Raw genomic sequence first — 1,153,433 nt, forward strand, 5'->3', positions numbered from 1 at the left:
GTCTGTCACATTCTTGTTTTATCTGTATTTAAACAAGGAGACAAATGGTACGTGTGCATAGTTTTGACATTAGTGAGTTACATTACATACTTTAAATTATATTATGTGTTACACTCACTTGGTGTGCAGATGAAGTGATCTATTCATATTCAAAGTGAACAAAATGGAAACTTCACACAATGCGCAGGCCTGTGGGTTCTACAGGACTCCACCTTGTAATACTCACCCACTTCCCCTTAACCGCCTGAAGGCAGGAAGAGCGGAGAGACAGAAGAGGAAGAGAGTCAAAGGGGGATGGGCTTACAGCTTTCATTTTAGGTAAAAAAAAATATGCAGAAGTGAGAGGTTCAGCAGACACCCTCAAAAGGAGAGAGTGAAAAAATAGGAGGAGAACCAGAGAGACGAGAGTCAAAATAAAAACTCATTTGAGGGACTACCTGCAATCATGGGTCCTTGGACAAGGACCACTACAGAGCGGTATGGTATAGGTAAGACAAACACGCCAACTTGTGTGTGTGTGTACCTTGTGTCTGTGGCTGTGTGTGTGTGCATATACTTGTTGTTATAGTGTCTCTATTATAAGGCATAACTGTAAGCTCTATATTCTGTGAATAAAAGTGATTAAAAAAATAGATGCCCAACACTTCCTGCTTGACAGGATGTAGGTAGATGCTAATGGCCTTAGAAGTTTAGGATGTACATATCAGATGTAATCTCCCAGATAACTTCAAATTATATTCGTCATTTACATTTTGTGCACTAAAAGACATAAGAGCTGCAGTGGATTGTATGAGGGATTAAGATCAAAACCAAAATGAACCATTGATCCTAAGCAGATTGAAAAATGAGTGACAGTTCGTATCTCCACCCATGACACATTATGCAGCACATGATTCATAAACTAGAAGATGAATTATCCCAAAAAATGAGAGTGGATAGTGTGGATTCATTGTGTGACAACCAATTTCAGTGCCAGGAACAAATCCTAGATGGTGCAAGCACAACCTGTCAGCACCCTTTGTAGATTTTCTGGTATGTGGCTTGAATATGGCCGAGGCGATCGGCATGGGCCTGCGTCGGATATGCAGCAACATAAACAAAAAATTTGTGAGCACAAAGATTTCTGACTTCTATTACAAATTGGCTTGTTGGCTTGTAGCTGATGATGCACTGATTGATCGGATATTTGCACAAAGTTTGACCACTAGTTACGGTTCATATTGTTCACACTGAAATGTTTCATCCTAACACCCCTCAGAGCACTTTAACGATAACATTTTAATGATCCATTCATCATGAATTGTTAACATAACTACTCAGTGAAGTGTTGTTTATCTATTGTATCTAAGCGTAATATCTTCCTGGTCTGTGTAAGAGTTCAACACAGGAAGTGGAGGAAGAAGGAAGTTTGTATGAACCTGCTGTAGCCTACAGCTGAATACACTAAAAAATGTCACATAATCACATAATGCTATGAAGTTTACATGAAGGGTTTTCATTCTGAAAACTGGATGCTTGCAGTACTGGTGTAAAATGTCTGCCCAGTTTTTTATGCACAAGACGGAACATTTAGTCACTGAGTAGGTGTGACTTCTTTAGTGCTCAAAACGACAACCTGCCAGCTGCTGTGGCGCGACAGCAGCAGTTTCACAGTTTTCTACCACCAACTTATGCACCGTTTGAGTGAGGCAGTGTACATACTGTACAGTAGCTGCTGCTTCAAAAACCTGTTGCTGGTACTCAGTAAAGATAAGGCAACAACTGACAATGATACCTATTATTAATTAATATATTGATTTAATTTTCAGAAGCAATTAATCATTGGTCTATGAAATGTTATACAATAGAGTAAATGGGCATCCCAATTTTCCCTATGTGATATTTACAAAAAGTGTAAATGCAATTTAAATAAGAAGGTAAAAAGACAAGAATTATGAGCTGTGTAACAACCAGAATCCCTTTTTATGCTGACCTGAGAGGTCTGGTGGATGTAAACTGTGCCACATCGACAAGTATTTCTGCAGTGCATCAGGTGCATGGTCATAAACACAACAAACAAAATGGCAGAAACGCAACATTAAACAAGAGGAGTATTTATATGTTTGTGTTGGCATTGTGTTTATTCTAATTAGAGGGATAATTGATTCAATCCTAAAGTTAACAGGGAGCCAGTGTACTGAGACCATCACCAGGGTGTGACCAGGCTTTGCAGTCATGCAGCTGAGTTTTGGAGCGAGTGTATTACAGCATCTCGGCTTAAACAGAAATACAGAGCTTTAATAGTCCATAATAGCATAAAAAATTTATCTAAACCCTAAATTACATTTTTTCTTCTTCTTGGTATCCTGAAGACAACCATATACACAATAAATAACCTGTGGTTCGTTATTATATTGCATTTGAAATCTATTTTACTTACCTCCTTCTATATTTAGATGTTCATATGCAAATGAATGCACAAATATTCTATAAAATGTAATTGGTTGTACATTAATTGATCAACGTGGGCTGGGAAAAATGAGAGAGGAGGTGTTACCAATAGAAAATTCGTGGCTCCGCTCAGTGTTTCGCTAAACAATCTGATAATTGTCAAATGTATCCTTCATCAGACTGTGACAATCTTGTGTTTTTCTTTTTGTTTTGTAGTAAAATGGAATTTTGTTGGCAAAGGAGAGAGGCAGCTTTCCCTGGAGGTGGGTGATACTGTCCACATCCAGGAGGCCTGTGATGGTAAGAATTCTTCAAAACACAAGAGACATCACTCCTTTTGAAGTCCTGAATAACCTATTTATGTTTTTCTAAACATGTTTATCAGTTGTAAAAAAAAAAAAAAAAAAAAAAAAGTTGTAAAAGAGCATGCTGTATTTTAATAGTTTCTATACATGTTATAGATGTTAATTAAAGATACAGTATTGTCAATGTTGAAAAATCTGTAACATAAATTAAATTAAGAATTGCTCTGACATACAGAAAGTACTGTCATTTTGATAAACAACGCCATATATATCAAACTATTTTTTTTGCTTTTGCCAGCATGAGCATACTGTACCAGCTGTACCAGTTTACTCACCAGTCTTGACATGAGCTTCAGCCATCTTTACATTTACAATCTCAGAGCTCATGATTCACCCTCTACTTGAAGTTGTGTCAAGTTTAATGCTGAACTCACAATGTTTCTTCTGGACAAAGAAAACCACATTGTCATACATATTATGTTTGGTAATAAAATGATGAAATATCCTGTTTTCAGGATGGTACAGAGGATACTTGGTGCGGAACAAAGCCCAACAGGTAAGCGCACTGGTTTTACATCAGACTGTGCACTGATACTAGCTCATAATGATAGTCAACCAGATTTATTCATCACAGAGATCTTTCTAACTTATCTCTACACGTCTTTCTCTGTAGGGCGTGTTCCCAGCCAGTTTTGTCCATCTCAGGGAAGTCATTGTTGAAAAACGAGGGTGAGTGGAAAATTAAAAGTATGCCCTATGTCTCCAAGTTAATTTTGATGGATTTATGATGTGTGTGTGTGTTTTTAAATGTATTTTCGCACAACTACAGAGATGAGGAGGTGGTGATCTCTCCGGATATGCCCTTGGTGAAAGAGGTGACCACCACACTGAGGGAGTGGGGCAGCATATGGAAGCAGCTCTTTGTGGTAAAACAAACAGTATTAACAAACCAACAAAAACACTCTTTGTGTCTGCGACTTGGTGTGTATGTGTGTGAGTGTAACACTGTGCGTTTACCTGACCAGGCTAATAAACATGCGCGGGTGAAGCAGGTCCAGAGGCTGATGTGGGAGCTGATGGAGTGGCGCTCACAGCTCCTGTCTGGGACTCTGCCCAGTGATGAGTTCAAGGAACTGAAGCAGAAAGTCACCTCCAAGATTGACTATGGCAACAAGTACGTCAAATCCTATGTTTACACTTTAATATGATTCCTGTATAATGCCAGACTTTCTTATATTTTATTTTTCTCTGCTTCCTCCTCACCCCTCTGTGCACATGCCTCCTTATTGTCTTCACCCTGTGTCTTTTATTCACCTCCATCTGTCTCCTCCTGACTCCAGGATCCTGGAGCTGGACCAAGTTGTCCGCGATGATGATGGGAGCATCTTAGAGCCAGAGCGGGCCAGTGTCATCAGTCTGTTTAGGGCCCACGAGGAGGCTACGGCAAAGATCAATGAACGCATCAAAGAGGAGCAGGTACAGACAAAGTGGGAGGGAGCAGAAAGAGGGAGAGGGTCAGCAGGGTTGTCCTGGCACAGAAAGAGGATCTCAAGAATGGATGTGATGACGTTGTGCAATTACAATGTGATTTATATGGAAACCTATTTGTCATTGCTGTGGTTTGTGGTTTGTCTGCACTGGATCAAGGGTTTTTTCCTGAGAAACTGTCATGGGTTGTGAGCATGAAATATAAAAGCTATACTGCAAGATGGTAGAGCTGAAATCATAATATTGTTATTTAATTTAGTTTCTTTTTCTTTCTGACAAGAAATTAGTAAAGTGAAACTTTATGAAAATGATATGGATATTAAGTTTCACTTGCCAGTCATGTCTGCCAGCTAGGCTTATAAGAAAGAATTAATTTCCTTTTTCCTTAAATTGGCTTCACTTCAGCTCCATGCAGCCTATTTTACATTTCAATACTGATTCATTAGGAAGAATTTGCTCCGTTAAGATTTTCCTTCTCAGAGAATTTCCTCTCTTACAAACCTGCAATCTGTGGGCTGCAGCTGGTACACCCTGGCATTAAGCAACCAGCTATTGTACCAGTCAACCACATTTGCCAGGACCTTGTAATGGAGGTTTTTTTTTGTTGATCCTTTCAAACCTTTGTCCCAAGCTAATCTCCAAAAAATGATGTCCTCCCCTGCAGTCCAACATTCAGACTGACCACAGCGGGATCTCGGCACGGATCCAGTCGTCACCCACCCACAGCCTCTACGTCTTTGTCAGGAACTTTGTCTGTCGCATCGGAGAGGACTCTGACCTCTTCATGTCTCTCTATGACCCCATCAAACAGACCATCATCAGGTATCGCCTGTCCTTCTCTCTTAGCATAAGCCCCCAGCCTCATACAGTGAGCTTCCAAAGGCTTTTTAGGCGATGATACGGTACATGCTGATGTGTTGGACGTGTGTTTTTTCTGGTTTAATTAAAGTTCCACATTAATTTGAAAGTTTAAAAAAGACTGTTAACACTTTGAAGGAGTCACTGGGTCACATCAAGATCAAAAACATGGTCCATAATTATAGACAGATATAGATTTCATTTAAACAGCTTATACCGGCATGACTCTGCCTATGAGCTTGAATTTCACTGGGATGGAGACTATAAATCTTAAAGTAAGTAAACTCTATTAAATGAAATAAAGACAAAAGTGAAAATAAAGATGAAGTGGCTTCAGTCTCCTCCATATTCCTCTAAGTGGCCATTCTCTGTCTGGAATGAATAAAAATACCTTTGAATTAAAGTTTCTACCTCACCTCCATTCCTCAGCTGTCTAAAACACACAGATACAGAACGTGCACGCTCCAGCCCTCACATACACACACCCTGTTTCTATCCTCTCCCCTTGCTTGTGTCTATAAACCTCTCCCTCTCTTGTTTTCTTATTTGTCCTCTTTCCCCCATTGTTGAAGCTCGCTAAATTAGAACAATGGCCTGCCAAAAATAAGAATACCGAAAACGCAAATTGTAGTGCAGCAGATACTGACTGGCAGCGCTGTGTGGTGCCTGACAGTGCCAATGCTAAGCCCTGTCACTCACTGTCATACTGGGTATATCTATGTCGCTGCTGCGGCAGCTGGGAGTATTAAGATAGAGTGGGATCGATCACCTTTTGCTATTTGCCCTGATGTCTGATTCCCTTCCATCTCACCTGTGCTGCTTATATTTGTTTGTTAAGTTATTTATGTTCATCATTTATGTTCATGTTTTTTATGACAATTCTCCCTGCACTGTAGCCACAGCTGCTTATTGTATGTCTGTCTTTCTATTCTCTTGTGTGCTACATGCTTATATGTAAGGTATGTCATGGTTTGCATGGAAAATACTGTTGCCAATGGAAGAGATGTACTTGTAGCACTTGAATTTAGATGGCTATGCAGTGGCACTGGGTGACATTAATGGAGCCTGTCAGAGGACGACTCAAACATTAAAACTTCAGTCTCCCAGAAATCATGCAATGCCATATCAGTAAACTGCACGCAGCACACTCGTATACACCAGCCCAGCTGCTGTTTCATTCTCTCCTAAAGAGTACCAGAAAGATGATGGAGGTAAACAGTCCGGCTTTATCTGGACCAGACACTCGCTCACTCCTGGACTGGACAGAGATAACGTTTCTATCCCCTTGATTCATCACTTCTTGTAGGTGGAAATATTTACAAGTCCCCACAAAAAAACAGAGTTTATTTAGGAGAGTAGAGGGAATCTGTGGAATTTCAAGTGAGGAGAATGACATTATCTTTACTGCAGCTGCAATTTCTGATAGTACGTGTGGTTGTGTATTGAATTTATTGTGTTGTATAACTAAACAGTGATGTAACAGATACGATGCATGTGTTTTAACCTTTTACTACCTCTTGTACAGTGAGAACTACTTGGTGCGTTGGGGCAGTAAAGGGTTCCCTAAGGAGATCGACATGCTCAACAACCTGAAGGTCGTCTTTACAGTAAGTGACCACAGGAGGGCACTGTCACACTGTTTCTCAGCAGGGCATACTCACACACACACACATACACGGCACGCTGCACTGTAAAGGGATGTCTTATTCTTATTTCTTATTTCCTTCAAGAAGATTGCATTGTTCCTTTGTTTTCTCTCACACTGTCCTTCACACAAACTGTTCTCTTTTATTCCCCCTCCCTTTGCTTCCTCTGCTCTCTTCTGTCTCTCTTCTCCTTCTTTGTACTTTTGTCTAACAGGACTTGGGGAACAAGGACCTGAGCAGAGAGAAGATTTATCTAATCTGTCAGATAGTGAGAGTGGGCAGGATGGACCTGAAGGAGATGAACCACAAGAAGTGCACTGGGGGTCTGAGGCGGCCGTTTGGGGTGGCAGGTACTTGAGCAGGAGCCAGTATATCTGCCCATTCTAGTGGTCAATGCTGTGTTGAGAGTTTACTGTAGCTATTAGACTTACCAAATTGCCTCTCTTTGAAAGCTGCAGTACAAATGACAATTGACAGAGGCTGGTTTTTCTCATTCAGTTTCTATATTTCACCAGTTTGACATTTACCTTTAGATTGCTCTTTAAGTAATTTTTCTTACTGTTGTTTCCTAAATGTCAGAGTAATTTAGTCTGATTGGTCAGCTGTTTCCTCTGCAGCTGTAGGTGCTGTCACTCATATTCACACATGGTAGTCGCCTGGTACAACCACAGTCATCTTTTGCACAGATAAAACTAACACGTTGCTGGTGACCATCCGCTACAGTTTCTCTGCTTAGTGCTGCTCCAACTGGCTTAAATATTAATAATAAAAAAAGTTGCCTTTATCTTCATGAAACCGCACAGCCTCTCACTGCTGACTGATGGGAATCCACATAAGAAATTACTGTATTTCATTTTCTTTGATTTTTGTCATAACAGACACATTTGTTTTCTCTTCTCGACAGTGATGGACATAAGTGATATCATCAAAGGGAAGATTGAATGTGATGAAGAGAAGCAGTATTTCATTCCCTTCTTCCCGTATGTCCTATTTTTCTCTTGTATTGCTTTACCCCCCCATCCCCATCCCCACCCCCACCCCCTCCCTCCTTGTCTTATCTAAGAAACTTAAATCTGTCTTCACAGACCCTCCTTGTAATTAAAATAGCAATAATGCAATTTTGCGTGCGTGACGGTTTCAGCATCTGCACAATTTATAGGATTAAACGCTTTCTGTGTGTTTTTAAATGTGTTTGTGTGTGTGTTTGTTTGGCTCAAGGGTGGTTGCTGAGAACGACTTTCTCCACACCTTGCTGAACAAAGTGACAGCGTTACGAGGAGACAGTGGTGGCCAAGGTACCGTTCCGCATTTACAGGCTTTGCTCTCTGTTTCCATGTGTGTAAGCCACGCGCTCTCTGAGCCAGGTTCAGTGGACCTGTATGCGCTGAAGGTTCCCGCTGGACTGCACATGCTGCAGTCATTTGTGGTCACATAAAACGGCCATTCCTCATCGTATCCCTGCCTCTTCTTTCTGCTCCGTGGGTGAGAATGAAGGACATTATCCTGATGGATAGCATGTGCCCTTGAGCCGATGTTTTCATATTACTTACCCTTTAGTTCTCCCCTGCCCACTACCTCACGTTTATAGCCGACTCTGACAGCCCCTATGGGTGACACTGTCTTGTTCCACATAGAGTAACCCCAAATGTAAGACTGCACTGTCATATTGCACAGCTTTTATCTTTCTTCTTGCTCTTGGAGGCCCAGGGCATAACCTAGATATGAACGGAGCACCCGGATAGGCAGATATGGGAGGAGCACCTGAGGCCACCAGATGGCTGTTCTTAACATTACTCACCCTTAATCTCTCCTTCCTCTCACTTTGAGATGCTTTTGCCACCCACATACACAGTTTCCCCTGTAGGTATATGGTTAGCCTTGAAAATGTGGGTTTGTGACATAGTCTAGATTTCACAATTTCCTAAAATAGCTCACCTCTTTCCTTTATTTTTTTTTTTTTTTTGTGTTGCTTTCTTGTATAATTTCTGGGAAAGCTGTGAAAGCCCATACTCCTCAGGAGAGAATTACTGTTCATTTTAATAATACACTCATCTTTGTCACCTTGTCTTACAACCTTTTCACAGCCAGTCTAGTCTGCAACAATTGTGGCTATTTTCACATCCTTATAGTTCACATTGGAGCACTTTGACGTTATGTCTCCCATAGATAAACACAAAGTGGTTTCTCACTTCAGGTTGTATGTTTCAGGGTTTTTGTGGGTCCTTAAAACACCTTCAAATGTTTTAAATTCAATTTAAATAGGACCAGTCCTTGAAATTCCTTATCTATCCACTTGGCTTTAATTTGAATTTACTTACTAGCAGAGAGAAATAAAAACTCCTTTCTGGATCCCTTGTTTTAAACAGCCAGGAGTGGCACCTATTTTTCCAAGTAAATGTTCTTAAATTGAATATTGAATATTTATTCCTGTGAAGCTCTCAAGTATTACATTTAACTTGCTCATATTTACACACATCCTGTGTTTACAGGAGAAGTTGTATTTGTTTATTTGTATCAACTTTGGTCACTAGTGGATGAAACTGTCATATTTCTTTCTCTCAACCCTGTTACATTTGACAGTAATCTACGCAAAATCCCAGGAATGAGTGAGGAATAAATGAGGAAGTAATTTTGTGTATAAACCAGTGTTGAGATTTATCAATATGAGAAAGGTCCAGTGATGAAATCTAACTGATTTTCTTTTACTAATTTAATGCATCTATCCATTTTTGGCTAATAACTAGTAAAATATTCAACTGTTGAGGTTCACAAGTCCCATCATGATGCAAATAACCTTAATCACACTGCAGTTGTTATTTTGATGATGAGCCAACATCAACCTCTCTCTAACTCGACCTCCATCCAGGTCTGTGGGTGACCATGAAGGCTCTGGTCGGGGACATAGTTCAGATCCGGAAGGAGTACCCACACCTGGTGGACCGCAGCACCGTGGTGGCCCGCAAGCTGGGCTTCCCGGAGATCATCATGCCGGGAGATGTTCGCAATGACATCTACCTCACCTTACAGGGCGGAGACTTCGACAAGTACAACAAGACAACGCAGAAAAACGTGGAAGTCATTATGTGGGTCTGTGACGAGGAGGGCAAGGTCATACAGGTGAGCAGCTTGAGGAGGACGGGGCATGTAGGTGTATTTGAACAGGACAGGGATTTGTGTAAAGAGGGATTGGTTTGTTGGTGTGGTGTTTGAGTTGGAGTGTGTGTGTGTGTGCTGTTTAAGAGATTGAGGTGACATGGGCCAGTGAGCAAGCACTGCACTGATCAAGAGCTCACTCACCCTCTCATACACAGGGGCACATAGACGTGGCTTTATCCCAGGATGGAAATCCTTTCTAGGAATAAACTGATGCGCACGCACATACACACACACACACAAACATAAAACCCTTCAGCTCAATATGAAATGTATATTTCTTTGACTTGCTCTTTCCTAGAACTCTATCTGTCTGGGAGCGGGGGATAAGGCGGTCAGTGAGTACAGATCTGTCATCTACTACCAAGTGAAACAGCCCCGCTGGATGGAGACATTCAAGGTGTGTGTTGGGATTTCATGCATTCAGAAAGTGTCCAGACTTTACTATTTTAGAATGTTAAGTTGCAGCTTTATGCTAAAATGGTTTAAATTCCTTTATTCCCTTGTCAAACCACACTCAGTATCCAAAATATAACTTTTTTTTATTCATAAATTATGAACTTATTACAAAATGACACTTACATACATTTTTAGAGCCTCTGCTATGACACTTGACATTTAGTTCATGTCCCTCATTTCTTTTGATCATCTCTGAGATGTCTGTGCATCTTGACTGCAGTGCAGTGTGGTAAATGCAGCCGAATGGACAAGATCTGAAAAGACACACGCCTGTCTCTGTTAATCTCATCAGTTATGATGTGTAATAGAGCAAAAACCAAGTTATTAGGAGAAAGCACCTGCCTGCAGAGCTCAGAGACAGGATTGTGTCAAGGCACAGATCAGATCTGAGGAAGCGGACAAAAACAGATATCTGCACCATTGAACAACCAGAACCTTACAGCTGGCTGCTGACCAAACTGAGCAATCTGGGGAGATCCTGATGGGGAGAGACTTCCAGAAGAACTGCCATCACTGCAGCACCGCTGATCTGGGCTTAATGCCAGAGTGACATACAGTAAAAGCTGGATGGAGTTTGCAGAAATGCACCTGGAAAGGAGGTGATGGTCTAATGAAACCAAGGTTGAACTTTGCCTCGGTTCTAAGCGTCTCGTCAAGAGTGCACCACGTCTCGCTCTTCACGTGCTGCAATACCAACATTAACAGTGATGCATGGTGGTGGTAGTATTATGCCATGCGGCTGTTTTTCAGCAGCAGGGACAGAGGGACTGGTCAGGGTTAAGAGAAAGTGAAACAGAGCCAAGTGCAGAGATATGCGTAAGAAAGCCTGCTCCACAGCACTGACACTAAGTTCACAGCCAGGTCTGCAGTTGCTTGGGGCGACTCAGTGGACCGGTCCAGCCAGAGCCCTGATTGAACCCAATCTAACATCTCTGGAGTGACCTGAAAATGGCTGTCCGCTGACGGTCCAGTTCAACCTGACAGAGCTTGAGAGGATCTGGCAGAAAAATCTCCAAATCCAGGTGTGGAAGGCTCGTCACGTCAGAAGACTCCAGGCCGTAATCGCTGCCAAAGTGCTTCAATAAGCACTGAGTAAAGGCTCTGAATACTTATGTCAATGTGATATTCAACTTTTTCCTTTTTACCAAGTTTGCAAAATTTTCTAAAACTCCATATTTGCTGTGTTATTATGGGATACTGAGTGTATATAATGAAGGAAATAATAATTTGAAGCAGTTTTAGCATCAGGCTGCAGCATAACAACGTGTGAAAAACACTTTCTGAATACAGAGCATGTGTTGAATTTAACTTTCTTCTATACAAGTCACTTCATACAGTTCCATTGAAAATGTGTGCTTGTTTTATGACTTATATCTTTTGTATTTCTCATTTCAACCATAACTAACCCCAGAGTGTGATTTGGTGTACCTTCTAGATATGCATTGTTTTATGTTCTATAATAACGTGAAATGTCCTCCAGGTGGCAGTCCCTCTGGAGGAAATGCACAGAATACATTTGCGCTTCATGTTCAGACACCGCTCTTCACAGGAGTGTGAGTATCAGCTTCTTTCTCTTTCAGTGCGGTATATCCACACTCTTAACCCTTCCTCTGCTCTGATCCCCTGAGCACAATGTCAATGATTAGAAGCAATTTAGAAATGACCCAAGGCATCATTACACACACTTGACTATACAAATCAGTAGTCTTCTCTCCTCCCTTTTCATTCCCCTGGTATCTGTCTCCATCGACTCTTCCTCCCTCTGTTAACACATCTCTCTCCTTTTTTGTCATCAGCCAAAGACAAGAGTGAGAAGAACTTTGCCATGGCCTTTGTGCGTCTGATGAAAGACGATGGGACAGTTTTACAGGATGGACTGCATGACCTTGTTGTCTTCAAGGTCAGAAACAATTTGTTGCAGAAACAAAACAGATGAACCCATAAACTGATATAGTAATGATATAGTAAAATAAAAATCCATCAAAGATGTAACAAGTTAATGAGATGAAATGAACAAAAAAAGGTTAATCTAAAAGTGGTTGAGTCAACCACATCTTGTCTTTCTTGAGTTTTTCAGAATAAAATAATTACTGTAAGCAACTGAAAAGCAGGTCAACACACAAAATTTTCACTTTTACAGATACAAACCTCCTCTCCTCTGAGAGCAATAAATGACAGTGATTGAAGGTCACAGTTCATTACTTTTGTTGCACCAGCCAGTTTTGGACTGAACAGCCCAACCACAATAAACCTGAACTACTGTACTTTAAAATACCAGGTCTAACTGGGAACTCATCAGCGGCCTCTTCATTACACAACCAGTTTTCGGGATTCTTTCCATTCATTATTCATGGTCAGACATGAATAGATGGGAACATTTGTTCCAAGTGTACCAAAGCTCAATGCCGTCCCCCAGGTATTTTTGTGTGTTTTTAATATATCTACATATTAGTGGGAAATGAGGAGTGAGTTTACAAATCACTGAATCATGCTGGATACTTTGTATCACACATGATAGAAACAAAGCAGATCGACACTTGTCTGGAGAAAGTTAATCCCAGTTTTGAGACATCTGTTCAGCTGTAACTATCATCAAAGCAGACTTAAACATATAGTGAGTTTGGATCGGCGATTATGGCCACCGCGACAGGTTGAGCGAAGCCAAATAGATTTCCTGCCAAATGAGCCAGAGCTAAGATTGAATCCCCTTATTGATTAAATGCCAAACCCAATGAAGATTAATTACTCGTGATTCACTCAAAGACCAAATGGATGGCCCCCATGTGCCCTTTCTCGATTATCTCTCGTTATCCCTGCACTCCTCTCGATCTCTGTGCCACTCACGGCTTCAATCTCTCAGTCGCTGCTTTTCCACCCACTCACTCATTATTACTGTTATGGCATTAAAGAGGATAGAGTTGATGTTTCAGGCCCTGGTGAAACTATCACCTGAAGATGGTAGATGTATGAAAGAATGTAAACAAAATATAAAATATATATGCCTAGAGAAGATATCATGTCTTTTTCTCATATCTCTTTGCCCTCTTTCCTATTTGCGGACTCTATTCTGTGTGGTGCCTTTCAGTCAAAGGGAAATGCTCTATCAACAGTTGGTGTTGTTTTTGTTTGTTCTTTTTTTCTAAAAGGCCTTCCTGCCCCCCCACTGTTTTCAAAGTTATGAATTTACAACCCAAAGTTGGGTTAGGCAGAAGGAGATAAGGTTACAGAGGGGTATTGCTGTGGAAATGGTGACTTCAATCATTGTTTGTCATTTTTTTCTCTTCAGGGCTGGTCTGATAAATCACTGCAAGTGTAGCAAATCCCAGTCTTTCTCTCTGCCTCCTGCTCCCACATTTGCATCATAATATTTGGAATAAACACAGGAAATATAAATGTTGTCCCACTGCACCTGTGTCTCTCTCTCACACATGCACACACCCCCACACAGCAAACATCTGTGCCATCAGTAAGATAGTAGCATTACTGCAGTGACAACATTCTTGGGTTAAAAATGCTATTTTTTTCTCAGGGTGACAGCAAACGCATGGAAGATGTGAATTCCTACTTATCGTTGCAATCGACCCGCTACCACCACGGCGACCCCAACAAAGGGACGACGCTGAGCCGCAGCTCCAGCAGTGTGTCAGGCGGCGGAGGCCTGTCGGTCAGTTCCAGAGACAGCTTCACCATCTCCACCCTGGTGTGCTCCACCAAACTCACCCAGAACGGTATGTGATGTGTGTGCAGGTCAATGTTGAAAAACCCCCTTTTTACGACATTTAGCTGACATTAAGCTCCTCTAGAGACTTGGCAGGACAAAGACACACACATACAGTGTACACACACACACACACACACACACACACACACACACACACACACACACACACACACACACACACACACACACACACACACACACACACACACACACACACACACACACACACACACACACACACACACACACACACACACACACACACACACACACACTCATATAAAAGTTGAGCAAAGGTTAGGGCAAAAATTATGAGGAGGTCCTGACGCATAAAAAAACATTAATTAACAACTTTTTTCCAGCAATGTAATAAAGCCAGGTCAAGACAGTGAATCGTTGGTTAGCTGTGAAAGTGGCAGAGGACAAACACAGTGCTTTGTAGTGTGCACATCGCCTCGTCACGTCATGGTTGGGAAATTTAGATTTCACCTCAGAAATTTGGTGGAGAAATACTGTTATAATAGCTGTTATTTTTGGATTTAGTGTTAAATGTTGAGTGAGGATGACAGGAGCTGAAGAGTGAGGTGAGTGAGGTTAGGGTAGCAGAGACATCTGACCAGTTAATGATGTGTTAATTAGGTTAATGTTGCCTGGAGTCTGTGAGTTTGTGTGCGTGTTACGGTCATGGGATAGTAAGCAAAGGATTGGGGGCAACTGTCTCTATACATGGGTTTTATTAGTGTGGAGTGTCGTCATTTTGTCCTACACACTCTGGCAGGCAGCGAGCTACACACACACATAAACACACACTAAAGTACACATCCACATCTACAAAGGCATAAACGCACGTACACTCCAGACAGTAAGGTGCATCAGACGCAGGTGCAGTGCAACAGCTGTTACCGAGGAAGCCAGTCCATCACTATAATGAACATTATCCTGCAGCATTAATCACCTGTACCACACACACACACACTCTCTTTCTCTCTCACACATACACACACACATACAGAAAAGGTTCTCGGGCATGCACTCACACAGAGTTGTTTAGAGCTACCCACCAGATGTGCGGCTTGGCTTGGTGAGTCAGAAATGATTGGACAGGGATGGCAGTCAGTTTAAAGCGGGCAACCCTACAGGGACTTGGAAATCTGCCCCATGTCAAACTGTAGCAGAATTAATGATAGAAACTGGAGATTTGGGTGTTCAGTTGAAAGTCTCACTAACCAGAGGAGCAGGGACTGTCCACATGACAAATCATCACCTGACAAATTGCCACTTGGTTGTTTCTTTGCGGTCAGAGAGGAACTTAGATGGCACTGAACTGAATATAGAAATGCAATCAGGGCTCTAGCTTATAGACATTTTCATTATTGATTAATCTATCAACCGATTTGTTTGTTTTCTTTGGCTAGAAAGCTGTATTCAGCTGTTGAGTAACTGATTTATTGTCTGTAGGTAAATTTAGTGGAACTGTTTGTGTTATGTACAACACAGAAGGCGACACACATTGTTCAGTGTTCAAGGATAGAGTGTGAATATATAATATAGAGTTTAAGAAATGACTTTGCACGTTGTGTGTGTACTGTCGGCGCAGTTGAAAAGAAAATGTTCTCTGTTTGTGTGTTTCCTCTCCAGTGGGACTGCTGGGTCTCCTCAAGTGGAGGACAAGACCTGAGCTCCTCAGAGACAACCTGGAGAAACTCAGACTTATTGATGGGGAGGAGGTGGTCAAGGTCAGTCTGTCTGTTTGTCTTTAAACAAGTGTGTAGACGGACGTGTGTGTCTGTGTGCACTCCCTTGACCTCTCCTTTACCTGGTTGTACGTGTGTAGTTTCTGCAGGACACTCTGGATGCCTTGTTCAACATCATGATGGAGCACTCTCAGACTGACGATTACGATATCCTTGTCTTTGATGCCTTGGTGAGTGTTTTGTTGTGTGTCTGTGTGCGTGCTTTGTCAACAGATGCGGCTGATTTTATTTGACAGCGTGTCTCTGTGTGAATCATGTCTGACATCTTCTGTATCTACCTGTCCATCTCCCTCCAAATAAACACGAGTGACAGATGATAGCACCTAACTCCTTGTCCTACCTGTAAATGTCTACTGCTATATAAACAACTCTGTCTCTGTTTCTCTCTTGTGTCTGACAGATTTACATCATTGGTCTGATCGCCGACAGGAAGTTCCAGCACTTCAACACAGTGCTGGAGGCCTACATCAAGCAGCATTTCAGTGCTACACTGGCCTACAAGTAGGTTATATCCTGGACTCTCATTCTGTTTTTCCACCTTATATTGATTTAAACTGATATTTTAAGCTGTCTAAACCCAGACAGGTTACAGACAACTATGTGTGATAACAAAATATGATCAGAGTCACACTGAAGAAAAAAAACAAAACAATTGTGAGAGTTTGATCTTCATAAGTGCCCAGAAAACTAGAAAACTTAAGTTGAAAATCAGTATGCTCTTGCAGCAATGCTGTCGCTGCCCTGAGTGAGCAAGGACAGGTCCATATTGAATTTGCCACAGGATACTTTATTATCAATTAAATTGACTGAGCGAGTCTGGTTACTTAGGGTTTAAACTGTGGCCTCCATAAAATGCCAGCTGAGGCATTAAATAAGGTCTGACTTTAGGAAAGTTTCACGACAGTGAAAAAACATATTAAACACATCACACAATTGCATAATTTTTCCATGTGGAGACACGCCCCGGGGTATTGGCCATGTCAGTCTATCACAAGTTTTACACTGTTCTTGTTTGTTACAAATGGTGGATTACATGATTTCCCTGAGGCATATTCTCTCATCTCTGAGGAATTATGAAATCCTTTAAATCCATCAGATAATCTCAGTAATGCTTTGTCATTAAGACAAAAAACACACACACACACACACACACACACACACACACACACACACACACACACACACACACACACACACACACACACACACACACACACACACACACACAAAAAAAAAAGACTGTTATGTTATTCCCAGAAAGTTTGACAGGGCATCTCAAAGTAGATGATCAGTAATCCATGCATAAATAGCTGTCGTATCGGCGGGGGAGTTGTCCCAGCTGGAACCAAACATATAATCCTATCAGGTTTGCCATATAGTCAGTGCTAAAGGAATACAAGTGTTAAACCTGTGGCCATTTCAAGATGTAATGTAAAGTGACTGAATGCCACCACTGGAGGTCAGTGTGTGTGTCGCATTTGGAGCTCTTGACTGAAAAGGATTAGAGTGTGCGTCTTTCCTGAACTCCCAGCTAGCTGCTGGAGCTTTAACCCTGCCTCTCTGTGGAGTAGCAGCTAAAGCACTCAGGCATACACCTCAAACATTTCTGGCTGCTTCTTCCTCTCTGTTAATACACTTCGCTTGATTCAGTGGGCACAGGAGACAACATTTGTTTGTGTTGCCAAAGCTTTAGTTAGGAAATTAAAAACATCTCAGACTCCTCCTGCCCCTCCCCCCTGAATCTGGTCCTGCTCACCCCCCAACTGCCTCTGCTCCTCCTCTTTGCTTCCCAATTATCCCTGCCAGTCTCCTCCTCTTCCTCCTCCTCCTCCTCCTCCTCCTCCTTCTCTTTTAACTGCCTTTCTCTCCTCCTGCCTGTCTTCACTTCATCTATTCATCTGTTTCTCCATCATCACTCCATCCTTCCCCTGCCAGCGTGTTGGTGTTCACCCTCTTTAAGAGGGTCACTGCAGCTTAACGCCTGTCAGCCCTGAGGCTGTTATGTAAAACTCTCTAACTCCCTCTCTCTACATTTTAAACTCCCTATCTCTTCCTCTTTTAAAAAAAAAAAAGGAAAAAAAAAGAATAAATCCTGTGCTTGTCTTTAAGCCATGCACCAAAACAAAACCAGGGAAATACTGAATGGTAATAACGTTGGTAATATTTTCAAAGCCACCCTGATGGCAGTGGGACCAGATTAGAGTTCATTTTTTAAGGGAACTTTTATTGTTTAAGAGGATTGGGCAGTTTTAAACCAGTTAGTGGGTGATCCCCTGTTGCCATTTCATGGAAACAGAGCTGTCTCCAAGCCAATAGTCTTAACCCTCTGCAAGCCTACCGCATTGTTTTATGTGTTACGAATATTCTTATATTGCACAGCTTATATCCAGGGAGAGGAACACTGGTAGGTTATAAACTCGAACTGAACTCTGTGCTGCTCACACACTGTGACACACTGCAATACTTATGGGTGTGTCTAAAGGGACCTGTGGGCTGTTCTTGTGTTTGAGAATGACTCTTTCACCAGGAATCTGAGGGCAAATAAAAATGAATGTGAGCTGTGTGAAAGGTACATCTGTTGAGGTGTGAAATACTATTTTGCCATTTTCCACCTCCACCTCCCTGCCAGTCTTCCTCTCTCTCTCATTCTGTCACTCTCACTCTGTTGCACTTTCTCTCTCTGCTCTATGGAAGTGAAAAATGGAGTTGGCGTTCAACTTTCCGCACCTGTGGATCATCGGAAAAAAGGAATGACAATTCTGACTGAATGATTTTAAGTCGTTTTATTTTATTTTCTCTTTCTTTTTCTCCCCCAATTTTCTCTCCATCCTCCCCTCCTCCTGTTTCTCCACCTATCATCCTAATCCAGAAAGCTGATGTCTGTGTTGAAGAGGTACCTGGATGTGTCCAGCCGAGGGGAACAGTGCGAGCCCATCCTCCGGACCCTCAAAGCGCTCGAGTACATCTTCAAGTTCATCGTCCGCTCTCGCATGCTCTACTCCCAGTGAGTGTTTGTGTAGCTTTTTGTGAACCGATCATTATGATAATGACCTCTAATTTCTCTCTGATGATGCAATAGAGATTCTTCAGGGCACACACGCACGCACGCGCATGCACGCCGGCCAGTGACACTGCATTGCCAGAGTAATCCTTTCTGACAGCTCTGTGAGAATGGGCTGCTGATTGCAGCACTAACGCTGCTAATAAGCATTGATGATGAAGTGCAGCGTCCAAATGAGAGCTAATGACAGGGCAGAGCTGCTGAACAAGCAGCCGGCGATACGCCACACAGACAAAGTTCCTGCAGGAGAGACTTATGACTCCCTCTGTGCTGAGGCGAGAGCTGCGCCATGTGATAAGTGTAAACACCATTTATTACTGCAGTGCAAAAGCTGACGCTGACAGATCAGAAACATGATCTGCAATTGTGTTAGGTGTCTCGCCTGTGGGAGATTCTCAACACCTATTGTGTGTAAAGTGTGTGTGTGAGGTGCAGCCCTGTCTGGAATCAAGTGTTTACAGGTGAAGAGATGTTTGCCTTTAACGTGCATGATGTTGTGGGGTGTGTGCATGTCTTCGATGCGAGCAATGTATTAGTGTTTGTGAGCTGGGAGGGGATTTCTGCCTGTGTGTTGTGTTGTGTTGTTGTGTATGTGTTTGTCATTCAAAGTCCACTGGTCAATGAGGGTGTGTTTTTTTAATCTGCTAGAGGGCATGACAGGCTTTGTCTGTTCAAATTGGAGTGTTTCTTTATTTATTCATAGTGTCTGTGTGTGTGAGTGTGTGTGTGTGTGTGTGTGTGTGTGTGTGGTCTGCCAAGAGAATGAGTATGTGTAATGATGTGAATTTTTGTGTACGCAAGGCAAGCCCACACACAATATATATATATATATATACCGTATATATATATATATAGCATACTTCTAAGTATACAGTATGTCTTTGTGTGTGTGCATCTTATTATCGCTTCACTGCTTCTGGATTGACTGAGCTCCAGTCGCCAGCCTCCCCCGGGGATCTGGGAACCGATAAATCCCCTCTCTTCCTCTGTGTGTGTGTCTCTCCCCCTCAGTATGTCACTCCCCCAGCCAACCTGCAGCTGACAATTTCAGTCTCCTCTGCTTCTAAAGTTGTCATGTCATACTTCTCCTCTTAAAAGGTCTTGTCAGTCTTAAAGACAATCAGGTATTCAAGGGAGCCACCGGTGCTATAGGTGAATCTGTAAGGCTCCATCATCACCATCACCATCAGGACTAGCAGTGATTAATATTTAAAGACGGTTGAGCACTGAAGATTTATGAGCTTGTCAAACTTGCTTCATGTTCTTGCAAAGTCTATTAGGAATGTGAAATGTTTACTTCAAATATATGTAAGACGTGCTGTACCACATTTTGCTGTTTCCTCTACCTTCTCTCTGTCCTTCACGCCCCGTAGCTTTCATTACACCCTCGTCCTGTGCATCAGTTGTATCTGTGTCTTTTTCCTTCCCTTGAGCACTTGCTGTGTGCTATATTTCCACTTTGTGCCCCCTTTCTCATTTTTCCCCCCTCTTGTCATGTTAAATCTCACCTTCTTTCTTACCTTCGCTTACCCTCTTAATTTTTGTCACACCATCTCCGTGAGTCTTTTCTCATTAATGTGATTAGGATCTTGTTATTAATAGATCACTTATATTTCCTATGAGATATTATATTATGATTCCATAATCTTTTCAAGTTATCACAATCTTGATAGGCGAAGATATTGTGCATTTTATTCCCATAAGGCATGAGCGTTTCAGCATATAAACTACATACCCCTAGTTCTGTTTCATGTGGAGGCCGGTTGTATCAGACCTTTGGTGACCCCATTTTCCTATTATAACCATGTACGTGTTTACCAGAATTGGATAAATATTCTTATATGCTGTTATGTCCATGTAATAATTTAGTTTAGAGCCCCAGTTTTGCAGGTATTTTCAATGTGTTAAGGTGGCTATACAGTAGTTTATTAATTAACTTCCGCTGTTTGTTCTATATAATAATTGGCACTTAAGCAAACATTTCAATCAGAAGATAGCGTGCTGCTTTGGTCTGGACCGCACACAGTTAGAGGTTAGATTCTCTGCCCAAACCTCAGACCAGAGCCAGGTCAGGCCAACCCCCCCTACCTGGTTTTGAGATTAGATAAAAGTTGGATGCTGACTGTGGAGTAAGTAATTGTGTGTTAATCAGAAATGTTATGCATTAAGGACGTAACCTCCAAACACAGCCTGTAATGGATGCATTTTAAGTTTACAAACAAAGTTACAGTATTATAAAATTGCAATACTGTTCTCACAGTGTGTGGCTCGTCGTTGCTCGCAGTTCACATCTGAAATGCCTCCATGTCTTAAAATAACCCTCCTGCTTTATAGACACACTAGAGGAAGTTTCATACAGTAGCTTATCTGTTGCACTATATTTAGGATTTCTAATTTTGTTATTGTATCATATAATTACAGCTCACATTATTTTGAGATCATTTCTTGTGATATGACGACAGTATCTATCCACTCCACTAATAATAATCATGAAGCTCATCTTAGAATAATGAGAAACAGTTCATATTAATATATTCTTTATCACATGCAGAGCTCAGGCCACAGTGACACTTACTTAATTTACTCTATTCCATCCAATAGTGACATGATCCCCAGCTTTACAGACCAATTAATGTTTAATGCATTCCAGCTTTTACAGTCATACTGATTGACCCAACAGGAGTGATAATATGAAAAACAGGGTGACATTTGTGACTGATTTGCTTAGACAGGGATCCAATCATTCATGGGTCACGTGTTCAGTGTTGCCTTGTTGATCCTATTCTTTCCTCTCACCCACAACTACATATGGCTGAGCATTACCCTCCCTCCCACTCTCCCCTCTTTTCCTGAGACTTGTCGCTCTCTCCTACCACCCCCGCCCCCTGCTGATCATCTCCCCTTCATCCCCTCTCTCTCTCCTCTCCATCTGTCTCCAGTATTAGTTTGATGAGCCGCTGTGGTGTATTTGAATTCATCTATGTTCATTTTTAGTTCCACATCCATCGTTTGAGTTGGATTAAAGTGAGTCATTTACTGTACTAAGATGGGATGCAACTAAGTAACATGAAAGCACAACCTGGTGTTATCACCTAACAGTGACCCTGACACATCTCTATTGTACATCATCTCTGCCCACACACACACACACACACATATACATATATGCACAGACAGGGCTGGTGGATTAAACAGGACAATGCGTCTCTAATCATAACTGTACTCTGCAAAGAGCCCAGTGATAATACCTCTGTGTGTTACTGCCTAATCCCTCCCCCCACATGCTAAATTCACTGTGTGCCACATGCTAATCCTTCCCTCTAGCACTCATAACTTCTATTGTAATTAACAACTGCGTAGCTCCGCTGAATCACCCGGTGATGGCGAGGAGATCGAGGAGAGAAGAGGGTGGGGAGATGAATGACAAAAAAAGTTTGCTAGCCTTTGGAAGTAGGACTGAAAGGATGGTAGAGGGATATGTGGGTGTTTTATATATAATGAAAAAAAGCAACAACAAACATAACCCAGTTTTATGTGTTAAGTTAGAGAAGGATTACTGTAATCACCGCAGTCAGTGTCACTGTTTATCCAAGCTAGTTCTACCTTTTTTGTTGTCCTCAAAATGCTACGTTGGTTTGCTGCTTTACTGACTGAATATACATAATTACATTACAACTCCATTATATAACGTTGGTAGCATGACATGTTGCGTGTCATGATTTTGTAGGATCATATACAATTGAATAAAGGATGAAGTTGAATGTAGCACTGTGCACATTTGTGCCGGCTGTGTTTTTAACCATATTGTTGACTAAAGACGTGAGGAGATTCAGCCATTTCAGTTAACGCCACATGTTCACACAAACACATGAATTTAGGTGTTTATTCACTCGTTGCTAGAGTATTTTGAGTTAGTGCAGATGGAGACAGAGCTGGCTCCGTGAAGATAACTTCAAAAACATTATCATTACAAACCTGGAATCAATTCAGACTGTGGTGACGAACAACTGCTGCTGGAGAACATGCAGCTCAGAAGAGATTCTGTTTGTTTTGAGAAAAAAAAAAAAAAAAAACTTAAGAAGCAGGGAAATGAAATCTGGCAAAGAGATAAAAAAGGATATTTTTTTGGACATGTTTTGTTTGTTCGTTATAGAGTCGCAATGAAAAAGTTATGTTTCCGTGGAGGGATGTCTTATTGTTATACTGTACATCAAATTATAATATTGCATCATGTATTATCCCACAAAGTCTTCTCAGAAAACAGTCTATATCACAACAGTTTAAGAATAACAGGGATGAGAAGTATATGGATATGAGGCTTTACATATTTCTGTTATATTCAACTTAAGTTTGTTGCCACCTAGCCTTGTTTGACTCTCTGATTCTCCATTTCCCAGTCTCAATATTTACCCCGTCACACTCCTTTTTTGTTGTGTCTTGTCTTTTAATTGCTTCCTCTATCTGTACATCCCTCCATCCCTCTCCATTGTTAATAATGTCATGTCATGATTTTTGATGTGCATCTCGTACTTCCTCTCCTCTGATCTTCCTTGTGCAATCATACTAATTTCCCTCTGCCCCCTCTAGGTTATATGAGGGCAAAGAGCAGGCGGAGTTTGAGGAGTCTCTGAGGAGGCTTTTTGAGTCCATCAACAACCTGATGAAAACCGACTACACCACCACTCTGCTGAACAGGGTAATCATGAACACTCGCTGAACACCCCTACTAAAGCATGCGCTGCTCCTCTTTATAGTTTTCTCACCTTTATCACCACCCCCTGCCTGCTCCTTCCTCTGCTACATCTCATCTTCCATCTCCCCCCCCCGATTTCTCTGATGTGATCTCTCAACCTGAGTCTGACTGCATCAGTATTCTGCTGCGTAATGCTTTCCTCTTATCCTTACTTCCCTCAACAAAGCAGGGACATGGAAAAAAACGGTAGTTGCTAAAAGTTCGACAGAGAGACGAGCAGTCCTGTGAAAAATAAAGCAGGTCCTTTTTCTCAGTTGTCATGAGAGCCTATTTGATGACAATGTCACCTTAGACAGTAATGTAATGGTGTTTACTGGTGTGTGTGTGCATGTATGTGTCAACAGGTTGCCGCTCTGAAGTACTTGCCGACGGTCCTGCATGATGTTGAGAAAGTGTTTGATGCCAAGCTCCTCAGGTAAGGCTTCCTCTCCCTCCCCCCCTCTCTCTCCCTCTCACTCACTCTCACACACACACACACACACACACACACACATACACTATCAGCTTATCTCTGGTCTCATTCAGTGAAACTGACAGAGAGGATATATGGAGCTCAGCTCAAGTTTTCCTCTTGGCTCTGTTCAGTGACCCCCATCCTTCTGTCCCCTTCTGCCCCCACACTCTCCATCTTGGTCGACAACCTCACTTTCTTTATCAGGCGATAAAAATCTAATCAAACAGACATATGCACAAGGACACACACTCAAACACACTGCAGTTTATCTACTTGCCCCCGAGTGAACTGACAATTTCAGCGAAACTATCAAACAAAACCCATTTAAACAGCAAAACGGCTTGAAATGACTTGTTTAACCTCTCCTTGACCCGCAATCAAACTTACAATATACTGCTTAGCCCGGGAAATGACCTCAGTGCACGAATGTCTGCAGTTGGCAGAGTTTTTTCTTTCTTTTTCAAACTAGAAATTTCAGGCACTTTGTTTGTCCTCTAACAATCCCACAACCAAACATAGACCCATTGTCTTGGGCTGACCTTATTACTTCATAGAAAGAAGATGTTAATTGACATTTTCCAGACATGCCACACTCAATTTCAAACACCCTCATCCACATAATTTCTGTTTTCACCTTTCTGTGACCTGTGTGTGAGTTTGTGTGTGTGTGTGGGTTATCCACATCTGCTTGTTCAGTCATTCAAGTGGCTCCGTGTCAACACAGTGTCATGAAGGCGCTACCTGTAACACCTGCCGCACAGACGAACTCAAATACAAACACACACATGCTCCGGCAGAAAGCTAATGAGAGCTGGAGTTGGCAATCAGCACACATACTCTCGCTTCCTGTCATTCATTTTCTCTCTCATTCACACACTTTTTCACTCGGCGTCACTGTCTGTCTCCAGTGCTTCTGTACACACAACTGCGTGCACAGCCGAGTCATTTGAACTTGGAAGTGAGGTCCCCATTGCATTCCTGATCAGAATTGCCATGGGCAGAGTTTCTAATAGCAAGCTGTGTGAATTACAATCACAATGCATGAGGTTGGACATCATACAGTATTCTTAGTCTTATCTCCTGTATGGTCACAGTCCTACACCTTGTAAACTCACCTGTGCTGTGATCCACCGTGCGCTACAAGCCCAAACTTCGTCAGCTATGGAAGTGTATTGTTTGCTCTCTGTGTCCTCTGTATACCACAGGGTATAGGATGACATTTTGGGTTTTAATTAGATTCAACTCGGATGATTAGCGAGGCTGATAAGTCTGCACTGAGCCTCTGTTCCCCAGCCTGTCCTCGTGCCAGCTTACGCGCATCAAAAAGTCCATACAAACTTCTTTTCTTTAATTTCAAGTGTTTGGGTTTTGGAGCAGAGGTGGTGCCTTTCATTCTTTCATACCATTATTGAGATTGCTACTGCAGCATATGTGGCGTAATTTAAGGAGACAAGGACAAAGTGAGAGTCGGACAAAAAAAAAAGAAAAATCGAGACAGAGGGTTCGCCATGTTGGGAGCATTCAATCTTTCTAAGTGGCATTAGGCTTGCACCAGCCTGTTTAATTATTCTAAAATTTAATTTGGGGCAGGGGATGCGTCAAACCTGTGTCTTCATTAAACCATGTTTGTTCTTTGGCTCATTTATTTTCATGCAGCATATATCACTCTGCTCATGTCTATGGTGCACTCTGATACAACCACTGCTTTTAGTGTTTGTATATTTTATGAACTTGATGTTTAAAGCTTGACTTACAACGGTAAACTCTGAACCAGCAACATGGCGGTGGGAGTGATCCGAGCAGGAGATTTACTTTCGTTTGTAAAAATTCAAAAGACATGGGATAATTTGTTGAAAATTCCCCTTGAATATTTATTGTGCTTATTTTCACATCTGTTGCTCTGCCCATAATGATCTTGCTGATTATTTATTCCACCTCCCTTTTCCTCTCTCTCTCTCTCCCTCCAGTCAGTTGCTGCATGACTTTTATTCCTGCATCCCCCCCGAGAAACTCCAGAAACAGAAGATATCCTCCATGACGGAAATTGTCAGCAGCCAGCTCTTCCAGAGACAAGGTACCAGGGACATTTTTTCCTCCAGATTAAGGCCGCAGCATTGAGCTTACCAAAACTGAACTTTGTGTGATGGTTGTGTGAAAAACCAATTGCAAATGTACCCATTCTGTGTGAAATCCTACAGAGCATTAGTTGCGTCTGACTTAAAAGGTCTATTATATAGTGGATAATTCCAGCCCAGCAGTATAGGACTGGTCAGACAGCTGCTCCCCACTGTACTTTATGACTAGTAAAGGGTGTTTCTTGCTCTAAAGGTTTTATCTTGATAGAGCACAGTGGATAAAGTGAGCTGCTAATACTGGAAGTGTAATGTACCATTCCCTCTGGGGCAATCCAGTAAAGTACTCTGGATAAAAGCATCATTCAAATGGTTAGAGGACACAGGCCTTCTGATGTTTTTTATTTGGTTTACTGAAATGGACCCGCACATTCAAGAACTGATTGACCTATCAAGTTAAATGGCAGTCTTTTGAGTTTCTAATAATAACCCATATTGCTATATATTTTTTGTTTGTTATTAGGTTAAAAGGGGAAAGATAAGCCCACCTTAAAATGATCTGAGCGTTCAAATAAAGAATACATCGGTATTTGTGCCCAACAATCTTCCATTCTCAGGGGCTATTTTCAGTTGAGATAAAGCAAACAATTGGTATATTTAAAGGTGTTGCTGAAATATACAATTACTGTGCTGCTATGTTCACCTCCACTGACATTACAATCAGTGCGATGGACCCCAGTCAGATACCTTCTTATTACAATCAGCACGAGTAGCACCTATTAATGTGCACCTCCACTGATGGAAAAGGTCACTTCAAGTCACTTCTGTTGAGATAAACAGTCTTGAGGCTAAAATAACATCGACCCAAACTGATATTTGTTAGTCATCTGATGGTTTTCATTTGTCCTTGCGGTGTTGACATTGCCTCTCCACCCACACTGAAAATGTCCATGAACCTTATAGCAAACACTGCTCACGCCCTGCTAGGTAATGGTGTTGAATATAGAATAGGATACGTTTTTATCCATATTAATGTCACAGGTGATTCCCGTGTGCCCATCTACCAAAAGAGAAGTTAGAGAAGATGGATCATCACCTTAAGTTTGTGGCAGATGAGACAAGAAGTGTTTTCAGAATGCTGCACTTTCACTCTCATTAATGTGTCACATTTCGCAGTGCGTCTGCACTTCGTTTAGATTATTTTCACTAGATTTGGCATAATTGCCAGGGACACATGACTTTTTGTCCATGTGGTACCTTTAAAGTGGGCCACACATCAATGATCACACGCTCTTCACCAATTGGAGTCCACCCCCTACCGCTGCTCAGACCTATTACATCTGTCTAATTTGCTTGCAGTGGGCTGATAAGTGGTGGTTTCCCCTGCAGAGGAGCGCACAGTGATGGATAGACTGGGCTAATGTTGTGCTGCTGTATAATGCAGACTCGATGAGGAGGCCCATAAATGGGTGTGTGCAGCGCAAACTGAGGAATTTGAAGCAGACTGTGTGTGAGTGATTGTGGTGGACCAGATTTAGGTTGAGACAGAAATCGGTCTTAGTGGCTCTGGGACGACTGTGCTGCTGCTGCTGCTGTGCAGATTCAGTCCATGTCATCGATGTTGGTCCATGTGTGCATGAATGCATTCCCACACACAACCTGCAAACACATTCACATGTATCTGTTTCAGAGTGACTGATGATGCTGTATCTGGGTGTGAGTGTATTTGTGCATTTTGGTGTCTGTGCAGTGGTGCATGCTTAATAGGTGTGTGCACTGGCTGGAATATTGTTTTTGCCCAGTGTAGCAATGGGCCCGTTCATCAGTCAGTCGCTGCCAGCCAGGTCGGTAGCCGACCCAGGATACGGTCCTTTGGTATTGATCTCGGCTCCAATGATTGATTCCCCAGGGTCTGAAACGACAGGCTCGGCCCTCTGGCTGGCTGTCAACACGCTTCGAGTCGCACTCTGTCACCAGGGAAGGAGGGAGAGAGCAAAGAAAGCAATGAAAGTAAGAGCGGGACAGGGGGGAATGGGAACGGCAGGTTGAAAAAGGGAGACTAGGATAGAGAGAAAAAGAACCAAAGAAATGCAGGACATCATGTCAAAAAGCTACATATCAACACAGACAGATTTGTCAGTGTGTGATAAACAGATGACTGCCCCACAAACATTTTTGAAAGCGTTGGAAATTACTTTTACATCTAGTTGTGGCCTGTAAAGTGTTTTGAATTTATTCAGGTCATTTTGAGTGTTTGCCATTTTTGGAATGTGAATTTCTCCTTTTTAAACACTTCAAATGCAAAGTGACAGAGACGGAGCAAGCTAGAGGAAGCAGACAGTCCATGGAGATAAGAATAAACAGAGGACAGGACGAGAAAAAGAAAATCACAGAAAACGATTTGCAAAAGAGTGAGACAGAAAGAGGAGAAGGGAAGATTACTTGAAAAAGAACATTGGCAGAGACTGGTTAAAAAGAGAAACAAAGAAAAGGGATGACATGGTGATTGGTAAATGGAGGGACAGGGGCAGCGGGATAGGTAAATGGATGGGAGAGATCGATGGTGGAGGAATGCAAAGACAAAGGCTGGTTGAAAAAAGAGGGAACAAGGGATTTGAGAATGATAAAGAGAAGAAAACAAGTGGATGGATTTGCAGAGTGAAAACAAAGTAGCCTGGGGAGAGTGAAGAGGTAAGTTTGTGGGAGACGGGCAGGGACTGGACTTGTTTTGCTATTAAACAGTCAAAAAGTGATTAAAGTTTAAGACCTGCTTGCACTGAATGTATTAGCAAACCTGCGCTCCGTTGGTCAGTGACACCTGGCCCCTTCAACCCTCCCTCATCCTCCAGCACAGCGCTTATTTATTTATTCGTTCAGTTATACATTGGTCCATTCCATCTCCAGCTCTGCCTCGCCAAATAAGGGCTGACTGACACTCAGTCTAATTGAGATGCATTTTTGCATTGGGATGCTAATCAGAGGGCTTGTATGCAACTGTGGCATTCGTCCAGGAGGCTGAAATATGCAGCAGTGCTAAATTATATATTTATAATGGCTAATGGCCCCCGGTGTCCTATCACTGCATCGCAATACATATTTAATAACCCTACCTGTCTGTCCGTCTGACTGTCTGTCTGAGGAGGCCTGCCAAGCTTCTCTCACGAGGAAACATGTCAAGACACTGACAGTGTAGAGGAGAGATGATGGAAAGGGATGGTTTTGTGTGTGTGTTTGTGTGTCAGTGTGAGACAGGTGATCACTGGCATGCTCATGTTTGACAGAGTCAGAATAATCATCATTTTTCTTTTACTTCTATACTTAAAAAAATATCAAATTGGCCTCTGTTTGGAGAAGCTGAATTAAGAGTCACTAATACTGAATTGGATTATGAAAATGCAAATTGTAATGCAGTCAGTCTTTATTGTTGCCATTCCTTATTTTTAATTTGGTTTGTTATGTTCCTGTAAGTGTGTAGGCTACTGTATGTGTGTGTGTAGCCAGAAGATTTCCTGGGCTCCCCTCGTTGCAACAATGTTTGTTACTTTATATTGAGCTTGTCTTTCAGCAGAACATAAAAGTTTTATGGTTTATGTATGGACATAAAATCCAAATGAAAATGGGTTTTAATGAATCCTCCTTCTTGGAAAAAATATATTTTGGTGACAGTCGGTCAAAGGCAAGGATAAGTCCTTAACTACTACAGTATACAGTATCCGAGAGTGAGATTGTTACATTCTTGCATTAAGGTCTATTTTGTCTACTTTTCTCCAACCCTGGTTTGAAGTGAATGCGTGTGCATTTCTGAGCATGTGTGCCCACCATGCTGATTGTGTCTGACCATGTGCATAGCTTTCTCATGTTGCATCCATGAGCAGAGATTGAAGGGATTTGATTTTTTTTTCTCATGCAAAAATACTCCTCTCTATTTATTCAGCATACGCTCCTGGGATTAGGGGTCTTGGCAAGCACATGTATACACACACAATGCACATATACACACATGCTGACACACATGCACAGATACACATGTGATTCCTGTCTTATGGGTTAATCTGGTTTTGAGACAAAATTAAATTTACGAGGCGCATTATAGCTCAATTTAGGCAAATTATAATACCATCAGGCAATCACTGTGACAGATTGAGAGCATCAAGCACTGATAAAGGCGGAGGGGAAAAAAAGGAGAGATCAGGGAGAGCAAAGAGCAGAGGGACAGAGAGATGAGTCTGTCATTTTGTTTGCCCACTCATTTCCCAAAGCTGGTCAAAGTCCCTGATTCAATCCACTAACCCTTTCTATCTTCTCTGCCATGCTGCTATCTCCCCTCCTCCATCTGTACAGCTGGAGGAAAGACTGCAGTCATGTCACCTACCTTGTAGTACATATTGAGATTAAAGGAATCCCCATGTGCTTTAGTGTAATGTTCTTGTAAGATTAATTATTACAGCTACAGATATGTCAAGAACATGGCGTAGAAAATTCCTCAATGCAGAAAATCTGGAAAAGCTGTGTAAATGTGTAAATTTTCTTTTAAATAAGCTTATCCATCTATATAAACAGCAGAAGGCTCATTAATTAAATTGCATGCATTTTATTTACTGCAACGCATTATAGCCTACAGTATTGTTCACATTACTCACACCCATGTCTATATTTCCCCCTGCTGTGATTACTTAACAGATGCATGTCAGTGCTTGATCATTATAGATGAGTGATGTACTGTACAGTTATTATCGTCAGGATTTAATCAGTGCTGAGTGATCTCGGTTGTCCGTGCATTCTCTACCAATCAGCATTAGTGACAGGTCAGTTTAGGCTCTAGTTATAATAGCAGTGGATGTGGTTTTTCTACATCTGAAATCAAAGGGAGCTTCAGAGAAATGTGTGACTATGAAATGAAACCAAAAGTCAAAGGTAGTCTAAAGTGTAAGATCAGGCTGAGTTGATGGCTTACTTCAAGTTGATTTCTTTCTTTAAAAGCAGCTGTAAAAAGCCAGTATTTTCCATAGAGCGAACATGGGATGTGATTTATGTGTGAAGGTTACCCTGCGGGTAAGCAAGTGTTTGCATGCGCCACAGGAAACCGGTGTTTGTCATGTATTCCTTCCAGCCATTCCCAAAGCAGCTGCTTGAGCTGCTATACTATCAAAGCTGTCGGCTTTACTGCAACTCAGGGTGTGTGTGTGTGTGCCCATGTGCTCATATGCTATATCCTTAGTTATAAAGACATATTAAGAGACAGGCATGTGAATCATAAAAAGCATAATAGTTGTACGGCTGCCATGTCCCCTCAGGTTTTGTTCTGTTCTGCTCCACTCTGCTACTTGTGACGAAAAATATGATTATTTACTACAGTACACTATGAACCTCTTCTCTTCTCTTCTCTTCTCTTCTCTTCTCTTCTCTTCTCTTCTCTTCTCTTCTCTTCTCTTCTCTTCTCTTCTCTTCTCTTCTCTTCTCCCCTCCCCTCCCCTCCCCTCCCCTCCCCTCCCCTCCAATATATTGCATTAGCGTGTGTTGCCTCACATTAAGGCTTATGTCAGATCTCATTGTAAATACAGTTAGATCCTGAACACCCAGAAAAAGCTTGCTCTACCTGTCAGAGAATTATGAGTGTAAACTGGGTCCAAGAGGTGGTGAATGTGAGCGTGTGTGTGGTCGGTTTTGGGTGTTTGGCAGCAGAGGAACCATCTGCCACCAATAATTTTTAACTGTTGTTGTACAGTCTGACCCAAAATAGCTGTGCTGACTGTCTAGCTGTGTGTTGTCAGCTCCAGAGGGTCAATAGGAGGCACAGAGGTTGTTAGAGTAGTTGCTCTCCTTCAGAGATGCAGTTTGGGAGGTTGTAGATAAAACGGTGGAAGAAAAGAGGGATAGATGAGACTAATGGGGCAAAGTGAATGGAGTTTAATCATTTTGGGAAATGCCTCTGTCTCACTCGCTCCCTGCATCGCATTTATATTCTGATCCAGGCTTGTGTCTGTGGGGTGAGCTCATTAGAAAATGAATATAGACAAGGACAGTGGAGGGACATAATGGTTAGTGTATCAACACACTTGGCCATTAATTTGTTTTGTACAGATGCTATAATGTTAACTAGAGACTGGCGAAACCAGACACAACAGCTTGGTGCTGTCAATAGCTGGTAGCTGGTTACAGCAAATTAACATTTCTGGGACATTTTAAATCTTAATGATCCCCTTTGGGACTGTGGGTCATTATACAACAGCAGCAATAACAGGTGAAGTGGATGTCATTGAAAATATTGTGACAAATTATGGCAACAGCGGAGTAAATTGGAGATTATATTGTGATATACTAAGAATAAAGAGTTGCAGCGCATTAAATCTGAATAAATACTAAAAGAATTAGAAAGCTGAGATCAGATACAGGCTTAACCAGCAACAGCAGCTTTGTGATGCATTACTCTCCTGTTAGAGAACACTAGGGATAAGTCTGCCCATCAGTCAAAGCAGTGAAATGGTTCAACCATGAGGCATTCATCTACCATTGATCTGCTGTGGTCAGATTGATCAAAATGCTGTAGCAACCAACTAGTACCACCAACAGACTAATTGGTCAATCAATTTAATATTCATGTGGAAGACAGAGCGGAGGAGGAAAGCTGAGATGAGGGCTGGCAATTAGCGGGTGACTCATAGAGAGAGACTGAGACAGGTGGAAAAAGGGAAAAGAGACAATTTACACACCATTTGAAATGTGGTGAAATAAATAGAGAATATTTCAGCAAACAAACAGGGCATTACAGTATCAGAGCAGGATCAGTGGTATCTACTACTTGTTATCTTTGCGTCAAATATTTGTTTTAGTGGTAAACATGACAGACGCCCAGTTCTGTCCTCAATTTCTTGTTAAAGCAACTTTCAGCCTCTTTTTCTGTGTGTGAGAGTGTGTGTGTAAACGGTAGTACGCTTGAAGAGAAAGGGAAACATGAAGAAAGCAATTATGGTCAAGACAGCACCCTTTACTGTGATTGTGTTTACTTTGGTTTTGCTGACAGGATTTGTTCTGTGCCAGGTTTTATTAGCGTCATAGCAAAACACGCAGTGAAAAATGCACTTCCAGACATCATTGCCACTGTTTATCACCATCAGTCACTAGTGCACTCTATCATCTGTAACTTATTGGCCAATATGCTACAGAGAGGACTCATTCACATGAGCAAAATAGTTTGTGTTAAAAAAAAAAATCTCCCACTAAACCATTTTGAGACAGCTTTGAGACTTTGCTTCTACACATCAAATATGTTTTGCCATCACTCCAGATAACACCTGTGGGGAAAAGTGTGTACATACACGTGTACACAGCCCAAATACAAACAGAAAATGTAGGGCTTTATATGGGGAGGGAGAAGTGAGCAACAAGGGAGGAAGACAAATGAAAGATAGAGGGAGAGTGGATGAGAGGAGACACCCACAGTGACATGGAGAAATGAAAAACCTGCTGAGAAAGACATTTAGTCATCAGCAAGCAGGGAGACAGTTGGCTCAGTCCCAACACCCCCCTCCCCTCTTTCTCACTCTCTCGGCACAGTAGATTTACTTGTCATTGAGCCTCCAAACCTCATTATCATCTTTTCTATCACTCTGTCTTCCCCCAAAAGCAAGGGAGGACAACCAAAGAGAGGGTAGTGGAGAGTGGATGGAGAGAAATGAGGAAGACACCACAGATTTACATGCCTCTTAGAAACTGAGATTGCATCTCATTATCGTGTGCTATAGTTTATTGTGCTTGGCTGTCAAATGAAAAAAATGGAACAGAGAAGGGATGAGCTGGCTGCTGAGCCATCAAAGCTGCTGTCTGTGTGTCGGCTTGCCAGCACTGGCGGCAGTCTACTCTCACAGACTTGGTTACCCAAACACACCCGCACACAGGACAAGACATTCTAGCTCTTATACACGAAATAGTGATGAAGCACCAAATCAGACACAAAAAGGACATTTCACACTTGGGCACATAGACACACGTCAGTATTAATAATCAAAGGCTGAGATTATGCCAAGAATAAATAGACATTTTGAATTGAATATAGATGAGTACTTGAAGCCGTGTTGGTACGGGTTTTGAATATGTTGTGTGCAGTGTGTGTTAGCACCTGTGTGTATTTCTGTTCCTTTGGACAAGTGTGCACGTCTGCACACAGTGAAAAGCTAGATGAGAAAAGTTAAAATGCATCCTGATGTTTTGCCCCCAAGACCTTGATTTCCATTTGTGTGTGAATGCCTGTTGGTGAAGCTTTCTTCCACAGCATGGCTGAATTGATTTACTGCACTGTTGCCCCACAGGCTATAACACACAACATGCAACTGAATCACACAGGCAGGTGAAACATAGAAATACAAGTGTGTATAGAAGTGTGTTTCTGTGTTTCTATGCCAAACTTTGAATTGCCCAACAGCTTGTACATTATTTATTTGTTTATTGTAGACGTCATATGAAGAACTTGAAAGTGCAGAATCGGTTAAAATTCCCCCTTTCCCCAGACACACATCCCAAACCTTCGTTGAGCCTCTCTCCAGCAGACTCTCCTCTTAGGCTGCTTTGTTACAAAGCTCCACCAAACAGACCTCTGCAGAAATGGTTTAAGGTTATAGGATTAGGGCCATGACTGGGGTTAGACTCTGCCAATCCTGGTGAAGGATGCAGGATTTATACACAGCCCAAAAGAAAGTTCAGTCTGAGATGCTCAAGCCAGAGTCGATCTAGAGCACATAGTGGTGCTCCATGTTCACTGAAGAGAAGAGATATGTATGCTGTATGCAGCTTATGATACGGCGACTGTTGATTGGATGGATCAGCAAGATATTGATACATCAAAAAGTGAAAGTTTCTATGGGAGTAAATGATGATAGACAGAATAGCACTGTCAGTTGATGTGACAGAAAGACAAGAAATGGGAATAAAGAGGAAAGAAGTGGACAGAAATGCAGCAGGTCAATAAATGCTAAACAGAATACAAGATGGAAAACTCTAGGCAAAAGATTGAGATGGAGAAAAGGAAGATTGCATTATATGAAAATAGAAATAAATGACACAACAGTGATACAAACTCAAGAGGGAAAAATGGCCACGCAGCATTTGTGCCAAAGTATCTTTTCTATTTTGTCAGGAAGCTACAGGTTTTCACTGTGAAAAAAATAAGGGCAAATTTGTACAGATAGATAAACTACTCGGCTAGAACGATGGTTCTCCAAGGGATATTTAGATTCAGTAAAGAAATCCTACTAAAATTATCTTGGTTGGCTCCGCTCAAAATGTGCAAGAGCTCATTTGAGGACGATATCAGTTTTGATTTTTTAAAGCGAAAAGAAGAAATGCAGGAGGCATCCATCATTTTTAATTGGACCACTGATGTGATCCACAGTTAGGAGGTATTGGTTAGGAGAACTTAATCTTTTTTTTCCCTTTAACACACACATTACATGACAGGGTTTTTAGTGTACGGTCGGCCACAGCGCAGTCCCTACCAGAACACTAATTCCTTGAAGTAGCTATGATTTCAAACCCCTTCTTAAAGAATGACCTGGACCTGGGAGCTGTACAGCATTGTAGCTGCTGTTCTGAAAGCCCTCAGGACGATGGTACAGTTCAAAGGCATCTCGGAGAAAGCTACCATTCAAGCTGAAGCAGTAGATATTAACATTCCTGATGTTATTCTAGGCTGTTCAAGGAGCTGAGAAATACCTGCAAAGTTAAAGGTGCTGTTCCACATCAGTGACTGAAGACTACAGTATGAGTCTGAGGGAGCATTACCAGGGCAGCCTGTGCTTCATCATTTTTATGCTCATATTCAGGAGCTCTGGAGGCCATTTGAGGGGAAGACAAAACCCAAGTAAAATCAAAACAGATGATACACACCCTGACAGATCCTGATAAGTAGACAGATGCCAGAGATGAGCAAGCTATTAGGATGCTCATGGTTTCTTATGTATTCTGAATTTTAAGATGAGAAATAGTTGCTGACTATATTAAATGTGTTTCACTCTGCATACAAAAGTGCCCAGAAGAGCACAGGTTAGTGTCTTTGTTTTTCTATCTGTATTCAAATTTGTGAATATACAGTCTACCAGTGCCGACAGCCTAGAAAGTGCGACCGGAGCCAAATAGATTGTCACTGTGGCCAATGAATTTGTAGCTGTCTGTAGTGTATTACATACTGTAACATCTGAGACTGACGCTAAAAGTACTCTTTATTGGGGCGGCGTTTAGCTCACTTGGTAGAGCTGCCGCCCCACGTTGAGGCTATAGTCCTCACTGCACGTGGCCCCAGTTCGAATCCTGCATTGGACGACCCTTTACTGCATGTCATTCCCCCTCTCTACCTCCCCATTTCCTGTCTGTCTCTTGACTGTGCTATCAATTAAAGGCATTAAAAAGCCCCAAAAATATACTTTAAAAAAAAAAAGTACTCTTACGGAAAATAACGGAAAATTCATAAAAATATCAGTTTTTTCTTTGGCACTTTAGCACTTTGTTTTGGCTGGGAGGATGAATAGACAAAATGAAATCATTCATGTACAATAGAAATATAATTTATACTCTGCAGAGTAACTGCAAGCCTTTGATGAGTAACTGCAAGCCTTTGATGCTCATTAATGTAGATTTTTCTCAGTGTGCAGTAAATGTAGCTTCAGTAAAAGTATTGCTCCATCTTCCTGCATATTCACATACAGTAGGGTCAGGTCCGGTACAGACCTTGAAACTTGCTGTGGTGGTCATGTTTTCATTATGCCCAGCGCCTGACACAGTCAAAACAAAAAGCACACAATGTATCTCAGAACAGGATACCTTTTCAACCCCTCTGCCTTCTCTCTATTTTTACTTGTCTCCCTTTGTACAAGTTCCACCAGGAAATATCACATTGGCTTTGGATCAATAGAACCATATAAAAAGCTGGTGGCCATGGAGTCATTTCACCAGGACATGGAGCCCTCCGCAGGTTTAATGGTACATTCAGCCTCCGGAAGGCAGATGGATTAATTCTGAAGCTTGCACACACAACAATACCGCTATAAAACACAACCCATTGTTTTCTCTATCTGAAAGGACAAAAGATGATGAGTTTCTGCTTTGATGGATTAAACAGGTTTAGCAGAGTTTCCACTAAAATACAAAGCCGGCAGCATCTAAAACATCATTTTCTACCTCGCGAAAAGGGCAGAGAGCGGGAGGCCTTCCTGTTTGGGGTTTTACAATAAAGAATTGAGTTAAATAGATTCTGAGACAACTTAATTTTGCTCTACCTGCTTGGGCCCCTCCTCCGTCCCCTCCTCCGTCCCCTCCTCCATCCCCTCCTCCTTCTCCTCCTCCATCTCCTCCTCCCATTTTTTTTGAGTCATTGAGGGCATTTCATGACTCATGTCCCCCCCCCCCCCCTTTTTTCTCTTCTTTTATCCCCCCCTGTCCTCTCTGCATGTTTGTGTGATGGAGTGAGTGTTGTGTTGAGAGCCCACTCAGCAGGCATGTAGGCTTGACTCGGTTAATAAAGGAACTAACGAGCATCAGCCCAAATGAGCTTTTAATGGGCTCTGTCTACCTGCGGCTACAGGAGAGGGATGGGGTGAGAGAGGGGCAGAAAGTTGGAGAAGGATGAAGAAAGGAGAGGTCAAGGTAGAAGAAGTGAAAAATAAGAACAATCAGTTAATGTTGAAGTTTTCTGATATTGTGTATATTTGTGTGTTACAACATTTGTATTGTCAGGTGAACATCTGTACTTGACCTTGAGTATGATCTATAATCCAAACATATCGTGTAAATGGGACCTTTGACAATAAACTTGTTAATGTCCATTCCCTCTGTATTAACATTACTTTTCTATGGAAACGGGTCTAATATAGTAGTTGATATTTGTAGGCAAGCTTGCTGTTCATAAAGAATTTAAAGTGGTGTGGAGATGCAGTAAATATACAGTAGTGTTTACAGTGCTCAGTGTCAGATTTAAATATAATCTCCGGTGTTGAATCAATTCAATTCAACCTTGAACTGTAACTAAGCCTGGTGTCCTGGCCACAGTTTTGCTGAGTCCCAAATAATAGCAGATGATAACTGTAAAACATTGCATACTTTCAAAATCATAGCTGTTGGCAATCTCTCAATCAAGTCAATCAAGTTAAAAGCTTAGATTTTTTTTCGATTATTTATTTTTTAGCTCTGCCTTCCTTCAGCCCTACAGGAAGCCTCAGCCCTCCTTCTGGTTTTGAATGAAAATAAATTTAGAAAAACCTGCTACATTTGAAGTTTAATTAGGCTAACTGCTGAGAGCAATGACTGTTCTTAAAAGTCTCCCTCGTCGGTCCATTTAGAATATTGTGGGATGGTAAATGAACACAATCATCAAATCATGTGCAAGTTTATGGCGTACTTTGGAAAACACCCAAGAGGAACTATTTCTAAGAGCTTAGTCAATCTGTTGAGCTGCTGAGTCACATCTCGCTTTTCTTCCTTTACTTCACACTTGTTGAAATTACATCAATTTGTTTTCATGCAGGAACTCCCACCCAAACTTTGCCATGAAATGATAATATTATAATCACTATAATGAGTCAAAATGTGTGGGAAGCATATTTTTTCCATCATATGCTTTCTGAATGTCAATCTTCCGATGTTAACCTGATTACTGCACAGCAAATAACATTTGAGAATATCAATAGCACGTTTAAAAAGCTATATGAAATATGAAGATGGTTGTATTTCACAGGTTTCTCCCATAATCCCTCCCTTTACACAGGTCTGCTTGTACAGTACTTTCCACTACAACACTGTTGCTGCTTTAGTCCTTCAGTGGTTTCCTGTAATTCACAGAATGATTTTGAACAGCCCTCAGAGAGAAGCTGTGAACCTTTAACCTCCATGAAGGAAATATAAGAGTTGAGCACAAGGTGTAAATGGTGTAAAATACAAAAGATGGCTTCATACAGGAGGGGTCCAAAAGTCTAGGACTAAAGTTTATCATTAACATGAATAGGGAACAGGTCTTTTGGACCTTTTTCTCACCTCAGTGTACTTCAATGTGACCTAATCTTTTATTAATGTAATTACTGATGATGATGATTTACATGTGTGGCCAAAATACCAGCTGCATTAAAGATGAATTAAAGGCTGGTATTAATCAGGGGTGGGAAAGCGTTCCACTGTGGTGATTGATGTGTTGACTGTCGGGTTGACAGACAGCTGCAGACTTGCATGGAAGTATAAATAGACACTTGATTGATATCACTCCATTGTGCAGTCTGGGGGTAGGGATGGATTTCTTCATCAGGGTGCAGTGGCATCATTACTCACAGGCGTGTGGGTGCAGCTGTCTCCACAGGTGCTCCAGTGGTTGACGTGAAGGTCCGGGGGTTTAGCTTCTGAAAGGTTTCTCTTGAGAGGAATCACAGTACAGTAAATCGTGATGTTTTGCCTTTTGATGTTTGTTTTTAAATTTCTTATATCTAAGGGCTTCCTCCTAAAAGAAGTGAATAAAACATCACTCTTGCATGCGCTGTCTCACACTATCCAATTTATTATACAGACTTGAAAGTTTTCTCGCATCACAAAAAAAGAGGCTGCTTCATTATGGCGCTGCTTATATTCACTCAGTCATCTTTGACCTTGTGTGCTTTTGTTTCTCCAGCATGCCGTGATGTGCTATTACCCATGATGCTGCAGGAGTTGAGCGTGGCACTGGCCAGCATGGCCGATGGGCCTCATGATGAGAGGAGAAATAGCCTGGAGCTGCTCAACAACATTCTGGAGGTGCTCAGCAGGGACAATGTGGTGAGGAACACACACACACACCTCTGTTTAGTACAACACACACAGTCTGCACACACACCTGCCACTGCATTCTGCCGCATTGTTTCAACATGCACAGCTGTGAAGTACACATTGAGATATGCATTGGGGAACATAATGACATCTGACTGCTGATGCTTCATATTAGGGATGTTCATTCATAAAGTGCAATGTGATTCCACCTAAGGCAAGATGCCAACTTCTTTCTCACTACTACTTCTTCTTCCATTTAGAGTTCTTCTGTTTAGTTTTAGTTGTTATGCAAATAGCAGTCCCACTACTTTGTTAGTTTCCAACATTCATTCTGTCTGTGTTAATGGCAGACGCAGTCTCCCACAGACATGATCAAATGTCAGTGGGAAACAAAATCAGATCCTATAAGTGGTCACTTGTGGCGTAACTCCAGTGACTCATCCTGCAGCAGCAGCAGCAGCAGTGACAGTTTGGGGGAGTTTATCTGAACACAGTCTGCAAATGCAAAAATGAACAGGTCTGATGAGAATGAAAATAATAATGCACACTCTGTGGTTACGGCTCAGGCAAAGCACTGAATAGAAGCTAGTGAGTGACTGAACTATCAAGCATCTTTTGAACTGAAACAACACAACACCTCCTTCTTTCGAAGCATTTAGATTGGGAAAATGTGAGGGGAAAAACTTTCCAGCCCACATATTAGAAGGCATCTCCTTTATCTTTCAAGCATCACAGAATGAATTTGAACTACCCTTGAGCTCTGTGCCACCACAGTGGATCTTGTCTCCTAAAGAGTATAGTGAATAGCCTTAAGCAGTTTTGTCTTCAGTCACACAGTCATGCAATGAAGCAGGCCGATACCAATTAGAACTGAATTGATTTTTGCTTCACGCATGTTGCTGCATGTTTAGACTGTAGAAACAAAATCCAGTTAGCTCCTGCACTAAACGTCTTTAATAAGGACACACGCACACATGCACGCACAACAAATACAACACCAGTATCCAGCCGAGGGCTTTTTAATTGCTACTGCAAGTTGTTGACAGCCTGCTGAGTCTTTGAAGTGAAGGTATGGCTTTTCTCAGCTCTATTTATTTGGATAGCACTAATGAAGCGTGAGCAAAGCGAGGAGAGACAGTGAGAAAGAGGAGTAATGAATGGAGAGAAGTGAATACACTGAGATGAGTTTGCGTCATCGTAAACACAAAAACAGGCAGCGGCACACTGCCACAAGGACGTGACTGCTATTACACAGTCTTGTACAGGCTATAAAGCCAGTGATGTGCAACCACATCCAAGTTTCATATTAGTTTTAATTTTGCTGTTGTTGAGTTCAGTCTAATTAATTCATTTAGCATTTTAATGTATTATGCAATTTACACTGTAGATACACAGAAAACGACAATACAAATCAAATGGCATACAGAGAGAGGCAGAAATACCAGTGGGCTTATTTAAAGCTTTTACCTACTGTAAGTATGTTTTAAAAAAAATTACAAAATTATAAAAACATACAAGACAATAATATGACATGAGGAGCTAATAGATTCAAATGAAATGTACTACAATAATAATAATAATAATAGTAATATCAAAATAAGAGCATAAAATACAACAATGTGATGTGTGTACAAAATGTGTATATAGCAATACATAAAATAATAGTAGTGAAATGGTCTTTCAAGCATTGTTTGTAACATTTTACAGAGGAACGGTTCTTTGCCAGATGGAGGAAGTAATTCCATAGTGTCACAACCCTACATCTCATTAAAAATTGATATATGCAAGTAAGAATTGTAGTAGGATGAAGATGAGAGGATTGATGAGTTGAATGAATGATGAGTTGTACCTGCGAGTTTGCTTTCAAGTGAGTTTTGAACTTCCAGAGAATATTCCCTTCTATTGAATATAATCTTGTGAATAAAAACACATTTTTGAAAAATATATATTGATATTGATGTAGTTTGTATTAATAATAGGCCCCTCATTTCTGAATCTGAATGTGCTCACTCAAGTGCAGCTAAATAAAAAAAGATTACTCTGTATCTATAGTGTGTTTGTGTTGCAAGACTACATAGAGTAGTAGAGCCTTGACTTGAATACACCACCACTACACCGCTCCTGTTCCTCATGCTGCAGAGTTTTCTAAAAACCCAGATACTCTTGTTTGCCAATGAAAAGACACACACACACACACACACACACACACACACACACACACACACACACACACACACACACACACACACACACACACACACACACGCAGTTATCTAAAAGTGAACTACCCGTGACTAGTTTTTAAACCATCAGAGCAAAAATAAACAGTAGCAGAAAAGGCCAGACAGATTAATCTGCTCATGGCCATGCAGGCAGATGGGGAAAAAAGTGAATGGGAAAGCAGGACAGAGAGTTTGAGGCTAAACAGACAGAGGAGGAAATGTTTATTTCATAAACAAAACGGGGAGGGATTTTACAACAAAAAAGAATGAATACAGGGAGCTAGAAGAGTTGCCAGTGTGAAATAAGGATGAGGCAGGAATAGGTGGAAGAAAGGTCACAGGAGATGAACTTACCTCTTTACCTGTTCTCCTCTTTTCCATTGTTTTTTCATCCATCGCTCTGCCACTCTCTGGGTGGTGCCTGATTAAGATGCTGCCTCACAGATTCAGAGAGAAAAACAGCGATGGCAGAGAAGATGACGCGATAGACAGACGCCCATGTCTGTTGTGGGAGAGTTTTGTGTTGAATTCATAAGTCACTCTTCTGTCTTTGTGTGTGTGATAAAGGAAGGATATAACTGAGAAAAACAGAGAGACATGGCTCACCAGAGCTTTCTTGCTTTCTTCTTTCCCTTAGCCCCCAAACAATGTTTTCTGTTTTTCTTTTTTGTTTCATGACGCCAGAAGAGATAATAAAGCAGACCAACTACAGTTCAGAGTAAACGTCCAGGGTATCGACCTCCATGTGTGTCTGTTCTGCAAGAGAGAGAGTGAGAGTGCGAGACAGAGAGAGACAGAGAGCATTTGGTCTCATCTCGTCTTCCTGTTCTCAGACAGCTGTCTGAGAAACTCTCCAGGAGACAGAAAGATTTAGGCTTACTCAAAATCAACAGCTGCGCCTCGACCTAACAAGCTCAGTGCATGCGAGTGTGTCTGAATTTGAGGCATAAAAGACACACACACAGACACACACACACACACTTTCAGAGTTGTTTATCTTTCCAGTGTCGTGTGTCCGTGAGTCAGTTCATCTAATGTGGCTTAATCATACTGTACCTGATTCTTATCAAGCCCTTTAAATAATCTGCCATCAGGCCAGGACACACACACACACACTACACACCACATACTCACTCACAGACACACGGAGAGAGTGGTCTGTTTAAAACTTTGAACTTGAGTCCTTATTACCTACTTCTCCTATTTTTGGACCTCCCCTCTTCCTTTTTATGCTTTGCTGATCAGCTAATGCAAGGACATGCACACATGTACACACACGCATTTGGGTCAGATTATGCTAACAAGATGGCACACAACACAAATATGTCCAGCAGCATGAATGCTAAGGTGTGTTTGGATACTGTTGTGGCACTGACCCTGAGGCAAGACTGAGTCAGCTTCCGATGAGTGGCTTCTTTCTAACATTGTGTGCGTGTCCTGTGTACATGGAGCTATGTCTCTATAAAGGTGCATACTTTTCTAACTATATTTATGAGTGTCATTATCCACAGCCCATTTCTCTTAACTCGCAGACTTCACAGGTCATCAAACATAAGAACAACATCTCAAATAGTTTTGCCATTAAAAGTTAATTTACAACATTCATTCAAAACCCTTAAATGTTACTCTTTACTTGAGGCACTTTTTCTATCTCATTTGCTGCGTGATGAATGTTGCATTAACGCGATAGACTGATCAAATAGTTTAAATGCAGCTTGGATGAAAATTAGAATAATATTGATATTATAATAAGATCCAACATCAACTAATATTTGGTTATCATTATACTGATAAGTGTTGTCTTTTCCAGGGCTTTAAGACTGCATTTCAATAATAAAATGAAAGCATTTTCTGATTATATGAGGTCATGTTATTTAAGGTCATCATATTTGAGATTTATATTAATACACCAATAGTCATCCTCTCGTAATATTATCATATATTGATATTGAGGAATTTGATTTGCAATGGCACAATATCTGAGTGTCAGGTAATGCCACTGCTAAAATGTGGCCATGCTCTTTCTCACTACAAGAGAGTCTCCTTGTTTATGTGGATTGACCATTGCAAATGTTGCAAATATCACCCACAGTGTGTAATTTCATTTCCCTTTCAATGGATGAAACAACCAAAATGGCAGAGAAATTGAGAAAAACACTTTTCACGCTTCCTGTGTGAAGGGTCCCGAAGCATACCAAGCAGGTCCAGCTTTAGTTAAGGTGCCAGCTGTGATGTCTAACAACACTCGGCCATGCAGACGACAACTAAGCAGTGGTTTGATTCAGGAAAAGTCTGAGCACAAAGACGGACGGACGAATGGACAGACAGACAGTTAAATACATCGTGTCCCCTTTGTTTTCCTCTGGGCAGAAGGAGGAAGAGAAACATGACAGAGAAGTGGCTTCAAAGGGAAAGGGGACGACAGGAATATGAAAGAAGGTTTGCACAGAGAAATCCACATTCAAGCCCTTTGTGGTTCAGATGTCCACTCTGAAGATGATTAACTGAACATTCTGGTCAGGCTCATTTCCCGAAAAATGAACGGTCTTTAAATTTCGGGTTCAGAAAACTTTTTCTCTTTCTTGTTTCATTTGATCAGGCATCCTTTCAGAACCCAAGTGGAGCCTTTGGACTGTGTCTTCACAGTGAGGAGAGTTAATGTGAGGTGTGGGGGTTACAAACAAAACCTTATAAGTTTTCAAAGTTCTTTATAGAGGAAGTTCAGAGACAACCCTCAACATTGTGCCTGAATTGACGCTGCCACACTAGGACGGGAGCTGCTCTGCCTCTGTGTGTGTTTTTGTGTGCGTTTACACTTGAGGGAATCTAACGAGCTTTTGTTTATTCCTCTCTGCCATTCTCTTTTTCCCCTGCTCCCTGTCCCTGTGTTTCTCAGGGGGACACATTTCAACATATCCAGGACATCGTCGTGTCTCTGCTGAGGATCATCAACCGGACTGTCATCACAATGGGTCGTGAGCACGCGCTGATTGTAAGTACATGACGCAACTTTGCACCATCTGCAGTGCGCTTGACGTTCTTTTAAACAGATGGGTGAGCGTTGCAGAATCGTGCTGCGTGTCTCGCTGTCTGCTGTTCAACTTAGATTAGTAAAGAACAGCCAACTCTCCATCTACACTCATCTGCTGTGCCATTTCATTCTGAAACAGAAAAAAGTATGTGGACAACAGTGTGATCTGTTTAAAATACACACTTTTATTGTACATACAAGAGGAAGTTCAGGAAGAGGACGGCATCGTTGGAGCTCACACACTGTTATGGGGACGGCTTACAAAAAAAAAGCAGGGACAGGGTGTTTTGGATATAGATTTGTTGATTAGTCAGTGTGGTGTCATCCAGAATACTAATTGGTAACAACTTGTCCCCACAAGCAGCCTCATGAGATTAGTGGTTAGACTCTGAACTGCTGTGACATTAGCATTGGTGTGTGTCTGTGGCTGCAAAGAAATGCTGCAGGTGTGTGTTTGTAACAAAGATAGACCTGTGCAGGAGTTTACAGATTTATTTTCAGCTCTATTTCTGGTAACAGTCGTGTCTGCCAATATATAGTTGGTTATAAATACCAATTTTCCACGACTGATTGAGTTAAAATCTTGCAAGGACATTGGTATTGATTAGAGTTTTGCCTTTAAATGGGATAACATACCTTGACTTGATGAAGTATACAGATTCTTTTGCTTTTGATAAGAAGTGTAGACTTGCAGTGTCAGTAATCCTATTGATTTTTGTTTTTGCTCTGTTGTAGCTTAATGAGCTACATAGCTAGCAGTGGAGGTTTATACTGTAGCTCTGGAAATGACTTATATTAAATGAGAACAAGGGTGGGATTGTTTGTAACTGGAGACAGAGAAAAAGTTTGGATAAGTTTTTGGTTTTTCTGCTTTATTCTCTCAGAAAACGTTCTGTATGTACTCTGTTACGGTGCAAACAATCACAGATGGTTGGTGATAAATTACATAAAAGCTGATGAGTTTTGGGCTCTTGACATTGTAACAAGTCAATGAAGCATTCATCTGCACAATTTGTGCAATGTTGAATTGGAAAAACTCCAGACTCCTTGTTTGACTGGAAATCAAACAGATTTACCTGGTGCCTTATTGGCTCTGATTTAGTAAATATTGATACATTTATACAGCATGACTATACGCCAATCATTAGCAGTGAACTGATAGCTGGTCTACCCCTAGTTTGCACTGGTTCACATATGTACTGACTGGGCACTGTATGTGCATGTGTGTGTGATTACCTGCATGAGTTTATGTGTGATTCAGTGCCTGTGAGTGTGTGAGTCTGTGCATGTATTTGTTGTATGCACGTGTCGATGTAAAAATCCTTGAAACAAGATTGAGATTACAGCAAAACACTTCCATTTTGGATGGTAATAAAGGAGAGAATCAATCACTCTGTCAGTCACTGCTGACAGAATTTTTAATTACCTGACACAGCCTGTCAGTCTTTGATCAGCTGCCTATCACATTGTCTCTTAATATATTCTTTATACAATCTCCAGTGTGCTCTCTAAACCCTGATATCCATCCAGCGTGCTGTCTCAGCTTGCAGCTTGTTTTCTGCTTCTATCCTCTTTGCGCTTCAATTGTTACCATATTCAAATTTTTGCTGTCGAGCCAATCCGAAGACGCAGTATTCCAAATTGTTCCAGTTCCCCTCCTTATTGCTGTAATCGAGCCAAAGTTGTTGCGAAGATTCATTCCCGGCTGTAGACGCGAATCCATCTTGGCATAAATCCGATCATACATCATCTATCCATCTGTCTAGACAGCCACTCAGACAAGTTACAAACAGTACGCCTGCCTGTCACCCAAAATGTCAACACTTCTTCTTCAACACAGCGCCATGGGAAATAGTATCGCCGTTGTTAATCACAAATTAGCTGCTAAAGTCTGGCACCCGCAGAGGGAAGATCGGGATGATCTTTTCCCTGAATCTCCCTCTCACACAGATCTGAGAGGAAAGTTCAACAGCTCCTTTGGCTCTCCTTTCCTTCCGTAGTGCGTTCACTCTTTTTCTAACTGATCCCTGGTGGATTTTGTCAGCGTTGAGGATGGATTGCTGTGAAGTGCCATTTACAGGGATGCTGCTGAGAAAAAATGCCCCCTCCTGATTTTAATGACACTTAAAACACACTACACAGGGAGAGATGTTTTACTTTTCAAGGGTCCTGAAACAGGACCCACACCTGCAATGCGCCTGCTTCCCAGAAAAAGGCTGTTCAGATTTTTTTCCCAAAACTCAGAGCCACCAGAAACACTTCTTGCGGAGCTTCTTCACACGGGCCTTGGTGCCGGGTCGGCCGGTGGAGGAAGGGGCTGGCACGGGCTTGGTCATGGTGGGTGCAGGCACATCATACTCCCCCTCCAGGGACTCCATAACTCCCTGGAAGCGTCCCTCCTGTTGTCGGAAATCATGCTCCACGCTGGGGGAGTGAAAAAGAGAGGAGTTAACAGGGAAGGAGACAGAGGATGAGGGAAGGAGAGGTAACTGGAGCACAATTTGGAGGTTGGGATGATGTCAAAATCAAGTCAAATTCATTTGTACAGCTCATTTTTCACAAAAGGAGATTAGATGTGGGGGTGGGGAGAGAGAAGAGGAGCAGAGGGATGCAAGGACAAGTGGAGGTCTACTAAGCACAAAGAGATTAGAAAGAAAGGGACTGGGAGAAAGGTGAGTGAGGGAGTTTTAGTGACATTAAAATTTCATCCCAAAATGCTTACAGCACCTTAAAGACAGGTTGCACTTATGCTTAGATGGGTAATTGTGTTGTGTTCCTAAGTCAGAGTAATGCACCGTCAGCCTGCACACAAACACACATACACGCACACACACACACCCTTACTTTTAACACAGGCCTCAACTCAGCACTCATTTCACATCCGTAGTATTTTTGTGCGCTTTATGCACCAATAGATCACAGGCTGGTGAGATGAGAGCTAGGGAGGAGAATGGAAAAGAGAGCAGGAGAGGAGAGGAAAAGGAAAGCCGAGGAGAAGAGCATTTGCAAAATGGTGGAGCTAAAGGAAAGGAGTGAGGGAGGAACTGTTCAAAGCAGACCTCTTGGCTTTCTTTTTCTATGCTTTTCTCGTTCGCCCTCCTCCCTCCTCTCGTCTCTCTCGCACTCTTTCTATCACCATCTCTCTGAAGTGTCCACCGCTGCGGGTCATAGTGTGGTACACTTTGAGTTTCTCTCTTCTTTTTTAGTGATGTGTGTGTGTGTGCATGTGTGTTGAGTTGGATTATAGGGGCGGAGCTGCATAGGGCCTGTCTGGCATCTGGAGCTAATGAGCCACATGATGAGGCACAGAGAGCAAAGACAACAATCCTCCTCCTCCTCATCCTCCTCCAGTCTCCTTGCATCCCAATATTCAAACACATACACACTCATACTCCCCTGATGGCCGACGCGTGCATCTTCCACCGCGTGCTCACAGCTAAGTGAGGGGGAAAAGGTAGCATACAGGGACTTATGGGAGGAGAAAGGGAAGACACTGAACCTCTTCTGGGAGATGGAGGGATGGATGAAAAGGCAAGCTTTAATGAAGCAGGTCAGAGAGGTCACTGCAGGGAAAAGGGATGGAAAACAAAACAGGTAGAATGAGGTAAAGGAGGAGAAGATGTGTGCCACCAGAGATGTGGAGGGAGGATGGCAGAGATCTCAGCTCTCAGAGACAGAGCACAGACATGGAGGAAACCAATGAATTTAGGAGGAAGTAAAAGCTCTGGCGGGCACAAAGGAAGGGAGATGGCTGCCATGAATAAAAGATAAAGGAGATGTACTATGACTACACAAACACACATATTGTTCGTGTACAAAAAACACAAAAAAAAACTCTAAAATGTTAAGTGGTGGACCTGTCCCACATTCACTCAATCTTCAGTCTCTCCTGTTTTAGAATGAGGACTTTTCTAAGTCAATGTGTCTTTGCCAACACACCTCCCTAGGTTTCAACGCCCCCCCCTCCCCTCCAGCTCTTTCAATCCCCCTGTCTCTGCCTCTCTACCTCTCTCTACCCATATCTACCTCTCTCACCATTGTTCATGGGATTACAGCACAGCGGGGAAGAGCAGCCGCTCTTAATTCGTTCCACAAGCTGTCATCTTCGCATCTTTGCAACTGTGTGCATGACAGTGTGCTCTGAAAAACTTTTAATCTGAACTTTTTTGTTGTTGTTGTTGTTTAGTTGAAGCAAGGGTAAAGTTTCATCACGCAGTGGACAGAGGTGAGGTTTCGGATCACATGTGCGGATGCGTGATAGGATTAACAAATGCATTAGGTCTATTTCTTATCTCTGCTTAGGTGTATGTGTGAGTGGAAGAAGTGAGAGAATATCTTTAGGTGTTAGGTGTGCATACATGCCTGCACTCCCACCTTTTCTCTCTCTCCCTACAGTTTAATTAAGGCTGAAACGTAAGGTAACATATTTTCAGGCAGCCACACCAAATCAACTTTTTGACACTTTTTTCACCACAAATCATTAGGATGAACATTTTGCAGCCCCACGCGTAATTCACCCTCGGCTTATCTCCCGTGCTCTTTACCCAGAATCCTCCCTGTTTGGTTTGATAAAGCCAAATACAGATCTTGCACTTTCTTGACTTTTGTACGCTTTTGTCACAATGGACTGCTGAAAATGTGATTTTTCTGCATATGTAATGTATGTTAAGAAACTTGTACTGATATTTGAGAGGAAATTTGATTAGGAAGCAGATTCTGCATATCTGTCCAAGTCATTATAGTCTCTCTCGCGAAGTGTGAAATATATTCATTTCTTTGTTTGTCAGTATGCATGAGTGTGCGTGTGAGTAAGCATATGAAATGTGTGCATACAGTAGATGTGTCTAATACAAGCTGATTTCCCTTTTTGTTGGATTAATTACCATGTATGTATACATGATTATATTTGCATATGTGCAAGAAAAACAATGAGAAAGTAGAGCAGGAAAACAAAAAGGGATTATAATGATGTGAGAAGTAACATCCTGAGATCAGAGTAGCCTCAAGCCTGAAAAATATGTGAAACTCATTCATTTCAATATATCTAGATGTATTCTAGCATTAGGATCAATTATTGTAGTGTGTTTTTTCTATAATAACTGGTGTCTTTGTACTGCATGATCAGTCTTACATCAGTGTAAATCTACAATGTCTTTATTTATTGTTTTCTCCCATCAAATTCGATGAAATTGTGTTTCACATCTGAAATGCAGCTGAAATGTCATCGGAAATGTTGATCAACTAATGATTTGTTGACCAATTTCATTTCTAGCTGTAATTCTGTATTGCATTGAATATTGTGTTTGTGAACACGTGAGTTCAGTTTGTGGCTTCTTGTCATTATTTTTTGTATTTATCTTTCTGTGTGTGCGTGTGTGTTTGTGTGGCCCATACATGTGACTGTTGAAAGTGAGAGAATGTTTGTGTTCATCTACATGTGTTTATACTGTGTATATGGACCATGTATGAATAGGTGTATGAGTATGCTAGCATGTGGCGGTCCTTTCCCCTTGGTGTTCATTAAAATTTACTGGGTTAAGGAGCCAGTTGTGTTAATTAAGATCAAGGGAAAAGAGGAAGGGATGAGGGAGACTGGGGTGTTGGAGTTGGATGCAATGTATCAGAAATGTAGTAGAGAGGAAATATAGAGATCCCAGAGGGCGAAGAAAGTAAAAATACAGGAGGGATGCAGATGCAGGGCTGCTGGGAGGCAAGTGTGTTTGGGGAACTGGAATAGAGGCTGTGTAAAATGTATCTTTATCCTATTTATCCCTGAACAAGGAGCTTTAGCTTCAAGCTTTGGTTTGGTCCTATATGCGCACAAAAAGTTTTTGACTAAATAGGTTTTTATACAAGAGTATTCCAGTTATAGAAAGTAAATATTTTTCTTGTATTCACAAAGCTAAGGTTTTTTGTGAAAATCCACATTTCCAGTTTGTGTGAGCAAAGCAGAGCGACGGAGGGAGCAGTCTTGGAGGTTTGGTGGCGGCTCATGGGGCACATATCATTAAAGCTTTGGCGATTGACAGACAGAATGAGGCACAGCTGTACCAGTGGAAGTCGGTTTGATGGAAAGTAGGAGATGACAATGAGGGAGAGGCTTAGCAGGCTTGGGGAGTAAAGGTGGAGTGATTTACATAAAGATAAGATGAGAATGAGAGAAGGATGGAGTGGTGGTGAAGGGAGGTCTACTGCTACGATATGTGGTATGAGATTATGGGGGTGCAGCTCTGGATCTAAGAATGTAATCACTTATTTAGGTCACACAAACAAGAGACAACTGGAACAGGAAAGACACGTTGTTTAGATGCAGAATTATTTTGCATGTTTGCACAGAAGATTCTTTTATATGTAAATAGCTTTCCCGGAGAGAGCATCTGTAGTATACATCCAATATGTTTATTCCAGTATAGATGAAGGGTATTTCTCTTTGTCTGGTAGGCCTGTCTTATTTTTTAACATATATTAGAGATTTATTCTGTGGTACTGCAGGCAATTATCAGAGGAGGAGAAAAGGGCAGAGATAACAGGATAAAACAAAAAAGCAAGGTGCACTAAATAAGTGATGAAACGCAAAAAAAAGCAGAGAAATACAACATGGAATATTTTCAAAGCTACACAAGACTTGTTTTTTTTTCCCAGAGAAGTTTCATGTCTGTGTTTATAATGCTCCAGGCAAAAATGCATTGTCACTGCTGTGTTATGTAATGCAATAAGCTCATTATCTTGATCAGGTTACCTGTAGATGATGCAGGCTGTCTTTTGGCAGGTGGGGCAGTCGTTTATGTCCTGACCAGTTCTGTATGAGCTGCGACTGTAGAAAGAACAGATGTAAAACATTCACACACACTGATGAAAGTTGCTTAATTGAACAGCTGTGCACGGAGATGGTAACTAACTGCATGCAGGATTTGTTTTTGCCTGTGTAAAGATGAAATATCCACTCTTAGTATTATTTGAACAACTGTTGCTGTATTTGGGGTTTTTTGGTATCAGCCGCCCTAAAGCAAAGTCTTTGTAAATTCAACATTGTGCACTGATGTAGCAGTAGAAGAAGTGGTAGAAATGCCAGCTGTGCGGAAACAACGGGCTGAGCGTTTCTCAACTGGAAAGAGCCATGCTGTCTTGACTGTTGATGTCACAACAGTTACTGCTCTCTCCACCTACGCATATTCAATGCAGCAGCAGTAACAGCAGCAGCAGGTGTGTTCTCGGGGGGTTCTCAAAGGACACAAAATAGCTTGTGATGTTTAGTGCATGTGATGTACCCCAACAGGACTATCCAGGCCATCACTTGAATAGTCCCAGTGGGTAAAAACCAGCCTGTTTAACATTCAAGGCAGGTGAAAACAGTTGCAAAGAATTGTTTGCAGCGACTGTCTAGGTCGGTCTACATGGAGCCAAAATGACATGGTATACAATTTCTTGTTTATATATATGCCAAGGATTCACTGGAAGTAGAAAAAGAAAAGGTGCATCACAAAAAAAGTATGATTGCACATGCAAACTGTGTTATCAGGGTTGAACAAGACTACGGAGCCCAAGACTGTGCAGAGGAAATCAAATTGGAGAACAGAAAAAGTCTGATGAGCTCACGCTGACTGCCATGTAATTGAAATACTTTATTTTGCCAAGATATTTTGGCTGCCCCTGCACTGAACTGTGTAGATGAGAGCGGCTGATTTATGTTGATAAAATGGACATTTTAATTACATGGAGAGAGATTGCGTGACTGGCACTAGTATTTCTCCCCCTACCAGTCTTTATCAAAGACAACAACAGCGAGAGAAGATGAGTATTTGCTTCAGGAGAGACGAGAAAACGAGGAGCTGAGCACAGCAACAAACCCCTTCAGCTCAGCCGAGACTTATCAGAGCGGCCCACTTAGAGTTCTTCATTTCTGTCACAACATCAGATACAGATACTCTTACTTTTACTTTTCTTTTTCTTCTTTTTCTCTTTATGTCTTTCTCCCCTCTCTGTCTCACCACATTGAGCTCTCTTTCTATCTCTCCCTCTCCCTCCAGTCTGCCTTTTTAGCCCTTTTACCCCATTTCTGACACATTAGCGTCTTCACAGCAAGCGCACGCACACACACTAAGGGATATGGATACATAATCTTTTACAGTCTCACACACAGGGCAGGGCCACGTGTACGCTGAGTTTAGGAGCCTTATTGTGCAGCCTAAACATTAATTGCATTCCTCAAAGGTAATCTGAAGGGGATTAGTCTGGAGCTAGAGACATCTGTTAACCCTGAATAAAGAGACGGAGGAAGGAGCAGGATGGAGGGAGTAAAAATATGCAGAGGGGGCTTAGATGGAGATGTAGAAACATTATTGTTTTGGAATCGGCGAGGTTAAGAGGTTAGGGGATGGATTTTAGTTTGCTGAGAGGAGAAAGGGAAGTGTGTGAAGGGATGAGGCTGACATTCAGGGTGGGGGGAAGAGATGTGGTATAAACAAACAGGAGAAGAGCTACTGACAGTGTAGGTGACATTGTGAAGAGGAAAGGTGATGAGGAGGTGAAGACAGGGGAGTGATAGTAGCAGGGGAAACGAATTGAAAGGAGTGACAGCCAACATATGACAGCAGAGAAGATAAATGAACATGTAGCCAGGGCAGAAAAGGAGTTGGTAGAAAAAAAATGTTGAGAGGGCAATTGGTGAACGGGGGAAAAGGTGATTCTTGGTATATTCGCGGAGGTGAAAGATGAGAGGAGCGAGAGATAAGGGGTATTAATTAAGACCGGAGGAAAGAGAGGTGCGAGTGTAGAGGTGGAGGAAGGGATGGATAGCCTGAAGCGGGTTAAGGAGCCTCAGATCAAGGGGAGGGTGTTGATTGAAATAGTGTGTGAGTATGGAAAGCCAACTGGGATGTACAGTATGTAGGCAAGAGAAGGAGAGCGTGTGTGGTAGGGGAGGAGGATTTCAGAATGAAAGTATTCGCAGGAGAGAAATAACTGAGGAATTCGCTCTGTGGACATCTCTTACAACCACATACCCTATAGGTATATAAGGTAAAAGGACAGGAGATATAGGGATCAGCAAACATTGAGAACAGGCTGGCAGGTATCACATCCCTACAGAATTAGATCACACTCACGCACACACACTACAGCGATTCTCCACAGGCCTGACATTTAAAATCTATTACGCAGACTTGAAAGCCTGTCAGTGTATATATACTTCCATAAAACCTCAAATATACTCTCTTCTCAATCCTGTGCACTCCCATGACACCCTCTCTCTCTTCTTTTCTCTGTACCACTCCACCTCACTCTCTCCTTAAGTACTTTGCTCTTAAAGTGAATACTCCTTTTTGCTCTCTGTCTTTAATCTTTTTATACCCATCTCCCATTACTCCCCCTCTCTCACCCTTCACTGAGGGCCTTGCTCTTCTCCAGGTCTTGAATCACGTTGAGAAGCACCTTGATCTTCTCCTGATTGGACAGCAGGTTTTCCTCCACGCTCTGCAGCTGCCTCTCCAGCCCGCGTGGAGCGTTCCCCGCGTTTCCGCCCAGCAATCCTCCCGGAGCGCCATTACATTGTGCTTTCATATGAGTCTTACAAGGCAGTGTGTGGTCGTCGAATGATTTGCTCTTCTGTTTTGTGTAGTCCTTGAGATTGATCCTCTCTGAAGAAGATGCTTGTTTGGGAAGATCTGCGGCCTCCTGGGTGTTTTTGGTTTGCGCTACAGGTGTGGTTGGTTTGGAACGAGTGGTTTTAGGGGAGATTTTCGGAGGAAGAGGTGGAGTGTGGGTGGATTTTGATTCACTATTTACTGAAGAAGAAGCTGGAGGTTTGGAAGTGATTTGGACCACTGTGTATTGGTGCGTGTGTTCGTCGGCCTGCTGGGTATCAGCTGCGTCGGGCTTGTGTTTGTCAGCAGAATGTGGTTCTGTCACCTCTGCAGATGTTGTGTGTGCTTGTTGTGTGGTTGCTGTGGTCCTGTCTGTGTTGATCTGTGTGAGCGTGTCTGTTGTTTGTGTCGCTGAGTCCTTGTAAAGAGTAAAGTCTGCAGAATGTGGTCTTGCCTGCTGTTTCGAATCCCTCCTTTTGTTGTGGCTTTGTGTCGCATGGTTGGAATGTGAACTGTGTGTTTTTGGTATGGTGTGCGACAGATGCGGTATTTGAGATGGTTTCACTGATGTGTGCGTGGAGGTGTTTGCGGTGTCTGTGTTTTTGGTGGGACACTGAGAGTCCAGAACAGCAGAGGCCTTTCTTGACTGGCTGGGGGCCACAGATGGTTTCCTTGGCGGATTAGGTAAAGTCTGGCTGGCTGTTATTTGATTGACAACCTTCCTGCGACACGCGCCTGTGCACGGCGTAATCTGTGATCTCCTCCGCCCACAAGTCCCGCAGAGGCGAGTTGGGGAAGTCGTCGTCGTCATCATCCGACAGGGCCGAGGTGGGGTGGTGTGCACGGCCGTACAAATGCTCCCTGTCTTTAAGACCGAGCGATGGGCCTCCCCTCGCAGGGACTGTACCCTCCTCCTCTCACGGACCGGCTCCTTGCCCTCTGTGGCCTCTGAGCAAACCCCTCCCACCACATCAGATGCTACCACGCTGCCATTTGTATACCGAGCTGTCCTCCTTGTGTCTTTGGGGTTGGTCTGAATACTTTTGATCTGGCAGTAAACTCCGCTGCCCGACCCCTGTGATCCCATGTCGTCCTGTGTCAGGCTGTTGATCTCGTTCTGAGACGTCTCCTTCGACACCAGCAGACTGTTGCCGTCACTACTGATGACTCCCCCTGTCTCCGCTGTCGTCGTTTTGCCTGTTGCCACGGAGAGTGGGCGATGTGTGTTTGTTGGCTGGCTGCTGTGTCGTTTGATGGAGGGGAGTATCCGCAGTCCCGGAGATGTCTGCACCCCGACGCTGCACAGAGGGCCCCATCGCCCCCCTGCCAGGGGAACCCCCAGTGCAGGCACTGGATTGGTTGGGTCAGCCACCCTTCTGCCCATACTCCTCTGCAGCTTGGCTCAGCCCCCTGAGGAGCTGAACGGGATGGAGGCAAGCGGTGACATCAGCCAGCGTCAGCAGGATTATATCCAGTAGAAATCAGGAATTTTTCCAGGTTTTGCTTACCCAAATAAATATGTGTTTGTGCAGCAGTGTGAGAGAGTTGGTATGTTCAAAGTAGAGACAGGAATTCAATATCCAATAAGGCTATACGATCCCAATGTCCCTCCATTAATGACCTCCACACTAGTTTGGCTGCTTCCAAAGCATCAGTCAGAGACCAATTGCCTGTGGATGACGAGTTGGATGGATTCTCCGGGCACTGCTGGTTTTCTCTGAGGAGAGAGAGAGAGGGAAGGGAAAAAGAGAGAGGCAATGAACGTTAGAGATGACAAGAGAAAGGAGGGAGAAAGGGAATAGATGGTCGCATTGGCAAGAAGACGCAGACATTAGGCACGTAAAGCACCATAGAAAAGCTTCGACCTCGACCGAATGCACACGCTGACCAGATCGATAGAACTCTATCAACCTCTTATTAGATCAGCAGGTGGGTGGGAGTTACAGAGGCTAAAACTCTCATTCTCATCAGGTTGTTTGTCTTGGAGGAACAGAAAATACCTTGGACCAGAAATATCTTAAGGGCAAAGGCATGCGTCTCTATATAGTAGTTGCAAGTTGCACGCCCTCCCCTGAGCTTTTGTCAGTACGTCTTATAAACTTAGGACAACAGATGTCATCGCAGGCTGTCATTACGTGATCACGCAGTGCGACACATTTCAGACGAGGTTATGTTTGCCTCCCACAGCAGTATGTAAACCAGTGATGTATCATGTCTTAACATCTCTCATGGAAATGGTTTGGAAATCTGTTGAAAAAGTCTGGCATCATGTTAAGCTCTGCGCCATTGATCCTGCCTGTCTTTCTGGGTTTTTTTTCAGTGAGGTAGACAGGCATGCTGCCTAAAGTCAGTTAGCTCTTACTTTACATTCTGCAGCAGCAAACTTAGTTTTAATGCATAGCTAGCTAGGTTATGTCAAAGCCTTATCTGGTATAATATGCTTAGTCACAATGTTTTGAATTGTTTGGGACGGAAGCAAAATTAATGATATGAGTTTAATCATTTCAGATCACTGAGAATTGAGTACTTCAGTGTTGCACTTTGACATTGTGATTAGCTGTTGAAATTGGGGCAAGATAATATTATATCCATTTTTTTTTTTACTATGAGGGAACTGGGCCATTGCAGCCACAAATATTGGCAGGGTACATCAAAGAAAAAAAAAGACTCAGATAAGAGAGTAAATAGAGGTTATTTACATATGAAATTTATACAGCATTTAGGAGGATGAAAAAAAGTAGCTAGGGCCACATTTGTCAGGTTAAAAGTTTAAACTAATGAAATCATTTTGTCATACAGATTCAGCTCCTGAGGGCACCTGACCGTGCCCTGGTTTATAATTTGGTATGTGACTTCAAAGGTATCTCTGCAACAAAATACAAGCATCAGTTCGTTTTAGACATGCTGGAGATTCAGGTCAGCATAGTCCTTTTTCTCCACCTTCATTAAAAACAGACCACCTGCGATCTCACTTGGCCTTTCAGGATGCTAGTATGACGCAAATTCCTGAATATTAATACTTTCTATCAAATGTCTGTAGGCAGACGACAAAAGGTCTGGTCGCAAAAGATAATTTGCGCATTAAATTATGCTTGTTCAAGGTGTCCAACTGAAGTCCTCTTTTATGTCTTCATCATTATTTAGTTTTTTTATTCCTCCTATCTTCATAAAAGAGTTGCATTTTCATTGCGGTCATTGTGTGATGGTAAACCAGCTGGCAGACACTCACACTTACACACAGAGAGAAACAAAAAGAGCTTATTTCACGCCAGCTGGTCCAACATCACAGCACAGATGCTTGCTGTATACATAGGGTCAAGGCTGGGACAGTGCAATATTTTTCTGAATAAATGAAATATGGTTCAACTATTAGTGGTACAGTGGTTTTCATTTGGAGGCTGGTTTCAGCAGGCCAAGACAAACATCAGATTTAAGGCTTCCAGGAGATTTTGAAAGGTGCTTCTCAGCCATCAACCTATAGCTAGAAGTAAAAAAAAAAAAAAAAAAAAAAGCTCTCATCCCTGGCTGCTGCTGTAATAGTTCATATGTATTCAGGTCAGGATAAGGTACATGCACACGTTCAGTCATACAAATGCTCTGTGTGACCTATATCAACTCACTCTGAAGCCTGTTGTCAGCAGAATAAAAATGGACATTTAGGCCTTTTATTCTCTTTTCCCTGACACCAAGTGTAATTAATATTGTGGGACTCTTTGGAAATTCAGTTTTCATTTAAGATCATGAAATATTAAGACGGAATGAATACACTTTATTATGCTGGTGGGCTCTGCCCAAACGCCGCAGCATTGGGAACAGTTTAAATTTAGATTGTCTGCATCCCTCTTTGATACAGTGGTGGAAAGTAACTAATTACAATACTGTACTTTCTACTCCACTGCATTTATTTGACAGCTTTTGTTACTGCTTGCTTTTGAGATAAACCTCTTACACAATGCATAATACAACCCACATTCAAATATTGTTAAGGATTAACAGCTTCTAACCTTAGTGGTATCTTATTTAAAAGTCAGTGTGTAGTCAGCAGGATCACATTTCAGATGTTAACGGTTCCACCAAACAGTGACTTCTCACAAGGTTTCATCTTGATAAATGTTCAACAGATCCAATATCTATCCAAAAAATCAAAGATTAGAAGAGAACGTCTATGAAGTGAAAACAGATTTGTGTATGAGAAATATGTTTCCTCTCCTATTAATCTCATGACTCCTTATCTGACACCCCTCTGTATAAAACTGCATTCAGTATAAAGTAGTTCAATCGAACGCCACCTGCAGCAACTGCAAAAGCAACATACTGCTTAGTACACACTGATGCTTCAGTATCAATCATCTGAAGTTATAGATGGTTTGGTGTAATAATAGAGCTGGACATTTACTTTAATACTTTACATTTTGCCTGTAAGTAAGATTTTCCCTTTTAATTTAGTGTTTTTGTTGCTGTATTAATACTGAAGTGCAGTAGGCTAAATGATGTGAATTATTCTTCTCCTGCTTTTTACATGTTAGCTAAGACAACAGTCGGTGTCACTCAGCTCTGTGCGGTTAACACACCTGACAAAGTTGTTACCAAATACAATGGCTCCAGAGCATCGCTGACAGACGGTGGAGCTTTGAAATACAGGGTTTTTACGTAAGGCAGTACAGATCAAAGACTTTCTACTTTAGTGACATATTGCTTCATTATTTATATAAATATCTTGACAGTGAGTTTGGCTCAAGGACTGCTGCATTGCCTGGAGGCTAGCAGGCTGTCACACCTAATTGACAGCACAGACTGTTTATGATCAGATACCATGGTAACTGTGGTAAGCATTGCCTTGCCCTCAAGTGGACCACAGAGGTCTCACCCTTGAGCTGGCGTTCACTCACTCTCATAGGTTTGCTGTCTCTTTTTTTAAGTGTGTGAATGTGGTATCTTCTTTGCATGCGTGTGTGTTTACTCAATGGCCTGAGAATGAAAAGCGGAAGATTTGTCATTTGCAAAAAAGAAATTGCAGGTGATGATGATATTTCTTTCTGCGAGGAACGAAACGAGAAAGAGAGAAGGGGAAAGTGAAAACAAGACAGCGAGCCGATGTCTCTGTGTGTGTGTGTGCTACAGAAAGTAAGGACAGCAGATCTATGTGTGTGTGTGTGTGTGTTTTCGTGTGTATGTGCTGTCAAGCAGTTTGCCTTAGGATTCAGACTAAGTCAATTGAAGGTAATTTCACTGCAGCTCATTTCCAAGCATTTGTCTTTCTACCAGAAGCCGTAGCCGAGTCGACACCAGAGCACCTGCTGCAGCAAACTTTCTCTCTGTCTCTCTGCTGTCACTACCCATTTATGTGTCAGTAAATGTGCCTGTGTGTGAGTGTGTGTGTGTGTGTGTGCGCGCAAGCATGCGTGTGAGCGTGTGTGTGTGTCTACCATTTCAAGTCTCACTCTTCACCCCTGACCTCCAAGCTGTCAGGAAGAAAGTGACACCATATCCTCAGACATCAGTTCCTGTGATTCACACACCTGTCTTTCTTCTCTCTCTCTCTCTAATTCTTGTTGGATACCACTCTCCTCCCATCGCTCTTGTCTTTCATCATTACCTGTGTTTGTTGTCGCACTTTTTCCCTCTCACCACCCCGGTTTCTATCTCTGTCACGCTGGCTTTGATTTGCTGTGTGTCCCCCCCACCCCCACCCCACATCCCTCACTCTCTATATTTAATCTTAGTCTGTCGCCCCCACATCACACCTCTGGCTGTGCAAAATGAATGGGGAGGAGAAGGGGGAGGCAACACTGTTGGCTGGGAGGATGAAGGTGGAAGTGACGGAAGAGGAGTGATGGTATAGCGCAGGGAGGTGGTGAAGGGATAAGAGGGAGAGAACAGATGAAGGAGGGGGATCACGGACAAGATGAAAGTGATGCGCGTTTGTGTGTGTCAGAAGGAGGAGTATAAAGGCCCATTTTCCTAAGTTGAAATCTCCAAAAGTGTTTGATAAAGTTTTGTTGAAGAATACAGAGGGACAAGACCAGAAGATCTGGAAGGCTACACACACTGCTTGTCAGTAATCAGTACGCAGTACTGCAAGTACGCGTGAGCATCTGTCTCTGCACGCTATCTTTAAACACTACAGGGAGTGTCTTGACAGGGTGCAGCTTTTTATGAAAGCTGTTTATACATGCAATGAGTTTAATTTACCAGTTGGAGGGGTTTGGGCTGTTGAAAAATTGTCTACACACATACACAGGCAGCTTCATCAAGGACTTGTGTGGCTGTGTGTGTGTATGTATATGTATGTGTTTGAATGAGTGTGCACCCTCGCCTTTGCAGTGGTTACAAAGCGCTGGATGCTCCAGCGAATCGAGTCCCCTGTCGTTTCAAGGTGAGTCTCATTTTTCAATCGCCGATTGACGGGCCCTGTGTGTGTGTGTGCGCGCGTGCGTGCGTGCGTGAGTGTTGGTGTGTTTTAGGGAGGCTGAGACTCACTTTACTGCTCTGTAATCACAGCGGCTCTCTCACTCACTTTCTCTCACCCACTCACCCACAGAACACAACAAACACAGCACTTTATTGGCCCTTTGAGACAGGGCACACACTGCACTTTGTGGTAGTGTGGGCTTTTTTTTCTCTCTCTCTCTTTGCTCTCGCGGCGTAAGGCAAAAACAAAAATATGATTTATACAAACTGGCAAACTGCATGCTTTATTACCATTATTTTTGTCATTATTCAAGCCTTTGACGCTGTCGGTTACAATCCAACGCTTATTTTCATTGGAGACGCTTATGTCAAACAATTTAGGGGCCATTTATTACAATAACTCTGCTTGGCAGGAAAATGCTCTGCTCTTGAAGCTGCTGTCCAGATCAGTCTGAATGAGAAGAGTTCTTGTAATGTTTCACTGTGAATATAAATATGTTATATTTCCTGGAATGTGAATCATGAAAATCAGAAACAGTTGCAGGAAAAAGTTGGAATGACGTCTGGACAGGCAGTTCAGTGTAAGAGCTGTTAGATTATAAAAACCTCCCCTCTTAGTTTTTTAGTGATTGATGATGAAGGGAGACTAATATGATCAGCAGATGAGCTGTAACACGGGTCACTTCTCATGATCGGCTCATCGCAGCTACGACTTTACTGCTTTACCTGAATGAACACGAAAATGAAAGGCAGCTTGTGTTTTTAAGATGTGTGTGTCTGTGTGGTGAGCACAGTGAAAACAACAGAGCTGGGGATCTAGATTTGTGCCAGAATTTGTAGCAGTATAGTAAAGATTGCTATTTGGTTCATTTCTGCCTGTAAATGAATATTGTATGTCTGCAGATGTCCGTTATTTCCAGGCGCATAGCATTTTGACAGTCTGTGTCTTCTGTGTTCTTCTTTCACTTCTGTAATTGGTCACCGGTTACATTTCACGTGTCATGGTGTTGGATTTATTTCTGCATCTTCCTGAAACACGAGGTCCAGTAATGAACATGGAAACAACCAGGAGACCTGCTCAGGTGGTTGTGCAGCCTGTTTTTGTTTTTGCTCTTTTGTGCATTTTAATTGGACACAACTGTATTTTTCTGGGACAGTGCGCTTTAATCAGTGTTTCAACCGAGAAGCCACAGGCCACAGAGGCTAATGTTGATATGACAAAAGCCAAGCATCTCAGCAAAGCCAGCGTAATTCAAGTTAGCTTCTCACTGAAGCATTGTTTGGGGCAGATTGTGTGTGGCTTACTGATAGTAAGTAACTCAAGTGTCTCTTCAAAGCAACTTGTGGCAAACAGTGAACTAGTTATTGTCCAAGAAACTTATTGTAGCATTCCCACACACACTGATGTGTCAAAACAATATAATAAAAAATGACTGCGCCATAACGCATATTTAATACCACTGTGCAGTGATGATAAATTTACATTCCAATCTGGCTCCCATCTTTGTTTTGCTATGACAATTTGCTCCAAACACGAGGCCCCATGTGTTGATTTCCTGGAGCTCACAGCGAGGTGGCCCATGAGGAGTTACATTCCCGGTTTAAGCTCAGAATCATAGTGTTTGAGCCAACATTGTCAGTCCTTGCCCCTGGATGCACCCCTCTGAGTCTACGTACTTTGTTGTGCGTGTGTGTTTAGAATCACTGATGCATAAATTGGACTAAAGCAAAATGAATGAAAAATGAATTTAGCCTGTTTCTCAATTTTTCATTAGAGGTGCAAAGTGGGAGCGAGCCTGAACTCGTCAGCCTTTCTTCTGAGGAACCTTCACAAAATTGTATTAATTTCAAGTAAATCTAAAAGTCTTGACTCTTCTCAGTTCTGCTCTGCACAAATCAGCATTATCAACAGACATTAAATCATTCCTGCAAGTTTATCTTTCAGATTGCGTTCAGTGACTATTTCAGAGGACTGTCATGCTCATTTGCACTTCCACACATAAATTAAATTAATAGTAATATAATGGCATAAGCATTTTTTGCCACTTCCTGCTTGTTTTTGAGGGTATAAATGGGACATTACTCAAAGTGCTGCCCCATCCCAGTCAGAAGGCCTTCAGAAGAAAAACAAAGAAAAGTCTGTTATAGCATAAGCTTATTTATAACTTTTAACAAGGAAAGGAGTGAAATATAGACAGCGCTCGTACTATTGACTCTTCCATCCGCCGGTTTAATTCATTTGTTTTGTTGTTTGAGAGAGGGATGTGTTTGTTGAGCACTGGAGCACAGAAACCAATGTAAAGCTGAATATTTATGAGTTATTTGCCACCAAATATTTGATAACCAGAGATAAACATGAAGGTGATTAAGTCAGAAACTGGTCTGTAAGCCAACAGAGGAAAACAAAGTGTTTAAGTTAACAGGGCGCCACTGGTGCAGTGTAGGTAATAGAGTGTGATATGGTTTTGTTTGGTTTTGTTTTTTAGCATCTTTGCTCTGTAGCTGCACACTCTCCCCCCTCCGTCCTTTAGTCTTTTCTTCCCGTAACCTCGTCTTTTTATTCCCTCTTTTCACCTGTCCCTGTCCTCTGATTGCTCCCTCCTCTCTCTCTGTCCCCTCTCATCTTTTTCTCCTCTGCCATATCACTCATCCTGTCCACACATCCCATCCAATCTCAATCATTAACCCACAATCTATCTCTCCTCCTCTTGTCTCTCCATCCTGTTGCCCCCACTGGCCCCTCTCTCCCTCCCTCCCTCATCCATCTTCCTGCCCTTCTGTCTTTCAGGTCCTTTTCTCTTTCGCCGCATCTCATCTCATCCTCATCACTTGTTCAAAGTCTGTCTGGTTAGCAGAGCGGCTAAAGTGTCATTGACACACACACAAATTTCTGAGAAGTTACACACACATCTCTTTTGATTCTGCCTCCTGTCCTCCCGTCAATCTGTTTATTCCTCTTTCTCTTCAGTAAGCATGAATGCATCAATTTATTGATTAAGTTTCTATAATTTGGGTTATACCCCCACAAATAATTTCCTTCCATGCCACAATTATTTCCACTCATTGCACTGTGATTTATTTTGGTTTTGGTTGAAACACGCAACTCCTCGGCATGTTGAAAAGGTATTTTTAAAAGATTAAAATGAATGAAGTGCATTCATGAGAAAAATTAAGGAATCAAATTGCTGCAAACATATGCTGAGTATGCATCATTGTTTTATCCAAAGGATGAAAACAGAAAAATGCACTTAGCAGAATCCTTGTGCATCACTAATAACCACATTAACCACAATAAGCTCCTTATACACGCAAGCATTATGACATTTTTTATCATTCATTCAACTAATGTGCTTCCATTGTTCCCTCTGCGTCATTCAAACTATCATTTATAAAGTCTTTGAATTAAAAAGCTGTAGTGATGCTTCAAACACAAGTGGACACTGAAATGTGACAAATGAAGGATTGTGATTGGTTCTTCATTCAGTTTTTAACTTGTTAATGTGTCTGTGCCTAGATGAGTGTCTGACACACACACGCACACACACACATACACGCTGTCATTTTAAATTATGCTCTTGTTCTGTCTGATGAGGTTATGTAATTGTTAAGTGCACAGGTCACATATCCACACTGTGTCAGTTGTTGATCTCTGCACACACTTTTTTGTGTTCATACACACACACACAAACCCATACGCAGATGCACAGGGGCAGCATTAGTGTATAAGAGAAGGGTTATTGCAATATAATCCCATATTAAAGCTTCACTAGCTGTTCTGATGATTGGTTCAGAGGCTTTTAATAGTAATCGGGCAACAGACACCCACACAGTCTCTCTCTCTCTCTCTCTCTCTCTCTCTCTCTCTCTGTCTGTCTGTCTCTCTCCCTTTCTTTCTCTCTCTCTCTTTCTCTCATACACACTCACACACACACCCTTACAGACGCACACACAGCAGGCACACATGAATAAACGGAGACATTTGGAATTCACACTAAAGGCAAAAGTTGTAATTGAGCTTGTGTGATCAAAGACACAAACTAGGCACTGCAGACATACGCACACTGTACATAAACATAAGCATATTCATCTGCATCAAATCCAACTGTGAAGGACAGGATCACTCACCTGCCGCACACACCCACATATACCTAGAATATACATATATACATATATTATATTTGTTTGTTTGTGTTTGTTTGTGTGGTCCAGAGATTTAAACTACAGATTGTGTCCATTAGTCCAGTCAGCTGTCCAGTGCCTGTTTCCATCCAGTCACTATTATCTCTGTAGAAAATCCTGACCGGTGTCTTAAATTTTGAATGAGCTGCTTTGAAAAATAAAGTACCAGCCGCAGGCTATCAGGCTGGAAACAATCCTCAGAGGGTCAGAACAGAGCATCTTCACCAGGAAGAAAACATTGCAGGTTTTTATGCCGTCACTTGCACGCGCACACACACACACACACACACACACACACACACACACACACACACACACACAAACACACACTCAGTAATATTTTAATCTTAATCAACTGTCTTTCATTGCTGTTTCAGTCACTTACCTTTCTTCAGCTCCTCTTTGGTCCGCATTCTTCTCCCCTCTCTTCTTTCTTGTTCTTGGTGTCTCTTTCTCTCATCTCTGATAGTCCTTTAGTCCCCATGCGTTCTCCTCCGACTCTTTACCGCTCTCTATCTCTCCCTCCGTCTCATTCTGTTGCTGCTGATCCTCGGCTGCTCGCGGAGCCCTGTGATCCTCCCTCCCTCCTTTCTCTCTCTCTCTCTCCGTCTGTCTCCCTCTCTCTCCCTCTTTCTCCCTCTGTATCCCTCTCCCCTTCTCTCTCTCTCTCTGTCTCACCGTCTTTCCCCCCAGTCTATCTCTATTTCTCTATTTCTGACCTACTGCAATTTCCACTCTCTTTTGCACTCACCTATATCTCAAACACAATCACTCTGTTATTAATCCCTCCACCATCTCCCTCTTTCGCTCTCCGTCTGTTTCCCCGTTCCTGTCTCTCTTTTGGTGGCTAATCCGGTGCCATGCCCTGGTTTCTCTGAGTGTGTGTGTTTCTGTGTGTGCGCGCCTGCATTGACCCTGGCATGGCGGTAGACCCAGTGAAACTTTGGCAGCACAGAAGTGGCTGCTCCCGGGAGTTGAGCCAAGACACACAACAAAACACACACACTCATACACACACAAATACACAACCTTGCTTCTATCAGTCACTTTATTTATATCTTTGCTTTTCTGTGTGAACACGGTTAATATGCCTCTCTCTCTTTCTCTCCCTCTCTCTTTCTCTTGTTCCGTCGCTTTATCTCCCCTGTGGCTTCACCTCACTCTGCCCTTTGAGCTGCGTTGCCGTTGTCCTCCCTCTTCTTTTGCCCCACTTTTAGCCTCCTCGCTCCGTTCCACTCCTCTTCTTTTCTCTTCATCTTTCAGACTTACCTCATCCTCTCTGTCCCGCCACCCACCTTCCTTATTTTCTCATTCTCTCTCACTCTCTCTCTGCTCTCATTCACATCACCTCAGGATGACGCTGCCTTCTATCTCGAGGCAGCCAAGACAAAAAGGAGGTAAATTGAAAAGAAAGTGAGATTAAACTCCACATGATATCAGGTTGTAATTATGTTTAATTACGAGTGTTTTGTCTTTTGTGTACAGCGGGAATTGTGCCTTTGCAAATTACTTTCCTCATTCGTCATGTACCAGGAAAGATGAGAATGTTTTGCTCATGTGTTTTGAATGTGAATGTGTGAACGCTGAGATAAAGGTTAAAATTAAAATCAGTTTGACGTAAATATGAACAGGGTCGCACAACTGGAGTAATACAGTTGTGTCTCTGTTGTGTACACATCCTTATGTAACAGTGTTGTGAGTTATGACTGTCAGTGGAGTGTGTTCATGGACAATAAATTACTGTGTGTGTGTGTGTGTTCGCTTGATGCAGTGTCCATGTGAGTGTCCTTCCTGACCCCGCTCCATCTTAAAATAACTGGTGATGTATGCGCCACTGCAAAGTGGTTGACTCACCTTGTGTTGTGTTTCAATTGACCTCTTATGAGACCAGCAAAAAGTGGTGGGTGTATGTGTGTGACAGTGTCAATGTGTTTGTGCGTGTTACATAAGCAGCCAGTGTACAGTGCAACACATGGAGGTGGGGGGTGTGGGGGGGCTCCCAAATGACAATAGTGAGCACACAAAGGTGTGAACAAGGTTGACAAAGCAGTAGATAGTTGTGCTGAACAGCAAAGGTCTTGGTGATTAGATTTTGGATTTGAAGAAGAGGACAGAACAAAGTCATTGTTCAGGAATGGTACAGTAGGAGGAGAAATAGTATGACATCTGAGAATAGATGCCGTACTGTACTAGAGTAGATGAGTTTCTCTCCTCTCCTCTCTTCTCTCTCCTCCCTCTGTTTGTCGTCCTTATTTGAATTAACTGGTGTGTCTTTGAACTTGACTGGGAAATGGGTGTTTGAGGACACATTGATCCGCTTTCTCAACAGTGAACAGCCTTGCACGTTCACGCACACACACGCATGCACGCAGATAAACACCCGTGCTATTTCTCTTTTTGCTTTTGCTGCCTCAGACAAAACACACAACCACATCAACCCTATTCACACAACAAGTCCAATTACACCTCTGCTCAATCCATCTCTTTCTCTCTCTTTCATCCCCCCTCTGCTTCCCACCTCAGCCCCCAGGTGTTGAAAAAATGTATGTGTAATGAGGTGGGGGGTCAGAGATGAGCACATGTCTGTGACGGTACAGTGAGGAGCGCTGCAGGCTTCCACAGAGTGAGACTGTGTTTTCTTGATGTTCTATTTTAAAAACTGATGAAAAATCACAGTTGAGAGCAGCATAATGACTTTCCACCTGGGGGTGGGGGGGGCGCACAAAAGAAATGTGCCGGGAAAGCGAGAAGAAAAGAGGAAACGGTGTTGAGGAAAGAGCGCAAAGTGCAGACAGGTCCTAAATGAAGTACTGTTACCAGCATCAGAGGATGTGATGTGAAATTATTTGAATGGATGTTTGTTATCCTCTCCCCTGTGAGCTTTAAATTGAAATACATTTATTCATGTATTTGGGCCTGTTTCCCCATGTGGATGGTTTTCCTGTCTGTTTTTCTGCTAGTTCTCAAAGTAGGCTAAATGTTTTGGGTATTGGCAATTTAACAGGTAAGAACAGACAGGAAGACAGCGCCGTTATCCATGTGTACAGTAGCTCCACTGCTTCATACTGTACTACTAAGTATGTAGTAAGTACTAAGTGACAATTGTGACTTATATGTCAGAATTTTTTTTTTTTATGTTCCTTTAATAGATGGAATCATATTGCTTTAATTATTTGCATTAGCACTGTCAAAGCTAATGCTTTGATGTTCTGTTTTGTTTTTAAATTAATGATTGTATTTAATTGCATCCATTGTGCCTGTGAATATTCTCATTTGCATCCACTGTGTTTCAGTGTTTATCCCATTGGGGGTCTCTCGAGGATAATGAACTGTTAACATAGGTTTGATGAAGGAGAAAAGACAAAATGGAAAATTTATACACTACAAAATGTACTTTTTGCTGTATTCAGTACAGTCAGGGGAATTTGCTGCCACAGACTTTGACCAGTGGCCCGTCATGGCAAATGTTAGCACACTTGGAATCGGTGCGCTACAATGACTGAGAAGGCTCCCTGCTTGTTACTGTAGAGATATCCAGGTTGCAGGTGGAAGTAAACAAGACACAGCTGCAGTGGCAGGGGGCAGAAAATGCATCCTGAAACCCTTCCAGTAAGACTGCATCTGAAAGGATTTGACTTTTTAACAGCTTTTTCCTACAAATGTGTCCAAGAATTCCTGTAGAGCGAGTTGAAAATGTGGTCAGTGAAATGCCTTCGGAAAAAAAATAAATCTTGAACAGTTTTCATTAAAGTTTAGTCCAGTTTTAAAAGACAGCCAGAGCTCTTGCAAAACACCAAAACAACCCTGACTGGCAAAATCCACAAGCTTTGTGAAATTAATGAAATTGAATCCTACCATTTGCGTGTACAGCAGCATGCTGACAACACACAGTGTGTGCCACTGCTTTCTCACAAGCTGGCCCAAGGTACTTGCTCTCCTGGCTGAAATCCCATTTGTGCAATTTCATGTTTCATATTTTTCTGAAATGTACTGGATGTGTTTCATCTCATTACATTACAAGAAGTCAGAAGTCTAATCACAAGCTGGTAGGTCATGCCAGACAGGTTTAATTACTATGCCTATCTTCCACATCCAGATCATCGAGACCGGACAAAACCATGTTGTGATTCCCAAATGAAACGCCTCCTCTTTTCCATGTGCTAATTAAATCTGTTGGAGGAAGCAATGGCTGACTGTGATCACCCCAAATATCAGTTTGTTTGATTGCCAGTGAGAGCGTTCAGTTGTCGCTGCCATCGCAGTAATGGCAGCATCACACAACACACCAATCAGCCATCGAATGCTCTGCAGAGAATGTTATCTGTATTGAAACTGCTGCTGCCGGAGGCTTGAACAGTTTGAATTACTTTGATTTTAATGACCCTGTGATGTTCTTCTGACCGCCACTTTCAGGACAAACTGTATATTTTACTCCCTCTACTAATGAGGATATACAAACAGCTGAACAATCAGTATTTGGTTTGCTTAGTTTGAAACTTTTGTACTGGAGTGTAATAAACCTCTCAGTGTCTGCAGGTTCCTAGCAGGACATAGATTAGGTCCACATTCAGGTAACTTCAATTTTGATGCAAGTCTTATTTTACAGCTGTTAATACATTATTGATGAGAATAGCCAGAGCGATAAAATGGATAGATAAATGGAGAGTGAAGAAGAGAGGAGGAGGAGGAGCAGGAGGAGGAAGCTGAAGGGAGAGAAATCCCAGACCTCTCCAGCATCTGTGTCCTGTTTTGTCAGTAATCTCCTCACTGTTGCGTAAGGACTTCGGCTCAATAAGCCCTGAGCACTCTCTTTCGGCCCGTCACATACACACTGTAGTAGTTTTATTAATAAACACAAGCCAAATGTGCCTCACACATTTCTTTGCTTGTCATAACATAGGGATGAAAAGTGTTGATGAAACACATTCATGTGTGAGGAACGCCAGCAGTCGATGGCCAGATATTTGGCCTTTTGAGTATTTTTGTTTTAGATGGTGTTAAAGGAGATTTGGGGGTGTAAATCCTGAGAGAAGACCAATTACACTCAAGTAGGGCAATGAGACACGTGACTAACCCTAACACACACACATACACCAGTGCTCCAGACTAACTTTTTTCACTACGAGCGCAGTGGCCCCTAACTTAAAACTTTAGGAGCACAAGCAGAAAATTTAGTGGCACACACTGTAAATCGTCTTGCAAGGAAATATTCACATTTCACTTTTCATTCATGATCCTCACACACATTCGCGTTAAAAAAAAAACCAAACAAATGTACTGGTTGCACATGCGCAAGTAAATGAAAAATCTACTTGCACAGTCTCAAATTTTAGGAGAAAAGTGCCCTCATGTAAGGGCAGTTCGGAGCCCTGTATACACACACATGCACATAGGTTCACACGCACCCAGTGAACATGAAACCAGAACTTACCGAACCCCAGAGTAGTTTTAGTGTGTGTTTGAGAGAGAGGAGAGAGAAAGTGTGTGTGTGTTCTTAATCCTATTACTGATCATCAGTTTCACAGTAAGGAGGTGAAGAAGGAGGAGAGAAGGAGAAAAAGCGGAAAGATTTGGAGTCTGTGTTAATTTTTAGGTGTCTGTAAATTGTGATGTAATTACATGATTTACACTTGCTGCCATGTCACTTAACCTTTTTCAGATGTCAATAACATGTACACTCATGTAAATGCACGTTATTTAAAGCTTGTTTTATTTTAGTGCGTGCTCTCTTTACTTTGATGCCACACATTTAGCTTCTCACACTTTTAAGGGTGAAAAATGTGATGGGAACATGAGGGGGGGAAAGGAGAAGTGGGAAAGACAGGAACAGATTAAAGAAGAGAGTGTGCTGTCAGGATCTTTGGTGTCACTGCACTGCAAGAGGTTGGGTGTAGGACGGGGGCGGTTATATACACACACACACACACACACACACACACCAAGAACATACAGTACTCACCGCAAGTTAGACATTTATGTAATGTTTTAAGCCCAACTGAAAACACTTGCTTCCTTGTATCAGTGTGCTTGTCTGTACATGTTTGACTGAAAAGTGCGTTGTCTCATTAGAATGCACATGAACACAAATGCATCTCACCCATTTTAATCAGATGAGCGCTGTCACCGCAGTAGATGCCAATCATCTTTCATCTTCAATTAGCCATCGCTCATATTTCATCTCTGTCTCACGTCTCCCTTCCCTGCCACTGAGTGCTTGAGGATCATTTCATCCAAAGCCTGGTCGTCAAGATGAAGGAGAAAAACCTGCACATCTGTCATGTGTCCGTGAACTTCATTCCAGCAGTGTTGTGCAGCAGAGGGAAAGATCAGAAAAAAACATTAATACTGAAGTAGAACTAAACAAATTGGGATTGAATTTAAAGCAGAAGTAAGTGATATATTTGTGTTAATATAAGTCTTAAATAGTTATATCTTCCGACAGCAATCACTTACATAGAGCGTTTGGACCGAAACACGGGTCTCTCAGTCCCTCTGCTCTGCTCTGAGCCGAGGAGAAAACATTTATCGTATCCTACAGTTTTTATCCAATGAGGAGAGAGAACGGCATGCAGGGCTGTGTGTGCAGCCAAGGGACGCCGTGAATGTGGCGACGTAGGGACGAGGACTGTTATGGTGCGTTCAAGGAAACTCGTATTTTTCCGACCGTGAAGTCGTACCAGTTCGATCTGGTACGAGTTCACCGGTCGGAAGTTACGAGTGGCCGTTATAGTGACTTTCACCGGTAAAACAGGTCGGAGAAACACGAGTGGGTTGCCTGGAACGCTACAAAGTCGTAAGTTGTGACTTGAAGCTGTAATATACGATTTCAAAAGCCTGCCTGGAACGCAGCATTAGCGAAAACGACCGGACCGCTTACTTCTGCTTTAAGTTAAGTAAAGAAAGCGAAGACCCCCTCCTCCTCCTCCTCCTCCTGGTGCCCTGTTCCCTTTGAGACTCATACTGGTGATTTGTATGGGTGCACGGCTCCATGCATCCTGGTTTATGGATGACTCAAAAACACACAAATATAGTTGGCAGAAATGGGAAGCTGAAATATTTAATAATTTAAGCTAATTTAAGTTATGATGGGAGCACAATAGCTACTTTTAAAAAGGATTGGATTGGAGCAGTGCTTGGCGCAGTGGTTAAGGCGGCCGTCCCATGTAGAGGCTACAGTCCTCAACGCAGGCATCCCCGGTTCAAATCCCGCGTCGGGCAGACCTTTCCTGCATGTCATTCCCCCTCTCTCTGCCTCCCCCTTCCCTGTCTATCTCTACTATGGCTGTCAAAGCCAAAAAATATACTTTAAAAAAAGAAAGGATTGGATTCTTTGGAGAAAGAATTTATTGCAATAGTAACATCATACAATCAGGTGGAGGGCATGGACAGGAATCCTCCCCCTCTTAGACACTGCACATATACTGTAGAGGGTTGTCTGTGATTTTTTCAGCTTTTATCCATCTTTTTTTCTCTATTGCCTATCCTCATCTTTCATGTGCGTCTTACTTTCACAGATGCTTGCTCCGTCTGCCTCTCCTTGTGTCTCTGGCTCTCCACTTTGATCTTCTATCTCTAATTCAGGCTTTTACTCCGCATATGTTTTTGTGTTCTCACCTTGGGCCATATTTAGAGTTAAGTGCACATAAAGAGGAGTTAATACCTCATTAAAAACTCCAACACTGAAGACCTGCAGCAAGTTTAGCACCAAAATAAAAGTAGAAAAAAAACTCAGTGGTTGTTGTTCTTAGCTGTGATCCAGAGAGATATGAAATCAGGGGCTTTATAGTTTTGCTTTCAGATGATTTTATATGATGTTTTTACTATGCCATATTAAATTGAATACCATTTATTGACACTAAAATCACAGAAGTGGATGGATGGATTAGTGTTTGTTAGAATGGCCAGTTTTTTTCCATCACAATACTGCATACATCATTTCCATATGTAGGTCATGAGCTCGATCAAAAGAAAACAAACAAAAAACTGAAGGATGAAATAAAGAAGGAAGTAAACAAAACTGATGGAATAAATACATTTGTATGAGTTAAGTTGTTTGTTTTTTTTCATTAATATATATTTTCCTTGACCATATCATTCTATCATTCAGTTGCTGTGTACAGGCAACTGAATCTGAAGTCTTATGTGCCCCTCCTCTGTCCTCAGATCTAGGGGCAAGTGGTGCATCAGATTAATCTTGTAAAAATGTCTCTATACCAATGAGTTACACCAGGCTATTGAGTAATCTAATTAAATGACACGGGGTACTTTTCTATAGCCTAAAAAGAAGTTTATTCAACAGTCTAGACTTTACTTACATGATTCTTTTTTAGGTGGCAGCCATGACAGGATCTGGCTCAGATCTTTACAAATCTTTTTATTATCGTGCTAATGTCTTTAGGGCTGCGTGACCAGAACTTAGATATTCCTGTGACAACTCCAAATGCAATATATTAATTGTCTCAGGTGCCAATTTGCATTGGTGATTTACCAAGATCTTGTTCATAACAAGAGGTGTCCTATGTTGGCTGTGAAATATTCCATACGGTATATCTTTGAATCTATTACAGAGGAGCAGAGAGTGTGGGTGGCCCTGAATACATTGGGCCAAAGCATCTTCATCATAAACACCCTGAACATCTTCTTTTCATCTTTCACAAGCCTTTCAATATTTTTCCCTACACAACGGTGCAAGATATTATAGAAAATATGAGATAGAACTTTTGAATGTGAAATGAATTATAAACTCCTCGATTGTTCCCAGCAGGGTTGTTTCCTGTGTTAGCTAGACATTTCTGCTGATAAAGAAGCAGACTTGTAGATAAGGGGAAAAACTTCTTTCTTTCTTTCTATTTTTGGAAGTTCAAAAGTGTTTTGAACTTGTGTGAAATAAAACATCATCACATCAAGTCTCCTATCACTTTAAGTCCTTCTCCACAAGAGCAGCCTTTGCAGTACCAGGTGGAAAACCCCTTCCCTTTCATTCAAGAGTGTCATAGATTTATTTATATTTCACTAGATCTTAACAGAATTGGCTTGTCGCTTGAATTGGGGTGTGATTTCATTTTGTTAGTAATCTCCTCCAGTCATCCAGAAGGAACATAATTCAAGCAGGTCCTCTCCTCCTGTTGGCAGTTGGTTTTCTGGGATTTATTCCCACACCAAATTAAGTTTGAGAAGTCTTTAAATCTCTTTGGCAGTCTTGTTGGAGGTATAACATCTGCAGAGCATAGAGCAGCCAGGGTAACAATCACAATTAATTACCTTAATGAAGTTCATAACACTCTCCTAATGTCCAACTCTTTTCCATGATGATAAATAAGAAAGGCCACTCCATGTGACTGAAGGGGATAAGACCATGGGTCTGTTTAGTGTTTTGCTGCTGGATATGAGAAAATTGTTTTTGTTTTTGTGAGATTTTATTTTTGAGAGAATCTGTCTGATGTGCCCTCATAGTTTAGCATATTCTGCTTTCTCTATTTATTAAGCTAATGGGATGATAGGAGCAGAGTCAGGGGACCTGTCTTCGAGAATCAATAATTTAACTGTACAAGGAACAGTGAACCATTCTCTACTGAATATAGGTACATATTATGTAAATAAATCCTGGAGGATTTTTATAAAACTCCATATATCCATATCCATCTGCTCTAGGAGCATTTCCATTATGTATTTGTTACGTTTACGGTCTCCTCACTGCTTATTGGCCTTCATGAAAGTCTTATCTACCTCTAAAAATGATGGAGCGTTCAGCTTTGCCAAAAAAGAAGAACCCTGTATACTACAGTACAGGGGGCAGGGTAGTCTGAGGTATAGAGGTTTTTTCATTATCTCTGCTGACATTTTGGTCTTATGATGGTTTTTTTTTGCCACCCTCATAGGCTACTTTAATGAGGAGATAGCCTTGGACTCACGTCTACCAGCTGTCAAGCGTGCAAGCCATTGCCCTGGTCCCCCCCCCCCCCCCCCCCCCCCCCCCCCCTTCAGACAGTCTGTGCTCAGCATGAAAGACATTTGCCACTGCTTTTTGCATCAGGAGTTGGTTAAGAGCTGATTCAATGGCCTCTGCCTTGAGCAGAGTTGCTAAGGGATTATTCTCTACTTGTCAGGATCGACTAATTGCCTCCTTTTTCCTGGCTGTGCCACTGGTACTGATGTCACCCTTTAACTAAGCCTTGAATGTATCCCAAACGGTGGATGATTTTAGTCTTCATTTTGATTGATTGACAATATTACCAACGTTTTTAATTCCCTTGCCTTGGTATTGCTGGAATTTATCATTTATGTAAAGTTCACCAGTTGCTGTCACAAGAATCTCTGAAAGCTGTAATCCCCCTGTTTTTGTCTGTGTTATACAGAAAAGTAGATTTTCTACAAAGAAACCTGCAATACATTGTAGAAATTTCCAAGGCAGCCAGTCTTAATAACAATGGTTTGTCTGTAGTAATTGAATAGGGTTATCCCTGCTCATTTGTTCAAGGTTACATAGGTTAGGATGAGTTTATTATAATGGGAAAATTAGCAAGTGACAGATCTGGTCTGAGGTATTCTTTAAAATTCTCTTGAAGAAGCCTTACACCTTTTGCAACACCAAATCACCTGAAGAATTGTATATATATTTGGCTGTAGATATATAACACTCAGTTTAAGAGCTGCTGCACAGTGCCTGAAAAGTAATTGTGTTTCTCTTGCTCTGTTTCTCTTCTCTGCACCTCTGTAGTCCAGGGTGGTCGCCTGCATGACAGCTATCCTCAGTCAGATGGACGATCGTCACTATGCTAAATACATAGAAACCTTCACTGGAACAACTGAACTAGTGGTAAGTGAACACATACACTGAAATTGAGCCATATATGTTATACACATGGATGGTAAGATATAAAATTACAAACACAATACAAAGTAAAAATCACTTTACTACAATACAAAGTAAAAACAAATATTACCACACTATACAGATTGCAGTGTGGTAATTTAGTATGTTAACATTACCCTCTCTTATTTCTCGGCAGGATTTTCTGATGGAGTCATTCCTGCTTTTTAAAGACCTGATTGGAGTGCATGTGTATCCCTCTGACTGGATGGCTATGATCATGGTACAGAACAGGTAACACACTGCAAGAGCTCACACACTGGCCACGGATCTGGATCATCAACCTGCTAGTCTCACTTCTGCCTCTGTAACCCAAATAGCCCGTAGCTGCCCCAGTGCATTTTAAAGGACTGTTTACATCTGCAGTGACTTGTGTATCCACACAACCTCACGCAGGGATAAGTCAGAGATAGCAAAACTGGGATCAAGGTTGAAATGATAAAAACAGCTGATGTGACAAATGGGTGTGTATGTGTGTAAGCTGATGGAGTGAAGCTGTTGGTGTATTTTTTCTGATGTGAGCCAGATGGAAGGCTAAAGCTGTATCGGAGGAAGAGAAAAGGTAAACAGGTAAAAGAGAGAACGAGGCAGAAAAGACAAGATGATAAGGAGTGTGCAGACCGGGCTTAGGGAAGTGATGTGGCGATACAGAGCGAAAGCGAGAGTCCCACTTAAAAAGAGAGAATGGCAGTTGGTTTTGGAAAAACGATGATAGATAGATAGTGTTGGAGCAGATTTGCTACTCAACTGCACAAATGCAAACAGTTACAACTCAGTGATACACCTGTGCACACTGTGTTAAGTTGCTATCATGATCTGTCATTGTGACAGGAGGTTGGAATCTAAAGCAATATTACCGTCTTGTCACACAGCAGTAAAAACTTATGTGCCAGAGAAAAAGCTGAAATAGTTTTATTAAAAAACAAATAGGGTGCATTACGATCAGTGACAGTTTCTGAGCTTTTTATTCCTAGACAACAACCTCTGAGATTGCTTTTTTTTTTATCCATCCATTAATCATCAACAATCCAACTACAATATGAGGAGGTTATATTTGCAGTATTATTTTCCATTTCATTGGAGCCAATACGACATTGACTAATTTTATGAGTGTGTGTATTTCTGTCCAATAGAGTGTTCCTAAGAGCCATCAATACCTACGCCGACACCATGAACCAAAAGTTCCTCAACAACGATGACTTTGAAGTACAGGTGAGTGTGAGCGTGTACAGGTCTATGTGAACACACGCTAGCAGCTTTATCCCATCTGTGCAATGGTCTGTGCTCCATTTAACATGAATCTCTATTGTCTTTTTCCATATTCACGTCAAGTTATGGAATAACTACTTCCACTTGGCGGTAGCATTTATTACCCAGGAGTCTCTGCAGCTTCAGCATTTCTCTCCAACCAAGAGGAACAAGATCCTTGCCAAGTGAGAGAAGGCCATATCATTTCCTTGTTACCATACCACACCCACTCCCCCTGCTCTAATGAAACACTCAGTGATTTGTGATCTATTTTGGAGTCTGCATTTACTGTTTACACTCCTCCTATTAAAACCATGTGTTGCCCGTGGAGAGACATTCAATTTAGCTCATGCTGGGGGAAGAGTAGCGTAGCATTGTCTGTCCCATTCGACAGTTGAGTCTAACATTGATCAAGGCTAGGCTGATGCCTTTGTCTGTCCTGACTTTCTGTGCATTAGCTCTGTCTCTGTTTGTTTCAGATATGGAGATATGAGAAGACTCATTGGCTTTGCTATTCGTGACATATGGTACAAACTAGGTAAGAAAATCTAGAGTGGGTGTTTTGCTTCTTCTTAAAATGCAAATATGTGATTCCCTCATATACGTGCAAGATATACTGCACCTACACTATATGTGCGTGCATGTGTGTAGGAGTCACAAGTGTCGCTTCACTTTCACTTCATTTCACAACACAACTGACATTCAGAGGAATTTGTTTCCCCCACAGCATGATGACAAGGGTTCACAGTGTCAGAGTCATTTCACCTAGGTAGCTATCAATATGATATAAAGCCACTATGATCCACAGTCTTCCTTGGTAGTTGGAGAAAGCTGCTGAGAAATGCTGGGATATATTCTGGGGATAGGAGGCTGAGTTCAAAGGCCTTATTGCAAGAGGAAAAAATCTTATTGAATGAGCATGTTTTGGTAGAAGGAGACCTGGGGAGCTTCACCTGTGGGCGAGAAATGGAACAGGGGGTGAGCATGGGGAGAGGGATCAGATGTGACTTTATCTATCCTGTTGTAAAGTTATGATATATAACTTCTCCACTTTGAAATGTCCAAAAACAACTAGACATATTATATTTTTTAAGTTGTTTTCTGACTGTATTCCAAATGTGTCCAGCCATTCTCAAACCTAGAGAAATAACACTGTTACTGTCACACACCCTATGTGCACGGGTTGGCGTTGTGCCACCCAGAAGCGCAAAATTGGCTTTTTTCTGGTTTTAAGCCTGTGGTTTTCAACTATATGATTTAACTAGATGAGGGATTTTAATCATCAGACATTTGGATTTTAAGTATTTGGATTTAAAAAACTGGCAAATCTTAGGCTTAAGATGTCCCATATCCTCCGAAGAGCATTTGTTTATCATTCGTTCAACTGCCGTATTTGTTGTTGTTACCGGTTTTAATCCCATGGTCCACTTTTTTTGGAGACGAGGAGGATAATTCAAGGGTAATTTGACTCTCGGTAACAACCCCTTGAATAACTAACACTGAAGGAGTCCAAACCAAGGGAAGGTCACAGCAATGATGATGAAGAGAACAGCTCCCATGATGGCATGTTATGTCACGTCACGCAAAGCTTTTCTTTTGTTGATTGGATTGAAAGGCCCATAGCGGCAAAAGTAACACAAGAAAGGAAAGAAGTAGGAGTGTCTGATCGCTGCAGCCCCTCCACAGGTGGAGGTCGGTGCTCTCAGGAAGGACTAGCAACTTGAAGAAAGAAAAGAAGAGCCTGGAGCACACAAGTCACTGGTGATGCGACACTGTAATTTAATTAGTGCAAAACAAGGACCAACGTTTCGACATGCAACGGCATTTAAATATCCTCCCATTTTTGAGGCCTGACCGTGATTGGTTGAGGAGGATAGGGGTATCCGCACCTATCATATGTCCGCATTACTAGCTCTCGAACCAATCAAAAGTGCTCATTCGTTGCAAGATAAAAAATATACAAACATCAATATTTACAATATAATAAATCGACACGGGCAAGTGGCACATAGTAAAACAAAATGAAAACAAAAAGCAACACACAGTGTGTTTGATATCTATAATATTTGTGTGTGTGTGTGTGTGTGTGTGTGTGTGTCCTTCTCAGGCAGCCACAAGATCTGTTTCATACCTGGCATGGTGGGTCCCATCCTGGAGATGACTTTGATTCCAGAGGAGGAGCTGAGAAGGGCCACCATTCCCATCTTCTTTGACATGATCACCTGTGAACATGCACACTATGGAAACTTCAATAAGGTAATGACACACACACACATACACATACACACATATATCCACACACAGGAACTTCCAGACCAACTTAGCCAGGCAGAGACATCTGTGGAGACATGCATAAGTGCAAAAAATCACTTATGCAAACACCCCCTCCTCCACACTTGCGCAGAGACACCGACACACACATTGTGCTCCTCCATCGATTTCCTGTGATGCTCCACATAAAAGTAAAAGAGACACCTTAATTATGCTTGCATAATTGATTCCCTCTTCTGTTCCTCCTCTCATGTGCTTTCTCCTCTCCCTTTTGTCTCCTCTTTGCCTTCTCTCCCTCTATTTTTCCTCTGCAGTTCGAGAATGAGATCATTCTCAAGTTGGACCATGAGGTGGAAGGTGGAGGAGGCGATGAACGATACATGCAACTGCTGGAGACCATGTAGGCCTGCAGTATTAAAACTTAAAACCATAATTACAGCAATCAGTAATTCCTGCATATATAAACAAGCTTTGCTATTCTCCCAATATCCTATTACATTTTCTGCTACCCACTTCAGAGGTTGACTTTTAACACAAGTCGCTGCCCTCTCGGTAATACAGTCGTAAAACCTGCAGCACTTCAGCGCTGATTATCAAAGCAAAATCCTCTCAGACATTCTCTGATGATTAACTTGTGGGTGCTTGTCTGCCAGCCTCCTGGACTGTGCTGCCGAGAAACCCACGCTGAAGTCACAGGTGCAGCACTTTGTCCCCTTGGTGAAGGGACTCCTCATTCGTCTCCTTGACTACCGCACCGTGATGAACGATGACAGCCGCAACAACCGCATGAGCTGCACCGTCAATCTCCTAGTAAGTCCCGCCTTCTTTGAAATGCACAGGTTAGACAGCTGAGTCGTCTCCGCCTTGATCAGCTTTTTCGACTCTTTCCTCCACAACAAAGACATTTGAGCGTGTTTCCCTACGGGGCCAGTAGCCAATATGGATACATGATGAAGTAAAAAACAGAAGAAAAAAAAGTTGGGTCTTAGATTTTCACCATGTTTGGCGTGAGCATTTTCTAAGAGTTTCATCATTTTTTGTTTTCTTCATGTTTCATCTGTTTCAATCTGACATGCTTCTCCATGGATTTGCATTTATAGACACAAATCCTATGTTAAACTGTAGTTGTCGAAGTGAAGCCCACAGCAAAGAAGTGCAGTGCTGATCTCAGAAACACACATATACATAAAAAGATCGACATGCACATCAATAAACTAATTGAAACACTAATGTCTTAAGAGGCTGGTAAGTGACTTTGTCCTATTCAGTAGCAAAACAGCCTCACTGATTGACGAGCTCATTATGAAACACAGATTTTATGCCTCGCCTTTTATGCCAACGTCTTTTTTTCACTTGTTTAATTTGTGTGCTGATTGATCTAAAGGTAAAGATTCGACTCTGTGTCTGGTCTGGCCAGTTTGCAAAGGGTTGCATCAGCTCCTGTCTGTACTACATCCTTTTTCTTATGTGATCTCCTAATCAGATTCTCCCTCATGGTATTCTCCGGTTTCGAAACGGACCCCGTCTAACCACATACAATTGTCTCCACAGCAGATTAAATCATATAATTCCTCCCCTAGACTCTGTCATTTTTTACATCTACAATTTCATTTCATTTCCTAGAATTATGATTTTTTAAATTACTTTCTGAGATACAAATAGTTAAGACGATCATTTAATGACTAAATGGATGGGTCGTTTGTGTCTTGTAATGTGTTTTTGTTTTATTTCCTGCTGACACATGGCAGACATGTTTAGCTTGTAGCCTGTGGCAGCTGCCTGTTAGCCTTTCTCTTTCATTTGTTCAGCCAACTACAAAAATCTCAGCCGCAGGTTTGCAGGCACTATTGCACTCTCCTATCCATGCCCCCCTTCAGGCTGACTTCACTTAAGGAGCATACACACACATGCACAACCAATCATGTAGGTATTTACTGCGCTCCCTCAGGCAGATGCACTCTCAATAAAACACAAATACATTTGAACAGATTCACAAACACACATGCTCTGCCAGGGCTATAGTAACCATTGCAGACCTGGAGCTAAGGGATTTCCTTAACAAAGTTTGTCTTTCCAGGTACACGTTCAGCTTCACACAAAAGCAAGCTGGTGTTGCAGATAATACTTTCTCCATGTGTGATGTACAGTACTGTATATTTATATGTACTTTTAAACAGCTGCCATTTGGTGTGTGGCGGTGCTATGGTTTTACTGTAGGTTGTGTTGTTGCATGTTTTAAAGACATCTCAAAGGTGACTGCTGTGAGTAAAAGCATCTGACCTTCATGTAGATAGGAAGCCTCCAGCAGGAAATTGGCTTACTGAAGTTAAAATGCATCGGCGCAAACAATGATGTATCTGACCTTTACAAATTGGAGCACATTTTTATAAATATGCATACAGTATGCTTAAGCTTCACAGCGAATCTCACAGTAATTTAGCTTGATAATTTAGCTCTTTTCTTCCATACTTGTGATAGTGTTTGTGTGTGTTATTATGACTACTGGCTCGTGGTGGTGATGGGAGGTGGGGTTACATCAGTTCGTTCCAAACCACTGTTCTCTGTAGATGCCATTAAACTTCATTAAACTGGGAGTTTGTGCTGTGTAACTAACAAAGTGCATACACACACTCCCACACGTAATCACACACAGGCAATCACAGGTTTACACTGTACTACAAGGAACCATTGCCACACACTGTAAGATTTGCTGTAGACAATTATACAGTAAGTTGAAAATCTCTCCCTAAAACACACACATGCACGCACACACACAAATATAAACTGACACTAACCCCACTTCTGTTTTTGATTTTTGCAGAACTTTTACAAGGACATCAACCGTGAAGGGATGTACATCAGGTATTTAAGTTGACATAATATACATCGAAATATTGCTTGCCTGTGTTGGATGTGTATGTGTGTGTGTGTGTGTATGTGTGTGTCTGAATGTTGCGTACATGTGTGTGGCTGCATAATCTGACAAGGGATTATATGAGTCCCACTGAATTAATGTCAAAATCCACAGGATCAGCTCTTGGTCTGACTGGAGGGAGAGCAGAGAGAAAGAGAGTCATGATGGGCATGAGGAAGGGAGAGACAGAGGAAGACAGGATGGTGGCGAGAGAGAGAGAGAGAGAGAGAGAGAGAGAGAGAGGGAAGGAGGGAGGGAGAGGGGGAATATAGATCCCGTCAGCTCCCACGGTGCATTTCTGGCAATGGCTTATGGACATAATTAGTTATCTGTATGTGTGAGTGTGAGCTCAGCACTGTGGCTGATCATCCTGTGGAGAATACAGTAACACAGAGGCAGCTAACAAGTTAATGTTTGCAGACATACATTTAATCATAGTTAATGTTTTATAAAATATGTCAGAACGCTGTACAGGAATAGACTAATATAACTTAGTGGATAATAAATATAAATTTTACAGCTTAATTGCTGTCGTTTACAATGACAGTGATACTGGCGACAGAGAGAATATTATTTTCAAGGCACTTTGATTTAGATTTGCCCTTGTACTGCCATCTTCAATACAGTACAACAACAATTAACTGATGATGTAAGTTGATTCGACAGTGTTTAGAATCATCCATTCAGAACTCCTGACCCCATGTTTGATAACAACAAAAGAAAACTGTCAGTACAGTAAGTCCCTGCACTGAACTTGCTCACTTCTGTTCGGTTTGTAATCCTGGCTTTTCCACAAATATTCTATGAAAACAGGAATATAGAAAAGCATTTGTTGTGTCCTAAATCATACATAATACTTCATACTAATCATGTGCTGTTCTCATCTGGTTTTTGCACTTGGTGTGCAAGAAGTCAACATTACTTCAATGACTTTAGGTTTCCACTGCAAGTTTAACTAAAAAGCAAAAGCAAATGGTTTTTGAGATATTTACTATTTCATTTGTTTTGTTTTGTGAGATGGTTCTGCAGCCGACCAACCATTATCATACTCTGAACAGCTGAGTACCATCTCTGTTCTACTTGTTATAGGACAATAGTTTGCTTCTCATGTGTACTTTCCTCAAGTAAGATTACAGTGATTTTCCCCACTTTTTCTTTAATGAACATACCACATCCTCAAAACATCTTGTTTGAATTTTGGTCACATTTTATGTTTCACTCACTGACAGTAAAAGGCTGTAATTATAAACTGGACACTAGCAATGAAACTATTGAAATTTATTTTCATTTGGTCCAGTCAGTAATGATATAACCTTCATCTTAATTTTTATCATAGGGAACATTTAATTTATTTCTTAATCAGAAGCAAAACAGTTTAGAGGAATAAGTCAGTTTATTGCTGACTTTGGTTTGGCAGAGATAAAGGTGGAAGTGAGAGAAGGATAAAGTTCCATTAAGGATGGTGTAAGTGTACATTTTAGTACATCCTCAGCTGTCAGGCTTTAGCATCAAACCTTAGATGAAAAGGCATAAGGTCTCAGGAAAACCTCTGTCAGACGTTACACTAAGCGACCTCAGAAAAAAAAGTCATTGGACCAAAGGGCATCAGAAAAAAAGGCGACCAGACTGAGCGGCCTCAGAAAAAAAAACGTCAGACTAAACGGCCTCAGTAAAAGTATTTGCAATCTTCATCAAATACATAATTGGAGCTTGTGTGCAATGTTGGACCTGCATTTACAAAGTGCTTTTATTTTGTAAACTTCATGCATGCATGCATGCATTTGTGTTTTGAGACACCCCTGATGTGACTGCGATTCACAAATGCATTTTCTAAGAGGGATATTGTCACTCCTTGACAGCCAATCACGTGAGTTTTTTTCTCTCCAATAAATCTTTATTGACAATAATAATGTCAGTACAAAGGCAGTTATTAATGTTCATACTGTACAAACAAGTGAACACTTGTACGGTCTGTCTCCAGCCAGACTCAGTCTCGCTGATCTTCGTGGCCCTGGTGCGCCACAGGTCAGAGAGACAGAGACGCCCAGTCAGTCGGTCCTCTGCCCTTCCTGATCGGCCCCAAGCTGAAAGTACAGTGGCTGGTTTATGCTCCAGCCCAGTCTCTCCACTCCTCTCCCACCCACACCTGATCATCCATCCTGGGCTGCACAAGTGTCGGCTCAGCTAGCTTCGCTGTCTTGTTTTTGTTTTTGAGGGAATAAAGTAATGTAACTTGCAATGTAGGTTACTAAATAGGTTGTAAATGGAGTAGTCAGAACAGCAACTTGATTAGGCTACTTTTAAAAGGAGTAATCAGTCATTTTAAAAATACTTTTCCAGAATAATTTGTCCAATGCTGCTTCTTGTTTGTGGCATTCCAACTGGAAACTGAACAGCACAAGCGACTCAAATAATAAGAAAGCTATCAAAATATATCATTTGTGCTTTTCATTTACTGTATTTATTTGAATAGCTGGCTGTTGTTCACTTGTTTGTATGTAGGCTACGTTAATAGCTGCCTTTGTACTGAAATAAGTATTGTCAATAAAAACTCACGTGATTGGCTGTCAAGGAGTGACACATCTGATTGGCTACAGACGATCCCCTCTTAGAAAAAATGCATTTGTGAATCAGAGTCACGTCAGGAGGAGTATCAAACCACAGATGAAGTGAAGTTTACAAATTAAAAGCACTTTGTAAATACAGTTCCAACAGTGCATATATCTAAGTAACAAGCTCCAAATATGTATTTGATGAAGACTGCAAATACTTTTACTGAGGCCGTTTAGTCTGAGCCTTTTGGTCTGACATCTTTTTCTCTGATGCCTTTTTTTCTGAGGCCGTTTAGTCTGATGCTTTTTTTTCTGATGCTTTATTTTCTGTATACATCTCAGTCTGAGCATTTTGGTCCGATTACTTTTTTTCTGAGGCCGTTTGGTCTTACTGTATGTCTGACAGAGGTTTTCCTGAGACCTTATTCCTTTTCATCTAAGGTCTGACGCTGAAGCCCGACACTTGAGGATGTCCTGAAATGTCAGTGGAAGACAGAAAGAGAGAGACAAATAGAAAACGGTGAAGGGCTTGACAAATGATTGGATAAAGAAAATAAGAGATAAATGGTTGTTTTGTGTTAATTCAGACTGTCAGCAGCATGCAGCTCAGTTGTCATATTCAGCAGAAAAAGCAAACAGCACAGTCTAGTCAGTAAAATGCTGGTTAAAGGTGAGAGACAGAGATGTAATGGGAAGATATAGAGGTGAAAAAGAGAAAGTGAGACCAGTAATGGGCAGACGGAATGAACAATTGATCCCTGAGTGCATCTACACTGTCTGAGCCCACAGGGAGGTGTTCATTTAAAAGGGACCAGGAGCCACTGGCTTTCTTGCTTTGTCATCAGTACCTTAACAAGAAAATCCTGCCTCTCACCGAGTGGCAACATTTCCCAGATTTACCAGACAGAGATGTATACACAAAAAGATGTAAACTAAAAACAGACGCAATAAAAAGTTGGTTCACTTTTTGAGCCATTTTCTCCTTGGTATAGGCCTATAAACATTATATGGCTACAAACATCTGTCAGGCCATTAAATAGACATATGGTAATTGTGCCTTAGTGTCTAAGTATGCGTGTACGCTCTTGAATGACCTTTGTTGTGTATATATTAGAGGGTATATGTGTGTGGGGGGTGGGGATGAGGGGGTTGAGCTTGTGGCACAGTTAATTGTCTTCATGTTGCCCAACAGTGGCATCTAGTGGAGTAATGTCTACATTGCATATTAAACAAATTTCTATGTGTGTGTGTGTGCGTGTGTGTGTGTGTGTGTGTGTGTGTGCGCGTGCTTGTGCGTGTGTGTGCTCAGGTACCTCTACAAGTTGCGAGACCTTCACCTGGAGGGTGAAAACTACACTGAGGCTGCGTACACACTGCTGCTCCACTCTCGCCTGCTCAAGGTCAGACACACACACACGCACACCTATAACGTGATATTTTGTTGTTTAATGCTGGATTCAGTGTCTTGCTCTGCCTAATCACTTGTCTGTCTGCCACAAGTGAGACAGTTTTTTTATTAGCTGATAAATGGTTGCTACGTGTCTGGCCTCCAAATGATTAAGCTCCGAGGTTAGTTTATGGCATGGCATGGGCCTCCGCTGCTCCGTCACTATGGTGATTGATGCAGTGGCCGTGTGTGTGTGTGTGTGTGTGTGCACGTTTGTGTCTGAGAGTCTACGCATGCATGTGTCTTCTTGGTGTGTTTGACCTCTTTTGTCTCTTCATCGCTTTTATGGGGCACTTAAAGGATCACGGAGAGGGACAGAGCAAAAGGGTCATCTCTCTCTCTCCTCCTCCTCTCCGTGTGTAGTATTGTTACATCACATCAGCTGAACTCTGTTAGGTTTTTTGTAATCTCCATTCATCCCCAGTGTCAACCCTGTCATTCCAATTTCACATGATTGGAGAGAGTGGTCTGTAACAGACAGCATGCTCTACAGTAATCTTCTCCCTCACCATTCAAAGCAGATGGGACAGTTCTGGAGCTCCTTATACACTTTCTTTGTTTTGTTTCTAAATTAATTTCTACTTAATAGAAGATGAATAATTGTCTCATTTATATAATGAATGAGCATTGTGTTGCTGTTTTTGTGCTAGCTCCGCTTAGAACTAATATTGATTTATTACAACAAAGAAACTCCAGCCTCTAAGTCCTTCTCCTCTCTTGTTTCACAATAATGATAAATGGGACAGCACATGCAGAATTGGTCTGGACTGCAAATTCTTTTCTCTATTGTTAGAGCTTAAAGACAAAGATACCCTAAGTATTGTATCTTACTTTTTGCCTTTGTCCTTCCCTTCACGTCTCTATTCTCTTTTGTAGTGGTCAGATGACATGTGTAGCCCCCAGTTTGAGTTCCAGGGCTCCCAGACCCAGCGGCAGCTCAAAGAAACACTCTACGACACCATCATCGACTACTTTGACAAGGGCAAGGTCAGCATCATTTTAGACTGTGTCAAACTTCTCTTCTGAATATGTGATCAGAATCAATGATGGTAAGAGATTTCTCTCTGGGGAAAATACCGTTTTTGGTAAGTTTTGCTTTTGGTAATTAACATGATCCTCTGAATTCCTTTTACAAAAGATCACAGAAATTAAGGCATTTTATTTTATTTATTCTACACACAGGGATTAGGACAAGCCATACAATTATAAAAGCATTTGCTGTGTAGACTTTTATTTTGGAAAATATCCCTTTCTTGTACCATTCATTCATTCATTCATTCATTCATTCATTCATTCATTCATTCATTCATTCATTCATTCATCGATTGCCCTGTAAGGATGAAACAGTGTTGTAATCACGCAGTCATAGTCTCTGTGTGGTGCGTTGGTCACTTTCATTTTGTATTCTACATGAGTGCCTTGTGTTCTCTGAAGCATTGATAGAGTCATTTCCCGCCTCTCTTCATAGCCTGGAAACAGAGATTTTCACTAGATGAATTCCCACCATGACAGCCGCTGCCGATTTATTAGCAGATGGTGTAATGAAGGACACTTTTGTCTCTTTCCTCATGTGTGTATGTGTATGTGTGTAGATGTGGGAAGAGGCCATCACTCTGTGTAAGGAACTGGCTGAACAGTACGAAAATGAGATCTTCGAGTACGAGTTACTCAGCAGGAGACTGGTGAGATAGAACCATCTCAAACCTTCATATCTTCTGCACAGTTATCATGATCTTACTTTTTTTCTGTATTTCCTTCACTCTCTCTTTTGCCCTGAATTCTCTTTATAGATGTTCTTGAGTTTAGGAGGGCGTCTGAGGAGAAAGCAGGAGAATTCAAACAATTTATTCAGGCTTTTGAAAGCAGCAGTACCATCAGTAGCTCGGTGCAGCTGTTGCATACTGAGCCCTGGTTAAATTCAAAAATAAAAATAAAATGAAATATTTACACTAGTGAAATAGTTTGATGTGGTCTTTGGATGCAATAAAACAAAAATGTAGGCAAATTGTCCAACATCCAGTGCTCCAGTCTTGTGTTTCCTTAACCTCAAAACATGTTGTTCCCAATCAGCAGTTTCCACAATGAATTAGTTATCTGCACTTTCTAACAGTATTAACAATTCAGCACCATGTTTAAAAATGAATACCTACTTGACACTTCACTTGTTTCCTCTAAAGAACACTGGTGTGTGCTTCCACAATCACCCTTTTCCAAAGTGTTTCCTCATTATCAGTCATGGGTAACTTCAAACCCCTAATAACCCCTTTCACTGTCCTCACTGTCCTTCTATGTGTTTCATCTGCTACTTTTGCACCACAGAAGAAATTATTCACTCCAAACCCAAAAGTCAAACTTGTGGCTGAGCATCACCTTCTCCTCTGTGTCCTCTGTGTCACTCAGCTCTCTCTCTCTCTCTCTCTCTCTCTCTCTCTCTCTCTCTCTCTCTCTCTCTCTCTCTCTCTCTCTCTCTTTTTCCCTCCCCACAGAGAATTACACTTCCCTCTAAGAAAGAGTAAAAATCTCTCTCTCTTTATATGACTGCAGCAATGGCTCTCTCAGCTAATGCTGAATTTATGTGGTTATATAAATGACAGACATTGCCCTTGGATGGCATGCACTTAATTTTTTTTTCTACATCTATCACCCTCAAAGCCCCAACATTGTGCTGAAGGTAGCTTTGTCTTTGGCACAAGTTGATAAAACCCCTTCCCTGAACACATGCCCTGCCTCTCTCCTTCTCTCTCTCTGCAGGAGAAACAAGCCAAGTTCTACGAGAACATTATGAAGATCTTGAGGCCTAAGCCAGACTACTTTGCAGTTGGCTACTATGGACAAGGCTACCCTCCATTCCTCAGGGTGTGTGTCACAGTGCAGTGAGAATAAAAACCAAACTGTATTACAAAGAATGTTCTCACTTTTCATCGGCTAAAAACCACACAGATTCACACTGTACAAAGAAACTTTTTCCCTCTTTTATCATCAGAGACTAAAGCTAAACTATTTTAAAGTTGCAGCAGTTTCTAAACACACCAGCAGACAGGCAATAGAATGGGACATTAAAAATACCTTAGGGGAACATTTGTAGATCTGTGGATTTCAGCAAACTGAAGTAATAATGAATTTAATATTCCACTGTTTATAGCTTATACCTGTATTCAGTACATGTGTTAAACTGCTGTCAGGTATACGACAAAGTTAATGACTCACTTTGGTAGCAGTGCAGTGAAAGGACACCAGACATAGGTTCACAGATATACATGCAAGTCTCCCTGCTCTAGATCAACTGTCCCACTGAAATCATTACAAGTTTTAAAATATAAATACTGTATGTCAATGAAGATAATGGGATGAATTGAAGCTAAATATTTTCAACACCTGTGAATTTTCCTTCAGAACAAGGTGTTTATCCATCGAGGTAAGGAGTATGAGCGCAGAGAGGACTTCCAGAACCACCTCATGAGCCAGTTCCCCAGCGCCGTGCGCCTCAACACCACCACTATGCCAGGGGACGACGTCAGGAACTCTCCACTGCAGTGTATCCTTCATGGCAGCATAACACACTAAACACTCACATTTAGGCTACATTATTATGTACACAGGTAGAGAAGAAACTCTAAATGTTGTAGTATAGAGATGTAACATCCTAAATACAGACATATCTGAATGTAAATAAGACAGGAGGAGACATCAGGGGACCTTTTACAATAAAGCTTGCCAAGTCATCAGATCCATGTGTATCGGATCTGTTCAGCCAGACACTACTGGTCTGGATCTAAACTTCATTTTGGTTTACTGTTGTTTTGCTACCTTTGTATATAAAAACCCTATCTGATGGTGGCCAGACACCTCCCTCAGCTATCGCCTCGCACACTCGGGAATGTGGTGCTACTCTCCATCATGTTGTGTTGTTTTATTCCTGAGTGAGCTGAACCAGACATCCAGTGTTTCACAGTGCAGCCAGTCCTTGAGATCCCCCCTCGCCTGAAGAACAAACCTGTTCCTGACCAGATTATCAAGTCAGTGCTGTTTTACTCGCCATGTTATCACAAAGTAAAATGTGAATGTCTGTGAAATGATAACAGAAGGATTGACACCTCTGATAATGGCACATTTACCTCTTTTGGAAGTGATTTTTATTCTCTTGCTTTGACTTGAACCACTGTCTCGCTCCTCCACCCCCCCACACACACCATGCAGCTTCTACAAGTCCAACTACGTGCAGCGTTTTCACTACTCCAGACCTGTGAGGAAAGGACCTGTGGACCCAAACAATGAGTTTGCTGTGGGTAACTTTTTCAAATTGAAAAGATATACCACCACAGGGACTGTGAAAGTAGTTCAGAAACCACTGTGTGCTTTCATTGTTATCAGGGTGAAAATACTGATAACAAAATAAAAGTTTCTGCTCCGTGGAATAATATGATTTTATTGAATAGTAAAGTGCAGTATAATTATATGATAAGACATCAGGCTATGTTCTAAGGTTTCAGGTGAGCACAGAAGATACAACATCACATTCAGGTATTATCGTAATGTAAGATTAGGGATCAGATTGTGCAGCAAGTACCTGGTGACAGTTCAGAATTCAATAGTATCATGTTTGGAGTTTTCCCAAAGGGCCAGAGATTCATCTGACTGTAGTTTTTTTTTCTCTTTGCCATCTTGTTTTAAGTCAATGTGGATTGAGCGTACAACCTTCACCACTGTGTATAAGCTGCCAGGGATCCTGCGCTGGTTTGAGGCTACTGACTTGAAACATGTAAGTCTTTGACAGCTTGTTATTTAGTCCATGTTTGTTTGCTGTGAGCTTTTCCATCAATGTTTCCATTGTGCTTCCTTCCCCAGACGACCTTGTCTCCACTGGAGAACGCCATAGAAACAATGGAGTCCACCAATGAGAAGATCCTGACCATGATTAACCAATATCAGGCTGACTGGAGCCTTCCCATCAACCCCCTCTCCATGTTGCTCAATGGCATCGTGGACCCAGCTGTTATGGGCGGCTTCGCCAAGTATGAAAAGGTAAACTGGAATCTGAGATCAAACCCAGCTCAGCTTCTAATCATTCACACCAGGTTCTCCTCAGTAAATTAATGACACATGTACTATGGAAAAAGACCTTAATGAGAGTTAAATGGAGATTAATGATTGTAGGTTAAACCATCGATAACAGATCAATTTTTTCTAAAATCCCATTAGAGGTTATTGCTAATGCAGCGTCTTGAAATCTGACCTTTTTTGTTTGTTTTTTAATTATACATACATAATGTTTTTTGCACATAAACTGATTGTGATTTGTTTTTCCTTAGTTGTCTTAACTTTTGCAAAAGAAAGACGGATTCTTTTGAACTGTGTGTATAGATTTTTTTTTAAGGCACGGTGATGAAAGATTCAGTATTTCATTTTTATTATTTTTTCAATTTGATGCTATTAACGAGTTGTCTGAGCTGGAGAGTATTTCACGGCACGATTCATCTCTCGTGATAAATGGACTTGAATTCAATTTGGATCAAAAATCAGTATCACCTCCTGAGGCTTTGAATATGAAAGGAGTCTAATTCTGCAGTCCAAATGATATTAAATGCTATAAACCTAGAGCTTGAAACACCATTAGCTCTCATCCTCAAACACCGTTCAATGTTATAATGCTTTACAGAGGAGAAGGGCTTTATGCTTAGAAAAGTGCACATGTGGGTGGAAAAGCCAGCTATTACTATACAAACTGGTGGAGGTGAAACGCGTTGCCATTGTTCCTTAAATTCGTTTTTAATGTTTCCTCTGTATCAGGCGTTCTTTACCGATGAGTACAATCAGCAGCACCCGGAGGACAGGGACAAACTGCTGCGTCTCAAAGACCTCATCGCGTGGCAGGTATATTCTTCAATAACACAAACAACATTTACTCATGATTCTTTATTAGGATGCTCTGTTGACACCTTAACATTTGTATTTATAGATCCCACTGCTGGGTGGAGGGATCTCCCTCCATGGGAAGAGGGTGACCGATGACTTGCGTCCATTCCACGAGCGCATGGAGGAGTGTTTCAAACAGCTAAAGAAGAAAGTAGAGAAGGAGTACGGAGTGAGAGAGCTGGTGAGAAGTGGGGAGAAAAAAAACATGAGAGAGTTGTTACTAAAACATGATGTTTCTCTGGAATCCAAAAATGTTCTACAAGACTGAACACAGCGCACGCGTGGTAAAGCTGCGCTAATTAAGCTGTAAATGAGCCGACCCAGGTGAATTTTAAAGATTAAAGTATTCACAAAAGCCTCTGAGTAGAGTGTTGATATGGGATTTGTACCTTTAAATTTCTTTACAAGCACACCAGGGCCCAAATGGACTGACTGAGGCTAAATATGGTCATTAATGTAAATTGGCTCTGCCCTCCAGGACAGATTAAACTAATGATGAGCAGGAGCGATGATATGCTGTTTCTAAGATGTTTTTAAGTATGTTGTCTTTTTATTTTTATATAATATAGCTTATTTCTTCTCTTTACAGCCGGACATGGATGAGAGAAAGTCCACTCGTCCTCGCTCCATGCTGCGCTCCATTCGGCAGTCCATCATCTCCATCTCCTCGCTGCAGGGATCTGAATGTGGGACTCCGACCAAGACCCATCCAGACAGGTAGCATGCACAGATACTGTATGCGTTGACAGATGAACTTATCATTATCAGCATTTGACCCTTTAAATATCTTTTCAATTTGCTTTCTGCCTCCTACCAGGGACCTCCCACCTGAATCCCCCATCTCCTGGAACGCCACCCTGCCTCGCTCCAGCGGCAGTGTGAGTGCAAGCACAGTGGAGGAGGGCGTGGTGACGGTGGGTGATGCAGAGGTCAAACTGAGGAAGAGCAAGAAGAAGAAGAAGAGGAGCAGCATGATCTTCATCTCAGAGGAGAGAGAGAGGACGAACACGCTGGACTGCAAACGGGTTAGAATGAGCGTTATCAGGCCGAGAGAGGAGGAAATGAGTGGAGAGAGGCGGCGTGTGAAGGGACCATTCGGTATCAATGATTATCTGTGCAGATGTTGTTGCTGAGCTCTGTGTGATCTCTGTCTCCCTCTAGCTGTCAAAGAAACAGGAGTTCCGCAGTGACACCAACTTGGCAGAGCCAAATGAAGGAAATGTGACGCTGACCAGTGCCAACTCCAGATCCCTGCCTGCCATCACAGGTGAGACACATACACACACCCGTTGCTGTGTAGTATAATGCAAATGTGTTGCTGACTGTATAGCTATAGCCTAAGGATCCATGAAGTTAAAATTCAAAGAGGAACTGCTGTGTTTTTCCGGTGATTGCAAAGACACACACACAAGGTCATGACAGGAAAATTACTTTGTAGTTGAAAGTGTGTTCAAAGCAATTTGTCAAGCTGGAGAATGTGGCACTAATAGCCTGACCTAACACAACCTCTGATGTAAGGTCGCAAATTAATTGTAGTTTTTTAGAACTGGGCAGCAGTTTATATATCATCATAGCAGTTACATAACCCCACGCCTCAAAACAATGCTTTAGACTACAGTACACCGATGTTTCACTGGCATTCGGCCATGTTGGACCACACCATCTGAGCCGGTACTGACTGTGGTGTTAATACACTACCTCTGATTAGCACAGCTGACTAGAAGCTTCACTGCCTCACTGAACAAACACACTGTGCCACCAGTGTTGCCAGAACACACAGTTCATCAGTAGAACAGCTGCAAGAGCAAAATTAGTCTGGAAAAAAAAAACAATCATCTGGCTGCTGAGGTTTTGTTGTCACATTGGTTATCAGTTATAGTCAGATTAAGGCAATAATTCGGTTTTTTCAAGTGTCATGTAAACGTACTGACTGAGAAACACAAACAGTAAATCCACAGCTGTTTCTGTCCGTAGGTTTGTCCTTGGCAGTGGTGGGGGGCGCTGAGGAGGTGGACAGCGCCAGAGCCAGGAGGGACAGCAAGAGCATGTCTGTCTGCGGGACCTCTGACCGAACAGCAGACAGACGCTCAAAGGGCGTCATTAACCTCCTATTCAAATCCAAGGTAGAGGAAGAGACCAACCTGTTCAATGCACTTACAGTACATTCAAAGATCAGTTCTACACTAAAATGAATAGTTCACCATTTTGCCAAATTTGGCTGGAGTTAGTTTTGTGTGCATGAAGCTGAGATGAGATGAGATGAGATGAGATGAGAAAGGATGTGATAAGACAAGATATTAATCAGTCCCACAATGGAGAAATTTCTAGTATTGCAGCAATCAGTAGAGCTCAAATAAAATATTTTTTGTAAAATAATAATAATAATAATAATAATACAGTAGCTTTTCTGTTATGTAAAAAAAAAAACAAGTGGTGGCGTTATATACAGAGAAATGATAAATTATGCACAGTTATAAATTGGTGTTGTAATGTACATTGACATAGCTTATCATACAGTAAAGACAGGAAAGAGGTAAAGGGCAAAATACACTTACCAAGCTCACTGCTTAATATATCCAATTCAATCTAAACTGATGGATTATTTACCTGTAGACAGAGCAGAGCTAGCATTTCCCCATGTTTCCTGTCTACAAGCTAAGTTAAACATGCTGTAGGAGATGCTAACTTATTGTACCAACATGGTATCAATATCATTCTTTTGCTCTAAGCCTATTAAATGCTTGAACTATTCAGGGGTACATGTAGGTCTGCAGATTTATCACAAACTTACCAGACAAGATTTAACTATTATTCCAAGCATCCATTAAAATGCAAAAGATTACAATCTACCATACTATATGGACATTTTATACTATCAGAGCAACAAACTCCCAGATGACCACATGGATGTTTCTGTCTTTGTCAGAGTAAACCTTTTTTACATTGTGTATGTATGTTTGTTTCCACAGAGTTCCAAATCAGAGGATGTCAAGCCCAGTGATCCATCCAAAAACAGTGACAGTCATTTCTGAAATCCAGTATTATAATGTCCTATTTTTTTTACTTTTATTTTTTACATGCATTTGTTTTACAAACACATTCACATGAACCTGAAACGAGAACCAAAATTCTGCTAGCCAGTCTGCCTGTCAGTCTCTGTATTGCTATTGCCTTAATAGAATTGATTTTACCTATAAATAAAGGCTATTTTTTGTGGAGTGACCTTTTCCCTAATAATTGAAATGATTCCCACTGCAGCTAAATGCCATCTTACAGCTTTTCAATCAATTCTGCTTCTACAAGAACGAGCAAACACAAACCACCCTGCCTACACGCTTGATTAAAAAGCTTCTTATTATACGGTTTTCAGCATTGTTGTGACTGACTGAAGTTAATGGGAAAATAATAATTTGATATAGCACAAAGGTTACCTTGTCCTCCCTAAGGACTTCAAACAAAAACATGCTGCCAGAAAGCTTTGGCTCTGGTACAATAAATATGAAAGTCTCATAAATCCAAACATAATAGATGTAAACAATGTGTGGAGCCCTTGCACAAAATGCTACAACACCAACTGTTTATGTGCACACAGAGTTTATCCTGCAATTATTAGTGCATATGATTGTTGTGAAATGTCACACGGAGTGATGCACCCTTTTGAGGGAGATCCTCGCTGTCATATTAGAGACTCTCTAAACTGGCAGCACTCTGTTGTTTTTATCCACATCTGGCCTTGATGGCACAATGTGCCCAATCCAAAAGTGAGTAGGCTGATTCCTTGTAAGTGTTAGCATGACAAGCCTGCTTTAGTCATCACAGGAGATTGTGCAGATTCACTTCAAAAACAATAACAAAACAAAGACATGAAGCATAAAGAAATAATGTGACATAACCTAACCTTTTTCTGCAAAATAATGCCATGTCTGTGTGATGAATGGCATTCACTTAGTTTAGCATAGAGCATAAAGCCTGGGAGTGGAAGCTTCTTAAAGCAACACTATGTTGTTTTTTGTCCTTAAAATAATGTTTCTAAACCCATTTAAGCAGTAGAAAAATGGTGTTCAGGATGAATCGTACTGTCGCTGCAGCCTTTAGCGGGGTCGTGCAGTCTGCAACTATGCTGTAACTTTCCTGACTGGGTAGGAACGCAGCACCACCGTGGTCCTGTTACAGTACACCGCAGCTCTGCTAAGGTCCAGAGACCAAGCTCAAGCCCAGTCCCCCTGCTCCTCTTACCCACACACAAGCTCCCTGTGCTGGGCCGTCCATCCTTCAGAGCTCTGCCAAGCTCTGGATGATGGCGACGGCACCGTCAGTCCCGGCAAAGGTGACAACACCGGTACCGCCGACGGCAACGGCAAGAAATTCACGTGAGTTACTGTGCTTCTCCGGTAATGACACATGTAGCAGACAAATGCCCTTCTCAACCAAAAGTACCAGCAGGTAATCTACATAGTGTTGCTGTAAGGAGAGTTCTTTGCCAAATTTTAAAGTTGTTCTGTCACTGCTGCTTGTCTAATTCAAAGTAATCACCTCCTAAATATTTGCAAAAAAAAAAAAAACAACTGAAGAAAAACAGAGGCAAACATAGACTATATGTGTTAACTGCTGTATTTGCAGTCAATTTGAGATGTAATTCCACATCATTTAGATAAAAAGTTATATACCATTATACAAAATGTATTGTCTTATGTGATCACAAAATTTACAGATACATTTTGTGTTGTAGTGCAGTGTAATTTATAGTATCCTTTAATTAGAGGAGTATTTACCTCTCTGCCGAAATGCAAGCAAGAGTAAAACCTCTTGACTCAGAAATGTTGTTTAGCTTATTCCCTTTGATGTAGTCTTTAATTAAGTTTTTCCCCTCAGGATGCATGTAAGAGTCATCCTGAGTGATTTATTCTTATTTCATGATGCCATTCTCAAGATGCTCCATCTTTTCAAAAATCAGTACAAGAAGCTTATGTACACAAGTTTAAGAGTTGCAGGCTATGCAGTGAGATAGTTCCCAGAGTTATAGAATATGTGATTTACAATCTGTGTTGCTGTTGCTAGATGCCAGTCCAGTTGCTCCCCTAAAGCATCTGTTCTCTGATCACTGAGTGAGAGGAAGTCTGAATAATGGAAGAACAGCCCCAAACAGACCAGTGTGCACAGACTATACGCTCCCTAGGTCTGAAGAACTCTCCTGGACCAGAGGAAAAACAAACTCCTGAGGTGGTGCACACATTTCAATTCATCTTTTCCCTTGCAGCAGAAGGCAGATTTGGAGGAGGAGAAACATTGTTGCCTTTAGGTCTGTTGTAGAGTTGTTTCATTATTTGTGTTGCCCTCATTCAGTTTGTTGTGATTTCCCCAGATGCAGTCTGTCATCCTGCGAGTCCACCCTAGGAGTCCATACAACTCAACCCTTCAAAGTCCTGATAGATAGTGAGGAAGTCAGTGGGCAGGATATTGGCTTAACTCTTACTCTCCTCATTGACTTTACTGACATTTTAATAAAGATTAATAGTTAAAGATGATGGCAGACTGCTGCATATGATGAATATAAATTAGTAGTCCGTGCAATCATTAAGAGAGTGAACGTATCGCTTACATTGGTAAAAGGTCAAAATGTTTCAAAATATAATTTTAAATTTGTGCTTTAATCATTCATAGATGTGATGAATATCTCAGATTTGACCAGTGGTGGTTTTATTTCCTTGTGGCTCTTTCTCAGCTCTGTGCTGTGAGAGAGCAGACAGTCAGAAGGTGATTAAGAACAATAGAAGCCTTTCTTTTTTCCTTTATTAACGCTGTCCTTATCTGGTGACACATTGACCCAACAGGTTTCTCCACAGTCAATTTAAAGTTGCAGGCTAGCCTTTGAAAACTCATGCAAACTAAGTCCTGTAGTAATACTTCAGCCTGGTGTGTGAATCTTCTGATTAAACCATTGCTCCGTGACCACTGAGAGCGTTCAGTCCATAGACATCTATCTCACTTCTGCACAAAAAAAGGACAGGTTGAGTTATCAGCCAAGTCAAATTATATTCTCACTGGGTGCTGCTTTGCCTGACTGATCAACAGATTCATTTCTGTCTAAAATACCAAGTCTCTGCAGCATGAAAACTTAGCAAAATAATGATTAAAAAAAAATCTCTGATGTGTGAAGAGAGAAACGTGGAGAGTGCCGCATCTTAAATATAGTATCTTAAGAAGCATGCTCATCAAGCTATCAAAGAGTTATTTGAAAACTTGTTCAAGAAAACATGACTCATTATGAATGGCTTGCTGCTGTAGTCATCATATTCATATTCTCATCAAAGTTGATGATCCTGCTCTGTGGTTTCTTTAGTTTCCAGACGGAAAACCCATCAAAAACTTGACAACCCGTCAAAAACACACAACTCCTGCAGTTTTTATAATTGTAACTTTAGGCTTCTGAAGGCATGTCATATTCTTGCCATTGAGTGTTAAACATTTATTGGAAATGTCGCTATGTTTGGAGCTTTTACTATACATGTCATAGTAATTGCTCAAACTTGCTGGCATCTCGCTGGTTGTATTGTTAAGAACTGTCATGGAGCTGCCGTGGTATTTTCTTTTTCTGTCATACATTAACCATAAGATTTTTTTTTTAATATCGACAACATTAATGTTTAAAGTCACATCATCAAGTGTTCAGACAAGCTTTTGCATTTAGAGTGGTGCAGGTCCAATAGCCTGTGTAAGAACAGATGTATCCTGGTATTCTTATCTAAAAATGCTTCTGTATCCTCAACCCTAGAAGGTATAATCAAATCAGTAACATCTTTTTTTTTCAGCACAACCCAGGCTATCACAATAATTATGTATGATGCAGTGATGTCAGATGAATGTATAAAAGGTTAGATGTCCACATACAAAAGAAAAAACAAAATCAGAAATGTCATCACAAATAATTTATTCAAAACACACAACAAATATATTGGAAGTTTGATTTACACCTTTGTAAATGTTCTAATAAAGTATTTTCTGTGAGAGGGGAACAAAAAAAAACACATCAAAGTCAAAATCATTTACAACTATTTAGCCACAAGGTGTCAGTAGGCTATTGCTTTGTGTAGCCTATCACATACAAGTCCTCCTACGAGGCTGGCGTAAGTCAGCATGCGTAAAAGCAGTGATGAATCCCATTGTATACCACTTACGTATGACTAAGGCATTTTATTGGTCAACAGACCCCAAACACAAGATGGCGGGCGGGAGGAAATTGTTACCGGAGAAATTGACAAATTATCTCAAAATACACCAACATACCATTGGAATGCCTTTATTGAGTTATTGTTCAACATCCCCGAAAGTACCCCCAACTTCACAGTGGATTATAAAACGTCTGGAAGTGCTAGAAACGAGTGGAGCACGGCTTCGGAACGGCCGAGGGGTTTCCTTTCAGGAGCTTTTCAAAGTAAGAGCCTAACATATGAAAATATGATTGAATAAGTAATGTGCTCTGTTGCATCGTCGACGATGCAGCCGACCTCTAAGGTAAAAGACATTTAAGTAATTTATGCTATTTATAAAGAATAAATGAAAGTTGAAGAGCGATAATAAGAAATAAACAAAAAAATAGAATAAGACATAGCCTAGGCCTAATGACGAGGAGACTAAAAACTAAATAGTCCCAATAATAATTAGATTCAATAAAAAGCAGTAACACAGAGAAAAGTCGCACTGATTTGAACAAAATAAGAGTTAGACCAAACCTCAAGTTTGTGTGAGACTGTGGGGAAATGTGGTGCCTAACAACTGTTCACTAACCTTTCACATTTAGCTTTGACTCTGGGGATAGAAAACAGACTTGTTTCAGATAATCTGAGAGGTCTGGAAGGTTCATAGGAGCAGTTATTTTATATGAAAAGTTAAAGTTGTTCAGCAGAAAGTTTCAGGCACATCTGTGTTTCGTGAGTTTCCTGTCAACAATAAGAAGAAAAATACCGACAATATGAGCCAGTCCAATGCACTTGGACTGGTGCGTTTTAATTTTTGCATTGATCAATTTGTAAAATAAACTATGCCTTTTCTGGAAATTTGATTTATTGTAAATCATGGAACAGCTCATGTATAAATAACAATAATAATAATTTTGACATAGACAGGGCTAATAATTCATGATGCAAAGTGAAGAATAACACAAAATGGATGGATATTATTGTGTGGCTGTCCATTCAAGAAAGAAAAAAGTGTACAGTTCTGTCCATTCATAAAGAAAACTAGCTGTTTTTAGCTCATCTCTGCAAAACTGAAACTCCCATGATATAATTAAAGCACAGCTGAGCATGAACAAGCTCTTTAATTTATTTAGAACCCAGTAAAATGTTCTGTAAATTATAAATGCACTCACTGTGGGCTTTTCAGTATCCAAACAGACCACAGCTGCACATAGTGACTGTGCTGCACCACTTGAGTGAGTCTGACTGGAAGATGACAGACATGGCTGAGCATAGAGAGCAGCTGGTGGCAAACTAATGCAGGTGGTATAATGAACACAGTGATGCTAATATCAGTGGAAGCAGGCTCATTTACAGCACTAAACACCAGAAAATTATAAATAAGAACAGGAGATTTCCTCATAGACATCACTGTTGAAACTAAATAGGATATGTCAGGAGGCCTCTATGAAAGGTAATGACTACAAAGTGTAGTCATTACCTTTGTCCACCAGGGGGCAGTATAAGATTGATGTAAGGCTCAGAGGATGAGCGATGTGTGTATCAGATACAGTACCACTGATCTGCATGTTGTGAAAAAGTAGTATTTTGTTTTGTAGAGGCATTGCAACACTTTAAAAAAAAATATATATATAAACTCTCCTTTTAGCCTATTTAAGAAAATTTGGACTGGATGTCCTTTTTTTTTTTTTTTTTTGCTATATGAGTATAGGAAAGGTGTTGACTTCTGTCTGACAGTTTGAGTGTTTTCCCACATTAGAGGGGCAAAATGCCCCCCGGGGGACCAGAGGCGTCAGAGAATCTCTGGCTCTCACTGGTGATTTTAGCCACAGGAAAGTGTCAGCTACAACATCACACCACAGCTGTGGGGACTTTCCACTTCTTTCCCACTCACAGCTAGAATCCCCCTCATCCAGGAGACAGACAGAGCACAGTCACGAAAGGTAACTGTGGAAATCTTTATGTGATGTCTATACTGTTCACAGGCTTCTTCTTTACTCACTGTCACCATGAGGTGCACTGCACACTGAAGCCTCAAACATGTTACAGTATGTGTAGGCCTACAGTAGGAGAAATGCCAATATAAAAGTCTGACATTTGGAAGTTTATATGCACCTCTCGCTTTACATACGGTCTACAACCACTGTTAAATTTATGCACAAGAACAGTTTTCCAATTTCAGCTGTTTGCTGTTGGTCAGCAATTGCGTACCCTTTTTCCAGCCAAGGCCTTTAAATTTAATGCAGTTCTCTTAAATGTGTGTTTGTGCAACTGAAGGGGAGTTGGGGTTAATGAATACTTGTCACTTCAGTAAGGGTGTCCTTGGTGTCTGGTAATACTGTGGGGGGAAAAGAAACTCAGCAGTTGTAGAGCAAAACATTGTCCTGATAGTAAAGTGAAGTGATACAATATCTACCCTGTCTCCTCATCTATTCTTACTTTATGTATTGTTATTACTAGCGACCTGCTGAATGTTTTTGTATGGTTTTGGTAATGAATTATTAAGTACAGTTTGTCTAAATCCAATTATCTTTTCCCCTCTTATTATTTTATTGTTTTGTTTTTTGTAGATATTGTACTCTATTTCATTTGTTGACTCATTCTCAGGATCCCCTAGTATTAATCTGTGTTCATAATTTGATTTTCAAGCCAATTTATTATTATTTTTTAACTCTTGTGAATTGCTGACTCTAGCCTGTAGAGTGCAGTGTTGATATGTGCCAACTCTGAGCTCATCTGTTGTGTGCCAGTAACACAAGCTGCTGAAATGCTGCACAGCTTTGTAAATCATCTGTTATATTGTGCTAGTTATCTGCTGTCCCTGTCCTCCTCCCAACTTCTACTCTTCTCTACTGTCAGTTCACTTTTCTCTCTCAGCCACCTTGTGACTATCTAGTTCTCACTGCTCCAGCTCTTCATCCCCTCTTGCCTCACTTCTTTCCTTCCAACCGATTTCTCCACTTCTCTGATACCCTTGATGCTCTCTCCGTCTCCCTGACAGGTTTTGCAAACAGCTGATGGGGTAGCAAGAAAGTGGAACAGTGCAGCTGTAAATTTTAATGGGGCTTCTTGATAATCCTTAATCTGACAGCTCATCAAAGCAGGCCGTGCCTCTCGCCTTCCCTTTCGCTCACCAGGACGCATGTTAGTGTAATAGCTACCACATGTATTCTGTGCCTGCAGGCTCAGGGGTACTATGCACTGTATACATGCATAATATAGCACATTTACTGTATAATACACTACAGTACATGGTTCGAGCTAAAATTGCAAAATTACAAATGACAGGGCACTGCAGTGTGTCACTGGATAATGGACAGGAACAAGATGAGAGGCATTACTGTGTTTGCAGACCTGATGACAGATTCCAATGCACAGTTTAATTTCAGAATTACTGTAGTGACACTTCACACTGTTTTTGTATGTATGTATACTTTTATTTTCTGAAGGGAGAGCAAGACTTGTAATCGGTGGATCAGGCAAATAAAGGCCAGTCTCACTTCATACATAAGAAGAGCAGCTCAAATGACACATACTGTATTGGCTTTTTGGAGTAGAACTCTGCTTCATATGACACTGGCGAAATTGAACATTTTTGCCAGCAAAACTGAGAGAAGTGAAAAAACCGTAACCGTAAAATTCAGATGTCGCTCAGAGTCGAATGAGAATTGTGCAGAGCCTGTGCCCGTGGAGCACTGACTGCATGACCCAGCTAATACTGCAGATGATTATTATGGGACAGCTTTTAATCTATTGACCAGGCATCAGCTGCCTTACTTCACCAGAAAATCCAAGGAATGTAGTAAAAAAGTTACAAACCCATTTTAATGAAAAGTTAACAAAGGTAACAAAATGGGTCAGAGAGGGGTATTTGATATCTGGAACCTTTATCCTTGCGTGCATCCCGGCATTCATTCAGGATTCATTCAACATTTATGCAAATTGTAATCACTATGATTCAGCACCCTTTGTAAAGGCACAGCCCATTCATTTGTGAGTAATCAGGATTGCAGCAATACACATCATGTCTTGATTCATGGCAAATGATCTTGCATCTTGCTCTGATTCATGCAATGAAAGCTTAAAGGAATTACATCATATTTATGTGTCAGATGCTTTTGTGTTTTACAATAAATGTTTTTACACCTTTTAGGAGGTTAGAGTTTTGGTATTAGTATTAGCAAAGGTTATTGAGATGTTATCTGAGAGGCTGGTGCTTTAGCCTGTGGTTGAAGGGTTCAACATTCACAGAAATGCACCTAACTTTTTGCAAAGATTTGAGCAAAAGAAAGACGGAAGCAGCCACTTTTCAATAATTCATTGGATAATGTTTTATTAGATGATGATATAATATATGAAAACAAATATTGTATATTATCTCAAAAGTAACCAGTAACTGAAGTGGAGTACATGTATATTTTACAGTTTATGATTTTGTAGGACTTATGTATGGGACTACCTTTTGGCATGGTGCTGTGCTTTCTTTGAGTTTCCACTGGGCCTGACACTAATAATCAATGACATTAATTAGTGACTTTAATTAGTGAATAGACTTAAATGGTGGTGGTAGTGGTGATGATTATTCTCCTCCAGACATAGACAGACCAACAGTTTCCAAATTCTTCCAGAGTTTATGCTTATAGCTAAGGTAGTGTTGGCTTCAGCTTTGTATTTGCAGACATGAGTGACTGGTATCAGTCAACACCATTTACTGATTCATTAGCTGTACCATGTGTCCCTTTGGGGTGGATGGGTGCTGTGGTCCTAGAAGCCCGATTCAAGTATGTTCCAAAATAATTATAAGCCGCTCAGCCAGTTTGTGCTGCCAGTGAATATAGCATGTTGCAAAATTCATGGAAAAGTATATGCTTTTCCTCCAGGTGGCACATCCCTCTGCCTGTCACCCCAGCCAAGTCCAGGTCAGTACTTCTCCCTTTGCCACAGAATATTCAGCCTACTATTTAAAGGAAAAATATAGCTGTAAATACAGACGCTGCAACCACAACGACATGAATGAATCCATTAAATATTAATCCTAAGCTTATGTGAAATACTGAAGAGGGGTAGATAATGGAATTCTTTTTTGCTGGGTAAAAAGTAATGATATAAAACCTCTTGTGAGAATATAAGGCAATGCATGGCTGTATTAAGGCATATATCCATGACTAAGACCATAGAAATTGAAAAGGATCTCATGGCTCAACTTGGAAGAACTGCAACACTGCAGCTGCCAGTCAGACATTTCATTTCTACCAGACAGGATAAGTGAGGGCAGCAGCTCCTCCTCCGTTTGATTGGACGGATCACCGATAGCTGAATAATTAAAGTTTGGTAAGCAGGATCCGTGTCATCCTGCAGCACGTTTTCTAAAAGCCAGACTAACAAGCATGACATTCACAGGTGAGCAGCAGGGCATCCAGCAGCAGACCGCGATGAGTGAGTCTGACCACTCAAATCAGCCACCTAATTGATGACGGCCATACTGTATGTGAGCTCAGCGGAAGCAATGTCCTGTATGTGTGTGTGTGTGTGTGTGTGTGTGTGTGGCTATCAGATATCTCCTTGGCCTAATGACAGTGTGTGCCAGAGACACAATGGCCGTATAGAGGAGGAAATGGAGAAAGAGGCAGATGGAATGAGACTGAAGGGAGAGGATGCTATCTGTTGTAGAAGAGAGAAATAGCCAGTGTGGTGCTTTGTGTTGAGAAGTATACTGAGATCACATTTTGAATTAAAAAGCAATGCAAGAAAATAAATGTACACTTTGGACAGGATGTTTAGATGTTGTCCACATACAAAAAAGCTTGTTTGCTTTTTTCCCCATCATCTCTTCTTTCCCTGATATACATCTTTTGCTGTATGCACACAATATACACTCGAATATAAAATTGCATTTGAATTCCAATGATGGATGGTGCATGACGCAGCATTAGCTTTATCATTGGTGACCCCAGTATTAGGACCTAGTGTTTGCTTATCTGGCAAATTACCTGCCACTCAAGGCTGTGACCTTTGGCCTAACCCCTGTCAGGGGGGATTTCACAGCTTGTCCTTAAGACCTAGGTGGGGGTAGTTATGACAAAGACCTTAATTTACCAAAGAAAAAGGGCCAACTCAAGCATCTTCAAGGTGCTGAAGCTGACAGCGCTTGGTGCCAGTTAAAGTCTTTACCATCACACCTGTGGAAAACCTGCCATATTCAGATTTTTTCACGCTTCACATCAAATACTAAATGCTAAATAAGCTTAAGTGCTTTCCTTCATGCGCCTGCACTTTCAGTTAACTGGAATCCTTCCATGTTTACTCCCCAGAGGAGGCAAACATCCTGGTTTCCACTAATCAAAGTCCTCTATTGAGTCTTATGCTCAGGAGATGACACTGTGATTTCTAACGGACTGTTCACTGGGAGTTGTGGTGTTGGCAAGGTACTGTTCACAGAAAACATGGGTGTCATTTTGTAAAATAAACAGGAGTATAAAAAAAGGCATGTCGGTTTGATGTCACTCATGTCCAGTTTTCCTGCTGCTGTAATAGTGTATCCAAGTAAAAAAAAAAAAAAGAAAGAAAGATGAATAATATATACACACAAATTTAAGTATAAAAAAGTAGTAATAAGGTATAAAGAATAACTAATAGTTTTGTATCATACATCTCAGCAGCTGATAATAGGCTTTTTGATTCAACCCTACTAGCAACTCCAAACCTAAAATAGATTTTTCCAAGCTATATGTAACTCTTTGATATGAAAGTCAGAATAAGAAATCTTATTACTGTAAAGTCCCAAAAGAAACTCAGACAAGATCATGTACAGTTAGACTGCTTTGTATAGCATACCTGTAGTGATTTTCATACAATTCTGACATCTATCTAACACAGCACTCACAGTGGATTTATGTTGGATTTAAGCTTCTGTTAAATAAAAAACAAAGCAGCCAGTGATATCTCTCAGAGGGATTGTGGGAAAAGTCACATTTGATCATTAATGTAAAATAGCCCCGGTGATGCACAGGGGAAATGAGCATACACCTCTAGGGAATCACCCTCTGACTGTCCGCCCACTGATTAGGCAGTTGTCACCAGAGGCCTGGTTGCCAAGGTAACTGCCCTCTGTCACCCCTCCTTTCTCATTCACTTCCTGCTGTTCTCCACTCTCTGCTGCGCTCTCTCTCTCTCTCTCTCTCTCTCTCTCTCTCTCTCTCTCTCTCTCTCTCTCTCTCTCCTGTACACTTCTTGTCTCTTTCTTTTCAAAGGGCAAGAGCTTGGAAACTTTTTGTGCATGGATCTGTGTGTTATCTCCATGTTCACGGCTGTCTGTGCTTGTGTACTGTATGATTGTGTGTGTGTGTGTGTGTGTGTGTGAGAGAGAGAGAGAGAGAGAGAGAGAGAGAGAGAGATGTGCATGTGTGTGTGCCTTTGTTATCAGTCACGCAGAGTGGCCGCTCTCTCCCCTGGTGATGGGCTGTGATGCCAATCTGTTGCAGCAGCTCACAACAAGTCTGTCAGTACTGAGCTGGAAAGACAGAGAGAGAAAGACTTGTTCTTAATTCACCCCTTCAATTCTCCACCTCCCTTTTCTACCTTTCTTCTGTTGCCCATCCCTCATTTCCTCTGTCCTCTTTCCCCCTTCCAACTGTGCGTTTTATTCCATTTCCAATCCATTTTTTTTGCCCTTCTCTCCAGATCCCTAACCCCTCGCGTAACTGCTTCATCCATGCCTTTTCTACCATCCTCCTTCCTCTTTAATGTAGTCCTCTTTTTGCTCCCTTGCTTCTCCAGCACACTCCTCTGAGCTTTACCATTAACCTTTTCATATTATCATGTTAATGTCCCATCATTTCCCATCCTTTCATCGCCTGTCTTTTGATTCATGGCCATACATTTCTCCTATCATCCTTAATATTTTCTACCTTTCCTTACATCCTTCCCTCATCTCCTTACCCTCCTTTTTTACTTTATTCTGTACCCTTTACATATGTGTCTGCTTTTCCTTTACCCCTCTCTTCTTCCATATGTTCTTGTCTGGCAGACTAGAAGGGGAGAAATGGGGAGAAATTGCTGTAGGGAGCTGCAGAGTAATGGAAGGAATTAGGAAGTAACCATGTTGAAATTGAGATCACACAGACTTGGAATGTGGCTCCAGTCAAATCTAAAATTGAGGTAGAAATGGGTTTATAAAGACAAATATTAGCATTTTAGCTTAATAGCTTCCAGGTCAAGTCATCAGTTGACTCAAAGTTCATCAGTGTTGGATCATGTTACTACACTGGCTGCATGAGATACACCTCTTGTTTTTACATTTATTAATTTTTATCTAAATTATGCCAATCGGAGTATGGTCCTCAGGTGCTCATGGGATTATAGGAAATGATGCTTGAAGCTTCTTTCAATAAGATAAAACTCCATTGTAGTTGTGAGATAGAGGTTCTGTGCACTGTACAAGCTGTGCCACATAAGTTGAAACGACCCCAGTTTAGTGGTCCACTCCACATAAGTCCCTTAAATACAGATACGAACAGTGCCTCAGACACAATAAGATTTTTGTGGACCTTGGCAGAGACAGACAAATGACCTCCATAAATGGAAGTGAGATTGTTTTTGAGGTAGTTAGACATGCTGCTGGGAGCAAGAGTGACCTGGAGAGTGACAGAATAGAGAGAGAGGGGGGGGGGGGGGGGGGGGGGGGGCTGTGTCACGGTGTGAATTCCAAGTCACACCTTTTCAAATAGTTTTAGGACATCCAGATCCAGGAGTGACGGTCCCTGAGCTTCGGCGACACCCCCCCTGCCATCTGTGTGCACTTGGCTGCCAGATGGAAGCTGAGCTCTGCCATAGCCTGAATCAGAGCAATACAGCACTAAACTCGCAGCTAACCACCTGGAACTGTGTGCACTGCAGAGTGCAGGGGTTTCCAGAGGTCCCGCTGGTTGCTGCTCTCTTTTATTTCATGTTTGTTCAGCTTATCATTTTATTAAAAAGATATTTGTAATACTTGAAATAAAATATGCCTAGGAGGGAAAAAAAAGTTATAGTCACAGCAAAATGAATTTGCAAACATAATTAGGGGTGAAACTGTTGGAAAAGTCGTTATAAAGTTGAATTGCCATGTTCTCTGCCAACTTAACTATTGGGACACCAATGCCCGCTATTCTCTCTGCCTTTCATACTTTTCATTTTTCTCTTGTTCTCTCTCTCATTTACATGTTCTTCTTGGTAATTGGTGTAAGAGTTTATGAAGGACTGGTGAGTCCCGTAGGACAGCCAGTCCTCTGTATGAGTCTAATTAAACACAGCTTTCTCATTGGTGCCCCTCCTTCTTTCATTCCTCTTTTTTCCTGTCCTCTCCTCTCACGTCCCTGTGATGCACAGTGGGCTCATTAATTACTCTGGAGTTTACAGATCAGCATGCTCCCTCTCAATGTCACCCAGTGTATGAACATACAAGCACACATGTAGCTGTACATGTGTATACAGTAGCCATGATGCTTTGTTTGCATTGCAATTAATCAAAGGCTGCTGATTGGGCTATTGTACATATTTTTCCCCTCTAGCCAGATGGTTCTCAATTGCATTTTCCCATGTGTGTGTGTGTGTGTCTGTGTGAGTGTCACTTTGATGTGAAGTGCGTGCCACAAAGGTGCAGTCACCATTCCCTGGTCTCTTAGATCAAGAGACAAGTGCAGCCCTCTCTCATCTCCCAGACTGATATTGGACCACCAGAAAGATAAAAGGGTGAAAATGCAGAACAAAGAGAAAACAAAGACACAAACCAAAAATAGAAATTTGATCAAAAACATGAGTGGAAAACACTGAGTCATGGTCTCAGATGTCGCAAAGAAATACACGGCAAGAAAGAATATTAAGAAGAATATTAATTTATTTATTTGTTTGTTTGTTTATTTCGGGCATGTCAATTAAATCATCATCATCATCACACTTCATCTTAGTCAAATAATACAATACAATACAATATTAAAGCCCTAGTAACAACAGTGACTTTCCTATAATGATTTAATGTAATAAAGCTACAAAGAGACACTTTTCCCTTTAAAAGTACTTTCAAAAATGTGGATTGAAGCCTGTTAATTTGAGAAGAGTTTCAGAATTACAAATTAAAGGTTCAAAATGTCTCTATAATGTCATTCAGACTAATAACAACATGGGTCAAACCAGTGTTTTTGTTCCCTAAGGTGGTTTGCAGTCAAGGAATCTCACCGGTTGTAAATTGTGCATGTAAGTGTGATGTAGCATCACACCATGAATAATGGGATGATGAGCCAAAAGGATAATCTTCATTGATTTCTTATTTCAGATGAAATAGATTTTCATAAAAAAAAAAAAGTGCTTGTTTTCCCCCCAAAATGCATTTTTTGCTTACAGTGCTCAGTGGATTTTGTATGCATTGTGTGAAAGGTATATCTTAAGGAAATTAAACTCCCAGCTGTGGGATCTGCTTACATTGTTAACACAGTCTCACAGTCTAACAACAGAAGAAAAAAGCATTACTGAAGAGAAACGATCCTGTGAAAACTGATATCAATGCTTCGAAAGTAAACGTTTGGTTATAACGAGAGTAAGGTGCAATGGAAGACTCACGGCTGACGAAACACTAAACCTCAAAAGAGCTATGGATCAGCAGGAGACTTCACACGAGACCTTATCTGATTTTGTGACGTTTCTTTCAGAGGTGAAGTTGTGTTGCTCTGCAGTGGAGCATCTGAAAAGTCCTGCGGAGTGGAAGTGGTAAAATATCAGAGCGCAGGATGGTTTTCATTCTACTGGGACAGAGAGAAATTGGATGAATATGATGGATTGTTTAAGCAAAACATTTACATACTTACATTTTCTACATTACATTTACAGTGAATGGAGATGTTTCAAAGTCCTGCTACTGTATGTGCATGGTAGCTCACTGGAATGTCCTACTGAGAAGTGTAATGTAACATAAATGTCATTAGTTACAGTTGTGCATTTCTCCTATGAGTTCTGTGTGGAAAGAGTGTATTACGTAAAGCTCCAGCAAATAATTTTCTTCTCTGGCTTCTTGGGATTGAGGGGACTGGATTAAGGGGATAAAGAAAAAAAGTCTCAAGTATGTGTCAAAGTCAGCAGTTTGAAAATGTGGGAGGGAACTGAAGAGAGGAGGCAGAATGGAAATGTATGTTTAAGTGCCTAGAGAGGAAGTGGGATCAAAGAATAATACGGAGGTGAAGAAAAATCTTAAAATACAGGTGAGAGATGACAGAGAGGCTGTGAGCAAAAAGATGGAGTGTTTGGAGAAAAATGGGTGTCCCGGCTGAAATGATTGAGTGACAGTGAACCCGGCAGAGAAAGAGAGATGGCATATGTGTGTGGCAAGGAGGAGAGGAAAAGTGTAGGACGACATAGGATTTTATGAAAGCAATTATCCCTGGAGCAGGTGTTGTCAGATGGGTGACAAGATTTGCCGGCCCTTGCCAGCATATTTCAAAAACAGGGGGATCAAATCTCTGATCTGGCAAAGCATTTCAATTTCAGGCCTCAATAAATAAAATAATACAGAGACCACAAATAAATGAATAAGAGCACTATCAGAGGCAATGGGCGCAGGTGGTAGAGTGGCCTGTGGTCATCTGGAAGGAAAGCAGGTGAGCGGAGAGCTTTCTAGACAGTTGTCAGGGCAGAAAGAAAGATTGAAAACCCCTCAGAGAGCAGCAGACAACTATATGGCATTGGCACTGGGGTGGGTGTTTTGTCATCTTTGAATTTTATAACCTGTCTAGGTTGATCACAAGAGGAGTTTTACCCTGATGGGCTGGCGAGTTAGCTCCCACGCTATCAGGTAGGCCACACTTGAGCTAACAGGTGAGTGAGTGAGCTGTCACACACACACACACCTGAAGAAAATGAGGTCTAATCAACACGTGTTTTTCCTCTACAGTGGAGAAAAGTGGAAAGCGTCTTCTCATATCGCAGAAATGGAGGGGAATCGTCAAGAAAAACCCAAGTGTCCTGTTACAGCCTGTCAGGGTAAGTGTAAAACACATTATTGCTAACGTTAGTAGACGGACAGAGGCTGTTTAGCATGAAACAGACAAGCAGTTAAAGCAGAAGTGAGTGATCCGGTCGTTTTCGCTAATGCTGCGTTCCAGGCAGGCTTTTGAAATCGTAAATTACAGCTTCAAGTCACAACTTACGACTTTGTAGCGTTCCAGGCAACCCACTCGTGTTTTTCCGACCTGTTTTACCGGTGAAAGTCACTATAACGGCCACTCGTAACTTCCGACCGGTGAACTCGTACCAGATCGAACTGGTACCACTTCACGGTCGGAAAAATACGAGTTTCCTTGAACGCACCATAACAGTCCTCGTCGCTACGTCACCACATTCACGGCGTTCCTTGGCTGCACACCATAGACTGTAAAAAGAATGGACGTAGCGTCCGTGACGTCACCCATTGGTTTTGGGGAGTCGTTTTTGTGACTCAAATATGGCGGCCTGGACAGCGCCATGTTGGATTGGCCGGCTGAGAACCGCCGAGAACCCGCCCACTGGCCTCGAAGCAGCTGTCCACAGAGCTGCTCGGGCCTGTCACTCAACATTTCCGCGCCCTAATTGGCCAGAGTTTTAACCTAATAACAGTAAAACGGTAGAGTTAAAAAAAAATTCACCCCCCTCAGAGTGTGTGCGGGGGTAGAAACTATCGATTGAGAAAAAAAAACGTTCTGACACCAGGCTTTTAACATGCTTATTGAGGATGTAAAATCGGCGATTTTAACATGGGGGTCTATGGGGAATGCTCCCTTCTGACACCAGCCCCCAGAGGAATCCGGGGGGATTGCAGTTTTTTGAACGCGGAAGTGAGCTTCACTTCTCAGATCCACAACTGCCCCCTTGCTGCACACACAGCCCTGCATGCCGTTCTCTCTCCTCATTGGATAAAAACTGTAGGATACGATAAATGTTTTCTCTTCGGCTCAGAGCAGAGCAGAGGGACTGAGAGACCCGTGTTTCAGTCCAAACACTCTATGTAAGTGATTGCTGTCGGAAGATATAACTATTTAAGACTTATATTAACACAAATATATCACTCACTTCTGCTTTAATGAGAGGGTGAATATAGGAGATGATTTACATATTTCCATAATGTTATGCAGCTTACCATGATTTATCAATAATGGTGCATGTCTGAAAGGTTTTTAAAACGCAAAAAGACTATGCCTAAGTATGCTATTGGCTAATAGGCTAATTAACTAGAATAAAAAATGTAGCATGTCTGTAATAAACGTTAGGCCTACATGCTGTGTTAGTGTCTTGTTGAATAATTCAACAGAAAAGTGGGAGTTTTTGAAATTTAAAGCAGATATCAGCTTCACGGCCGTTTTGGCTAATGCTGCGTTCAAGGCAGGCTTTTGAAACCGTAAGTTACAGCTTCAAGTCACAACTACGACTTGGTAGCGTTCCAGGTAACCCGTAGCTCGTGTTTTTACCATCCTGTTGTCTGTGAAAGTTCCCTATAACGGCCACTCGTAACTTCCGACCCGTGAACTCGTACCAGATCGAACTGGTATGACTTCACAGGAAGGAAAAACACAAAGTACGAGTTTCTTTGAACGCACCATGAGTTAGCAGCCCCCGCCCTTGTCAGGCATCAATTGGTCCTCGTGCTACGTCACCACATTCACGCGCATCCCTTGGCTGCACACACAGCCCTTCATGCCGTTCTCTCTCCTCATTGGATAACACTTGTATCCCACAAGGAAAATTTTCTCCTCGGGTTACAGCAGAGCGACAGCAGAGAGACTCGTGTTTAGGCTGAAATACTTCATGTAAGTGATTGCTGACGGAAAATAGGACTATTTAGGACTTATATTAACAAAAACATTCCACTGATATCTGCTTTAAGTCCAGCTATTGTAAGTGCACAAATCAAAGCAAGATTTGGGGGGACAGCTCTCCATTCCGACACACCTCCACTTCGACACCCCGCTGTTCCGACCCCCCCCCCCCTCCCCCCCCGCAGCTGTCCAAGGTGCTGAACCGCGTGACGTTGTTTACACTCTGTGTTGTGGCTTGTCTGTGAAACGTGCGCTGCTCAGGGACTGGGCAGATCTGTCACACTTGCTTTCTCCCCGACTCCGTTGTTGGAGATCTCCACACAGTAATAGAAATACACTTTTTTTTTTCTCCCCCCCCCCCCCAGCTGACTGAGGGAGATGCTTTGGTTGGGCTTAGGCAATGAAGAAAGGAGTTGGTTACGTTTAATAAAAAGACCAGGTAGAGGCTAGACAGGCTTGAACATTATGTCATTAATATGAAGTATTTGCTTGTTTTGCAGTTACAGTAATTATGCACATGATCCGTTTCGACCCCAAAAAGGAAAAAAGGATCAATGCGCACTGCGCACTGGGGTTTTCCCCCAATAGCCTTTTCGGAATAGCGGGGTCTTTAGAAAAAAGAGAAAACCCCGCTATTACGATGAATGGAAGTCAATTGTCGGAAAGGCGGGGTGTAGCCTAACCAAGATTTGGATGCTAAAGTGCAGATAATAATAGGCCTAGGGGTAACTCTTCAGAGTGCAGTTCTGAGAAAAATGAGTTTAAAGTATTTTTGTTGTCGAGTAAACTCTATTGAACTTTGATTCTGAAAATTGGTCAAATCCTTGCTTTTGCAAGTAGTAGTCTAGCTGTAGGCTATAAAAAATATTTAACTCAAACTTAACATTTTACCCTTATTTCAGAGTTACTTCTGTCTGTGCATTGAGGAGAAATATAAGCTGGCCATACAACGCAAGAAAAGGGTAACTCCCATTGGTTCGTAAAATGGTAGTAGCCTGTTGTAGGGCGTGTTGTGCATTCTATACACAGAGAGAAAAAGGTAACTCATGTTACGGTGTTCCCTCGTTGTTTCCCCACAGCTTTGGGGAGTTACTGTGAAAACCACCCACAAATATATCCCAAATAAGATAACATTGAGTCAAGATATTTATCCACATGACGTAGCAGACCTTTAAAGACCCCCTCCCATGAAAATCGTGTTTTTCGTGCTTTTCACATGTTCCTGTGGCATTTTTCTTGTGTTAGAGCACATATCAGCAGAAAAGGAAGTGCAAAATTGCATTTCTGAGTTTTTCTGCCTTCAAATTGCTGTGAACCAATGGCAGACGCAAACTGGCAGTTTCAGGGAGACTGGAGCTGACGTGTCACAGCTCCAGGGGAGGGCACTAGTGCTACACGCTCCCGCCCCGCTCTGCATCTGGCTCAGAGGTGAAAGGCTGCTCTGTGTAGTTGTCAAGGTGTAACAGGTATAGCTCACCTGGTAGAGCAGCTTGCACCGTGAGTAAGGACTATGTTCCAGTCTGGGATCAAATCCCAGTGTGCAGTTTTACCCTAAACGCGCTGAATCTGTAATTGTACAATGTCCAGCTGTCAGCAAGCGGGGGGTGGGGTGCGAGGAGGTGGCTGGGCGGATGCAGAGCAGCGCAGTCTCCGCCCACCCTCCAGAGGTGCATTGCTAATGAGCTGGTTTTAAAATGACTAAAAAGGGTCGCGGGAGGGGGACTTTAATGTCCAAAAATGGCAAAATCTCATTTTTGACAAAAAATGAGTTACCTCCTTACGTTGTAGGGCAGAATAGGCTACTGCTAATGTGATTTCACTTAAATTTTAGCTTATTGTGTGTTATGAGATGCACCACAAAACCATGTGCTCTTTTTGAGAAGGAGAGGATCAATAGTTGAAAAGTGGCTGAATCTATCAGTATAATATGGTCAATAATTGTGTGGGAATGCTCATCCATTGGATGCAAATTGTGTTTCACGAAGGTAACCATAGGGTAAATAAGTGGGAAAACCATTTAATGGATTTTGATTAGATGTAAATGCACCTGAGGACATACAATTGGCTCTAAATTACTCAATCAATATGCTACTTTTTATTCAAGTAAAAAATAAATAACCAAAAACCAAAACAATTGACTGTCAAATCCCTGAACCCATGAGGGAGTTTTATTGACCACCATAACAATGAACATCACCAACCCTATCGTCTTTCATCATAGAAATCCTGGGGACATACTGTAAGTGAGGGAATAGCATCAGCATCTGTAGATGAGGTCTTGCATCCTCTGCGGATCATAGATACCATCCATGTTGTACAGTACATCAGTAGAGCTTGCGTTTTTATCCACTGGTGCATCAGAACTGCTGTGACAGTGGGAGGAGATGGAGACAGATTGCATCATTCCCTCTCCCAGTTCCTTATCACAACAGTCACACTTATCTACTCCCAGCAGTCTGATGTTATTAGAAGCCCAAGTGAACAGTAGGAAGAGAGACAAATGATTGGAGTTGTAGTGGGAAACTATGAATGCTGGATAGATAAAAGTTGAGAGCTGAAGTTGTGAATCACGAAGCACTGATAGTAGGAGAATATGATAAATGAGTGTTAAACTAAAATTGCAGATGCTGGTTATTATTACTGGAAAACTCAACGGGAAAAATCATTTTTAGAGGTGTCATGACCCTTGTCCGTCTGTTTTTGTCTTCCTCTATAGTCAATTTGTCTTTGTGGGAGGAAGTTGCATCTAGCGGCGTTCAGGACAGCTTTGAACAAGTGTTACACAAACATTTTAAACAGACCCAAGGACATCATTGTTGTCACAGTTTGAGGAGCAGTGGAGCTCCCCTCACAGGTAACCTCAAGAGTCATCTCACTAAAATAGACAGTATGTTGCTTCATAGTTATCAGCTTACTAAAAGCATCAGAAACAATCATGATGTGACTGCTCTCTTCTAGATATTTGACTTCTTACAGTAGCTATCAACTTCATATACAGTACCTGTTTTCAACTGAACCTCATCAGGCTAAAGCTAGCCTGTTACTGTCGAGCAGCACAGAACACCATGCCATTAAAGGGATAGTTTAACATTTTGGCAAATTGGCCCATTGCCATAATCGCTATAGTCATAGCAGTAGGTCTGTTACCTTTATTTGTCAGTACAAGCTATTTTTAGAACGGTGGAGCGGAGTGGAAGGCTGCTCCGAGCTATGCTACAGAGGCTAAAGGAATTTCTTGGTTCTTGGTTTTTCAGCAAGCAGTCTCTGCATTTACCTCGAAAACGGCTCCGTTTCGTAACGTTCCATTATTATCTCATAGCGTGGTGAATGTGCAGGACACAACTTGTTCACGACAGCGTTTTGGAGTTTTTGGATTGTGTATTTGATGAGTTTGATGAGGGAAACCAAGAAATTCCTTTAGCCTCCGTAGCGTAGCTCTGAGCAGCTCGCCGCTCCGCTCCGCCGTTCTAAAAATAGCTTACACCGACAATTAAAGGTAACAAACCTACTGCTGTGACTACAGGGATTATGGCAATGGGCCAATTTGCCAAAATGTTGAACTATCCCTTTAAGAATGACACTGATACACTGAAGTGCATCTGGATGACAAGGCAATCACTTGGGTTAGAAAAGAGGGGTTTCTGCACAGGGACGCTGTGGCTCAGCAGGAAGAGCATGCAGACTATTAATCACAGGGACGACCTTTCGATACATGACTCCTCCCGTCCAGATGTTGAAGTGTCCTTGGACAAGACACTGAGCCCAAAATTGTTCCTGATGGGGAGGCCAGTGCCTGTCATGGCTCCACCAACCATCTGTGTCTGAATGGGTGATTATTTTAAATCACACTCAAGAGACAATGATTGAAAGTAGCACAATTCTTTTTCTTTTTATTCATGAAAATGATTTTTTTCATGCGTCTCTAGTAATACTATCTTTGAAAAATGCATCGCTGGCTGTGTTTCAATCCAGTCTCCATGTTTATAATAGCAGAAGGTTTTTTATTTGACCAATTTCTGAAAGGCATGCTGCATCACTGTGGTGCTGAGGAAATGCAGATGATGAGGTCTTGTGCAGAGTTCTCACCCTCTGACGAGCAGCTATTCCTGTGGGCAGGGATGTGAGTGTAGCCCAAGTCCACTGGTTTTCTATGTTTCTTTTCCCTCTGATATACTGTAAGCTGTCAGGGAAATTGATTTTGTTTCTCAGAGCTATATTGCTTTGAAAGCTGCAGTGAAAGTTGCAATTCTCTTTAATTTTGCTGCTGACTGCTACTGACTGTCAGTCTAGCTGAGGCTTGTTCTCTGGTGTGACAAATATTTAGGGATTTCCATAACTGCATTTTAACTGCAGTGGGAGTCACGTGTGAGCTCTGTATTTTGAATGATTTTCCTCCCTCAGAGGAGCTCTAAATAAGCAACATTGGAAAAGCTCCAATGTGCCTCGTTTGTGTATATTTTACTGAGAGTGCATGTAAGAATGTGAACACAACACCTTTGCTGTAGATGCAAATTTAATTCAACCTGTTTTCACCGCGTGATATTTATTTTTTTTAAAATTAAATAACGGTTGAACTGTACAACAGCTGCAAAATTGGAAGCTTATGTGTTTTTGTTAAAAATGTGTGCACCTGCGGACTGTGTATGCCTTGGATTGTTTCAGTCCTGCTGATGCCACACGCCTGTCGGTCATGAGCCAAGAGGTACACAGCAGAGGAGTAGGAGTGTTCATTTTTCATCCTGTCGGGTTCTTAACAAATTGGGGAGCGATTTAACAATGGAGGTTTCATCATTCCAACAAAGACATCACCCACAGTCTCTCATTTATCCTCACTAAAAGTGGTCATGTAAGGACACAGTTGAGTGTGTCCCGAGGGGATGTTTGAATTTTTATCCCTGTGAAGGTCATGAAGGACAGGAAAGTAGAGAAACTATTTTGCCGGTGTACACAATTTCATAGAGGTTTTGTGCAGTTAACATTCAGATTAGAACTAGATATAATATCTCTGCATCTCCTTCCTCTGTGAAGTAATTAACGTCACTCTGCATTGTCACAATAGCAGGCGCTGACATTAGATGCTAACAGACGCACTCAGACAGACTCACTCACCATTTGACTGAATGATTGCAGGGTACTTGCCACATTTCATAAACAATATCTGTAACATTTCCTGACATGAGTATTTAGACGACATCACATGGTATTATGAAGTTCATAACTGAAACTCAGACATCTGGGTTTGCAAGAGGGCTCAGTGTGGCTGTTTAAGGTGTTTTCTCATTTCATTTGCAATGGTTTTTGGTTGTGAACTTTATGACTTGTCCAAGATAAACTGCGTCTACAGTATGATAATCTATCGTTCCAACGATTGATTAAAAGGCTTCATTGAAAACAAATGCACACGACTGGGAGGAGGGTGAGCGAAACAGCGGAGACAGCTACTGGCTGGTATGATATAAACAGGAAGTCATTGTCGAACCCGTCAACATTTCTTAAATCAATTACAATAGGCCTTAATTGGGCCCCGTGAATGTGTTATTTTTGAAAAAAATATATCTTTTAATAAGCTTTCTCCATATTCAACCTTTAAATGTACCCATAGATATTCCTCCACTCTGATACTGAATCATAGGCATTAATTTTGACATTTCATTTGGAACCAGTGTCACACAGCCTCAGCTATGCCAAAGATTGTCAAAAACAATCCCACAATCAAATTTCATGTGCACTATGTTGAAATTATAAAATTAAAATAAGCATTTTTGTCAGTTGCTCTGAAACCCCAAATCACTAAACTGTCATTTGTGCAGGAAAAACCTTGAATTTACAGAATTATTTCCTTAAATCTCAAATTGAAAAGAGGCATGCAGACTTTACTTACTTTTCGACAGTAATATACTGTAGTGTCCCGAGTGCATGTTCATCTGGTATTGCTATGAGAAGGAGGGAGTGTGTGTGTGTTCTCTACCTGACAGTGATAATGGCTGTCATAAATTACCAGTAGGTCTTCATAGGGCCTGATAGCTGGTTAATCAGCTGTTATATTCCTCTCCAGGGGATTTATGAGCATTTGCAAATTATTGTTACAGTTCAGAGTGCGTGCTCCCACTTGTGGTTGTATGCAACGACTAAAATCTGTTTCTATGTACTGTAAGTATACGCACATTACAGTACCTGTTAACTTGTATATCCCTCATACTGTGGCTTGTACAATGTCTCAGGTCCTAATGGTTGCCACATTGCAACAATAGATTCCTGTTTACATTTTCTTAGATTTTGCTGTTTTTCATTCTTTTTTGTGATCAGTGAGTGATGATGAGGTTATCAACCCCATCACCCTCACATGCTGTTATGTCATTTATTCATGACTAGCCATCTGCAACATGTACAGTAAATATAGTATAACACATTACTCAAGACTTCAATACTTGAAGCCCCCCCCCCCCCCCCCCCACACACACACACACACACACACACACCCCTATTGTGCGGACTCTGTATTCACATACCTGTTAATATAATGATGTCTAGCCCTCCGTCTTTTCATACAGTAGCTATGTGGATTCCCCTCTTTGCCTTGCCTAGTAACGGCATGTCTGTAGGTCTGATGTACAAATATTATGGATGCTTGTTTGACATGTCTTTGTTTTGGGTGAATTTGTGAATACTTGCTGTTTTTTTTTTTTTTGTTTGTTTTTTGGGGGGGGGGTTGGTTCAAAAATAATTATACAAACACATTCCAAACAACAGAATGCTAATCAAGACAACCCACTGTTATGCACAAGCTACTCTAGTGGGAGTGAGTAGCAACATACTTGTAGAAGACTAGGACATGAATAACAACATAAAACAATATGTCGGGGCAAAAGCAAAATAAACAGCAAGATACAAAGTCATATACTAATGTTATTAAACGATCTGCGATAATTTCAGACATTTCAGATATTTACATATTACTCAATATGCACACTGAGTTGAAATGTTGAGGCTTTATCTGACTGCAATAAAAAATAATGAGCAGTCTACTTAGCAGCAGCAACAGCAGCAGCAACAGCAACCTAACTACAGAGCGTAGCTGATATTTAGTTGTTTGTGTTGTTTAATCATTTGATGGCTTACCAACACTTTACTTTCATATTTCTACCTTGGGTATAACAAATCATGATGGTAGCTTATGAAGGGGCTGTGCAGCTTGTAGTTCACAATGAATACTGCTTTGTCATACACAGCAGCTGTACAAACTGTCAATTATCAGATATTTAGCTCCAGAGAAATCTAGGCCTATTGATTGTGCCGTTAAATATGCACAAAATTATATAAACATGTAAAGACACTGATAAATAGGAGCACAGTCAATTTTGTCTGTATAAAGATATGTATAAGAATGACCACTTTAAATAGAAAAATTAACAGTGTGTGCCTTCATGCACATGTTAACACACAAACACTCACTCACTCACTCACTCGCGCGCGCGCACACACACACACACACACACACACACACACACACACACACACACACACACACACACACACACACACACACACACACACACACACACACACACACACACACACACACACAGAGATTCATCTTCATTAGTGCTGTGATTAGGAAATGAGACCTGGGGGTGTTATTGGTAAAACTGATGCTGTTCTCTGATGCCTTTCACTCTGTCTCTTTCAAATCTGGAGATTTTCCCCTGTTCATCTTCTTTACTAAGCTATATCAGTTTCTCGGGTCTCACGTTGAAGTAATATTACTGTAAAATCACTTTAAATGCAGCTGAAATCAGACCAGACAGACCACAGCATGGGCTTGGCAGGGGGAACTGTGTAAAGTGTATTCATTTTAGGGTCCCATTATTTTTTTTATGTTGCTTTTTGATGTATTGTAGCAAATGTGTTGGTCGTCAGGGAGATCAGGAGAAATGCATAGTACTGCTGCTGTGCCATTATGTTGGCATCAGTTTTACTATGGGCTAGCTGAGTGTCATTTCTGTGTGCTCAGAATAGAGCAGGAGAAAACAGTTAGCCCAGCTCTGTCTGAAGGTAGAAACCAATCTACCTGACTCTTTGCTAATTAGCATGCTCTATCTCTGGTACAAAAACTACTAGGGGTCTTATGTGCAGTAGTCTCCTCTGCTTGGCTGTCAAAATCACAGTCATCACAAGATATCAGGAAGTTGTGCCTCCAGGCCAAGAAATAGTCCAGCCCCTGTAAAGCCACAGCACAGGTTAGAGTAAAGAAATGTGACATGCTACTGTAATGTAAGATGTATGAGTTAACTTGAGGGTGTATTTTCCAAAATGTGACTTCATATTTTACAGGGTGAAATTGCTCCTCTTTCCTAATATTTCCTTAGATATAATGAGAAATGCATAAACATAAGCCTCAGGCTTGATAGTCAGTCTGTTAGCATTGTGTTGTCTTGTTGGCAGGTCATGCAACTTTGTCCTTGTTTGCCAGTTTGGTAAGCCTCTCTAGGCAACTGGTTGTATGGGCTGTCATTGAGTAATCCCCTGGACTGCAAACACACCAGCCCTGTAGATAGACCCAGAGTCCCTGTCCAGAGTTTTTCTAAAAATGCCCCTGAAGGCAAATTTATAATTTTGGGCTGTGTACAATTTTTCATTTGAGTTGTAACACAGACCTCTGTATTTTTCATTAAAATGAGAAAAGTTGGAAAAAGAAATTTGCCCATACTGCTTAACTCTTGGTTATCATGGTTTGTTTCTGTGGATGAAGGATCTCTAGGAAATGTGTGTTAGGCTCACAGGGTATCCATGGCGATTTGGGCAGCAGATTTAATTAGATGCGTGCAGATGTGTGTTTTAATGGTCTAGCAAGCACACTCTGTCTGTTATCGTTGTCTGTTCGGAGAATGCCACACTAGAAACACATGCACACATAAACACACACGTAAAGAGTTATGGCCACTGGTTTTAGTGATGTCCCTTCTTGTTAATCTGTCTTTCTCTCCCTCCCTCCTGGCTACCTTGCCATCTATAAACATATTTTTAATTTGATCGCACTCTTGCTTTGTTTGTACAACCCTGTTCAATTTCCCATGCTTACAATATGAGGGTAGTTGTGGCTGCCAGCTTGGCTCCAGTTCAACATCACTGCTGCCTGCAGTAAACATGCTCTAACAATCAATATGTGATATAAGAGCTCTATTCACAGTATTAATTAATGCATCCATAAATCCTCCAGCACCAAAACCTTTATAATATAGCACACAGGCATCCATGAATGCCAAGGAGACAATATTAATGGTTTATTGTACCCACATGTGTGTATGCTTCCGATGTTACAGTAACTTAACGCTGTTACACACTTTCTGTCGTTATTGGATTGAAACAGAACAGAGATAATGAGATGGTTAATATACGTTTTATCTCTGCACAATGATTTGCCATCCATTTTGTCACATTAAGCTCCAACTCATACTAAAGGTGTATGTGCTTTTCAAAGTAGTTGCTCCACATCCCCTTCCCAGATCTGTAATCATTTGCAATACCACAAGAGTATACATCATTATTCTTCCCTAAAATTAGCTTATGGACTTAATTCCCCCATTTTCATGGTGAGCTACATTCAGCCATTTACCTACAATCTATTTCATTGATTATGTGAAAAATGTTTATAAATTGATAATATGGTTTTATACGTATGTCTTGTTGCAAAAGTTGTTGTCTTTGAGTTGAAATAAAGGTGAAACTGATTAACATAATATACTGTTACCTTTTAATGTGTTTACCAAAAGCCCTGAACACGGTGGTCCTGGTACACTGCAGCTCCGCTGAGCTCCAGAGACCGAGCTCAAGCCCGGTCTCCCTGCTCCTCTCACCCACATACAAGCGCCCTATGCTGGGCCACACGGTCGGCCACTGGAGCTCTGGAGGAGTTCACTTGGCGACAGCAACTGCACCGGTACTGGCAACAAATTCACGTATAGGCTACTGTGGGAACGAGGTAGACGGTTGCTCTTCTCAACCAGGGTACCAGTACCATGAATCCTATACATAGTGGGGCTTTAACAGTATTAATCATCTTCTTAAAAGGTACTGTACATCATGTGATAGCCAAGCAGCAGAAAATAATTACAAAAAATAGATGTAAGAAACGTAGTATAACAAATTAAATAAATATATTTAAAATGCAAACGAATACAAGTTACAAAGTAAATAAATGCACAGGTTTCATGTTACAGGACACTGGTTGTCGAAGAGGAATACATATTCCACAATTTGTCAATGAGGATTTCCATTCCGTTGATCCTTTTTGGTTTCTTGGGGAATTGTGTCATTTATCACTGGACGGCTGTGATTGGGTTCTTTTGTTCTCATGCGTTTCCTGTCTTACTTGTTCAGATGGTTTTCCAACTACTTCCCCCTTAGAGTGATGATGCTATTATGTAGACTAGCCACTTGTCTCTTGTCCATTCTCACTTGATACGTTCTTGAGTGTGCAGACTCCCACACAAACTATAAACTGAGGCATCTCTTTGTAAAGAGACTGTTTGTTTTTATTCCCTTGTGGCTTTGTACTGTTTTACTTTAATTAAATGTGGCTGCAGAAGTTAAGAAGGAGTGTGTGTGTGTGTGTGTGTGTGTGTGTGTGTGTGTGTGTGTGTGTGTGTGTGTGTGTGTGTGTGTGTGTGTGTGTGTGTGTGTGTGTGTGTGTGTGTGTGTGTGTGTGTGTGTGTGTGTGTGTGTGTGTGTGTGTGTGTGTGTGTGTGTGTGTGTGTGTGTGTGTTTTGATGAGTGAATCTAAGTGGAAAAGAGGAACAGACAGGTTGTGAGTGGCTGTGAATCATAAGTCTGTGATGAGCGGTAATGAAAATAATTCTGGAAATAAGATCGGACAGAAGACAAGACAAGCAGCTGTCTTACCCTTTACTCCTTTTTGTCATTCCTCCTTCGTTCTCCTCTTTTCTTTCCACCTCTTTTTCTCTCTCTGACTTTCTCTCATAAAGTCCTTCCTCTTCTCTCTCATTTTTTTTTAATTTGAAGGCCAGAACCAGATAAGAGGGAAAGTAGAGGCAAGCAAGAATTGAGGGATTCCTAATACCCTTGAATGTGTTATTATATTTATCAGGTCTGGAGACCAAGCTTGACAAATTTAATTAGCTGTGAGGAAAGACCCTTTCATTATTCAGCATCAGTGCAGTATAATTTTACTCTGTTTGCACAGAGGAGCTGCACTCTACTTCCTCCTTTGATGTAGTTTAATTTTTCCATTGGTTTCTCAATGGAACATCAATATTGTTGCATAAGGGATGAGTGATAACTTGGTATGTAGAAGTATTATATGTTAATGACTCCTATTGTGGGTGCAAGAATGGAGTGTGTGCATGGGAAGTTACAGGACAATGACTTTACTATCTCCACATATTAAGACTAAACATTGGCAATATTCAAGAGAAGCCTCTCTCAAAGGTCTTACATAAGATGGACAGACTTACAGTATGATTACTTATTATTCCATTTGCATGCATTGCATGAATCATTCCTGACAGGATTGATTTTCTTGTCAGTGTTGTAAGTGAATAGACAAATTATTGACGTGCCTTAGCTGCATTTGGTGTATTTCTTAAGTTGCTCCCACAGTGACGTGCTTTGACTGGATGCTGGAGTGCTTTACCTAATGTTTGTACTTGTTCCCCACAGATGCAGAAGAGAACAATATCCCAAGGGATGGATCTGGAAGTCAGTGAAGTCTGCATCACAGGCCAACCTTCATGATGGAGCAGTGAGTGAGTGGCTATGAGAATGAATAAATTATTAAACAATTTTAGTAGATGGACAAGAATTAATGTATATTACCTTAACTACCCATAACATTTCATTCAAAACTTTAATTTAAATGTTTAAGTCAGATCAACATGCAATTCATTATTTATAATGTACTCTTGGGTGTCTTCCACACAGAACAAGAAGTGAAGTGTAACTCTCACTAGCAACTTCTAGCTTTACTCATGCAAATTTAATTTTATTAGTGTTTGATTTGCCTCAGGGCCTATAACTTAAAATGTGGTAAATTGATTTCTTCATGTGTTGTGCAGAGGCACAAGATGCAGAAAATGATCTGTGGTACTCTCTGTCTGCCAATGTTGGAAAAAGCTGAAACACTGAGGAATATAATGTGGTGTCTGTTGACCAACATATGAAAAATGAGGAAAAGAAAAGAAAGTTTAATTTTGCAGCTCAATGGGGCCAGTCTGAGTTAATTATACTTTGCATCTTGTTTAATACTGTTTAAATAATATATTAAGGCTATTAGAGAGGGAGAGAGAGAGAGAGAGAGAGAGAGAGAGAGAGAGAGAGAGAGAGAGAGAGAGAGAGAGAGAGAGAGAGAGAGAGAGAGAGAGAGAGAGAGAGAGAGAGAGAGAGAGAGAGAGAGAGAAGCAAGGGAGGAGGACAGGAGGAGACCCATTTGATTTTATCATCATCCTGTGAGTCTTTTTTTTCACTGCCTAGAATCAAGAGTAAAGTCTATAAATCTTAGATGAAAGTCGATGATCCTTTGAACTCACAGACCACATCTAAAACAGCTTTAGGGTGGTTGTCATTTTTTGTTTTTTGCTGGTTGGCAGATAAAATTTGTTGTATTTCTCATGCACAGATACTGCTGACTGCAAAATGACCTGTTCTGATTCTGAAAGAAGGCTGACACGCTCAGCTACTCTTAAAATAAGTATTTCACATTTTCACTGTGCCAAATTCAGTTAATAAGTTAATAATAATAACTTAGAAAACGTAAACTCATAACATATGTTGTGTCTACAACATTCTGGTGACAAAGTCTAGTATACATCTTCAAAAACTACAAAGGTTTGTGTTTATATGTGATGTTGGCTGGTTTGTTTTGGTGTGTTGGGGGCAGGAACAAAAAACTGCTGTTTCGAGAATTAAATGATCCCTCTACTCTAAGAGAAAAGACAGCCCACATGTTTGAATGTGTGTGTTTTTGTTCACACTTTGCTCCAGAGAACTAAGCTTTTCTCTCTTAAAATGTCAGAAGTCTGACGTCCTAGTGTCAGCGTCTAGAGTTATTATTGCTTGGCTACTGCTTTCCCCAGCAATCAATATACCTTTGAACATATCACTGTGTGTATGTTTTGTGTGTGTGTAAGTTTCATAACTCACACACCCATTACTTTCCTCACCCCCTTCAATGTAATTGAAGGTTAGTTTAATAATGTAAAAGTGCAAAATGATGTAACATCTTCATGCATTTAGAGAACTGGTTCTTTGTTTTGGTATTGTCCTTGTGTTTAAAAATAACTGCACTCTTTTAATTGATCAGTCTTGCAGTGGTCTTCATTATAATTTGTGTGATTCATTATGTGTGTATGTACTGCATAAATGCATGTGTCAGTCTGTATGATAATGTCACTTTGAATGGCAGTAGTGTTTTCTGAAAATTTGCATGACTCCCTTATGACGTTGAATAACATGATGAAAATAATTAGTTCATGTAATAACTATTGGGAGCTGCACAAACCAAATACTCACCAATTATACCACCCTGTATTCCATCCTCTGTTGTTCAGTTTACAAATGAAGTGAGGTGTCACTGAAAGACTGTGATAAGAGACGGGAGGATGCATTAAGTAGAGGACGGAGACGGAGATATGGAGAGACACAGACAAACAGGAGAGGGACAATGCGGCACTGAAAAGCCGTAGATAAGATGGGCAATTCTCAGGCAGCTCCTCATCTCTCATGCTTGATTGTGGGGACAGAATTCTGTTTCAGAAGCACCCCACCCACCCGCCCCCATTTTTGGCCTCCAATTTAGACTTGAATACTGAGTCTTTGGATGCATTGGATAGGTCTCTGCTCTTTAATGCTATTCCCAATCAGCTTTTCCTCTTGTTCACTGTCAATGTGTTAAACCAAATAATTACTAGTGTGTGAGGGGATCTTATTTCCATTAGGTAATGTGATTGAGAGAGCTAGGTGGTGGTTGTGGAGGAGTGACTGAGAGAGAAAACAGAAAAAGAAAGTGTAGACGAGTTTTTCTTTTTCATTGCAGAGTCATTTTCTATCATAAGTGGGTTATTGAAAGTTGGCACAGTTTGCTCCTGTTGTCGTAGAGGAAAGTACAATTGAGTGGAGGGAGCAGATGTGGAAATAAAACCTCTCTTCCATTGGCAAACATTAAAATGTATAGATGTGTAGAAACTATACTTTAGGAGATTATAGTCACTTTGAGTCTTTTGTCAGAGCTCACATATTTCAAACTTTCATAGTGCAATCTCATCCATATTTGATATACCACCCTGCCTTTGTCCACTGCTGTCTTTTGCTCTCTCCAAACTCTCTGCTTTCAGTCAGGAGAAAGAAAGATGACCAGAAAGGAGATACTGTGTGAATGTGAATGTCACAGACAGAGAAGGCTTAGTACTTTGGAAGGTGGAGGAAGAGGGGCATACATTTGGAGGAGGCAGAAGGCTGGTTAGTAAACCTGTTAAAGGGATACTTCACCCAAAATCGATAATTCACCAATTTTCTACTAACCGTCATGCCAATGAAGGTTTTGGAGAACTTTTGGAGTCATCAAAACGCTTTTGGGGTTGATACAAGGTTTTATATCTGACAGCAGCAGTTTGGTAGTTGGTGTCAGCCCCTGTCTTTTGCTCCACACTATGCGCGCACACACACACACACACACACACACACACACACACACACACACACACACACACACACACACACACACACACACACACACACTGTCCTGTTTAACGAGCAGGAACCTCGACCAAGCAGCAAAGTTGACAGCCAAAACGATGCTGGTGTTTTATGGGGGGATGTTTACTTTGGTATAACATATTGAACACATTGTGCACACACTGTGCTCTCCCTGCCTCAGACAGAGTCTTCAACTCTCACACTGTGCTCATGAAATAAGACAAGCGCACACAGCACAAGCTTCTGTTCCCCTCTTGCTCCTTGTCTTCTCCTGTCACTCATACCGTAGATAACGTTCAAATCCATGGCAGTACGACATCCCAGCTGCCCTCAGTCCTAAAACCTTAACTTCATCCAGTCAGAGGGATACAGCTCTTTCTGAACGATACATGACTGATGGATGTTTGTCCAATGTGAATCAAAGTTTTTGATTATAATTAAGTTTTAATTATAAAAGTTTAGCCTCATAGCATAATTGCCTAAGTCATTTTTTGGCCAAATTGACATATCTGCCTAACTTTCCTCTCCTACCACTGCTGCACGGGGGAGTCCGCGCAGCAGTATTTGTCCATATAATGGTTGTGAATGGTGCTCACTTTTCTTCTTTTTCACCAAAAAACATCCAAATACCTCCATATTGCTTGTCTGTAATGTCCCTCTTGTATTGAAGCCCCGACATGAGAAATTGTTCCACCGGCCACACAGGAAGAGCAGTGAACTGAGACACTGGGAGCTTCCGCTACAAACAAGCTTAAAATATAGACTTATTTCATTTTTTCCGGAACAATTTCTCATGTCGGGGCTTCAATACAAGAGGGACATTACAGACGAGCAGTATGGAGGTATTTGGATGTTTTTTGGTGTGTCTTTTTGGACGAAGAAAAGTGAGCACCATTCACAACCATTATATGGACCCCCCCGTAACTGCGAGAAGGCACGGAGGACTCTGAAAATTCTCCCAGCCCTTCGTCGACATGAGGGTGAGTGAGTGAAATTTGAATTTTGGGTGAACTATCCCTTTTAAGTCTTTTTCATTATAAGAATGTGGCTGCATTATTTGATTTAATCATCAATCATCCTATTTGCATTTTCATTCTCATGATCTGCAAAATAGTGCACATAATTCAAAATGCCTTGTCAATGCTCTTAATCAGTCAAATGATGCAGATGCATTCTTAAAATGAAAAAGCATTTCTGCAAATGCATTTTAATTTAAATATTGGGACCACCAGTACTATGATGACCTCCCTCATCATTAGACAGCTGAAAAGGAGTTCACACAGCATCTAATTAAAACTTTGGTTAGGTTACTGTAGGTAAGGTTAAAACAACTGAGGTTAGGTTAAAACAACTTTGATATTGTTAAAACAACTGAGGTTAGGTTAAAACAACTTAGTTAAGGTTAAAACAACTTAGGTGAGGGAAAAACAACTTAGTTAAGGTTAAAACAACTTAGTTAAGATTAAAACAACTTAGGTGAGGGTAAAACAACTTAGGCAAGGTTAAAACAACTTAGGTAAGGGTAAAACAACTTAGGTAAGGTTAAAGCAACATTGCAGAGTGTATCGGCCTTAAAATAATGTTTCCAGACTCATTGCAATGGTAGAAAAATGGTTAATAGGATGAATGGTGCTGCCGCTGCAGCCTGAGCCGGGTTGCGTCGGTTGAAACTGCACTATGTAACTTCCCTGCACGGGTACGAATCACCGCCCCCCACTTAAAAAAACTTAGATAAGGTTAGACTTGGTTATGTTATCATTATATACATATGTACTGTAAGTGAAAAAATGCCTAAGTCATGACATATTCTGCCTAAGTCACTTTTCTTTGTTATGGAGTTGATGTTGTGTCTTATTTTTTTTTTCAAACTTGTTCACAGGTCTGGTTGAACTTTCTGTTACATTATCAAAAAAAAATATCAATGCGCTTGCTAGAAATTGTGTTTTTTCTTTTTTTCCGAAAATGTTCAAATATGACTTAGGCGATTATGCTATGAGGCTAACGAAACATGAAAATAACCCAAAACTTAAGTTGCAGTGTCTTAATGATACTGAAGCTACAGTGCTGTCCTCTATATATGGAGCACTGCAATGAGACAGAGCAATGAAGTCCTGCTTGCATCAGCTGATTGGCATCAGCTGCCTCATTCATCAGTGATTCACAGATACATCAGCTTTGAATAATCAGGCTCTGAGAGCAGCAGCCATTCCTGCCTCACTTAACTGTGAAATCATTTGCTATAAATTGTCAGCTCCTTAGCATAAATGTCCCTGAGGTGAGATAACTAGACATATACCGTAAAATTGCCGAAAAATATTTTATTTTAAACAGATCATTTTACCATCAAACTGTGACATCTGTACATGTTCAGTCATATTTGGCCTAATTTCATGTTTCTATATCATACAGTGTATCAATCCATATAGCACAGCATAAGCTAGACAAATGCAGAAATGGCAAAAACAAAAATATTGAAGTCTGACTGGATGATGGAGGCACTTGCATGATTCACATCCGAAACATTAGAAGAATTAAAGGTCCCATATTTAAAAAAAAAAAAGTGAAATTTCCATATCTTTTCATTTGTCACTGCTACTGTGATCAATCCACAGAGGGATGCGTGCAGTTCTCGATCTGTTCAGCTTTTAATCTTTTTAATGCTTCTACTGCTTCTTGGATTTCTTTTATCTTGCCGTTTTCTGTTTTATCAATTATGTTTTTTTACGAGTCACACTGTCTGAAAAACATTTGCTTGCTCACAGCTGAGGGATGATATCCACCACCTCAGTCAGACAGGCTGTCTGTAGCTGCTGTTCAGTCAAAGCATGTTTTCACCATAATTTCCCCATGCTGCTTTTACGCTGTCGCCACCAGTAAAAAGTTCCTTACATGTACTTGCCTTCATGTTGCTGCCAGTCTCTCATCTGAAGTCCCAATCAATCCCATTCAAAACTCTGCACATTATGGTGGTGACGGAAGGATGGACGGCTTCTCCTACCCCTGGTAATCCACTCACCATATTTCAGTTTTGCTGCCCTAGCTGTCCAAACACCTACTTTCCCTAATGTACATGATGCTCTCAGATTTTGCAGCCACTCATGCCTTTTAAAATTAACATCAATGTATGTTGCGTGTTCTTAGCATCCTGAAAGCAGTTGCTGGTGTGATCTGATGCCTGCAAGATGACAAAGCAGGGATGCAATGCAATCAGCTCTGATGTGGAGAGCATTAACTTTGTGTTGGTTATTTTAGAAAGGGGGCTTAGGGGTGATAATTGCTTTGCCTAAGGAAACATCGATGGCAGTTGTAGGGGAGATGGATGCCTTTTCTGTTGTTCTCCTCACATTCCTGTGTACAGTGATTATTTAAAATGGTGTCTACAGTATTTAAGAAATAGTTCTTGCTCACCTTAGCAAGGCACAGCGGGTTAAAGCTAAACCTGTGGCAGATAAACATTTTGTAATTTGATGTAATGTGTGCTCTGCGGTCTCGGTGTTTGCATGTGCTACTTAATCATAAAGTGTAGCTATTCACACACCCCGACATGATCATTAGTTGACACTGACAACTAATTTAAATACCTGGAAAAAGGTATACATCTCATTTGAATTTCATTTCATCAGCTTCTGCAAGTTAGTTTCTCACCCTGGCAGGTAGGCAGCAGCAGACCACTGGTCTGTGTATCTGAGGCCATTATTAAAAGCTTGACATCAATATGGGGGACTTCTACTGAGAATATTGTCCCTGCAGAGTTTGGTCACAGCATTGATATATTTAACTTTGTGTGGCTGTGAGCAATATTGAATCAAATGCTGTTTGCAAATTTGAATCTTAGATTTAATTTTAATTTGAAATTTGACTCTTAACTCATTGGCTGCCATTGACGTCTATAGACGTCAATCTAATTACAACCGTTCACTGCCATTGACGTCGATAGACGTCAATTGCGTTTTTCAACGGGAAGGGCTGGAGGAAGGTCTGGCGGAGCTTGTCCATCAATATCAGGCTTGTAAACTAGTGTAAAGATGTGTAGCGGCCTGTAGGGGGCAGCAGTGCCCTCTTTGGATGAGAGATCAGCATGTATTACGGTATGAGAAGAAGAAGCGAGATGACAAGAGATATGCTAAAGAAACTTATGCACGGAGCCTATGTGTTCCGCACGTCGGCACATTATGTACCGTGTGTGTCGCGGTAGTTCGGAGAGGAAGAGGGTCGCGATCGTGAGAAAATGACGGAGATCATTGAAAAAGACACCGACGCTGGACACCGGCGATCCAGGCGGGCCGAGCGGCCGGTGAGAGCAGCAGCTGACGGCGTCACCACAGACCAGAGCCCAGCTCAACTGACGGCTCGGTGGACGTGACCCGAGCGATTCCGTCCGGATCAACCAGGAGCAGCAGAGACTCGTCCCCACGCTCCAGAAAGACATGAAGGTAATAATATAATACATCAATGGTAAAAATAATAAAATAAACTAACTTGCTAGCGAGCTAACTTTTACTGCTTAGAGAAGGGCGGATCGCTTTGATCGGAAAGGTTAAAAAAAAAAAAAAACTCCACATCACACTTGACTACATCTATAAGAGATGTATTTTTATGGTAATTCTATATATTTCTATAATTTACAGGTGGTGGATCGAGCAGTGGTCGACCATGGGGCAGAGGTCATGTGACAGCTACAAACGTACAAAAAAGTTAATGCATTTTTACTGATATTTGTAAATAAATTATTATTTTGCCATCAAAAGTCCTTTCTCAGTGTTGTTTTTGTTGTTTTATAGAAGGAGAACACTGTTCAGATGTGTGAGGTGTCACTAAAGCAAAAAATATCAACGTCAAAGTCACTGTTCTGCTTGACATGTTTCTTTCCACAAAAAGCTCGTTTTCTCAGTGTTTTGGTCAAAAACTGCTGTTTTTGGCGAAACCAGCCTATGTTCTACTGCTGTTTACAAAAGAACGGAAAAAGGTAGAAACAAACTTTTTTTTTCCTATTGAACAAAGAGAGTCTACTTTTCTCTTGGTAGTTTCGGTGTTTATATAGTCATAGAACACAATATTCTGTGGGTCTTATAAGATCGTTCAAAATGCTCTAAAATGGCTGGCAGTATGGGGCTCTCTGCTCTGAAAATGGCTGGCAGCCAATGAGTTAAAGATTAAATGATTTGGGTTGATTTCAGCAAGAATAATTGAGAATGATAAGATGGAGACCTGCTTTACAGTGGTAATGAAACAGTTTTAAGTTTCAGCACAGATGAAACATGCTAAAATAAACACTCAGATACTTGAGCTTCAGCATAAATGATACTAGTCAGTGTATCTAAATAGTAAACTATGCAACGTTTTTTTTTGTAAACAATGCACAATAATGAAATGAAGAGATGGTCATAAAATCAGCATTTTCATTAGAGAAGAAACTCATCTCATTTCACTGAATGATAACTTTTTATACGGGAGTCAATGTGCTGTGCAGCCCTTACAGAGGTCGTCAAGAATACAGTAAATATCAACAAGCAAAGGGCAGTCAGAGTTGAGACTGTGTTTCTTTACCTCAGGGCAAGTTTGACCTTTTCATTTATTGTGAGAACTATCTAGAAACCTATGTTTCCTAGTGTGAGCTGTTGGCAGTTGAGTTGTTAAAATGCATGCCCCTCTATCTCCTTGAAATTGTTTATATACAGGTCATTTGAAATAGCAAAAATGTTAAAATGATGGGGCAGTGTTTAGCTCAGTTGGTAGAGCACCCGCCCCATGTGTTGAGGCTACAGTCCTCACTGCAGACGGCCCCTGGTTCGAATCCCGCAATGATCATCCCTATCCTGCGTGTCATTCCCCCCCTCTCTGCCTCCCATTTCCTGTCTCTCTCAGCTCTCCTGTCCATTAAAGGCGAAAAAGCCCCCCAAAATATACTTTACTAAAAAGGTTAGAATGATATCTAATACTGGTCAGATTACATTTTCCATTAGTATAAAGAAGAATTATTATTGATTAACATAGTTTGCAAGTCAAATTTGAATGTATCAGTTAAGTAGACAATGTATTTCTGTTCCTCTTGGCCTCATGTTTAGGCACTGGCAGCCCTTGAATGAGCTTTTTGAAAGACATGTGGCTTGGCTTAGTGCAAAAAATATGTAAATGAAAAATGTCATCTTAAAGCAGATATCAGCTTCACGGCCGTTTCGGCTAATGCTGCGTTCAAGGCAGGCTTTTGAAACCGTAAGTTACAGCTTCAAGTCACAACTACGACTTGGTAGCGTTCCAGGTAACCCGTAGCTCGTGTTTTTACCATCCTGTTGTCTGTGAAAGTTCCCTATAACGGCCACTCGTAACTTCCGACCCGTGAACTCGTACCAGATCGAACTGGTATGACTTCACAGGAAGGAAAAACACAAAGTACGAGTTTCTTTGAACGCACCATGAGTTAGCAGCCCCCGCCCTTGTCAGGCATCAATTGGTCCTCGTGCTACGTCACCACATTCACGCGCATCCCTTGGCTGCACACACAGCCCTTAATGCCGTTCTCTCTCCTCATTGGATAACACTTGTATCCCACAAGGAAAATTTTCTCCTCGGGTTACAGCAGAGCAGAGTGACGGAGAGACTCGTGTTTAGGCTGAAATACTTCATGTAAGTGATTGCTGACGGAAAATAGGACTATTTAGGACTTATATTAACAAAAACATTCCACTGATATCTGCTTTAACCAAAGTGCTTTCCTACAGTCTGGACTTCTACAGTTGGTATACCAGCATCCACCCTGACCACATCCCTGTGATGAATACAAATGACAAAAAATGTAAGCTTTGGCTGTTATTTAAGCAGCAATTACATTTGACACCACACAAATTGAAAAATCCATTTAGAAATATATAAACATAATTTTCTAGGAGATAGGGCCGGTTCTTGTCCGTGGCATCTGCATTGATTTTATGTAATTTAGTTGAAATCTTTCTAAAACCTTACTGGAACAATTCCCTCCCTAAGATGTTACTGTGCTATACAGAATGCATGTTTGTCTGTAAAAGGATAATGTTGTCATTATTTTGTCCATGAGGAATATCACAACAAATCCCTTGTAGAGCCATGAACAAACAATGAATGCATCCAACAAACCAAATGTTGTCTCTGTAATCATCGCCTGATGTAGCTTTTGCCTCATGTCTTAGAACTCCATTACTGTCCAAAATCCATATGAAACACAAAATCAGTCTGTTTGACTTGGATTGTGTGTTCCTTAATGAAAATGAACATGGGATATTTTTTCTGCAACAACTGTGCAGCTGCATATTGAATATCTGAGAGCAGCCCTCTGTCTGACAGTCTGCTCTGTGTGTGCACAGTAGAATAAATTCAAAACAAACATTACAGTTAGACATTGATTGTTTCTCTGTTGTTTTATATTTGTTTTTCACATTTTTTAGTTACCAGTTAAATACATTAAGTGGAGAGGTGTCTATAGCGAGCTAGCTGTCAGGAAAAAAAGAGCTCTCACTCTTGAGAACCACAACCTTGTGTCACTTTCACTTCTTTGTTCAGCAGTGTGAAAAAAAAAGGAATTCAGCCAGCCACTTCATTCTCTAAGGACCTTTTTCAATTTACAGCATGGATTTCCCATGGCTGTGAAGGCAGGGTGAGACTGAGATGAAGGGTTTTGGCAAGAAAACCTGAGGTGCAACAAGCCACTGCTAAGGTTTCTGTGGGTTCACCACAAGGCTACGGCTGATGTACTCTGGAGTTATTTACTGTAGAGTTGAGAGAGACGCCCTGTAAAGCAGAATGGGAGATTGGTGTAATCTGCTGAAGTACAATCTCACCCAAATTTGTCTTTTTAACATCATTCATTCATGTGTTTGAAATTTGGCAATTAACAGGTTTTTGAGGTGACAGATGTCCACAGTACAAATGCATTTATGTTTAAATGTCCAGACTCTGGTAGATGTACAGAGGGGACATTGTGTTTGAATGAATGGCTCTGTCTAATTGTATGCTGTCTCATGAGATCACAATCAAGTGTGCTTTTAAAGTTCATTCAAGAATGGAAGAGAGGGTTTAACAGACTTTTACTGGCTCTGTGCGTGCGTGCGTGCGTGCGTGCGTGCGTGCGTGCGTGCATGTGTGAAAAGTGTGTGTTTTATTGTCAAGGGCACCCCATGGGATTTGAAGGCCATTACCTGAGCCATTTATTCTTGCACTCTCCATTAGCAGTCAAAGGGAATAGGTAGACCCTACCACATTTCTCCCAGAAATTGCATTCATAATTACACTTTACAACCATATATTGATGAAAACATAATACCACCTAATGAAAATATTGGCATGCTCTTGAGTTTTCCATTTGTTTTCTGTAAATCAGCCACGTCATATCAAAAGGATAATTAAAGGATTCATGAGGCTGCAAAAAACACATACTGTTGATATACAATACTTTGCCAATTTGATCAGAAGCATCATGGTCTTTGTTAATACTTAGGAAGTCAGTGCTTTCTGGGAATGGTGCACACAGTTTTTGAGTGTTCCTTGGTGTGCAATTAGTGATTTGTAAATGACATTCTCAAGTAGACATCAGCACACGTTTAAGGTTAAACCAGTTGTTTTTGGAGGGCTCTCTCTCAACAACTCCAGACCTTTTCCCACTCACATACACTGGGGATGTCAAGTTGTTTAGCTTCAGGAGATGCCTTAGTGCCACAGACAGTGTTGATCCTCCCAGCATAAGCCACTGGTGAGGATAATTGATGGTAGGTATTACTCCAGTGATCCATTCTGCATGGGGGATTGAAACTGCATTTGCCACTTCACATGGAATACTATTTGGAGTTTGTTGAAACTCTTACCCCTGGAGTGAAAACATTTCAGTTGATAGCAAGTAATACATCAATGCTAATTAGGAAAGAAAACACTTGTTTTGAACTCATCACATCATCATTAAAACTAATTCTCATTGGCTTTGGGAGGATGATTGAGAATCTTAAATCAAGCGGACCTTGACAAGGAAATGCAGCTTCACTTATCCACAAATTGTCTCCCTGCAAATCTTCTCACAATTAGTCACAGATGCATTTTGGAACCTCTAATACTGTATGTGTAGAAAGGCTTTTCTAAATTTAATAACGTATACTGAGTGCCTCGCAGAGCACCACTCAGCATATTTTCATTTGCTTAGGCTGATCAAAGGACCGATAATAGCTGTCATTTTGTATTTTGGCCCTGTAGGGGCAGTATTTAGTGGGCTGAATTAAAACATAATTTCAGCCAATCACCGGCCAGTTTGATTATAATTATAAGAAGAAGTAGTGTAGTAGTAGTTGTACTTGCTGAATTAGCCTCCTAAAAATATGTAAACGTGCATGGCATAGCATATTACAGAACCAAAAACACTTTCCATCATTTTCCATAATGAGTTAGAGTCATGTGTCAAGGTAGTAATGTATTGAATGCACTGAGGCAAGGAGGGAGCAGGAAGGATGTCATTTTTTATATATATACGACTGTAAGTAATGTGTATGTATGGCAGATGTGTTTGCTGCATTCTGATATTGCATTATGTGTAAATAATAAATGGGCATGACTGTGCACTACATTGGGGGATTTGAAGAAATAAAACCATTCAAAATATTTTGGTGCATCACAAGTGACTATATTTAATAGCAGAAGAAAAAGACAGGGCTAAAGAAATTTTCTCAGAGCATTTATTTGCATGAATTTGCATATGTGTGCATGCACATTTATGTGAACTTAATAATAGCACATGTGTGACTGTGAGTCTGGTTCAAACACCTAAGCTTAACCACTCACACACAAAGTGCTTGATATATTTGATAAAGGCCAGTTAGTAGAATACTTAATTCAATTCTCTGTCACAAGTCATTCATCAAACCCTGACAAGCAGACATAATAAAAGTTTTAAACACTTCAATGCTTCTCCCACTGCTCTGTACCAATAAAATATGCATGAAGTATATATTGACTCCAATATCTGCTTGTTATTACCATTTCAGCTGTAAGAGATCCCAGTGGTTGAATCGGAGAGAGAGATTGAAGTAAATATTCAGAGTAAACTAAGGAACAAATCAATAAAGAAACATCACCGTCATCTCCTGCACTCAGGGGACAGTTGTATGCATTGATGACATGACATGTCATTGATCAAGTGACCAATGAAATTATCATGAGGTCAATGGATTGTGTGAGTGATTGTTTTGTGCCCCTCCTCATTTGACACATTAACACTGATTGGCCTGTAAAGTAGATAGGACTAGAAGCCAGGTTGTTGCTTACATGTGAGGGACAGTATCATTGTTGCTCTCTTAGCTGCATTGGTTAGGGCTAATAGTATTGCTTTACAGTTTTTCCTCCTTTTTACTCCATATAAACCATTTCCCACAAGAAATGTGCCCACCGCCGTAAGACTTGATTAAGACACTAAGTTACTGAAGTAAAAATGATGGACCAGTTCACTAAGTGGGTATGTCCTTTGTGTGTCTCACAAATTTGAAGAAAAAAAAAAGTTATCCAGCTTCCCAAGAGTCTCCATAACAGTGTTGAACAAAAGCACACAAAATAAGGGAACAACTCACAGTTTTTGTAATCTGCTGCTTTGGTGTGACAATTGTGAGTTTGAGTTTGTGTTTGATTGCCTTTCATTGATGCTTGTGGTATATGCATTGGGATTTAGACATTTCTTATTGTCTTTCATAAGGGCTTGGACAGTATTTGCATGTTTGGTCTTTACTTTGCAATAGCCAGTTTCTCTTTTCCTTATCTACCAATTTCTACTTAAAACCAATAGTTTTGCTATCTAAAAATGTGACTTGGGTAATTCAGTTTTAAAGCAGCTTCTAGATAAATGACATGGATGGCTGCCAAAATGAGTAAGGGACTTTGGGGCATTTCTGTGGCCAGAATCATTGGTGGAGACCTGCTGTCCTCGACATGCCTGATGGGGAGGAAGGTAATGAGGACTCTGAATCTGGCAGGACGGCAGTGTTGAAGCGTTCCCCTCCTGTGCCAGCATCCTAAACAGCTTAAGGCTACATGGACTGTCAGCTCTTTCTGGTGGACCTTTTGTCTGGATGCCATAGATTTTCAGAGGCAAACATCTGTAAAAATGCGGCATCTTTATGGTTATTCTTTTTTCCTTGGGTCTAAGTGATAGCTGGGGTCACTGAACAGGCCCATCTACTGCTTGTCCAACATAATGGGTTGAATTAGCAGCTAGATGGGTTCATGAGTTGTTGGTTTTTCTAGAAGATGTTCTGGGCAGGAGATGACACAGTTGGGGGGGAGGACACTGGCAGCTGAGAAGAGGAAGGGACTGTGCTGTCACACCATGTGTCCAGTGTATGGTAATTTGTCAAGTGCAGGTGAATATTCGGTTTGGCCTCTTGTCAGGTCTGTAGAGACAAACTAAAGCAAATCAGAAATGGTCCTTGAAAAGTCCTAGTACAATATGTGTTCCTATGTCAAGTATGACATGTCTGAATTATGGTGGTGTCATAAGAGCTACATTTTGACATACCATGAGAGAAGAGTGTTTTAATGTTTGGGCTGCTGCTAGCTGGGATTTGAGTGTGTTTAATGTGATTTGGCTTGGTCTTTGTTCTGTTCCAAGATGTAATTTGATCAAACATTTAGATCTCTGTCTGCCTGCCTTTCATCTCTATCCGCCTCCATCCCTCTTCTTTAAACATACCAAGAATAAAGTATCTTAACTAGAGCTGAACAATATGCAAAATATATTGAGATTGCAAAACAGATTTCAGTTAAATTGGTCATTTTTGCGTCTCAATTTTATTGAAATTGATATACAGTATAAATGGTGATGAAGGTGTGATTTTTGTTGGGGCTTGTGCCAAACAAAATTTATCTTTATCATCTCACTCTGTGTGGAAAATATAATTTGCAGGCCATATTTGTAGCAGCACAGTTCTTTATTTATGGTCTGTTAATGCATTTTAGCCTTGACCATACAGTATTACAATTTTGATAACATTTTAATAATTGCCTAGCCCTGTCTTAAATAATTTACAAGGGTGTATCTATGTTACAAACCCCTCCATATTAGCAGGTTGTTTAGTTTCACACTGATGAGGAAAAAAATCACATGTGTGAGTGACATTAAACTGTCACAGGAATTCTCTTAACTAGCGTGCGGTCTCCTTTTTTTCCTTACCTGTGTCTTTCTTGGCGGTCCAGCACCTAGTCTTCAATTGTTTGGGATGTGCGTGTAGCTACCTGTTTTCCTTAGTTTCACACTGAACCATGTGACACAGAAAACTGCTGCTGAGGGTTTTGTAAACATCCCCCAATCAGTGACTTCACAGCAGGAGTTTTTCCTGTGACAGGTAAAAGACACCTCAATTTCATCCTTCAGAGAAACTCTCCTTTACCCACAAGTCGCCCTTTTTGAAAAGCCTAACAAATAATTCAGTTGTATTTAATGAACATTCACAATGGATTTTTGTGTTTTTGTGTGATGCAGTAAGATTAGTAGTCGGCCTTTAACAAGTAGTACAGGAGTACTAAGTTCACCAAGACACAGACTCCCTTATGCATCTTACAATAACATTTTTAATACAGTAGAAGCTTGTCTGGAGAAAGCATCTTTAACATAGGCTAGTGATACAGCTTTCTGTCAGATCAATATGATACACACACGCACACACAGCCACTCAGTACCTCTTGACATTCAATCAGGACTCTGTGTAGTGGTATACAATTTCTACCAGTTCCTACTAATCTCTGTATTATGGGGACGGACCTCAGATGGATTAAGGAAGACCTTTAGCAAAGGTAATGCATTACCAGTTAGATGTTCTTCCATTCAAGGTCACCATGTGTAGAGCATATAGATTACTTGGTAAGGAAGCCCTAGTCAGTATGTACTGTGCCAAATGGGAACTGAAAATCATGAGGAGCCTTTTGTATGAGCAGCTTGTACCAGCTCTTCAGTGTCATTGAAATATTCTTTTTCAAATTTGTAATTAATCCTGCAGGGCTACTTTTATTAGTTTTTCATTTGAATCCTATCACTCTGATGTGAGGGAGATGTGAAAAATCTAATGTACAAAATATTTTATGGTTCTCTTACTCTCATTATTTCCTAGAAGAGCAATTATGCTATCCTTTTTATTTCATAAAGCATTCCCTGGGAATTACTTTGCCATTTAGTTGAGCAATTCAAGCCATTGCAGTGATCTAAGTATTGAAAGCTACTGTAGCACATGGAAGCATAGTTCAACATACGAAAGCATACTGTTCAACAGCTGAACAAAGTTTATCTTCCCATGTGTATAGATAAGCAATTCAACTGAGAATATATTTTATTTATAAATGTTAGCAACTGATAACTGGTGATAATAAAAACTGTTGTTCAGCGCTATTGGATTTTTTTTTTATAACAAAGTCTCAGTTTTTCGGTACTGTTTTCTACCAAAAATATTCCCTCCAGTGAAAACAGTATGTCATAGTCATATGTTGATGTTGATGTTGATAATTTGTTTGTGTGTGTGTGTGTTGGATGCGTAAATACAAGGGCAGATCAAAGAGATGGGTTAGGGCTGGTTATTGTCTTGTATGGGGGTGCAGGAAGTCTCCTTCTTGACTAATGTGCTTCTGCCTCTAATTACAGGACCAAACACACACACAATGATCCACACAGAGTGGCAGTCAAACATGGGATATCGTTTTTCTTCATGTCTAAAGAAGGTGTCCTTCAAAGGTCTTTTTTTGTCCAGGTGTGTGGGGGAACATACCAAAGAATGAGCAAAGACTCCATGTACACTGTGTCCTCAGATTAACGCACCACTGAGATTAGATGTCAGAGACTGTAAGTATTAAATGTTTGTTCTCTGAAGCAATAACAAGATTATGTCAGTACCGGTAATTGGCCAACAACAGGTGGACATGTTAACCCCTTCACTTCTCAACCTAACCTCCAGCCAGCCCCATTATTATGATTCCCTCTCCTTAGCTTTCTGCCTTGTTGGTTTATTGTTTTATTATTCATGCTTGTGTTTCTTCTCAAACGAATTTAAAAGTCAGTTATTTTGTAGTACTTATCTTGCACATAGATTAACATCTTTAAATAGCGCTCTATCAACTGTTGAAAGAGCACATGGGTATTTTCAAATACTCTGCAACATCAGACGAACAGTTCAGTTTAACAGTTTTGCTGCATATTAATGTAAATGCATACAGTCACTACCGTTGGACCAATGCACAGTGTGAGTAAGTTGAGCTGTTTTGTGATGTTGCCACTTGCACGTGTTCTTCCATTTTGTAAAGGGCTGACACCCTGCGCGCGCACTCTGGTGCTCTCTAATTAGCGCGAGCGCCCGTGTAAAGGTGGAGGCTTGGCTCTTCGTTACTGCGCTGCTCAGAGGAAACTTGTGCAGCCGAAACTTTGACAAACATCTTTGTCTGTCAGCTGAAATAATTTGAAGTGTATGTTGCTGTCGAACTCTCACAATGTCTGACGAGGCAGAAGAAAGCGACAGCGGCGAAAGAGCGCATCTCTCCGACTCTCCCTCTCCACCTCTGCCTGTCTGCCTTCCCCGAGGATCTCCCTCCTCTCAGCGGCCCCTAGACTTCTTCTCCTCCGCTTCTCCGCTGCTGGGGGACACAGACCCGCCTTACCTCGCCTCACCGGAGTGTCTGCACCCCTCTCCAGAGGACCGGGAGCCCGGGGACTCCCCACACTTTTCGCCGCACCGCAAGTTCCTCCAGCAGCGCAGCGGGGATACCACCGGCTCTCCGCTTCTCTCCGGCCAGGATGTGCGGATAGATGCAGCGTACGACCGACACGATGAACCGTTTCCCAAGTGGAGAGGACGCGGCGCGGCGAACACTGAGCGCCTTCAGCACCGCGGACAGAGACTCCACCGGGCTCCAGAGCTCTCGGACCATGGGAACCACTACTCCGTGGAGCACTTAGACCCCGAGTTCAACTCCGAGACCCGGCAAACGTGAGACACCTTTTATTACTATCTCACAACTTCAACTTACCTATCCAGAGAAATGAGAGATGTCTAGTTGCAGGGCCTTGGGTAGAGTCCATGTGCTTATTTGTAAGATCTGCAATTCGCAATTATGCAAAGAGGACACTGGGTAAATGCCAGAACTCTTCAATGTGTAGAAAGTCAAGAGGCAACTTATCTACTTGGCTGTCAACGAGTAGAGGTCACTTTTGGAGAGAGTAGAGTAAAGCAGCAGGATTTCACAAAGCCACCTGCACACACCTGTCTACAACTATGTGCCAATGGCTGCCACTCAGCTGTGCTTTATAGGGGCCTGGACTGTGATATACAAAAGATGTTAGTGACAGATCTTCATATTCATTTGTTGTGCATCTGCAATCAAATTGCATTTATAATTTAAAACTGGTGCCTTCAGAAGGAGCTTCTTTAAGTCTTCACTGAATCATACTTTAACTTTTGTTGACTTTATTTTTGGTCATTTTGCTTAAATGCAACAGTGCAGCCTAACATATGGAGTGGAAGATCTGAAGCTTAATTCCCTTCTCCTCCTGACATAATTATATTTAGGCATGTAAGTTTGAATGAACTACTGCCTTTTGGTTGTTTTCCACTACAGCCCCTGTTGTATTGAGACACAGTACCTTGATTACTTTCAGTGCATGAATGCATTTGCAGAGGTCAACAGGGACTGCGTCTCTGTGTGTATTAGCCTGAGAAAAAGAGAGTCATCTGGGCCAAACCATTTGACACTGAGTTGGGGCAGACCACAGCAATCCGTTTACACAGTGCAGGCCTACAATGTCACACTCATCATCACACACCAAACACTCACAGACACACTCTTGATTGGGAACCCCTCTATCATTTTGCAAGTGTAATGTCGATATAATTCATTTCAGCTGTCTTATAGCTGTCCTATAACTGCTTCAATGATAGATAAGTGCTCACAAAAACATTTGGTGGATGCAATCCATTGCATCCATGAAGGAAACATCCACAGAGACAAAATGGAACATAAATTATGACACTTAATGGATATTCATGTAGCAGTGCCAGCTTAGCTATGAGTATCAGATATTGAGCATGGCAGGCCTCAGTGTTGGGTCTTTGATCTTCCCTGGTCTGCCCCTTTGATACACCAGTGTTCAGCTCGCATGGAAAAGCATGTATGCTCTCACTGATGCTTCACCAGGCTAAATGTTGGGTGTCTGTGAAAGAGAGGGTGTAAGCGCCTGTTTCTCATTACCAATGAAATATGGTGAGCAACTCACCTTTGATCTTAAAAATTGCCAATTTACTGCTTCACAGAGTGTCAATGTGAGTGTGTGTATTTGATAAAGAAAGAGAGTGAGAAGGGGGGAGGGGGCTCGGAGTGTAACTCTTTTCAAGTATTCTGCTCATGCCTGCACTGATAAAGTACTAACTCATTAGTCAGCCCTGTAAATATTCCTGCTGAGTCAAAACTTCTCTTTCACACCTGATTCCTCTTCTTCACATGGGCTCTTTGTTTCATGTTCACCAGTAAATGATGTAATCTGGTTGATTGCTTGAACTGATTAGAGATAACCCAGTCCCACAACATTCAGCTGTGAGAAAAAGAACATGTTCATCAAATTAAAAGTTAATATACAGAGTTTATGAGGATTTCAGTATATTCCAAAGCTGTTCTCAAAGTAGGTTGTTTACACTTACATTTTCATCACATTTTTCAGTGCTCATGGCTTAATCCTTACATTTCTCTGTGTTTTTTTAATCAAATTAACAGAAAAAAACACCATATCAGAGGTGTTGCATTTATGAGCCAACTTAAGGTGACATTTGCATTACTATCATTCCAAGTATGCCAGTTTTCAGATTGATTAGTCTGTTTTTTTTTACAGTAAATATTACCCACTTCCTTTGATATGCCAAATACACAACCAATTATAAAACCACTTGCACACTGTGAAAATTTGAAAACACCCCAACAGACCAGGAATGTAGCTTAAATTGAACTAGCTTAGTGATTTGCTTAGATGAGCTACATAATATTATCAACAAGAGACACTTTCCTGGCACCATACTTGCAAGTATAATCCAGTATGTGAAATAACTATGCCTTTAGATCATGGAAGCTATCTGCAGGGCTGTGCTGGAGTTTAAATGATAGTTGGAATCACCAGTAGCCGTCATGTGAGATCGTGTCTCCAGTTTCTGACAGTTTGGTTTTTAATAGGAGAGAGAGCAGCTTGCTTGGACAGGCTCCCTCAGTGATCTGCAGCAGCCTCTGACTTGGATGCAGCATCAAAACGAGAGCTGGGTAGACACAGCAACAGCTGCATTGTTGCAGTGAGGTTTAGGAATTGAATAATCATAGGTTCAAATGTTTTTTACCAACACTAAATCAAATGAAATGTCAAGTCAAACAACAAGTCACATATTGTTGTTATAAATACATGACAGAAATATGTGACTTGTTGTTTGACGGGCCTCTATACCCAAGTGGGTCAATACTGGACTTTTAAAAATGAAGGCAGAAGAAGGGACTTGCAAGTAGGATGAGATGAAATGTGATGCTTTTTTTTTTAAGAAATGGATGTCTTCCTTTAGCATGATATAATTCTGCTACATTCATATGGAAAATAAAGCCTAATGTAACAATGGCAATATACTGTAATAAGTTATTGAGTCTTAACTCAAGTCTTATACTACAATAGTATATGATGGCATATTGGGTTAGGGTTACTTGCACTTTCCATGAGCAGACTTAAAGATACACAATTCCTCCTTTACACACTTGTTTTTCTTTTCCTTCTTCTGTGTCTCTCTCTGCTCCCCACACACATAGTATCTATCCATCTCCATTGTGTCTCCCTCCTCCTGTCTGTGTGACTCTAATTCCACACAGAAATGATGCAGGTAAATTCTATTTCACATCAGAATCACAAACAGTCAGAGATTGATGGAGAGGAAGATCGAGAGAGATGGAAAATAGCAATTCATTACCTGTCTATAAGGTTATCTAAATGGGTTGGCAGCCAGACTGTCCCCTCATTTATGAGGAATCCTTCCAATACTTACAAATACGTCCATGAAAGAGATGGTGTCTGTGGCGGTGGAGGATTGGTATAGATGTTAGATACACCTTGCAAGATAATGGATTGTAGCAAATCCACAGCACAAAGTATAATCCTGTATAACACCTCTTTGACACAGTCAAAAAAAATCTACTGTTCTTATCTACAGTATGTAAAGGTTGTATTGAGGCCACCCAATTGCTTTGCATCACATTTTACAGTTTATAGATTTGGGGTCCACATTTAACACGCTTAATTAAGGGGCTGATGTTCTTCTGGTTGCCTGTTATGTCCACATATGTATGCTTGTGTGTGTTCATGTGTGAGATACATTATCCTTGTGCATGCCGCAGCCTCTGTATGCGTGTGAAAGAAAGAGAGGGGCATCTACCATTGATTGGCAGCCTTAGGCACAGCAGATTGTGTAAATCGAAAATCAAGAGCCGCAGATCTTTTATACACTTTAATCGCACACTGATAACCACAGTCTCTCTTGCACATAGTCTGTGTGTGCACAAACACACACACAGAAAGTCACACTCGTGGTGATGTGACTTGGTGAGCTCTCTTCATCTTTGCGGTTCCACCTCCTTCAATGCCCCCAGGAAATATTCCCACCAGTTCCACCTTTTTCTTGGATGTCCAATGTCTCTGTGCATACATATAGACACACAATCCACACACGCACATGCAATCTATGTGGAATGGCGAATGACCTGAATAACAAACACTCTTACCTGGTTTTTATGCTGGTGACAGAACTTATTGTGAAACCAATTCAGATTATGCTGACATGCAAAGATAAATTGGAAATTCATTTTAAATCACTCAGTAACATTTGGTCAAGTTGTGCTTTGAGACATGATATCATATTAGCATTTTATACATGTATACATTAAATCCCAAATCTGAATTAGTTATAACATGGTGGAAAATCAAACTGTTGTGGGTTATAATTTTTCACCAGCGCTGCTCCTGATTTCCAGTTCTTGCTTGTCATTTCATAGCTTATCCAGTATTGTCCAGTATATTTCGCTCTGCTCCCTCATTGTCACTCAGGCTTTTCCTCTCTCAATTTTCCAGCTTTGTGGAACATCAAGGCTTTCTCCACTATGTGGGTCAGAGTGTCAGACCACACAGCAGGTACACACAGTGTGACAGATCTTTGTGTTTCTAAAATACAATCGGAGGAATACAAAAGAGGCAATGAAATGTGTTTTGCAGCAACAGTGGTTATTACCAAGGGTTCTGGTGAAGGTGCAGCCAGTTCTTGTTATTATTCTCTTATTTGACAAGTCCCAATTGGTGATGGTTGTTTACCTACTCAGGCCTGCTGGGATTGTGATGATGTTTGGAAACCTTGCCTTATTTATGAGGTAAAATAAAAAATAATAATAATAAAAAGACACATTTCTTAGAATAGGAAGTGCATGCACATTCCTCTGATAGGTTAAGATGGTTTCACTGCTGGATAAAGAGACATTTTGGATGACCACTGACTCACAGAGTGTGAGTTTGTCATTCCAGTGCCAATTAAAGTGACAGCTTTATCTCTCCCTTGCCAAGCAGGGCTATTGACCTGAAATGCCCTCGTGTCAGCTTTGACCCACGTAGCCTATTGGTTCATTGATCTGGCCAGAGACAGATATATAACAGATGTCATGAATGAGCTTTCTCTGAGGTCAGTGAAGAAGTCTGCGTTAAGCACTGCCGGCTGTGTGACAGGAATGATGCTGTTTGCCTTGTTAAACCACAGTCAGTATTGCTACTATCATTTACTCTCACCTCTATCATTTGCTCGCCTTTCCATCACTGTTTTCTGAATCTTTAATGGTTTCTTTTTCTCCAGCGTCTCCTATCAAATCAGTCCTTGTCATTTTGCAGTGTCTAACAGATTCCTCCCCCTCTGTCCTGTCTACAGGGTGGAGGCCATGCATCGCCGGCACACTACTCTGAGGGAGAAGGGGCGTCGCCAAGCAGTAAGGGGCCCGGCCTACATGTTCAATGAACGTGGCTCACCACTCACTGCAGAGGAGGAGCGTTTTATGGATGCTGCCGAATACGGGAACATTCCCGTGGTTCGCAAAATGTTGGAAGAATCCAAAACCCTTAACTTCAATTGTGTTGACTACATGGGTCAGAATGCTTTACAGTTGGCAGTGGGCAACGAGCACCTGGAAGTGACTGAGCTGCTGCTGAAGAAGGATGGTTTGGCGAGGATCGGAGATGGCCTGCTTTTGGCTATCTCCAAAGGTTACGTCCGAATCGTTGAAGCCATTCTTGGCCACCCTGCCTTTGGTGGGGGCCTGCGACTGGCTCTAAGCCCCCTGGAGCAGGAGATGCGTGATGACGACTTTTACGCTTACGACGAAGATGGAACACGTTTTTCGCATGACGTCACGCCAATCATCCTGGCTGCTCACTGCCAGGAGTATGAGATTGTCCACATCCTTCTAACAAAGGGCGCACGTATAGAAAGGCCTCACGACTACTTCTGTAAGTGTTCAGAATGTTTGGATAAACAGAAGAAGGACTCATTCAGTCACTCACGCTCCAGGATGAACGCTTACAAGGGCCTGGCCAGTGCAGCTTACCTGTCGCTCAGCAGTGAAGACCCAGTGCTGACTGCTCTGGAGCTCAGCAACGAACTGGCAAGACTGGCCAACATCGAGACAGAGTTTAAGGTGAGGTGGTTTCTGCATACTTATTTTTTATTTTTGCCTATTATGGAGTGACAGAACAGTGTTACAAATTATATATAATCTCCTTAGATGTGACTGTAGCCCTCGCATCTTCATCGCTGGGTTGTTTTTTATGATTTTTTGCAGAGTTTAGGCAGAAATTGAATCTCAAGCTGTATGAAAATGTTAATAAGACCCATCTCTGGCAATGTGTCAACCCACTCCTGCCAACAACTCAACATATAGTAGTCACTAGACTCTCATCTTGAATGGATTTCCCAGTGCGGCAACAGCTGTTTATTGCTCTTCTGAACTTATTACCAATGCAATCTTTCCTCAGAATGTGGTGAAATAAGTATTGCACAGTGGAACAATATATGGGGAAATGTGAGCAATTTTTGGACATTTACTCTGAAAAATGACTGCATAGCAAATCCTTGTTTATTTCATAAAGCTTGTGGTGGAAAGACGTCAAGAGGAGTGCATGTGTGTGCATGTTTGCCTGTGTTGTAGAAAGTTATGTTGCTCATGTGGGTAATAGTTTATGATATTGTTTGAAGCAGCTGGATCTAAGCTCTTTCTATCTTTGACACATATTTGTCCCCACACATGAACACAAACACCACGGTATCTTTGTAGCTGAGGTTGTAAAGGTAACTGTAAACTGTCTCATTAACAGGAATCCAACCTACCTGGGTGTGCTAGCATCTGCCCTGAAGCAGGTTGATTGGCTCAGGCAGGGGGCACAACACACTCACTCACTTGCATTGCATGTCAGGTTTGGACAAGCTTCAAGTATCAGTATGAGGTACAGAGGACGATGATTTCCCCCTATGGTGCCAGCTCCTGAATCTGTCCCAGTTCCGTTGGCTTGGGATATTGAGGTTACAACTCGAACTGGCAATGTGGCAAATGAGAAAAATTCTTGGATAACAACTCAACTGACTCAAAAAATGTATACAAATTAATCTTTGATAGATCACATACAGTATGATACAGCCATAATTCAGTGAACAATTAAATAGCGTCTGTGTTTAATTCAACTATTGCACATTGCACTTCTCTGGCCTCCATCTCCATCATTGTTTTAGAAAGACAAACATCACCACTACAGTATGTCTGCAGCTGTCCACACTGTTTTCTGGTTTTAGCATGGCAATAATTGCAAGAAATCTAAACAAGAGCAAGAGTCTAAACCATAGTGTCGCCCTTTGTCTCTCTGCAGGGAGACTTATTAAAAGCGACTTTGCTGGAACTGTGGCTTGATATCTTTTGACAGTTTTATTTTGCACAGTTTATAAGAAAAGAGCCCTTTTTTCTGTATCAGCTCTTATTCCCAAAGCCAGCAGAAAGTTTTGATTGTGTTTGTGTCACTCTAAAATGACAGACACTGCATAGATCATCATCCCATTGATCATGTACTGAATTACTTTATCGTCAAGAACATTAATGCAGAAAGTCTGATCATATCATTGAACAAATCAGATAACATGACTTTGATAACATCACAATTTCCGCCTTTCATTCTCTCATTTGCCTCTTTTTGTCCGCCCATGTGTTGCTACTTTTGTCACTCATGGTCTTTTCATTTCTGTCTGTCCTTTCCTCCCTCCTCCTGCCCACCTTTGTTTGTCACTCGGCCTCTCTGCTTGTCATTCCATTCCCCATCTCCAGACAAGTTAATGAGAAGGGCTCACCTGAGGGACCAGAGTTGTGTTGTAGCTCATCTGTCTCATTAGCATCTCATTATCACCCTACTGTCACCCTGTCCCTCTTCACACCATCCTCTTATTACACTGAAATATCAAATAATGTTAAAACTGTATTCAAATAATCTTAGAGAGTCCTGAGGAAGTCAATTGCAACTAAAACTTAGGGCAACACAAGGTGTATGTCACTGAGAATGAATATGGCATTTTTAATGATGCCTTCTTAACTTATTATTTCCAAACATACGTGCTTGCCTGAAAAAGTAATCCATAGCAAAAACTTCACAAATCAATATAATCAGTGTACATGTACAGTACACACTGCAAAGTGCAAACAAACACAGTTTTCTCACCCACAGGCACAAATATTGGATGATTATGAAGAGACTGCTAAAAGCACATCAGGACCCCCTAACAGCCACACATTTATCTTCAAACATCACTTCTCAAGACAGACCATCAATCTCTTATGAGCCTCTGGACACACATAGACACTCACTTTCCACATACCCTTAGGAAAGACAGAAAGAGAGAAAATAAGGAGGAGGAGGAGGAGGAGGAGAAGGGGGTTGTCATTTAATTTTTTAAATCACATTTCAGTCTGGTCTTGTATCCTGCCAGTTTGAGTTAGCTTCTGTAGTTTAATTTGGCTTCTTTTCATATTGTTGGAAATTGAGACAAATGCAAGTCGAGGCGGACAGCAAGTGAGAAAGTGACAGTGGTGGATGTCCACTCTCTCTTCTTCTCATTTCTCTATCTGCCATCGCTCTCGCTCTCTTTCTCTCCATGTTTAAGGCTTGGCTCATATCCCCCTCAGTCCACTCATCTGTAACCATTTTCACTCTGCTTCACAGTGCTCTGTCTCCAATTTCAATCTCACAGCATCACTCTCTTTCCTTTATCTCAACGCCCAAGGCAAAAATCACATACCTGGAGAGTTCTGATTGGATTGTCACATGGACCGTATGTGTGTGGTGTCTGTGTGTTTGTGTTCTTGATGTGTGTATCACGATGCAAATGACATTAATTAAGAAAGCGTTCTTGTTCCAGTACTTCCCCGAAGCTCTGCCCTCACAGGTAAACAGACATGAGATTGTAATTGATTTCTTTCACTCAGCAGCCTAAAGCTAACATACACCAAATGCTGTGCTTTGCTTCATGCCCCCAGAAGGGCAATGGATGCAAGCTGCTATTGGTCGATTCCCAGAGTTTAATTCTTAATTTGCTTCTGGCTCATTTGACCAACCATGCTAAGTAGTTTTAATGTATGATAAATCCAAGCTGGGTACTCTGGATTTAAACAAAATATTACTTGCATATGCATTTATTGCAGCTGTTACTGTATGTTAACTATTTATAGCACAAAACACACTGCATCTTTGCAAAACTGATTAGAGGATTTTATATTTCAGATAGACTGTCCAAGTCATAATATTAATTTAATGCTGGTTTAATGCTGGAAGAATGGATCCAGTACCAGTATATAGTACTGTACAATCCCTACATGGGTAATATGTCATATGCATGCAGGGCTACAACAAAGAGAGAGAACAGGTAATTTCCAGAGGTGTTAAATGATGATGACTCTGCTGGGGAGAAATATGTGAAAGTTTTGATCCAAGTGTCCATCATCAACACTGGTAATGGTAGGCTATGCTTGAGCACAACACCAACATGGTGGTGAATGCATAATGAGAATAATTCCTCAGGGACTTTAAACCTGCCAGAAGCCCCGGTGTGCTTCCCCACTCAAAACCAGCTGCTGAGGGAAAGACTCAGGCAGGGGAGAGGGGAGAGGGGAGAGGTGGCGTACAAAAGAAAAAGAGTGGTTAATGAATGGTGGGGGGTCAAAAGTTTGGGAGGCAGAAGGTTAAAACTGGACTACTTAGGGGAGGAACAAAAGGAAAGAGAGGGTTGAAGAACCTGAGAGGGATTAGTTACAGAAGAAATATATTAGGTCCCAGGTTTCTGATAGTAAAAGCTCAATTCAGTTTTTACATTTGACAATAGTGAGTAGCTCGTTAAGCCTCCAGGGACCTGAGCTACAATATTTTCTATCTTGTGCCCACACATTATTATGGTGTCGTAGGCACAAGGAAAACTTTCAGGACTTTGGGTTTGAGGTGCCATCACTTACTTTATTTGCTGTTCTCAAACTCACATTTTCTCCATTATGGACAAAGTACAGTGACAGACTTTGGCTTTACTTCACCAAAGATGCCCACAACAAGGTTTGAATAAACCTGAGACAGTGAATACCCATTCAAGTGGCACACTGGTACAAAATTAAATAATTTAAACTCATAACTGAAATGCATTTGTTTCAACTTCTAACCATCAATGTTTTGTCATTATAGACTGAAAAATGTGTCTTTCTTGTGTTATTGACATTATGGACCTATGTTATGCTTTTGATTGACCTCAAGATGACTGGCCGGATCTCTGACACCTGTGACACCTCTAAATTACAGGTGAATGTTACTATAGTTGAAGGTGAATGAAATGATGATGAGTTTTGGGCTGGGGTTTCTCTTACGTATACAGCTTTTGTGAGTGTTGTTTCTGCTGATGTGTGCACTGTGCCACTGAAGTATGACTCAAGTTATTTTCCAATTTTAGTGTTAGTGTTTTACTGTTAGAATGACAAAGGGTATACAAACACAAACGTACACACCACTGTGGGTTGGTAATTACAGTATGAGGAAATAAAAGTGCGTCATTAGAAACACCACGGTGCCATTCCTTCTACTTTATTTTTGAACTCAAGCAATATTATATTGAAATTGCAAATGGGAATAAATATGTTTATTTTTCTCAAGTCATTAAGAAACAAAAGGCTTAACGTCACTCACACACAAGAGGTTCTACACCACCGATGATCCACAGGCACATAGGACAGGAGAAGCAGTTGACAATGATAAAAAAAATTATTTAAAAATGCAGAATGTCCCTGGCTGTTCCTTACAAAGGCAAACACGGGTGTCAGGTGAGTCGACAACTGATCATCAGCTACTGTGACTGTTGTGGACAGATGGGGACACACAGGATTTGTTTATGTGAGCCCATGCAAAGAGTCGGAAAAACATGTTTAAAGCCAAAGAATGTAGTTAAAAGCTTCAAAACAGACAGCAGCTGAAGGCACAATGATGATTTGATGGTTGATCATCATGGTTGTTGCACTGTGGTGAACAGTCGGTAACCAGCTGCCGATATGAGTGGTGCATAGTTGATGTTTACATTAGGTTTTAACTCAAGCGTCTCTTCCCTTTACCCCTCAAACTGTCCATGCAGAATGACTACCGTAAGCTGTCCATGCAGTGCAAAGACTTTGTGGTGGGTGTGTTGGACCTTTGTCGGAATACAGAGGAAGTGGAAGCCATACTGAATGGTGACGTGGACCAGTGCCCCCCAAGCGCCTACAACCGTCCCTGCCTCAGCCGTGTCAAACTGGCCATCAAGTATGAAGTCAAGAAGGTAAGATGGCTAACATGTTGCTGATGATTCAACTGTCTACTGCCACAATTAAAGTTGATAACATGTCTTTTGAGAAATTCAGCTCTGACATATTGTAACAGGTCCCCGCTATGATACAGTATAAGCTTTTTTTTCATAAGCTTGGTATTATGTCTTGAAAAATTGGCAATAATTTAAGGAAAAATCTCCCATCATCCCATTCATGGAAAGTTATTTTGAAAAATCCAATTCACATGCCTGGATCAACACCCACCAAAATGTGATGGTTTCTTCTATGGTCCATTCCCCATCCCTTGTTCAGGCTCATGAGAGTAATTATTTCTCAGAGGACCATGAATATAATGGTTAAATCTAATGTCGGTCCATGCACTAGCTGTCAAGATGGAGACAAACCAAATGACAACTGTGGCTAAAATCATCGCAGATCCCCATGCAAGGGGATAGATCAAAAGATTCTTTGTAATGCATCGATAACTGATTTGATACAAGAACTTGTTAGAAGAACCACATTTCAATCCACTTAAGAGTCCTTGATGCAAACCAGCTACTGTGGCAGACATTCATGTGAAGAAAGACAGATTTAAAAATTGCAATGAAATCAATGAAAGAATCACACCACGTTACAAAGTTGCATAAAGATTATTTTATTTAGGTTTGTTGGTTTTAAATGTTACTGTCAAATGTCAAGGTTCATTATGTGTAATAATTGAATATGTTTTAAATGGGAGAATACCAACAGTGTTTTACTGTGCTGTTTTACATGTAACTTCACTTGCACATTTCTGTGTGTGCAAGCCAGTTAGTGTCTATGAGTAATTTTGCACATGTACATACAGTACAGTATGTCTGCCTGTATTTTTGAGTCTGTGACCTCAGACGGTCCAGTGTAAACAACAAACCGGCCTCTATGTCAGACAGACAAATCCCTGCTGAGCAGAGGTGTTCTTACTAAATGTCAAACCAAATCCCTTTTCCCCATTTCACCCTGCTGTACTCTCTCACACACACAGGTTTCTGTTTGACCTTCATGTGCAGCATGTTTTCTAAAATCAAGCAAATCCCATGTGTGTGTGTGTGTGTGTGTGTGTGTGTGTGTGTGTGTGTGTGTGTGTGTGTGCACATGTTAACGTGGTAGTGTATGTGCGTGTGTTTGTGTGCTTATTTGAGCTGTGTTTTTATCCTGTACAAGAGAGCGTGACGAGTACTCTTGGAGCTAATTACACTGGGGGGAGGGGAGGGAGGGGGAGACAGATTGCTATGGAAACCAGGTGGAGCATGTGCAATGCATGTTGGTGGACAGTAGGGTTCATGTCATAGGTCAGCGGGTCAATAGACTGGTCAGTGGACAGTGGAAAGACTACGTTAAGAAGGATGTGGGGTGTTGTGTGTATGTTATGGTTGTGTGTTGTTCCTTTCTGGGTGCACATAAAAAATATCCGTGTGTGTGATTGATGAAAATCATAGGAAGCAGGTTTGACCAGGCGTCACGTGTTTCCCAGCTCATGGATGTGAATGATAAACAAAAAACAGACCGAGTTTGATTGTTACACTGGTTGACTGCCTACTGAGCATTGATTGCTCTGTTGTTCCACATCCTTCCTTCAGCTGGAACAAAAACATCCATCCTAGTCTACAGCCTCACCACACCAGTGGTAGCTTCCATTTGTCAAATCCTGGAGTTATATTGTCAGCAGACACTGAAATACCTGACCAAGCCTTATCTAATAAAACAAACGTGCATCAGTAATGAATGTGAACACTCAGTGCTTCTTATTTGTAGCCTGCTTTCTTATGCATACTGTATCTTAAATTGATTTGTCAACCTGCTAGTTGGTATTTTTCTTTCTAAATGATGCAAAGGGGCAGCTGTGAATAATATATTTTGACGATAATGAATACACAGTGGATGTTCTCTAAATAGAAAGGCAGCTTGCACACTCAGCTACTAAGGAATACCTTGAATATTAACATAAAGAGGGCACCAGAAGCCCTCTTCATGAATATGGTATAATTTTGAATGTCATTCATTTTATACTGGCATAGCCATGTCATTTTAAGGCACTTAAAAGTGCCAAGTACAGCACACATACTTTAATAATAAAGATGCCATTGGTGTCGTACTTTATACTGCATAAAAATGCTTCTTGTAGCATGAATAAATTAACAGGATGTTGGACATAATGAATGGAAAGATGGAGAGTGGACTGTAAAACAAACAAAACAAATAGCTTCCTCTATTACAGAAAACTCTTCACCGGTTGTTATTTTTGAAAGGACATCACAACACAAGCATGAATGAGCACTATTTTTCTGCATATTCAACCCCAACATAACCAAGCATCTGTTGTCTCCATGTAAAGCCAGCTCCCTCCTTGATGTAACCACTGAGCCATTTCAGTGTAGGAACAGGTTGTTTGTGCAGCAAATCACTATTGCTTCTCTGAAAATATCTCTATTGATGCTTACTAATTGATCTTCTCTTCCCCTCTTCTCTCTTTTCCTGTACTCTCTCACTGCCTCAATATTCTCCCCTTTTCTTCTCCATTGATCTGAATTTCTTATATCTCTGTCCAGTTTGTTGCCCATCCCAACTGCCAGCAGCAGCTGTTGACTATATGGTATGAGAACCTGCCTGGTCTGAGGCAACAGTCCGTCGGGGTGAAGTGCTGGACAGTGCTGGGAGTCGCTGTAGGTTTGCCCTTCCTAGCCATCGCCTACTGGATAATGCCATGTAGCAAGGTATGAACATTTACAGTGTGTTGCTCTAAAATTCTTTGCCTATACCCACTGATCCACCAAGTCTCACACCTCTGCTCAGAACACACACACAAAAAAACCTAATTTCGCAATAGAAAGTTACAAAAAAATTGTTGGATCTACACCAAAAGGAGATGGCTTCTTCCCTCACCAATGCCTCATCTCTCTTTTAGGCTCATTGAAGTCATTCGATTTATTTCTCAGAGGACCATTAATATGTGGTCAAATTGAATGCCAATACATGCACCAGCTATCAAGATACAGACAGACCACATGATAAGTGTGTCTAAAAACATTAAGGGTTTCTGATTTAAAGAGCACAGTATGGTGACCGTATGATTATGGAGCCCGGAAGCCCTTCACATCACATTTTGGTAATACTCCATCAAGCAAATTATAATCTGTAAAGTGACACAATATGACAGGGCTGAGCAAGTGGTTACGCAGATCTGCTCTTCGACCTGGATAATCCCCTACCTCTTCATCAGGTAGTGTGTTTCAGGTCTTGTTTTGGTATATTTGTGGGGTACAAAAACTGTGAGCCACTGTAATTTTGGTGCTTTATATTTTTATTGGGATCAAAATGCTGGAGGCCACAAGGTGTAAATGGTGGTTTACGGGGTCAAAACTTTGTTTTTCGGTTAGGGTAAGGGTTTGGTTTGTGATGGTTGGATGAAAGTCTGAGAATGCATTAGCAATTGGTCTCCATGAATGCAGTAAAATGAGAGGTGTGAGTTTGTGTGCACAGATTCAGAAACAGGACTGACAACCTTTGAGTGTTACTATGACTAATGAATTAGTCATTTTGTAGACTAAGAGAGAGAGAGAGCTGGTGTCAAGTGTGTATGAGAGGATGGAGAGCAGGAACATCCTCGTCTCCACCAGGGAGATGGCGGGGATTTAATCACGAGACACTGAAAGCTTCATATCTAGCTGTGTCACAAAAACACCTGTTAATGTTAATCTGTGTGTGTTTGTGTCTCAGTGTGTGTTTGTATGTGCGTGCATGTGCATTTGTGTATTATGTATGATATTTATGTATGATTACATTTGAATCAACATGAATCAACTAAGTGATGAGCCTGCATGTCACAGTCTGCCATTTCAGCAGAGTGTGTGAAGAAATTATTATTATTATTATAATGCTATTGTTGCATGATTATAAAAGCTGAAAATAGACATTTGAGATGTAGGGATGATAGACCAACAGAGGGGAAGAAAAATAAAAACAATTCAATCAGGCTAATAAATGAGACAAAGTGGGTGTTTATGCACTCTTGATAACAATATGACAACAACTCACCAGAGACCAAAAGGTGTATTAAATGAATTTTGTAATGAACTACATAGAGATAAAGTGAATGAGAAAAATACATGAAGACAGACAGTGGTTGCAGAGAGAAAGCTTTGATGTGTTTTGGTTGATTGTGTGTAGTGTGCCCTCCCACACCTGGCGCTAATCATGCAATTTTGTTTTGCTCATCTCATCAACTGCTCATCTCTTACAGCTCATAATATTCTCCTTTTTTTTCTTTTTTTTTTACAGCACCAGTACACACCATTATCAGAACGCCAGAGCATATTAGAATTTAAATCAGCTGAGAGAGCTGTAGAAGATATTGATGTTATTGATGCATGTTACGTATTGTTATACGTTATACGTACGTTATTGTTACGTAACAATGCACAAGATGAGTTGTAAGTTATCAAAGGCAAACAGTAAAAAAAACAAAAAAAAAACAAGGATGCATTACATTACATGGATATCTACTCTCCTGTAAGAGAAAAATATGAGATATGCTCTTTTTTAAATGGATGAAAAACAGACACACAACCTGTATTGATATAGAATATAGTTTTAGATTGAGTGAAAATTTGGAGGTGTTGGGAGTTGATTGGATAGAGGGTGATTGGATACCTATTAAAGGTGCATGCACATGACTCTGCAGACTTCTTTGAGTGACAGGAAAGAGATGAAACATGGAATAAGAGGGGGGAAAGCAAAGCTATGTGTTAAAAAAGAAAGAAAGCCTGTCAGGTTCCCAGGTTTCCTTCTTCCTGGAAATAATACCATTTCTTTTTTTTTCTCAAGGAAAAACTTGTGTTTTATAATTGATGAACCAATTCTGCATTGATTAGTGAGTGTGTCAGTATTTATTTATTTATGATTAATATTTAGCACAAGTCCTCTTAGAAATTAAATCATTGTGTCACAACTGTACAAAATAATATATTACTGTACACCTAGCACAACGTAAGGCCAGTGTCCAGTCATGTTATTGGTGGGATTGCTGTGCAAGAACTTTCACTATATGTCCTTCTAAGGCCTAAAATGGTTTGTTCTATCTTTTCAACTCTTTTTTTCATTCAGACTATTTCATCTACTCTTTTATATGAATCAATACAGATTAGTTTGCAACATTTCCTGCAATCAAGCTCAGCTTCAGTCTTTTTTTACCCAGCTACAGTAGCAGCACATTCAAGCATATTCTTTTCCACAAGTGAGCAATCATACTGCTGCCTCTTCAAAATTACTTTTTTTCAATTTTTTAAATATAACACTACCTCGGTATACATTACAATGATGTATACTGTTAAGTGTGTTGAAAGATTAATAGATACAAGTGTGTGCTAAATGCATCATGTGGAAAGTATGATAGCTGTGTCTAATTTTCAGACACTCAAGCAGTACCACTGGCAATATTGTAGAGGCAATTTATTTATGGTAATTCTATCAGTTATCCCAATCAGTTTGACAATGATAGGCTGACATTTATAAATCCTACATATCACTCCCCTACTCCCATATTAGCTAATGATTTTTTTCTTTAATTACTTTCTTGCAGTCTGTCATGCATTTAATTTTAATTTGCTCTAAGGCCTCTTTGCATTCAAGCTCTGACCCTGCTGTTTCGATTATTTTGTTCACACTCAAGATTTCCTTCTACTCCTCCCCTGCATCTCTGTCCTTTGTCCTTTCCTTTCATGCATTTGCAGATTCAAACCCAGGTCACTAAGTGATATAAAGTGAAATTGATTGGATTCCAATCCATTTATCAGCAATGGAATGACTGGACATTATTGAATAGTCCTGCAGCACCTTAACCTTTGTCAGGATGCATAAATGTTACCAGCTATAAGATATAAGACATAACGAAAAACAAGGGGTGTGTTGATGCAAATGCATAAAGTCAAATATGTAGTGATTAAGGTTAATGGGATTATGTGTGTGTGAGGTAAGGAGAAGGAAGCAATATTTGAAGGAGTCCTACGGAATATGTTTTTTAAACATTCAGTGAACATACAATACATCTACACAATGGCACCTGGTCTTACCTACTGTAGATACTTAATTATTAAAAGTCTGTCCACTCCAGGTGTATGCCAGGTTGAATTCTCTCTGGTGAAAAAGATGTTTGTGAATAACAGAGGACACAGCAGCTCCATTTGGTCCTTCTGAGATTTCCATTTCACACCAGACCCTTTTATTTAGTCTGCCTGCCCCTGCTACCAGCAGAGCCACCATTTCATTGGACGAGAGAGGATCAGCGCCTGTCACCATCAAATTGATAAAAAAAAAAAAGGAAACCCACAGAGTTTGCAGTCCTCAAGTAGTGGTAGGCTTGATCTAGGAAGACCATCTCATTTAAGCCGAGGGGTGAAATGGATCAGCTTTATCAGCACAAGAGCTGGGAGAAATGTGAAGCGGTCCCAATGGCAGGAGGAGGGTTAGAGAAGGTTTTGCAGGGTTAAGATATACCAGACAGCCTTTTCCAGCATGCTTTAGTAGTGTGTGTGGCATGGGAACAGCTATTGAATCTAATGTGTTACTGTGCATGCAGTGAGTAGAGATATCCTGTGGGTAGTTAATATTGAACACAGCAGGTTTACAGAGTAGCAAATGTTGGGATCTCAGTTGTCTGTATGGGGTTGGGAAGTGTGTGTGTGTGAATGTGTGTGTAACTCGGTCTGTGTGTTTGTGTGTGCCTGTACATGGATGTGTATTTGTCGGTCTTGGCATATTTTTGTGCAATTATAAAAAGGTCCCTCTGTGTGGTGGCATGTTTAACGCTCCTTACGTTCCCCCCATATGGTGCATTCCCACAGACACTTGATTGTTTGGCATCCAGTTATCCTGGCATTATGTTGCTGTGAAAGTGATTGCTGCTTAAACACATCCATGAATCACAACAGATGCTGTTTGCCTGCTAAGATGGTTGTGTAGTGGTGCTTTCCAAAATTTGATCTCTGAGGACCAAAATCTCAGAGACTGTGCGAAAGCCCAAATTATTGATTCAGTAAATAAATGTTTTGTTTTCCTGTAATTATTTATCTATTTTTAAACAAATAACTACAACTCAAACATGTTTGTTCAGCATGACTCCATGAGATTTAGCAGGCTTCTGTGTTGGCAAACACAAGTGAACTGAAAGTGAAAGTACGATGAGTAAAAAATGGTGGCTAATGGTGTAATGCGTTCTACTACAATGCAGTGACAAGATGGCTTTGACATCACCTTAACTGTGCTTTTCTCTGTATTATTCTTTCAGAAATGCATGAAATATAATATGAAAGGCAACACACCAACAGAAAATTATCAAGCAGATGTTTTGATTAACAGTCAGGGCCCTATTTTAGTGGCGCAACTCAGGGTGGCGCAGCGAAGCGAGCCCTGACGCGGCTGGCGAAGTGGTATTTTCCTCCAGTTCAACAAGGTGCGCAGTGGATTCGGTAAATTGGCAGACTGCTGTGCGCCGAGATGGGAGTGGTCGCGCAGCAGGGGGAGGTGTCGACAGATTCGCCGTGGCGCAGTGACAATTTGTTACAGATAGACCGCGCGGAGAGTGCGCCGAAAGCTCGCCAGCTCCAACCTGGTCTAGTCTCAGCGCAAGGCGAAGCGCAGCCAGCGGACTGGTATTTTGACTGCCCAGCGCGCAGTGCGCCCACGTCACCAAGACCTCACAGGCAGATTTCCACACTTCCAGGCACATTTAAATGCAATTAACAACAATAATAATAATAATCATCATCACAATAACCCCTATTTATTGTATCTGAATCAGCACATACACCTATATCTATATAGATTGTCCCGTCACACTGATGGCAGATCAAAGGCATGCGTAATGGAAACTCAGCCTGACTGAATTAACACAGATGAAACCAGGGAGGGACTGAGACAGCCGTGGATGTCCCAAGAGCAGGTGTTGACACTACACACTGTGCCGTTGCAGATGATCAGCTATTTATTTATTTATTTACTTATTGATTTATTAGGGGCCAGCGCCGCATCGTCACGCGACCATAACAAATAAAACTGAAATGCCTCCGTTACGCACAGCGCTGTTTGTTTATGCTGTGATCTGTGCACACGTGTTTAAATATAGGTTAGATAGATAGATAGACCTGCTCCCTCCTCCTCCCTCCTCCCTCCCAGACTACTTTTGCATCATCAGCCCGTGAGGTCTGTTCGCGCGACCGGACACTGCCAGCTTGGACCGGACCAGAACATCAGTTTCCTCCCGTCTCACTTGCTCTGACAGATTGAGAGCTGTTGCCCAGTAAAAAAAACAAAAAAAAACACACACACACCCCTTTTCCATTAATAAAGACACTCATATTTAGTAACCTATATTTAAACAGGTGTGCACAGATCACAACAAACAGCTGTGCGTAACGGAGATCACGGAGCGTCTCTCTTTTTCTTTTTTCTTTAGAATTTACCTGAGATGGAGTTGTGAATATCTGCTCACTATGATGCCAGGCTGCTTGTGGTTTATTTGTTTTCAGTTTTATTTGTTATGGTCGCGTGACGATGCGGCTCAATAAATCAATAAGTAAATACATAAATATAGCAGATAATCGTGTAGTGTCAACACAGCAGTAATCCATCCTCATCTTTCATCTGTGCAGCCTTTGATGTGTCATAAGTGTGACGGGACAATCGATAATAGATGTACTGTCTATGCTGTAATCTGTAGGTGCTGATTCAAATCTTCTCTTCCACGGTGAAATCAAACGTCCGCCTTGCGCGCGCGGCGGATTTAAAGGCGAGGAGAGGAGCTCATTTGATTGGTGAAGATCTGACTCGGCTGTGTCAAACCCACTCCACGCCTTCTCTCCTCCCTCTATGCCATTTGCGCCGGTGGGAGGGAAGTAGGCGGGATGCGCTCCGCTGCGTCTCGAAGCAAAATCGCAATCTGCTCCTGGCCACTCCCCGTTGGCGAAGCGAAGGCGAGGCGCAGGGCAGATGCGCCTCGCCTGCACCTAGTCTACCAAAGTAGAGCCCTCAGTGTCATCAAACATGATTCCAAATGCAGCAGGCAGTTATTTCCCTGAGAAAAGCTCTAAAGCCCACAGTGTGCTACCTGCCAAGCACCAAGCAGCAGGCAGACACAGTGAGCAAGAAGCTGGTGAACAAAGTGCATTAAGCATTTAGCAGCTAAAAAGCCTAATATTCAGCTGAGGATTTAGGGGTAAATATCGACCTTGTGAACCAGAGCCACATTTGAATGACTCTGTTGCTCTGTTGCTGCTGTCAAGTTAAATCTGATTTTATTTATAAAGCCCAGTATCTATTTCTGTGTTTTGAAAGATGACGTGATTATAAGGAAATTTGGTATCTGTGTAAAATTCTGCTTACGATGTGTAAAAAACAATAACAAGGAACTGGTATAAAACTGAGTACCGAAGCCTCAATCAATGGATGTAAAGTAAAAGAGTTAAAAGGAGAGAGAAAAGAGTTAAAGAAATCTATTCAGTGGAATGGATGACTTTCTGTCTGAGATCCAGAGGAGCGACCTTTCCCAAAAAATGTGAGAAACGAGCAGCCCATAACACAGGAATAGAGGACGCTACCAACTAAACAGGACAATTAAAGACACTGGACATGATATATCACAAGAGAGAAAAACAACAGAAGCACCCCATAATTTGTATTTGTGTATTTGTCTTCCTTGGCAGTTTGTTGCCTTTTTGTTTCATCTTAAGCTGAAAAATACTTAATAAAACATATAAAAAAAGCCTAGTAGCACACAGCACAAATTTGACCCAAGTGGCTTAACAGGCTGTAGAGCATATAACACCGTCTGTCATAAACCCTCGATGTACCTTTTTCATCAACACATTCACCAAATCAACTTTATGAGGTAATAACATATCAGCGTGTGCATCAGAAAATCTTATTATTCCCTGAATCTCCTCTCTTCCAGCTGGGCCAGATCCTGCGAAGCCCCTTCATGAAATTCGTAGCTCACGCCGTCTCCTTCACCATCTTCTTGGGTCTGCTGGTTATTAACGCCTCCGACCGCTTTGAGGGGGTCAAGAACCTCCCCAATGAAACCATCACAGACCACCCACGACAGGTGTTCAGGGTCAAGACCACCCAGTTCTCCTGGACAGAGATGTTGATCATGAAGTGGGTGTTGGGTGAGTCACCTTCTCACTTACACACAGGGTCGTACGTGCTGGCTCTGTTTGAAATTCTGCACAGTCGCATCCAATTAAAATGCAAATAGATGTAAGGTAGTCACCGTCAAGGCGTCGTGGTGAGAAATGAAGGTGACATGTAAGAGAGGGAAAGCCAGATGTTTCCTGATTTTTTTTTCAATCAATATCGAGGTACTTAATCAAGATATCATGCAAGCAGACAAAAAGCCGAGATTGTAGCAACAACTCATTCTCTCTTATCTCCCAAGATCAAATAAAAGTTCCCTGGTTGGATGCAGCACAGGCAAGATTTGCTGAAGCAGTTAGCTATGCTGAGTCCTAACAACAACCTGGAGGGAAAGTTGGAGACTGAGCTGAGAAGTGCTGCTCAGGAAATATTAGTTGGAAGGACAGAAAGAAAGAGAGAATATTAGAAAGCAAGACAGTAAAACAGGGAGGTAGAAGGGGATGATGGAAAGACAAACTCAACAGATAAATAGTCCATGTCAATATCTGTCAGACCTCAGCTGTTGCTACCCATCTGCTGATGTTCTTCTTTCCATCAACACTCACACAGACATAATAGCATTATCTGTGTGCTTTGTGTAAGTTGGTGCACATAATGGTTCTATTTTTTATTTGGTTACATGTTATGGCGCTATTCTTTTTCCAACTGTGGTCCTCTTTATCAGCAGGTGCTTGGGTGTGTGTGATTCTCTGTGTTTGCCCTCTTGCGTGCTTGCCAGTATGTGTGTGTGTGTGTGTGTGTGTGTGTGTCTGTGCAGTGGTGGCTTACATAGACAAGGGTGATTGTAATTCTAGCAGCATGCTTCGGAGGCCCAGTAATTGTTATAGAGATGATACAGATCTGGGCACCCTTTTTCAGTAATTTTCTCCTTGTTTTGGCTCCAAATAGAGAATGACAGAGTGGCTGCATAGAAGGAATTAGGTTTTCCTGTGTGTGTGCGCATCTGAGGTAGAATTGGAGGTGACTGGATGATTGAGTATAAATTATACACTTGGTTGTCAACATCTGTGTATTTGCAGAGAGTCTTTATGCATGTATTAATTTGTTCGTCTTTGTGTATATGTATTTGTTATATATTGTATTTTCCATCTTTACTCAGTGTATCCATATGTTAATGTGTGTATGTGTATCTTCTCCCTCAGGAATGATTTGGTCAGAGTGTAAGGAGATCTGGAGCGACGGGCCCAGGGAGTACGTGATGCACCTTTGGAACGTTCTGGATTTCGGTATGCTGTCTATCTTCACGGCATCCTACACAGCGCGCTTCATGGCGTTCCTCAAGGCGTCAAAAGCTCAGCAGTATGTGGACATGCATGTACCAGATGAAGACCTCAGTAACGCCTCACTGCCTGACGAAGTGGCGTACTTCACATTTGGTGAGCAGTTACTAAATATATTTGTATGATGAATGAGACTTTTGTGTTTAATGTTAGCAACTCAGTCTGAGTTCCTGCACGTAGCAAACAAGCCATTGTGACTGTTTCCATTCATTTTTCAACTATGCTTGTGCAATATTAATTCTGCTTTTGTCTTTGGAACAGCACATTAAAATGTATCACTTTTTATCTACCAGGCAATTTTTTCTACGAAATGCTAAAATGTAAATGATTCCATGAGCTGCTTGAATCATCGTGCTCCACCAGTCGCTGATAAGGAAAAGATAATTAGATGACTGTTTGTGTAAAAATGTCACGAATAACTATAAACCTGTGTTGGGGCACTAGAAGATAAGAGTGTTTGTCATTTAGATAAAGATGTCATTGCATACTTAACCCAAGATGTTCACACATATTTAATGCAATATACTCAAGATAACAAGTCAGTGCAGATATACACAGCTTATAATATGTCAATTATTTTATAAACCCATCATTAATGTCTAAACTCCCTTCTTTTTCTGCCTCTCAGAATATGAAATAAAATAGGAAAACTTTATGACAATAGAAATGTAAACATTGTTCACACTTCCAGATGCCAGATTTCTCTTCACCATAGAAAAACTGTTAGAGGCCATGGGTTACTGGGCTGTACCTACTCAAGGAACCTTCATCAGTGCTGTCATCTGGTGGTCTGACTCTGTCATGACACATCAGCATTTCCATGAATGTGTAGGCCTATTGGATATCACTGCACTGCTTATTATCTCCTTAACCCACTCTCCATGTCTCCACATCTGTACTGTAACGTAAACACATTGTGTTGTGACCTGTGCTCACTCTTTGTCCCAGACAATCACAGTTTACTAACAGATCAGTGAAACTGACACTTGCCTTCTGTTACTCACCCCTTGTTTTACTGATCTTGCATCTCATTTTCTAAATCTATATCAGCTTGACTCACCTTCTACAGTACATGTCTTACTGTGCCTCTTTTCCTGCCATTCCCTCTGTGTCCTTACTTCTCCTCACACACATTATCCCTTTATCCCTTCGCAGCCCCAATCTCATGCTCTTTACTTTTCCTCCCCCTCTCCATCTTCTTTCCAACTCCACTCTCCCCATCCTCACTTAATCCATCTTCTTGCCATGCGTTCTCCTCTGTCAAAGCATATGTGCTCAAAAGTCAAGATTATGCTCTTTTGAAACATCTCTTGCAAACTTTACTCAGTGTACACTGTAACTGTTTGCTCAACACTGTAGGTTAACCAGCTATAACTTGAAGAAGTAGCGATGTGCAGGTGATGGCTGAGTTCCACTTTGAGCTGTAGTACAGCGTTAAAGAAAACACTTTACTTTACTAACCTCTTGTATCTAGCATTATATACACACTATATAAACATCTAACCAACAGCTTGTCATACATTGTAATATTGTAAGCAATTATTAATGCATCGTATGGGGAATTAAGTGACGATTTACCACAGACATTAAACTAGCCATTGTTTCAGAGAGATATTCCATGAAAGCTGCTATTAGTTACTCCACATTGCCTACGTGGCTTACCAAATTTGAGAACAAGTTTGCCTCAAATCAAATGAATACACAAAAATGGCTGGTTTGACTCACATAACCATACACGCTTCACCTATAAAACTACTGGTCTCTGTCTTTCTCCTCCTCCAGCCAGGAACAAGTGGCGTCCATCTGATCCCCAAATCATCTCAGAGGGCCTGTACGCCATCGCTGTGGTGCTGAGCTTTTCACGCATCGCCTACATCCTGCCAGCCAATGAAAGCTTCGGCCCACTGCAGATCTCTCTGGGGCGGACGGTCAAAGACATCTTCAAGTTCATGGTCATCTTCATCATGGTGTTTGTGGCCTTCATGATCGGCATGTTCAACCTGTACTCGTACTACCTGGGGGCCAAGTACAATCCTGCCTTCACCACGTGAGTTATGCCTGGCTGTATACAGTACAGAGTGAATGTGCGTAACCGTGTGAGCAGACAGTGGTTATGCATATAAACATGTAAATGTTTGTGTCATCCTCACTCATACAAACATACGTAAACGCCCTCACTAAGGCAGACACAGCGCAGCTACATGATGATAATTATTTTAAATCTGATAGGTATGTTCAACCTGCTCTTATGCTACCTGGGAGTCCCATGTTACTACTGTTGGTATACCAGGCCATAGAAGAAGAAAAAACAAGACAATCATTGTCCCGTGTCCCCAGACACAAGACTGTTTACTGGGTTCATTAAATGCATGGTGCTTTATCAGTGGCAGAGATCGAACTTTAATCTCCCCTCAGGCCTCGTGCTGGCAATCAGGCTGTTTGTTAAATTTAATAAGGAGAATGGTGAATGGGATGCTTCATTTTTAAATCTATAACAAACACTGGTCAATAGTTGATGTATCTCACAGCTTTAAAAGATTTGTGGGTAGAAAACAATGGAAAAAAAGAGAAGCGAGCACTCAGAAAAAAGGATTTAAACTTTAGGAGGTGCACGGTTACAGCTAAAACAAAAAAGGAGGAAAGCCAGCACACTCACAATCCCTTCAAAGAGTTTTAATAATAATAATAATAATAATATAGTAATAGTAATAGTTATACGCCACAGGCTATTATTGTATTTGATAACTGAAAATCATTCATCAACACTCGGTACCATAAAAGAGTTTCCGCTGCTGAAGAGTTCCATGTAACCTGGTTATAAGGTCTTATTTGATAGGGTGAAGTGCACATTTTAAACTTAGTCAATTTGTAGGCCTACTTCAAGGCTGCAATGCATAAAACCCAATACAACATAACATTTGTTTAAAATGTTATCCTCGTCAGCAACAAAGTCTGTTGATTTTACTGCAGCATTGGCACATTGAGAATGTTGTGTTATATATCAACATGCTTGTAAAGCAATCAACCTGTCCAACATCAATCTGAACAACAATGCCTCTGCCGTCCTCCGTCATTTTAGTTTATCCGTTTCTCTGCCTGCCTATCCCTCAACATCAGCTGCAGCCAGACTGATGCTGGATCTTTCACCGTCATTGTCTGATATTTGTAGGAAAGTTATCCATCTTTGGCCCCTGACAGAGTATTTCAGTCTGATATCATTCATCTCAAAAATGAAAACTCTCTCTGAGGTCTCTCTCTGTCACATGTAATTCTTCATTTTCTCAGAGGAAGCCATTCCACAGATGTTGACACTGCACCATTTCTGCTCAATCCAGCAGAGTACAACATGCTTCACATGTTGGTTTGTAATTATGTCGCCACATGCTATTCTACTCTTCTATTTGCATTTTTCTTATAGTTGATTTAGATTCATTCTTCATACGCTGCAAGAGCCCTAGTCCTAAACAGTTTAGAGCAAAAGACAAGTTCAAAGGAAAACTACACACTGTAGAGTATGAGAGTATCCAGTAGTAGAGTATCTTATTTATGCTCCTTAGCTCAATTCACTTTCAAGATTTTCTGTATTAAAACACATAAAGAAAAATGGGCATGAACACAAAAGGTTGTTACAGCAGCCTTCCCATCCGTGACAAACTGCTGCCAGATGTTAGCATCTGTCCTCCTCATAAACATAAACCCTGTTTTGTGGACTTATTTGCAGTTACTGGTTTATGGTACTCCCAGTAAATCAAACACCACAGTTTACAGTGGAGTTATTGCCTTGCACCCAAGTTTTATCTCCCAAATACAACCAAAGTTGGATGATTAAACATGATCAACTAACAATGACCTCAGAGCATTGCCCCCATGTTGTTGTCTCTGGTTGTTTTGGCAAGCTGTGCAATGATTGTGCTTTTTGCTGTGCCAGACTGCTCGTCTGTGGATCTGTCTGTCCGCCTGTTCTTTTTATCTATTTCTGACCTGTCTGTCTATCTTCTGTGCTCTTGGGTCTTTGTGTTCACTTGATCCAAAAGGATTTCTCTTAAGTATGTATGTAGCCTGCACTCTGTGTCCATTTACTGTACACACCTTTTCTAAGCATCATCAGGGCAGAAAGTTATGAAACTGCAGCATTTTCAGTCTACAACACAGATATAGTTGATAAACTAGATACAGTAGGGTTGAATGCCACGTGTGATAACAGTATTTACCGGTCTATGTATTAGTAGCAGCCTCAGTTAAATGCACCAGATGTTTTCACACCTTTATCTTCACATATAACAGCACATAACAGCTGTAACATATGAGTGGCCTGGGAACAATTTCCAAATTTATGACCTGCTGAGCATTCAACATAGATAGCATCACTAATGATTGTGTGTGTGTGTGTGTGTGTGTGTGTGTGTGTGTGTGTGTGTGTGTGTGTGTGTGTGTGTGTGTGTGTGTGTGTGTGTGTGTGTGTGTGTGTGTGTGTGTGTGTGGGTGTGTGTGGGTGTGTGTGTGTGTGTGGGTGTGTGTGTGGGTGTGTGTGTGTGTGTGGGTGTGTGTGTGTGTGTGTGTGTGTGTGTGTGTGTGTGTGTGTGTGTGTGTGGGTGTGGGTGTGGGTGTGGGTGTGGGTGTGTGGGTGGGTGGGTGGGTGGTTTACCATACTGACTTTCCCTGCACCTTTGTGCTGTGCATTTTCAATAGCTCCACACAGGGCACAGGGGTCTTATATAGACTGTGAGTTCTGCTTGGCTGCCCAAACGGCACCAAAGATCCAGACAACGTGATGAGCGGACAGACAGAGCAGCAGCATCAGAGGGGGTTAACTGACAGACCGGCAGATAGACAGGTAGAAACAGACTCTAATGGAGTTTATATAGACTGTCAAGACAGAACATTCACAAACCAACAGTTAATGAAGACCTTTCAGAAAGCAAAGGACAAGTTCAGAAAGGACCTTGGACCCTGTAGATTCAAGTGCCTTATCACCATAACACAGTCATTCATATCATGAGTGCAAAATCCAGCTTTGTACATCGCCTCCTTATCACTTCCCTCCGCTTTAGAGATCTATATCGAGGCTGATTTCAAAAATCTGAGTTAACAGTTTTTGTTTTTTTTTATATATATATATTTATTTATACCACTTTGGTGAGTTAACAGTTGTGTTAAAAATGGAAACCACTTCTGCCTGTCTGAACAGCTACTGACTGCAATTCATCTTAGTCGTATATATATCTTAAACTGTACATCTAATATTCCTCTGACTGATTGGCTTGCCGATTTTCAGTCCCTGGGAGCTACAGAGAGGTTTTTAACCTAAATGAACCCCCTTTAATGATGTTGTTGTTGCCACTCTTACCACCAGGGGTCAGTCTGGCTTTAAATCTCAGCCTGTGTGTAAAGTTGTTGATGGTGCAAATGCCTTTATTTTTGTACTGTTTCTAATTACTTGTTTTGCAAAATCTAATCAACCTTTTTGTTCAGTATTTTCCTATAATTATCTCATAGAATGTGTCCTCTGTGCACAGTGAGGCATTCTCAAATGTCTCTTTTGTGTCTGTGAATTAATTCAATTATTAGGTGTGACCATTTCATATGACTGTTAATAATAGGGTGCCCGATGCTGAGCACAAATTGTGAATTCTCCAAAGAACTATCTTTTTTTCTCCCTGTCAACATATAGTATAATGCTTGTGTGGATGTGGGTGTACATGTGTTTGAAACCAGTTCTGTGTGTGGGGGGGAGAAGAAAGAACTGGTCTGATAGCACTGATACAGGAAGATGAGGCGGGGAACCAGGTGGAGGTAGTAATGATACACCAGAAGGGGTGAGGAGATGGAGGGTGGATGGGTGGAGGCTCAGGTTGTCACACTCTCTCAAACCTATAGACACATTCACACAAGTTAAAACTCACATGCATATAGGGCTTGATAAAGACCTAGCAGTAATAGCTACATATACCTAATCCCCAGTGGTGTGTAGCTATAGACGGGAATCTGACTCACTGACACATTTTTTTTTTTTTAAACACACACGCACATACACCACATACTGTTTGGTGAGTGCCCACGCAGTAACGTGAGAAATGTGCAAATACACTTAAGCAGGGACACACGCACATTCACAGGTCCACTCTCTCTTTTGCATATGCTATAACAGGTGCTTAGGTGGGCAAACAAACACTTTTGCACACATCAGTTCACACAGACACACACGCTTATCAGGATTTTGATTTGGACAGTGCTGGTGGAGCAGTGGACCTGCCTCTATGTTCTAGTCAGCCATGCATGACAACACTGCACACAGAGAGTAACAGACAGTGAGAGGACAGGGGAAGTAAAGGCAGAAAAAGGGAAATGTGGATGAAATAGGAAAGCATTTTGGAATAAACAGTTGAAAGCCAGGCAGATTTAGAGCACAGAGTTGAGGGGGGAAAAGGAAGAAAGGTGGTTGAGTCTTTGAAAAAAATCACTATAATAATTTAATTGATGATGAAGTAGGCACGGTGCAGCACAACCATAGGGACAGGAAACAACAGTGGAGCAAAGTACATAGATGTAGTCAATTCATGGGAAGAGCAGGAAGACAGATGAGGGATGAGGAGAAAACCACAGAGACAGAGGAGGGCGTTTTTGGCTCAGCTGTCTGTTCAGGCAAATGTTGGCGACCAGCCAGGATGGATAGACAAAAGGGTAAAAAGAGGAAAGAGAGAATGAGAGAAGGTCAAGCAGTCAGCAGTGTAGGCTTAGCACAGATTTAGTCTGCACACATTTTATCTGTAACCATTTAAACAGGTGGGAAGGGAATAGTAATCAGAAAATAACTTGTTGGTATGTACAGTATAGAGATTTCATCAGTTTTCATTTCTCTAGCTCCAGTTATGTAACGCAGTGATTAATATCTGCTCACTTAATTGCCGTTTACATGCCACAATGTGCCACTTATATATCAATGTTATATCAGCAAGGCACATTAGGTTGCTCTGGCAATATGGACTTCTTTTCATATCAGTGAAACATATTTATATTTGAATTGAATTCAAAGACACAATGTCTGCTGAGATGGCATGGGTAAGTCAGGAGAAATATCAGATTAAAGCCAAGGACAAAGGCATATAATGCGATGTAAATAAAGAGAGACAGAGAGAGGGCAGGGGTGCAGATAGAGAGAAAGAGATGAGGGGATAAAAGAGCGCACATACAAACACAGCGATGAAGATGCAGGCAGGAATGTGAATCTGAAGCTGGGCTGAGGAGTGAGAGAGTGTCAGAAGGGAGGAGAAAAAACAAAGGGAGCGTGAACAAGAGTCTAGAGTGACAGAGTTGAAACATGGTGGTGAGACAAGGATCCTTAGCGAGAGAGAGAGACAGGGTCTGAAAGAAGGATAAGAGGTGGGTGAAAGCAAAAGGGATGGTCATGTCGGGGTGAGCAAAAGAGAATTTATTAGCTCCGAAGGCGAGGCTGAGGTGTCATGTTCAGCCTTTACCAGTCAAGCACATCTGAATGTCAAAATGAGGAGAAGAGGCACAATTACAATTAAGCGAGACAGACAAAGAAGGGAGACACAAAAATAACCAAAAATAATAATAACCATGCTTTCATGCAGTGTGACCACTACTGCCTTTAAGATATCAACGTCACTCAAAGCAGTGGCTTTTGTGCCATTATCATGACAAATGATGCCAAGCGTTCAATTTCCCTCTTGGTGAGACGTGATCCTACTGAATTGGTACTGAAACTTCATCTTTGTACTAAAATGAATTCCTTTTTTTTGTTTTAGAGCTAAGAAACATCAACAGGAGCCTTTTTACGTCAATGACCATGACACTTGACAGCTGACTTCATCAGCCGTAGTTAGCTATGACTGTCATAATTGTATTGATATTTGAGATTTGCAATTTATTCTCACGTACCCCTGTTTATTGTGCTCAACATACATTCAGTAATATAACAATATGATTCAGTTTCATGTTCCAGGAGAAAAGGCCTTGGGGGGATGTTGTCAGAGCACTTTGTCTGGAAAAAATAACACTGTGATGATAACGTAGATAATGAGTTTGGCTGGTGTTTCAGGGGCATAAAATTCTCTAAATCCGATAAGGGACAGGACAGAGCCACTAATGTTACTTACACTGTGATACAGCAGCCTTCCCGTCCTGCTCCCACACAGTGAAGGTGTTAATTTTTTCTTTTTTCTTTTTACCTTACAAAACCCAAAGCCCCCAAAAATAATCTCTAAGAATTCTTTGTCTTTGTGCTTTTGGTTTTATCACTGCACATTGCTTCAATATGTGGTGAAATCCAAAGTTTGCCTGGTTATCTTTGTTAACCTCGGACTGGACAGTAGCTTTAGTGAATGCTTGACAGTTTAAGTTCTTATAACTGAAAAGTGCAAAGGAAAAAGTCATTTTCCAGCTATTTTCCTGGTGGAGTCTTCAATGTAATGAACGTGAAATCGCATATTATAGCAGCCACAATCAATCTCAACACACTGGTTTGTGTTGCATTTAATGAAAAGATGAAGACAACACAGGCGAACAGAGAAACTGAAAGACAGACAGCGAGGGAACTGGCAAATTAAAAAAAAAAAAGAAAAGTTCAAAACACCCTTAATTACAATTGCTCGTCTTGTGGTGTCAGATTCCCCACCCAATAAATTTTCTCTCACAACTTGCCTGAAGACACACAAAAACAGTCTCATTCTGCATTGCTCTCTGTCTGCCTCAATTTGTATCTCTCTGTATACACGCATATATAAACAGATAGCTCCAGAGATGCACACATCAGTTTAGCATCACTCTTAAACACCTTCACAGACAGGAAAGTAGGATTTATACAGGAGCACTATACATTTATTCATACTGAAATTTATATTAAAAAGCCAAGTAGGCAAGACCCCACCCCTACTGTCTAAACTCAGTGTTATGTTTAAGATGTTTTCTGTATGCACCTGCTTGTTGAAAGACTACAGACTGTAGGAGAGGAGAGCAGAGGAGAGGAGAAAGGAAAACTGAAAGAGAGGTGATGGAGAAGAAATTTAATATCGTGCTAATGACTGAAGGGCAGATGCAGGAAGGCAGAGCAGACGGCTTGGTGCATCAGTTCACGTCTACTTTTACATTTGCATTTCTGGCCAGTGTCAGAATATTTCTATAGATTAAACAAAGAGGAAAAATATACAAGAGGAAAAAAAATAATGGGGAAAAAAGGATAAATCAAACAAACAGATTGAGTGACAGAAATTGCTAAAAGCGGCTGGGATGAAAGATGTAGAGAGCATGAGAGCGGGAGGCAGGGTGATGCAGAGAAAGATATAAAAGCAATGGCAATAGGAAAATAATGAGAAAATGGGTGTGTGGAGAAACGAATGGGAGGCTGAGATGATAGCGAGAGAGCGAAAGAAACGAAGACAACGACAGACAAATATGAAGCATGAAGCAAGAGAGACTGAGAGCATGTCTCTGGGGTGGGAGAGGTTGATTTGGGCCTGTCAGTGATTGGGTTTGGACTGCTCCTGCGGGGCCAAAGTGACTCACCAGTCTCCCCCACACAGACACACACCATGCTGTACGTGAAGTGTGTGTATGTGGATGGTAGAGAGAGAGAGAGAATAACAGAGTCAGTTCTTTACTGTCCGTGTCCTGCATGGGTAAGAGTTTGTGTGTGTACTGTAGCCATCATGCTGCGTGAAGCCTATTTGGAGCTGCCACTCTTAATAACAGATAATCATACACTGTCCATCTCTGTCTCCAGATGCCCACTATCCCTGCTGATTCACGGCCTGTTGTGCAATGGCACAATGCTGTTATAAAACACACACACACACAAAATTAAATAATCTCATTCTTTGGTTGTTAGAAAACTCTTCCATTATCTCGAGCATCGAGTGTCTCATCCATCTCAGCAACAGGGTATTGCATAATACACACATGACCAGTACCTCGGCTAACATTAGCAGAAGACAAATTCAGATTTATCAATGTTGTGATCTCCAGGGATACATTTTAGATTTTCCATAATTGCACTTCCCTCCCTGAGAGATACAGGATCTCACGCAGATTCTGGTGAATTAATTTAGCAGAAAACAAGGTGAGCAGAACAAATAATGATGCACAGGAGCCCAGGCTGCCCAGAAATCAACGGCATCCGCAATGGAAGAATAAGGATATGTAGCCATGTACAGCAATACTTTGTTGACTGTTGGATGGTTCAATTCAGAACTGACGAACAATATATAAATAATCTGCCATGTGGTGAGTGAGTAATTTTAGTTGTGTGCGTGTTTTTCCCTGTGGTCTAATGACACATTTATGTTGCCTGGAACAAAGCACTTCATCATTAATCTACACTCCCATTTGTGGAACATGGAAATCTAAATCGAGAGAGCATTTCACACGGGTGGGATGGAGAGTTGGAGGATTTGATTTAGAAAAGCTAAGTGGGGTATAACATAATCAAGACCAGATAATTGTCCTCCTTTTTAAATTTTTGTGTCATATTTTAGAGCCACAGGAAAGCATTTTTTTTTATCTTGTAAGCGAGTCTCCAGAGAAGTGACGAGACATTATTTAAAGAGAGAAGGCTCAAAATAACAGGTTTTCAAGGCAAGTCCACCAAATCACCTTCCCCAGCTCTCCTGATTGCACAATAGGCTTGTGGACGTGTGATGTGAATAGAGAGTGAGACGGTGGTGTTGAAAGCAGCCCTCAGTTGGTGTTAGTCGTGCAGCAATGGCCGGTTTGATGTCCAGACCAGCTATTACCACAACACAAAGAAGAAAGCCACTCGAGGTCTACTATGAACACGCGTGAATGTGTTTCTGCTCACACATGCATTTAGTGCCTGGTGTGCTTGCCTCTGCCTCTCAGTGTCAGCAAGTTCAAATGTCAATGTGGTTCAGGAAAAAAAAAGTTTCTGTGTTGGTTAGGTGCTGATTAGTGTTGGTTGGTTTCAGGATAAAAAAGGATTGTGTAAAACCACTGTTCAGTTACATATTATACTGTAGGTAAATCTCTCTGCCCAACTCTTGTGAATGTGATAGTTCAGTAAGGCCTTGAGTGAATGTATTCAAATCTGGACTCAAAGACAAACTGTTTTTTGTTGGTCAAAGGTCAGACCCACTGCAACCACACAAATCATATAGGATGAATGACAACATCCTTATGTTGAACAAAAAACATTATTCAAAGTCATAAATCTCAGATTTAGTTTGATACTCAACTGATTACGCTAATCTTTAGAACTGTGAAGACTGTGTAGATCATTTGTGCTACTGGGTTGAAAATGGGTCAGATTGATGTAACAAGCCAACGTTGCATTGTGCGCATTGTGTTTTGATGAAAAGACCAAGACCAGGATTTCATTGGACATCATTTCCGTTTGCTCTCTGACAAAAGTGGTAAACAGCAGAATCATCCAAACTCAGTCAGCTGTGATCAAGTTAGTAAGCCCCTAGACATGTTAATTAACACAATAGCTTAGCTTCCATTGTTATTTTATGCTTGTAATTCAACTTGTGAACATAATTTTAAAGACACGCTGAAGCATGGAAACTTCTCTGTTGCTCCCTCAAGGGGCACAACAGAGGATACAGACACGGAGTCAATCAGGCTTTGGACTCAGGTTTAACTTTTAACTAAGTTTTTGTGTAATTAGAGAACCACAGAATTCTACTTTATAACTGTTACACAAGCATGTATGTGAACTGCACCTGGACTGGTTGGCAGAGAAAGACAACTGTATGGAGGTAGGTTTTGACAGCAACTGATAATGCATTATTTATGTGTTCAGTCCTTGCTTAGGGAAACTGCCTTATGTCTTGAGCCTGTCAGAGACAGTAGGGGTCAGGGATCAGGGTTCAGCTGTCGATAGGATTTAAGAGCAGTTCATCTGTATGAAAACATGGGAACACCTGGGAATTTTAGCGAGCATGGTTTAAAGATTGTTTCCATGACTAGTACAGCAGCCTGGACAGGCTCTGCATGACTTTCTGAGAGCTGGACACGTTTCCTTCCAAAACAGATGAACAAATGAATATTTTGGTCTTGGCTCAGGAAATCTTAGAAACTGTGATTCCATGCCAATTTCTTTAAAGCACTTCTAAACGTGAATTGATTTGTCCAACCAACGCCATCCTGCTGCCACTGCTGTTTCTGTTACCATGTTAAACTAGTGTCTCTCTTCATAATTAGTTAGACACATCTAAGTCACAAAACTGTTGAGGCAAGCTGTAGATTTTGTGAACCTGTTGGCTCTGTCATCTGTTCTTTCAGCTTTGTGTCACATGATCAAGTTTGGCTACTTAAAGGGGAACTATTATGCTCATTTCAGGGGCTTTTGATGTGATATTGGACCCCAGTGGAGCACTATTGAAAGTTTTTATTGATTAAAAAAACTCCATACTTACCACATACTGTGTACTCCTCTGGCTCTTTCCTGCTTCGCTCTGAAATGCTTGGATTCAGCGCTCCCCCGCCCCCTTCCCCACCTACTGTACGACACCGACTCTGCTGAGATTGGTCAACATATCGAGGGGCTGCTGCATAGTGACACGCCCCCTCTCACATTACCACTGGGCACTGAGGCCAGAGCCAGGCAAGTTGCCATATAGGGGCTTCCGCTGAAGTTGTGACGTGACAAAAAGAGACTATCCAAATTTGAGTGTTTGCATCGGTTCCGAGCTGCCTGTTACTGCCCCTGGGGATTACTTCATGGCGCACCTACCTCATGATATGGCACTTCCAGGTCCTCTAAAGCAAGTATCCAACATTTGAAACATATTCATAAGTCTGAAAAGCTGGAAAACAGTAGGTCCGGTTTAAGCTATTTTAATGAGCTTAATTGGAATAACCCTGAGATTGCAGACCCTTGCACACTTTTAAATTAAATAGAATAATAATAGACGTACCTGCTTGTTGTCCTGCCATCATGCAAGCAAATGCTCTTGGCGTCAGTGTTAGGTTTAAGATTAGGTGTGGGGTTAACACAATCTTCAGCAATCAGTATAAAGCTGTGTGTATAACCTCATACTGTACATCCAAACCATATACTATATATATCATTTATACTGGCCATTAAACATGGGTTTCAGCATAGGTGCAGAGATGTAATCCAGAAACGTTCATTTGAAATTATGTATGAACAGATGGCAATGGGGGTCTTCAAATGGTTTCACCCTAGTTTGATTCGTATCTGGTGGGAACAGTCAATGTGTTGGTAAATGTTTCCTGGAAAGCTCTGTCGTATTGAAGAAAATCTGTTCGACAAAGACAGAGCATTTTAGATGTTTTGCAGCTTAGCAGGGGAGAGAAAACAAACAGACCGACTCTCTCACGGATGTAGTCTTGAAGGTTAAAGAGTGTTTTGCTTTTCGAATCTGAAAGGTTAAAGCTGAAGCACCTAGAGGAGTCTCTGTTTTCCTGTTTGTGAGAGAGAGGAGAGAAGAGTATGTGCCTGTGTGTGTTTGGATCTGGCTCAGTCTTTTTATGCATGTGAGAGTGTGTTCTTTTTCCTCCCTGTGCCAATGAAACCGTGTCTCTTTGAAAGAAGTTAATTTGGAAGATGCCCTCAGCTCCTGACCATGAGCCTATAGATCTTCTCTCCCCACAGCCTCCCTCCGACTCCATCCCCTCCAGCAATCCGAGCAGGCGGCTTCTTCCTCCCTACTGAACCCCCCTCTGTCATCTCAAGCCCATGCTTGCCACTCAGCCATGGAATATTTAACAGCAGACATGTACCTGAATGTCAATGCTCACACAGGTCTTGCAGCTTTGTGCTGATTTACCTCATCTCTTCTTCTGTCTCCACCCTCAGAGAATGATCCCTCAGGATGAATCATGATTTGACTCTAAACCTCAGACTACATTTTCAAATGAAACATCAGTGGTGCTTTATTTATAATACAGCATCTACATGTCAGAGGCAGTCAGTTGGACAGGAGTGGCTCAAGATCTGTACGCAATTCAAACACAGCCACAGTCAGGTGTCTCCGCAGTGAACAGTCTTAGAAATTAAATTCACACTGACCTTCGAATTAAGCACACGTGGAAGACAATTTGACCACATGAATCTCGAAAATGTTGGGTCTAATTAACTGTGGGTTGAAAAGGTTTCCTTGTGTATCTCTTTTGAATACACTATGCAGTATGCAGTGAGAAATGTACCTTTACCACAGCAGCGTTCTGCTTTTCTGTTTTGTTCAAAGGTTGCGACAGGACAAGGCTACAGACGTATTGGTACGAGTTGATTCATTTCGTGCTTTTATTGTTTTGCAGAAGTCAAATAGATTTTTATGAATGTGTGCGTGGTCGGTGTGTAATAGGTGCTTATGTTTTTGTGTGTGAGTGAGAGAGAGAGAGAAATGGGATGATGTTTTAAAATCTGACATGACTCATCAGATATTTCAACACCGCCATCTCATAAGCCCCACAACATTAAAAGGTTTTTCCTGCATTCACATGTGTGTGAATGTGTGAGAGCAACCACTAATAGCTTTTATGTGTGTATTCACTATAATGCTTTCTCACTGTCAGGTTTCCTCTCTCTCTTCCTTCTCTTGCAGTGTGGAGGAGAGCTTTAAGACTCTCTTCTGGTCAATCTTCGGGCTCTCTGAGGTGATCTCAGTGGTGCTGAAGTACGACCACAAGTTCATCGAGAACATCGGCTACGTGCTGTACGGCGTCTATAATGTCACCATGGTGGTAGTCCTTCTCAACATGCTCATCGCCATGATCAACAGCTCATACCAGGAGATAGAGGTACTTAAATAAGATGGTCAGACAACACAGAGAGGGTAGAATATTGTCAACAAGTCAATAAGGATCACTGTTTGATCGCCTCTGTGCCTACAGGGGAATCAGAGACTTCATTTAAAATACCACGAGCTGTGAGAGATCAATACAGTGGCGACAAACAAAAACACAGAATACTGAAAACTGAGGGAGAAACAATACCGGTGGAATCTTCCAAAATAAAAAAAATAAACTGAAACTTTTTGCAAGAATTATGAACTTTATGGGGAAAATCCAAATAAAATGGGAGTTATACATTGCTGAGAGTCAGTGGAAAAGCTACACTTGGAACTGATGTATTGTTCAGTTCTACCTGAATGATCTGATGTAAAAGATTCTTTTAATCCACCATAGTTTCTCTCATAATGACACATAATTATCATTAAATATTTGCCTAAATCTGCTCAAACATAATTGTAATAATCATTATTCTTTAGAACTATTCACAGTGTAACGTGAATGGTACTGTAATGTTCCAATTTACCTTTGTATTTTCTTGATCTAGTAAACCTTTGAATCAAACTGACAATTTTTCCCCCAATACTTCAACGTAAGAAAGCAACATTTTTTCTCTCAAAGATCTCTGTAGTTTGGTATTTTAGTCCAACCTCCAAGTGTCACCAGCACCTATTATTTCAAACGCACTGTGTGTATCTGTGTGTGTCATTACAGGAGGATGCTGATGTGGAGTGGAAGTTTGCGCGAGCCAAGTTGTGGCTCTCCTACTTCGACGAGGGCCGCACCCTGCCCGCTCCCTACAACCTGGTCCCCAGCCCAAAGTCCTTCTACTACCTGGTCCTCCGCATCAAGTCCTGCCTGATTCACCTCTGCAAGGCTAAAGGCCATCGCCATAATGAGCTGGAGATGGGCATGGTCAATTCACAGGCAAAGGTTAGTGTCAGGAGCATTTTAATCCCTATAGTAATGTGGGGAATTACAGACTGTGCAACAGGAAACAGCTGAGGGCCACTGGGCAGGAGTTATTTTTATATCACAACGAATAGTTTAAGTTTTCTCATTACTTTTGTTTGAATTCTTCCCACATTTTTCACACCTTGTTGGGAGCCAAAAATAACCATGCTAATTTCTGACATAAGTTTTTCTTACCTTCCATACAGCTCATTATTCACAGACAATAGAAAGTATTGTGAAGGCAAGAAAAAGCTACGCTAACAGATTGGTTCAGTTCCTCTCACATTCAAGCTTTGTCGTGCAGTTTCTCTTGATATTTTAGGATGTTCTCTTCTGCAGTGTTTGACATACTAATTGCTTGTTTACTGCTACTTGTGTGCTTTAATTCCAGTGCTTCCTGTTTTGCAGGCTATTGTATTTGTTTACATGTGGCTTTAGTTAACGAATTGTTGAAATTTGAAAAAGGGGCAAACGACAAGCTCAAACACATCTGCAATGGACTTGCTTCTATGAGTCAGTCTGACTGTTTATAGCGTAAATTGTCAATTACTGCATCTTCAGCATATGTAGTCCAGAAATGTGGAGTGTGAAGGCCTTGTGCTTAACCTTATGGGAATGTATGACATTCCCACTGAAAGTCTGAGATGCACACACACTCCTCCCTCTCAACTACTGTCCATCTAAATAAAATCACGATAATGAAAAGAAAGTCTTGCATGAAGAAAACAGCATAGGTCATTTAACGCTGAATCAATCTCAGCGCTGGCCTTGTCCGCAGGCATTTCCTTTGTCTGATTCCTCAGCTCAGATGGCTCACCTCGTTGCCTCGGCTAAGCTATTAGCCAGGCCATCGGATCCGCCTGCATCTGCTCAAATGGCTGAGCAGGTTGTGGATGGGGACAAGATGGGTTACACCCCACTGCTTCTCTGAGCCCCTAAAGTTCTCTGCAGTTCTGACACTTTAACTGCAGAGGTAAGCGGGTGCAGCAAGTGATCGATACATAAGCTCACACTCGACCACAGTGCAGCATCGAGAATGTCAAGTGAGATCCAGAAAAGACAGGATGCTCTTTCTGAGCCAGTCCCCCCTTTTTCCCCCCTTGCAGTCTTTTGATCCGTGTTTCTCATGTGGTAAAATTGAAGCTATTTATTTCTGTTTAAAAGCAGCATAACATTCAGAAAGACAACTACATCAGTGATTGATGAATTACTCATTTAAATGACTGGACGGTGTATATTTTAAAAGAAACTGACTGAACCTCTGATTTGTTAATTATTTTAATGAACATTTGTGTGTGGATGTGATTAAAAAGTCAACAGTTGACATTCAACAGGTATTTGTACTTTATGCTCAGGCCCTTTGGTGAACGTGTCTTTCATTTATTCGCAGTTGTTAGGCACAGTTTCATTTATTGCCAAATATACCTGTACAATATCAGCTAAATGGAGGCAGCAGAGCAGTTGATTGATGAGGACTAGATCACAGACTTCACAACAAAGGGGTGGCCTTTAAAAAAAAAAACTGTGCATAAAAGATGTGATCCTCACACTCACCTCAAGCTGAAGCCGTGGTTGCCATCTGGTTGTGGGGTCAGGTTGGGAACCACTGCTCTAGTCTACACAGTCTTAAAAAAGAAAAACATATTACTTGTGATTTCAACACACAATGAGTTTCGGCTGCAAAATGAAAAACTCATTCAGACCAACAAATTGATGTAGCCCTCAGCGTAGACCTCATTGCTAACTAAAATCATTTACAACAATCTTGATATTCTCTGTATTCATCTCTATGTGAGGACTGGTAGAGAAAATTGTATGATAAATTGCAGTAATGTTTCTGGTTATGAAGTAGAGCATTTTAGAATATATCTGTTTTCTGGTTAATCTAGTGTAAATGTACTTGTAAAATACTAATTGTAATCATCTGTTTACCACAATGATTCTCAAAATTCAGGCTGAACTGAAAACCAGAATGATTTGGCTCTGTCATGGTTCGTGGCTTGGTGTTGTTTATAGTTCATTACTACATTTTGTTATTACTCAACTATGTTGCTCTATCTCCAGGCCTCTGCGGCTTTAGTGCATATGAAGTAGCATCTAGTTGCATGTGTCCACACTTTAGTGAAAACTGTTTTTGACACTACAATGCTGAAGTGACACACAAGCTGCAGAGCAAGGCCATGAGCATGGCGGGCATGTAGGAGACAGTTAATAAAGATTCCCTCTGTGTAAATGATGCTGTTGCTTGCTCTGTAAATACCATGTTGTGCACTTGATACAAACTCTGAGCTACAGTATGCCTTTCATTGTTGAGTTGTTTTTTTCAATGCATTCTCTCCACTAACACCCTTTTCAAATGCTGCGTGACATTAACACTGGACTGTTGTCTGTACCTTACTGTTTGTACAGGATGAGCGCTTCAGGTCTTATCCACGACCGGGAGAAGAGTTCATGCCCAGAAAATCTAGAAAACACCCGACCAGGTATCAGGTAAGACAAAGCAAAGAAAGACTGGGGTGAAGATGAGGCAAAGTGGAACTGAAGAATCTCAGAGAGGAGCAAGTGGAGGAAGGTAAAATGAAGAAAGAAATGAGAGTAATGTACAGGCTGAGAATATAAAACAAAAGGAATCAGAAGGAAGGCAGAGCTGAACTAGTGATTGTGAGGGAAAGAGAGAGCGCAGGACTGGCAGAAATAGAAAGAAAGCAGCAGTGTAAGACTGAAAAGGCCTCTAATGAGCTGTTTGACGGAGATTGAAATCAGGCATTTGATAAATGAGCTCAAAGTACTGCACTGTGGAGAAGGATGCTCTCCTCCTTAGTCTGCTCAAGACCTTTGCCCTGAGGGAAATCTTACTTCCTTCACTTGTCTGTTGTGCTTTTGTCTCCACCCTCCCTGTTTGTATGTGTGTACGTGCACGTGTGTTTGTTTTACTTTATCCAGTGTTCAAACACACACAGACACTACACCACGCATTGAGACATCACTTGATTAGACACTTATACGTGTGGTGACGGGTATCGACCCATTTTCAGAGAGGCTACATGCAGAGATTGACTGCTTGTGCCTTGGAAGTGGCTGTAGGACATCCCTGTTGGCTGCAGATCAATACTCAACATCTCACACAACGTCTCAGACGCACAGTGCTGTTCTCTACCACTGCGTGCTTTTGTGTGCACAAAAGAGCACATGGTTTGAAAAATTAGAGAAGTTCATCAACTGGATCCTTAGAGTGTGCGTTGCCCCGTTACTTTTGACCTTTCGTCGATTTAACCTTCTGCTTTGCTCTCCTCCTTGTAGAACATCATGAAACGCCTGATTAAACGGTATGTCCTTAAGGCTCAAGTGGACAGAGAGAACGATGAAGTCAATGAAGGTAAAGATTCCCTCTTCATTAAAGCCCACGTTCTTTGTGTCATGACAGAGTGCATGTGTGTCAGTACTGCGTATGTGAGGTATAAGAGGTGTCTGTACCTGCATGTGTGAGATAAAGGCCATGAAACGAGGTCTTCCAGAGGTAAATGTGTTGTATACAGGTACATGAACTCACACGTATCACATACAGCACAGTCTTCTGACATTATAGACTTGTCTTCACTTGCTCGTGCTCACATGTTCTGATTGTTGTGTCCGTGTGTGACTGTTATAGGTGAGCTGAAGGAGATCAAGCAAGACATTTCCAGCCTCCGTTATGAGCTCCTGGAGGAGAAGTCCCAGGCCGCTGGGGAGTTGGCTCTGCTCATCCAACAACTCGGTGACAAGTTTGGCAAGAACACCATGAGACACTGACAGGACTCACAAGAGGGAGAGGGAGAGAGAGAGAGAAGGAGGAAGAGACATGTGAAAGAGGGTGAAATCAGGAGGAGGGCAGAGAGCAGGGTCAGAGCAGGAGGGGGGAAGAAAAGGGAGAAACGGGGAAGAAAGTGGAAGAGTGGCTGGAGAGAGAGAAACTGGGCACAGAGTAAAACTCGCTAACATAAGGCAAAAGGAAATGTTTTGCATATGCAATGACCAATTAGGGAGGAATTTAGAAAAAAAGTTGGCTTCAACTGCAAGTGAGCATGAGGTCAAAGGGTCAGAGGAGGAGTCGGGGGGCGGGGGTTGTGTTGACATTTGAATTCTAATTAAAGACAGCGTCTTCAGGGGGTTACAGAGGAGAGGAAGACAGACGCTCACAGTGCGGATGGGAGATAGAGGGAGACGAAGGTGGAGAACACAATCATAGGGCAGGAGGCTGAGGCAGAGCAGCAGTGGGGGCCTCCAAATCCATTGCCAACTTGGAGGAGAGAGAGAGAGGGAGGGATGAGACAGAGGCTGGGCTGCAGGGGAGCAGGGATAAAAAAGATGTTTAAAAGATATCTGAGGGGAAAAAAGAAACTGCCACTGTTATTCACACCAGAAAGGCCAGCTTTGCTTCTGTGTCTTCACTTTTGTCAGGACTAACGGTGATGCCTGTCGAGATACTGAACACCGCTTTACACACAAGGCTATCTAATTAATGCATTTCCATTCACAATGCACAACCTGTGATCAGGGGTCCGAGAATTCAGGAAAAAGCGAGAAACACTGTAGGATTTATGCACTCAGCTGAACGTCATTAAAGAAATAGCTCACAGACAAACTCACAGTCCTTGTTAAGTCAGAGAAACTTCTATGTCCACATGTTACTCACAGTGTGTTGTATATATAGAGAGAATTGCAGCTCCATGGGAGCTGTTTCTAAGATATTTTATGTTAGTAAGAATTAACTTTGTAGAGTTACAAAAAAAGTAATAGTGGCAATAACATTACCCTAGACAGAATCTTTTTTTTATTACTTCAAAGAATATCACAATACCTCTGTTACTTTGTTTAAACTTTAGGTCTCATGCACATTGAAATAGCTTCAAGCCAATAAAAGTGTTGAAATATGACCTAGATAAGTGATGTGGATATCCGCCTCTTCATGGCGCCTTAGCAGCACAAAGTGTCTCTCCGCCACTCGTTTTCTAGCATGGCAACCAAAAGCGACATGTCCTGGAGGAGCTGTGTTTACAGCTGTAAATGCAGTGGGTCAGTACTCATGAGAAGCTCACAAAGACACCAAAACTCCTCAGTCTGATTGCTTTAGGGAAACCAGACATTTATGAGATGAGAAAATCATGGAAATAGTCCACAGAGATATGTGATACTTGTCTCTTAGAACAGCAGTGATATTTGTCTGGAAAACACTGGGATTCTGATTCAGAAGTAATCTTATGGTCTTGCGTTTCTTTTGGAGCCTTGTTTGACATATCACTGCACTAGCCAACTTGTTGTGTTAGACACCATTGATGTGACTGGCAAGTGGACTAATAGGTAATAGATTAACTACTTAAACCAAAAATTGAAAAAATGTGTCTCCAGTTCAAATTTGCAATTTGATAAATTGCTAAAAATGGGATACCGTATTTTATTATTGTACAAAGGGAAACACTTTCTGCAGCAAACAACATACACACATACTGTATATATACAAATAGGTAGCTGAAGAAAGTGTTGGTCTGGGGGTCAGTCACAGTATCTGTCTTTTATGTAATAGCAGCCAAGGTTGGGGTTTTGACAACAAAAATAAGCCATTAACCCAGTCAGTGTAGATGCAGACAAATCCCCCGGTCCAGACCAGTCAGGATTTGTACGAGATGTGTTCAGAATATGTTTGTGTTTCTTGTTACAAAGCTTCAGCAACCCCTAAAGTTATAATTTCTCACTTTAAGGCTTCCCATTTTTGTTCCCTATTGTGTCTCGAAAAACAGCAACCTGCAGTGTTAACACAACACCGGTACTCGCATATTCCCATGTTGAAATTTCATAAACAAAACTGTTGTTTTTTTATTGAATACAATCTTTTTATTCATTCAGATGGATTGCACAGGTTCCTCCCAGGATTGTGCTGTGGGTTCAGATAATTAGAATACACCAGACAATCCCAAAGTCCCCTTCAAAGTCAATTGGATAAAAATAAATAAAAGATTATCAAGCTAAAAAACCTCCCAATGTTATTATTCTGTTGTTGTGTAGATGCTATCAAATGTCATTAGTCACAGGGAAGGATCAGCAGAAGCCGACTTTTCTTAATAACATTTAGAGGCTATTGTATTGTATCATTAGTTTTGGGGGCATAAACATATCAAATTGTGTCCATCTTAACATCATTACTCAAACCTCTGCTTGCAAGAGAGAAGATACTGCAATGACAAATGTATCACTAACGTACTGTATGTGAACCCTTACAGGTAGTTTTGATGCTTCCTTGGTTAAAAGCATAAAGTCACTGGTAGGTACAATATATTAGGCCCAAACATGCTTCTTTGTACCATTCAAGTTGAGTGCTAGTTTTTAAGTCAGAGGTTTTCATCATGTAACTGCAGAGTTTTTGTTCCATATACACAAATGTTGTTTAGTGTCAAGTTTCATTTAAGTAAGTAGTTGGACTGAAACTTGTGTCTTAGTTTATTTGTACTGTGTGTGTGTGTGTGTGTGTGTGTGTGTGTGTGTGTGTGTGTGTGTGTGTGTGTGTGTGTGTGTGTGTGTGTGTGTGTGTGTGTGTGTGTGTGTGTGTGTGTGTGTGTGTGTGTGTGTGTGTGTGTGTGTGTGTGTGTGTCAGAGATGTGAGAGAGCAGCTAACTATTTTCTGTGCGCAGGACCAGGCTACTAATGAAAAGAGGTGGTTTTTGACAATTCCCACTGCCAGAAAGACAAATTATCTGAAATACTGTATTTTTAACTTGTACGCAAGACATGTTGATTAAAGCAAAATCTTGTACTGTATATTGTCATATTTTTGATCCTTGAATTAAAGAGAGTAAGCTGTAAAGCGGCTGTTTAATCGTTGGAGTGTTTTGTTTGTTTGTACTGATGGTTGGAGTTGAATGAATTTCAATGAGGCTAAATAAATGAGACTATAATGTTTGTCCCCATCAGTAGCCTGCAGTTGATGAGTGGCGCTGGAGCAAAACCAAATATCTTGAGTCGGTTTAATGCAGTTTTTTATAATTGGTTATTGCACCTTAGCACAACTGTTATGAATAGTCACAACCAAAATATACTAAAGCGAACAAAACACTTGTATTTCCCCAGTAATAACACTGTCACTCATTGTCCAGAGCTCTACTCGCTCTGCTGTGAAAGTGTTATATACAGATAATCCAGACTATACAGCTTGCTGAAAGAAAGAGTCTTAAAAGCCACAAACCCCCTCTGTGACTGGGCGAAAGACTTTCCACTTAATGTGTGTCTATGTGCAGCTGAGTCATGCACCTGTGTGTGTTGTGTCGACCTCAGCGACACACTTGCGTGTCTTCGACATCCTTACAGCTGCCCTCTAAAGCAGCACGGTAAACATTCTGTTCCACCGTATGTCCAGATGTTTATCAGAGCTCACTAACTCCATACCGTTCATTCACCGCTGTCACTGAGCTCTCTGCATTGTTTCAAGCTGTCACTGGCAGACTTCCTTTTATTGTCTAGTCTGCCATTACACGAGGGCCAACAAACTCTGTAAAGCTGTCACTGAAACTTACCTTACATGGTCACCATATTTTAGACTAGACATGATGAGGGTCAACAGATTTGGAGTCTTTGTTTTCAGTGGAACTTATTCTAAAATAAAGCTGTAATGATCCCTGCAGGGAAATTGTTTGGTCCAGACGACACTGATTGTGCCAGAAATACTCAAATTACCTTTTCAGTTTTTGTTGCCTTATTAGTTTTAAATCCACAGTTGGCAAGTTCCCACAGTGATGGACTGTCATGCTGCTAGCTGCACGTAGATTTGCTTGTTAGTTTTATGGACTTTAATATTCACAAAATAATGTAATCATCTAATCCAAACCTGTAAAGTGTACAAACTCTAATCTGTTTCTTTTCTGTGGGAGTGCTAACAAAATCTGTATCTAAATTTCCAAACATAATCGTTTCACGAGGACAAAGTCTACAAATTACCGCCAACATAATTAACAGGTGTGAGGTGATAAACCAATCCACTGCAGTCTCACTTAATGATGTGTATGTTTCCAGATGAAATGTTGCCAGGCACACCTTTTGAAAAAAAACTCTGTGACGATCACAATTACAGGCTGGGGTACACTCCGAGGAGCATCCGTCCTCATCATGTTGTGGAGTCTGGTTTATAACCTTTTGTCACATGTCTCTGTCTCCTCCATTTTTCCTCTCTCTCTCCCTCTATTTTTCACTGCTGCACTACATATGCAGACCAATAAAACAGAAATGCCATAACATTGTCTAAAAAAAAAAATACTTAGTTGAACCCAAGAAATGTTGTACAGCTCACGATACACATAAACAGCAGTTGAGACCCTCACTGGCCAATCACCATAGCAACAAAATCAGTCTGAGGGATATTTGCTTTTGGAAGTTAACAGGAAATTCTATTATCTGATTTCCTTCAGTGCTCTCCCTCAGACTTTTGATATGAGTTTTGGCCTTTGGGGTGTTACTCAATAATACACTGTCAGTGTGTGTGTGTGTGTGTGTGTGTGTGTGTGTGTGTGTGTGTGTGTGTGTGTGTGTGTGTGTGTGTGTGTGTGTGTGTGTGTGTGTGTGTGTGTGTGTGTCTTTGTCTTTGTGCATCAGTGTGTGCTGTACATGTGTTTGCATTTTGTCTGTTTTAATCACAAGATACATAATGTATGTATGTGTCTTTTCATGCATGAAGTGAGTAGACTGGCCTGTTTGCTTGCATAGGAGACATTGATGACTTGTGTGTGTGTGTGAGAGAGAGAGAGAGAGAGAGAGAGAGCGCTGTAGAGCTACACAGTATAACTGACATCGCCTCTCTGGTGTAATTTGTCCCAGAGGCCCAAGGCGAGGAAGTGTTTCCAGCCCTCCCTCTCCTCTCCCCTCCTCTTCTCCTCTTCATCCTCCCTCTCCTTCCATCCCTCTCGCCTCCTCCATCTGTCTTCTTCTGTTTCTGTCTCTCCTGGCAGAGCAGTGAGCGATATGACCTCCTGCCTCTGAAAGACAGGGATTCCAGGGATTTGGAGGAGAGATTAGACTCTCCAACGCACCTCCCGCCTACTGCCTGGAAGCCCCTCAGGAGACAAACTTAGCAACATGCATGCACACATAAAAAAATATGCTTACCTCCATGTTTAAATGTATACATACATACATAGCAGATTACCCGTCCGTGTATATTATTAGAGGCTTGAACACTCACGTAGGTGGGCTCAGTCACACACAGATATCCACACACACTTCCAGCACTCAGGCGTGAACACTGACATATGCATGCGCACTCACACACCAGACTGTCTCACCGGCACTTGCACTGACAAACTGAACACTAACTTGTTTGTACACAAAAGCTTACACTCTCATATCAATGGCTGCATTAACACCAAAGAAGGCTTAAGCCCAAAAGTCTCTTGGTGACTCTTACTCTCGCGGTATGCCGTCTCACAGACTGACTATGTGTCAGTCATCCTTTCTGCACAAGCTCACACACAGATACAAACCCTATCCAAGGCATCAATCACCCCCTTAAGCCAACTCAGTCTCTCACTGCAGCATCTCATTAGGAGAAAGCCCTCTGGAGAGGAGCTCGTCGGGACAAAAAAAAAAGCCAAAGGACAATTGTAAAGCAGAAAGCTGTCATAATCTTAGCAATTTATCACCAAAGACACAGCCTTTATTATACAGTTATAGGAATATCATAACCTGCTCTGACTGGTTTCTGACTTTACTCACATGTCAGCCTGCGGAAAAAATCATGAAACTGTAGTTCTTAGTCCCCCATCATTGGTGAAACGCCAATATCTCATTTCTGGAGCAGTCAGGGGGTTGATGGAGTGGCGGAGGAAGGGGACATCAGAGGGGCTATCAGAAGGAAATACTCGTTGAGTGTTTACCAATTCTTCAAAGCCACAGCGCTCTGATTCAAGATGGATGGAGGGATTGATATGACAACTCCCTGACAGGCCCTCCAGGTGGCTCAACCGGCCCTCGAAGCGTGTGAGCCGCCGCACTGAAGAATGAGAGTACCATACGCAGCTGAAACCGCACTCAGTCCGACTAGAGCACAATGGGAGACATTTTGTCAGCATGACTGTCAAAGCATTGCTGTTTTCTGTATTGAAACGAATCTCATAGAATTTGGAGCTTGAGCACTAAATTCTATCCATTACAGGGCAAATTATACAGCCTGATTATTAGGAAGCTAGATGTACAAGCTGGCCTCATCAAGCTGCAGTCTATGACCTGCTGTTTAACCTAATCTGAGGACTGATTAAAGTGAATTCTTTTGGGAATTAAGATGCCTGATTTGGGCAAAACTCAGCCCAGCTCCTGCCCTGACCAAGTGAGGAAACGTCTCTCCATTAACCCCCAGTATCACGATTCCTTACTGGGATTTAATGGGATGTAATCATATAGTTAATAAGTCTGGCCTCAACAGTCAGTATGGTGGTTCGGTGGTTAGCCCTGGTGTCTCTCAGCAAGATGGTTGTGGGTTTGATTCCTGGGCTTTGGGCCTTTTAGGTTTGCATGTTCTCCCTGTGGCAGTGTGTTCTCTCCAGGTTCATGCACATTAGGTCGATTAGCATTTTCAAAAATTGCCCGTGTGCGTGTTCTTGTTCTGTGAGAGCCTGCATGGCAACCTGCCCTACCCCCCACCCCCCACCCCCCACAGCCCTGCACATAAAAAGCCGATGGATGGATGGATTATCTTGATTTATTACATCATTACACTGTAACTTGTAATAAATATTCAACACTAATCCAGGAACACATGCTCCATTACCAATAAAAGTACAAAAGGACAAAATGTTAAGTCACACCATAAACCAGAATATTTCTTATGAAAGAATCCTCTGAGAATAGAGTCAATAATAACCACCATCACCATCTAATTTTATCAACACGGAAGTCCAAAATAGGCACCAGCATCTATGTCATTTGTACCAATGCAGAGAGAGACACAACACTTTTTCAGAACATGACTCAGTATATCATCATCACCATCATCAGTTTGGTAGCATTTGCTACAGTACCAACGCTGTTTTCCTCCTTTTGAATCGTATTTATCTCATTATCACTGACAGCAGTGAGTAATAGATTTGAAATGCTGTACAGAAACTTCCTGGACGGCAAAACACTCTCCCATTCACTTTCTGTAAGAGTTGTGTGTGAGTATAAGAGGAGAATGGGTGAGACATAGAGAGGAAGTTATGTTTATAGCAGCCCCAGTGCCGCTGCTCGTAATATACAGCAACATTTCCCCTCAGTATATTTATGTACCTACAACATAGTTTCCCTTTTATGGGCTAGCCATAGCTGCTGCGCCACCATCCATCTTCTGACTCACTTCGCCTTTCTCTTTCTTTGTTCTGCTCTGGCTTGGCTTCTTGTTTTGTTTTGTTACGTATTTTATCCTCACCTTCCCTCCCTCACTCACTCACTTACCCTCCTACTTCCTTTTGGTCTCTTCTTTTTTTTCTTCTTTTTTTTAAACCTGCTGTTTGTTTTGGTCCGCCTTGGCATCTCTTTTATTCTCTGTCACTTTGTGTTTGTCTCCGTTTCCCTCTCTTTTCTTTTTATGTTTTGTGTGTCTGCTTGGCTCTTCCTCTCCCTGTCACTGTTTATTTTGTCTGAATCACTGCCGACTGTGACCCTAGTGACACAAGAACCGGGACATGTGTTGAGTAGTTAGCTGTCTCTGTCTGTGTTTTCTCCTTCTCACCATCCTCTCTTCATCCTTCCATCCTTAGCCTACAAACAGCAAAACTTTGAACTACACACACACACACACACACACACACACACACACACACGGTGGGATCAGTGACTATGTCTCATAGAACACTGGGTCTTTTATTCCTTCTTGATCTATTTAGTTTTCCTCCTCTTCCTCACCCTTCCCATTTCCCTTCTCCTACACTACCTCCTCCACTCCTGCTGCTTCCTTTTCTTTATGTTTTGAGTAACCACAGCTTTGCAGGTGAGTCTCCACTCTACAACATAGCTACTGGAGTAGGGGCGCTCCTAGGGGCACCCCCTACCCCTCTTGACACCTTTTTCACTGATCCTAAATGCAACCTCCTCTAAACTCTTTGCATTTTTAAATGCAGATGGAAAAAGAAGGGAACGCATGAAGCGAGGCGAGCCTCAGCATCTCTGCTCCTCTGCTTGTTGTTTATTTACTGTTCTCAAGATCACTCTGAAACACCCCCGTGGCCTTACACTCACTTAGTCTGCTCTGTTTGTCATAGAGCTGAGAGGCCACTTGACCTGCACTGAGATGTGGGCCTAGACTGTATATACAGTAGAATATAATGTGTTTTTAAACCTGTACTGCAATAAATATAATACCAACAAAAATTGTCAAAAAAGCAAAACATAAACAGTAAAATCTATGTTAATTCTAAAGCAGTTTCACTGTGTGCATTCTCCTATGGTGCCTATACTGTATTTGCTGGTTCACATATTTTGAATCCACAAAACATACATATTTACATCTGTGAACAATTTCAATTTCAGTGGTGGCCCTGTGTTTTTTGTGTTTCTAGAGGTTATATATATTTTGAGTATCCATCATTTTCCCCCTGCAGGAAAGTAAATGTCTCCCTTTTTATTCCTCCCTGAGATGAGAGGCAGCATTTGGTGTTCTGGCGAGATAATCAAGTGACTAATTGTAGAGCGTCTGATTTCTGCCAATGGGGGCGTTTGATGCACTGACAGGGAGAAATCCTATTTTACCAGCTGATTTTTCTCACGGAGGTTAAGCAGGAGATGGTTCAAAGAAAATGAACACAATTACAGAAAATAAGAGAGGAGAGGCATTTGCATGTCACTTTTCTTTTTTGTTTGTTTAAGATTTTAGTTGGAAATCACTCAGACAGAAAATGGAACTGTATTGACATCAGAGATAAAGGAGTCCTGGCTGCTTGTTTGGCCATTAGTGATCATATTGTGTGTGTGCTGCTGTGTGACTGCATGTTTTCTCTCCCTGTCTGCCTCTCTGTGTTTATGTAAGTGCGCACTTACATATATAAAGGCTACTGTATACATATGTATATATGTATATGTGTGTGTATATATATATATGTGTGTGTGTGTGTGTGTGTGTGTGTGTGTGGCTGCTTTCATAATCTGTCCCGCTGTGTGTGTGTGTGTGTGTGTGTATGTGTGTGTGTGCGTGCGTGCGTGCGTGCGTGCGTACGTGCGTACGTGCGTGTGCGTGTCTGTGAAGCACAGAAAAACGCAGTGGTTATATTGGTAAAAATGATTGATTATCATTGATTTTGGAGCTTTGGCAGCATTGTTTTTAGGAGGCAGTGATGGGCAGAAAGAATGAAAAGCAGAAATAGATAGACTCTATATTTGGGGGTGGGGGGGCTGTTAGATTTCTGCCTGTGTGGCAAACAACAGCACTGCACTGAGGAGCTCATGCTGAGGAAAGCAACAAAACAATATTACTCTTTCATGAAGCGAAAATAAACAAAACTCACCAGACTCGAGCAATTTGGCCATAAAGGAATTAGTATTACCAGCTGGGGAAAGCACTGCTGCGAGTACCAGTGCTTTTTGTCTGCGCTTTTTACTTCACCCTTGCTTGACATGGCATAATTTGCGGTGTCTGAAGCTTAATGATGTAAAACAGAGGCAGACGGCTTTGAGGGAAGATTTCCTAAATGCTGATCTTTTCTCCTCTCCTTGCAAATAATGAAAATTAAGAATAATAAAAAAAATAACAGCCCCTGAGCAAACCCAATTCTCCAGTTAGCTGACAGTGCAGAGGAGGTGCACCACTGTGTGTTCTATCACTGTGTGTGTAAGAGAAGAGAAAGCTGCGTGGCTGCATAATCCCTGTTGATTTACATAGCCTGCCATTTGCTCTGGTTATGTCACATCAGCAGAAACATTAAGATTCTTTTTAAGCATTTCTCGCTATCGTTTCTTTATCATCTTGTAAAAACGACATTATTACTCAGAGAAGGAAATCCCCTAAACTTGTAGTTTGCTTGTTTATCTCCATCCAGAGCTCTTAGTGCTTCATGGATGAGTGTGTCCCCCACAACTCCATTTTTTAATGGATTAACAGGATTAAGAAACAGAAGGAGTTGGAGAGAGGGGTGTAGAGAGAGAGAGGAGGAGAGAAACAGACCACACAACACAGAAATGGAAAAGAGGCACGAGGGGGAATTAGAAAGCTAACGAAGACTCCAAAGAGTAGGACGTGAAAGGTGAAAGAGTAAACAGCCAGAGATGCATTGAGCCTCTGTTAGTGTGTGCATGGATGAAACAGAAGAACAAACACACTGAAAGAGAGAGGCCTTTGTGTTGTGTCAAGGAGGTTGAGTAGGGGGGCTCAGATTGCCTAAGACCCTTAATGTACCTATAGTGGTGACTTACAATTCACTACTGCTAATCAAAATTCCACTGCCATGGCCTACAGCTAATGAGCAACGGCTGATATCTCTTCAGAATTAGTCACAGAGAAAGACATCAATCACCCTATACATCATGGTATATCACAACCCTCCTCTCTGCCATTCTGCTCCTACTTTTCACTAAACCACAATGCCTCATTGCACTAGGGGGTGGGGTTAGGTCTTTTCCCAACTTTACAATGGTGTTTCGCAAATCTACCACTGCCACCACTTGAGGGCACTCGCACAAGATTTTGGCAAAATGGGTCAGATTGCCTTTGTGTCTGTCTCGCTTATGTGCGATGGGGATAGCAGCAGGCCTGTAGCGAAGTGAGAGTAATAATCAACAGTAATCTCCTTAGCTGTCACTATCACTGCTGTCCCTCCACGTACAATATGTAAACAAGGCTCTCGGCTGAATTTAGATTCCCCATGTCACAAGCACATTCCACCAAACTCTGGCCCACTGTAATCCGTCTTCATTCCTGAATGCAGAGTCGACACCAGGACAGTGTCAGGTATTTGTTGGTCATTTATAGACAAACTTTTTAGTGTCTGTATGTGTGTGTATGCATTGTTTTCAATCTAGAGGTGTGTTACAGTATTTTTGCTGTGGTGTGTGTGTGTATATAGTATATCATGTGTATCTCTCTCTGCCTTTCTCTCTCTTTCTCACTGTGTGTGTCTGTGTGTCCGTCCCCTTGTCCTTGCTCTCTCTGCCTGCCAGCCATTCTGTTGTGACAGAACAGGTGTGGATGAATATGAAACAGATCAGCAGAGCTCTTAGGGTGATCAGCAGACCCTTTGTGTGCATGCTCATGTAAGAGCAAACTGGCTCCAGGTCTTCATCTTTAGGAGCTTCTTTTATCCCTCATGTCTAGCACCAACGCTAAATTTCACAGAAAGCAAACACATGTATGTTCCACAGACATACAGATCATAAAAGGAGATTCAAAGGGCCGTTTGGTTACCTAACTGACATAACTGGACAGGGAGTAGTTCTCTTCATACAAGGGGGCTTCAGATGAGTCCAAATGAGACAATAGCTTACCTGATAGACCTTTTCTGAAAGTGAATCACCCTTATGAGTTCTTACACGCACTCACCAATCTCACACCCTTTCCTGTTCTCTCATCACCCCAGTGTGAGACATTCCCCACACTGGTCCAGAAATTTGACTCAACTTTCTCCCATCACTTTGAAACAATATGAGGGTGATTAGATAGATAGATAGATAGATAGATAGATAGATAGATAGATAGATAGATAGATAGATAGATAGATAGATAGATAGATAGATAGATAGATAGATAGATGCCTCATGTGACTCTCCCTACCCGTGACGTCCCTGCTCCCCACTCCAGATCTGCAATTCTCTCTCTCTCTCTCTCTCTCTCTCTCTCTCTCTCTCTCTCTCTCTCTCTCTCTCTCTCTCTCTCTCGATCCCTCGGTCATGCACACGCAATCCAGGGCGAAGATGGGAGGCTGTTCACGACCCTGTGTACTGTTGTGCTTAATCCCTTCATTTCGTCTGATTTTAGTCACTCTGGGTCGATGATCCCTCAGGGGCAGAGCATCGGTTGCATATCTATCCGGCACCTATCGACCCCTTTCTGGATATAAAACAAGCAGAGAGTCGGGATTGGAAAACAAAAACAACGGGGTGGACATTCAGGCGATCCGGTGTGCCCTTTCTCTGCGCTCTGTACGCACAAGCAAAAGGAGATCTCGTTGTTCTGCGCACCAAGACGCACAAGAGGAGCTGTGTGCGCACCAGCGATGCAGTTGAACTTCACCTCGTCTGTCAGACCCTAGAGTCATTTGGGTGTCGCCACAGTAGCCTCCCGTATCACGCAGTTTGTGCTTTTTTAGCCTCACGCACAGCAGGACGATTTGGATCTAAAAAGCCAACAAGTGGAGACGTGGCGATGACGGCTGTTGCTTTACTTTGGACCATGATCTGCGCTCACACGTGGATTTGATCAGTTCTGTTTTCAACGTGACAGGGGGAACTCTGTGTCCGTATCTCTCTACCTGTAACATATGGTCTGTGGGCTCAGACTTGAAGCCATCGACCCACCGCCTCTCCACAGCGCGTCCTCGGCGGGGCTGGAGCGGACAGAGACGGGGACACTGAGGAATGCTGAGCCGGGATTTTATCTTTTCCAGCTCACCTGCGGAAGTCTTCGCAGCGCACAACAAAGTAAGTGATTCTCCCCGACTAAGATACGCGCTTTAGTTCCTTTAAGGAGATGCCACAAAGGGTAAAATAACAAAGTCGCCTGTTTATCTACAGTTTGGTCTAACACAGCTGATTTTAAGGTGTTTCATAGAGGATCTGGATACCTGGATCGTTTATCAGTGACCTTGTCAGACAGATAACCTATTTTACTTTCTGTTGCTGCATGAATATTCCCAACCTTTCTCTAAATTTGCAACACAGCATCTTTCTGTGTTGCTGTATCGGGTATGAAACTCAGACTGAACCAGCACGGGGTCAGTGGGCCATATAACCTTCTCCGTGTCTTTCCGTCCTGCAGCCGACCAACGCCACCGGTGAGCTCGTAGGGCGCCATGCTGAGGCAGATCCTCCTCAACTCCACCGACACCCCGGACTTCGACCTGGTGCTCATGGCCCAGTCCTCCACGCACGCCCCCTCCTCCTTGAACGCCTCCCACGGGGGTTCGGTGAGCGTGGCGGCCCTTCTGAGACCCACCACGGGGCGAGGTGGAGGCGGGCTGCGGGAGGGCGAGCTGCACAAACCGGATCTGATCACCTACATAGTCATGTGCCTACTACTCTTCTTGTTGGTGCTGCTCATTGTGTTCTTCATCAACTGCCAGCTCCGGAACTCTTTCTTCGCCTCCATGCCATATGACAGGTCCCTGAGGGAGGCCCGGTCTTCCTACAAGTAGAGAGGTTGGAGACAAACCTCTGGGACTCTGTGGAGAGACTTCTGTGGAGGTTTGAGGACTGGCTGGTCACCACTGAACTGCTTCTGCACGTACAACTGGACACATGTCGTAGGTGCCTTCATGAGATGTCTTGGACACAGTGTGGATGATGTAACTAACCTGGTCACACTATTATAAAACATAATTCGTCGCTGGCTCAAATGTTGTCTACATTTCTCAACTCAAGGCCCAGAGCTCAGCCCCCCATTAACGAGATAAGAGGTGGAAAGATAACAAATGAACCCCTGATTAAAATGAGTGACTGTTTGATTTTCTGGTAATTAATGAATTGATTGTGAAACAATCCATCATCCACTGCAACTCCCTCGTGGTCCCCGCAAAGCACTTTGAAAAAAAAAGTTTATTCCCGACAGAGTGTAATCCGCTTGTATTCATTCATCTATTGCTTACAAATTTGTCCAGTAACACTGGCCCTGATAACATATGATTTTTCCCAATGAGAAGTGGCTGATGTCAGCATAGAAAGTGTCAGCAGTTTGTATACAGTATACTGATATATTTTGTATGACTATAACTTGTCTTGTCTTGTGAAATGATGCAATCAACATTCAATTCCCACTGTATAATGGTAATTAAATGACAAAATACGCTATTTGAATGCACTGATGATTGATGATTGTCACAGGGCCGCCAGCTTTATCATGCACTTTCTTTTTTTAATTAACCTCTCCCCCACTATTTATAGTGCCAATGTCCTGGAGAATGAAAACTGTGGGGGGGTGAGTGGCGCTGTATATGACGAGACCTGAGCGATAAACCAAACTATTGTCGTTTTCAATGCCACCGGTGATGCGCAAATCCTCTCCAGTCTTGTTGCTGGAAAACATCTCTCACATTCCAAGGCAGATAGATGAGCCTATCTCTGTAATCCTGTGCCTCTGTGCGTGCGTGTGAGTGTGTCTGCCTGTGTGTGCGTGCAATGTGTGCCCACAGGTTTGTGTTAGACAAACACTGCATCTTGGTCTGTAATGACTTACAATGTGTGACCAACTATTTTGAGGACATTCTGCTAAGAAGTAGGTCAATTATTCAGCACATTCACGCACCTTCTTAATTCACTCATTTACAGCAGATGCCTTGTAGACTACATTTAAACATTCTTCTCCATGCCATCCAGTGTCAGTCACATTTGTGAAATCATTTTAGAAAAAACAAGAGGAAGTAGCCTAAACCACAATATTGGCTCATCATTTTATACCTTTGATATGCTGTGAACTCTGGTGACACTGCAGCGCGTGTCGTTTGGATTTTAACCACTTGGTGGCGCCCCTACTCTGACTATTTGTTCACATAGTGCTTACAGTACACCACCACCACACTGTCCAAACCACATAGATTACACACCACCTTTACCAAATAGCCTACTCCTGCACCTGAACAAAATATGGACATATATGAAGCACTGGTATCATCAATATGGAAGATATTGTTGAATTATATTTTTATGAATTAGCCTATATTTTATCACTAAAATGATTAAGATGTTATGTTGGTCCATTTGCCAAATTGTCTTTTCACACAGGCCTATGTGATAAGGATTAGAGGTTGCCTGGTCAGGTCTAAGGACACCCATCCACAGAGCCTTTTTCTAACATGGTTATAGGCTATTAGACCACTGAATTGTAATCACTCATTCTGAAAATAGCAGAGATAACACTACATTAGTTACAGACTCTCTCATGTAGCACATTTGATACATAAATTAGGAAAAAATAATAGCTCAAATTGCACCCAGACATCTTTATCCCTTGAACGGATTCAAAAGGCTATCTAATGTTGAACTGTGAAGCTACTTTGCTCATTAAAAATGTAGACATCTGGTTAAAGTTCAGTGTAGGCTACCCCATGTTGCACTCAGACATCTGTGACAGAAGTCGTGTGTTAGCCATAACTTCACATCTCCTTCATAGTGGCCTAGGCTACTGAGACATCAAGCCAGACTGGTCTGTGCTGCCTACTGGTGGTGAGATATTCTACTGCACTGTTCAATTTACATTTTATTGAAAGTCTGTGAAAAATCCTACACCAATCTCCTCTCCTGCATTTTACTGTAGGCTATATTTTATAGCTACATTGTGACACAATTATGTTGGCCCACATCAGTGTTGTGTGAAGCACAAGCCTTGAATAGCGACGCCAGGAAAACATTAGGCTAGTCTCTCCTAGTCTAAACTGTCTGACTTTTGCGTGATCTCTGTAGCATCAATCAACAGTTGTGTGTCATTTTTTTTCTCCAAAGCTTTATTTCAAGTTGTAACAACAACAACAACAACATTTCAGCCTTTCCAGCCCACATTCGCTACAACAACAGCAACAATAAATTTACAATTATGACAGCATAACAAAGGTTAAGTGAAATAAATTAAAATAAAAACCAAAAAAATAAAAAACAGTCAAATTAACAATAAAGGAAAACAATGACAGACCTTGTATCCCATGCAAACCACAATTATGGCCATTGTGACAAGATCATTCACCAAACATCTCTGAATGTATGGTCGTTATTGCTATACATTTCCGGTTTGTAACTAAATTAAGAGACACAGTTGTGTGTCATATAGCTGTGATCCCTAGTGGGCCTGAGGTCACGGAGCAGTGTGTTAAATCCTCTCAGGTGTAGCTGCAGCACAGCCCAGGCTGCATGGGGCTGAGGCTGAGGCTCCTCCCCCGGACCAGCTCTGACCGGACTGTCAATAGAACAGGAAGACTCCTCTCATGCTAAAGACGCAGTCACTTCCCCGCTGTCAGTCAGGGGTTAAAAAGTTTACTAAACTTGGAGCAGTCATGGAAACTAATTTGGGAGACACTGCCGAGCCGCGTTATCCGTAAAAGGGACTTGTCGCTTTGTGATTTAATCACCGAAACAAACTCGTGGGAAGAGCGGAGCTTTTCTTTTTTTCTTTCTCTCTCTCTCGCTCACCGAGACTTTACCTAGCCTGGCTGCGGCTAACGTTAGCTCATTTAGTGCAACATACTTTTTTTGGGGGAGTTCAACTTTCGGGTTGTGTTACGTGTGGGTATTTGGTAGAGTAACATCCTCGGTTGTGTTTTATTGAAGCAACAGGTTGTTTTCGTACTTTTCATCACCACGGAGCTCCGGGGCTGTGCTTTGAATTTCCCTCCTTCAGTGATACAGACAGGCGGCTGAGCTCGGTGTCTAGTTGGCTCTCTACCAAATCATTAGCAGCTCTGTGCTAATTGTGGGCTAGTTAGCCAGGGAAAGTAGCACAGGCCCAGGGGAACAGTTAGCATTTTTTTTGTTTTCGCACGTTAACTCAACAACGTTAAAGGAAACGTGTTTTTTTGTTGTTAGTTGTTATTTTGTTGTTGCTTAGTGCGGGGGATTACCGCCAAACGGGCTATTTGACTCTCAATTCAAGGAAACGGATTAACTTACAATATGGACCCACACACGGGCAACGGTGCCTCAGCTGCTGGTCCCAAGAAGGACAAAAAATCAAAGAAGAACTACGAGGATGGAGATGGAAAAAAGAAATTTGTGAGTATCCCCCACGTTTTTAAACTTCCTGCACCTTTTTTTATGGTCTGTTCATGTACGTGGGGGCTCAGAAGTTTTCCCCCTAACACGACAGATGGTTTTCTCATGTTTCAAGTGAGGTTACGAAGCAACAAACTACCTCCATACCTGTAATTTACTCTCACCCACCCCCTGAAGCTGTGCACCAGCTGTCAGCAGAGCTTGAGATGCCCCTCGTAGGATTCACGTTTTAGGTCAAAGTAAGTGGGTGTCAGACAGTGTGTGTGTGTGTGTGTGTGAGGAGTATGAGGAAGTAGCTGGCCCTCAAACTTTTGAAGGCTTGCACTGTGCAATACACCTCATGCTGTTCAGCCCTGACACATTGTAACAAGTCAACACATGACTCGGTGCTTGTGTTGTTTTTCACAGCGTATGAAAAAGAGGAAGGCTTGCTCTAAGTTGTTGTTGTATTTCTTTATTCCGGAGGGACCGTAGCCTATATGAAGACGTTTTTTGTTTTGTTTAGCAAGTTAAATAATTTTAATACAATAACGTCAAATGAATGAACACACTTTTCTGTGGCAAGGTGTGGCATTGGTACCTTGAGTTTTCACACGATGACTTAATCGCAGTGACGTAACGTGGTGTCTACCTGGCTGTGTCAGCATGTGTGATTCACAGTGTGGTGTCTTCGGTGGGAGCAGAGCATGACAGGGCAGAGGGAGGCACTTGGGTATTGATGTCTGTCGTCAACCATAGCAAACAGTTGCGTAACTCAACCCCATGGCCACGTCTAGCAACAGGTGAAAACTGATATTGTACACACACCAGACAAACGGTAACCATAGAGGATGCTCGGAGTCAGAAAACACATCTGCTCACCGAATAAACTGCCACAGTAAAAAAATGTGTGCACTTGCGCCCATTCAGACATCCATGCAGAGAGTTTTCAGGCTCTTTATTAGTCACAAGCCGCTTTATATCCTGTTGACAGAAATGGAAACAAACTGACATCAACCACAGTTACTTCAGTCCTATTATGTAAATTGTACCACATTGGAATAAGCCCAATAGCACCAAGCAGGGGGAATAGGAGATAGTAGGAAATATGATTTTGATAACAAATGTACAACATGGAAATACAAATAAAATGTGTATTGTATAGCGAGCAAGAAGTCAATAGCATAGTGCATTATGTTTTTGTTTTCAGCATTTGACAAATGTCTAGCTGAAGGGCCAGGCACAAAAATAGATGAAAGCATAATGTACTGTGGGGATTGGTATCATATTATAGTAGTTTTGAAGGTTTATAAGTAAACATGAGTCATAATAATCAGCGATCAGTTGTGCAATGTCCTGAGATAGCACTGCATTCATGAGTCTGTGTTTGTGAGAGTGCCTGAAAGCATGAGTGTGTGTCTGTGTGTGACTGCCCATCTTAAAGTGCGGTCTGTCCTTGACTTAAGTACGCCACTTACTTAGCTACTGAACCTATTCAGGCAGAATTTTTTTATTACACTTCAGTTCAGACAACAGCAAAGGAGGCGCAGGATTATGTGTGTTGTACTTGAGCTGCAGTGAGATTTCATCTGTCAGCTATCTATGACTTCATGACTCCCTTCCCTTCTCAGACATACCAGTGATAATAACATGATGTGATATGTATGACTTAGTGACGTGTCTGTGTGTGTTCTCCACTCAGCTTGGTATTTGGTCGTCCGAGCCAAAATGATCTGTGTGTGAATGTATCTCCATTGTGTCGTCTGGGACTGAATGAAGCAGTGTGGGTGTGTTATCCAGCTTTACTCATCATCTCTTTTCCTAGATATGGTCACAGTTTCTGGATTAATCTAAAACTAGAAGGACGTTTTTTTTGTTTGTTTAATACATTATGTTGTCAGTTGCATTAAGACAGATACCAGTGGTTTCCGCAGCATGCAGAACTAATGAGAGCATGATTTTTATCTTTTAACTTTCATTTCACCAAAATACAATGGGTGTATTTATATTCTGCCACATCACCTTACTTCCTCTGCCTGTTACTATTTCAAAACCACTTGTCATTGCTATACAACCATGTGCAATGAACACCGAGTCAAAAGGTTGATGATGTTTTTGTTTCATTATTTGTTGTAAATGAGTGCGATACAATGATGATGATGATCGTAGGGCTCTTATTGGTGTGTGTGTGTTTAAGGTATGTTCTTTTTTCATAGAGGTTGCACAAGTACATTTCGTTGTGCTGTTTTAAACTTCATAATGATAATAAAATGATTTGATTTGATTAATGTTCAACAATTAGTTGTCCTTATGGTTGGGCTGCAGCCTCTCGACACAAACACATTCACCAGTGACTGGCGCTGACAACAACTATGGTGATAGCTCTATAAATTAAATGAAAGCCCTAAAAGCGTCCTTGCTGGCTGTGTGAGGCTAAATGTTGCCTAACCCCAACATAAACCCTGGTTTACTACTCTCCCTCACAAAAGCAACCTGCAGGGATGTAATTTTACCCTGCTGTGTGCTCTCTTTGAGTGTGCCTTTTTTAAGCGTATATAACCTGTACTTAGGTTCAACAGGAATGCTTTACATGATTCACTGTGCTCACAGGTATATCAGTAGCAGAGCATGACCCAGGTATTCTGTTTAGCAGGCTGTTGTAGCTGTGCTCCCTGAAGCTCTGTTTGTGTTCCTCAGGCCCAGAGACACAGAGAGGCTCTGCATCCATGAATGATGTTGACATAAACAGGCTGGCGGAGCTCAGCAGGCAGACGCAGTGTGGATTAGCCAGGGATCACTGCCCTGGACAGTTGTTTGGGATACAAGGTGAATTTCTAGATCGCAGATTCTGGCTCAGGGACATCTTGCATGCATTTGGCCCGTTATCTGTTTTTTTTTTTTTTTTTTTTGTAGGTGAAAGTTCTCTCTAGTAGAGAACAGATAGAGCGTGTTTTAGCAACTGATAGTAAATGATGGTTATCGAGGAAACCTCTAACCACTGTTTTCAGTGAGTTGTGCCTTTGGTCATTTTTGTTGGGTTTCTTGGACATTTTTCTCAGATTTATTGGTTAACCCATCAATGACTTTAAACTCTCATTTTGATCAATGTGATAAGACTGTGGGTTAGATTCTGGGCCAGAATTTTTCTTACAGAGATTTGACGCTCGACTTAGGAATTGTTTACATCACATAAATTGCACTTGGGAGGGTTGTTGTTAATTCTGATCATTGTAAATATTATATAATTATCTTATAACTTACAGTATTTCAGGTAACATGAAGATGCACACCTGCTCAAGTAAATGGTGAACCCTCAAGCGGCACATATTTCCTTTTCTTGTTGAATATTCACAGAGTTGGAAACTATGCTGACTTGCTCATGCATGCAACCTCAGCCCACCAGCTATATCGCCGCTGTCATGTTAATAAATGTGAATTCTTTTCACTTTTTACATCAAGAATGATAAAAGGTGTAGCAGTAACAAAATGGATGTAAAGAAAACTTTAAAGCAGAAGTAAGTGGTCCGGTCGTTTTCGCTAATGCTGCGTTCCAGGCAGGCTTTTGAAATCGTAAATTACAGCTTCAAGTCACAACTTACGACTTTGTAGCGTTCCAGGCAACCCACTCGTGTTTTTCCGACCGGTTTTACCAGTGAAAGTCACTATAACGGCCACTCGTAACTTCCGACCGGTGAACTCGTACCAGATCGAACTGGTACGACTTCACGGTCGGAAAAATACGAGTTTCCTTGAACGCACCATAACAGTCCTCGTCCCTACGTCGCCACATTCACGGCGTCCCTTGGCTGCACACACAGCCCTGCATGCCGTTCTCTCTCCTCATTGGATAAAAACTGTAGGATACGATAAATGTTTTCTCCTCGGCTCAGAGCAGAGCAGAGGGACTGAGAGACCCGTGTTTCAGTCCAAACACTCTATGTAAGTGATTGCTGTCGGAAGATATAACTATTTAAGACTTATATTAACACAAATATATCACTTACTTCTGCTTTAATGCCTCAAGAATAAATTTGTAACGGATAGGTAGATCCGCAGAGATTGACAGCTTCAGAATCTTCACAGAACATATTGATGTTTCATCACCATTCACATTATTTGCCCTACAGCTTTATTTAAATACTGCATTTGTGTTGTAGTTAGTAGCATATGTCATTTGTGGTGTTGTAATTGGGATTGGTCCCCACTTTGCCCCCAGGCACAGGTTTAATTCCTGAACGCATGTTGGTGTTGATGCATTAAGGCCTGATTAATGGCAAATACAAGTGCAGCTTCCTTCAAGCATGAGAACTTGAGCCTGCGTATTTCTTTGTGCAGCGGTGCACCTACTTCCTGGGGGAACCACCTCAGCAAATGCTTAATCTAAGATAATGCTGTGAATTAAGCCAGTCGCCACTCTTCAGTCACAGTCTGACACAAGCAGTCTGAGTCAAGTAAAATAGTCAGGAGTTAGAGTCGGGGCACAGCAGGTCACTTTTCTTTTTCTTTGATAAATATGTACGTAGACGTGTTTGTTGTGTTTCCCCCAACACTCGCAAACTCACACGCAACACTGAGAAACACACAGACAGACACCGTTTCCTGCTCTCTAGATTTCAGGGGAAGAAGAGCATACTGTGAAGTGAAGAATAGGATGAGTGAGTGCCAGCATGAAACTAGAGTGGTTAATGGACTGCTAGTGGCAGGGGCCTCTTGGCTCGGAGTCAGCAGGAGTATTTTAGAGAGCAAGGCGGAGCAAGGGGAACCAACTAAGCCATCACTGACTGGAGAGTGGAGGAGGCGGAGAGAAGGATCACATAAGAAATGCAGAAGGTGAAGCAGTAAATATATAAGTGGTGATGCAGCCAGTGATAACAACAAGTTACTCATGGTGCAATGGATATAGAGAGGTTACATTTTAACACCACAGTTAGTTGTGACTCACCCTCATGTTAAATTAATATCCTGTTCAGTAATTAGACGGACTGAAAACGCTTGTCAGAAGAATCTTCATGGATGAGAATGATGGTTGAAGAGCACAGTGGCCTCTGTTTACTCTGTCTTTACTGTACTTCACAGATAAGAGGAGCGACTGTTGGCTCAGCTGAGGGCCGTGTTTGGTTTGCTCTGCTTTGCCTGTTCTCTCTGGATGTGAAAGCTAAACTGTAGGAAAATAAAGTGCCAGTGACCACTTGGTTGAGGCAGGCACACAGAAGAATGCAGAGTCATGACACAGCTGAAATATAATACCTGGCACGTTCTTTCACCTTCACCTGGGTGGCTGTAGATGTAGATCTGTTTCTGACTTGTCACAGTTGACTTATTGAGTCTGTGTCTTCCGATTACAATCCTTAAGTACCCTCACCCGACCCTCCACAAGTTTCGCCTGTTCAAGGTCAGAATAAATTTATATTTTTGACTTTTTTTGTAACATAATAATCTATGTTTGACATCAAGACAATTGAATAAGTGAATGATTCATCAGGAAAATGACCATAAGTTGCCAGGAGACCTGATCCGTAATGCCCACCTTTTTTGTCAGTTTTCAGTTTGTAAAACATGTTTCTTGTCAGTATTGTACCCACAGAGTCTTATTAGTGAAATCTCCTATGATCCCATTCTGCATCCTTAAAGCGGAAAATCATTTAAGATTTTACAACAGCTTCTGGCATGGTGACACTTAATAAGACAACTGATCAGATACCTGTTCAGCCTGCCATGCAGAGCAGACAGTGGCAGGATCAGTATTAGACAACGTATACTTTGACGTAGTGTCACTGCTCCCTCTTGTCCTCGTCAGACGGTATAGCCGACTGTTCTTCTGGGTGTGTGTCTGTGATCTAAATGATGACTTATGGACTTGATGATTAGAGGTGTGAATCCTGTCACTCTTGCATCGTGTGATATTGTGTGAGTGGCTGTGGAGGAAACAGCATTCTGTGTCTGTGCATGTTATTGTCTCAAGCACATTTCCTCTTACTCAGAAGAGCTGTCAATAAGTGTCTGTGTGTACATGTTCCCTGGAGCTGATTCCTCAGTCAGTTTCACCTGCATAAATGTTTGCTGAAAGCCTTCATTAGGTGTGAGGTCTTTTTCTGTGAAAACTTCAGTAAATATACAGAGTATTGCAGACAGTGTTTCACTTACTTTGTTCACCCGTGTCTTTTACTTAAACAGCCCTCTTTGTCTGGTAGAGAGAGATGGCCTCTTTTACAGGAAATATGAAGCAACATATGAATTTTGTCTTTAACTACCCTGATCGCCGGGGTGTTATTGTTCACACACTCGTTTTGTCAACTGTTAAATCTAACTTCTCCTTCTTGCATCTTCTAATTGTTAATGCACACACACACATACTGTGATATTATTTCTCAAATTCTGTGGGCTGTGACAGGAAGTTGTGCAAAAATAGCGAACAGGATGCTTCCTTATTCATCCCCATTATTGCATAGCCTTATCTCACTCATTCCCTCCTTTCCAGCCATTGTGCAAGGAGGTACCAGTGGGCTAGTTAATGGTTATGTACATACACACAGCCCTCCCTCAGGATTTTAGAGGCCTGGATTATGTTAAAACATAGAGCAGAGTTTATATCATCGGAGCCTAAACGGGACAGAGTTGAAACATTCCAGAGAGTGAAACTGGATAACGCTGAGTGACTTTACTACCCCGAGTAATCAGAGCATTGTCTCAGCTGTTGGTGAGACAACAGTACAGTACCAGCCCAAACATTTAAAATTCACATCAAAAAGGTCACAAATACTATTAAATTCAATCTTCAGAATTTCAAACAAATTAGACCTTTTTTAACAACCGGTGCTGCTAAGGCGTACCTACAGTACATTGTATGATATTTTCCCACATCAACTACTGTTTCACAAACTGGTCTTTCACAGGAGCCACGACTCTTATGGTGCAGACACACCAACTCTGGCGGCGACGGATCCCGACGCAACGAATCACCGAACGCACCAGCGAGTGGGCGGGTCTGTGTGACGTATTGCGGAGCTTGAGTTTCGCTCTGCCGTTTCCAACATGGTGGCTGGGTCACAAACGATCTCATTTTACAGTTAAACAACACACTAAAGTATGTTTCTGAAAACATTTGAGGCGGGAAATGTGTAGTGCAGTAACAGAATCTTGATTCCTATTTGATCAACACTGCCTAGTTTGATAGTTTGAACGGAGTTTCGGGAGCTGGCTGCATCCGTCAGACGGACCCAATTTGCATAAAGTGGAAGTGGAGTCGTGATTATGGAAATTCACATACGGCGACTGGTCCGTCAACTGGACGTGTAGGATCCATGATGCACCGCGCGGCCGGATCTCTTGCTCTGCATAGACAATGAATGGGATCTGTCGACTTGACGTGCGTCGCCGGAGTTGGTGTGTCTGCACCTTTAGACCAATTGAACAACTTAACGAAAGAGCCCTTAAGGTACTTGTCATTCGTATCATCACTGCAACATCCTGGTAAAATATAATTTTGTATATTTTATAACTCAACGAATCATGTCCAATCCTCCTGCAATCATGTAAATCTACTTATTTTGTTATCTATCGGCCCTCTGTTTTTATGGACTTTTTATGTCAATTGTTGTCTTGTTTGGGGAGTACGGATGAAATTTAGCAGCAGTGCCAAGTCCAGTGTATTTACAGTGAGTACTCATGTACTCAGTGTCCATTAATATGCACTGTCCCATCTACAGTAAATAAACAAATTAAATAAATAAAAATAAGTAGGGGAGAGCCGCCTCAATTGTAACGGTTTTCACTTTTCACTCTACTACACAGAGATCGTTTTATCTACATACAGTGTTGGTGCCATATGCTGAGATAGTCGGGTTTGTGTTTGTGTTTGGCCTCAGCTGTCAGTTTTGCACCTTTCATGCACGTCACGGGGGGGTGTGGTCAAGGAACAGTGATTGAGTGATTGAATGAATGGGCATATATTCACCTGTTTACCGCGGCGGCTGCATGGAGAGGGGGTGAGTAGGGAGAGCGTATTTTTTGTTGACCGCTTAATCTAACTACAAACTGAGTACCTGAACATCTTGCCGTGCCTTGCCTTGTTTGTCTGTTTGTTTGACGTTGGAAATAAATACGCACTCAGTCGGAAAACACGGAAATGGCTCTGTTGTTTATGTAGCGAGTCAGCAGTGCAATGCTCCCTCACTTAGCCTCTCAGTGACTCCGTTATCTGTTTTGAGTCACTATATACAGTATGTCATATTTTCAGGCAAAGTACCAATACATGTCTGCTTTTAAAAACGACTTTAAGTTTTTCAATTAATAAAAGAGGTCTTGAGTAATATAACTGAAAGCGGACTGTGTCCGATGTTACAACTGAAGCGCTGGTGCGTCTTGATTTTAACAGCGGGTTTGATAATTGCAACACTGCTAAAAAGTAGCATTAAACTCATCGTTTTCAGTTCAAATCAATTATATTTCATTCAGTGAACTGCTTAACGTTTCTTTAACACTAAGAATGTCCTATAAAAATTAGGGATGCACGATAACATTTTTTTGAAACCGATACCGATAACCGATAACTTTTTGCTTCCAAAGGCCGATACCGATAACCGATAACATACTTGGAGATTAAAAAAAAGACTAGTGAGGACCTAACATATATCATGACATCAATACTATAAACAAACCAAAAACAGTTTTGACTCTTTAAATTAATATATTCTATTAACAAGCCTTTCAAACATTTGCTAAAAGATATCAGACAAAACTATTTGATATCTCAAATGAACATCTATTTAAATAAGCTGCATTACTTATTTATATAAAAATAAAAGACTCTAGAACTGATGCAAATACTTTGCATTATTTTATTTATTTGTTTTACTCATTTAAAAATAAATACAAAGTGGGAAAAGTGCATCCCACAAGTTAAAAAAGCTTGGCTGGTTCCATACAAATGAATAACTTTTCAGAGAGAGAGAGAGAGAGACACACACAGGCAGACAGACAGACAGACAGACAGACAGACAGACAGGGTGTCTGTGTGAGAGGGGGTGGGGGGGTGCAGGGGTGTGTGTGTGTGGTTGAGGGGGAGAGAGTGTCTGTGTGTTTGTGTCCCGGTGGCTTCTTACAGTTAGCTTTATGTTGCTAGCGTCGTTAGCATCGTCCTCGTAGCTTTAAAAACTCCGTCGGAGCGACGCTCATGTTTCAGGTGACTGACCAGGTTTGCTCGCGCTATTTTCCCTCCTCATGGAGCTTCTTTGGAACATTTATTACAGATATCCAGCGAGCTGTCTTCTTTATTACCGTCCCACATTAGCGCCGTCATGTTCTGTGTTTACAAACCCAGTACTCACGTTGTGCTGCGTTCACGTGTTGACGGAAGTTCCCTGTTCCCGTTTTGCAAGCCGTTCTTCAGACCTTTTTATGTTCATATTTCTATGGTTTATGTGTAATAAGGGTAATTGGGATAAGTCAAGACAAGTCAGCAACTACCAAAATTATGACCGAGTTGACGAGTTGTTTTCCGAAATTACGGACTATTCTGATTTCAGTCAGAAAGTTGTTTTTGGGATTATAGGGAGGTCACTTGAGCATTCACTGCAGGCCGCAGGTCTCCTGTAGGAGTAGAGCAGAGCGCTCTGAGTGAGAGCGCTTGGTAAAAAAAAAAAAAAACGACCCATACAGCAGTGCTGACAAAAAATATATAATAAATCTTATCGGGCCGATAAGTTATGATATCGGATTTATCGAAATGACGTCATAATTTCCTGATATCGGGCCGATAATTATCGGACCGATAACTATCGTGCATCCCTAATAAAAATATTGTTAAAACTTACTGAAAGTACCAGTTGGAGCGTTTGTGTGAATTCCTTGATAGGAGAATGCATGCGAACACTTATGCTGCGTTCGATTGCACTCTGAATTTTTTTTTTTTCCAGAAGCAGCGTTGCTCTTTCTCTCTCCCTCGCTCTCTCCCTCTCCTTCAAATAGCTAATATCCTTCCCTAGCAGTACTTTTTGATGTTCGAAAGACATCCAAACAAATATCACCACTGTGGCCGGCCATGTTTTCCGAGGTTGTGCAATGAAACGCATTTACCTCGGAAGTCGTCATTTCCAACGAGTGCAATCGAACGCAGCATTAAGAGTCCCATTCATAGCCTATACCTGCACTGACCCCTGTTGCAAAAAACAAACAAAGAGCAAAATTATTCGAGCTGTGTTTGCAAATGTCTGCCGTTGTTATAATTGTAACATGCGTTAATGCGCCACTCGGAGCACCGTCCATTTGGTGTTGTTTACAGAACACACCTACCAATAATTATGTGTTAAAACGATGCAAACTACTGACTAACATATACATAAAGACACCCAAGCGGATTTTAGCTCTGTAACATTAAAGAAAAAATCTGTAGTCAAAAACTAATGTGGGAGTGAATTTTTATTACTTTGCGAAAAACCAGCTTCCCCGACGATATCTCACCGCAGCATGGAGGAAAACACTTGCACTTTCCCGGGCATGTGTATTACGGTCCTTGTCACATTCTTACGTAATGACGTCAATCAAGAGAAAACGTGAACGTTACAACCGTGACGCGTTACTATTGAAGCGGCTCTCCCTTACTAATAATGTTTCCATTTTTCCTTATGCTAACATGCTACTGTATTAGCTATGAGTTACGATCAGTTGGTCTTGACATAGAGCTTCCGCTTTAAAGATACAAGTTGAGTTTTAATTACCTGATTATTCGGCTAGGGTGGTGGGTAGAAACACTTAAGACAGTGTGCTGAAGTTGTAGTGTTCCCACAGCATGCACAACCATCATCAACCAATCCGCAGACCACTTGCACGCCAACCCGTGGAGATTTCTGAGCATTTGTTTAGTTGCTGTGACCTCATCATCTTGTCATTTTGTGAATTATGTTATCTGTTTATAGAATGAAGAATGTAGTATTTTAAACCACATGTTTTGCCTTATTGGTATATCCTCCGAAGTTTTGTCAGTTTCTTTTTGCTGATGTTGTGGTTTTATAAACCTTGTTAATATTTTCACATGGTCCACTGCTTATAAGCTTCTTGCATTTCTGGCTCAACTTTTTATGATAAGTAGACCAGTCAGCAATTTACCTTTTTTGTACGTGTGTGTGTCTGCATTTTGTGTTAATGCAGTGGGATGAGACTGACTCAGCTGGCTAGATATTTTGCTTCTGAAGGTGTCAGTATGCTTCTTCGGAAGTGCTTGTCGGGTGGTCAGGTAGCTCGGTCAGATGGCTGTGAAAACCCCTTCCTGTTCACCTTCCTGTTCACCTTGTTTGATTAAGGGATGCGTTACCCTTGTTTGATCTTACTGCAGATCTACATCTATAAAGATGTGTCCCTAAAAAAAAAAAAAAAAAACCCTCAGTGGACACTTTGTTTTTAATAAATGCTTTGGTTGTGTATGACATACAGTAGACCAGCCCAATAGTATTTCAGTTACTTAAATAGTGTTTAGTCACGATGTATTTTTCTTATTCCAGTGACTGGTTTTAACAAACTGACACCTATTTTTCAGAAGTAAATGTTAAGTTCTCCATACAACATATTACCACATGTGTATTTTGGCCTTTACGTCATAAATGGATTACCTCATAGAGGTCGGTGGCCTTGTTCTCCTTCTCAATACCAGCCTGCAAAAGAAAGCAGTGACATGAGGCATGTTTCCCTTTAACAGAGTTATTCTGCTTTTTTAGCAACCAGCAGTTGGACCAGCAGTTGGATTGACAAGACGGTAGGGCTGCCCCGGAACAAAGATTTTCTATAGTCGACATTAAGGGTCATTAGTCGACTAATCGACACAGAGACAGTGTTTACCATTGATTAATGAGGCTAAAAAATCGCTAATTGATCCATGGGCGGATGGTCCGGCTGGACACCATCCTGCCATAGTCTCACACATCACACAGCTGATGAACTTGAGTAATAACTGTCTCACAAGTGCAATATCGCAGGGACCTGCCATGTAAAAGAATCTGTATTTGGCCCTTCAAATTAAAAGCACTCTAGTCTTTCATGCACAGTTCATTCATATAGATTTTGACTTAATTTTGACAAGACACAGCTCCAAATGTTTTTTGTTTTTTTTCTGCGACCAGTCGACTAATGACTTCTTGGTCGACTAATCAGAATCAGAATTCAGAATTTATTTATTTGTCATTGCACAACAGCACAACAAGATTAAAAGCTAAACCTTAAAGTGCAACCACACATAGAAACAAGACAGACAATAAACATTAACACAATCAGTGCCGACATTCAGTTATTCAACAATCAACAATTATGATCCTAATGCTTGGTCGACTATTTGGGTGCAGCCCTAACAGATGGGTAGACTGATCCTCACAGATATGAATGCTCTTGGCAGTGTGTTTACCTGTGTTGTGTGTGTGTGTGTGGGGGTCTTTGGTAGGATTACAGTCAGTCCTACTCTCTGACTCTACCTAGTCTCCCCCTGACAGATTACAGTTAATCTCAGACTGCTCTCAACACAATGATTGTGAAAAGCATGGGCCCACATGTCGCTCTCACAACGGAATATGTGGAGGAAAACAGTTCATGCCTATTACAGGGAATGACACGGAAATTCGAGGCTCTGGAAAGCAATTTAGCAGCTGGACGCCCTGCAGTGTCTGTGATGAGCACAGAAAACAAAGTGGAACTTAAAATCTGTCATTACTCCTCTTTGTAATCACCATGTGTGCAGCTGACTAACAGCGGGGGCTTTAGCACTCATGGTCAGCTAATGAGTAAATGGAAGTGTGTCAGACAGCAGGCAATAGCATCTGTTGATGTTGAATACACATAAACCCCAATTTAGGTTCAGCAGCATTTCAGTTTCACTTTTTAACAGAACTAATCTGTATGTGTTCTTTCATTGACCTGGCTCATTAAACTACGACTTCGAGTGCACTATTAACAGTTAATTATTTCGTTATTACCCCCTAGCTATATTTTTTAAAACACAGATTGTATTTGTTTGGTTCACACTTATTGCAATTTGGGTGTCACTTTGTGTTCATCCAGTTTGATATACACTGATCCAGTGCCTCAAGCCTGACAGTTGACATTGTTGTGAGTGACTTTGACATGACACACAACAGCACACACAGGGGCATACTTATGTCCATGAAGAATTTTTCTTCCACTTCCTCCCAAGTAGAGTTTTCTTTTTAGGCAGTTCCCTTTAGTTACTATATAAACCTTACGCTCTTAGGTCATAGGTATGTAATGAGGTAGTTCTCGGATCTCTAGGAACAAATCCTGCCTCTGTCTCTGATGATTCAAAGCTGCAGTTGATGATGCACATTAGTCACATCTCTGTGTGCTGGTGGTACAGTAGACCACAGTGTGTGAGGTTACGAGGGAGGGAGAGAGAATGTCGTCTGTGGGTGACACTTTACAGTTGTTCTTGTTGTAAGATGGAGGTATGGATGAGGTTGGAGATTTATTCACAGTACTGTATATTCGTGTGTGTGTAAGATGTTAATGTAAACTGTGCTAACAAATGCTCCACTGCTTGTGAGGAGTTGATGTGTGTAGGTGGGAGAGTTGAAATGTGCAGTCCGTGCAGTAGTCTCATCACTTTTACAACTGTGCTTCAGGATACAACAGTTTATTTAAATGACTCTGAACACCACAACACAGCCAGAGTTTCTGTATTGAAATGAGTGTTAGAAGTGTAAAGTAAGTGGAGGTCCATGAAGCACACAGCCAAGAAACAAAATCAGTTTGCAATGTTAAAGCTTGTTTGGAGGCATCAGGCAAGGTCACAGCAGTAGAGTAGAGTTAACCCGTGGAAAGCTTTACTACAGCTCAAACAGGAATTGTGGAAATGAATGATAGTTTCATCATTTTGAATTCTGTAGACACATCTCTGGGGTCTTGTATAAAGTTATTATTTACACTGGCTTGGTGCTGCTGTTTTGTTACCGGAATGAATGATAGGGATAAACAACAACCTTTTATGTTTTGGTGATATGGGAGGTCTCTTATTTAGGGCTGCAATGATTAGTCGACGTAATAGATTACGGTTACTGATCCAGAGGAGCAGCGCTACAGCAGAAGCAGAAGGGGTGCGTTTGATTTCATCTCCGGGCTGCAAGGTGACATGAAAATAATATTGGTGAGAAATGAACGAGGAGGAGGGGGAAAAAAGACGTGTAAACGATTATTGATTTTTCTAAATGGTCATGATTTGTTATCCATGTACACGTATACACGTTTAGATGTTGACACCCCTAGTGCTTTCACACATCGGTGTGCAACAGATGTGAAAATGATCCATTGTTTCATTTTTCAACTCATATGGTTCGTGTTCACACAAGTGTGTTTTCACTCTGGTCCAAACAGTAGATGAGTGTCACATTTCCATGACGACTGACCAAAAAAAGACGAGTGATAGGTCATGTTTACCTGACTCCAGATTAAAAAAAATCTCTGAGAAGTAACGCTAAACTTTCACAAGACACCAATGCAGTTGTTTTTAGTGCAAACTCTATTTTAATAGTATTTTTCTTTGTGGTTGGTTGAAACAGCATTTCAAAAGCAAATTTCTACCGTGGGTCAAATTTTCTACCGTCTACCGCATAAACCGCGTATACCACGCAGCCCTAGTTGCAGCCCTACTCTTATTAATGAACTGCATTGTGATATTGTAGTAGGGAGATGTAGATGGTGTTCCCAGGTTTTGTCCTGGCTTATATAAAGACATAGACGTTGCCTTATGACTTCAGAGGGCGTAATTGAATTCTATGCTATTAGTGTCTGATGTACCTCCTTTAAATATCTCTATGGAGTATTTGTGAAACCCAATTGTAAAATCCTGCTCATCTCCAAATTAGTGGTTTAGCTGTAGCCTTGTGCTGCTTAACCCCACCCCCCCCCCCCCCCCCAATCCCCATTGTTTCCTATACTCAGCTTTCTGTGGTTGTTGGCGTGTGACATTTGATCTTTGTTGTTGTTGTCTGTTCATGCATGTGTGTTGGCTGTTTCCTTAGTTTTGCTTTCCCACAAGCACACACTTCAAGGGCAAGTGATAGTACCTGTAACTCATTTATGTTTTTTTAGACATAAATAGACAATATAATGTGAATATATTTCTCATCAGTCAAACATACAGTGAATAGTGATACAGTGTTAAGTGTTAAACACACTGCACAGACAACCGTATCTGTGAAAGTATAACTATGTGCAGGCTAATTCACTTGAAGAAAGATGGGAATAAAAGTCAGTATAACAGACAAGATTTTTTGTTCAAGCTTCTAACACTATTCTAAATTTAGTCAACAGGCTTGACCAATAAGCTCTCCAGCTCTCCAGTAGGCCTAGTTTAGAAAGAATATTTTCCATGAATATGAATATGAGTAGGTTAAAGCCAGAGATTACACTTTTTATAACCCTGGGGAGTGTGAACGGTCATTAGATACCTAATCACTGCACAAGTTTTACAATACTGTTTTATAGGACTTTTTATTGCTGCGGAATGTTATCAAAAATGTTCTGTCAGTCTCTCTTTAGGTTTTTCAATGCTGCAGTCAAATTGTTGGAAATATTTACATGAAATTCTCATTAGGATGCCGGGGTGGGGGAATATAAAATTGATCTTTTGTCCTCGGATTGTTTTTCAGAACAATGGCTTTACCCCTCAGTGACACAGATTGATTCATCAGAGTTCACTGTTGACCTTTACAAGATCTGCTAACCCAGATAGCATTGCTAGGCCAGGAAAAGCTTCCCTTTCATAACATGGTCTGTGGACAGTGAGGTTAAAGAGAGGCCTTTTGATTCTGGCCAATTAGCCCTGTTACCTGACAGGTGAGAGAATGTGTATATGATAATAAATGGCACATACAGCAAGTGCTCAAACTGAAATAGGGACGGTGTAGCACGAGCTTGTGGATAGATTGATTAGGTTGTATCCTTGGCTCCAACTGAATGTCCATAGCCAGAGGTTTTAGGCTCAGAGTGAAGAGACCTGGGGAAATTTCATCCTTGTGCCTGGTGGTCCCCTTATCTAGCTCAAACCATGGTGAATTCAGATTAGTAGTTACCGCTATGGCTATAGGATAGGTACACAGGAATTATATCCAGGTGTTGAATTAACTCTAAAACCAAATGACTCCAGAGAAACAGAAAAGAGCCACACACAACCCTGTTGAACGCATCTCCATTCAAAGAAAGCAAAGCAGCCGGTGGGTATTAGCCTAATCGTTACACATTAATTAGGCGTTTGATACTGTTAGTATAGATATGTTTGTGATCAAGGTGGATTAGGGTAGTTATAACTTTATTGAGCCTGTTGGATAGAAGCTTTGACAACACCTGTTCATCATAATCAGGCATTGACATGGGCCTGTAGCTTTTACAATCTGTTGGGTTTTTATTGCCTTTCAATATTACAGTGACAACTACATCCATCAAGGAGGAAGGCGGGAAGGAAGCCAGTTTCACATGTCCCTGTGTACCTATCCAAAAGTACAAGAGCCAGCTCTACTTTTAAAACTGTGCTGTGAAGCTGTCCAGGGCTTTATCAGACCTCTACAGTCTCCTCCACAGAGATGGCTGCATCTGATGAATCATTTTGTTCTTCAGTTGGGGTACGGAGGTTCAGGCTGCTAAGGAAGGCATGATATGATTGTATATCCAGAAATAAATTCACATTGAGTGCTTACCAGGCAGGTCATCATTGCTTGCGCGTGTTTATGCCCAGGTGTGTGTTGGTGTGTGAAAGTAAGCCTACTCTTCCCATTGACAGAGCAGGCTGACAATGTGTTTGTATGGAGCTTAACATCCCATAGTCTTCATCAATTTGCTTTGTGGCATCACATCATCAAACAGGTCTAATCATTAATAACTGAATATTGTTAATTTTATGATTTGAACATTAACAAACTTTAGTCGGTTTGAGGAGACAGACAGACATGAAGAGTCGCAAAAAGAAGGACATGGCAACAGTGGCCTCCCTTGTTTTAAGTGAAGGTGGGTGGGGGCGGTTGGGTTTTATGTCTGTATTAACAAAAGTAGACTAAGGACGAGGAGCAGTCATGCAGCAAACATGCCCCACTTGGAGTGACATACAATCATAATGTCTCTCACACACAGACAGTCCGTGCACTCAAGTAGTCAGTAGGTCAGTGAGGCGTGCAGGAGCATTAAAAAGTGCAGCTTGGAGAAAATCGGATGTGAAAGAATTGGAAGATGTCCAGTTCAGCGTGGTGTAATGAGACGCTGACCTCTTGGGGTCAGAACCTTACAGCAGTATTGGCTTTGTTGCTGTGGGACTCCCCTAATTATACCTCGCTGTTTATTTAGCTCTCTGTCATTGTTTGTGTTTTCCTGTTGCATGTTGCTTGGAAGTTGTAACTAGGGACTGGTAATCAAGGATGGGTTTTAGTTGTACAGTCTAGGCCTGGACGATATAGAAAAAAAGCTTATCAATTAAAAAAAGAATCATATTGATCGATACCGATAATTATCAAAAAAATTTAAAGAATATTTTAAGTGCGGCCCCGGCCATTTTATGCTATTGCTTATGACCTACTTTTAATAAAGAACACACAAACACTGAATACAAATTGAACTCTTTATTCAACCACATTTTACCATAACTGTAAGCAGTAAAAAAAAAGGCATACATAAGCAAGCCAGTGTTATATGCTCAACAAATGTCCCCACTGGCTTGACGAAAATATGTCTTCAGTGTGGAGTGGTTAAAATAATAATAATATTAATAATGAAAATAATAATCTTTATTTATAGAGCACCTTTTCATTCACAAATGCAGCCCAAAGTGCTTGAACAAAGCAACATCAGAAACAAAACAACAACAGTTAAAAACAACACATACATTTAAACAGCATCAACAAAACAAAACAATAACAGTGATAAAAAAATAAAATCTAAAAAAATAAAATCAACATGTATTAAAGGTGTACAGAAAAGAAAATTGAATTTGAGCCCACTTTGGGTCATAAAATTAATGTGATAACTCATCTTTCAGACGTTGTAGGCCAAACTTTGTGCAAAATTCTATTTTTGAGTAAATCCAGGATGAAAGTGTGTATTTTTTTTTTCGCATTGGATAATGCAGGCGCATGGATTATACGTCAGCCTGTACACGATTCACCAGCCACTGATATTGGATCCGTCATCTGTCATTCAAACGTCTGAGACACGCACACACACACGGAGCTCGGGCTCGCCCCAAGCTTTGAATATCCCGCCCGCTTGATAACGACCAATCAAATTAGTTTTCCTCACTCGGGTAAACTCGTGTTGCAGCTCGTGACAACTCGGCGCGACAAACAGACAAACGGCCATTTCTGTACAACACCTTTAAAAATTAAAAAGATAGGTTTTCAATTTCTTTTAAAAAATAGCTAAGGAATCTGCTATTCTCTCTCTCTCTCTCTCTCTCTCTCTCTCTCTCTCTCTCTCTCTCTCTCTCTCTCTCTCTCTCTCTATATATATATATATATATATATATATATATATATATATATATATATATATATTCATGATAAAACATGTATCATTGCTAACCAAGTAGCTTGGTGTGTGTGCAATGTGTCAGTTGTCTGCAATTTCCTGTTTCAGCCGTATGTGTAGGAAAGTGTTGAGCTGTAACTGGGCGTGCCTCCTAAGTAGTACTTCTCCTTGTACGATAGCATATAGTCATAGCAACCCTGTAAAAAACATTAGCTCAGAGGTTAACAAGATGACACATACATGCACACACACTGTACTGTCTCCACAATCATTTCAGCTTAATGTTTGGTGGTCACAGGTTTTCAGAATTTACTGATATTATTCACACACTTTGTTTAGTAGGAGCATGTGCATTCCTCCACACCTCAGTTACCATCCGTTTCCACCTCTCTACTGCTGTTCTCCATCAATGCAGCTTCTTCCCATGTCCTCTCCACACATCTCCCCGCCCCCTCCATTATTGTACAATCCAGCTGCTATAGGCCTGATTTCATAGGCAAATGTGAATGCTCCCAGCTGTACCTCAGATTTTAAGCAGATCTGTTTGATTTTAATAAATGTATAATAAATGCATAAATATAGGTATTGGCCCCATTTGTAGTATACATGGGGAAACAGCGGGAGATTTGATCTATAAGAAAAAAAACACATTAATATTTTGTTCTCAGGAATGATGAATAAAACAGAACTTAAACTCAGTTACAGATCATTTACTATGAATTAGTGATGGGAATTCCGGCTCTTTTTGGAGAGCCAGTTCTTTCGGCTCGGCTCACTAAAAAGAGCCGGCTCTTTCGGCTCCCAAGTGGCTCTTCAGATTTTATGTTGCTTATCACCAAAATAATGCAAAACTATGTGTAAAATTAATTACTAGTGTAAAAAAACAAACATTATATCAAATATTTTCATTTATGCCTTTATTTACTGAACACACTCAACCTTGAATAGAGTGTTACAAAAATAAATGATAAAGTAGGCCTATAAAAAACAAAGTCCAGGGCTCCAGACTAACTTTTCTTTTGCACTTATGGATGAAAATCAAAATCAAAATAATCAATCAAAATTGTCAATGCTGTACATCCTGCATGTATGTGCCTGTGCATGTGTTTGTGGAGCCTGCTCCATATGAGATTTTCACCTTGCACAATCTACACTCTGCCTTTGAACTGCTTACTGCTTATTTAAATGCCCAAATGCCCCCCCTCCTCCGTCGGACGGTCAGACTGTCAGATGGGGGGAGGATAGCAATTTGAATGCATTAGCGCGATTTAGCGCATTTGTTTATTACTGTCACTACCCTACCTGTCCATGTGCCTGCGTGAGTGCCCGCACCAGCTAGAGAGAGAGAGAGGGGGGGAGAGAGAGAGAGAGAGAGAGAGAGAGAGGTGCTGCCACAGGCTCGTGCTGGATGCGCTGGTTGATTAGTTTCGTTTTTACCCCCTTCCCCCGTCGATCTGTGGCTTTCACTACAACAAGCAGAGGAGAAAAAAAACTAAAACGGCTCCCAATGAGGAGCCGGCTCCCGTCGTTCACTTCAAAGAGCCGGCTCTTAGAGCCGGATCGTTCGCGACCGACACATCACTACTATGAATTTGATTTGGTTTCTTCTCAGAAGTCTGTTGTGTTGTTTGCCAATGGCATAGGCGTAGTTCTGTGCTCTCCCAGTGCCCTTCTAGTTTGCAACTAAAGGCGTGTACAAGTTATGTCACGTTCCTATCACATCAATATCTGCCTGACAAATTGTACTTCTTACATATTTAACTGCCCAACTATTAACCCAGTAAGCCTCAACTTGGAAAGATCACCTGACACCTGTGGCTGCTTCACACATTCGACTGCTTTCTGCCAGTCTGCATTCACCCAGTTTATAATCTTGCTCTGATTTACATAATATCTCTCTTGTGCTACTGTCAAACCCTGCTAGTTAAATATGTATGCAGAGATAGGCGTAGGTTTGGAACACACACAGAAATATCAGCCAGTAGGTGTGTGACTGGCTCATTATATCGTTAGCACAGTGTTTCTGCTGACTTGTGCTCTCTTGAGCTGGCTGCTGGTACAGACAGACAGACAGACAGACCCAGCCTCCTTATTTGTACTGCTGCTTTTATGGCAGTGTAATTATGTTCACTTTGGAGCACATTACTGTGTATGTACTGGATTTGTGTGTGGGAGGGAGCGTGTAGATGTTTTTGAAAAGGGCTTTGCAACTCTGTAGCCTGTCACATGCACCACTTCGTCTAATCAGCCCATTGTAGCTGATTAGATGAATCAACTGATTTTGCTGGTGGCCTTACGAAGCTCTCTGTATTATAATCAAGGATTTTTGTGGCTTTGGTGTTTGGCCAGAAGAACCGAAGAAAACCTTCACATCCTTTGTAAAGGAAGCTCACTTTTCAAGTGAATCTAATTGGATCATATGAACTACAAAATGTTGCAAAACAGTGAAACAAGGCTCATCACATTTTTCCCAGATCCCAACTATGTCTGGCTGTTTGTTGTCTCCAACAAACAGCCCAGCCTTGTCCAGCATTGTCCAGATAGATATTCTACTTGATGGACAATAACCAATAGAAGCCATTCGACAGATTTGAGAGCCTGGAACTGTTGTGTAGTTCATCATCAAAATAGTTGTTAATAGGGGTGTAACGGTGTATGTATTCGTCCCGTGCAGTCCTCACTCCAATCCAGGTGGCGGTAATGAGCCCCAAAGCTGCCAGCAACCGTCATAACAGACGAAGAAGAGAAGTGATGAGAGTGTGAAGTTAGGGGAGCTGCTGCTTCATTTGTCACCGTGGCTTCTCTGAAACACAACGGCGGCGGCGGCGGCGGCGGCGGCTCGCGACCATTATAGACTGTGTAAAGCAGCTCGCGACTGGTCCACCGGACAAAGTCCGTCGGCGCTATCACGGATGCGCGCTGCGTCGCTAGAAACGCATCAAACACGTAGCGCATGTTCAACCCAATATGTCAATCATGGTGCAAGGAAAATACCAGTTGTGTGTAACAACTTAGCCCGCTGCATTTAATTCTCTTGACATGAACACAGACAGGTGAGGAAAAAAGGAGACCGCACACTGTTGTCTGATGAAGGGCTGACGCCCCAAACGTCACATGTGTGAGTGACATTAAACTGTCACGGGAGCTTTTAACTAGTGTGTGTGGTCTTTTTTCCTTACCTGTGTCTTTCTTGGTGGTCCAGCACCTAGTCTTAAGTTTTTTTGGGATATGCGTGTAGCTGCCTCTGTTTTATGAACACAGATAGGACCAGAAATATCAACAAAGCAACTGGCATCTAGTCTATATTAACTGTAAACCAACATTGATGTTAGTTTCTAATTTTTTTTTTTTTTTTTAATAATAGTTGCCAGTTGTCAAGTGCAAGTTTTTTTCCTCTAGAATGAATGAATGGCATTATAACACTCCTAATGCACTTGTTTTATTTTATATTCTTTTTTTTTCTTCTTTTTTTAAAATTTTATAACACAAGACAGATTTTAGTTTTACATTCAATTAGTGTCTGTTGTACCGAAACCGTACCGAACCGTGACCCCTGAACCGAGGTACGTACCGAACCGTGACTTTTGTTGTTAATGATTTTTTTTTTGATTTACTGTTTCATCAATTGACATATGATTTTACCACTGTGTGATTTGGTACTTTACGATGTCGTGTCGCTTCCGTTTCAAAACATTCTAACATCCTCGCAGGAATATGCTCTTTTGTTTACTTTGTGGAGGTCGAGCCTTTTGCATCACAGGTTGTTGTGTGGATCATTTTAGTGTTATGACACACATCCATTCAGTATTTTTAGTGGCATGAATATCAAGGTTCAGGGAGTCACTCAGTATTGCTGTATGGATGGATTATTATATGATCATGTAGCCTAATCATTTTTCAAAACTTTTATTGTAATCACTCTCAGGAGTGTAATTAAAAACCAATATTAAGGTTGTGAGGCTTTGGTTTTATTTGATGTGAATGGTTGAAGACAGTTATTTGGTAAATTGTATCCATTGCAATATTGTGGTATACTGTCTATCAGAAAAAAATTATTATTAATATTGTGGTATTAAATTAAGCTGTATCACCCAGCTGTATGAATAATTAATTAGTACCTTCATCATAGCTGGAATTGGCTCGTCTATTAAATGGAGGCCGAGGTACTCAGAACAGTTCTGAAGTGGTTAATTGTTGCCTTCATGGTTCCCCTCATAGAGGCAGTACTTTGTCTCAGTGACAGTCAGTGTGTCTTATATTCTTAACTGTACTTGTGGTTAGAAAAGCGGAAATTTACAGTTTGTTAAGTTCAAGAAAGTTTTTGTCTCTTCCTCCCCCTTGTATCTCTTTAGCTTTCTTCCTGACACACTTGCATTCAGTTTCCCGTGTCATTACCCAGAATCCACTCTACCTACTGTCAGCTGAAGTTTCCGCTCTGTGGGCTGAATAGCACCACAGCACCACAGCATTTGCTTGTGTGTGTCTGCTACCTGTGTGTGTACACACATGTGCGTGCTCGTGCACAGATTGCTGGTTGGTTTGGTCTGATTGGTCTGTTATTTAATGGCAGCTGTTTAAGCCCAAACATCCTTCTGTTGACTGCTGTCCCCCCATAATCAGTGCACCTTCTTTCTGTCTCCCTCTTTCTTTGTCTCTCCTCTTTACCTCTCGCCCTCCTGCTACAGAAGAATATTCAATTAACTTGTCCAGCCGTGGCAGGTGCAGTAGAGGGACAGCCCACCTTATTGTAGGTGTACAGACATCTGCTGACAAGGGCACAGAAAGTCGTAATAACTACACAAAGGTTGTTGTAATATCTTTTATTTTTTTCTCATATTTTCTTTGCCAGCAATTTTAATCTATGTAGCTAGAGTTTTGTAGGGTCATCTGTTTAAATTGTACACCTGGAGACACCCTCAGTGTAATAAAATAACATCAGATTTGCTATCATTTACCCCTGACGGACCTGCTTATAATATAAAAACAGAAAGAGAAAAGAAAGTAAATGGAACAAAAGTCTGCAAATGTGGATCTTGGTGCAACCTCTATTAATTAAATCTTTTATCTTTGTTCATTTTATTTATTTGGATGGGATGTTCAGCGGGCTAACACGTGCACACATGCTACTTTTCCAAAACTGTGGAATGAGTATCAGGTCCTGAATTATTGCTCTTTATACAACACTCAAAGTTAAAGTCAGTCGAGCATATACTGTATTTATGAGATATGCATTAAAAGTGTGAGCATCAGTTGTATTGAACATTTGAGCAAAATGTGTCATAATTATATAGTCAAACATTCAGATGTTACAGTATGTGCTCTCCTCGGTGTATGTGTGAGGATGTTTTAACTGTTGAAGCATCTCTCCTGATGGTAGATTTCCTAGGGGTATGTCACTGGGTGGTGTAGCCTGATAGGTGATTTCACACCAACACAGTCAACAAGAGACAAAACAAATAAATCAATGCATTGTGTTTGTCCCACTGCTATTTTGTTCTTCAGCATTCAAAGGAACATGATGCTAAATCACATAAGACTAATTTCAAGAGCTAACAGACGTATTAATAGCTGAGAGACATCTGGAGGTTAAAGAGAAATTAAGCCAGAAATAACAGAGCAGTAATATGAGTAATATGAGCAATACGAGCCTGAAGGGAGACTATTCTCAGCAAAAGGCCTTATGTCTAAAAAGTGAGCAACCACTTTTCTTTGACAAGTCTGTGCTGTGAGTCGAATTGCACATCTAGAAGATAACACTGACGGCTTCTACGTGGTGCCTCCAGAGAATTGTAGAAGCACCTTGACAACCCTGCTTTCACACCTACATCATTGTGGACCCCAGGAAGATTAGTGGCTGCTGTGCAGCCGCTAATGGGGATCCAATTAAAATAAACAAATTAAGGCTTTTTTATGAGGATGAATTTGGTGGAATTTTCTTGATGGGGTCTCATTAGAGTTAAATGTCTTTACTTATTAAATTAGCACTGTTTACAATTTCCATCTGATTCTTTCTCTAGCCAGACATGACCATTTCTTTGTCTTCACATTATATTCGGAAATTAAAATCAAATGGCACTGTACTGTAGTCTGCCAGTTTATCTTTGCAGCTGTGCATAGCCGATAGATATGGAGAAGCAGCACGGCTGGAAAAACCTGTTATGACCTTTGCACGTGTTCTTTTTTTGTACTTACAAAAAATTTAAAGGTAGCCTAATGGAGTCCATTTGCTCTAGGTGTTGTTTTGAGCAACAGCTGATTTATGCGCATGCTATCCCTTCTTTCACCCTGTACTGCAATTTCTAAAGCTCTGGTATTAACCAATATTTTGAAGTAGAGACGTGGAAAATATTGAAGGCATGTATTTTTTGTTTACACACTGAACCAAAAAGAGGTCTGTGTATTTTAGGCTTCAGCTAACAACAGGTGAAAGGAAAACATCTATATATAGCCCTGTGTACTCTCTCTGTGTGTGTATCATTACAGGACTTACAGATGACCATGCTCTTTGTTTGAACTTGTGGCCACTTCATTGTCAGACCTTTGCAGCTCAAATTGCCCCCCAGGGGTTACACACTAGTTTGTTGAAAGATCAAGCAGTGTTTTGTCCAGACCACTCTCTTTGGAGGCTGTTGTCACAGTGTAGCACTTGTAAGATCATTGTGTCTTTTGGAGTCAAAATACATAGAAAATGGCTTTTCTTTAGATTTGAATATTAGGCAAATTTGTTATCAAGAGCTACATTTATATGTCCACCTAAAACAGTTCTTTTTTTGTTTTGTTATTAATGCTTTGTTTGCCTCTTGGGGTGCTAATGTTAGTTCTGCTTATTCAAGGAGATATTTTTGTGCTGTGCCCTCTAAACAGACCTTCTCAAGGCATGTTTACCTGGTCTGAAATTGATGGTGCTGTTTGGACTGGGCTTCCTGGGATTATTATTGGGTGTAGCCTGACATCTAGTGGCTAAGACATGCTAGTGTGTTATTTATTTATTTATTTTTTATTATTGAACACACAGTGATGGCAATTTCTCTACTCTGTAAGATTTTTGTTGACACTCGTCTGACCCACCTTTAACCCTTGATGACTGTTCACTGCCAATCACCTTTAATTACTCCCTTGTCTAATTAATTCAACCTAGGGCGTCTTCTTCACTCTGTTAGATTTAATTGTCCTGTAGAAATGTGTGTGAATAACTGGATAGTTCCCACTGTGTTCTAGTTGCAGGGCTTCCCTCTGTGCTGTGGATCACTCATGAAACATGTCATGGAACTGACAGTTTCCTGGATCTGCCTCTTGTCATAATTGACTTCTATCTAATTGATTCTTTCTTTTTTTTTCTCTCTCTCCATCTGGCCTTTCTTGTCACTACTTTTCTATCCATTTAATATTTCCTACCCTTCCGTGGCATCTCCCTTTCACTTGTTCATCCTCTGCAGAAACTCAAACGGCTGATTCCGGATGAGGTAGGTTTATTACGGCTTACCACCATCACCTGTGTGCTTGATTCGTCCATCTGTCACTGTGCTCTTCGATAAACACACTCACCATTATCCATTTAATGCCCTGTCACCGTCTGTCTCAAACCTAATCCACCATAACATGTGATGTGTTATTAAGTATCTGTGTTTTGTTGTGTGCTGTACTCACACTGAATGTGCATGCTTTTGAGATGCACAATGACCGCATGAAATACTTGGCCCATAGAACAATTATTCGAATTGAAAGATGACTTTCTATGGATGGTCATTTTGTCAATGTCACATGCACCTCAATGTTTTTGTTTTTCATTTTGCAATGGATGATGCCCAGATCATCAGACCATGTATTGGAAGAGTACCACAGAAAGTCATTATAACCAGAGTGGAGGAAATTCCCCATTACTGTCAACTGCATGATGACGTTGTGTGGTAACATTTGTCGGCAAAAACCTTTGTTGTTGCTAATCATTATCTCACATTGTTGAAATGTTTCTACTGTTGCAAAAAATGCAACTATTACAGTAGTAATAAGACAGCAGGACTCATTTCAAAATGTGAGGTAATGAGGAATTGCTGTCTCATTTTTCTGGCCCTGCAGTGATGGATTGCACTTTGCAGTTTTTCCTCTCACCCCTGTCCTCTAACCTGTGTCATGTTGTTTGCTAATCCAGTTGGAGCGTTTCACCAGCATGAGGATGAAAAAGGACAAGGAGAAGCCCGGCCACATGCCAGGCCAGCGTCACTCTACAGCTGCCATCTATGAGGCCAACCCTCAGAGCCCCATGCTGCATGATCATTCGGATGAATACATCCTGGAGCTCTTCGAACAGATGCTGGTGAGAGAGGCCACAAGAGTGTATGTGTTTGCGTTTGTGCATGTGTGTGTGTTTCTACGCGTCACAGTAATAGGACAACAGTGACAAGTAAATCCCAAATGATACATTCATGGCCCTTATTGCAAAACAATGTTCTATCACCAGCAGTTTTGTGAATATTTGAATGTGTTACCAGGAGCAGTTAAAGAGATTAGTTATTCTGTGTGTGTGCGTGCGTTTGTGCAAGATTCAGTTTTTAGGGGGCCACCTATTCTTTATCATCTGGACAGCCATGGAAACTTATGCTTGGTACATTACACGTGCAAATACTTAATCACTCACTGAGTAATGACCCTTCATGCTGAATTACCCCCTGATACAATGTGTGTAGAAACTCTGTGAGAGAGTTAGTTCTTTTTGTGTGATTGTTCCAAATAGGTAGACTTTCATGAAAATGTGAATTACTACCTTACAGCACAAAAGATAAATCTCTTCAGCCATGGAAAGTCATTTAGTATTATTTAATGATTCTTCTCAAGATCTAAGCACAGTTAAATCACCTCTGTTCAAAGAATTTCAATTGAGCATCGTTAGTACCACTACCAGCCTTTATCTAATTTAGGAAACCAAACACTAATTCTTCAAATGTGTCCTGGGCCAAATTATTGGGTATATTTTCCATTTCCTGAATAAGTCTATATATTTTTTATCACGTTATGTATCATTGTCTTACTATGCTTTATTTATCCCTCCATCCTACTGTTTTCTCTTTCTTCTTCTCTTCCTTTTTTTTTGTCTCCCTCCAGGTGGACATGAACCTGAACGGGGAGAAGCAGCAACCTCTAAGAGAGAAGGACATCATGATCAAGCGAGAGATGGTCTCTCAGTACCTCCACACATCTAAAGCTGTGAGTATCAAAATAAGTTGCATCACATCATGACTTTTACATGCCAGACAGGCCTAAGCTAATACACGGTGCTACATAAGGGCCTGTGTTGTCATGCTCACTGAAAAAAATATTACAATGAAGCGAGACAAAAGTGTTTTTAGATCATGTGTAATGTGCAGACAAAGGCCATCCCTTGGCTGTTTACATTCAAGGACTGGAGTATTGCTTTATTTTTACTGAATATATTGTATTACAAATTTTTGGAAATTAAAAAAAAAGTATTCACTGGTGAAATGTACAATCAATTAAACAGCACATCATTGGCAGGAGCAGCTTCCCCTCTTGTGCTGTAGCTGGCTAAATATTCTTTCAGAAACAGCAGGTGAAATGATTAAATATGCTGATAGAAACTAGCTCAAGGGACCTACAGTACACAACCAAGCACTGATGGCTGCTACTACTGTTCGCTTAACTGTGAAATAAACCTATTAAGAGAAAATTCCTACACACAGTACCCTTTAATTCTGCCAATCAACATTTCAAATTAAGCTTAACTGTTGCCCTCTCTGCCATCCCATTGTGCTTTCTTGTGGAAATAAAATCAATAAAAACCTAGAGAACAACAAATGCGGAAAACAAAGTGATTTTTGTGATTGTTTACCTGCTGTGTGTTTGATTTTCTTCATTAGGGCCAAAACCAGAAGGAGAGCTCCAAATCAGCCTTGGCATACATCCAGGAGTTGAAGGCGGACAGCCGAGACTACCCGCTGCTGAGCTGTCTGGAGTCTCTAAGAGTCTCACTCAATAACAACCCTGTCAGGTACTACACATATACCGGTACTTAAAAACACTAACGCATATAAATGCAGAAATCGCTTTAGAACAACTGCCAATCTCCTGGTTCTGCCAAGTCGGAGTTCAGACCACAATTCAGTTGAGACACGGAGCAAGACATTGCTCATCTTTCATGATCAATGTATAACTTTACTGACCTTGAGCCTTTTGGCAAATAAAAATCATTAAAATTGCAGTGTCTAGACACTCAAAGTTCATACAGATGCATTCACTTAAAGCAGAAGTGAGTGATCCGGTCGTTTTCGCTAATGCTGCGTTCCAGGCAGGATTTTGAAATCGTAAATTACAGCTTCAAGTCACAACTTACGACTTTGTAGCGTTCCAGGCAACCCACTCGTGTTTTTCCGACCTGTTTTACCGGTGAAAGTCACTATAACGGCCACTCGTAACTTCCGACCGGTGAACTCGTACCAGATCGAACTGGTACCACTTCACGGTCGGAAAAATACGAGTTTCCTTGAACGCACCATAACAGTCCTCGTCGCTACGTCACCACATTCACGGCGTTCCTTGGCTGCACACACAGCCCTGCATGCCGTTCTCTCTCCTCATTGGATAAAAACTGTAGGATACGATAAATGTTTTCTCTTCGGCTCAGAGCAGAGCAGAGGGACTGAGAGACCCGTGTTTCAGTCCAAACACTCTATGTAAGTGATTGCTGTCGGAAGATATAACTATTTAAGACTTATATTAACACAAATATATCACTCACTTCTGCTTTAAGCTTTAGTCGCTTGTAAAGAAACTATTAGTAACTACTTTAACGAATGGGGCAAATACGGTGAGGGGGGGGGGTGCGGTGGCGGCCACCGTAACATCTGACCGGGGGTGGGGGCGGCGCGATCGTAGCGGAAATAATGAAAGTAATGGCAAACAAACACTGCATATCTCCAAAATCAGGCAGGTTTCCAGGATGCCAAGTCGCCTACTAATTTTAATGTAACAATTGCTGATGAGAACCGGTGTCAAAAAGGAAGAAAAAAAAAACAATCGATCACGGACTTAAAGATCGATTACCATGGCAATGAACGAAGCTTTGAAGCTTCGATTTTTTTGGGGTCAGCCCTAAATGAGTCCACTTTGAACATTTGATTTGCTTTTGACCTTTATAGGTCTAATTCAACTTTTGTAATTTAAAACATATGCCTATTAGTCCAAGAAGTTTTGAGAGTTAGTCCAGAAATAAGTAAAACCTGATAAAATCCAATAAACCCTTAGCTAAGCCCCGCCCCCCTTGTTGCTATGTCTGTCTTACACTCCTGGCTCTGCTGTGTAGCATGAGAAATAGTGCGTTTTCAGCAATACTAGCATCAGTTCCAATGGAAAAATCAGCAAAAAAAAGTCTGGAGGTATCAGAGAGAAGCAGTCAGAAAGGTCTTAAATTAATAGTTTTCAGTTAGGCGACCCCCGCAGAGGCCTGGAGGACAAAACATCTGTTCAAGGACACGACCAAACCCAGACTCTGTACAGAGCAGCAACAACAGGACTGTTGATTTCCCCCATCTATCAACCCACAAATACTAAGGTCATCCCAATGATCATGACATAAGATACATTGGCAAACTGCAAATTTGGGCGATAGTGATCTGTATACACTCTCCCTGCTGTTTCTAATTTTTGTCCGCCACTGTATTTCAGCCATTGCCTGGAGGATCCCTCGCCCTAAAAGCCAAGATAAAAGCTTTAACAGTACAGCTGTCATTTGGGAGGTGAAGGCAGGTCTTTCCCTCTTTATTATAACACCTGGCCAAGTCCAATGAATGGGCAATATGAAAAAGTAACTCTGCTGGTATCATCCAAGCAACATCTCTGCCACAACAACAACCTTCGACAACGTTCTCTCGGCATGAGTCAATTACCTCAAAGCAAACGTAATGACTCACTGTTAACTGGTTAGTTAGTCAGTTAGTTGGCTTCTATGACCTGCGTTCTGCTTTTGGACAATAAATAAAAAATAGAAATAAGCCGCCACACCACCTAAGTCCATGGATGTATTATAGCAGAGTCTGATTATAGCCCTACAACCATATACAGTATCTATGGCCCTACAACAACCAGGAGACGTTGTTAAAGCAATCAGCTAGCGCCAGCGAAGGAGGGATTGGTGCGGCTTGGTCGCTGCATTAAGGAACGTCTAATGGCACAAATCTTCAGGTCTTGGGCTTAGGGAAGGAGAAAGATTCACCACCACCCTCTAAACTTTTAGGCATCTAGAGGACATACATTTAAAACAGACATAGCCAAATTAAATTTAGAACAAAATATATCCTATGGTAAAGGGAAATGCCAAGGGAAAAAAAGGTATGTGAGGAAATTGAAATTAAATTAAATGAATGAATAAAAATGTGTATTTAATGTGGTCTTATCACTTCCAGTTGGGTGCAGAACTTTGGACCTGAGGGCCTGGCCTTGCTGCTAAATCTTCTTAGGAGATTTCAGGAAGAGAGACACACATCAGATGGAGTGAAATGCCAACATGAGATAATTCGGTGTCTAAAAGCCTTTATGAACAACAAGGTAAGACATTTTATTTGTTCAAATGTGTAATAGGAACATAATTCTATGTCCTTGGAGTAGTATAGTTGTAGTATAGCAAATCTTCCACTAGAGGGCATAACTTGTCTGCACATTACTGTGGATGCAGACACTACCAATATTTGACAATGCCCTGAGCTTGGCAAACTCCAGGTAATCATTATGAATCACTTCAGAATCTATCATATTTAATGATTATATATCAGTACATATCACTCACTTAATCCCTAAGAGAGCCATGCCTATGTTTTTATATCTTACAGTAACACAAGTCTGATAAACTAATATCAGGGTCAGAACATCTAAAAACACAAACATGGGTTAAAAATAGTTTATTTATTTATTTTTTAAATCAAATTTGGAGAATAAAAAGGCAGTCATACTTTTATTAATGAAGATTAGTCATAGCCTTAGTTGATGTGTTGTTTATCCCAACTTATACCGGTCATGCTTACTATAGATGGTAATCGGTGCCATCCGTTTTGCGTGAGCTCTTGTCAGATTGTTACATCAAGGATAAATAAATAAATACATAATAACATAAAAATGCAAGTCATGTTAAAAATTATAGTCATAGTAAGTTTTGTCAACCAGGAGACTCCTTCTTCTGATGTAAACACTGGAACTTGAACCATGAAAGCTCTGCCTTTCTCCTGCCTGCAGGACCAAAACACTAACAGACTTCACCCCTTCCTCTCTCTCTCCCCTCTAGTATGGTCTAAAATCCATGCTGGAGTCAGATGAGGGAATTCCTCTGCTGGTCAGAGCCATCAACCCTGCAGTGCCTCATATGATGGTGGATGCTGTCAAGCTTGTCTCGGCCATCTGCATTTTACAACATTCCGATAACCTGTAAGTATTAGTGAGGTGTTGACATAATTGCATATAAAGATGAACACACAGAGATTATGGTCAGCTCTTCCCCACAATTAAATTGGAGAGTGCTTTGTTACACTAAGTTGTAGTCTGAAAGTGCTATAATGACTAGCAATCAAATAAAGCAACATAATGCACATGAACTTTATGTATATTTTTACTGGCAGATGTTTAACTTAAATTTAGCTACATGCAGTAACAATTTATCATACACAATGATTTAAATTTTTTTTTTTTTTTTACAGCCATGAACGTGTCTTGGAGGCCATCACAGAGGAGGCTGAGAGACGGGAAATTGAGCGATTCCAGCCCCTCCTTTCTGGCATGAACAAGCCCAACATTGCCCTTAAGGTATAAACCATTCACATACTCACACTGATGCATGAATGATTATAAACCCACCTCAGTGTTTATGTTTGACAACTAGCACTACTTTTGCACTACCTACATATGAATATTGACAGACATCATGTTAACTGCAGCTTTACTTGTTGGAGGAGGTACAGTATGCAATCCTCAAGGTGGTAATTCTGTTATCGTGTGTTTTTGCAGGGTGGCTGCATGCAGCTAATCAACGCCTTGATCAGCCAAGGAGAAGAGTTGGACTTCAGGATCCATATTCGCTCTGAACTGCTAAGATTGGGACTCAGAGACCTGCTGACGGTACAGAAAACACACTCTTCTGATCTCTCTCTCTCTCTGAGTGACTCTCCAATAACACACATTTGTACAGCCTCACTCTTTATCTATCTCTCCCTCCTGATACCTCTGTCTTGCTGACTGTCTGACGAACACTCATGCTGTAAAAACTTTCTCTCAACTGTTCAAACTCCACGTTTGATTGTCACACTCTTCTTGCCGTTCCCCCTCTTGCCTTTTCATCCCTCTGCCTGCATCCTATCCCTCTCTCTGCAGGAGGTGCGGACGATAGAAAATGAAGAGCTGAGGGTGCAACTTAGCGTGTTTGATGAGCAGGCTGAGGATGACTCTGAGGACCTCAAAGCACGTCTTGATGACATCCGCATTGAGATGGAATATCCTTTCACTTAAAAAAATTGTCCCTCTGCAGATATTCAAGGTCTACCTCTTGACTTTGAAATGAAAATATCGGCTTGACAAAATCTATAACCTAGTTACAATATGATTTTGCATAGTTATATGTTTTATAATTTGGCAAGTGAGAGAAATAATCTTAACTTTGGTTTGTCATAATGAATAGTTTGTATATAGAATTATCTGCGTCTTTCATTATAAAAATAGTTATTTACACAAAGGTTTGTTCATTTTCTTCTGCCTGACCACGTTCTTCCAAGACACAGTTTGCATTAATAGTTCTATATTAGATAAGCATAGATTTGCTGACCAAAAGAGGCAGTGTAACCTTCTGTACCTTTTCTTTCAAATCCATCTTTGCCAAATAGCTTTGTATCATTAAAAATATACATTAGAGTAATTCCAATTAGGTACACAAGAACTATAGGAACTACTTGTTTATGTCTATAAGGTTTTATATGAGCTTGAAAGACCATGTTTCTGCACTTTGATGCCATTGTGAATACATGCATAACTTAGCACTTTGGGTACACAGTGGGGTAACTAAACCTGCAATTGGTGCCTTAATACCCTCCTGGTTTGCAGTTATGGAATATCCCAATGGAACAATATATTCCATAATTTAGAATGATATTTTGGTGTCACAAAGATTGAAAAAGAAAGATGCCTGAGATCATTTCATGTATTGTTTTCAGCTATTTCACTTGATGTGACATCCTGATTAAGAAAGGTTGTCATTAAAGTATAATTCAAAAATATAATACTATATTTAATATAATTCAAAAATGCTTAAAAACGAATTTAAGCAGCTGTTGTAATACTTTCTGCTGCTTCTAACATGTAGTTATAATTTTCAACACAAGGTGTCTCCCAGGGTTATAGTCTGTGTGGTTGAGTGGCTGTACACTGCAGTGCATGCAGAAGGTCTTCAGACCCCTGAAAAAATAAACATACGTGTCTAATAGAGCTCATTAATGATAAATTATATCACGTTGTGGCTACACAACATAGATAATCAGGTGGACAAGTGTCTCTTCAGTTTATATGCTATTGAAATTAGGCAGTATACAATGTTGTGATCAGTTGTGTTGCTCCTGACCTTATATCATGTGTACAGGGGTTGTTCGTGCTGTATTGTAGATATTTTGTTAGGTGTATTTTATATTTGTCTGATCCTCTTCATCTTCTGCTAATTGAGCCTTAACTTATTTTGCTTCAATGATGTGAGGGAAGTGTTTGAGATTCTTGTCAACACTGTGAAGGACTCCAAAGCTGAAAGCAACTTCCTGTCCTTGATGCAGCACCTGCTGCTGATCCGTAATGACTATTTGGCCAGGTAACTCATGCACACATACAGTACACAGTACATACACATTTCCTTGTCTCACATACCAATATTCAAGCAGCCAATGTGGTGATATATATTGTTTTGTGATAAGAGACGAGAAACTGTATCATTTGGGATTTACTCAACCCTGTTGTCCCATTATTGTGATGCAGTTGTCATTTACAGGTAATCAAGTCAGGTTAAATGTAACAATATTTTCAATGACTGGCTGTTTGTGACATACAGTAATACATATCACACATATGGTCACAATAATTTGGAGTGGAGAGAGAAAAGATGTTTGTCTCACAATGCAAATTTGCTATATAGTATGTATGCAGTCATAAAAATGCCAAAATAATGACAGACGGAGAATGTTTATGTTACCTACTCGTCATTCAGCTCTCCCTCCTCTTAGCCCCTCTCTTTATACGCTGTTTGTTTTTTTTAAGTGCGCCGCCCCTAAGCTGTGAAATTAATACATGCAAAAAAGTCCAATTCAATTTTAATAGAGATGAGCACCGTGACCTCTTATCACTAGAAATATGCTAATGTCTCCCCCTGTGCCTTCCAAAGCCCTCAGGGGTTTAACTGTGGAAATAGAGGAGAAAGGAAAAGAGAATGATTGAATGACAAGATGGGTGTAGGTGCTGTGTCCACATTTACACACATATACTATGTCCACTTCACATTTATTTGTTTTAATGAAATGTCACAGAAAAGGGCAAAAAGCACCAAAACATGTGTAGGCATGCAGATATTATGGTGGAGTTAGCTGTGGTGTCCAGTGTTGTCCTGATAGTATTGGACAGGCAGGATGTTGTTGTGTATTTTTAGCACAGTTTGGGGAATATATTGTGAGGCTGGAAATAGGTAGGCTGGTCCAAACATCTGGTCCCAGTTGAAGTCTCCTTACATCCCCCTCCAGCTCATCCGTCCTTCTTTTCCTTCCTGCGTTTTCCATCCAGGTGATCCTGTGGAACACAATGGAGGTGGTCTGTAATGGACTCTATGGAGAGACAGGAAGAGAGGGTGGGAGGGAGAGCTGTAGAGTGGCAGAAAATACAGCTTGGTAATTACAGAGATGAAAAGAAAAGGGAGGTGGAGGGCGAGGCAATAATGAGGAAGAAATTGAGAGTTGAGATAAATTGCTAGGTAGATGCTGAGAGAATGAGGGAAGCACATATAGGAAATTAAAGGGTTAGCATTTGTGTGGGAATGAATGAAAGACTACTTGCTGCTTCGCTCCATTTTCATTCTTTGTCGTGCTGTATTTCAAACTCCAGTCGAGATGGAGTCCAGAGAATTGGCACAATTGCACTTATGTAAATGGCCATATTTATAGACTTGAATATTTACACATACCATGCATGACCAAAAACTGTTGAGGGCTTCAGAGAAAGAGAAAAGCCTGTTCACATCTGTATATTTAGATTTGCTATAATGTATTATGCCTGCCAAGAACCTTTTTCCTAATATATCGAATGTATTATATGAATTCGTTAGGGATTTAATCTGTTCTTTCACGATGTCAAATTCAGGATATAGTCAAATAGTCAAACTCAGTTTTCCAAAATGACACTAGATGGCTCTCTCGCTCCATGAATAAATCTAAGCTGTAGGAGAGGAGGAAAAAAAGAAAAAGAAAAAAAAACTTGAAACAGTGAATGATTGGAATAAGTGTTAGACAAAGGCCGGGTGACTAAGAGAGACGGAAAAGGGAGGGAGAGAGACAGAATAAATAAGGTGTTGAGTTTGTGACTCTGGCAGCATCTAATGGGGTCAGGGAATAAGACACCTCCAAAATTGAGAGTCTGTCTGAAGCTGGCTTGATCAGACAGGGCGCTGGACATACACCAACACACCCTCGCGAACACAGTTGCACACAATCAATCTTTGTGACAAGAAACTCAAACTGTCATGCTCACACAGACAGCCAATCTCAGTTGCAGACAGAGTGACAAAGCATGTGTGTTCACAAATTTATCTGAACAAATGAACCCTCTTGCTATCTGTCAGTCGCACCCTCAATTCACATAATGTGCCAGATGTGTTGCCTATGTAGAATAAGCTGGTATTGTAAAATATACTCATGCAATATTTGTCATCGTGGACACAGCAGGGGGCACATCATCTCTTTCCCAGCGCCACATAGAAGCGCTCCTTCTCTACTGTCACCCTCCTTCCATCCTTCGCATCTTATCGTCCTCCTGTCTCTCTCCATTTCTCTCTGTCTGTCTCCTAATCCATCTCTCTGTGAATCCATCACTCCCTTCTTCCTGCAGGCCCCATTACTACAAGTTGATAGACGAATGCATCGCCCAGATTGTGCTTCACAGGAATGGAGCAGACCCTGACTTCAAGTGCCGTAACCTTAGCCTCAATGTCGAAGGCTTGATAGGTGAGTTGTTTGACCAAACCACACACACATACACACACACACACACACACACACACAATCAAGCCTTTCCCTTCCTCTTGCCAAGTCTCCAAAGCACTGCCTTACCCATCACCCAACACAGTCAACATGTGGACCCTGCGATATGTATAGTCCATCCAAAGAATATACACATGGGCCAGGAAAAAAACAAACATTGTTGCGTACTACTGTGTGCATTGAAACTTTCAACGTCACAACCCTAACTCAAAGTCACCTTGTTACTGTTAATGACTATATACCTGCCCTATGTGATTAAATTGAAGTGAATTTGGCCGTGATGCACGTCACATTGGCTGTTTACAAAGTGGACAAATGTGCAGTGGCCCAGAAACACCACAAGGTGGAGCCAGAGAGGAAGTGAGTGTTCTCTTGGGCTAAGTTGAGCTACAGGTTTTACAGCCATATGTTGGCGGTGTAAAATAAATCTTATCAAGAAGATAAAAGCTGTGTCGATCTGAGCAATCCCAGAATGTGATTTCACACTGTAGTGGGTGACATTTCTTTGTCCTCTTCCATTATTTGATCCCTGACATGCAACACTAGATCGGTTAGATGATAACTCATAGCCAGTTAGCCACTGGCGGAGAATGTATTATTATGATAAAAGTCAGCCATACCCAGGTACATGTGTCTGCAAGCACCTCCTGTGCTTTAGCTCCTGTGAGCAAAGGACAAAATCCCTACAAGCTGGAGCAGTGACACAGACTTTTCTGTGCGGATCAAGAACGTATTACGGCGACCATTGATCCATGTCATCTCCTGTCACTCTCTATTGAATACGAACCTAAAATGCTGCATTTCCCACCGAAATACAAGCGTTTTGGTGAAAAGTGGTGCGCTCTGGTATATGTGTATATAGATTTTGTGAACCACCTGCTGACAATTGTAAGCTAAACCAGAGCAGGGTTGGAGGTGCAGACCATGTCTCAAGAGTTCAATACTCCTTTATGGCAGGTCTCCGTTGCTCACCGCAGGAGGCACTAATTGCACTGCTTCTAAATGCGTCCTGACACACACACACACACACACACATACACACACACACACAGACAGGCTGGCTGGCCTCCTTTAAGACTGCCAGAGTTATTATCGGTGGAAAGCAGCCCAATTCTGCCCTGCATGCATTATTTAGTGTTTTTCTTTGAACTCTGAAATTCAGCACAGTTTTTTTTCCCCCATATTCTGTCTCCCTTAGTGCTCTCTATTCGAAGTTTGTCCCATTTAGCCCAGCCACCATGACAGAACTAACCCCCCCCCCCCCCCCCTCCTCTATTACACATCCAATAACCATGTAAACTCGTACACAAATGCACTCTCTGAAATTGTATGCGGGTTGGCATATTATTGTGAGGTTCTTTCATCTGGCGAAAACCTTCTCTTTTGCAAAATAGATTTCTCACTTTGCTCTGCCTTGCTTACAAGCTTATCTAGACGTACAGCATATTGCATAGTTTCAACTGCTTCTTTCACTAGTTATATTTTCATCGCAGCCGAAGACTCACCATCTCACAATCTATGTGATTCAGTTTTCTATGAGTTTATGTAATTTCTCTATTAGCTCATTTTCTATTTTAGCTTTTCACAGCTCTTATATCTCAGTGATCTATCTGCTTGATCCCCCTCCTGGGCATCATGATTAGCTGCCTTTGATCCACTGACTTTGTGGCATTCATCTTCATGTTAATTAGCTCCTTTACTGCACATGCTCGCTAAGCCCTTTGGCACTGAACCACCTGTAGACCCTGCAATTATTTAGTAAAAGTACCCCGCTGGTCAGTCTGTGTCCTTCTAACCCTGTCCTCTGCAAAGCAGATTCTGTGATAATGGGTAACCCTCAGACTGATATAGGGCATTTTTTCACAGGAATGAGTAAATCTAATAATTGTATAAAGTGCCTGGAAATTAGGGCTGCAACTAACGATTATTTTCACAATTAATCGATTAGTTGTTTGGTAAATAAAATGTAAAAAAATGTTGAAAAATGTCAACCAGTGTTTCCCAGACCACAAGATGATGTCCTCAAATGTCTTGTTTTGTCCACAAACCAAAGAGATACTCAGTTTATTGTCATAAAGGAACAAATAAACCAGAAATATTCACAATTAAGAAGCTGAAATCAGAGAATTCTGTCTTTTTTTTTCTTAAAAAACTACACAAACCTATTATTCGATTATCAAAATAGTTGACAATTAATTTAATAATTGATTATTGTGCGATTAATTGTTACAGCTCTACTGGAAATATATTTTTCACATTGAGGAAGACTGGCAGGCACCCACCTTTCTCACACATACATAGTCAGACAAAGGTATTTATATATTTGAGGCTTTAAAGCTAAACATGCAACAAGTAGCATCCTATTGGAATGAGATGCCCCTGCAATGGTCTCACACTTGACTTGATTTATTATAAGAGAAAAACAGGGAGACAGATAGGATGCTTGCTTAGGGTATATGTGAGTGTGAATGTATGTGTACACATGGAATGTGTCAGACTGACGAATGCTGATGTCTTTATGGTTAGACATTAGCAGGTGCGTTGTCTCATGCCCTTATCTTATCCACCACCTTTTTCTCTCTCTTTTTTTCTTTTCTTCTGTCATTTTTTGTCCACAGACAACATGGTGGACCAGACCAAGGTGGAAACAAGTGAGGCCAAAGCCGCTGAGCTGGGGAAGAAGGTGAATCACAAATGCACACGCATACACAACATAGAATGCTGCGCACACACAGATATATTTACTTGTCAACCCAAAATCACACAAGCTATTACAATCATATAGACACAACTGCAAATCATACAGAAAATGGCTAACATTTCTTTCTGACACACACAGCCACGTTTGGGATCTTAATGAAATTTAATGTGACCAGTGTCTGGCTGACATGAGATGACAAATGAGAAAAAGGAAGAAACAGAGGGTGACTAAGAGAATGAGCATACACATGTATTTGACAACCAACCAGCAGACAAATATTCTTAGAGGCTAGCAATCGGAGTAAATGCCTTGAGTGCAGTTTGCTGCTACCCGATGATTCTGTCCGAGTGACAGGATAATTGCAAAGAGGGGAGGTGAGACTAGCCTTCATTCTGGCACACACAGCGACACACACTCTCACACGGGCTCATGGCCATTGAACACGCATATATCCACACAAATACACATTACATGTACACACTTGGATTCATTTTTGTTGACCACACACACCATAGTGCCAGTTGTGTGCGATGGGGTAATTGCAAGCAGTCTCTTTGGCAGGAATTAGGGATGAGGCTGTCAGGACGCTGACAGCAAGAGTAACGGGTCTGCTGTCTGCAAATTAAACAGTCATGTGTGTCTGTGTATTCATGTGTTCATCTGTTTAAATACTCTTATCCCATTTGTCAAGTGTCCTAGAAGAAAAATCCTCGAAAATTTATGAAAGTTTGGAAATTAGAACTGAGGGTAAAATGTTTCTTTAGCTCTTTTTTTTTCTTTATGGATGTGAAGTCGTTTAAAATGGAAGTGAGAAGTGAGCCCATACAAGTGCACTGAAGCATCCTAACTCAATAATTGACACTAATTTGCAGTTTAAATTATACAATGAAACCGAAAGCACTAGACTGCAGGAAATGGCTTCTACAGGTCTTTGAGATATGGAAACTTCTGCAGCTTCAAGAGGGAAGCTAAAAGCCTATGCATGCAAGCACACTGCTCCCATATCTCACTGGAGAACCCTGATGTTTCAGTGGTGTCAGTATTGCATCAGCTTACTATTTTACAAAATGTTTAGTTCTCCCTAATCATTCCATCAAAATTATTTTTTTTAGTTAAATGATTTATGATTTGTATGTACAGAGGCAGAGAAGACAAGATGGGTGGGTGGATGTCGTAGTACATCGTACTTAGCCATGTCTACAAGGACACACATGACATAATAATGATTATAGGTGATCTGACTATACATTGGTAAACTACAAAAAGCATTCTGAACCTACAGTAAATAACAAAATTAATGTACTTGTGGTACCAACCAGAGTGGCAGAGACTTCTGACTCCCTGATAGACAATTTCTGTGCAGGGTAAGAGTATGAAATACTGTAAGCTGTTCTGTGTAAGAATGTCACTGATCATGACTAAATCTTTCTAATAGCTTTTATATTTAAGGATTGAGACATGTATATATATTTTCATTGCATCTTTTAGAAAAGAGAGCTCCTGTTAAAGCGAATACAGCAAAGTTTCGATCTGTTGTCAGCGGATATTCGTGAACGGATATCCTGCAGTCTGTACGCAATAGGCTTTGGCTTTGTTTTCAGAATGTTTCCCAGGCCTATGATCTGTGCTTTCCCCTTGGATTGCTATCTCCCAAACCTCATCATTAACTGTCCAAATTGCGGATAGCTTCAACCTTCATGAAATTCATGGATACAAAACATTGATTGTACAACAACAAATATCTTGTCAGTCTCACTCCATTTCAACTTGGCCGATATAAAAATAACTGTGATCAATTAAACCACATTACCAGAGGGGCTAAAAAAAAAAAGAAAACATTGCTACAATGTTGAAGTATCAAAACACAAAAATGATATGACTGGGATTCATTTTATCCTCAACAAAAAGAATAAACACAAGCAGTTACCTAATGAATTTAAGGCTGATTGGGGTCTTATCACTGATCCACAATTAATTGGCAGCATAGCTTTTTCTCCATAGTTGGTCCAACTCTGGCCCGCGCTATTCCACACAGAAATGATAGACCTCTTTAATTCTCCAATCAATGAAAATATGTTTTACCAGGAGATCTTAATCAACCCAAAAGATATCTCTCCGGGTTATGACAACATTGACAGTAAACATCTATTCATGAGTAGGTAGAGTAATCTCTATCTCACCATCTGCCATGCTACCTGGAGAATGCCAGACTTCCAGGCCCTGGAGGCTTTTTAGGCAATTCTCTTGCACATTCATTTTATTATTCAGTATGAAATTATTAATTTTATGTTGTATTTTTCAGGTCTTTCAATTTTCATAGATATCAAAATTATATTACTAGATGCAAACTTTTTTGTTAGATTATATTTGCCCACTCAGTCTGTGTTGTCTATCCGGAGGTTGTCCAAATAATGGGGAAAGAGATTTGTTTGCCAGGTGGACGTGGCTGTCACTGGTGGTACTGCATAAGTAATAACTGCACACAATTAGTTGAATATTCATTCCACCAAAATACAAGGGACAACACTTTCACAACAGCGGCACAGTATCTGTGCAGTCAGGTTACTAATGGGATATTTTTTAGCACCTAAGTGAAATCTGCCAAAAAAAAAAAAAAAAAAACACACTGTTTACTGCCCTCAAGCTAATGCCTCTTGAAAATGGATTAAACTGGTGAATTAAAGTCACCACCAAAAACTGTTCCTAGCACTTTGTAGTATACTATGCCTCAAACTGACCCTCTCTGACACTTTCTATATGTAATAGCTGGATGCAGAGTTGACGGCACGCCACGAGCTGCAGGTGGAGCTGAAGAAACTGGAGGGTGACTATGAGCTGAAGCTTCGGGACCTGAGCCAAGAGAAAGAGCAGCTGGCCACTTCAAAGCAGGAGCGAGAAAAGGAAAACGAAGGACTACAACAACAGCTTAGCTCTCTGAATCAGCAGGTACACACACAATAAAATGATGAAATGTTTTACACTGAGACAATCAATAGACTTAGAGCCTTCAAACACAATTACGGTTGTGTGAAGATTGAGCCTTTTACAGACCAAAACGCACTCAAAGTAGCTCTAACAAGGTCAATACATACCATGGGTGGGGTGGAACTTAACTGAGGTTAAAGTAAATGGCCAAATTCACTGAATTAAAGTTGAACCCACCATTATAGCTCCAGAAATCGTTGTGACAGGTTGAACAGCTCAGGCTTTATTGCTATCGTTACTTCATGCAATTGTCAACATAAAGGAACAAAAAGATTAGACCACAAAGAAACCGAGTCAAATGATTGAAACAGTTTTTTTGCATTGTTCGAGAAATACACAAACACACACACACAACACATACTTCTGCTAAAGCTGTTAAGACGTAAAATATTTCGACTCCTACAGAAATACAATATTGCAGAAATCTAAGTACCAAAAGTTGTCTAACATCTATCCACACCCACACAAACACAGAGCCCCCCTGGCCTTAAATGATTTAGCCAACTTCTAGCATGGCATGAAAAGAAGAAGAAGAAAATCTAAAAGCATATTGTGAGAGGACGCCAAATCCTTTAGGAGATTAAGAAACTCAGTAAAAACATGGAAAGTGGGGGAATGGGAGTATAAAGAGTGACTGTATTGGAAGAGGAAGGGGGGATGGTAGGACAAACAGAATATTCTAAGGACAAATAGTATTTTTAAGGTGCAGGTACACACGCCTGGTGTTGTGCGTGTGTGTGCGTGTGTGTGTACACATTCACTAGGAAGGCAAAGATGAGGATTGTTTAGCTGTCAGCGTCCTGCTGCCACACCAGCTGGACTCTGCCTCACAGTGACACCCCAGCTCACAAACACACCAAGTGACCCAGAACCGTCTGCCTCTGCATGTGTGCTCATAATCACATGAAGATGTTCCTGTGTGTGTATGTGTTTTTCTGTCAGTAAGAGAACAACACAGCTTCCAAAATGAGCTTCATCCAAAGTGGCTAATGCCAGCAGAGTCATCTTCTCCACACGCAAAAGCTCAAACACACACACAAACACACGCGCTCTTATGGGCACACAGTTGTCCAAAACATCAACAGCATCACGAGCCAGGCATCAAACAAGCTTCTCATACTAAGATGGCTCACTTCCTCTGTGTTTGAGGCCCTGCCCATCGAAGATTTCTTCACATGTAGAGATCTCTCACTGTTCCCCTATGTGATGCCGTGCCCAACTCTTCATCTGCTGCCTCACTAAGAAAGCCTGCCTCGAAGGCCCTTTATGTCTGTTACTGTCTTCTTTTCAAAGTCGGAGGAAACGGCACAATTTGTCGCCCTGCATACAGACACCCTTTCGCACACATGCATCCACAATGTTTACACTTCACATACCTGAAAACATACTTCTCCTTGAGCATGCTCTTTAAATCACATACAGAAGATTCTCGCTCAAGTCGTTCTCCCACAGCTCAATATTAGCTGTCTGACTTTAATGACTTGAACAGTTTTGCCAAGAATTGTCGCCTTACTGATATAAATACTTAAATCAGTATTTCAGTGTTGAAATAAAAAAAACATTCACTCTCACTTTTAATATAAAATTCTGTCCTCCCCTTAAAACTTTTTCTTTGGAATTCCTCTGTGGATTTAATTCCCCCCTGCTATGTTTTTCTCTCTGTGCCTTGTTCTTCATTCTCTCCCCAAACTCAATCCTGCCCAGTCTTTAATCCTTCTCTGTGTTACTCTTTCCCCTTCTTTTGTACTTTTTTTCCCTCTCAAACCTAATCACTCTGTTGGCATGGCTGTTCCAACAGAAATGCGGGAAATTGCCAAATTTATACAAATTAATGTCAATTCAAACAATAAACAGCAAACAACATTCACGATATGCTGTATGATGCATCACTTTAGTGAATGCACTTTGAATATGTACAATGGTAGTAGGTCCAATGGTAGATGGTAATCAATATTCATAATGATGTACTGTGTCTTACTTCCCTGCAGATTGAAAAGCTGTCTAAGGATCTGGAAGAGGCCAAGACTAAAGTTGTCACAGTCACTGTTCCTGTGCCAACGCCTAATCTGCCCGCTCCACCACCTCCCCCTCCTCTCCCTGGCCAGAGTGCAGGTGTGCCCCCTCCCCCTCCCCCTCCACCTCCACCACCACCAGGCCACGCAGCCATACCTTTCGGCCAGGCCCCTCCCCCTCCTCCTCTTCCGGGTCATGCTTGTATTGGTATGCCAGGACCTCCGCCACCTCCGCCACCCCCACCACTTCCTGGTATGCCGGGACCCCCGCCACCTCCGCCGCCCCCACCTCTTCCTGGTATGCCAGGACCTCCGCCACCCCCGCCTCTTCCTGGTATGGCAGGACCACCACCACCTCCACCACTGCCTGGGGGTCCTGGTATCCCTCCTCCTCCCCCAGGCCCAGGTATGCCTCCACCTCCACCGTTCGGCATGGGGGGCTGGGGGGCTCCTGCACCACCTCAGCTGCCTTTCGGGCTCCAACCTAAGAAGGATTACAAGCCTGAGGTCCAGTTAAAGAGAGCCAACTGGCGCAAGGTCAGTTCTGAGACGCAACTCTTTATCATGTAATAAGGAAAAGGAAAAGAATCTTCCTGAATTGTTACTTGCTACATTTACATATTCATCCTAAAGTTCAACTGACCATCCTTTGGAAGAACAACTATGTAGGTGTACATACCTTTGCTTTTGTGGTGTGTACAGATGTTGTTTTTAATTGGCCCTCTCCAGAAATTTCTCAACTAGCTAATTCCTGTTTTTTCCCCCTCATGTATTATGAAGTTGTTTGCTTGTGATGGTGCAATTCAATTTTAATGCCAGAAATCACAACAGTGTTGAAAATGAGATGGTTCACACTGGATTTCAGCTCCTCATTATCACGTGAACACAATGCTCATGTAAAATCAGGTAGGGATTTTATTGTAAATAATTCAAACCATATTTAAATTTTGCATGCCAAGTTCTACAATTTACAATTTGAAATAGCTCAGGGTGGGCTTTGTGTGTGCAACAGTGTGAGATGGAGCTTTAAGAGTGAGAATCTGACCTAAAGTGACTTTCATGCATACGTGTATCTCATGACTGTGTGCTTCATGTTCTTCTCCTCCCTCTCATCTGTGATGGTTAAAACATCAAAACGGGCCTCTGTCTTTCTTTAGCCTAAAGCTACTGTTTAATGGCTGCAGCAGACTTCATCAGCATTTAGCTTCTCTCTCTCTCTCTCTCTCTCTCTCTCTCTCTCTCTCTCTCTCTCTCTCTCTCTCTCTCTCTCTCTCGCTCTCTCTCACTCTCTCTCCCTCTCTCTTTGTCTCTAGCTGGTGAGAGTGTTTGACGAGGATGTCACAGAAATTGCTTTTTAATAAGCCTTCTTCTTTTAACTGCACCACTGAAAGATAATTAAATTGCTGCTAGAAAGGACAGTATTCTTTTGTAATTTAAATTAACTTTTTTTTTCCTGGCTTGGTCTCATCCTCTTCTTTGCGTGCTCTCTTGCTTTCTTTCTTGGTCTTTCAGCTCATCCCAATATCACATTTCCTCTCTCTAACTCTGTCTTTTCTGTCCTACATCCCCATCCCCGAGGCTTTGTCCATAATGAAAGGCCTGATATCTGTAAATTTACTACCACTGCTTTCTCACTCGCTCTCTTGATTTCACTCTTTTTGTCTTTTCCCTTGATGAGAATACTCAGAAAGTGCGGGGAAAAAAACACACAAAGTTAATTGTGTCTTGTGACTAGAATAGAGAGAAAGCGCAACACCAAGACAAAGAAAGGGATACAGAGACGGCGCCCACGTAAGGGTGAAGACAGAAAGTGGGAACCCTTGTATTTCTTAGCAATTCATAGCAAAACTGTGTGTGAAGCTCTGAAGCTCAATACGCTTTGTGGTAGAGACGGTGTAAGAAGATGAGAGAAAATGACTACTTGTTTCCTCCTGTCCCTTTTTCTTTGTGTCTTCCTTCCTTCCTCCATTCTGGTCCCCTCCCTCTACTACCAAACCGCTGCCTCTTCCTTTTACAGTCCTGCCGTTTCTTTTGTTCTCCAAACATCTTTATCCGCTCATCTCATTGTTTGCCAGGTGCACAGATGACCGGTTTTTGGAAAATGGAGTCCATTTGGTGTTTGTGGTTAGCTAACAGATTCAATACATCTCTTTCTTTCCCATTATCTTTCTTTCTCTCTGCATTGCTCTCTTAGATCGGACCTGAAGACCTCTCTGAGAACAGTTTCTGGACCAAGGCGAAGGAGGACCAATTTGAAAACAATGAGCTCTTTGCCAAACTCACCTTGACCTTCTCCTCCCAGACAAAGAGTGAGTGTGTGTCTCATAGGTTTTTTGTTTTTTTCAACCACTGTGGTTATCATGGTTTCACAGTAATAATAAACAATGTTTTTCTCTGCTTCTCACCTCTCCCATGTCCCTTCCCTCTCTCCCCAACTCCATATCCATTTCAATCCTCCTGTTCTGCTTCCATCAGCCACTAAAGGTAAGAATACCATGCACACACTCCCATTTAGTTGTTTTCTCACACATCTTCAGCCTTTTCCACCCCTCTCTTTCTCCGCTTGGAGGACACACTGCACATTTACATTATTCAGCAACGCTGTGTCAAAACAGCAACTCACACGGGTTCATGAATAAACCACCCACACCTGTGTTTGCGCGTGTGTTCATCTCCTCAATGTGCCCATGACTTGTTGTGCAGACACCGAGTGCTCACATCCGGGTGAGATGAATTGGGATTTGGGGATGGAGGGAGAGATGGACAAAGCGAGGGGGATAGAGGGAGGGATAAGGAGAAGGTCACTGATGTCCTTTGACTAGCCACCTGCTGTCCTGGCACAAAGCGCTGACACATGGGCGTACGCTCACACACGCACACCTGCCCACTCCTATCACCTTGTCCCAGTGTCACTGAGCCTTCTGCTCTAACTCCTCCATATTCATATCATAACCAGGACACCAGGAACTCGCAGACAGAGAGTGTGTGTGGGTGTGTGTATATAATTCCATCTGACCTTCAGATTCAGTCTCTCGGTACACATACACACACAGACTCTTGCTCATGTCATATACATAAACAGAAGTGCCCATACACACATGGCCGATTCTTGCTGTTGATGTCAGTTAAATGTCAGTGTTGGCAGCTGTCCCATCTGCATTCACCTGTATGGCGAGTCCTAACGTCCGCCTGTCACTCCTTAATTTGACCCCCCCCTCCCACCCTCGTGGCCTGTGCACCCACGCCTCCCCTTTTTATTGGCTGAGACAGCCGCCCATTCCAGTTGATGTCTAATAACCTTTTCTGAGAGCTGACTATAAAGACACCGTGGCCTTTTCGGAGGCTTACACCTGTCTGCGCATCTGCCTGTGTGGATGAACTGTGTGTGAGAGACGGAGAGAGAGAAAAAGAGATGCCAGGTGTTTATTACCCCGTATGTGTTGTTTATTTCCTGTGCATGTTAAAGTCTGGTAGTTGAAGATCTCATTGAAGTTTCACTTTGATTTGTACAGCACTTTAAAAAGTAAACAGATGGCAATAGGGGTGATGTGGTCTCATTTATTAGTCCTTGTTAAAAACTCTGCAGGGGTATTTTGAATTCAGAAGGTTGCCTGGGAGATGCCCCAGTAGAGGGGGCTGGACCTGACAAGACAATGTACCTACGTGTTAAAACTTTGTCAAATATAACCTGTGGTCTGATGCAGGCAAAATAGTGACTGTGGTCCTGGGCAGTAACACTGGTTCGATGTTGGTGGGGTGGGTGTCGGGGGGAGAGTAGGTAGGTTTGGAATTGGTTATTCTGGAGCGTTTTTTACTAAATTGCTTGAAATCCTCTTCACACTCTGATTGCAACCAATTAATTAAATGCTTTTTCACGAAAATGATATGGACAATCCGGTAAAAACAGCATAAAATCTTCTTGAACGCCACGTTTAAGTCAATTGGATCGGGACGTGTCCATCAAGCTGCCGTCTCTGTCCCTCCCTCCTCTGCGTGTATCACTCTACCTCACTAATCGCGTGCGCGAGCAGAGCCTTCAACAAGTTACAATCATGGAAAAGACGACGCCAGTGATACAATGTACCACACACCGAGGTCTAGTGGGTGGTGATGTAGCTCTAAGCTGGATGCTGGGTGGTTCATTATGATGTCAGGTGTTTTATTTCACGTGAATGAGCTGGCGGACAGTTGCAGAAAGCTGCGTCGCTCACATCTCCAAGCCTACCTTTAAATGAAGATGAATTTTTAGTCAAGTGAAGCAGCCTTCAATATCTTGGGGCTAGTTTTGAAATCGAGTTAGATCGGCCTGATTTGGGGAATTGAGGGGGAGGCAGATCTGAGTATCATCTTTGTAGCAGTGAAAAGATGATCTGAGTTTGGATGATTATTCCCTTTGGGAGCTTGTAAATACTTGACCTGTTGTATTGGCATCTTATGTTACGTGTGTGCTTGTGAGTCCTCATGTGTGGTCTGACCCACTACTGTCTGTAGTGTGTGTACTGTATGTGTGTCTGTGGCTGCACATGTCCAATGAGCTACCAGCTCTGGTTATGTAGGTTGACCCTTCACCTCTCATCCCATCCTCCTCTTGCTTAAATACATGGCTCAAGGCCTAATGCATTCCTCATGACCGCCCTATCGTTCTACTCACCCCTCACCATGGGAGTCCAGCTTCACTCTTCCTCTTCCTCATCCTCCTCCTCCTCCTCCTCTTGTGCCTCCTGTTCCTTGTTACCCAGCAAGAGCAGACTGACACCACACTGAGCCAATGCTGACCCTTCCTTCTCCTCTCCATCAGCTGCCCACACACACACACACACACACACACACACACACACACACACACACACACACACACACACACACACACACACACACACACACACACACACACACACACACACACACACACACACACACACACACACACACACACACACACTTACACACACACACTTACACAAAACAGACATGCAGAGAGGGGGGTAGCGTGCCCAGGGCAGGGTCAGAGGTTTTGACCTCAGAGGCTCGATGGAAGAGCGGAGAGCTGATGGTGGGAGACACGCCCTCTGGCTGCACATGGCTCTCATGGACACAGTCCCACACTTTGACACACACTCACACACACACATGCTCATATTTTATATTTTGCTCTTTATCTATGTTATTAATTCTATTTTAAGTCTGTGTATCAGTGGTAATGGCCAGGCCAGTTTTGCTTCTTACTCTGCTACTGAGCTTGTTGGAATTTAAAAATGTAGCTTTACAAATAACTTAACAAAGAACCTAACAAATGCAGCTCAAGCCAATCAAATAATAAATAAAACCTTCCATTACTTGTATCAGTCAAAGTGGTATTACTTTTGTCATGTTAAGATGGATTTTGTCCTATCAGGAGTACAGCTTATCCTACAGCCCCAAAAGCCACTGAAGATGTCTTTCGGACATCAATCATCTGTAGTTTGTTTATGTCAACATTAGGAATTATTTTTCATCTATTGCAAATTTGATGATCATTTTAAGCGATATCTTTTTAGTTCAACACTCAAACAAACACACCAACTTTCTCCATCTGCCTGATAAAATTTCAGCATTGAGCCTACTTGGCTACATGTTTTCAGCTGTGGTTCAGAGGTCAGGCAAAGCAATAACATGAACAGCAACTGGAGAAATCTCTACCTTACTCGATTTATTCTAGTCCACTCCTCAAGACCTTTCACCCCTCTAACTGCTTGACTTGCCTTGCAAACAACTATTGCAGCCAGTGCAACAGTTAGTAGCACTGTGCTGCTCATCATTCTGTTAATACTAAGGTCTTAACATGGGAAATGAGAAGTACTCTTTTTATTGTCAGTCAAGGAATTGATTTAGGTTTTCACTGTTAAGGGTTTCCCAGGTGCGCAGCCTCTGGGAGCTGTTTGGGCATGTGCTTTTATATTCTTTTAGCTGGATGCCTACTATCTTTACCTCTGTGCTCCAGGGTGTCAATTTTTGTGGTGTTCAGTACAACCCATAATCAGATAAAAATGTACATTTTCAGTGGATGTCTTTATCTTACCAAAACACTGCCTTTTGGAAGAAAAAAGCATGATACCATATTCTTAATAGGACTGCATGCTGAGTTATGTCATGTAACTAAGCTTTTGAATGTGGTTGAACTGTTCCCCAATCTGAGATACAGTAATGGCAAGCTTCATTGTATATTTATACAGCTTGTGTGATGAAACATATCCAGGATAATCCTATCTTAATTTTCATCATGGGAATTTAATGGTATGTAATCAGCCAAATTCCACAGCAATACTTGTAGCGAAGGAAACCATGCTATTATATTGCCAACCTCTGCGAAAAAGACTATTATTTTTTGCCATCATTGCACTTTGTGAATGTAAGGGCTTACAATTACAGACCGGATGTGACTATTTGCAATTGTAAACACCCTAGTTGTTGACATGAGCAAGTGTGTGTGGCTGTAAGCAGAGAGTGTAGTGTATAGCGTTTCAACGGCAAGCTTATCCCCACATTCTTCTTTAAATTACTGGTTCTTAATCCCTCACTTTAAAGTGTTTGTGTATGCTTTCAACTTCGAGAATTTGTTTTCATCCCTTTTTCTTTTAATCTTAATAATTATAATAATAGTAATAACAACAGGTGAATGGAATCCAAACAGAGATTGTTTTAAAGGGACAACGAGGAGTTTTGGAAAAGCAAAGCGTTTTCACACTACATTTATGAGCCTCCGCGCGCACCGTAAAATTCTTTGACCGGCGCAAAACGGACTCATGTTTTCATTCATCAAGAATTAAAGTCAGAGGTTCGAAGACGATCACATACCGTCGTAGTTCCGAGTCCATAAACGGCGATTCGGCTGTGTTATTCTCATGACTCGCCGCTTAACCGAAAGTAAGGAAACGCTGGTCGGCTCGACCAGCATTTCCACCACCACTAATAATAACAAAATAATGATAGATACAAAACGATATATTTATCGAAAATGGGCCCATTAACAAGTGTGGGTAGCGGAGATTCATCCACATTAACGTGAGACTTTTTTATAACCAAATAGAAACTCCTCGTTGTCCCTTTAATGCAGAGTTCCCAAGTTATTTTGGAAAGTGCCAGAGGATAGTGACACTGCTAGAATTTGTAAACAGTTCATCTAATAAGGGTATATATAACCTAAACTGTCCTTTTCTCACTTTTTTAGACTCACTTTGTGTTTGATAGCAGGTGTCTTTTGAAGTCTGCACCTCAGATAGCCCAATTAGCGGAAGAATGAAAGTGAGGGATGGAGAGAGGAGGAGGTGGTTAAAAAAAAGAGAGAGAGAGGAGTGAGCGGATGGAAAGGCTGGGCTTGGGGGAGCCTTGGTGATTAATTTGATTCGGCAGAGAAAAGAAGAGAAAAGGGCCAGGAGCATATATGATTATTAATCCTCATAATGGGAAGATCATTTTCATATCCCAATTCTCCAGCCTTTACACCATTTCCTCCTCGGTGTTTCAGTCTCTGTCGCTTCATTTCTGTGGTCTGTTGTAGTAAGGCGACCTCATTTTTCTTTTCTGGTAGAGATCCCCCAGCCACCCATCCAAAGGTGGCATTATGTGACGCCAATCCACTGGGACATCGCTGTATAACACACCTACACATGAAACATCACCTATCCTTGTAACACAATAGCTTCCTATAATATTATGGACAAATTTATTGCAGATGAATACATGTTTGTCAGCGCAAGGGTGTCTGTGTGCGGCTGTATGTGTTGGAGAGCGTGGGTGGGTGAGCTCAGCCACATTTACAAACCAATTATAATAAGTCTTTTGATCTCCCTATGTTCTAAAGAAATCAATTTCCTTCTCTGTAGGTATTTGTCTGTGTGTGCGCCTGTGCGTGTAAGTGTGTGGATGTACGTGTATTTGTGTTGCAGTTCACTCTTAGGTCTGTTCCATTCACTTTTCACCTTAATGAGCCACCAATCAGCCTACTGTGTGTCTGTGTGTCTGTGTGTGTGTGTGCATGCGTTCTCATGCTTGCCTGGAGTCTCTCTTGAGTTGCAGACCAATCAGTTAAAGAGATGAGAGATGTAATATATTAACAATAAAAGACCAAGAGGCATGGGGGATCTGTGTCGCCGTGTTGTTGATTAGATCATTACATCTTCTGCTAAACAGAGTTCACCACAATTTGCTGACTTGTTTTTGTTACACTGCACTGACTGAAGGTCGTCGTCAGTCAAAGAACCTCCTCCATGCAAATGAAACTGCTTAATCACACTCCAGGGTTATTTACTGTGAACAGTCTGATGCAAAATGTCACCCGTGTGCTTGTGTGAAATATTGTCTCTCTATAGATTTACCCTTTGGTCAGTTTTGAGATAAATGACTTGCACATTTTTGTTTAAAGTGGCTACAGGTGAGGAAAGGGGGAAGGCTCTGCTTCTCACTTCAATGGTTAGATCGCTTCTCCCTGTCTCCTCCCCCCCTCCGTTGTGTTTGTTTTCCCACTGTTGTTTCCCCTTTAGGTCACATTCAAGACGCATTTGTGAGCTGCTCTGCGTGTGTGTGTATGTGTGTGTGCTCATATTTGTGTGTGCAATTGTGTATAATTAGGTAGAGTTTTAGATAAACGGGTTATGGGATGTGTAGACTCAAAGCTGCAGTCTCCTGAGACTGTTTAAAATATGTACTAATAAAGCACTTATATGACTAAACAAGAAACGGGCACACTTTATTAAGCCATAAGAGTGTTTGTGCGCGCTTGTGCTAAATTAGTATTGGCTTTGAAAAGCTTGTGTGTAATGTGTTATAAGTTGTCTGTGAATGTGTGTATATTCCTGTGTGTATGTTTGTGCTTGTGTAGCCCACACTAGCAGGGCCTTGTTAATAAATCATGCAGTATTCAGGCTTCGGCTGCAGAAGGAGAAGCAGGTTAATGCAAGGGTCACTAATGCTGTAGAAAGAGCTGGAAAAAAATATCACACTGTTCTTTCCTTCTATTCTCTCTTATTCGTTTCATTTTTGGATGCAGCCATTTCTCCACTTATATCTCTGATCCCCATTTTCTCTCCCCACCTTTTTACCATCAACAAATGGCCACCCGAATGGCAGCGGCCACGCTGTTTGCAGCGGTGTCTTTGATATATAAATCGAAATAGCACCTATAGCCCATATATAGACGAGCTCCTCAGCATGCAGCCATAACCTGTGAACAGAAGATTTGATGGTTATAGGCTGTGTGTTTTTATGCGCACATTTAAGTGTTTATGTGTACCAGTGCTTAAGTTTAAATACGAACTATACCTCTTAAGCCCTCCAACAGTAGCAGTGCATTAGGTTGGCTTTGCCTGCTCTCTAAGCCTCGGTGTGTATTCTCAGTGCGGCAATAGCATGCGTTCCCTCATTCACCATCTCTTTATGGTTGAGGAACAGCCGCAAAACGACGCTCATTCATCAGGCCTTATCAGGTTCAAACACATCTGTGTGTGCTCACATTGGCTCCCACTGCCAACTGCAATAGCTCACTCACATGCACAAACAGAAACATCCACTTTTGCATACACATTAAGCATGGTCTCTCACACACACACACACACACGTACACGCACACACTCGCGGACGCTTTTGTCCCACTCGCTCTCTTCATTCCATCCTTCCCTCCATCCCTCCCTCGTTACATCTCTCTCTCTCTCTCTCTCTCTCTCACTCCTCTGTTTTACATGCAAATGAGCTGTGTACTCATGCCGCAGCATTACCGCTGTGTGTGCCTAATCTCCTTGCTGCCTTTTCTCTTTCCTGGAGATTATCCTGTTTTTAAACGGAATAGGCCTTCTTCGCTTCACTTGGCTCCTCTCCCTACCAGCCAGCCAGTCGGTCAGCCAGCCAGCGCACCAATCTCTCATCCCAACACCATTACCATTTAAATGTTCCGAGTGATATGACAGCTGAGCAGGGGCTGAGAGAACCTCTGTGTGTGTACGTGTGTGTGTGTTTTTGTGCTTGTGAGTACATTTGTAATCTTTGTGAGTGTGTGTGTTTAATTGAGGGATTGGCTGATAAGCTCAAAAGCTTGTTACAGATGCTAAGTATCCCCAATGTTCGTGATTCTGTCTCTTTTCACCCAGGCCAAGAGGGAGAAAACATGAACAGAGATGGGGGATGAAGGGATATATCTATGCACACCTACACTCCTTCCACCCACTCTTCCTTTCTGTTTTACTCCTCTTGGTCACAGCGGCATACTCTTTTTCCTCCCCCTCTGTTTTTCTTATAAATGCATGTTTTGTGCGTGTGTGTGTACTTACATGTGTGCATGCAAGCATTACTGAAGTGTCAGTGTTCCTGAAGGTAAAGGTGCTTTAATTTTGGTATTGATGGGTTGTGGAGGAAGGGAACTTTTTTTTCTGAGACTGAATCTATGATCCGCATAGAAAGCATGTTTATCATGAGAAAAAGGATGAAGATAAAAAGAGCAGAGAAAAGAGTCAAAGTGTAGTGCAGCTAAAAGTGCAGATTGACTGTTCTGCCGTGCGGCAGCAACTCCCCCTCTGTTTATTTTTTGCAATATTAGCTACCTATCCCTGAGGGCAGTGACACACACATGCACACAGACACACACAGACACAGACGCACACACACACACGCACACACACAGGAGACTTAGCCCACTTTGATGTCACTGATATCATACATAAAAAAATGGAGCGGTAAAGAGAAACAACTTCAAAGATCGAGTTGACAAGATAGGAGCATTAACCCCCATCTCCCTTCCCTCTTCCCCTCTTCCTCTCTTCTCTCCTGATTTCCTCACCTCTCTTCTCTTATCTCTGCCTGATAAAGGGGCTCTTATGAAAAGAGACAATGAGCGAGGGATAGAACCAGAAAAATGATGGAAGAGTTGTGGAGGGGGTGGGGTGGGGTGGGAGGATAAAGCAAGCTGTGAAATGAGAAAGGGAAAAGATAGATGGCCGCAACAGAGGCATTTGAAAGTGTCCTTTTAATGTCCAAAGCCTCTATCTCATTCGAATTGTTTAACAGTAGCCCTAAGCTGGGACTGATGCGGTGTTGGCTAGCTAGTGAGTTATTAGGCTGCTATTAGACTATCTTCCCCATTATGCTGATGGCTTAGACCGTGTCTTCAGGGTTCTCACACAACCACACATATTAAAACTATCAATTTCACCGCAACTTTGTACACACTTGCACCAACTTTCTTAAGGTGCACGTTTTCATGTTTGTTTGCATATTTATGTGCGTGCACTCTGTACTGAGAGACCGCGAATAGAAATAACAACACAGATAAAGAGCAAAAGATAAAATATAAGAACCGTGTGTGTTGTAACCTGCGTATATTTTACTGTCACTAGTCGGTGTAGCAGGGCCCCAGGTCTCTAGCAGTGGAGCCTGTGTGTAATATGGATAACCCAGTGGCATTTACAGCAGACACCGATGGTATTTACGAGGCTTGGTGGACCAGGCCATGCTCCACTTTCTGACCTTAATCTGCTGCCACTAACCTAATGCTGACTAAAATGTATGTGTTTTTGTGTCATGGATGTGTGGGCACAGGAGCTTAGACTTGTATGCATAGCTTATGTGAGTACAATTATGATCTGTGTATATGCTGCTTGGTCAGTTAGACTTGATTTGCTCCTGTGAGTTTGTGCTCATAGTTGCCTGTTTGTGTGTCTGTGTGTATTTGCATGCTGGAGCCCTTGCTCCATTACTCAGTATCTGCATGTGTCGTGTTCTGTGAGACGTGGGTTCTGCTTCACCCTGCAGGCACCTTAATTTTTCACCATGCTGTGTGCTACACTACACTGCACTGCATGAAAGTGTACGTCTACACCCTCTCCTGCTCCCTCTTCTTCTCCCTCTCTATTCATCTACCTCCCCCGTCCTCGTTTTCCCCACCACACACCCACCCCTCACCACACATACACATACGCACATGCCTAATCAAAGCAAGGAGCTCTCTAGATTAGCACTTGAGAAAACTCCCCAAAGACATTCCTTCATTTTGACCATTTTCAGGTACTCTCTTCCCTTCTCCCCTCCACCTCCTCCCACCTAGCTTTGAATTTTTAACCTCCCCACTGAATAAGAGATGTGGCCGTCCTCGTGGGGAAAGGAGAGTTGGAGGGAGGGCAAGGAATGAAGGAAAGGAGAAGGCGGGGGAGGCGGAAAGGAAAAGGTTGTCCCTAAACACGCTTTCACATTTATCCCCTAAAAACTCCACTCTGTATGCTCAATAATGCATGGCCATCTCTCTCTCCCCCCCATCGCCTCCCCCCTCCTCTCATTCCCTTCTTCCTTCATCTCCTTCATCTTCCTCTTGTCGGTTCCCCAAGCGCTCATCACTCCACCCAGCAGATTAACTGCAGGGTGAAAGTGAGACTGGCAAAGCAGGGTGGTGGTAGCAGGGCATCAGGGACTGACAGTGAAAGAAAACGAGAGGGAAAGCAGATGAGTAATTTGTCATTGTGTGGACGAAGTTACTTTTTTTTTTAGTATCGATCTGCGTGAGTGGGCTTTGGAGTTGTACCATGTCAGAGATGGCGTGGAGCTTGACTGCGCCTGTCAACTCGAGTCAAGCTTCACCCAAAAACTCAAAGCCTGCAGAGTGACTTAATACCCTTTTGAATTCTCTTAATGTTTCTTAGCTTGTCTTCGACCACGCTCGGAGACAAAACCATCCCTGCCTATCCCCGGTTCCTCCTCCTCTTGTTTCACTGGGACAAGACTATGAAAGATCAGTGTAGATTGTACAGCCATGATGCACCACGGCAGCAGAAGGTAGTCAGATGGAGGACATGCAGCAATGCCAACTGCAACTTCAGCTGAGACTAAATTACATGTACAACAAGCTACACAGTGCGGAATCAAGTCACAGTGCAAATGCAAGTCACGTGTCTGGCATGTAAGCTGTCTCCTGGCTTTTGTTTTGTATGTGTTGTGCTTAGAAGTGCTTTGTCTGCCAGAGCCGTTACACTGTAGCTGTGCAGCGAGCAGAGTGAACCTTTCAGGACTTGTTGTGCATGCACATGGCATCGGCAGCAACTCCTGTCTGTTTGGGTGAATAGGTTGGTACGCTGGAGACATCTAAAGATCTCTCTAAGAATGTTTTTTTTTAAGTCAGTTCTGGAAAGTTTTTGAAGAACCCAGAGAGTTTGTGCTTTCAAAGTTTCATGTTGATTTTTTTTGCTCTGAAGTTTTCCCCTCTCACTCTTCCTAGCCTCAAAGAAGATTGTGGTTTAATACTGCAAGAGCAACAGACCATAACAGCATTTGAAATAATACTAATAATGATAAAATATTTAAAAAGTAAGTATGAAAAAAGTATTTGCAGATTGAAAATGAGTCTTAAGTCATTACAATGATGTATTCTGCCCATAAAGACAAGGTCTCTCTTCAACTGAATTTCATTTCAATAGAAATTTAAAATTAAAGTGTTATTGGCAGTCAAGCTTTAAGGATATTCAGGGCTGTAAGGCTTCTCGGTAGAACTACAAACGTTATTTCCGTTTCTTCCAGACTCTGAAAAATGCGGGTAACACTCGATGCAGCACTTCAGCTTGTTTTTTAAAGGAAAGTTTCTAAAAGCAGTTTTTTGTTGGCTCACAAGGTAGTTGGCTAACGTAAGAAAGATAAAAGCTTGCCGCCACTATGGGAAAGTGCAAATCTTTGAGAGCTGGATTGATGATAACAAGTATGCTGCTTGATTGAAGCCGGTTGAAAGAAACAGACATGAAGGCCGGTGTACTGTTTACCAGAGGAAAATAAAATACAGTCGCTAAGGAGAGTGCTGGGTTCAGATTTGCATTTTGAAGCTAGTAGGTCAGTAGTCAGTATTTATCAATAGTAAGGTTCAGTATGTATCAATAGTAAGATTCAGTATTTATGTTTCCATTTCTGTGTTGATCATGTTTATTTGTTAATTTTTGCTCCATCTATTCTAGTTATGATTGAAGTGACTTCTGAAACCTGAATAATACTATTTAGAGAAAAGGCACAGTGCTTTGTGTCAAAGGCACACATAGGTGGAGACTAATGCTGGTTGTGAAGATGGATGGCGTTATTGAGGGCCTAGTGAAGGAGAGAGGCACAGAATGGATGAGGCCTGGAGAAGGACGAATGGAGGGAGGGAGTGATCTGTGTACGACTGAAAGAAGCACTGAAGGAGGGAATGAAGGAATGACAAATGATGAAAATGCGAAGAGACAAAAAAAGGCAACTAGAGTGATAGGGATACAGGTGAGATAGAATTAGTAAACTGAGTCAGACAGCATGAAAGGAAGAAACGGTGAAATGAGGGTTGAGGTGTTCAGGTCCGTCATAGTGACACTCGTAAGAGAAGGTGACCTGGTCAACATGTGTCCTGTCCTGTATGCCCTATACACAGTCATTACACAGTATGAGAACAGACTAGATGAGATCTTCCACTGCCTCTTCATCGTGCGTTGCTGCTCTCCTTGTTTTTTCATCCATGCTTTCCCTCTCTCAGGGTTTGAACACCACAGCAAGCATTTTAATGCCTCACTCTTCTAACAGTGTCTGGCTGGCCACAGAATCTGCCCACTTCTCTTCCCTCTTCCTGTTTCCCAAATAGGTTGTTTAAAGCTGGGTACTTAACTGTACACAGTTAGCGGTCAGCCAGCACACACACACACACCTACAGGCACACACTATGCCATCGGGCCTCCTTAGAGATTGTCTACTTAATACTGCATAGCACTTAGAGGCATCAACAAGCCCCGTGGTGCTCCACTGAGGCGTAGAACGCAAGAAAGCATGCTAATTCCCCCCCCCCCCCCCCCCCAACTCACTCCATCTATCCCTTTGTAACCCCGCTCCATCAATCCATCCATCCAACTACACCTAAAATGGGTTATTGTATATTACAGCAAAGATGCTGGTACTCTTTTGTCAAGTGGAAGCTCATGGTACAACTGCAGTACACAAACAGCTACAGCTTATTCAGATATGAAACTTGTTAGTTATTTCAGGGGAAAACCATTTGCACAATATCTCTCCTCTGATGCTTCTGTAATTTCACTGGAGTAAGTTTTTCTTGTTGTGACAAAATTCACAAAAGGGAAGTGTGGGAAGAGAGGAGGAGTGGTGGTGTGTGAAAAGTCTTTGGCCAGACTCAAAATCCAGAATAATGGTGTGATAATAAGGAAATGTGTCTCAATATATTTAGCTTGAATACATCCTGCTTGAGTGTTAGTGCCCTACATTTTTACACCACGCTACAATTACTACCACATTCTCTTGGGTATCAAATAACCGTGTACATTTAACAGGATTTACTTATGTTATTAACCACGTTTGTTCTTGGTGGTATGTAGCTCAAGGCTTCCCTAAAAAGAAGTGAATAGGGGTGAACACAAATTGAAGCCATTTTGCTACATAACACGCTTGTCATCTTGTCTACAAAGTACTATGGGACATAAAATGAATTCATTTGGAGTCTGTAGAGTCCTCTGGTTTGATTTCAGACTGCAGGATACACCACATGGGACGGTTTGTGTGGCAGTGTTCAAACCAGGACAAGTGTGTGTATCAAGGGACGTGTGTCTGTTATGTGAGTAAGCACATATCCCCCGTGAGTCCTCACTTAAGATGTGTAAAGTAATGCTAAGAGTTCTTGCCACTCACCACAATAATTCATAAGTGTTTCAAGACCTGTAGTCTAGGGACTCCTTGCACAGTTGTGTGTGTTTGTATGTGTACAAGGAGAATTGTATGTGTGTAAGAGAACAGAAAGCGAACGTGTGTACGTGTGTTTGTGTCATAGGGGACCACAGACACTGTCGGCTTCATTTCCCAACATCATGTAACCGAGGACAGGCCCGGCCTTATGAGACCTTAAGCTGAAAAACAGCAAAGTGACATTACACACACACACACACACACAGTCAACGGGGCGAAGGGTGGAATCCTGGCCTTGTCATGCTCTGTGCTATAATCCAGTTTAGAAGGATTAATTAGGAATTAAGGAGTGTAATGTTATCGGTGCGTGATCCGTTCACATGCGTGCACACACACACACACGTATCTCATTCTGTTTGAGTGTGTATATAGGACACGGATTATTCAGAACTAAGAAAGAAAAGTAAAGTAATTTTTTATGATTTTTCCGACTTTATTACTTTCTCATTCAGTTTTTTCCTCTTTTTCATTTTCCCTCTGCCCTCTCTCCCTCTTTCTCTGGATGCCGTACTTTCTTACGATCCTTCTTGTTGCTTGTTAGCCTCTCCCACTCACTCTTCATCCATCCCCACACTCTTTCTTCCGCCTCAACTTGCCTCCTTTTGTATGGGGCAAGGGACATCCATAAAATTACTTTTTCAGTCTTCTCCTCGCCCCTTGTTTTCTGCAACTCCCTTCTGCTTTCTGTGGCACCATTATCCTGTCTTTTAAGGTCCTGTGTAGGGCTCCCATTCAGTGCTTTCATCATTCCAGCCCAGCTTTGTCAAAGACAGAAAGGGTGCAAGAGATTTCTATAGCTCCACTACTCTTTCAAGAAGGCTACGGCATTCAGGTGTGCCACTCTGGATGTCCATTTTGTGTCTGGCTTCCCATTTTTCATAGTTCTTTATTTCGGTGGCGAGGAGTGCAGCTGGGGAGCCGCTACTTACAATTGCCTGCTTCAAGTCTCAGCCTCTCTGCTGTTTGTAGCAGCTCTGCTTTCGGACAAGAGTTGAGTGGCTTACCTTTGTCCTTGAGATGATGTTTTCAGTCTCCCTGCTTTTTCACTCCTAGCATCTAGTTGCTCATTTGTGGAAGTGTGTGCACTTGTATACCCGCACTCTTGTTGTGCTATAGCTTACACAATGATTTTAAAGCTAGATAGACGGATGAATGGCAATAAAAGCAGGAGAATAAAGAGGGGGAAATGGAGATGGAGTAAAAACAGGAAAAATCCAATCATGTGTGAGGTTGTACACGTCTGTGTGCGTGTTTTGTGATGTGTGATTTTTTTTGTGTGTGTGCCTGCCTGCCAGATTCAGTGAGGTGTGTGTTGATACATCCTTAGGCAGACAGTAATGATATTGTTTTTATTAATGCCTGATTAAACTTTTAGCATGTGGTTGTTTTGTGCTTTTATAACACTGTGCCTTCAGTTGTCAGCCCACTTAACACAAAAATACAAAATGCCGCCTCTCCAACTCTCCTTCTGTCAGGGTTTCCCATAATGAGCAGCAAGCATTTGAATCAAAACAAGCAATTGTCATCCTCTGCCCACTGTGTTCATTTTTCATGCCTCTAGTTTTATGCTCTCTTCCTTTCTTTCTCCCCCTTCAACTGTGTCTTCCTTCTTCCTTTTCTTTCTTGCTGTCTGCTGCCCCCCCCCTCTCTCCTGTTCCCTCTGGCACTCTTGGCAGTGCTCTGTCTCTGTCAGGTGTGTGTGAGATGGCCTTCACACCATTGACTTGGAGGAGATTGGCTTTTGGATGCCTCAGACTCAGTTAAACTGTTTCCTTAACTCTTCCCTTACCTACTCATAAACAGAAAGTGACTTGCTATAATTGGTCTGTGATTGCAGCCTATTGGAGATCTCATAGATCATACTCTGGATGTATGTTGTGTTTATCCCACCACAAATCATACACCACTGACTATTTTTGGCAATTTTGTATCTGTATAGTAATGTTGGCGAGTGATAGTTTTAGAGTTGGCTGCTATACAATAATATATTCATAACATATCCGAGGCTTTGTCAGAAAATCAAACCTTGGAGACAACAACAGGATAAGCATAATGTAAAGATGATTTGAGTTACTGTGACTTAGAAAGCTTTTCTCCAGGTCATAAACGCATCACCCTTGCAGTTTCACTGATGACAATAATGTAACTTTTCCTCAGACGGGAAATAGGCAGACATAGTATTAGCTGTGATGGATTATATACCTCAAGCAAGTTTCAAGTCTTTGTAAGTTGACTTTTATCCTGTACTATATTAAAAAAGTTTCCGAAACTGTCTCAGAACACCGAACCTCAATATACTGTCAGCTTGTCAAATTCCTATGGCTAATGCAGAAAATAGAGATGTGGGAATTTCACTGGAGTCATATTGAAACGTGTTCATGATACACCTTTTATCCCAGGATCACTCCCTCTAAACTGGAACATATTGTCTTTTTAGTTTGTCAAACATTCACGACTTTCTTCAGTGACTCGTTTACTTATTCTCTAGTGCAAATACCGACCTTGTCTAAGTTGACAAGGTAGGACAATGTGGGTAGAATCTGAAGCTGAAGAATTGGATGTTTGTTTGAGACATAATGTAACGTTGCATGGATCAGATGATTTAATGTTAATGTCAAAGGTATAATAGAATGGAGAATGAGCTTTTAATGAGATAAAGAATGATAAGTATTGATTAGTACAGCAATTGTTGCATTGTATACCAAAAATGACTGACATTCATTATTTAACACCCTTGGATATTTATTGTACAAAATTGACATTTTTACTGTTGTAATGTGTTAACCATATCATCATGATGTGAGGTTCAATGTGCAAAATGCTGGGCTTGTTGCAGTGGTGGTAGCTTTGGATAAATTTGAGATTGTGTCTTGTCTGTTTGTGTGATGGAGAGGGAGGGAAAAGGAGAGAGAGAGAGAGAGTAACAAGGCCAGTTCTGCCTTCAGGCTGTTTGGCCCCAAACTCTCATCAGCCTGCTGGTGCTGAAACGGAGAACCTTCTGCCCCTTGCCACTGTACAAGCACGCTCACACACACATGCTCAACACAGCACTACAAGCGCACATGCACACATAAAGAAACCCACATACATTCATAATACACACAGTCAAAGTTTGTGACTAAATCATCTTCCCCATCGCTTGCTGTCATCCTTACTTGTTTTATCACTGCATCCCATCTTCTTTTATCCACCTCCCTAATCTGTCTGTGCCTCTATCAGACACTTTCTATTCCCATATCTTGCCTCTGAGATGAGTTCTCTTTTCTTACTCCTCCACTCCCTTCATCCTTATCTTGTTTCCTCGCACCCCCATACATTCACCAGCTTTGGATTACTTTGAGAATGTTTCTTGTCCCCTCTCTCCCTCCTTTTCCATTTCTCTCTCCATCTCCTTCCCTCTCTACCCCCCTCCTCATTTTTCTCCTCCGCCTCCCATGTCTCCCTCTCTTCTCAGCGGTGGTTTTAATGCATTATGAAAATGGACTGAGGCTATGAAAGCGAAACAGGACAAGTTTGGCTGTTTAATGTGACTCCTTTCACTCCTCATGTGCCTCATTGGCAGCCTGAATTTGTGAGAGCGCGTGCATGTGTGCATGTGGTGTGTGTGATTGTGTTTGTGTTAACGCCACCGCGTGAAGTTGTGCTTTTTTTGTGCGCATATTAATATACATGTGCACACACACGCACATTCCCGGGCTTCTTTTTCGCTCTTAACACTGAAAGCTCAATGCGACCAACACATCAGCTGGTCTTCAGACATGCAGTGACACGTTCCTGCTCTTTAACATGAGCCACGCACACATGCACACACACTTTGGGCATGCATTAAACTGCATGAATAATAGAATAGACAGGCAGACGGCATGGAACACATGTTTCGCCGAGTCGCGTGTTAATGGAAAAAAGTGTTAGGGCACGGATAGAGAGAGATGAAGGGAGCTGCGAAGGGGTGTTTATGAGACAGAGGATAAGTTCTACCCTACAGGGTGGTGTGACCTGGATGTAAGTCCCCCCCCCACCCCACATTTTCATCTCTCTTGCTCCCTCTCGCTCGCATTTATCTCAACCTCTCATTCACTCCCTCTGCTATTCCCACTTTGTTAATTTGTGTGAAGTTAAATCTCTTCATCTCTGGAGAGAGGGAGATCATCCTGTGGAGAGATGGAGCCAGATGAGCTGATTAGATGGATATAGATGAACTGATGGTACATGGAGAGTGGGAGGAATACTACTGATAAAAGAAAGGGAAGAATTAATGCGATGGGGTATTGAAAGTGAGGCCAACTGGTGACAGTACGGCAACTGTTGGTTAGCTGTTCTCTGGTGTTTGACTATTAGATTAAGGTGAAGAATGTGTGGGTGTGATTAGGTCACTGAGCCACCTAATACTTTAATGTCAACTTGCAGTATTTAAATAGAGTTGATGAAGCTGATTTTGTTTGAGCTAGAAGTTTAATGAACTTTTACTGTGCTACTTGAGAGAACAGTAGCATTGATTTAAAATAGCCTCAGTCTTTTCTTGTCATTTCTTTTTTTTTCCCCCTTCCCAGCCTCCCCCTTTCTGCCTCTCTGCCACCTCCTCTCTTACTTGCTCTTTCTCTCTGATGTTGCAGAGCGAGTGTGTATGTGTGGCTGGTGGTGGATATTCTGAGCGCGGGCGGTGTGTGTGTGTGTGTGTGTGTGTGTGTATCAGGGTTTAATTGCGGTGTGCATAGAAACGAGTGTAATTAGCCAGCGCTCGCTTCCCTGCCGCCCGGCTAACAACCAGCATCCCCTCTGTGCTTGCTCTTTCTCTCTCTGCCTTTCTTCTTTGTCTCCCTCCCTCTCTCTCTCTTGTCTCATGCCTGTTGCCACAACGACAAGCCCCACTCCGCCATTGTTCCCCGCTGTTCTCCAAGAACAAAGGAGGAGGCTATTAGCTCCCTGAGAGTGGAGTGGTGGAAATGGAGGAGAGGGATAGAGAAAGAGAGAAAGGATTGCTGTGAGGGTGGGATGATGAGAGTGTGAGAGAGAATTGGTGAACAAGTTAGGGAAGGAGAGACAGGCATGGAAGTGATGCGCAGGGAAACAAAGGGATGGAATAAGGGAACAAGAGTTTGGGAGAGTTATGCAGAGGAGCAAGAAGAAGGGAAGTAAAAGAGGGAGGAGAAACAGATTAGAGGATGAGAAAGGCTTGTAGGGCAGCAGAGAGAGTTCTTTTTTCTTTCTCCGGGAGTGAGATTGAACAAGTTATTTAATCTAATTCAGAGAGAAACGTGCTTAGCTTCTCGACAGAGTTTCTTTTCTGTCTACCTTTTTCTGTTTATAATCTCTCTCTCTTTCCTTTCTCGCTCCCTCCTATGCCCTTTCTCAGTCCATTACAACTGGAATTTGAGTCTTTGTGCGTCTGCGTGTGCACATGCACATATACGCGAACACACTTTGTACTTTTTCATACACTTATTGCTTGTGTGTCCTTGCTCTCCTTGCTTGCGAAGTGTGTGTATGTGTGCACTCTGCGTGAGGGTCATTAGTAGCGAGTGTAGGCGGGTAATGCGCTGTCTGCAATGCTGGCCATCTGAATGTTAACAGATTGTAACGCAGGACAGAAAGTGAATTTGGTTTCCTGAGGAAAATGGAGCAAATTACACTTTTATAGCTCTCTGCCACTATCCTTTGCTCCCGCCATTACTCACTGGGTGTAGCGAGGGAGAGATGAGGGGAGGGAAGGAGCGAGAGAACAAGTGATTGGGAAGATGTCCTTACTAGGGAAGACGGTTGAGGTGTGATGGTGAAACCGTGGTTTATGGGAAATGCAGGGACAGCTTTTTAAGTAGTTGATAACCTCCATCTTCTGTATTTGACCTTCCTGCAGCTCAGCGAAGACCATGTGTTATTATTCCAGTCAAAGTTGAGATAATTGTCAAGATTTCCATCACTAGCAGAAATCCATAATATCTTTACACATTTAATCCTTACTCCAAATGTCAGCATGTACTAAACAGGAATCATATATTGAATCAAGATATCCACGTGCCACTCATATTTACAAATCAACATTGAGTCAATAAAGTTAGAAGGGGAATGTAAGTGTTGCAGTTTTTCAGCCATTTCAGTTTCTGAGTCTATCACAAATCCGTATGAAATAAGGTTAAATAAAATCAGTTTTTGTATCTTTGTTCACTTTGTTTCCTACCTGATTCCATTTGTGCATACAATTGTGAGGGAAAAGCCCAAGTTAGTTTATTTTAGTATTTTTCACACTAAACCACGTTGTTTATTCGAAAGACAAAAGCGCTTGAAAATGTAATTAAAATTCAATTTGCACATTTCTTAATGAGCATCCTATGAACATTGCTTTCCACTGTAATTTGGAACAAATGTAGCATATCTGAACCTGTTTGCAGAAAATTGCTCTTTTCCACTAGCATGTGTTAATGTATCTCACCCTCAAATGTCACTTTGCTGATCCTGGTTTGAGCGTTAGTGGGAAATGATCAGTATTCAGTATATGAACTCACCTTCATAGTGAAAACATGATTACATTCAGTAGTTTATCAATTCTGAATATGGTAGTTGCTAATGATGAAGCTTCACAGCTCTGAATTAAAATATTGATTTACATGTAAAACCCCAAAAACTGTGGGGTTATCCAGCCACTTGTTTTGCACCTGACTACTACAGTAAGTGGCTGCTGTCTACCTGTCACTCTCTATGTCTTTCTGAACTGAAAATGACTACAATCTGTTGAAATATCAGAACAAATAGAGTGAAGTTTCTTCTCGTGTTGATCCAGCTTAAATAATGCAGTTTGCATTGACCAGGCAACAGCCAAGTGTTTGATTTGGTCTTTTAACAAGCTCATGAAATTAGTGTTAATAACCTGCAGTTGATACAATTAGTGTGTGACACTTGTCATTAAATGGAAAAATCGGCCGTGGCTGGTGAGAAATGAGAAGCATGAGCAAAAGCAAAGTTCAGTGCAGCACATTAATAACCAATGGATGGAACAAATGGATGTGTGACCATTCAGACTGAAGCCTGAAACGTTGTGCAGCATACGACTATGGTGGAATCTGTGATTTTCATTTCTGAATAACCCTGGCTGTGCCCCGTTGACCTTAGGTGATCTTAAAAGAACGCTTTAACTCATTAAAGTATGATTTGCTTTTAAGATTCACATTGTTCATTTTCACCCTGACACAATGCATATATTATCTAATTCGTGACTGACTTTTGCTTGGCTTCTTGACACAGTTGAGTATTTAAATTTTAAAGACTGTGACCAAAGTTCAGTCACTTAAATAGCAGAATTATGGAGTTGTAGATTAGAAATGGACATATTTCACTGCAGTTTTTTAAAATTCTCATCATTAACGATTGGTTACTCTACAGGTTTTTGGTTTAGGGAATGGGGTGAAGAATTGAAGACATTGGAGATAATAATTACATTCACAGATCTGCTTCCCCCTTATTTTCTTTGTGCTGTATGTATCCCTGGGAAAAAGACTGGAACTACAACTGAATAGCTAAAGAGAAAAGCTCGAGAGCATTGTGAGAGACTACTTGGCTTCTGTCTCATCAAGTCATGATGAAGTTATGTGGGAAGAGAGGAAGAGATGGCTTTTGATTTGGGAATTAAAGCAAGGCTTAGCCAGAGTGAAACAGCAGTCAAGGTTGGCTCAAGGGCAACATTTCTCATCCAGGCAGTGAATGTGTTTGTGTGTGTATAGGCACACGAATTTACACACCTCATATGAGGATTCACCCCCCTGACCCGGTGGCTCAGTTTCCCTCCAATGGGAGATGGGGAATATCTTTCCTGGCGAGGTGTTGCGTCTTAGCATCAGAAGATTGTATTCCTTCCTCCTGTAGGGAGCAGTGGTGGGGAAGTGTCTCCATCACTCCAACACCACCTGTCTCCTTCTGAATGTTTTTTTGTTGTTGTTCTTTTTCTCTCCTCCCTCTTCCCTTCTTTCTGTATCTCTTTTCTATCTCCCCTGTCTTTCTCTTTCTCCCCCCTCCATCTGCCACCCTCCCTGAGCTGACATTTGCTGTCAGCCAGCCTTATTATTTTGTTCTTCAGATTTCTGATTAGGATTCTCTCGCTTCCTCCTTCTCACCGTCGCGGTCCCTCTCTCCCTCTCTTTGTCTCTCTCCTCTGCTCTCCTTTCCTCACAAACAACTAAGTGCAGTAATGTTTCCTTTCCTGCACCTTCTCTCACTTTTTTGTCCTCACGTCCAATTCAGCATAATCTTATTCAGTCTATCTCCCACCATCCCATCTTCTATTACACCTCTCTCATCTCTCACTGTTTCTCGGTCTCTCTCTGTGTTTTTTAAAGGTCAGTTTTCTTTTTCTTTTTTTTCTTGTTTCTCTCTGCGTCTCCCTCCCCTTTTCTTCTCCCCATAAAGTTCTTGCTGCAGTCGTTCCCAAGGACTCTGTCTCTGCCTTTTAATTATACTCTGTGGGCCCTCTATCCTGTCCCTGTAGAAACATGCACACATGCAGATTTATGCACCTGCCCACATGCACGAAGTGGAGTGCACTCGCGCAGAATAAACAAAGTGGGCTCAACCATGATTGTCCAGCTGTTAATTTAAAAGGATGCACATTCTCCTGGTTGTTTCTCCAAATGCATGTGTAGTTTGAAACGACTTAGTAAAAGTAAGTTTGAACTTATTACAGCCCATTGTTTCAACACAGATTGATTATCAGGCAGCGATAGTGAATGGATATTTGATCTATGCTCAGGTCTGCTAAAGTAGCCGGAGTTCATCATGCAACTGGACAGCAAAGGAGACAGGAAAGGGTTGTCATGGTGATATGAATCCCTTGAGGGTATATTTCCCCCCTCATTTATTCTCTCCAGTTCACTTGCTGTATTTGTCTTTCTCTCTCTTGCCTTTCCGCTGCATCTTGTTGTCTTTGTCTGACTCTCTCTTTTCTTTCTCTGTCTGTCACACTCTGCACTCCGTTTGCTCCTTTGTCTTAGCGTCTCTCTCAGGCTTTTTCGTCTTTCTCTTTAATGCCTTCTTATGTCCCCGTCTTTCCTCTTGTTTCTCTTTCTTCTCTCCTTCCCTCCGTCCCTGTGGTCCTCACCTCTTGTCCAGCCGTCAAGGGAGGGAGAGGCAGAGAAAGGAAGGGAATGCTAATTTTGTCTAGCGACGGAGTAAAGAAGGAAAGACAGAAAAAGAGGAAGAGAGAGAGAAAATGTCACTTGTCTGAGGAAATGAGATGGCCATTGCGCCATGTATGTGTCTGCGTACGTCTCAATAGAAAAGATCAGGGTGACAGTCTGAGTGACATTTTGTGTATTTTCCGCTTTGCCTCGCTCCCCTGCAGAGTAAATGATATATATGCGTACATAGGTGTTTTTGTGTACATGGTGCAAATGCTAATGTAGCACGTGTGTCCATGCATTTGTGTTCCTCCTCTTTTTGTTTGTTGTATTTTTTTTTGTATCCTCAAGTGCAAGACCTGTTTTCCTCTCTTTGTTTTTTCAAGTCAGTCATCTGTCTCTCTCACTTTTTCTTCATTCCACTGCTCTCTCTCTTCACCCCTCACTCATGTCGGAAATGTAATCACGTTCGGGGGCTGTTGTAAGGAAAGAGGGGGAGCGTAGTTGGAGGAATAGGGGTTGGGGGGGTGGAGGGGGGAGTTTGGAGCGAACGTGGGGAAGAGGAAGAAAAAGGCATTTGTATGTGTACCCAATTACCACTCCAGCCAGCCCAAAGTCACCTTCGCAGAGAATGGACGCACGCGCTCTCAAAATAGCTACTTCCATCCCGCCTCCTGTGTGTGTGTGTGTGTGTGGTTACAGTGGTGATGAGGTAGACTGAATAATATCATGGCCTTCCTCTCGTCCGTCAGCTCAGGGCTTATTACGTGTGTGTTGTCCCTGTGTGTAATTGCAGCATCGTATGTGTGTGTGTGTGTCTGCGTCTGATTGCACTAGCTGATTGAGTCTTAGCCCCGCAGATTTTAAAACCCAGGTCCTCAGCCTCTGATTAGGTGTTGTGATGTGTGAAAGAAGAGGAAATTGTGTGTGCGTATGTGTGTGAGAGAGTGTGAGGCCGTGTGTCTGCAACTGGCTTGAACAGTGTCGAGTCCTCTGTTTCTTTGTGAGCATCGCCTGAGTTCTTGTGTGCACATCTCTGTGTCTGTGTGTGTGTGTGTGTCTGTGTGTGTCTGTTCTCATGTCTCCATCTCTGTGAGGTCCACATCGGTGTCAGAGGGTACAGGTAACAGGTTGGTCCGGCTCGTGTTGCTGATAGTTAACTTTAGTGCTGGGGCCTGTAGACAGCGCAGGTCCTTACAAGTAAGGCAAGGGAAATGTGCCTGTGTGTGTGTGTGTGTATGTGAGTGTGTGTCCTTGTTAACTGTGGCCTTGTTCCGCCTTGCTTCTTAATTAAGAGACCATAGGCCTCCCAGCTCTGCCTGCTATCCAACACTCCACTGGGGCAGAAAAGGGCACGAACAGAAAGAGAGAGACAGAGAGAGAGTGGTTTCTACTCGCACAGAAGACGGAGCAGGAGAGACAACAGGGGAAAAATGAAAAAGCTGTGTGTCAAAAAAAAATTGAACACAAAGAGTGATAGATTTAGAAAGCAGAGGGGAAAACTAAAAGGAGGATTGCCCGTGAAGGAGTGAGAAGCCAGAGCTGATGAGGGAGAAAGTAATAGAAAGTGTGGATTTCGAGAGAGGGGGATAGCGCAGACTGATAGGACATAAAGCCCATACACATTCTCCATTTCCCCACGCTGAATTGATGCCACTCATTTCCATGGCCGCCTATGCATCAGAGATGTGTGTGGTTTTCAAGCAGTGATCTGTCCCATCTTATTCTTTACTCTCCATCTGTATAGGATCTTTCGCTTCGTCGCTACCCATCTCTCGCTATCACGTCTGACTGACTCCCGGGGAAGAGATTGCGTCTCCGTGTGCGGTTGCATGTGTGTGCATATCTGCGGTTTGATACATGCTTGTATTTTCCTTGTATGCCTGCCTGGCTACCTCTGCCGTTCTCTCTCCCTCGCTTGTCAGTGTGCGGTGAGTGGTAAGATAGTGGGTTAAATTTTAATGGCGCTGCCATCTCTCAGTAGCTTCTGAAAGAGGACCAATGCAGACTGACACACTCACTGAGCCGTGAGAAGAGACAAGACAGTGAGAGGAGCGATAGCTCTGCAGACACACACACACATGCTAGGTCACAGGTCCAAAGTACAAACAACAGGTAGAATAAAGAAAAAGCTACACCTGCCTTGTAGTACAACATTTTTGGGAGCCTTCTGTTGATATATTGTCACAACTTACAAACTCTGTTATATATAATTGTGTGTTTTATTATTATAGTTTTGGGTAATACTGTATGTTTAAAGCATAACATTGCAGTCACTGCTGTCACTGTAAAGATTACAGACACTACTGCTCTATGGTTTAAATAATATAAGAAAAACAAATCACATCCAGGTCAGCACGGATGCTGAACATGGAAGTGGCTCTAAAGTGCAAAGAATCATCTTTACAATACATGTATTCATTTTGCAGACCCTTTCGTCCAATGACGTGTGTGCAGGATTTATGAGAATCCTAAAACGGTATTTTCCTGGATATGCCACTCTTACCATCAATCATAAGACAGGAGCAAGAAAATCTCACACAAAGTCCCTCTCGGAATGAATTGGGTGAACACAGTCTTGTCTCTGATTGGCGTATGTGTGTATATTTGTGCGTGTGTGTGCACAGTCACACACACATGCACACACACACCACACAAACACGTGCCAGTCTCTGAGCCATATTTTGTGTTGTTCCTTGATTGTTTTCATTCGCCCAGCCTCACATAGCTGTCTGATTGGCAACACGTCCCCTGTTGGCTCACTAAGCACATGGTGGGATTACGTGTGTACTTTTGTGTATGTGTGTTTTTGTTTGTGGCTTTGTGTGCCCGCATGTGTGTATTTTTGTCTAGCCCCAACTACAGCCAATTCCTGAGAGAGGCCAGCAGACAGATGTTCTAGGAGAGGATTTGTGTGCCTGTCTCTCTGTTTAAATATCTATTTCTCTTGTTTAGTTTATTTTGGGGGTTGGAGGGTTTTTTTTCTCTTGGTTGGGGGGAGTGGGGACTGATTTCACAAACTGGAAACCCTGCAGCACTCCAACAGATCTTTTGATGAGACAGACTTTTCCCCAGGTTCCCACGCAAAGGTAGAGGTTGCCAGATCATAGTTGTCATCCCCCTCCAGCTACCTAGTTTGACTATGATCCAGTGTTATTGATGTATTTCAAACACCTGCAGTCGTTTCCTAGTATTTGCAACACAGGATGGGTTCACATACACCACTGCAAAGAAATGTTTACTGTGCTCTCAGCAGTATGGATGGCAGCCGGATCACTCCACTGGCCGCTGCTCCAAAGATGCACATTTGTTCACAAAATCCACCAAATTCCAGTTCAAAGGGAGACATTTGGGTCTGTGTGTTTACAGAGATGTGTGTATGCCTGTCTAGTGTGTTAATCATCATATTTCAGGCAAAGTCTTATACTGGAAGTGTTCTTTCATTCCCTTTTTCTTTCTTCTTACCCTGTTCACCATCAACTTTATTGTCGTTGTACACATACAACGAAGCTTCGTCTCGCAACTCTCTAAAAAAACGATATCATCCTTTTTGTTCCACAATTTCTCCTCCATAATACTGCCTCTCCTCCCAATTGCTCTACTTTGTTACTTATCCTCATTATCCATCCTCCAGTATGTATCATCATTTCTTGTTCTCCTCTCCTCTCCTCTCCTCTCCTCTCCTCTCCTCTCCTCTCCTCTCCTCTCCTCTCCTCTCCTCTCCTCTCCTCTCGGTTATATTAGCATGTTGGCTGTAGAAAAAAAGAAAACAACCATAGTGACAAGCACCAGAAAACAGCCCAATCTTCTGCCTCCAGACAGATACACTTTCTCAAGTGTCTGTGTATGTGTGTTTCCTGCGAGCCATAGCTGACATTAGAAAAGGCAAAACTCCCTCCTCCTCTCTGGCCCCCTCGGTTTCCCTGGGTCTTGCCCAAGGGTTTATTAGACCTAGCAAAACTGGCTCTTGTCCTTCTCTTTGCAACAAATGTGTGTATGTAATGTACATGTGCATGTGTGTGCGTGTGTGTGAAGACATGCTCCCGCGTGTGTTTGTACATGTGTGCCAATCTTTCCACCATGCGGTCAAGTCACAATTGCTAATCAGGCCTGCGAGCCTCGCCTGAAGACACCAAGAGACAGGGGGTGTGTGGAGGGGGGTGGGCGGTGGCGGCCGCAAATGAGTGAGTGCTTTCCTTTGTACTCATCACTGAACCAGAGATAAAGACGAGCGAAGGGATGGATGGTTGGAGACGAGAGGACAGAAGCTCAGGGATTAACAGAGGATGAGTGTGCGCTCCAGCCCTGCGACTAGCTTTTAACTGTCCTCCATGGCATGACACCGTGTAGACCTCCATTTTTCTCAGTCCTCCTTTCATCTATTTTGCTTTGCATAAGTCAGAACTGCTTGTATTCATAAAGTGCCTCTCTATTTCTTACTCATGCTCCCTTTTTGCACTCTCTTTTTTTCTTGGTCCTTCTTGTACCCACTCGCTCCCTGCTATCTTTCTATAAGGTAATAATGAATATTGGAAGGCTGACAGAAGAGCTTCACCTAATCCGTTTTGCCCAGGGCAAAATTTGCCTCATGGGGTGCATGTGTGTTACAGTTCATCTAACTTTTTAATTGAGATAGAAACCCAATTTATAAGTTTTCATTTCTACCTCAGGGCTCATGTAAATGAGACTTTTTGCATGGTTGTGCACATGTCAGAGAAGGGGTCAGGGTGGACAGTAGACTTGACTTTCAGCGAAATGTCAGTGCATTTGGCAGGCAGCCGGCACTGTATAGAGCGAGACCAACAACACTCAGCTGCATGACCTGAGTCCAAGCATCTGACATGATGAAGTGTCCAAGATGTGCAAGACCTTGAATCAATACTAGCTCCAAAACCTGTATTTCATTTGGACTCCCATTGTTTATAAAATGTACGGTGAAAGTGAAAGGTGTATTTCCTTAAGGGGATCGGTTAAATATGAAGTTATTAGCGCATGTTAATTGCCACTCTCTTATAGGTTATATTCAATGAGAGACCTTGAGGTTGTCAGACCTTCACAAATCTGTAAGAACACTAATCTCATCAGTCAGTGTCATACACACACTTACATGAAGTATGTTAATTGGCTGCAAATGTCACCGCGTGCCTTTTTTACAGCAAAGGAACAAGGATCAGGGTTGATTGATACCACTCATAATAACAGCGAGCAAGCCTGCTTAATGATGTAATTCACTCTCCTCCCCGTAGAGGGAGCATTGTGCTGTGAAGGCCAGAGCAGCGTCAAGGACATTCACACTGTGAATAACAAACACCAAAGCGCCACACTGACTACCAGAGTACCACAGAAAAACTACTGACATACTCAGTGAGTCACTCAGTCAGTGACACACGCACACACATGATGACACACGCACACACAGCCGGTTTATGAGTTGAACACTGAACATTTGTGTTTTTGTGTTGTCTCCATGTACCTGATTCAAGGCTCAGGTGTCTCTGTCTCAAGGTCACATCCTCATCGTCTTTGTCCTTTAAACTAACTTCTCTCTATCTCTCTCCTTTTTATTTACTTTCTTGTGGCCTTAGTTTTTGCACCTTTATTTGTTCTTGTTCCTTTTGATTTGATTTTCTTCTCTTTTTCCCCCTTCCCTCTCCCTCTCCCTCTCCCTCTGTCTCTCCTCCTTGTAATTAGCCAGTGTAATTGCTGTAGTAAATCTTTACTGCTGTCCCAAGGAGACTGGCTGATATAGGACTGATTTAATAAGCACACCATAGCGGTTCACCTCTCTCTGAGTGTGTGTGTGAGTGAGTGCGAGTGTGTGTGTGGTGGGGAGGTCTGTCTGTGTCCTCTGTTATTTGCTATGGGGATTTATAGGCTGTTTGTGTGGTTTCAGCAAGTGCGAATTCGAGTTCAAGGTAGTGCTGTGTCGGTGTGTCGACTGTAGTGCACCTTATCAGCAATGCAGGCAGCATACTCCGTGTGTGTGTATGTGTGTCTCATCAGTGATGCCGGTACGTGCCGTGTGTGCGTCATCGCTGAAGACCTTCATGGCCAGAAGAGCAGAGGGAGGTCAGAATGGCCCTGAGAGAACAACACTCACACACACACACACACGGACACACTGCCTCCAAACCTCTGTCCCTTAATTCCCCTTCAAACACTTGTGTACACTCTTTGCAGGTGTGTTGTTCCCCCACCCTCCTTTTGTACCACCTAAACTGTCACATGAACACAGTCTCAAGCAGTTTATTCTTTATTTCTGCTTTTATTCCTCTCTCCGTCTCTCTCTCCCCTGATACACATCCATGCACACACCTTGAATGGTGAAGGAGACAGGCTGTGAAGGTAATAAACAGGGTATCCAGGTGTGGATTTGACTTCCACCATATAACAGCAGTACACCACTTTCACCAGTGGAGGGCACTGTGGCTCCATATATAAACGGTAACCTCACTGAAGCACCCACACTTTGTGCCTCCTGTAGCCAGTGTATCTAAATAAAAAACAATTTAATCTATAGGCTACACTTGTAGTATAGTGTGCTTGTGAATATTGTGTCTCAGCATGAAATACACAGAAGTTGTCTGTCATTCAAATATGACCAAAATAAAATAAATCAGAGCACCAGTTTGTAGTATCTCCTCACTGAGTAACTTTTAATATATGGACTAAGTAATACTTAGTAATACTTAATAAGTCAAATTTCTCAAAAAATACCTTTTATTTGATCATTAAATGCTTCTTTTGGGCCTTAATGAGACAACATGCTGTGTTGTCACAGACCCAGATTTATTTGATGTGCATTTTAGATTAAATCTCAGGTCCTTATATATCTAATTGTATCTCATATAAAACCAGTTCTTGTAAAAATGATGTTTTGACATCAGTACAACTGTTTTCCAACAGGCAAGAAATTAAAAAAAAAGTTTTTTGAAACTTCTAATGAGAAACAAAAACTGTGAAGTGCAGTGCCCTTTTTTCTATTTAATTAAAACAAAGTTTAATCATAGAGATTTTCTGAATAATTTAGGTTTAGATATTGAGTATTTTTTTGTGATTGTGTTTTTGTGCTTTTGAAGCAAATGTAGTGTTAAAATCTAATTTCTAATAACTAATCTGACCAGTTCAGATAATTTCAGCTGCAGTTGCGCTATTCATACACCAGGGGAGCGCAAGTGAGCAGGACTTAACCACGCCCATTATCCCTCCCCCTGCATCCTGGCCCTTCCCACATCCTGCCCCAGTCCCCCCTCCTCCCTGCCCCACCCTGCCATCTGGTCCTTTTCACACAATCACACATACACACACATGCATATGCACGCACACACACTCAGACACACACACAGTCAGGAATCTTTTCTCCCCGTTTCCTTTCATAGTGAAAAACAGGATGAAGGGGCTCTTTCAGACCCGAGGTTACCGTGGAAACCCCCTTATTCTTCTTCTGTCAAACACGCTTACATAGCAACACACATACACATTCGTATTTTAAGAGTGACAGCATGCTGGACATTTAAAGTTTAAAGGGACCAAAGCTACAGCTGTCCTTCTGTCTGCCACTGTTTTGGCCTTCTGTTTACTTTAGACAAAGAAATGTAGCCCCCCCCTCCCCTCCCATTCTTTCTCTCCTTTGTGTCTTAGTACCAATACTTCAGCTTTCTTAAAGTAAACTTTCTAAGGCCAAAAACATGTTCTCTTATTAAGTTTCCCTGAAATGTGTTTAGTCTTTGTTGATGTTAAAAGTTGGCACAAGATGTGTTTGTGTCTCTGTGTGGTTCTCTCTCTTGAGCAACCTCAGCAACTTTTTCCAGAGAACTGCTCACCCCACAGATATTGATGTTGAAACTATAAACCCTCCGCTCTGTTCCAGTTTAGACAATCTCCAGCCCTGGAATGCTGAATGGAAAAAAAGTTAGTCTGAAGTTATATAAAGTTAATATTGTGTTTTTCCCCTGTCCTGCCACCAGAGGGCCCATCAAAGCACTCTCGGTGCCACAGATACACAATGGAGTACATCATCTGAAAGCTTTTAGTGGGTTAAAAATAAACTGTAGCGTTCCACAAGCAGGGAGTGGTGATGACTGGATGAATAGACTGCATGAAAAGAGTGAAAAAGAAAGAGAAAAGAGAGGAGGCCGTGCCTCCTGAGAGAGGACTGAAACTATTATTTGAGTTGAGGCCATAGTTCAAAATGGTCAGGGATGAACATGTACCATACATTATTTCTTCTGTTTGTTTGTATCTCTCTTTGTGCTCCTAATTATATTTCTTTCTTTCTTTCTTTTGATCTGTCTTTCTTTGTCTTTTTCTTCTTCTTTCTCCAAGCCTGGCTTTCCATCACCTTCCCCTCCACACATTTTCTCCTTTTAAGGACAGATGGAACAAGAGAGGAAGAGAGTAGGATTGAGGGAGAGGGGGGTGAAGGACTCACTCAGGTCTGCTGACTGATAAACAGACTCCTCTTTGTGCAGGAAGACACACAAGGACGCACACACGCACACATACACGCACACGCTTAGTTACATATTGACAGAGACCTCTGCATGACTTGGCTCCTCATGATGCCCTGTACCCCTGCTCTGCCTCCTCTCCCCCTCCATCTCTCCTTTTTTCCCTTCTTTCACTTTCTTTTTTTTACCCTTTTCTTTTTAATTGAAACCAGAAGTCTGAAATGGAAGAATTTAGTTTTTCTTTCATGACACACACATATGTTTTTGTGCAGAAGTGCACTCACACACTCACACACACACACACACACACACACACACACACACACACACACACACACACACACACACACACAACCCCCCCTTTTTTATTTCTCAGTGCCAAGCAGCTGTTGGGGAGACGAGGGGGAGGTGTTCCAGGAAAAGAAGTGTGTGTGTGTGTTAAAATGGGTGGTAGTGATTTGTTCCCAGAAAAGGATACTTCTTTGTGTGGTGGTTTAACAAAAAAGCAGCTGGGACGATAAAACATGTGGATGTTAAGATGTCAGCACTCCACAAGTGTGTTGGAGTATTTTTACATATGTGTGTGTGTGTGTGTGTGTGTGCTTGCGTGTGTGTCTGTGTCTATTCACACATGTGGTCTGCCTCTGTCATCTCCTCTCCTCCCCCAACAATGACTAAGTTTAACATGGTGTAATGCTCCATAGCCGCCACTAGAGGTGCCATCAGCTCATAAATGAAATGATGTGTGCATGTGGAAACCACAGAGCAGCCATTTTACAATCTGAACACCAGACCCCATTTTATGAATCAGCCATGATGTCAACATAGCTAAGCTTGATCCCATTGGCTGGAGCGCAGCTGGCTCTACAGCACGGATGTACACACACAGACACACACACACACATGCTCCCTCACCAGTTCTCCATCTCTCTGAGCTGCACACACACGCACACACTGACCTAGTGACATGATGCTGTCACTAGGTCACTAAGTCCCAGACTGACTGGACTGTTGCTTCTTAGGAGAGATAAGATAAACAGCTTCACTCTAACATGTTTCTGTCATAGCACAAGTACACAGGGTGTGAAGATGTTAAGCCTTTCCTGATGTCATTATAATTACTTTTAGATATATAATTCTCTCACTAGGTCCCTCCTCGTTTTCTTTATGACTCCGTTTTGTTGACATGAATTATTTTGTCATGATCAGTCTCCCTGTTTGTGTCTCCATCCTCAGTGGAAGTGACTTGCATCCACAAATAAACATCTGAGTTTGTTTTTTTCCCCGTAATCTTTCAGCTGTGTTTATGTTGTTTCCTCTCAGATGTCCTGATAGTTTCCTACCCTGTGTGTGTGTGTAATGGTTGACTTCCTGTTGTGATTTCCTGCCCTCAGCAGGGTCTATGGCTGGAGTGCTGGACACACAATAGAATTATTGAAGCATGTTAGTGATAGACATGACAGATTAATCTGACACAACAGAAATGCAAACAGTAAAAGTTATGTTGTTCCCTTAAGTTTGGATCAAACTTTAGATACAAGTGATGGTTGATTGTGAGAGTGGAGTTTCATAAAGCTGAATCTGATCTAAGTGAAACAATGGGACTTATTGAGGCCACTGTCAGCTCGCTGGCTGTTTTGTGTGTATGTGTGTGTTCTGAATGAACGGCTTAATGGAGAGATGAGCAGCTCATTAAGAGGCCTGGGCCTCGAGAGGACACTGTCCGACTGATTGGCCTCTCGCATCGAGACAAAACACTGTTTGACGGGACATATGGAGCGATGGACGGATGGATGAATGAGTTGTTATGCTGCTGTGGCCGTCTCCGTGACTGGCTAGAGAATACTTAGTGTTGCTGCCTGAGTGAGACTACTTATCACTAATCTAACAAACTGCAGTCGAAGGTGGATGAATTGTGAGAAAAGATTGAGGAATGACTGACATATATGAAATAGGCCACAAATCCAAAGTAGAGAGCTGAGGGTGAACCTCATGGACAACAGATATTAGTAACTCTGGTAGATGCAATAAGTAAAAGTCAGCCTGTCTCCATAGCATGCTGTCATTATTTTTCAGATCATATTGCAACTTAATTGTAGCTTGTGATGTAATTTCATGAGGTCATTACCAGGCAGTGGAAACAGGTGGGTGGCTCCGTGCACAGGGACGTATTTTGATTCATATTGTTTGTGTGTTTCAGACAGCAAGTGACTAAGAGGCTCCGCATACTCAATACTTTATATGCTGTACCAGGCAGCGTTGTGTCTGGCTGCTTTCCAGACAGTAATTCTTGTTCCCTGTTCCTGTCTGGTTTATACAAAGATAACACAAGGACAAGGCCACAGAGAGACCAAGTAAAGATAAAAGTCATGCTCGGAGAAATAGAAAAAGAGGAACAGATGTATGTGAGAAAAATGAACAAGCTCCTGTGTTTATTGTACTTTTTGCCAAACGGATGCCGTACAAAGGGATGAGAAATGGCTGAGTCCTTTGTTTCCTGCAGGATTTATTTGTACTCAGTGCACGAGTAGAGCTGTTTTCAGACTGAGACATATTATTAAGACTATACCTGGTGCATTATTTACCCCATGCCTCTTAGGGCAGGTATGAGGCTCGGTCTGCCTCATACCTGGGGAAAAAAACATTGTATTTATGATATAAATGAAATAAAAGTTTTCACATTTCAGAAGTTGTAACCAGAAAATGTTTGGCATACACACTTTGTACATGACTAAATGGTTGTTTTTAGTTTTTGTTACCACTAATAATTTGAAGTCCGATCATGACAGATATCATATGTGCTTCGTTTTCGAATTTATGTTAAATTGAGCGAGAGTGGTTTGATGATATTGGCAAATAAACAACTGTGACATCCAGTGCTCCGCTGACCTTAGCTCTGGTGTGTCTGTGTACAGTGGGCTGTTATGTGGTCAAGCCCATGTGCTTGTTCATCTTTCACTCCTAATTCTCATCTAGAGAGCATTTCCCCCCACGTACTGACACATCCTTACAGTCACAATCCTGACCTTGTCAGAGCATGTTAATGTGAAGTGTTTTTGTCAAGTGTGTGTGTGTGTGTGTGTGTGTGTGTAAGAGAATGTACTGTATATCTATGCGTGTATGTGTGTAAGCTGACTGCAAACTTTAAATGCTTTCAGCTAACAAACGTCGGTCCATATTTACTAGACCTACACACACTAGGGACATCTTTCCTCTAGTATTACAGCCATTTCATTGTGGTTCAGCCTTACCTCAGGCTACTGATACAATAATCCTCACACCTCCATGACACCATACAGTTAGGGGAGAGTGAAAAAGTGAAGGCCATGCCAAGTCCGTCAGTTTTTATAGCCATCATTACAGGCCCTCTCTCCATCCCTCTAACCCACTTCTCATTGTTTTACAGAACCCACTGATTTCACCACTGTCCCTCTATGCAACAGTATTTCTATTCATATCCAGCAGTACCAATCATCATGCGTTTAGAAAGTTTCTAAGAATTGTGATCTCTAACAAAGTCTCCCCTTTCTTCTGTCTTTCTCTGTCTGTTCCCATCACCCTCCAAATGACTCTTATCAGCCAAAAAGGAGCAAGATGGCGGAGACGACAAGAAGCAGGGGCAGAAGAAGAAGGTGAAGGAGTTGAAGATCCTTGATGCCAAGACTTCACAGAACCTCTGTAAGTCCTCCAGCAAAAAATCACACCTTTGAAACCATGCAAGTAAATGTTAGCAATAAACTATATTCAACCGACTCCCAGTTGAACTGTACTGTTTATGTTTGTGTTGCTCATGCAGCCATTTTCCTGGGATCATTTCGTGTCCCCTATGAAAAGATCAGGGATGCCGTCCTGGAGGTCGATGAGAAAATCCTGACAGAATCCCTGGTTCAGGTACTGAACAACTACGATCTGCCTTGGTGTCTGTATACAAGGTCTCTTTTAAAGGAAAATCTATTTTTACCCATCTGTAACTATTTGTGGAATTATGAAAATGATGAGAACACTGTGCTTTAAGTGTCACACTAGGGCAGCCTACAATCAACAATTCGTTTTTCTCATTCTATTTTTTAATAACACAGTGTAGTTGATTCTACAAGTGTAATTCAGAGAAAAATAGTTGAGTAGTAGAGGTTAATGGACAGTGTATAATGCAGGTAGCTCATAATGTCATTGTGTTTGTACAGATTACAGGTTTGGATAATCTGGTGCTAATACAGTAGTAATGGGGATAGGGAAAAGACTACTGTTTAAAAGGAGTGGATGTCATTTCACTTCTACGGCCTTTGCATACATTCCGTTAAATTGGTAATTAATATTACAACATACAGTTGGTATGGTTATTGATATATTACGGTCGTTTGTTTGTGTTTGTTCCTAACACTCTACCACTCTGCAATGTATGTATACAGCATTCTTAAAGTTAAAAAGTAAATATCTCCTATCCACTTATTATCTCATGCTCTCTGACTGGAGGCTGTAGCAGCCAAATACTCCTACCAATGTACCAATTTACAGGGAGCTAAGTGCCCAGCAAGTATTCTCCAGCCTTTTCATGTGTCCTTCAGCAAGTCATTGAGTCTCTGCCCACTTCGAGGTTGCTGCTCAGTAACCAAGAGGCGTTTTCTTTCAAGGGTCAATCAGTCTGCCTTTGTATTTTGTATAGACCCATGTCTTTGTGAAGGATTAGTTTGTGACACATACGGTAAGTGGCACAAACATACGGTAAGTGTTTCCATGCCATCTCAGTCATGTATATTCTGTCTTTTTTTTTTGTTACCATGTAGAACCTGATCAAACAACTACCAGCATCAGAGCAGCTGAGTGTCCTGGGAGAGATGAAGGATGAATATGATGACCTGGCTGAGTCTGAACAGTTTGGAGTAGTGGTGAGGAGTGACACGCATAAAATAGCACTATTATTTGTCCTTTTTTAAAAAGAGAAATAGTTTAAACCCCTTGCTGACTTGAGCATGACTTACCCACATACCTAGCAAGGAAATCAGTGTGATAAATGGTAAATGAGGCATGGGAAATGATAAAGTGGTGACATAAAGTCATACCATTGTCAGTGTGTTAGACATAGAACATCCTCATGGGGTCAAACACAGAGTGCTTTGTTCAACTGTGGAAGATGTGAGTAATGGATGAAATCCCCTTCACTCACACACACACACACACACACACACACACACACACACACACACACACACACACACACACACACACACACACACACACACACACACACACACACACACACACACACACACACACACACACACACACACACACACACACACACACTCTAACTATAGTGGCAAAGACCAAACCCAGGAGTGGGTCTCAAATCCTTCACCCATTTTTTCTCTCTCCCCAGATGTCCAGTGTGAAGCGACTGACCCCACGGCTTCAGTCCATCCTGTTCAGGCTGCAGTTTGAGGAGCAGCTGAACAACATTAAGCCAGATGTGGTTTCAGTGACAGCAGCATGCGAGGAGCTCAGGCAAAGCGAGACGTTCGCCAAGCTAATGCAGATCATCCTTCTCGTTGGAAATTACATGAACGCTGGTTCACGCAATGGAAAAGCGTTCGGCTTCACCGTATCATACCTGTGCAAGGTGTGAGATGAGGCATAGACATACTACACTCACACACAGACACAGACACACAAACAGTACGCTTGGACTAGAACTGCATTTAGTGTTACATGTTGTTTACTTCTCAGGGTCAAGTTGTAGACATGCTGACATGTACTGTAGTAAATCCGAAACGGCCCCACAAGAGTAAAAGTTTCACATTTTCACTGAATTGTATCTGATTCTCCTTCTAAACAAACACAGAATCTGTTCTTATTACAGGTTATTCCATGTTATATAGTTGAATGAAGAGTTTATGTCTGCAGGAAAATGCCTACATAGACAAGAGTATGCAAGTTCTTCCCTTTTGCCTATTTAATAAAAGCTCTCATTGCTGTATTTAGTATTTATAACAGATATGTGCACAGGCTCACACATCCATTTCCACATTACTGTAAACAGGAAAGCGTGAAAAACACATTGAGGACATTGAAAAACTTTTGAATAATTGCCTCAGTCTATCCTCTTTTAATCAATCCTTCTTCCAATCAGCTGCGCGACACAAAATCAGCGGATCTGAAGCAGACACTGCTCCATTTCCTGGCTGATGTGTGCCAGGAGCAGTATCCCGAAGTCATGAGTTTTCCGGATGAGCTCATCCATGTGGAAAAGGCCAGCAGAGGTACACAGGACGTATAATTGACCTGTATACTGTACATCTCTTGACCAACCGAGCATTATCCATGGTGACCAGTCTTAATGCCCTTGTTGATACAACATGCAGAATCATCTGTTGATCTCGTATTCACAGTGGCATGCTTAGTCATATGAAAAAAACAACATATTCTATGTCCATTATAAGCTATGTGGATGCCAAGTATGAAGACACACTATGTCATCTATATTTTCCTTATTTTCCCTGCAGTTTCTGCAGAGACAATTCAGAAGAACATAGAGCTGATGGGACGTCAGATCAAGACCATGGAAAAGGATCTGGAAACCTTCCCTCCTCCGCAAAATGACAAGGACCACTTTGCAGAAAAGATGTCCATATCCTCTTATTCAAGAGCGTATTTCATTGAATTGCTCAGCAGTTCCTGGATACAGAAATTCAATTTATAGGTTTTCTCAACTTTTCAATTCGATGTCTTATTCTGATAGAGAAATTGTTTCTATGTTCCTTAACACCACGTCTCCACAGTTTTGTAGTCAGTGCCCATAAGGAGTATGAAAAGCTGGATATGATGCATAAGAATATGGAGAAGCAGTACGCTGACCTGGGAGAATATTTTGTCTTTGACCCAAGAAAAATCTCTGCAGAGGAATTCTTTGGTGACCTCAACACCTTCAAAAATATGTTCCAGGTGTGTGACTATTTTTGCATGTATGTGAACAAAGTCAACTCTTTTGTGGTGGCTTTTAGTCTTTCAGAAAACATTATTTCTCAGACAGACATAAAAGCTGGGAACAAAATGGTAGATGAAAGACAAATGTCAAACCAGGATGTGAAAAAAACGGCATGTACACCTGTTAGTATTGACATAATAATGACAGAGAGTGACTCCATTATATTATCAGTTTATACATGTATTTGTGAGGGTTCCTGCAGGATGTAACTTGTTCTTCCAGTTACTGTGGATAACCGCCATCCACTGGTTTCGAAGTTTTATTTACATACAAAAACACCCAGCAGATGCATCTTTTTTTGACTTTGTTTTCAAAGAATCACTTTCAACATAATATTAATTATCCACACTGATATGCTCAATCTATATTTGCCTGAACACCATCTGATGTTTCATCCATCTCTCTTACTCCCCTTACAGCAAGCAGTGAAGGAGAATCAGAAACGGAAGGAGGCTGAGGAGAAGATCAAGAGGGCTAAGCTGGCCAGGGAAAAAGCAGAGAAGGAGAAGGAGGAGAAACAAAAGAAGAACAAGCTCCTTGACATCAACGCAGGTCACAATTGCTGTTTCATATCACTTTACCTGCTGCATATGACTGAAAGAGAGAGCAGCACACTCCACATCTTGCACTTTGTATTTCCCTGAGACTCCAGTTGGGGGCAGTCAGAGTCCACACTTCTGTGGAATATGTGCCTGTGTGTGTGTTTGTCCATGTGTGTGTGTCAGAGAATATTTGTAGACCAGAGTTAATCTAATCTAGATGACCCGTGTTTTTAAGTAAGCAAGTAACAACAGAGCTTCACAGAAAGTGATGGCACTGAGGATGTACTGTGTGACCTCTTTTCACTCCTCTGCTGAAAAGGAGATTTGTTTCCATAAGAGAATTCAAAGGAAGCCTAAATCTCTTTATCACCACAAACATATTTCTTACCCTCTATGAGATGCTTTTTTACTTAGAAACAGAGCTGGCAGTGTATTGTTCTATGTAACGCACAGAAATTCTCACTCGTATCATTCGTGTATACACACAGTTAAAACCTAAATCCTGCCTTGCAGACACACACATTTATGCTCAGACACTTTTCCCCCCTTCTCTTAGACTGTGACCTAGTTTCTGTACATTCCTCCTCTCTTTGGCTCCACTCAGATTCTCTTGGGACTTTGCAGTCAAAAATTTACCACAACCCCGATGCACTGGGTCTTTGTGTATTTGTGTATGTGTGCGTGTGACAAAGTGACTGTGTCTTTTTCTAGTGAATGTGTCTGTTTTTCTTTGCCTATGTGTCGCAGAAACTTTGTGTTAGCCAAAGTGTGTCTGTGCTCTGCATGTGTGTATGTGTGTGTCTGTTTTGTGAACCTCTTTTGCAAAAACTCTTTTTGGCCTTTTTCCTAGTTTTCCATGTTCCAGCTGGCTTTTCCTCTTCTCTCCTTACTTTTGTTCCATCACTCCCTCCTCTTTCTTTCCCCTTTTCCCTCCCCCTATGTCTGTCGTTCATTTAAAGGGCACTTAAAGAAACAGCACTTCACTTGGAATATTGCATCTCGGTGTTAAAAGTATGGAGGAGACATTTTGTGGTAGAAAGCGTGGTAGTCGGGTTTCATGTTCACTCTCTAGAGGCATGCATGAATGGAACATAATAGTGCTTCAAAGATGTGTGTATGTGCGTTAGTGGGCTAGAGATAATTTACATACAGGTGGCGTATTTGACTATCCCTGGGCCTGGAGTCATTCAACACCCCCCTATTTAAATCCAACCACGCACAAATCTGGCATACACACACCTGGTCTTTGTTCCACATTTGTGTATAACCCTCATACTGGATGGTTGTTAAACAATGGTTGTTTTCAGCAACCAGTCTTTCGCACGCTGACAGTTTTCCTGGTTCCCTTTTTTCTTTCTATTACCCACTCTTCTACTCACATACCCATACTATCTCATGAACGGTTTGAATGTGTAAACATAATATCCCAGTTGTTGGTTAAAGCCTGGAAGGTCACTGTGTGTTTGCCATTTGTGGCCTTGTCATTCCTCTGTGAGCCAGACAGACAGACGCTCTTTCAGAGGAGCCTCACATGTGCTGAGCATGTGATTATGGCTTTTGTGAATAACACACTTCTGTTAGTCTTTGTAGATTTTTACTTAGTATCTTTTAGGAAATTAGATTATTACTTATCTTTTAGGAATTAATTTATTCACATTAGTAGAGTCCTGTGAAACATGAAAGGCCAGTATTCAGCATGCCAGACTGGCAGATGCCACAGCCAAAGGTCCATATTTACCATCAGTGGTTTAAGTAAGAACGTACTGTATATGTAATTTGATCTGATAGATGCTCTTTCCTACTGTAAGGAAAAATCCATCCCTGCTTGTCATACACACATTTCATTCCTGGATGTATGCCAAAGCTACATGGAAACTAACTATTCCGTATTTCTACAGCTAGGTGTCAGTACCGCCTGTAAAAGATTGTCTGAGGCTTGTTCCTTTGTAAGTGGGAAAGGGTGTGTGCATGTCTGGTTTACACACCCACACAGTTGCTGGTATGGGAACTGCCACTGGGAGTGCTCGTGCTCCACTCAGAGAGCAAGCAAGGGAGTAGAGTGGGGGAGGGTAGGAGGAGGAGGAGTGGAGCAGCAGATGCTCTCTTGAGGATTAGACTGTGTTGTCGTCTCTTGGAAAAATTAGGTTAGAGGAGCAGAGGAGAAAGGCACAGGGTGAGAGAGGGGATCAGATGGGATAAGCTCGGGTAGCCTGATGTCTTACCCCAGGCGGCTGTGAAGGAGAGGCACAATCATGACACATTAAGAAAATGGGAAAATCTGTTCTCAACTCAGCTGAACACTGTCTGTCCTTCTGTTACTTACTTTTTTCTGTCCCCCCCCATGCTGATTATTTCATCTCTGTAAAATTTTCCATTTGTGTCCTGTTATTGTGTGAACAACCATTAGGGATGCTGTTGCTCCACGCACAATGCTGTCCTCCCTCTCTTTGCCTGTGTGTGCGTGTGTGTATGTGTGTGTGTGCACCAGATAGCATGGTGTGTCTGCACATTCCAATGTGGATCGGATCCAAAGAGACATCTTCAAAAGCTCATGATCTAATGCTATTACACTAATTAATCCGTCTTATGTGCTTTGTTGCTTCAGGCAATACCTTGATGTTTGTGTGTTGTGCACTTGTGCTGCATTGTTATCCTGGGCCTGACTTGACCAGCAAAGCTTTTGAGGCCAGTTCAATATTGATTTTGTTCTGGCTGTCAATAAAGTATCTACTCCATAGAAAACTCATTAATTAACAAGAGCACATGCTACTTGTGTATTGTTATCAAATCTATGATTTATGATCTAATGATTCCCACATTATTAACACTGGTATCTTTGATAACAAACCAAATGTTGTAAGTTCACTGTGAAAGAAGACTTGTGTATGGCTTCATCAAACATGCCCTAGGTCACCCTGACATAAAAAGGGTTTGAGTGTTATGTACTGTATGATGTTATAGAGTGCACAGGCCTCAGGACTGTCTACTTTTAGTTGGAAGTTCAGTCGGTCAACAATAAGCCTGTTTTTATACACATTAGGTCATTGTGTGGTCCCGCTCCTGCCTCCAGTGTATTTTTCACAAATAGGTTTGTGTGTCTGTGTGCTTCCTTCCACCAGTGGTTTAAGCCAAGCATGTGATTAGTGTAAGTGGAAATGTGCCAGATGTGTTTCCCCGGAAGGAGAAGAACATGGCCTACATCAGATTGAACTGTCTGTGCAGTTCCAGGACATGAACATTGAGGGGTGTACGTGAGCTGTGCAAGGCTAGGGGAGTGTAGGACAGAGACTTTCTCTGAGGTGACAGGCGAGACCATTGGCCATCTGCTTCATGGCTTACCGCAGGATTAAATATTGTATGTGCGTGTGTGTGTGAGTGAGAAGACCTATATGTGTTTGTGTTGGGGGGTTGGGAGTTGACGACATAAACCTTTAACCCCCCTACAGCCCCACTCCCCCCTTATCCAGACCCCTCTGTCTCTTTTCAGGTTCAAATAGAAATAATTAATACCATCTGCCTGTGCGCTGAGCTGTGCCACTGAATGAATCCTGCCCAAAAAACAGTCATGACAACACTCACACACATGTACACACAGCAGCACTGCCATAGAGTATGACCCCCCTTTGCTTTGGTTCCCTCCTCTGTGATTGAAGGCCACCAGCCACTGAAACAGCAGAGAATGTGGATGTCAACAAACACAGAAACAATAAGGCCACCCAAACAAACTGTGCTCGTACACACACACACACACACACACACACACACACACACACACACACACACACACACACACACACACACACACACACACACACACACACACACACACACACACACACACAAACCCCCATATACCAGGGTCCTTTCCAGTCACTACCTCCTAACCAGAAACCATAATTACTCATTTTGCAATATTTTTATGTTTATGTGCAGATTTGATTACAGTGGGCGTGTCTTCCCAGTAAGGGTGTGTTTGTGTTGTAGAGGTTGTGTCCCTCAGAGTACAGTGTTTACCCCCTAGCACTGACAGTAGCTGAGCTAGGTCACTGCCTATCTGGGTTAATATAGCTAATTTGCTAAAGTGGCCATGTGGCTGGTAAATACCACTGCTGCACACATGTGTGCCGGCATGTCTGAGAGGAGCACCAATAGGAGGAGGGTTTAGCAAAACCACCAATTACAGTAATGTTATTGAGAAAGAAAATGCCTGTAAATCAGGTAAAGCTATTGATTTAAAATAACATGGTTGAGAAAAATGGGTCGCATGTGTGTGAGAGAAAGAGATATAAATAAAACTTTAGATTTAAATGCCTCCACATGTTCATTTGATTTAGATTTTGCAGATGCATTACTGATATGTTTTGATGTTGTGTTTGCAGAGGACGATGAAACTGGTATCATGGACGGCCTGTTGGAGGCACTGCAGTCTGGTGCTGCTTTCAGGAGGAAGAGAGGACCCCGGCAAGCAGGTACACATACACAAGCATACCTGTAAATCACAAAAAACATGTCGATGTTTCTAAATGTCATGTCAAAGTTGATTTACACTTTTCAGGTTCTTTCCAGGCACATTTGTGGTATGGATTCTGTACCACAACACATGTAGCATATGAGATCCATTCGTTCCGTCTTCCTCTTTTTCAGTGTCTCCATGTTTCTGTCAGCACACGACAACTGATTTGTTTGTCTCTACTGTCTCTGTTCCATATGTTGCTTGGCTCACAGACTGTGGGATGTGGTAGTCTTCTCTTGTCATAGTTACCAGGTCCCTAAGTCAATTTAACAACAACAAATGAAGAGGGAGGGTGCCAAGGGTGGGTGTGGGCAGTGAAATGCTTAAGAGAGAAGAAGTTGGTAAGGGTGTGGTTGTGGAATAGGAAAATAAAAAAGAGAAATATAAATGTAGAGCCAAGCAGGATAAACCAGAGCGTGGGTAGAAAGTTTCTGGAGGTGAGATCACTCAGTGAGAAGTAGATGAAACATGCATGAACTACTGACTAAAGTATGAGGAAAACAAGAATCATTAAACTGTGTTTTGTAACAGGTTGGGAGTTCAGTCATAGTCCATACAACTTACACAGGTGTGATGTCAAAAAATCAAAACCGACTGTACACATACACAATATGAATGGAAGAAGTAGAAACCTGGTTCGCATGGTTTTATAGTATTACAGTCATTTAAGACTGTTGAGCTCATTACTGGACCAGGCACAAGTCTATGTCCAGTGCGTGAGAACATCCTCCTGCGCACAGCTCCGGTCTATATTGATTTTCATTCAGGGGCTCTAGTTCTGTTTGTAAGCTCATAGAGAGGCCACTGATGTGTTTATCTACTTTGTCTGCTGTCTTCCCAGTTTGTCACATTTGCTCATTGAAGACTAGAGTATTCTCTCTCAATTTGTTTTTAAACTATATATAGAGCCTGATGCAAATTAATATTAGGTAATGTAAGTTGTTGGAATAGTGACCTTGTAACATGATTCCTGGTGTTGGGGAAACTCATGTACAACCATGTGAGTGGGAAAGGGTCCAGTGCCCATAAACTGAGAGAGAAAGAGTGAGAGAGGCCGTGTGTATGTATGTCTAGTCACATGCACGTGTGTGGGTTGAGTGTTCACACATAAGAGAGGTTGGGGAAGAGTGTGTGCAACCCAATCCCTCCCTCAATGGAAGCCAGATGTGAAGCAGTGATCCAGACTGGAATAGCTCAGAACCAGAGGGTAGACTTTTCTTTCTTTCTTTCTTTCTTTCTTTCTTTCTTTCTTTCTTTCTTTCTTTCTTTCTTTCTTTCTTTCTTTCTTCTGTTCTCTTGTCTTTTTCTCTTTCCCTCTTTTCTTTTTTCAGTCTCTGTCCTCCGTTCTGTTTTTAAATGAAACATACATTACACTAAACAGTGGTTGTTGTGACAGAAAGTCTCTGAGAGCAGTCGGCAGATCTCGGTAACAAACAGCTCAGGCTCATCACCTCTAAAGTGACTGAGGCAGCAGTGAGGGGAGGATAAGGAGGGAAAAGCAGGAATGGAGGAAGGAGCCCTGTTTGAGTAAGAATGGGGCCCACTTTAGGGCTCAGTCAGTCACCCATAATACTGTGTGGCCACCTCACACTCCTAACAGGAAATACCTGAACATGTGTGTGAGAGACAGAAAGGGAGAAGGAGCCTTCCTCCCTACACATACTTGTCTGTGGTAGGAAAGTATAAGTGGCTGTATGTATCACAGTCTTTGCTCAGTACCCCCTCCTGGTCTCCTCTCCTCCACAGTCTTGTCATTTTGTTTTTCTTTTGCCCAATTCAGGGTTTTCCATGGCTCATGTGGAGGTTGTGAAGCCATGCTTTTGTTTATATTTTCCTCACTGATGAAGAAAAGACTGCTCCCTCATCAGTAACCCACTTAGCTTCTTAGAGCCAGGAAGGGCCTAAAGTCTTTCACCCACACAATAGGAGGGTGTCTCTATGTTTGTGTGTGTACGTGCACATGTTTAAGTAGTTGCTTGAGTCAGACATCTTAATTTAGTGAAGCTGAAGTAGGAGGAGGCACATCCTGACTTTGGATCAACTGATACGTATCTGGAACCTCCGGAGCCTCAGGCAGGAGGCTAAAAACACTGCATGGAGAGTATTTTTAGTGTTTTAGCTCTACAATCCATAATACATCTACAAAATGTTCTTTATACAAGACAGAGAAATGGATAACAGCTGTGGTAAAAGGTTATTAATCGTCTTCAGTCCTTGAAATTCATGTGATGCACAGTTCTTTATAGGGGTGGATATATTTGAAGCTGTTAGATGTTTTAAAAAGTGGCATGATTTCAATTATGTGTTTTTCCATCTTTCCCTCCCTCACAGACTACGAAAGATAATATGCCACTGGCATATTATCCAGTTAAACCAGTTGCTCATCGTACATCATTCTAATTACTTTTCCATGCAGTCAAATATTATTAATTTAAACTCTTTTGATCAGTGTTATTCAGATCAGATGTCACATAATGAGTCTACAAATACAAATGAAACGTTCATCCTCTGTAGTGGTGTATTTAAAAACAAAGAAATAGAGCAGTGAGCTCCTCTTAGCAAGAGAAAAGAACCACAAGTCACAAAATTGATAGTTTGATTTTTTTTTTTGTCACCACAGTAACTAAGGACTTGCTTGCAACTTTATAGTTAAGACTTGAGACTTGCACATGCACGATTTACTACCATTTTTGGTAACTTCAGAAAGGTATTATTTACGGAGCCCCTTAGGGGACATGGGGGGGGGGATTGATGGGTGAAGAAAGGTAGTTTATCGAGATCCCGCAAACTTTTCTCGTGATCTCGCAAAAGTTTCTCAAGATCTCAAGACGCACTAAAACAGTCAGACAGAGTGAGGGATGTAGCTATTCATGTATCTGCTACATCACAGACGGATGTGTGTGTGCCCCCGATGCCACCCCTTCCCCACTTCTGCAGCCAGGTCTGATGCCTGATGCTCGGCTACAGCGGCTCACTTTCTCCCGTGATGTTGGCGGAGTTTGACCCTCCACAATATGTCAGTTTATCCAAATAACGCTTTTTTGTAAACTTGCTCCGACCAGAGCCAGAGAGTCAAACTCCACCATCATCACAGGGAGAAAGTGAGCCACTGTAGCCGAGCATCAGGCATCAGACCCGGCCAGCTGCCGGACCCACCAGAGCTAAGCTCCGTCTCACATCAAACTGTGGCTACTGTCACAATAAACAACATCGCGTATGAACTGTAAACGTCTCTAATGGCACTAAAAGCACAGTTAGAGTGAAAAATGTCCATAGATCTGTTATTTATTTATCTGCTATGATCACAGACAGACAGTCTGTGATGTAACAAAAGTTTCTCGGGATCTTGAGAAATGTTTGCAGGATCTCCCGAGAAACTTCATGCTTTTTTTTTTCACCCATCAATTTTTCCCCCCCCATGTCCCCTAAGGGGCTCCATAATTATTGGCTTGCCTGTACAGTTGAGAAAAGATAGTTGTGTAACAAATTGAAAAAGTTCTTAATTTGGTTTATTTACACAAACTAATATAAAAAACAAAAACGGAAAAACAAAAGACTCTTGAGGGCACATTTGCAATCTATTGGTTTATTTTTTGAATCCACTATTTGATAAGTAAAAAAAAGCATGCTGAAAACATCCATTATAATAATGCTTTAGTTTTGTTACATCAACTCAAAACACAACAACATAGTGTGATTATTATGAATCTGTTTTGCAGTAACTGGTATTATATTGGTATATCAAATGGATACCAACAATAACAACAATAAGCTCTGTCTCATCCAAATACATCTGAGTTGTTGCTTGCAGATGACCTTTCACACAATGCATAGACACAGTTATATTATATATGGGCCATAGAAATACAAAGATACTTAATTCTGAGCTATTTATACATTCCCAACCTGTTGCAGGTCCCATTTACATAATAGGATATAACTTGTTGCTTGCTCCTTCAAAAGTGAATCCTTTGTGGAGCTCTCATTGTTCAACTTCCAGCTAAAAAAGCTATTGAACCCTGTACACAACTTTTTTTTCAGTAATCAGAGCTATAACTGCAAACATCCCTCCTTGTTTGTAGGCAATGAATGTGTTGGAGTGCGGCTTACATTGTTGTCTGTGGGGCTAGTGACTGCCATTGTGCACGTCACGGTCTTGATTACATGAAGTGTGTCCCTCCTTTGCTCCTCTTTGTTTCCCCCCCTCACAGCTGTGCCGGCTGCAGACGTCACCAGCTCAGTGTTAAAGGACTACTGAGGGCCCATTGAGTGTGTTGTCATGTTCATTGTGTCACAGCAGTGCGACTGAATGGACAGCCACGAGGCTGCCGCGGCTCTCACCTTTGACCTGTACCTCAGTTCACTGTGTGTGTGTTTATGCTTGTTGTATAGGATGAATAGACTGCATGGGGGATCCTCAGCTGTCTACCCTCCGTCTGTCTACTGCCCGCTACCCCCCTTTAAACACATACAGACAAAGTGCACACAAACCAGATGTTCGCATGCCAACACAAAGACACACATAGATGTTTGCATACCAATACATACACCCCAACAGGCACATTACATTCCAGAGGACAGACAACCTCGCATACTTTATCAGACACTGTTATACCACGGCTCTGCAGCTTTAGATTGTCAGCTGAAGGTTGGTGTGTGTCTCTTTGTGTGAATATAGACTTGTTAGTTTGGCTACATTAGGCTAATTTGTGTGTTTGTGTTCTCAAAGCAATTTAAGTGGAGGAATGACGCAACCAAACACTCTCTATAGACCCATCTGCTGGGTCTTGACCTTTGCTTGAGCAACCAATCACAGTAGCAAGCAGCTGACAAAGCACCAATCACAACAGAGACACTGAGATAAAGGGGATAGCAACAATAGAGGCACACGCTGGCTCTGCAGACAGTCTGCTCTGACAAAAAAAGGGAAAAAAAAGATCCCCCATAAAGATATATCCTTTCACAGATGTTCACACACACACACACACACACACAGGACGGACAATTCAGACCAATAGTAGAGTGGTCATCAATCAGTCAACCCTTTACAGAAGCAGTGGTGATGTCACGCATACTAAACACCCACTGAGACACAACCCAGCAACCCACATACATGCACCAGTTGAGCATATTCAGTGTTATACAACGCATGTTCACCAATCAATACTAACCCAGAGACACTAGTGGTGCTGGATGACGTCACTCTTTCCCACAGTCCTCTAGTGCAGAGCAGCTGTGTGTTACCCGGAGCAGCCTGAGGAGGGCGACATGTGTCTCTAAGCTGGAGATGATGATGGAGGTCCAGCCTCATATCTGCAAATACACCACCATGTTAGTCGTGGCACCGTTACCATGTTGTCATGTGACTGTTGCTTCGCTGCAGCCGGTCTACAATAAACCGGGAGCATAAAGATGGCTGCTTCCTCGTCATATGCTAGTGTCGCACCATGCAGGTTTTCCATCTGTTAGGTAGAGGGGCTGGTATAAGCTGTGCTGCCATTGCAAACTGCACTGTACTTGTTTGTTTGCAAACTCTCCTCACTCTTCTCCTTGCCATTGTCTTTGCTCTCATAAGGGCATCACACATACACTGTAAAACAAAGTGTTCTTTCCCTCATCATCAGGCAGTCATTATTGAGTCTCCTGGTGTGTAATGTGTTACAGATGATCTTTTCACTACTTTCTTTGTGCCTCTGATCTCGCCCCTCAGTGTGCAAACACACTCATTCAATCTCGTGCCCACCAGTAAACAGACCTTTGTTGTGAGTCTCGACGTCTTGTTTCCTACTGCTGCAACCGCCAGGCTTCTGGCCAAGTGTGTGGATCATTTAGTTGACATCAGAGCTACTTTGTGGATAAAACATGCACGCTGAGAATTTCCTATGTTTGTGGTGCAACGTTTAAAAGGAGCACTCTAGTTTATACTGTACATCTACAGAGTTAGGAGGCTTGCAGGAGATGAAGATTAAAAATAATCGATGAGACCATAGAATGTCTTTCTCAGTCTCATCTGAAAGATGTAATGTTGTTCCAGCTAATTTCTTGTGGTAGATGAATTATTTTTCTTACTGTATCCATATCCACAACAATCCCAACAAATGCATTACTTAGTCCTGTTTAAGTAACACTTTAAAGAAAGGTGAGTGTTAAAGTGTTTTGGGAAACTTTTATAAATTTAAAGAAGTGAGATTATATATTTCATTGACCTATAGTACAATTGAATTGTACATATTGAGTAGAGGGTTTATGCTTGAGCACCATGGAGTTAGAAAGTTGGGAAATGAGACTAATGCATTAATATGACAATATAAAGTTGTAGAATATCACCATCCTTATCCCTAAAGCAGGTTTTAGTTTTTCTTTGACTCATGTTAAACAAGGTAATATAAAAAATGTATGTGCTGAGTTAGACTTGTTTATTTTCTGATGTATAATTTACATTTGAGGCAGCGTGAGGTTCCTGCATTTTAACTACATTTAAATATAGAGAGACATTTGCTCAGAATTTTCCTCACATTACTTTAATCTGCAGGTTTCTGTCTAAATCCATCCTGTTCCCATACTGCAGCCCTCTGATCCTGACTCTTATCCTCCTCCTCTCTGTCTTCACCCTCAAGAGGGAGTGGAGGAGGATGAGAGGAGAGGAGATGAGTTGACAGCCTTTTGAAGAGCTTTTCTCTGCGGGTTCCTTCTTCTTTTTTTTCTTTTTTTAAATTTATTTATTTTTTAATAGGACAATCTCAGCACAGTACACATACATGTAGAGCAACACCCACACTGACGCACACCCTTTCTCCCTGTTTTTGGGTCATTTGCATAATTTCTAATTAAGAAGTTTATGAGGCAGGGAGAGGAGGCTTGGGACGGGACAAAAATAGATAAGAGGGACATGTGTGAGAGGAGCTTCAGAAAGAGAGAAAGTGTTCCCATGTAGTGGTGTTTATGATGGAGGGAAGTCTGTGTCTCATAGTGTGTGAGGTGATAGTTTGACACCGCAGCTGTCTGTGCTGATCAGTCCAGCCGAGGCTTGACTCTAAATCTCTAAATCCTCATTTTCCTCTTTCTCCCCAGACTCAATTGTGTCTTTGTCACAGCTAGTTCTGGAGACCTGTTCGGTAACTCTGTCTGTGTTTGTGTGTTTTTTTTTTGTTTGGTTGTTCTTTTTGGCTCCATGTGAACCATGTGTTAAGTCTTGCTGTGTTTTTTTGTGTTACCATGGTTCATCTGCATGTGTGTTTCTATTGGTTTGCATCATGACGCTGATGGATTGATTTGCTTTTCTGTTACATCAGTTGCACAGGGACACGTTGCATCAATGTGTGTATTCATGATAACAAACGTGTCCTGTATCAACTCGTGTTGATATTTTATTCATAGACTCCTTTGCTCCAGGAGAGAAGAGCTCTTGAAATAAACCATAGAATAAGAGCAAACACACAAACACAATCTCCCACTGACCTATATAATTCAAAATGGCCGCTGCTGCAGCTGTCCTCCCACGCAGTGGTAAAGGATAGAGGGAGGGAGGGAAGGAGAGGTAAAGGCAAGCCTGATTGTGTGTGTGTGGAAATAACAGCGTAAGCAGGTAGGATAAAAATGACAGCATCCTTAGGGCACAATCTGTCACACTTGTTGTGTTTCTCTGTCCATCCCTGTGCATCTCTTATCTCTCCTCACTGCATCCACAATTTCCCTGTGATCTATTTCACCAGTAATCTCTGATATTCCTTTTGGCTCATTCCTTCTCTCACCCAGTCTCTCCATCCATGTTTGTCTCATTTTCATTCATCCCTGCCTCTTTAATCCTCCCACAGCATGAATCATCGAGCTCTTCTCACCCTCTGTCTTCCCCCCTCCTCTTCCCTCCTTGCTTTTTCACACTTACCATCTCCCTTCATTTTATTGCCCCCGCTTTCCTCCTCCTTTAAATATATAATTTTCCTCTTTTCATTATTCTTTTCCTCATTTTTTCCACCTTAAGATCACGTTTAGGTATAAGCTGACATTAAAAAGGGGTTGCTCCAGATGTCACTAATCCACACACAGCCACACTACTCAGTGGTTTGTGTGTGTCATGGTAACGCATCTGTATGTACATATGTTGGAGAGAAAGGGAGCATTTTGTATTTTATCAATCAATAAACACACGTTTATGATGATCTCAGATGCTCAAGCTTGTGAGTGTGTGAGGCCCAGTGGTTGACTAATCAAAGTTATTGTCTCTTTATATTTGCAGCTTTATATTTGTTGTATTGCTAACCAATATTGATATGTCACCTCATGGCTTGCAGTGACATATCTGCATGGACTTATGATAAAAGAACATGGCATGTAATTTATTATCATGCCTCCATTTGTTTATCTTACCCACTCTGTCTGTCTCTTTCTTAGCCAACCACCGACGAGCTGGTCATGCAGTGACCAACTTACTGGCCAAAGAGCTGATGCAGGAGGATGCGCCTTCGTCAAGTAAAGTGCCTGCGAAGAAGAAGAAGTCAGATGAGAAAGAGGAGCCTAAACTAGAGGGGGCAGAATCTTTGGAGGAATTACTGGAAGTAGCTCCCTCTCGGTCCAACTAGGCACTCGGAGTGAGTGATATCCACAGCTAAATTTCTTAGACATTCCAGGGGCCAATATCATATTTGACCAATATCTTAGTCAAAAAAAAAGGCCTACGTTTTTCTGACCTTTGTCTTAACAGGACCATCTTTTAGGGTAGCACTGACGGTTGTGTCTTCTATGAGGACTGAGAGAGGCAGAGGATGAGAGCGGTGCTCACACCTCGACTCTTGGATGACCCTCATCGACCAGTATAATAAAAATGTTAACTTTGCTTTGTTCAGCATGTGCACATATCTGTTAATGTATATTTGTCTGTTTCTGTTTCTCTATATTTCTGCATCACTGAATTCACTTGTCTTTCATCAGCGGGCATCTTGAGAAATTCCAAAGACTTACTCAGCAGGGATCCACCCTTTATTTTGTGGTTATTTCCGGTTTGAAATTTAGCCTTGGAACGTCTGGAATTTGGCATATCATATGACCTCCAGATGTTCCAGCCATGATCACTTTGCGCTTTTCACACTTTTTTTTAAAACCTCTGGAAGATATTGTGTTATAATTGTCTAATATACTGTATGTTACTGCCTAATATACTGTGTAAATGCTAATCATATTGCTGTATTATTGAAAAAAAAGTGCCAACCAATAGAAATCCAGTCTTGTCATTTCACTCCCAGGTTTTGTCCAGTCACAGTTTGCACTAGGGCAACATGTGGAGCAGTCATCACCTTGGTGTTTAATTGTTTTGTTTTTTAATGAGAAGGGATTTAGTTCACTTGTTTCCATGCACAAGTTACATATCACATAAAACATTAGGAGGTTTCCATAAACGTGTCTATTCTGTGTTGTTACAACATGCACATGAAAAAAAATAACCTTCTTTCATCCATGAACATGAACATCCTCATAAACCCCAGAGGAAAGTAGAGAGAGATGGGAGGAGGAAGTTCTTTTGCAGTCAGTTCAACCAAAAAAAGAAAGTTTGCATTTTAAAAGGGTGTTTCCATACAAAAGCTAGGCTGAGCAGTTTACATGCCTGTGTGTTCCTGTGTATGAGAATGTCGGCGTGTGTGCAGTAAGCCTCCTATATTTAGTTTGGTGTGCACGATTTGACTCCCTGCATTTGTGTGTCTGCCTGTGCTTGTGCATGTAGGTTTGAGTGTGCGTTTGTGTTGCCATCTGTAATTACTGTATGGTACCGACCATGCTGTCATAAATGTTAGGTTTCATAAACAGCTTTGTGGTCTTTCTGCTGAGGATGTAGCACACTGGAAAACTGCCCAAAAACTGCTGAGACAAGTATGTTTGTTTAGTTGTGTCTATGTGTGTGTGTGTGTGTGTGTGCTTGTTCACCCATTCCCCCTCCCACTGAACTGCAGCCGTAGTTGCTGAATGTCTGGCCTTGCCTCTGTTGGTATTCAGTAGCCATCAGCATACATGCTGCCATGATGTTGTGGTGTAATATCTGACAGGAATCCTGAGAGGTGATGTCAGCTGCTCCATGCAATATTTATTCCTATGCAAACACAATACTGTAATGTGCACTCTTGCCCTGATATCAAGCCAGTCTCAGGATCAAAACACCACGGGGTGAACTACAGTGGTCTTTATTAAATATAACTCAGCTCTAAAATGTTGAGGAAAATCCTTATTTTTAAAAGTTTAGCATCACAGTTAAAAAAAAGAAAGAAAATAAATTCTTCTCTCAACAACACCAGTGATGACATGTTCCATAAGAATCTGAGCGTCTTCAGACATGGAGGAACTGGCACTTAAACAACATAAATAGAAATGAGGTTCTGTAAGAACAGTAGAGGTAGAACGCTTTGCTCTGATCAAGTGTTGGAGCTTCAGTTTAATCCAGTAACACTGAGAATAATGAGGTGCAAAAGCCCATAAACTGCTGCACCCACGCTGAAGCACAAAGCATCTTGTAGCTGTATTTAAACCAGAGGCTCAACTCCTCTTTTCATCTCTGCGACAATCTGTCCATCTCTTCAGGTGGACAGAGCCAGGTGACTGAGTGCGCCACATACCAGCTGAGAATACCAGAACATCACTGGAATATTAGTTTGTTTTTTATTTGAGACATTCCATTTGCTCCTTTCCATTTTGTAAGAGAATGTTTTCTATGTGGATCTTTACAGTTGATTATTTTAATGTATTTGAATGGAGACTCTTTTTTCTCTCAGATTTCTCTATAAGTCCACAGAATAATGCACATGGTCATTCTGTTTGCTACACAAAACTATTAAAATGTCTTAATAAACCCATCTGATTGGCTTATTCTTTGATCACTGTGCACATCATCTGTTGATGTCTATGTGTGTGTGTTTTCCAACTCAGCTGTATTCCTGTGTTTTTGCCAAAGCAAATTCCTGAAGCTCTTTTCTCTATACCCCTCTCTTTCTCTCTCTCTTTCCCCCTCCCTTCCCCCTCTCTCTCTCTCTCTCTCTCTCTCTCTCTCTCTCTCTCTCTCTCTCTCTCTTTCTCTCATGTACACACGTTGTGCAGTAAAATACCAATACCAATGTCACTGCACTCTGCGAAACTATAATTTTATTGCCAAAAGACAGCAGTGGAATGAATAAACAGAGGAATCAGTTATTTTTACAGAGAAATTCCAGGCTTCCCCGAGACTCCAGCGTTTCCAGAGACATTTTCCAACATGGACTGCCAGTGTTCAACATGATCCCTGACGAGGGCCATTAAACCGTTTGTATATGTGAGCAAGAGATAGAGAGAGTATGCTTCTTTTTTTATCATGTGCCTCTTCTTTTGCTGTTCTTTCTCTTCTCCACATCCTGCTTTGCCTTAATGTCCATTATTGATCTCCAAACTGATAATTGCATTCTAGCAACAACATTAGATCTCAGCAGCCTGGCCTCACTTCACCATTTTATTTATTTTATAGCAAACACTCAGTTTGTCTCAGACTGAGGTTAACACTGTCTGATTAAGTCCGACCAGAGCAGACTGAGATTCATTATACTTTTGCCCCAGTAAGATGTGACTTTTAAAGAGTGCCATAACATTGTCAAGCTCACTTCATGCTGATCTCTCTGCAGCCACAAAACTTTTTCTTTTTTACATAAACACATTTGTGGAGGTTTCCTTTAACATTGCAGCCAGGAAACACACCTGTTTCCCACCTGACAGTCAGTAACACCACAAGCTCGGATCTCCCAGCTCCTCCTTTCTTGGACAGCAGCAGTGACTTAGAAAAGTTTCCCTAAACATGAAATATCATCATGACTTCCACTGATCCCTGTTCTCCTCCCTGTCGTGGTCAGCCTGGCCACACTGGCCTCTTCTGTCTGGGAATATCTCAAAAATGCCCTGCTGTGTCACACCAGCCACCGCAGATGCAGACCTGGCAGATTCACTGGAGAAGTTTAGTTGGCCTCCTTTCTTGAACATCCTTCCTTCCACATCGCTTAAATCTATCCAAGTTTTTGTCACGATGTTCTCTGGCTGCAACATGTTCAGACTGAAATCTGTGCATCTGCTTTTTATTTAAATAGGAAAAAGAAAGATTCACATTCATCTCCCTCCATGTACAGGTCAGTCTCACTTAGTAAGGACGATAAACATCAGTCAGGACAGCAAGACCGGCTTTCTGATGTTTATTGGCAATTGAAACTGGGAAAACTGTATGAACACTGAACTGGATCCTATACAGTACACAGTGTAAGATGATCCATTGTTTTTCTCTCATGGTGCAGCTGCTGAGTGTTACCTCATCTCAGATTTACCAGTCTCAGAAAAATAATGAGTTCTGTTTTTGGAAGTCATTACATGTGGAGCACCTGGAGAATAAGGGCTCCATTAAATTTCCCAGCAGCGCTCCTGTGCACAGTGAGCGGAGGCCTCTGCTCCTCAGTGAATCTGATCTGGTGCTGTCGGCCTTTCACCTCATTAACCGCCCCTGATAATTTAACCAGAAAACCACGACTTCCTTTCATCGTTTACGACCGTTCTTTGGGAAAAGGCGCACATGGCGGGCTCGAGGGCAGTAACGATCCTGGCTTCGCACTAAAGAAGATGGTAAATCAACAACAATTTGTGCTATTTTTTTCCTTTCTTTATATCCATCTGTGTGTCTGTCACTCTTCCTGTCTCTTTGAAGGCAGAGGCGGTCATTATCCAGCATCTGATTCTAATCACATGCAGTCAATTTGAACGAGGCCCGCAGCTCTTTGTTTTTCTCTATACTGTTTGTGTGCGTGTGTTCCGTGTGTGTGTGTGTGTGTGTGTGTGTGTGTGTGTGTGTGTGTGTGTGTGTGTGTGTTATCCACGTTGGGTTTCTGTAGTCATTTGTGTCTCGGCGGATTCTGCGCTGGGGAATGTCCCTGTCACCCATGTTTCAGTGTTTGACTAAGGCAAAATTATCAGTAGAGTGAGACTCTAAAAAACAAGTACCCTACACTAATCAGCCATGACGTTCAAACATGTGACTGTTTTTTATGTTGTGGATGATTGGTAGGCTACATGGTGGCCCAGAGAGCTCAACACTGCAATTTATTAAAACACATAAAAAGACACAAATAGCCAAAGCTATAAATTCATGAAACTTCTTAATAAACGTGACAACAATTGCTCTGCAAAAATGCAATGGGAATGTTTCCAGGGACAAAATGACTAAGGCTAAGCTGTAGCCACATATTAGCATAGGTTCATCTTACAATAAACCAAACAAACTCACATTACTTCTAAATTCCACTAACAGGTGGCTTTTTTCCAAAACTTATCGTATTGTAGGCTATCTGTCACTTATTTTATGTTCCCAGAAATAGTGATGTGAGTAGGCTATAGGCCTATTTCTGCAGCACATTTGGCAGCAGCACATTTGGCACAGATCAGTCATCTGACATAGCTTGGTGTATTTGTAAGATCTTAGTTCATTTATTTTCTGACCCTTCATCTCTTGATAGTTGTCTTACTCCTAGTTTTCTTTTCCTTTTTCACTCAAAGCTGACCTTAAAACCACCCAAATTAATATTTTGTTTGGGTGGTATTATTTAGTTCCAAAACAAAATGGTGAAGCTGTGGAGGATGAGGAGGCGGCTTTATAAAGTGGAGAGACAGATCCGCACACTAAAAAGAGACACTCACAAAGACAGTTCTGCCAAATTGTGAAGGGGAGAGCTTGAGTGATTAATAATCCGGTCTGCAGCAGAGTGTGAGGGCTGCTATTATAACAGTGGGGAGGTTTAAGAATGAATGAAGTAAAAGAACATATAGAAGAGAAGATGAGAGGAGGCTGAAACAGAGAGGGTAGATGGGAGGAAATGTTGGCCATGATGAAGTGATTAGCTGACAAACAGAAGCGGTGGTCTGTGGATTAAAAGGCCGAAGACTTTATTCACACCAACAACACCGTGGGAGCAGCAGAGAACAGACGACCTGCCTGTGTTTCACTGTGTGTGGGTCTATGTGTGTGTTTCTGCCTGGACTCATGCCCACTGTGTACACATCCTCTTTGTTTGGAACATTTGCATCCTTAAGTAGATGTAGACTGTAGGTGTGCTCTTACGTGGCTGTGTCTGGATTCATGTGTGCGTAGCCTTCATTATGCTTCACTCCTGCAGTTGGCCGAGTAAACACATCCTGGTGATGTTGGGTAGCAGGGGGAAGACAGAAAGCAAACTTTGTTTTGGAGTTCATGTCAGTATACAAATATCTGTGACGATAGATGGTGAAGCATGTTGTCATAGTCACTGACAGTTGTTTGATAGTGAGAGTCCAGCATGCCCCCCCGCCCCCACACACTTTCTTTGTTTATTCACCCATGTTGCTTCAATCATTCTGTTAACATGTTTCAACGGGCCCAATGTTTGTAAAAGTCACATGAGTGATACAAATCAGCTACTAGAAATGAACCAAGCTGTGTGTTCAGCCATCTTGCCAACATCAGGCTGGTAACTGAACATTTTTAAGCCAGCATTAACTTTTTACGACGTAGTTGAACATTTTGGTGACTGGTCTGCACGTGGCTGTGTGTGGACTCTCACAGTTGTAGCCTGTTGTAACTTTTTTAATGAGCAGGAAACAGAGAAAATATCTTTGTCCCACCATGATGGTGACATTTGACGTTTTTTATTGGGAATGTTTAAATGAAGTAGGCCTAGTGGCTTTAAATTTATAACCAAATTACAATAATGTCACCCACAGCTGCACAGATGCACTTATTCAGTGCTAATGAGCAAGCCAACATACTGAACTAAGATGGTGAGATTGTAAACATCAGCATGTTAGCGTTGCTATTTTGAGCAGCATCATGCTGGTGTTACAGCATGTAATAGACTCTCAGTGTGCTGTTTTTCTTCATTATTATGAAAATATATCATTATCATCATCATGATTGTTGTTTTACAGTGGATTCTTTTTCTTTTTTTTACCATAGGCAGACACGGTTAAGGTCTGGTAATTTAAATCTCTTCGAGTCAAAAACAGATTATGATGAATAATAAAAATGTCAACAATGATTACTATTGTGAAACAGGATGCAGCAGGCAACAGGTGCTGACAGCCCACAGCCCCACCCCCTACACCCTTACTTTTCATCTCACTAGCATGTTTGCTACAGTAAGTGGTGTTGTTGTACCAAAATGATGAAGATTATTTGTCAGGAGACAATCAGAGGAAGAATTATGTTAATGGTTACGAGTTTATACATATTTATTTATGATGTTAGTGATATTTTTTGTGAATTGTTGTGGGTCTGTTGAGGTTACACATATAGGATGGATTGTGGTGGGATCTATAGTGATGTCTCATTACTATGAGTTTCAGGTCCTCCTGATTCCCAGACTTCCTCAGTCTCTTGTTGTGACATTCTAGGGAGTCGGGGAGATTTGTATGTGTGTGTCTCTGTGTGTGTGTCTGTGCCCTTATATGCGTGAAGGGGGTCTGCTAGAGGAAAGAGGTCTGAACAAAGACAGGGGGCAGTATAATTGGCTTCAGCCCTGCCAGACGACACAATGACACGGCCATTGATAGTGGAATGAGTTCCCGGGAGCAGCGGACCAATAGCAGAGCAGGAGGCTGTTTTTCATGGCCTCTGATTGGCTAGCTGAGGGAGGCTGTCGGTCTCCAGGTAGCAAAGTGAACCTTGGAGCATATCTGCCACCCCTCTGCCTCCTGAAGGAGAGGAGGAGGGGGAAGAGGAGGAGGTGGTGGGAGTGTTAGATGTGGAGATGCGACTGGAAAAAAGAAAATGGATTCACACACAGAACAGAGTATCTTTTATTCTGTATGTTACCTCTTTCTCTCTATTTCCCTATTCCTTCTCTTTTCTCTTCTCTCTGACCCAGACATTGTGTGTATGTGTGTGTGCGTGCCATCCCCACTGCCAGAGCTCTGAAATAAATGTGTTTCATTTGTCTTAAACTTGGCTGTACACTCCACAGTTCCTCGCTCTTTCTCTCGCTCTCAGTTTCTGAGAACTGTGGATTAAAGCCTCACTTCATTTGTTTAGATTGGCCATTTCTCAACTTTCCTGCTGCTTCGAGAGAGAAATTCACTCTACTGTGGCATTTAAACTCCAGGCAAACAGGATTTGAGTGACTGCTGACGAAAGCAAAAAACAAAAAGGACTTCAAATGATCTTTTTCGAGTAATAGCACACTTATAACTGTGCCTATATTTTTGATAAAGCGCTGAGTTGTGTGTGTGCCTGTACATTATGTGCTTATTTGTACCAGTCGTATCAGGCCTCCTGGTGTGTGCTTGTGTCTCTTCCTTTCCCCGTCAGCCTCCGTGCATGGGTCATCATATCTTAATGATATCCCTTTGATCAAATTACTCGGCTGCTTGTACAACACTCTCCATGTGACACACAATTAGCACACAATTAGCATGGGCCAGTCAGTGTCAACCGATTGGCTGTGCCATCACACCCGTGAGTGACATCTCCATCATCGCGGCGCTGGCCATCGTCACCCTGAGGCACCGGGGTGCAGTGATCAAAACACTGACTGTCTGCCTGTGTCATGCGGACGTCTGATTCTACCTCTGTCTCCACGCGCTCTAGAGTCCCATGGATATACATCTGCGTTTCTCCTGCCTTATATGTTCATGCGTTCGTGGCTGCTCCTGAGCATTTTGTCTAACGCTGTTTTTCCATCTCACTTCCTTTGTATGCTCTCCTTCATGGCTTCCTCCATCCCTTTGTTTCGGATCGTCTCTTCATGCTATATCGCCCCTTGATCTGATTCTTCCCTTGATTGTCCTATGTTTGTGTCTTGTTTGCGTGTCTGCCCATGTGGAAGTGAAGCATGTCTCAAACAACATGATGTGTCTGTTGAAAACAAACACACAGCATGTAAGCATGATCTTATGTGACTGGCATCATTTTGCGAATCAGAATTGAATGTGTGTGTGTTGTTGTGTGTTAGAACATAAAGAGACAGCCTAAGCTCTCTGAAAGGTCAGATGGGGCTTTTCTAAAGAGATCTGAATATATGAACTTAATGTTGCAACCATTGTTCTCATTTTATCATGAACTCCCCCCTCTTTTTCCTTACATTTCTCCTTGTTTCCTTTCATCTTCATTTCTCTCCCTCTCCTCAGCCATTAGCTAATTTCTCTCATCATCATGGAGACAAACCTTCCTTTTCTCCTGCAGTACAGTGGCCGTGAAGAAACTGTAAGAAACATCAAACACAACATTTACTCCTGCAATGACATGTCTAAGTCGCCATTTTCCCCAGAAATTCCCCTCAATTTTCTCTCCCAAATTCGCCGTGAACCCCGCAAGCCCTAACACACATAAATGCACATAAATCCTGCCAACCCCCACAATTTTCATTTCTGAGCATTTTCTCTGCCTAATCCACAATGTTATGGCTCATCCCAGAGGACCTCTCTCTCTCTCTCATTTGGGATGATTTTCTCCCCCAGAATATGGGCGACTGAGAGAGAGGAGGGTCTGTCCTCTCATGCAGGCTGAGCTGAAGGCTGATGCAAACAGAATATCAATGAGCACCAGGGGTTGCACGACCACAGTGCTCACTCTCTGTCTCTGCTCCCCTCCCTTTCTCTCTCATTGGAATACCTACACATAGTCCTCATGGATAATATAGTAAATGAATAATAACGGCGATGGAGGGAGGCCCACGTGTACAGGCGACATCAGTGTGGACACAACAAACCTGACATTTAACAAAACACACAAGCTGACAAGCTGTACTTCCTGGTGCCACTGGTTCTTCCTGTTGTTGATGGTTCTGCAAATGTGTTGATGTGACCACAGGTGACTGATCAGCACACACTCTGTGCATTTACATGTGCAGGACTGAAACCCAGGACACATAGACACATTTATCAGTCTCCGTTAGTGTTTCCTCAGCTGTCCGTCAGTACTGTTTGAATGTCTAATTATTTTTTCAGGTTGTATTTAGCAATCAGTAAATGAGATGGGACTCGGGAGTAAAAAAACATGTCTTATCCCAACATACTGTAGGTGATCCTGTAGTGGTGTGTTCTGGATAGTTGCAACAACGGAGTTGTTTTGTGGTTGACACTGAATGTCTGTGGTAGTAGATAGTATTTTGCTCCTCAGGGTGTAGAAATCATAACGCTGCTCTGTTTGTGGGCTTCATCTGTGCTGCTGAAGGAGCTTTGCTGTGTTGGGATAAACCACATGTTCTTCTTTCAGGCCAGAGAAAACAGTGATTATTTCTTTTTAGATGGACAAATAGATGCTCTTTACTGATGAGACAAAAACTGTGACAAAACTCCAAGGTTCCCGTCTTAACCTGAGGTCACTGTGGATCTCAGCATGAGGAGGGCGGGGCCGGGTGATGCAGTGGTTGATGACTGATAACAGTGATGTGAAGAAGTGGAAGAGACACTAGTATCTTTGTGGAACCCCTGAGGCTGTTGTGGCTGTTTGGACTAGTCAGGCTCTAATCACAAGGGTCTGAGCCCCTAACCCCATTTGATGAGCTTAGCTTGTTTGTTTACTGTATGTTTACACATCCATGTGCACACACACAGACACACACACACACACACAGCTTTTATACACATTTGTTTTTGTTGTCATTGTTTACATGTTTACTGTGGCAGGAGAGAATAAAATAAGAGTCGTGCCCATATGTTTGTGTATGTGTGTGTGTGTGTGTGTGCGCACATGTGTGTATCCCACCCCTCCCTCCTGCCCCCTATATGTCCATACACATTGATGGAGGTAGGGGAGCTTTCAGTCAATTGACCTACATTAGCTTAGCCTGCAGCAGTCCCATTTCCTCTGGGTGCAGTAAATTTATGGGTGTGGCATATATGTGAGGTTGTGCATGCGTGTCTTACAACCACGTCTACATTTGTGTGTGTGTGTGTGTGTGTGTGCATGTGCCCTATATAGGGAACTGGGGGTGGGAGAGCAAGGGGTGAAGACAAGTAGCCCATATCACCAGTGACATTTAGAGGTTAAACGGAGCAGATTCTAACACGGACATGAATTCATACCTCTCAAAACATTTCTGTCCACAGTCCTACAGATGGAGACGCATCTTTAGATGAATCTTTGTGGTGATGTGTTCAAGTATCTTTGCTGTTGACACCTTAATTCTTCTCGATCATGTATAATGTACAGATATTTAAGTTAATACGTTTTCTTCAAATTGACCCTGTCATTTAGAGTCAGAGACACAGTCTTTTGCTGAAGGAAGTAATTGATTCATAGAAAATCAATCAATCATTTCAGTCATCTGTTGAACAAAAATGTCCTATACTTGGTTTTGCATCCTCTTTGTGTTTCTTTATGTCATACTATATATTGAATGTCGTCTGGATTGTTTGGCTTTTAAAATATCATAAAGCTTTTCATGATTTTTCTTTTCATTCTTTGTTGACTTGTCACTTGATTGGAAAAAATGGATAATGGAAATACAAATCGTATTGCAGCCCTGCCATTGCTGAGGGTCAGATGATCTGGCTTCTATGTCTCTAGCTGGGCAAAGAATGAGCAAAAAAGCTGCAAGGAAACAATTCAGAAAAGTGAATGAGGAGGGAAACTGCAAGGTAATGATGATGAAGTTTGCTCCCTGTGGAAGTGACTGGTGCAGAGCCAGTCCTCATGTCCGATTATCTGCAAAGGCTGGAAATGAAGAAAAAAAAATCCAGATACACAATGGCCTCTATTTTTCTCCTGAGGGTGAGGACAGACTCACACATCCAACCCCCCAAAAATATCCCATCATGCCAGGCAGCTATTAGAGGCAATGACATCACTCCTTTGCCTGGTAACCATGGTTACACTTACTTCCTGATGGCAAAAATCAGCACATACTTGACTTTCCTTGATTTTCCTTTTTTTTGCTCCCTCCCTGTCTGTCTCGTCTGCTTTCCTCATCTCTCTCTCTGCTCCAACTCCACTCGCTTTGTTTTCTCTCTCATGTCCCTTTCTCCTCTCTCATGTTTTTCCCTCCTAATTTCCTTGCTGTGTCAACCTCCTCTCCATGCATTCCTCTCTCTCTCTTTCATGTCCTCCTTGTCTATTCCCCACTGCTTGTTCTTCCTCCCAACATGCTGGGTTAAATGTATTTTTCCCTCAAGCTTTCAAGGTTTTCTCCTCCTTGGTTTTCTGATTAAAAGTGGAGCCTGGAATGGCATTATAGAGGAGAGAGCGAGAGGGAATGATGCAGAGATACAGATGACCCACATAGACAAAGGAAACACAGATGTGAATGTATAGCTGCAGCTGAAAAGGCAGTGCATTTTAAACAGACTGTAATAACCACTGTGGATGATGGTCAGTCAAGCATAAAACAATGACAGCAGCAGAGGCGATGAGGAGAAAAGATCAGGCCTGTAAACAATGACTGAACTGAGATTGGTGGACACTTAACAGTAGGGGTGTGCAAAAAAATCGATTCTCATAAGAATCGCGATTCTCATTTACTCCGATTCAGAATCGATTTAAAATGTCCCAAAATCGATTTTTTAAAAAATATATATAATAATAAAAATCCGCTGGCTGTCGACTTTTATTTTGAAACGACGCGGGAGTCGGGGCGTCATGACATCACCACGCAGCCTGTTCTGAACACATGCATGCGCGGAAACCACCAAAACAAGAAAACAAGAAAACTACACTAATGGAGGAGGAAAGAGAGATTCAACCGGCCCCGTCCTCGTTGAAGGCAAAGATTTGGACTCATTTTGGTTTTTACCGAATGCCTGGAAAGACCGAGCTTGACATGAGCTTCATAGTTTGCAGGATTTGCAAAAGTAAGATTAAACACTTCGGGAACACCACAAATGCGCGGGCTCACATCACCAGGCATCACCCAGAGTTAATGGACACGGCACAGAGTCAGCCACCAGCGGCAGACCAACGCACACTGCATTGCTTCACCAAACTCTCTGCCAACTCCGAGCGGGCAAAACAAATTTCCAGGTCTATCGCCTGCTTCATCGCCAAAGACTTACGACCTTACAGTGTGGTGGAGAACGAGGGGTTTATTTGCATGTTGCAGGCAGCGGAGCCCAGGTACGCTATACCATCACGCAAGTTTTTCACTGAGACAGCTGTGCCGCAGCTTTACCAAGAGACTAAAAGAAAGGTCGCCAGTGCCTTGACCAAAACCGCCAGAGTGGCACTAACATGTGATGCATGGACATCGAGAGCAACTCAGTCTTTTGTGACTTTCACCGCTCACTATATAACTGATACGTGGCTGCTCGAGTCCCGAGTTTTGCAAACTCGCGTAATGCACGAAAGCCACACTGCTGTAAATGTTAATGCCATGTTTCACTCCGTTGCTGAAGAATGGGGACTGACTGTCTCGGATCTCGTCATAGTGACTGATAATGCAGCCAATATGCTCGCCGCTACACAGATTGATAACTTGGCACACATAACATGTTTTGCCCATACTCTCAACCTGGCTGCTCAAAGAGCACTGAAGCTAACTGCTGTGTCAAGACTGCTTGGGAGGATCAGACGAATAACTGGTTTCTTTCACCGCAGCACCATCGCAAATCATGAACTGCAAGAGAAACAGAAACTTCTACAGTTGCCGGTGCATAAACTGAAAACCGATGTCCCTACACGATGGAACAGCGCACTGGACATGATCGAGCGATTCCTCGAACAGCAGCCTGCTATTTGTGCCGCGCTCCTATCCCCAAATGTGAGAAGATGTGGAAGCGACATCTGCACACTCAGCGAGACGGACGTCTCCACTGCCGAGGAAATAGCATCCGCGCTGAAACCAATGAAAGAAGCAACGCACATCATGTCGGAGGATTCTACACCTACGCTCTCTGTTATTGCTCCTCTGCATGCTCAGTTGCTGCATGACACAGGGCCAGCTGGCACTGTTGCTGACGCTCCAGTTATTCGTGAAATCAAACGTGCAATCCATGAAGATATGGCAAAAAGATACAGTAGTGCGCGGGATAAACGCATGCTTTACGCTGCTTCGCTTTTGGACCCGAGATTCAAAGCCTTGCCTTTCCTCACCCAGGAGGACCAGCTGGAAGTCCATGCAAATATAGTTGGAGATGCTGCAGCATTTGAGGTAATAACTGTTCTTAAACAATATATATTTTTGTAAACTGCATAACACATATGTATTAAATGTAGGTCAAAGTTAAATGATGCCATCTCATACACCCATCTTGCATGGTTGTATTGTATTCTTATTTTATTTTACCATAAAATGAGGGACTGGTGGTGTGATATAATATGTTATAGTTAATAATATATTGTACATAATGACTAATATGATTGTTGATTTTTCCTCTGTAGCGGCGTGTGAACTTGGAGGAGGCTGAGGTCATGCCTGGGACACCACAGCCAGACCCAGAAGAAGGCCCTGCTCCAAAAAGAAGGCCTTCTGCACTAGTTACTCTATTGGGCAAGACATTTGTTGCGGCCAGTGCTGTCCGTAAATCTGCCAGCACCAGAGCTGAAGAGGAGCTGAAGAAATACCTGGAAGCCCCTCCACTGTCTCTGTCAGAGGACCCCCTCAGCTGGTGGAGCACCAATGAGACAGGTTTCCCTCTCTTGGCTAGACAAGCTAAACGCTACTTGTGTGTGCCTGGCACTAGCGTTGCAGCTGAACGAGTATTCTCCACTGCTGGGGATATAGTGACAGCTCAGCGAAGTAGTCTTACACCAGCACATGTGGACCAGCTTCTTTTCCTACAAAAGAACCTGGATGTTGCACCTGCAAATGGACAGTAATCTTGGACACAGTTCATGTCAAGTTCTGTCTTATGTCCTGTCTTTCATGATTTGTTGACAATCATACAATTAGTTGCACTGTTGTGGACAGTTCTATTGTTGCAAGAGGCACTTTAATGAAAAATGCAGAGGCAGCTAACTTATGGCTACTATTTTTCACAAAAAAGCACTTTTATTTTCATAACTTGTTTTTCTTAAAGCTACTGAGAAATATTTATGTTTTTCATTTGTACAACAGTTGTGTTCCATGTAAAAAGAAATTATTATATATATTATACAGAGGCACTTTATTTTTGTCCCAACTTATTTTATAACTAGCTACTTATAGTAGCAGTTGTGCAGGTCCACACACTGTTTTTGGAAAAGGCACTTTCCTTCGAATTTAAAAAGGCAGCATCTTTAACTGCACTGTTTCTTTTTTTTTATAAAGAGGCATTTCTTATTTTTGTTACTTAACAGTTGTAATAAATCCATCTGAGCAGAGATACATGTTTAAAACGTAATAAATGTGAAACAGACAGTTCAATGTCTCCATTTGTCATTCTCTTGCAAAGCAGACTGGAGTAGATCATGAGGATCCTTTGCACACCTATAGATTGAAGCAGAAATCATTATGAATCAAATAGTTTAGAATCGAAAATCGATTTGAATCGAAAATCGATTTTAAATCGAATCGTAGCCCCAAAAATCGGAATCGAATCGAATCGTGAGATGGTAGAAGATTCCCACCCCTACTTAACAGTGAAGACAGTGCAGCCAGCATGAGTCACGGCTCCATACTGATAACATGAAGGACACATAGGTCAAGTGCTCCTATTAAAACCTATTCTAGAGACGTTCCTCTGCAGAGAAGAAAGGTGAAGTGCTGCAACATCCCGCTCAGGAAAGCTACATCCCAGAGGCATCCACTGTGAAGCAGTACACATGGACAGGGGGCAGCGTGCAGCATTACAAACCAGTTTGCAGTCAGACAGGCCGAGTGGGTGCATAAGGGGGGGTAAAGAGGAGTATTAGAAGCCATTGTGCAGCTGTATTAGAGTAAGCAGCTTATAGTCTCTCTGCTTCTTTATGGGGTGGGGGCGCAGATAAAGAACAAAGAGGAGGAAACCAGGAGGGAGACTGAGCTGGCATGGAGGGCAGGGGGACAGGGAGTTGTCTCCTGTTGACTTGTGTTTGGTCTTTTTTACAGTGTACAATCACCCGACCTCTGTCTCTTCCTCTTTTGACTTGATTCTCTCTACTCACCATTAATTAATTAATTGCAATTTCCCCCCCTCCTCTTTTCATTCTGTCTCTCCTCCTTGTGATCCACTCCCTGTGATGCTAACATGTCTTCCCCTTTGCTACATGCTGCCAGGGAGGTAATCACAGCCGCTGCCGTCCCTCTCTACCCACCAAACTGAGTCGAGAGAGAGGAGGGGTGGTGGAGGTTGCCATGGAAACTGCGAGACTGTTGCCGGCCGACATCATCAGTTGTTGCACGACGCAGAGCAGGCACATGAATATTTGAGCTTCATGGACATGGGCAGACGAAATGACACAAACTGCTCCCCCGGACCTCCACCACCGCCAACTCAGACGGAAACACAGAGAGGTCACGGAAAGGGGGAGAGGAGGGAAGACAGGGAAGGGATGGATAGATGGATGGATGGAGGAAAGGCGGGGTCACAAAGGAAGACTGACAGAGCTCCATTTTATCTAGGGCAGAATGTGTCTGGTTATCTGGGTTAGCAAAAAAGAGAGACAGGGAATGGATGTAGTGACAATAATAGAAAAGAATGTGGAAAAAAATGAAAGGATTTTCACCAAGTAAATGAATCCCGTGTTGGTAGAAATGCAGAGATGATGGGTGGGGGAGAACAAAGAGAAGGGGAGACGGAGGGAGGGAGGGTGGGTGACGTGCCATGAGAGCAGTAAATTAGGGCACTGGAGCTTGTTTTTCCTTCTTCTTCCTCCTTTTTCTCTCCATTTCTCTGAACATCCTGCAGTAGTTTCTAATTAATCCTCTCGGAGGGTTGTTTCCTCTGCCTGCTGTTGATACACATACACATTTACACACTCATATACAGTATATACTCATGCTATAGTCATGATTCGTGCAGATTTACAAATGAGACAGTGAAGTGACTTGGGAAGTTTTAATAGTGCACAGGCCGACTGCAGTGCGTCAAATAACAGCAGAAAATAGAACAAATATGGCTCATGTTCTCATCACTGGTTCACAGCTCCGTGTCATAAATCTTCTTTTGGAGCTTCTTGATTTTTTAAAACACACTTGGCACATAGAATAGATACTGGAAATGGTCGTATGCTGCAGGAATATATGCGTCTTTTCTCTTTACATCTTTATCTGTCAGACAACAGTCACTTTAAACCTCTGGTATGTCTTGTTTGGGTTGATTCCCCAGTTTCCCAGCATTGTGAGTGTCTCCAGCTGCTGATGTGTTTAACACTGGTCCCAGACGTCCTGGTCTGCAGCAGAGTCCCTCATATCCCATCAGTTCAAGCCACTGTCAGTATATGAGATATTAGCTCTTAAAATATTCCAGCAGTTGATTTCATGTGTTTAGGTCCAGTTTGTTATTCCCTGGTGGTTCTCAAATATGCAAGTTTCTCATATAGTTTCCAGTGTGTGTACAGTCTTGATACACTCCTGCTTTACTCTGCTTTATTCTTATTGTAAACTGTGGAGTTTCTCTGTTCTTCTCTTGGGTTTGAAGAGGGTGTGGCTCTGTTCGAAAAGAGAGAGTTTAACAAGATAAGAATATTCGGAGAGGCATCTGTTGTATGATTTGTTTTGCCAGGGAGATGATGCTGTTAGTCAGATGTGAAGAAACCAAGACAGACCTGTTGCAGCCGATTAGCTGAGCTTTTAACGTTTAACGCTAAAAGACACCAAAATAAGATAAATTTGACTCTAATCACCTTTTTTTTTTTTTAAACACTGATAATACTTAATTTCATAGTGAAATTACTCAACATATTTGGAAATATACTAACTGCCTTTCTTGCTGGGAGTTGCATGAGAAAATCAATACCACTCTCATGACTGTGCATTATGCATGATCTGCATCTGGGAACTGAAGTCAGGGGAGAGGGTTAGCCTAGTTCTATCAGAAAGTAAAAATAAACCCACCAGCACCTGTTAACACATGGGCCAGTAAGCCATTTGTGTAATTCTTTCACAACCAGAAATGTAAAAAAAAAAAAAAAGAAGAAGAAGAAGAAAAAAAAAGGACAAGCTGTTTCACCAGTTATGGCTACATGCTGCAACTATTTATTGGTGTGCGGTTACAAAGTGCTGTTGAAATCATCTTTCTGTCATTTTTAAATTTCTGTTTGTCTGAGCTTAAGGGCTAGGTGGGTCTCATGTTGAACAGAACAGTTTGCTCCTGCTTCAAGTGATTATGCTAAGCTATGCTAATCACCTCCTCATTCTCTCTCAAACAGACACTAAAGCAGAAGTAAGCGATCCGGTCGTTTGGGCTAATGCTGCGTTCCAGGCAGGCTTTTGAAACCGTAAATTACAGCTTCAAGTCACAACTTACGACTTTGTAGCGTTCCAGGCAACCCCCTCGTGTTTTTCCGACCTGTTGCCTGTGAAAGTCACTATAACGGCCACTCGTAACTTCCGACCCGTGAACTCGCACCAGATCGAACTGGTGCGACTTCACAGGTCGGAAAAACACGAATTACGGGCTGCCCTGAACGCACCATAACTTCTTGTCAGCCGACGGAGTTAGCAGCCCCCGCCCTCGTCATGGATCTATTGGTCCTCGTCCCTACGTCACCACATTCACGCGCATCCCTTGGCTGCACACACAGCCCTTCATGCCGTTCTCTCTCCTCATTGGATAAAAATTGTAGGATACAAGAAAAGTTTTCTCCTCGGCTCAGAGCAGAGCAGAGTGACTGAGAGACCCGTGTTTCGGTCCAAACACTCTATGTAAGTGATTGCTGTCAGAAGATATAACTTTTTAAGACTTATATTAACACAAAAATATCGCTTACTTCTGCTTTAATGTATCAAACTTTTCATCTAACTCTCACCAAGAAAGCAGAGAACACATTTCTCAAAAATGTTCAGCTGTTATTACCTATTTTATGGCTGTGATCAAGTGTTTTTTGGAAGTGGACTACTAAGGTTTTTGACAGCAGTTAGGCTACTTGTCAGGGTGGCTGAAGATTTTCCAAATGGTCAATTTTAATTTGAAGATTTTCATTAGCTCAGCCTCTGTATTTGGTTCTCTGATCAAACAGCCAGCTGAATATGTAATAACACAGAGCAAACACAGTTGTGTGTTCACGATGATCTCGCCTCTGAGTTTGCATTCCAGCCTCCGATATCAGGGGTGTGTTGGTTCAGGGAAGGGAGCAGCAACAGAGCAGTGGGGAGGGGAGGCAGAGAGGAGCCTGGGTAGTGAGCTGGCTGCACGCTTATTAGGCTGAAATATCCATGCAGCAGCTGCACCATTTCCGCGGCAACACCTGTCGCCATGGCGCTGAGTTGTCGACATGCCTCTGTGTCAGTGTCTGCAAGTCTGAGGGGCTGCACATTCACAGCGTGTCCGACCTCTGACAACACACACACACTTGCACACTGACACACTCACACACACACACCTCCCCAACCAATGACCTGGCATGTGCAACATCTCATACATGCAGCGTGATGAGAATTTCTCCGGCTTTGGGCTTCTGTGTTACATCCTTACATACAGTATTTTATTCCCTGCTTTCTACTCTCTGCTCCCTCCTGGCTCCATTCCCGCTCTTTGCACTCAGATGGGGAATTTTGCGTTTCCATGACAACCGCAGTGTTGGAGGAAATGGATTAGATACTCTGCACCGTCCTGGGGGTGTGTGGTAGCTGTATGTGTGTGTGCTAGCTATATACAGTAGAAGCGGGGGGAGGGGTGCTTATGGGGTATGGCTTGTAAGGAGGAAGGATTGGGGTTATGAAAGAGTGTTGTTTTTCAGAGTGTGTGTGTGTATGGAGAGAGTGTAGAGGCGGGGTGTGGGGGGAGACGATGCCCCCAAACCACACTGCGCCAGATGGAAGCGTTTGATCCCTTAAAAACACACTCACATTGTCCTGTCTTATCAAGTGAATGGAAGCTGATGTAACAGTGTAACATGTTTTTACTGCCTCTGTTTGTTTCACACACTTGACCTTTGACTCGTAACCTGTGAAGTGACACCTGATGCAGTCGTCTCACCCTCTCCCCCTCCATCCTCTCTGTAGCAAAACCATAACAAGGCAATTAACCCTCCCTTTGAATCAACCAGATTCAACCCTCACTGCCCCTCTTTCTCTCTCTTCTTCATTCCAGTCTCCCAATCTCCCCCCCTGTCTGATTTCCATCCTCCCAGCTGAGAAAACAGGCGCGAGAGCTCTTGGCAAAGGAGATGAGGCGAGAGAGACAGAGAGAGAGAGAGCTGCAGAAAGAACGAGTAGAGAGGGGGCTTTTCAGATGAAGAGAAAAGCAGTTTGCTGTCTTGAAAGGGGGCATTGTTTTCTTCTTCCACATTGCTACAGCTCCATCTCTGTGATTCAGCCGAGCCAGCAGCCAGCACATTACTGTGTCTCTTTAAATCAGGGTAGTGTTAGCCTTAGCAACGTTTAGGCTCCAGTGCTCCAGTGCTCCTGCTCAATGGCCGCCTCCTCTTCTGTCAGCCAAAGACCACTGAGCTCCCTGTTTCATGGGCACATTCCTTTTGGCTAAAACAATAAATGAAAACAGGCTTTTTGGATATGATGTAAGAAAACATGGTAAATACAGTGCGTTTAGCAAAACGTAGACTTGATGGTTGCAAATGTGACACAATGCCTGTATGAAATGTGTTTTCATACCAAACCAATCAGTGGATATCACCTGATATTTGTTGTCGTGCAGGACAGACAGAGTTTATTTTTGGGGCTGGCTGAGTGAGAGAGCCAAGAGGAAAAAAAGAGACTTCATTCCTTTCTCCCCCTGTTAATTTTTTATTAGGAACATCCATCCAAAAAACTGTGGAGCCTCTTTCTCTGCACCGTATGAGAAGAAATCGCATTAACTCGCTGCTGCCTGTCAGTGGGTCTCTGAAACTTTTCAAACGTAATCTCCATTAAGTGTGTCACTTGGATTTAGGCCTCCACTTAAATTGTGGTGTTGTTAATATATACGTTTCATCCCAGAGTCCAGATTAAGCTGGTCTTTATCCCTGCTGCGTTTCTACTGAGCATATCCACACAGCAGACCTCTGTCCTCCAACATGTGGTGACCCTCCACACTGCAGAGACAGCTGCAGGATGGGAGGGAGGGGGGTCAGAGAGGGGGGCAGGGAAGGAAGAAGAGAGGAAGTCAGTGAAGGAGGATGAGGGGGTGGTGGTGGTGTGGGAGGGGGGCTTCCCTTCACTGAACTACTGAGAAAGGGGGGAAAAAAAGGCGCGGAAACTCACTTCCTGTCCCGCCACAAGCGGCCTGTTGCGTCATGTCCTGCTCTTTTCCCGTATGGATCAGAGGTGATCCCCCGCAGCCTGAAACGAGATCCTTGTTTCCTCTCACTGGAGGTTCCTGACTGTTCACACACTGAGAGGGAAGAGAAGCAGCTCTACTCTGTCCCACTATACTCTTAGTCAAGTTAGGACAGTTTTGATTGTGAGGCCGTACAAGTGCGTGTTTTTTTTTATATCCAACTTCTCCACTGGATGACTGTGTGTGTGTGTGTCTGTGGGCTGCCACATGGCTGCCTGCATGTACACGTCTTACATTCAGGATGTGACGATGCCTGTTATTCTGTCTTGTGTCTGACTAATGGTATTATCACACACAGTCAGTCCATTGTCAGGTTACAGTCTGCTACAGCTTCCTCTTATTGGACAACCCTGCTATATATCACTGGTTGGAAGTCCTTCGCCTATGTATGACTGTGTCACTATTGTGTATATCTGTGTGTGTATAATCAACAGGAATGTGCTTAATTAAGCGAGGAGGGGGGAGTGGAGAGGCAATAAAAGAACAATCTCCCCATTCTGTTGGGTCTCCCCTGCGGGAAATGGGTGACACATGGAGACAGTGAGGACATCAGGAGCTTCTGTGAGTCACAGGATGACAAACATCAGATGACAAAAGTGGCGTACCTCTGAATGGTAATACACTATGCACAACATACACATATGAATAATATTTCAGCTTCCTTTCATTGTTACCCAGAGTTATGGCCCACCCTGTAAACCTCCAGTGAATCAAACTGGGACAAACCCATAGCACATTATTACCTCTGACTCATCCACTTGAATCTGTGTGTGGGATATGATCTGCTGGGCTCTGCCATGTTTCCTGCATATGTCTCTTCTCTGTGTTTCCAGGGTCGACGAGTGGCTGAATATGTTCGTCTTCCTGCAGGTCGTTCGGCTCAGCCAGGCCCCCCGAGCGGCGCCAGTAATGGCCACTGCACAGATCGGTGATGAAGATGTGCAGAACAAGAGAAAAGCATCCAGTGCTGGGGCTGACAGTTGCCGTAGCAACCACGTAAAACAACAAGAGAAGGGAGGGAGAAGAGTTGGCCATTTTGGGGTATGTGAATCTGCAGTGTTTGATGTGGGAACGCTGCTGAGTGAACAGCTGCATTGTGAAGTTAAAATTTGTTCCAAAAGATCTTAAAAGGAAAAATGCATTGAATGCAACTGCATTAAATAAATCATTATTATTATTATTTATTCTCTAATGTCGTAGTGTTTCATCCTCACACAGCCACCTTAGGTCAGATTCATGAGCAACACTGGTCTCCATCCCTCCAGCTCAGCAGACCAGCTCCTTCCATCCCCCAACATCTGCAGCAGTGAGTTAAAGCCTGCTCCTTTTGTTTTGCATAGTGACGTCTCCCACGGGCTATTTATAGGGACATATGTTATTGTGTAAGACCTTGTGAAAGGCACAAAGAGCCTAAACAGGCTGCCATGTTCCCCGTAGTCTCTGAGAGGACAAATAAGCTCTGGTGTGATGAGATAGAGGAGATGTTGGTGTCTTTAGATTGATTGAGTTGTATAAATAAGGACATTTTTAGTTTGACACTTTTATTTTCTCCTATTGCTTTGTTCTTTTATTTTATATATTTGGACAATGGTACATCGTACAGCGTGACATCAGTGTTGCGCAGTGAGCCATTGCTATTGCTACTGAAAAAGGTGATTCCTGTGTAAACAAATCAGGTGACTTGAAGCATCTGTATCTGCTGTGCTACCAGGTTATCATAGTACAGATGAAAGATTACAATATACAACTAAATTCTCTTTTCTCTTCCTTGCTTGTAAGTAATTTTTGCGGCAGTAGCAGTTAAATTCCTTTCAATTGAACTCAGTTGAACATAACTTGGCAGTGGATCATTCTGTCAAGTAGCATTGCTAAGAAGTGCATTACTCCCGTTCATTATATAACAAGGTAACAGTATTTAAAAGGGACCAGCTTTGACCCAACACTGACTCTCTTTATCTTCTTCACAGTCACAAAGAGCACCTGAAATGGACCAAAGCTGCAGCTCTGCTGAATTTGGGTCACACACACTAAAAAAAACTCAAGAGAAGACAGATTCATACTGCGCAGCACACTGACTCACTAGCAGTAGCCTTTATGTTAATTAAGTTAAAGTACACATTAGTAAAATAAATTATGCAGACAAAGATTTTTTTTTAATGATTTCAGAATCTTTTTATTTGAAATGTCAGTGTCCAAGAGAAAATAAAACAGCAATATAAATATTAGCATAAAAATAAGAGAGTAACACAGGGGTATAGCGTGGGGGGCTAAGCATTTGATAAGAAAGATAATACAGCAGGAGAGAGCAGTATTAATTCAGCAGCGGACGGACTTACACATATATAATATTTATAATCATTTGTTCATATGGACAGAAAGAGAGAATGAGGCATTCTTTCACAAATGCACAGGAAAAAATCACCGCAAAAGAACATTAAGAGGTTACAGAAGGATAGAAACATTTCCTTTTTTTTTCGTTTTCTTTACAGGGTGATAAAAGATAGTAGAGAGAAAATGAACACAAAAATATGCGCAACACATATCACAAGTTAACTAGTCTACGTGTGTCACTTTGTTTACTTATCTAAAGTTATCTTTAATTCGTTTATTTACACTGAAGAGTTAGTTGGCTTCCATGGTGCTTAGTTACTACATTGCAACACAAACTGTTGAAGAACATCTCAGGTTTTTATTCATTATTGATTTTTTTTTTTTTTTTTCAAAGTGTGGTTTTCTTATTTTTCTTGAAAAACAAAATGCAACACATTCCAGTAGTAAGCCACGCCTTGTGGAGAGGGACTTTTTATTTTGAAAATGCTGGACGTGGTCCCTACTATACAAACAACTGGCTCATACCATCGACAGGACTTGAGTTTATTTACAGTGGGAAAGCGCCTCACAGGACCAGGGAGTGGAGGGGAGAGGTGAGCTGATGGGTAGAGAGGTTGAGGTTTCCCAGTGATTTCAATGGAGGAGGATATTTCAAAGGGCTCTCGAGTGGTGTCTCCTCACTTACAGGGACAGCTGTGCTTGGCTCTGTTGACCTCTACCTGGGTCAGTGCATTAAAGAAAGTTTAGGGGGTGGGCGGGTCAACAGTGGTTCCTCTGTACATTCAGTGGGTAGAGCCAAGGGTGTTCCCCTCCCCCCTGGGTTGATGTAATGGTGCCACCTCAATCTGTTTACCCCTAACCACGACCCCCTCCACTCCCCCTGACCCAGCCTGCAAGCTGCCTTTTGTCATGCAGTTGTATCTGGCCAGGAACCTGACGGACAGATGGACGGCAAAGAAAAGACTTCATTTCTTATACAAACAGTTCCTCTATGCTATCGAATCATTATCTCCCAAATTAAAAGAGAAAAACGTTACTGTGTCACATCAATACGTTTCTTCAGCACTTCAGGATAGTGAGGGGAAATACTCCGCCCAGGCCCTAGAGGCCTGCAAAGTGTCTAGAAACTCCTAAGCACTTAAAGTTTACCACATCTATGCGTTTCCCTAAAGACCAAAGTGATTTACTACCCCTACATCATCTCCACTTCAGAATACGAACAGTGCATTTCTCTTTGTTTGGCTCTCAGTGTGGGGTAGTGAGTGAGGGGAGGACACGAGCTGGGTATGAAGAGGGGACGGAGGAGGGTGTAGGACATGTTTGTGCCCATCTGGAGCTGTTACACAAGAAGCCAGTCCCTGCTGCTATACCACCTGCATGGACAGCATGGCTCGTGACTCCACAACACAAGGCCGTGCCACTCCACCCTCTGCCAGCCCTTCCTCTGGGTGCATGCTCAGGTCATAAAAATAACAGGAGATTAAATCTTATCTTTTTTAAACTATGATTACAAAAGTAAATTTTTCATTTTGTGTCAAGTAAATGCTACATGTGCATTATATTGACCTGCGATTGAAGGGAGGATTATAGATTCAGGATGTCCTCCTCTTTGCTTTTGCAATGCATAGTTTGCAACTCTAAACTAGTATATGTGGTTTGAACCTTAAAGAGCATGCAGAAGAGTTTGTAATACCTGTCAAACAACAGCCTTATATCCACAGGACTTATGCTTTAAGACCCTGCGAGGCTGACCCTATATAGGAATCTAATGGATGGCATCTAGCGTACTTTACAATAGCTGACTTTCCACCTCAGGGAAAGAGGACAATAACTCCAACATGAAAGACATTAACATTTCATCTCTTAATACATCACTGCGTAAAGCCTTGTCATCCCAGCAAGGTTCGTTACACTGAATCTCTTAGTCCAAGTTCATTTGAGTTTGCCAAAAGAAAAAAAAGAAAAAATCACAATAACCCCCCATACCCTGCCAAAAATATCTACCAACGAAGATTAACATGAGCAATACCAGACCTTTAGCACAGCACAAGTTATCAACACCAGAAACAGCCTTGAACACATTCAGATTCTTCAAGACACTCTTTCAAAGAACCATCAACATCGTCCATGCGGCCAAAACTGATTTGCTGTCAATATTTAGACCGTGGCTAGCATGAGTGACAGCAGAGCAGTCAGATACCTAATGGGGGGATATGGGGGGTTGAATTTCTCATCAGATCAGGCCGGGTTTATCATTCCTCCACCTCTCTCCATCCAGAATCTACTTCTTCTCCTTCTTAGTGGACTTCTTCTTGGAGGCAGGGGTCTGGGCGGCCTTTGGGGGCTCGGGCTGGGCCGAGGCCTGGGGCGGAGGCAGCGCCTGCTGGGCGGCCTGCTGGGCCGTGGCCTGCTGCTGCTGCTGCTGCGGGTTGGAGGTGAGGGTGGCGGTGCTGCCTGGGATGTAGACGTTCTGGCGGTAGTCGGGCACGTGCTGCAGAGTGAACTGGGGGCTATAGCGTGTGCTAAGGCCCATGGTGCCGGGTCCCAGGGTGGCCGTAGCCTCGCTCACTTCTGGGGGGAAGAGAGACAGAGTGGGGGAATGAGGGGTGAGGAGGGAGGAGGAGAGAGGGATGAAACTTGTTAGACAACAGGAATTTGAAGATTTTTAGTATGACAGTGTGACTCAGAGGTGGTGAAAGAAAAGAGGTCATAAAAGGAGACACAGCTACTGTTAAAGCTTTTATAAGAATGAAGGTACTTGATTAAAGGGAGATTCAGTGTGAACATTTAATTCACTACATGAATTTACTAAAATTAGTAGAATAAATATACAAAAAAGAGGCAGAAGAGATGTCACAGCATGGCTCATAGTGTGCAGATGTATTTTTTTTTAATGTATGATGAAAAGGTGACCCTAGCACAACCGTCTGTGTTTCTGGTTTTCCGTCACACATGCCCCGAGCCTGCGTGCGATGACGTAGCTGCTAAGCTCATAACTCTCCCACAGCCCCTGCATTGCAGAGCCAGAGACACAAACGCTCCCTCCCCCATCCTGTAGCTCCCCTCAGCCTACATAAACACACGTATGTACAAGAAAAACTGACATGCTAGCTGCACTGGCTTTTATCTTGAAAACGATTTTTTTAAATCCTCTTCCTGCTTTGATTGATTGTGAGGTTGCTCCTTTATCGTTGTTATCAACACAGTGACATTAAGCATAGAGGAGATGTGACCTTCAGTATTTATCACAGACACCGTTTTGTGTCTTTCCTCCCTGACGCGGGCGCTGACTGTTCTGTCTAATTTTGTGCTGACATGTGGGTTAACCACTCAGTCCAACAAAGAGCGTTTTCTCCCTCTGTTCAGTCCGAGGAGAAATTCCACACAACGTCCGGTGCAGCGTCCAAGAGGAGGGCAGGGTGTGCATGCGCTGTGTCAGTGGTTAAAATAACAGTGGAAACAATGACTTGCCTCTAATTGGCAAGAAATCTTGTCGAATTCGTGTCTCCACCATTCCGCCGTTGTTTTGCGTTTGCCTGTCATTACGCTCTGTGCCTGCTTTTAAAGCAAAGTTTATGTGTATTTTTCCATGTGATTACCAAGGCTTCCATAGTAACAGCCCAAAGATGAGTCACTGTGAGTGTGTCCCCTCAGAGCTGGCAAGGCAGTCACTGCAGGAGCAGAGGAGGACATGTGTTGTGCAATATGGGAATCTTTGGTTCGTGTAGGAAGCTGAAGGTTGCTGCATGTGATCAGAGTGTTTGCGTGGAAACATCCGTCTCTGTCATGTTATTAAATTCAACATGTCAACTGTACTGTTTTTCTCAAAATGCAGGTAGCTACGTTCGCTGTCTGAATATCGTCCGGTTGTTTAAATGGACACATCCACAACATGGAAACATCAATGTGGACAGAGAGGGTTTTATCAATAACGTGCGTCTGGCTAGTTGACCTCCAAACAAACAGGAACCTAAATAAACCAGCACTGCCCACGCACACAACTGGCTTAGAAAAGGGAAGATGAATTGATGAGAGGAAAACAGTGATGAGGTGTTGGACTCACCGTTGGCTGCAGCCATCAGGGCCTGGAGCTGCTCAGCTTCAGTAGGGGGCTGGGGCCAGGGGCCGGTTCCCATGGCAACCTCGGGTCCTCCAGTCGCCCTGTGGTGGAAGAAGGAAGAGAGCAGATGTAAATATCTGGTGGTTTGTCCTGTAGTGTGTGTTCGTGTGTGTGCTCAGCTCATTGGTTTGACAGTTGGTGGTTTATGATGTAAAGGCAAAGCAGCTGACAGCAAAGGTACACAGCCTGAGGAGAACTCAGCAAGGATAACAAGGAGCATGTAAAGTTTACAAAACAGGGTGTGTCGCAAACAAACACACACACTCTCAAACACACTTCTTGTTAAGGAATGTACAGATGTGTCTGCACACAGACACACACAATAATAAGCGTGTTCGCGCTCACACACAGCAAAACACTGTACAAAATTCACACTCTCTCTGGTATGACCATGAATGCTGTGCCGTCTAGTAAATCTGATTGCATTTTTAATGATCCCACCTTTAAAGGAAATAGCTGTCTGCAGAGTCACACATGCAACGCTCGGTGAGCACTGAACATTTCCATCTGGGCAAACTTCACCTTCAAAGGCTTGTTTATTTAAAGTCTGCAATTTGCATGTGGGGGCAACAAAGGAGAAAGCAGACCTGCGATCTATTATGCTCACCTACTTCTTTCCATTCCCACTCTTGTGACACACCAACACAAGCTCCACTACTGACTACCAGGTCACAGCAGTTTAATCCTGGCCCTGCTCCTGTTCCCAAAGTGCTAGAGAAACTCTAACTTTGGATTGAGTTGGCAGTGCAGTAGAAATACGTTGCCTACGTACCAGTGCAACAACAGCATAAATGGTTTTACCTGCTCTCTCTCTCAACATGCTGAATTATGCGAGTAATAACATTGGATATTTGACTGTGGGTGTTAAAGTAGAGGATCATCAGTCCACAGGGAAATAGGTAAAAGCTCCTAGCTCCAAAGAGGACAGTCAATGACACATTAGGGATTGCAATGACACTGACCTCTTATGTCCTACTTCTAACAAAGTCTGTAGTGACACACAAGACTGGATATATATTGATCGTGTGTTAAACACATGGGACCAACTACACCAGGTTAAAAAAAAAAACCTTGGACAAATTGGTCTGTGCAAGGGAGTTAAGAAAAAGTAAAACACACAATGAGGAAGGAAAGAAAAAAAAAATTCTGACACAAAAACTGGGCTCTGTTCAACAGCAAGTTGCCAAATGACACTGCCAAAACTCTGAAGTGGTTTTCACTTTGGTGCCAGAGAGAGACTGAGGGAGAGAAACATGTACGTCCTGTGCCAGACAGCCAATGAGAAACAGGCTGCATAAGAGCACGGACAGTAAAGCCAGGGGCAGCCATTTTGTGCCTCTTCATATCAGCAAAGATTAAAGGGAATGCTTCATTTGCTCCAAATTAGCGTCTCTCTGTGTTTATCACATCCTGTGGTTGCGTTAAGCGCTTCCTGTGGTCAGGATTATCACTTCCTGTGGGCAAGATCCTGAACTGTTGTCCAGAGGGATGTCCTTGGTTGGCCAGACATTGTTATCAATTTTCCTCTACAACCTTACGCAACATGTTTTATCTCTAATGATGACTCTCCTCGTCCTTTAGCAGAGAACTTTCCAGACAGTTACCTCAACCTGAATTTATGCTGATATAACCACTGTCCCTTCTGCAATGTTGACCTCAAGAGCTGGTTTTTTTTTTTTTTGCCTTATAACAGGCGTTTAAAGCAGACAATCATCAAACAGCTGTTTTCACTCTTTCTATCTTTTGTCATTCTGGTGATAAATCGCATGAAGAAGCCACATGTGGTGATGTTGAGCTACAACCATCACAGACATACATCAAAGGCAACACTGCATGATAAAGCCAGTCCCCTAGAGGGAGAGGAAACAAGAGCTCTCAGACTACAATGGCTATATGTAATAAGCACACATACAAGGCATAGCAAATCTACAAAACACTGCACGCAAACTCAAAAGTGTCACAATCCTTTCTATGCCACAGCAAGCATTGTGGCCTATGCACATCGATCAACAAACCCCATCAAACTTTTAGGGAGACTAACAGAAGCTATGGGTTAGGTACATCTACACACAGCACAGCACTCAACTGCAGTGTACTACCTAGAGGATTTTAGCCTCCGTCTGCCCTTATCAGCTGATCAGGTCGCTCTTTCTCCCAACTCTGACCACATCAAAATGAACACTGATCAGCTACTAAGGACAGAAAGAGACCACACAATGTCTACTTCTAAATTTGTACCTTGTCCCACTCTTCGGCGTCCATCGTATGTGTGTACCGTATGGCATGTGGGGACTAAAAACACAACAAGTTATACAGTCTGAAAGAACCATGTTGTATTTGAAGGTTTGGGTTAGTGTAAAAAAAATGGGAAAATGTTGAGATATTGTGCTCTAGATTTCTGTGGAAAATATGTTGAGTCTGTAACATCCATTTAAAATACCAGAGATGGGAAGTTAGCTTTCTTTTTATTGACCACAAACATGAATAAGGTCCAATGTATCTATAATCCCAGTGGTCTCCTAAAACTGCAGTGGCTTGTGCATGTGTGTCTTACATTTTCCTTACTTGGCTCAACGTGGCTTTTTTGCCCCAGCTGATATGTTTCAGAGAGAAGCCTCGACTCGCTGAGGGTGTTGTGCAATCATTGTTGTGCAAACTGTTACTGCGGGCACTCCAATTTAGCCCATAAGACATGGACAAATAGCAACAAACGCACTCACTGAGAAACACGCAACTCAAATAGAGAAACCCAATTTGTCTGTGTCATTTGATGTGTAAGTCAGTGAGGTAAAAGAAAAAAATTAGATTTCAATCAGTACGGCCGCTCAGATGGAAGAGAGAGCAAGGAGGATAAACACACCATCCCATCCCCCCACTAGCTCTGGTCACCGTCCCTCATCAGTAGTACTGAGTGATGGCGCACAGGCTCGGAGAGTGCAGAGAGGAGAGGAACAGGAGGGGAGGGGGGGAGGGGCAGTGGAAGCTGCGGCAGCCATTTTATAGAGCAGCCTGGAAACAGGCAGAGATGCTCACTCAGGAGTGTAAATCAGGAATCTGAACTCAAGGAGCAGAGTCATGCAATAAAATGCAACTATAAATTCTGTTGATGATGAAGCACTATGTCAATGTCATGAGTGTTTTAGAATCAGCACCCTGCAGGCAGCAGGTTCTTATGGCTACAGCACTCACAACCATCTCCCTATCTTTTTTTTTTATCCCTTATCCTTTGTCACTCTCTTTGCCTTTACTATAAGCAGCTCTACTGCAGCAAAACATGTCCTTGACGCCACCATTTTCTGTGTGTGTGTGTGTGTGTCAGTTTACTCACCCGCTAGGTCCAGGTCTCTGTCCCTGTGTGAAGCGCCAGTCATTGTTGGGGGGCTTTTGCTGTGAACAGAAGATGCAACATTAAATGTAAGTTTGACAGCAACAGAAACTGCAGCGAGTTTTTGAGGTGCGCCAGTTGGTTCATGAGATGTGGCTTTGACACATCTGTGTGTGAAGGTGTTCAGAGCTGTGTGTATGTTTTATGTCTGTGGTTTGGAAAAGTTCATTTTTTTTCCATAAAGGCTAAACAAAGGGTTACAGATGGCAACAAATGTCTGTGTACTCAGGCATCCATGTCGTTCCAAGAGCTGTGGAGCATAAAATGCTGCAGAGCACGCACAGGCAGACAAATACACAAAGTAGGGCTCTGTTTATAAAATGGGGCTCAAAACTAAAAACAAAATGCAGATAGAATCAAAAAGAGAACTACACAATCACATAAGTGGGCAATCAGCTGTATATATCGATGCAAGGGCCAGAAACATACACCAGTGCAGCCAAAAGCTGAATCAGACATCCAGAGGACTTGAATCAAGAAGAGATTCACTCATTAGATGATGATACACAAAAATATCAGTCTAAAGTAGAGACTCTAACAGAGCATAGGTGGAGAAAATGCAGGCAAAACACTTTCCTATATATGTGACATTTTGAGAGACAGATTGATTACTTTCCCACACGGTTCAGTGAGTAACTACAGGGTTCCAATAAAAAGCTGTTTTTAAAAATGCAGAGGGCAGAGTCCTTGAAAGATAATACTGTTTGTTATTTTGATAGCAAAAGCGCGGAGAAACAAGGCTACGATAGTGGCGATAAAAGCCTCTTTCATCTCTGTATGTCTCTGCTGCTGTCTATTAATGTCCACAAGCCCACTGCACTCTTGTCCATCTCTACCTCACCGGCCATGTCACCATGTCTTTTCCATCTCTCTCGCTCTTTCCCTCTCTCTCAGGCTCTCTTGTTGTGCAGTGATGCGGTGAATAGACCCTTGGCTTGCCTCCAGATTCTGCCGCCTAATCGACACAAGAGCTCCCCGGAGAGAGAGGCCAGCAGGATGATGTGTTGCATTATTAAAAGAGCTGTTCTACCCGAGGGAATCATCGAAAGAAGCAAGAGAGCAGGAGAGAAAACAGAGAGAAAATGCCTAAAAACATACCGATGCAAATGGAGTATTGTTGGGGGGTGGCTATAATGACTGAAGTAAATAAGAGCAAATGCATGAATGAATGAGGGCTTATTGAATGCACATAAAGAATAAAAGGGGAAGTAGTGTTCAGCATCCACACAGACAGAAGAAGGGAAATTTAGAGAACTCAATAGCATATAATAAAAAACGGAGTGAAGGAAACTACAGTGGTCCGTTGAATGCCAGTGGATTAAATTTCAGTGTTTTCAAAAAAAAATCTCTTTCACCTTCATGAGTTAACACAATCAGTCAAGTCTTCAGCACTTTGGAAAAAGAGTCGGATAAAGAGAGGACAAGCCTGCCAGAACTCAAATGTTGTCAATATTACAACAACATAGTGGATGAGAAAGAGAAGAGGACATATTTGAACTCTTATTCTCCTTTGGAGCAGAGTCTAAAAATGGACTCAGATGAGCATGTATGCGTGGGCATGATAAGTCTGTCTGAGTTTCGGTAGGGAGAGAAAAAGATCGGCACTGAGTGGAAGCAAACATCCGCAGAGAGGCCCAGCGTTCCAGCTGTGTGACTCGTTCTCACCACACACGCAGTCAGAGACACAGACTTGACATTTCCAAGGTCAGATCCCACTCCAGGCATGTGGAGTAAAGGGTAACAGACTATGTGCTGGAATACTGGGGCCCACTGCTAGTTTAAGTTAAACAGCTTGGCTGCACTTACACATCAGACAGGTAATATAGGAATGCTGTTCTCTTCTGCTCAAGTAAACACTGGTGAATTTCTAAACACTAAACTGAACCACAAACAGTTAAAAAGCTGCTGAGCTCTTTGGTTAAGGTAATTTATACAACAGTTGCCAGAGAAAAGAAATCCTGCGCCAGGTTTAATGACATGCAGGGATCAAAATCTTAATGACTTTAGCTCCAATTATCTGAGCATCTTTAGCTGTGCTTGTTTCTTCATTATATTATCTCTGAAGGGAGTTGAACTCTGAAGAAATATGAGATTAAGGCATTCAAAATGAAAAGCTGTTTTGCTTTTTTTGTCACTGTAGAAGTTAGATTTAAACACAAGCGAGAGGGAGACAGAAAGTCACAGACTATGAGGCAGGCTCGGCCAGTGCAGAGAGATGAAGGGCTTACAATCCTGTGGGCCTCAATTCTTACCCAACAGAGAGACTTTCATACCAGCCTGGGAGATTTACACACTGTCAGTCTACTTCCCTTACATCTTGAAGTAGTACCAAAGAGCTTTGAGGGGTCTCCAGGTGAATTACAACTTAACTGAGCTCTTTAGCTCCTGCACCATACTGTGTGCCCCTGCAAGCACCATCATCTTTAAAGATGAAATGGAGATTCATTTTCTGAACACTGAATTCATTAGGGGTAATGTGCTGGACAGATCTGGACTCTATCCAGCATGTTTGTAAGGATGGGAATGTCAACTTTGTTAAACAAAAAAGAAAAGAAAATCATCTGGCTTACTAGTTAACCACTCCTGTATCGTGGTACACAAATATTTATCCTGGTGTACGAAGGAAAATCAATATACCACCTAGTGCTCTGTGTAGACATTGTTGTTAAAGGAACCATGGCTGGACTGCACCTGGTGCTCTGTCTGAAAAGAGGAAATCATTGCTATTCTGTTGCTCTGATAATCTTTAGTACACACACACACAGACACCAGCACACCACACTATATAACCTTCAGCAGACATTCACTCCCTCATACTGCTCCCCAGAAATATCACATTTTTGCCAAAGATAAAATGTGCTGGGGAATGATCAGAACCTCTGGCTCCATTACAAAATGAATTCACTATAAGGGAAAACTGATAAGCTCAATGCGTAGTGCATGACTTTAATATTCTTCTCTCTTACACAAACATCATGACTACATGGAGAAAACCCTTGAGGACAGTTTTACTGAACCGCATGAGCCAGTTTCTCACGTGTGCAGCTTTATTGTCACTAAAAAAAGTATATTTTCAAAATATTTCCACACATGCGCCAAACCCTTGTACACTTCCACCAGCTCAAAGACCCAAAAAGATAACTCATGGTCATGGGAATGTTCAGATAATGAGAAAAGTGATAGACTGGAAATATAAAGGTGCCAAATGATAACACGCAACTGAGTGAGTCATCAGAACTACACGTCATGTTCCTGAGCCAATAATCTCCATTGATCCTGTAACTATTTTAAGACAAAGATCTACATGTTACAGAGTAATTTCCTTTTCATTTATTTGCCAGTGCTTCAGGGAAGAAAAATATTCAGTATGAGTTTTCCAAAATTTTCTCCATTAGCACACAGTTATAGAGAGTGTGCCAAAACAGCACAGTGCAAATGAACAGAGGATACAAAGGAGGACAGAGGAAAGGCCCCAGGGTCCTGCTAAAATTACACACTACCAGGGGGCTCCTCGTGCCCGATGCTTTTTACACACAATCTCACGCACAAGCACATAAACACCCATAGTGATAGCTGTTGCTCTAAAGCCATTACAGCCTGCGCCGTCTGTCGCTGCGACACATGTGCGTAAAGCCATCCTTCCTCTCCCTTTATCTGTCCCTCTACCTCTTTTCCTCTGTTGTCCTCATTGCACACGTGTCACCAGAGCAGCGAGACAGATGGTATCCCGCTGACCTCAGGGACAGCCTAATTCAGCGTGGAGAGAGAGCCTGTGTGACACAGACTCATGACAAACAGGAGAATTAAATGATATTGAAGGGGAGAACATCCTGTTGTGTTGAGAAGAACCAATTACCACCAAAACACCACAGCTACATGTCAGTAACTGTGCAATAAACACGATAGAACTGATGTTGGATGGATTAAGGATGAAAAAACACTTTTTTCACTAAATTCCCTGAAAGTGACTCATCCTAGTGAGAGCACTGTCAGCCATTTTCTACCCCAGGCTGCGCTGCCTTGGCATTAAACCACTAAATTGGTTGTGTGTGCATGTGATTATTGGTTAGCCTCCCTAACCTTCTTGACACCCAACTCTGAATACATAGAAAGAAGGTACTAAACATCAAAATTAGAAAAAGACTGCACAGTGAGAACAGTCTCAGTCATGTGATCCTGAGTCCTGGAATCAATCACCAAAAGTTCAGAGGACAACAGGAAGTCAGGGTTCAGGCCACTGACCCCACGAATTCCTGTTTTTCAGCTACTGCTTTATTCTTTGGCTCTTTCCCCCACCACTCTAACCATTTTATTTTCGTGGCCCTTTTCCTCTCCCTCACCCCCCTCAATCTCTCCCCCTGTCATCCTGTTCCCCTCTGTCTTCCAGCCATTTCGCTGAGCCAACACTGCAGGACCTATTTTCATCTGTTTGTCTCCTCCTCTCCATCTGTTAGAAGCACTTATGCCCCCCCCCCCCTTTCCCCCTTTCTTTGCCATTTCTTCAGCTATCTTCAGCAACCTTTTTTCAACCTCCCCCTCTCTATCTCCTTTTTTATCCATAAAGAACTGTTCTTTTGAGCCACTGAAGTTACTGAAAGTCATAGATAGTGACCACATTTCTGAGCATTGGGTCAGATTAAATATTAAGCACCCTCTTAACTCTACCCAAACCTCTAGTAACTCTAAGAGCTTTTTCACCATGTAAGAACGGGGCCACTCCTACCTAAATAAATGTGGGTTCAAATAAAATACTGCAGTGCCACATGACTGAGGAAATCTAGGTTATTATACTACTGTTACGAATCAAGGCATCAAAACTAGCATACTCAGATGTACCATAATAACATCAAAACTGCTCATAGATACGTATGCATCTCCAAAACCCAAACATCCACACTGAGACACCTGTATTGGTCACATCCCACCACATATTCCACCAATGCTATCCAAGCTCTCTCACTTGAGGCCTCACCTCACTGGCTGAGTTCATAAGGTGCTTCCTGCTGAGTGTCATGTTGAGTGTGTTGTTGTGACTCAGCATGGGTGTCTTCATAAATACAAAGTCACTTCGGCTGGATAAAGTGGAATAGCAGGGCCTGTAGGTGCGTGTGTGTGGCTCCTGGGGGCCGCCCACAACCTCCATGTAACGTATGGGCCCATCAGTGTTGAGCTGCAGGTGCAGGTCCTTGCTGGGCCTCTGATGATAGCGGCTGGTCCTGTGGCGACCGTAGCAGCAACAGTCAGAGCCTCCCAGGCCTGAGTCACGGTGCCTTAGGCAGCGTATCATGAGGATGGCAAAGGTGATAAAGGAAACAGCTGATACGCAGGCTAGAGAGATGATGAGGTACAGGGTGATGTCCGACATCCCGGTGCGGTGGTAGAAAGGTGTGTGGCGAGGGCTCGCAGGAGGATCGTTTGCTGTGCGCTTCTCATCCACAGTCACTGTAATGTTCACAGAACTGGACTTTGGTGGGTCACCATTGTCCTGAATGATGACCACAATGTTATAAAATGAGCCCCCTTCCTCCTCAGCCAGCTTGCGGGTTGTGCGCAGCTCCCCACTGTGGGCTCCAATACGGAACATCCCAGCATTTGGTCCAGGGGCGATGGAGTAAAACAGCCATGCATTGTGCCCACTGTCCGCATCCACCCCTACAATTTTAACTATGAAGTGTCCTGGGCCAGCCAAGGGCGGCACAGTGAGCTGTAATCCTTGGTCCTTTGGGAAAGAGGGGTGAACAATCACTGGTGCATTGTCATTCACATCCACCACAAATACGTGCACAGTGACGTTGGCTGTCCTTGGGGGCACCCCAGCATCCCGGGCCTGCACCTCAACACGGAAAGCGTTAAGTTGTTCATGATCCAGAGAGCGCATGCTGTAGATGTGGCCACTCTCTGGATTAATATAGACATAGGAAGAAATAGGTGAGCCCTGGACCATGCTGGGAAAGATGGAGTAGGAGATGCGAGCATTGTCGCCAAGGTCTGGGTCAGTGGCTGAAACAACAGCAATGGGGGCACTGGGAGCATTGTTCTCTGGGATGTCAACAGAGTATGAGGGCTGAGAGAAGGTGGGAGCATTGTCATTTACATCAGAGAGCTTTACTACAAATGTAGTTTGCGAAGAAAGGCGCGGGGAACCAGCATCAGTGGCCGTGATAACCACTGTGTACTCTGGGACAGTCTCACGGTCCAGTTTACCAGCAGTGATGAGGCTGTAATGCATCCCAAAAGCTGAATTCAGTTTGAATGGTAAACCTGGCTGGACAGTTAATGTAACCTCTCCATTTTCACCAGCGTCCAGGTCCTTTGCACTGATGAGCGCAATCACTGTCTCCGGTGCCGAGTCCTCTCTGATAGGGCTCGTCAGTGATGTCAGCGTCACTTCTGGTGCGTTGTCATTCACATCGATGATGTCCACGATGACGTTACAGGAGCCCTCCATTGCAGGAGAGCCACCATCTCTGGCCTGCACTGTGATGTGATATGCAGTGGCTTTTTCATAGTCGACATCACCTTTCACACGGATCTCCCCACTTTTAGAATCCACACTGAAAAGTCTGAGAACTCGTTCCGGTGTATATTTACTAAACAGGAAAGATATTTCTCCATTGCTGCCAGAATCTGCGTCAGTCGCGTTCAGTTTCGTTACTAAAGTGCCCTGTGCAACATTTTCTAATAGCATAACTTTCGTTACCGGTTCATCAAAGACCGGAGCATTGTCATTTACATCCAAGATTTTAATGAGCAAAAGTGTTGAGCCAGATTTCATAGGCTGACCTCCATCTACAGCAGTGAGCAACAGGCGAAATCTAGCCTGCGTTTCCCTGTCCAATGATTTGTGCACCATTAGCTCTGGAAACTTGCTGCCGTCACTTTTACTTTCCACATTCAAAGTAAAGAAGTCATTTTCTGCAAGACGATACGTGCGTAACGAGTTGGTGCCCACGTCTGGATCGTGTGCGCTCTCCAGGCGGAACCGTGTCCCAGGCGCGGCCGCCTCTGATATTTCCAATGAAATGTTACTGGTTGAAAACTGCGGTGCATTGTCATTCACATCCATAATGTCCACCACGACGCGATGAATTTCTAAAGGATCCTCCAGAAGTATCTGAAGGTGTAGCGAACATGTTGAACTTAGTTCGCATAGTTGCTCTCTGTCAATACTTTGTTTAATAACCAAATCGCCGGTCGCCAGCTTTACCTCAAAGTACTGCGTTGTGGACTCCGAGACCACCCGCAACCTCCTCTGATCAATCCGCTGAGCAGTGAGACCCAAAGCTTTAGCGATATTCCCAACAACAGAGCCCGGGCTCAGTTCCTCCGATACGGAATAGCTGAGCTGAGCGGACGCACAGGAGAGACAAGCTAAATAGAAGCAAATCCTCCACAGCCTCCCTCCTCTGGAGCGCTTCCTCTGCCTCGAGTCCATTGTGCTGTGCTCCGAGGAACGGGGAATAGGAAAGTTTCTAACTTCTTCTTTCACCGTAACGTATCCATGGTGGTGTTAAAACGAGGCTGCCAGACTCGACGGTAGACATTTCCGTTTCAAAAACAGAGCGATGGGTAGTTTTGATGTGATCATGACGGCCGACTTTAGTAAGAAAAACAAGGACGAAAATCAAAGTATTTTCCGTCTGCACTGAAACTCTCCGCTCTGTCTCCACCGCCTCACTCCCCTCGTGGGCGGGGAGAGGCCACTGAGGCCTCCCCTCTCATTGGAAGGCAGGAGTGGACCAGCGCTGTCACACAGCTCTTTCACAGACACAGGCACACACACACACTAAAAACTTTTCATTCACTCCACTTCCACTGATAAACTATCGACTACATTTTCATTGCAAAAGTTTAAGAGGACAATTTCAAAAGGAAAAGATAAGGTAAATATGTTATGACTGTGGAATTGGTTTCACACAATGCAAGACAATGGGGAGTGAATGCTGTCTTATTATTTGTTACACATGGAAAATAACTCTCACACCCTCACTGAGAGCTCCTCGTGTCAAGACAAAGCGGTGTGTCGAACAGCTGTTATTTATAGCGATGCTATTGGTATCCGCAGGGGGGCACAGTTTTCAAAGTGTTTTTCTTCAGCTGAAGTCCATATTAAAGGAAAGTTTAAATAGAGCATGTAGCATTACAACGATTAACCTTTCAACAAAATATTTTAAAGTATATAAAAAATATAAAATGCCAACCAGCAAACAATTAGAAGGAAGTATAGTAAATGTATAGTTGGACAGTTCTTCTTCTTTTTTTCTTTTTTTTTTAGGTTGGACTATAGTAATTAAATGAGAGAAAGCTGGAAAGAAAATAATAACAAAATCTTAATTTTGTTTGACCTGAACAGTTAAACTGATCTCTCTCTCTCTCTTTTGTTTTTTTTCATTTCTCAAGGTTAGGAGCGGGGCTCTAACCCTGAGAAATGAAAAATATATAACTTAAAAAAACAAAAACATATCACATTATTTATTTATTTTTTATAGACTAGCTATTGTCATAACCAAGATTTTGCTCTGACTTAAGTTATTTGTGACAATGGTATAGGCTATTGTTATTAGAAAGGCAAGCTTGATAACTACCAATGGGCCTACAGGAGGACTCGGAGTATTATGTGTACTGTCTAAAAAAGAATACGTACTCTGCCACACATATGAGCAACTATGGCGAATACTGGTGCTAGCCATAAATACTTTCGCAGATAATTTGTAAGTGGTTATGGCTATACGAAGCATCAACCAACACACTCTATATAGCCAAGCAGAGAAGTGCAAAAACCAAATCGCTGAAGATAAAAAGAAAGGAAGAAAGAAACGAAGACCAGCAAAAAAAATGTGCTTAAAAAACAAAAACCGAGTAAGAGGATTTTTTTTTGCTTGGCCAAATTTAAATAAACATGAAATGTCCCTATTTCATCTCACCTGCTGGCTCTCAAAGGTCCAGGTGCTGTCGGGTAAAGACGCATCCAGGACACTGATCACCTCCTTAAAGTCAGTGGTGCTGCTGGGTTTAATCAGAGTGAAGTCACTGTACTCTGACATTGGAGACATACAGGACCTGAAGGACTGACTCTGAGACAACATGTCTCCTCCCAGGACCTCCACGTACTTTATAGGTCCATCAGTGTTGAGCTGAATCTGCAGGTTTCTGTTGGGGTTCTTGTAATCATCACAGTCGCTCCGTCTCATGCAGCAACTACCGCTGCTTCTGCTGCTCCTCATGCATTTCACCGCTAAGATGAGGAAAGTGAGCAGAGACAGCACGGACACCGAGGCCAGAGACAGAATCAGATAAAGGGTGATTCTCCCAGTTTTCTTGCTGGGCTCGGCCGCTTTGTGTCGGAGGTCTAAGATGGGCTCATGGAGAGCGTCCTCCAGCAGGATGGACACCGTGACGGTGGAGGACTGGACCGGTTCCCCGTCGTCCTTGATCTCTATGAGCAGCCTCTGAGAGGAGTCGTCCTGCTCGGACACAGCGCGTTTAGTCCTCACCTCCCCTGTGTACAGATTGACGGTGAACAGAGAGGCGTCTGTGGCCTCTGCCAGTTTGTAGGAGACCCAGGCGTTATGGCCCGAGTCGGCGTCCACGGCCGTCACCTTAGTGACCAGGTGACCCGCTTTAGCGGAGCGGGGCATCCTCTGATGAGAGAGGGAGCCCAGGGCAGCGGAGGAGGGGTAAATAACAGCGGGGGCGTTGTCGTTCTGGTCCAGGATAAAAACATGGACAGTGGCGTTGCTGCTGAGAGACGGAGAGCCCTGATCCTTTGCCTGAACCTGAATCTGAAACACCTTCAGTTTCTCATAGTCAAACGAGTGCATGCTGTAGATGCTGCCGTTATCTGAGTTAATGTAAACATACGACGACACAGAAACGTCCTGCACTTTAGAGTCCAGTATAGAGTAAGAGATTTTAGCGTTTTCACCAAAGTCCAGGTCAGAGGCTGATACTGAGTACAGTATAGATCCTGGTACCCCGTTCTCCTTTAAATAGACATTATAGGAGGGCTGAGTGAATACAGGAGGGTTGTCATTCACATCACTGATGCTGACTGGTATAGTTTTCTTACTGGACAGAGGAGGAGAGCCTGAATCAGTGGCTGTTATCTCAATGTTATAGTGTGGGGAGCTCTCTCTGTCTAAAGAACCACTAGTAACCAGTGCGTAATTGTTAGAAAATGAAGGTTTCAGGTTGAATGGTGAGCCTTTGGCTAACTTTAATGTTACTTTGCCGTTATCAGCAGAGTCAAGGTCTCGGGCACTGATTAAAGCCACGACTGTGCCACTTGGTGCATCTTCGCGTACTGGCTTTGGCTGAGACGTGAGAACTATTTCAGGAGCATTATCATTGAAATCAGCAATGTCAACCTGTACGCTACAGTGTCCCTCCATTTCAGGGCTACCTTTATCTTTCGCAGTTACATCGATGTCATATGACTTGACAGTTTCATAGTCCAACTCCCCTTTCAGACTGATTTCACCTGTTAATGGGTTAATATCGAAGACTGACAACACAACATCTGGTGTCCGAGAACCAAATGAAAACTCAATTTCACCATTTAAACCTTCATCTGCATCAGTTGCTTTGGGCTTGATAACAGTAGCCCCCTTTCTACTTTTTTCACCAAGGGTTACCTTATAAACGTTTTTTTCAAATACTGGAAAATTATCATTTATGTCAAGCACACTTATGGTTATTTGTGACGTTCCTGATCTTGCTGGATTGCCACCGTCCAATGCTGTCAGCAATATTTTGTGAACTGCTTTTTTCTCTCGATCTAAAGGCTTTTCTAAAACAAGTTCTGGGACGGTCTTCCCACCCTCTATTTCTTTGATTTTAAGGGAGCAACACTCATTTTTACTAAGTGTATATGATTTAATTGAATTGCTTCCAACGTCAGGGTCCGTTGCGCTCTCCAAGGGAAAACGGGTACCAACTAATGCCAATTCGGCTATTTTTAAAGATAATTCATTCGAAAGAAAACTTGGAGAGTTGTCATTAATATCTCGTATTTCAACCTCAATCCGGTGTAACTGTAACGGGTCCTCGATGACGACCTGCAGAGGTAGAACACAGCTGGCGCTTTGTCCACATAAAGCCTCTCTGTCTATCCTGTCATTCACCACCAGCTCGCCCTTCCCCGCGTCCACACTGAAATACTGCTCACCAGCCTCAGAGGCGACTCGCAGTTTACGATCAAATATTTCAGATAATCCCAAACCCAGATCTTTGGCTAGATTTCCTACAACAGAACCTCGTTTTAGTTCCTCTGGGATGCTGTAACGCGTCTGTCCGTCTATTGTAGTCCACAAGAGAAAGAACTGATGGCACCAGAACGCCTGCCATCTCCAGTCTCGGTATCCCATTCTCTTTGTCATCTCTGATTCAGTAAAATACACCGCTTCTACTCCACAGTAACAAAGGACGTAAAGGCAAGATCCATATTCCAAGCGCGCGACATATTCCGTTAAAAAGATGCCTGTTCATGGTCAAAAACAAAAATAAAATATAATCTCATTCTTCGTGTAGAACAGGGACCATTTACCTACTCTTTCCCCATCCAGAGCACAGTGGTTTTGGTGCTGAAGCTGAATGCATGGGGGAGGGAGTAGATCTCTTTGTACAGTTCTGAATGCTATTGGTGCACAGCATCACTCTCTCACATCCAATGAGAACAGGAATGTCGAATAACGTTAAACACACACACACACCCTCTCTCTCTCACACACGCATACACGCATCCCCGCCATGAAAGAGCAAGTGAAAAACAACGGGGAGAAGCGGTTTCACACGTTCATGTTAAATAAATACAAATATAAAATGAATAAACGCATTACGTTTTTTTTATTATTATTATCGTAAGATATACTGTTGATATTCGCTTCCCACAGACACATACGATGTTGTCTTGTTTTTATTTTCAGTGCATTAACGGCATCACCATCGTTTTTGTAGCTGACACAATATTTTTTAGATTATTAAATTAATAATAGAACTACTGTTGTGTGATAGTTAAGAGTTTATGCATCTGCAATGTTACCCTGAAGGAAATGTCATCAATAGAAAACTATTGGTGTGTCATTAGCCTCAGGGGCCAGGGTCGCTGTCCATGGTGCTGAAAGGCTCAGCTGGTAAACCTATTGCAACCTATTGCACGTCAGCTTTGCTACAAAAACTAGATACATTCCAATTATCAAGATTAAATATTTTCATCAGGGATACAAAAACAAAGAAAGGAACAAATAATATACTACTGAAAAAATACCTTCTGAAATGTAATGTTATTTCTCACAGCGAATGTAAAAGTTTTGATTCCTTGGTGGACTCTGTAGCTTAAGCATAGTGTTGAATTTGTAGCCTGTTTGTCATTTTGTGTATTACTCTATGCTCACCTGCTGGCTCTCAAAGGTCCAGGTGCTGTCGGGTAAAGACGCATCCAGGACACTGATCACCTCCTTAAAGTCAGTGGTGCTGCTGGGTTTAATCAGAGTGAAGTCACTGTACTCTGACATTGGAGACATACAGGACCTGAAGGACTGACTCTGAGACAACATGTCTCCTCCCAGGACCTCCACGTACTTTATAGGTCCATCAGTGTTGAGCTGAATCTGCAGGTTTCTGTTGGGGTTCTTGTAATCATCACAGTCGCTCCGTCTCATGCAGCAACTACCGCTGCTTCTGCTGCTCCTCATGCATTTCACCGCTAAGATGAGGAAAGTGAGCAGAGACAGCACGGACACCGAGGCCAGAGACAGAATCAGATAAAGGGTGATTCTCCCAGTTTTCTTGCTGGGCTCGGCCGCTTTGTGTCGGAGGTCTAAGATGGGCTCATGGAGAGCGTCCTCCAGCAGGATGGACACCGTGACGGTGGAGGACTGGACCGGTTCCCCGTCGTCCTTGATCTCTATGAGCAGCCTCTGAGAGGAGTCGTCCTGCTCGGACACAGCGCGTTTAGTCCTCACCTCCCCTGTGTACAGATTGACGGTGAACAGAGAGGCGTCTGTGGCCTCTGCCAGTTTGTAGGAGACCCAGGCGTTATGGCCCGAGTCGGCGTCCACGGCCGTCACCTTAGTGACCAGGTGACCCGCTTTAGCGGAGCGGGGCATCCTCTGATGAGAGAGGGAGCCCAGGGCAGCGGAGGAGGGGTAAATAACAGCGGGGGCGTTGTCGTTCTGGTCCAGGATAAAAACATGGACAGTGGCGTTGCTGCTGAGAGACGGAGAGCCCTGATCCTTTGCCTGAACCTGAATCTGAAACACCTTCAGTTTCTCATAGTCAAACGAGTGCATGCTGTAGATGCTGCCGTTATCTGAGTTAATGTAAACATACGACGAGACAGAAACGTCCTGCACTTTAGAGTCCAGTATAGAGTAAGAGATTTTAGCGTTTTCACCAAAGTCCAGGTCAGAGGCTGATACTGAGTACAGTATAGATCCTGGTACCCCGTTCTCCTTTAAATAGACATTATAGGAGGGCTGAGAGAATACAGGAGGGTTGTCATTCACATCAGTGATGATGACTGGTATAGTTTTCTTACTGGATAGAGGAGGAGAGCCTGAATCAGTGGCTGTTATCTCAATGTTATACTCTGAGAACCTCTCTCTGTCTAAAACGCCGCTTGTGACGAGTGCGTAATTATTGGAAAATGATGGTTTCAAACTGAATGGAGATCCTTTTGGAAGTTTTAAGGTCACTTTAGCATTATTCCCGGAGTCAAGATCTTGTGCACTGATTAAAGCGACTACTGTGCCTCTCGGTGAGTCTTCCCGTACCGGATTTGGTTTTGAAGTGAGAACTATTTCAGGAGCATTGTCATTAATGTCTATTACAACTACTTGTACACGACAATGCCCTTCCATATTAGGAACTCCTTTATCTTTAGCAGTAATATCGATTTCATTTATTGCGTTACTTTCATAATCTATCGGCCCTACTATGGATATCTCACCTGTATCCGCATCTAAATGAAAAATAGACAACAATGACTGTGGTGTGTGCTCAGCAAAAACATATTCAATTTCACCATTAACACCCTCGTCTGCGTCTGTCGCTTCCACTTTTACCAGTACAGAACCAGGGACAGTATTTTCAAGCAGAGTTACATTATACAATGGCCTTTTGAAAACAGGGACATTGTCATTGATGTCCTTTACAGTAACTACAATTTTTGTGGTCCCAGTTTTGACAGGATTGCCTCCGTCTAACGCTGTCAGCAGCAACTGATGAACGCTTTGTTTCTCTCTGTCAAGTGATTTTTCTAGTACCAGTTCCGGGACCTTTCGATTACCTGGCAGCTCTTTGATCCTCAAACTAAAACACTCATCTTTACTCAAAGTATAAGATTTTATAGAATTACTTCCAACGTCCAGATCCTGTGCTGTTTCTAAAGGAAAGCGGATGCCCGTGGCAGTGGATTCTGCTATCTTTAAAGATCGCTCCTCTGTTGAAAAAATCGGATAATTGTCATTTATGTCTCTAATTTCTACTTCTATTCGATGTAGCTGTAGTGGGTTCTCTGTTACAACCTGTAAAGGCAACACACAGCTGGCGCTTTGTGCACATAAAGCCTCTCTGTCTAGTCTGTCATTCACCACCAGCTCGCCCTTCCCCGCATCCACACTGAAATACTGCTTAACTGCCTCGGAGGCAACTCGCAGTTTGCGATCAAAGATGTCAGATAATCCCAGACCCAGATCTTTGGCCAGATTTCCTACCACAGAACCCTGTTTTAGTTCCTCTGTGATGCTGTAACGAGTTTGCCCGTCTATTGTAGTCCACAAGAGAAAGAAATGATGCCACCAAAGCGCCTGCCATCTCCAGGCTCGGTATCCCATTGTCTTTGTCATCCCCGGTCCGTTAGAGTATGTTATTTCCCATCGTGGTTTTCATCAACATAAACCAGGATACAAAGCCATCGCCAAAATGGACATCCCAATACGGATAAATCCTCAAATAATTGTCAATAACATATAGTATTCCGCACTCCTTCGAAAAAGGCGCATCTCCTCTCCAGCTCTGAGACTGTGAGGGTTACCGTGGTGAGAGTGAAAGGGGGATGGAGTAGATCTCTTTGTACAGTTCTGTATGCTATTGGTTCACAGCATCCATCTGCACTGTCCAATCACAGAGAGCTAACTCTGCCCACAAAGCTGCTGCACCTCCCCTCTCCTCGAGGCTGCAGTACATTTAGACAAATGTAACAGCACCTCATGGTTTGACGCTTTTATCTCGGTAGAAAATGAAATAGGCATGCAGCCTATGAAAGATGTAATGATTTGAATTTCTAACATCCAAATATATTGGACATCTTTTCAAATTATTGACACGAATAAAATATATACAAATCACAACATTAAGAGTTGAACCTTGAAAATGTATTTTTACAAAATTGACATTTTAAGTTTTAAAATAATACTATGTAATGTAGACGCAACAATAATATTATGCAATCAATGGGCGATATTAGAACCTGTAGTTGAACTTAAGGTAAAACTGTCTCAAAATGAATTTCTCAATACAATTCTTTCTTTCTTTCTTTCTTTCTTTCTTTCTTTCTTTCTTTCTTTCTTTCTTTCTTTCTTTCTTTCTTTCTGTGTTTAATATAGGAGCAGATAAAAAATAGAAATAATCATACACATCAAAAATGCCCAGGAGGCTTCATTTCATTAAAGGGACAACGAGGAGTTTTGGAAAAGCGAAGCGTTTTCACACTACATTTATGAGCCTCCGCGCGCACCGTACATTTCTTTGACCGGGCGCAAGACGGACTCATGTTTTCATTCATCAATAATTAAAGTCAGAGGTTCAAAGAGGTTCACATACCACCGTAGTTCCGACCATAAACGGCGATGCGGCTGCGTTATTCTCATGATTCGCAACGAAGGAAACGCTGGTCGGCTCGACCAGCACTTCCGCCACCACTAATAATAACAAAATAACGATAGAGACAGAACGATATATTTATCGAAAATGGGCCCATTAACAAGTGTGGGTAGCGGAGATTCATCCACATTAACGTGAGACTTTTTTTATAACCGAATAGAAACTCCTCGTTGTCCCTTTAAAGTTGACTGCCAACAATTTGAGAATATACTTCATAGTAGTTCAGATTATTATGATTATTTTTAACACTGTATAAAAGAAATATATTTGTGATTAAAAAAGTGTGCATCAGCTAGGTCTATTGTTTTCATCTCACCTGCTGGCTCTCAAAGGTCCAGGTGCTGTCGGGTAAAGACGCATCCAGGACACTGATCACCTCCTTAAAGTCAGTGGTGCTGCTGGGTTTAATCAGAGTGAAGTCACTGTACTCTGACATTGGAGACATACAGGACCTGAAGGACTGACTCTGAGACAACATGTCTCCTCCCAGGACCTCCACGTACTTTATAGGTCCATCAGTGTTGAGCTGAATCTGCAGGTTTCTGTTGGGGTTCTTGTAATCATCACAGTCGCTCCGTCTCATGCAGCAACTACCGCTGCTTCTGCTGCTCCTCATGCATTTCACCGCTAAGATGAGGAAAGTGAGCAGAGACAGCACGGACACCGAGGCCAGAGACAGAATCAGATAAAGGGTGATTCTCCCAGTTTTCTTGCTGGGCTCGGCCGCTTTGTGTCGGAGGTCTAAGATGGGCTCATGGAGAGCGTCCTCCAGCAGGATGGACACCGTGACGGTGGAGGACTGGACCGGTTCCCCGTCATCCTTGATCTCTATGAGCAGCCTCTGAGAGGAGTCGTCCTGCTCGGACACAGCGCGTTTAGTCCTCACCTCCCCTGTGTACAGATTGACGGTGAACAGAGAGGCGTCTGTGGCCTCTGCCAGTTTGTAGGAGACCCAGGCGTTATGGCCCGAGTCGGCGTCCACGGCCGTCACCTTAGTGACCAGGTGACCCGCTTTAGCGGAGCGGGGCATCCTCTGATGAGAGAGGGAGCCCAGGGCAGCGGAGGAGGGGTAAATAACAGCGGGGGCGTTGTCGTTCTGGTCCAGGATAAAAACATGGACAGTGGCGTTGCTGCTGAGAGACGGAGAGCCCTGATCCTTTGCCTGAACCTGAATCTGAAACACCTTCAGTTTCTCATAGTCAAACGAGTGCATGCTGTAGATGCTGCCGTTATCTGAGTTAATGTAAACATACGACGAGACAGAAACGTCCTGCACTTTAGAGTCCAGTATAGAGTAAGAGATTTTAGCGTTTTCACCAAAGTCCAGGTCAGAAGCTGATACTGAGTACAGTATAGATCCTGGTACCCCGTTCTCCTTTAAATAGACATTATAGGAGGGCTGAGAGAATACAGGAGGGTTGTCATTCACATCAGTGATGATGACATTAACAGTTTTCTTACTGGACAGAGGAGGAGAGCCTGAATCAGTGGCTGTTATCTCGATGGTATACTCTGAGAACCTCTCTCTGTCTAAAACGCCACTGGTAACCAGTGCGTAATTATCAGAAAAAGATGGTTTCAGGTTAAAAGGGGACCGCTTGGGGAGTTGTAATGACACCTTACCATTCTCACCAGAATCAAGGTCTCGCGCACTGATTAAGGCTACAACAGTACCACTTGGTGAGTCCTCAGGCACAGAGTTTGGTTGAGAAGTAAGAAATATATTTGGAGCATTGTCGTTAACGTCTATTACTTCGACATGAAGAGTACAATGTCCCTCCATCCTCGGAGTTCCTTTGTCTCTTGCGCAAACGTCAATTTCATAATTTGCATTTGTTTCGAAATCTAATTTCCCTGTAAGTCGTATTTCTCCGGTTAATGAATCAATATCAAACACAGACAGGACAATATCTGGTGTGTGAGTTCCAAATGAATATTCCACTTCTCCATTTGCACTTTCATCAACATCTTTTGCTGTAAGATTTATAATAGACGCACCTTGTAGACTGTTTTCGCTTATGGAGACTTTGTAAACATTTTTCTCAAACACAGGAAAATTATCATTAATATCAAGTACATTTATGGTTATAAGAGAGGTCCCAGATTTGACTGGGTTTCCTCCGTCTATAGCTGTTAGTTGAAGCTGGTGTATAGCCGTTTTTTCTCTGTCAAGAGATTTAGACAAGACTAGCTCCGGGACTTTCCTCCCACCAGACACGTCTTTAATCTTCAAACTAAAAAAGTCATCTTTGCTGAGAGTATATGACCTCACGGAATTAACGCCAACATCCAGATCTTGTGCTATCTCTACCGGAAAACGTGCCCCTGTCGCTGTCGACTCTGCTATTTGTAATATTATTTCTTGCGAAGGGAATTTTGGAGAATTATCATTAATGTCCTGTATTTCCACCTCAACGCGGTACAATTGTAACGGTTTATCAATGACCACTTGCAGAGGTAGAACACAGCTGGCGCTTTGTGCACACAAAGCCTCTCTGTCTATTCTGTCATTCACCACCAGCTCGCCCTTCCCCGCATCCACACTGAAATACTGCTCACCAGCCTGGGACGCCACTCGCAGTTTACGGTCAAAAATTTCAGATAGTCCCAAACCCAGATCTTTGGCTAGATTTCCTACCACAGAACCCTGTTTTAGTTCCTCTGGGATGCTGTAACGAGTCTGTCCGTGTATTGTAGTCCACAAAAGAAAAAAATGATGCCACCAAAGCGCCTGCCATCTCCAGTCTCGGTATCCTATTCTCTTTGTCATCCCCGGTTCGTTAGAATTACTTCCCAACGAGGTAATAGAGAATAAAAAAATAATCATCCATTGTCACGGAGAACTAATCCAACACAAAGATCCAAAGTCGTTTCATGTCGTAAAGCGAATTAACATTTCTCGCTTTAATTCCGAAAAGGGCATCGCTCTCTCTCATCCACCTCGTTGCAATGTAAGTGTTTGTGGTACTGAGGCTGCATGGGGGAGGGAGTAGATCTCTTTGTATAGCTCTACATTTAACTGGTGCACGATATCCTTATCTGCTATCCAATAAGAGCGGAGGGGAGCACTGCTTTTAAAGACACAGCCGCCCATCAAAGACTCTCCCTCAATACACTGAGAGCGTGTACAGAAATAATAGGATGACAGCTTAATTGGTCGCCAGCAACGTTACTTAACACAAAATGAAAATAAAAAACACTATATATCCACTGTTTAATCGACAGTTTGATTAAATGCATTATTTGTCCTGCTTTGACTCAGTTAAAAAGTGACAGTTGCTGAAAGCTGCTCAACCAATAGAAAATGTCGCTGTCCACTTGGGTGGTGCTGAAAAAGAGTGCCATTATAAAAGTGGCATTGAAAGACCCGAAGGAGGCTGCAGCATAACGCAAACACAGCTGCAGGTAAAATCTGAAACAACACATGGTCTATGTAGAAATTAATCAAATAAATACGATTAAGTGGGTTGAAAGGTGGGAATCCACTTTGCAGAAAGAAAATAAACGAGCAGCACAACCCAAGGTCAGGGTGTGATGATGCTAAAATGGGGACACAATGACCATCTCATTATCTCAAATGCTTTCTTCAACCAAATGCGGGTTTAACAAATACATGTGACTGCTGCCTTGTGTTTTTTTGTTTGTTTGTTTTTTTTACACCTCTGAGGACACTGAAAACAGCATGTCGTCAAGGGGGCAGTTCAAGATGTCATGTTAAGAAAAAAAAAGCAGCTGAATGTAACGACATGAAATTACACAGTAGGTCTACTGTTGTTTCCTGCTCACCTGTTGGCTCTCAAAGGTCCAGGTGCTGTCGGGTAAAGACGCATCCAGGACACTGATCACCTCCTTAAAGTCAGTGGTGCTGCTGGGTTTAATCAGCGTGAAGTCACTGTACTCTGACATCGGAGACATACAAGACCTGAAGGACTGACTCTGAGACAACATGTCTCCTCCCAGGACCTCCACGTACTTTATAGGTCCGTCAGTGTTGAGCTGAATCTGCAGGTTTCTGTTGGGGTTCTTGTAATCATCACAGTCGCTCCGTCTCATGCAGCAACTACCGCTGCTTCTGCTGCTCCTCATGCATTTCACCGCTAAGATGAGGAAAGTGAGCAGAGACAGCACGGACACCGAGGCCAGAGACAGAATCAGATAAAGGGTGATTCTCCCAGTTTTCTTGCTGGGCTCGGCCGCTTTGTGTCGGAGGTCTAAGATGGGCTCATGGAGAGCGTCCTCCAGCAGGATGGACACCGTGACGGTGGAGGACTGGACCGGTTCCCCGTCGTCCTTGATCTCTATGAGCAGCCTCTGAGAGGAGTCGTCCTGCTCGGACACAGCGCGTTTAGTCCTCACCTCCCCTGTGTACAGATTGACGGTGAACAGAGAGGCGTCTGTGGCCTCTGCCAGTTTGTAGGAGACCCAGGCGTTATGGCCCGAGTCGGCGTCCACGGCCGTCACCTTAGTGACCAGGTGACCCGCTTTAGCGGAGCGGGGCATCCTCTGATGAGAGAGGGAGCCCAGGGCAGCGGAGGAGGGGTAAATAACAGCGGGGGCGTTGTCGTTCTGGTCCAGGATAAAAACATGGACAGTGGCGTTGCTGCTGAGAGACGGAGAGCCCTGATCCTTTGCCTGAACCTGAATCTGAAACACCTTCAGTTTCTCATAGTCAAACGAGTGCATGCTGTAGATGCTGCCGTTATCTGAGTTAATGTAAACATACGACGAGACAGAAACGTCCTGCACTTTAGAGTCCAGTATAGAGTAAGAGATTTTAGCGTTTTCACCAAAGTCCAGGTCAGAGGCTGATACTGAGTACAGTATAGATCCTGGTACCCCGTTCTCCTTTAAATAGACATTATAGGATGGCTGAGAGAATACAGGAGGGTTGTCATTCACATCACTGATGCTGACTGGTATAGTTTTCTTACTGGACAGAGGAGGAGAGCCTGAATCAGTGGCTGTTATCTCAATGTTATACTCTGGGAACCTCTCTTTGTCTAGAGAACCACTAGTAACCAGTGCGTAATTATTAGAAAATGATGGTTTAAGAGTAAATGGAGAACCTTTGGGAAGTTTTAACGTCACTTTGCTATTATTGCCAGAGTCAGCGTCGCGTGCGTTGAGCAGAGCCACCACTGTGCCACTTGGTGCGTCTTCGCGCACTGGCTGCAGATCAGACGTGAGAACAATTTCTGGGATGTTATCATTAACATCTACAACATCTATTTGTAGACGGCAGTGACTCTCCATTTCAGGAATCCCTTTGTCTTTTGCAGTTATATCAATTTTGTAAGATGTGGCTCTTTCATAATCTAAGTCTCCTTTCAAATATATTTCACCTGTTACTGAATTTATCTTAAACACCGATAAGACGGGATCTGGTGTCCGAGACCCAAATGAAAATTCAACTTCTCCGTTTGGTCCCTCGTCAGCATCAGTTGCTACCATTTTTACAACAAAGGTATCTTTTGCAGTATTCTCCTGTAAGGAAACTTTATATATATTTTTGTCAAAAACTGGGAAATTATCATTTACATCAAGCACCGTGATTGTGATCTGTGAGGTACCAGACATGACCGGGTTCCCTCCGTCTAAAGCAGTCAGTAGCAGCCTATGAACTGGTTTCTTCTCTCGATCAAGAGGCTTCTCTAACACTAACTCAGGGACTGTTTTGCCATCCTCAACCTCCTTCATTTTCAATGTAAAACAGTCGTTTTTACTCAAGGTGTATGATTTCAACGAATTACTTCCAACATCTGAGTCCTCTGCACTCTCCAAAAGAAAACGAGCGCCTACTGCTGCCGATTCGGCAATTTTCAGAGTCATTTCTTTTGTGTGAAATCTGGGAGAATTATCGTTTATATCTTTTATTTCTACCTCAATCCGATGCAAACTTAGAGGGTTTTCAAGAACGATTTGCAGAGGTAGAACACAGCTGGCGCCTTGTCCACATAAAGCCTCTCTGTCTATCCTGTCATTCACCACCAGCTCGCCCTTCCCCGCATCCACACTGAAATACTGCTCACCAGCCACAGAGGCGAGTCGCAGTTTACGGTCAAAAATGTCAGATAATCCCAAACCCAGATCTTTGGCCAGATTTCCTACCACAGAACCCTGTTTTAGTTCCTCTGGGATGCTGTAACGAGTCTGTCCGTCTATTGTAGTCCACAAGAGAAAGAAATGATGCCACCAAAGCGCCTGCCATCTCCAGGCTCGGTATCCCATTGTCTTTGTCATCTCTGGTCCGTTAGAAAATGTTATTTCCCATCGAGAAAATCAAAGATATCCATTTTCAAGAGAGCACCATCTGCTCCCACACAGAAATATGAAGCAAATATGCTCATGTCTGAAACTTAAAGGAACGGTTTAGCTTTCTTCTCCGAGGTGTTAACGCAGCATCCACCGTCCTCCAGCTCTTCGCATTGTTAACGTTTACGATGCTGAGGCTGCAAAGGGGAGGGGGTAGATCTCTTTGTACAGCCCTGCATGCGATTGGCGCACAGCATCCATCCCTCACAGCCAATAAGAACGGAGGTGAGCAGTGCTTTTAAAGACACAGCTGCACTCATGAGAGTGGGCATAGATGCAGTGCCGTGTGATATGTGTAAGAGCTGTCTCATAGATTTTAAATCTCCAATGACAAAAAACGTCTTTAATACCGTCAAATTAAATGTCCCTACAGAAAAAAAGCGCACCAAATTAAAAGAAAACCTCCACCCTCTCCAACAAGACATGTAGGCTATGGAAAGTTAGACATTCTTGAAGTATTCGTTCACTAATTTTTGATTATTAAATGTGAAAATAAATACAATGAATGTTGCCACCATCTTCGTATTCAGCCAAATCTTTTCAATTCATCAATCAATAAAAGCAAAGGGTATTGCCAAATCAAATGAGCGATTGCACACTTACTAACGACTTAATGTAAAAAAAAAAAAAAAAAAAAAAAAAAAAGTGTTCACTGTTAATTTCAATGCAAATTAAGTTAATAAAAGTTGGGAAGGTTGGATGTCATGTTTTACAGAAGATGAAGAGAGGATCATTACACGACAATGAAATATTATGGCATGTTTTTGTAAACATGGAAAATAACAAATGTGTTGGGAACTGCAAAATGATCTTTCATCTGCTCACCTGCTGGCTCTCAAAGGTCCAGGTGCTGTCGGGTAAAGACGCATCCAGGACACTGATCACCTCCTTAAAGTCAGTGGTGCTGCTGGGTTTAATCAGAGTGAAGTCACTGTACTCTGACATTGGAGACATACAGGACCTGAAGGACTGACTCTGAGACAACATGTCTCCTCCCAGGACCTCCACGTACTTTATAGGTCCATCAGTGTTGAGCTGAATCTGCAGGTTTCTGTTGGGGTTCTTGTAATCATCACAGTCGCTCCGTCTCATGCAGCAACTACCGCTGCTTCTGCTGCTCCTCATGCATTTCACCGCTAAGATGAGGAAAGTGAGCAGAGACAGCACGGACACCGAGGCCAGAGACAGAATCAGATAAAGGGTGATTCTCCCAGTTTTCTTGCTGGGCTCGGCCGCTTTGTGTCGGAGGTCTAAGATGGGCTCATGGAGAGCGTCCTCCAGCAGGATGGACACCGTGACGGTGGAGGACTGGACCGGTTCCCCGTCGTCCTTGATCTCTATGAGCAGCCTCTGAGAGGAGTCGTCCTGCTCGGACACAGCGCGTTTAGTCCTCACCTCCCCTGTGTACAGATTGACGGTGAACAGAGAAGCGTCTGTGGCCTCTGCCAGTTTGTACGAGACCCAGGCGTTATGGCCCGAGTCGGCGTCCACGGCCGTCACCTTAGTGACCAGGTGACCCGCTTTAGCGGAGCGGGGCATCCTCTGATGAGAGAGGGAGCCCAGGGCAGCGGAGGAGGGGTAAATAACAGCGGGGGCGTTGTCGTTCTGGTCCAGGATAAAAACATGGACAGTGGCGTTGCTGCTGAGAGACGGAGAGCCCTGATCCTTTGCCTGAACCTGAATCTGAAACACCTTCAGTTTCTCATAGTCAAACGAGTGCATGCTGTAGATGCTGCCGTTATCTGAGTTAATGTAAACATACGACGAGACAGAAACGTCCTGCACTTTAGAGTCCAGTATAGAGTAAGAGATTTTAGCGTTTTCACCAAAGTCCAGGTCAGAGGCTGATACTGAGTACAGTATAGATCCTGGTACCCCGTTCTCCTTTAAATAGACATTATAGGATGGCTGAGAGAATACAGGATGGTTGTCATTCACATCAGTGATGCTGACTGGTATAGTTTTCTTACTGGACAGAGGAGGAGAGCCTGAGTCAGTGGCTGTTATCTCAATGTTATACTCTGAGAACCTCTCTCTGTCTAGAGAACCACTGGTAACCAGTGCGTAATTATTAGAAAAAGAAGGTTTAAGAGTAAAGGGAGAACCTTTGGGAAGTTTTAACGTCACTTTACCGTTATCACCTGAATCAAGGTCACGGACACCGAGCAAAGCCACCACTGTGCCACTACGAGAGTCTTCGGGCACAGATGTGGGTTTTGAAGTCAGCACAATTTCTGGAGCATTGTCATTCACGTCTAAAACATCCACCTGCACACTGCAGTGACCCTCCATTTTGGGAAAACCTTTGTCTTTGGCACTGACGTCTATTCGATATGAAGTTTGGTCTTCGTGGTCTAATTGTTGTTTAAGATATATGTCTCCAGTTACAGCATCTATATGAAACAATGACAACACCGATGGTGGTGTGTGTATGCCAAGCGAGTACTCAATCTCTCCATTTGGACCCTCATCTATGTCTGTTGCTTTGGTTGTAATTAAAAAAGAGCCATTTGACGTATTTTCTTGAACAGCAATTTTATAAAATGTATTTTCGAATAATGGCACATTATCATTTATATCAAGTACAGTTATAGTTATCTTTGAGGTTCCAGACTTGTCCGGGTTTCCTCCGTCCATAGCAGTAAGAAATAAATTATGAACTGCTTTTTTCTCCCGATCTAATGATTTATTTAACACTAGTTCTGGTATTTTCCTACCATTTTCAATTTCTTTTACTTTTAAAACAAAGCATTCGTCTTTGCTTAAAGTGTAGGTCTTTAATCCATTGCTCCCAACATCTGGATCCTCTGCACTCTCTAAGGGAAAACGCACACCTACAACGGTGGATTCAGCTATTTCTATTACATGATCGCTTTTGAGAAAATTGGGAGCGTTGTCATTTACGTCTCTTATTTCCACTTCTATCCGGTGTAACTGTAACGGGTTCTCTATCACAACCTGCAGAGACAGAACACAGCTGGGGCTTTGTCCACATAAAGCCTCTCTGTCTATTCTGTCATTCACCACCAGTTCGCCCTTCCCCGCATCCACACTGAAATACTGCTCACCAGCCTCAGAGGCGACTCGGAGCTTACGGTCAAAAATATCTGAAAGTCCCAAACCCAGATCTTTTGCTAGATTTCCTACGACAGAACCTCGCTCCAGCTCCTCTGGGATGCTGTATCGAGTCTGTCCGTGTATTGTAGTCCACAAGAGAAAGAAATGATGCCACCAAAGCGCCTGCCATCTCCAGTCTCGATATCCCATTGTCTTTGTCATTCCTGCTGGTCCGTTAAAATATGTTATTTCCCATCGACGTATCGTTTAGAGCAAATAGGTTAATGTGAACATCCATTAACGATAATCTTGCTGTACTCCAAAGATAGCAATACATCCCGAGATGTAAATAAAAAAAATCACATCATTTTATCGAAGTGTTTAAGCGCATCCTCCTCTCATCTCTGATCGGAGCAATGCACTGGCTACAATGGTGAGGATGGATGGGGGAGGGAGTAGATCTCTTTGTACAACTCGTAATGCTATTGGTGCACAGCATCTAACCTATATCCAATAAGCTCGAGACAGAAATGAGTTACAGACCCAGCAGGGTAAGTGTAGAATGTATGAAATGGCACAATGAGGTGCTTCTCGTCAATCATTAAATGATATCCAAGGCGTATATTTAAAACAGCTTTTTTTCCCTTCTCCTGATTGCTGGTTAATATTCTATCAATTTTTGTAATTTTATTTTTTGTGCATTTTCCAGGATTACATTCATACAAATTTTTCAATATGTTTAAAATCAAATTCAAACCCAAATAAAAACGGAATGGCCGTCGCATTGCTTTCTGAGAGATTAAAGATAGATTACAACAATCACTGATACATCCTCCAAAATGATAGGAACTGGTCTATACTGAGTCAATAAAATCAAATAATTAGAAATGTCCTCTTATGAAAGCCCTATAGCAACCAATAGCCTGATAGAGTAATGCTTAAGTAGCATGTGTCAAAATGATACATGGGCTAACATTCACCCATAACAAGATGCCTTTGATTATATTTTTCACATAGTGGTTTGTGGGGAAAATAAATAATTATTTGAGCCTGAAATTGACAATGTTGAGATCGTAAAAAAGAAGAAAAGACATCGGAAAGGAACGTTGATGCTTTGATTTTCTTTAGCCTGTATGGATTAGAGTGGGTGATGCTTAAAATCCTTTCGTGAATTAAATTAAAAAACCCCAGACAATAACACACGAGAAATGACAATGAATCCCTCGCGAGAATTTATACATAAAATATTATTTCACTGTTTGCTCACCTGCTGGCTCTCAAAGGTCCAGGTGCTGTCGGGTAAAGACGCATCCAGGACACTGATCACCTCCTTAAAGTCAGTGGTGCTGCTGGGTTTAATCAGAGTGAAGTCACTGTACTCTGACATCGGAGACATACAGGACCTGAAGGACTGACTCTGAGACAACATGTCTCCTCCCAGGACCTCCACGTACTTTATAGGTCCGTCAGTGTTGAGCTGAATCTGCAGGTTTCTGTTGGGGTTCTTGTAATCATCACAGTCGCTCCGTCTCATGCAGCAACTACCGCTGCTTCTGCTGCTCCTCATGCATTTCACCGCTAAGATGAGGAAAGTGAGCAGAGACAGCACGGACACCGAGGCCAGAGACAGAATCAGATAAAGGGTGATTCTCCCAGTTTTCTTGCTGGGCTCGGCCGCTTTGTGTCGGAGGTCTAAGATGGGCTCATGGAGAGCGTCCTCCAGCAGGATGGACACCGTGACGGTGGAGGACTGGACCGGTTCCCCGTCGTCCTTGATCTCTATGAGCAGCCTCTGAGAGGAGTCGTCCTGCTCGGACACAGCGCGTTTAGTCCTCACCTCCCCTGTGTACAGATTGACGGTGAACAGAGAGGCGTCTGTGGCCTCTGCCAGTTTGTAGGAGACCCAGGCGTTATGGCCCGAGTCGGCGTCCACGGCCGTCACCTTAGTGACCAGGTGACCCGCTTTAGCGGAGCGGGGCATCCTCTGATGAGAGAGGGAGCCCAGGGCAGCGGAGGAGGGGTAAATAACAGCGGGGGCGTTGTCGTTCTGGTCCAGGATAAAAACATGGACAGTGGCGTTGCTGCTGAGAGACGGAGAGCCCTGATCCTTTGCCTGAACCTGAATCTGAAACACCTTCAGTTTCTCATAGTCAAACGAGTGCATGCTGTAGATGCTGCCGTTATCTGAGTTAATGTAAACATACGACGACACAGAAACGTCCTGCACTTTAGAGTCCAGTATAGAGTAAGAGATTTTAGCGTTTTCACCAAAGTCCAGGTCAGAGGCTGATACTGAGTACAGTATAGATCCTGGTACCCCGTTCTCCTTTAAATAGACATTATAGGAGGGCTGAGAGAATACAGGAGGGTTGTCATTCACATCACTGATGCTGACTGGTATAGTTTTCTTACTGGACAGAGGAGGAGAGCCTGAATCAGTGGCTGTTATCTCAATGTTATACTCGGAGAACCTCTCTCTGTCTAGAGATCCACTGGTAACCAGTTCATAATTATTAGAAAATGATGGTTTAAGAGCGAACGGAAAATGTTTGGGAAGCCGTAGACTCACTTTACCGTTAGAACCAGAGTCAAGGTCTCGAGCACCGATCAAAGCCACTACTGTGCCACTTTTTGCGTCCTCACGCACTGGACTGGGTTTTGAAGTGAGAACAATTTCTGGAGCGTTATCATTTACGTCCTCAACATCTAGCTGTACACGACAGTGACCCTCCATTTCGGGGACACCTTTGTCTTTAGCAGTTATATCGATAAGATACGATTTATACCTTTCATAATCTAATGATCCTTTTAATACAATTTCTCCTGTTATGTCGTTTATTTCAAATGTTGATAACACAAAGTCTGGGGTGCGGGACCCGAAATAGTATTTCACTTCACCATTAAGACCATCGTCAGCATCTGTCGCTGTAAGTTTTATTACAAACGTTCCCTTAGTGCTGTTCTCCTTTAAAGATACTTTGTATTCATTTTCGTTAAACACTGGAAAATTGTCGTTAATATCAAGCACAGTAATGGTGATCTTACACGTTCCCGATGTCACTGGGTTTCCTCCATCTAATGCTGTCAACAACAGATGATGGACAGCGTTATTTTCTCGGTCTAATGGTTTTTCTAATACTAACTCTGGCACGGCTTTTCCGTTTTTCGTGTCTTTAAACTTTAGAGAAAAATAATCATTTTTGCTAAGAGCGTATGTTTTTAAAGAATTGGCTCCAACATCTGGGTCTTCTGCACTCTCCAAAGGAAAGCGTTTGCCAAGCGCAACGGATTCTGGTATTTTAAGGCTGATCTCCTGTGTAAGAAAACGAGGTGAATTGTCATTTATGTCTCTTATTTCCACTTCAAATCGATGAGACTGCAAAGGATTTTCAACAACTACTTGCAGAGGTAGAACACAGCTGGCGCTTTGTCCACATAAAGCCTCTCTGTCTATCCTGTCATTCACCACCAGCTCGCCCTTCCCCGCATCCACACTGAAATACTGCTCACCAGCCTCAGAGGCGACTCGCATTTTACGGTCAAAAATGTCAGATAATCCCAGACCCAGATCTTTGGCCAGATTTCCTACCACAGAACCCTGTTTTAGTTCCTCTGGGATGCTGTAACGAGTCTGCCCGTCTATTGTAGTCCACAAGAGAAAGAAATGATGCCACCAAAGCGCCTGCCATCTCCAGTCTCGGTATCCCATTCTCTTTGTCATCCTTGGTCCGTTATAGCACATTAATTCCAATCGGGATATAATTTATAGCGGTACTGGAATCCTTGACAGTAGGAAAAAATCCCAAACAAACGGCATCACAGTGTGCAAGCATGGTTGAAAGCTGATTTTTCTTGTTTAAATCTTAGAAAACGTGAACGCATTGCTGTCTCTCCCCCAGCTCATCGCATTCTAAGTGTTACAGCGCAGAGGCTGCAGGGGGGCAGGGAGTAGATTGCTTTGTACAGTCCTGAATCCTATTGGTGCACAGCATCCATATCTACCATCCAATAAGAGGGGAACAGATCGACACTCTTAAAGTGGCAGCAAATATTCTCTCTCTGTGCCTTCTTCTGAGTGAGTATGACACATATCTGATATGGAAAAATACCTGGTATCTTATAATTATCACAAATAAAGTGGAAATTGATCATGCATCACGGGAAAATGCTCAAACATAATAAACACTGAATATTTATCTCGTCTCAATGTGAGTGTGAACAATTATAGCCCCAGTACATTCACAATGTTATAACGCTACACAACATTAGCCACGTCTCACAGTCGCTGTCCGCTCTAATGGTGCTGAATTGTTCCAATGTGTTTGTGTAACACTACATTTTCACATGCCTGAAAACCGGCATTTTATTGTTTCAGTGGCATCAAAAACATTCCTATTTTCTTTCCAACAATGAAATCGAAATTTATGAAAGAGACATGCAAAACGTTGTTTGTGTTATGAAAACAATGTTTACCAGCCAGGAGACTGCTGATGATTTGATGGATAGACGGATGAATTATATGATTAAATCTTCTACACAATAAAATGGCTATGATGTTTACATCGTCATGATTACAATTCACTGCTGTTTCCTGCTCACCTGCTGGCTCTCAAAGGTCCAGGTGCTGTCGGGTAAAGACGCATCCAGGACACTGATCACCTCCTTAAAGTCAGTGGTGCTGCTGGGTTTAATCAGAGTGAAGTCACTGTACTCTGACATTGGAGACATACAGGACCTGAAGGACTGACTCTGAGACAACATGTCTCCTCCCAGGACCTCCACGTACTTTATAGGTCCATCAGTGTTGAGCTGAATCTGCAGGTTTCTGTTGGGGTTCTTGTAATCATCACAGTCGCTCCGTCTCATGCAGCAACTACCGCTGCTTCTGCTGCTCCTCATGCATTTCACCGCTAAGATGAGGAAAGTGAGCAGAGACAGCACGGACACCGAGGCCAGAGACAGAATCAGATAAAGGGTGATTCTCCCAGTTTTCTTGCTAGGCTCGGCCGCTTTGTGTCGGAGGTCTAAGATGGGCTCATGGAGAGCGTCCTCCAGCAGGATGGACACCGTGACGGTGGAGGACTGGACCGGTTCCCCGTCGTCCTTGATCTCTATGAGCAGCCTCTGAGAGGAGTCGTCCTGCTCGGACACAGCGCGTTTAGTCCTCACCTCCCCTGTGTACAGATTGACGGTGAACAGAGAAGCGTCTGTGGCCTCTGCCAGTTTGTACGAGACCCAGGCGTTATGGCCCGAGTCGGCGTCCACGGCCGTCACCTTAGTGACCAGGTGACCCGCTTTAGCGGAGCGGGGCATCCTCTGATGAGAGAGGGAGCCCAGGGCAGCGGAGGAGGGGTAAATAACAGCGGGGGCGTTGTCGTTCTGGTCCAGGATAAAAACATGGACAGTGGCGTTGCTGCTGAGAGACGGAGAGCCCTGATCCTTTGCCTGAACCTGAATCTGAAACACCTTCAGTTTCTCATAGTCAAACGAGTGCATGCTGTAGATGCTGCCGTTATCTGAGTTAATGTAAACATACGACGAGACAGAAACGTCCTGCACTTTAGAGTCCAGTATAGAGTAAGAGATTTTAGCGTTTTCACCAAAGTCCAGGTCAGAAGCTGATACTGAGTACAGTATAGATCCTGGTACCCCGTTCTCCTTTAAATAGACATTATAGGAGGGCTGAGAGAATACAGGAGGGTTGTCGTTCACATCAGCGATGCTAACTGGTATAGTTTTCTTACTGGACAGAGGAGGAGAGCCTGAGTCAGTGGCTGTTATCTCAATGTTATATTCGGAAATATTTTCTCTATCTAAAATTCCTCTGGTAACAAGTGCGTAGTTTCGTGAGAACGATGGTTTCAGGGCAAACTGAGATTTCTTAGGGAGCTGCAGTGTTACTTTACCATTATCACCAGAGTCAAGATCTCGAGCACTGAGCAAAGCAACCACGGTGCCATCAGGCGAGTCTTCGCGCACTGGTTTTGGATGAGAGGTGAGTATTATTTCTGGGGGATTATCGTTGACATCTAAAACTTCAACATGCACAGTACAGTGCCCCTCCATTCTCGGAATGCCTTTGTCTTTTGCACTTATGTCTATTTCATAATTTGAAGTTGATTCAAAATCTAATTTTCCTTTAAGAAAAATAGCTCCCGATACTGGATCAATACTAAAAACAGAGAGAACAGTGTCTGATGTGTGCGCTCCAAACGAGTATTCTATTTCTCCGTTTTGACCATCGTCCATATCTGATGCTTTCGTTTGTGCAATCAATGCACCTTCTGCAATATTTTCATTAACAGACACTTTATATAAATTTTTCTCAAAAGCTGGAACGTTATCGTTGTTGTCAAGAACTTTGATAGATATTTGAGAGGTTCCTGATCTCATTGGATTGCCTCCATCTAGAGCTGTCAACGAAAGCTGATGGAGAGCATTTTTCTCTCGGTCTAAAAGTTTTGATAAAACCAGTTCAGGGACTTTTCTACCACCGGCAACCTCTTTAATTCTAATATTAAAACAGTCGTCTTTACTGAGAGTGTATGATTTCAATGAATTACTGCCCACATCTGGGTCTATGGCGCTTTCTAATGGGAACCGAACACCTACAACTGTAGATTCAGCTATCTCCAATGTGATATCATTTGATGGGAATCTGGGCGAATTATCATTAATGTCTTGTATTTCAACTTCAACTCGAAAAAGTTGTAAAGGATCTTCAATTACAACCTGCAAAGGCAACACACAGCTGGCGCTTTGTCCACATAAAGCCTCTCTGTCTATCCTGTCATTCACCACCAGCTCGCCCTTCCCCGCGTCCACACTGAAATACTGCTCACCAGCCTCAGAGGCGACTCGCAGTTTACGGTCAAAAATCTCAGATAATCCCAGACCCAGATCTCTGGCTAGATTTCCTACCACAGAACCCTGTTTTAGTTCCTCTGGGATGCTGTAACGAGTCTGTCCGTCTATTGTAGTCCACAAGAGAAAGAAATGATGCCACCAAAGCGCCTGCAATCTCCAGTCTCTGTATCCCATTCTCTTTGTCATCTCTGGTCCGTTATAACACATTACTTCCAGTCGACACAGTGCATAGAAAAATCATATAATCCATCATCGCAGGTATTATTCCTATGGAACAGTTATCCCAAATTGCTGAGCATGGATGTGAACCAAAAAATAATATTTTCATGTTGTAAAACACGAGCTCATATCTCTGTCTCCTCTGGCTCTGTGCGGTATAAGTGTTACAGCGCAGAGGCTGCAGGGGGGCAGGGAGTAGATCTCTTTGTACAGTCCTGAATCCTATTGGTGCACAGCATCCATATCCACCATCCAATAAGAGGGGAACAGATCGACACTCTTAAAGACACAGAGTCGATTGTGCCTGTTCTCCTTCACTCAGAGCAAAGGCAGTTAATCTGAGGGTTTTGGGATGTGAAGGAATGAAAAGAAAAGAAAGAGAGGAGATTCGTCTGGATAAAGTAACGTCAGGTGTACAACCACTAGGCTCCACAGTATAAGGTGTGGAGGCAGAGCAAACGCTCATACAGTTAAATCACAAGGCAATGTTGTAAGCATCACTATGTCCCACCTAGAGTCGCTGTCCAATTCAGTGGTGCTGAAACGTAAACGGTATTTGCAGATGTCTTGAACACACTTATATTAGCCTACAACTGTCTGCTTGTGAACAGTCTGCCAATCATGTTTTTCAGAATTTGATAGATAGATAGATAGATAGATAGATAGATAGATAGATAGATAGATAGATAGATAGATAGATAGATAGATAGATAGATAGATAGATAGATAGATAGATAGATAAGGGTTACAGACTATGATATGACTCTTCCTTGCACCACAGCATAGCTGTGATGTAAATTTTCACCAGATAAATGATTGTTTTCATCTCACCTGCTGGCTCTCAAAGGTCCAGGTGCTGTCGGGTAAAGACGCATCCAGGACACTGATCACCTCCTTAAAGTCAGTGGTGCTGCTGGGTTTAATCAGAGTGAAGTCACTGTACTCTGACATCGGAGACATACAGGACCTGAAGGACTGACTCTGAGACAACATGTCTCCTCCCAGGACCTCCACGTACTTTATAGGTCCGTCAGTGTTGAGCTGAATCTGCAGGTTTCTGTTGGGGTTCTTGTAATCATCACAGTCGCTCCGTCTCATGCAGCAACTACCGCTGCTTCTGCTGCTCCTCATGCATTTCACCGCTAAGATGAGGAAAGTGAGCAGAGACAGCACGGACACCGAGGCCAGAGACAGAATCAGATAAAGGGTGATTCTCCCAGTTTTCTTGCTGGGCTCGGCCGCTTTGTGTCGGAGGTCTAAGATGGGCTCATGGAGAGCGTCCTCCAGCAGGATGGACACCGTGACGGTGGAGGACTGGACCGGTTCCCCGTCGTCCTTGATCTCTATGAGCAGCCTCTGAGAGGAGTCGTCCTGCTCGGACACAGCGCGTTTAGTCCTCACCTCCCCTGTGTACAGATTGACGGTGAACAGAGAGGCGTCTGTGGCCTCTGCCAGTTTGTAGGAGACCCAGGCGTTATGGCCCGAGTCGGCGTCCACGGCCGTCACCTTAGTGACCAGGTGACCCGCTTTAGCGGAGCGGGGCATCCTCTGATGAGAGAGGGAGCCCAGGGCAGCGGAGGAGGGGTAAATAACAGCGGGGGCGTTGTCGTTCTGGTCCAGGATAAAAACATGGACAGTGGCGTTGCTGCTGAGAGACGGAGAGCCCTGATCCTTTGCCTGAACCTGAATCTGAAACACCTTCAGTTTCTCATAGTCAAACGAGTGCATGCTGTAGATGCTGCCGTTATCTGAGTTAATGTAAACATACGACGAGACAGAAACGTCCTGCACTTTAGAGTCCAGTATAGAGTAAGAGATTTTAGCGTTTTCACCAAAGTCCAGGTCAGAAGCTGATACTGAGCATAAAATCCTCCCAGGGGGATTGTTCTCTTTTACATAAACGACGTAAGAAGTCTGGGAGAAAACTGGTGGGTTGTCATTTACATCTAATAATTCCACGAGTATTACTTTTTCACTCGACAGAGGGGGTTTTCCAGAATCAGTAGCACTTATCTTTACTTTATAATGGCCATTTTTTTCACGGTCAAGTCGCCCATTCGTCACTAATGAATAATGATTAGATACGGATGGATTTAACTTGAAGGGGTATTTGGAAGACACGGTCAACGTAACCTTGCCGTTGTCACCTGAATCTGGGTCTTTTGCACTAATCAATGCAATAACTGTTCCAATGGCAGAATCCTCTGGCACAGGTGTTGTTAAAGACGTCACTATTATTTCAGGAACATTGTCATTGATGTCAACTATTTTAATTTCGACACTACAATGGCCATCCATCTGAGGGTTGCCTTTGTCTTTAGCAATTATGTCAAATCTGTGTAAAGAGTTTGTTTCATGGTCTAAAATTCCCTTGACAACAATAGACCCAGTAGAGGGTTCGATGTCAAATAATGACAAAATTAAATCCGTAGTTTGCTCAGCAAAGAAATATTCAATTTCTCCATTCAGTCCCTCATCTGCATCTGTAGCCTTCACTTGTAGTATTTCAGATCCAGGTGTTGCCTTTTCGCTGATATTGGTCTCATATACCTGTTTCTCAAATTGTGGAGCATTGTCATTGTTGTCAAGTACTATGACTTTTATTTCAGATGTTCCTGAGCGCACCGGATCTCCGCCATCTACAGCGGTGAGGACGAGATTATGTACAGACAGCTTTTCTCGATCAAGAGGTTTTTCTAGAACCAGTTCAGGGATTTTTCTACCGTCCTTGTGGTTTTTAACAGTCAACTTGAAGTTGTCGTTTTTGCTTATGAGGTATGAACGTACAGAATTAGTGCCAACATCTGGATCCTGTGCACTTTCTAGAGGAAATCGCGCGCCTGGATTTACCAACTCTGCAATTTTCAATACTTTCTCTTTAGTCAGAAAACTAGGAGAATTATCATTTGTATCCTGTATTTCAATTTCGACTCTGTGTAGCTGAAGAGGGTTATCTATAACCAGCTCCAAAGGCAACAAACATGACGGTCTTTGTCCACACAGCTCCTCCCTATCTATCCTGTCACTCACCACCAGTTCTCCCTTTCCTAAATCGACACTAAAAAACTGTTTCCCAGATTCCGAGGTTATCCGCAATTTTCGTCGATACAGTTCAGATACAACCAAACCCAAATCTTTGGCTAGATTTCCTACCACAGCGCCCTGTTTCACCTCCTCCGGGATGCTGTAGCGAGTCTGTCCATCTATTGTACTCCACAACAGAAAGAAATTATACCACCATAAAAAGACCTGCCATGCAGGCAGTTTGTTCCTCATTATTCCTCGTTCCATAAATCCCATATCTTCTTACTCCAATCCAAATTTCCTAAATCATTAAGTAGAGAAGATCTATAATCCAATGTAAATGCGTCCACATACATAACAGTGACAGTCATGCTTTGTGTCTGCATATCCTCCCCCTCCAGTGCGGAACATTGCAATGGTTAAGACGGCGAAGCTACTCGGTAAGACGGAGTAGATCCCTTTGTACAGCTCTGGTTGCTATTGGTGGAATAAATATACCCACTACCACCAATCGTGGAAGTGAATATCTACAGAGCAGTGACGTATGATCACACAAAAAAACCCTCTGGTTTCCATGATTCTTGTTATATGAGCTGTCCTTAGATACTACTCACAACGCCTCTGCATTATCCCAAAAGACTTAATAAAATAAAATACAAAATCTAATACTAATGTAACAATCTCCCCGTTACCTATTATATTGTTTAAATATTGTGACTATAAATAAAAAATGTTAAACACAAGACAGGTTGAAATATAATGACTACACAGCATACAAAATATAAATAATAAGCTGTAGACAATAGATGACTAGTACATGGTCTTGAATATAACTGAAAGACTGACCACTGTAAGCCATATAATTCTTTGTCCTTAATCCATCTGTGCTCTTCCCACTATCTACCTGCATGCATGCACATGCCAGAGTGGCTGACAAGGCTCTTCGTTGCCTTCCTGTGGCCAGAGAAAGACAGTGCAGCCTACACACACGTCATGACGTGTTCACAGTTCTGAACAAGCCACAGATAAATAATTCTATCAGCAGCCAACGTGAAATACCCGTATGGAGGTCTGTAGAGCAAACGAAAAGGGAGGGGGAGCTCAGATGAGGTAGTCTCTCTCTCCCCTCTCTATGTCTCTCTCTCACACACCCACCCAGAACGCATTATTTACCAAAATATCATCGTACATTTTACCGACAGATTAGTGTTATACTACAATTTACAACGGTCAAATTATTTTAAAAACCATGCCTATAGTATTACAATGCAATGTGCCTGTGTGGCTGCGGGCATAATACGCTCACACATAAAATGATAATACATTTCAGAGGTAAATCTATCCGACACAATTTATGTAAATCAACATGAAAAACAAACATAAATGCAGGTTTTCATCTGCTTTAAAGGGAGGTGGGCGACAGAGGGAGATGTAGAGAGAGAGGCAGAGTGAGAGACAGCGCGAGGGAGGGGGAGAGCGCTGAGGCTGCTTTCAGCACCACGGAGGTGGACAGCGCCACACAGGCGGCCGGCAGCTGCTGCTGCAAGAGAACGGGTAGAGGCACAGGCTCTCACTGAAGACAGATCCAGGAGGGGGGGGGAATTAACACCCTCACTCTTTTACTAACGGGATACAGGAATACGCACAAAATTATATAATGCCAGAAGCACTAGTTATTAGTGTCTTTTTTTGTTTACTGCTGTGAAGTGTCTTTTTTTGTTTACTGCTGTGAACGCAGGGCTTAGGTGAAAGCTCGAAAATATAGTCACACTTATAAGGATACAATATATGAAAATATGTGATTCTAATGATATAGCTACAACAGGGAAGATAAGTTAGGATTAAATTGTAAAGGCAGCAATGCTACATTTAAGTATTAACGATTTTTTAAATGTTATTTATTAGTTCAGACTATTTATAGGCACGATGAATCAACAAGCTTATTGCTAATGCACATATTTATAAGCATAGCACACATTTTTCATCACACTTAAAATTTTAAGACATACTTGATAGTGTATGTGTTAACAGTACACAGTGCTTCCTTTTAACTCAAGCTTATGGATATTTTATCAGGATAAAAACAAGAGGCATTCAGTTTGTCTTCGTATTTATCTATATTTCGTCCTGTACAGACTGGACCATTATGCTTTAACATCCTGGACAGGTGACCACTATATTACAGGATTAACTGTACAAACATTAACACAGGGTGATAATAACATTTGCACAATGACACACTGCCAGTTGGCCAGTGTATATGAAAGTACTGTTGGCAGAGATGGACAGAGTACTCGACCCCAGTACTTGAGTAAGAGTACAAATACTACTGGTCAAAATTTATTCCGTTACAAGTAAAAGTAGCTCAGTCAACATGTTACTCAAGTAAGAGTAAAAAAGTACTTGCTTTTAAAGGTACTTAAGTATCCAAAAGTACATGCTTTTAAATTTACTTTAAGTAAAAAATAAGAGTAAGAGTACATTTCTTATTTTTCACATCAATGAATTACTATACTTTTTTCTAAATTAATTTAAGGACCTTTTAACTCTTGTTTCTCAGAATTAACTCTTTGAAACCACCTGCACTGATGTGCTTGCTTTTAGGGGTTAGGGTCTCCTTCTTTGACAAACACAGCTTGTGTTCAATAGTATTTTAGAAAAAAAAAGAGCAGACCTGAAAGTAACAAGTAAATTTACCCCACCACTGACTGTGGGGTGATAACTGTCAGAACTACTGTGCCTAGCCCCATCTTCCTAGTTGTTGATAAAAATCAACATGACTATGCTAACTAACTTTTGGTTAGTATTGAAAATGAGTAGGATAAAGGTTACATGTGAAGTGACATGCAGTGATGCAATTCAATAGAAGAGGCCAATAAAAACTATGAATTATAAACAGCATAGGTTTTGTTTGTTACATTAGTTATCTGGTATTGTTTCAAAGCTGTAGTGGGTGGTGTTGTTGTTGGTCTGTATTATATAAGTTTTGACTTGTCTTTGTCTACTTGATTTAGGGCAAATGTGGTGCTGTGGTGGCCCAGTGATCAGTGAGGGCAGGTTAGATAACCTGAACACCTCACTGTATAACAACACAATTCAACAGCATCACAAAATACACCCCCCAAATAAACACCCCTTGGAAACATTTTAAACAAAAAGTGGACATGTGTGCATTTATGTTTTCAACATTAAACTGTTGAACCCAAAAGACTGGTAACTATGCCTGGAACAACTCAAGAGCACAGCGTCTTGCCTGTGTTTAAACAGTTGTTGCTTATATGTTCAAATACTGCAGGTAGCTTTATGATGTCTTCTCCATGTTATATGTTTGTATTACATAGTTTGTATTTTTCTATACATTGTTGGCCATAAAGTTGGAATAATTGTGTTTTCAGACACATTGCTCTTTTTTCCCCCCCAACTTTATTTATAAAGCCTTTTGAACATTTTAGACAGACAGTGTGGTGGACAGCACCAGCCACAAGGGTACAAAACAGGCATCGATTATCACCCCACTGCTCTTTTTATTCCTATTTATACAAATCAGTATCACCTTGACCAGGTGCAATGACTGTATACTGAGTCCGAGTTACCAGTTTTGAAAAGATATTCACATTATCTATCAAGAATAAATCTCATTGTCAGAATCATTTAATGAGAGGAGTATTAAAAAAACATTGTATTCCAACTTTGTGGGCAACAGTGCATATATAAATATATGCACAACAATATTTCATATAATGACTGTGATGTCAAGCTCTCTGATTGCCGATATAAGAGCACCAAATCGAAGCCTAAAATTCAAGACCGAGCTGGACAGTACTCACTGCACCTTAATTCAGGCATGAGTTACTTTAACAGTTGGCCTTTCCTGCTAATACTTTTCTTAAGCCTTGTAAGCCAGTTAGTATGGAGAGCTATCTGACTGTTAAAATGTGTTGTTGAAATGTAGTGAAATACTTTTTCAGCAACCTAAAATAAAGTTATGTATAAATGTGCTAAACCGCTGATTCCAAATATTTTCAAAAAGTTAAAGTTGCCATCTGATACCCAGAGAAAGATTTTAATTGTAAAATGTAAATTGTGACAATGTGATGTCAAGTGTAATCCAGATAAACAAACACATCATGTTTTAAGCATCAAGGCACTGACACTGTCACTCCTCATCTGATGTTAACAAAAGGTCTGTCCATCAACACCTGGTTGATGTTGTCATCAGTGGTGCTAGATGTTTTGTGAGGTGTGTTAACATGTCTGTTGCTTGTGGAAAATCTGATTAACTGCTTGACTCAGAGCCAATGTGTGATATTTATGAACTGTAGCGACTGCTGTGGTTTGTGTCATATAACTGTTTGGTGATCTAGAGCATGATGTTCAGCTGCCAGTGCATTAGTAATCTGTCTTCATGAAAGATTGCACTATGTGTGTGTGTTTCATTGTTTGAACAATGGTGATAAAAAACTATTTCTTACCTTATTTGGTGATTCAGGATTTAGTAGGAGTCAGGGAGGAAACAGGAACAACATCAGGCAACAAGGGGGGTAACATGAAAGAGAAAAAAAGACAGAAAGGACATCGGTTAGACTGGTGGCCAGAAAACAGAGTCTGGCTTCGGGAAGTGCAGTAACCAACATACTTACCATGGGTCTCACACAACAAAGGAGGTTGTGATTATGTGTGTTGATTTTACAGTCTGTGCAATATCTGTTTATTCTGCTTGATAATAAACCATTTATCATAACTAGATTGCTCACAGTTGGCTGTGTGTTTACATGAACTGGTAAGATTACAAATGTGGAAACAATTATGCATCACTCGATCTGTAGCTGTGTAAGCCTTAGGCCAGTATAGCACTGACAAGACTGAGTGGCCATCAGCACACACTTTATGCTTTGCAATGCAAACAAATACAAAGATGTTATACAGTAATTTCATATATCATTATAATAACATAACATTTATATCATAGTTAATAGTTAAATAGATATTCACATTGGTCGAGGGATTGTGTGTGTGAGAATGAGCATGAGAGAGAGAGAGAGAGAGAGAGAGAGAGAGAGAGAGAGAGAGAGAGAGAGAGAGAGCGAGAGGATAGAACTTGAGGTGATCTTTTAGTATTGCTGTCCTTGTAAGATGATAATTATTCTAACAAAACACAAAACAAAAACTTTGATATATTTTCTTTCCTTCAGTACAATGAACAAAAAGAGTATTTATAAAGACAGAGGCAGTAGCTCTACCTCAGATAAATGGTAGAGAATGACACTATCACTCCAATGACAAATCACTGTAGCAGCTTTAACAAAATCTTTCTTGTCATGGTTCTACAGTCTGCAGCATTCACTGAATTGTCTACAATAGGTTAGATCATGCCATACACTAGAAACTGAGCACATTAATCAACTCCCTGTTCAAATAGAAGTATATATACTATTATATAAATATGACCACTTCAGCCTAAACCAAAACACTGCACTGCTGCACAAAGCCAGTACCCTCATAACAACAGCAGGGGGCCTCAAGGCGATGCCCTGAGATAAATCCATGCCTTATTAATGAGATTCTCTGATCTGTGACCCTGTGTTTGTCACAGCTGATGTGTGCATGATGGTCTTTGTGAGCGCATATTAAAGCTTCTTTTACTGAGCAAAGAGGGACCTTCTAATATACTGCGTTACTGCAGTCTAGATAAAAATAAATATAGTATATCTTGGATGTGTGAAAAGGAGCAAAGCTCGAGAAATAACATAAGGTCATAAGGATGCTCTATAGAAATACCACACGTGAAATAAACAGGTCACTCAGAAAAACAATGACACAAAGGATTCTACAGCTGTTTTTCTGTTCATATTATATAAATACAGAATTTAGAAAGATGTTGGTTGATTTCAGCCTTTATATTAAACAATGCAATAATCATGGGCACATGGGCTTGTTGAAACAAGGGAAGACAAAACAAACAGGGCAGCACTGATGAGGACAAATATAACAGGCAGCCATGATCCCCCCCTTCGCCCTCCCTTTTCTCCATCATCATCCCCACCCCAGGTCTGAGGGTGCTGCACCTATTTTCTCAAAATAGGGGTGTCTTCTGTCCTCCCAGTAACAAGTACAAAGAACCACCACACACTGGTGGCTGCATCTGCTGCCGACCCCCTGTGGCTCAGTGAAAATGGTACAGTCCTGCCAGTGAGTCAGCTTGTTGCTATGGTAACACATCCAACCTCACTTGCTTGCATCCCACCCTGCTTCCTGCAAGCTGGCAATGGTGGCAAAAAAAGGAGTCACAAAAACAACATGGAGGAGACAAGGAAAAGACAGAGGGAGGACGGAGCGACAGTTTTCACATACACACAAAGACACACACAGGTGTACGGTGATAATACGTTCCTCAGACACAGCACATGTTTATAGACCATATGGCTTTTACAGAGTCACTCAACAAATGGATGTAAAACGCTGCATAGCAGATATTTCCCCTTGTTATCATCATGATGACCTACACAGGGATGAAATGACACAATTTGGTGTTTAATGTCTTTTTATAGACAGGACATAATGTCCTACACTGAGCAATCTCCCACTCCTTTTCTCTCTTTTTCTCTCTGCAGCAGAGTGGTGCAGCTGGAGAGGGGGAGGGGAGGGATGCAGAGAATGAGATCAGGAGAGAAATGGAAGACTGCTACAGACCAAGAACGACTGATGAACAGGAACCCTCCAGTTTCAGCCACAATATTAACAACAGTGACATAAGAAAATTATCAAAGTATTTTTTTATAGAATCACTCAATTAGGATTCAATACATTAATAGAGTTGAGATAATCAATACATGAATGTAATATATTATACAGACAGCTACATTATAAGAATCACCATGTCCACGAGAGACCATGCATTTATGTACTGCATTGATGTTTGTTTTTCCTGTTGAAAAAGACCATGTCTTTATCCTAAATCATGTCATACGTATGAAAGGGGGGGGGGGGGGGGGGGGGGTTTGACAGCTTCTGAGATACAAACACACACATACAATCATGCCCTACCCTGAGAAACATCAAATGTTGTCTCTCAGTCTTTGCAATCTTGACACACTTCGGCCACTGCCCCATATTACAACGTCCCAGGTAATCTCTAGTGTAATCCTATCAGCTAGTACTGACCTCCACACTTCCGCCTCTGGCACAACTGATATCACACATCAAAAGACAACATCATTTGTATATTCTTAAGAAAATATGTCTGTTTTATCTGACATTGTGCAAACTAACATTATGCTTTCTGTCTCTTCAGTTTCCTTGCGAAGGAAACTGTCAACAATGAGTTTTTGTCTGCTATCCATCAATCTAATGCACCTGAAACATTCAATAAAAGGTAATAAACTAGTGAAAGTAGTTCTTGCACAGAGGGGTTATCAGCTAAAAAAACAAGCTCATTTACTTTCAAAAGGTTAAGTATGTGACCCACATCTCCTACCAGTGAGAAGAGCAACCCATCCCAGCAGTTGTCAAGATAACTCCTGTTGCATGGGCTCTGAGCTTTAGTTACATAAGTAAGTTTGTAGTTTACTGTACAGTGTGGAGATACCTTCTGGTGTGAGTCTGAATGACCACACCACATGCACATGCAAACACGCCCACACGCCCACACACACACACCCAGATCCTTACACCAACTACAACCCCACTTGGATCATGAATAAATATCTACAAGAATACCTTGTCCTTACTGACACATCACAGAGAGTCTCTATCAACTTTTACAATAGCGCTATTTAAACAATATATTTGCCATCTTTACATGTCTTGTGTCCTTTCAAACAATATATCACACATGAAAAATGTGTAAGTACTAGAGGCTGCAAAAGGGCTGCAGAACACTGGCAACAAAAGGATGGATGCTTCCTGAAGAGGAGATTACAGCTTTATTTTAAGGATGTGTTTTAGCCTCTTTGTTTAAACAAACAGAACAACAGTCCCAATGGGACAGGCCCCAGCAGTCATCTGTTGGGAAGAGTATGAAGCACTGAACATAAACATATTTGAAAGGAATCTTTTGCACTTTAGCCCCTCGAAGCGATAAAATCTCCCAGAGAAGACACAATACAAATAATTTGATGGGCCACTTCAGAACAACTGTACACAAATTTAAAATCAGGCATCTATGAACTTTATGATTTTTGCTCTTTTCATAAAATGAATTGTGTTGTTCATCTCCTCTGTGGGAAGAACTCACACACCAAGGCCTGCTATCTCAAATATCAACGACAATACAATGAAGGTTTATACATTTACAACACCCCCACACACATACGCACTCACAGCGCACAGTATATTGATGGGCCCCACTGGTGCACACATGGAAACACAGCTGCACACCAGACAGCTTGGCTAAGAGGACGGAACACTAAAACAAGAGCCGAGGTCTGTGGGAACCAGGAGCTCCTGCATGTGATTACAGTTTTGTGGTCAGTATCCGGATTAATAAACTGACAATGGGGGCTTTGCATAGCACGTAAGATGGCTGACGACATCTCCAACACAGGTTTCTTATACAGAAAGATGATATATTAACACACTGAATAAGGTACAGCACATGAAAGAAGCTGAACTGTTTAGGTGGTTGCAAAGATTTCCTGTGAGCTTTGGCCCCTATGGAGACACTGCGGTCAAAAGAATTTATGGTACTCAGTAAAAACGTTTGCAACTATAAACCTGAGAAAATGAGACATAATGGTTCAAACACAGTTGAAACAGGTAAAGGAGACACAGATGTGGGCAGATAATGATGACAGACTACTTCCAGCGGATATGGGGGTTGACTCACTTAACCTTAAAGTCACTAAAAGTTTCTGCTTTGTAGTTTGTCAGCTTCTTTTTTCACACCATGAGCATCGCACAGACTTTACTGCTAAAACACATACACCACACAGAGCGAGCCAACCAGGCTCACTGGTTGATGCTACTTCCTCCAAAACTGGGCAGAACTTAGCAAACATAACTGAAGACAGACTATCCTGAGCCACATCAAACAAGCATTTATTCATCCCGAATGCATCAAGCTAGATGTTTAAGTGAAGCTTAAACTGAAGACAAATGTTGTTTCCATGCGCCAGCTCTGAAAGCACAAAGATATTGCACACCACACATGCATTCATTTCCTCACCACAGGCATCATTATAATGACAGCATTGCTTGTGCCCAGTCGACCACACTGTCACTTTTACCACACAACAAAGGGGAAAACAACTGTATGCATGGCTTTCATTTGCAGCACACATGAGCCCTCACAGGCTCTTACAGGAGGCAGCCATCCAAGTCTGTTACTATGCTCCTGTTAGCAGTGTACTGTACAGTCTTCTACATTTGAGGCTTTTTTTTTTTTTGTGGAAAGCTTGATTTTTTTTCTTCACTAAATTTTTCCACTGAAATACATTCAGCCTCTGTCCTGATTTCTGGCATCCCCTCATCGTTTGTTATATAACATATGTAATCCAGATGTCTCTCCCTTTCCCACCTCTTCTCTTCCACACATTCATACTCTATCAGGACATATCTCACTCTGTCTTCTTTACAGAGCAGTCAGTAATCGTAGCCTGATATGTCTCTCTCACATATAAGACTTCCTTTAGCTCTATATTTCAACAAAGAGAGCCGAAGATCAAAATGGCTGCCGAGCATCAGTAACACAAATGCTGCACAGGGATGGTGGAGAGTGTGCCGGTTACCACGTGCCTCTTCCCCTCCCCCGCTGCCTCTCAGCCTCTCAGCCTCTCAGTCACACTGCTTCTCTCCCTTGTCCTCAGTCTCACTAGCATCTGTAATTGACAGATCCCTTTTCCCCTTTACCACATTTTAAACCTGTTATTCAATATTATTGTCTCTCTGTGCATTTTTTTTTATATATATTGATCTACACAAACTAACCTTGTTATAGTGTGCCTGTGTCCATAACTGCCTCTTTACTGTGTATGTGCAGCTCTATGTCTATGGCAGTACCGTGTTGGGAAGGGAACTAGGTCACTGAAAAAAGTAGCACACTGCATGGTTGTGTGTTTCTATGTGAGTGCAATCTGTAGCTAAGCTTTAGCAGGGATGGGAAGGAATGTATTTCTTTTGTATTGTCCTCTCACACTTCTGCAGGTCATTACATGATACTTTCTGATAAAACTATACAGTATATTATAATTCATTCTGTCAAAGTGGAAAGGGATCTAAACATAGGCAACATATTTTTTCCCTTGGTTTATCTTTCAACACAAGAACACATACAATAGCCAACACCAGTTTGTAAATGAATCAATATGAAAATGAAAGAATAAAATTCAAGTGAAAAAATAGCTAAATCTGATAATACTGTATAGAATAGATTATAGACTCGATGTGGCCTCTGTACATATGATAGTCAACTAGATTGCTGGGGTAGTGCTATTTGAAAATAGCCTGGGATGCATTTTGAACTAAAAGTGTAAAAATTGTGAGGGTGAAAATCGGTTCCAAATCAGGGCTGAGAAAAAAGAGCAGTGTTGGTCTAAATGTTTGGCACAGGTAGAGTCTGTGGACCTATTGGTTTTGAGCAGAGTACCTCCAATGGTGAGAAAGTGGTAAATAAAGTGAACTACACAAACACATTGGGACAGAAGTTTTCAGAAAGCACGGAGTGCGCTGACCTCACCTCTGTGAATATATTCTCTGACTCTGTTTTGGGCCTTGGCACTGTCCTGGTAGCAGTATGGTCAACACTCAGAGTGCTCTGACTGTATGGTTGAGCGCACTTCATGTCACTCCTCCGAGAGTCTGTAGTTCCGTACACCTCATAACTGAACGCCTGCTTCAATGTACCGGTACCGCCGACGTCTGCGTAGAGGGGCGGGTAATATGGAATGACAGGAAGATTCCCGCTAGATTTGTAAAACAGGCCCTCGCGTCTCCATCTGTAGATTTTCACAGATATAATCACCACTAAACACGTGATGAAGAGGAAGGAAACTACAGCCAGAGCCAACACTAAGTAAAAAGTCAGGTTGTCATTGTACTCCTTGTCGTGTGGAAAGTCAGTGAACTCCGACAGCACTTCAGGGAAGCTGTCCGCCACCGCCACGTTAACAATGACTGTAGCTGAACGAGAGGGCTGTCCGTTGTCCTCCACTATGACAGTCAGTCTCTGTTTGACTGCATCTTTATCAGTGACCTGACGGATAGTTCTTATTTCTCCATTCTGTAAGCCCACTTCAAACAGCGCCCTGTCTGTGGCTTTCTGCAGTTTATAGGAGAGCCAGGCATTTTGTCCAGAGTCCACATCAACAGCCACCACTTTAGTCACCAGATAGCCCACATCTGCTGAACGAGGCACCATTTCAGCCACCAGAGAGCCACCAGTCTGGACTGGGTACAGAACCTGAGGAGGGTTGTCGTTCTGGTCCTGGATCAGTATTTTCACAGTCACATTACTACTGAGTGGAGGAGAGCCTCCATCCTGAGCTTTGACGCGAATATGGAACTCTTTTGTTTGCTCATAGTCGAAGGAACGCACAGCAAGTATCTCTCCACTCTCTGCATTCACAGAAAAATAAGCTGAGGCTGGCATCCCATTCAGTTGGCTGTCCTCAAGGAGGTAAGAAATACGCGCATTGTTCCCAGAGTCTTTGTCACTGGCTTTGACAGAGAAGAGTGACATGCCAGGTGAATTATTTTCAGTGATGAAAGCATTCAGGTATTCTTGTGGGAACATTGGGGCGTGGTCATTAACATCTGATATTTTTAAATGAATTGTTTTGTTTGTTGAGTAAGGCGGGGAACCCTCGTCCATTGCTGTTATTGTTATATTATATTCAGGCACTGATTCGCGGTCTAATACATCGTCAGACATCAGGCTATAAAAATTAGTCGACGATGACTTGATTTTGAAAGGTAAATCTGGGCCAATGAAACACTTAACTTGGCCATTTTTACCTGAGTCCAAGTCTTTGATATTGATCATAGCTATAACAGTATCAGGGGCGGAGTTCTCTGGTATGGGATTAGAGAGGGAAATTATATTTATGACAGGTGCATTATCATTTAGGTCTGTCACCTCAATTAGCACCTTGCTTGTGTCTGCCAGCCCTCCCTTGTCTGTAGCTTCAATATCGATTTCATAATGTTTCGCCTTTTCGTAATCTAAAGCACCAGTTACAGTAATTTCTCCGGTGTGGGGATCCATATTAAACAGGGATGCTGCGCCATCGATATGGTGGGAGAATGAATACATCAACTCCTCGTTTCCTCCCTTATCATCATCAGTGGCACTGACTCTTAAAACAACAGTGCCCTTCGATGCGTTTTCAGGAACATTTGCTCTATAGACAGACTGACTAAATACCGGTGCATTATCATTTGCATCTAAAACAACGACATTTATTTTGACAGGGGCCGATTTCTGAGGATTACCACCGTCAAATGCGGTGAGGGTTAACTTGTGCTCTTCCTGTTTTTCTCTGTCAAGTGCAGTGTGCAGAACCATTTCAATGTATTTTGTTCCATCAGACCGAGAGACAACATTTAATTTGAAATGATCTGTAGGGTTTAGTTTGTATGTCTGAACTGTGTTATGTGCTACATCTGGATCTTTGGCACTCTCGAGCGAATAGCGAGCTCCTGGTGAGGCAGATTCACTAACCTGGAAATTGTATTCCCTTTTCGAAAAGAATGGAGCATTGTCATTTATATCTGTAATTTCTACATCAATTCGATGTAACTCCATTGGATTTTCTAGGATAATTTGGAAATGAAGAGAGCAGGGAGACACTTGCTTGCACAGTTCTTCTCTATCTATACGTTTAGCGACCACCAAAGTTCCCTTTTCTGCATTCAGACCAATGTACTCACTGCCGTCCTCCGTAAATATCCGAGCCCGCCCCGATTTTAGTCGCTTTATGTCCAAGCCTAGGTCCTGAATGATATTGCCGACAAGGGAGCCGGTCGCCATCTCCTCGGGTATAGAATAACGGACCTGTCCGCGAGACATTTCTGCGATGCAAACGATGAGAAGCAGCAGCCTCCATGAAAATGATCCTTTTCCAGCTACACAACAAAGAACGCCCATCATGACAAGAGGCTCCGTAAAATACGAATGGAAAAAACAAAATATCTAGTTGAAATCTGACCAGATTATGTGATCACGAGCATATTGCTGAGCACTGGATGCTTTGTCGGACTATACAGTTCAGATGAAAAGACAAACCTAATAACGCATCAGCCAGACGATGGAGGACTCCGAGAACGGACCTTGTTTTTCCTCAAACTAACCAACAGCGGCACTTAGGGACGTAAAATAAAACTGCAGAAATAGCTGTGATATGGCGACATAGTCAGATAGATAGATAGATAGATAGATAGATAGATAGATAGATAGATAGATAGATAGATAGATAGATAGATAGATAGATAGATAGATAGATAGATAGATAGATAGATAGATAACTTTGCTCTGTCCATGGTCCTGGACATTATTGGCGCCACGGTAAATTCTAACCTCTAGAGGAGAGTCTGGTTCATCCAGGATGCTCTTTTCATTCTGTATCCGCTGCATCGTCCCTGTAGAGCTGGGGTCCATTATCAGCACGTTCTGACTACCAGCTCTGCCGAACTTACAGTCACTCTTTCTGGAGTCAGTGGTCCTGCACACCTCGTAATTGTACACGTGCTGGAGAGTCCCTGTCCCCAAAGTGTCTGAGTAACGTGGAGGATAATATGGAATCACAGGGAGATTGGAGTGATACATGATGCGAGACTGTCTCCATCTGTAGATTTTCACTGATATAATCACCACTAAACACGTGATGAAGAGGAAGGAAACTACAGCCAGAGCCAACACTAAGTAAAAAGTCAGGTTGTCATTGTACTCCTTGTCGTGGGGAAAGTCAGTGAACTCCGACAGCACTTCAGGGAAGCTGTCCGCCACCGCCACGTTAACAATGACTGTAGCTGAACGAGAGGGCTGTCCGTTGTCCTCCACTATAACATTCAGTCTTTGTTTGACTGCATCTTTATCAGTGACTTGGCGAATAGTTCTTATTTCTCCATTCTGTAAGCCCACTTCAAACAGCGCCCTGTCCGTGGCTTTCTGCAGTTTATAGGAGAGCCAGGCGTTTTGTCCAGAGTCCACATCAACAGCCACCACTTTAGTCACCAGATAGCCCACATCTGCTGAACGAGGCACCATTTCAGCCACCAGAGAGCCACCAGTCTGGACTGGGTAGAGAACCTGAGGAGGGTTGTCGTTCTGGTCCTGGATCAGTATTTTTACAGTCACATTACTACTGAGTGGAGGAGAGCCTCCATCCTGAGCTTTGACGCGGAAGTGGAAATCTTTGATCTGCTCGTAGTCAAAAGAGCGCACTGCATGGATGACTCCACTATCAGCACTGACGGACACATATGAGGAGACTGGCACTCCGTTAACAGAGGAGTCCTCCAGTATGTAAGAAACACGGGCATTCTGGTTCCAGTCAGCGTCTCTGGCTTTCACTGTGAATATAGAGAGACCTGGTGTGTTGTTTTCTACAATGTAGGCCTCATATGAGCTCCTCTCAAAGACAGGCGCGTTGTCATTGACGTCAGAGATCTGTAAGGTGAGAGTGACGCTGCTGGAGAGGGAGGGTACTCCCTCATCAGAGCAGGTCACTGTTATATTATAGTCAGTGGCTATCTCTCTGTCTAAACCACTGTCTGTCATTAAACTATAGAAATCATTGGATGAAGACTTAATCACAAACGGAATATTGTCATTAATACTGCATTGCACTCTGCCGTTTTCACCAGAGTCCACGTCTTCAACATTTATCATTGTTACAACAGTGCCGGGTTTGGCATCTTCTGATATGACGTTTGATTTGGACATTATATGAATATCGGGTTTATTGTCATTCATATCAGTGACGTCGATTATTACTTTACAAGAGTCAACTAGTCCTCCATCATCACTTGCACGAACGTTTATCTGAAATGTTCGCGCTTTTTCATAGTCAACATTTCCTTTAAGCCGAATTTCACCGTTGTCTTCATTCACTTCAAATAACCCACGTGCATGATCTAATATACTTGATATCGAATAAGTTATTCTACCATTTGATCCATGATCTGCATCTGTGGCAGTAACTGTCAGTACAGCGGTTCCTACTGGTGCGTTTTCTTTTATGGAGGCTTTATAGATGGGCTGTGTAAAAACAGGAGCATTGTCATTCACGTCTAAAACTGTGATCAGAATCTGCATTGTTCCTGTCATCTGAGGCTCTCCCCCGTCCACTGCCGTCAGAACTAAAGAAATGTGTTCATGCTTTTCTCTGTCGAGAGGTTTCTCCAAGACCATTTCGACATTTTTTGTTCCATCTGCTTGATCATGTAATTTAACGATAAAATGATCTCGTGGTTCAAGTCTGTATGTTTGCAGTCCGTTTGAGCCAACATCAGGATCAACTGCACGATCTAATATGAATTTAGCTCCAGTAACAGCGGATTCACTGATTTTAAATCTGACGTCGTTCTTTTCAAAGGACGGAGGGTTATCATTAACATCGGTTATTTCAATAGTCACACTGTAGAACTCCATCGGATTCTCTAATATAATCTGAAAATGCAAAGCGCAAGGCGTAGTTTGTCCACAGAGCGACTCTCTGTCTATTTTGTCTCTGATAAGGAGGACCCCTCTCTCGTTATTCAGCTCAATATATTCGCCAGTGTCTCGAGTGAATATGCGAGCTTTACCCGATTTTAGTCTCTTAATTTCTAAACCAAAATCCTTCGCCATGTTTCCGACGAGAGAGCCTTTTGGCATCTCCTCAGGAATGGAATAGCTGACCTGTCCGTATACCGAGCTGAGAGACAGGACCGACAAAAACATCAGTACTTGCCCTCCCATTGTTCTGTCCAACGTCATCCCAGTGTGAATCACCAATGCCTTTGGATATGTCCTCCCAAATTTAAAAGCCAAGACGGGTTTTGAAATACATTTCCCACATGAAAAGGGATTCAACGTCCCGTATCTCCTGTAAATCCCAGACGGTGCGCTTTGCTTCTGTCTCTTTCTCTCTCTAAAATAAAGACATGATGGGAGGGAGGGACAACCGGTCTGCGGTAAATCTGATAGAAACTGGCCGACAGCGGCACTCTGAGTTCACAAAATCCAATTGCAGCTAAAATGTTAAATAAATAAATAAATCGACGTGTTTAGACTGAGAGTAAGGAAAACGTTCTCATCAAAGCGGACAGTGTTGCTTATCCTGTAATAAAGCAGCGCGTCTATGCGGAATATGGGATGTAGAAGTTAGATGTAAATAAACATTTTTAAAGATATAACAGTCAGATCAAGCGGCAAAATAGATCAACTGAGAAAATACGTAATTTTGAACGTTGAATCCCGTCGCTCTCCAAGGTGCTGAAATTAAACGGGAAAATAATTCAAAATCTGAAGAGCGGGATTTCATCGTAGAAACAGAAAACTAGCAAATTCTAACCTCTAGAGGAGAGTCTGGTTCATCCAGGATGCTCTTTTCATTCTGTATCCGCTGCATCGTCCCTGTAGAGCTGGGGTCCATTATCAGCACGTTCTGACTACCAGCTCTGCCGAACTTACAGTCACTCTTTCTGGAGTCAGTCGTCCTGCACACCTCGTAATTGTACACGTGCTGGAGAGTCCCTGTCCCCAAAGTGTCTGAGTAACGTGGTGGATAATATGGAATCACAGGGAGACTGGAGTGATACAGGATGCGAGACTGTCTCCATCTGTAGATTTTCACTGATATAATCACCACCAAACACGTGATGAAGAGGAAGGAAACTACAGCCAGAGCCAACACTAAGTAAAAAGTCAGGTTGTCATTGTACTCCTTGTCGTGGGGAAAGTCAGTGAACTCCGACAGCACTTCAGGGAAGCTGTCCGCCACCGCCACGTTAACAATGACTGTAGCTGAACGAGAGGGCTGTCCGTTGTCCTCCACTATGACAGTCAGTCTCTGTTTGACTGCATCTTTATCAGTGACTTGGCGGATAGTTCTTATTTCTCCATTCTGTAAGCCCACTTCAAACAGCGCCCTGTCTGTGGCTTTCTGCAGTTTATAGGAGAGCCAGGCATTTTGTCCAGAGTCCACATCAACAGCCACCACTTTAGTCACCAGATAGCCCACATCTGCTGAACGAGGCACCATTTCAGCCACCAGAGAGCCACCAGTCTGGACTGGGTAGAGAACCTGAGGAGGGTTGTCGTTCTGGTCCTGGATCAGTATTTTCACAGTCACGTTACTACTGAGTGGAGGAGAGCCTCCATCCTGAGCTTTGACGCGGAAGTGGAAATCTTTGATCTGCTCGTAGTCAAAAGAGCGCACTGCATGGATGACTCCACTATCAGCACTGACGGACACATATGAGGAGACTGGCACTCCGTTAACAGAGGAGTCCTCCAGTATGTAAGAAACACGGGCATTCTGGTTCCAGTCAGCGTCTCTGGCTTTCACTGTGAATATAGAGAGACCTGGTGTGTTGTTTTCTACAATGTAGGCCTCATATGAGCTCCTCTCAAAGACAGGCGCGTTGTCATTGACGTCAGAGATCTGTAAGGTGAGAGTGACGCTGCTGGAGAGGGAGGGTACTCCCTCATCAGAGCAGGTCACAGTGAAATTATACACAGAGGCTGTCTCTCTGTCTAATTCACTGTCTGTTACTAAACTATAGAAATTATTGGTTGTTGACTTCATAGCAAAAGGAATATTATTATTCATAGTACACTGGACTTTACCATTCTCACCCGAGTCTGCGTCCTGAATATTTATCATTGTTACAACAGTGCCGGGTTTGGCATCTTCTGATATTACATTTGATTTGGACATTATATGAATATCGGGTTTATTGTCATTCATATCAGTGACGTCGATTATTACTTTACAGGAGTCAGGTAGTCCTCCATCATCACTTGCACGAACGTTTATCTGAAATGTTCGCGCTTTTTCATAGTCAACATTTCCTTTAAGCCGAATTTCACCGTTGTCTTCATTCACTTCAAATAACCCACGTGCATGATCTAATATACTTGATATCGAATAAGTTATTCTACCATTTGATCCATGATCTGCATCTGTGGCAGTAACTGTCAATACAACGGTTCCTACTGGTGCGTTTTCTTTTATGGAGGCTTTATAGATGGGCTGTGTAAAAACAGGAGCATTATCATTAGCGTCTAAAACTGTGATCAGAATCTGCATTGTTCCTGTCATCTGAGGCTCTCCCCCGTCCACCGCCGTCAGAACCAAAGAAAGATGTTCATGCTTTTCTCTGTCGAGAGGTTTCTCCAAGACCATTTCGACATTTTTTGTTCCATCTGCTTGATCGTGTAATTTAACGATAAAATTATCTCGTGGTTCAAGTCTGTATGTTTGCAGTCCGTTTGAGCCAACATCAGGATCAACTGCACGATCTAATATGAATTTAACTCCAGTAACAGCGGATTCACTGATTTTAAATCTGACGTCGTTCTTTTCAAAGGACGGAGGGTTATCATTAACATCGGTTATTTCAATAGTCACACTGTAGAACTCCATCGGATTCTCTAATATAATCTGAAAATGCAAAGCGCAAGGCGTAGTTTGTCCACAGAGCGACTCTCTGTCTATTCCATTTTTGATGAGGAGGACCCCTCTCTCGTTATTCAGCTCAATATATTCGTCACTGTCCGTTGTAAAGATGCGAGCTTTTCCCGATTTTAATCTCTTAACATCTAAACCAAAATCCTTCGCCATGTTTCCGACTAGAGAGCCTTTTGGCATCTCCTCAGGAATGGAATAGCTGACCTGTCCGTATACCGAGCTGAGAGACAGGACCGATAAAAACAACAGTACTTGCCCTCCCATTGTTCTGTCCAGCGTTATCCCAGTGTAAATCACCAATGCCTTTGGATATGTCCTCCCAAATTTAAAAGTCACCACAGGTTTTAAAATAAATTTCCCACATGAAAAGGGATTCAACGTCCCGTATCTCCTGTAAATCCCAGACGGTGCGCTTTGCCTCTGTCTCTTTCTCTCTTTAAAATAAAGACATGATGGGAGGGAGGGACAACCGGTCTGCGGTAAATCTGATAGAAACTGGCCGACAGCGGCACTCTGAGTTCACAAAATCCAACTGCAGCTAAAATTAAAAAAGAAAAAGAAAAGAAAATTGACAAGCTTGGATTGAGGAGAAATAAAACGTTCTCATCAAAGTGGGCAGTGCCGCTTATCCTGCAGTTAACTGACATATGAAGCAGTGCGTCTGAGGAATATGGGATGTAGAAGTTAAAGGTACAATATGTAATAAATCTAAAGCAACTGGCCGTAAAATCCTCCTAATATGTCACAGAGACTCAGGAATAATGTTCATATAACATGATGAACTCACCAACAACAATAGTACAGCCAGAGTATTCGCATTAAAAATCTTTTTTTGCAGACTGCAAATCATGTTTATGTTTTGAATTAACGTGTTGGCATGTTGCGCCACCTAGCCCTCTCACCCAGTCCTCTCACCCAGTCCCGGCGGCGTCAGTGGCACTTCAGCCTCCGGTTTGCTTCCACTGAGCTGCCGCTACGGCTGGGAGAAAAAACGAGATCACTGTGTTTTGAATTTGACTGCAGTAACCGTCTTTGGCCACATTCTTACATATGGCACATTTAAATAAACATCTCTAAAGATATATCAGTCAGATAAGAGGCAAAACAGATCAACTGAGTATATTCGTAGGTTTGAAAGTTGAATCCCGTCGCTCTCCATGGTGCTGAAATTTAGCGTGAAAATAATTCGAAATCTTAAAAACGGAACTTCATCGTAAGAACAAAAAATTAGCAAATTCTAACCTCTAGAGGAGAGTCTGGTTCATCCAGGATGCTCTTTTCATTCTGTATCCGCTGCATCGTCCCTGTAGAGCTGGGGTCCATTATCAGCACGTTCTGACTACCAGCTCTGCCGAACTTACAGTCACTCTTTCTGGAGTCAGTGGTCCTGCACACCTCGTAATTGTACACGTGCTGGAGAGTCCCTGTCCCCAAAGTGTCTGAGTAACGTGGTGGATAATATGGAATCACAGGGAGACTGGAGTGATACAGGATGCGAGACTGTCTCCATCTGTAGATTTTCACTGATATAATCACCACTAAACACGTGATGAAAAGGAAGGAAACTACAGCCAGAGCCAACACTAAGTAAAAAGTCAGGTTGTCATTGTACTCCTTGTCGTGGGGAAAGTCAGTGAACTCCGACAGCACTTCAGGGAAGCTGTCCGCCACCGCCACGTTAACAATGACTGTAGCTGAACGAGAGGGCTGTCCGTTGTCCTCCACTATGACAGTCAGTCTCTGTTTGACTGCATCTTTATCAGTGACTTGGCGGATAGTTCTTATTTCTCCATTCTGTAAGCCCACTTCAAACAGCGCCCTGTCTGTGGCTTTCTGCAGTTTATAGGAGAGCCAGGCATTTTGTCCAGAGTCCACATCAACAGCCACCACTTTAGTCACCAGATAGCCCACATCTGCTGAACGAGGCACCATTTCAGCCACCAGAGAGCCACCAGTCTGGACTGGGTAGAGAACCTGAGGAGGGTTGTCGTTCTGGTCCTGGATCAGTATTTTCACAGTCACGTTACTACTGAGTGGAGGAGAGCCTCCATCCTGAGCTTTGACGCGGAAGTGGAAATCTTTGATCTGCTCGTAGTCAAAAGAGCGCACTGCATGGATGACTCCACTATCAGCACTAACGGACACATATGAGGAGACTGGCACTCCGTTAACAGAGGAGTCCTCCAGTATGTAAGAAACACGGGCATTCTGGTTCCAGTCAGCGTCTCTGGCTTTCACTGTGAATATAGAGAGACCTGGTGTGTTGTTTTCTACAATGTAGGCCTCATATGAGCTCCTCTCAAAGACAGGCGCGTTGTCATTGACGTCAGAGATCTGTAAGGTGAGAGTGACGCTGCTGGAGAGGGAGGGTACTCCCTCATCAGAGCAGGTCACTGTTATATTGTACTCAGATGATCTCTCTCTGTCTAATTCACTGTCTGTTACTAAACTATAGAAATTACTGGTTGTTGACTTTAACATGAAATTGTTATTATCATTTATGATGCAATGTACTTTTCCATTTTCAACAGAGTCTGCATCTTCCACATTTATCATTGTCACGACGGTGTTAGGCTTTGCATCCTCTGATATTACATTCGTTTTCGACATTATATGAATATCAGGACTGTTGTCATTAATGTCTAATACATCGACTATCAGTTTGCCAGAACCAGTCAACCCCCCATTATCACTCGCGCGAATATCAAGCTGAAAATTTCTTGCCTTCTCATAGTCAAGTTTTCCATTCAAGATAACTTCTCCACTATGCTTATTTATCTTAAACATCCCACGGGCATGATCTAGCATATTTGAAATTGAATACGTTATCTGACCATTAGAGCCGTAGTCTGCGTCTGTTGCAGTAACTGTTAGTACAACTGTTTCCGTTGCTGCGTTTTCCTTAATTGAAGCTTTGTAAATAGACTGTATAAAAACAGGGGCATTATCATTAGCGTCTAAAACGGTGATGCGAATCTGCATTGTTCCTGACATCTGCGGTTCGCCACCATCCACCGCCGTCAAAACTAAAGAAAGGTGTTCATTTTTCTCCCTGTCCAGCGGTGCATTCAAAACCATCTCAACATTTTTACTACCAACCCCTTGATTGTTTATTCTAAGAGAAAATATATCAGTGGGTTTCAAGAAATAGGTTTTTAAACCATTTTCACCAACATCGAGATCAATAGCTCTGTCTAAATTGAATGTAGTACCACTAAGCGCAGACTCACTGATATTAAATTGAACATCGCTCGTGACAAAGTTCGGGGGGTTATCGTTTATATCTGTGATTTCAATAGTGACACTGTAGAATTCCATCGGGTTTTCCAATAAAATCTGGAAATGCAAAGCACAGGGCGTCGTTTGTCTACAGAGCGCCTCTCTGTCTATTCTCTCTTGAATTAGGAGGACTCCTCTTTCTCTGTTCAGATCGACGTATGCTGTGCTGTCTCGTGTAAAAACGCGTGCCTTTCCGGAGAGCAGTCTTTTGACATCCAAACCTAAGTCCTGTGCTATGTTGCCGACGAAAGAACCTTTGGGCATTTCTTCGGGAATGGAGTAACTGATCTGTCCGAGCACCGAGCAGACTGAGAGGACCGAGATAAATAACAGTACTTGCCGTTTCATTGTTACGCCCGACATCCTCTTTGCAGAAAATATTTGCACAATCCTTTCAGTAACGTTTTATACCTCTGTGAAGTAAATCCAGTGTCAACACATAGTCTAAGAATCCCCCAAGAGAAGGGATAAATAGTAATTCAATAACTCCGTGTTAGATTCCCCGTGTGTGCTTCATTGCATCTCCCCGTCTCGCCTCGAATTCAAATACGTTGTTGATGGGAGGTACCACTACATATCTGCTGTAACACTGATACATAGTGGTCAACAGCGTCCCTCTGAGTTCAAAGTCAAAATTACAAGTGAAATACTCATACTAACCATATGATTCGTACTTGTGAGACAAGGTTAAGATGTAGGGGAAAACATTATTTAAGTAGCCCAACAGGCAACAAATTCATCCAACAGATGAAAGCGACGGGTGAGGGTTTATTTTAGAGTAGAGACAAGTTGAAATAACAAAAGCTGGTACTGGATAGAGGTATTTTGTACAAACTACTGAGAAAATTTGAAAAGTAGACGTTGTCATAACAAAACGATGTACATTTTGACATTTTAAACGGCCATTTTAATGTAATATATCCTGTGAGATTAGGCAGTTGAAACAGTCGCTTTAAATCGAAAACACTGTCTCTGTCCATGGTGCTGATTTTGGTTTTTCTTTAATTAACGTTGACCAGATAGCTTTATGTTAGGCTACATGGGATAAACATGGGCAAACAATTTACAACTGAAAATAACCCCAAACAACCAACCTCTAGAGGAGAGTCTGGTTCATCCAGGATGCTCTTTTCATTCTGTATCCGCTGCATCGTCCCTGTAGAGCTGGGGTCCATTATCAGCACGTTCTGACTACCAGCTCTGCCGAACTTACAGTCACTCTTTCTGGAGTCAGTGGTCCTGCACACCTCGTAATTGTACACGTGCTGGAGAGTCCCTGTCCCCAAAGTGTCTGAGTAACGTGGAGGATAATATGGAATCACAGGGAGATTGGAGTGATACAGGATGCGAGACTGTCTCCATCTGTAGATTTTCACTGATATAATCACCACTAAACACGTGATGAAGAGGAAGGAAACTACAGCCAGAGCCAACACTAAGTAAAAAGTCAGGTTGTCATTGTACTCCTTGTCGTGGGGAAAGTCAGTGAACTCCGACAGCACTTCAGGGAAGCTGTCCGCCACCGCCACGTTAACAATGACTGTAGCTGAACGAGAGGGCTGTCCGTTGTCCTCCACTATAACAGTCAGTCTCTGTTTGACTGCATCTTTATCAGTGACTTGGCGGATAGTTCTTATTTCTCCATTCTGTAAGCCCACTTCAAACAGCGCCCTGTCTGTGGCTTTCTGCAGTTTATAGGAGAGCCAGGCATTTTGTCCAGAGTCCACATCAACAGCCACCACTTTAGTCACCAGATAGCCCACATCTGCTGAACGAGGCACCATTTCAGCCACCAGAGAGCCACCAGTCTGGACTGGGTAGAGAACCTGAGGAGGGTTGTCGTTCTGGTCCTGGATCAGTATTTTTACAGTCACGTTACTAATGAGTGGAGGAGAGCCTCCATCCTGAGCTTTGACGCGGAAGTGGAAATCTTTGATCTGCTCGTAGTCAAAAGAGCGCACTGCATGGATGACTCCACTATCAGCACTGACGGACACATATGAGGAGACTGGCACTCCGTTAACAGAGGAGTCCTCCAGTATGTAAGAAACACGGGCATTCTGGTTCCAGTCAGCGTCTCTGGCTTTCACTGTGAATACAGAGAGACCTGGTGTGTTGTTTTCTACAATGTAGGCCTCATATGAGCTCCTCTCAAAGACAGGCGCGTTGTCATTGACGTCAGAGATCTGTAAGGTGAGGGTGACGCTGCTGGAGAGGGAGGGTACTCCCTCATCAGAGCAGGTCACTGTTATATTATACTCCGAGTCTCTTTCTCTGTCTAAATCGCTGTCTGTGACTAAACTATAGAAATGATTTGATGTTGATTTCAGTAAGAACGGAATATTATCATTTATAAAACACTGCACTTTACCGTTTTCACTCGAGTCTGGGTCTTGAACGTTAATCATTGTAACAACGGTGTTGGCGTTTGCACTCTCTGATATAACAGTTGATTTTGACATGATTTTAATGGTTGGTTCGTTGTCATTTATATCAACTACATCAACCATGACTTTACATGAATCCGTCAGCCCTCCATTATCCCTTGCGCGTACATTAATCTGGAAATGTCTTTTCTTTTCATAATCTAAGGGACCAATCAGCCTAACCTCACCATTGTCTTCATTTACTGCGAACATTTGTCTGACATCATCTAATGTATTTGTGATTGAATACATTATCTTACCGTTAAGACCCTGATCAGCATCTGAAGCACTGACAGTAGTCACAATTGTGCCTTTTGCAGCATTTTCAGTCGCTGTACCTTTGTATATCGGTTGTGTAAAAACAGGAGAATTGTCATTGGCATCTAACACCGTGATTAGAATCTGCATTGTTCCCGACATCTGAGGCTCTCCTCCATCTAAAGCTGTTAACACCAAAGAAACAAACTCATCCTTCTCTCTGTCCAGGGGTTTTTGTAAAAGCATCTCAACATTCTTTGTACCATCAGCTTGGCTGTGCAGTTTGAGAAGAAAATGATCAGTTGGTTTGAGTATGTAGTTTTGAAGACTATTTATACCGACATCCAAATCCACTGCTCTTTCTAAATCAAATTTTGCCCCCACAACTGCAGATTCACTTATTATGAATTTAATGTCATTTTTCTCAAAGGTTGGTGCATTATCGTTAATATCTATAATTTCAACAGTGATACTGTAAAATTCCATAGGATTTTCTAACACGATCTGAAAATGCACAGCACACGGTGTTGTATCACCGCACAACGCCTCCCTGTCTATTCTCTCTTTGATAAGGAGGACTCCTCTTTCGCTGTTCAGCTCGATGTACTCAGTGCTATCGCCAGAATAAACATGAGCGTTACCCAGCTTTAATCGTTTGACGTCTAAACCTAAATCTTGAGCTATGTTACCAACCAACGAACCCTTCGCCATTTCCTCCGGGATAGAGTAACTGACCTGCCCGAAGACTGACCGAAGACACGCGATCAAAATAAATAATGCCACTTGCCGTCTCATTGTTTGAAATAATCAGGACAAGAAAAAAAAAGCAACCCGGTAAAATCCGTTAGGAAGATGGACAGGGGTTAGAGCAAAAATATGAAGCAAATATATTCCTCAAATTACGAGAAAAGTAAAGACAATTGTAGCAAGTCGTGTACATCGGGCACAGGACGGAAGACAATGCGGTCTGCGTGCCTGCTCCTTCTCTCTGTGACATCGAAATGGAGAGGCGGTACTGCTTTAAATATAAACAACTGCAACAGACTAGGCAACAGCGGCCCTCTGAGTTCACAAGGCAAAACTACAGAAATAATACTGTTGTATGATAGCACGGGTGTTAAAATATGAGCAAGAAATAATGGCTTGGATTGAGTTGATTAGCTAGATCGCCGCAGATTAAAGTATTTCAAACAGAATTGGATACTTTGAAACAAAACTGGGTAATATTCAAAGTAGGGGGATAAACGCTGTCCATTTTTTGTCACCAAACATGAATGACCTACGTTGCTCTCCAAGGTGCTGAAAATGACCAAAGGAATTCATCCAAATGACGCAACAGTGGGGTTAAGTATATACTGATTACAAGTAATATAGAAAAACCATGTTATGTAACAACTTTCTAACCTCTAGAGGAGAGTCTGGTTCATCCAGGATGCTCTTTTCATTCTGTATCCGCTGCATCGTCCCTGTAGAGCTGGGGTCCATTATCAGCACGTTCTGACTACCAGCTCTGCCGAACTTACAGTCACTCTTTCTGGAGTCAGTGGTCCTGCACACCTCGTAATTGTACACGTGCTGGAGAGTCCCTGTCCCCAAAGTGTCTGAGTAACGTGGAGGATAATATGGAATCACAGGGAGATTGGAGTGATACAGGATGCGAGACTGTCTCCATCTGTAGATTTTCACTGATATAATCACCACTAAACACGTGATGAAGAGGAAGGAAACTACAGCCAGAGCCAACACTAAGTAAAAAGTCAGGTTGTCATTGTACTCCTTGTCGTGGGGAAAGTCAGTGAACTCCGACAGCACTTCAGGGAAGCTGTCCGCCACCGCCACGTTAACAATGACTGTAGCTGAACGAGAGGGCTGTCCGTTGTCCTCCACTATAACAGTCAGTCTCTGTTTGACTGCATCTTTATCAGTGACTTGGCGGATAGTTCTTATTTCTCCATTCTGTAAGCCCACTTCAAACAGCGCCCTGTCTGTGGCTTTCTGCAGTTTATAGGAGAGCCAGGCATTTTGTCCAGAGTCCACATCAACAGCCACCACTTTAGTCACCAGATAGCCCACATCTGCTGAACGAGGCACCATTTCAGCCACCAGAGAGCCACCAGTCTGGACTGGGTAGAGAACCTGAGGAGGGTTGTCGTTCTGATCCTGGATCAGTATTTTCACAGTCACGTTACTACTGAGTGGAGGAGAGCCTCCATCCTGAGCTTTGACGTGGAAGTGGAAGTCTTTGATCTGCTCGTAGTCAAAAGAGCGCACTGCATGGATGACTCCACTATCAGCACTGACGGACACATATGAGGAGACTGGCACTCCGTTAACAGAGGAGTCCTCCAGTATGTAAGAAACACGGGCATTCTGGTTCCAGTCAGCGTCTCTGGCTTTCACTGTGAATATAGAGAGACCTGGTGTGTTGTTTTCTACAATGTAGGCCTCATATGAGCTCCTCTCAAAGACAGGCGCGTTGTCATTGACGTCAGAGATCTGTAAGGTGAGAGTGACGCTGCTGGAGAGGGAGGGTACTCCCTCATCAGAGCAGGTCACTGTTATGTTATACTCTGAGTCTCTTTCTCTGTCTAAATCACTGTCTGTCACCAGGCTGTATAAATTCCTGGATGTGGATGTAATTGTAAATGGTATATTTTTGTTAATCACACACCGGACCTTTCCATTCTCTTCAGAATCAGGATCATTTACACTCATCACAGCTACCACCGTGTTTGAAGGTGAATCTTCTCCAACTGAATTTGACGATGAAATCATATTAATAATGGGGCTATTGTCATTAATATCACCTACATCGATTATCACTTTGCTTGAATCAGACAGACCTCCTCGGTCAACTGCTTCTATATAAATTTCATAATTTTTTGCCTTTTCAAAATCAATAGGTCCGTTTAATATAACGTCACCCTCTTCAGTGATGTGGAACAAATCTGAAGTGCCAATCCTGCTATTTCCGATTGTGTAGGTCACCTCACTATTTGAGCCTTTGTCTGAATCGGAGGCACTAACACTGGTAATGATTGTTCCTTTGGGGGAATTTTCTTTGACACTTGCTTTGTATATGGTTTGCGTAAAAACAGGAGCGTTGTCATTTACATCTAGCACAGTAATATGTATCTGCATTGTGCCAGATCTTTGCGGCTCTCCTCCATCGACTGCCGTCAATAATAATGATGTAAACTCCTGTTTCTCTCTATCCAGTGGTTTCTGCAAAATCATCTCTACCTTTTTAAAACCATCAGATTGACTATGTAATTTAATTATAAAATTATCATTGGGTTTCAGAGTATAGCTCTGAAGACCATTCAACCCGATATCAGGATCTATTGCATTTTCCAACATGAATTTTGAGCCGATGACGGCAGACTCGCTGATTTCAATGTTTTTCTCGGCCTTCTGAAAAGTGGGAGCGTTGTCGTTAATATCTGTGATTTCAACTGTAATGGGGAATATCTCTATTGGGCTTTCTAATGCAACCTGGAAATGCAAAGCGCAAGGCGTTGTCTGGCCACAGAGAGATTCGCGGTCTATCCTCTCTTTGATGATGAGGAGTCCTTTTTCCTTGTTAAGCTGTATGTACTCAGCGCTGTCTCCCGTGTGAATACGAGCTCTACGCGCGTGTAGTCGTCTAACATCCAAACCTAAATCCTGAGCTATGTTGCCGACTATGGATCCTTTAGCCATTTCCTCGGGTACAGAGTAGCTGACCTGGCCGAGGACTGAACTGAGACAGAGGACCGAGAAAAACAACAGTACTTGCCGTCTCATTGTTCTGTTACACGCAGCCGTCGAATCAAACTAACGCGTTCTCCTTTCCTCTGAAATGAGCGGTACTGATGCTGAGAAAATCCACAAAGTATCAGTTTGATCGACAAGTGACGGTAAAATTATTCCATCTTGATATTCCGCGCATTGTGTTTAATCCACGGGCGACTATGCGTTTACGTTTCGGAGTCCTGCTCGCTTGTGAGAAGACAGGAGGGTGTTCTCGTATAAATGTGAAATAAAACACCAAGATGCTGCATGGTCAACAGCGGCCCACTGAGTTCACAACATGAAACTACACGAGTCTGAGGAAAACTACAGAAGGCTGTCTTTTTTTCCTGTATGGCCATTGAATAGACCACCGACCAACATGTCAGTATTTTATTGTGCTTCACGCACAGTTGAACAATATGCAGAAAAAGGATACGTACTATGTCGATATTTTCCAGAAACACTTATTCAATTTAAAGTTTAAATTAAGTAGAAATATATGAAAGTCAAATATATGAAGCGATGAAACAGATAGGAGATAGTTGTTTCGCTGTCCAAGGTACTGAATCTCTATTTGCGGTAAATTACGTCACAGAATGAATACATTTAAGGTTTAGTTTGAGCAAAAGAACAGTGAGTCTAACCTCTAGAGGAGAGTCTGGTTCATCCAGGATGCTCTTTTCATTCTGTATCCGCTGCATCGTCCCTGTAGAGCTGGGGTCCATTATCAGCACGTTCTGACTACCAGCTCTGCCGAACTTACAGTCACTCTTTCTGGAGTCAGTCGTCCTGCACACCTCGTAATTGTACACGTGCTGGAGAGTCCCTGTCCCCAAAGTGTCTGAGTAACGTGGTGGATAATATGGAATCACAGGGAGATTGGAGTGATACAGGATGCGAGACTGTCTCCATCTGTAGATTTTCACTGATATAATCACCACTAAACACGTGATGAAGAGGAAGGAAACTACAGCCAGAGCCAACACTAAGTAAAAAGTCAGGTTGTCATTGTACTCCTTGTCGTGGGGAAAGTCAGTGAACTCCGACAGCACTTCAGGGAAGCTGTCCGCCACCGCCACGTTAACAATGACTGTAGCTGAACGAGAGGGCTGTCCGTTGTCCTCCACTATGACAGTCAGTCTCTGTTTGACTGCATCTTTATCAGTGACTTGGCGGATAGTTCTTATTTCTCCATTCTGTAAGCCCACTTCAAACAGCGCCCTGTCTGTGGCTTTCTGCAGTTTATAGGAGAGCCAGGCATTTTGTCCAGAGTCCACATCAACAGCCACCACTTTAGTCACCAGATAGCCCACATCTGCTGAACGAGGCACCATTTCAGCCACCAGAGAGCCACCAGTCTGGACTGGGTAGAGAACCTGAGGAGGGTTGTCGTTCTGGTCCTGGATCAGTATTTTCACAGTCACGTTACTACTGAGTGGAGGAGAGCCTCCATCCTGAGCTTTGACGCGGAAGTGGAAATCTTTGATCTGCTCGTAGTCAAAAGAGCGCACTGCATGGATGACTCCACTATCAGCACTAACGGACACATATGAGGAGACTGGCACTCCGTTAACAGAGGAGTCCTCCAGTATGTAAGAAACACGGGCATTCTGGTTCCAGTCAGCGTCTCTGGCTTTCACTGTGAATATAGAGAGACCTGGTGTGTTGTTTTCTACAATGTAGGCCTCATATGAGCTCCTCTCAAAGACAGGCGCGTTGTCATTGACGTCAGAGATCTGTAAGGTGAGAGTGACGCTGCTGGAGAGGGAGGGTACTCCCTCATCAGAGCAAGTCACTGTTATATTATACTCTGAGTCTCTTTCTCTGTCTAAATCACTGTCTGTCACCAGGCTGTATAAATTCCTCGATGTTGATTTAATTGTAAATGGTATATTTTTGTTAATCACACACCGGACCTTTCCATTCTCTTCAGAATCAGGATCATTTACACTCATCACAGCTACCACCGTGTTTGAAGGTGAATCTTCTCCAACTGAATTTGATGATGAAATCATATTAATAATGGGGCTATTGTCATTAATATCACCTACATCAATGATCACTTTGCTTGAATCAAACAGACCTCCTCGGTCAACTGCTTCTATATAAATTTCATAATTTTTGGCTTTTTCAAAATCAATAGACCCATCTAAAATAAGATCACCGTCTTCAGTGATGTGGAATAAATTTGAAGTACCAATCCTGCTATTTCTGATTGTGTAGGTCACCTCACTATTTGAGCCTTTGTCTGCATCGGTGGCACTAACACTGGTAATGATTGTTCCTTTTGGGGAATTTTCTTTGACAATTGCTTTGTATATGGTTTGCGTAAAAACAGGAGCATTGTCATTAGCGTCCAGCACAGTAATATGTATCTGCATTGTACCAGATCTTTGCGGCTCTCCTCCATCGATTGCCGTCAATAATAATGACGTAAACTCCTGTTTCTCTCTATCCAGTGGTTTCTGCAAAATCATCTCTACCTTTTTAAAACCATCAGATTGACTATGTAACTTAATTATAAAATTATCATTGGGTTTCAGAGTATAGCTCTGAAGACCATTCAGCCCGATATCAGGATCTATTGCATCCTCTAACATGAATTTGGAGCCGATGACTGCAGACTCGCTGATTTCAATGTTTTTCTCGTCCTTCTGAAAAGTGGGAGCGTTGTCGTTAATATCTGTGATTTCAACAGTAATGGGGAATATCTCTATTGGGCTTTCTAATGCAATTTGGAAATGCAAAGCGCAAGGCGTTGTCTGGCCACAGAGAGATTCGCGGTCTATCCTCTCTTTGATGATGAGGAGTCCTTTTTCCTTGTTAAGCTGTATGTACTCAGCGCTGTCTCCCGTGTGAATACGAGCTCTACGCGCTTGTAGTCGTCTAACATCCAAACCTAAATCCTGAGCTATGTTGCCGACTATGGATCCTTTAGCCATTTCCTCGGGTACAGAGTAGCTGACCTGGCCGAGGACTGAACTGAGACAGAGGACCGAGAAAAACAACAGTACTTGCCGTCTCATTGTTCTGTTACACGCAGCCGTCGAATCAAACTAACGCGTTCTCCTTTCCTCTGAAATGAGCGGTACTGATGCTGAGAAAATCCACAAAGTATCAGTTTGATCGACAAGTGACGGTAAAATTATTCCATCTTGATATTCCGCGCATTGTGTTTCATCCACGGGCGACTATGCGTTTACGTTTCGGAGTCCTGCTCGCTTGTGAGAAGACAGGAGGGTGTTCTCGTATAAATGTGAAATAAAACACCCAAGATGCTGCATGGTCAACAGCGGCCCACTGAGTTCACAACATGAAACTACACGAGTCTGAGGAAAACTACAGAAGGCTGTCTTTTTTCCTGTATGGCTATTGAATAGACCACCAACCAACATGTCAGTATTGTATCGTGCTTCACGCACAATTGAACAATATGCAGAAAAAGGATGCGTACTATGTCGATATTTTCCAGAAACACTTATTCAATTTAAAGTTTAAATTAAGTAGAAATATATGAAAGTCAAATATATGAAGCGATGAAACAGATAGGAGATAGCTGTTTCGCTGTCCAAGGTACTGAATCTCTATTTGCGGTAAATGACGTCACAGAATGAATACATTAAGCTTTAGTTTGAGCAAAAGAACAGTGAGTCTAACCTCTAGAGGAGAGTCTGGTTCATCCAGGATGCTCTTTTCATTCTGTATCCGCTGCATCGTCCCTGTAGAGCTGGGGTCCATTATCAGCACGTTCTGACTACCAGCTCTGCCGAACTTACAGTCACTCTTTCTGGAGTCAGTCGTCCTGCACACCTCGTAATTGTACACGTGCTGGAGAGTCCCTGTCCCCAAAGTGTCTGAGTAACGTGGAGGATAATATGGAATCACAGGGAGACTGGAGTGATACAGGATGCGAGACTGTCTCCATCTGTAGATTTTCACTGATATAATCACCACTAAACACGTGATGAAGAGGAAGGAAACTACAGCCAGAGCCAACACTAAGTAAAAAGTCAGGTTGTCATTGTACTCCTTGTCGTGGGGAAAGTCAGTGAACTCCGACAGCACTTCAGGGAAGCTGTCCGCCACCGCCACGTTAACAATGACTGTAGCTGAACGAGAGGGCTGTCCGTTGTCCTCCACTATAACAGTCAGTCTCTGTTTGACTGCATCTTTATCAGTGACTTGGCGGATAGTTCTTATTTCTCCATTCTGTAAGCCCACTTCAAACAGCGCCCTGTCTGTGGCTTTCTGTAGTTTATAGGAGAGCCAGGCATTTTGTCCAGAGTCCACATCAACAGCCACCACTTTAGTCACCAGATAGCCCACATCTGCTGAACGAGGCACCATTTCAGCCACCAGAGAGCCACCAGTCTGGACTGGGTAGAGAACCTGAGGAGGGTTGTCGTTCTGGTCCTGGATCAGTATTTTCACAGTCACGTTACTACTGAGTGGAGGAGAGCCTCCATCCTGAGCTTTGACGCGGAAGTGGAAATCTTTGATCTGCTCGTAGTCAAAAGAGCGCACTGCATGGATGACTCCACTATCAGCACTGACGGACACATATGAGGAGACTGGCACTCCGTTAACAGAGGAGTCCTCCAGTATGTAAGAAACACGGGCATTCTGGTTCCAGTCAGCGTCTCTGGCTTTCACTGTGAATACAGAGAGACCTGGTGTGTTGTTTTCTACAATGTAGGCCTCATATGAGCTCCTCTCAAAGACAGGCGCGTTGTCATTGACGTCAGAGATCTGTAAGGTGAGAGTGACGCTGCTGGAGAGGGAGGGTACTCCCTCATCAGAGCAGGTCACTGTTATATTATACCCCGAGTCTCTTTCTCTGTCCAAATCACTGCTTGTTAAAATGCTATAGAAATTATTAGAGGTAAATTTAATTTCAAATGGCAGGTTTTCGTTTATTACACAGTGAACCCTCCCGTTATTTTCTGAATCTGGATCATTTACACTCATTAAAGCTATTACTGTTTTGTGGGCTGAATCCTCAGGTACCGAGCCTGATGCTGATATCATATTCACAATAGGACTATTGTCATTGACGTCAATAACATCAATTATTATCTTACTCGAATCTGAGAGTCCACCTTGATCAACCGCCTCTATATCGATGTGATAATGTTTTTCTTTTTCGTAGTCTATTGAACCTTCTAGTATCACATCCCCTTGACTGTTTATGTGAAATAACTTGGACATAGTGTCCATGCTATTCCCTATGACGTAGGTGACCTCTCCATTTGAGTCTTTGTCTGCATCAGAAGCACTGACCTTAGTAACCAGTGTTCCCAATGGAGAGTTTTCTGTAATGCTTGCTTTGTAAATTGATTTACTAAAGACAGGGGCATTGTCGTTAGCATCCAACACAGTCACATAAATCTGCATTGTTCCTGTCATTTGCGGTTCTCCTCCATCCTCCGCTGTTAAAAGCAATGATATCTGTTCCTGTTTCTCTCGGTCCAGCGGTTTTTGTAAAACCATCTCTACCTTTTTGCTTCCATCAGACTGAGAATGCAGTTTAAGGCTAAAATTATCACTCGGCTTTAGCGTGTATCTCTGAAGACCATTCAGTTCAATATCAGGGTCGATCGCCTTCTCAAGCAAGAACTTAGAGCCGATGACTGCAGACTCGCTTATTTCAAATCGTCTCTCCTCCTTTTTGAACAGCGGGGCATTGTCATTTATGTCGGTAATTTCTAAATTTACTGGAAACAATTCTAACGGGTTCTCTAACGTAATTTGAAAATGTAAAGCGCAAGGCGTTGTCTGTCTGCAGAGCGCTTCACGATCTATTTTTTCTTTAATAAGAAGGACTCCTCTGTCTCTGTTGAGTTCAATGTACTGAGCACTGTCTCCCGTGTAAATGCGAGCTTTACCAGACTTAAGTCGTTTGACATCCAAACCTAAGTCTTGTGCTATGTTGCCGACCACAGAGCCTTTTGCCATCTCCTCTGGAATAGAGTAGCTGACCTGTCCGTTAACATAACTCAGACAGAAGACGGAGATCATCAACAGTACTTGCCGTGTCATTGTTCTCTCCGACACCTCCGTTGCACAATAGATACCGCGCATTATTCCGTTGTAAAAATAATATTCCGTCAAATGAATGAATAATCAATTTTCAGGTGTAGTAATCCACTGGCTAAACAATACAATTCCGACTTAAAGTATCCGTGGATCGGAGTCTGCGGTCTCATCTCCTACGCGTTCATTCTACATATGAGCTTGTGTGTCAGTATTATGTCCAGTGAGATGACTGGGAGGAACTGTTACAAACGCAGTTCTTTCCACACACTGGGCAACAGCGGCCCGACGAGTTCAAATTGTGAAAGTACACAAGACAACAACAGTAGCCCCATGTGAATTCGACTGCTTCATTTAGATTAATAAAAAAAAAAATACAGTCTACATCTACCATGTTTTTCTTTAGCATTCATCTAGAAAAAGTATCAAATGGGAGTGAAAATATGCCAAAGACAACGAAAAAAACATGCAGAGGGAGAATGAAAGAGGAAAACAATGTGAAACCCATATATGCAATGGTGTCGCTGTCCAAGGTGCTGTAAACTGGTCCACATGACGCCCTTTAACGCGTATCAGTCTCATACTGTAAGCAACTAGCCCATAGAAATTAAACTATATGACCAACCTCTAAGGGAGAGTCTGGTTCATCCAGGATGCTCTTTTCATTCTGTATCCGCTGCATCGTCCCTGTAGAGCTGGGGTCCATTATCAGCACGTTCTGACTACCAGCTCTGCCGAACTTACAGTCACTCTTTCTGGAGTCAGTGGTCCTGCACACCTCGTAATTGTACACGTGCTGGAGAGTCCCTGTCCCCAAAGTGTCTGAGTAACGTGGTGGATAATATGGAATCACAGGGAGATTGGAGTGATACATGATGCGAGACTGTCTCCATCTGTAGATTTTCACTGATATAATCACCACTAAACACGTGATGAAGAGGAAGGAAACTACAGCCAGAGCCAACACTAAGTAAAAAGTCAGGTTGTCATTGTACTCCTTGTCGTGGGGAAAGTCAGTGAACTCCGACAGCACTTCAGGGAAGCTGTCCGCCACCGCCACGTTAACAATGACTGTAGCTGAACGAGAGGGCTGTCCGTTGTCCTCCACTATAACATTCAGTCTTTGTTTGACTGCATCTTTATCAGTGACTTGGCGAATAGTTCTTATTTCTCCATTCTGTAAGCCCACTTCAAACAGCGCCCTGTCCGTGGCTTTCTGCAGTTTATAGGAGAGCCAGGCGTTTTGTCCAGAGTCCACATCAACAGCCACCACTTTAGTCACCAGATAGCCCACATCTGCTGAACGAGGCACCATTTCAGCCACCAGAGAGCCACCAGTCTGGACTGGGTAGAGAACCTGAGGAGGGTTGTCGTTCTGGTCCTGGATCAGGATTTTCACAGTCACGTTACTACTGAGTGGAGGAGAGCCTCCATCCTGAGCTTTGACGCGGAAGTGGAAATCTTTGATCTGCTCGTAGTCAAAAGAGCGCACTGCATGGATGACTCCACTATCAGCACTGACGGACACATATGAGGAGACTGGCACTCCGTTAACAGAGGAGTCCTCCAGTATGTAAGAAACACGGGCATTCTGGTTCCAGTCAGCGTCTCTGGCTTTCACTGTGAATATAGAGAGACCTGGTGTGTTGTTTTCTACAATGTAGGCCTCATATGAGCTCCTCTCAAAGACAGGCGCGTTGTCATTGACGTCAGCGATCTGTAAGGTGAGAGTGACGCTGCTGGAGAGGGAGGGTACTCCCTCATCAGAGCAGGTCACTGTTATGTTATATTGGGACGCTGCCTCTCGATCTAAAGATACTTCTGTAACTAAACTATAAAATCCATTCATTGTGTTTTGTATTTTAAAAGGAATTTCATCATTAATCTTACACTTCACCTCTCCATTCCTCTCAGAGTCAGGGTCATTTACACTGAGCATAGCAATCACGGTATTGTCAGGGGAGTCCTCTAAAATGCTGTCGGATTTAGAGAGTATTTTTATATGAGGGCTGTTGTCATTGACATCAATAATATCAATTAAGATCTTACTGGAATCAGACAGTCCACCATTATCTGTAGCCTCGATATCAACTTGGTAAAGCTTCGCTTTTTCATAATCTATTTCACCGATTAAAACAACCTCTCCAGTTTTTCTATTGATCTGAAACACATCAGATAAACGACGTTTGCTGTTTGAAATTGCGTATGATATTTCTGCGTTGGAACCCCCATCTTTGTCAGACGCACTAACCGTAATAACACTAGTTCCCTTTGGTGAATTCTCGGTTAATGTTGCCTTATATACTGACTTAGTAAAAACTGGTGCATTGTCATTCGCATCTAACACGTTAACAGTTATCTTCATTGTCCCAGACATACGCGGCTGTCCACCATCTAGCGCGGTTAATAGCAGTGATATCTGTTCCTGATGCTCTCGATCTAGAGGTTTTTGCAGAACCATTTCTACCTTTTTACTTCCGTCTGCTTGATTCTCCAGTTTCAAAGCAAAGTTGTTTGTTGGATTTAGCGAATAGCTTTGGAGACCATTTGCACCAATATCTGCATCGATGGCTTTCTCCAGTACAAATTTAGACCCAATAACGACTGATTCGCTAATTTCAAAACGTTTCTCACTCGATGCAAAACTGGGAGCGTTGTCGTTAATGTCTGTGATTTCTATTGTTATGCGGAAAAGCTCCATCGGATTTTCAAGAATCATCTGTAAATGTAAAGCACAAGGCGTCGTTTCTCCACACAGCGTTTCTCTGTCTATTCTCTCTTTGATAAGGAGGACACCCCTATCTCTATTCAGCTCGATATACTCTGCACTGTCTCCCGAATGAATACGAGCTCTACCAGATTTGAGCCTTTTAAAATCTATACCCAAGTCCTGGGCGACATTACAGACCAACGAACCCTTTTCCATTTCCTCAGGAATAGAGTAGCTGACCTGCCCGAGCACCGAGGAAACAGAGAGAGCGAACACGAACAACAGTACTTGCCGTCTCATTGTTTTGACGCTGTTTTCCTGTATTATCTGGATAAAACTGTAATCCATATGAATATCCTTAGAAATTTCGTTCGTATCTGGTGAAAACTGTCAACAAAAACAGCCGCTCCCCATGTCCGTGAGTGGTTTTCTGCTTAGACGAGAGCAGGCGGCTCGTGCCCGTTTTATTGTCTACCATGTCACAATCTAAGGGGGAGGTACAGTTCCCAGCCCTATGAAAGACTGCCACACTCTGGTCAATAGCGGCCCTGTCTGTTCAGAACACTGAACAGCAAAAGGTGGGGAGATATGGTTGGTGTTAAAGCAAACAAGTAGATCCTCATCATCTTCATCAATAGCAATTATCCTTAGTAGGCTAACAGTGGCATGCCCGTATTCCGCTAGTCTTAAACACATATTGCTTTACGTCTGTTATGTTACTGTTTAATTCCAGAGGAGTGTCATTGTTGGTTAGGGAGCTATGAAATGCCAAATTATCGAGATCAAAACGTTTTCACAAATCACTTCTATTGACAAATGTAGCTCTTTGTTACCCAAACTAGCAGCAAATCAGGTTTTGTATGAGAGAATAACACATGTTCAAAATAAATAAATAAATAAAAATATGTTTAGGTTGGAGTAATGGGGTGCTGTCCCTGGTTCTGAAAATGCAGGTATGCGGAACACTTCCCCATGACAGAAAAAAAGTAACAGAGGATCCGACATTATTTAACTAACCTCTAGAGGAGAGTCTGGTTCATCCAGGATGCTCTTTTCATTATGTATCCGCTGCATCGTCCCTGTAGAGCTGGGGTCCATTATCAGCACGTTCTGACTACCAGCTCTGCCGAACTTACAGTCACTCTTTCTGGAGTCAGTGGTCCTGCACACCTCGTAATTGTACACGTGCTGGAGAGTCCCTGTCCCCAAAGTGTCTGAGTAACGTGGAGGATAATATGGAATCACAGGGAGATTGGAGTGATACATGATGCGAGACTGTCTCCATCTGTAGATTTTCACTGATATAATCACCACTAAACACGTGATGAAGAGGAAGGAAACTACAGCCAGAGCCAACACTAAGTAAAAAGTCAGGTTGTCATTGTACTCCTTGTCGTGGGGAAAGTCAGTGAACTCCGACAGCACTTCAGGGAAGCTGTCCGCCACCGCCACGTTAACAATGACTGTAGCTGAACGAGAGGGCTGTCCGTTGTCCTCCACTATGACAGTCAGTCTCTGTTTGACTGCATCTTTATCAGTGACCTGGCGGATAGTTCTTATTTCTCCATTCTGTAAGCCCACTTCAAACAGCGCCCTGTCTGTGGCTTTCTGCAGTTTATAGGAGAGCCAGGCATTTTGTCCAGAGTCCACATCAACAGCCACCACTTTAGTCACCAGATAGCCCACATCTGCTGAACGAGGCACCATTTCAGCCACCAGAGAGCCACCAGTCTGGACTGGGTAGAGAACCTGAGGAGGGTTGTCGTTCTGGTCCTGGATCAGTATTTTCACAGTCACGTTACTACTGAGTGGAGGAGAGCCTCCATCCTGAGCTTTGACGCGGAAGTGGAAATCTTTGATCTGCTCGTAGTCAAAAGAGCGCACTGCATGGATGACTCCACTATCAGCACTAACGGACACATATGAGGAGACTGGCACTCCGTTAAGAGAGGAGTCCTCCAGTATGTAAGAAACACGGGCATTCTGGTTCCAGTCAGCGTCTCTGGCTTTCACTGTGAATATAGAGAGACCTGGTGTGTTGTTTTCTACAATGTAGGCCTCATATGAGCTCCTCTCAAAGACAGGCGCGTTGTCATTGACGTCAGAGATCTGTAAGGTGAGAGTGACGCTGCTGGAGAGGGAGGGTACTCCCTCATCAGAGCAGGTCACTGTTATATTGTACTCAGAATCTCTTTCTCGGTCCAAATCGGTGTCTGTCACCAAACTATAGAAATTATTTGACGTCGACATTATAGTCAAAGGGGTGTTATCGCTGATAACACAGTGAACTTTACCATTCTCATTTGAATCTGGGTCTTGAACGTTCATCATTGCTACAACTGTTTTCGGTTTAGAGTGTTCAGATATCATGTTTGATTTTGACATTATATTAATCATCGGTTTGTTGTCATTCATATCTACTACTTCAACTATGACTTTACATGAATCTGTAAGTCCACCATCATCACTTGCACGTATATTAATATGATAATTCCGTGCATTTTCATAATCAATATTTCCAAGTAACCTAATTTCACCGTTTTCCTCGTTTATCCGAAACAATGAATGGGCTTGATCTAAGCTGTTTGTGATAGAATATTTTATCCTTCCATTCGTTCCATAATCTGCATCTGATGCAGTTACGCTCGTCACAACTGTGCCTTCTGGGGCATTTTCAGAGACAGAGGCTCTGTAGGTGGACTGTGAAAAAACAGGTGCGTTATCATTGACATCTAACACCGTAATAAAAATCCGAATTGTTCCAGACATTTGTGGGTCTCCTCCATCAAAAGCGGTTAAAACTAAAGATATCAACTCTTCCTTTTCTCTATCGAGCGGCTTCTGTAAAACCATTTCAGCCTTTTCCGTTCCATCTCCGTGATTGTCCCGTTTAAGAACAAAATTATTAGTGGGTTTAAGATCGTACTTTTGAAGACCATTTTTGCCAACATCAAGATCTATGGCTCTGTCTAAAACAAATTTTGCTCCAAGTGTAGCTGATTCGCTGATTTTAAAACTGACTTCGTTTTTCTCAAAGGTGGGAGGATTGTCATTTATATCGGTAATCTCGACCGTGACACTGTAAAACTCCATGGGGTTCTCTAAAATAATCTGAAAATGTAAAGCGCAAGGCGTAGTTTGTCTACAGATCGCTTCTCTGTCAATTCTGTCTTTGATAAGGAGGACTCCTCGGTCCTTATTTAGCTCGATGTATGCCGCACTGTCTCCCGTATATAGACGAGCTTTACCTGACTTCAGTCGTTTTATATCCAAACCCAAATCCTGAGCAATATTACCAACTAAGGAGCCACTCGGCATTTCCTCAGGGATGGAGTAGCTGACTTGACTGAGCACTGAATGAGGATAAAGGACCAAGAAAAACAGCAGTACTTGCCGACCCATTGTTCTGTCCGACATTTTCCTCCTTGAATCTAATATGAAGAATTATGTTCCACGATGAACAGAAATGTATGGTCCATTAGACAGCGTTATATAAAAATCAGGTAACACTCCATAATCGTCCGAACGGTTAAAACAAGGGCTAGTACTCTCTTTTCGTTTAAGTGTACGCCGACGTTATAACCCAATGTCTGCCTTTCTTTCTCTGGTATCATCATGATGGGGGAGGTTACTCTTTAAATGTGCAGTGAAACATCAACACGCTGGCCAACAGCGGCCCTAAGAGTACACAGTAATGAACTACATAATTTTCCTCTAGAGAAAAATAAACTGTATGAGAGAATAGTTTTCTATATGGATGTGGGGAAGGGGGCGAATTCTCTATAAAACAAAACATAATAGGGTTTAACTGTTTCGTAAAACCAGTAATTTTAATGTGACACCATAGAAAATAAATATTTTGTTATTTGGGCATAACATTTTCGTGATTTGTATACCACCATCACTGAATAAAACCTGAATAAACTCTTAGGAGAGAGAGAGAGAGAGAGAGAGAGAGAGAGAGAGAGAGAGAGAGAGAGAGAGAGAGAGAGAGAGAGAGAGAGAGAGAGAGAGAGAGAGAGAGAGATAGATAGATAGATAGATAGATAGATAGATAGATAGATAGATAGATAGATAGATAGATAGATAGATAGATAGATAGATTATGACCTAGAAAAGGGATAAGCTATTGTACTATACTTATTTAGAAAAGGGATAAGCTATTGTACTATAATTATTTAGCACAATTAAAATGAAACGATATTATTTTAACAAAAATAATGAGCGAACTGCAAATCCCCTGTAGACCCAAAGGCATACACATGCTTAGAAACACACTCACTGCACCACATGAAACGGTAAAGGGTCAATTGTGATAACACTGCCGCTGTCCATGGTGCTGACTGCAGACTAACGCAAACACGCCCCAATTACAACTGAGTCGCAAAACAACTGACCTCTAGAGGAGAGTCTGGTTCATCCAGGATGCTCTTTTCATTCTGTATCCGCTGCATCGTCCCTGTAGAGCTGGGGTCCATTATCAGCACGTTCTGACTACCAGCTCTGCCGAACTTACAGTCACTCTTTCTGGAGTCAGTGGTCCTGCACACCTCGTAATTGTACACGTGTTGGAGAGTCCCTGTCCCCAAAGTGTCTGAGTAACGTGGTGGATAATATGGAATCACAGGGAGACTGGAGTGATACAGGATGCGAGACTGTCTCCATCTGTAGATTTTCACTGATATAATCACCACTAAACACGTGATGAAGAGGAAGGAAACTACAGCCAGAGCCAACACTAAGTAAAAAGTCAGGTTGTCATTGTACTCCTTGTCGTGGGGAAAGTCAGTGAACTCCGACAGCACTTCAGGGAAGCTGTCCGCCACCGCTACGTTAACAATGACTGTAGCTGAACGAGAGGGCTGTCCGTTGTCCTCCACTATGACAGTCAGTCTCTGTTTGACTACATCTTTATCAGTGACTTGGCGGATAGTTCTTATTTCTCCATTCTGTAAGCCCACTTCAAACAGCGCCCTGTCTGTGGCTTTCTGCAGTTTATAGGAGAGCCAGGCGTTTTGTCCAGAGTCCACATCAACAGCCACCACTTTAGTCACCAGATAGCCCACATCTGCTGAACGAGGCACCATTTCAGCCACCAGAGAGCCACCAGTCTGGACTGGGTACAGAACCTGAGGAGGGTTGTCGTTCTGGTCCTGGATCAGTATTTTCACAGTCACGTTACTACTGAGTGGAGGAGAGCCTCCATCCTGAGCTTTGACGCGGAAGTGGAAATCTTTGATCTGCTCGTAGTCAAAAGAGCGCACTGCATGGATGACTCCACTATCAGCACTAACGGACACATATGAGGAGACTGGCACTCCGTTAACAGAGGAGTCCTCCAGTATGTAAGAAACACGGGCATTCTGGTTCCAGTCAGCGTCTCTGGCTTTCACTGTGAATATAGAGAGACCTGGTGTGTTGTTTTCTACAATGTAGGCCTCATATGAGCTCCTCTCAAAGACAGGCGCGTTGTCATTGACGTCAGAGATCTGTAAGGTGAGAGTGACGCTGCTGGAGAGGGAGGGTACTCCCTCATCAGAGCAGGTCACTGTTATATTATACTCAGAAGCTGTCTCTCTGTCTAAGGCGACCTCTGTAACTATCGTATAAAATCCATTTAACGTGGTTTGAATTTTGAAGGGGATGTTATTGTCTATATTACACTCTACTTTCCCATTATTTTCTGAATCTGGATCGTTAATGCTTAACATAGCAATCACAGTGTTTGGGGACGAGTCTTCCTGTATGGATTCTGATTTAGAAACAATGTTTATCTGTGGACTGTTGTCATTTGTATCGATAATATCAACTATCACCTTCGTGGAATCAGAAAGCCCCCCGCTGTCTACAACTTCAACATCGATTTGATAAATGTTTGCCTTCTCATAATCTATTTCACCTTTTAGGACAATTTCCCCAGTTTTTGAATCGATCTTAAACAGTTCATATAAAGGACGTTTACTGGGAGATATCATATATGTTACGTCTCCATTCGAGCCAATGTCTTTATCAGATGCACTTACAGTCGTTATGCTGGTGCCTTTGGGGGAATTTTCTTGTATTTTTGCTCTGTAAAGTGGTTTAGCAAATGTAGGTGCGTTGTCGTTTGCATCCAGTACGTTGACAAATATCTGCATTGTCCCTGACATCTGCGGCTCTCCTCCATCTATAGCAGTTAGTAACAGTGAAATGTAATCCTGCTTCTCACGATCTAGAGGCTTCTGCAGTATCATCTCTACCTTTTTATTCCCATCTGCCTGGTTTTCTAGTTTTAATGCAAAGTTGTCAGTTGGCCTAAGTGAGTATTGTTGTAAGCCGTTCATCCCAATATCGGAATCAATAGCTTTCTCTAATATGAATTTCGATCCTATAACAGCTGACTCACTGATTTCAAACCGTTTCTCTGCATTTGTAAAACTAGGGGTGTTGTCGTTTATATCGCTAATTTCCACAGTAACACGGAACAATTCCATTGGATTTTCAAGAATTAACTGGAAATGTAAAGCACAAGGCGTCGTCTCTCCACATAACGCCTCTCTGTCTATCCGCTCTTGGATGAGGAGGACTCCCCTTTCTTTATTCAAGCCGATGTACTCTATACCGCCTCCAGTATAGACTCGAGCTTTACCTGATTTCAGCCTTTTAAGATCTAAACCTAAATCATGCGCTATGTTACCAACTACTGAGCCTTTGGGCATTTCTTCGGGGATGGAATAACTGACCTGTCCTAGCACGTAGCTCAGACACAGGACCGAGAGGAACAACAGTACTTGCCGTCTCATTGTTCTATCCTTTGTCGTTTCGCTTCCTGTAACATTAAAAGAAGATAATTCCCATTGCAGTCAATGCGAAGGTGGATGGCAAAACGAAAAATATCCCAATGCAACAACAGAAAGCTCAACAATGTATCCAGTTATACTATTCTTCGCAGTGCTCCTTATGAGCGCGGACTGTGCATTCTGCCTTTCTCCGTTTGTGTCCAGCGTATCGACTCGTAGGGGCAGGGCACAGACAAAATAACATCCAGTCATATGGTAACGCGCTTGCCAACAGCGACCCTTTGAGTTGACAGTGCAAATTACAACAACTAATGATAAGCCAGAAGCTTTTTCGGAGTATCACAGCATATCAAACAAAACCAAAAGCAGAGGAAATTCGGCCCTTGTTTTAATGTATTTTACTATCAAATATATGCCACTTTAATGATATTATATAATAGTGTTTTTGCAATATATGTAAATACTGCAATTAGTTTTCTTTTCAAAAGTGTCTTGCAAATTATATTTGATATGAAAAAACGTGATTAAACCAAGACGAATAGAAAAACACAACATTGCAAACTGAAAAAAGTGGTTTGGGGGTGTAGCTGTCCATGGTTCTGAAAGTGAACGTTATAGAATTACAAGCTACTGCTCGTGAAATCAATGCAATCTTGATTGGAATTTATGTTACATAAAAACATGTAATTGTTACAGTTTTCTAACCTCTAGGGGAGAGTCTGGTTCATCCAGGATGCTCTTTTCATTCTGTATCCGCTGCATCGTCCCTGTAGAGCTGGGGTCCATTATCAGCACGTTCTGACTACCAGCTCCGCCGAACTTACAGTCACTCTTTCTGGAGTCAGTCGTCCTGCACACCTCGTAATTGTACACGTGCTGGAGAGTCCCTGTCCCCAAAGTGTCTGAGTAACGTGGAGGATAATATGGAATCACAGGGAGATTGGAGTGATACAGGATGCGAGACTGTCTCCATCTGTAGATTTTCACTGATATAATCACCACCAAACACGTGATGAAGAGGAAGGAAACTACAGCCAGAGCCAACACTAAGTAAAAAGTCAGGTTGTCATTGTACTCCTTGTCGTGGGGAAAGTCAGTGAACTCCGACAGCACTTCAGGGAAGCTGTCCGCCACCGCCACGTTAACAATGACAGTAGCTGAACGAGAGGGCTGTCCGTTGTCCTCCACTATGACAGTCAGTCTCTGTTTGACTGCATCTTTATCAGTGACCTGGCGGATAGTTCTTATTTCTCCATTCTGTAAGCCCACTTCAAACAGCGCCCTGTCTGTGGCTTTCTGCAGTTTATAGGAGAGCCAGGCATTTTGTCCAGAGTCCACATCAACAGCCACCACTTTAGTCACCAGATAGCCCACATCTGCTGAACGAGGCACCATTTCAGCCACCAGAGAGCCACCAGTCTGGACTGGGTAGAGAACCTGAGGAGGGTTGTCGTTCTGGTCCTGGATCAGTATTTTCACAGTCACGTTACTACTGAGTGGAGGAGAGCCTCCATCCTGAGCTTTGACGCGGAAGTGGAAATCTTTGATCTGCTCGTAGTCAAAAGAGCGCACTGCATGGATGACTCCACTATCAGCACTGACGGACACATATGAGGAGACTGGCACTCCGTTAACAGAGGAGTCCTCCAGTATGTAAGAAACACGGGCATTCTGGTTCCAGTCAGCGTCTCTGGCTTTCACTGTGAATATAGAGAGACCTGGTGTGTTGTTTTCTACAATGTAGGCCTCATATGAGCTCCTCTCAAAGACAGGCGCGTTGTCATTGACGTCAGAGATCTGTAAGGTGAGAGTGACGCTGCTGGAGAGGGAGGGTACTCCCTCATCAGAGCAGGTCACTGTTATGTTATACTCAGAGTCTCTCTCCCTGTCCAATTCACTGTCTGTTACAAGGCTAAAGAATTTTTTCGACGTTGTTTTCATTAGAAATGGCATGTGTTCTTCTATATTACATGCGACTTTGCCATTTTCTCCAGAGTCAGGATCTTGAACATTAAATATAGTCACTACAGTTCCTGGCCTGGAATTTTCTGATATCGAATTTGTTTTAGACATGATATTAATAGATGGATTATTATCATTCGTATCGGTCACATGGACAATAATCTTACACGAATCTGTCAGTCCTCCATCATCACTAGCTTGTACATGTATTTCATAGTGCTGTGCCTTTTCATAATCCAGGTTTCCAGTTAGAGTCACCACCCCGCTGACTTCGTCGATTTTAAACATAACAGGGACATCATCCAAAGTGTTTGTTATTGAAAAGGACACTTTTCCATTGGAACCTTCATCTGCGTCTACAGCACTAACAGTAGTCAAGACCGTGTCCTTTGAAGCGGTTTCCATTATAGTAACTTTATATATTTCCTGCGTAAATACTGGGGCATTGTCATTGACGTCCAACACTGAAATCTCTATTCTCATTGTTCCCGACAGCTGAGGATCGCCACCATCAGTAGCTGTGAGAGTTAACGAAAGATGGTCTTGCGTTTCCCTGTCTAATTGCCTTTGCAAAACCATCTCCACTTTTTTACTCCCGTCTTGCTGATTTTGGAGTTTCAGATGAAAATTGTCTGTAGGTTTTAGAGAATAACCCTGCAATCCGTTACCGCCGACATCTAGATCCATAGCTCTCTCTAGTACAAATTTAGCTCCAATCACAGCGGACTCACTAATCCTAAATTTCATCTCATCCTTTTTGAAGCTGGGTGCATTATCGTTAATGTCATTGATTTCGACGGTAACTGTATAGAACTCAATCGGGTCATCCAGTGTAATTTGGAGATGTAAAGCGCAAGGTGTTGTCTGCCCGCAGAGCGCCTCTCTGTCGATTCTCTCTTTCACAAGCAGGGCTCCTCTTTCTTTATTCAGCTCGACATATTCTGCATTATCCTCTGTATAAATTCGAGCTTTCCCTGACTTCAGTCTTTTCACGTCTATTCCCAAATCCTGCACTATGTTACCAACTAGAGAACCTTTTGTCATTTCCTCGGGAATCGAGTAGGTGACCTGCCCGAACACTGAGCTCAGGGAAAAAATCGAGACAAACAACAGTACTTGCCGTCTCATTGTCCTACCCCACATTTTCCACAAATCCTGGAGATGTAAAGAGGGGTGTATTCCAAGAGTAAATGCTCCCTTATCACAAAAAAAACTCCAAAGGAAAACGATCTATCTCCGTCTTTCCCGAATCGAAATGAACGAATAGGCTACATATATGTCCAGACTTCTGCAACGACGTCTGTTTGCTGTGTGTCTCTCTGTCTGTGTGAAATATGACAAAACGAAAGGGAAATGTTCTGCCTTGGTCAACAGCGGCGCTGAGAGTCAAAAGAGTCGCACTGCAGGAAACTATACACTTTGCAGCAGCAGGTTCAGTATGAAGAAATACATGTCTGAATAATTACATCGTTGAAGAATGTAAAGAAACTTAATTGTCTTCTTTTCTACATAGTCAGAGATCAGAATCATCATATACCAGATTAATTACTTATTCTCTGTAGTTTACACCCTTGCAAACTGTTAACATGATTAACTCAGCACAGGGAGGATACTATTTCTGAAATGTTGGTAAAACATGCCATCTCTTAGTGAAAAGTTGCACTCCATCACTATAAAAGCTGACTGCAACACAAAGGCTAAAAAAGCTTGAAATTCAAACCTGACTTCTGAAAATGTTTTTTATTTTTTATAAATAAAATACATTCTCACCTAAGCTATGCTAAGTATGTACATTAGTACATGATGTTATTACATAGTCTCAAAATGTGTTAAATTCAGTTAACAGTGACAACTGCAGACTTAAAGATTTAATTTTCATCCTTTTTTTTTAAAAAAAAGAAAAAGAAAAGAAAGAAAGATGTATTACAGATATATTATATAAAACAACTTAGACACCAAAAATTGGTGCTGGTGCAAGGCCATAGGTTAAAATGAATAGCAATTTCATACCATGAAATTCACTTTTCAGTAACTAAAAACTCTGTTTTAAAGTTTTAAGTAACTAATAAAAGCATTGCTCTTTTGAAACACCTGAAGTATGGTGAAAGTTGGATGCAGGTTTCATATAACTATGTGACCATGAAGAGGTGGTTGTTAAAGATGTCTTTATAAAATAATTAAGGATGTTTGGTTGTGAGGGCGAATCTTCATTGCAATTCTTAGCTTCACAAGAGTCCCTACCTTAATAAGCAACATAATGAAAAGATGAAGATAACTTGAAGCCATTAAGGGTGTAATGCAACACTTTTTTGGTTATTCCACGAGACTAACCTCTAGAGGAGAGTCTGGTTCATCCAGGATGCTCTTTTCATTCTGTATCCGCTGCATCGTCCCTGTAGAGCTGGGGTCCATTATCAGCACGTTCTGACTACCAGCTCTGCCGAACTTACAGTCACTCTTTCTGGAGTCAGTGGTCCTGCACACCTCGTAATTGTACACGTGTTGGAGAGTCCCTGTCCCCAAAGTGTCTGAGTAACGTGGTGGATAATATGGAATCACAGGGAGACTGGAGTGATACAGGATGCGAGACTGTCTCCATCTGTAGATTTTCACTGATATAATCACCACTAAACACGTGATGAAGAGGAAGGAAACTACAGCCAGAGCCAACACTAAGTAAAAAGTCAGGTTGTCATTGTACTCCTTGTCGTGGGGAAAGTCAGTGAACTCCGACAGCACTTCAGGGAAGCTGTCCGCCACCGCCACGTTAACAATGACTGTAGCTGAACGAGAGGGCTGTCCGTTGTCCTCCACTATGACAGTCAGTCTCTGTTTGACTGCATCTTTATCAGTGACCTGGCGGATAGTTCTTATTTCTCCATTCTGTAAGCCCACTTCAAACAGCGCCCTGTCTGTGGCTTTCTGCAGTTTATAGGAGAGCCAGGCGTTTTGTCCAGAGTCCACATCAACAGCCACCACTTTAGTCACCAGATAGCCCACATCTGCTGAACGAGGCACCATTTCAGCCACCAGAGAGCCACCAGTCTGGACTGGGTAGAGAACCTGAGGAGGGTTGTCGTTCTGGTCCTGGATCAGTATTTTCACAGTCACGTTACTACTGAGTGGAGGAGAGCCTCCATCCTGAGCTTTGACGCGGAAGTGGAAGTCTTTGATCTGCTCGTAGTCAAAAGAGCGCACTGCATGGATGACTCCACTATCAGCACTGACGGACACATATGAGGAGACTGGCACTCCGTTAACAGAGGAGTCCTCCAGTATGTAAGAAACACGGGCATTCTGGTTCCAGTCAGCGTCTCTGGCTTTCACTGTGAATATAGAGAGACCTGGTGTGTTGTTTTCTACAATGTAGGCCTGATATGAGCTCCTCTCAAAGACAGGCGCGTTGTCATTGACGTCAGAGATCTGTAAGGTGAGAGTGACGCTGCTGGAGAGGGAGGGTACTCCCTCATCAGAGCAGGTCACTGTTATATTGTACTCAGAGTCTCTCTCCCTGTCTAAATCACTGTCTGTCACTAAGCTATAGAAATCATTTGAGGAAGTGGTTATTGTAAAAGGAATGTTACCATTTATTCTGCAGTTCACTTGGCCATTATTAGCTGAGTCTGGGTCAAAGACACTGAAGATAACTATAACTGTGTTTGGAGGAGAATCTTCTGGGATTGTATCAGATTTGGACAGTATACTGATCACAGGCTTATTGTCATTTATGTCAATTACATCAACTATAATTTTACTGGAATCAGACAGACCACCACTGTCCTTAGCCTCAATGTCAATTTGAAAATATTTGGCTTTTTCAAAGTCGACTTCACCGACCAATATTACTTCACCATTTTCATTGATTGTAAATATATCAGACACACTGTCCATAGTGGTTGATACCGAATACGAAATTTCCCCATTTGTTCCTTTATCTGCATCAGAAGCGCTCACTGTTGTCAGCGTTGTTCCTTTATGAGAATCTTCCGCTATTGCCGCTTTGTAAACCGACTGCGTAAAAACAGGAGCGTTGTCATTTGCATCGAGCACGGTCACATAAATCTTTACTGTACCAGACATCTGAGGTTCTCCTCCATCCACAGCGGTTAATAACAACGATATTTGTTCCACTTTCTCGCGATCCAATGGCTTGTGTAAAACCATCTCAACCTTTTTATTCCCATCTGCCTGACTGTGTATTTTCAGAGCAAAATTATCAGTAGGTTTTAAGGTGTAGTTTTTCAGGCCATTTATGCCGATGTCTGCATCAACCGCTCTTTCTAATACAAATTTTGATCCTATAACTGCGGATTCGCTGATTTCAAAACGTTTCTCGTCATTTTTAAAACTGGGGCTGTTGTCGTTGATGTCTGTGATCTCAACTGTTATTCGAAAAAGCTCCATTGGATTTTCTAAAATAATCTGCAAATGCAATGCACAAGGCGTCGTCTGTCTACAGAGCGACTCTCTGTCGATTCTCTCTTTCACGAGGAGGACTCCTCTTTCTTTACTCAGCTCGATGTATTCCGCACTGTCGCCCGTAAATATACGGGCTTTGCCTGCCTTTAATCTCTTCACATCTAAACCTAGATCCCGTGCTATGTTGCCTACCACAGAGCCTTTTGCCATTTCCTCTGGAATCGAGTAGCTGACTTGTCCGAGAACTGAACTGATAGAGACTATCGAGAGGAAAAACAGTACTTGCCGTCTCATTGTTCTACTCAGAATTACACGCTCCGCCAAAAAAAGATGCATCACTGCCTTTCACAGCACAAATATGTCCACGTGCAAACGAATAAAGGAATGCTGATATAATCCACAAAAATGTATGGACAGTATATCCGCTTTATGTGTCCGTCTAATTCGTTATGTCCGCGAACAACGCTTTCTCCTTTCTTTCTATGAAAATAACAACACGACATGGGAGGATCTGCTTCATATCCTCTCTCCAAATACAACACGTTGACCAACAGCGGCCCATGGAGTTGAGAGAGTGAAATTACAGGATGTCAAGTTATTAATTGGATGACTTCAGGAGGGTGCACCATTGGTATGGTGAATAACCGTTAAATATAGTTATTAAAAGAGGGAGCTCCATCATTACAAATGTAAAGAAATATTGAAAATATGTAACTTCAACAATAAAATAGAAACTGAGAACCACCAAATGCTAAAACATTACTACAACTGCAAGGGAAAAGGTATGGAAACTAGAAAGGGCAGGTGGGATGCATGGGACTGCCTCTGTCCATGGTGCTGAAACTAAATCGTCAGCAATCAGACATACTTGATCATGCAATTCTGACACAAACAAAGGATGAATTTGTCTAACCTCTAGAGGAGAGTCTGGTTCATCCAAGATGCTCTTTTCATTCTGTATCCGCTGCATCGTCCCTGTAGAGCTGGGGTCCATTATCAGCACGTTCTGACTACCAGCTCTGCCGAACTTACAGTCACTCTTTCTGGAGTCAGTGGTCCTGCACACCTCGTAATTGTACACGTGCTGGAGAGTCCCTGTCCCCAAAGTGTCTGAGTAACGTGGTGGATAATATGGAATCACAGGGAGATTGGAGTGATACAGGATGCGAGACTGTCTCCACCTGTAGATTTTCACTGATATAATCACCACTAAACACGTGATGAAGAGGAAGGAAACTACAGCCAGAGCCAACACTAAGTAAAAAGTCAGGTTGTCATTGTACTCCTTGTCGTGGGGAAAGTCAGTGAACTCCGACAGCACTTCAGGGAAGCTGTCCGCCACCGCCACGTTAACAATGACTGTAGCTGAACGAGAGGGCTGTCCGTTGTCCTCCACTATAACAGTCAGTCTCTGTTTGACTGCATCTTTATCAGTGACCTGGCGGATAGTTCTTATTTCTCCATTCTGTAAGCCCACTTCAAACAGCGCCCTGTCTGTGGCTTTCTGCAGTTTATAGGAGAGCCAGGCATTTTGTCCAGAGTCCACATCAACAGCCACCACTTTAGTCACCAGATAGCCCACATCTGCTGAACGAGGCACCATTTCAGCCACCAGAGAGCCACCAGTCTGGACTGGGTACACTGTAATAAATTTCAGGGTGGTTTAACTTATACATTTAAGTTCAAAAGCTGCCTTAAAAACATGAGTTAACTCAACTTTGACAAAAGCTTTATTTCAACTAAGGAATGTAAGTTATATAAATCGCTTAATTAATGACCATTTATTGTTTGAACTTGATACTCTGAGTTGAAATTACTTACAATGTTACATTGTACATTAAATAAAACTTACTTTCTCTTGTTAACTTAACTTATGATTATATGTTGTTTCAACTCATAAGGTTCAGTTATACTAGTTATTTAACTCATGATTTTGTACTATTTAAACTTGATGATTTTAGTTCAAGCTAATTACTATATTGCATTTTAAGTGACTTTAACTCATGTTTTTAAGGCAGCTTTTGAACTTAAAGTTGCAAATTGAACAAACTAATGTTTTTAAATTACTGAGTTTGTCTCGACTCACAATGGCAAGTTAACAAGTTTACTAAAGATCACACTGAATAGACTTACAGTTCAAATACATTTATTGAACAGAAATAATAAACAACAATCTTGATGAATTTCTCCAGTCACAATGAAGGGTTATCTTATCAACAAACATTAGAGAGTGAGAGAGTGTGTGTGTGCGATGGAGAGTGAGTGTGAGGCAACTGAAGTGAGTGAGGGGCTCCAATGCATAGAACAATCAAGAAACAATAAGACTCATCTTATCAATGCAGGTTACAGAGTGTGTGAGAGTGTAAAGTCAGTGTGTACAGGGTCCCGTTCCATAGAACAACAATCAAAAAAACAAATCTTGCCTGAGATTAATTTCTCCTTTGTGCAATGTCTTTCCGGCTGTGGAGAAAAACAGTCTCTGCAACCACGACGGCAATGTCGAAAATGTTGTGTGGAATGGGCCCTTGTTCACTCCCTTCACAGGCGATCAGCTCAGCTGTATACCCTTCATCGTGCCGTCCAGCATGTCAGTATGCGCCTTGAAAAGAATAGAAATAGAGTAAGACCATTTTCATAATTCAACATACTATATAGAAAAGAGAGAAGAGTGAGACAGGAAGTAAAGGAGGAAGAGAAGGAGGGTGAAGTAGACAAGGAGGGGAATTGAAGTGGGAAGCAGGGATAATAAAAGGAAATAAAGGAGATTAGGAGGGGGGATAGACAAGGGGAAATGTAGAAGGAGAGAGCTGAATTAGAAAGTAAGAGAAGGGAGAGGAGGTAGAGAATGAGAGGATGAGAGGGGAAAGAGGAGTGAGACAGTGAGTAAAGGAGGAAAAGGAGAAGAGGGAGAGAAAAAGGTAGAGAATGAGATGGAGAAAAGAAGAGGAAAGCAGATGAGCATAGGAAGAGAGGGAGATTAGGCATTAAACAAAAATGCATAAATTCTTACATTACACATCCTGATGACATTGGAAGAATCTTCACCCGAGATAAAGTGTGGCAGGCCAAGAAGAGCAGCCGTCCTTCTCCCATTTGTGTCCTACAAGACAAATAAACATGCAGTAAGATGAAAATGTTAACAAAAATTGTCTCTTTAGTCATCTGCCCTTCAACTTACATTTTTTTCAAGGCCACTCCTGGTCGCTGCTCTGTAAACTGCCAATAGCCCGCACAAGTCCATCCAGTCCTGTAAAAACTTCTCCAGGAGGTCCTCCGGTACGCTGGAACTCTGTCCGAATCTGAGGAGACAGGCACAGACAGGCCACATCCATGTTGAGTGATGAATGATGATAGTTTTTTTGATTGTATGTGGCAAAACTGCAAAACTTACAGCTCTACTTCATCCAATTGTTGCCTATCTTCTATGGATAGCAGCACCTAAAAAAACACAAAACAACACACACAACATACTTTAGACCAGGGATTTCCAACCTTTTTATCACCACGGACCGTTCACCAGTGGACAATTTTACCAGTAATGACCGTGACCGTTAAGGAGTTTCCACAGGCACTGCACTAATCCACACAAGCTAACAGTTTTTATACTCACGGTAACAAACCTTCACTCCCCCCTCAACAACATTACAGACCACTGGGAGCTCTATGGCGAGGGAAAAAAAAACTAATGGCAGGCAGGCAGACGCACGCGCTCACGGGCCACGTCTAATTACTGACACAGCTAACGTTAGCCTTGGGAAGCCGTACAACTTTTGCTAACTACTACAGCAAATTTTTAAAGAATTGTTTTGGGGAGTTTTCGCCACCATTTAACTGAATGTGACTGCTGCCTTCAAAAACATTCACCAATTTGCATGCATTCATGTCCGTCATCGCAACCTATTCAGTTATCAGCAGGTTTCCCTCGTTTGTGACCGCAGCCTACACCTCTGCTAATGGCGCAGGAAAAAAAAGAGAGAGAGAAAAAAGAGAGGCTAACGGCAGACGCACGCGCTGGCGGGCCACGACTAATTACTGACACAGCTAGCCTTGTGAAGCCGTTAAACCTTGCAAACAAAGCACCAGTTTCAAACAAAACTTTTACCGAGCACCATGAACATGCTTCTAATGCCATACAACTCTTGCTAACTACTACTTAAAGTTTAAAAAGTATTGTTAGTCACAAGACTATGAAAATGTTAGGCTCAAATTAACCAACATGTCTCCCGGGAAATGTTAGAACGCTGACATTATACTATCCACAGCCAATTTACATTAATATTAATTTATTTATTTTAAATAAAAGATAAATGCAACCACTTACCATATCCAGTCGATGCTTGCCTGCTGTTCCGCGCCGGTTTCTCTCCTGCACCTGCCCGTTGAGAAATGAGATCCGGGCAGCCGGTCGCGTCCTGATCTTGCTGATAAAAAGTAGTCCTCCGCCACTTCTCTTTAACCGCCTTAACAAGACTTAAAAAGTGTTCCTCTTCCTCTGTTAATTGTCAGCTGCAGCCGAGTGGAGCTCCTGACGTATTTTAAAAGATCTTATATGATAATTATTTATCAGATCAAGACGAAATTGCAGGCACTGTTTTTTACGGCGGATTAATATGGCTACCTCAGCAGGGGTCAGCTCAGTTCATGAGAGATTCAGTTACTGTTGGTAAAACTCATGTTCTCAAGTTAGGTTGACTCATTGAAATTTCCATTTCATTAAACTGGCTTAAGCTCTTAAGTTGGGATACCAATAACTCATTAAATTAAGTTTAAATTCCTCAATTCATTATGTTGAGTTGATTTAAATTATAGAAACATGTCGGGATAACTTATTGGGCTGGTTACTTTTTACAGTGTAGAGAACCTGAGGAGGGTTGTCGTTCTGGTCCTGGATCAGTATTTTCACAGTCACGTTACTACTGAGTGGAGGAGAGCCTCCATCCTGAGCTTTGACGCGGAAGTGGAAATCTTTGATCTGCTCGTAGTCAAAAGAGCGCACTGCATGGATGACTCCACTATCAGCACTAACGGACACATATGAGGAGACTGGCACTCCGTTAACAGAGGAGTCCTCCAGTATGTAAGAAACACGGGCATTCTGGTTCCAGTCAGCGTCTCTGGCTTTCACTGTGAATATAGAGAGACCTGGTGTGTTGTTTTCTACAATGTAGGCCTCATATGAGCTCCTCTCAAAGACAGGCGCGTTGTCATTGACGTCAGAGATCTGTAAGGTGAGAGTGACGCTGCTGGAGAGGGAGGGTACTCCCTCATCAGAGCAGGTCACTGTTATATTGTACTCAGATGATCTCTCTCTGTCTAATTCACTGTCTGTTACTAAGCTATAGAAACTAGTGGTTGATGTTTTTAAAATGAAAGGCATATTTTCACTGATTAAACATTGTACTTTTCCATTTTCTCCCGAGTCTTTGTCCTCAATATTTATCATCGTAACAACCGTGTTGAGTTTGGCGTCCTCTGATATCACATTTGATTTTGACATTATATTGATCTCAGGTTTGTTGTCATTCACATCTTGTACATCCACAATTAACTTACAAGAATCCGTGAGCCCTCCTTCGTCACTTGCACGTAAATTTATTTGAAAACTTCCTGATTCCTCATAGTCAATATTTGCAACTAAACTAATTTCACCGTTTTCGTTGTTTATTTTAAATATTTTCCTGACATCATCTCGATTTGTGATTGAATATGTTATTTTACTGTTAGATCCCTGATCTGCATCTGAGGCTGTAACAGTAGCTACAACTGTGCCTTTAGGTGAATTCTCACTAACTGTAGCTTTGTATGTGGACTGTGTGAAAACAGGAGCATTATCATTGACGTCTAACACTGTAATAACAATCAACATTGTTCCTGTCATCGGCGGCTCTCCTCCATCTACAGCCGTTAACACGAGAGAAATCTGCTCCTGTTTCTCTCTGTCTAAAGGTTTCTGTAGCACCATCTCAACATTTTTGTTTCCATCAGCGTTACTGTGTAGTTTTAGGACAAAATTATCTGTTGGTTTCAAGTCGTATCTTTGAAGATTATTAATTTCAACATCAAGATCCACAGCCCTCTCCAGGTCAAATTTCGCCCCCGTCACAGCTGACTCGCTAATTTTGAATTCGATTTGGCCTTCATCAAAGGTCGGTGCATTATCATTGATGTCAGTAATCTGGACTGTAACCGAGTAAAACTCCATAGGATTTTCTAAAATAATCTGAAAATGTAAAGCACACGGCGTAGTTTGTTTGCACAGCGCCTCTCTGTCGATTCTCTCTCTAACAAGGAGGACTCCTCTTTCTCTATTCAGTTCGATGTAGTCGCCGCTGTCTCGGGAATAAATTCGAGCTTTACCAGACATCAAACGTCTGGTTTCTAAGCCTAAATCCTGCGCTATATTACCGACTAAAGACCCTTTGGTCATCTCCTCTGGTACGGTGTAGCTGACCTGCCCAGTAACGGAGCCGATGGAAAGCAGAGAGAAAAACAACAATGCCTGTCCTTTCATTGTTCTGTCCGCTTGTATTTTCATCGGCGATCTGCAGTCCAACGGTATATCCCTTTAACTCAGTCCACTGCAGTGTTAGGTATCAGTTTTTAAATCCGTAATCGATCCACTGGAAACAAATCGTCTCAGTAGTCGTCGTCTCTGGTATTAGATATTCTACGAATTCAGAATGATCGGTCTTTCCCGTCGTTGTCCCTCTTCATTATGTCGACGTAACATGGGAGGTGCTGCTACAACCCTGCTTTCAGTTAACAACATCCTGGCCAACAGCGGCCCTAAGAGTTCAAACAGTAAAACTGCAGAGAACCAGCATGAAGCTATCTGCCCAGAAGACACATAACTGCTGTGAGTCTAATATAAAAGGCAACAAGAGCCATGCAAGACAAACTGTCATCTTCGTAAAAGCTGAGGTGCCAATTCAAGACAGACTGTGGTTCTGTATTCTTCCGTTTGTTTAAGTCTTCAAACACAATGAAATTTCTACAAGCAGAAGAGTCATGTCTGACTGAAAGTTTAAAAGGAAATGTGTTTGAAATAAATGAGCAAATAACGAGAAAAATCAGCTAGAAAACTTGGTTAATGATAACATAACAATAGTGACATAAACAGTCAGGAAATGTCACTGTCCGAGGTACTGAAATGACGAAAGAACTTTGAACTGGTCACAAAACCATTAAATTTGGTTTCAGGCGAAGTAAGCATGTCAGCATCGAAAATGTACAGTTTTTCTTAAACTGAAACCATACGATTGATATTCAGTTCAATGTTGAGATCAAGTTGCAAAGCTGGACAGATTATTCTCTTTGCAGGGCTGTTACTAAGGAAAAGACAATTATAATGAAAAACCTTCTGAAAATAGGTAGACACTATCACACATACACTCAACAATTTCATAATTAACTTCACTGTTTGCTAAAGACACATACAAAATGTTTTCTATTGAATAAATCTGTTTAAAAATGCAAATTTGGTCTAAACTCGAAATAATTAATGAGTCCACTTTACCGTGAAATACAACCAAGTCACAGACAACGTCATGCTAAAAATATACCAGGTTATACACTGAGAAGCGGGTCATGGGGCACTGTCCATGGTTCTGAAATGGTGGGACTGCCTGCAACACTTTACTAGACAGTAAATGCAATTTAACACTGAAAGACTCGAAGGCACGGAGACGAAGTTCAACTATTTGACTAACCTCTAGAGGAGAGTCTGGTTCATCCAGGATGCTCTTTTCATTCTGTATCCGCTGCATCGTCCCTGTAGAGCTGGGGTCCATTATCAGCACGTTCTGACTACCAGCTCTGCCGAACTTACAGTCACTCTTTCTGGAGTCAGTCGTCCTGCACACCTCGTAATTGTACACGTGCTGGAGAGTCCCTGTCCCCAAAGTGTCTGAGTAACGTGGTGGATAATATGGAATCACAGGGAGATTGGAGTGATACAGGATGCGAGACTGTCTCCATCTGTAGATTTTCACTGATATAATCACCACCAAACACGTGATGAAGAGGAAGGAAACTACAGCCAGAGCCAACACTAAGTAAAAAGTCAGGTTGTCATTGTACTCCTTGTCATGGGGAAAGTCAGTGAACTCCGACAGCACTTCAGGGAAGCTGTCCGCCACCGCCACGTTAACAATGACTGTAGCTGAACGAGAGGGCTGTCCGTTGTCCTCCACTATAACAGTCAGTCTCTGTTTGACTGCATCTTTATCAGTGACTTGGCGGATAGTTCTTATTTCTCCATTCTGTAAGCCCACTTCAAACAGCGCCCTGTCTGTGGCTTTCTGCAGTTTATAGGAGAGCCAGGCATTTTGTCCAGAGTCCACATCAACAGCCACCACTTTAGTCACCAGATAGCCCACATCTGCTGAACGAGGCACCATTTCAGCCACCAGAGAGCCACCAGTCTGGACTGGGTAGAGAACCTGAGGAGGGTTGTCGTTCTGGTCCTGGATCAGTATTTTCACAGTCACGTTACTACTGAGTGGAGGAGAGCCTCCATCCTGAGCTTTGACGCGGAAGTGGAAATCTTTGATCTGCTCGTAGTCAAAAGAGCGCACTGCATGGATGACTCCACTATCAGCACTGACGGACACATATGAGGAGACTGGCACTCCGTTAACAGAGGAGTCCTCCAGTATGTAAGAAACACGGGCATTCTGGTTCCAGTCAGCGTCTCTGGCTTTCACTGTGAATATAGAGAGACCTGGTGTGTTGTTTTCTACAATGTAGGCCTGATATGAGCTCCTCTCAAAGACAGGCGCGTTGTCATTGACGTCAGAGATCTGTAAGGTGAGAGTGACGCTGCTGGAGAGGGAGGGTACTCCTTCATCAGAGCAGGTCACTGTTATATTGTACTCAGATGATCTCTCTCTGTCTAAATCACTGTCTGTCACTAAACTGTAGAAACCACTGGTTGATGATTTCAAAATGAAAGGCATATTTTCACTGATAAAACATTGCACTTTTCCATTTTCTCCCGAGTCTCTATCCTCGATATTTATCATCGTAACGACCGTATTGAGTTTGGCGTCTTCTGATATCACATTTGACTTTGACATTATGTTGATCTCAGGTTTGTTGTCATTTACGTCTTGTACATCTACAATTAATTTGCAAGAATCCGTGAGCCCTCCATCGTCACTAGCACGTAAATCTATTTGATAGTTTCTCGACTCTTCAAAGTCAATATTTCCAATTAAAGTAATTTCGCCATTTTCCTCGTTTATTTCAAACACTTTTCGAATATCATCTAACGTGTTCGTGATTGAATATGTTATTTTACCATTAGATCCCTGGTCTGCATCTGAGGCTGTAACAGTAGCTACAACTGTGCCTTTAGGTGAGTTCTCAGTAACTGTAGCTTTGTATGTGGACTGTGTAAAAACAGGAGCATTATCATTAGCGTCTAAAACTGTAATAAGAATCAGCATTGTTCCTGTCATCTGCGGCTCTCCTCCATCTACAGCCGTTAACACGAGAGAAATCTGCTCCTGTTTCTCTCTGTCTAAAGGTTTCTGTAGCACCATCTCAATATTTTTGTTTCCATCAGCGTTATTATGCACTTTCAGAACAAAATTATCTGTTGGTTTCAATTCGTATCTTTGAAGATCGTTAACACCAACATCAAGATCAACAGCCTTTTCTAGCACAAATTTTGCCCCCGTCACAGCTGACTCACTAATTTTGAATTTCATTTCACTTTTTTCAAAGGTCGGTGCATTATCATTAATGTCTGTAATTTGGACTGTGACAGAGTAAAACTCCATGGGATTTTCTAAAATAATCTGAAAATGTAAAGCACACGGCGTCGTCTGCCTGCAGAGCGCCTCCCTGTCGATTCTCTCTCTAACAAGGAGGACTCCTCTTTCTCTGTTAAGCTCGATGTAGTCGCCACTGTCCCTGGTATAAATTCGAGCTTTGCCAGATACTAGACGCTTGGTTTGTAAACCCAAATCATGTGCGATATTTCCGACTAGAAATCCTTTGACCATTTCCTCAGGAATAGTGTAGCTGACCTGCGCGAGCACTGAGCCGACAGACAGGAGAAACACGAACAGCAGTACTTGCCTCGCCATTGTTCTTTCCGAATTGCTTCAAATAGGTTGAATGTATTTACACGCCATGAATATCGACTCCAATATCAAAAGTGCAGATGCGCCATTAGAATCCACATGAGAGAAAGGGAAAGTCTCACGGTGTTTTCCAATATTTTGAATGAGTCAAATGTCGCCTTTTTTCCGTCGTGCTCGTTCTTTATTATGTCGACGTTACATGGGAGGTGCTGCTACAACCCTTCAGACAGCTTTCGACACTCTGGTCAACAGCGGCCCTCAGAGTCCATACTATAAAACTGCAAAAATCCACCAAAGGAGTTTCTGTAAAGAGAACCTTTCATGAAAAATATCTGAATATGAACAAAAATGATGAGAAGTTACTTGAACTTATACCTGAACCTAAATGTTTTTACAGTCACTTCCTCAGTCGCGTTAAAACACTGTATATGCACCACTTCCAAAAGTAAAACAGCACCAAACGTTTTAATAACATTTAGTGAATAAGGCAAGTAAAACTGGAGGTGTGGGTTAAAGTCGCTGTCCAGAGTTCTGAAATTGACAAATCTTGACCAATCCCTGACATGCTTGCCCCACACAAGTCCCATCACAAAAATATCTACACAGTTGCGTATTTAATACCTTTTGTTTGAATGATTAGCACAAATATATTAATGCTGTCCTTGATAATAATCATTATTAACCACGTTAATGCATTGAAATTGTAAATGTATGTTCAGAAAGATTAGAAAGTGACAAAATGTAAGAGTAATGTTGACGTATATGGGCAGGGGGTTGCTGAAATAATCAACTCAGCGTTCATATACAATCCAGGATAAGTAGATCTATGTAAGAGGTGGGTTTATCGACCTCCAAAACAAGTGGCTGAAACCAATATATCAATTAATGATCTAAAATCTAAATCTGGTTGAATTGTTAACTTCGGCAAGGACGTTGACATCAATAATGGAGCATTGATGAACAAAAAAACAAAATAGGTAAATAAAGATAATGGGCCTGCAAAGTAAAGGTTACGAGATGAAGAGAGGAGGCAGACTCCATTTAAATACGCTTGCGCCGTATTATTTCACTAAAATGTGTGACTTTCAGAAATTTAAAAAATAGTATCATTGGTAATTCTTGGTACAAACATTATGAAGCAGTCTAACCTCTAGAGGAGAGTCTGGTTCATCCAGGATGCTCTTTTCATTCTGTATCCGCTGCATCGTCCCTGTAGAGCTGGGGTCCATTATCAGCACGTTCTGACTACCAGCTCTGCCGAACTTACAGTCACTCTTTCTGGAGTCAGTGGTCCTGCACACCTCGTAATTGTACACGTGTTGGAGAGTCCCTGTCCCCAAAGTGTCTGAGTAACGTGGTGGATAATATGGAATCACAGGGAGACTGGAGTGATACAGGATGCGAGACTGTCTCCACCTGTAGATTTTCACTGATATAATCACCACTAAACACGTGATGAAGAGGAAGGAAACTACAGCCAGAGCCAACACTAAGTAAAAAGTCAGGTTGTCATTGTACTCCTTGTCGTGGGGAAAGTCAGTGAACTCCGACAGCACTTCAGGGAAGCTGTCCGCCACCGCCACGTTAACAATGACTGTAGCTGAACGAGAGGGCTGTCCGTTGTCCTCCACTATAACAGTCAGTCTCTGTTTGACTGCATCTTTATCAGTGACCTGGCGGATAGTTCTTATTTCTCCATTCTGTAAGCCCACTTCAAACAGCGCCCTGTCTGTGGCTTTCTGCAGTTTATAGGAGAGCCAGGCATTTTGTCCAGAGTCCACATCAACAGCCACCACTTTAGTCACCAGATAGCCCACATCTGCTGAACGAGGCACCATTTCAGCCACCAGAGAGCCACCAGTCTGGACTGGGTAGAGAACCTGAGGAGGGTTGTCGTTCTGGTCCTGGATCAGTATTTTCACAGTCACGTTACTACTGAGTGGAGGAGAGCCTCCATCCTGAGCTCTGACGCGGAAGTGGAAATCTTTGATCTGCTCGTAGTCAAAAGAGCGCACTGCATGGATGACTCCACTATCAGCACTGACGGACACATATGAGGAGACTGGCACTCCGTTAACAGAGGAGTCCTCCAGTATGTAAGAAACACGGGCATTCTGGTTCCAGTCAGCGTCTCTGGCTTTCACTGTGAATATAGAGAGACCTGGTGTGTTGTTTTCTACAATGTAGGCCTCATATGAGCTCCTCTCAAAGACAGGCGCGTTGTCATTGACGTCAGAGATCTGTAAGGTGAGAGTGACGCTGCTGGAGAGGGAGGGTACTCCCTCATCAGAGCAGGTCACTGTTATATTGTATTCAGAGGCTCTCTCTCTATCTAAATCACTGTCGGTAACTAAACTATAGAAATTAGTGGTTGATGTTCTTAACGTGAAAGGCATACTGTCGCTGATAAAACATTGCACTTTACCGTTATCTCCAGAATCTTTATCCTCGATGTTTATCATTGTAACGACCGTATTGAGTTTGGCGTCTTCTGATATCACATTTGACTTTGACATTATATTGATCTCAGGTTTATTGTCATTTACGTCCTGTACATCTACACTTAATTTGCAGGAATCTGTGAGTCCTCCTTCGTCACTCGCGAGTAAATTTAGCTGATAATTTCTGGACTCCTCAAAATCAATGTTTCCAACTAAAATAACTTCACCATTTTCCATATTTACTTCAAATACTTTCCTGTCATCATCAATTGAATTCGTGATTGAATACGTTATTTTACCATTAGATCCCTGATCTGCATCTGAGGCTGTAACAGTAGCTACAACTGTGCCTTTAGGTGAATTCTCAGTAACTGTAGCTTTGTATGTGGACTGTGTAAAAACAGGAGCATTATCATTGACGTCTAACACTGTAATAAGAATCAGCATTGTTCCTGACATCTGCGGCTCTCCTCCATCTACAGCCGTTAACACGAGAGAAATCTGCTCCTGTTTCTCTCTGTCTAAAGGTTTCTGTAGCACCATCTCAACATTTTTGTTTCCATCAGCGTTATTGTGCAGTTTTAGAACAAAATTATCTGTTGGTTTCAATTCGTACCTCTGAACACCGTTATTTCCAACATCAAGATCGACAGCCCTTTCTAGTAGAAATTTAGACCCCAAGATGGCTGACTCACTAATTTTGAAACGGATTTCACTTTTCTTAAAGGTCGGGACATTATCATTGATGTCAGTAATCTGGACTGTGACACTATAAAATTCCATGGGATTTTCTAAAATAATCTGAAAATGTAAAGCACACGGCGTAGTTTGTTTGCACAGCGCCTCTCTGTCGATTCTCTCTCTAACAAGGAGGACTCCTCTTTCTCTATTCAGTTCGATGTAGTCGCCGCTGTCTCGGGAATAAATTCGAGCTTTACCAGACATCAAACGTCTGGTTTCTAAACCTAAATCATGCGCTATATTACCGACTAAAGATCCTTTGCTCATCTCCTCTGGTACTGTGTAGCTGACCTGTCCGGTAACGGAGCCGATGGAAAGCAGAGAGAAAAACAACAACGCCTGTCCTTTCATTGTTCTGTCCGCGTGCATTTTCATCGGTGATCTGCAGTCCAACGGTATATCCCTTTAACTCAGTCCACTGCAGTGTCAGGTATCAGTTTTCAAATCCCCTATTCACCCACTGGAAACAAATCGTCTCAGTAGTCGTCGTCTCTGGTATTAGATATTCTACAGATTCAGAATAATCGGTCTTTCCCGTCGTTGTCCCTCTTCATTATGTCGACGTTACATGGGAGGTGCTGCTACAACCCTGCTTTCAGTTAACAACATCCTGGTCAACAGCGGCCCTAAGAGTTCAAACAGTAAAACTGCAGAGAACCAGCATGAAGCTATCTGCCCAGAAGACACAGAACTGCTGTGAGTCTAATATAAAATGTAACAAGAGCCATACAAGACAAACTATCCTCTTCGTAAAATCTGAGTTGCCAATTCAAGACAGACTGTGGTTCATCTACTTCCTTTTGTTTAAGTCTTCAAACACAATGGAATTTCTACAAGCAGAAGAGTCATGTCTGACTGAAAGTTTAAAATAAAGGTGTTTGAAACAAATAAGCAAATAACGAGAAAAAACAGCTAGAAAACTTGGTTAATGATAACATAACAATAGTGACATATAAACAGTCAGAAAATGTCACTGTCCGAGGTACTGAAATGACGAAAGAACTTTGAACTGGTCACAAAACCATTAAATGTGGTTTCAAGCGAAGTAAGCATGTCAGCATCGAAAATGTACAGTTATCCTAAAACTGAAACCATACGATTATTCAGTTCAATATTGAGATCAAGTTGCAAAGCAGAAGAGATTATTATCTTTTTATCTATTAGGGCTGTTACGAAGGAAAAGATAATAATGAAAAACCTTCTGAAAATAGGTACAGACTATCACACATACAGCAATTTCATGAAATTCCTTAACTTCGCTGTTTGCTGAAGACAAACACAAAATGTTTTCTATTAAATAAATCTTTACAAAATGCAAATTTGGTCTAAACTCTGAATAATTAATGAGTCCACTTTACCGTGAAATACAACCGAGTCACAGAAAACTTCATGCTAAAAATATAAAAGGTTATTCACTGAGAAGCGGGTCATGGGGCACTGTCCATGGTTCTGAAATGGTGGAACTGCCTGCAACACTTTACTAGACAGTAAATGCAATTTAACACTGAAAGATTCGAAGGCACGGAGACGAAGTTAAACTATTTGACTAACCTCTAGAGGAGAGTCTGGTTCATCCAGGATGCTCTTTTCATTCTGTATCCGCTGCATCGTCCCTGTAGAGCTGGGGTCCATTATCAGCACGTTCTGACTACCAGCTCTGCCGAACTTACAGTCACTCTTTCTGGAGTCAGTGGTCCTGCACACCTCGTAATTGTACACGTGCTGGAGAGTCCCTGTCCCCAAAGTGTCTGAGTAACGTGGTGGATAATATGGAATCACAGGGAGATTGGAGTGATACAGGATGCGAGACTGTCTCCATCTGTAGATTTTCACTGATATAATCACCACTAAACACGTGATGAAGAGGAAGGAAACTACAGCCAGAGCCAATACTAAGTAAAAAGTCAGGTTGTCATTGTACTCCTTGTCGTGGGGAAAGTCAGTGAACTCCGACAGCACTTCAGGGAAGCTGTCCGCCACCGCCACGTTAACAATGACTGTAGCTGAACGAGAGGGCTGTCCGTTGTCCTCCACTATAACAGTCAGTCTCTGTTTGACTGCATCTTTATCAGTGACTTGGCGGATAGTTCTTATTTCTCCATTCTGTAAGCCCACTTCAAACAGCGCCCTGTCTGTGGCTTTCTGCAGTTTATAGGAGAGCCAGGCGTTTTGTCCAGAGTCCACATCAACAGCCACCACTTTAGTCACCAGATAGCCCACATCTGCTGAACGAGGCACCATTTCAGCCACCAGAGAGCCACCAGTCTGGACTGGGTAGAGAACCTGAGGAGGGTTGTCGTTCTGGTCCTGGATCAGGATTTTCACAGTCACGTTACTACTGAGTGGAGGAGAGCCTCCATCCTGAGCTTTGACGCGGAAGTGGAAATCTTTGATCTGCTCGTAGTCAAAAGAGCGCACTGCATGGATGACTCCACTATCAGCACTAACGGACACATATGAGGAGACAGGCACTCCGTTAACAGAGGAGTCCTCCAGTATGTAAGAAACACGGGCATTCTGGTTCCAGTCAGCGTCTCTGGCTTTCACTGTGAATATAGACAAACCTGGTGTGTTGTTTTCTACAATGTAGGCCTCATATGAGCTCCTCTCAAAGACAGGCGCGTTGTCATTGACGTCAGAGATCTGTAAGGTGAGAGTGACGCTGCTGGAGAGGGAGGGTACTCCCTCATCAGAGCAGGTCACTGTGATATTATACTCAGATGATCTCTCTCTGTCTAAATCACTGTCTGTTACTAAGCTGTAGAAATTATTTGATGTTATTTTTAAAACGAAGGGCACATTTTCGCTGATAAAACATTGCACTTTTCCATTTTCTCCTGAATCAAGATCCTCGATGTTTATCATTGTAACGACCGTATTGAATTTGGCGTCTTCTGATATCACATTTGACTTTGACATGATGTTAATTTCAGGTTTGTTGTCATTTACATCTTGTACATCTACAATTAATTTGCAAGAATCAGTGAGTCCTCCTTCATCAGTAGCGAGTACATTTATTTCAAAACCTCGTGATTCCTCAAAGTCAGTATTTGCAACTAAAGTAACTTCACCATTGTCCTTGTTTATTTTAAATATTTTCCTTACATCATCTCTATTTGTGATTGAATAGGTTATTTTACTGTTAGATCCCTGGTCTGCATCTGAGGCTGTAACAGTAGCTACAACTGTGCCTTTAGGTGAATTCTCAGTAACTGCAGCTTTGTATGTGGACTGAGTGAAAACAGGTGCATTATCGTTGACGTCTAACACTGTAATAAGAATCAGCATTGTTCCTGTCATCTGCGGCTCTCCTCCATCTACAGCCGTTAACACGAGAGAAATCTGCTCCTGTTTCTCTCTGTCTAAAGGTTTCTGTAGCACCATCTCAACATTTTTTTTGCCATCAGCGTTACTGTGCACTTTTAAAACAAAATTATCTGTTGGTTTCAGTTCGTATCTTTGAAGATCATTGATTCCTACATCAAGATCGACAGCCCTTTCTAGCACAAATTTAGCCCCGGTTACAGCCAATTCACTCATTTTGAATTCGATTTGGCCTTCATCAAATGTCGGTGCATTATCATTGATGTCAGTAATCTGGACTGTAACCGAGTAAAACTCCATAGGATTTTCTAAAATAATCTGAAAATGTAAAGCACACGGCGTAGTTTGTTTGCACAGCGCCTCTCTGTCGATTCTCTCTCTAACAAGGAGGACTCCTCTTTCTCTATTCAGTTCGATGTAGTCGCCGCTGTCTCGGGAATAAATTCGAGCTTTGCCAGACATCAAACGTCTGGTTTCTAAGCCTAAATCCTGCGCTATATTACCGACTAAAGACCCTTTGGTCATCTCCTCTGGTACTGTGTAGCTGACCTGCCCAGAAACGGAGCCGAGGGAAAGCAGAGAGAAAAACAACAACGCCTGTCCTTTCATTGTTCTGTCCTCGTGTATTTTCATCGGTGATCTGCAGTCCAACGGTATATCCCTTTAACTCAGTCCACTGCAGTGTCAGGTATCAGATTTTAAATCCGCTATTCACCCACTGGAATCAAAACGCCTCTGTATTCGTCGTCTCTGGTATTAGATATTCTACGGATTCAGAATGATCGGTCTTTCCCGTCGTTGTCCCTCTTCATTATGTCGACGTAACATGGGAGGTGCTGCTACAACCCTGCTTTCAGTTATCAACATCCTGGCCAACAGCGGCCCTAAGAGTTCAAACAGTAAAACTGCAGAGAACCAGCATGAAGCTATCTGCCCAGAAGACACATAACTGCTGTGAGTCTAATATAAAATGTAACAAGAGCCATACAAGACAAACTATCCTCTTCGTAAAATCTGAGTTGCCAATTCAAGACAGACTGTGGTTCATCTACTTCCTTTTGTTTAAGTCTTCAAACACAATGAAATTTCAACAAGCAGAAGAGTCATGTCTGACTGAAAGTTTAAAAGAAAGGTGTTTAAAATAAATAAGCAAATAACGAGGAAAAAAAACAGCTAGAAAAGTTGGTTAATGATAACATAACAATAGTGACATATAAACAGTCAGAAAATGTCACTGTCCGAGGTACTGAAATGACGAAAGAATTTTGAACTAGTCACAAAACCATTAAATGTGGTTTCAAGCGAAGTAAGCATGTCAGCATCGAAAATGTACAGTTATCCTAAAACTGAAACCATACGATTATTCAGTTCAATATTGAGATCAAGTTGCAAAGCAGAAGAGATTATTATCTTTTTATCTATTAGGGCTGTTACGAAGGAAAAGGTAATAATGAAAAACCTTCTGAAAATAGGTACAGACTATCACACATACAGCAATTTCATGAAATTCCTTAACTTCACTGTTCGCTAAAGACAAATACAAAATGTTTTCTATTAAATAAATCTTTACAAAATGCAAATTTGGTCTAAACTCTGAATAATTAATGAGTCCACTTTACCGTGAAATACAACCAAGTCACAGAAAACTTCATGCTAAAAATATAAAAGGTTATTCACTGAGAAGCGGGTCATGGGGCACTGTCCATGGTTCTGAAATGGTGGAACTGCCTGCAACACTTTACTAGACAGTAAATGCAATTTAACACTGAAAGATTTGAAGGCACGGAGACGAAGTTAAACTATTTGACTAACCTCTAGAGGAGAGTCTGGTTCATCCAGGATGCTCTTTTCATTCTGTATCCGCTGCATCGTCCCTGTAGAGCTGGGGTCCATTATCAGCACGTTCTGACTACCAGCTCTGCCGAACTTACAGTCACTCTTTCTGGAGTCAGTGGTCCTGCACACCTCGTAATTGTACACGTGCTGGAGAGTCCCTTTCCCCAAAGTGTCTGAGTAACGTGGTGGATAATATGGAATCACAGGGAGATTGGAGTGATACAGGATGCGAGACTGTCTCCACCTGTAGATTTTCACTGATATAATCACCACTAAACACGTGATGAAGAGGAAGGAAACTACAGCCAGAGCCAACACTAAGTAAAAAGTCAGGTTGTCATTGTACTCCTTGTCGTGGGGAAAGTCAGTGAACTCCGACAGCACTTCAGGGAAGCTGTCCGCCACCGCCACGTTAACAATGACTGTAGCTGAACGAGAGGGCTGTCCGTTGTCCTCCACTATAACAGTCAGTCTCTGTTTGACTGCATCTTTATCAGTGACTTGGCGGATAGTTCTTATTTCTCCATTCTGTAAGCCCACTTCAAACAGCGCCCTGTCTGTGGCTTTCTGCAGTTTATAGGAGAGCCAGGCATTTTGTCCAGAGTCCACATCAACAGCCACCACTTTAGTCACCAGATAGCCCACATCTGACGAACGAGGCACCATTTCAGCCACCAGAGAGCCACCAGTCTGGACTGGGTAGAGAACCTGAGGAGGGTTGTCGTTCTGGTCATGGATCAGTATTTTCACAGTCACGTTACTACTGAGTGGAGGAGAGCCTCCATCCTGAGCTTTGACGCGGAAGTGGAAATCTTTGATCTGCTCGTAGTCAAAAGAGCGCACTGCATGGATGACTCCACTATCAGCACTGACGGACACATATGAGGAGACTGGCACTCCGTTAACAGAGGAGTCCTCCAGTATGTAAGAAACACGGGCATTCTGGTTCCAGTCAGCGTCTCTGGCTTTCACTGTGAATATAGAGAGACCTGGTGTGTTGTTTTCTACAATGTAGGCCTCATATGAGCTCCTCTCAAAGACAGGCGCGTTGTCATTGACGTCAGAGATCTGTAAGGTGAGAGTGACGCTGCTGGAGAGGGAGGGTACTCCCTCATCAGAGCAGGTCACTGTTATATTATACTCAGATGATCTCTCTCTGTCTAAATCACTGTCTGTTACTAAACTGTAGAAATTATTTGATGTTATTTTTAAAACGAAGGGCACATTTTCGCTGATAAAACATTGTACTTTTCCATTTTCTCCCGAGTCTTTGTCCTCAATATTTATCATTGTAACGACCGTATTGAGTTTAGCGTCTTCCGATATCACATTTGACTTTGACATGATATTAATTTCAGGTTTGTTGTCATTTACGTCTTGTACATCCACAATTAATTTACAAGAATCAGTGAGTCCTCCTTCGTCACTCGCAAGTAAATCTATCAGATAGTTTCTGGACTCTTCAAAATCAACGTTTCCAACTAAAGAAACGTCACCATTTTCCGTGTTTACCACAAATACTTTCGCAACATCTAACGTGTTTGTAATAGAATATGTTATTTTACTGTTAGATCCCTGATCTGCATCTGAGGCTGTAACAGTAGCTACAACTGTGCCTTTAGGTGAATTCTCAATAATTGAAGCTTTGTATGTGGACTGTGTAAAAACAGGAGCATTATCATTAGCGTCTAAAACTGTAATAAGAATCAGCATTGTTCCTGTCATCTGCGGCTCTCCTCCATCTACAGCCGTTAACACGAGAGAAATCTGCTCCTGTTTCTCTCTGTCTAAAGGTTTCTGTAGAACCATCTCAACATTTTTGTTTCCATCAGCGTTACTATGCACTTTCAGAACAAAATTATCTGTTGGTTTCAAGTCGTATCTTTGAAGATCGTTTACACCAACATCAAGATCAACAGCCCTTCCCAGAACAAATTTTGCCCCCGTCACAGCTGACTCACTAATTTTGAATTTCATTTCACTTTTTTCAAAGGTCGGTGCATTATCATTAATGTCTGTAATTTGGACTGTAACAGAGTAAAACTCCATAGGATTTTCTAAAATAATCTGAAAATGTAAAGCACACGGCGTCGTCTGCCTGCAGAGCGCCTCCCTGTCGATTCTCTCTTTAACAAGGAGGAGTCCTTTTTCTCTGTTAAGCTCGATGTAGTCGCCACTGTCCCTGGTATAAATTCGAGCTTTGCCAGATACTAGACGCTTGGTTTGTAAACCCAAATCATGTGCGATATTTCCGACTAAAAATCCTTTGACCTTTTCCTCAGGAATAGTGTAGCTGACCTGAGCGAGCACTGAGCCGACAGACAGGAGAAACACGAACAGCAGTACTTGCCTCGCCATTGTTCTTTCCGAATTGCTTCAAATAGGTTGAATGTATTTACACGCCATGAATATCGACTCCGATATCAAAAGTGCAGATGCGCCATTAGAATCCACATGAGAGAAAGGGAAAGTCTCACGGTGTTTTCCAATATTTTGAATGAGTCGAATGTCGCCTTTTTTCCGTCGTGCTCGTTCTTTATTATGTCGACGTTACATGGGAGGTGCTACTACAACCCTTCAGACAGCTTTCGACACTCTGGTCAACAGCGGCCCTCAGAGTCCATACTATAAAACTGCAAAAAATCCACCAAAGGAGTTTCTGTACAGAGAACCTGTCATGAAAAATATCTGATTGAATATGAACAAAAATGATTAGAAGTAATTTGAATCTATACCTGAACATAAAGATGTGTTTTTACAGTCACTTCCTAAGACACGTTAAAACGCTGTATATGCACTACTTGAAAAAGTAAATCAACAGCACCAAACGTATTAAAAACATTTAGTGAATAAGGAGAGTAAAACTAGAGGTGTGGGTTAAAGTCGCTGTCCAGAGTTCTGAAATTGACAAATTATGACCAATCCCTGACATGCTTGCCCCCCACAAGTCCCCTCACAAAAATATAGGCTATACACAGTTGCGTATTGAATACCTCTTGTTTGAATGATTACCACAAATATACCAGTGCTTGCCTTGAAAACAACCACCATCAACCACGTTAATGCACTGAAATTGTTCAGAAAGTGACAAAATGTAAGAATAATGCTTACGTATATGGACAGGGAGTGCTGAAATAATTAACTAAACGTTCATGCGCTAAGCAGGATTAGTAGCTCTATGAGATGTGTTTATCTGCCTTCGAATCAAGTGGCCGAAACCACCAAGATAACAATGAACAATAAATCAAACTCAGGTTTTGGCAATGAGGTTGACATCAATAAAAGAGCATTGATGAATTAAAAATAAAATGGGGAAATATAGGCCTGCTGAGGAAACCATACGGGTTTAGGAAAAGAGGAAGACTATCCATTGAAAAACATTTGCCTTATTATTTCACTAAAATGTGTGACTTTCAAAATTTAAAAATGCTGTCATTGGTAATACTTTGTAGAAACGTTATGACGCAGACTAACTCCTCTCAAAGACAGGCGCGTTGTCATTGACGTCAGAGATCTGTAAGGTGAGAGTGACGCTGCTGGAGAGGGAGGGTACTCCCTCATCAGAGCAGGTCACGGTTATATTGTACTCAGAGTCTCTCTCTCTGTCTAATTCACTGTCCGTCACCAGGCTATAGAAATTATTTGATGTTGTTTTTAAAACGAAAGGCACATTTTCGCTGATAAAACATTGCACTTTTCCATTTTCTCCTGAATCAAGATCCTCGATGTTTATCATCGTAACGACCGTATTGAGTTTGGCGTCTTCTGATATCACATTTGACTTTGACATGATGTTAATTTCAGGTTTGTTGTCATTTACATCTTGTACATCTACAATTAATTTGCAAGAATCTGTCAGTCCTCCATCGTCACTTGCCAGTAAATTTATTTGAAAATGTCTTGATTTTTCGAAGTCAATATGACCACTTAATGAAACCATTTTCTTCGTTTACCTCAAACATTTTCCTAATATTTTCTAAAACATTCGTGATTGAATATGTTATTTTACCATTAGATCCCTGATCTGCATCTGAGGCTGTAACAGTAGCTACAACTGTGCCTTTAGGTGAATTCTCAGTAACTGTAGCTTTGTATGTGGACTGTGTAAAAACAGGAGCATTATCATTGACGTCTAACACTGTAATAAGAATCAGCATTGTTCCTGTCATCTGCGGCTCTCCTCCATCTACAGCCGTTAACACGAGAGAAATCTGCTCCTGTTTCTCTCTGTCTAAAGGTTTCTGTAGCACCATCTCAACATTTTTGTTTCCATCAGCGTTACTGTGCAGTTTAAGAACAAAATTATCTGTTGGTTTCAATTCGTACCTCTGTACACCGTTATTTCCCACATCAAGATCAACAGCCCTTTCAAGCACAAATTTTGCCCCGGTGATCGCTGATTCGCTGATTTTGAATTTCATTTCACCTTTTATAAAGGTGGGGGCATTATCATTGATATCAGTAATCTGGACTGTGACACTATAAAACTCCATAGGATTCTCTAAAATAATCTGAAAATGTAAAGCACAAAGCGCCGTCTCCGTACACAACGCCTCTCTGTCGATTCTCTCTTTGACGAGGAGGACTCCTCTTTCTCTGTTCAGCTCGATGTATTCGTCGCTGTTTCTTGTATAGATCTTAGCTTTACCCGATATCAAACGTTTTGTTTCTAGACCCAAATCATGCGCTATATTGCCCACTAAAGATCCTTTCGCCATCTCCTCCGGAATAGAGTAGCTGACCTGCCCGAGCACTGGGTCGAGGAAAAGGAGAGAGATAAACAGCAGTACTTGCCGTTTCATTGTTCTATCCAATTGTTTCACCGTGAATTCCACCGTCTCCTTTTATTCCACAGACTAGATAACTCTGGACATCCAATGTCAGCCTCACACAGACAGAACCTTAGAGAAATCACTCGAAGAAAAATCCCTCGTAGCCGAAAATTCCCTTTTCTTTTTCAATAATTATCCTCGACCATAATGGCCCGTTCGTTTCTCATCGAGGTCTCTCAGTGTTATGACGAGTTTACATGGGCGGTGCTGCTTCAACCCTCCTCTCACACTCTGGTCAACAGCGGCCCTAAGAGTCCATAGTATAAAACTGCACAACATCGCCTAAATTTGTAATTCTTGAAGAACTAACTATAAACTCCTATATCAATATGAGTGATACCTTCGAGTCCCAAAACAGCTGCATGTACGCATTGAAATTCGACATAGGTGAGTGTGATAACAGGTTTAAAATAACACATACACTGTGGAAGGTAGCCTAATATATGTATCAGATCTTATAGGTTAGACATATCAAGGTGTAAATTGGATATAAACTCAATTTGAACTGAGAATCTCGAGGGATGAAGATATAAGAAAACAAACGTTATCATAAACAATGACAGCAAGAAACCACATGATGAATGATAAAGGAAGAATTTGACATGCAAACTGTCGAAATAGCACTGGACAGACAGGCTCCGCATGTGAATATGATGTCTCCTCTACCACAGCTAAAGTCGCTGTCCATAGTCCTGAATTGATCCATCTCTGAATGAAACGAGAAACTTCAGCCAAGACTGCACATACAGCGAAGCTACAAGGATATATAATATATGGAGAATATCATGAAACGTTTCTATGAAAATTATTTGAATATTGTTTGCTTGTTTCTACGACCATTCCTACTCGTTATCAAAACGAAATGAAGGAGAAGAGAATTTGGTCCCGTCTTTACTTACAACAGGCTTATCTAGATAAAGCATTTACCTGACTGAACTTGTAATACAATTAAGCACGAAAGGCGTATGAAGACGTCTCTAAAGTATTTAACTAACCTCTAGAGGAGAGTCTGGTTCATCCAGGATGCTCTTTTCATTCTGTATCCGCTGCATCGTCCCTGTAGAGCTGGGGTCCATTATCAGCACGTTCTGACTACCAGCTCTGCCGAACTTACAGTCACTCTTTCTGGAGTCAGTGGTCCTGCACACCTCGTAATTGTACACGTGCTGGAGAGTCCCTGTCCCCAAAGTGTCTGAGTAACGTGGTGGATAATATGGAATCACAGGGAGACTGGAGTGATACATGATGCGAGACTGTCTCCATCTGTAGATTTTCACTGATATAATCACCACTAAACACGTGATGAAGAGGAAGGAAACTACAGCTAGAGCCAACACTAAGTAAAAAGTCAGGTTGTCATTGTACTCCTTGTCGTGGGGAAAGTCAGTGAACTCCGACAGCACTTCAGGGAAGCTGTCCGCCACCGCCACGTTAACAATGACTGTAGCTGAACGAGAGGGCTGTCCGTTGTCCTCCACTATGACAGTCAGTCTCTGTTTGACTGCATCTTTATCAGTGACTTGGCGGATAGTTCTTATTTCTCCATTCTGTAAGCCCACTTCAAACAGCGCCCTGTCTGTGGCTTTCTGCAGTTTATAGGAGAGCCAGGCGTTTTGTCCAGAGTCCACATCAACAGCCACCACTTTAGTCACCAGATAGCCCACATCTGCTGAACGAGGCACCATTTCAGCCACCAGAGAGCCACCAGTCTGGACTGGGTAGAGAACCTGAGGAGGGTTGTCGTTCTGGTCCTGGATCAGTATTTTCACAGTCACGTTACTACTGAGTGGAGGAGAGCCTCCATCCTGAGCTTTGACGCGGAAGTGGAAATCTTTGATCTGCTCGTAGTCAAAAGAGCGCACTGCATGGATGACTCCACTATCAGCACTGACGGACACATATGAGGAGACTGGCACTCCGTTAACAGAGGAGTCCTCCAGTATGTAAGAAACACGGGCATTCTGGTTCCAGTCAGCGTCTCTGGCTTTCACTGTGAATATAGAGAGACCTGGTGTGTTGTTTTCTACAATGTAGGCCTGATATGAGCTCCTCTCAAAGACAGGCGCGTTGTCATTGACGTCAGAGATCTGTAAGGTGAGAGTGACGCTGCTGGAGAGGGAGGGTACTCCCTCATCAGAGCAGGTCACTGTTATATTGTACTCAGATGATCTCTCTCTGTCTAAATCACTGTCTGTCACTAAACTGTAGAAATTATTTGATGTTGTTTTTAAAACGAAAGGCACATTTTCGCTGATAAAACATTGCACTTTTCCATTTTCTCCTGAATCAAGATCCTCAATATTTATCATCGTAACGACCGTATTGAGTTTGGCGTCTTCTGATATCACATTTGACTTTGACATTATATTGATCTCAGGTTTGTTGTCATTTACATCTTGTACATCTACAATTAATTTACAAGAATCAGTGAGTCCTCCTTCGTCACTTGCGAGTAAATTTATTTGAAAATGTTTAGATTTTTCGAAGTCAACATAGCCAATTAATGAGACTTCGCCGTTTTCCGTATCTACAACGAATACCTTCCTTACATTATCTAATGTATTTGTGATTGAATATGTTATTTTACCATTAGATCCCTGATCTGCATCTGAGGCTGTAACAGTAGCTACCACTGTGCCTTTGGGTGAATTCTCAGTAACTGTAGCTTTGTATGTGGACTGTGTGAAAACAGGAGCATTATCATTGACGTCTAACACTGTAATAAGAATCAGCATTGTTCCTGTCATCTGCGGCTCTCCTCCATCTACAGCCGTTAACACGAGAGAAATCTGCTCCTGTTTCTCTCTGTCTAAAGGTTTCTGTAGCACCATCTCAACATTTTTGTTTCCATCAGCGTTACTGTGCACTTTCAGAACAAAATTATCTGTTGGTTTCAATACGTACTTTTGAAGATCATTATTTCCCACATCAAGATCAACGGCCCTTTCAAGCACAAATTTAGCCCCGGTGATCGCTGACTCGCTGATTTTGAATTTCATTTCACTTTTCTCAAAGGTGGGGGCATTATCATTGATATCAGTAATCTGGACTGTGACACTATAAAACTCCATAGGATTCTCTAAAATAATCTGAAAATGTAAAGCACAAAGCGCCGTCTCCATACACAACGCCTCTCTGTCGATTCTCTCTTTGACGAGGAGGACTCCTCTTTCTCTGTTCAGCTCGATGTATTCGTCGCTGTTCCTTGTATAGATCTTAGCTTTACCCGATATCAACCGTTTTGTTTCTAGACCCAAATCATGCGCTATATTGCCCACTAAAGATCCTTTCGCCATCTCCTCAGGAATAGAGTAGCTGACCTGCCCGAGCACTGGGTCGAGGAAAAGGAGAGAGATAAACAGCAGTACTTGCCGTTTCATTGTTCTATCCAATTGTTTCACCGTGAATTCCACCGTCTCCTTTTATTCCACAGACTAGATAACCCTGGACATCCAATGTCAGCCTCACACTGACCGCACCTTTAAAAAAAATCACTCGATGTAAAATCTCTTTCAGCCGAATATTGCCTTTTCTTTTTCAATAATTATCCACGACTATGATGGCCCGTTCGTTTCTCATCGAGGTCTCTCAGTGTTATGACGAGTTTACATGGGCGGTGCTACTTCAACCCTCCTCTCACACTCTGGTCAACAGCGGCCCTAAGAGTCCATAATATAAAACTGCACAACATCGACTTACTTTTTATTCTTGAAGACCTAACTGTAAACTCATACATCAATATCAGAAATATATTTCAGTCCCAAAACGGTTTATGCAGACATTGAAATTCTAGATGTTTATAGTCCGTCTCAGTATGATTATAGGTCTGAAATAACACACACTGTGGAAGGTAGCCCAATATATTTATCAGGTCTGATAGGTTGGATATTTGAAGCAGTAAGGTGGATACAACATAAAATTGAACTGAAGGGATCTCTAAGGGTAAAGAAGGAACAAAACGAAGAGTACCAAAACAATGAGAAACCACATAATAAAGGATAAAGGAGGTGGGTGATATGCAAACTATGGAAACAGCCCTGCTAATGTCTCCTCTACAACAGTTAAATTCGCTGTCCATGGTCCTGAAACGACCCAGTCTGAATGACATCAGAAACTGCAGCCAACACTGCACCTCCTGCAACGCTATAAAGAGATCTGGAAAACTTCATGAAATATTTACATTAAAAATATTAGATTATTTTCCGCTTTAATTCTACAACCATTCCTACTCCTGATCAAACCACAATGATTGAGAAGTTAACTTGGTTACATTATTATGTACAGCAGACTTGTCACCTAGTAACAGTATTTACCTTAAAACATCATGCACCACTGATGGAAAAATAAGGAGTATGGGTAACAGAGGCACAACCGCTGAGTCACTCTAAGGTTAAAACAGTCCGTCTGATCCAAAACACTCTCCTCACTTTGTAAATTAACTACGTAGTCAAGTAGAGAAAGAGACAGACACTTAAATATTCGTTCATTTGAAATTCCCATGTACAGCACCTTGTTACAGAAAGCAAAAAGGATATACTAATAATTAGGTCCAGAAAAATAATGTTGAAGTTTCTTGTCTCTAAATGATTTCCCAGTGTCATTTCACACAAAAAGTCAAGACAGTGTGTGTTTGTTAAAAACAGAGAATAACAGGCTATTGATTGAGAACTAATCTGCAGACCACATTTTCATGGATCTGAAAATGGGGGGATGATGTGAAAGGTGTTACTATAATGCAATTAAGCACAACAAGTGTTATGAAGAACTCTCTAAACTAGTTGACCAACCTCTAGAGGAGAGTCTGGTTCATCCAGGATGCTCTTTTCACTCTGTATCCGCTGCATCGTCCCTGTAGAGCTGGGGTCCATTATCAGCACGTTCTGACTACCAGCTCTGCCGAACTTACAGTCACTCTTTCTGGAGTCAGTGGTCCTGCACACCTCGTAATTGTACACGTGCTGGAGAGTCCCTGTCCCCAAAGTGTCTGAGTAACGTGGTGGATAATATGGAATCACAGGGAGATTGGAGTGATACATGATGCGAGACTGTCTCCACCTGTAGATTTTCACTGATATAATCACCACTAAACACGTGATGAAGAGGAAGGAAACTACAGCCAGAGCCAACACTAAGTAAAAAGTCAGGTTGTCATTGTACTCCTTGTCGTGGGGAAAGTCAGTGAACTCCGACAGCACTTCAGGGAAGCTGTCCGCCACCGCCACGTTAACAATGACTGTAGCTGAACGAGAGGGCTGTCCGTTGTCCTCCACTATGACAGTCAGTCTTTGTTTGACTGCATCTTTATCAGTGACTTGGCGAATAGTTCTTATTTCTCCATTCTGTAAGCCCACTTCAAACAGCGCCCTGTCTGTGGCTTTCTGCAGTTTATAGGAGAGCCAGGCATTTTGTCCAGAGTCCACATCAACAGCCACCACTTTAGTCACCAGATAGCTCACATCTGCTGAACGAGGCACCATTTCAGCCACCAGAGAGCCACCAGTCTGGACTGGGTAGAGAACCTGAGGAGGGTTGTCGTTCTGGTCCTGGATCAGTATTTTCACAGTCACGTTACTACTGAGTGGAGGAGAGCCTCCATCCTGAGCTTTGACGCGGAAGTGGAAATCTTTGATCTGCTCGTAGTCAAAAGAGCGCACTGCATGGATGACTCCACTATCAGCACTGACGGACACATATGAGGAGACTGGCACTCCGTTAACAGAGGAGTCCTCCAGTATGTAAGAAACACGGGCATTCTGGTTCCAGTCAGCGTCTCTGGCTTTCACTGTGAATATAGAGAGACCTGGTGTGTTGTTTTCTACAATGTAGGCCTCATATGAGCTCCTCTCAAAGACAGGCGCGTTGTCATTGACGTCAGAGATCTGTAAGGTGAGAGTGACGCTGCTGGAGAGGGAGGGTACTCCCTCATCAGAGCAGGTCACTGTTATATTATACTCAGACGCTCTCTCTCTGTCTAAATCTCTGTCTGTGACAACGGTGAAAAAACTATTTGTTGTTGATTTAATAGAAAATGGGATATTTTCATTTAAAATGCACATAACTTTACCGTTTTCATTTGCATCTGGGTCTTGTACGTTAAGCATTGTTACAACGGTCCCCGGTGGGACGCTCTCAGATACTGTGTTTGATTTGGACATGATGTTAATGGCTGGGGGGTTATCATTTGTATCGGTCACGTCCACTATTACTTTACACGCATCGGATAATCCTCCCTGATCTGACACCTGAACATCAAGTTCGTATAATCTCCTTTTTTCATAATCTACATTGCCAGCTAAAGTCAATACTCCACTCTCTTCTTCAATTTGAAATAGACTTGATGCACCAGATTTCGAAATAGTGTATGTCACTTTTCCGTTACTGCCTTTATCTATGTCAGTGGCCCTCACGCTGGTTATTACAGTACCAACAGGAGCGTTCTCTGTAACACTCGCTTTGTATTCCGCTTTTGAACAAACCGGAGGATTATCATTTGCGTCTAACACAGTTATGAGAATTTGCATTGTCCCCGAGAGCTGAGGTTCACCACCATCGACCGCGGTTAGTATTAAAGATATGTGCTCGTGCTTTTCTCGGTCTAAGGGTTTTTGTAAAACCATCTCGACGTGTTTAGACCCATCCGCTCTGCTGATGGTTTTTAGAGCGAAATTATCACTGGGTTTAAGGGCGTAGCTGTTCAACCCGTTTACACCAACATCATCATCGATCGCTTTGTCCAAGACGAAACGAGCCCCATTAAGAGATGATTCGATAATTTCATATTTCATCTCACTCCTCTCAAAGGTGGGAGGGTTGTCGTTTATATCTGTTATTTCAACAGTCACCGTGTAAAACTCCATTGGGTTTTCCAAAATCATTTGAAAGTGGAGCGCGCAGGGCATTGTTTGACCGCAGAGCGATTCTCTGTCTATTCTGTTTTTAACAAGGAGGACTCCCCTTTCTCTCTTCAGCTCAATGTATTCCTCAGTGTTACCAGTATAGATACGAGCTTTACCGGACTTCAGTCTTTCTACCCCTAAACCCAAATCCTGGGCTATGTTTCCTATCAGGGCCCCATTTTTCATTTCTTCAGGGATGGAGTAACTGACCTGCCCGCGCACTACACTGACAGAGAGCAACGAGATAAACAACAGCACTTGCCATCCCATTGTTCCGGTCGACACGTCTTTGAAGAAAAGTAGAATATCCTTTGTTTCTTTGGCCCAGGCTCCGATTTAGACCTGTATATACACACAGGTGGTCCTCGAAATGCCAGTTATCTTAAACTGTGAGAAAGAAAAATCCTTTTAAACCGTCATGGCTTATGCTGTTCAAGGCACTACCGACTGCTACCTCTGCCTCTATTTCCCAGTGTAATATGTTCAGATGTAAGGGAGGTACTACTGCAACGAATTCTTCTTCAGCAACTCATTGGCCAACAGCGTCCCTCTCTGTTCGATAAATTGAACTACATGGTGTCTTTTTGTGGTCACAATGAAGAGATTTAAAGGACATGTAAAAGAGTGACTTATCAAAATACATTTTACTAAATGTTAAGTTCATTTATATACTCAAATTCCTACTTGTCTATTAGATAATCTATAAATGATGAATACATGACTGTAGTTTCGAATACTTTAGATTAAATTAAATATGAAAGAATAATATAACCACAAAAACATGCACACAGGTGCAGCTACACACAAGGAGCTCCTTTTGTCCAAGTCCAACGGTATGAAACGAGTTAAATGTACATGGTTTTTAAGGATAAAATATTCTTGCACAATAGCGACACAACTGTTGTTTGAACAACTCATAATGTGAAATGCACATTACAATATTCATGTGTGTATTTTTTTAAATTAAATGAATACTTTTCAGTTTATCTAGGATATGTTTCAACAACGAGAATATGTTTACATAAACATATGCACAAAATAATTAATTATGCAAAGATAATGTTGACGTTAGCCGCCACACACACACAGGCAGAGAAAAAGGATGAGACAGACTGTAACATTTCAGCTTCACTAGGAAGTAAAGCGTTTGAGTCACACGATTGCTGCGCTGTCCGTGGTGCTGAACCAAAAACAACCACAAAACCAAATAACGAATACACCTCGATTGCAGCGAAACAAACTGAACACAAACTATGCATGGTCTATTCCATAGTGTAAAAATCACATATAATAGTAGAGGAGGAAAATCTACATATTGGAAAAACTGACCTCTAACGGAGAGTCTGGTTCATCCAGGATGCTCTTTTCATTCTGTATCCGCTGCATCGTCCCTGTAGAGCTGGGGTCCATTATCAGCACGTTCTGACTACCAGCTCTGCCGAATTTACAGTCACTCTTTCTGGAGTCAGTGGTCCTGCACACCTCGTAATTGTACACGTGCTGGAGAGTCCCTGTCCCCAAAGTGTCTGAGTAACGTGGTGGATAATATGGAATCACAGGGAGATTGGAGTGATACATGATGCGAGACTGTCTCCATCTGTAGATTTTCACTGATATAATCACCACTAAACACGTGATGAAGAGGAAGGAAACTACAGCCAGAGCCAACACTAAGTAAAAAGTCAGGTTGTCATTGTACTCCTTGTCGTGGGGAAAGTCAGTGAACTCCGACAGCACTTCAGGGAAGCTGTCCGCCACCGCCACGTTAACAATGACTGTAGCTGAACGAGAGGGCTGTCCGTTGTCCTCCACTATAACAGTCAGTCTCTGTTTGACTGCATCTTTATCAGTGACCTGGCGGATAGTTCTTATTTCTCCATTCTGTAAGCCCACTTCAAACAGCGCCCTGTCTGTGGCTTTCTGCAGTTTATAGGAGAGCCAGGCATTTTGTCCAGAGTCCACATCAACAGCCACCACTTTAGTCACCAGATAGCCCACATCTGCTGAACGAGGCACCATTTCAGCCACCAGAGAGCCACCAGTCTGGACTGGGTAGAGAACCTGGGGAGGGTTGTCGTTCTGGTCCTGGATCAGTATTTTCACAGTCACGTTACTACTGAGTGGAGGAGAGCCTCCATCCTGAGCTTTGACGCGGAAGTGGAAATCTTTGATCTGCTCGTAGTCAAAAGAGCGCACTGCATGGATGACTCCACTATCAGCACTGACGGACACATATGAGGAGACTGGCACTCCGTTAACAGAGGAGTCCTCCAGTATGTAAGAAACACGGGCATTCTGGTTCCAGTCAGCGTCTCTGGCTTTCACTGTGAATATAGAGAGACCTGGTGTGTTGTTTTCTACAATGTAGGCCTCATATGAGCTCCTCTCAAAGACAGGCGCGTTGTCATTGACGTCAGCGATCTGTAAGGTGAGAGTGACGCTGCTGGAGAGGGAGGGTACTCCCTCATCAGAGCAGGTCACTGTTATGTTATACTCAGATGATCTCTCTCTGTCTAAATCACTGTCTGTGACAACGGTGAAAAAACTATTTGTTGTTGATTTAATAGAAAATGGGATATTTTCATTTAAAATGCACATAACTTTACCGTTTTCATTTGCATCCGGATCTTGTATGTTAAGCATTGTTACAACGGTCCCCGGTGTGACGCTCTCAGATACTGTGTTTGATTTGGACATGATGTTAATGGCTGGGGGGTTATCATTTGTATCGGTCACGTCCACTATTACTTTACACGCATCGGATAATCCTCCCTGATCTGACACCTGAACATCAAGTTCGTATAGTCTCCTTTTTTCATAATCTACATTGCCAGCTAAAGTCAATACTCCACTCTCTTCTTCAATTTGAAATAGACTTGATGCACCAGATTTCGAAATCGTGTATGTCACTTTTCCGTTACTGCCTTTATCTATGTCAGTGGCCCTCACGCTGGTTATTACAGTACCAACAGGAGCGTTCTCTGTAACACTCGCTTTGTATTCCGCTTTTGAACAAACCGGAGGATTATCATTTACGTCTAACACAGTTATGAGAATCTGCATTGTCCCCGAGAGCTGAGGTTCACCACCATCGACCGCGGTTAGTATTAAAGATATGTGCTCGTGCTTTTCTCGGTCTAAGGGTTTTTGTAAAACCATCTCAACGTGTTTAGACCCATCCGCTCTGCTGATGGTTTTCAGAGCAAAATTATCACTGGGTTTAAGGGCGTAGCTGTTCAACCCGTTTACACCAACATCATCATCCAAGGCTTTGTCCAAAACGAATCGAGCTCCATTTACAGCCGATTCGCCAATTTCATATTTCATTTCACTCCTCTCAAAGGTGGGAGGGTTGTCGTTTATATCTGTTATTTCAACAGTCACTGTGTAAAACTCCATTGGGTTTTCCAAAATCATTTGAAAGTGCAGCGCGCAGGGCATTGTTTGACCGCAGAGCGATTCTCTGTCTATTCTGTTTTTAACAAGGAGGACTCCCCTTTCCCTCTTCAGCTCAATGTATTCCTCAGTGTTACCAGTATAGATACGAGCTTTACCGGACTTCAGTCTTTCCACCCCTAAACCCAAATCCTGGGCTATGTTTCCTATCAGGGCCCCATTTTTCATTTCTTCAGGGATGGAGTAACTGACCTGCCCGCGCACTACACTGACAGAGAGCAACGAGATAAACAACAGCACTTGCCATCCCATTGTTCCTGTCGACACGTCTTTGAAGAAAAGTAGAATATCCTTTGTTTCTTTGGCCCAGGCTCCGATTTAGACCTGTATATACACGCAGGTGGTCCTCGAGATGCCACTTATCTTAAACTGTGAGAAAGAAAAATCCTTTTAAACCGTCATGGCGTATGCTGTTCATGGCACTACCGACTGCTACCTCTGCCTCTATTTCCCAGTGTAATATGTTCAGATGTAAGGGAGGTACTACTGCAACGAATTCTTCTTCAGCAACTCATTGGCCAACAGCGTCCCTCTCTGTTCGATAAATTGAACTACATGGTGTCTTTTTGTGGTCACAATGAAGAGATTTAAAGGACATGTAAAAGAGTGACTTATCGAAATACATTTTACTAAATGTTAAGTTAATTTATATACTCAAATTCCTACTTGTCTATTAGATAATCTATAAATGATGAATACATGACTGTAGTTTCGAATACTTTAGATTAAATTAAATATGAAAGAATAATATAACCACAAAAACATGCACACAGGTGCAGCTACACACAAGGAGCTCCTTTTGTCCAAGTCCAACGGTATGAAACGAGTTAAATGTACATGGTTTTTAAGGATAAAATATTCTTGCACAATAGCGACACAACTGTTGTTTGAACAACTCATAATGTGAAATGCACATTACAAATATTCATGCGTGTATTTAAAAAAAAAAAAAATAATACTTTTCAGTTCATCTAGGATATGTTTCAACAACGAGAATATGTTTACAGAAACATATGCACAAAATAATTAATTATGCAAAGATAATTTTGACGTTAGCCGCCACACACACACACACACACACACACACACACACACACACACACACACAGGCAGAGAAAAAGGATGAGACAGACTGTAACATTTCAGCTTCACTAGGAAGTAAAGCGTTTGAGTCACACGATTGCTGCGCTGTCCGTGGTGCTAAACAAAAAACAACCACAAAACCAAATAACGAATACACCTCGATTGCAGCGAAACTAACTGAACACAAACTATGCATGGTCTATTCCATAGTGTAAAAATCACATATAATAGTAGAGGAGGAAAATCTACATATTGGGAAAACTGACCTCTAACGGAGAGTCTGGTTCATCCAGGATGCTCTTTTCATTCTGTATCCGCTGCATCGTCCCTGTAGAGCTGGGGTCCATTATCAGCACGTTCTGACTACCAGCTCTGCCGAACTTACAGTCACTCTTTCTGGAGTCAGTGGTCCTGCACACCTCGTAATTGTACACGTGCTGGAGAGTCCCTGTCCCCAAAGTGTCTGAGTAACGTGGAGGATAATATGGAATCACAGGGAGACTGGAGTGATACATGATGCGAGACTGTCTCCATCTGTAGATTTTCACTGATATAATCACCACTAAACACGTGATGAAGAGGAAGGAAACTACAGCCAGAGCCAACACTAAGTAAAAAGTCAGGTTGTCATTGTACTCCTTGTCGTGGGGAAAGTCAGTGAACTCCGACAGCACTTCAGGGAAGCTGTCCGCCACCGCCACGTTAACAATGACTGTAGCTGAACGAGAGGGCTGTCCGTTGTCCTCCACTATGACAGTCAGTCTCTGTTTGACTGCATCTTTATCAGTGACCTGGCGGATAGTTCTTATTTCTCCATTCTGTAAGCCCACTTCAAACAGCGCCCTGTCTGTGGCTTTCTGCAGTTTATAGGAGAGCCAGGCATTTTGTCCAGAGTCCACATCAACAGCCACCACTTTAGTCACCAGATAGCCCACATCTGCTGAACGAGGCACCATTTCAGCCACCAGAGAGCCACCAGTCTGGACTGGGTAGAGAACCTGAGGGGGGTTGTCGTTCTGGTCCTGGATCAGTATTTTCACAGTCACGTTACTACTGAGTGGAGGAGAGCCTCCATCCTGAGCTTTGACGCGGAAGTGGAAATCTTTGATCTGCTCGTAGTCAAAAGAGCGCACTGCATGGATGACTCCACTATCAGCACTGACGGACACATATGAGGAGACTGGCACTCCGTTAACAGAGGAGTCCTCCAGTATGTAAGAAACACGGGCATTCTGGTTCCAGTCAGAGTCTCTGGCTTTCACTGTGAATATAGAGAGACCTGGTGTGTTGTTTTCTACAATGTAGGCCTCATATGAGCTCCTCTCAAAGACAGGCGCGTTGTCATTGACGTCAGAGATCTGTAAGGTGAGAGTGACGCTGCTGGAGAGGGAGGGTACTCCCTCATCAGAGCAGGTCACTGTTATATTGTACTCAGACGCTCTCTCTCTGTCTAACTCACTCTCGGTCACTAAGCTATAGAAATTATTTGATGTTGTTTTTAAAACGAAGGGCATATTTTCGCTGATAAAACACTGCACTTTTCCATTTTCTCCTGAATCAAGATCCTCGATGTTTATCATTGTAACGACCGTATCGATTTCAGCGTCTTCTGATATCACATTTGACTTTGACATGATGTTAATTTCAGGTTTGTTGTCATTTACATCTTGTACATCCACAATTAATTTACAAGAATCAGTGAGTCCTCCTTCGTCACTCGCGAGTAAATTTATTTGGAAATGTCTTGATTTTTCGAAGTCTATATGGCCAATTAATGAAACTTCGCCGTTTTCCTCATTTACCGCAAACATTTTCCTCATATTTCCTAAAGCATTCGTGATTGAATATGTTATTTTACCATTAGAGCCTTTATCTGCATCTGAGGCTGTAACAGTAGCTACCACTGTGCCTTTAGGTGAATTCTCAGTAATTGTAGCTTTGTATGTGGACTGAGTGAAAACAGGTGCATTATCATTAGCGTCTAAAACTGTAATAAGAATCAGCATTGTTCCTGACATCTGCGGCTCTCCTCCATCTACAGCCGTTAACACGAGAGAAATCTGCTCCTGTTTCTCTCTGTCTAAAGGTTTATGTAGCACCATCTCAACATTTTTGTTTCCATCAGCGTTATTGTGCAGTTTTAGAACAAAATTATCTGTTGGTTTCAATTCGTACCTCTGTACACCGTTATTTCCAACATCAAGATCAACAGCCCTTTCTAGCACGAATTTTGCTCCAGTGATCGCTGACTCGCTGATTTTGAATTTCATTTCACTTTTTTCAAAGGTGGGGGCATTATCATTGATATCAGTAATCTGGACTGTGACACTATAAAACTCCATAGGATTCTCTAAAATGATCTGAAAATGTAAAGCACAAAGCGCCGTCTCCATACACAACGCCTCTCTGTCGATTCTCTCTTTGACGAGGAGGACTCCTCTTTCTCTGTTCAGCTCGATGTATTCGTCGCTGTTCCTTGTATAGATCTTAGCTTTACCCGATATCAAACGTTTTGTTTCTAGACCCAAATCTTGTGCTATATTGCCCACTAAAGATCCTTTCGCCATCTCCTCAGGAATAGAGTAGCTGACCTGCCCGAGCACTGGGTCGAGGAAAAGGAGAGAGATAAACAGCAGTACTTGCCGTTTCATTGTTCTATCCAATTGTTTCACCGTGAATTCCACCGTCTCCTTTTATTCCACAGACTAGATAACCCTGGACATCCAATGTCAGCCTCACACTGACCGCACCTTGAAAAAAATCACTCGATGAAAAATCACTTTTAGCCGAATATTCCTTTTTCTTTTTCAATAATTATCCACGACTATGATGGCCCGTTCGTTTCTCATCGAGGTCTCTCAGTGTTATGACGAGTTTACATGGGCGGTGCTACTTCAACCCTCCTCTCACACTCTGGTCAACAGCGGCCCTAAGAGTCCATAATATAAAACTGCACAACATCGACTTACTTTTTATTCTTGAAGACCTAACTGTAAACTCATACATCAATATCAGCAAGATATTTCAGTCCCAAAACGGTTTATGCAGACATTGAAATTCTAGATGTTTATAGTTCGTCTCAGTATGATTATAGGTCTGAAATAACACACACTGTGGAAGGTAGCCGAATATATTTATCAGGTCTGATAGGCTGGATATTTGAAGCAGTAAGATGGATACAACATACAATTGAACTGAAGGGATCTCGAAGGGTCAAGAACTAACAAAACGAAGAGTACCAAAACAATGAGAATAAGAAATCACATGATAAATGATAAAGGAGGTGGGTGATATGCAAACTATAGAAACAGCCCTGCTGAAGTCTCCTCTACAACAGTTAAATTCGCTGTCCATGGTCCTGAAACGACCCAGTCTGAATGACATCAGAAACTGCAGCCAACACTGCACATCACATCCTGCAACGCTATAAAGAGATCTGGAAAACTTCATGAAATATTTACATTGAAAATATTTGATTATTTTCCGCTTTAATTCTACAACCATTCCTACTCCTGATCAAACCACAATGATTAGAGTTGACTTGGTTACATTATTATGTAGAGCAGACATGTCACCTAGTAACAGTATTTTACCTTAAAACAGCATGCACCACTGATGGAAAAATAAGGAGTACTGTATGGGTAACAGAGGCACAACCGCTGAGTCACTCTAAGGTTAAAACAGGCTGTCTGATCCAAAACACTCTCCTCACTCTGTAAATTAACTATGTAGTCAAGTAGAGAAAGAGACAGACACTTAAATATTCGTTCATTTGAAATTCCCATGTACAGCACCTTGTTACAGAAAGCAAAAAGGATATACTAATAATTAGGTCCAGAAAAATAATGTTGAAGTTTCTTGCCTCTAAATGATTTCCAAGTGTCATTTCACACAAAAAGTCAAGACAGTGTGTGTTTGTTAAAAACAGAGAATAACAGGCTATTGATTGAGAACTAATCTGCAGACCACATTTTCATGGATTTGAAAATGGGGGGATGATGTGAAAGGTGTTACTATAATGCAATAAAGCACAACAAGTGTTATGAAGAACTCTCTAAACTAGTTGACCAACCTCTAGAGGAGAGTCTGGTTCATCCAGGATGCTCTTTTCACTCTGTATCCGCTGCATCGTCCCTGTAGAGTTGGGGTCCATTATCAGCACGTTCTGACTACCAGCTCTGCCGAACTTACAGTCACTCTTTCTGGAGTCAGTCGTCCTGCACACCTCGTAATTGTACACGTGCTGCAGAGTCCCTGTCCCCAAAGTGTCTGAGTAACGTGGAGGATAATATGGAATCACAGGGAGACTGGAGTGATACAGGATGCGAGACTGTCTCCATCTGTAGATTTTCACTGATATAATCACCACTAAACACGTGATGAAGAGGAAGGAAACTACAGCCAGAGCCAACACTAAGTAAAAAGTCAGGTTGTCATTGTAGTCCTTGTCGTGGGGAAAGTCAGTGAACTCCGACAGCACTTCAGGGAAGCTGTCCGCCACCGCCACGTTAACAATGACTGTAGCTGAACGAGAGGGCTGTCCGTTGTCCTCCACTATGACAGTCAGTCTCTGTTTGACTGCATCTTTATCAGTGACCTGGCGGATAGTCCTTATTTCTCCATTCTGTAAGCCCACTTCAAACAGCGCCCTGTCTGTGGCTTTCTGCAGTTTATAGGAGAGCCAGGCATTTTGTCCAGAGTCCACATCAACAGCCACCACTTTAGTCACCAGATAGCCCACATCTGCTGAACGAGGCACCATTTCAGCCACCAGAGAGCCACCAGTCTGGACTGGGTAGAGAACCTGAGGAGGGTTGTCGTTCTGGTCCTGGATCAGTATTTTCACAGTCACGTTACTACTGAGTGGAGGAGAGCCTCCATCCTGAGCTCTGACGCGGAAGTGGAAATCTTTGATCTGCTCGTAGTCAAAAGAGCGCACTGCATGGATGACTCCACTATCAGCACTGACGGACACATATGAGGAGACTGGCACTCCGTTAACAGAGGAGTCCTCCAGTATGTAAGAAACACGGGCATTCTGGTTCCAGTCAGCGTCTCTGGCTTTCACTGTGAATATAGAGAGACCTGGTGTGTTGTTTTCTACAATGTAGGCCTCATATGAGCTCCTCTCAAAGACAGGCGCGTTGTCATTGACGTCAGAGATCTGTAAGGTGAGAGTGACGCTGCTGGAGAGGGAGGGTACTCCCTCATCAGAGCAGGTCACTGTTATATTGTACTCAGAGTATCCCTCTCTATCTAAGTCGCTGTCTGTTGTCAAACTAAAGAAATTATTTGACGTAGAGGAAATTGTGAATGGAATGTTCTCGTTAATGTAACATTGAACTTTTCCATTTTTGCCCGAGTCTGGGTCTTGGATATTTATCATCGTCACAACAGTGCCAGGCTGAATATCCTCTTTAATTGTACTAGATTTTGACATGACATTTATTAAAGGTGTGTTGTCATTTGTATCAGTTATTTCCACTATAATTTTACAGGAATCCGTTAGCCCTCCTTCATCGCTGGCCTGAACATGTATTTGATATTGTCGCTTTTTTTCATAATCAGTGTTGCCGGTCAGTGTAACTTCTCCAGTCTCCCTGTTTATCTCAAATAACTCGGACACATTGTCGAGTAGGTTTAATATAGCATATGATACCTTTCCATTTGCTCCTTCGTCTGAATCAGATGCACTAACGACCACTACTTTCGATCCTGAGGGTGAATTTTCTCTTATGCTGGATTTGTACATTTTGTGCGTGAAAACTGGAGCATTATCATTACTATCCAGAACATTTATGTTGATCTGAACTGTCCCTGTGAGCTGCGGCTCACCACCGTCTACTGCTGTTAACACAAGCGACAAATGATCCTGTTTCTCTCGATCTAAGGGTTTTTGTAAAACCATTTCCACCATCTTGCTTCCGTCTGCTTGATTTTGCAGCCTCAAAACAAAGTTATCGGTTGGCTTTAACACGTAATTTTGAAGGCCATTGACACCAACATCCAGATCTATTGCCTGTTGCAAGAGAAATACTGTCCCTATAACAGCTGATTCGCTTATTCTAAATTTCATTTCACCTCTTTTAAAAATCGGGGCGTTGTCATTTATATCTGTAACCTCGACGGTAATGCTAAAAAATTCCATAGGATTCTCCAAAATAACCTGGAAATGCAGAGCACAGGGCGACGTCTCAGCGCAGATCACCTCTCTGTCTATTCTCTCTTTCACCAGGAGGACTCCTCTCTCTGTATTCAACTCGATGTATTCTGCACTGTCTCCCGTGTAAATGCGAGCTCTTCCCGACTTCAGTCTTTTCACATCCAAACCCAAATCTTGCGCTATATCGCCCACGAAAGAACCCGTCGGCTTTTCCTCTGGGATAGAGTAGCTGACCTGCCCAATCACTGGACTGAAACAGAGGATCAGGATGAACAGCAGCACTTGCCGTCTCATTGTTCTTCCCGTCGTCTTCCTGTAAAACGAACCAATAAATATTCCTCTAAAAATGTATTGCTCCTCAGTAGTAATCCTCTTTATGTCATCCGCTTGTTTGCATCCACAACTTGGATCATGAATTGCATATGTAAAATGACAGTGTCAGCCAAAATTAACGTCCATAGCTCCAGTCTTCGTATCCTGTACTGTTCCTTGTGTCTTTCTCTCGTTCTCTGTCTCAAATAATGTGGGAGGTTCTCATGATTTCTTCGCCCATCTAACACAAACTGGTCAACAGCGGCCCTAAGAGTTCACCATGCTGAATTACAGCATGCTGCACTCACAATAATTTGTAATGTTATAGAATTGTATAAATCAAAAATCTATAATTTGGTCATTTAGCATGACAACATATTTGTTTTGCCTTTGCTCTGAATTTCTTTTTATTTATTTCATTTTAAGATGAGCCAAGGCGGTGAACCACATGAGGAAGAGAAACTCAGCCTGTGTTAATGTTGTAAAATATGCTTTCACCTCACTTTCTCTCTCTGTCTCTGCCCCCCACCCCCCCACCCACTACACACAGACACACACAGAGATACAGACCCACACGCACACGCACACGCACACACAGACAGACACACACAACACACACACACACACCTAATAATTACTTGTCCTCAGGCAACAAAAAATCTGACCATGAAGTGAGGGAGACTGAGGCGCTGGCCGCGGTACTGAACTCGGGGAAAATAACATATTTTCGTATATATTTCGAAGCTCTGGTCTCTTTAATTAAGTATTTACTATACATGATACCAGTCACGCTGGACAAAAACTGTAAACAATGTTTGTTGTGAAACGAAAGGTATAAGAATAAGCAGGGCCGTAAAAATCCACATTCATCTAGAATACCGTCATCAATGTGATTAACAAGAATCAATATTTAGCAAAAAATCATTGAGAGGGGGACATTAAAGGCTTTTAAATAAACACATATCCTTGCAATGTGGCTAACATAATTAGTTCTGTAAAACTCACTGGCTTCTGCTGTCTGGTGTGTTGGAATTAAATTCTTGACGACAAAGACATTTAAAAAGGCAACTCAGACATAACGAAAGGGTAAATATTTCTAACCTCCAGAGGAGAGTCTGGTTCATCCAGGATGCTCTTTTCATTCTGTATCCGCTGCATCGTCCCTGTAGAGCTGGGGTCCATTATCAGCACGTTCTGACTACCAGCTCCGCCGAACTTACAGTCACTCTTTCTGGAGTCAGTCGTCCTGCACACCTCGTAATTGTACACGTGCTGGAGAGTCCCTGTCCCCAAAGTGTCTGAGTAACGTGGTGGATAATATGGAATCACAGGGAGATTGGAGTGATACAGGATGCGAGACTGTCTCCATCTGTAGATTTTTACTGATATAATCACCACTAAACACGTGATGAAGAGGAAGGAAACTACAGCCAGAGCCAACACTAAGTAAAAAGTCAGGTTGTCATTGTACTCCTTGTCGTGGGGAAAGTCAGTGAACTCCGACAGCACTTCAGGGAAGCTGTCCGCCACCGCCACGTTAACAATGACTGTAGCTGAACGAGAGGGCTGTCCGTTGTCCTCCACTATGACAGTCAGTCTTTGTTTGACTGCATCTTTATCAGTGACTTGGCGGATAGTTCTTATTTCTCCATTCTGTAAGCCCACTTCAAACAGCGCCCTGTCTGTGGCTTTCTGCAGTTTATAGGAGAGCCAGGCATTTTGTCCAGAGTCCACATCAACAGCCACCACTTTAGTCACCAGATAGCCCACATCTGCTGAACGAGGCACCATTTCAGCCACCAGAGAGCCACCAGTCTGGACTGGGTAGAGAACCTGAGGAGGGTTGTCGTTCTGGTCCTGGATCAGTATTTTTACTGTCACATTACTACTGAGTGGAGGAGAGCCTCCATCCTGAGCTTTGACTGTGAATACAAGATTCTTGATCTGTTCATAATCAAATGAGCGAACTGCATGTATAACCCCAGTTTCAGAGTGTATGGACACATAAGAAGAAATTGGATTGCCACTGACTTGTGTGTCATCCAGAAAGTACGCAAGTCTGGCGTTTTGATTCCAGTCTGAGTCCTGTGCGCTCACACTGAATATTGACAACCCAGGGGCATTATTTTCAACAATATAGGCAGTATAACCTGGTTTAGTAAAGACTGGGGAATTGTCATTTACATCAGATATTTTTAGGTGTAAAGCTGCTTTAGTAAAAAGTGGAGGTGAGCCTGAATCGGTCGCAGTTATGGTAATATTGTATTCTGGTTTGGACTCACGATCAAAGGGTACCTCTGACAACAAATTGTAATAATTAGTCAAAGAGGACTGGATTTTGAAGGGGAGATTAGAATCTACTGAGCAGGTTATCTGGCCGTTTCTTTCAGAGTCAGCATCCTTAACATTAAAAACAGCTATCGTCGTACCTGGTGGGGCGTCCTCTGAAACAGGGCTGGTGAATGACATTATATTTATAAGCGGTGCATTATCATTTATGTCAGTGACCTCAATGACAACTTTGGTTGCATCACTTAGGCCACCCTGGTCTTTTGCAATTACTCTTATTTCGTATTTTCTGTCTTTTTCGAAATCAATAAATTTAGCAACAGTTATTTTGCCAGAGAAACTGTCAATTTGAAATATTTCCCCCGATTTTCCATTTACATTAGACAACGTATATGTAACCAAGCCATTAGACCCACTGTCGGGATCTGTTGCGTTCACAGTCGTTATATAGGTGCCTATGGCAGCATTTTCTGTCACTGTGGCAGTGTACAGTGACTGATTAAATACAGGAGGGTTGTCATTAACGTCGAGAACAGTGATCTCGATATTTACTGTACCAGATCGATGAGGAGTTCCTCCGTCTACTGCTATCAGTTTTAAAGAGAGGTGTGGTTTCAACTCTCTGTCTAATGGTTTCTGCAATATAATTACAGCAAATCTGACTCCACCTGCGTTGGACTGCTGCTTCAGAACGAAATTATCATTAGGGGATAAGACATAGTTTTGCAAACCGTGGGTTCCAGCATCGGGATCATACGCGCTTTCTAAATCGAAATGTGATCCTACTGTAGCAGATTCGCTAATTTCCAGATTAATTACATTATTTTTGAAAGTCGGCGCATGATCATTCACGTCTAGTATTTCTACCGTTACCCTGTGCAGTTCAATAGGATTTTCCAAAATGATTTCAAAGCTGAAGCTGCACGGTGTTACGTCTCCACAGAGCTCTTCGCGATCTATTCTCTCATTCACAACTAATATCCCTTTGTCTGTTTTCAGTTCCGTGTACTGGTTAGTCTCTCCCGTCACGATGCGGGCCCTACCAGAACGGAGCCTCTTCAGACCTAAACCTAGATCTTGTGCTACATTACCGATCAGAGAGCCTTTCTTCATTTCCTCTGGAATCGAATAACGGATCTGGCCGTTGGTGGTGGCAATCATGAAGTCAAAAATGAACAGCTGCCACGCCACTGTCCAACACAACTGCCATTTTCTGCATCGGTGCTGCCGGATCCCCATGTCGTTAAAAGTATAATCCTTGAAGTAACAATGAATAAAATCCTTCAGCCACACATACAGACTCAAATGACAATCCAGTTCAAAAATGCTGCATTTCTATGAAGCAGAACTGTTCGATCATTATGAAATAAAAAAGGCTGTCTCGGCGCGACTGCATCTCAGTCGAACGTCCCCTTTTATGATGACTGTGTTTTCGTCACCTCGTCTTCTCTTCCCTATCACTGCCGCAGCAACACTCAGTTTTCCTGATCAACAGCGTCCCTTAGAGTCCAAACAGAGGGAACAACCCAGCCATAGGCAGAAGGGCAAAACCAATATACAGTATTATATTTTTACAATTAAAATTATAAACATTTTAATTTAGCTTCCATGTAAACCGAGACCACACACTCCACACATAAACGAACCAAAATCAGAGCCAGCAATTCATAAACCAAATATGTCTAATACGGAGCCGTCAAAAAACAAACAAACAACAACAACAACAACAACAACAACAACAACAACAACAACAACAACAACAACAACAACAACAACAACAACTAATACAAACATATTAATGCAGTATAAGAGGGAAACCTCCAGAGCGGTGTGATTGTATGAGGGATTAATTGTCCGTATAAAGCTTAATAACTCTGATGCAAAATACAAGCAATGCTCCTGTAACACGATACACAAAAAGTAAAACTAATATACAAGTGTAATGTCAGATCACTGTCTGAAAATAGCAGCCAGTGTCATTTAATTCTGAAAGTAAATACAGAAGCATCTTATCCAGTCAGGCTAAGTGGGGTGGGGTGCTGTCCGTGGTGCTGAAAAGGCAGGCATGTTCCCTGAGTAAACATCGAAAGAAAAATAACGGCACAAACAGAAAGCTACATTATTAACTGACCTCTAGAGGAGAGTCTGGTTCATCCAGGATGCTCTTTTCATTCTGTATCCGCTGCATCGTCCCTGTAGAGCTGGGGTCCATTATCAACACGTTCTGACTACCAGCTCTGCCGAACTTACAGTCACTCTTTCTGGAGTCAGTCGTCCTGCACACCTCGTAATTGTACACGTGCTGGAGAGTCCCTGTCCCCAAAGTGTCTGAGTAACGTGGTGGATAATAGGGAATCACAGGGAGACTGGAGTGATACAGGATGCGAGACTGTCTCCATCTGTAGATTTTCACTGATATAATCACCACTAAACACGTGATGAAGAGGAAGGAAACTACAGCCAGAGCCAACACTAAGTAAAAAGTCAGGTTGTCATTGTACTCCTTGTCGTGGGGAAAGTCAGTGAACTCCGACAGCACTTCAGGGAAGCTGTCCGCCACCGCCACGTTAACAATGACTGTAGCTGAACGAGAGGGCTGTCCGTTGTCCTCCACTATAACAGTCAGTCTCTGTTTGACTGCATCTTTATCAGTGACCTGGCGGATAGTTCTTATTTCTCCATTCTGTAAGCCCACTTCAAACAGCGCCCTGTCTGTGGCTTTCTGCAGTTTATAGGAGAGCCAGGCATTTTGTCCAGAGTCCACATCAACAGCCACCACTTTAGTCACCAGATAGCCCACATCTGCTGAACGAGGCACCATTTCAGCCACCAGAGAGCCACCAGTCTGGACTGGGTAGAGAACCTGAGGAGGGTTGTCGTTCTGGTCCTGGATCAGGATTTTCACAGTCACATTACTACTGAGTGGAGGAGAGCCTCCATCCTGAGCTTTGACTACTAGCTGAAGCTCTTTAATCTGCTCAAAATCAAATGAACGTATTGCATTAATAGCCCCAGTTTCGCTGTTTATGGAGACGTAAGACGAGATTGGACTACCATTCATCTGTGTTTCTTCAACAAAGTACGAAATTCTTGCGTTTTGATTCCAGTCGCTGTCACGTGCTTTTATGGAAAATATGGGCATTCCTGGGGAATTGTTTTCTGTCACGTGAGCGACGTAAATTGCTTCATCAAATACTGGGGCATTGTCATTCACATCAGATATTTTTAAACGTAATACTGTTGTGGTTGATAAAGACGGCGAACCTGAATCGGCAGCTCTTACAGTAATATTATACTCTGGCACAACTTCTCTATCAAAAGAAGAGTCTGTTACTAAAGCATAGTAATTAGTTAATGTGGATTTTATTTTAAATGGGAGGCTGCTGTCCGTCGTACAAGTAATCTGACCATTTTGCTCTGAGTCTGCGTCAACCACATTAATAATTGCAACTGTGGTTCCTGGGGCAGAATCCTCGGCCACGGGGCTGGAGAACGACATCACATTTATGATAGGTGCATTATCATTGACGTCTACGATCTCAATCAGCACCTTACTTGAATCTGTTAGACCTCCTTGGTCCATTGCTTCGATCATAATTTCATGTTTCTTTTCTTTTTCATAATCTACTTGCCCTACAAGTGTTATGACTCCTGTAATTTCGTCTAAATTAAATATATCAGACAGCTGCTCTTTCATGTTTGAAAATCTGTATGTGACGAGACCGTTTGATCCACTGTCTGCATCACTTGCATTCACTGTCGTGATATAGGTGCCTTTTGCTGCGTTCTCCGAGACAGTGGCTCTGTACAGAGACTGGTTAAAAATGGGAGGATTATCATTAGCATCGAGCACTGTGATATCAATATTTACTGTACCAGATCTATGTGGAGTTCCCCCGTCAACAGCAATGAGCTTCAGTGATATCCTTGGTTCGCTTTCCCTGTCTAATGGTTTTTGTAAGATCATCTCGGCATATTTTCTACCATCTGGACTTGAGTGTTGCTTCAGACTAAATATGTCATTGGTAGTTAATATGTATTTCTGCAGACCATTACTCCCCACATCTGCGTCTTCGGCACTGGCTAATAAAAAGCGCGAGCCCAATGTAGCTATTTCGCTTATTTCAAACTTAATTGCATCCTTTCTGAATGTCGGAGAATTGTCATTTATGTCAGTTATCTCTACGGTAATTCGATGCAACTCCATAGGATTTTCTAAAATTACCTCAAAGGTGAAGCTACATGGTGTTACGTCTCCACAAAGCTGCTCACGGTCTATTCTCTCGTTCACTACTAAAATGCCTTTGTCTGTTTTCAGCTCGGTGTACTGGATGTTCTGTCCGGTCACGATACGAGCGCGGCCAGAACGAAGCCTTTGCACATCCAAACCTAGGTCCTGAGCCACATTACCAATAAGGGAACCCTTTTTCAGCTCCTCGGAAATTGTATACCTGATTTGGCCCGACACGATGTGACTGAGAGACAACAGGAACAGCAGAAACGGCCATACTGAGCTCCAATACAAACGCCATTTTATGAACGAAGGTCGAGAATTTTCAAACGCCATCGCGTAAATTAGAAAAGACAAAAGCAATGACCTGGTATTCAAAATCCACAAAAAGCAAAGACAGTCGTATCAAGTAATCCTTTGATTTTGAAGTCCTTGTTCCGAATGAATGTGTGATCGTACTCCTGCTCTTGAAGCTCTGATTGTCTTCACTTATATATAAAAGGGAAAATGAGGGCTCGGCCTCCACTGAATCCACCCTGAATATTGTTTCATTGACCAACAGCGTCCCTTACTGTCCAAAGTATGAATACCAGGAACACAGGCAGAACAGAGAGGTTGAAACTAAACCCCCATGCTAAGCTGTGAGGTGTAGAAGAGGTGACGTTGTTCATTATAACTAAAACACACAGTTCTGATTAACATAACACATAAAACGAACATTTTTCATCACATCTCAATTAAGAATGATGAGCGAGGCTATCGTTCAGCCAGGGGAGCTGTCCATCAATTCTGGTTCTGAAAATGCCTCATCAGTGACAAAATGTATTAGCCCAAGGGGCACCCACACAAAAATAGGATCTCAAAAAGAGAAAAGACATGTAATTATGGGTTAAAATCAATATGTCAAAGTCCTCTCACCTCTAGAGGAGAGTCTGGTTCATCCAAGATGCTCTTTTCATTCTGTATCCGCTGCATCGTCCCTGTAGAGCTGGGGTCCATTATCAGCACGTTCTGACTACCAGCTCTGCCGAACTTACAGTCACTCTTTCTGGAGTCAGTCGTCCTGCACACCTCGTAATTGTACACGTGCTGGAGAGTCCCTGTCCCCAAAGTGTCTGAGTAACGTGGTGGATAATATGGAATCACAGGGAGACTGGAGTGATACAGGATGCGAGACTGTCTCCATCTGTAGATTTTCACTGATATAATCACCACTAAACACGTGATGAAGAGGAAGGAAACTACAGCCAGAGCCAACACTAAGTAAAAAGTCAGGTTGTCATTGTACTCCTTGTCGTGGGGAAAGTCAGTGAACTCCGACAGCACTTCAGGGAAGCTGTCCGCCACCGCCACGTTAACAATGACTGTAGCTGAACGAGAGGGCTGTCCGTTGTCTTCCACTATGACAGTCAGTCTCTGTTTGACTGCATCTTTATCAGTGACCTGGCGGATAGTTCTTATTTCTCCATTCTGTAAGCCCACTTCAAACAGCGCCCTGTCTGTGGCTTTCTGCAGTTTATAGGAGAGCCAGGCGTTTTGTCCAGAGTCCACATCAACAGCCACCACTTTAGTCACCAGATAGCCCACATCTGCTGAACGAGGCACCATTTCAGCCACCAGAGAGCCACCAGTCTGGACTGGGTAGAGAACCTGAGGAGGGTTGTCGTTCTGGTCCTGAATATTTAACTTAACGGTCGCATTGCTGCTGAGGGGTGGTGAACCTCCATCCTGAGCTTTTACTAAAATGTCTATAGTTTTAATTTGCTCATAGTCAAATGATCGAACCGCCTGTATGACTCCATTTTCTGAATTAATAGATATGTAAGTGGATATAGGGTTACCATTTAGCTGAGTGTCGATAAGCAGGTAAGACACTCGTGCGTTCTGCCCTGAGTCAGAGTCACGTGCTTTTACAGAAAACACAGACAATCCTGGAGAATTATTTTCCATGATATTAGCTTCGTAATAACTCTGCTCAAACACGGGGGCATTATCATTGACGTCAGAGACTCGAAGTGTTATTGTCTTATTAGTTGAGAGTTGTGGGCTACCTTCATCCACAGCCGTGAAAGTAATATTATAATCGGGATGACGCTCCCTGTCGAGGACACCGTTTGTTACTAGAGTATAATAATTCTTTAGAGATGAATGTATTGTGAACGGGATATTTCCACTAACTGAACAATCCACTTTGCCATTTTTGCCTGAATCTAGATCCTTAACATTTATGATGGCTACTGTAGTCCCACTCGGGGAATCCTCAGTGATTATGTTAGAAAAGGAGGTTAGTGTTATTACAGGTGCATTGTCATTTACATCTGTCACTTCAATTATTACATTTGTTAACGTGCTCTGTCCCCCTTGATCCTTTGCCAGCACTCCGATCTCATACATTTTATTCTCTTCATAATCAATCAAACCGTTTACAGTTAAATCGCCGTTGTTTTCATCCAGAACAAATAGTTCTGCAACATCGCTTGACATGTGATTTAGGTGATATGTAACACGTCCGTTCATCCCTTCATCTGCGTCTGTTGCGCTCAACCTCACCACTAAAGTGCTCTTTGGAACATTTTCTCTGACAGACGCCTTGAAAATTGATTGTGTAAAAACTGGAGCGTTGTCATTCGTGTCTCTGACGGTGACGTGTATTTTAAGTGTCCCCGATCTCTGTGGTTCACCCCCGTCCACAGCAGTCAGAGTGAGAAGCAGCTTATTTTCTTTCTCTCGATCTAGCGCATTAGACAGATACACCTGTGCATATTTATGACCATTTGGGCTGGACAGGACCTTAATACTGAAATGCGTTTTTGGGTGCAGCGTATAGCCACTTAAAGCGTTAATGCCTACATCTGTGTCTGTTGCACTCACTTGTAATAAGTCGGTCCCCGGAAGAGCTGATTCTACTATTTCTACATACATTTCTTTCTCGCGAAACACAGGAGCATTATCATTAACATCCAACACTTCCACTACGACGCTATGTAGTTGCATTGGATTCATCATAATCATTTCAAAACTCAAGCTGCAGGGCGATGTCTGCCCACAGAGCTGCTCTCTATCTATTCTTTCCCCCACCACCAGAATCCCTTTGTCTACATCCAGTCGAATATACTCGCTGCTATCACCGTTAACGATTCGGGCACCGCCTGATTTCAGTCTCTTAGCGTCGATACCCAAATCCTCCGCAACATTTCCCACAAAAGAGCCCTTCCTCATCTCCTCGGGGACGGAGTAGCGGATCTGGCTGACCGTCGCTTCAATGAGAAAAACAAGGATGAGGGCCTGTACTTGCCATTTGACGGTGATTTCGCTGCTGATAAGAGCCATGTTCGCGAATCAATTCGTCCAACTCCACATTAAAGTATGTCGCAAAGAGCAAGGCTAATAGTCCTTAAAGTCGTCCTGCTCAAATGTATAGAATCCACGGTGTGACAACGTAAACGTCAAACTAAAAATCAGCGGTGGAAATGAGCACCGACTGTCCTGCTCTCCATGGTATACTAAAAGAAGGACTGGAGGTGTAGCTTCATTTCAGAAGCTTAACCTGTTCTTGGAAGACCAACAGCGGCCCTCAGAGTCCAACATGAAAATAACAAGTGCTGTCAGAGAGCAAGCAGATAATATTCCTCTCTTAAGAGCAGATGAGTGTACAGGAGGAAGAAAATATTGAAAAGTTGAAGTGATGCAGAATCTAAGTAAATATTTTGTTCAATTCACAAAATCAGTGCATATTTTCGAATGAGGGAAAAACCCATACAACGTAAAATAGTGTCAGAAAATTACACAAAACTGTTCGTACGCGCAATCAGTTCATCCTCGCCTCGGAGAACTGACTCAACTCTGAGAGGAGCTGTCCACACCTCATGGTGCTGAAAATGCCCACTAAAAAGGTACTGAGGCACGCAATGAAAAAAACGCCATCCGCGTTTAAATGAATTCCACAGCTTATGCACTAATAAGTTGTGATGAACTATGAATAAAAAAAACTCACCTCCAGAGGAGAGTCTGGTTCATCCAGGATGCTCTTTTCATTCTGTATCCGCTGCATCGTCCCTGTAGAGCTGGGGTCCATTATCAGCACGTTCTGACTACCAGCTCTGCCGAATTTACAGTCACTCTTTCTGGAGTCAGTGGTCCTGCACACCTCGTAATTGTACACGTGCTGGAGAGTCCCTGTCCCCAAAGTGTCTGAGTAACGTGGTGGATAATATGGAATCACAGGGAGACTGGAGTGATACAGGATGCGAGACTGTCTCCATCTGTAGATTTTCACTGATATAATCACCACTAAACACGTGATGAAGAGGAAGGAAACTACAGCCAGAGCCAACACTAGGTAAAAGGTCAGGTTGTCATTGTACTCCTTGTCGTGGGGAAAGTCAGTGAACTCCGACAGCACTTCAGGGAAGCTGTCCGCCACCGCCACGTTAACAATGACTGTAGCTGAACGAGAGGGCTGTCCGTTGTCCTCCACTATAACAGTCAGTCTCTGTTTGACTGCATCTTTATCAGTGACCTGGCGGATAGTTCTTATTTCTCCGTTCTGTAAGCCCACTTCAAACAGCGCCCTTTCTGTGGCTTTCTGCAGTTTATAGGAGAGCCAGGCATTTTGTCCAGAGTCCACATCAACAGCCACCACTTTAGTCACCAGATAGCCCACATCTGCTGAACGAGGCACCATTTCAGCCACCAGAGAGCCACCAGTCTGGACTGGGTAGAGAACCTGAGGAGGGTTGTCGTTCTGGTCCTGAATATTTAACTTAACGGTCGCATTGCTGCTTAGAGGTGGGGAACCTCCATCCTGAGCTTTTACTAAAATGTCTATAGTTTTAATTTGCTCATAGTCAAATGATCGAACCGCCTGTATGCCTCCATTTTCTGAATTAATAGATATGTAAGTGGATATAGGGTTGCCATTTAACTGAGTGTCGATAAGCAGGTAAGACACTCGTGCGTTCTGCCCTGAGTCAGAGTCACGTGCTTTTACAGAAAACACAGACAATCCTGGAGAATTATTCTCCATGATATTAGCTTCGTAATAACTCTGCTCAAACACGGGGGCATTATCATTGACGTCAGAGACTCGAAGTGTTATTGTCTTATTAGTTGAGAGTTGTGGGCTACCTTCATCCACAGCCGTGAAAGTAATATTATAATCGGGATGACGCTCCCTGTCGAGGACACCGTTTGTTACTAGAGTATAATAATTCTTTAGAGATGAATGGATTGTGAACGGGATATTTCCACTAACTGCACAATCCACTTTGCCATTTTTGCCTGAATCTAGATCCTTAACATTTATGATGGCTACTGTAGTCCCACTGGGGGAATCCTCAGTGATTATGTTAGAAAAGGAGGTGAGTGTTATTACAGGTTCATTATCATTTACGTCTGTGACTTCAACTATTACATTTGTTGATGTGCTCTGCCCCCCTTGATCCTTTGCAAGCACTCCGATCTCATACATTTTATTCTCTTCATAATCGATCAAACCGTTTACAGTCAAATCGCCGCTTTTTTCATCCAGAAGAAATAGTTCTGCAACATTACCAGATTTTCGATTTAGGTGATATGTAACACGTCCGTTCATCCCTTCATCTGCGTCTGTTGCGCTCAACCTCACCACTAAAGTGCCCTTTGGAACATTTTCTTTAACAGACGCCTTGAAAATTGATTGTGTAAAAACTGGAGCGTTGTCATTTGTGTCTCTGACGGTGACGTGTATTTTAAGTGTCCCCGATCTCTGTGGTTCACCCCCGTCCACAGCAGTCAGAGTAAGAAGTAGCTTTTCGTCTTTCTCTCGATCTAACGCATTAGAAAGATACACCTGTGCATATTTATGACCATTTGGGCTGGACAGGACTTTAATACTGAAATGCGTTGTTGGGTGTAATGAATAGCCACTTAAAGCGTTAATACCGACGTCAGGGTCGGTGGCACTGTCTTGTAATATTTCTGTTCCTGGAAGAGCTGATTCTACTAATTCTACATGTATTTCTTTCTCATGAAACACAGGAGCATTATCATTAACATCCAACACTTCCACTACGACGCTATGTAGTTGCATTGGATTCGTCATAATCATTTCAAAACTCAAGCTGCAGGGCGATGTCTGCCCACAGAGCTGCTCTCTATCTATTCTTTCCCCCACCACCAGAATCCCTTTGTCTTCATCCAGTCGAATATACTCGCTGCTATCACCGTTAACGATTCGGGCACCGCCTGATTTCAGTCTCTTAGCGTCGATACCTAAATCCTCAGCCACATTTCCCACAAAAGAGCCCTTCCTCATCTCCTCGGGGACGGAGTAGCGGATCTGGCTGACCGTCGCTTCAATGAGAAAAACAAGGATGAGGGCCTGTACTTGCCATTTAATGGTGAGTTCACTGCTGAAAAGAGCCATATTCCCGAATCAATTCGTCCAACTCCACATTAAAGTATGTCGCAAACAGTAAGGCTAATAGTCCTTAAAGTCGTCCTGCTCAAATGTATAGAAACCACGGTGTGACAAGGAAAACGTCAAACTAAAAATCAGCGGTGGAAATGAGCACCGACTGTCCTGCTCTCCATGGTATACTAAAAGAAGGACTGGAGGTGTAGCTTCATTTCAGAAGCTTAACATATTCTTGGAAGACCAACAGCGGCACTCAGAGTCCAACATGAAAATAACAAGTGCTGTCAGAGAGCAAGCAGATAATATTCCTCTCTTAAGAGCAGATGAGTGTACAGGAGGAAGAAAATATTGAAAAGTTGAAGTGATGCAGAATCTAAGTAAATATTTTGTTCAATTCACAAAGTCAGTGCATATTTTCGAATGAGGGAAAAACCCATACAAGGTAAAATAGTGTCAGAAAATTACACAAAACTGTTCGTACGCGCAATCAGTTCATCCTCGCCTCGGAGAACTGACTCAACTCTGAGAGGAGCTGTCCACACCTCATGGTGCTGAAAATGCCCACTAAAAAGGTACTGAGGCACGCAATGAAAAAAACGCAATCAGCGTTTAAATGAATTCCACAGTTTATGCACTAATAAGTTGTCATGAACTATGAATAAAAAAACTCACCTCCAGAGGAGAGTCTGGTTCATCCAGGATGCTCTTTTCATTCTGAATCCGCTGCATCGTGCCTGTAGAGCTGGGGTCCATTATCAGCACGTTCTGACTACCAGCTCTGCCGAATTTACAGTCACTCTTTCTGGAGTCAGTCGTCCTGCACACCTCGTAATTGTACACGTGCTGGAGAGTCCCTGTCCCCAAAGTGTCTGAGTAACGTGGTGGATAATATGGAATCACAGGGAGACTGGAGTGATACAGGATGCGAGACTGTCTCCATCTGTAGATTTTCACTGATATAATCACCACTAAACACATGATGAAGAGGAAGGAAACTACAGCCAGAGCCAACACTAAGTAAAAAGTCAGGTTGTCATTGTAGTCCTTGTCGTGGGGAAAGTCAGTGAACTCCGACAGCACTTCAGGGAAGCTGTCCGCCACCGCCACGTTAACAATGACTGTAGCTGAACGAGAGGGCTGTCCGTTGTCCTCCACTATAACAGCCAGTCTCTGTTTGACTGCATCTTTATCAGTGACTTGGCGGATAGTTCTTATTTCTCCATTCTGTAAGCCCACTTCAAACAGCGCCCTGTCTGTGGCTTTCTGCAGTTTATAGGAGAGCCAGGCATTTTGTCCAGAGTCCACATCAACAGCCACCACTTTAGTCACCAGATAGCCCACATCTGCTGAACGAGGCACCATTTCAGCCACCAGAGAGCCACCAGTCTGGACTGGGTAGAGAACCTGAGGAGGGTTGTCGTTCTGGTCCTGAATATTTAACTTAACGGTCGCATTGCTGCTTAGAGGTGGGGAACCTCCATCCTGAGCTTTTACTAAAATGTCTATAGTTTTAATTTGCTCATAGTCAAATGATCGAGCCGCCTGTATGCCTCCATTTTCTGAATTAATAGATATGTAAGTGGATATAGGGTTGCCATTTAACTGAGTGTCGATAAGCAGGTAAGACACTCGTGCGTTCTGCCCTGAGTCAGAGTCACGTGCTTTTACAGAAAACACAGACAATCCTGGAGAATTATTCTCCATGATATTAGCTTCGTAATAACTCTGCTCAAACACGGGGGCATTATCATTGACGTCAGAGACTCGAAGTGTTATTGTCTTATTAGTTGAGAGTTGTGGGCTACCTTCATCCACAGCCGTGAAAGTAATATTATAATCGAGATGACGCTCCCTGTCCAGGACACCGTTTGTTACTAGAGTATAATAATTCTTTAGAGATGAATGGATTGTGAACGGGATATTTCCACTAACTGAACAATCCACTTTGCCATTTTTGCCTGAATCTAGATCTTTAACATTTATGATGGCTACTGTAGTCCCACTGGGGGAATCCTCAGCGATGGTGTTAGAAAAGGAGGTAAGTGTTATTACAGGTGCATTGTCATTTACATCTGCCACTTCAATTATTACATTGGTTGACGTGCTCTGCCCCCCTTGATCCTTTGCCAGCACTCCGATCTCATAAATTGTTTTCTCTTCATAATCAATCAAACCGTTTACAGTCAAATCGCCGCTGTTTTCATCCAGAACAAATAGTTCTGCAACATTGCTCGGCATGTGATTAAAGTGGTATGTAACACGTCCATTCATCCCTTCATCTGCATCTGTTGCGCTCAACCTCACCACTAAAGTGCCCTTTGGAACATTTTCTTTGACAGACGCCTTGAAAATTGATTGTGTAAAAACTGGAGCGTTGTCATTCGTGTCCCTGACGGTGACGTGTATTTTAAGTGTCCCCGATCTCTGTGGTTCACCCCCGTCCACAGCAGTCAGAGTAAGAAGTAGTTTTTCTTCTTTCTCTCGATCTAACGCATTAGAAAGATACACCTGTGCATATTTATGACCATTTGGGCTGGACAGGACCTTAATACTGAAATGCGTCTTTGGGTGCAGCATATAGCCACTTAGAGCGTTAATGCCGACATCAGGGTCGGTGGCACTCACTTGTAATATGTCGGTCCCCGGAAGAGCCGATTCCACAATTTCTACGTGCATTTCTTTCTCATGGAAGACAGGAGCATTATCATTAACATCCAACACTTCCACTACGACGCTATGTAGTTGCATTGGATTCATCATAATCATTTCAAAACTCAAGCTGCAGGGCGATGTCTGCCCACAGAGCAGCTCTCTATCTATTCTTTCCCCCACCACCAGAATCCCTTTGTCTACATCCAGTTGAATATACTCGCTGCTATCACCGTTAACGATTCGGGCACCGCCTGATTTCAGTCTCTTAGCGTCGATACCTAAATCCTCAGCCACATTTCCCACAAAAGAGCCCTTCCTCATCTCCTCGGGGACGGAGTAGCGGATCTGGCTGACCGTCGCTTCAATGAGAAAAACAAGGATGAGGGCCTGTACTTGCCACTTAATGGTGAGTTCACCGCTGATAAGAGCCATATTCCTGAATCAATTCGTCCAACTCCACATTGAATATGTCGCAAACAGCCAGGCTAATAGTCCTTAAAGTCGTCCTGCTCAAATGTATAGAATCCACGGTGTGACAAGGAAAACGTCAGACTAAAAATCAGCGATGGAAATGAGCACCGACTTGTCCTGCTCTCCATGGTATACTAAAAGAAGGACTGGAGGTGTAGCTTCATTTCAGAAGCTTAACATATTCTTGGAAGACCAACAGCGGCCCTCAGAGTCCAACATGAAAATAACAAGTGCTGTCAGACAGCAAGAAGATAATATTCCTCCCTAGAGCAGATGAGTGAAAAGAAGGCAGAAAAAGTTGAAGTGATGCAGAAATTAAGTTAAGATTTTTGCTCAATTCACAAAGTCACTGCATATTTTTGAATGAGAGAAAAACCCATGAGGACAACAATTCAAAATAGTGTCAGAAAATTACACAACAAAACTGTTCATACTCGTTATTAGTTCCTCCTCGCCTCAAAAACTGGCTCAACTCTGAGAGGAGCTGTCCACACCTCATGGTGCTGAAAATGCCCACTAAACAGGTACTGAGGCACGGCATGAAAAAAAAATCTGCGTTATCTATTCCACAGCTTATGCACTAATAAGTTGTCATGAACGATGCATAAAAAAACTCACCTCCAGAGGAGAGTCTGGTTCATCCAGGATGCTCTTTTCATTCTGTATCCGCTGCATCGTCCCTGTAGAGCTGGGGTCCATTATCAGCACGTTCTGACTACCAGCTCTGCCGAACTTACAGTCACTCTTTCTGGAGTCAGTCGTCCTGCACACCTCGTAATTGTACACGTGCTGGAGAGTCCCTGTCCCCAAAGTGTCTGAGTAACGTGGAGGATAATATGGAATCACAGGGAGACTGGAGTGATACAGGATGCGAGACTGTCTCCATCTGTAGATTTTCACTGATATAATCACCACTAAACACGTGATGAAGAGGAAGGAAACTACAGCCAGAGCCAACACTAAGTAAAAAGTCAGGTTGTCATTGTACTCCTTGTCGTGGGGAAAGTCAGTGAACTCCGACAGCACTTCAGGGAAGCTGTCCGCCACCGCCACGTTAACAATGACTGTAGCTGAACGAGAGGGCTGTCCGTTGTCCTCCACTATAACAGTCAGTCTCTGTTTGACTGCATCTTTATCAGTGACTTGGCGGATAGTTCTTATTTCTCCATTCTGTAAGCCCACTTCAAACAGCGCCCTGTCTGTGGCTTTCTGCAGTTTATAGGAGAGCCAGGCATTTTGTCCAGAGTCCACATCAACAGCCACCACTTTAGTCACCAGATAGCCCACATCTGCTGAACGAGGCACCATTTCAGCCACCAGAGAGCCACCAGTCTGGACTGGGTAGAGAACCTGAGGAGGGTTGTCATTCTGATCCTGGATCCGGATTTTAACTGTAGCCACAGAGCTCAGAGGAGGGGATCCAGCATCTCGAGCAGTTATATTAAATTCAAACCACTTGATTTGCTCATAATCAAACGACCTCACTGTATGGATAGCACCTGTTTCTGAATTTACTGACACCAAAGAAGAAACTGCTACCCCATTAATCTCCTTCTCTTCAAGAAAGTAAGAAACTCGAGCATTTTGTCCCCAGTCTGCATCAGTGGCACTGAGAGTAAACACGAAAAATCCAGGAGAGTTGTTCTCTGGGATAGTCTGACTATATTCTGATCTGTCAAATTTGGGTGGGCTGTCATTCACGTCGTTGACTTTTACATTCATGATTTTACTGCTAGATAGAGGGGGAGAGCCTTGGTCAGATACAGTTATGGTGATGTTATACTCAGGGATACTTTCTCTATCTAAGACGTTGTCGCTTATAATGGTATAATATCCAGTTAAAGAAGACTCGATTTTGAAAGGTATGTCAGTGTTAATGGAGCACTTAACAACACCGTTACCCTCAGAGTCTTCGTCATCCACATTAACTACAGCTATAGTTGTACCTGGGGGTGAGTCCTCGGATATCGAGTTAGAAAATGACATAAGCTGAATCGTTGGGACGTTATCATTCTCATCAATGATTTGAATAATAACTTTGCACGTATCTGTATATCCCCCATGGTCACTAGCCTGCACGTTTAACTGATACGTCCTGGATTTTTCAAAATCTAATTTACCTGTAACTTTAATCTCCCCAGTTTTATCATTTATATCAAAAAGCTGCTTCGCTTCTCTTGCAACATGAGCAATAGAATACGTTACTTCACCATTGAGTCCTTTATCAGCATCATTTGCACTGACAGTGGTTACCACTGTTCCTTCAGGAGAATTCTCCTTGACATCAGCTTTGTAAACAGGCTGGCTGCACACTGGTGCATTGTCGTTGGCGTCTAGCACAGTGATATGAATACGCGCTGTTCCTGATCTATGTGGCTCGCCGCCATCTGAAGCAACCAGTACGAGTGTGTGAGCGTCCTCTTTCTCGTGGTCTAACGGGTTTTGTAAAACCATTTCGATGAATCTGCCTCCATCCGGTTGGCTCTGTACTTCTAATTTGAAATTATCTGAGGGTTTAAGGGTGTATTTTTGAATATCATTAATACCAACATCAGGGTCGTCTGCACTCTGTAATGAGAAGCGAGTCCCCGATGCAGCATTTTCAACAATTTTCAAATTGACTGCATCCTTTGCAAACTGTGGGCTGTTATCATTAATGTCGATTACTTCCACTGTCACCCGATAAAGCTGTATTGGGTTTTCCAAAATGACCTCGAAACTGAAGCTACATGGCGTCGTCTTTCCACAAAGCTCTTCTCGGTCGATTCGCTCTTTAATAACAAGGCTGCCTTTGTCTCGGTTTAAATCGACATACTGTCGGCTTCCTTTCGTAATAATACGAGCTTTACCTGATATGAGCCTCGCCACATCCAGGCCCAAATCCCTAGCAATGTTTCCGACAAAAGATCCTTCTGCCTGCTCCTCCGGTATGGAATAGCGAGCCTGTCCAGTCACTGAGCTCAGCTTGAAAAGACAAAGAATGAAAACGAGTGCCTGCCATCGGCCTCTTCGAGCGACTTTCCACACACAAGCCATCACAAATCCAAAGATACAGACGCAGTTATCCTTTTCAAAGCAAAGCGTCTGTAGGTAAATCCATAAAATGAAGAGGTGATTGTATTTTCAGCAGACAAACTCAGGCTTAAAACCTTGACGAGCCAGGTCGTCTTCTTCCTAAGCAGTAAAACACTAAATGGAGTTAAAGGGGTGGATCGCTGCACTGCCTATTTCGATAGTAAGTCAGTGATGTATCAACAGCGGCGCTCAGAGCCCATCCACGGTAGTGTATCGGGTATGCACATTATTGGGGAATAATTGAATGCTGTTTTCAAGTCATATTCAGGCCTACATACGCATTACAATGTTTTAAACAAACCCCGCATGTGAGCAAATCGAAGCCTGTGCGTTTGGTCTATCCAGGCTCTGTTCCACAAAAGCCCCTTGTTTACAAAACATAAGAAGGTGACCGTTTTGCATAGAAACAGAAATACATTTCAACTACTGAAAGTAGTTCAGTTCGGCTGAGTAGAAAAGGGGAAACCAGAGGAAAATGTCTAGACCCTTTATTGTTATTTTGTTTTCAGTTTTCTTCACTACATAGTATATCTATAATCGTTTTCATACAACATAGGTTTGCTAACACTTGAATAATATTTCAAAGCATTAAAAATTGTAATTTCTACTCTCTCCCACAAATTACGGTGTAAAAATGAACCGATGAACAAGTGAATTGAGTCTTCGGCCTAAAAAAAGAAAAACAAAACAGGCCTTGCTGTGAATTTACATTTCTCACGTGGGTGTGATGATGCTGTTTCGTAATAAGGTTAAAGAATAAGAATACCCTGCCTCTAACTTAAAGTCGTAAAGCTGCTTGAAAGTGTATTCATCGGTCATTTCAGCACCATGGACAGCGACACTGAAAGGCGACTGACAACCGCACATATTATGCTTCAGGAGAAAATCGATGAAAGAAAAATTAAACACATATCACTCACCAAAGTTGACACTTGGGAACTTAAACCTGACATCTGCTTGTCCACCTGTGTTGTATCAGTCCCAGCTCCATCCACACTCACCAAACTTTGACTCATTGGTGGCATATATTTCATGTCACTCTTTCTGGAGTCAGTGGTCCTGCACACCTCGTAATTGTACACGTGCTGGAGAGTCCCTGTCCCCAAAGTGTCTGAGTAACGTGGTGGATAATATGGAATCACAGGGAGACTGGAGTGATACAGGATGCGAGACTGTCTCCATCTGTAGATTTTCACTGATATAATCACCACTAAACACGTGATGAAGAGGAAGGAAACTACAGCCAGAGCCAACACTAAGTAAAAAGTCAGGTTGTCATTGTACTCCTTGTCGTGGGGAAAGTCAGTGAACTCCGACAGCACTTCAGGGAAGCTGTCCGCCACCGCTACGTTAACAATGACTGTAGCTGAACGAGAGGGCTGTCCGTTGTCCTCCACTATAACAGTCAGTCTCTGTTTGACTGTATCTTTATCAGTGACTTGGCGGATAGTTCTTATTTCTCCATTCTGTAAGCCCACTTCAAACAGCGCCCTGTCTGTGGCTTTCTGTAGTTTATAGGAGAGCCAGGCATTTTGTCCAGAGTCCACATCAACAGCCACCACTTTAGTCACCAGATAGCCCACATCTGCTGAACGAGGCACCATTTCAGCCACCAGAGAGCCACCAGTCTGGACTGGGTAGAGAACCTGAGGAGGGTTGTCGTTCTGGTCCTGGATCAGTAATTTCACAGTCACGTTACTACTGAGTGGAGGAGAGCCTCCATCCTGAGCTTTGACAGTCAGCTGAAGCTCTTTAATTTGTTCATAATCAAACGACCGCACAGCATGTAAAACCCCAGTTTCAGAGTTTATGGACACATAGTTAGAGACTGGATTGCCGCTTATCTGTGTGTCTTCCAGGAAATAGGAAATTCTTGCGTTTTGATTCCAGTCAGAATCCCGCGCAGTGACAGTTGTGATGGAAACTCCAGGGGAATTGTTTTCTGTCACGTAAGAAGAATATGAGTTTTTATCGAACAACGGGCCGTTGTCATTGACGTCAGAGATCCTAAGTTGTAATGTGACAGAGCTAGAAAGGGGAGGAGACCCGGAGTCGGTAGCTATTATTGTTATGTCATATTCAGAAGTAGTCTCTCTGTCAAAGTGTTGATCAGCCACTAAATTATAGTAGTTTGTTAACGACGACTGGATTTGAAACGGAAGCGTTTTCTCTATTGCACATTTTATTTGTCCATTTTTCTCCGAGTCAGCGTCTTTGACATTAATAACAGCTATTGTTGTGCCGAGAGGGGCATCTTCTGATACGACATTAGAAAATGACATTATGTTTATGACCGGAGCATTGTCGTTAACGTCAATAACCTCAATTATAACTTTACTGGTCCCAATCAAACCACCTCGATCCCTTGCCTCTAACCTGAGCTCATATTTTTTCTCTCTTTCGTAGTCAATAAGTCCGGCAACAGATATGACACCTGTGTTTTCTTCGATAGTAAAAATATCAATCTTGTTGCCTTTAATTTTTGAAAAACTGAAAATTACCTCTCCGTTAGTGCCAATGTCAGCATCAGTAGCATTTACTGTCATAATGTAAGTCCCCTTTGGCGAATTTTCAACGACCACAGCCCTGTAGACAGACTGGTTGAACACAGGTGCATTATCGTTTGCATCTAAAACGGCTATATTGATATTCACAGTACCAGACCTCTGAGGGTTTCCGCCGTCCACTGCTATAACCTTTAGAGGAAGACTGGGGTGTTCCTCTCTGTCTAATGGCTTTTGGAGCACCAGTTCAGCGTACTTACTGCCGTCTGGATTTGAATGTTGTTTCAGAATGAAATAATTGTTCGGAGACAGAATGTAATTTTGTAACGCGTTTTGTCCCACGTCAGGGTCAACTGCGCTTTCGAGGGGGAATTTTGCTCCAACCATAGCAGATTCGCTCATTTCAAAGTGTACGTCTTTATTTGGGAAGAAAGGGGCGTTATCGTTGATATCTAAAATTTCCACAGTGACACGATGGAGTTCGATTGGATTTTCTAAAATCAGTTCAAAGCTGAGGCTACACGGCGTCACATCTCCACAGAGCTGCTCTCGGTCTATTCTCTCGTTCACTGCAAGAATCCCTTTGTCTGTCTTCAGCTCGGTGTATTGGACGTTTTCCCCACCGACAATGCGGCCACGGCCGGAACGGAGCCTTTGTGGATCCAGACCGAGGTCCTGAGCTACATTGCCAATAATGGAGCCCTTTTTCATCTCTTCTGGGATAGAATAACGAATCTGACCAGTCACTCTTCCACCCACAGAAAGAAGCAAAATGAGATATCCCACTTTCCAGTGTAACATACAAAATAATCGCCATCTTACATTTCGAGGGTCGATGCGGCCTTGGGTTGCCATATCAGAAACAATAAGCTCTGATGAATTATGTGTCCTCACGCACAAAAAAGAAAAAATGAGCCTTTAGTCCTTAGAAGTGTATTGCTGTTGGAGAGCAACGCGCTTCTTCTATGTTAAAACGCTTCTCCACGCTCTGCCCTCGCATAACATACAATATCTCCGCTGTCATGGCAAAGACAGAAAGGGAGGGGAAAGGGAAGGCTGTCTGTGAGCACTGAAATCGTTTAGCTGACCAACAGCGTCACTTAGAGTCCAAAACCTGAACTCCTTACTCTTTATCTCTTATTGCAAGTAAGCAGGTCTGTTTAGTATATAATCTGTAGAGTAAAATGTGTAATATTACTGCATTTGTGTTATATTGAGTAGGTTGGACAATTGAAACAACAATAGAAATTTCAAAGGAGGTTAAATCGAAAGCAACTGGACTTAGTTATTTGTCTAGGAAGACGTTTCACCTCTCATCCAAGAGGCTTCATCAGTTCAATTCTGCAATAAGCCGGTGCATATTCTCATTTTTCCAGGTCATAGTATTTCAAAGGAAGACGTTTCACCTCTCATCCAAGAGGCTTCATCAGTTCACTGATGAAGCCTCTTGGATGAGAGGTGAAACGTCTTCCTAGACGAATAACTAAGTCCAGTTGCTTTCGATTTAACCTCCTTTGAAATACTATGACCTGGAAAAATGAGAATATGCACCGGCCCAACAATAGAAATTGTATTATTACTGTGTCAGAGAAATAGGTGATCCCAATGGTAGCAGAGGAGGGAAAGAGATGTCGCTGTCTGTGGTACTGAAACAAGAAGCATCTCTAATGCAATTAAATGAGAAGTAAAAGCCAAAAGTGTGAAAAATTAACATGAAACTAAACAATAACGCAAGTGAACCACTCAATAGAATCGGATTAGTAGTCTGTAATTGCTGCTGTGTAAACATATTGGTTATGCCGTTGCAACGACATACAGTTCGAACTTCATCCCAGCTGTCATTTTAAAGTAAACACAAGTGGAGTTTAGTAGTTCCTATACACATTATATTGTGGGTTTCTCCCACTTGGAGGAATCAAACTAATTATCACTTTCTATCAAGGAAAATGCAACTGATTCAAATCAATATGTCTGAGGCAAAATAAAACAGCAGATCATCAAGGATCATCAATTTCCCTTCAGAGGGATTAATAAAGTAAACCAACCAACCAACCAGGATGGTGTTGTATTTAGACTGTCAATATAAAAGCAGCGTTCTTATAATGATATAAGATGAGACGCTCTCCGTGGTGCTGAAATCACGGTTGCGTAACAGCTCACCATAAGACGGAAATATTTCTACAGAGCCAAATCTACAGCATGTAACTCACCTCTAGAGGAGAGTCTGGTTCATCCAGGATGCTCTTTTCATTCTGTATCCGCTGCATCGTCCCTGTAGAGCTGGGGTCCATTATCAGCACGTTCTGACTACCAGCTCTGCCGAACTTACAGTCACTCTTTCTGGAGTCAGTCGTCCTGCACACCTCATAATTGTACACGTGCTGGAGAGTCCCTGTCCCCAAAGTGTCTGAGTAACGTGGTGGATAATATGGAATCACAGGGAGATTGGAGTGATACATGACGCGAGACTGTCTCCATCTGTAGATTTTCACTGATATAATCACCACTAAACACGTGATGAAGAGGAAGGAAACTACAGCCAGAGCCAACACTAAGTAAAAAGTCAGGTTGTCATTGTACTCCTTGTCGTGGGGAAAGTCAGTGAACTCCGACAGCACTTCAGGGAAGCTGTCCGCCACCGCCACGTTAACAATGACTGTAGCTGAACGAGAGGGCTGTCCGTTGTCCTCCACTATAACAGTCAGTCTCTGTTTGACTGCATCTTTATCAGTGACCTGGCGGATAGTTCTTATTTCTCCATTCTGTAAGCCCACTTCAAACAGCGCCCTGTCTGTGGCTTTCTGCAATTTATAGGAGAGCCAGGCGTTTTGTCCAGAGTCCACATCAACAGCCACCACTTTAGTCACCAGATAGCCCACATCTGCTGAACGAGGCACCATTTCAGCCACCAGAGAGCCGCCAGTCTGGACTGGGTAGAGAACCTGAGGAGGGTTATCGTTCTGGTCCTGGATCATTAATTTTACAGTCACATTACTACTGAGTGGAGGAGAGCCCCCATCCTGAGCTTTGACAACGAAAACTAACTGTTTAATTTGCTCATAATCAAACGAGCGCACTGCGTGTATCACTCCGCTTTCTGCATTAACTGATACAGAGCGAGAAACTGGAGATCCGTCCAGATTCATATCCTCTAAAATATATGAAATTCTGGCATTTTGGTTTTCATCAGGATCTTTTGCCCAAACAGTGAGAAGGGAAACGCCTGGAGAGTTGTTCTCTGCAATAAACGCGTTGTAAACTCTCTCTGAAAACACTGGAGGATTATCGTTCACGTCAGAAACCTTTAAATGAAAGGTTCTTTTAGTTGAGAGCGGAGGCGTGCCTGCATCTGTCGCAACTACAGTGACGTTATAGTCTGATACAGTTTCACGATCTAACACAGTGTCTGTTACCAAAGTGTAGTAATTTCTTAAATTTGATTTTATCTTGAAAGGTGCATTTTGTTCTATTCTACAATTGACTTGTCCATTATCACCTGAATCCAGGTCTTTTACATTTATAATGCCGATAGTTGTACCAGGAGGTGAGTCCTCTGACACGGGGCTGGTGAATGACATGACGCTTAGAGTAGGGGCGTTATCATTCACATCACTTACTTCAATTATTACTTTACTCGAATCTGTTAAACCTCCCTGATCCTTTGCATCAATTCTGAGCTCATATTTTTTATCTCTTTCAAAATCAATTGGGCCCGAAACCGACAATACACCAGATACTTGATCAATCGACAACAAATCAGCCACATTGCTTTTAACGTTTGAAATCGAATATGTGATGTGACCATTTGATCCACTATCTGAGTCTGTAGCATTTACAGTAACGATAAAAGTACCTATTGCTGCGTTTTCTATCACCGTGGCCTTATAAACAGACTGGTTGAAAACGGGTGCATTGTCATTGACATCTAAAACCAATATGTTTATATTTACGGTGCCAGACCTCTGCGGATTTCCACCATCTACTGCTATAAGCTTTAAAGACAAAGTGGGGACCTCTTCTCTGTCTAACTGCTTCTGAAGGACCATCTCTGCGTATTTACTCCCGTCTGGATTTAGATGCTGTTTTAACACAAAATTGTCATTTGGGGTTAAAACATAATTTTGCAGGCCATTGACGCCAACATCAGGATCCTCTGCACTCTCCAACACAAATCTTGCTCCAACATTAGCAGATTCGCTAATGTCTAACATAATATCTGACTTCTTAAATACGGGTGGATGATCATTCACGTCCAGCACTTCAATCGTTATGTGGTGTAGCTCCATGGGATTTTCTAAAATTATTTCAAAGCTGAAGCTGCACGGTGTGACCTCTCCACAAAGCTGCTCGCGGTCAATTCTCTCATTCACGACTAGAATCCCTTTGTCTGTCTTCAGCTCGGTGTACTGGATGTTTTCTCCGGTCACAATGCGGGCCCGGCCAGAACGGAGCCTCTTTAGATCCAAACCGAGATCCTGTGCTACATTACCAATAAGAGAGCCTTTCTTCATCTCCTCTGGTATTGAGTACCGGATTTGGCCGGATACCATATCTAATAAGCAAAGTGAAAAAATAACCATTACCCACTGAGGTCCGAGATAGAAACGCCATTTGCAGAGTAGCTGCTGATACGCCATGTCCGAAAAGACCTTTTGTCGTGTAAAAAGAAACAAAATCCTCGGATCAGAATTCAGCTATATCCACATGTGGTATTTCCACATATAAGTAAAAAGAGAGTCGCTAGAATCAAAAGGTTTCCTTTTCCGTGATATCCAGCCCGGGTTTGCTGATGCTGAATAAGCTTACTTCAATATAGAAAAAACGCCCCTGAACTGTGACAGAGTGAAGATGGAGACATTCAATTCTTGATCAACAGCGTCACTCAGAGTCCAACATGTGAACACCAATCTGTTTGGAAGTAAAATTAAGCAAATATTCAAAGCAGGGAAGCTCTAAATATCGATATGTGTGTAAACTATCATATTGATAAGTGACATCAAAATAAGAGGAAGAAAAATATTCTAATACAACGTCTGCAAATTTTGAGAACCATGCCACAATATAAAAGCACTGTATGAGGTGTTAGTTGTTCATTAGAGGGTACGATGGAAATCGACAAATATGAATGACAGAAACCATTTTCAATTACAGGGGAGCTGTCCACATTGTGGTGCTGAACAACACCATCACACTGCAGCCATCGATCGCAATTTAGCGGCATTTTAGGGAAACACAGATTGCATAAGTAAGCGTTTTGCAAATAGCACCTCACCTCCAGAGGAGAGTCTGGTTCATCCAGGATGCTCTTTTCATTCTGTATCCGCTGCATCGTTCCTGTAGAGCTGGGGTCCATTATCAGCACGTTCTGACTACCAGCTCTGCCGAACTTACAGTCACTCTTTCTGGAGTCAGTGGTCCTGCACACCTCGTAATTGTACACGTGCTGGAGAGTCCCTGTCCCCAAAGTGTCTGAGTAACGTGGTGGATAATATGGAATCACAGGGAGACTGGAGTGATACAGGATGCGAGACTGTCTCCATCTGTAGATTTTCACTGATATAATCACCACTAAACACGTGATGAAGAGGAAAGAAACTACAGCCAGAGCCAACACTAAGTAAAAAGTCAGGTTGTCATTGTACTCCTTGTCGTGGGGAAAGTCAGTGAACTCCGACAGCACTTCAGGGAAGCTGTCCGCCACCGCCACGTTAACAATGACTGTAGCTGAACGAGAGGGCTGTCCGTTGTCCTCCACTATAACAGTCAGTCTCTGTTTGACTGCATCTTTATCAGTGACTTGGCGGATAGTTCTTATTTCTCCATTCTGTAAGCCCACTTCAAACAGCGCTCTGTCTGTGGCTTTCTGCAGTTTATAGGAGAGCCAGGCATTTTGTCCAGAGTCCACATCAACAGCCACCACTTTAGTCACCAGATAGCCCACATCTGCTGAACGAGGCACCATTTCAGCCACCAGAGAGCCACCAGTCTGGACTGGGTAGAGAACCTGAGGAGGGTTGTCGTTCTGGTCCTGAATCAGTATTTTTACAGTCACGTTACTACTGAGTGGAGGAGAGCCTCCATCCTGAGCTCTGACAACTATAACTAGCTGTTTAATTTGTTCATAATCAAACGAGCGCACTGCATGTATCACTCCGCTTTCTGCATTTACAGAAACATATCCAGAAATTGAAGAGCCGCCTATATTAATATCTTCCAGAATATATGAGATTCGGGCATTTTGGTTTTCATCAGGATCTTTAGCCGCAAGTGTCAGAACTGAAATACCTGGAGAGTTGTTCTCTGCAATAAACGCGTTGTAAACTCTCTCTGAAAACACTGGAGGATTATCGTTCACGTCAGAAACCTTTAAATGAAAGGTTCTTTTAGTTGAGAGCGGAGGCGTGCCTGCATCCGTCGCAACGACAGTGATGTTATATTCTGATACAGTTTCACGATCTAACACAGTATCTGTTACCAAAGTGTAGTAATTTCTTAAATTTGATTTTATCTTGAAAGGTGAATTTTGTTCTATTCTACAATTGACTTTTCCATTATCACCTGAATCCAGGTCTTTAACATTTATAATGCCGATAGTTGTACCAGGAGGTGAGTCCTCTGACACGGGGCTGGTGAATGACATGACGCTAATGGTAGGGGCGTTGTCATTCACATCAGTAACCTCGATTATCACTTTACTCGCATCTGTCAAACCGCCTTGGTCTTTTGCATCAATCCTGAGCTCATATTTTTTATCTTTTTCATAATCAATAGACCCTATGATTGAAATGACGCCAGTTTTTTCATCAATCATAAACAAATCACTCAAACCACTGTTCAAGTCTGAAAAATAATACGTAACAACACTGTTTGAGCCGAAATCCGCGTCACTAGCATTAACAGTGGTAATGTAAGTAGCTCTGGGTGAATTTTCTATTACATTAGCTTTATACACTGATTGATTAAATACAGGCGCATTGTCATTGGCATCAAGAACAGTCACATCTATATTTACTGTGCCAGATCTCTGCGGACTTCCACCATCTACGGCTATTAGCTTTAGAGAGAGACGAGGATTTGTCTCTCTGTCTAACGGCTTCTGAAGCACCATCTCTGCGTATTTCTTTCCTTCTGCATTAGAATTTTGTTTCAAAATAAAATTGTCATTCTCAGTCAAAAAATATTCTCTGAGTCCATTAACACCCACATCAGGGTCGTCCGCACTGGTCAATGAAAATCGAGAGCCTGTATTAGCTATTTCACTGATTTCAAACTGGATGCTATTTCTTTTAAATGTGGGTGAATGGTCATTTATGTCTGTTACTTCTACTGTTATTTGGTGTAGCTCCATTGGATTTTCTAAAATCACCTCAAAACTGAAACTACACGGTGTCACGTCTCCACAAAGCTGCTCGCGGTCTATCCTCTCATTCACAACTAGAATCCCTTTGTCTGTCCTTAACTCTGTATACTGGATGTTTTCACCGGTCACGATACGAGCTCGGCCCGACCGAAGTCTTTTCAGATCCAAACCAAGATCCTGCGCTACATTACCGATAGGAGAGCCTTTCTTCATCTCTTCTGGGATGGAGTATCTGATGTGTCCGTGAACCTCATGGTTGACATACAAAAGAAACAGCAGAAAGTGCCAATTCAATCCGCAGCCAAAGCGCCATTTTAGGCACCGGGTGTTGGTTTGTATTCCAAATGCCATAGCAAAAGACAAACACGAAATACTCTCTGTAATCTCCAAATGCCGACGATTATACTGATAAACACATTAGACGTATCACGGCAAAATATCAATATCTTCCTTCCCGTTTTCTGTGTGGATGTAACGCCTAATGCGACTCTTTTCGATTCAACGTCAGCTCACATAACAAACGCTGTCTTTTTTTCAGATGCCAAGGAAACAGGGGAGGGGATCTGAGGGTAATGCTGAGCTGCTTCTGTTGGATTGACCAACAGCGTCCCTTAGAGTCCACAATTAGTACAGCGATAAGAAATGCTTCTAGAGGGATATTTAATGAGAGAAAAATGCCACATTTAAAACGCAAAAAACCCCAAAAGCAAATCAAAACAGTCCTCACCCTATTATCTAGTCGAGTACAGTGAAGTATTTTTAGTAACTCAAAAATAATCAAATATACGAATAAAGAATAAAATAATCAAAATAGAAAAACAGGCACAGAACGTAAGTAAGAGAACAGAAATCACAACACTCAAAAAGCCGACTTATTATGTTGGAGGAACCAAGCAACTTGTCACTTTCTATCAAGGAAAATACCACTGGTTCAAATCAGTGTGTCTGGGGCAAAATATAAAACAGCTTATCATCAACAATGACGTTGTATTTAGACTGTCAATATAAAAGCAGCGTTCTTATGAAGTGGTACAAGATAAGACGCTCTCCGTGGTGCTGAAATCACGGTTGCGTAACAGCTCACCATGAGACGGAAATAAACGGAGCGAAAGCTACAACATTTAACTCACCTCTAGAGGAGAGTCTGGTTCATCCAGGATGCTCTTTTCACTCTGTATCCGCTGCATCGTCCCTGTAGAGCTGGGGTCCATTATCAGCACGTTCTGACTACCAGCTCTGCCGAACTTACAGTCACTCTTTCTGGAGTCAGTGGTCCTGCACACCTCGTAATTGTACACGTGCTGGAGAGTCCCTGTCCCCAAAGTGTCTGAGTAACGTGGTGGATAATATGGAATCACAGGGAGATTGGAGTGATACAGGATGCGAGACTGTCTCCATCTGTAGATTTTCACTGATATAATCACCACTAAACACGTGATGAAGAGGAAGGAAACCACAGCCAGAGCCAACACTAAGTAAAAAGTCAGGTTGTCATTGTACTCCTTGTCGTGGGGAAAGTCAGTGAACTCCGACAGCACTTCAGGGAAGCTGTCCGCCACCGCCACGTTAACAATGACTGTAGCTGAACGAGAGGGCTGTCCGTTGTCCTCCACTATAACAGTCAGTCTCTGTTTGACTGCATCTTTATCAGTGACTTGGCGGATAGTTCTTATTTCTCCATTCTGTAAGCCCACTTCAAACAGCGCCCTGTCTGTGGCTTTCTGCAGTTTATAGGAGAGCCAGGCATTTTGTCCAGAGTCCACATCAACAGCCACCACTTTAGTCACCAGATAGCCCACATCTGCTGAACGAGGCACCATTTCAGCCACCAGAGAGCCGCCAGTCTGGACTGGGTACAGAACCTGAGGAGGGTTGTCGTTCTGGTCCTGGATCAGTATTTTTACAGTCACATTACTACTGAGTGGAGGAGAGCCTCCATCCTGAGCTCTGACAACTATAACTAGCTGTTTAATTTGCTCATAATCAAACGAGCGCACTGCATGTATCACTCCGCTTTCTGCATTTACAGAAACATATTCAGAAATCGAAGATCCACCAAGATTAGAATCCTCCAGAATATATGAGATTCGGGCATTTTGGTTTTCATCAGGATCTTTAGCCGTAAGTGTCAGAACAGAAATACCTGGAGAGTTGTTCTCTGCAATAAACGCGTTGTAAACTCCCTGTGAAAACACTGGAGGATTATCGTTCACGTCAGAAACCTTTAAATTAAATGTTCTTTTAGTTGAGAGCGGAGGCGTGCCTGCATCTGTCGCAACGACAGTGACGTTATAGTCTGATACAGTTTCACGATCTAACACCGTGTCTGTTACCAAAGTGTAATAATTTCTCAAATTTGATTTAATCTTGAAAGGTGAATTTTGTTCTATTCTACAATTGACTTGTCCATTATCACCTGAGTCGAGGTCTTTTACATTTATTATACCGATAGTTGTACCAGGAGGTGAGTCCTCTGACACAGGGCTGGTGAATGACATGACGCTAATAGTAGGGGCGTTGTCATTCACATCAATAACCTCGATTATCACTTTACTCGCATCTGTCAAACCGCCTTGATCCTTTGCATCAATCCTGAGCTCATACTTTTTATCTTTTTCATAATCAATATAACCTATGATTGAAATGACGCCAGTTTTTTCATCAATCATAAACAAATCACTCAGACCACTGTTAAGGTCTGAAAAATAATACGTAACCACACTGTTTGAGCCGAAATCTGCGTCACTAGCATTGACAGTGGTAATGTAAGTATCTCTGGGTGAATTTTCTATTACATTAGCTTTGTACACGGATTGATTGAATACAGGCGCATTGTCATTGTTATCAAGAACAGTGACATCTATATTTACTGTGCCAGATCTCTGCGGACTTCCACCATCTACGGCTATTAGCTTTAGAGATAGATGAGGATTTGTCTCTCTGTCTAACGGCTTCTGAAGCACCATCTCTGCGTATTTCTTTCCTTCTGCATTAGAATTTTGTTTCAAAATAAAATTGTCATTCTCAGTCAAAAGATATTCTCTGAGTCCATTAACACTCACATCTGGGTCGTCTGCACTGGTCAATGAAAATCGAGAGCCTGTATTAGCCGATTCACTGATTTCAAACTGGATGCTATTTCTTTTAAATGTGGGTGAATGGTCATTTATGTCTGTTACTTCTACTGTAATTTGGTGCAGCTCCATAGGATTTTCTAAAATCACCTCAAAACTGAAACTACACGGTGTCACGTCTCCACAAAGCTGCTCACGGTCTATCCTCTCATTCACAACTAGAATCCCTTTGTCTGTCCTTAACTCTGTGTACTGGATGTTTTCACCGGTCACGATACGAGCTCGACCCGACCGAAGTCTTTTCAGATCCAAACCAAGATCCTGCGCTACATTACCAATCAGAGAGCCTTTCTTCATCTCCTCTGGGATGGAGTATCTGATGTGTCCGTGAACCTCATGGTTGACATACAAAAGAAACAGCAGAAAGTGCCAATTCAATCCGCAGCCAAAGCGCCATTTTAGGCATCGGGTGTTGGTTTGTATTCCAAATGCCATAGCAAAAGAAAAACACGAAATATTCTCTGTAATCTCCAAATGCCGACGATTATACTGATAAACACATGACACGTATCACGGCAAAATAGCAATATCTTCCTTCCCGTTTTCTGTGTGGATGTAACGCCTAATGCGACTCTTTTCGATTCAACGTCAGCTCACATAACAAACGCTGTCTTTTTTTCAGATGCCAAGGAAACAGGGGAGGGAATCTGAGAGTAATGCTGAGCTGCCTATGTTGGATTGACCAACAGCGTCCCTTAGAGTCCACAATTAGTACAGCCATAAGAAATGCTTCTAGAGGGATATTTAATGAGAGAAAAATGCCACATTTCGACGCAAAAAACCCCAAAAGGAAATCAAAACAGTCCTCACCCTAGTCGAGTACAGTGTAGTATTTTTAGTATCTCAAAAATAATCAAATATACGAATAAAGAATAAAATAATCAAAATAGAAAAACAGGCACAGAACGTAAGTAAGATAACAGAAATCACAACACTCAAAAAGCCGACTTATTATGTTGGAGGAACCAAGCAACTTGTCACTTTCTATCAAGGAAAATACCACTGGTTCAAATCAGTGTGTCTGGGGCAAAAAATAAAACAGCTTATCATCAACACATGACGTTGTATTTAGACTGTCAATATAAAAGCAGCGTTCTTATGAAGTGATACAAGATGAGACGCTCTCCGTGGTGCTGAAATCAAGGTTGCGTAACAGCTCACCATGAGACGGAAATAAACGGAGCGAAAGCTACAACATTTAACTCACCTCTAGAGGAGAGTCTGGTTCATCCAGGATGCTCTTTTCATTCTGTATCCGCTGCATCGTCCCTGTAGAGCTGGGGTCCATTATCAGCACGTTCTGACTACCAGCTCTGCCGAACTTACAGTCACTCTTTCTGGAGTCAGTCGTCCTGCACACCTCGTAATTGTACACGTGCTGGAGAGTCCCTGTCCCCAAAGTGTCTGAGTAACGTGGTGGATAATATGGAATCACAGGGAGACTGGAGTGATACAGGATGCGAGACTGTCTCCATCTGTAGATTTTCACTGATATAATCACCACTAAACACGTGATGAAGAGGAAGGAAACTACAGCCAGAGCCAACACTAAGTAAAAAGTCAGGTTGTCATTGTACTCCTTGTCGTGGGGAAAGTCAGTGAACTCCGACAGCACTTCAGGGAAGCTGTCCGCCACCGCCACGTTAACAATGACTGTAGCTGAACGAGAGGGCTGTCCGTTGTCCTCCACTATAACAGTCAGTCTCTGTTTGACTACATCTTTATCAGTGACTTGGCGGATAGTTCTTATTTCTCCATTCTGTAAGCCCACTTCAAACAGCGCCCTGTCTGTGGCTTTCTGCAGTTTATAGGAGAGCCAGGCATTTTGTCCAGAGTCCACATCAACAGCCACCACTTTAGTCACCAGATAGCCCACATCTGCTGAACGAGGCACCATTTCAGCCACCAGAGAGCCACCAGTCTGGACTGGGTAGAGAACCTGAGGAGGGTTGTCGTTCTGGTCCTGGATCATTAATTTTACAGTCACATTACTACTGAGTGGAGGAGAGCCCCCATCCTGAGCTTTGACAACGAAAACTAACTGTTTAATTTGCTCATAATCAAACGAGCGCACTGCGTGTATCACTCCGCTTTCTGCATTGACTGATACAGAGCGAGAAACTGGAGATCCGTCCAGATTCATATCCTCTAAAATATATGACATTCTGGCATTTTGGTTTTCATCAGGATCTTTTGCCCTAACAGTGAGAAGGGAAACGCCTGGAGAGTTGTTCTCTGCAATAAACGCGTTGTAAACTCCCTCTGAAAACACTGGAGGATTATCGTTCACGTCAGAAACCTTTAAATGAAAGGTTCTTTTAGTTGAGAGCGGAGGCGTGCCTGCATCTGTCGCAACTACAGTGACGTTATAGTCTGATACAGTTTCACGATCTAACACAGTGTCTGTTACCAAAGTGTAGTAATTTCTTAAATTTGATTTTATCTTGAAAGGTGCATTTTGTTCTATTCTACAATTGACTTGTCCATTATCACCTGAATCCAGGTCTTTTACATTTATAATGCCGATAGTTGTACCAGGAGGTGAGTCCTCTGACACGGGGCTGGTGAATGACATGACGCTAATGGTAGGGGCGTTATCATTCACATCACTTACTTCAATTATTACTTTACTCGAATCTGTTAAACCTCCCTGATCCTTTGCATCAATTCTGAGCTCATATTTCTTATCTCTTTCAAAATCAATTGGGCCCGAAACCGACAATACACCAGATACTTGATCAATCGACAACAAATCAGCTACATTGCTTTTAACATTTGACATCGAATATGTGATGTGACCATTTGATCCACTATCTGAGTCTGTAGCATTTACAGTAACGATAAAAGTACCTATTGCTGCGTTTTCTATCACCGTGGCCTTATAAACAGACTGGTTAAAAACGGGTGCATTGTCATTGACATCTAAAACCAATATGTTTATATTTACGGTGCCAGACCTCTGCGGATTTCCACCATCTACTGCTATAAGCTTTAAAGACAATGTGGGGACCTCTTCTCTGTCTAACTGCTTCTGAAGGACCATCTCTGCATATTTACTCCCGTCTGGATTTAGATGCTGCTTTAACACAAAATTGTCATTTGGGGTTAAAACATAATTTTGCAGGCCATTGACGCCAACATCAGGATCCTCTGCACTATCCAACACAAATCTTGCTCCAACATTAGCAGATTCGCTAATGTCTAACATAATATCTGACTTCTTAAATACGGGTGGATGATCATTCACGTCCAGCACTTCAATCGTTATGTGGTGTAGCTCCATGGGATTTTCTAAAATTATTTCAAAGCTGAAGCTGCACGGTGTGACCTCTCCACAAAGCTGCTCGCGGTCAATTCTCTCATTCACGACTAGAATCCCTTTGTCTGTCTTCAGCTCGGTGTACTGGATGTTTTCTCCGGTCACTATGCGGGCCCGGCCAGAACGGAGCCTCTTTAGATCCAAACCGAGATCCTGTGCTACATTACCAATAAGAGAGCCTTTCTTCATCTCCTCTGGTATTGAGTACCGGATTTGGCCGGATACCATATCTAATACGCAAAGTGAAAAAATAACCATTACCCACTGAGGTCCGAGATAGAAACGCCATTTGCAGAGTAGCTGCTGATACGCCATGTCCGAAAAGACCTTTTGTCGTGTAAAAAGAAACAAAACCCTCGGATCAGAATTCAGCTATATCCACATGTGTTATTTCCACATATAAGTAAAAAGAGAGTCGCTAGAATCAAAAGGTTTCCTTTTCAGTGATATCCAGCCCGGGTTTGCTGATGCCTCTAAGCTTACTTCAATGTAAGCTTACAAAGAACGCCCCTGAACTGTGACAGAGTGAAGATGGAGACATTAAATTCTTGATCAACAGCGTCACTCAGAGTCCAACATGTGAACACCAATCTCTTTGGAAGTAAAATTAAGTAAATATTAAAAGCAGGGAAACTCTAAATATCGATATGTGTAAACTATCATATTGACAACTGACATCAAAATAAGAGGGAGAAAAATATTCTAACACAACGTTTGCAAATTTTGAGAACCATGCCACAATATGAAAGCACTGTACCCAGGTGACTGTTTTTCAGTAGAGGGTACGATGGAAATTGACAAATATGAATGACAGAAACCATTTCACTTCCAGGGGAGTTGTCCACATTGTGGTGCTGAACAACACCATCACACTGCAGCCATCGATCGCAATTTACCGGTATTTTAGAGAAACACAGATTGCATAAGTAAGCGTTTTGCAAATAGCACCTCACCTCCAGAGGAGAGTCTGGTTCATCCAGGATGCTCTTTTCATTCTGTATCCGCTGCATCGTCCCTGTAGAGCTGGGGTCCATTATCAGCACGTTCTGACTACCAGCTCTGCCGAACTTACAGTCACTCTTTCTGGAGTCAGTCGTCCTGCACACCTCGTAATTGTACACGTGCTGGAGAGTCCCTGTCCCCAAAGTGTCTGAGTAACGTGGTGGATAATATGGAATCACAGGGAGACTGGAGTGATACAGGATGCGAGACTGTCTCCATCTGTAGATTTTCACTGATATAATCACCACTAAACACGTGATGAAGAGGAAGGAAACTACAGCCAGAGCCAACACTAAGTAAAAAGTCAGGTTGTCATTGTACTCCTTGTCGTGGGGAAAGTCAGTGAACTCCGACAGCACTTCAGGGAAGCTGTCCGCCACTGCCACGTTAACAATGACTGTAGCTGAACGAGAGGGCTGTCCGTTGTCCTCCACTATAACAGTCAGTCTCTGTTTGACTGCATCTTTATCAGTGACTTGGCGGATAGTTCTTATTTCTCCATTCTGTAAGCCCACTTCAAACAGCGCCCTGTCTGTGGCTTTCTGCAGTTTATAGGAGAGCCAGGCATTTTGTCCAGAGTCCACATCAACAGCCACCACTTTAGTCACCAGATAGCCCACATCTGCTGAACGAGGCACCATTTCAGCTACCAGAGAGCCACCAGTCTGGACTGGGTAGAGAACCTGAGGAGGGTTGTCGTTCTGGTCCTGGGTCATTAATTTTACAGTCACGTTACTACTAAGTGGAGGAGAGCCTCCATCCTGAGCTTTGACAACGAAAACTAACTGTTTAATTTGCTCATAATCAAACGAGCGCACTGCGTGTATCACTCCGCTTTCTGCATCAACTGATACAGAGCGAGAAACTGGAGATCCGTCAAGATCCATATCCTCTAAAATATATGAGATTCTGGCATTTTGGTTTTCATCAGGATCTTTTGCCCTAACAGTGAGAATGGAAACACCTGGAGAGTTATTCTCTGCAATAAACGCGTTGTAAACTCCCTGTGAAAACACTGGATAATTATCGTTCACGTCTGAAACCTTTAAATTAAAGGTTCTTTTAATTGAGAGCGGAGGCGTGCCTGCATCTGTCGCAACTACAGTGATGTTATATTCTGATACAGTTTCACGATCTAACACAGTGTCTGTTACCAAAGTGTAGTAATTTCTTAAATTTGATTTTATTTTGAAAGGTGCATTTTGTTCTATTCTACAATTGACTTGTCCATTATCGCCAGAATCCAGGTCTTTCACATTTATAATGCCGATAGTTGTACCAGGAGCTGAGTCCTCTGACACAGGACTGGTGAATGACATGACGCTTAGAGTAGGGGCGTTGTCATTCACATCAGTTACATCAATTATCACTTTACTCGAATCTGTTAAACCTCCCTGATCCTTTGCATCAATTCTGAGCTCATATTTTCTATCCTTTTCAAAATCTATTGGGCCTGAAATAGATAACACACCTGAGACTTGATCAATGGACAACAAATCAGCTATATAGCCCTTGGCGTTTGAAATCGAATATGTGATGTGACCATTTGATCCACTATCTGCGTCTGTAGCATTTACAGCAACAACATTAGTACCTATTGCTGCGTTCTCTACTACCGTGGCCTTATAAACAGACTGGTTGAAAACGGGTGCATTGTCATTGGCATCTAAGACAAATATGTTTATATTTACGGTGCCAGATCTCTGCGGATTTCCACCATCTACTGCTATGAGCTTTAAAGACAAAGTGGGGACCTCTTCTCTGTCCAACTGCTTCTGAAGGACCATCTCTGCATATTTACTCCCGTCTGGATTTAGATGCTGCTTTAACACGAAATTGTCATTTGGGGTTAAAACATAATTTTGCAGGCCATTGACGCCAACATCAGGATCCTCTGCACTATCCAACACAAATCTTGCTCCAACATTAGCAGATTCGCTAATGTCTAACATAATATCTGACTTCTTAAATACGGGTGGATGATCATTCACGTCCAGCACTTCAATCGTTATGTGGTGTAGCTCCATGGGATTTTCTAAAATTATTTCAAAGCTGAAGCTGCACGGTGTGACCTCTCCACAAAGCTGCTCGCGGTCAATTCTCTCATTCACGACTAGAATCCCTTTGTCTGTCTTCAGCTCGGTGTACTGGATGTTTTCTCCGGTCACAATGCGGGCCCGGCCAGAACGGAGCCTCTTTAGATCCAAACCGAGATCCTGTGCTACATTACCAATAAGAGAGCCTTTCTTCATCTCCTCTGGTATTGAGTACCGGATTTGGCCGGATACCATATCTAATAAGCAAAGTGAAAAAATAACCATTACCCACTGAGGTCCGAGATAGAAACGCCATTTGCAGAGTAGCTGCTGATACGCCATGTCCGAAAAGACCTTTTGTCGTGAAAAAAGAAACAAGATCCTCGGATCAGAATTCAGCTATATCCACGTGTTATTTCCACATATAAGTAAAAAGAGAGTCGCTAGAATCAAAAGGTTTCCTTTTCCGTGATATCCAGCCCGGGTTTGCTGATGCCTCTAAGCTTACTTCAATATAGAAAAAACGCCCCTGAACTGGGACAGAGTGAAGATGGAGACATTAAATTCTTGATCAACAGCGTCACTCAGAGTCCAACATGTGAACACCAATCTGTTTGGAAGTAAAATTAAGCAAATATTCAAAGCAGGGAAACTCTAAATATCGATATGTGTGTAAACTATCATATTGACAACTGACATCAAAATAAGAGGGAGAAAAATATTCTAATACAACGTCTGCAAATTTTGAGAACCATGCCACAATATAAAAGCACTGTATGAGGTGTTCGTTGTTCATTAGAGGGTACGATGGAAATCGACAAATATGAATGACAGAAACCATTTTCAATTACAGGGGAGCTGTCCACATTGTGGTGCTGAACAACACCATCACACTGCAGCCATCGATCGCAATTTAGCGGCATTTTAGGGAAACACAGATTGCATAAGTAAGCGTTTTGCAAATAGCACCTCACCTCCAGAGGAGAGTCTGGTTCATCCAGGATGCTCTTTTCATTCTGTATCCGCTGCATCGTCCCTGTAGAGCTGGGGTCCATTATCAGCACGTTCTGACTACCAGCTCTGCCGAACTTACAGTCACTCTTTCTGGAGTCAGTCGTCCTGCACACCTCGTAATTGTACACGTGCTGGAGAGTCCCTGTCCCCAAAGTGTCTGAGTAACGTGGTGGATAATATGGAATCACAGGGAGATTGGAGTGATACAGGATACGAGACTGTCTCCATCTGTAGATTTTCACTGATATAATCACCACTAAACACGTGATGAAGAGGAAGGAAACTACAGCCAGAGCCAACACTAAGTAAAAAGTCAGGTTGTCATTGTACTCCTTGTCGTGGGGAAAGTCAGTGAACTCCGACAGCACTTCAGGGAAGCTGTCCGCCACCGCCACGTTAACAATGACTGTAGCTGAACGAGAGGGCTGTCCGTTGTCCTCCACTATAACAGTCAGTCTCTGTTTGACTGCATCTTTATCAGTGACTTGGCGGATAGTTCTTATTTCTCCATTCTGTAAGCCCACTTCAAACAGCGCTCTGTCAGTGGCTTTCTGCAGTTTATAGGAGAGCCAGGCATTTTGTCCAGAGTCCACATCAACAGCCACCACTTTAGTCACCAGATAGCCCACATCTGCTGAACGAGGCACCATTTCAGCCACCAGAGAGCCGCCAGTCTGGACTGGGTAGAGAACCTGAGGAGGGTTGTCGTTCTGGTCCTGAATCAGTATTTTTACAGTCACATTACTACTGAGTGGAGGAGAGCCTCCATCCTGAGCTCTGACAACTATAACTAGCTGTTTAATTTGTTCATAATCAAACGAGCGCACTGCATGTATCACTCCGCTTTCTGCATTTACAGAAACATATCCAGAAATTGAAGAGCCGCCTATATTAATATCTTCCAGAATATATGAGATTCGGGCATTTTGGTTTTCATCAGGATCTTTAGCCGTAAGTGTCAGAACAGAAATACCTGGAGAGTTGTTCTCTGCAATAAACGCGTTGTAAACTCTCTCTGGAAACACTGGAGGATTATCGTTCACGTCAGAAACCTTTAAATGAAAGGTTCTTTTAGTTGAGAGCGGAGGCGTGCCTGCATCTGTCGCAACGACAGTGATGTTATATTCTGATACAGTTTCACGATCTAACACAGTATCTGTTACCAAAGTGTAGTAATTTCTTAAATTTGATTTTATCTTGAAAGGTGAATTTTGTTCTATTCTACAATTGACTTTTCCATTATCACCTGAATCCAGGTCTTTAACATTTATAATGCCGATAGTTGTACCAGGAGGTGAGTCCTCTGACACAGGGCTGGTGAATGACATGACGCTAATGGTAGGGGCGTTGTCATTCACATCAGTAACCTCGATTATCACTTTACTCGCATCTGTCAGTCCTCCTTGATCCTTTCCTTCGATTCTAAGTTCGTACTTTTTATCTTTTTCATAATCAATAGATCCTGTAGTTGAAATTACACCAGTCTTTTCATCAATCATAAACAAATCACTCAGATCACTGTTAAGGTCTGAAAAATAATACGTAACAACACTGTTTGAGCCGAAATCCGCGTCACTAGCATTGACAGTGGTAATATAGGTATCTCTGGGTGAATTTTCTATTACATTAGCTTTATACACTGATTGATTAAATACAGGCGCATTGTCATTGTTATCAAGAACAGTCACACTTTCGATAGTGATAGTGAGCGAGAGTGAGCATGCGCGAGTGAGTGAGCATGCGCGAGTGAGTGAGCAGTCGCAAGCGCTTCGTGGCTCCCCACCGTGTGTCAAACAAATGGATTAAAACGTTAAAAGTCCATTTACAGCTTTTCCCCGCACATTACTGAAAGAAGAACAAGTAGGTGTCCTAAAAAGGATCGCAGTCAACTACTTGGTAAACCACGGACGACGTGCTGGGTGAGCGTTACCGCACAACAAACAAACAAACAAAAGATGCCAGAGACAATTGTCAGCCTCGGTGCCAAACTGTCTGATCTGACTTCTAAGGTGGATAAGTTAGTTGACCTGACCACCGCCAATAACATACTGCTCAACACTGTGGTCAAAAGAGTGGAAACTCTCGAGACAAAAGTTGAAACTAATGCGGGGGCACTACATGATACTGAAGTCCAATTGATTGCTCAGGACAAGCGCATCACACATTTGGAAAACAAGCTGAAGCAAGCCATGGACGTGATTGACCAGCTTGAGAATCGACATCGCCAAAATAACCTGAGGTTGCTGAATGTGCCAGAGAAGGAAGAAAGTGGCATGACAATGATTGATTTTTTGGTCAAAACCTTTATGGAGAAATGGAAATTGCCGCTTGTTGCAGACGACTTTGAAAGAGCGCACCGCATGGGGCCAGTCAGAGATAATCAGAAACACCCGCGGGCCATCATCTTCAAGCTACACCATTTCCAGAAGAAACAGCGAATTATCAACGTATGCAAGACGAGCCCAGAAGACTGCAATCTCAGGGTGGTACCAGATATATCGGTACAACTTCAGGCGAGGAGATCCGAGTTCTGGCCGCTGAGGAAACAACTGCATCAGCTGGGACTTAAGACTTACTTTCGGCACCCGGCCATCCTCTGGGTGGAGGACGGGGCGCAGAAGATGAGCTTCAACTCGCTGGACCAAGCTCAAGAGCATCTTAAACTACACTACCCATCCATAAATTAAATGCTACAGTATGTATCTTCATTAATGGGATGAAGACGAGAGCGGTAAGAGAATCTTGTGAATGGAGGATGATTTGAACTGAACTGATATTATTTGGTAGCAGAATTAATTTAGATTGTGCTATTAAAAACAACATCCATGAAAGCAACTGACTCTGTAGCACCCGGTCATATAGGGGACACAGTGATGGTAATGGACTATGCAACGCACACATGGACTTCTCAAATCACATAACACTTCAGACGACTTCAGAGGGACTTGGGGTTGGGGGAGGGCTGAGCGTTTGGGGAGCTTTTTTTTTTTTTTTTTTCTCTCTCCCTTTTTTTTTTTTTTTTTTGTTTTGTTTTGTTTTGTTTTGTTTTGTCTTGCTGTCTGCCTTGCACTACTAGTGCGCAATGACAACTGAACACTTCCTTTTCTTAAATTTTGTTTCCCCCCCCCCCCTTTCTTTTGGTTATTTATTTATTTTAATAGTAATTCCATAAACAATGAATTAAGAGGGAAGGATGCATTTAATTTCTGATGGGAAAGTGGACCTCCGGTCAATTATCCGCTTTTTTTTCCCCTTTCTTTTTTTTTCTTTTCTTTTTTTAAATTTTTTTTTTCTTTTCTCCCAATTCATTTTTTATTTATTTTTGGCAAATAATTGCGCAAATACCCCCCCACCCCCTCATTTTATTTTATTTTTCTTATTCTACCCCAATATTGCGGTTAAACATTATGCAAAAGTATCCATATGGAACGCGTGTATGTGGTGTGAGCGTGAGTGTGAGTGTGTGTGCATGTGCTTGCGCGCGCGCATATGTGCAGGTGTGTGTGTGGGTGGGGGGGGTATGGTTACATGTTAACTCTGAGGTGTGTGTGTGAGATTTTGGTTATATGTCATCATTGATGTGTGAAATGGCATAAGAGAAGGTGTGTGTGTTACCATTCAACCATTGTTGATCTGACACATGGAAATACAGTTTAATCCAAAAATTAAATCAGAGCCTGAAGGAGCTATAAGGCCGAGCTCTATTGTGAATTTACTTAAGGGAATGAGGTGGGGGGTGAGTGATCTGCACTGGGAGAGGGGGGCGGGCAAGTTTTGTACAGGCGAATATTGTATATTCATCAGTGACAGTAATGACTAGTTTATCTGTCTTATCTTGGAATGTGCAAGGATTAAATGGAGTAACCAAAAGAGCTGCTTGTTTAAATTTTATTGATAAGAATCATGTGGATGTGGCTCTTATTCAAGAGTCACACCTTACTAGTAAGTCAGTGAAGAGCTTCAGCAACTCCAAATATGAAGTTGTAGCCTCATCCTCTGTGGATGATAAAACAAAAGGTGTGCTGATAGCTGTTAGACGTTCACTGGACTTAAACATCATTGATATTGGCGGTGATGATGAAGGAAGGATTGCCTTTGTAAAAGTAATAATGTCAAACATGAAATGTATTTTTGTTAGTGCTTACGCCCCGGCTGATTATGATAAAAAATTCTATTCAGAACTATCCAATTTATTAATGAATTCATTAGATTACTATTTAGTCATTGGGGCAGATATGAATACCATAATAGACCCCATGTTAGATAAATCAAATCCTCGAGTGGGAAGTGCCCAGCTAGCCTGTTCAAAAGCACTACAACAGTGCCTGTTAGACCTTAATCTGGTGGATGTGTGGCGATTTTCCAATCCAGGAGCTAAAAAGTACACTTTTTTTTCTAACAGACATAAATCATATTCTAGAATAGATTATATTTTTGTATCTAACACATTAATTCCAGTAACGCAACAATCTGACATCATTCTGGCTTCTTTATCTGATCACCATGCAGTGAATCTTAAATTTTTATTTCCAACCATTAAGAAAAAAGCGCCTCGTTGGAGATTTAATACTACGTTACTTTCAAATAATGATTTTTGCACGCAATTTAAGTTAAAGCTACATGAATTTATTTCACTCAATGGAGATTCAGTGGAAGACTTTAGGTTTGTTTGGGAAGCTATTAAAGGTTTTATGAAAGACAATGTTACATCTTTTGCTTCAGCTTTAAATCGCTCACGCCGACTAAAAACTGCTGAGTTAGAGACATGTTTGACAAAATTGGAAAAAGCTCAACAAAATTCCTTCTGTGCCATACGAGCAGGTCAGCTCGGTCGGGTGAAAAATGAACTTAATGCACTTCTTAGAACAGATGCAGAGTTTCTTATCCAAAGGTCCAGAGAACATCATTACTTTAATGGCAGTAGACCGTCACATGAATTAGCCATGCGCCTTCGCACTAATGAGAGACGAGCATGCATTTCTGCAATACAAGCCGCAGAAGGCAAGATATGCACTACTCCAGAGGAAATTAATACAGTTTTCTTAGATTTCTATAAAAATCTTTATATCTCTGAAATCTCATTCAGTACAAATGAGTTCAGACATTTTTTCAGTGACCTTAATTTGGGAAAACTGCCTAGCTTAGAAGCAGAGGACTTAGGAGATAGTATATCTTTAAAAGAATTATGGGACACAATACAGGAGATGAATTTGGATAAGTCTCCGGGACCAGATGGTATCCCCGTTGAAGTGTATATCAAGTTTTGGCCTGAACTGGGCCCTATGCTTCTGAAAATGATAACTACATCAATTGAAAAACGCTCTTTTTTAAAACAAACAAATACAGCCCTAATATCACTTCTGCTTAAAAAACATAAAGATCCAATATTATGCACTAGCTACAGGCCAGTATCTTTAATCAATGCAGATATGAAGATATATGCTAAAGTACTGGCACGCCGTCTTAATAAATACTTAGCAAAACTAATTCATTGTGATCAAACTGGGTTCGTAAAAGGCAGATTCAGTTCAGATAATTTGAGAAGACTGTTACATATTTTACATTTTACTCCAGACTGCTCTGACCTTTTGACCTCATATGGAATCTTAACTCTCGACGCCGAGAAGGCGTTTGACAGGCTTGAATGGGACTATCTCTGGGCCTTATTAGATCAAATAGGACTAGGAGAATCATTTATTGGCTATATTAAAGTTCTGTATGCAAATCCAGGGGCAATTGTTTTGTCAGGTAATGTATGCTCCTCACATTTTTCAATTCATAGAGGCTCGCGTCAAGGGTGTCCACTGTCCCCTTTATTATTTGTGCTAGCACTGGAGCCTTTAGCCCAAAAAGTACGCCAGTCTACTAATATAATTCCTATTACGATAAAGTCCACTAATCATCATATATCGCTGTACGCAGATGATGTACTCCTCTTTATCAGTGAATTAACACAGTCGCTTCCTCATGTCTTTAATTTATTCAGGGAGTTTAGCGACCTCTCTGGATATAAGATAAACTGGCAAAAATCAGCACTTTTACCGCTAAAAGATAATGGAGAGGATCTATCTCAACTTAAGGTCCCGATGGTAAATCAATTTAAATATTTAGGAATTGACATTTTTACTAATTTGGAGAGTACTGTGGAGAATAATTATACTGTATGTTTAGATAAGATCAGAACCAATTTAGGCAAGTGGATGACAAAACCAATATCATTCGATGGCAGGATCGCAACCATAAAAATGATGGTATTACCTTTAATCAACTTCCTGAGCTCCATGCTTCCTCTGAACCCTCCAAAGGGATTTTGGGATAGACTGCAGAGTTTGATCAGTGAATTTATATGGAATAAAAAAAAACCAAGGATCAAATTTGCAACACTGCAGAGAGAGAAATTAGCCGGAGGCTGGGGCCTTCCAGATTTTAAAATTTATCATTGGTCATTTGTATTACGTACTATAAAATCATGGTTGGACCCATCAAATCCTACATCTTGGCGCTCTTTGGAAGCAAAGCTAATACATCCACGCAGATTACAGGATCTAATCTATACAGATATTCCTATCAAACAAGTCAGAACACTTTTTGGTCCCATTATTGAAAATGCTCTGGTAACTTGGAGACTGGTGACTGAGTACACCAATACAAACAATAAATGGCACTTTCATACTCCTATATTTTATAATCATAATTTACTGATAGGTGGTCGACCAGCAGCTTACCCTATATGGTCAAACAATGGGATTCATATACTTGGACAGTTATTTAATTGTAATGGTCTCCGCACATTCGAAGATTTGAAGGAACAGTATAACTTGTGTCGATTTTCTCGCTTTCTATATTTTCAGCTCCGTGCTGCCATGAAGACTTATGGAGTTCCATGGAACTCAGAGCTGCCTAAACATGACCTGGCAAAACAACTGTACAATACCACCAACACCAGGGGAACGGTATCGGTACTGTATGCCCAAATTTTGCAGGCATCTTACAAACCAATGGCAACTCAAATATTTTGGCAGAAAATGTATGCTCTGATTAACTCTGAAATATCATGGGAAACGGTATGGAATAATATCACCCGAGCTTCAAAAAACCCTAATTATCAAACCATACATCTAAAAATTGTTCACAGAGCATATTTTACTCCTAAACTTAGACATACAATGAAGTTGGAATCATCCCCCTGCTGCCAATTATGTACACAAGGTTGCTTAGGCACCTTTACACATATGTTTTGGGAATGCCCTGGAGTACAGTTGTTTTGGTCTCAGGTCACAAAATCCTTATCTAAAATTCTCAATAAGGAGGTTCCATGCTGCCCTGTACTATGTTTGTTGAATGATAATTCTCAGTTTCCTATGTCAACACATGAAAAAAGAGTTTGGATTTCTGGCTTAACGGCTGCTAAGAAAATATTAGTAGTACGGTGGAAACCACCACACGCTCTATCATTAGATCATTGGTGGAACCTCCTGATAGACATTCTACAACTAGAGCTTTCTGTTGCACGGTCTCATGGGGCAAAGGACAAAACACTAAAATCTTGGTCAGAAGCTGTCACAGTTGTTAAGAAACTTGCCTATGAAAGGGTGGGTTAATGGGTGGGGGGGAATGCAGATCACTCACCAGGGAGGGAAGAACTTTATTTTGTTTTGTTTGGTGTTTATTTTGTTTTGTCTTTCAATCGGGTGCCAATAGGTGATTATGGCTGTGGAGGACTTTGGACTGGGGATTGGGAGCTTGGATGAAATAGGAGTATGTTTGAAGATTTGGACTTGAGTGTGAGAGTGCAGGAGTGTGTGAATGTGTCTGATTTGGGGTGGGGGTGGGGGGGTGGCCTCTGAGAAGTTAGAATGTGTATGGCACCTTTGTTTTTTCGTTTTGTTTGTTGTCGTAATTCCTTTTTTTTTCTTTTCTTTTCTTTTTCTCTTTCTCTTTTTATATGACGAGTGTGTGTTTGTGTGTATATGTGTGACAGTATATGTGTGTATTTATATTTTGCCTCTCTTTTTGTGTGTGTGTGTGTGTGTGTGTGTGTGTGTGTGTGTGTGTGTGTGTGTGTGTGCTTTCTTTTTTTTGTTGCTGTTGTTTTGTTTGTTTGGAACATACAATCAATAGTAGGGCTATTTTGTTTGCCAACAGGAAATATACTTGAATTGTCTGTATGTTCTTATTTTATTTTATTATACTGATTTCCATTTTTTTGTTATATGTTGATATGAAAAATGAATAAAAAATTGTTAACAAAAAAAAAAAGAACAGTCACATCTATATTTACTGTTCCAGATCTCTGCGGACTTCCACCGTCTACGGCTATTAGCTTTAGAGAGAGACGAGGATTTGTCTCTCTGTCTAACGGCTTCTGAAGCACCATCTCTGCGTATTTCTTTCCTTCTGCATTAGAATGTTGTTTCAAAACAAAATTTTCATTCTCCGTCAAATAGTATTCTCTGAGTCCATTAACACCCACATCTGGGTCGTCTGCACTGGTCAATGGAAACCTAGAGCCTGTATTAGCTGATTCGCTTATTTCAAACTGGATGCTATTTCTTTTGAATGTGGGTGAATGGTCATTTATATCTGTTACTTCTACTGTTATTTGGTGTAGCTCCATAGGATTTTCTAAAATCACCTCAAAACTGAAACTACACGGTGTCACGTCTCCACAAAGCTGCTCGCGGTCTATCCTCTCATTCACAACTAGAATCCCTTTGTCTGTCCTTAACTCTGTGTACTGGATGTTTTCACCGGTCACGATACGAGCTCGGCCCGACCGAAGTCTTTTCAGATCCAAACCAAGATCCTGCGCTACATTACCGATAAGAGAGCCTTTCTTCATCTCCTCTGGGATGGAGTATCTGATGTGTCCGTGAACCTCATGGTCGACATACAAAAGAAACAGCAGAAAGTGCCAATTCAATCCGCAGCCAAAGCGCCATTTTAGGCACCGGGTGTTGGTTTGTATTCCAAATGCCATAGCAAAAGACAAACACGAAATACTCTCTGTAATCTCCAAATGCCGACGATTATACTGATAAACACATGAGACGTATCACGGCAAAATAGCAATATCTTCCTTCCAGTTTTCTGTGTGGATGTAACGCCTAATGCGACTCTTTTCGATCGAACGTCAGCTCACATAACAAACGCAGTCATTTTTTCAGATGCCAAGGAAACAGGGGAGGGGATCTGAGAGTAATGCTGAGCTGCCTATGTTGGATTGACCAACAGCGTCCCTTAGAGTCCACAATTAGTATAACAAATGCTTCTAGAAGGATTTTTAATGAGAGAAATGGCAATATTGTATTTATAATAACTCAAACCCCATCAAATATACGAATAAAGTAAGGAAAACAGACAAACAATTTAATCAAAATATGTAAAGTCATCAAATACCTACTGTTAAAGCTATGTTTGATGAAAAATGAGAGAGATGACCATTTGTTTCGTACTGCAATACTACAAGTCACACGAAAACATTTCCAATAGTAATGAGTAAATGGATCGTAAGAGAACAGAAATCACCACTCTGAAAAAGCCTACTTGGAGGAATAAAACAACTTGTCACTTTCTATCAAGGAAAATACAACTGGTTCAAATCAATGTGCCTGAGGCAAAACAACAGACCATCAAGGATGGTGTTGTATTAGACTGTCAATGCAAAAGCAGCGTTGTTATGAAGTGATATAAGATGAGACGCTCTCCGTGGTGCTGAAATCACGGTTGCGTAACAGCTCACTCGAGACAGAAATAAACGGAGCGAAAGCTACAACATTTAACTCACCTCTAGAGGAGAGTCTGGTTCATCCAGGATGCTCTTTTCATTCTGTATCCGCTGCATCGTCCCTGTAGAGCTGGGGTCCATTATCAGCACGTTCTGACTACCAGCTCTGCCGAACTTACAGTCACTCTTTCTGGAGTCAGTCGTCCTGCACACCTCGTAATTGTACACGTGCTGGAGAGTCCCTGTCCCCAAAGTGTCTGAGTAACGTGGTGGATAATATGGAATCACAGGGAGATTGGAGTGATACAGGATGCGAGACTGTCTCCATCTGTAGATTTTCACTGATATAATCACCACTAAACACGTGATGAAGAGGAAGGAAACTACAGCCAGAGCCAACACTAAGTAAAAAGTCAGGTTGTCATTGTACTCCTTGTCGTGTGGAAAGTCAGTGAACTCCGACAGCACTTCAGGGAAGCTGTCCGCCACCGCCACGTTAACAATGACTGTAGCTGAACGAGAGGGCTGTCCGTTGTCCTCCACTATAACAGTCAGTCTCTGTTTGACTGCATCTTTATCAGTGACTTGGCGGATAGTTCTTATTTCTCCATTCTGTAAGCCCACTTCAAACAGCGCCCTGTCTGTGGCTTTTTGCAGTTTATAGGAGAGCCAGGCGTTTTGTCCAGAGTCCACATCAACAGCCACCACTTTAGTCACCAGATAGCCCACATCTGCTGAACGAGGCACCATTTCAGCCACCAGAGAGCCACCAGTCTGGACTGGGTAAAGAACCTGAGGAGGGTTGTCGTTCTGGTCCTGGATCAGTATTTTTACAGTCACGTTACTACTGAGTGGAGGAGAGCCTCCATCCTGAGCTTTGACAACTATAACTAGCTGTTTAATTTGTTCATAATCAAACGAGCGCACTGCATGTATCACTCCGCTTTCTGCATTTACAGAAACATATCCAGAAATTGAAGAGCCGCCTATATTAATATCTTCCAGAATATATGAGATTCGGGCATTTTGGTTTTCATCAGGATCTTTAGCCGTAAGTCTCAGAACTGAAATACCTGGAGAGTTGTTCTCTGCAATAAACGCGTTGTAAACTCCCTCTGAAAACACTGGAGGATTATCGTTCACGTCAGAAACCTTTAAATGAAAGGTTCTCTTTGTTGAGAGCGGAGGCGTGCCTGCATCTGTCGCAACGACAGTGACGTTATAGTCTGATACAGTTTCACGATCTAACACAGTATCTGTTACCAAAGTGTAGTAATTTCTCAAATTGGATTTTATCTTGAAAGGTGCATTTTGTTCTATTCTACAATTGACTTGTCCATTATCACCTGAGTCGAGGTCTTTCACATTTATAATGCCGATAGTTGTACCAGGGGGTGAGTCCTCTGACACAGGGCTGGTGAATGACATGACGCTAATAGTAGGGGCGTTGTCATTCACATCAGTAACCTCGATTATCACTTTACTCGCATCTGTCAAACCGCCTTGGTCTTTTGCATCAATCCTGAGCTCATACTTTTTATCTTTTTCATAATCAATAGAACCTATGATTGAAATGACGCCAGTTTTTTCATCAATCATAAACAAATCACTCAGACCACTGTTCAGGTCTGAAAAATAATACGTAACAACACTGTTTGAGCCGAAATCCGCGTCACTAGCATTGACAGTGGTAATGTAGGTATCTCTGGGTGAATTTTCTATTACATTAGCTTTATACACTGATTGATTAAATACAGGCGCATTGTCATTGATATCAAGAACAGTCACATCTATATTTACTGTGCCAGATCTCTGCGGACTTCCACCGTCTACGGCTATTAGCTTTAGAGATAGATGAGGATTTGTCTCTCTGTCTAACGGCTTCTGAAGCACCATCTCTGCGTATTTCTTTCCTTCTGCATTAGAATTTTGTTTCAAAATAAAATTGTCATTCTCCGTCAAATGGTATTCTCTGAGTCCATTAACACCCACATCTGGGTCGTCTGCACTAGTCAATGAAAATCGAGAGCCTGTATTAGCCGATTCACTGATTTCAAACTGGATGCTATTTCTTTTGAATGTGGGTGAATGGTCATTTATGTCGGTTACTTCTACTGTAATTTGGTGCAGCTCCATAGGATTTTCTAAAATCACCTCAAAACTGAAACTACACGGTGTCACGTCTCCACAAAGCTGCTCGCGGTCTATCCTCTCATTCACAACTAGAATCCCTTTGTCTGTCCTTAACTCCGTGTACTGGATGTTTTCACCGGTCACGATACGAGCTCGGCCCGACCGAAGTCTTTTCAGATCCAAACCAAGATCCTGCGCAACATTACCGATAAGGGAGCCTTTCTTCATCTCCTCTGGGATGGAGTATCTGATGTGCCCGTGAACCTCATAGTCGACATACAAAAGAAACAGCAGAAAGTGCCAATTCAATCCGCAGCCAAAGCGCCATTTTAGGCACCGGGTGTTGGTTTGTATTCCAAATGCCATAGCAAAAAACAGACACGAAATACTCTCTGTAATCTCCAAATGCCGACGATTATACTGATAAACACATGAGACGTATCACGGCAAAAGAGCAATATCTTCCTTCCAGTTTTCTGTGTGGATGTAACGCCTAATGCGACTCTTTTCGAGTCAACGTCAGCTCACATAACAAACGCTGGCTTTTTTTTCAGATGCCAAGGAAACAGGGGAGGGGATATGAGGGTAATGCTGAGCTGCTTCTGTTGGATTGACCAACAGCGTCCCTTAGAGTCCACAATTAGTACAGCAATAACAAATGCTTCTTAGAAGGATATTTAATGAGATAAATGGCAATGGAGTATTTTTAGTAACTCAATATCCATCAAATATACGAATAAAGCATAAAATAAGCAGAACAGACAAACAACCAGAACACAATCAAATATAAGAAAGTCATCAAATACCTACTGTTAAAGCTATGTTTAATGAAAAATGAGAGAGATGACCATTCGTTTCGCACTACAATACTACAAGTCACACGAAAACATTTTCAATAGTCATGAGTAAATGGATCGTAAGAGAAGAGAAATCACCACTCTGAAAAAGCCTACTTGGAGGAATAAAACAACTTGTCACTTTATATCAAGGAACATACAACTGGTTCAGATCAATGTGTCTGAGGCAAAATAAAACAGCAGACCATCAAGGATGGTGTTGTATTAGACTGTCAATACAAAAGCAGCGTTGTTATGAAGTGATATAAGATGAGACGCTCTCCGTGGTGCTGAAATCACGGTTGCGTAACAGCTCACCATGAGACGGAAATAAACGGAGCGAAAGCTACAACATTTAACTCACCTCTAGAGGAGAGTCTGGTTCATCCAGGATGCTCTTTTCATTCTGTATCCGCTGCATCGTCCCTGTAGAGCTGGGGTCCATTATCAGCACGTTCTGACTACCAACTCTGCCGAATTTACAGTCACTCTTTCTGGAGTCAGTGGTCCTGCACACCTCGTAATTGTACACGTGCTGAAGAGTCCCTGTCCCCAAAGTGTCTGAGTAACGTGGAGGATAATATGGAATCACAGGAAGATTGGAGTGATACATGATGCGAGACTGTCTCCATCTGTAGATTTTCACTGATATAATCACCACTAAACACGTGATGAAGAGGAATGAAACTACAGCCAGAGCCAACACTAAGTAAAAAGTCAGGTTGTCATTGTACTCCTTGTCGTGGGGAAAGTCAGTGAACTCCGACAGCACTTCAGGGAAGCTGTCCGCCACCGCCACGTTAACAATGACTGTAGCTGAACGAGAGGGCTGTCCGTTGTCCTCCACTATAACAGTCAGTCTCTGTTTGACTGCATCTTTATCAGTGACTTGGCGGATAGTTCTTATTTCTCCATTCTGTAAGCCCACTTCAAACAGCGCCCTGTCCGTGGCTTTCTGCAGTTTATAGGAGAGCCAGGCATTTTGTCCAGAGTCCACATCAACAGCCACCACTTTAGTCACCAGATAGCCCACATCTGCTGAACGAGGCACCATTTCAGCCACCAGAGAGCCACCAGTCTGGACTGGGTACAGAACCTGAGGAGGGTTGTCGTTCTGGTCCTGAATCAGTATTTTTACAGTCACATTACTACTAAGTGGAGGAGAGCCTCCATCCTGAGCTTTTACAACTATAACTAGCTGTTTAATTTGCTCATAATCAAACGAGCGCACTGCGTGTATCACTCCGCTTTCTGCATTTACAGAAACATATCCAGAAATCGAAGATCCACCAAGATTAGAATCCTCCAGAATATATGAGATTCGGGCATTTTGGTTTTCATCAGGATCTTTAGCCGTAAGTGTCAGAACAGAAATACCTGGAGAGTTGTTCTCTGCAATAAACGCGTTGTAAACTCCCTCTGAAAACACTGGAGGATTATCGTTCACGTCAGAAACCTTTAAATGAAAGGTTCTTTTAGTTGAGAGCGGAGGCGTGCCTGCATCTGTCGCAACTACAGTGACGTTATAGTCTGATACAGTTTCACGATCTAACACAGTGTCTGTTACCAAAGTGTAGTAATTTCTCAAATTGGATTTAATCTTGAAAGGTGCATTTTGTTCTATTCTACAATTGACTTGTCCATTATCACCTGAGTCGAGGTCTTTTACATTTATAATGCCGATAGTTGTACCAGGAGGCGAGTCCTCTGACACAGGGCTGGTGAATGACATGACGCTAATAGTAGGGGCGTTGTCATTCACATCAGTTACTTCAATTATCACTTTACTCGCATCTGTCAGTCCTCCTTGATCCTTTCCTTCGATTCTAAGTTCGTACTTTTTATCTTTTTCATAATCAATATATCCTGTAGTTGAAATTACACCAGTCTTGTCATCAATCATAAACAAATCATTCAGACCACTGTTCATATCTGAAAAATAATACGTAACAACACTGTTTGAGCCGAAATCCGCGTCACTAGCATTAACAGTGGTAATGTAAGTAGCTCTGGGTGAATTTTCTATTACATTAGCTTTATACACCGATTGATTAAATACAGGCGCATTGTCATTGGCATCAAGAACAGTCACATCTATATTTACTGTTCCAGATCTCTGCGGACTTCCACCATCTACGGCTATTAGCTTTAGAGAGAGACGAGGATTTGTCTCTCTGTCTAACGGCTTCTGAAGCACCATCTCTGCGTATTTCTTTCCTTCTGCATTGGAACTGTGTTTCAAAATAAAATTTTCATTCTCCGTCAAAAGATATTCTCTCAGTCCATTAACACCCACGTCAGGGTCGTCTGCACTGGTCAATGGAAACCGAGAGCCAATACTGGCTATTTCACTGATTTCAAACTGGATGCTATTTCTTTTAAATGTGGGTGAATGGTCATTTATATCGGTTACTTCTACTGTTATTTGGTTAAGCTCCATTGGATTTTCTAAAATCATCTCAAAACTGAAACTGCAAGGTGTTACGTCTCCACAAAGCTGCTCACGGTCTATTCTCTCATTCACAACTAGAATCCCTTTGTCTGACTTCAGCTCGACATACTGGATGTTTTCCCCGGTCACAAGACGAGCCCGACCGGACCGAAGCCTTTTCAGATCCAAACCAAGATCCTGTGCTACATTACCGATAAGTGAGCCTTTCTTCATCTCCTCCGGGATTGAGTATCTGATGTGTCCGTCCACCACATGGATAAAATAAAAAAAGACTAAGAAAAGCTGCCAATTCAGTCCGCAACCAAAGCGCCATTTTACGCACCGGGTGTTGGTTAATATTCCACACGCCATAGCAAAAGAAAAACATAAAATAGTCTCTTTAATCTCCCAATGACGGTGGTTAGAATCGATTCATGGCGGAATAGCGGCGTCTTCTTTCAGGGTATCTATTAACCTATGGCCTAATGTGAATGTTTTTCATCGAACACCAGCTCACATAATCTTGCCAATGCCGTTTTCTTTTTTCTGAGAAGACACGGAAGGAAGGGGAGGGGTCTCTGTGGGTAATGTTCAGAGGGCTGTGTTGGATTGACCGACAGCGTCACTTAGAGTCCACAGTTAAAAACGCAATGTAGTATGGGGGTTGCGTCTTCATCATTATGCATAGGAAAAATACCCATCTTCAACACTTAAAAATACTGTATCACACTTAATTCAGGGTGAGAACAGTTTGTTTAAAGTAGCTCCAAAACAAGTCAATGCGTGAATAAATACAGGATAAACAACCCAAAGGGACAAAATAACAAAACGTAACTAAATAAATGATTCAAACTGAGTGCTGGCAATGAAATCCATTATTCTCTCAAAAATATGGTCGAAAATTCACTTTATGCACAGCTACACTACTTCCTGAAATAAGCCAGCTCGTTTAATTCCTGTCTTACATTATTGGACCAACTGATTAATCCAGGTGTGTCTGAGTAGTCACAGTGGTCAGACACACCTGGATTAATCAGTTGGTCCAATAATGTAAGACAGGAATTAAACGAGCTGGTTTATTTCAGGAAGTAGTGTAGCTGTGCATAAAGTGAATTGATGAGAGCAATGACGATTTGTTTTTTTCAGTATAATGATATAGACCAGAGGGGAACGAGTTAAACAGCCCGGAGTGAATGCACTAACAATCAGAAGCAGACAACTTTTAAGTTTGTTTAAAGAAAAAATACAAGTGATTCAAACCATGTGCCTGTGCTTGTATGGCACACACAAAATGTAATGTAAACTGAGACGCTGTCCGTGGTGCTGAAATGGCGGTTGCGTTCAACAGCTCACCATGAAACGGAAATAGTTCTAGGGAGCTAAAACTAACATGTAACTCACCTCTAGAGGAGAGTCTGGTTCATCCAGGATGCTCTTTTCATTCTGTATCCGCTGCATCGTCCCTGTAGAGCTGGGGTCCATTATCAGCACGTTCTGACTACCAGCTCTGCCGAACTTACAGTCACTCTTTCTGGAGTCAGTGGTCCTGCACACCTCGTAATTGTACACGTGCTGGAGAGTCCCTGTCCCCAAAGTGTCTGAGTAACGTGGAGGATAATATGGAATCACAGGGAGACTGGAGTGATACAGGATGCGAGACTGTCTCCATCTGTAGATTTTCACTGATATAATCACCACTAAACACGTGATGAAGAGGAAGGAAACTACAGCCAGAGCCAACACTAAGTAAAAAGTCAGGTTGTCATTGTACTCCTTGTCGTGGGGAAAGTCAGTGAACTCCGACAGCACTTCAGGGAAGCTGTCCGCCACCGCCACGTTAACAATGACTGTAGCTGAACGAGAGGGCTGTCCGTTGTCCTCCACTATGACAGTCAGTCTCTGTTTGACTGCATCTTTATCAGTGACTTGGCGGATAGTTCTTATTTCTCCATTCTGTAAGCCCACTTCAAACAGCGCCCTGTCTGTGGCTTTCTGCAGTTTATAGGAGAGCCAGGCATTTTGTCCAGAGTCCACATCAACAGCCACCACTTTAGTCACCAGATAGCCCACATCTGCTGAACGAGGCACCATTTCAGCCACCAGAGAGCCACCAGTCTGGACTGGGTAGAGAACTTGAGGAGGGTTGTCGTTCTGGTCCTGGATCAGTATTTTCACAGTCACGTTACTACTGAGTGGGGGCGAGCCTCCATCCTGAGCTTTCACAACTAAAACTAGCTGTTTAATTTGCTCATAATCAAAGGAACGAATCGCGGAAATAACACCTGTTTCAGAGTTAATAGATACATAAGTAGAAACTGGGAAACCGCCAACTTGCGTGTCTTCCAAGATATAAGTGATTCTCGCATTTTGATTCGAGTCAGAGTCATCTGCACGAACAGTAAGTATTGACATCCCATGCACATTATTCTCTGTGATGTGAGCGTTATAAATTAATTGATCAAACAAAGGAGGATTGTCGTTGACGTCAGACATTTTAAGGTGCAATTTTATAGCACTTGAGAGGGCAGGGGAACCTGAATCTGTCGCAGTTATAGTAATATTGTATTCTGGAGTTTTTTCACGGTCGAAAGCTATGTCTGAAACCAGTGAGTAGTAATTAGTCAACGACGATGTTATTTTGAAAGGTAAATTTCTTTCAATGGTACATATAATTTGTCCGTTTCTTTCAGAGTCTGCGTCTTTAGCATTAAATACGGCTATAGTGGAGCCGATTGGAGCATCCTCAGACAGAGGGCTAGAAAAGGACATTACGTTTATGATTGGTGCATTATCATTAACATCTACAATTTCAATTATTACCTTACTAAGATCTGTCAGCCCTCCTTGATCTTTTGCTTCTATTCTAATTTCGTGTTTTTTGTCCTTTTCATAATCTATTCGTCCAGAAACCGTTATTCTGCCAGTATTCTTGTCAATACTAAACGTGTCGGCTAGGTTCCCTTTTAAATTAGAAAACGCATAAGTCACCATCCCGTTTGATCCAATATCAGCGTCTGTAGCGTTTACGCTTATGATGTGAGTCCCTGGTGTTGCATTTTCGAAGACAGTGGCCCTATATGCAGACTGATTAAATACTGGAGGATTATCATTAACATCCAACACTGTGATGTCAATATTTACTGTACCAGATCTCTCCGGTGTTCCACCGTCCACTGCAATCAGTTTAAAGGACAGGCGGGGTTGCTGCTCTCTGTCTAAGGGTTTTTGGAGGATCATTTCTGCAAATTTGCTGCCGTCTGGATTGGCGTGTTGCTTCAGCACAAAATTGTCACTTGTGCTTAAAACATATTTTTGCAGTCCATTGAGACCTACATCTGGATCGTCTGCACTTTCCAATACGAAGCGAGACCCGATTACAGCCGACTCGCTTATCTCCATTTGAATGTGGTTATTTCTAAACACAGGAGAATTATCATTTACATCCAGGATTTCAACCATTATACGATGCAACTCGATTGGATTTTCCAAAATTATTTCAAAGCTGAAACTACACGGTGTTACATCACCACAAAGCTGTTCTCGGTCTATCCTCTCACTCACGACTAGAATCCCTTTGTCTGCATTCAGTTCGATGTACTGGGTGTTATCTCCGGTCACAATCCGGGCCCGGCCAGAACGGAGTCTCTTTAGATCCAAACCGAGATCTTGTGCCACGTTACCAATCACAGAACCTTTCTTCATCTCCTCTGGGATAGAATAACGAATCTGGCAATTAACCACCGAAGTCAGAAACAGAATATAGGCAATTAACCATGCGGTCGACCCCAAGTCTGAGCAAAAATGCTTTCGGAAATGTCGCAATAATCCCAAAGCAGCCATGATACTCGGTTGTCAGCGATATCCACAAATGATAATCCTTCACTGACAAAGGGGGTGAAGAAATTCAAAGAAAAGTTCGAAAATTACAGCAGATTCCTTCATAAGTACTTTTGCTGTGTATCCACAACACAGTCTTTCCTCGACAGGAAGAAAACCTCTCCTCTAAATTGAGGCGATGGGGAAGGCGGTGTCGCAACACTGTTAAATGTTTCACTGAGCAACAGCGTCCCTCAGTGGGTAGAGAACGGAAGAGAAAAATATTTGTCGTTTGCCATCAAAGTGTTTACTTCACGAAAAGCATAAACTCAGTGCATATATATCTTTCCAAGATATATCACCAGTGACAGGAAAAGGTAGCATGTGGGGAAATATGGGATTAATGCAAATTTTTCACATTTTAACTAAAAGCGAGTCTTTGAAACTATTTTGAGAGAGCTAAACGACGAGTGCCAGAGAGTAAGAAACTGATTACTATCTGCGACATATATAATGTTGGCGTTTATAGTTGAAGATGAAACCGCAAATATTAAAATACACACAACATTCACAACGAACGAATTCACCTGGCAAAATCAATTCTAGGAATTGATAACGGCAGACACCAATATTTAGTATGTGTAATTAGCGAATTAACAATTCGTGTAACAAAATGGTAAATGTGAGGGTGAAATGTCTGCGCAAGGCTAAATAAGAACAAGGTTTCATATAGTTTTGAACTTCTTCAAGTGAATACATAAGCAGTAATCTCCTAAATGGTGATACGTGAGATGCTTTCCATGGTGCTGAATGATCACATGTTCGATATGAATGCGATTAAGGACTAAAGATTAAAAACATGAAAAAGATGCAGATGGACATACATTATTTTGACTGACCTCTAGAGGAGAGTCTGGTTCATCCAGGATGCTCTTTTCATTCTGAATCCGCTGCATCGTCCCTGTAGAGCTGGGGTCCATTATCAGCACGTTCTGACTACCTGCTCTGCCGAACTTACAGTCACTCTTTCTGGAGTCAGTCGTCCTGCACACCTCGTAATTGTACACGTGCTGGAGAGTCCCTGTCCCCAAAGTGTCTGAGTAACGTGGTGGATAATATGGAATCACAGGGAGACTGGAGTGATACATGATGCGAGACTGTCTCCATCTGTAGATTTTCACTGATATAATCACCACTAAACACGTGATGAAGAGGAAGGAAACTACAGCCAGAGCCAACACTAAGTAAAAAGTCAGGTTGTCATTGTACTCCTTGTCGTGGGGAAAGTCAGTGAACTCCGACAGCACTTCAGGGAAGCTGTCCGCCACCGCCACGTTAACAATGACTGTAGCTGAACGAGAGGGCTGTCCGTTGTCCTCCACTATAACAGTCAGTCTCTGTTTGACTGCATCTTTATCAGTGACCTGGCGGATAGTTCTTATTTCTCCATTCTGTAAGCCCACTTCAAACAGCGCCCTGTCTGTGGCTTTCTGCAGTTTATAGGAGAGCCAGGCGTTTTGTCCAGAGTCCACATCAACAGCCACCACTTTAGTCACCAGATAGCCCACATCTGCTGAACGAGGCACCATTTCAGCCACCAGAGAGCCACCAGTCTGGACTGGGTAGAGAACTTGAGGAGGGTTGTCGTTCTGGTCCTGGATCAGTATTTTCACAGTCACATTACTACTGAGTGGAGGAGAGCCTCCATCCTGAGCTTTGACCACCAGTTCAAACTGTTTAATTTGTTCATAATCGAAGGAGCGAACCGCGCTAACAACTCCACTTTCAGAGTTTAAAGACACAAAAGAAGAAACTGGACTACCACTGATCTGTGTGTCCTCTAAAAGATAGGATATTCTGGCGTTTTGGTTCCAATCAGAGTCCCTTGCGCTCACAGCAAATATTGAAACCCCGGGAGAATTATTCTCTGGGATGTAAGCAGAATATCTACTTTTATCAAATAACGGTGCGTTGTCGTTCACGTCAGAGATTTTAAGATGTAATTTTGCTGAGCTAGAAAGAGGAGGAGATCCAAAATCAGTGGCTGTTATTGTTATGTTATATTCTGAGATAGATTCGCGATCAAAATGTTGATCTGAGACCAAATTATAATAGTTGGTTAAAGATGACTCGATTTTAAAGGGAAGTTTACCACCTATTGAACATTTGATTTGCCCGTTTTTCTCAGAATCTGCATCTTTTACGTTCAAAATAGCAATAGTTGTACCAGGATGTGCGTCTTCAGATACTGGACTAGAAAATGACATAATATTTATAATCGGGGCATTGTCATTTACGTCAGTAACATCCAATATCACTTTGCTTGTTCCGGTTAGACCACCCTGATCTTTTGCCTCCACTCTCACCTCATATTTACGGTCTTTCTCATAATCTATTTGACCAGACACTGAAATTGTTCCGGTATTTTCATCAATACTGAAAATATCCGCTGCGCTTCCTTTCATTTTAGACAAGCTGTAAATGATGAGACCGTTTGTACCACTGTCTGCATCTGTAGCATTTACAGTAATAATGCTTGTACCTATGATGGTGTTTTCCATCACCGATGCTTTATACACTGACTGATTAAATACTGGAGCATTATCATTGACATCTAACACAGTGACATCTATGTTGACTGTACCTGATCTCTGTGGTGTTCCTCCGTCTACTGCGATTAATTTCAGAGAGAAATTGGGACGTTCTTCTCTGTCTAATGGCTTCTGAAGCACCATTTCAACATATTTGCTTCCGTCTGGATTTGCGTGTTGTTTCAAAATAAAGTTGTCGTTTGGTGACAAAACATAATCTTGTAACGCGTTCTGTTCCACATCCAGATCCTCCGCACTCTGCAGTGGGAACTGTACTCCTACGACTGCTGATTCACTTATTTCAAAACTGATAGGTTTATCTTTATTTGGGAAGAGGGGAGCGTGATCATTTATATCCAAAACCTCGACAGTTATTCTGTGCAGTTCCATAGGATTTTCTAAAATCACCTCAAAGCTGAAACTACACGGTGTTACGTCTCCACAAAGCTGCTCTCGGTCAATTCTCTCACTCACGACTAGAATCCCTTTGTCTGTCTTCAGTTCGGTGTACTGGATGCTTTCTCCGGTCACGATGCGGGCCCGCCCTGAACGGAGTCTCTTCAGATCAATTCCCAAATCTTGCGCTACATTACCAATAACCGAGCCTTTCTTCATCTCCTCTGGTATAGAATAACGAATCTGGCCACCTACCATGTTAATCAAATGGAGCCACAACATAAGCAGTCCTGTTCGCGGTAGCAATCCACCAAATAGTCGCCACCGTAAGGACATGTAGGTGAGAGATCTTCGAGTTGCCATCATTCAAAAACGATTTAAGAAACAATGTAGGATATATCCGATTAACAGGTCCAGATACAATAGGCTCTATTCGATCAATTGGTCCAGGTATTCAGGGCTTGGTCTAAAATATCTGCGACGTTCACCATCAAGTCTGTGAGATCGTGTCTGCCTTACACCTTAACAAAATGCAGAGCCTGCTTCACCGCTTAGTCAGAGGGTGGACTGAATGACGACATAACAGAAAATGTTTTACTGAACAACAGCGTCACTAAGAGTCTAAAAGTTGAACATCACTCAAGCTTTCCAACACAGTACTAAAACTACCATGATGGACACATTTATATCTCAAGTGGAATTGTAGATTAGATTACGTTTACCAGTTCCAAATCAACAGAAAGAGGCCTCAAATGATAAATTCCAGTTCAAAAGGTAAAATGAAAAACGATCAGTAAAAGAGAACAAAAAATATAATTCTTGTTCTCCATCATTTCACCCACAGTACATTTGCTGGTAAGGGTAATTAAGTGCTCTCTAGGATAAATTCAAATGAAACGACTCTGTGCTTAGACACGTTCAAAGATGTGCACAGAAAAGTGATGAAGAAGGTTATTCGGGTTCAACCGTCAAAGAGAAACTACATGCAGGCTCTGATTTAAACTGTAAATCATCGTTGAAATTATAATATTATAACGCCATTATATGCCACGGGAGAATATTGTATAAATAATGAAAAAAAAGAACACTAACAAACGTATCACAGAAGGGTGAAATTTGAACATTGTAAATGAAAAATTACTCCAATAACTCTCCCCGAAAATGTATTTTTACTGCATAGTTATGCAGTGGTTGCATAACACTGTTCGCTAGGGTTCCGATTAGAATCACATTCTTTCCAATGACGTAGAGATGAAAACAATGAAAGCAACAGCATTTCTGTTGCATGACGCATACTGAGAAACTGTCCATGGTGCTGAAAACAACTTAGGTGCAATACAATTCCTTACATGAAGACGGGTAAACAATGAGGGCAAAGGTGAGCAACATAATTGAACTGACCTCTAGAGGAGAGTCTGGTTCATCCAGGATGCTCTTTTCATTCTGTATCCGCTGCATTGTCCCTGTAGAGCTGGGGTCCATTATCAGCACGTTCTGACTACCAGCTCTGCCGAACTTACAGTCACTCTTTCTGGAGTCAGTGGTCCTGCACACCTCGTAATTGTACACGTGCTGGAGAGTTCCTGTCCCCAAAGTGTCTGAGTAACGTGGTGGATAATATGGAATCACAGGGAGATTGGAGTGATACATGATGCGAGACTGTCTCCACCTGTAGATTTTCACTGATATAATCACCACTAAACACGTGATGAAGAGGAAGGAAACTACAGTCAGAGCCAACACTAAGTAAAAAGTCAGGTTGTCATTGTACTCCTTGTCGTGGGGAAAGTCAGTGAACTCCGACAGCACTTCAGGGAAGCTGTCCGCCACCGCCACGTTAACAATGACTGTAGCTGAACGAGAGGGCTGTCCGTTGTCCTCCACTATAACAGTCAGTCTCTGTTTGACTGCATCTTTATCAGTGACTTGGCGGATAGTTCTTATTTCTCCATTCTGTAAGCCCACTTCAAACAGCGCCCTGTCTGTGGCTTTCTGCAGTTTATAGGAGAGCCAGGCATTTTGTCCAGAGTCCACATCAACAGCCACCACTTTAGTCACCAGATAGCCCACATCTGCTGAACGAGGCACCATTTCAGCCACCAGAGAGCCGCCAGTCTGGACTGGGTAGAGAACCTGAGGAGGGTTGTCGTTCTGGTCCTGGATCAGTATTTTCACAGTCACGTTACTACTGAGTGGAGGAGAGCCTCCATCCTGAGCTTTGACCACCAGTTCAAACTGTTTAATTTGTTCATAATCGAAGGAGCGAACCGCGCTAACAACTCCACTTTCAGAGTTTAAAGACACAAAAGAAGAAACTGGACTACCACTGATCTGTGTGTCCTCTAAAAGATAGGATATTCTGGCGTTTTGGTTCCAATCAGAGTCCCTTGCGCTCACAGCAAATATTGAAACCCCGGGAGAATTATTCTCTGGGATGTAAGCAGAATATCTACTTTTATCAAATAACGGTGCGTTGTCGTTCACGTCAGATATTTTAAGATGTAATTTTGTTGAGCTAGAAAGAGGGGGAGATCCAAAATCAGTGGCTGTTATTGTTATGTTATATTCTGAGATAGATTCGCGATCAAAATGTTGATCTGAGACCAAATTATAATAGTTGGTTAAAGATGACTCGATTTTAAAGGGAAGTTTACCACCTATTGAACATTTGATTTGCCCATTTTTCTCAGAATCTGCATCTTTTACATTCAAAATAGCAACAGTTGTACCAGGATGTACGTCTTCAGATACTGGACTAGAAAATGACATAATACTTATAACTGGGGCATTGTCATTCACATCAATAACATCAAATATTACTTTACTAGTCCCGATCAGCCCACCATAATCCTTTGCCTCTACTCTTACCTCATATTTACGGTCTTTCTCATAATCTATTTGTCCAGACACAAAAATAGTTCCTGTCTTTTCATCAACACTGAAAATATCCGCTGCGTCTCCTTTCATCTTAGATAAACTATAAATAATGAGACCATTAGAACCACTGTCTGCATCTGTAGCATTTACGGTAATAATACTTGTGCCTTTCATGGTATTTTCCATAACAGATGCCTTATACACCGATTGATTGAACACTGGGATATTGTCATTGGCATCTAAAACAGTGACATCTATATTGACTGTACCTGATCTCTGTGGTGTTCCTCCGTCTACTGCGATTAATTTTAAAGTCACATGTGCACGTTGTTCCCTGTCTAATGGCTTCTGAAGCACCATTTCAACATATTTACTTCCGTCTGGATTCGCATGTTGTTTCAAAATAAAATTTTCGTTTGGTGACAAAACATAATCTTCTAACGCGTTCTGGCCCACGTCTAGATCCTCCGCACTTTGCAGTGGAAACTGTACTCCCACTACTGCTGACTCACTTATTTCAAAACTGATGGGTTTTTCTTTATTTGGGAAGACGGGAGCGTGATCATTTATATCCAAAACCTCGACAGTTATTCTGTGCAGTTCCATAGGATTTTCTAAAATCACCTCAAAGCTGAAACTACACGGTGTTACGTCTCCACAAAGCTGCTCGCGGTCAATTCTCTCACTCACGACTAGAATCCCTTTGTCTGTCTTCAGTTCGGTGTACTGGATGCTTTCTCCGGTCACGATGCGGGCCCGCCCTGAACGAAGTCTCTTCAGATCCAAACCCAGATCCTGCGCTACATTACCAATAACCGAGCCTTTCTTCATCTCCTCTGGAATAGAATAACGAATCTGGCCACCTGCCAAAGCAACAAGATGAAGCAGCAACATAAGCAGTCCTATTTGACGTCGCAAGACACCAAGCAATCGCCATCTTTCGGACATGTATGTAGATCTTCGAGGTGCCATCATGGCGACAAAAAAAAAAACACGAATGTAGTCTAATTTAAATCCAATGGAAATTATATGGTGAAGCTGGTCCTTACATATCCGTTTCCTCTTTGCATCGAAACACGTTATCAAGGTTTACGTGAAACACTGTGAGACCCTGTTTGCCTCAAACTCCGACAAACACAGAGGCTGCCTCTCTGTGTAGTCAGTCAGGGGATGGACTAAATGACGACAGAATATAGAAAATATTTTTACTGACCAACAGCGTCACTTAGAGCCTAAATGGTGAACACCAAGTAAAGCCATGACTGCAGCTTATTGACAGACAGAAAGAGTGATAAGTATTTCTCCGTTTTACAGAAAAAAAGGTAATACTGCCAAAAAAAAAGCTAGTTTTACCACATTACGTTAATGTACTTGTCGACATACACTTACACTACACTGTAAAGAAACGAATCCATCAAGCAGCCATTCTTGCAGGAAATAAAACACCCACACGATATGTTCTTTGTATTAAACATTATGTCTTCATTGTGTAAGGACAATAATGTCCCCACAAGCATTTGGTTTCCATGTGTTCCCCTGAGGCTAATGTAGGAATTAAGATGACCACTGTGTCATACGTTAATAAACAGTTTTATTCAAGGACTACTAATAGGAATATGAAACAGGGTATAGTGTAAGTTTCATACATCACTCAAACACATGACTGCAACTAAAGATGTGGACATCAGGTCGACTGACATGTTGCTTTAACGTGTTTATGGTTTTTGATAGTCCGCAGTGATATTTCAATTTGTTGATGATGAAAACAATCTTAACCAGGCCTTAACTAAAATGTGGACCATTTAATACTGCTATTATCCATTCTAAACCACACTTTCACAATCATTAAAAAACGAAGAAATTAACCAAATGAAAAGCAGTTTTAGAAATTGTGGCCAACACGAACTTTATACACAAAATCTACTTCTGTCATTCAAAATGTTTACATAATGGTATAGTATGCAGTTTTACAGCTGTGAGCCATCCTTTCTATTCCTAAAATTAGCAAGAGGTTTGCAGAGGCAGAACACGAAAAAATGCCTTAAACCAGTTGAGCTGTCCATGGTGCTGAAAGTGGAGGACTGTATAAGTGCCTATTACCAATTCAACTACAAACAGTCACATACATCAACAAAAACCAGAGACATACGCACAAGTGAAGTTAATCTGTCAACTAACCTCTAGGGGAGAGTCTGGTTCATCCAGGATGCTCTTTTCATTCTGTATCCGCTGCATCGTCCCTGTAGAGCTGGGGTCCATTATCAGCACGTTCTGACTACCACCTCTGCCGAACTTACAGTCACTCTTTCTGGAGTCAGTCGTCCTGCACACCTCGTAATTGTACACGTGCTGGAGAGTCCCTGTCCCCAAAGTGTCTGAGTAACGTGGTGGATAATATGGAATCACAGGGAGACTGGAGTGATACAGGATGCGAGACTGTCTCCATCTGTAGATTTTCACTGATATAATCACCACTAAACACGTGATGAAGAGGAAGGAAACTACAGCCAGAGCCAACACTAAGTAAAAAGTCAGGTTGTCATTGTACTCCTTGTCGTGGGGAAAGCCAGTGAACTCCGACAGCACTTCAGGGAAGCTGTCCGCCACCGCCACGTTAACAATGACTGTAGCTGAACGAGAGGGCTGTCCGTTGTCCTCCACTATAACATTCAGTCTCTGTTTGACTGTATCTTTATCAGTGACCTGGCGGATAGTTCTTATTTCTCCATTCTGTAAGCCCACTTCAAACAGCGCCCTATCCGTGGCTTTCTGCAGTTTATAGGAGAGCCAGGCATTTTGTCCAGAGTCCACATCAACAGCCACCACTTTAGTCACCAGATAGCCCACATCTGCTGAACGAGGCACCATTTCAGCCACCAGAGAGCCACCAGTCTGGACTGGGTAGAGAACCTGAGGAGGGTTGTCGTTCTGGTCCTGGATCAGTATTTTCACAGTCACGTTACTATTGAGTGGAGGAGAGCCTCCATCCTGAGCTTTGATAATGAAAACCAGTTCTTTCATCTGCTCATAATCAAATGAGCGAACTGCAAAAATGACTCCGTTTTCTGCATTTACAGAAACATACTGAGATACAGGAGATCCACTTATCTCACATTCTTCTAAAATATAAGAAACACGGGCGTTCTGGTTTTCATCGGGATCTTTAGCATGAACCCTTAAGACAGACGCACCCGGAGAGTTATTCTCTGGAATCAACGCACTGTACACTCTTTGTGGAAACACGGGGGGGTTGTCATTGACATCCGAGACCTTTAGATAAAAGGTTCTTTTAGATGAGAGGGGAGGTGATCCTGAATCTGAGGCAATAATAGTGATGTTACACTCCGACAGATGTTCACGATCTAATGCCGCATCTGTTATTACTGCATAATAATTTCTTACGTTTGATTTTATTTTAAACGGAACACCGCCTTCGATCATACACTTTACCTGGCCGTTTTCACCCGAATCAGCGTCTTTAACATTTATCATACCGATAGTAGTACCAACAGGGGAGTCTTCAGATACAGGGCTAGTGAATGACATAACGTTAATAACCGGAACGTTATCATTTACATCGATAATCTCAATTTCAATTTTGCTCGAATCTGTCAGTCCTCCTTGATCTTTAGCTTCAACTCTGAATTCAATTTTTTTGTCTTTTTCATAGTCTATTTCCTTTGCTACATAAATTCTTCCTGTAGTGTCATCTATTTCGAACAAATCAGCTACCCCTGCTCTTGATTTTGAGAAGGAAAACGTTACCCTGCCGTTTGAACCACTATCTACGTCGCTTGCATTCACAGTAACAATGTGTGTGCCTTTTGGTGCATTTTCAATCACAGTGGCTTTATACACCGGTTGATTAAACACAGGAGCATTATCATTGGCATCCAAAATGTTTACATCTATATTTACTGTACCTGATCTCTGTGGATTTCCGCCGTCAACGGCTAACAATTTAAGAGACAGGCGTGGCTGCTCCTCTCTGTCTAAAGGTTTCTGAAGCACCATTTCAGCATATTTACTTCCGTCGGGATTAACGTGTTGTTTCAAAGCAAAATTGTCGTTCGGTGTTAAAATGTAGTTCTGTAGACCATTATCCCCAACATCAGCATCGTCAGCACTCTCTAAAACAAAACGAGAGCCAAGTGCAGCTGACTCGCTTATTTCAAACTCTACATGACTGTTTTGGAAAGTGGGAGCGTTGTCATTTACGTCCAATACCTCTATGGTCACAGGGTGCAACTCCATTGGCTTTTCCAGTAAAATCTCAAAGGTGAAGCTGCACGGTGTCACGTCTCCACAAAGCTGCTCACGGTCTATCCTCTCATTCACGACTAAAGTCCCTTTGTCTGTCTTCAGCTCGGTGTACTGGATGTTTTCTCCGGTCACGATGCGGGCCCCACCAGAACGAAGCCTTCTAAGATCTAAACCAAGATCTTGTGCCACATTACCAACAAGCGACCCTTTCTTCATTTCTTCTGGGATCGAGTACCGGATCTGTCCCTCCGTTTGAATGAGAAACACAAACTGTAACATAAACAGATACACTGCCCCTCGCAATCGTCCAGAAAACCGCCATCTTAGACCCCTATCTCGATGAGGTTCTTTAAAAGCCATATTGCCTTCAAGCAAAGCAAAAACGGAAGGTGGGTTTGAATTCAAGAAGAAGAAAAAAACACATACAGTATACTCCAAGTTAAATAGATAGGAGCTGAGATGAAGCGTATGTCCAGTAAGCCACAGCTTGTATGACGACCATCTCATAAAAACGCAGTGACAGGGGAGGGAAAGCGCCTGCCTCACAATGCAAGGTTGAATTGATTTACCAGGCAACAGCGTCACTTAGAGGCTAAAATAGAAACTCGTGTTACCAGATATCCAACACCATTGTTTTTGTGGTCCGGATGATATTCTTATGATGACGCCCTTTCAATAGAAATTATTGTTGCTTTTTAAATGTCTATTTTTATACATAGTTTTTTGTAATTGCTGGCGTTTTGTGATGTGGACAGCAAAGTAAGAATTTCATTGTCAGGGAAACTCACCTTTCCACTGTACAAATGACAATAAACACTTTTGACTTTTGAAAATGTATGATTAATTATGACTTGCTTCGCTGGGAATTAAAGTTTCCTTAAGAATATCAGAAAGGAAATATTTTAACAGAAAAATATTGTTTCTCCATTGCGTTCCTTGTCTTGTTTACGTCAACACGTAAAAATGCCTTAAACCAGCTGAGCTGTCCAAGGTGCTGAAAGTGGGGGAATGTATAAGCGCCTATTACCAATTCAACTACAAACAGTCATATACATCAACAAAAACCAGAGACATACAGACGCACAAGTGAAGGTAATCTGTCAACTGACCTCTAGAGGAGAGTCTGGTTCATCCAGGATGCTCTTTTCATTCTGTATCCGCTGCATCGTCCCTGTAGAGCTGGGGTCCATTATCAGCACGTTCTGACTACCAGCTCTGCCGAACTTACAGTCACTCTTTCTGGAGTCAGTCGTCCTGCACACCTCGTAATTGTACACGTGCTGGAGAGTCCCTGTCCCCAAAGTGTCTGAGTAACGTGGTGGATAATATGGAATCACAGGGAGACTGGAGTGATACAGGATGCGAGACTGTCTCCATCTGTAGATTTTCACTGATATAATCACCACTAAACACGTGATGAAGAGGAAGGAAACTACAGCCAGAGCCAACACTAAGTAAAAAGTCAGGTTGTCATTGTACTCCTTGTCGTGGGGAAAGTCAGTGAACTCCGACAGCACTTCAGGGAAGCTGTCCGCCACCGCCACGTTAACAATGACTGTAGCTGAACGAGAGGGCTGTCCGTTGTCCTCCACTATAACAGTCAGTCTTTGTTTGACTGCATCTTTATCAGTGACCTGGCGGATAGTTCTTATTTCTCCATTCTGTAAGCCCACTTCAAACAGCGCCCTGTCTGTGGCTTTCTGCAGTTTATAGGAGAGCCAGGCATTTTGTCCCGAGTCTACATCAACAGCCACCACTTTAGTCACCAGATAGCCCACATCTGCTGAACGAGGCACCATTTCAGCCACCAGAGAGCCACCAGTCTGGACTGGGTAGAGAACCTGAGGAGGGTTGTCGTTCTGGTCCTGAACACGCACAATTACTGTTGTGTTGCTACTTAGTGGTGGGGAGCCTCCATCTTGCGCTTTAACTTGTATTTTGTACTCTTTGACTTGCTCATAATCAAGTGAACGCAAAGACTGAATCACTCCACTCTCCGTATTAATGGAGAAATAGGACGAGACAGGACTTCCATTAATGTCGCTGTCAACGAGAAAATAAGATATGCGCGCATTCTGACTGTTATCAGGATCAGTCGCGTGGATCTGCAACAGAGCGACACCAGGAGAATTGTTTTCTATTACTTGAGTGCTGTAAATACTTTGGTTGAACGCCGGTGCGTTGTCGTTAATATCAGTCACTTCTAAAACCACAACTTTGTTGCTTGATAAGGCAGGGAAGCCCTCATCTGTGGCAGTGAGAGTGATATTGTACCTGGAACGCTTTTCTCGGTCGAGTTTTTGCTCCGTGACCAATGTATAATAGTTTCTGAGAGATGATTTAATTCTGAAAGGTAGATTTTCATCTATATTTAAATTAACATGTCCGTTTTTACCGGAATCTTTATCTTGGACGCTAATCAATGCCACAACTGTACCAGGAGCAGAATCCTCCGAAATCTTACCCGAATACGAAGCCATTGTAATTACTGGACTGTTGTCATTCACATCTACTATCTCTATACCTAATTTGCTGGCGCCCACTAAACCCCATGGGTCTTTTGCTTGAAGGTTTATTTCGTAATATGGAGACACCTCGTAATCAATGTCACCAATTAGTGTAACCTCTCCCGTGTAAGAATTTATTTCGAAAGGACAGGGAGAATCTTCCTCCAAGTGTGTGAACAAATATGTCACGTTACCATTATAACCTTGGTCTACATCAACAGCACTGACAGTCGCGATAATTGTGCCTCGCAAGACATTTTCCAATACAGAAACTTTGTAGAGAGACTGCGTAAAAACTGGTGCGTTGTCGTTTGCGTCCAAAACAGACACATGTATCTTCACAGTCCCAGACCTCTGCGGCTCACCACCATCGACAGCCGTTAATATGAGCATATGTTCGCTTTGCTTCTCGCGATCCAAAGCACTCTGAAGCATCATTTCAGCATATTTACTCCCGTCTGATCGAGTGTGTTGTTTGAGAACAAAATGATCGTTTGTTTTCAAAGAGTAACTTTGAAGTGAATTTATTCCTACATCTGGATCGGCTGCGCTATCAAGCAAAAATACAGTCCCTGTGGGCGTCGATTCGCTTATTTCTAATTTAATTTCCTTTTTGGGAAAAGCAGGAGCGTGGTCGTTAACATCCTGTATTTCTATGGTAATAGAAAACAATTCAAGTGGTTCCTCTAAGACAATTTCTAGGCTAAAGCTACACGGGGATTTCTTGGCGCATAATTTTTCTCTGTCAATTCTTTCATTAACGATAATATGCCCTTTGTTCTGGTTCAGCAGGACATACTGGTGATCGCCATCGACAACAAGGCGAGCCCGGCCGGAGACCAACCTTTTTACATCCAGGCCCAGGTCTTTTGCAACATCTCCGACAAATAGCCCTTTCCTCATCTCCTCTGGAACAGAATAACGAATTTGTCCATTTACCGCAGCAACAACGCAGAAAACCAAAATGGAGAAGGTCCAATCCACTGAGGCGATTTTGCTCCTTCGACTATCCATTTTCCCCAATAAACGTCAGATCCAGATAAAACCCAATTATCAATAGGAAGGGCGACCTGTCTCGCTCGCCATATCATATGTATTTTGGAGTCTTATCAAAAATCTACACCCACAGCTTTTGTGCGCACAATCATCGTCCATTCCCCTGAAAGGCGGGTGGGGACTTGGTGTCTCTGATGAGGCCGATGTTGTACCAGTAGTATCCTTAGGCAACAGCACCACCAACAGTGACTAAGTTAAACAACACCAACAGACCAGACTCATATTGTCTATCTAGTCAGTGTATCTACTGTACAAGCCATCATCAGGTTATATCAGATCCTGCCTAATGTTAAGCATTGCAGAGCTTCAACACTAACATCTCTGTCTTTTGTATTATTTTAGTGGCTAAAAGCAACCACACAATTTCCCTCCAGGTCCTTACATAAACATAAAACTGTTCCATAATCTCATATGAGACTTTATGAGGATAGATAGATAGATAGATAGATAGATAGATAGATAGATAGATAGATAGATAGATAGATAGATAGATAGATAGATAGATAGATAGATAGATAGATAGATAGATAGATAGATAGATAGATAGATAATCCCCTCTCTCTTCATCCAATCTAACTGATGAGTACAGTGACCTACATTTGAGCAGTGGAATTAACAGTTAGTGTGACAGTATTGCAACACTCATCCATAAGCATGTGCAATAAGGGTCAATGTCATAGCCATATAATTGTTGTTGCATGTACCTAGTGAAAATGCTTTTGGGTCATGTTGGTGCTTGCATTGCCCCATGCTCAAACACAAAATATCAGTATATGCAGCTGCAGAGCAAAACATTCTGCACATCATGATTGTGCATTATTCAGGGAATGACTGCACAGCAGCAGCCAGGATTATTAATATTTATGTAATTTAAAGCCTAGGGTAGAATCTACCAGAACACAGAAATAAGGGCAATGCAGCTGCTTGGGCTACATGACTCCAAGTTAAAAATCGCTGTCTTGCATGGATTGAAAAAAACTAAGCACCATCTGAGAAAAAACACTGTCTTATTCATAATGCTGGGGATATCAGTGGGTTTCAGCAAAATGTATGTGTGCTGAAAAGAAGATATAGAGAAAAAGAGATAAAGAGAAGAGATGGAAAATGGAGACTCATTCTAGGTCAACTCATATATTGATTATGGTAGTTGTGTGTGGGGGGTTGATGAGGCTATAATACTAACATAACAGAGCAAAAAGTAGTGTGGGATAGTGTGTGAGGTAGTGTGAGAGAAAGGACAACAAAAAAAATTATCTTACCTGTTCGATCAAATTGGAGGTTTCATACAGGAAGAGCAACAAGGAAGAAAGGAGAGAAAAAAGATAAACGTTAGTATAAATCAAACAAATTCTGAAAAATGAATTTTCATCAGATTCGGTGACACCATTATACTCATATGCATCATCTACATGTTACACTGTGATGTTGAAAAACTTCCTCGCAGCGGTCATCATGTACAAAGTGCCACTGGAAAATGGCTGGTTTCACCAAGATACATGTAATAAGTGTGTTTGGTAAATAATAATAAAACACTGTCAACCAAGATCATGTTCCAGATGGCTCAGCTATGTCCACATTCCCTCCTCTCTAGAAGCTCTAATTTAACCTGCATTGAGAAACCTTTAGGAAACTTTCAGAATTAAAGTTTGTCTGTTTTGGGCAATTTAATTACGTTTACGTTAAATTATTCCCTAATTACCAGAGCTCATCACTTACACCAGACCATTATTTTGGGTTTCAATGTATTATCAACTCAGGTGAATTATCTGCTAGAATCATGAATTTGCTGTCTACTTAGTCACTATGTAAACAACAAAAAAATGTATCATTCATCATTCCTATAAAGAGAAAAAAAGATACTCCTTGAATTTGTGATATGTTGCAGTGGTTTTCCAAAATTGTATCTCCTGCCTTGCACGTATAAACTGATCTGCACATGCAAATCAAAGACACTGGACTAATTGCCACGCATCAGCCATTCTGTTGACACATTTTCTACCATTCTCAAATTGTGCCAACTACACTATAAAGGGTGCTCTTATGACCCAGATTCAATGACGGAAAAAAAAAAAAAAAAAAGATTAGGCACTGCTTGTTTTCCTCCTCTTACCACATCTGAAATTAGGGGCACAAATGGGCCTCCAGGGATAACAACAAAATGAACACAAGTGAATTCACATGGGAATTCTTTTAATGACAAAAAATGCTTCACTACCATGACACAGTCAGTATCAGGCAGACACACACACACACACACACACACACACACACACACACACACACACACACACACACACACACACACACACACACACACACACACACACACACATTATGTAACGCAGATACATCGCTATTTAACTGTTGTATAAGACTAACCAATGACCTGAGTGAAGCATTCATAACTGTTTTTAGTTGCATGTTTATAGTTGAAATCTTTGCATCACTATGTTAGAAGTTTTCTTTGAGTCTTATTGTGTGTTAGTCTCAAAAAAATTTTTACTTGAAAAAGAAAGGGGGAAAAAAACTTTCCTAAATGATTAGTATCGATTGAGCTACTTGCCTCCTGTGATAGGCTGGTTTTGTATAGTATTTAAGCAAAGTGTCACATCAAAATGAAAATTAATTTATGCCAGTTATTGCAATTATAAGATCTGCAACTTCAAAAAGAAATGCAATTATTACTCTGTTTCAGTTATTTGTCTTTTTAAGTTATGTCATATCTTATGAAATGTTCCCTATTCAACTTCAAGTTGTTACACTAGCTACTAACACACACTTAAAGTTGAGTCTTTTGAGTACAGCATATTTAATTGAATCATGTCTAATATCACTTAAAGAGGGCAACAATACTCTGAAACATGTCATCTTTACACTGAAAGGGTAAAATCTCAATAGATGAAAAATGTGTATGAACTGGGCTTTCATGCTTAGCATGCATGCAAATCTTTGTTGGGGTTCAAGTTTCATCTGTCCTTGTTTCTTGTATTGTTTGTTTATTTTTATGATAACTGTCTGTTTTACTTTCTGTAATTAATGTCTTTCTCCCATGTGTTTTACAAGTTCTGTGCAAAAGGTCACTTGACCAGTGGAGAAGTGGATCACAATCTTCTCTTAATGTTTATTTTTCATTAAATACATACAATCTCTTCACATAATGTTCAATTCATGGCATGTTGCACAGGGCATTTTCATTTCTTTATCACACAGCAAACCATGTGTAATTTTGTCAAAACAATAACAGCAATATCAAAACTTGGCTCAAATGTTATAATAGCCTAGTCAGTGGCATGTAAGTGAAGTAAGTAAAAGACGTTTCCATACAAAACTATAATAAAAAAGAGGCAAAGACAAGTACACCAAAGACAAAGTAAAACATTTATATCTTAGATTATATTCCCACAACCATGTAGTCCGAGAAAACACATGGAATAGTCAAAGAGGATGTTTTTAATGCAGTAAATGAAACACATCAACCATATGTAGGCTCATCATTTAAATGGTTGCATATGTCTTCTCAAGAGACAATCCAATATTCATGTTTGAACCTTTTTTTGGGAAACAGGAGTTACTCACACTTATATGTTGTTCTTAAATAGTTAAGCTATGGCAAAAATGCATATTTGCAGATGATGAGGGGAAACAAAACATAAGTAATCGGGACAAGAGACAGGCTGACAAAGAGATAGTGTCTGTCTGATGACACAGTAAAGGACTGAAGTGAGGCAGGCAAACAAAACAAGCCTGACTAAAGTTGCCACAAACTGTATAAAGCAAACTTTGTTAGTTTTCCATATCAACAACAATAAAATAATAATTGCTTTATATTATTTTGAAAAATATTCCAGAAGATAGGCCAGGTTAAGAGTCCTTGTTCATATCAGATCATGCAGGAATGAAGTGGAACCATTACAAATTATCCAAGGCTACTACAAAACATTTTGATGCACTAACAGCATTTACATGCATAAATACTTGTGTACAAAAGTTTTAAGATAGATCTTAAACATAATAGAACAAAAAATGTGGGGAAAATGTGCTAAATGTTATGAATAATCAATTTGACAGTCAAAAAGTCTAAATTAAATTGATGACACGGAATATTTCGACTCTCATTTGACCACGTAGCACGGGTGAGGTGCACCTGTCCTCACCTTCAGACTAGCTCTATCTGTACTGGTGCGTCTTAGGGTGTTTTTCTGATAAGCTGCGCTCCTTTTCTTCAGTGTGTCAGTGTCTGTGCTTGAGCCAAAACGAAAATCACCTCTCCACGACCCAGTGGTCAAAAAGGGATCATACCGCTCATCTTTCAGTAGTGTCCCACAACGACTAAAATCTGTAAAGCTGGTGGGGCAGTAGGTGGTGGGGAAAACGGGGAGACTGGCGGTGGTTGAACGGTACACATAACTACGCCGACAGAGCTTAAAATAAAACACCCCACTGATTAAAAGGATGAAAAGGGACGAAACGGTTAACAGAGCAATAATCAAATAGAGCGTTAAGTTGTCGCTGTCCTGTGATTCATCAGCAAGCTCAAAAAGTTCACTTAAAACAGGAAGACCGTCACCAATCACTACGCTGACTGTAGCAGTGGCGGAGAGAGACTTCGACCCGTTATCCGCTATTAAAACGACAATAATTTGTTTCTGTTCGTCTTCCTCCATGAATGTTCGCATTGTTCTGATTTCTCCCGTGTGCAGACCTACTGTAAAGAGGTTAGGCTGAGTTTCTTTGATTATTCTGTAGGAGAGCCAGGCGTTATGGCCAGAGTCTGCGTCCACAGCCACCACTTTAGTAACCAGGTACCCTTTGGGTGCTTCTGCTGGCACAATGTCCTCAGCGATGAAGTTTGAGCTTTGCACAGGGTATAGCACAACAGGTGTATTGTCATTTTGGTCCTTAATAAAAACGTTTATTGTGCAAATAGTGGAGAGTGCGGGGTCACCTCCATCTCGAGCCGTCACCTTGATTTGGAAGTGGACTGACTGTTCGTAATCAAAGAGACGGGACGTAAACAGTTCTCCTGTTTCTGAGTTGATGGTGAGAAAAGAGGACACTTCTGACTTTGTGTCCTTTGATATTTGATACAGTACTTTAGCATTAGATCCAGCGTCCGTGTCCTCTGCTGTCACTTTCATCACAAATGTGCCAACGGGTTGGTTTTCCAAAATGTTGGCATTGTACTCACTTTGCGTAAAAGTTGGGCGGTTATCATTTACATCATTTACCACGATTGTTAAAACTTTTACACTGGATAATGGAGGAGAACCGGCGTCAGTGGCGGCGACTGTGATGTTGTATTCTGGTTGATGTTCTCTGTCTAATACTCCGTCAGTCACTAACATGTAATAGTTTTTCACCTCTGACACAAATTTAAATGGAACATTGTCAGAGATTGAACACGTGACGCGCCCACTGCTTCCAGTGTCCAAGTCATAAATATTAATCAGAGCAACCATAGTTCCTGGTTTAGAGTTTTCAGCCACATTAGAAGAGGCTGACTTTATTTCAATCACTGGTTTATTATCATTTACGTCAATGACATCGATTATAAGTTTGCAGTGAGAGGCCTGGCCGCCGCCATCTTTAGCTTGAACATCCAGCTCGTGCGTACTGGCCTCTTCATAATCAATAAGACCTGCCACCCGCACCTCTCCACTCACAGGGTTAATCTCAATAACTCCTGCCATCTTGTCTGACATGTGACTGAAGGAGTAGGTTATTTCTCCATAGACACCTTCATCTAAGTCTGTGGCATTAAGTGTGGCTATGACAGTTCCTACGGCGGAGTTCTCTGGCACAGACGCTTTGTAAACTCGTTGGCTAAAAACTGGGACATTGTCATTGGCGTCCAGAACACGGATCTGGATAGAAGCAGTTCCTGATCTGACTGGATTTCCCCCGTCAATTCCATTGATTTCCAGTATATGCTCAGCTTGTGCCTCCCGGTCCAACAGCTTTTTAAGAACTAGCTCCGGATAAGCATTACCGTTCAGTTGGGTCGTCATTAGCAGTGTAAAATGGTCGTTCGGGCTCAGTTTATATTCACGGACCGAGTTGCTTCCCAAATCGGGGTCATGCGCGCTCTCCAGTGGGAAGCGCCTGCCGAGAACAGTGGATTCCACTAAATCTAGTCGTATATCTCCTGCAGCAAAAACGGGGCTGTTGTCATTTATGTCAGTAATGTCCAAAACTAAACTATATGCTTGAAGGGGATCTTCAAGTAAGAGCTGATACTGGAGGATGCAGACGGCTGCTTGCGCGCAGAGCTCCTCTCGGTCTATCCGCTGGCTGATCAGGAGATTGCCCGACGCAGTGTCCAGTTCACACAGCTGGCTCGTTCCTTCTGCAACAACCCGGCCTCGTCGAGCATCAAGCTCTGTCACTTTCAGCCCCAGATCCCGCGCAACATTCCCGATAACAGACCCTCGCTGCATCTCCTCTGGAAGGACATAGCGGACCTCCCCAAACGAAACATCCAAAATGAGGCTAAACAACAAAAAACGCAGCCACCATTTTAAGTTTATTCGCTGGTCCGTTATGAAACATGCTTTCAGAAGCAAAAATACCGTCGACATTATGAATAAATACTAAACGTATACAGCCAAATATCCAACTGAAAAGGCTGCTGTAATGCAACGTTTCCCTGCTTCTCCAGCTGAGTTACTCATGCTCTATTAGGGAAGCTGTCAGCTTGGATTCCTCTCTCTATCCCCATTTCACCACTGCGCGCTCTCGTTCTCTCTCTCTGTATCTCTCTCTCTCTCTCTCTCCCTCTGTATCTGTATCTCTCTCTCTCTCTCGCTCTCTCTCTACACCCACACCAACACAACCACGCTTGCATACACAGCCCTTGGCTCTAACCCAATACTCCAGTTCCACTGACACAGATAGGGTGAGACACGCCATCGCATCCATGAGTCAGTGAGTCAGACATTATAAAAGAGCGTCCCCAAGAGCCTGAGAGGATAATTGCAACACTGGACCATATGGAAAAATATTTGTGCATTACATTTGTCTATATTATGAAACCAACTCACACAGCAGGTGACCAAGTTAAAATCTGGTAGAATCAGACTTTTTTTTAAAAACTTAATATAATTAAAGATTAAAAACATCTAAGTTTGAGGAAGCAGAAGATAAACAGTAAATGAATTTCACAAAAAAAAAATATAATACAATCCTAGAAAGTACTTTTGCAGTGAACATGACCTGTTTATATGTTCTTATATTGTTTGTGTTAAATTATACTCCTCATTTTAATTCCTCTGACACAATTATCTAACTATATCTATCACACTTACAATATTACTACAAGATGACAGTGTACTTTGCACACACACTTCTCCTAATATTACTCAGCAATAGTATGCTGGCCTGGAAACCAACAAGTGTTCTCAACATGTGGCTACAACTACAATTATCTCCTATGTTGCTGAGGAAAATAAGATGTTAATCCATTCCTGCTGTTTTAGTTTGTCCTCTGCACACCGATTGCAATCTGGTCTGGACAGAAAAAAATAGTACTGGATACTAAATCATCCACCCTACAACACAGGAGGCGGAGGGGAAATATCACTGCAGACCCATCACAGCCAATTACTGATTGATTAAATTTTGTCCTCTGGTAAGTGCTTGAGAGCACAAGACAAACAAGCAACACCCACCAACACAATTTCTTTCCAAAAGTCACACTTAGCTAGTTATAAAGGGCAATGTTTGTGACTACTGTAAACACTTAAGATATATTCCTCCATCAATATGGGCATTGTACAACTCTGAGTGAGGAGTAATTTATTATCCACACAGTATTATGCAATAGTGCCTCCAAAGAGGAAACCTACAGATGTCAGTAGAAGCTGCAGCTGGACTGACATTATGAACAATTAGCCACAGTGACACACAGAAAGTAAGATGCATGTTAAACACCTCAAAAATGCTATGAATGAGGGAGATCTTAAATATATCTTGACATTCATGGAACAACAAGACAGGATTGCTGCACCTGATAAACTTAAATTTCAGTCAAGTGAGTATAATTAGTTAATGCTAAAGATGTTCTACTGCTCCTGCTTAAAAACAAATGTAATAAAGATCTATACAGCTACTTTGAGTACTCTTTCAGTCTGATAGATGACTATTAAATGTAGAGATTCAATTTGAAATCAAAGAGAATAGTATTAGGGTATTGCAGAGTTTTTTTGTTTGTTTGTTTGTTTTTTCATTTAAGAGGAGAATAATGGTTGATACAATTGATCGAGATTTAGGAAACCATATTAACTTGAACAAAATAATATTAAAATAGTAATTAAACTGTTATGGGTCTTGTAACAAAAAACTCTTTTTTGAAAAATAAATTAGTATTTTCTCAAACTAACGCAATGCCACGCTTCATTCAGGGCAGTACAATATTAGAAAGTTAAAAAACAAAAATCTTAAAACTTGTGTTCAAATCAAAACATTACAAGGGGGATTATAACTTGGACTGGCAGATGAAAATCAGTGAGATATTAAAGAGTGACAACGTCTTAGAAAGACAATAAAAGTCTCAGCACCAAGGACAGAGAATCAAGCGAAAACGGTCTGTGTTCTCATGTATCCCAGACACATTAACTGGTGTGTGTGTGTGTGTGTGTGTGTGTGTGTGTGTGTGTGTGTGTGTGTGTGTGTGTGTGTGTGTGTGTGTGTGTGTGTGTGTGTGTGTGTGTGTGTGTGTGTGTGTGTGTGTGTGTGTGTGTGTGTGTGTGTGTGTGTGTGTGAGAGAGAGAGTGAGTGAGTGAGAGAGAGACAGAGAGAGAGACAGAGAGAGAGAGAGAGAGAGAGAGAGAGAGACAGAGAGAGAGAGACAGAGAGAGAAACTGTGGATGTATCATCAGTGAATTTATTTATTCATTTTTAACAAATGGCACAGCCGCACAGATGACATGACACAGACATGAAAAAGTCCCTACCTCAGGAGACACATTACCGTCACCAAACGCATCAGCAAAGTCTGATGGACTTTTCTTCAGAGTCTGTCATTGTCTAGTCAAGTCTAACGCAAAGACCCAAGAATTTTACAAAAAAGCAACCATTCACTGATCCAACTTAAACAAGAAAACTTCTGTTGGAGTTCCCATCTCCTCTGAGGAAGAGGGATCGTGTACATTAAGTAATACCAAGAAAAACAACCAAACTTTCAGCACCAAGGACAGCACTAGCAGGGTGTGAAAAACTCTATGGCAGAGAAACAAGCAACAGATACATCTCTAATGATGACAGAATGAAACACCGTCTATTTTTGACCAGAATGAGGGGTGGGAGGTTTACGCAGTTTCACCAAGAACCATAGAATCGAATACTATCGTGAAAATGTGTCACACACTTGCTGTAAAAATGCCCGATTAAAAAAGGACAATAGAGGCAAGTAAAATACTGACTCGTAGGCATTGACTGAACTATATAACACAAAGATAAATTGTTAAAGCACGTGTAACACCTCATCCTACCTCAGGAGAAGCATCACAATCGCCAAACGCATCAGCGAAGTCTGATGGACTTTTCCTCAGAGTCTGGTCAGCAGGAAGTGTGTTGTCATTGTAAGACGTCACGAACTTAAAGTCACTGGTTCTAGAACCTGTTGTCAGGTAGGCGTCATAATTGTAAGTGCTGCGTAAAGTTCCTGTGCCGTCAACATCTGCGTAATTAGGAGGGAGATAAGCGCTGGGGATGGCGACTGCTCCGTCAAACAACAGTCTGGGCTTTCTCCTGCGACAAAACCTCACACCCAGGACGATGATGATGAAAGTCAGAAAAAAGGTGGACACTGACACCAGAGCGATGATCAGGTAAGAGGTCAGTTTGGAGTTCTTCTCATCATAAGAAATATCCTTCAGTTCTGGCACCTCAGCCAAGTTATCAGAAATCAGTAAATACATGGAGCAGGTGGCAGACAGAGAGGGCTGTCCGTTATCTTTCACTGCCACAATCAGGTTCTGTTTCATGCTGTCAGACTCAGAAATGTCCCGCTGTGTCCTGATCTCTCCGCTGTGGAGACCAATAGTGAAAAGTCCCGGATCAGTGGATTTGACTATATGATAGGACAGCCAGGCGTTCTGTCCAGAGTCTGCGTCCACTGCTATCACTTTGGACACCAGAGAGCCTCCGTGTGCAGCTTTGGGGACCAGCTCGGTCATGAAGGAGTTGCCCTCCGGGGCGGGGTACAGGATCTGAGGAGAGTTGTCGTTCACATCTGATATGAAAACACTGACGGTCACGTTGCTGCTGAGCGGAGGAGAACCGTTGTCTCTGGCCATCACGTGGACTTTAAAGCTCCTGAACTGTTCGTAATCAAACGACCTGACAGCGTGGATCACCCCCGTGTCTCCGTTAACAGACAGATAGGAGGACACCGGGGCACCGTTCACCTCACCAGGTAACAGAGAATAAATCACTGTACCGTTTTGTCTCCAGTCGGGGTCTCGAGCACTAACGGAACATAAAGTGGAGCCAGGTTTGTTATTTTCAGTCACATATGCGCTGTACGACATTTCCTCAAACACAGGTGGGTTGTCGTTGATGTCAGCTACAGATAACTGAACAGTTTTAGAGGAGGACAGAGGTGGAGAGCCCTCGTCAGTGGCAGTGATTGTAATGTTGTAATCAGACACTAGTTCACGGTCCAGTTGTCCTGTGGTCACCAGAGAATAATAGTTTTTAATAGAAGGAACTAACTTAAAAGGAACATTTTGCTGAATGGAGCAGCGGACCTGTCTGTTTCTCTCTGAGTCTCTGTCCTGCACATTAATGATGCCCACCTCTGTACCAACTGGAGTATCTTCTGGTATGGGATTATTTAGTGATTTCAAATTAACTACAGGGGCGTTATCGTTCACATCAGTGATAGAAATTGTAACTTTAGCATGAGATGAAAGTCCTAACCCATCTTTGGCTTTAACGCGTATTTCAAATGTTGTAGCAGTTTCATAATCAACGGCACCAATTACTCGTATCTCACCTAATTTACGATCAATGCTAAATATTTTCTTCACATCATCTGTAACATGTCCAAAGTCATATGTCACATCTCCATTGACTCCCTCGTCTGCATCAGTCGCGCTCACTGTGACCACCACAGTGTCTACAGGAGAGTTTTCAGGCAGACTAGCTTTATAAACGGCCTGGCTAAACACTGGGGCGTTATCATTAGCATCCAGCACAGTGACGTGTATAACCACGGTACCTGATCTCTGAGGGGAGCCACCATCTAGAGCTGTGAGGAGCAAATTCATTTCTCCTTGCTTTTCACGATCAAGCTCTTTATCAAGAACGAGCTCTATTGAGTTTCCATCAGCAGACAAAACGAAATGATCGTTCTTCTTAAGGCTGTAGTGTTGAACTGAATTTTGGCCTACATCCGCATCGTGCGCCTCCTCTATCACAAAACGAGCTCCCCTGTCTGCCGACTCGCGAATCTCTATATTGATAATTGCTTCGTTAAACTGTGGCGAGTTATCATTAATATCTTGAACATGCAGACTAATCCGATGGAGTTCAAGAGGATTCTCCAGCACAAGCTCGTGTTTCAAGATGCACGAAGCCTTTTCACCACAAAGCCCCTCTCGGTCAATCCTGTCAGCAACAATCAGTTCCCCGTTGTTCAGGTTTATGTCACAGTAACGTTTGTCAGTCCCGTCGGTGTCAATGCGGGCTCTTCTTTTAGAGAGCACGCTCGTTTCCAGTCCGAGATCCTTAGCGATAACTGATCCGCGTTTCATCTCCTCTGGAAAAGAATAGCTCACGTCTCCATGCGCGACATGTAAAAACAGAAAGAGGAAAAAGAACCAGCGCGGTTGAAACAAAAATATTTTCGAATCCATTGTCATCTATGAGTAATTAACAGGTTGAAGACTGAAGCAAAGACAATTCAACCTCATAACACGAAGAGCGACAGCGATTCCAGTGCTGTTGCGGTAAGACACAAGAGCACAAAACTGTGTCCACACCAAGGAGAGAGGGATTGAAATGTCTTAAGCCTGGTATACAGCGCCACCGTGAGTTAGATTCTAACAAAATACTGTTAATATAAACAAATGTAACACCTCAGAGTAACTTTCCAAGTGACTTATAATACTGTTCATTTGTACATTAAAGAGACACAACAATTCCGAGATGTGATCAAACTTGTGCATAACTTTCAAATGAAGAAACTATCAGGAAATTAGAAAAATCCACAATCAAGTGTCATTTTGTCTAAAATCAAGGCTGCCCTCTCTTGTCTTCAGAAACTGATGGCTAACATATTTTTAACCCTCCTGTTCTGGATCCAGACTTGTTCTGTGCTATTCACTTTATTCCTCACAGACTCACACTGTCCCAGGTTTAACATAACATTGATGCACACGTACAATCTAAATACATAATGGTATCAGGAAGATACACAACAAATCCACAAGGGGAAACGAAACATATAGCGCATAGCAGTTGTCAAGAAACTCACAGTACATTAGATTTTTTTTTTTTTTTTGAGGGGGTGGGGGGAGGGGGGGGATCTAGAAAAGGAAAATTTGGATGGTGTGAATTGAGAAATGATTATTCATTCAAAGCATATAACTGAGCACAAATGCAGAAATAAAATAAAACACGTGTGTAGGTAGACAAAACTCAAAAACCTATGACTTTTTTTTCTCTTCCTTTGTGCTATCCCTTTTTTTCCATTTAGGGGAGACTGGGGACAGTTGCAACACTTTTTACATTTTTCTCAGTTACTCTGAGACTATTTGGACTAGGCTCACCAAACTTTTATAGATTAAACATACATTTGTCAGCTAATTAGTCATACCATTTAAAGATGGTTACATATGACACATCAATCACAATATTCATTTGAATGGAAGAATCCAGACGTTGCAACTGACCCCAAACGTGGGGACAGTTGCAACACGGATCAGGGACGGTTGCAACATATTAAACATACATTAAATTTCACTAATTAACTTTTCATTTTTGTCTCAATAACCAAAGTATTCCTAAAATATGCATTGTCTTACAATAATACTATAGTATTATTTAGTTATTTAGTAATATTTATCAGAGAACAGTTGGAGTTTTGTTTTGTGTAGAACATAGGCCTTGAGTCAATGTGCAGAGGTTAACAGTGGTAATAAAACTCAAAGCTCAGTGTGAGACAAGAAGAATGGAACTATTTGCAATACAAGAAACTTTTATAAACATGTACTCTACTTTTGGATGATTCACTGTATGACATCAAATACATTTACTTTTTTCAAATTTTCAAAGGAAAATATATGTGGCTACGTCTGTCCCATATTATAAGATTCTACAAATTGCATATTTCATTATAGGAAGTTATCTGGAGAATTATTTTGAAATCTTAGTCTCTCATGGTTTAATATAATTGGCTGTTCTGTTCATCATGAGGAAAAAAATAGATATATTGTGCCTATTTTAAGCTAAAAATGTTTCATTTTATACATTTATAGTGCTTCCATATTCAAATGGCAGTTGTTGCAACCGTCCCCACCCTGTCAGCCATGACAAAACATCATGTACTAGCTAGACAGACTGACACTGACACATGCTAACCATGTCATTTGATAGTCAACAAAACAGTGATTCAAACTAGGTATGTTTGGATTAATTCATACAAAAGGTCAGGACAGTATGACAAAAATACAGCTCATGAAAAAAGCTACTTTCATACCCTTAAAACAACTTTGTCTCAGTACAAGCAGGAGCAGATGCTGAATATGTCTTTTCTATTACTGGTGGGTAGAGGGTCTAACTGTGAATGTGCAGTGTGAGTTTCATCACTCTAGCATGTTTCTGATTGGAGAAATAAGGCTTGTTCCATTGTCCCTTGTTGCAACTGTCCCCAGTCTCCCCTACATCAGTCAGACCAGAAAGACATCAACCAAAACAAACTTAGATCATAAGGAAGCCTGGATAACTATCTGTATAGTATCTGTATAAAGTCTGAAGCAGACTGGATTCAAAAGTTATGACCAACATGCTAAAAATGATACAATCCAATATGTAAGTTTTAATTAATCCTGCTTTTAAGGTAACTATAACAATCTACTATTCATCACAATGATGTTATTTCCCTATAAGATTGAATAAAACACCAGAAGAAACATCTAAATCGGTGTACACAACAAAGACATCTGCTAAAAGCAACTATAAATGAGATCTAATCCAAGCCACCTTCAATCAAGTATCAGTCACCATGAAAAAGAGACAAACAACTGAACTTTTATTTTTTCTCTTGACATAAGGGCCATTAGACTGTAGGTGTGCTAGTGAGGCACAAAGGCATGAGAAGTGAATAATATTGCTTTATTGCTTTTTTCTGTACTCGAGAGAAATAGAGAGAGAGAGAGAGAGAGAGAGAGAGAGAGAGAGAGAGAGAGAGAGAGAGAGAGAGAGAGAGAGAGAGAGAGAGAGAGAGAGAGAGAGAGAGATGTTTAGCACCTGAAATGAGATTGCACAGTTTGGTTTAAACCAGTTTTACTGTGCAACAATAAAGATCAGATTGAGCTCAGTATGATGTGCTTTAGAGCTGAGAGAAACATACACTGAGTGGCATGTGCAGAGTATGTCAGAGGCCATAATAAAGTACAAATTGGTTACACTGCAATTAATCAGTGGAATAGTTTCACTGAAAAGTTGCAGTGGCCCACAAATGAACACCTTGTATATTTGAGTTTCTTTAGGTTTGATAAGAATTTCGTAATTTTTGGGAAAATATTTGTATGATATGGTTTAAAACAAAATCCACCTTGTCAAAACCTGAAATTCAGAGTGAACTTTACGATGGACCTAAAAAGTCTTCAAAGAAATCAGCCCCAGTAAGATGTCTTATGCAGAAGCATAAAAGGCAATGTCAGTAAAGTTAGGAACAGATTAAAGACTTCTGGACAGACAAATGTTATTGAAAGAACAATAATGTTGTGAGTTGCGAGACAAATACATTTGCAAAACTAATTTAAATGTCCTCTTTCAGAAACATATTTGAATACAAGAGTGAACAATTATAATGTACCCAGACATCTAAAACAAAAAGTGTATCCAATGAGCCTAAAATATCATCTTCACAAGACTAAAAATAACAACAAGGATTCAGATTAAATCAATTTTAGCTCTTTACAACCAAAAGATGGGACAATTAATCTAAAGGGACGACATGCAGACACTAAGCAAAATCATATTGAATCACTGTATAAAAAAGCTCTTAAAATATTTGATAAAAAAACACTTTCCCATCATCATTGTCACGTACTCCAGAAACATCACCTTTTAAGTTTTGCTAATTTCAAAAAGTTCAAATATGCCTGCTCATATACAGTAAGTCTCGCACCACCTCCACTGAACGACTACATTAAGCAGAAGGTAAATACTAACCGTTCTACAAGGGCTACCACAAGAGGGGATTGTGCAATACCATTAAGACGCATTACTTTTAGTCAGTACTGTCAGTCAAAGGCAGCCATATTTGGAACAGCTTACCACTAACAATTTGAGAATGTCATACATACACCACATTCAAAGCACATTTAAAAACTGGCTGAAAAGCAGTCAAAATTGCACTCACTTCTAATTTTAATTGTTCTACTGCACTTAACGTGCTTTACGGTCTAAAGCATTGCCACTATAGCACTTTATTCTACCTCTCTGTCTCTGTGTTTTGTTTTGTATGTCAGGTTTTTGTTTTGTTGCCTGTTTTGAATGTTTGTTAGAACACTTCTTTGTACCGCTCATCCCTGTGTTTTGCTCTGTCAAGTTCTTATTGTACTGTCTGTTTTACTTTATCAGTCAATATTGTGTCTGATTCTATGTCTGTCTTTTTATACCTGTGTCTTGTCTAATTGTTATGAAATCTTCTCTATGTAAACTGCCAGAGGACTGCGGGTGAAAATTAGCTACTTGCTAATCCTGGTACATTTATGTTGGGCTTCCTCTTTTCTCTTCCTTAAAAAGAGAAAAGAGCTGATGTTATTAATGCACATTGTCCTTTTTAAATGAAAAAAAAAGCAACAGTTACGCAGCACAATCCATTTTTACACACAAAGTTAACAAATATATTTGACCAGCTGGAAAATCTACGGGTCTTAAATACAGAACTAATTCAACACGAAATGTGTGGATGGAAGTTGTCAAAATATACTTTTTTTCAATTGTGAATAAAAATTCATACCTCTGCACAACCTTCCACTTCTCTAAATGCTTCAGCAAAGTCTGATGCACTTTTCAGGCAGCATGTTGTGATTGTAAGATGTCACAAACTTAAAGTCACTGGTTCTAGAATCTGTTTTTCAGGTAGACCTCATAATTGTAGCTGTTGCTGACGACTGCTCAGTAAATAATTTCTATCAACTACTAGTTTATGAACTTTGTCACATTATTTGGAGAAAGGAAACCATCACATCCAGCAGTCCCATAATAAGCCAACACAATGACACATAACAGGGCTCAACAATATTACCTCATTTGACAAACAATTTGTTCCAGCAGCTTGTGTGATGATGTATGAATGTTTGCGTGTTGTTTGCAGGCACAATCGCCTCAAAAACTCGCTCATTCATCCCTCTGTCCATTAAATTTATGAATGAGCAGCCTGTGTGATGATATGTATAAATGTTTGCGTGTCCATACATCTGCCACTAGTACTTTCTGAGGCATATTGCACTTTAATGATTTTACTGTATGTTTTTAGTACTTCCCTGCTGCTTTTCTCTTGTACTGTTTTTGTCTTTGTTGTGAAGTAGCACTGGTCTCTGTCCAAGAGAAATGTCTCCTGCAGGAGACTAATAAATGATTTTGACTTTGACCAATGGAAAGCAGGACAACAACTCAATATAAATAAATACTTAATGCAAAGAAAGAAACTTTTTACAAAAAAAAGCAACCATTCCCTGATCCAACTTAAAAAAGAAAACTTCTGTTGGAGATCCCATGTCCTCTGAGGAAGAGGGATCTTGCATACGTAATACCAAGAAAAAACAACCGAAGTTTCAGCACCATGGACAGCACCAGCAGGCGTGAAAAATCAATTGACAGAGACGCAGGTTTACACAGTTTCACCAAGAACCATAGTATTGACTATATCTCGGGAAAATGTATCACACACTTGTTACGCTATATCCGATTAAAAAAGGACAATAGAGGCAGGTAAAATACTGACTCGTGGGCATTGACTGAACTATATCACACAAAGGCAAATGGTTAAAGCACGAAGGACACCTCATCATACCTCGGGAGAAGAATCACAATCGCCAAACGCATCAGCAAAGCCTGAAGCACTTTTCTTCAGTGTCTGGTCAGCAGGAAGTGTGTTGTCATTGTAAGACGTCACAAACTTAAAGTCACTGGTTCTAGAACCTGTTGTCAGGTAGGCGTCATAATTGTAAGTGCTGCGTAAAGTTCCTGTGCCGTCAACATCTGCGTAATTAGGAGGGAGATAAGCGCTGGGGATGGCGACTGCTCCGTCAAACAACAGTCTGGGCTTTCTCCTGCGACAAAACCTCACACCCAGGACGATGATGATGAAAGTCAGAAAAAAGGTGGACACTGACACCAGAGCGATGATCAGGTAAGAGGTCAGTTTGGAGTTCTTCTCATCATAAGAAATATCCTTCAGTTCTGGCACCTCAGCCAAGTTATCAGAAATCAGTAAATACATGGAGCAGGTGGCAGACAGAGAGGGCTGTCCGTTATCTTTCACTGCCACAATCAGGTTCTGTTTCATGCTGTCAGACTCAGAAATGTCCCGCTGTGTCCTGATCTCTCCGCTGTGGAGACCAATAGTGAAAAGTCCCGGATCAGTGGATTTGACTATATGATAGGACAGCCAGGCGTTCTGTCCAGAGTCCGCGTCCACTGCTATCACTTTGGACACCAGAGAGCCTCCGTGTGCAGCTTTGGGGACCAGCTCGGTCATGAAGGAGTTGCCCTCCGGGGCGGGGTACAGGATCTGAGGAGAGTTGTCGTTCACATCTGATATGAAAACACTGACGGTCACGTTGCTGCTGAGCGGAGGAGAACCGTTGTCTCTGGCCATCACGTGGACTTTAAAGCTCCTGAACTGTTCATAATCAAACGACCTGACAGCGTGGATCACCCCCGTGTCTCCGTTAACAGACAGATAGGAGGACACCGGGGCACCGTTCACCTCACCAGGTAACAGAGAATAAATCACTGTGCCGTTTTGTCTCCAGTCGGGGTCTCGAGCACTAACGGAACATAAAGTGGAGCCAGGTTTGTTATTTTCAGTCACATATGCGCTGTACGACTGTTCCTCAAACACAGGTGGGTTGTCGTTGATATCAGCTACAGATAACTGAACAGTTTTAGAGGAGGACAGAGGTGGAGAGCCCTCGTCAGTGGCAGTGATTGTAATGTTGTAATCAGACACCAGTTCACGGTCCAGTTGACCTGTGGTCACCAGAGAATAATAGTTTTTAATAGAAGGAACCAACTTAAAAGGAACATTTTGCTGAATGGAGCAGCGGACCTGTCTGTTTCTCTCTGAGTCTCTGTCCTGCACATTAATGATGCCCACCTCTGTACCAACTGGAGTATCTTCTGGTATGGGATTCTCTAGTGATTTCAAATTAACTACAGGGGCGTTATCGTTCACATCAGTGATAGAAATTGTAACTTTAGCATGAGATGAAAGTCCTAACCCATCTTTGGCTTTAACGCGTATTTCAAATGTTGGAGCAGTTTCATAATCAACGGCACCAATTACTCGTATCTCACCTAATTTACGATCAATACTAAATATTTTCTTCACCTCATCAGTTACATGTGTAAAGTCATATGACACATCTCCATTGACTCCCTCGTCTGCATCAGTCGCGCTCACTGTGACCACCACAGTGTCTACAGGAGAGTTTTCAGGCAGACTGGCTTTATAAACGGCCTGGCTAAACACTGGGGCGTTATCATTAGCATCCAGCACAGTGACGTGTATAACCACGGTACCTGATCTCTGAGGGGAGCCACCATCTAGAGCTGTGAGGAGCAAATTCATCTCCACTTGCTTTTCACGATCAAGCTCTTTATCAAGAACGAGCTCTATTGAGTTTCCATCAGCAGACAAAACGAAATTCTCGTTCTTCTTAAGGCTGTAGTGTTGAACTGAATTTTGGCCTACATCCGCATCGTGTGCGCCATCTATCACAAAACGAGCTCCCCTGTCTGCCGACTCGTGAATCTCTATATTGATCAGTTCTTCGTTAAACTGTGGCGAGTTATCATTAATATCTTGAACGTGCAGACTAATCCGATGGAGTTCAAGAGGATTCTCCAGCACAAGCTCGTGTTTCAAGACGCACGAAGCCTTTTCACCACAAAGCCCCTCTCGGTCAATCCTGTCAGCAACAATCAGTTCCCCGTTGCTCAGGTTTATGTCACAGTAACGTTTGTCAGTCCCGTCGGTGTCAATGCGGGCTCTTCTTTTAGAGAGCACGCCCGTTTCCAGTCCGAGATCCTTAGCGATATTTCCAATAACTGATCCGCGTTTCATCTCCTCTGGAAAAGAATAGCTCCTGTCCCCATGCGCGATATGAAAAAACAGAAAGAGGAAAAAGAACCAGCCCGACTGAAACAAAAATATTTTCGAATCCATTATCATCGATGAGTAATTAACAGGTTGAAGACTGAAGCAAACAAAGACAATTCAACCTCATAACACGAAGAGCGACTGCGATTCCAGTGCTGTTGCGGTAAGACACAAGAGCACAAAACTGCGTGTCCACACCGAGGAGAGAGGGATTGAAATGTCTTAAGCCTGGTATACAGCGCCACCGTGAGTTAGATTCTAACAAAATACTGTTAATATAAACAAATGTAACACGTCAGAGTAACTTTCCAAGTGACTTATAATACTGTTCATTTGTACATTAAAGAGACACAACAACACAACAATTCCGAGATATGCTCAAACTTATTCATAACTTTCAAATGAAGAAACTATCAGGAAATCAGAAAAATCCACAATCAAGTGTCATTTTGTCTAAAATAAAGGCTGCCCTCTTTTGTCTTCAAAAATTGATGACGAACATATTTTTAACCCTCCTGTTCTGGATCCAGACTTGTTCTGTGCTATTCACTTAATTTCCTCACAGACTCACACTGTCCCAGGTTTAACATATCATTGATGCACACGTATAATCTAAATAAATAATGGTAGCAGGAAGATACACAACAAATCCACAGGGGGAACGAAACATATAGCGCATAACAGTTGTCAAGAAACTCACAGTACATTAGATTTTTTTTTTTGGGGGGGGGGAGGGTTGATCTAGAAAAGGTAAATTTGGATGGCCAAGGTGTATTCTGCCAAGTGACAGCCTGGGAAAATGTTGTAAGGGAGTCAATAAAAGTGTGAATAAAGAAATGATTATTCATTCAAAGCATATAACTGAGCACAACTGCAGAAATAAATTTAAAAAACACTTGTGTAGGTAGACAAAACTCAAAAACGTATGACTTTTTTTTTCTCTTCCTTTGTGCTATCCCTTTTTTCATTTATATCAGTCAGACCAGAAAGACATCAACCAAAACAAACTTAGATCATAAGGAAGCCTGAATAACTATCTGTACAGTATCTGTATAAAGTCTGAAGCAGACTGGATTCAAAAGTTATGACCAACATGCTAAAAATTATACAATCCAATATGTAACTTTTCATTAATCCTGCTTTTAAAGCAGAAGTAAGCAGAATGTTTGCTTTAATATAAGTCTTAAAATAGTTATATCTTCCGACAGACAGCAATCACTCATATAGAGTGTTTGGTCTGAAACACGGGTCTGTCAGTCACTCTGCTCTGCTGTAAGCCGAGGAGAAAACTTTCCTTGTATCCTACAACCTTTATCCAATGAGGAGAGAGAACGGCATAAAGGGGCAGTCCTCTCCATGTGGTGTAGCCAAGGGATGCGCGTGAATGTGGTGATGTAGGGACGAGGGCGGGGACTGCTAACTCCATCGGCTGACAAGAAGTTAGCCAAAACGACCGGATCGCTTACTTCTGCTTTGAGGTAACTATAGGCTACTATTCATCACAATGATGTTATTTCCCTAAGATTGAATAAAAGACCAGAAGAAACATCCAAATCTGTTTACACTACAAACACATCTGCTAAAAGCAACTACAAATGAGATCTAATCCAAGCCACCTTCAATCAAGTATCAGCCACCAGGAAAAAGTGACAAACAACTGAACTTTTCTATTTCTCTTGACATAAGGGCCATTAGACTGTAGGTGTGCTATAGTGAGGCACAAAGGCATGAGAAGTGAATAATATTGCTTGATTGTTTTTTTCTGTACATGAGAGAGAAATGGGGAGAGAGAGAGAGAGAGAGACAACATGGTGTAAAGCTGACACTATTACCCACTGTCCCAGCAATTATAGAGAAATTATAGTACCATCTCAGAAACACAGCAACACAAATAGAGGTAGGGAATCCGGAGGATTAATCATTTGGTATAAATCTGATCTACATATTCAAATTGATCCCATAAAAATGGGCAAATACTACATATGGTTAAAACTAAAGAAAGAGCTCTTATTAACAGATAGAGAATTATTCATGTGTGCAATATATATCCCTCCCTCCGAATCCCCCTACTTCTCAGAAGACACCTTCCACAACCTAGAGACAGAGATAAGCCATTTCCAGGCCCAGGGAAATGTGCTCATCTGTGGAGACACAAATGCACGCACAGGAACACTCGCTGACCTCACAGATCCACAAGGAGACAAATACATCACAAATGGAAATATCTTTAACACTTTCACTCTGCCCCACAGGAACAATAGTGACCAGGTCATCAACAAGAGCGGAAGAGAGCTGGTGCAGCTCTGCCAGAGCCTCAGTCTGTACTTTGTCAACGGTAGGGTACGGGGGGACAGCCTGGGTAGATTCACCTACTGCTCACCTCTTGGCCACAGTACTGTAGACTACATGATCACAGACCTTGAACCTTCCTCTCTCAGCTCATTCACTGTTAAACCACTAACCCCTCTGTCTGATCACAGCCAAATTACCCTGTTTATTAAAAGATCAGACATTGAAAGGGTAAACACAGAACCCAATAAGCTGTACAACATCAGAAACTCATACAGATGGGACCAAAACAGTACAGAACAATACCAAAGGGCAATTGACACCCCAAAAATCCAAACACTTTTAAATAATTTTTTGGATTGTACTTACGCTTGCAATAAAGAACACCTCAATCTAGCAGTGGACAATATTAACAATATATTCAGACAAACAGCAAAAGAAGCACAACTAAAATTGACCAAGAACAAACCAAAATCAATAACGAATAAAAACTGGTTTGATACAGATTGTAAAATGATTAGGAAAAATCTTAGAACGCTATCAAACCAAAAACACAGAGACCCCCACGATGCTGACTTACGCACTCTATACTGTGAAACCCTAAAACTCTACAAACGTACACTCAGACTCAAAAAACAGCAATATAACAAACAGCAACTGACAATAATTGAAGAGGCAATCAACACAAACAACTTTTGGCAACACTGGAAAAACCTAAACAAACCTCAACATCAAGAATTGGCCATACAAAACAGTGATGTATGGACCACTCATTTTAAAACACTGTATCACACTGTTCAAATTAATGCAAACACAGAACAATCTCAAATTCACGAGACGCTAACTAAATTAGAACTAGCTATAAAAAATTATCAGAATCCATTAGACTCACCCATTACTGAGCAGGAACTCCTAAAGAAACTGCAGACCCTCAAATCTAAAAAAGCTTGTGGGCCTGATGGCATCCTGAATGAGATGCTAAAACACATGGACAAAAAATTCCAACTGACCATATTAAAACTGTTCAATTTGGTTCTGAGTGTAGGTTTTTTTCCTGAGATCTGGAATCTCGGACTTATAACCCCAATATATAAACATGGAGATAAATTTGACCCTAATAATTACCGAGGCATCTGTGTGAACAGTAATCTGGGGAAGGTTTTCTGTAATATTATGAACACCAGACTTATGAACTTCCTTACCAAACACAATGTCTTGAACAAAAGTCAAATTGGATTTATACCAAAACAACGCACAACCGATCATATTTATACCCTACATACCCTAATTGATAAACATGTAAACCAAAATAAAACCAAAATGTATGCCTGTTTTATTGACTTCCAAAAAGCTTTTGATTCTATTTGGCATGTTGGATTGTTGTATAAAATGCTTGAGAGTGGCATAGGGGGTAAAACATATGATATCATTAAATCAATGTATTCTGGCAATATGTGCAGTGTAAAAATTGGTAACATGAGGACAGAATATTTTACCCAAGGTCGAGGCGTCCGTCAGGGCTGCAACCTCAGCCCTGCACTCTTCAATATCTATATTAAAGAATTGGCAACCACCCTAGAAAAGTCCTCTGTACCTGGTGTAAGTCTCCACAATCAGGAGATAAAATGTCTTCTTTTTGCAGATGACCTGGTTCTGCTGTCCCCGACAGCACAGGGTCTACAGCAGAGCCTGGATCTGTTAGAGCATTACTGTCAGACCTGGGCCCTGACAGTAAACCTCAAAAAGACAAAAGCAATGATATTTCAAAAAAGATACAGATCCCAGGATATTCTACATAAATTCTCAATTGGCACACAACAGGTAGAATACTGCACACACTACACCTATTTAGGAATACAAATAAGTTATACTGGAAATTTGAATGAGGCAGTTCATGAGCTGAGAGAGAAAGCACGCCGGGCTTTCTATGCCATAAAGAAAAATATACAAACCGAAATACCAACACGAATCTGGCTAAAATTAATTGAATGTGTTATTGAACCGATTGCACTCTATGGCAGTGAGGTGTGGGGTCCACTTACAAAACACAACTTTACTCAGTGGGATAAACACCCCATTGAGACCCTGCATGCAGAGCTGTGTAAAATCCTTCTGCATGTCCAGAGGAAGGCGACAAACAATGCATGCAGGGCAGAATTAGGCAAATACCCACTAATAATAAAAATTCAAAAAAGAGCAATTAACTTTTGGACACATCTAAAACTAAGTGACCCCCTCTCTTATCATTTCCAAGCCCTGCAATGCCAAGACATGAGCAGTAGAAACCCCCTTACCCAACTGGTCCTGAGGCTGAGATCACAAACCTGCCCCACTGGCTCAGCCCAGGAACACAACACCTCACCAATCAGACCCAACCAGATTACTAAACAGCTAAAACAAGACTACATCACCTACTGGCAAACACAAACAAAAACACAGAGCAAAATGCAGTGCTATTTGGCCCTAAATCGACAGTACACCACAGCAGATTATTTGAGCATGGTGACTGATCAGCAACTAAAACGAACCCTGACAAAGTACAGACTGAGTGAACACAGCCTTGCTATTGAAACAGGGAGGCACATGAAAACCTGGCTCCCTGCAGAGCAGAGGCTGTGCTGTCACTGCAGCCTTAACCAACCAGAAACAGAACTACACTTCCTCACCAAATGTGAAAAATATATAAATATTAGAGAAACATATTTCCTAAAATTTGAATCTATAACAAAAGGTTTTTTAAAACTATCAGATGAAGAAAAACTTCCCATCCTGCTAGGGGAAGAACCAAAGAATAATAAACTAGCAGCAGTCTATGTCTCTGCCTGTCATAGACTGAGGGACAGGAAGAGACACTCGTCAGCTGACACAAATGTTGTTGTTTGATGTTTTGTTTATTGTACTTACAATGATTATACGTCTTTCTTCAGTAATGACAACACTATACTGTAAATGTTGTTTTCCTTAATTGTCATGATTATTATTATTTTTCTTTAATTCCAAACGCTTGCTTTGGCAATATATACAATGTATGTCATGCCAATAAAGCCAATTGAATTGAATTGAATTGAATTGAGAGAGAGAGAGAGAGAGAGAGAGAGAGAGAGAGAGAGAGAGAGAGAGAGAGAGAGAGAGAGAGGGGGGGGGGGGGAGAGAGAGAGAGAGAGAGAGAGAGAGAGAGAGAGAGAGAGAGAGAGAGAGAGAGAGAGAGAGGGGGAGATATGTTTAGCACCTGAAATGAGACTGCACAGTTTGGTTTAAACCAGTTTTTACTGTACAACAATAAAGATCAGATTGAGCTCAGTATGATGTGCTTTAGAGCTGAGAGAAACATACACTGAGTGGCATGTGCAGAGTATGTCAGAGGCCATAAAGTGCAAATTGGTTACATTGCAAATAATCAGCGGAATAGTTTCACTGAAAAATTGCAGTGGCCCACAAATGAACACCTTGTATATTTGAGTTTCTTTAGGTTTGATAAGAATTTCGTAATTTTTGGGAAAATATTTGTATGATATGGTTAAAAAAAATCCACCATGTCAAAACCTGAAATTCAGAGTGAACTTTATGATGGACCTAAGAAGTCTTCAAAGAAATAAGCCCCAGTAAAGTGTCAATGTCAGTAAAGACAAGAACAGATTAAAGACTTCTGGTCTGACAAATGTTATTGAAAGAACATGAATGTTGTGAGTTGCGAGACAAATACGTTTGCAAAACTAATTTAAATATCCTCTTTCAGAAACATATTTGAATACAAGAGTGAACAATCATAATGTACCCAGACATCTAAAACAAAAAGTGTATCCAATGAGCCTAAAATATCATCTTCACAAGACTAAAAATAACAACAAGGATTCAGATTAAATCAATTTAAGCTCTTTACAACCAAAAGATGGGACAATTAATCTAAAGGGACAACATGCAGACACTAAGCAACAGTTGGGCAGCACAATCCATTTTTACATACAAGGTTAACAAATATATTTCACCAGCTGGAAAATCTATGGGTCTTCAATACAGAACTAATTCAACACGAAATGTGTGGATGGAAGTTGTTTCAAAATTATTATTTTTTTAATTGTGAATAAAAATGCATACCTCTGTACAACCTTCCACTTCTCTAAATGCTTCAGCAAAGTCTGATGCACTTTTCAAGCAGCATGTTGTGATTGTAAGACGTCACTGGTTCTAGAAACGGTTTTTCAGGTAGACGTCATAATAATAGCTGTCGCTGACGACTGCTCAGTAAATAATTTCTATCAACTACTAGTTTATGAACTTTGTCACATTATTTGGAGACAGGGAACCAACACATCCAGCAGTGCCATAATAAGCCAACACAATCACACATAGCAGGGCTTAACAATATTAACTCATTTGACAAACAATTTGTTCCTATGGAAAGCAGGACATCAACTCAATATAAATAAATACTTAATGCAAAGAAACAAACATTTTACAAAAAAAAGCAACCATTCCCTGATCCAACTTAAAAAGGAAAACTTCTGATGGAGTTCCCATGTCCTCTGAGGAAGAGGGATCTTGCATACGTAATATCAAGAAAAACAACCAAAGTTTCAGCACCATGGACAGCACCAGCAGGGCGTGAAAAATCAATTGACAGAGACGCAGGCAACAGATACGTACATCTCAAAGGAATTATGGCAGGATGAAACACTGTCTATTTGTGTGTGTGTGTGTGTGTGGGGGGGGGGGGGGGGGGGGGTTTACACAGTTTCACCAAGAACCATAGTATTGAATATAGTATCTCATGAAAATGTGACACACACTTGTTACGCTATATCCGATTAAAAAAGGACAATGAAGGCAAGTAAAATACTGACTCGTAGGCATTGACTGAACTATATCACACAAAGATAAATTGTTATAGCACGTTTGACACCTCACCGTACCTCAGGAGAAGCATCACAATCGCCAAACGCATCAGCAAAGTCTGATGGACTTTTCCTCAGAGTCTGGTCAGCAGGAAGTGTGTTGTCATTGTAAGACGTCACAAACTTAAAGTCACTGGTTCTAGAACCTGTTGTCAGGTAGGCGTCATAATTGTAAGTGCTGCGTAAAGTTCCTGTGCCGTCAACATCTGCGTAATTAGGAGGGAGATAAGCGCTGGGGATGGCGACTGCTCCGTCAAACAACAGTCTGGGCTTTCTCCTGCGACAAAACCTCACACCCAGGACGATGATGATGAAAGTCAGAAAAAAGGTGGACACTGACACCAGAGCGATGATCAGGTAAGAGGTCAGTTTGGAGTTCTTCTCATCATAAGAAATATCCTTCAGTTCTGGCACCTCAGCCAAGTTATCAGAAATCAGTAAATACATGGAGCAGGTGGCAGACAGAGAGGGCTGTCCGTTATCTTTCACTGCCACAATCAGGTTCTGTTTCATGCTGTCAGACTCAGAAATGTCCCGCTGTGTCCTGATCTCTCCGCTGTGGAGACCAATAGTGAAAAGTCCCGGATCAGTGGATTTGACTATATGATAGGACAGCCAGGCGTTCTGTCCAGAGTCCGCGTCCACTGCTATCACTTTGGACACCAGAGAGCCTCCGTGTGCAGCTTTGGGGACCAGCTCGGTCATGAAGGAGTTGCCCTCCGGGGCGGGGTACAGGATCTGAGGAGAGTTGTCGTTCACATCTGATATGAAAACACTGACGGTCACGTTGCTGCTGAGCGGAGGAGAACCGTTGTCTCTGGCCATCACGTGGACTTTAAAGCTCCTGAACTGTTCATAATCAAACGACCTGACAGCGTGGATCACCCCCGTGTCTCCGTTAACAGACAGATAGGAGGACACCGGGGCACCGTTCACCTCACCAGGTAACAGAGAATAAATCACTGTACCGTTTTGTCTCCAGTCGGGGTCTCGAGCACTAACGGAACATAAAGTGGAGCCAGGTTTGTTATTTTCAGTCACATAAGCGCTGTACGACTGTTCCTCAAACACAGGTGGGTTGTCGTTGATGTCAGCTACAGATAACTCAACAGTTTTAGAGGAGGACAGAGGTGGAGAGCCCCCGTCAGTGGCAGTGATTGTAATGTTGTAATCAGACACTAGTTCACGGTCCAGTTGTCCTGTGGTCACCAGAGAATAATAGTTTTTGATAGAAGGAACCAACTTAAAAGGAACATTTTGCTGAATGGAGCAGCGGACCTGTTTGTTATTGTCTGAGTCTCTGTCCTGCACGTTAACGATGCCCACCTCTGTACCAACTGGAGTATCTTCTGGTGTAGGATTCGTCAGTGATTTCAAATTAACTACAGGGGCGTTATCGTTCACATCAGTGATAGAAATTATGACATTAGCATAAGATGAAAGTCCCAACCCATCTTTGGCTTTAACGCGTATTTCAAATGTTGAAGCAGTTTCATAATCAACGGCACCAATTACTCGTATCTCACCTACTTTACGATCAATGCCAAATATTTTCTTCACATCATCAGTAACATGTCCAAAGTCATATGTCACATCTCCATTGACTCCCTCGTCTGCATCAGTCGCGCTCACTGTGACCACCACAGTGTCTACAGGAGAGTTTTCAGGCAGACTGGCTTTATAAACGGCCTGGCTAAACACTGGGGCGTTATCATTAGCATCCAGCACAGTGACGTGAATAACCACGGTACCTGATCTCTGAGGGGAGCCACCATCCAGAGCTGTGAGGAGCAAATTCATTTCCCCTTGCTTTTCACGATCAAGCTCTTTATCAAGAACGAGCTCTATTGAGTTTCCATCAGCAGACAAAACGAAATTATCGTTCTTCTTAAGGCTGTAGTGTTGAACTGAATTTTGGCCTACATCCGCATCGCGCGCCTCTTCTATCACAAAACGAGCTCCCCTGAATGTCGACTCTTGGATCTCTATATTGATCAGTTCCTCGTTAAACTGTGGCGAGTTATCATTAATATCTTGAACGTGCAGACTAATCCGATGGAGTTCAAGAGGATTCTCCAGCACAAACTCGTGTTTCAAGATGCACGAAGCCTTTTTACCACAAAGCCCCTCTCGGTCAATCCTGTCAGCAACAATCAGTTCCCCGTTGTTCAGGTTTATGTCACAGTAACGTTTGTCAGTCCCGTCGGTGTCAATGCGGGCTCTTCTTTTAGAGAGCACGCCCGTTTCCAGTCCGAGATCCTTAGCGATATTTCCAATAACTGATCCGCGTTTCATCTCCTCTGGAAAAGAATAGCTCATGTCCCCATGCGCGACATGTAAAAAAAGAAAGAGGAAAAATAACCAGCCCGACTGAAACAAAAATATTTTCGAATCCATTATCATCGGTGAGTGATTAACAGGTTGAAGATTGAAGCAAACAAAGACAATTCAACCTCATAACACGAACAGCGACAGCGATTCTAGTGCTGTTGCGGTATAGACACAAGAGCACAAAACTGTGTCCACACCAAGGAGAGAGGGATTGAAATGTCTTAAGCCTGGTATACAGCGCCACCGTGAGTTAGAGTCTAACAAAAATACTGTTAATATAAACAAATGTAACACTTCAGAGTAACTTTCAAAGTGACTTATTTTACTGTTCATTTGTACATGTAATTACGATATATGGTCAAACTTATAACTTTCAAATATGGAAACAATCAGGTAATTTGCAATATCAGCAATCAAGTGTCAGTATGCTTAAAATAAAGGCTGCCATACAATACTAGTGTATGTAAACAAAACTCAAAAACCTTTGACTTTTTTCTCTTCTTTTGTGTTTACTGTGTTTTCATTTACACCAGAAAGACATTAACCAAAACAAACCTAGATCATAAGGAAGCCTGAATAACTGCCAAGGATGAAGTAGACTGGACTCATAAATTAAGACCGACATACTAAAGGTGATGGCATCCATCACACGTATGTAGGTTTTCTTTAATCCTGCTTTTATGACAATCTACTAATTATCACAATGACATCAATTCCCTAAGATCAAATGAAACACCATAAGGAAAATCTAAACCATTTACACTACAAACAAATCTATCAAAAGCAACTATAAATGAGATCGAATTCAAGCCACCTTCAATCAAGTATCAGCCACCATGAAAAAGTGACAAACAACTGAACTTTGTTTTTTTCACATGACATAAGGGCCATTAGACTGTAGGTGTGCTAGTGAGGCACAAAGGCATGAGAAGTGAATAATATTGCTTGTTTTGTTGTTGTTTTTTTTGTTCTTTTTAGTTGTTGTTGTTTTTATGTTCAGGAGAGAGGAATAGAGAGAGGGGGGTATTTAGCACCTGAAAATGAGGTATGGTTTAAGCCAGTTTTTACTGTGCAACAATAATGATCACATTGAGCTGAGTATGTGCTTTAGAACTGAGAGAAACATACACTGTGAGTGGCATGTGCAGAGTATGTCAGAGGCCATAAAGTGCAAATGCTACAATGCACCTATTATTCTAGATAATCAGTGGAATAGTCCGATAAAACATTGCAGCAGGCTACAAACAAACACCTTGTTCATTTCAGTTTCCTTAGGTTTGATAAGAATTTTGAAAAATTGGGGAATTATTTGTATGATATTGTTGAAAAAAAATTCCACCATGTCAAAACCTGAAATTCAGAGTGAACTTTATGATGAACCTAAGAAGTCTTCAAAAAATCAGCCTCAGTCAGTAAAGTTAGGAACAGATTAAAGACTTCAGACAAATGTTATTGAAAGAACAGGAATGTTGTGAGTTGCAAGACAAATACTTTTGCAAAACTAATTCAAATATCCTCTGTCAGAAACATATTTGAATACAAAAGTGAAACTAATAAGCCTAATGCACCCAAATATCTAAAACAAAAGATAATCAAAAAATGTTTCCAATTAGTCTAAAATATCATCTTCACAAGACTAAAATCACAACAATAATTCACATAAGATCAATTTCTTCCATTATGACCAAGAGATGGGGAAATGACTGTAAAGGGATAATGCATACACTAGCAACAGTTATGCAGCACAATCCATTTTTACACACAAAGTTAACAAATATATTTCACCAGCTGGAAAATGTATGGGTCTTAAATACAAAACTTATTCAACACGAAATGTGTGGATGGAAGTTGTTTCAAAATTATTTTTTGAAATTGTGAATAAAAACTATGCCATTTGAATTAATTCCCCTGCACAACCTTCCAATTCTCGAAATGCATGATCAGCAAAGTCAAATGGACTTTTCATCACTGTCTTGGCAGCAGGAAGTGTGTTGTCATTGTAAGATGTCACAGACGTGTAGTCACTGGTTCTAGAATCTGTGGTAGGCGTCATAATGATGATTGCTCAATGAATAATTTATATTAACTACTAGTTTCTGAACTTTGTGTCACACTATTTGGAGAAAGGAAACCATCACATCCAGCGGGTCCTATACCAAACTAACACAATCACACATTAAATTCTAGGGTTCAACAATATTAACTCATTTGAAAAACAATTTGTTCCTATTGAAAGCAGGGCAACAACTGAATATAAATACATACCTAACGCAACGACCCAAACATTTTACAAGAAAGCAACCATTCCCATGTCATCTGAGGAAGAGGGATCTTGTAATACCAACAAAAACAACCAAACTTCAGCACCAAGGACAGCACCAGCAGGGTGTGAAAAACTCAAATGACAGAGAAACAAGCAACAACAACAGATACATCTCTAATGATGACAGAATGGAACACTGTCTATTTTTGACCAGGGTGAGGGGTGGGAGGTTTACGAAGTTTCACCAAGAAGAACCATAGAATCGAATACTATCGTGAAATACTATCATGAAAATGTGTCACACACTTGTTAAGCTGTAAAAAATGCCCGATTAAAAAAGGACAATAAAGGCAAGTAAAATACTGACTCGTAGACATTGACTGAACTAAATCACACAAAGGTAAATTGTTAAAGCACGTGTGACACCTCATCCTACCTCAGGAGAAGCATCACAATCGCCAAACGCATCAGCAAAGTCTGAAGCACTTTTCCTCAGAGTCTGGTCAGCAGGAAGTGTGTTGTCATTGTAAGACGTCACAAACTTAAAGTCACTGGTTCTAGAACCTGTTGTCAGGTAGGCGTCATAATTGTAAGTGCTGCGTAAAGTTCCTGTGCCGTCAACATCTGCGTAATTAGGAGGGAGATAAGCGCTGGGGATGGCGACTGCTCCGTCAAACAACAGTCTGGGCTTTCTCCTGCGACAAAACCTCACACCCAGGACGATGATGATGAAAGTCAGAAAAAAGGTGGACACTGACACCAGAGCGATGATCAGGTAAGAGGTCAGTTTGGAGTTCTTCTCATCATAAGAAATGTCCTTCAGTTCTGGCACCTCAGCCAAGTTATCAGAAATCAGTAAATACATGGAGCAGGTGGCAGACAGAGAGGGCTGTCCGTTATCTTTCACTGCCACAATCAGGTTCTGTTTCATGCTGTCAGACTCAGAAATGTCCCGCTGTGTCCTGATCTCTCCGCTGTGGAGACCAATAGTGAAAAGTCCCGGATCAGTGGATTTGACTATATGATAGGACAGCCAGGCGTTCTGTCCAGAGTCCGCGTCCACTGCTATCACTTTGGACACCAGAGAGCCTCCGTGTGCAGCTTTGGGGACCAGCTCGGTCATGAAGGAGTTGCCCTCCGGGGCGGGGTACAGGATCTGAGGAGAGTTGTCGTTCACATCTGATATGAAAACACTGACGGTCACGTTGCTGCTGAGCGGAGGAGAACCGTTGTCTCTGGCCATCACGTGAACTTTAAAGCTCCTGAACTGTTCATAATCAAACGACCTGACAGCGTGGATCACCCCCGTGTCTCCGTTAACAGACAGATAGGAGGACACCGGGGCACCGTTCACCTCACCAGGTAACAGAGAATAAATCACTGTACCGTTTTGTCTCCAGTCGGGGTCTCGAGCACTAACGGAACATAAAGTGGAGCCAGGCTTGTTATTTTCAGTCACATATGCGCTGTACGACTGTTCCTCAAACACAGGTGGGTTGTCGTTGATGTCAGCTACAGATAACTGAACAGTTTTAGAGGAGGACAGAGGTGGAGAGCCCTCGTCAGTGGCAGTGATTGTAATGTTGTAATCAGACACTAGTTCACGGTCCAGTTGTCCTGTGGTCACCAGAGAATAATAGTTTTTAATAGAAGGAACCAACTTAAAAGGAACATTTTGCTGAATGGAGCAGCGGACCTGTCTGTTTCTCTCTGAGTCTCTGTCCTGCACGGTAATGATGCCCACCTCTGTACCAACTGGAGTATCTTCTGGTGTATGATTTGTCAATGATGTCAAACTGACTACAGGGGCGTTATCGTTCACATCAGTGATAGAAATTATGATATTAGCATAAGATGAAAGTCCTAACCCATCTTTGGCTTTAACGCGTATTTCAAATGTTGTAGCAGTTTCATAATCAACGGCACCAATTACTCGTATCTCACCTAATTTACGATCAATACTAAATATTTTCTTCACCTCATCAGTTACATGTGTAAAGTCATATGACACATCTCCATTGACTCCCTCGTCTGCATCAGTCGCGCTCACTGTGACCACCACAGTGTCTACAGGAGAGTTTTCAGGCAGACTGGCTTTATAAACGGCCTGGCTAAACACTGGGGCGTTATCATTAGCATCCAGCACAGTGACGTGTATAACCACGGTACCTGATCTCTGAGGGGAGCCACCATCTAGAGCAGTGAGGAGCAAATTCATTTCTCCTTGCTTTTCACGATCAAGCTCTTTATCAAGAACGAGCTCTATTGAGTTTCCATCAGCAGACAAAACGAAATTATCGTTCTTCTTAAGGCTGTAGTGTTGAACTGAATTTTGGCCTACATCCGCATCGCGTGCGCCATCTATCACAAAACGAGCTCCCCTGTCTGCCGACTCGCGAATCTCTATATTGATCAGTTCTTCATTAAACTGTGGAGAGTTATCATTAATATCTTGAACGTGCAGACTAATCCGATGGAGTTCAAGAGGATTCTCCAGGACAAACTCGTGTTTCAAGATGCACGAAGCCTTTTTGCCACAAAGCCCCTCTCGGTCAATCCTGTCAGCAACAATCAGTTCCCCGTTGTTCAGGTTTATGTCACAGTAACGTTTGTCAGTCCCGTCGGTGTCAATGCGGGCTCTTCTTTTAGAGAGCACGCCAGTTTCCAGTCCGAGATCCTTAGCGATATTTCCAATAACTGATCCGCGTTTCATCTCCTCTGGAAAAGAATAGCTCATGTCTCCATGCGCGACATGTAAAAACAGAAAGAGGAAAAATAACCAGCGCGGTTGAAACAAAAATATTTTCGAATCCATTGTCATCTATGAGTAATTAACAGGTTGAAGACTGAAGCAAACAAAGACAATTCAACCTCATAACACGAACAGCGACTGCGATTCCAGTGCTGTTGCGGTAAGACACAAGAGCACAAAACTGTGTCCACACCAAGGAGAGAGGGATTGAGATGTCTTAAGCCTGGTATACAGCGCCACCGTGAGTTAGAGTCTAACAAAATACTGATCATATAAACAAATGTAACACTTCAGAGTAAACTTCAAAGTTTATTATTTTACTGTTCATTTGTACATGTAATTACGATATATGATCAAACTTATAACTATCAAATGTGGAAACAATCAGGAAATTTGCAATATCAGCAATCAAGTGTCAGTATGCTTAAAATAAAGGCTGCCATACAATACTAGTGTATGTAAACAAAACTCAAAAACCTTTGACTTTTTTCTCTACTTTTGTGTTTACTGTGTTTTCATTTACACCAGAAAGACATTAACCAAAACAAACCTAGATCATAAGGAAGCCTGAATAACTGCCAAGGATGAAGTAGACTGGACTCATAAATTAAGACCGACATGCTAAAGGTGATGGCATCCATCACACGTATGTAGGTTTTCTTTAATCCTGCTTTTATGACAATCTACTAATTATCACAATGATATCAATTCCCTAAGATCAAATGAAACACCATAAGGAAAATCTAAACCATTTACACTACAAACAAATCTATCAAAAGCAACTATAAATGAGATCGAATTCAAGCCACCTTCAATCAAGTATCAGCCACCATGAAAAAGTGACAAACAACTGAACTTTGTTTTTTTCACATGACATAAGGGCCATTAGACTGTAGGTGTGCTAGTGAGGCACAAAGGCATGAGAAGTGAATAATATTGCTTGTTTTGTTGTTGTTTTTTTTGCTCTTTTTAGTTGTTGTTTTTATGTTCAGGAGAGAGGAATAGAGAGAGGGGGGTATTTAGCACCTGAAAATGAGGTATGGTTTAAGCCAGTTTTTACTGTGCAACAATAATGATCACATTGAGCTGAGTATGTGCTTTAGAACTGAGAGAAACATACACTGTGAGTGGCATGTGCAGAGTATGTCAGAGGCCATAAAGTGCAAATGCTAAAATGCACCTATTATTCTAGATAATCAGTGGAATAGTCCGATAAAACATTGCAGCAGGCTACAAACAAACACCTTGTTCATTTCAGTTTCCTTAGGTTTGATAAGAATTTTGAAAAATTGAGGAATTATTTGTATGATATTGTTGAAAAAAAATTCCACCATGTCAAAACCTGAAATTCAGAGTGAACTTTATGATGAACCTAAGAAGTCTTCAAAAAATCAGCCTCAGTCAGTAAAGTTAGGAACAGATTAAAGACTTCAGACAAATGTTATTGAAAGAACAGGAATGTTGTGAGTTGCAAGACAAATACGTTTGCAAAACTAATTCAAATATCCTCTGTCAGAAACATATTTGAATACAAAAGTGAAACTAATAAGCCTAATGCACCCAAATATCTAAAACAAAAGATAATCAAAAAATGTTTCCAATTAGTCTAAAATATCATCTTCACAAGACTAAAATCACAACAATAATTCACATAAGATCAATTTCTTCCATTATGACCAAGAGATGGGGAAATGACTGTAAAGGGATAATGCAGACACTAGCAACAGTTATGCAGCACAATCCATTTTTACACACAAAGTTAACAAATATATTTCACCAGCTGGAAAATGTATGGGTCTTAAATACAAAACTTATTCAACACGAAATGTGTGGATGGAAGTTGTTTCAAAATTATTTTTTGAAATTGTGAATAAAAACTATGCCATTTGAATTAATTCCCCTGCACAACCTTCCAATTCTCGAAATGCATGATCAGCAAAGTCAAATGGACTTTTCATCACTGTCTTGGCAGCAGGAAGTGTGTTGTCATTGTAAGATGTCACAGACGTGTAGTCACTGGTTCTAGAATCTGTGGTAGGCGTCATAATGATGATTGCTCAATGAATAATTTATATTAACTACTAGTTTCTGAACTTTGTGTCACACTATTTGGAGAAAGGAAACCATCACATCCAGCGGGTCCTATACCAAACTAACACAATCACACATTAAATTCTAGGGTTCAACAATATTAACTCATTTGAAAAACAATTTGGTCCTATTGAAAGCAGGGCAACAACTGAATATAAATACATACCTAAAGCAAAGACCCAAACATTTTACAAGAAAGCAACCATTCCCACGTCATCTGAGGAAGAGGGATCTTGTAATACCAACAAAAACAACCAAACTTCAGCACCAAGGACAGCACCAGCAGGGTGTGAAAAACTCAAATGACAGAGAAACAAGCAACAACAACAGATACATCTCTAATGATGACAGAATGGAACACTGTCTATTTTTGACCAGGGTGAGGGGTGGGAGGTTTACGCAGTTTCACCAAGAAGAACCATAGAATCGAATACTATCGTGAAATACTATCATGAAAATGTGTCACACACTTGTTAAGCTGTAAAAATGCCCGATTAAAAAAGGACAATAAAGGCAAGTAAAATACTGACTCGTAGGCATTGACTGAACTAAATCACACAAAGATAAATTGTTAAAGCACGTTTGACACCTCATCCTACCTCAGGAGAAGCATCACAATCGCCAAACGCATCAGCAAAGTCTGAAGCACTTTTCTTCAGAGTCTGGTCAGCAGGAAGTGTGTTGTCATTGTAAGACGTCACAAACTTAAAGTCACTGGTTCTAGAACCTGTTGTCAGGTAGGCGTCATAATTGTAAGTGCTGCGTAAAGTTCCTGTGCCGTCAACATCTGCGTAATTAGGAGGGAGATAAGCGCTGGGGATGGCGACTGCTCCGTCAAACAACAGTCTGGGCTTTCTCCTGCGACAAAACCTCACACCCAGGACGATGATGATGAAAGTCAGAAAAAAGGTGGACACTGACACCAGAGCGATGATCAGGTAAGAGGTCAGTTTGGAGTTCTTCTCATCATAAGAAATATCCTTCAGTTCTGGCACCTCAGCCAAGTTATCAGAAATCAGTAAATACATGGAGCAGGTGGCAGACAGAGAGGGCTGTCCGTTATCTTTCACTGCCACAATCAGGTTCTGTTTCATGCTGTCAGACTCAGAAATGTCCCGCTGTGTCCTGATCTCTCCGCTGTGGAGACCAATAGTGAAAAGTCCCGGATCAGTGGATTTGACTATATGATAGGACAGCCAGGCGTTCTGTCCAGAGTCCGCGTCCACTGCTATCACTTTGGACACCAGAGAGCCTCCGTGTGCAGCTTTGGGGACCAGCTCGGTCATGAAGGAGTTGCCCTCCGGGGCGGGGTACAGGATCTGAGGAGAGTTGTCGTTCACATCTGATATGAAAACACTGACGGTCACGTTGCTGCTGAGCGGAGGAGAACCGTTGTCTCTGGCCACCACGTGGACTTTAAAGCTCCTGAACTGTTCATAATCAAACGACCTGACAGCGTGGATCACCCCCGTGTCTCCGTTAACAGACAGATAGGAGGACACCGGGGCACCGTTCACCTCACCAGGTAACAGAGAATAAATCACTGTACCGTTTTGTCTCCAGTCGGGGTCTCGAGCACTAACGGAACATAAAGTGGAGCCAGGTTTGTTATTTTCAGTCACATATGCGCTGTACGACTGTTCCTCAAACACAGGTGGGTTGTCGTTGATGTCAGCTACAGATAACTGAACAGTTTTAGAGGAGGACAGAGGTGGAGAGCCCTCGTCAGTGGCAGTGATTGTAATGTTGTAATCAGACACTAGTTCACGGTCCAGTTGTCCTGTGGTCACCAGAGAATAATAGTTTTTAATAGAAGGAACTAACTTAAAAGGAACATTTTGCTGAATGGAGCAGCGGACCTGTCTGTTTCTCTCTGAGTCTCTGTCCTGCACATTAATGATGCCCACCTCTGTACCAACTGGAGTATCTTCTGGTATGGGATTATTTAGTGATTTCAAATTAACTACAGGGGCGTTATCGTTCACATCAGTGATAGAAATTATGACATCAGCATAAGATGAAAGTCCTAACCCATCTTTGGCTTTAACGCGTATTTCAAATGTTGTAGCAGTTTCATAATCAACGGCACCAATTACTCGTATCTCACCTACTTTACGATCAATGCCAAATATTTTCTTCACATCTTCAGTAACATGTCCAAAGTCATATGTCACATCTCCATTGACTCCCTCGTCTGCATCAGTCGCGCTCACTGTGACCACCACAGTGTCTACAGGAGAGTTTTCAGGCAGACTGGCTTTATAAACGGCCTGGCTAAACACTGGGGCGTTATCATTAGCATCCAGCACAGTGACGTGTATAACCACGGTACCTGATCTCTGAGGAGAGCCACCATCTAGAGCAGTGAGGAGCAAATTCATTTCTCCTTGCTTTTCACGATCAAGCTCTTTATCAAGAACGAGCTCTATTGAGTTTCCATCAGCAGACAAAACGAAATGATCGTTCTTCTTGAGGCTGTAGTGTTGAACTGAATTTTGGCCTACATCCGCATCGCGCGCTTCCTCTATCACAAAACGAGCTCCCCTGTCTGCCGACTCTCGAATCTCTATGTTGATAATTTCTTCGTTAAACTGTGGAGAGTTATCATTAATATCTTGAACATGCAGACTAATCCGATGGAGTTCAAGAGGATTCTCCAGCACAAGCTCGTCTTTCAAGATGCATGAAGCCTTTTTGCCACAAAGCCCCTCTCGGTCAATCCTGTCAGCAACAATCAGTTCCCCGTTGTTCAGGTTTATGTCACAGTAACGTTTGTCAGTCCCGTCGGTGTCAATGCGGGCTCTTCTTTTAGAGAGCACGCCCGTTTCCAGTCCGAGATCCTTAGCGATATTCCCAATAACTGATCCGCGTTTCATCTCCTCTGGAAAAGAATAGCTCATGTCCCCATGCGCGACATGAAAAAACAGAAAGAGGAAAATGAACCAGCCCGACTGAAACAAAAATATTTTCGAATCCATTATCATCGATGAGTGATTAACAGGTTGAAGATTGAAGCAAACAAAGACAATTCAACCTCAAAACACGAACAGCGACTGCGATTCTAGTGCTGTTGCGGTGAGACACAAGAGCACAAAACTGTGTCCACACCAAGGAGAGAGGGATTGAAATGTCTTAAGCCTGGTATACAGCGCCACCGTGAGTTAGAGTATAACAAAATACTGATCATATAAACAAATGTAACGCTTCAGAGTAACCTTCAAAGTGACTTATATTACTGTTCATTTGTACATATAATTACGATGTATGATCAGACTTATGCATAACTTTCAAATGTGGAAACAATCAGGAAATTAGCAATATCAGCAATCAAGTGTCAGTATGCTTAAAATAAAGGCTGTCATACAATACTAGTGTATGTAAACAAAACTCAAAAACCTTTGACTTTTTTCTCTTCTTTTGTGTTTACTGTGTTTTCACTTACATCAGTCACACCAGAAAGACATTAACCAAAACAAACCTAGATCATAAGGAAGCCTGAATAACTGCCAAGGATGAAGTAGACTGGACTCATAAATTAAGACCGACATGCTAAAGGTGATGGCATCCATCACCCTATGTAGGTTTTCTTTAATCCTGCTTTTATAACAATCTACTCATTATCACAATGATGACATTTCCCTGAGATCAAATGAAACACCATAAGGAAAATCTAAATCCACTACAAACACACCTATCAAAAGCAACTATAAATTAGATCTAATTCAAGCCACCTTCAATCAAGTATCAGTCACCATGAAAAAGTGACAAACTGAACTTTTTAAAATTTCTCTTGACATAAGGGCCATTAGACTGTAGGTGTGCTAGTGAGGCACAAAAGGCATGAGAATTGAATAATATTGCTTGTTTTGTTTTTTGTTGTTGTTGTTGTTTTTATGTTCAGGAGAGAGGAATAGAGAGAGGGGGCTGGGGGGTATTTAGCACCTGAAAATGAGATTACAAAGTATGCCAGTTTTTACTGTGCAACAATAATGATCACGTTGAGCTGAGTATGTGCTTTAGAACTGAGAGAAACATACACTGTGAGTGGCATGTGCAGAGTATGTCAGAGGCCATGAAGTGCAAATTTGTTACAATGCACCTATTATTCTAGATAATCAGTGGAATAGTCCGATAAAACACTGCAGCAGGCTACAAACAAACACCTTGTTCATTTCAGTTTCCTTAGGTTTGATAAGAATTTTGAAAAATTTGAGAATTATTTGTATGATATTGTTGAAAAAAGATTCCACCATGTCAAAACCTGAAATTCAGAGTGAACTTTATGATGAAACTAAGAAGTCTTCAAAAAAAAAAATAGCCTCAGTAAAGTGTCAATGTCAGTAAAATTAGGAACAGATTAAAGACTTCTGGTCAGACAAATGTTATTGAAAGAACAGGAATGTTGTGAGTTGCAAGACAAATACGTTTGCAAAACTAAGTCAAATATCCTCTGTCAGAAACATATTTGAATACAAAAGTGAAACTAATAAGCCTAATGCACCCAAATACCTAAATATCATCTTCACAAGACTAAAATCACAACAAAAATTCACATAAGGTCAATTTCTTCCATTATGACCAAGGGATGGGGAAATGACTGAAAAGGGATAATGCAGACACTAGCAACAGTTATGCAGCACAATCCATTTTTACACAGAAAGTTGACAAATATATTTCACCTGCTGGAAAATGTATGGGTCTTAAATACAGAACTAATTCAACACGAAATGTGTGGATGGAAGTTGTTTCAAAATTATTTTTTGAAATTGTGAATAAAAACTATGCCATTTGAATTAATTCCCCTGCCCAACCTTCCAATTCTCGAAATGCATGATCAGCAAAGTCAAATGGACTTTTCATCACCGTCTTGGCAGCAGGACGTGTGTTGTCATTGTAAATCACAAACGTATAGTCACTGGTTCTAGAATCTGTGGTAGGCGTCATAATGATGGTTGCTCAATGAATAATTTATATTAACTACTAGTTTCTGAACTTTGTGTCACACTATTTGGAGAAAGGAAACCATCACATCCAGCGGGTCCCATACCAAACTAACACAATCACACATTAAATTCTAGGGTTCAACAATATTAACTCATTTGAAAAACAATTTGTTCCTATTGAAAGCAGGGCAACAACTGAATATAAATACATACCTAACGCAACGACCCAAACATTTTACAAGAAAGCAACCATTCCCATGTCATCTGAGGAAGAGGGATCTTGTAATACCAACAAAAACAACCAAACTTCAGCACCAAGGACAGCACCAGCAGGGTGTGAAAAACTCAAATGACAGAGAAACAAGCAACAACAACAGATACATCTCTAATGATGACAGAATGGAACACTGTCTATTTTTGACCAGGGTGAGGGGTGGGAGGTTTACGCAGTTTCACCAAGAAGAACCATAGAATCGAATACTATCATGAAAATGTGTCACACACTTGTTAAGCTGTAAAAATGCCCGATTAAAAAAGGACAATAAAGGCAAGTAAAATACTGACTCGTAGGCATTGACTGAACTAAATCACACAAAGATAAATTGTTAAAGCACGTTTGACACCTCATCCTACCTCAGGAGAAGCATCACAATCGCCGAACGCATCAGCAAAGTCTGATGGACTTTTCCTCAGAGTCTGGTCAGCAGGAAGTGTGTTGTCATTGTAAGACGTCACAAACTTAAAGTCACTGGTTCTAGAACCTGTTGTCAGGTAGGCGTCATAATTGTAAGTGCTGCGTAAAGTTCCTGTGCCGTCAACATCTGCGTAATTAGGAGGGAGATAAGCGCTGGGGATGGCGACTGCTCCGTCAAACAACAGTCTGGGCTTTCTCCTGCGACAAAACCTCACACCCAGGACGATGATGATGAAAGTCAGAAAAAAGGTGGACACTGACACCAGAGCGATGATCAGGTAAGAGGTCAGCTTGGAGTTCTTCTCATCATAAGAAATATCTTTCAGTTCTGGCACCTCAGCCAAGTTATCAGAAATCAGTAAATACATGGAGCAGGTGGCAGACAGAGAGGGCTGTCCGTTATCTTTCACTGCCACAATCAGGTTCTGTTTCATGCTGTCAGACTCAGAAATGTCCCGCTGTGTCCTGATCTCTCCGCTGTGGAGACCAATAGTGAAAAGTCCCGGATCAGTGGATTTGACTATATGATAGGACAGCCAGGCGTTCTGTCCAGAGTCCGCGTCCACTGCTATCACTTTGGACACCAGAGAGCCTCCGTGTGCAGCTTTGGGGACCAGCTCGGTCATGAAGGAGTTGCCCTCCGGGGCGGGGTACAGGATCTGAGGAGAGTTGTCGTTCACATCTGATATGAAAACACTGACGGTCACGTTGCTGCTGAGCGGAGGAGAACCGTTGTCTCTGGCCATCACGTGGACTTTAAAGCTCCTGAACTGTTCATAATCAAACGACCTCACAGCGTGGATCACCCCCGTGTCTCCGTTCACAGACAGATATGAGGACACCGGGGCACCGTTCACTTCACCAGGTAACAGAGAATAAATCACTGTACCGTTTTGTCTCCAGTCGGGGTCTCGAGCACTAACGGAACATAAGGTGGAGCCAGGTTTGTTATTTTCAGTCACATATGCACTGTACGACTGTTCCTCAAACACAGGTGGGTTGTCGTTGATGTCAGCTACAGATAACTGAACAGTTTTAGAGGAGGACAGAGGTGGAGAGCCCTCGTCAGTGGCAGTGATTGTAATGTTGTAATCAGACACTAGTTCACGGTCCAATTGTCCCGTGGTCACCAGAGAATAATAGTTTTTAATAGAAGGAACCAACTTAAAAGGAACATTTTGCTGAATGGAGCAGCGGACCTGTCTGTTATTGTCTGAGTCTCTGTCCTGCACGTTAATGATGCCCACCTCTGTACCAACTGGAGTATCCTCTGGTATAGGATTTGTCAATGATTTCAAACTGACTACAGGGGCGTTATCGTTCACATCAGTGATAGAAATTATGACATTAGCATAAGATGAAAGTCCTAACCCATCTTTGGCTTTAACGCGAATTTCAAATGTTGTAGCAGTTTCATAATCAACGGCACCAATTACTCGTATCTCACCTAATTTACGATCAATACTAAATATTTTCTTCACCTCATCAGTTACATGTGTAAAGTCATATGACACATCTCCATTGACTCCCTCGTCTGCATCAGTCGCGCTCACTGTGACCACCACAGTGTCTACAGGAGAGTTTTCAGGCAGACTGGCTTTATAAACGGCCTGGCTAAACACTGGGGCGTTATCATTAGCATCCAGCACAGTGACGTGTATAACCACGGTACCTGATCTCTGAGGGGAGCCACCATCTAGAGCTGTGAGAAGCAAATTCATTTCCCCTTGCTTTTCACGATCAAGCTCTTTATCAAGAACTAGCTCTATTGAGTTTCCATCAGCAGACAAAACGAAATTATCGTTCTTCTTAAGGCTGTAGTGTTGAACTGAATTTTGGCCTACATCTGCATCGCGTGCGCCATCTATCACAAAACGAGCTCCCCTGACTGCCGACTCTTGAATCTCTATATTGATCAGTTCTTCATTAAACTGTGGCGAGTTATCATTAATATCTTGAACGTGCAGACTAATCCGATGGAGTTCAAGAGGATTCTCCAGGACAAAGTCGTGTTTCAAGATGCACGAAGCCTTTTTGCCACAAAGCCCCTCTCGGTCAATCCTGTCAGCAACAATCAGTTCCCCGTTGTTCAGGTTTATGTCACAGTAACGTTTGTCAGTCCCGTCGGTGTCAATGCGGGCTGCTCGTCTAGAAAGCACGCCCGTTTCCAGTCCGAGATCCTTAGCGATATTTCCAATAACTGATCCGCGTTTCATCTCCTCTGGAAAAGAATAGCTCATGTCCCCATGCGCGACATGTAAAAACAGAAAGAGGAAACAGATGCTGCACATCTGATCCCAGGACATTTTCGAATCCATCTTCAACTTTCGGATGTCATTCGGTGAAGAAATAACGATATATACAGTTTTACCACTTAACAGGAATTGCAACAGCAATTCGGAGTGAATGCGACGATATCCACACCAGTCAATGGGCGTACAAGAACGTCAGTCCACAAAGGATGGAGGACTAAGTTAGTGTATTAAAGGATGGTGTACAGCGACACCGTGAGTCAAGTTCAAGAATAACAATGAATTTAAAACAAAGTGAAGGAATGAGTACACTTTTTGAAGTGATAGTGCTGGGAAAGTTAAGATCACACCGCATGTGGAATTTTCTTTTTCAAGCCAATGCAATAGTTCAAAGCAATCTGTTGTAATAAAAGCTTGTTTGGTTTCTAGATCATAACTTTTCATAGACTCTGTTCAATCCCAGGTGTCTTTTTTTGTGTCAGAGACCATAAATGTTGACATATTGCTAGATTCAGGAGTCTTATGATGCTCTTCAGACCAGATTTTGGAAGTCTTGCATGCCTTGTGCCATGCTTGTATCAGTGAAGAAAAACAAATCTCCAAGCCCACAATACAGATTATGAATTCCAACAAGCACAGAGAGAATCAAGAATATCAGAGATAAGCAGAATTGCTGATCAGTGATTATCCTTTGTATGTTATCAATATGCTTTTCAACCTTTCATCTTTAAAAAGAGAACCAAAATCACCAGGGTAACAGCATCCTCAAGAGAAAGATGGGGAGTGGCTCAACAGAAAGATGATACAATGAGCCAAGAGACCTCATCCACTGAATCACTTTATGGCCATGGAATAACTTAAACATTTAAAAGCAATGTGATTAAATAATTATATTGATAATTGCTTTACAATGTGACAATAATCAAAAGATAAAAATGTAGAATAAGGACATGACTATCTCTGGAAGTTGTTGTCAAAAAACATTTGATAAACTGTATGGTATGATGTACTTATTTTTAATCCAATGATATTGTGCAACTATCAAGATAATGAAGAGAAAGTGAAAAGTACTAGAGAGATTAAGCAGACATAGATAAAGAGAGGCAGAGGATGTAGGCTACCTAAAGTGTATCAACATTAGATATGTTTTTTCCCCACACAACCATGAGAATGATCACAGCACCTGGGTATTTATGATGGAGACATGCGCTGTGGATGTCGACGGGTCAGTAAATAATTTCTATCAACCACTAGTTACTGAACTTTGTGCCACACTACTTAAAGACAGGAAAAAAAACACATGCATCCCTCCCATACCAAACCAACAGCAATAAATTCAAGGACTCATTAATATTATCCCATTAGACAAACAATACATTTGTTCCTATCTTCACATGGAAAGCAGGACAGCAACTCGATTTAAATAAATGCCTACTGCAAAAACCAAAACATGTCACAAAACAAGCAATTGTTACCAGATCCACCTTAAACAAGTAAACTTTTGTTGAAGATCACATGACCTCTAAGGAAGAGAGACCTTGTAAAGTACCAAGTACCTCGGAAACTAGCATGAGTTTCAGCACCAAGGACAGAACCAACCGGTGGTGCGTAACTCAACGTACAGACACAAAAGAAACACAATAAACCTCTGAGAATAGACACAATTAAACCATGCGTCTTGTTTTGGGTAGGTGGGGGGTAAGTGTCACACCGTTTCACCATAAATGAGAGAAATTGAAAATTTCCAATAACAGAAAACGCATTCCCTGTATTCAATACAAAAGACCCGAGTTAAGCTAAAAAGGGCGCTAAACCAATATGTTACAAGTTGTCATGTACTATGACGCACAATCGTCATGAAAACGTTTCATTGAAGTTTAAGAAAACACATGGAAATTTATCATACACTTGTTATGCTTTTAAAGTTCACGTTTGTAAAAAAAAAAAAAAAAAAAAAAAAAAGGACAATAAAGGCAAGTAAAAGAGTGAATCTTGGGCATTGCCTGAACTATATCACACAAAGACAAAAGGTTGCAGTACACGTGACACCTCACCCTACCTCAGGAGAAGCATCACAATCGCCGAACGCATCAGCAAAGTCTGATGGACTTTTCCTCAGAGTCTGGTCAGCAGGAAGTGTGTTGTCATTGTAAGACGTCACGAACTTAAAGTCACTGGTTCTAGAACCTGTTGTCAGGTAGGCGTCATAATTGTAAGTGCTGCGTAAAGTTCCTGTGCCGTCAACATCTGCGTAATTAGGAGGGAGATAAGCGCTGGGGATGGCGACTGCTCCGTCAAACAACAGTCTGGGCTTTCTCCTGCGACAAAACCTCACACCCAGGACGATGATGATGAAAGTCAGAAAAAAGGTGGACACTGACACCAGAGCGATGATCAGGTAAGAGGTCAGTTTGGAGTTCTTCTCATCATAAGAAATATCCTTCAGTTCTGGCACCTCAGCCAAGTTATCAGAAATCAGTAAATACATGGAGCAGGTGGCAGACAGAGAGGGCTGTCCGTTATCTTTCACTGCCACAATCAGGTTCTGTTTCATGCTGTCAGACTCAGAAATGTCCCGCTGTGTCCTGATCTCTCCGCTGTGGAGACCAATAGTGAAAAGTCCCGGATCAGTGGATTTGACTATATGATAGGACAGCCAGGCGTTCTGTCCAGAGTCCGCGTCCACTGCTATCACTTTGGACACCAGAGAGCCTCCGTGTGCAGCTTTGGGGACCAGCTCGGTCATGAAGGAGTTGCCCTCCGGGGCGGGGTACAGGATCTGAGGAGAGTTGTCGTTCACATCTGATATGAAAACACTGACGGTCACGTTGCTGCTGAGCGGAGGAGAACCGTTGTCTCTGGCCATCACGTGGACTTTAAAGCTCCTGAACTGTTCATAATCAAACGACCTGACAGCGTGGATCACCCCCGTGTCTCCGTTCACAGACAGATAGGAGGACACCGGGGCACCGTTCACCTCACCAGGTAACAGAGAATAAATCACTGTACCGTTTTGTCTCCAGTCGGGGTCTCGAGCACTAACGGAACACAAAGTGGAGCCAGGTTTGTTATTTTCAGTCACATATGCACTGTACGACTGTTCCTCAAACACAGGTGGGTTGTCGTTGATGTCAGCTACAGATAACTGAACAGTTTTAGAGGAGGACAGAGGTGGAGAGCCCTCGTCAGTGGCAGTGATTGTAATGTTGTAATCAGACACTAGTTCACGGTCCAGTTGTCCTGTGGTCACCAGAGAATAATAGTTTTTAATAGAAGGAACTAACTTAAAAGGAACATTTTGCTGAATGGAGCAGCGGACCTGCCTGTTATTCTCCGAGTCTCTGTCCTGCACGTTAATGATGCCCACCTCTGTACCAGGTGACACGTTTTCAGGTATGGAGTTAGATAGTGATTTTACATATATCACTGGAGTATTATCATTTGTATCCGTAATTTCAATTATTAACGTTGTATATGACGCCGATCCAGGGCCATCCTTTGCACTGATCTGCATTTCATAGGAGGATTCTTTCTCATAGTCAATTGCTCCAGCCACTCTAACTTCTCCAGTTTTAGGATTTAAAGAGAAAACTTGATTTTCATCTATCACGTGATCAAATCCGTAAGTAATTTCACCGTTCACTCCCTCGTCTGCATCAGCTGCACTCACTGTGACCACCAACGTATCTAGAGGAGAGTTCTCAGGCAGACTGGCTTTATAAACCGTCTGGCTAAACACTGGTACATTATCATTAGCATCCAGCACAGTGACGTGTATGGCTACAGTACCTGATCTCTGAGGAGAGCCGCCATCAAATGCTGTAAGCAGCAGCATAATCTCATTTTTGTCTTCTCTGTCTAATTCCTTGTCTAAAACTAGCTCCCCATATTTTCTTCCACTGCCTTTTGATTTAACGTTTAGTTTGAAATGATCATTCTCCTGAAGTGAGTAGCCCTGAACAGCATTTTCTCCGATGTCTCCGTCGTGCGCTTCATCCAACAGAAAACGCGAGCCCCTGACAGCAGATTCCTGGATTTCAAAATTTAGTGAATCTTCCTTAAATTGTGGTGAATTATCATTAATATCTTGGACGCGGATACTGATTCGATGCAGCTCTAATGGATTTTCCAGTACGAGTTCCTGTTTTAGGACACATGTTGGCTTTTTCGCACAAAGCCCTTCTCTATCAATCCTTTCTTGAACAATCAAGTCGCCGGTATTCAGATTTACACCACAGTACTTCACATTGTTGTCCTCTGTATCAATTCGCGCTTTGCGAGCGGACAGGCTGCCCAGATCAATTCCCAGATCCTTTGCAATATTTCCGATAATAGATCCACGCTTCATTTCTTCCGGGATAGAGTAGCTCACGTCTCCATAGACGGGGAGGAGGACAAGCCAAATGAAAACAAGGCCGCAGTACACGTCAAATCTGCTGTATTCCATTGTTACTCCGTGAAGGAAAACACACATACACCGAATGTTTCACCAAGCCAGTTAATAGATCACCGATACACCCGTGAATTCTTCCAAAAAATAAACAACGCCACAGCACGAAGCGGTTTTCTGAACTGCGGCAGAAGAGCAGAGTCTGGTTTTAAATTCGTTGACACTGAAGGGTGGAGAATGGCTGATACTTCTTGTTCACTGGTACACACTGACACCATGAGTATTTCATAGGTATAACAGGGTGGTGATTATTTCTGTGCATATTTAAAAAGATGGACTCCTTCAGTTACTGCCAATTGCCAAAAAGAGAAACAAAATTGCTTTGCTGACTGGCGCACACTGTGGAAAATGCTTGAAAACATAAAATTGGTGCATTCTAAAATCAGGAAGATCCTGTTCTTCCAAACATCAATATTAAAAAGCACAGAAACCATAATATGGGTTATGTCACAGCGTTGACAATTTTATTTTAATATTTTTTTCAGTTTGTCCTTCATTATATGTCAACCTTCCACGAGAGATGATAAACAAGAGTCACTTGTTTCTCTATGGTGAAAAAATAATCAGATATCTTCCCTCTTTCTGCAATTTCTCTATTTTTATTATGAACCTGTAGTTTATAAAATGATTTCTTGTTGGCTTTTATTCATGCCCTAAACTAAATTGATCTTTAAATTCATGTGACAAAAGACGCATTGATTTTCCTGCTAACTCCTTACAACTCAGAAAACGTGTCCAAATTGGATATGTGTGTTTCAGTCTCTTGTGATGAGCAACGAAGCCACTATCAAATTGAGAAACCTGAGTAAGGTATGACTAAGATTCAAAGGTATTTGAAAACATAGTAAATGCTGCAGCTCTGCAACGCATCTCACTCTTAGATTTGGCGAACATGAAATTGCTGACGGTTATGAACAGTTTTTGCAAACACTGCAAGTATGATTTGATATTTTGTGTTTTAAAAGTAGAATTGTATTTGAATGATTAAAAAAATAAACTTTTAGCAACCTGTTGTGCCACACTTTGGTAATACCTTATTCTTATTTATTTATTTTGTTAAAGTTGTATTTAAAATTAAAAAAGAAATTATTTTAAATAGAACATTTCTGAGTAGCCCATAGTGGTTAAATACAATGTATTTGTTTAAACTGATCCAAATCTACGTACTTTTATTCTAATGATCATGGAGATAAAAGATGATCTTACTGCATTTTGGATTAATAACTTTTTCATGAAACCATGAAAGTCAGAAAATCTTACTCAAGAAAAAGCAGTTTCAAAACTTTTTGAAAGAATTATACGAACGATTGATAAACTGAAGCAGCCTGTAGACAGCACTAAAGATGAGGTTCAGTCGATTCTACAACCGCATTAAAACACGAGACGTTTTTCAGCACCAAGGACAGAGAAAAACGCACAGTTTACATAGTTTCCTTCACTATAGCATCAACAACGCATTAATGTGGCCAAAGAAAGCACATTGATTTAATGTAAGCTTCAGTGGTAGAGTTGATACGATTTAAGCCCAATGAGACCCTTCAAACAGAGGTAGAAAGATGAAAAATATATACGCCTTTCATAACAGATAGTGATGTGTAAAGTTTCCCTACCTCGGGGGAAGCGTCACAACTTCCAAACACTTCAGCGAAGTCTGAAGCACTTTTCTTCAGTGTCTGGTCAGCAGGAAGTGTGTTGTCATTGTAAGACGTCACAAACTTAAAGTCACTGGTTCTAGAACCTGTTGTCAGGTAGGCGTCATAATTGTAAGTGCTGCGTAAAGTTCCTGTGCCGTCAACATCTGCGTAATTAGGAGGGAGATAAGCGCTGGGGATGGCGACTGCTCCGTCAAACAACAGTCTGGGCTTTCTCCTGCGACAAAACCTCACACCCAGGACGATGATGATGAAAGTCAGAAAAAAGGTGGACACTGACACCAGAGCGATGATCAGGTAAGAGGTCAGTTTGGAGTTCTTCTCATCATAAGAAATATCCTTCAGTTCTGGCACCTCAGCCAAGTTATCAGAAATCAGTAAATACATGGAGCAGGTGGCAGACAGAGAGGGCTGTCCGTTATCTTTCACTGCCACAATCAGGTTCTGTTTCATGCTGTCAGACTCAGAAATGTCCCGCTGTGTCCTGATCTCTCCGCTGTGGAGACCAATAGTGAAAAGTCCCGGATCAGTGGATTTGACTATATGATAGGACAGCCAGGCGTTCTGTCCAGAGTCCGCGTCCACTGCTATCACTTTGGACACCAGAGAGCCTCCGTGTGCAGCTTTGGGGACCAGCTCGGTCATGAAGGAGTTGCCCTCCGGGGCGGGGTACAGGATCTGAGGAGAGTTGTCGTTCACATCTGATATGAAAACACTGACGGTCACGTTGCTGCTGAGCGGAGGAGAACCGTTGTCTCTGGCCATCACGTGGACTTTAAAGCTCCTGAACTGTTCATAATCAAAGGAACTCACAGCGTGGATCACCCCCGTGTCTCCGTTCACAGACAGATAGGAGGACACCGGGGCACCGTTCACCTCACCAGGTAACAGAGAATAAATCACTGTACCGTTTTGTCTCCAGTCGGGGTCTCGAGCACTAACGGAACATAAAGTGGAGCCAGGTTTGTTATTTTCAGTCACATATGCGCTGTACGACTGTTCCTCAAACACAGGTGGGTTGTCGTTGATGTCAGCTACAGATAACTCAACAGTTTTAGAGGAGGACAGAGGTGGAGAGCCCTCGTCAGTGGCAGTGATTGTAATGTTGTAATCAGACACTAGTTCACGGTCCAGTTGTCCTGTGGTCACCAGAGAATAATAGTTTTTAATTGAAGGAACTAACTTAAAAGGAACATTTTGCTGAATGGAGCAGCGGACCTGTCTGTTTCTCTCTGAGTCTCTGTCCTGTACATTAATGATGCCCACCTCTGTACCAACTGGAGTATCTTCTGGTATGGGATTCTTTAGTGATTTCAAACTGACTACAGGGGCGTTATCGTTCACATCAGTGATAGAAATTATAACTTTAGCATAAGATGAAAGTCCTAACCCATCTTTGGCTTTAACGCGTATTTCAAATGTTGAGGCAGTTTCATAATCAACGGCACCAATTACTCGTATCTCACCTACTTTACGATCAATGCCAAATATTTTCTTCACATCATCAGTAACATGTCCAAAGTCATATGTCACATCTCCATTGACTCCCTCGTCTGCATCAGTCGCGCTCACTGTGACCACCACAGTGTCTACAGGAGAGTTTTCAGGCAGACTGGCTTTATAAACGGCCTGGCTAAACACTGGGGCGTTATCATTAGCATCCAGCACAGTGACGTGTATAACCACGGTACCTGATCTCTGAGGGGAGCCACCATCTAGAGCAGTGAGGAGCAAATTCATTTCTCCTTGCTTTTCACGATCAAGCTCTTTATCAAGAACGAGCTCTATTGAGTTTCCATCAGCAGACAAAACGAAATTATCGTTCTTCTTAAGGCTGTAGTGTTGAACAGAATTTTGGCCTACATCCGCATCGTGCGCCTCCTCTATCACAAAACGAGCTCCCCTGACTGCCGACTCGCGAATCTCGATATTGATCAGTTCTTCGTTAAACTGTGGCGAGTTATCATTAATATCTTGAACGTGCAGACTAATTCGATGGAGTTCAAGAGGATTCTCCAGCACAAGCTCGTGTTTCAAGACGCACGAAGCCTTTTCACCACAAAGCCCCTCTCGGTCAATCCTGTCAGCAACAATCAGTTCCCCGTTGTTCAGGTTTATGTCACAGTAACGTTTGTCAGTCCCGTCGGTGTCAATGCGGGCTGCTCGTCTAGAAAGCACGCCCGTTTCCAGTCCGAGATCCTTAGCGATATTTCCAATAACTGATCCGCGTTTCATCTCCTCTGGAAAAGAATAGCTCATGTCCCCATGCGCGACATGTAAAAACAGAAAGAGGAAACAGATGCTGTACATCTGATCCCAGGACATTTTCGAATCCATCTTCAACTTTCGGATGTCATACGGTGAAGAAATAACGATATATACAGTTTTACCACTTAACAGGAATTGCAACAGCAATTCGGAGTGAATGCGACGATATCCACACCAGTCAATGGGCGTACAAGAACGTCAGTCCACAAAGGATGGAGGACTAAGTTAGTGTATTAAAGGATGGTGTACAGCGACACCGTGAGTCAAGTTCAAGAATAACAATGAATTTAAAACAAAGTGAAGGAATGAGTACACTTTTTGAAGTGATAGTGCTGGGAAAGTTAAGATCACACCGCATGTGGAATTTTCTTTTTCAAGCCAATGCAATAGTTCAAAGCAATCTGTTGTAATAAAAGCTTGTTTGGTTTCTAGATCATAACTTTTCATAGACTCTGTTCAATCCCAGGTGTCTTTTTTTGTGTCAGAGACCATAAATGTTGACATATTGCTAGATTCAGGAGTCTTATGATGCTCTTTAGACCAGATTTTGAAAGTCTTACATGCCTTGTGCTATGCTTGTATCACTGAAGAAAAACAAATCTCCAAGCCCAAAATACAGATTATGAATTCCAACAAGCACAGAGAGAATCAAGAATATCAGAGATAAGCAGAATTGCTGATCAGTGATTATCCTTTGTATGTTATCAATATGCTTTTCAACCTTTCATCTTTAAAAAGAGAACCAAAATCACCAGGGTAACAGCATCCTCAAGAGAAAGATGGGGAGTGGCTCAACAGAAAGATGATAAAATGAGCCAAGAGACCTCATCCACTGAATCACTTTATGGCCATGGAATAACTTAAACATTTAAAAGCAATGTGATTAAATAGTTATATTGATAATTGCTTTACAATGTGACAATAATCAAAAGATAAAAATGTAGAATAAGGACATGACTATCTCTGGAAGTTGTTGTCAAAAAACATTTGATAATCTGTATGGTATGATGTACTTATTTTTAATCCAATGATATTGTGCAACTATCAAGATAATGAAGAGAAAGTGAAAAGTACTAGAGAGATTAAGCAGACATAGATAAAGAGAGGCAGGGGATGTAGGCTACCTAAAGTGTTTCAACATTAGATATGGTTTTTCCCCATACAACCATGAGAATGATCACAGCATCTGGGTATTTATGATGGAGACATGCGCTGTGGATGTCGACGGGTCAGTAAATAATTTCTATCAACCACTAGTTACTGAACTTTGTGCCACACTACTTAAAGACAGGAAAAAAACACATGCATCCCTCCCATACCAAACCAACAGCAATAAATTCAAGGACTCATTAATATTATCCCATTAGACAAACAATACATTTGTTCCTATCTTCACATGGAAAGCAGGACAGCAACTCGATTTAAATAAATGCCTACTGCAAAAACCAAAACATGTCACAAAACAAGCAATTGTTACCAGATCCACCTTAAACAAGTAAACTTTTGTTGAAGATCACATGACCTCTAAGGAAGAGAGACCTTGTAAAGTACCAAGTACCTCGGAAACTAGCATGAGTTTCAGCACCAAGGACAGAACCAACCGGTGGTGCGTAACTCAACGTACAGACACAAAAGAAACACAATAAACCTCTGAGAATAGACACAATTAAACCATGCGTCTTATTTTGGGTAGGTGGGGGGTAAGTGTCACACCGTTTCACCATAAATGAGAGAAATTGAAAATTTCCAATAACAGAAAACGCATTCCCTGTATTCAATACAAAAGACCCGAGTTAAGCTAAAAAGGGCGCTAAACCAATATGTTACAAGTTGTCATGTACTATGACGCACAATCGTCATGAAAACGTTTCATTGAAGTTTAAGAAAACACATGGAAATTTATCATACACTTGTTATGCTTTTAAAGTTCACGTTTGAAAAAAAAAAAAAAAAAAAAAAAAAAAAAGGACAATAAAGGCAAGTAAAAGAGTGAATCTTGGGCATTGCCTGAACTATATCACACAAAGACAAAAGGTTGCAGTACACGTGACACCTCACCCTACCTCAGGAGAAGCATCACAATCGCCGAACGCATCAGCAAAGTCTGATGGACTTTTCCTCAGAGTCTGGTCAGCAGGAAGTGTGTTGTCATTGTAAGACGTCACGAACTTAAAGTCACTGGTTCTAGAACCTGTTGTCAGGTAGGCGTCATAATTGTAAGTGCTGCGTAAAGTTCCTGTGCCGTCAACATCTGCGTAATTAGGAGGGAGATAAGCGCTGGGGATGGCGACTGCTCCGTCAAACAACAGTCTGGGCTTTCTCCTGCGACAAAACCTCACACCCAGGACGATGATGATGAAAGTCAGAAAAAAGGTGGACACTGACACCAGAGCGATGATCAGGTAAGAGGTCAGTTTGGAGTTCTTCTCATCATAAGAAATATCCTTCAGTTCTGGCACCTCAGCCAAGTTATCAGAAATCAGTAAATACATGGAGCAGGTGGCAGACAGAGAGGGCTGTCCGTTATCTTTCACTGCCACAATCAGGTTCTGTTTCATGCTGTCAGACTCAGAAATGTCCCGCTGTGTCCTGATCTCTCCGCTGTGGAGACCAATAGTGAAAAGTCCCGGATCAGTGGATTTGACTATATGATAGGACAGCCAGGCGTTCTGTCCAGAGTCCGCGTCCACTGCTATCACTTTGGACACCAGAGAGCCTCCGTGTGCAGCTTTGGGGACCAGCTCGGTCATGAAGGAGTTGCCCTCCGGGGCGGGGTACAGGATCTGAGGAGAGTTGTCGTTCACATCTGATATGAAAACACTGACGGTCACGTTGCTGCTGAGCGGAGGAGAACCGTTGTCTCTGGCCATCACGTGGACTTTAAAGCTCCTGAACTGTTCGTAATCAAACGACCTGACAGCGTGGATCACCCCCGTGTCTCCGTTCACAGACAGATAGGAGGACACCGGGGCACCGTTCACCTCACCAGGTAACAGAGAATAAATCACTGTACCGTTTTGTCTCCAGTCGGGGTCTCGAGCACTAACGGAACACAAAGTGGAGCCAGGTTTGTTATTTTCTGTCACATATGCGCTGTACGACTGTTCCTCAAACACAGGTGGGTTGTCGTTGATGTCAGCTACAGATAACTGAACAGTTTTAGAGGAGGACAGAGGTGGAGAGCCCTCGTCAGTGGCAGTGATTGTAATGTTGTAATCAGACACTAGTTCACGGTCCAGTTGTCCTGTGGTCACCAGAGAATAATAGTTTTTGATAGAAGGAACCAACTTAAAAGGAGCATTTTGCTGAATGGAGCAGCGGACCTTCTGATTATTATCTGAATCCGCATCCTGCACATTAACGATGCCCACCTCTGTACCAGGTGACACGTTCTCTGGCACTGGATTTGCCAAAGATTTCACATAGATTACTGGCGTGTTGTCATTGACATCGGTGACATCAACTGTTAGCTTTGAGTATGACGATAATCCTAAACCATCCTTTGCTTTAATGCGCAAATCATATGATGTTACAGTTTCATAGTCAATCGCACCATTAACTTTTATTTGGCCGTTTTTTCGGTCAATACTAAAAACTTTCCTCACATCTTCAGTAACATGTCCAAAGTCATATGTCACATCTCCATTGACTCCCTCGTCTGCATCAGTCGCGCTCACTGTGACCACCACAGTGTCTACAGGAGAGTTTTCAGGCAGACTGGCTTTATAAACGGCCTGGCTAAACACTGGGGCGTTATCATTAGCATCCAGCACAGTGACGTGTATAACCACGGTACCTGATCTCTGAGGGGAGCCACCATCTAGAGCTGTGAGGAGCAAATTCATTTCTCCTTGCTTTTCACGATCAAGCTCTTTATCAAGAACGAGCTCTATTGAGTTTCCATCAGCAGACAAAACGAAATTCTCGTTCTTCTTAAGGCTGTAGTGTTGAACTGAATTTTGGCCTACATCCGCATCGTGCGCCTCCTCTACCACAAAACGAGCTCCCCTGTCTGCCGACTCTTGAATTTCTATATTAATTTGTTCTTCGTTAAACTGTGGTGAGTTATCATTAATATCCTGAACGTGTAGAGTAAAAGGATGCAGTTCGAGGGGATTCTCCAGGACGAGGTCGCGTTTTATCACACACGACAGCTTTTCTCCACAAAGCTCCTCTCGGTCAATCCTGTCGGCAGCAACCAGATCCCCAGTGCCGAGATTGATGCCACAATATGGTTTGCGATTCCCTGTGGCATCAACACGAGCATTCCTAGAAGACAGTTTACTCGCGTCCAGGTTGAGATCCTTCGCTATATTCCCAATGTGAGATCCGGGCTTCATTTCCTCCTGAAAGGAATAACTCACGTCCCCATTCGCGGCGTGCCACAATAGAGAGAAAAAGACGAGGCTTATTTGAAGCAGCATAGTGTCAATTTCATCTGGTGCTGAAAAAAGCTGTTGTGTAGAGATTTCAAACTGAATGGGGATTGCACTGTTGAACTAAAAGTAAATCGACATCACTCTGCGGGACTATTCTCCGAAAGAATGAGAACAAAACCAGAAAAATATCAAGTCTGCGTCAGCGGGCGGAGTGGAAATGTTTACATGTAAATTAGCGAAGAGCGACACCATGAGTGGGAATGGAGACATAGCAACTGTACAAATAACGATAGCCCTCTCAATAATTATTTAATGCAACATGTTAAAGTTTAACAGGGATAACATTGTTTACCGTTTTATGCACTACCATCCCAAGTCGTGGGTGCACATCTGGAGTAATTAGTGTATTTACAGATGGTGGGTGACTAATTAATTTGAAAAATTGAGGCTATTTCCTAACAGGATCTAAAAATCTAATATATTTGGCTGATATTAATGACCTAGGTCTCATTGGAGCATATCATCATGTGCACAATGCAAAATGAAGTGGAAGACCATAAAATATAGTGCTGCAATCCATCAAAGAAAAAATATAACGATACATTCTCTATCATTTCATGGCAAATGCAGCATGTTGCTCTGTTGAGGAGTTGTGAGGACTCGTTTTTGTTGACATGTGTCTACCAAACACCACTCACTGACATTTCGGTCACACTGTTTGAAGACAGGAAACCAACACATGCAGCTCTCACGCACCACATCAACACAATTAAATTCCATTGCCCGGGAATATAAACACCCTCTCACAAACAGGCTCCTGTTTGCACATTGGCAGCAGAACAATACGAACAGCTGAGGTAACTGTCACTGAACTTAAATAAATGCATGATGCACAGACTCAAACATGTCATGAAACACAGTCCTCCTAAACAATGGACTCCTCCTTAAAAAGACAATCATTTGTTAAAGATCTCATGTCGTCTTAGGAAAAGCGCAACAACACCTAAAACGTAGCTTACCATTTGCCAATGTAACGCTGGCATTACCCGTATCTGACCCTCAGAGTTTTCAGCCTTCACCAGATTACATATGGAAACATCCAGTTCATCTATTTCTCAAGATTTAATCGAGTGATGTGAATTATATCCAGAATATACTGCTTTAAAAATAAATACCTTATATATACACCACAGTCCAATGTAACATATGATCCTCATGTCACATCTTGAAGTGACATTAGTGACATCTCATCTATGAACACTTCACACGATGAAGGATAATAATAATAATAAAAACTACAGTAATTGAAGTCAATCCTTTTTCAAAATAAAAAAAAACACACTCCTTAAACGTTTAAGAAATTATGAGCCAAAAAGTACATGTCAAATATAAAGATCAAAAGGAAAAATGCAAATGATTATTTTGACAAAAAGTCCAGAAGTCTCCTGCATGAGTTAAAACAACGATGTTGAGGGCTTTATGTATGTATATATTAACAAAATTAAACTCTACAGAGGCTATCATACCTCTAAATATACTTCCAATTCACCAAATGCTTCAGTAAACTCTAATGATCTTTTCTTCTGTGTCTGGTCAGCAGGGAGTATCATTGTAAGATGTCACAAACTTACAGCCATGAGTTCTTCAACGTGATATCAGGGAGCATTCATGATCGTAATTGTTGTGTTAAATTCCTGTAACATCAGCATCTGGGTATTTATGATGGAGACATGCAATGTGGATGTCGACGGGTCAGTAAATAATTTCTATCAACCACTAGTTACCGAACTTTGTGCCACACTACTTAAAGACAGGAAAAAAACACATGCATCCCTCCCATACCAAACCAACAGCAATAAATTCAAGGACTCATTAATATTATCCCATTAGACATCTTCACATGGAAAGCAGGACAGCAACTCGATTTAAATAAATGCCTACTGCAAAAACCAAAACATGTCACAAAACAAGCAAGTGTTCCCAGATCCACCTTAAACAAGTAAACTTTTGTTGAAGATCACATGACCTCTCAGGAAGAGAGACCTTGTAAAGTACCAAGTACCTCGGAAACTAGCATGAGTTTCAGCACCAAGGACAGCACCAACCGGTGGTGCGTAACTCAACGTACAGACACAAAAGAAACACAATACACCTCTGAGAATAGACACAATTAAACCATGCGTCTTATTTTGGGTAGGTGAGGGGTAAGTGTCACACCGTTTCACCAGAAATGAGAGAAATGGAAAATTTCCAAAAGCAGAAAACGTATTCCCTGTATTAGATAAAAGGGCGCTAAATTAAGATGTTACAAGTTGTCATGTACTATGACGCACATTCGTCATGAAAAGGTTTCATTGAAGTTTAAGACAACGCATGGGAATTTATCATACACTTGTTATGCTTTTAAAGTTCACGTTTGTAAAAAAAAAAAAAAAAAAAAAAGTAAAATAAAGGCAAGCAAAATAGTGAATCGTGGGCATTGACTGAACTATATAACACAAAGATAAATTGTTAAAGCACGTGTGACACCTCATCCTACCTCGGGGGAAGCGTCACAACTTCCAAACACTTCAGCGAAGTCTGAAGCACTTTTCTTCATTGTCTGGTCAGCAGGAAGTGTGTTGTCGTTGTAAGACGTCACGAACTTAAAGTCACTGGTTCTAGAACCTGTTGTCAGGTAGGCGTCATAATTGTAAGTGCTGCGTAAAGTTCCTGTGCAGTCAACATCTGCGTAATTAGGAGGGAGATAAGCGCTGGGGATGGCGACTGCTCCGTCAAACAACAGTCTGGGCTTTCTCCTGCGACAAAACCTCACACCCAGGACGATGATGATGAAAGTCAGAAAAAAGGTGGACACTGACACCAGAGCGATGATCAGGTAAGAGGTCAGTTTGGAGTTCTTCTCATCATAAGAAATGTCCTTCAGTTCTGGCACCTCAGCCAAGTTATCAGAAATCAGTAAATACATGGAGCAGGTGGCAGACAGAGAGGGCTGTCCGTTATCTTTCACTGCCACAATCAGGTTCTGTTTCATGCTGTCAGACTCAGAAATGTCCCGCTGTGTCCTGATCTCTCCGCTGTGGAGACCAATAGTGAAAAGTCCCGGATCAGTGGATTTGACTATATGATAGGACAGCCAGGCGTTCTGTCCAGAGTCCGCGTCCACTGCTATCACTTTGGACACCAGAGAGCCTCCGTGTGCAGCTTTGGGGACCAGCTCGGTCATGAAGGAGTTGCCCTCCGGGGCGGGGTACAGGATCTGAGGAGAGTTGTCGTTCACATCTGATATGAAAACACTGACGGTCACGTTGCTGCTGAGCGGAGGAGAACCGTTGTCTCTGGCCATCACGTGGACTTTAAAGCTCCTGAACTGTTCATAATCAAACGACCTGACAGCGTGGATCATCCCCGTGTCTCCGTTAACAGACAGATAGGAGGACACCGGGGCACCGTTCACCTCACCAGGTAACAGAGAATAAATCACTGTACCGTTTTGTCTCCAGTCGGGGTCTCGAGCGCTAACGGAACATAAAGTGGAGCCAGGTTTGTTATTTTCAGTCACATATGCGCTGTACGACTGTTCCTCAAACACAGGTGGGTTGTCGTTGATGTCAGCTACAGATAACTGAACAGTTTTAGAGGAGGACAGAGGTGGAGAGCCCTCGTCAGTGGCAGTGATTGTAATGTTGTAATCAGACACTAGTTCACGGTCCAGTTGTCCTGTGGTCACCAGAGAATAATAGTTTTTAATAGAAGGAACTAACTTGAAAGGAACATTTTGCTGAATGGAGCAGCGGACCTGTTTGTTATTGTCTGAGTCTCTGTCCTGCACGTTAATGATGCCCACCTCTGTACCAGGTGACACGTTCTCGGGTATGGGATTAGACAGTGATTTTAGTTGTATCACTGGAGCATTATCATTTGTATCCGTAATTTCAATCATTAACGTCGCATATGAGACTAAACCCAGACCATCTTTGGCGCTGATCTGCAGATCATACGATGACACTTTCTCATAATCAATAGATCCAGCTACTCTCACCTCTCCCGACTTCGGGTGTAAAGAAAATACATTGTAATTTTCATCTGAAACATGGTCAAATTCATAAGTAACTTCACCGTTGACGCCCTCGTCTATATCAGTTGCACTCACTGTGACCACCAACGTTTCTAGAGGAGAGTTTTCAGGCAGACTGGCTTTATAAACGGTCTGGGTAAACACTGGTACATTATCATTAGCATCCAGCACAGTGACGTGGATAATAGCAGTGCCTGATCTCGGAGGAGAGCCGCCATCAAATGCGGTAAGCAGCAGCATAATCTCGTTTTTGTCTTCTCTGTCTAATTCTCTCTCTAAAACTAACTCACAATATTTTCTTCCGCCTGCCTTTGTGTTTACATCTAATTTAAAGTGATTATTGTCCTGAAGTGTGTAGGTCTGAACAGTATTTTCTCCAATATCAGAATCATGCGCCTCTCCTAAAAGGAACCGTGCTCCCTTAACTGCTGATTCCTGAATTTCAATTCTGAGTGAATCCTCCTTGAACTGTGGCGAATTATCATTAATATCTTGAACGCGGATGCTTATACGGTGTAGCTCTAATGGGTTTTCCAATACGAGTTCTTGTTTCACAACACACGAGGCCTTTTTCGCACAAAGCCCTTCCCTATCAATCCTTTCTTGTACAATCAAGTCTCCGGTATTGAGATTTACACCGCAGTACTGAACGTTGTCGTCCTCTGTATCGATACGAGCCTTTCGAGTAGACAGCCTGCTCAAATCAAGTCCAACATCCTTAGCGATATTTCCAATCACAGATCCACGTTTCATCTCCTCCGGTACAGAGTAGCTAACGTCTCCATGGACAAAGTGGAGAGCAAAAAATATAAATGCAAGACCGTAGTGCTGGGCAAGTCCATTATGTCCCATTGTTGCTGAAAAACAGAGCAGTAACGCTACAAAGACGTCTATATTACGATATACGAGACGTGTGATTGCCTGAAAAATATACAACCCTTAAACTATGTCAATGCTACCACGCATTCCTTTAAACTGCAGCACAATACCACACGTAGGATATGAAATCGTTGACAGTGAAGGGTGGAGAATGACCAAGCCTTCCGGTTTTTTAGTGCACAGTGACACCATGAGCATTTTTTACGTATGACAAGACAATTTTTTTTTTCAATTTTGAAACGTTTAAATCATACAACAATTGAAAAAACATACTCACCACCACAACCACAATGACATCATTTACTTTTAAGATTGTCTGAATATTTCTTCTAAATGAAATTAAAAAGGACAAATGAACATGGAATTGTTCTGTGTCTCAGATACAACATACGTTATAAAATGACTCGTAGGCTATGTCAAAATATAGATAGCATGAGAAAAATGAGAACAGAGCATTTTTATGAGATACAGGGAATTGTTTCCTTTGATCTCAAATAAAGCTAAACTGTCCTGTAAACATTAGAATGAACAATATGTAGGCCTATTCATGTGACCTATAGCGATCACTTTTTAAACTTGAAATTGATCTTAACAGCAAATGTATTGGTGTGATTAGACCATCACTTGACTACTGATTAATTCTCAGTAGATTTTGTAAACTATGTTAGAGTATGAATGTTTCACAAAGATCTATTTGGAATAAAAGCTCGTCAGGATTTTGAGAAATGTGGGGAGACATTAATTAAGTCTACCTTGATGAGCATGATGAAAATATTATTTTTGTTGTTGATGTAGTAACCATCACTGATGGAGGACTGTTAACAAAAAGCTTTAAACATGACATTTTGTCGTTGATAGTTGGCCAACAACTGTTACGAAGGTAGAAAATAGTGTTGTCATTTCAGTTACCTTGATGGAACCTTAACCAAGACCAACCGAGACACTGCCCAAGTTTAAACTAAATAGCACACTGCTTCTGCGAGGCTTTTTGATAAACCTTTCTCACACCATTTCTCCTTTGATGTTCGTCCTCATACCTTGTAAGACTATTAAGACACCAACAATTGCATGCAGTGGAATACATGTACATACTTCATAATGCTGCCAAATTAGCCTAATTCAGTACCACTGGGGATCACAACAACCATAATGAAAGAGAATGGGAAAAAAGAGGTGCACTTCAGTTGATGTCTGTGTTCTATGGTCGTATCTCCTTCAATAAATAGGGCTGAGAAATATTTTGTAAAGATTTACAAAATAACTAAACTATATACTTATTTAAAAACTTAAAATCATTATATTAATCAGAGAGAGACCAAGGCCATTCAGAATAGGTAATGTCAAATGAATGTCATTAACATAAAACTCAGGAAGGAGAGGAATTTCGGTGTCAAAATAATGGCATGGCCACAAAATCCTGGAAGATGGATCGGCTCTACGAGTTGAGCTCCAGTAAGGCAGAGAAAACGTAGCTTACTTCAAATGTTTTGCTGACCAAAAAGAGCAATCAAGTGGGCAGCGAACTGCAGAAAAGGCGTCTTGGGCATGACCTAAAGAACTTTTATAGAAGAAGTCTCAGCGCTTCGGACGAACCGACACAACTTCCACACACTTCAGCAAAGTCAGAGGGGCTACGTTTCAGAACCAAGGACAGCACCAACCGATGGTGCGTAACTCAAAGTACAGACACACAACACAATACACCTCAAGAAAAGACAATGCGTCTTATTTTGGGTGGGTGGTGGGAGGATTTTACACAGTTTCACCAGAAATTGGAGAATTGGAAAATATCCAATTACAGAAAAGGCAATCCTTGTAAATCCAATAAAAACACCAAAGTTAAAAGCAAATGGGCGCTAAAGAAAGATGTTACAGGTGTACTATGACGCACAATCGTCATGGAAACGTTTCATTGTAGTTTAAAACATAGAATGTAAATTTATCACACACTTTTTATGCTTTAAAAATTCCCGTTTGAAAAAAGGACAATAAAGACAAGTAAAAGACTGACTCATGGGCATTCCCTGATCTGTTTTCACACAAAGACAAATGGTTAAAGGGATAGTTCACCCAAAATTCAAATTTCTCATTATCTACTCATCCTCATGTCGACTAAGAGCTGTGAGAATTTTCAGAGTCCTTCCGTGCCTTCTCTAAGTTACGGGGGGGTCCACGCAGCAGTATTTGTCCATATAATGGTTGTCAATGGATACCAACTTTCTTCGTCCAAAAAGATACACCAAAAAACATCCAAATACCTCCATACTGCTCGTCTGTAATGTCCCTCTTGTATTGAAGCCCCGACATGAGAAATTGTTCTGCCGGTCGGTGCAAATCACGCAAGATTTGCACTGACACAGGAAGAGCAGTGAACCGAGACACTGGGAGCTTCCGCTACAAACAAGCTTAAAATATATACTTATTTAATTTTTTTCGGAACAATTTCTCATGTCGGGGCTTCAATACAAGAGGGACATTACAGACGAGCAGTATGTAGGTATTTGGGTGATTTTTGGTGTGTCTTTTTGAACGAAGAAAGTTGGTATCCATTGACAACCATTATATGGACAAATACTGCTGCGCGGACCCCCCGTAACTCAGAGAAGGCATGGAGGACTCTGAAAATTCTCACAGCTCTTAGTCGACATGAGGGGGAGTAGATAATGAGTGAAATTTGAATTTTGGGTGAACTATCCCTTTAAAGCACACGTGACACCTCATCCTACCTCAGGAGATGCATCACAATCGCCAAACGCATCAGCGAAGTCTGATGGACTTTTCCTCAGAGTCTGGTCAGCAGGAAGTGTGTTGTCATTGTAAGACGTCACAAACTTAAAGTCACTGGTTCTAGAACCTGTTGTCAGGTAGGCGTCATAATTGTAAGTGCTGCGTAAAGTTCCTGTGCCGTCAACATCTGCGTAATTAGGAGGGAGATAAGCGCTGGGGATGGCGACTGCTCCGTCAAACAACAGTCTGGGCTTTCTCCTGCGACAAAACCTCACACCCAGGATGATGATGATGAAAGTCAGAAAAAAGGTGGACACTGACACCAGAGCGATGATCAGGTAAGAGGTCAGTTTGGAGTTCTTCTCATCATAGGAAATGTCCTTCAGTTCTGGCACCTCAGCCAAGTTATCAGAAATCAGTAAATACATGGAGCAGGTGGCAGACAGAGAGGGCTGTCCGTTATCTTTCACTGCCACAATCAGGTTCTGTTTCATGCTGTCAGACTCAGAAATGTCCCGCTGTGTCCTGATCTCTCCGCTGTGGAGGCCAATAGTGAAAAGTCCCGGATCAGTGGATTTGACTATATGATAGGACAGCCAGGCGTTCTGTCCAGAGTCCGCGTCCACTGCTATCACTTTGGACACCAGAGAGCCTCCGTGTGCAGCTTTGGGGACCAGCTCGGTCATGAAGGAGTTGCCCTCCGGGGCGGGGTACAGGATCTGAGGAGAGTTGTCGTTCACATCTGATATGAAAACACTGACGGTCACGTTGCTGCTGAGCGGAGGAGAACCGTTGTCTCTGGCCATCACGTGGACTTTAAAGCTCCTGAACTGTTCGTAATCAAACGACCTGACAGCGTGGATCACCCCCGTGTCTCCGTTAACAGACAGATAGGAGGACACCGGGGCACCGTTCACCTCACCAGGTAACAGAGAATAAATCACTGTACCGTTTTGTCTCCAGTCGGGGTCTCGAGCACTAACGGAACATAAGGTGGAGCCAGGTTTGTTATTTTCAGTCACATATGCGCTGTACGACTGTTCCTCAAACACAGGTGGGTTGTCGTTGATGTCAGCTACAGATAACTGAACAGTTTTAGAGGAGGACAGAGGTGGAGAGCCCTCGTCAGTGGCAGTGATTGTAATGTTGTAATCAGACACTAGTTCACGGTCCAGTTGTCCTGTGGTCACCAGAGAATAATAGTTTTTAATAGAAGGAACCAACTTAAAAGGAACATTTTGCTGAATGGAGCAGCGGACCTGTTTGTTATTGTCTGAGTCTCTGTCCTGCACGTTAACGATGCCCACCTCTGTACCAACTGGAGTATCCTCTGGTATGGGATTTTTTAGTGATTTCAAACTGACTACAGGGGCGTTATCGTTCACATCAGTGATAGAAATTATGACATTAGCATAAGATGAAAGTCCTAACCCATCTTTGGCTTTAACGCGTATTTCAAATGTTGTAGTGATTTCATAATCAACGGCACCAATTACTCGTATCTCACCTACTTTATGATTAATACTAAATATTTTCTCCACATCTTCAGTAACATGTCCAAAGTCATATGTCACATCTCCATTGACTCCCTCGTCTGCATCAGTCGCGCTCACTGTGACCACCACAGTGTCTACAGGAGAGTTTTCAGGCAGACTGGCTTTATAAACGGCCTGGCTAAACACTGGGGCGTTATCATTAGCATCCAGCACAGTGACGTGAATAACCACGGTACCTGATCTCTGAGGGGAGCCACCATCTAGAGCTTTGAGGAGCAAATTCATTTCTCCTTGCTTTTCACGATCAAGCTCTTTATCAAGAACCAGCTCCATTGAGTTTCCATCAGCAGACAAAACGAAATTCTCGTTCTTCTTAAGGCTGTAGTGTTGAACTGAATTTTGGCCTACATCCGCATCGCGCGCCTCCTCTATCACAAAACGAGCTCCCCTGTCTGCCGACTCGCGAATCTCTATGTTGATCAGTTCTTCTTTAAACTGTGGCGAGTTATCATTAATATCTTGAACGTGCAGACTAATTCGATGGAGTTCAAGAGGATTCTCCAGCACAAGCTCGTGTTTCAAGACGCATGAAGCCTTTCCGCCACAAAGCCCCTCTCGGTCAATCCTGTCAGCAACAATCAGTTCCCCGTTGTTCAGGTTTATGTCACAGTAACGTTTGTCAGTCCCGTCGTTGTCAATGCGGGCTGCTCGTCTAGAAAGCACGCCAGTTTCCAGTCCGAGATCCTTAGCGATATCCCCAATAACTGATCCGCGTTTCATCTCCTCTGGAAAAGAATAGCTCATGTCCCCATGCGCGACATGTAAAAACAGAAAGAGTAAACAGATGCTGCACATCTGATCCCAGGACATTTTCGAATCCATCTTCAACTTTCGGATGTCATACGGTGAAGAAATAACGATATATACAGTTTTACCACCTAACAGGAATTGCAACAGCAATTCGGAGTGAATGCGACGATATCCACACCAGTCAATGGTCGTACAAGAACGTCAGTCCACAAAGGATGGAGGACTAAGTTAGTGTATTAAAGGGTGGTGTACAGCGACACCGTGAGTCAAGTTCAAGAATAACAATGAATTTAAAAAAAAAGTGAAGGAATGAGTACACTTTTTGAAGTGATAGTGCTGGGAAAGTTAAGATCACACCGCATGTGGAATTTTCTTTTTCAAGCCAATCCAATAGTTCAAAGCAATCTGTTGTAATAAAAGCTTGTTTGGTTTCTAGATCATAACTTTTCATAGACTCTGTTCAATCCCAGGTGTCTTTTTTTGTGTCAGAGACCATAAATGTTGACATATTGCTAGATTCAGGAGTCTTATGATGCTCTTTAGACCAGATTTTGGAAGTCTTGCATGCCTTGTGCTATGCTTGTATCACTGAAGAAAAACAAATCTCCAAGCCCAAAATACAGATTATGAATTCCAACAAGCACAGAGAGAATCAAGAATATCAGAGATAACCAGAATTGCTGATCAGTGATTATCCTTTGTATGTTATCAATATGCTTTTCAACATTTCATCTTTAAAATGAGAACCAAAATAACCAGGGTAACAGCATCCTCAAGAGAAAGATGGGGAGTGGCTCAACAGAAAGATGATAAAATGAGCCAAGAGACCTCATCCACTGAATCACTTTATGGCCATGGAATAACTTAAACATTTAAAAGCAATGTGATTAAATAATTATATTGATAATTGCTTTACAATGTGACAATAATCAAAAGATAAAAATGTAGAATAAGGACATGACTATCTCTGGAAGTTGTTGTCAAAAAACATTTGATAAACTGTATGGTATGATGTACTTATTTTTAATCCAATGCTATTGTGCAACTATAAAGATAATGAAGAGAAAGTGAAAAGTACTAGAGAGATTAAGCAGACATAGATAGAGAGAGGCAGGGGATGTAGGCTACCTAAAGTGTATCAACATTAGATATGGTTTTTCCCCACACAACCATGAGAATGACCACAGCATTAATAAATCCACTCTGTCCATGTGGTATCTGCAAATGATCTAATGAGTGATGTCCATACCTGGCAAATAAAAGGGGTGTGACATTATTTATAGAAGCAGGGAGCTCTCCTCAACTGCCTCCTTCAAGTGTCACCTTAAACAAAGCACCTAAAAGGGCTAAAGGCTCCAGATGCTTCAAAATAAGCCTTGTGCAACATCAATGCAAAGAGTCTATTGAGAACAACGGACAAAAAATTCTATTTCTCAACATTTAATCGAGTGACGTGAATTATAGCCATAATATACTGCCTTAGAAATAAATACCTATAAACACCACAGTCCAATGTAACATGCAGTGATTTTTTACAGTTCTTATAATGTCACATCTTGAAGTGATGTTAGTGACATCTCATTTATAAGCACTAGACATGATGAAGGATAATAAAACAATAAACTGCAATAGTTGAAGTAAATCCTTTTTCCAAAAAAGAAAAAAAAGAAAAAAGAACACACCCCTTAAATGTTTAAGAAATTATGAGCCAAAGAGTACATGTCAAATATAAAGATCAAAATGAAAAATGCAAATGATTCTTTAGACAAAAAGTCCAGAAGTCTCCTGCATAAGTTAAAACAACTATGTTGAGGTCTTTATGTTTATATGAACAAAATTCAATTCTACAGAGGCTATCATACCTCTAAATATACTTCCAATTCACCAAATGCTTCAGCAAAGTCTGATGATCTTTTCTTCTGTGTCTGGTCAGCAGGGAGTGTGTTATGTCACAAACTTACAGTCATGAGTTCTTCAACGTGATATCAGGGAGGATTAATGATTGTAATTGTTGTGTTAAATTCCTGTAACGCATCAGAATCTGGGTATTTATGATGGAGACATGCGCTGTGGATGTCGATGGGTCAGTAAATAATTTCTATCAACCACTAGTTACCGAACTTTGTGCCACACTACTTAAAGACAGGAAACAAACACATGCATCCCTCCCATACCAAACCAACATTCAATTGAAGGACTCATTAATATTATCCCATTAGATAATCTATCTTCACATGGAAAGCAGGACAGCAATTACATTTAAATAAATGGCTACTGCAAAAACCAAAACATGTCACAAAACAAGCAATTGTTCCCAGATCCACCTTAAACAAGTAAACTTTTGTTGAAGATCACATGACCTCTAAGGAAGAGAGACCTTGTAAAGTACCAAGTACCTCGGAAACTAGCATGAGTTTCAGCACCAAGGACAGCACCAACCGGTGGTGCGTAACTCAAAGTACAGACACAAAAGAAACACAATAGCTACACCTCTGAGAATAGACACAATTAAACAATGCGTCTTATTTTGGGTAGGTGGGGGGTAAGTGTCACACCGTTTCACCAGAAATGAGAGAAATGGAAAATTTCCAATAACAGAGAACGCGTTCCCTGTATTCAATACAAAAGACAAAAGTTAAGCTAAAAAGGGCGCTAAAACAAGATGTTACAAGTTGTCATGTACTATGACGCACAATCGTCATGAAAACGTTTAAATCGCATGGAAATGTATCATACACTTGTTATGCTTTTAAAGTTCACGTTTGTAAAAAAAAAAATAAAAATAAAAATAAAAAAAGGAAAATAAAGGCAAGCAAAATAGTGAATCGCGGGCATTGCCTGGACTATATCACACAAAGACAAAAGGTTACAGTACACGTGACACCTCACCCTACCTCAGGAGAAGCATCACTGTCTCCAAACACTTCAGCGAAGTCTGAAGCACTTTTCTTCATTGTCTGGTCAGCAGGAAGTGTGTTGTCATTGTAAGACGTCACGAACTTAAAGTCACTGGTTCTTGAACCTGTTGTCAGGTAGGCGTCATAATTGTAAGTGCTGCGTAAAGTTCCTGTGCCGTCAACATCTGCGTAATTAGGAGGGAGATAAGCGCTGGGGATGGCGACTGCTCCGTCAAACAACAGTCTGGGCTTTCTCCTGCGACAAAACATCACACCAAGGACGATGATGATGAAAGTCAGAAAAAAGGTGGACACTGACACCAGAGCGATGATCAGGTAAGAGGTCAGTTTGGAGTTCTTCTCATCATAAGAAATATCCTTCAGTTCTGGCACCTCAGCCAAGTTATCAGAAATCAGTAAATACATGGAGCAGGTGGCAGACAGAGAGGGCTGTCCGTTATCTTTCACTGCCACAATCAGGTTCTGTTTCATGCTGTCAGACTCAGAAATGTCCCGCTGTGTCCTGATCTCTCCGCTGTGGAGACCAATAGTGAAAAGTCCCGGATCAGTGGATTTGACTATATGATAGGACAGCCAGGCGTTCTGTCCAGAGTCCGCGTCCACTGCTATCACTTTGGACACCAGAGAGCCTCCGTGTGCAGCTTTGGGGACCAGCTCGGTCATGAAGGAGTTGCCCTCCGGGGCGGGGTACAGGATCTGAGGAGAGTTGTCGTTCACATCTGATATGAAAACACTGACGGTCACGTTGCTGCTGAGCGGAGGAGAACCGTTGTCTCTGGCCATCACGTGGACTTTAAAGCTCCTGAACTGTTCATAATCAAACGACCTGACAGCGTGGATCACCCCCGTGTCTCCGTTCACAGACAGATAGGAGGACACCGGGGCACCGTTCACCTCACCAGGTAACAGAGAATAAATCACTGTACCGTTTTGTCTCCAGTCGGGGTCTCGAGCACTAACGGAACATAAGGTGGAGCCAGGTTTGTTATTTTCAGTCACATACGCGCTGTACGACTGTTCCTCAAACACAGGTGGGTTGTCGTTGATGTCAGCTACAGATAACTCAACAGTTTTAGAGGAGGACAGAGGTGGAGAGCCCTCGTCAGTGGCAGTGATTGTAATGTTGTAATCAGAAACTAGTTCACGGTCCAGTTGTCCTGTGGTCACCAGAGAATAATAGTTTTTAATAGAAGGAACCAACTTAAAAGGAACATTTTGCTGAATGGAGCAGCGGACCTGTTTGTTATTCTCTGAGTCTCTGTCCTGCACATTAATGATGCCCACCTCTGTACCAGGTGACACGTTCTCAGGTATGGGATTTGAGAGTGATTTTAGGTATATGACCGGGGCATTGTCATTCACATCAGTAATATCAATAATCACTTTTGCTTCTGAAGAGAGCCCATAACCGTCTTTGGCCCCAACAAACACCTCATACTTAGATCCCTCTTCATAGTCTAAGCCACCTGTCACACTGATTTCTCCTGTTTTCTCATCCAGAGAAAAAAGCTTTCGTGATTTATCAGATACTGAACTAAATTCATATGTAACCTCTCCATTAACACCTTCATCTGCATCTGTAGCACTTACAGTGATAACTTTCGTTTTCAGTGGGGAGTCTTCTGGTAAAGTAGCTGTATATACGGCCTCAGTAAATACTGGGGCGTTATCATTTGCATCAAGTACAATGACGTGTATGACGACAGTTCCGGATCTCTGAGGAGAACCACCATCTACAGCGGTCAGCAACAATTTCATCTCCTGCTGCTCCTCTCGGTCTAACTCCTTGTCTAAAACCAACTCGCCGTATTTGCTACCAGCACTTGTCGTCTGAATACTGAACACAAAGTGTGGGTTTTGTTGAAGAACGTAGTTTTCGACAGAATTTTTGCCTATGTCTGCGTCGCGGGCTGCATTAATGCGATACCTAGCGCCTTTAACAGCTGACTCTGTGATTTCCAGCTTTATGATATCCTTTGGAAAAACTGGTGCATTGTCGTTGACGTCCTGCACCTGCAGAGACAACCGGTGTAACTCCAGTGGATTTTCTAATAGCATGTCAAATTTGAGAACACACGACGGCTTTTCTCCACAATGTTCCTCTCTGTCTATTCGGTCCGCCACCAATAAATCCCCATTTCGTAGATTTATCCCGCAATACTGTCTGTCGCTTCCCTCCATGTCAACACGAGCTTTGCGAGCAGATAGTCTGCCCACCTCCAGCCCGAGATCCTTGGCGATATTTCCAATAACAGATCCGCGCTTCAGCTCCTCCTGAACAGAATAGCTCAAATCTCCATGAGCATGGTGCACCACAACAAGGAAAAAGACAAAGCCATAGCTCTGAATAACGCGCTGTAGATCCATCACCCGACAACAGTGCGACACAAAAAGAGAGATGTTTCAAGCTTGAAATATATCTTATTCTGTTCCTAAATGTATGTCTCTTCAGAGCAGTAGTCGTCTTTGTTGAAGGCTGAAGGGACACAGGACTGGACGATCCCAATCCTGGTGGTGTGCAAAAATGGCTGATCATTCGACTTAATAGCTGGTCTATACTGACACCAAGAGTTTGAATGTATCATTGCAATTTTCCATTTCTGGTGTGGAGGATCATCTTCAAAATCCCTTATCGGATAATTTGGCCATAATGTTTGAATGAAAGCTCATCTTATTGAGACTTCACAAAGTGTAATGCGGCACAAAAATATTATGTACATTATTTTAGATGGATTTAAATGTCGTGGATGGTTGATCTCACTTGGGTTGAGAAAAACAATTACAAGCGCTTCCATCAGAGGAAATCCACCAAAAGCTTTTCATAATGAAACTAGAATAACACTCTCCTATTTGATCACACATTAAGTTATTCAACGTTTTAAGTAAAAGCGACCAGAAGCTCATCTTCATCCCTCTTTTAGCAAAACTACAAAATATATTTCAACATTAAAAGTCTGTCGTGCGACTTCACGCAAAGATAACATGAATTACAAAGCAGGCGTAATACAAATCCATGTTACATACAAACACCACTGATCAAACTGATAACATTCATTAGTCGTTGCACTGTTTTATTATCATCAATTCCGACTTCAATGAGAATGAAACTAAAGACGAGAGATTTACTTCCTGCAAATATTTATACGTTAATGGCAGTAGGTTTGTAGGTCCTTAATATCATGCACTAACAAACAAGGAATGTTTCTCATCGACTACAAATGATTTAATTCACTTCAGTTCAACTATCGGTGTTTTTTTTTTTACTGCATAAAAATATATAAGTGTACTACACAGCAAAGATCTTATGGGACCCGGTTGTGAAAAGCAAAACTAATAGGCTGTGGCGCTCCAGTGGCTCACATCGTGGAGGCATTGGTGAATTACCCATGAGTTTGACTCCGAACAATGGCTATTACTGCATGTCTTTCCCCTCTCCCTCCTAAATTTATATATATTATAAATATATATATACCCTTCCCCGCGCAAATAGAGAAAAATTAATACATTTAAAGATAAAGGGGAAATGACGAAGCGTTAAAAAATTTAAAAAAACTTAAAAAAAAAAAAAAAAAACACCACGACGTGAACAAGCGGTAATTTCAGGACCACGGACAGCAACACAGAGGAAAAGCCAGTAGTACTCCAAAGCACAGACACCGATGTGTGAACAAATGATATAGTCTGAGAGGAAAATATACAAAAGAGGAACACATCTCTCAAAAAGCAACACAATTTGACAATTCTGCACACTATGTAAAAAGAAATGACCAAAACTAGGGGGAAAACGACAGGAAGAGGATTACTTGCGCTCTGTGGTGTAACATCAAACTCAGTGTGACAATTTCGTGGGGAAATTAAGCTTATGAATTCGCGTTGAAGGTTATTGTTGTATTTTAGACTTAAAATTAAAATGATAACACGTTACCTGTATGACAGTGGTGTGAATTTTACTTTTAACTTCATTCATTCTTATGAAAAGACCAAAAAGGTTGACATAAATGTTTACCTTTCTTTTGAATGAATTACCGAGATACAATTATAAGTATAAGCAAAACACGTGACACGTATTCCTACCTCGGGAGAAGCATCACTATCTCCAAATGCATCAGCAAAGTCTGATGGACTTTTCCTCAGAGTCTGGTCAGCAGGAAGTGTGTTGTCATTGTAAGACGTCACAAACTTAAAGTCACTGGTTCTAGAACCTGTTGTCAGGTAGGCGTCATAATTGTAAGTGCTGCGTAAAGTTCCTGTGCCGTCAACATCTGCGTAATTAGGAGGGAGATAAGCGCTGGGGATGGCGACTGCTCCGTCAAACAACAGTCTGGGCTTTCTCCTGCGACAAAACCTCACACCCAGGACGATGATGATGAAAGTCAGAAAAAAGGTGGACACTGACACCAGAGCGATGATCAGGTAAGAGGTCAGTTTGGAGTTCTTCTCATCATAGGAAATATCCTTCAGTTCTGGCACCTCAGCCAAGTTATCAGAAATCAGTAAATACATGGAGCAGGTGGCAGACAGAGAGGGCTGTCCGTTATCTTTCACTGCCACAATCAGGTTCTGTTTCATGCTGTCAGACTCAGAAATGTCCCGCTGTGTCCTGATCTCTCCGCTGTGGAGACCAATAGTGAAAAGTCCCGGATCAGTGGATTTGACTATATGATAGGACAGCCAGGCGTTCTGTCCAGAGTCCGCGTCCACTGCTATCACTTTGGACACCAGAGAGCCTCCGTGTGCAGCTTTGGGGACCAGCTCGGTCATGAAGGAGTTGCCCTCCGGGGCGGGGTACAGGATCTGAGGAGAGTTGTCGTTCACATCTGATATGAAAGCACTGACGGTCACGTTGCTGCTGAGCGGAGGAGAACCGTTGTCTCTGGCCATCACGTGGACTTTAAAGCTCCTGAACTGTTCGTAATCAAACGACCTGACAGCGTGGATCACCCCCGTGTCTCCGTTAACAGACAGATAGGAGGACACCGGGGCACCGTTCACCTCACCAGGTAACAGAGAATAAATCACTGTACCGTTTTGTCTCCAGTCGGGGTCTCGAGCACTAACGGAACATAAAGTGGAGCCAGGTTTGTTATTTTCAGTCACATATGCGCTGTACGACTGTTCCTCAAACACAGGTGGGTTGTCGTTGATGTCAGCTACAGATAACTGAACAGTTTTAGAGGAGGACAGAGGTGGAGAGCCCTCGTCAGTGGCAGTGATTGTAATGTTGTAATCAGACACTAGTTCACGGTCCAGTTGACCTGTGGTCACCAGAGAATAATAGTTTTTAATAGAAGGAACCAACTTAAAAGGAACATTTTGCTGAATGGAGCAGCGGACCTGTCTGTTATTGTCAGAGTCTCTGTCCTGCACATTAATGATGCCCACCTCTGTACCAGGTGACACGTTCTCAGGTATGGGATTAGAAAGTGATTTTAAGTATATGACCGGGGCATTGTCATTCACATCAGTAATATCAATAATCACTTTTGCTTCTGAAGAGAGCCCATAACCGTCTTTGGCTTCAACAAACACCTCATACTTAGATCCCTCTTCATAGTCTAAGTCACCTGTCACACTGATTTCTCCTGTTTTCTCATCCAGAGAAAAAAGCTTTCGTGATTTATCAGATACTGAACTAAATTCATATATAACCTCTCCATTAACACCTTCATCTGCATCTGTAGCACTTACAGTGATAACTTTCGTTTTCAGTGGGGAGTCTTCCGGTAAAGTAGCTGTATATACGGCCTCAGTAAATACTGGGGCGTTATCATTTGCATCAAGTACAATGACGTGTATGACGACAGTTCCGGATCTCTGAGGAGAACCACCATCTACAGCGGTCAGCAATAATTTCATCTCCTGCTGCTCCTCTCGGTCTAACTCCTTGTCTAAAACCAACTCGCCGTATTTACTACCAGCACTTGTCGTCTGAATACTGAACACAAAGTGTGGGTTTTGTTGAAGAATGTAGTTTTCGACTGAATTTTTGCCTATGTCTGCGTCGCGGGCTGCATTAATGCGATATTTTGCACCTTTATCAGCTGACTCTCCGATTTCCAGCTTTATGATATCCTTTGGAAAAACTGGTGCATTGTCGTTCACGTCCTGCACCTGCAGAGACAAACGGTGTAACTCCAGTGGATTTTCTAATAGCAAGTCAAATTTGAGAACACACGACAGTTTTTCTCCACAATGCTCTTCTCTGTCTATTCTGTCCGCCACCAATAAATCCCCATTTCGTAGATTAATCCCGCAATACTGTCTGTCGCTTCCCTCCATGTCAACACGAGCTTTGCGAGCAGATAGTCTGCCCACCTCCAGCCCGAGATCCTTGGCGATATTTCCAACAACAAATCCGCGCTTCAGCTCCTCCTGCACCGAATAGCTTAAATCTCCATGAGCGTGGTGCACCACAACAAGGAAAAAGACAAAGCCACAGCTTTGAATAACGCGCTGTAGATCCATCACCCGACAACAGCGCGACACAAAAAGAGAGATGTTTCAAGCATGAAATATATCTTATTCAGTTCCTAAATGTATGTCTCTTCAGAGCAGTAGTCGTCTTTGTTGAAGGCTGAAGGGACACAGGACTGGACGATCCCAATCCTGGTGGTGTGCAAAAATGGCTGATCATTCGACTTAATACCTGGTCTATACTGACACCAAGAGTTTGAATGCATTATAGCAATTTTCTATTAGTGGTGCAGATCATCTTACCTTATCGTATAATCTGTCCATATGAAAGCTTTTTTTAATGGGACTTCATGAAGTACAATGAGTCACATCAATATTATTAACATTATTTCAGCTTGATTTAAGTGAAGTGGATGTTTGATCTCACCGGCATTGAGAAAAGCAATTACAAGCGCTTCCATCAGAAGAAATCTTCCGAAAGCTTTTCATAATGTATGAGATAATTTCCCAAAATGTTAAACTTTTGATCACATGTGAAGTTATTTAACATTAAAATGCAAATATGTGTAGATCTACTACAAACTCACCTCGCTCCATCTCTTATAAAAATACAACATATTTTCAAACAGTCAAGTTTGTCGCGCGACTTTACGCAAAGACCACCTGGATTACAACGTAGGTAGGCCAATGATTAATGTTGCATACAAAGACCACTCATTAAACCTACAACATTCATTACACGTTGTACTGTTTTAGTTTAATCAATTTTGACTGCGCCTAGAATTAAACTCAAGACATAAGAGGGATTAACTTCTTACATTTGCACGTTAATGGCAGTAAATTACTAGGTCCTTAGAAACAAGGAACACTGACTACAAACAATTTCAGTTCAACTGCCGGTATTATTTTACTGCATAAATATGTATTAGTGTACAACACAGAAAATACTTTATGGCACCCGGGTGCGTAAAGTGAAACCAATAGGCTGAGGCGCACCAGTGGCTCACCGTGGAGCGCGCACCATGTAGGCCAGCCATGTTTGCATTACCCACGGGTCGACTCCGAACCAAGGCGCCTCTCCTCACTCAACTAACTGTCCCATCACTTTCCTGTCCAAATATGAAAAATGGCCCACACACACACCTTCAAATATGAAAGAGAAATAACATAGCATGTGATTTGAATCGTTTGACTGCGAATTGCTAAAAAAAAAATGAAAAAATTAAAAAAGCAGCACACATCACAGGCATAAGCGGTGAGTTCAGGACCAAGGACAGCAACACAAAGAAAACGCTGCAGGACCGTTCGAAATCAAGGAGACACCGATCTGAACAAATTATACTGTGAGGGGAAAATGTGCAAAAAAGGATTTAAACTCTCAAAAAGAAACTAAATTTTACAATTCTGCACACTATAGAGAAAAAAAAATCACTAAAACTAGAGGAAAAGTATAATGATGATCGAAGTATTTTTTTCGCTCTGCGGTGTAATATCAGCCTTGGTGTGACAATCTCCTAAGAAATAAAGCTCATGAATTTGCCTTGAAGGTTGTTGTTGCATGTTATACGTAAATTAAAACTAAAAAGATCAAGCGTCAGACGTGTGAAAAATGCTTATGTTCCTACCTCGGGAGAAGCATCACTATCTCCAAACGCATCAGCAAAGTCTGATGGACTTTTCCTCAGAGTCTGGTCAGCAGGAAGTGTGTTGTCATTGTAAGACGTCACAAACTTAAAGTCACTGGTTCTTGAACCTGTTGTCAGGTAGGCGTCATAATTGTAAGTGCTGCGTAAAGTTCCGTTGCCGTCAACATCTGCGTAATTAGGGGGGAGATAAGCGCTGGGGATGGCGACTGCTCCGTCAAACAACAGTCTGGGCTTTCTCCTGCGACAAAACCTCACACCCAGGACGATGATGATGAAAGTCAGAAAAAAGGTGGACACTGACACCAGAGCGATGATCAGGTAAGAGGTCAGTTTGGAGTTCTTCTCATCATAAGAAATGTCCTTCAGTTCTGGCACCTCAGCCAAGTTATCAGAAATCAGTAAATACATGGAGCAGGTGGCAGACAGAGAGGGCTGTCCGTTATCTTTCACTGCCACAATCAGGTTCTGTTTCATGCTGTCAGACTCAGAAATGTCCCGCTGTGTCCTGATCTCTCCGCTGTGGAGACCAATAGTGAAAAGTCCCGGATCAGTGGATTTGACTATATGATAGGACAGCCAGGCGTTCTGTCCAGAGTCCGCGTCCACTGCTATTACTTTGGACACCAGAGAGCCTCCGTGTGCAGCTTTGGGGACCAGCTCGGTCATGAAGGAGTTGCCCTCCGGGGCGGGGTACAGGATCTGAGGAGAGTTGTCGTTCACATCTGATATGAAAACATTGACGGTCACGTTGCTGCTGAGCGGAGGAGAACCGTTGTCTCTGGCCATCACGTGGACTTTAAAGCTCCTGAACTGTTCATAATCAAACGACCTGACAGCGTGGATCACCCCCGTGTCTCCGTTCACAGACAGATAGGAGGACACCGGGGCACCGTTCACCTCACCAGGTAACAGAGAATAAATCACTGTGCCGTTTTGTCTCCAGTCGGGGTCTCGAGCACTAACGGAACATAAAGTGGAGCCAGGTTTGTTATTTTCAGTCACATATGCGCTGTACGACTGTTCCTCAAACACAGGTGGGTTGTCGTTGATGTCAGCTACAGATAACTGAACAGTTTTAGAGGAGGACAGAGGTGGAGAGCCCTCGTCAGTGGCAGTGATTGTAATGTTGTAATCAGACACTAGTTCACGGTCCAGTTGTCCTGTGGTCACCAGAGAATAATAGTTTTTGATAGAAGGAACCAACTTAAAAGGAGCATTTTGCTGAATAGAGCAGCGGACCTTCTGATTATTATCTGAATCTGCATCCTGCACATTAACGATGCCCACCTCTGTACCAGGTGACACGTTCTCTGGCACTGGATTTGCCAAAGATTTCACATAGATTACTGGCGTGTTGTCATTGACATCGGTGACATCAACTGTTATCTTTGAGTATGACGATAATCCTAAACCATCCTTTGCTTTAATGCGCAAATCATATGATGTAACAGTTTCATAGTCAATCGCACCATTCACTTTGATTTGGCCGTTTTTTCGGTCAATACTAAAAACTTTCCTCACATCTTCAGTAACATGTCCAAAGTCATATGTCACATCTCCATTGACTCCCTCGTCTGCATCAGTCGCGCTCACTGTGACCACCACAGTGTCTACAGGAGAGTTTTCAGGCAGACTGGCTTTATAAACGGCCTGGCTAAACACTGGGGCGTTATCATTAGCATCCAGCACAGTGACGTGTATAACCACGGTACCTGATCTCTGAGGGGAGCCACCATCTAGAGCTGTGAGGAGCAAATTAATTTCCCCTTGCTTTTCACGATCAAGCTCTTTATCAAGAACCAGCTCTAGTGAGTTTCCCTCAGCAGTCAAAACGAAATTATCGTTCTTCTTAAGGCTGTAGTGTTGAACTGAATTTTGGCCTACATCCGCATCGTGCGCCTCCTCTATCACAAAACGAGCTCCCCTGTCTGCGGACTCTCGAATCTCTATATTAATCAGATCCTCGTTGAACTGTGGTGAGTTATCATTAATATCCTGAACGTGTAGAGTAAAAGGATGCAGTTCGAGGGGATTCTCCAGGACGAGGTCGCGTTTTATCACACACGACAGCTTTTCTCCACAAAGCTCCTCTCGGTCAATTCTGTCGGCAACAACCAGATCCCCAGTGCCGAGATTGATGCCACAATATGGTTTGCGATTCCCTGTGGCATCAACACGAGCATTCCTAGAAGACAGTTTACTCGCGTCCAGGTTGAGATCCTTCGCTATATTCCCAATGTGAGATCCGCGCTTCATTTCCTCCTGAAAGGAATAACTCACGTCCCCATTCGCGACGTGCCACAATAGAGAGAAAACGACGAGGCTTATTTGAAGCAACATAGTGTCAATTTCAACCGCTGAAAAAAGCTGTTGTGTCGAGATTTAAAACTGAATGGGGATTGCACTGTTGAACTAAAACTAAATCGACATCACTCTGCGGGACTATTCTCCGAAAGAATGAGAACAAAACCAGAAAAATATCAAGCCTGCGTCAGCGGGCGGAGTGGAAATGTTTACATGTAAATTAGCGAAGAGCGACACCATGAGTGGGAATGGAGACATAGCAACTGTACAAATAACGATAGCCCTCTCAATAATTATTTTATGTAACATGCTAAAGTTTAACATGGATAACTTTGTTTACCGTTTTATGCACTACCATCCCAAATCGTGGGTGAAAAACTTGAGTAATTAGTATATAGTATAGTATATTGACTAATTAATTTGAAAAATTAAGGCTATTCCCTAACAAGATGTAAAGAAAAATCACATATATTTGGCTGATATTAATAACCTCGGTCTCATTGGAGCATATCATCATGCGCACAATGTAAAATGAAGTGGAAGACCATAAAATATAGTGCTGCAATCCATCAAATAAAAAATAAAACGATACATCCAGAACCATTTCAGGGCAAATGCAGCTCTGCATGTTACTCTGTTGAGGAGTTGTGAGGACTCGTTTTTTTTTTACATGTGTCTACCAAACACCACTCACTGAAATTTCTGTCACGCTGTTTGAAGACAGGAAACCAACACATGCAGCTCTCACGCACCACATCAACATAATTAAATTCCCTGGCCCTGGAATATACAGACCCTCTCACAAACAGGCTCCTCTTTGCACATTGGCAGAACAATACGAACAGCTGAGGTAACAGTCACTGAACTTAAATAAATGCATGATGCACAGACTCATGCATGTCACAAAACTCAGTCCTCCTAAACAATGGACTCCTTAAAAAGACAATCATTTGTTGAAGTTCCCATGGCGTCTTCGGAAAAGCACCTAAAACCTAGCTTACCGTTTGCCAATGTAACGCTGGCATTGCCAGTATCTGACGCTCAGAGTTTTCAGCCTTCACCAGATTCCATATGGAAACATCCAGTTCATCTCCTTCAACCTGTACAAGATATTAACACAGGTCTCTGACAGGTAGCCTCTTAAATACTTTGTGTAATTACAAGACAAGAAAAGTTTATTTGTATAGCCCATTGTTAAAGTTTCTCTCAAAGGGTTTGATACAAGAAAAGCATAAAAACATCCTGTGCCCTCAGACCCTCACAATGACTGAGAAAAAAAGTCCCAAGAAAAACCCCTTGAGAGTATTAAAAGAGAAAAAAAGAAACTCATGACCATGTCTAACTTTACCAAAAGTGCCCAAAGTCTCAACCTGGATGCCAGTAAACAACTTGTATCTGTTACAAGTTGTAATATATATTTTTCATTAGTTAGTTCTGGAAGAAACAAAGAATCTATGTGTATTTGTTTTCAACTGGGGGATTTCAGCATCATCTCGAAAAATGCAGCGCTTGAACCTGTTCTCACGGGCCTGTCAGTGAAACTTTTTCTTTATAAAGTAGTCTTAAACTCCAAAAGACAGTAAAACATACAGACGAATCTTAGCTGTTCAAAAATGTGACAAAAAAAACGTAAGCTATACGTTTCAGCACCAAGGACAGCACCCGCATCTCCTGCTCCATACAAAGGACAGAGGCACAAAGAACAAGATACAGCTCAGAAAACACACTGACACTGGATATATAATGTGGTTTGGAGAACAATATAAATTATACCAAATACACTGACGGTTCTCCACATAACATGTCATTAAAAAAATATTCGCATGGTTGAGTAAATTAAAAAAGTGAACTGAATTAACTGAAAGGGCAACTAAAACATGAGGCTAAAGGTGGTAATGCTCCATGACGCACATTCATCGTCATTAAGCATTTGGGATGAAATGAAAGTAATGACATTTTCTTGAATATGGAATCAGACACGTGAAAAGTGGGTTACACTGCTATAATCCTCGATTAACCCCCGAAAAGTGACCGATGATGCAAGAATATTTTACGCAAAACAGTTAGAATCATAGAGAAATAGGGGAATTACATGTGGCACCTGGTCCTACCTCAGGTGAAGCGTCGCAATCACCGAGTTGGCTCGGGGGGGGGTTGGTCGTGAGCTTGTGACACTGTTCTACTTGTGGAGATAACCCAAACTTTAAAAGGCTTGCAATGAAGAAAATATAAGGCTAATACCTATTGTATAGTTTTATTTATGAAGAAACACAGAATTCCTTTGCTGCCGTTTTACTGTAACTATCAGCACCAACATAAAAGTTAATTCCAACTGTGAGAAATTACTGATTACAAGCGTGATCATTGGTGGATGGAGGCTTCAGACGCACGTATGTGTAGACTACAATCAGTCACATGGTTGCTCTGATCGCGCCACAAAACCTGGTGATCAGTGTTTGGAAAATTATAATTAGGTGCTGTGAACACGACTTTATAACAGTCAGTGTTGATGACATGGTTTGGCTGACGGTGGGTTGTGAGGTCGCGGTGGTAAAAAAAAAAAAAAAAAAAAAAAAAAACGTCTGCTGTGGAGATCACCTGCACCTGAACAGGAGCAGCCGTTCATCTCTGTCCTGCAGGAGATCTTCCACCTGGAGGAGGTTTCTGTCTGTGATGTGAAGCTACTGCTCCAGCGGGGCTGTTTCTGTTTAAACAGCTGATTAATGAGCATCTGCCCTGTCTGTGAGTGACAGCGGGATCGGCCAATCACACGTTAGCAAGAAACGACTGAGCCAATCGATGAGCTTGTGGGCGGTCTAAAGGGAAACAAGCTTCAGCTTGAGCGGCTGTTTTATAGTGCTTGACCAGTCTCTGTTTAATATAGCGGGACATTGTTTTTGGACGGTAAAACTGCAGAGGACCAAGACTACCTTTGGAAGAAGGGCAGGAGACATGTCCCCTGTGTCCCCCCCTAAAATTACGTCCGTGGCACCACAACAAGGAAAAAGACAAAGCCATAGCTTTGAATAACGCGCTGTAGATCCATCACCCGACAACAGCGCGACACAAATAAAAAGAGAGAAGTTTCAAGCATGAAATATATCTTATTCTGTTCCTAAATGTATGTCTCTTCAGAGCAGTAGTCGTCTTTGTTGAAGGCTGAAGGGACACAGGGCTGGACGAACCCAATCCTGGTGGTGTGCAAAAATGGCTGATCATTCGACTTAATAGCTGGTCTATACTGACACCAAGAGTTTGAATGTAACATAGCAATTTTCCATTACTGGTGTGGATTATCTTCTAAATACCTTATCGGATGATTTGGCCATAGTACTTGAATGAATGCTCATCTTAATTGGACTTCACAAAGTGTAATGGGGCACAGAAATATTTACATCATTTCACCTGGATTTAAATGTAGTGGATGGTTTATCTCACATGGATTGGGAAAAGCAAATACAAGCGCTTTGATCAGAGGAAATCCACCGAAAGCTGTTCAAATTAAACCAGAACAACACTCTCCTAATATTATTATTTGATCACACATGGCGTTATTTAACGTTGAAAGGTAGATGTAAAAATCGACCAGAAGCTCATCTCTCTCCCTCTTTTAGTAAAAATAGAATATTTCTTTAAACATTCAAGTCTGTTGCGTGAGTTCACGCAAAGACGACATGAAATACAAAGCAGGCAGACTAAAGATTCATTTTGCATACAAACACCACTGATCAAACTGACAAAATTATTTAGTCGTTGCACTGTTTCATTGTAATCAATTTTGACTTCACCGAGAATGAAACTAAAGACAAACGAGGGATTCACTTCCTGCAAATATTTACACGTTAATAGCAGTATGTTAGTAGGTCCTTAATATCATGCAATAATAAACTAGGAATACTTCTCACTGACTACAAATAAATTAATGAACTTAAGTTAAACTATCGGTGTTGTTTTCCTGCATAAAATATATAGGTGTACTACACAGCAAACATGTTATGGGACCCGGTTGTGTAAAGCAAAACTAATAGGCTGGGGCGCTCCAGGGGCTCACATCGTGGAGGCATTGTTGAATTAGCCATAAATTTGACTCCGAACCCACAAATAACTTTAAAGGTAAAGGGGAAAAGACGAAGCATTAAAAAACAACAGCACGACATGAACAAGCGGTAAATTCAGGACCAAGGACAGCAACACAACGAAAAAGCCAGTAGTACTCCAAAGCACAGAGACAACAATGTTTGACCAAATGATATAGTCTGAGAGGGAAAGGTGCAAAAGAAGATTAAATCTCTCTCTAAAAAATAAAGAAAAAAAATTATAATTTGACAATTCTGGACAGCATGATGGAAAAACAAATTACCAAAACTAGAAGAAAACTCAGGCTCAGTGTGACTATTTCGTAGGAAATTAAGCTCATGAATTTGCGTTGAAGGTTATTGTCGCATTTTATACGTGAATTAAAATTAAAATGATAAGGCGTTGTCAACTTCATTCATTCTTACGAAAAGCCAAGAAGGCTGACATAAATACTTGTTTTGCTATTGAAGGAATTACTGAGATACAATTAGAAGTATAGGTGAAACACGTGACACGTATTCCTACCTCGGGAGAAGCATCACTATCTCCAAATGCATCAGCAAAGTCTGATGGACTTTTCCTCAGAGTCTGGTCAGCAGGCAGTGTGTTGTCATTGTAAGACGTCACGAACTTAAAGTCACTGGTTCTAGAACCTGTTGTCAGGTAGGCGTCATAATTGTAAGTGCTGCGTAAAGTTCCTGTGCCGTCAACATCTGCGTAATTAGGAGGGAGATAAGCGCTGGGGATGGCGACTGCTCCGTCAAACAACAGTCTGGGCTTTCTCCTGCGACAAAACCTCACACCCAGGACGATGATGATGAAAGTCAGAAAAAAGGTGGACACTGACACCAGAGCGATGATCAGGTAAGAGGTCAGTTTGGAGTTCTTCTCATCATAAGAAATGTCCTTCAGTTCTGGCACCTCAGCCAAGTTATCAGAAATCAGTAAATACATGGAGCAGGTGGCAGACAGAGAGGGCTGTCCGTTATCTTTCACTGCCACAATCAGGTTCTGTTTCATGCTGTCAGACTCAGAAATGTCCCGCTTTGTCCTGATCTCTCCGCTGTGGAGACCAATAGTGAAAAGTCCCGGATCAGTGGATTTGACTATATGATAGGACAGCCAGGCGTTCTGTCCAGAGTCCGCGTCCACTGCTATCACTTTGGACACCAGAGAGCCTCCGTGTGCAGCTTTGGGGACCAGCTCGGTCATGAAGGAGTTGCCCTCCGGGGCGGGGTACAGGATCTGAGGAGAGTTGTCGTTCACATCTGATATGAAAACACTGACGGTCACGTTGCTGCTGAGCGGAGGAGAACCGTTGTCTCTGGCCATCACGTGGACTTTAAAGCTCCTGAACTGTTCATAATCAAACGACCTGACAGCGTGGATCACCCCCGTGTCTCCGTTAACAGACAGATAGGAGGACACCGGGGCACCGTTCACCTCACCAGGTAACAGAGAATAAATCACTGTACCGTTTTGTCTCCAGTCGGGGTCTCGAGCACTAACGGAACATAAAGTGGAGCCAGGTTTGTTATTTTCAGTCACATATGCGCTGTACGACTGTTCCTCAAACACAGGTGGGTTGTCGTTGATGTCAGCTACAGATAACTGAACAGTTTTAGAGGAGGACAGAGGTGGAGAGCCCTCGTCAGTGGCAGTGATTGTAATGTTGTAATCAGACACTAGTTCACGGTCCAGTTGTCCTGTGGTCACCAGAGAATAATAGTTTTTAATAGAAGGAACCAACTTAAAAGGAACATTTTGCTGAATGGAGCAGCGGACCTGTCTGTTTCTCTCTGAGTCTCTGTCCTGCACGTTAATGATGCCCACCTCTGTACCAACTGGACTATCTTCTGGTATGGGATTCTTTAGTGATTTCAAACTGACTACAGGGGCGTTATCGTTCACATCAGTGATAGAAATTATAACTTTAGCATAAGATGAAAGTCCTAACCCATCTTTGGCTTTAACGCGTATTTCAAATGTTGAGGCAGTTTCATAATCAACGGCACCAATTACTCGTATCTCACCTACTTTACGATCAATGCCAAATATTTTCTTCACATCATCAGTAACATGTCCAAAGTCATATGTCACATCTCCATTGACTCCCTCGTCTGCATCAGTCGCGCTCACTGTGACCACCACAGTGTCTACAGGAGAGTTTTCAGGCAGACTGGCTTTATAAACGGCCTGGCTAAACACTGGGGCGTTATCATTAGCATCCAGCACAGTGACGTGTATAACCACGGTACCTGATCTCTGAGGGGAGCCACCATCTAGAGCTGTGAGAAGCAAATTCATTTCTCCTTGCTTTTCACGATCAAGCTCTTTATCAAGAACGAGCTCTATTGAGTTTCCATCAGCAGCCAAAATGAAATTATCGTTCTTCTTAAGGCTGTAGTGTTGAACTGAATTTTGGCCTACATCCGCATCGTGCGCCTCCTCTACCACAAAACGAGCTCCCTTGTCTGCCGACTCTTGAATCTCGATATTGATCAGTTCCTCTTTAAACTGTGGCGAGTTATCATTAATATCTTGAACGTGCAGACTAATACGGTGGAGTTCAAGAGGATTCTCCAGCACAAGCTCGTGTTTCAAGACGCACGAAGCCTTTTCGCCACAAAGCCCCTCTCGGTCAATCCTGTCAGCAACAATCAGTTCCCCGTTGTTCAGGTTTATGTCACAGTAACGTTTGTCAGTCCCGTCGGTGTCAATGCGGGCTGCTCGTCTAGAAAGCACGCCAGTTTCCAGTCCGAGATCCTTCGCGATATTCCCAATAACTGATCCGCGTTTCATCTCCTCTGGAAAAGAATAGCCCATGTCCCCATGCGCGACATTAAAACACAGAAAGAGGAAAGAGATGCCGCACATCTGATCCCAGGACATTTTCGAACCCATCTTCAACTTTCGGATGTCATACGGTGCAGAAATAACGATATATACAGTTTTACCACTTAACAGGAATTGCAACAGCAATTCGGAGTGAATGCGACGATATCCACACCAGTCAATGATGTACAAGAACGTCAGTTCACAAAGGATGGATGACTAAGTCAGTGTATTAAAGGATGGTGTACAGCGACACCGTGAGTCAAGTTCAACAATAACAATGATTTTTATTTTATTTTTTAAAGGAAGTTATGAGGAATGAGTACACTTTTTGAAGTGATAGTGCTGGGAAAGTTTAGATCACACCACATGTGGAATTTTCTTTTTCAAGCCAATGCAATAGTTCAAAGCAATCTGTTGTAATAAAAGCTTGTTTGGTTTCTAGATCATAACTTTTCATAGACTCTGTTCAATCCCAGGTGTCTATATTTTGTGTCAGAGACCATAAATGTTGACATATTGCTAGATTCAGGAGTCTTATGATGCTCTTTAGACCAGATTTTGGAAGTCTTACATGCCTTGTGCTATGCTTGTATCACTGAAGAAAAACAAATCTCCAAGCCCAAAACACAGATTATGAATTCCAACAAGCACAGAGAGAATCAAGAATATCAGAGATAACCAGAATTGCTGATCAGTGATTATCCTTTGTATGTTATCAAAATGCTTTTCAACCTTTCATCTTTAAAAAGAGAACCAAAATAACCAGGGTAACAGCATCCTCAAGAGAAAGATGGGGAGTGGCTCAACAGAAAGATGATAAAATGAGCCAAGAGACCTCATCCACTGAATCACTTTATGGCCATGGAATAACTTAAACTTTAAAAAGCAATGTGATTAAATAATTATATTGATAATTGTTTTACAATGTGACAATAGTCAAAAGATAAAAATGTAGAATAAGGACATGACTATCTCGGGAAGTTGTTGTCAAAAAACATTTGATAAACTGTATGTTATGATGTACTTATTTTTAATCCAATGCTATTGTGCAACTATAAAGATAATGAAGAAAAAGTGAAAAGTATTAGAGAGATTACGCAGACATATATAAAGAGAGGCAGGGGATGTACCTAAAATGTATCAACATCAGATATGTTTTTTCCCCACACAACCATGAGAATGATCACAGCATTAATAAATCCACTCTGTCCATGTGATATCTACAAATGATCTAATGAGTGATGCCCATACCGGGCAAATAAAAGGGGTGTGATATTATTCATAGGAGCAGGGCGCTCTCCTCAACTGCCTCCTTCAAGTGTCACCTTAAACAAAGCACCTAAAAGGGCTAAAGGCTCCAGATGCTTCAAAATAAGCCTTGTGCAACATCAATTCAAAGAGTCTATTGAGAACAACGGTAAATTCTATTTCTCAACATTTAATCGAGTGACGTGAATTATATCCAGAATATACTGCCTTAAAAATAAATACCTATAATCACCACAGTCCAATGTAACATGCAATGATTTTTTTTACAGTGATTATGAACCTAATGTCACATCTTGAAGTGATGTTAGTGACATCTCATTTATAAGCACTAGACATGATGAAGGATAATAAACTACAATAGTTGAAGTAAATCCTTTTTCCAAATAAATAAAAAAAACACACTCCTTAAATGTTTAAGAAATTATGAGCCAAAAAGTACATGTCAAATATAAAGATCAAAATGAAAAATGCAAATTATTCTTTAGACAAAAAGTCCAGAAGTCTCCTGCATAAGTTAAAACAACTATGTTGAGGGCTTTATGTTTATATGAACAAAATTCAATTCTTCAGAGGCTATCATATCTCTAAATAATTCCAATTCACCAAATGCTTCAGCAAAGTCTAATGATCTTTTCTTCTGTGCCTGATCAGCAGGGAGTGTGTTATCATTGTATGTCACAAACATACAGTCATGAGTTCTTCAACGTGATATCAGGGAGGTGTCATGATTTTAATTGTTGTGTTAAATTCCTGTAACATCAGCATCTGGGTATTTATGATGGAGACATGCACTGTGGATGTCGACGGGTCAGTAAATACTTTCTATCAACCACTAGTTACCGAACTTTGTGCCACACTACTTAAAGACAGGAAACAAACACATGCATCACTCCCATACCAAACCAACATTATATTCAAGGACTCATTAAAGCAGAAGTAAGCGGAATTTTTGCGTTAATATAAGTCTTAAATAGTTATATCTTCCGACGGCAATCACTTACATAGAGTGTTTGGTCTGAAACACGGGTCTGTCAGTCACTCTGCTCTGCTCTGAGCCGAGGAGAAAACTTTTCTTGTATCCTACAAGTTTTATCCAATGAGGAGAGAGAACGGCATGCAGGGCTGTGTGTGCAGCCAAGGGATGCGCCTGAATGTGATGACGTAGGGACAAGGACCAATAGATCCATGACGAGGGCGGAGACTGCTAACTCCATCGGCTGACAAGAAGTTATGGTGCGTCCAAGGCAACCCGTAACAAGTGTTTTTCCGATCTGTGAAGTCGTACCAGTTCGATCTGGTACGAGTTCACGGGTCGGAAAAACACGAGTGGCCGTTATAAATGGTAATGGTAAATGGTATGTATTTTATATAGCGATTTTCCATCGGAAACGATACCCAAAGCGCTTTACAGTATATCATACATCACATTCACCCATTCACACACACATTCACACACTGATGGCGGAAACTGCCATGCAAGGTGCTAACCACGACCCATCAGGAGCAAGTTGGGTAAGGTGTCTTGCCCAAGGACACTACGGCAGCAACCGGGACAGAGCGGGATTCGAACCGCCAACCCTCTGATCATTGGACGACCCGCTCTACCACCTGAGCCACTGCCGCCCCTTATTTATATTATAGTCCACTTTCACAGGCAACAGGTCGGAAAAACACGAGTTACGGGTTGCCTGGTACGCTACAAAGTCGTAAGTCGTAACTTGAAACCGTAACTTACGGTTTCAAAAGCCTGCCTGTAACGCAGTATTAGTCAAAACGACCGGATCGCTTACTTCTGCTTTAATATTATCCCATTAGACAAACAATGCATTCATTCCTATCTTCACATGGAAAGCAGGACAGCAACTAAATTTAAATAAATGCCTACTGCAAAAACCAAAACATGTCACAAAACAAGCAATTGTTCCCAGATCCACCTTAAACAAGTAAACTTTTGTTGAAGATCCCATGACCACTAAGGAAGAGAGACCTTGTAAAGTACAAGTACCTCGGAAACTAGCATGAGTTTCAGCACCAAGGGCAGCACCAACCGGTGGTGCGGAACTCAAAGTACAGACACAAAAGAAACACAATACACCTCTGAGAATAGACACAATTAAACAATGCGTCTTATTTTGGGTAGGTGGGGGGTAAGTGTCACACCGTTTCACCAGAAATGAGAGAAATGGAAAATTTCCAATAACAGAAAACGTATTCCCTGTATTCAATAAAAAAGACCAGAGTTAAGCTAAAAAGGGCGCTAAAGCAAGATGTTACAAGTTGTCATGTTACATGACGCACAATCGTCATGAAAACGTTTAATTGAAGGTTAAGACAACGCATGGGAATTTATCATATACTTGTTATGCTTTTAAAATTCACGTTTGTAAAAAAAAAAAAAAAAAAAGAAGGACAATAAAGGCAGGTAAAAAAGTGAATCATGGGCATTGCCTAAACTATATCACACAAAGACAAAAGGTTGCAGTACACGTGACACCTCACCCTACCTCAGGAGAAGCATCACAATCGCCGAACGCATCAGCGAAGTCTGATGGACTTTTCCTCAGAGTCTGGTCAGCAGGAAGTGTGTTGTCATTGTAAGATGTCACAAACTTAAAGTCACTGGTTCTAGAACCTGTTGTCAGGTAGGCGTCATAATTGTAAGTGCTGCGTAAAGTTCCTGTGCCGTCAACATCTGCGTAATTAGGAGGGAGATAAGCGCTGGGGATGGCGACTGCTCCGTCAAACAACAGTCTGGGCTTTCTCCTGCGACAAAACCTCACACCCAGGACGATGATGATGAAAGTCAGAAAAAAGGTGGACACTGACACCAGAGCGATGATCAGGTAAGAGGTCAGTTTGGAGTTCTTCTCGTCATAAGAAATATCCTTCAGTTCTGGCACCTCAGCCAAGTTATCAGAAATCAGTAAATACATGGAGCAGGTGGCAGACAGAGAGGGCTGTCCGTTATCTTTCACTGCCACAATCAGGTTCTGTTTCATGCTGTCAGACTCAGAAATGTCCCGCTGTGTCCTGATCTCTCCGCTGTGGAGACCAATGGTGAAAAGTCCCGGATCAGTGGATTTGACTATATGATAGGACAGCCAGGCGTTCTGTCCAGAGTCCGCGTCCACTGCTATCACTTTGGACACCAGAGAGCCTCCGTGTGCAGCTTTGGGGACCAGCTCGGTCATGAAGGAGTTGCCCTCCGGGGCGGGGTACAGGATCTGAGGAGAGTTGTCGTTCACATCTGATATGAAAACACTGACGGTCACGTTGCTGCTGAGCGGAGGAGAACCGTTGTCTCTGGCCATCACGTGGACTTTAAAGCTCCTGAACTGTTCATAATCAAACGACCTGACAGCGTGGATCACCCCCGTGTCTCCGTTCACAGACAGATAGGAGGACACCGGGTCACCGTTCACCTCACCAGGTAACAGAGAATAAATCACTGTACCGTTTTGTCTCCAGTCGGGGTCTCGAGCACTAACGGAACATAAAGTGGAGCCAGGTTTGTTATTTTCAGTCACATATGCGCTGTACGACTGTTCCTCAAACACAGGTGGGTTGTCGTTGATGTCAGCTACAGATAACTCAACAGTTTTAGAGGAGGACAGAGGTGGAGAGCCCTCGTCAGTGGCAGTGATTGTAATGTTGTAATCAGACACTAGTTCACGGTCCAGTTGTCCTGTGGTCACCAGAGAATAATAATTTTTAATAGAAGGAACTAACTTATAAGGAACATTTTGCTGAATGGAGCAGCGGACCTGTTTGTTATTCTCAGAGTCTCTGTCCTGCACATTAATGATGCCCACCTCTGTACCAGGTGACACGTTCTCAGGTATGGGATTTGAGAGTGATTTTAGGTATATGACCGGGGCATTGTCATTCACATCAGTGATATCAATAATCACTTTTGCTTCTGAAGAGAGCCCATAACCGTCTTTGGCCCCAACAAACACCTCATACTTAGAGCCTTCTTCATAGTCTAAGTCACCTGTCACACTGACTTCTCCTGTTTTCTCATCCAGAGAAAAAAGCTTGCGTGATTTATCAGAGACTCTGCTAAATTCATATGTAACCTCTCCATTAACACCTTCATCTGCATCTGTAGCACTTACTGTGATAACTTTCGTTTTCAAAGGTGAGTCTTCTGGTAAAGAAGCTGTATATACGGCCTCAGTAAATACTGGGGCGTTATCATTTGCATCAAGTACAATGACGTGTATGACGACAGTTCCGGATCTCTGAGGAGAACCACCATCTACAGCGGTCAGCAATAATTTCATCTCCTGCTGCTCCTCTCGGTCTAACTCCTTGTCTAAAACCAACTCGCCGTATTTACTACCAGCACTTGTCGTCTGAATACTGAACACAAAGTGTGGGTTTTGTTGAAGAACGTAGTTTTCGACAGAATTTTTGCCTATGTCTGCGTCGTGGGCTGCATTAATGCGATACCTAGCTCCTTTATCAGCTGACTCTCTGATTTCCAGCTTTATGATATCCTTTGGAAAAACTGGTGCATTGTCGTTGACGTCCTGCACCTGCAGAGACAACCGGTGTAACTCCAGTGGATTTTCTAAAAGCAAGTCAAATTTGAGAACACACGACGGCTTTTCTCCACAATGCTCTTCTCTGTCTATTCTGTCCGCCACCAATAAATCCCCATTTCGTAGATTTATCCCGCAATAGTGTCTGTCGCTTCCCTCCATGTCAACACGAGCTTTGCGAGCAGATAGTCTGCCCACCTCCAGCCCGAGATCCTTGGCGATATTTCCAATAACAAATCCGCGCTTCAGCTCCTCCTGCACAGAATAGCTCAAATCTCCATGAGCATGGTGCACCACAACAAGGAAAAAGACAAAGCCACCGCTTTGAATAACGCGCTGTAGATCCATCACCCGACAACAGCGCGACACAAAAAGAGAGATGTTTCAAGCTTGAAATATATCTTATTCTGTTCCTAAATGTATGTCTCTTCAGCATTAGTCGTCTTTGTTGAAGGCTGAAGGGACACAGGGCTGGACGAACCCAATACTGGGTGGTGTGCAGAAATGGCTGATCATTCGACTTAATAGCTGGTCTATACTGACACCAAGAGTTTGAATGTATCATTGCAATTTTCCATTTCTGGTGTGGATCATCCTCGAAATCCCTTATCGGATAATTTGGCCATAATGTTTGAATGAAAGCTCATCTTAATGAGACTTCACAAAGTGTAATGCGGCACAAAAACATTATGTACATTATTTTAGATGGATTTAAATGTCGTGGATTGTTGATCTCACTTGGGTTGAGAAAAACAATTCCAGCGCTTCCATCAGAGGAAATCCACCGAAAGCTTTTAATAATGAAACCAGAACAACACTCTGCTAATATTAATCTTTGATCACACATTAGGTTATTCAACGTTTTAAGTAAAAGCAACCAGAAGCTCATCTTCATCCCTCTTTTAGCAAAACTACAAAATATATTTCAACATTAAAGTCTGCCGTGCGACTTCACGTAAAGATAACATGAATTACAAAGCAGGCGTAATAAAAAAATCCATGTTACATACAAACACCACTGATCAAACTGATAACATTCATTAGTCGTTGCACTGTTTTATTATCATCAATTCCGACTTCAATGAGAATGAAACTAAAGACTAGAGAGATTTACTTCCTGCAAATAATCACACGTTAATGGCAGTAGGTCCTTAATATCATGCACTAACAAACAAGGAATGCTTCTCATCGACTACAAATGATTTCATTCACTTCAGTTCAACTATCGGTGTTTTTTTTTTACTGCATAAAAATATATAAGTGTACTACACAGCAAAGATCTTATGGGACCCGGTTGTGAAAAGCAAAACTAATAGGCTGTGGCGCTCCAGTGGCTCACATCGTGGAGACATTGGTGAATTACCCATGAGTTCGACTCCGAACAATGGCTATTACTGCATGTCTTTCCCCTCTCCCTCCTAAATTTATATATATTATAAATATATATATATATATATACCCTTCCCCGCGCAAATAGAGAAAAAATGAATACCTTTAAAGATAAAGGGGAAATGACGAAGCGTTAAAAAATTAAAATAAAAAATAAAAAACACCACGACGTGAACAAGCGGTAATTTCAGGACCACGGACAGCAACACAGAGGAAAAGCCAGTAGTACTCCAAAGCACAGACACCGATGTGTGAACAAATTATATAGTCTGAGGGGAAAATATACAAAAGAGGAACACATCTCTCAAAAAGCAACACAATTTGGCAATTCTGCACACTATGTAAAAAGAAATGACCAAAACTAGGGGGAAAACGACAGGAAGAGGATTACTTGCGCTCTGTGGTGTAACATCAGGCTCAGTGTGACTATTTCGTGGGAAATTAAGCTTATGAATTCGCGTTGAAGGTTATTGTTTTATTGAATTACATGAATTCAAATTAAAATGATAACACGTTAACTGTATGACAGTGGTGTGAATTTTACTTTTAACTTCATTCATTCTTATGAAAAGACCAAAAAGGTTGACATAAATGTTTACCTTTCTTTTGAATGAATTACCGAGATACAATTATAAGTATAAGTAAAACAAGTTACACGTATTCCTACCTCGGGAGAAGCATCATTATCTCCAAAAGCATCAGCAAAGTCTGATGGACTTTTCCTCAGAGTCTGGTCAGCAGGCAGTGTGTTGTCATTGTAAGACGTCACGAACTTAAAGTCACTGGTTCTAGAACCTGTTGTCAGGTAGGCGTCATAATTGTAAGTGCTGCGTAAAGTTCCTGTGCCGTCAACATCTGCGTAATTAGGAGGGAGATAAGCGCTGGGGATGGCGACTGCTCCGTCAAACAACAGTCTGGGCTTTCTCCTGCGACAAAACCTCACACCCAGGACGATGATGATGAAAGTCAGAAAAAAGGTGGACACTGACACCAGAGCGATGATCAGGTAAGAGGTCAGTTTGGAGTTCTTCTCATCATAGGAAATGTCCTTCAGTTCTGGCACCTCAGCCAAGTTATCAGAAATCAGTAAATACATGGAGCAGGTGGCAGACAGAGAGGGCTGTCCGTTATCTTTCACTGCCACAATCAGGTTCTGTTTCATGCTGTCAGACTCAGAAATGTCCCGCTGTGTCCTGATCTCTCCGCTGTGGAGACCAATGGTGAAAAGTCCCGGATCAGTGGACTTGACTATATGATAGGACAGCCAGGCGTTCTGTCCAGAGTCCGCGTCCACTGCTATCACTTTGGACACCAGAGAGCCTCCGTGTGCAGCTTTGGGAACCAGCTCGGTCATGAAGGAGTTGCCCTCCGGGGCGGGGTACAGGATCTGAGGAGAGTTGTCGTTCACATCTGATATGAAAACACTGACGGTCACGTTGCTGCTGAGCGGAGGAGAACCGTTGTCTCTGGCCATCACGTGGACTTTAAAGCTCCTGAACTGTTCGTAATCAAACGACCTGACAGCGTGGATCACCCCCGTGTCTCCGTTAACAGACAGATAGGAGGACACCGGGGCACCGTTCACCTCACCAGGTAACAGAGAATAAATCACTGTACCGTTTTGTCTCCAGTCGGGGTCTCGAGCACTAACGGAACATAAAGTGGAGCCAGGTTTGTTATTTTCAGTCACATATGCGCTGTACGACTGTTCCTCAAACACAGGTGGGTTGTCGTTGATGTCAGCTACAGATAACTGAACAGTTTTAGAGGAGGACAGAGGTGGAGAGCCCTCGTCAGTGGCAGTGATTGTAATGTTGTAATCAGACACTAGTTCACGGTCCAGTTGTCCTGTGGTCACCAGAGAATAATAGTTTTTGATAGAAGGAACCAACTTAAAAGGAACATTTTGCTGAATGGAACATCGGACCTTTTGATTATTATCTGAATCCGCATCCTGCACATTAACGATGCCCACCTCTGTACCAGGTGACACGTTCTCTGGCACTGGATTTGCCAAAGATTTCACATAGATTACTGGCGTGTTGTCATTGACATCGGTGACATCAACTGTTATCTTTGAGTATGACGATAATCCTAAACCATCCTTTGCTTTAATGCGCAAATCATATGATGTTACAGTTTCATAGTCAATCGCACCATTCACCTTGATTCGGCCGTTTTTTCGGTCAATACTAAAAACTTTCCTCACATCATCAGTAACATGTCCAAAGTCATATGTCACATCTCCATTGACTCCCTCGTCTGCATCAGTCGCGCTCACTGTGACCACCACAGTGTCAACGGGAGAGTTTTCAGGCAGACTGACTTTATAAACGGCCTGGCTAAACACTGGGGCGTTATCATTAGCATCCAGCACAGTGACGTGTACAACCACGGTACCTGATCTCTGAGGGGAGCCACCATCTAGAGCTGTGAGGAGCAAATTCATTTCCCCTTGCTTTTCACGATCAAGCTCTTTATCAAGAACCAGCTCTAGTGAGTTTCCCTCAGCAGCCAAAACGAAATTATCGTTCTTCTTAAGGCTGTAGTGTTGAACTGAATTTTGGCCTACATCCGCATCGTGCGCCTCCTCTATCACAAAACGAGCTCCCCTGACTGCCGACTCTTGAATCTCTATATTAATCAGATCCTCGTTAAACTGTGGTGAGTTATCATTAATATCCTGAACGTGTAGAGTAAAAGGATGCAGTTCGAGGGGATTCTCCAGGACGAGGTCGCGTTTTATCACACACGACAGCTTTTCTCCACAAAGCTCCTCTCGGTCAATTCTGTCGGCAACAACCAGATCCCCAGTGCTGAGATTGATGCCACAATATGGTTTGCGATTCCCTGTGGCATCAACACGAGCATTCCTAGAAGACAGTTTACTCGCGTCCAGGTTGAGATCCTTCGCTATATTCCCAATGTGAGATCCGGGCTTCATTTCCTCCTGAAAGGAATAACTCACGTCCCCATTCGCGACGTGCCACAATAGAGAGAAAACGACGAGGCTTATTTGAAGCAACATAGTGTCAATTTCATCTGGTGCTGAAAAAAGCTGTTGTGTCGAGATTAAAACTGCATGAGGATTGCACTCTTGAACTAAAAGTAAATCGACATCACTCTGTGGGACTATTCTCCGAAATAATGAGAACAAAACCAGAAAAATATCAACCCTGCGTCAGCGGGCGGAGTGGAAATGTTTACATGTAAATTAGCGAAGAGCGACACCATGAGTGGGAATGGAGACATAGCAAGTGTACAAATAATGATAGCCCTCTCAATAATTATTCAATGTAACATGCTAAAGCTTTAACATGGATAACTTTGTTTACCGTTTTATGCACTACCATCCCAAGTCGTGGGTGCAAAACTGGAGCAATTAGTATATATATTAGTATATATATATATATATATATCAGCGGGGAAAATAAGTATTGAACGTGTCAACATTTTTCTCAGAAAATATATTTCTAATAGAGCTATTGACATGACGGCATCAACCCAAGTAATGCACATATACAAAGAAATCCGAACATTAATGTCCATAAATTAAGTTATGTGTAATAAAGTGAAATGACACAGGGAATAAGTATTGAACACATGAAGAAAAGGAGGGCCAAAAAGGTACGGAAAGCTAAGAAAGCAGCCGGAGTTTGTCAGTATTTAGAATGTAATCCTGTCTCCTATCAGTGCAAAGTAATATCTGCTGGTTTAGTCCTGATTGATGCCTTTTAAAAAGGTTTCTCACCACCAAGGTGTCAGACAGTAAGTATTGCATGATGGGCAATGGCAAAGAGCTGTGTAAGAGCTGTTTAAAGACCTACACAACCAAAGATTTCAGACAGAAGAGTTAAAACAATAATCAGAAGGGTTCCCTAACAGTCCAGGACACTGGTGGAGAGCTTCAGACAGACCTGGGATCAGCAGGTACAGTTGTTTCAGAGAAAACAATAAGTAATGCACTCAACCGCCATGTCTTGCATGGTGTGTGTGCATGGAGGCCATGGCGGTTGAGTGCATTACTTATTGTTTTCTCTGAAACAACTGTACCTGCTGATTCCAGGTCTCTCCACCAGTGTCCTGGACTGTTAGGGAACCCTTCTGATTATTGTTTTGACTCTTCTGTCTGAAATTTTTGTTTGCGTAGGTCTTTAGACAGCTCTTAGACAGCTCTTTGCCATTGCCCATCATGCAATACTTACTGTCTGACACCTTGGTGGTGAGAAACCTTTTTAAAAGGCATCAATCAGGACTAAACCAGCAGATATTACTTTGCACTGATAGGAGACAGGATTACATTCTAAATACTGACAAACTCCAGCTGCTTTCTTGGCTTTCCATACCTTTTTGGCCCTCCTTTTCTTCATGTGTTCAATACTTATTCCCTGTGTCATTTCACCTTATTACACATAACTTAATTTATGGACATTAATGTTCGGATTTCTTTGTATATGTGCATTACTTGGGTTGATGCCGACATCTGGTGAAAATTTCATGTCAATAGCTGTATTAGAAATATATTTTCTGAGAAAAATGTTGACGCGTTCAATACTTATTTTCCCCGCTATATATATATATATATATATATATATATATATATATATATATATATATATATATATATATATATATATATATATATATATATATATATATATATATATATATGTATGTATGTATATATATATATATATATATATATATATATATATATATATATATATATATATATATATATATATATATATATATGTATGTATGTATATATATATATATATATATATATATATATATATATATATATATATATATATATATATATATATATATATAGTGACTAATGAATTTGAAAACTTAAGGCTATTCCCTAACAAGATGTAAAAAATCACACATATTTGGCTGATATTAATAACCTCGGTCTCATGCGCACAATGTAAAATGAAGTGGAAGACCATAAAATATAGTGCTGCAATCTATCAAATAAAAAATAAAACGATAAATCCAGAACCATTTCAGAGCAAATGCAGCTCTGCATGTTACTCTGTTGAGGAGTTGTGATGACTCGTTTTTTTCCCCCTTGTGTCTAACCAACACATGCAGCTCTCACGCACCAAATCAACACAATTAAATTCCATGGCCCGGGAATATACACACCCTCTCACAAACAGGCTCCTGTTTGCACATTGACAGCAGAACAATACGAACAGCTGAGGTAACAGTCACTGAACTTAAATAAATGCATGCTGCACAGACTCAAACATGTCTCAAAACACAGTCCTCCTAAACAATGGACTCATTGTCTTCCTTAAGAAGACAATAATTTGTTGAAGATCCCATGGCGTAAAAAGCGCAACCGGTTGCCAATGTAACGCTGGCATTGCCAGTATCTGACCCTCAGAGTTTTCAGCCTTCACCAGATTCCATATGGAAACATCCAGTTCATCTCCTTAAACCTGTACAAGATATTAACACAGGTCTCTGACAGGTAGCCTCTTAAATACTTTGTGTAATTACAAGACAAGAAAAGTTTATTTGTATAGCCCGTTGTAAAAGTTTCTCTCAAAGGGTTTGATACAAGAAAAGCATAAAAACATCCTGTGCCCTCAGACCCTCACATTGACTGAGAAAAAAAAGTCCCAAGAAAAACCCGTTGAGAGGATTAAAAGAGAAAAAAAAAGAAACTTATGACAATGTCTAACTTTACTAAAAGTGCCCAAAGTCTTAACTAAAAGTGCCCTAAGTCTCAACCTGGATGCCAGTTAACATCTTGTATATGTTACAAGTTGTAATATATATTTTTCATTAGTTAGTTCTGGAAGAAACAAAGAATCTGTGTATTTGTTTTCAACTGGGGCATTTCAGCATCATCTCGAAAAATGCAGCGCTTGAACCTGTTCTCACGGGCCTGTCAGTGAAACTTTTTCTTTATAAAGTAGTCTTAAACTCCAAAAGACAGTAAAACATACAGACAAATCTTAGCTGTTCAAAAATGTGACAAAAAAACGTAAGCTATACGTTTCAGCACTAAGGACAGCACCCGATTCTCCTGCTCCATACAAAGGATAGAGGCACAAAGAACAAGATACAGCTCAGAAAACACACTGACACTGGATATATAATGTGGTTTGGAGAACAATATAAATTATACCAAATACACTGACGGTTCTCCACATAACATGTCATTTAAAAAATATTCGCATGGTTGAGTAAATTAAAAAAGTGAACTGAATTAACTGAAAGGGCAACTAAAGCATGAAGCTAAAGGTGGTAATGCTCCATGACGCACATTCATCGTCATTAAGCATTTGGGATGAAATGAAATGATGCAAGAATATTTTATGCAAAACAGTTAGAATCATAGAGAAATAACGGAATTACATGTGGCACCTGGTCCTACCTCAGGTGAAGCGTCGCAATCACCGAGTTGGCTCGGGGGGGGGGTCGTGACAATGTTCTACTTGTGGAGATAACCCAAACTTTAAAAGGCTTGCAATGAAGAAAATATAAGGCTAATACCTTTTGTATAGTTTTATTTATGAAGAAACACAGAATTAATTTGCTGCCGTTTTACTGTAACTATTAGCACCAACATAAAAATGAATTCCAAGTGTGAGAAATCACTGATTACAAGCGTGATCATTGGTGGATGGAGGCTTCAGACGCACGTTTGTGTAGACTACAACAACCAGTCACATGGTTGCTCTAAACACGTCACAAAACCTGGTGATCAGTGTTTGGGAAATTATAATTAGGTGCTGTGAATACGACTTTATAACCGTCAGTGCTGATGACATGGTTCGGCTGACGGTGGGTTGTGAGGTCGCGGCAGTTAAAAAAAAAAAAAAAAAACTTCTGCTGTGGAGATCACCTGCACCTGAACAGGTATCACACCGGAACGGCTCCTCTCGGAGCAGCCGTTCATCTCTGTCCTGCAGGAGATCTTCCACCTGGAGGAGGTTTCTGTCTGTGATGTGAAGCTGCTCCAGCGGGGCTGTTTCTGTTTAAACAGCCGATTAATGAGCATATGTCCTATCTGTCTGTGAGTGACAGCGGGATCGGCCAATCACATGTTAGCAAGAAACGACTGAGCCAATCGATGAGCTTGTGTGCGGTCTAAAGGGAAACAAGCTTCAGCTTGAGCGGCTGTTTTCTGCTTGGTCCTAGTGCTTGACCCGTCTCTGTTTAATATAGCGTAACATAGTTTTTGGACGGTAAAACTGCAGGGGACCAAGACTACCTTTGGAAAAAGTGCACGGGACATGTCCCCTGTGTCCACAAGGAAAAAGACAAAGCCATAGCTTTGAATAACGCGGTGTAGATCCATCACCCGACAACAGCGCGACACAAATAAAAAGAGAGAAGTTTCAAGCATGAAATACATCTTATTCTGTTCCTAAATGTATGTCTGTTCAGAGCATTAGTCGTCTTTGTTGGAGGCTGAAGGGACACAGGGCTGGACGAACCCAATCCTGGTGGTGTGGGTTTGATCATTCGACTTAATAGCTGGTCTATACTGACACCAAGAGTTTGAATGAAACATAGCAATTTTCCATTACTGGTGTGGATTATCTTCTAAATACCTTATCGGATGATTTGGCCATAGTACTTGAATGAATGCTTATCTTAATTGGACTTCACAAAGTGTAATGGGGCACAGAAATATTTACATCATTTCACCTGGATTTAAATGTAGTGGAGGGTTGATCTCACATGGATTGAGAAAAACAAATACAAGCGCTTTGATCAGAGGAAATCCACCGAAAGCTGTTCATAATGAAACCAGAACAACATTCCCCAAATATTATTATTTGATCACACATGGCGTTATTTAACGTTGAAAGGTAGATGTAAAAATCGACCAGAAGCTCATCTCTCTCCCTCTTTTAGCAAAGATAGAATATTTCTTTAAACATTCAAGTCTGTTGCGTGAGTTCACGCAAAGACGACATGAAATACAAAGCAGGCAGACTAAAGATTCTTGTTGCATACAAACACCTCTGATCAAACTGACAAAATTATTTAGTCGTTGCACTGTTTCATTATAATCAATTTTGACTTCAACGAGAATGAAACTAAAGACAAACGAGGGATTCACTTCCTACAAATATTTACACGTTAATAGAAGTATGTTAGTAGGTCCTTAATATCATGCAATAATAAACTAGGAATACTTCTCACTGACTACAAATAAATTAATGAACTTAAGTTTTACTGCGTAGGATATATAGGTGTACTACACAGCAACAAAATTATGGGACCCGGTTGTGGAAAGCAAAACTAATAGGCTGGGGCGCTCCAGGGGCTCACATCGTGGAGGCATTGTTGAATTAGCCATACGTTTGACTCCGAACTATGGCCATTACAGCATGGCTTTTCCCTCCCTCGTAAATTTCCCATCTGACTCCACTTCCCGCGCAAATAGAGAAACGTGGCCCACAAATAACTTTAAAGATAGAGGGGAAAAGACCAAGCATTAAAGAACAACAGCACGACATGAACAAGCGGTAAGTTCAGGACCAAGGACAGCAACACAACGAAAAAGCCAGTAGTACTCCAAAGCACAGAGACAACAATGTGTGAACAAATGATATAGTCTGAGAGGGAAAGGTGCAAAAGAAGATTAAATCTCTCTAAAAACAAAACAAAAAAAAAAAATGATTTGACAATTCTGGACAGCATGATGGAAAAACAAATTACCAAAACTAGAAGGAAACTCAGGCTCAGTGTGACTGTTTCATAAGAAATGAAGTTCATGAATTTGCGTTGAAGGTTATTGTTGCATTTTATACGTGAATTAAAATTAAAATGATAAGGACAGTGGTGTGAAAAATGTTCAACTTCATTCATTCTTACGGAAAAAACCAAAAAGGCGGACATAAATACTTGTTTTGCTATTGAAGAAATTACTAAGATACAATTAGAAGTATAGGTGAAACACGTGACACGTATTCCTACCTCGGGAGAAGCATCACTATCTCCAAATGCATCAGCAAAGTCTGATGGACTTTTCTTCATTGTCTGGTCAGCAGGAAGTGTGTTGTCGTTGTAAGACGTCACAAACTTAAAGTCACTGGTTCTAGAACCTGTTGTCAGGTAGGCGTCATAATTGTAAGTGCTGCGTAAAGTTCCTGTGCCGTCAACATCTGCGTAATTAGGAGGGAGATAAGCGCCGGGGATGGCGACTGCTCCGTCAAACAACAGTCTGGGCTTTCTCCTGCGACAAAACCTCACACCCAGGACGATGATGATGAAAGTCAGAAAAAAGGTGGACACTGACACCAGAGCGATGATCAGGTAAGAGGTCATATTGGAGTTCTTCTCATCATAAGAAATGTCCTTCAGTTCTGGCACCTCAGCCAAGTTATCAGAAATCAGTAAATACATGGAGCAGGTGGCAGACAGAGAGGGCTGTCCGTTATCTTTCACTGCCACAATCAGGTTCTGTTTCATGCTGTCAGACTCAGAAATATCCCGCTGTGTCCTGATCTCTCCGCTGTGGAGACCAATGGTGAAAAGTCCCGGATCAGTGGATTTGACTATATGATAGGACAGCCAGGCGTTCTGTCCAGAGTCCGCGTCCACTGCTATCACTTTGGACACCAGAGAGCCTCCGTGTGCAGCTTTGGGGACCAGCTCGGTCATGAAGGAGTTGCCCTCCGGGGCGGGGTACAGGATCTGAGGAGAGTTGTCGTTCACATCTGATATGAAAACACTGACGGTCACGTTGCTGCTGAGCGGAGGAGAACCGTTGTCTCTGGCCATCACGTGGACTTTAAAGCTCCTGAACTGTTCATAATCAAACGACCTGACAGCGTGGATCACCCCCGTGTCTCCGTTCACAGACAGATAGGAGGACACCGGGGCACCGTTCACCTCACCAGGTAACAGAGAATAAATCACTGTACCGTTTTGTCTCCAGTCGGGGTCTCGAGCACTAACGGAACACAAAGTGGAGCCAGGTTTGTTATTTTCAGTCACATATGCGCTGTACGACTGTTCCTCAAACACAGGTGGGTTGTCGTTGATGTCAGCTACAGATAACTGAACAGTTTTAGAGGAGGACAGAGGTGGAGAGCCCTCGTCAGTGGCAGTGATTGTAATGTTGTAATCAGACACTAGTTCACGGTCCAGTTGTCCTGTGGTCACCAGAGAATAATAGTTTTTAATAGAAGGAACCAACTTAAAAGGAACATTTTGCTGAATGGAGCAGCGGACCTGTTTGTTATTGTCTGAGTCTCTGTCCTGCACATTAATGATGCCCACCTCTGTTCCAGGTGACACGTTCTCAGGTATGGGGTTAGACAGTGATTTTATATGAATAACTGGAGCATTATCATTTGTATCCGTAACTTCAACTATCAACGTTGTATATGACGCTGATCCAAGACCATCCTTGGCACTGATCTGCATTTCATAGGAAGATTCTCTCTCATAGTCAATTGCTCCAGCTACTCTAACTTCTCCAGTTTTAGGGTTTAAAGAGAAAACTTGGTTTTCATCTGAAACACGGTCAAAACCGTAAGTAACTTCACCATTGACTCCCTCGTCTGCATCAGTTGCACTCACTGTGATCACCAACGTATCGAGGGGAGAGTTTTCAGGCAGACTGGCTTTATAAACGGTCTGGCTAAACACTGGTACATTATCATTAGCATCCAGGACAGTGACGTGTATGGCTACAGTACCTGATCTCTGAGGAGAGCCGCCATCAAATGCTGTAAGAAGCAGCTTAATCTCATTTTTGTCCTCTCTGTCTAATTCTTTGTCTAAAACTAGCTCCCCATATTTTCTCCCACCACCTTTTGATTTAACGTTTAGTTTGAAATGATCATTCTCCTGAAGTGAGTAGCCCTGAACAGTATTTTCTCCGATGTCTCCGTCGTGCGCTTCATCCAACAGAAAACGCGAGCCCTTGACAGCAGATTCTCGAATTTCAATCTTGAGCGAATCTTCCTTAAATTGTGGTGAATTATCATTAATATCTTGGACGCGGATACTGATACGATGCAGCTCTAATGGATTTTCCAGTACGAGTTCTTGTTTTAGGACGCATGTTGGCTTTTTCGCACAAAGCCCTTCTCTATCAATCCTTTCTTGAACAATCAAGTCGCCGGTATTCAGATTTACACCACAGTACTTCACACTGTCGTCCTCTGTATCAATTCGGGCTTTGCGAGCGGATAGCCTGCCCAGATCAATTCCCAGATCTTTTGCAATATTTCCGATAATAGATCCACGTTTCATTTCCTCCGGGATAGAGTAGCTCACGTCTCCATAGACGGGGAGGAGGACAAGCCAAATGAGAACAAGGCCGCAGTAAACGTCAAATCTGCTGTATTCCATTGTTAAGTCCGTGAAGGAAAACACATACACTGAATGTTTCACCAAGCAAGTTAATAGATCTCCAATACATCCGTGAATTCTTCCCAAAAACAAACAACGCCACAACACGAAGCGGTTTTCTGAACTGCGGCAGAAGAGCAGAGTCTGGTTTTAAATTCGTTGGCACTGAAGGGTGGAGATTGGCTGATATTTCTTGTTCACTGGTACACACTGACACCATGAGTATTTCATAGGTATAACAGGATGATTAAATTTTTCTGTGTATATTTCAAAAGATATACTCCTCCAGTGACTACTAACTGCAGAAACAAAAACAACATGTTGCTGACTGACGTACTTTGTGGAGAAAAGCTTAAAAACGTGAAATTGATGTAACTGTGCCTGTAATCATATCTCAACATTCAGGAGAAATTATATCCAAAAGTCACGTATTTCTACATGGTGAAGCGTTAATCAGATAGCCTATCTTCCCTCTTTGCACATTGGCTTCAGATTTTTATTTTAAATGTGTCGGTTGTAAAGTGAAGTCGTGTGCTTTCATTCATCCCAAAGACTAAATTGATCTTTAAATTAATGCAGTATAATCAAGACCAATTTCCCCGCTGACTCATTACAACTCAGAAAACGTATCCAAAATGTATTTCAATAGGCTATGTGCGTCAATCTCTTGTGATGAACAACAAAGTCATTATTAAATACATAAACGTGGGCCCGGTATGGCTTGGATTCAGGCGTATTTTAAAAACATATAGTGAATGCTGATGCAATGCAACATATCTCATTCTAATGTTTGGCAAAGGTTAAATTACTCACGGTTATGACCAGTTACTGCATGTAGGATAGATTTAATATTTTAAGCTTTAAAAGTACAACTGTATGTGTAGGATTTAAACAATCTACTTTGAGTAAGCTGTTCTGTCAAACTTTGGTTATGCCTTAATTTGTTTTTCATTATTGTATTTAATCGTAAAAGTCGTATTTACAACTTCAAAAAAGCTTAGACCAAGAACGTATTCATATGATACCATGAAAACCAGAAAATCCGACGAGAAAAAAATCAGTGTCAAAGCGTTTTAAAATAATTAACAATCGTATTTTTTTTAAGCAAATAGCAGCTGGGAACGAAAACGGCATTAAACATAGGAGTGGCTTGACTTGAAAAACTGCACTAGAAAACGAGAAACAATTCAGCACCAAGGACAGAGACGTAAAAACATAGATTCAATACTTTTCTTCACCAGAGCAACACATTAAAGCAGAAGTAAGCGATCCGGTCGTTTTCGCTAATGCTGCGTTCCAGGCAGGCTTTTGAAATCGTAAATTACAGCTTCAAGTCACAACTTATGATTTTGTAGCGTTCCAGGCAACCCACTCGTGTTTTTCCGACCTGTTTTACCGGTGAAAGTCACTATAACGGCCACTCGTAACTTCCTACCCGTGAACTCGTACCAGATCAAACTGGTACAACTTCACAGGTCGGGAAAACAGGAGTTACGAGTTGCCTTGAACGCACCATAACAGTCCTCGTCCCTACGTCACCACATTCACGGCGTCCCTTGGCTGCACACACAGCCCTGCATGCCGTTTTCTCTCCTCATTGGATAAAAACTGTAGGATACGATAAATGTTTTCTCCTCGGCTCAGAGCAGAGCAGAGGGACTGAGAGACCCGTGTTTCGGTCCAAACACTCTATGTAAGTGATTGCTGTCGGAAGATATAACTATTTAAGACTTATATTAACACAAATATATCACTTACTTCTGCTTTAATGTCACTAAAGAAGGTAAATTGACTTGATGTTGGCTTCAGAGGGTGAACCCTAACAAAACGAAACAAACGTGAAGATTTGGGCGTTTGATAGGTTAAATGTTTTACTTCATTTGTGAATCAACACAGACTGTCTCAGAAAGGAAATATTACATTTTACGGGAATTTCAAACAGAAAATATCCATTAAGTGCGCCTTGAATCCTCACTAAAAATGAGGCTAACCCCTCAACCAGGGTAAGCAAAATACAAATATACGTTTTTAACAACACTGAGTTTACTCATATGTAGAGTTTCCATACCTCGGGGGAAGCATCGCAACTTCCAAAAGCATCAGCAAAGTCTGATGGACTTTTCCTCAGAGTCTGGTCAGCAGGAAGTGTGTTGTCGTTGTAAGACGTCACGAACTTAAAGTCACTGGTTCTAGAACCTGTTGTCAGGTAGGCGTCATAATTGTAAGTGCTGCGTAAAGTTCCTGTGCCGTCAACATCTGCGTAATTAGGAGGGAGATAAGCGCTGGGGATGGCGACTGCTCCGTCAAACAACAGTCTGGGCTTTCTCCTGCGACAAAACCTCACACCCAGGACGATGATGAGGAAAGTCAAAAAAAAGGTGGACACTGACACCAGAGCGATGATCAGGTAAGAGGTCAGTTTGGAGTTCTTCTCGTCATAAGAAATGTCCTTCAGTTCTGGCACCTCAGCCAAGTTATCAGAAATCAGTAAATACATGGAGCAGGTGGCAGACAGAGAGGGCTGTCCGTTATCTTTCACTGCCACAATCAGGTTCTGTTTCATGCTGTCAGACTCAGAAATGTCCCGCTGTGTCCTGATCTCTCCGCTATGGAGACCAATAGTGAAAAGTCCCGGATCAGTGGATTTGACTATATGATAGGACAGCCAGGCGTTCTGTCCAGAGTCCGCGTCCACTGCTATCACTTTGGACACCAGAGAGCCTCCGTGTGCAGCTTTGGGGACCAGCTCGGTCATGAAGGAGTTGCCCTCCGGGGCGGGGTACAGGATCTGAGGAGAGTTGTCGTTCACATCTGATATGAAAACACTGACGGTCACGTTGCTGCTGAGCGGAGGAGAACCGTTGTCTCTGGCCATCACGTGGACTTTAAAGCTCCTGAACTGTTCATAATCAAACGACCTGACAGCGTGGATCACCCCCGTGTCTCCGTTAACAGACAGATAGGAGGACACCGGGGCACCGTTCACCTCACCAGGTAACAGAGAATAAATCACTGTACCGTTTTGTCTCCAGTCGGGGTCTCGAGCACTAACGGAACATAAAGTGGAGCCAGGTTTGTTATTTTCAGTCACATATGCGCTGTACGACTGTTCCCCAAACACAGGTGGGTTGTCGTTGATGTCAGCTACAGATAACTGAACAGTTTTAGAGGAGGACAGAGGTGGAGAGCCCTCGTCAGTGGCAGTGATTGTAATGTTGTAATCAGACACTAGTTCACGGTCCAGTTGTCCTGTGGTCACCAGAGAATAATAGTTTTTGATAGAAGGAACCAACTTAAAAGGAACATTTTGCTGAATGGAGCAGCGGACCTGTTTATTATTGTCTGAGTCTCTGTCCTGCACGTTAATGATGCCCACCTCTGTACCAGGTGACACGTTCTCAGGTATGGGATTAGAGAGTGATTTTAAGTATATGACAGGGGCATTGTCATTCACATCAGTGATATCAATAATCACTTTTGCTTCTGAAGAGAGCCCATAACCGTCTTTGGCCTCAACAAACACCTCATACTTGGAGCCCTCTTCATAGTCTAAGTCACCTGTCACACTGATTTCTCCTGTTTTCTCATTCAGAGAAAAAAGCTTGCGTGATTTATCAGAGACTCTGCTAAATTCATATGTAACCTCTCCATTAACACCTTCATCTACATCTGTGGCACTTACAGTGATAACTTTAGTTTTCAGTGGGGAGTCTTCCGGTAAAGTAGCTGTATATACGGCCTCAGTAAATACTGGGGCGTTATCATTTGCATCAAGTACAATGACGTGTATGACGACAGTCCCGGATCTCTGAGGGGAACCACCATCTACAGCGGTCAGCAATAATTTCATCTCCTCCTGCTCCTCTCGGTCTAACTCCTTGTCTAAAACCAACTCGCCGTATTTACTACCAGCACTTGTCGTCTGAATACTGAACACAAAGTGTGGGTTTTGTTGAAGAATGTAGTTGTCGACTGAATTTTTGCCTATGTCTGCGTCGTGGGCTGCATTAATACGATACTTAGCGCCTTTAAAAGCAGACTCTCTGATTTCCAGCTTTATGATATCCTTTGGAAAAACTGGTGCATTGTCGTTGACGTCCTGCACCTGCAGAGACAACCGGTGTAACTCCAGTGGATTTTCTAAAAGCAAGTCAAATTTGAGAACACACGACGGTTTTTCTCCACAATGCTCCTCTCTGTCTATTCTGTCCGCCACCAATAAATCCCCATTTCGTAGATTTATCCCGCAATAGTGTTTGTCGTTTCCCTCCATGTCAACACGAGCTTTGCGAGCAGATAGTCTGCCCACCTCCAGCCCGAGATCCTTGGCGATATTTCCAATAACAAATCCGCGCTTCAGCTCCTCCTGCACAGAATAGCTCAAATCTCCATGAGCATGGTGCACCACAACAAGGAAAAAGACAAGGCCATAGCCTTGAATAACGCGCTGTAGATCCATCACCCGACAACAGTGCGACACAAAAACAGATTAGTTTCAAGCTTGAAATATATCTTATTCTGTTCATAAATATGTCTCTTCAGAGCATTAGCCGTCTTTGTTGAAGGCTGAAGGGACACAGGGCTGGACGAACCCAATACTGGGTGGTGTGCAAAAATGGCTGATCATTCGACTTAATAGCTGGTCTATACTGACACCAAGAGTTTGAATGTATTATAGCAATTTTCCATTACTGGTGTGCATCATCTTCGAAATCCCTTATCGGATGATTTGGCCATAATTTTTGAATGAATGCTCAAATTAATGGGACTTCACAAAGTGTAATGGGACACAGAAATATTTACATAATTTCACTCGGATTTAAATATAGTGGATGGTTGATCTCATTTGCATTGGGAAAAAAACAATTACAAGCGCTTTGATCAGGGGGAATCCACCGAAAGCTTTTCATAATGAAACCAGAACAACATTCCCCAAATATTATTCTTTGATCACACATGGCGTTATTTCACGTTGAAAGGTAGATGTAAAAATCGACCAAGCCAATCTATCTAAATCTTTTAGCAAAGATAGAATATTTCTTTAAACATTCAAGTCTGTCACGTGAGTTCACTCAAAGACGACATGAAATACAAAGCAGGCAGACTAAAGATTCTTGTTGCATACAAACACCTCTGATCAAACTGACAAAATTATTTAGTCGTTGCACTGTTTCATTATAATCAATTTTGACTTCAACGAGAATTAAACTAAAGACAAACGAGGGATTAACTCCCTTTAAATATTTACACGTTAATAACAGTATGTTAGTAGGTAGGAATACTTCTCACTGACTACAAATAAATTAATAAACTTAAGTTCAACTATCGGTGTTGTTTTAATGCATAAAAATATATAAGTGTACTACACAGCAAACATTTTATGGGACCCGGTTGTGTTAAGCAAAACTAATAGGCTGGGGCTCTCCAGGGGCTCACATCGTGGAGGCATTGTTGAATTAACCATAAATTTGACTCCGAACTATGGCCATTACAGCATGGCTTTTCCCTCCCTCCTAAATTTCGCATCTGTCTCCACTTCCCCGCGCAAATAGAGAAACGTGGCCCACAAATAACTTTAAAGATAGAGGGGAAAAGACGAAGCATTAAAAAACAACAGCACGACATGAACAAGCGGTAAGTTCAGGACCAAGGACAGCAACACAACAAAAAAGCCAGTAGTACTCCAAAGCACAGAGACAACAATGTTTGACCAAATGATATAGTCTGAGAGGGAAAGGTGCAAAAGACGATTAAATCTCTCTCTCTAAAAAAAAAGAAAGAAAAAAAAACATAATTTGACAATTCTGGACAGCATGATGGAAAAACAAATTACCAAAACTAGAAGAAAACTCAGGCTCAGTGTGACTATGTCGTAGGAAATTAAGCTTATGAATTTGCGTTGAAGGTTATTGTTGCATTTTATACGTGAATTAAAATTAAAATAATAAGGCGTTAACTGTAGGACAGTGGTGTGAAAATGTTCAACTTCATTCATTCTTACGAAAAGACCAAAAAGGCTGACATAAATACTTGTTTTGCTATTGAAGAAATTACTGAGATACAATTAGAAGTATAGGTGAAACACGTGACACGTATTCCTACCTCGGGAGAAGCATCACTATCTCCAAACACTTCAGCGAAGTCTGATGGACTTTTCCTCAGTGTCTGGTCAGCAGGAAGTGTGTTGTCATTGTAAGACGTCACAAACTTAAAGTCACTGGTTCTAGAACCTGTTGTCAGGTAGGCGTCATAATTGTAAGTGCTGCGTAAAGTTCCTGTGCCGTCAACATCTGCGTAATTAGGAGGGAGATAAGCGCTGGGGATGGCGACTGCTCCGTCAAACAACAGTCTGGGCTTTCTCCTGCGACAAAACCTCACACCCAGGACGATGATGATGAAAGTCAGAAAAAAGGTGGACACTGACACCAGAGCGATGATCAGGTAAGAGGTCAGTTTGGAGTTCTTCTCATCATAAGAAATATCCTTCAGTTCTGGCACCTCAGCCAAGTTATCAGAAATCAGTAAATACATGGAGCAGGTGGCAGACAGAGTGGGCTGTCCGTTATCTTTCACTGCCACAATCAGGTTCTGTTTCATGCTGTCAGACTCAGAAATGTCCCGCTGTGTCCTGATCTCTCCGCTGTGGAGGCCGATAGTGAAAAGTCCCGGATCAGTGGATTTGACTATATGATAGGACAGCCAGGCGTTCTGTCCAGAGTCCGCGTCCACTGCTATCACTTTGGACACCAGAGAGCCTCCGTGTGCAGCTTTGGGGACCAGCTCGGTCATGAAGGAGTTGCCCTCCGGGGCGGGGTACAGGATCTGAGGAGAGTTGTCGTTCACATCTGATATGAAAACACTGACGGTCACGTTGCTGCTGAGCGGAGGAGAACCGTTGTCTCTGGCCATCACGTGGACTTTAAAGCTCCTGAACTGTTCATAATCAAACGACCTGACAGCGTGGATCACCCCCGTGTCTCCGTTAACAGACAGATAGGAGGACACCGGGGCACCGTTCACCTCACCAGGTAACAGAGAATAAATCACTGTACCGTTTTGTCTCCAGTCGGGGTCTCGAGCACTAACGGGACATAAAGTGGAGCCAGGTTTGTTATTTTCAGTCACATATGCGCTGTACGACTGTTCCTCAAACACAGGTGGGTTGTCGTTGATGTCAGCTACAGATAACTGAACAGTTTTAGAGGAGGACAGAGGTGGAGAGCCCTCGTCAGTGGCAGTGATTGTAATGTTGTAATCAGACACTAGTTCACGGTCCAGTTGTCCTGTGGTCACCAGAGAATAATAGTTTTTAATAGAAGGAACCAACTTAAAAGGAGTATTTTGCTGAATGGAGCAGCGGACCTGTCTGTTATTCTCTGAGTCTCTGTCCTGCACATTAATGATGCCCACCTCTGTACCAGGTGACACGTTCTCAGGTATGGGATTTGAGAGTGATTTTAGGTATATGACCGGGGCATTGTCATTCACATCAGTGATATCAATAATCACTTTTGCTTCTGAAGAGAGCCCATAACCGTCTTTGGCCCCAACAAACACCTCATACTTAGAGCCCTCTTCATAGTCTAAGTCACCTGTCACACTGATTTCTCCTGTTTTCTCATCCAGAGAAAAAAGCTTGCGTGATTTATCAGAGACTCTGCTAAATTCATATGTAACCTCTCCATTAACACCTTCATCTGCATCTGTAGCACTTACTGTGATAACTTTCGTTTTCAAAGGTGAGTCTTCTGGTAAAGAAGCTGTATATACGGCCTCAGTAAAAACTGGGGCGTTATCATTTGCATCAAGTACAATGACGTGTATGACGACAGTTCCGGATCTCTGAGGAGAACCACCATCTACAGCGGTCAGCAATAATTTCATCTCCTGCTGCTCCTCTCGGTCTAACTCCTTGTCTAAAACCAACTCGCCGTATTTACTACCAGCACTTGTCGTCTGAATACTGAACACAAAGTGCGGGTTTTGTTGAAGAACGTAGTTTTCGACTGAATTTTTGCCTATGTCTGCGTCGTGGGCTGCATTAATGCGATACCTGGCGCTTTTAACAGCTGACTCTCTGATTTCCAGCTTTATGGTGTCCTTTGGAAAAACTGGTGCATTGTCGTTGACGTCCTGCACCTGCAGAGACAACCGGTGTAACTCCAGTGGATTTTCTAAAAGCAAGTCAAATTTGAGAACACACGACGGTTTTTCTCCACAATGCTCCTCTCTGTCTATTCTGTCCGCCACCAATAAATCCCCATTTCGTAGATTAATCCCGCAATAGTGTTTGTCGTTTCCCTCCATGTCAACACGAGCTTTGCGAGCAGATAGTCTGCCCACCTCCAGCCCGAGATCCTTGGCGATATTTCCAATAACAAATCCGCGCTTCAGCTCCTCCTGCACAGAATAGCTCAAATCTCCATGAGCATGGTGCACCACAACAAGTAAAAAGACAAGGCCATAGCCTTGAATAACGCGCTGTAGATCCATCACCCGACAACAGTGCGACACAAAAACAGAGAAGTTTCAAGCTTGAAATATATCTTATTCTGTTCATAAATATGTCTCTTCAGAGCATTAGCCGTCTTTGTTGAAGGCTGAAGGGATACAGGGCTGGACGAACCCAATACTGGGTGGTGTGCAAAAATGGCTGATCATTCGACTTAATAGCTGGTCTATACTGACACCAAGAGTTTGAATGTATTATAGCAATTTTCCATTACTGGTGTGCATCATCTTCGAAATCCCTTATCGGATGATTTGGCCATAATTTTTGAATGAATGCTCAAATTAATGGGACTTCACAAAGTGTAATGGGACACAGAAATATTTACATAATTTCACTCGGATTTAAATATAGTGGATGGTTGATCTCATTTGCATTGGGAAAAAAACAATTACAAGCGCTTTGATCAGGGGGAATCCACCGAAAGCTTTTCATAATGAAACCAGAACAACATTCCCCAAATATTATTCTTTGATCACACATGGCGTTTTTTCACGTTGAAAGGTAGATGTAAAAATCGACCAAGCCAATCTATCTAAATCTTTTGGCAAAGATAGAATATTTCTTTAAACATTCAAGTCTGTCGCGTGGGTTCACTCAAAGACCACATGAAATACAAAGCAGGCAGACTAAAGATTCATTTTGCATACAAACACCACTGATCAAACTGACAAAATTATTTAGTCGTTGCACTGTTTCATTATAATCAATTTTGACTTCAACGAGAATTAAACTAAAGACAAACGAGGGATTAACTCCCTTTAAATATTTACACGTTAATAACAGTATGTTAGTAGGTAGGAATACTTATCACTGACTACAAATAAATTAATAAACTTAAGTTCAACTATCGGTGTTGTTTTAATGCATAAAAATATATAAGTGTACTACACAGCAAACATTTTATGGGACCCGGTTGTGTAAAGCAAAACTAATAGGCTGGGGCGCTCCAGGGGCTCACATCGTGGAGGCATTGTTGAATTAACCATACATTTGACTCCGAACTATGGCCGTTACAGCATGGCTTTTCCCTCCCTCCTAAATTTCGCATCTGTCTCCACTTCCCCGCGCAAATAGAGAAACGTGGCCCACAAATAACTTTAAAGATAGAGGGGAAAAGACGAAGCATTAAAAAACAGCACGACATGAACAAGCGGTAAGTTCAGGACCAAGGACAGCAACACAACGAAAAAGCCAGTAGTACTCCAAAGCACAGAGACAACAATGTTTGACCAAATGATATAGTCTGAGAGGGAAAGGTGCAAAAGACGATTAAATCTCTCTCTCTAAAAAAAAAGAAAAAAAACATAATTTGACAATTCTGGACAGCATGATGGAAAAACAAATTACCAAAACTAGAAGAAAACACTCAGTGTGACTATTTCGTAGGAAATTAAGCTCATGAATTTGCGTTGAAGGTTATTCTTGCATTTTATACGTGAATTAAAATTAAAATGATAAGTCGTTAACTGTAGGACAGTGGTGTGAAAATGTTCAACTTCATTCATTCTTACGAAAAGACGAAAAAGGCTGACATAAATACTTGTTTTGCTATTGAAGACATTACTGAGATACAATTAGAAGTATAGGTGAAACACGTGACACGTATTCCTACCTCGGGAGAAGCATCACTATCTCCAAATGCATCAGCAAAGTCTGAAGCACTTTTCCTCAGAGTCTGGTCAGCAGGAAGTGTGTTGTCGTTGTAAGACGTCACGAACTTAAAGTCACTGGTTCTAGAACCTGTTGTCAGGTAGGCGTCATAATTGTAAGTGCTGCGTAAAGTTCCTGTGCCGTCAACATCTGCGTAATTGGGAGGGAGATAAGCGCTGGGGATGGCGACTGCTCCGTCAAACAACAGTCTGGGCTTTCTCCTCCGACAAAACCTCACACCCAGGACGATGATGATGAAAGTCAGAAAAAAGGTGGACACTGACACCAGAGCGATGATCAGGTAAGAGGTCAGTTTGGAGTTCCTCTCATCATAAGAAATGTCCTTCAGTTCTGGCACCTCAGCCAAGTTATCAGAAATCAGTAAATACATGGAGCAGGTGGCAGACAGAGAGGGCTGTCCGTTATCTTTCACTGCCACAATCAGGTTCTGTTTCATGCTGTCAGACTCAGAAATGTCCCGCTGTGTCCTGATCTCTCCGCTGTGGAGACCAATAGTGAAAAGTCCCGGATCAGTGGATTTGACTATATGATAGGACAGCCAGGCGTTCTGTCCAGAGTCCGCGTCCACTGCTATCACTTTGGACACCAGAGAGCCTCCGTGTGCAGCTTTGGGGACCAGCTCGGTCATGAAGGAGTTGCCCTCCGGGGCGGGGTACAGGATCTGAGGAGAGTTGTCGTTCACATCTGATATGAAAACACTGACGGTCACGTTGCTGCTGAGCGGAGGAGAACCGTTGTCTCTGGCCATCACGTGGACTTTAAAGCTCCTGAACTGTTCATAATCAAACGACCTGACAGCGTGGATCACCCCCGTGTCTCCGTTCACAGACAGATATGAGGACACCGGGGCACCGTTCACCTCACCAGGTAACAGAGAATAAATCACTGTACCGTTTTGTCTCCAGTCGGGGTCTCGAGCACTAACGGAACATAAAGTGGAGCCAGGTTTGTTATTTTCAGTCACATATGCGCTGTACGACTGCTCCTCAAACACAGGTGGGTTGTCGTTGATGTCAGCTACAGATAACTGAACAGTTTTAGAGGAGGACAGAGGTGGAGAGCCCTCGTCAGTGGCAGTGATTGTAATGTTGTAATCAGACACTAGTTCACGGTCCAGTTGTCCTGTGGTCACCAGAGAATAATAATTTTTAATTGAAGGAACCAACTTAAAAGGAACATTTTGCTGAATGGAGCAGCGGACCTGTTTGTTATTGTCTGAGTCTCTGTCCTGCACGTTAATGATCCCCACCTCTGCACCAGGTGACACGTTCTCAGGTATGGGGTTAGACAGTGATTTTAGTTGTATCACTGGAGCATTATCATTTTTATCCGTAATTTCAATCATTAACGTAGCATATGAGACTAAACCCAGACCATCTTTGGCGCTGATCTGCAGATCATATGATGATACTTTCTCATAATCAATAGATCCAGCGACTCTCACCTCTCCCGACTTCGGGTGTAAAGAAAATGCATTGCTAGTTTCACCTGAAACATGGTCAAATCCATAAGTAACTTCACCGTTGACTCCCTCGTCTGCATCAGTTGCACTCACTGTGACCACCAACGTTTCTAGAGGAGAGTTTTCAGGCAGACTGGCTTTATAAACGGTCTGGCTAAACACTGGTACATTATCATTAGCATCCAGGACAGTGACGTGTATGGCTACAGTACCTGATCTCTGAGGAGAGCCGCCATCAAATGCGGTAAGCAGCAGCATAATCTCGTTTTTGTCTTCTCTATCCAATTCTCTCTCTAAAACTAACTCACAATATTTTCTTCCGCCTGTCTTTGTGTTTACATCTAATTTAAAGTGACCATTCTCCTGAAGTGAGTAACTCTGAACAGCATTTTCTCCAATGTCAGCATCATGCGCCTCTCCTAAAAGGAACCGTGCACCCTTAACTGCTGATTCCTGAATTTCAATTCTGAGTGAATCCTCGTTAAACTGTGGCGAATTATCATTAATATCTTGAACGCGGATGCTTATACGGTGTAGCTCTAGTGGATTTTCCAATACGAGTTCTTGTTTCACAACACACGAGGCCTTTTTCGCACAAAGCCCGTCCCTGTCAATCCTTTCTTGTACAACCAAGTCTCCGGTATTGAGATTTACACCGCAGTACTGAACGTTGTCGTCCTCTGTATCGATACGAGCCTTTCGAGCAGACAGCCTGCTCAAATCAAGTCCAACATCCTTAGCGATATTTCCAATCACAGATCCACGTTTCATCTCCTCCAGAACAGAATAGCTAACGTCTCCATGAACAAGATGAAAGGCAAGAAAAATGAATGCAAGGCCGTAGTGCAGCGCGAGTCCGTTATGTCCCATTGTTCCTTCTAGTGAAAAAAGACGACTACAGCTACAAAGACGCCTATATAGCAATATGTCCCAACAGTGATTCCCTCACGGAGCGCTCATGTAAACTGTAGCACAATAGCAGAATCAGGGTTTGAAATCGTTGACAGTGAAGGGTGGAGAATGATCAAGCCTTCTCGTTTTTTGGTGCACACTGACACCATGAGAGTTATTTTGGTATGACAAGGCAATGTATTATTTCTTTTTGAAACATTCAATATACCGGTCGAAAGAATCCTGTTCATCAACACAGGAACAACAATGAAATGATTTACTTTAAGGAAGCATGATTTACACTTGTAAAGCAAGAGATATTTCAAACTGTTGAAATCCACATAAATGTATTTTGTATCTCAGATACGTGTTTCAAATTGCCTAGTATGTAAAAATGTAAAAAGCACAGGGAATGAGAAGGCAACACTGTGGAAATATTTCCATTGATCTCTCGTATTTTCACTACTTCAAAGGGTAAACGGTCCAATCAGCAGAGTAAGTACGGCGTAGCCATGCAGCCTACAACAAAAACTTTCGAAACTGTTTTTTCTGCAAGTCAAAATAACATGGGGGGAAAAAAAGTTATACAAGTATTTTTTTATTGGTAGGATTGGGACTTCATTTGACTGTTGACTTAATTCTTTACGATTAAAATCATATCACCAACAGACAAATACCCCGAGTTCATACATCAAAGTTACACACAGATAGTATTTGGAATGATGACTTCCGTTCAATAATTTTGAAAGGCCAGAAATTTTTTTTCTCTCCTATGAAAACACTCTGTGGATACTTAAATCTACTTCAGTACGTCTCAAAACGTTACTTTCATTGTTTCTGTAGTAAACACCAAATGAAACAGAACTGTCATTTCAGCTGCTCAGCTGGAAATATACCACCCACCAAACAAGAGACTATGCGAGTTTCACCAAATGACACAATCTTTCTGTGACACTCGCTGATAAATAATGACTGGCGTTTTTTTTTCATTTAGAGTGTGCGCATATTTATCAATGGCAACAGAAGTTTAAATAGTGAATTACATGTTTGACAGAACTATCCACACCAGCGAGGACAATGAAAACGGAATTGCAGGGTTAAAAAGACATGCATCTTACTTGATGGCTGTGTTGTAAGGCCGTGTCCCTTTGATAAAAATAACTATAATGCTTATGTGAGGATCCTTAATAAATAACTAAGATAATAATAAAAAATAAAAGGTGATATTTAAGATAGTTAATATCAAAATCTAGCCTGTGTCCATGGGGGAGAAATACATTCTGGGCGTTTCAAAATTGTTAAACGAAATCATTCCAAATACAGTACTATATCTCTGTGTGTATCTGTGATGTAGGAACTCTGGTGATATGATTTTAATCGTAAAGACTTAAGTCTTTAATAAATACCTAAAATAATTAGGTGATATTTAAGACAGTTAATATCGAAATCTATTTGTTCGTGGGAGAGAAATCAAGTACGTTTAGTACAGACAATATCAAGAGAATTTTACTGAAATAAAACTGAAAAAGAAAAGTATTAGGATCGAATTAAGATAATGAAACTATTATATATGCTACAGAAGAAATCCGAGGCTCTGCCAGAGTTAACCACCAAAGAGTTTGGCAGAGGAAAAATGGTTTACTTCAAATATTTTTCGAATGATGATGACAAAGAGCAATCAAGAGAGCAGCGAGTACCAGAGAACGAGCCTTGAGGTCATGACCCGTAGAATACAAATAGAAAATTTCTCCGTACCTCAGGAGAAGCATCGCAATCTCCAAATGCGTCAGCAAAGTCTGATGGACTTTTCCTCAGAGTCTGGTCAGCAGGAAGTGTGTTGTCATTGTAAGACGCCACAAACTTGAAGTCACTGGTTCTAGAACCTGTTGTCAGGTAGGCGTCATAATTGTAAGTGCTGCGTAAAGTTCCTGTGCCGTCAACATATTATAATCAATTCCGACTTCAATGAGAATGAAACTAAAGACTAGAGAGACTTACTTCCTGCAAATATTCACACGTTAATGGCAGTAGGTCCTTAATATCATGCACTAACAAACAAGGAATGCTTCTCATCGACTACAAATGATTTCATTCACTTCAGTTCAACTATCGGTGTTTTTTTTTTACTGCATAAAAATATATAAGTGTACTACACAGCAAAGATATTATGGGACCCGGTTGTGAAAAGCAAAACTAATAGGCTGTGGCGCTGCAGTGGCTCACATCGTGGAGACATTGGTGAATTACCCATGAGTCCCCTCTCCCTCCTAAATTTATATATATTATAAATATATATATACCCTTCCCCGCGCAAATAGAGAAAAATGAATACCTTTAAAGATAAAGGGGAAATGACGAAGCGTTAAAAAATTAAAAATAAAATAAAATAAAAAACACCACGACGTGAACAAGCGGTAATTTCAGGACCACGGACAGCAACACAGAGGAACGCCAGTAGTACTCCAAAGCACAGACACCGATGTGTGAACAAATTATATAGTCTGAGAGGAAAATATACAAAAGAGGAACACATCTCTCAAAAAGCAACACAATTTGACAATTCTGCACACTATGTAAAAAGAAATGACCAAAACTAGGGGGAAAACGACAGGAAGAGGATTACTTGCGCTCTGTGGTGTAACATCAGGCTCAGTGTGACTATTTCGTGGGAAATTAAGCTTATGAATTCGCGTTGAAGGTTATTGTTTTATTTTAGACATGAATTCAAATTAAAATGATAACACGTTAACTGTATGACAGTGGTGTGAATTTTACTTTTAACTTCATTCATTCTTATGAAAAGACCAAAAAGGTTGACATAAATGTTTACCTTTCTTTTGAATGAATTACCGAGATACAATTATAAATATAAGTAAAACAAGTTACACGTATTCCTACCTCGGGAGAAGCATCACTGTCTCCAAATGCATCAGCAAAGTCTGATGGACTTTTCCTCAGAGTCTGGTCAGCAGGAAGTGTGTTGTCATTGTAAGACGTCACGAACTTAAAGTCACTGGTTCTAGAACCTGTTGTCAGGTAGGCGTCATAATTGTAAGTGCTGCGTAAAGTTCCCGTGCCGTCAACATCTGCGTAATTAGGAGGGAGATAAGCGCTGGGGATGGCGACTGCTCCGTCAAACAATAGTCTGGGCTTTCTCCTGCGACAAAACCTCACACCCAGGACGATGATGATGAAAGTCAGAAAAAAGGTGGACACTGACACCAGAGCGATGATCAGGTAAGAGGTCAGTTTGGAGTTCTTCTCATCATAGGAAATATCCTTCAGTTCTGGCACCTCAGCCAAGTTATCAGAAATCAGTAAATACATGGAGCAGGTGGCAGACAGAGAGGGCTGTCCGTTATCTTTCACTGCCACAATCAGGTTCTGTTTCATGCTGTCAGACTCAGAAATGTCCCGCTGTGTCCTGATCTCTCCGCTGTGGAGACCAATAGTGAAAAGTCCCGGATCAGTGGATTTGACTATATGATAGGACAGCCAGGCGTTCTGTCCAGAGTCCGCGTCCACTGCTATCACTTTGGACACCAGAGAGCCTCCGTGTGCAGCTTTGGGGACCAGCTCGGTCATGAAGGAGTTGCCCTCCGGGGCGGGGTACAGGATCTGAGGAGAGTTGTCGTTCACATCTGATATGAAAACACTGACGGTCACGTTGCTGCTGAGCGGAGGAGAACCGTTGTCTCTGGCCATCACGTGGACTTTAAAGCTCCTGAACTGTTCATAATCAAACGACCTGACAGCGTGGATCACCCCCGTGTCTCCGTTAACAGACAGATAGGAGGACACCGGGGCACCGTTCACCTCACCAGGTAACAGAGAATAAATCACTGTACCGTTTTGTCTCCAGTCGGGGTCTCGAGCACTGACGGAACATAAAGTGGAGCCAGGTTTGTTATTTTCAGTCACATATGCGCTGTACGACTGCTCCTCAAACACAGGTGGGTTGTCGTTGATGTCAGCTACAGATAACTGAACAGTTTTAGAGGAGGACAGAGGTGGAGAGCCCTCGTCAGTGGCAGTGATTGTAATGTTGTAATCAGACACTAGTTCACGGTCCAGTTGTCCTGTGGTCACCAGAGAATAATAGTTTTTGATAGAAGGAACCAACTTAAAAGGAACATTTTGCTGAATGGAGCAGCGGACCTGCCCGTTATTCTCTGAGTCTCTGTCCTGCACGTTAATGATGCCCACCTCTGTACCAGGTGACACGTTCTCGGGTATGGGATTAGACAGTGATTTCAGATTTATCACTGGAGCATTATCGTTAACATCAGTAACATCTATTATGACCACAGCGTATGAGGTTAGCCCTAAACCATCTTTAGCTTGCACTGTCATTTCAAAAGAATTCCTCTCCTCGAAGTCGATCACACCAGTAACTCTGATTTCTCCTGTCTTGTCATCAATAGAAACTACATTTACATCATCGTGGGAAACGTGACCAAACTGATATGTTACATATCCATTCACTCCTTTATCTGCATCAGTAGCACTGACTTTAATTACGATGGTATCAAGATGAGAGTTTTCAGGCAGACTGGCTTTATAAACGGCCTGGCTGAACACTGGAGCGTTATCATTAGCATCTAACACAGTGACGCGTATGATTACGGTACCTGATTTCTGAGGAGACCCACCATCAAAAGCTGTGAGAAGCAAATTCAGCTCCTCTTGTTTCTCTCTATCAAGTTTATTTTCTAATACGAGTTCAACCTTATTACTGTCAACAGCAAGAATAAAGTTGTCATTATTTTGTAGGCTGTACCTCTGAACAGCATTTTGACCTATATCTGCGTCATGGGCCTGCTCGATTGAGAAGCGATTACCCTTCTCAGACGACTCACTTATTTCCATTTCAATCAAACTCTCTCTGAATTTGGGCGCGTTGTCATTTACATCCTGAATGTGAAGGCTTACACGGTGAAGCTCTAAAGGATTCTCTAATACCAGATCTACTACTACCACACACGATGGTTTCTTGCCACAAAGACTTTCTCTGTCAATTCTCTCCATTGCTGTCAAATCCCCAGTACTCATATTAATGTCACAGTATCGCTTGCTGGATCCCTCAGAATCAACACGAGCCTTTCGGAAAGATACGGTCATCACATCAAGTCCAATGTCCTTCGCTATATTTCCAATAATATAACCTCGTTTCGCCTCTTCGGGAAGAGAATAACTCAGGTCTCCAAAAACGGGAGGTAGCGTTACAAGAAAAGAAGCGATATAGAAGAGCAGATGAAGCGCTGAAAATCCTTTGTCTCCCATTCTGACGTAAAAGGCGTCCTCACTATATCCAATTTATTCTGTCAAGTGCGACGAAACATAATCTGGCCAGGCGATTAATAAGGCAACACTTCACGGGAGTGTACACGATCAAATAGGATCGAAAATCTAGCAGTTTTTCTGAGTCATATGGAAATGGTACATGCAACGGTAGAGGGTGGAGTAGTGAGAGCTTATTTTCTGTCGGCCCACAGCGACACCATGAGTCACATTTCATTTCTACAGTCGATGAAAAAGCAGTCAAAATGGTTCAACCATTAAGGCCAATATTCGTTCATGTTCTTGTGAACTGCGAATGTCTTTCTTATTGAAAACACACGTGATTAATCGATTTTAATTGGCTCTCCGCTAGGGATTTCACCAGTTGAGGTCTGCTATACTTGGGTTGTTGTGGACCTGTATCATCAAACGTTACAGTAACTTTATGTTTTGAGAGTTGGTCTGAGTCTATCTATGACATTGACTACAGATAAACGCATTCTTTCGGAGACCGTGGTGGAAAAAAAACTATTAGGCTACTATAATCACTATTTTCTCAATATTTCTCAGCCAGGTATTATAATAAAAATTACTTATTATTATTTTGTAATTGTGAGGACAGCGGAGCGATGGGGAGAAAAGACACGTCCTGTTGAGGGTGCGCCCTTTCAGACTGTTTCAGCACCACGGACAGAGATACAAAGAGCTTACTGTGAAGGCATGAAATAAATTGAATGTTGAGTTGATTTATTTGTCAATGATTTTAGATTTTACCAATGGGAATAAAAGACCCTTTCACGAAAGTAAAAACTGACTGATGCTTACACCCGACGCTACAACTTGAATTTGGCTCAAGTATATCCCTGTTGTTTCTATCATGCCTTTATAAGTGACATTCAGTAACATGACAACCGGTTGAACTATTTCACAGGGGAAACTATTCAATCGCAAAATATGCTTTTTACCTTTAGAAGAAAATAGGTATAGCAAAATTGATCTTTGTCCAGTAATCATATTGACGTTGTTTTTTAAAACAAGGCGTGGAAAAATGTATTTCATCAAAAGAGCACCGAGGTGGACAAAATGGGGGAAACACAAGTTTGGCAAAAAGGAAAAAAAAAAAGAACAACTACTAGAGAGTATGATGGTTCCAGTGGGGGGGGGGGGGGGGGGGGGGGGGGGGGGGGTGGAGTAATTATTGTTTCCAAATGTAATTTTCAATGACTGGCGCAACGGTTACAAACACATAGGCTTAATTCGGAAACAAAAACGCTTACTGCGGTCAGTCAAAAGGACATTCAATAATTCCACTTAAGATGCCGTAGGTTAAATACCACTTAAGTAGTTTGAGATATTCCTACCTCTACAGATGTCTCCAACTCTTCAAAGGGGTCAGCAAAGTCTGAAGCACTTTTCCTCAGAGTCTGGTCAGCAGGAAGTGTGTTGTCGTTGTAAGACGTCACGAACTTAAAGTCACTGGTTCTAGAACCTGTTGTCAGGTAGGCGTCATAATTGTAAGTGCTGCGTAAAGTTCCTGTGCCGTCAACATCTGCGTAATTAGGAGGGAGATAAGCGCTGGGGATGGCGACTGCTCCGTCAAACAACAGTCTGGGCTTTCTCCTGCGACAAAACCTCACACCCAGGACGATGATGATGAAAGTCAGAAAAAAGGTGGACACTGACACTAGAGCGATGATCAGGTAAGAGGTCAGTTTGGAGTTCTTCTCATCATAGGAAATATCCTTCAGTTCTGGCACCTCAGCCAAGTTATCAGAAATCAGTAAATACATGGAGCAGGTAGCAGACAGAGAGGGCTGTCCGTTATCTTTCACTGCCACAATCAGGTTCTGTTTCATGCTGTCAGACTCAGAAATGTCCCGCTGTGTCCTGATCTCTCCGCTGTGGAGACCAATAGTGAAAAGTCCCGGATCAGTGGATTTGACTATATGATAGGACAGCCAGGCGTTCTGTCCAGAGTCCGCGTCCACTGCTATCACTTTGGACACCAGAGAGCCTCCGTGTGCAGCTTTGGGGACCAGCTCGGTCATGAAGGAGTTGCCCTCCGGGGCGGGGTACAGGATCTGAGGAGAGTTGTCGTTCACATCTGATATGAAAACACTGACGGTCACGTTGCTGCTGAGCGGAGGAGAACCGTTGTCTCTGGCCATCACGTGGACTTTAAATCTCCTGAACTGTTCATAATCAAACGACCTGACAGCGTGGATCACCCCCGTGTCTCCGTTAACAGACAGATAGGAGGACACCGGGGCACCGTTCACCTCACCAGGTAACAGAGAATAAATCACTGTACCGTTTTGTCTCCAGTCGGGGTCTCGAGCACTAACGGAACATAAAGTGGAGCCAGGTTTGTTATTTTCAGTCACATATGCGCTGTACGACTGTTCCTCAAACACAGGTGGGTTGTCGTTGATGTCAGCTACAGATAACTGAACAGTTTTAGAGGAGGACAGAGGTGGAGAGCCCTCGTCAGTGGCAGTGATTGTAATGTTGTAATCAGACACTAGTTCACGGTCCAGTTGTCCTGTGGTCACCAGAGAATAATAGTTTTTAATAGAAGGAACCAACTTAAAAGGAACATTTTGTTGAATGGAGCAGCGGACCTGTTTGTTATTGTCTGAGTCTCTGTCCTGCACGTTAATGATGCCCACCTCTGTACCGGGTGACACGTTCTCGGGTATGGGATTAGACAGTGATTTCAGATTTATCACAGGGGCATTATCATTTATATCAGTGACATCGACTTTAACTTCGGCGTACGATGTTAGCCCTAAACCATCTTTCGCTTGAACTCTCATGTCAAAAGATCTAATTTTTTCAAAGTCAATTACACCAGTAACTTTAATTTCTCCAGTTTTAGGATCAATTGAAAATACATTTACATCAATGTCAGAAACGTGACCAAACTGATACGTCAGGTATCCATTCACTCCTTCATCTGCATCAGTAGCACTGACTTTAATTACGATGGTATCAGGAGGAGAGTTTTCAGGCAGACTGGCTTTATAAACGGCCTGGCTAAACACTGGGGCGTTATCATTAGCATCCAGCACAGTGACGTGTATGACTACGGTACCTGATCTCTGAGGAGAGCCACCATCTAGAGCCGTGAGAAGTAAATTCAGCTCCTTTTGTTTCTCTCGATCAAGCGTATTCTCCAGTACGAGTTCAACCTTGTTACTGTCAACAGCGAGAATAAAGTTGTCATTCTTTTGTAAGCTGTACCTCTGAACAGCATTTTGACCTATATCTGCGTCGTGGGCCTCCTCAATGGAGAAGCGGTTACCCTTATCTGCTGACTCACGTATTTCCATTTCAATTAAACTCTCTCTGAATTTGGGCGAGTTGTCGTTCACGTCTTGAATATGAAGACTTACTCGATGAAGCTCCAAAGGATTTTCTAACACCAAATCTATTTTTACAACACATGATGGTTTCTCGCCACAAATGCTCTCTCTGTCAGTTCTTTCCGTTGTGATCAGATCGCCGGTACTTAGATTAATGTCACAGTACCGCTCATGTGTCTCATCAAAATCAACACGGGCGTTTCGGGAAGACAGGGTCCTCAGATCAAGACCGAGATCCTTTGCAATATTTCCAATAACAGAACCTCGTTTCATCTCTTCTGGAACAGAAAAACTCAGATCTCCATAAACGACGGGAAGCGTTACAAGGAAGGAAGCCAACAAAAAAATCCAACGAAGCGCTGAAAATCCTTTGTCTCCCATTTTGACACAAAAGACGTCTTCCCCTTATACAACCTACTCTGTCAGATGCGATGAAATAAACCTGTCCAAAAAGTCAGTAACGCAGCACTTTACAGCAGTGTACACGATCAAATAGGACAGAAACATTTACAGCATCTCTGAATAATCCAGTACTGATATCTATGCAGCAATAGTGGGTGGAGTAATGAGAATTTATTTTCTGTAAACCCACAGCGACACCATGAGTCCATTTTCATTTTAACAATAGGTGATCAAATGGTAAACTGGATAACCAGATGATATAAATATTCACTCGCGTTTTATGTGCTGCACGTGGCTGTTATTTAGTGAAAATACACACGTGAACAATCTACTTTGCTCACGACAGGGATGTAAGCATTAGCCCCTGTTGAGTTCAGATGCTGTACAAAGTGCCCCTGTATAGTATCAAGAAAAGAATGCATTTGCTTTTCCTTTTCAAAAGATGGTTTGGAGTCTACACGTGAAATAGACAACATATGGGCACATGGGCCTGCAAAAAAGCAACTTAACTTTCGGTATGACACTGCACATTTCGCTAATATATTGGTGTTTGATTTTTATATGGGTTAAACTGTGAGTGCTAATCGCTCTATATTAGTCAGTATTACAAAAAAAGATAAATCATTGTGATTACTAGCATTATTTGTAACGTGGCGGTGTAGAAAAAGACACGTCCTGTTGCGGTTGCACTACAGCCCAAAAAGGCTCCCAAATGTCTAAAGAGCAACCGCAACAGGACGCGTTTCAGCACCAAGGACAGAGACAGCCGGAGTTGCCTTGGGTGAAAGCATAAAGACACAGAAAGCGGAGCAACTGCGCTTATGACGTAGAGACAGTGTCACCTAAATACAAACTCACTGATCCGTACACCGAAATCTTTAGCCTTTTACAAAGATTGTGGCTTAATAATATCCGTGCTGCTTCTATCATATCTTAAAAATGACTATCAGTAACACGTGATGATGGCTGATACAAATATTTGACAGGAGATGAGGTAGAATTTGGCGAAAAATAGTTGGAAAAAACGATTTTGCTACAGGTTATGTCATTGAATAGAATTTTTTTTTTCACTAACTATTTTCTGTTTGTTTTGGGGATTTTTTTTCACATGCAGACGAAACTTATGATAAAGGCCAGTTTAAAAACTTCGTTGTCACACAAGATTTACTTAAAGTGTAAAATTGCCCTATGAACAGAAAAAAAAAAACATTTTTCAGGGAATCAAATTGAGCGTCTTTCCAACCACTAACCATCTCATCAAAAGAGCACTAGGCACTGGACAAAAAGGAGGATGCCAGCATTTGACAATTAAAACGTGTGAGAACTTCCATGGTTCTAAGGGGCAGCAGGGACTAACGTTAAATGATTTCCAGCCGTCATTTACAAAGTGAACCCCCCAAAAAAGTAATAAATGGGGGCTTACGTAGATATAAGCTCCGTTATGCAGTTACATTCAGCTACGATAAATCCATCTTATTTTCCAGAAAGAAAAATGCACGCTGAATTACAATGATTCACTTAAAATGGGGCGAAATGTCGGTAACGTGGTTTGAAGGACTCCTACCTCTACAGATGTATCCAACTCTTCAAAGGGGTCAGCGAAGTCTGATGGACTTTTCCGCAGAGTCTGGTCAGCAGGAAGTGTGTTGTCATTGTAAGACGTGACGAACTTAAAGTCACTGGTTCTAGAACCTGTTGTCAGGTAGGCGTCATAATTGTAAGTGCTGCGTAAAGTTCCTGTGCCGTCAACATCTGCGTAATTAGGAGGGAGATAAGCGCTGGGGATGGCGACTGCTCCGTCAAACAACAGTCTGGGCTTTCTCCTGCGACAAAACCTCACACCCAGGACGATGATGATGAAAGTCAGAAAAAAGGTGGACACTGACACCAGAGCGATGATCAGGTAAGAGGTCAGTTTGGAGTTCTTCTCATCATAAGAAATGTCCTTCAGTTCTGGCACCTCAGCCAAGTTATCAGAAATCAGTAAATACATGGAGCAGGTGGCAGACAGAGAGGGCTGTCCGTTATCTTTCACTGCCACAATCAGGTTCTGTTTCATGCTGTCAGACTCAGAAATGTCCCGCTGTGTCCTGATCTCTCCGCTGTGGAGACCAATAGTGAAAAGTCCCGGATCAGTGGATTTGACTATATGATAGGACAGCCAGGCGTTCTGTCCAGAGTCCGCGTCCACTGCTATCACTTTGGACACCAGAGAGCCTCCGTGTGCAGCTTTGGGGACCAGCTCGGTCATGAAGGAGTTGCCCTCCGGGGCGGGGTACAGGATCTGAGGAGAGTTGTCGTTCACATCTGATATGAAAACACTGACGGTCACGTTGCTGCTGAGCGGAGGAGAACCGTTGTCTCTGGCCATCACGTGGACTTTAAAGCTCCTGAACTGTTCATAATCAAACGACCTGACAGCGTGGATCACCCCCGTGTCTCCGTTCACAGACAGATAGGAGGACACCGGGGCACCGTTCACCTCACCAGGTAACAGAGAATAAATCACTGTACCGTTTTGTCTCCAGTCGGGGTCTCGAGCACTAACGGAACATAAAGTGGAGCCAGGTTTGTTATTTTCAGTCACATATGCGCTGTACGACTGTTCCTCAAACACAGGTGGGTTGTCGTTGATGTCAGCTACAGATAACTGAACAGTTTTAGAGGAGGACAGAGGTGGAGAGCCCTCGTCAGTGGCAGTGATTGTAATGTTGTAATCAGACACTAGTTCACGGTCCAGTTGTCCTGTGGTCACCAGAGAATAATAGTTTTTAATAGAAGGAACCAACTTAAAAGGAACATTTTGCTGAATGGAGCAGCGGACCTGTTTGTTATTGTCTGAGTCTCTGTCCTGCACGTTAATGATGCCCACCTCTGTACCAGGTGACACGTTCTCGGGTATGGGATTAGACAGTGATTTCAGATTTATCACAGGGGCATTATCATTTATATCAGTAACATCAACTTTAACTTCGGCGTACGAAGTTAGCCCTAAACCATCTTTAGCTTGGACTCTCATCTCAAAAGATCTAATTTTTTCAAAGTCAATTACACCAGTAACTTTAATTTCTCCAGTTTTAGGATCAATTGAAAATACATTTACATCAATGTCAGAAACGTGACCAAACTGATATGTCACGTCGCCATTCACTCCTTCATCTGCATCAGTAGCACTGACTTTAATTACGATGGTATCAGGAGGAGAGTTTTCAGGCAGACTGGCTTTATAAACGGCCTGGCTAAACACTGGGGCGTTATCATTAGCATCCAGCACAGTGACGTGTATGACTACGGTACCTGATCTCTGAGGAGAGCCACCATCTAGAGCCGTGAGAAGTAAATTCAGCTCCTTTTGTTTCTCTCGATCAAGTTTATTTTCCAATACGAGTTCTACTTTGTTACTGTCAACAGCGAGAATAAAGTTGTCATTCTTTTGTAGGCTGTACCTCTGAACTGCATTTTGACCTATATCTGCGTCGTGGGCCTCTTCGATGGAGAAGCGGTTACCCTTCTCAGCTGACTCACTTATTTCCATTTCAATCAAATTCTCTCTGAATTTGGGCGAGTTGTCATTCACGTCTTGAATATGAAGACTTACTCGATGAAGCTCCAAAGGATTTTCTAACACCAAATCTATTTTCACGACGCATGATGGTTTCCTGCCACAAATGCTCTCTCTGTCAATTCTTTCCGTTGTGATCAGATCGCCAGTACTCTGATTAATGTCACAGTACCGCTCATGTGTCTCATCAAAATCAACACGGGCGTTTCGGGAAGACAGGGTCCTCAGATCAAGACCGAGATCCTTTGCAATATTTCCAATAACAGAACCTCGTTTCATCTCTTCTGGAACAGAAAAACTCAGATCTCCATAAACGACGGGAAGCGTTACAAGGAAGGAAGCCAACAAAAAAATCCAACGAAGCGCTGTAAATCCTTTGTCTCCCATTTTGACACAAAAGACGTCTTCCCCTTATACAACCTACTCTGTCAGTTGCGATTAAATAAACCTGTCCAAAAAGTCAGTAACGCAGCACTTTACAGCAGTGTACACGATCAAATAGGACAGGAAAATTTAACAGCATCTCTGAATAATCCAGTACTGATATATATGCAGTAATAGTGGGTGGAGTAATGCGAGTTTATTTTCTGTAAGCCCACAGCGACACCATGAGTCCCTTTTCATTTTAACAGTAGGTGATCAAATGGTAAGGTTGATACAATATTCACTCGCGTTTTATGAGCTGCACGTGGCTGTTATTTAGTGAAAATACACACGTGAACAATCTACTTTGCTCACGACAGGGATGTAAGCATTAGCCCCTGTTGAGTTCAGATGCTGTACAAAGTGCCCCTGTATAGTATCAAGAAAAGAATGCATTTGCTTTTCCTTTTCAAAAGATGGTTTGGAGTCTACACGTGAAATAGACAACATATGGGCACATGGGCCTGCAAAAAAGCAACTTAACTTTCGGTATGACACTGCACATTTCGCTAATATATTGGTGTTTGATTTTTATATGGGTTAAACTGTGAGTGCTAATCGCTCTATATTAGTCAGTATTACAAAAAAAGATAAATCATTGTGATTACTAGCATTATTTGTAACGTGGCGGTGTAGAAAAAGACACGTCCTGTTGCGGTTGCACTACAGCCCTAAAATGCTCCCAAATGTCTAAAGAGCAACCGCAAAAGGACGCGTTTCAGCACCAAGGACAGAGACAGCCGGAGTTGCCTTGGGTGAAAGCATAAAGACACAGAAAGCGGAGCAACTGCGCTTATGACGTAGAGACAGTGTCACCTAAATACAAACTCACTGATCCGTACACCGAAATCTTTAGCCTTTTACAAAGATTGTGGCTTAATAATACCCGTGCTGCTTCTATCATATCTTAAAAATGACTATCAGTATAACGTGATGATGGCTGATACAAATATTTGACAGGAGATGAGGTAGAATTTGGCGAAAAATAGTTGGAAAAAACGATTTTGCTACAGGTTATGTCATTGAATGATTTTTTTTTTCACTAACTATTTTCTGTTTGTTTTGGGGATTTTCTTCTGATAAAGGCCAGTTTAAAAACTTCGTTGTCACACAAGATTTACTTAAAGTGTAAAATTGCCCTATGAACAGAAAAAAAAACCATTTTTCAGGGAATCAAATTGAGCGTCTTTCCAACCACTAACCATCTCATCAAAAGAGCACTAGGCACTGGACAAAAAGGAGGATGCCAGCATTTGACAACTAAAACGTGTGAGAACTTCCATGGTTCTAAGGGGCAGCAGGGACTAACGTTAAATGATTTCCAGCCGTCATTTACGAAGTGAACCCCCCAAAAAAGTAATAAATGGGGGGTTACGTAGATATAAGCTCCTTTATGCAGTTACATTCAGCTACGATAAATCCATCTTTTCCAGAAAGAAAAATACACGCTGAATTACAATGATTCACTTAAAATGCCATAAGGCGAAATGTCGATAACGTGGTTTGAAGGACTCCTACCTCTACAGATGTATCCAACTCTTCAAAGGGGTCAGCGAAGTCTGATGGACTTTTCCGCAGAGTCTGGTCAGCAGTAAGTGTGTTGTCATTGTAAGACGTCACAAACTTAAAGTCACTGGTTCTAGAACCTGTTGTCAGGTAGGCGTCATAATTGTAAGTGCTGCGTAAAGTTCCTGTGCCGTCAACATCTGCGTAATTAGGAGGGAGATAAGCGCTGGGGATGGCGACTGCTCCGTCAAACAACAGTCTGGGCTTTCTCCTGCGACAAAACCTCACACCCAGGACGATGATGATGAAAGTCAGAAAAAAGGTGGACACTGACACCAGAGCGATGATCAGGTAAGAGGTCAGTTTGGAGTTCTTCTCGTCATAAGAAATATCCTTCAGTTCTGGCACCTCAGCCAAGTTATCAGAAATCAGTAAATACATGGAGCAGGTGGCAGACAGAGAGGGCTGTCCGTTATCTTTCACTGCCACAATCAGGTTCTGTTTCATGCTGTCTGACTCAGAAATGTCCCGCTGTGTCCTGATCTCTCCGCTGTGGAGACCAATAGTGAAAAGTCCTGGATCAGTGGATTTGACTATATGATAGGACAGCCAGGCGTTCTGTCCAGAGTCCGCGTCCACTGCTATCACTTTGGACACCAGAGAGCCTTCGTGTGCAGCTTTGGGGACCAGCTCGGTCATGAAGGAGTTGCCCTCCGGGGCGGGGTAGAGGATCTGAGGAGAGTTGTCATTCACATCTGATATGAAAACACTGACGGTCACGTTGCTGCTGAGCGGAGGAGAACCGTTGTCTCTGGCCATCACGTGGACTTTAAAGCTCCTGAACTGTTCATAATCAAACGACCTGACAGCGTGGATCACCCCCGTGTCTCCGTTCACAGACAGATAGGAGGACACCGGGGCACCGTTCACCTCACCAGGTAACAGAGAATAAATCACTGTACCGTTTTGTCTCCAGTCGGGGTCTCGAGCACTAACGGAACATAAAGTGGAGCCAGGTTTGTTATTTTCAGTCACATATGCGCTGTACGACTGTTCCTCAAACACAGGTGGGTTGTCGTTGATGTCAGCTACAGATAACTCAACAGTTTTAGAGGAGGACAGAGGTGGAGAGCCCTCGTCAGTGGCAGTGATTGTAATGTTGTAATCAGACACTAGTTCACGGTCCAGTTGTCCTGTGGTCACCAGAGAATAATAGTTTTTAATAGAAGGAACTAACTTAAAAGGAACATTTTGCTGAATGGAGCAGCGGACCTGTTTGTTGTTGTCTGAGTCTCTGTCCTGCACATTAATGATGCCCACCTCTGTACCAGGTGACACGTTCTCGGGAATGGGATTAGACAGTGATTTCAGATTTATCACAGGGGCATTATCATTTATATCAGTAACATCTATTATAACTTTCGCGTATGAGGTTAGCCCTAAACCATCTTTAGCCTCCACTGTCATCTCAAAAGAATTACTCTCCTCGAAGTCAATCACACTCTTTACTCTGATTTCTCCCGTTTTGGGATCAATCGAAAAAACATTTATATCATCGTCAGATACATGGCCTAAGTCATATTTCACATCTCCATTCACTCCTTCATCTGCATCAGTAGCACTGACCCTAATGACTATCGAATCAGTAGGAGAGTTTTCAGGCAGACTGGCTTTATAAACGGCCTGGCTAAACACTGGGGCGTTATCATTAGCATCCAGCACAGTGACGTGTATGACTACGGTACCTGATCTCTGAGGAGAGCCACCATCTAGAGCCGTGAGAAGTAAATTCAGCTCCTTTTGTTTCTCTCGATCAAGCGTATTCTCCAGTACGAGTTCAACCTTGTTACTGTCAACAGCGAGAATAAAGTTGTCATTCTTTTGTAAGCTGTACCTCTGAACAGCATTTTGACCTATATCTGCGTCGTGGGCCTCCTCAATGGAGAAGCGATTACCCTTATCTGCTGACTCACTTATTTCCATTTCAATTAAATATTTTTTGAATTTTGGCGAGTTGTCGTTAACATCTTGAATGTGAAGACTTAAACGATGTAGCTCCAAAGGATTTTCTAACACCAGATCTATTTTCAACACACATGATGGTTTCTTGCCACAAAGACTTTCTCTGTCAATTCTCTCCATTGCTGTCAATTCCCCGGTACTGAGGTTAACATCACAGTACCGCTTAGACCCTTCAAAATCAACACGGGCATTTCGAGAAGACAAGGTCCTCAGACCAAGACCAAGATCCTTCGCTATATTTCCAACAACAGAGCCTCTTTTAATCTCTTCTGGTATAGAATAACTCAGGTCTCCGCAAACGATGTGCAGTGTTACAATAAAGGAAGCGAAGAAGACTGGGCGAAGCGCAGAAAATCCTTTGTCTCCCATCATCGGAAAATATGCGTCCTCGTTAAACAAATGACTATCCAGAAGAAAAAAATAAAATATTCCAAAGCAGCCCAGTATTTTTACAACAGCGAGTACGATGGAATATTGCGGTGGACACACAGGAGATTGTTACGAGAATTCCCAACTGGTTTTAATGCAGTAACAGTGGGTGGGGATGTCTGTGGTACCGTTGTGCTAGCCCACAGCGGCACCATGAGTCGCTTTACAATATTTACACCTGCAAGCAACTCGCTGGACTCTAAACACGCCTTATCCTCAGCCACATTCAGGGTTCTGTCATATGGATATTGGAAAACATAAATGCTACAATCTAATGGACCATGTTGAAACATCATTCTATAAGTAGGTCATTCAATGTGAGACTTTTTATATTTAGCTGGAGTCATACATCATGTAGCCTATGGTTACTTAATTGCAAAAATGTTTCGCCAGATTTTCACGAGTAAAACACAATATTAATGCACATTCCAACACCGTGGATAAAATACAGTCTCAGCTTATTCAGTAAAAACTGCACTATAATATGCATAAGTCATCACAAAAGACTGACTGAACTGCAATGAATTAGGATAAGAACAATTTATTATTGTATTAACACACGGGTTTAAAAAGAGAAGAAGAAAAGTTTCACTGGAAAATAGAAGAAGTCACAACCAACCATAACAAACTAGTACACCTGGCAAAAATAGATTACTTTTCCAAGACTGTTGAGAAAACTGGAAACATATAAAGATCATTAATTCGTTGATTTATTGATATTACACTGCTCTCTGATCATTTTCTAAAACCTTCTGAAATGTTGCAGGCTTATTCACTTGGTAAGTAGCCTATCTCAAGAACTGCCCAAGTTCATTTTTGAAGTAAGTTTTATTTTATTTTTTATTGTTTTATTTTGTACATTTCATGACAACAACACTGTCCGCAGTCGTACATGTATGATCTCCTTGCTCCTCTGCATCGGGCTTATTCCATCCTTGAGAGGACAATTTAAAAATTACATTTTGGTATTATTGCAGTGTCTGTAGTGGTAGATTCAGAAAGTATCTCAAAGAGAAAAGGCAGATTTCAGGTCGAAAAACTGAGATAATATTACCAGGGCAAATTAATCATATTTATTATAATTGATATTACAAAAAGTTCATTAATTTCCTTTTTTAAGATAACCATCCTCTCCTCAATTATCTTATTTCATGTAATGGAAAATGTGATGTTTATTCAATAATTTAAAAACCATTTGGACAGTGAAGACAGTCAGAAAGTTGCAACAACCACATAAAACTGTGGGTAAAACGTAACCCTCAACTGTTTCACCAACATGACAAGTGTCAAACAAGGTCTCAAGAACAATCACCAACATTGGTATCTCAAATTAAAAACAGGAGCTTTCTCTTTGTCAGCATTGCTTACAAATAGCGTTGCTTGCTTAAAAAAACAATAAAGAATGCGGGTTTCAGCAGTACAAAATTACCGTGTATATCGAGTACCATGCTCCACAAACAATAGTTGTGAGAAAAAAAAATATTAAAAGTGATGCGTCTTGATTATACCGCACATTTTTCTACATTATACCTGGTGCTTTCATCAGGTGCAAGTCAACAGTTCAGCTGAAGATTTAAGAAACTGAATGAAGTGTGTTATGAAGCTACGCGAAAGTTCAGACAGGCTCTTTAAGCACGCCTCAAAGCCCTTTCCCTATTTCCCCGCTATCCTCTCGCGCCACCCTTATTCTCATAATTCAACCAATCACAGTCTGCCATCCTCTTTCTCTTCCACCAATCAATCATTAGCGTCAAATGGTCTGTCATGATTGAAATACTGGCAGCAGTTGACGTTACCTCAAGTAGATATGCAGGAACAGGTGACTGAGCGCTACAGCACAGGTCCACAATCTCAAATTTATTTCATTTTTTTTTTCAATTTGGTGAGTTCAAGCCTAACCAACACAGAAGAGTTTATGAAGCACAATCCCTCTGCAATGTTTTCGCACAAGCAGTACTACTTCAGTAAGACCAAATACACTTTGATGTGTAAAATCTGTGGAGCTCCACATAGGAGGTATAGTGACAGAAACAGATAAAAGGTTTCACATTTTGATATTGGTTTGATTGGTACTTTTTCAGTGTCCTTCTACACTGGGCATTATCTTCTTAACTGAAGAATCTCTGTAAAAGTTGGTGCTAAATTCCCCTTGTGACAAAAATACAACCTTATGCCACTCTGTTTTGATAATCTCACCACATCATATCAAGAGGATATATTTTACAAGTCTGTATTTGTAGAATAACTGAACATTTTACCACTAGATTTAAAAATGCTTTTCATGTTGCTTGTTAGCGTAAAGCTTCCAAACAATCAAAAGAAACCATTCCCACCATCTCCTCATGGTAGTGCCTCACTGCCTTTACTCAGCTTAACTACCAATACATGTGACTGCACAAAACCCACTGCCAAAGTCAGACAGATCACAAAACTTCTTAAAGTGCTATGATGTAATTCTTTCCATAGCTAGATATAAACATGAAATGTAAATCTTAAACCTAAATCATTTGTAAATCCTAAAACTAATTTATTCCCCCTTGCTTTCTCTTTTCATCTCTTAAATGTCACAATTTAGCATATTAGCCAAAACTACAAGTGTAATGTTCTGTGTCCACAGTTGTCAAACAAATTTCACTCTGGGTAAATCAAAATGATCACTAACCGACAACAAGCCACCAAAATAATCAAGTCGTAAAATTATGCTTTCAAGGTGATTAGGTATCAGCAAAGTCAAGTCAGTTGCAGTCATAAAATATATAACAAATTAAAATTCATAAACACCCTGTATCTTATTTTCAAGAATACATTAGAATGTATTTATTTTTCTTCTTCAGTGATTCACAAGCAAATTCAACTTTATCTTTTCACCAGTACAGTACCTTTGAAAGATGAGCAGTATATGTGCTTCAGGTATGTCCAGAATTTATCTCAGGATATACAGGAACCTAAGGAGAGAATGCATATAACTTTAGTATTTTATGGTGGTATAAGAAACCTGGCACTAATGAACACTTATCCCTTCCAACAACTTATAAAACATACACCATGCTCATTCATATTGTATATTACAACCTGATTTAAATCAACACGTGAATTTTTATATAATTAAATTACATTTCAGCCTGGATGAATATTCTTGGACAACATATTACAACTGCGTATTTTTTGAGAAAAGGGGAAAACACATTAGCAACATAAAAATCTAGTGCTTCTTATAATCAAATAATAATTATAATAATTGACCCTAACATGCACACCATACAAGGCAACATGTTTTAATCATGAGTGACCATGCTGCCAGGCTAAAATACTGACCTTCATTAGCATGGCTTTTCAATGCACCTCTCCTTCTTTGACAAACGTTCCAATTTCCACTGCAGAAAAATAAAATTATAGGAGAGAAAAAAAGAAAAGAATGAAGAAAATGACTTAATGTTAACAGAACATTTAATACAGATATGATATACTCCCAACACAAGCATAAACAATTAACTGCAGCCAAGTGAAGTGAAGATTCAACAGTGTGGTCAGAAGCTATAGAAGAATTGCTCAGAAAGATGAGCATTATGAACTTAGCCAGACTCACTTATGTGCCTACTGTGGCTGGCTTTTAGAGGGTGTGTCCATACATACAGTATATGCATACATGCATACACATGCATGTATGCATACACACCCTCCTGAGACCCAGGAAAAAAAGTTTTCTGATTTTTTTTTTTTTTTTTTGTTGTTTTACATGAATTAAGTTTTGGGGTGGTGAAAAACAAATTGCACAGAAAGAAAGATATGAAAACTTAAAGCAGAAGTAAGTGATATATTTGTGTTAATATAAGTCTTAAATAGTTATATCTTCCGACAGCAATCACTTACATAGAGTGTTTGGTCTGAAACACGGGTCTGTCAGTCACTCTGCTCTGAGCCGAGGAGAAAACATTTATCGTATCCTACAGTTTTTATCCAATGAGGAGAGAGAACGGCATGCAGGGCTGTGTGTGCAGCCAAGGGACGCCGTGAATGTGGCCACGTAGAGACGAGGACTGTTATGGTGCGTTCAAGGAAACTCGTATTTTTCCGACCGTGAAGTCGTACCAGTTCGATCTGGTACGACTTCACGGGTCGGAAGTTACGAGTGGCCGTTATAGTGACTTTCACCGGTAAAACAGGTCGGAAAAACACGAGTGGGTTGCCTGGAACGCTACAAAGTCGTAAGTTGTGACTTGAAGCTGTAATTTACGATTTCAAAAGCCTGCCTGGAACGCAGCATTACCGAAAACGACCGGACCACTTACTTCTGCTTTAATTTCATTTTAATTTTACAACATGTGCACTGTAGTGGACAACAGGACAATAATATTCTCAAACATGCAATATTTTGCTTATTATGGACTTAAGGCTAGACACATAATATAACACATAAACTAATTCACTAACTAACTTCATTCTTTTTATCAACTACACTATTTACCTTTGTAATTTCATCATTAGACATTTTTTCTGAGATGGTATTTAATAGAGCATTCAGATTTTTTAGGGACAAAGAGAAACAGGTTGCTCCTATAGCCTATACTTGATACAATAATGAAAGGCTTGTTGTCCATCCATAAACATTTTTCATTGATTAATCATTATTTAGAGTCAAGAATAAAATCATGGGATCTATTTTCTGGAACATATTTCCACAGGCAATCATTTTGTATTGATTAAAAACCTCAAAACCTATGTTTTGGTTTTGGCCCATAGAGGCTGATGGTGCATCTCATCTAGCGCTGGGTCTTGATCTCCCTTATCTGGCTCCTCCTCATCTGAACTTTTACACTCTCCTGCAGGGTCATCATCTTTCCTTAGACTCTCCTCCTCTGATAAATCTTTTTCTGAATCTCTCTCAATGATTTTGTAAAGAATTCACTCAGCCTCTGTCATAGAGCTGTTCCTAAAGAATTGTGAAGCAAACACAAGTACAGAGTCCCAATGTCCACTACAGTGTAAAATTAGCTTTTTTTTTCATATGAAAAATTCAGCTCTGAAATTCACTTGAATGTTGTTTTGTTATTTATAACAAACAATCAAACACACACACAAGATACACTGCACGTCCAAAAAGAAGTCACCATTTGGATTTAATAAGGTGACAGGCATAGTAGAGAATTTAGCTAACACATGATGTGCACTACAGTGTACAAAAATGTACACATGCTGTGCAACGCATAGACTGTAAAAATAAGGTGCAACGAGACTAAAAAAGTAGCTGATTCAGGCCCTAAAGCGGACTAGCTAGCACAATATGTAATTAGAACAGTGGGCCCAGTTTCTGAGCGCCTTTGTTGGCATGGTGCGGTGATTAGGCTTCCATGGCAAAGATTTACACTTACCGGTGAAATGTGTCATTGAAATTACGTTTGTCCTGGCTTCTGAGACGGTCATTCCTGCCATCCTCCGGTCAGCTAAACTGTCTGTTACATTAAACCCTATACGAGGGGGAGCGAATGGAAAAGAAGCGGCGGCTAACTCAGACCTGTATGCAGGTTGACGCCGTAGTCGCGTTCGCGCCCAATTTGCGTCGCGCTTGCGCGAGCCAAGCGGCCATCTTGGAAAGCCAAGAAGGCTACGGCAAAGCCATTTGGACAAACCACACTGCCCGGTTTGAGTCGAGAAGAAAATCAAATCGCCTGTCTGCGCCATGTGGGCGCAGCGGTGTGAAAGCTCCTATTGGTATGAAAAATCAGATCTTCATGTCTTTCCTCAGCCAATGACAAATCAGGGTATCTTTTCGAGCATGTTGCATCTTTTTTCAGTTCTGATGCTTAGCACAATACAACAAAACAAGAAAATAATACTTTACTTGACTAACACCACCCAACTCTGGGTCCAAGCCATTGATATCATCTCAGTTTTTTAAACACAAATTTGCATAAAACCAATTAACTCATCATCATTGTAGTTTGTTTTTACACTATACTGTCAGGTCATTATGCCTCCATGTTGTTTGATTTATTGAAATCCATTAATGCAGTTACTCATTTTATAAAGGTTAACTTATGTTTCTTTGGTGAAAGATAGAAACGTCATTGAGAGCCTTGTCAATGATAGGTGTAGCCTACAACAGGGATCCAGGGCCCTGCACTGTTACAATATCTAATAATGCCACTTCCATGTGTGACTAGTAAATGTATCTTTATCTTTTTATAGATATTCTGTTCTGTTGTACTTTCATCAAATCATATGCAATGCAAGATACCCTATGTTCATACTTAAGGCAAACACTTACATAACACTATTGACAAGATTCAGACAACTGAAGGCTAACAGCTCCTTGATGACCCAGTTCATGTAATATTGACAGTGAGACAGAAGTCAAGTAGCCTATCTTGGAAACCTGACTGATTGAGTTGAGTTGCAGAAAAGTGATTGTTGAAGAAGTCCTGGATTTCAGTGAGATTCTGCTGTTTTCATTTGCTATTAAAAACTCACATTAAAAGTATTTGTTTGATTATATTGTTGGTTAATTATATATCTTTCTATCGGTGTTTGTATTCCATGAGTATGTAAGAATAAAAATCAATCAAATCAAGCTAGGAAAACAGGAACGTTGTGGGGGAATTTCTCATCTGTGAACCAAATTCGTGATGATGTGTCTTTAGAAATGAACCTTTAATTAACGAAAGAAGAAAGGACGGAATGGATAAATGAAGGAAGGAAGGCTTTATTTCACACATGTTGTGAGTAATAACACATTTAAAGCACTTTGGTCAATACAACTTTGCATGTTTGATAAGGAGTATGAGGCATTAGCTTATTTAGTCCTACCCCTTCTCTAATTACATTACTGGTTTAGCCTACCATCTGTGTGTCCTGTTTCTCTCTTTTTTATAATTACATACTCCCAACACAAACAAACAACATCATAGTTGCTGTGTCAACAATACAAAATAAATAACAAGTATATAAACAAATGTGAGAACCTAGTAAATACCATGTGTTCGTACCACTGTTTGAACTTGCTCATGGTTGGACATTGCCTGAGCTCCCCCATAAGTGTGTTCCACAACTTCCCTCCACATACAGAAATACAAAAGGTGTGCTCAGTGTGATACAGTACAACAGTTATTAGCTCCATTACTCCTGCCTTGCTCATCGTGTTATTGTCTAAATGACACAGGGTATAAGTTCAAATAGGATAGATCAAATCTTTTTTTTGTTGGCAAAAAAACAACAACAACAACAACAACAACAACAACAACAACAACAACAACAAACAGTAATTTAAAGTGCTAGGTTGATCTGCTACTGTGGCCAAATGTGCTATGATATATTGCCCAGAAGATGGCGCCTTATGCTTACCTCTCCTGCAGATGGAACAGCAGATGGGAATGAATGGAAAAACGGCGTGCAGCCATCATGTTATTTTTAGAAAGGTTTTATTGCATGGACATTAACCTCCTACTGGTACTGAAAATCTCCAACACAGTGAATGCATGACCTTATATGCTGTATCTTGTTTGGTTCGCGTAATTGAAAGTCTTTCATTCTGTAACATCTCAGGCACCACAATGATATCGCACGTTATGAGCGCGCTGCATTATGGTACATGTAGTCCAACACTTCATCCCGTTAAACTCACCTCCCCACTGAAGTGTTGCCCTTTTTCGACATTAACCTACCTTGAAACGGCCCCGCTTCATTCATACAGCTATATTCTTAACAATAGTTTAACGTGCATATTGTAGCCCACCAAAGGACCTCTGCATCGTGTATTGTCTTCGCAACACTGTGAGTAGGCTACTGCAGGTAGTGATGCAGTCCGTTCCAATAAAGGGAGTGACTGTTTGAAAAAAAAAGAAAAAAAAAGAAAGTCACTTCAAGGCCAAATTTGCACGAGAGCTACTTATTCCTTTATATCACTCTAGTCTACCAGTAAGTCAGTTGTGTTAATTTCCATTAATCATGGCTGGCTGAGACAAATCTAATTCATTTTCAACCCACTGTCTCACCCTGTTTCATTAACTCCCTTGAATTTTCTCATAAACAGTGTGTCTCCAAAGTGTAATGTGTAGTGCTGTTTCTGCCAAAGGCAAAAATTATTGTGCGCCTTTCCATCTTCATCTTCGCTGCTTCCAAGTCACTCCATGCCTTGTCAGCAGAATGAAGGTCGCTGAGTCACTGCAGCTGGCAACATCACCAGCTAACACACCCACTAAGATAAACACAAAAGTGAGCCCTATATACTTTGATTTCCCCACATATTTACAGACCCTGTCATATTCCTAAACATTTCACTATTAGTTTCCATCTCCTAGTAGGTTAAAGCATTTTGAGAAAATGATTGTAGGCTTCTTAGAGCATGCTCTGAACAACATGACATATTTTCTGCTCGTGCCTAAACTCGTTTCACATTTATTGTCTCTGTGCACTGGACAACTTATGAAGAAAATGAGCCCAGTGGCCCATAATTCTGCATTTTGTTCACTCTACCACCGTATCCATATTCATTAGCCACAGACTCACTGACTAAATACTGCAGGCTACATTTCTGAACACTGAGCCTGCTTGTTTGTTAATTTGTTTATATAACTTAAATGAGCCCAAATTCAGGAGATATATCTTGTGTATGCTCATGGGACTATGCAACTGTTGGCATTTAAATGTGTGGGCGTTAGTGGTTTTTGTTAAACTGCAGTTCTTTCATTGATCTGATCTTATTACAAGTAAAATGTCAGAGAGGAGTCAGAGACACATTTATGGCAATGCATCATCTAATCAGGAGTCATCAGTGTTGTCTGTGGTGTATAGAAGGACATGTATCCACACATCCTTCACCTCATTCATGGGCACCCCACAATTTCAGCCATCCTGTGCTTGCTACATACGGATATAAGGGTGTTGCCATGGAGATATTCCTTAAATAGACGGAACCATAGAAATTATTTTGTCTGTCTCCTGGAGAGAATAACATCTTAAAGGGATGTAGCATTGAAGCATTTTTTGAACATGAACTCTTGAACCTGTCAAACTGCTACCTCCCATTTCTGCATACATAATGGAAGCCAGAACTGGGGAGAGGGAGATTTCATTAACTTTATTTATTTCAAGAGGAGTGATTCAAGAAAGCATGGACAAATCTATTTCACTCTCAGCCATGAATATGTGAGAATTTTTTGTTTTATCTGTTCTGGGCAACACATTAACATTATGTGAATATTATTGTGGCTTCCACAACTCTAAATGACATTTTAGGAAAAATTGAGCTGATAGCCAGAGTAGATGAGTGTATGAAAGTATTGATTATCAGTGCTGCATTTTATCTAGGCCAGTATGACTTATGTCTCTCTTTTGTGCTCTTTTCTACAAACTTGCCCCCTGGGATACAATAAATCTATTTAGCCACTCTATTAAATTATGTTGCATCTGGAAGCTTCCTTTCACAAGGGACTGTTTGGACCATCTGTGACCATGGCTTTCAACCAGGAGAAATGAGGCATCAACGCTGGGCAGGTCATTCTGTCTGTGTCTCACATCTCTACGGGGAATGAGACTTTCTGATTGCTTGTCAGTGTAGAGAAAGAAGAGGGATGTGAGCATAGGTGATAGGTGAGAGCAGCCTGTACATACTTTGTCAGATGATGTGAAAATACTGATGTAGCAACTTGTTCTCGCTCTCGCTTACTGATCGACTCTTTTCCAACTCATCTTAAGTATTGCTTTGACCCTTTTATTTGTCTCTCTAGAGGTAAGAATCTCATCTGTAAAGAACAATTCTGATACTGATTTCTAATTAAGGCTATTATCTTTTAATTAAAAACGGTGTTATTTATTACTTACTAGGCTACCATGGGCTAAAAAGATCCTTACAATATAACTACAAAACCTGACATCCAAATGCAATATGCTGTATTTTTACTTATCCCCCATATTTTATTTCAAAAGGAAAAGCAACACACGTGTACACACACATACATACAAACACCCACACACAAATCCCCCCCCAAGACAATAAATGTAAAATGTATTTTTAAGAAAGAAAACTTTATTAGTGATTTATAAACAAAACACATTACCACTGTATCCATTTAGGTAAAATAAAAAAGTCAGAAAATAAATGAAATAAATGAAATTCACTACTTCACTGTTACAATTGATGAGCGGGTGTACAAAAAAGGGTTTTACAACAGATCTGAGCTTATCCATTTAGGACAGCACATTGCCACCATAGTTCACCACCATACATTGGGAAAGAATGACAGCATGAACGCTCACTAAACACAAGCATACACTACATATACCTTTTTTTACACTGGTTTTTTTTCTGTCATTTTTTCTTTTTTTAAGAGTGAAAGGGAAGTGATAGCTCATCATAGGATCATACATATTTCAGTTACAATATTACAGTGTTAGTTAGATCGTCATGTCAAAGCCAGACACAGAGAGTGATTTTTTTTTCTTTTTTTCTTGCTTTGCTTATTTTCAAAAGCAAAAATCATAGTTGGAAAAAGAAAAAATAATAAACTTGCGTTGAAAGGTATCACACTATAGCATTTACAAATATCTAAAGAGGTTTAGTGGATGCCATACAACATCTGTGGAGTGTGAAGATTGTAGTACGTAGATGTTTGGCAGAGACAGAAGTACATACAAATATCTCCTGTGTGAATAATGAAGAAAAATGATAATACAAAAGAATAAAATCATAGCCATCTATCTATTTATATATATATTTCTCTATATAGTATGTGTTTCCTTAGAGCAGTACATGCAGCAGCCACTTAATGGAGTGACGTCATACTGAGCCGCAAAACTTTGGGGACGTGGCAACAAGTTACAGGCAAGGAAGGGGAACCAACAGAAGCAGGTCTTGAGGCATGTGCATGCCCCTTTCTCAAAACCTCCTGAGAGAGGATTGGTGGGATATAGCTGTGGGATGGGAATCCCTAGATGCCCATATTTTTTAGCATGTTTCAATTACTAATGTAGAGACAATCTATGAGAAGTCTACGCTACATTTACAGCGTACATAAAAGCTAATATGTGACTCGACGATCCTAAACAATCAATGTGGAGAAACCTTTCCTCTTGTACATGGAGGTGGAGGGCCAGCCCACGGCACCTGTCCCCTCATTTTATCCCAGTCCTCCACCCCTGTAATCTGCCTCATCCCACCTAGTCCCCTCTCATCAGTGGCTACAAACAGGAAATGAACATCGAACTGTAGTATTCACAAGTTAAAAGCACTGAACCGTTTTGCACTTAGAGAGACATCTGACAAGAGTTCTGGGTGTGGAGTGGACCCCCCGACTGGGCTTCCCCAGGCCTCATCCACATTACTCCATGCTGTTCTCAGCACACCACAATGTTCAGAGCAGGCCATCGCCAGGATCGATCCTGAGCAGGGGGTCAGAGCGGGGGTTAGGAGCAGTGAGGGTAGATGGGGCGGGCATGACACGCAAAAAAGCAGTTAAAGCTATGAGGCAGAAAAAAAAACCTGGGTATGTTATAACAAATCTTTTTGGAGGATAAATGAAAACAGAATCAGTTCACAAACTTTATCATCACATGTAGAGGCAGATAGTGGGATGGGTGACTTCAGGAAAACAGGCAGTTGGGAGAGGAGAGGATGACTTGTGGCAGCTTGGGGCTAGTACAAGCAGGTGAGCAGTTGTAAACTCAAGGTATTAGGTAAGGACTGGTTGCTACCAAACATTCAAAGCAGAAAGCATCAGGCTTTTGCTGCGGCAGGGAGGGAAGAGAAGGTGTTATCAAAATCTCGAGACTCTAATATTCTGTATTCACTTTCATCAGAGTCCACTGACTGAATGCGGAGTCACAAAGCCAGCTCAGCTGGACTCTCCCCTTTGTGATCCTCAGGAGAATGTGAGGTAACTTCCCATCTCTCCATCTTTCTGGTGCTCTCTGCATTCCTCAGCTGGGGATCTGGCTGGAGGTGAAACTCTCTGTGTCCTTCTAATGCAGTGAGCAAAAACAGAGTGATTACAAAGGATGCTGCTTCCATCCTGAGAGAGTGGATGTACACGTGTGCACCGCATAGTAGACTGTGCAGGGCAAAAAAAGCTTGCAGTGTCTGGTTTTAAGCACATTTCTTCGATGTCAGTTGTTTTTCTCCATTTTTTTTTAATTCCCCTCTGTCTCTCTAGGTCTCAAGTGCTTTCTGTGTCCACTTTGTCATGGCAAGTGTGTGTATTTGTGTTTGCATGTTTGAATGTGTGAGCATGCGTGTGTGCATGTGGTTTTATTGAGATCTCAGGAAACACTGTTGGTAATTACCAGAGGAATCTGCAGCAGTGTCATGTTAGCCTTAGTTTCAGTGACTCTCGTCTGTGCTATTTACAAGTAGTGTGTGTCCAGCTCCAGATCACATATATCTGTCTCAATCTTCTGTCGTTCTTCTTTTCCTTGGCTGGCACAGAGCTTTTCGTTGTTCTGGTACAAAGTATTTGTCTTCTCTCAGAGAGAATTGTTTACACATTGTAGTTGGGGAGGGGGTAAGACAGAGGTGCCAACGTGCCCAGTGGGTTAAAGGAGAAAAAAAAAATCAAGACAAGGGCAAAGGGCAAAGAGTGGTCCTTCCGTAACTGGAAAGGATGACTGACATGAGTTGACTCAGGGTTTATAGGCACATAGGGGCTTGGAGCAAAATCAATCATTTTATTGTTTATAAAGGCAAGATCAATAATTTACCTCAGCAAGAGGCCGAAGGTAAAATTAATCTTGGTAAGGCCTGGTTCATAACAGAAACAGCTTTAAAATGTTATCAGTTAAAATAGGTAATAAAAATGAAATTGGAAAATCTATGATAGTTTTCACATTTTCTTTTTGCCCAGTGGATTTTGGTTGGTACCTCTGTTTTAACAACGCCCTTTTCTAATTTGCCATTTTCTTTCTCTGCTCCTCTACTCATCTCCATCATCCTTGCCCTTATCCTTCTTGTCTTTCTTCTCCTTCTTCTTCTTTTTCTTCTTCTTGGCCTCCTCTTTCTTTCCAAAGGTGATGAAATCGCTCTTGTCGTCCTCGCCTCCCTGGTTCTGTCTGATGGATATGATGGCCGGTGAGCCAGGGATGATAAAGGCTTCTGGGGGAACCTCTCCAGGCTTCAGGTGCTGTGGGGGTGCACCAGGACCGCCGGGGCCATAGCGAAAGTGCCAGCTGTTACTGTCTACACCAGCGCCCATTGGGGGGGACACCTCTCCCCCTTCGCCATCTGAAAGAAACAGAGAGAATAACGATAGGTTATGATTTGCTCTTCATTTGTTCCAAACGGATGTGGTTATTAGTTATTATATTACACAAAATATTATGATTTTCTTACTCACAGGTATCAAACTGTTATATTTCACCATTGCTGCATTGTAATATTAAACACTATAAATTACAGGCCACAACTACATATTTTTCATTGGCATATTTTTTTCAGATGCACTACATTTACTGAGCCTCTTTCACCCCCTTTGTAATGCATTCAACACCTAAATGAATATCATAAATGCTCTTCGACACACCAGCCTGGAGGCAGAATTTGCCCCTCATCTAAGGTTGTGCCTGTCCTTCATGCATGCATGTTTAAGGGAATGCTGAACTAATAACCAAGGAAGACATGATAGGGGTGGCTGTTATGCACATTCTGCTGAAGTTACTTTATGTTCACTCAATTTGCAGGGTAAGTTTTAGGTGGAAAATCATCGTCTCTGAAGAACAGATGCAGTTTTTTTCTGTTTTCAGCACTGATTTCTATTCAATAATTTCATATGGATATGGATATATGGACTAAATGTAGTGATGTTTGCTAAGCTGCTAGATAGATAAAAGTGGGTTGCATTTTTCCTATATGTCATTTTCTTTTGTGAATCACAACTCTTTCCATAAATAATATTATTCATTTACTATATTATTAACACAATTGTCATTTAATCATTTATTTTCTTCTGCTATTCCTAATCAGGGTTGAATTGCAGCCTTTCATCATGCAATTATCTAATATCTGTATTTAGTTATGATACATTTTCATAGATACCACCATTGAACTGCACCTTTTGAGCTGAGAGAATGTGCATGTAGGAGGCAGCCTCTGTGGCTGACCATAAAATTAGCTGCCACAAATTAAATGAAGGCACACTGGAATATGCCCTGCGCGTTTATAAACATAAATCAATCCAAATGCATCAAGTTTGACCGTAGGGAGAGTTCACTAATCTCCACAGTGGCCACTGTAAAAACCTTAACCGGTTAAAAATGAGTGGCATTCTATGAGAAACAACCGTGACATTTTATAAAAGGCAAGAGGTGGTGGAACTTAATGGGAGGTTTCCAAGAAGAGGCTGCAAAGTGGGCAATGAATCAAAGGCTCCCCCCTGGCCAAAGCTAACATCTGTGGCACTCTTTGATGAAACATTAAATACTTCATCATTATGTTAAAGGCTGAGAAAGGTCATGAATTAAAGCTGCGGTATTTCAGTGAAATTTAACTGAACTGTTTTGCAAGGAAAGTGACATTTCACTCTTCTCAGTATGTGCTTCTTTACATTGCTCGTTTGTGCAAATCGCTACCTGAAAATTAATAGACAAGCATGACATAAATGACCTCTTCTTGAAAAATACACTGTTCAGAAGAAACACGGACACGAAGAAAAACATAATTATTAGTAATTGCCAAGTAATTGGCAGGGCAAGCAATTTGTCCATGACCATGTTTCTGTCAATGTGCAGAATGTAACAAACTTAAGGACACTCTACTAGTGAAAGACTCAGTCATTTTGGTTCTTTCCTCGCAGCAATGACCTACTTGCCACAGTTGCCCTCACATATTCCTTTTATTCCTCTCACTACTTTTCTGAGTTCTTTCCAAAGGGGAGATTAAATGAGCAGAGCTCCATCCAACCAGAAGGAACAGTGTCTGGAAGAGGAAACCTGACCTCATGTAGTACCCAGGGCAGAGAATACCAGCTTCCAATATTATCTTACCCCTTTCCTTACCCAGCCAGCCCCAAAATGTTCTGCACCAAATGAGTCGTGATCCTAAATACAACTGGATAAAGACGATGTAATTCTGAATGTGACTGTGGGATTTATAAGATCAAATTCATACATACACAATGATCTTCGTGATATGACAAACAGTGGTTCAGGTGATGATAATACCTTCATTCTCCATTATACCACTGAGAACTCACACATTCAGTTAATGTGTTTGTCTTTGACTGTTGAAATACTGAATCGCTTTGTTACAAAGATGGAGGATGATCAATACAGTAAAACAAGGAAGCTTTAATTTGTGATGATCATTACTCCCCTTTTTCAAATATGATGTACTTCAGTTTTTCCTCTTTAATCTTTATTTTTGCTTTTAATAACATTTTTTGATCATGCTTATTTGTCCATATTACTCCATATTTCACAATTTTAAATTTCTAACTTGCTGTGATTTCTGCTCACAGTGAGAGATCTGCAGAGTAAATTCACAGGACAGTAAACATCACATCTTCTACTTCACATACAATACTTGTCCTAATCAGTCTTGGCACATACTGCTGCAAAGCTCTTCCTTTTGCAGAGGAAATGCACATGTTGAAGCAGAGATCATTTTGTATGTTGTATAATGTAAGTATGTTGTAATTAGTTGAAAGACGGATGTAAATGTCTTATTGTGAGATGTTATTGTTACATTGGGTAATAGGAAATTGTTATGGGTGGTACTATGTTCTTACATTTTAAACAACACATTAAAATTAAATAAAAACTATTGATGGAGAAAATAATTTGCACAATAGTAGTGTAAATTGTTACACAACATTATTCCCTTGGATGTTTTTGAAAAATCATATAAAAATAACTAAATGGGTCATGCATTTGAATTGTTTCACATCTCTATTCCCCAAAAAGCTTGCATGCCTTCACTGACTGCGACAGCACAGATGCAAGAGCTGCACAGAGAAGACAAAATTTGACAAAGAGACTGAAAAGATTAGAACAGGACAGCCTAGATCCAGTCACTTTTTCCTCCACATGAAATCTCTGTGAGGACACAAAGACAGATAGAATCACATTCATTTTCAATGCAAAAGAGTCTTCCCCCAGTTGATAAGTCCTCATCTGACTCCCCCAGCAGAAACATGACCCTAATTCTATAATCTTAGGAGGAAAACAGAAAGCACAACAATTCTGAATGATAAATGCATAATATTTGAGGGCTGGCCTTGCCCCACAGTGTCCACCTTCTTGCCCCTAAGAAGTTACCTGTCCATACCAATTTGTAAACTTGATGAGACACCAGTGCAACCATGCAAACTTACATTCATATACAAAACAACACCCCAGAGAGTGATGAGTCATGCTGAGAGCAGACAGATGGAAAAGATAGAGGCGGGTTAGGATAACTCTCTTAAAAAGGGTCAATGTCTTAAGTAAAGGAGAGAATGAATGGAGCATGGTGGAGTCTGACTGTGTTAAACTCTGATACAACTGAAGAGCCACTGTCACAACAGTCTTCACTAGTCTGCGAGGTTCATTACTTTTTTTCACAATGTTTCCAAGAACATGTCACTTTGATGACAACGACAATAGTGATTATACTGTATGTGAACTGCACACATCTGTGATCTTACTCCTGTGGCTCATAATGTTTCATTATGTGTCATTTCATTCTTTCTATTCCTTAACACGCTTCTCCTTTATGATAATAACACACTCACCTCACCCACTGCTGATCTCCATACAACCATTTCTTCAATCTGATTTGTCGATGGCTGTTGCAGAGCAAAACTTCCTCTCTCCTCTCCTATCTGCTCCTCTCACACAACCTCCCTCCTTCTCGTTCCCATGCCACTCCTCCTCTCTATCTCTCATTTCCTCTGACCTTTCCTATAATCTAGCGTGAAAACTCAGCCAGCCAGCACCCGTCCCTCCCAGTTATTGACAAGAGTCTTAATCATGCCTATCAGTGTTTATGATAACATTAATGTGATTGGGTATTAAACAGCTTGTCCATCAGTGATAACTACCAGGCAAATTAGATACAAGGATGGCTATAGTTACATTGTGACAACATCTCCCCACAGCCCTCGTAATCAATAATTTTGCATTAGTACGTGGTTTTTCTGATTCCTCCCTTTCAATCCTCTGAATGTGAATGTCCCTTTGCCCCCCTGTGATGCTCAAGGTTTTCACAGCCACTTAAAATCACCCAAGCTCCAATTTGCCACGTCTACTTTATTCATCCCCTCGTCTCACCCTACCATCGGCCAGTTGGGCAGAAGCGCAGTGGAGCGCAGTGCAGCGTTACATAACGAGCTGGGGAGGAAGAGGAGGAGGAGGAGGAGGAGGAGGAAGGAGAGGGGCCAGGAAGTGCAAGGATGCAGATATGAAACACGATGCTCACTACCAAAAACGAAGGGTGGGAGGAGGGGAAGTGGATTTAAAATATCCTGAAGGTGCACTTCGTTTTGTTTTTCACACTGCAGTGGTGGAGAAAAATGTGAGTTATGATAGCGAACAGTCAGCCACGCCCTTCTCCCGGACAGTACCTATGTCGGTTAGTGTGCTGTGCAGCCTGTGTGTACATTTTGATAAAAACAAAATGTGATGTTTGTGTCTATTCAAAACCTAATTCTTATTCATGCGTCTGTGTTTTCAGTGTTATGCCTGGGTGGTGATAGAAGAATACATTTGAATGCCTGCATAAATTACCATATTTCCTCCAATCTGCTCACAGTAAATGAAATACAAAAATAACACTGTCATGGTTAAAAATAAAATAATAATGGCTGGTTGCAGGTGTTTAAGAACAATTAAACCTCCACATTAGCATTTCTGAGTGTGCAATTTTGTGTGACTGTTTGGGTTTAATGCCAGGTTGAGCACCTTGTGAGCTCCCAGCTGGACCATGTGGCAGATGGTGGACACAAGCGATCCCAAGTGACAGGATTTCATGCAATAAAAATAACATTGCATGTTGGTGTAAGTGTAGGAGTTTTGAGCTGTTATCTGGGTGTCTATGTGTGTGTGTAGCACATGCAAGTATAGGTGCTATAACAATAAATGGCAGAGTAGGAATTGATTTACTCTCCAGAGAGAGAAAGCGGGAGAGGAAGAGCTGGCAAGATATTTAAAGACTCCGGGAGTGCAGGGTAGAAACAAAAAAAAAAACAGAGTGACAATAAAGGAGAGCAAATAACTGAAGTCAAGAATAGGAAACAGATGGGGAGGAGGGATCCAGAAACAGTGAGAAGTCCCTGCCAGCTTCTAGATGGTTCTACCTTACCTTTCTAAATGTGCTAAAAACCTTTTCCCATCATATACACATTACCTGCAAGACTGTAGCCACAAAGTGTGACAAGCAAGCTCCCATCTTTATCTCCTCTTTACCTTTTTGGTCATAATGAGACAGAAAACTAAACAGACCTAAATTCAACATAGTTCAAACGCTCTAGCCCTGAAGCATTGACGAAGCAAAATGATGCATGAATCCTTAGAGAATTGTCTTGTTTGTCTCTTTCTCTGTCATCTCTCCACACTTTCTCCCCCATTTATTCGCATTTTGCCTTTTACCCCTGAGTCTATTTTTGCCTTGACAGGTGCCTGCTGCAGTTGATTACTGCTAACTCTAATCAGATCTGTCTCTATTCCTCTGTGTATGTGCTCCTGTGTGTATGTGTATGTGTATGCGATTTGGGATGATAGAGAAAACAGCAGACCTGCATCCACCTCTGCAGTATACCACCGCCCAGTGAATGTAGGTCACTCTCCTCCTGTTACTCACTCCTCTGCTTTCTCCCTCCCTTCACACTTCCAACTCTCACTCTCCAAACACATCCCTCCCTTGAATGTATCACTCCCCACCATGCTGCTTTAGTTTGTCCTTCACCTGATGCCACAATGAGCTTTTTTTTTTCTCCTTTCCCTCCTTCGCCCCTCCTCACTCCCCACCCCTCCCCTTCAGTACCTTTGGTCCCACACCATATGTTTGCACTTCCATGTATATAACAGCCCCACTCCCCTCCCCTCCCCACTCTCCTGCCAATATTAGGTGCTATGAATGGTTGCCGTGGAAACTACATCCTCCAGTGAAGCAGTAGGACATTGGTAGGAGTCATGGTGACAGTGCTTGTGCTGATGGAGAATATTTGCTGCAAGCTCTCTCTCTCTCTCCTCCTCTCTCTCACTCGTTCTAGTCTAACCACTCTCCCCTAGCAACAGCAGCCTCACAGCTTCCTCTCTTTCCTTTGCAGACACTCAATCACTCCGATTTACTCATTGTCACGTCCCCACAAACAATTTATGTCCATCTCTTCTCTACCTCTTCCTATTCACCTTGTCCTTCATTGTTCCGTGTCTTGTTTCTTTTCAATATGTCGCTTAGTGAAACCACCCCTCTCCCCCCTCTCCCTCCATCTCTCTGCCCATCTCCCCAGGGGATAGTTGCAATTTATGCACAATTCTGAATGTGCTCTTGGTTAAGAGAAAGAGCTGTGACAGAGAGAGAGAGAGGGACAGAGGAGGAGGACACAGAGGGAGCTAGGAGCAGATAGGGAGAGAGAGTTAGACAGCGAGCAGAGCCCTGATTTCATTAATGTGGGTCTGTTAATCTGGGTGTGGGCTGCGCTCCATCTGTCACAGCAGGAGCGTCACACAAAGCAGCCAAAACACACTTGGAAACACAGCCAAGCTCATGCGCATACATATAGGTGTGTACATAGGAAGACACAAAATAAGATGCAGTGACACGCACACAAAGTGACACCAACACTTGCGGTCTAAATCAGAGGGGAAGAGACAGGGGCGTTGTCGAATGTAGCTCCGTGTCTCACATAGAAACAAAAAATAGTCTATGAGGCAGAACAACACCCTGTAGATACAGTACCCAGACTAATACAACTCCCTTGACAAACTAATCTCCCATATTCTCCTGTTATCCACCTAAGGACCACCGCCTGCCTAATACACAAGACAATTCAGCAATAAATAGCACCGCCTATGACTCATAGTGATGTGACCAGACACATTGAATCAATATCTCCATTTCTCTCATTTCTGAGATTCTGATCAACAACAATCACGTTGAAAGTCAGAGCACAAATCGTGTCCTCCAGTAAAAGAGCACTATAAATAAAAGCTTTTCACATTATATGATGCTCTTTACCCTGAATTATCCTTAGTCCAACCCTAAATTTGACTTGGAGCTAATATAGCCCCCAGGTAATATTTCCATTCTTAATCTGACTAACAATGAGATAAAGAAGGGACAGCTGGCCTAGAGGCAAATCAACATGAGTGCACACAATGTGTTGTTGTTGAACTGCTATGGCTTAATTGGACCACCTTAAATCCTCGCCAGCTGATCTTATTAGCACTGACCCACCCTGAAGACGTCACTTCTGCCTGTTCTGTTCTCCCTCTTTCTGTCTTTCTATCCATCCATCTCTCATGTTTTGAAGTTCCTGCAGTCTGTAAGTCCTCAGCCAAGGCAAGAAATCGATGGCAGAACGGAGGAGGCTGTGCGTGTGTGTGTGCGGATAGGAAGAGACAGTAGTTAGTGTGTGGGTAGTTTGTCTTCCTGCCCAGACCCACCTCCTTCTATAAAAGACACCAGCAGGCCATCTCAACATTCTTAATTACAACAAATCGCCTCTTTATCTAAACTTCATTGCAGTGTCGCCTGCGCTCCAATCTTTTCATTGCACATAGACCTATCATATTCTCTTGCCTTGTTCCTTCAATTTTCTCTACCAGGGTAGTCTTGTCTCCATTTCATTCTTAATCCTTTTTGACCCCACTTGCCATGTCATCATGAGGAAAGTGAAGAGATGACAACAGAATTCTCCTCAATGCACAGATGGCGCTGACACTGTGTACGCATTTGGTCATAATTTTTGGTTAGGGGCAGGGGAAATGGCATCATATGCAATGACATTCACATTACAATGTCCGTGAAATGTCGTCCAGCATTGGGTATGCTGTCAGTTTTGAGTTTTGTTTTGCTCCAGTGTTCTTGTTCTTACAATTCATCCAGCACTGTTTTCTCATCTCTTCCTTTGCAGCGCTTTGTTTGAGCCTTCCTGATATCTCTTGCATCCTGATAAAGGTCCTTTTTGTCGCATGCAAATAAAGCGACTTCTCTGCATCAAGTGTGACCCCTCTGTCATCATCACTTAACATAATTAGGACAACGCTACAGTCTTGATTAGTGAAGTAGAAACACTGCATCCAAGTCTATTCCACCCTTGCAATATCCTTGCATAATGTGACAAGAACGATGCGGCAAAAGGTGCAAAAAGTTAAATTTAGATTTAACGACTATCAACGAATGAACTCATTCAACACCTCTCCCTGTGCGTCACTTGCCTGCAGATATTTAGCAGTTAAAGTGCTGTCATTGATTAGAATTCTCTTTAAATAATACTGAGTCGAAGTCAGGTTTGACTTTTCGCAGACTGTCTTGCAAGTGAATTGCCTGATGGCTTAGGTTCTTTTGAAGATCATTCTACATGAGAGCAAAATTAAAATAATAATGCAATCCAATAATGAAAAACTGATAGAATTCTACTGCACATTGTGTGTAGCAAGGCACAGGTGCATACAATCAGTGGCCTCTTTATTAGGTACAGGTAAATGCTGATATAGCTGCTAGAGCTTCATTATAAAGAGTTACCATATTATTGGTTGCCATCCATCCTTGGTCTTTGTGATTATGAGTATAAAAGAGCTACAGGTGGAAAGAGATTCATATTAAAATAAGAGGGAACATAATTATGTTTTATTACTCTGCTCTGATGTGTTCCCTAATGTTTGTTCTCTCTGGTTCAGTGGCTTATTCCTCTGTAGACATCTTGCTGATAAATCAATCAACTATTGGCCAACTCTCTCTTTCTCGATGTCTCTGAATTGTCTCTCTTCCTGCAACAGAGAGCAGAGATATTCATCTCCGCCTACGTGGCACATGTCATTTCCTCTCCCGGCAGCTATGGGAAGTGGTAGGAGTGAGTTGGGGTAATCTTGCAGCAGATATCTGTGTTTTCTTCATTTTATTACTGTCTTGTGGTTTGATAAGCTCTCGAGGAATGTACAGTTATTGGTATCAGCTAGTAGGGAGAGATTTGTCTGATTTCGTGTCGTGGAATGTCTTGCACAGAGATCCATTAAACTAAATCTTAAGTGGATGTCACGGTTTCGGATTTTTAGGACTTGGCTGGGCCCATGTGTGTAAGGCAGACCTCCTACTTTATTTAAGTTTCTTCCTGACTGTACATGCCATTGCTGCAATTATTTCTGATCAGCTTATCTGAAAGTGGCTTGTCTGACTCTTACCAGCGGCACTGGATGCAGTTGGCCAGTTCTGAACCAGGACTCCCTGGGCTCCTTGCATTACCGAGGATTCCTCCATGTGCACTGAACTGGAACACAAAAACACACATTTACATATTACAGAGTGGTAAGGTATTCTCCTACATACAGTCCAGAAGGCATCCATGTCTCCATGTCTCCTGAAATACACAATATTACGAATTGAAACCTTGTTCGTCTGTCGGTGTGGGCACAGCAAACACAATCCCAGAAATGTGAATTCCAGATTAGGATTAGAGTATTCACCCTACATTTTCCTAACATTCTCTGGATTATGGATTACAGATGGCCGTTACATTTTCACACTCGCGCTGTGGGATTTCAGCACCATCCCCTCTACAGAAAGACTCCACAGCAATAACAACAGCAATAGAAATGCTGTTACAAACTACAGTTCCCCTCACTTCACTGTATCTGCGTTATCTGCAAATGGGAAGGATTATACTGTTCAAGTCTAACTATAACATTTTAATTGTTAAGATCCTGGTGAAACATTTTCATTGTTCAAAGGGGGTCACTGCATTGTGGAAGCATCCAAGTGTTAGTTGACCCAAATTATACAAAATCAGCAGCATAGTCACCAGACATCAACCCTAACCACTGGCAGAATATCTAATCAATAATAAATTATTATTTTTCTATGATTTGGTTGCTGCACCTAGTGTCGACAACAGATTAATTAATTAATAACTTAATCTGATTTTATATTGTTCGAGTTAAAAGAAATAAACCAGATACAGAAACATATAAACCTACTTATAACAGTCCTCTGACTCTCACTGTTCCACTTACATTCACCTGTCCACTGTTCTCTGAACGGTACTTCAGTGTGAACTAGGTCTCTGGAAGTTAAAACCTTTACTGGAAGTCTGTGTGAGCTGATATTTCTCTCTAGTAATTGTGTAAAACTGTAGCATCAATAATTTGTTCACCTCCTGAAAATGAGAAGTTTTTATCTTAAGAACCGTAGAATTAAAATAGAGTTGTGTAAATAAAAGCATGGGTTTTTAGTTTATGAGTGCTGAAGACAGATGAAAGATGTATGAATGTAGGTCCCCATGTACAGTGGTTCTGTGGAGAGAAGAATAGCATTCTAGCGATGGAGGCCATTTTAAGTGCTGCTAAGCATAACCATCATCTGGGTACACTGATCAAATATTAATGGCAAACACTGGGGTTGATGATACACTTTTCAGCTAATGCCTGTCCTTCTCCCTCATTCCTTATCATCTCATCTTCTCCTACTGTCTGAAACCACATGCTTCCTCATCATTTTCTGAGGCCAAAATTTATTTTTGTATTTGTTTTTTTTCCACAAATGATAGATACAGTGAGGGCAAAATGAACCGAGAGATACAAACACAATTAGGAGGAAATATGCATTCCGCCAGAGATTAAATGAAATGAAATGGGTCAGTGATATTACATGGTGTTTGGGTGTGGCATCCAAAATCTCTTACAAGCTGTGATTATGTCAGTATATACTAGCTAGATAAACATTCTGTGAGGCTTGGTATTGGCACATCAGATGCAGTGAATCACGAGAAAGATTTAATATGTTAGACTGCTTCACACAAGCACATTAACTGTTATTAATCTCTGCTGTAATTATGAGGGAATCTGTGTTACATTAATGACACACATGGTTTGCTCTTGTTAATCTGCCACAGACAGAGTTACATACATAAATACATGTGTACTATGTGTGTCAATGCAGATGATGGAAAGACATCTAAACTACATTATAGATCCAGGCTATGTGACTTGAGGTAAAGACATCTGGCACTGCATTTCCATTGCAAATTGGACAGTAACAATTAAGTATAGATAAAGATAACATACAAATAAAGCAACATATGCTATGACACGCATCATGTACATATGTGGGCCTCAGGAAGCACATGTCGCTGAGCAGCATCAGACAAATTCTGTTGAGCTGAGGCTTTGACTTGTCCTATGTGTCATTTTATGTAACTACTGTACTTCAGCTTTAACACTGCCATGGTCACAGGAGCATACACTACTTCTGTGTTTGTATGTCTATGTGAATTCAAGAACCATTTGTTGTCTGTTCAAAGCCAGAGGACTTTCTTCCCATCTATTCCATATCAGATATGTATCAAATAAGATGCAGATCTATCAGAGAAGTTAGATTGATATGATAGATGACACATGAACAGACAGACAAAATCATTAAGCCAGTTGCTATTTGTAACCAGTGCCATCTCTTTTACATGACCCTTGATTGGGTTGTGTCCTGCTGATCTCACAGCAGGTAACAACACTGTGTGTTACGGGTGACGTGATCACTGGTGTGGTCATGCAGCAATCCCCGTGTCCCTGATAGGCCATCTGTCCACCTGACTACCTGCCCTTCATCCACCACTGACCCCCACTCTACTTATCCCTCCCTCCCGTCAGTTCTCCATCTGTCTGTTAACACTGAGAGTGCCTTTTACGACAACTCCATTTCTCCTCAGTGTATTGCTTCTCTCATATTTCACACCCCATTGTTTATTAATAAAGTAATGATTTCATATGATTAAAATTAGATATTTTGATTACATTTGGAACATTTGGGATTTTCTCATAATTTGATTTTATGTTTAAGAGAAATAGTGGGCATTAAGAAATGTAAATGTGAGTAGGTAAAACAAGATGGGTAATTATTTTGTTCCCACCCCTTCCCCTCAGCACAGCTGAGCAACAGCTACAACAGAGATGATCTCAGACATCTTTACTGGAATAGACCTGTGAATGAGCACAAATGCCTCCCCTTGCTAGGTTTGTAGGGCAATAACTCTGAAGACATTTTATGATTTTGTCCTTATGGTAAAAATGCTGCATTACTCATTATGGTATCAATCATTGTCACAACCTAAAATTGATTAACTACAATACACTGCAGTGACAATTCAACATCACAATCAACACCAGGGCATTTTACTAACACCTGTCTATATTCTATTAAGTCCTTAAAATAATGATGCCATTGGATTGAAACCTTGTGGACCAATTACTCCCATCGCAAACTGTGTTATTTATCTACATGTTATGCTTTTACGTCATAAACCTTTCTGTACACTATTTGTGGATATGTTACATGAATTGACTATGTGCTTGTGTTACTGTAGATGGTTACATGAAAAACCATTTGCAAGTTGTCTGAGATGGTAGTGAATTTCCACAAAGTGTGGGTGGTGTTAAAGATGGGCCAGTTTGAGAATGGTGCATTATTTGTTTTTTTTGCTCAAATCAGTCAAGTGGGTTGAGTGTACACCTTTTTAACAAAACAGAGTGTTACTGGTGAGTGAGTTATCTTGAGATATTTACTGCAAAGTGGAAAAATGGGATGCTTACCTCTGCATTACACCTCCTGCTCTCAGGGAGGCTGAATATCTCCAGTCTGCATTCGGCGCCTTGGGCTGCAAGAGAGAGTGAGAGGAATTGAGTCTTAAGTACAGGCGAAAGCCAATACCATCTTATTAATAAGTCATGGAGCGAACTGCTAGTGCATGCGCGTCACATACACACACACACACACACAAACTCCATCTCTCTCACATGCACACACATAATCATTGCAGTGACAGCTTGCCCCTGCGTTCAGAGAAAAGTGAATGATGAATTGAATCTGGTACGTGCACTCTTTTCCTTTCAGCAACCCCACACCCCATCCCTCCTCCACACTACTCCATTTCATGTCCTTTGAAAGTAAATGACAGAGGTTTCACTCCAGCTGCCCAATGACCCTGGTACTGTCACATGACCCCAGGCTACATGTCCAGTGTTAGTCCACAGGCCCCGGTGGCTGTGGTGCAAACCGTTAACATGGAAACATTGCACAACCAACACATGTATGTGCTTACAGATGTAATTCAAAGCTGCAGCTGTGCCTTCCATCTCTCTCCAATCTATTTCACTCAAAATAATCCACTGGGTGAAAATCAGTTATCACAAAATTACTGAAATATGTTTTCTCCTCTGCTACATGATGGTTTCTGAACAACCTCCATTATCTTCAGTATTTTTCCTTTTCACCGTACCCCCTCCTTTCTTTTATTCTCCTCTGTAGATTCACCACCCCCTCTTCTTTGCTGCTGAGCTCTTTCTCCCTGTTATATCCTCTTTACACTGATCAAAACCTTGAGTTTCACTGGCACAGAGTCTGCTTGAATCAGTCTGACACATCTCACCATGGTAACTGCGCAGAGTCCTGCCTACATTTTACCCTGCACCCACCGCCCTCCCTAAATTCACTCCTGTGAAGGTCACAGGTGGAGGAAGGAGGGGGTAGGGGAGGGCAGATATCAGATTAACCCTGCCAGCTCTGCATCTGTACAAAGACACATCTTAACAGTGTGACACAAAAAGACAATATCACCACAACCTCTGCCCATGTGTCAGTGCTGGAATTTGTTTGTGGCATCCTAAAATAAGACTTCAGTATCTGCTTATTGTAAGTTTCTATCAATAAGGATGATTCAAGGAATACAATCATAAAATTTCACAAAATATAGTTTTATAATTAAAATGAATTGTTTAGTAGAAATTCTTCTGTAAGATCAGGTTCATGACTGGCGGAATACATTAGACCATATGTAATCTCGACCTAAACCAGTCCACATGAGGACACTAAACTCTCCCTGCTTGGCCACGCAGTTCATAAGACAGCCATTTGCAATCCCATTTCCTTTCAAATATGACAGATGTTCACTTGCTGCCGAAGCTGCATTGACCTCTATGAGTCTGCAGTGGTCATTCATCACCCTTGAAATCCAATAGTTGGTCTTAATGAGAGAAGCCTGGTATTCCTCCTGGAGTCATTCAAACAGAGCAGAACATCTACAGAGATTCACAGTAATATCGCGTTTGCAACATGTAACCACTGGAAACCAAGGGTGAACTGGATAATTTGAACACAAGCACTCATCAAAAAAAAACATCAGTTACTGGATTGGCAGTGAAAGAAAAATAGGTTACCATGACATTTAACACATTTAAAAAAGCACTTTGTCTAATTTTACCATTTGCAAAACACACAAGAAGAAATAAAGACAAAAGACACAATTCAAGTAAGGCCAGATTGTTCACAAATGGGGCTGAATGGGTTTGTAAAATGTTTGCCCTGTTGCAGCACGGCAATGGCCGAAGGCAGAGTAGTCTGGCTGGCCGTATGGTGCGCATGGGGAAAATGAAAACACATGCTAAGACGAGAGACATTAGATACCAGCATCTGGAATCTAAACAGGTCTGCAGTGTAACATACTCTCAACGGAAGACACAAATGCAAAACTAGAATATTACCAGTCCACACAGTAAATGTAAACAAAAACAAAGAAACAAAAATATATGCTACTGCTATTCAAAGTGTATTCCGATTCATCTTTTGAAAAGGCAGAATCTAATTTAAGTGGAGACAGTAAAAAAAATGTCCCATGGGTTTTTAGTGTATTAATTCCCCCACCTGGCTCTAAATTGTAAATTAGGAAATAAAGAAAGCCTTTGGTTGGGCCATTCAACCTTTTTCTCGCCTTTTCCTCCATTCTTCCCTCTCCCTCTCAGTGAACACTCCTAGCATGGATACAGAGCTCACACCTCCGCCATCAACACTGTGTCCAATCACCTTTCATCCCCCCGCCTCATCTGTGCTAAGCCAGCCAATCCACACACAGCACGGAGAAACACATTGCTGCCAGTTAATTACATAGCAAGAACAAACATGATTGGCATTTAATGAGGAACATGTCAAGTGATAACAGAACAATTACCTTAAAAATCGCTTTATTCCTCTTTCTATCACTTATTTTCTCCCATTATTCTTTTCTGCACTGCACAGACAGACCCACGGGGGCTTTCAGGACAAATATGATTATGTGGGAAATAAATGCTGTTTGTTTGCTTTGCTACAACAAGGAATGATGCAAGCAACTCTGTGCATATCGTCATCAACCTAAAGCCATTAAACCATTTAATGAGACTATAACCTACATGGAACTCAGACACAGTCTCCGTCTCATCCCATGCTTCTTCACCAATTCACAAACTCTGGCTTAGTGTTTAGTGCCAGGGATGTACGTGACCAGAAGAGGATATTTTGGTGCAGTGGGACTGGTGGTCCTTGTAGCTGGCAAAGGCTGCCCTACCTCTCCTACAGAGATGACCAGTGAATGCCCTCTGGACCTGCACAGACTTGCATATTGTGGCACACAGACCACAGCGGACAAACAACACTGGCCGTGTGAGGTCATAGGTGAACGAGCAACTGAAATCTAGTCGAGGCTACCAGCAGAAGAGACAGTAAAAGAGACACAGAGAGAGACAGCGAGATGGTCGCTGGATAAATATTTTGATTTTGATTTTTGATTACACACTTTGCACAACTATGGAAGATGGATGCACTTTAACATGTTACACCCTGAATCACCAAACAACTGGTCTTTAGCAGGCACAGAACACACACAAAGACACCACAGTCAGCGTCCAATAGACACACACAACCCAAGGGGCTACACACACTAATGTTACCATCGAATGTTAAGGTACAGACCTGAAGATAAGTGGCTCATGATGTCACACCAGTGAAGGTAATAATGGACTCATATTAGTTAACAAAATGCTGCTCCTTGTTTCTCCATCCTGAGGGAATTAACCCAATCTTGAAAGCGGCACAGTATATTTTCATTCTTTCATTCTTAGATGCAAGTGACAGAAATGCTCAATAAATGCTCATATTCTATTTTATGCAAGAAAGACAAGCCATCTGAAAAAGCTGAACAACAACGGATAAAAACTCTTCTAAATGTCATCTGTCACCCTACAGCAAAAAACACCACCCTAAAGCCAAGGCTGAGCCACATAGTAACCAACAATTTTCCTCTTATATCTTGTGCTTTATGTGTCATGTGCTGCTCACACACCTGAATGGCAGTTGCGTCGGGCATACTGAGACGCCGAACAAATAACTGGCTCTGTCCACTGTGGCTGGTGACGTAGCCTGAGCCCCAGGTGCCACTATGAGGACGTCCTGTGTTGTAGAACATAAAAGTGTCACTTCCTGATGTGGCGGTCAGGCATGTCTTGTAACAGTATGTTTTGGTCAAAGACCCGTTCCCCCGGACTTCGATATAATGTGGTTCCACTTTGAGGTCACGGCGGTCCCTCACGGCCACATTGTTGTTTGGCTGGCCACCACCTCCCCCACCTGCAGCTCTCCCTCCACCTCCACCTGCACCTGCTCCGGCACTAGCACCACCACCTGCTGTGGCCCCTCCCTCAGGAGCACTCTTCTTGGATACACAACATGGGGAGCAGGAGCCAGGCTGAGTACAGTAGGCATGGCATCGCACAATGGCCAGCACAAAGATGGTAACCAGGAACACAAAGGTTGTGGCACTCAGGGCAATGATGAGGTAGAGGGTAACATTGGATAACATTAAGGGGCTGTTGGGCCTGATGATGCGCTTGGGGTCTGGGATCACCTTCGGGGGCAGCTCCATTACATACACGTGAATGGTGGCAGTGGAGGAGAGTGGTGGTAGGCCGTGATCATGCACCAATACACTTAGAGCAAAGGAGGTGGAGTTATCTTCAATGACACGCCTTGTGGTGCGTATCTCACCCGTGTACTCATGGACCTTAAACAGGTCAAGGTCTGTGTTAGTCTGTTCCAGGGCATAGAGCAGCCAAGCATTCTGCCCTGCATCGCCATCCCACGCTGTAACCTTGGAAACTAACACTCCCGCTTCAGCATTTTTCATCAGTGTCTCTGTGGTGCGGCTCCCATTGGCAGGTGGGTAGACTATCTTGGGTGCGAGGTCATTCTGATCCATAATGTAAACATATACTGTGGCCACACGGCTGAGGTGAGGCACTCCGTTGTCCTGGGCTTTAATCTGAAAGTGAAACTCTCTCAGCTTCTCGAAGTCGAAGGCTCGCATGGCGTAGGCCTCACCTGTAGCAGGCTTGATGTTAACATAGCTGGCTACAGGAATACCGTGGTTGTTGTCATTGAGGACAGTATAGGTGATTCGTGCATTTTCTCCAGCGTCAGCGTCTGTGGCCTTCACAACACAGAGAGCTGCACCGGGAGCATTGTTCTCCGTAATATAAACAGTGTACGATGTCTGTTCGAACCGAGGTGGGTTGTCGTTTACGTCCGCAACGTCCACCTTGAAGGTCATTTGAGATGACAGGGGTGGGGAGCCTCCATCCACAGCATTGACTGTGACATTGTAGGATGAGATGGTTTCCCGGTCCAAGAAGGCGGATGTGACAATGGTGTAGTGGTTCCGGAAGGACTTAATCTTGAAAGGCAAGTGGGGCATGATCTCCAGGGTTACTTGTTTGTTTGGTCCAGAATCACGGTCGTTCACACTAATCAATGCCACAACCGTGTCAGCCCTGGCATCTTCACGCACAGGGCTGGAGAGTGAAGACAGTACAATGTCAGGAATGTTGTCGTTGACATCCAAAACTTCTACGACTACTTTACAGTGCACTGCCACAGGAGCCGGCCCTTTGTCCATTGCCTGTATGTACATTTCATACGAGTTTGTCTCCTCATAGTCTATATTGTTTTTCACCCGAATTTCCCCGGTGTCTGTGTCCATGGAAAACATCTGTCTGACTCTCTCAGGTGTGTAACTGCTGAAGGAGTAAAAAACTTCTCCATTGGAGCCCTCGTCAGGGTCTGTTGCGTTTAACTTGATCACAAGAGCGCCCTTTGGAGAGTTTTCAGATAGTTTCACTTTGTACACAGAGCTATCAAACGCTGGCACGTTGTCATTGGCATCAAGGATGCGAACATTGATTTTGGCCGTGCCAGTTCGCTGTGGGGTGCCTCCATCCATAGCTGTTAGGATTAGCTGATGAGAGGGCATCTGCTCGCGGTCAAAGGGCTTTTTGAGAATGAGCTCAATGTGCTTATGACTGGAAAAGGGCTTAATGGAGTCCAGGGTGAGGTGGTCGTTTGGGCTGAGTCTGTACTGTTTGACGGAGTTCGAGCCGTCATCTGCATCCTGAGCTCCCTCGATGTGGAACCGCGACCCGGTGGCAGCGGACTCTGACACCTCAAGCTGATACTCATCTCGAGGGAACTGTGGAGCGTTGTCGTTCACGTCCAAGATCTTCACTTCCACGTTGTGCACCTCGAGCGGATTCTCTAATACCACCTCCAGGTTACGTGAACAGGTGCCACTGAATTCACAAACTGTCTCTCGGTCAATGCGGTCACTCACCACCAGCTTCCCGGTTTTGTGGTTTATGGTGAAATACCTCCGTCCACTGTCCGATGTGATTCTGATGCGTCGGGTGGAAAGTTTTCCCAGGTCCAGACCCAAATCTCGGACAATGTCACCGACCTGTGCCCCGTTCTCCAGCTCCTCCGGAATGGAGTATCGAATTTGTGCATTTGTAAGGCCACTGAGTATGAAAATAACCAAATATAAAGAAAAAGGCACGTTCTCTTTTACACTGTAACAGCATCGCGCCGTCACAGCCATCGCAGGCAGGCAGAATTTGCAGACGGGTTGGAGAAATCTTTCCGCCTTTTCAGCTTGCTGTGCGTCCCCACCCGCCTCATTAAAAACGAGGGAATAGTCCGTGCATAACTCCGACTATGTGCAGGACGACCACCGCATCCTCTGTGGTGCCTGCTTCAAGGGAATTTTCCCCTGCGCATCCATGTTTTCCTTTGTGTGTTTTTAAAAATCTCTATCCTCCTGGCGAGGCTGACTCCTTTCACTGATGCTGCCTATTGGTCTCTCTCTCCCTCTCCCTCTCTCCCTCTCTCTGCTATGTGGTGATGGTGTCTGTGGGCAAAAGGGGAGGGGGAGCCACTCGCTCAAACGATGCTGGCTGCATTTCAGCACCTCAGATAAAAATGATCGTGCAAAATCTAATAAAAATACCCCCCCTCCAAAAGAAACCCTGGGGTTTAATCATCTATCTACATATGGATCCGTGCATGGAGCAGCAAATGCCATCTTCACAATGATTTTCGGAGGAGGTGAATTCGACACAGTCGTTTTCCCTCTTTTTTTTTTGTCAGTGCCACCGCCCTTTTCATTGTGCGCTGGGAAACTGATTTATAAACCAGCCTGGCGATTAGACGCTCTCACTGATGCAAACCCACAATTACCCAGGAGCCTTCTAGCCACAAGGAAGAGTAGATTTATGATACATTTTGAAAATTAAACATGCAGAATAATACAAAAACACAATTGTATTATAGCTCCATGACAATTTCGTGCGACTGTCTGTTGACTGTACAACACTTCCGAAATTATTAATAGTGTCATCAAGTTTGACATTCTATTCAACATCACAAGCCAACGGAGTAATGGGAAGTGACAGGTGGACTGCACGACTGCGTATGGGCTATTTGAGACGACTCTTGTTTTTAACACCACCAGACCAGTAGTAGAGTATCTGGCTGTTTTCACGTTGCGTCTGTCCACGAGTTTTGCGCTCAGACACAGGAGAATTTCGTCAGCACAAATTATATTCCCTGTTCTGTCATTATATCACGTTGTTCAACAGCTGCAAACTGACGATGCTTTGCACTTATAGGACGCCAGCGCTGCAGAGCACTTTGCGCCACAGGTTAATTCCCACATGAAACACCCACACACACAATGCCTGTGAAGTCAGGAGGTTGTTCACTGGTGAGGATGCTAACGGGGTCACAGAGAAGATACTCCAGATGTGACCCCTTTGTTCATCTGGCAAAAATCTAAGTTGGCCTCTCCTGACAGACAGTAATGGTTACGCACATGCAGTGAACGACATCACAATTCCATAACTCTAACTGATTCGCTCACATATGGCGTGCAGTTATTGGCTTTAAATCATTTAATTAATAATCTCACCTATTAGAAGATTCGTTACACAACAGTGACCGCGTAATATCACTATTCCAGACTGTTGTTTTGGTTTCAGGTCTCAAAACTGAGATTATATAATGAGACTCCACAAACCAAGACGTTTAAACAATGTTATCTGCAGGCTGTCTCAGCTGCGCATGTGCAGTGTAGCAGGTGGCTGCATTGACACCCAAATCATCTTCCCTGGGCTGCACTCTAATTACTCCGGCCTCGGTACCCATGTACCTCAATTAAAGTCTGATCTAAATTGAATGCAAATTAATTGGTGAGACCTTAACCCTAACGCCAAGACAACAAGACAGAGAGAAATGTGGCCTCTTTCGATACTGTTCAAATTTCTGTGAACAGTGGCAGCGATGTCTGCGGAAAACAGCATCAATTCATTATTCGCCGTTTCGCGAGGGTGGCTCCTGATAAGAGGCACCGAGAACCCGAATGCAAATTATTCTCAACAAAGATAATGCACGTTAAAATTGTGTTGATGTGATCCATCGACACTCTTTACGCAAGCTGTGCTGTGAAGACGTGGCCTGACGAGACCCTGAGCTTTCTCAGTTCACCCCGGCCACTGGGCCAAGATGAGCTTCCACCGCCCACATCCTCTCTCTCTTTCTCTCTCTCTCTCTCTCTCCCTCGTTCTCCTTCTCTCACCCACGCCCGGTCAGCCCACGGCGATGACAGCGCTTGGCATCCCGGGAGACGGGGAGAAGACAGTGACTCACTCGGATGCTGCTAGTGGATGGGTAGATGCAGAGCGACTCTTCACACTCGAAGGCGACGACGAGGAGGTGGCGAAAGGAGGACTCGGAGAGGGAGCCAAATGTCCGTTGATTATACGGACAAAAACATACAACTCTTTTATATACAAAAGACTCAGCGTGTGGTACATTTAATCTCCATCAGTCGCTTATAATGAGCACAGTGTGTGCATATTGTAGATTAGAAAATAATAAGGAGGGCTATTATAAACAAAATCATGAAAATGGTTTGCCTTCGTGTGCACAAATTATGATAAACTATAAACAGTCAGTTCACAAATACAATATAGGAGAAAATGCTGTTGACAGATGGCCATCTACAGACAGCCACACCAACAACCCCAATATCCTTTACATGCCAATATAAACAGGTTCTTTCAACTGAGAGTCTTGTAACTATGACCAAAGTTCAAGCTATTGATATCTCATGAACAAAAGACCTCTTATTCCAGTTTCTCAACAGCTGTCTCTCATCCTAGAACTCTGGATGAAGCAACTTAACCCGTGGGCTGCTCTTCATGATGTGCTGTAAACTGTTCTTTCCCACATTGTAAGACAAAACACCCTAATGGCGCTATGTTATTACGTTTTAAGAGTATTATAAGTATAAGACAACACATGTTGTCATATTTAATGATGCATATGGATAGAATAATTTCCACCACAAGGCAACTGTAGACTTTACAGATTGGTCTCTGCATTATTTACCCCTCTGAGCAGCAGTGATAACGGAGATTCTTTCAGACGGGGCCAACAGTCTCAGATGGGTCTACATGGGTCTGCCACGCCGTGACATTTAGCAGATTTTCCCGCTGGGATGTTTTAACTTCCATGTCTGACAATTGCACAGAAACCACGGAAAACAGGCAACGTTTATGTTGTCAACAAACACAAAGGTGTATTACACCTGACCTTTGCACCCCTCCTGCCCATTCTCCTCTGTCCCTCCATCTCCTCTTGTAATGCATTTGATATGATACAACTCTCTCATACCTGTTTCTAATACACCCATCTGTTTCCGCGTTAATTACAGGCCACTGAGCTCTAGATTATTTCATTTTTTACTCAAGGGTGCTACAGATAGAGTTATCACTATTATCCCAACTGCAGGCAGACGTCTGTTACGCATCAATGACCACTGATTTCAGAGAGCTAATTGCCTAATTGTTGTTTATTATACCTGTATCTTGTCTTCAAAAAACAAATGGTTTGCAGAATTGTGTTACACTTCCCCTTTAATTCAGTTACCTGACCTTGACTTTTTTTTTTTTGAATTTGCAACAACCCCCATCCAGTCCCTCCATATTCTCACTTCCCCCAATCGTCTCTCGCCTCTGGAGTGTCTCCAGCTGCGTCTCTGTCAGACATCCGCTGTTCCAGCTGAGGACTGGCTGAGGGGCATACTGGGGTCTTAAGTGGAAAACACAAGAGCTGATGCCTTTTGCAGAGTGATAGACAAAGACAACAACAAAATCAGTGGGTGAGAAAAGACTGGTGTCTTTACACAGCAGGACATTCATGAGATACAGGGAAGAAAGATCATTCACATTTGCTGCTTTGTTCATTCTCTCTGCCACAATATTAACACCCCTCATTTCATCAATTATGCAAGATGGCCACCATATTAATAACATTCCCTTCACTAAGACTCATCCTCATTAATACTGTAAGCGACCACTCTAAAACCCATTCATATCCCTTCCCCTAAGACGCTGTTATGTGGGAACCCCCTCCCTCGTCTTCCGTTTTGTCAGTGAGACGACAGGAGAGACCCACAGGGAAAGGGGTCACGGCTGGACTACCATGAACCCCTTCCATCACTCCCTCTCTCAGCACATACAAACAAGCAGTCATGCAAACTTAAAGGGCATTTGTGCCTGTAGGCATGTGTGCTATCTAAGGACAAAATTATTTTGTCTGAATGAATGTCAGAGCATCTTTTGCTGTTTCCCTCTCATTCTTAAATGTTTAAATGGCACAGAGAGCAGACATGGAGGAAATATTATTGTCCGTGTAGCCAATAGAATCAAAGATATACTGGCCAGGGGTTTCAAATCATGATATCAAATTCTATATTATGATGTTTTAATTCAGTGGCACTTTTGTGCCTTGTGACTTCTGTCACATTATAGAGAATGTGAAGTTACATCACGCCGTGGGACGTTGGGCGCCATCTTTGGAGGATCGCGGATGTAAACACTTGCTCGTCCCCCTAAAAAAAATCCCCCAAAGTCACTTAAAAGTAATCATGGTGGGACAGTACTGCTGTGTTAAAAAATGCCACAGTAGTATATGCACTAATACCAAAAACGAGATAGTTCATGATGTCTGGATAAGTCAGTGGAGGGAGTAAATCTGGGTCTTAAAAAGTTGTAGTTTTTCTGTGTACCTTTGTTTCTCGTTAAATTTCAGTTTATCACAATACGTTCCTCCTTCGTTTCCCTTCCCCTTCTCCATTTCTTTTTTTTATTATTATTTTTGTCTGTCTTCCTCATCTCTTTTTCTTTCTCTTTTACTTCTTGCTCGTTTTCCTCCGTTTTTGTTTGCGTTCCTCCAAAGATGACGCCGACGTCCCACAACGCCAAAGCGGTGTGACGTCAGCTTCACATTCTCTATACTATGAATTGGTGGTAAAATGTAAAATAATAAAATAATAATAAAAGATAATATTTCCATTTTCTTCATGTTAGTTCACAGTGTAAATGAGTAAAAGAAATAGAGTAAATGCTTGCAGGCTGTTGTGTGGGTGGGTGGCAGCATCTGTGCTTTCAGATTTACCAAATTAAAAAAAGAAATGCACTGAGAAAACACAAAATAGCCCCTTAACTACATAGTTGTAATAGGTACCATATCTACAGAATATCAAGGATTAGGTTTGCATAAAAATCTGAAAAAACTGAAAAATCAGGTCAGAAGCCAATGCCAATAGCACAGCAAGATTTAATCCTGCTGTATGCGTGGGAGAGGCAGGCTGAGCAGGAGGGAGCAGAGGTGGTAGAGACAGTGAAATTGGTCCCTCTATTGGAATAAATGGGTAGTACAAGGGTTGGACATGTGATCATCACCCCACTGCCCACACAGGCTTTTTCATTAAGCCAAAGCACTAACAGATAATCCGGGCTGTGAGTGTGTGTGTGTGTGTCTGTTTTAGACAGTAAAAAAGGGAGGGAGCGTGAGAGAGATGGAACAAGATAAAGAGGGCACAGACATCAGCCTGCAATGGCAGTCATTTTCTTTCTCATTTCCAAAACAGGCCGCAATGGATGAAGCAAAAATCTAAGGCTAAGGCACTGCACCCTCCAGAGGCGAGACAAGAGAGACATCAGTATAAAGCATTCTAGACATTTGACTAGATAACACTATACCATATATGTATTTCTGAAATGTGGAAACCTGCATCAACAATATTATGAAAATATCACAAAGACATTAAAGGAGAAACAAGCCAGTGACTCAGTCATTCATCTCCAGGGCAACTGTTAAACCACACCTTAAAAAAAAAAAAAAAAAAAAACCTTCTAGTACCACAGACAAAGTCCAAGAAACTATTATAGTTTTTCAGACAATCACATTAGCAGCATCACACTTTTTTATAATATAAAATTATGTGCAGAAAAAAATAAGAAACACCCCAAAATATAAAATTCAAAATACAGTTTGGAAACTGTATCAGCAAAAACAGACTGGTGACTGGTGTTATTCAGTATTTATTTATAGCACTATGACAAAGCTGTGTTCTCATAGCATCCTCTCATCCTAATTTTTTCTAGGCACTAAAACTTTCCCATTTTAAAATCTCCGTAACAAAAGACCCATGGAAACCACAATCCTTTTACTCAGGTGGACACAGTAAGCGGGTGGAGAAGAATTCTCTGGGTATGTTTGTTTGTGCTGATCCCTTGTGTACCTTGCTTTCAAACATAAAGGGCATGAGAGAACTAAAAGCAGCACAAATCCCTCCCTTTGGGGGCCTGAAAAGGGTTAAACAGTTCCTTGGTTGTCCTGGTTGAGCTTGTGCATAAATCAAACAGATTCTTGTTGTGGCATTGAACAAAGCTATCAGAAAACGCAGACAGGCTTTGGATACTTCCCTCTTAGGATGCCCTGGCTTTGTATCCCTGCCGGATGGGAAAGGATGCAACCCGTGGTTCTGAGCATGACAAAGCTAATCTAATGACTGCAACAGCATCCTGATGCCACTAAGAGGGAGCATGGGTGGAGAATTGGTTGGTGGAAGTGGGGGGAGAAGGGGACGGGTGGTGATAAGTTCTTCCTTTTCATCTGTGACCAATTGTAAGCCTGTGATGTTCTCACTCAGCTGCAGGGCATGTATTTAATGTGTTTTTTGTCCATCTCATCCTCAGAAGCTCCAGTTTTCTCACTATCTCATGCTCAAGGCTCGAATCTGTGCTGCTTTATTTGTGACTTCCTCTAAAATCCTCTCCTATTTTAGAACCGACTAATCTCATACACTTTTTCCTCACTTGCTTCGTCTGACTTGACATGTCTGCCCGAGATGCCACCATCTCTGGTCTGCATCTTTTCTCTTTGTCTCTCTCACGGTCTCTCTCCATCTCTCCTGCCTCCCATTGTGTCCACCCTGTTTCCTTCCTGCTTGCGTCTACAACACATGCTGGGATGGATGTCAGGGTGGGGGGCGGGTACATACTGGCAGCTCCCTGGAAACAGACTAGTTCATCATTTCATTATGGCTGAGAACAGTCTCCATGGTAACCTTCGATATAGCTGAGCTAACCTCACAAGCACAAAGGACACACCCTTGTAAGGGGGGGAAACAGGAAGTACAGAAGACATGAGTGTGTGTGTGTGACAGACAAACATAAATAGAGGAGAGGAATGAATACATTTTCTGTTAAACCTGCTGCTGTTCTGTCGCCTTATAAAAACTGATGAGGCAAGGACATTTTTCACATCATGTTTTTGGTCCATCTGTTGAACCCATCTGTCCACAAAAATAACATAGGTGAAAGCCTCAACTGCAGGACTGCAATCTATGAACTGTGAACCACTTAGCTGTGTGCCTCAACAAGGATAATGTGCTATAGAATCAATAATGCAATGCATTTTGCAGCACATGGACAGGCAGAGTTAAAAGCTTTTATTGGATACATACTCTAAACCCCAAAGTCATCATCCTGCACTGTCACGTGCATCATTATATGAATTATCGTGGTAGGCTACTATTAAAAAAAACACAGTCAGTTCAACCAGGTTCAGTCTTGACTCTGGCAACCACATAACAATATCCGGTAGCACAGCACACAGATACAGACACACGATGTTCTGATGGTTGCGTGGATAAAAGCCTCTCCTCCTCATCACCCCTCGCCCTACGCCCCGCCCAACCGGTTTAGCTGAGACTGACACTAGGTGTTATCGGCCCCGCCCAGCCGCAGAGCGGAGCAGGAGGGAGAGCTGAGCCGAGCGGAGCTGATACCTCGGTACTGAAGCTCTCTGCCACTGCTGCAGCAGCCAGTAGCGGAAAATTACCTGCCCCTCCCCCCTCACTCACATCCAACAGAAAGCCGCAGCATACAGAACACGTACTGAACCACTTTACGCAGAGAGACAGCTCCAGGCATTGTTTCAGGAACCACAATATGCAGCGCTTGTGCACATAGCAAGGGGACTGTTAGGTATCGGGAAAAGGAGCGAAGCCGCTGCCACACACACACAGGTTCAGTCAGATGGTGCATGTAGCGCGCTGCCATCTTTAAATCACACGCTGACCCACTTCCATGCTTCACGTTGCCCCATACACATCGCTTACAATATGCAAAGTCCGCTTGAGAGAACGGAGAGCCCCTTGCTCACGCTCCTTTACATTTAACCAAGCAAACGAAGAGTTTTGACAGATACGGCCATGCTTGTTTGTCAAGGACCACTCCCTGAAATGAGGTCATGTCGTCTGAATGACTCAAAGCGTCATCCACAGCAGCACAGTGTACAGTGAGCTTCACTGAGAATATGGACACATAGCCTACATTCCACCAGTTTGGAGCAATAACATCATCACTGAATGCAGGTTAATGAATAAATGCCACGCAAGCGTATGTTTAACACGAAAATTATCCACTGACAAAATCAATCAGAATACACCATGTGCGTCTTTAGCCTACTACATGGCTTGAGCGGATCAGGGTTGCCTCTGCTCTGTACACACATTAGGGATGTTAATGAAAATATATTAGATCGTGTTTACAGCGCTGCAAGGCTGCTGGCACACATGTCTGCAGAGATGGACGTTAATTCCCTGTTATTTCTCTCAGCTGCTCCCCTTCTCAGAGAGTGCTGGTGAAGGAGAGGGGGAGGGGAAGGGGACAGAAATCTGAAAGCATGAAGGAAGAGGGAAGGGAGCTGGCTCGATGAATACCATCGTGTCTGCTTGTTGTTACAGAGCAAAAGAAATGGCGATATACTGTATAATGCAGGCCAAAGAAGAGGAAACTAAAAAATAATGAGGAACTAGCTACCAGATGAAGTAGCAAATCTAATTGCACAACACACACTTTGAAGGATGAAAACATGTAGCCTATGCAAATACGTAACATCGACATTTATGTTTAATAAGCTGTATTCTATGTTTAGAGCTGAGGACACAGCCAACCTCCTCACTGTTATTCTGTACTGAAAATACAGCGTGGCAAAGAGAAACTTTTTGTTAGGGTGTAAATCTATTATTAGAAATACACCATCACACAGTGCCCTATAAAAGTATAACCATGTTTCACAACACACTGGGGTCTTGAAGTGCAGTCCCTAACAGATAAAATATTCACACCAGGGTAGATGGTGTATTTGAAAACAATACTAGGTCTACTTAAACAACACATTCCTTTTGGGTAGTAGTAGCCTACCCAAATCCTAAAAGATAATGCAAGAAAGGATAATGTGACTCTGATTGACTAAAATTGATAAAAACAGGGGGGGGGGGGGGACTTCACCATCACTAGCCTATATGCCTTTCACAGAAGACAAAAAAGATGACATCAATGACCAATGAATTACATATGGCTGCTAAGTTTCATTGTCTTTGGTCTGTGGATATTATCTCACTCTCACAAGTTACTGGGACACAACAATACACAGCTTCTTCTTCCATGATAAGTTAAGACCCTATGGTTAAGACACATGCCATGACAGATGCACTGATATGTGTGACCTCAAATCGCCTGACTGTCATCATCACCTAACCTCGTCTGAGACCAGTGACAGGCCTCTACCAGAAGCTAAATCATATTTCATGATAAATAAGTGAAATTATTATTGAAAAGCAGCAAGACGCTGTTTGTTTGACCTGATTAAAGACAGTTTAAACCCACCACTGGAGAAAATTAGTATAGCTAAACTACGATAAAAATGAGTTTGAGTAGCCTAACAGTGGACCTCCCATGACAAATAGCAATCACAGAGGGCTAACTTCAGGCTAGGCTATTAGCTCCTAGTTTCACAACACACCAAGAGAAACTGCCAGGCAGGCTAACCTAAAAGCGTGGTGTTGCTAAGTCATGACATTCACATGACATGGTTTGTAATAATAAGACAAACAATGACTCACCAACAGAAGAAGCAAGTCGGTGCAAGACATGTGCAGTAGCTACACAGGTAAACTGCAGTAATTTTCACGTGAGACAGTAACCAGTTTGAAATCCATACTCCCCCTTATGGCGGCAGGCAACCAGCAGGGGCAGCACTGAGCACCCCGAACCAATAAAACGGGAGCGAAGAAGATACTCCTGTTTTGAATTTTTTTTGCTACCTGTGGGACAGGCAACCCCCACCTGGCTGGCTTTCATCAAGACTAATAATCAGCGATGCGGTACAGTAAACACATACAGGACACTGTTCAGAAGATAAACAAAAGATAAACACATGAGGTTTGTGTATTCAACTTACGACCATTAGACAGACTAAGGGGCATGGATGTCAGGCTGTTTTCATAAACTCCTGCCGCGCTGCCTCCACTGTTGAAATATGGAGGGAAACTTTGCTTTTAGCTAAGTAACCCGCTCGATTAGCCTCTTTCGGCTCAATGTTGGTGCTACACTGCCAGGGTAATGTTCATGTTGATACAATTTCGGATCACCCATTTTTGCAGGCGACGTCGCCTTTGAATCCACTGTGACTGCCACAACAGGATTTGAAGCAAGATAAGGCGTTTTCCAATCACCCACTAGGCCTGTGACTGTGTCATCAAGAACTTCAAGCAAGTCCAGCTGCCTTTGTAAACCCCCAGGAGTTGTGGTGAGTAGGCGACCGACCAGTGCTTCATGTCCAACTCACCAAATGTTAGTCTATCCCCATACAATGAGGCGAGTAGAATAGAGTTAGGTGGCGATATGTGTGCGTTTTTACGAATCCTGCTTTCTGTGAGCGATTTATGATATTGTCAAAATGGCGAAGAATAGGCTGATCCAATTATTTCTATGTATGCGCTGAACGCCCCTTGAGTTGCATCAAAACCCCCTGCTGATCCTAGGATGGTAGAAAACAGTAGAGTTTGAGGCCTCTGTGCTTCACCCACAGTCTCCGTATATCAGCTGTTTTCCACTTTAACACACAAGCTGGAATGCTGTGGCAGTGATGTTATTAAACAATTAACAACAAGTGTAATACAAGGTGTAGAGTTGTTTACAAAGAGACTTTGGCTGCCTGAAATGCCTAGGTTTTCATGTCGTTACACAAAAGCTTTGAATTCGTTTTAGGTCATTTTCTATAGGCTATTCATATGAACTGAAGATATTTTCAGTATTTTCCAATACAACCCCAGTTTTGCACTGTGCTCTGCCACATTCCCCAGGCCTGTGCCACTTAGCAGGATACACTTATGCTTTAAACCTCATAACAACAGTGGTTGACTAATTCCTGAGTAAAGTACTGACAATCGAGGAAACCTAGAAAAATCATCATTTCTACTGAATCCAGACGAGAGCAAAAGTGCACTTAAGTGATGAATAGGAAGGAGCAGGTTACAGCCTACATCAGTCGAGGCTTTGTTGTTAGATACTTTCAATGTTTCCACTCTGATTCCAACGTTTAAAGAGAGAGATCCTCGCACAAAATGAGTAGGTAACCAGTAGGCTATTAGGTAAATTGAAACTGCGAAAAATAATGTTGGTGCTGTTGCACTTTTCCTCTATCATTGCAGCTCATAATGACATTGGGAGACTGTGTGATAGCCTGTGTTCAAGATTTTCTGCGATTGTAAATTTACGTTATGATTATGAAATGCTTGATATTTTAACTCCGCCTCTTTCACGTGAACGTAGGTAGACACGATGATAACCAGTTCAGTAGTACAATTCATCTTGCGGACAGTTTTAATGTATCCAAGCCAGGTAACGAAAAGACACCCTGCTTCTACGCACTCGTCTGTTCGTGATGAGAAAGAGCAGTTCAGGCGCTTGATATTTCAGTACCATGGACAGCGCATAGCCTATTACCAAAGCGGGCAGCGAAAGAGAGATCTGTCTGGCAAACAAAAGGAAACGCTTATACAGCTCATCAAATGCAGCAATGTTACAACACGTGAAGTCTGTCAATTCCTAGGAGAGGATGTAGCCTATTTTCTTTGTGTCAAACCTAAATATATTAAACCTTTATGGTGAAACTCAACTCATCAACTCACCTTTTCTTTAGTAGGTAGAGTTTGAGTCCTGGTAAACGTGTCTCCTCCATTAATACTGATCAGCTCCCCATCTACAGGCGGAAACGGAGCGGGGAAAACCACTACGTCACTCTTGAGCGTGTCTGAGCTGAAGCAGACGTCATACTGCTGAGTAGCTTTAGAGTAAGACCAGCTCCCGTCAGGGTGGGTGGTGATCATTGGGGCCCCGTACCTGCTGAAACTGCTGTCTGTCCTGTGACATTTGACAGCTATTAAACTGATGAGGCTCAGTAGAAAAATCACTGAGACCGACGCAATGGCGATCAGCAGATAGAGGTTTAAAGCAGAGAAGCTGTCCTCCTTTATGGGCACATGTCTGAACTGAGTCTGGATGTCAGCTGTGCTCTCAACCACCACCACCTCAATAGACACAGTAGCTGACAGGGAGGGTTCTCCGTTATCAGAGACCAAGACCACCAAGGGGTGAGTTTTCAGGTCATTGTCACTCATTCTCCTCTTAGTCCTGATTTCTCCCGTGCTGGTTCCGATCCTGAACAGGTTGTTTCCTTTGGGCTCAGAGAGGTGATAAGAAAGCAGCGCATTGTATCCAGAGTCTGCGTCTACAGCCCTGATCTTTGCCACAAAGTATCCCGCTTCAGCAGAGTAGGGGATGCTCTCACTGTTAACGGAGCCGTGTTCAGAATAGGGCGCGAGAACCGAGGGACTGTTGTCATTCTCATCCAGGATAAAAACATTGACAGTCACGTTGCTGCTGAGCGGAGGAACACCAGAGTCTGTGGCCTGAACTTTAAACTGAAATGTGTTTAACTCCTCGAAGTTAAATGACTGTAGACTGACTATATCTCCTGTCTCTGAGTTGACGTTTACAACTGACCCAATCACGTTGTTTTTATTATTGTCATTCAGTACTGAAAACGTGACTTTTGCATTCTCGTCTACATCAGGATCATCGGCAGTCAGTGTAGATATAATACCGCCTACAGGAGTATTTTCTTTGACAAAAATGTTAACCACTGGTTCTTTAAACCGAGGTGCGTTGTCATTGACATCAGAAACGTGGACTGTAATAACACTTGTACTGGAAAGAGGTGGGGCCCCTTCGTCAGTCGCTGTTATTGTGACATTATATTGAGAAGCCTGTTCTCTATCTAGAGTTCCGTCTACGACTAATGAATAATGGTTCTTGTAAGTGTTTTTAATTGTAAACGGCACAGAATCAACTATTCTAACCTGAACAGCACCGTTTTTATCTGCGTCGTTATCTCTTACAGTTATAAGCCCAACCATTGTGTCTATAGCTGCGTCTTCCCTCACCACGCTGACTAAAGATGTGACTGATATTTCTGGTGGGTTGTCATTAACGTCCGTGATTTCAACGAGTACTTTACAGTGAGATGCTCTTGGACTTGGCCCTTTGTCTTTCGCTTGAACTCTGATTTCAACTGCATTGCTCTTTTCGTGATCTAAATAATCGTTAACCGTAATTTCCCCGGTCACAGGATTAATTTTGAATTTATTTACATTATTATCATTGTCGTGGTTGATAAATGAATACAGTATTTCTCCGTTAAGACCCTCGTCCAGATCCCGAGCATGCACAGAAATTACTGTTCCGCCTGGCAGTGTGTTTTCTGGTATTGTAGCTTTGTACAACGTCTTATCAAAAACGGGAACATTATCATTTACATCTTGCACATTAACAGTGATATGTAATGTGCCTGATTTAGGAGGTTTTCCTCCATCTACTGCTGTCAGCGTTAGTTTGATAACTGACTGTTTCTCGCGATCTAAGGCTTTCTGAAGCACCATTTCAGCAGACATAGTTGCCTCCCCACCATTCTGTACATCCAGGGTGAAATGTTCATTTTGACTCAGTTTGTAGCCCTTAACCGAATAGGTACCGACATCTGCATCAAAGGCGTTTGGCAGTGTAAATCTTTCACCAGGAAAAGCTGACTCGGACACATTCAAAACAATCCCCGGTATCCGAAAAGAGGGTGCGTTGTCGTTTACATCCACAATTTTAACCTCAAAGCGATAGAGATTAAGCGGAGAACTGACAATGGCTTCCACTTCCAGAGAACATTTCACATTGCGGGAGCAGAGCTCCTCTCGGTCTATTCTGTCTCTCACCAGAAGTATTCCAGTCTTAACATTGATTTCGAAATATTTCGTATTAGGTCCCGAAATCTGAAAACCCCGAGTTTCCAGTCCCTGTACATCAAGATGTAAATCCTTCGCCAAATTTCCCACAGTGGCACCGGGACTCGATTCCTCTGTAACAGAATACACAATCTGCGCTGCTGCGAGACTCCATATGTGAAGTACGTGGAACCAAAAACAAATCCAGTGGCGGAAAATATTTCTCTGTTGCATTCTGTCCAACACCCGCTTAACAAGTTAATTAGAAAAAAAATAACTTCCCGGTAGCATTGCTCAATATACGTCCATATCAGAACCCTTCAATACGATGGGGATGAACAGTACTGCCACTGCGAACAAAGAATTACAAACCCTCTCTCTTAAACGAAAAGGGAGGAGCATCGCTGAGAAAGTGTTACACCTCTATGGTGTCATAGCGACATCTCGTGGTAATGTTCACATTAAACAAGAAGAGGCGTTAGACTAAGAATTAAGTGTTGTGGATAGATTAAGAAACTCAAAATCTATGGTGACTTGCCATCAATTAAAATGCAGGAAAACCTGGCAAAACTTAGCTCAGTATCAGATCCATTTGAAAATTAACGAGCAAGAAGGAAAACATTAAAGAAATGTTGGAAAGCCCTTGTCTTTCATTCTGCAAACAAGCTTATTACCCAACAGGTCGCAGACTAGCAAAAATGATGAAAATAAAAGTTTAAGAACAGTGTTACACTTACAGTACTTGCACAGATGTATAAACTTAAATTGACATTATGAGGAAGTGAGGATGCAAACCTGATATTAGGCACATCACAGAATGTATGTATTTTCACAGCATGTGAAAAATGAAAACATTAGAACATTCCCTTAACTGTGTTTTATGCTCACCCTAACCTTTTCTTTACTAGGTAATGTCTGATTCCTGGTAAAAGTGTCTCCTCCATTAATACTGATCAGCTCCCCATCTACAACAACCCCAGTTTTGCACGGTGCTCTGCCACATTCCCAAGGCTTGTGCCACTTAGCAGGATACACTTATGCTTTAAACCTCAGAACAACAAGGTGATTGACTAATTCCTGAGGAAAGTAGCTACTGACAATCGAGGAAACCTAGAAAAATCATAATTTCTACTGAATCCAGACGAGAGCAAAACTGCACTTAATGAATAGGAAGGAGCAGGTTACAGCCTACGTCAGTCGAGGCTTTGTTGTTAGATACTTTCAATGTTTCCACTCTGATTCCAACATTTAAAGGGAGAGATCCTCGCACAAAATGAGTACTAGGTAACCAGTAGGTAAATTGAAATTGCGAAAAAATAATGTTGGTGCTTTTGCACTTTTCCTCTATCATTGCAGCTCATAATGACATTGGGAGACTGTGTGATAGCCTGCGTTCAAGATTTTCTGCGATTGTAAATTTACTTTATGATTATGAAATGCTTGATATTTTAACTCCGCCTCTTTCACGTGAACGTACTTGTAGACACAATGATAACCAGTTCAGTAGTACAATTTATCCTGCGGACAGTTTTAATGTATTCAAGCCAGGTAACGAAAAGACACCCTGCTTCTACGCACTCGTCTGTTCGTTATGAGAAAGAGCAGTTCAGGCGGTTGATATTTCAGTACCATGGACAGCGCATAGCCTATTACCAAAGCGGGCAGCGAAAGAGAGATCTGTTCACAAGGGCAAACAAAAGGAAACGCTTATACAGCTCATCAAATGCAGCAATGTTACAACACGTGAAGTATGTCAATTCCTAGGAGAGGATGTAGCCTATTTTCTTTGTGTCAAGCCTAAATATATTAAACCTTTAGGGTGAAACTCAACTCATCAACTCACCTTTTCTTTAGTAGGTAAAGTCTGGGTTCTGGTAAAAGTGTCTCCTCCATTAATACTGATCAGCTCCCCATCTACAGGCGGAAACGGAGCGGGGAAAACCACTACGTCACTCTTGAGCGTGTCTGAGCTGAAGCAGACGTCATACTGCTGAGTAGCTTTAGAGTAAGACCAGCTCCCGTCAGGGTGGGTGGTGATCATTGGGGCGCCGTACCTGCTGAAACTGCTGTCTGTCCTGTGACATTTGACAGCTATTAAACTGATGAGACTCAGTAGAAAAATCACTGAGACCGACGCAATGGCGATCAGCAGATAGAGGTTTAAAGCAGAGAAGCTGTCCTCCTTTATGGGCACATGTCTGAACTGAGTCTGGATGTCAGCTGTGCTCTCAACCACCACCACCTCAATAGACACAGTAGCTGACAGGGAGGGTTCTCCGTTATCAGAGACCAAGACCACCAAGGGGTGAGTTTTCAGGTCATTGTCACTCATTCTCCTCTTAGTCCTGATTTCCCCCGTGCTGGTTCCGATCCTGAACAGGTTGTTTCCTTTGGGCTCAGAGAGGTGATAAGAAAGCAGCGCATTGTATCCAGAGTCTGCGTCTACAGCCCTGATCTTTGCCACAAAGTATCCCGCTTCAGCAGAGTAGGGGATGCTCTCACTGTTAACGGAGCCGTGTTCAGAATAGGGCGCGAGAACCGAGGGACTGTTGTCATTCTCATCCAGGATAAAAACATTGACGGTCACGTTGCTGCTGAGCGGAGGAACACCAGAGTCTGTGGCCTGAACTTTAAACTGAAAGGTTTTTAACTCCTCGTAGTTAAATGACTGTAGACTGACTATATCTCCTGTCTCTGAGTTTATGTTTAAGACAGATGTTATAGGAATATTTTTGGAGGTACTGTCCAATAAAGAATATGTCACTTTTGCATTTTCTTCAATATCAGGGTCAGCTGAAGTTATAGTGAAGATAGTTGCTCCCACTGCACTATTTTCCTTCACATATACATTAATCATAGGCTCTAAGAAGAGAGGGGTGTTGTCATTTACATCAGAAATGTGAACAGGAATAACACTGGTACTGGAGAGAGGTGGAGTGCCTTCATCAGTGGCCATGATGGTGACATTATATTGAGAGACAGTCTCTCTGTCAAGCGGTCCATCGACTGTTAATGAATAATAATTTTTGTAGTTGAGCTTAAGTTTAAAAGGCACCAGCCCAATAATTTTTGCAGTTGTTAGACCATTATTACCCCCGTCCTTATCAGTCACAGTTACCAAAGCAACCACTGTACCTATTTCAGCATCCTCCTTTACAGGGCTCATAATAGATGTGATAATGATTTCAGGTATGTTGTCATTCACATCTTTAACTTCAACTAACACCTTTCCATGCACACTTCGAGAAGGTGCACCTTTGTCTCTTGCCTGTACACGAATATCATATGCTGTATTCTCTTCATAGTCTACTTTCCCTGTCACAGTTATCTCACCTGTGTCTGGGTCTATTGAAAACAAAGATTCTGGATTAAAATTTCCTCTCTTAATAAATGAATATATAATCTCACCATTTATCCCCTCATCTAAATCTGTAGCACTTACAGTCAGTATGGAAGTCTGAAATTGAGCATTTTCAGTGACCTGGGCCTTATACAGAGGTTGACTAAATAACGGAACATTGTCGTTTGTGTCTATGACATTTACGACAATTTTTAATGTTCCTGTTCGAGCAGGTTTTCCTCCGTCCAGAGCAGTTAAAGTCAGATGGATAACAGACTGTTTCTCCCTGTCTAGAGATTTCTGGAGCACTAACTCTGCAGACTCACTGTGCTGTCCGCCGCTCTGTACATCCAGTGAAAAATACTCATTTGGACTCAGCTTGTAGCTCTTTACCGAATTACTGCCCGTGTCTGCGTCATTTGCCATTGGGAGTAAATACCTCTCCCCCGGAAAAGATGATTCTAAAATACTGAAAGTCTTCTCGCTTTCATGAAACGACGGCGCATTATCGTTTATATCAATAATCTGGACCTCTATGCGATGCAGATGCATTGGGTGGCTTAGAATCGCTTCTATATTCAGGGAACATTTTGCCGTATTTGGGCAGAGCTCTTCTCGATCAATCCTATCACAAACATACAGTGCGCCGGTCTTTAAATCCACGTCGAAATATTGCTTAGAATTCCCAGCGACAACTCGCAGGTCCCGTTTCTCCAGTTCATTGACGTTAATTTGTAATTCCTTAGCGAGATTTCCCACCACCGTTCCTTTGTCAACCTCCTCGGAAACGGAGAACGAGAGCTGCGCCGCCGACCCATCACACAAACAAAGCAAAGCTATTATCTGTATCCAAACCGTGACCGTCAGTCCTCCACGTCCCATTGCTGACACAGAGTGAAAGAAATAATCATTTTCGAACATGTCCACACTTTAAATGAGTAACAGATGAAGCTCTCTCCGTCTTGGGACCATTTGTATAATTTCTGACAAAGCAGTGGTGGAGTACTGACGCGTCGCAAGCAGAGGAGGAGTCCTGGAAAAAGGAGCCACACAAATAATATGGTCTCCAGCGACACCAACTGTTATTTTTGTGCTAATGTAGAAGGGTGTATACAATGAATGCAGTCGATACTCGTGCTGAAGGGCGAAACAGTGTAATCATCGGCGTAATCTGTTTCTGTAAATCATACAAAACCTTGTTCGCTACAAAATACGTTAATGGTGCATGGGAAAAACTGTATCAGTTTTCTAATACAATAGAAAAACACATTAAAGACACGTTGCTTAATCTGCAGCCAAGTTCTAAATAATACAGAAGCCAGCCACCTTCACTCAGGCGCTCAACAAAACCATTTTAGATTTCAGCACCCTGGACAGCGCCATGGCTGCTCACTAGTCAAATATCTTAACCAGCGACATCTATTCTTCAAATTCCGTTATTCAACAACATCCAGAAACATAGTGAATTATCTCTCGAGGAGAAAATGTGTCAGCTCATTCAAATTTTTTTGCCCCCACAGTACCACTTTTGAACGCGTTGGTTTCAAAGTCACAAAGACGAAGGCCTATACGGAAAAGTTATTTAGTGCTGAAAATTTCCCAGATCTAGTAATCTGATTACTATAATTCTAACATCAGAAAGATACACCTTTCAGTTAGCATCAACTCACCTTTTCTTTAGTAGGTAATGTTTGAGTCCTGGTAAAAGTGTCTCCTCCATTAATACTGATCAGCTCCCCATCTACAGGCGGAAACGGAGCGGGGAAAACCACTACGTCACTCTTGAGCGTGTCTGAGCTGAAGCAGACGTCATACTGCTGAGTAGCTTTAGAGTAAGACCAGCTCCCGTCAGGGTGGGTGGTGATCATTGGGGCCCCGTACCTGCTGAAACTGCTGTCTGTCCTGTGACATTTGACAGCTATTAAACTGATGAGGCTCAGTAGAAAAATCACTGAGACCGACGCAATGGCGATCAGCAGATAGAGGTTTAAAGCAGAGAAGCTGTCCTCCTTTATGGGCACATGTCTGAACTGAGTCTGGATGTCAGCTGTGCTCTCAACCACCACCACCTCAATAGACACAGTAGCTGACAGGGAGGGTTCTCCGTTATCAGAGACCAAGACCACCAAGGGGTGAGTTTTCAGGTCATTGTCACTCATTCTCCTCTTAGTCCTGATTTCCCCCGTGCTGGTTCCGATCCTGAACAGGTTGTTTCCTTTGGGTTCAGAGAGGTGATAAGAAAGCAGCGCGTTGTATCCAGAGTCTGCATCTACAGCCCTGATCTTTGCCACAAAGTATCCCGCTTCAGCAGAGTAGGGGATGCTCTCACTGTTAACGGAGCCGTGTTCAGAATAGGGCGCGAGAACCGAGGGACTGTTGTCATTCTCATCCAGGATAAAAACATTGACAGTCACGTTGCTGCTGAGCGGAGGAACACCAGAGTCTGTGGCCTGAACTTTAAACTGAAACGTTTTTAACTCCTCGTAGTTAAAAGACTGTAAACTGACTATATCCCCTGTCTCCGAGTTAATGTTTACGGCTGAAGTTATAGGAATACTTTTTGAATCACCATTGAATGAGTATGTCACTCTCGCATTTTCATTTGTATCAGCATCGACTGCAGTTATTGTATAGATTTGAGCTCCAACTGGACTATTTTCTTTAACATAAATGTTAATCACAGGTTCAAGGAAACGAGGTGCGTTGTCGTTGACGTCAGAGACATGGACAGTAATAACGCTGCTTGTTGATAAAGGCGGGGTCCCTTCATCAGTCGCCGCAATAGTGACATTATAAGAAGAGCTTCCTTCTCTATCCAGAGGGCCGTCCACAACTAAGGAGTAGTAATTTTTATAATTTGACTTGAGCTTAAAAGGTGCAGAACCAAGTAGTTTACAATTAGTCTGACCGTTTTTACCACCGTCTATATCAGTCACTGTTACTAAAGCCACAACGTTTCCTATTTCGGCATCTTCTTTGACTGGGTTCATGAGTGACGTCACTACAATTTCTGGGGCATTGTCATTCACATCGACAACCTCGACCAGCAGCTTTCCATTCGCTCTCCGAGGCGATACAGCTCTGTCTGTTGCTTGAACATGGATTTCATAAACTGGTTGTGCTTCGTAATCCAGATTGTCTTTAACAGTAATTTCCCCAGTTTCAGAGTTTATATTGAAGAGTTTTGCTGGATTTACGTTTCCACGCTTAACAAAAGAGTAAACGACTCTCCCATTTTCCCCCTCATCTAAATCTGTGGCATTAAGTTGAATTACTAATGATCCAGTTGGAGCATTTTCATTTACGCGTGCCTTATAAAGGGTTTTGCTGAATGATGGAGTGTTATCATTGACATCCAAGACATCTACATGTATCTGTAATGTACCTGTTTTAGGAGGCTTTCCTCCGTCCACAGCGGTCAGTGTTAGTTTAACAGCTGCTTGCTTTTCTCGATCCAAAGGTTTTACCAGTACTAATTCGGCAGATACACTATGCTCTTCACTGCTCTGTACATCTAAGGAGAAATACTCATTTGAGCTTAATTTATAAGTCTTTATTGAATTGCTGCCTGTATCTGCGTCAAGAGCCAGAGGAAGCAAAAAGTGTTCGCCTGTAGGTGACAGTTCTGAAATGTTAAGGGAATGTGCCTTTTCGTCAAACGTTGGTGCATTATCATTTAAATCAACAATTACAACCTCGATGCGGTGGAGAACCATAGGATTACTCAGTATGGCCTCTAAGTTCAGCGTACATTTGTTCGTGTTTGGACAAAGCTCCTCGCGGTCTATTCGTTCATTTACACAAAGATCCCCCGTTTTAACATTTGCTTCGAAATATTTCTTACTGTAACCAGACACGAGATTCAGATTCCTCGTTTGCAGTTCTCGGACGTTTATGTGTAAATCCTTAGCAAGATTCCCCACGACCGTCCCTTTGTCTGCCTCCTCAGAAACAGAGTATGATATCTGAGCTGCAGACCAGTCAGATAAAAACAGCATCAACCACCAAAACAGGAGTTCGTTATTCCTTTTGCTCATCGCTGCTGTTCAAGGAGAGACGCGATACAAATGATATTTATCCACAAAATGCTGCTCGGTCGACCAGCATTTTTAATCCCATACACTCCAGTCCGTTATGTTTCATTGCCATCCGCGTTTCCCTCACAATGCAATCGCAGTTTGCCGAGCGTCACAAGGAAGGGAGGGGACTGAAAACACTGAACTCACAAAAATATATGGTCAATAGCGACCCCGTGTGTTACAACTTGGATATCAAAACAGTTTGAAGTATCGGGTTCCATCCACACTATTGAAACACCTATACATCACCTTAAAGTTTTGAATTGATTAAATAAAACACATAAGACACAAATCTCGGAAACTAGTGCAATACACGGGGAAAATAAAAAGGAAAGGCACGAGTTCAAAAGCATTGACAATAAAGAGAAATAGACACGTTACTATCAGCCATAAACAATATCACCATGATCTTGCCTATCACTTGAACCTTCTCAGCACGCAGTCAACTTTTGACTGTTGCGTTTATCTGTATTGCGTTTAAAGAACAGATAACAATAAAGGTTTGAGTAATTGACAGCCTGCAGCAAATGAAGAATAGTAGAATGCAACTCTTTCAAGTCAGTGTTTTTGGAATGTGAGCCAAAAAAAGGAAAGTAAAGATAAAGCATCCATTTCCAGCACCACGGACAGCACCCTACGAATCAACTTGGAGGATATTCCCTCAAGTCACTTAAAACGGATATTTGTTTAAATGCAACAGTATTATATTGTCACGTTTTGTAAATAATTGTTCAAGGGCAGTGAGCTAATATTTCGCAACTCACCTTCTCTTTAGTGGGTAAAGTCTGAGTCCTGGTAAACGTGTCTCCTCCATTAATACTGATCAGCTCTCCATCTACAGGCGGAAACGGAGCGGGGAAAACCACTACGTCACTCTTGAGCGTGTCTGAGCTGAAGCAGACGTCATACTGCTGAGTAGCTTTAGAGTAAGACCAGCTCCCGTCAGGGTGGGTGGTGATCATTGGGGCCCCGTACCTGCTGAAACTGCTGTCTGTCCTGTGACATTTGACAGCTATTAAACTGATGAGACTCAGTAGAAAAATCACTGAGACCGACGCAATGGCGATCAGCAGATAGAGGTTTAAAGCAGAGAAGCTGTCCTCCTTTATGGGCACATGTCTGAACTGAGTCTGGATGTCAGCTGTGCTCTCAACCACCACCACCTCAATAGACACAGTAGCTGACAGGGAGGGTTCTCCGTTATCAGAGACCAAGACCACCAAGGGGTGAGTTTTCAGGTCATTGTCACTCATTCTCCTCTTAGTCCTGATTTCCCCCGTGCTGGTTCCGATCCTGAACAGGTTGTTTCCTTTGGGTTCAGAGAGGTGATAAGAAAGCAGCGCATTGTATCCAGAGTCTGCGTCTACAGCCCTGATCTTTGCCACAAAGTATCCCGCTTCAGCAGAGTAGGGGATGCTCTCACTGTTAACGGAGCCGTGTTCAGAATAGGGCGCGAGAACCGAGGGACTGTTGTCATTCTCATCCAGGATAAAAACATTGACAGTCACGTTGCTGCTGAGCGGAGGAACACCAGAGTCTGTGGCCTGAACTTTAAACTGAAAGGTTTTTAACTCCTCAAAGTTAAAGGCCTGCAGACTGACTATATCTCCTGTCTCTGAGTTGATGTTTACAACTGACGAAATTGGGATATTTTTTGGAGAACTGTCTAACAGTGTGTAAGTCAGCTTTGCATTACTGTCCAAATCAGCATCAGAAGCATTTATTGTATGAATAACAGACCCTGTTGGACTGTTTTCTTTCACATAAACATTAATCACAGGCTCCATGAAACGAGGAGCGTTATCATTGACATCAGAAACATGAACAGTAATGACCCTGATGCTGGACAGAGGGGGACTTCCCTCATCTGTGGCTGTAATGGTGACATTATAATCAGAAGTGTTTTCTCTGTCCAGTGGTCCATCTACTACTAATGAATAATCATTTTTGTAATTGGACTTTAGTTTAAAGGGAACAGACCCCTCTACTTTACAGTTAGCTGCACCATTGTTGCCTCCATCTTTATCACCTACTGTAATAAAAGCAACTATTGTCCCACGCTCAGCATCTTCTTTTACAGGGGTCATCAGTGACGTCACTGATATTTCTGGGGCGTTGTCATTTACATCGATTATCTCTATCAACAATTTAGCATGTGCACTACGTGGAACAGGACCTTGATCCATTGCCTGAACTCTAACTTCATAAGCAGGTGTCTCCTCATAGTCTAATGTTCCCTTCACGGTGATTTCTCCAGTTTCTGCATTCAGATCAAACATATTAGATGGATCAATATTACCTCGCTTGATAAAGGAATACAGGATCTTACTGTTCATGCCCTCGTCTAAATCTGTTGCATTCAACTTCATCACAAGTGTCCCAGGGGTTGCGTTTTCTTTGACGCGGACCTTATATAGAGATTTACTGAAAGTCGGAATGTTGTCATTTACGTCGACAACATTAACGGTTAACTGTAACGTCCCTGATCTGGGCGGCTTTCCTCCATCTACAGCGGTCAGGAGAAGTTTAATTACTGGCTGTTTCTCTCGATCTAAAGCTTTCTGCAGCACCAGCTCGGCAGACACGTCGTGTTCTCCACCGCTCTGCACATCAAGCGAGAAATGTTCATTTTGGCTCAGCTTGTAGTTCGTCACTGTGTTGCTGCCGGTGTCTGCATCCACTGCTACCGGGAGAAAATATCTCTCTCCTGGTGACGATGATTCGGAGATGTTTAGTACATGCGATTGTTCCACAAAAGAAGGCGAGTTATCATTGATATCAAGAACATTCACTTCGATTCGTTGTATATCCATTGGATTGTTTAAAGCGCCTTGTATTTTGATTGAGCATTTTACTACATTCGGACACAGCTCTTCTCTGTCTATTCTCTCTTGAACCAGGAGGTTTCCATTCCGCAAATTCACGTGGAAATATTTCTTACTGTAACTCGAAACAATACGCAGATCCCTCGTTTCTAGCTCCTGCACGTTGATGTTTAAATCCTTTGCGAGATTCCCCACTACGGTGCCTTTGTTCACCTCTTCAGAAATGGAGTAAGACAACTGCGATGCAGAGCCGTCACAAAGACAAAGCAGAGCAGCGATACAAATCCAGCCATATCCATTTTGTCGTCGCACATACATCGTTGATGTGGTAGAAGATATTAACCCAACAACAGCTCATTTATCCACAGAGTAAGATTTTCCATCTAAAGCAGTATTGTTCCCTTCTCGCTCTTGTCAGTCTCTTCCCCAAACCCCCGAGTGTCTAAAGTATAGTGGCCTATGACGGATGTTTCCCCATACTAATGGGAGGAGTTTCAAATGAAACGGTCAGATCCACGGTCTCCAGCGACATCATGTGGATAATAGTGCATGAATGCACATCAAAAGACCCTCATGTCTTTCGCAATGTTTCAAACACAGTGCATCCTGGCAAGTTTAGGATTCAAGTGTGCTAGAGAATAACTGTAAATATTGATGATACAAATAAACACTAAACTTTCAGCATGTAAACATTATTCACGATGCAAAAAACCCCAGGTTATATTTTAATGGAACGAGGAGCTGGTGGGAAGTTCAAATGATGTAATCGGTTGTATTTGGCGGATAAAATGAAAATAAAGGGGGAAAAAAGACTAATCAAATCGGTCACTTACAGCTGTTAAATTTACAGATGAGCTAAATTGATAAAACAAGAGTTATATCAGATAAAATAAGTCATTAAAAAACACGGTGTTCAAATCCATTGAATTCTCTTTCAGTACCACGGAGAGCGCCGTCAAATCGAGTCTTTGAAAAAAAATACCTTTGACTTGTTAATTGTTTCTCAGATTAACTCAGTGTTGAGATCTTAAAGACAGAATGATTTTTCCTCTGCAATTCGCAATTTGATTTTGATCATGTTTATAATCTAGTGTATGGAGTGATTTAAAAAAGAAATCGATTTTCCTGAACTGTGCCACACAGTCAACTAAAGATAAAAGCAAAACACTTGGCTTCATTCAACCATAATGGACCATGACACAATATGCATTTATGCCCAGAAATATGTAATTGTGCGTGGTGCTTAATCGGAAATGTGTGAAACCTGTGGTCACAAATAACATTTCATGCACGCTTGTATGAAATGTTATATCAAAGTTAATGTTATTCCACGCAGTGGGTGAAAACAATTGCATTTCAGGCAACGTCACCTTGGTGCTAGATTAAATATGCAAGAATAACCTACCTTCTCTTTAGTAGGTAATGTTTGAGTCCTGGTAAAAGTATCTCCTCCATTAATACTGATCAGCTCCCCATCCACAGGCGGAAACGGAGCGGGGAAAACCACTACGTCACTCTTGAGCGTGTCTGAGCTGAAGCAGACGTCATACTGCTGAGTAGCTTTAGAGTAAGACCAGCTCCCGTCAGGGTGGGTGGTGATCATTGGGGCGCCGTACCTGCTGAAACTGCTGTCTGTCCTGTGACATTTGACAGCTATTAAACTGATGAGACTCAGTAGAAAAATCACTGAGACCGACGCAATGGCGATCAGCAGATAGAGGTTTAAAGCAGAGAAGCTGTCCTCCTTTATGGGCACATGTCTGAACTGAGTCTGGATGTCAGCTGTGCTCTCAACCACCACCACCTCAATAGACACAGTAGCTGACAGGGAGGGTTCTCCGTTATCAGAGACCAAGACCACCAAGGGGTGAGTTTTCAGGTCATTGTCACTCATTCTCCTCTTAGTCCTGATTTCCCCCGTGCTGGTTCCGATCCTGAACAGGTTGTTTCCTTTGGGTTCAGAGAGGTGATAAGAAAGCAGCGCATTGTATCCAGAGTCTGCGTCTACAGCCCTGATCTTTGCCACAAAGTATCCCGCTTCAGCAGAGTAGGGGATGCTCTCACTGTTAACGGAGCCGTGTTCAGAATAGGGCGCGAGAACCGAGGGACTGTTGTCATTCTCATCCAGGATAAAAACATTGACAGTCACGTTGCTGCTGAGCGGAGGAACACCAGAGTCTGTGGCCTGAACTTTAAACTGAAAGGTTTTTAGCTCCTCGAAGTTGAAAGACTGCAGACTGACTATATCTCCTGTCTCTGAGTTGATGTTTAAAACTGAGGAAATTGGGATATTTTTAGGAGAACTGTCTAACAGTGTGTAAGTCAGCTTAGCATTTCTTTCCAAATCAGCATCAGAAGCATTTATTGTATGAATAACAGACCCTGTTGGACTATTTTCCTTCACATAAACATTAATCACAGGCTCCATGAAACGAGGAGCGTTATCATTGACATCAGAAACATGAACAGTAATGACCCTGATGCTGGACAGAGGGGGACTTCCCTCATCTGTGGCTGTAATGGTGACATTATAAACACAAGTGTTTTCTCTGTCCAGTGGTCCATCTACTACTAATGAGTAATCATTTTTGTAATTGGACTTTAGTTTAAAGGGAACAGACCCCTCTACTTTACAGTTAGCTGCACCATTGTTGCCTCCGTCTTTATCACCTACTGTAATAAAAGCAACTATTGTCCCACGCTCAGCATCTTCTTTTACAGGGGTCATCAGTGACGTCACTGATATTTCTGGGGCGTTGTCGTTCACATCGATTATCTCTATCAATAATTTAGCATGTGCACTACGAGGAGACATACCTTGATCCATTGCCTGAACTCTAACTTCGTAAGCAGGCGTCTCCTCATAGTCTAATGTTCCCTTCACAGTAATTTCTCCAGTTTCTGAATTAAGATCAAAAATATTAGACGGATCAATATTACCTCGCTTGATAAATGTATACCGGATCTTACCGTTAATGCCCTCGTCTAAATCTGTTGCATTCAACCTCATAACAAGTGTCCCAGGGGTTGCGTTTTCTTTGACGCGGACCTTATATAGAGATTTACTGAAAGTCGGAATGTTGTCATTTACGTCGACAACATTAACGGTTATCTGCAACGTCCCTGATCTGGGCGGCTTTCCTCCATCTACAGCGGTCAGGAGAAGTTTAATTACTGGCTGTTTCTCTCGATCTAAAGCTTTCTGCAGCACCAGCTCGGCAGACACGTCGTGTTCTCCACCGCTCTGCACATCAAGCGAGAAATGTTCATTTTGGCTCAGCTTATAGTTCGTCACTGTGTTGCTGCCGGTGTCTGCATCCACTGCTACCGGGAGAAAATATCTCTCTCCTGGTGACGATGATTCGGAGATGTTTAGTACATGCGATTGTTCCACAAAAGAAGGCGAGTTATCATTGATATCAAGAACATTCACTTCGATTCGTTGTATATCCATTGGATTGTTTAAAGCGCCTTGTATTTTGATTGCGCATTTTACTACATTCTGACACAGCTCTTCTCTGTCTATTCTCTCTTGAACCAGGAGGTTTCCATTTCGCAAATTCACGTGGAAATATTTCTTACTGTAACTCGAAACAATACGCAGATCCCTCGTTTCTAGCTCCTGCACGTTGATGTTTAAATCCTTTGCGAGATTCCCGACTACGGTGCCTTTGTTCACCTCTTCAGAAATGGAATAAGACAACTGCGATGCAGACCCGTCACAAAGACAAAGCAGAGCAGTAATACAAATCCAGCCATATCCATTTTGTCGTCGCACATACATCGTTGATGTGGTAGAAGATATTAACCCAACAGCTCATTTATCCACAGAGTAAGACTTTCCATCTAAAGCAGTATTGTTCCCTTCTCGCTCTTGTCCGTCTCTTCCCCAAACCCCCGAGTGTCTAAAGTATAGTGGCCTATGACGGATGTTTCCCCATACTAATGGGAGGAGTTTCAAATGAAACGGTCAGATCCACGGTCTCCAGCGACATCATGTGGATAATAGTGCATGAATGCACATCAAAAGACCCTCATGTCTTTCGCAATGTTTCAAATACAGTGCATCCTGGCATGTTTAGGATTCAAGTGTGCTAGAGAATAACTGTAAATATTGATGATACAAATAAACACTAACCTTTCAGCATGTAAACATATTATTCACGATGCAAAAAACCCCAGGTTATATTTTAATGGAACGAGGAGCTGGTGGGAAGTTCAAATGATGTAGGCCTAATCGGTTGTATTTGGCGGATAAAAAGAAAATAAAGGGGGGAAAAAGACTAATCAAATCGGTCACTTACAGCTGTTAAATTTACAGATGAGCTAAATTGATAAAACAGGAGTTATATCAGATAAAATAAGTCATTAAAAAACACGGTGTTCAAATCCATTGAATTCTCTTTCAGTACCACGGAGAGCGCCGTCTAATCGAGTCTTTGAAAAAAAATACCTTTGACTTGTTCATTGTTTCTCAGATTAACTCAGTGTTGAGATCTTAAAGACAGAATGATTTTTCCTCTGCAATTCGCAATTTGATTTTGATCATGTTTATAATCTAGTGTATGGAGTGATTTAAAAAAGAAATCGATTTTCCTTAACTGTGCCACACAGTCAACTAAAGATAAAAGCAAAACACTTGGCTTCTTTCAACGTGTAATGGACCATGACACAATATGCATTTATGCCCAGAAATATATATTTGTGCGTGGTGCTTAATCGGAAATGTGTGAAACCTGTGGTCACAAATAACATTTCATGCACGCTTGTATGAAATGTTATATCAAAGTTAATGTTATTCCACGCAGTGAGTGAAAACAATTGCATTTCAGGCAACGTCACCTCGGTACTAGATTAAATATGCAAGAATAACCTACCTTCTCTTTAGTAGGTAATGTTTGAGTCCTGGTAAAAGTGTCTCCTCCATTAATACTGATCAGCTCCCCATCTACAGGCGGAAACGGAGCGGGGAAAACCACTACGTCACTCTTGAGCGTGTCTGAGCTGAAGCAGACGTCATACTGCTGAGTAGCTTTAGAGTAAGACCAGCTCCCGTCAGGGTGGGTGGTGATCATTGGGGCCCCGTACCTGCTGAAACTGCTGTCTGTCCTGTGACATTTGACAGCTATTAAACTGATGAGACTCAGTAGAAAAATCACTGAGACCGACGCAATGGCGATCAGCAGATAGAGGTTTAAAGCAGAGAAGCTGTCCTCCTTTATGGGCACATGTCTGAACTGAGTCTGGATGTCAGCTGTGCTCTCAACCACCACCACCTCAATAGACACAGTAGCTGACAGGGAGGGTTCTCCGTTATCAGAGACCAAGACCACCAAGGGGTGAGTTTTCAGGTCATTGTCACTCATTCTCCTCTTAGTCCTGATTTCCCCCGTGCTGGTTCCGATCCTGAACAGGTTGTTTCCTTTGGGTTCAGAGAGGTGATAAGAAAGCAGCGCATTGTATCCAGAGTCTGCGTCTACAGCCCTGATCTTTGCCACAAAGTATCCCGCTTCAGCAGAGTAGGGGATGCTCTCACTGTTAACGGAGCCGTGTTCAGAATAGGGCGCGAGAACCGAGGGACTGTTGTCATTCTCATCCAGGATAAAAACATTGACAGTCACGTTGCTGCTGAGCGGAGGAACACCAGAGTCTGTGGCCTGAACTTTAAACTGGAAAGTTTTTAACTCCTCGAAGTTGAAAGACTGCAGACTGACTATATCTCCTGTCTCTGAGTTGATGTTTAAAACTGCGGAAATTGGGATATTTTTAGGAGAACTGTCTAACAGTGTGTAAGTCAGCTTAGCATTTCTTTCCAAATCAGCATCAGAAGCATTTATTGTATGAATAACAGACCCTGTTGGACTGTTTTCTTTCACATAAACATTAATCACAGGCTCCATGAAACGAGGAGCGTTATCATTGACATCAGAAACATGAACAGTAATGACCCTGATGCTGGACAGAGGGGGACTTCCCTCATCTGTGGCTGTAATGGTGACATTATAATCAGAAGTGTTTTCTCTGTCCAGTGGTCCATCTACTACTAATGAATAATCATTTTTGTAATTGGACTTTAGTTTAAAGGGAACAGACCCCTCTACTTTACAGTTAGCTGCACCATTGTTGCCTCCATCTTTATCACTCACTGTAACTAAAGCAACTATTGTCCCACGCTCAGCGTCCTCTCTTACTGGGGTCATCAGTGACGTCACTGATATTTCAGGAGCATTGTCATTAGCATCGATTATCTCTATCAGTAGTTTAGCATGAGCACTACGAGGAACAGGACCTTGATCCATTGCCTGAACCCTAACTTCATAAGCAGGCGTCTGCTCATAGTCTAATGTTCCCTTCACAGTAATTTCTCCAGTTTCAGAATTCAGATCAAAAATAACAGATGGATCAATATTACCTCGTTTGTTAAAGGAATACAGGATCTTACTGTTCATGCCCTCGTCTGAATCTGTCGCATTTAACTTAATCACAATTGTACCGGGAGTCGCATTTTCTTTGACACGCACTTTATAAAGTGATTTACTAAAGGTGGGTATATTATCATTGACATCTATTACATTGATTATTATTTGTAGTGAACCTGATCTAGGTGGTTTTCCTCCGTCTATGGCCGTTAATAGGAGCGTGATAACCGACTGTTTCTCTCGATCTAAAGCTTTGTGCAGCACTAACTCAGCAGACACGCCGTGTTCTCCACCGCTCTGCACATCCAGCGAGAAATGCTCATTTTGGCTCAGCTTGTAGGTCTTAACTGTGTTGCTGCCGATGTCTGAATCCACTGCGACTGGAAGAAGATATCTCTCTCCCTCTAAGGATGATTCAGAAATGTTCAGAGAATAGGTTTTTTCAAGAAAAACAGGAGAATTGTCGTTTATATCCAAAACATTAACCTCTATGCGCTGTACGCTCATTGGGTTGTTTAAAACAGCCTGTATTCTTAAAAAGCATTTTACAACATTGGGGCAAAGCTCTTCTCGGTCTATTCTGTCGTCGACAAAGATGTTCCCGGTCCGCAAATTCACGTCAAAATATTTCTTACTGTAACTCGAAACAATACGTAGATCTCTGTTTTCTAGATCCTGTACATTGAGGTTTAAATCCTTTGCGATATTCCCCACGACCGTGCCTTTGTTTGCCTCCTCGGAAACGGAGTAAGATAACTGCGAAGCAGCCCCGTCACAAAGACAAAGAAACAAAATAATGCCAATCCAGATGCGTCCCTTTTCCCGACGAATACACATTGTCGTTGTAACAAAGGAGCAGAACCCAGTTGATCATTTATCCCCAGCACTGATATTTCCATCCAGTGTAATATTGTTGTGTGGTAACTCCTGCCCTTCCCGTCACGGCACCTTCCATGGGTGGACTAAGGCTGATGACGATTCATTTTTCCCATGCAAAGAGGAGGAGTTTTGGACATACGGACACATTCATGTCTGCGGTCTCCTGCGACCTCATGTGGTCAATCGTAGTTTAGCAGTACATAAACCAGTATTTATAACAAATTATTAGGTTTGTGAAAAAGAACAAACCCGATATTAGCGGCTTAAGACATACGTTATGTTATAATGCACATGCAATTGTATGACCTGATGGCCATATCTCACAAGTAATGTAGGCTATAAACAACTAATCATCAACTAAAAGTATGACTGATTCATACAGGGTAGTAAAGAAACCACACAATATTAACACAAGTTATATCACCGTGGAGAGCACATTTATACTACAGATAGTTTCAGGAAGTATTGCAGATCATAGCAGAGTGACACCAGCGACATGAACTAGGTTTCAGGCTGCAGGGCTGTGGCTATTGCTACTTCATTGCAATAGTTGTAATCATACAAAACAGCAATGAAATGCTTTCAACTGGGGAAAAAAACGATGGTGGGTTTCAAGTAAAAGACAGGGTGACGTAGTTCAGCACCATGGAGAGCGACATAACACTACTATCTGTAAACAAGATAAATCATCCCAACATTACACAACTGTTTACTTAAACATGTGTAAAACGGGGTCTTGGAACACATTGCCTCAAGGTGTGAAATGTTCTCAACATAGGGTTAGGAAGGATACAAAATATATTACAACCAGTTTTCTGTGATACTGAGTGGCAACATGTTGTCGCTTTGAAGAGTACTCAGACGATCATGGAAATTAGTTACTGCAAGAAGCAGATAGATTTGGAAGCTGTTATAGCTATTTATTGCATCATTTATGTTGAAGTACCGTATCTCTTGAATCGTATAAGCAATCAGGAAAATTAAATATGTTTGATCAAAAGCACTGTAAAGTTTCAAAAAGCACTCAGCACAAATGGCCTACCTTGTCTTTGGTGGGTAAAGTCTGAGTCCTGGTAAACGTGTCTCCTCCATTGATACTGATCAGCTCCCCATCTACAGGCGGAAACGGAGCGGGGAAAACCACTACGTCACTCTTGAGCGTGTCTGAGCTGAAGCAGACGTCATACTGCTGAGTAGCTTTAGAGTAAGACCAGCTCCCGTCAGGGTGGGTGGTGATCATTGGGGCGCCGTACCTGCTGAAACTGCTGTCTGTTCTGTGACATTTGACAGCTATTAAACTGATGAGGCTCAGTAGAAAGATCACTGAGACCGACGCAATGGCGATCAGCAGATAGAGGTTTAAAGCAGAGAAGCTGTCCTCCTTTATGGGCACATGTCTGAACTGAGTCTGGATGTCAGCTGTGCTCTCAACCACCACCACCTCAATAGACACAGTAGCTGACAGGGAGGGTTCTCCGTTATCAGAGACCAAGACCACCAAGGGGTGAGTTTTCAGGTCATTGTCACTCATTCTCCTCTTAGTCCTGATTTCCCCCGTGCTGGTTCCGATCCTGAACAGGTTGTTTCCTTTGGGTTCAGAGAGGTGATAAGAAAGCAGCGCATTGTATCCAGAGTCTGCGTCTACAGCCCTGATCTTTGCCACAAAGTATCCCGCTTCAGCAGAGTAGGGGATGCTCTCACTGTTAACGGAGCCGTGTTCAGAATAGGGCGCGAGAACCGAGGGACTGTTGTCATTCTCATCCAGGATAAAAACATTGACAGTCACGTTGCTGCTAAGCGGAGGAACACCAGAGTCTGTGGCCTGAACTTTAAACTGGAAAGTTTTTAACTCCTCGAAGTTGAAAGACTGCAGACTGACTATATCTCCTGTCTCTGAGTTGATGTTTACAACTGACGAAATTGGGATATTTTTAGGAGAACTGTCTAACAGTGTGTAAGTCAGCTTAGCATTTCTTTCCAAATCAGCATCAGAAGCATTTATTGTATGAATAACAGACCCTGTTGGACTGTTTTCTTTCACATAAACATTAATCACAGGCTCCATGAAACGAGGAGCGTTATCATTGACATCAGAAACATGAACAGTAATGACCCTGATGCTGGACAGAGGGGGACTTCCCTCATCTGTGGCTGTAATGGTGACATTATAATCAGAAGTGTTTTCTCTGTCCAGTGGTCCATCTACTACTAATGAATAATCATTTTTGTAATTGGACTTTAGTTTAAAGGGAACAGACCCCTCTACTTTACAGTTAGCTGCACCATTGTTGCCTCCATCTTTATCACTGACTGTCACTAAAGCAACTATTGTCCCACGCTCAGCGTCCTCTCTTACTGGGGTCATCAGTGACGTCACTGATATTTCCGGGGCATTATCATTTGCATCGATTATCTCTATCAACAGTTTAGCATTTGCACTACGAGGAACAGTGCCTTGATCCATTGCCTGAACTCTAACTTCATAAGCCGGCGTCTCCTCATAGTCTAATGTTCCCTTCACAGTAATTTCTCCAGTTTCTGAATTCAGATCAAAAATAACAGATGGATCAATATTACCTCGCTTGATAAAGGAATACAGGATCTTACTGTTCATGCCCTCGTCTGAATCTGTTGCATTTAACTTAAACACGCTTGTACCGGGAGTCGCATTTTCTTTGGCACGCACTTTATAAAGTGATTTACTAAAGGTGGGTATATTATCATTGACATCTATTACATTGATTATTATTTGTAGTGAACCAGATCTAGGTGGTTTTCCTCCGTCTATGGCCGTTAATAGGAGCGTGATTACCGACTGTTTCTCTCGATCTAAAGCTTTGTGCAGCACTAACTCAGCAGACACGCCGTGTTCTCCACCGCTCTGTACATCCAGCGAGAAATGCTCATTTTGGCTCAGCTTGTAGGTCTTAACTGTGTTGCTGCCGATGTCTGAATCCACTGCGACTGGAAGAAAATATCGCTCTCCCTCTAAAGATGATTCAGAAATGTTCAGAGAAAATGTTTTTTCAATAAAAACAGGAGAGTTGTCGTTTATATCTAAAACATTAACCTCTATACGTTGTACGCTCATTGGGTTGTTTAAAACAGCCTGTATTCTTAAAAAGCATTTTACCACATTGGGGCAAAGCTCTTCTCTGTCTATTCTGTCGTCGACAAAGATGTTCCCGGTCCGCAAATTCACGTCAAAATATTTCTTACTGTAACTCGAAACAATACGTAGATCTCTGTTTTCTAGATCCTGTACATTGAGGTTTAAATCCTTTGCGATATTCCCCACGACCGTGCCTTTGTTTGCCTCCTCGGAAACGGAGTAAGATAACTGCGAAGCAGCCCCGTCACAAAGACAAAGAAACAAAATAATGCCAATCCAGATGCGTCCCTTTTCCCGACGAATACACATTGTCGTTGTAACAAAGGAGCAGAACCCAGTTGATCATTTATCCCCAGCACTGATATTTCCATCCAGTGTAATATTGTTGTGTGGTAACTCCTGCCCTTCCCGTCACGGCACCTTCCATGGGTGGACTAAGGCTGATGACGATTCATTTTTTCCCATGCAAAGAGGAGGAGTTTTGGACATACGGACACATTCATGTCTGCGGTCTCCTGCGACCTCATGTGGCCAATCGTTGTTTAGCAGTACATAAACCAGTATTTATTAGAAAGTATTAGGTTTGTGAAAACGAACAAACCCGATATTAGCGCCTTAACGTGTTATTAAGACATTAATAGGTGTAACCACATGGAATTTTTTGACCTGGCCATATTTTACAAGTAAAGAACTAATCATCAACTAAAGGTATGAGTGATTCACACAGGATGGTAAAGAAACCACACAATATTAACACAAGTTATATCACAGTGGAGAGCACATTTATACTACTGATAGTTTCAGGAAGTATTGCAGATCATAGCAGAGTGACACCAGCGCCATGAACTAAGGTTTCAGGCTGCAGTGTTGTGGCTATTGCTACGTCATTGTAGGGAAATAATAGTTTTATTGCAAAACAGCAACAAAATGCTTTAAACTGGGGAAAAACGATGGTGGGTTTCAACTAAGAGTGACAGAGTTCAGCACCATGGAGAGCGGCATAACAATAAACAAGATAAATCATCCCAACATTACACAAAATGTTTACTTAAACATTTGTAAAACGTGGGATATTAGCACACTTGCCTCAACGTGTAAAACACATGTTCTCAACATAAGTCAGGAAGGATACAAAATATATTACAACCAGTTTTCTGTGATACTGAGTGGCAACATGTTGTCGCTTTGAAGTGTACTCAGAGGATCATGGTAAGTAGTTACAGCAACAAGGAGATACATTTGGAAGCGGTTATAGCTATTTATAGCATCATTTATGTTGAAGTAGTACCGTATCTCTTGAATCGTATAAGCAATCAGGAAAATGAAATATGTTTGATCAAAAGCACTGTAAAGTTTCAAAAAGCACTCAGCACAAATGGCCTACCTTGTCTTTGGTGGGTAAAGTCTGAGTCCTGGTAAAAGTGTCTCCTCCATTAATACTGATCAGCTCCCCATCTACAGGCGGAAACGGAGCGGGGAAAACCACTACGTCACTCTTGAGCGTGTCTGAGCTGAAGCAGACGTCATACTGCTGAGTAGCTTTAGAGTAAGACCAGCTCCCGTCAGGGTGGGTGGTGATCATTGGGGCCCCGTACCGGCTGAAACTGCTGTCTGTCCTGTGACATTTGACAGCTATTAAACTGATGAGACTCAGTAGAAAAACCACTGAGACCGACGCAATGGCGATCAGCAGATAGAGGTTTAAAGCAGAGAAGCTGTCCTCCTTTATGGGCACATGTCTGAACTGAGTCTGGATGTCAGCTGTGCTCTCAACCACCACCACCTCAATAGACACAGTAGCTGACAGGGAGGGTTCTCCGTTATCAGAGACCAAGACCACCAAGGGGTGAGTTTTCAGGTCATTGTCACTCATTCTCCTCTTAGTCCTGATTTCCCCCGTGCTGGTTCCGATCCTGAACAGGTTGTTTCCTTTGGGTTCAGAGAGGTGATACGAAAGCAGCGCATTGTATCCAGAGTCTGAGTCTACAGCCCTGATCTTTGCCACAAAGTATCCCGCTTCAGCAGAGTAGGGGATGCTCTCACTGTTAACGGAGCCGTGTTCAGAATAGGGCGCGAGAACCGAGGGACTGTTGTCATTCTCATCCAGGATAAAAACATTGACAGTCACGTTGCTGCTGAGCGGAGGAACACCAGAGTCTGTGGCCTGAACTTTAAACTGAAACGTTTTTAACTCCTCGAAGTTAAAGGCCTGCAGACCGACTATATCACCTGTTTCTCTATTTATGTTTACAACCGATGAAATTGGGATATTTTTTGGAGAACTGTCTAACAGTGTGTAAGTCAACTTTGCATTACTGTTCAAATCTGGATCAAAAGCATTTATTGTATAAATAACAGACCCTGTAGGACTGTTTTCTTTCACATAAACATTAATCACAGGCTCCATGAAACGAGGAGCGTTATCATTGACATCAGAAACATGAACAGTAATGACCCTGATGCTGGACAGAGGGGGACTTCCCTCATCTGTGGCTGTAATGGTGACATTATAAACAGAAGTGTGTTCTCTGTCCAGCGGTCCATCTACTACTAATGAATAATCATTTTTGTAATTGGACTTTAGTTTAAAGGGAACAGACCCCTCTACTTTACAGTTAGCTGCACCATTGTTTCCTCCATCTTTATCACTCACTGTAACTAAAGCAACTATTGTCCCACGCTCAGCGTCTTCCTTTACGGGAGTCATGAGTGACGTCACTGATATTTCCGGGGCATTGTCATTGAGATCGATTATCTCTATCAATAGTTTAGCATGCGCACTACGAGGAGACGTGCCTTGATCCATTGCTTGAACTCTAACTTCATAAGCAGGCGTCTCCTCATAGTCTAATGTTCCCTTCACAGTAATTTCTCCAGTTTCAGAATTCAGACCAAAAATATTAGATGGATCAATATTACCTCGCTTGATCAATGAATATAAGATCTTACCGTTCGTGCCCTCGTCTAAATCTGTTGCATTTAATTTAATTACGGGTGTTCCTGGATTTGCATTTTCTCTGACACGCACTTTATAAAGAGATTTGCTAAAAATTGGTGCATTATCATTTGCATCATTCACATTAACATTTATTTGTATTGAACCAGATCGAGCAGGTTTTCCTCCATCTACAGCGGTCAGGAGAAGTTTAATTACTGGCTGTTTCTCTCGATCTAAAGCTTTCTGCAGCACCAGCTCGGCAGACACATCGTGCTCTCCACCACTTTGCACATCCAACGAGAAATGTTCATTTTGGCTCAGCTTGTAGGTCTTAACTGTGTTGCTGCCTATGTCTGAATCCACTGCCACTGGGAGAAGATATCTCTCTCCCGGTGATAGTGATTCTGAAATATTTAACCAATAGGACTGTTCAACGAATTCTGGCGAGTTATCATTGATATCTAAAACGTTTATCTCAATGCGGTGCACATTCATCGGGTTGCTCAGGACAGCCTGTATTCTGAGTGAGCATTGCGCCGTGTTTGGACAAAGCTCTTCTCTGTCTATTCTGTCGTCAACGAAGAGGTTCCCGGTCCGCAAATTCACGTCAAAATATTTCTTACTGTAACTCGAAACAATACGCAGATCTCTGTTTTCTAGTTCATGTACGTTGATGTTTAAATCCTTTGCTATATTCCCCACGACCGTGCCTTTGTTCACCTCCTCGGAAACGGAGTAAGATAACTGCGAAGTAGAGCCATCACAAAGACAAAGCAGTATGACAATATGAATCCAGGCATATTCCTCAGATCCCATCCTTAATGAACGATGCATCCTCGGTTATCATTTATGTCCAGTTCATTTTAATCCGTCATAAACACGAACATCCACCAGCAACAACCCTTCCCGCCAAAATACAACCCCACTCTGTCTAAACCTGGCTATAGTGACGTTTTCAGACTTCCCGTGCAGGGAGGCGTTTTACAAATACTCCAGCAAATATAGCTGTGGTCTCGAGCGACATCATGTGGTAAACGATACACAGGACAATATACATGAAAAAATTGTTATTTATTTGCCCGTATATAATTTCATACTAACTTTTTAAACATTTAATCATACAAACGTTAATGGGTCTTAAAACTGTTATAAAGTCTAACTGGTGTAGTTTATTGGGGAAAACAGTAAATTATAGCCTATTCAAAGGAATTTCAAGCTTCTACACTGGCCAATAAGGATTGAATTCTACCAATGATGAAATGAAATAGAAATAATAATTACATTAAAGCCAATCATGTTATTCCCACATGAATTCAAACATATTAATCTTATTTTAAAATGTATTTTAATATAACCCTATAGCAGCCAGATAACTCACAAAATGACAGGGTTTGCGTACGGTTTCAGCACCAAGGAGAGTGCTCTATTCAGGGTGTTATTTTGAAATGATTCTTTCAAATATTACCATCTCGGGAGCTTAAAATGTGCTCTGTTAGATATTACCAAATAGGTAGCTGAATTCTATAACTTATTGGAATCCATTTTTGTTCATTCATGCTCATGTGAACATATTTTATTACTATTTGTATTGTTCTTTCAATGTATTGTGCCTATACCAACATCTGTCAAGGGGACTGCCAATGTAAATCAACCCTGGCTGCAATTGGGTACAACCACATCCCATCCTCTTTAGAAAGCAATGCTGAACACTGTCCTCCTGAAAATAAATGAATTGAAATTGAAAGGGCGAACCTCGTTGTTATGACACTTTCGGAGGTCTAGGATGCTTGTACTTAGATTGCTTTGTTTTCAGGTCCAGTTGTATAAGCACATTATATAGCTAGAGGAAACGGTAAAATGTGAAAATAGTGGAAATTGTAAAGCGAAATAAACTAAAGCACACATACCTTTTCTTTAGTGGGTAAAGTCTGAGTCCTGGTAAAAGTGTCTCCTCCATTAATACTGATCAGCTCCCCATCTACAGGCGGAAACGGAGCGGGGAAAACCACTACGTCACTCTTGAGCGTGTCTGAGCTGAAGCAGACGTCATACTGCTGAGTAGCTTTAGAGTAAGACCAGCTCCCGTCAGGGTGGGTGGTGATCATTGGGGCCCCGTACCTGCTGAAACTGCTGTCTGTCCTGTGACATTTGACAGCTATTAAACTGATGAGACTCAGTAGAAAAATCACTGAGACCGACGCAATGGCGATCAGCAGATAGAGGTTTAAAGCAGAGAAGCTGTCCTCCTTTATGGGCACATGTCTGAACTGAGTCTGGATGTCAGCTGTGCTCTCCACCACCACCACCTCAATAGACACAGTAGCTGACAGGGAGGGTTCTCCGTTATCAGAGACCAAGACCACCAAGGGGTGAGTTTTCAGGTCATTGTCACTCATTCTCCTCTTAGTCCTGATTTCCCCCGTGCTGGTTCCGATCCTGAACAGGTTGTTTCCTTTGGGCTCAGAGAGGTGATAAGAAAGTAGTGCATTGTATCCAGAGTCTGCGTCTACAGCCCTGATCTTTGCCACAAAGTATCCCGCTTCAGCAGAGTAGGGGATGCTCTCACTGTTAACGGAGCCGTGTTCAGAATAGGGTGCGAGAACCGAGGGACTGTTGTCATTCTCATCCAGGATAAAAACATTGACAGTCACGTTGCTGCTGAGCGGAGGAACACCAGAGTCTGTGGCCTGAACTTTAAACTGAAAGGTTTTTAACTCCTCGAAGTTAAAGGCCTGCAGACCGACTATATCACCTGTTTCTCTGTTTATATTTACAATCGATGAAATTGGGACATTTTTTGGAGAGCTGTCTAACAGTGTGTAAGTCAGCTTTGCATTACTGTCCAAATCTGGATCAAAAGCATTCATCGTATAAATAACAGACCCTGTTGGACTGTTTTCTTTCACATAAACATTAATCACAGGCTCCATGAAACGAGGAGCGTTATCATTGACATCAGAAACATGGACAGTAATGACCCTGATGCTGGACAGAGGGGGACTTCCCTCATCTGTGGCTGTAATGGTGACATTATAAACACAAGTGTTTTCTCTGTCCAGTGGTCCATCTACTACTAATGAGTAATCATTTTTGTAATTTGACTTTAGTTTAAAGGGAACAGACCCCTCTACTTTACAGTTAGCTGCACCATTGTTGCCTCCATCTTTATCACTCACTGTAACTAAAGCAACTATTGTCCCACGTTCAGCGTCTTCCTTTACAGGAGACATGAGTGACGTCACTGATATTTCTGGGGCGTTGTCATTCACATCGATTATCTCTATCAGTAGTTTAGCATTTGCACTACGAGGAGACGTGCCTTGATCCATTGCCTGAACTCTAACTTCATAAGCAGGCGTCTCCTCATAGTCTAATGTTCCCTTCACGGTAATTTCTCCAGTTTCTGAATTCAGATTAAAAATATTAGATGGATCAATATTACCTCGCTTGATCAATGAATATAAGATCTTACCGTTCGTGCCCTCGTCTAAATCTGTTGCATTTAACTTTATTACGGGTGTCTCGGGATTGGCATTTTCTCTGACATGCACTTTATAAAGAGATCTGCTAAAAATGGGTGTATTATCGTTTGCATCGTTCACATTAACATTGATTTGTAGTGAACCAGATCTAGGTGGTTTTGCTCCATCCACAGCCGTGAGTATGAGTTTAAGAACCGGCTGTTTCTCTCGATCTAAAGCTTTGTGCAGCACTAACTCAGCAGACACGCCGTGTTCTCCACCGCTCTGTACGTCAAGCGAGAAATGTTCATTTTGGCTCAGCTTGTAGGTCTTAACTGTGTTGCTGCCTATGTCTGAATCCACTGCCACTGGGAGAAGATATCTCTCTCCTGGTGACATTGATTCTGAAATATTTAACCAATAGGACTGTTCAACGAAGTCTGGCGAGTTATCATTGATATCTAAAACGTTTATCTCAATGCGGTGCACATTCATCGGGTTGCTCAGGACAGCCTGTATTCTGAGGAAGCATTGCGCCGTGTTTGGACAAAGCTCTTCTCTGTCTATTCTGTCGTCAACGAAGAGGTTCCCGGTCCGCAAATTCACGTCAAAATATTTCTTACTGTAACTCGAAACAATACGCAGATCTCTGTTCTCTAGTTCATGTACGTTGATGTTTAAATCCTTTGCTATATTCCCCACGACCGTGCCTTTGTTCACCTCCTCGGAAACGGAGTAAGATAACTGCGAAGTAGAGCCATCACAAAGACAAAGCAGTATGACAATATGAATCCAGGCATATTCCTCAGATCCCATCCTTAATGAACGATGCATCCTCGGTTATCATTTATGTCCAGTTCATTTTAATCCGTCATAAACACGAACATCCACCAGCAACAACCCTTCTCGCCAAAATACAACCCCACTCTGTCTAAACCTGGCTATAGTGACGTTTTCAGACTTCCCGTGCAGGGAGGCGTTTTACAAATACTCCAGCAAATATAGCTGTGGTCTCGAGCGACACCATGTGGTAAACGATACACAGGACAATATGAAAAAATTGTTATTTATTTGCCCGTATATAATTTCATACTAACCTTTTAAACATTTAATCATACAAACGTTAACGGGTCTTAAAACTGTTATAAAGTCTAACTGGTGTAGTTTATTGGGGAAAACAGTAAATTATAGCCTATTCAAAGGAATTTCAAGCTTCTAGACTGGCCAATAAGGATTGAATTATACCAATGTTAAAATGAAATAGAAATAATAATTACATTAAAGCCAATCATGTTATTCCCACATGAATTCAAACATATTAATCTTATTTTAAAATGTATTTTAATATAACCCTATAGCAGCCAGATAACTCACAAAATGACAGGGGCAACGGTTTCAGCACCAAGGAGAGTGCTCTATTCAGGGTGTTATTTTGAAATGATTCTTTCAAATATTACCATCTCGGGAGCTTAAAATGTGCTCTGTTAGATATTACCAAATAGGTAGCTGAATTCTGTAAATTATTGGAATCCATTTTTGTTCATTCATGCTCATGTGAACATATTTTATTACTACTTTTATTGTTCTTTCAATGTATTGTGCCTATACCAACATCTGTCAAGGGGACTGCCAATGTAAATCAACCCTGGCTGCAATTGGGTACAACCACATCCCATCCTCTTTAGAAAGCAATGCTGAACACTGTCCTTCTGAAAATAAATGAATTGAAATTGAAAGGGCGAACCTCGTTGTTATGACACTTTCGGAGGTCTAGGATGCTTGTACTTAGATTGCTTTGTTTTCAGGTCCAGTTGTATTTTGTGCACAGTTATAGAGGAAACGGTCAAATGTGAAAATAGTGGAAATTGTAAAGCAAAATAAACTAAACCACACGTACCTTTTCTTTAGTAGGTAAAGTCTGAGTCCTGGTAAAAGTGTCTCCTCCATTAATACTGATCAGCTCCCCATCTACAGGCGGAAACGGAGCGGGGAAAACCACTACGTCACTCTTGAGCGTGTCTGAGCTGAAGCAGACGTCATACTGCTGAGTAGCTTTAGAGTAAGACCAGCTCCCGTCAGGGTGGGTGGTGATCATTGGGGCCCCGTACCTGCTGAAACTGCTGTCTGTCCTGTGACATTTGACAGCTATTAAACTGATGAGACTCAGTAGAAAAATCACTGAGACCGACGCAATGGCGATCAGCAGATAGAGGTTTAAAGCAGAGAAGCTGTCCTCCTTTATGGGCACATGTCTGAACTGAGTCTGGATGTCAGCTGTGCTCTCAACCACCACCACCTCAATAGACACAGTAGCTGACAGGGAGGGTTCTCCGTTATCAGAGACCAAGACCACCAAGGGGTGAGTTTTCAGGTCATTGTCACTCATTCTCCTCTTAGTCCTGATTTCCCCCGTGCTGGTTCCGATCCTGAACAGGTTGTTTCCTTTGGGCTCAGAGAGGTGATAAGAAAGCAGCGCATTGTATCCAGAGTCTGCGTCTACAGCCCTGATCTTTGCCACAAAGTATCCCGCTTCAGCAGAGTAGGGGATGCTCTCACTGTTAACGGAGCCGTGTTCAGAATAGGGTGCGAGAACCGAGGGACTGTTGTCATTCTCATCCAGGATAAAAACATTGACAGTCACGTTGCTGCTGAGCGGAGGAACACCAGAGTCTGTGGCCTGAACTTTAAACTGAAAGGTTTTTAACTCCTCGAAGTTAAAAGACTGCAGGCTGACTATATCTCCTGTCTCCGAGTTAATGTTAACCATTGAGCCTATTGGAGAACTACTGATTAACTGATACGTTGATTTTGAGTTTTCATTCAAGTCTAAATCTGTCGTCGTCAGTGAATACATTGTAGTTCCAATCGGGTTGTTTTCTTTCACATAAATATTAATATACGCATCCTGGAATCTAGGAGGGTTGTCATTGACATCAGAGACATGAACAGTAATAATGCTTGTGCTGGACAGAGAAGGAGTTCCTTCGTCTGTTGCTATAATCGATACATTATAATGGGAAACAGTCTCTCTGTCGAGTGGCCCGTCCACCAACAATGAATAATAATTTTTATAGTTGGATTTTAACTTGAATGGCACGGGACCTGTTAACTTACAGTTCGTTTGACCATTCTTCCCTCCGTCTTTATCAGTGATAGTCACCATAGCGACAGCCGTGCCTATTTCAGCGTCTTCTTTTACTGGACTCATGAGTGATGACACAGAGATTTCTGGAGCATTATCATTGACATCAATGACTTCAAATAAAACCTTGCAATGAGCACTGCGGGGAGGGTTGCCCTTATCTCGTGCTTGAACACGAATCTCATATGCTTGGTTTTCCTCATAATCAATATTTCCGTTTACTGTAATTTCTCCAGTATTTTCATCCAGGGCAAATTTGTTGACAGGGTTTAAACGACCCCTTTCTGTAATAGAGTAAACAAGTTGGCCGTTTACCCCGCCGTCTAAATCAGTGGCTGTCAGTGTTAATAACGCTGTACCAATATTTGTATTTTCAACCACTTGGACCTTGTAGAGAGATTTACTGAACACGGGTGAATTATCATTTACGTCCAATACATTAACTTTTATGTGCAGCGTCCCCGTTTTTTGAGGTTTCCCTCCATCTATTGCAGTTAGCGTGAGTTCAATAACATCCTGTTTTTCTCGATCTAATGCCTTTTGCAGCACTAACTCTGCAGACACACTCTGGTCACCAGTGTCCTGTATATCTAAAGAGAAATATTCATTCACGTTTAATTTGTAAGTCTTCAATGAGTTGGCCCCAACATCTGCGTCATGAGCTATAGGTAGAGGATACCGTTCCCCTGTGTATGAAGACTCATATATATCAATTGTGGTTATTTCCTCTAGGAAAGACGGCGCATTGTCATTAATGTCATTAACCACAACTTCAATTCGATGGAGGCTGCGAGGGTTACTCAGTATGGCCTCTACATTCAAAGAGCACTTTACTACATTAGGACAAAGCTCCTCCCGGTCTATTCTGTCGCTTACGAATAGTACGCCAGTTTCATGATTTATGTCAAAATATCTTTTGCTATACTTAGAGTCGATCTGAAGGCCCGTGGATTCCAGTCGCTGAACATTGAGATTTAAATCCTTAGCTAGATTTCCCACTGCCGTCCCTTTGTCCACCTCCTCCGAAATGGTATAGGATATCTGAGCCACGGACCAGTCGCAGAGACAAAGCAGAGTGAAAAACAGACGACCAATATTATCCCAATGCTCCCGAGCAGCCATCGTTGGTCAGACAAAAACAACAAATCCTGTTTTCTTTTCCTTTTGGCCGATCCACGACCACTGGAAAACAAATATGTTTTATATATCCATTCTGGGTTACGATCGCCTCTCCTTAGGACTTCACTCGACTGTACGCTATCTCCACAAAGCACTGCCCGATGATGACGTTTATCTGTTCCGTCATGGATGGAGGAGGAGTTTCTCAACACTAAACACATGATTTTTAGCATGGTCTCTAGCGACATCTCCTGACACTTTTGTATAAAGAAATACATCAAAAAATATTCATGCTGAAGAAAAATACTACAATTAATGATTTGTTTCTGGAAGACGCCCATAAGCTGTTTTTGCAGTTTGGTAAATCATTTTAGTTATTCTCTGACATAATATTTAATACTTTATATCTCTTTTGTCTGTATTCAGTTACTCAACACAAGAACACATACTAACCTGCAAAAAGCACTAGGGCCACGGACAGCACCCAAGTTATTAAAAGAACGAAACAAGAACGAGATGTTTTCAGCACCATGGACAGCGGCTTGGTGCAGTCCGGCTGCATTTCATATACTTTACTGCAGTGGCCGCCGATGATACCATAAGAGTCAGGGGCAAGGGTTCTTTTCTATTGCACTTTAATAGTTTTTAACCCATCACCAAGTCCTCACTTTACACCTTCCAACTGTACGCTCAAAGCAGCATCAAACAATTGAGCATCAGTTTTTCGTGACAGAAAAGAATAACTGGGGACGTACAGACAGCAACAAATTCTGAGTTACCAGCACTCTCAAAATCATAAGACTATGTAATTATCACTGCATATCGTGATTATATACGAGACAGTTATTCGTAACCTAAATGTTTCAAGACTTAAAACTTGCACGTGGCGTACAGATTTACACAAATTAATGAAATAAAATTCATTGATTCAGCTTACCTTTTCTTTAGTGGGTAAAGTCTGAGTCCTGGTAAAAGTGTCTCCTCCATTAATACTGATCAGCTCCCCATCTACAGGCGGAAACGGAGCGGGGAAAACCACTACGTCACTCTTGAGCGTGTCTGAGCTGAAGCAGACGTCATACTGCTGAGTAGCTTTAGAGTAAGACCAGCTCCCGTCAGGGTGGGTGGTGATCATTGGGGCCCCGTACCTGCTGAAACTGCTGTCTGTCCTGTGGCATTTGACAGCTATTAAACTGATGAGACTCAGTAGAAAAATCACTGAGACCGACGCAATGGCGATCAGCAGATAGAGGTTTAAAGCAGAGAAGCTGTCCTCCTTTATGGGCACATGTCTGAACTGAGTCTGGATGTCAGCTGTGCTCTCAACCACCACCACCTCAATAGACACAGTAGCTGACAGGGAGGGTTCTCCGTTATCAGAGACCAAGACCACCAAGGGGTGAGTTTTCAGGTCATTGTCACTCATTCTCCTCTTAGTCCTGATTTCCCCCGTGCTGGTTCCGATCCTGAACAGGTTGTTTCCTTTGGGCTCAGAGAGGTGATAAGAAAGCAGCGCATTGTATCCAGAGTCTGCGTCTACAGCCCTGATCTTTGCCACAAAGTATCCCGCTTCAGCAGAGTAGGGGATGCTCTCACTGTTAACGGAGCCGTGTTCAGAATAGGGCGCGAGAACCGAGGGACTGTTGTCATTCTCATCCAGGATAAAAACATTGACAGTCACGTTGCTGCTGAGCGGAGGAACACCAGAGTCTGTGGCCTGAACTTTAAACTGAAAGGTTTTTAACTCCTCGAAGTTAAATGACTGCAGGCTGACTATATCTCCTGTCTCTGAGTTGATGTTAACCATCGAGCCTATTGGAGAACTACTGATTAACTGATACGTTGATTTTGCGTTTTCATTCAAGTCTAAATCTGTCGTCGTCAGTGAATACATTGTAGTTCCTATCGGGTTGTTTTCTTTCACATAAATATTAATATACGCATCCTGGAATCTAGGAGGGTTGTCATTGACATCAGAGACATGAACAGTAATAATGCTTGTGCTGGACAGAGAAGGAGTTCCTTCGTCTGTTGCTATAATCGATACATTATAATGGGAAACAGTCTCTCTGTCAAGAGGCCCGTCCACCACCAATGAATAATAATTTTTATAGTTTGATTTTAACTTGAATGGCACGGGACCTGTTAACTTACAGTTCGTTTGACCATTCTTCCCTCCGTCTTTATCAGTGATAGTCACCATAGCGACAGCCGTGCCTATTTCAGCGTCTTCTTTTACTGGACTCATGAGTGATGACACAGAGATTTCTGGAGCATTATCATTGACATCAAGGACTTCAAATAAAACCTTGCAATGAGCACTGCGGGGAGGGTTGCCCTTATCTCGTGCTTGAACACGAATCTCATATGCTTGGTTTTCCTCATAATCAATATTTCCGTTTACTGTAATTTCTCCAGTATTTTCATCCAGGGCAAATTTGTCGACAGGGTTTAAACGACCCCTTTCTGTAATAGAGTAAACAAGTTGGCCGTTTACCCCGCCGTCTAAATCAGTGGCTGTCAGTGTTAATAACGCTGTACCAATATTTGTATTTTCAACCACTTGAACCTTGTAGAGAGATTTACTGAACACGGGTGAATTATCATTTACGTCCAGTACATTAACTTTTATGTGCAGCGTCCCCGTTTTTTGAGGTTTCCCACCATCTATTGCAGTTAGCGTGAGTTCAATAACATCCTGTTTTTCTCGATCTAATGCCTTTTGCAGCACTAACTCTGCCGACACACTCTGGTCACCAGTGTCCTGTATATCCAAAGAAAAATATTCATTCGCGTTTAATTTGTAAGTCTTCAATGAGTTGGCCCCTACATCTGCGTCATGAGCTATCGGTAGAGGATGTCTTTCGCCAATATATGACATTTCCGACATGTCTATTGTGGTTATTTCCTCTAGAAAAGACGGCGCATTGTCATTAATGTCATTAACCACAACTTCAATTCGATGGAGGCTGCGAGGGTTACTCAGTATGGCCTCTACATTCAAAGAGCACTTTACTACATTAGGACAAAGCTCCTCCCGGTCTATTCTGTCGCTTACGAATAGTACGCCAGTTTCATGATTTATGTCAAAATATCGTTTGCTATACTTAGAGTCGATCTGAAGGCCCGTGGATTCCAGTCGCTGAACATTGAGATTTAAATCCTTAGCTAGATTTCCCACTGCCGTCCCTTTGTCCACCTCCTCCGAAATGGTATAGGATATCTGAGCCACGGACCAGTCGCAGAGACAAAGCAGAGTGAAAAACAGACGACCAATATTATCCCAATGCTCCCGAGCAGCCATCGTTGGTCAGACAAAAACAACAAATCCTGTTTTCTTTTCCTTTTGGCCGATCCACGACCACTGGAAAACAAATATGTTTTATATATCCATTCTGGGTTACGATCGCCTCTCCTTAGGACTTCACTCGACTGTACGCTATCTCCACAAAGCACTGCCAGATGATGACGTTTATGTGTTCCGTCATGGATGGAGGAGGAGTTTCTCAACACTAAACACATGGTTTATCGCATGGTCTCTAGCGACATCTCCTGACACTTTTGTATATAGCAATACACCAAAAAAAATATCCATGATGAAGAATAATCTGATTTTGGAAGACCGTTCATAACAAACAATTGAGCTGTTTTTGCAGTTTGGTTAATCATTCTTGATATTCTTGAACATAATATCTAATATAATTGTATATCTATTTTGTTTGTATTCAGTTACTTAACACGAGGAACTGAACAAGACATAATATACCGTGCAAAAGCACTAGGACCATGGACAGCACCCGAGTTATTAAAAGAACAAAGCAAGAACGAGATGTTTTCAGCACCATGGACAGCGTCTTGGTGCAGTTCGGCTGCATTTCATCTAATTTGCTCAAGTGACCACAGATGATACCATAAAACCCAGTGGTAGGATTGCAGTTCTGTTGCACTGAAATAGTTTTTTAAACCTTCGCCAAGTTCGCACTTTTAATACGCCTGCAAACTTTCCAGTCAAAGCAACAGCAAAGCATTGTGCACCCGTTTTACGTGGCTGAAAAGAATGACAGGGGACGTACAGACAGCAACAAATCCCGAGTTACCAGCACTCTCGAAATCATAAGACTATGTCATTATCACTGCATATCGTGATTACATGTATGTAGGTTAAAAAACTATTATTCCTATATTAAATGTTTTAAGACTTAAAACTTGAATATGGAACGCAGATTTGCAAAACATAGTACAATTAAATTCATTGATTCAACTCACCTTTTCTTTACTGGGTAAAGTCTGAGTCCTGGTAAAAGTGTCTCCTCCATTAATACTGATCAACTCTCCATCTACAGGCGGAAACGGAGCGGGGAAAACCACTACGTCGCTCTTGAGCGTGTCTGAGCTGAAGCAGACGTCATACTGCTGAGTAGCTTTAGAGTAAGACCAGCTCCCGTCAGGGTGGGTGGTGATCATTGGGGCCCCGTACCTGCTGAAACTGCTGTCTGTCCTGTGGCATTTGACAGCTATTAAACTGATGAGACTCAGTAGAAAAATCACTGAGACCGACGCAATGGCGATCAGCAGATAGAGGTTTAAAGCAGAGAAGCTGTCCTCCTTTATGGGCACATGTCTGAACTGAGTCTGGATGTCAGCTGTGCTCTCAACCACCACCACCGCAATAGACACAGTAGCTGACAGGGAGGGTTCTCCGTTATCAGAGACCAAGACCACCAAGGGGTGAGTTTTCAGGTCATTGTCACTCATTCTCCTCTTAGTCCTGATTTCCCCCGTGCTGGTTCCGATCCTGAACAGGTTGTTTCCTTTGGGCTCAGAGAGGTGATAAGAAAGCAGCGCATTGTATCCAGAGTCTGCGTCTACAGCCCTGATCTTTGCCACAAAGTATCCCGCTTCAGCAGAGTAGGGGATGCTCTCACTGTTAACGGAGCCGTGTTCAGAATAGGGCGCTAGAACCGAGGGACTGTTGTCATTCTCATCCAGGATAAAAACATTGACAGTCACGTTGCTGCTGAGCGGAGGAACACCAGAGTCTGTGGCCTGAACTTTGAACTGAAACGTTTTTAACTCCTCGAAGTTAAATGACTGTAGACTGACTATATCTCCTGTTTCTGAGTTGATGTTTATCATTGTTGGAAGGGGCAGAGATTTACTATTACTGTCGAAAAACGAGTAGCTCACCTGACCATTGTTGCCGGCGTCAGCATCGGTTGCAGTCACTGTTTTAATCACTGTTCCTACCCTGCCATTTTCTTTCACGTACACGTTTATTACAGGTTCTGGGAAATACGGGGCATTGTCATTTACATCAGAAACGTGGACAGTAATGACACTGGTATTTGAAAGAGGAGGGCTCCCTTCATCTATAGCTGAAATTGTCACATTGTAGTGAGGAGTTACCTCTCTGTCTAGTTGGCCATCGACCACTAATGAAAAATAATTTTTGTAATTTGACTCTAATTTGAACGGCACTGTGTTTAAAATCTCACATTTTACTTCTCCGTTTTTTCCACTGTCTTTGTCCAGAACGGAAACAAGTGCTATAGCCGTGCCTATACCAGCGTCTTCATTCACTGTGTTGAGAAGTGACGTCACGGTGATTTCAGGCGCATTGTCATTTACATCTATTACTTCCACCAGCACTTTACTATGAGCTGACATAGGAGGCTGGCCTTTGTCCCTTGCCTCGGCCCGGATCTCAAAAGCTTTTCTTTCTTCATAGTCGATTTTGCCTTTAACTGAAATGATCCCGGTGTCAGGATCAATTTGAAAGATATCTAGAATATGGTCCTGATCCTTGTTGCGCAGAGAGTATACTATTTCACTGTTCGGACCATCGTCGGTGTCAGTTGCATTTAAAGCAAAGATCGTCGTACCAATCGGAATATTTTCAAAAGTTTTAACTTTGTAGAGGGTGCTGTCGAATATTGGTGCATTGTCATTGATATCTAGTATATTTATTTCAATTTCTGATGTGCCCGAATTTGGGGGAGATCCCCCGTCTACCGCAGTTAATAGGAGCTGTAGTGTTGGCTTTTTCTCCCTGTCCAAGGCTTTCTGCAGCACTAACTCTGGAGATATATCCTCCCCTCTCTTGTGCGTTGCCAGACTGAAGTATTCATTTGGGCTAAGCTTATACGCACTAACACCATTTTTCCCCACATCGCTGTCGGTTGCCTCAGATAATGCGAATCTGAATCCCGGCAAAGTGTTCTCTGCAATGTCCAGTATTTGTCTCTTTGTGTTAAAAGACGGGGAATGGTCATTCACATCTTTAATTTCTACCTCGATGCGGTAAAGCTTTAAAGGGTTATTTATCACTGCCTCTACGCTTACAGTGCATTTAGGTTCATCTGTGCAAAGCTCCTCTCGGTCTATCCTCTCGTTGACATACAGAAATCCGGTCTTTAGATTCACCTCGAAATATTTCCTCTTAGATCCTGTAACAATCTGAAACAGACGGGACTCCAAATCCTGCACATTTATGTTTAGATCCTTGGCAATATTTCCGACGTTAGTTCCCGGGTTTACTTCCTCCGAGACAGAGTAAGACAGCTGCCCAAACGCCGTTTCCAAGAAGCAGTCCAATAACAACAGCAGCAGATAGGTAACAATAGATCTCCTGCTTGTCGATAAAGACATAATTCCACCGAGGAAAGCCAAAGCAGACACCCACAACAGCGTTGCTATCGTGAAACGAGATGTGGAAAAATGTTAGGCGAAATTATTTTGACTTTCATATTTTTTTTAAGACAAACAATCCTCCGTGGCGTCCCTTCTCCTCTTGTGCTTCTTTGTGGTGAAGACCCACAGTCACTCTGGTTTTATTCTGGGCGGAGCCTTAACATTTCAGTGTCACGGTCTCGAGCGTCACTTTGTGGTAACTTTGATAAACTGCACAAGCAAGCTTGAAATACACAACCCCACTGAGACGCTTGACTCAAAAGGACTCAATAGTTATCAAGAGGGGCTTGATCCCTTAAAATATTTCAATATTTGTTTGTAGCCCGTATTTTAATTGCATTAAAAAGCATCCAACCACCGATGTTTTTAACGGATGTTCAACATAGACTGCAAGGCGACCCGTCTAACACAGATGAGAAATGTCTCTAAACCTGGAATTTACAAATTGATGTTTTAGGAACCTAATAGACAATAATTTTCCTTGCAGACCTTTCATCATATACTATACTACACGATGCAGTTAATCTTAAATTATCAACTTTGCAGTAACATAAATTTCCCTAATAGATGGATGTTAGGGACTCCCACAAAATCTCACTGCAAAACGCCCTCATCGATACATAAAAAGGTTAAAGACGTCTGTGAATCAATCAAGCCAATTAGGGTGACATCATTTTACTATAAAAGGGTGGTTGGTTTTTTGAAAGGGAAATAATAGCAATTCCATATAACACATTGGCATACAATATACTTCCAAACTGAAATACTTATTTACAAGTGGGTAAAATACATGTGATTCGTTTTTGCATTGATTCATTGCGTTCAGCACCACGGACAGCGACATAGCAGCCAAAAGACAGGACATTGTGACAACATATGCAGCGTAGGCCTATATCAACATCAGGAGGACAGCAACGTCGGTGATTTCTAATGCATTCATTGCAAGAGATATTGTTCTAGTAACGTCCGTAGGTCAAGAAACAGGCATGATTTCACCGGCATTTTGTTCTTACCTTTTCTTTAGTGGGCAAAGTCTGAGTCCTGGTAAACGTGTCTCCTCCATTAATACTGATCAACTCTCCATCTACGGGCGGAAACGGAGCGGGGAAAACCACTACGTCACTCTTGAGCGTGTCTGAGCTGAAGCAGACGTCATACTGCTGAGTAGCTTTAGAGTAAGACCAGCTCCCGTCAGGGTGGGTGGTGATCATTGGGGCCCCGTACCTGCTGAAACTGCTGTCTGTCCTGTGACATTTGACAGCTATTAAACTGATGAGACTCAGTAGAAAAATCACTGAGACCGACGCAATGGCGATCAGCAGATAGAGGTTTAAAGCAGAGAAGCTGTCCTCCTTTATGGGCACATGTCTGAACTGAGTCTGGATGTCAGCTGTGCTCTCAACCACCACCACCTCAATAGACACAGTAGCTGACAGGGAGGGTTCTCCGTTATCAGAGACCAAGACCACCAAGGGGTGAGTTTTCAGGTCATTGTCACTCATTCTCCTCTTAGTCCTGATTTCCCCCGTGCTGGTTCCGATCCTGAACAGGTTGTTTCCTTTGGGTTCAGAGAGGTGATACGAAAGCAGTGCATTGTATCCAGAGTCTGCGTCTACGGCCCTGATCTTTGCCACAAAGTATCCCGCTTCAGCAGAGTAGGGGATGCTCTCACTGTTAACGGAGCCGTGTTCAGAATAGGGCGCGAGAACCGAGGGACTGTTGTCATTCTCATCCAGGATAAAAACATTGACAGTCACGTTGCTGCTGAGCGGAGGAACACCAGAGTCTGTGGCCTGAACTTTGAACTGAAACGTTTTTAACTCCTCGAAGTTGAAAGACTGCAGACTGACTATATCTCCTGTCTCTGAGTTTATGTTAATCATAGTAGGCAGCGGCGTTTTGTTATTGTCCCTTACTAATGTGTAGCTCACCCGACCATTTTCATTAATGTCAGCATCAGTTGCAGATACAGTTTTTAAAACCGTGCCAACTGGGCTATTTTCTTTCACATATATATTAATTACAGTTTCTGTGAATCGGGGTATGTTGTCATTTACATCAGAAACCTCAATAATGACAAAGCTGGTGTTGGAGAGAGGGGGGCTACCTTCATCAGAAGCTTTGATAGTGATATTATACTTGGAAATTAATTCCCTGTCGAGATTTCCACCGATAACTAAGGAGTAATAATTTTTATAATTTGTCTCTAATTTAAAGGGAACCGCATTCAATATCTCGCACTTAACTTCACCATTTTTGCCTCCATCCCTGTCGAGAACTGAAACAAGGGCAATTGCAGTACCGATTTCAGCATCCTCTCTCACTGAACTGAGCAGTGACGTCACCGTGATGTCAGGGGCATTGTCATTTAGGTCCACCACCTCAACCAGTACTTTACACTGGGCTGTTAACGGAGGCTGGCCTTTGTCAGCAGCCTGCACGCGGATTTCAAAGGCATGATTACTTTCAAAGTCAATTTTTCCTTTTACTGTTATTATTCCTGTTTCAGAGTCGATTTCAAAAATGTCCAAGACATGGTCCTGGTCTTTGGAGTTTAGCAAATACACAATTTCTTTGTTTGAACCATCATCAGCGTCAGTTGCAGTCACTGTCATTACTGTTGTGCCAAGTGGCGCATTTTCCTTAATACTAGTTTTATACAGTGTTTTGGTAAAAGCCGGAATGTTATCATTATTATCTAAAACATTAATTAATATTTCTGATGTGCTAGATTTTGGAGGTGTTCCTCCATCTACAGCGGTCAGTGTGAGTTTAATTAAAGCCTGTTTTTCTCTGTCTAATGATTTTTGAAGGACTAACTCGGCAGCCACATTCTCTCCTTTGTGCACCACTAATGAAAAATATTCATTAGGATTTAGTTTGTATGTGTTAACATTATTTTTCCCCACATCGGCATCATAGGCTGACAGCACAGGGAATGTAGCTCCCGGTAATACGCTCTCTGCTATGTCGATAGTTTGTGATTTGGTACTGAAAGAGGGCGGATTATCATTTACATCGAGAATATTAACTTCAATGCGGTAAAGTTTCAGTGGATTATTTATTACAGCTTCTACGTTTATTGTACATTTTGCAGCCTTCGCACACAGCTCTTCTCTGTCTATTCTTTCACTGACGTAGAGAAAACCTGACTTCAAATTTACGTCGAAATACTTTCGCCTTGATCCAGTAACGATCTGAAACATACGTGACTCCAAATCATGTATATTAAGATTTAGATCCTTGGCGAGATTACCAACAGAAGTCCCCACGTTTACCTCTTCTGAGACGGAATAGGAGAGCTGCCCGGATACCGCTCCCCAGTTATACTCCAAGACAACAAGCACGAGATATATCCCAATACAGGTTTTTCGTCCCGGCAGCAGCATAATTCCGTACAGCAACAGCAAAGCATAGATCCACACCGTTCACGTATTAAAGCCAAACGATCATTTGAAAGGTCAACATACGCGCAGTGTAATCTCCGTATACATCGCCAGTCGCGCTGCGTCTCAGTCTAACAAAGCACTGACAAAACGATGATCCTTTGAATGTGGGAGGGTCCAGCTACAGCCCAGCAACCTGGTGGCGGTTCTATGGTCTCTAGTGTCACCTCCTGGCTGTATGATATAACTACAAATGCATACAATAATCAGACAAAACGCAGACCTTTGTATACATTTACGAGAACTGAGGTTACTTTTGTCAGAGTGTAAACAACACAAATGGTAGCTGCTTCACTGCTGTGTGTACTGTCATGCCCTCATACCATGACATATTCGCCATATATTTAAAAACCATGGACAAAGCAGTATGACGCAGATGCATTTTGGTCAACACACAGGTAAAGGTAACTTGGGCATACAATAAGACGAAAAGTATCGAATTAAAAACTAGGAGTTACGTTTCTTTAGAGATAGTAGAAATTAATCTGTCCAGCAGCGCATTGAAAACAAAAACATTTTCCACGCATTCCACATTAAACAGTGCAACAATATTTAGACTGAATAATAAGTATGACAACAAAATGTCAGCAAGCATGCAGAATGTTACAAGTAGGTCTCTATATTTATTGTCACTAGATTTCCATTTAAATCCAAAACTTGACCACAGCACCAGAAAATAATTCTTACATGAATAGTGAGTATGCATTGCTTTATCTGAATAAAGAAGAATTTAAGAACTGTTTGACCCTGATTACCTAAGACACACAGCTTATTTTCATTGTTTGGTTTTCCATTTAAAGTTTCTTAAAATAAATTCAATGCCGTAAGAGATTTTAGGTTTTCTGATCAAGAAAATATAATGCCTATATTGAAATGCACATTTGGGTGACAAACATATGTGAATGCAAATACACAGAGTGAAACCTGGGGTCAACTCAGAAAAGAACAAATAGAGATGGAAAAAATGCTTCAAGGACCTGTCATGACGACTATAAGAAGATAACCAACTTGTTTATTTATATTCCCTTACCTTTTCTTTAGTAGGTAAAGTCTGAGTCCTGGTAAAAGTGTCTCCTCCATTAATACTGATCAGCTCCCCATCTACAGGCGGAAACGGAGCGGGGAAAACCACTACGTCACTCTTGAGCGTGTCTGAGCTGAAGCAGACGTCATACTGCTGAGTAGCTTTAGAGTAAGACCAGCTCCCGTCAGGGTGGGTGGTGATCATTGGGGCCCCGTACCTGCTGAAACTGCTGTCTGTCCTGTGACATTTGACAGCTATTAAACTGATGAGACTCAGTAGAAAAATCACTGAGACCGACGCAATGGCGATGAGCAGATAGAGGTTTAAAGCAGAGAAGCTGTCCTCCTTTATGGGCACATGTCTGAACTGAGTCTGGATGTCAGCTGTGCTCTCAACCACCACCACCTCAATAGACACAGTAGCTGACAGGGAGGGTTCTCCGTTATCAGAGACCAAGACCACCAAGGGGTGAGTTTTCAGGTCATTGTCACTCATTCTCCTCTTAGTCCTGATTTCCCCCGTGCTGGTTCCGATCCTGAACAGGTTGTTTCCTTTGGGTTCAGAGAGGTGATAAGAAAGCAGCGCATTGTATCCAGAGTCTGCGTCTACAGCCCTGATCTTTGCCACAAAGTATCCCGCTTCAGCAGAGTAGGGGATGCTCTCACTGTTAACGGAGCCGTGTTCAGAATAGGGCGCGAGAACCGAGGGACTGTTGTCATTCTCATCCAGGATAAAAACATTGACAGTCACGTTGCTGCTGAGCGGAGGAACACCAGAGTCTGTGGCCTGAACTTTAAACTGAAACGTTTTTACCTCCTCAAAGTTAAATGACTGCAGACTGACTATATCTCCTGTCTCTGAGTTGATGTTTACCATTGTCGAGAGAGGAAGTGAATTACTGTTGTCGTTTAAAAATGAATATCTCACCTGACCATTTTGATCAATGTCAGCATCAATTGCTGAAACTGTTTTTATTACTGCTCCTACTGGACTGTTTTCTTTCACATAGACACTGACTATATTTTCTGTGAATAGAGGTTTGTTGTCATTTACATCTGAGACGTGCACAGTAATAACGCTCGTGCTGGAGAGAGGTGGGCTCCCTTCGTCAGCAGCAGTGATGCTGATGTTGTATTGAGGTGTGCTTTCTCTGTCGAGAGGACCGTCCACCACTAACGAATAGTAGTTCTTATAGTTTGACTCTAGTTTGAAGGGAACATTATTTGAAATTTTACAGTTCACCATCCCATTTTTACCTCCGTCTTTATCAAACACTGACACGAGCGCAATAGCTGTGCCAATGGACGCGTCCTCTTTCACGGTGTTTAACAATGATGTCACTGAGATTTCAGGAGCATTGTCATTTACGTCTAAAACTTCAATCAATAATTTAGCATGTGAAGTGAGAGGAGAAGAAGCTCCATCACTGGCTTGAACTCGAATCTCAAAAGCATTATTCTGTTCAAAGTCAATGCTCATTTTGTTTGTTACAGTCCCAGTTTTTTCATCTATAGCAAACTGGTCACTGTGTTTCCCCTGGTCTATTTCAATAAAGGAGTACAATATCTCTCCGTTGTGGCCTATATCCAAATCAGTAGCATTTAATGTGATTATTGATGTACCGATCTGAACGTTTTCATACACAGCTGCTTTATACAGTGTTTGACTGAATACAGGAGGATTATCATTACTATCCAGAACATTGACTACAATGAACATACTGCCTGTTTTAGCAGGGATTCCTCCATCAATGGCAGTCAGCGTGAGTCTAATTACAGACTGTTTTTCTCTGTCTAAAACTTTCTGAAGTACTAATTCGGGAGTTACTGTCTCTCCTTTAAGCGTTGCCAAGGAGAAGTGTTCGTTTTGACTTAGCTTGTAGATATTTACAGTATTTTTACCTACATCTGCGTCATGAGCTCGTTTCAATGGAAATTTAGCTCCGGCTGCTGTGCTCTCACTAATGTTGATTACCTGTGACGCGCTGATAAACAATGGGGAATTATCATTAACATCTAATACTATTATTTCAATCCGGTACAGTTTCAAAGGATTGTTAATAACAGCTTCTACGTTCAGCGAACATTTTTGTTCAGTGCCGCAGAGTTCCTCTCGGTCTATCCTCTCATTAACGTAGAGGACACCAGTCTTTAGATTTACCTCGAAATATTTAGTCTTTGATCCTGCAACGATCTGAAACATGCGGGACTCCAAATCCTGGACATTGATGTTAAGATCTTTAGCGATATTTCCGACAACAGTCCCCACATTTACCTCCTCTGCGACGGAGTAAGAGAGCTGCCCAGACACCGCTTCCCAGTAACAATCCAGCAGCACGAACAAGAGATAGATCCACACAGAGCTCGTCCTACGTGATAAATGCATAATTCCAAACAAAGAGAAGGAACGTGAGACAAATCTGAGCAATAGGCAGATGTGACAGCAGCTGCGATATCAAGATCGTGGAAAAAATATTCCAATTAAATATCTCCGCATTTTCACGAGCAAACAGGACAGCTTCTCTGTCGCACGATCTCTCTTTGTAACAAAGCCCACAGAAACATCATCCGCTGATTCTGGGAGGAGCCCGAAACCACCAAAGACAGCGTCCAAATGTGATGGTCTGCAGTGTCCCCATGTGGACATTTCTCATAACTGCATACTGCATCAAATATAACCACGCTGGGAAGTTTGAAGCATTATTGTTATTTTTTTTTAAACCACAGAAGCGCTTGAAACCATCAAATAAAGGCTTTCTTGAAAATAGATTGTAGAATCTATTCACATTTATGTGTGAAGAAAGACGAATTACCAGTAGGATGTGAATGTAAAGAAAAGCGGGTTCAGGACCACGGACAGAGGCACAAGGCGACTAAGAGCAAATGAACAGCTATAGCAGCGATAGGAAACAGCACATTCAACAACAAAGAATACTGCGCAACATTTATTTTTTCCTGTTCAAACAGCAGACATTTGCCATTAGAGTATCTCAACCGTCCAACCAGAGCAAGTAATAATATCTCATACTGAATGGTGAGCATGATGTGTGTAAAAGTAACTATTAATTTTATGGTGTACTCGAAATGACCTGGAAATTCAAATCACAAGCCAACAAGAACAATCGACATATAGGCCACAGCACCATGTCACGATTTAAATCATATTAATTACTCCACATACTTGATGTTTTTAACCCAAACGCTTTAATTAAAAAAAAAAAAAAAAAGTAGGACGCCTTAATGTAACGAAAACGAGACATTGCAGTAATACAAGAGTGAAGCAACTATATTCTTACCTTTTCTTTAGTAGGTAGAGTCTGAGTCCTGGTAAAAGTGTCTCCTCCATTAATACTGATCAACTCTCCATCTACAGGCGGAAACGGAGCGGGGAAAACCACTACGTCACTCTTGAGCGTGTCTGAGCTGAAGCAGACGTCATACTGCTGAGTAGCTTTAGAGTAAGACCAGCTCCCGTCAGGGTGGGTGGTGATCATTGGGGCCCCGTACCTGCTGAAACTGCTGTCTGTCCTGTGACATTTGACAGCTATTAAACTGATGAGACTCAGTAGAAAAATCACTGAGACCGACGCAATGGCGATCAGCAGATAGAGGTTTAAAGCAGAGAAGCTGTCCTCCTTTATGGGCACATGTCTGAACTGAGTCTGGATGTCAGCTGTGCTCTCAACCACCACCACCTCAATAGACACAGTAGCTGACAGGGAGGGTTCTCCGTTATCAGAGACCAAGACCACCAAGGGGTGAGTTTTCAGGTCATTGTCACTCATTCTCCTCTTAGTCCTGATTTCCCCCGTGCTGGTTCCGATCCTGAACAGGTTGTTTCCTTTGGGTTCAGAGAGGTGATAAGAAAGCAGCGCATTGTATCCAGAGTCTGCGTCTACAGCCCTGATCTTTGCCACAAAGTATCCCGCTTCAGCAGAGTAGGGGATGCTCTCACTGTTAACGGAGCCGTGTTCAGAATAGGGCGCGAGAACCGAGGGACTGTTGTCATTCTCATCCAGGATAAAAACATTGACAGTCACATTGCTGCTGAGCGGAGGAACACCAGAGTCTGTGGCCTGAACTTTAAACTGAAAGGTTTTTAACTCCTCAAAGTTAAATGACTGTAGACTGACTATATCTCCTGTCTCTGAGTTGATGTTTACCATTGTTGAGAGAGGAAGTGAATTACTGTTGTCGTTTAAAAATGAATATCGCACCTGACCATTTTGATCAATGTCAACATCAATTGCTGAAACAGTTTTTATAACTGCTCCTACTGGACTGTTTTCTTTCACATAGACACTGATTATATTTTCTGTGAATAGAGGTTTGTTGTCATTTACATCTGAGACGTGCACAGTAATAACGCTCGTGCTGGAGAGAGGTGGGCTCCCTTCGTCAGTAGCAGTGATGCTGATGTTGTATTGAGGTGTGCTTTCTCTGTCGAGAGGACCGTCCACCACTAACGAATAGTAGTTCTTATAGTTTGACTCTAGTTTGAAGGGAACATTGTTTGAAATTTTACAGTTCACCATCCCATTTTTACCTCCGTCTTTATCAAACACTGACACGAGCGCAATAGCTGTGCCAATGGACGCGTCCTCTTTCACAGTGTTTAACAATGATGTCACTGAGATTTCAGGAGCATTGTCATTGACGTCTAAAACTTCAATCAATAATTTTGCATTTGAGGTGAGAGGAGAGGATGTTCCATCACTAGCTTGAACTCGAATCTCAAAAGCACTATTCTCTTCAAAGTCAATGCTCATTTTGTTTGTTACAATCCCAGTTTTTTCATCAATAGCAAACAAATCAGTTTGTTTCCCTCGGCCTACTTCACTGAATGAATATAAAACCTGTCCGTTTTGGCCTGCATCTAAGTCCGTCGCATTTAGCGTTATTATGGATGTGCCTGTCTTCACATTTTCATGCACAGTGGCTTTATATAGTGTTTGACTGAATATAGGAGGATTATCGTTAACATCCAATACATTCACTATGATATTCATGCTGCCTGATTTAGCAGGAGTTCCTCCATCAATGGCGGTCAGTGTGAGTCGAATCACAGACTGTTTTTCTCTGTCTAAAACTTTCTGAAGCACTAATTCAGGGGTTACAGTCTCTCCTTTATGTGTAACAAGAGAGAAATGTTCGTTTTGACTCAGCTTGTAGGTATTCACATCGTTTTTACCGACGTCAGCATCGTGAGCAGGATGCAGGGGAAATTTAGCTCCTGCTGCTGTGCTCTCACTTATATTTATTACCTGTGACGGGCTTCGAAATGATGGGGAATTATCATTAACATCCAATATAATGATTTCAATCCGGTAAAGTTTTAATGGATTATTAATAACAGCTTCTACACTCAGCGAACATTTCGATTCAGTGCCGCAGAGTTCCTCTCGATCTATCCTCTCATTAACGTAGAGGACACCAGTCTTTAGATTTACCTCGAAATATTTAGTCTTTGATCCAGAAACGATCTGAAACATGCGGGGCTCCAAATCCTGGACATTGATGTTAAGATCTTTGGCGATATTTCCGACAGCAGTCCCCACATTTACCTCCTCTGAGACGGAGTAAGAGAGCTGCCCAGACACCGCTTCCCAGTAACAATCCAGCAGCACGAACAAGAGATAGATCCACACAGAGCTCGTCCTACGCGACAAATGCATAATTCCAAACAACGAGAAAGAGCGTGCAAACAAATCTGAGCAATGGACAGATGTGACAGCAGCTGCGATATCAAGATCGAGGTAGAATCACTCCATATCTCCGCATTTTGAAGCACAAACAAGGCAACGGTTCTCTGTCAGAGCCTCTCTTTGTAACAAAGCCCACAGACACATCATCCTCTGACTATGGGAGGAGCCCGAAACCACCAAGACAGCGTCCAAATGTGATGGTCTGCAGTGTCCCCATGTGGACATTTCTTAAAACTACATTCTGCATGAATAAATTCACGCCAGGGAGTTAGAAACATTATTATTTAATTTTTGAAGGAAGTGCAAACACTAAAAACGATCAAATACCTAATAACGTCCGAGCAACCATCACTAACATTTGCGTGACATGACTAAGCTCGTCTATGAAACCCATGCACTGACCGAAAAAGCCTTACAGCCTAGACATCAGGTTATATGAACATACATTTCTGTTTTTTTAATCAAGTGTAAAGTGATTGCAGAATAGTCTACACAAATAGTTTTTACTAAAGATACATTTTTTGACATAACTTCCAATAATAATTATACGAGTGTTTAAGTGCATTATATTTTAGGAAGCACATGTTATTTAAAGAGTTGCGGTCAGCACCACGGATAGCGACACAGAGGGTGACAACCAGTAAGATGCTAATGACAAACATTTAAAAAACATCAGAAAAGGAACTGTTGCGGTGGCAATATTAAATTGCAGATTCAACAATACTACTTAAATCTGACTTTGTCTAATTTGCACATTAGTCAAATCTTGAGCGTTCCATCACATAAAACCCATTTTCAGATTAGACGACAACTCTACTTGTAACAAAACCTTGAATGGTGGACATAATGTTTTAAAATGTAGTTATGCATTCATGTGATGTACTCGAAATGAAATGTGCATTAAAATAACAAATTCGCAGTCACCATAAATTATCAACAAATATGTTGCAACAGCTACGGTTTGAAAAATATGAATAACATTGTGCTTCGTCAGTAACCTTTAATTTTTGATTTAAACAAAACGTTTGTTCAAATTCATTCAAGGCTACTTCAGTATATGCGACATAGTAACATAGAAGACATTACAGTAATCAACTAAATTCTTACCTTCTCTTTAGTAGGTAAAGTCTGAGTCCTGGTAAAAGTGTCTCCTCCATTAATACTGATCAGCTCCCCATCTACAGGCGGAAACGGAGCGGGGAAAACCACTACGTCACTCTTGAGCGTGTCTGAGCTGAAGCAGACGTCATACTGCTGAGTAGCTTTAGAGTAAGACCAGCTCCCGTCAGGGTGGGTGGTGATCATTGGGGCCCCGTACCTGCTGAAACTGCTGTCTGTCCTGTGACATTTGACAGCTATTAAACTGATGAGACTCAGTAGAAAAATCACTGAGACCGACGCAATGGCGATCAGCAGATAGAGGTTTAAAGCAGAGAAGCTGTCCTCCTTTATGGGCACATGTCTGAACTGAGTCTGGATGTCAGCTGTGCTCTCAACCACCACCACCTCAATAGACACAGTAGCTGACAGGGAGGGTTCTCCGTTATCAGAGACCAAGACCACCAAGGGGTGAGTTTTCAGGTCATTGTCACTCATTCTCCTCTTAGTCCTGATTTCCCCCGTGCTGGTTCCGATCCTGAACAGGTTGTTTCCTTTGGGTTCAGAGAGGTGATAAGAAAGCAGCGCGTTGTATCCAGAGTCTGCGTCTACAGCCCTGATCTTTGCCACAAAGTATCCCGCTTCAGCAGAGTAGGGGATGCTCTCACTGTTAATGGAGCCGTGTTCAGAATAGGGCGCGAGAACCGAGGGACTGTTGTCATTCTCATCCAGGATAAAAACATTGACAGTCACGTTGCTGCTGAGCGGAGGAACACCAGAGTCTGTGGCCTGAACTTTAAACTGAAAGGTTTTTAGCTCCTCGAAGTTAAATGACTGCAGACTGACTATATCTCCTGTCTCTGAGTTGATGTTTACCATTGTTGAGAGTGGCAATGGGTTACTGTTACTTTCGACAATTGAATAGCTCACCTGGGCATTTTTATCAATGTCTACATCAACTGCAGATAATGTCTTAAGAACGGCTCCAACGGGACTATTTTCTTTTAAATAAATATTTGCTACAGGGTCTGAAAAACGAGGGGAGTTGTCATTGACATCAGAAACATAAACGGTTAGATCCCTGCTGCTCATAAGAGCTGGGATTCCGTCATCCATTGCTGTAATAGTGACATTATAAAAAGAGGCACTCTCTCTGTCTAGATCTCCGTCTACAACCAAAGAATAATAGTTTTTATAATTTGGCTCCAATTTAAAAGGGCTTCCATCTTTAATATTACAATGGACAACTCCGTTTTTACCCCCATCTCTGTCCAGCACTGACACAAGTGCAACAGCAGTGCCTCGTTTTGCATCTTCTCTAACTGTATCAGTCAGTGATGTTACAGAAATTTCAGGTGTATTGTCATTTAAATCCAATACTTCAATTAGTACTTTGCACTGTGTTGCCATTGGCGGATAACCCTTGTCAGTAGCTTGCACGCGGATTTCAAAAGCTGGATGTTCTTCAAAGTCGATATTTCCCTTTACCGTCAATAAACCTGTATGCTCATCGATTTGAAATATTTGCAAAACACTGTCTTGATCTTTGCTGCTGAGCGAATATGAAATCTCCCCGTTTGGCCCTTCATCCGCGTCTGTCGCCGTTACTGTTGCTACTGATGTACCGAGTGGTACATTTTCATTAATTCTGGTTTTATATAGGGTTTTGGTAAACGATGGGATATTATCATTAACGTCCAAGACATTGATGATTATCTGTGATGTTCCGGATTTCGGGGGGGTCCCACCATCAACAGCAGTTAATGTGAGTTTAATTACAGGTTGCTTTTCTCGATCTAAAGGTTTCTGAAGCACTAACTCCGCAGACACGCTTTCTCCTTTGTTCACTGATAGTGTGAAATGGTCATTTTGATTTAACTTATACGTGCTAATACCGTTTTTTCCTACATCGGCATCATATGCAGACAACACAAGGAATTTGGACCCAGGTAATCTGCTTTCCGCTACTTCAATATTTTGTGATTTAGTGCTGAAAGAAGGATAGTTATCATTAACGTCTAGAATATTTATTTCTAAACGATAAAGCTTCAGAGGAGCATTGATCACAGCCTCCACACTGACAGTGCATTTTGTTGCCTTCGCGCAGAGCTCCTCTCTGTCTATTCTGTCATTAACAAAAAGGAAACCAGTTTTAACATTAACGTCGAAAAATTTTCTTTTGGAACCGGCAACAATCTGAAACATACGAGACTCGAGATCATCGATACTAAGGTTGAGATCCTTGGCTATATTTCCTACAGATGTCCCTGGATTTACCTCTTCTGATATGGAATAGGAGAGCTGTCCCGACACCACTTCCCAGTAACAGTCCAGCAACAGAAATAAGACGTAAACCACAAGAGGAGCGCTGTTATTTGAAGACATAATCCAATCCTTTGAGTGACCAACACATGAATAAATCCAAACGATGTCGTGTATCAACGGAAAGTGTGCGTCTTTCTCTTATAATTTCTCCCCGACGCTGATGGTGCTCCAGCCTTTTCTCTGCATATCTGACTCTCTTTGTGACAAAGCCCAACATGACGCTCTGATGATAGGAGGGGCCTGGGTATTGTTAACGAAATCGTCTCTATGTTTTAGTCTATACTGCCCCCTCATGGTCTTGTACATTGATTACATTAAAAGCCAGGAGATGGATAATGTCCTTTCACAAAATATTTCTTTTTAACGCACAGCACAAAAATGGACTGTTTCAAATGAACGAAAAGCCATGGAAATGGTTGCTGTCTTTTATTCTTTTTTTCTTTTCCTTTCAAGAAATGCCTAGTTAACTAGGCTTATTATCTACTAATGTGAAACGTTTTTACATGATTATGCTGATTATGATTGATGTATTTGCATCTTTAAATGAATAGTAATAGGTATGTTTATGCAATAACAATAACAATATAGGGCCAATGGAACGGGCAAATATGAGGAAATATCAAAGGAATTTTGTTCACTTGTTATGTTTTTTTTTATATTATTATATTACACTTAAAAACTGGCAGAAGAGCACCTGAGAATTATTACAGAGACATCCAATAATGTGTGTCTTATGACAGCAAAAGAGTGTATTGTGGAAAATACAACACTGTAGCAATGAGAGCTATCAACCACGATTGATGCATAATTTGCACCTAAGACAATGAACTGGATCAAGTACCATTGTGAAAGAAAAGTGAAGGGCGTGCCACATAGAGATTACTCATAAAAGTAAAATGATCATTCCAATAATTCCGTAAATAACATTAAAGACCAAAATAACCACGTTTGATCTGTGCAAAACTAGAAACAGCAACACGAGCTTCTTATCTTAACAGACAAGTTTTTGTCTTAAGCACCATGGACAGCGACTGTTCCACTTACATTGAAAACTCCAGTAAACAAGTTATATAGACAATGACAAAAAAAAAACCCCGCATTTATAGTATAGTAGAATAGTTTGGAAGAATTAGATATATTATTAGCAACAATAGTCAGTGTTTAGTAATGCTTGAAACATCCTCTGAATTAGCAGACCATTATACATAGACTGTTCTTACCTTTTCTTTAGTAGGTAATGTTTGAGTCCTGGTAAAAGTGTCTCCTCCATTAATACTGATCAGCTCCCCATCTACAGGCGGAAACGGAGCGGGGAAAACCACTACGTCACTCTTGAGCGTGTCTGAGCTGAAGCAGACGTCATACTGCTGAGTAGCTTTAGAGTAAGACCAGCTCCCGTCAGGGTGGGTGGTGATCATTGGGGCCCCGTACCTGCTGAAACTGCTGTCTGTCCTGTGACATTTGACAGCTATTAAACTGATGAGACTCAGTAGAAAAATCACTGAAACCGACGCAATGGCGATCAGCAGATAGAGGTTTAAAGCAGAGAAGCTGTCCTCCTTTATGGGCACATGTCTGAACTGAGTCTGGATGTCAGCTGTGCTCTCAACCACCACCACCTCAATAGACACAGTAGCTGACAGGGAGGGTTCTCCGTTATCAGAGACCAAGACCACCAAGGGGTGAGTTTTCAGGTCATTGTCACTCATTCTCCTCTTAGTCCTGATTTCCCCCGTGCTGGTTCCGATCCTGAACAGGTTGTTTCCTTTGGGTTCAGAGAGGTGATAAGAAAGCAGCGCGTTGTATCCAGAGTCTGCGTCCACAGCCCTGATCTTTGCCACAAAGTATCCCGCTTCAGCAGAGTAGGGGATGCTCTCACTGTTAACGGAGCCGTGTTCAGAATAGGGCGCGAGAACCGAGGGACTGTTGTCATTCTCATCCAGGATAAAAACATTGACAGTCACGTTGCTGCTGAGCGGAGGAACACCAGAGTCTGTGGCCTGAACTTTAAACTGAAAGGTTTTTAACTCCTCGAAGTTAAATGACTGCAGACTGACTATATCTCCTGTCTCTGAGTTGATGTTTACCATTGTTGAGAGAGGAAGTGAATTACTGTTGTCGTTTAAAAATGAATATCTCACCTGACCATTTTGATCAATGTCAGCATCAATTGCTGAAACAGTTTTTATAACTGCTCCTACTGGACTGTTTTCTTTCACATAGACACTGATTATATTTTCTGTGAATAGAGGTTTGTTGTCATTTACATCTGAGACGTGCACAGTAATAACGCTCGTGCTGGAGAGAGGTGGGCTCCCTTCGTCAGTAGCAGTGATGCTGATGTTGTATTGAGGTGTGCTCTCTCTCTCGAGAGGACCGTCCACCACTAACGAATAGTAGTTCTTATAGTTTGACTCTAGTTTGAAGGGAACATTATTTGAAATTTTACAGTTCACCATCCCATTTTTACCTCCGTCTTTATCAAACACTGACACGAGCGCAATAGCTGTGCCAATGGACGCGTCCTCTTTCACAGTGTTTAACAATGATGTCACTGAGATTTCAGGAGCATTGTCATTGACGTCTAAAACTTCAATCAATAATTTAGCATGTGAAGTGAGAGGAGAAGAAGCTCCATCACTGGCTTGAACTCGAATCTCAAAAGCATTATTCTGTTCAAAGTCGATGTTCATTTTGTTTGTTACAGTCCCAGTTTTTTCATCAATAGCAAACAAATCAGTTTGTTTCCCTCGGCCTACTTTACTGAATGAATATAAGACTTGTCCGTTTAAACCTTCATCCAAATCAGAAGCATTTAATGTTATTATGGATGTGCCTATTTTCACATTTTCATACACACTGGCTTTGTACAGTGTTTGACTGAATATAGGAGGATTATCGTTAATGTCTAAAACATTGATTATAATGACCATCGTTCCTGATTTAGCAGGAGTTCCTCCATCAATGGCAGTCAGTGTGAGCTGTACCGTAGACTGTTTTTCTCTGTCTAAAACTTTCTGAAGCACTAATTCGGGTGTTATGATCTCTCCTTTCTGCGTGTCGATAGAAAAGTGTTCGTTTTGATTCAGCTTGTAGGTATTTACAGTGTTTTTGGCAACGTCTGCGTCGTCAGCAGGATGTAGGGGAAATTTAGCTCCTGCTGCTGTGCTCTCAGTTATGTCGATCACCTGTGACATGCTGAGAAATGACGGAGAATTATCATTCACATCTAATATTATAATCTCAATTCGATACAGTTTCAAAGGATTGTTGATCACTGCTTCCACAGTAAGTGAACATTTTTGTTCATCGCCGCAGAGTTCCTCTCGATCTATCCTCTCATTAACGTAGAGGACACCAGTCTTTAGATTTACCTCGAAATATTTAGTCTTTGTTCCTGCAACGATCTGAAACATGCGGGGCTCCAAATCCTGAACATTGATATTAAGATCTTTGGCGATATTTCCGACAACAGTCCCCAGATTCACCTCCTCTGCGACGGAGTAAGAGAGCTGCCCAGACACCGCTTCCCAGTAACAATCCAGCAGCACGAACAAGAGATAGATCCACACAGAGCTCGTCCTACGTGATAAATGCATAATTCCAAACAACGAGAAGAAGCGTGTAAACAAATCTGAGCAATAGGCAGATGTGACAGCAGCTGCGATATCAAGATCGTGGAAAAAATATTCCAATGAAATATCTCCGCATTTTGACGAGCAAACAAGACCGCTTCTCTGTCGCACGATCTCTCTTTGTAACAAAGCCCACAGACACATCATCCTCTGACTATGGGAGGAGCCCTAAACCACCAACGACAGCGTCCAAATGTGATGGTCTGCAGTGTCCCCATGTGGACATTTACCATAACTACATACTGCATCAAATCCAATCACGCTGGGGAGTTTGAAACATCATTTCTTTTTTATGAAAACGAAGGAAGTGCAGACACTCTAAACGATCAAACGGCGTGACAGCAGGTCGTTTGGATATGTACATGTTGTGACTTTTTAAATCAAGTGTAAGTTTAGTGCAAAATAGTCTACATAAATAGTTTTCCTAAATATGGATCGTGAAATTTCTTGACATACCTTTTAAAGTGTAGTTACCAATAGGAGTGCATTATATTGTGGAGAGGCTGCACATGTAACTTAAAGAGTTGATTTCAGCACCACGGATAGCGACACAGAAGGGGAAAACCAGTAAGTAGCTTAATGACCAAAATCGAAGAAAATGTCAGAAAAATTAACGGCTGCAGTGACAGTATTAAATTACGAAATCAGCATCACATACTTAAGGAGACCTTATACTTGAATGGTGAACATAATGTTTAAAAATGTAGCATTCATTCATGTGATCTACTCGAGATTACCTGCACATCAAAAACACAAATTCGCAGTCAGTAATAATCATCAACAAATAGGCTGCACTACTCGCTACGGTTTGAAATATATTAATGACCTTGTGCTAAGTACTTGATTTGTTTTTTTAAATAAACGTTTGTTCAAATTTATTCAAGGCTATACTTGTCGCACAGCAGAGGTCCCTGATACAATTGCGACATTTGCCGTGAATCAATACCATGGAAGACATTACAGTAATAAGATGTTTTCTTACCCTTTCTTTAGTGGGCAGCGTCTGGGTTCTGGTAAACGTGTCTCCTCCATTAATACTGATCAGCTCCCCATCTACAGGCGGAAACGGAGCGGGGAAAACCACCACGTCACTCTTGAGCGTGTCTGAGCTGAAGCAGACGTCATACTGCTGAGTAGCTTTAGAGTAAGACCAGCTCCCGTCAGGGTGGGTGGTGATCATTGGGGCCCCGTACCTGCTGAAACTGCTGTCTGTCCTGTGACATTTGACAGCTATTAAACTGATGAGACTCAGTAGAAAAATCACTGAGACCGACGCAATGGCGATCAGCAGATAGAGGTTTAAAGCAGAGAAGCTGTCCTCCTTTATGGGCACATGTCTGAACTGAGTCTGGATGTCAGCTGTGCTCTCAACCACCACCACCTCAATAGACACAGTAGCTGACAGGGAGGGTTCTCCGTTATCAGAGACCAAGACCACCAAGGGGTGAGTTTTCAGGTCATTGTCACTCATTCTCCTCTTAGTCCTGATTTCCCCCGTGCTGGTTCCGATCCTGAACAGGTTGTTTCCTTTGGGTTCAGAGAGGTGATACGAAAGCAGCGCATTGTATCCAGAGTCTGCGTCTACAGCCCTGATCTTTGCCACAAAGTATCCCGCTTCAGCAGAGTAGGGGATGCTCTCACTGTTAACGGAGCCGTGTTCAGAATAGGGCGCGAGAACCGAGGGACTGTTGTCATTCTCATCCAGGATAAAAATATTGACGGTCACGTTGCTGCTGAGCGGAGGAACACCAGAGTCTGTGGCCTGAACTTTAAACTGAAATGTTTTTAACTCCTCGAAGTTGAAAGACTGCAGGGTGACTATATCTCCTGTCTCTGAGTTGATGTTTACCATTGTAGATAACGGCAACGTTTCACTGTTACTTTGTAGGAATGAATAGGTCATGTGACCGTTTTGATCAATGTCAGCATCAATTGCCGAAACAGTTTTTATTACTGCTCCTACAGGACTATTCTCTTTCACATAAACATGAACCAGCGGCTCTGAGAAGCGAGGTGGGTTATCATTGACGTCAGAAACACGAACAGTTACTATGTTGGTGCTGGAGAGAGGTGGAGTTCCCTCATCAGTCGCTACAATAGTAACATTGTACTGAGCTTTAGATTCTCTATCAAGCGGACCATTAACCACTAACGAGTAATAATTTTTATAATTTGTGTCCAATTTAAATGGCGCATCATTTGCAATTTCAGCTCTCACTGCCCCGTTTTTGCCACTGTCTCTGTCTAGAATAGAAACAAGTGCAATAGCAGTACCTGCTTCAGCGTCCTCCTTTACTGTATTCACCAGTGAAGTCACAGTGATCTCAGGAGCGTTATCGTTCAGGTCCACTACTTCTACCAGAACCTTACAACCAGCAGACATCGGAGGCTGTCCTCTGTCACTTGCTTGAGCATGAATCTCAAATGCTTGATTTTCCTCATAGTCGATCTCACCTTTGACTAAAATTTCACCTGTTTTCGAGTCTATTTGAAATAAATCTAAAACCTGATCCTGACCTTTACTTCTTAGTGAATATTCTATTTCACTGTTTAATCCATCATCTGCGTCTGTCGCATTCAGGGTGATTACTTTAGACCCTGTTGGCAAGTTCTCAGCTATTTTAATTTTGTATAAAGTTTTACTGAAAACAGGGGTATTGTCGTTAATATCCAAAACGCTGATAATAATTTGTGATGTCCCTGACTTGGGAGGACTTCCTCCGTCTAGTGCAGTTAGTGTGAGCTTTATAACAGAGTCTTGCTCGCGGTCTAAAGCTTTCTGCAACACTAACTCTGCTGACACACTGTCTCCTCCTTTGTGAATTTCCAGAGAAAAATAATCATTACTACTGAGCTTGTATGTATTAACACCGTTCTTGCCAACGTCCAAATCCGACGCTCCTATCAGTCCAAATCTGAGTCCCGGTAAAGTACTTTCTGCAATGTGAAGTGACTGCAATTGCTCGGAGAAAACGGGTGCGTTGTCATTTATATCGACTACATTTATCTCAAGACGATACAGCTTCAGTGGGTTGTTGATCACGGCCTCTACGTTTACGGTGCATTTTGTAGCCTTTGCACAGAGCTCCTCTCGGTCTATTCTCTCATTTACGTAAAGAAGACCCGTTTTTAGATTGACATCAAAATATTTTCTCTTTGATCCACTAACAATCTGAAACATACGAGACTCTAATTCTTGCACATTGAGATTTAGATCCTTGGCGATATTTCCAACAGACGTCCTCGGGTTTACCTCCTCGGACACGGAGTAGGAGAGCTGTCCGGACACCGCTTCCCAGCAATAATACAGCAGCACGATCACAAAAGAAATCCGGAAAGGGCTCGCTCCGCTGGGGAAATGCATATTTATATCCAGCACAAAATGCTTTAAATCAAGTCCGATCACTTCAGCCAAACACGCCTATTAAAATCCATCTTTATAATGTTTCTCATCCTTCCTCTCTCGTCCTGCGTCTCTTTGTGACAAAGCCGAAAGAACCGTCATCATCATCCCCCTGTTTCTGGGAGGAGACTCATGCCTTCCTCAGCAACGTTCAGATCTTATGGTCTATAGTGTCCCCGTGTGGTGATTTAAAAAGCCTGCAGACAACCTCTGAACAGTCAAGTTTTTCATTTTATACTGTCTTACAGGTTCAACTGAAGTTGAAAGACCCGAAACCCCCTGTAACCCCAGTTACTTCACTGACGAAGTGCATCAAGAGAGGTATGTAACAATAGCCATGCTGCGTCTAAGTGATGACATTCTGAATTGTGAACAGTCATATCAAACGATCAAAATAACAATAATTCGACACAAATGACTGCGCTCAATCATCCCAACGCTTTTGAATGTTTTTCCCCCTACACCCATAACAGTAGACATTCACCTTGCGGACATACAGGCTTCAAAGCAAGGAATGCAATTTTCAATATGAATGAATTAGCGGGAATGGAATATTTTTCTTCAACCAATATCAGAACAGGGTTTGCTAAATTCAAGAGTAAATGGAACATTGATCGTCATGAAATCCAACTAAGTATGCCAGGAAAACAACGTTTCTTTTTAAATGGGGAGTCACGTTGTCCGCGTTGACCGGAGACAGCACACGGCACACTGCGGTGTTTATTTCAGCACCACAGACAGCAACACGTACTCTCTGTTCAGCGTGAGAACTTTATGCACTGAAAATAGTAGGTCTACAGATGCTGTAGCTCAGGTAAAGAGAAATACTACTCCTTAAAATAAATCAATTCAAACAACTGTAAAGTTATCAATTTTATTAACGAAAAAGTCAAAAAACAGTCGGAATTTGCTTTGGGCCACAGCCTTATGAATGAGATGATTGCAACTCCGATACGTTGCATCATTTTCTTACCTTGTCTTTAGTGGGTAGCGTCTGGGTTCTGGTAAACGTGTCTCCTCCATTAATACTGATCAGCTCCCCATCTACAGGCGGAAACGGAGCGGGGAAAACCACTACGTCACTCTTGAGCGTGTCTGAGCTGAAGCAGACGTCATACTGCTGAGTAGCTTTAGAGTAAGACCAGCTCCCGTCAGGGTGGGTGGTGATCATTGGGGCCCCGTACCTGCTGAAACTGCTGTCTGTCCTGTGACATTTGACAGCTATTAAACTGATGAGACTCAGTAGAAAAATCACTGAGACCGACGCAATGGCGATCAGCAGATAGAGGTTTAAAGCAGAGAAGCTGTCCTCCTTTATGGGCACATGTCTGAACTGAGTCTGGATGTCAGCTGTGCTCTCCACCACCACCACCTCAATAGACACAGTAGCTGACAGGGAGGGTTCTCCGTTATCAGAGACCAAGACCACCAAGGGGTGAGTTTTCAGATCATTGTCACTCATTCTCCTCTTAGTCCTGATTTCCCCCGTGCTGGTTCCGATCCTGAACAGGTTGTTTCCTTTGGGTTCAGAGAGGTGATAAGAAAGCAGTGCATTGTATCCAGAGTCTGCGTCTACAGCCCTGATCTTTGCCACAAAGTATCCCGCTTCAGCAGAGTAGGGGATGCTCTCACTGTTAACGGAGCCGTGTTCAGAATAGGGCGCGAGAACCGAGGGACTGTTGTCATTCTCATCCAGGATAAAAACATTGACGGTCACGTTGCTGCTGAGCGGAGGAACACCAGAGTCTGTGGCCTGAACTTTAAACTGAAAGGTTTTTAACTCCTCAAAGTTAAATGACTGTAGACTGACTATATCTCCTGTCTCTGAGTTGATGTTTACCATTGTTGAGAGAGGAAGTGAATTACTGTTGTCGTTTAAAAATGAATATCTCACCTGACCATTTTGATCAATGTCAGCATCAATTGCTGAAACTGTTTTTATTATTGCTCCTACTGGACTGTTTTCTTTCACATAGACACTGACTATATTTTCTGTGAATAGAGGTTTGTTGTCATTTACATCTGAGACGTGCACAGTAATCACGGTCGTGCTGGAGAGAGGTGGGCTCCCTTCGTCAGTAGCAGTGATGCTGATGTTGTATTGAGGCGTGGTCTCTCTGTCGAGAGGACCGTCCACCACTAACGAATAGTAGTTCTTATAGTTTGACTCTAGTTTGAAGGGAACATTGTTTGAAATTTTACAGTTCACCATCCCATTTTTACCTCCGTCTTTATCAAACACTGACACGAGCGCAATAGCTGTGCCAATGGACGCGTCCTCTTTCACAGTGTTTAACAATGATGTAACTGAGATTTCAGGTTTATTGTCATTGACGTCTAAAACCTCAATCAATAATTTAGCATGTGAAGTGAGAGGAGAAGAAGCTCCATCACTGGCTTGAACTCGAATCTCAAAAGCATTATTCTCTTCAAAGTCGATGTTGTTTTTGTTTGTTACTGTCCCAGTTTTTTCATCTATAGCAAACAAGTCAGTTTGTTTCCCTCGGCCGAATTTGCTAAATGAATATAAAACCTGCCCGTTTTGGCCTGCATCTAAATCAGTAGCATTTAATGTTATTATCGATGTCCCTATTTTCGCATTTTCATACACACTGGCTTTGTACAGTGTTTGAGCGAACACAGGGGGATTATCGTTACTGTCTAATACATTGATTGTAATGATCATTGTCCCTGATTTAGCAGGAGTTCCTCCATCAATGGCAGTCAATGTAAGGCGAATCGCAGCCTGCTTCTCTCTGTCTAAAACTTTATGAAGCACTAATTCAGGTATTACACTCTCTCCCTTATGTGTATCGATAGAAAAGTGTTCGTTTTGACTAAGCTTGTAGGTATTTACAGTATTTTTCCCGACATCTGCATCCTCAGCAGGATGTAGGGGAAATTTAGCTCCTGCTGCTGTGTTCTCAGTAATGTCGATCTCCTGTGACGCGCTGAGAAATGATGGAGAATGATCATTCACATCCAATACTATTATTTCAATCCGGTACAGTTTCAAAGGATTATTAATAACAGCTTCTACACTCAGCGAACATTTTGGTTCAGTGCCGCAGAGTTCCTCTCTATCTATCCTCTCATTAACGTAGAGGACACCAGTCTTTAAATTTACCTCGAAATATTTCGTTTTGGATCCAGGAACGATCTGAAACATACGGGGCTCCAAATCCTGAACATTGATGATAAGATCTTTAGCGATATTTCCGACAACAGTCCCCAGATTCACCTCCTCGGCGACGGTATAGGAGAGCTGCCCAGACACCGCTTCCCAGTAACAATCCAGCAGCACGAACAACAGATAGATCCACACAGAGCTCGTCCTGCCCGGTAAAGGCATAATTCCATAAATCGGGAAATGTCTAAAGAGGGATTCACCCATTAAGTCACTACGAAAAAATTAACTGAATTGCCAAATAAAAGACTGTGCCTTTTCGCCAAATTCACCATAGGAATTGTCGTCACACTGGTCCGTTTCACCCGTATAGTGTCTTTGTTTCAATCGCCCGAGAAACATCATCCTTTGAACATGGGAGGAGCCCCGAAGTCTTAGTTCAAATATGGTGGTCTCCAGTGTCCCCACGTGGACACTATGAGGAACTACATTCAACTACAACATCATGAAATATTAGTAAGAATTGCTTAAATTTTAGTTTCCATTTGAATATTCAGCCAAGCAATGCCATATGTGAAAGAAGAGTCAGCTGCATTTTTCTTTAACATCAACATACATACGTCTTCATGGTCTTTTAATAAAAAGTCTAATATGACACCTTTTTCGAAAAAATGAGTCAAAGTTTGGTTGAGCCATTGTGAAGCAACTGTGATCACAGAGGCACACATTATTCAAGTAAGTCTGACCTCACACTCACAAATACATACACAGATGATCACTTGGTGAATCAGACCCAGACCACCCAAGAAACTTTCTATCAAAAACATCAGTTTGGTCTTGAAATTAAGACTAAAGAAACGTTCAGCACCAAGGATAGCGGCATTAAAACCATGCAGTAAGTAATGACGGAGATTAGTGATGTATCAACACATTTAAAGCAGGGTATTACCAAGACACACAAAAGTTGAACATGTTTCTTTCTCTTTTGTCGTGAAAATGAGAAACCTGTTTGTTTGTTTTAGTACCATCCATGTGGCATAGAATTTATTAGGTTTTTTGTTGTTGTTTCAAAACTGCTGAAAGTAAAACTTCATCGATTCCCCAATCACTTGAACTCGGAATGTTAAAATATTCCTACCTTTTCTTTAGTGGGCAGCGTCTGGGTTCTGGTAAAAGTGTCTCATTAAAGACCAAAATAACCAAGTTTGATCTGTGCAAAACTAGAAACAGCAACACGAGCTTATTTTTAACTCCTCGAAGTTAAATGACTGCAGACTGACTATATCCCCTGTCTCTGAATTGATGTTTACCATTGTAGATAACGGCAACGTTTCACTGTTACTTTGTAGGAATGAATAGGTCATGTGACCATTCTGATCCTAACAGTCAAGTTTTTGTCTTAAGCACCATGGACAGCGACTGTTGCACTTACATTGAAAACTCCAGTAAACAAGTTATATAGACAATGACAAAAAAAACGCATTTATAGAATAGTAGAATAGTTTGGGAGAATTATATATATTATTAGCAACAATGTTTAGTAATGCTTGAACCATCCTCTGAATTAGCAGACCTTATACATAGACTGTTCTTACCTTTTCTTTAGTAGGTAAAGTCTGCGTTCTGGTAAACGTGTCTCCTCCATTAATACTGATCAGTTCCCCATCTACAGGCGGAAACGGAGCGGGGAAAACCACTACGTCACTCTTGAGCGTGTCTGAGCTGAAGCAGACGTCATACTGCTGAGTAGCTTTAGAGTAAGACCAGCTCCCGTCAGGGTGGGTGGTGATCATTGGGGCCCCGTACCTGCTGAAACTGCTGTCTGTCCTGTGACATTTGACAGCTATTAAACTGATGAGACTCAGTAGAAAAATCACTGAGACCGACGCAATGGCGATCAGCAGATAGAGGTTTAAAGCAGAGAAGCTGTCCTCCTTTATGGGCACATGTCTGAACTGAGTCTGGATGTCAGCTGTGCTCTCAACCACCACCACCTCAATAGACACAGTAGCTGACAGGGAGGGTTCTCCGTTATCAGAGACCAAGACCACCAAGGGGTGAGTTTTCAGGTCATTGTCACTCATTCTCCTCTTAGTCCTGATTTCCCCCGTGCTGGTTCCGATCCTGAACAGGTTGTTTCCTTTGGGTTCAGAGAGGTGATAAGAAAGCAGCGCATTGTATCCAGAGTCTGCGTCTACAGCCCTGATCTTTGCCACAAAGTATCCCGCTTCAGCAGAGTAGGGGATGCTCTCACTGTTAACGGAGCCGTGTTCAGAATAGGGCGCGAGAACCGAGGGACTGTTGTCATTCTCATCCAGGATAAAAACATTGACAGTCACGTTGCTGCTGAGCGGAGGAACACCAGAGTCTGTGGCCTGAACTTTAAACTGAAATGTTTTTAACTCCTCAAAGTTAAATGTCTGTAAACTGACTATATCTCCTGTCTCTGAGTTGATGTTTACCATTGTTGATAACGGCAACGTTTCACTGTTACTTTGTAGGAATGAATAGGTCATGTGACCATTCTGATCAATGTCAGCATCAATTGCTGAAACAGTTTTTATTACTGCTCCTACAGGACTATTCTCTTTCACATAAACATGAACCAGCGGCTCTGAGAAGCGAGGTGGGTTATCATTGACGTCAGAAACACGAACAGTTACTATGTTGGTGCTGGAGAGAGGTGGAGTTCCCTCATCAGTCGCTACAATAGTAACATTGTACTGAGCTTTAGATTCTCTATCAAGCGGACCATTAACCACTAACGAGTAATAATTTTTATAATTTGTGTCCAATTTAAATGGCGCATCATTTGTAATTTCAGCTCTCACTGCCCCGTTTTTACCACTGTCTCTGTCTAGAATAGAAACAAGTGCAATAGCAGTGCCTGCTTCAGCGTCCTCCTTCACTGTATTTACCAGTGAAGTCACAGTGATCTCAGGAGCGTTATCGTTCAGGTCCACTACTTCTACCAGCACCTTACAACCAGCAGACATCGGAGGCTGTCCTCTGTCACTTGCTTGAGCATGAATCTCAAACGCTTGATTTTCCTCATAGTCGATCTCACCTTTGACTAAAATTTCACCTGTTTTCGAGTCTATTTGAAATAAATCTAAAACCTGATCCTGACCTTTACTTCTTAGTGAATATTCTATTTCACTGTTTAATCCATCATCTGCGTCTGTCGCATTCAGGGTGATCACTTTAAACCCCGTTGGCAAGTTCTCAGCTATTTTAATTTTGTATAAGGTTTTACTGAAAACAGGGGCATTGTCGTTATTGTCCAAAACGCTGATAATAATTTGTGATGTCCCTGACTTGGGAGGACTTCCTCCGTCTAGTGCAGTTAGTGTGAGTTTTATAACAGAGTCTTGCTCGCGGTCTAAAGCTTTCTGCAACACTAACTCTGCTGACACACTGTCTCCTCCTTTGTGAATTTCCAGAGAAAAATAATCATTACTACTTAACTTGTATGTATTAACACCGTTCTTGCCAACGTCCAAATCCGACGCTCCTATCAGTCCAAATCTGAGTCCCGGTAAAGAACTTTCTGCAATGTCAAGTGACTGCAGCTGCTCAGAGAAAACGGGTGCGTTGTCATTTATATCGACTACATTTATCTCCAGACGATACAGCTTCAGTGGGTTGTTGATCACGGCCTCTACGTTTACGGTGCATTTTGTAGCCTTTGCACAGAGCTCCTCTCGGTCTATTCTTTCATTTACGTAAAGAACACCCGTTTTTAGATTTACATCAAAATATTTTCTCTTTGATCCACTAACAATCTGAAACATACGAGACTCTAATTCTTGCACATTGAGATTTAGATCCTTGGCGATATTTCCAACAGACGTCCTCGGGTTTACCTCCTCGGACACGGAGTAGGAGAGCTGTCCGGACACCGCTTCCCAGCAATAATACAGCAGCACGATCACAAAAGAAATCCGGAAAGGGCTCGCTCCGCTGGGGAAATGCATATTTATATCCAGCACAAAATGCATTAAATCAAGTCCGATCACCACTTCAGCCAAACACGCCTATTAAAATCCATCTTTATAATGTTTCTCATCCTTCCTCTCTCGCCCTGCGTCTCTTTGTGACAAAGCCGAAAGAACCGTCATCATCATCCCCCTGTTTCTGGGAGGAGACTCATGCCTTCCTCAGCAACGTTCAGATCTTATGGTCTACAGTGTCCCCGTGTGGTGATTTAAAAAGCCTGCAGACAACCTCTGAACAGTCAAGTTTTTCATTTTATACTGTCTTACAGGTTCAACTGAAGTTGAAAGACCCGAAACCCCCTGTAACCCCAGTTACTTCACTGACGAAGTGCATCAAGAGAGGTATGTAACAATAGCCATGCTGCGTCTAAGTGATGACATTCTGAATTGTGAACAGTCATATCAAACGATCAAAATAACAATAATTCGACACAAATGACTGCGCTCAATCATCCCAACGCTTTTGAATGTTTTTTCCCCCTACACCCATAACAGTAGACATTCACCTTGCGGACATACAGGCTTCAAAGCAAGGAATGCAATTTTCAATATGAATGAATTAGCGGAAATGGAATATTTTTCTTCAACCAATATCAGAACGGGGTTTGCTAAATTCAAGAGTAAATGGAACATTGATCGTCATGAAATCCAACTAAGTATGCCAGGAAAACAACATTTCTTTTTAAATGCGGAGTCACGTTGTCCGCGTTACCCGGCGACAGCACACGGCACACTGCGGTGTTTATTTCAGCACCATAGACAGCAACACGTACTCTCTGTTTAGCGTGAGAACTTTATGAACTGAAAATAGTAGGTCTACAGATGCTGTAGCTCAGGTAAAGAGAAATACTACTCCTTAAAATAAATCAATTCAAACAACTGTAAATTTATCAATTTTATTAACGAAAAAGTGAAAAAAACAGTCGGAATTTGCTTTGGGCCTCAGCTTTATGAATGAGATGATTGTAACTCCGATACGTTGCATCATTTTCTTACCTTTTCTTTAGTGGGCAGTGTCTGAGTCCTGGTAAAAGTGTCTCCTCCATTAATACTGATCAGCTCCCCATCTACAGGCGGAAACGGAGCGGGGAAAACCACTACGTCACTCTTGAGTGTGTCTGAGCTGAAGCAGACGTCATACTGCTGAGTAGCTTTAGAGTAAGACCAGCTCCCGTCAGGGTGGGTGGTGATCATTGGGGCCCCGTACCTGCTGAAACTGCTGTCTGTCCTGTGACATTTGACAGCTATTAAACTGATGAGACTCAGTAGAAAAATCACTGAGACCGACGCAATGGCGATCAGCAGATAGAGGTTTAAAGCAGAGAAGCTGTCCTCCTTCATGGGCACATGTCTGAACTGAGTCTGGATGTCAGCTGTGCTCTCAACCACCACCACCTCAATAGACACAGTAGCTGACAGGGAGGGTTCTCCGTTATCAGAGACCAAGACCACCAAGGGGTGAGTCTTCAGGTCATTGTCACTCATTCTCCTCTTAGTCCTGATTTCCCCCGTGCTGGTTCCGATCCTGAACAGGTTGTTTCCTTTGGGCTCAGAGAGGTGATAAGAAAGCAGCGCATTGTATCCAGAGTCTGCGTCTACAGCCCTGATCTTTGCCACAAAGTATCCCGCTTCAGCAGAGTAGGGGATGCTCTCACTGTTAACGGAGCCGTGTTCAGAATAGGGCGCGAGAACCGAGGGACTGTTGTCATTCTCATCCAGGATAAAAACATTGACAGTCACGTTGCTGCTGAGCGGAGGAACACCAGAGTCTGTGGCCTGAACTTTAAACTGAAAGGTTTTTAACTCCTCGAAGTTAAATGACTGCAGACTGACTATATCTCCTGTCTCTGAGTTGATGTTTACCATTGTCGAGAGAGGAAGTGAATTACTACTTTCATGTAAAAATGAATATCTGACCTGACCATTTTGATCGATGTCAGCATCAATTGCTGAAACAGTTTTTATTACTGCTCCTACTGGACTGTTTTCTTTCACATAGACACTGATTATATTTTCTGTGAATAGAGGTTTGTTATCATTTACATCTGAGACGTGCACAGTAATCACGCTCGTGCTGGAGAGAGGTGGGCTCCCTTCGTCAGCAGCAGTGATGCTGATGTTGTATTGAGGTGTGGTCTCTCTGTCGAGAGGACCGTCCACCACTAACGAATAGTAGTTCTTATAGTTTGACTCTAGTTTGAAGGGAACATTGTTTGAAATTTTACAGTTCACCATCCCATTTTTACCTCCGTCTTTATCAAACACTGACACGAGCGCAATAGCTGTGCCAATGGACGCGTCCTCTTTCACTGTGTTTAACAGTGATGTCACTGAAATGTCAGGAGCATTGTCATTGACGTCTAAAACTTCAATCAATAATTTAGCATGTGAAGTGAGAGGAGAAGAAGCTCCATCACTTGCTTGTACTCGAATCTCAAAAGCAGTATTCTCTTCAAAGTCGATGTTCATTTTGTTTGTTACAGTCCCAGTTTTATCATCTATAGCAAACAAGTCAGTTTGTTTCCCTCGGCTGAATTTGCTAAATGAATATAAAACCTGCCCGTTTTGGCCTGCATCTAAATCAGTAGCATTTAAAGTTATTATCGATGTCCCTATTTTCACATTTTCATACACACTGGCTTTGTACAGTGTTTGAGCGAACACAGGGGGATTATCGTTACTGTCTAATACATTGATTGTAATGATCATTGTCCCTGATTTAGCAGGAGTTCCTCCATCAATGGCAGTCAATGTAAGGCGAATCGCAGCCTGCTTCTCTCTGTCTAAAACTTTATGAAGCACTAATTCGGGTGTTATGATCTCTCCTTTCTGCGTGTCGATAGAAAAGTGTTCGTTTTGATTCAGCTTGTAGGTATTTACAGTATTTTTCCCGACATCTGCATCCTCAGCAGGATGTAGGGGAAATTTAGCTCCTGCTGCTGTGTTCTCAGTAATGTCTATCTCCTGTGACGCGCTGAGAAATGATGGAGAATGATCATTCACATCCAATACTATTATTTCAATCCGGTACAGTTTCAAAGGATTATTAATAACAGCTTCTACACTCAGCGAACATTTTGGTTCAGTGCCGCAGAGTTCCTCTCGATCTATCCTCTCATTAACGTAGAGGACACCAGTCTTTAAATTTACCTCGAAATATTTAGTTTTGGATCCAGGAACGATCTGAAACATACGGGGCTCCAAATCCTGAACATTGATGTTAAGATCTTTAGCGATATTTCCGACAACAGTCCCCAGATTCACCTCCTCGGCGACGGTATAGGAGAGCTGCCCAGACACCGCTTCCCAGTAACAATCCAGCAGCACGAACAAGAGATAGATCCACACAGAGCTCGTCCTGCCCGGTAAAGGCATAATTCCATAAATCGGGAAATGTCTAAAGAGGGATTCACCCATTAAGTCACTACGAAAAAATTAACTGAATTGCCAAATAAAAGACTGTGCTTTTTCGCCAAATTCACCATAGGAATTGTCGTCACACTGGTCCGTTTCACCCGTATAGTGTCTTTGTTTCAATCGCCCGAGAAACATCATCCTTTGAACATGGGAGGAGCCCCGAAGTCTTAGTTCAAATATGGTGGTCTCCAGTGTCCCCACGTGGACACTATGAGGAACTACATTCAACTACAACATAATGAAATATTAGTAAGAATTGCTTAAATTTTAGTTTCCATTTGAATATTCAGCCAAGCAATGCCATATGTGAAAGAAGAGTCAGCTGCATTTTTCTTTACCATCAACATACATACGTCTTCATGGTCTTTTAATAAAAAGTCTAATATGACACCTTTTTCGAAAAAATGAGTCAAAGTTTGGTTGAGCCATTGTGAAGCAACTGTGATCACAGAGGCACACATTATTCAGGTAAGTCTGACCTCACACTCACAAATACATACACAGATGATCACTTGGTGAATCAGACCCAGACCACCCAAGAAACTTTCTATCAAAAACATCAGTTTGGTCTTGAAATTAAGACTAAAGAAACGTTCAGCACCAAGGATAGCGACATTAAAGCCATGCAGTAAGTAATGACGGAGATTGGTGATGTATCAACACATTTAAAGCAGGGTATTACCAAGACACACAAAAGTTTAACATGTTTCTTTCTCTTTTGTCGTGAAGATGAGAAACCGGTTTGTTTGTTTTAGTACCATCCATGTGGCATATAATTTATTAGGTTTTTTGTTGTTGTTTAAAAACTGCTGAAAGTAAAACGTAATCGATTCCCCAATCACTCGACGTAAATGTAGAACAATGGGATGCTTGAACTCGGAATGTTAAAATATTCCTACCTTTTCTTTAGTGGGCAGCGTCTGAGTCCTGGTAAAAGTGTCTCCTCCATTAATACTGATCAGCTCCCCATCTACAGGCGGAAACGGAGCGGGGAAAACCACTACGTCACTCTTGAGCGTGTCTGAGCTGAAGCAGACGTCATACTGCTGAGTAGCTTTAGAGTAAGACCAGCTCCCGTCAGGGTGGGTGGTGATCATTGGGGCCCCGTACCTGCTGAAACTGCTGTCTGTCCTGTGACATTTGACAGCTATTAAACTGATGAGGCTCAGTAGAAAAATCACTGAGACCGACGCAATGGCGATGAGCAGATAGAGGTTTAAAGCAGAGAAGCTGTCCTCCTTTATGGGCACATGTCTGAACTGAGTCTGGATGTCAGCTGTGCTCTCAACCACCACCACCTCAATAGACACAGTAGCTGACAGGGAGGGTTCTCCGTTATCAGAGACCAAGACCACCAAGGGGTGAGTTTTCAGGTCATTGTCACTCATTCTCCTCTTAGTCCTGATTTCCCCCGTGCTGGTTCCGATCCTGAACAGGTTGTTTCCTTTGGGCTCAGAGAGGTGATAAGAAAGCAGCGCATTGTATCCAGAGTCTGCGTCTACAGCCCTGATCTTTGCCACAAAGTATCCCGCTTCAGCAGAGTAGGGGATGCTCTCACTGTTAACGGAGCCGTGTTCAGAATAGGGCGCGAGAACCGAGGGACTGTTGTCATTCTCATCCAGGATAAAAACATTGACAGTCACGTTGCTGCTGAGCGGAGGAACACCAGAGTCTGTGGCCTGAACTTTAAACTGAAATGTTTTTAACTCCTCGAAGTTGAAAGACTGCAGACTGACTATATCTCCTGTCTCTGAGTTGATGTTTACCATTGTAGATAACGGCAACGTTTCACTGTTACTTTGTAGGAATGAATAGGTCATGTGACCATTCTGATCAATGTCAGCATCAATTGCTGAAACAGTTTTTATTACTTCCCCTACAGGACTATTCTCTTTCACATAAACATTAACCAGCGGCTCTGAGAAGCGAGGTGGGTTATCATTGACATCAGAAACACGAACAGTTACTATGTTGGTGCTGGAGAGAGGTGGAGTTCCCTCATCAGTCGCTACAATAGTAACATTGTACTGAGCTTTAGATTCTCTATCAAGCGGACCATTAACCACTAACGAGTAATAATTTTTATAATTTGTGTCCAATTTAAAAGGCGCATCATTTGCAATTTCAGCTCTCACTGCCCCGTTTTTACCACTGTCTCTGTCTAGAATAGAAACAAGTGCAATAGCAGTACCTGCTTCAGCGTCCTCCTTCACTGTATTTACCAGTGAAGTCACAGTGATCTCAGGAGCGTTATCGTTCAGGTCCACTACTTCTACCAGGACTTTACAATGAGCAGACATCGGAGGCTGTCCTCTGTCACTTGCTTGAGCACGAATCTCAAACGCTTGATTTTCCTCATAGTCGATCTCACCTTTGACTAAAATTTCACCTGTTTTCGAGTCTATTTGAAATAAATCTAAAACCTGATCCTGACCTTTACTTCTCAGTGAATATTCTATTTCACTGTTTAATCCATCATCTGCGTCTGTCGCATTCAGGATGATCACTTTTGACCCCGTTGGCAAGTTTTCATGAATTTTAATTTTGTATAAAGATTTACTGAAAACAGGGGTATTGTCGTTAATATCCAAAACGTTGATAATAATTTGTGATGTCCCTGACTTGGGAGGACTTCCTCCGTCTAGTGCAGTTAGTGTGAGTTTTATAACAGAGTCATGCTCGCGGTCTAAAGCTTTCTGCAGTACTAACTCTGCTGACATACTGTCTCCTCCTTTGTGAATTTCCAAAGAAAAATAATCATTACTACTGAGCTTGTATGTATTAACACCGTTCTTGCCAACATCTAAATCCGTTGCCTCTATCAGCCCAAATTTGACTCCCGGTAAAGAATTTTCTGCAATGTCAAGTGACTGCAGCTGCTCAGAGAAAACGGGTGCGTTGTCATTTATATCGACTACATTTATCTCCAGACGATACAGCTTCAGTGGGTTGTTGATCACGGCCTCTACGTTTACGGTGCATTTTGTAGCCTTTGCACAGAGCTCCTCTCGGTCTATTCTCTCATTTACGTAAAGAACACCCGTTTTTAGATTTACGTCGAAATATTTCCTCTTTGATCCACTAACAATCTGAAACATACGAGACTCTAATTCTTGCACATTGAGATTTAGATCCTTGGCGATATTTCCAACAGAAGTCCTCAGGTTTACCTCCTCGGACACGGAGTAGGAGAGCTGTCCAGACACCGCTTCCCAGCAATAATACAGCAGCACGATCACAAAAGAAATCCGCAAAGAGTTCGCTCTTCTTGAGAAATGCATAATTTTATCCAACACGAAAAATGCGTCAATCCAAGTCCAACCACTTTCTTCAAACACTCACAGTAAAATCCAGCTACATATCGTTTCTCATCGTTTTTTCCTCACACCCTGCGTCTCTTTGTAACAAAGCCCAGAGAGACAGCCTCATCATCCTGTTTCTGGGAGGAGTCATGTGCCTTCCTCAGTGACGCTCAGATGTTATGGTCTACAGTGTCCTCGTGTGGTGATATACAATAACAACATTAATCCCTTTAAAGAATAACTAGTGTTCAAACCAAGAAAGTGCCTATACCTTAAATGTATTTAGTTAAATTAGACGAATATAATTCATTCGAAATATTAGCCTGGTCTGTCTTATTGTTTATTTACCATAACACACCACCTTACTTAGCCTATGTACCGGCATCAAACTTTCACGATGTAAAACCATGGCGTGAATTTCAACAACATTTTAACAAACCGTAGATGCAGAGCGACGTGTAACTATAGGTGACAAGAAAGGCGAGTGTTTCAAAAGGAAATAAATCGAGTGTCATTAAGTAAATTAAATACTTTTGTGGAACATTTTTATGAATCTAATTATATCGGGGAGTTTGACATCAGTTAGTAAAAAGGTAAAAATCATAACACCCAGATAGATGAGCCAGGAAAATATAGATTAGCGACAAGACACTGTGGTAGTAATTTCAGCACCATGGACAACGACACACAGTCTGTATAATGTATGAGACTAACTTATTCTGGATCATTGTGGATTCAGAACAAACCTGCTGAATAGGTAAAAACCAGGTCATACTTTCATACTAAAATCATATTCACTGAAACGTAAAACGTTTTTTATTATTATTATTATTATTATTATTATTATTGTCTGTTTGTTTGTTTTTACGCAATTTTCTTACCTTTTCTTTAGTGGGTAAAGTCTGCGTTCTGGTAAAAGTGTCTCCTCCATTAATACTGATCAGCTCCCCATCCACAGGCGGAAACGGAGCGGGGAAAACCACTACGTCACTCTTGAGCGTGTCTGAGCTGAAGCAGACGTCATACTGCTGAGTAGCTTTAGAGTAAGACCAGCTCCCGTCAGGGTGGGTGGTGATCATTGGGGCCCCGTACCTGCTGAAACTGCTGTCTGTCCTGTGACATTTGACAGCTATTAAACTGATGAGACTCAGTAGAAAAATCACTGAGACCGACGCAATGGCGATCAGCAGATAGAGGTTTAAAGCAGAGAAGCTGTCCTCCTTTATGGGCACATGTCTGAACTGAGTCTGGATGTCAGCTGTGCTCTCCACCACCACCACCTCAATAGACACAGTAGCTGACAGGGAGGGTTCTCCGTTATCAGAGACCAAGACCACCAAGGGGTGAGTTTTCAGGTCATTGTCACTTATTCTCCTCTTAGTCCTGATTTCCCCCGTGCTGGTTCCGATCCTGAACAGGTTGTTTCCTTTTGGCTCAGAGAGGTGATAAGAAAGTAGCGCATTGTATCCAGAGTCTGCGTCTACAGCCCTGATCTTTGCCACAAAGTATCCCGCTTCAGCAGAGTAGGGGATGCTCTCACTGTTAACGGAGCCGTGTTCAGAATAGGGCGCGAGAACCGAGGGACTGTTGTCATTCTCATCCAGGATAAAAACATTGACAGTCACGTTGCTGCTGAGCGGAGGAACACCAGAGTCTGTGGCCTGAACTTTAAACTGAAAGGTTTTTAACTCCTCAAAGTTGAAAGACTGTAAACTGACTATATCTCCTGTCTCTGAGTTGATGTTTACCATTGTTGAGAGAGGAAGTGAATTACTACTTTCATGTAAAAATGAATATCTGACCTGACCATTTTGGTCAATGTCAGCATCAATTGCTGAAACAGTTTTTATTACTGCTCCTACTGGACTGTTTTCTTTCACATAGACACTGATTATATTTTCTGTGAATAGTGGTTTGTTGTCATTTACATCTGAGACGTGCACAGTAATAACGCTCGTGCTGGAGAGAGGTGGGCTCCCTTCGTCAGTCGCAGTGATGCTGATGTTGTATTGAGGCGTGGTCTCTCTGTCGAGAGGACCGTCCACCACTAACGAATAGTAGTTCTTATAGTTTGACTCTAGTTTGAAGGGAACATTATTTGAAATTTTACAGTTCACCATCCCATTTTTACCTCCGTCCTTATCAAACACTGACACGAGCGCAATAGCTGTGCCAATGGACGCGTCCTCTTTCACAGTGTTTAACAGTGATGTAACTGAAATTTCTGGTGCATTATCATTGACGTCTAAAACTTCAATCAGTAATTTGGCATGCGAGGTCATCGGTGAGGAAGCCCCATCACTGGCTTGAACTCGAATCTCAAAAGCGTTATTCTGTTCAAAGTCGATGTTCTTTTTGTTTGTTACAGTCCCAGTTTTTTCATCTATAGCAAACAAGTCAGTTTGTTTTCCTCGGCCTACTTTACTGAATGAATATAAGACTTGTCCGTTTAAACCTTCATCCAAATCAGAAGCATTTAATGTTGTTATCGATGTGCCTATTTTCACATTTTCATACACACTGGCTTTGTACAGTGTTTGAGCGAACACGGGGGGGTTATCGTTAATGTCCAAAACATTTATTGTAATGATCATTGTCCCTGATTTAGCAGGAGTTCCTCCGTCTACAGCAGTCAATGTAAGGCGAATCCCAGCCTGCTTTTCTCTGTCTAAAACTTTATGAAGCACCAATTCGGGTATTACACTCTCTCCCTTGTATGTATCGATAGAAAAGTGTTCGTTTTGACTAAGCTTGTAGGTATTGACAGTATTTTTGCCGACATCTGCATCGTCAGCAGGATGTAGGGGAAATTTAGCTCCTGCTGCTGTGTTCTCAGTAATGTCGATCTCCTGTGACGCGCTGAGAAATGATGGAGAATTATCATTCACATCCAATACTATTATTTCAATCCGGTACAGTTTCAAAGGATTGTTAATAACTGCTTCTACATTAAGTGAACATTTTGGTTCAGTGCCGCAGAGTTCCTCTCGATCTATCCTCTCATTAACGTAGAGGACACCAGTCTTTAGATTTACCTCGAAATATTTAGTTTTGGATCCAGGAACGATCTGAAACATACGGGGCTCCAAATCCTGGACATTGATGTTAAGATCTTTAGCGATATTTCCGACAACAGTCCCCAGATTCACCTCCTCGGCGACGTTATAGGAGAGCTGCCCAGACACCGCTTCCCAGTAACAATCCAGCAGCACGAACAACAGATAGATCCACACACAGCTCGTCCTGCCCGGTAAAGGCATAATTCCATAAATCGGGAAATGTCTAAAGAGGGATTCACCCATTAAGTCACGACGAAAAAAATAACTGAATTGCCAGATAAAAGACTGTTCCTTTTCGCCAAATTCACCATACAGTTAGGAATTGTCGTCACACTGGTCCGTTTCACCCTTATAGTGTCTTTGTTTCAATCGCCCGAGAAACATCATCCTTTGAACATGGGAGGAGCCCCGAAGTCTAAGTTCAAATATGGTGGTCTCCAGTGTCCCCACGTGGACACTATAAGGAACTACATTCAACTACAACACAATAAAATATTAGTAAGAATTACTTAAATGTAAGTTTCCATTTAGCCAAGCAATGCCATATGTGAAAGAAGAGTCAGCTGCATTTTTCTTTACCATCAACATACGTCTTCATGGTCTTTTAATAAAAAGTCTAATATGACACCTTTTTCGAAAAAATGAGTCAAAGTTTGGTTGAGCCATTGTGAAGTAACTGTGATCACAGAGGCACACATTATTCAGGTAAGTCTGACCTCACACTCACAAATACACAGAAGATCACTTGGTGAATCAGATCCAGACCACCCAAGAAACTTTCTATCAAAAACATCAGTTTGGTCCTGAAATTAAGACTAAAGAAGAAACGTTCAGCACCAAGGATAGCGACATTAAAGCCATGCAGTAAGTAATGACGGAGATTAGTGATGTATCAACACATTTAAAGCAGGGTATTACCAAGACACAGAAAAGTTTAACATGTTTTTTTCTCTTTTGTCGTGAAAATGAGAAACCTGTTTGTTTGTTTTAGTACCATCCATGTGGCATAATTTTTTTTTTTTTTTTTTTTTTTCTCAAAACTTCTGAAAGTAAAACTTCATCGATTCCCCAATCACTCGACGTAAATGTAGAACAATGGGATGCTTGAACTCGGAATGTTAAAATATTCCTACCTTTTCTTTAGTGGGCAGCGTCTGAGTCCTGGTAAACGTGTCTCCTCCATTAATACTGATCAGCTCCCCATCTACAGGCGGAAACGGAGCGGGGAAAACCACTACGTCACTCTTGAGCGTGTCTGAGCTGAAGCAGACGTCATACTGCTGAGTAGCTTTAGAGTAAGACCAGCTCCCGTCAGGGTGGGTGGTGATCATTGGGGCGCCGTACCTGCTGAAACTGCTGTCTGTCCTGTGACATTTGACAGCTATTAAACTGATGAGACTCAGTAGAAAAATCACTGAGACCGACGCAATGGCGATGAGCAGATAGAGGTTTAAAGCAGAGAAGCTGTCCTCCTTTATGGGCACATGTCTGAACTGAGTCTGGATGTCAGCTGTGCTCTCAACCACCACCACCTCAATAGACACAGTAGCTGACAGGGAGGGTTCTCCGTTATCAGAGACCAAGACCACCAAGGGGTGAGTTTTCAGGTCATTGTCACTCATTCTCCTCTTAGTCCTGATTTCCCCCGTGCTGGTTCCGATCCTGAACAGGTTGTTTCCTTTGGGCTCAGAGAGGTGATAAGAAAGCAGCGCATTGTATCCAGAGTCTGCGTCTACAGCCCTGATCTTTGCTACAAAGTATCCCGCTTCAGCAGAGTAGGGGATGCTCTCACTGTTAACGGAGCCGTGTTCAGAATAGGGCGCGAGAACCGAGGGACTGTTGTCATTCTCATCCAGGATAAAAACATTGACAGTCACGTTGCTGCTGAGCGGAGGAACACCAGAGTCTGTGGCCTGAACTTTAAACTGGAAAGTTTTTAACTCCTCGAAGTTAAAAGACTGCAGACTGACTATATCTCCTGTCTCTGAGTTGATGTTTACCATTGTAGATAACGGCAACGTTTCACTGTTACTTTGTAGGAATGAATAGGTCATGTGACCATTCTGATCAATGTCAGCATCAATTGCTGAAACAGTTTTTATTACTGCTCCTACAGGACTATTCTCTTTCACATAAACATTAACCAGCGGCTCTGAGAAGCGAGGTGGGTTATCATTGACATCAGAAACACGAACAGTTACTATGTTGGTGCTGGAGAGAGGTGGAGTTCCCTCATCAGTCGCTACAATAGTAACATTGTACTGAGCTTTAGATTCTCTATCAAGGGGACCATTAACCACTAATGAGTAATAATTTTTATAATTTGTGTCCAATTTAAAAGGCGCATCATTTGTAATTTCAGCTCTCACTGCCCCGTTTTTACCACTGTCTCTGTCTAGAATAGAAACAAGTGCAATTGCAGTACCTGCTTCAGCGTCCTCCTTCACTGTATTTACCAGTGAAGTCACAGTGATCTCAGGAGCGTTATCGTTCAGGTCCACTACTTCTACCAGCACTTTACACTCGGCAGACATCGGAGGCTGTCCTCTGTCACTGGCCTGTGCATGAATCTCAAACGCTTGATTTTTCTCATAGTCGATCTCACCTTTGACCAAAATTGCACCTGTTTTCGAGTCTATTTGAAATAAATCTAAAACCTGTTCCTGACCTTTACTTCTTAATGAGTATTCTATTTCACTGTTTAATCCATCATCTGCGTCTGTCGCATTCAAAATTATGAGAGTTTGACCCTGTGCGATATTTTCTAGAATTCTAGTTTTATATAAAGTGTGGCTGAAAATAGGAGCGTTGTCGTTAATATCTAAAACGTTTATTATAATTTGTGATGTCCCTGACCTCGGTGGATTTCCCCCGTCCACTGCGGTCACTGTAAGTTTTATTGTAGGTTGTGTTTCTCGGTCTAAAGCTTTTTGAAGCACAAGCTTCGCAGACACACTCTCTCCACCCTTGTGAATCTCTAAAGAAAAATAATCATTCGGACTCAGCTTATATGTACTGACGCTGTTTTTACCAACGTCGACATCTGTAGCCCCAATGAATCCAAATTTACTTCCAGGTACTGTGTTTTCAGCAAAGTTAAGGGTCTGCAAATTCTCGGAGAAAACAGGTGCATTATCATTTATGTCGAGTACATTGATCTCTAACCGATACAGCTTCAGTGGATTGTTGATCACTGCTTCGACATTGACAGTACATTTTGTTGCCTTTGCACAGAGCTCCTCGCGGTCTATTCTTTCATTCACGTAAAGAACGCCCGTTTTCAGGTTTACATCGAAATATTTTCTCTTTGATCCACTCACAATCTGGAACATACGAGACTCCAACTCGTGAACATTGAGGTTTAGATCCTTGGCAAGATTTCCAACTGAAGTCCCGGCGTTTACCTCCTCTGATACAGAGTAAGAGAGCTGTCCAGACACCGCCTCCCAGTAACAATCCAACAGCACAACGACAACAAAAATCCTCGCACGGCTGCATATCCTCCGCGTCAACATATTTTTTATCAAGCGTAATTAGATCATATGGACTGCAGTCTTCAAAATCCCATCGTATAATTCAGAAGAAAAGCAAATCGGTTTATTGGTCTTTGCAGGTCTAACGGGCAACTGAATACAACACAATTCTCTCTTGCCCTGCGTCTCTTTGTAACAAAGCCCTGAGAAACATAATCAGCCTCTGAATCGGGGAGGAGCCTTGCGCCTCCACAAGGAGCAGCAAAATGTGATGGTCTGCAATGTCCCCATGTGGCCATTTGAAAAAACTACACTCACCTAAAAGCAGATAAATAACCTCCTGTCTTCTCAACTTAAGTGCCACAATAACACAAGACACATGCACTCTTGCCTTAATAATACAAACGAAAAGGTCTAGTTCTTTAATCCAAATGAACAATGTTGCCGTACTCCATTTTTGAGTCTCTAAAATTAGGTTGTGAAAGTATGATGAAGAAAGCTCAAAATAAAATGCCATGTCGCACCAAGAAACACTGTAGATGAATCAGTTTTACACCCTCCGTTTCGCACGCATTTCACACCGTGATTCCTATTCCAGCACCATGGACAGCGACCAACACGATGTGGAAGAATGATTAAGAAGCACACTGTTTAACACAGTACAGAAGATTTGAGAGGTTTTTGTTTTCTTTTTTCTTTTTTTCATTTAACTTAATTCATAACAAAAACTATACATCCCAAGCCACTGCCCTGAAATAAAACATAACTTAAAATAAAACGTCTTGCTTTTCTACATCTGTCTTACCTTGTCTTTGGTGGGTAAAGTCTGAGTCCTGGTAAACGTGTCTCCTCCATTGATACTGATCAGCTCCCCATCTACAGGCGGAAACGGAGCGGGGAAAACCACTACGTCACTCTTGAGCGTGTCTGAGCTGAAGCAGACGTCATACTGCTGAGTAGCTTTAGAGTAAGACCAGCTCCCGTCAGGGTGGGTGGTGATCATTGGGGCCCCGTACCTGCTGAAACTGCTGTCTGACCTGTGACATTTGACAGCTATTAAACTGATGAGACTGAGTAGAAAAATCACTGAGACCGACGCAATGGCGATCAGCAGATAGAGGTTTAAAGCAGAGAAGCTGTCCTCCTTTATGGGCACATGTCTGAACTGAGTCTGGATGTCAGCTGTGCTCTCAACCACCACCACCTCAATAGACACAGTAGCTGACAGGGAGGATTCTCCGTTATCAGAGACCAAGACCACCAAGGGGTGAGTTTTCAGGTCATTGTCACTCATTCTCCTCTTAGTCCTGATTTCCCCCGTGCTGGTTCCGATCCTGAACAGGTTGTTTCCTTTGGGTTCAGAGAGGTGATAAGAAAGCAGCGCATTGTATCCAGAGTCTGCGTCTACAGCCCTGATCTTTGCCACAAAGTATCCCGCTTCAGCAGAGTAGGGGATGCTCTCACTGTTAACGGAGCCGTGTTCAGAATAGGGCGCGAGAACCGAGGGACTGTTGTCATTCTCATCCAGGATAAAAACATTGACAGTCACGTTGCTGCTGAGCGGAGGAACACCAGAGTCTGTGGCCTGAACTTTGAACTGAAAGGTTTTTAACTCCTCATAATTAAATGACTGCAGGCTGACTATATCTCCTGTCTCCGTGTTAATGTTTACCATTGCAGATATTGGCAATGTTTCACTGTTACTTTGTAAGAACGAGTATCTCACCTGGCTGTTGTGGTCAATATCGACATCATTTGCAGTCACTGTTTTAATAACTGCCCCCACTGGACTGTTCTCATTCACGTATACATTAATAAAGGGCTCTGGAAACCGAGGTGCGTTATCATTGACATCAGAGACGTGTATAGTCACTACAGTTGTGCTGGAAAGTGGCCTGGCTCCTTTATCAGTGGCGACAATTGTGACATTATAGCTCGAGACACTCTCCCTGTCCATGATCCCGTCAACTATCAAAGAATAATAGTTTTTATAGTTTGTTTCGAGTTTGAGCGGAACTTCATTTTGTATTTGTATTTTCACATCGCCATTTTTTCCACCATCTTTATCGAGGACTGACACAAGCGCAACTACAGTACCTACATCAGCGTCCTCCCTCACTGTGTTGTGCAGTGAGGTCACGGTGATCTCAGGAGCATTATCATTAACATCCACCACTTCTACCAGCACTTTAGAGTGAGCAGACATCGGAGGCTGGCCTTTGTCACTGGCCTCTACACGTATCTCAAAAGCCTTTTTTTCTTCATAGTCTATGTTGCCTTTTACTTTAATGACGCCTGTTTGACTGTCAATTTCAAAGATATCAAGAACATGATCTTGATCCTTGCTCCTTAACGAATAAACAACCTCGCTATTCAGGCCTTCATCTGCGTCGGTGGCATTTACAGAGACGACTGTCGTACCTAGGGGCATGTTTTCGGGAATTTTTGTTTTATACAGCCTTTCACTGAATATCGGAATATTATCATTATTGTCCAAAACATTAATAATGATCTGCGAGGTGCCTGATTTCGGTGGACTCCCTCCGTCTACAGCAGTCAATGTCATGGTGATCACAGGCTGCTTCTCTCGGTCTAAAGCTTTCTGCAGCACTAACTCGGCAGACACGCTGTCCTCTGCTTTGTGCACCGCCAAAGAGAAATGTTCATTTGCACTTAATTTGTAAGTACTGACTCCGTTTCTCCCTACGTCTGCATCACTTGCTTCAGATAATGCGAATTTCACTCCTGGTAAAGTACTCTCTGCGATGTACAAATTTTGCAATTTAGTTGTAAACAACGGAGCATTGTCATTTACATCTAAAATGTCTACGTCAATACGATAAAGCTTCAACGGGTTATTTATCACAGCTTCTACACTAACTGAGCATTTCAGTTCCTCTGCACAGAGCTCCTCTCTGTCTATCCTCTCACTGACAAACAGAACACCAGTCTTGAGATTTACCTCGAAGAATTTTCTTTTTGATCCAGTAACAATCTGAAACATGCGGGATTCCAAGTCGCGTGAATTTAGATTGAGGTCCTTAGCGATATTTCCAACAGGAGTCCCTGGGTTCATCTCTTCTGAGATGGAATAGGAAAGCTGCCCATGCACCGTTTCCCAGTAACAATCCAGTAAAAGAAGCCCTAGAAATATTCCGAAATGGCTCCTTCTACAAAGCCCAGACATAATTATATCCAATGTAAAAAAAAAAACGATGTTTCATGCAGTGGTGTGGAAGATATCACCCGCGGTGAGCGTTTAAGTATGTTGGGAAATTCTGTTTGTTCCACCGTCCCCTGTCTCTGTATGACAAAGACCGTACATACCACCCTACCGTCTGGAAACAGGAGGGGCTTATTCGGTTCATTGAGTAGCCTGTCTCTGATGGATCAGCAGCGACGCCATGTGGTAAATATGGTGGCATGCAGAGAGCAGTGTATATATAATATGTTGCATTTGAAAATCAGCTGTGCATCTGTTCCTCTCACTAACTCACTCACACACACACACACACACACACACACACACACACACACACACACACACACACACACACACACACACACACACACACACACACACACACACACACACACACACACACACACACACGGCGCATCAAACACAGTCAGAACGAGTGTTTCAGCACCTTGGACAGCTCGCTAGAGTATGTCAAGTGCAAAGTCTGTCCTGCTTCTCCTGAAACGTGGTGAAATGTGTCCAGTTCTTGAATCAAAGCATAATGCCCCCCCCCCCCCTCCCCTGATTCCATTCAGTCTACCATCCACTTTTCCACCCATATCATATTTTCTAATTAGTGAATTTAACCAGTAATTTGTTCTGAGTTTTGTACACTATGTCAGTAAAGTTTTATTCAGCTTGAGTGATTACGTTTCATCCAGGTCTGTATGCCATAGTTTATTTCATTCATACTTTTTTCTTTAAAAAAAACAAAAAAAAAATCTGTTATCAAATTACCACATACCATTGTATAAATAAGGATTTCAGTCATTAACACAGTGTATATTTGTGTGCCTTAAGTCTGCGGGGAGATTTAACTCTGTCCAAAAATAGTAGAAATAAATTATGCATTTTCTTCCCACTGGACTCGCATAACGCCCCCTCTCCCTTTCTCTTGTTTTTCTGTGTCAGCCTTTAGGCCAATAAATAACTTTAATTGGGCCCTGTTGTCCAGTTGCATGCATGAACACAGGCAAGAGGTCCTGGTGCTGAGTATTTTGGTGTATTTTAGTGTTTCCACATTTCCACAGAGTGTCGTCATGAGCTTATGAACATTCCCTCATTTGTAATCCTCGGATTAAGCTCTGGATTCAGAAACTCCTGTCCTATTTCCATTCTGTAGGAAACATGATTTGATTTGAAAATATTAATAACCATCACACACTGAGCTGCAGTCATCCGTTAACCCCAAAATGCAATAATAATAATAGGGTGACTTTTGTGTGTGTGCTTAATTTCCATAATGTATGGCAAGAAAAAATGTGTGTGCAAGGACAATGAGAAACATTCTCATGGTTATTTACACACACACACACACACACAAATCACCTGGCCCGTCGGACCCAGACAGCCCATGATGAAATTCAGTGATTTGTAGTTTATTTTTAGGTCACTGTCTATACTGCAGTGACCTTATGGGACTTTAGCCTGGATTATCTTTGTCATAAAATCAACATGACATTGTATATGGACTGTGATGCTACAATGTACTCAGCACTGTAAAGATAGTTTATCCTTGAAAAGGTGTTAGCTCTTCTTTGGGAACTGTTGACACAATTAACTTTTTTTGTAGGGTAAATGAAAAAAATGTATCATGAACTAAACACCTACACAACTACCAGTCATGTGTTTAAAATAAATAATAAATAATACTACAATAGTGTCTACATTTACAATCCACAACCTAATCTTTCACTCTAAAGTATATGAGTGAGAAAGGCTGCACTTCTTAGTCCAACCTGAGAGCAGTCAGTCTTTTACTGAGCATGCTCAGAAGGCCATGTGGCCACACAGTTAGAGATGCTGAACACTCAGGACCTCCTCCTCCAGCTCCCCTGGGAAGCATCTGCAGAATGGTCAAGTAAACTAATAACAGCTCTGTCCACACTAGTGCAGAGACAGTTAATTCTATTAAAATCCATGACATACATTTATGTTGCTGTAATTAGTAAAGATTTGACTAACCAAATCCTCCTGAAGACAGTATTTCAGTTTTTCTTCACAAACTCTGTATTAATTGATGAAAGTCACATTTCCTGAGGATATGATAATTGAAACCACTGAATAATTAATGGTGAATAAACGGTGGTTAAGAAAAATACACAGTATTTGCTCTCTGTACACACAAAGCTGTGCATAATTAGATCTCATGGTTAAATCGATGTATGCCTGTTAAAGCTGCTTCTCTGTTTAATTATCATGTGATAAAGTTAAAGGGGAAACCGCACAGAGAACTGTGTGTGTGTGTGTGTGTGTGTGTGTGTGTGTGTGTGTGTGTGTGTGTGTGTGTGTGTGTGAGAGAGAGAGAGCAGTGTGATCAAAGGAGGAGAGGAAGCACTGAGCAGTAGGTGAGGTGCGTGGGGGTGCCATGGGCGGAAGCAGTCAACAGCAGTGTTCACTGCATTATTAAAAGGCTGCTGCCACATATAGTCACCAAATTAGCTCCTGAATATCCTCCATACTAATGATCTAATGATAGTCCCTTTGCAAAGCCATCAGTTGTGTGAGTGCTTGTGAGTAAGTGATATATGGGTGTGTACTGTACTGTTCATCTATGTGTGAGTAGATGGGGGGAAGGGTGCTATTGGAACATGCTTCAAGGCGAGTCCCTCCCCCCTTTCCTCTCTCCTTCTGCACAGCTCTCCTGTCTCCATAGCAACGCCATCTCAGGCACAGACATGATGAATATGTACACACACACACACACACACACACACACACACACACACACACACACACACACACACACACACACACACACACACACACACACACACACACACACACACACACACACACACACACACACACACACGTCACTGATTTAGAAGCCTATGGGTTTGTTTTTTCAAAAGGCATGGGGTACTGAAAAAGACAAAAAGTAATACCCTGCATTTTAAACCCACTTCCACATTTCTATCTGCTACTGTTCACGTTCTTTCTGCTTTTTCATCTCTCGGAGAAGATCAGATAACATCATAGTGACAGCTGCAATATACATTCAAACTCACCCAGGCAAACACAAACCACAACTCCTGCATGCATACCAAACCAGGCCCTGGGTTGCAGTTGAACTGCTCATGCATTGGTAATGTAGCACTGCAGCACCATATTCACTATGACAGATCCACTTTAGCAGCAGCGCCTGCTTCTTTTACCTCCCCCACAGCCCCACAGATCCTGACCTTTGCATTCAGCTTTGCCCAACCCACTCCACCCCCTCTGGGCCAGGGCTCTGGAGACTACCCCCACTTCTGCAGTCTGCACACTACATCCTGCTTCATGTGACGAGACACTGACGTCACTGTGCTTTTTTTGTGCGGAGCTCATCACGGCACAAGGGGGCATCCTACTCCTTGTGCATCTTTTCATCTGTACTCCATACCTATCTTCTAGTACCACAAAATGCTTTTTGTTCGGATATAATCCTTCCCTCTTCTTCGTGTATTGAGGTCCTGCTGATCATAATTCACTTGCCTCGAGTGACAGAACATGATTTTAGCAACAGTGTGAATAGAACCACACCCTAATGCAGGAGTACACCAGTGCCTTCGATGTGCTGATAATGCTGAGGCAGTACAATCTGTCAGATGTAATAGAAACAGAAAACTGGGGAAAGAAACTGAAGATTATCAACACAAATTAAGTAAATTGTGAGGCAGGGGGAAAGGGAAACATATCTTTGTTTGTGTGTGTGGTATATTTGTATATTATGCATGCATCAACCCAGGTAGAACCTAGAAATCTGTTAATTGAACCAGGTGACTCGACTCACATACTCAAATATATACACATGAAGAGTATATGACAGTATCATGTGTAAAATTTTTTAGACATTTGATATGAGTGGATGGAAGGAAACAGAGAAAGAGGTGGGAGGAAGATTAATCACTCCTAGTGTTTAATCCAACTACCACTTAATCATTTATTTCCAAATCTGTGCTCTCCTCCACTGGTTTCTGGAGTAAGTAGGACAGGGGCGGGTCCACAGAAACATGAGCCGGAACAAGATGAAAACCAGGACACAGCAATATGGAGCATGCCCAAATACACACATGCAAATACCCCAGAGATAAAACAAAGAGACACACCAACACAATGTTCACTCATTTGGAAAGTAATGGCACAATGCCCAAAAATCATATAATTAGTTACTCTACTGTAAAACAACAGACAAGGGGGAGAGAGAGAGCATGCTGTCATTACCCAAGTGACTGTTCCATTCTTTGGTGTCATGAGCTGCCATTGATCAATGAGGGAAACAGAAGAGCAGATTTTTAATTCAGTGTTCAATCTACATGACTACTGTTACTATATTTTCTACAGTACCGTACATGCTTTATTACAATTTTACAGACATAGTTACACCTTATTTGACCTTTTAGCCTCTCTATTAATCGGATCTAGTCATAGTTTCCATTTAAGTAAAAACACATTCTTAAAATAATCAGTTTTCAAATGCTGAACAGTGCAAAGCGTCCATGGTTTGTGAAAGCCAAAATATCCACCTCATAATAGAACTACATATACTCCTGAAATTTTAGTAATCACACAAAATCAACGGAAACATGGTGTGTTATTGAACCTGTAATGTTAAATCCACTTCAATTTGTAGTACAGTACAGTAGTTTACAGTAAGGACTGCGGTGGCACTGGAGGAAGGAATGAGCAGGGTTTGTGTGATTTGCATATGTTTGTGTGTGTAAGAGAGGTGTGAGAGAGAAATAGATAGGGTGAGAGAGGCAGACACAAACAGAAACACAAGCCTTGCTTGGATATCATTCATATAACGGTAGAACAGCAATAAAGTCATTTGTATTTCACACAGCCATGCTTTACATTTACACCCTAATCATCAAAATTAGGATACTTGCTCTGGTAACAACAAAGGTAAAACAGAAGTGTGATTGGTCAGCTATAATCAATGTGACTGCAGTCTACACTCTGATTCGCTCAACATTGTGCCTAGTGACAAAGGCGTTGTCCGATAGATTTCTGCTTTCTCCCACAATTGATTCACCGTCTCCCTTCCTGTATCCATGGTGACACAGATGCAGCCCCTGCCAGTGCCCCTCCCTACCCCTCCCCTACTCTGCACCCCTCTTTATGAGCACTCAGTCCATATGCCAAGGACATTGCCTTTTCTTTTACACAACCATACACACACCCATGAACTCAGAAATATGGCTTACATTAGACACATTCAGTCCCCATACTTTGCACCACTATTGAAAATGGAAGCATTTGATACAATAGAGGAAACACACACTCCCTGGAAACCCTCTGTCTCTCTTCCCCTCTGTCTCATCATCACACACAGAAACAGCCTGAACCAAACAATTTCTGTGGGATTAGGAATAAATCTCACTTCATAGTCAGGGATGGATAACCTAGATTTGTCAATCAAATGGTTCACTGGGGAAGAGGGCATGGTTGCTGTTTGGCTTTAAACAGGCAGGATGGAAAATGGGACAGGATCCTGCATATGTGGATCAATACTGACACTAAAAATCAATAACAATACCAGTCAATACACTACTGCATACAGAGTGGCAACATGTTAAATAATTGAATGTAGTGACACACAGACACACATACTGCACAAAGGAGGTGGGAAGTAATATCCACCTTTTTCGCCACAAGGGGGAGCTTCTACGCTCTTTCCTTTGTTCTCCATAGCAGTCTCCACATGCACAGACAGATGCACTAGTGTCAGGAGGCAGGCAATGCTATAAAGCCTCATATTAGATTAGCACACTCACACACTCCAGAAATTGTATCAGTGGTAGAGATACACTAGCAACCCTGGTGTCTGTCACACATCTCCTCTGCCTGCGGAAATTAAAATGTCAACTCTCCCAGAGGGGAAAGGAGACGTGGTTGTATCTAACAATGCCTATGCATTTCCATCCATGCTGATACACATCAAAACAAAAAGGTAAAATAAGAGAGATAATAACATCAACCAAAGCTGAACATTATGCAGTATATATGGTATATTTTAATGTAATAGTTGTGTATATTGACATAATTCAAGTCCTAAACACAAAGGCAACCACACATTTATACTTTCCTCACATCAGCACATTATACCTATATCAGTATAGTATTGTGTAATGTCTATTTTTACTTTCTTATTAGTCATGCAGCCCCGACAATGCAGCAGGCAGTGCTGCATGGGGAGTGCATTGCAGGTGCAGGTCTGCTGCACCAGGGCTTGGCCCATTTCTAAAAAAGAAAAAAAAAAGGTCTGAATAATAGAGGAGAGTGCTGGCCTGCAGAGAATCTTATGTTGGATGGAAACAGTTGAAATGGTTTTGCGAGGTTGCTCCACTTTCCACAGAAAATGAAGAAAACTATTTATACCAATCATTTAAGCTTGGGCCCTGTCACTGCCGGTCTCCGAGAATAGCAAACACCATCTTCCACTCTCATCAGCATCAAAACTTAAACAGCTCTGTGGCTGTCGCCCCAGCATGTGTAGCAACAGAAGCATCTTATACTGTGATGAGAATGACAAGGATATGAGTGCAACGTACATTTAACCTTGTGTGTGTGTTATGTTGTGAGAGAGAGAGGGGTAGTGGGAGTGTATACCCAGTCACTAGTTTATTATCTCAATTGGTAAGAGTAAACAATATACTGTTCTCAGTATATCATGGCACAATTGAACAGCAGCACAAACTACAGCCTCTCATAAACACCTTCACCACCCCACTCACAATAAATCACACACCAACGATTGCAGACTTAGCATTATTATTGCATAAGTGATTTTAACATTCATAAAACTGTGGTGTCGAATGCACAGATAACATAGACAGGGCCAAAGCAATAACAGAACAGAAACAGAAATAGAAAAATAAAAATAAACCTGGACATTAGCCTGGAATGGGTGAGTGACTCCCTGACTTCCTCTTCATGCTGCTTTTGAAAGCTATTCTTCATGGGATCATTAAGATGATTCCACCTAATCGCATTAGAGGAGCGCCACACCAGAATGATCACTTTACGCACTTTGTAGGAGCTGTAATCCAGGACAGCTGAGAATGCTGACAGCAGTGGGACAATGGAAAAAATGCTTTGAGAGAAATGTACCATTCAAAACACCTGAATGGACATGGCTAATGTTTAATGAGTATTTGGCGCAGGAAATATTTACATTCCATACGGTAAAGAAGATCTATGTGATGGTTTGACTATTTACAGCAGAGTTGCATTACATTATGATGTTCTAATTGATTTTATTTTAATTTTTTTTAAATTTTTTTTCATAAATCTCTGTTCAATCAGAACCACTTTACCCTATACATTTTTAGTTAGAGGGCAAAGCAAAGTGAGTAAGGATTAAGACATTCTGGGAGTAAACAAGGGCTTAGGGAACAATTATACTTTAGTCTTATCGCAAAGACCCCATTTGCAGTCTGTAAACAAGTAGACCAAACTCGTTGTTATTTTTGGTATAACGCCTTTGTTGTCTCTGCTCAGTTTTGCTCCTCTTACTCACATTAAAAAGTTTTTTTTTTTTCTTTTTTTTGGCTTCATTATCTGTAATGTGATGCTTAGATTATCTCACGCAGTATCTAATGTAGATGATTTAGTTTTGGGTGCATGAAAGAGTACGTTTTCTTTTTAAATGCAGTTCATCACGTGATACCTGATCTAGTTTTCTGCTGCTGATATCTAAACCATCAGATTAAACACCACAAAACATGATATGGCACATTAACGGTGGCACAGAGGCTAGGACTGAAAGCTGTGTGCTGCTGCATGTCAGATGAGATACACATATACAGAAAGACACAGATGCAACTAAAAGTACACCAAATCAGGATGTGTTTGTAAACAGTCCAACAATGCCACCGTTTGTTTTAAGCATTTAATGTTGCAGTGATATATGTCAAGCCGAACAGTTGAACTACAGTTAAAGAGTTCTCTCATCTATTTTAAATCCGAAAAAAACAACAAATTATTTATGAGTTGAACCTTGTATACAACAAAATACTGTGCTACCTCTTGAAGAGGGTAGTAAAAATCGCAACCACCATAATGTCAGCAGGCATACTCATGAACAACAATTAAGCAACAACAATGAGCCCAAGGCTCTACTCCAGGAGCCACAAAGCACCATCTTTAAATCAGAGCAATGGATTATTTACATGTAGTATTAGGAAACAATCTGTCAGATGTTATAGACATTTCCTTATTTGTATGAAGATGAATATGTTTTCATCAAATTCTGAAAGAACCAAAATAACACCATGGCATAAATGTATTTTAACAGTAATCCAACACAAACTAAAATAACAGTCCTTCACTGACGTCTGAGGAAATAAAGTAATTTAGGGATTACTAATAATAAAAAAGCAGGTCACTTACAAATGAACAAAAAACATTGTTTGTCTCATATTCCCTTATATACTGCCTGTTTGATTAAGTGAGCGAAGATGGCAACACATCTATGAGGTAAATAGGGTTGAAATTGGAGGAATAGCCTGAGTGCCAAATGAAAAATCTATTTTGAGAATATTTCATATAAAAAAACATTTCTGCTATTTCCTGCTGCATATAGAGCAGTTAATTATGCTAAAGCCAAGTCACACTGGGTGCATTATACGCTGGTTCATAAATGGCACACACAGACACGCATACAGTAAAAGAAGACAGAGTCTGTTGTTTTGGCTCCATGCCTGAGGCTGTGAAGATCCAGACTAAGGTTTGATAGTGCTTCCAATCATTCCACTTCTACCACAGTTGTAAAGCTGAGAGACAGTGGCTCTGACATATTAAGCTCTACTCACAGCTTCAGTTTGTGGAGTACGCTGAGGTAGTGGTGAGAGGTTGTGTATGTGGTCAAGGGGAATGATGTGTGTGGCATGATGGGGTAAAGACTAGTGGTCAAAGCTATCTTCCCTTATAGCAACACAACTAAGAATTACTGACTCGAAGAAAAACATAGGAAGTTAGGGGGAAGAAGGTAGAGTAGGTTACTCTCCAAAAGGTTTCAGCCATGTTTTAAGACCTTGCAGTTACATTGCATAAACAGCAGGGGGCATGCAAGAGCACCAGTCAGAGGAAATCAAGATGCGTAGGAGGAGGTGAAGGATGAAAAAAAAAACAGAGAAAGGGATTCTTTGTGTAAGAATGAGAACGAGGAGATATGAAATCTATGACAATGATCAGAGAAACAGTAGCAGAAGAGAGGAAACCAGTAAAAGGTGAAGATTAGAGGGAAAGTCCACGATGCTGTAGGAAAGTGGGGTAGTGATAATCAGAACAAAGGCAGAGGAAGAGACAGAAAAAGAGGAGAGAGCCCGTCGGTGGGAGGAGAGAGTGGGATATGAGTCAGGCTTACAGCATTACCACTCATCTCTCACGCCCGAGTCTCATTGTTATTTTCATACCCTGCACCTACGCGATAAGATGGTGGCAAACAGGGAATAGCATTTAGCAATATACACACTTGTAAACACACATGGGCAATTTAAGTGTGTCTGGCCACAGAGCATCACATAAACTAATCTCCCTAATATCATGATATAATCATACTAGCGCTAACCCTAAATGCCCAAATTCCATTTTTTTTATTTTTATGACAGATGGTTTGCCTAAAAATAAACACAGCAGACCATCTTCACAAAACGGAGAGCTACATGTGGGATGAGATGACTCACCCTCTGTACAGAGCAGCTCTCTGGTTCACACTCAAAAAGAGATGACCAGGCCACCAAGAATATGATGTTCACATCGTTACAAAAATAAGAAAATAACGAAGGTGTATCTTCCTGTAGATTTAATCAGAGTTTGAGACAGGCTTTCCCTCTGCATCTGTGTAACCATATCAAACCCTGAGAGGCCATAAATCAATTAATTATGTTGTATCTCTGTAAATACATGTAGTTGACTGCATTTCAAGAGAAAGGCTCATTTGTACCATAATAGTCTGGGTTGTTTGAATTAATCTACTGGCCTTTTTGAAGAGACAGTTCAAGAGATGCAGAGTCTTCTCATTTAATTCTCGAACTGAAGTTACACCATGGAAACCGCTATTTGGACCATACCAGTGTAAACTCAGCTTTCAGCTCACACTGGGAGGTTCTGCCCAGTTTGATATCACAACTTCATACACTCAACCCCACTCAAGGAAACAAACTCAAAAAGATACTGAGTGCTGTCTTCATTAGTGTAGTTGTAGTTAAAGCTTCCCAATCAAGCAGATGGCATAATTGACTGTTAATCTAGTCTGCCTGCACACAAATCACAAAAAATTGCTTGTAACTGAGAGAAGTATTGTGAGAGAAAATAAAGGTTTTTGCTACATTAAATAAGCCACTAACATGCAAAAGGTTACAGCCTTATTTTTGAGAATGCCTATACTGGGAACATTCAGAGTAACAGGAATACACATGTAATACGATAAACAAGGCTAAGAAATTGCCCATGATGATTAATGGGGCAGGGGCAAATAGCCACAGGGGACAAGGAACCCTGTAGTGAGAGACTGGATCCCTCACAGCCTCACATCTGATCCCACCCATGCACAGCCAGAAATAAGTACAACATACGGCATTAATCAGTCAAGTGTACGGCATCAAGTGTGTGGCTATATACCCCATCTACACCACAGTGAGCAGTTCAAGGATACTGCTGTAAGAAGGCAATCCTCTTACCAAGGCTGCATCCAGTGTGTAAGCAGCTGACTGGATTTCCCCTCAACCATTCACAAATTGTTTCAAGCAGAGATTGCGTCCCCAGCCCCATCCCCAAAATCTAGATCGCAGCAACGCTTCACTGGACACAACAAGGTGAATTTAGAGTAGATTTTCAACCAACTGTGTCTTCACCAGTTTTCCACTTGATGGCTGGCTGTCTTACTCTGACCCCTCAGCGAGTTCAATCCTCCAGGCATGCAGTGATGACCTAAGCACAGCAGCAGATGTTGTGGCTGCATGAGCACTGATGCCAAACAACAGTGTAGACCTACATCTGTTCTGATCTCTGTTGATTCAGAATATTTAAACATAGCACAGTGCTAACTTTACACAACAGTTATCAAGCACTGCTTATTATTATTATTATGAACATTTCATTATTTTATTGTCATACACTAAAGGTGTGGAACATCGCTGCTGCAGGTAAATTACCCCACTGCCAACATATCAGTTCATTCAAAAATGAAGCAAAAGAACAGATTGGCATAATGCACCACCCTCAGCAAAGATCATGACAACAACCAAGAATTTAAAATGACATGTGAAGATAGTGTTCACAAATGATTTTCATTAGTGCAGTGCTGTTAATGCTCATAGAAGTTGACTAGGCTGAAAGCCCGGAGAAAGGCCTCAGTGCCTTGATTCAACTACATGGGGTGAAAATGAGAGTGGGAAAGGTCCAACCTATAGAACCACACAGCTATGGGTCAATGAACTGGGACATAATGAAACTAAGGGCTTATATAACCGAGTGGTGGAAAGGGTAAGACCTGCTCAAACAATACTAGTCATGCACGAAGAAAGAGATTTTTACAGCAATGATACAAATGTCATGCTTGTTAGACAACCTCATAAATAAAACGGGGATACCTTTTTATCATCAGGATAGACCCAAGTTTGACCCATATACAACAGAGGAGTGATCAGCCAGGGCAAGTTCACATCAAAGCCACACATGGCTGTGAACCAGCCTCGTCATGTTCTAGGACAAATGACAAGAGCAAAAGGAGCAGTGCCAGGGAGTCTTAGCCTGGAGATGTGAATGAAAACTGCCATGATTTTTTTTAACCCACTGTCTCTGACTTTGCCCTGTTAGCCAAGAGGCAACAAAAACAACAATGCATCTGCAGGTCTAGTTGTTACTAGTTAATAAAAAATAAATAAAAAAGCCTACATAACCATTACAGAAAAGGTTGTTTTCTGTACAATATGGGCATAATGACACTGTCACATGAAAAATAAAAATAAACATAATTAACTCACACAAAGTGCATGATTTAAACTTTGATATACAAGACACAAAAATTATAGTCACATAGTCTCGAGAGAAAACGTTTCACTTCTTTGTCCATTAGGTCCCCGCCACTCCACATTCAAAGCGCAGCAGTACACATAGATGAACAGACACTTAATTGAAAAAGAAACTCTAAGCTGCACTGCAGCATTGGCTGTGCTTGCTGACATTCACAGTAACACCCTCCTGATTCACCAACTACAAGTCACCTGGACAGTCTCCAGAGTGGAAGTGCTGATACAAACACACATAGGCACAGGCACACAGGGAGAGTACATTAACAACTCAGATAACAGACTACTCAGCACCATCTCTAGTGCACATACTTTATGTGGTTCAATAAAGTAGAACACAACAGTAAAGACTATCAACACAATTTCCATGTAAAAGTCACCAACAAAAACCAATGTACCACTTCACCTTTTATTCACAGACCAACATCAGCTCAGTTAGAGTAAAACAACTCTCCACTCAGCCTTGTCAAGTAGAAATGACTAGTGAACAACAACAACAACAAAAAAACACAGAATACCCTGTCACACAGCAAAGACTGAACTCCCTGAAGTTATCCCTTTGTGTAAATTGATGACAAAAACAAGTTGGGGACTATTATACTGCTGTAGAAAGATAGACCTATTGTAAAAGCACTGTTCTGTGAGTGTCGCTGCACTGCCAGACCTCAGTCGGTACCTGAGTGCGGCGCTGCACAACAGGACTGCCTTAGCAAAACTATTAGTATTGTATCTAAAACATAATTATCATTGTCAGGCCTAGGTTGCTCTATATTCACCTCTCCTCCTCATAGAGGTGAGGGGGTTAAATGTTACTAATTAACATAATGTTCACAGCTAATTGCCTCCCCCCTCAATTCAGCTTTTGTCAGATTTTCAAATCACGTATAGTGCCTGAATCCCAGATTGAGCTCTTATGGTTGATTTATCTGATTAGGATTTGCAATAAAAATAGGCACAAGGGGAAAAAATGTAATAGTCAAGTGGATGATGACTTATCTCTGTGACAGTGTCTGATTGTGTGATAAATTTAAGCAATAACTCACAGGTAGGCAAGGCTCACAGGAAAGCAAACAGGTAAACTGAGAACATACAGACTTAGTTTAAAGGACAACAGTCGAGAGAAGAACACAGATAGAATTAATTTAAGTAATGAGAAAGAAGGTGATAGAATAGCTACAGTTACTCCCATACACCATTAATTAACGATACTACCTCTGTGATTACACACCTAATGTGTACACTAAGCAACATGCATCAGCCTGTGTTACTGTTTGGTCGGTTCTGCATGTTTTGAGAATGTGTGATCAGAGATAGAAAAGCAGGCCATCACATTTTTGGTGTCCAAGTTTGATTTACATAATCGCACTGTATCAAGTGGGCGTGTCTTTGTATCTCTCTGAGAATCAGCAGTAGAAGAACACTCTGTTCTTATGCTGCTTTCTTACTCTCTGCATGCCTCATCCTCCATCCATTCACCCCCCCCATTCTGTGAAAGTGCCTTTTAGTAAGGTGGATTAGACATACGTGAGTGTGTTGGATGTGTTGTTGCATGTGTGTATAAGAACAAGTGTGTGTGCATGAAGTGTGAACATCAAGAGAGTAGCTGTTTTCGCCATACTCTGCTGTGTGTGTAAATTAGATTACCATCACTGTTTCTGACCTCAATGTGAGCGGTGCCATCTCCCAACAAAGCTAGAGCAATAAGGGAGAATGTGCCCTACTGACACACAACAGCACACGCAGCATCTGCAGCTACAACCCTACAGGCATGAAGCACAGCAACACAGAGCTAAAGAGCATGTGGGAGAATGAGATAGGAGACAGACCACAGAAAGAAAGAGACAGAAATGATAGGGAGACAGAAAAGGGTGGCAAATGAAAGAGGAAACCAAGGACAGACATATAAAAGAGGGAAAAGGAGGCCAAGAGTGGGATGGGGGAGGGGAGAAACTGAGAGTGAGAACAACATGGAGGGGAAGGGAAGGGGAGAGGAAGAGTGAGGAGACGGTGAGGAAAGATGCTAAACAGGAAGGAAAAGCAGGCTATTGTATGAAAGAAAACAGATCAGAGGCAGAACAGAACAGGGAGCACTGCAAGGGATGGTATCTTGTTGCATAATATTTATACTGTATTAACACAGTTTGTAGGTGACTTTGAAAATGGACAATGGAATAAAAAATGATAAAGTACAATATTATAATAATAATAATAATAATAATAATAATAATAATAATAATAATAATAATAATAATAATAATAATAATTTTATTTATATAGCGCCTTTCATACATGAAATGCATCTCAAGGTGCTTTAATATAACATGTTTGGAAAGGTTTAAGTATGGGTGAATAGGTCAAAGAGGTGGATACTTAGGAGAGAGCAAAAAGAAAGTGTAAATGAGAATGGGAGTGTTTAGGAGAAAGTTCTCAACATCTAGTGAAGTCACATGAAGTAAAGCTAATTATCTCAAGTTGCTGAACTCACATTTCACTTTCCTCCTCTGCTGTAACAGCTGTGTCTTCTCTCTCTCTGTCATTTCACTTCCTTTCACCCTCTCTCCCCGATGACACTATATACAGTTTAATGAGGAAAATGCTCTCACCCGTTTAACAAAAACAACATACACAGACACACAAAACACAAAGTTCATCGCACTGTGAATGATTTTCAGTGCAGACACTCGGCATGCAAACACAATTACACAGATCTGCTGAGCCAGCCAAGCAAACAGACAAAGCCACTGGAGCAAGGAGCCACACCCCCACCAAAGGGAGCATGCAGATATGCAATGAAAGACATGTTACATTCAGTTTACAGTCCCCTGTTTCACATTTATCAAAACTAAGATTGTGTAATTACAAATTGTGAGGAGTACTTTTCAAAATTTAGACACATTAGTGATGCAGACAAACAGTTTGTTGATTTGTCAGTGTGAGCCAAGCACATCCTGTGTGCTTTCACTCTCAGAGAGACTACATGCACTCCTCTTCTCATCCAGTTTTTCCACACCAAATTATGTAAGCAAAAATACCAAAGTAAAGTGCCCCACAGTTCACTACAGTCAGATCACATAGTAAGCAGAGAGAGCTAATGTGATCCACTGACATCATCCTGCACTTTTAATGAAATGCACTCATTTTTAATCACATAATAAATCTTTTCCGAGCATCTGCTGTCCAGGCACAGCTTTGCACTGCTGCTGCATTGCAAAACACATGATGCCCCACACAAACGTCTGCACATAAAATATGCATACACATACACGCACAAAGAGCCAGTTATTGCCATCTAGTAGAGCTTTAAATAAAACTGACTGGAGCTGCAGGGAAAGTGTGTTCAGCCTCCTCTTCATGAAGCCCTGCTGCTGCCTTACTCTGAACTGATCCTTTGCCCTTCACCCTCTACTCTGGTGCACTGCTATATTCCACATGCTGCTCAGTGGGTCAAAATACACCCTCAGCTTTCAACAAAGGTAATGACAGTTTAAAATACGTGTTTGTCTTTTCTCACTGGGAAATATAAGGTTGACCCACTTGGTTGAGAAAGAAGATTATCTCCATACTATAAAATATCTAATTAGAAGCTCAACTATTCCTGCCATCAATATTGCTTCTATATCTGCACCATCTGTTGTCTGATTTACAATGGAGATTTTGCTGACATAATCCATGTGTTTCTATCTTAATAAACCCATTTTCATTAAATACTGTGAGATGTCTATAGTTGAGCTATACAGAAGCCACTTCCCCTCCCCCTCCTTACTGCTCTCTCTATCCTGCACTCCCTAACGCCCTCCCTCCCTCTCTCTCTCATCCTTTTTCGCTGCTGTTGCTAAGACCGATGAGTGCAAGCTAGTCTGTGGAAACCAGTAGACTCTGAGAGGTGGATCTCTCAGTGTGTTGCTATGGGCAACGCAGTGTTCAACAGAGAATCAGCTACGAAGCTGCATGTAGACCTTCACACATTTGATAAAACATGACCTATTTTTCAGTCAGTCAAAGGGGATCAACAGCTCAAAAGCCTGTGTGCATCTACATGAACTGTATGCACTCGTTTTACATCACTGTCTAGTATCGTTCAAGTCCAAAGCACCGTAAGATGAAAGAATAGTAGCGATATACTGCTTGCTGATTTGGATTGCTGTAATGAATGAAGATCCCTGCCGAGGCAAAGCGTCCCAACCCACCTGACTGGTTGTACATTGTGATTCACTGCACATCAGCCGCGGGCTGCCCCCCCCCCCCTCTGTCGTAGCTTGAGCCCACTGAACCACCTCAACTACATCAGTGGGTTACTCTGGAGGCTGGTCAGTATCGCCCTTTACACACGTGACAACCCTAACAGCCAGACTTGTAGAGCAGAAAAAAAGGAATTATGTATGTAAAATACACACACCATAATTTCTATTCTCTCAGTATTAAACAGAAAATACACATACGTAACAGCAAATTGTCTTCTTTGAATGACTCACTGATTGATATTTAGGTAGTGACATGACCATATAGCTGACATAGAAGAGCAGATACAGTTGCTAAAATGATGCACATGTTAAGAAAAGCTGTACTATTGTGGGAAAAAACGTTTCCCTCTGACCTTTAAGCAAAGAAAAAAAAAAAGGCAGATCCCTTACTGGAATGAACTTTACTTAATCATGTCAAACTGAATAGAAACCCTTCACAGACATTCTGTGACACAACTACACATGATCAGAAATAGGTACATTGTAGTTTAAATTATCAATAGTTAAACCGGTCAGTGCACTGAATATAAAATTCTCAAATGTCATGAGATACAAAGCAGAGCGAGAGATGTGGGAAGGACGGGAGCATTAGTTTTGTGTGGTTAGGATTTATTTCTTTTCATGGAAACCACTACTCATAGCAGTGGCTCCCTATCTTTGTAATCAATCTATCCAGTGTTCCTCAGCAATACAAAACATTAAACATGTTATTCCATGATGAACTGTGTCTTAATTGAAAGAGAGGTTCATCTTGATTTTAAAGTACTACTACAACAACAGCAGTTAGGTACCAAAACTGCACACTAACTGCCTTGAAATCCAACCCATAACAATCAAAACAACAAGACAACAATGTGTATCAGCAATCACAACCTCCTTTTCCCCCTCAATGATGGTTTTAATATTTCTTCTCTATCAAGCTGTAGTGAATAGGTGGTGTGATTTAGTATTTTCTGGCCTTTAAATCATTAACGTCTGCATCTCGTCTGCCACTATAAATGCTATATCCACAAATGCCCTGATATAAAACAGTCTTTCTTACCTCCTCAGATGTTCTCCTCCTGTCAGGAAGCACTAGTGTATTCGCATGGCTGCCAGGGACTATAGTAGATCCTATACTCATTCTGGGTCCAACTAACATGTAGCGCTTGTCTCCAGATCTGTACTGGATGCTGTGACACAGTGTCCCATCATAATTAGTCTCTTGTAGATATTTAGAAGTGTAGTCTGTGGATTTTGAGCATTGCATTGCAATCAGCACGATGATACTGATGAGAAAAAGTGCTGAAACTGAGCCCAAAGTTATCATCAGGTAAAAAGTCACATCATTATCCTCATCTGCTTTTGTTGAACTTTTAACATCAGAAGCTGCAAAAGCCTCTTTGGGCTCCACAAGTTTGACAATCACAGTAGCTGTTGCTGAGAGTGAAACGTTCCCATTGTCTTTGACCAGTATGACCAGTTTATGCTCGGCCTCGTCTGTCTCTGTGAATGAGCGAAGTGTTCTGATCTGTCCTGTGTAGCGGTCCAAAGCAAAGAGACTGTGGTCAGTAACTTCCTGCAGTGAAAACAGTAACCAGCCGTTATATCCTATATCAGCGTCATAGGCTCTGACTTTAGTCACCAAGTGTCCTGCGTTCACATTGCGGGGAATCTCCTCCACACCTTCAGCAGAACCATTAGAGCTGACTGGATACAGGATGACTGGAGCGTTGTCGTTCTGATCCAGAATGAAAACGTTGACTGTGACGTTGCTGCTTAGAGACGGAGTTCCAGAATCGGAGGCAACAACATGGAACTGGAATGTTTTCAGTGTTTCAAAGTCAAAACTTTTTAACCCTATAATGTCTCCATTTTCAGAGTTAATGCTAAGAAATGATGTAAGCGTTTTTTCTTCATGTCCACCTCTTATAATTTGATAAGAAATAATAGCATTCTCGTTTTCATCACAATCAGAGGCCCTTACAGAAAACAATGACACTCCTGGGGTGTTTTTCTCCACAACATAAAAAGTATAGGGGCTGAGGGAAAACTGTGGACTGTTGTCATTTACATCAGAAACATCAACACTTATTGTTTTTTCAGATGATAAAGCTGAACCACCTCCATCTTTTGCAACTACTGTGACATCATAATGAGACTGATGTTCTCTGTCCAGAGACGATTTAGTGACAACAGAATACAAATTATCTTGTAGGGAAGGATTTAAGGTAAAAGGGACATTCCCGCAAATAAAACAAATGACATTCCCATTCAGTCCAGAGTCCAAGTCACTGACACTTATCAGGGCCACAGTGGTTCCAGGTTTAGAGTCCTCTGGAATAGCACTAGAAAAAGATGTTACATCGATCTCAGGAATATTGTCATTCAGGTCCACTACATTTATAATCACACTTTTGTCTGTTTTTAAAGGAACAGGTCCCTTATCAGATGCTTTTATGTCGATTTCATATCGTTCCTCCTCCTCAAAGTCTATCAGTCCTTTAACAGTTATTTCACCTGTTGTTCCGTCTAAATCAAAAAGTTTACGCAGTTTTCCATTAACATTACTTCCAAATGAGTAAAAGACCTCGCCGTTCAAACCGTCATCTACATCAGTGGCGTTCACTTGAATGACTGTTGTACCAACTGGCGAATTTTCGGGAAGCAGCACAGAATATGAATCTTTTGTGAATATAGGCAGATTGTCGTTAACATCCAAAACCTCAACTAACAGCTCCGTAGTCCCTGTCAGGGGAGGTTTCCCTCCGTCAATTGCAGATAGTAAAAGCCTATGGTGTCTTTCAGTTTCTTTGTCCAGTGATTTTTGAAGGTACAGAATAGGAATTTTGCCATCCTTTCCTCTGTCTTTTACCTCCAAACGAAAATGTTCATTCGGACTTAGTTTATATTGTTGGACAGAATACATTCCGCTGTCTGGATCACGCGCAGCTTGGAGCTGAAAGCGTTCACCGGGCTGCGCTGACTCAAATATCTCCAGACGCTCCTCGTTTTCAGGAAAGGTGGGACAGTGGTCATTTACATCTTGAATCTCCACCGACACGTAATGTATTTCTAAAGGGTTCTCTAGCACAGCTTTCAAATTGATCAAACACGTACTACTCCGCTCACACACCTCCTCCCTGTCTATTTTCTTATTGACGTACATGATGCCATCGTCCTGATTCACCTGAAACATTGGCTCGTTCGAACCAGATACAATCCGGAATCCCCTTGTCCTTAAACTCCCAACATCCAGGCCCAAGTCTTTTGCTATATTTCCAACGTGAGTGCCTTCGTTCAGCTCTTCAGTAACGGAATATCTTGTCAGTGCGGTGCTAACGTCCCACAACATAAACGTTGCTGTCACCAGAGCGACCAGAACCGTCCGCCATCCCCCTCTCTCTGCCATATTTAAAGGGCAAAAAGGATATAAATCCCCCCAAAATAAACAAATTTAAAAAATCACAATAAAACTAAATTATAAAACAGAGGTTAGCCATCAGAGTCCACACAAAGCAATATTCAAATCTGCGCAGTTTACAGATGTATATCCGATTTCCACTGAGATTATTCGATGCTGCTTTTACCAAATTATTCCCGAACTACCGACACATAAGGGCAGGGCTTCTTTTTCTGAGTATAATGTAGTGAGGGGCAGCTCTGCCTGCGCAGTGACGTCGTGTGATCAGATGACGCCCAGCAGAAAACGCCAATCTACTCTAAAATAAAAATCTCCACAATAACGAATTTATTTAATCTTAAACGTGTTGAAGACATTGAGAAGCACCGTGAATTATTCCAACACTTCAGATTTTTCCAGCAATAACTCATGAATCACTTGATTAATTATTCTCAATTGACTTCCTCTATTTCACAATTGAAAAAGTAGTACCCTCTGGCACACACAAACTATTTCAGAAGGGGAAAAAATAATAATTTTGAGAAAGTCCTTTTTTAAGGAAACAAATTTATTTTGTAATAGCCATGCCTGCTTTGCAGCCAAACTTTTATGTTGTGTTATAGTCATTTCAGTGTTGAATGAAAAGCTTTCAATTTCAATTTATGTAATAACCCTTAAGTAACCCTCTGCTATGTTTTTTGTCACCACATTTCAGAGGAAACAACATGCTTGGCCATGTGTATATAATCAAACATGGATACAGAGTGTTGCTATGCCCCATCTTTCTCAGACTACACCTCCGTTATGCTGGTTTCTCCATCACGAAGGACTCCATGGACTGTTTGTCCCCCTCCCTCAGATAGAAGGCAGAAGCCAGGACATCACGACTGAAATCTAGTTTCTTTTGAGAAGCCGTGAGATTTGATGAAATCACTGCCTCATTAACTGAACCAGCCTCCCTCTCTACTGTTGCTGCCATGGATTTTATGTTGTCTTTTATTCACTTACTTTTTTGTTACTGTCACTTTATTGCAGTACTGGGACCCGAGTAACACATTTTGTTGCTGCTACATGTTACATGCTACCAAGGGAGTAGGTTTGATTTTGACATTGGTGGGGACACAAAAGTGCTCCGAGGCATCGCTCCTAAAAGTTGATGTTTTTTGCATTTGCAATCATAATTTCATGTTATGTAGGGGTAACTAATGAGCAACTAATGAAAGACAAGAAGGCAACTTAGAAGAGTTCTCAGTTGCTCTGGCTGAAGTCAACGGTGCATCATTATGACTAACAACCTCACCTGTGAATTTCCAGCCTCTCCTCCATCTCCTCCTTCTCTACCTCATCCAGCTTCTCCTTCTCTACCTCTTCCTGCCTCTCCTCATTCATCTGTTCTAGCCTCTCCTCCTCTACCTTCTCTGGTCTCTCCGTCCTTCTCCATCTCCTCCAGCCTCTGTACTGTCTGTCACCTGACAAAAATATGTTGATGCATGACATATCAACAGATACATTAGGGATACAATGATCATAGAGCTTGATGGTACATTTATTGCCAGAGGAAAAAAGGCTTTTACTTTCACACACTTACTGTATGTGTAATTTAATCCCCCGAAAATATGGATGTATAAAATTACATGAGCATCTGGAATCTGAAGGCCTATTTTCCCGATCAATGTTCTTTATTTTTGTTTTTTTAAACAGTTGTTCTCTTTCACACAAAGGATACATGGAAATAATAAGCTAGTAAAAAGTAAAAAAAAAAAAAAAAAAAACTTTAAAAAAGTGTATCTGTTTGCCATTAAATATTGGCTTTTATTCATTATTGTTGAGGCTCTATAGTTAGATACCCTTACACTTTGAAGTGTCTTATGTCCAGTTTCCTTTTCTTTGACATCCTTATTACCAAGCACAGACCCACAGGCAGAGCGCGCACACACGCACGCATGCAAACAGACAGATACAAATGTTAATGTAAATGCACCACTGATGTTAAAATCCATCTAGCTAACGTGACCCAGGCAGAACAAATGCCGAACATGTTGACAACTTACATTCGCGGTTGCAGATTCAAGCACCGTGACCTCCTGTCCCGTCCGACCAACAAGCAAGTAACTTTTACAAGCAGACGGAGAGACAGCGGGGACAGCCAATCACATGTACGTTACCGAGAAACGGCAGAGCCAATCAGAGATCGATATTCAGGTTAGAGTAGGGACGTCTAGCAGAGACCGACTGTTAACCCTTTGTGTGCCATAATCATTTGACTAAACACTACGGACAGCGGACACAGCGGCTGTCCCTAGCGTCCCTAGCGTCCCTACCCAATTATACGCCCTTGCATGCTACACGTTAAAGCATGTTTAGAACGACAATAAATGAACCTTGCACTAAAACTTGTAATGAAATCAACTTTCTTTACAGTGTATGTTACAACAAACTCATGGTGAATTGCAAGGTTTCACTCCTTGTTTCTGAGACTAAACGACAGAGATAACACCAACTCCATTTAGTTGCAGAAACGTGTAACTAGTTTGTAATAGGTATCGAATACTCTAGCTTAAAAATGTTTCAGCCATCCCCACTATGATAATTATCATTACAACTTATGGAAAGTTTTGTGTGATTTGTGTGTTTTGTTTTATGAGATGTACAAAGTGAAAAAATACAACATTCAAAAATAAAAATATAGGCATGAACACTTGTTCATACTGGCAAAAAAGTGACACAAAAACAGTCACAGCATATGTGTGGACAATCTTCCTACCTCCTCAGATGTTCTCCTCCTGTCAGGAAGCACTAGTGTATTGGCATGGCTGCCAGGGACTATAGTAGATCCTATACTCATTCTGGGTCCAACTAACATGTAGCGCTTGTCTCCAGATCTGTACTGGATGCTGTGACACAGTGTCCCATCATAATTAGTCTCTTGTAGATATTTAGAAGTATAGTCAGTAGTCTTTGAGCACTGCATTGCAATCAGCACGATGATACTGATGAGAAAAAGTGCTGAAACTGAGCCCAAAGTTATCATCAGGTAAAAAGTCACATTATTATCCTCATCTGCTTTTGCTGAACTTTTAACATCAGAAGCTGCAAAAGCCTCTTTGGGCTCCACAAGTTTGACAATCACAGTAGCTGTTGCTGAGAGTGAAACGTTCCCATTGTCTTTGACCAGTATGACCAGTTTATGCTCGGCCTCGTCTGTCTCTGTGAATGAGCGAAGTGTTCTGATCTGTCCTGTGTAGCGGTCCAAAGCAAAGAGACTGTGGTCAGTAACTTCCTGCAGTGAAAACAGTAACCAGCCGTTATATCCTATATCAGCGTCATAGGCTCTGACTTTAGTCACCAAGTGTCCTGCGTTCACATTGCGGGGAATCTCCTCCACACCTTCAGCAGAACCGTTGGAGCTGACTGGATACAGGATGACTGGAGCGTTGTCGTTCTGATCCAGAATGAACACGTTCACTGTGACGTTGCTGCTTAGAGACGGTGTTCCAGAATCTGACGCAACAACGTGGAACTGGAATGTTTTCACAGTTTCAAAGTCAAAACTTTTTAGCGCCATGACATCCCCATTTTCAGAGTTGATATTTAAAAACAGAGCGATACTATCTCCGCTGCTGTCCCTTGGAATGTGATAAGAAATATGCGCATTTTCACTGTCATCAAGATCAGATGCCCTGACTGAAAAAACCGGCGCTGTTAAGTCATTATTTTCAGTTATATAGAATGTGTAAGGGCTCATTGAAAACAGTGGCCTATTATCGTTCACATCGGATACAACGACAGTTATTGTCTTTTCAGATGAGAGAGGTGGCTCGCCTGTATCCTTTGCAACAATCGAAAGTTCATAGAAAGACTTCTCTTCTCTGTCCAATGAAGATTTGGTTACTATGGCATACATGTTATCCTGCAAGGAGGGAGAAATAGCGAAAGGAACGTCCTCACGTATAAAGCAAGAAACTTTTCCGTTGAGGCCTGAGTCCAAATCATTAACGCTGATCAAAGCTACGGTTGTCCCAATTCTAGAATTCTCGGGAACTAACTTGGAAAACGATGTAACTTCAATTACTGGAGGATTATCATTAAGATCGATTACCTTTATTATCACAGTTTTATCAGTGGACAAAGGTACAGAACCCTTATCTGAAGCTTGTACATCAATTTCATAGTTATTCTTATCTTCAAAATCAATTTCACCTGTCACTACAATTTCTCCAGTCTCTGGGTTTATCTTAAAAAGGTTTTGGACATTTACATCCACTTCTTTACCAAATGAGTAAACAATTTCGCTGTTGGTGCTCTCATCCGAATCTGTGGCATTAACCTGGATAATCAATGTACCAGCTGCGGCGTTTTCATTTAGAACAGCAGAATATACATCTTGTGTAAAAACTGGTGAATTGTCATTAACATCTAGTACCTCAATCAGTATTTCTATTGTTCCAGACCTCGCTGGCCTCCCACCATCAATAGCTGAAAGCAGAAGCTTGTGTTCTCTCGTAGCCTCTCTGTCTAATTGCTTCTGCAAAACCAGAAAGGGCATCTTGCGGTCGCCGCCCCTTTCCTTAATTTCTAAACGGAAGTGATCATTTTGACTCAGCTTGTATTGTTGAACAGAAAACTGACCACCATCTGGGTCGCGTGCAGGCTGGAGCTGGAACCTTGCTCCCGGTGCAGTAGATTCAAATATTTCCAATCGTTTCTCCTTCTCTGGAAAAACGGGGGAGTGGTCGTTTACGTCCAGCACCTCTATGGCCACATAATGGATTTCCAGTGGGTTTTCCAGCACTGTTTTAAGGTTGATTATACACGCGTTGGTTCTTTCACAGATCTCTTCCCTATCCACATTTCTCCCGACGTACAGGATACCGTCGTCTTTATTCAAATGAAAAAGGGGTTCCGTTGAACTGCCAACAATACGATACCCTCTTTCTTTCAGTGTATCCTTGTCAATTCCCAAGTCTTTCGCTATGTTACCAACAACACTTCCTTCTTTCACCTCTTCGGAGATTGAATACTTAATCTGAGCTGAGGTCTCGCTCCAAAACGTTATCAAAACCACCATGTAGGCGACGCATCTCCAACGCGCAATCCACGCCTGACGTCCACGTTGTTCCATTATGTCCCGAAAAAAAGTCAAAATCTATAAAAGATTAGTCAAGAAATAATAAACAGCCTTAATTCCTTGAAAATTGCGCTCCATCGTCAATTCATCGCAGGGAATCATACAGAGCTACTTTCATGTTCAAACCCTCTTCACGTAATGGCAAAAAGGTTGGACCTTATGGTGATGACGAAAAGATCTAGGCATTATTTGTTTTTATACCGACACCATGCGACCCACAACGTCATTGCAGCACTGTTGATGTGACATTGTTAAGTCAAATGTTCATACATCAGCAAAAATACAAGAAAAATACAGTCCGTTTAATATAATGATAAAGAAATATATTTCGTTTTTATGAAGCAAAAGACTGGCGTGAAAACTACTAACAATTTCAAAGAATTGTTATCTGGGGGGAAAAAAAAATCAACGCATCTATGATGTAATTATTTCTGGAAGAGAAAGGGCTGCGTTAAATAGAAAAGGCTTCAGCACCACGGACAGCGACGCATCCTTGTCTTTCCTGAGAACTATTACAACAGACTACATTGCTTACACTGTGACATTATTCCTGCAATGGGAAGCTGCACAATGCCTTAAGAACAAGTATACAAAATGTAACCAAAATGATGTCAGCAAGACAATTAAAATGATATAGCCTCCATTCATGTTCGTAAATTTAACCAACTGCATTTTACATATTAGAGGCATTCAGCTTATGGGAGTAACCAACATGTAATCGACATACTGTTCTGCGGGAGCTGCAACAGTTTGTTCAGACGCATGCTCAAGAGCAGAGACTATTCCTCCGAAACAAATTATGTTCATGTAAGTATTCATCCCATATGACATTATGTGATGGCAACCTTGAAGTTTACTTGAACTGCACAAAAATCCTACACGAGTATATAAAAAATCAATAGTGTTGTGTAGCACTTAGCTATCCAAAGGCTCATCTCCTAGGACACCACAGCCTAAACTGCATTCCAGTGTCTACTTAAATCAACTAACAATCTGGTCTGTGAGAGAACAAACAGTAGAACCACTTGGTAACATGAGACTGTACAACTGTACGAATATACGCAGTGTAATTCAATGTGTTTTTGGCACACTTCACTCATATCAAGCATTCAACAGAACAGTCTTGATTCTGAACACTCAATCTTACCTCCTCAGATGTTCTCCTCCTGTCAGGAAGCACTAGTGTATTTGCATGGCTGCCAGGGACTATAGTAGATCCTATACTCATTCTGGGTCCAACTAACATGTAGCGCTTGTCTCCAGATCTGTACTGGATGCTGTGACACAGTGTCCCATCATAATTAGTCTCTTGGAGATATTTAGAAGTGTAGTCTGTTGACTTTGAGCACTGCATTGCAATCAGCACGATGATACTGATGAGAAAAAGTGCTGAAACTGAGCCCAAAGTTATCATCAGATAAAAAGTCACATTATTATCCTCATCTGCTTTTGCTGAACTTTTAACATCAGAAGCTGCAAAAGCCTCTTTGGGCTCCACAAGTTTGACAATCACAGTAGCTGTTGCCGAGAGTGAAACGTTCCCGTTGTCTTTGACCAGTATGACCAGTTTATGCTCGGCCTCGTCTGTCTCTGTGAATGACCGAAGTGTTCTGATCTGTCCTGTGTAGCGGTCCAAAGCAAAGAGACTGTGGTCAGTAACTTCCTGCAGTGAAAACAGTAACCAGCCGTTATATCCTATATCAGCGTCATAGGCTCTGACTTTAGTCACCAAGTGTCCTGCGTTCACATTGCGGGGAATCTCCTCCACACCTTCAGCAGAACCGTTAGAGCTGACTGGATACAGGATGACTGGAGCGTTGTCGTTCTGATCCAGAATGAACACGTTGACTGTGACGTTGCTGCTTAGTGACGGAGTTCCAGAATCTGACGCAACAACGTGGAACTGGAATGTTTTCAGTGTTTCAAAATCAAAACCTTTTAGCGCCATAATTTCTCCAGTTTCAGAGTTAATGCTTAGAAATGATGTCAGTTTATTATCTTTGCTTCCATCTCTGAGGATATGATAGGAAATATGTGCATTCTCATTCTCATCATGATCAAACGCTTTCACTGAAAACACGGATGCACCTGGTTCATTAGCTTCAGTCACATAGAAAGTATAGGGGCTCTGTGAAAACTCTGGACTGTTGTCATTCACATCTGACACTACAACACTTATTGTCTTTTCAGATGATAGTGGAGGTTGACCTGCATCTTTTGTAGTTATTGTCAGGTCATATTGTGACTGTTTCTCTCTGTCCAGAGGGGATTTGGTTATTAATGAAAACATTTTGTCCTGTAAGGATGGTGATAAAACAAATGGAACATCTTCACCTATGGAGCATATAACTTTCCCGTTAAGACCAGAGTCCAAGTCATTGACACTGATAAGGGCAACTGTAGTTCCAGGTCTAGAGTCTTCAGAGATGGAACTAGAGAATGAGGTGACCTCGATCTCAGGTGCATTGTCATTCAGGTCGACTATCTTGATAATGACGCTTTTTTGTGTTGATAGAGGAGCGAAACCTTTATCTGATGCTTGTATTTCAATTTCATATTTGTCCTTTTCCTCATAGTCTATGGGGCCTTTCACATTTATTTCACCTGTTGATGAATTTATGTCAAAAAGTTTTAATAATCTATGACTAACGCTATTGCTAAATGAGTAAACAACATCTCTATTTGGTCCTTCATCTAAATCAGTTGCATTCACTTCTATGATTGTTGTCCCTACTGGGGAATTTTCATTGAGCATCACCGAATAAACATCTTTAGTGAAAACTGGAGCGTTATCATTTATGTCCAGAACATTTACCTGAATATTCATGTTACCAGATTTTGGAGGTTTACCCCCATCCATCGCGGTGAGCACCAATGAGTGGCTTGCCGCTGCCTCCCTATCCAAAGATTTTTGCACAATTAAAATAGGTATTTTACCATCTTCTCCTTTATCTTTAACTTCCAAACGGAAGTGATCGTTTGGGCTGAGCTTATACTGTTGAACAGAAAATGGACCCCCGTCTGGATCCCGAGCTGCTTTTAGAGGAATACGCACCCCAGGTAATACATTTTCTGAAATCTCTAATGTTGTTTCTTTCTCCGGGAAATTAGGAGAATGGTCATTTATATCCAGCACTTCCACTCCTACATAATGCACCTCCAGTGGGTTTTCTAAAACCGTTTTAAGATTTATTAAACATGTGCTGCTCCGCTCGCACACTTCCTCTCTGTCAATCTTCCTACTCACATATAGGACGCCGTCGTTTTCATTTACATGAAAGAGAGGATCCACGTTACTGGAAACAATCCGATACTTTCTGTCTTTCAGCGTGCTTTTATCTAATCCCAGATCTTTTGCTACATTTCCAACCGCAGTTCCCTCATTAACTTCCTCGGGGATTGAATATCGTAATTGTGCCGAAGCCAGACTCCACAGAAGCGCAACAACCACGCAGCTGATCCACCGTCCTCTCGCCTCGAATCGTCTTTGTCCCATGATTCAAAACAAAACTCCCTGACGGTTCCTTGCGGCAACAACAATCTCATTGAAAAAAAAAAAAATCCAATACACACCCGGGTTTGTTAATTATGACTGTTCAACAATACTGAGAACATAGCGCAGTATTCATAAATGCAGCCGAAACCCGAGAAGCAAATCTGTGAATGTTGGACTGATCGCAGTAGAAAGAGGTGGGACTAAAATACAGTGACGACAAGACAAGACGTTATTTTCCCAACACACTGACACCATGCGACACAAGTATTTACTGCAAAGAAACCTAATTTACTCAAGCATTTTCTGGTGGTTTGGTAGAATTTCATATGCATTTAAAAGACTCAAGTCAAAGACAAACATTACATTAGAAGGGTATAACAATGTTTTGCTGAACTGAAAAGGCGAAAATAGCTATAACGCATGGATATTGATAAACAGAAATAGAGTTAAAAAGCCGCGGTGTAATGTGTGTCGCTTTTCCTATAGTTTACTATAGATGTCAGCACCATGGACAGCGACGAACAACACCTATCACTCGGACCTAACACATGGAAACGTTCATATTAAAGTGCAGAAATTAGAAAGCTCAAGTCATTTTTTATTAACCTAACACTGATATGTTATAGGAGTGTAGTGAAAAAGGCGGGGAGATTAAGGAATAGTTTCTCAGCATATGTGACATCCCCAACCTATTTTAACAGCTTTTCTTATATCTATGACTTAAGGTACAAAACTGCAACCGGTAGCCACAATTTGTTATGAAGTGTCATACGACTAATTGTGATTCCAAGAAAACAAGACTCATACAATGAGGAGCCAATATACAGTGGATAACTGACAGAACAAATTAATGAGCGAAAAGCACTGCTATTAGTAAAATCTGCTTTTCACTTTACAGTCTTACCTCCTCAGATGTTCTCCTTCTGTCAGGAAGCACTAGTGTATTCGCATGGCTGCCAGGGACTATAGTAGATCCTATACTCATTCTGGGTCCAACTAACATGTAGCGCTTGTCTCCAGATCTGTACTGGATGCTGTGACACAGTGTCCCATCATAATTAGTCTCTTGTAGATATTTAGATGTATAGTCAGTAGTCTTTGAGCACTGCATTGCAATCAGCACGATGATACTGATGAGAAAAAGTGCTGAAACTGAGCCCAAAGTTATCATCAGGTAAAAAGTCACATTATTATCCTCATCTGCTTTTGCTGAACTTTTAACATCAGAAGCTGCAAAAGCCTCTTTGGGCTCCACAAGTTTGACAATCACAGTAGCTGTTGCTGAGAGTGAAACGTTCCCATTGTCTTTGACCAGTATGACCAGTTTATGCTCGGCCTCGTCTGTCTCTGTGAATGAGCGAAGTGTTCTGATCTGTCCTGTGTAGCGGTCCAAAGCAAAGAGACTGTGGTCAGTAACTTCCTGCAGTGAAAACAGTAACCAGCCGTTATATCCTATATCAGCGTCATAGGCTCTGACTTTAGTCACCAAGTGTCCTGCGTTCACATTGCGGGGAATCTCCTCCACACCTTCAGCAGAACCGTTGGAGCTGACTGGATACAGGATGACTGGAGCGTTGTCGTTCTGATCCAGAATGAACACGTTCACTGTGACGTTGCTGCTTAGAGACGGTGTTCCAGAATCTGACGCAACAACGTGGAACTGGAATGTTTTCACAGTTTCAAAGTCAAAACTTTTTAGCGCCATGACATCCCCATTTTCAGAGTTGATATTTAAAAACAGAGCGATACTATCTCCGCTGCTGTCCCTTGGAATGTGATAAGAAATATGCGCATTTTCACTGTCATCAAGATCAGATGCCCTGACTGAAAAAACCGGCGCTGTTAAGTCATTATTTTCAGTTATATAGAATGTGTAAGGGCTCATTGAAAACAGTGGCCTATTATCGTTCACATCGGATACAACGACAGTTATTGTCTTTTCAGATGAGAGAGGTGGCTCGCCTGTATCCTTTGCAACAATCGAAAGTTCATAGAAAGACTTCTCTTCTCTGTCCAATGAAGATTTGGTTACTATGGCATACATGTTATCCTGCAAGGAGGGAGAAATAGCGAAAGGAACGTCCTCACGTATAAAGCAAGAAACTTTTCCGTTGAGGCCTGAGTCCAAATCATTAACGCTGATCAAAGCTACGGTTGTCCCAATTCTAGAATTCTCGGGAACTAACTTGGAAAACGATGTAACTTCAATTACTGGAGGATTATCATTAAGATCGATTACCTTTATTATCACAGTTTTATCAGTGGACAAAGGTACAGAACCCTTATCTGAAGCTTGTACATCAATTTCATAGTTATTCTTATCTTCAAAATCAATTTCACCTGTCACTACAATTTCTCCAGTCTCTGGGTTTATCTTAAAAAGGTTTTGGACATTTACATCCACTTCTTTACCAAATGAGTAAACAATTTCGCTGTTGGTGCTCTCATCCGAATCTGTGGCATTAACCTGGATAATCAATGTACCAGCTGCGGCGTTTTCATTTAGAACAGCAGAATATACATCTTGTGTAAAAACTGGTGAATTGTCATTAACATCTAGTACCTCAATCAGTATTTCTATTGTTCCAGACCTCGCTGGCCTCCCACCATCAATAGCTGAAAGCAGAAGCTTGTGTTCTCTCGTAGCCTCTCTGTCTAATTGCTTCTGCAAAACCAGAAAGGGCATCTTGCGGTCGCCGCCCCTTTCCTTAATTTCTAAACGGAAGTGATCATTTTGACTCAGCTTGTATTGTTGAACAGAAAACTGACCACCATCTGGGTCGCGTGCAGGCTGGAGCTGGAACCTTGCTCCCGGTGCAGTAGATTCAAATATTTCCAATCGTTTCTCCTTCTCTGGAAAAACGGGGGAGTGGTCGTTTACGTCCAGCACCTCTATGGCCACATAATGGATTTCCAGTGGGTTTTCCAGCACTGTTTTAAGGTTGATTATACACGCGTTGGTTCTTTCACAGATCTCTTCCCTATCCACATTTCTCCCGACGTACAGGATACCGTCGTCTTTATTCAAATGAAAAAGGGGTTCCGTTGAACTGCCAACAATACGATACCCTCTTTCTTTCAGTGTATCCTTGTCAATTCCCAAGTCTTTCGCTATGTTACCAACAACACTTCCTTCTTTCACCTCTTCGGAGATTGAATACTTAATCTGAGCTGAGGTCTCGCTCCAAAACGTTATCAAAACCACCATGTAGGCGACGCATCTCCAACGCGCAATCCACGCCTGACGTCCACGTTGTTCCATTATGTCCCGAAAAAAAGTCAAAATCTATAAAAGATTAGTCAAGAAATAATAAACAGCCTTAATTCCTTGAAAATTGCGCTCCATCGTCAATTCATCGCAGGGAATCATACAGAGCTACTTTCATGTTCAAACCCTCTTCACGTAATGGCAAAAAGGTTGGACCTTATGGTGATGACGAAAAGATCTAGGCATTATTTGTTTTTATACCGACACCATGCGACCCACAACGTCATTGCAGCACTGTTGATGTGACATTGTTAAGTCAAATGTTCATACATCAGCAAAAATACAAGAAAAATACAGTCCGTTTAATATAATGATAAAGAAATATATTTCGTTTTTATGAAGCAAAAGACTGGCGTGAAAACTACTAACAATTTCAAAGAATTGTTATCTGGGGGGAAAAAAAAATCAACGCATCTATGATGTAATTATTTCTGGAAGAGAAAGGGCTGCGTTAAATAGAAAAGGCTTCAGCACCACGGACAGCGACGCATCCTTGTCTTTCCTGAGAACTATTACAACAGACTACATTGCTTACACTGTGACATTATTCCTGCAATGGGAAGCTGCACAATGCCTTAAGAACAAGTATACAAAATGTAACCAAAATGATGTCAGCAAGACAATTAAAATGATATAGCCTCCATTCATGTTCGTAAATTTAACCAACTGCATTTTACATATTAGAGGCATTCAGCTTATGGGAGTAACCAACATGTAATCGACATACTGTTCTGCGGGAGCTGCAACAGTTTGTTCAGACGCATGCTCAAGAGCAGAGACTATTCCTCCGAAACAAATTATGTTCATGTAAGTATTCATCCCATATGACATTATGTGATGGCAACCTTGAAGTTTACTTGAACTGCACAAAAATCCTACACGAGTATATAAAAAATCAATAGTGTTGTGTAGCACTTAGCTATCCAAAGGCTCATCTCCTAGGACACCACAGCCTAAACTGCATTCCAGTGTCTACTTAAATCAACTAACAATCTGGTCTGTGAGAGAACAAACAGTAGAACCACTTGGTAACATGAGACTGTACAACTGTACGAATATACGCAGTGTAATTCAATGTGTTTTTGGCACACTTCACTCATATCAAGCATTCAACAGAACAGTCTTGATTCTGAACACTCAATCTTACCTCCTCAGATGTTCTCCTCCTGTCAGGAAGCACTAGTGTATTTGCATGGCTGCCAGGGACTATAGTAGATCCTATACTCATTCTGGGTCCAACTAACATGTAGCGCTTGTCTCCAGATCTGTACTGGATGCTGTGACACAGTGTCCCATCATAATTAGTCTCTTGGAGATATTTAGAAGTGTAGTCTGTTGACTTTGAGCACTGCATTGCAATCAGCACGATGATACTGATGAGAAAAAGTGCTGAAACTGAGCCCAAAGTTATCATCAGATAAAAAGTCACATTATTATCCTCATCTGCTTTTGCTGAACTTTTAACATCAGAAGCTGCAAAAGCCTCTTTGGGCTCCACAAGTTTGACAATCACAGTAGCTGTTGCCGAGAGTGAAACGTTCCCGTTGTCTTTGACCAGTATGACCAGTTTATGCTCGGCCTCGTCTGTCTCTGTGAATGACCGAAGTGTTCTGATCTGTCCTGTGTAGCGGTCCAAAGCAAAGAGACTGTGGTCAGTAACTTCCTGCAGTGAAAACAGTAACCAGCCGTTATATCCTATATCAGCGTCATAGGCTCTGACTTTAGTCACCAAGTGTCCTGCGTTCACATTGCGGGGAATCTCCTCCACACCTTCAGCAGAACCGTTAGAGCTGACTGGATACAGGATGACTGGAGCGTTGTCGTTCTGATCCAGAATGAACACGTTGACTGTGACGTTGCTGCTTAGTGACGGAGTTCCAGAATCTGACGCAACAACGTGGAACTGGAATGTTTTCAGTGTTTCAAAATCAAAACCTTTTAGCGCCATAATTTCTCCAGTTTCAGAGTTAATGCTTAGAAATGATGTCAGTTTATTATCTTTGCTTCCATCTCTGAGGATATGATAGGAAATATGTGCATTCTCATTCTCATCATGATCAAACGCTTTCACTGAAAACACGGATGCACCTGGTTCATTAGCTTCAGTCACATAGAAAGTATAGGGGCTCTGTGAAAACTCTGGACTGTTGTCATTCACATCTGACACTACAACACTTATTGTCTTTTCAGATGATAGTGGAGGTTGACCTGCATCTTTTGTAGTTATTGTCAGGTCATATTGTGACTGTTTCTCTCTGTCCAGAGGGGATTTGGTTATTAATGAAAACATTTTGTCCTGTAAGGATGGTGATAAAACAAATGGAACATCTTCACCTATGGAGCATATAACTTTCCCGTTAAGACCAGAGTCCAAGTCATTGACACTGATAAGGGCAACTGTAGTTCCAGGTCTAGAGTCTTCAGAGATGGAACTAGAGAATGAGGTGACCTCGATCTCAGGTGCATTGTCATTCAGGTCGACTATCTTGATAATGACGCTTTTTTGTGTTGATAGAGGAGCGAAACCTTTATCTGATGCTTGTATTTCAATTTCATATTTGTCCTTTTCCTCATAGTCTATGGGGCCTTTCACATTTATTTCACCTGTTGATGAATTTATGTCAAAAAGTTTTAATAATCTATGACTAACGCTATTGCTAAATGAGTAAACAACATCTCTATTTGGTCCTTCATCTAAATCAGTTGCATTCACTTCTATGATTGTTGTCCCTACTGGGGAATTTTCATTGAGCATCACCGAATAAACATCTTTAGTGAAAACTGGAGCGTTATCATTTATGTCCAGAACATTTACCTGAATATTCATGTTACCAGATTTTGGAGGTTTACCCCCATCCATCGCGGTGAGCACCAATGAGTGGCTTGCCGCTGCCTCCCTATCCAAAGATTTTTGCACAATTAAAATAGGTATTTTACCATCTTCTCCTTTATCTTTAACTTCCAAACGGAAGTGATCGTTTGGGCTGAGCTTATACTGTTGAACAGAAAATGGACCCCCGTCTGGATCCCGAGCTGCTTTTAGAGGAATACGCACCCCAGGTAATACATTTTCTGAAATCTCTAATGTTGTTTCTTTCTCCGGGAAATTAGGAGAATGGTCATTTATATCCAGCACTTCCACTCCTACATAATGCACCTCCAGTGGGTTTTCTAAAACCGTTTTAAGATTTATTAAACATGTGCTGCTCCGCTCGCACACTTCCTCTCTGTCAATCTTCCTACTCACATATAGGACGCCGTCGTTTTCATTTACATGAAAGAGAGGATCCACGTTACTGGAAACAATCCGATACTTTCTGTCTTTCAGCGTGCTTTTATCTAATCCCAGATCTTTTGCTACATTTCCAACCGCAGTTCCCTCATTAACTTCCTCGGGGATTGAATATCGTAATTGTGCCGAAGCCAGACTCCACAGAAGCGCAACAACCACGCAGCTGATCCACCGTCCTCTCGCCTCGAATCGTCTTTGTCCCATGATTCAAAACAAAACTCCCTGACGGTTCCTTGCGGCAACAACAATCTCATTGAAAAAAAAAAAAATCCAATACACACCCGGGTTTGTTAATTATGACTGTTCAACAATACTGAGAACATAGCGCAGTATTCATAAATGCAGCCGAAACCCGAGAAGCAAATCTGTGAATGTTGGACTGATCGCAGTAGAAAGAGGTGGGACTAAAATACAGTGACGACAAGACAAGACGTTATTTTCCCAACACACTGACACCATGCGACACAAGTATTTACTGCAAAGAAACCTAATTTACTCAAGCATTTTCTGGTGGTTTGGTAGAATTTCATATGCATTTAAAAGACTCAAGTCAAAGACAAACATTACATTAGAAGGGTATAACAATGTTTTGCTGAACTGAAAAGGCGAAAATAGCTATAACGCATGGATATTGATAAACAGAAATAGAGTTAAAAAGCCGCGGTGTAATGTGTGTCGCTTTTCCTATAGTTTACTATAGATGTCAGCACCATGGACAGCGACGAACAACACCTATCACTCGGACCTAACACATGGAAACGTTCATATTAAAGTGCAGAAATTAGAAAGCTCAAGTCATTTTTTATTAACCTAACACTGATATGTTATAGGAGTGTAGTGAAAAAGGCGGGGAGATTAAGGAATAGTTTCTCAGCATATGTGACATCCCCAACCTATTTTAACAGCTTTTCTTATATCTATGACTTAAGGTACAAAACTGCAACCGGTAGCCACAATTTGTTATGAAGTGTCATACGACTAATTGTGATTCCAAGAAAACAAGACTCATACAATGAGGAGCCAATATACAGTGGATAACTGACAGAACAAATTAATGAGCGAAAAGCACTGCTATTAGTAAAATCTGCTTTTCACTTTACAGTCTTACCTCCTCAGATGTTCTCCTTCTGTCAGGAAGCACTAGTGTATTCGCATGGCTGCCAGGGACTATAGTAGATCCTATACTCATTCTGGGTCCAACTAACATGTAGCGCTTGTCTCCAGATCTGTACTGGATGCTGTGACACAGTGTCCCATCATAATTAGTCTCTTGTAGATATTTAGATGTATAGTCAGTAGTCTTTGAGCACTGCATTGCAATCAGCACGATGATACTGATGAGAAAAAGTGCTGAAACTGAGCCCAAAGTTATCATCAGGTAAAAAGTCACATTATTATCCTCATCTGCTTTTGCTGAACTTTTAACATCAGAAGCTGCAAAAGCCTCTTTGGGCTCCACAAGTTTGACAATCACAGTAGCTGTTGCTGAGAGTGAAACGTTCCCATTGTCTTTGACCAGTATGACCAGTTTATGCTCGGCCTCGTCTGTCTCTGTGAATGAGCGAAGTGTTCTGATCTGTCCTGTGTAGCGGTCCAAAGCAAAGAGACTGTGGTCAGTAACTTCCTGCAGTGAAAACAGTAACCAGCCGTTATATCCTATATCAGCGTCATAGGCTCTGACTTTAGTCACCAAGTGTCCTGCGTTCACATTGCGGGGAATCTCCTCCACACCTTCAGCAGAACCATTAGAGCTGACTGGATACAGGATGACTGGAGCGTTGTCGTTCTGATCCAGAATGAACACGTTGACTGTGACGTTGCTGCTTAGTGACGGAGTTCCAGAATCTGACGCAACAACGTGGAACTGGAAAGTTTTCACTGTTTCAAAGTCAAAACTCTTTAGCGCCATAATGTCTCCATTATCAGAGTTAATGCTAAGAAATGATGTCATTTTATTTTCCTCACTTCCATCTCTGAGAATATGATAGGAAATATGTGCATTTTCAGTCTCATCACGATCAAATGCTTTAACCGAAAACACGGATGTACCTGGTTCATTAGCTTCAGTCACATAGAAAGTATAGGGGTTCTGTGAAAACTCTGGACTGTTGTCATTCACATCTGACACTACAACACTTATTGTCTTTTCAGATGATAGTGGAGGTTGACCTGCGTCTTTTGCAGTTATTGTCAGGTCATATTGTGACTGTTTCTCTCTGTCCAGAGGGGATTTGGTTACAAGTGAATACATTCTATCTTTTATGGATGGAGATAGAGTGAAGGGAGCATCTTCATTGACAGTACATGTAACCTTCCCATTAAGACCAGAATCCAAGTCATTGACACTGATAAGGGCAACTGTAGTTCCAGGTTTGGAGTCTTCAGGAATGGAGTTAGAGAATGAGGTAATTTCAATCTCAGGTGTATTGTCATTCACATCAACTATTTGAATAATTACACTTTTTTCTGTAGTTAGTGGAGCAAGACCTTTGTCTGATGCCTCAATTTCAATTTCATATTTGTCATTTTGCTCATAATCTATTACACCTTTGACAGTTATTTCACCTGTAGATGGATTTATATCAAAAAGTCTAAATAGTTCATTACCCACACTGTTACCAAATGAGTAATACACTTCTCCATTCTGGCCATCATCTAAATCAGTTGCATTCACTTGCACAACAGTGGTACCTACGAGAGCATTCTCAGTTAACCTCACAGAGTAAATATCCTTAGAGAAAATTGGTGTATTATCATTAACATCCAAAACATTGACTAGTATGTTCATGTTACCAGAATTTGGAGGTTTCCCCCCATCAAGCGCTGTGAGTACTAGGGAGTGACTTCCCACTGCCTCCCTATCCAAGGATTTTTGCAATACCAATATAGGTATTTTACCATCTTTCCCTTTATCCCTCACTTCCAAACGAAAGTAGTCATTATGGCTTAGTCTATATTGTTGTACAGAAAACTGACCACTGTCCAAATCCCGTGATGGTTTTAGCTGAAAGCGTGCTCCAGGTAACACGGATTCTGAAATCTCCAATCTTTTATCTTTCTCCGGGAAAGTGGGAGAATTGTCATTTATATCCAGCACTTCCACTTCTACGTAATGGATCTCCAGTGGATTTTCTAGCACCGTTTTCAGGTTTATTAAACACGTACTGCTTTGCGGGCACACCTCTTCTCTGTCGATCTTTCGGCTCACATATAGGATTCCATCGTTCTGATTCACATGGAAAAGAGCATCCGCGCTATTGGAAACAATCCGATACTTCCTGTCTTTCAGTGTTCCTTTCTCTAACCCCAGATCCTTTGCTATATTTCCAACCGCTGTTCCTTTGTTAACCTCCTCGGGAACTGAATATCGTGTTTGAGCTGTGGCCAGACTCAACAAAAGCACAGCAACCACGCAGCCGGCCAAATAGCCGCTCTCCCTCCTGGACTTGCGTATTCTTTGCTCCATCCTCGGCATCGAAATGATCAGTAATCCATCCCACCAATAGCTCTTAAAAACAATCCAGCACTTTCACAAATAATATCTGCTCTAGATCAGGAGAAATGGTGGCAAGCGACACGAACAGAAAAAGCTAGTGCCGGAGTGAGGCTGTTGTCAAGGGGTGGAACCGAAATCCAGCGATGACAAGTACGTGTACTGCTGACTTTTGGCATAACACTGACACCACGCGACAATAGCCCTCGTTGCGAGAATAACTCACAAGATTTTTTGCACATTAGATAAAAGTTTAACTGTAACTGAACTCGATTCTGTGACCAAATAGCGGACTTTTAGGAAAGAGATGATACGGCAATCTTCTTGGAATTAAGTGATGCTTCATGTTGTATGAAGTGAGATTCAAATGCATTTTATGATTATGATGCTGTTCTGGGCTCTACATTAATACAATGAAAGTCGGTAATTCTTCAAAGAAATACACAGTCCGTATTCATAAAATGTGCCTTGTCACAGCTCCGATTTCGTTGAATATTGAACTGAAATCTGCCATATTTTTTATTTGATCGCTTAGAAAACAGCCAACCAATCAGAGTAGACGCTCTCAACCCCTGCCCTGAACTTCAGAGACTCTCTCTGAATCTCCCAGTGGAAATATTTATGAATATGACACTTTGTTACGTGCTGGCAAAAACACATGTGCTACTCAATGTCTGCGAGTAATTACTGATGAAAAAAACAACAACAAGCATGTTGCATAGTGATTCTACACTTTACATAAATATTGATTAATTGATTGACAACAAAACGCTTGTTAAAACCTTACCTCCTCAGATGTTCTCCTCCTGTCAGGAAGCACTAGTGTATTTGCATGGCTGCCAGGGACTATAGTAGATCCAATACTCATTCTGGGTCCAACTAACATGTAGCGCTTGTCTCCAGATCTGTACTGGATGCTGTGACACAGTGTCCCATCATAATTAGTCTCTTGGAGATATTTAGAAGTGTAGTCTGTGGATTTTGAACACTGCATTGCAATCAGCACGATGATACTGATGAGAAAAAGTGCTGAAACTGAGCCCAAAGTTATCATCAGATAAAAAGTCACATTATTATCCTCATCTGCTTTTGTTGAACTTTTAACATCAGAAGCTGCAAAAGCCTCTTTGGGCTCCACAAGTTTGACAATCACAGTAGCTGTTGCTGAGAGTGAAACGTTCCCATTGTCTTTAACCAGTATGACCAGTTTATGCTCGGCCTCGTCTGTCTCTGTGAATGAGCGAAGTGTTCTGATCTGTCCTGTGTAGCGGTCCAAAGCAAAGAGACTGTGGTCAGTAACTTCCTGCAGTGAAAACAGTAACCAGCCGTTATATCCTATATCAGCGTCATAGGCTCTGACTTTAGTCACCAAGTGTCCTGCGTTCACATTGCGGGGAATCTCCTCCACACCTTCAGCAGAACCATTAGAGCTGACTGGATACAGGATGACTGGAGCGTTATCATTCTGATCCAGAATAAACACATTGACTGTGACGTTGCTGCTTAGAGACGGAGTTCCAGAATCTGACGCAAGAACGTAGAACTGGAATGTTTTCAGTGTTTCAAAATCAAAACTTTTTAGCGCCATAATTTCTCCAATTTCAGAGTTAATGCTTAGAAATGACGCCAGTTTATTATCTTTGCTTTCATCTCTTAGAATATGATAGGAAATATGCGCATTCTCATTCTCGTCACGATCAAACGCTTTCACTGAAAACACGGATGTACCTGGTTCATTAGCTTCAGTCACATAGAAAGTGTAGGGGTTCTGTGAAAATTCTGGACTGTTGTCATTCACATCTGACACTACAACACTTATTGTCTTTTCAGATGATAGTGGAGGTTGACCTGCGTCTTTTGCAGTTATTGTCAGGTCATATTGTGACTGTTTCTCTCTGTCCAGAGGGGATTTGGTTACTAATGAAAACATTTTGTCCTGTAAGGATGGTGATAAAGCAAATGGAGCATCTTCACCTATGGAGCATATAACTTTCCCGTTAAGACCAGAGTCCAAGTCATTGACACTGATAAGGGCAACTGTAGTCCCAGGTCTGGAATTTTCAGGGATGGAACTAGAGAATGAGGTAATTTCAATCTCAGGTGCATTGTCATTCAGGTCGACTATCTTGATAATGACGCTTTTTTGTGTTGATAGAGGAGCTAGACCATTATCTGATGCTTGTATTTCAATTTCATATTTGTCCTTTTGCTCATAGTCTATTAACCCTTTCACAGTTATTTCACCTGTTGATGGGTTGATATCAAAAAGGTTTAACAATCTATGGCTCACACTATTGCTGAATGAATAAACAATATCTCCATTGGGCCCTTCATCTGAATCAGTTGCATTCACTTGTACAACAGTGGCGTCAACTGGAGCATTTTCACTCAAGGTAACGGAGTAAATGTCCTTGGAGAAAACAGGTGTATTATCATTCACATCCAAAACCTTTACTAAAATATTCATTGCACCAGATTTCGGAGGTTTACCCCCATCGACTGCAGTCAGCACCAGTGAGTGGCTTGCCGCTGCCTCCCTATCCAAAGACTTTTGCACAATTAAAATAGGTATTTTACCATCTTCTCCTTTATCTTTAACTTCCAAACGGAAGTGGTCATTTGGGTTTAGCTTATACTGTTGGACAGAAAATTGACCCCCGTCTGGGTCCCGTGCTGCTTTTAGAGGAATACGCACCCCAGGTAACACAGACTCGGAAATCTCTAACGTTGCCTCTTTCTCAAGGAAACTGGGGAAATGGTCATTTATATCCAGCACTTCCACTCCTACATAATGCACCTCCAGTGGGTTTTCTAAAACCGTTTTAAGATTTATTAAACATGTGCTGCTCCGCTCGCACACTTCCTCTCTGTCAATCCTCCTGCTCACATAAAGGATGCCATCGTTCTGATTTACATGAAAGAGAGGATCTACGTTACTGGAAACAATCCGATACTTCCTGACTTTCAGCATGCTTTTATCCAACCCCAGATCTTTTGCTACATTTCCAACCGCAGTTCCCTCATTAACTTCCTCGGTGATTGAATATCGTAATTGCGCCGAAGCCAGACTCCACAGAAGCGCAACAACCACGCAGCTGATCCACCGTCCTCTCGCTTTTCTTGCCTCGTATCCTCTTTGTTCCATGATTCAAAACAAAACTCCTGTCGATTCCTTGCGGGATTAACAATCACATTGAAAGAAATTAATCCATCACATCCGGGTTTGTTAATTATGACTGGTTCAAAAATGTTGAACAAATAACAGCATTTATAAATGCAGGAGAAAGCCGACAACCACGTCTGTGGATATCGGACTGATTGCGCTGTGGAGAGGTGGGGCCAAAATACAGTGACGGCATGAAAAGCCGTGATTTTTATAACACACTGACACCATGCGATACTAGTATTTACTGCAAGGAAACCAGAATTCCTCAAATATTTTTCATAGCCGTTTAGCAGTTTTACGTGTGCGTTTAACGGACTTTGATTGCAAAGATAAAAAATACATTAGAAGGGTATAATAATTATTTGTCGGACTGAACAAGCAAAATGAAATGTTCTGGATACAGGCATCAAGTCCTCCCTATAAAAAATAGTTAAATAGCGGGAGTGTTTTGTTTGTCATTTCATATGGCCTTCTTATTATTTCAGCACTATGGACAGCGACTAACACCAGCCGTCGCTCGGGGCTGATACATACGAGTTCTGTTAAACTACTGAAGATAGAAATGTCAATTCACATTCGAGTTACAGTGAAAATGAAGAACGTTTGGTACTGGGTGGACCATTGAACTAAAACGGATGTGCTTTTCCGGGGGGGTTAATGAAAATGGCAGAGACTAGAATTAACGAAGGGTTTTCTTAGTATACATTTGACAACACCAAACCATTTTAACAACCACTCTGATAGCCCCAGAACGCCTGCTGTAACCCCAAGAAGAAGAGAAGAAGAAGAAAACTACTGGCAATACTAATATGCGAAAAAATACTGTTAGATGAAAAAGATGGTTGTCAATAAACAGTCTTACCTCCTCAGATGTTCTCCTCCTGTCAGGGAGCACTAGTGTATTCGCATGGCTGCCAGGGACTATAGTAGATCCTATACTCATTCTGGGTCCAACTAACATGTAGCGCTTGTCTCCAGATCTGTACTGGATGCTGTGACACAGTGTCCCATCATAATTAGTCTCTTGCAGATATTTAGAAGTGCAGTCTGTGGATTTTGAGCACTGCATTGCAATCAGCACAATGATACTGATGAGAAAAAGTGCTGAAACTGAGCCCAAAGTTATCATCAAGTAAAAAGTCACATTATTATCCTCATCTGCTTTGGCTGAACTTTTAACATCAGAAGCTGCAAAAGCCTCTTTGGGCTCCACAAGTTTGACAATCACAGTAGCTGTTGCTGAGAGTGAAACGTTCCCATTGTCTTTGACCAGTATGACCAGTTTATGCTCGGCCTCGTCTGTCTCTGTGAATGAGCGAAGTGTTCTGATCTGTCCTGTGTAGCGGTCCAAAGCAAAGAGACTGTGGTCAGTAACTTCCTGCAGTGAAAACAGTAACCAGCCGTTATATCCTATATCAGCGTCATAGGCTCTGACTTTAGTCACCAAGTGTCCTGCGTTCACATTGCGGGGAATCTCCTCCACACCTTCAGCAGAACCGTTGGAGCTGACTGGATACAGGATGACTGGAGCGTTGTCGTTCTGATCCAGAATGAACACGTTCACTGTGACGTTGCTACTTCGTGGCGGAGTTCCAGAATCTGACGCATCAACGTGGAACTGGAAAGTTTTCAGTGTTTCAAAGTCAAAACTCTTTAGGGCCATAATGTCTCCATTATCAGAGTTAATGCTTAGAAATGATGTCATTTTATTTTCTTCACTTCCATCTCTGAGAATATGATAGGAAATATGTGCATTCTCATTTTCATCACTATCAAAGGCTTTCACTGAAAACACGGATGTACCTGGTTCATTAGCTTCAGTGACATAGAAAGTATAGGGGCTCTGTGAAAACACTGGACTGTTGTCATTCACATCTGACACTACAACACTTATTGTCTTTTCAGATGATAGTGGAGGTTGACCTGCGTCTTTTGCAGTTATTGTCAGGTCATATTGTGACTGTTTCTCTCTGTCCAGGGGTGATTTGGTTACAAGTGAATACATTCTATCCTTTAAAGATGGAGATAGAGTGAAGGGAACATTATCATTTACTACACAAATAACTTTTCCATTAAGACCAGAATCCAAGTCACTGGCACTAATAAGGGCAACTGTAGTTCCAGGTCTGGCGTCTTCGGGAATGGAGTTAGAAAATGACGTAACTTCAATCTCAGGTGCATTGTCATTCACATCAACTATCTTGATAATGACGCTTTTTTCGGTTGTTAAAGGTGCAAAACCTTTATCTGAAGCCTCAATTTCAATTTCATATCTGTCTTTCTCCTCATAGTTTATTAACCCTTTAACAATTATCTCACCCGTTGATGGATTGATATCAAATAGATTTAATATGTTTTGATTCATGCTGTTACTAAACGAGTAAACTACATCCCCGTTTGATCCCTCATCTAAATCAGTTGCATTCACTTGAATGACTGTGGTGCCCGCTAGTGAATTTTCATTCAGCATCACAGAATAAACATCTTTAGTGAAAACAGGAGCGTTATCGTTAATGTCCAAAACATTCACTACAATGCTCATGTTGCCAGATTTCGGAGGCTTCCCCCCATCCAATGCAGTCAGCACTAGTGAGTGGCTTGCCGCAATTTCCCTGTCTAAAGATTTTTGGATGACTAATATTGGTATTTTACCATCTTCTCCTCTGTCCTTGACTTCCAAACGAAAGTGATCGTTGTGGCTGAATTTATATCTTTGAACGGAAAACTGACCACTGTCTGGATCCCGTGCGGCTTTTAGTTGGAATCGTGCTCCGGGCAACACAGACTCTGAAATCTCCAACCTTTTATGTCTCTCCGAAAAACTGGGAGAATGATCATTTATATCCAGCACCTCAACATCAACATAGTGCACTTCCAGTGGGTTTTCTAGCACTGTTTTCAGGTTTATGATGCACGTACTGCTCTGCGCGCACACTTCTTCTCTGTCGATCTTCCTGCTCACATACAGTATGCCATCATTCTGATTTACATAGAATAGAGGATCCTCACCACCAGAAACTATTCGATACTTCCTGTCTGTCAGTGGTCTTTTTTCTAATCCCAGATCTTTTGCGATATTCCCAACCGCAGTTCCTTCCTCAACCTCTTCGGACACTGAGTATTTTATTTCTGCCGAGGCCAGACTCCACAAAAGCACAGCAACCATGCAGCCGGCCACGCATCTTCGCGCCTTCCCTGCCTTGCATCTTCTTTGTTCCATGGTTAAATCCAAAATGATCAGTAATCCATCACCACGACAAAAACGTATTTTTGAGAACAGAACTCCATACGTTCATGTGTATAAATATCTGCTCTCCCCCAACACTCGGAGAAATAGTGGCAAACCACACGATTACAAAATTGTAATGCCGTCGTGAGACCGTGGTGAGGGGGTGGAACCATAATCTAACCAGGACAAGCTCTTATACTACTAACTTGTGACACACTGACACCATGTGAGAAAAGCCCTTACTACAGATGACAACGTGTAGAGTCTGTCCCACGAAACTGTGGCTAATCGCTATTCTTTGATCAACAATAGAGATTGGAAAGAGATGAGGCGGCATTCTCCTTTACGCTGAACAAGGAAAAAAGTCAAAATCAAGTTAGAGAACAAAGTTCGTAAACGTTTTTGTAGCTTTATATTGAGAAATATAATGCAGCCTATTTCGTATAACAACTTTGTGGAAATATCACTGAAATGATGTCACTTCGTGGTTTGATTTCCATTGTGTTTTATGAAGGAATACAGGAAAATGACGCCAAACATTTCAGCACCATGGACAGAGATTACGGCCGGTTGATGGGGGTTGGCTTCAGCTACATCTGAAGAAATGTATAGGCCTACTTATATATTTCAAATTAATTGTACAATAATACACCATATCTCAAATTTTCCTTTTCTATTATATCACTTTCCAGAGAGTTTATACTATCGTTATGAGTATTATGTGGGTGACGTTTTTGATGTAACATGCCTCTCTTTATCTGATGCCATGCAGTCATCTTTAGTTTGCTGTAATTGTGACTTACATTTCAATAAAACTTTAAGCATAACTGCATTGTAACAACATAGTTGTAGCCTACTTTAGACATGTGGCACGTGTAGCCTACAGCTATATGAAAATCATAATTGAAGAGACACATGAAACTTAGAACCAAAACAAAGGCGAGGAAGCTGCTCACACTTGAACCTGCAGGACGTGGAAAATAACTATCAGAGACAAAGTCAAAGCGTTTTTTAGTAAAGTTTTGGCACACTTCGTCTATATCAAGCATTCAACAGAACTGTCTTGATACAAAACACACATTCTTACCTCCTCAGATGTTCTCCTCCTGTCAGGAAGCACTAGTGTGTTTGCATGGCTGCCAGGGACTATAGTAGATCCAATACTCATTCTGGGTCCAACTAACATATAGCGCTTGTCTCCAGATCTGTACTGGATGCTGTGACACAGTGTCCCATCATAATTAGTCTCTTGTAGATATTTAGAAGTGTAGTCTGTAGATTTTGAGCACTGCATTGCAATCAGCACGATTGTGTGATGCTTCATGTTGTATGAAGTGAGATTCAAATGCATTTTATGATTATGATGCTGTTCTGGGCTCTACATTAATACAATGAAAGTCGGTAATTCTTCAAAGAAATACACAGTCCGTATTCATAAAATGTGCCTTGTCACAGCTCCGATTTCGTTGAATATTGAACTGAAATCTGCCATATTTTTTATTTGATCGCTTAGAAAACAGCCAACCAATCAGAGTAGACGCTCTCAACCCCTGCCCTGAACTTCAGAGACTCTCTCTGAATCTCCCAGTGGAAATATTTATGAATATGACACTTTGTTACGTGCTGGCAAAAACACATGTGCTACTCAATGTCTGCGAGTAATTACTGATGAAAAAAACAACAACAAGCATGTTGCATAGTGATTCTACACTTTACATAAATATTGATTAATTGATTGACAACAAAACGCTTGTTAAAACCTTACCTCCTCAGATGTTCTCCTCCTGTCAGGAAGCACTAGTGTATTTGCATGGCTGCCAGGGACTATAGTAGATCCAATACTCATTCTGGGTCCAACTAACATGTAGCGCTTGTCTCCAGATCTGTACTGGATGCTGTGACACAGTGTCCCATCATAATTAGTCTCTTGGAGATATTTAGAAGTGTAGTCTGTGGATTTTGAACACTGCATTGCAATCAGCACGATGATACTGATGAGAAAAAGTGCTGAAACTGAGCCCAAAGTTATCATCAGGTAAAAAGTCACATTATTATCCTCATCTGCTTTTGTTGAACTTTTAACATCAGAAGCTGCAAAAGCCTCTTTGGGCTCCACAAGTTTGACAATCACAGTAGCTGTTGCTGAGAGTGAAACGTTCCCATTGTCTTTGACCAGTATGACCAGTTTATGCTCGGCCTCGTCTGTCTCTGTGAATGAGCGAAGTGTTCTGATCTGTCCTGTGTAGCGGTCCAAAGCAAAGAGACTGTGGTCAGTAACTTCCTGCAGTGAAAACAGTAACCAGCCGTTATATCCTATATCAGCGTCATAGGCTCTGACTTTAGTCACCAAGTGTCCTGCGTTCACATTGCGGGGAATCTCCTCCACACCTTCAGCAGAACCATTAGAGCTGACTGGATACAGGATGACTGGAGCGTTGTCGTTCTGATCCAGAATGAACACGTTGACTGTGACGTTGCTGCTTAGTGACGGAGTTCCAGAATCTGATGCAACAACGTGGAACTGGAACGTTTTCACTGTTTCAAAGTCAAAACTCTTTAGGGCCATAATGTCTCCATTATCAGAGTTAATGCTTAGAAATGATGTCATTTTATTTTCCTCACTTCCATCTCTGAGAATATGATAGGAAATATGCGCATTCTCATTCTCGTCACGATCAAACGCTTTCACTGAAAACACGGATGTACCTGGTTCATTAGCTTCAGTCACATAGAAAGTATAGGGGCTCTGTGAAAACACTGGACTGTTGTCATTCACATCTGATACAACAACACTAATTGTCTTTTCAGATGATAGTGGAGGTTGACCTGCATCTTTTGCAGTTATTGTCAGGTCATATTGTGACTGTTTCTCTCTGTCCAGAGGTGATTTGGTCACTAATGAATACATCTTGTCTTGTAATGATGGTGACAAAGCAAAAGGAACATCTTCACCAATGGAGCAAATAACCTTTCCATTAGGTCCAGAGTCCAAGTCATTTACATTTATAAGGGCAACTGTAGTTCCAGGTCTGGCGTCTTCAAGGATGGAACTAGAGAATGAGGTAATTTCAATCTCAGGTGCATTGTCATTCACATCAACTACCTTGATAATGACGCTTTTTTCTGTTGTTAAAGGAGCCAAACCTTTATCTGATACCTGAATTTCAACTTCATATTTATCCTTGTTCTCATAGTCTATTGAACCCGTAACTGTTATCTCGCCTGTTGATTGGTTTATATCAAATAGGTTTAATGTATATTGATTAATATTCTTACCAAACGAGTAAACTACATCACCATTTGGTCCGTCATCTAAGTCAGTTGCATTCACTTGAATGACCGTTGTGCCTACTGGAGAATTTTCATTAAGCATCACAGAATAAACATCTTTAGTGAAAACGGGAGCGTTATCGTTAATATCCAGAACATTCACTAGAATATTCATGTTGCCAGATTTTGGGGGTTTCCCTCCATCCATGGCCGTCAGTATTAGTTGGTAGCTTGCTGCAATTTCCCTGTCTAAAGATTTTTGAATGACTAATATTGGTATTTTACCATCCTCTCCTTTATCCTTTACTTCCAAACGGAAGTTTTCGTTATGACTTAATTTATATTGTTGTACCGAAAAAACTCCACTGTCTGGATCCCGAGAAGCTTTTAGCTGAAACCGTGCTCCGGGTAGCACAGACTCTGAAATATCCAGGGTTGTCTGCTCCTCTTGGAAACTCGGAGAATGATCATTTATATCCAGCACTTCAACTGTAATATAGTGGACTTCTAGTGGGTTTTCCAACACCGTTTTTAGATTTACTAAGCACGTACTGCTCTGTGGGCACACCTCTTCTCTGTCAACCTTCCTGCTCACATACAGGATTCCATCGTTATGATTTACATAGAAAAGAGGATCCGCATTACTGGAAACAATCCGATATTTTCTGTCTGTCAGTGTGGTTTTCTCCAATCCCAGATCTTTCGCGATATTTCCAACCACAGTCCCTGCATTAACTTCCTCAGAAATTGAGTACCGCAATTGCGCTGAGACCAGACTCAATAATAGCAAAGCAACCACGCATCCAGCCACGTATCCGTGCGCCCTTCCCGACTTCAATCTTCTTTGTTCCATGGTTCAAATCAAAACCATTAGTAATCCATCACAAAGACGACGAACGCGGCTCAATAACGGGACACAACGCCTTCCTATATGTAAGCATGCATTTACTTGCTACATATGAATAATAAAGTGTAAATCAACCATGTAAACGTAACATGCGATGCTGAAACAGTCCTGTCGGTATCGAAGTGAGAGTGGTTAAAGAGGTGGAACCAAACGACAATGACGATCTACCCTGTAACAATACACTGACACCATGCGTCCTCATATCTCACTGCAGAAATGTGTGGGATGTTCTTCCCAGTAGTTTAGTTGTAAAACTATGATATTATTACTATCAATAATAATTTGTGTCGTCTTTGTGAACATCTTTGGTAAAACAGAAGACGATGTGTTAGAAAATGAAAACAAACACTTTCAGCACCAGGACAGCGATGGCAACGTGTTGCCAACAAAATAAAAGTTAGATCAAGGCGTCTTTCACAAACTTTTAGATTCAGTTATTCTGAATCGACTCGAACACATTTTTCACATTAACATACCGTGGCTGTTATTCTATGATGGGATGACTTTTTTTTTTTTCATTTTGTGGATTCGTGGATACATTACGTGTTTAATGTTCGTATACCAGTCCACAGTTTGACAAGACAAGAAAATCCATCGTGGCCCAAATGAAAGTGCAGTATCAAACCCCTCAAGCTATTAATTAATCTGCAGAAATAATTTTGAGATAGTAAAATTAGTTTTGCTGTTTGTAAATGTCCCGCTTTTACTTATACAATTAAGTACAGTCATGGGTAAAACGTGAGAAGCCAACAAACACAAATACCATGCTTTGAAAAATGTCACCCAGATGAACATATTGTTTCCTGACGAACAAATAATAGGGTTATTTGCCTTACAATTTCCATTTAAATATTCTTACCTCCTCAGATGTTCTCCTCCTGTCAGGAAGCACTAGTGTATTCGCATGGCTGCCAGGGACTATAGTAGATCCTATACTCATTCTGGGTCCAACTAACATGTAGCGCTTGTCTCCAGATCTGTACTGGATGCTGTGACACAGTGTCCCATCATAATTAGTCTCTTGTAGATATTTAGAAGTGTAGTCTGTGGATTTTGAGCACTGCATTGCAATCAGCACAATGATACTGATGAGAAAAAGTGCTGAAACTGAGCCCAAAGTTATCATTAAGTAAAAAGTCACATTATTATCCTCATCTGCTTTTGTTGAACTTTTAACATCAGAAGCTGCAAAAGCCTCTTTGGGCTCCACAAGTTTGACAATCACAGTAGCTGTTGCTGAGAGTGAAACGTTCCCATTGTCTTTGACCAGTATGACCAGTTTATGCTCGGCCTCGTCTGTCTCTGTGAATGAGCGAAGTGTTCTGATCTGTCCTGTGTAGCGGTCCAAAGCAAAGAGACTGTGGTCAGTAACTTCCTGCAGTGAAAACAGTAACCAGCCGTTATATCCTATATCAGCGTCATAGGCTCTGACTTTAGTCACCAAGTGTCCTGCGTTCACATTGCGGGGAATCTCCTCCACACCTTCAGCAGAACCGTTGGTGCTGACTGGATACAGGATGACTGGAGCGTTGTCGTTCTGATCTAGAATGAACACGTTGACTGTGACGTTGCTGCTTAGTGACGGAGTTCCAGAATCTGACGCACCAACGTGGAATTGGAAAGTTTTCACTGTTTCAAAGTCAAAACTCTTTAGCGCTAAAATTTCCCCATTATCAGAATTGATGTTTAAAAACGAAGATAGTTTATCTCCACTTCTATTTCTTAAAATATGATATGAAATGAGAGCATTTTCATTTTCATCGCGATCAGAGGCTTTTACTGAAAATACTGTAGAACCGGGTTTGTTGTTCTCAGAGATGTAAAATGTGTAAGGGCTTGATGAAAACTCTGGGCTGTTGTCATTCACATCTGATATAACGACGTTTATAGTCTTCTCGGTTAAAAAGAAAGGTTCACCTGTGTCTTTTGCAACAATTGTGACGTCATACTGAGAAATTATTTCTCTGTCCAAATGCGACCTGGTTACAACAGCGTACATGTTTTCCTGTAAAGATGGGGATAAAGTAAAAGGGACGTTTTCGTTGATTGTGCAAATGACTTTACCATTAATTCCAGAGTCCAAATCACTGACACTAATCAGAGCCACTGTAGTGCCTATCTTTGAATCTTCTTTAATGGAACTGGAAAATGATGTCACTTCTATCTCGGGAGCATTATCATTAACATCAACAACAGTTATCATAACAGTTCTGTCAGTTTTAAGCGGAACTTGTCCTTTATCAGATGCCTGGATATCTATCTCATAAATCCTACTTTTCTCAAAATCTATCGGACCTGTCACATGAATTTCACCAGTATTTGGATCTAGACTAAAGATATCCATTAATTTTGAATCAACTTCGTTTCCAAATGAATATATTATTTCGCTATTTGCACCCTGATCCAAATCAGTTGCATTTACCTGAATCACTACAGTACCAACGGGAACATTCTCTTTTAGTGTTGCAGAATACAATTCTTGAACGAACACGGGCGAGTTGTCATTAATGTCAAGTACATCCACAATTATTTCTATATCGCCAGACTTAGCCGGTTTCCCTCCATCAAAGGCTGTGAGACGTAGTTTATGCGTCCCAGCCGTTTCTCTATCTAACTGCTTCTGCAGAACTAAAAATGGTACTTTACGGTCTTCGCCTCTATCTTTGACTTCCACTCTGAAATACTCGTTATGGCTGAGTTTATATTGTTGAATTGAGAACTGGCCTACATCAGAGTCGCGTGCAGCTTGGAGCTGAAATTTCGCTCCTGATAGAGCCGACTCGGAAATCTCAAGCCTTTTCTCTTTTTCTGTAAAAACAGGCCAGTGATCATTTATATCAATTATTTCCACCGTCACATAGTGAATCTCCAAGGGATTTTCTAGCACGGTTTTTAGTTGGGTCAAACATGGACTGGTCCGTTCGCACATCTCCTCCCTGTCTATTCTTCCTTTCACGTACAAGACACCATCATTTTGATTCACTTGAAAAGGGGGTTCGGTTGAACCTGTCACGATGCGATATCCTCTGTCTTTCAGTGCACTCTTATCTAGACCCAAATCCTTAGCTATATTTCCAACGATGGTTCCATCTTCAACCTCTTCAGATATTGAATATCTGATCTGTGCAAAAGCGCTGCTCCATAAAACATCAAAAACAACCATCAAGGCAAACCAACAACGCCGTCCCCTCCAGGCTTTACAACCTCCTCTTTGTTCCATGACTTAAAATGATCAAGAATAGTCCATCGAAATAGGTCGTATTATCCAGAGACTCAGCGCATAATGGTCCTGCTTTTACAAAAACGGCTGCAAACAAAACATCCACTGCTAGCAATCGCGATGTAACCCTCAACTATGCTGTTTTCTTAGAATGAAACGTCTTGCATGGTTTAAATAAAGCTTGTGACGTAAAGTAGATGCTAAATGCACAGAATCACTGAACTACACTGACACCAAGCGTTGGAATCCTGCAAAACAGACATTGCAATCGTGTTATAGCAGTTTAAAGATAACTTAAGAACACAGTGCAATACGCCCCACAGGCCTACCAACTGATCAATAACATAAGCTTACTATATGACCTGAAGAAATGGGTTTGTCACAAAGCAACTTGAAATGCCAATGCCATCATAGCCTTTCCTGAAATTAAAATGAGGATGTCAACACACCCTCAACATGGAGGTAGTGTATTCAGCAGTTCCTGATGTAACCATTAATTAAAAAGATGTGTATTGGAACACAACAAAGGCACGAACAAAAAAGGATAGCAGGTGATTTGCAAGCTGAAAAATCTGAAGTTAATAAAATGTATAATTGCATTGTGATAAAAAACAAAAAAACATAGCAAATTAAATGTGAAAAGTCTGAAATCAAATCATTTAAAATCTCAAACTAAGTGTAAATCACAGTTTTTCTGACATCCATACAAATAATCGGACTTTTTACACGTTTAGTCAAAACACGCTTTACCTTTCATGCTCCAGAAAATATCAATGCCATAGTCACCTACTTGAAATGAATAATAAAGTGTAATCAACCATGTATACGTAGCATGCGATTCTGAAACAATCCTGTCAGTATCGAAGTGAGAGTGCTTAAAGAGGTGGAACCAAACGACAAAAATGACGATCTACTCTTGTAGCAATACACTGACACCATGCGTCCTCATATCACTGCAGAAATGTGTGGGATGTTCTTCCCAGTAGTTTAGTTGTAAAAGTATGAGATCATTACTATTAATAATAATTTGTTTCGCCTTTGTGAACATCTTTGGTAAAACAGAAGACGAAGTGTTAGAAAATGAAAACAAACACTTTCAGCACCAAGGACAGCGATGGAAACGTGTTGCCAACAAATTAAAAGTTAGATCAAGGCGTCTTTCACAAACTTTTAGATTCAGTTATTCTGAATCGACTCGAACACATTTTTCACATTAACATACCGTGGCTGTTATTCTATGATGGGATGACTTATGTTTTCATTTTGTGGATTCGTGGATACATTAAATGTTTATAATGTTCCTATACCAGTCCACAATTTCACAAGACAAGAAAATCCATCGTGGCCCAAATGAAAGTGCAGTATCAAACCCCGCAAGCTATTAATTAATCTCCAGAAATAATTTTGAGATAGCAAAATTAGTTTTGCTGTTTGTAATTGTCCCGCTTTTACTTATACAATTAAGTGCAGTCGTTGGGAAAACGTGAGAAGCCAACAAACACAAATACCATGCTTTGAAAACTGTTACCCAGATGTACATTTTGTTTCCTGACGAACAAACAATAGGGTAATTCGCCTTACAATTTCCATTTAAATATTCTTACCTCCTCAGATGTTCTCCTTCTGTCAGGAAGCACTAGTGTATTCGCATGGCTGCCAGGGACTATAGTAGATCCTATACTCATTCTGGGTCCAACTAACATGTAGCGCTTGTCTCCAGATCTGTACTGGATGCTGTGACACAGTGTCCCATCATAATTAGTCTCTTGTAGATACTTAGAAGTGTAGTCTGTGGTTTTTGAGCACTGCATTGCAATCAGCACAATGATACTGATGAGAAACAGTGCTGAAACTGAGCCCAAAGTTATCATCAGGTAAAAAGTCACATTATTATCCTCATCTGCTTTGGCTGAACTTTTAACATCAGAAGCTGCAAAAGCCTCTTTGGGCTCCACAAGTTTGACAATCACAGTAGCTGTTGCTGAGAGTGAAACGTTCCCATTGTCTTTGACCAGTATGACCAGTTTATGCTCGGCCTCGTCTGTCTCTGTGAATGAGCGAAGTGTTCTGATCTGTCCTGTGTAGCGGTCCAAAGCAAAGAGACTGTGGTCAGTAACTTCCTGCAGTGAAAACAGTAACCAGCCGTTATATCCTATATCAGCGTCATAGGCTCTGACTTTAGTCACCAAGTGTCCTGCGTTCACATTGCGGGGAATCTCCTCCACACCTTCAGCAGAACCGTTGGAGCTGACTGGATACAGGATGACTGGAGCGTTGTCGTTCTGATCCAGAATGAAGACGTTGACTGTGACGTTGCTGCTTAGTGACGGAGTTCCAGAATCTGACGCAACAACGTGGAACTGGAAAGTTTTCAATGTTTCAAAATCAAAACTTTTTAAAGCCATAATGTCTCCATTATCAGAATTTATGTTTAGAAAAGAGGCAAGCAGGTTATCCCCTTTGTCCCTTAAAATATTATATAAAATGAGAGCGTTTCTTCCCTCGTCGTTATCACGGGCATTCACTGACAATATAGAGGCTCCCGGGTTGTTATTTTCGATGATATAGAAATTATATGGATTCTGTGTAAACTCTGGTCTATTATCGTTCACATCCGATACAACAACTTCCATAGTTTTGTCTGATGATAAGGACGGTTCTCCTGCGTCTTTAGCAACAATCGTTACATTGTAATGCGATTGCTGTTCTCTGTCCAAAAGTAATTTGGTTACCAGAGAATACATGTTATTTTGTAAGGATGGAGAAAGCAGAAAGGGAAGACCTGGGTCGATATGACACATCACCTTTCCATTGAGACCAGAGTCGGAATCCTTAACACTGATCAACGCTACTGTGGTTCCTGGTTTTGAATCTTCTGGGAGCGCTCGCGAAAAAGATGTCACTTCAATATGTGGTTCATTGTCGTTTACATCAACAATGTGTATTATTACGGGTTTGTCTGTTGTTAGTGTAGCTGCACCTTTATCTGATGCCTGGATATCAATTTCATATCTGCCCCTCTCCTCAAAATCAATTACACCTGCTACAGTAATAACTCCAGTCACTGGATTCAAATCAAAACGCTCACGTACACTTGTATCCACGTCATTGCCAAATGAATACACAATTTCACCATTCAAACCTTCATCCATATCTGTCGCATTCACTTGAATGACAGTCGTGCCCAGAGGAGAATTTTCCTTTAAGTCAACACGATAGGATTCCTGGGTAAAAACCGGAGCGTTATCATTAACATCAGAAACATCAACAATTATGGTCATGTTTCCGGACCTTGGAGGTTTTCCTCCATCAGAGGCTGTCAGAAGTAACACGTGGGTCTTGAGGGTTTCTCTATCAAGTGGCTTTTGCAGAACTAAACTAGGAGTTTTACGGTCCTCACCACGATCTTTCACCTCCAAACGAAAATGATCATTATGACTCAATTTATACTGTTGAACGGATAACAAACCACTATCACCATCGCGTGCAGCTTGCAACTGAAATCTTGCTCCTGTTGATGCAGATTCAGAAATCTCTAACATCTTTTCACTCTCAGGGAAGCTCGGTGCGTGGTCGTTTACATCCAGAATCTCCACGGCTACATAGTGCACCTCCAGTGGGTTTTCTAACACTGTTTTCAAGTCAATGACACAAGCCTTGCTTCGGCCACACATTTCCTCTCTGTCAATCTTTTGGTTCACATACAAGATACCGTCGTTCTGATTCATTTGAAAAGGAGGCTCTGTCGAGCTGTGGACAATACGGTATCCCCTCTCTTTCAGTGTAGTCTTGTCGAGACCCAAATCCTTCGCAATATTTCCAACAATAGTTCCTTCTTTCACTTCTTCGGCGATAGAATATCGAACTTGCCCGGAAGCTGTGCTCCACAATGTACCCCAAACCACGACGCATAAAATCCACATTTTCGGCTTTCTCAGTGCCTGGCGTCCTCTTTGTTCCATGACGAAAGATAAAACATTTAAAACGAAATGTGGTTTCAAAGAGCTGATCGCGTATACTGAGCCTTAAATCCTTCCGTCACGTTCTTTCATAATGCAGACGGTCTTCAACAGAGTATCTTTTTAACTAAATTATGTGCTCAAACCGTTTGCATGTAAGGTTCTATCAGTACTGGTTTGAGTGGAAGGAGAAGGGGATGGGTCTAGTGGCTATGACGAAAATATGTGGAAGCATTATTTGTCATTATACCGACACCAAGTGACCGAGAATCACATTGCAGTACTTTGTTTGGAGAAATTAGAACTGTTAAGTATGAAAGCATGAGAGGAAGGTAACTTGTGTAAGACCGTTTCAGCACCGTGGACAGCGACGGACTATATTCGCAAAACCAAAACCGCGAGCGCATTCTCAGATGTGCAACACAGAATGATTCATAAGATTGGAATTGCAAAAACATCTGGTCTGGCAGAAAATACGTTTCATTTAGCATAAACTAGTTGGGTTAAATGTCAGTAGTTTTGCAAAACATCAACAGTTTCTTTCACCCAAACGTAAATGCCATGTGATATGCAAAAGAAGCGTCTCAAAATTGAATGTGAGCAATCTCTCCCGACGTTTATCTCTTGTGTTTGCCATAATGGATGTCAGTCTAAGCAACATGCTGCATAACCATAACACAAATCAGTAAACACTATCTTAGTGAATACCTCACATGCTTCAAACTCAAGAGTTATGAGTCAAATGTATAATTCAGATGTAATGTTATTGCCACATGCTATAAAAACTTTCAGCAGATGTTCAGACAATTAATCTTACCTCCTCAGATGTTCTCCTCCTGTCAGGAAGCACTAGTGTATTGGCATGGCTGCCCGGGACTATAGTAGATCCTATACTCATTCTGGGTCCAACTAACATGTAGCGCTTGTCTCCAGATCTGTACTGGATGCTGTGACACAGTGTCCCATCATAATTAGTCTCTTGGAGATATTTAGATGTATAGTCAGTAGTCTTTGAGCACTGCATTGCAATCAGCACGATGATACTGATGAGAAAAAGTGCTGAAACTGAGCCCAAAGTTATCATCAAGTAAAAAGTCACATTATTATCCTCATCTTCTTTTGCTGAACTTTTAACATCAGAAGCTGCAAAAGCCTCTTTGGGCTCCACAAGTTTGACAATCACAGTAGCTGTTGCTGAGAGTGAAACGTTCCCATTGTCTTTGACCAGTATGACCAGTTTATGCTCGGCCTCGTCTGTCTCTGTGAATGAGCGAAGTGTTCTGATCTGTCCTGTGTAGCGGTCCAAAGCAAAGAGACTGTGGTCAGTAACTTCCTGCAGTGAAAACAGTAACCAGCCGTTATATCCTATATCAGCGTCATAGGCTCTGACTTTAGTCACCAAGTGTCCTGCGTTCACATTGCGGGGAATCTCCTCCACACCTTCAGCAGAACCATTAGAGCTGACTGGATACAGGATGACTGGAGCGTTGTCGTTCTGATCCAGAATGAACACGTTCACTGTGACGTTGCTGCTTAGTGACGGAGTTCCAGAATCTGACGCAACAACATGAAACTGGAAAGTTTTCACTGTTTCAAAGTCAAAACTTTTTAGCGCTAAAATGTCCCCATTATCAGAATTTATATTTAAAAACGAAGATAGTCTATCTCCACTTCCTTTTCTTAAAATATTATATGAAATGAGCGCATTTTCATTTTCATCGCGATCAGAGGCTTTTACTGAAAATACTGCAGAACCGGGTTTGTTGTTCTCAGAGATGTAAAATGTGTAAGGGCTTGATGAAAACTCAGGGCTGTTGTCATTCACGTCTGATATAACGACGCTTATAGTCTTCTCGGTTAAAAAGAAAGGGTCACCTGTGTCTTTTGCAGCAATTGTGACGTCATACTGAGAAATTATTTCTCTGTCCAAATGCGACCTGGTTACAACAGCGTACATGTTTTCTTGTAACGATGGGGATAAAGTAAAAGGGACGTTTTCGTTGATTGTGCAAATGACTTTACCATTAATTCCAGAGTCCAAATCACTGACACTAATCAGAGCCACTGTAGTGCCTATCTTTGAATCTTCTTTAATTGAACTGGAAAATGATGTCACTTCTATCTCAGGAGCATTATCATTAACATCAACAACAGTTATCATAACAGTTTTGTCAGTTGTTAGAGGGACTGGTCCTTTGTCGGACGCCTGAATATCTATCTCATAAATCCTACTTTTCTCGAAATCTATCGGGCCTGTTACATGGATTTCACCAGTATTTGAGTCTAGACTAAAGATATCCATTAATTTTGAATCAACTTCGTTTCCAAATGAATATATTATTTCGCCGTTTGCACCCTGGTCCAAATCAGTGGCATTTACCTGAATCACTACAGTACCAACAGGAACATTTTCTTTTAGCGTTGCAGAATACAATTCTTGAACGAACACGGGCGAATTGTCATTAACATCAAGTACATCCACAATTATTTCTATATCACCTGACTTCCCCGGTTTCCCCCCATCAACGGCTGTGAGACGCAGTTTATGTTTACTAGCAGTTTCTCTATCTAATTGCTTCTGCAGAACTAAAAAGGGTACTTTACGGTCTTCGCCTCTATCTTTGACTTCCACTCTGAAATACTCGTTATGGCTGAGTTTATATTGTTGAATTGAGAACTGGCCTACATCAGAGTCGCGTGCAGCTTGGAGCTGAAATCTCGCTCCTGATAGAGCCGACTCGGAAATCTCAAGCCTTTTCTCTTTTTCTGTAAAAACAGGCCAGTGATCATTTATATCAATTATTTCCACTGTCACATAGTGAATCTCCAAGGGATTTTCTAGCACGGTTTTTAGTTGGGTCAAACATGGACTGGTCCGTTCGCACATCTCCTCCCTGTCTATTCTTCCTTTCACGTACAAGACACCATCATTTTGATTCACTTGAAAAGGGGGTTCGGTTGAACCTGTCACGATGCGATATCCTCTGTCTTTCAGTGCACTCTTATCTAGACCCAAATCCTTAGCTATATTTCCAACGATAGTTCCATCTTCAACCTCTTCAGATATTGAATATCTGATCTGTGCAAAAGCGCTGCTCCATAAAACATCCAAAACAACCATCAAGGCAAACCAACAACGCCGTCCCCTCCAGGCTTTACAACCTCCTCTTTGTTCCATGACTTAAAACGATCAAGACTAGTCCATCGAAATAGGTCGTATTATCCAGAGACTCAGCGCATAATGGTCCTGCTTTTACAAAAACGGCTGAAAATAAAACATCCACTGCTCGCAATCGCGATGTAACCCTCAACTATGCTGTTTTCTTAGAATGAAACGACTTGCATGGTTTAAATAAAGCTTGTGACGTAAAGTAGATGCTAAATGCACAGAATCACTGAACTACACTGACACCAAGCGTTGGAATCCTGCAAAACAGACATTGCAATAGTATTATAGGAGTTTAAAGATAACTTAAGAACACAGTGCAATACGCCCCCACAGTTCTCCCAACTGATCAATAAGATAAGCTTACTATATGACCTGAAGAAATGGGTTTGCCACAAAGCAACCTGAAATGCCAATGCCGTCATAGCCTTTCCTGAAATTAAAATGAGGACGTCAACACACCCTCAACATCGAGGTAGTGTACTCAGCAGTTCCTGATGTAACCATTAATTAAAAAGATGTGTATTGGAATACAACAAAGACACGAACAAAAAAGAATAAAAAACGATCAGGTGATTTGCAAGCTGAAAAATCTGAAGTTAATAAAATGTATAATTGCATTGTGATAAAAACCATTGCAAATTAAATGTGAAAAGTCTAAAATCAAATTTTTTAAAATCTCAAACTAAGTGCAAATCACAGTTTTTCTGACATTCATACAAATAATCGGACATTTTACACCTTTAGTCAAAACATGCTTTACCCTTAATGCTCCAGAAAATATCACTGCCATAGTCACCTACTTGAAAAAAGACCTTATGAATAATAAAGTGCAAATGAACCATGTATTCGTAAAATGCGATGCTGAAACAATCCTGTCAGTATCGAAGTGAGAGTGGTTAAAGAGGTGGAACCAAACGACAAAAATGACGATCTACTCTTGTAACAATACACTGACACCATGCGTCCTCATTTCTCACTACAGAAATGTGTGGGATGTTCTTCCCAGTAGTTTAGTTGTAAAACTTTGAGATCATTACTATTAATAATAATTTGCTTCGTCTTTGTGAACATCTTTGGTTAAACAGAAGACGATGTGTTAGAAAATGAAAAGAAACACTTTCAGCACCAAGGACAGCGATGGCAACTTGTTGCCAACAAAATAAAAGTTAGATCAAGGCGTCTTTCACAAAATTCTAGGCAGTTATTCTGAATCGACTGGAACACATTTTTCACATTAACATACCGTGGCTGTTATTCTATGATGGGATGACTTATGTTTTCATTTTGTGGATTCGTGGATACATTAAGTGTTTATAATGTTCCTATCCCAGTCCACAATTTGACAAGACAAGAAAATCCATCGTGGCCCAAATGAAAGTGCAGTATCAAACCCCTAAAGCTATTAATTAATCTCCAGAAATAATTTTGATATAGTAAAATTAGTTTTGCTGTTTGTACATAATCCGCTTTTACTTATACAATTAAGTACAGTCATGGGTAAAACGTGAGAAGCCAACAAACACAAATACCATGCTTTGAAAAATGTTACCCAGATGAACATATTGTCTCCTGACGAACAAACAATAGGGTTATTCGCCTTACAATTTTTATTTAAATATTCTTACCTCCTCAGATGTTCTCCTTCTGTCAGGAAGCACTAGTGTATTCGCATGGCTGCCAGGGACTATAGTAGATCCTATACTCATTCTGGGTCCAACTAACATGTAGCGCTTGTCTCCAGATCTGTACTGGATGCTGTGACACAGTGTCCCATCATAATTAGTCTCTTGGAGATATTTAGATGTATAGTCAGTAGTCTTTGAGCACTGCATTGCAATCAGCACGATGATACTGATGAGAAAAAGTGCTGAAACTGAGCCCAAAGTTATCATCAGGTAAAAAGTCACATTATTATCCTCATCTGCTTTTGCTGAACTTTTAACATCAGAAGCTGCAAAAGCCTCTTTGGGCTCCACAAGTTTGACAATCACAGTAGCTGTTGCTGAGAGTGAAACGTTCCCATTGTCTTTGACCAGTATGACCAGTTTATGCTCGGCCTCGTCTGTCTCTGTGAATGAGCGAAGTGTTCTGATCTGTCCTGTGTAGCGGTCCAAAGCAAAGAGACTGTGGTCAGTAACTTCCTGCAGTGAAAACAGCAACCAGCCGTTATATCCTATATCAGCGTCATAGGCTCTGACTTTAGTCACCAAGTGTCCTGCGTTCACATTGCGGGGAATCTCCTCCACACCTTCAGCAGAACCATTAGAGCTGACTGGATACAGGATGACTGGAGCGTTGTCGTTCTGATCCAGAATGAACACGTTGACTGTGACGTTGCTGCTTAGTGACGGAGTTCCAGAATCTGACGCAACAACGTGGAACTGGAAAGTTTTCAATGTTTCAAAATCAAAGCTTTTTAAAGCCATAATGTCTCCACTATCGGAATTTATGTTTAGAAAAGAGGCAAGTAGGTTCTCCCCCTTGTCCCTTAAAATAGTATATAAAATGAGAGCGTTTCTTCCCTCGTCGTTATCACGGGCATTCACTGACAATATAGAGGCTCCCGGGTTGTTATTTTCGGTAATATAGAAATTATATGGATTCTGTGTAAACTCTGGTCTATTATCGTTCACATCTGATACAACAACTTCCATAGTTTTGTCTGATGATAAGGACGGTTCTCCTGCGTCTTTAGCAACAATCGTTACATTGTAATGCGATTGCTGTTCTCTGTCCAAAAGTAATTTGGTTACCAGAGAATACATGTTATTTTGTAAGGATGGAGAAAGCAGAAAGGGAAGACCTGGGTCGATATGACACATCACCTTTCCATTGAGACCAGAATCGGAATCCTTAACACTGATCAACGCCACTGTGGTTCCTGGTTTTGAATCTTCTGGGAGCGCTCGCGAAAAAGATGTCACTTCAATATGTGGTTCATTGTCGTTTACATCAACAACGTGTATAATTACAGGTTTGTCTGTTGTTAGTGTAGCTGCACCTTTATCTGATGCCTGGATATCAATTTCATATCTGCCCCTCTCCTCAAAATCAATTACACCTGCTACAGTAATAACTCCAGTCACTGGATTCAAATCAAAACGCTCACGTACACTTGTATCCAGGTCCTTGCCAAATGAATACACAATTTCACCATTCAAACCTTCATCCATATCTGTCGCATTCACTTGAATGACAGTCGTGCCCAGAGGAGAATTTTCCTTTAAGTCAACACGATAGGATTCCTGGGTAAAAACCGGAGCGTTATCATTAACATCAGAAACATCAACAATTATGGTCATGTTTCCGGACCTTGGAGGTTTTCCTCCATCAGAGGCTGTCAGAAGTAACACGTGGGTCTTGAGGGTTTCTCTATCAAGTGGCTTTTGCAGAACTAAACTAGGAGTTTTACGGTCCTCACCACGATCTTTCACCTCCAAACGAAAATGATCATTATGACTCAATTTATACTGTTGAACGGATAACAAACCACTATCACCATCGCGTGCAGCTTGCAACTGAAATCTTGCTCCTGTTGATGCAGATTCAGAAATCTCTAACATATTTTCATTTTCAGGGAAGCTCGGTGCGTGGTCGTTTACATCCAGAATCTCCACGGCTACATAGTGCACCTCCAGTGGATTTTCTAACACTGTTTTCAAGTCGATGACACAAGCCTTGCTTCGGCCACACATTTCCTCTCTGTCAATCTTTTGGTTCACATACAAGATACCGTCGTTCTGATTCATTTGAAAAGGAGGCTCTGTCGAGCTGTAGACAATACGGTATCCCCTCTCTTTCAGTGTGGTCTTGTCGAGACCCAAATCCTTCGCAATATTTCCAACAATAGTTCCTTCTTTCACTTCTTCGGCGATAGAATATCGAACTTGCCCGGAAGCTGTGCTCCACAATGTACCCAAAACCACGACGCATAAAATCCACATTTTCGGCTTTCTCAGTGCCTGGCGTCCTCTTTGTTCCATGACGAAAGATAAAACATTTAAAACGAAATGTGGTTTCAAAGAGCTGATCGCGTATACTGAGCCTTAAATCCTTCCGTCACGTTCTCTTTCATCATGCAGACGTTCTTCAACAGAGTATCTTTTTAACTAAATTATGTGCTCAAACCGTTTGCATGTAAGGTTCTATCAGTACTGGTTTGAGTGGAAGGAGAAGGGGATGGGTCTAGCAGCTATGACGAAAATATGTGGAAGCATTATTTGTCATTATACCGACACCAAGTGACCGAGAATCACATTGCAATGCTTTGTTTGGAGAAATTAGAACTGTTAAGTATGAAAGCATGACTTGCAAGAGGAAGGTAACTTGTGTAAGACCGTTTCAGCACCATGGACAGCGACGGACTATATTTGCAAAACCAAAACCGCGAGCGCATTCTCAGATGTGCAACACAAAATGATTCATAAGATTGCAATTGCAAAAACATCTGGTCTGGCAGAAAAGAATATATTTCATTTAGCATGAACTAGTTGGGTTAAATGTCAGTAGTTTTTCAAAACATCAACAACGTCTCAAAATTGAATGCGAGCAATCTCCCCCCGTTTATCTCTTAAGTGTTTGCCATAATCAGTGACGGCTGGTAGCAATGGGCTAGCAGGGCTAAGCCCTCCCTGTATTACACAACAAAAGATGAGGACAAAATATTCTCTAAATTACATACAAAACCATTTAATGGATATCATTTATTTATTAGCCAACTCAACTAATTTCACCACCAGCCGCCACTGGCCATAATGGATGTCAGTCTAAGCAACATGCTGCATAAACATGGTCAATAACACAAATCAGTAAACACTATCTTAGTGAATACCTCACATGCTTCAAACTCAAGTGTTATGAGTTGAAATGTATAATTCAGATGTAATGTTATTGCCACATGCTATAAAAACTTCCAGCAGATGTTCAAACAATTAATCTTACCTCCTCAGATGTTCTCCTCCTGTCAGGAAGCACTAGTGTATTTGCATGGCTCCCAGGGACTATAGTAGATCCTATACTCATTCTGGGTCCAACTAACATGTAGCGCTTGTCTCCAGATCTGTACTGGATGCTGTGACACAGTGTCCCATCATAATTAGTCTCTTGTAGATATTTGGAAGTGTAGTCTGTGGATTTTGAGCACTGCATTGCGATAAGCACGATGATACTGATGAGAAAAAGTGCTGAAACTGAGCCCAACGTTATCATTAAGTAAAAAGTCACATTATTATCCTCATCTTCTTTTGTTGAACTTTTAACATCAGAAGCTGCAAAAGCCTCTTTGGGCTCCACAAGTTTGACAATCACAGTAGCTGTTACTGAGAGTGAAACGTTCCCATTGTCTTTGACCAGTATGACCAGTTTATGCTCGGCCTCGTCTGTCTCTGTGAATGAGCGAAGTGTTCTGATCTGTCCTGTGTAGCGGTCCAAAGCAAAGAGACTGTGGTCAGTAACTTCCTGCAGTGAAAACAGTAACCAGCCGTTATAGCCTATATCAGCGTCATAGGCTCTGACTTTAGTCACCAAGTGTCCTGCGTTCACGTTGCGTGGAATCTCCTCCACACCTTCAGCAGAACCATTAGAGCTGACTGGATACAGGATGACTGGAGCGTTGTCGTTCTGATCCAGAATGAACACGTTGACTGTGACGTTGCTGCTCAGAGACGGCGTTCCAGAATCTGACGCAACAACGTGGAACTGGAAAGTTTTCAATGTTTCAAAGTCAAAACTTTTTAACGCCAACACATCTCCAGTTTCGGGATTTATGTTAAGAAATGATGTCGCTTTATTGTCATGGCCTGAATTCCTGCGAATAGTATATGAAATAAGCGCATTATCTCCCTCGTCACGATCTGAGGCTCTTACAGAAAACACAGAGGCGCCTGCAGGGTTATTTTCGGTTATGTAGAAAGTGTAGGGGCTCACTGAAAATTCTGGACTGTTGTCATTAGTATCTGACACAAACATACTAATAGTTTTTTCGGATGTTAAGGCTGGTTCTCCTGCATCTTTAACAATTACTGTAATATCATATCTTGATTGTTGTTCTCTATCAAGCAGCGATTTGGTCACAACAGCAAACATGTTGTCCTGTATTGATGGAGTTAGTACAAAAGGGTTTTCTTCAGCTACATAGCCAATTATCTTGCCATTAATGCCTGAATCTAAATCGGTAATGCTGATAAGAGCTACGGTTGTTCCTGGTCTAGAGTCCTCTGAAACTGCACTTGAAAATGATGCCACTTCTATCTCAGGAGCATTATCATTTGTGTCTCCGATTTTAATTATAACACTTTTATCGGTTCTAAATGGAATGCTTCCTTTATCAGAGGCTTGAATATCAATATCATAACTGTCCTGTTCCTCGAAGTCTATACGACCTTTCACAATGATCTTCCCAGTTTCAGATTCAACATCAAACATTTCTCGAATTTTACCTTTTACATCACTGCCAAATGAATAAACCACTTCTCCGTTGGTACCGTCGTCCAAGTCGGTTGCATTAACTTGGATCACTGTTGTGCCAATTGGCGCATTCTCTTGTAACACTGCTGAATATGTGTCTTTGGTAAATACGGGCATATTATCATTAACATCTAGAACATCAATGTATATTTCAACTGTGCCTGATTTTGGTGGGTTTCCGCCATCTATAGCTGTCAACACCAATTTATGGTTACGTTTTGCCTCTCTGTCTAGTTGCTTCTGTAATTGTAAAATCGGAGTTTTTCCATCTCTTCCTCGATCTTTAATCTCTAAACGAAAATAATCATTTGGACTGATTTTATATTGTTGGACAGAGTTTGTGCCACCATCCGGATCGTGGGCATTTTGTAACTGATATTTTGCTCCAGGCAACGCAGACTCAGAGATCTCGAGCCTTTTTATCTTATCTGGGAATGTGGGAGAGTGGTCGTTTAGATCAGTTATTTCCACGGTGACATAATGTACTTCAAGTGGGTTTTCGAGAACCGTTTTTAGGTTTATTAAACAGACAGCGCTCTCCCTACACACCTCTTCCCGATCTATCTTATGGTTGGCATAAAGAACTCCGTCATCCTCATTTACCTTAAAAAGAGGTTCACCCGAGCCAGACATAATACGAAATCCCCTGCGCTTCATTATGTTGAGGTCTATTCCCAAATCTTTAGCAATATTTCCAACAAAACTCCCCTCTTTGAGTTCTTCGGATATAGAGTATCTAAGTTGGGCCGAGGTTACTGTGAAAAATAATAGCAAAACCAAACTGGTGAGCAATGCTGATCGTGGTCGCCATGAATCCCGTCCTCTTTGTTTCATATTTCGAGGTAAATACACGAGTCCAAACGCGCCCATCATTGTCCACTTGCTTAGAATTTATTGTCCGCGGCAGCAAGAAATATATCCACAGCTCCTGGGAATGTAATTCACAAGATAGAAAAACAGTTACGGTGACAAAAGCGGTCACCGGTTCGTAGTCACCTTGCGCTCATTCCAAGCCTCCCCTTTAAATGTTGCCTGATCAGACTGAACGTATTAGGGGCGGGCATATCCTGTACGCTGGGACGCTTTTAGGCGTCATATTGATAAGATAGTGCCACCTTGTGAATATGTGTGATACTTCATTTTTATCACTTCAAACCGATCAAAACTACAAATCACACGCTGTGATGCTCTCAGTGAGGGGGGGGTCCTCGTGCTGAATCAGTCTAAATTTGACTTGAGAAAAATGGCCAACAACAAAGGTGATCCTTAAAATAGCATGTAGTAAGTAGCAAATTTAGATATATAACTACTCACCTCCTCAGATGTTCTCCTCCTGTCAGGGAGCACTAGAGTGTTCGCATGGCTGCCAGGAACTATAGTAGATCCAATACTCATTCTGGGTCCAACTAACATGTAGCGCTTGTCTCCAGATCTGTACTGGATGCTGTGACACAGTGTCCCATCATAATTAGTCTCTTGTAGATATTTAGAAGTGTAGTCAGTAGTCTTTGAGCACTGCATTGCAATCAGCACGATGATACTGATGAGAAACAGTGCTGAAACCGAGCCCAAAGTTATCATCAGGTAAAAAGTGACATTATTATCCTCATCTGCTTTTGTGGAACTTTTAACATCAGAAGCTGCAAAAGCCTCTTTGGGCTCCACAAGTTTGACAATCACAGTAGCTGTTGCTGAGAGTGAAATGTTCCCATTGTCTTTGACCAGTATGACCAGTTTATGCTCGGCCTCGTCTGTCTCTGTGAATGAGCGAAGTGTTCTGATCTGTCCTGTGTAGCGGTCCAAAGCAAAGAGACTGTGGTCAGTAACTTCCTGCAGTGAAAACAGTAACCAGCCGTTATATCCTATATCAGCGTCATAGGCTCTGACTTTAGTCACCAAGTGTCCTGCGTTCACATTGCGGGGAATCTCCTCCACACCTTCAGCAGAACCATTAGAGCTGACTGGATACAGGATGACTGGAGCGTTGTCGTTCTGATCCAGAATGAACACGTTCACTGTGACGTTGCTGCTTAGAGACGGAGTTCCCGAATCCGAGGCAACAGCGTGGAACTGGAAAGTTTTCAATGTTTCAAAGTCAAAACTTTTTAGAGCCATAATGTCTCCAGTTTCAGAGTTGATGTTTAGATTGAGTGAATGTCGTTTAACATTTTCTTTTCCATCTCTTAAAATATGATATAAAATGCGAGAGTTGTCGCCTTCGTCGCGGTCTGATGCCCTCACAGAAAACAGTGACGCTCCTGGAGAATTGTTCTCAGTCACATAAAATGTGTAAGGGTTTGCTGAAAACTCTGGACTGTTATCATTAACATCTGACACAACAACAACTATACTTTTTTCAGAAGACAACGATGGCTCACCTGCATCTTTCGCAACAATTGTAACATCATATGTGGACTGCTTCTCTCTATCCAGAGACGACTTTGTAACTATAGAATACATGTTGTCTTGCGCTGAAGGTGATAATGTGAATGGGACATCCTCAATGAATGAACAAACAACTTTACCGTTGAGGCCAGAGTCTTTATCAACAACACTGATTAATGCCACAGTGGTTCCCAGTCTTGCGTCCTCGGGTATTGCCCTTGAAAATGACGTAACCTCTATCTGCGGGGTGTTATCATTCAAATCAACAATCTTAACTAACACACTTTTGTCTGTCCTGAAAGGGGCTGATCCTTTATCAGATGCCTGTATATCAATGTCATAACTTTCCTCTAGTTCAAAGTCTATTGGGCCTTGAATAATAATGTCACCTGTATTCGGGTCTACACGAAATAGTTCTCGTACTCTCTGATTCACATTGTCGCCTAATGAATAGATAATCTCACCATTTGATCCCTCGTCTAAATCCGTGGCATTTACTTTTATAACTGTTTGACCAACTGGAGAATTTTCTTCCAGAACTGCGGAGTACATTTCTTCGCTAAAAACCGGCATATTATCATTAACATCTAAGACGTCAACAAAAAGCTCAGCTGTTCCAGATTTACTTGGCTTGCCCCCGTCGGTAGCTGTGAGAAGCAATTTATGATTTTTCTTTGTTTCCCGATCTAGCGTCTTCAGTAAAACTAATATGGGTATTTTCCCATCTTTTCCACGATCCTTGATTTCTAAACGAAAATGATCATTAGGACTAAGTTTATATTCCTGTACTGAAAATTGACCCACATCAGGGTCGTGTGCTGCCTGCAGCTGTAGCCGCAAGCCTGGTAAAGCCGACTCTGAAATTTCGAGCCGTGATTCTTTCTTTGAGAAACTGGGAGAATGGTCGTTCACATCTAGCACCTCTACAGTCACATAATGAATTTCAAGTGGATTTTCCAGTACAGTTTTTAGGTTGATTAAGCACACACTGCTCCGTTCACAAACCTTTTCTCTGTCAATTAGTCGGTCTACATACAATATTCCATCATTCTGGTTTACATGAAAAAATGACTCTGTTGACGCTTCGACAACACGACATCCTCTCGCCTTCAGCGCGTTCGTTTCTAATCCCAAATCCTTGGCTATATTCCCAACAACAGTTCCTTCTCTAACTTCCTCGGCGATTGAATATCTGATCTGCGCCGAAACTCTGCTCCAGAGAAAAATAAATGAAACAATGACAGCAGTCCACCGGCATTGCTCTCTTAGTGCACCATGTCCTTTCTTCTCCATAGCGAACAGATACGAATGAAATCCCGTTATATGAGAATGGCGTCTCAGCTATCAAAAGAAAAAATGAAATGCCCCAAATAACCTGAGCACTTCAAAGCGTATCATTTAAATCTCAGATCTTGAACCTTCGCGTAGTGTGAAGGATGAATTCAGTTCTTAAATGTGAAAACCCATCCCACAAAGGGGAGGACCCATACCTCTGACAAAGGCTTCTCTTGAGAGACTTTTCTGCTCACACACTGACACCAAGTGCTCACTGATCACCTTCCAGTTAGTTTGTGCCTCAATAAATATGACAGGCTTGAAGGCCTATTCACCAAAAATGATACTGGCGATCATTTTAGATTCGTGTAGTCTAAATAATGTAGTTTGTGGCTTAAAAAGAAAAAATCAAGCAAGGAAAATGCCGTTTCAGCACCACGGATAGCGACATTGTGACTCAGACTCGCCTGTGGAGTCATTCCTCCGAAACTGATTTTTTTTTTTTTTTTTTTTAACAAAATTCAAACACATTGTTACTACCACAGTTAAGACGATCGGGCGTGAAAGTAAATCAGCTTACCTCTTCAGATGTTCTCCTTCTGTCAGGAAGCACTAGTGTATTGGCATGGCTGCCTGGGACTATAGTAGATCCTATACTCATTCTGGGTCCAACTAACATGTAGCGCTTGTCTCCAGATCTGTACTGGATGCTGTGACACAGTGTCCCATCATAATTAGTCTCTTGTAGATATTTAGAAGTGTAGTCTGTTGATTTTGAGCACTGCATTGCAATCAGCACGATGATACTGATGAGAAAAAGTGCTGAAACTGAGCCCAAAGTTATCATCAGGTAAAAAGTCACATTATTATCCTCATCTGCTTTTGCTGAACTTTTAACATCAGAAGCTGCAAAAGCCTCTTTGGGCTCCACAAGTTTGATAATCACAGTAGCTGTTGCTGAGAGTGAAACGTTCCCATTGTCTTTGACCAGTATGACCAGTTTATGCTCGGCCTCGTCTGTCTCTGTGAATGAGCGAAGTGTTCTGATCTGTCCTGTGTAGCGGTCCAAAGCAAAGAGACTGTGGTCAGTAACTTCCTGCAGTGAAAACAGTAACCAGCCGTTATATCCTATATCAGCGTCATAGGCTCTGACTTTAGTCACCAAGTGTCCTGCGTTCACATTGCGGGGAATCTCCTCCACACCTTCAGCAGAACCATTAGAGCTGACTGGATACAGGATGACTGGAGCGTTGTCGTTCTGATCCAGAATGAACACGTTGACTGTGACGTTGCTGCTTAGTGACGGAGTTCCAGAATCTGACGCAACAACATGGAACTGGAAAGTTTTGAGTGTTTCAAAGTCAAAACTTTTTAATGCTGAAATTTGTCCGTTTTCTGAATTTATGTTTAGGAAAGAAGGCATTAAGTCATTTTCAGTCCCTCCTCTAACAATGTGATATGTAATAGCTGCGTTTTCATTCACGTCTCTGTCCGTTGCACTTACAGAGAATATAGACTTTCCAGCAACGTTATTTTCTAACATGTAAAACTGTAATGGGTTTTGGTCGAAATGTGGTCTGTTGTCATTTACATCTGTTATCTGAATATTCAAAGTTTTAAATGTTGATATGGGGGGCTCGCCACAGTCGGTAGCTTTTATTGTTATATCATAATTCGAGACCTCCTCTCGATCTAAAAATCCCTTGGTTACAAGTGAATATGTTTTTTCCTTGTAAGAAGGTTTTAATTCAAACGGAAGTTCCTCAGATATGCTGGCAATCATTTTTCCATTAATACCAAAGTCTTTATCCGTCACACTAATTAGTGAAATAACCGTGCCTGTCTTTGCGTCTTCAGACACTGTATTTGACAATGATGTTACTTCTATTTCAGGTGGATTGTCATTGACGTCTTTAATTTTTACAGTAACTCTGCATCTGCTCGTTAATGGCGGTGTTCCTTTGTCCGACGCCTGAACGTCTAGTTTATAACTGTCTGCTTCCTCAAAATCCAGTGGCCCTTTCAAAGTAATTTGTCCGCTTAAACTATCTAATTCGAATATGTCATATATTTTTCGCGTCAATGTTTTACTGAGGCTGTATTCTATTTCCCCATTTGGCCCTTCGTCTGGATCTGTTGCATTCACTTTTGCAACAGTAGTTCCAACCGACACGTTTTCATATATTTCTAATTGGTAATTGTTCTGACTAAATATTGGACGGTTGTCATTGATATCTAGAACAGCTATAGAAACATTCAAGGTGCCTGATCTCGGAGGTTTCCCTCCATCAACTGCTGTAACGCATAACAAGTGTTTATTCTTTTGCTCTCTGTCCAACGACTTCTTCAGCACTAAAAACGGTATTTTATCTTCATCGCTTTGACTAATTTCTATTTCAAAGTGATCATTTGGTGCTAATATATAGGTGCGGATAGAGTTAGCTCCGGCGTCTGGATCACTTGCTGCATGTAGTTCGAATCGTGTTCCCGGAGACGACTGCTCTCCTATTTCAAATGTCTGCACTCTTTCAGAAAAACGAGGCGAGTGGTCATTTATGTCAGTAATTTCCACAATAACATAGTGTATTTCCAATGGGTTTTCAACAAGGATCTTCAGCTCCATTAAGCATGCACCACTTCCCTGACAAAGCTCTTCTCTGTCGATTTTCCTAGTGACCTGTAAAACACCGTTGTCTGGATTTACCTCGAAAAATGCGTCCTTAGATCCAGACACGACACGGAATCTTCGATCAACCAAAGACGTTTTGTCTAGACCAAGATCTTTGCCAACGTTTCCAACAACAGTTCCTTTTTTCATCTCCTCTGGAATAGAGTACCTCAATTCAGCCTTAGCCTGCTTTCCGAAAAACAGTATTAAGAAAAAAGGAAAAACAAACCAATCATTCCATCGGAAACGCCTTATGCTCCCCATATTCATCCGAGAACACGTATACAACCAGTAGCTTATTTTCTAAACCAATATGTCCGAGCCGTTTACTGCATCTTCACAAAACACTGTGCACCATCTCATCCGACTCGCACCCTCCTATCATACGTCTGTGCTGGGAGGTACCAAACAAAAGGTTTGTTTGGGGAGGGACTAAGTCATTTGTGGCCATAATCATGTAATAGTGACACCAAGAGGAGAACATCTTAGTTGATTTAAGGTCTTTCAAACGACAAAACCACGCTGCTTGTGAAAAAGTGTCATGATTACCAACAGTTTTCTGTCTTCGCTGCAGGCAGAAACAGAGCAAATTTGTGTGACTCAGTGAGACGTAAGGCTCAGCAAAACCCAAATAGCTGACACTCTTAACTTGTAATATGAGGGATCACAAAAAAGAATGATTAACTATGGTATTTATTTAATCTTTACACATTGGCTATTCTTGCGTTAAACAAATATAGCCAGTGGATTTCAGCACCATGGATAGCGCACATGAACGAACTCTTTGCTTACTCAGTCAAAGTCAGTCAACATTTTTGCTTGTGTCCTTAATTGATACACTTTTTAAACAATGATCATGAATACTACAAAAATAGTTGGCAAATAAATTGGCTTAACCTAGATATGTGGCAAAGTTCCTTGCCCACATCACCGAAAAGAGGCCAATAGATAGTAAGGCATTTGCTATTTGTTTTCCCTCACTGTATGAGAAATAATTTATTTCACATAATTTAATTAGAGAGAGCAAATGGTGTGTATAGCAGAGCCTATAGATTAAACAAAGTAAGGACAAATTTGTGCATCTGGCAAAATGAACCGGGAAGTTGATTTAAATGTTGTGGTCAGCTGAAAGAATGCATCTGTTGTTACAGAGGAGCGATAACATACTGTATGTCTAATAGTTTAAACATGGTGAATAACACAAATCCACAGAGTTCATAACGTGATCCATAAATTAAAAAAAATACACCACACTTGCTACATATTTGAGTCTTACCTCCTCAGATGTTCTCCTCCTGTCAGGAAGCACTAGTGTATTGGCATGGCTGCCTGGGACTATAGTAGATCCAATACTCATTCTGGGTCCAACTAACATGTAACGTTTGTCTCCAGATCTGTACTGGATGCTGTGACACAGTGTCCCATCATAATTAGTCTCTTGTAGATATTTAGAAGTGTAGTCTGTTGATTTTGAGCACTGCATTGCAATCAGCACAATGATACTGATGAGAAAAAGTGCTGAAACTGAGCCCAAAGTTATCATCAGGTAAAAAGTCACATTATTATCCTCATCTGCTTTTGTTGAACTTTTAACATCAGAAGCTGCAAAAGCCTCTTTGGGCTCCACAAGTTTGACAATCACAGTAGCTGTTGCTGAGAGTGAAACGTTCCCATTGTCTTTGACCAGTATGACCAGTTTATGCTCGGCCTCGTCTGTCTCTGTGAATGAGCGAAGTGTTCTGATCTGTCCTGTGTAGCGGTCCAAAGCAAAGAGACTGTGGTCAGTAACTTCCTGCAGTGAAAACAGTAACCAGCCGTTATATCCTATATCAGCGTCATAGGCTCTGACTTTAGTCACCAAGTGTCCTGCGTTCACATTGCGGGGAATCTCCTCCACACCTTCAGCAGAACCATTAGAGCTGACTGGATACAGGATGACTGGAGCGTTGTCGTTCTGATCCAGAATGAACACGTTCACTGTGACGTTGCTGCTTAGTGGCGGAGTTCCAGAATCTGAGGCAACAACGTGGAACTGGAACTTTTTTAGTGTTTCAAAGTCAAAGGTTTTTAACGCTGAGATCTGTCCATTATCCGAATTTACGTTTAGGAAAGATGATATTAAATCATTTCCACCCATTCCTCTCAAAATGCTATATGTAATAGCTGCATTTTCATCCATATCACTGTCCGTTGCGCTTACAGAGAATATTAGCGATCCAGCGACATTATTTTCTATGAGGTAAAACTGTAATGGATTTTGGTTGAAATGTGGACTGTTGTCATTAACATCTGATATGTGAATATTCAGAGTTTTTAAAGCAGATAAGGGAGGCTCACCACAGTCGGTAGCTTTTATCGTTATTTCATACTGTGGAACCTGCTCTCGATCCAAATATTCCTTAGTAACCACCGAATATATGTTTTCTTTATAGGATGGCTTTAATTCAAAAGCCCCGTCATCGATTATATGTAACATAACTTTTCCATTCATACCAGAGTCTTTGTCCGTCACACTAATGAGGGAAATAACGGTGCCAAGCTTTGAATCTTCAGACACCTTATTTGACAATGATGTTACTTCTATTTCCGGCGGATTGTCGTTGACGTCTTTAATCTTGATAATGACTCTACACCTGCCTGTTAATGGAGGTTGTCCTTTATCAGTTGCTTGGACTTCTAGTTTATAAATCTCACTTTCCTCAAAATCCAATGGCCCTATCAATTTAATTTGTCCACTTAAACTATCCAATTCAAATATTTCGTAGACTTTACGTGCCAGTGTTTTACTGAGGCTGTATTCGATTTCACTATTGCCACCTTCGTCCGGATCTGTTGCATTTACTTTTGCAATAGTGCTTCCAACTGGAATATTTTCTTGAATTTCAGTTTGGTAAGTTTCCTGACTAAATGTTGGACGATTGTCATTAGTATCGAGAACGATGATAGAAACATTCAGCGTGCCCGATCTCGGAGGTTTGCCTCCATCAACTGCTGTGACAAATAACAAATGTTTGTCCTTTTGTTCTCTGTCCAACGACTTCTTCAGCACTAAAAATGGTATTTTGTCTTCATCGCTTTGACTAATTTCTATTTCAAAGTGATCATTTGATGTCAATATATAGGTACGGATAGAATTAATTCCAGCATCTGGATCACGGGCCGCATGTAGTTCAAAGCGTGTTCCCGGAGACGACTGCTCTGCGATTTCAAATGTCTGCAACTTTTCGGAAAAACGAGGGGCGTGATCATTTACATCAGTTATTTCTACAACTATATGATGCATTTCCAGTGGGTTTTCAACGAGGATTTTCAGCTCCGTTATGCAAGAGCCAGTACCATGACAAAGCTGTTCCCTGTCAATTTTCGTAGTGACCTGTAAGGCACCACTGTTCGGGTTTACCTCAAAAAATGACTCCTTAGACCCAGACACAATACGGAATCGTCGATCAGCCAAAGACGTTTTTTCCAGACCGAGATCTTTGGCAACATTTCCAACAACAGTTCCTTCTTTCACCTCCTCTGGAATAGAGTACCTCAATTCAGCCACAGCTTGATTTCCGAAAAACACCAGCAGACACAAATGAAAAGAAAAATGACAATAATCAGTCCGTCGTCCCTTGCCCTCCATAGTTATCCAACAATATAGAGCCGCAGGAGCGTTTCCCTGGAACGATCAATTCTTTATATCGGAACACCATACATTCTCGTCCGACGCCGGTTCTTGCATTAAATGCATGACCTGCTGTGAGCTACCAAACAAAAGCTTTTGTCGGGGGAGGGACGACTTGTTTTGCGTCCTTGCTGATGTTACAGTGACACCAAGAGGACAAAACACTACATAATTTCAAACTGTATAAAATCATATCCCTTTGCATAGTAACACGTATTTTACTGTGACAGAAAGCTTATTAGGTGAATTGACAATAAAAGAGTGAGTCAAATAGTCAAATATACTCAGGAGTATTTGAAATAACAGTATTTTCTTCTTATAAGCCACAACAGCTAAATTTATGTTGTAATGCAAATCAAGCACTCTTGTGAAATATTAATAACATTTCGTTTGTTTTTCCTGGCAAGAGTGAAGCTGCTGAATATCAAGATAGAAAGCTCTTAAGAAACGATTTCTTTAAACTGCACGAACAATTTCAGATAAACTGCTAATATGTTAATGAACCTAATGGCCACACATTTCCACAAAATAAGCTATATTTTCCACCACTTCATTTAATGCCACATTTTTGTATTATTCCATAAGATAAAGCGCATAAGGTCTGGAGGAATACTAAACAATATGGGAAAGGCAAGCTGTTTCGATTTTCAACAACTATCGTAATGTACACAGCAAAACAGAACTGAATTGTGACAACACGGAAACACGGGTATAAGAAAATGAAATATTTTAACACCTGTGCCGAGACAGAGCGTCATCGGCTGAGTTTTTTTTATTTTTTATTTTTTATTTGCTATTTATATTTGAATCCCTGAAAGGATTGTGAACTTCTGACAGTGTTTGATCGTGAAGCAGACCCATTATTGTTTAACTCTTACCTCTTCAGATGTTCTCCTCCTGTCAGGAAGCACTAGTGTATTCGCATGGCTGCCCGGGACTATAGTAGATCCAATACTCATCCTGGGTCCAACTAACATGTAGCGCTTGTCTCCAGATCTGTACTGGATGCTGTGACACAGTGTCCCATCATAATTAGTCTCTTGTAGATATTTAGAAGTGTAGTCTGTGGATTTTGAACACTGCATTGCAATCAGCACAATGATACTGATGAGAAAAAGTGCTGAAACTGAGCCCAAAGTTATCATCAGATAAAAAGTCACATCATTATCCTCATCTGCTTTGGCTGAACTTTTAACATCAGAAGCTGCAAAAGCCTCTTTGGGCTCCACAAGTTTGACAATCACAGTAGCTGTTGCTGAGAGTGAAACGTTCCCATTGTCTTTGACCAGTATGACCAGTTTATGCTCGGCCTCGTCTGTCTCTGTGAATGAGCGAAGTGTTCTGATCTGTCCTGTGTAGCGGTCCAAAGCAAAGAGACTGTGGTCAGTAACTTCCTGCAGTGAAAACAGCAACCAGCCGTTATATCCTATATCAGCGTCATAGGCTCTGACTTTAGTCACCAAGTGTCCTGCGTTCACATTGCGGGGAATCTCCTCCACACCTTCAGCAGAACCATTAGAGCTGACTGGATACAGGATGACTGGAGCGTTGTCGTTCTGATCCAGAATGAACACGTTGACTGTGACGTTACAGCTTAATGATGGGGTTCCAGAATCTGACGCAACAACGTGGAACTGGAACGTTTTCAGTGTTTCAAAGTCAAAGCTCCTGAGGGCTGAAATTTGTCCGTTGTCAGAATTTATATTTAGGAAAGACCTTATGTCATTTTGATTCCCCTCTCTCATAATATGATAAGAAACTGCTGCATTGTCATTTAGATCACTGTCTGTGGCACTTACAGAGAATATCGACTTTCCAGCAATGTTATTTTCTGCGAGATAAATTTCTAACGTGGTTTGATTGAAATGTGGACTGTTATCATTTACATCTGATATTTGAACATTCAGAGTTTTGAATGAAGACAAAGGAGGTTCACCACAGTCGATGGCTTTTATAATTATTTCATATAGTGGCACCTGCTCCCGATCCAAAAGTTGTTTAGTAATAACTGAATATGTATTTTGTTTGTAAGACGACTTTAATTCAAAAGGAACGTCATTGTCTATATGTGAAATAATTTTTCCATTTAAACCGGAGTCTTTATCTCGCACACTTATAAGTGAAATAACTGTTCCAGGTTTTGAGTCTTCAGACACTGTATCTGATAGTGATGTTATTTCTATCTCCGGTGGATTATCATTGACGTCTTTTATTTTTATAATGACCCTACACTCACCTTTCAGTGGAGGTGTTCCTTTATCTGATGCCTCAACGTCCAGTTCATATATGTCGTTTTCTTCATAGTCCACGACACCTTTTACCCGAACCTCTCCCGTTAATTTGTCCAATTCAAAAATGTCATAGACTTTTCGTTTCAGCGTTTTTCCTAAATTGTATTCGATTTCCCCATTAATGCCTTCATCTGGATCCGTGGCATTCATTCTAAATACAGAAGTGCCAACAGGAATGTTTTCTTGTATTTCAGTTTGGTAAAGCTCCTGACTAAATATTGGACGGTTGTCATTAGTATCAAGAACAATAATGGAAACATCCAGTGTGCCGGATTTCGGAGGTTTACCTCCATCCACTGCTGTAATCAGTAGCGCGTGTTTGTTATTTTGCTCTCTGTCTAACGGCTTCTTCAGCACTAAAAATGGTATTTTACCCGCATCACTTTGACGGATATTTACTTCAAAATGGTCATTTGAAGTTAAAGTATAAGTACGAATAGAGTTAATTCCAGCATCGGGGTCATGAGCAGTGTGCAGCTGAAATCGCCCTCCTGGCAACGTATGTTCTGCTATTTCAAATGTTTGTTGCCTTTCAGGAAAAGCAGGAGAGTGATCATTTACATCAGTGATTTCGACAACTACATAGTGTATCTCCAGAGGGTTTTCAACAAGAATTTTTAGCTCCACCAGACAGGCACCGCTGCCTTCACAGAGCGCTTCTCTGTCGATATGACTATGGACATACAACGCCCCATTTTGCTGATTTACTTCAAAAATATCATCTTTACTTCCAGACACAACACGGAACCGTCGATCAATCAGAGATGTGACATCAAGCCCAAGATCCTTCGCAACGTTTCCAACAACAGTTCCGTCTTTTACTTCCTCTGGAACAGAATACCGGATCTGAGCAAACGCCTCTTCTCCGAAAACCAGCAGTAGAACCGCACAAAAAGCAAAGCAAGAGCCGTCTATTGTTCGAGTTCTTGTATCCGTTCCCATCGTTAGAGAACAACACTTTGACAAACAGATCCTGTTAATGTGGTATACGATTATTTGTCATTCACCCGAGTCTCACAAGTTTACAAAATGCAGACGTTGTTGCATCGGCTGGCTTGATTCAAGTGCTCCATTTGGTCTAAGATGGCAAACAAAGGGTTCATGAGGGGAGGGATAAAAACGTTAGTGGTTACCGATTTAACAGTGACACCCAGAGGTCAGTACTGCAAACTATTTTGGATCACATTTTTAAAATGTTCCCACAGCCGTGGGCAGCAGCTGAGATGTAACGGTCTTTGAAAAAGAAAAAAGAAAAACTAGTTTGTATTTCAGTAGTTTAACTTTGTATCCCATGCTTTAATATTCATTCTTAAGTTATAATGAAATATTATTCATTGTATAGATTTAACAGCGCTTCACTGTTTTGACTTGTCATACATTTCAGCACCATGGACAGCAACCATGACAAGTCGCGCGGCCTGTCCTAAGAGCAGGACAGAATTTAAACAGCAAAAATATACAACACAGTAATATTTTCCAACTTTACATTCAGTAAGAGGTCAAAAGACATGGGATCCAACTGTAAAAACTCACTGTCCCCTCTTATACAGGCTTTTATTTCGCCCCATTGCCGTGAATCTTTCATTTCGGAACCACGAACAATCACGTGCTGTTCAAACCATCGTCCTTATTTGCAAAAAAAAAGAAAAAGAAAAGAAAAGGTCCAACATGTAACAACTTTTCTCAATGTAACCAGCTGAATTCAGTGGAAGTGCATCAAATACATCACAACATCTTTGCTTTAAAATGAAACTTTTCTTACCTCCTCAGATGTTCTCCTCCTGTCAGGGAGTACTAATGTGTTTGCATGGCTGCCCGGGACTATAGTAGATCCAATACTCATTCTGGGTCCAACTAACATGTAGCGCTTGTCTCCAGATCTGTACTGGATGCTGTGACACAGTGTCCCATCATAATTAGTCTCTTGTAGATATTTAGAACTATAGTCTGTTGATTTTGAGCACTGCATTGCAATCAGCACAACGATACTGATGAGAAAAAGTGCTGAAACTGAGCCCAAAGTTATCATCAGGTAAAAAGTCACATTATTATCCTCATCTGCTTTTGTTGAACTTTTAACATCAGAAGCTGCAAAAGCCTCTTTGGGCTCCACAAGTTTGACAATCACAGTAGCTGTTGCTGAGAGTGAAACGTTCCCATTGTCTTTGACCAGTATGACCAGTTTATGCTCGGCCTCGTCTGTCTCTGTGAATGAGCGAAGTGTTCTGATCTGTCCTGTGTAGCGGTCCAAAGCAAAGAGACTGTGGTCAGTAACTTCCTGCAGTGAAAACAGTAACCAGCCGTTATATCCTATATCAGCGTCATAGGCTCTGACTTTAGTCACCAAGTGTCCTGCGTTCACATTGCGGGGAATCTCCTCCACACCTTCAGCAGAACCGTTGGAGCTGACTGGATACAGGATGACTGGAGCGTTGTCGTTCTGATCCAGAATGAACACGTTGATTGTGACGTTGCTGCTTAGTGACGGAGTTCCCGAATCTGACGCAACAACGTAGAACTGGAACGTTTTCAGTGTTTCAAAATCAAAACTTTTCAGTGCTGAAATCTGTCCGCTATCAGAATTTATATTCAGAAAAGATGCAATGTCATTACGGCCGCCTTTCCCTCTAATTATACTATAGGATACTGCAGCATTTTCGTTCAAATCGTTATCAAATGCGCTCACAGAAAATATCGATGCGCCAGGAGTATTGTTTTCCATCATATATAATTCCAGGGGACTGTGTGAAAACTCTGGTATGTTATCATTGACATCTGACACTTCAATTCTAAAAGATTTTAATGCGGAAAGAGGAGGCTCCCCACAGTCAGTAGCTGTTATGGAGATGTCATAATGTGACACTGTTTCCCTGTCCAATGTTTCCCTAATTGCCAATGAATACATGTTCTCTTTAAAAGACGGTTTTAATTCAAATGGCACATTTCCCACCAGACTGCATTTGACTTTGCCATTAAGGCCCGAATCAACATCTGTAACACTAATGAGAGAAATCACTGTGCCATATTTTGAATCCTCTGGGACCATGCTGGATATTGATGTCACGTCTATCTCTGGTTTATTGTCATTGATATCTTGAATCTTTATCAGGACTCTGCAGTCAGTTGTCATAGGTGGCTGACCTTTATCAGAAGCTTGGACGTCTAACTTGAAAACATCAGCTGTCTCATAGTCAATTTGTCCGTTCACTCGAATTTCGCCTGTATTTCTGTCTAGGCTAAACAGCTCCAGCACTTTGGGATTCATGTCGCCCCCGAAGGCATACTCGACATCCCCATTAGTTCCTTCATCCAGATCAGTTGCTTGCACTTTTATTACAACTGTATCTAAAGCAACATTTTCTCGTAACATGACAGAATAAACCTCTTTAGAAAAAGTTGGTCTGTTATCATTGTTGTCGAGAACCTTTATTGTAAGATTAAGATTTGCAGATTTAGGCGGGGACCCACCATCTATAGCTGTTAGAATCAGGCTATGGTTTGTTTTCTGCTCTCTGTCCAAGTGTCTCTTTAACACTAAGAAAGGGATTTTATCTTCTCCTCTATCGCGAATTTCAAGATGGAAATTGTCGTTTTGATTAAGTTTATAACGCTGTATGGAATTTGATCCAACGTCAGGATCACGAGCTCCTGGTAACTGAAATCTTGCTCCTGGTAACGTCGTTTCTGCTATTTCAATTACCTTTTCATTCTCGGAAAAACTCGGTACGTGGTCGTTGGCATCCGTTATTTCCACGGTGACATAATGGACTTCAAGTGGATTTTCCACAACGATTTTGAGATCTATCAAACAGGCTTCATTTATATCACAAAGCGTCTCCCGGTCGAGATTCTTATGAACATATAAAACCCCATTGTTCGGATTTACCTCAAACAGCGAGTCCTGAGCTCCAGACACAATGCGAAATCGCCTGTTTATCAGGGCACTGACGTCCAGCCCCAGATCTTTGGCGACATTTCCAATAACAGCTCCCACTTTAACTTCTTCTGGAGTCGAGTATTTTATTTGAGCGAAGGCCAGTTCACCAAAGCAAAACAGCAGAGAAAAAAGCAGAGGACCAGAGCAAGGCATCATTCCGCGTCGTTGTCCTTTGTCTCCTTTACTGTTATTGAAAATGGTATCCGTGGTCGTCCATATAAAACACCCCCGGTTACCCGTAGGTCATATTTCAGAGAACTACACTGAAGAACCGGGAAGGGTAAAGAGCACAATTCGAAAAAAGACGAGATTAATTTATAAACGTGCCTGTAAAACACCCGTGAAAAGGGGCAGTCAATGTCCTGAAGCCTTTGTAATTCCCTACTGTAACACTGACACCTAGTGGTGCATTCGGTGCTTACAATTATTAGAAAGGAGAAAAACACGACTCCACTAAAACCAGAAATACATAAAAGAAAAAAAAAACTTTAAGTTAAGTACCATGGACAGCAGGGATGCCTTTGTGTTCCAATGACGAGGAAGCTGAACCAACTGTTTTTTGAGTGTGAATAAAATGAATCCAACCATTCCACAATAGACTAAGCAAATTCAAAATCACTGAAACATAAGCAACAGCACAACGACCAGACTGCAGTACTTGCCAGCAAAACATTGACTATTTTAGGACGCTTTCCATAATGCTGAACTAAAACACTTGGAATCATTTTACAGTTTATATAGGGGGGAGTGGCAAACCATGTCAATTCTCTTACTGAAACTCATAACAACTAGCCTCGTAAACCAGCCTCTCGCGGAAATGCATTTCATTTCATTTCTGACGGAGTCTGGCCTCATTCCCCCTGTAAGCGTTTGCTCTGGGCGGGAGTAGTAGCGTTGACAGACAACCCCATTCAGCCAATCAGCAAGTTGGTGTAGTGACGGGACTTTGCACCAGTCGGTCCTTGATTGACCAACATGCTGTGTCAATCACAGCGGCGACGCTGATTGGCTCGGCCTTCTGAGGGTTTCAGGCCAAACGCTTACAGCGGGAATGAGGCCAGACTCTCCGTGAGAAATGAAATGAAATGCATTTCCGCGAGAGGCTGGTTTACGAGGCTACATAACAACAGCATGTCTCCTTCCAAAATAGCAAGTAGCCTACTGTGTTTTCAAAGCTAATGAGCTAACTGTGTCCAGATCTGTGCTGAATAATGTGGCATAGTATCCCATCATAAATAGTCTTTTGTAGACGTTTAGGGGTGTGGTCTTTGGAGTTTAAGCCTTGTGCTGCAAGCAACATACTACTGAGGAGAAAATTGAGAAACTGACCCCAAATTTATTATGAGATAAAAGGTCTGTAAATAGGGCGAAATCAAAAGTAATGTAGTCCCCAAAAAGTGTGAAACAGTACATTTATACTGTACGATTTATAAGACATTGCAGTGTGATCTATTAGTGTGTATGTTAGTTGTACTAATGAGCTGCATTTGGTCCTTTTAAAGACATCAGCATCATGGACGAATGTTCAAAGGGTGATCTACAATATGGCTTAAAACGGCTTATTTTCCAGTGTGACCTGGTTTCAGCACCATGGACAGCGCTATGAAATATAAGTGGCCTATAGATTCCTCGTGTCCTAGCCTGAACATACAACTCAAAACAGAAATCTTCGGATTTCAGCTTATCACCACAGTGTCACCAGTACCACTTTAAGTACACCTCAGCACTTTTGGACAGCTCAAGTTTAAAAAGTACCTGTCAAAAGTTCTGACATCCTGTCCATACTTTGGAATGATGTTTGTAATTGTATTCGTTAGGGAGAAATTATTCATCCCCCAACCCCACCAAATTCTCTGAGTGTATGCTTTCAATTAGAGGCAGGCAGTACTACTGTATTTGGATGGCTCCCTGGGACTATACGAGATACTATGCTCAATCTGGGTCCAACATGTAACAACTTTTCTCAATGTAACCTGCAGTGAATTCAGTGGAAGTGCATCAAATACATAGTTGCTTTAAACAGAAACATTTCTTACCTCCTCAGATGTTCTCCTCCTGTCAGGAAGCACTAGTGTATTTGCATGGCTGCTAGGAACTATAGTAGATCCGATACTCATTCTGGGTCCAACTAACATGTAGCGTTTGTCTCCAGATCTGTACTGGATGCTGTGACACAGTGTCCCATCATAATTAGTCTCTTGTAGATATTTAGAAGTGTAGTCTGTAGATTTTGAGCACTGCATTGCAATCAGCACGATGATACTGATGAGAAAAAGTGCTGAAACTGAGCCCAAAGTTATCATCAGGTAAAAAGTCACATTATTATCCTCATCTGCTTTTGTTGAACTTTTAACATCAGAAGCTGCAAAAGCCTCTTTGGGCTCCACGAGTTTGACAATCACAGTAGCTGTTGCTGAAAGTGAGACGTTCCCATTGTCTTTGACCAGTATGACCAGTTTATGCTCGGCCTCGTCTGTCTCTGTGAATGAGCGAAGTGTTCTGATCTGTCCTGTGTAGCGGTCCAAAGCAAAGAGACTGTGGTCAGTAACTTCCTGCAGTGAAAACAGTAACCAGCCGTTATATCCTATATCAGCGTCATAGGCTCTGACTTTAGTCACCAAGTGTCCTGCGTTCACATTGCGGGGAATCTCCTCCACACCTTCAGCAGAACCATTAGAGCTGACTGGATACAGGATGACTGGAGCGTTGTCGTTCTGATCCAGAATGAACACGTTGACTGTGACGTTGCTGCTTAGTGACGGAGTTCCAGAATCTGACGCAACAATGTGGAACTGGAAAGTTTTCACTGTTTCAAAGTCAAAACTTTTTAGAGCAGTGATGTGGCCATTACTGGGATTTATGTTTAGAAAAGACAAAATGTCCTTTTGATCACCTTCTTTCATTATATGATATGAAATATCTGCATTATCACCCAAATCAATGTCCGTTGCACTTATGGTGAAAATTGACTTTCCAGCAATGTTATTTTCTCTCATGTAAAATTGCAATGGATTTTGAGAGAAACGTGGACTGTTGTCATTAATATCTGATATCTGAATGCTCAGCATTTTATAAGTGGACAAGGGAGTTTCGCCGCAATCAGTGGCTCTTATCATTATTTCATAATGTGACACCTCCTCTCTATCAAAACGTTGCATACTTACAGCTGAATACGTGTTTTCCTTATACGAAGGTTTTAATTCAAAAGGAACCTCTGACGTTATGCTTAAAATTATTTTTCCATTTACACCAGAGTCTTTATCCGTCACACTAAGAAGTGCAACAACTGTTCCAGGCTTTGAGTCTTCAGACACTGTATTTGATAATGATGTTACTTCTATTTCCGGTGGATTATCATTGACGTCTTTTATTTTTATTATAAGCCTACACTCACCTGTCAGTGGAGGTGTTCCTTTATCTGATGCCTCTATATCTAGTTTATAAACATCGTTTTCTTCATAGTCCACTGCTCCTTTTACCCGAATCTCTCCAGTCAATTTGTCCAATTCAAAAATGTCATAGACCTTTTTCTTGAGGGTTTTTCCAAGGCTGTATTCAATTTCCCCATTAATGCCTTCATCTGGGTCCGTCGCATTTATTTGAAATACTGACGTACCGACTGGAACATTTTCTGATATTTCAATTTGGTAAATCTCCTGACCAAATACTGGACGGTTGTCATTACTGTCAAGAACGATAATAGATACATTCAATGTGCCTGATCTGGGAGGTTTTCCTCCATCAACCGCTGTAACCAGTAGCGTGTGTTTGCTCTTTTTCTCCCTGTCTAACGGCTTCTTCAACACTAGAAATGGTATCTTATCCTCGTCACTTTGACGTGTATCAATTTCAAAGTGGTCATTTGATGTCAAAGTGTAAGTACGAATTGAGTTAATTCCAGCATCAGGGTCACGAGCAGTGTGCAGCTGAAACCGTTTTCCTGGCAAGGTTTGTTCACCTGTTTCAAATGTCTGCTGTTTTTCAGGGAAAGTAGGAGAGTGATCATTCACATCAGTGATTTCTACAACTACATAATGTATTTCCAAAGGTTCTTCAACGAGGATTTTTAGCTCCATTTGACAGGCACCGCTGCCGCGACAGAGTTCTTCTCTATCGATTTTCTTATGAACACAGAGAGCCCCATTGTCCTGGTTTACCTGAAAAAAGGTCTCCTTAAATCCAGATACAACCCGGAACCGTCTCTCAGTTAACAATGTGATGTCAAGGCCAAGATCCTTCGCAACGTTTCCAACCACAGTTCCGTCTTTAACCTCCTCTGGAATAGAATATCTGATCTGAGCAGAAGCCTGCTTCCCGAGACAAAACAGAAGAGCCGTATAAAACACAAACAAGTAACACCGTCTCCTTCGACCATATGTATCGGTCCCCATCATAGTATTACAGCTCAGAAGAAATACAACAAAGACCGTTGCTGCGACGGAAATATACGTCTAGCGCAATGAGAAACGCACACTCACAATACACGCAACGTAAATCCATCAGTCGGGGTGCGATATTAAAACCTCTGCCCCTCTCCGGATGGCAAACAAAAGCTCTTGGATGGGAGGGACGAAGACATCTATCGTTTTTCAGTGTTACAGTGACACCCGGGGGGCACTGAAGGAACATGTAGACCGTGCAACAGTGTACAAGTGTAAAAGCATGCAGAGGGGATCCTCATAGACAAACACGATTTCAAAGACCACGTTTTGTGTTGCTCTCTCTTGCTGTCCGTCTGCGTTTTAATGCATATAGTGGAACGTATGAATAAAGCCAAAAAATAAGCTATGCAACTCGATAACATTCACAACATTAAATTTACTGACCGTCACTGGGCCGTCGGTTCTTGGTTCAATTTAACTGATGGGTACAGATGTGCACCCATCAAAACTTTACTCCCCAAGTAATTCCAAACAGAACAAAAATGTATTCATTGCTGAGTATTTGTGTTTGCTTCAGAACAGAGTCCCTTTTTCAGCACCATGGACAGCGACCACAAAAGCTGTCTTTATATAAAATAAAATACAACACAGCCTACAAATTACTGTAGTCATCGCACTCGAATGTGTTAGTTAAGTATGTGGCTTTTAAATGGTCCTTTGTGAAACTATAACCTAAGTTTGAGATAAATCAGATTGTTTGTTTTTGCTGTTGTTTGCTTTAAGGTCTTACCTCCTCAGATGTCCTCCTCCTGTCAGGAAGCACTAGTGTATTCGCATGGCTCCCCGGGACTATAGTAGATCCTATACTCATCCTGGGTCCAACTAACATGTAGCGCTTGTCTCCAGATCTGTACTGGATGCTGTGACACAGTGTCCCATCATAATTAGTCTCTTGGAGATATTTAGAAGTGTAGTCTGTTGATTTTGAGCACTGCATTGCGATAAGCACGATGATACTGATGAGAAAAAGTGCTGAAACTGAGCCCAAAGTTATCATCAGGTAAAAAGTCACATTATTATCCTCATCTGCTTTTGCTGAACTTTTAACATCAGAAGCTGCAAAAGCCTCTTTGGGCTCCACAAGTTTGACAATCACAGTAGCTGTTGCTGAAAGTGAGACGTTCCCATTGTCTTTGACCAGTATGACCAATTTATGCTCGGCCTCGTCTGTCTCTGTGAATGAGCGAAGTGTTCTGATCTGTCCTGTGTAGCGGTCCAAAGCAAAGAGACTGTGGTCAGTAACTTCCTGCAGTGAAAACAGTAACCAGCCGTTATATCCAATATCAGCGTCATAGGCTCTGACTTTAGTCACCAAGTGTCCTGCGTTCACATTGCGGGGAATCTCCTCCACACCTTCAGCAGAACCATTAGAGCTGACTGGATACAGGATGACTGGAGCGTTGTCGTTCTGATCCAGAATGAACACGTTCACTGTGACGTTGCTGTGTAGAGACGGAGTTCCAGAATCCGACGCAACAACGCGGAACTGGAAAGTTTTCAGTGTTTCAAAATCAAAACTCTTTAGAGCTGATACTTCTCCATTATCTGAATTGATGTTTAGGAATGCAGCTGCTTTTCCTTGGCTACCTTCCTCTCTAACTATGTTATAAGTTAGAGCCGCGTTTTCATTCAAATCTTTATCAGCGGCTGTAACAGAAAATAGAGTATTTCCAGGTACGTTATTTTCTCTCAGGTATAGTTCAATTGGATTTTTCAAAAATTTCGGGTTGTTATCATTCACGTCAGATACATCAATACTTAGAGTTTTGAATGTAGATAGGGGAGGCTGGCCGCAGTCCGTAGCTTTTATTTCAATGTCATAATGAGAAACTGTTTCTCGATCCAAACGATTCTTCAGAACTAAGGAGTACATGTTCTCTTGAAATGAGGGTTTTAATTCGAATGGCACATTATCAGAAAGACTACATATTACTTTGCCGTTTAAACCGGCGTCTTTGTCTGTAACTATAATAAGAGAAACCACAGTCCCAGGTTTTGAGTCTTCAGGTACCATATTTGACAGGGATGTCACCTCTATTTCTGGCTTGTTGTCGTTTTCGTCAAGTACTTTGATGATAACAGCGCAATCTGTACTCATTGGAAGTTGTCCTTTGTCCGTAGCATGGACATCTAATTTATAAATGTCACCCTTTTCATAGTCAATTTCACCCTTCACTCTAATTTCACCTGTGTCTTTATCTATAACAAAAATGTTATATATTTTAGGGTCAAGTTCTCCACCGAAAGAATACTCAATATCTCCATTTGCACCCTCATCCAGATCAGTTGCCTTTACAGTGATGACACTTGTTTCTGAGTTAACATTTTCAGGTATTGTCACAGAATAGACTTCCTGGCTAAATATAGGGTGATTATCATTTGAGTCGAGGACCGTAACAGTGACATTAAGAGTCCCTGATCTCGGTGGATTTCCACCGTCAACTGCTGTCAGTATCAGGCTGTGCTCATTGTGTTTTTCCCGATCAAGAGACTTTTGCAAAACTAAGAATGGGACCTTGGCATCTCCTCTCTCTCGAATTTGTATATTAAAATATTCGTTTTGACTTAATTTATACAGGCGTACTGTATTGATGCCAACATCTGGATCGCGTGCAGTAGATAACTGGAAGCGTTTACCAGGCAGTATAGACTCAGGTATTTCTAATATTTTTTCCTCTTCCTGAAAAGTGGGTGAGTTGTCGTTCACATCAACGATTTCCAACGTTACATAATGTATTTCCATGGGATTCTCAGCTACCATTTTCAGGTTTATCAAACAGGGCGAAACGCTTTGGCAGAGCTCCTCTCGGTCGATGTTCTTATGCACATATAACACGCCATTGTTCTGACTGACATCAAACTGACCATCTTCAGTTCCAGAGACAATACGAAATCGTCTGTCCTCCAACGAGCTGATGTCCAATCCTAGATCCTTGGCGACATTTCCAACAACAGATCCCACTTTGACTTCCTCTGGAACAGAATATTTTATCTGAGCTGAAACCGGATCCAGGAAAATCAGCATAACAGAAAAACAGAGGGCTACCCACCAGCGGTGTATTCCTCGTCTTTGTGCTCCGGCTCCCATTGTATCAATTTAGAATTATGTCTTTATCATATGTCCACTGACAGTACTTGTAAAATAGGAATTTGCCTAGGATACAAAATATGCTATTGAAATCTGTTCCATATTTTCCCCAACGGCGGTTACACTCGTTTGTCGTGAAGGTACACTGTCTCCTGACTGTTCACTGGTACTAATCCTCCCTGGAAGGGGCAGGGCCAACACTGAAACATAATACTTTATGCTGATATGACACTGACACCTTCCGGACAGAACATGGACTATGTTTAAACGAGTTTTGGAAATGAAAGAAGAAAATGTAATTGTTTGTTGTAGGTTGTAATGAATAATTTATTAATATCTTGGACACCAAATTTATACGAACTATACATTATGAAGTTGGAGTTTTGTGTTTTTGTATTTTCAACCAATTGGAGTAGCTGGTTTCCCTCTATGACTACAAAATTCACCTCCAAATGTAACGCTAACACTACAACAAACACGACGTCTGAGACAATGTTTTAGCCTGTTACTTTATTTCTACGTGACATGGTAGCATAAACACTGTATTCGTTGAAGAGATCCATATTATGATAATGAAATATCTCTAGACTTTTTTGAAGTACAATGGAAATTATTTGATCACGTTTGAATAATTTGTTTTTGTGCCTAATTGTTTTCAGGAGAGGCAGACATATTACATTTATGTCCCATTGTGTTTAGTGACAAACTCCATGGTTTTTGGTTATTAGTTATGAACCCCATCCTCCGTCCTTAAATCCACCAGTGAAAAGCATAAAACCTTCAAAGGAAACTTACACCCTGACTTCATAATCACCTTTATTAGATCATAGGGAACTCAGCGTCAGCACCGTGGACAGCGCTTCATAATATATATTTTTCTTTCTTCAAAACACATATCCGAACTTCAAGCCAAATCTCAACTCAAGATAATCAGTGTGACCCACATCGCGACACCTACACTTCAGCACCTTGGACAATGTTGGGAAAAATATTTGTAATGTTTTAATTAAACTTTTACCTATCAACGGACTTCTTTGTAAATGTAATCCGCGATAAATTCACTGGTGCGTCAAATTAATATTTGCTTAAAACTGAAATAATTCTTACCTCCTCAGATGTTCTCCTCCTGTCAGGAAGCACTAGTGTATTGGCATGGCTGCCAGGGACTATAGTAGATCCTATACTCATTCTGGGTCCAACTAACATGTAGCGCTTGTCTCCAGATCTGTACTGGATGCTGTGACACAGTGTCCCATCATAATTAGTCTCTTGTAGATATTTAGATGTATAGTCAGTAGTCTTTGAGCACTGCATTGCAATCAGCACGATGATACTGATGAGAAAAAGTGCTGAAACTGAGCCCAAAGTTATCATCAGGTAAAAAGTCACATTATTATCCTCATCTGCTTTTGCTGAACTTTTAACATCAGAAGCTGCAAAAGCCTCTTTGGGCTCCACAAGTTTGACAATCACAGTAGCTGTTGCTGAGAGTGAAACGTTCCCATTGTCTTTGACCAGTATGACCAGTTTATGCTCGGCCTCGTCTGTCTCTGTGAATGAGCGAAGTGTTCTGATCTGTCCTGTGTAGCGGTCCAAAGCAAAGAGACTGTGGTCAGTAACTTCCAGCAGTGAAAACAGTAACCAGCCGTTATATCCTATATCAGCGTCAAAGGCTCTGACTTTAGTCACCAAGTGTCCTGCGTTCACATTGCGGGGAATCTCCTCCACACCTTCAGCAGAACCATTAGAGCTGACTGGATACAGGATGACTGGAGCGTTGTCGTTCTGATCCAGAATGAACACGTTCACTGTGACGTTGCTGTGTAGAGACGGAGTTCCAGAATCTGACGCAACAACGTGGAACTGGAAAGTTTTCAGTGTTTCAAAGTCAAAACTCTTTAGAGCTGAGATTTCTCCATTATCTGAATTGATGTTTAAAAATGCAGCAATTGTAACATGACTGTCTTCCTCTCTAACTATGTTATAACTTAAAGCAGCGTTTTCATTCAAGTCTTTATCCGAGGCAGTAATAGAAAATATTATGTTTCCTGGTACGTTATTTTCTGGCAGGTAAAGTTCAATTGGATTTTGCAAAAATTCCGGATTGTTATCATTCACATCTGACACATCAATCCTTAGAGTTTTGACTGTCGATAGGGGAGGCTGGCCGCAGTCCGTAGCTTTTATTTCAATGTCATAATGCGAAATTGATTCTCGATCCAAACGATTTTTCAGAACTAACGAGTACATGCTCTCTTGAAATGAGGGTTTTAATTCGAATGGCACGTTATCAGAGAGACTACATATTACTTTGCCGTTTAAACCGGCGTCTTTGTCTGTAACACTAATAAGCGAAACCACAGTCCCAGGTTTTGAGTTTTCAGGTATCATCTTTGACAGGGACGTTATCTCTATTTCTGGTTTGTTGTCGTTTTCGTCGATTACTTTGATGATTAGAGTGCAGTCTGTGCTCATTGGAGGTTGTCCTTTGTCACTAGCACGGACATTTAACTTATAAATATCAACCCTTTCAAAGTCAATTATCCCCTTTACTCGAATTTCACCAGTATCTTTGTCTAAAACAAAGATGTCATATATTTTCCGATCAATTTGACCACCAAAATGATACTCAACATCTCCATTTGCACCCTCATCCGCATCAGCTGCTTTTAGTGTAATTACACTTGTTTCTGCGCCCACATTTTCGGGTATTGTTACCGAATACACTTCTTTGCTAAATATAGGATGGTTATCATTTGAATCCAGGACTATGACTGTTACATTGAGAGTCCCTGATTTTGGTGGATTCCCACCGTCAGTAGCTGTTACTATTAGTTTGTGCTCATGGTGCTTTTCCCGATCTAGAGGCTTCTGTAAAACTAAGAATGGGACCTTTTCATCGGCTCTCTCTCGAATTTGTATACTGAAATATTCGTTTTGACTTAATTTATACAGGCGTACTGTATTGATGCCAACATCTGGGTCGTGGGCAATTGGCAACTGGAATCGTTTGCTAGGGACAGTGGACTCAGAAATTTCTATTAAATGTTCTTCCTCCTGAAAACTCGGTGAGTTGTCGTTTACATCAATTATTTCCACCGCCACATAATGTACTTCCATGGGGTTCTCAGCGACCATTTTCAGATTTATCAAACAGGACGAAGCGCTTTCGCAGAGCTGCTCTCTGTCGATATTTTTATGCACATACAACACGCCATTGTTTTGACTGACTTCAAAATGACCATCTTCAGTCCCAGAGACAATACGAAAGCGTCTGTCCTCCAACGAGCTGATGTCCAGTCCTAGATCCTTGGCGACATTTCCAACAACAGATCCCATTTTTACTTCTTCTGGAACTGAATATTTTATCTGAGCTGAAGCCCGCTTCACAATGCTCAACATCACAGAGAAACAGAGGGCTACACACCAGTAGTGTATCCCTCGTCTTTGTCCTCCGGCTCCCATCGTATCGGCTTAAATTATTATATCGTATCCACTCACTGTCCTTAAGATATAAGAAATTGTCAAGGCCGCAAACTATACTGTGTAAAATTGTGCCATATTTAGAGTTTATCTGTACAAATGCGCAACGGCAACGCTCGTTTTTGTCTTGAAAGTGCGCTGTCTCCTGGCTGTTCACTAGCACAAAACATGTCTGGAAGGGGCAGGGCCAGCGGTTTAACATAGCAGTTGATCCTGATATGACACTGACACCTTGTGGACAGAAAACGTTAGGAGCTTATTTAGAGCAAACCAAGACACTTGTGTGTTTTAAAGTGTAGCCTCAAGATATACTTTGCAAAAGTGTTTTGAATCCACTTTTTGAAGTTTTGATTGCATGCACTAATCCAAGAAATAAGTTAACTTACTTTTTCTTTCTTTGCAGTCATACATAAGGAAACATGAATAATAATATGAATAATAATATGATCAGAAAAATGATATCCGGAAAAAAATGCCAATAGTGGATGCATTGTATTGGACATAACTTATGTAATTTTGACGGCTTTACCAATAAACCACCATAATTGAAATGGGATAAAATCCAAAATAAATAAAGTTTGGTTTTGCCAAAAAATTTGAAATGCTGCACGAAACTTCAACGTTAACTTCAGTCAGATATTCTCTTGATGGTCTCTCAATTTTGGCTTACAGGCCATGAAATATTGCAATGAGGTCCTCACAGAAAAGCTCAATTATGTTGCACAGAAAAGACGCATTACCGAGCTTCAGCTGAAATATAAATCGAAAATCATCACATTATGACTGACTCACCAAAACTACACTTCAGCACCTTGGACAGCGCTAGATCACTGGCCATCGATGGTGAGTCCTAATATGGAGCAAATGTCTCAACATATTTCCTTTTCTTAGAAAGAGATAAATGATATTGATGGACCTAAATAAATCTTTTACAGACCTGACTGTTAAAGGGATAGTTCAACATTTTTGAAAATTGGCCCATCGCCATGATCCCCCTAGTAATAGCAGTAGGTTCGTTACCTTTAATTGTTGGTCCAAGCTGCTTTTAGATCGGGGGAGAAGAATACCGAGCGGCGCAGCTACACTACGGAGGCTAATGGAATTTCTTGGTTTTGCTCATCAAACTCAGCAAATACACAACCAAAAAACTCAAAAACGCTGTGGTGGACAAGTTGTGACCTGCACATTCACCACGCTATGAGATAATAGCGGAAAGTTGCGAGATGGAGTTGTTTTAGAGGCAAAGTCGGACTTTACACTCTAGACGGCTGCTCGGCGGAGTGATTTCAAAAGCGCCTGTTTACTGCAGATACGTCCGTATACTACGGCACTGGCTGAGGTGCGCACACTGTGTCCCTCCGACCAGTGGTTCACTGAAGAAAGTAGTTCCGAGTATTTGCTTCACTTCTCTTAACTTTCCGCTATTATCTCATAGCGTGGTAAATGTGCAGGTCACAACTTGTCCACCACAGCGTTTTTGAGTTTTTTGGTTGTGTATTTGCTGAGTTTGATGAGCAAAACCAAGAAATTCCATTAGCCTCCGTAGTGTAGCTGCGCCGCTCGGTATTCTTCTCCCCCGATCTAAAAGCAGCTTGGACCAACAATTAAAGGTAATAGCCACCTACTGCTATTACTAGGGGGATCATGGCGATGGGCCAATTTTCAAAAATGTTGAACTATCCCTTTAACACTGGGCGTGTTTTAATGTAAACATCATTGAATTCTCTGAGTACATGGACAATATATTCCTTTACATCTGAAAACTGTCTTACCTCCTCAGATGTTCTCCTCCTGTCAGGAAGCACTAGTGTATTTGCATGGCTCCCCGGGACTATAGTAGATCCAATACTCATTCTGGGTCCAACTAACATGTAACGCTTGTCTCCAGATCTGTACTGGATGCTGTGACACAGTGTCCCATCATAATTTGCCTCCTGTAGATATTTAGAAGTGCAGTCTGTTGATTTTGAGCACTGCATTGCAATCAGCACGACGATACTGATGAGAAAAAGTGCTGAAACTGAGCCCAAAGTTATCATCAGGTAAAAAGTCACATTATTATCCTCATCTGCTTTTGCTGAACTTTTAACATCAGAAGCTGCAAAAGCCTCTTTGGGCTCCACAAGTTTGACAATCACAGTAGCTGTTGCTGAGAGTGAAACGTTCCCATTGTCTTTGACCAGTATGACCAGTTTATGCTCGGCCTCGTCTGTCTCTGTGAATGAGCGAAGTGTTCTGATCTGTCCTGTGTAACGGTCCAAAGCAAAGAGACTGTGGTCAGTAACTTCCTGCAGTGAAAACAGCAACCAGCCGTTATATCCTATATCAGCGTCATAGGCTCTGACTTTAGTCACCAAGTGTCCTGCGTTCACATTGCGGGGAATCTCCTCCACACCTTCAGCAGAACCATTAGAGCTGACTGGATACAGGATGACTGGAGCGTTGTCGTTCTGATCCAGAATGAACACGTTGACTGTGACGTTGCTGCTTAGTGACGGAGTTCCAGAATCTGACGCAACAACGTGGAACTGGAAAGTTTTCACTGTTTCAAAGTCAAAACTCTTTAGAGCTGAGATTTCTCCATTATCTGAGTTGATGTTTAAAAATGCAGCTGTTATAATTTGACCACCTTCTTCCCTGATGATTTTATACGATAAAGCCGCATTTTCATTAATATCTTTATCTGAGGCTGTAAGAGAACATATTGTGTTTCCTGGTACATTATTTTCTCTCAGGTAAAGTTCAATTGGATTTTGCAAAAAATCCGGGGTGTTATCATTCACGTCTGATACATCAATGCTTAGAGTTTTGACAGAAGATAGGGGAGGCTGGCCACAGTCCGTAGCTTTTATTTCAATGTCATAATGCGAAACCGATTCTCGATCCAAGCGTCTTTTCAAAACTAAGGAGTACATGTTCTCTTGAAATGAGGGTTTTAATTCGAATGGCACGTTATCAGAAATACTACATATTACTTTGCCGTTTAAAGCGGCGTCTTTGTCTGTAACACTAATAAGAGAAACCACTGTGCCAGGTTTTGAATTTTCAGGTACCATATTTGACAGGGATGTAATCTCTATTTCGGGTTTGTTGTCGTTTTCATCTTGGACTTTGATGATCACCCTGCAATCAGTACTCATTGGAGGCTGTCCTTTGTCCGTAGCATGGACATCTAATTTGTAAACGTCAAGCTTTTCAAAATCAATGTCGCCTTTTACTCGAATTTCACCAGTGCCCTTATCTAACACAAACATGTCATATATTTTAGGGTCAAGTTCCCCACCGAAAAAATAGTCAATATCTCCATTTGCACCGGCATCAACATCAGTTGCTTTTACAGTAATTACACTTGTCCCTGCGTCCACATTTTCAGGTAATGTAACTGAATACACTTCTTGGCTAAACATAGGATGGTTATCATTTGAATCAAGGACTATGACTGTTACATTAAGAGTCCCAGATCTCGGTGGATTCCCACCGTCAATTGCCGTAAGTATTAGTTGGTGCTCGTGGTGCTTTTCCCGATCGAGAGGCTTTTGCAAAACTAAAAATGTTATCTTATCATCTCCTCTCTCCCGCATTTGTATATTGAAATATTCGTTTTGACTTAATTTATACAGGCGTACTGTATTGATGCCAACATCTGGGTCGTGGGCAATTGGCAACTGGAAGCGTTTACCTGAAGTTGTAGATTCAGATATTTCTAATATTTTTTCTACCTCCTGAAAACTGGGTGAATGATCATTTACATCAACGATTTCCACCGCCACATAATGTACTTCCATAGGGTTTTCAGCGACCATTTTCAGGTTTATCAAACAGGACGAAGCGCTTTCGCAGAGCTGCTCTCTGTCGATATTTTTATGCACATGTAACACGCCATTGTTCTGACTGACTTCAAACTGACCATCTTCAGTACCAGAGACAATTCGAAACCGTCTGTCCTCCAATGAGCTGATGTCCAGTCCTAGATCCTTGGCGACATTTCCAACGACAGATCCCACTTGTACTTCCTCTGGAACTGAATATTTTATCTGAGCTGAAGCCCTCTTCACAATGCTTAACATCACAGAGAAACAGAGGGCTACACACCAGTAGTGTATCCCTCGCCGTTGTCCTCCAGCTCCCATCGTATCAGCTGAGATTCAAATTATATTTGTATCCACTCACAGTCCTTGCGAAAGGGGAAATGACTTAAGACGCAACATATACTCTGCAAATTGGTCCCATATTTTCAGTTTGATTGTATAAAAGCCACAACGACAATATTCGTTTTTGTCTCCTGAAGGTAGCCTACTGTCTCCTGACTATCCACAAACACAAAGCCTCACTGGAAGGGGCAGGGCCAACAGTACAACTCAACAGTATATCATGATATGACACTGACACCTCGTGGACTGAGAACAACATGAGCTCATTTAAGGCAAACGGCGATTCAAGCAAAGATAGCAGTGTATTTTAAAACCAATAAACTATAATACATGTTTATTTTACTAACCGTTTTCAAGTGGAGTTCATTCAGTTTTTGCTTTGTATCGTATTGATCCAAGAAACAATTTTACACAGTTTCTCACCAGGACAACATATGAATAGATTCCAGTTCTATTACGTTTTTATCATCACATTAAACACATTGCATGCACATATATTTTAGTTTGATTGACTTTTTGTGTCTTGGCAGTAATATATCAACAAAAAATCGGACTCCCGAAAGTAAAAAGAAAACATGTTGCAAAACTGTATCCATACTGTTTCCACTGTAATGGACATTATTTATGTAAATTTTAAGGCTTTTCTAACGGACTATCACGGGTTAAAAACACAAGTTTGCTCTTGCCAATGAATTTAATAGGCTACACAAAACTTCAAAATTAGACTTCGGCTCACTCTGTCTTGACAGTCTTTACAATATCACAAAACGCAACTTCATATCAGTGGGCTGACCATTAAATATGTCTTATATTGACGTACATGTCCCCACTACAGTAAGTAGCTGAATGTTTTTTGTGTAAAAAAGGCACGTAACCGAGCTTCCAGGTTGAAAATCATCACAACATGACCATTACGCAGAACTACACTTCAGCACCTTGGATGGCGCAAAAATGGCGACGACGGTGAAACCAGATATCACCAAATACAGTATAGCAGTCTCAACACACTGACATAAATTTACAAGACCTAACTCTGTTTTTTTTTTTTTTTTTTTTTTTTTTAATCTCTTAACGTGGCTACTGTATGAGGGCAAGTTTTTTATGTAACCCACATAATCTGACTGAAACAATATAGTGACTTATAATTGAAAATTCCCTTACCTCCTCAGATGTTCTCCTCCTGTCAGGAAGCACTAGTGTATTGGCATGGCTGCCCGGGACAATTGTAGATCCAATACTCATTCTAGGTCCGACTAACATGTAACGTTTGTCTCCAGATCTGTACTGGATGCTGTGACACAGTGTCCCATCATAATTAGTCTCTTGTAGATATTTAGAGGTGTAGTCTGTGGATTTTGAGCACTGCATTGCAATCAGCACGATGATACTGATGAGAAAAAGTGCTGAAACTGAGCCCAAAGTTATCATCAGGTAAAAAGTCACATTATTATCCTCATCTGCTTTTGTTGAACTTTTAACATCAGAAGCTGCAAAAGCCTCTTTGGGCTCCACAAGTTTGACAATCACAGTAGCTGTTGCTGAGAGTGAAACGTTCCCATTGTCTTTGACCAGTATGACCAGTTTATGCTCGGCCTCGTCTGTCTCTGTGAATGAGCGAAGTGTTCTGATCTGTCCTGTGTAGCGGTCCAAAGCAAAGAGACTGTGGTCAGTAACTTCCTGCAGTGAAAACAGTAACCAGCCGTTATATCCTATATCAGCGTCATAGGCTCTGACTTTAGTCACCAAGTGTCCTGCGTTCACATTGCGGGGAATCTCCTCCACACCTTCAGCAGAACCATTAGAGCTGACTGGATACAGGATGACTGGAGCGTTGTCGTTCTGATCCAGAATGAACACGTTGACTGTGACGTTGCTGCTTAGTGACGGAGTTCCAGAATCTGACGCAACAACGTGGAACTTGAAAGTTTTCAGTGTTTCAAAGTCAAAACTTTTTAGAGCTGAGATTTCTCCATTATCTGAGTTGATGTTTAAAAATGCAGCCGTTTTAATATGATTGTCTTCTCCCCTAATAATATTGTAACTTAAAGCACCGTTTTCATTCAAGTCTTTATCATAGGCGGTAACAGAAAATATAGTATTTCCAGGTACGTTATTTTCTGGCAGGTAAAGTTCAATTGGATTTTGCAAAAAATCCGGGTTGTTATCATTCACATCAGATACGTCAATACTTAAAGTTTTGAATGTAAATAGGGGAGGCTGGCCGCAGTCCGTAGCTTTTATTTCAATGTCATAATGCGAAACTGATTCTCGATCCAAACGATTTTTCAGAACTAAGGAGTACATGTTCTCTTGAAATGAGGGTTTTAATTCAAATGGCACGTTATCAGAAATACTACATATTACTTTCCCGTTTAAATCGGCGTCTTTGTCTGTGATACTAATAAGAGAAACCACTGTGCCAGGTTTTGAATTTTCAGGTACCATATTTGACAGGGATGTAATCTCTATTTCAGGTTTGTTGTCGTTTTCATCTCGGACTTTGATGACTACCCTGCAATCAGTACTCATTGGAGGCTGTCCTTTGTCAGTTGCATGGACATCTAATTTATAAACGTCAAGCTTTTCAAAGTCAATTTCGCTTTTAACTCGAATTTCACCACTGCCCTTATCTAACACAAACATGTCATATATTTTAGGGTCAAGTTCCCCTCCAAAGAAATACTCAATATCTCCATTTACTCCTTCATCGACATCAGTTGCTTTAACAGTAATTACACTTGTCCCTGCGTTCACGTTTTCTGGTATTGTTACTGAATACACTTCTTGGCTAAAAATAGGATGGTTATCATTTGAATCGAGGACTATGACTGTTACATTAAGAGTCCCAGATCTTGGTGGATTTCCACCATCAATTGCTGTTAGTTTTAGTTGGTGCTCGTGGTGCTTTTCCCGATCGAGTGACTTCTGCAAAACTAAAAATGTTATCTTATCATCGCCTCTCTCTCTGATTTGTATGCCAAAATAATCATTTTGACTTAATTTATATAGGCGTACTGTATTGATGCCAACATCTGGATCGCGGGCACTTGGTAACTGGAAGCGTTTACCAGGTGGTGTAGACTCATATATTTCTAATACTTTTTCCTCTTCTTGAAAACTAGGTGAGTTATCATTTACATCAACGATTTCCACCGCCACGTAATGTATTTCCATTGGGTTCTCAGCTACCATCTTCAGGTTTATTAAGCAAGGAGAAGTGCGTCCACAGAGCTCCTCTCGGTCGATGTTTTTATGCACATGTAACGCGCCATTGTTCTGACTGACATCAAAATGACCATCTTCAGTCCCAGAGACAATACGAAACCGTCTGTCCTCCAACGAGCTCATGTCCAGTCCTAGATCCTTAGCGACATTTCCAACAACAGATCCCACTTTTGCTTCTTCTGGAACTGAATATTTTATCTGAGCTGAAGCCCTCTTCACAATGCTCAACATCACAGAGAAACAGAGGGCTACACACCAGTAGTGTATCCCTCGTCTTTGTCCTCCGGCTCCCATCGTAACAGCTTAAAGTATTATATCGTATCCACTCACTGTCCTTACGATATGCGAAATTGTCAAGGCCGCAAACTATACTGTGTAATATTGTGCCATATTTAGAGTTTATCTGTGCAAATGCGCAACGGCAACGCTCGTTTTTTTCTTGAAAGTGCGCTGTCTCCTGACTGTTCACTAGCACAAAACATCTCTGGAAGGGGCAGGGCCAGCAGTTTAACATAGCTGATCCTGATATGACACTGACACCTTGTGGACAGAAAACATTATGGGCTTATTTAGAGCAAACTGCGATTCAATCAAAGACACTAGTGTATCCTCATGATAGACTTTGCAAAAGCGTTTTGAATCCACTTTTTGAAGTTTTGATTGCTTGTACTACGTTTTCTTTCTTTGCAGTCATATGAAATAATAATGTGAATAATTATATGATCAAAAAAATGATATCCGGAAAAACAAAAACAAAATGCCAATAGTGGATGCATTGTATTGGACATAACTTATGTAATTTTGAAGGCTTTACCAATAGACCACCATAATTTAAATGGGATAAAATCCCAAATAAAGTTTTGTTTTGCCAATGAATTAGAAATGCTGCACGAAACTTCAAAGTTAACTTCAGTCAGATATTCTCTTGACGGGATCTCTCAATTTTGGCTTACAGGCCATGAAATATTGCAATGAGGTCCTCACGGAAAAGCTCAATTATGTTGCACAGAAAATACGCATTACCGAGCTTCAGCTGAAATATAAATCGAAAATCATCACATTATGACCGACGCACCAAAACTACACTTCAGCACCTTGGACAGCGCTAGATCACTGGCCATCGATGGTGAAACCTAATATGGAGCAAAGGTCTCAACATAGTATTTCCTCTTTTTTTTTTAGAAAGAGATAAATGGTATTTATGGACCTAATTAAATCTTGTACAGACCTGACTGTTAACACTTGTATCTCTAATGGTAACATTCTCTTTCAGCAGGAAGTGATTTAATGTAAACATCAGTGAATTCTCTGACATGGACAATAAATTCGTTTACATCTGAAAACTGTCTTACCTCCTCAGATGTTCTCCTCCTGTCAGGAAGCACTAGTGTATTTGCATGGCTGCCCGGGACTATAGTAGATCCAATACTCATTCTGGGTCCAACTAACATGTAGCGCTTGTCTCCAGATCTGTACTGGATGCTGTGACACAGTGTCCCATCATAATTAGTCTCTTGGAGATATTTAGAAGTGTAATCTGTTGATTTTGAGCACTGCATTGCAATCAGCACAATGATACTGATGAGAAAAAGTGCTGAAACTGAGCCCAAAGTTATCATCAGGTAAAAAGTCACATTATTATCCTCATCTGCTTTTGCTGAACTTTTAACATCAGAAGCTGCAAAAGCCTCTTTAGGCTCCACAAGTTTGACAATCACAGTAGCTGTTGCTGAGAGTGAAACGTTCCCATTGTCTTTGACCAGTATGACCAGTTTATGCTCGGCCTCGTCTGTCTCTGTGAATGAGCGAAGTGTTCTGATCTGTCCTGTGTAGCGGTCCAAAGCAAAGAGACTGTGGTCAGTAACTTCCTGCAGTGAAAACAGTAACCAGCCGTTATATCCTATATCAGCGTCATAGGCTCTGACTTTAGTCACCAAGTGTCCTGCATTCACATTGCGGGGAATCTCCTCCACACCTTCAGCAGAACCATTAGAGCTGACTGGATACAGGATGACTGGAGCGTTGTCGTTCTGATCCAGAATGAACACGTTGACTGTGACGTTGCTGCTTAGTGATGGAGTTCCAGAATCTGACGCAACAACGTGGAACTGGAAAGTTTTCAGTGTTTCAAAATCAAAACTTTTTAGTGCGGATATTTGTCCGTTTTCCGAATTTACACTCAGGAAAGATGTCATATCGCCTAGCCCACCTCCTCTTACAATACTATATGTAATTGCTGCATTTGCATTAACATCATTATCAACAGCACGTACAACATAAATTGTTTGCCCAGGGGTATTGTTTTCTACCAGATAAAGTTCAAAAGGATTCTGACTAAAAATTGGCCTGTTATCATTTACATCTGACACCTCAACACGCAAGGTTTTTGAAGAGGAGAGTGACGGCTCACCACAGTCTGTAGCTGTTATGGTGATTTCATAATAAGACACAGCTTCTCGGTCTAATCTTCCTTTTGTGACAAGAGAAAACATGTTTTCCTCTATTGATGGCGTCAAATCAAAAGGAACATTGTCCGAGATTTTACAAATAACCTTTCCATTAACACCGGAATCTCTGTCTGTGACGCTAATCAGAGAGATGACAGTCCCAGGCTTTGAATCCTCGGGGACGACGTTGGACAGTGATGTTACTTCGATGTCTGGCTCGTTATCATTCACGTCATTAATCTTTATTACAACTCTACTTTCGGCGGTCCAGGGTAGTTGACCTTTATCTGAAGCTTGCAAATCTAGTCTGTAAATCTCCGTGTCCTCAAAGTCCACTTTTCCTTTAACTCTAATCTCACCAGTGACACTGTCTAATTCAAACATGTCGTGCACTTTTTTCTTTTGTGTTTTTCCAAAGGAATATTCAATTTCGCTGTTCAAACCTTCGTCTAAATCTGTAGCGTTTAATTGTATTACAAGAGTTCCTATCGGTGCATTTTCAGATAATGACACACTGTATGTATCCTTACTGAACACGGGGCGATTATCATTGGCATCTAACACAATTATAGTTAAATTAAGGTTGCCAGATTTGGACGGAGTGCCGCCATCGAGCGCCGTTAATACTAACCTATGTTCTGCCTTTTGTTCTCTGTCCAAGGGCTTTTTCAGGACTAAGAACGGTATCCTGTCATCCTCGCTATCTCTCACTTCTGTATCAAAGAAATTATTCAGGTTCAACTTATATAATCGAACTGTGTGTGTTCCGACATCAGGGTCTCTTGCGGCATGAATTTGAAAACGAGTACCAGGAGGGGTATGCTCCGCTATTTCCAGTCGCTGCTCGTTCTCTGGGAAAGTGGGTGAATGATCATTGACATCGACTATTTCAACGCTCACGTAATGTATTTCTAGAGGGTTTTCAACAACAATTTTTAGGTTTATCAGACAAACCTTGATTCCATCACAGAGTTCCTCGCGGTCCATATTTTTTCCAACATACAAGACTCCATTGTTCTGGTTTAATTGAAACAGTGCATGATTTGGACCAGAGACAATACGAAACCGCCTGTCTGCCAAGGTGCGAGTGTCAAGACCTAAATCTTTAGCAACATTTCCAACAGGGGATCCCACCTGTACTTCTTCAGGGACAGAGTATCTGAGCTGGGCCAAAATCCGCTTCTCAAAGCACAGCAACAAAATCCCGGCAACCCACCAGCAATTCACTCGGTGTCTTTGTCCTTGTCCTTCCATTGTGAAGCAAATAAAGCGACTTTCTCTTAAATAAATTCAATGATCCAGGTGCTCATCGAACAAATTGAATTAGATCCATTTTTCTATTCTCAAATTGAAGTTGACGCATCAATGTCTAGCGCCTTTCATAATACTTGATACATAGCCTACTCTACGATGTGGACTCAGTAAGCATACCACCCCTATCATTGATGGGCAGGGCCTGTGCAAATGGAGTTACACAACCATAATCGAGGCCATACTGACACCATGTGGCCACCGGCCTTTGCTTGAAACCTTTACAATTCTATATGCTGCACATAGGTCCGTAGAAGAGAGGCAAACGATGAGCTAATTAAAATATCGTCTAAAGTATCACTTTGTGAAATCTGCCTTTTCCAGATACGCTCTAACATGTTTTGTTTCTCGGGAGTCCCCGATCAGAATGTAGTCCAGATGTATTATTATTCAACCTGTATTGTTAAATGACATACAACCTCGTCGGTTTCGATCTATGTCATTTATGCGCCATAGATCAGAATACGTGCACTGAAAATCTCGTCCACAACTGGACTTTGTTCAGTACTCAACACTGAAGGCGATAATTTAATAAGATCAATATGCCATCAACCATAATGCCAAGAAAAAGAAATGTACATTGGGGTAGAACGAGAATGTAAATTCAGCACCGCGGACAGCGACACTTCACACCAACAGTGAAAAAACAAAGAATACTAACTAAAACGGAAAAGAAAAATTGCATCAACTTTCACTAATGGTGTATTAGAGCATATGTCATATGACTAATTAAAAACAATAAAAATATTTACCTCCTCAGATGTTCTCCTCCTGTCAGGAAGCGCAAGTGTATTGGCATGGCTGCCAGGAACTATAGTAGATCCAATACTCATTCTGGGTCCAACTAACATGTAGCGCTTGTCTCCAGATCTGTACTGGATGCTGTGACACAGTGTCCCATCATAATTAGTCTCTTGTAGATATTTAGAGGTGTAGTCTGTGGATTTTGAGCACTGCATTGCAATCAGCACGATGATACTGATGAGAAAAAGTGCTGAAACTGAGCCCAAAGTTATCATCAGGTAAAAAGTCACATTATTATCCTCATCTGCTTTTGTTGAACTTTTAACATCAGAAGCTGCAAAAGCCTCTTTGGGCTCCACAAGTTTGACAATCACAGTAGCTGTTGCTGAGAGTGAAACGTTCCCATTGTCTTTGACCAGTATGACCAGTTTATGCTCGGCCTCGTCTGTCTCTGTGAATGAGCGAAGTGTTCTGATCTGTCCTGTGTAGCGGTCCAAAGCAAAGAGACTGTGGTCAGTAACTTCCTGCAGTGAAAACAGTAACCAGCCGTTATATCCTATATCAGCGTCATAGGCTCTGACTTTAGTCACCAAGTGTCCTGCGTTCACATTGCGGGGAATCTCCTCCACACCTTCAGCAGAACCATTAGAGCTGACTGGATACAGGATGACTGGAGCGTTGTCGTTCTGATCCAGAATGAACACGTTGACTGTGACGTTGCTGCTTAGAGACGGAGTTCCAGAATCTGACGCAACAACGTGGAACTGGAAAGTTTTCACTGTTTCAAAGTCAAAACTTTTTAGTGCGGATATTTGTCCGTTTTCCGAATTTACACTCAGGAAAGATGTCATATCACCCCGCAGCCCATCTCCTCTTACAATACTATATGTAACCGCTGCGTTTTCATTCACATCATTATCAGCAGCAGTTACGGAATAAACTGATCCCCCAGGGGTATTGTTTTCTAACAGATAAAGTTCAAATGGATTCTGGCTAAAAACTGGCCTGTTATCATTTACATCTGACACCTCAACACGCAATGTTTTTGTAGAAGACAGGGAAGGCTCACCACAGTCTGTAGCTGTTATGGTGATTTCATAATGAGACACAGCTTCTCGGTCTAATCTTCCTTTTGTGACAAGAGAAAACATGTTTTCCTCTATTGATGGCGTCAAATCAAAAGGAACATTATCCGAGATTTTACAAATAACTTTTCCATTAACGCCAGAATCTCTGTCTGTGACACTAATCAGAGAGATGACAGTCCCAGGCTTTGAATCCTCGGGGACGACGTTGGACAGTGATGTTACTTCGATGTCTGGCTCGTTATCATTAGCGTCTCCAATTTTTATTACAACTCTACTATCGGTAGTCAAAGGTGGCTGGCCTTTATCTGACGCCTGCAAATCTAGTCTGTAAATCTCCGTGTCCTCGAAGTCCACTTTTCCTTTAACTCTAATCTCACCAGTTACACTGTCTAATTCAAACGTGTCGTGCACTTTTTTCTTTTGTGTTTTCCCAAAGGAATATTCAATTTCACTGTTCGTACCTTCGTCTAAATCTGTAGCGTTTAATTGTATTACAAGAGTTCCTATCGGTGCATTTTCATGTAATGACACACTGTATGTATCCTTACTGAACACGGGGCGATTATCATTTACATCTAACACAGTTATAGTTAAATTAAGGTTCCCGGATTTGGACGGACTGCCGCCATCCAGCGCCGTTAATACCAACCTATGTTCTGCCTTTTGTTCTCTGTCCAAGGACTTTTTCAACACTAAAAAGGGAGTCTTTTCATCCTCGCTATCCCTCACTTCTATATCAAAGAAGTTATTTGGGTTCAATTTATATAATCGAACTGTGTGTGTTCCGACATCAGGGTCTCTTGCGGCATGAATTTGAAAACGAGTACCTGGATGAGTATTCTCGGCTATTTCCAGTCGTTGATCATTCTCTGGGAAAGTGGGTGAATGATCATTGACATCGACTATTTCAACGCTCACGTAATGTATTTCTAGGGGGTTTTCAACAACAATTTTTAGGTTTATCAGACAAACCTTGATTCCATCACAGAGTTCCTCGCGGTCCATATTTTTTCCAACATACAAAACTCCATTGTTCTGGTTTAATTGAAACAGTGCATGATTTGGACCAGAGACAATACGAAACCGCCTGTCTGCCAAGGTGCGAGTGTCAAGACCTAAGTCTTTAGCAACATTTCCAACAGGGGATCCCACTTGTACTTCTTCAGGGACAGAGTATCTGAGCTGGGCCAGAATCCGCTTCTCAAAGCACAGCAACAAAATCCCGGCAACCCACCAGCAATTCACTCGGTGTCTTTGTCCTCGTCCTTCCATTTTGAAGCAAATAAGGATGGTTTCTCTAAAGTAAATACAATGATCCACGTGCTCATCGAACCACTTTAATTAGATCCATTTCGTCATTCTCAAATAGAAGCACTTACATGTAAATGTACCGTTTTTTACTTGATACATCCTCTACGATGTGTGCTCCGTATACTCCGTAAGAATATGATCCTGATGGGCCGGGCCTGTGCAGATTGAGCTACACAACCATCATTTATGCCATACTGACACCATGTGGCCACCGGCCTTTGCTTGGGAACACTATGTTCAATAGAAAAGGACGAACGATGAGATAATTAAAATCTCAAAGTTTCATTTTAAATATAGGTTGGCCACTTCCTCTTGTTTAGTATGTTTCTCAGCAGCCTCCAATCAGGATGTGGCTCTGATTTGTTGAACCTCTATTGTTAAATGACAATCCTCGGTCATTTTTATCTAGCAGTGATCCAATCTGTTCAATTTAGAGCAGGACACACTCACTGAAAAGCTCATTCACATCTATATTTTGTTCAGTACACTATCGATTTGCTTTGATCATAACTATGTTTGGATATAGGAATGATAAGTTAACATGGAACACTAAATGTATTCAGAACAGGAGATGGGCATCTGTTATTAACCATAATGCTAGCAAAAGGAAATTCAGCACCATGGACAGCGATATTTAACATCAGCACCGAAAGACAGAACTCGAAAGGAAAAGAAACATCAATTTTCCCAAATAATGTGTCAAAACACATGAGTAATGAAAACATTTACCTCATCAGATGTTCTCCTTCTGTCAGGAAGCACCAGTGTATTCGCATGGCTGCCAGGGACTATAGTAGATCCTATACTCATCCTGGGTCCAACTAACATGTAGCGCTTGTCTCCAGATCTGTACTGGATGCTGTGACACAGTGTCCCATCATAATTAGTCTCTTGTAGATATTTAGATGTATAGTCAGTAGTCTTTGAGCACTGCATTGCAATCAGCACGATGATACTGATGAGAAAAAGTGCTGAAACTGAGCCCAAAGTTATCATCAAGTAAAAAGTCACATTATTATCCTCATCTGCTTTTGCTGAACTTTTAACATCAGAAGCTGCAAAAGCCTCTTTGGGCTCCACAAGTTTGACAATCACAGTAGCTGTTGCTGAGAGTGAAACGTTCCCATTGTCTTTGACCAGTATGACCAGTTTATGCTCGGCCTCGTCTGTCTCTGTGAACGAGCGAAGTGTTCTGATCTGTCCTGTGTAGCGGTCCAAAGCAAAGAGACTGTGGTCAGTAACTTCCTGCAGTGAAAACAGTAACCAGCCGTTATATCCGATATCAGCGTCATAGGCTCTGACTTTAGTCACCAAGTGTCCTGCGTTCACATTGCGGGGAATCTCCTCCACACCTTCAGCAGAACCGTTAGAGCTGACTGGATACAGGATGACTGGAGCGTTGTCGTTCTGATCCAGAATGAACACGTTGACTGTGACGTTGCTGCTTAGTGGCGGAGTTCCAGAATCTGACGCAACAACGTGGAACTGGAAAGTTTTCACTGTTTCAAAGTCAAAACTTTTTAGCGCTGAAATCGTGCCATTGGCTTCGTTTATATTTAAAAAGGATGTCACAGTTTGTCCTGGACTGTTTCTGTGGAGTGAATATGTGACTGCCGCATTTTCACCCACGTCCGCATCTTTTGCACTCACAGAAAAAATTGATATCCCGGCCTTATTATTTTCAGGCACATAAAAAGTATATGGGCTTTCAGTGAACAAAGGTCTGTTATCATTAACATCTACCACATCTACCTGTATCACCTTTGTAGATGAAAGCGGCGGAGTTCCTAAGTCTTTAGCTGTTATTGTAATGTCATACTTGTGTATTGTTTCCTTATCCAGAAAGTCCTTGGTGACCAAAGAGTACGACTGTCCATCGGGGGATGGCTTTAAGTCGAAAGGTAAATTGCCGAGCACACTGCACACCACCTGTCCATTCACACCTGAGTCGAGGTCAGTCACACCCATAAGCGCCACCACCGTGCCCAGAGGTGCATCCTCTGGAATTCGACTTGAAAGAGATGTGATTTCTATCTCGGGTTGGTTATCATTCACATCTTCCACTCTAACAACCACGTTACAGTGTGTGGAAAGAGACCAGGTACCTTTGTCCGCAGCCAATACCTTAATCTCATAGACTTGTTTTCCCTCGTAATCAAGGCCCCCTTTCACTGTTAGTCGACCAGTTCTGCTGTCCAATTCAAACGGGTCAGACGAGAGTCCTCTAAGTTTACCCCTTAAAGAATATTCTATCTCACCGTTCATCCCCTCATCCGAGTCAGATGCATTTACTGTCAACAAGTATGTCCCTGGAGCCGCGTTTTCCTTTATTGTTATAGTGTATTTCTGTTTATCACAAACTGGCGAGTTGTCATTTATGTCAGACACAATTACAGTGATATTAACTGTACCAGATTTTGATGGTTTTCCTCCGTCTGCAGCTGTTAATAGTAACCAGTGTTGAGCATTCTGTTCTCTATCCAAAGGTCGTTGTAAAACCAGGAAAGGAACTTTTCCATCCTCCCCGAATTCCTCCGTTTCCACGCGAAAATACTGGTTATGGTTTAGCTTATATGACTGTAAGGAATTCAGACCGACATCTAAGTCATGAGCTCCTTCCACTTGAAATCGAGATCCCACAACAGCGGACTCCAACACCTCCAATGTGTAGTTTTCTTCGGGAAATTTTGGAGAATTGTCGTTTACATCCAGTATTTCAATAATTACCTGGTGCATCTCGAGAGGATTTTCTACAACCGCTTTCAGATTCATGATGCAGGGAACAGTTTTCGTGCATAGCTCCTCTCGGTCTACTCTCTGGTTGACTAGCAAAACTCCATCCCTCGGATTTACCTTAAACAGATCCTGCTTTGTCCCTGATACAACGCGCAGATTTCTGTCTGTCAATCTTCCAAGATCTAACCCAAGGTCTTTGGCCACATTCCCTACTGCAGACCCTGATTTAGATTCCTCCTGAATGGAATATCTTATTTGAGCAGTGATCCCTTCCAATTTAATCCCAATCAGTAGCCCCAGACAAAAGAAAATCCACACATCCAGTCGTTGTCCTTTGATGCCCGTTACCGCCATGGTTTGGCAAAAGCGGTCTTGAATCCGTCAATAATTATTTGAGATTTTCAGTTTCTTCTCGGGAAGAATGAACACGAAACGTCTGCGAGTAACATCATTCTAGCAAAATGATGAAGATTGTTCGGTCGGTTCTTTCAACCCCTCTCAATAGGTTGCTACTGAATGCACATGAAAAAGGATGCCCCCCTCACACACACAACCACTGTGGTGATAAATAGTGTAACAGCACCACCTATTGTTATTGTAGCGATGATGCGTCAACGAAGGAAGAGTTCCTTTTGAAGTAGCCTTTGTAATCTTTTCGCCGAAAATGTGGAGATGGGCTTCTCTGTCCAGGATGTATTGATTAAATGTATTAAACTCTTATGTCAAATTATATGTTAAAAATAGGACTCTTGAGCGCTGGAATTACTAACGTAGTGCGGAGAGTAAACTATTCACCTGTATGAAAAGGTGCTGAAACGCAGATTTATAATCATGTATTGATAATTAAATCTATTATTATTCTCATCATTGTTTATTTCAAAAATCAGCTCCGCTCTGACCAAAAAACTCTGATGATGGTTGAACTTGTATCAGCTAAAAAGTGGCGTTATATTTATAGATTCGGAGCCCAGCCTCAGTTTGTAGGTGGAGCTGGTCGTATTCACATTCTATATGTTTGGACTCTGTGGTCTTCTCAGCACACTCCCACAATATCCCTCCTATTGCAGAGGTGTGCAGTGACATCTTATGGATTAAACCTGCAAGTGCTGCTCTGATGAGCCCATGGCAGCCCTGTGTTGCTCATATAACTGTGCCTTCTCCCCCCTGCAGTGATCTGTCCACAATGCTGCGGTACATGATGGCGAAATCTAGCAAAAATAAATAAATAAAAATGAGAGAACAGACAAATATGATCCCCATACTAACAACAGCTGCAGGAAACAAGGTGACCTACATCATGAAAACCCCGAATCTGCGCACCCCTCCCACCTGTTATATGTCTACGTATTGGTTCTGGATATAGGCCAAACATATGCGTGCTCGTGCATGTGCGCTGCAGCAGTCTGCACCACGTCTTCTGGTGCTCTGCCTGCATTGCAACGATACCAGACTCTCTTAAAGCACCACATCGCATTGTTATCCGCTGGTGTTAGACAAAGGAAGCAGTAACATTTCTCAGCAAAATGCTCATTCGATGTCTCTGAGCTGCGGACACTGCACTGCACTGTGTCGTGGCGGTGGAAAGATGGTGGGGTGGGGGGTGGTGTTGTCAGAATATGAAATTAAAGGCGGCTCCACAGCACACTGCCAGTTCCAGTGAACAGACAACACGTCACCATGGCAACGCAGCTCCATTAGGCAGGTCGCTGTCCATGGTGCTGAAAAGAGGCATGCGTACAGGGAGGAAGAAAGCAGAGGGGGGAGGGATGGAGGAGCTTTGAATGCTGCAGACAAAGGCAGTCAGATGTATACACACATATACAGTATTTCTAACTATCTAAATATGTACAAGTTACCCTTCACCATCATATTCCTTCCCTGTAATTTATTTACAATAATTATTTTGTAATTGGATAAGGCGTGTACTTGAAGCTAAGACAACACTTGTAAAAGAAACTCACAAAATGTAACTAAACTTTGAAATGTGTCTTCTATTAAAAGTATTTATGTCAAGAGAGAGCTCCTATACATGCCCATGAATAAATATACAGCACAGCTCGATGCATCATGCTCATGTGTTAGCCTACTAGTGCCAGCTGGTGGTGGTTCTAGTGTTTTGTTCCACATTGGTGCATTTTTGTGCAGTGTGCTTCTCTATCAGACGACCAGTGCTGCTGACAACAGACAGTCTCCTCTCAGGGTCAAGTGGTGATTAGATATGATATTCTTTACTATTTCTTGTGCCACTTTATTCCAAAAACAAACAAAAACAGACCTCTCATAAACACATTGGTTCTTGATTTATTTAAGATACATCACAAAAACACCAGCCTGCTGTGTGCTAAGAGGTGTTGCTAAAATTTGGAGGGGTGGAGGATATTAAATCAGAGAAACTCCTCCCATGGGTTTATGATTTCAATCTCTCCAAGCACATATGACCTCATCTCCCCAGAGAGATGAGGTCATATGTGTGCTCACACAAAAGGCAGATGGAGAGACAAACACATTCAGTAGGCTATGAAAAATACAGCAAATATATCTTGCCTCAGAAACAGAGTGAACATTTAATTAAAATGACTGAAGAATTTCTGTGTCACATTACAATGAATAAAGAATATAATTTATGTAACATATAAGACATAATTCAACTTTTCAAATTGTGACCTTAAGCGCAATTCATCAGACTACATGCAGAGCTTCATTTGAGAGATGATGTGGTTGCTGCTTATCAATTAATGTTAGTTATTTATGACATGGTGTTTCTTTGCAGGATTAAGATGGTCATGATGTCCTGACACAAGGTGAAAGTGCTGACTGTGATCACAGAGGATAGCTTGGCTGGGGCACATCGCTGGAGCCTGTTTCGATATTCCCCTATGGTGTATGAGAAAGGTAAGATCAAGCATTACTCAAAAGCATATTTGTGGAAATGCCCCTCTTTCTTGACCCATACATTTCACAATTGAATCATTTAAAGTGTTTATAAAAAAACATTTGATTCAATTCAAGAGTAATTCTTAAAATTGAAAATATATATATATTTCTTTGGCCTAAACAGAACTGGAGCCCTAGACATCATAGTGATCTGCAACCTTTAGTGTTCTTCAGTCTGTTCATTTTTGTTTTGGAACATTTTTATGCAGTATCACTGCTAACACACTTGATTATTCCAGTAATTACAAGGTTAGGAAATTAACACACAAAATCATTCAACAATCACATTTAAAGTTTGTCCTTTATTACTATTTACACATAGTAAAATTTGCAGTGGAAAGTTAAACTGCATTACCACCACCACTCATAAGTTACATGTTGTTGTACAATATGACCATCCTGCTTTGTTGGGTCAGAATATACCATGCTCTCTCAATAATAATTTCAGTCTTTCAGATGTTTGTTTCTCACACCTTAAGAAACCCTTTTCAGTTAAAGCAATTGATAACTTTTGCTGACTTACAGGGGGGAAATGAAGGCCTTTTTTAAATCTATTTCTTTTCTTCTTCTTTTTTAAATAGTTGAGTTGTTGTGATATCAATACTTACATTCTACTAGTAGGATGTCCAGAATGACAGCTTGTGTCCTTGAATCAGTGTGGCTGTAAAAAAGATCTTGGTGGAAACAAACACATGGTACATTTCTTTTTTTGACACAGTGTTCCTGTTATGTTACTGTCTCATCATCAGAGAGGTGGGGTGAGATAAAATCTCGGAGCATTCTAAAACAAGATGTGCTTTCTGGTTTGGGGAAATTATCTAACATTTTTTGAAGTGCAATTGCTAAGCAGTGAATTGAATTGAAAATAAATCATTTAAATGGAATGCACAGAGCATACTATAGGTTGCTATATACTCCAGTGTGTATCAATAATAATCTCTGTGGACATAAGTAAGGAGCTGTTACCAGTGATCATCAGCCCGGAGAGCATGTCAGTCATTGCCAAAGAGAGCAAGAAAGTTTCTGCAGAGCGTCCTATACCGCATGTGCAAGATTTTTTTTTTTTATTAAGGCTGACTTAATACTCCAGTATGATATACGTACTGCTGCTATGCATCACATTCTCTGATGAGACAGTTAAAACATACAAATATTTACAATTTCCACAAGCAACAAAACATCTACATTTACATACAACACCCCCTGTGGTATAAATAGTAGTATAACTGGATTGAGTTTACAAGTTGATTAAACAATTCAATCAGAAGAATGTGAAGCCAAACCAGTTAGATTGAGTCAACACACTATAAGTCTTACATTCCTTTATTTTTCATCCAAGAACCTTTGTCTTGTACATGTTGTATTTACCCTTGCGTTTCAGTTTTGTACCAGTTTCAACACAATAATGTAAATATACATAAATACACTTGAATAAAATTAAAAGGAAGTGTAACATGCCAGTCACCCTGCAAACACGTACTTGAGCAAATGACACATAAAGTTTTACATCTTGAATTGTAGTTATGGACAGTTGATGTTGATTTCAGATCTTGTGTCAAAACATAAAACACATTGCTGTGCTACTATTGATGACTGGTGATAAAGGTTTTCCAAAAAAAAAAAAGTATTCAGTGTGAGTCAAGCTGATGAAAAACTAGCTCCGACAGTCAGGTTGTGATTTTGGGCTTTGTTCCAGAGACACATTCACTACATGATAATGAAAATGCACGCCAGGAAAAAACTTATCAAGTGAAAATATTAAAAGTTTTATGTTATAAGTTCTAAATTCTATGAAACATGCACATGGTGCAGTTCTCACAGTAGCTTCTGATACTTTAAATTACTGAGCAGTTATTCTACTTCATAAGCATTTATCTCAGCCATGTCAATGCATCATTATGGTGTCATTGGCCTGATACTGACTGACTGGTGTTCACATAGTTCTGTATACACACATATTGCACATCAAGTATTTTCTACTTAACTTGCTCTCTTATCATATGCACCTGTGAAGACAAAGGTAAAACATAGTATATGTTTGTGGAATAGACCGTTTTTGTATAAATACTTAAATACTATTATGTGACAGAGAGATATAAACTACTACTACTGTTTCCTTGTATTACCTAAATAAAAACAGCAGAATCTGTTACCCTATTTGCCAGTGTTGATAATTTCTCCTCAATTTGTATTGGTGAAGATAATCAATAATCAATGATCACTGTGGGAGTGCAGCTAAACTCTGTTATGGTTGAACACCAGCAACCACTAACCCGGAAATACAGTGTGCACTGCCTGCTCAGGCCTGCGGAAACTGACCAATTAGAGCAGACTGGGCTTGGTAGGGAGGAGGGGTTTTAAAGAGACAGGGGATGATACAAATAGAGGGTGAAAGGAAATGCTGCAGAAATGTACAGCATGAGAAATATAACAGTTTAAAACATTAAAGCTATAAACATATTCTAGCAGGACACTCACATAAAAGGTATGATGATTAAAATGAATTTTTTTTTTTTTTTAAAGAAACATTTAAACTATTCACATTGTCATCATAAATGCCACCAGGCTCTGACTTTGACCGTGTTCATAATTATAATATTAACATCCTTACTTTAAACTATACAAAAACTATGGTAATGCAGCTGTCCCAAAGGGGGATAAGGCCATTTGACTCAAGAAAGATTCAGAGGAGAAGCATTATCTTTGTTGTTCTGTATTGTTTTTCTGTTTAATGGATCATACAGACCAAACCATAGCACACAATCAGCCCACATTACACAAGTTGCTACATATTGCACCATATAAGTACCACTGTACAAAAGCACTTACTGTATATGTTTTCCTGTAACACATCAAACTTTATACAAGTAATGCAATGTGAGCTGTGCTAAAGACTTTGAGTATAAGATTTCTGAATGTTCATTGTTTAACAGTTTAACTAGTTATACATTTGATGGCACAAGACTTACACTGTTGTTCATGTTCAGCATTAATATTGCAATGGAAAGGCATATGTACAGATACAGACATATGGTGTATTGTATACGTCAGTCATGTTTGTATCTCTGTTTATATGCTGCATATATAGATACACAAAGTAGTCAGTAATACACATGAGCACACTGCAGCTTCCATTGGATAAAATCAATCACAGCTATATTGTTTCAGTATTGTAACATAAACATAAAATCTACATGTTAAATTCTGAGTTTGCAACCTAATGCACAGAGTTTGGCTTTAAAATCAAAATGTGAAAGCACACGGTAATGTTTGTGTTCGGTATAGAGTAGTTATGAGTTATGAGACATGATTTAATCAATTTGCAAAAACTTCTTGTATTTACCTGTTGTCAGTTAAAACACAGACTCATTCGCTCCAGTAAAGTCCAAGTGGACATTCAAACACACTGACTGTACAGTTAAGTGAGAGTACACTTACATTTCTATAATTCTTTTTCCACTGCTGCCTGTCATTTCCCTCTGGCCAAGGTACTAAGAAAAAGGAATGACATTTTCAATCTTCGACACTTTCTGAAGATCTTCATGAGAAAGTATTACACTTTTGTACTTGTTAATGTGGCCCCAGTAAAATGAATTCTTGTTTTGAAAAATGCTAAGCTAACTGCAGACAACGGATTGCTAAATATTGTAAATTACCTAAAACTAGTAAGTACTGTGATTATTCCATGCAAACACAACTGAAAGGCAGATACCTAGTGGCTAAAGGCCTCACTATGATGTACTGGTCAGTTTAAAATCTTAGCACTCCCATTTGGCCTAGCTCACATATAAAGCACAAAGTCAAGTACAAAAAATTACTGAAAGCTACAACATTTATAAAATACTGATTCCTGTTAGTTTCACACTTAAAAATGGTATGTTGGTGCTTTTTTCACATTAAGTTAATTGTGCTGTTTCACTTAACTGATATATAATACATTGATGCTGTTGCAGCAAGACAAAGAGCAGAAGTTATAAATGAAATATCTAACAGGTGCTTCTTTTTCTAGGGAGAAAACAGTCTCTTAAAGGCATTTCAATATCCCCATGTCCACTCATTTTGTCGTCCTTGTGGCTTCATTGAATATCCTCTTGTGCCATTTCTTGTATAGTCTGTTTCTTTGCAAGTGTCTCCTCTTGATTTTTTTTGTTTGGGGGTCTTGGAGTGTGGTTGAAGCCATGCAGCTTTAGCATGCATACTGAATGGACAGAAAGGGAATGCTGAGTGTTTTTTTTTTTTTTTTTTAAAGTTCTTCAGGAGAGAGGGATGGGGGGTTGTGTCTTTGATTAGCCACCAAAGCCCATTCGGTGTTTAAACATAAAAATTACACAACGTGAAGAAGAGGGTTGGGGACAGAGGTTTCTCCTTTCCTCCAAAAAGCTCCAAGAAGCTTTCCTCTCAGCGTAGATCCAGTGTGCAGCTGGAGGTGTGTGGCCTTATGTTGAACTGCTGCTGCTGGTGGTAGATTCCTGTAAAGAAAAAAAGACAAGAGAATTACATAAATCTGGAGAAGAACTGGAACACTGACAGCCATGTGAGTGGCCAAAGTGACATAGCTCATGCAGCCGACATCTGTCACTCAGACAGGGGCTTCAGGCAGAAGACAGTGAAGGGGTTGGGCAGATCCTTGAACATGAAGTGAGGTACCGGGTCTATCAATGAATACCATGCTCCACGGTTATGTGAAGGAGAGTGGTTGCTAGGTAACTGGGTGACTGGTTTCACTTTGCGCCTCTCCTGCACAAAGAAGTAGGTCACAATTCACACTACAGAGAGACAGGGATTCAGAAGTGTCAATCTGTGAAGTCAGTATCACTCAGTCAAATTACATTTTTGGCTAAGTCAGTCATACAGAAACAGCACAGACCAACCCCACTCAAACATTTCAAAGCAGGATACACTCGTTATCTATGAGTGATGGGTCAGTAGGGGATGAACACAGTTTAATCTTCATGCACAGCACCCTTTTGAGAACATGGTCATTCTGTCAAAGAGAATTCTATATTTTCTTGACATGTGTATTAACTGACAAATGGTAATATTGTTAGTTGAAATGGAGGATTATTAAGAACTGTGTTCAATGACTCTCCGGGTGGTGTTGCATGTTGATGTTATTTTTTCATCCAATAATTATTTCTCTATTAGCACAGGAGCTGGGTGTGTGGTGACAGTGCTTGACTCTCACTTTGTTGACCAAAAGTAATGACTAAGACAGGAATCATGTTCAAGTACTACTTAATTACCACGTTTGCCTGTCTGCAAAACGGAGCTCATCAGACTGTCTGCAATCACCCCCTTATGATTATTAAGGCTTAATATCCTTGTCCCCTGAGGTCAATCAAGGTCATTATGGCTATGTTATATTAGGATCTGTTATGTAAGCCATAGTGTTTTATATTATAGTTAGATTGCACAGACACATTTTAGTGGGCTTTAAAGGTGATACTGTAATATGAATAACATGAACTAAAAAGTGGGCATGAAAAGGCTAACACAGGAGATTTGGGAAACTGCATGTGATGTCAGCTAAGTGACCCCTTGCAATTAAAAAAATCTCCTTTTTGGGAACAAATTAAACAAGACAAAAAGAATAAAGAAACATCCACTGAGAACAAAACAAACACAAAAAGGAAAGGAACAAAAAGGTTCTGTAACATCATTCAAAAAAGGGCATCCGGATCGGGGGAGTGAGACTCCTGCATACCTCCAACTGCAGAGTGGACTTCCCTCATTTAGGGTACTTAAGAGTGGGGAGAAAAAAAACAGGCAATTTAATGGTCAGGTCATTGCAAGCACAAAAGAGGATTACTTATGTGTTTGTGTATCCTATGATCACAGAGTTGATGTGGAGGCACTATGAACAAAATGTTAACTTTGAAATATACCACAGATTATGCATGATTAGTGTCACCCTTTAGCAATAGCAGATTCTGCAGCATGTTAAAATGTAACCTACTGTATATAAATGGGATAAAACACAGTTTCACATTAAGCAATAATCGTTTGTTCTTCCAGCAGCATACTTACCTAGATAGATAGATAGATAGATAGATAGATAGATAGATAGATAGATAGATAGATAGATAGATAGATAGATAGATAGATAGATAGATAGATAGATAGATAGATAGATAGATAGATAGATAGATAGGAAAAATTGGAACAACTGTCATTAGTAAAGACTCTATAATCACAGATTACATTTTTTGATAAACGTCTAATATGAGCAGTTTGTTTATTATGTTTCTGTTCCACTTGCATGATTAGTGTCATACATAGAACAGATAGGCCAACTGCTGCTTCTTACATTCTATTTTATAAAGATGGATTAAAACATATTCATTATAGTTTGTTATTCCAGAGGTATACTTACCAAGGTAGAAAGATCTTTTATTTAGATTGGATGCTATTAAGAGTTAGGTTTCTTATTGTTTTAGGGATTTCTGTTTTGTTTTTTGTTTGAATGATTTCAGTCTTTTTTCTTTTCTTTTTTTAAATTCTGTATAGGTCAGCAAAGTAGTTTTTTTTACTCATATCTTAAGGGTGATATTAGCAGTTGAACTGTTTACTACATTTTGAAAAGATGAAAGCAGAAGATTTAAAATAAGTTTTACAGCACAATAAGACGGACTAATCAATGTGACAATGTGTTGGAACAGTTGAGGTCACACACAGATGAAAATTGAAAACTTTAAGTGTCCTAAGTGTAAAGGAAACAGCAGAGGATGAGAATAAAATGATGCACAGTGTTTCATAATGACACACATACAGTATTTTGTCATGATTTGTAATTGTAAGACATAAATGTATAATTTTTTATGACTTTAACTAAATATGAACTGTGATAGGAATATGAATTGTCTTGACAATAGATTTTTTTTTTTTCACTTTCAATTTTCTAGTTAGGTTTGCAAAGTTAACAATGGGATAGATGTTTTTTACTTTACCCTTATTCAAACTGCAGTGAGTGATAATTTATACCTGCAGAGTAGAAGCTGCTGAGTCACTGGTCTCTGTCAGTCCTGTTCCTCTTGGTAAACTGGACACGATGTATCTGGAGCCCTTTGGCACAGGCTGTCTGACCACCATCTTACCTTTCCTGGTCTCTGCTAGAAACAGACTGTACCAGTAGGCATCGTTGGAGACCAGAGTGGAATCTGCGATGGTGGAGTTCCTCTCACTGATCACACTGTTCCTGCAGGGAGGAGCTGCTTTGCTGCTCTTGGGTTTCTGACACTTGAGCACGATGGTGACCAATATGGTGATGAGCAGGAGAAACGACACTGAGCCCAGACCGATCACCAAGTACAGGTTGAGGTCTGAGAAGATGTCGTACTCTAGAGGCACCTCAGTCATGTCAGAGTAGGCCTTAACAGCAGTCTCCACTGTGGACAGCTTGATGGTGACTGTAGCAGAGAGGGCAGGCTCCCCGTTGTCCTTGGCAACAACAACCAGTCTCTGGTGACGTGGATCTCTGTAGCTGAACATCCTCATAGTCCGGATCTCTCCGTTGTATTGGTCCAGACTGAACAAGGTGGCGTCAGTCACTTGTAGAAACTGGTAGGTAATCCGAGAGTTGTGCACAGAGTCAGTGTCTAAAGCTATCACCTTGGCAACCAGAGAGCCTTTATCGGTGGATCTGGGGATCTTCTCCTCCACCACCGAGCCGTGTGCTCGCCACGGAGAGACAATAACTGGAGCGTTGTCGTTCTGGTCCACAATGATGATGTGAACAGTCACGTTGCTGCTGAGTGGAGGAGAACCAGAGTCTCTGGCCTCAATGTGAAAAAGAAACTCCTTCTCAATCTCATAGTCAAAAGTTTTCAGTGCGTAAAGATTTCCGTTCTCTGGATTGATGGAGAACAGCATGGACATGGAGGTGTTGGCTATCTCCTTCTCTAGGATGAAATAAACTAGATACTGGTTTTCATGGAGGTCAGGGTCAAAGGCAGTGAGTGAACTCAGCAAGGCCCCAGGTGCGTTATTCTCCATAACACGTATAGTATAAAATGACAGAGGGAACTGTGGAACATTGTCATTAACATCCAGCAGCTCTAAAGTCATAGTTTCATTGTCAGATAAAGGAGGAGAACCTCTGTCTGTGACAGTGAAAGTGACGTCATATTCTGGAACCTTCTCACGGTCTAACGGCTCTGACACCACTAATTCATAATAGTTATCAGAGGACTCTCTCAGTTTGAAAGGCATATTATCTGGAATATGAAGATCAACCACTCCATTATCACCTGAGTCTTTATCACTGACACTAACCACAGCTATCACTGTGTCTATTAATTCATTCTCTTTGATAGGACTGTGAAAAGATTTGATGGAGATTTCTGGATGATTATCGTTCATATCAGTCACCTGTATTGTCAGTTTACACTGACCAGATAAAGAGTTTTGTCCTTTATCACTGGCAATAATCTCCATCTCATAAAGTTTAACATCTTCAAAATTAATCATCTCTTTCACTCTGATTTCACCATTTTCTGGATTCAGATTAAACATATTTTGTGTTCTCTCTGATGTATACAAACTATATGAATAAACAATGTCAGAATTTGACCCTTCATCTAAATCTGTAGCATTTAGTTTGATTACTAGACTTCCAATAGGAGCATTTTCCGTCACATCTACGACATATCTGTCTTTGTCAAACGAAGGGGCGTTGTCGTTCACATCAAGCACGCGAACAATAATGCTGGCTGTACCTGTGCGCGTGGGGGCTCCGCCGTCCACAGCGGTCAGTATTAGATTATGAACAGCCTGCTGCTCTCTATCTAAAGCTTTTTTAAGAATCAAATCTGCAAATTTTGTCCCATCTCTTCCGGTCTGAATTTCAAGAGCAAAGTGTTCACTTGAGCCCAGGTGGTAATTTTTAACAGAATTCGTCCCAACATCTGGATCAACAGCATTGTTCAGTGAGAATCTCTCACCAATGGGGCTTGATTCAGAGATGTCCAAATGCATTGTCCCACGTCGAAAATGAGGAGCGTTGTCATTAATATCCATAATTTCCACCTCGATATTAAACATCCTTATTGGGTTCTCAATTGCAGCATCTAATTTAATAAAACAGTGTGTAATTTTTAAGGGACATAGAACCTCTCTGTCTATCCTCTCGTGAATAAATAGCTCACCTGTGTCTTTGTTGATATCAAGATATTTCTTATTACCCACAAAGTCTAAACGCATTTTCCTTCCCGTTAGCGTCTTCACGTCTAATCCCAAATCAGTCGCCAAATTCGCAACGACAGAGCCCTCCTCCATTTCTTCAGGAACAGAATAATGAGTGACGGTGGACACTGTGTTCATCATCGCAGAAAGAAAAAGGAACACGGAAATGATCCCTCTCCAGAGTACCGGTGGCATGTCCCTCGCCATTGTGCCCGGAGGTGTGTTGAAATGTGGACAAATCGTTCTGTTGTTGAACAAGCAGACGCTCCGTGGATGCCAAAAGCGGAGGGTTTCTCTGAGCACTGTCAACGCGTGACGTACATTAAATACCACCACTGTATCCAACGAACTATCGTGAGACTATTACCTCATCAGTGACTGTGTTTTCTTGGGCAGCAGCGACGAAACTAGTCCAGTTTTAGACTTTGCAACCTTTTAAAACAAGCGTGTGGAATTATGTGTGGGTTTTATCGCACTGAATAAAGGCGAGAAGGAGCGCTTTGCTGACGTGTTGTTTCCTGGTGTCGAATTACTTCAGTTGGAAGTGATACTGAAGTTCGTTTCACATTGGGCAGTGAAAGCGAGAATGCAGGAATATCATGTTACTGTTGTTCTTATCTATGGCTGTTACGTTTGTTTACATCTGCCTGTTGTGACATCTTATTAGACATTATTGTAAAGCCACAAACACTATGAGAAACTCTGTAAAATATTTTTTAATTCATTTCATTCTATCTGTGAAAATTCATATTTGGAGAGTTCACTACTTTTTTTGACAGGCAGCATCAGACCAGGTTCAACTCAAAAATAACTTTGTTGCTTAAGACAAACAATTACCCTGATAGACTGATGAAGCATCACAGTGTAATCAAATGTTGCCTATAGCAAAATGGACCTCATACAAAACTACAATAAGTTAAATAAAAATCCAAGCAGCTGGATTTATTTAAAGTCTTTCACATCTATTCTGGTCTCCTCTAGACACTGCATAAGCTTTAAAAGTGCAACACTATTCTGTAACTGAAGAAATAGGTTACTGTAGCCAATGAAGACTGTCGTGAGTGTCGTGAGGCTGAGTCATATATTTTCCTTCCACTTCCACAGTGAACTGCACCAGACTGTATCAACTGCAAAAGACAACAACTTAAAATAATGAAAGTTAAAACAACACTTGTCCACTGTGGATGACAAGTCACAGCTGGGTTAATTCTGCTCTCTTGTTATCACTGGGACTGAGGGTGATCAGAAAATAAATGTTTTGGAGACAAGGTTGGGCCAAACATGGGGTATGTGTTTTCCCAGATAAAGTGGTTGGATTATATTCATTATATCAGACTTCATTTAAACATACTTTTCACACCAGCAAAAAGTTTTAAAAGTGAAAAGTTTCAGCCTCTTTTGAAGAGCAGTGGGTCGTAGTCATCTTTGATAAGGGGAAGTCAGACTAACAGCAATTTGAAACTATTTTTACGAACAATTTTTTTTCTGTCTCTTGTAGCAGAAAAAAAATAAATGGTTAGTGGTTAAGCTTAAAGCTGGTCAGTGATGGTTTATCATTTAGGACCAAGATACATGTGAATTATTTGTACATTTTAACTTTGTTATAATAAAGAAAGTACTCCACCAAAACAATAACAGCAAGCAACAGATATATTCACTGTTCTGTCACTGCTTTTAAGTACTAGACTGTATCGTCTGGAACCAAACACCCATCACAGGAACTGGATGAATTTTAGCAGTTTGGATTGAGAACAACAGTTTCTGGTCAGGTTGGTGTTGTGCCGTACATGGTATGCACTGTGAACAAGTCTGATATAATAAATCTATATAGTCTGTATATTTTCCACACAAAACATAAAAGATATAAAATGGCAAAATGTTGAAAAGTAGATGAAGAGGAGGGGCAGAAGAAAGAACAGAGAAAAAGAAGGCAATACAGGCTGAAGAAAAGGTATAGTGAGAGACCATGGCAAAAGAGAAGTAAATGGGTGAAGCAAAGATAAGGGAAACATATAAATTAAATTAGAAGAGAAGAGAGGGGGAAGGAAAAGGGTAAAACATGACAGACTAAGAACTACAGCAACAGCTGGAAACTGCATGACTGAGTGACAATGAAACAGAAATATGTTCACTTTGGAGATATAGAGAAGGAATAGCAACCAAAAACGTAATAACAGCCAATACCGTAATAACAGCCAATAACGTAATAATTTTGGCCATTTTAAATGTAATAAAGCCAATAATGTAATAACATGCCAATAATGTAATAAAACTTTTGAGCCAATAACGTAATAACATTTTGGCAATAATGTAATAAGTTATTACATTATTGGCTGGTTATTACGTTATTGGCCTAGTATTAAAAAAAACCTTTGACAATGTAATAACTGGTGCCGATAATGTAATAATACATAAATATGACTGCAGGTCTTGGAAATAAAAGTCAGTTTTGTGCAGTTTGCTAATCAAGAATAGGTATAGTGGATGACATATTCGTCATATTTATTCATCCAAGATGTACTATCTTTCACCTCTCTCTCTCTCTCACTTCTACCATGCTTAATGATATGTTTGCAAACGGAAGAAGTAAGCATTGTAGGCTATCAACAACCTCCAAAACATAACCAAACTTGTGTATTGAATGGTGTCTGCCAGCCAGTTTATGTTTCAGTCATGTATAACTCCCTGCCTCAGACAAACCATTGGGAATAGGTAATGTTAAATGTGATAATCCCAGCATGGCTCGGAGGAGCAATGGCGATGATTTGATTTTACCATAGATTTTTTTTAAATTAACATATTTAGCCATCATTTGTCCAACTTGATGGTTAGTGTTATCTCCAGAACACCCAAATGAAGTTCCAAATGAAGTGGCAGCACAATTGTACACATTCAGAAATCTCTTTCTCAAAGAAATGTTTTCTTTTGCAGCACCAATCAACAAATAGCTCACTACTGAAACCAGCTGTTGGAGCTCTAAAATGAAATCTCTGCAGGTTTCATACGTCTAACTTTGATTTTCATGTTTGAAAATTAAAAACTACATCAAAACGTTGAGTTTAAAGGTCCCATTTGGATAAAGTGACATTTCAATGTTTTTTGTTTTTTATACAGTGATGATAAAGCAGCTTTAGGTTCTATATTAATACTGTGAAAGTCTAAGGGTAGATGTTTGTATTGCTCCATACAGTATAAAGGTAGTTTTTTTTTTTTTTTACATTTGTGAATGAAAAAACTACCTTTATACTTTCACAGTATAAATATAGAACCTATGTTGCTTTATTATCACTGTAAAAAACAAAAAAAAAACAACAACAAAAAGCATCAAAATGTCACTTTATCCAACACGGGACCTTTAAGCTCAACGTGTTGAAAAAAAAAAATTCAAATAGAAAGAGAATGGTAAAACCAAATCAACTCCATTGCTCCTCCGAGCCATGCTGGGATTATCACATTTCACATGGTTTGTCTGAGGCAGGAAGTTATACATGACTGAAACATAAACTGGCTGGCAGACACCATTCAATACACAAGTTTGGTTATGTTTTGGAGGTTGTTGATAGCCTACAATGCTTACTTCTTCCGTTTGCAAACATATCATTAAGCATGGTGAGAGAGAGAGAGAGAGAGAGAGAGAGAGAGAGAGAGAGAGAGAGAGAGAGAGAGAGAGAGAGAGAGAGAGAGAGAGAGAGAGAGAGAGAGAGAGAGAGAGAGAGAGAGAGAGAGAGAGAGAGAGAGGTGAAAGATAGTACATCTTGGATGAATAAATATGACGACTATGTCATCCACTTACCTATTTTTGATTAGCAAACTGCACAAAAACTGCAAAAAACCCTTTTGTTTCCAAGAACTGCAGTCATATGTATTATTACATTATCGACACCAGTTATTACCAAAAAGTTATTACGTTATTGGCTCAAAAGTTTTATTACATTATTGGCACGTTATTACATTATTGGCTTTATTACATTTAAAATGGCCAAAATTATTACATTATTGGCTGTTATTACGTTATTGGCCGTTATTACGTTTTTGGTTGCTACAAGGAAGTTAAAGCAATGCATGACTTGGATAAAATGTGATAGAACGTAAATGGAACAGATATTCAGGAGGAAAACAAGAAATGCAAGATGTGCAACTGACTGTTGGTCATAATGAACCATGGGAATTGGAGGAAAAATCTAAAACTGACGTACAAATGAAAGTTTTAAGAATAGCTAAAAGGCAACATGGATACTTGAAACAATAGTAACAGTGACATTTAGATTAGGAATGCATCAAAACTTTGCAGCAGTCCTTAATAGTGAAAGTAAGAGGATGAGAAACTCAGACAACTCCCTTTCTCTTAAAGGGAGATTCACAGACTGAAAAACCATGATCAGTATAAACAGAGTTGACTTTGTCAGCAGGACAGTACTTAGATATGTGGGGAAAAAAAGTATAAAATAAACTAGCATAATTAAAAATCACAATTGCAGGCAGGGAGATGCAGGTAAAATAAAACAACACACAGCATCACAAATGACTGGCAACTGTCCAGTTCTTAAGTGTGAACTCTGTGGATGATGGGGTTATGATTGATCATGTTTGCAGACTAGCACAAAGTCAGACAGCTGGTCCTATTTTGCATTTTGACAACTTAATAAAAGTTTCAGAACTCTCAAACTGTCACAAGAACTATTACACCTTACTGTGGTCATCTGATAAAGAAATTAACAATTTTCAGTCAAGGTTTCACAAACATGAAAGTCTGATTCAGACAAGCTGCCAAATCAGAGTATAACATGAGTGTGACATCAGAGACTGAGAATCCTGGCCCTTTAAAAGTAATTTATAATAATAATCAAATTATACATGAATATTTGCGAGATTCTAAATATAACCAAATCGTCATGCCAGCTGGTGTAAGAGGGCTTAATCAAAACATTTGCTTATTGCACACAATAACTTAATCTAATGTCTAAATTATTTAAGGCAGTTGTTCCCAGGCACTGCCAGAGAAAAAAGCCATGAGTACTTTTGTCATAAAAGTGTCACCACAAGTGTGGTGACATTTATATTTTATTTTGTTCTATTTTATTGATTTTATTGTTTTTTAATTGTCTTAACTTATTCCCTTTTATTTATTATCTATTGTAAAGCACCTTGGTTCACCGGAAGGGTTTTTGTAAAGGGCTGTATAAATGAAGTACATTTACATTTACATACTTGATGGAAATTTGATAAGTGCAGATGTGTGGAGCACATTCTCTTCATACCTGCAGAGTGGAGGCTGCTGAGTCACTAGTCTCTGTCAGTCCTGTGCCTCTTGGTAAACTGGACACGATGTATCTGGAGCCCTTTGGCACAGGCTGTCTGACCACCATCTTTCCTTTCCTGGTCTCTGCTAGAAACAGACTGTACCAGTAGGCATCGTTGGAGACCAGAGTAGAATCTGCGATGGTGGAGTTCCTCTCACTGATCACACTGTTCCTGCAGGGAGGAGCTGCTTTGCTGCTCTTGGGTTTCTGACACTTGAGCACGATGGTGACCAATATGGTGATGAGCAGGAGAAACGACACTGAGCCCAGACCGATCACCAAGTACAGGTTGAGGTCTGAGAAGATGTCGTACTCTAGAGGCACCTCAGTCATGTCAGAGTAGGCCTTAACAGCAGTCTCCACTGTGGACAGCTTGATGGTGACTGTAGCAGAGAGGGCAGGCTCCCCGTTGTCCTTGGCAACAACAACCAGTCTCTGGTGACGTGGATCTCTGTAGCTGAACATCCTCATAGTCCGGATCTCTCCGTTGTATTGGTCCAGACTGAACAAGGTGGCGTCAGTCACTTGTAGAAACTGGTAGGTAATCCGAGAGTTGTGCACAGAGTCAGTGTCCAAAGCTATCACCTTGGCGACCAGAGAGCCTTTATCGGTGGATCTGGGGATCTTCTCCTCCACCACCGAGCCGTGTGCTCGCCATGGAGAGACAATAACTGGAGCGTTGTCGTTCTGGTCCACAATAATGATGTGAACAGTCACGTTGCTGCTGAGTGGAGGAGAACCAGAGTCTCTGGCCTCAATGTGGAAAAGAAACTCCTTCTCAATCTCATAGTCAAAAGTTTTCAGTGCGTAAAGATTTCCGTTCTCTGGATTGATGGAGAACAGCATGGACATGGAGGTGTTGGCTATCTCCTTCTCTAGGATGAAATAAACTAGATACTGGTTTTCATGGAGGTCAGGGTCAAAGGCAGTGAGTGAACTCAGCAAGGCCCCAGGTGCGTTATTCTCCATAACACGTATAGTATAAAATGACAGAGGGAACTGTGGAACATTGTCATTAACATCCAGCAGCTCTAAAGTCATAGTTTCATTGTCAGATAAAGGAGGAGAACCTCTGTCTGTGACAGTGAAAGTGACGTCATATTCTGGAACCTTCTCACGGTCTAACGGCTCTGACACCACTAATTCATAATAGTTATCAGAGGACTCTCTCAGTTTGAAAGGCATATTATCTGGAATATGGAGATCAACCACTCCGTTGTCACCTGAGTCTTTATCACTGACACTAACCACAGCTATCACTGTGTCTATTGGTTCATTCTCTTTGATAGGACTGTGAAAAGATTTGATGGAGATTTCTGGATGATTATCGTTCATATCAGTCACCTGTATTGTCAGTTTACACTGACCAGATAAAGAGTTTTGTCCTTTATCACTGGCAATAATCTCCATCTCATAAAGTTTAACATCCTCATAATTAATCATCTCTTTCACTCTGATTTCACCATTTTCTGGATTCAGATTAAACATATTTTGTGTTCTCTCTGATGTATACAAACTATATGAATAAACAATGTCAGAATTTGACCCTTCATCTAAATCTGTAGCATTTAGTTTGATTACTAGACTTCCAATAGGGGCATTTTCCGTCACATCTACGACATATCTGTCTTTGTCAAACGAAGGGGCGTTGTCGTTCACATCAAGCACGCGAACAATAATGCTGGCTGTACCTGTGCGCGTGGGGGCTCCGCCGTCCACAGCTGTCAGTATTAGATTATGAACAGCCTGCTGCTCTCTATCTAAAGCTTTTTTAAGTATCAAATCTGCAAATTTCGTTCCATCTCTTCCGGTCTGAATTTCAATGGCAAAGTGTTCACTTGAGCTCAGGTGGTAATTTTTCACAGAATTCGTCCCAACATCTGGATCTGCAGCATTGTTCAGTGAGAATCTCTCACCAATGGGGCTTGATTCAGAGATGTCCAAATGCATTGTCCCACGTCGAAAATGAGGAGCGTTGTCATTAATATCCATGATTTCCACCTCGATATTAAACATCCGTATTGGGTTCTCAATTGTAGCATCTAATTTGAGAAAGCATGACGTGGTTGTCTTCAGTGGGCATAAAAACTCTCTGTCAATCCTTTCTAAAATAAAAAGCTCTCCTGTGTCTTTGTTAATGTCAAGATATTTCTTGTTGCCTACGGCGTCTAGGCGCATTTTCCTTTTGTTCAGCGTCTTTACATCTAATCCTAAATCAGTTGCTAAATTCGCAACGACAGATCCTTCCTCCATTTCTTCAGGGACAGAATAATGGGTGACGGTGGATACCGTGTCCATAATGGCAGAAAGAAAGAGAAACACGGAAACGTACCCTCTCCGGGAACCGTGAAGAGTATGATGCGCCATGGATAATAATCCGTTTCAACGCCTTGAAATGTGACGCGCGTTGGAGCAACGACAGTCCTTTTATTCGATTACAGAAGGCAACGAGGATCTTTCTTTACACTGGTATAAGCAGAGATTTGCGTGCAATATGTCTGCCTGCCCAGTGCCCAGGATCCAATCAACTATATTGAGAAGATGACTTCATCAGTGAGTATGTTTTTGTGGGGGGCAGCGACGTCAGTAGTTCTTCACACGCCTCTGCGCCTCCTTACATATCGAGAATTTAAAGAGTCCGTTTTGACTTCTGTGTAAAATGTAATTTTTGTTTTAAGGGAAAAGTGTACTCAAGCACATTACTGAATTTGTTGCCCGATTTTTAAAATCGTTTTGTCTTGAAATGGGGTGACAATATACGCACAGTCTTGTTGTTTTCATAAGTTTGTTAATGCTGGCGACCTGGGAGCTTCTATTTCAATTATACTTTTAGTTTACATAATATTGGTGCAGATACACCATATCGCAGCCCTATCGCAGTGTTTGATTTTTACGCGCTGTGTCGTGTGTATAAAACCAATGTATATTTATATCATTTCATTTTTCTGTGTATTTGGTGTGCGTTTTAAACTCTTTGTCTCATGAACAGTGCAGTCTCGGAGTTAATCTCTGCCTACGGGAGGGCCATTTGGTCATAGAAGGCACAGATGTGAGCCCTGGAAATAATAGTTTATCAGAATCCTAAAGGTTGCGAGGACTAAATAACTGCTGAATCAGGCAACGTCAGAAAAGTACAGACTGTTTATCACAGTATTCCTTTTCATTTGATTTGTGGAAGTTTTGCGCATGAGCGTGACAGAAACACAGTAATAAACATTTGTACATGAACATTGCCTGTACATGCACGATCAATGATTTGAATTAACCGCTACTTAGTTTTTAATATAATTTACTCCATATCGTGCCTCAGCTCTCCTTCTAATACCTGAAATTGATTATGAGGATAACTTAATGGTGAAATAACGAGATAAATATATTTAGGAAAGGGAAAGGAGGTTTGTTAAATTACTCTTGAAATTCCAGAAGATTATATGGAAATGGAAATGGAAATGGAGCTATGGGCAAGCAATTGTATACTTCGATTGCAGGAGGACTTGTTCTAAATGTTGTAAATTACATTATAGTCGTACTTTTTTCATGATTATTTTGGATAAAAAGTTTTTTTTTTATGCTGTAATTGTCTCAGAGGAGAGTTCAAGCACTGGTTTCACAGAAAGTCCAGGTTTTGTGTGATCAGTTATGAGACATGATAAATGCCAGCCCAGTACAGTTGTGTTGAATATATTTTTTTAAGTACATTTCCTTCATACCTGCAGAGTAGAAGCTGCTGAGTCACTAGTCTCTGTCAGTCCTGTTCCTCTTGGTAAACTGGACACGATGTATCTGGAGCCCTTTGGCACAGGCTGTCTGACCACCATCTTTCCTTTCCTGGTCTCTGCTAGAAACAGACTGTACCAGTAGGCATCGTTGGAGACCAGAGTAGAATCTGCGATGGTGGAGTTCCTCTCACTGATCACACTGTTCCTGCAGGGAGGAGCTGCTTTGCTGCTCTTGGGTTTCTGACACTTGAGCACGATGGTGACCAATATGGTGATGAGCAGGAGAAACGACACTGAGCCCAGACCGATCACCAAGTACAGGTTGAGGTCTGAGAAGATGTCGTACTCTAGAGGCACCTCAGTCATGTCAGAGTAGGCCTTAACAGCAGTCTCCATTGTGGACAGCTTGATGGTGACTGTAGCAGAGAGGGCAGGCTCCCCGTTGTCCTTGGCAACAACAACCAATCTCTGGTGACGTGGATCTCTGTAGCTGAACATCCTCATAGTCCGGATCTCTCCGTTGTATTGGTCCAGACTGAACAAGGTGGCGTCAGTCACTTGTAGAAACTGGTAGGTAATCCGAGAGTTGTGCACAGAGTCAGTGTCCAAAGCTATCACCTTGGCAACCAGAGAGCCTTTATCAGTGGATCTGGGGATCTTCTCCTCCACCACCGAGCCGTGTGCTCGCCATGGAGAGACAATAACTGGAGCGTTGTCGTTCTGGTCCACAATAATGATGTGAACAGTCACGTTGCTGCTGAGTGGAGGAGAACCAGAGTCTCTGGCCTCAATGTGGAAAAGAAACTCCTTCTCAATCTCATAGTCAAAAGTTTTCAGTGCGTAAAGATTTCCGTTCTCTGGATTGATGGAGAACAGCATGGACATGGAGGTGTTGGCTATCTCCTTCTCTAGGATGAAATAAACTAGATACTGGTTTTCATGGAGGTCAGGGTCAAAGGCAGTGAGTGAACTCAGCAAGGCCCCAGGTGCGTTATTCTCCATAACACGTATAGTATAAAATGACAGAGGGAACTGTGGAACATTGTCATTAACATCCAGCAGCTCTAAAGTCATAGTTTCATTGTCAGATAAAGGAGGAGAACCTCTGTCTGTGACAGTGAAAGTGACGTCATATTCTGGAACCTTCTCACGGTCTAACGGCTCTGACACCACTAATTCATAATAGTTATCAGAGGACTCTCTCAGTTTGAAAGGCATATTATCTGGAATATGAAGATCAACCACTCCGTTGTCACCTGAGTCTTTATCACTAACACTAACCACAGCTATCACTGTGTCTATTAATTCATTCTCTTTGATAGGACTGTGAAAAGATTTGATGGAGATTTCTGGATGATTATCGTTCATATCAGTCACCTGTATTGTCAGTTTACACTGACCAGATAAAGAGTTTTGTCCTTTATCACTGGCAATAATCTCCATCTCATAAAGTTTAACATCCTCATAATTAATCATCTCTTTCACTCTGATTTCACCATTTTCTGGATTCAGATTAAACATATTTTGTGTTCTCTCTGATGTATACAAACTATATGAATAAACAATGTCAGAATTTGACCCTTCATCTAAATCTGTAGCATTTAGTTTGATTACTAGACTTCCAATAGGAGCATTTTCCGTCACATCTACGACATATCTGTCTTTGTCAAATGAAGGGGCGTTGTCGTTCACATCAAGCACGCGAACAATAATGCTGGCTGTACCTGTGCGCGTGGGGACTCCGCCGTCCACAGCGGTCAGTATTAGATTATGAACAGCCTGCTGCTCCCTGTCTAAACCTTTTTTAAGTATCAAATCTGCAAATTTTGTCCCATCTCTTCCAGTCTGAATTTCAAGAGCAAAGTGCTCACTTGAGCTCAGATGGTAATTTTTCACAGAATTCGTCCCAACATCTGGATCTGCAGCATTGTTCAGTGAGAATCTCTCACCAATGGGGCTTGATTCAGAGATGTCCAAATGCATCGTCCCACGTCGAAAATGAGGAGCGTTATCATTAATATCCATAATTTCCACCTCGATATTAAACATCCGTATTGGGTTCTCAATTGTAGCATCTAATTTTAGAAAGCATGACGTGGTTGTCTTAGATGGACAGAGAAACTCTCTGTCTATCCTTTCCAAAATAAAGAGCTCTCCTGTGTCTTTGTTAATGTCGAGATATTTTTTGTTGCCTACGACATCTACGCGAATTTTTCTTTTGTTCAGTGTCTTTACATCTAATCCCAAATCAGTCGCCAAATTCGCAACGACAGATGCTTCCTCCATTTCTTCGGGAACAGAATAATGGGTGACGGTGGACACCGTGTTCATCATCGCTGAAAGAAAAATAAACACGGAAACGTACCCTCGCCGCGAACACTGAAGAATATGATGCGCCATGGATAATAATCCGTTTCAAAGTCTTGAAATGGGACCAGGGTTGAAGCAACGAGAGAAAGTCCTTTTGTTCGATTAAAAATTGTAACGAGGACCTTTCTTTGAAACGTTTCGTTACACTCGTAACAGAAGAGATTTTTGTGCAATATGTCTGCCTGCCCAGTCTCCAATCAACTATCTTGAAACGATGACTTCATCAGTGAGAATATTTTTGCGGAGAGCAGCGACATGAACAGTCCTTTTCGAAAATGTGCGCCTCATAGAAATATAAATAGGTTAAAGTTTCCCTCATGACATGTCAGTGAGCTTTAAATCTTTGTTAAGTTGTAATAAAATATGTATTTTTTTATAACCTTTTTATTGACTTCGACTTCCATATATGAGAAAATTATCTCCAAGTTCTATGATTTTAGGGTAAATATATATATATACTGTATATATATATATATATATCTTTTTACAAGTATGCAAATGCACTGTTCTTTAAAAAAAAAAAAAAAAAGATTATTTAATTATATAGACTGCTAAATAACCTTCCACATGCAATCAAATTACATCAAAGCTATTGCATCTATGCTTGTCCTATGCCCTTCTTGCGTGTGTAATACCACTTTGGTATGGTAAGACACGTTTGTCTTGATAGTACCCATACATTTTGAATTTTAATTGTACCTACATGTACATATTTGGATGGAAACTGGTTTATGGGAGTCACAAATGTTGCAATTACGCAGCATTCCTCTTTTTTTTCTATGTAAAAAAAAAAAAAAAAAAATATATTACATATCAGGTTATATCTGGATGTCAACTTGGATTACAACCAGTGAGAAGATTTAAATATATGTCCTTGCTCATTTGTAGACCAGAAATGAAAAGTAAAATTTAAGGATTTGAATGCCTATGCCATACAGCCAGATGACTCCTGACAGAATAGTAGGTACTAATCAGCAGCATTACAAAGACCTAAAAATAGATGTTTAAAGTGTAATGATACACATGATTACAATGGCTTTGTTGCATGGATGTTATCTGAGGGTATGTTTAACTGATGTTTTTTCATACCTGTAGAGTGGAAGCTGCTGAGTCACTAGTCTCTGTGAGTCCTGTTCCTCTTGGTAAACTGGACACAATGTATCTGGAGCCCTTTGGCACAGGCTGTCTGACCACCATCTTTCCTTTCCTGGTCTCTGCTAGAAACAGACTGTACCAGTAGGCGTCGTTGGAGACCAGAGTGGAATCTGCGATGGTGGAGTTCCTCTCACTGATCACACTGTTCCTGCAGGGAGGAGCTGCTTTGCTGCTCTTGGGTTTCTGACACTTGAGCACGATGGTGACCAATATGGTGATGAGCAGGAGAAACGACACTGAGCCCAGACCGATCACCAAGTACAGGTTGAGGTCTGAGAAGATGTCGTACTCTAGAGGCACCTCAGTCATGTCAGAGTAGGCCTTAACAGCAGTCTCCATTGTGGACAGCTTGATGGTGACTGTAGCAGAGAGGGCAGGCTGCCCGTTGTCCTTGGCAACAACAACCAGTCTCTGGTGGCGTGGATCTCTGTAGCTGAACATCCTCATAGTCCGGATCTCTCCGTTGTATTGGTCCAGACTGAACAAGGTGGCGTCAGTCACTTGTAGAAACTGGTAGGTAATCCGAGAGTTGTGCACAGAGTCAGTGTCCAAAGCTATCACCTTGGCAACCAGAGAGCCTTTATCAGTGGATCTGGGGATCTTCTCCTCCACCACCGAGCCGTGTGCTCGCCACGGAGAGACAATAACTGGAGCGTTGTCGTTCTGGTCCACAATAATGATGTGAACAGTCACGTTGCTGCTGAGTGGAGGAGAACCAGAGTCTCTGGCCTCAATGTGGAAAAGAAACTCCTTCTCAATCTCATAGTCAAAAGTTTTCAGTGCATAAAGATTTCCGTTCTCTGGATTGATGGAGAACAGCATGGACATGGAGGTGTTGGCTATCTCCTTCTCTAGGATGAAATAAACTAGATACTGGTTTTCATGGAGGTCAGGGTCAATGGCAGTGAGTGAACTCAGCAAGGCCCCAGGTGCGTTATTCTCCATAACACGTATAGTATAAAATGACAGAGGGAACTGTGGAACATTGTCATTAACATCCAGCAGCTCTAAAGTCATAGTTTCATTGTCAGATAAAGGAGGAGAACCTCTGTCTGTGACAGTGAAAGTGACGTCATATTCTGGAACCTTCTCACGGTCTAACGGCTCTGACACCACTAATTCATAATAGTTATCAGAGGACTCTCTCAGTTTGAAAGGCATATTATCTGGAATATGAAGATCAACCACTCCGTTGTCACCTGAGTCTTTATCACTGACACTAACCACAGCTATCACTGTGTCCAACTCTATGTTTTCATTGACTGGACTCTGGAATGATTTAATAGATATTTCTGGGTGATTGTCATTCATGTCTTCAATGATAATTTTAAGTCTGCACTGACCTGATAAAACATTGTCTCCTTTGTCAACAGCTATTACTTCCATATCATAAACCGTGACGTCCTCATAATTCAAAACTCCCTTTACTGTAATCTCACCTGTATTTGGGTTTAAATTAAACGTCTCTTGTGTTTTCTCCGATGTATACAGACTATATGAGTATACTAGATCAGAATTTAACCCTTCATCCAAATCTGTTGCATTGAGATGAATAACAAGACTTCCAATTGGTGAATTTTCCATTACAGTGATATGGTAGCTCTCTTCATTAAACGTAGGGGCGTTGTCATTTGTGTCTAAAACATGAACTATAATGCTTGCCGTACCAGAACGAGATGGCATACCGCCATCTACCGCTGTAAGCACTAAATAATGAACAGCTTGCTGTTCACGGTCTAATTTTTTTTTCAGGATCAAATCAGCAAATTTAGATCCATCTCGTCCCATTTGAATATCCGTTGTGAAATAATCACTTTCGCTTAAGTAGTATGTTTTGACAGAGTTTGAACCAACGTCTGGGTCAACTGCATTGCTTACAGAGAAGCGCTCTCCAGGTTGTGTTGCTTCGGAAATATCTAAATCTATAGTATCTCTTCTAAAATGAGGTGCGTTGTCGTTTATGTCCAGTATCTCTAATTCGATGTAAAATATTCTTTTAGGGGTTTCAATTATTGCTTCCATTTTCAGATAACAGGATGTCTTTGCCGGACATAGAGATTCCCTGTCAATTCGTTCAACAATGTACAGCTCTCCAGTTTCTTTGTTCACGTCCAGATATTTCCGATTGGCAATTATCTCTATGCGCATTTTCCGTTCGACTAACGTCTTCACATCCAGTCCCAAATCTCCAACTAGATTTGCAACGACAGAGCCTTCTTCGAGTTCCTCGGGGACGGAATAATGTGTTACAGCTGATGTGTAATTTAAGGTGGTGGCGAAGAGAATAATTCCCAGCACATACCTTTTCTGATGTTGAAAACATATAAAACCTTCCATTGTCACCCGCGAGCTTTGTTTTCTGTGATGTAGCTTAAACTCTTCCGCACATGATTTAAGAAAGCCACAAAGCTTCAGTCAAATGCCCAACGGAAAAATGAACGCAGACCCTGAAAATCCTTCAAAATTCAAATTGATTCAGCACCAGGAACTGTTCGTTTGTGTCCTCCGCCGCATTGAATGAACCACTGTCATGGCGAACAGGATGTCATAGGCTTATATGTGGTTGGGAACAGCGACGCTGCACGCCAGAGACTGACCCTGTCAGCAGTGTTAATGCATGCAAATACTCTGTGCCGGAACTAAGCCTCGACCGCTTTACATTCGTCGTAGTCGTCTTGGTTGGATTGCATTGGAATGTTTTTGTATTTTTAGGAAACTGTTTCGTTTTTCTTTAAGTGTGTCGTTTGATGTTTTGAGGCGCTTTTGGCAAAACATTTCTCTGCCTGATATAATTTCACGTTGTTCTTTTTATTAATTATTTTTAACTCGAATTTCTTATTGATTTCTTTCATTAATATACTGAATGAAAAAATAAGATTAATTATTTGTAAAAGAAAGGAAATACACAATTTTTAGTTTTTGGAAAACCAACACGCTTCATGTTACGACTGTATAAGGTGACCAGTATTAAAAGGAAAACATCACCCGCTGTTACACAAAACAGAGCAAATAACCGTAGCTACAGGAGCGTCTTGAAGTAGCGTAGCCTATATGTTTTAAGTTGGAATACTAATCGCTGAAAGTTTCAAACATAGTTAACAAATACCATAGTTGTATATGGGAATATGAAAACTAACCATGAATAGAACAATCATTCCTCCAAAATTATTGCAGTTGATAAAGGTGCTGGATCATAAAACCAGTCTCACCTGCAGAGTAGAAGCTGCTGAGTCACTAGTCTCTGTCAGTCCTGTGCCTCTTGGTAAACTGGACACGATGTACCTGGAGCCCTTTGGCACAGGCTGTCTGACCACCATCTTTCCTTTCCTGGTCTCTGCTAGAAACAGACTGTACCAGTAGGCATCGTTGGAGACCAGAGTGGAATCTGCGATGGTGGAGTTCCTCTCACTGATCACACTGTTCCTGCAGGGAGGAGCTGCTTTGCTGCTCTTGGGTTTCTGACACTTGAGCACGATGGTGACCAATATGGTGATGAGCAGGAGAAACGACACTGAGCCCAGACCGATCACCAAGTACAGGTTGAGGTCTGAGAAGATGTCGTACTCTAGAGGCACCTCAGTCATGTCAGAGTAGGCCTTAACAGCAGTCTCCATTGTGGACAGCTTGATGGTGACTGTAGCAGAGAGGGCAGGCTCCCCGTTGTCCTTGGCAACAACAATCAGTCTCTGGTGACGTGGATCTCTGTAGCTGAACATCCTCATAGTCCGGATCTCTCCGTTGTATTGGTCCAGACTGAACAAGGTGGCGTCAGTCACTTGTAGAAACTGGTAGGTAATCCGAGAGTTGTGCACAGAGTCAGTGTCTAAAGCTATCACCTTGGCAACCAGAGAGCCTTTATCAGTGGATCTGGGGATCTTCTCCTCCACCACCGAGCCGTGTGCTCGCCACGGAGAGACAATAACTGGAGCGTTGTCGTTCTGGTCCACAATAATGATGTGAACAGTCACGTTGCTGCTGAGTGGAGGAGAACCAGAGTCTCTGGCCTCAATGTGGAAAAGAAAATCCTTCTCAATCTCATAGTCAAAAGTTTTCAGTGCGTAAAGATTTCCGTTCTCTGGATTGATGGAGAACAGCATGGACATGGAGGTGTTGGCTATCTCCTTCTCGAGGATGAAATAAACTAGATACTGGTTTTCATGGAGGTCAGGGTCAAAGGCAGTGAGTGAACTCAGCAAGGCTCCAGGTGCGTTATTCTCCATAACACGTATAGTATAAAATGACAGAGGGAACTGTGGAACATTGTCATTAACATCCAGCAGCTCTAAAGTCATAGTTTCATTGTCAGATAAAGGAGGAGAACCTCTGTCTGTGACAGTGAAAGTGACGTCATATTCTGGAACCTTCTCACGGTCTAACGGCTCTGACACCACTAATTCATAATAGTTATCAGAGGACTCTCTCAGTTTGAAAGGCATATTATCTGGAATATGAAGATCAACCACTCCGTTGTCACCTGAGTCTTTATCACTAACACTAACCACAGCTATCACTGTGTCCAACTCTATGTTTTCATTGACTGGACTCTGAAATGATTTAATAGATATTTCTGGGTGATTGTCATTCATGTCCTCAATCATAATCTTTATGGTGCATTGTGCTGATAAACTATTGGCTCCATGGTCGGTGGCTATAACCTCCATATCATAAATCCTGAAATCCTCATAGTTTAACATTCCCTTAACTGTAATTTCACCAGTGGAAGGATTCAAATTAAATGTTTCTTGTGTTTTTTCTGATGTATATAAACTGTATGAGTATGTTATAACAGAATTTGAACCCTCATCTAAATCTGTGGCATTAAGTTGAATAACAAGACTCCCAATAGGTGAATTCTCAATTATTTTTATATTATTGACATTTCTTTCAAATGTAGGAGCATTGTCATTGGTGTCCAACACACGAACAATAACACTGGCTGTACCTGAACGGGCAGGTGTGCCTCCATCTACAGCTGTGAGTATTAAATTATGAACAGCCTGCTGCTCCCGGTCTAACGTCTTTTTCAATATCAAGTCGGCAAACTTAGACCCTTCTCTTCCTGTCTGAACTTCAATATTAAAATGTTCACTTTCACTCAGGTGGTACGTTTTAACAGAATTGCTTCCAATATCAGGATCAACTGCATTACTCAGAGAGAATCTCTCTCCTTTTGGCGTCGCCTCAGATACGTCCAAGTGTATCACATCTCTACGAAACTGTGGGGCGTTGTCGTTCATATCCAGAATTTCTACTTCTATATTAAATATTCGAACCGGGTTTTCTAGTATAACCTCTAGTCTGAGATAGCAGGACTCCGATGATTTCGTTGTACAAATATATTCTCTGTCAATTTTCTCCACAATGTACAGTTCACCAGTCTCTTTGTTCACATCCAGATATTTCTTATTTGCAATGATGTCGAGACGCATCTTCCTCTGGTTCAGCGTTTTAACGTCCAGACCGAGATCAGTAGCAAGATTTGCTACAACGGATCCTTCTTTCATTTCTTCGGGTATTGAATAATGAGTCACTGAAGTCGATATGTTGCGAACGAAGCAAAAAAGAACAACGAGCAGCACGTACCTCATTTCAGGCTCCATTGTTACAGGGAGCTACTTTGCCCTTTGAGTGTTTGCCACAGTTCAGTTTTTGATATGCAATTCTCCAGTAATACTGATCTTTGATGCAATACTCCCGAGCTTGAACATAGTTACCGTTTTACAATCCCGGTGATATCTCCTCATCTAAAATGCCGAGAGCGTTTTTTGCAGCACAGTTTCAGCACCGCGGAGCTGTCCGGTTGATTCACGATCTGCAGTACTGTCGTTGAGTCACCGTGACGGCGCTCACATGCTGGTATTTTGCTGACAAACAGCGACACCCTGTGAGATCTGAAATTCTCCTCTAGCTGTATTTCATTTGATTTGTTTCGATTTTTTGTCTGTATTTTTAACAACACGAGTTTGCAATTAGTGTTACGCAAAAAATGAAATAGAATATCTTTGATTTGAGGTTTTGTGACCTTAAAAGATGAAGTGTAATGGCTTCAATTATAAGAGTAAGTGTAACAAAAAAAAAATGTGACGCAATATTGAAGACACATAAATGTGAAAACAATGGGTATACTGGATTCATACCTGCAGAGTAGAAGCTGCTGAGTCACTAGTCTCTGTCAGTCCTGTTCCTCTTGGTAAACTGGACACGATGTATCTGGAGCCCTTTGGCACAGGCTGTCTGACCACCATCTTTCCTTTCCTGGTCTCTGCTAGAAACAGACTGTACCAGTAGGCATCGTTGGAGACCAGAGTGGAATCTGCAATGGTGGAGTTCCTCTCACTGATCACACTGTTCCTGCAGGGAGGAGCCGCTTTGCTGGTCTTGGGTTTCTGACACTTGAGCACGATGGTGACCAATATGGTGATGAGCAGGAGAAACGACACTGAGCCCAGACCGATCACCAAGTACAGGTTGAGGTCTGAGAAGATGTCGTACTCTAGAGGCACCTCAGTCATGTCAGAGTAGGCCTTAACAGCAGTCTCCATTGTGGACAGCTTGATGGTGACTGTAGCAGAGAGGGCAGGCTCCCCGTTGTCCTTGGCAACAACAACCAGTCTCTGGTGACGTGGATCTCTGTAGCTGAACATCCTCATAGTCCGGATCTCTCCGTTGTATTGGTCCAGACTGAACAAGGTGGCGTCAGTCACTTGTAGAAACTGGTAGGTAATCCGAGAGTTGTGCACAGAGTCAGTGTCCAAAGCTATCACCTTGGCAACCAGAGAGCCTTTATCAGTGGATCTGGGGATCTTCTCCTCCACCACCGAGCCGTGTGCTCGCCATGGAGAGACAATAACTGGAGCGTTGTCGTTCTGGTCCACAATAATGATGTGAACAGTCACGTTGCTGCTGAGTGGAGGAGAACCAGAGTCTCTGGCCTCAATGTGGAAAAGAAACTCCTTCTCAATCTCATAGTCAAAAGTTTTCAGTGCGTAAAGATTTCCGTTCTCTGGATTGATGGAGAACAGCATGGACATGGAGGTGTTGGCTATCTCCTTCTCTAGGATGAAATAAACTAGATACTGGTTTTCATGGAGGTCAGGGTCAAAGGCAGTGAGTGAACTCAGCAAGGCCCCAGGTGCGTTATTCTCCATAACACGTATAGTATAAAATGACAGAGGAAACTGTGGAACATTGTCATTAACATCCAGCAGCTCTAAAGTCATAGTTTCATTGTCAGATAAAGGAGGAGAACCTCTGTCTGTGACAGTGAAAGTGACGTCATATTCTGGAACCTTCTCACGGTCTAACGGCTCTGACACCACTAATTCATAATAGTTATCAGAGGACTCTCTCAGTTTGAAAGGCATATTATCTGGAATATGAAGATCAACCACTCCGTTGTCACCTGAGTCTTTATCACTGACACTAACCACAGCTATCACTGTGTCCAACTCTATGTTTTCATTGACTGGACTCTGAAATGATTTAATAGATATTTCTGGGTGATTGTCATTCATGTCTTCAATCAGAATCTTTATGGTGCATTGTGCTGATAAACTATTGGCTCCGTGGTCAGTGGCTATAACTTCCATATCATAAATTCTGAAATCTTCATAGTTTAACATTCCCTTAACAGTAATTTCCCCAGTGGAAGGATTCAAATTAAATGTTTCTTGCGTTTTCTCTGATGTATATAAACTGTATGAGTATTTTATATCAGAATTCGATCCCTCATCTAAATCTTTGGCATTGAGATGAATGACAAGACTCCCAATTGGAGAATTTTCCATGATTTGTATATTATAACTCAATTTGTCAAATGCAGGAGCATTGTCATTTGTGTCTAAAACATGAACAACAATGCTAACAGTACCTGAACGAGTAGGTGTGCCTCCATCTACAGCTGTGAGTATTAGATTATGAACAGCCTGCTGCTCCCTGTCCAAATTCTTTGTTAAGATTAATTCAGCAAACTTTGAACCATCTCTTCCTGTCTGAACTTCAATATTAAAATGGTCACTTTCACTCAGATGGTACGTTTTGACTGAGTTGCTTCCGACGTCAGGATCAACTGCATTACTCAGTGAGAATCTCTCTCCTCTTGGCGTCGCCTCAGATATGTCTAAATGTATGGCGTCTCTACGAAACTGTGGGGCGTTGTCGTTCATATCCAGAATTTCTACTTCTATGTTGAATATTCGTAGTGGATTTTCTAATATTGCCTCCAGTTTAAGATAACATGAAGCTGATGACTTTGTATTGCATATGAATTCTCTGTCAATTTTCTCCACAATGTACAGTTCACCAGTCTCTTTGTTCACATCCAGATATTTCTTATTTGCAATGATGTCGAGACGCATCTTCCTCTGGTTCAGCGTTTTAACATCCAGGCTGAGATCAGTAGCAAGATTTGCTACAACGGATCCTTCTTTCATTTCCTCAGGTATTGAATAATGAGTCACTGAAGTCGATATGTTGCGAACGAAGCAAAAAAGAACAACGAGCAGCACGTACCTTTTGCCAGACTCCATTGTTACAGAGGGCTACTTTGCTCTTTACGCGGTTAGTGCATTTCCGTTTTTATACCGCAGGTCTCCAGTGATAGCTGAATTGATTTGCAATAATAGTAATCCCAAAGTTATTCACTATTTTACAGTCCCCATTATTTCAGCATTAAAATGAAGAGAGCGTTTGTGCAGCGCAGATTCAGCACCACGGAGCTGTCCGGCTGATTCACGATCTGCAGTAATGTCAACGAGTCACCGCCACGGCGCTCATATCCTGGTATTTTCGTGCAAACAGCGACACCCTGGTGGATTAACATGACTCTTAGCTGCATTTGATACAATTAGATACGTTTCTAGTGTATGCTTTTATCTAAGCGAGTTTAAATTGAGGATTGGCTGGAAGATTTTTTTTTAATTGTTCAATAGTTTTATGGCCTTAACTTATTAAGTATGATTTTGATGTTGGGACAGGATGAATGGAATTGCGACCTTATAATCAAAACACATATATTTGAAATAAGTGGTTTATACTGATTTCCTACCTGTAGAGTGGAAGCTGCTGAGTCACTAGTCTCTGTCAGTCCTGTTCCTCTTGGTAAACTGGACACGATGTATCTGGAGCCCTTTGGCACAGGCTGTCTGACCACCATCTTTCCTTTCCTGGTCTCTGCTAGAAACAGACTGTACCAGTAGGCATCGTTGGAGACCAGAGTGGAATCTGCGATGGTGGAGTTCCTCTCACTGATCACACTGTTCCTGCAGGGAGGAGCTGCTTTGCTGCTCTTGGGTTTCTGACACTTGAGCACGATGGTGACCAATATGGTGATGAGCAGGAGAAACGACACTGAGCCCAGACCGATCACCAAGTACAGGTTGAGGTCTGAGAAGATGTCGTACTCTAGAGGCACCTCAGTCATGTCAGAGTAGGCCTTAACAGCAGTCTCCACTGTGGACAGCTTGATGGTGACTGTAGCAGAGAGGGCAGGCTCCCCGTTGTCCTTGGCAACAACAACCAGTCTCTGGTGACGTGGATCTCTGTAGCTGAACATCCTCATAGTCCGGATCTCTCCGTTGTATTGGTCCAGACTGAACAAGGTGGCGTCAGTCACTTGTAGAAACTGGTAGGTAATCCGAGAGTTGTGCACAGAGTCAGTGTCCAAAGCTATCACCTTGGCAACCAGAGAGCCTTTATCAGTGGATCTGGGGATCTTCTCCTCCACCACCGAGCCGTGTGCTCGCCATGGAGAGACAATAACTGGAGCGTTGTCGTTCTGGTCCACAATAATGATGTGAACAGTCACGTTGCTGCTGAGTGGAGGAGAACCAGAGTCTCTGGCCTCAATGTGGAAAAGAAACTCCTTCTCAATCTCATAGTCAAAAGTTTTCAGTGCGTAAAGATTTCCGTTCTCTGGATTGATGGAGAACAGCATGGACATGGAGGTGTTGGCTATCTCCTTCTCTAGGATGAAATAAACTAGATACTGGTTTTCATGGAGGTCAGGGTCAAAGGCAGTGAGTGAACTCAGCAAGGCCCCAGGTGCGTTATTCTCCATAACACGTATAGTATAAAATGACAGAGGGAACTGTGGAACATTGTCATTAACATCCAGCAGCTCTAAAGTCATAGTTTCATTGTCAGATAAAGGAGGAGAACCTCTGTCTGTGACAGTGAAAGTGACGTCATATTCTGGAACCTTCTCACGGTCTAACGGCTCTGACACCACTAATTCATAATAGTTATCAGAGGACTCTCTCAGTTTGAAAGGCATATTATCTGGAATATGAAGATCAACCACTCCGTTGTCACCTGAGTCTTTATCACTGACACTAACCACAGCTATCACTGTGTCCAACTCTATGTTTTCATTGACTGGACTCTGAAATGATTTAATAGATATTTCTGGGTGATTGTCATTCATGTCCTCAATCAGAATCTTTATGCTACATTGTGCTGATAAACTATTGGCTCCATGGTCGGTGGCTATAACTTCCATATCATAAATCCTGAAATCTTCATAGTTTAACATTCCCTTAACAGTAATTTCACCAGTGGAAGGATTCAAATTAAATGTTTCTTGCGTTTTCTCTGATGTATATAAACTGTATGAGTAAGTTATAACAGAATTTGGACCCTCATCTAAATCTGTTGCATTAAGATGAATAACAAGACTTCCAATAGGAGAATTCTCCATTATTTTTAAATTGTATATATTTTTGTCAAATACAGGAGCGTTGTCATTAGTGTCCAACACATGAACAATAACACTAGCAGTACCTGAGCGAGCAGGTGTGCCTCCATCTACAGCTGTGAGTATTAAATTATGAACAGCCTGCTGCTCCCTGTCCAAAGCTTGTGTTAAAATTAAATCAGCAAATTTCGACTCTTCTCGTCCTGTCTGAACTTCAATAGTAAAATGTTCACTTTCACTCAGATGGTACGTTTTAACTGAGTTGCTTCCAACATCAGCATCAACTGCATTACTCAGAGAGAATCTCTCTCCTTTTGGTGTCGCTTCAGATATGTCTAAGTGTATGGCGTCTCTGCGAAACTGTGGGGCGTTGTCGTTCATATCCAAAATCTCTAGTTCGATGTTAAAAATTCGTAGTGGATTCTCTAGTATTACCTCCAGTCTAAGGTAGCAAGACGACTTTTCTGGACAAATAAATTCTCTGTCAATTTTCTCCACAATGTACAATTCACCAGTCTCTTTGTTCACATCCAGATATTTCTTATTTGCAATGATGTCAAGACGCATCTTCCTCTGATTCAGTGTTTTAACGTCCAGGCCGAGATCAGTAGCAAGATTTGCTACAACGGATCCTTCTTTCATTTCCTCGGGTATTGAATAATGAGTCACTGAGGTCGATATGTTGCGAACGAAGCAACAAAGAAGAACGACGAGCAGCACGTACCTTTTCCGAGACTCCATTGTTACAAAGAGCCACATTATTCCGTGTGTTTTTGCTGTCGTTCAGTCTTTATACTGCAGGTTTTGAATTATCTCGATGCAATGGCCTCGATCGTATGCATAATCCTCATTTTACATTCCCCGGGGTATTTCAGCACTAAAAATGACGAGAGCGTTTTAGCAGCGGAGGTTCAGCACCACGGTGCTGTCCGGTGGACTCACGATCTACTTTAATGTCAAACGAGTAACTGTCATGGCGGTCATGGGCTGGTATTTTTTCTAACAAACAGCGACACCCAGCAAGATTTTCAAGACTCTTCTATGTGCGTTTTGTTTGTGTTTCTGTGTGGCTTTTAATCAGCGTGAGTGTAGATACCACGTAGTGTTGTGTGTGTGTCACATCCGGGAGGAGTCAGGTGGGGTGGTACGTCACCAGACTAGTGAAATCAGCTGTTCTTCACCTGTTCATGAATGAATGAACTGAGAGGGTGAGGGGGGAAGGTCCTACTTTTGCTGACCGCTAATTTAACAATGTTTGGACGTTTTTAGGTTTATGTGGGACTGTTTCACTGCTTATGTTTTTAGCTTAATAAACATCGGCATTCCTCTGGAGCCTAGTTTTTACTGTTGAAGCGCGTCCGGCAAGTAAAACGTTTCCCGGGCTTAGCCTCTCGGCGACCACTGATTGTTCCATCCACAGCTGCCCTAACACTGTCAGCAAAAGTAGGACCTTCCCCCCTCACCCTCTCAGTTCATTCATTCATGAACAGGTGAAGAACAGCTGATTTCACTACTCTGGTGACGTACCACCCCACCTGACTCCTCCCCGGATGTGATAGACACACAAAACACTACATGGCATCTACAGTGAGTTTTAATTGAGTGGTGCTGAGAAATAGAAATATCACTGAATTCACAAGCTTTTACATCTCAACTGATGAGGTGTAATAATTATGAAATGAGGTTGATATGTTGCGAATCCAGGCTTGATATTAATAATATATAACCATAAAAAGACATTGTACACTGTGTTCATACCTGCAGAGTAGAAGCTGCTGAGTCACTAGTCTCTGTCAGTCCTGTGCCTCTTGGTAAACTGGACACGATGTATCTGGAGCCCTTTGGCACAGGCTGTCTGACCACCATCTTTCCTTTCCTGGTCTCTGCTAGAAACAGACTGTACCAGTAGGCATCGTTGGAGACCAGAGTGGAATCTGCGATGGTGGAGTTCCTCTCACTGATCACACTGTTCCTGCAGGGAGGAGCTGCTTTGCTGCTCTTGGGTTTCTGACACTTGAGCACGATGGTGACCAATATGGTGATGAGCAGGAGAAACGACACTGAGCCCAGACCGATCACCAAGTACAGGTTGAGGTCTGAGAAGATGTCGTACTCTAGAGGCACCTCAGTCATGTCAGAGTAGGCCTTAACAGCAGTCTCCATTGTGGACAGCTTGATGGTGACTGTAGCAGAGAGGGCAGGCTCCCCGTTGTCCTTGGCAACAACAACCAGTCTCTGGTGGCGTGGATCTCTGTAGCTGAACATCCTCATAGTCCGGATCTCTCCGTTGTATTGGTCCAGACTGAACAAGGTGGCGTCAGTCACTTGTAGAAACTGGTAGGTAATCCGAGAGTTGTGTACAGAGTCAGTGTCCAAAGCGATCACCTTGGCAACCAGAGAGCCTTTATCAGTGGATCTGGGGATCTTCTCCTCCACCACCGAGCCGTGTGCTCGCCATGGAGAGACAATAACTGGAGCGTTGTCGTTCTGGTCCACAATAATGATGTGAACAGTCACGTTGCTGCTGAGTGGAGGAGAACCAGAGTCTCTGGCCTCAATGTGGAAAAGAAACTCCTTCTCAATCTCATAGTCAAAAGTTTTCAGTGCGTAAAGATTTCCGTTCTCTGGATTGATGGAGAACAGCATGGACATGGAGGTGTTGGCTATCTCCTTCTCTAGGATGAAATAAACTAGATACTGGTTTTCATGGAGGTCAGGGTCAAAGGCAGTGAGTGAACTCAGCAAGGCCCCAGGTGCGTTATTCTCCATAACACGTATAGTATAGAATGACAGAGGGAACTGTGGCGCGTTGTCATTAACATCCATCAGATGCACAGTAATAGTTTCGTTATCAGATAAAGGTGGGGTTCCAGAATCTGTCACTATTAAAACGATGTCATATTCAGGCACTTTTTCACGATCTAATGGCTCAGAGACTATGAGTTTATAATGCGTGGGTTTTTCGGACGACTTGTTAAGGATAAAGGGCATGGGCTGATGTATAGACAGGCTCACTTTTCCATTATCCCCTGTGTCTCTGTCACCTATGTCTACCTGTGCAATGACACTTCCTACTGGGATGTTCTCATCCACTGTGTTTTTTACCGACTGTATAATGATATCTGGATAATTATCATTCATATCAGTCACGTGCACGACTACTTTACACTGTCCTAGTAAAGGATGCGTCCCTTTGTCTCTTGCCTCTATGTGCATCTCATAAAATTTCATATCTTCATAGTCAATAGTACCTTTCACAGTTATCTCCCCTGTGCTAGGATTCAATGCAAAGACATCTTGCGTTTTTTCAGACGTGTATAGTGTGAATGAGTACACAATCTCTGAATTCACACCCTCGTCAGGATCTGTAGCGTTAAGTTTCATCACTAAGGTACCGATCGGGGAATTTTCCGCCATGTTAATTGTGTAAGTCTGTTGGTCAAACCGAGGAGGATTGTCGTTTGTATCCTGTACTCTAACAATAATATTAGCAGTGCCGGAGCGCACAGGGACCCCGCCGTCTACAGCAGTCAGTATTAGATTGTGAACAGCAGTCTCCTCTCTGTCTAAAGACTTCATCAGCACTAAATCCACGTATTGAGTTCCATCAGTGCCTGTCTGAATTTCGATGGTGAAATGTTCACTGTCACTCAGTTTATACGTTTTGATTGTATTTATGCCAACATCAGGATCCACGCCATTAGGTAAGGAGAATCTCTCTCCTGGTGTTGCTGATTCTGAAACGTCGAGCTCCACCCTGTCTCGTCGAAAGTGTGGAGCGTTGTCGTTTATGTCCGTTATTCCAAGTTCAATGTTGAAGATACGTAAGGGGCTTTCTATGATCACATCAAGCTTTAGAAAACAGGATGTAGGTTTCGCCGGGCACAGATATTCCCTGTCCATCTTTTCCACTATATACAGCTCCCCTGTCTTTTTGTTAAAATCTAGGTATTTTTTGTTAGTGAAAATATCAAGTTTTACCTCTCGTTCTGCCAAACCTGCAGGGTCAAGTCCCAAATCCGCAGCGAGATTAGCCACAACAGAGTCCATTTCCATCTCCTCCGCTATGGAGTACCGTGTCACGGACAAAGCAGTGGGCCATACTGCACACAAGACAAAGACAGTGGTCCAAAAATTCATCCTTTCATCTGCAGGAAAAAACGATCCAGATTCTAGAAACATTTGTTTTTCTTTATTTTAAAGATCTGAAAATGTATCTTAAATTGTCTTTTGTTAATCTAAAAATACAACGCATATCTTCCAGAAAGCCGTACCCTAGACCTTATATAAATGGGTGTGTCATGACTTCACTGAAGAAGATGCATTATGCTTTAGTGGTCAACAGTGACACCATGTGACAGACTGCACATAATGGAGGAACTGTTTGCCATGAACTCACTTCAATATGATTTCACAGCTCGATGACATGTAACAGGATTCATTTGTGTATTTTTGAATATTTTGCACAAGGAAAAGCGGTAACACTTTATTTTAAGGGGTCCTTGTTCCTGTGTATCTACCTAATTAATTACAGTGTAATTACCTATGTAACCGTATGTAATAACATGTACTTACATTGTAAATACATAGTGTATTTTGGTGTACTTACAGGTCCTTGTTACACTTGTAATAAGAAATGACAAAGTGGCCTCTCTCTTTGCACAAGCATTTCTTATTACAAGTGTAACAAGGACCTGTAAGTACACCAAAATACACTATGTATTTACAATGTAAGTACATGTTATTACATACGGTTACATAGGTAATTACACTGTAATTAATTAGGTAGATACACAGGAACAAGGACCCCTTAAAATAAAGTGTTACCGGAAAAGCTTTTCAGTGTTCTTCTTTCATTGACAGGTTCACCTTAAATGCATGATGAAATTGATCACTGTCTTTAAAAGACCCTGTATTCTCTGATCATAATGCATTTTTATGCTCACTGCATTGTCTTGCATCTCTCTGAATTGTTAATTGATCATTGTCACAAAAATCCCCTCAACAATCCATGGAACTGTTAGGAACTGGAAAGACATATACTATGTCTGTGTGTCTCTTGTTAATGACACAACTTTCTTCTGTCACTACTCCTCTCTTCACATCTTTGATCATTTTAGATGACTTACAGAGCTTCAATTTCCTTGCCCTGTTGTTCTGAACTGGCAAACTGCTTGCATCTTACAGTAACTAGACACAAGGGAAATTAGTTTAAGAAAGGGCTCATGTTCATGTCTTCAAAGCTTAGGTGAGCTCTGAAACTGTTGTTGTATCAGTAGTGTGTTTGAAGGGTATGGGTACCATGTTTGGGCCCAATTTAGTGATTGTTTTTCATTATTCTGAGAACAAGTTGCATTCCCCTGTGCTATCAGACATAGTAAGTAAAAATATTCAACATTTTTTAATAAATATATCTCAACAATAGTAGTAATGGGTAACACATGCATTAAAACGCTGATCCTGTTTGTTTTGATTTTCATAGCTTTTTGATCTTGCATTTACCTAAAGCTCTTGGTGTTGTTTTGTGGGAGAGAGATGTGTTGTACTTTACAAAGTTTGAGCAGGATTTTTCCTGCTACTAATTGTGCACTTTTGTGTGAACCAAATGGGCCAAAAGAAATTAAAAGTTGTCTAATTGCTTCTGGCAGGTTGCCAGTTTTACTCCACCTGGAGCTAACACAAGTTACAAGAAAGTAAAAACATGTTGTTACAATACAAAATGAGAAAATGTAATGTGTAATGTGAAATAAAGTATTTCCCTTCGCTGTATATCATTTACTGAGCTAACTTAAAATCACGATTTACACTGTTTTATACTTTAAGATAATAGGAGGTTTAAATGTTTAGAGTCAATGAGTCAATTAAACTTTATTTTTACAAACAGCTGTTTTCATTTTGACAACCTACTTTAATGAACTAAGTACTCTTGTTCACATAAACATAATATTTAGAGCATCATGTGCTGCTTATTAAGATATGTCAGGTACATGCACACAACCATATCAAGAACTACATAGTGTATTATGTTTGTGTATACCATATCTTGATATGCATGTGCACAATACAGTAAATTTGTATATGTATATTTCTCCATTCTCCCGTTTTTTTGTTAAGCAAACAGTGACATCAGAGACAGCCTTCATTTGATTAATAGCTAGTCTTATTAAAGATGTTCTGTTTTCTTTTTTCTGTCTATCTGTATCTGTCTAACAAAAAAAGAAAGGAGAGAGAAGAGAACTAAATGAGTTCCTTTCCCCGTTTTGCACCTGCCCTCTCATTTGTTATTTTCCTTTTCCTTTTTACAAATGCATTCAGGAAACCTCCTTCTTTGTCTGAGACAGTTTTGGTTTACGTCATTTTATTCTGCCAGCCCCACAGTCTCTGATTTGAGTATGTAAACTCCTCTAATCACCTTTTTTTTTTGCTGTGGAATGATTCTTACTCAATCATGCCCTCTGCTGGATAAATCTCAGTGTTAAAAGATGGTGAAAATGGGCACATTTATTGTGGATGTCTATATAATTCGGTTAATACAGCTCCAACCCTGTATTTGACTGCGAACCTGTGTATTTTTTTTTTTTTTTTTTTTGAAGGTGGTAAATATCTCTATATCTTATATTACCTTTCTCTATAGAGTTTCTCATGCTGGCAAGTGAATATGTCACAAGTATGTTTCTTGTGGGACTCCACGTGTCAAGATATTCTTTCATAAGCACCAAGTTTTACTGGAATGTAGCTATAACTATATTTACTGAAATGGTTCACTAAAACACAGATTTAAAGAGCTTACTTTACTTAAGTATTTACCTTTAACAACATGCTATACTTCTAACCTTGTACATCTCACAGTGAAACGCTGTAGCTTTTACTTCACTATGTTTTGACAGTTACATTTACAGTAATTGATTTGCACATCAATGCATCAATAATTTTGTATTAATATTGTGTCTCCAAAGCACTAAATCTAGCACACTCCACCATAGTCCATTATGAAGTGTCACGTGTGCGCCCTCTGGTGGCAATATAACGGAACTACTGCTGGGTGAGAAAGCGTCACTGGTCAAACACATTTCAGCACCATGGCGATGGACAGCTCCCAGAGCGGGTGACCAACATAGTAACAGGATTTGAAGTGACACAACATCCTCTGTGCTGAATGCCACATTCCTAATATGGAAGAAACTGTGATAATTAAGACTTCTCAAAACTATCATTTTGCCAACCACAGCTTCATCATTCTCTATACTGTTTAACCAACCGCTGGTTTTAAAAGAAACTGGAATATGAACCTATTTGTTTTGGTCTCCACCTGTAGGCAATAGGCTACAGGAATCTGTTGTTCCTAAATAGGTTTTGTGATAATGATATTGATTTTTTTTTTCCTCTTTAAAGATGTTCTTTGAGGGAAAACAAAAAAAGCTCACATCTCTGCTTTAATGTATATAGCTCCATCCCTCTCTTATCTGAAAGTAAGCCAAGCTGGCCTAAATACAGCTGCCCCTTCAGCCGTCCCTATGGATCACCTCACTGCAGAGAAGGTTAGCCTGTTCCCCTCCCTGCTCTCTGTGGACACTCGTTTCCTTATTAACCGAATTATTTTAAATCTGAACCATGGAACGACCTAATTACCCTGCTCATTTCTGGCCAATGGCCAGCTCTCATCTGTTGATGGTAGGAGCTAATTCCCTGAGAAGTAAGCTGTAAAAGGGCACAGAGAGAAAAGCCACAGGGCTCTATAGCTCACATCCAGGTGTGGCATTTGGAGCCCCCCGCCCCCACCACCACCACCACCCACACACACACACACACACACACACACACACACACACACACACACACACACACACACACACACACACACACACACACACACACACACACACACACACACACACACACACACACACGATGCTTGTATGTGTTGGTGGTCTTAATTAAAGTGATATTTCGAGAAAGGAGGTCCTGTTTGTTCAATTAATGAACCCCACTATTCTCTGCGGGCAAATGGAAATGCAAGCACTCCAATTAGCATATGTTAGCATTTTACTATGTTTATTCCACACTGGAAAACAGCTTACCAAGGCGAAAAGCTTTCCATCCTTGTAAGAGTGGCTGTGGAACTTTTTCACCCCAAAATAATTGACTCCGGCTAATTAAACATAGATCTGAGTAACTTCCATCTAAATGCTTTGTGCATGTAGACCAAATATGTGCCTGAATGCGTACAGGGTTACGCCTCGAGTTTTATGAATCACAGCAGACCACACATGCATGCGTTTGCAACATAAGAAAGGCCATGTGAAAAAAATACTTTATTTTCATAAATGTATACAGTACATGTGTGGGGGAAATCCCCCGTCTTTACAGTTGTCTGCGTCATGTTGCAGCTTGCATAATACATAGTCATACTATTTGTCATATTCACGCAAGCTCTGCTGGCAAACAAACATACAAAAAAAGAAGAATTTCTTTAATAAAACCTAAAAATATAAATTCATAAGGATGTGCAAAATTATTGTCCACTAATGCTCGTCAAAACATTTTGGATGTAACTGCTGCGCCAGTTTGATTGTCAAAATAATAATAACATTAATAATAATAATAATAATAATAATAATAATGATAATAGGCAGACACATACAATGGCCATGTTCAGTGGCTTGTCACATAAATAGTCACCAGACTTTAATTCCCTTCAGCCTTTTAGGCAAAATGGATTGTTCATTCATTATTTCTCTCACTGAGTGAATTGTTCATCATCTGTATCTTTCACACCAGCTGTTAGTCATATATATGTTCATTAATTTATGCACTGAATGGTCTCTTCCTCTGTATTCATCCGAAGTTATCCATCGTCTCCATCATCCATTCAGACAGTCGTTTAAAAGTCAGTCGTTGTACAGGTCATTATTTATAATCGCTGCCTCCCCCTGGGGGGACATCTGAAGACGTCGCTTCTTGCCAAACGTGGAGAAGGAGTTGTGGACGTCCAGCTCGCTTCGCTGCACAGCGGGTCTCAGGGTGCAGAAGCCTGATGGGGTCCCGGGGATGTACACATTGTGGTGGTAGTCAGGCGGCGGGTGTGGGTGAGGGTGAGGAGGGATCGATGGTTGCTGCTGCTGGGGAGGTGGGGTGCACCGAGGAGTCCAGGGTCGAGAGGGGACCCCACTGGTTGAAGGAGACATCTTATATTCTGTAGTGTAACACAGGTCAAAACAAATTAGGGAAGGCCCCACTTGATTATACAACACTGACGTAATGCAATTTTCTAGGTTCAGAGCTTTACAATCAGGTCAGTGAACAGTGACATACAATTAAAGATTTGATCAGCAACAAAAACAGAAACTGCTAATTATATCATTGCTTAAACGTCATTAACTATGGAGGTATAACAGATTACTATAAATATACTAACAATCCTACATGTGTGTAGCCTAGAAAGCTGTTTGTGTTTGTCTTACCTTTCACGCCTCTCATGTGAGTACCCCAAGTCCAGTACTGTCCAGGCGCCATGGAGGTGACATAGTTTTCTGGGTCTGCATGCATGGCCTTACGCATGAGGGTGCCATCCATGTTGATGGAGTTGTAGCTACACACAAGATATGGGGCTTAGATTACAATATACGTAACTCAGATATAAACTCGGTATCAAATAAAACACGATCAAGATATTATTTATCCAGGTTATCTGCTCCAGCTCATGATGTGGAGAAGAATTTGAGGCTTTACATGCAGAGGTCAAACTGGTACCTTTTAATGGAGGAGTTCTGGTTTTTCGTGAGAGTCCAGTCTGTGTTTGGCTGCTTCAGCTGCAGAAAGAGAACGTGACATAATTTAATATCCACTTCCATAAAATTTACAAAATCACCATGTAAGAGCGCACATTGCAGCAATGTCACTGCTCAGGTCTGTCGGGAGAGAGTTCACTGGTTGAGACAGAATTGTATTTGGCGTCTCAAACGACGTGTGTTGATTCTGCCCTCTCGAATCAGCAGAGGTCAGTGATAATTGACAGGAGTAGCGCTCTATCATTGGTGTTTGTCCTGAAATTGAGACATGACTTGTTTTCAAATGGACCGTGGCTGCCGCCCTGTGGATGTTTGGTAGAACGCAATTATTGTAAGAGCAGAGGTGCTTTTGCCTTCAGCTACGACTCGCTTGTCTCTTAGTCTTGCTTTTATCCTCTGTGGCGCAGCGGGAGGGGTGAAGCAGGGCACCCGAGTGATATTTATTCCGGGTCTGAGGCTCATAGTATGGATTCCACGCTCTATTAATTCTCTTAAAGCTGTTAACAGGGAGAATGCGACGTAAGCGTATTATTAGAATCGGTATTCAAAATATACTCCTCGCCAACTACGCACAAAACCAATTAGAACCCCACCGGGATGAAACGAAACATGATTTTAATCTTCAAAGGAAACCGTGCCAGGGAGGAAATTAAGAAAATTACACACGTCATTGTTTTGTGGATTTTATGCATCATTTTACATTAATATTTGCCTGATGCTCCTCGAGCAAGGTTTTTAATTAAAAGTCTCACAGAGAGCCTTGAAAAGTTTGCGGTCCTTGCAGCTGTATACTCACAACCCACGCGCGTATAGGCCTATACACCGTGGCGCTTTACGCTTTATACACGTGCAAGCACTTGTCCTGGGCATTTTACACGCTTCGGTGTGTGTTTAATCTCTCTTTTCACCTTCAATTCATCAACTTAAGAAGCCCTACGCACGTTACTGTGTGAAATGCTCAGATAGTTTCATTGTGATTTGTCTTTGAGATCTAATGTGTCACTGACGACCTCGCGACGACTCATGAGGGTACGCCCAGGGACACCACCGGGTAAATTAGGGGAACCAATTAACGACGGGAAGGACACTTTCTCCTGAAGGAGCATGGCTGCAGGCAGAACAATCACCGTGACCTCGAAATCCCTCTTGTGGCCAGAGGTACGTGTGCCAGTGACCGAAGTGACATTTCTCAGTCTGCCTGGTGGAGTCTGGTATCAGGGCTCTGAGTCTTTGTCCCTTTGCGTTTTGATGAAAACTGGCAGAGGACAATGAGCAATACGCACAGATTTACGGTCTGCTGCCCCGTCCATTAGAATTAGAAAACACTGATGTAGACATCCTGCCTCCGTAAATTCCCACTCTCCTTGTCTCCTTCCTTCCCCCTCCTTTTATTTCACCCCGCCTCCTCCCCCCGTCCTTGCTCGACAAATATGAAGCCACATCTCTCTCTCTCTCTCTCTCTCTCTCTCTCTCTCTCTCTCTCTCTCTCTCTCTCTCTCTCTCTCTCTCTCTCCTCGCATTCAGAGGACAACGCCGGGGCCGATCTACAGGCGTCCCACGTCTCAGTCCAGCCGTGTCCTTGCACCCCCTCCTTCTCCTTGCCCCCTCCCCTCTTGATGTCCTCCCCTGTCTCCCCAAAACCAGCCATTTGCCATTTTTCATCAATAATGGACAGGCCCCCCTTGCGAATACGCCACATTGTGTGGAGTATAATGGTTCGGCCGTGCTTGTGCCCTTGAGGCATAGTTAGTGAGGTTATCTGTCCTGTATTGTTAGTTTGAGAAGAAGAAGGCGTGTCGCACACCCGACTGATCGAACAAGATTCGTCTGAACCCGAGGCAGATGAATTCAAACAGCTGCCATTCACCTTGTCCGTCACGTACATAACCTTGACTTTTTGTTCAAACTCAGGGAGATGAGCTGGAAGCAGGTGTGTGTGTCCCTAGTTGCATGAAAAGTGTGGTGCAGTGACACTGGGTGATGTAGGCATTAATCTCTCGGGCCACAAACAATCATAATTGACTTCATGGATTGTTATTGACAAGCTTTTTCCCACGTGTAAAAAAAATAAAAAATAAAAACGTGACATGAAGACACCTGGAAATGTTACCAAGACTGAACTACCTCTCCTCTTCTTCTCACACAGTAATTGATATCTCACTTCTTTCAACGGAGATGATAAGACACGGTATGTGCACAGCAATATGCTGCTCGTAATACGGAGCTTTACACTTTCATTAACGTGTCAATTAAAATGTAATCTCACGTCGTCTCATTTAATCTCCCAGGTGCATAACATTACCATAGGCAGCACAGTTATGATGAATTATTTCCATGATAAGAAAAACATGGGAGATGACATTCAGTATAACAATCTTCTTAATAAGGGAGGAGAAGGGAAGGAGAGAGTGTCATTGCTTAGTTTTGGCTCAAGTTGAGTTCAGATGTGTCTGGCATGTGTGATTTGACCTTGATGGGAGAATGTCACCGTCTAGATGCTTATCAGATGGAAATCTGAGATGAATTTCGCTGTGGCGGTGAGAGAAGCAGGCGGGTGTAAATGAACAACACACGCTCTGAGCGCACTCTGATTTCAACTATACCTCGTTGGGAGTAGTTGCTCCGTTGTTCACAGATGCGCTCCGGCTTTGCGCGTTCCACGAGTTCTCTGCGCTCTTCGCCTCGTTGTTCCTCGGTGTGCTGCCCGGGCTGCACGGCTTCAGAAACATAAAGTCACTTTTGGCTGATTCGGGGGTCAGGCACACTTTATAACAATATGACTGCGATAGACTGCTGTTTCCATTCACCTCCATGCAGTTTGTGGGCACTTTAGCCGCGGATGAAATCTGCAGGTTGAGGTTGGATTTTTTGAACACCTCTGGGGGCGGCTCCGGCTGAAACCCCCCGCAACAGCAGCAGGCGAACGGGGGCAGGTTGTACCCGCTGAGGGTCTCCCTGTCCTTGTAGCACTTCACCGCGGCCAGCACGATGATAGCCACCAGGAATATTAGGGATATCGTGCTCAGTGACACGATCAAGTAGAGAGCGAGGTTTGAGGGGGGCTGTGGGCTGAGTGTGAGGTCTCCGAAATCTGACAGTGACTCAGGCACGCTGTCTACCACAGTGAGGACAATGGAAACGGTGGCAGAGAGCGGCGGCTGCCCGTTGTCCTTGACTAATATTACCAGTCTTTGTCTTGTTGCGTCTCTCTCCACTAACCGGCGAATTGTCCTAATTTCGCCGGTGTAGAGAGCCACACTGAACAGTCCTGGGTCTGTAGCCTGCACTACCTGATAAGACAGCCGGGAGTTTTGCCCTGCGTCCGCATCTAACGCTGTTATTTTCGTAACCAGATACCCGGCGTCTACTGACCGTGGAACCACCTCTGTGGCCACGGTGCCGTTTTTAGGCAGCGGGGATACAATGACAGGTGCGTTGTCGTTCTGGTCCAAGACAAAGACGTTGACTGTGACATTGCTGGCGAGAGGAGGGAAACCAGCGTCCTGCGCTTGGACCAGAATCTGAAAGTTTCTAAGTTGCTCATAATCAAAAGAGCGCAGTGCGTAGATGTTGCCGTTGTCGGAATTGATGGAGACATAAGTGGACACGGGCATGCCCTGGATCTGACCCTCGAGAATAGAATAAGACAGATAGGCGTTCTGGTTAGAATCGGGGTCGAATGCTGTTACGGAGCAAATGGAAGCGCCCGGGGCGTTATTCTCGGTCACATAAACTGTGTATGAAGGTTGAGAGAACCGCGGGGGGTTGTCGTTAATGTCAGACACTTGAACGAGGATGTTTTTTCTGGTGGAGAGCGAAGGAGAGCCCAGGTCGCGGGCGGTGAGGGTGATGTTGTACTCGGACACTGCCTCTCTGTCCAGAAACTCGCTCGTCACCAGAGTGTAGTAGTTTTTAAACGATGAATGGAGCTGAAAGGGGACGTTGCTCGGAATTTGGCAATCAACGTTGCCATTCTCTCCAGAGTCCCTGTCCATGACACTGATAACAGCTATAACCGTGCCCGGTGGCGCGTCTTCCTGGACAGGAGTGGACACAGATGTGAGGATGACTTCGGGCGCGTTGTCATTGACATCCAGGATGTCTACGAGTACTTTACTGTGCACTGCAACAGCCGAGGGTCCCCTGTCTTTTGCCTGCACATACAACTCATACACACTGGCCTTCTCATAGTCCACGATGCCCTTCACTCGGATTTCACCCGTGTAGGGGTCCACGCTGAACAGTTCGCGCACCTTGAGTGGTGCGTGCCCGCTAAACGCGTAGGTCACCTCTCCGTTGGAGCCCTCATCCAGGTCTGTGGCGTTCAGCTTCAGCACCAGCGTCCCCCTCGGTGCGTTCTCCACCAGGCTCGCCCGGTACACGGAGCGGTCAAACACGGGCACGTTATCGTTTGCGTCTAACACGGTGATAGTTATCACTGCTGTCCCAGAGCGTTCCGGTGACCCCCCGTCAAAGGCGGTCAGAACCATCTCGTGTTTTTTCTGCTGTTCCCGGTCCAGTGGTGTGTCTAGCACGAGCTCAGCAAACTTGCTTCCATCATTGCGCGTCTGGATATTCAGGATGAAGTGCTCGTTCGCGCTCAGCTGATAGGAGCGCAAAGAGTTGGTGCCCACATCCTGGTCCTGTGCGCTCTCTAACGGGAAACGGGAGCCGGGCGCAGCCGACTCTGTGATGTCGAGATTGAACTCGCTCCATGGGAAACTGGGAGAATTGTCATTCACATCTAAAATCTCCACTTCCACTCTGTATAGTTCTAATGGGTTCTCAATAACCACTTGTAAGTGTAAAAAACAGCTGGGGCTTCGTTCACACAGCTCCTCTCTGTCTATCTTTTCGTTGACGAAGAGAATGCCATTCTCCAAGTTCACTTCTAAATATTGCTTATTTGCGCCGGAGACTATACGAAACCGACGGGCTGACAGCCTGGCCACGTCCAAGCCCAGGTCCTCTGCGATGTTGCCCACAAAAGCTCCATGCTCCAGCTCTTCGGGAATGGAGTACCGAATCTGCGCAAGAACGAGGTCCACTACACACGCACACAGAAGCAGGCATATAACCATCCCAGTCACTGGTAACCAACTGCCTCTGGAAAGTCTGTGATCCATGTCAGCGGCGTGCGTAAAATCAGCTCACCCAGACATCTTTCTCCTCGCGAAGCTAATCAGCAGTACAGCTGAAGAGTAAACAGAGTGACAGAGCCAGTCCCGAGTTTGAAAAAAAGGAGAAAAGCTTCATACATAACTTTGTAACATCTGCCTGTATGACTTTATTGGACAGTTCAAATGAAGGGACGGGAGAGGAGAGTGAAAGTCCCTCTCTCCCTCTGTTGTGTTCCTATAGCCCAACACCGGTGGTGTGTGAACGGGGGAAGCTCGCGCTTTGATTTTCCAGTGTATCAGACGCTCGGAGGAGCTGGTGGGGAGGCGTGTGTGTGTGTGTGTGTGTGTGTGTGTGTGTGTGTGTGTGTGTGTGTGTGTGTGTGTGTGTGTGTGTGTGTGTGTGTGTGTGTGTGTGTGTGTGTGTGTGTGAGAGAGAGAGAGAGAGAGAGAGAGAGAGAGAGAGAGAGAGAGAGAGAGAGAGAGAGAGAGAGAGAGAGAGAGAGAGAGAGAGAGAGAGAGAAAAGAGCGGAGGGGTGGAGGACGGAGGGGGTGGACGTAGCTTCTCTCAGCTCCGTATTGGAGGACGCCGACGCGAAGTGCGACTCTAATTACTGTAGACGTTTAACCCTTTCACATCCTCGTGTCTGTTCTCCTGACCCATTAAAGAGACCAAAAGGCGTAAGTTTGACACCAGACGTCAGAGCCAGATTTGGATTAAGAGATAAATTGTGTTGTGGGTGTCGTTTTCTAGGCTGTATTTAACAGATGAGGATGGACAAGGATTTGTCTTGGTGACCACAGTGCCTCACAGGCCCAGGATGACATATAATGATACAATTATTTTTTACTTTGATTCATTGTAACTCCCATTATAGCTTCAGAATAAAAGAATAAACCATCCTTCCGGGGTTCTACCGTTACACGTTGCGGCGCAGAAAACAAAAACACACCGGCCTAAGCACTCTTTCTCTCTGCTTCAAATGGGCCGGTGGCCACTGGCTCCTGGGATTCCATAATGCTTTTAATGAGAGCCCTTTGAAGATGAATGCCCACATTGCAAAAACAGACTCACATCCATTAATCATCACACACGAAATTGGGTTTTACAAAAAGAATCTTTGATGGGTCAGGGTATTCAATTTTCATCAATATTTAAATGAGTGTGAGCGACATTTTGGAGCTTAACATGATTATATAGTGACAATCATCAGCGGGCGATACACTCATACAAATACGCATTACACGACTTTAATTCACCTAAGTAGGACTGAACATGTATCAACATAATCAACATAAAAGCAATGTCATAAAGCCTTAATCATACTTGTCTCTAATCAGGCATTACAGTTGGGATTAGGTAAACGTCACATAGGTGATGTGTTTACAGTCAGTTGGTGGCAGAGAGAGGCGCACGTGAGTGTTTTTAATGATAAAAATGTTTGAGTACCTTCATAAGTGTCTTGAGCAGATCAAAGTACTGAGCAGTGTAGTTTTTATAGGACAAAGAGGACAGCTCGGGCCTCTTTAGAGTGTGGCACATGTTTGTACAGATCTAATCTTTTCCCTGTTAATCCTGGTCAGTTAGACAACCACTGAACCACAGAGACTGAGAGAGAAACTAAAGGATGCCTTTGTGGATTCGGGTTCGTCTCCACACAGACACGAGTGGCATCCTAATGTAAAACGGTGGCTTGAAATCTGAAAGTCTCTTCTTGGGACTGACGACACAGCCTTGGCCCCCGGGCAGCGCTGGGCTTGTTAGCTACTAAAAAAGAAGAAAGACGAGAGGAGAAGGGGGGGTCGAGAAAGAAAGAACAAGAAACAAATATTTCTGCTTCCTAGGGGCAACATTTTCTTTTACACTAGACGCTACATTTTCTGTTAAAAAACAAGCGACACTGATGTCTAATGTTGCTGTGACATTTTCACTTGAAAAAAAAATCAAACGGGGCTAGTGGGAATACTTCAGCTTGGAGATGCTGGTTGTTTTTGACATTTCTCTTTTAAGCAGATAAGAGAATAATAACTTTAGGAATCAGGGAACGAGGGTGGGATGCAGTTGATGTATAATTCATGCTCAGTCTGGTATTTAACTGGGGGATAACAAAGGTTATTTCTAAATAAGAAACTGCAGCGCCATCAAATTAGAGGATACTCATTATGGCATAAAATGTTACATAACTAAGGAACACTTGCGCCTTCTCCGGGACCAAAAGTTGTCCCTGACGTGTCTATCCAACAACCAGCCCGCGAAATGCAACACCCTCCCCTTTTCAGGAAAAAAAAACAAACTAAAATCCCCAGGTTTAAATAAGCAGAAAACACAATCTGCTTGCAGACTTAACCTCAAGCAGATGGTTAAGCTTCTCCAGAAATGATTACATTTCTGGAAAAGAAAAAAAATCACCACCACCAGTTCCATTGCTTTCCCCTTCTTTTTAATTAACGGAGTGAAGGATTAGTGTGCAGCTATCCGGGATCAACCGTTCTCCGACGGAAGAATACAAATGTTTTGTGATAAATAATCCCAAAGCACTCCGGCCGCGAGTCCCCCGGTGCCTGTTACATTAACATGCATTACACGGAGCATTAAGCCGGTCTCATCCGCCCCTATCGCCTCGCTCACCCCATTGTCCGACAGAGAGACTGCCATTAGTTTCTCCGAACTACCGCTCGACAACCACCTGGCCGTGACCCGGCACTCCGCTCCCTGAGGAGTTTGTCACAGGATGAAAAGTTGAGTAGGGGTGTTGACAAAGATGATTAGGTACCAATGGATGGATGAGTCTGCTTTTAATCTTTTAAAAAGAGGCACACGATTGATTTTATTCAAGTGTTTTCAGTTGACCAAGTATAGTCCTCGGTTTATTTACCCCACTGTGTGCTCGAGTGAGGGTGACCGAATCGAGTCTTGTGTTGTTGTTTTTTATTCTTGATCTTATGGCTCCATCTACCGGTTGCATGTGTGCATGTGCATGTGTCACTCGATGTAGTACGGCCTATGGTAATCTCAGTGACATGTCTCAGCAACAGGGAGTTGATAACAGATTGAGGGGGATACAGGAATTATACAACCATATTCTCTGTTGCTCAGTGTGATAGACACCGTTTAGAAAACGTTGTAAATCTTAACAAACATAATGACATTTGATTGATTCATCCAAGCGGTTGTCCCTTGAAAGCCATTGATTGAACACCACAGATACATGACTAGAGTATGATAAATCTGTGTATAATCCCAGAAGACCCATAGACATTAAGAATTTATACTTACTAAACATAAAATAAAAAAAAATGTCTCACCACCCACCAAATTCAAGGATGTATGAATTTGAACCTTCCAGAGGAAAGGGTTAGGTTTAAGGCTGACTGTGTTTCATCCTGTAATGTGTATGATAATCTAAAAACCTACAATCTGATACACAAACAATGAGAAATTAAAACTTGTGAATGAATCAATAAGTTAAAACATTTGGTTAAAGTGTGTTCCTGTAATTACTCTATGTAGGCTATATTTCAGTCTGGATTGATTAATATTAATAAACAGTATAAATATGTGATTGAGTGATTATTGGTGTTACCCAAAAGCCCTGTCAAATAAGTTAGTTTTCCCTTTGTTTCTATCAGAGGCTGTTATTCATTGTCTGCAATGGTTTGGTCGGTTTTCATGTGTGATCTTAGGGCGCCATCTACCGGATATTGATCGGCATAGCGATTACTGTCTTTGTAGAGCTGTCAATGTTTAATTCTGTGACTTCAGCTCCTGGGCGTTGTTTTCTACGTCGTCCCTCATCCGTTTATGAAAACATTCTTGTTTATATTCTGTCAATGAGTAAAGTCAAACAAACTAGTTAATTAGCAAATATCATTACTCATTCTGCTTTCCGGTGTGGGGTGGTGCAAGGAAGGTCTGCAGCCAGGTCCTCCGACCTACAGTATATAGACGATCAGCAATTCTCCCAGTGCTTCTAATTCATCTTCCTCTTATGTTATAGTAAATTATTATGGAATGGAATTCCAATCAGAGTGTACTTCACAGCTCTGTCAATAATGATTTATCAACAGAGATCTGATTTATGTGGTTAATGTCAGACGGATAATTTTGTCACTAAAAGTTATCTTAGGCTACAACCTATAACAGTGGATTTGGACCTATTTTCCCACTTGATCGCCAGAGCTGCCTCTCCTTCAAGTAATTTATTGTAAAGGCGAAGAGCTGGGAAAACCACAGGAAGACTAGATTAAAAACACTGTAAACATGTGGAGCCAAGACACAGTGCCCTCCTCTGGGTATAAACTTTTTAGTTTGAGTTTCTGTCTCCCTTGAAAATAACGTCCAGCAGGGGGTGGTGAAATGCAATGCGTCTAAAGTGTGAATCACAAGAACTTTAATAGAAATGTGTTTTCTTTTAATCCATTTATTTGAATATAGCACATTGTCACTATCTAAAAGTAATCTGTCCGTGTGTAAGAAACATCTGAGTAAGAAATAAACACCACTCACCACCACCTTTGGACCACTCGTGCACACGCAAATGTAGGCTAAAGAAATTCATATATTTGTTTATGTCTTTCAGCACAGTTTAATTCTCCACAGACATACAAACAAGAGACAAATACCTCTTGATCTTGATTTTACAAGTCTCTGGAAGTGTTACAGGCTACATTAGGAATAAACACCCTTATTTCAAAAACTACCCATAACGTGGTGATGATGATGGTGGAGGAGAGCAGTCACTGTAACACAACCCCCCACTGTTCAGTTACTGTAAGTTGAGATGACCATGGAGACCATGACATACGATTCACATAATTTTCATACTCAACATATAGCCTTTTGGTGATTAATAAAGTTTTTATTATTCTAATTGAATCGTGCCATTTTGATAGGGACAATGTCACCCCGTTTCTCCACTCAGTTTCCAGAGTTTCCTCTCCCCTTTCTCATTTGTCCGTATCTTGTTTGTGTGATAGGCTACTCTTTACCACGTTATTTAGAGCCTTAGAGTAGTGGGCGGTAGAAACCGAAAGAAAACATCGGACAGCGCCCGTGGTCGAACTCAGGAGCCCGCGGACTCGTTGAAACGACATTTGGAGATGAGAAGTAACCACTGAGCTAAACCGATGCGAGTGTCAAGGAAGACCAACTGAGTTATATAGTTACATGAGCAAACCACGGGACAGGCTAATGACTGATTTGTCCAGTCTGTTGTCTGAGTTCACTTCAGAAATAAGCAATGGCACCACGTGTCAAATAAAGAAAGACAGAGAAGTTTTACAAATAAACTGAACGGACTTCAGTGTAATGACGGAGAGCTGACGCGGCAGAATGACAGGTGCTTTGCTTCCTGAACAGGTAACAAACCACGTGTTGTAGTGACTCACACCCGAAGGCTTTGGTCTATTCAGTTTATTGACTTTATTGAGCGGTGATATTTTGTCCAGAATCAGCTTATTAGGTCCGCAAAAATCTTCAAAGAAGGGATTAAAAATGTGTCAAATATATTTTATTAGAGCACGTTGTTATTCAGTTACACATTTACAGCATACACATCTATGTGCGCAATGCATATCCATATGTGCAGTTAGGTGCTCTCTTTTTGTTTTCGTAGAACATATAGATGAAAGAACAGATATAAATGTAAGATACAAAATACAAATGAAGAAAAATAAACTAAAGTGAAAACAAAAAAACAAGTGACCTGTTGTCACGTTAACACAGAAAATCCACTAGAGGGAGCTAAAGACCAATAAACACGATCCAAAGTACAATTTTCACCTTCATCCATAGGCCTACATGTACTCTGTGCGTGCGTGTGTGTGTGTGTGTGTGTGTGTGTGTGTGTGTGTGTGTGTGTGTGTGTGTGTGTGTGTGTGTGTGTGTGTGTGTGTGTGTGTGTGTGTGTGTGTGTGTGTGTGTGTGTGTGAGAGAGAGAGAAATCTGGCAGGAGAAAATCTCCCTGGCTATTATGTATATGGCCCCAGAAGTTATTGTGATTGTTTAAGTGTGTGTGTGTGTGTGTGTGTGTGTGTGTGTGTGTGTGTGTGTGTGTGTGTGTGTGTGTGTGTGTGTGTGTGTGTGTGTGTGTGTGTGTGTGTGTGTGTGTGTGTGTGTGTGTGTGTGTGTGTGACGGAGAGAGAGCAAGAGAGGAGGGCTGAGTGAAGAGATAACAGAATACGGAGTTGTGATGAAGGAGAGTGTGACTTCCACCTGCAATTAGCTTCACTTCATCACTCTGCAGCATCGGTAATAGCCCGCTGACCTCTGTCCACTGTGTCACCACAATATCAGCCAGAGGAGAAAAACAGAAACAGAGAGATGTAAGGATGAGCGAAAAGGTGGGAGGTCATACCAGACGGAGAGATAAGTGCACAAAATCATGGGGGAGGAAGGCAGGTGAGAGGAGATAAGACAAGACAAAGAAAGAAAAAAGAAAAAAGAAAAAAGTTAAGATACACAGTAGCAGACCAAGTGTTGAAATGATAGGAAACTGAAGAGCAGGGATAGGGGAGAGGAGAGGGAGGAAAAAGAGGGAAAGAGAGAGAATAGAGGGTTTCGTCCACATGCTTCTCAGCTGTGTAAACTGAAGGTCTCTGCTGCTTCTCGGATTCCCTCGAAGAAGGGGGATATTTATAGGAGGCTGGCAGTGGCAGTGAATGGACCCTTGCTCTGTCACACCCACTAATATTATTATTATTACTTTATATGCGCAAAAATGGAAAATGTCAGCAACCTGAGAGGCCTGCAGAGACACTGCGTGCATGTACTGTGTCTCACACTCTGTCAGTGTGTGTGTCTGCTGCATGTATGTGTGTGTGTATCCTCATGTTCGTGAGAAAGTGTCTGTTGGTGAGACAGAGCATTTATATGAAATGGGTTAAAGAAAGAAGCATGAAGACAGAATTAAAGAAAGAACAGAAAAACAGGGACAAGTTGGCATGTATTGAGGGGTGTAACCTGATCTTCTGAACTTATTAGAGCTGTCAAAGAGTGAGAGAGAAAAGAGAGAGAGAGGGAGAGAAAGAGAGAGAGAGGTGGAGCAGGGCTAGACAGACACAGACATGAGCACATATTCCAGCTCCAGATTATAAGATTCCCGCAAGTTGCAGACGTGTTGAAACAGACTACACACACACACACACACACACACACTCACATTCACATGCACGCACAGACACTTACAGGCACACAAACTCACAGACACACTGGTCCACGTCCACCTGGTAACAGATGCAAACTCAGGCACACATGCAGAAACACAAACAGTCTGATAGACATAACAGACGTGCACGCGCATGCACACATGCTGGGAAGCGAGGAAATTCCAGAGGGAACAGGTGGGAGTGGCGATAGCAATCTATCAGGATGACTTTGATCTTTCCCATGCCTCTGTCACCACTGCTTAAATACACTGGATGGATCAGGCCAGCCGCCAATTAATCATTATGTGCACGCACACACCAAGATGTAATGACAGCAACGCACCAAGATACTCGCAAAGTAAAATTATAGTTGTGATGGAATGAGTGCACATCAGGTTGCAATGATGACAAGTTCAAATGCCTCCGAAGTTACGCAGTACTGACCGACTGTTTTCCTACCTACGCTTCCTTGTCTTCTTTCCAAAGTAAGGCACAGATAGAGCAACAGTGGCATCTCTATCTCTCTTTCAGTGCTGACTTCAGTGAGACAAAGCGATCTGAAGGGGGCAGTGTTGAGAGACGCTCCAGGGAGTTGAGCTGAGTTATACCTGAAATATTCCAAATAACATCATGGGAATGTTTGGTCTGGTAAAAAGAAACACAACAACAGTCACCATCACCAAGGTCAGTGCAGTCACATTTAATCATTTCAAGTTTATAATTTTTCATGATTGTCAACAAGATTATCTTTGATAAGATTGGAGGAGGAGGGGGGAAGAAAAACACAAGGAAGGAAGAGAAAAGGGAGACAGAGAGGAGGCAGAGACATGGCTCTGGCATGAACACAGTGTCTATTGAGGACACGAGTCAAAGTTCAAGTGTGTGTGTGTGTGTGTGTGTGTGTGTGTGTGTGTGTGTGTGTGTGTGTGTGTGTGTGTGTGTGTGTGTGTGTGTGTGTGTGTGTGTGTGTGTGTGTGTGTGTGTGTATGCAAGTGTGTGTGTATGCAAGTGTGCGTGTGTGTGTCTTCTGGGTGACCTGAACCTTAGGGCATATTAAACAAAATCATTCATCTCATCACAAGGAAGAAAATACCAGAACGTCCGTATTATCAGCCAAGAGTCTCTCTCTCTCTCTCTCCCTCTCCCTCTCTCTTCCCCTTTCTGTGTGTGTGTTGGCAAGTGCCAAGGCTGAGATGAGAGTGGAGAGCCCCTGCCTTAGGGGCCACATAGACAGTTGATTGACAAGCCACATGAACATGAATGTGCCTGTGTAACCCTCTCTCCCTCTACCAAATCCTTATAATCACACCACTTGTACTCTTTTGTCCACCCATCCCTACCCCACTTCCCCTCTTTCCTGCGCTCCTCATCCTCTACATCATTCGCCCCGCCATTCCTCCTTCCTCCTCCTCTCCTTTTGCCTCCAGGTCCTTTATTTTATTGGGAGGCGGGTTTATATTAATGACCCTCCCGGTAATTAGCTACTTTAAGGCATTAAAGTCATGAATGGAGACCTACCCATGAACAGGTTTGCACATAAACACATTGGTCAGTTCACAGAGTGTGCTGCATGGGCAGAACACGAGCAGCAATCGTGAAAACATGCAAGGAGGGAAAAAAAACTCAATCATGACGGAAACCGTTTGCAGAAATTATTCATTTCCCTCCTTTTTTATGTTTTCCTTGTGCTGACTGTACTCCCCTCCTTCTCCCCAGTCTCCCTCTTTCACTCTCACTCTTTCCCTTTTGCACATTCCACTCTGTTTTGCATATCTCTGACCCCCCCACCCCCCTCGCCTCCACCCCCAAACTATACCTCACCACTTTTAAAACAACTCTCCTTCCCTGTCTCCTTCTCTCTTTGTCTCTCTCTCTCTCTCGCTCCCTCTCTCCCTCTCTCCACCTCATTCCCGCCCTCCCCTCACTACCTGACAATGTGGCTCGATGCCCAATGAGTCACACCTCTGCTAAAATCATCAAAGATGGAGGGAGGGAGAGAGGGAGGGAGGGATGGGGGAGGAGGAGGAAAAGAAAGAAATCGTCAGGGAGAGAGAAAAAGCAGGAGCGTATGACAGAGAAAAATATAGAAAATAAAAATGGGAGGAGAGAAAGTTAGAGAGGCAGAAAGAGGGAGCCTCCGGGGAGAGAAAAGAGCATAGAGTGCATTTAACTTTTTGACTCCAGTAGTCAGTGTGTGCTTGTCAGTAACAGTTAGCCAGCAGACAACAACACTTTCCACACACTGCTTAGGCACACACATGCATGTTCAAATACACACGCACACACAGCCATACACAAACATAGTCACACAATGACATCGTGCATAAGCCCACCTGCATGCTCTGCAGGCACACACACATATACATACACACACACATGCACATACAGCAATCAGACATGCAAACAAACCAGAGTAGAAAGTGTGGCTGCAGCCCTGCCTCTCTACATCAGCCTCCCCCACCCTCTCTTGCCGTTGCCCTTGGATACCACACAAACACTCCCTGTTGGGCAACACTGGGAGTCAGGAGAGGACGTACATGGGTCACACACCTCCCCAAGCGCCACGAGTTTGAAAGCAGTTGTATGTGTGAATGTGTGTGAGTGTGTTTGCGCGTTTTGTGCATATGTTTCAGTCGTGAGTAGAGCTGTTTTTGCACAACCAGTTTTTCCATCTGAAATGTGCCTGCGCACAACAAACAAGTGAAAGCAGTGCTCGTTTCCAAGATGCTGCATGAAATATGTGTGATGAATATCACGTAGGAGTGTGTGTGTGTGAACTGTCCAAGAAACAAGGGATAGAGGAGGAGAAAGAGATAGACAAACTGTGCAGATGCAAAAAAGCTGCTGTGACAAATATCCACGGCACTAAATCTCAAAATCAATAAGTTAAAGGCAGGAAGGACAAGTATTGTTTACTACAGTGACTCTGCCTTGTCCTCTAATGTTACTCATGACGACCCTTATCCCTGAAGTGTGACCTTGGCTTGCTTGTCACAGTGGGGGCGCAGACTTTAACGAGGCTTGTGTTTTATGAACCCCGAGGGATCCGAGCAAGCTGTGTGGATGTTGCTGCATGCCACGTGCCTGTCATCATTCAGCAGTGTTGTTTCTGAACATCTCTGCGCCTCAGTCAAACAAGCTTATGCCTCTGACAGACAGGCTTTACTCTTTTTTGCCGTTGAATCGATAAGTCTGTTGAACGGTAAATCAATCAGTCCATCAATCAATTGGTTTTTCTGTCTTGAAGATCCTCAGGTTGGCTTATCACCATGTCCAGATGGGAGGTGATCCAAGTCCTTTTCCCTTTATCTTGGGTTTTGCACCGAGAGATTTGTTTTGATTTTAAGAAAACTGAAAGACTGCAGCTGAAGAACCTCTACAAATGGCACATCTATTCTGCTTTGATGGGGTCAATCCTAACTGAAGCCCCAGGCTTAGGAAGCGGAACAGGCCTTTACCCATAGCTGTAATGTTTTTAAAGCCATACCAGCCAGCCACAAAGCTCCTTTTGCCCTTTGTACAGAACACACCAGACAAAACCTTGGAAGCCATCCACTGCAAAGCACATTCCCAAAGTATTTCTTTTTTCTTCTTTTTACAAGTGTGGGATGGGGTCGAACAACAATTACGGTAAAATGTGACTAATATGTCACAGACATACTGGTGTGTTTTTTTCTGACCTACTCTTTCTTTTTTTCCCCTTTTCCATCCATCCTCTTCTCTCTTCTTGAGAATTCTTCCCTTTCACTTCAAACCCCTGTAATTACAAACAAAAGCGCTGACTCTTCTCCAGCTGAAACAATGATAATGATGGAGAGTAGTAAGCGTGTGTGTGTGTGCGTGTGTGTCTTCATCAAAGCGGTGTTGACGTTGATGGGTGTAGAGAAATGTGTGGAGGACAGCGAGGATTAACACAATCTGGGCACGAAGCCCCACAACTGAGAGAATGGTGTGTCTGTGTGTGTATGTGTGTACATATGTTGACTCTGTCTTGATAGCAACGATCCAACACACAGCTGCTCTCTGAGCTTGGCATTCAAATGAGGCAAACAGACACTTGGAGCAAATGGAATACAGACAGAGGCGGTGACAACACAGACAGATAGAAGAGATTTGAGCAGCAGCACACTCGAGAGCAGGTTGCACTTATACTTTGGCTGAAAATGTTGTACATAATGCAACAGTGACATGCATTTATATGTATATATAAATGTATATATGTAGAGGGAGAGAGAGAGTCTGTGACGTGACGTGATTGTGGTTATCATACCTCATCTTTGGAGATTGTTTGACACAACTTGCTTTTTTCTGGTCTCTGAACCTCACGCTCTCATGCCAGAACTCCGAGGTGCGGCTGAACATTAGGTACAACTACTCAGTGTATGTTGCTGTAGTATCTAGGCCACATGTATGCATGGTTGCGAGGTAGAGAGAGTGTACTGCCTGGTTGTGTTTGGAGCGGGCCCAGGCCAGAGGAGCTCAAAGCACTGAATGTCATCATCAGAGCTGTCGGAGAGCCAAGCAGTAATCACACCCAGATCACCTACACGCTCACGCCAACTTACAACACCAGTTACCCCAGAGTGGTGTGTGTGTGTGTTTATGTATGTGTGTGTCTGTCTAAAAAAAAAAAAGGGGGGGGGGGGCACTGATTGAGAGAGAGAAAGAAAACAAAAGACAAGAAGTATATGTGCATGCGGCAAGTACGCATCCTGTGTTACCGTAAAAAGTGTGTGCGCAGAGACAAGCATGTGGTCATAGTGTGAGTTGAGTGAAGGCTTTGAATGTGTGCACTGGAGAAGAGGGTGTATTTTTTCTCTCCTCTTTCTTCCTCCCTCTCTCCATGTCAGTCTTATATCCCACCCCTCTATTTTCCATTTTTACATGCAGCTCCAGATGTGAAGGCAGTGAAATATTAAATTACAGAAATGGGCTTGTTTCTGCACTTCGGCTATATCAAAAACAACTCAGCCTCGGCTCTCTCATGACCTGACACACACACACACACACACACACACACACACACACACACACACACACACACACACACACACACACACACACACACACACACACACACACACACACACACACACACACACACATTTTCTCACATCACATTTCAAACAGCATATGACCATTCACTACAGGTGAAAGGAGCAGAGTACTATAATACTTACTGAGTGTGGTAAGTTGTCTTTTTCAATATTCTTTAAGTCAGTGGTTTGATTACTTGTTCAGACATTTTTTTATTATCAAAATTAATGTGAAATTTAGAATACACACTATCTATACTTACAGTGAAACAGCCAGTACATGGTCTTGGAGCTGATGCAGAGGTACCTAGAAGTGCACTCCAAGAAAACTGTTATTACACTGACTGACCAACGGACCATTTCACAGTTGCTAATATAAACATTGTAAAAGAGTCCATATTTATTTCATTTTGTAGTTTTTGCTCAGTAGGTGATAGCAAATAAAATAGGATCTGAGGTGAGCTATAGCTAAGAAAGTAAGGGTATTTTATTGAAACAAGTTATGTGTCTATCCACTGTGATAATTAAAAACCAAGCCTATTTTCTAGGCCTTTTCTCGAAAATTGCATATCCATAATAAAAATGAGTATATCTCTGCAACCACAAGGTCTATTTGAATACTTTTGGTGTCAAAGGGAAAAAAAATAGAAATTGCTGAGATGTGTAAATTCCAGTATATGTGTTACTGGTGAAGAGTAAATGAACATGACACACAGCAAAAATTTAATAAATTTAACGTTAGCCTAAAAAAAATAAATCATATTTTGGATGAGTATCCTTCAAAATGATGCTACTAAAGCTCAAAACCTCTATCAAATGATTGTAAAATGTATGAAGATTATCTCTGCAGTGGTTGATTCGGATAAAGTGAAGCAGTACAAAATTATTGAGATTTTACTGCAAAATATTCAGGCGAGCTTTCCAAAATATCAATTTTTGGCACAGCTTGGAACCACCTGCCACTATAAACCATTGTTTAATCTTTATTTTCACACAATTTGCATAAACTAACTGAAAAAGAATCAACCGGGACTAAATAACAACTCCTTTCTAGGCCCTCTGTGTCCCTCTGCGTAAAGCTGCACTGGCCTGCTGCAGTTAGGCCTGGCTCTATCTCTGCAGCGGATTGGTTGATTCGAGTGCTTGACCTTTGAACCGTTAGAGCCAATAGAAACCCTGAAATGTGTGGCGTGCAGGCTGTTGTGTGCGGTGCTCGTAAAGGTTCCCCCGGCTCCTAAAGCCCGTCCGGACCGATTTAGATGTAGCCTAACACCGGCCAAAGTTCAAACTGGATATATTGTGGATTTACCACTATGGGATTTACCCATAAAACAAACTTTTCACAGCAAAACAGCAAAGGTAAGAGGAAATTTACAACCATGTTTTGGCCAAGCAGTGTCTGTGTTTGCTCGACTTTGCTCGCTTTTGGCTTCTCTCTCTGCCGTGCTTCTGTGTAGCCGCGGGTGCTAACTTAGCCTACAGTGTATGTCATAGACAGTAAATAGAGTATCTTTGCTTGTATCGTTCCAATCTTTGTAGCCGGCTCTTTCATATGAGTGGTAGCTGATGTGTTTTGCATAATGTAGCCTACAGTAGTATAGGCTACGAGCCAGAAATGTGGCGACTGGGTCCACACAGAGGTGCTTCATGAAGTTTGATGTTTAGTTGTTTATTTGAGTAGTGTTTGGGCTGTGTTTGGGTCATAAAAACATGGGTTTTACACGTTGTAGCCCAGCTTCTGCTGTTTAATTTGATGTAAAATATGACTATATTCTTTCATAATTAGTGCTGTAGATGCTCTGTGGTTGTTCTGTATGTCTGCCAGTCCCCCAAATGGGGGACTTTGGGGTATAGCAGGTTTGAAATTAAGTCCTAAAGATAATCATATTTAGAGGATGAGTATTGTTAACTGTGTTTGTTACAGTCATTTATGATGGTTGCCCTTTGGGTCATCTATTTAGCTTCACCTTGATCCACACATTGCCTGAAACTGGAGAATAAACCCAAAGCCAAGCTTCAAAGTTTACCTTAATAAACACAATGATCATTCAAGACTACATTTTGTTAAAGTAAAATCAGAATGTAGTAGCTACTGGAGAGGATGTGTATTTCAACAAAACTATTCTTTCCTTTTGACATCAGTGAAAGTGAATGTATGTAAATGTTTGCTGGATCTAAATGTAATGATTAGATTACGCATAAGATGGGTGTTGTTTTTACACAGAAAAACAGGTGGTAGTGAAATAGCATTTAGTGGAAATCACTGATTCACTGGCCTTTTTATTAGGTGTACCTGCAAGTGTTAATTCAATTATGTTTCTTAGTTAGCGGTAGAGAATTTGCAACACACCTCGACGTAATGAAGTCCACATTATACTGAGAGGTGTTCCTCATGTTTTGTCCATCACATTTACATCCACGAAGGAGGCAAATGTTAGAAATACTTCTGAATATGATCAAGTCCATTACAACACATCATTAACTATGACCTCAGTGCGAAAACATATAATTGAATTAACAAATCTTTGACAGTTTCAATGCAAACTGAACATTATGGGCATCATAAAAGAAAATTTTATGCTATAAAAGTTTTATTGGATTGCATTAGATTCGACAGATGTGCCTAATGAAGGGGCCACTGAGCATAAGCTTGTTTATTTGAGAAGTGAAGTTACTTTTTACTTTCACGTATTATAGCAGCCATTCTATTCAATGTGATTTTAGCAAAAGACATAAAGGCAAAAAGAGTTTTTACACCAACCGTATAAATTATAATTTTGTTATCCTCCTTAAGTTTTACACAAGTAGGATATTTTTGAAAAACAAGCTAACAAAAAAAACAAATGCATGCATAAAGATATACAGACACTCACAGTATCCGTTCTTGTGGAGTTTTTGTTGAAAAAAGATGAAAATCATGGAATATATTACCAATCTTACTAAAATAAGAATGTGGAAAAGAAACTGTACTGAGCGAGGTGAATATAACTCATAACTGTGGCACAAACAATGAAAATAATAATTAGTGATACAAGCTCCTATTCTCAGAGAACTGAATGATTTAATGGAACAGAATGTGATGATGAAATCTCAGACTGTGACATCACAAGCTCCTTTGAGTGTTATGATAAGTCCAAGGACTGGCTTATGTAAGGAATATGCTTGAGTCAGTGTACCCCTCAATATAACCACATAAATTGTTTTATGAGAATACGTTTGGTGATTATTGCTGCACCTAAACCAAATGACGAGTGTTGGGCCCTTACCAGATATTAAATAATGACCACTGGTGGCTTCATATAAATGGGTTCAAAGACAGAGAAAAAAGAGCTAATGCTGCAAACATAGTTAAACATTTCTGTTTGAGAAAATAAAGAACTTAAAATGAAATAAGACAGGTTCAAAAGAGAACAAATGAACAAACCTACAAATTGGAGTTAAGATTTATAATTTAACACTGATCATTCAATAGACAACACACTATCTTTGTATCACAGACACAAATATGACATCAGAGGCTAACATAGCATTACTAGAATGCATACATTTACGGCAGGCCCCCAAAAATCTACACTCTCCTTCTGCGCATATTGTTCTGAAAGTGTAGCCCCCTGCTCACCTCGTCCATAAACCCTGAGCTATCCCGGGGATACACATGACTTACTGATTGAGTGTGGACAACCTGATAGCAGTTTAGGATCACAGTAGAGTTAACACACTGCCAAATGCCATGCAATGAGCACCTCAACAGAGGACAGATGAGAGTAACATGTGAGCATATGCTGGGCGTGTGTATGTCTGCGCATAGTATATGAGAGGGGTGAGTGTGAAATGTGTGTGTATCTTGTGTGTGTGTATGTGTGTGAGGGCTACCCTGCTCAGGGTATTGACTGAATTGTTTCCACATGTGTCTTAACGCAGAGTTCTGGGCGGGTTTGGAGGACAAGGGAGGGAGGGGGGCTGCTATAGTTGGTGAGGGGGGGGGGGGGTTGGGGGGTCAGGTTTCATAGCACCATGCAGCACATCTGGGCTGCGAGAGCAGAATTAGAGTTCCCACGACTGAAAACACATAGCCTACACACACTCACATGCATCTGCACACACCTTGATAAACCATGAATGATACACAAACATCTGTGATGTGAAAGCAACGAGCATGTGCACATCCAGCACCACACACACACAAACACACACACACACTCCAACACAGAATGCACATGCAGAAGTTACCACACACATTGTACAACTGGCTACACAGTTCCTCATATTTGTTATGCAAGTGCTGCTTATTGTATCACGCTCTGTTGCTTTTTAACCCCGGTCTCTCCTCTTCCTACCACACACACACATTCTCTCTCATGCATGCCCGCACACACATACACACGTATACACAAAAACACACAACATACACTCTTAACACCACTTCTTCCCTGGCACAGCTGTCCCAAATGCTGCGGGCACACGGGCGTTTCACTGGCACGACACATGGAAGGAAAATCTGAATGTGTTCTCACTAATCATTCCCCTATTCCACTCAGAGAGAGAGAGAGAGGGGGAGAGAAAGAGGGGGAGAGAGACACAGAGACGGAGTGAGAGAGATGAGGATGGACAAGCACAAGGACTGGACGACCTGTATAGCAGGTGTTGAAAGGTGAGGAAACAGGGGACAATGTGAGTGTCAAAGCAAAAAGCTCGACAAGAAAGAGAGAGTGACAGAGTGGGATAAAAGCAGGTTAGAGGTGAATGGATAGGGAGAGCGGGTGAGAGAGAGAGAAAGACAGAGTGAGATGGGATAAATGGGGGCATGCCAGTTCCATAAATGTTTAATTGCCAGCAGGTTTATTCATGTTAAGAGAGAGAGAGAGGGAGCAGAAGAAAGAGAGCGCTTAAACAGTACAAAATCTGTCTAGAGCCCCCAAATCTAATTTACACAACAAACAGAGAGAGGAGAGAAGAGAGGGCAAAAACGGAGGGGAAGAGAAGCGGGGGGTGGGGGGGGGGAGAAAAGGAGAGGGAGAAAAATGCTAATTGGCTACAGTTGGGCATGTCTGGCCTGAGATGAAAGAGGAAGAGGACAGAGAATGAGGGAGCAGGAGGGAGGGATGAGAGAGCAGAGAGAGGAGTGAAGGAGTCAAGGAAGAGCGTGGACTACACAGACAGATGGATGGATGAATGAATGGTTGGATGGATGAATGGGTGGATGGGAATGCACATGGGTGAAAGAGGTTCATCCGTAGTTTATATCACGTAACGTACCCCAGCCATAACTGCTGTTTTCTTTCTTTTACCATCCTACCCCCCCCCCCACCCCACCCCACCCCACCCCACACAACTGTTACTCAAGTCTGTGGTTTTCTATCCCAAAGACAATGGAATGAATGAAGTCAGACTAAGCATTAGTAATACCTTTTCATTTACATAGATAACCACAGAGAAACATCATCAGTGTTGAGACTTGTTAATACTATAGCTGGTGGCCATTTAAATATGCAGGAATACGTGATAAAACATGCCACTATCTGCCTACATAGTTCACTGATTCTTTTGAATAACTTTTTTCTTTAAAAAAAGGGAAACCCAGTTCAAATGTCAGTGCTGCGATGGGGGTAACACATGACTGACATTTGGTCAGCAGCTACTGGTTGTTTGGCGAACCATTAAAACGGATGAGAGGACAGTGCAGTGCTGCATGGTGTCATATTTCTCTATTCCAGCCCTATTTACACTGCAGCTGCATTTCTCCATCCGTAGGATGCATGGACTTTGAATGGAATCCACAAATGAGTCAGAGTGGACTTTCCCAGCTGTGCAGAGGTTTGGCGATGTCTGCTGTACTGGTGCAGGGATACTGGAAGTGTTTTGGCTTGGAGAGTCCTTCCTGAATTGAAAAAACTCGTAACCTCAACTGCTGCACAGAAGGCTTAAAATTCTATTGGTCTCTCGCGTAAATTGTACCTCGCACTCCCTCTGTTTATGGCGGGACACCTCTCCCCCTCACCTCACCCCACCCCATTTTGTCTCTCACTCTTCATGTCTCTCCCATTTTGTCTCTCCTCTCTCCTGTTCCATCACATTTTACACCTCCTCCCTGCCTCCTCTGTGTTTCCACTTAAGCTTACTCCTGTATTAGCCCAAATCCCCCTGTGAGCCACGTGTGGTGAGCAGAGCCTAAATGTCACAGCGAAAACATGACACCAACTTAATAGGTCAGCAGTGTCCAGAGAAAGGTCAGAGTGTCTCTCGGGCTCGGCCTGCCTTTGGAGGATGTGTTTGTCGTGGCTGAACCAAAGGTAGGGACATTCTTACAAAGTCTCTCCCTGTCTTTCTCCTCTGTAATGCAGACCTGCTATGTCTCCAGGCTGATACAGCATCTGTGCTTTGTTAAACATATTACTGTTACGCAAGAATCTGGGGCAAAGAACAACAACACTTTCTAAATATTTTGTTTATTGAAGTTAAAAATGCATTCAATTGCGGTCACGAATCCTGTTTGAGAAGCCGTCACTCTGATTAATCATGAAAACAAAGCAGCGTTTAAAAGGAAAATAAACCCAGTGCAGGCCACTGGTGGAGAAATGGCCTTCAGTGTGTACCTGACTGGGTATGGACCAGGGCCAGAGCCGGGCCAGGAAAGCAGGTCAGGGGGTACTGTTCTGCGGGAGATCTGTTTGGAGTCTGCTCTGTGTGTGTTTTTGTGTTTAGCGCGGTTTAGTCAGTCTCCGATTTACAAACATTTAAGGCCCTGCTGCTGTGCTGTTTCATTTTTCATTTAGTCGCAGCCCAAGGCCATGTCCCAGATTGGAGACTGCTACATAGCACACCACTGCACTCTGCGCCGCACCGAGCTGCTCCCCTCCTCATCGTCTGGTCTGGTCTGAGGAGACAAGGACCTGCCGGTGACCCCGGAGCCTGCAACACACACACACACACACTCGCATTCTTGTGCATTTCTATATGCGCGCTCGCACACACACACAAAACTAAGCAGGAAGCAGACATACTTCTTCTCATGCACACAAACACACACACAAGCCAGTCAAGAAAACACAGACAGATAGCGAGACAGAACACACACACGCAGACAACATGTGGAACAGGCCGTCTAATTCCACTAATACGAAGAAATCTGCAGAGACAGACAGGTATGACACAGCAGCCACTACAAACAAAGACAGAGACATTGCACACACTAGTCCACAGTTAAGTGTTTAGTTATGTGCACTGTTACACACAGACATAACACACGAAACACCTGATAACTACCCACATGCTTGTTGTGCAGCTCCAAGTGGACGCACGCACCCTTTACACAACATTTAATAAAAAATGCACAGATGCACTACCGCCACATTTGAACCCACTCACACCGAAACAGAATATGAACACAAAGAAAATGTACACACACAAACACAGCCAGATAGAAGTGCGTGCACACAAACACACACCTGCGGTTTCAGGCCAGCACACAGAGAACTCTTTAGTCCTCAAGCTGTCTGTCCCACTTAAAGTGAGCACTGCCTGTGAAGAGGACCTGACAGACAGAGAAAACACACACATAATACACACATGCACACACACACACACTGCGATGAGTACACTGCTGGAGCAGAAGACCTGACTAAGCTGAATTTCCCCCTGCTCCCCTTTCCTATTTTCCATCTGCCTCAGCGTAGGAGAACCTGCGTGGGGAAAAATAATGCCCACCGTACACACACCACACTTCACTTTCTCTACTCGTGCTGTGACACTCCTTTAAACACACGCACACACACACACACACACACGCTGCTAATCCGCTCTGCCAATCTCTACAGTTTCCCTCTGCTTTCTATTCACTGATTTCTTTCCCTGCAGCCTCTCAGTATTCACCGCTACACACGACACTACACTCACTCTCCCATTTTACTCAACTTCAGCCTTATCTCTTTTTGGTTCCCTATCTCCTCTCTATCTCCCCCCCGCACACACACACACACACACACACACACACACACACACACACACACACACACACACACACACCCCTCCCTCCATCCTTTTATCGTTTCTGTGGTGCTGTGTGGTTGACCAACAGCCAGAGAGAGACAAGTGCAGGAGTGCCGGCCAAACTCGCTTGCCTCTCCGCCCAAATTACATGGGACAGTCCCAATTACCCTGTGGCCAACCAAAGCATTTCCTGGGTTAGTGCTAGTGACGCGTGCCCCCCCTTTGCTGTGGTTACAGGGGGTGTCATTAGACGCTTGTTTTACTGCAACCCCAAGAACGTGCCCGCCGGCCGCATCCACGCCATGGGAAGCACGGCTGCAACGTTCCAATAAGTTCTCCGGGCCTGATGGATGACAAATAGGAGAAGGTTCGGGGTAACTGTGGAGCTTGTAGTAAATTCCTGCTGGCCAAGAGGGAGACGCAAAGGGAACGTTACAAGGAAAATAAGAAATTGTTGACAAGCTGTTGTGACTACTGGGAAGCAAATAAGCGTGAGCTGTGGTGTTTTGTGGGGTCAAAACACAGGGATTAAATAAGGAGAGGGTTTTCTCTTTTTTATTTTTTTGCCCTGGTTATCCTCAACATAACGCAAGGTGTAAAAAAACAGATGTGGAGGGAATAAATCAGATATGCTGAGATGTCTGGTTTTGACAGCAGCGCTGGAGGTTGAAAACAGAGCAAAATAGGTTGCAATAAAACACACAGCCAGAACCAAACTGTAAGAGTTACAAATGATGGAGCTGAGGAGAAGGCGGAGGAATGTTGAAGACAACTTCGACATGAGAAAAAGTTATGTTTCAGGCTTTATGCCACTTATATTCATACATAATGTGACTGTGGATTTATAAGTGTATGTGCTGGTCCACGAGTGAAGGCACATGAGCAGTGGTGGAAAATAAGTAAAAAATATTTACTCAAGAACTGTACTTTGGTAAAATGCTTTTCTTGAGTGTTTCTCTTCTACTTCTACTCCACTGTGCTGGTTTACCATCATATATATACATACATACACACACGCGCACACATGCACACACACTGTTACGATAGCCCTGGACCTGACACATACTGATGCATAAATACACAGACATACTTTCACACTTAACACAAACCTTTCTCTTGCTGTTATTCTGAGAAAGAGGCTGAAGAGGCTTTCTTTACTTTTACTCCACTGCCCGTCAGAGGAAAATATTCTACTATTTATACGCCTACAATTCTTTAAAGCTCTGTTTACTTTTCACTTAGTGAATATTTTTTTAAGAAAATACAACATTAACTAATATCATAGGGAGTATTGTTGTTTGTTAGTAGATTTAACGGCCCAAACATTGATATAGTATTAAATTAGCTGATTAGTGACATGATAATATAACAATATGTTTAATACACTGAGCAAGTGCCAATGCATTAAGTTCACTTTTTTGATGATAGTCCTTTCATCAGTAGGTTAAACTCTGAGTGCACAGCTGTACAGTTTGGTGTTCCTGAAGTTAAGGTACTTCATCCACTACTGTACATGACGCCACAGAGGCAGTCCACTGAATGTCATAGAAAAAAAATAAACACAAATAAAACAAATTTCCATATTTATTCAAAATCAGAACTAAACAAATATGAAGAAGTAGAAGGATATGAATAGAGAGAAAGAAAAAGCTTGCATGGAGGAAAGTAGGCAAACAGAGAGGGGAAAGAGTAAGCGACTGACGCACAGAGCGGGATGAGGGTTTTGAAAGAGGAGGGGGGTGTTGCCTGGCGAGAGGCAGAGTGACGTAATGGACGAGAGGAGAGAGGGATTAGCTGAGTGACAGAGATGAAGGGATGCTCTCTGGTGTCACCCATCCTCACTCTCACTCCGTCCATCACTCTTCGGGAGCATCATGGGGCTCCAGAGTGTGTGGCAGCTGTGCATGCCAGCTGTGCGCAAGTGTACGTGTGTGTAATCAATTTGTTTGCATGCGTTTCAAAGTCTGTTTATGCACATGTGTGTATTGTATGTATTAATATTCCCACTGTCAATCTGTCAGTATTAATGCACACCATGTGTCTGTTTGCAGAGTGTGTGTTTTATGTATATGTGCAGGGTGTGTGTATGTTTGTGTGTGTTTTGTATGTCTGTAGTGTGAGTCTACATGCAATGTGTCTACTTCTAGTTGCCCATCTGGTGCTGCTATGCTGTGCTGCTCAGCCAGCTCTCTAATAGCTCCAATAAGCCTGTGGTTTGCTGCCTCATACACACATGCACACACACACATATACACAGATATGTACACACTGACGCATAAATACACACACATACTTACACACTTAACACAAACCTTTACACACATGCTCCTCTCGCTGTTATTCTTCTTCCAAGAGAAAGAGGCCGAAAAATGACCATTTATTTACTTTGAGCTCTGGGGCTGCGGCAACATAGCCTGCCAGTACCAGAAAGAGAAAAAAGAATGAGTCAAAGAGCGAAACAGAGGAGGGGGTAGGAAGGCAAAAGGTAGGCAAACAACAGAGGAGGACAGAGGGAGGAGTGGTGGATGAACGAGGAAAAGAATGAGACAGAGAGAGAGAGAGAGAGAGAGAAGATTTGCTGGTGGATGTGGAGTAGCCAGCTGTGGTTTGGTCCGGTGCAGCGTTTGGTTGTGTTACAGTCTGGCTGTGGCTTGTGTGGGTTGGGCTGAAATGAGCAGGGAAACAAACTCGGGCAAGAAAGTAGCTGAACTCACTCCGAGCTCTTGAAAACACACGTTACAAGTGCTTAATAATCTTCCAAGTGATTTTCGTTCGTGTTGATGTTGTGGCAGTGTCTGATGAGACAAATTATGGTTCATTTCAAATATTTGGAGCCATATTTATGTTTGTCTGCTGGAGGGAACGTTCGGCCCTGCCCAGCTTGCTCCTGGCCTGACTATTGGGGCTCCGTTCAGTAGCAGAGTGTCTTTCCAAGCAGGCACACTGGGTCCAGTTCCAACAAACTGAGAACTTATTTACATTCGGGGGGGGAAAATACGCCTTTTCAAATATGCCTTACAAGTCATTTCTAGCCAGCGAAATATTTCTACACATGTAAACAGGACAAATTGTCAGCTCAACTTTGACGTGATTCCCCTGGATGTGGTGGATTACGCTCAGATTCAAAGCCAGGTTGTTCCAGTTTATCCAACAAAACAGGTCTCTCTTCAACTAGATGTTTATTTGAATCCCCTTAGGAAAAGCCAGGTGTTGCCAGTGTACACAGGCCTAACGTGGTTTTGGGGAGTGTACCTCAGAGTGCAGACTACAGGTGCTTGTAGGAGTGTGCAGCCGTGCTCGCAAGATAAGATGCTGAAATGGAGGGAGAGGGAGCATGTGTCCCACGACCCTGAGCAATATGGTCCAGGTCAACACAGAGATACAGAGAGCCAGATTGACTGACGAACTGACAGATGAACACACGCACACACACATGCAGACTGCCTGTCTTAAGGCCAAGGTTGCCACAGTTACCTGCTCTCTCTTTCTGTTCCCTCTTCTGCTCTTTTTCATCCCTCTTTCTCCCTCCCTCGTCCTCTGTTAATCTGTTCCAGAGCATTGTGATCACATGGAAAAAAAACATAGCAAGTGCACATATTTCCCCCTTAGCCAAGACTGAAAAAAACACACACACACACACACTCACACACAGGGGTGGGGTAGGATGTAGGGGAGGGGATGATGTGGGTGGGTGGGTGGGTGGGTGGGGAGGGGGTGGCGATGTGGTGGTGGTGGTGGGGTGGGGGGGTTATGATGGGGAGAAAAAAAACAGCGAAATAAACTGTTTATTCAAAGGCAGCGCTGAGCCCTTTTGTTGTGGTGGGGACCTGTCTTTTATTAGCAGCCTGAAAAGCCTTCAAAGGCTGGAAAGACAGAGGACATGCCAACAGACGAGTGTATACAAGGCAGAGGGGAGGAGGGGGGGTAGGGGGGAGCGAGGGGGGCTGGGGAGGTGGGGGTGTGTGGGGGGGGGGGTTGAAGGGGACAAGGCGAAAAGGTTTAGAGAGAGGCAAAGCGAATAGGGTCTGGGGACATGAATGGGTAGAAAGGTCTAGGGGGCGGCGGAGGAGGTGATGGAGGGTTGAGAACTTGAGACTGTGCCACTGGCAGTGAGGACACAGAGCGAAGGCCAGCGCAGAAGGGAAAGGGGGGGGGGGGTGGAGGGGGGGGTGCTGGGGTGCTGGGACAAATCCAGATGGACCATAATATGGGGAAACTGTTCAGGCCTGTTCTCATATGTTTGCAGCTTTTTACACTGGCAGGACTTTCACAGAACCTTGTAACTGATTTTGTCAGTGTGTGTGCATGTGTGTCTGCTGGGGAGGTTAAGAGGAGAATGATGTTTTATATCAGATCTTGATAGTTTAAAAAAAAAAAAAAAGTTCTGGCGAGGACTTTTTGCTGTGTGTATCTACCAAAATCTGCACACAGTTGTGTGTGTGTTTTCCAGCGTGCTGTGTGGTACGTGTTTGTGCGCATAAACTTCCATGTGTGAGGGAGATGGATGTATTTGGGGATAGCTTGGAGAGGCAAAGGAGACATTCCCTCATTGCGTAACCTCATCTCTGTTATCTGTGCTCTCAAAGCAAACTGTCAATTCTGCCTTCCCACCTCTTCTCTCCTTCTCTCACTCTTTCTCTCACTCTTTCTGGATCAAGTCTTCACGGGCAAAGCCTTTTCACTTTCCTCCCCCCCTCATCCTGCTTTCCATCTCATCTCCTGAGTATTCAATCTGTTTGTCTACTTTGGAAAAGTGCTGTGAAAGTGATGTGATCACTATGATCCAACCTTAAGGCACTTTGTGTGTCCATCCGTGTGTGTGTGTGTGTGTGTGCACTGACAAAATATGCTGATGGTATGAACTGTACGTGTGTGTATGTGCATAATGCGTGCAATCTATTTTAGTATTTGTGCATTGTGTGTATGCGTGCGCACGTCTGTGCACAGTGACCGCTCTTGAAGCCGAATCAAAGTGCTCTGCTTTCAATAAGAGTCACAATCAGCAAAGTGGCAGCAAGCAATGACATCACTGCAGCTGGGTCCCCAGCTGGAGCACAGAAAGGACTTTGGCAAGTGTGTGTGTGTATGTGTGTGTGTATGAACGTATGTGTGTAGTCATAGACCAGTGTACGCATAGTTTATTTGTAATATGCATATTTCATGCAATTCGTTACCTTCGTGGCAGAGCAAAATGCTAACAGGTTCATGCCAATGTAAAACCTTTCCTTGCAGCGTTTATGAATATATATGTGTGTGTGTGTGTGTGTATGTATGGTGGCTGAGAGCGTAAGAGAGATTTCCAACCTCAGTCGTCCCCATCAGTCTCTCTGCACATTCTGTGCCTTGTTTCTATTGGAGCAGACAGTGCTGCGGTGAGAAAAACAACAAGAATTTCATCTGTCATTGATTAAGCCCATTAACGGTGGTGTCTGATGTCTTTTACACTCATTCCACACACACCGACATGCAGCTGCACTCACAAACACACACAGTTACACATACACACACCCTTACTCCCCCCACACTGCACCGCTACCAAGACTACCATACAGTAACGGACACACCATGGAACATCATCAAGATCCACACCATTACTCTGTGTGTATGTGTGTGTGTGTGTGTTTGTGTGTGTGTGTGTTTGTGTTGGGTGTGAATGGATTTTCACACGCTAAGTCATGCAAGCCGGAAAATACTGATCATAAACTTCCAACCAGCATGAGCAACCGACAACCCCACAGGGAGCCAACACACACACACACATACACATTCACACACACGTACGCTACTGGACACACAAGCTACTGACGCGGTTTACACACATTCATGCACACGCACATGCACACACACATTGTAAACTGCTCGCACATGAACCAACCATGCCTTCAAACACACACGTACGACACAGCCACTGAAAACACACTGCTACTGAGCATACCGTGCAACCAGACACTCCAAACTCACTAAACAAATGTCTGATGTTGTCACTCTGGTATTTACCACTCCACCACTGTCATTTTATAAGCCAGCCTCACTACTTTGAATGTGCAGGCATTGTGATTTTAGCTGTGCGCTGAAAGTACAGCTCACATAATGTGACAGTTATTGGTTGAAAACAGAGCTCAAGTGCTACAATTCCACTACGTCGGCACAGTTTCTGTTTCTGTTTCACTGCCGAATAATAATAAAGGTGAAAAGCTTCTCCGTGAACACCTGATGTGATGGTATAGATGTTGTGATTTTCCTCATACACAAACCCAAAGTAAGTGTCTCTATTCCACAGGGCCGTTGTATAGGGGAGAAAGGTGATGATAATTCTAGGGGCCTAATCTTTGTATGACTGATTTATAAGACCCTGACTAATACTCAAATGCTGCATTAGCATCAAAACAAAGTGGGCTAAATAAAAAATGATAATACATACGTAGTCTAAGAAAAAAAAAGTGGAAAAGTCAGGGGGTAGGGGCCCACTTTAATATTCTTTCAGGGCCCAGAATTCCTAGCAACGGCCCTGCTATTCCATACTATAGATTTCTACCGTCTTAAAATCCTTCTTCTGTAGGCCAAAGATACAGAGTTTTACCAATCAAGGACCTCTTACTATTTTTTTTTTTTTACATGGTACTCCACAGCAGATGTACAGTAGGCATCTTAGTTCCCACCTGAGGCTCCGTTTTCACTTGTCTTGTGTTTGGTATGATCTTTTGTAAACTTTCATGCTCAATTATTTGTCGCACACAGGACTGTAGAATGATCCACTTCATCTACTGGTGCAGTCCAAATACTGTACGTAATGCCTGGTTTAAGATATGTAATTTGGTATTGTAAATGTACACAGCGGTTTATTTGGAAAACCGGAACGTGTTTATGACATTATCATAATGTGGAAAAAAACAGAAATGAGAAATATCAGGTCGCAGAAGGTTTATCAAAAGGAAAACTTTAATTTATACAAATGAAACTGATACTGACAGACAGAGCTAAGTAAACATTACAAATCTTTGAACTCTCCTGATGGAATAAAAAACATTCCACTGAGATATTTCCTCATTTTGAGGCTGCTGTCTAACATATCAAATCACATGCTATGTCTAATGTAACATGTGATCACATCACAGTCCTCCCACACGTGTTCAAGAGGTTGAGACCTGATGACTCAAGGCCATAGCATATGATTCACATCATTTTCATGCTATCAAATCATTAAGTCAAGAGGCTGTGACCTCTGTGGAACCATCTGCATTCGTTATGTTTCTAAATTCTGATTTATTCTGTTTTCCTGTCAGCGGTCTGCAAATTAAAAATGTCAGTTTTCATTGTTATAGGAATGCTGAAAAAGTAATGTCTTTGTTGTGCCGCATTTGAGAAAAGTGTGGGAATATTTTTTTGGTTCTGCTTTTGAAGAAAATTTGCCGTGTATATGTAATACGCTTGTCTCTGTTCTTTTCCATTTTGAGTGTTCAATGCAAGATGTTGTTGTTTGGGTATTTATAATCTCTGAAGTTTCCTTTCACACCAGTCGGCACACTTCTCACCAGACCATTAGAGTCTAAAATAGTTTTTTCATAATAAAAATAATTTTCCTTCAAGTGCGCTGAATACAGGCTATTTAGCTGAAGAGAATCATTTAACCGAATGCTTGTCTACCAGCTGTCACTACTTGATTCATTCATTTTGTTATTGCAGAAGCAAAAGGGAGTTGTGACTTCCATAATATAAAAATAGAGCTTTCAAACCTTGTGAATTTATCATGACTGCAATTTAATTATCCAACAATGCAACTGTGAGTTTCAAGTCAAACCCCAAAATTATTATATGTATCATAAAATATACTGTATGTACATTGGCTAGTCTCTTTACAAGTGCTCCAGCTTGTCATCCTTTCTGCAGTGCAATAGAAGAGAATAGAGGAGGAAAAAACAGAACCCAACACAAAGCATACAGCGGCAGAACATGAGAGGAGAGTGAAGCCAACAGCAAAGACCTGGGGGAACAGAACAGTGATGAGGGACGGCTACCAGAGACACCCAGCAACACACATGGGTGTGCACAGCAACCCACACACAACGGTGCACACGGGCCATAAAGAGCACAATAGATACACAGGCCAGCAAAGGGCAAGCACACGCTACCACAACCACACAGCCTGTGTTGTACATGCACGCAAAAGCAATCGCATGTACAACACACCTGTAGTGCACATGCACACTAATCTTTGTTGGAGTATACTTATACAGACTGCACATAAACTCCAGCTTATCATTGTGAATCCCTTTTTATCTGCATGTTTCCTCTCATCTTTTACTCTGTGCGTCTTTCTCCATCTCTGCCCCTTCTTCCCCTTCTCCTATAAAATCCCAGAGATCCATTGCATTCCATATTTCCATTGCAGGAGACAGCCCCACAGCCCTGCCGCTCTCCAGAAGTCCATAGCTCTGTCCAACACACCAATCTGACTCCAGAATCCTGTCATGCGCTATAATTTAGCTCTTTCCAGAATGCTTTACTTTCCCTCTGACTGTCACTTCCCATACATCACTATCATTCGGCTCGTCTGTCGGGGGTCTGGGAAAAAGGGCTATGGGTGACTGAGCAGAGGTGTCATCAGATTCCTGTCTGAATTATTCTCTGTTGTTTCCCATGCTGCACACACACCCATTCCCACAAACACACATTCTTAGACACAAGTCTGAATGACCATGGGCAGGTGGGTTTACCTGGAGGAAGAGGCTGAAAAGAGAAAGTGACAGAAGCCAGCAGATAAAGTGTGAATGAGGAGGATAGAAAGAAGAGGAAGAAAGAATGAGGGGGAAAGGGAGAATAAAACAACAGGCAAACTGGGAGAGAAAAGGAGAGGGAGAAAGCCTCCGGAGTGCTTTTTCGCTTCAATGGGACAAAAGGTTATAGCATGACGGGGGTAGGTGTCAGGTGATGTGTGACAAGTCCAAATTAAAGATGACATAATGGTGGGGGCCCGGATGGGGTCCAAACTGGGGGCTGACTGAGACCGAGGGTGGGGGCCAGCCGTGGCAACCAGGCTGAGCTGGGCCATGCTGGGCTGGGCAGCAGGGGCTACCCTGCAGGCTCCTCCATATGGAACGCGTTAGCCTAGCGATTGCTAATGAAATGCAGGCTGACGTCAGGCAGACACCCACCCGTTGTTTGGCTGCTTAATTTGTTATAATATTTGTCTTACAAATGAGGATTTTGCCAGGACAGAGGAGGAGTAAGAGGCTACAGCCGCAGATGATCAGAAGGTGGGCAAGAGGTATTACAGAAAGAGCCCAATGTTAATGCAGCAGATGGGCTCTGAGCATTTGCAGTAGAGGTAAAGAAAAGCTAGGGGACTTAACATAATGCTAACACAAGAAGGGCCAGGGCCTCAGCTTTCTAAGTGGGAGGTATAGTGACCAGAGGACTAGCATGGGTGGGTAGGAAAGGCGGGACCACTGTAAGAGTCTTGGAGTATGTGTTAATTGCATATGGAAGTTTTTTGCATAAACAAACATCTCTGCATTACTCACAACAATTTGTTTTAGGAATGCACCGTTCTGGCTACTCCTACAGCTGCCTGTCTGTTTTATGCATCCTCATTTATCCTCTCCTAGTAAGTGTTATTTTTTTTATTCTCTCTTTCTCTCTCTCCCTCCCTCCGTCCTTCAAGCCCATTCACCCAGTTTCCAACATACAGAGAAGCCTTCCTAAAATAGGCTCAGTGGAGCAAGTTTAAGAATGCTTTTGTTATTCCAAAAGGAGTTGCGCTGTAATTGACCACCACCTGGGCATCTGGCAGAAGTCACAGAGAGCCGGAGAGAAGGGGATGCAGAGGGAGAGGAAGGAGCTATGGATGGAAAGAATGAAAGAAACGACAAAACAGGGATGAATAAATGGAGACTGGGGAAGGACAAGAAAGGAGGAGAGATTAATGGAGGAAGGGGGGGTGGGGGGGTTGAATGATGGAAAGTTTGTGTGCTATGCCCCTCTCCCTCTCTCTCTCTCTGTCTCTCGATCTCCCACTCTGACATGTCAATTCAAAGGTGCTTTATTGGCGTGAGTAATGATGGGAGGTGTTGCCAGGGTAATTACATAGCACATTAAAGGGTTTCATAAACATTACAGTTCCTCCTCTGCCCGGTGGCAAGGCTAAAGGGGCAGGGAGAGGGAAAAAACAGAATGAGAGAAATGGACACGGTGAGAGGGAGCAGAAGAAGCACAAAGGAGAGCAGAGAGGAGGATGTAAGAGTAAAGGGCACTTACTGCAGAGGAAGGGCAGGAAGAGAGAAGGGAGGAGTGTGGAAGAGATGAACAGAAAAGATGACAGGAGTGAAGGTTACCATGCTCATGGATTCCATCTCTGAGCGCCTGAACATGAAACAGGAAGAAAAAAAAAAAATCAACATGCCGGATCAGAGTCCAACACAAACCACAGCTGCAATTCACATCACTATGCAAGGAGAGCAGAGGATAAGTCTCTCACTCACACACACAGCAGCCATAAAACACACACTTGTACAAATTTGTGCATACTCTTGTTGACACAATCTCTGCATATGCTTGCAACCATTCACACTATAGCCACAAACCCCACACACTTAACTGTGCAGTCTGTCTCAGAGGGTCATGACACTCACACTCCACCAAACGCACACAACCACAAGGACCATAATTAAACAAACATTCACCCAGTCGCGTATTTATGTACAACCTCATTGGTCAAAAGCAATTAACTTGTACATCCTCACAGAGCGCACGAAGCAGCCCCTGCCAATCAGTGTCAGACAGCATGCAATGCCGCTCCTGCTGCAAATCCCCACCATGACAGGACATTTTTTGTGTTTACACCACTGTGTTGCGGTGTTTTATTTTTCGATTTGTACAACTAAATGTCTAAATCAAACACTCAGATGGTCCTTGTTGTTGCTGACATCTATTTCCTTGATTTAATTTTATTGGGATGGTCAGAAGTTCTTGAATAATTGTCTCCCACTGGAGGTTCTGTCATGACTTCTTGATCAAGTTGATATATGATCCAGGTGCATAAATATGGCGCCTTCCAAGTTTGATGTCTTTATGTTCTTTTTTCTACATACCACTTCATCAATGCAAAGTGTCCAAACTTCAACAAGCAGCCTTGCCAGATGGCAAAGAGGCAAAGATGAGGCAGTCGAGCTGCTGGGTTGCATGTGTTGTTGGATTTAAAGGCAGCATTATACACTTGGTTAATCTGAAAGACACAGATGTTTTGCATTATTAGACATTTTGGCAATCGTCATCCACAACAGTGACAATAAACTCTTAAAATGACTGAATGAGATCCATAATGAAAATGGTACCATGCATGCTGCTAAGAGGGCAGGTGTAGGCTGGAGAACATGACTACCTGGGCTCAATTCCCTCTGTAAAACCAGACTGCCTAACAATGACAGGCTAGATTGCATGAATAATTATCTTGACACAAGTCCAAAGCAGCATCAAACCCTCCAACTTGAAAGTGTCAAAGTAAAGTTATTCCAGTGCTTCAGCTGGTCTATGTATAGAGACAACAGCTGCAATGGATTCCGGGACGGAGGAGAGTAAACGTTCATATTCACTGGATTAATCTTGCTAAGCGAGAGAAGGGAGCAGGCTGTGCACCACCAACATCGCCGCTAATAAAAACAATATTTTGCTTTTCTCTTCATCTCACTTTTCACTTCGGCTTACTATCGCACAATCGGCTCCTCCACTAATTAATTCCTGCTCTTACTTAGTTGCAGCTGTCGATTCTCTCATCTCGTGGACAAGTGGCGAACAGGTTCTCATTTCAAAGCCCCGGCACACTGTACACATTCCTTGACTTCGCATGGGCCCCCCTGTCATCAAAGGGCCTTTATTAAGTGTCTCATACATTTACACATTGGGGAACAGTTTAAACTTGGCCCGTGATTAACAGAGTAGGGATATCTATCCCAGAAACCAATGTTAGGCTGACATCTCAACATCTGATGTGAAGTTTAAGGTCCATGTCTGCAGGTATTAATCAAAGCCACAAGCCCCCTCTCTCCCCCCAGAGATCCCACATACACAGAGGCCTGTTTCCCCCCTCCCTCCTCCCATCCAAACATATACAGCCCAAGCCTTATAGACAAAGCTAATTGGACACAATCCACTGCACTTGACACATCTGAAAACCCCAAATCTGCACAGTGTGTCACCGGGATGATGGATTACATTTATACTGTTCAAAGTTTTCAAAGTGTCCAACACTTTGGAGTACACAGCAGGGGGATGATATCGCCTGTCTGCCAACTTGTCTTTGACTACAACCAAACCAAGGCTTATCTACAGTTGACTCTTCACCCACACCTCTACACACATACACTCACACACACAGCTGTCACAACCACAGTCAACAACTGGCCCGTGGCTCCGAGCGCTCCGAGCTCTGCATTAGGTTCCAGTCCAGTCACCCATAACATAGAGTCCAGCACACCAAGCCTCTCCTCCACGATGACCTTGGGGTCAGGCCAGAATGCCCTCATATAATGAGAGTGCTGTTTGGGGATTTGTTGGACTGTGATAGAGAAAGGGCAAGCACACGCAATGCACCCTGGGTCTTTGTCTGGGTGCTGACGGTATTGACGAGCGCTGATCGATGTTAATTGCTAGACAGAATGGCCATATTGACCAGGCTCCCTGGATGAAGAAGCCTGCAGGCCCAGTCAAAGAGAGAGAGAGAGAGAGGGAAGAGAGAGATACACAGAGAGAAAGCTGCTGGGCCCAGACCTACAGCAGCTACAGGGCCCCAGACACACACACACGGCTCTCATTCACTTTAATGAGTCGAGAGAGGAACACAAAGGCATAACGTCCATCAATGCCAAGTCTATTCAACACAACAGAGGGTATATGCAAAAAATATGTGTCCTGGTGTGTGTCTCTTTGTGTGTGTTTGTGCACATGTGAGTACATGCACGTGTGCCTTTATAAATCATGTGTGCGGCAAAGTTGGTCTGCATCAAAGTAAGAAGGTTTCTGAGCATGGGGAAACGGGAAGGGGACATCCATGTATGTGAGGATGTGTGTGTGTGTGTGTGTGTGTGTGTGTGTGTGTGTGTGTGTGTGTGTGTGTGTGTGTGTGTGTGTGTGTGTGTGTGTGTGTGTGTATACGTGTGTGTGTGTGTGTGTGTGTGTGTGTGTGTGTGTGTGTGTGTGTGTGTGTGTGTGTGTGTGTGTGTGTGTGTGTGTGTGTGTGTGTGTGTGTGTGTGTGTGTGTGTGTGTGTGTGTGTGTGTGTGTTAGCTAAGGATCAATAGGCAGGAGCTGCAGAGGCAAAGACATGGGCAATCAATACGCTGGCTGCAAACAGAGGGAGGGACAGAGTGAGCAGATAAAAAACAGCCGGGGAGATTAAAGAGACAGATAGGGAGGACAGAAAATGTATGAGAGAAAGAATGATGTGACAGAAGGAGAGGGGGAGAAGAAAAAAGGAACCTGGTTTGTTTTATCTCAGTTTTTCTCAACTTTATCTTGTTTTGAGGTTACTGTAAGGGTAAATGTTTATCATTTCGAAAACACTGTGTTGCATCTAACCCCATCTTTCTTCAAGCGCAAACACCTGCCGATCATTTTGTGCATCATCCAAGCTACAGATGCTGCTGCAAGTGATGAGTCATTTTAAGAAACCTGTCTATGTTGAATGTGAAAAATCTGGTAACGTACAGCGGGTTCAGACCTCCAAACTTACATTTGCCCTTTGTTTTCTTTTTGCACTTCAACCTCATTCTGAGTTCATATAGTGCCGAGCCAGATACACTAACTCTTGTTTCCCAGAGGAATCTTTGTGTAACATAAACTTTATTGATTTACAGTGGGAGTATGATCATCTCGGCATCAGGATTCTTTTGGAAAACACACTGCTATCTACAAATCTGCTCCTACTGTTAAAACCATGGCTCTTCTGTCCAATATGTAAATGGAGTTGGCTTCTTTTGCCTGTTATAGTTAATACTCCATTGCCATTGTACCAAGATGTGCTGGAGTCCCTGTTCTGAACCCTTCCATCTGGGCTTAAGAGTACCAGACAGGCCCCATACCTCACCACCAGAATGTGGTTCAAATCCCTCTCCACAACATTTACACTCGTGTCCCTTGCAGCGGTGCGGTGAGCGGCAAAAAAGCACCCAGACACAGGTGCAAAGACGGAGAGAGCCAGTAGTAGGAAAGAAGGCCAGGGGCTTGTCTATGGAGCATGACTGGAAAGGCATTCAACCACAGTACCTTGCCCAGCTCAACCCTGTCCAGTCGCAGGATTGTGTGTGCGTGCGTGCGTGCGTGCGTGCGTGCGTGTGTGTCTGTGTGAGAGAGATTTGAAAGTACAATGTTGAAAAGAATAAGCCTACATTTGGAGCCAAGATAACTGTCCCTGATGTATGAGGCCAACCCCCTCCCACCTCTTATTACACGCACACACACACGCACGCACGCACGCACGCACGCACACATACAAATGAGCAAAGAGAAAAAGAATAGAGGGAAAGAGAGTAACTGTGTGTGTGTGTGTGTGTGTGTGTGTGTGTGTGTGTGTGTGTGTGTGTGTGTGTGTGTGTGTGTGTGTGTGTGTGTGTGTGTGTGTGTGTGTGTGTGTGTGTGAGTGAATGAAAGGTATGGCAGGAGTGTTGTGTTGGCTTGGCTGACCGTCTGCGGTTGTGCGGCGGTGAGAGGGAGTTTTGGGAGCGCAGAGCGGGCGTTGCTGCCGAAATCCCTGAGAAATGTTCGTTTTGGATCCGTGTCCGTGCTTACATACCGCCCTCCCGACTGTCTCTCATTCTCCGTTTCATTTTCCCTCTTAAGGTTTAACTCAAAAGTTATGAAATGGGGAGTCAAAATACATCACTTGAAAGCGCGGCGACTCTGAAGGGTGTGTGAGAGAGCGCACTGCCCTCCACCCTCCGACCTGAGTCCGGGGCCACTGAGGCTGCAGGGGTGAGGTTATCTCCGGGGGAGATACTAGAGGGCAAGCAGTCCACTTAGCTTTAAGACAGATGTTCACTTGACTGAGACAGGTGTCTTTGTTTTGTGGACATTTGTGAGAAAGAGAGAAAGTTTTTTGCCACTTTCTCTTACGCTCAGAGACTCTTTGAAGAACCCAATCCGTTTGTTCTGAGATGCAGTTTACAATAGTTTTCTCTGGAAACATGTGAATTCCTTCCGATACCATGACATCACTCTAATTGTTTCCAATGCGTTTTACTTGTTTGAAGAATTTCCATAAACAAATATTAGTTGAAACAAGACAGAATAACGCTGATAATAGTCCAAAAGAAAACGGCCCGATTCTGGAAAATTATAGAAACAAGTTGGTTTGCATTGTAAACAAGTGAAATTATCTCACCTCATTACCAGATGTTTTTCACATAGAACGGAACACTTGTTAAAATGGATATTTTTGCAGTGTAAGTTTGGTCGGCATCGCATAGCGACTGACTAATCCCATTTTGATCCAATAAGTGTGCATGTGCGTGTGTGTGAGGGGGGAGAAAGAGAGAGAGGGGAGAGCGAGGGCGAGAGAGAGAGGTGGGAGGGAGTGAGGAGAGGAGAGGAGAGGAGAGGAGAGGAGGGAGGGAGGGGAGGATTGATCCGCGTCTGTTAAAATCTTGTTCTGGTTTTTCTTGGAGTGAGGTCTGTGCCTGCCGACGCGCCTCTCCTGTGCAGCCCCCCTCTCAAGAAGAGCTTTTAATGGAAGGAAACCTTGGAATTTTTTGAAAGGGAGAAGGATCTGCATAATACCAGTGAAGTGGATAACAACGCACGGCTGGGTTCTTCTTGCATTCTCTCTTGCCTTTTCTCCTCTGGTGTGTGAATGAAAGAGAAAGGCAGATATAAAGGGAAGAGAAACGGTGCAGGTTCTGGACTGGGAGTCGATCTGTCAGTGTGATTTGGGGGTAAACACGTTTCCAGTGCGCCCGTTTTAACTTTTTATTTCTTCAGAAACTGGCGAACTCGACTCCTCTCCTCTTGCACCGCGGACTTGGTTTTTCTCGGAACGAAGAGACTTTCGTGTGTCCCCCCCACCCCCCACTCCCCTTCAGAGAAACTGCTTAAACTTTCTACGTTTAAAAAAATAAATAAAAAGATCAGATTGCATTTTCCCCCTTCAAACATTTTGGAGGTGATGTCATCGTGCTGTGTTTTGGCTGGTATTGTGTCGAGAGGGCGCAGGGAGGACTGCTGCAGCCAGGCGGTAACCAGCGGCTGAGGCGAGAGGGGAAGTCCGGAAAATCAGGTGCAAAGTGCGGCTGTCATTTCCTCGCTGTGTCGCGGGTGGCTGAGTCCGCCACCCAGTCACAGCTGTTCCCATCCTCTCCAGCCACCCCCCCCTCCCTCTTCTTTCTTTCCCCTTTATTATCCCCTCCCATTCTCATTCAGCACTCTCCATATACCCCTCTGAGCTGGACCGCTCCGGGACCTTATCACCCTCTCTGTCGGACACTGTTGGTCGGTGTCACCTGAGCCACAGACCCGTTGAGCCAGCGTGGGGGAGCAGACATGACCGAGGCCGCCCTGCGTTACCCTGCGCCCGCAGAGCCCCCGTCTCCAGCTCACCGTCTGTTCCATCAGCAGCCAGCCCAGGTATCCCACCTCCAACAGCTCCTGACCCCGCTTTGCTGGGACTAAACCTGCTTATCTGTGCCGGGACAAACACTCCGCCACTTTCTTTCATCATCTCACCTACTACTACAGAATTCAATTTGGAGACCAGAACCTCGCTGTTGCGCTGAAACGTTACGCATTGGATTACGCAGAAGATTACGCACGCACCGCAGCTGTCCGCGGGGCCGAGCGTCATTCTGAGGGTCAACAAGGTCGATTGGAGTTGGTTATCTGTACCGTGAGCGCGCTTTCACCTGTTCCTCTCCTTCTCGGGGACGCGCAGCGTTTAAAGCCCTAACCTTCCCCCTTTGCTCCCCCGCCCACCCGTCTCCCCACCGGTCTGGACAGCTGTTAGAGGTTGCCCGGCGGTCACAGTGGCACACTTAGCCTGGCCTCACACCCCACCTTGCCCACGCCCGCACATTTACCCACGCCGGGGGAAGCGGGGCACACCGCCGCCGATGCCAACGGGAGTGTCCGCTGACTCTTTGACTCTGCAAAACATCCAGCGGATTCAAAACACACAGGGGAACTCTCCGGACTGTCGGACTGGCTCAGACCGAGCGAGGAGACTGTCTCTGGGCCAAGTTCCATAGTGGAGGGGGGAAGCAATGTGGTCCCTTCTTTCCACGCTGACCGTCTTGTAAGTCACTTTTATCACTTCGTCATGTAATAACCGTTTTTATGCACTCAGGTCCTGTCTCTTTTTTCTCAGTTGTTCAAACTAGTTTAATGACAGACCTGGTCACAGAAGAAGATGATGGAGAGGAAGGTTGCAGTCTCTAACGATTACATCACTCCTGATCAGTCCCCATAGAAAACATACCAAGGAAGGCCCTGTTTTGATTGGCTGACAGTTCAAGGTCATTGGGTCAGAGTCAGGGCCATGTTACTCATAAAACCTGCCATAAACATCTCCATCACCATCTGTACTTACTTCAGGGATGGCCAAGCTGGCCTAGAGAAGGCCATTTTCCTATCGCCAAGAAAATGCTTTTTTTTCCTATTGAAAATATTTCAGAAGTTGAGTCAAATAACACCAGCTTTATCTAGTGGGATAGGAAAATGATAAAGTGCCAAGAGCAAATCTAAGGGAGGAGGATACAGGCTCAGGGGGTTTGAGTTTGCCCATTCGAGGTGTGTCTTGTTAAAAGCCAAGGGATTTATTTTTCTTTCTTTGTGTCGGCTGTACTTCTCCCAGATGGCAGTCATCTCCAGATACTTCTCATTCCTCACACAACCTGGACAGGGTGTGTGCTGCTGCTGCTGCTGCTGCTGCCGCTGCTGCTGCTGGTGTCTGCCTGGCTTTCTCTCTCCTGCCTATGTCTCCCTCACACTCTCTCTACTTACTCACCTAACTGCCTACATCTGTCTTCCTGTCTTGCCTGTACCCCCTTTTTTTCCACAGATACTTGCTCAGATAAAAAAAAGTATGGATTAATAACTGATGAATGATGGGGCCCCTGGCAGTTTCTGAGAAGGAGCAGTCTGACTGTTTAGTCTGCTGGTTTCAGTTTAGGTCTACCAAAGCCAATCATCTCTCATTCATTTCCCTCTTGTCTATCAGTTTTACCACAGCCACTTAACTTCATCCACATTGTTGTTTTACCAGCTTCATCAGAAGTTTTTAGCCAGTCAGAGAAGCCAAGGGCCTTCTGCCACAACAACCTGTTTCAGCTCCTCCTCTAAAGCCACAGCTTAATGTCGAGGTCTTCCTCATCTCTAACACAGGCCTTATTACTGCTGATCCCACTCACACACCCACTCGCCTAAACCGCTATTCTTCACCAAGGCCCACTGCTGAACATCTGAAACTCTTGCACCGTGCCGAAGCCCACTGCTCCACTGTTGGCCTACCACGCTAACCACTGCTACACAGAGCTGAAACCGCCGCTCTGCACTGAGTCCCACCAGGCCGACCGCTCTCACTCCACGCTGGTGCCCAGTCCTCGGTGCTGAGGCCTGCTAGTCTAACCGCAGCCTCCATATGGTGGATCTGCTGGGACGCAGGTTTATGATGTCAGACCCTTGCTTGTTTTGGCAGCCAGCCAAGGCGCACCGGGCTTTCCCTCTCTCCATACCTCCTTCTGTCTTTACTCTCCCAAACTTTTACTCTGTGCTCTCCTATTCTCTCGTTTTCTCATCCCTCCCCCACCCCCTGGCTGATCCTGTCTCCCTCTTTCCTCTCTCCTTCTCTTTCTCTCTGTGGCTGGCATAATATGGAGTGTCGGTGGTTTTTGTGGGAGCGGGGGAATCCAGTGCTGAGGCACTTTTCCTGCAGTGTCCTCGGCGGCAGTGCAGCCGTGGTGTTTTAACAGCTGAGAGTCCTCATAATGCACAGGCGCTCAGGTTTTTTCGGCTGCGCAGGCAAAATGTGAGGGCCAACACTTTACTGCGTTGCCCAGGACGTCTGCATCTATTAGAGGGACTCAGGGGCCAACACATCAGCTATGGGAAAGAAACCTTGTGAAAGAGGGGTAAAAAAGAGAGAGGAAACAAGAGGCTTGAGATGGTATATGTGTGTATATGAGTCAGGAGGCAGTGACATATGTTACGATGTGCATGAGTTGAACCCCCTTCCTCTTCTTTCCCATTATTTATCTTTTTGTCTACTTCTCACGCCAGACCACACTTGGTGGTTATACCACTGTCTCTCATTTTGCCACTTTTTCTTCTCCTTCTTTTGAGAAGTAACCTTAGTCTTTCCTGACCCTCTCTCCTATGTCTGTCTCACGTCTGCGCATCTGCCGATTCCCTCTGATTTTATCTCCTACCTCTTTTATTCGCTGTCAGCCTTCTCTGGCTTCATCGCCCCTCTGTTTATTCTTATTTCACCTTCCTCTGTCCTGCTTGCTCCTGATCCTTTTGTGTACCTCTCAGTCTACCTCTCTCGCTATCTTCCTCTCTCAGCAGCGCGTATGTCTTTGCTTTGGCCCAGCTGTCAGCTGTCTGCTCCTCCTGTACACACACACACACCCTGCACAGATCTGCACATCTGTGTGCATGCCCATGACAGTGCGGAGGAGTCATCCCGCTAACCCCAAACATAAAGGAAGATGGGAGCCAGGGAACGATAGGAGAAAGATAGAGTGGACAGAGAGGGAGAGATAAAGTAGAGGAGAGAGGGAGGACAACAAGTCGGAGAAAGAGAGTGAAGCGGAGGGAGGGAGAGAGAGAGAGAGAGAGAGAGAGAGAGAGAGAAGAGGCATGCAGAGAGATAGCAAGAGATGAGGTGGGGAAAGACAAAATTCGTAGAATTGCTTTTCAGCCCACACACTTGGTTCTGAACTTCATCAAGTCCTCAGCCACTAATTCAGAGCAGTTCAGGGACTGCCAGCGTAGATTTTGCGTAATACAATCACTCCCTTACTAAAGTTGTAAATAACACTTGATATATCCAAGGTCAAGGTCTAAACTTCAATTAAGCAATGTGATAAAGTGAGAAGAATTTAATTCTAACTGTAACCAGCTGTTTCCATGATAAATGTCTCTAAATCGTCATAGTCAGTCAGAAGAAATAGAGACAAGTTTTGTTTTTATGTGGACAATACACATTACTTTACCTTGATTACTCCTCACCAACCGATTCCTCCACAAATCACCTCATCCACACATTTTGGTAGCTCATGTTCTCACTTATTCATAGCATCTCTAAATGTAACCACAGTCCACCCTGCTCCAAAGCCACATCACAGCCGAGTGTACACCTGTAGTCCAGCCCAGCTGTCTACATACACAGCGCGGCCAAATAAGGCAGCCAGTTTCCCTTAGATGTCCAAACCAAAACATGTTCTAGTTGTCTCGGCATGTTTGCCATTTCGCCACGGTCCAATCAGGTCATTTGGAGGCCAGATTTTGGTGTGGCGAAAGTCATGAACGGGTCAGAAAGCGGGTTTGGACAGCAGGCTGGTAGTGTTACTATAAACAGTGCTGTGGGTGTTGTCTGTCTGCTGATCCCTGGACATGTGCCTGTCTGTATGTCAAGTCGCTGTGCCAGCTGCACACCCAGCAGTGTGAGTAATCACCCAATAAGGAAAAGAGATGTTGAACAGAAAAAACGGCAGAGAAGAAAGAGATGGAAACGATGGTGTCAAGCCTGACTCTTCCAGCATTCAGTGTTGCTTACATATTTCTAAACTCATCTGTTTCTACTTTTTCCAGATGTATCCAGATGTTGCTGGTGATGTGCAATCCATTACAGGTTAGAGTGCGCATGCATGACAAAGAGTGATTGTAAGATAAGTTGTACACCGGTAGTACATGCAGTTTCTCGAGCGTGTTCTTGACTCTCTGTCTCTCTCTCTCTTTCTCTTTCTCTGGGTGTGTTTGTGCGTGTGCTCTCAGCAGGTACTTGGTGTGGATGGAGTCAACTTCAGTGTGCATGTGGAGAACCAGACACATGTGCGAGACACCATGAGTAGGAGACACCACCGGGTCTACCAGCTCTACAGCCGCACCAGCGGCAAACACGTCCAGGTGCTGGGGCGTAGAATCAGCGCCCGAGGAGAAGATGGAGACAAATATGGTAAGACACACACACAGTCAAACGCAGGCAAACACAGAGAAAGATACTGACTACACACACACACATGCACGGCTGCGAGTACAAAGACTTAAAGGTTGACCAAGTGCATGCATGAGCGGATACAGAATGCAACTGTGCAGGCACACTCACAAAAGCACACACACATGCCTCCCCAGGCTTTGGCAGAGGGGCAGTGGAGCTTGTCTTGGGAGTACAAAGACCTCATCGACTGGCTGCTGACTCAATGATTCACAAGAGAGCAAAAGAAAGAGAGAGAGAGAAAGAAAGGGTGTTAGTGGGAAAAAAAAGTGTGAGTTAGAGGGAGAAGCCTAGCAGGTAGAGTGTTGGACCGAGTGTTAGAAACTCATCTCCTTCATCGATCCCTTCATTGATTTCTCATCCTCCCTGTTGTCTCCTCTGGATTTAAAACAGCAGGCTTCCTCTCCCTCCCCTCCCTGCATCCTCTCACACTCCTTCTGTCCATCCCCCTCTCCCTCCCCCTCTTCTCCACCTTCTTCGTCTGTAATGATGTCTAACCCATTCTTAAACCACACACAGAATCAATGGGCAAGAGGAAAGCCAAGCCATAAAGCTAGAGTTCATATTTCTATTTGTGCCACAGTCGGCGGCTCGTGTTGCTCATTGCATCCATTCACAAATATGTCAGGAAGTGCTTCACACCACTTCAAGATGAGATCACAAATGCGAAAGCCTGTCTGCTCTTTTTTTCCCTTTTTTTCCCCCTTTTCAACGCGTATGAACAGAAAAACATGAAAAGTCCACCAAAAACTGTCCAAATGCGGCAATGAGGGCAGCTCAAGAGCAGAGGGAGAAGAAGGGGCGGGTGCATGAAGGTATAAACATGTGGAGGAAGAGCAGAAGGGAGACGAGCAGAGAGTTGGGGGAAGAGAGAGGAAGAGGGCAAGAGGGAGGGAGGTATTGATTTCTCTTGACCCCTTTGTTGACTAAGGTCATGTAGAAACCATTTTAGGGATTTATTTTTAAACAGGCACAAGCGCCGTCTGAAGATGTGCAGTTAGTGGAGCACTATTGCCTGGAAGGATGAACATGCGTGCACCTGCACACACACACAGGAGGTGTACACGCACACACCTTAAAACAACAATATCGCAGGCGCGCGGTCGGAGTGTTCTCCCACTCCTCTCGCCTCACCGTGCTCCGTCTACTCTTGGCTGTTATCTTTTTTACGAGGCCCATTTGTGGTCAGCGGCCTCACATCCACATGTGTGTGACCAGCTTATCTGACAACCATCTGTCCAGCCAGAGACATTTACATCTGTCTGTGATTTATCAGCACATTTAATAGTGACTATGAATCCTAAAACTGTGATTCAATGTGAATGCCTTATCTGGTTTTAAAAGGCAAATCTGATTTAATGGTGGCTGGTAATCTGTGCAATTAGGGTTACCCTACTTGGCACAGGGCCTCTTAGTGTTTGAGTTGTGTTAGTGCTGGTCATGTGCAAAAAGTTATGCTTGAAATTACCTCTATATTCCGGTTTTAAAAAATTCTAGCCGTGATATTGGTGTGATACAGGTTTGAAGTTGTTTAAACAAAACATACTGTATTTTTTTCTGTATTGCTTCCGGCTCTAATGTCTGTCTGTCTCTGTGTCCGTCCCTTCACAAGCCCAGCTCGTAGTGGAGGCCGATACCTTCGGTAGCCAGGTGAGAATCCGTGGCAAAGAAACCAATTTTTACCTGTGCATGAACCGCCGCGGCAAGCTGGTAGGAAAGGTGAGACTTCTTTTTTCTAGAGACATATTAAGCAAAAACATCTTTTCATCTTTCAGTTTCCTGACCAGCCTCTCTTCTCTCTCTTCCAATGTGTGTGTGTGTGTGTGTGTGGGTACCTGTGGTTTCTCTGCTCTCTCAGAAGGCCAGTAATCGAAGCGCCGACTGCGTCTTCGTGGAAAAGGTTCTGGAAAACCACTACACAGCTCTGATGTCAGCGCGCTACACGGGTTGGTATGTGGGCTTCACCAAAAGAGGTCGTCCTCGCCGTGGCCCCCACACACTCCCAAACCAGCAGGACGTGCACTTCATGAAGCGTTTTCCACCTGGGGAGCAGCCTGACCTCACCACCCCCTTCCGCTTCACCACCGTCAGCAAGCGTGGCAAAAGGGTGCGCGCTACTGGGCCCCGCTAGTAGTGGCTAACGCTAGCACCCACTGTCTCGTCATCCAAAAGCCTTGACCTGAGCCTGGCAATGGCTAACCCAGTCATCTCTTTTGTCACACATGACTGAACAACTCCCTTTAATGGGACAAACATTGACCAGAAACTTGATGAATCATTCACGGGGTTTAGCTTTACACCAACTAATTTGCCACTACGGCCCCATAGTTAGTGATCATTCCTCTCAGTTTTAGTTCCCTGACTGGACCAACTGGACCATTGCTGGTCTGTGTCTGGAGGCTCCATGGACCTGGTCTGCTTCTCTTCATTGGCCAGAAATACTGACAGGGAACCTGAAGGGCAGCCAGAGTCCCAGGCTCGACAGAGGCCTTTATTCCCCTCACCACAAAAACCACAAGGCCTTTATGTCTCCTGTTCTGGACCAGCTGGACACTGTCAAGTATGGGATTACAACTGGACCATACAGAGAGAACAAGGGTGGGAAAAGACTGACTGAACAAGAGAGTGGGTGCTCAGCCTACGGATAAAGGGAAAACAGGAAGGACAAGACAAAAAAACGGTGGAGTGGACAAAGGGAGTGATCTTCACAGATCAAATGGACCAATAATGAACTGTTGACATGTGACGCACTTATTTGTCTCACTGCTAAACTGGTGGGAACCTGTGAGACTGTTGGACGAATGGAAGGATGGATGACAAGAGGATGAATGCGGGAATGATCGAGTGAGTGACCTATTGAATAAATGCATGTTTGTAAGAAGAAGATGAGGACATGAACATGTGTGTGCGTGTGTGTGTGTTTGTGTGTGAGTGAGTGCACCAACAACCATGAGTGAAGCTGGATCACGAGGGACTCTGGAAAGGGACCACGCAGTCCCTGCATGAACCCGTGACAACTCACCGCAGGGACTGAAGCTTTAGGAACTGGAATGTATAAAAACCAAGCTGCACCAAATACAGTCAGCCAATCACAGCAAACCAAACCAACGACCAACCAAAGACAACTGGAGACCTTCTTCATGACTCTTCCCCACGCCCTGCCCTCCCTCCCCCCTTCACCCAAGGACACAACATCCTCTGCTTATAGGTGCAGAGGGTGACGAGCGCAGGGACGAGCACGGCGGGGAGGGTACCCTCTCTATTAGCATTGCTATAGAAACAACCCAGGGGACGATGCTCCTGTGCGATACCGTGGATACAGAGTGCTGCTACCAGGACATTCAGTGGAACAAACCAAAGTCTCATGCATACACAGGAGAAAAAATATTAAAGGGAACAATTTATTGAAAGTTATATATATTATATATATAAAAGAAGACAGAAACCCTAAATAAGCAATCTTACTATGATGGTTACTATAATTATTATGATAAAATTATTTCATTTATTTATTTCAGCTCTGTGTGCAGCAGTCTTTCTCGACTCAGTAAACCTTACAGAAACATTTCCTGTGTCTCCAAGCCTTTTTACACTGTGTCTCTACACTCCTCTCTCTCAACAAATTAACTGTACAAAGACATTCATGATCACTGTCACTTCGGATATGGTCGGAGGGCTTCACTGTTTAGTTGGTTGATCAACAAAAATTGATGGATAATAATTTAAAAAAAAATAATAGTTGAAAAGTTAAAATACAGTAGCTATTAATTTGAACTAGATATCTGGATTTTAGAATATTGGTTAGACAAAACAAGCAATCTGAAAATATCACCTTGGACTAGACATAGTGATCGGCAATATGATGATACTGTATATTTCATGACATATACATTTGGCAGCCACCAGAGATTACAGTGAGATTACAGTGAACATGACAGATTTATGGCACCATTTGGCTGAACACACCTTCATGTTTCAGCTCTTTAATTCACTGATAAAAACAAGAACAGATGTTGCCTTCTAGGTATTCTATCCCCAAACAACATCTCACTTGAATTTAGTATCACAATATTTTAATATGAAATTACATTTACTGTGATAGTTTTTTAATCCACATTGCCCAATCCTAATGGGAGTTTTGGCCTGTTTTTTTGGCTTTCTTTTTTGCATTTCATTGGTAAAGACAGGCTAAATCAAAGAAATCATCATAAAAATTTGTTACACAGCTACAGCTCGCTGTAGAATCGTTAGAAAATGCACAAGACAATTTTTTGTCTGGACAAGTATCAATGGCTACTTGTCGACAACTCCTCTCTTTTCTGGTATGAAATACAATCTGAAGCTATGAACATCTAAAGTTCCCACAACAATTCATCGTACAAACTTGGGAAAATACTTGGACCAGCAGATTTCTAATAGAGACGAGGTGCCAGCACCTTAAGGCCACAGAAGAATGGACTCTCAAGTTCTTGTCGGTTTGGCTTGAAGTAGTTGCTGAAGCTCTGATATTATATTACATGAAAAATACAAGTGTAAGGTGGGCCAGCTTCACTCAGGAACCCCTTCAAATTGCCTAAGAAAACTGTTGAGCCCCAACTGTTGTGCAAAGATCGACAGGCAGCTCCACATTATGAAGCTCAGCCATGAATATGCAGCATGAAGGGTCAGACAGAGCAGTGGAAGGGAAACATGCAGTAGTTAGATAGAGTTTCATAGCTGCTTCTCTTCTCTCATCTGTCCTGCTCCTATCCCCCCCTCATCCCTCCCCTTCCTTCCCTGTCCTAGCAGGAGGTCACTGAAGAGATGTCGCTGCCAAATGACCCAATCATGCCGGCAGACACAAACAGCTGACTCAGGGGGAAAAAAGGGTTGTACCAGAGGATTCCTATTGCAAGGCAGCAGGAATCTGTGCTGAAGGGGGGTGGTATAAAGAGGAGACAGTGGGGTGGGAGAGAAACGGGGTGTGGGGGTGGGATAAAGAAGACTGAGTAGGGGGTAGCGGTGGTGGGTGGGGGTGAGTTGTTCATTTCTGGAACGTTGCTCCAGTTCCACTCGGGAATGATGGAAATATCCCGCGTAGCCAAACCCAGAGTGGAAGGTGTATGGTAATCATGTCGGTGAAGGAATGCCAAATATGTGCGTGAGAACGGAGCTGTGACCTGAGAGCTGCAGGAATTATGGGCCAAAATCCCACAGACCCAGAGGAAGCACACACACCCATATCCAACACATACACACATCATATACTAATGGTGCTCCACCAAGCACAAATCCATCCCACATAACTTATTCCCAGAATTTGAAACATTCTACTATACTGAACTAAACCCAGAAATGCAGAAAACCAACCCCATCAGCAGGCCAACTCCCCTCCTTCTCCTCGCTCAGAGAACACACACCGTACAGTCACCAGGCAGACGCACTACACAGTTCAAATACACCCCAGCTTTGCTATAAATGCACCTCTTGAAGCATCTCAAACATACATTTCTCCTTCGCAGTTATGGTGTTTACAAACTGACTATGTGATCTACTGTAACAGGTTGTTTAGACTCCAAACTTGGCTACCAAACAGCCAGAGCACAAGACTCATAAACACATTACACTGTGGAGGATAGTTGGGCTCATACTCCCACCTGGTGGTCATTCTTGATATAGTTAACACACAGCACAGCAAAACCAACATTTGGTTTTGGTTAAATGACTTAAAGCAACTGTAAAAAGTAAGACTTACTCACAGGTGCATAATGTCAAAACCATTGGCAGAGGTTTGAAAAATGTAAAATGTGGTTAGAAATGAAACGAGGGTCAGTTTCATATGATTCAATGGATTTAAAAAAGGCCTTTAGTTCTTTTACTCCACATTTCTTTTAGTGTAACATGACCATCAGTTACTGTCAAACACCAACATACATTAATTATCATGTTGACAGTTTTAGCTAAAATTACCAAATGACTGAAACATTGTCAAGAAAATGAGGTAATTGACCATTATGAATCAATATGCATCAAAAGTTAATTAAAGGCCAGTTTCAGGTCAATTAACCTAATCTCATTTTAACCACAGATGTCTTTCTGTATATTCAACAAGATATTGTCATGTTTTAGGAAATGGCATGTGTGTTTACTGCATATAATCATGATTTGAGTAACAGCATTTTAAGAAAATGAAGATAAAACCTACATGCTGCCGTCCATACTGAAAACCACAGCTGATACAACAGGCTCACACCCACGCCTCAAATACATCAGATTATTCAACACAGAACTGCAGCTACAGCAACGTTATCTTATTTTATGATCCAAAGAGTGTGTGTGTTGTGTAGATGTGTCTGAACCTCAGATCAGACATTATCCCACTTTTCCAGACCTCTGAACATTTTTTTTTGGTACAAAACATAGTATCAAACAACAGTGAGAGACCCAGACACAGAATCATTTACACAGTGATGTAAATCTGGTTTCACTTGCTCCCAAATATGGTCAAAAATCTGTTTATAGTCAAAACCAGAGTTTTTTAGTGTGAACCTTCTCTTGACCTTGAAAACAGGATTGAAAAAACAAAAGCGTAAAAGTACACATAACTCATGTTTTCACTGAGCATTGAATTTCATCTTTTTCCGTCGTCTTCCTCTGGGTTGTTTGGTCAGTTGACTTTGTGACTGTCAATTCAGTCACTGGTGCTCCAGCAAAACGTAAGAACTTGATCACAATTACTTTTATCAAGCATTTTTTTCTCTAAATTGTTTTTCTTAATGTCATCAAGCAGCAATAACCATCAATATGACGTGATCCCTGCTGTCTGAAGTAGAAGAGGAACAGAATAAGCGTCTTCTTGTATCTACATGTCAGAGATTCAGGACAGAACCACCCACACATACACACAGACAAGAACAGACAGACAATTAGACACTCATTCATGTTACAGTTGGCTCAACACTCCACCACTGTCAAGTACTTTATTCACAATAAGGTCATTTTCTTCTTTAAAAAATCATTTTTAATATACAACACAATTTTTGACAAGACAACTCCGTTTACAGCTAAATTTGAGCTCTTGAGTTCCAGCTTCTCTCATAACCAAAGCAAGCACGTAGATGATGGGGAGAGAAAGATGGAGTGAAAGGGACAGATGAACAAGGGCCAAAGTTAGAAGAAAGAATGAGGAAAAAGACAGTGAGAGAGAGGGAAAGAGAAAGAGGACTACGCTTAGTATGATTTTTGTACTAAGAACCAAAATACTCAAATAAAATTAGAAAATAACAGTAATAAAAAACAGTAAGAAAGTAAGAGTTAAAGAGAAAAAAAAAAAAAAAAAAAAAAAAAAAAGCAGAGGTGTACCGGGACGCTGTATCCAAGGCAACCTCACATGCATGTCTGTCTGACGCTTCTGCTCTGTTCTGCCGTTTCACAAGTCCACATACACAAACACACACTCATGCAAACTTGAGTGTGTGAGCCCCCCATATTCCAAGCGAGTGTGCATCTCTGGGGGTTAGAGGGGAGGGAGCGAGGGGAGGGGGGTGGGGGTGGGGGGCAGGGTGGAGAGAGAGACAGGGAGGAGTGAGAGGAGTGAGAGGGAGCAGGGAACGGCGTCCCCTGACACGTTTCTCCCTCGTTCACTCCCTCCATCTCCTATCCTTCCCTCCTTTCCTAGAGCTGAGTAAAGAGTCTCTGTCTCCCGCATCACAGCTCCGGTCATCCTCTGTCCAACTGTGCCACTGTGTGTGTGTGTGTGTGTGTGTGTATGTATGTATGTGTATGTGTGTGTGTGTGTGCCATATATATAAATATATCTCTATAAGCGATTCCTTTTCTGTGGGAACCTGTTTTGGCAGGTGTTGAAACTGAGGAGCAGAAGCTGCTTTAAGTTTCTATCAAGGGGACAAAAAGGAGCTTGTGACTTATATAATATCTACGTTAATACTGTCATTAGTGTACTTTACAAACATAAATTAAGAGTCGAAGGTGAACTTCTCGGGAGAGTTGCGTTGGTTCTGTAGTAGGGCATCTTGATCAGTGTTGACCTGTGTGTCTGTGTGTACATGTCACGGTACTGGCAGGCAATGGGCACAAGCTTAAGAGTCTGTCAGAACGGGCGGGGAGGTGGAGGTGGCGGGGGCAGGGTGGGAGGTGGACAGAGAGATGACAAGGAGGAAAGAGAAGAGATGGGCTCCTTTCCATGACGGACGCACCCATCAGTCAATCAGCCCTGGGCTCCTCCAAGGAAGGGTGCGGTGGATGGCGCCACCTGGGGTAAAGAAAGTCACACGCAGACAAAGCAAACTTAGTAAAAAATATTTCTTTTTTTAAAACATATAATCAGCTAAAAGTGTGTGTGGTTTGTACCTGCTATCTAGAAATGTACGTGTAGGTGCGGGAGGGAGACCGTCCCTCTGACTGGCCGTTGGTCGAGACGTTCAGGAAGTCCCAGATCAGAATGGTGTCGTCATGAGAACTGCTGATGATCTGAAACTCATCGAACTGAAGACGGAACACGCGGCCAGAGTGCTCCTGAAAAAACACAACATCTTAGCAAGTGATGTTTACACTTTGTGTACATACAACAGAACGTGGACGTATGTGATGTCACTATTGCAGCTGAAACCGTTCAGAGTAAAATACACCTCTGTTCAGCTAAATTAACTATTAGCAGCAGTTAAAACTTCATTGTATTTTGAGATAAGTAAGAAGGGTAACACTTTATAATAAGTACACACTATTAAGCATTAGTTAAGCATTAAATAATGAAATCATTTATAACAAATTAATATTCATTAGGATATAGTTTATAAACACAGCTAAAAATGTTTTACTCATCATTGATTAGCACTAACTGCATTTATAAACTACATACTAATGAGTATTCATGCGCTATAAATGAAGAATTCACTATTTATTATTCACTATTTATTAATGCTTAAATAATGCTTAATGGTGTCTACTTATTATAAAGTGTTACCGTAAGACGTTTGAGTTTAAAATCCTCTATTAGCCATATTCACAGCGTCGCCATCTTTGCTTACGTCATCACTCGGGGTGGGAAGATTCAACGCTGTCACATAACGTTAACATAAACGTTAAACAGCTGCAGCTAATGCCGGCTAACTTAATTAAAATCAGTTTAACCCAAATGTCGTTTTACTTTGAAAAATGGCCCGATGTCCCTTCGGTCGTTAACAACCCATCCCTCCCTAAATCTGTATCAACCAGGAAGCGATGAAAGAAAAGCAGTTCATCAGACTCCCAATGTTTGTTGCACCCCGAGTGATGACGTAAGGAAAGATGGCGACGCTGTGAATATGGTCAATATTTCAGATTAAAAAAATAAAAAAATTCATCTTAATTGTTGGTCACTTCATCAGTGAGCCACCTGACAACACACTACATCAATGGTACTCACCACTAGAGTGCGCAGACATAATGTGCTGGCGGGGGCTCGTGGGTCAAGTGCTGCCTGCAGGTCCCACACCTTGATCTTGCTGCAGAGAGAAACATGAGACAGCAGAATGTCAGGAACAGATCGAGCCTCTGTGCGCAAAAACCATGTGTGTGAGGTACGTGTTTACACTCACCCGTCGTAGGCGCCGCTGACAATCCTCTTGTTGTCGAAGCGAATGCAGCGCACCAACTCCTCATGACCTTCCAGCACTCGCAAACACGCCCCGCATTCTATGTCCCATAACCTGCAGAGAAGAAGAGAAAAGGCTTTGTTTACAAACACATAAATAAACAAATCCTGCAACACTGACACTGTAATCCTCTTATTTTTTCAAACAATGACACTTCACTGCTGGATTATTCTTGACAACAACATTTTCATGATCAAAAAGTGTCGTCAGCCTCACAGTTTCTGATACAAATAGTGTGAAGAAACTGCCCATCTTTGTTCAAATGATTTTAACAATGTTCATTTTGATATTTCAATAAGTAAACAATTTACATCTTTAGCAGACAGCAAACACTTAAAAGACTCCAATAAAACCAGCTGCTGGTTGAGGCTCAAGGCTCGAGTCTCGCATAGGTACCTGATTGTGTTGTCAGACGAGCCACTGACCACCAGACGGTCTCTGTACTGTAGACAGGCGATACCCCGCTTATGACCATTTAGAGTGCGCACAAACTCACAGGTGCTGGTGCTCCATACCTACAGAGTGGGGGCAACACAGGCAGCTTTGTAAAACAATGGCCAGTACATCTTAACAGAGCAAATCCGATATCCCGTTTCATTTACAGTATCTTAGTCCATTTAATTCACACACAAACACAAAGAACTTTCCAATGCCCACCCTCAATTTAATCAAACCTACCCTGCACCAACTATCAGAGAAATATACCTCGAAAAATTTTGTTCATAGCTCTTGTTACCTTGATGGTGCGGTCCCCCGAGGCGGACACAATGTATTTGTCGTCAAAGTCAACCACGTTGACCGCAGCCCGATGTCCCACCAGGACCCGACGTAGGCTGATGTCAGTGGGCGAGGCCATGTCCCAGACTGCGATTGAGCGGTCCTTGGAGCAGGTGACCATCAGGCCGTTGGCGAAGCGAAGGTGAAGAACTGCCTCGTTGTGGTGGATCAGTGTGTTCAGTACCTCACCCGTCATTACCTCCCAAACCCTGCAGAAGAAGAGGGATGGTGGGAGGGCCAAACAGGAGGAAGAGAAAACAGAAATGTGGAGAGGGTGGTCAATTGACGAGGGCAAAGGTGAGTGAGGGAGGAAGAGAAGAGGTGGGAGGGGGCAGGAGGAAAATTGGGGATGTGGAATGAGAGGGTGTGAAGGACAAATAACAAAGGGATGAGAGAAGTGGAAATGATATGAGGAAGGGGCGAGTAGGAAAGAAAAATGAGGAGGGTAGCGGGAAGAGAGGTCAAAATGAAAGTGAAGAAGATGGAAAGTGGAAAAGACGTGCAATGGGAATGAAGGAAAGAGGGAAACAATGAAGACATGAGGGAGAATTATGTTTATTAGTTTTACAATGGGGAGCAACTGAGAGTTCAACATGTGTGAGGAACACGCGCACTCACAGAGGAGCGGCTGTGAAGAACATGTTAGTGAACAGCGCCGCTGGGTATTGAGAGGCAAACGCAGAACACACTGGAAAAGCTGACAACCAGACCCACAAACAAAGTGCCTGTCAAGCTGTTGCTAAGGAAGTGAAGTCACATTTTCCTTGGATACTGCCCAGCGAGTACGGCTGAAGTGTGAAGTAATAAGAGAATTAATGTTGAGCTTCTGTGTGCAGTAGCCAAGCAAGTGTCGACATACACACTCAAGCCAGGTCTTTAAATATCCGCAATAAAACAGACCCCACTATCTCCAGGAATGATACTAAATCTAACTTGTAAAATAATAAACCTCACCTGATATATACTGTGTGTAGTGTATTTACCACCAGCTGTACATTGGGTGGTAACTAATGGTAAAACTGGGAACTATATAATAGGATGCAGAAGGTATCTTGGTCGCGACTGTGTGAAAAACAGACAGTAAGCCGACACGGTGTGAAACAGCACATCTATAACTATACTATAACAAACTTGGTGCAATAATGTACATACTGAACAATGTACAGTACATACTGAACACTTGATTAACTGCTGTAGAAATTTATTTCCTGTTTCTTTTTTCCCCACATAATATTGTCTAGCTCATCTGCAGAGATACAATTCGCACAAGACTTTTTTTTTAACCTGCTGTTTTTGTTGTCTCCTCTTCATATAAACAATACCAGTGTGTAGTTTTTTATATTTTCATGTGTGGTTGGGCTATCCTGTGTGTTCTACAGATGCAGTCACTTGTGGATGACTCCACAAACTGAAAACTTGCATGAGCTGGTTAAAAAGAACAAATACTGGCTGAACTAAGGACTGGAATCAATGAGAGAACGAGAAGAAGTTATTTCTCTTTCAGCAGTTCCTGCTCTGCTTTTGACTCACTATAATGCCCAAGGACAGCATGGTGTATTCAACTTGAAAATGGGTTAGTAAATAGAAATAAATGACTGAGTTATCACAGAGTCATGCAACCTAATCGCCAACTACACGCAACTTTCTCCTCAGTAACATGAATCATTCTTAGTTTTGCTGATGCAGCTTTCGTGTTAAGACATGTGGTGTACCTGACAGTTGAGTCAGAAGACCCGGTGACGATAACCCTCTCATCATACTGCAGACACAACACTGAACCTGTGTGACCGGTCAGTATTTTCAGACACTCCAGAGACTGCTTATCCCAGATCTGCAAAGAGAAAAGGAACAGGAACATATTAAAAGAGAAGGACGGAAGATGAGTGAGGCAGAGAGAAGATATTGACAGAGGAGGGGAACACAAAAAATAAATGGTATTGTAAAGGTTGCAGATTTGGGTCATGCTAAGAATGGCCTATTCTTACAGCAGCGTTCATGCACTCTTCATGCCCCATTTCCCCAGTGCTGTGCTGAGCTCTGTGTGCGTTAGTGTACACGCGCTAAAGAGCCATTCAGCTCCTCTCTGGGAGTGCATGAGGCTGCTACAGAACAATAAGACAAATCTGCTCTTCTCCTCCCTCAATCCTCCACTCCTCTTCATCATCATCTTCTTCTGCTCTTCTCCCAGGCCAGGCAGATAAGTGGAACACACAGCGGGTCTGGAGCTGAGCCCTTTTATCCTATAATTCACTTGTGTTATGTCTCAGTGTCTGCTGGTTTAGCTCAGCGCCATAGACAATAAGATGATAAGCCACAGTGAGCCAGAAGAAAAAATTCAATTCATAAATACACAAACACAGGTTGGAAGTAAAACCACACACTTGCACACAGACACACACACTTGCACACAGAGTATATATGTGTTCCTCACAGCCAACACTTTTGGCTATCTCCATGACTGGTGCTTAAATGCACAAATGGGATCAATATTAATTACTTTCTACAAGTCGGTTTGGGCTGGCAGGGCAGACGGATACATGCCTACAAAATGTTTTCACTGCCTGAGAAGCAGGAACACAACAAGTTGTGAGACTTTTAAACGGCCTGCCTTTATTTTTGTTTTCCCATGATTTCTTTTGCTATAAACTGAAATGTCAATCAGACTGATCAAAACGAGTCAGTTCTGAGAGAGTGAGGCACAGTGTCATTAAAAAAGATTGACGTAGCAGCGGGGCAACTCTTCTGGTCCGATCAACTGGTCCTAATGCTGATCCCTGTGGTGGAGAACTGGTGCTATCACCTACAGTCTTAGGAAATTAATTTTTGTCTCCAGGAGCTGTCAGTGCAGCGCTCCTTCTTATATCCTCCACTTGAATACTGATGACAGGGGTGACTTGACATGAGATAAGAAGGAAATTGTATCTTACATAATCAAACAAACAAACACTCTTTCATTAAACTGAAAATCACAGTATCTGCTAATATGTCCCCTCTACACAGCTCTGAGATAACTTTGAATCTGAGAGGTTAGGAAAGGGGGCCTGTGGGTGGAAGAATGCAGAGGAAAAGCAAACAATAAAACAGTCCCACATGTTTTGAACTTTAAACACACAAACCTTGATGGAATTGTCCCTAAGGCCACTGATGATCTTGTCATCGTCGTACTGGAGACAGTAAACCCCTTTACTATTTTCTGAGCGACACTGAATCCTCTGCAAGTTGTGTCTGCCACATCGCCAGTTAGCCTCAATAGTCTGGAGGGACGAGGCAGAAATAATGAGAAAGACAAACTCAAACAAAGGAGGATGTCTTAAGACAACACAAAAACATTTCAACAGATATAACATATCACATCAAACAAATCAAGTATCAGATAATGTTGTGTTATTAGAGGGGCCACACACTAGAACTAGCAAGGTGGATAGTGGTCAGAATGTAACACTAAGATAATTAATTGAACATTAATAAGTAGTGGCCATCAACATTTTGCAAAAAGTTGCTGGACAAGTGTGAAGAAATCTGCTACATTATTAAAATATTGTTAAATGAACCAACTTCCCACTGGTTAATGCTCCAGTCAAGTTAGTCTACTCGCCCTGTGTAAGGGCAATAAACCAGTCAAGTGTATGTTCTGTTTACACCTAAAAGTGTGTTACATCACTCATCACTTCATTCAGTTAATTGGTCTATAATACTTCAACACAGTCTCCAATGTGGCATTTCTAATACAGAAGAAACGTAGTAGCGGGTCACTAATTGTGAAAGCTGTGCAAAACTGTTAAAATCTACACAACACAATTACTGACATCCATTTAGCTGCCAGCATCCATTTAGCTGCCGTGTCTTACCTCTATGTCTTGGATGATCTTGGGATAAAGGGAGTGATAGTAGGAGTTGGGTGGGACTTCTGATGTGCGGTTCTTGAACAGGTATTTCTCCCTGGGATGAAGATAAATATTATATTATTGGAAATCTGTTTCCAACTAGAATTGACACTCAAGACCAACAATGTCTAATCTTCCTTCCTCAATCTTTATTCTTATGTAAATGCCAAAGACTCAGCCTGAATCCCCTCAGCTTCTGCCTTTGTCAGCTATTTTTTGTCTTCATGTACAGTAATTGGAGTGCCACCTATGTGTGTGTGTGTTTTAAGTCTCACCACTGGTGTCTCTCAGACAGGCCTTTCCAGAGCGGGTCGGTGCGGACCATGCGTTCGATGAGCTTCTTCCACAGCATACCCTCAGAGATGACCCTCTGCCACTCCTTACACACCAGCTCTGCCGAGCACAGCGAGCGTGCATCCAGGAAAGACAGGATGTTCTCCGCTATGTGATCCAAGCCTTGGGCTAGAGAGAGGGAGAGAAGGAGCCGAGTAAATGTTTGCTGCAAAATTAATAGGATTTCATCTGGTCTGTTTCTCTTTGCCCATGGCTCATTATTTTGTTTTCTCAAAAATAATCAGAATTTATTGGCATTTATTTCTAATATAAAAAAAAAATCCCAAAAGAATCTGAGACAGAAACCTAGGTGAAAATTTCAGGGATACCATTTGTGGTGTAAAATTTGTGCGGCTTTGTTATTAATCTTTTTCTTTTTTTAATGTTGCCATGTTCATGAGAAGAAAGTCTAGTTATGTGAAACTGATGAATCTCACATGCGTTTAGGTATGAAAAGTCACACTCAACATGGAGCTGTTTGCATTTCCTTCAGTATTTGTACCTGGCAGCGCAGTGATGAAGTCCCTCTGCAGCATGGGTTTGAGGTAGGAGTTGATGTGGCCGTGCTGGTAGTGGCACATACGGGAGATCAGGCGCTCGACAAACTCCACCTGGTCGGCCTCTGACCACTGGTCAAACAGGGCGATGCAGTGTTCCTTCTCCTTCTCATAGTTTCCCTCTGATGGGCGCTTGCGGGACCCCACGACAGGACCGTTACTAAGCTAGATTGACCAGGGAGACATGCACATCCATAAGACATTTTTCTGCCCTATGTTATTTATTTTACCAACACAGACATAAGATGTAGGGTGGCTTTGTCTTTAAACCGAGTGAATATATTTGCAATCTAGTGTCAAGGAATTCTGAAAAATACAATGTAAATTTAAATCTTGTTTCCACAGCAGCACCAACACAATGAAACTCATATTTTTTCCATTACTGAAGTGAGTGTTAAATTTAAATAGGGACTGAAACAGAAAGTCATTGTGCTGGGGCTTCTGACTTCTTCTATCTGCAGGATCAAGAGGAGTCTGTTATTGTTGCAGAATTTATTAAATTAGAAATCAGTTTTCATTTCCATGGGTTAAGGCTTATTAAAGCAATACAAACTCATAGTGGTGAGGCTGAGTATGTGAGAGCGGGAGAAAATAATGCTTTAAATAAAATGTTCATGTCAACAGCATTTGTTAACATCAGGGGAACAAGAGAAGAACGAAAAACTCATTACTGATTCACATTACATTGTACTTACAATCTACTTTATCAAATTTAATTTTGATTTAACTTGTACGCCCATGAATGTTTTAAATTTATCATCAACCTTTACATTCAATGTTTGGAAAAACAAACAGTGATACATTATGGATTACACCTGCAAGGTGGACACAGCAATGTTTGAAATATTACAAATTGAAGAAAAGTGAGCTGCAGTGCGGATGACAACTCTTCAGCGAGCTGTGGTCATGGATAAACTAAAGGTTCACCCACACATATCCACACCAATAGGAAGAAAATAGGGATGCGTGCACACACACACACCTTGAGGACTGTGTTCTTCTTTGGCGACAAATCGTCCACAAGGTTCTGTGACTCCATCCCTGATGTGTTCTGTAGAAACAAGAACAAAACAAAGAAACGGGGCAGGTTAGTGTTGTGGCCTCTCTGTGTCTGTGTTAAAGGCACTGTGAGAGCCAGAGCAGCAGTGTGGATAGCGCTGGACACAAGAGTGCCACAAACACAGCCAAGGAAGGGTAACCATTATGACTTCTGAGGCGTGCACGCACAAACACCCGTGCATACACACACACATACGCGCACACGCACACACACACATGGAGTGAAAAAAAAAAACTGAACACTGCAACAAAAGGAATCTATCTGCTTTCTTGTCTGATGTGGGCTAAGTAGTCTGGACAGGAAATTAAACTGCAGCATCTTGGGTATGTCACTGGCAGAAGCAAAAGCATGACTGTAATGAAACTCAAGTCAGATACTGGTCTTACAGCATGTACAGAGGACAGAAAAAAACTGGGAAGTAACCAGACCCATCCATTTCCAGCACGACATTAATCTTACAATGATCAGAGTCTTTTACAAGTGCAGTGCAAATGCAAGCTGGGGAAACTAGAGCCCCTCTAACTACGGGGTTATGACAAATTATATTGACAGTGACAGAGTTGGAGAGAAACCTTTTGTCCAATCCTTGATAAATAATTCACATCATTTTCATATGCTGAATATATCTGACTCATTAGGCAAATAGCAGGTTGTTCATAGCACATACACTTCTCTGGATGTCACAGTCAGTAAAGCAGCAAATTATTATTATTACAAACATAATTTCATGCATACACCAACGTGGAGAATTGCTATTGTGTTTAAGGTGTTTGCTGCTGACTGACTTCAGTTCTGGTTGAGAATAATCTGGATTAATGATGTCAGGAAGCCATCCTGTTAATAAGTATTTCATCAAACTTTATCAGATCCATGAACTATGAAGGCTCTTTAAAACATACACACATACAAATGAGCAGGAACAGCACAACCTTGTCAGAGCATAGCTATATTTGAAACATCCCCCCAAAAAGGGCCAAATATATGAATATTTGCTGCACCACTTCTATGTGTTGATCTTTTCTGACAATGTAAATTCCCTATTACTAGATATGTTCACAAACTAATTTGAGGAAATGAGACGCACAAAGCGTTTACCTATGAGAGGGTCAATGCTATTGCATATCTGACCCAAGGTCACAACCTTTGAACATGGTTATGTTGGCAAAAAAAAAACTGGAATAGAAGCCAGGCTGTCTATTGCCCATATGATAATGTTTCTCCTGGGGCTCAACAAACAGGACTGCCAGGTAATCTAGATATTCCTTATCAAGTTTAACTCATTGCAATTATCCATCAACATGTGCAGAGCAGAAACCAACAGAGAACATTTATCGGTTGCCATTAACACAACCACACACACAAACATTCAACAACGAACAAACAAACGGTCAGGTACCAAGACCACAGCAGACAGGACAAGAAGCCAAAACGGGCTTGTTGGTGTTGATGAGCATGCAGAGCAGAAGAAGAGAAAGGAGGAGAAATTAAAGAAAAGGGACAGACCAGGTTTGGCCAGGCAGGCAGGCAAGCAAGCATGTAGCCTCTCAGAGCTTGAAGGAAGACCCCCCACCTCGGCCCTCACACCTCCAGGTAGAAGGGGAGAAAACGTTACTACTCAATGCGGGGTTATTCTCTGGTACCCCTGCACTCACACTAAAGCATCCTACTAGTCTACTGTTGAAACTCAACGGATCATAAGTGTCCAGTTCACGTCATGGAGAACAAAGACTTTTTTTTAAATGCGTTTTTGGGGCCTAATTGAAATGCAAGAACTGTGATTTGGCATAATTATAAAGTGGTGAATTATAGTTTGCACGGCTAAAATTCAGTTTCAAACAGAGCGAAACTGAGGGGGCACCAGAGAAGAACCCGAGAGCAGTGTGCTTCCAACAGGGAGGAAAGGACAACGGAAGGTGAGGAGGTAGGAGGGTGAGGAAGGGTGAGGAGGGGTGAGTGGGTGCTGTGATGTCCGCACCAAGGTGGTATGAGGAGTCGTGTGGAGTGGGCGAAGAAAAGTGAAGGGTGAGGAGATGGCGAGGGAGGAAGGGAAGGGAGAGGAGGAGGAGCAGCAGAATTAAGAGGAGAGAGGCAGAACCTGGTTGTGAGCCCGGGTGGAGGGGATGCTCTGCAGGCACCTGAGTGCACACAAACTCTCAGCCACCGAGGAGCAGCCCAGCCAGAGAGAGCGAGGCACAGAGCACTGTGTGAAAGAGAGAGAGGAAGGGAGGAAGGGAGAAGGAGGAGAACGAAGTGGACAGGGTGAGGGAGGAGAGAAAGGGAAGAGCGAGAGACCAGAGATGGGAAGTAAAGGAAAAGAGGAAGGGGGGGGGTTGATGAGGGAAGTTGAGGAGGAAACCAAAGGAGGGGAGTGAGTGAGTGAATGGATGGATCAATGAGTTGACAGATGGATGGAAGTGGTGAGGAGTTGGTGAGCAACGGGACAGGTGGTGTGTGGAAAAGTGTAAGGATATAAAAAATAATGCAGAAATAAATAAATAAGGTTTGGTTCGAAATTGAGAAGAGGTGGGTGTGTAATCATCAAAGGTGAGGAGAGAAGAAAAAGGGAGGAGGTGGGGGATAGTGAGGGGAAAAACCAGTATTAGAGCTACACACACATTGGCACAGTGAGCGCAGGAACACACACTCCTTCACACACAAGATACAGACTGATAAACATACACACAGAAGCATTATTAGACATGAACTGGGTGGGGATAGGTAGAGGAGAGGGAGGGGCAATGGGATTAAATGTCAATTATTGTCACTCTTGTTTGGACAGAAAACCCCACCCACTGTTCTGCCATCCCCACTCTCATGAGTGGTTAGTGAATAACACTGGGACAAAAACAAATAATAAATAAATGATAAAAATTAAATGAAAGTACACGGACGCAACCCAGACAAAATTCAAAATTTTCTGAAAACCCCTGCACCCATGTATGATATTTCCTCAGATGAAGCGCAGGTAAATAGAGGTGAGGAGTGGAGTTAATCAAATCCATCATACCATATGCTCTCTTCATCCTGTATTTAATAAACACTTTCATTTCAACATTGATTGTGTAACCACTTAACCTCTCTAATTGTTATTTATCTCAACTTAAAGACCAAAATTTAACTCAATAAATTAAATATCTGTAGGCTATGCATCTATTAGATCTTATTCTTCATTTGGTAATCGTTGTTTACATCTGATGAGCTTTTCAACACCAAAGTCTAGTCATAGTATAACTTACTATCTGTCTCCATTAGTAATTTGTCTCTATACAGGAATTTAGTTCCTCTCAGTGATAGTTATTTATGGTCCATAAAAATCTGTTGTGCTTGTGAATAGGACTCTTTAGTAAAAAAGTCACTTTGGCATATTTATGTTCCTCAGTATATGTCCGGGCCATATAATCTATTAATCTGCTCTATTTTCTCAGCATATTTTGGTATTAGGTCTGCGTGACACAATACAATCCATTTGTTTGTTGTCCGGTGTTTCGGATATAGATTATAAATACCTGCCAAACTGTAAATCTATCGATGTGTGAGATCATTGACAAAACGCACTTGTGCCTTAACTTAATTGACGTCTTCTCTGCGGCCACTTTGACCCCTGTAACGTTAATGTGAGCTATTCAGGTGCTAACGTTAGCCTAGCCGGCTAGCATTTCGCGCTGGCTGAACATTTCACCTGAAACCCGTCGTACTTGTTGATTATATCTGATGTACCCGCGGTAAAAACAAACAAACTCCGTTACAATGATAGCCCATCTTTATTATTATCCAAACAGCTTTCTATCGCCCTGGGCAATTGAGTGTTTTGGTATGGAAATAGCTGTCATGTCTACCTAGCATTTCTAGCATGCCAGCTATTAAGCTAATTGCTACCTCGTTTATGTGAATGAAAAAGCAACACACTTCCTTCTACGCACTTCGAAAATATAAACACACAAGCAGCGGACTACTACGATTTTAGCCACAATCCGTTGCACTGTGGAAACTACCCGACTGCTCCACACACATTCTTACCACCTAGGCTGCCTTACGATTAAAAAAAACAACTAGATAATATAACATACCCGTAAATTTACGTGGTTCGTCGCTTTCTAGCCAGCGTTAGCTTCACGGCTAACAAGTATCAGACTGGGCCCAGTTAAAGTGGCGCAGCGTCACCGCAGTGAGCGCTGCCCCGAGGACCCGACGACTCTACATCAACCTTATCATTATCCCCTCCGATGACCGGTTTCACCCCAAACAACATACGTTTTACATTTAGCGGATGTTCACGTCCAGGTCTTGTTTACCAATCCGATCACAACGAGGAGCATTATTAGCAAAATAATGTGCCGATAATTTCAGGCCCTCCCTCTGATTTCTGGTTCCCCCCCACCACCACCACCACCACTACCTCCTCCTCCTCCTCCTTTCTCCTCCACCTCTCCCGACGAGCCGCCTCAGCCCGGTCCTGCCGTCGAACCGAGCCTCGGCGCTTCTTCCCCCGCCAACAGGAGACTGATACCCGGACCCCTCGGGTGTTCAGGATGCCACATCGAAACGATCCTTACCATCAGCTCCAACGTTTTGTCCTCCATCTCCGGCTCCATGTTGACGATCCCCCCCGAAACTCGCTCTGAAAATGGAAACCCAGCCCTGCGTCGGCGGCCCGCAAATGCAGAGACGTCATTCACTTCGCTCAACCACACAGCTCCGGTAGGGCAGTGTCAAAGGGTGGGTGGGGGATGGGAACGCCCATGCTAAGGAAAAACACGCGCTAATTGGACGGATTTTGTCAAAAGGGGGGGTGGTTTCGTCGCTTTGCCTTTTATTGATTGGCTCACCGTGCTACCAAGGCTTCCCCGGTGACTCCCCCAAACAAAAGGGCAAATGGATGAAGATGCTGTTGCTATCCTGAAGAGGAATACACTAAGGCAAAATCAATCATCCGCATTGCTTTGCTATGAGATGCTGCAGGATGTTGGCTATTTTAAAGTGATACGCTGATCATAAGGAAATAATTGTTTAAATTCAGCTCCATCAAGAAGAAAAAAAAACAGGAACAGAAGTTGCAAGCAAATGTTTTAGGGTTTGTTTGTTTTTTACAGATCAGTGATATGTCCAAATACAATTTTTTGAAAACAGATTATGGTGTCCATGTCAGAGCATTTCTATTCAGCCAAATATTGTAGTAAAGCCACACACACAAGATCGTCTGTGGTGAAGATTAATGCATAGAATAATAACTAGTTAAACCAGAGGCTTCATACTGTCAACTGACTTTTGCCAAACTTTGCAAAGTAAAATCTGGAACTGCCAGATCATTGATGACAGACAACGTGTCCCAGATTTTATCAGGCAAAGTCACCCACATATGTTACCATCACCTTTTACCTTGCTTCACCTTCGTTGATTTGGAATAAATTCCACCGACATGAAAGAAATATGGTTGCAGGTAAATTGACAGAATTACTCACATCCAAAACTTGTAGCACTACAATGTAAAAATGAATTTTTTTAATGCTGTAATGTGCACATCGTTTCACTACACTCACTATGTAAGAATTCATTAAAGCAATCTCCTTAATGTAGTCTTACTTTCTTCCCTTCTCCTGTTAGTTATTTGAAAAAAAAAAAAGTGTGAAGTGCATGTAACAGCTTCTTGCCTTGTCCTGTCTTCACAAATCTTTGAGGATTTGTCCTCATCTTATTTCACTGATGGAGGTAAGCAAATGCCAAATCTCTTTTTGATGACCAATGTATTACATTTAAAATTACAGCCATAGGAATGTTTTAACAAATTTAGATTATAAAATTCATTTCTGATTACATTAAGCTGTCACAATTTACAAAACCACTCATATATTGAATCTGGTAATTGGGATTGAAATACTTCAATGGTGAGAGAATTCAATTTTTTATCAAAAACACATCATCTCATATCAAGGGGGACACTGGTGAATACCTTTATCAAAGATCTACTATATTACTGCTGTATGCGATTTAAAATGACTTGACTTTCAAGGTGGTGATCTTCATCCAGGCAGACAAGTGAATCCCATAAATGCAGTCATGCATACCTGTCACTCACACAGGACTATCACAACATATTCTTTTGATGCCAGGAAAGCAAAGGAAAAGGTCCAGCTTTCCAAGGACAGAGACACAGCACAGGATTAAGACCACAGCAGATGAGGAGGTAGCAATGGTTTTCAGCAGTTCAAATTTAATACTTTGTCCCCCTTTCTCTACAGAAACCCAGGTAAAAAAAATCCCCCACTCTCATAAAATACAACAGCAGCAGTTACCAGTAAAAAAATGAAATGCAAAAAAAAAAAAAAAAAAAAAAAAAGAGAGAGAAAGCATAGAGGGGAGAAGAGAGAGAGGGTAGGGACATGATGAGGCAAGAAAGGAAAATATATTTTCTATATGTGAGGAGTGAGTCCAAAGTTCATCTTCAGACCAGGTTAGGGGCAGCGAGGAATCTGGGAACTTGCTGTTGTGTTCATTCAAAATGGAGGGGAGGAGGAAAAAAAAAGAACAAAATGAGTCGAGTCCAATCCAACTAGGGGAAGGAACCAGCACTCTAAGGCAGGGATTTATTCAGGAAGGGCTTTCTCCCTCTCTGGATGAAAGAAAATCTCACTCCTCTTCAGCCTGTGTGATGTATTATGTCGTGTGTACAGATGAAATGTATGTGCAAGTTTGTGTATGCAACAGGTAAATTGGAAGGTGTGTCTGTCATATATATGGTCAACACGAGTGCACCTCTCACTTGCTGCAAGAGAGGTGGCATTTTTCTTTCCTTATTTCTTCATTCATTCCTTTGCTTTTTCTTTTTTCTCCCAATATCAGTCCCCGACTACCTAGTAGTCATCCAAATCAAAGAACTCATCGTCCTCTCCTTGATACTCCATGCCCTGGAAATCCACCCTGTACCGCAAGATACCTGAGGAACACAAAGATGATAGATTAACAAGGGGAATATGATGGCCAGCCAGCTTATGTCATATTAGGTTAGGTCGAGGCAGCATTAAAGGAAGAATTTGTATTAGGATAAGCTAATCCTCATTAGCCATGGGGGTGGGAGTATTAGTACCTAAAACGCATGCATTCCTGAAATCCTCCTTTTCTGAAGTGCCACTTAGTGAATTAAAAAAAAGAGAGAGAGAGAGAATATAGTTTGGTTGCCCTTTTTCCTTTCCTGTTGTACTTGTTTCTCTCTTTGAAAGAAATACTGAAACTGAACTTATCTGATTCATGATTAACATTTTAGACCCTTATCAGTTCCATTTGAGTCCTGCTATTTAATGTGCACAACTGTTTAAAAAGCAACAAAGGACTAATACTTATAATCTTCTTTTTTTTTTTTTTTTTACACCAATACTTGTGTCATAACACATCAAAAAATGTCTTACCTGCAGTAGGGACCTATGACAAATATTGCAAATATTTTGATTATGGCATTATTGATGCTTGCAGGTATAATGGAGTGGCTGGCGTGGCGAGTTACACACTCTTAAGGACATGCAAATTATGCTTCAAAGCACTTAAAGAAAAGGGCTCATGTGAAATTTATTAGTTTCTGATTTCTATACCTGCCATAGATTTTTCTCACTTAAACCAGTGATTACTGGTAATGTTACATTCTTGCAATCCTATAGTCTTTACTGTCAATATCTAATTGACATCCATAAAATGATTTTGGCTAGAGCAGATTGAATGTGATCTACATCGATATTTTTTTTCTTGGTGCTTTGGTGGCTGATAATGGAGAGCTGCATTTGTTTCCTATACTATTTAAGTTTGCAACAGAAAATAGGTGGTGATGGATAATGGACAGTATATCAAAGGCACACTTCATATTTTGTGCACAGCCACTTCAGCACAGTAAATACCTGAGGATACATGGAGGCTTGAACCTGACCTCTCCAGCTGAAGAGCAGTTCAACGACTCATTCAACCACAAAACAAACTTACTCACTAAAACAACCACTGAGCTACGCATCTCCCGTCCGTCTTCCTAACTTGGTGTTGTACAAATGTACAATTGCAGGGTCATAAACAACTGTGTGCTCACCCCCGATGCCTCCAAAGCCCTTGACGAACTGGGACCCTTCCTGGCTCTTGTCTGTGACTATCTCCAGCGTGGCTCCAAATTTCTTGTAGTTGTTAGCAAACCACTCCAGCAGCGGCATGCTCTCGATCAGCTCATGCTCCTGTCCCGTCTAAAGAAAATGAACAGAGTGAGAAACAATTGGCATGATGAGCAGCGGCTCTCAGGTAGAATCACAGGGATCAGTCCTTTCTTGGCAGAGCTTACCTCCTTGTCTGTGAAGTGAGACTTGTCTTTCTCTTGTTCTGGCGTTAAGTACAAGGTCTTTTCATCTGTAAATCAAAGCAGGGACATGAAGATTACAGCGCTGCCACAATATTTATTACCCAGTTTCTCAGCGATGGTAGGTGTGGCACATGTGGTTTGCGTACCGTTCTCCGCTCCGTTGCTCTCTGCCCCATGCACACGTAGAATATAACGCATAGTGTCTAAGTTCTCGTAGACTATGAGGATCTCCACCGCTCCCATCTCCAGGGCTTTGAGTGTGTCCTCCACACCGAAACAGTACTTCCCCGTGTCCTGACTGATCTCATCAAAGTACCGCCCTGCAGAGAGGGATATATGTTTAAAAAAAAATCTCAAGTACAGCAAAAAAAAAAAACGTTTTTCCTTTAGCTCTTACAGTAATTGCAGTGTCAGCAGGATCACTCACCTATGAGCTTCTTCTCCTGGATGAACTTGACATTAGAGAGAACCTCTGCTGAGAGCTCAATAGCCTGGTTGAAGCCATTCTCTCCTCCGTAGGAGATGTCCACCAGCTTCAGAACCTTGGCCTGTAACCTCTGAGAAAAAACAAACAAACAAAACACAAGCAGATGTAAGTTTGGGTACACAATATCAAGCATAAAGCCATATAATCAGATGCATACTTAATATAACCGTAACAGCATTTTAACTTTAGCCCTTTTATTAAATGTTAAGGCATCCCAGGACCTGCTGGCCTTACTTTCATATGTGTTTATTGTTACTCATGTTGTGTCCTCTCGGCGATATATTATATACTTCACATTAAGTCAATCACTAAATAATGAATGCACATTACACTTCCATTACTACTGTTTGTGTAATGTGGTGTAGCTGTAAATATGAATGGCCATTAAAAGATGTTTGAAGTAGGTTCTCGCCATTATGTTATGGCTATATATGATGCAAGTATTAGGTTTTGACTTTAAAAGGTCCATAAGACAACAGCATTAACTGCTTTAGGTGTGTGAAAAGGCCCTGCTAACCCCAATATACAGTGGCAAGAAACAGTCTGGTCTGTATTAAAGACAATTCAGACATTCACAGTGTCGGCTTAGAGAAGTGTGTGATTTTGATAGTCACAAGAAATACATCTGTTGATGACGTCTTACAAAAGAAGATGTGGGAAGTCTAAGGATGAAAATTTGTTGATGTGCATGGTTGATTTTAGATAGTAGTCCAACGTTGGACAGACTGTTCACAGAGTTAGTTCTGTGACTTCTCTACCTAGAACTGAGCATCCAGGTGAGATGGCACAATACAGATGGATCGGTGAGGTAAAAATGAAGCAGAGAAACAGCCAAAGGCTTAAAATAGTCATTGGAGCTGGTTAACGTGTCTGTTCACCAGTCTACCATATGCGCATGATGGAGCATGTTCAAAGAAGCATTGTTGAGCCACAAAGTTTTGCCAAAGAGCAGCTTGATACACTGAGAAAAGTGTTTTGTGGAGTAATGATACTAAGACTGAATTGTTTGGGAGGAACATGCAGCGCTGTGTGAGGTGTAAAAAATGGGTTCTGCATTCCAGCATTTAACCATCATTCCACTGCTGATGTTCGGTGGAGAGCATCATGATTTAGGGTGATTTACTGCCTCTGGACCTGTGTAGTTCTACTTCACCAAGGGGAACATCAATTCCCAAATTTATCAGGGTATCTTGGAGGACACTGTCAAGTTGGCTGTCCACCTGCTGAAGGTCAGCAGAAGTTGGACAATGCAGCGGCTCAAGGTGGTGAACATCAAAGTATATTACACAGTGATTTCAAACAAAGAAAATCCACCTGTTGGATTCAGAGCCGAGAACTTAATCCAATAGAGGTGCTATGGAATGCCCTGAAGAAGGCTGCTCACACCAGACATCCTAACGACACGGCTAAGTTCAAACAGTTCTGCAGGTCAAAGTTTCTTCTGAGGATTTTGCAGGTTTGATCTATAGCAACTGGAAGTGCTTGCTTGAGGTTATGGGTTAAATCTAAGGGTTCACTTACTCTTTCCACCAGCACTGTGAATGCTTGACAGGTGTATTTGTATTAAAGCACAAATTATTTCAATTACTTGTGTGATACCAGCTTATGGACAATGTGTTTGTCTACATATGATACTTAGATCACATTTCATAACCGGTATGTGCTTTTTTTTTTTTTACTACTGTGTGTAAAGACAATTAAGTTGCCCTAACTACCCGGTGTTTCTCACACATTCATTTATTCGTGGCGGCCCGCCACAAAAGAATTACGTCCGCCACGAATACACCCGCGTCGGACGATCGGTCCGTTCATCTCCGCATCTATGCTCCGTATTGGCATTGTCTCACACACACAGAGAAGCGCACATGCATAACAGCACTGAGTGGTAAAAGTAGGGGTGTCAACATCTACACGTGTAAACGGATACACGGATAACAAACCATAAGCATTTAGAAAAATCAATAATCGTTTACACGCCTTTTTCCCTCCTCCTCCTTCATTTCTCACCAATATAGTATTTTTAGGGGTGATAACGTTGCCTGAAAGCTTCAGATAATAATGGAACTGCGTGTCAATCCCCCCTCACTTTATCTCCACGTAGCCTACCCGTCTCTCTCCAGCTGTCCTTTCAAAAGAAAGGCCGAGGGGAAAAAAAAAAAAAACAACAACATCGACTCCTCCGGCCTGTACTGCGGAGGAGGCTCAACATAGCCAGGCTTTGTGTTCATGTTCTAGCTCAACAAAACCTCTAGCCCCGCGGTCCCCCCGGAGTTAACACGGTAGGCTACTACCATAGGCTACTACGAAGCTTATCGACTTGCTCCTGACGCTCAGCTCAACAGCTGAGCAGCCTATTCCCTCAGCTGAACATCTGCAGGCGGAGACGCTCAGAGAGAAAGTAAAAAGCAGCGGATCAGCGTGATCTCTCCCTCCGTACAAACGCTCCGTTCTGATCCAGATCCACTGTCAAAGTAAAGGTGACGCCAGCTGAAAATGAACAGCGGCGCTTTTATAGCCGATTTTATTATTAAACTCTGAACATAACCTGGTCGGGACCAGGTTATGAGCTAAGCATAAGTTACCATGGTGATCTAGCTGGGTTAAAAGAGAGCCACCTTTGTAATACAGGAGAGCCTGGCTTTAGACTCTACATACCTCGCTAACCCACTAAACTGGCTTCGCGGTAACAGTACAGCCCTGTGTCTCCTCTCCCTCTTCACGCTCTGCGCCGGTGGTGCGTTCACGCTCAGCACAGCGTCTGAACGGAGCGGAGCCCCTATGAGCCCCGCCCCCGCGGGCACACAAGCAGCGCGTCAACGTCTTCTTGCGGCCCGGCCCGGAGCTGAAATCAAACACACCCCTCCTGCTGCGGTGGAGTTGAACCGAGTTGAAAACAGCGCCACTAAGCTTCCACAGAACTACCCCCGGACAATCCGCTCGCCCCCCCCCCCCCCCCCCCCCCGGTCGGGCGATCTGCTACCGCCACAGACTCCTTGCAAACCTGTGGGAAACACTGCTACCTATTTTCTCTCTGGCATAGAAGTATTGTTTATGTATAAACCTAATCTGAGAGCTAAGATTTCAGTTATGTTTGCTGATTCACTACTTAAAAAATATTTGACTGACTTTTATCAGAATACACACAAACACACACAGACTTACTGGGTCGAACATGTCAGATTGACTGAGCTCGGTCTTGAAGTCGGCAGAGCCAGCCAAGACCATTCCTGCCACATTGACTTTGTCGTTGGACACAAAGAGCTGGACAGCCGTCTCAGCCACTTTCCTCACATAGTTGTGCCTCTTCTCCATTCTCAGACGAGCAAAACGCAGAGCAGACTGCCCTCCTCTGCCTGGAGGACAGATAAAAATAAGGGACACCATCTTAAAAATGCTTATAAAAGACTCAAAAAAAAGGTCAAAGCCACCAACAAAAACAGGAATGTTTATCAATTATCTATTTATCCTTGCCATGTGGAAAATCATATCATAAGTGCAGTGTTGTGTGAGTATTGTGGGTAAGTACCGTGCTTCTTGGGTAGGTCCACAGTGAACTTGTGCAGCACCTCTCTGGTGTTGCCCTGCAGCGTGCCAAATAATGCCCCACTACCGTCAATCACAATAAAGCCAAACTTACTGTCGTCAGAAAGCAGGGCTGTCAATGCCTGTGTTAGGAGAGTGAGGGAAGAACGAATGATGACAATGTGACAGAAAGCATGCAAGACATGAAAAGACAAGTTCACATCCAAACAAAAGTTATTACAACCAGACAGAGAAAGAAGGAAAAGACTCTTACCTCGGTGTGGAACTTATTGTCGCAGAGGTACAGGGAAGTGTTGATTGGCTTAAAAGGCTCAAAATCGATATTGACTTTCTTCTCCTTGCCTTCCTCTGTTACAATGGTACCACAGTACACGACCAAACCATTTGGTGGCACTGGTAAGAGACAAAAGTCAGATGGTAAAGAGATTAGACAAATACCAAGAGAAAGGTGTTCAGACAGATACAAAATGTACAGTTTTCTAATGGGAGAAGCCAGAGGTGGCACACAGCATCATTAAGCTTTCTGGGGCTGAATGTCATTGTTTATATTGAACTCCAAGGCTCAAAGGCCAGAATCATCTATGACATAAAAACTAACATTTCCCCTGGAATGTTTTCTATGTACCAATGGGTAATACAGAGCCATCCTTCACACCTTATAGCCACCTACTTCTTCAAATTCAATACCATTACAAATACATTTTGTGCCAGTTTATGATGGCCTCTTTCTGTACAACAGCATTGCCATGTGTAATGTTTTAGTCACTTCTACTTATGTCTTTACCATGGATTTAGGTTGAGATGTAAAAATCTGTGTGCTGTTGAGAAGCTGATGAACAGTTGCACTTACACAATGTCTAGTTCACTGCAACAGAAATTCTGTTCATGTTTATAATTCTGGACTTAAGTTAACACAAGCACAGTGTTGGATGAGACGATCCATTTTAGTTGATTATTTTGCCTCAGACACTGAAATGATGTCTTTACATCAGTACATTGGTATTATAAGTCAGTTAAACACTGGAGTTCACTATGGCTGTCTCTTTAAGTATGATGGCATTTTACGGAAAATCAATTCTGTCCAGCTAACATTGAAAACCACACCTAAGTTAGGTTTCATTGTAAAACGTACCCTTGTTGTAGAGTTTTAGTCTTTGCTGTACAGAGGTGATGGCCCCGAGTACAGAGAGCCTGTTGACTCGGCTCTTGATGTTGGAAGCAGTGCCAAACTCATCAGCCAACATTTTGGCCACTCTGGATATCTGGTCCTTGGGAGGGATGATCAGCGAGATCATACTGGTGCCATTACTGTAGAAAGACAACTGATTTAATTGATGTTTACAGAAACATTTATGCATACATATACACGTACACACACACGATGCTATGAGGTGCAGAATCTACTAATACACTCTAAACACCAATACTCGATCACAACACATTAATATAAATCTAATCTATGTCAAAATCACACGGGGACGACAGGTGTTATCCACTCATGGCTATAGCCAACTCTTATTATTTTGAACTTCCAACTGAACTCTGACTTATCTATTTTCTCTACACCAAAATACCAAAATCTCCTATTCTGTCGTTTTGTAAACACACAACTTTCCCTAGTAAGATATCACCTTGACAAGGTCTAAAAGGTTGAGGGACAAGCATGGTGAGCCGTCAGTTACACAGTATGCAATCTCTGCCCTTGAAGCCAAGGACCGAGTTTCAGTGCCAGAGCTCTACACTGTTGTCCTCCATTCACTACCTGTCACAAAAACAAAGCATACCAGTGCAGGCTGACGCTGCACGCACACGGGCGCAGGTAGCAGCAGCTGGATGAATATAGGGCAAATGGTCAACTGTGTGTGACATGGCAGGCGGCGGAGCACATTCTGCGCAACTCTAGACGACAAGCTGTCGCAGAGCAAGCCACAAGCCAGTGTAGCAACACCCACATTTCACATGCCGTGTTTGATAATTCAACAAGGCCACAACGTCCCTACCGGCAAACAACCGATCTGGATTTCTTTCTTCCCTGACCGATATGTAGCCGGCAAAGCATTCATGTATCACCCAGCAGCTCGACTGCCATGAGGTAGCTAACTTAGTGGACTCTTGGAAGAATTAGGAAGCTCTGTCCAATAATCTGCGTGTGGCCAGTGGACAAGTAAACGCCATTTGAAGTCTTCTATCGGAGCATGTGGAAGTGCAAGTGTAAGCTAGCCGGCCTTCCTTTTCCCCATCAACGTGCTTTCTTGTTAAAGATAACCATGGCGGCCTCTCTCCAGAGATGACGTCTATTAGCGGTTCTCATTAGCAACACAGCTAACGTTACATTTACGAGCTTTATATCCTCCGTAGGATTTAAGGTAACGTTTTCCTCAATGTCTCTCATAACACATAACGGTAGACAAAGCGTAACACATATAACGGCAAATTAACACACAGTTTCCGACCAAATGCGACAGCCGTTAATGCTTAGCATTTAGCTAGTTAGCAGCGAAAGCTACATCGAGCTAAGTTATCTATGCTAAGCTAACCACTCCCAAATTCGGCCCCACTTATCCGATCTCCAGCTGTTGCGGCGGTCCACATTCACTCCCATCAACCGAAGCCATAAAACCCGGTAGAGTTAGCCCTGCCACGGCATCAACACACACTGCTCAAATCGATCACTTACCCACGGGCAGCTTCCAAACTTTTGATCAGCTTCTTGATTTTCCATATCTCCACGTTCCTGTCTGCCGCGCTGGGGTCGTCCGCCATCTTTCTGCTGTAATCGCTTCAGCACCTGAAAAGACGTGAAAAAAGAAGAGAAAAAACATATGTGGTAAAGCGGGCGAGAACTAGATAGACTGACAGGTCTGATTGGACGGGCAGAATATTTGTCCTAACAAGCTGGACGAGATACCTCTCCGAACTAGTGGCGCGGTGTCCGTTAAGGCACCTGACCAGCACTGGCAGCCGCACTGACCGAGAGGGAGAGATCCTACCCGGGCTGCCTCTGTCAGTACAGTGCGCGGAGAATAACGGGCCTACGGTCTGCCAGGCCCTAGCGTCCACCTTGTTCTTATCTAATACGACCTACTTTCTACAGTTCCCGTGGAAACCATGTGGAAACCAACTGCCAGCTTTTCGCACATTGAGTATATACCGATATAAATGGAGCCGGTACGGTACCTGCCTCGGACAACGCCGCTCGGCTCCGCTCTCGGTCTGCTGCGCTACGTCGGGTCGGTGGTCCGAGGAATGACGTTGCCTTCCCGACCGGTTTCTCTCCCTCACACGCTGCGCGTGGTGCTATCGACGGGACTCACATGTGGGAGGTCGTTAGGGCGGTGGCGTTCACTTCCTGGAAACCACATAGAAACCAATGAAATCATTTGGTGGTTGTGTCAATCATACCAGTCCCAACATTGATTGAACAGAAACTAAACGCATCACCGAAGCTGGGCGGGCGTCTGTTACTGTGGATAGTGGGACTTGTAGTTGGCCAAACGAAACTTTAACATTTCAGTTGAATAAGTGGGTTGCACGCACGAAACTGACACAGTATTTGTTGTTGGTCCGGTTACATTTGTACTTTAAACTAAAAACTCAACCTCACCTTCTTTGCGCAGTTATAAAGGCTATCTTTTACATTACTTATTTCACGCAAAATCTGTAAAGATATTTAGAGTGAACAGTGGCATCTGCTGGTCATTAACACGCTTGCCAGATCTTTCCCAACCGGAACTACTGTCACGAGCCACTGTCATATTTTGTCATCCACACACGTTTTCGCAAACACATTCACTATCTAGTTATGAGTTTGGTTTTGACGTCAAATGCACTCACCCACAAGAACATTGTAGCTATTATATTTTTTTGATTTACCTTTAAAAAAATTACAGAATCCCACCTAAAATATTCATCACTCTCTCTCACGGCTAGTCAGATTCACTGTTCTTCAGTCTGCTCTGTAATGCAAAGGGTTTGCTTCTCTTTGTAGGCTACATTCAGTTTTATGAGGTAGCCAAGTTTTTGAAAACACTTCAACCCTCATTGCATTTCAACACCCTGTCCAACAGAAGAAAAATCCTACTTTTAGACCAGGAGTGGGTAAAGGTAGATCAATAAGTGTCATAAATGTTTTGTTGTTGTTTTTTTTATCAGACCCCCCCCCCCTTGTATAGGCCTACTTCACAGGAGAATTCAAGTGTAATTGCAACATTTTATGATGCAGCAGGTGTCTTGAAGGTTATAAATAAGATCGAGCTCTCCTTTCTCTAGCTATCTAAGTCAGCAAGGTTCAATCATCTTTTTAGATCATATTGTTGAGGTCATGTGGCTTCCAAACTGCTGGGGGTATTGAAGATGAAAAAAAAAAATCTAGCTTCATGTTTCAGCCTTAAACAGGCAGCTGAGCAATCCAGTTATCCTCTGGTATTGTGGCTGACGATTCAGATTTAAATTATTGAGTGAGACGTTGGATGAGCTGTGGGTGAGCCTAAGATTGTAGTGTAAGTAGTAGGTTACAGTTAAGTGTTACTGTTAAAGGTTTTATGTCATTAGCTGCTGAGCCGGCAGCCATAAATATCTGATTTTGGTAAAGTTTTGTTCCTTTATAGCCTACTTGAATACAACAGAGTAAACAAAAGAAAAAAAACTTATTGGTGCCCACAAATACTCACATAATGTTCTATGCATTATTGCATTTCTATGTTGAAACCTCTTGAAACATTTAAAATCTCCAACATACTTTGAGTGAACACACTGTGCTAGCTATCACTTTCCCTGAAACGTTTTATTAAATAGGTCGGAGTTTATCTAGTGTTCAAGGGTGAGGCAGTAAGGCCACAAGTGAGAACCAAAATGGCAAATACATGGAGCCAGCATTGTTCTTTTGCACAGAGAAGTGAAAGCATACAAACGGCTTATTCATATTTAGACCACTAGATGGCAGCATTGGCTTGTCAAAAATGACAGATTCCCACGGTATCTCACTTCTTATTGATGAAGAAGCCACATATCCCCAGAGCTTCTGGTTTGTGTGTTGCTCAATGGGACACTCAGAAGTCAGGTCTTGTTCTGTATTTGTCACACTAATTGTTAGACTTTATTAGGTTGCCATATGCTGGATATTAGTCAGTGTCTTTAGTGAATTCTGATTGTTTCTGTCAGAATAAACGTCTGCTTGTGCATGAAGCAGCAAGCCCAAGGATTATCCCTGTGGTATTACCCATCTCTGTTCAACCGGGGGAGCGGGAGGAGGTGGGTGTTGTTTTTGTCAGTATTTGGCACTCTCAGGATGGCTACATCACAGGAAAAAAATGTGATATAGCAGTTTGTGCAACTGACTGTCTGCAAAATTGTCCAGCACCGGTATGACTGCCAATTCATCACCATCTGTCGACCATCAGAGCTGTAATGATCTGTCGCTTCAGAATGGATGGTTCTTGCTGCCCCATGGATGAGAGGTGTCCTAGCCAGTACCTCATTTTACCTGGTCATTTGACACAAACATTAAGAAGAACAGAGATGGTGACAGGTTAAACCAAAAGAAAAAACAAACAAACAAACCAAGGACTTGAGCTTTATCAGAGAAGAGTAACAAATTAATACATGGGACAGTAGTTTTTGGACTGCACTGTAAATTATATTTTTACCCTGCTCTATGCACTTAAGGTTATTGATGCACCTTTATATGGCTCCTCAAAGCAGCTAATGGTCTATAAAGGAAGTTCAATTCTGAGAAGCACTCTATCTGGCTTTAATGACGTAAACTGATGTGATCATCCTTGCAACAGGTATTATCTCACAGTGTGGTTCTGGTAATTTATTGGACTCAGACACTCGATTTGATCAATTATGATTCACTTGTATGTAACTGTTATGCCAATATGGCTGCCCTTTCCTGAATGTCACACTGTTCTCTGTAATCTATCAACAGCAACGTTCCATTTCCTGGTAATGATGTCATAATAGGAGTGACCAGGAGTATGTGCCATAGTGACCAGTCCATTAATAAGGCAGAGATACTGTGCGTGTGAGGTGTACATAGGGATGCATGTGGGAGTTAAAACAGATTTCAGCAGGTTCAGGCAGCTCCGTTTTCCCATCTGCTTAAGTAGAGTTTTAGAGAGAGAGGCAGAGGCGAGTGAAGGTGGAAGGACACACTCTCAAGGGCATTCAAGGATGCAGTGTTATTTGTCATTCCTAAGAAACGTGGTTGACACAAAGAGTGAGGATGCATCCAATCAGACACTTGTAGAGAGAGGCAGGCGCTCACATACTCAGAGATAAATTAGCACATTGACATGGAGGTCTTGAAATGCCTTGGCTGCATATCAGAGACAGCTAACATCCCTGACCTGTAAAAGTTAGTCAGCCACAAATGATTAAAAATGCTTAAACATAAAACAAATCAAAGCTCCGAGACATCTGTTTCTGTGACTCTTGTAACCCTCCTGTCACTGACGTGCTAAAGCTTTGATGCTTCTCCTCCCATGAAAACTTCATTTGCTCCTCGATGTGTGTGTAGCGCCGCTCTCAACACAGACGAGAAAACCTTTGAACTCCTCAGAGGGAATTAAGCAGCAGTTATTCTCTGCTGACCAGCTAATCTGTGACTCAGTATGTGTCTGTCTCTCAGGCTCTCTTTCCCTGTCCTCCCCAGTGAAAGAGAGGATCATAATTGTCAGCACTTCAATAGCTTGCTTATGACTTAAAGCAATCTTCTTAGGATGTTCTGTGTGAGTATGAGAATGTGCATCTGCTGGTGTCTGGCAGCCATCTCCTGCTCCACTGTGAGATTTGGGGTTCTAGGACAAGTGCAAAGTTTTGGGATTGCAGTAGCAAGGGCTGTTTGGGTGTGAGTATATTTCTTTGCAAATTTCAGAGTTGACATTCTTGTCACATCCTTGGCTCTCTTACTGCTCTCCACAGAGGCAGAGGGAGATTTACGGATCTGTGTCCTAATATTAAGTGGATTAATCAGGAATGGAGAGTCAAGGTTGTCATAAATATAAATGAGGTCTTTTGAGGCATAGGGCGAGATATGCTTCATGTCCACACAGTGTGGGCTATTAGGAGTTTATCAACGCAGTGGATTAAGACCAATAACCTCAATTTAGAGGCCAGGACACACAGTCAGTCTTAATGATGCATTGGAAAGGGGTTAAACCCAAAGGTAATATGGACCAGCTGGCATGCCTATACTGCACACTGACCCAGGGCATAATCCAATTGTCTTTCACACCTCAAGGGGACAGAAGTTCAATGTATTTTGCAGTTTAACTTGGAATTAAAAAAAACATTCTTTTATTTTTGCTTTATCTTTTGTGTCTATAATATATGTCGACTAATGAATATGAAAAGACAACCGGCATTGCTTGAACAAGCAATGTGCTAGCTGTCACCGTTAGCCTGGAGGACAGTGCTGTGTTCCAGTCGACACATCCAGCTGATAAAAGCCTTGATGCCAACCATCACTCCCCAAGGAGAGATTACCAAATGCTGCCATCAATCTCTCTGCTTTCCCAGGGCCTGATGGTATATCCTTTTTTTCCCGCAGCAATCTACCATGAAGAAACAGAATACAACATGTGTACATGCAGAAAAACATACATTTATAAATGCAAAAATGTAACACATGCAGCTGTTCTGGAACATCTGTTCCATCAACCCCAGCCACTTGCATAAACGATGCAGTTCTTCATCAATTGGCTGCACTGCTTTAGCTCTTAGCACAATTTATGAAATAGAGAAGCTGCAGGAACCATATTTAAGATGAATCCACACTAGACAGAGTGCCTATATGTTTTGCTGTTGTGGTATCTGTGGGAACCAGAGAAGACGTCTTGGTTGTCACTCCCTAGGAAAATCAAGTTTTCATACCAGTAAGTCCAGTACATGCAGTAATCCATGCCATCACTCATGCAGTGCATATTTAAACCAGTCTGAAGTCATTACAAGTGAGCCACCGCCATGACAACCTCACAGATAGACTGATAGGGAAAGGAAGATGGGAAGAGGGGATGAAACAGGGTAGAAAGATGGTGGAAAATTGATTTTCTTTGAGCAGCATTAATCAAATTGACTGCAAAAAGGGCATTATCAGTTCAATGAATTTAATACCGAGTATTAAATGAGGACAAAGGCGTGACCAGTGAGGCGAACTTACTTTGAAGGATGATGACGGGAATGATCAAAAGTCAATGCCATTTAGATGACATGCAAACGTCTCAGAGTGAAATTATTTGTACAAAACTCTCCTAAATGCATTACTCTCAATCACTCTGGTCAAGATGAATAATTATGGGCATTATATTTTTGAAATGCTTTAGAAAGTGCAGCAGTTTCTCTGCAGGAATGTCCTCAAGTCATTATATAGACCCACAACCTATGCATGCGTGAGAATCAGCTCTGTGCACTGCTGGCACGTGTCGACATGCTGCTGCTGAAACGAGGACACTCGACAGACAGAATGGGACGAGGAAACTTAAATTTATTCAGACAAACATTTTGGAACTGTCACAGTAAAACCAAACACTTCTCAGCTTGCATCGCCATTTCATTAGAATTTCAAAATGATGGAAAACAAGACTGAAAAATGTGTTCACCATGTTTGCACCAAGGACAGTGAACTTCACACATTTCAGTTTATTCAAATGCAAATTCACAATGTCACACGGCAACTCAGTGCATCGACGTGGACTTAAGATTTTTGTCTCACAAAATAAAAACATTGCATCTTAATACAAAAAGAAAAGTCTTTGTACATATGGTCATTTGATTTGTGTTTCTAAAGAGCATGTGGACTGTGCACATGTGTGTGTGCGCGTGTAGCTCCAGGCAGGACATTCATAGCCAAAGAGAGACACTGCAGCCAGCTGGCAATGGTGTTTCACCAATGACATCGAAAGAGGATTATGTGGGGATGACCAGAGAAATGAGCTGATTTGCCTCTTAAATGAGAGAATCAATATCTTACATCCAAACGTACAAAAGAGATATTGATGGAATGAGCCAGTGACAGAGGAGTTTAACCTGGTTGGAGGTGGAGACTGAGTGAAGAGAAGAGAGGATGATCAACAGGAAAAAGACTAAAACCCGAGACAGAGGGGAAAGGGAATGTGAAAGCAGCCATTGGTGTCTCAATTTTTTTTTTTCATTAACATTTGGCAGGAGGACTTCTGCTTGATTGACAGAAGCAAAAGTAACGCTGACTTGGTGATTAACAGGAAGATTTTTTACAGCTAACTACTATTCTAATATTTAACCCTAGAACACTAACGTCGGGTGATTTTCACCCATTAAATTATTGTTTCATAATTTTCATTATGTTGCTGTTGTCTGAGTTTCATGGGTCCCTGGGTAGCTTCATACTACTCACTGACGTCATTGAAGGTAGGCATGTTACCCTGCTCCCATCCCTAGTTTTTTCAGCAGGCACATGTTCGGGTGGATTTCACCCGACGTTAGTGTTTATGTATCTAAATCTGGCGACCATTTCTGGTGATGCTGAAAATTCTTCTTTTTTCTTTTTACTTCACCAAATAAGGCTCAAATGTCCCACAAATGGGTGGTCTGAAGGACAAAGTCCCAGCTCCATTAGTTTTTTTTTAAGGAAGTTTTTGTTAAAAAAAAAACAAAAAAATCACAAATTTTGGACATTTTTTTATAGGGTCACCATGATACCTTTTTTTCATTTTGTGAAACATTGTACAGTGGAAAATTAAGGAAGTGTACCTCAATTTGCCATGTATTGTTGTATTTTAATATACTGTAGCGTGCTGGGGAGGTTAGATGTAGGGGTTTCCCAGCATGCTTTGTGACAGTGTGTCTGTGAGTTTAAGTTAGTGTTATCTCTGTTTTAAACGACCATAAATGTTATCTTTTGCAGTTTTGCAACATTCAGTGTTACTGTCTTATTGTTTAAGTTCTAATTCATTGATCTATTTAGTTATAATTACTGTTAGTAAATCACCTTGACACCATAAGTGAGGTTATGTGTGTGGTTAGAGACCTCCCTTCATTTCATGTGTTTTCTGTGTTCAGAGCATAATAAAGTGGCATCTCCTGGAGTCGAGCGGTGTATGGGGCACAGGAGCTGCAAATAAAGCTAGAAGTAGTCTTTGTTTGAGTTTGCTATAACTTAGAACCCAAGATTGCCACATTGGTGTCAGAAGTGGGATTTAGGATGGCAGCATCACTTGAGGAAATAGATAAGCTCATCGAAAGACTGGAAGGTATGCAAGGAGCAAGACCAAAGCAGAGGAAGGCAAAGCCCACCAGGAGTCACCGGGGAGAAGAGACCACTGACTTCCCTGATGGAGCAAGCGCCCCCCAGTCAGCAGCAGGAGATCGCAGCCTGGGAAACCAGCCAAGGACGACCACCTCTCACTCACAGGTACCCAGATCCCTCCTACTGATGACGCCTCCGGGAAGCAATATTATGGTCCCTCCTCATGCCACAGCAGCCAGAATGCCCCCAACCATGGGAGGAGAAGGAAACAGTGCCGTTTCCCTCCCACAACCAGCACTGTCGGGCCCACCACTGCCACCTGAAGGTCCCCGACGGAGTACCATGAAGCTGCCACGTTATAATGGGGAAGAACCTCCAGAGACTTACCTCATTCAAGTCCAATTGGCATCCCAGCTCAATGCCTGGTCAGCGGAAGAGACAGCGGTCCAAGTCGCCCTTGCCTTGGAGGGAAAAGCCCTGCAGATTCTCACAGACCTCCAACCTGAAGAGAGATTTGACTGGCAAGCCATGGAAAGAGCAATGAAACACCGTTTTGGCCGCCATGCTCATGCCGATGACGCCCGAGACAAGCTTGTCAGCCGACGAAGAAAAGAGGGAGAGAGTCTGGGTGCATATGCTGCGGATCTCCGTTTTTATGCCAGGCGGGGGTACCCTACCTTCCACGCCACAGCGCAAGACGAGCTGGCACTCCAAGCTTTCGTCTGGGGGCTTCAGCCAGAGCGACTTCAAGAACACATCCGCCTGTATGCACCAAAGACCTTGACGGCAGCCTTAACTGAAGCAGAGCGGGTTGAACATGTGCTGTCCACGGGAGACCGCCCCACCAACACAAGGCACCGAGTGCGTCAGGCGGCCTACGAGGGGAGTGATGACGAAGAGATCACCCGCCAAGCCACCACTACACCCCTACAACGACCCCGACGAGGAGCCAGGAGAACAGCCTGGCAGCCTACAGAAGGATGTTACCGGTGCGGAGAGCCAGGTCACATCGCACGTCACTGCCCAGCACCAGCCCCACGAAGCCCAGCTCCTCAGCCTCCGTCAAACTAGAGCGGGGTGGCACAATGGGGGAACTGTCACCCACAACTCATCCTCCCTCCTTTGCCAAGTCACAGTTGCGTCTGGGTCGCCTGGGCCAGACAAATGGACTGTACCTGGACTGTACACTTAATGACACTCCATGCAGAGCCCTGGTGGATACGGGGTCCACCATTTCGCTGGTCCGGCCTGGAACGCTACCTGGTACAGATGGCCCAAGACCACGGGGTTGGAGACCCACTAAGCTTTGTATAACCACAGTCACCGGTGAACGCACCAGAATGCAGGGCGAAGGATCTCTCCAGGTGACTGTTGCTAGCCACACAATTAATCACAAGTTCTGGCTGGCCAACATACAAGACCCCTGCATCATCGGGCTGGATCTGCTAGCCAAATGGGAGGCTGTGGTCGACATTCACAGAACTACACTTTACCTGGGTTCTGAGGAAGTTAAACTTCACCCCACCTGTGAAAAGGGACTGAGGCAAGCATCCTCTCCACAGCCAAACACTCGGGTCCCCTCCATGCCATCACCACCAGCCAGAGTCAAGGGAGTTTCCACATCATCACTGCCACCCCAAGTGCCATCAGCCGAGACCAAGCAAGCTGTTGATGACCTGTTCTGGAGAAGTTGTGAGGGCCTGCAAGCGGACCAGACATGCAAGCTTCGGGAGCTACTGGAGCGGTTCGCCGACATCTTTGCAGCCAGGGATGAGGACTGCACCAGTACCAGTCTGGTACAACATGACATCAACACTGGTGATGCTCGCCCCATCCGTCTCCGCCCCCGTCGGCTTCCGCTGGCCAAGCGGGCTGCAGCTGAACAAAAGATCAAAGAGATGGCAGATGCAGGCATCATCGAACCCTCCAGTAGCCCTTGGGCAGCTCCCGCCGTTCTGGTCAAGAAAAAAGATGACACTTGGCGGTTCTGTGTTGACTACCGCCGCCTTAATGATGTCACCCTCAAGGACTCCTATCCACTACCCCGTGTTGATGATGCCCTCGATTACATCGCGGGGTCCTGCTGGTTCAGCTCCCTTGATCTTCGCAGTGGCTATTGGCAGGTGGAGTTGGCACCGGAGGCACGCCCCAAGACCGCCTTTACCATTGGCCAAGGGTTGTGGCAATTTAAAGTCATGCCTTTCGGCCTCTGCAACGCTCCGGCCACCTTTGAGCGCCTTATGGAGAGGGTCCTGTCTGAAATCCCTCGGAGTCACTGTGTTGTCTACTTAGATGACCTCCTCTCCCATGCTGCTGACTTTGAGAATGCTGTGACCAACCTGGAGGTTGTCTTTCATGCCATTCGCCGGGCCGGGCTGCGTCTTCATCCCAAGAAGTGTCACCTTTTCCGACGAGAGACATCCTTTTTGGGCCATGTCGTCAGTGCAGCAGGGGTGTCTACTGACCCTGCTAAGGTGGCCGCTGTGAGAGACTGGCCTGTCCCCCACAATGTTGGACAACTGAGGAGCTTTCTGGGCCTGGCCTCCTACTATCGACGGTTCGTCAGGGACTTCGCCACCATTGCCAGCCCACTACATCGGCTGACCCAGAAAGGCCATGTCTTCCAGTGGAGTGAGGACTGTGCTGTCGCCTTTGAGCAACTCCGCTCAGCACTTGTTGGGGCCCCCGTACTGTCCTATCCAGACCCCCAGCTACCATTCATTGTGGACACTGACGCCAGCAATGTGGGACTTGGGGCAGTGTTGTCCCAGGAGGGAGAGAATGGGGAGCAGGTCATCGCTTACTACAGTCGCTCCCTCAACCGACCAGAGAGGAACTATTGTGTCACCCGTCGGGAATTGCTGGCTGTCGTCCTCGGGCTCCGTCACTTCAGGCCATACCTTTATGGGAGAAGATTCCTCCTGCGCACCGACCATGCCTCCCTCACGTGGCTCCTAAACTTTAAAGAGCCAGAGGGACAGCTCGCACGATGGTTAGAGACACTACAGGACTACAACTTTGAAATCCGTCACCGGTCTGGCCGTCTTCATGCCAACGCAGACGCTTTGTCCCGACGCCCTTGTGAAGTTGAACAGTGCCGGTACTGCCAGCGTGTGGAGGACCGGGACACTGCGAACCCAACTGTATCAGCCCTGCAGCCCATCCCCTTGGATGACGAGAGTGGGCCCCAGGTCTCAGCACCAACAGCAGCTGACAACGATGGTTTGGAAACCATCGATCTCCAACAGCTCCAGCTTGACCAGAGCCAAGACCCTGTCCTCTCTCAGGTCCAAGATTGGATAGAGACCGGCCAACGACCAGCATGGAACGCAGTGTCAGCATTGGACCCTGAGACCAAGGCCCTCTACGCCCAGTGGACCAGCCTCATCATCCGTGATGGCCTCCTCCATCGTCGCTGGCAGACCCCTGGGGGCCACCGAGATGTCTTCCAACTCCTGGTTCCCCGCCAGCTACGCCCCAAGGTCCTTCAGCTTGTCCATGGCTCAGTGGGGGCAGGCCATTTTGGAGTGGCCAAGACTCTACACCGGCTCAGGTCACGTTTCTACTGGCCAGGGTGTCGTCAGGATGTAGAGCTCTATGTTCATCGGTGTGACTCTTGCACTGCTAAAAAGGGACCGACTCGGCGCTCGCACGCTCCCCTGCAGCAGTACCAGGTGGGGGCCCCAATGGAGCGTGTGGGTGTAGACATCCTTGGCCCCTTTCCTACCACTGACCAAGGGAACCGCTACGTCCTTGTGGCCATGGACTATTTTACCAAGTGGCCTGAGGCGTATGCGGTCCCTGATCAGAGTGCATCCACCACCGCTGAGCACCTGGTCAGTGAGATGTTCTGCCGCTTTGGTGTGCCGGAGGAACTGCACAGTGACCAGGGTCGCAACTTTGAAGCTAAAGTGTTCAGTGAGGTCTGCCAGAGGCTCGGCATCAAGAAGACCCGGACTACACCATTGCACCCTCAGAGCGATGGACTGGTCGAACGCTTCAACCGCACCCTGGCCACCCAGCTTGCAATCCTGACCAGCCGCCAGCAGCGAGACTGGGACCGGCACCTACCTTTGGTTCTGTGGGCGTACCGGACGGCGGTTCAGGAATCCACAAAATGCACCCCAGCAGTCCTCATGTTTGGGCATGAGCTCCGCACTCCTGTGGACTTGGTGTTTGGGCCTCCCCCTGAGCCAGAGTTGGAGGGTGCACCTGGCCTGGACTACCTGTACAGTCTCCGGGAACGGCTTCAGCTGGTGCATGAGATGACCAGGAAGGCCCTCTCTGACGCTGGATTGCGGCAGAAGCGGGCTTACGATTCCCGTTGTAAAGGACAGGACTTTGCCCCTGGGGAGCAGGTGTGGGTCTACAGCCCTGAGAGGAAGAAGGGCCTTTCCCCTAAATTGATGAGCCAGTGGGTGGGACCTTGTACTGTGCTTGAGAGACTGTCAGATGTGGTGTACAGGGTGCGGCTGGTCAAGAGGAATCGTGTGGTGGTGCTCCACCGTGACAGGCTTGCACCCTACCATCACTTGGCCCAATCTGAGGGGGAGGTGGGGTCTGAGGACCAGCCCACTCACTCACCCACTCCACCTCCTGAAGCCACCAATAGGCCTGCTGAGACCACACGGCGACAGCGCCGGCTTCCCCAACACCTCAGGGACTTTGTCATGGGTGCATGGGTTGCTGGGGACAGCTAACCACCTAGGTGGGGGCAGTGTAGCGTGCTGGGGAGGTTAGATGTAGGGGTTTCCCAGCATGCTTTGTGACAGTGTGTCTGTGAGTTTAAGTTAGTGTTATCTCTGTTTTAAACAACCATAAATGTTATCTTTTGCAGTTTTGCAACATTCAGTGTTACTGTCTTATTGTTTAAGTTCTAATTCATTGATCTATTTAGTTATAATTACTGTTAGTAAATCACCTTGACACCATAAGTGAGGTTATGTGTGTGGTTAGAGACCTCCCTTCATTTCATGTGTTTTCTGTGTTCAGAGCATAATAAAGTGGCATCTCCTGGAGTCGAGCGGTGTATGGGGCACAGGAGCTGCAGATAAAGCTAGAAGTAGTCTTTGTTTGAGTTTGCTATAACTTAGAACCCAAGATTGCCACAATACTTTGGTGAGAAATATTTTTTTATGGGTATATTATATCGGGTAAAAAATACCCGGCGTTAGTGATGGTGTTACTTTTTGTAACGTTAGTGTTCTAGGGTTAAATACTGTAACATAGCAAATATTGTGGCCATTATCAATTTGTTGTCATTTGTTGTGACAGGCAAAACATGATTTATATACTTTTCAGGCAGCCGTAAACTATTCTAATTTTATTAGACAGCCAGTGTTTTCAGAAAATAAACATTCAGTGTGATGAAGGGACAATGTTTAAATAGTACTCGCTTACCCATTTTGCCAAGTGATAATAGTGATAACTGAAACCATGTAGAGGTCAAGGTCCTGCTCAAGGAAATTTTAATATATCACCAGAGAAACCAGGCGTTGAACCACCAACCCTGCTCCTAATTGATCCATAGCTCAGTACTTCTTTTAAGTAAATTATCTAATTACTTTTTTAGTCAGTGTTATTAATAAGATAATCATGCAAATGTATCTGCTATCAGTAAACACATCATTTCATACTGAAATAAACATGAATTTAAGATGGTGCTTCAGATTTTATAACAAAAAGACGCACTGTGACCTGTAAGATCTCAGTTTGTTTATCACAGAGGAGATTAAACACTAATGTTTGTTCTGCATTACGTGTTCCAAGTCTAATATAATGATCCTACAACAGGGACTTCTAAAAGAAAATGGGTTCATCTCAGATACACTAGTTAGCTCTAATAGAATCTTAAGAAATGAACGTTGTTGCTAATCTGAGCGATTCTTTTAAATTACCAGGAGAAAGAGACTCCAGAGAGAGAGAGGGACTTGAACTTGTCACATGCATCAGAGTTCTGCAGAACAATCATTATTACCCTCTCAGATTTCTCAGACACTTTGGTGCTGCAGCGTGTATGTCTCTATTTTTCAAAGCTGACTGATTATTTTATTTCCCTTGACATCAGCAGCTTTTCAAAGGTTTTTAAGGAGATCAAAAATTGTGGCAGACACCCTTGTTTATATAAGGACATAAATTGGGTGAAAATAAGCGAGAAAAATCAGGTCATTTAGACTATTTACAAATTATTGAAGGTAGCCAGAGTGCACTGCTCTACATAAACAACATTTCTGTTGAGTTTTGAAGAGGAAGAAACAGGGTTACATGCAGCATTGTGATGGCAGCAACACCCAAAAATATCACAATACTCATCATTAAGATACACCGTTGTCTAATGTACAACTTAACATGGGCATCCTAATAAAAAAAACTTCTTGGTCATTGGACTCTCCTCTATTCAAGATCCCCAACACAAAGAAATTCAAGTATTTCAGATCTCAAGTGTGACAGTGATGCATGAACACTGCAGAACCACAAAAACTGCCCAGTCGTAAAATACAGAACAGAGTGGGAGTGTCTCTTTCATAGACAGAGGACATAAACCAGAATCTGGCCTTCTTGGAAAAAACATCAAATATTTACAAGTGTACATATAGTACAGTGATATTTCTCGCCTCAGCAACTGGGACCAGAGTATCCGACCGTGACACACAGACACAGATGAGAGGGGAAAAACCTAGCCGAAGGGGTGAGACACAGCTGTTAAAAGTTAGAGGTGTTTGTTTATCTAGTGTCACTCAAGAGAGATTTATGCAAAAATGTTTACAAAAATATGAATATGGTGTTTGTAAACCAGCTGTACCTGTAGCTGTAACTGTTAGGCAAGCAACAATATCAGCCTTCACATTCACAACAGTTGTTTAATGTTGGTTTGGGGAGCAGTGATCCTCCAAAGTGGAGATTTTAACAGAGAAAACAAGACATGTTGAAAACTCAGTATCAATTTTGACAATGGGACAATTTATATAACTTCCAATCCAATGTTACAATGCTATTTTCTGTTGTGATGTGGTGGCGAGTTTGTTTTCTGGCTGTTTACTGTTTCCACAAAAACACTCATCATGGGGATGGATGTTTGTGGTCCTGCTTAACGTCTCAGATCTGCACTGAGAGAACAGAGCCACAGGACGGGACACAGCTACCAAACACTGACCTTCTCTTTGTCCTCAGAAGCTCCTTGGGGGTACATTTGGTTCTGCTGCTTTTTCGGTTTGCCTCGCTCATTCTGTGATGACTGCTCTTCTTGGTCAACAAAGAGAGTGACATCATCCCCAAATCCCCTGATGCCTCCCTTTACTTATCTGCACAAAAATAAACACAGACAGTAACACAGGAGCTGCCAGAGAAGCAAGCAGACTGGCGTGGATTGTTCATTCTGTCTTATGCTATAGTCTTTATACAATATAACCAGTTATCTTCCTTGGAGGGCATGAAACAGTTGATCAAATGGCCTAAAATGTAAGCAGTGAAGTAAGTGAAAAAAGCAAACACTCAAAAGATGGCACTGACAATATAAGCTTCAGTTTGCTATTCATTCAGGTATCCTCTTCAAAACACTGCAACTGCACGCAGCCCACCAGCGAACACAAGCTGATCGAATGATACCTACACAGTGTGACATTGTTGAGAGCCAAAGTAAAAAATAAAAAAAAATAAAAAAAGAGGCTGGCAAAGAGAAATTAACATCTGTTATCCCAAAGAGACCTTGATATTTTTCAGCAGCTGGTCGTCCAAACAGGGAAAAAAAACAGTGAGTTAAATTTGCATTCGGCAGGTGACTACGAGATTATCCCTCTCAGGTTGTTCATGCATCTTAATGTAAGAAATGTGTAATCCTTTCAATATCTATAATATTATAATTATCTGCCCCCCACTGGTTAAAAAAAACACTTTTAATGGTTAGTGTTTGTGCCACCTGGATCTCTCTATATAATATACTTGTAAAAGGCAGTACACCTGTTACTGTGATGTTCACTGTGCTTCTATATGATGTATAAAAAGAAGCTCTGCAGCAGTCCAGATTACACAGGCGCAGAGATGACAGCCTCACAGCACTCCACCTGCATCAAAGAGCTAACTCTGAGAGACAGACATACAGTATTTTACAAAGAGAGGAACTAGAGAAGTCCCAGGTTGCAACAGTGGATGGGTGGTTGTATTTTTTGCATTTTTATTCAAATGCTAAGAAACAGAATGGCAATCATTAATATTTTTTATTTTAAGTGACAGATCAGGGCTGATTGGAAATCTGAAATCTGATTCTGAATCATATATTGCTTACTTTGTGTAAAATAATGTGTGCTCTTACTACAGTTTCTTGTTGCCATGATACTTCACACACCAACGCTGGCCACTGGCCAGTGCTGCAGTGACACTGGATAAGCTTGAGGGATCCCTCCTCGGTACGATGAGGAACATAGGAACCTAGAGGCAGAGAGGAGAGGAAAAAAAGCAGAAACAAAAATGTGAAAGAAAGGAATGTTTGAGTCTGTTAAACCACGAGAAAGACAGATCAGTCAAACAAACCTCTGTGCTTTACTTAGTTCAAACTAAAGTCACGTCTCCTCTGCCTGTGGACAAAGGTATCATAACAAGCAATCACTTGTCAGTTGAAAGCTGCAGGACAACGGTCATACATCCTACTTCAAGCCAGACTGTCACCTTCAAAAACATCTACACATTTATGCACACTCACACAAAGGCCATCACTCAAGCTGAGTGTTGCTCTAAGAAAAAAGACCAATATATTCAGTAATGAATGACTGTGGCTAATGGGACCAATGTGCCAGATGTCAAATGTGCATGTGTTACTGATTCCTTTAAATCTTAGTAAGTACTTTAAATATACAGTTGTCCTTGGATACAGATGACTGTCTGACAGCTGTCACTTAGCTGAACTAACCTGTGGGTCTGAGGATGTATCATACTTTCTTCTTTGGCAATGTAGTCCTATGAAAAGCACATTTCAATAGATAAAATATGCTTTTTTTCTTTTTTGTTGTTGCTTTTAATCATTCTTCCTTTGACTCAAAAGCCTTCCTCTTAACCCAGTCATCCAAGACAAACAACTTCTTTAAAATCTCTATTTACTATAATCTGTCCATGTTATTTAATTCTTTTGCATTCTTGCTGTCACCATCCTATTTCTATGTTGGACCGCCCTCTTTTTCCCCCCATAATTCTCTCTGCAACAGGCTGCAGGAGGCAACACATCCACTTACATTTTCATCATGTTCTCTCCAACCCCTGCAGAGACCGTCCACTGACTGTGTCCTATTTTTGGTTGTGGAAATGAGTTAAAGTTAGACTTTGCACTCCAACATTTTTGTTCAGCACGTTTTTTTTCTATCTTTGATCTCTAACCCACTCAACCGCCAACTTCATCATACTGCACCAGGGGTCTGATAATAATAGAACGAACGTTCATTAACATTATAGTCATTTCAAAAATGAAAACAATGTTTTGACGACAGGACATTGTTTGCATCAGAAACATTATTATTATTATTATTATTATTATTATTATTATTATTATTATTATTATTATTATTATTATTATATCATCATCATCATAATATTTACTGTTCAGAAATTCCCATTAAACCAAGCAACACATAAGAGTGGTGGGGCGTCATATACGTAGCTCACTAGGTTGAGCAGACGCCCCATATACTTAGGCCATAGTCCTCGCTGTGGCCCCAGTTCAAATCCCCCGGTGGCCCTTTGATGAATGTCATTCCCCCTCTGTCTCCCCTTTCTTTGTCTCTCTCTAACTGTCCTGTCAAATAAAGGCGTAAAAGCCCAAAAATTCCTATACTGTAGGTGGTCTAGCACCATGCAGGTCAAAGGAACATGTAAAGATAAAATACAGTCAGGCTTTGAACTGTTTCCATGGCAATCAACTGTTTAAAAATGTTGGTCAGTTGGGGTTCAAATTATACATTTGATAGTACAAAGAGTGAAAAACACAATAGATTTTGCACTTTGAAAGGAACAATGCTGCAAATAGACTGTACCGGAAGTGCACATGAGTGCATTTAGAGAGCGCAGTTAAGTGCAAAAAAATCTGATATAAAACCTCTGAATCAATGTGCACTTTGTGATTGTGTTTTTAAAGCTATAATTATGAACATAGCAGGGTCACATCATCTAATTTTAACAGGAATTAGCAAGTGCCTGATGCCGAGTCTTTCAAACACAGTTTCACAGCTGATTAAAAAGCACAAACAGATAAATAACAAACAAAACAAAATATCTGTTTCTATCTCCTCCTCCTGTGATTGCACATTCAAATAACCGGTTGTGTCTGCCCAATTCAATGACACTTCTCTGTCAAGTGGCTTTTTTTAGACCTTTTCCTCTGAAAACATTTTGTTTACCACAATACTTGGCATCAAGTGGAAACACTAAATATGAACTAGGTGAACAGTAGAGGGCAGTAATGCAAAATAAATTGCATGCTGTCATTACAATAAATAAATCAAGAAGCAAATTCTTATTCCTTGCCACATACCGTCCAACTTAGTATTAGTATCCCAAGTAATCATCCAGATATTTCACCACTACAGTACATCACACAGGCAACACACACACACACACTGACTGCTTGGTTAATTGGCAACCACTTTAGTCACAGTACAGTAACAGCCGTATGTAGTAATTACAGCAAATACACTGTTCTCTACATTTTCTTTAAAACTCATTAGCGTGTGTTAAATTTTGATTGCTGATTTTGCTTAATTAGTCAAACAACCAAAATGAATTAAAAAAGCTTGTAATTAAAATACTTAATATAAAAATCCAAAAAGTCGAGTCTATAACAATCAGAAGCAGAATGAATAAAATCTATGATCTACCCTCGGCAGCTCAATATAAGTCATTTTTATATTCTTGAAGCAGGATGTGAGTAGAAACATCTACTGACTTCACTTCTGCAGCCGAGGAAACTGAGGTACAGTATGTGTCTTGTTCACGTAAATATTCCTCTTTGCTCGTTTTTCATTCTCTCTCACCCCTTTGACAGATTTTAGTGTTTGGACACAAACTTAATTTGTTCACTTTGACATTCGCTCTGCTCTTTCCTCCTCTGATTCTCCTGCTGCCCCATCGCTCTCCATCTTTGCCTTGCTACTCTCTTTACACTTTGCACCGTGGCCGACGATGAGTCTCCGAGGAACCCTCTTTTCTGTTTCACTTGGTGTGACCCAAATTGTTTTGGGCAGCCACGGCGCTGCTGTCTGTGATGGAACTCTTTTGCTGGGCAGTGAGTCAGAAAGCTGGAGCAGAAAACATTTGCACGCTGGGAGGTACACATACAAAAAGGGACAAGATACACAGAGACAAAATGTCCTGTTAACTGTTTCTTTCAGCAGCCCAACAGGGTCAGGCCGGCTTAAAGATGTCAGAGACAGACACAGAACTGACATCAAAGTTGTTCCATAGGGAATACATGGAGAACACTTGTAGATTCACAGCACAAGGGGGCTTAGTGCTTAGGAGAGATCTTCAATAGAGGCCCCTGAGAGGGGAAGGATTCACCCTGTTGAAGTCATCTTGAATGAGAAACTGTGTCAAACAGCCCTGAGGGGACTAGACCAAGGTTTCCGCACTCTTTGAAATGACACAGCAAAAAACAGAAGCCTCTACAAAGATCCATAAATATATGGGATAATGAACAGTAGAAACCTCTATCATAGCTTAAATATTTATTTACTGCAGTATCACACCAAGTACACCAAAACTGATACATCTTTAATTAGTTAAAATCACAATATTGATCAGACTCTAGTGGACAATAGCTAATCTAATTATAACAAAGCTTCTCCTGTCCATACTATATCATCTATCTCTATAGATATAGTTACATAGTTATGTGGAAAAAAAGACTTCTTGAAGCTTTTGCTATGATAGTAAAGCAAAAGGCAAACAAAGAGCAAACACTGTATGTGAAAAAGCTTTCATAAAGCAGGACAAGAAGAGAAAAGGGTAAGGCAGGTAATTCATCTTTGCAGCTGAGATTTGTAGGTCATCCGTCTGCCCTTTATGCAGCGGTGTCACAATCACATTTAAGAACAGAGTGCTGAGAGGGGATGGGAGGATGACATGGAGATGGATAGAGCAATAGAGAGACAAGAGGAGGGAAAAATGGGCGATAGTGAGATTGGAACAACCACTGGCATAGAAAGTAGAGCTGGGTGCCCGATTCCTATGAGGCTTATTGATTCTGCTTCTCAATGAAGTAAGAGAGGAAAACCGAAATGTGCTGACAGAAAAGAAACAGTCATCTGTAATAAATAGAAACACCACAATTTGTGAAGGTAAAACGAAGAACACTATAAATGTTTTCCTTCTTGCACTGGACATGTTGAATGCTCATTTACTCAAGTTGGATGCACCAGTATTAGATGATACAGGGGCATTTCAGCTTTGACTGACTGGTGTCCCACCTTCACTTTGGTGGTGTGTGGACTGTATATGTGGAGATGAAGGGAGGTGATGATGTGTGTCAAAGCACCTGTTTGTGTGTCTCTGGACTTTGTATGTACCCAAGAGGAAGTTGTGGTTAACAGCCAGACAGAATCAAAAAACATATTGATCTCAGCCACAAGTCAGGTATCAAACACTGGATCATGGCTGGGAATTACCCTCCTGCCTTTATTTTATTTCTTCCCTCCATCTCCCTCACTCCCTCGCCACGTCTTTCATGCAGTATTTGTTAACTCAGATCAATAAGGAATGGCAACAAACAGAGCAAAAAAAACAACCGTACATTTCTCCCTCACAGACATACTCACATATTGGATTTGGTCACTTTTTGAGACAATTAGTTGACTCATTGTAACTTAACTCTTGTAAAGAAACAAATCGAACCAGTATGGTTGTAACTATCCATGCAAGATAACTAAAAACAAATGACCTAAAGTGGTCTTCCAGACAGGCTTGGGTCTATCATTGCAGTTTTTTTTTTTTTTATCCAAACTTTCTTTATTGGTTTTCACAGAACAGTCAGGATCTCAGTTGTTACAAAAGACAATGGTTCCAGCACAGGTTAAAGATCCAGTTCTTATTTACCCATATCGGCCCACCCACCCTCCCTCCCTCCCACCCCGAACTGCACACATTCAATCCATTCACACTCACGACATACATGTGCAAGGCACAAGTTATAAACAAGGAAACAGAAAGTAAATAGATATGATACTAAGGAAAAGCATAGATGCATAGTAATTACATAATGGAGCATGGTTACACACAATGGAAAAAAAACAAAAAATAGTGATAATAATAGTAAAATAAGTAAGTAAATAATTAATTCAATAAATAAAATAAATTTAAATAAAAAAAAGAGAAAAAAAAGGGGGGGGGGGGGGGGGGGGGGGGGGGGACTCAGTTGGTTTCTGCTACAATAGTCAGTGAGTCAATGTATGTGATAAAGGGCTGCCACATCTTATAGAAACTGCTTGAGGACCCTTTTAGGGAAAGCCTAATTTTCTCCAGTGTGATGCACTGCAGTACGTCCTGAATCCATTTATTGTGAGTTGGCGGGGAGGAGTGGGACCATTTTAAAAGAATAAGTCTTCGAGCAAGTAATGTGGTGAATGCAATGATTTTTCGTGTGGGCTTAGGCACATTGCGTGAAGAGTACAATCCAAAGAGGGCAGTGAGGGGTTCGAACAGTATGATTTGGCCTGTTGTTTTACTAAGTGTTTCAAATATTGCTGCCCAGAATTCAGATAATTTAGGACAAGACAGAAACATGTGAACAAAATCAGCTGGAGCCTGTCCACATCTGTTGCATGTGTCTGCTCTGTCAGGGTAGATTTTGGCTAGCTTAAGATAGGCTCTATGCAAAATTTTACATTGGAGAAGGCTGTGCCTAGCACAAATAGAGGACGAGTGAACATTATTCAACATCTCCTCCCATTGCTCATCGGACAAGTGAGCTCCAAGGTCCTGACCCCAAGCAGCTCTTAGAGAGATTAGTTGATTTGGGGATAGTGTGTAAATTTGTTTGTATGTAATCCCTATGAGTCCTTTCTTCCTGGGATTGAGGGTTAAAAAATGGTCAATTAGAGACTTTGGTGGACTGCTAGGAAACTGGGGGAAGCAAGATTTCACAAAATGCCTTATTTGAAAGAACCGAAAAAGGTGAGTGTTTGGTAGACTAAACTTTGCTGCCAGGTCAGTGAACGAGGAGAAGACACCATCAATAAAAAGGTCATTAAGCGTCGTAAGGCCCTTCTCAGACCAGGTGCGAAAGGCTGGGTCAGAGCATGAAGGAGCAAAAAGGTGATTACGAAAAATTGGAGATAGACCTGATTGAGTGTGGAGGCCAAAAGCTCTTCTGAACTGATTCCAAATCATTAGCGTGTTTGTTACAATTGGATTAGGGCTAACCTGTTTAACTAACAATGGTAGTTGGGAGCACACCACAGACCAAAGGCAAAAACGTGAGGAGGAAATTTCAAGCAGAGCCCACTGCGGACACTCGGGTATTGCTTTACCAGTGTTCCAGAAGAGGAGTTTGTTGATATTACAGGCCCAGTAATAGTAACGGAAATCTGGGAGCGCTAATCCTCCTAGGGATTTAGGAAGCCGGAGAGCTGTTCGACCAATTCGTGCCCGTTTATTGCTCCAAAGAAAAGAACTAATCAGCTGATCAAGATTGGAAAAGAAAGATTTCCTTATAAAGACAGGTATATGTGGAAAAGGTAAAGAAATTTTGGGAGGAGTGACATTTTTATCAAATTGACTCGCCCAATCAGAGAAAGGGGGAGAGAGGACCATCTGGCAAGATCTAGTTTACAACGTTCGAGTAATAGGTTATAATTTTTAGCAAACAGTTCAGAAAATGATCTTGTCACTAGGATTCCAAGGTACTTAAGACCACTTGTGGCCTTCCTAAAGGGAGGGAGACCGTGCGGGAGAAGGTCAGCTGCAGGATTAATTGGTATGTAATCACTTTTTCCCAGATTAAGTTTGTAACCTGAGTACTTTCCAAATTTCTCAAAAATATCTAAAATTATAGGAAGACTGGAGTCAGGGTTGGATATGTACAATAAAAGATCGTCAGCATAAAAGGAAATTTTGTGAAGCTGTCCATGGCGTGTGATACCCTCGAACCCGTTCTCACTCCGCAACCAAATGGCCAGGGGTTCGACTGCCAGAGCAAACAAAAGCGGGGAGAGGGGACAACCCTGTCTAGTGCCTCTGTGCAGGGAGAATAGGCGTGATTTAATACCATTAGTGCAGACAGAGGCTAAGGGAGAAGCATATAGAAGTTTTATCCAATCCACAAAGTCAGGGCTGAGGCCAAATTTATTAAGAACATAAAAAAGGTATCTCCACTCTACACGGTCAAACGCTTTTTCTGCGTCTAAGGACAAAACAAGTTCAGGAGAATCAGTAGAGGGAGAATAGAGAATATTAAGTAACCTGCGTGTGTTTGAAGATGAATGCCTTCCTGAAATGAAGCCAGTCTGGTCAGGATTGACTAAGGATGATATGACTCTCTGGAGACGGCCAGCTAGAACTTTTGCTAGTATTTTAAAATCTACATTCAGGAGGGAAATCGGCCTATAGCTACTACAAAGAAGCGGATCTTTGTCCTTTTTTAATAGTAGTGTAATTGAAGCCTCTGACATTGTGGGTGGTAACAGACCTTTTACCCGAGCATCATTGAAAACTTTAACTAGCTTCGGGGCAAGAGTTACGGAATAGGTCTTGTAAAATTCTGTGGTAAAACCATCAGGTCCAGGCGATTTATTACTTTGTAAAGAACTTATTGCGTCTTTAACCTCAGAAATCGTAATTGGTGCACCTAGCTCAGTAGCAACCGTTGGATCGATTTGAGGGTACGTGAGCAGATCAAGGGGGTTTGGGCCATCCCAATGACATGGAGAAGTTTCAGAGGAATACAGTTTAGAGTAATAGTCAACAAATGCATCGTTTATAGCGGTAGGATTGGATGTGGTGACATCAGAAGCTAACATAATCCTAGGTATAAGTCTGGACGCAGCCTCAGTTCGTGCTTGGTACGCTAGGAGTTTGCCTGCTTTATCACCCTGCTCGAAAAAGCGTTGCTTGGTGTGTAAAAGTTGTTTCTCAATCCGGCCGGAAGTTAACAAGTTGTACTGTGATTGGAGCTGTACTCGTTTTTTATACAGTGTATCGGAGGGGTCGACAGAGTATTGGGTGTCTAACCTTTGTATTTCGTCTGAAATTTGTTTCAGTTTAGAGCGCTCCGACTTCCTAAAGCTAGAGATGAAAGAAATAATTTGACCACGCAAGTAGGCTTTGAGGGTCTCCCAAATTACGTCATTACCAATGTCTGGTGTGTCATTTGTGTCGAAGAAGAACTGGATCTGACTGACTAGGAAGTCCTTGAATTTTGGTTCAGATAATAAGTGGGAATTGAATCTCCAGGGTTTGGTAGGTAATTTGCCCTGGGAAAGACTAATGTTTAAAGAGACAGGAGAGTGATCGGAAATTACTATGCTGTGGTACTCACACGACTGTATGTTGTCTAACAATCTGTTATCGAGTAGGAAGAAGTCGATCCGAGAGTAAGACCTATGAACATGTGAAAAAAAAGAGAAAGCTTTCGTATAAGGATGCATAGTTCTCCACGGGTCACATAGACCTAATTGGTCTGCATGAAACTTTAACATGTTGGCCGCCTTAGACAGGCTATAATGTTTAGTGGATGATCTATCAAGATCAGGGTTCTGGACCTGGTTAAAATCACCTCCAATTATTATGTGATGATCTGCAGCGTTTGGGATGTTAGAAAAAATCTTGGACATAAATTTGTCATCGTCCCAAGTTGGAGCATATATTGAGGCCAGGACCACAGGAGTGTTCTGCAATTTGCCCAGTACCATGACATACCGCCCATTTGGGTCAGAAACAACGGAGGAAGGTTCAAAAGCAATGTCTTTGTGTACGATAATGGCGGCACCTCTAGCCCTCTCAGAAAACCTTGAGTGAAAAAGGTGACCCATCCAAGGTTTCTTAATGCGGGAGAATTCAGATTTGCGCAAGTGTGTCTCTTGCAGGAAAAACAGGTCTCCTTTAAGTTCCTGTAAGTGTGATATTACCTTGTTGGCTTTAACATTGTTATTCATCCCCTTGACATTCCAGGAGATGAGGCGGATGCTCCTACCATTCATTGGCATTCCTTGGTCCCACTATCAACTGCAGAGCCCAGGGGGGAGGGGAGGGGGGAGAGAAGGAAGAAAAAAAAAAAAAAAAAAAAAAGAAAGAGAAAAAAAAAAAAAAAGAGAGAGAAAAACACACATACACATACACACACACACACACACACACACACATACTCATACCTGTGTACAAAAATACAAAAAATCCCAATCCTCATAGGAATTCAAACACTGGGTATCTCTCAGGATACAATACAAATCTTGCTTTCAAACTACCCCATTCCCATTGTAAAGAAACATTGTTCAACCTCTCTCCAATTATGAGAATAAGAGAGCCTCAACAAAGACAGAACACAAAACATTTTGTCCAAATTTGCGCCTAGGTAACCAGGCCAGGAACCAGGACGACTTATAACGCCTTTTTGCAAAACAGCCCTACTGGATAATACACACAGTATAAAGAGGAGCGGCTGCACAAATCAAAATTAACCCAAAATGTAAAGAGAGATAAACAAATAAAGGAAAGAGGTGTTGTGTTACACCATTGCCTGGTAATCTCTCTCTAATGATAATTGCAGAGTAATTGTAAAACAAGAATATTTACACATGAAGGACATTAGCACCAGAAGTAACACTGATAGAAAAAGTAAACCTCTCAGGCCCCAAATAAGGGACGTTAACCTTACATGAGAAGCTTGGATCAATGAGTGAAATTTGTGCCTCCACAAAAAACTAATGTTTTAGCTTCCATGTAAAAAAAAAAAAAAAGTCAACATAAACAGACCTGGACATGGAATGCAACTGGTGCCTCTTACACAGTATAAAGATGTTCAGTCAAAAGAGGGTTAACTACACGTAAACATTCAGCCCTTAGGCAGAACTAGTTACCCGTTGCTTGTGAAGTATTCATGCCGTTAGCATTATACAGTCCACATTTTTAAATGTTCACTGATAGCAAAAAACAGTCAGTTAGCCGGCCACTGTTACCGTGTGATCGAGGGTCATTTTAAGTGTTTCCACTGGAAAGGTATTCTTCAGCCTTTGCAACCGACGAAAGTAGGATCTTTTCCCCGTTGCTCGCGGTGATATACAGCTTCGCCGGGTAGCGGAGACTGGGCTTCAGCCCGCGTCTGTAGAGGAGGGCCATGACTTCTCGGTACACAGCCCGTTGCGCCATCACCTCGGGGGAGAAGTCCTCGAAGATGGCCACAGGTTTCCCCAGATATTGTAGGTCGGACCTCCTCTTGCGGGCTTCACGGAGAACCTTTTCCTTAGTTTGGTAGTCGTGGAACCGGACGATGACGGGCCGTGGTCTCTCGCCTTGTTTAGGTTTTGGGGCCAGGGACCTGTGTGCTCGATCCAGCACGGGTGGCGTCGGTAGTATTTCCTCGCCCAGAAGTTGGAACAGCAGTGCAGAAAAAAAATCGGTTGATCGTGGGCCTTCAATCGACTCAGAAAGTCTGATAATACGGACATTATTGCGGCGGCTCCGAGCCTCTAGGTCAGCAGTCTTGGCCTTTAGCTTCTCGCTCACCGCGGTTAGCTCAGCACACGTAGCCTCCAGGCTAAGCAGGCGACCATCTACCGAGTCCGCGTTAGTCTCCAGAGAGGCGATGCGTTGGCTGTGGTTGGACACGGTGGTTTGGACGAGGTCTATTTTGGCCTCCAGCGCTGAGAAGGATATCTTAAACTCCGAAGCTAGCTCGGCCTTGTGGCGATTTAAGAGGCTAGTTAGCGCGGCCATGCTAACCTCGTTAGCAGCTGCAGCTTTGGGCGGTGAAACGTTAGGGACGTTAGAGTCTTTTTTGTTTTGTTTTGCGTTCTTACTTGCCATTTTAAAGCGTGCCGAGGTGTTGCAGTCTCACTACGATACTGTTTCGGACAGAAAGAGACGGAGAGAGGACTTGAAAAAGTAAAACTTGAAAAAGAGTGTGGGAGAGCGGGAGTGAAGCGTTTACTCCGAGTCCGCCATGACCGGAAGTCCGATCAAATTCATCATTGCAGTTTTAAGTGCTAAGAATAATTGTAGACAAGAACCTGAGGGCTACACAATTGAGTTGTACAAACAGAAAAGTTTAGTGGACGAGTCCTGATCCAGAAAGTATTTGTTGTCTTCAAACTTTCTCCAAAGCTTCATAAACTTGTTTAATAATTTGAATTTCAATCCCACATTGACTCTGTTGCACTCAGACTGTGGAGGTGGAAAAGCTATGCAGTTTCTATAAGTCTGCGTCAGGTGCACTGTCAGAGTTTGAAATATCAAAGCTGAGCTTTGGCAAACAAATAATGCACAGATACTGTACATACACTAAATACATTCATATCGCAAAAGACAAAGAAGCTTCAAAAAGACAAAGGTAAACGTTTTTTGACATTTCTGAAGGACACATCCATATTCATAAACACCATTTCTGCATTTCTCAGCAGAACTGACACAGACACACAAATTGATTAGCTGGCTAGCTTCATAATCTTGACTTTCTATTTCATACTACAAACCTCTTTGATCTAATAAGAAAGCTCTGCCAATTAAATTTAACAGTCATGGTAAATGTTAGCAAGCCTTAATACTATATATTAAGTAGTTACTAACTCACCAGCCACAATTACTGTAAACGTCAACTCAGTGTAGAAGGGGAGCTTCTTACCAGTCTTACCTGTGTGGTGGTCTGCAGACATCCTGACCAGTCCAGCAGGGACAGAGTCCATCACATTTCACTGGGATTGTCTTTCTAGACTGACAGCTCTGGAGGTACATATACAAATACATCACAAACTATGGATTAATAAGTCATCATATCAACGTTTAACATTGTAAGGAGTGTTAGATAAAAGTGCAGTGATGAAATTTAACGCACACGTATCTTTACACTCACATTTAAGCCTTCACAGAACAAGATGAAGCAACAATCTGCAGAGACAAGACTGCTTGTTTATCTTTGATGATGAGATATGTCCATTAGCAGCCATGTAGACACACCATTAGACACAGAGATGTCCAGTGACATTCTATTATTCACTGCAGTACAAACCTAATGCAATGCAAAAAGCAAGATGGACTACTTCAGAATGTAATTTAACAGTATAAATCTCATTTCAGGTAAGTGAGGGGTAAGAAATTGTTTGGACTAGTTGGGGGAAAAATCCAATTACACAATCCGTCCAAGAAGAATGAAAACTGAGATGGGTTATGTAAATTCTGCATGTGAGGTGATGCTGACAAGTTTCACCAGTGTCTCATTTTGGCTATAAATAAACATGCATACACATGCTTTACAAAAAAAACCAAAAACGTTTCACCCAAATAGTATTTTCAGTGTGAACAATTCTAATTCAAATTTGCACCCTTCTATCTTTGGCAGTGCTGCTAATGGTGCTTAATGAAATATGTTGAGAAAAGAGCGGGACGTCATACTGAATCATCTGTCTGGAGAGGGAAGAGGTGAGAGAGAAAACCCAGGAGATGGATGACCTCCCTCAGTCACTGTTGGCCCACTGAAAACATCTGAAACTATCTTTTCAACTCTGTCTTTGTGGCCTAATATTCTAAAACTGAAAGAAATGCAAAACATGCAATGCAAAAATGAAAATGAAAGGAGAGAACAGGAGAGGACAGAGTCACCTCCACTTTTCCTTACTCTCTAAATCAAGCAGCTCTCATGACTGTGTATATGTGGCTATAATAAAGACAGTAGCGTTGTTCTTCAACAGTGGTTCCTTTATCTTTTTGTCACAGCGAAGGTGACATGGACAATAAAGGAGAGTAAATGCACTGAGCACTTCAGAAACTGACACCAAAGAGTGGCAAGAAAGACGGTTCAATAAAAGATCCACTATTCCAGTGTGTATTTTTTGTTAGAAAATAAACTTTTATATTACACACTTGAAAAAAAAAAGTCACCGGACTGGAAGAAAACCAGGGGGGGGTATCTCGCCTTTAAGATCCACAAATAGGACTCGACTGCAGCTCAGAGCACAGCCTACATTACCCATGAGCACTAATTGCCCGGCTGTTTCTCCTGGACTTCATACTGAGATAGAAAACAGTGGGAAAGCCTGAGTAACAACAACAACAACAACAACAACCATAGTGAGACTAGATGCAGTCACAACTTATCAGTGAACTCTAAATCTATTGTGCTATTGTGTATCTGCAACATCATTTTACTTTATCTAAGTCATAGTCAAGGTCCACATTTTCTCTAATGTTGTCAGAACAGCCTGCACTCTTTGACAATTAGTAGGTGTAAAGAATCAGTGCGGCTTTACGTAGATTTAAAAGCACAATTCATGATCCAATGTAAATAAAAGGAACACAAACACCTTTAGAAGATGATACTTGCTTATTTATTTATTATGGACTATGAAAAGGATTTCTTACCTATGCTGACTTCCAAGTCACACCCACACGAAACCATAAATATGATTCAAATTCAGCTGGTAAACTTTGTTGCAGATCTCTTTCCCCATTTTTCCTATGTGCGCATAATATATACTGACAACCTGTTCAAAAAAAGCAATACAAATCAGGAAGAATACCTTTCGGGCACTATGAAAGCACATGCATCAGTTGTCTTACTTAGAATAAATGGTTGAAAAGAAAAACGAGGTAGTGGGATAAAAAATAGGTTTGAGTTTCAAGGTTCAGTTTAATTTTAAATATACAACGGAGGAGAGAACAATGAAATCATTCCACACTACCTACACGTACAAGATGTACAAACAGATACTTCAAACTGGAAAAGAAAAAAATAAACAAACGTCAAAAAACATCACTTAATCACTTGGAAGTAAATAAAAAAAATTATATTATAAAATAAACGACATAATAAACAAAATTATGTTTTCTTCAGTATACCAACTGTGTCGCGTCTCAACTCTACATTCCTCCTCATCAATACCCATGTTGATGTTATCACCGTGACGCTGAGGCACAGCTGGTGCTCAAGGTGACAGAGATTGAAGCTGCTCACTGACTCTCAGGGCTCTACTTTGGTAGACTAGGTGCAGGCGAGGCGCATCTGCCCTGCGCCTCGCCTTCGCTTCGCCAACGGGGAGTGGCCAGGAGCAGATTGCGATTTTGCTTCGAGACGCAGCGGAGCGCATCCCGCCTACTTCCCTCCCACCGGCGCAAATGGCATAGAGGGAGGAGAGAAGGCGTGGAGTGGGTTTGACACAGCCGAGTCAGATCTTCACCAATCAAATGAGCTCCTCTCCTCGCCTTTAAATCCGCCGCGCGCGCAAGGCGGACGTTTGATTTCACCGTGGAAGAGAAGATTTGAATCAGCACCTACAGATTACAGCATAGACAGTACATCTATTATCGATTGTCCCGTCACACTTATGACACATCAAAGGCTGCACAGATGAAAGATGAGGATGGATTACTGCTGTGTTGACACTACACGATTATCTGCTATATTTATGTATTTACTTATTGATTTATTGAGCCGCATCGTCACGCGACCATAACAAATAAAACTGAAAACAAATAAACCACAAGCAGCCTGGCATCATAGTGAGCAGATATTCACAACTCCATCTCAGGTAAATTCTAAAGAAAAAAGAAAAAGAGAGACGCTCCGTGATCTCCGTTACGCACAGCTGTTTGTTGTGATCTGTGCACACCTGTTTAAATATAGGTTACTAAATATGAGTGTCTTTATTAATGGAAAAGGGGTGTGTGTGTTTTTTTTTTTTGTTTTTTTTACTGGGCAACAGCTCTCAATCTGTCAGAGCAAGTGAGACGGGAGGAAACTGATGTTCTGGTCCGGTCCAAGCTGGCAGTGTCCGGTCGCGCGAACAGACCTCACGGGCTGATGATGCAAAAGTAGTCTGGGAGGGAGGAGGGAGGAGGAGGGATCTATCTATCTATCTAACCTATATTTAAACACGTGTGCACAGATCACAGCATAAACAAACAGCGCTGTGCGTAACGGAGGCATTTCAGTTTTATTTGTTATGGTCGCGTGACGATGCGGCGCTGGCCCCTAATAAATCAATAAGTAAATAAATAAATAAATAGCTGATCATCTGCGACGGCACAGTGTGTAGTGTCAACACCTGCTCTTGGGACATCCACGGCTGTCTCAGTCCCTCCCTGGTTTCATCTGTGTTAATTCAGTCAGGCTGAGTTTCCATTACGCATGCCTTTGATCTGCCATCAGTGTGACGGGACAATCTATATAGATATAGGTGTATGTGCTGATTCAGATACAATAAATAGGGGTTATTGTGATGATTATTATTATTATTATTGTTGTTAATTGCATTTAAATGTGCCTGGAAGTGTGGAAATCTGCCTGTGAGGTCTTGGTGACGTGGGCGCACTGCGCGCTGGGCAGTCAAAATACCAGTCCGCTGGCTGCGCTTCGCCTTGCGCTGAGACTAGACCAGGTTGGAGCTGGCGAGCTTTCGGCGCACTCTCCGCGCGGTCTATCTGTAACAAATTGTCACTGCGCCACGGCGAATCTGTCGACACCTCCCCCTGCTGCGCGACCACTCCCATCTCAGCGCACAGCAGTCTGCCAATTTACCGAATCCACTGCGCACCTTGTTGAACTGGAGGAAAATACCACTTCGCCAGCTGCGTCAGGGCTCGCTTCGCTGCGCCACCCTGAGTTGCGCCACTAAAATAGGGCCCTCAGTGTTATGTCATTTCACATTGCACAAACCCAGTCTCAGGTGACAGACGGGAGGACAAGAAGAAGGCGGCGGAAGCTATGGAACAACACATTTATAACAGATAGACATGCAGAGGCTACAATGTGTTAAAGCTACGAGACCATGAAGGAAGATACACTATAAGATGAAAGAAGATGAACACTGGGATTTAGGACAGTGTGTCACTGCACTTTACAAAGAACCACTGACTTCTTTCATGCGTTTTGGTTTTACTTATAATACTTACAGTACGCAGACATCAAGTCATTAGCATGTAGCTGTGAAGTTCATAGGAGGAAAGCAGTCTTATCTCCACATGAGGTCTAATGGGTTGTTGCTGAGCCACAGCTGGTGTCTGATGTGAACATTAACTAGTTCCTGGTCTAATCAAAAAATGCAATGCTGTTTACATTTTTGCTTATTAGGGTTGAATCACACAATTCAATCTGCCTCAGACATGATGTTTTTTTGTTTTTTTTCTTGATCTTATGTAATATCCTTATCTCCCCCTTCCCTGGATCTCTTAATCCTAACCTGCTTATAAAAAAAGCCAAATGAATAAAATTAACAAGCACCTTTAAATAAAGACTTGCACAAGCATTATATGTTTTTACACCGTACCATTGCATCACTCATTCAAGCTAGAAGAAGTCTATTTGTGGCCACTAAGCATTACATTTTCGACACATGGGAGTGTAAAAAATAGGTTACTACTGCAGAATAAAGATGGAAAAAAATGTTTGGGAGTGACAGAAGGAAAATGAGACCCACACATATACAATAAAGGTGTCACAGCATATTTACAGTATATACTATCAAAAACAGACCCACTGGGAAAGTCATTTCCTTTCTGTGATAAACAGTGAAGTCACAAAACTTCATATGAGCACAAAACACTGACATAAAACGCTAACCTTTCCCCATTGATGGTGAGGTTTATCAATTCAGTGCTTGGCTTCAGTGCTATCAATGCTCCAGGTAACATGTCTGACCTGTTCACTTGAAAATGACATTTTCACTGTGAGGAGGCGATAACCAGGATAAAGGGATGAGAGAGGAAGGTTAAAGGCAATTCAAAAATGGGAAGTGAGCAGACTGATTGTATGCAACAGCACACACCTGCAGAGTCACTGAGACAAATATCAAAATAATCAAAAGAAATTCAGCTGAATTTTGACCAGACAATGTCTCATCAAGCCATGTGTCAAAGGATACCTACATAAATATGAACATGAATATGAATAAATGACGCCAGGAAAAGCAAAATAATCAGTTAAGGAAGGCTGAGAGGAGAATGACTGCATACGTGGACCACAAAAGAGAGGAAAGAAGAAAGATGAAGGGACACCAATGAAAGGAGAAGGTCAGTAGAGAGAGGAGGGGGTAACTCTGAATGATAACTAATAAGAGTGGAGAATTTGATCCATTTAAAGTTAGCCTATATGAGCAGCACTGACTAATCATTGTCATATAGTGGATGACTCGACTTCACCACACTCAGCCACCTCTCACTTCTTCACACATCTCACAATTCTTCATCTATGTTCCTTCCATTGACTTATTTTCTTCTCGCACCTAAAACGTTGGTAATTCATTGACAAGCCTGATAATGACTTGACACCGGTTCTGACTGGAATGCACTAGCATTAAGAGATTTTAGACAACAGATTCCCATGGCTCTTGGTATCACCGTTCTGTTTGAGCTTTCGATGATGAATGAGAAAAAAGCAGCAAAATAAAGAAGGTACGTATGAGAGCGTGAAATGAGTGTGATGACTCTTAAGGGGACTTCTCACTTTGATCGACACAGCTGATTGAAGAGGGTGCATCAGTGATAGTGGCAGAAAGAGTGTTATATTGTGTTCATCAGTGTGGAGACTGCTGCATTCAACTGCATTAGATTGATGATGGCAACCCTCATGGTACACAGATATTGTGTTGGAATCATTATAGTGAATTGTCAAACTAAATCTACACTCTCCTTGAGAATACAGAATATTGCAGATATAATGATGTGGAATTAACTCAGAGAAAAATGGTAGCAAAACTAATTCATCAAAACCTTTCCTACTGGTCTCTATGTTTGGTTTATGGAAACATTTTCATTAGAGATTAATACATTTGATGCTGCAAAAACAAGTATGTCATGTGTGATTGAAAATGTTTAGTAGTTGCTAAAATGACATCGTTAAGTAAGTAAGAGTAAGCAAGTAAGATGCTGGGTTAAAAGTACATGTTTTAATTTGTGGAGAAATCTAGCTTCATCTCTTTCCAATGTGTTGGCTGCAACAGAAAACGTGTGCTGGGGAGTGTCTACATGAGGTCAGTTTTATCACCATGGTGTGTTTAGTTTATTCTCTCTCTCACACACACTCCATCCATAATCAAAGTCCTTTGAAAATAAATATTTATTTGAATAATCTCTGCTCTGTATTTGGGCTCATCGGTATTACAACAAAATATCATTGGGTTGCTGGACTACTAAGCATTTGACATGTCATTTATATTTTGTGTGAGCTTTATAATACAGTGTATACAAAAGTTAATTGTAAATAATGATACGTTCATTAACTTCCAATTTGTAAAGCTGTTTAATGTTAAATAATTGGCCTCTAGTGCTTGTGCTTGTGCTGGAAAAATAGAAGTAGCACAGCTAAAAAATGATGTTTGGTAAAATGCATTATCTGCATATTTTCAGTGGTTGCAGGTCCACAAATATGGAAGGAGGGAATGGAGATTTATGCAAATTCACAATGAAACTAATTAATCATGAGCAATTAATTGCCATGGTGGAGGTAATGACTGTCTCATCTGTGAGTCCCTATTTACTGGGGAAAAAAAGAAAAAAGAAAGAAATTCAAGAAATTAGGGACACGGTTGTAGAACTTTATCTGACAGTAATCCAAAACATTTTGCTGGGAAAATGGTGGCAGGCACCACATTAACACTCTATTTATACAAGCACATAATCCAATATTTGAATTATACAAAGCTGATTGTCAGGTAATTTAAAAACAATAGACTTAAGCTATTTTTAGCCATGATGGCATCATTCAATCCACAGGGAGAAAAAGGGAATAAAATGAAAAGAAATTAATAAATCTAGACAAAATAAACCATTACAGGAGCCCAGTTTAAAAACATGTCAGTCTATACATGGAGTTTTGACAGTGGTTTGAGTCAAGATAAATGTATCTTCTTTTCTTTGGACAAATGAAAATATATGCAGCATGTAAGTCTTTCTCTGTTCCATAGCGTCACCAAAGGATCGTTGCTATATTCCCTGGACGCATAAGCTATATTATCTTATAAGAGGACTTACGTATGTGACTTTCATAACTGTCATATTGGTGACATTTGGTGGAGAGAATGGAGATCGTAAAAAGTGCTTTGACAAAGAAGACTACAAAGAAAAGAAAAACACTGTGCACTGCATGGGAGATTTTGTTTGGCTCCACAGCTTAATTGAAAATACCAGCAATGCTATGAATTTTATATTTCACATTACATTTTCTGCCTTATTGGGTCCCTTGGTAGCTTTCTGCTTGATTATGTATTTTTTCTGACACTAAGCATCTCACAGCAGACCGTGTCAAGGGTATTACGATTGAATCATGCATAATGTACTTTTCTACAGGATTTTTATGGTAGCATTCTGAGTCTCAAACTTTTATCATATTCATTGTAGTTTTAAAAACAAACACTGGCTACTTTACTCATTAAGTCATAAAGTAAAGCAGAATGGAAAATGTTTGTGGTTGTAGTGCTGTACCTACAATTGCTGCAACACTCTCAGCTGGGCTTATTTCAGAAAGTAATATTACAGCCCAAGCTTGAAAAATCATTACAGGAAAGGTTGAATGTAGCTCTCCCTCTTGGAAACCACAGCCTTGTATCTCTTTTTTATTTCAAATCCAATGTGCCTTCAGACAAAAAAGTGAGTCCAAAAGAGGAGGATAAGATGAAACACTCCATTCCTGTGTCCTCTAATACTGGACAGAGGCCAGCACTGATTGGATAATAAAGATAGTCTAAGGGAACAGGCCACTTTGCCAACAAGCCCTTTCAGAGAGGAGGTGGACTCTAATTAATTGCCACTGAGCTGGACATGGGTCACTGGGATGTTTTCTTACATCGGCGTGTGTGTGTGTTTGTGTGTGCGCGCGCGCGTATGTGTACTTTTATCTCAGGAGAAGCAGCTTTAGTTAGTTTAGTTTCAGACCTTCAGGGTCAGGATATTTTTGTGACCTGCAGTAACTTTGACCAGTCCTAATTTTTCAGGTGTTAGCCCTGAGGTTAAGAAAAAAAAATGTTGGAGTGAAAGGTCTCCCTAAAGGTGGAGAGTACAAGTTTGTGTTGTGTTTGCTCATTGTATTTTTTTCTGCCCAGCTCCCAACAGCAAACAAGGCCGTTTAAAACTAAATAAATGAGAGTTTCAACAGCCATTCCCAAGGATACATTTCTGACCGTTATTAGAGAAATGAGCATCACTTTCAAGCCCTGATAAACTAATTTAAAAGGTGTTTTGTTCCAAGTCCGGAGGACTGCACAGTGGAGCAAGAGATGGAGAGAGAAAAACAGAAAGACAAACAGATCACGAAGAGATAAAACCCTCTCTATCTGCTTTGCGAATGTTCCTCAGGGTCTGACAGTTTGCCCTGTGAGAGGCACTGGAGCGAGGGAAGATAGCGAGGAATGATGAAGGGATGAAAGCGCGGACAGGCCTCTGGGAGGATAGAGTTACAGAACAAATTTAATATCCAGAAAATGAGTATTGAACATGGCCACTGGTAGTGTTCCTTCTTGTGGCCACTACACATGCTAATGTATTAATGTGACTGCAACCGAGGAATGGCTAAGATAAAAAGTCGATTTTCAATCTGATTAACAATAAGGCAGAGTAAGAAAGTGTGTTTTCCTCTCAGTCTCTCACCAATTATTTTGTAACGTGCCAAGATCAAGCGGGCTTCGGTGGGGTATGATAATTTTCAGATGAGACGGGAAGATCAAGCCTCCTGATAAAGTGTAGACAGTTGTAAGGAAAGTTTTATACACGATCACAGAAACACATAAAAGCACAAAATGGGAGTCCACTTCCTCCATCCAACTTTAACTACTGACGCCTGTGCTGCGTATTAATAGTCTCTTAAACCAGACATAAGAGCATGAGCAACGTTTATACCTTTTCATGAATGCCATGTTATTGGTCCCAAGAAACGCACATACTGCTGGTTCCAGCCACATTGCTCATCCAGTGATGCATTCTCAGATCAATAAATTCTTTCAGATATCCAGAGACAAAATAAACCACACTAAAGGCAACTGCCTAATCAATAAATTGTCCTCCAGTAGTTGGGATCAGCTGGGTGTTTAAACCGATTCCTTCAAGCGTGGTATTAAACTCATAACTGACACTGAGAAATAAAAGCCAACCTTCAGTCCGTAGAATGTTATTTGTAGCATTTAAAGCCTCTTTGAAAGTAAATTGAATATACCCATATACTACATATTAACTTCAGATAAATTCTAACCATCAGAATCATCTATAACCTTGAGTACTATATTTAATTTATTCCCCCACCAATAGAGTTAGAGGAAGAGTTCAATAACCTTTGGTTTGGCAGGGAGACAACAGCTCTTTTAATTGCACATTACTGTACAAAGGACAGTGAGGGACTCTTTCCAGATCAGACTTACATCACTGCCCATTTTCACTCTCACAGAAAACATTGGGATTATTTTGGGTGTGAAGAAAAGAAACGTCTGGCTCCCTTCCGAAAAGACAGTTATTTATATTTTATGCGTCAGAGCTTTATATTTCGATGTTGTAAGGTATGTAGCCCCAGTGGGATGATACAAGATGAGACCCTGCAGCCCATAAATATCAAACCTCCTTAAATAGGACATCTAAAATTTAACACATTAGATTTTGGCAGACAGACACTTATGACTTCAACGAATCTATCCTTGTTATGACCAAATACATTATCTTCAACATCAATATGACCATAATGCACTTCAAGCTAATGGAGCTAGATGTATCCTTAAGAGGAATATTGTTCTCACATCAAATTAAATGAAGACCAATTTGGCATAAAACAGGACTACATTCAAACCCATACACCATCTGACACAGAATGAGTGTGTGTGTGTTTGACTAAAAAATGTGTGCTTTAACTGCTTGAGGTTAGACAGAAGGACACAAGACTCCCCCACCATCTACTAATCAAGGGCCAAGCAGGAGCTGTTTAATAAAGCAGGAAGCTAGTCAAGGTTGCACTGATTTGGTGGTTGGCTTGGCTACTCAAAAATGTATTTGAAAACATGCTGCACCTGAGATTCAGTGCGTGTGGTATGTGAGCTAAAGACAGATGCTGAAGGAAGCGTTAACTTTGTGCATTTGAGTGTGTGTTTTCATGCCTAGAATGGTTTTATATCCTTCCTATTACTGAGTCAGCTTTGATATCAGTTATACCCCAAATCCCAGAGAGAAAGCACATTGACTTCAGAAAAAACAACTGACTCTTAGCCGCTGGCAGACAAGACGGAAACGTTACTCTTGCTCAACGACAGTAAAAAAAAAGAAAAAATTCAATGACAGAATACAAATGACGGAAAAGTGTGTAGGAGGCTACTCATCTCTGTGTTTCTGACTATATGAGATATAAGCATAGTAAATGTAACCACTTATAGACAGATTTCAGGTTAATATCAAGAGATCCGCACTCATCTGGACTGGCAGGACTATGCTAACATTGAATATGCTCTGACCACTCGACCAACGAGGATTGGTTTCCAGTCTGTTTTCTACCACGGCTACAACTCAAATAATTTTTACTTCACAAAACCCCATTCATTTGCTTCGACTTTGATTGTTTATGGCCCATATAATACCACAGCATAGGGAAAACAGATCATTGTTTAAGACGAACGATACATTAGTATTTGATTATTGCGTTAAATTACCCCTCCTTGTTTTTACAAAAAAAGCAGACATTTCTGCTTATTGATGCATACCTGTAGCCTCCCTGTGTCAGTGTTACATCTCTCCGGTAATCTGTGGTTCATCCTTGATTAGCATAATGCTAATCAGCTGCGGAAAAACACAATGCCAATGGGTCCTAAAGATTGATTCTTTGGCACAGATGCAATGCCCCTTTCGCTGCTGCAGTTTAGCATTGCTAGACACCATGCTTCAACTGAGCTCTGTGTTAATTAAGGCACAACAGTGTGACTGAGAAGCCTTTCTGGCTACAGGCTCTATATTTCCTCCAGAGATAGAGCAGAGCTTCAGGGCTGGCCTCCAGACGCACTGCAGATACTCCACCAAATGAGAATCTTTTTCCTTTGTCACAGCTTTGTGATTCTGTCTTTTTTTTTCTTCAGCTAACTAAAGAGCCATACCGATATTTAAAATATGCACATACCATTTTTCCCCCTTTGTTTCATGTACAGGCATGTGTGTTGCCGTAATGCCAGTTCAGCATTGTGTAAACACCAGGGCGAGAGCTCCATCGATTCGCAGCCTCATTTTGGACTGAGCTTGTTTGTTGTTGACTTTGGTTCTGCTCATAAATTGTAGTGGGCTACAAATCAGCCGCATCTGGAGCTTCACTGGCACCACATTCAACCACACACACATGCACACTGGCCATAATCAAATGCCTGGCATCATCTTGGTTTGATTAGAATTTAATCGAGTTTATCTCCCCTGAGCAGTTTGCTTTCTCAATTCACAGTGCCTTATTGCTTTTTTTTCTTTCTCTCTCTCCAGCATGTGTCAGTTGACTCCACATCACTGATTATATGTGTGACAGGGTATTGTAATGTGGGTGTCTGGCTCTAACTTTCTTTGCATGGTACAGATGGAGGTGTGCGCATCCATGAAGCAGAGTAATAATAACAATCACTGAGGTCGAGGTCGCTGGTCTAGAAATTGAGTTTCTGCTGAACTAGAGCTGTAAACAACAAATGTAATGCCTGAGGTTAAAACATGCAAAAGAGACATTACAAAAATGGGAAACACTGCATGGCTCTTGCTTCATTTCATACTTGGCTCAGTCTGATCCAAACTGTAAGTTTCTTGTTATTCACTCTGTACTTTGTGTTATGTTTTGTTTTTCCGCTCTCTTTATTAATTCCTCATGAAGATGATGAAATATTTTGACATTTTCCAGCACTAAGAGGAGGTAGTTAAGTGAAAGTTAAGCATGAGTGGATGGTGAGTCTGACCAATGGAAATCATTTCCCCCAGGAAATGAATATCAATTACAAAAACGGGCACTGCTTTGATTTGATGGAGAAAACTGTTTAGTATGAAGACAGAGTTTGACATATCGTATCATATCAAACTAATATTAGGGGAAGTCAGGTGACGTAGTAAGTGACAACCATAGATATCCACCTTTTTCCGAACGTCAAAAACGTAGCCTGTTTTGCCGGTTTTGGAATGTTATGTTTACGTTTCCATGGTTTCAGTAGCCGCGGTAAATGCATGGATTTTTATTTTTCCCCCCCCCAATGAAAATCTGTAAAACGCATGGATCATTGCAGCAGCTTTTAACAGTGGATATCACACAAATTGACATCTGTGTTAAAAGCCAGCGTTAATAGATCCATGCGTTTACCGCAACTATGACAACGCCTGAAAACCATGGAAATGTAAACGTAAAATTCCACCAAACCGGCAAACCGGAAGCCAGTTTTGACCATAGATGACGTTCGGAAACTTGTGGATAGAAACGTTTCTATATCTATGGTGACAACCTCCATGTTTTGGTATAAACATTCCAGAACCTTTACTACATATTTATGACTGCAACCATGACGATGATTGTTGTCTAACCTTATGGAAGCACTTAATTTGGCCAAAACCATGATCTTTCACTAAACCTAACCATGTAGCAATGGCTCCTACTGTAAACCTATCACAGCAGTGACTCATGGTGGTTCATTACGCTGGTTCATAAACTTGCGTATGTTAAATATTAATATTACCATGACTACCAGGGTCTAGTATACCCCCTGCTGGTCTGCCCCTGTGGACTGGGTAAGTGATCTATAATTCAGTCCAAAGTGGTAATGGCGAGCAAAATGTAGTGAAATATGAGGTTTGTGTGATTGCACCCAACATTAATTAGACTCTTGTTGCTCTTGTGATATATTTCTCATCAATATGGGCGCAGCTAGACAATGGGAAGACTGGTGATTAATAAGCACAAAGTACAAGCTGTAGCTCAACAGTGATGGACGTGTCTTCTTTCACCACTATTTCTATTTACACATTTCTGTGCACTGTGTGTTCTGGTTGTGTCTCTGTGCCAGTTCGGCTCTCCTGTGCTCCTCTGGACCGGCTGTGATAATGGGAAACTGCCTGCCATTTGTAATCCTCCCTTTGACTGCGTTCACCAGATAATGCATTACAATCACAACCTCACAAATCTGTTGGGCATGCTTTGCTGACAGCTCAACTCTTATCTGCTCCCAAGGACTCTTCCTCCCCTCTTGTCTCTGCTTGGCTTTAATGGCTTTTGCAGGGCAACTCTTCAAACATTACAGATGGGGGAAAGCAGAGAATAATGCAGATGACGTAAAACAAACGAGCGGCAAACAAATGAAGAACCAAAAAAAAGTCTGATTTTGGAAGAAGGCCGCACATACCCTGAGGATATCATGAGCTGGACACTGGAATACACAATGGACTGGATGAATACAGAATAAGTGACTTTGTTATGTGTCCTCCCATTATTCTCTTTGCGGTGAGTGTGTCAGATTGTTTGAGAACGAGTGTGTTTTCTTCTCTCTTGTAAATGGGAAATGAAGTAAATGTCAGGACACGGCTGACATTTTAATGACTACAAGGAGGCTGCAACTCCAGCCTGAGATTGCAGCAGTCAGTCACACCTGGGGGGCTGAGAGCAAGGGCAACCTCTTGTGTGTTTGCTTGTAAGTTTGTGTATGTGTGTTTGTGTGAGCCTTTTGCATAATTAGGTGTGATACAATTAATGTGTGTGGGTGCTCCCTGGTTGAGTGTGTGGTACATTATGTTGTGGCTCGAACGGAGTTGCAGTCTCAGACTCAGGTAGACCAAGGCAAAAATCAACAGGGAATTATTGTTTTAGGTTCCAAGAAGTATTTTTTTGTGTTTGGTCCCACCACCCAGAACAGCTCATCCACTGCGACTGTCTGCATGAAGCCCGGTGACAAAGATTGTCTGCCCAGGTACTGATCCATAGTCAGCCTTAAAGATCAATCTAGTGACAGCAGTGGTTCCTCTAAGCTTTGAAGACCTTATCTGACACCAACTTCTTACACAAGCACTGAAGCTAAGGCCTAGTCCACACGAACACAGGTATTTTTGAAACCAAACTTTTATGGACCCCGGTTAAAAAAAATTTGCGTCCACACCACCGGTGTGATAAAAAATAACTCCGTCCACATGAGACCGCAAATCCGTCTCAAATAATGACATGTGCATTCCAAAGCAGTAGGTGGCGATATCACTCCTAACAGGAAAGCAGCTGTAACTTGTACAGAGAGAGTGGAGGCTCAAACTGACCGGCACCCTTATTTTTACAGTCTATGCCCGGCACCGCAAGTCCGTGCTACTAACACACCCCGCTCGTAATCTCTTGTTTATGACAGATACAAAAATACACACATCGTAACGATAATCCATCGATCCACTGATTGATTCTGAAAGGCTTCATTGAAAACAAATGTACAGGACGGGAGGAAGCAAAACAGTGGGGAAGTGACCGCAATTTACAATTTGATAAAAGCCTATTTTCGCCATATCAACATTATGTTTACATATGGTGACCACACGATTTTGTATTAGTGTCTGCATGTTTAGTGATTATTGATATTCACAGTAGCGTCTGAGCGGTCAGCGCATGATGATCCATGGGTCAGCATCGAGAAGCTTGACGTGCTAGCAACAGTAACTAAGGGGGGCGGGGCTTTGTGAAAAATGTCCGGTTTTCCTGTCCACACATGACCGCTGAAACCGGAGTTTTCGAAAAAGTTCACCCTGGACTCCAGTTACAAAAAACTCTGGTTTCAGGAGCCCACAACTGCGGTTACGTGTGGATGAAAGGCCAAACCGTGTAGAGAAACACACGGTTTCAAAAATACCCGGGTTCGTGTGGACGGGGCCTAAGACTCCTGCCCAACACACGATCTCTCTCTCTGTCTGTCTCTCTGCACATGGGTGTGGAAGGTTTGTTAGAGCTGAAGTCGGAAGTATTACATTCATTAAACAGACTGTCAACCCACACACTCACAAACACACACACACACACACAGAAATGACCAACTGCAGTTGCTACAGGCAGCTTCGGCTGAATGTCAAATCAAATGTGCTGGCCAAAAGACCATCGCCATGGTAACACGTTAATATTTAGCCGTGGCATAATGAAGTATCACACATTGCAGAGACTCTATACAAATACAAACAACTTGACATCTCAAACACTCAATTCTAACACTGCTCACGGTGATAAAGACTTTAAAGACTTAAGACTTTTTGATCATACACTTAGATTGTTTATAATGTAGGCCTACGTGTATTGTTTCAGATGAAAAACCGTACCTTGCCTACAGTGTTAGCACTAGGGGTGTATTGTGTTGATATACTGCACATTGAGGCTGTTCAAAAGAGATACAATAGAAATGTCAAGTCATCCTACTCAGAGAGGGGGAAAGAGCTGAAAATTGAGCTCAGTCTTGCTGTATTATCAAAGCCACTTTATTTGGATCCAAAAATGTAAGCGAGTACATCCAAAATATTTGTAATCATCACATATTGCACAGGATTGTTTAAATGTGTAAGAAACTTATGTATAAAAAAAGAATCAATTATCCATTAGAATACATTCACAAGATGCTTTAGATGATTACCTTAAAAATATCAAGTTACCTGAAGCATCTGTGCAGGATCGACACCATAAAACCATAAAAGTCCAGGACCAGATGGTTTTTCAGTTGAATTTTATAAAGAATTCTGGTCAGAGATTCACCCAATTTGTATGGCAATGATAAATAATTTCTGTTATAAAAGATTACTTCCTCAATCAATGAACATAGCACATATTAGTGTTTTATATAAAAGTGGTAAAGACCCTTTACAGTGTTCATCATATAGACCTATAAGTTTATTGGATCATGATTATAAGATCATTACTAAATTACTAGCAAAAAGACTGGAATCTATTTTTCCTAGGTTGATTAATCCAGACCAGTCGGGTTTTATAAAAGGGAGATATGCAGCCGAAGGAGAGTCTTAGAACCGGCAAGAGCCTTCTCTTCTTCTATCTCTAGATGCAGAGAAGGCTTTTGATAGGGTTGAGTGGAGTTTTCTTTTCTCTGTTTTACACAAATTTAATTTGGGAACAAATTTTATTGAATGGGTTAAAGTTATTTATAATTGCCCAAAAGCGGCTGTTATAACCAATAGCATTTGTTCTGATTTTTTTTCACTAACAAGGGGGACGAGGCAAGGTTGCCCATTGTCGACTTTACTTTTTGCTATGGTGATTGAACCATTGGCGGCAAGTGTCAGAGATAATACAAGCATTCAAGGTTTAAGGATTAAAAACTATGAACATAAAATGTCTTTATATGCTGATGACATTCTTTTATACATTACAGATCCAGAGAAATCAATAATACATTTACAAAATACGATTCAACAATTTGGAAGCTACTCTGGATATAAGATAAATTTCACTAAATCTAATGCTGTTCTCTTACACATGCTGCCAACAGAAAAAATCCTTTCATCTTGTAGTTTTCAGTGGACATCAGAAAGCTTTAAATATTTGGGTATAAGTATTACTCCAAATTTACATAACCTCTTCAAAGAAAATTACACCCCCCTTGTACACAGGGTTAAATCAGACTTGTTAAAATGGTCCTCCTTACCTCTTTCATTATTAGGACGTATAAATGTTATCAGAATGAATGTTCTCCCAAGATTCAACTTTCTTTTTCAGATGTTACCATGCTTCTTGGCTGTGGATTTTTTCAATTAAGATCATTTGCTGATTTAAGAAAGGAATACAACATTTCTAATAACGATTTTTAAAAATATTTACAAATCCGGAGTCTTGTTCATTCACTTATTAAAGCAGACAAACTGCGGTTTGTACTATCCGAGATAGAAGATATATTAATGTCCTCAGAAACAATAAAAGGGAAAATAAGTGAATTTTACAATTCTCTCAAGAGGAGGTAAGTCATCTTTCCAGATATTAATGAAGTCATGGGAAAAGGACTTAGAGATAGTCTTTGAAGAAAATACCTGGTTAAATATCTGTGAAAGAATATACTTTCCATTCACTAGCAACAAAATTAAGAAATCTAATTTTAAATTAATTCATAAACTATACCTAACACCAATAAAAATGCATAAAATTTCCAAGACTATCTCAGCAAAATGTCCCAGATGTAAAAGAACGGATGGGACATTTATACATATGTTTTGGGAGTGTGACCTTCTACAAAATTTTTGGAAATCAATTCACCTTTTACACAATCTGTTTTGAAAATTAAATTTAAATTTGATTTAAGTCCCAGTTTGTATTTGTTAAATGATCCATTGCATCTTCAGTTAGATACAAAAAAATGCAGGATATTAATTATGATAACATACTTTGCGAAGAAATGCATACTCTTATTTTGGAAAGATGATTTCCCTCCAACTCTTAAGATTTTTACAGATCAGATTTCAGCTTTTTTACCCTTAGAAAAATTAACTTTGGAAAAATATAAGTGTGGTCATATTTTTCAAGAATTTTGGTTTCCATTACTTTTAGGTTTGGAGGAATTTTCTAAAGGGGACATATGATTGGTTGAGCCCTGAATTGGTGCCCTATAGAACAGGGCAGACCTTAATATTAAATATATGTATCTCTGTAAAATCTATGCGTATGTTTGACTATGTGGATGTACATATGTGTAGCGAGCACGCTTGTTTGTGCAGGTAAGCACATATAAGTGCAAATACCCACTAATGTCAGTGAAGACAGATTGCTGCTTTTCCACTTATTTTTTATTGATTTAGATTTTTTGTTTTTGTTTGCTTGTTTTGTTTGTATTTTGTTTCCTTGTTTGTCTTATATAGCTATATATACATGGGTTAAACAAAAAAAGAAGAAAGAAAGAAACTGTACGAGTCACCCCATCATCAATATTGTTTCAGGATAGATATTTTTGTTGTATCCTTTTTGTTAATTTATTGGAAATAAAAACATATATATATAAAAAAAAGAAAAAAGAATACATTTTATCCGACCAAATGTCCAGGACCCAAAGGTATTTCATCAAGTATCATGTACAACACAAAAAGCACACAATCCTTTGAAATTTTTGCTTGAAAAATGACAAAAAAATATTTATCAGTTAACAAAATAAGTGACTGACTAACTGGTGTAATCCATTCATCGTAGGGCAGCTGTGTTAAAAACAATAAGACGCTCTGTGAGCGCCATAAACACTGAGCAGAAACAGGCGACAAAGTAATGGTTTGAAAGGCTATTTCAAGCCTTTTTGTGAATCCATATTCATTTCAGCAATAGAAATGTTTGGACTGGAACAATGACAAATAAAAGATCTATTTAGATGATCATTACTAAAAATTGCCCCAGCTATCCTATTTGTTGTGTCTCTACGCTGCTTCACAGGCAAGAGGATGTATTTTTAAATGTATTTCATGCAGAGATAAACACCGTCACATAGACACTGTAAATATAAAGAGATGTCTGAGAGCTGTGTTTTATTGGGGGAAAAAAAGGAACTGATTCTCAAATTATCCATTAATATTCAGCCAAAATTTTCACAAGCACTCAGAAATGTTGTTTGGGCATGAATTCAAATAAGGAAAAGAGACACTGGGCAGATGGTTACAACACTTGTTCGGTCTAATGAAGATTTAAAGCAGTGCATAAGAAGGCTGGTAAAACATAACACTGGTGAGATAATAATGAGCAAACCATTTTGCTCAAGTATGTGTAAAATTCATGCAAATAACTATCAGCCAAATCCCACAGGTCTTTGGTATGTTGATTCACAATTATCCACACTGGAAAATAATAAGATCTGTTTAAGGACCTCAACACATAAAAACTGACAGATTTGCAAGACAAAGAAGACAGAGACAAACACATAGGAGTGTGGATGATAAAATACCAGAGAGGAGAATTTTAATAACAAACAAACAAGCACGAATAATTATCATATGCATTTGGGAAATGCAAAGAGAGACTCACATGAGAAAGTTAAAGGTTGTGCAAAGATGAGAGATAAGAGAAATAAAAATTGTCTGTTCAAGTGGGATAAACCACTTTTGTTTGTTATTATCTCTTTTTTGTTTGTCATAACTCCACAAAGTTAGACCTGCATTCTCCTGGAGGGGTGATCATTTACTATAGAACTGTAGAAACTGTACGAACTCTAGTTTTCATAAATATATTTCTCTGAAAATAAGCAATAAAGCGCAGCGTTGCAACCACGAGACACGAAGGAACAACAGAAGTCATCATCACACACAGTGGAGTCAGTAAACACTCCATGATGAATCAAACTAAAGAGATGCAGTATTGCTTCTAATATACTGAGGGGTTTGGTAAATTACCTTCTTTGTGAGGGCAGACCAGAAGAACTTTATTTGGAAGAAAAAGAAAGCAGAGGCAGAAAAGTAATCAGATGTGCAAACAAGAGAAAGAACTTGATTTAGTAAAATAAACTGACTGTGACAGAAAATCCCTGTTTAAACAGGAGCCGTGTGGATTAGAAATTAGGCCAGATTTAAAACAGATTATAATCAAATGATACAACCATGAGTCACAGGAGCAACACAATCCTGGTGTGAAAATAGTGCAAATGAGATGGAGCATATGATAAGGTAGATTTATTTTTAATTGAACACAACACTGACATAATCTCACTTTGTGCCTATTCACACATTCAGCAGACTCAGCGCTGGAATCATTTGTCTCGGGCCACCTGAACAAGACAAGACCAACATTCACTCTCCTTTTGGTTTGGTTTTGGTCTCACACACACGCCACCACCAGGAGATACATATACCATTCAAACTGACCATAACAAGTGTGATCAAGCTTTATCTGCTTAATTCTACTGTTGACTTTGTTATAAGAAAGCCCTGTAATTTTTGTAGATATTCTCTGTAGATCACTCATCTTTACTGTCACTACACTATGATTAGAGATATTCTCCTCTTCTCATAGACTTTTTTGCCTCCTCCCATCATTTCTCTATCCATAATGGCATAGATTGTCTTCTTCACCTCCTCTACAGCTCTGCTCATTTGCCTGTTTCAAGGTACTTTAGTCACTTAAGCAGAAACTGTAAAGGTGAATAATGACCAATCCCTCCAGCTGTCAGCGCCTTGCAAAGGAGCTCAATGACTTCACTTCATAATCATCTTCTACACTTAACACTCACTGTCGATTGCTTTTGTAACTCTATTCCTTATAACTTCTCAAATGAGTAATGTTATATAACTTAAAGAAATAAATAGCTGTATGTTATGTATTATAAACAAACATTTTCTCTGTATAATTTTTGAATATGTTTTTTCTGTTCTGGCCTGAACATTGGTATCAACCAAGACCTAGGGCCTGAATCCTCCTAAAACGGTTGTGAGGGGCGACTCAAGGTTAAGTTGCTAAATAGAGAGCAGAACCTCCAATTTAATCCAGTGGAGTCCGAAATACATGTGATGATGCACATTTGTTGTTAAAAAATACAGCAACAGTCAGAGTTAGAGCAAGGAGTCAGTAAGTTAAGACTGTTATATCTTATTCAGTGTGATCCACTCATTCATTATTTAGCAGACTTGAACTTCTTTAAGGATGGATTCCTACTTTTTGTCCTACATAAGTTTATAAACGTATTTATTCAGCCGTAACCCAACAGAGACAAAGTCATATATGTTACAAAGCAAGACAGTGTATGGATTTTATTCTGAGCTGAGGATGAACGCATCATGTGTAATGTTTGAATATAAGGACTGAGATCTCTGCAAACGACTGTGCTGAAATGTGCTTTGATATTGACAGCATGAGGAAATGAAACATTGTGTCAGATAGCTTCTCCAGGCTTGGCAGGAAGATACACAAAGAAAGAGTTTTTTTGGGGGAAAAAATAAGAAACCTGCCAGCGAGCAGTTTAGTTTCACAGAGTAAGATACCACAGTAACTACCTCAGCGTTAAAAGTGATCTCAGTGTCTTGAGCTGTAAACTCAGCATTTCCTTCAACTCAGAGTTAACGAACTCCCAGTTTTCACTAAGCCTGCTTTCTGGAATAAACCATTATTCAGTGTCTCCGACTCCTTAACAGGTACTTAAGTTGGTCCATAACAGCTTTGTCTGACTATGAGGACAAAACAACACATAAATGCATGTTGATGGAAATAAGGTGTGAGGAGTAAATGGACTTATAGTACATAGCGCTTCTCTAGTCTCTCTAGGACCACTCCAAGTGCTTTACACTGCTTGTTGCAGTCACCGTTTCACACACACATTCATACGGCACTTTTCTGGCTACAGTGCCTGAAAGCGAATCATTCACACACGCAATGACACATTGGGGGGCAAGTGTGGGTTTAGTTATACTTCTTATTAGGGCATTGACGAATATTGAATTTTGGTATTCATCAAATAGCCTACTTCCCAAAAGTCGACGAATAGTCAAATATTCGCCTGAAGGTCTTTTTTTTCTTTTTTTTTTAAAATCCATGCGGCACCGCTGCTGCCAGACCTAGCCCTCTACACTGCCTGTGTTAATGACCATAAATATACATAAGTATGTTTACATTTTGTTGATCTTTTACATTAGGAAGTCTCACTATTATTTGCTATTCATTTTAATAAGTTCTGAAATATATTTTTTATCCGCCGGTCGTAAGCAGAGCGCAGCACCCGTCAGGTGGAGCGGACTCCGCAAACATCCACCAGACAATGGCGGTACCTCCGCGGCCGGCTCGCGCTGTGCAGCGATCGTTTCGGGGTCGGGTCTATTCAATGCGCGAGTCGCGAGCGATTGCGTCAATTCTGGCAGGAAGTCACACAAAGAAACACGAGACAATCCGGTCAATTTTCAAAATAAAACAATTTTCAAAATAAAATACTGAGTTTAACAAATACTTTTTGAAAAAAGAAAAACCAGAAAACCCCTACTTCTTATGAAGCTGAGTAAACTCACTGATGATTAACTATGTCTCATTAACTTATTAGTGATTACTAATAATGTTTATGAACATAGGAACTATATAATTTGAATCAGCTGAGAAATTAGTCAATTCTTTCTTCCATCTATAGGCTACCAAAGTTTTCAGTTGGCATTGTTGAGCCCTCAGTTTCTTCCCATTTTCTAAAAAAAAATCTTTATTCATTGCCCAGCCCATGTTACCCATAGGCATGGATGACACGACCCAGAGAGACACATCTTACCTCGGTCCTGGGACTTGGCAGGAGCCCAGCTCGTCAAGGTGTCATCCTGGGGAAAGAAAAAACAAAAACAGAGCAGAACAAAAGTATGAAAAATAAATGTTGACAGGGCTGAATTTACAGAGAAAGACAGGCAGAGTATGTGTTGATTTATTCAAATGTGTGCATATCTCTTAGATCGCCTGATTATTTGTGAAGTTGTATAGATGCATCACTAGGCTACTCGAGAATGAAAATAAAACAATGCCAGCGAGATAACAAGATTAGTGCAGCTACTTTATAACTCTCCAGTTTCTTTCTGTGTTGAATCCCTCTCTTATTGCAATGCAAATATTTGTGGAGCCTTAAGGATTCTGGCTTTTTATCCTTTCAATACCCTCATCTGTAACGCGTCAACAAACCACACCACAAGACAAAATGAACGCCGAGTGGTATTAGTGTTCTCAGGTTAAAACACTGTGGGTATCCATACTGAGGAGTATACTGAACATGACGGGTCAAAAAAGAACATCCGTCCGACGGTTACACCGTTGCACCTCAGCGTGTGATGATTTAGTTCACCTGACTGAGAACATTTTTGATCTTAAAAAAAGTGAATGATACAGGATATGTTATGCAGCTCTCGTCTGTAATCAGATTGGCTTATCAGGTCCACCAGTTCAACAGGAATTTAGAGAGAGATTACAGTGATTTGTTCACCTGATTATCTCCACTCCCCAGACCGCTGATCTGTCCCATTGAGATGAGACAAATCACAGAGAATTAGCCTCCAATTACACTCTGTGAGCAGGCTAGCCTCTCTTCATCTGTCATCCTCAATTAGCTGCACAAGCAAATGTTTGAAGTTAAATACTGATTAGAGGGTTGTACTCTGAAAATGATTCCCCTCTCCACCCACCTACACAGCAACCCCTCTATCTAATGTAGCTTTCAGTGCCTTTTTCCCCCACCAAGGGCAGAGTGTTGGCGTGATTACAATCAAACTGGTCTATGACTAAAGCATGCGTGTCAGCACCTGAATATTCCTTATAGATCACAGTTGCATGCTGCTGGAGCTAGAGATGGGAGTTTGGCAAACAGATGTATGACATGTGAGATGATATGCTGCAGGTATACGCTGTGTGGGATTAAATCTGTGGAAATTAGAGATGGGTTTTCAATATAATTTAAAAAAAAATTGCATATGTTAAACAATCTGTGCCAATATGTAAAGTCTTATAGCAGAATTAGCAAGATCGATAACACTGTCTCACTGGAGGACCACCAACCATTCCTTCTGAATAGCTACATCTCTGCCTTAAATATTCTCCCGCTTCTTGCCAGCACACGGCTTCTGTTGCCCAAACTTCAACATCCACATTTACCCTGACAACCATGCAAATCGCTCTCCTCTAAAAGACACATAAAGTACAGAGACGCCCTTCATCGCCGCACCTGTTCACCCCGGGGGCCAAATGAAATATTCCACTATACTGGGATTTTACATTCACATTCTCTACACTTCAAATAGCACCTTCAGAGAGGCCTATCTGTGTCAGGAGGGAACGCGATGACATTGGCCATTTACTGGCTGGTTCAAAATTACACACTTTAGTCACACCGACACTGAGCTGTGATCACACGTGTTGTCACCGTGCAGAGGATAACGTGCGAGGTTGACTTGTGATGCTGTGGTCCCTGCTGATGAACACGAGCAGAACTCTGACAGACCCTGCACTTAACAAAGCAGTGTTACTGTGTGGTCATGCAGGTGGCTCGACAGTTGATAAAAGCTTGTGTGATTTCACTCATGAATTTCTATTCCTCACTGTTTCTGCTCACTATAGGAGCCACCCTTGCTGTTAAGCTGCTACTAATGCAAGGAGAGTCACTGGGTTGCACAAGCTTTCAGCTGAGTCACCAGTGGATGGCTTGTTTCTGTGAAGTAGCTACTTGTCACTGAGGTTATCAACTACTTTTCTGATTAAAACATGAATACAATTACTACCGTTTGAGAGCTTTGTTTTGGTGGGGGGGTCAAGATCCATTTTAAATGTAAAAGACACAGATGCCATGGTGAGGCAGTTACATAAAGGGGTGCAGATAAGTAGTGCTTTTAGAAGTTTCATAAGAAAAACAGCTTTTACAGCACCTATCACTGAATCACCAGAATCAGAGGTTCTGAAAAATATCACATGGTATTTAGTGCCAATATCCCAGCTGTTAAAATTAGGGCTGTCCCGATTTTCATATTTTGATAATCAAATATTCGCGGACATAAAATCGCTCTGCCTGTGTCGGCGGAGCCGTGAACTGATCACGTGATCAGAAATCGGGGTCGATCACGTGGTTTGAGACTCGATCGGAATCGGACGTTACATCCCGATCAGGGATCGGATATAGTATGACATATCATCTACATGTCAGGGTTTTCCCTATCTGTCTAAAGCGAAGACGGGTCGCTTGGGGGGCATTCAGATGTATCATTTTTTGCACTTTCAAACCCATTATAGTCTACTTGCCAGCCCATAGGGCCCCATTGTGAACCCGGAAATGTTGAGTACCCCAAAGTTTTATGTTAGAAATATGTAGTATGGGTCCCCAGTATTCAGAAACTGCCGGATGCTAACTTATATATATATTGGGCAATTAGCATAACATACATAATTAGCATAAATTAGCATAATTGCCTATATGGGCAATATTTCAACAAAATTGACTTGGCTGATCTGGGCAATATTGGAGTGGTTTTAGGGGTTATTGATGATGCTGAATCCATTTCTGACATTTTCAAAATTCAAAATGGCTGTCTAAACCGGAAGTGACCAGATTTTAACCAAGGGGGTGGATCTGACTACAGGCAGGCGTAGCTCACAGTCGGCCATATGAGGACGGGCAACTTGCTCTGACTCTGGCTGCAGTTACAGTGCAGTAGATAGGTGATCCAGTCATCTGCACTAAAAAAACGATTCATAGCTCTGTGAAAAATTAATCAGTATGTAGCTATTACTTTAACTATTTGCATAATGTCACTATAATGTTACTTTTACAAAAAAAAAATACATGATTAAAATTATCCGTGATTCTAAATATGCTGCATCATAACTGCATAAACGTTCATAAAAATCAAACCGTTTTGAAATCGGACAAAAACCGAGCAAGTTATGGTCATTATAGCAGAACATGCACCATAGGCTTAATGCTCTGAGGGAGAGAGTTGCCCGTCCCAAGATGGCCGCCGTACTGGCTACGCTTTGTCATTGGGAAACAGCTGCTGGTGAGTCATCTAGTTCTTATATATATCTATGATTTTAACTGCCAGTGGGCCGATTTTGATGGATTTCAAACCGGTCACTTCCGGTTTAGACAGCCATTTTGAATTTTGAAAATGTCAGAAATGGATTCAGCATCATCAATAACCCCTAAAACCACTCCAATATTGCCCAGATCAGCCAAGTCAATTTTGTTGAAATATTGCCCATATAGGCAATTATGCTAATGTATGCTAATTATGTATGTAATGCTAATTGCCCAATATATATAAATTAGCATCCGGCAGTTTCTGAATACTGGGGACCCATACAATCTATTTCTAACATAAAACTTTGGGGTACTCAACATTTCCGGGTACTCATTGTTGGCAAGTAGACTATACAGCCTATGAGTGAGACGTAATACTGGGTGCAGGAGGTGACACAGTACAGCAGCATTTGAAGGTGCCGACTGACCGGCCGGGACACACACTCTGGACTGTAAACAACATGTAAAGGGAGGATGCGCTCGCTTGTTAGTTAGGCAGCTTCATGGAGCCCTGACCTCTCGTTCGCCCCCTGGTGGTTGGCGGACTATTGGTTGAGAAAGCGCTTGATTTGATATGCAGCACAGCCCGTTTTTTTACATGTTAATAATCGTGACGATCATCTTAATTTAATCGTGGCAGCCAAAATCGTGATCGTGATTAAAATTCGATTAATTGTGCAGCCCTACGCTGGAGTGAATTTAGTACTTTCCGTCATTAAATCAGGTTCTTGAACGTAACTCGGTCAAAGTAGTATCCTCAAGATGTTTGCAGTTCTGTCATGCTGCTGTAGGCTACATGCTGCATGCAGCATGATGATGTTGGTAAAAATTTAAAGATAAAAAACGTTTTTTCATCAGCATCAGTACAGAACTGAAATGAGGTTAGAGGGGAATTCAACCAACCTTTATTTAATGGGAGCATTGGGGAAAAAAACGTTTTAAAGTAACGAAAAGGTTACTTTCTCAGTAACGCATTACTTTTTGGTTGAAGTAACTGAGTTACTAACTGAGTTACTTTTTTAATGAAGTAACTAGTAACTGTAACTAGTTACTATTTTTCAGTAACTAGCACAACACTGGACAGGACTCCCCCAACAGCTCAAGCCACACCCCCCTTGCCCTCTCCCCTGCCTTGGCTGCTACTACTCTCTCTCTTCCCCCTCACTCTCCACGCCCCGCTGTAACTGCTGCGGGGGACAATGCAGTAGGTGGCACAGTCTCCTCACACCCTAACATCCCGATGACCTCTCCCCACCCCCCCAGGCCCCCACTTTTTACATCGAGCCAGGTGAGACGGGAGCTATCCAAGCTCAGAGCCAAGAAGGCAATGGGCCCAGACCACATTCACCCCAGACTGCTCAGGGCATGTGCAGGACAGCTGGCAGAGGTGTTCCACTACCTGTTCAGCCTCTCTCTGGAGCTGGGGAGAGTCCCCCAGCTGTGGAAGACCTCCTGCATCATTCCAGTGCCAAAGGTGAAACATCCTAAGTCTCTCAATGACTATAGGCCAGTAGCACTGACCTCACATGTCATGAAGGTCTTTGAGAGACTGCTTCTGCAGCAGCTGAGGCCCGTGGTGAGCAGTTTCATGGACCCTCTGCAATTCGCCTACCAGGCCAGAATTGGTGTGGACGATGCCATCATTTTCCTGCTGCATAGGGCTGTCTCTCACCTGGAGGAGCCGGGGAGCTCAGTGAGAGTGATGTTCTTCGACTTCTCCAGCGCATTTAACACCATCCAGCCCTCCCTGCTAGCAGAGAAGCTCCATGCCATGCAGGTGGACCATGACATTGTGGCCTGGATAAGCAACTACTTATCCAACCTATCTGAAAGAACTAATCATTCCTTACTGTCCTACCAGAGCACCCCGCTCCCAGAATGCAGGTCTGTTAATGACTCCCAGTAGCTCTAAAAACAGACTGGGAGGTAGAGGCTTCAGTTACCGGGCTCCTTCACTGTGGAACCAGCTCTCTCCATGGGTCAAAGAGGCAGACACTCTAACTACATTTAAGTCTAGACTTAAAGCAGAAGTAAGTGATATATTTGTGTTAATATAAGTCTTAAATAGTTATATCTTCCGACAGCAATCACTTACATAGAGTGTTTGGTCTGAATCACGGGTCTGTCAGTCCCTCTGCTCTGCTCTGAGTCGAGGAGAAAACATTTATCGTATCCTACAGTTTTTATCCAATGAGGAGAGAGAACGGCATGCAGGGCTGTGTGTGCAGCCAAGGGACGCCGTGAATGTGGCGAAGTAGGGACGAGGACTGTTATGGTGCGTTCAAGGAAACTCGTTTTTTTCCGACCTGTGAAGTCGTACCAGTTCGATCTGGTACATAGACTGTACAAAAAGACGTACTGGTACGATTTCACGGGTCGGAAGTTACGAGTGGCCGTTATAGTGACTTTCACCGGTAAAACAGGTCGGAAAAACACGAGTGGGTTGCCTGGAACGCTACAAAGTCGTAAGTTGTGACTTGAAGCTGTAATTTATGATTTCAAAAGCCTGCCTGGAACGCAGCATTAGCGAAAACGACCGGATCACTCACTTCTGCTTTAAGACCTTCCTTTATGACAGGGCTTTTAGTTAGGGCTGGTTCAGGTAGCTCTGAACCATTTTATAGCCTATAGACTGCTGGGGACACATCTGGTTACACAGAGCCCTCTCCTTTCTCCTCTTCTCCTCTCCCCAACCCTCCCCATCTCTCCTCTCCTCTCCCCTCCTCTCCTCTCCTCTCCTCTCCTCTCCTCTCCTCTCCTCAGTATATCTTTGAACTGCTATTTTCTGTTGTACTTTGTAGTTTGGCCTTGGTGTCTCGCACTTTCTCTGTGTTTCCGCAGATCCACCGGAGCTCCACCTCTCTGCACCAGCCGCCGCCTGCATCGCCCCCCCTCCCACCCTTTCCCCTGCTGTTAGACCGGCCTCCCCTCCCTTCCCATGGACCAGTCTGCCACCCAGTCCTCCCATCGAGCTGGCCAGCTCTCCCTGCCAGAGCGATTTTTCCCTGTTAAAAGGGTTTTCCATGGAGTTTTTCCTCAGTCGATGTGAGGCTCCAAGGACAGAGGATGTTGTTATGATGCCTTGTAAAGCCCTTTGAGACAAACTGTTTGTAAAAACGGGCCATACTTGCCTTGCCTACCCAAAGCGATGCCAGCGGCGCGCATACGGTGCAACGCACTTGTTTTTCGTGCTCGGTCCATGGCGCACAGCTTCACTGTGTGTGTGTGTGTGACTGCGTCGCCGCGGACATGTAACGATATGAAATGGCGGCGCTTGCGAGAGTGTGAGAGACGATCGTCCGTGTCACCGTGTCAGCTCACTGTTTATGTGTGTGTGGCTGTGGTGTTTCACTGCTGACTTCCAAGCAGCTGTTGTTGTTGATGTTTGACGCTACAATCACTGCAGCTTCTACTGAGAGCGAGTCAGACGTAGCGCACGTGAGACAGACACACGGACCGACCGCGCAGATGTCGCGTACATTGTTAAACTTCTCATACTGTTGAAAAAAAAACAGACAGGCAGGAGAGGGTGGGATCAGGGGAGAGAGGCTGGTGATTGAGAAAGGCAGATAAGCTATTTTATTTTTGGCCAAATGTTCTTGTTGTTGACTTATGGATAACGGAATTAATATTATACCATGGAGCTACAGTGCATACAGTGAGAGTTTGATATCATGACATGTCTTACAATACTGCAATAAATGTCATGGGCTTGTTATTGAGGTAGAGTATTATTGTGAGATTGTGATATTGTTAGATCCCTAGTAGAGCACAAAGAACAGAAAAATAGTGGGATGATACAGTTGATCTACATTAACAACTTTACTGCATTGCCAAAGTATCGGATCGGGACTCGGTATCGGCAGATACTCAAAATCAAATGACTCGGACTCAGGGGCAAAAAAATGTGATCGGGACATCCCTACTGACGCAGTGTCTTCCGGTTCACTGCAGCCTTCGACTGGAACACCCTACAAAACACCCTTAAACTTTCTGTCTTCACCTCTCTCTCTGTCTTCAAACAAAATCTGCTACAAATCACAGTCGACTCCTGCACTTGCTAATAGGCCTCTGTCATGCCCTATTGATCAACTGTTTTATTGTATTGCATTGTATTGTATTATATATTTTTTCTGTGTAATTTATATAACCTTGTTTTCACTTTTAGCACTCCCCTCTCCCTTCCCCTTCCGGCTGCACTTGAAAATAAGAATTTTGTTCCTAATTTGCTCGCCTGTTTAAATAAAGGTTAAAGCAGAAGTGAGTGATCCGGTCGTTTACGCTAATGCTGCGTTCCAGGCAGGCTTTTGAAATCGTAAATTACAGCTTCAAGTCACAACTTACGACTTTGTAGCGTTCCAGGCAACCCACTCGTGTTTTTCCGACCTGTTTTACCGGTGAAAGTCACTATAACGGCCACTCGTAACTTCCGACCGGTGAACTCGTACCAGATCGAACTGGTACAACTTCACAGGTCGGAAAAACAGGAGTTACGAGTTGCCTTGAACGCACCATAACAGTCCTCGTCGCTACGTCACCACATTCACGGCGTTCCTTGGCTGCACACACAGCCCTGCATGCCGTTCTCTCTCCTCATTGGATAAAAACTGTAGGATACGATAAATGTTTTCTCTTCGGCTCAGAGCAGAGCAGAGGGACTGAGAGACCCGTGTTTCAGTCCAAACACTCTATGTAAGTGATTGCTGTCGGAAGATATAACTATTTAAGACTTATATTAACACAAATATATCACTCACTTCTGCTTTAAATAAAAATAAATAAATAAATACTTAAAATATAGACTTACTTAATTTTTTTCGGAACAATTTCTCATGTCAGGGCTTCAATACAAGGGACATTACAGACGAGCAGTATGGAGGTATTTGGATGTTTTTTGGTGTGTCTTTTTGGACGAAGAAAAGTGAGCCCCGTTCGCTATCGTCATATGGCAATGGAGTAGAAAATTAGTGAAATTTGAGTTTTGGGTGAACTATCCCTTTAAAATACATAACAGCGTTTTACCTGGTTTAATAGCAAAGAAAAGTCAGACCTCGAGAAAAAGAATAGGAAAGGTGAAAGGTCTGGGCCATTCTCTGAAAGATACTGTCACTGTCTTAAGCTACCAGTGACAATGGATCATATTACAGTGCAGTGGACAATCACTATAAGCTGTTTCCACTGTATTACAAGCCAACCTTTGTGATTTAGTGACCTGTTTGTATTACAAATAGTTGATTCTCATGTGCTGTTAATGGATATTAGTGATGTGACACTACCTCGCCCACTCAGAAAATGCAGTGGATTTTTTTTTTCTCCAATATTTATGAAGCACATCACCCTAGAACAGGTTAACAGATGAGTGTCACTGCAGCATAGATCCTCATTATCTCTCAGAGAGAAGTGTAGAGACTATAAAACAGACACTGCATTACAATTGGTACAAAAACAAAGTTATCACCAAGTTTCATTCCAGTCATCAAAAGGCAGTTTTTCCCCCAATATATGTGTAACTCCCACCACAGGTAAGTAATTAGCAAATGATAACAGTCCAAGGAATAAAATTAAACAGTTTTATTACAGGGTTCTGCTTGACAGGTTATAGGCCCACTTGTATCTCTTCAGTTTACGTCATCAATATTACTAGCAAGGCTAGGATTACGTTTTACAAACCACTCTTAACACTGCAAAAGGTTTTACACACTTGGTGAACTAACACACTTAAGGTTTGCACACAACTCAATTTCACTGCAAACATTTTAACCACATCACACCTTATGCCTGCCTTGATGGCTTGACTGAGACTTCACCTGAGACTGAAAACAAGCGGGGGGTTTGCCGCAGAAAATAAACAAACAAATAAACAAACAAACAAAAAGAAAAGAAAAAAAGAAACTAGTCCGCCCAAGGGCAATACCCAGTTCTTTTGCCCGTTACCGGCTCACTTGCCAGGCGGACTAGACAAAATAATAAACCCAAACTAATAAACAAAACAACGGCAAGAAACAGCTAATAGGCTGCCGATTCTCTGCAGAGACACAAATACAAACCTTCAATACTTTATTACATCCATAAAAATATTTAAGAGTTTACGGCATATATCACAACTTTAAAATACCTGGTCTGCCGAACTTTGCCCATTCACCGGCTACCAGCTACTCACAACCCCAGCAGGGCAACAAGTCTGAAAAATATAAAAACACAGTTCATATCAAACAATAACATAATGATATAAACCCTCAAAACAGGGCCTCAGCCTACCAGTTCTCCTTGGTTTCCCTGCATGCCCGCATGGAGTGAGGTGTGCACCTGCCTCACTCCTCCGGCCGGAACCAACAACAGACTCTCGTTCCCTCTACAGGTAGGCTTATTTCTATACCGCGCCTTAACTTCCTGCACCTCCCCTTCCCTACTCGGTGCCACCTGCCACATATCACCCCTTCAAAATGCATCGGCGCCCCGACGATGTACTGAATAAAAAATAAGCAACCCAGTACCCCTTGACCATACAGTGATACTTAACTACACTGATGGATCTCATTTTGACCTTACGGTTTGTGGCAGATGGTAAGGATTTGTGTGTTTGCCTGCAGTACTTCTAGTGGACCTACGGAGGCCCTCAACGACCCCTGCGGTCTCTTCTAATTCCACGTCCTCCTCCTCTTCTCCCATTCCTCTGGGCAAAAGTCAGATTCTGACATTACGTCCCCGGCCAGCACTCCTGGGGGATTGAAATCTGTCTCTTCCATGTCTCCAGCATCCACCTGTTCATCTCCTGTCTCCTGGCCTGTATCCGTCCTCAGGCCACCCTCAGGCATACCTCTCAGCTCGGTCCGGTGCACCTGACGCACAGGCCCACCTTGGACTGCAGGGGTGACAGAGTAAACAACACCACGATCTGGGGGGCAGTGCACCACCCGATAGGGGGTTGGGTCCCACACATCCTGTATCTTATTACGGCCTTTCACTCCATGATTTCGGACATACACCAGGTCTCCCTCACTTAAAGATGGATCTCTCACTTGAGCCTCCTGCTTCTGGTCTCGCTGCTGCCTCCTTGCATCCAACCGCTGACGAACATGGCTGTAAGCCTCCTCCAGCAACTCCTGATGCCTCTGTACCCAGTCTTCCTCCTGCCCCTCCTCCGTCTCGTCCAACTCAGCCCCTAGCAAAAAATCCACCGGCAAACGGGGCTCTCGCCCAAACATAATAAAGTAGGGAGTCATGCCTGTGGACTGATGTACGGTGGTGTTATATGCATAGGTTACCTGAGGGAGATGTTGTGGCCAGTATCTCTTTTGATCCGGGGGCAACGTGCGAAGTAGATCATGTAACGTACGGTTAAACCGCTCACACTGACCGTTCCCCTGAGGATGATATGGAGTAGTACGACTTTTCCGGATCTTATAGACCTTGCATAACTGCCGGATCAAATTACTCTCAAAATTCCTCCCCTGATCTGAATGGATACGGTCAGGTGGGCCAAACAACTGGAACCAGTGCTTCACCAGAACATCTGCAACTGTACTGGCTCGTTGATCCTTGGTGGGAATAGCCTGGGTGTATTTAGAAAACACATCTGTTAAGACCAATACATTCTCTCTTCCATTTGAGGCAGGTTCCAAGACAGTGAAATCTATTGCCAGGATCTCATGAGGCCGTGAAGCCTGCAGACTGCCCATAAAAGGCTTAACTTTCGGCTGTATAGCTTTAGCCAAAACACATCTTCCACACTGTTGACACCATTTCTCTACATCTCTGTACATATTGGGCCAGTAGCAACGAGAACGCACCAATTGCAAAGTACGCTCCACCCCCTGATGCCCATGATTGTCATGCAAATGGGTGAGAACATCTTTCTGCAGACACTGAGGCAATACAGGCTGATAGGTCTCCCTACCCCCATCTGGAGAATTAAAGCTGCGGTAGAGTACCTTTTCCTCCTCCCTCAAACGTCCCCACTGACGGGCAAGCTCCTTGGTCCCTGGGCCAAACCTCTCCCTCTCCCTTGAACCAGGTGGCGTAGCTTTTCTCCAGTACTCCAGAAATGGCCCAATAACTGGGTCTTGTTCTTGTAATGTGGCTAGATTCTCCTTGGAGCAACCTGGGAGGACAGAGATATCAGATTGAATACACAGAGCCCCCCCTTCACACTCCTGTTCTTCTTCAGCCTCTCTATATTGGCGAGACAAGGCGTCAGCATTCCCATTTCGAGCCCCTGGACGATACTTTAAGGTAAGATTAAAGGGTGCTAACTGGGCTGCCCATCGTTGCTCCACTGCACCAAGCTTGGCTGTATCTAAGTGGCGAAGTGGATTATTATCAGTATATACAGTGCAGGCGCCCCCCAACAAATATTCTCTGAACTTTTCTGATACTGCCCACTTAAGCGCCAGGAATTCTAGTTTCATAGAACTATAGTTCTGCATGTTTCTTTCAGTGGGCCTGAGCGCCCGGCTAGCGTATGCAACCGGCCTAAGCTTCCCTCCATGTTCCTGTGACAGAACCGCCCCTAGACCTGCATGGCTTGCATCTATCTCTAACACAAAGGGTCTTTGAAAATCTGCATACGCCAGGACAGGTGCAGAGACTAACGCTTTCTTCAGCTGGCAGAACTTCTCTTCACACTCTGCAGTCCAGACTGGGCCTAGAGCCCTCCTGGGGGTCTTACCCTTTTTAACACCTGGGCTCAGTTGTGCCACCACATGGTGCAAAGGCACAGCCATCTTTGCTAACCCTGCTATGAAGCGCCTATAATAACTGGCAAACCCCAGAAAAGATCTGAGCTCAGCCAGGTTAGTGGGGGTCTTCCAGTCTCTCACCACTGCTACCTTGTCCGGATCTGTTGCCACACCTTCAGCTGACACAACATGTCCCAGGTATCTCACTTGTCTCTGAAAGAAATGGCACTTAGAGAATTTAACTTTGAGCCCTTGCTCTTGTAGCCGGGAGAACACTTCCTCCAGTCTTTCCAGGTGCTGTTGGATCGAGGTAGAAAACACAACAACATCATCAAGATACAACAGAACAGACTGATAACGACAGTCTCCAAACATGCGTTCCATGAGGCGCTGAAACGTACTGGGGGCGTTGCACAGTCCAAATGGCATTCTGTTAAACTCAAATAATCCAAATGGCGTACAAAATGCTGTTTTTGCCCTATCTTTTTCAGCCATTTCAACTTGATTGTAGCCACTGGCTAAATCCAATGTAGAAAACCACTTGGCTCCCACCAGTCCATCCAGCGACTCTTCAATCCGTGGCAAAGGGAAAGCATCTTTCCTGGTTTTAGCATTCAGGCGGCGATAGTCGACACACAATCTAATTCCTCCATCCTTCTTTTGCACCAATACGATGGGAGATGCATATGGACTGTTGCTTTCTTTGATGATTTGACTGTCCAAGAGTTGTTTTATATGGGCTCTCACCATGTCATACTGGGAAGGGAGGATGCGGCGATATGGTTGGCGTACAGGAGTATCATCTAATAAGGGGATCTCGTGTTGAATGAGATTAGTGCAACCTAAATCAGACTCGTCCTTTGCAAACAAACAGTGATATTTATTAAGCAAGGCTGCCGCTTGTTGTTGCTCAACTCCATCCAGCCCTTCAAAAAGAGGCACCTCCCAACTGCCCCCTCCCCTAGCCTCAGCTCCCCGGTGAGATACAGATGCTGCACATTCATTGCTACTGACACCTCCACAGAACTCAACTTGAGAGGTATGTTCAGATATTATAGTTGCCATGCTCACTGTAGCTATAACTCTGCGAGGAACCAGCCAAACATCAGAATTGCCAACATTAGTAACTGGTACATGCATTTCTCCTCTTTCAGATGCCACTAATGCTGATGAGACTAACAGACCCTCTGGAAGTGCGCCCTCTTCTGGTTGTAAGGGCGCTACAAGAAACTCCATGTTCCACTGTGAGGGGACCTTGGGACATGTCACCGGAACCATATTTAATGTGCCTGCTGCTACACAAAGTGGACTCTTACCTTTCACACGTACTTTGAAAGGCTCGGGGGAGTTGGCTATCGTCTCCTCCACTTGGCAGTGTCTCAGGGCACGTCTCCATTCTGGGGCCTCTGCTACAGTGGGATCCTCAAAGAGGCTGGGGCCATACTGCACAAACAACTCATAGTAAAAACCCTTTATGACATTCATTCCCAGTAATCCTGGGATCTGCATTTTCTTATACTGCATATGTGGATCATCTGGATCTTTCACTACCAGGACCCCCCTGTGTGCAACACATTTTCCCAGTATAGTGATGTCCAACTCCAAGTAGCCACAGTATGGCAGCTCTAGGCCATTTCCTGCTCTAAGATCTAACCATGCACAATCATGTAGTTGAGAATCTGTAAGATGACCAAAATGTTTCTTAAAAAAACTCTCAGTGATTGTTGTAACCATAGACCCAGTATCTAACAATGATGGAACCACAATTCCCCCCATTTTAACTTCCACTACTGGGCACTTTCCCACCAATGTAGACATAACTGCTGGATCTGGTTTTACGCCAAGGTTTGTCTCTAGGTGTGTATGGCTCTGTTCAGTGGCAGGCTCCTCTTCTTTGACCTGGGGTGCTCTTCTGTCAGGCTGAGTAGTTTTGGGGAAAGTTGCAGTACAATAACGTGCTATGTGGCCCCTTTGATCACAGCGAAAACACCTCGGCCTTCCATCAGACTGTCTCTTACTTTTAAATTGAGGTTGTGATGCAACCTCCTGGTTTGAGGGTGTGAGTGCTTTTAAAAGTAGATCTAATTGCTTCTGTTGGGCTTCAATAAGGGCTTTCAGTTCAGAATAACTTGATTTATTATCAATTGCTTCACAGGACGCCTGTGCCTGGACTTCATTAGAGAGCAAAGAAGAATGACTATCTTTTTGCTTAAATGACTGCCCTTCACACTGCATTGTCCACTGAACAGCCTCCCTGCCTACATCTCGGATTGTCCACCGGGGGTGCACACGAACTTTGTCTCTTAATCTTATGCCCAGATTCTGATCCCTAACACCCTCACAAAATTGATCACGTAGCTCTCTTTCAGCTTTAGGTTTAGCTTGCTCGTCTGATTCCACAATTTGATCCATTAAAGACATGAGGGCATGGGAATAGTCTAGCAATGACTCTCGCTCACGTTGTTTACGGTTAAAAAACCTGCGCTGGAGGGAGATTAATGAGTGTGAGCATCCATATACTTCTCTCAAAACTTTAAGTATACCATTAACCGTCTCCCTCTCCTGTTTAGGCAGATATTTAACTTCTATGCGGGCAGCCCCTTCTAAATGATTATACACACACAGAGCTTTTTCTTTTTCGGAAGATTTTAACTGTATATGATTCTCAATGATTTCAATCCATTCTTCCAGAGTAGGAGAGTCAACCTTCTCCACATCACCAGAAAACTTTGGTACCTTCTCACTCTGCTGAATGTAAACCACCCGTGTCCCCCCCTCAGTCTCAGCAGCAGTTGATTCAACATTGTCCATAGAGCTACTCGAAGATCCAGGTGGGGAAGTGGAAGAAGAGAGTCTTTGCAGCTGCTGCTCCAGCTCCTGCATGCGCAGTTCCATTGCTTCCTTCTGTGCCTCGTCCATGACCTGATGGAGCTGAGAAGACAAAACCTTGGATGCTCTCAACCACGTGGTCCTGACCCACTAGCTGTTCTTGCCGTTGTAAAAAAACAAAACAGAACTAAAACTGCATTTTACCCCCAAAATAAATCATTAATGTTCTGCTAATCCTGCCGACAACGCCAAAATGTAACTCCCACCACAGGTAAGTAATTAGCAAATGATAACAGTCCAAGGAATAAAATTAAACAGTTTTATTACAGGGTTCTGCTTGACAGGTTATAGGCCCACTTGTATCTCTTCAGTTTACGTCATCAATATTACTAGCAAGGCTAGGATTACGTTTTACAAACCACTCTTAACACTGCAAAAGGTTTTACACACTTGGTGAACTAACACACTTAAGGTTTGCACACAACTCAATTTCACTGCAAACATTTTAACCACATCACACCTTATGCCTGCCTTGATGGCTTGACTGAGACTTCACCTGAGACTGAAAACAAGCGGGGGGTTTGCCGCAGAAAATAAACAAACAAATAAACAAACAAACAAAAAGAAAAGAAAAAAAGAAACTAGTCCGCCCAAGGGCAATACCCAGTTCTTTTGCCCGTTACCGGCTCACTTGCCAGGCGGACTAGACAAAATAATAAACCCAAACTAATAAACAAAACAACGGCAAGAAACAGCTAATAGGCTGCCGATTCTCTGCAGAGACACAAATACAAACCTTCAATACTTTATTACATCCATAAAAATATTTAAGAGTTTACGGCATATATCACAACTTTAAAATACCTGGTCTGCCGAACTTTGCCCATTCACCGGCTACCAGCTACTCACAACCCCAGCAGGGCAACAAGTCTGAAAAATATAAAAACACAGTTCATATCAAACAATAACATAATGATATAAACCCTCAAAACAGGGCCTCAGCCTACCAGTTCTCCTTGGTTTCCCTGCATGCCCGCATGGAGTGAGGTGTGCACCTGCCTCACTCCTCCGGCCGGAACCAACAACAGACTCTCGTTCCCTCTACAGGTAGGCTTATTTCTATACCGCGCCTTAACTTCCTGCACCTCCCCTTCCCTACTCGGTGCCACCTGCCAATATGTATAATACAGTTTCCTATTTATGAACAAGGTAAATTATACGTGTAGATAATAATAGATCAAATTATGAACGACCAGCTACCTAGACTTGTATGTGCTGTGCATTTCTGAAATGTCAGGGGCTTTGAGGAAGGAGCTGCACTGTATTTATAATATGATATGCCACAAAATATAAACCGTGGTTGTAGTTACCTCTGCTTCTGTTAAATGGTTTCAGAAGAAAGGCAATGAAGACCACACAGATCAAAGGTCAGCGAAAATGATATGCTGAATGTCTATCAGATATATTGGACCAAACAATTTAACAATAATCTAAATACGATAAAACCAAAGCTTGAATCACTTGCTTAGGAATAGTAATTTTTTTTAATCATGGACAGGGTATTTCCCATTTTCATTACCACCTTCTGTATGTGTTTGTTCCAAGATAATGTATTATCAATAATGACTCCTAATAGGTCTATTTCTTCAACTTGTTTCATTGATATATTTTTAATACTAAGATCAAGCTTTGGCTTTGATTGTATTAAATAGTTCGATCCAATTTCCATACAAGTAGTTTTTGATACATTTAGAATGAGTTTATTACTCTCAATCCACTCCGCTGTCTTTATCTCTTCATTCAAGTTTTATTTAAGTTTTTAATTGTTGATTCTGCTAAATAAATGGTGGAATCATCCTCATACATTAGATTTGAGCTGCTTCCAGTACGTGAAGTCAAGGGAGAGATTCATTAAATTGAATATACACACATACAAATGCGCGCACACACACACACACACACACACACACACACACACACACACACACACACACACTAGGGGTTGCATGACTTCAGATTTTTTAAAGTCGACTCTAATGTGATGAAAGTCGAGTCGACGTCGACTAGTCGCTGATGACGTAATTCATATTTTTTCCGTCATAAACAAAATCACAGGAGGAGGGAATGTTTCGCAACAATCTGTATTAATTGACAACAGCATGCATAGAAGTCAGAAATCACACATAAACATCAGGAATATCAACAAGAAGCTGTAAATCAGCTTTAACATTAATTTAACATGCATATAGGCTATACTTCTCCCACATCAGTGCAATAAAAATACTGTAAACAAGGGAGGAAAACAACGCAGGCATGGACCTGCAAGTCTATTCATCACCATCAAAGTCCTGCTCAGGCACAGCTCCTGTTTTTCGATCCTGGTTTGCGTGTAAAAACACAAGGGCATCGACGTGGGCAGGATGAAGGCTCGCCCGCTGTCGCGTGATGGTATTTCCAGCCAGAGAAAAAATCCTCTCGCTCGGCGTGCTGGTGGCTGGAATGGCCAGGTAACGCTTGCCCAATTTAGCCAAACGGGGGAATCTGTCCTCATTCTCGGCCCACCACTGCAGCGGGTTTTGCATGGTGGGAATTTGCGGTGTTTGAAAATAATCACGGACCTCTTCCTCTGCAGTGCACTGATTACCGGCTCTCCGTCCACTGTGATAGTGCGGGCCGAAAAGTTGTTCAAAGTCCAGCTCCAGTCTGGCTTTTTTTCCCCTCACTGGCTCTCCGTCCCCGTCATCCACCTCCTCACCTATAATAAAAAAAAATAATTAATTAAAAATGTATAAAAAAATTAATAACCAAGTTTACCAAGGCTGCGCATTCAGAAATAGAACACAATTTAAATCAATGGATTAATTTCATTTAGCGCACTCACCTGTCGCTGCCAGCGGCTCTCCCTCCTCTTCAAGCAGGGCTTTAAGGTGCGTCTGGGCGGCCTCTTTTTTATTCTCCGGGATGAACTGAAGATGCTTGAACCGGGCATCAAGCCCACAGGCCACAATAGGGATGGATTCCACCAGGTCATCTGAGTCCAGTTTGAACCGTTTTTTTAACTGCTCTCCGACCGTGATTTTGAAGTTGCGCACGGCAGCCAGGTCAGATGATTGAACACGCAGAGTTATGTTGACCATGTTTAAAATCACCGGATAGATGAAAGACAGTCCCACATGCAGTTCACCACACATTATTTCAGTAGCCTTGGCCAAGGGCTGCAGCACTGGAATAAGCTGTTCCACCAGCTCCCACTGTGACGCTTTCATGGCGAGGGATTTCTGGACGCTTGGTTTTGTGACCGCTTCATCTGAAAGCACAGATTGCACCGCAATTCGTTGCTCGAAAAGCCGCTGGAGCATGACTACGGTGGAGTTCCACCGGACCGGGCAGTCAGTCTGGAGTTTGTTGGCTCTTATGCCAAGCTGTTCTTGCCGTCTCTTCAGGGCGCAGGTCGCCAGCGCGGAGTGGCGAAAGTGGCTGACAACTCTCCGTGCTGCATCAATAGCCTTCACTACACCAGGTAAGACTAAACCAGACTTTATTGCCAGCTGCAGCGTGTGGCCAGTGCATCCCAGATCTTCGGGGAACTTTTCACATAGCTCCATGGCTAAGTTCATGTTACTGGCATTATCGTGGACTGTGCAAAACACCGTTATGTCCCATTCCTTGATTATCTCAGAAAGACGGTCGGCAATATTGACAGCTGTGTGCCTCTCTGACATCATGGATGTGCACAACACTCGGGCCTTCAGCTTCCACGCGTCAGTGATATAATGAGCGGTCACAGTGATGTACGGGTCCATGGTAGTGGATGTCCACAGATCTGTTGTTAGGGACACACTCTGGCCTTTCATTTCCCTCATGATGTTTTCACGCAGGCTGTCGTACTGATGTTTTATAGTGTTCCATAACGTGCTGTAAGATGGGACTACATAGCCAGGCTCAAAACATTTAAGCATTTCTCTGAAGCCCTCTCCGTGTACTGCAGCTAGAGGTCGAATGTCTTTGACGATTAAACTCACCAGCAAATTGGTGATTTGCTGCCGTCTTTTCTCTGTTACAGCAGCGCGTTTGGTGAAGTCGCTGATTGACTGCTGCCGCGAGGATTTAGTCCGTTCTTCTGATAGCAGCGGGTGCTTTTTCAAATGGGTGTGCATACTACTCGTACTTTTGTTGTATTTAAGTGTCGACTTGCATATTTTGCAAGTGACAGTGCTACTCATCTCATCTTTGGTGAAATATTTCCACGCACTTGACGTACCGCTGCTAGTTCGCTGCACAGACCCACCAGCCTCCTCACCTGCTGTTCTCTCTGAGGCGTCCATGTTGCACTGGCAAAATCACGTGACCGCCGACCTATAACCCTCGACTAGTCGACGTCACACGCAAAACGTCACTGTAGCTCTTAAAGTCGACTAGTCGACTAGTCGATTAGTCGATGCAACCCCTAACACACACACACACACACACACACACACACACACACACACACACACACACACACACACACACACACACACACACACACACACACACACACACACACACACACACAAGGGATGCAGAGGCCAGATAGCCTATTTGATGTGACATGTAATTCCAAACACATCGAGGGCAAATGATACTCACTGAAAGAGAAAGGACCAGAGAGAGACTGTGGAGAGTGATAAATTCCAGGAGAGAGGAAACACAAGCAGCTTCCTGTCCTTCTCTCATCTATTCCACTGCGTCAGATAGGTCCTTACTAGTGGACAACCACATACAGCCATGACTGTGATGCATTATGCCCATTAATTAGCTCTTTAAGGGCTCATTATTAGGGATTATTGATGGTGTGTCTGTGCATTAGATCATGAATTAATAAGTTATGAGAGTGAAATCTGTTAAACAGACAGATTTCTCTGTGTACAGTTTATTATTATTATTATTAGATGTGTCTCCAACTTTGTACCATTTTCTTTTTAACTTTAAATTGTGGGCAGAAAATTACCCTGAGCAGTGTGACAGACCCTCTCACAAGCTATTTTCAAACAAACAGTATACTTACAGAGACACTCTGGAGACATGGTGGTGCATTTATATTAAGCTGAAAGACTCACAGGAGAGAATGAAAATGGTTAAAACCGATGTGACAGACAGAGGCTGAGATATCTGTACTTTTAGTCCATACAGTACACTGTAAATAAAGCTCCAGAAACAACTCCTTGTAGTTCCCATAATGCCAATTAAAAGTCTTTCACGAGAGCCTTTCTACCTGGAAACTGCCCAAGTGTTTCCAAACTCCACACCCATAGGTTTGTAACAGAGGTTTTCTGTTTAAGTCTCAGAGAATAACTGTAAAAACATCACTGGGGTTATTTTTATAAGACTTTCACAAGATCCCTGTAGAGCCACGGATGACATTACTCCACAATTTTCACGGGTCAAGTTGTTCTGCCCACAAGAAGTAAACCAGTCTTCAAGTGGAAAATCAGTGTGTACTCTTTACTGAGTCAGTTCCTGCATAGAACAGCAGCTGAGGTGACGTCTGAGACTTTCATCATGGCTCCTACTAGCTCTCTTGTTATTCTGTCTTAGTATAAGAAATTATCTCTGTTTTGCAAGAGCCAAAGTTTGAGGGCCCTAGTTTCGTGGTGCGGCGCAAGGGGGTGCAGGATGGCGGAGCCGGTGCAGTCCAAGTTTGGTAGACTGCGCTGCACCGAGATGGGTGTGGTGGCGCAGCAGGGGGAGGCGACACAGATTCCGCCTGGTGCAGTGAAAGTTTTGTGCCAAAAAGCCGTGCGGAGAGTGCGCCGAAAGCCCGCCAGCTCCAACCTGGTCTACTCTCGGTGCAAGGCGAAGTGCAGCCGGCGCAGTGGTAGATTGGCTGGCCGGCACGCAGTGCGCACAGGTCACCAAGACCTCACAGGCAGGTTTCCACAGTTCCAGGCACATTTAGATGCAATAAATAATCACAACAAACACTATTTAATGCAACTAATGGAATCAACACGTGAATTTGTATCTATATAGATTGTCCCGTCACATCTGATGTCAGATCAAAGGCTGTTGGCACACGTAATGGAAACTCCACCTGAATTAACACAGCAGGGACGAACTGGGACTAAAAAGCGGATATCCTAAGAGCAGGACTGTGAGGGTGGATGACTGCATGTCGCTGCCGTGTTGAGACTACGCACTGTGCCGTGATGATCCGCTTTATTTACTTATTAATTTATTAGCAGGCGAGCGACCGCATCATCACGTAGCCGTAACGAAAAAACTAGGGCTGGGTATTGTTGAGAATCTCACGATTCGATTTCGATTCGTTAGGTCACGATTCGATTCGATATCGATTCGATTCGATATTGATTGAAATGCTTCGATATCGATTCAGTATCAAGTAGAAATACACAAATAAGAGTACCAGATTTTTTTTTTTTAATAATTATTTGTTTAGTTTCATGCCTTATGAACAGCCATGGTATAACTCATAGCATAACAAAATATGACACTGCTCTAACACTGAACTACAGTGCATGTAAATTTTAATTATGTGTTACTTTCCTCTTGGAAAATAACTCATAACATTTTGAGTAATAAAACAATACAAAACAATATTATTAATAATAGCCTCCTACTGCACAACTGAAAATATTATGATGTTTAAGTTCTGTGATTTCTGACTGACTGTCAATGTGTGCGGTACGGGCAGGTAGGATGAGAAACTGAGGGGCCGGGGTGAGTGTGAGGAGGACAGTGTCCTCTGTGTGTGTGTAGGTGAATGAGTGAGGAGGAGCATAGACGTCGGACGCGAAATAGCCGCGGAGCGGAACCAGTTTCCTTTAGGTGCCGTTAACCGATTGTGTCAGATACACCAGAGTGCACACCTCTGCTCGCGCTCTGCAGCGATTTGTGTTTATTCATCTTCACAGAGCGCAAGAGAGATTAGCACACACATTCACACAGGCTACACACGCATACGGGCTACACAGGATACACATACACACAGACAAACAGCTGTGGGGCGGAGGCGCGGCACGGAGAAATGCGCATCCGGTGGCTCAACATGGTCAGTGGGTGCTTGAGCACCGGAGCACCCACGGAATCGGCGCCTATGAATACAAAATGAATCCACACGTCTGCTTTCAGGTTTGAAGGCACTGGCTTAACGCTGCTGCTGCTACTCACTCCCATATTGTTATGGTTTGGTCTAGTACGGCCCCCGTCCGTACAGCGCGAATCACACGAGGGTGTTGCTCACAGTGCCCCCACTGGCCAGGGGCTTGAATCGATTCAGAAGATTGCTGAATCGATATTGAATTGCAGGGAAAAGAATTGCAATGCATTGCTGAATCGATATTTTTACCCAGCCCTAAAGCCAATCAGCCTCGGCATCAGATAGTGAGTATATAGCCTAAACTCAGCATCTCTCATCACAGAAAAAAAAAAAAAAGAGACAGACAGAGAGAGCAAGAGAGAGACGCTCGGCAATGCCTCCTTTACGCTGAGATGCTCCTGATTTCATCCCTGTTACGCATGGTGTTTGTTTATGTTGTGATAAGTGTACACCTCTCATCTTTCTTACTCAGGGTTTAAATATGGATTACTAAATGTGAGTGCCTTTATTAGTTTATTAGTTGTTGTTGTTTTTTTACACCTTCCCTCCTCCCTCTTTCCCACTTGCGCAGGTAGGAGGTACGGGGGGAGTGCCTGCGCCGCTCTACACCAGACTGCGCTGTGCACGAAACTTGCAAAGTCCAGGCGCAGTCTAGGCGCAGTGCAGTTGCGCAGACTGCGCCTGGTCTACGAAACTAGAGCCCAGTGTGTTCATTTAAAAAGCAGTAATTTGGCCCTCCCCAACTGCACCCTGCTGTCACTCAATTCCTTCAAAGTGATTACAAGAGTATAAAACTTCCTTTTGTGATCGTATCCTCTTTTTATTGCTCCTGTCTGTTTTCTCTCTCACAACTAATAAAACAGAGTTATGTCCATGTATTTCATCCCTCACCCTCTAAAACCTGGACAGGAATGTGGGAGACAGATTTAGACTGCCATCAAAATGAATAATGCATTTTCTATCATGTGCTACATTATAGTGGTAAGAGAGCCAGACAGTGGGCAACACAAAAAAAGGCCAAAGACAAGATACAAAGATGAGACACATGCTTGCAGTCACAAACATTCACACTCTAGTGTCTATAGAGACTGAAACCCAGAGAATTAACTGTATAATACACTCGGCAGTGGACAGTGTGTAAAATCACGTCAATGTTTAATAAATTAATAAATCAACACATTAAATGACTCATTTCTATTCTGTTGTCATCTGTTGAGCGAGGCCAGCCAGAAATAAATACCAAAGATTCCAAACAGGATACAATCATCGAGTCACACAGGGTTGAATAAAATGAATTAGACTGTTGGATGCTCTTGAGTGCTTAATGAATAATGAGAACGATATTTGAAGCAGTTTGCTAACTTTCAAAACTAAGTTAAAATCATTACAAAATGAAAGCTGGCACTAAGTTGCCTTGATTAGACAGTCAATAAACCCAATGTTTGCACAGAGACAGGGCTTCAGGCTCTGAGTTTTGCTACTGATTTGTATGGGCCAGATGGCCCGGCCAACATCCTTCCTGTGTTTCTGCAGGTAACATGCATCCGTTACATTCTGGCAACAGCTGCTGCATCAGCTGGACAGGGTGTCCTGGGACACTGTGGGGAATATTTTAGTCCTCTGTATCTATTAAGTGATAGACTGATATAAGCCATTTGGAAGTAGCTCATTTGCTGCTTTCATGGCACAGTTAATCGGCAGATTAGATTTGGAGATGTAACAGCATGGATTTGGTTGGATAGATGACTAGATTTCACAGTGTCTGGCTCGCACAGCTGCAAAGACAGTGGATTAAAATATGATCTCCCCGAGAGGACATTTCATTAACCTCAGAAACCCTGTGCTTCAGCAGTACAGAGACTGAGGAAGTTAACTTAGTATAGTTGAAGCCTTTATGTATTTTAGAAAATTTTGCTCATATACAACTGTATTGTGTAGGTCATGATAGGTCTGGGCGATATACCAGAAATTTACAGATACCGAAATTTACAACGATAACTAACGTCATTTTGCCCATGTTGGTATGTTCGGTGTTTTTAAAAAAAGAAAATAAAAGTTGTTTTTGCCTTTTTTTGGGTGTGTGTGTAGGTAGGCTATGTTCATGTCCCTTTAAGATGCTGTACTATGTGTATAGTCACGTGACTCCACCCCATCCCATCTGTAACAAGGGAAAGAGACAGCGAGCAAATGTGTTTCTGCTTGGAATTTTTGAAGTAGTGCCGGTGACCCCTGCAGCGATAATTAAGCGGGCCGCCACAAGTAAATGTATATAGCGGAATTGTCAAAAACATACTGACAGCAGCGCCCACTGATCTGTACTGAGACTGTTATTATTCTTTCACCTGAGTTAACAAGATGTAGACGAGTGTGTTTGGGGCTGACAAGAGAGAAAGAAGAGAGCAAGACGACGCAATACTGTATGTCAGCGGTACTCAATAGGCGGCCCGCGGGCCGCATCCGGCCCGCCGAACCTTCCAATCAGGCCCGCGACTGAGTTCTACTAGTTTACATATTACTGTATACTGTATTTCTCGGGCTCCGTGCGCCTGTAAGTCAAAGCGCTGGGACATGGAAACACGTGCGGAGCGTTTGTGTGTGCCTGTGAGGCCCTGCACTGGGATACAATAACGCTGACGAACCCAAATCACCATGCGCGAGTGTTTGGGGAGCGGGCTGGACTGCAGGGTTCTCTGCCTGTCTGCAGAGACCGTGGGTGATTTTCACCGCCGTCTTGGTTCAACTGTGTGTGCATCATACATGGGGGGCCGTTCAGATGAAGCGTCTTTTGCGCGCGCTCAAACCCATTCAATGTAGCCGCGAGTCATGCACGCTCACAACTCAAAAGCCGTAGCCGCGCGCATTTGATGAGACGCAATTGTTTTTTCGTGCACGTCAGCGGTGCACAGCTGCACGACCTGCTTCTCCCCCGGTGTTGTGTCCCGGTGCCTTCGGCCTGTGTCTGTCCTACTGTTTCCCACTGAGCTCTGCCTCGTTTGAAAGGTGAAGGAAGCCCATGTGTGGAAAGACGTCGCCTCCAAGATGTAGAATGTGTATTATAGAAGAGAAACACACATTTCAGGACCAATGACTTGTATCCTCAGAACAGAGTCAGACATGTCCTGTGATGGTCAGCCTCCTTTCATATTTAAGCTGAAAATCACAGGGCATGTCTGAGGATACAAGTCAGCAGTGTAAAGTCCAGCATGATATGTAAATGATGATATGACAATGTCAAGATTTTTCATTTTATATCATACAAAACACAATGAAGTGTATAAATAAAAATGATGTGCTTACAAGTAAAATAAAAAATATTTAAATTATTAGACGAAAAAGGTGAATTTAATTTCAATCTAGGCATATTTGAATGTGCGGCCCCAAGGTGTCGGTTAAGAAAAATTCTGGCCCTTCGAAAAATGTATTTGAGTACCCCTGCTGTATGTCATATGACGACCGCGTCCCTGCTGAGGAGGAACTGTGGGACTCGGCTGTATGGAGAAGCACCTACCCCCTTCAGTGTCAGCGGGAAAACTCCTGCAAGAGAGTCCACAATCTTGAGACTACACCAAAGAACCAAATGACCACATCCTACAATACCCCCATTTCAACAGGGGGTAGCACAACACAAAGGCTACACCTCACCTGGTTACAACCTGCCTTTCAGAAACCCCGCCGTTCCAAAAATAGACTTCCATTCTTCATAATAGCGGGGTTTCACATTTTTTCTAAAGGCCCTGCTATTCCGAAAAGCCCCTCTAACCCCCCGTTTCGCAAACAAGCCACAAGAATGCAGAATGCAAACAATCGCACTCCGAGTAGTAGCCTACCTTGTCTGTCACCCGGTTCAGCGCCCTGGACAGCTGCAGGGGGGTTTCGGAACAGCAGTGTTTCGGAATGGAGGGCTGTCCCCACTTCACATTACCCACTTTCTCCTGGACAAACCCCTTATTGTCACAAGCTGGCTCCAAGCTGGACAAAGGAGGGAAGACCACAAATCAGTTTCTAAGTGAAAGTGATTTAAAGGGACAACGAGGAGTTTTGGAAAAGCGAAACGTTTTCACACTACATTTATGAGCCTCCGCGTGCACCGTGAAATTCTTTGACCGGCGCAAGACGGACTCATGTTTTCATTCATCAAGAATTAAAGTCAGAGGTTCGAAGACGATCAGATACTGTCGTAGTTCCGACCATAAACAGCGATTTGGCGGCGTTATTCTCATGACTCGCTGCGAAACCGAAAGTAAGGAAACGCTGGTCGGCTCGCCCAGAATTTCCGCCACCACTAATAATAACAAAATAACGATAGAGACAAAACGATATATTTATCGAAAATGGGCCCATTAACAAGTGTGGGTAACGTAGATTCATCCACATTAATATGAGACTTTTTTATTGTCGCGGAATTTTTCGTTCTGCCGATGGAGAAACTCCTCGTTGTCCCTTTAATTTTAAATACTGAAAAAGGAAACCAATCTAAAGACAAACAAAACCAGTGGATACACACTGCAGCGGGCCTGTTGTTCTAAACCTAGATAAGGGATTAAGCTGGGATATGTTGGTTATCCTGGCTTAATTTAGCCTCGAGTCGGTTGTTCGAAAAAGCAGGTTAAATGTATCCTGGTCAAGTTACTATGGTGATTTATTCTCTACAGCTAGCCTGCTCCAGACCAGGCTAACAGCCAGGCTAAGTCAGCAGTCACTCTGATCAGAAATCAATGTGTTTCATACAGTTATTCCATGTTCTTATGTACATAGTGGCCTGATTTCTAAACAAATAAAATGCATTATAGTTTTGGATTATTCAATTAGTCCGCAGTTGTCCCGCTCTCTCTGAGCTTTAGACAGCGGCGGTGCTTTTTTTTTTTTTTTTTAAAGAGGTGTGTCACCTTACGTCAACATTAAGATCCGCTGTTCATTGGAGGAAAGTAGCCACACCTGGACGAGAGAATTAGTTACACCTGGCTTGACAAAGCCGCCCCTCCTCAGCCTGGCTCGGCGTTCCAACAACCAATTAAACCAGGATGGACTCTAACCTGGCTTTTCCACTTATCCTGGATATCTTTATTCTACTTTCGAGTCGGGTGTTGCAGCGTTGAAAGTTTAATGATCAGCATCTCACATTGCCTCAGAGCTAGATAATTATGATAACACACACACACACATGCACACACACCCACACTCACACACATACACTCTCTCTCTCTCTCCTTAGCTTAAGGAGGCCACTGGGGAGTCATTACAGTGAACTATAACTCCCACAAAGTAGGTTACTTACTGTGCAACTACACAGTACAAATTAGGTCTCTGACAAGTGATGTTAATCATACTGTTGTGTTCAAATATAAACACTGTAGTCAGACAGACTTTACAGAGCAAGAGATTTACCACTGCAGTGGAAAAAAACAGCCCTTGATATAATCTACAAATCCAATTCCACTGCAAGACAGATGTGTTTCTGTTTTGAATCTTGCCTCTTTTTTTTAGGTCTGGTTTGTGTGTGTGGTTTGTATACAGGGCTGTCAGTGCACATTCTAAATTTCATAATATAATTGAATTGTTAAAAAAAACAAAAAACTAACAAAAACAGCAGGTGCACTGAATGCACTGCATGACAGACAGGAGTCACACAGCATCACTTTCACTGATTGAAAATGAAATGTTGGGTCAAAGTGAAATGAGCGAATAATTCAGCAACAACTGCCTGGTGGAGAGTTCATAACCCAACTCGGCTGCAGATGAGCATGAGATGCACACTTTAAAAGGTACTGTTGGTTACGAACTGTGGATTTTGAATTATGGGGAACCAAGATAAAGTTTTATGTGAGAAATGTACATTACAGATGGCCTACCACTCCGCCACTAGCAACCTGAGGACACATCTTGACAATATGCACTTCAGGGCCTGAAATTCGCTGCAGGATTGCAGGTATCACGCATGATTTAACCAATTCCCGCAAATCTAACACTCATAATGCAGGAAATTCCTCCACACATTTCAATCTCTAAAAGGACAACTGTCAAGCCAAGGAAAACCCTGTTACACTGAGTTTTCTAACTGAGTATTATACCTCAACATGTGACTAGGGATGTAACGATTACCGGTATGACGATAAACCGCTGTAAAATTCCCGACAGTTAGTATTACCATTTCAAATTTTAATAATAATCGTCAAAAACTCATCAAAAATGGCTAAAGACCTTACTGCAGCCCTCTCATATTTAATTACAAAACACATGATGCCATTTCAAATAGTTGAGAGGCCGGGCTTTCTGAGGCTGATGAAGGTTGCTGTCCCACATTATAAAGTTCCATCACGGAATTTATTTTCAAAGACTGGAATACCCCAAATGTTCAAGCTGATGTTGTTAAAAGTTTGGCTCAGGGTACATACTTTGCTGCAACTACAAATATCTGGACCAGTGAAAGCGGAGCTGGTCAACCCTACATCAGCTTCACTATCCACTACCTCAACACAGGCTTGCAACTGGTATCACACTGCCTGGAAACACAGTTCTTCCCACTCGTCTGACAACACCATTGAGATTTTTGTGAATCTGCTGGAAGAATGGGGGATCAACAAGGAAGGCCTGGTTTGCGTAACAACAGACAACGCAACTAACATGGTCAAGGCTTTTGAAGGGTTTATAGATCTGTGGCTTGGGTGCTTTGGGCATAACTTGAACCTGGCCATCTTGAAGGCTTGACAGAGCAGTCAAGGCCTGCCGTCATCTGGTCCAAGGCTTCTCACTGCTGGAAGAGAAGGAGAGGACTGAAAGAAAAGCAAGCTGCCCTCAACATGCCACAGAAGGCTTTCATCCATGATGTAGTGACACAATGGGGATCGACACATAAGATGGTCGAGCGTTTCCTCAGCCAACAGCAGCCAGTCTGTACCGCACTGGCTGCAGAAAGAGGAACATGGTATTTAATTCCTAAGGACTCTGACATAACTGTCAAGGAACAACTCTGCCAGCTCCTCGAGCCCCTGAGCGAGTTAAGTGATGCACTTGCCTCAGAGACACGTGTGACACTGTCAGCCATCAAACCTGTCCTGGACCACATCACCTGTGATGTTTTGGTGGAAAACGATGAGGACCCAGCCCTGACCAAGGAGATGAAAAGGGTGATGAGACAAGACCTGAATCACAGATAGAGAAGGCACAGAGGATCACGCACATTGCTTGTTTCATTGACCCCTGCTTCAAAGGCAGCTTTTTAGATGAGCCTGAGGCTGCAACTGTTGACAGCTGTGTCCGGGAGGAGGCCTTGAAGCTGGCACCTGTACAAGTCAGGGAAGAACCGCAAAGCACCAGCAGCACTTCCACCACGAACACCACCACAGCAGCATCAGAGAGGAAAGGCTTGGCTGGATTGTTGAGAAAGATTACCCCAGCAAGGAACCAGAGAGTTGAAGAGGGTCAGGTTCTGACCAGTGAAGACAGTGTGAAAGAAGAGATGAAGATCTACCTGCCTCTGGCATCCATTCCACCAGATGAGGATCCATTTGTGTGGTTCAGGGGCCGTGCATCAGAGTTGCCTCACCTTGCCAGGGTTGCCAGGAAGCTTTTATGCATCCCAGCAACCAGCGTGCACCGTGAACGGCCTGAAGGCGAAGCCAAATTTTTTCTTTGATCCACCATCCCACCAATAAAAAAAGATTAGCCTGTTTAGGTCATTTGAGAGAGAGAGAGAGAGAGAGAGAGAGAGTCAAAAATAGTCCGAAATAAAAAGTTCAAAAGAGAGTTCTGCTTGAAAATGTCTCCTTCACTTTAAACCTGTTTTTCTTAGAATTATCCTCCCAGAATGACTAGATCTCATACATGAGCACTGAATGTGAAGAAAAGTATTTGTATCTATAAGCCCAAAGTGCAGTTACCTCTTATGGCCATAAGGCGCCATCTTGCACAATTTTCACATTTATTTTTATTTATTTATTTATTTATGGTATTATTCGGCACATTACTTCTTTTTTTTAATGGTAGTGTTGCTTTCATATGCACATTTGATTTCTACTTAAGGTACAGTTTTCTTTCTGTACCAGTTCTTGAATCTGTAAGACTAGATCTAGTCTTGAGCAGTGAATGTAAAGGAAAGTATTCCTTTTTTCTTTTTAAATAAAACTTGGTTAAAAGATTTCAGTGTGTGTTTTATAAGTTTTGAACATTTTGAACACATTCAACAATAGGCTACTGTGATAATAACCGTGATAATGTTGGTCACAATAACCGTGATATGAAATTTTCATGTCATTACATCCCTACATGTGACAAATAAAACTTTGAACTGCTGTGTAGTTCAACAGTGTAGTGCAGCATCATTTATACCTGAAGCATAAAGCACAAAAACTGTTCCATCACATACATGTACATCTGCATACAGTACATGTGTATATTGTGGAAACACACTGTAAGTTTTCCAAAAGCTGCAAAAACCATAAAATAATTTTACCAATACAACCCACAACATTCAAGCAACTAAGACCTTGTGTCCGGTCCCACACTTCGCTCCCAAGTGATGTTTTGCATTCCTAGGTTAAATTCCTGCTGAATGTCAATACATTTTTTCTTCTTCAGTTGGAACAAGTTACCTGGAACATTTATGGTGAGACTGTTTCTTTTACACCGTTATCAGTAATTGAGTTAATTGAGTTTTCTATGATGTTTGTACTTCATCACAAGACAGTGTGATGTTTGACAACATTTGACATTTCTGAGTTACAAATGCTGTTGAATGTTTGCTTAATTATTTCTTCTACGTTTATGGTAAATTTCCATTACTGTGTGTGTTTATTGTTGTAATTAGGGTTGTTGGAAAATATTCACAGTTGGATCATGCAGCGGCACTTATTTTCTTTATGTTTGCTATTCTATGCTTTATGTAATTTCTATATTATAATTAAAATAATTACATCATTATACTTGCCCCGCCTGAATGTTGTATCGTTTGTGAGGGAAAACACACAAACTTGTTTTATTCATAGGCTTCTAGCCTTGCCCAACTGCTATCATTTCCCTAATGTCTTCCCCACACTTCCTTCTGCTCCTCCTACTGCTCCTCCATTCCCCCTCCTTTCTATATTCAGAGGTGTAGCATCAGCTCTATAGTAATCTCAAAGAAATTTAAATCAAACGCAACTGGACTTGGTTATTTGTCTAGGAAGACGTTTCACCTCTCATCCAAGAGGCTTCATCAGTTCATGTACGCATCTCTAGGGTGTACACACATGAACTGATTAAGCCTCTTGTTTGAGAGGTGAAACGTCTTCCTAGACAAATAACCAAGTCCAGTTGCGTTTGATTTAAATTTCTTTGGGATAACAATGACCTGGACAAATTAGAATATTCACAGGCTTACAGCTCTATAGTAGGACACATCTGTACATGTTCCTACCTGGATTTGATACTGAAAAAGAGCAGACCACATGAACATCTGTAGCGGCAAGGAAGGGTTGCAGCAGGGTGTCTTTGTTCTGTAAATATCATGCCCTGAGAGCACAAGATGCATTATAAAGTTTAAAAAGATCAGACGGATGTAAAAGAGCAAAACCATTTAGAACTTTCTATGTCATTAAAGCAAACAATCTAACAGTCTCTACTGATAAGGAGACAGTGAAGATGAGCTGGTGTAATATGGCCAAAATTTGTGGATTTTGTTAAAATTGAAGCAAAACTTTATATTCACAAAAAGCCTTGCAACACAAAGTTAGGTGAAAAATGCTAAAAAGCATTGGGCACTTCAATACAAGGTGGGACACAAAATGATTATGAATATCAGAGAACGTACTCATTTTTAACAATGAAATATGTTTAGAATCACATGAAGAATCACAGATTACTGTATTCTACATCCATTTAAATCTAACCTCTCAGAAATGTGCTTCAGACGTGATTTTTAAGTTGGTTCCTTTCTGCACTTAACCTGGCTGTGCACGAAAGTGAGGCCTTTCTGGCATGACATCTGCTCCACTTTAACCAGGATCACAGGAGCTAATGTTTCACTGGACCCTGAACTTTGTTTACTGGGAACTTTACAAGTATTTGTGTTTCTCTAAACAATGCACAATTTAAGTTCATGGAAATTGCTCTATGCGTGGCCAAAAAGTGCATTGCATGGTCATGGAAATCTGATTCCCCTCTTTCTCGATCTTATTGACTTTTAGATTAACAGTTGCATCCCCCTGGAAAAAAAACAAAAACAGGCTGTAACACCAGGCTATAACGCTTTTTTGAAAATTTATCAGCCATACCTCCATAACCTCTCTGTGGTGTGAAAAACAAATATGTAGCTAGCTGTTGTGTTTTCGTATATCTATGTTGCTGCTCCTGGAAAAACTCAACAGCTTGCTCTGAACGTTTCTGTTTCATTTTCAGCATCTCTCCCCTGGCCGACAGATGCTAGTACGCCATCACTGCTGTGAGGGATATACATCTTTAAAGTGAAAATAATAAGCTCCTAATAGTCCATCTGTTTCTCCGGAGTGTGAATCAGAGTGTGTATTGGAGACAGGTAGGGCTGGGTATCAATCAAACATTTTCTATACCAATACCTCCACTTTGATACCGGTTCTTGAACGATACCAATTTTATAATATCAGTCCTAACAAAATGATGCCCTGCATGCCGTTCTCTCTCCTCATTGGATAAAAACTGTAGGATACGATAAATGTTTTCTCCTCGGCTCAGAGCAGAGCAGAGTGACTGACAGACCCGTGTTTCGGTCCAAACACTCTATGTAAGTGATTGCTGTCGGAAGATATAACTATTTAAGACTTATATTAACACAAATATATCACTTACTTCTGCTTTAAGAACTTTCAATTTTGGTTGAGTTTGGCGGCGCCAGTGGCCCAAAGCGGTAGTGTTTTGCCTGAAGGAAGACTCCATTCCCCATGAGCACTAGCGCATAGCGCTGTAAACATCCTGATCTCCCGGTGCATGGAAATTAACAGAAGACGTCCAAGCTAAGTTTCTGTTACCAGCGGATCATTTCTCAGTAAACACACATACACAATCTGACAGAAAGGTGCCGCATTGCCTGCTCCCTCCTCGTCATGACTCGCGAAAGTGAAAGTGAAACTTAAGTGAGAGCCGGGTTCCCACCATGCTCCTCAAAGCTGCTTAGTGCCAGTGAAGGCAATACAGACCCCCTCAGGCCATGACAGAGGTGTCATTCAACCTGTTGTAAGTCGATGTACCATCACAAAAGTTATGAGAATATTATATGAAGGTTGAAAAGTTCCTTAGTGTTGGTTTAATGATCAATAACTTACTGCTAGTGTGGAACTGTTTCACAACAAATACCACATTAATTGTATAAATCCTTTTCTCGATTTGGAGTCCCTACACTTTAAGATAAAATGTCTCCAGGCTTTGGATTCATTTATGCTTGGTGAATGTAAAAGATTAAAATTAAGATATTTAACTTTTCTTGTAACTGTGACCTGAACAAGATTTCAAGAGTAAGAAACATGACCGGGGTGGATGTGTTTCCGCCCTCATCCTGCAATGCCAACATGCACTGTCCATGTTTGTAACAAACCACAGTTATTTAAGACTTCGGATATGAATGTGATTGAGTATAACTGTTGATTCTGAAAAGACAATTTTAGATAGATTGATAGAAAATTTCCACCCTACCACCGGGCTTGATTGAAAATGTCCTCAACTTATAAGGAGGCATGACTACACAGTTACCCATATGGTTGGAATAATTCAATCATTTCAAGAGATGAGGTAAAAAAAAAAAAAAAAAAGTAATTTATTCCAACCTTATGGGCAACTTTGTATAAACAAGAAGTATAACAATCTACTTGCAATAGAGAAGCTACAATTTGTGATACAAACCACTTTCTCCAATTTCCAAAATTCTATGTTGACATCTCGCAACTTGTTTTAGAGATATACCTTTACAGCCCAGATACATGACGTTTACAGCCTGTGAGATGAGTTATTTATAACATTTAAGAGCAGGACACCAGGACAGACACCGGTGGACCTTTGTAATGACCTGTCTACCTTCGCACCAGTCCATCCATCATTCTGACCATCCGTTATCTCTTCCTCACAGCTCTACAGGATTCACTGTCACTGTGTCACCAACACAAACTCCACAGAGACTCTAATAAGCCCTCCTGGGATGCAACTTTCCCAGTGGGAGATCTGAGCCATGGGAGACCTGGTTAGAACTCTGAGTCAGGATCATAAGAGTGAGTGGCTGTTACTATGGCAACTGTTACTCAGCAAAAGTATTTTTGTGATGTCATAAAGAAAGCTTCTGATCAACAGTATGAGAGCAGACATTTCTCACAAATGGAGCCACTTTATGACTGTCACATCCTCTCTTGTTAGGCTTCCTCATGCACACGTGAGCAACTAGTATGCCAAGAAGATGACCTTTTGACTTTCTGACTTTAGATTAGATTAGAAGATATAGTCAAAATTGATGTAGGCTGGGATGTAATGTATGCCCATTGCAGCCTACTCTTCTGGAGAACAGACCTGGGTTGACACAACCGCCATATCACTGCCTGTTACTGCATGTCAACATGTCAAACTACATGCATCATACAATTGCGGGTATGCTGTCACAGTAACAAACTGTCATATGACTTTGTTGACTGTTGCCAAGTATCAAGAGCATGGATCTTACCCAATGTGAGTGGGCCTGAGGAAAGATGCCATTAGAGAGAAGTACAAAGAGTGCTGAGAGCACTTAGCTTGATTTGTTGACATGTGATGGACAGTGAAAACTACTGGAAACCTCTAATCTGGCTATGTTGAGTGTAAATCTAGAACTTCATCTATCCCCTTCACCTGCAGATAGTCATTCATCCTACCACTGCCCAGTGCCCACTCTATTCTGGGAGCAGAATATCAATTTATTGAGTTAATCATTGTACTGGGAAACACCAGAGGGGGTGTAGTGTTGGAAATGACTTGCAAAAGTCACAGTACACACAATGACATGTTGAAGATTCAAATATATTGTAGACGATATGAGACAAACCGTATCAGCAAAAGTCAGTCTGAAAAGTCTCCTCTGAGAACAATATACACTTTTATTGTGTTTCAACAAAGTGAAATGTCGTTGACTGTCTCTCTCCCCATCAAGAATCACATTTCTACATCCCATACAACAATTTGTTAATAAGCCACAAGCTGTTCATGTACAGGAATTCCAGGAAACACAGAACATCTGGTTACCATTCACATAGTAGTCTGGCCTGACGGAAGTGTTTTGCTGCGATTAGCCTCTGATCCGACCCGGCGGAGGTCCCGCCTCCGTGTTGCAGCTTTCACAGTCCGCCCGGCGAAGGGAAACATCAACAAACAACAACAGGAACCGAACCATGGATCTATTATACATCCATGTCATGAACTGAACAGGAGAAGAAATATCCATCAGCGGTTGCCGACCGTCGTTAGTTACACCGCGGACCCAAATCCAGTTTCCAACGGCAATATTTTGCAAGCACACTGTTGATAAGGTGCCGACCGCAACGATTGTGACTGGTTAAAATAATAAATATAATAATAATAATATAATATAATATTTCTCTGATCGCAGAATCATAGGCGGACCAGCCAGACCCTTCTTCTCTGGAGGAGGGTCTGGCGAGCGAGACTACCATTCACATGATGTCTTAACAATATTCAACTATGTGAATTCATACATCATATAATCCAAGTGATCAAAGGCGCATAGAAGTAACAGAGTGAATAAATGATACAGCATAGGAATCATGCTATTTTACTCACTGTTCGCACCTGTTGAACCAGCAGAGGATACAAGGAACACAGGAACATTGATTTTCCCTGCTTGTATGTTTGTGTAATTGCAGTGAAGCCTCTGAGTGTTCTAGTGTCATTAATATTGGTAAGACTGTGCGATTGTGCTTCCATTGACAGGATGATGTGGTTGTTAGAGAGCCTATCCTGACTCCAAATGATCACTATAGCTTTATATCTACTTCAGTCAATATATCCAATTCTCCTGCAAAGCAGTCGTCACATTGCCTATCCGACACTGTCTGTATGTTGCACATAGACCCACAATATTTCAATGTAGTTTTTAATCTCGTGATTTACATATTTTACTGCCATTCTCATTACCCACTGCAGAGAAAAATAAATGGAGGTAGAGAAAGCACTGTGAGGAGAGGAGGTCTTAAGAATATGAATAGACCATGTGAGCAGCTGGACTGCTGTTTATCTTATAAATTGGAAGAAAAAATTACTTCATGGTCTTTTCCTCTTTGTTGACATATTTTCCTTTTTTAAGTGACTTTTATGTTGCACTGTCAGACAGCACGCATGTCTGCTGCATAGTAATGGTGCTCAAACTGCTCATCCATATAAATGTTAATCTACAATAATGTATATGAGATAATTGACAGACAGATAATTAATTATTCTTCACAGGGAGGAAAGAATCAAGGGAAACAAAAGAGACGATGATTTCCGGCCCCATTCTGTGCACGTCAGTAGATAAATAGAGGAGATATCTTTGTCATTTTTGTTATTTAGGAGAATCCTGTGGTTATGTAGAGTAGTTGACAACATTTTCATCAGATCCACTTGCCACAGGGTGAGCAATATTGTCAAACTAAAATGCAATATTCACCCCAAATTGGCAAATGAAGAGATGAGCACCATAGACTTCCCTCTATTAACTCGCCACTGATAACTTTGTTAAGGCTTCATGACTATTTTTACTGTCAATAAACAAAACTCAACCAACTTATTCATTCAATATGTTCTATAATAGTGAGCCCCAAAGCTTCTGGGCAGTCTCTTTATGGGCTGCAGTTTAGCATGTGGGGAAGTGTTGAGGGTAGTGACTCTGTAAGAGAGCTGGTAACAGCAGCAGCTCCAGTAAAGAGAACACAGCTTCGATAAGCCCTGAGGGGAAAACATATCAGTCAGTCACCACCTATGCCGTTTGAATATCAAGTTTTATATTTTAATATTTGCATTTTCAGTTTTGTCCTCAGCCTTTTCATCAACTGCCAGTACACACACTCACAGAAATATTTAACCCTAACTTTTAAGAATTATGCATGTATGTATGAAAAAGTTCCATTTATTTTTTTATTTTTTTTAATTTAACATACACCTACCTAATAAACTTTACATGATGCATATGCATCAGTGTAATAAAGCCTATTCATTGTGCAGAGGTAACATATGGTAACTTCAGACATCAGTTGACAGGCAGCTGCATTCTACAGTCTATAATTACCGCCACCATCAACTGGACTGGAGTGTGGAGCATGGATGCACTGAAATCTTTATGTAAACCTGATGTAAACCAGTCACATAAGTTTTAACTAAATTAATCACTGATGTTCCACGGTTCATCATATTTGAACCATGTTCATAAGTTTGAACTGATTAAATGTAGCCTAATTATTTTCTGAATCTGAAGCAGAGTCCTGCTCGGGTCCAATTTTGGAAACCTGCGCCTGCCCCACCCGTAGGTTTTTAAGCCCGTGTCCCGACCCGTCACCCGTGATTATTTCTGAATTCAACCCGGATCCAACCCACCCGTCAATATTAAGACCCGTTACCCGACCCATTGCCTGTGAGATCGCCGTCATCCTCGGCGATAACAGGGGTATAGCCGTACTCTTTCACAAAAAAAAAAGCGGTACTCTTTCGCGTCTTCCAGAACGGAAAATGAGAGCCACGTAATTCTTTTTTAAATGAAAGCGGGACACTTCAGCCTTTACATTGATCCCATCGGTGTGTTTGTAGTAGGGCTGTCCCAAATGATTATTTTTCTCCCGATTAATCTATTGACTATTTTTTCGATTAGTCTAATGATTAATTTTTTGACTAATCTAACGATTATTTTTTGGTTGACGATTAGTCATTTACAAAAAAAACCTTCTGAGCACTTCTCTTAGATACTCTTTCTGGTGTGCATTCCTCTTCATAATCTTTTTTTTTTTTTGGAGGGGAAAAACTGTGCCACATCAGTTTGCTTTAACCTGGAAAATAGACAGATAAAGCAGAGTGCACACTGAAATAATTGATGAATAATTGATGATTTTGAATAGGCACATTTATTTAGTATAGTCATGGAGCAGACCAGTGTTTCCTCTAGGATTGTTTTTTAAGCCGGGGGTGCAGGACATCACCCTCACTTAGATCTGCATGGTCCGGGGTGCACAGAGAGCAGCAGCGGAGTGGATAAAAAAAAAAAAAAAAGGACAACACTACACGAGGACGTGTTTACATCTATGGATACATAAAGCAGCAATCAGACCACCAGCCACAGTCAACTTGCAAACCTGTGGGAAACACTGGTTCGCAAGTTGACTGTGGCTGGTGGTCTGATTGTCCGACGAGGGAGGGGGGCGCGGGGGGTCCGCGATCGGGCCAGAGTTTCGCTTTTACCGCGCACCTTTCGCTCTGTGTGTGTGTGTGTGTGAGTGTGTGAGTGAGAGAGAGAGAGAGAGAGAGAGCGTCAATAACGGCGAAAGAGCGCTATGCGGAGATGAATGAACGGAACGATATTGCAGCTTCAGGTGCTCGTTCATGGCCGTGGTGCTGCTGTGGTACAGCATGTGTTTTTCTGCTGCACGTGTTACAGTCTATGGTTCACAACCCGACGATGTGTTGTACCTGTCGACTTATTTACGTCATCGACGTAATCGGAAACAACTCAACGGTATGTTGCACGTGTCGACGTATTTACGTCATCGACGTAATCGATTAGGTAGATTAATCGGGACAGCCCTAGTTTGTAGCTTACTCGGAAGCCAAGCAGTCAAGCCATGACAGGCTAAAATCCAAAGCTGTGAGCGGTCACATGAGCGGCCAAAGTTTGTTTATTTACATCAAGATGGTTGCTCTGTTGTTGCCTGTGTATGATACTATCAGGAAATCTCCTGAATCATTTTTAAAAAATATGCTGGTTCGTGCAGCTGCATGTGAGTTTTTCTCTGTAGGCCTACACACACATACACCTGCATACCGACCCGCGTTCATTTGAGTTCCACTCGTGCCCAACCCGTGAATTTACTAGGGGTGTCACAATTTCGATTTTTTATCGAAATCGATCGAAATTACGTCATGGTCTCGATCATCGAAGTCAAATAGAGGATCGACGATCCCCCCGACCCCCCGCCGCCGCCGCCGCCGCCTGTTGTCCCCATTGCGCACCACGCGTCTTTTCAGTCACTCTCCAAGTTCTCCTTTACTTTTTCTTTTGAGACAACACTCATTCTCTCTCTCTCTCTCTTTTATTTTACCGGCGGTGTCAGCTCATGTGCACCTCTTCAGCAACCCAAACAAATGCACATGGCTCTATTGCAGCCACGTGATTGGTTCGGCACGGCGCAACTCTCAATATCATTGGCTATTTGTATTGTCTGCCAAAACATGGATGAATGAAACCTATCGACCACGGTCCACGTCTCATATTTCTATCGAAGAAAAGTTATTTCACAATTTATACCGTTTTATTACCCAGCCCTAGGGGGGCTACTGTCCCTCCTACACATTGGAGGGAGACACAGTTCTAACTACACAACACCGACAAGCACTGAGAGCCGCATGTTGCAGTGACGTTATAGGATTTTTAAAAAACCCGCCGCAAATAATAAGCCGACGAGAAGGTGCAACTTGCCACTTAACTTCTTGTAGATGTATTATTTGCGGGGGCTTTCTGGGGATCTGGTGACGGTGGAGGATCCGGGACTGATTCACTGTGGACCACCGCCAGTCTGATCAGGTCCATCACAGCGCTGCAGCTGCAGCACCACCCTGCTGTCTGTGACAGTCTGTCACATACACACTCTCGTTTACATTACATAAAGCTGACATCAGGAAAATAATGACGCGACAGTGAATTAATGAAAATAAAATGTATTTTGTTTTGTTGCACATTGTCATTTTAAAAGTACACTGCTGTAACCAAAAGGATGACATGCAACCTCTGTGACCTCTCATTTATTTTGTTGTTACCTTTATATTGTAAATAAATTATTTAAATTTGACCATTAGTGCCTGATGTGATACATTATGGAAATTGCATCACGTATATGTAGCCCATACTTTGAAATAAGATTTACTGTACAAAATTTGATGAATAAAACCAATGATCGTAGACTAGACTAGTCTGAAAATGACATAGGCCTCTGTGCTGTAAGAAAAAGAAAAAAAAAATCAAAATAAATAAATAAATTTAAATACTACATTTAGTAGCATGATTAAATTTAAATATGTGGTGCTGACTTTGTTCCCTGTTGATTTTATTTAAAATCCTATACTGATTTGATTTGAACCAGAAATGCTGCTCCTCTCTTGTAACAGGATTTGTGCTGGAAGAAAAGTTGTGATGTGGGATTTTGACAGTGATTAGAGCTGCGTCAGACAGAAAAAGGTCACAAAGGTAACATTATTTCCTAAAAGAGATTAATTCGCCTGTAGTCTGGTTCACACATTTGACAGGAAACAGATTGAACAGACAAACTATGGAAACATATTTGGGTCAGATTAAAATAGATCCATTTTTTTCTGCATTGCTTCAGTAAACAGGACAAACAAAACATGCTTCAAACATTTTGAGATCATTTCCAATGTATGTGTGCATGTTTACTCAAGGAAAAGTAAATGTGTGAACTTTCAGGACTGTGCTTTACAGTCTCCCTTCAAAGTTGTTTTGAACGAATACAAATCTTGCACAAACATTTTCCCATGCAGATTCATGCGTCAGGTTTACAAAGGTTGATTTACAAGTACAAACTTAGGAATTATTAGTGAACATTGCTTTACAAGCTCGTCATTTCAGTTCATGCAGGAATTACGTGATGGAAACCATCCCACATCCCAATGGCGCTGAAACAATAACTGTGATGCTGACCAGTGAGGAAAAATCACCAGTGACATTCAGGCTGCAGGCCAAACAACTAATAGGCTCTACCCTGCTTATCAGTATACTGCACTGCCTGGCTGCCAGACCTGAGTGTCTCTGCCTCCCTCCTTCTCTAACTCACAGTCTGTGTTGCCTCCCTCTCCTTAGAATTGAGAGCCTTACATTTTAAGCCAGCTAAGTGCCGTATTGTTGTTGATAAGGAAGAAGATGAGAGGGTTGGAAAAAAGGGTCTGTGCCATATGTTGAGAAAAGCCAAGTCAGGGGGTCATTTGTATGCGTGAGTGTATATCCTGACTGACAACTTTAAGGCTCGGCTCGGCTGTAAGTTGCAAGCCAGAGTTGAAAAATGTAATTACACAGCAATTCAAAACTCCGCCTGTGTATCTCTGTGAGTGCTATACCTGTTTACATGTGTGTGTGAGTCTGTGTTTACACATACGCCAAATTATACTATATGAAACTCCTAATGACTTATCCACAAAAAAATGACAAAGTGTGTGTCTGTGTGGTTCATACACACCAAGACAGGTAATTCTTGATCTCATCAAACCTCATTTGGAAATATTAATTCTCAATCAGTTCATGCTTTACATTGAAGTGTTTCCCTAATCAATTCATAGTTAATGGCGGCCGCCCCATGTAGAGGCTACAGTCCTCAACGCAGGCGTCCCCGGTTCGCGTCCCGCGTCGGGCAGACCTTTCCTGCATGTCATTCCCCCTCTCTCTGCCTCCCCCTTTCCTGTCTATCTATACTGTGCTACCAAATAAAGGCAAAAAAGCCAAAAAATATACTTAAAAAAAAAGAAATTCATAGTTAATGAGTGACTAATCAATTTACTTTAATTAGTCTTGTCTTGAGTCTTCTTTGTCCAAACAGACAAATCTGTGCGGCGGAAGGTGAGTTCATTCATATTTGAGGCAGTCGGCCTGACATTCACCTCTGTGAGCACAATACTTCACTGCTGTCAACTGCATTTTTTGGTTAAACCACAACAGAGGGAACCAGCCCTGTAATCGCAAATGTCCCAGACTGACTGACTCACTGATCATATCTCTGAATGCCATGCGACTGAGTTGGAGTTCTGTACATAGAAAACTAGATGATAGGGAATGGAAGAGTAATGAACTGTTGGGAAAATATTTACAAACTGGAGACGGTGACAGTTGTGAAAAGAACGACGACGCGATGAAATGTAAAAGTTTCTCTGTAGAGGTGAGATACAGAAGGGGAAACCAGAAATAGGATTCCTCTAAAGTGTGATTAATTGAATCCACTGTGGTAATGATGCAGTGAGAACACACACAGGACGGACCACAGACATCCGTCTCGCAGTTTAATTACCATTCATCACATACACACATGGCTGGTGATTGTCATTCTGTTTGAGGCGTGAGATCAGTGCTGTGTTTGTCTCTGTGCCGTAGGACTCATTTCTAGCACTAATGACTTAGCTGGCTCTTAATGGATGATGGTAATAATGGAGCTGTCACTGTCTACACTCACACTTATAACATGGATATAGCGAGAAGTAACTACTTGGTTTTGCTTTCACATTTCTCTGTCTTGGGTAGATATTGTTTCAACACAATGCACTGTTTAGACATGTAAGCTCCTTCTGGACCTAAAACACTAAATGGCCCTCTTTTTCAGAGCTTTCCACTGCAGGGGCTCTAATTTCGTGATGCAACGCAGGGTGGCGTGGCGCAGTGTGATGAAGCCTGGCGCGGCCAGCGCAGCGGATTTGGTAATTTCGTAGACCACGTTTGTTACACGGTAGCTCGTCGGTATGGTAACGGTAACAGGTGACTGTCATTGTGCGTCTGCCGGCGGCATTAATGAAGTAGCACCAGGCCGCTCACCATCACTGAAACGCTCAATGGAATCTCCGATTAAATACACTGAGCTGCGAGCGTTGTATATCTCGCTTGGCAGAGCGGGGACAGCTCTCCATTCTGACACACCTCCACTTCGACACCCCGCTGTTCCGAAATACCCTCCCCGCCCACAGCTGTCCAAGGTGCTGAACCGCGTGACGTTGTTTACACTCTGTGTTGCGGCTTGTCTGTGAAACGTGCGCTGCTCAGGGACTGGGCAGATCTGTCCCACTTGCTTTCTCCACTACTCCGTTGTTGGAGATCTCACAGATCACATGTGTGAGATCACATATCACACAGTAATATTTATACACTTTTTTTCTCCCCCGCTCGAGCGCGGCTGAACTCGGTTTGAGCTCACACGGGCGCGAAGCTGCTGCAGCCGCCGCTCGTGCTGACAGCTGACTGAGGGAGATGCTTTGGTTGGGCTTAGGCAATGAAGAAAGGAGTTGGTTAAGTTTAGTAAAAAGACCAGGTAGAGGCTAGACAGGCTAGAAGCATAATGAACATTATATGTCATTAATATGAAGTATTTGCTTGTTTTGCAATTAAAGCAGATATCAGCTTCACGGCCGTTTCGGCTAATGCTGCGTTCAAGGCAGGCTTTTGAAACCGTAAGTTACAGCTTCAAGTCACAACTACGACTTGGTAGCGTTCCAGGTAACCCGTAGCTCGTGTTTTTACCATCCTGTTGTCTGTGAAAGTTCCCTATAACGGCCACTCGTAACTTCCGACCCGTGAACTCGTACCAGATCGAACTGGTATGACTTCACAGGAAGGAAAAGCACAAAGTACGAGTTTCTTTGAACGCACCATGAGTTAGCAGCCCCCGCCCTTGTCAGGCATCAATTGGTCCTCGTGCTACGTCACCACATTCACGCGCATCCCTTGGCTGCACACACAGCCCTTCATGCCGTTCTCTCTCCTCATTGGATAACACTTGTATCCCACAAGGAAAATTTTCTCCTCGGGTTACAGCAGAGCAGAGTGACGGAGAGACTCGTGTTTAGGCTGAAATACTTCATGTAAGTGATTGCTGACGGAAAATAGGACTATTTAGGACTTATATTAACAAAAACATTCCACTGATATCTGCTTTAATTATGCACATGATCCGTTTGACCCCAAAAAGGAAAAAAGGATCAATGCGCACTGCGCACTGGGGGTTTCCCCTAATAGCCTTTTCGGAGTAGCGGGGTCTTTAGAAAAAATAGAAAACCCCGCTATTACGATGAATGGAAGTCTATTGTCGGAAAGGCGGGGCTTCGGAAAGGCGGGGTGTAACCTGGCAGAGCACGCCCACTGCAGCGACCATGGGTTCGATTCCACCCGACAGTCCCTTTGCTGCGTGTCAATTCCCCCTCTCACTTTCTCTCCCCGTCCCTATCTCTCTGCAGCTGTCCTTTCAAAATTAATGCAAAAAAGGCTTAAAAAAAAAAAGCACAGACTTGTGAGAGAAAACCTTTGCAATCTCATGTGATCCTTTCAAGGAGATGGTCTTGGTTTGATCCAAAAAAACTTTGAAGTTTCTCCTTTTTGGTGAGAAAGCGTTCTGAACACAATACAACCTTGCTAGCGTGTGAACTCACAGGTTTGAGGTTTCCTCCTGTGTTTACTTTCTTCGACTGCAAACCAAAACATGGGACAAATGCTACAAGTTGGCAAACTCTGACACTGAATTGAACCAGAGTAAACAAACTTTAGGCATGAAAAAACGGCCTTAAGATATTCTTTGGTGCCAGATGTGGATGTCCGCCTTTGTACATGCTTCAATTACCTTGACCCCACCCTGGTAAATTCTGTTACCAGTTCTGAGTGCCGATAAAAATCAAGAGATGCAGCTGAAATCTCAGAAAAAGCTAGAAAATTTACTTTTTGAGCTGAGTTGCTTGTGAAAAGCCACCACTCCACACCATCAAACTATAAGCTCTATACTTGAAAGCGTAGTTCAGATTCACTGGCAAAACATTTGCCTACTTCAGCAGCAAAATGATGATGGAAAGCATTAAAGCAGAAGTAAGCAATCCGGTCGTTTTGGCTAACTTCTTGTCAGCCGATGGAGTTAGCAGTCCCCGCCCTCGTCTAGGGCTGCACGATTATGGCCAAAATGATAATCACGATTATTTTGATCAATATTGTAATCACGATTATTCATTATGTTCGGTAAAACATGTCTTTTTATTGCACTTTCTTTTTTAAGAAACATTATGTGGACAAATCTTCACATTGAAACTTAAAATAATCATAAATAATAAAATAAAATGTACCCAAGATAAAGGGCAAAAATTAAATATGCCATTGCAAAGTGCAATCATAAAGTGCAAACAAATGAAAAAAATGAAACCTATGCAGAAAAGGCACATAGGGAACAGGAACATACTACTGTAGTACAGGCCTACAGATTTTTGGCCAGAAACACCAGCCTGTCAACACTTTCTGGTTTCAGAGACGACCGAAGGCAGGTCACTATGTTTCCCCCAGTGCTGAAGACCCTCTCGGAAGGGGCACTTGTTGCAGGTATGCTCAAATATTTTTTGGCCAGCTTTGACAGTCGGGGGTAGACTCGCTGATGTTCCCTCCACCAGTCCAGTGGGTTCTCCTCACTTTCAAGGTCAGCACACTGCAGGTAGGACTGAAGCTCAGAGGCCACAGCTTGGTGAGGAGGATGGGTTGGGCTGGCTCTCTCAGTGACCTTGAAGAAGCTCCCCAAGGTCTTCTTTTTCTTGGATGTGCCGGGTGTATCCTCTGCCCTGTCTGCAGTCCCACCATCACTTGGGCCCTGCTCCTTGAAAAGTGCATGGTAAATAAAATATGAATAACAAATTCAAATGAAATTGACATCCACATTCAGAATGTAGATTACAGCACATTAATTACTTTTTAGCACATTTCAATCCACTTAGTTTCTTGAATTTATAATAAATAGTGTATTTATGTATCTACAATTATTACTTACCATGCTCACAGATGCAGCCATCTCAGACACAAGTCTGGCTTGGATTGGTTCTACCCTGTCCTCACTTGCGTATTGCAGCTTGAAACGGGGATCCAGAGCAGAAGCCATGTCGAGCAGCTCTTGTGTCTCGGGATCCTTGTATTTTTCCTCCAGGTAAGTTAAGATTTTTGTCTTGATGGTGTTTGTGAGCTGTGAATCATCATTGTTCACTTTGAGGATGGAGGAAGTGAAGAGATGGAGGACTGGCTTCACAAAGGAAACACTGACATACTTCTCACTGGACAGTGCATCTGTAAACTCAGTCAAAGGGTGGAGGGATTTGTGGATGGCTTCGAGGATCTCAGTGTCCTGCCATGATGGGATGAGATGTCTGGACTTTCTGTCAGAAGACAAGACTTGAGAGATGGCCCTCTGCTGCTCCAGAACTCTTTCTATCATTGCCTATCTTGACCCCCACCTTGTGGGGCATTCTGTCTTCAGCCCATGTTCTGGAAGCTTCAGCTCCTTTTGAGCCCGTGCTAGCTCCTTTTTACGCCTCCAGCTGTAGGAGAAACTGCTCACAAGTTTTTTGCAGATCCCTACTGCACGGTCAATTCGAGGATCTTTCATTGCATTCTCTGTAAAAGAAATGAGATTCATGATTAAAACAAAACAAAACCTTGCATACATTTTCCTTTTAAATCTTTTATTTTCATGTGTTGTTTTAAGATTGGATTGAACTGAATTGAACTTTATTGATCCCAGAGGAGGGAAATTAGTTTGTCCCAACATCACATGAAATAAAAGGCTAAAAACTGTACATAAATACAGTAGATACAAATCACCTTAACACACACACAGTAAAATTTTGGTCAGTTAAGATACAGGTGTTTTATTTCAATCACTTGTTTATTTATTTATATATTTGTCTGTTATTTTATCTGGTCAATTGTAAAGCAATTTAAATATAAATAAAAAGCCTACACATTTGATGACCAAACTCCATCATATTAGCACAGTACCATTCAATTATGTGTACTTTTTTAAATTGTCGTTTTTATTCCTACTCACCAATTGCTAAATGGAGCCTATGGCCAAAGCACTGGAGCCTCATCCATTTATTTAGAGAAGCTGCCTTGACGACGTTAGATCCATTATCTGTGGTGATGCAGACTTGTCTCTCCTCTTGCAGGCTCCATGAGGCCAGTGCTTCCCGCAGTCCCTGGGCTATAGCTTCTCCTGTGTGATCTTGTGGGAAAAATGACGTCTGCAAGCACCGACTCTTCATTGTAAAATCATCGTCAATATAGTGAATTGTCAGGGACAGGTACGGTTCCATTGTTCTGCTGGACCATAGGTCAGTCGTAGTTGCGAAATACTCGACGGCTGTTATTTCCCTCTCTATTTCCCCCCGACATTTTTCATACAGTGCAGGTAATGCCACTTCGGAAAAACTCTCATGCGTCTCACACCCGCTCTCACACTGTTAAATCATTTGAGGCTGCCGCTGCTGCAGGGTACGCTCGCTTGCTGTTTAGGCAGCTTAATGAAGCCCTAACCTTTCGGTCGCCCCCTGGTGGTCGGCTGACTATTGGGTTGAGAAAATGCTTGATTTGATATGCAACAGAGCCCGCTTTTTAAATGTTAAAATCGCCGACGATCATCTTAATTTAATTGTGGCAGCCAAAATCGTGATCGTGATTAAAATTCGATTAATTGTGCAGCCCTACCCTCGTCATGGATCTATTGGTCCTCGTCTCTACGTCACCACATTCACGTGCATCCCTTGGCTGCACACACAGAGAGGACCGCCCCTTTATGCCGTTCTCTCTCCTCATTGGATAAAGGTTGTAGGATACAAGGAAAGTTTTCTCCTCGGCTTACAGCAGAGCAGAGTGACTGACAGACCCGTGTTTCAGACCAAACACTTTATGTAAGTGATTGCCGTCGGAAGATATAACTATTTAAGACTTATATTAACACAAACATTCCGCTTACTTCTGCTTTAAATGCTCTGATGTGAAAAACAGCTGTTTGCTTTCAGGTTTATGTGAACAATGATTTTAAAAAGCTGCTTCATAAGCTGGTTGGTTATGTTACTGATCATAATTGATCTAACAGTAGGGCTCCAGGTCCTTCCCTCAATTGTAGAGTATGCTGTTGCTATGGAGATGGACAGTTTACAGAATTAATTTGATCACTTATGGTTATCATATTTGAAGGATAATTGATTAACTGTTGAGGTAAATTCAATTACACAGTACTAATACTGATTTTGTAATGCAGAAGGCAACACTGATGACAGAATAGATTTTCACAAACATTCAATTAACATTAGACCAAAATATCTGCAGCAGCAGAGACTGGCAGGTGAAACAACATATTTGCATATTCTCCATTTCCAGTATCGACACAGTCCTGCCCATTTTGAAAACAAATCCGTCTTGTGTGCGTCCTTGTGAAAAAATAAACCATACATCAATCTGTCAGGTAGAAGCAACACTGGGCCACTGTTGCACATCAATCAAACCACTGGCCAGCTGTCCAGTGGAAGGCCGACTGACAGCAATGACCCCGCCCACCTGGTCAACCAGGTGACCTTTGAGTTGTCGTGACAAGGTGATGGATATCGCATGCTACAGGAAGTGAAACATCGGCCACACACCCACACACACTGGGGCCTAGCTGACAGAATTACAACGCTGATAAATAATGCACTTGTGAATAGGGTTGGGCACCGAAAAACGGTTCCAAATAGGAACCGGTTCCTAACGTCCGGTTCCGGAATCGTTAAGAAGCCGTTTGAATTTCGATCCTTTTTATCGGTTCCTAAATGTCCGCACTAGTTTGTTTGTTTTACTCCGCTCGCACTAGTTTGAAGTAATTTGACCCGCCCCGCACCACCGCATCTATTTTCACAACCCGCCCCGCCGCTATTTCAATCAGACAACTCTGGAATGAGAAGAAATCATTTATTGAGCATAAGCATAGCAAGCTGAAGCACAGCATGGATAGCATATTCTTGAGCATGGCTGCAGCAGGTTTGGCGTCAGGCTCTGACTCATATTCGTTCCCTGAATGATCTGCCTTTCCAGACATTTACAGGGAATGAAGCTGACCCCCCACAAGGGATCAAGAGACAGAGCCCACAGGTGGATGCTGGGGAGGTGGTGGGTTTGCAAAACCTCATGGGCAGCAGGGCAGCAGAAGCAGCAGCAGCGAAAGCAGAGCAGCAGCAACGTAGCAGCAGAAGCATAGCCAGGAGCGAGCAGGTGAGCTGGGAGATTTAAATAGCCCGCCCTATCTGGGCGAGGAGAGCATGTGACCGATCAGCTGATCAGGATGGGCGCGGCTTGAGTCGTCTGCCTGAACTAGCTTCGCAGGCTTCGCATCATTAAACGTCAGACAGCGGCTTTTTACTTTGAAAGGGCAGTAAGTAAAGTAAAGTAAACATTTCTTGACCGGCACCGCGCGTCACTAGTGTACAGACCTCCTCAGCCTGAGAAGGCAGACATGATTATCTTCTTAAACAAAAACTGTTTTTGATTTGTCATCATGACTGCTCCAGTGTTTGTTTTATTTTGTTGCATATACAGTCACCTGTTCTGCAGCTCTTTGTATGTTAGACTGCTTGCCAAGTTTCAGTTTTATAGTTACAGTTAGGGACCCCTCCCTTTTAATTGAATACCATAGTTGGCAAAATCTATTTTTGGAGGCATTTTGGAGGTCTTACAAGCTGTAAGATGTATGTTTGAAGTCCAAGCATGCATGCAAAAATGGCCTGTGTGAAGAGTTTGTCAAATAAAAAAATATCCTGTGAAATAAGTTGTGACCTGTTGACCTGCACCTCAAAGAATCGGAATCGAGAATAGTTTAGAACCGGAATCGAAATAGAGAATCGGAATCGGAATCGCTAAAATCTAAACGATGCCCAACCCTACTTGTGAAAAACACATGTACAGAGACAGATGTACGTTTTTACAGCGTGATTTCTATTTCTAAGTCCAATTAGAATAATAAATATTGAATGCAGCGATGAGTGGTGGGAACTACCCTAAACATTTGCAAAGTGGCATGTGTCTTCAATCACAAGAAAAAAAAACAATCAGATTCAAAGACGTTCTATTGAACTGACGTTAACAGCTGATTCAAAATTGATGGATGTTTTTATGTTTTTGGAGCTGCTTCCTGAACCACTGAGGGCTACAACCATGTTCCTCTGAAACACACAACACTCACTCACTCTCTCTCTCACACTCACACACAAACGAAACTGCAGTGTCAGGTATCTGCAGTCTGTACCATTGTTTGGCTGGGGAAATGTTTTCCAGACTCATCAATTATGTTCTAGCTTCAAGTCCTCGCTCTGGATGTCTCTACTCTCTATCTCTCCCTCTCTCACACTCACACACACGCGCACGCACACAATGAATCCCTTCATCCCACCTTGCATATCCAACTCTTTGCAGCGTCATTAATTCTTCACATTTGTGATGAACTTTCTTTTTTAGAGAACATGCAGAGCAACTACACAGCTGGCACACAGAAATCATGCACTCAACACCGTTACCATCATGTCCAGACAAGGGATTTCTCTCTACATTCCCTCATCATGTTACTAATTAAGCACTCCTCCTACTATAATGAATACACTCACTGTTATGATACAGCTGAATGAAGCCTTTTATATAGGTTTTATATTCTCTTGATGGTGTCAAGTCAAATGCATGACAAAAGAACTCAAGATTAGGGTTGCTCTTGTTTTTATAAGTGGTCCTTAAGATGTAAATCACAGTCAAGTTCAACAGCGAGTGAGGTTCACACTTTGACAAGCTTGTCTGAAACAATAGCCAGGTATTCATATGAACATTTCAACCGATTTTGCCCGCTGCAGCCATTCATCTAATTTACACTGGTCTCAATGAGATCTGTTCCCAAAGCCATCACAAATCCCACTCTCCTCATTCTGTGCAAAGAATAAATTCAAAAGTTTATCAGACACAAGTATCAGTCTTCAGGCTCAGAAAAAGTCTGAGTAAGTGAGATCAAATGGATATATAATAACGTTTCTGACTTTTTAGTCCAAAAACTCCCCTGTGTTACTTTTTTTCCTCCAACTCTGCTCATCATGGAAAGGCAGTCCGGGCAAATACAAGAAGGAATGTCATAGGCTACTAACCAACTTTGGTTGTAGATATATATATACTGTATATAGACGACAGAAGAGAACATCAGATGGATATCTTAATTACCATATGAACAGAAGGGATTTCTACAGAAAACACAACATCTTCTAGCACTTCATTTAGACACATGGCCATTTACAACACCTCAAAAATTGAGAGCTTATCTATTACTGTAGGAGGCACCTGAATGAATGATGAACCTAATAGCTCAGAGAGGTCACATATTAATGACCTTTAAATGGTGTTTTCTCTTGATACATTTCTATATGGCTGCAATCAAACAGTTTATATGACCATGGGATCAAACACCATCTGTTTCAGGTCCAGATCTGTTATGAGCTGTTTCTCTGCATTAATCTCTCTCTTAATCACTCACACACACACACACACACACACACACACACACACACACACACACACACACACACACACACACACACACACACACACACACACACACACACACACACACACACACACACACACACACACACACACACACACAAAACACTGAGGGCTGGAGGGTCAGCCAGAAACATGACATCCAGCCAGCTGTTACCACATCACAGAGTGCCATCAAAGTCGGGGAGGGGTCATCACCTCTAATTAAAAAAAGATGGGGTGAGGAGTGAAAAAAGACAATAGTAATCCCGAAATCAACAAACAGTGGGTGTGGTATTTCTGAGGGTGTTATAAAAGGTTAAGATGAAAAATGGAGTGAGTTACATGTTCATTAGTCTCCCTAAGGGCTGTTAATTCAAAGAAAAGTGAGAAACAAAAACATACTGTCAAACTAGCTCTGTAGTCTGACAGGGAGCTGTCCCATGTGCTGAAATGTCATGTCAACAGATCGGCAGAGACACACGATGATAACACAAGATAATACATGATGGAAAGGTTGGATGTTGTTTTTTGACACTGGTAGAAGTAATGCTGGTTCTTTATTTTGATACCAGCTCAACAAAAATACTGTTTTTAAATACCTTTTATTAGAGCTTAAAACATGATGCCTTCAGTGCTGCTCTATTAAAAACGTAACTTTAGTTAAATATTTCAGCCTGTTGGCAAATTACTGATTGTGGAAACTGATTTAAGAAAGAATCCCTCGACGGGAGCCAGTTGAATTGGTTCTCTTTACTCTGAAAGCCTGCCTGAATTTGAAAGCCATTACCACTTCTGAGGAGGGTGGGAAAAGTATGCTGAATAGTAATTCTACAGTAGTGAAACTCGAGTCCAAAGGGCAGTGCTGAGTATACATTTTAAATATTCCCCTACATTTAGCTCTGCACATTGCGATTCTAAAAATACCAAGAGGTTTAGCATCACTTAACCATACCAGGTAGGTATGGCAGACACACACCCACACACACTGACACTAGATTAAGGGTCTGAGGCAAGGTAATTTTTCTAATTACTAATGCATGACTTCATGATTCCACCCTGGGGACCACAGAGATGTTAACCGACGGTGTGTGTGTGAGATATTAGGTTCTTCGACCGGTCTACTGGTATTCTACTTTTAATACAGAGTCACAGTCGAGACTATCCAGAAACACTGCTTTTCCCTTCTCTCTTCCTCACTCCTTCCAAACACCAGATAACTGCACCGACTTACCACAGCTGACACAGTGGTGAAAGAGAGAGAGGAGAGGACAGTAAACAGTCCCAAAAAGGGGGCACAGGCCAAAGGTAAAGAGATGGAGAGACAGAGGTTGACAAAGCGAAAAGGAAATAGAGAGACAGAGTCTTTGATAGACAAGCAGGGGTCGACAATATAAATGGCCCGGTGGCCCGGACGTACTTTTCAAACCGTCAGGGCCACCAGAACGCTCCAAAGACAAACAAAATATAACAAGTAAATAAATAAATCTAATTTCACATTAAATCCCTGTGGTTTTAAATGATAACTGTCAAATCGTCTCGGTAATTAGTGCTAAGAGATCCCTACCCGATCAACGACAGAGACATCTACTTTCTGTGCGCAGCCAGTGCTGTGCCCTGGCACGTCAGCACCACCTGCAAGCAGCTGCAGCTCGCTCACTCACTCCCGCTGCTGCTGATAGAAGGTCGTCACAAGAACCGATAAAAACCTTTTTCTTAACCATGAAACTTCCCTCCTCCTCAGCGCGTCGGGTCGAGTCCTGTCGGGACCAACGCGAACGTTACACACGGGCCAGAGCTCGCGCTGGGGCGCCAGCTGTTCGGTGTGTGCCACAGGTGCACGTGACGTTTAGACCATAATAACAACAACAACAAAAACGTGTGTAAACGCAAAACTGAGCTGAAAATGAAACAATGAGTCAGTTTTGCACCAATCTGTGGAAACAGCCTAAACGTGAATGAATGAGAACAACAGTTATATCACTGAACTACTTGGAGGATAAAAGTAATGACTACATAACTTCATGTTTGTGTTGAGGCATATTTACCATTTTAACTCTGTTTTTACTTCATTGTTAAACCACAGTGGAGGCTAAATACTGTACAAGTCTAATGTGAAACAGTTATTTAAATAAAGTAGCCTGATGAATTTAGAAGCACTTTTTTTGTCCTTCTTAAACCGTGGTATCGAATAATTGTCAAGAATCGTGGAAATTTACTAGTATTGGTATCGTTATATAAGAAAGTTCCAGCCTCGATGGCGAGACCGCAGGAATTGGCTGGGATATGTTGTTTTTCGTTAATATGGGGATCGATACCTATTGTCCTTGGCCAGTGGTTAGAATGGTGGGGATAGTGGCAAATTTCCCTTATTGTCTACCCCTGACAAGAGACAGGAAGAGTGAAGAAGAGAACAAGAGCATGTGAGACAGGCGGATATAATAGGGCAGGATTTCATCAGTGATTAGTGATGCATGAAACTAGCAAGGGAAGAGCCAAGAGATTCAGAGGACGAAAGAGAACAAAGAGATGAGATGAGGAGACTTGAGTCACAGCATCTTTCTGGACAGTAATAATAGAAGATCATAGTGAGAAGGAGAATGTGTTTCCAGATGGAGAGACACAAGCTGGCTATGACAAAAAAGCAAGGACAGAAACTCACAGTATTCAAGTGGCAGGAAACCTTAGTTCCAAATAACCTGTTTGTAGATACTACACACAGAGAAGTGTAAAATGTTATTTTGTTCAGAAATGTTTTATTGTTGCATTATGGCTTAAAAAACTGAAAGACCTTTCTACAGTATCAACAGAGAAGAACAACAAGCAGGGAGGAAACAACAACAAAGGAGCTAGTCCCTCTCCTGAGGATCAAATCAGTTCTACTTGTTCAGCAACAACGCAATTTCTGTCACCACTTCCACACAGTAATGCTGACAAAAGACCCTGGAAAGCAGGAGAGTAGAGAAGACTGCGGTCCATTTGGACTGGTTTCTCATACGTGTGCATTCAAAGACAAGGGACTCCACTGTAAGAACAACTGCAACACTAACTGAGCAGAAGCATCTTCTCGCAAAGTGGAAGATTTATAATTACATTGCACAAAAAGTCTCAGCTGAGTGCAGCTCCAGCTGCTTTAAGTTGGGAGGTGTTGCCTATTTTTAGGTTCACATGAACGGTGATAGATTGACCAAGCTCACTCTGCTGCTAACAACACAGCAGGCCACCACACATTAAGGCTATCCCCTGCTGAAAGGTGAATTCGACTTGAGCCTTAAGTTTATGGGGTCAGTACCCTTATTTAGTCCTGACTGACCTGAGACACACAGCTCACCATTAGTTGTTATTGGGCAAAGGCAGAGTACACCTTGGACAGGCTGCCAGTCTGTCACAGGGCTGACATATAAAGGCAAACAATCCAACACACTCACACAGTTACACTTTTGGTACTCTAAAGCAGCCTTTCTCAAAGTGGGTGCCGCGGCACACTGGGGTGCTGTCTTCAATTACGTCAGCTTAAAAAAAAAAAAAAAACTTGCTATATAGTTCCGTTCATTCATCTCCGCATAGCGCTCACTCTCCGTTATTGTCGTCCACACACACAGACAAGCGCGCATGCATGACGCGCGGGTCGGGTTTTTTTCCAACCCGCGGGTTAAGTATTTTGACCCCGCCCCGCACCACCGCATCTATTTTCACAACCCGCCCCGCCGCTATTAAACGTCAGACAGGGGCTTTTTACTTTGAAAGGGCAGACAGAGGCGCTGTGCTGCCGGTAGCTTGTCAGTGTGGAGCTCGTGAGGAGTGGGAGAGTCACAGTGCAGCGAGTGCAGCAGCCGCGGCGGTCGCCGCCTCTCACTCTCCCCGGTCTGCTCTCTGCTCTCAGTGAAACAACCCCGCTCTGCTGATGCTCCCAGCCGCCATCTCACCAGTTCCTTCACACCTCCGCCGGCTTTCCCGTCAACATCAGCGCACCCCTGATAACCCTATGCTGATAACACACTCTGGACTTCATCATCAGTTTTTTTAATGACCCGCCCCACCCCGCACAGCCTGCATCCGCGGCATGCACCTCCCACCTTCCACTAGCGCGCTTCGGCTCGGCTCGGCTCGGCGCGCTATTTGCGTGTTTCCACTAGCACGCAGTACCTGCAACCAGGTACACTTTTGGTATCACCTCAGCCCTGGTTCCAAGCGAGCCGAAGCGTTACTAAAACGTGACGTCAGCCGACTGCCTTCCACTGATTGGCCGATGAGTGTCATCACTGGAAGCGACGATCGACAACAGAAATGTTCCTGCTGAAGCCTGTTATTACGTGACTTTATTAAGTTTTAATATTTTTTCATGCGAGAAAGTAACTGTTTAGATCCCCAATGTGTGGTTAGTTTATCCAAACGACGGCTGTTTAGAAGTTTGCCCCGATGTTTTTCGGAGAAGTGAAGCTCCAGGTCCGAGCAGCGACCGCGACATCATAGAGGCAGCAGCCCGGCTCCTGACGTGCTCCGCCGGCCAGCCTACCACCGTCACCCCGGGGAGAAAACGACCGCTAATTAACTTACCCGATGGCTTTTAGAGGTTTACCACCGGCTGGTTAAACTCTTTTTAGGGGATAAATGTTGGTCTCATTGATGAAATCTAACAATTGTGGCTGTAGCAGAAGTTTGTTTGTGGTTAGACAGAAGAGCAGCACTGCCTTGGGGTCTGTACGCATAGAAAACACAACATTTACATCAATAAATAAATGTTTTACACTGAACCAGGCCGATCTCAGAGCTGGCAAGACTCTCCGGTAAGGCATATTGGGCCTCATTCACCAATATCTTCTTAAGAACCTTCTTAGATTCTTTCTTAAGTTGTTCTTAAGAAGTTCCTTAAGAAAACCCTACGTCAGATTCATCAACGCGTTCGTAAGCCTCAGAATTGTTCGCAGCTGTGTTCTTATGCCATCTCCTCGTAAGTTGAGGGCGTGTGCCAGGTGAGTCTAATTAACATAGGATTAGCATAGGTAACAGCCCCATCAATGCCCGTAAAAGGGCATGAGACTGCAGGGCCGTGTGCACACAGAACCCACAGGCACTGAGCAGAGAAGGTGGAGTGAGAAGGAAAGTTGAAATGCTCAAATGAAAATCTGGGAGGGAGCACCAGACTCCAAACGTAAAAAGAACTTAAGTAGTGAAGTGGCGCTACTGCGGCAGGAATGAGACAAAGAAACAAACAAAAGGCTTATATTTAGTTTATATTTTTATATTTATATTTAGGCTATATTTAGTTGCGTCAGCAGTAGATGCGGCTCTTCGGGTTGTTATCAGAGAGACCACACTCTCACGTGTGCCATAAATATCATCATATTTATTATCACCTATGAAAAAAAACAGTTGTGTGTAGTGTGCATTGTTGCAGCCCACAATTAGGAAGAAAAAAAATCATATCGGCAGCTGTATGCCCCCCCCCCCCCCCCCTCAAAAAAAGAGAAAAAAAACAACTGATATGAATTAAGTGTCTATAATGTTTTTTAAGAGACTGCAATGATTTGTCAATTATTATTATTAATATATAAGATTATTAAAAACATCATAAAAGATAAGAAAATAATTCTTATTCAAATCATATAATATCATACAACTGCAGAACAAAAGAAAACGCTATAATCGGTTATTTTTGCAGAAGTCTCAGCACCTAAAAGTGCGTAAGTATACTCCTGACTGTTCGTAGATTTTGTTCTTAGTTAAGAACAAATTCTGGATAAGAAAACATTCATGAATGCCACAATCTTCGTAAAAACTTCGTAAGTAGGATTTAAGAACAAATTTGTTCCTAAGAACGGTTCGTGAATGAGGCCCATTGAACGGTTAAATGCCGTTAACGGGACGAGAGCAGTCAAAACGGCGGTTTAAAGCTAGCTACAGCGAGGGTAGGTTCACTTCCTGTTTACAAAGTAAAAGCACCAATTCTATCGTAATGGCTTTCCTTATGATAAAAGGCAGCGGGTATTTTATTTTGTGAAAATAACCGGAAGTGCGTTGCTCACTACGGCTAGCTTATACTAACGCCGACTTCGTCGAAACAAAATTGTAAACAGCTGGTATTTTGTCAGATTTTCAACACGTTGGGGATCTAAATGACTACTTTCTCGTCTGAAAATGTTTCAAATGTTGCCAAAGTTATATATTTACAGAGTTTAGAGCGTTGCTCGGCGCCGTGTAAATGACGTCACGGCGGCACTAGTGATACTCAGTTGTAATGGAAACACAACCAAACCGAGCCGAGCCGTGCTAGTGGAAATGCGCCATAAGGCCCAGGGAGAACACGCAAAGTCTACACAGAAAGGCCCGAGGCCCAGGGTTCGAACACAGAACCTACTAACCACTGCCCCACGGTGTCGATCACAGAATAATATGGAAATAATGTCCATAATTGACAGGACAACTAAATATTTGTATAACAAAAACAATTGATAATCAACAATTCTTACAAATCAGATACAGTGGATCTACAATCTGCACCAGTCTGTCAGAATACAGATATGCACAAACAATGCTGGAGAGAACAGGCAAGTCTTGAGTGAGGATAAAGAGTCTGTTATGTTGTTTACAGACACTTGCCAGAGCTATGCAGCACTTCTAGCATCACTTCACTGACTGCTGAACACCCTGATGTGTCTCTCATCTTAACAGAGAGCTAAAGACTAATGTGCCCAGTCGCTAATAATGTGCTTAGGTAAGATCCCTTTGGACAAACTGGAGTTTAATTTATTGAATGCAACTCCACTCTTATCTCATTAATCCTAATTTATGGTGCTGCTTACGGTGTGATAGCTAAGCCTGCACCCAAATCCCACATGACACTACATCTGTTAAAAAAGAGATAGAAGAGTTAACTGTTTGTCAAGCATCTGTGCTGCCATTCTCTGTGCTGTGTTTTGCTGTATATTGGGCTGGACAATATTACCAAAAAATGAGTGCGATTTACAAACACTGATTGATCTAATTTCTTTCTGTGTGTGAAAGGTGCCGCATCTGCATATTCAGACATTAGCCTACACATAATGTGGAAATTTAATTATGGCCTTGACAATGTGCCTCTTTTATTATTGTGGCTCAACACTTTCAACACCGTCGACTTCAAAGAAAAAATACAGATAGGGACTATAGCAGCTGTTTAGTAGATTGGTTGTAAAGCCATAATTAAAAACATAGACTAGGTCACATAGCCAAGTTTCTCTTAGGCAGGACAATAATCCAGGCTAAAACTGTGAGTACTGTAATTAATAAACTAGAGTCAAAAGTCTGTGGTCATATCTCTCAGCACTGTTTCAATGAATAGGCTACGTACTGTACTTTGTCAAACTCACATCTTGAAGCAAGATCTGTCCTTGTCCCGAGCCAGGTTATCGCAGACCTCCATTCTCTGCTGGGCAAGAGAGCCAGCACAGGTAGAGGCACTAGCATCACTGTAGCTGAAGAGCAAAAGACGAGAGGCAGCGATGTAGTTACAGGCTTGTCACAGGCAGGCTGTGCAAAGTTCTACAGCCAAGTTACAGAACAGAATGTGGTTATGATGTAGCAGTGTTCTAGAACCCACTATTATGTCATAAAGGAGCTTAGATGGTCAAGAGGGTGAGGCTGAGGGCTCGTTTAGACCGTTAATATAATACATCCATGGTTTAGACAGACAGATAGATAGAAACACTAGGAACAATGTTTAGTATCCAGGTCTCAGTAGCTATTGTAGGCTAATAAGATAATGTGCGTCATAGCGCTACTAGCTAGCGCTAATTACCGTTAGCTAATATTTGCGACACTTATCTTCACTGGCGTCAAAGCTAAAATTATGACGAGTAACTTTACCTTACTTTTCTCTCGCAATCCACTCATTCACGTCCAGGTAGAGTAAAAACGTTCACTACTCCAGTTTCCTGGTGGGAATATACTCCACTGACCCCTGTCCTCCTGCAGAAAGCAGCACGAACTGTTGGGCAAGTTGTGTCAGTCGTTACCTGAGCCCGCCCCCTGTCTGTCTGTCTGTGTAACTTGTGCGTTCACACCCATATATTCACACCCGAAAGCGATTAAATCGCCTGCAGTCGCTCTGGTCGCTCCTATCGCGTCGCTCAAGAGTATTTTTTTTCTTTATTTTGTGCAATTTGATATTCCCTTTTGTGAATATGCTCTGAATGCAGAGATGCATTAGAGGTCAAATATCATTTTGTTGGTCTCCATTTTGTGCAGTTTGATATTTTTTTATTCACTTCCGTACATGCAGTTGTCATGGTCCTCCTCAGTTTCATTCATGTGCTCTGAAATGCACTTTGCTCAATAAAGAGCAAAATTAGTTTTTAAAGGCTTAAAAAAAAATATTGGTTTGAATTCTATAAAATTTGGTCGCGACTTAGGGTGTATTCACACCTGTTCAGTGCGCACCAAATGTTAAAATGATACATTGTTTCATTTTTCAGTTAGTACGGTTGCGTTCACACCTGCTTTTTGTCACTCGGGACCAAACTTGGAGAGCCATGACTACCGGTTGAAATCTGGAAGCGCTGATTGATAAAACTTTCATGATGGAGACTCAAGGGCCGGTTGTTAGTAGCTCTGGTCATTTATTTCTATATTGTTTGTATAGGCTAACTCTTGGCAAACGATAGTTCCGATCTACTTTTCTAGTTTGGTAGGCTACTTCCGACTGGTTTCCGGTTGCGTTCACCCAGCTCGGTCCCGTTAGTTCCCGGTTAAACGTTAAACACGGCGGACCTCTGCTGCTCGGTAACCACGGTAACCAGCTGCTCCGTGGACCCGAGGGACGGAGCCGCCGACCTGTCCGGTGTCTGAGCGGACTCAGCGGACACGCACCGACCGGCTGCCCCGCTGCTGCTGCTTCGTTTGTGGGGACAGAGCTGCGTCTCCCCGCTGCGTTAACCCGTTGTCAACGACTACGGGAGCCCTTTTAGCTCAAACTTGTTGAGTTCGCCTGGCAGTTGGGTCGCACCAGAGTGCGGTTGCTTTCACACATCAACTAGCGCACCAGAGTTCAGCTGGAGCCGAACCGAGACCACCTCCTCAGGCCGCACTAGTTTTGGTGCGCATTAGAGTGCGATGTGCTTTCACACTAACCCAAACTGGACCAAATTTAGTGTGATCTAATTTTAGTGCGCACTAACACTGCAGGTGTGAATACACCCTTAATGACCACGGGAAAATGTGGGTCCCAGAGTGAGACTAGTTGAGAACGCCTGGTCTATAGTGATTGCAGCCATCGAAATGGTTACATGCTGCTATTCCGACATGCCGCTATTTCGACATTGACTTCTAATTGTCGGAATAGCGGCATTAACATTATTTTTCAAGCGTCCCACTATTCCGACTTTTTTTTTTTCATTGTCGGAGTAGCGGCACTTTACTATTTTTCAAACATTCCGCTTTTCCGACATTGATTGATTACGTTATAGTCAGACGTGTCCTTCTGATTTTTCATCTGAGACGCTGTTTCTCATATAGCTACATAGGCCTATAAGAGAGAAGAAAAAACAAACCCACCAAGTTTAAAAACACACCGGCAGCAGCGCCCGCTGATCTGCAGCTACTGAGACTGTTATTATTCTGTCACCTGAGTTAACGAGGTGCACGTGTGTTTGGAGCTGACGAGAGGAGAGAATAAAGAGTGAGACAACGCGGCCCTGAGGAGGAACTGTGAAGGACTCAGCTGTAATGGAAAATGACCTAAACCGAGTCCAGTAGAGCTGTAACTGTGTAGTGGAAAGGCGTTCAAAGTAATGGTAACTATCGTCCTGCTTTAGCCTACATTGTTTTAACATCTAGGTAAAAAAAAAAAAAAAGATTTTCTGGGATAAAGGGGCAGATTACATAAGATTATTCTTCTTTCTGCTCCCTTTTGTTGAGATTTGGGAGGTTTTTGTTTTTATTGTAGCTTATTAAAATGCAAGATAATTTTTCTGACTGATTTATTGCCCGATGGCACGTATCTCGCTTTCTCCCCCGCCCGTTGTCTTCGTTGTCACTTTGTTGCTGCTCCACAGGGCGCACATGGCTAATTAATATGCACGTGCTGACCATATATGGTTGTGTAGGCATTCCGGGGGCGGAATATGGTGCACATCATTCTTGGATCCAGTTTGATTTATCAAAGAGAAATAGCGGAGTGTTGTGCACGCACAGTTTGATAGATCTGAAAAAGGTGTAAATATTTTGGGTGTCTTTTCGCCGTAGGCCTAAGCAAAACATTTAGTAGCAGCAGTTTTACACTGCTTACTTACAGTTTTGATCAATGAGGCCCCAGGCCCTGAGCCCAGAGCCCAGACGCTCACAGATGCACTTTCTCCGCGGCTCATCCGCGGCGCTGTCCGTGGTGCTGAAGGTGACAGGTTAACTTGACAAACAAACTGCAGCATAGTGTTTATCATGTGTGTCAGTTTTGTTTGTGACTTGATAGTTTAGTTGTTGAGATTAAGAACATCACTCCCTCATCAAACCAGTGATAGGCATGCTGAAAAGAAAAAAAAAAGAGAGAGACGCGCCTGGGTATCGCAGCTGTGTAAAAAAAAAAGAAAAAAAGATGACGTGTCGGACTAGCGATACCAAAAAGTGTCGGAATAGCGGCATGTCTAGATAGAGGAATGTCGTAATAGCGGGATGTCTAAATAGAGGACATGTCGGAATAGCGGGATGTCTGAATAGCGGGCGGACCCCGTTAAGGGGACATGCAGCCAATGTCCAAATAAACATGTTTCAGTAGAGAGCTCATCGGTCTGTGGACCCATATAGGACTCAGAGCCAAGATTTTCAAAGATAATTCCATGCCAAAGTATATGGAATTTGCTGAATGTTTTATCTAGGCCTGGCCTACTATTTGACAAGATAGCATAGGCTAGATTTGCTCTAGATATTGAAAGGTGCTGGTAAGAGAAGGATGAAAGCAGATGGCCCAAAACAAGATAGCCTACGTTTGTGTGCTTCTTCCACAATTAACACCCGTAGCCTACAGTATATGCAGTTCAATCAAACAGCTCAGCAATGCAATAGCCTACCATCTTTATGATATATAATCTTCCTATTTTTTAAAGGGATAGTTCAACATTTTTGAAAATTGGCCCATCGCCATGATCCCCCTAGTAATAGCAGTAGGTTCGTTACCTTTAATTGTTGGTCCAAGCTGCTTTTAGATCGGGGGAGAAGAATACCGAGCGGCGCAGCTACACTACGGAGGCTAATGGAATTTCTTGGTTTTGCTCATCAAACTCAGCAAATACACAACCAAAAAACTCAAAAACGTTGTGGTGGACAAGTTGTGACCTGCACATTCACCACGCTATGAGATAATAGCGGAAAGTTGCGAGATGGAGTTGTTTTAGAGGCAAAGTCGGACTTTACACTCTAGACGGCTGCTCGGCGGAGTGATTTCAAAAGCGCCTGTTTACTGCAGATACGTCCGTATACTACGGCACTGGCTGAGGTGCGCACACTGTGTCCCTCCGACCAGTGGTTCACTGAAGAAAGTAGTTCCGAGTATTTGCTTCACTTCTCTTAACTTTCCGCTATTATCTCATAGCGTGGTAAATGTGCAGGTCACAACTTGTCCACCACAGCGTTTTTGAGTTTTTTGGTTGTGTATTTGCTGAGTTTGATGAGCAAAACCAAGAAATTCCATTAGCCTCCGTAGTGTAGCTGCGCCGCTCGGTATTCTTCTCCCCCGATCTAAAAGCAGCTTGGACCAACAATTAAAGGTAACGAACCTACTGCTATTACTAGGGGGATCATGGCGATGGGCCAATTTTCAAAAATGTTGAACTATCCCTTTAACATTTTGTCAAAAAGGTGTTGAATCAAAATGAGAAAGGCAAGCTAAAGGTAAAGGCAAGCTGTGGTGGAAAGTAGGCCTACGTCATGGTAATCATGTTACTTACTTACTATTCATCTATCTTTTATAAAAGTGGGAGCTGTTTGTTTTATTCAACCATCACAGTGGAAGGAAAATATATTCACATAAGTTTGAATGCAAAACTTTCACTTGTAAAAGTAAAGGATTTCTTCCTCTTCCACTGTGTTATATCACGGTTGAGTAAATAGTTAGAATCTTTAATAAATGTGTCCCTGAACAAAGTTAATATGTCTACCTCCCACTGACACATCTTTAAGCATTATGCTGCCAGAGCCAGCTACTTTATTATGAGCCGCACCTACTTAGTAGTCCAGTGCAGGTGCTCATCAAAGGCAGAAAATGTAAACTGAGGATAGTGGTATCTGCTCTGCAGGTATCTTTAAATATACGTGCCAGTTTAATCATGCAGAACAGAGTGATTTAAATAAGCAGAGGTCATCCAGTCTTCCTTCCATACACATCAGCTTTCATGCTTTGCAACAACTGCATGTCTCAGCCACCTTCCAGTTTCCCTGAGGCAAGAAATCCTGCTCATACAAACAAACCCAGAGTGACAGAGGCAAACCACATCAGGGTCACTTGGATGTGTGGATCTATTTGTGTGTGTGTGTGTGTGTGTGTGTGTGTGTGTGTGTGTGTGTGTGTGTGTGTGTGTGTGTGTGTGTGTGTGTGTGTGTGTGTGTGTGTGTGTGTGTGTGTGTGTGGACGTGGACCATTACGCTCTACATGTCACCACATTCCATTCATATTCATAAAAACAGAAACTCCTCACATTAGGCTGTGCTCATTAACACATTGCCTGTAAGAGCAGCCCAAGGCGTGCATGCAATCACACCCAATTACTGAGAGCGGCCCCTTTCAAAATAAACCAAACATGAAGTGACGCACGTGGCTCCAGTAGCTTCTGTGCTGGTTGAAGCCGATAAATTTAATTGCAACTTTTACATGGGCAATCAGGTGAGGCCAAATAAAATTAGAGTGCAGTTACTGTCACTCCCATATGTTTGTCTGCTATCTTTACCCCATTGTTCCCATATTCCTGTGGTTGTTTTCGCTAATGACTGTATTCACAAACCTCTGTTTTCTTGGTATTTCCAAATGTCTTTTTTTCTACTGGGCAGAACTTTCACCAGAATTGTTGAATCACAGGTTCAATTCCCAGCATGGTAAAATGTATATGGTTGTTTAATCTACAAAGCATTTTCCCTCCAAATTATTATGAGAACAAAGAGAACAACCATAGGTTAAGAACAGATTTTCACACGTGATGTTATTTTACTCCTTCAACATTTTATTGCATGGCTTTGTTTGTCTTACACTTGGTTTGTCTTGCATTTGATGCCTACATTATGTCTACTGTAGTACCCTCAGGGCAAAGGGTATAATCAGATAGTAGTATAAATCTGATTATTTGAATGTAGTTGTAGCCTACTTATTTTGTGTACTTTGTTGTCTGTACATCCATCCATCTTCTCCAACTGTTGTGTAAATGTTTGCATTAAATTAATGAATCCACAGAGCAATTTCTTAAAAAATGAATTTTATATCATTTTCAGAGCCAAGACATATAATAAGAGCATTTCCTGTTTCCCAGCTTTCCCAAGATTTAGCAAAGGTCAAAGTCAATGATGAGATTTCTTTGCAGTATTACAGTAAGAGATAAGCATTTGGGATGTGACATAACATGCTCTTAATAATACAATAAGAACTGGCATAGGCAGCAACAACAACAACAACAACAAAAACTCAGGTCATTTTTGGTTAATATGTGTTGCTTGGAGTGTCTACAAAGGAAAATGGTTTCATTCTAAGCATCATCTCGGCTGAACTGTCTCAAAATTGGTGCAAAATGGCTCAAAAACACAAGAATATTCCTGCTTCTTCTAAACTGTAATATAAAGAAATTGGGGGAGGAGGTGGTTGAGCTAATAATATCTTCTCTGTGCAGAGAAATTTTGAAGATTTCACTCATCGTCCAAAACTGATAATGCACAGCCATCTTGTTTCTTTGTACTATGGTACATATGAAACAGTGGGGTTGAGAAAGGATGAATATAATCTGAATAACAGAAGGATCTGCTGATAATCATACATCACATGCACAGCCCTGCTTCGTTGGTGTGGGCATCATGTCTCTCAGAGAGTAGTGTGCACTTGTTACTGTGATGTTCCCCAGATTTCAATATTAAAGAGCTCTGCAGGCTGTCTCCAGCAGCTGAGAGTACACAAACACAGACAAGACAATCACACAGCAGTCCAACTGGATCAAAGTACTAACCCTGAAAGACAGCCAGACAAATGGGGGCCAATGTAGCAAAAAACAACAAAAAAAACAACAACAACAACAACCACAAAGGCAAACCTTTCCACACTGGACAGTAAAAGGGGCCTCCTTGTTTTGTGGCCATATTTGTCTGCACACAGACAATGACCAATGCTGCTGCTAGAAAGAGGAAGAAAGAAAACACAAAGGAGGATAACAGGGACAGAGGCGAGGCAGGCAGGCTAGAAAAAGAGAATCTAAGATAAAGAAAAGAAAGAGGAAGTGGAAACAAAATGGACAAAATTAAGAGCCTCTGTGTTTTATCATTGTAGTAAAAGTTACTATTCATCCACTATACTCTGACCATGACTGTATAACTCTTGTAATTCGCTTAAGTGAGGTCAGTGTTGAGTAGAGCAGGCTTAGGTCATTTCAATATGGGTGTCTCTTGAAAGTCTTTAACTGATCCAACCCAACTCTCAGAGTGCCCCCACCCTCACCCTACCTTTAACTTGTTTTGGGAGAACCAGGATTCCCTACAATCTCCTTCTCAGAATCCCCAATGTCACACCTCCTTCTATTGTTTTTCCTTACACTCTCTCCACCTCTCTGCCAATTGCTCTACCTCTGCACCTCCTCCTTTGCCGACTGCTTTTCATCCATCTCACAGCAACTATGGGCATCAATATTCTGAAAAAACTGTAGCACCACTTGCATTTCCATCAGTTTGACCTGCACTCACATCAGCCTCAATTTTTCACTTTTCCCTCCCTCTCTTTTCAGCTGCTGGAGGCAACAACACAGCTCTGGTTTTTGGTTTATCTTTCGCTTCTTTACTCAACTTTCCCTTCCCTGATCTCTCCCCTCCTCCCCTCACCCTTACCCTCGGGCGTCTGGACGCACTAGCATCATTTGCTAGAGAGAGTGAGCTTGTTGTTGAAAGAGTCAAGGTGGCCAGGGCACAGCTCTGATTGGTCGAGCAGGAGGTTAAAGTTGATCTCCAGCTTGGTGATCAACCAGTCAAGTGAGTCTTTAGGGAGAGGCTGGTGTCAAACACTGCAAGGATGAGAGACTGGGTATAGAGACTGATTTGGACCATTTGTAGGATAGTAGAAATGACTGTGAGTGCAATGGGAAGGGGAAGTTGTGTTAGAGAGAGATTTTGACATTAAAGAAAACAGATGATCAGGATGTGGTGTTATTAACTCCGCCGCCAGCTCTCATGAGAATTGAGAAAGTAGGTGTTTACCAGAAGAACTCTGTTGGACACATATCCAGGTCAGTCTGCACGTCTCCAGGCTGCTAGGCTCTGTGTCACTGCAGACCACACACACACACACACACACACACACACACACACACACACACACACACACACACACACACACACACACACACACACACAAACAGAGATGAGAGGAAATCACTCACACTGTCACTGAAAATTGGTGATAAACAGTCAGAAACAGCGAGAAGGGAAGGAAATACAAGCGCCACAGAAATAAAAGAGAGTGAGGCGGGGGAGATACTGTGTCTGTGCTGTGATGGATTGTAAAACATTAATGTGTCCTCAGCTGGAGTGCACTGGGTGAAATGAACAAAACAAAGAATCAGCCATTGTCCTAGAGTGGGAGGTGTCCTGAGGATTAAAAGCAAGTTTCCTGATTTCCCAAAATACAGAAACAAGAAGCAGTTCAATAACAGGTGAATGCTGCACAAATAAAAAAAAAGACAGATCATCTCAATATGCCAAATATATCAGAACTGTTAAATATTCAGCTCTTTCTGTATTTGACTGGTGAGGTATTTCATTTTGCTGTTTTTTGTGAAGGTTATAACAAAGCTGGAAGCAAAAGCAATGCTCTCTTACCCTTACTGCGACAACTGGCAAACCAGATAGAAAAAGGTGTATGAACATTTCTCAAGAATGTTTGGTTCTGAGGGGGTTGACCGTAGCACCGTGTTCAAATATGAGCTTGGTTAAACTTAAATGCTAATCTTAATGCTACTGCAAAAAGTCAGACATACAAGATGTTAAAGCAGTACTTAAGAACTTTCAATTTTGGTTGAGTTTTGTTTTTACCCGGCACTATTAGTAGGCTACTGTCATGCATGCGCGCTGCTCTGTGTGTGGCGACGGCGGAGAAAGAGCGCTATGTGGAGATGACTGAACGGAACGATGTTGCGCTGGTCACAAAATCTATTCAGACGTAATTTACTGTTAATGCCGTCAATTGACCACGTGCCAGAGAAGGTGATACAGACCCCCTCAGGCCATGACAGAGGTGTCATTCAACCTGTTGTAAGTCGATGTACCATCACAAAAGTTATGAGAATATTATATGAAGGTTGAAAAGTTCCTTAGTGTTGGTTTAAAGGGGAACTAAGCAAGTCTGGTCACTTCTCCGCTGCTTTGCTAACCCTCCTCACGGCTATGTGCATGTGTTTTCAACGAAGCAAGTGAGAAAGCAATCCATGGAGCGGTGTACAACGTTATACGTTACAATGTGTTTGTGTTGTGTTTGCAAGTTTTTATTTTCGGTCAAGAGACACTAGGTGGAAGGCAGCAAGCCTCAATTCTCCCTCGAAACAAGTTACCATCACAATTACTCTGAAGCTGTTAAGGTGAAAGGTGACTGATTAAGGTAAAAATGTAGCATAGTTAAGGTAAAAAATCCGGCATACTTCCTCTTTAAATTTAAAACCTGAAACACATGCAAACTGTACAGAACTCTAGATGCTAATTTGCAGAAGCAGATTATGCCTCACACCAAAGTATACACAACTACAATAGACAATGGAGGGAATCTACTGAATTCCATGATTATACTGTAGGTTGAGGATGTTAAGTCATTCCGGCTGCTATAAAATAGCGGCAAAAGACTGGGGCTGAGAAGAAGACCAATAACAACATTATCTGGATGGCTATCCAAGCTGACATTTCTACTTAAATCATAAGCTGACTCTGTGCATGTATGTGTGTCTGTGTGCCCTTCTGGCAAGTGTAGAAAGATAACATTTCAGAGTGTTCTTCATTTTCACAGGTCTATCGCAGAGAGAGGGAAAAAGAGAGAAAAAGCAGGATCCCAACAGCTAAACATTATCTGCCTTCACCTTCTAAATACCATTCTTCCTCTGGCGTAGATCCGTAGCGCGGTGCCCTTTTCCAAGAGCAAACCTTGGGAATTAATTCATTAATTCATTGAACTCTCCTCCGTCTTCCCCACATCCAGTGTTTCCTCCTTCCATAGTCACTCTGCTTTTGTCATTCTCGTTTTGCCTCTGAGGACGTATTCATTTCTCTCCATATTGCCTGTCCATCCTCCATTTCCCTCTCCCCAGCTGTCAATCTTCCACTAGCCAATGGAGGCCACTTATCCAACACTACCTATCTACTCTACTACCTACTACTTTTTCTAACATCATTACACTATATCTCTTGAGCTCTCTGTCTCTTCTCTTATGTCTTCTTTTGACGATTTGCTGTTGCTCTGAGTGCTTCCTTTCTCATTTCTCCCTTCACTTCCTCCACAGCCTTAAAGTGTTGAAATACAACTCTTGTTACTTTTGATTCTCACCGTCTCCACAATCCAATTTCTATTCTCCTGACTCCCACTCATCTCTCTCTGGACTTTGCTGTGAGGCCCAAAGTGAAAAGCCACTATCTCTCTTTCACCTCTATGAACTGAACTGATGTGGAATGACTCCAGGCCTGCTTTAGCCATCTGGCATATCAGACAAATGCCCAGAAGTCTACATGAGTCCTGAATTTAAATCAAAATAAAGTAATATGAGATAAACATTGTGTTTGCTGTTTTAGTATCAGAACTATTTATCAGTATTAAGCAAGTCAGCTATTTTCTCACTAATTACAATGTTTAACTTTGCACATTTCAGGGCTACTTCAAAGCCAGTTTGACTGAATCATGGCCAGTGGAGCAGAATATGAATTCAGGAGAACTGCCACTGGAAAACCAGTAGAAAATAACAATTATGGTGTCTAACAAAAAAGTGTCTATAAACCTGTTGATTCAAATTAAATTATTCCTATGTTTGTAGAGATGTGGGGCTTAATGATGGAAACAGTATATACACCCAGGATATTGCTATGACCCTGTGTTTGTTTTTGACTGTGTTGGGGTGATGTTTTGTGTTCTTGTTCTTCTTCTCTGCCTGATTGCAGTGCTATTCACCTGTTCTCTGTGTCTTTCTCATGATGTTGAGTTGCAGGTGGCTGCTGGTGGTTGAACTGGACCCTGATGACATGTACTTTAAAGTTCAACCTGCTGATACTGATGTCACTTGTCCTCTGGTCCCCGATCAGACTGTGCCATGCTGGTCTGCAAAGGCAGGGAGGTGGCTTGGATGCCTGAGTTTCCTTTGCTTTCTTCTTACTGAGGGGAGATACATTTGTTGTAAATATCATACCATATATTGTTTTACCTGCTCTTTTGGTTGTGCGCTCCGCTCCCTGACGCCTATTCTACCCTGATGGATGAATAAATCAATTCCGTTTGAGCTGCAAGTCTGCGGTGCCACAGCGCTGGTCATCCTTGGGAGAGAGGAAAAAGGGAAGTCATTTTTATGCTATGCTCAAGTTCCCCCTAGGCTGAGCATAACAATATGTTATGTGTTGTGGATCTTCCGCGTGTTATTCAGATGATAAACTCTACCTCGGGCACTCAGCTGCATCTTCTACAGTCTCTTATCACACACTGAGAAATATATTTTCTGCACACATACACAAACACATTGCCTTTTAGCAAAGGGGATTACACACAAAGACATTAGATTACACAGATACAAACAAACACATTGATGCTTGGGCTAGAGAAATCAATAGGTCATCGTCTGGATACATGGAGGAGAGGAATCTTATCATTAGATCTCCATTTTCTTCCCTTAAATTCTTTATGTGAATCTCACCCCTGCTATACTAACAGTAGAATGTAAAATCCTGACACTACCTGTAAAGACAGCTTCCTTTCCATTGTGATCCTTCCTCGGCTTGTGGGGCACAAACATATTATTTTCCAGAGAAGGAAGAGAGAGAGAAAAAAACAGGTGAAAATAGACGGGCAAATTAAGTAAAAGACAAACATACCTCGAAGTGCCAGGTTGGTATCTTATCAGCGCCTAGGTGTTGTTCTTTAAACCACATGGGGCTAGAAGGGGCCACAAGCTATTACTGGAGGATGCATCTAATAGAGGAGGAAGTGCTAAAGTCACACTGATGTGTTACCGAAAAGTTACTCAGGTCAGTGTTATACACATGGGTTTCCTCCATTATCACAGAGGTAATCGATGCTCTAAACTGGAAGAAAGAGGTGATGGCTGCCGTCTGCCAAGCCTTGGTATAAGTCAGCCAATCCTGGAGGAAGCCTAAAGTAAAGTTTACAATCGAGCCATCTCACAAATTTGTTTCCACATATCATTTCTTTTGGGGGAAATATGTCTCTGTAGTGCCCAGGAGGAAGTGATAGTGCGCAAACCAGCCAGACAGGCAGCGTACTTCTCACAGGAGAAGCTATCGATCAGTTGCAAGTCAGATATGAGAAACTGCTTTATGGCTTGAAATTACCTTTCTTTTCTTTTTCCGCTTCCAGTCCGTCTCCTTTCACCTGTCTCCCTCACTGCCTCGCTCCCCACGTCTTTCACGTCTGTTGTCTCGGATCAATAGAGCCTCCTGGGGCACAGAGCAGACAAAACCTAGCAGCCTTCAGATTTTCTCCTCAAACACTGACAAACATGTAGGCACTGACAATTTCACATAACCATGAACACATATGCATTGTTTCATTGACTGCCTCCGGTGGATACCTAATAACAAAATGCATCTAGTCTGTATAAATAACTGTAAAATAAAACTTGCCACTTTCCTTTTCAATAAATCAATTCAAGTCATTTCCTTTTTTCCACTCCTAACTCCTCTGTTCCTCGAAATTACAGCACAAATGGAAAGTTCCCTTGAGCATTTATGGTAAATTTTCCTACTCAACTCTAAACGTCTGAATGATCTGTCTCTATAAAACTGTTGAGATCAGCATTGTGCTGTGGCTGGATGAAAGGCAGGGATTAACAGAGATGAAAAAAGAGGGAAAGAGGAAAGAAAATACATTTTTAAACTATGTAATGAGCACAGAAAAGGTTCATGAGGAATAAGTAATCAGATTTAACTACAGAAATTAAAAAGTAGCTGTTTGCTTGGTGCTACAACAGAACATCTATGTTAGATTTTAACTTAATGGAAGAAATAAACAGAAAAGGAAGAAAGACAGATGTTATTTGGAGAATTTGTTCAGGTCGGACTGAGTGACAGGTGAACAGGAATCAGACACAGGCAGCAGAATGCCCAGCGAACAGAGGTCATGTGTCCGTGCATGAGATTCAGGCAGGTCCCCGATGTGCTGCTGCACTGTTCTCAGACAGATTACCAGAGTTGCCTGGGGTTTCTGACACCTCGACATGAAGGATGAGGATGTGACAACTATCGTCATGGGAATACAGAGGATCAACACTGTCACATACGTCTTTCTTAGTGGCAACATAGTCTTCATTTAGTTGGATTTCCTGGGTCTTCACTTTATTCCTCTCTTACTCTCTCGCTTCTTCACTTGTTCTTAGAGAATACACCCTGGATAAAAATACATAAATTAAAAAATATATATATTGGGCAGGTTTTATTGTTCAGCTAGAAACTTGTATAACTTATTAAACTTAACAATGTTTGCTCACCTAGGGTGGAGCATGCTTGAGGAAGGGTCAAAATGTGTAAAGATCACATAGTGGTGCGAAGGAAAAACTTTGGAGAGGGTTTAGAGGGTATTTTTCATTTTGAGTCAACTTCTGTACCCATCTATTGACTTTAGCTGATCGCCAAAGTCTGTCGGCATTCAGCAGCCATTCCCTCTTGAACACATGCATACAGTATGCAAGAACAATTCACTTAGTAATCATTTCTTATGTTTAGTTTACACAGTGGAATTTTATACATTAACCTTTTTTATAACTCACAATTTTATGATGTATCATCATAACTGAAAAACAACCCTTTCCAAGCTCTGATGATGCACAATGTAATCCTAATCCAGTTGAGTCCAAACCAAAACCCAAATCCAATGGTAGAAACCAAAGACATAAAAAGTGGAAAGGCACTTATTTGGAAACAAGCTGTTAACAACCAACATTCCTGGTTTTGTGCATTTTGCATTTAATAATTTATTTTTGGTCAAGTGTTTTTGTTGTTGTTGTTGTTTTTGTTTAACTTTGGTTTCTCTAAAAGTAAAGAATGTACAGGAAATTGTTTGAATGTTTTTGTAATAACTTAACAGTGTGTGTGTGTGTGTGTGTGGTGATGGGAATGTTTCAGCAGCAGTTGAGGCGAATGTTTAATTACATGGGTTCAAAGACACTCCATTATAAGAGAGCGGACAGAACGGAGGGGAGAAAAAGGAGTGGAGAGCACGGGCATAATCCGTCCTCCCGTGAGCTCGGCTGTCAGACAATGTTGCAAGGACAAATTTAATTTAGTCTGGGGATTTAGCCCATTCAGTGACTGACTTTGCTTTGTGAATGTCTAGTTTCTTTTGGCTGCAGTGCGCTGATGAAGGAGCGGAGTTAAAAGATCCAAACCCTTTCACCTTTGCAGCTGCAATTCGAACATCTAATTAACTTTAAAAACGGAAAAAAAAACGTTCAGGGCTTAATGAGTTCATATCAGTCGCAGTAACAGTTTCCACAATTGAACCATGCTTACACATTTTACTGCTGCAATTACACTTATGGTGATAATGCTGAAACACTGACATGTGGCTCTTAAAGGTACATTGTGTAGGAATTACTCCCATCTAGCGTTGTGGTTGTATCGCTCGATGTATCGCTCGATGTATACATGAATGATATGAACAGCAAATTCAGTTTATTGATGGGGGTGATTACTGATTAAATAAAAAACGTACTTTTGAACAAAATAATCAATTTCATGAATAGATAACAGGAGAAGTTACACAATGTCCCTTTAAGAAAGCAGAACACAAACATGACTTGGTAAATAAGCAGATGATGAGGAAAGCTAATGCAAATGGGGCTAAAGAGATTAGTGTGATCTAATATATTTGTGTATCCAGCAGCTCTGTAGACTAATAGACCATTTTAATGGCCCAGGAGAGATAACATATAGAAACCAAGAGCAAGCTAGTCAGTCTGCTAAGATTTCCACTTTGCAGATAAAACTGAGCTTCTGAATGAAAGTTATATTCCACGACCTTCTGGGAAAAAACTACAAAATAAATCTCTGGGAAAATCTGTTAAGATGGAAACCCAAAAATGCCCGCTTTCCTGTAAAGCACCGAGATATCCCCTTGTGTGTGTAGCGATTTGCTGGTGAGGAGGGCATGCCTTCGTAACAAGATTGCCAGTCTCCCTCCGCCCACCATAACCACAGAGCAAGTCCCATCGCACCGGGCTGACAGGTGCAAAGGTCTGAGAGAGTTAAACTGCTGCACTGTTATCCCAGCATGCTCTGCTCTGTCTCCATATGAGCAGAGGAAGCCAGAAAATAGATAAAACTGAAGGAAGTCGTCTGGATCGAAAACGTGAGCAGATGACTGAGTGTCCATGTACATTTCATACCTTACTGTCATTCACCGGTGTGACAGAAAGAGAGGAATCGGGACGCCCCACTTTGTTTCTACCTTAAAGGGATAGTTTTTTGACATGGGTTTTTTTCATGAGGTAGTGATGCAGAATCAGTTAGGACTTGAGTCCCAACTGGGAGCACTGGCAGACTAAAAGAGCTGTGTGTTGTTTTGCACAAAGCCACAAGGAAAAACACTCTTTGAACTGTTTTAAAAACACCCTGCCTGTTCCCGTACTCTTGGATTGTGCTGCACAGGATATAATGCAAGTAATGTAGTGAGTATCCATGACTACTAAAAACAAACAAACAAACTATCACTTTATCCATCTAACTCATGATGGAGAAAATGACAAACTAGCAAGACTGGACAACAATAAATGCCGGGGCAGATAAAAGACCAATCTGAGAAATTAATCTGTGTGTGTGTGTATGTAAAGTTCAGAAGAATGCATGAAGAGAGAGTGAACAAGTACTAAAACTAGTGAGAATGTTGAGACTAAAGTCTGGATATTAAAGACACCTGCCAGGAAGAAAAAGAAAAGAGAGATCAGACACCGGTGTGAAACAAGCAAGCATTTGACTTAATGAGTTTAATTCAGCTCATCGAGCGCCCAACTGCTTTTTACCTCTGATATTAATATCTTAAGATTGTGAAGAGTGAGTGGTAACACAAAGCACAGAGATAACAGTAAAAGCAGAGAGAGCCATGTAACGCTGTTGACACAGTCCAAGATATGGAAATAGATTTTTCTTAACTTCGCACACTCTCATCCACTTCCTTACTCCACTCAGCCGAGCACTGAACAAACCAAACACATAATTACAGTTTCCACTGATCAAACATGGAGACGAATTAATTGGGCAGCAGTCACGATGGTAAAAAGACGATAAAAGACCGTAATGCAGCTTTACTCTCTGTTTTCTCCATCATGCAGCCAGATTTAGTGTTGTTCCAACTTGGTTCTTGTTTTTTGTAGCGTTGGAAATGATTCTTGTTCCCCATGCCAATATTTTACTTATAAACTTCATTATAATCTGTGGCTGTGATAACACAGAGGAAATCAGTGATGTGGAGATTCAGAAGTCTGAAACCAGACAACATCAGTGAGCCTGAATGCTAAAAAGTTTCTGGAGGATACGCTGTTGCAGACAGTTGTCGTATCCTTTCAATATAAATTGAGAAGTTTACAAAAAGACAGACAGTTGTCTAGCTATCTCGCAAATGTCCTTGCATATTTGGTGTTTTCTGATCCAATGATGGAAAAAAGTCTGCTTTTTATTCCAGACGCCACATTGCCCACTCCTCCTTTCTCTCCACAGGTTTACTCTGTCATCCGTCTCATACACAAGAGGGATTTTCAGTTGCTCTTGTTCAGTTTGCATTTTTTATATTTATTTTTTTCTCCCCTGATTTCCCTTCACACATGCCACAATGGGTTTGACAGAGAACACTGACAGAGAGACGCATGCACAGTACACATATATCAACACCAGGCTGAAGTCGTGCTAAGGCATCTCTCTGATGATGTTCCTGCTTAATAACAATTATATATATAAATATGTACAAAAAACAAATTGCAAACATTTGCATTCTGTTAAAAAAATCCAATGTGATTTCATAGTGACTTGGAAAAATAAAAAAGAGAAATATGGAAATCAGAATGATTTGGTGAATGCCACCATAAATGAGGCCTCAAGAGCCTATTTGTCTATTATTCAACTTCAAAACACTGTATGGGGAAGGTGACCTTTGCCCTCTGAGTGGCTCTGATTGAATAACTGTACGTAGTTAAGTGAGTGATCTTTTGGCAAAGTCTGACTCTTTCTGACCTGATGTTCCCTACATATCATTGCAAAAGTTACTTTTAAAAATAAAAGACAAATGAATATGTGATCTCTCAACATTAAAACAGTCAAACCGACGATAGGTTTTACTTTAATTTGAGAATGAGTATCTGTGGAAACATTACAGTTGGAAAATCAATCCCACAACTCCACCGTCCGAGGAAGTCTGCAACCATAACTGTCCATCCAGTTTGTCCTGCTCCCTTTAGATTACTTTTCTCCTACAGAATCTCTCCATCCATCCGCTGAAATCCTATTTTCATGACAAACAATGGGACGCACACACTCGCTCCATCACTGCTGCCTGAAGCTGTTAGAGAAAGGGATGAAGGGAGGATCGGATTAAAAATGATGAGGTGGGAAGAAGTTCCTGCTCTTATACACTGTCTGCTTAATATAGGCTAATATCATGTTAGTCAGTTCAGTGATCTTTTTATCTCCACCCAACCAACTGATTTGCAGTAAATGGCAACATAAGTCAAAACTAGGCATTGCAGCATAGCTGAAACACCTTTTACTTTTAGTGTAGCTCAGCAACTATTAAACATTTCTGGCTGTGTAAAACAAATGTTGACTGAAAGTGATTTTAAATCAAAAGAAACTCATGAACAAAAACAAAGTAAATACTATACTGACAAGGAATCATTTGCATTTCCGTTAATAGTCTAATAATACTCAGCCACTGCTCATTCTACCTGTCTTGATGTGGTGTCATTATAACTAATTGTGTTTTGTTATTTAGGATAATTGAGTGTTTATTATTAAACCTTTATGTTGCCTCTAGTTGGATAAAACAAATGTAGAAATCATTATCTTAACACCCAGGGGCACTTTTCAGTAATGTAGGTATTTAACTCATCTCATTATGTAAATTGCTTATGTAAACCAGGATTTGCTGTTCTCTGGAAATCTGTCCAATAATATTAACACACTGATCTACAGGGGTGTTTTTTTAGTGAAAGGGACAGTTCACCTCGAAAATGTTTATGAATGATGAAAAGAAGCTTAAACTAAACCTGTGACTTTGATGATTTGAGCTGCTGCTCTGGTAACAAAATAGACCTAAGTTTGCTTCAGGGAACAGAAAATCCTGGGAGTTTTGGAGACTGTCATCAAACTCGACTGTAACTCAGTTATCGTACGAGGAGCAGGACCCAGATGTGCAGTCAGCGTGTGCTGTCACAACATCACTGCCCTCAAACATCAAAGTGAGCTGCAGCGGATGCTACGGGAGCAAATTATTTGACAATCAATGCAATCGCTCACAGCAATGACTCACCTGGGAATAAACCAAACATCATAACTTCGGTTGACCTACTCTGTACAATATAAGTGCTACAGTCTTTCTGTAGTGTAAAAACAGTGTATCGGCTTTGTTCAGCCCACAAAGCAGTTGTCCCTGTCCCCAGCCACTTCCTTCAGCCCTCCCTGTTGAAGATTGAGGCATTCCGAGGTGTGTTGTTGTGAGTCTGTCCTCTGCACATGGAGGTATCTACCTCAGATGACTTAAACCACATCAACTGCAGGCCCTCTCTACCGCACAGATATGGAGCTCAGCTCTCAGCCCAGAGCTGGGCTGTAAACTCCTGTCAGATGACCGTGCTCTTCCCCTTGTCACTAAGGCTGCAAGGAAAACCACAGCAGCGCTCTGATGTGTTGCCAGACTGGTAACACATCAGATGTGTCACTGCCAAAAAATGGCAAATTTAAACATAGGGTCCCCCAGGAACCCTGAAGAATATTGCATCACTAGATAATCAAATATATGCAAGCACACATTCTCTGTATATTACTGTGTATCATTAACCACACATTTCTTTTTTTATGGCATATATATTTTAAGTTATGAA

General features: G+C 42.0%; 105 protein-coding genes and 1 pseudogene across 120 annotated transcripts; 5 read left to right on the top strand and 101 right to left on the bottom strand.

The window, feature by feature from the left end:
* The first annotated feature begins 351 nt into the window (after window positions 1–351).
* dock2 (dedicator of cytokinesis 2) lies at window positions 352–95,685 on the top strand. 3 transcript variants are annotated; one of them, XM_083980581.1, is made up of 51 exons: window positions 352–488; window positions 2,647–2,730; window positions 3,251–3,291; window positions 3,409–3,464; window positions 3,565–3,661; window positions 3,761–3,909; window positions 4,076–4,211; window positions 4,888–5,045; window positions 6,607–6,688; window positions 6,942–7,077; window positions 7,632–7,707; window positions 7,946–8,022; window positions 9,594–9,844; window positions 10,182–10,280; window positions 11,820–11,892; window positions 12,136–12,239; window positions 13,869–14,067; window positions 15,699–15,796; window positions 15,895–15,984; window positions 16,215–16,315; window positions 18,684–18,818; window positions 23,463–23,571; window positions 23,973–24,043; window positions 26,050–26,156; window positions 39,791–39,933; window positions 45,043–45,138; window positions 76,066–76,164; window positions 76,358–76,452; window positions 77,352–77,430; window positions 77,551–77,651; window positions 77,946–78,004; window positions 79,574–79,722; window positions 80,052–80,137; window positions 80,391–80,547; window positions 82,559–82,599; window positions 86,513–86,603; window positions 87,527–87,637; window positions 88,243–88,332; window positions 89,402–89,506; window positions 90,044–90,185; window positions 90,585–90,666; window positions 90,848–90,932; window positions 91,323–91,409; window positions 91,496–91,672; window positions 92,438–92,521; window positions 92,607–92,744; window positions 93,153–93,280; window positions 93,381–93,588; window positions 93,725–93,830; window positions 94,538–94,686; window positions 95,533–95,685. In XM_083980581.1, the coding sequence occupies exons 1-51, from the start codon at window positions 446–448 to the stop codon at window positions 95,593–95,595; spliced, it is 5,523 nt and encodes a 1,840-aa protein (XP_083836707.1). In that variant the 5' UTR covers window positions 352–445; the 3' UTR covers window positions 95,596–95,685. The 3 variants fall into 3 exon arrangements, 2 of the variants coding, with proteins under 2 accessions (XP_083836707.1, XP_083836706.1); XM_083980580.1 differs by having other exon boundaries at window positions 3,565–3,909; XR_014595691.1 differs by lacking the exons at window positions 92,438–92,521; window positions 92,607–92,744; window positions 93,153–93,280; ... (2 more) ...; window positions 94,538–94,686; window positions 95,533–95,685 and having other exon boundaries at window positions 90,848–90,936; window positions 91,496–91,642.
* On the bottom strand, window positions 47,418–56,142 carry insyn2b (inhibitory synaptic factor family member 2B; the record flags this gene model as incomplete). Its single annotated transcript, XM_083981084.1, has 3 exons — window positions 47,418–47,601; window positions 51,917–51,991; window positions 54,554–56,142. The coding sequence occupies 3 exons, from the start codon at window positions 56,140–56,142 to the stop codon at window positions 47,418–47,420; spliced, it is 1,848 nt and encodes a 615-aa protein (XP_083837210.1).
* A 47,060-nt stretch (window positions 95,686–142,745) lies between the features above and the next one.
* trpc7b (transient receptor potential cation channel, subfamily C, member 7b) lies at window positions 142,746–185,146 on the top strand (the record flags this gene model as incomplete). 2 transcript variants are annotated; one of them, XM_083980809.1, is made up of 12 exons in its annotated part: window positions 142,746–143,242; window positions 148,232–148,994; window positions 153,992–154,174; window positions 156,749–156,913; window positions 164,143–164,359; window positions 165,530–165,763; window positions 167,450–167,714; window positions 180,217–180,412; window positions 181,118–181,342; window positions 183,767–183,847; window positions 184,658–184,733; window positions 185,007–185,146. In XM_083980809.1, the coding sequence occupies 12 exons, from the start codon at window positions 142,746–142,748 to the stop codon at window positions 185,144–185,146; spliced, it is 3,042 nt and encodes a 1,013-aa protein (XP_083836935.1). The 2 variants fall into 2 exon arrangements, with proteins under 2 accessions (XP_083836935.1, XP_083836936.1); XM_083980810.1 differs by having other exon boundaries at window positions 181,118–181,336.
* Window positions 185,147–198,339: 13,193 nt separating this feature from the next.
* Window positions 198,340–198,681, top strand: smim32 (small integral membrane protein 32; the record flags this gene model as incomplete). The annotated part of the gene is made up of 1 exon (XM_083981071.1): window positions 198,340–198,681. The coding sequence occupies one exon, from the start codon at window positions 198,340–198,342 to the stop codon at window positions 198,679–198,681; it is 342 nt and encodes a 113-aa protein (XP_083837197.1).
* Window positions 198,682–201,448: 2,767 nt separating this feature from the next.
* diaph1 (diaphanous related formin 1) lies at window positions 201,449–302,799 on the top strand. Its single transcript, XM_083980237.1, has 26 exons — window positions 201,449–202,240; window positions 228,157–228,183; window positions 228,870–229,034; window positions 229,820–229,921; window positions 230,593–230,723; window positions 233,134–233,275; window positions 234,006–234,145; window positions 234,415–234,520; window positions 234,722–234,832; window positions 235,085–235,202; window positions 236,441–236,558; window positions 238,835–238,950; window positions 241,605–241,669; window positions 244,454–244,633; window positions 246,661–247,221; window positions 248,879–248,993; window positions 283,523–283,621; window positions 283,740–283,834; window positions 284,728–284,829; window positions 285,321–285,560; window positions 286,071–286,200; window positions 286,444–286,567; window positions 286,717–286,882; window positions 287,345–287,477; window positions 291,847–291,936; window positions 300,372–302,799. Exons 1-26 carry the CDS (start codon window positions 202,142–202,144, stop codon window positions 300,557–300,559), a joined length of 3,663 nt encoding a protein of 1,220 aa, XP_083836363.1. The 5' UTR covers window positions 201,449–202,141; the 3' UTR covers window positions 300,560–302,799.
* A 21,146-nt stretch (window positions 302,800–323,945) lies between these two features.
* Window positions 323,946–661,090, bottom strand: LOC310993089 (protocadherin gamma-C5-like; the record flags this gene model as incomplete). 8 transcript variants are annotated; one of them, XM_083981352.1, is made up of 5 exons in its annotated part: window positions 323,946–326,162; window positions 327,655–327,752; window positions 329,950–330,003; window positions 331,040–331,098; window positions 354,116–356,569. In XM_083981352.1, 5 exons carry the CDS (start codon window positions 356,567–356,569, stop codon window positions 325,873–325,875), a joined length of 2,955 nt encoding a protein of 984 aa, XP_083837478.1. In that variant the 3' UTR covers window positions 323,946–325,872. The 8 variants fall into 8 exon arrangements, with proteins under 8 accessions (XP_083837478.1, XP_083837484.1, XP_083837483.1 ...); XM_083981358.1 differs by lacking the exon at window positions 354,116–356,569 and adding an exon at window positions 343,489–345,957; XM_083981357.1 differs by lacking the exons at window positions 329,950–330,003; window positions 354,116–356,569 and adding an exon at window positions 658,706–661,090.
* On the bottom strand, window positions 347,286–353,218 carry LOC310992858 (uncharacterized protein; the record flags this gene model as incomplete). Its single annotated transcript, XM_083981085.1, has 2 exons — window positions 347,286–349,767; window positions 350,748–353,218. 2 exons carry the CDS (start codon window positions 353,216–353,218, stop codon window positions 347,286–347,288), a joined length of 4,953 nt encoding a protein of 1,650 aa, XP_083837211.1.
* Window positions 357,600–363,421, bottom strand: LOC310992859 (uncharacterized protein; the record flags this gene model as incomplete). The annotated part of the gene is made up of 2 exons (XM_083981086.1): window positions 357,600–360,081; window positions 360,930–363,421. 2 exons carry the CDS (start codon window positions 363,419–363,421, stop codon window positions 357,600–357,602), a joined length of 4,974 nt encoding a protein of 1,657 aa, XP_083837212.1.
* On the bottom strand, window positions 382,933–385,353 carry LOC310993111 (protocadherin gamma-A2-like; the record flags this gene model as incomplete). Its single annotated transcript, XM_083981411.1, has 1 exon — window positions 382,933–385,353. Exon 1 carries the CDS (start codon window positions 385,330–385,332, stop codon window positions 382,933–382,935), a length of 2,400 nt encoding a protein of 799 aa, XP_083837537.1. The 5' UTR covers window positions 385,333–385,353.
* On the bottom strand, window positions 385,967–391,826 carry LOC310992861 (uncharacterized protein; the record flags this gene model as incomplete). Its single annotated transcript, XM_083981088.1, has 3 exons — window positions 385,967–386,041; window positions 386,311–388,713; window positions 389,415–391,826. 3 exons carry the CDS (start codon window positions 391,824–391,826, stop codon window positions 385,967–385,969), a joined length of 4,890 nt encoding a protein of 1,629 aa, XP_083837214.1.
* Window positions 392,391–394,817, bottom strand: LOC310992862 (protocadherin beta-16-like; the record flags this gene model as incomplete). Its single annotated transcript, XM_083981089.1, has 1 exon — window positions 392,391–394,817. One exon carries the CDS (start codon window positions 394,815–394,817, stop codon window positions 392,391–392,393), a length of 2,427 nt encoding a protein of 808 aa, XP_083837215.1.
* LOC310992863 (uncharacterized protein) lies at window positions 395,266–400,844 on the bottom strand (the record flags this gene model as incomplete). Its single annotated transcript, XM_083981090.1, has 2 exons — window positions 395,266–397,861; window positions 398,424–400,844. 2 exons carry the CDS (start codon window positions 400,842–400,844, stop codon window positions 395,390–395,392), a joined length of 4,893 nt encoding a protein of 1,630 aa, XP_083837216.1. The 3' UTR covers window positions 395,266–395,389.
* LOC310993091 (protocadherin beta-16-like) lies at window positions 401,446–403,995 on the bottom strand (the record flags this gene model as incomplete). The annotated part of the gene is made up of 1 exon (XM_083981361.1): window positions 401,446–403,995. Exon 1 carries the CDS (start codon window positions 403,894–403,896, stop codon window positions 401,446–401,448), a length of 2,451 nt encoding a protein of 816 aa, XP_083837487.1. The 5' UTR covers window positions 403,897–403,995.
* On the bottom strand, window positions 404,557–406,965 carry LOC310993099 (protocadherin beta-16-like; the record flags this gene model as incomplete). Its single annotated transcript, XM_083981369.1, has 1 exon — window positions 404,557–406,965. One exon carries the CDS (start codon window positions 406,963–406,965, stop codon window positions 404,557–404,559), a length of 2,409 nt encoding a protein of 802 aa, XP_083837495.1.
* On the bottom strand, window positions 407,919–417,002 carry LOC310992864 (uncharacterized protein; the record flags this gene model as incomplete). The annotated part of the gene is made up of 3 exons (XM_083981091.1): window positions 407,919–410,356; window positions 414,060–414,069; window positions 414,612–417,002. 3 exons carry the CDS (start codon window positions 417,000–417,002, stop codon window positions 407,919–407,921), a joined length of 4,839 nt encoding a protein of 1,612 aa, XP_083837217.1.
* LOC310993097 (protocadherin beta-16-like) lies at window positions 411,018–413,432 on the bottom strand (the record flags this gene model as incomplete). The annotated part of the gene is made up of 1 exon (XM_083981367.1): window positions 411,018–413,432. One exon carries the CDS (start codon window positions 413,430–413,432, stop codon window positions 411,018–411,020), a length of 2,415 nt encoding a protein of 804 aa, XP_083837493.1.
* On the bottom strand, window positions 414,603–423,225 carry LOC310992865 (protocadherin beta-16-like; the record flags this gene model as incomplete). The annotated part of the gene is made up of 3 exons (XM_083981092.1): window positions 421,551–423,225; window positions 417,577–418,349; window positions 414,603–415,712 (listed from the first exon to the last, which is right to left on the bottom strand). The coding sequence occupies exons 1-3, from the start codon at window positions 423,217–423,219 to the stop codon at window positions 414,603–414,605; spliced, it is 3,552 nt and encodes a 1,183-aa protein (XP_083837218.1). The 5' UTR covers window positions 423,220–423,225.
* On the bottom strand, window positions 419,894–437,884 carry LOC310992866 (protocadherin beta-16-like; the record flags this gene model as incomplete). Its single annotated transcript, XM_083981093.1, has 6 exons — window positions 419,894–420,007; window positions 421,558–421,929; window positions 424,418–425,509; window positions 427,930–430,272; window positions 437,440–437,515; window positions 437,877–437,884. The coding sequence occupies 6 exons, from the start codon at window positions 437,882–437,884 to the stop codon at window positions 419,894–419,896; spliced, it is 4,005 nt and encodes a 1,334-aa protein (XP_083837219.1).
* Window positions 424,259–426,808, bottom strand: LOC310992867 (protocadherin beta-16-like; the record flags this gene model as incomplete). The annotated part of the gene is made up of 1 exon (XM_083981094.1): window positions 424,259–426,808. Exon 1 carries the CDS (start codon window positions 426,800–426,802, stop codon window positions 424,259–424,261), a length of 2,544 nt encoding a protein of 847 aa, XP_083837220.1. The 5' UTR covers window positions 426,803–426,808.
* On the bottom strand, window positions 431,515–433,917 carry LOC310993112 (protocadherin gamma-A2-like; the record flags this gene model as incomplete). Its single annotated transcript, XM_083981412.1, has 1 exon — window positions 431,515–433,917. The coding sequence occupies exon 1, from the start codon at window positions 433,912–433,914 to the stop codon at window positions 431,515–431,517; it is 2,400 nt and encodes a 799-aa protein (XP_083837538.1). The 5' UTR covers window positions 433,915–433,917.
* Window positions 440,960–443,356, bottom strand: LOC310993113 (protocadherin gamma-A5-like; the record flags this gene model as incomplete). Its single annotated transcript, XM_083981413.1, has 1 exon — window positions 440,960–443,356. The coding sequence occupies exon 1, from the start codon at window positions 443,351–443,353 to the stop codon at window positions 440,960–440,962; it is 2,394 nt and encodes a 797-aa protein (XP_083837539.1). The 5' UTR covers window positions 443,354–443,356.
* On the bottom strand, window positions 444,743–447,139 carry LOC310992868 (protocadherin gamma-A2-like; the record flags this gene model as incomplete). The annotated part of the gene is made up of 1 exon (XM_083981095.1): window positions 444,743–447,139. One exon carries the CDS (start codon window positions 447,137–447,139, stop codon window positions 444,743–444,745), a length of 2,397 nt encoding a protein of 798 aa, XP_083837221.1.
* LOC310992869 (protocadherin gamma-A2-like) lies at window positions 448,178–450,577 on the bottom strand (the record flags this gene model as incomplete). The annotated part of the gene is made up of 1 exon (XM_083981096.1): window positions 448,178–450,577. One exon carries the CDS (start codon window positions 450,575–450,577, stop codon window positions 448,178–448,180), a length of 2,400 nt encoding a protein of 799 aa, XP_083837222.1.
* Window positions 451,654–457,865, bottom strand: LOC310992872 (uncharacterized protein; the record flags this gene model as incomplete). Its single annotated transcript, XM_083981101.1, has 2 exons — window positions 451,654–454,098; window positions 455,469–457,865. 2 exons carry the CDS (start codon window positions 457,863–457,865, stop codon window positions 451,654–451,656), a joined length of 4,842 nt encoding a protein of 1,613 aa, XP_083837227.1.
* On the bottom strand, window positions 458,940–461,411 carry LOC310992873 (protocadherin gamma-A10-like; the record flags this gene model as incomplete). Its single annotated transcript, XM_083981102.1, has 1 exon — window positions 458,940–461,411. One exon carries the CDS (start codon window positions 461,409–461,411, stop codon window positions 458,940–458,942), a length of 2,472 nt encoding a protein of 823 aa, XP_083837228.1.
* LOC310993095 (protocadherin gamma-A3-like) lies at window positions 462,295–464,739 on the bottom strand (the record flags this gene model as incomplete). The annotated part of the gene is made up of 1 exon (XM_083981365.1): window positions 462,295–464,739. One exon carries the CDS (start codon window positions 464,737–464,739, stop codon window positions 462,295–462,297), a length of 2,445 nt encoding a protein of 814 aa, XP_083837491.1.
* LOC310992874 (protocadherin gamma-A5-like) lies at window positions 465,307–467,733 on the bottom strand (the record flags this gene model as incomplete). The annotated part of the gene is made up of 1 exon (XM_083981103.1): window positions 465,307–467,733. One exon carries the CDS (start codon window positions 467,731–467,733, stop codon window positions 465,307–465,309), a length of 2,427 nt encoding a protein of 808 aa, XP_083837229.1.
* Window positions 467,788–470,809, bottom strand: LOC310992875 (protocadherin gamma-A5-like; the record flags this gene model as incomplete). Its single annotated transcript, XM_083981104.1, has 2 exons — window positions 467,788–467,808; window positions 468,398–470,809. The coding sequence occupies 2 exons, from the start codon at window positions 470,807–470,809 to the stop codon at window positions 467,788–467,790; spliced, it is 2,433 nt and encodes an 810-aa protein (XP_083837230.1).
* Window positions 470,864–476,959, bottom strand: LOC310992876 (uncharacterized protein; the record flags this gene model as incomplete). Its single annotated transcript, XM_083981105.1, has 3 exons — window positions 470,864–470,884; window positions 471,473–473,851; window positions 474,542–476,959. The coding sequence occupies 3 exons, from the start codon at window positions 476,957–476,959 to the stop codon at window positions 470,864–470,866; spliced, it is 4,818 nt and encodes a 1,605-aa protein (XP_083837231.1).
* Window positions 477,874–480,303, bottom strand: LOC310992877 (protocadherin gamma-A10-like; the record flags this gene model as incomplete). The annotated part of the gene is made up of 1 exon (XM_083981106.1): window positions 477,874–480,303. The coding sequence occupies one exon, from the start codon at window positions 480,301–480,303 to the stop codon at window positions 477,874–477,876; it is 2,430 nt and encodes an 809-aa protein (XP_083837232.1).
* On the bottom strand, window positions 481,695–484,058 carry LOC310993108 (protocadherin gamma-A12-like; the record flags this gene model as incomplete). Its single annotated transcript, XM_083981408.1, has 1 exon — window positions 481,695–484,058. The coding sequence occupies exon 1, from the start codon at window positions 484,050–484,052 to the stop codon at window positions 481,695–481,697; it is 2,358 nt and encodes a 785-aa protein (XP_083837534.1). The 5' UTR covers window positions 484,053–484,058.
* On the bottom strand, window positions 484,381–487,213 carry LOC310992878 (protocadherin gamma-A9-like; the record flags this gene model as incomplete). The annotated part of the gene is made up of 2 exons (XM_083981107.1): window positions 484,381–484,410; window positions 484,652–487,213. 2 exons carry the CDS (start codon window positions 487,211–487,213, stop codon window positions 484,381–484,383), a joined length of 2,592 nt encoding a protein of 863 aa, XP_083837233.1.
* LOC310993092 (protocadherin gamma-A3-like) lies at window positions 487,984–490,431 on the bottom strand (the record flags this gene model as incomplete). Its single annotated transcript, XM_083981362.1, has 1 exon — window positions 487,984–490,431. One exon carries the CDS (start codon window positions 490,429–490,431, stop codon window positions 487,984–487,986), a length of 2,448 nt encoding a protein of 815 aa, XP_083837488.1.
* LOC310993085 (protocadherin beta-11-like) lies at window positions 491,195–496,608 on the bottom strand (the record flags this gene model as incomplete). The annotated part of the gene is made up of 2 exons (XM_083981348.1): window positions 491,195–492,633; window positions 494,370–496,608. The coding sequence occupies 2 exons, from the start codon at window positions 496,606–496,608 to the stop codon at window positions 491,195–491,197; spliced, it is 3,678 nt and encodes a 1,225-aa protein (XP_083837474.1).
* LOC310992879 (protocadherin gamma-A9-like) lies at window positions 496,934–506,347 on the bottom strand (the record flags this gene model as incomplete). The annotated part of the gene is given in 4 exon segments (XM_083981108.1): window positions 496,934–496,963; window positions 497,328–499,056; window positions 505,637–505,638; window positions 505,640–506,347. Coding segments are annotated over 4 exon segments (2,469 nt in total).
* On the bottom strand, window positions 507,146–509,593 carry LOC310993093 (protocadherin gamma-A9-like; the record flags this gene model as incomplete). The annotated part of the gene is made up of 1 exon (XM_083981363.1): window positions 507,146–509,593. One exon carries the CDS (start codon window positions 509,591–509,593, stop codon window positions 507,146–507,148), a length of 2,448 nt encoding a protein of 815 aa, XP_083837489.1.
* Window positions 510,564–511,795, bottom strand: LOC310992880 (protocadherin gamma-A12-like; the record flags this gene model as incomplete). The annotated part of the gene is given in 2 exon segments (XM_083981109.1): window positions 510,564–510,619; window positions 510,622–511,795. Coding segments are annotated over 2 exon segments (1,230 nt in total).
* Window positions 513,866–519,555, bottom strand: LOC310992881 (protocadherin gamma-A10-like; the record flags this gene model as incomplete). The annotated part of the gene is made up of 3 exons (XM_083981110.1): window positions 513,866–516,298; window positions 517,210–517,965; window positions 519,376–519,555. 3 exons carry the CDS (start codon window positions 519,553–519,555, stop codon window positions 513,866–513,868), a joined length of 3,369 nt encoding a protein of 1,122 aa, XP_083837236.1.
* On the bottom strand, window positions 520,624–523,122 carry LOC310992882 (protocadherin gamma-A3-like; the record flags this gene model as incomplete). Its single annotated transcript, XM_083981111.1, has 1 exon — window positions 520,624–523,122. One exon carries the CDS (start codon window positions 523,120–523,122, stop codon window positions 520,624–520,626), a length of 2,499 nt encoding a protein of 832 aa, XP_083837237.1.
* LOC310993090 (protocadherin gamma-A3-like) lies at window positions 524,344–526,797 on the bottom strand (the record flags this gene model as incomplete). Its single annotated transcript, XM_083981360.1, has 1 exon — window positions 524,344–526,797. One exon carries the CDS (start codon window positions 526,795–526,797, stop codon window positions 524,344–524,346), a length of 2,454 nt encoding a protein of 817 aa, XP_083837486.1.
* Window positions 527,538–529,958, bottom strand: LOC310993096 (protocadherin gamma-A2-like; the record flags this gene model as incomplete). Its single annotated transcript, XM_083981366.1, has 1 exon — window positions 527,538–529,958. One exon carries the CDS (start codon window positions 529,956–529,958, stop codon window positions 527,538–527,540), a length of 2,421 nt encoding a protein of 806 aa, XP_083837492.1.
* Window positions 534,113–536,578, bottom strand: LOC310992883 (protocadherin beta-15-like; the record flags this gene model as incomplete). The annotated part of the gene is made up of 1 exon (XM_083981112.1): window positions 534,113–536,578. One exon carries the CDS (start codon window positions 536,576–536,578, stop codon window positions 534,113–534,115), a length of 2,466 nt encoding a protein of 821 aa, XP_083837238.1.
* LOC310993104 (protocadherin gamma-A12-like) lies at window positions 539,480–541,858 on the bottom strand (the record flags this gene model as incomplete). Its single annotated transcript, XM_083981374.1, has 1 exon — window positions 539,480–541,858. One exon carries the CDS (start codon window positions 541,856–541,858, stop codon window positions 539,480–539,482), a length of 2,379 nt encoding a protein of 792 aa, XP_083837500.1.
* On the bottom strand, window positions 547,246–549,573 carry LOC310993117 (protocadherin gamma-A12-like; the record flags this gene model as incomplete). The annotated part of the gene is made up of 1 exon (XM_083981417.1): window positions 547,246–549,573. Exon 1 carries the CDS (start codon window positions 549,526–549,528, stop codon window positions 547,246–547,248), a length of 2,283 nt encoding a protein of 760 aa, XP_083837543.1. The 5' UTR covers window positions 549,529–549,573.
* LOC310993103 (protocadherin gamma-A11-like) lies at window positions 561,767–564,154 on the bottom strand (the record flags this gene model as incomplete). Its single annotated transcript, XM_083981373.1, has 1 exon — window positions 561,767–564,154. The coding sequence occupies one exon, from the start codon at window positions 564,152–564,154 to the stop codon at window positions 561,767–561,769; it is 2,388 nt and encodes a 795-aa protein (XP_083837499.1).
* On the bottom strand, window positions 566,773–569,112 carry LOC310993115 (protocadherin gamma-A11-like; the record flags this gene model as incomplete). The annotated part of the gene is made up of 1 exon (XM_083981415.1): window positions 566,773–569,112. The coding sequence occupies exon 1, from the start codon at window positions 569,080–569,082 to the stop codon at window positions 566,773–566,775; it is 2,310 nt and encodes a 769-aa protein (XP_083837541.1). The 5' UTR covers window positions 569,083–569,112.
* LOC310993102 (protocadherin gamma-A11-like) lies at window positions 571,750–574,137 on the bottom strand (the record flags this gene model as incomplete). The annotated part of the gene is made up of 1 exon (XM_083981372.1): window positions 571,750–574,137. One exon carries the CDS (start codon window positions 574,135–574,137, stop codon window positions 571,750–571,752), a length of 2,388 nt encoding a protein of 795 aa, XP_083837498.1.
* On the bottom strand, window positions 576,122–578,419 carry LOC310993109 (protocadherin gamma-A11-like; the record flags this gene model as incomplete). Its single annotated transcript, XM_083981409.1, has 1 exon — window positions 576,122–578,419. One exon carries the CDS (start codon window positions 578,417–578,419, stop codon window positions 576,122–576,124), a length of 2,298 nt encoding a protein of 765 aa, XP_083837535.1.
* Window positions 580,060–582,510, bottom strand: LOC310992884 (protocadherin beta-15-like; the record flags this gene model as incomplete). Its single annotated transcript, XM_083981113.1, has 1 exon — window positions 580,060–582,510. One exon carries the CDS (start codon window positions 582,508–582,510, stop codon window positions 580,060–580,062), a length of 2,451 nt encoding a protein of 816 aa, XP_083837239.1.
* Window positions 584,496–586,781, bottom strand: LOC310993110 (protocadherin gamma-A11-like; the record flags this gene model as incomplete). The annotated part of the gene is made up of 1 exon (XM_083981410.1): window positions 584,496–586,781. One exon carries the CDS (start codon window positions 586,779–586,781, stop codon window positions 584,496–584,498), a length of 2,286 nt encoding a protein of 761 aa, XP_083837536.1.
* On the bottom strand, window positions 589,351–591,714 carry LOC310993114 (protocadherin gamma-A11-like; the record flags this gene model as incomplete). Its single annotated transcript, XM_083981414.1, has 1 exon — window positions 589,351–591,714. The coding sequence occupies exon 1, from the start codon at window positions 591,649–591,651 to the stop codon at window positions 589,351–589,353; it is 2,301 nt and encodes a 766-aa protein (XP_083837540.1). The 5' UTR covers window positions 591,652–591,714.
* Window positions 594,495–596,831, bottom strand: LOC310993116 (protocadherin gamma-A11-like; the record flags this gene model as incomplete). The annotated part of the gene is made up of 1 exon (XM_083981416.1): window positions 594,495–596,831. The coding sequence occupies exon 1, from the start codon at window positions 596,802–596,804 to the stop codon at window positions 594,495–594,497; it is 2,310 nt and encodes a 769-aa protein (XP_083837542.1). The 5' UTR covers window positions 596,805–596,831.
* On the bottom strand, window positions 599,696–602,095 carry LOC310992888 (protocadherin gamma-A12-like; the record flags this gene model as incomplete). The annotated part of the gene is made up of 1 exon (XM_083981117.1): window positions 599,696–602,095. One exon carries the CDS (start codon window positions 602,093–602,095, stop codon window positions 599,696–599,698), a length of 2,400 nt encoding a protein of 799 aa, XP_083837243.1.
* LOC310992889 (protocadherin beta-15-like) lies at window positions 603,731–606,193 on the bottom strand (the record flags this gene model as incomplete). Its single annotated transcript, XM_083981118.1, has 1 exon — window positions 603,731–606,193. The coding sequence occupies one exon, from the start codon at window positions 606,191–606,193 to the stop codon at window positions 603,731–603,733; it is 2,463 nt and encodes an 820-aa protein (XP_083837244.1).
* Window positions 607,756–623,171, bottom strand: LOC310992891 (protocadherin beta-15-like; the record flags this gene model as incomplete). The annotated part of the gene is made up of 2 exons (XM_083981122.1): window positions 607,756–609,993; window positions 623,022–623,171. The coding sequence occupies 2 exons, from the start codon at window positions 623,169–623,171 to the stop codon at window positions 607,756–607,758; spliced, it is 2,388 nt and encodes a 795-aa protein (XP_083837248.1).
* LOC310992892 (protocadherin beta-15-like) lies at window positions 614,581–617,025 on the bottom strand (the record flags this gene model as incomplete). The annotated part of the gene is made up of 1 exon (XM_083981123.1): window positions 614,581–617,025. Exon 1 carries the CDS (start codon window positions 616,993–616,995, stop codon window positions 614,581–614,583), a length of 2,415 nt encoding a protein of 804 aa, XP_083837249.1. The 5' UTR covers window positions 616,996–617,025.
* On the bottom strand, window positions 624,473–640,017 carry LOC310992893 (protocadherin beta-16-like; the record flags this gene model as incomplete). Its single annotated transcript, XM_083981124.1, has 3 exons — window positions 624,473–624,481; window positions 624,880–627,105; window positions 639,868–640,017. The coding sequence occupies 3 exons, from the start codon at window positions 640,015–640,017 to the stop codon at window positions 624,473–624,475; spliced, it is 2,385 nt and encodes a 794-aa protein (XP_083837250.1).
* Window positions 633,055–635,504, bottom strand: LOC310992894 (protocadherin gamma-A11-like; the record flags this gene model as incomplete). Its single annotated transcript, XM_083981125.1, has 2 exons — window positions 633,159–635,504; window positions 633,055–633,063 (listed from the first exon to the last, which is right to left on the bottom strand). Exons 1-2 carry the CDS (start codon window positions 635,457–635,459, stop codon window positions 633,055–633,057), a joined length of 2,310 nt encoding a protein of 769 aa, XP_083837251.1. The 5' UTR covers window positions 635,460–635,504.
* Window positions 640,105–644,023, bottom strand: LOC310992895 (protocadherin gamma-A12-like; the record flags this gene model as incomplete). The annotated part of the gene is given in 3 exon segments (XM_083981126.1): window positions 640,105–640,124; window positions 641,651–643,994; window positions 643,997–644,023. Coding segments are annotated over 3 exon segments (2,391 nt in total).
* LOC310992896 (protocadherin gamma-A11-like) lies at window positions 645,578–648,046 on the bottom strand (the record flags this gene model as incomplete). The annotated part of the gene is made up of 1 exon (XM_083981127.1): window positions 645,578–648,046. Exon 1 carries the CDS (start codon window positions 647,972–647,974, stop codon window positions 645,578–645,580), a length of 2,397 nt encoding a protein of 798 aa, XP_083837253.1. The 5' UTR covers window positions 647,975–648,046.
* Window positions 650,587–657,120, bottom strand: LOC310992898 (protocadherin gamma-A11-like; the record flags this gene model as incomplete). The annotated part of the gene is made up of 3 exons (XM_083981129.1): window positions 650,587–650,595; window positions 650,993–652,725; window positions 656,469–657,120. 3 exons carry the CDS (start codon window positions 657,118–657,120, stop codon window positions 650,587–650,589), a joined length of 2,394 nt encoding a protein of 797 aa, XP_083837255.1.
* Window positions 661,091–662,335: 1,245 nt separating the features above from the next.
* Window positions 662,336–793,058, bottom strand: LOC310992220 (protocadherin alpha-8-like; the record flags this gene model as incomplete). Its single annotated transcript, XM_083980239.1, has 5 exons — window positions 662,336–662,353; window positions 662,645–663,730; window positions 785,277–785,414; window positions 787,532–788,282; window positions 790,666–793,058. 5 exons carry the CDS (start codon window positions 793,056–793,058, stop codon window positions 662,336–662,338), a joined length of 4,386 nt encoding a protein of 1,461 aa, XP_083836365.1.
* Window positions 675,141–697,218, bottom strand: pcdh2ac (protocadherin 2 alpha c). Its single transcript, XM_083981350.1, has 4 exons — window positions 694,342–697,218; window positions 690,782–690,846; window positions 687,386–687,471; window positions 675,141–678,290 (listed from the first exon to the last, which is right to left on the bottom strand). Exons 1-4 carry the CDS (start codon window positions 696,922–696,924, stop codon window positions 677,983–677,985), a joined length of 3,042 nt encoding a protein of 1,013 aa, XP_083837476.1. The 5' UTR covers window positions 696,925–697,218; the 3' UTR covers window positions 675,141–677,982.
* On the bottom strand, window positions 708,706–711,800 carry LOC310992899 (protocadherin alpha-3-like; the record flags this gene model as incomplete). Its single annotated transcript, XM_083981130.1, has 2 exons — window positions 708,706–711,091; window positions 711,751–711,800. The coding sequence occupies 2 exons, from the start codon at window positions 711,798–711,800 to the stop codon at window positions 708,706–708,708; spliced, it is 2,436 nt and encodes an 811-aa protein (XP_083837256.1).
* On the bottom strand, window positions 712,691–715,078 carry LOC310992900 (protocadherin alpha-2-like; the record flags this gene model as incomplete). Its single annotated transcript, XM_083981131.1, has 1 exon — window positions 712,691–715,078. The coding sequence occupies one exon, from the start codon at window positions 715,076–715,078 to the stop codon at window positions 712,691–712,693; it is 2,388 nt and encodes a 795-aa protein (XP_083837257.1).
* Window positions 715,858–718,233, bottom strand: LOC310992901 (protocadherin alpha-3-like; the record flags this gene model as incomplete). The annotated part of the gene is made up of 1 exon (XM_083981132.1): window positions 715,858–718,233. The coding sequence occupies one exon, from the start codon at window positions 718,231–718,233 to the stop codon at window positions 715,858–715,860; it is 2,376 nt and encodes a 791-aa protein (XP_083837258.1).
* On the bottom strand, window positions 719,007–721,418 carry LOC310992902 (protocadherin alpha-3-like; the record flags this gene model as incomplete). Its single annotated transcript, XM_083981133.1, has 1 exon — window positions 719,007–721,418. One exon carries the CDS (start codon window positions 721,416–721,418, stop codon window positions 719,007–719,009), a length of 2,412 nt encoding a protein of 803 aa, XP_083837259.1.
* On the bottom strand, window positions 722,467–728,356 carry LOC310992903 (protocadherin alpha-3-like; the record flags this gene model as incomplete). The annotated part of the gene is made up of 2 exons (XM_083981134.1): window positions 722,467–724,323; window positions 727,799–728,356. 2 exons carry the CDS (start codon window positions 728,354–728,356, stop codon window positions 722,467–722,469), a joined length of 2,415 nt encoding a protein of 804 aa, XP_083837260.1.
* LOC310992904 (protocadherin alpha-2-like) lies at window positions 729,423–735,264 on the bottom strand (the record flags this gene model as incomplete). Its single annotated transcript, XM_083981135.1, has 2 exons — window positions 729,423–731,507; window positions 734,962–735,264. The coding sequence occupies 2 exons, from the start codon at window positions 735,262–735,264 to the stop codon at window positions 729,423–729,425; spliced, it is 2,388 nt and encodes a 795-aa protein (XP_083837261.1).
* Window positions 736,341–738,725, bottom strand: LOC310992905 (protocadherin alpha-C2-like; the record flags this gene model as incomplete). Its single annotated transcript, XM_083981136.1, has 1 exon — window positions 736,341–738,725. One exon carries the CDS (start codon window positions 738,723–738,725, stop codon window positions 736,341–736,343), a length of 2,385 nt encoding a protein of 794 aa, XP_083837262.1.
* Window positions 739,792–742,173, bottom strand: LOC310992906 (protocadherin alpha-3-like; the record flags this gene model as incomplete). Its single annotated transcript, XM_083981137.1, has 1 exon — window positions 739,792–742,173. The coding sequence occupies one exon, from the start codon at window positions 742,171–742,173 to the stop codon at window positions 739,792–739,794; it is 2,382 nt and encodes a 793-aa protein (XP_083837263.1).
* LOC310993106 (protocadherin alpha-3-like) lies at window positions 743,099–745,474 on the bottom strand (the record flags this gene model as incomplete). Its single annotated transcript, XM_083981406.1, has 1 exon — window positions 743,099–745,474. One exon carries the CDS (start codon window positions 745,472–745,474, stop codon window positions 743,099–743,101), a length of 2,376 nt encoding a protein of 791 aa, XP_083837532.1.
* LOC310992907 (uncharacterized protein) lies at window positions 746,428–755,715 on the bottom strand (the record flags this gene model as incomplete). The annotated part of the gene is made up of 4 exons (XM_083981138.1): window positions 746,428–748,862; window positions 749,930–750,665; window positions 751,185–751,295; window positions 753,337–755,715. The coding sequence occupies 4 exons, from the start codon at window positions 755,713–755,715 to the stop codon at window positions 746,428–746,430; spliced, it is 5,661 nt and encodes a 1,886-aa protein (XP_083837264.1).
* Window positions 756,614–761,769, bottom strand: LOC310992909 (protocadherin alpha-3-like; annotated as a pseudogene). Its single transcript has 3 exons — window positions 761,758–761,769; window positions 761,477–761,614; window positions 756,614–757,959 (listed from the first exon to the last, which is right to left on the bottom strand). The product of its transcript is annotated as a protocadherin alpha-3-like (transcript).
* On the bottom strand, window positions 763,657–766,056 carry LOC310992910 (protocadherin alpha-8-like; the record flags this gene model as incomplete). The annotated part of the gene is made up of 1 exon (XM_083981140.1): window positions 763,657–766,056. The coding sequence occupies one exon, from the start codon at window positions 766,054–766,056 to the stop codon at window positions 763,657–763,659; it is 2,400 nt and encodes a 799-aa protein (XP_083837266.1).
* On the bottom strand, window positions 766,816–772,847 carry LOC310992911 (uncharacterized protein; the record flags this gene model as incomplete). Its single annotated transcript, XM_083981141.1, has 3 exons — window positions 766,816–766,829; window positions 766,984–769,477; window positions 770,469–772,847. 3 exons carry the CDS (start codon window positions 772,845–772,847, stop codon window positions 766,816–766,818), a joined length of 4,887 nt encoding a protein of 1,628 aa, XP_083837267.1.
* On the bottom strand, window positions 774,197–776,599 carry LOC310992912 (protocadherin alpha-3-like; the record flags this gene model as incomplete). Its single annotated transcript, XM_083981142.1, has 1 exon — window positions 774,197–776,599. One exon carries the CDS (start codon window positions 776,597–776,599, stop codon window positions 774,197–774,199), a length of 2,403 nt encoding a protein of 800 aa, XP_083837268.1.
* Window positions 777,605–779,995, bottom strand: LOC310993101 (protocadherin alpha-10-like; the record flags this gene model as incomplete). Its single annotated transcript, XM_083981371.1, has 1 exon — window positions 777,605–779,995. The coding sequence occupies one exon, from the start codon at window positions 779,993–779,995 to the stop codon at window positions 777,605–777,607; it is 2,391 nt and encodes a 796-aa protein (XP_083837497.1).
* Window positions 780,922–783,318, bottom strand: LOC310992913 (protocadherin alpha-8-like; the record flags this gene model as incomplete). The annotated part of the gene is made up of 1 exon (XM_083981143.1): window positions 780,922–783,318. The coding sequence occupies one exon, from the start codon at window positions 783,316–783,318 to the stop codon at window positions 780,922–780,924; it is 2,397 nt and encodes a 798-aa protein (XP_083837269.1).
* A 17,258-nt stretch (window positions 793,059–810,316) lies between the features above and the next one.
* LOC310992221 (protocadherin alpha-3-like) lies at window positions 810,317–817,823 on the bottom strand (the record flags this gene model as incomplete). Its single annotated transcript, XM_083980240.1, has 2 exons — window positions 810,317–812,656; window positions 817,758–817,823. The coding sequence occupies 2 exons, from the start codon at window positions 817,821–817,823 to the stop codon at window positions 810,317–810,319; spliced, it is 2,406 nt and encodes an 801-aa protein (XP_083836366.1).
* A 1,156-nt stretch (window positions 817,824–818,979) lies between these two features.
* On the bottom strand, window positions 818,980–824,641 carry LOC310992222 (protocadherin alpha-3-like; the record flags this gene model as incomplete). Its single annotated transcript, XM_083980241.1, has 2 exons — window positions 818,980–820,692; window positions 823,943–824,641. 2 exons carry the CDS (start codon window positions 824,639–824,641, stop codon window positions 818,980–818,982), a joined length of 2,412 nt encoding a protein of 803 aa, XP_083836367.1.
* A 1,102-nt stretch (window positions 824,642–825,743) lies between these two features.
* LOC310992223 (protocadherin alpha-8-like) lies at window positions 825,744–828,143 on the bottom strand (the record flags this gene model as incomplete). Its single annotated transcript, XM_083980242.1, has 1 exon — window positions 825,744–828,143. One exon carries the CDS (start codon window positions 828,141–828,143, stop codon window positions 825,744–825,746), a length of 2,400 nt encoding a protein of 799 aa, XP_083836368.1.
* An 892-nt stretch (window positions 828,144–829,035) lies between these two features.
* Window positions 829,036–831,405, bottom strand: LOC310992224 (protocadherin alpha-8-like; the record flags this gene model as incomplete). Its single annotated transcript, XM_083980243.1, has 1 exon — window positions 829,036–831,405. The coding sequence occupies one exon, from the start codon at window positions 831,403–831,405 to the stop codon at window positions 829,036–829,038; it is 2,370 nt and encodes a 789-aa protein (XP_083836369.1).
* Window positions 831,406–832,207: 802 nt separating this feature from the next.
* On the bottom strand, window positions 832,208–845,167 carry LOC310992225 (protocadherin alpha-8-like; the record flags this gene model as incomplete). Its single annotated transcript, XM_083980244.1, has 2 exons — window positions 832,208–834,337; window positions 844,979–845,167. 2 exons carry the CDS (start codon window positions 845,165–845,167, stop codon window positions 832,208–832,210), a joined length of 2,319 nt encoding a protein of 772 aa, XP_083836370.1.
* LOC310992914 (protocadherin alpha-8-like) lies at window positions 834,833–837,818 on the bottom strand (the record flags this gene model as incomplete). The annotated part of the gene is made up of 2 exons (XM_083981144.1): window positions 834,833–834,842; window positions 835,453–837,818. The coding sequence occupies 2 exons, from the start codon at window positions 837,816–837,818 to the stop codon at window positions 834,833–834,835; spliced, it is 2,376 nt and encodes a 791-aa protein (XP_083837270.1).
* Window positions 838,780–841,950, bottom strand: LOC310992915 (protocadherin alpha-8-like; the record flags this gene model as incomplete). Its single annotated transcript, XM_083981145.1, has 3 exons — window positions 838,780–838,791; window positions 838,915–839,007; window positions 839,593–841,950. The coding sequence occupies 3 exons, from the start codon at window positions 841,948–841,950 to the stop codon at window positions 838,780–838,782; spliced, it is 2,463 nt and encodes an 820-aa protein (XP_083837271.1).
* Window positions 845,168–846,801: 1,634 nt separating the features above from the next.
* LOC310992226 (protocadherin alpha-7-like) lies at window positions 846,802–849,147 on the bottom strand (the record flags this gene model as incomplete). Its single annotated transcript, XM_083980245.1, has 1 exon — window positions 846,802–849,147. The coding sequence occupies one exon, from the start codon at window positions 849,145–849,147 to the stop codon at window positions 846,802–846,804; it is 2,346 nt and encodes a 781-aa protein (XP_083836371.1).
* Window positions 849,148–849,982: 835 nt separating this feature from the next.
* Window positions 849,983–852,361, bottom strand: LOC310992227 (protocadherin alpha-8-like; the record flags this gene model as incomplete). The annotated part of the gene is made up of 1 exon (XM_083980246.1): window positions 849,983–852,361. The coding sequence occupies one exon, from the start codon at window positions 852,359–852,361 to the stop codon at window positions 849,983–849,985; it is 2,379 nt and encodes a 792-aa protein (XP_083836372.1).
* A 1,598-nt stretch (window positions 852,362–853,959) lies between these two features.
* Window positions 853,960–856,296, bottom strand: LOC310992228 (protocadherin alpha-7-like; the record flags this gene model as incomplete). Its single annotated transcript, XM_083980247.1, has 1 exon — window positions 853,960–856,296. The coding sequence occupies one exon, from the start codon at window positions 856,294–856,296 to the stop codon at window positions 853,960–853,962; it is 2,337 nt and encodes a 778-aa protein (XP_083836373.1).
* Window positions 856,297–857,275: 979 nt separating this feature from the next.
* Window positions 857,276–862,495, bottom strand: LOC310992229 (protocadherin alpha-8-like; the record flags this gene model as incomplete). The annotated part of the gene is made up of 2 exons (XM_083980248.1): window positions 857,276–859,002; window positions 861,829–862,495. The coding sequence occupies 2 exons, from the start codon at window positions 862,493–862,495 to the stop codon at window positions 857,276–857,278; spliced, it is 2,394 nt and encodes a 797-aa protein (XP_083836374.1).
* Window positions 862,496–863,048: 553 nt separating this feature from the next.
* On the bottom strand, window positions 863,049–875,196 carry LOC310992231 (uncharacterized protein; the record flags this gene model as incomplete). Its single annotated transcript, XM_083980250.1, has 4 exons — window positions 863,049–864,414; window positions 867,779–868,365; window positions 869,694–869,786; window positions 872,869–875,196. The coding sequence occupies 4 exons, from the start codon at window positions 875,194–875,196 to the stop codon at window positions 863,049–863,051; spliced, it is 4,374 nt and encodes a 1,457-aa protein (XP_083836376.1).
* Window positions 875,197–877,058: 1,862 nt separating this feature from the next.
* LOC310992232 (protocadherin alpha-3-like) lies at window positions 877,059–882,510 on the bottom strand (the record flags this gene model as incomplete). Its single annotated transcript, XM_083980251.1, has 2 exons — window positions 877,059–879,200; window positions 882,340–882,510. The coding sequence occupies 2 exons, from the start codon at window positions 882,508–882,510 to the stop codon at window positions 877,059–877,061; spliced, it is 2,313 nt and encodes a 770-aa protein (XP_083836377.1).
* A 1,137-nt stretch (window positions 882,511–883,647) lies between these two features.
* Window positions 883,648–886,038, bottom strand: LOC310992233 (protocadherin alpha-8-like; the record flags this gene model as incomplete). Its single annotated transcript, XM_083980252.1, has 1 exon — window positions 883,648–886,038. The coding sequence occupies one exon, from the start codon at window positions 886,036–886,038 to the stop codon at window positions 883,648–883,650; it is 2,391 nt and encodes a 796-aa protein (XP_083836378.1).
* A 684-nt stretch (window positions 886,039–886,722) lies between these two features.
* On the bottom strand, window positions 886,723–890,186 carry LOC310992234 (protocadherin alpha-8-like; the record flags this gene model as incomplete). Its single annotated transcript, XM_083980253.1, has 2 exons — window positions 886,723–886,806; window positions 887,811–890,186. 2 exons carry the CDS (start codon window positions 890,184–890,186, stop codon window positions 886,723–886,725), a joined length of 2,460 nt encoding a protein of 819 aa, XP_083836379.1.
* A 1,098-nt stretch (window positions 890,187–891,284) lies between these two features.
* LOC310992235 (protocadherin alpha-8-like) lies at window positions 891,285–893,726 on the bottom strand (the record flags this gene model as incomplete). The annotated part of the gene is made up of 1 exon (XM_083980254.1): window positions 891,285–893,726. The coding sequence occupies one exon, from the start codon at window positions 893,724–893,726 to the stop codon at window positions 891,285–891,287; it is 2,442 nt and encodes an 813-aa protein (XP_083836380.1).
* Window positions 893,727–894,381: 655 nt separating this feature from the next.
* Window positions 894,382–900,294, bottom strand: LOC310992236 (protocadherin beta-15-like; the record flags this gene model as incomplete). The annotated part of the gene is made up of 3 exons (XM_083980255.1): window positions 894,382–894,465; window positions 894,785–894,877; window positions 897,943–900,294. 3 exons carry the CDS (start codon window positions 900,292–900,294, stop codon window positions 894,382–894,384), a joined length of 2,529 nt encoding a protein of 842 aa, XP_083836381.1.
* A 738-nt stretch (window positions 900,295–901,032) lies between these two features.
* Window positions 901,033–903,423, bottom strand: LOC310992237 (protocadherin alpha-8-like; the record flags this gene model as incomplete). The annotated part of the gene is made up of 1 exon (XM_083980256.1): window positions 901,033–903,423. One exon carries the CDS (start codon window positions 903,421–903,423, stop codon window positions 901,033–901,035), a length of 2,391 nt encoding a protein of 796 aa, XP_083836382.1.
* Window positions 903,424–910,358: 6,935 nt separating this feature from the next.
* On the bottom strand, window positions 910,359–926,602 carry LOC310993086 (protocadherin beta-16-like; the record flags this gene model as incomplete). The annotated part of the gene is made up of 4 exons (XM_083981349.1): window positions 910,359–910,472; window positions 911,708–911,743; window positions 920,442–921,512; window positions 924,194–926,602. 3 exons carry the CDS (start codon window positions 926,600–926,602, stop codon window positions 911,732–911,734), a joined length of 3,492 nt encoding a protein of 1,163 aa, XP_083837475.1. The 3' UTR covers window positions 910,359–910,472; window positions 911,708–911,731.
* Window positions 912,979–915,633, bottom strand: LOC310993098 (protocadherin alpha-C2-like; the record flags this gene model as incomplete). Its single annotated transcript, XM_083981368.1, has 1 exon — window positions 912,979–915,633. Exon 1 carries the CDS (start codon window positions 915,388–915,390, stop codon window positions 912,979–912,981), a length of 2,412 nt encoding a protein of 803 aa, XP_083837494.1. The 5' UTR covers window positions 915,391–915,633.
* Window positions 926,603–927,655: 1,053 nt separating the features above from the next.
* Window positions 927,656–933,327, bottom strand: LOC310992916 (protocadherin beta-16-like; the record flags this gene model as incomplete). The annotated part of the gene is made up of 2 exons (XM_083981146.1): window positions 927,656–928,732; window positions 930,937–933,327. 2 exons carry the CDS (start codon window positions 933,325–933,327, stop codon window positions 927,656–927,658), a joined length of 3,468 nt encoding a protein of 1,155 aa, XP_083837272.1.
* A 531-nt stretch (window positions 933,328–933,858) lies between these two features.
* LOC310993100 (protocadherin alpha-C2-like) lies at window positions 933,859–936,255 on the bottom strand (the record flags this gene model as incomplete). Its single annotated transcript, XM_083981370.1, has 1 exon — window positions 933,859–936,255. One exon carries the CDS (start codon window positions 936,253–936,255, stop codon window positions 933,859–933,861), a length of 2,397 nt encoding a protein of 798 aa, XP_083837496.1.
* A 131-nt stretch (window positions 936,256–936,386) lies between these two features.
* On the bottom strand, window positions 936,387–945,064 carry LOC310992917 (protocadherin gamma-A4-like; the record flags this gene model as incomplete). Its single annotated transcript, XM_083981147.1, has 4 exons — window positions 936,387–936,533; window positions 936,774–937,844; window positions 940,179–942,523; window positions 945,043–945,064. 4 exons carry the CDS (start codon window positions 945,062–945,064, stop codon window positions 936,387–936,389), a joined length of 3,585 nt encoding a protein of 1,194 aa, XP_083837273.1.
* Window positions 945,065–947,308: 2,244 nt separating this feature from the next.
* On the bottom strand, window positions 947,309–953,346 carry LOC310993107 (protocadherin-10; the record flags this gene model as incomplete). Its single annotated transcript, XM_083981407.1, has 4 exons — window positions 950,812–953,346; window positions 948,171–948,229; window positions 947,882–948,009; window positions 947,309–947,613 (listed from the first exon to the last, which is right to left on the bottom strand). Exons 1-4 carry the CDS (start codon window positions 953,332–953,334, stop codon window positions 947,309–947,311), a joined length of 3,015 nt encoding a protein of 1,004 aa, XP_083837533.1. The 5' UTR covers window positions 953,335–953,346.
* Window positions 953,347–990,732: 37,386 nt separating this feature from the next.
* Window positions 990,733–996,816, top strand: fgf18a (fibroblast growth factor 18a; the record flags this gene model as incomplete). The annotated part of the gene is made up of 5 exons (XM_083980635.1): window positions 990,733–990,764; window positions 994,283–994,322; window positions 994,466–994,646; window positions 996,298–996,404; window positions 996,544–996,816. The coding sequence occupies 5 exons, from the start codon at window positions 990,733–990,735 to the stop codon at window positions 996,814–996,816; spliced, it is 633 nt and encodes a 210-aa protein (XP_083836761.1).
* Window positions 996,817–1,001,513: 4,697 nt separating this feature from the next.
* On the bottom strand, window positions 1,001,514–1,015,538 carry fbxw11a (F-box and WD repeat domain containing 11a). Of its 3 annotated transcripts, XM_083981121.1 has the most exons (14): window positions 1,015,482–1,015,538; window positions 1,013,024–1,013,128; window positions 1,010,851–1,010,919; window positions 1,009,814–1,010,033; window positions 1,009,254–1,009,440; window positions 1,008,943–1,009,033; window positions 1,008,211–1,008,348; window positions 1,006,807–1,006,925; window positions 1,005,054–1,005,303; window positions 1,004,714–1,004,832; window positions 1,004,261–1,004,371; window positions 1,004,089–1,004,167; window positions 1,003,035–1,003,199; window positions 1,001,514–1,002,936 (listed from the first exon to the last, which is right to left on the bottom strand). In XM_083981121.1, exons 1-13 carry the CDS (start codon window positions 1,015,518–1,015,520, stop codon window positions 1,003,038–1,003,040), a joined length of 1,689 nt encoding a protein of 562 aa, XP_083837247.1. In that variant the 5' UTR covers window positions 1,015,521–1,015,538; the 3' UTR covers window positions 1,001,514–1,002,936; window positions 1,003,035–1,003,037. The 3 variants fall into 3 exon arrangements, with proteins under 3 accessions (XP_083837247.1, XP_083837245.1, XP_083837246.1); XM_083981119.1 differs by lacking the exon at window positions 1,013,024–1,013,128 and having other exon boundaries at window positions 1,001,515–1,002,936; window positions 1,015,482–1,015,535; XM_083981120.1 differs by lacking the exons at window positions 1,013,024–1,013,128; window positions 1,015,482–1,015,538 and adding an exon at window positions 1,015,180–1,015,319 and having other exon boundaries at window positions 1,001,515–1,002,936.
* Window positions 1,015,539–1,017,579: 2,041 nt separating this feature from the next.
* Window positions 1,017,580–1,026,619, bottom strand: LOC310992786 (eukaryotic peptide chain release factor subunit 1). Of its 3 annotated transcripts, none has more exons than XM_083980973.1 (11): window positions 1,026,459–1,026,619; window positions 1,025,959–1,026,069; window positions 1,024,414–1,024,589; window positions 1,023,535–1,023,674; window positions 1,023,265–1,023,403; window positions 1,022,901–1,023,091; window positions 1,019,679–1,019,808; window positions 1,019,398–1,019,571; window positions 1,019,234–1,019,298; window positions 1,018,991–1,019,138; window positions 1,017,580–1,017,859 (listed from the first exon to the last, which is right to left on the bottom strand). In XM_083980973.1, exons 2-11 carry the CDS (start codon window positions 1,026,042–1,026,044, stop codon window positions 1,017,777–1,017,779), a joined length of 1,332 nt encoding a protein of 443 aa, XP_083837099.1. In that variant the 5' UTR covers window positions 1,026,045–1,026,069; window positions 1,026,459–1,026,619; the 3' UTR covers window positions 1,017,580–1,017,776. The 3 variants fall into 3 exon arrangements, with proteins under 3 accessions (XP_083837099.1, XP_083837100.1, XP_083837101.1); XM_083980974.1 differs by having other exon boundaries at window positions 1,026,463–1,026,598; XM_083980975.1 differs by lacking the exon at window positions 1,026,459–1,026,619 and adding an exon at window positions 1,026,190–1,026,444.
* Between the last annotated feature and the right edge of the window lie 126,814 nt (window positions 1,026,620–1,153,433).

The sequence above is a fragment of the Trachurus trachurus genome (assembly GCF_905171665.1).
Source record: "Trachurus trachurus genome assembly, chromosome: 10".
NCBI classification, from domain to species: Eukaryota; Metazoa; Chordata; class Actinopteri; order Carangiformes; family Carangidae; genus Trachurus; species Trachurus trachurus.

Bases quoted from the DNA above. Each gene is read 5' to 3' on its own strand.
- LOC310992786 (XM_083980973.1), bottom strand. From the start codon at position 1,026,044: ATGGCGGACGACCCCAGCGCGGCAGACAGGAACGTGGAGATATGGAAA. The intron at 1,024,590-1,025,958 runs GTAAGTGATCGA...GTCTTTCTACAG, and splicing joins AGTTTGGAAGCTGCCCGTGG to TAATGGCACCAGTATGATCT. The intron at 1,023,675-1,024,413 runs GTACGTTTTACA...GTCTCTTACCAG, and splicing joins ACTAAAACTCTACAACAAGG to TGCCACCAAATGGTTTGGTC.
- diaph1 (XM_083980237.1), top strand. From the start codon at position 202,142: ATGGACCCACACACGGGCAACGGTGCCTCAGCTGCTGGTCCCAAGAAG. The intron at 283,622-283,739 runs GTAAGTCCTCCA...TTGCTCATGCAG, and splicing joins CAAGACTTCACAGAACCTCT to CCATTTTCCTGGGATCATTT. The intron at 285,561-286,070 runs GTGTGAGATGAG...TCTTCCAATCAG, and splicing joins CCGTATCATACCTGTGCAAG to CTGCGCGACACAAAATCAGC.
- pcdh2ac (XM_083981350.1), bottom strand. From the start codon at position 696,924: ATGGCTGTGACGGCGCGATGCTGTTACAGTGTAAAAGAGAACGTGCCT. The intron at 690,847-694,341 runs GTGTGTGAGCAG...TCTCTCTTGCAG, and splicing joins CCGACGCAACTGCCATTCAG to CCCAAGGCGCCGAATGCAGA. The intron at 678,291-687,385 runs GTAAGAGTCAGA...TGTTTCTTTCAG, and splicing joins AACTGCATCCAGTGCCGCTG to ATGGCGAAGGGGGAGAGGTG.
- dock2 (XM_083980580.1), top strand. From the start codon at position 446: ATGGGTCCTTGGACAAGGACCACTACAGAGCGGTATGGTATAG. The intron at 9,845-10,181 runs GTGAGCAGCTTG...GCTCTTTCCTAG, and splicing joins AGGAGGGCAAGGTCATACAG to AACTCTATCTGTCTGGGAGC. The intron at 90,667-90,847 runs GTCAGTGCTGTT...CACACCATGCAG, and splicing joins GTTCCTGACCAGATTATCAA to CTTCTACAAGTCCAACTACG.
- fbxw11a (XM_083981121.1), bottom strand. From the start codon at position 1,015,520: ATGGAGCCGGAGATGGAGGACAAAACGTTGGAGCTGATG. The intron at 1,006,926-1,008,210 runs GTTTGTGTGTTT...TTCTCTTTGCAG, and splicing joins TTAGGGACAATTCCATCAAG to ATCTGGGATAAGCAGTCTCT. The intron at 1,003,200-1,004,088 runs GTGAGTACCATT...GTGTTTTTTCAG, and splicing joins TATGTCTGCGCACTCTAGTG to GAGCACTCTGGCCGCGTGTT.